General features: G+C 42.4%; 8 protein-coding genes and 5 long non-coding RNA genes across 21 annotated transcripts; 9 read left to right on the forward strand and 4 right to left on the reverse strand.

Moving 5' to 3' along the window:
• The first annotated feature begins 861 nt into the window (after positions 1-861).
• On the forward strand, positions 862-2,508 carry LOC148050106 (uncharacterized). The gene is made up of 2 exons (XR_015701278.1): positions 862-1,110; positions 2,254-2,508. It is a non-coding gene; the product is annotated as an uncharacterized LOC148050106 (long non-coding RNA).
• Positions 2,509-3,557: 1,049 nt separating this feature from the next.
• Positions 3,558-22,682, forward strand: ARL8B (ARF like GTPase 8B). Its single transcript, XM_087743206.1, has 7 exons — positions 3,558-3,843; positions 13,986-14,066; positions 14,661-14,734; positions 15,161-15,254; positions 15,913-15,980; positions 16,211-16,281; positions 17,723-22,682. The coding sequence occupies exons 1-7, from the start codon at positions 3,721-3,723 to the stop codon at positions 17,770-17,772; spliced, it is 561 nt and encodes a 186-aa protein (XP_087599332.1). The 5' UTR covers positions 3,558-3,720; the 3' UTR covers positions 17,773-22,682.
• Positions 22,683-24,942: 2,260 nt separating this feature from the next.
• Positions 24,943-40,053, forward strand: EDEM1 (ER degradation enhancing alpha-mannosidase like protein 1). Of its 2 annotated transcripts, XM_087743205.1 has the most exons (12): positions 24,950-25,476; positions 25,566-25,638; positions 28,628-28,731; positions 29,563-29,734; positions 30,908-31,091; positions 31,619-31,793; positions 32,369-32,489; positions 32,943-33,113; positions 33,726-33,799; positions 34,807-34,903; positions 35,647-35,832; positions 36,710-40,053. In XM_087743205.1, the coding sequence occupies exons 1-12, from the start codon at positions 25,067-25,069 to the stop codon at positions 36,797-36,799; spliced, it is 1,857 nt and encodes a 618-aa protein (XP_087599331.1). In that variant the 5' UTR covers positions 24,950-25,066; the 3' UTR covers positions 36,800-40,053. The 2 variants fall into 2 exon arrangements, with proteins under 2 accessions (XP_087599330.1, XP_087599331.1); XM_087743204.1 differs by lacking the exon at positions 35,647-35,832 and having other exon boundaries at positions 24,943-25,476.
• Positions 40,054-61,945: 21,892 nt separating this feature from the next.
• Positions 61,946-63,774, forward strand: LOC148050107 (uncharacterized). The gene is made up of 3 exons (XR_015701549.1): positions 61,946-62,557; positions 62,980-63,101; positions 63,332-63,774. It is a non-coding gene; the product is annotated as an uncharacterized LOC148050107 (long non-coding RNA).
• A 5,545-nt stretch (positions 63,775-69,319) lies between these two features.
• LOC148050108 (uncharacterized) lies at positions 69,320-89,977 on the forward strand. 2 transcript variants are annotated; one of them, XR_015701507.1, is made up of 4 exons: positions 69,320-69,443; positions 72,801-72,859; positions 82,976-83,103; positions 89,753-89,977. It is a non-coding gene; the product is annotated as an uncharacterized LOC148050108 (long non-coding RNA). The 2 variants fall into 2 exon arrangements; XR_015701508.1 differs by lacking the exon at positions 89,753-89,977 and adding an exon at positions 84,313-84,646.
• Positions 89,978-117,904: 27,927 nt separating this feature from the next.
• On the forward strand, positions 117,905-148,942 carry LOC148050109 (uncharacterized). 2 transcript variants are annotated; one of them, XR_015701546.1, is made up of 6 exons: positions 117,905-117,964; positions 143,118-143,247; positions 144,780-144,868; positions 145,495-145,549; positions 146,652-146,764; positions 148,217-148,942. It is a non-coding gene; the product is annotated as an uncharacterized LOC148050109 (long non-coding RNA). The 2 variants fall into 2 exon arrangements; XR_015701547.1 differs by lacking the exon at positions 148,217-148,942 and adding an exon at positions 147,414-147,809.
• A 262,021-nt stretch (positions 148,943-410,963) lies between these two features.
• On the forward strand, positions 410,964-724,691 carry GRM7 (glutamate metabotropic receptor 7). 3 transcript variants are annotated; one of them, XM_087744649.1, is made up of 11 exons: positions 410,964-411,563; positions 515,370-515,586; positions 574,506-574,647; positions 575,524-575,678; positions 602,468-602,608; positions 614,161-614,361; positions 622,870-623,009; positions 651,123-652,058; positions 690,531-690,777; positions 696,558-696,650; positions 723,510-724,691. In XM_087744649.1, exons 1-10 carry the CDS (start codon positions 410,973-410,975, stop codon positions 696,626-696,628), a joined length of 2,841 nt encoding a protein of 946 aa, XP_087600775.1. In that variant the 5' UTR covers positions 410,964-410,972; the 3' UTR covers positions 696,629-696,650; positions 723,510-724,691. The 3 variants fall into 3 exon arrangements, with proteins under 3 accessions (XP_087600775.1, XP_087600776.1, XP_087600777.1); XM_087744650.1 differs by lacking the exon at positions 723,510-724,691 and adding an exon at positions 721,760-721,951; XM_087744651.1 differs by lacking the exon at positions 696,558-696,650.
• A 12,685-nt stretch (positions 724,692-737,376) lies between these two features.
• LOC148050110 (uncharacterized) lies at positions 737,377-924,856 on the reverse strand. Of its 3 annotated transcripts, XR_015701374.1 has the most exons (5): positions 924,476-924,856; positions 923,867-924,052; positions 864,476-864,526; positions 758,847-759,005; positions 737,377-738,605 (listed from the first exon to the last, which is right to left on the reverse strand). XR_015701374.1 is itself a non-coding variant. In XM_087744177.1 (4 exons), exons 1-4 carry the CDS (start codon positions 795,264-795,266, stop codon positions 738,595-738,597), a joined length of 309 nt encoding a protein of 102 aa, XP_087600303.1. In that variant the 5' UTR covers positions 795,267-795,272; the 3' UTR covers positions 737,377-738,594. The 3 variants fall into 3 exon arrangements, 2 of the variants coding, with proteins under 2 accessions (XP_087600303.1, XP_087600302.1); XM_087744177.1 differs by lacking the exons at positions 864,476-864,526; positions 923,867-924,052; positions 924,476-924,856 and adding exons at positions 767,970-768,031; positions 795,190-795,272; XM_087744176.1 differs by lacking the exons at positions 737,377-738,605; positions 864,476-864,526; positions 923,867-924,052; positions 924,476-924,856 and adding exons at positions 754,362-754,438; positions 767,970-768,031; positions 795,190-795,272.
• Positions 924,857-999,961: 75,105 nt separating this feature from the next.
• Positions 999,962-1,035,568, forward strand: LMCD1 (LIM and cysteine rich domains 1). Its single transcript, XM_087744606.1, has 6 exons — positions 999,962-1,000,049; positions 1,018,771-1,018,859; positions 1,020,889-1,021,144; positions 1,026,575-1,026,910; positions 1,032,722-1,032,937; positions 1,033,414-1,035,568. Exons 1-6 carry the CDS (start codon positions 1,000,023-1,000,025, stop codon positions 1,033,570-1,033,572), a joined length of 1,083 nt encoding a protein of 360 aa, XP_087600732.1. The 5' UTR covers positions 999,962-1,000,022; the 3' UTR covers positions 1,033,573-1,035,568.
• A 24,918-nt stretch (positions 1,035,569-1,060,486) lies between these two features.
• SSUH2 (ssu-2 homolog) lies at positions 1,060,487-1,078,686 on the reverse strand. Its single transcript, XM_087744438.1, has 12 exons — positions 1,078,634-1,078,686; positions 1,074,552-1,074,647; positions 1,073,866-1,073,947; positions 1,071,430-1,071,559; positions 1,070,385-1,070,445; positions 1,069,570-1,069,694; positions 1,068,859-1,068,921; positions 1,067,865-1,067,950; positions 1,066,261-1,066,353; positions 1,065,041-1,065,146; positions 1,063,006-1,063,113; positions 1,060,487-1,060,945 (listed from the first exon to the last, which is right to left on the reverse strand). The coding sequence occupies exons 1-12, from the start codon at positions 1,078,656-1,078,658 to the stop codon at positions 1,060,799-1,060,801; spliced, it is 1,122 nt and encodes a 373-aa protein (XP_087600564.1). The 5' UTR covers positions 1,078,659-1,078,686; the 3' UTR covers positions 1,060,487-1,060,798.
• Positions 1,078,687-1,105,054: 26,368 nt separating this feature from the next.
• LOC148050111 (uncharacterized) lies at positions 1,105,055-1,119,146 on the reverse strand. Of its 2 annotated transcripts, XR_015701523.1 has the most exons (6): positions 1,119,047-1,119,146; positions 1,109,192-1,109,397; positions 1,106,378-1,106,618; positions 1,106,019-1,106,108; positions 1,105,352-1,105,431; positions 1,105,055-1,105,156 (listed from the first exon to the last, which is right to left on the reverse strand). It is a non-coding gene; the product is annotated as an uncharacterized LOC148050111 (long non-coding RNA). The 2 variants fall into 2 exon arrangements; XR_015701522.1 differs by having other exon boundaries at positions 1,105,101-1,105,431.
• On the forward strand, positions 1,117,063-1,122,381 carry CAV3 (caveolin 3). The gene is made up of 2 exons (XM_009469918.2): positions 1,117,063-1,117,281; positions 1,120,281-1,122,381. Exons 1-2 carry the CDS (start codon positions 1,117,168-1,117,170, stop codon positions 1,120,620-1,120,622), a joined length of 456 nt encoding a protein of 151 aa, XP_009468193.1. The 5' UTR covers positions 1,117,063-1,117,167; the 3' UTR covers positions 1,120,623-1,122,381.
• A 176-nt stretch (positions 1,122,382-1,122,557) lies between these two features.
• OXTR (oxytocin receptor) lies at positions 1,122,558-1,130,909 on the reverse strand. Its single transcript, XM_009469919.2, has 2 exons — positions 1,129,882-1,130,909; positions 1,122,558-1,124,901 (listed from the first exon to the last, which is right to left on the reverse strand). Exons 1-2 carry the CDS (start codon positions 1,130,810-1,130,812, stop codon positions 1,124,669-1,124,671), a joined length of 1,164 nt encoding a protein of 387 aa, XP_009468194.1. The 5' UTR covers positions 1,130,813-1,130,909; the 3' UTR covers positions 1,122,558-1,124,668.
• Positions 1,130,910-1,153,433: the final 22,524 nt, after the last annotated feature.

A 1,153,433-nucleotide genomic window follows, 5' to 3' on the forward strand; every position in this document is an offset into this window, starting at 1 on the left:
TGAGTTTTATCATTCCTTTGAGTTTAGACACACTTACACAGCTTTTGTTATGCTACATGTTATAGCAGGATTTAACTGGGAGAAATATTCCTGGTGTTGAAACATGGACATACGAGACCCTGAAATACTCTGCGACTTCACCAGGCTTGAGAGAACAGACACAGCATCCCCATTTGCTGGCTCTGGAAGTAGCTGATAGTAAATCACAAGTCTGTTGCCTGAAAACACGCCACAAATGAGAAGAGATTTCCTCTGTGCAGAATTTGCAGCCTGTGTAGAAAGCGTCTGTGATATCTTTGCAATACAGGGAGTGGGGGCATCATGCTGTTGTTTTCAGAGATGAAAGTGCTCAGTACCTCTCGCACTATTTTGTTCTAGTGGGTGAATTAGCAAATTGGCTTTGCTCCCAGGAGTAAAATACTCATTTATCATTTCATGGAAAACATGACTGCTGTATAAGATGTGCTGTCGCCTGTTCCACATCTGTTTGCAGTGAGCTACGATGTGTACTTCAGGGAGCTTTTATTTCTGAAATAATGATGGACATACAGAAGCAACTGACCACGCAGACCAGCTCTTAGCTGGCTCTTGTAATCTGAGTGCCTTGGCATAGCTTCTACCTTCCGTGAAATCCTGAATGTATACAAGTCCAAACCACAGTCAGAAAGGGACTTCTGGAGATATTATTCTCCTGTGCAATTGTGTAAGAAAAAAATCACTAAAGAATATTTCAGGCTGCCAGGTCCTCAGACGAGAAATGAAATATAAACAACAACCCGTTATTTTGCCTCCTGCAGCAAGCTGACGAGTGCCCTGCACTCCAGTGCGAGCTCAGGGTGCTCAGTGTCTTTTCAGAGGAGACCTGTGTTGATAACGATGATTAGTGATGACTGCACTGGGATATGCCAATATGTTTCTAGTTTTATCTGTCCTCTTACGTATGTCCTTGCTAAAATCCACATTTGTGATGTGCAAGTATCACGGCTGCATTTACCTCATTAATGCTGGCAATGCAGGAGTGCAAACCACAGGAATGCCGGCAAAGGCACGCGGAGGCAAGCCGCGCAGGAACCGCATCTCTGCGACGGACTGATTCTACCTTGAAATACGGTTGGTCTCAGCTATTAATGTGTTCTTCTCGCGTGTTTGGGGCGAACTGTCATCTTGAGGCGCTAGAGGGGAGAGCGAAGCCGCGCTGCTGCAGGCGAGCTCTAGGAAGGCAGTGCGTGCAGCGCTCGGCTGCCCGAAATTCATCAGCTGCATGCCGCTGCTCTGTCTTCATCCAGTAGAAAGACTGTCTGCCAGTTGCATTCATTATAGCATAGCCTGCCCGTCTTTAAAAGCAGTTCCTATATGTGATTTTTGTTAGCTGGGGACTAGGCTAGATAAGCTGTAGCATTCATCTGAAAAAAAGGAAAAGACCTCAGCTTCTGGTGGCACTGGGTGCTGTATTTGTGGCTCTTTGCAAATATGAGCAATACCAAAAAATGCCAAAATACCCAGGTACTGATTGTACTGCTTCCTTGTGTGCTTTTCTGCACTATCAAGCTGCTTGGCCGCTCTCTCTTCATTATTCAGCCTCCATAAAACTCCTTAACCTGCTTCCCCTGCTCCCCTCAGAGCTGGGATGTCCATAACCAGGTAGCTCGGCCGGGGGGAGGGGCGAATGGAGCCCAGCCTGTGCTGGTCCTTCCTCTCCCAGTGCAGTGGTGGGGTGGGGAGGACTGGCCTCTCGCCTGCGTTGGGTGAGCCCTTTGGGGTTACGGAGGCTGCGGGCTTGGGCCTGGGGTCCCCAACAGCCATAGAGTCAGTGAGTGTCTGGAAGCAGAAGGTTTCCAGCTTTGCCAGGGCTGCTGTGCTCTCGCTAGGGGGGAAAGCCGTCCTCAGCCTGATCATGGTGCCCTGAAAAATGCTGCAGAATTAATGAAGCACAGCAAGCTAATAAAGCACGGCAGGGAGCCTTGACTCTGTTCCTCTCTTCATACAACACTGGGCAGCGGCTTAGGTCCTTAGCAAATATTTTGAAAATCACTGCAGACAACTGCAAAACAGTAGCTGTTTTCCAACCTACTGACAACCAACAAATCCTGTTTAATATCCATTAATTTCTCTTAATGGAGATGATTCATTTGAATCATTAAAGTTTTTCTGCAACATCATAGGAAATCCTGAGGAAAAACACTGTACTTCAGGTGAAGAGAAATATTCTTATTCCTTGGGCATCTTGTAGACCCCTCACGATTTTTTTTTCAGCTACGTCTTCATTTGCTCAGCTCATGTCCCTCCTGCCTTGGCCTCACCCTGCAAAAGTCACCATTTAACTACCCAGAGAGCTGGCGGTACATGATTTTTGAACGATACAAACACCGAGATCCTCGGCGGTGTCTCTCTGGAGGACATGGGTTTAGAGAAGTTGTGGAATGTATTATGTAAACGAAGATGTCTAGAGCGTGTAAATCTGTATCACCCCAATCACCTTTCCTTTAAAAAAACATACGGACGTGTGCATTGGTTTGCTTTCTCATTCTGCTGTTCCTTGGAGCTGGGGGATTTCTGATCTCCACCTGCTATTGGCTTTACTGTACAGAACTGGGCTTAACTTGGCCGGGAATGAAAATAACCAGGTACAGTTACCTGACCAGCACAGCAGCAAGGCCCACAGTAAATCACCTGAAAAAGTCCATGCAAAACGCATGGATTCCTGGCAAAAACTTGTAGAGAATGGCCAGTTATGTGAGAATCACTGAGAATAACAGGGTCATGTGGGCTGACTCTTCGTTTTTGGAAGTGCTACGAGCACACACAAGGTTTTATGAGATATTTCACTTGCTGAAAAAATGCTCTGCATTTGTCACGTGAAAACATTATGGTTAATATTTCTTAATTCCTCGTCCTCTGCAAGCCCGGGATTTGCCTGCAGGCCGGCTCCCAGCTCGGCGGTTCTGGGGACAAAACAGAAGCTCGCAGGTGGCCGACGTGAGAACACGAACAAACTCGACGATGCACCAGGAAAAGCCCCCACAGTCGATGTCCTTTGTAACTGGAGCTCCAGCCCACCAGGCAGTCTTGGTGGGGTCCCGCTTTCCACCCTGCTGGGCGGCAGGGCAGCCAGGGGGGCCCTGGAGGCCTCAGGAGGCGGCTGGGCCACTTTGGTGGGGCTGGATGGAGGCGGTGGCCGGGGACGGGTCAGGGGGTGCGGGCTGGGAGCGCAGCACGGCTGTCAGGGGACCAGCGGCAGCGAGAGCGGCAGCGAGAGCGGCGAGCCGCGGAGCCGGGGCGCCCAACGCGGGCCGGGCACTGGGCGCGGGCAGTCCCGGGGGCCGGTCACGGCGGCCCGGCCCCGCCCAAGATGGCGGCGCAGAGGGGGCGTGCGCAGACACCCCCCCCGCCCCCGCCCAGGACGGCGGGGCTGGGGGCTCGCGGCAGAGGCCCCGCCCCGCGCGGCGCGGCCCCGCCTCCGCCCCGCCCCTCCGCCGCCGCCGGTCCTCCCCGGGCGCGGCGCGGGCGGCTGCCGGCAGGGGGCGGTGCGGGGCGGCGCCGGGGGCTGGCGGCGGCCAGGCCTCTCTTGGTGTGCCGCGCGCGCCGTGCCGAGGCGTCATATGACCGCGGCGCGGGGGCGAGCCGGGCCGTGTGGGAGCGCGCGGGTGTCCGACAGCCGCCGGAGCAGCCCCGGCCCGAGCCCGACCGTGTCCCGGCCCGCCCGCCGCCGCCGCCGCCGCCATGCTGGCGCTGCTCTCCCGGCTGCTGGACTGGTTCCGCTCGCTCTTCTGGAAGGAAGAGATGGAGCTCACCCTGGTGGGGCTGCAGTACTCGGGCAAGACCACCTTCGTCAACGTCATCGCGGTGAGCGGGCCGCGCCGGGCCGGGGGCAGGCCGCGCCGGGGGGCGGCCGGGCCTGGCGGGGCCCTGGCGGGGCCCTGGCGGCCGCAGTGGCCGCGCGGTGCCGGGGGAGCGCCGCGGCCTGCGCAGGCCCCGCGGGAGGGGGCTGGTGCCGAGGCAGCGGGCGGGCCGGGCCGGGAGCGGCCTGGTGTCCGGCCGCGCTCGCAGCAGCCCGCGGCTGGCGCCGGCCTAGGCTCCCCCTCTTCCACGGTCGTGTCTCGCAGGCTTGGTAGGTCGAGCTGAGCTGCTGGGCTGAAGCCGTTCCGCTGGGCTGCCTGGGAGGGGCAGCAGCCATGCCGGCCCTTGCTGGGTGGGCTGGTAGGGGAGGCGGCAGAGCCGGCCGTGCAGAGCCTGGAGGGCGTGCTGTGCCTCCATAAACCTTTGTCTGCTGACGGGACCCGCGAAGAGACCGGTGGCCGTATCAGAGCAGAGCTCCACGGCGTGCTCTGAAGGCTTGCTTCACTCAGCATATTAGTATGCCTGGGCTCACGCTAGCATAATGTGAGGAGTGTCTTCAGCTACCTTCTCCCATTTGACTCTTTTTCTGTGGTCCTCAGTAAACGATTTAAATGTTTCCCACTCACGGTTCTTCTCTCAGATTTTTGCTTATCCCAATTGCTGAAACATGTATGGAATAATCTACTTTCTCTTAAGGTATGCGCTAAGAAGTACAACTTCCAAGCCTAACAGCAGCAGACTGCTGAACTTGGGCCTGCTTATCTGATGATCTGCCTGGAGCAGATGAAGGAAGGGTGTGGGAATCCTCCTACATGAAGCTTTTCCATTGTTGAACAAGATAAAGAGTGGCTTGCTTAAACGGCTTATTTGATTTCATCAGTATCTTGTTCTGCAGATGCATATGACAGAAACCAGATGCATATGACAGAAACCATTCAAAGAGACAAGCTGGAATTTGGAAGTCCTTGTAGGGAGACTGAAATGGGAAACTGGGGTACCTTTTGGTTTTGCAAGGAGCATGACTGACATGATTCCAGTGCACCTAGAATGAGAAAGGTGATGTCTTCAACCTTAGACTGAGCAGACCTTCAGATTTTTTTTTTTTTGAGGCTGTCTCCTTAATATTACTGACTATTGTTATGAATGTGTTTATTTGTCAGTTGAATGAGTTACTGAATGGGAAGAGGACTCTCATTCTCTTGCAGTTATATGTAATCCTTGTTACGCTGACTAGTTGTCCAACTGTAACCAAGCTCTTATGTAATTGAGGATGTTAGCACTCAGTGGGCTTCATGATAATCATGTGAAATGGGTCCGCTCTCATAAAAGGTAACTCTCAGGTAACTCTCTTTCTACCTAGTTATGTTAGGTGGAAGTTGCTGGACTAAACCAAGAATGCCAGAAGCCTTTTCTTTCTCACACAGTAGTGGCTGCCACTACCTCTGGGCTTGGATTTCTAAAAATGGAACTCTGAAATTGTTGAACAACCTCAGCCTATGGCCGTTGAGCTGACATTGATTGATGTGTTCTTGCAACTTTGAGCACTGAGATTACTCTGCAGGATTTTTGTCTTCTGGAGTCCTGGGTGGTGATGGCACGTGACAATACTACTTTGCTGTTCTGTCTGCATAGTACCAGCAGTGCATCTCCTTTGGGGAGTTATCTGTGAAACCGTGCTGCAGACACGTGGAGTAGTACAGAATGATTGTAGTAGTTGCATGTCAGTTTAGTCCATCTATGTTGTCTCAAATGGTAAAAGTACTCCTAAGTAAAGCTGACATCTGTATCCAGCATGCTTTGCTAGGGGTTGAATCTTAAAAGGTTTCAACTGCACGTTAGGATTACACCCAGAAATTTAAGTGTTGTTCGAATAGCCTTGCAAAACTGAGTGAAATAAGGAAGTTGTTATGCGTAATGACACAGCCTGTTTTAGCTGTTTGAGGTTTGGAAGTAGCAAGTCACATTTCTGAAGTTTTTAATTAGGGAATGTAATGACTCTTTACAAAAAACAGAGTGAGGGGACTTGCTCAGGTTTTTATTATTGGTTTTAAAAAAATAATAGCATGAGCTTCATTTATCAGCACAATATTGCTTCTCACAGAAGGAGTAGTGTTGTCCATGGCATGAAGAGCTAACTTTTTGTTAGTTGCTTCATTGACTGACTTTAATTCAGAGTATGCATTTGGAAATGAGTGCCGGAAAAGAATAACTGCTCTCTGCAGGCCAGTTAATGGTTTGGGTGGATGTAGCTGTCAAGCATTGGGATTCCATAAAACTAAAATGAAAGGAATGACACAGCAAGATGCTAGTCCTATAGCATAGCTCTAAAAGCTGGATTACATACCAGGAACTTGGTATGGCTTATAAGGTTGCATTCTGGCTGACAAAGGGCTGTTACCAGTCTCTTGACAACAGTGAGTTTAACCTAATATAAATCTCTAATGTAATCTATGCCAATCAAATCAGGCATATGCAACTAGAGGAAAAACTCAAGCCAATTACACAGAAGGCTTGATACAATGCCTGACTGCCACTGAAGTGGAAAGGCCACGAAAGGCAGACAATCCAGTTCTAGAATAATCTTTTTCTAGGTTGCTAGCTCGTTTGGACCATATTTATTCCTCCAGTATAAACAAGCATTTAAGTTTGTAATCGGACCAGACTTAGTTTGACTAGAAGGTTTAAAAACCAACCTTAGCAGTGAAATCCAGTTATAGCTGGATACAACTAATGCAGCTTCTGCTTTGCTAAGGCTCCGTATTAGTCATTGTCTCTAATTAGATATTAAGCATGTTTTCCGTGTGCGTGAGTAAACTTGCTCACAAGGGAGGATATAATTTCTTCTTGGTCCTGATTTCCATAATGTCGATGGCCTATGGCTCTTGTTCAGAGAAACTGCATGTCATCCCGATATCGCATCTTTAATTGTTAGCTTCTTATCTGAGGGCTTGAAGTGCCCATTATTTAGTGGAGTCTGCAGTATCTTCTGTCGTTTGCATCTCTGCAGCTAGTGTCTGTGAACAGGCTTTCAGCAGGCTTGCTGTCAAAGCTGCGAGTCCCAGCCACGATGGTGTGGGGAGGTACGATGGTGTGGGGAGGTACGATGGTGTGGGGAGGTACGATGGTGTGGGGAGGTACGATGGTGTGGGGAGGTACGATGGTGTGGGGGGAGGTACGAGAGGCGACTGAGCTCCACAGCCATGTGATGCAACTGAAACATGACTCAAGTAAACTGACTGCTTCCAGGCTGCGGGCAGTGCATGCTGGTGAATAATGGGGCGCTTGTTCAGTTTCAGAAAAGTACTTCATAGAAGAGTGGTGTTTCCTACTGTGGAGTCTTGCTTGAAGCCTGGTAGATTGATCCTTGATCCAGGTGTTTGGCAGTGGAACACTGAAGCTCGATAGTCTGATTGTCAGTGGGCAGGAGAGGAGAACTGCAGGGGTGGGAGGGAGTCAGGCTTTCCTGATATGGCTGTCAGGTTTAAGAGCTAAACTCAACCTGTTCTGTTTGTGGTGATAGGATAAGATTACTTTTTAGCATTTGTGTCAAAGCCTGACTTAGCGTGGTTTGGTTTTTAACTTTGGAATATCTGACAAGCCTTTGAATGAGGCCTTGGTTTTGAGAGAGGCAATTTTTGAAGTGCCTCTCAAAAGATTCCTTTGGCCAGTTGGGAGCTGTGACTTCCTTCTGTCCTCATGACTATTGTAAGTAACGTTGACTTAAGGCACACCAGAGAAGTGCAGAAAAAGATTGCTCTAAAGAGCTTTGCTGCTGCTTTAGTGCCTTCTGAAACACCCAAGTAGGTCATAAATAGTGTATGTTGTCCCTTCATACACATAGTAGTTAAGCGAGAAGGTTGATACATTTTAAAGTGAAGTATTTCTTAATTGCAGATGTCTCTTGAAATGGGTTGCCTCACTTCATTAGGTAATAAAGCTAATACGAGGTGACTCATACTCCAGTTAATACTCTTTCTTTGAGGTTTGCTTGCTGTACCCCAGATGGTCTGAAACAGGTGACTGAAATTGGAATCTACTTTTTCCATTGTGGTCTTAAGTTCCTGTATAGCACTGTTTAGCAATGGAAGAGCTTTACGTGGTAACACCTGGAGAAAGATGCTTTCATGACTATCAGAGGCATGAAATGTCCTAAGCTATAACATGACTGACTTCTAGAAAGAAATGTGCCTCTTCGGGTCTTGTTTCACTGCTGTGTGGTAGTTACATGATAAGCAGTCCATGCCCTTTTAAATATTCCATTGAAGTCAGGGTTGGGGAAATAAAAATGCATTTTCTTGTGAGATTAAGCTATTTTGCTTTCTGCAGCAATCATTCATCGAAGTGCTGTTGTAAAGCCTTTCAAGGGACAGTTAGATCACAAGGATTGAAGCTTCTAAACTAGAGTTCAAGCTTCTGAATGTGATCACAACAAGTAGCCGAAACACTGAAGTATTTCAAGGAGGAAGCTAGACTACAGAAGCTAGAGTTGCTTTGTCCATATGGGATGCACTTGGTGATTGAGGCTATGAATGTTGCAGAGGAAGCTTAGTGTAGGGGTAACTTTATATAATGCTAAAATGACTCTGCTTTTTTTTTTTTTTTTCTAAAGAAGAGATTTCTGAGATGTGGCTTTTTTCTTAGTGTGAAAAGAAAGAAATTTAGTGATGAACAGCAGGGCTTAAGGTAGTATGCTAGTTCAGGTGGATTGGGAGTGTCCTGGCTGGAATCCATATTCCAATGATGGTGCCTCCTAGTTGGCTAAGCTTGTTTGTGATCTCTTCTAGAGGGATGAAAAGTATTATGAGTACAGATAAAAAACTTTGTTGTGTAGTAACAAAGCCTATATGAAGAAATTTGTACCTATAACAGTAATGAATCATGTTAACTTTATGAGATGCAAGCTAAAGGCTGCCCTGACCTTTTCTGTTGATATAATGAATCTCATTGTGCAGGCTGCAGAATCAAAATTTCATAGCTGTGAATTGGTGGTTGAGGACCATGCGGATGGGCCATTGTAAGCAGCGTGCTTTCCAGTGCCAGCAGGAGAGATCTACTGCTCTATCTGGAAAGACAGAAGAGGGAACACTTGTTCTGCTGCTGCAGTTTGAGTTCTGCCTTTAATGGTTCCTTTAATGTATTGAAATGAATTTTTAAGGAAGAGAGAGGAAGGAGGAATTCCAGTCTTACACTCAATTACTTGATCAAGCTGCTTAGGGCTTGGTGCTGACAGTCTGGTACGCATAACTTCCTGGAAGCCGTAGCTTATGGCTATGGAGAGGTAGATGAAGTAGCCGGAGAGTCGTTTGGCTTGGTTCTTTTTGATTTTTCAAAACAACTGGAAATGCTGTGTTTAGTAAGCAGCTTGTTTCGGTATTAACTAAGTATTAAAAAAGACTAAACTTGCATCCTTTGTACACTTCTGGAATGTTAGGTGATGGTAAGTTAAACGCTTGTCCGAAGTCTTCTCATCCTACCCTTCTGGGAAATGAACTGTACCTGTAACTGGCATGCTGCTGGCTCATTCCCGAGGCAGGAATTGGAATCATCAAGAATCATCAGGAATTCCCACCCACTTCTGTGGGCGCTGGCTGGCAAAGCTGCCCCTGGCCTGTTGGTGGGCTGAGGGAGAGGGCGAGACCCGGAGAGGCAGCCTGCCAGGGTCACAGGTAAAAAGCAGTGCTTGTGGATGTGATGTGGCTGTGCCTTGGCACGCATGGCGGTGTTTCAGAGCACGTACCAAAGCTAGCATTAGCTGGCGTGTAACAGGTGGGCCAGACTTCGATCTAGTAGTGAGATGGAGAGTGCACTTTCTAAGTGCTACAGCCTGTGCAAGAGTTAGTGCTAATACTAGGTACCAGGTGACCTGAACCCAAACTGGCTCATGCAGTAGGTGTTGGCCCTGTACTCCTGCATTACTGGAATACAGTGCAGGGACTTAGTCCAGTCTGGAAGCAGTTTTGCTCCTCTGAATAATCCTTATCACATTGGATACGCTAGTACTCAGGCAGGTAAATGGGTTCATGTTGCCCTATGATACAATCTTCTGTCTCTCACTTGCCAGCTTGTTACAGTAACTTGGAGTGGCAAGCATCATGTAGGGCTGATCCGTGGTGCCTGCTTAGCTAGCTAGTAATCCCCTTAACCTTAAAGTGCTTTAGGTCTAGTATTGGGGGTGATTTAGTGATTTTTGAATATAGGACCTGTTGGACTGAGAAGGCTTTAACTGGGCAGTTCCACACTAAGTCCCAACAACATATGGAAGCTCAAAGTTTTTGTTTTCCTGCACCAGGGCCCAGTTAATAGGGGGATGACTGGAGTCAGTTGTGGTCAGCCATTATCTGTAACATACCAAACATGAAGTCATGATACAGTATCCAGATGTGTGAAGAACCTATACTAGAGGGCATTTCTGTACAACTCATCTTGATCACTGAAACAGTGACTGGTACTGTCTTCCATTAAACAGAGGTTAAACTTGAATGCTAATCATCAACTACTCTAATATGAACTCTGTGGAACTTCAATGCCTGTGTTGTGCCTGACTTTAGGAATCGGATGGCATTAAACTTCTAGTATATCATGTGCTTAGGTTCTCCAGGAGCTTGGAGTATTAAAAAGGGAGCATCTCTTAAACCAGGAGGCTTAAAGACCAGTCCTGCAGGTTCTTTCTGCATGTGATCTCTGAAGTTTGGTCTGTTTAGTCTCCCTCTTTCTTATCTTTCACATAGAGGCACGAGTTAACTTTGTTTTGTGACCTTCAGCAAACAGTTTGTATTAATGCTGTATGGTCTGTATAAGCTCAGAGCTAATGGCTTAATTCATAATCACTTCTAGTACACAAAGCTGATCTTCCAGGAGGCCTGGATGAGGTACAGTGTCTGCCTCTTGGAATATTCACAGGTGCTGAAAACAGATGTTATTGCTATATTTGTAAGCAACTACTCTTGCTGTCCTTGAGTGTTTGAGCAATGCTACTGTGTATGACAACAGCCAAGCACTTTCAGATTGGGAATTGAAAATATTTCTGTGCTTATCAAACTTGTTTTAAAGTTGATGCCTATTTTGGAAGGAGAAAGCATTGTATTGTGAACACACAGTGATAGGGCTGAGTAATCTGCTTGGGGGGGGGGGGGCAGAGGGAAGTCTGATTGAAACAGAGCTGCCTACTAATAAAAGCATGTTCTTCTTGTTCTGCTGTGCAAGTAGCTTTTGCATATGAATACTCTAAGATGCAGCTGAATTCCTGGCTTTTTTCTTCTGTAGAGGTAGTAAACAAAAGCCTTCTAAATTTTGGGTTTAGAGAACTATTTCTGGGCCAAGACAGTTGGATACAATAGCAGAACCTATCAAAGATCACTGCCTGCTAGCAAAATCCATTACAATCATTTTAACCATTTTTTGATCTGTCTTAAAAGATAAGGTGACTGCCAGTAGCTTTCTTTAGGTACACTGACTGAACAGAGTGACACCCACACTTACATCAGCGTAAGGTCTTTCAAATGAAGATTTAAGTTGATCAATATGCTCAAAACCTGCAGACAGGTGTGCTTCTCAAAGCTATAAAGTGCCCACCTCACCTCAGAATCCACAGCCTCCAGACTTCCTAGAAAGGGTGTGCTTGTGTTTTGGGGGCAGCTCAGTGAAGGCACCTGCTACCCGTTCCTTCTGTTTCTGGCAGTTCAAAAAGTATGTCAGATAGTGCTGGCTTGTCTCACCTACAAAGCAGAGTACAGAAAGCTGAAACTCAAGTTGTAACTGAGCGACTCCGTAGTGTAGTTTTTAAGCAAGTCGGAACAAGTTTTTATGCCACCTGGATGTGTAGCGCGTGGGTAGAGTGCTTGGAAAGTAGTATAAGGTGCAGCAGCTTTTCTGAAGGTTCTGTAAAAGCTTCCTTGTGGTGGATCACAGTAATTTCTTCAACATTACATTAAAAATGTGGTAAATGAGGTGCTGCTCCAATCTGAAGGAGTCTGTATCCTAAAAGACCGGTGAGAGAGCATGAACTATGGATAGGAACAGCTCTCGAGTGAAGAATCTGGAAGTATGTGAGTGGGAGTAGCTGACGGCATAGGAGGTAATACGAAGTGGCACAAAGAGGTGGAGGTTCAGGGAGTGCTTGGAAGACGTTTGCTTAGTAGATGTGGGTGCAGGGTGTGACTGTAGAGGCAGGAATGCAGTGGCTATTGAGCAACCATGGCAAGCTGACCCTTCAAAGGCAAGATTGGGAGTGCATGCTTTATGAACTGAACTAAACTGCATCAGACATGGAAAGCATGGTTAACCATCTGCTGCTGAGCTACACATAATCAAACTGGCTGGAACGGACAGCTCGTACACTGGGCTTTCAGGGCAGGAATGGGAAGCTAATAAACGGGGACTCGGGTTGTGCGCCTACCTTGCTAAGTTAGCAGAAAGGTTAGTTTCTGAAACAGTGCTGTACGAGATTGATAGATGCTCTTCTGTGTAGCTTAAACAGTTGAAATTTCTTTCAAATGAGAACGCAGAACACCTGCCTAATGAGGTTTAAGCTGTCCATTTTTCAGGTCATCACTGTTTTTACTGTTGCATTCCTTGGATTCAAGGAGTTAGTTATTTTTTTATTCCTTTTAAGATTGTTAGTCTGTGTAGCCATGCATCTGGAAAGCAGATCTTAAATGTGAAAAATCAGCACCTGTTCAGGGGACTTCTGACTTCAAATCCAAGTTCTGGATGTATTTCTGTTTTGGAGGTCAACAGCAAGATCAGTGTGCCATTTAACCAAAGGACTTGGCAAACTAAGCCCAAATGAGACTGCTATCATCTCTATGCTTTCAGTTGACTTGATGTTTATCAGCATTATACTGGAGTCTGTATTGTGTGAAGCTCGCAGCTTTGGTTTGCTAGTGGAAGATCACAGGGTTTTTTTGTCAAGTGAGGTAGGGGGAACAAGCTGAAGAAAGTGTGGGCTTCTAGGCATAGAAGTGAGTGACAAAGCATTGGTATTACAAGCTGATCATCATCTGGTTGCAGACTCTGAACAGCATGTCCTCAAAGCATGCCCAGTCAGACTTAGTTACTACTTCCAGCTTGTGAGCAGTTGGGCCCTAACTCTATAGGGTGATGTGATGTCTGCTTCATAGATCCTAAAGGGCTTTTAACCTGGGCTGTCTTCTCTGTGCAACATCAGGGGAGAGAAGCAGACTTTCTGGTGCTACGATATTGAACCCTAATTAAACAACTGGATGCATCTGAGTCAACCTTTTTTCCCAAATCTGGTTGACTGTTTGGTTCTGTTACAGACAGTGGATGTAGTGAGATACATAATGACCACTGTGGCTGAGATTCATCTTCTGCCAAATAGTGAAGGGAGCATGGGAGAAATTTGTACTACAGTTGATAACATTTGTTATGGCTCCTGGGTTAGCTACAGGAGATAGCTGTGAACTTGGCTTTCAAGCTGTTACAGATAAAAGTGTAACAGATAGTAAAACATCTGCCACTAGAGAACCTCTCTAATACAACACTGTTTTGCAGCAGTTATGTCAGAGCTTAAAGTGATGCTGAATTTCTGGTGAAAATGGGCTCAAATACTTTCTAGTTGCATTTCGATTGCCTCTTCTGCTGCTGAACAAGTTGGACACTGTAGCCTAGCAGGAAGCAGACCTGTTAGGTCCTTCCACCTTCCAGCCTTTTAAAAGTCCTCAGGGAGTAAACCCATACCTGTGGGTTGGAGGCTTACTCCACAAGAGTGATTTATTACTGTAAATGTTGTCCATAGAGTAGCTTGCATCAGAGGAAAATCTTCTGGATATTTCTAGCTTCCAGGTAACTGGGAGATCCTGACGTAGAGACCTTGGCTCCAGCAGAAGTAGGTGAACGGCTCTTCTCCTATACTTGCCCTGGCTGTCCATCTGTTAAGCTATGCAAAGCACTTCTCCCCAAGTAACTTCGCTCCCCTGACTGCCTCAAGGCTTGAAAAATTAAAGTGCTTGTAAGAAATTACTTGACTGACTTCGCGTGAGCTTCTATACACATGAATATAATATCTACAACTTCTTGGCTATAAAGCCTTCAGTTGGAAGGCAAATGTTTAGAAAAAGCTTATGATATTTTACTGTGTAAACTAGCTGCATCAGATAAGCACTAAATTTAACTTTCTTTTTTTCCAGTCGGGTCAATTCAGTGAAGATATGATTCCTACTGTGGGCTTCAACATGAGAAAAGTTACGAAGGGTAATGTTACAATAAAGGTATGTTACCATTGTTGACTGTCTTTTTAAACCTTTAAAAAAGGTTGTCTTCAGCTTCTAGTTTAAAATTTGTTTGCTGTGTTTTGCTTCCACCATTGGGACAAATATAGGAAACTGAAGAGGCTCAGCTAAATCTTTCAAATAGCTTAAGAATACACTTCTGTTTGTTTATTTATGGGGTTTCTTAAATGAGAATCTGTGTGTGATTTCCAGGTTCATGGACTAGTTAAAGCAATGTTGTGATAATGCTGTCTGGCTTTAATCTGAGTTAATTTTCACATGTTGCTTAAGGGAAGGCTTACATCAAAAGCAAAGTTTTAGGTCAATATATCTTATTTTCTTTTATACCACAGCGTTTAAACTTCATACACAGGTGTGTTCTTGCATCTGATGTAAGATGCCCTAGTTTACATCTTCTGCTATTGGGCCTGCAAGCTTTGAGCAGCCATGCAAGGGATTATTTCTGTTCTAATATGTGAGAGGTCCTGCAGCTGGCCTAAAGAGAAAGGAAAAACTGTGTTTTGATTTCTTATCTTTGCGTGACATGTTTAAACGTAGTGCAAGGCTAAATTATCTTTTTCCCCTTGCCTTAAGATTTGGGATATAGGAGGGCAACCACGATTCCGAAGCATGTGGGAGCGATATTGCAGAGGAGTTAATGCTATCGTGTAAGTGTTGTCTTCCTTCATCTAGTACTTAACTTCAGATTTGCTCCTCTTCTGTGTGTAGCCTTTCTAACAGTGCATGCTTGACTCGGTAGTACTCGTTTTAATTTTGAAACTGTACTGCAACCATATTGACCTTTTTTTAACCTTAAGTTCAGGGCTCAAGATGGGTTATTTTGTTATCAGTGTCTGATCTGAAGTACTAACTACTTCCTGTCTGAACTGGGTGGCAGTGCTGTCTAACTGAAAGAATCTTTTATCTACTCTGATCTTAGAGAATTCTTTTTAAACGAACCAAATTCTTTGCTCAGAAGACCTAGCTTTGTTTAAAGCCTTGTTGAATGTGCTCAAAACTGACAGTGTAAAGGAAACAGTGCTGTTTCTGAAGTAGTTCAGGCTAACTAACGTAACCTTAAATTCTCTTTAAAGCTACATGGTAGATGCTGCAGATCGTGAAAAAATAGAAGCCTCTCGAAATGAGCTGCACAATCTTCTAGATAAGCCACAGTTACAAGGAATCCCTGTAAGTAATATTGCCTTACGCAGTATTAAACTTGCCTGAGGAACGTGCATAACTTCAGCAACTCTGAAGTCTGGCTTGAACTTGTAAGTCAAGTGTAATGCCTAACTTTACTGGTTAGTATAAGCATGAACAATACCTGCCCCTAGTGCCTTAAATCAAATTCTTGACCTCGGTCAATCTTTCAGTGATCTTATTCTTGTTCAGTGCCCACAAAAAAAAAAATATACAGTTGGAACAGTAGTTTAGAGTATTCCACAGTATGAGTTTGTGCTCTCTTCTAGAGTCTACTATAGTACAGGTTAACCAGAGTGCAGTACAGAAGTATAGAGCAAGTTTGGGGAATCTCAGCTGAAAGTCTGTTGGGGTTGTTCTCAGTTTTATCAGCTGATGTGTTCTCATGCTTGCTTTTTGCACATAACATTTTATTTGTACCTCCTCTTTCCCTGTGACTAGGTCAGTCTTCCTTGTTGATCTGGTTTAATAGTGAATGTCTCATTGCATTAAATTTAATAGCCTAGCGCAGCCTGCTTGTCAGACTCCCCTGAAGTTTGTTGTTTGTGGGTTGGTTTTTTTTTGTGGTGTTGGTTGGTGGGAGTTTTTTTGTTTTTATTTTTTTAAAAGCAAGGCTGCAACTGTTCCCTTCTGCTCTGGATTTCAGGTTCTAGTACTTGGAAATAAGAGAGACCTTCCTAATGCTTTGGATGAGAAACAGCTAATTGAAAAGATGTAAGTCTAACCCTTCCTAAGAAAGGCTGCTTTAACTCAGTAAATAAATTCATGTACATAGGTTTGTTAGATCAAGAAGTTTGCGTGTGTAAGTAGAAAACGCAGCAACAGGAGATAGCTGAAACATTGTACAGAAACAAGTTATGTGAAGAAGGGGAACAGTTTAGATTCTCAGTATAAGAGTCCTTGTTATAAGTGAAGTGTATGTTGAAATGTTCTCTCTTTCATAGGAACCTTGCTGCTATTCAGGACAGAGAAATCTGCTGCTACTCAATTTCTTGCAAAGAGAAAGATAATATAGGTAACTATTAACCTAAAATGCTAAGCATTATGAAGAGCTGTCAGAGGATGAATTGGGGGATTGTAACTTGTTAAACACAAGCTTCCTGGCTTCAGGAAACTGGTAACAAATCAAAGAACAATGTGTAAGTGCACTGGTTAAATTCCATATAACTCCTGATGGCAGTGAGGAAGCTTGACTGATATTAAAGTTGTAGGGGTTGTAGTTATGAAAACATGTCAGTCTCCTGTGAGATCTGCTGCCTTTCTTTAGTTAGTTTGCAGCAAATAGCTGACTAGTCTCACTATTAGCTTGGCCTAAATGATTTTATACTTCTGTCAGGTACTCTCAACTCTGCCTCACTTCATGAGGCTAGCAAGTACTTGCAGCAAGTTTTTCCTCAACAGTTGTTCCCTTGAAATAATTATCTTCCCTTGCTGTCTTACCAAAGCAGTTCATGTTGTGGCGTATGCTAGTCACTGCTCAGTGCAGCCAAACAGTAATTTTTTCTGGTGCTGACAATGGCTTTAGAATTTCTGGAGCTCAAAGGCAGAAACCATGGTACCTTGTCATACCAAGTACTTGACACTAGTATTGTAAGTAAACTGAGTAATCTCAACTGAATGAAAACACAGTACTTAACACTTGCCATCCTTCTCCTGATACTGCCTTGTGGCTGCCATGAGATTAATGCTGGTTCATTGGCGGGCTAACATGAGTTTACTGATGAGGGAAACTTCAGGCTGGTGGTCACAGGAACAAGCTATAGAGGATACCAGAACTGCTTTATACTAAGGACTCAACTTTCCAGGAAAAATGAATAGCCTGTGGAACTCTTCTGGCTTCTTATTCAAGAAGCTCCTGTCACCTTTCCTTCAGTTAGAGATTCAAACATGGTGGATAGCAGAGGCAGATACTCCCTTCTATCATATCTCCCACACAGGGCTCACAGCACAGCGTTACTGATGCTGTAGGGAAGGTGCTGCTGGAAGCATTGGGCTGGTATGATGCTAGTGCATTTTACTTCCTTAGGAGATCCTCTTTCAAGCATGGAGGACCTTGATGCCTTGTACTGTAGGGCTAAACTAACTTTGTTCTCATCAGGTGAGAAGAGGCAGACTGGCTAAATAGAGCAATGCTATCTAAAACTAATTATGTGAGCCATACCAAAGTATCAGACTAAGGGATGTCTTTTTCCTAGAGGTGTAGTTGACCGAGGAACCAGGATGTCTGGGGCAGTTCCTTTAAATGTTACTTAAAGGATGCTGGGCAGTTATAGGACTAAAGCACAGACAGCAAGCATTCCAAAAAATCATTCTGTTGATCTGTCTTGTTCCATCCTCTAGAGAAGGGCTGGATATTCCTGTCATGTATTTGAGGACACTGGCATACCAAAGCAGTGCCAGTTATAGAAATACAGGTAGACACTTGAATGTGGAACTTCTCTTCTCTCTCTCTTTAGATATCACGCTTCAGTGGCTTATTCAGCATTCAAAATCTAGAAGAAGCTGAAGTCTTCCTGGAATCTCCAGTACCAGTTGGCCATAATCTCAGTTGTCCACTTCCCTCCATAATGAGATATTACCCAAAAATCCTGTATCAAGAATCTGCCTTTTCACGGTTCATTTCTCATGTGCACTGCTGAAGACTTGTATTCCTATTCTGTCACAAAACAACTAGAGTTGTCATGATAAAGTCAGCACAAATATTTATTTTACAACCATCTATGGTGGGAGGGTTGTGGGGGGGGCTTTTTAAAAAGAAAAATCTCTCTACCATGTTAACTATGATGGTACACTCTGTTCTGGTTTTTCAGGGCCAGGTTTTTATATGATTTTCAGCAAGTGTTTTATTTCTAGTGTTTAGTGGCTTGAAGATGCTGATGCTTGACAGCATTAAGATTCTGTAAGATGCCACATACAGTAGTTAGAGAACATTTAAGCGTGAATTGTGGGATACTGATTTATCTCACACATGCATGTGATGTGTGTATGTAAGCAGAGAAACGGAAACTGTTTGCAGAGGGGAGCACAAGGCACAGATCAGCATCACTAATCTACAGCTGAGATCTTACCGTGTCACTTGAAAAAGAAAACTCTCATGATGAATTAGGAAGGAGTCAACTGTTTAAAATAATTTTGTTGCTTCTGTTTAACATTTGGGGGGGGGGGGGGATGGGAATGGACTGTTCTGTCAAGCTTTCAAAAATTGGAGTATTCCAGCATGAAAACAAATTGCTAGGAACATCAGACTTTGTTCAAATACATTTTTCTATCTGCAGATACTAGTGGTCTCTATCTGAAACCAGAACACACATTCTGAGCAGCTGCATGACACTTAAATTACTGACGTTTTTGTATAGAGTCAGTCGTTGACCTTTAGCACAATATCTATGTAATTGTCTAGTGTCTCTCCTGCTCATGAAATGGCTGGGCACAGTTTCACCTGGTGCTATGGAATATCTAGGCTATTGTGACAACTCTAGACCTGCCTGCTTTCTTGATGTAACCATGTGCAAAGTCTGTAAGTTGCAAGATGAAATGTTTTACTGTGTCAAAGCACAAGAGAGCCAATGAATTGATCCTGTTTCTTGACTAGCTCCTACAGTATAGGGAAGTATGTATAAACTAAAGATTGTAATGTTTTGTAGCTTTACTTTCTCAATGACTTCAGTATATTTAAAGGGACAGACTTGTTAAGACTGGTTTGTTCATACAGTAATGTCAGTGTAGCTTACTAGCGTATGCAAATACATGGTACACCTGCTTGTGTTGCCTCACACTGTGTGTGATTCCTCCCTTCAGTGTAGTTTGCATTACGTCGGAGTCTTTGGTTGGAAACACTGTTTAGTCCATATCAGTTATGACAAGCCAGTTTTAATTTAGACTGCCATGGCCTTACTGTTTTGTACCAACTGTCGCACTGTTGCACAGACACTACATGCTGCCTGCATTCAGTCTGAACTTGCATTTTAACTTTTTGTCCCCTTTCAGTTCTCTGAAGCATGATTTCAATTAATTCATACTCTGGTGCTGTAGAGGAGAGGGTGTATTAACTTGCTACTGTAGTCCCTAGTTCACCAGGAACTGTTACAGTTACTTTTATTTAGCAAACTTGCTTGTGCCTAAAATAAGGAAACTAAACTAGAATGTGTGAATCTTTGTGAGGGACCAGGTCACTGTTTAGTTAACTGGCCTATAGCTAAACTTGATGTGTTTGGTGTTTATATACTTCACTGCTTTCAGCATTTATGGCATCCAAACACTACCAATTGTTAACCTGTGCATTACTCTCTGCATGTGAAAAACTTATACAATTACTGAACTTTGTAAATACGTGAATTTTTTTATTTAGGTGGATGCATATGTTGGTTTACTGCTCTTCAGCTTTATTCAATAAACTTATGTTTTGAGGGTTGTATTGACACTTAACTGACTGACTTGAGTTGATGTGGCTTAACTCATGGAAATACATTATGGGATGTCTGTCTCCTTTCCCACAAGATTACAGTGAGCTGCTTTATGTTCTGTGGTTCAACTATTCAAGTGAAATGCTTATAAAACTACCTTTCAGGCCTGGGGCTCTCTCAGCTTACATGAGCAAGCTTAGCTAGTCAGTCTTGGCAGACTTCAGAGCTTTTTTTATGCTTATGAAAAAGCACTGGTCAGCTGAAAGGTCTTAAGTAGGGGCAGCATTATGGAGCTCTGTTTTCAGGAGAAAAACGCATGTGTCTACAAGCTTGTTTCTTGTTGTCAAGCCTAGAGTAAAACCTTTGCTTCTCTAGCACAAGTGTCAGATCTAGCAGTGCCTGATCATTCACTGCCAATTAAAGCATAAAGATTCTTATCTGCTTGGAAAGTGAGGCTTTTGTTGACTGAGGTCTTGAACAAAATCTTACACTGACTGTTCTTCCCAAATGCTTTGCTGCATTCATTTCTCTTGGGTCACTGATCAACTTATAGGACCGTATGTCAACATCTTCCAAGTAATGGTAACAAATTGGATGTCTTCTGTTCATGGCCTGCCTCCATGTAAGCTTTCAAACTTACTGAGCTGTAACAGGTTCGTTTTTAGGCCTGAGTACTGGTCAGTTAGCATCCTTCACATGTAACTCAGCTGGTGGGAAGGACTAATGAACTGTTGAGTAAAAGATCATGTGTGTATTTCTTCAGTTGATGGGGTTTCCTGCATGCAAAACAAGCTACCTGGAGTTAACGTTGAAAGCAAAATGCCTCTAGATGCAAAAATCTGAAAACAGTATTACTGCTGTAAGATTTGTCACCTTGCTTGGTCTGATACCAGTACTAATCACTGAAATCAGCTGTGGTGGGAACTTGACCAACAGCTGTTTGCTTGATGCGGTATTTAAGTAATAGTTTCTATTTCTAAATGTAAATAGCAAGGAGAGCTACACTGTCTACCTATGATGTGTGTACTCCAAAAAGTACATTTTTATTCACAAAATGACTCCACTTAGGTTTTCACAGCTATTCTTGTACAATTCTTCCAGATGCCTTTAGTTACTCACATGGCAGAAATGTAGACCGTGAAGAGACTATGTGAATCCAGTGCAGAGGATTACACTTTTTCTGTTTGAGGGCTTGATTAACTTTCCAACTACCTTCATTTTGAAACAGAAGAGAAGGGTAGTTAAGGCTTTCCAGAGAAGCAAGGCTGTTCTCAGCACCTTTCAGCCTTGGACTGAAAAAACCACTCACTCATCTGGCACGGTTAAGTCCAGGGTTAAACCTTTTCTGTTCTAATAAAGGTGTGGAGCCCAAGATAGGCATTAGCAGTGTTGTCTGCTGAACTTGGATGCTATAGCTGTGTTCTGCTTCTAGAAATCTGTTGGGCCAGTCTAATCGCTCATGGTGATTACTTGTCTCAGGCTCTGTAGTGAGCCTGGACAGTAAAAAGAGACTGATTAAATTTCCCTTTCTCTTAATGAAAGTTGCTTTGGGGGATGCGTTTTAGTAACATAAATTATTGTACTTAAACATCAATAGCTGTAGTCCTGAAACTCTCTTCTGATGTATCTGCAGTAGGCCTTGACTATTAGCATATTAAGAAAACTGGGTCTTGTGAAAAGGCAATTACTGAGCCAGAGAGAACTCTGAATCAATATGCGTGCAAGTTGGACACCAGTCATACCTTTATGATCTCATGATGTGTTGGTATTGTATGGCATCCTGATGATTTAAAATAGCTGTCAACTCTAAATACTTGCTGTTGGTTTTGTTCAGTACAAGTGATCGCTCTTACTGATCATAGAGCAGCACTGGGCTGTGTGACAGTTTTCCTTGGAGTGTTAATGTCCTGTCAATGTTAGTGTGGATGGTGGTTTCTTTAAGTGCAATTACAGAGCAGTGTGATTCTCATCATCACCCCGAGTACAGCTGAGTGTCTTAGCAGTTGCACAGAGCGATTTCTGTCATACCACTTGGCAACATGAAAAATGCACAAATGTGGAGCTGTTTCATGATCTGTGGAACTACTAATCTAGTTTCTTATCGATTTGTGTTTTCTCTTTGCATCTTTATGGAAACAGGTTGGAAAGATGGTCCTTTTTGGATGCTGACATATAAAACTGCATAATCTTCACTTTCTGGTAGAAGAAAGGAGGCCAAAGAAAATGCCTTAAACAGTCTCTCTGGTTAAATTAATATAGGAATGTTGTGCAGGGATCTATAATAACTTGAAGTATGACTTAGCTGGATTATCAAGCTTTTAACTTTTCTAAGGTTTCATTTTATAGTTACTGTGGCTGTGCAATGGCATGTCATGATTTGCTTTGTGCGTGTTTACTGAATGTGAAAGAAATGTGCTTCCTCCCGGTAGCATGCCCCAGCACTGCTCCCTGCTGGCTTGCTTTTGCACTGACCCTGACTGGAGAGAGCTGTGTGAATTCTAAATAGGGGGGTGTAAATCAGGTTACTTAAGCTACCTTGCCAAGAGTGGTGCGTTGCCAATGACACGAACAGCAAAGCAATGAATCGTGTTAAAGGAGAAGTAATGTGTGAATGCCTGAGACTAGTACGTGCTTCAGGACTTTTATTCCCAAAATATGAACGTAGAATGACTTGTCTCACTAAATCGTAAGCCTTCAATAAGTAGTCTATTGCTTTAGGACTACAGATGCTGAACGTCAAGTATGCCTTGGTGAAACATCAGGGAATTTCTTTTACATGTCACTTAAATGACAAACACGAAATGGCAGTGAAAGGGGGTATGCACATACTCTTTTAAAGGAGAAGTAAAATATTTGATGTTTTTATTTCCATCACAGTGGAAGGTGGGTAAGTAGACCTTTGTGCCAGGATTAGTGCCTTTTAATTATGACATTACAGGTTTTATTCTGTTAAAGGCAACATCTATCATTGTGATCATTTTGAAGTGCTTCAATAAAGTGTTGTTGAAAACCATTCTTTTGCATATTCATCTGTAGTAGTACAGCTGCTTTTATTATTGTTAGAAATATATAAGAAGCCCTCATTACCAAATTGTGGGAAGCTTTGTTACACTCAAGCTAACCTAAACACATCTATGCTAAAATTTAATTCTTTAGATCATCTGCGAGAAGAGCAAACAGGTTGACTCCTTGAAGCACTCTTCTAACAATGAAGAGAGGAGGTGGTACTGCTTCCATGTAGGCAGGTGCATTCAAGAAGTCTTTCCTGGCCTAATTAGGAAACTTCACGTTTTAAACACTGGCATAAAACAGTGATCTTGAGTATATGAATGAGGCTAATTCTAAATGAATTCTAAATGTCATATTTTTGTTTAAAAACAAATCGGTACTTGAATGTTGTTGCCTGGTTGATGCTTGGTCAGTGTGTGCTGTGTGTTAGGAGAGTGGTTTCTGTGGAAACTGGTAGGAGCGTTAACTACATACCTTCATTTTGAGAGCGTGACCGTAAGCCTTGTGCTCGGTGGGGGACAATGTTCCATGAAACTATTTCTGATTATGGTTTTGGTTTAGGTGCTGGAAGCATTTTGTTGGTCTCATTTGTGTTTCTCTCTGAAAAGACCTATCAGGGAGAAGTTCATAAACCATGTTATTCAACAAACAAAGCAAGTAAGTCAGTAGAGAAAGAAAAAGCTGTTGTGATGTGTGAAATTTAAAGCTAAACTTGGTTCTCATGAGTCTCAGAGTCAAGTAAACTGATAAGTTGCTTCTGTATAATTGTGTTAACTTGGGGTGTGGAAAGATATTTCAGTCTTTTTTTTTTTTTCAGTCAGAATTTTTGTCATTTTTTAGATCAATAAATGAATCTCCTTCTTGGTGCGAAGAATAATATTTCTGGTGCATAAGGGGAAAAACATTAAAAAGATGCATGAATTCCACAGACTGAGGAAAGGAACTGAAAGAGCAACCTCAGGCTGTTATGTTTAAACAGGCTGGAGGATTTTAACAGGAGTTGGCATACAGAAGTCTTGATGAACCATTGGATTGGGATTTTTTTTCTTTTTTTTAGATTTGTGCTACTGTTTCTGTTGCAATGAATGGAACACAAAGAGCAAGATCTGACTTCTGAAATAGAGAGTATAAAATACAGGCTGAAGACAAATCATTTAATGTCTGGTTGTCTGTCTATGCGTGATAGCAGTCTTCAAATATTTTTTTTTTCCCCTGTGTAGGGATTGTTCATATTATTTCTGTCAAACTGGTTTGTAACAAATCATGCACTTTCTTCCTAAAAGGATGCAATGCTAGAGTGAACACCAGTCCTCAGTTCAGCAATAAAGCAGTCACGCTTACAGCCACGGTTACTAGTGATGCTGTTAAGGTTTCTGGGGTAGCTGAGAGATGGGTGTCTCCTCTTTACCTCCCCCAGCTGTAGTTTCTTTACTGACTGTTCTTTTGACTGTGTTTGAGGGGTTTTGTTTTCACCAGTACTGTCTGACTCTATTCTCACTTTCATATCTACAATTTGCAAGTGGCTTTTGTCAGTTTTTCTGTTTATGCTGCTTTCTGGAAACTCCAGCTGCCTCGGAGCTTGTTCTTTGCTCTCTTCCAGCGCCACAGCGAGCGCTGGTTTCGCCGCTGCTGTCATCGCCCCCGTCGCTCCGTTTCCCATCTCGCTGCCCCAGCCCTTCGGCCCTCGGTTCCGCCGCTGTGCGAAGCGTCCCTCTCCCCACCGCGCTCTCACGGCACGGCTTGCTCCGAGCTGCTGCCCTCCCTCAGGCGCGGAGGAAAGCTCGTCCTCCCCTCGCGGGGAGGGTCGCTCCCCAGCCGTGTCGCGTTGCTGCGGGTCACAGCGAGGCTCTCCGGGCGCCGGCTGCGGGGTGAGCGGGCCTGGGCCGTGCCAGCAGCGGGAGGAACGGATGGCAAACTTCACCTGCCTGGGTGGGGGTGGCGTTGGGGAAAACTCTCGTTTCCCATTCTTCGCCCCATCCCTGAGGGCTGCGAGGCGCCCCGCCGGGCAGCGCTGCCCCGCCTACCCCCGAGGGGCGCTCGGTGAGCCGCGGGGGCCAGGCCCGGCCCAGGCCTGACCCCTTCGCCTGGCCTCTTCGCCTGGCCCCGCCCCCGGGCAGTGCCACGACAGCCGCGGGCCGCCGCCCCGCCCCGGCCCTTTAAGACTCGGCGGCGCTCGGCCCTTGAGTGACGTCGCTGCGCGCCCTATGACCGAAGGCTGGTCCCGCCTCCGCCTCGGCTCGGCCAATAGGAGCAGGGCGGGGCGGGCCCTGTGCCGGGCGCCGGCCGCGTTTCCCTTCCGCTGTTAAAGGGGACGCCTCGCGCCGGGGTGGCGGAGCGGGGGGGAGGCGGGCGGCCCCTTTAAACTATGCGCGCGGCGCACGGGCGACCATGCAATGGCGGTCGCTGGTGCTGGGGCTGCTGCTGCTGAGGCTGGGGCTGCAGGCGCTGCTGGCGCTGCTGCCCGCGCTGGCGCCCGGCCTCTGCCTGCGCCGCCGCTTCCCCTTCCCCTTCCCGCCGCCGCCCGCCGTCCTTGGCCCGCCCGGCGCCGCCGCCGGCCCCGGCTCCTCGCACTGGGGCTCGCTGCTGCGGGGGGGCGGCGGCGGCGGCGGGGCGGCGGGGGGTGACGAGTACGAGCGGCGGTACAGCGGAGCCTTCCCGCCGCAGCTGCGGGCCCGGCTGCGCGACGCCGCCCGCGGTATGTTCGTCTTCGGCTACGACAGCTACATGCAGCACGCCTTCCCGCGGGACGAGCTCGACCCCCTCCACTGCCGCGGCCGCGGCCCCGACCGCCAGGACCCGTGAGTCGCCGGGCCGGGGGGGCGGTGGGTCCGGGCCCGGGCCCGGGCCCGGGCGCGGCGGGGCCTGACGCTCGGCTCTTCTCTTCCAGCACCAACCTCAACATCAACGACGTCCTGGGAAACTACTCGCTGACGCTGATCGACGCGTTGGACACGCTGGCGGTGAGTCCGCGGCGGGGCCGCGGGGGGAGGCGGCTGGGGCACTCCCGGGACCTGCCCCGGCCCTCGGGTACTCGCCACACCTGGGCTGAGCGCCGCCATGAGTGGGCCTGCGGGGACGGCGTCCGTCGGTCCGGCTGCGGTCGCCGCGCTTGGCTGTGCGGGAGGGCGCGGGGCTGCTGCGTCAGCCCTTAGCTTCAGTCGGGGAAGTTCAGGAGATCCGTGTCGGCAGCTGGAATGAACAAACCGAACTTTGCAATTAGCTTAAAGGTTCATCGGTGTAGCTGGGGTGCATTGCCAAAGAGCAGTTATTCTGCTAATTAAACTCTGACGGTAGTGCCTTAGCAGGATATAGACATAACTGTCGGAAAGGCTGAAGTCTGTCGATGAGAGGCTTTGAGAGACGAGAATCCCCAGATGCTCTTGAACACGCACGAGTCTCGCTTGCTCCGTTCTGTTACTCCGGCTGTTAGCAGTGAAACGGGCGCCTGGTGCAGTTCACCGGGTGGTTTATTCCCCACCCTGGTGTGGGAAACTGGGAGTCGAAGCTCGCTTTCGGGCACAGAGCTTCATTTAGAAGGGCTGTGAAGCTGCAGGTCTCAGTTGTGGGATGGTTGGATTGAGGTGGGAGCATGGTCATGAGCTGTCACCTTGACAGCAGGCAGCATGCTGGAGCGGACTTTGAAGGAAAGAGTTAAAGGGGAAAATGAGGAGGTAGTACAGCGTTCATTCATTCAATGTTCTCTTGAAGATGTGTATTGCTAGGTTCATCTCCCCTGGTATTGAACAACACTGATATTGTCCCTTGCTCTGAGGTTGAAATGAAAACCACAGTAGATCTGATATCTTGAATCAGCTCCATATTTAAAAAAAAAAAAAAAGCTAGTGGAGCTGAAGAAGAGGGGTACTTGGTAGAGAAACTTGGTGAGAAATTGAAAGAAGACAGCAACAGAAAGTTTCAAACTGGAGGGAGTTACTCCACAGTGTTTTCCAAGGACTTGCCATGGGACCGGTGCTGTTTAGTCTGTTTGTGTTAATGTTGTTAATGCAAAAAGTCCTGATGTTTCATGCAGACTTGCTGATAGAAATCAATTCTTAACGTGAAGAGCAGGTGAGATGACATCGTGAGGAACCAATTAAAATTGCAATGAACTTCAGCAATATGAGGTAGAATGTTTAAGAGTTTGTAAGTGAGAAGTTATTAAATCTTCTGAGGAGAAGGTGGTGCTGGGTGTATGCTAGCTAACAGCTGGATCACGAGCTGGCAGTGTTACACGTGCAGGGAAGGATAAGAGTACTTGGAAATGTATCAGCAGAGATTTCCAGAAGAGAGAGAGGAAAGTTTGGAGGTCTTCCCCAAGGCTCAGGTGAGATCTCTTTCAGGATATCGCCATCACTCTGGTGTTCAGGAAGGGTGAATTTGAATGGGGACATGCATGGGTTGCGGAGAGATATGTCAGGAGGAGAGTTCATCTTACTCAAGATGACTGTAAGAGCTCTGATTGTTTTGCTTGGCACAGAGAGCCTGACTGACACATAAATCTGTATGAAGAGTGGTGAAAGGAAGGAGGGGAAAAAGCTGTAAAGCTGCTTCTCGCCTGCTAAAATAGACCATCATGTGCATTTCTGATAAAATTTGAAGATAATGTGAGAAGCAACTCAATTTTATGTTAGTAGTACCAGTAGTATGGTATCATGGAGAAGAGCCCCTTTGTTGAACTCCTTATGCATAATTAGAGACCCTCTTAGGTTTTATTAGTCTCATTTTGCAGCTGGAGCAGATTCTTGGCCTTGTGGAGTGTCAGGGCCCACCGATGCACTGGATCCGTGGTGCATTTCTCTCCTCTTGTGCAGAAGGTGGTGTGTGCAAGGACTGTACGTGCGTTTGGGGTTATAAAATACTTCCCGTTGCTACAGTGGAATTGCAGCTCTGTGGTGAGGAGGTCTCAGCTGTTTAACTGAACATGGCAGTCATAAACAGAACTGAAAGCAGGAAGTGAGGAGAACATTGGTCTTAACTGAAACAGCAGTTAGGGATCCGTGCTACGTGGCTGATGGTGTGGTAGCTAAACAGTTGCTTTCCCACCCTCATTCGCCAGTAGCTCAGTGTCCTATCCACACCTTTTGGGGCATTATATAACTTTTTTTTTTCTCAAACGTAAAACTTCTGGTTCCTAGAGTCTCGTGTGTTTCAGAGGCTTCTGCATGGCAAAGGCCTGTTTTGCTCTTCATCTGCTCAGATCGAGCTCGTGAATGCTTTCCCACTAGGTGTGGGTAATGGAAAGAGCAGGCTGGCTGGCACATGGTGCTTTGATGGTTAAAGAGCTGGGTAGGTTCCCTATACACCCAGCCTTACCATGAACCTATGCAAGCAGGAACCTGTGTTTTCCTTCCACGTTCCTGCTTCCTTGAAGCTGGGGCTGAATTTACGTCTGTCTCTGGATATAGTGGAAATCAGTTGCTAAAGTATACCTATAGAAAACTGGCATGAGGGAACTCCTGGTCATGGCATGCGGTGTTGAGTCAGCAGCCTGAAAGGTTGGACTCCCCTGGTCAAATAAATGTCAAATCAGACTTCGTTGTTCTGCAAGTTGTGTTATCTTTTAAGCTAAACTTAACTCTTGAACTGATAGTTTAAGCAGTTAAAACAGTCAGTGTGGTAGAGCTTAAGAGTTTTTAGACTCCTGCTCTAAGAAATCACCCACAAGGCTGATATTGCGAGTGGAAGAGTACGTGAATGCATAGGTTAGTAAAATGGTCAAAAATGTATCTTTGTGGATTTGTCTGTTTTAACAGACTTTTTAAAAAATGCACTTTTACATGTCAGTAGGATGGGTAACTTTCTGGAAAGTCTGTTTAGCAGGAGCTTGAAGTACTCTGTTCTGTATCTAGTTACCATGACTGTTAGTCTAAAATGTGAACTTTCCATTCTCTTCCCCAACCCTCTTCTGAAGCAACGGTTAGACAAAATAGCTTTGTTTTTATGTAAAAGGTAATGGGAAACTCCTCAGAATTCCAGAAAGCAGTGAAGTTGGTGATTGACACGGTTTCATTTGATAAAGACTCAACAGTCCAAGTTTTTGAGGCAACAATCAGGTACGTCGCTCTAAGTTTCTGTCTTTAAAACAGTAACCAGGTTAAAGACTTGGTGTGCACATATGGGAGAACCAAAGTAAAATCATTCATAAGTCTTTGGTAGGCTTTATTCCATAGTTGTTCCTTGAGTAAGTTGTTTTTTTAACCTTTTATGAAAATACTCCTTCCTTTCATAATTAAAATAATTGTAATGAGTCATGTATGACTTGAAGCAGTGATACAATGGTAGTCTCAACTGTATTTGGCTTGCAGACTACTACTTTTTTATTGTTGCTTTTGCGGCGGAGACTCAGATCTGTGCACAACAAACAACCCTGCTGGCAGGTTTTCCCTGTTTTGGTTTTCTTCCGTTGACCTTCTGCTTGCCTTCACTTTCATTTTAGATGAAAAACAGGCCTGTTTGTCTTGGAGATGAGTTTAAGATACTGTCTGATTTTAAACAGCTTCATTTTCTGAATGTCTTAAACAGTGTTTATTCAATTGCTGCTTAACTTGGCTAGGCTTTCTTTTTTCTGAATACTAAATTCATATAACAACCTTACTGCCATTTGCAGGGGCAAGGTCTTCGCTCATAAATAGACTTGGTATGTTGTAAGGAGCTACTGGGTTAGCTAAATTTTTCATAACCAGATTTTGGAATTACTGTGGGTGAGCAGCAACATGACTTCTAGATGTTTTCACTGCTGGTGGGGAAAAAAGCAGATCTCTTTCTGTAGCACCTGTAAGGTGTACACAGTAATAATTCTGTTAAACGTGATACTGGTAAGGATTTAGCTGAAGAACTAGGTTCAGATCAGATTTAAAAACTGAAATATTTTCTTTTTCCCATAGGGTTTTGGGAAGCCTGCTTTCTGCCCACATAATAATTACAGATACCAAACAGCCTTTTGGTGATATGACCATTAAGGATTATGACAATGAACTGTTGCATATGGCTCATGACCTAGCAGTGAGACTACTTCCAGCCTTTGAGAACACCAAAACCGGAATTCCATATCCTCGGGTAAGTGAGGGCATCAGCACAGTGGGGAAATAATCTAAAAGTAGTAATTCACCTGTCCTACAACTCAAATTCTGTGCCTTTATATGTGCACTTGGGGTATTGAACCTGCTCTGCGTCACATTAAAATGGTATGGGGGGAAACTGTGCTAAGTTATCGTGACATGGATGGTATATAAGTTGCTCCTTATGTCTAGTAAATGTTTTCTTTAGGTGTTTTTTTCACTCTGTATATATTGTTCTGTACGAGTCAGTAGTCATTTGTTTCCATGCTGTTTGGCTGGAACGTACTCTGCCCTGTGCTTTCTTCCTATGTATCATGCAGCAACAAACAATGCTGTCATTAAGAAGGTTAACAAGAAATACTGTAAAGGCAAATAGCCTAGGACAGAGACTTTATTGGTGACTTGGTACTAAGATAATTGTGATAAAATAAAGCTCATCTAAAATATTTGTCATACCAGGCTGGAACTTATAATTTTCTTGAATACTGCTCAGTCAGTACTCAAGAATACTGCGATATTCCTGAATACTGCGTCCTCTCATTTTAAGCAGATGTGGTTTGCAAGGAGAAGGATGTCAGTTCTAGTGGAACAACTCTAAACTGTAAAACTAATTAGCACTTGCTTGATTACTTTTAATTTCTGGGGACAGCAACACTGCTCTTCCTCCAGTCCTGTCAGGCCGTAGAAACGTGAACTTTCACTTCTGTTCGGAGTCTGGTAAAACAGTTGAGGGTGGTGTAACTTCTCTTCAGCATTTTGTTCTGTGGAGAAGTTGAGGAGCATTCACTGAGGAAACTCTTGGTTTCAAGAACACTAAATGAGGGGAAGCAGTACTTGCATCACCCTTGGAAGAACCTGAATGTTAGTAGAAATGATGAAAAAGTGGACTGAAATTTGGAAGGATTAGCAAGTATAAGAGTAGCAAAATAAGCATTGCCCACTTTAAGCATGATGTTATAAACTTGAAAGATGAATTTCAGGAATTCTTCAGGAAAGCTTTTTGACCAAGCAGCGATATGCTGGCTTTCTAACTATATACACATTGCATGCGACGTATTGCAAGAAATAATAAAAAGGCTTTTTAATAAATATAAGGCTGAAGATGAGAGCACAGCTGTATGAGGTGCAGCCTGCCTTCTTGCTGTTAGCACCCTCTCTACCTGCTTCACAGGTCAATCTGAAGAAGGGGGTACCTCCAGACAGCAATAATGAAACTTGTACTGCAGGAGCCGGTTCCTTGCTGGTGGAGTTTGGTATCCTTAGCAGGCTGCTTGGCGATTCCACGTTTGAATGGGTGGCCAGGAGAGCTGTCAAAGCACTCTGGAGTCTCAGGAACAATAACACTGGACTGCTAGGTAATCTCTGAGGTGATGCTATATTGACTGGCTGCATGTTTTAACCTACCTCAGTCTCCTGTAGCAGAATGCCATCATGCTACAGGTTTCTTTCATGTATTGTAAACTTTGTCAATCTGCTTCCTCTGTAGTTCTTAAATCATGCTCTCCTGGTGTACTCGTGGTTTGTCTTGACCAAATGGCACTAAGTAATTTCGTAAGAAAAATGGAGTATCTGAATGACTTCTTAGGGCACAGGTTTCCAAAGACAAGTTTTTCATGAAACTGGGAAATGAAACTGAAGTTCTTGCATTTGTATCCCCATTAATATAATTTAGATTGGCAGGTGACTAAAAGTGCTTAAAACAACAGCATGTGTGTGCTAGTGCCTTGGATGAATGCACTGTAACGCTTTATTTTGGTAGTAATTTTTGATCATTCCTCCTTAAGACTTTCTGAAGATGTAATATTTCTAAGTTCTGGTTCTTGATTATTTTTCTCTGATGTACTTGGCAACTCTAGACTAAACTTTTTGTCTGTTCTGAAAGGAAATGTTGTGAATATTCAAACTGGTCATTGGGTTGGAAAGCAAAGTGGATTGGGAGCAGGGTCGGATTCATTCTATGAATACCTTCTGAAGTCTTACATCCTCTTTGGAGAAAAGGAAGACTTGGATATGTTCAATGATGCTTATCGGAACATTCAGAACCACTTAAGAAGAGGGTATGTTATTGCATATGAGTATCAATTCCTAAAGCAATGAGTACTCCTGCAAGATATGAGAGATTGTACAGTGTTTTGTGTCATGCTCTAGAAAGTCTGTGTTCTCTTTTTTACTTTAAGAACCAAAATCTTATTTCTCTGGTAGTCACCGTGGAAATAAATTTTAGCGTTCCCTTCACTCTTTAGTCAACTGATCTGTATAGCATTATTGGGGCAAAGAAGCTAAATTGGTTACCGTCCAAGTTAGTAAATGTTAGGTTGAGAGAAGGCTGTAGAACTGCAAAGGAAATGTATTAAATTGGCTGGTTTAGTACTTCTTAAGGCCTGATCTTACCTAGCATGACTTTTTAGTAGAGATCCTGCCAACATAACTTTAGGATATGACGTACATACCTTTATCAGTTAATTTTTCTGAGAGCGTGACTGATGTTTTTGTTCTTTTCAAAATGGCTTTGAGCCTAGCACAACAAACGTGTGGCATGTTCTCTTTGCTGGTGGCAGTGCTGTGAAATGAAACGTGCATTGTGTTGTTCTAAAATAGTGAATATTTGCACATGCTTATTGTTACTTGGCAGTCGAGAAGCTTGCAATGAAGGTGAAGGTGACCCTCCTTTGTACGTTAATGTGAACATGTTCACAGGACAGCTGATGAACACGTGGATTGACTCTTTGCAAGCCTTTTTTCCTGGACTACAGGTAAACTTTCATTCTGTTAAAGAAGGAACAGCACAGTAGAGGGGTGTCAGAAAAGCTCATTCTAATCCTAGGCTGTCAGTGAGTCTAAACATCTCTTCTGAGATGAGCTTTAACCTGTGGGTTTACGCCTGGCCCCTCTGATAAGAGAGTCTTAGGATGGTTCAGCTTCTGCATCAGCATAACAATATTGGAAGGCCTGGCCTGCTCTCTACTAGATTTGAGATACTTCTAACTTTCCTCATTTAACCTCAGCATTTGTATATCATGCTGTGAGGCTGAGCTTTTAGTGCGAAGGAATTAATATGTTAGTGCTTTTTTTTGAGTAGGGTTTTTTTTTTTTCTCTCCTTATGAGGGGAGTGTTTTATTATATGGCGTGTCCTTATACAGAGTGGAAAGCAATTTGCTGGCTTGCGGTATTAAGTGTGCATGTTTACGGCTGTTGTTATGCTTAGGTATTGATAGGAGATGTGGAAGATGCTATTTGTCTCCATGCTTTTTATTATGCCATATGGAAAAGATACGGAGCTCTCCCAGAAAGATACAACTGGCAATTGCAAGCACCGGATGTTCCCTTTTATCCACTGAGGCCAGAGTTAGTGGAATCCACATATCTTCTTTATCAGGTACTTGACTTTTCTGAGCTTACAGCTCATGTTTTAGCAAAAATGGTTTTGTTCAGAAAGTCACTTTTTCTACCCCTAGCCTCTGGCCTGCTAAAATTTGATACCTCTGGATATGCTTGTTCTTATACAGAGGCCTCTATTTAGGCAGTAGATTGTTATACAATGTAGTTGCTATGTTGTTCTCTTGAAAAATAGCCTTTTTTATGAGACAGACAAAAATGAGACTAAAAAACCTTTTAAAAAAATAACTGGCAGATTTTTACAAGGTAGAGACTTGTGACTTCTTCACAGAAATTGTTGAAGTAAATGTAATAGCTTTCCTTGCTGAATTGTCTAGGCACAGTCCCCAGCTGGCAGAAGATACAGTAAACTAAAATAACTTTATGGCTGCAAGAAAGCTATCAAAGAGTTTGAATTTACTACAAGTTTTATTAGGATTTGCACTAAAGCAAATGTGAGAAGCTTGCACAGAGTAATCTAAGTCATGTTGCTATAAAGATAAGTTTACTGTAATACACAAGAATCTGGTACTACTAGGCCTTTGTTGTAAGTGTTATTTTTATAAGATTTCAAAATTGCTGACTCTAACTCTTGTCTGTCTTCCTTATTTAGGCCACAAAGAACCCATTTTACCTTCATGTGGGAATGGATATTCTCCAGAGTTTGGAAAAATATACAAAAGCAAAGTCAGTCTTCAATGTTCTTTGTCTTCTCTCACTGCTATATACGTGTATTTTATTATATAAATATTTAGAATCCAGTCTGCCAAATGTAGGTAAACAAGAAAACCTATCCCTCTGTGAAAGCCACAAGTGATGATTTATATATTGAACAATTATTTCTTTCTCATCTGAAAATGAAATTATAGTCCAGTGACAACTTTATGCCTTCAGAATTTTATAACTACCTTTCAAAATGCATTTTTCATGATCAGTTGCCAAAACCTGGTAAAATCAGTAGGTTTTTTTTTTCTGTGGATCCTGCAAGAATATATCTAACCTCATGGGCCCATGGTGTTTCACTAAACTGGAGGGATGGCCTCTAAGATGTTGCGTATCAGCTTTCATCTCAAGACAGTACGGTGAATCCTGACTGTAATACTGAATGTCTGAACTTCTTGCAAGACTCAGAGGAAAGATAGCAAATTTTTATTCAACTGTTGGTATTTACTGATTGTGTAGACAAGTCTGTACTAACCATAGGAGAGTATAAAACAGTGCCATTCTGCAGTTAAGTGGGATTCAGATGCTGTGTAGGGGGTTGACTGAAAGAATTACAAGTGCACTGTGTGACAGCTTGCAGCTTCGTCATTTGTTAAGTGTTGGTGGGAGGGAAGAGTAGGTAGCTTGGGAAGAAACCTTTGCATGAGACCAGGCTTCCAGACCTGGGTTTCTCATGTGCTCAGTATGGGGGAATCCCCTGTTTTGTGCAGGGTGCCTTGAGGGTATCTTGCTGCTTTGAGAGACTCTTAATAAATCTGGGCAGTGGAATAGATGAGCCACAGGGTCAGTGATTACAGTGTCATCAGAATACCAGAAACCAGTAATCAGTGCTTACTTGTAAAAGAGACTTGTTTCATTTTAACTTCACCCCTAGTGACAATTGGAATGGTCTGAAGTTAAGGAACATCTAGGGAGTACGTTGAGATCAGAATGCGTGGGAACTAAACCCAAACTAATCTTAAATCTTGCAGGTGTGGCTATGCCACATTACACCATGTTGTAGAGAAGACAAAGGAAGATCGAATGGAGAGCTTTTTTCTCAGTGAAACATGTAAATATTTGTACCTGGTATGTATATGTTCTTCATTTCAAAGATACTCTCTTGCACGCGCTGTGTGTAAACGTGGCACAGCGAGAAGGCAGGACATTCTTAATTAGAAACTGCTGTGTTCTGGCGAAGAAGGGGTTTAGCTATTGGAGTGTATCAGAGAATGCGCTGCTCTTCTTTCTTTGACCCTACCCTAATCTTGGAGGTTTGGGCAGCTGCTGGCTGGAGAGCTGGCAGCTCTTTTTGGGGTGAGCTGGAAAGGAGAGGAAGCAAGACTGAAGGAAGCTACTGCTCAGCTCTGAGCTAAATTACTGCTTGTAGCCATTTTGCCTGCCTCACAGCAGCCTCCGATTTCTCCCCATCAGGCTTTGGCAGTCACAGGAGAAAGCATTTCAGCCAACACTGCTTAAGCTACTGTTCTCAATCTCCTTTAGTGTAGAAAAACTAATAAATCTGTGACTGAATGGAAATAGTGGATGCCAGCCTAGAAATGCCTGCATAGTGCAGCTTAGAAAAATAAGGGCATTTTAAGTTGTGTGAGAAGTTTTTCTTTTGCTCTCCCCTGTTAACTGCTAAAATAAATCTCTTGCATTAAAACTATTTATTTCCGTTTGCTCTAACAGTAGTTACCCATTTAGCACTAAAAGGTATGCTTTTTGTGTGATACTTCAAATGCATGAGTGCGTGCGTTTTAACTTACCGTTGATGGGACATGAAGAATGTTGCACACATACTATAGCTGTCTCTTCCATCTCTTGTTTAGTTGTTTGATGAAGAGAATCCACTGCATAAATCTGGAAATAAGTACATGTTTACTACTGAGGGACATATTGTGTCTGTGGATGAACGTTTTCGTAACTCACTGTGGCAAGACATCCTCCCTGGAGAAGAGGACAGTGCAGAAAAAAATAAGCCTAATGAATTAAAGGCAGTCAACTTCAGTTCTAATGTAAGGAATACACAGAGTCTTCATGGTTGTGTTGCTGGAGAAGGGATGTATGTTGAACTGGATTAGGCAGTAGAAAAAAGAGCCATTTGGAAGTGTTACTTTAGGGCTCTGCAGTGTTTCCTTTATAAATGTCAAATATCTGAGAAGCTCCCTTGTGAAAAACACTTTCAGTAGTGGAATAAATGGACTGGGATAATGTGAGAGTGATTATGTTGAAGGTGAAGCCTGTCCCCTTTGAAGTATTTTGCAGCAATTAGTTTGTTCTTTGTTAATTTATTTGCAATTATTTTTCCCTTCCCCTTTTCTTTGCCCTTAAAATCTTCCAATGTTGCTGTGATGGGGGAAGAGAAAAGCAGAGCTGCTTTTGCCCTGAGAATGGTTTTGAGGCATGTAAAGGTGACCTTTCTTAGCTAGGCATCAACTGAATACAGAGCTATGGATCCAGTGCCCATCACCAACCAAAACAGATGTGTTTTTAATACAGAACAATTTTTTAAAATCTCTGCTTGTAGGTTCTAGCATGGTTCCTCTCCTGCTCCCCCCCAGTCCTGCAGAAAAAGAGCATTATTTTAAAAAACATTCACAGTTGTCATAGTGAAGGAAGTCTCAGTTGAATAACAAGCTACATTAGTTTGGCATGTATTTGGAAGCTTGCAGTCTGCACTAGGGAAACACTTGCTGCTCATTTATGTGCTTTGTGCTGTAAATTTACAAAGAGTGAGGGAGAGTCGGGACCAAAAGTGCTATTGGGTACAATTTTCTGCACTGAGAGGAAATCTGTGGTTACCGATGCTGAAACGCCTGCTAGATTACAGAGGGTATGGGACTGCCTGTTTTTGTATTTGAGTTCTTAAAAATATTCTCATTTTGTTAACAGTGTAACAGAGTTCCTGATGAGAGGAGATACTTACTGCCATTGAAGAGTAACTACATGAGACAGATTGATCGAATGGTGGGCTTGATCTGAATGGTTCTTCAGAGTAACTTTTATCGTATGTCAGGAGGAGCATGGGATTTGGCTGTAGACATTCCTCTCCTCTTCAGCTACACACCTGCATATGCTGAGGAGTCACTTGGGTATCCCCCATGCTTGTTAGTTTTCAATTATGGACATGAAGGGAGATCAAGTTCTCTTACAAGTTCTGTCTTCTGAACTGTGGTAACTCCATGTGCCACCTGAACAGAGATACCCTGTTTTAAGACTTCCTATGAAAAATGTTGTTGCAAATGAAGGCTGACTATACTTCAAAAAAAAAAAAAAAAAGAAAATTGGCATGTGCCACTTAGCTACCTCTTTGTAGCTGTATTACAAATGTCCCTTTAGAAAAGGGTCTAGTATTTAATTTGAAATCATCTTGGGATTGGGGAAGGAATGGGACAGTGCAATTTCTTACACCAAGTTTAATCATTGAATTATTCTGACTAGCAATACACAACCGTAAGTACTACTCAGGAAGGAACCCACTGGTAATGGGTTTTGCTCAAACAAAAACGCTCTATCTAGAATAGTATCTTACAAAGATAACTCCTGATCATATAAGAAGCTATCAGTATAGTCATGATGTCCCTCATATACACAGTTGTATAGAACTGCAGTCACAAGAGCCTGTGGCTACAGAAACCAGTAATAAAACAAATCAGGTGCCTTTTTTTGTAAGGGAATGGGGGGGAGGGAAGGGGAAATTGCAAAGCCACTCAGCTGTCCAAGCAGCTAACTTTATATAGCTTAGCTGAGCAGAATTTCCAAAAGTTTCGTTGTTTGCCACGTATCTAGTGCCTTTTCAGGAGAGATGCTGCTAAGAACTGGTATAACAGTACATGAAGAACAAACTATTTCACATTCCTGACAGCATTAATATGTTAGTGCCTTAAGTTTTCTTCACTAGCAGGAAAAACTGACCTTGCTTGGGAAGGTGGATAAAGTATTTCTGATTAGCTGGTTACAAAATACAGTGAATTCCAAAGTAACTTAAAAAGTAACTTACGTATGAGATGAATTCTCCCCTTTTTTCCTTTTTTCTTTTTCTTTTTTTTTTTTTTTTTTAAAAAAGATACTGGAAGAATATCAACTGCTGTGCCCAGCCCAAAGAATACTTGTGGGCTGGATTTATTCTCGGTCCCAGTTTAGTTAGGGGCTGGCTCTGCGTCACCCTGGGGATTGAGTTAGTGAGAGGTCTGAGCCTGCGGTATGCTGACTTCCCTCTGCCGCAAGACAGTTTGGTACGTGCCATCGTAACAGGGTCATGGCTGCAGCAGCTATTGATGCTGACTGTAGTGCTATACTGTACCTGTAAACTGTGCCTTTTGGTTCCAGTGAGGAATGGTGAAAAAATGGTCTTGTTTCACCCCACCATCTTGAAATACAGCTCAGGTATGTTTGAGGAATAACTGTCTATGAACTTTGAGGAAGAAAGCAGTTAAAGTCAGGCAGGGCTATTGAGGGATGAAAACAAACTGAGGCCAAAACAACTTACTCTAAATATAACAGTTGGGTTTTTTTCAGTGACTCCCCGTTGCTTACACGCTTTTTACTTTTGACTACAGTTAAAGTAGTTGAATGTTACTGTTGGGTTCATTATTTTTAAATTAAGGCTTAAATATAAGGTCAAACTTAATCTGCTGTATTTTCACCTTCTTATAACAACATCGGTTTTCATAAACCATATGTTGCAACTCAAAACATTTCTAATAAATATGAAGTTAGTGCTGAAGAGGTTATTGTTTGAATCTTTTAGTATACAGATGCATCTCAGGGACTTCGTTGTAGAATCTTCTATTCCATGATAGTTCGATCTTGTATTCAGGCAAAAAAAAAAAAAAAACCAAAAAACCAAAAGATCCTGTCTTCTTAGTCTTATTGTGTGTTTTAAGGGGGGAGAGGGCTGGAGGGGCGAGAGGGAAATATGTTAAGATTTCCCAAAGCATTGCAATAGAATTGGTTGCCTTGATATTTGAGGCAGCTGGCAATTCCAACCCCTGTAGAATTGGCTTTGCAAACCTATTACTGGAATGTCTTAGTTGCCTATTTCAAAGCAAAACATAAATTCAAGGTGTTACGATCCGAAGAGGTATTGGGAGAGGTTCAAGGTATAGCTTCTTAACCAGTAAGCGTTGCCTGGGCATGCAGGTATGCTTCAGTTTGTAAACATGTAAAGAAGTTCAGGAGGATGTGTAAAGGGAGTGCTTTCTGCCGACTGAGGGAGGCAGAAAGCAAAGATGTCTGGGCTTTCTGAAATGCTGCTACTCAGGCAGATCTGCTGATTGTAGCTCTGAAATGAGAAGTGCTTGGTAATGTGGAAGCCAGACACAGCACTCCACAACTGGCCATTTAAAATTGGGGCGTAGCAGATGCCAGGATGGACATTGCCCTAGGTGTGTTGGTGGCTGCTTCTGGTAATGATTTTTCCCGACTTGCAGCTTAGCTCTCTGAACGTGCATTATATACCTTGCACTTGCCTCTCAGTGTTTGTGCCTTCTGAAGCACCTGTACCCTGATAAGGCTTCCAGCCAAATGTTATGCACAGAAATCTGTTTCGGAGTTTTCCTCAGAGAATTACACAACTATAATGAAGTTGCACAACTGTTCTGCCACTGTGCTTTTCCCTCTCGTATATTGCCAGAAATAGAGTGAGAGGTAGCTGTACAATGGGAACAGTCTGGGCAGGTATTGCAGCCTTTCAGCCCTTAGTGACTTGGACCGTTAGTTACAGTGCCAAATAATATGTGGTTAGCTTCTCATTAGAAACTGCATTGAAATTTGTGTTGCCAAGGTGATCTGACAGTCATCTTTCCATAGGAACAGTTTTTGTCTGCAAGGAGACTGACGGCAACTACGTGGTAAAAGGCTTTGTACTCTTTAAGGAGCCAATTTTTCTTCCTCTTTGTTTTAAAAACACTTTGATACATTTTTACTTTGTAATGGCAGGGCATATGTTATGCACTAAAATGAAAACTTTTGTATAAACCAATGACATCAAAATTAAATTGATAACACTGCTGGAATAACTTGCTGAAACAGACGTTTGTATTTCTTGGTATAATGTGCAATATAAATTTTTCCTAATTAAAAATGCAATGTATGCTTAATTGTTGTTTTCCATGAAGTATTTAATTGGGGATGGGAAACTTTTAAGAGGACCAAATGCTCTGTCATGAAATGTCCTAAATTTTCAAAACTGAGCTTAAATTTTATGAATCTGAATTAAAAAATGGTGTATTTGACCACTTTTATGTGTGTTTTTCTTATAGTGTAGTTCTTATAAGGCCATCTGAAGCTTGCAGGTGATCTCCCAAATGCAGCAAAAAGGTGTGTTCGAGTGTGTATACCTGATCTTTGCCATTCACCAGACGGAAAACTTCAGTTGAGGGTGACCTGGGAGTAAGGGTGAATAAACGAAAGCATATTTGAAGTCTGTGTTCAAGCAGATTTGTGGCTCTCATTTAAGTTCTCCATGACTTGGCCCATCTGAATAGCTCAAGACCTCTTATTTAATTAACAAAAGGCCCCAATCAGTTCTCTAGTTCTGTTGTAGGTGTCTATGGCAGTCGTGTTGTGTGTGGAGAATGTAAGTCTGACTCTCTGCCCCAAAGAAAGTAGACTGGGAATTGACTTTTTATGAGCCAGCCTTAGTCATGAACTGTCTCTGCTAAGAGCGTTGCTGTCTGTTACAGCAAATACCATGTTACTCCACTTTCTTAGAGGCTTGGCATACTGCTGGGTATTTCGGGGAGGAAGGAAAAGACTGCCTCAATCCGAACTTAACAGTTCTTTGTCTCCAAGTATAACTTAGCTCTGTCTTTGCCTTAGACCTGGTTAGCTTGGGAACACATAATTGAGGTGTGCAAGAAATAGCTTTTATTTTCCCTGGGGGAAATGAGACTTCTCAACCATATCCTTGCAATAGCACACAAAGTAAGTTAATGTTTTGGAGAAGGGATTACTCTGGTGAGGGCTTTCTTGCCAGGTTCATCTGCCTTGGTTACTAGATATGAGATGCCTTCTTATGTATGCTGGATTTTCTTCTGATGAGAACAAGGGATGGTTGATTACTGCAGGAAAAAGAAAAAACCTCCCCACCTCCAAAACAAAAAGCTGCTTTCTTCTCCCCCCATCCCCCTTTCATTTTCCCTGCATAATGATTCGAGGGGCAGCCTGCGCTGAAATCGGTGATTTGACGTGGAATTAAGAAATGAAGTGTGGTAGCATCGAGCTGTTGGCCTTGTGAGCAGGTAGCTGAGTCTAAGTACAGACCTGCTTGCTGGTGTTTCCTAATACCACTTTCTCCAAGTTGGTCCATGAAGAACCTAGTGCAGGTGGGAATTCTGCACCGAGAACCTTGCTGGGCTCTTTTCAGTCTATGGATAGCTGTACCCTGGGAAATAGCTCATGCTGTTTATTTAAACACAGAGGAAGGTGGAAACAAGCTATCTGACCATCACTTTAATATTTTTTTTCTTTTTTTGTTTTCCTGGATTTGTTTTTCTCTTTGATTGACAGTATCTCTTCTTTTCTGTTTCATAGTGCTGACTCAAAGGCTGTTGAAGCTGACAGGGCACTTTCTGTTGTCTGTCTTGATCAAACTCCAGGTTACAAGGAAATGTCTATTGAACATGAGTGATTGGATTTTTGTAATGTTTTTAAAGTTCCTCTGAATTTTCAGATGATGAGATTTTTGCCCATCTAATGCTACTTTTGCTGGACTCAGACTTCTAAGTTTCAGTTCTGAAGTAAGCGTAAGTGGGCTGAAATCCTGATTTTGGGGAAAGAACCAGGGCTCTAATGTTCACTGTGGTTGCACATTTACTAGTGGTGTCACTGCCCTGAGCTACTATTTGCTCCCTTTCCTTATCTCGTCTTGCTTCCTTATCTGCTGTCAGGCGGTTGGTCAATGTGTTACAGCTCTGAAGTGGGACTGAGTGTTTTGGTTGCAGTTTCTCTTAAGTCCACGTTTAAGAAAATATTTCAGAAAAGCCACTCTTCCCGTTCTTGGTTTTCTGGCAGATTTGAGTACAGTAAGAATGTATGTGATAAAAGATCTAAAGTCTGAAAGTGTGTGTGTAAGAACTCGTTTTTTTAGGGTGTAATGCATCAGGCTAACCTAGCATTACGGCTAAAAATAAGTGACTTCTGGCAGCTGCGGACAAAGGTCTTTTGCTTGGGCTCCTGTGCGTTTGGTGGCAACGCTGTAGATCTGATCTGCTTCCACCAGAGACCACTCTTGTGCCACTGTTTGAAGATTTCTGTCTGTTGTACAGCAGCAAGACAACAGTAATATCTTGAAGGTGGAGTGTTGGAAAAATGTAGTTTTATAGCTTTGTGGAGCACGGCTTCTCCTTTAGGGGGAGCTGCAAAGTGTTAAGGAAAGATGAGCGTGAAAGGCAAAGACGTGTTGTGCTGCCAGCAGCCCGTCCCAGCCGCACCGCTCCCTCGCTGTGCTTCTCCCCGCGGGTGCAGAAAAATCGTCTCCTCTAGTTCCTAGAAACATGTACCTTTGTCCTTGCTTGAAACTTAGAGAGAAAGTTTGTTTCACTGACCACCACTCGTATCGTTTATTCATCTAAAAGAGATCAGCAAGTGTTCGCTGAAAGCTGCTTTGTACTGCTTCTGCTTATTTGTCCCCCACTTAACTTACACTGATCAGAAGGCCATTTGATTGGAAAGATTATATTGAAAAGCATCTTTTTTTTTTTTTCCCCCTAAAGATAACGCAGTTTCTGTTGCCATAAATTTTGCATGGCTGTAGAAGATGACAGCTTGGGAGAGCTGCTCTAGCCTCATTAGCACAACTTGCCATTCCAGTGGCGAGAGTTGGTTGCTCCCGTTTTCCAGGAGGAGACAGCAGGTTTGATTCTTAAAATAGTAACTCTATGAAGTTCTGTAAAGCCATTTTTTATTTAGGTAGTGCTAATAAGGGTGAAAAAGGTACTTGTACGTCCCAACCTGTAACTGGTGAAGATGCACCGACCTCCTACAAGCTGCGCAAGTCACAGGCAGGAACACTACCGATGGCACTGGGCGACGGACTGGGTTAGGAGCTGCTGCGGTGGCTGGGTGAACTGGGAGAACAGCCACATTCCATGCTTTTTGATCAGGTGCAGATTTACTGGGTTGGGGAAGGAGCTGGAGGAGGTTTAGACCTTTCCCGCTCCCTGTCCATCTCTCTCCCTGCCCGGAGAGGCAGCTCCACACGGCTCAGCCTGGCCTTGCAGCGTAAATCGGTCTGAAGTCTCTGCCCATGCTGCAACCTCAGTGTAAGCATTCATCGAGTGTATATTTAAATTCAAATGATTTCACCCACCGTTTCAAATGAAAAATATGTATAAAGAAGCTTCCTGAGTGTGCTGTGGCTCGGCACCGTATTCCAGTGTCCATGAGGAGCAATGAGTGTGGCTGGGAGCGCCCCAGCAACCTCCCCTGCCCTTGGGGAGAGCAGAGATCGTACTGACGGCTCCCTTGGCAAACCTCTCCTTGGAGGACATTATTGCACATTTTTAGAGGCAGATTACAAAATGCAGCAGCATTTGCACACTCAAGGCAGGTGCTCTAAAAATGTGAAAAACCAGGTTAAAAAAATGAAAAAAAAAAAAAGAGGAAAGAAAAAATATTTTACTTTATTAATATTTTTGAATAATTGAAATTACTTGCCCTGTAAGGCCCAGAGGCTTTTGCAATAATGGCAATCTGCATACTATTAATTTTTTATAATGTTCATTTGGTGGAATAAGTAATTCGTAACATTAATAGCTCCTGAAAAGTACCATGAATCAATTATCTTCATCATGTAACGGTAGTGCTAGCAATCTGGCATTGTATGGTTTTGTCAAGGAGCTGTGTTTTGTTAACTTCAGATGAAATACAAAACTCTGTTTTGAAAAAATATTGCTTTTTCCTCTTTTACAGAGGAGATTGATTTTTAAAGCAGCCTTCAGGAGGAAAAATTAACTCTAAAAGGAGTTTTTAAATAAGCATTTTTAACAGAACAAATATCCTCTTGCTCTTGGATGCTGCTTAATGAAAAAACAAATTATGCGGTAGCTACAGTTTTTTTCTTTTCTTTTTTTTGCAAATGATTACTCCTCCTTTCCTTTTGCTTCCATACCTGCAGCTGAGTGCAGCACTGATACACCACAGCAGAGCCTGGATCTGCATTTTATGCACATCAACGGGCTTTTTGCCATTTTAATGTACTGTCATTAAGCAGTATGGTACTTTGCGGAGTGTAGTAAGAATAATTAATCCATAATTCAGTGAAAGAAAAATCAGATCCAACAGAGCTGGGGTTGCTGTTTTTTTTTCTAGCCTTTCCCCCCCCCCCCCCCCTCTTTTTCCCCACTATATAAGCCCCAGCCAGTACATTTTGCACCCAATTGCACAATGATTGGAGACTGACAGCCTGAAGTCCTTTGCTGCCTGCCGGGGCAGAGCAGGTTGCATGATGTTCTGCGAAGCTGCAATAAGAGCTAGTGACACTTTGATGGCAGTTTTATGCTCGCTGGGTCACTGAGGTTGGGTGGCTGCTCTCCCGGATAGCGAGAGATGCAGGTGCTGGCTGGTGGGCTGAGGCACGCTGGAAATGAGAGTCTTTGGTATTGCCACCTGTGGAGCAGGGCATGTGGCAGTGCCCCCATCCCGTCCGCCATGGCTCAGCTGGGAAAGCTCCGGACATTTCTTGGGCTGTGTGGGAGTGATTCACTGATCGCTGCTTGCTGCCGCTGCAGCCACCAGCCAGAGCCGGTGGGCACTGACCTGCAAAAAACCCAGAGAGAAGCTCCTTAAGGATACTGGAATTGATGCTTTTCATTTAAAATGGGTGAAATTCCTGAAAATAGTTGAATTATGGCATGGATGCAATTGTGCCTTGGAGTAGGTGGAAGGTTCTCTCTGCTGCTTCTATTACAGCTTGGCTTTCAGCTTCATCGTCTTTGTCTGGGGGGGAGCTGGAAGGGCAGCCTTCCCAAAACCTCTCCTCAGATCTTGGTAGCTGCCAAACCCATGTGAAGCTCAAACAATAGCAGCGTCCCAGTCTTCAACTAGAAGAAACCTTGAATAATACCTGTTCGGTATGACCCTTCGTACCTGTGATCACCCGGTGGGAGCAGGACACGGGGCACCTTGATCAAACACCGGCAGACTGGGGGCTGGAAACGCTCTGTTTGTGCTCAACTTGTCGATGTGAAAAATTCCTGTTCATTAGAAAATTTGGGTGAGTGCATGTCCCTTTTCTTTGTCTTATGCTCCTGAGAGGATATTGCAAACGAAGATTTAAAATCCAGAGTGTGCAGCTGGGAGGTCCGGTGGGGCCGTGCTTCCCCATGCAAATCCGTGATATCAGTTAGGTCAGTTCTTTGCATGGGTGCTTTGCACCTTCCTCCTTCTCTTTGAGGTTGCGCAGGTTGCCCAGAAAGGCTGTGGAGTCTCTGTTCATGGGGATGCTCAGAAGCATCTGGGCATGGTCCTGGGCAACCAGCTCTGGGTGGCCCTGCTTGAGCAGGGGTTTGGACCAGGCGACCCCCAGAGGTGCCACCAGCCTCAGCCAGCCTGGGATCTTCACGGTGACCACGGAGGCTGTGGTGAGTGGTGCTGGCTGCACAGGAGGGGTCTGATCTGAACCTGAACTCTGACATCGGGGCAGCCCCAGGCACTGCAGCAGGACTGAATCCTTCAAAACCAGCTTTAATTGCAAACATCGGTGTAATGGGTGTTGTGGCTCTGCAGCTGCTGTAAAGCAGCTCCTAATGGGGGATGCTTTGATAAGGTTAATGACTCCTCAGCTCCTGAAATGGCTCTCATCTTAAAACATCCTGAAATCTCAGCATCTGGTGCTGGCTGAAAATGTGCGATAAGGAGAAAGAAAGGAGGTCTGATGTTAATTTTGAGATTCATTGAAGTTTGGGCAGTTCATGTACGAATGGAGATCACAGTGGGGTCCCCTGTGTTTCAGTACAGTCTTGGTTTATCCATGGCTGCCTTCATCCTGGGAATGCATTTGCACTAAGACAGAACACACAGGGGCAAAGCAAGGATGAGACCATGGAAAGGGGTTTAAGGTGATACATTTAAAACTTCAGAAGTGAAAACGCTATTAAAAATGTATTATTCATAATGTGAAAAATGTGGCCTTTCACTTCTGTTGACACACAGTTATTAGGGTTGGAGGATTACTGAACCTGAATTTGTTTTGCTACTGACACCACACAAATGAGCCCCAGAACTTTTTGAACCAAGGAAGAGATTTAGTAATCAGTACGAAGGTAAAGAAAAACACAGGCCTTGTCTTTTAGCGTGCACTGGGGCTAAAAATATACAGTAGCAATTTTGTGGGTGACCTGTGCTGTAATGTGATCCTGATGATCCTGAACTGAATGCACATTTATATTTTGATTGCCTGCCTGTTAGCAAAACAAGCAAATGGCTTCTGTAGGGCAGATCTGTTGGGATGCAAAGGGGAACCGGACAAGATGTGATGGTGCTCTGCAGGAGCCATCGCAGCTGTTTGTGTGCGTGCAGGTTTGCGCTTCTTTGCTGACAACAAAAGCCCTGGAGACTCTAAAACCAGGAAAACTCCGAAGTTTGGTTTTTTTCAGCTGAGCTGGCCATGGTCATCCGCTGTGGGTGATGCTAGAGCTTTGTGCAATGGCAGGGGTGTGATGTCACACGCATGTCACCACCCACGTCGTGTATCCTGCTCGCTGGCGGAGCTGCAGCTTTGCCTTCTCCTCCCAGGTCCCCCCAAAACATGTTTTGGGGAAGAAAAATGTGCTCAGCCCATCCTTTTTCTTTTTCAGTGGTCTCTAGCTTAGCACCGGAAAGATTTCTCTTCAGCGAGTGAGGAATGTTTCAGTGTGGCGATTAATTAGTATTGCTATTAATACAAGATGCGATTCCATTACATTAATCTATCTTATTGGTCAGGCTTTAATTAATTAGGTAATAAAAGCGACCCTAAAAAAAAAAATCTTGAATGCTGGTTAATGAAACCCATGGATCTACTTATTAAGAATTAAAACCTTTCTCCTTTTAATATTTTTCTGCATTATTAAACCCTGCTCAGTTTCTTTGTATGGTTTGTCCTATCAATAATGAGAGTCTTATTTCTGAATTGCTTTGTGTGAGCCAAGAAATCTAATATTATCTAATTAGGGACAACTCTTCCTGCATAATAAATGCAGGAGCAGCAAAATCAATTTGTTCCAGGCATTTTGTATTACTGTTAAAAAAATCCAGTCTGATACACTATATACCAGTTTTCATAGAAAAAAAAAAAAAATCCTTCTCTGTGGATGAAGAGCTGGTCCCGTCCCTAGGGCCGGGCAGCCCGGCTTGGAGCAGCTGGGGGCTCCGGTGGGAACAACACCTGCCTCCATCCCAAAGGTGCTGTACAAAAAAGACATAGTTTTGAAGAATTTGCACAGTCTGAATGCATCCATCCCCTCCCTGGCCCCATATTTTCTGGTGTGTAATTATTTTGGTCCCTGCAGGTTTTGAGCAGGTTAGTGCTGGATGGCGTGGTGCTGCCGTCTGTGTTACGGGGTTGGATGCAATAAAACAAGTCTCTGCTTTGTTTTCCAGTGTGTTGCCTTAGCCTTTTCTTCCTCCTGCCTAGGGCCAGGGATTTCACTGGGATTTGCTGCAATAAATGTTCAGTGAATTCATTGCAGGAGCAGTTTTGAGGCTTTAATACTGAAAGAATGCAGAGGATCTCTTTTTATGTATTTCACCCTCTTGTGTCAAAACATTTATGGTTGTAGCTCGAAAGCATGGAGGGCTTTTGGAGACGAGCTCAGCAGCTGCCAGCGCAGCTCGGCACATGGGGAGGGCAGCTGCTGCCACCAGAGTCGGCCCGGGGACCGACCGCTGCATGCTGGCTCCCGGCTGAAACCAGGAGCCTGTTTTCCCTGGGGACAGAGGGGGACACAGGGGACAGGGCAGGCAAGTGCTGCAGCAGACTCCTGAGGTTAAGCCTGTGGTTTGGCTGACTTCTGATGCAACAGCTTGTGACTGAATTAGTTTTGAGGAAAGGAGGAGACTAATCTCTGTTTAAAAGATAATTAAAAAGATGCAAGTGGATGCAACCTGGGGAAAAAAAAAGATAAATGCAAACAATAAATAGGAGAAAAAACTAGGAGATGTACGTAGTGTTCCAGCCCCAGGAGAAGTCAAAAACAGTTCTAACGGCAATCCATAGTGGAACAGTGACATTAATCATTGCGTGCAGACGCAGGATCCCTCCTCGTTCTGTGGCTTCTGCCGATGGTCACCAGCGAGTGACAGCAGGGCTGGTACAAACCAAAAGCGGTGCAGGCATAGGCAGATGTTTCAAACCTCGGAGCTCAGGTAGGGGTGCTTTGAGAGGGGGGTACTGCATAATTTATCACTGCTCTTTCAAGAGGGAGATCACTTTTCTAAGCAAGAACAAGAGAAGATTTATTTTCCTATAGTGGTACAGTTTGTCATACGGTAGGCTGAGGAAAATAATCTTGATCAGACTGTGCATAAAGTTTTACAGACTGCATCCCCCTTTGCTGTCAGTGGGTGTTTTTGCTATTGACTTTACTGGGTCCTGGACTTGGCTGTGTAAAGGGAAAATATTGTAGGAAATAAAAAAATAATAACGGAGTCATTAGGCAGCTTGACATTTCTGAGTAATTATATTTGGTGATAGCCTTCTTAGTTTTAAAGTAAAGGTAAATGACTGTAAAATAGCAATTAAACCCCTCAACATTGTATAAATTATTGTCATTGTGTCACTAGTTATCACAGAACCTCAAAATAAAAGATGGTATTGCTGGGTAAGCTGCTCTGTAGTATAAAAAAATGCCATAGTAATGCTGAAATGCTACGGCTCTTAGATTGTTATCATCACAGAACCAACGCTTTTTGCTAAGAAACCCAGATTCATTAAGAAAGGGATAAAAAAACCATATAAATAACATGCACATTTAAGGTTTCTGAAAACTGTAATTTGCCAGGTGGTTGCACTGACGGAAAGGTCCTTCCATCACTTCATCTCCTCCGATACTACTTATTCCAGACTGGGTAGTCGCTGCCCGTTGTCACTGCTTGGGAGAATGAAGTGTTGGTGCCTTCACCTCACAGACGTCTGTAAATGTAAAGAATTTCTGACACGATGAAGGAATTTTTCTTTGCTGTTTCTACTCTTGATGACACTGCTGCAGTGATGTCAACTGCTGAACATCACTTTTAGCTTGTGAATCTCGTGCAACGGGTGTCTGCAAACTTAGGGCACGTGGAAAAGCTCCCAAGTCACTTGGTCTGTTGTGTATCTGCAGTCGGACCCCAAAGGCAGAGCACAGAGAGGCTTTGGTCAGAAGGGCAGGAGCACAGTGCTCCCCATAACCCTTTATCATTAGCAACTTTCTCAGGTGCATCAGGAAGGCGATGAGAGTGCAAAGCAGCATCAATGCAGAATTGCACTGCAGGGACAGGAAAATGCAGGTTTTGTCACTTGGAAATGGGGGAATGGATTGAGCCAAAGCCCTGAAGAAAAACGTCATACCTGTGGAGATACTGCGTTAGCTTTTGTAATGTAGCAATAGCAGGCACCATAAATTAGCAGTACCCTCAAATTAAAATTTCCTATTTGGGAAGTGTGAGGCTTCTGCTGCTGAAAAACCTATCATGAAGCAATTACCTGGTGATAAAGCTGTGGGGTTTTAATCAATACTGGAGGTTGTGTATACTTGCCTTTTTAATTTAGAGGTTATGATTTTTAAACGCTATTCTAAACCTTACTATTAAATTAAGGACTACTTTGAGGTCTGTGCCATGAGGTTGTCTTACTGATACTTGTCTTGGTCAAAAAGAAAAGGTTGTTTTTTATTTCCAGTTACTGTTATTGAGCAGAAGGAAGAATTGAGAGCCCCTGCAGAAACCTGGGTCCTCTGGGAGACTGGGTGGCCTCTTGCTCCTCCGGCAGCTTTGGCAGCCCTTGGTCACTGGAAAGAGGTTTAATTCCCAGCTCTGCAGCCACTTTTCCTTCCTGAATTGTACCAGTTATTACACACTTACTTTTGATTCTTGGGCCTTTTATCATTTGCATTCTAAATATCAACTACAGCTTAAAAGCAGGAGTGCTTTATTTTCTTGGGAGGTAAGTGAAGAGGCTTTAGGGATAAACTTATGCCTCTACGCGTAAAAGCGCTTCTGTTGCTTTTACCATCCTGGTACTGAAGGGGAAATGCTGGTTTCAGAGGAGGTCTGCTAGCCTTGGTACTAGTGGGCATGCCACAACGAAGGGAATTTGGAGAAAATGTCAGTGTGACCCATTACATTTCACTCAAACCTTGAAAAAAGAACATAAAACCTGATGACTATGAATTTGTTTCAGTTGCAGCGAATATTATATACAAACAGATGACAATGGCCTTCGGAGTAAATACTTGACAGCAATTTAATTTTAAATCTGTTTATGTGAAATCCTTTTTGAACAGAGAGACAAACTGTAATCCTTCGCAGTGCGATGCTCTGACTCCTGTTGAACCACAGTCGCATTGTTATTTCTGTTTTCCTAGTAGCAAGGCTTTGGGGTCTGATCTTATTTTCTTTGGCTACGAGCAGCATTAACCTGTGCCTGTTTTATAGCTTCCCTGTTGCAACTTCCAGGCTATTGTAGCAGCAAGCTTGCCACTATAATTACAATGTGTAATTTATCTTTGGTTCTCAGATTCTCCAGCGTAATTTCCTGGAGGAATAACTCAAATGATAATGAATGCATGGTTATGAAAGTTGCATTGCCTTGTAATAACAGTAAAAATGAAAGGTAAATGAAACAAAAACATATTAGGGCACATTATACTGAAGCAGAGCCGTATTCATCTCCGGTTTGGCTGCAGTCTGGGGTGAGCTCCTGCTGTGGAAACATGTGTGCCCTGGTCTGGAGCAGCCAGGTCAGAGGAGGGATCCCCCCCAAAAACCTTGGCTCCTGCAGCTGCGGGGCTCAGTAACTGACCCAATCAGGAGTTGTTGGGACCTGAGGAGGGAGAGGTAATCCTGGGGTTGGAACTCAATATGGGTGGTATGTGGGGGGTATATTTATGTAAAACGATGTTTTATCAATAAGGCAGCAATTGATAAGGCTACTCTAACCCTGGATTCTTGCAGTTTGTGCAAATCCTGGTTTGTGAGAATCATACAGTTGAACTCAACGAACGCAATCCTAATTAGCTTCACTGCAAGCCCTGAGTGGTTTCTGTTCAGAGCTTCTGAACCCGGATTTATGAAAGCTTTGAAAAATGAAAATTGCATAAAAGAAAAGAGGGGGGAGAAAGGGAAAGATAGAAGGGGGAGAGAAGGGGTGAAAAGGAGCTTCAGTGGTTTTCCCTGGAGAGGCTGCCCCTGCGGCAGTGCTGCTGCTGGGTGACCCAGGGCAGTACTGTGCACTGCCCCGCTGTCACCCTGCTGTCACCCACCGCCCCGGCGTGTCCGCAGAGGCAGTGCCCCAGTGCACGGGCTGGAGTCGCCTTGGCCCCCAGCAGGGCACAGGCTGCAGCTCGGACCGATCATCTGGGAGGCTCCTGTTTCTCAAAGGAGTTAGATATGCTGCTTCTTGCATTAAATGGTGCATACAACCGTTTTTATAAACCTATGCATTGCCGTGCAAAGGTAGCTGTTCAGAAAACGTGGTGCCATATAAGCCCGTAAACGCACTTGTAGGGAGCAGCTTTCCCTGCTATAGCCAGAGCATCGCATTACCCTGTGCAGCCTGATCCCTGGGAGGGAAGGGACCTGAACTCCTAGGTATGATTTCAAAGCAAATAATAACTTTTGCTTTCAAAATAAAGATGAAAGGCATTAGCCTTGCTGGTGTGCTCTGTGTGCAGGACATGATGCAGTGCTGCGTTCCGCTCAAAGGTGTGAGCTTGATTCCTTGCCGCTGTCGCAGTAGGGCTGCAGCGCTTTGGCTGGTGCGGGCTGTGCATGGTGCTCGTGGGGAGGTCGCGGCAGCCCTGCAGCATGCTGCAGACCCCAGCAGAGCAGGTGCTGTGAGATGACAGAAATGGTCTGATATATTTAATTCAGAAGATATTGAAAGGATACCTTCCTTTTGCCTAAAGGAACAGTGAATGTTGCATAGTATTGACTTTAAAAGTTTTTTTTTTTAATTGAATGTAAATAAATATCTGATATTATTTTTTGTTTTGTTCTTCTGGTTTTGTCCTGGTCATGCATAAAACCCCAAAACAGGGTTGAGACCATAACGAGCAATATACCCTAATGTTCTCTTCCATTAAAGACCGTGAAGAAATGTGGCAATCACATGAAAGATGGGATTTCTGCCCTGCTATTCCCCTATCTCTGTGCATAGATTTAATTCCAGAACTACTGAAAGAAAAACTCCTGAACTGTCAGTTGTGTTTCCTGCAAGTCGAAGGTATTAAGAAACCCTGGGATTATAGGTCAGCACAAAGCTGGACTTGGGATGTGGGATGTCTCCATGTGAACGGCAGTAAAACAAAGTGGCTCCCACCAGGGCCTCGGCAATATTTCCTGATAGAAATCAGTGCAATTAACTTATACACCGCCATAGCTTCATGTCTGAAAGATAAGATCTACAGTGCTGTAAATCACAGTGGAAATTTCACACTGTGCTTCCCAAGCAGAGTGTGTGCAGTATATAACTGTCATTTCCTCATTTAACTATCATTAAAATTAAGTGCTGGCTGAAATCGGTGGTATGTGAAGGGAGACCTTGTCATTAAGATTGAACTGGAACCTCAGTGCTTTATACAAATTAATTGAGCTGGGAGCCCTCAAAGGAAACAAAGACATAATTAACAACTTCTGTATCTGTTCTAATAGCTTAAAAAGAAAAGTAAAATGTGATGCTTTTTAAACATAGCAGAGACCAGCAGCATTGCTCTGCAAAGTTTCCTTGCTGTCCTTGCCCTTCCTTTCCTCTCTGCCTTACTGGGAATAGTCAAGGCTCAGTGCTGGCAGGCCAATGAAGGGTTAAAATGAAAGCACTTTGTTTTCAGCTGCCACTTTGGGCTGTATTTAATGTGAAGGTCATCCTTCAGTTAGCAGGCTTGTACAGGGCACTGTAGGCTGGGCGGCACTGGAGGTCCAAGCCCTAGGGTAATGTTTTCAAGTGCTACCGCCAGGGTGTTGGTCTGTCTGCAGGGACTCATTAATGACAAGTGGAGTATTCCTCTTTAAGTGACATCTTCATATTTCAGATATTGAAGAATTGAGTCCAATCAGACCTTAAATGCTGTCCTCCGGCCCCAGCAGAGTCCCCTGTCACCACCAGGTAAAAATATCCTCTGTGAAGGAAAATTCAGAGACTTTGTGATGCAAAATTACAGCATAAGCTTTAGAAAAAGGGGAATAAAATCCTGAGATAGGATATATTTTTTAAGTTAGGGCTCTGCACAAAGGCCTTTGATATCGACAAAAACAGTCCCTGTGTGTTTTGTAGGCCTTGGGTCCACAAGGCCATCTCCCTGGCGTTGGTGTGCGGAGTGTTTGTTGGTGGAGAGGTGTCTGCTCTGCCCGGGGCACCAGAGCCTCAAGCTTCTTACAGGATCTTCATTAATTTTAGTAATCTCATGTGTATTTAATTTCCTTAACTTCTGAAAACAACTTTTCTCACTGCTTGGTCCCAAGTCAGGACCAGGGACACAGGAGGTCAGAAGTCATCTTCTGAGAGCCACCACGCTCTGCCCTGCTTCACCAGCATCACTGGAAAATCAGCAAGTGCTGTGTTGTAAGGCCATATCTATTGAAAGTTGTCTTCTGCTTGGCAAAATCTCTTTCTCTTGATGACTTTTATGGCAAAGAAAACAACCTTGACTTCGATGTTTTCAAATGTGCTGTTAAAGAATGGGGTATGTTTTTGACTGTATACTGAGTGATACTGGTGTAAATCACTTCATCTCTCTGGGCCTGGCTCTTCATTGCTTTTCTAGTTTATTTACTTTGTAAAACCAGAGTTAAAATGCTGTTTTGCCTATTAGGACAGATGGGAACAGAAGGTACAGGAAAGCTTTTTGAAGAAATAACAAATTTGGAGAAAGCCAAGGAGGTACAAAATCATTCTCAAGATCTAATTATTCGAGGGAATGAAAAAACAGGCTTCTTGAACTTGCCTTCTCAGGGTTATATTAATACGAAGCATTTAATCATTAGGGAGATGAAATTAGTTCACCTAGATTGATCTCTAAGCTGAACTGGAAAGTTGGACAAAATAATCATTTCATAAACTTCCTTAGAATAATAATTTTCCTGAACAATTATGCTGAAGGACATCAACTAGTAACCTTGTAGGGCTCTGATACCCGCTTATGCTGCATCTGAGAAGAAAGATGAAAAAGCATTGCTGTTGTTTTTTAGAAACAAGAGGGGGAAACGTTTTGTCTCCGATGCACATGTGCACAGCTGTGGATGCGGAGGTGGGTCTTAGACCTCATGGGAAGGTCTCCAAGATCATCAATGTTTCTGTTTGGTTTTTTTGTGTGGTTTGTTTGGTTGGTTGGTTGGTTTTTTTTAAATGGAAAGGTTTGGTTTGTGAATATTTAAGGAAAATGTCTTTCTCCTCCCCATTTTTAATTCCCAGGAAGGAATTGTGGTTTTAGCAGCTCCTGTTCAGTTTTCAGTTCTAGGTCTAGACAGGTAAAACTGTCAGAATTTGTCTGAAGGGTGGAAAAAAACAGAGTAATAATTGAAGAAAAATGTTGCACGTTGTTATAATGATATCCTAAAAACCAGAGGGAACACGATTACCAACCAATCATCAGAGGGTCTTTGCAGGCGGTCAGGACCTACACTTCTAGCTTCTCTTATCTTCAAGGGACTTTGCTGTTAGTAAAACACTGGGGAGATGTTCCTCATCATAAGGGTTTGAGGCTGCAGGTGAAATGTGCTCTGATTTACTCATGGGGTGTGAGGGTATTGCACAAGTTTAAATGAAAGGCCTTGACCTCTGCCATCGGGCTGGACTAGACGCAGTGAATTCTCATTTTTATAAACCCTTTTCAGGTCAGAGGATAAAAAGATGTGGTATAACTGCAAATCATCACCATTGCTTATTCTTATCCATGTGATATAGGAATACATGGCTGGGGGCTCTTTTCCCACACCTAAAGTTTACAGAATATTGGTCTGAGCATGGCAGGATTTCAGTGAACAATTTGCATTTCTCTGGCTTTAGTGTTTGAAATTAGAAGCAGTATTGTCTGCGAGCCAAATCTGGTGGCTGTGAACCAGGGTGCAGAGCCTCGCTGGCAAGGAAACAGCATAATTCAGGATTTACCTAACCTGCATGCACTGTGGATTGGTAGAGGTCTTCCAGTTTGAACTGGGAGCCAATCAGTTTGACAGTTGTCCATCAGGGGCACAACCATTTGGCTGCCTGTCTTATTTTAGTTAAGTGGTTTTCAAACTTTTCAAATGGGGAGAAGACCTTCTGTTTGTCATGAAAGTTTAGTATAAGAAAAAAGTTTATTTATAACCTAAAAAATGACCGTAGGAGAATCCAAACCAGTGCCTGAAAGTACCAGAGAATGTCATTACCTGTACGTCCTTTCAGTAGTGAAGATCAGCCATGTAATCTGCAGCAACAGCTTAAAAATGTATCCCAAGTGATATTCTGAAATAGTTGTACTGCCAGAATTAGCAAAGGACCAGGGCAAAATGGTACAGTTTTATTGCCTGCAGAAAGGGCCAGGCACTGGTGTCTGGAGGAGACAGCCCCAGCGAGTGTTTCGGGGGATGTACTTGTAGTAGACCTTTCTGGAGGAAACAAAAAAAGTCTGTAGCTGGCTATTGCCAGATGACTCAGAATAATGACAGTGTTAGCAGTAAACAGTTTTAATTTATACAGGTGACATTTAAAATGCAAATCAGACCTTAAGATAATTGCTGGAAATAAGGAAGCCTCTGTTGGTTTAGGGAATATTTCCAGTTTCTATGGAAATTATTTATAATGCAGTGAGATCAATGAGGAAGCTCATGTCTTAGAAGACTTGGCTGGAATCGCGCCTCTGTGGAGTCAAAAGACTTGTTTGAAGTGAATGCATGGGGACAGGAACTTGCGGTCAAGGTAATACGCTGGGAATAAAGTATTCAAATCTGTTGAAAAAGATAATTTTTCTCTTGACATAGCAAATGCAGATGGGCCAAAATTAAATGGTGTTACTGCAGATGTCTGTGCCTAACTCTGCTCCCTGAATGAAGTTGAAGTTGCACATCTGCTTTCAAATTTAGGGATTATTTTTAATATTTGTATGTCTTTTACACATGCTATTGTAGGAGAGAGGACTGAAGACTAAAACTGCATTTTTTTGACCATTACTAGAGGTTATGGTGTGGTGAACTACTCAGTGGGTCCGCTGCTTGTTTTTGCAGGGTCCATGAAATGTGGCTTGAGGAAAATACACTTTTTTGGGGGTTTGCATGCAGTCAATAAGAAACGATGCTGGGGGAGGACTGTGGGGCTCCACCGAGCAGACCCAGGTCCCGGCTGCAGTTCTCCAGCACTAACATAACAGAGATGGTCGTAAAACTGCTTGCTGGGGGGGACCTTTCCAGAGGTTGCACTGAGCCCTGTGTTTCTCCTTGCTCATGTCGGCAGGAGGGGGCCGGAGGGGAGCACCGCGATGGGTGCTGCTCGCTCTGGTGACCTTGTGTTTTGTTTCCCGGAGCGACCTGTATCTTCCCTCTTCTGAATCCTGGGTGTGTAAAAGAAATCAGGACTCACCTGGGCTGATGCTGGTTCACATTTTAATGCGGTTTGTATTGTTTAATGGGCTTTTGAGTGCTCTGCATTGACCTCCTCCAAAGCAGTTATTTCCTCTTTGTGGTAGGTGAATGCTACTGGAGAGTGCCCTCTTGGGGACCTCAGCATCTTTATCTGATTTATAACAGATTTCTCCACTCTTTACAACGACCAATCTTGTTTTCTGCTTTGATTTCATCTTCCTCTACTGAAGCTGGACTTCTAGTTAGAGGCTTTGGGGATTTTTTTATGGTAATTGTCTGAGTGGTTTCTTTTTTTTTTGGATCAGCCTCCCGCAAACCCTTTGATTTACTTGATATTCATCCTTCTTTGTACCTTGCTTCCAGGTTTATTATTCCAGGTTTCGGCACACCATGCCATTTACCCAGTTAGCTGTAAGATACAATCTCGTTTCCATCTGAATGGTTTCTCATTAGTTCATGTGGGTGGGAATGTGTAATACGCACGACTGTGTGTGCTTCTACCACTGTGTGTATAAAAATGTATCTTTTGGCTAGAGAAAATGAATAAAAATGCAATTCTGAGTAGAAAAAGGACAGCTTCCGCAATTTTTGCTTGCAGTTTGCATATGTGTTCAATGCATTTGTAAAGTGTAAGATGTGACTGGCAGGCAGTGAGTGTGCATGGCAGAGATGGAGCCATCTGTGCGCGCGCGCGCACACACACACACACACTCTTATATGGACATATTTGGGGGGATGAATAGTCAGCAGGTGACAGGGATTAGCTCTGTTGGCTTCCACGAAGTGGTGCTGATTGATGCCAGCCTTGGGTCTTGCTCCTCCTGCTAAACTCATGCTCCCAGCCAGTTGCTCCTGTGCTACTGGATTAACTCTGTCCCTGGTCCATCAGGTGGCAATGCCATGGACACAAAGATGATGTGAGGCCATGTCTGCCTCTCAAAGAGGGTGTTGTGCTGGGTGAGCCCAGCTGCAGGGGGAAGATGAAACAAGTTTCTCTTTCACGTTGCCCAAGCTGGCATTTCCACCGGTGTCTTGGTGCTGCAGCTGCATCGCCTGTGACAGCACACTGCCCCATGCTCTGCCAGTGGGGCTGTGGGATGCTGGTACCTTAAATGAAGCCTTTATGGCTGTATTTTCAGTTAAAAAAATATTCCTTTCCCTACCTAGGTGCTCTTGTATAAGGAAAGATGAACCGGTCCTTTTACCCCATTATTGTACTTGTATTCTTGTCTGTAGCCACTTAAACAACCAGTTCCCCCCCCCCCGGCTGTCACCCTCCTGTAGCTCTTCCCGCCTGGAAGATTCATCTTAGCTCCCACCTGAGGCTCTGCCTGACCTTATAACTTCCCACACAGCTCATTCATCTACCCCAGCGCTCCTCTTGCCATGAGAACGGGCGTATGAAGTTATTTGCATCTGTCTGGGGCCAGACTCCTTGCAAAGGTGTAAACTGATGCAATTCAGTAGATTTAATTTGGCTGCCTACCAGTGTGAGCTGGGAATCTGTCATATGCAAGAGGTTGCTAATATATTATTCATTTTAATGTTATCTCTTAATTCTTTATTCTTTGAATCACCTATACCGAAAATACAGTGACAAGCAGTTATGTCTTCTCTATCTTTAATTGGGCCTTCTTATGAGGTTTAAATACGTTTTCATATTCAGGTTAATAACTTGCAGTTGCTCTTCACATTAATGTTTTTATGAAATGATCAATTGTTTTTGCAGGTTAGAGAACTCAGCAAATCCATAAGCTATTTATAATAAAAGCTGTAACCACTTGACAGCTGTTACAAACTATTTAAAATGAATGCTATTCACATTTGCCTATGTTTGGAACAGCTCTAAATTCTTAACCACTTATACATAATGTATAAAAAGCAGTGTAATAAGCATATCAATATCTTCATCCGCCTTTCACGGCAACCTGTGCTGAGGGCTGTGGACAAAGGTGAAGCTGTCTGCAAGAAATGCTCTCCTGCCCCTCACTGCCAGTGACGGTGGTGACCGGTGTCCCCACCACTGACGTGGAATGACGCAGTGGCTACAGATACTCCTTGGCAGCCTCAGGATTGGCACGACACACGTCTTGTCTTTGCTTCAATGCCAAAGGCAAGATAGGACTTGGCGACAATGCTGAGTGTTTTCCTGCAGTTAGGACTCTTAAAGGAGTCTTGTGCTGATCCCCGAACCCCCATTGAAAGAGATTTTGAGCAGAAGCAGCCTCTTGTCAAAATGAGCATTAAAACCAGCCGGCGTGTTGCTTTCTTGCCATACAGGGAAACTGGGGGTGGGTTAAGGAAATAAGGGTTTCTCTCTTAGAAGAAAAAAGGCGGCTTCTACTCGCTCTGCAAAGAAATTGCTTCAGGACTGATATCACCTTTGGGTCTCGGAGAAGTCACCACCAGGTACCTAATAAGGGTGCTCTTCTGTACTCTGTAACTAAAGGAAACTTCTAATGGACTCAACTGGGATGAGGTCCAGAAGGCTTTAATGTCATTCAAAGCTCTGCAGTAACTCTTGGGTTGGTCCAGCTGTGGCTCTCTGCAACCAAAGTGGAGACCATAGGTCTTTAGGGTGGTTGTTTAACTCTTGGGACGTTTGGTAATGAAAGCCAAGTTTTTGGAAGAAGCCAAATAATTCATATCACCAGGGATTTATGACAAGTCTCTGGAGAATGCGTGATGTGAAGGACGTGCTGCTGGGGTGAGGGTGATCCTCTTCCCCTCAACTGGAAGAGGATATTTCTTCCAGGATAAATAGTTTATTGCTACGTATCTGCTCTTGTGCAAATGATCAATAGATATGAGATTGGAAATAATGACCTTCTTGCAGCTACTTCACTCTTTAAGGAGGATAGCAGTGGCCTATTTTTAAAAGGTTATTCAAACCCCAGCTCTATTACTGCAAAGCTGTTGCGAGCTGTCAGGTACATGATCTTCACCAGTTATTATTGTACTTATTAATTCAATATGAACTGCATGAACTAAAGCACATTGATTAGAGGGTTGAATTCCATATGAAGCCAATTCATCTAATTTTTACACTGCTGGCTCAATAAGTATTAGCTAATCATCTAGTATGAATGGTTTCAAAACACCACTTTGCTACCATCAGCCAGCAAACTGCCACTGATAGATTATTTATGGGTGAAAAAATGCCACGCTATTGCTTACACCGCAGTGGCACATACAGTCCCAAGCAGGACCGAGACCTCACTGTGCCGGGTGCTGTACAAGTGCATGAGACACCTGTCCTGCAAACGACTGGGGATGTGCAGAAGGACAAACAAGGAAGCAGCGTGATTAAATAAGGAAAGGACAAGAGACAGAGGATTTGAAGTCACCTGTGGGAGGGAAGGATTTCCATTTTAGAGCCTATACTCAAATGATGACCTGCAAATGCAAGCAGCTTTCAGTGAGATGCTTGCTGTCTTCATAAGAAATGGCTATAATGATAAAATCTGGTTTTGGGGGCAGCTTCAATCTAATTTACTTTTTCCCCCTGTAAATAATGACTTGCTGTTCTGGAGGTGCAGTAGAATTTATATGTCTAAATTAGTCAGCATGCCCCAAGATGCCTGGGATAATGACAGATAACATTTTAGTTGAGGCTGGGGGAGAATTATGCTGTCACGTTCATGGTAGGACTCTGCCTGCTGCCGTGGAAGTAGTTGATCTGCCTGCTGGAGTAATTTTGTGTGGATCTGAACCTGGTGGGGTTTTGGTAGGAATGTCTTGGTTAATTAATAATTTTTTAATTACAAGTATACTGATATTATGGAAGAAACAGGAGAAATTGTGTAGCATTTTCTTTGAAAACGTGCATTTTGGGAAAACAGAAGTTTTTTCTTCAAGCAAAGCAGCTGAGAAGCACGGTGCAGTTATGAATCAGGACTGAGCATGGAAAGCTTTGTGGTACACGTGGCTTTGTACAGCCATGTCTCGTTGCCTGGCTGTACCTCTGATCTGCTTGTTCTTCCCTGCGAGCCAGGAGCTGGCAGGTGAGTCTGCTGGGCAGCCCTCTCCACCACCAAGGCTCTCGCTGGCACTGGTGTCTTCAGGCATCACTTGGTGCAGTTGGGATGGTGGGGTGGACCCAGCAATGCTTTCAGGAGCATCGTACTGCTTCCAGCACTTGCTCTCGGGGTTGGAAAGGAAACCAGAGGCCTCTAGACAATACCATAAAATCTCTGTGATTCCAACTCGCTGCAGTTGTGGAGCAGTGTAGTGAGATCTGTCTGTTCTTGTATGCTCTTAACACTGTTCAGCATTTTCCAAACACGTCTAATGAATAGGAACATCTTGGCTTTGTGTCTGCTTCTGGCAATCAGGGACTCTTCAGGGATCTCAAGTCAAAATCTCCTGGTACATTTTGAAATTTTAACCTGTATTTCACAAATGAACGTGGTTAGCTGGAGGCTTATACTGGCAATTCTGTGTAATAATTCTAGTTTTTCACTATAGTTTGGGAAAAGGATATCTGCAAAGGATCAAGGGAAGTGGTTAAGTCCCCATCCCTGGAGGTATTTAAAAGACATGCAGATGTGGCACTTTTAGGGACATGGTTTAGTGGTAGAGTTGGCAGTGTTAGGTTAACAGTTGGACTTGATGATCTTAAAGGTCTTTTCCAACCTAAATGATTCTAAGATGCAGCTTTCCAATGATGGAGTGAAGCATAGTGGCTGTAATCCCTGGAGCTGGAGCCCCATATCCCAGGAAAGGGTGTTTCAGCCAGTATGACCTGTCTATACTTGATTAGTAAATAACTCCCCATTTGTGTATTAAACTCTCACTGGGCAAACAGTAGAATTACAAAACATAACTGCAGGTGCCTAATAAACAATCCACAGGTGTTATAAACACGTTACCAAGTGTGCTACATGCTACAGAGGGACATGAGGACACCAGCAGACCGTCTGCTTACCTATTAGCATCATTTATAAGCACCCAGCCAGCTTATAACTATCGATTTCCCACTCATTAAAACCTTAGACAATAATTTATCAAGTCTTTGTAAAGTAAACCTTTTTTGTAAAGCCTGATATCTTTGGTTTTACATCAAGTGAGCACCTGTCCCTGTGCCTGCAGGTGCTAGATAAGCCCTAATTCATAGGTTTCTCTGGGAGCTATCTGTATCGTTGAACAAAACTTTCCCTGCAAGCAACGTGGCTTATTTTTCCTGATACAGAGCAGCTGGCTGTTTTTAAGAAAAATGTTTGTTTTCTAAGCAAAAATGAATGGCTTCAGATGTCACCCTCAAATTACATTAAAAATTTTCTTTCATAAGCAAAGGTGGGTGATGGGTGAAGCCTCTGGTCCTTCTCTACACTTCTCTTACTGGATGTATGTTGTTTTTTTTTTTCCCCCCACCTGAGCAAAGTCTGGATTAAATCTAACTACTGGGAACAGAGTATGAAACGCAGCTGCCCCTGGCTGGGGTTTGGTGGCTCTGGCACAAGTGACTGCAGCGAAGAGTGGCTGTTGGGAGCAGAAAGTGAAGGCTACAGTATGTGTGCGCAAGCTGGCGAGGAGCGTAGACACACCGGCATGTAATCGCCTGAACTGCAGCCAAGAGGTTAACTCCCTTCCTCCTGCAAGAGCTGCCAGTGGAGTATTAATGACCACGGGCTGCCAAGACCTCCATTCTACGTATCATCTGAGTACACAGAGTGCAAAAGTAATTTAATTCAGGCATCACAATTAAGGAAACAATTATTTCTCATGTCTTGGGCTGATCTCCAGGTCGTCTTAGCATTATCCCTTTTGATCTCATTATGAATTTAAAATATGCAATAAATAAGCTCTTAATTCTATAGAAAAGGTCAAGCTTGCTTTCTGCTGGAGACAGGGGTGTATTTAATGGAAAGATCTCAAGGACAAGGGAAACATTTGTTAATGACTACGGGAATGAGTGCCAACCCACCTCCTCGGGACCGTTGTGCAGGACTTCTGCACATGCACATTTCCATGGGAAAATCCTGTCTGAAGACACTTTCCCAAGAGGTAAATTCTGGCCAAGGTAGCAATTAAATGTTGGTGTTTCATGACAAATTATTCTTGGGTGATCCAGCAATGGGGTGAGCCTAGTTTTGTCAAAGGAGCACAGGGGTGACTTGAGACTCAGGAAACTTCATTCATTCCCTCAAATATTTTTAACAAGCTGCTCGGGAAGGTGCGTTAGCAGGTCATTTTGTGGTTAACAATAGCCTTGGCAAGTGGAGTAACATTAATTACACTAAGCTGAGCTATGTTGACTTACCCCTGTTAGGTTCTGGTTTATGTAGTTTTTGCTCTTTTTTTAACAAGAATAATGACGTGTTTATACCATTATGTCAGCATAAAATCACCCATTCAAAGAAAGCTTAGTATAAGCAAGAAGCAACTCTCTAACTAACTGGCTTATTTTCTCACATATATAATTACAGCAAAACTGTACAATACTGCACAAAACTGTACAACCATGCTGGGCACGAGTGCTGAATGCTGTGTCACTGCCGGTGACATTTGCAACCCTGGTGCAGCGGCAGGACTGCTGGGCATAAACCAGGTGAGACAGACTTGCTTCCCCACACTGGCATACGTAGAGCACGAGCACAGTCTGCATGAATCTATCTTCACTGCTTCTCTAGTGTGCGTCCACAAGGACTTGCGGACCCGGAGTGGTTTGCCGTGTCATCCAACTGACAACTCTGTTCTGACACACACTCTTAACACTAGAGTTCATTCAAGTGCATTTTTTCTAAATGTCCCTTTTAAAATGCTACTTATTTTTCAAAGGATTGGGATGTTCCTGCTGATCTGCAAGAAAGCGAGACGAGCAGTTTCAAAAGCTGTTTCTGTGAAGCTGTGGACTGTTTTGGCATGGCAGCTATCGGTGCATCATGTGTAAGCTCTGGTTATTCTGTATGAATTTTAAAGCCCAAGCTGCTGCACAAGATGAATGCAATTCCCCACTGAGTTAGCCAGGTTGTGTGCTGAGAGCACAGTGGACATTGCATGCTCAGTAATTTTAGCAATTGTGTTTCTCAGGGTGGGATGCGGGGAAGACCGTGTTACAAGTCCACGCTCAGTCAAAGCTCTGTGAGTTTGATAAAATGAACTGTAGGGCTTAGTGACTGATGGTTTCCCTTCCTCTGCCTGCCAAACGGAAAACATATAAAAACTCACTAAAATGAAGACTGCTGTATCTCTGGTTTGTTCTTGCAAATGGAATTAGTCAAATAATAAATCCCACTGATCAAGGTTTTAATATAAACATAGAAGTCCTTTGACGTGTAAAAGGTGCTGCTAAAATGCTGCATTTGTGTAACTTAAGTAAACTTCAATTTAAAAGAAAGAAGATGAGAATTCTTATCTTTTATTGGTTATTCTATTCACTTCTATTTTTTATGCTTTCCAGAAGGCAAAAAATAAATCAAAACTGACTTATTGCAGTATTCTCTGTTCAAACATTTTAATATATATTGCCTGGCAGTGTAAAGGACAGATAATTATGTAGGCCTATCTTTTCTGTAGAGATGTATTATTTGGGTCCACATTTCAAAAAGCACTGAGCATACAAAGTCCTAGTTATGGTGTGAAGAGTTGGAAGCATCCGTCCCTCCCGGAGCGGCTCCTGGTCCAGCATCTGCTGGGGTCCAGCTGATTCTGGCTCTCCACAGTAGCGGTTCAGAGCAGAGCTCACTGATGACAGTGCCAAACTGCAGACTTTGGTAAAACTGATGATTTAGTAAAACCGGCCTAATCAGACTCTGGTGAGCGGTTCCTGGTGACATGGGTAATGCATTCATGGTCTGGCCCATAACATCCATCACCAGCCATAGCTGGGGTGTGCTGGTGGGACATAGGCTTCCGCTCTCACCCGGGTAGGGATCTGTCCTTGTCTATTATACAATTTTGCCAATAGATCTCAGTTAAGATGGGATAATTTTCAAAACCCTGGTGCCTAAGTAACTTCAAGAACACAGCTGATTTACTAACATCAATTGTAGGTGGTTTAACTCACCTAAATGAATGCATTTCTGAAAGAGGTTTGGACGTGTGCCTCATCATAGTACCATACCCTTTTCTCTCACAGCCTTTGAATTGTGAGTGTAATGTAGTGTTTACTGATTTTTTCCTTTTGTGCCATGTTTTGTCTAGCTTTGCATATAAAGTGGCAGCTGGTTGCAAAAGTGAATGAAATCAAGGTGGAAACGCAGGCTTTCACCATGGGAATCCTGTCCTTTGATTCCATAGGAAGATAACAACAGAGAGGAGAAAGCTCAGTGCAGATTTAAATCATTAGGCACACATGGGTCTACAGCACAAGTCTTACCAGGAGCAGCTGAGGGAGCTGGGGTTGTTTAGTCTGGAGAAGAGGAGGCTGAGGGGAGACCTTATTGCTCTCTACAACTACCTGAAAGGAGGTTGTAGCGAGGTGGGGGTCGGTTTCTTCTCCCAAGTAACAAGCAATAGGACAAGAGGAAACGGCCTCAAGCTGGGCCTGGGGAGGTTTAGGTTGGATATTAGGAAAAACTTTTTCACTGGAAGAGTAGTCAGGCACTGGAACAGGCTGCCCAGGGAAGTGGTTGAGTCTCTATCCCTGGAGGTATTTAAAAGAAGGGTAGACGTGGTGCTTAAGGAACATGGTTTAGTGGTGGACTTGGCAGTGTTAAGTTAATGGTTGGACTCGATGATCTTAAGGGTCTTTTCCAATCTTAACGGCTCTATGATTCTATGACATACCCTTCATCCACTACCAATGTGAAAAGTGAAATAATGTACCTGACAGTTATCACAGCTGTAGCATGGTAGCTCCAAACACCTGGTCTGGCAAGGCTTGTATGTCATGGGCTGACAGCGGTGATGGGTGACAGCTTTGGGGCAGCCGGGTCTAAGCACCTGGGCTGGGAACTTAGGGAGGGCAAGTATGGGAATCCTGCTTGGATGTATGACTTGTTCAGATTCCTTTGAAAATCATACCTTCGCTTCGCTCCTGTGCTCAGAACTCTGTGGTGAGGCTCTGCATGAACTAGAGAGTTCCCAGGACAAAGCATCTGCCTGATTTACAGCTGCCTGACCTTTGGAGGTACCCGGGGGAATCCCCTTGGGAGGCTGTGCGGCTTCCATGCCTGGCGATGCTTGAAGTGATGGATAGGTATGTAAAAAGCATGTAGAAATGAATCATGAATTGCATTGATGCATCATTTATGAATATCATACAAGCGAAACTTGAGTTTTCCCTGCTGTATTAGAAATGAACTAAATCAATCATTTATAAGGCTGAGAATAAAGACACCCCAGACAATCTGCTTGACCAGTTGGGTGCTGGGGATTGCAAAGACGGTTCAGTGTGGGACCAAGCACTTGTCTAGCATTCACACTGCAATTTTAGGAAGGCAAGTACAATTAAAGGGGTGAAGAAACATGTTTTCCGTGGGTCCTGGGAGTTTTCTATCCCCAATACAAGGCTAAAGTCCTAGGAATCATTTCCTGAAGACAAAATGGATATGAATATGATTACTTTTATGCCCTCTGTATTTAAACAATTCTTTTGGGGATAAACTGCTTTAAAGTAGTTGAAAAATAAACCACAACTTTTTTTTTTTTTTAAGGTTCCCTTCTCACTGTCTTTTACAATAAATACTTGATGCATTTGCCAAAAGATCGGGGATGAGCAATCAGCCCTTACCTTTCACTTGGTGAAAGCAGGTTGGATCGCTAACGCAGCCGTCTGCCTGACAGATCTGAAAGGCAAATCACTTTATTCATAAAAACCATTGTGGTTCAAACTGTTACTGAACCTTAATAAATAGAAAGGATATGTATTATCTCTGCTAGCATAAAAACAGCTGATCATCTTTTCCACTGAGGCTGCTTGAAAGGAGGTTTAAAGCTGAGGTGAGGCAGAGGCTTATATATGACAGTGTCTATGTGATATCGGACCTAGGATGTTTTCCCTTCACAACTTCTTTTCTATAAGAGTGTGTAGCTCACGCATTTTCTAGACACGACCGAGGGTTTTTGGTTTCACACTTTCCAGCTCTGCAGCACTGAGCCCATCTGCACTGTCCCTATGATCCCTCCCCTTCCCCAGCTCCCTCACAGGGCAGGAGGAGACATGGTCCCATGTCTGCAGCATCTAACCTCCACAAGCCGTAAAATACCTGCTGCTTTTGTTCCTGATGTAACAGCAAAGTGTTAGTGCCGATCTGGCACAAAGTGGGCTGTGAAATCAGATACCTGGTGCCATGCACGGCGCTGCTGGTGCTGCTGGTAGCCTTGACCTCAGGGACACCGTGGTCACCCTGGCAAGCCCAGCGGAGAGAGGGCAGATGGGAATTTGGGGATGAGTATGATAAACCCATAGTTCTATTAACAGCACTTCTTTGCCAGGATAGGACTGTGCCTGAGGATAGGTCTCAGTAAGAACTGGGAGATATCTTGTCTGTACTAGGGTGTATGGCTACAGCCCTCTTTTCATAAATTCTTTTGAATCCTAATAATAATGAACAAGCTTGGGAGATGTTTCACAAACTTGAAAGCAAAGGAAAGCTGTGTGTTCATTTTCCTACAGTGAGCGAGCGTTAGAAAAAAACCCTGCAGGGACCCTTGGATTTTTATTTTTTAGTTTGTTTTTTTTTTAAATCTAGATTCCTAACAAGGTGCGAAGATGAAAAGCTTTCAACCTCCATATATTTATCTGGAGAAATATTCTGTGAGAGAAATGAAATGGAACAGACTCATAAACTCATTTAGCATTTCTAAGCTGATAAATATATTTATTGGTCGTGCCTGTTAGGGGTGTGTAATACCTATTCTTTCTGCAGATGGCTCATTGGATTTCTTCCCTAGCACTTAGCTCTATAATGATGTTAGACTGCTAATACCAAACTGTCTTGACAATGTTTGTATTTTACCTCCTAGCCTCTGGCTGTTTCGAAGATGAGGTGGTTTGGGGGTCTTGGTTGTCACTGAAAATTTGCTGTAATGAAAGTCAGCCAAGTGAGGAGTTTGCTGCATGCTTCAGCGGCAGCTGTTCTGGTTATGGCAGTGGTGCTGTGCGTAGCACTGTTGAATGTCGAGTGATAGTCAAGCATCCTCCCGTGGAGGTGCAGCTGCTAAGCCTGCCTGTGCCGAGACCCCCTTGCCTGTAGCTCCCTGGGCGCTGGGGTGTGTGAAGCCTGCACAGCCAAGCCATGAAAAAAATATTTAAAATCTGCAATGTTTTCTTCATTTTTTCCCTGGGCAAAAAGCAAGTAGGCTCCTTACCTCCTGTTTGGGTATGGCAGAGGAACTGGGCATTCCTGTGGTGGTGGAAAGTGGGTTGAAAAAACCAGCCAAAGCCTGGTTTGCTTTTAAATTAGAAAGAAGGGTCTGCACCCCCCGCACACCCCAGCCCTGCGGGAGCGGGAACTTTGTGCTGAAGGTGCCAGGGCTCGGCCCCAGGGAGGCGGCTGGGAGCTCGAGCCGCTCTGGTGCTTCCTGGACAGCAGCAAGTTTCTCGGCCTTGGTCATATTTCTGCTGTGGAAATTAGAAAGCAGATGCTTGTTACTATTCTAAAATAGAGGATAATAAAAGTTAGCTTACTTAGACCTCCGAGGGGTCCTCTAGGGTAAGGTATTGTTTGTGTTAACACAATAAAATATATTTATAATTTTAATATTAAAAATGATTCAGATATATTTTAGCTTTATATATCAAAGCACCCTTTTAAAAGATGTTTTTGTTTTACACCTGAGGATGTGAACCTATTTAATTTTTAGAGAATGTCTTTCTTCTCATTTTGAGCAAAAGTAAATTTTTTTTTCTGTTTTTGTTGCCTTATTCTTACACTTGCAACTCCAGCCCATCATCCCGGCTGGTGTGCTTCTCAGGTGAATTTAGTGCTGTATTTGTGTTGTAAATGCTGCCACTTTCATTTCCTTCCCTCTCCAGTAAAAAAATAAAAAATTTAGCAGTAGAGAAGGTGAGAGCACTCTGAAGTTTGACTGTAAAACCCCTGTTATTGTTTATAGCTGTGGCCCTGTGCTGAAATGCCACAGGAAAATTAGAGTAATAGCGAGTAACAAGTATTTGATCACTCTGACAGGGGAGTTCGTGGTGGAGAACTTTCTATCAGAGACACGCGGACGCATATCTGCTGTATCAGCCAAAGTTACTTTTTAAGAAATTAGGCTTTACAAACCCACTGCACCCCTCCACAGCACAGGTGTGATTTAATGTCCTCCTTTTTGTTATTTCACAACACACCTTTTTCTTCCTTGGCGTGCTGTACTCACTGTGGATTGTAATTCTGCAGCACCAGGGTGCAGCGGGCACGGCTAAGGGGTTTTTTTTTTTAATAGCTTTGTAGCTCTCCTTAGTTATTCACCCATTAAACATGATTTAAGTCACACCTTGGTCCCACAAAATTGAGTAATGTAGAGAGGACATTGCCATTAATTAAACCAGTCTGTGGTGTCTCTTGTTGACGCCTGAGTTTTTGCAATCCATGGTTTCTGGCTGGGCTCCGCATGCAAAATGGACTGTTCAGTCTTCTGGTGCTGAACCCGCCAGCAGACCCAGGCGCCAAAAATGAGGAACTGAGCTGTGAAGCAACATTTCAGAGATGGTTTTTTTTATACCGACTGTTTTTCTTGCTATGCTGGCAAGTGTTGTGCTACGGGCTTGGCAGAGAAGGGCAGCGAGGAGCTTCAAGACCCAGCTTTGTGATGAAGTGGTGCTTTGCTGGCATAATTTCAGGTGTTTCAAACCATTTTTGGGTGGTCTCATGGCTCCCACAGGTGTAACGTGTTGCTGGGTTGCCTGCCCACTCCTTGTGGGTCTTAGTCTCCAGCCGGCATGGAGGGTCCCTACCGAAGCCAGAAGACCTTCCACAGAGGGCAGCAAATAGGAGAGGTCCAGGTAATTTCTGTGCTTTTCTTAAAATGCTCTGTGACACGCTTAAACAATGTCCCATCTGTTTTTAAAAAAAGCAAACATGAAGAATTCCTGCAAAGGCTTTTTCTGTTGAATCTGAGCAGCTCTGTTTGCCCTGGGCTGGTGCTGGCTGTGCTTGGTCACGCAATTACTTCCCGCTCCTCTGAGCTACGGCTCTCCGCTTGTCTCCTTCGGATTTGTCCTGGGGGTGTTTGTAGAGGGTTACCCCAGCCGTTTCCATCTGGATTTGGGTGACAAACCGGTGAAGCTCTTATCTTGTCTCCAATATTAATACAATTCTTAATGCCTAAAACGGAACTCTTCTTTGCAATATAGCCCACATGTAGAGTGACCTGCCCTGCTAGACACTAATTAAGACTACCTGTGTAGCAATTTCGCAATGTACTGTTGATGGACATCTATTTAGTAAAGAGCTCAACCGTTTTATTAACATTAATGAATGATGGTAAACTTTTTTTGCCCTTTTTACAAAGGTCATGTTCAAATCATCGCATTATCAGACTTAATTACAACAAGTTAATTTGTTGCTTGCCTGCCTCGCAGATGTTTAGGAAAACACATTTTGTACTTCATATATCATGCATCTATGGAATTGCTCTTTATGCCATAGTAATATAGTCATTATAGCTGGCCAAGGATGATGGTGATAGGGATTTTTGATGAATTGTTTTTCAGTGCCTTGCCAGCCAAATCCATTAATGGTGGTGGTGTACTTAGTACAATGCCATCCTTGTCCCCAGCTGTATGTCATGTCTACGTTTGCTTCTAGAAAAACACCAATACTACTGATAATAAATAATGGATTATTCCACTGCACAGGGTGTGCTGCTTACCGGTCCTGCGGCATTGTATGTGTCCTTTGGCGTTGCCTGCCATTGCAGAAAGATCTTTCTGCCATTTCTTGGTCCTGGCCAGCACAGTCGCTCCCCATTTCAGTTCTGCTGTAGGAGATGACTGCGCACCATCTTGCACCTTTTTCACATTTTCTTGTCCCTTCTGTGCCCCTGGCTAAAAGCAGGTGTCACACTGTGGAAAAGCTTAAGTCCAAATCATCTTAAGCAGTAGTAGAGCCCCCAATATGTTTCTTAATGTAAGTTGAGTGATTGTTTCATAAAAACAATTTCCTCCCAAAGCAGTGGTACCTGGGTGGGAGCAAAGCTCTCATGAAATTGCATCCCTACCGGGGATCACACTAGTGCCTCTGGAGCCCCATTCCTGCAGCATAACCACCCACCCAGGAGGATTTTTAAAGTTTGTTTTATCACTGCAGTGGGAGGAAGATGCACATTTCTTCTGGGCTGGGGAGATGCTGCAGCTGGTGCCTCGCAGCAGGCTGAGCCCTGCGGCTGGTGGTGAGCGGCCGGCCCTGATTCTCTCCGCCAAGGGGAAGGAGGCAATCCAATCTCCAGAGCCAGCAGATGGAGCAGCTATCTCGGGCAAACCAGAGCAAAAATCTAGCCCTGCTGCAAAGGATGGCGGGGGCAAGCACAGGAGCAAAATAAATGCAAACCCCCCCTGACCTGTGTACTGATCAGCCAGCAGCAGTGGCTGTCAGAGAAGTGACTTGCAGATACAGAGAGCTCAGGCTTATAAAAAGCTAATAATTCACATTTATAGTCACTTTACATTCAGTATTTGCAAGCCAAAAAGGATCTTTACAGTAAATTAATTGGTATGAATGGCAGATGTGTTGCTGCGGGGTGCACTGCTGTGACTTGGAGTGGGTTTTCCCTAGGCTGTAGGAGATGTCAGGTAGGCAAGCATATGGGAAGGCAAGTGAACAGCGATGACTGGCTTCTTTTTTTCTGTTTTCTCCCTGTTTTGGCAAGAGGTCCCCTGCTTCTTTTAAATATTCCCAGGAGACAGAATGAGTGCTGCAGTCAGATAAGTCAGCATGAGTAGAATCACATTTTGTGGAGGGGTTTGGTAGGCTGTAGCTCGTTAGAATTATCCAGAGGACCCAGCCAAACTGTTTAAACACCCTGTGAGCCATCCTAACTGCCTGGAACAGCTGAGAGGATTGCTGGAAAGGACACGTGTAAAGCGACACAATCTGCTTGGGTAATAGCTCTGCCTTGCTTCGGGATGCCCCTGCGCTCCTCCACGCTGCAACGTCTGCGCCTGCCCATGGCTGGGCTGCAGTCCTTGGAGTTTGATGTCCGGGGCTTCCCAACTCCTGGCCACCCCTGCACCCCGACACCGCTTCTTTAATCACCAGCATATATGTACAGTCACCGAGCAGAGCTAAGAAGTCCAACAGAGAGGAAAGGTATATTTGCTCAGATGTAACGATGCCCCGCTAAGCTGATGAGCATATTCAGGGCTGAATTTTTGGATCCTCTTGTTTCCTTCAGTCCTGCAGCATTTGGCCCCCCTTGCTGGGCTTGGTTCTCTTGGCTGGCATGGGAGAGAAGTCAAAAAATGAGCTGTGAAGTCAAAAAAATGAAGACATAAATAGTGATAGCAGGCTATTTCAGAAGTGTCTTGTTTTCATAAATGGATGCCCAGATTTTGGAAAGGAATTTTATGGGCTTTATAAATCTTATTTAAAAGTAAATTTTGAAAATGCTTTCAAATAGTTACTGAGAGCCATTTACTGGTAATCGTGTTAGAAAGTGAAAGAGTGATAATCATAAGAAATCTGCTGCAGAATTTTACTGTGCTCTGGGAAGGCTGTGGGGAGGAGGTGGAAAGGGAGCCTTCTTCTGTAGCCTGATTTGGAAACCACAAAGCAGTTAGCAAAGGTGATAACAAAAATAAAGGAAAAGAGTTTGGCATGCTGTGCAAGCTCTTATCTTCTCCCTTTCATGAAAAGCAGAGAAAGAGCAAGAGCAGAAAGGTTCTAGGCTTCACTAAGTCCTAATTATCCCTTGATTATGACCACAGCAGGGATGAAGTTTTCAAAAGTACAGTTGCTGTAGTAAATCCAGAAAACCGGCTCAGTAGTTTGATAGTCCCATTTATATGCCCAGCAAAGTAGCCGTGGGGCCAGACTCAACACTCCAGAGATGTGTGGTGCCTGAAAAAAACAGATTGTACCTAAAAGCTGCTCCGATTTATGCCATTGGATGTGCTGTAGGAAAGTTTTTTCACCTTCCTTTCCTTCCCTGCCCCAGGCAGGAAACCTGTTTGGTTCAGGCAGTGTCTATAATGCTGCGTGTTTATTTAGTTTGGGACATAAAAGTCCTCATGATACCTGGATTTCTTTTTTTTTTCCCCTCCTTCTTTCTTTGGCATTAAGGAATCGCAAGAGCTATTTAGAATAAAACCCAACATGACTGCCAGAGGCCTCATTACTGAACTCCTCATCTCTTTCTTCAGGTACTTGAATTCTCTGGGAATAAGATCCTGAGGAAAGCAGGTGGAGGGAGACATCCCAAGTAAGCACATATCCATAGTCTGTAAAATGAATGTTTTATGGTTTTGCTTGTCTTAGTAGACTAGTGCATTTTACTCTATTATGTGTGGTTCAGCTCCCCCAAAATGCTCAGTATCTGCAGCAATGTGGATTTTGGAAGAAACCAGGGAGATGAGCAATTTACTGCATATGGGCTGCATTTTCCAGCTGAGGGTGGTATTGATTTCCCCCGAGTGACAGAGCAAAGAAGCTCTTATGACTGGAGCTGTCGAATTTCTTGCTTCATGGTCCTTATTTCAAGTTCTCAGGAAAAGCCAGTTGAGACCCAGCCATCCTCTCCCATCTTTTTCAAAAATCAGCTGTTCAAACGCATAAAAAATGGTTCTTTGTATTAGAAAGGAGAATGTACAAAGCAACTGTTTTATATTAATATATGATTCCCTAGATTGCTCGCAGAATGCAGCTTACTATGAGATGCACTTGCATCCTCCATGCTCCCAGTAGCCACATCCTTCTGCCTGACACCAGTAAGAAATATCTCATAAAAATAAGTGGCATATTGCATATTTCTTATGGTAGGAATTGTATACAATGGTGTATTGGGCTCTGCACAGGCTGTACTGCTAACTCTGGGAGTGCTGGACACAGTTTTCCTACTACATCTATTTCTTGCTTTGTTAGGCAACATAATTTCATATGATTCTTGTGGCAGAAATAAGATAATATCAATTTTGTCAGCATCAATTTTCAGAATGAATGGAAACAGTGCTCTATGCAGAGTTCATAATGAGGTTGGTTTTATTTACATTTGGTGAAGATGGATACAAACTGAAAAGTCTCCTGGCACGTTTTTCATAGACTTAAATAAATACATTAAGTATACACATAAATGCAATAAACACATACAAATACAGTTAACACACTGAATAAATACATATGGTCTCTGTACACTGACTCCCTCTGATGTCCAAGGAGTGTAGTCAGCTACTCAAGGAGTATTAATGTAAATACTGGTATCAAGTGGTCCAGCCCTGCTCTGGCTGTGCACATAACCCTGAGTGCTCTTTGGGAGGGGGCTTACTACAAGGGGGATTTGGTTTATTTGGTTTCTGGATTATCCCAGAGTTATTACAGTCCTTGGCTATTAATGGGTGAAGTGTCAAGCACTCTCAAGTATTTAAGAATGTGCGTTATTCTTAAGTAGCAGTGGTGACTGTATGCAGGACAAAATTCAGTATTATTAACCGGCAGTTGAAGAAAATGAGTAACATTTACAAAACAATTTTTTTCCCTGTTCATAGAATATTTTAATACCTGTTTAGTGTTATTCACTGGCATGTTTGCAGAGCACTTCTCTCCAGACACGACCAGGAATGAGTTAGGGTTGCTTTGCCATGGACACACTTGGCAGTGGCGGCTCTGCTCACGCTGTCTGTGGGCAGAGACCTGGAGGGGTCTGAGCTTGCCCCGAGGCCATGCAGCTAGAAATGCTAGTCCCCGCTGGGCTTCCCCACAAAAATACAATTAGGAGTAAAGTCCTACAAGCAAAGTTCAGAGAAATAAGTGGGGAAAGCCCTGTGGGTGTCCCTGAGCAAGATCCCCGTCACACAGGAGGGGAAAGGGAGCACTGACATCCCTATCATCATAGTGGCACTTTGAATTCTTTGGGATGGCAAACACAGAAGGAATTCTGATATTCAGGTGAGGGGATGGGTGTGTGTTGGCAGGATTTGTGCCCTGGTCTCAGGAGGGCTGCTGGAGGGTGAGGGAGGGTGCTGTGCCTCTGCTCTGCGTCCTCCAGGGAGCACGGGCTGGGGTACACAATGTGGGAACGCAGTGGATTGAGACATCACAAGGTGAAATCCCGAAGACTTGAGCAAAGCTGTCGTGAACACAGGACAAAAATACCTAGTTACAAAAACACTGCTCCTGTATTTTGTATTCTGCAGCTTCGCAGCCTGAGCTGGAGCTCGGCGTGACATCTCATGCTCCATGAGACAATTTCCATCAGAGCTGTTTGGCAGGCTGTCCGCATCGTTACCCATGACAGAAACGAGCAGTGCTTGCAGCCGTCGTGCGGGCTGTCCAGCAGATATTGCCGGCTACCTTAAGCCCACGTCAATTAACTTTTGCTTGGAGCAAGGTTTGATGAAACGACAACCAGCAGCAATTACAGCTCCTGGGCTGCCTGGAGAGGGAGGCACAGCCTCAGGAACAGCTGAGCTGTGTGCGGAGGCAGAAACTGAGCCCTTTTCCAAATCTCTGGGGTGAGATTTGTTTTGCAAAAATGCCCTTTTTGGGTACTCACCTAAGGCAGCTTGTGTGCAGTGGTCATGCAGCAGCATCCCCTCCCTCTGCCCCTGTGCCGGGGCTGTCTGTCCGAGGAGCAGGGCTCGCACCGCCTTGGCAGGGCTGGCTGCTAAAGCAGCTTTGCCGTCGGTGCCTGCAGTGCCCACAGCTGCACTTCAGCAAGAGGGAAATTAGATGGGATTCATGGGCAGTGAGATGAGGTTCGTGAGGGCCCCTTCACGCAACGCCTAGGAAGAACTATGCTCTGTGTGTGGTTATGTCCTGCTGATCCTTCGGTAATAAAAGGATAATGCAGAGTTTTTACATGGACAAGGAAAAGGAATGGAATGCATTTTTGAGCAGTTAAGATGACTTTTTAGAATAAATAAATTGTTGAGATCAAAACATTTTTGCTTAGTAATTAGGAATTTCATTTTTCCTGTAGCTAATGACGTTTGCAATGCAATGCTTTGCTGGATAATTTTTAATTAGAAGCTAGGACACGGATTCAAGTTCCAAAACTGTCGTATGTTTATGCTCATTCACTTTCTTGAGTCTTTCTGGAGATAATGAGTCCTGCCTCCCTTCCTCAGTGTCAAATTCAAGTTTGACCTATTTGCTTGTAAATAGATTAGAAAAATTAATCCCAGGCTATAACAAGGTCTTTCATTATGCTATGGGAAAGGTTATTTACGCTTTTAAAGCTTGTTCCAACCTAATAGGTGTGAAAGGAAAGAACACTTAAGCTCTCTACTGCTGACAAGAATATTGTGTCTGAAAAATAAAAGTCATGGTGGGTCCATTTTGCTGATGTTATTTAAGATAAATATCAGCACCACAAGCATGAACTGGAAGATATATCTTTAAAGATAAGGGAAGTGGGTTTTACACTGGCACATCTCAAATGCAATTACAGCTACACACTATTGTGCATGGGGGAAAAAGCGGGGAACTGGGAGAGGGGTTTCCTTCCCAGCTGGTTTCTGGCGGCTCGTGTAAACCAGCTGGGTGATGCCCATTTGCAGTAGTTTTTCAGTTTCTTAGGCTATTTCCCCCTAAATGAATTAAAGGAGCTTTCTATTCTGAGCTGATCAAAGGTGATTAAAGCTGAAAGCGACAGATGTGATGCTGGTTCATCCCTCTGACAGAAATCAATGTTGTGATGGGAATCAGAGCAATGCGAACAGGAAAGCGGTCGCACAACCTGAATGGCAATGCGGGCTCATTGCTGCAATAAACCTGGTGAGATCTCTGTTTCTCGAGTTCTTCAAGAAAAGGCTGGGGAGCTTACGAAGGGAGAGGTAATAGTGAGGGGTATGGAGGGGCTGGCAGGGCTCTGCTGGACACCAAGGACGATGCTTCTGCCCCGTGGTGCTTGCCAGCTGTGTGTCTCGGCGGGCAAGTCCTTGTGCAGAGGCGTTTGTCTCTGCATTGCCATGTCCCTGGCTGTCCCAGCTATTGGGCCCTGCACAAGTGCTACGAGAGTATATATTAAAAAAAACCCTTTATAAAGCAATGATCTGACAGACAGCTTTGCCTTCAATTGCTATTAAAATTAAGAGGTGCTGATACTCAGGTGAAGAATACTGATATTTTTTTTCCCCTGCATGATCTGGGGATTTGCCCTAATAATGTCAAAATCCATGCAAGCGGAAGGAAAGATCTGGCTTCATTTTCTTGGCTTTGTTCATATTCAGTTGCCCTGTAGTCTGTGAGTAGCTCCTCAGCAAGCCTGTGCTCCCTGCGACTTTGGGTAGGGTGAAGGTTTTAGAAACCCAGATAAGAGACAAGAATAGGCCAACCAGAAAGTCATAGAGTGTGAAAAAGGTTTGGCTGGTGGTGTTTTTGGTGGGGTTTTTTTTTTGGAGGGGGGGTGCGGGAAGGGAGTGTAAGTCTTTTTGGGAGGATACTGTGCACTGAGTGTGGAGCACCAGCCTTTTGTCTCTGGATTCTGCAATTCAAATCTGGCTTCAGAGGCAAAACGAACTGGTGGTCTCACCTCTGCAAAAGCAGTTTAAAAAAAGTCGATAAGCCCAGTTCCAGCCCCAGGGTAGGGTCAAGCAAGACTGACATGAGTTGAAGAATTAATGACAGATGTGAAAAATGTACCCAAAGCCTGGCTAAGCCTTGCTTGGTTTGGAGATTGCAACTCCCACCAGCACTTTTTGTTTCCTTCATAATAGTTCTTTAAAAAAAGATCCCCAAAAGTCCCCAATTGCCCCCTAGAAAGGGAATGGAAAGGCTCTCTTAATATAAATGTGATCTAAATAATCAGGGGGTCAAACCCTGTTCTCAGAGCCATCAGTGGCCGATGGCTACCCAAATTACCCATTTAACACCTTTTGCTGTGATCCACCTGGTGGAGGCTGCAGAATGTCTTTACAGAAGGCGAAGTCTCTGTTGACTCTGATTGCTCAGTGTGTTTTAAATTAGTGGAAAGCTGTGCCTCTCAAAACTACTGCTTTTGTAATTAGCCTTGTGTACTTTGCTATGGCTTAATAAAGTGGCTGAATGCCTAGGGAGAGGCAAAAAACAAGCTCTGCTTTACTTGGGATAAGGAAGGCATTTTCTTCTTAAGTTAGTTGTTTAGGAGTTGCTTTAATTATAATGAGTAAACTGAGGGCGCTTATATTAATATAATTGATGTTACCAAATGGGATTTATAGTTACTGAAGCAGTAATAAAAAGTAATTTATAATAACCATTAAATGATTTGCTGACATCGTATAGGCATTCCACATTCTGAAAAACTGAAATGTAAATATGCAGTCCTCAGAAAGGAATAAAACTAGTGCAAGTTAATGCTTCCAGGGCAGGCTGACTGCTGCACAACTGCTGGCATCAACCTGTGTTTCGCACAACTTAGACAAACGTTTTGGTTCACAACTGTGCTCAGATTATTACTATCTTTACTACCCTTATAGCTATGGAAAATGAGAGAGAAGTAGACTTTCTAGCCCCAGGGCACAGCCTGAGGGAGTGGCTGAGCCCAGACTTGAGCTCACCTGGTCTTGACCCAAAGTCCCGCCTGTTCTCTGGGGACTGCTCTGCAGTGCAGCTTGGTAGTTGGGTTATATTTATACCCAGATAACTTGCTTTCCATTACGAAATTTCTTTCCTGGCAGGGTATGCATCTATCACTAAATCAAAATCTTTCTGGAAACAGAACAGAGGCTAGAACTTCAAAGCTTGCCACTGTTTTCTGTGGAGCTCTTCTTGCTGGTTGCCTGGGAGGCTTATTTGAAATTATGCATGGAGATGGGCAGAAAGGAATGATTTCCAAAGTCGTCATAATTATGCCCCTGAGTGGGCGAGACTTGGAAACCGCTCGGGGTGCAGGAGGCAACGGGCCGAGAGGCAGCGTGCTCCCTCCCTACCCTACCAGCTGCTCTGAGCTCCGGCACAGCCAGCACCATCTAACCAGAGAAAACCATCGGGGGACAAAACCTCCAGGGATGGTCCAAGTACTCTGTGGCCTCTTTCCACCCCCTCCACCTACAGACCATATAGCCAGCCCTTGTTTTATATCTGCTTTCCATATCATCTGCTCTCACTGATTTTAGAAGGCTGACAAGTACAAAGATGACAAAATACCGTCTGACATGATGCCCCTTACAGCTCTCTGCCAAAAAAGGATCCTTGCTTTCCTAAAACAGCCTGGAATCTCAGCCACGATGTGCTTAGAAACATTATTAAAAGGCTCCTTTTGCCTTAAAATATTGTCACTTTTTATAGCATTTCTGCTGATATAATCATGATGCATCAAAATGGAAGGTAATTAGGTCTCAGACAGACAAAGATTTTCCCAGTGCCTGGGAGAATTCAGTGCCTCAGTACACACAGCCCCTCTCCAGCTAGAAACCTCCGTCTGGTGGGTCTTGGGTCAGAAGTGTTAATTTTGAGCAACTTTTAAATAGTGAGGAAGCACCTGCTGTGTGCTACAAAGCAGCAAAGAGAAACCATTGCTCTCCAGCTTGATGTGGAGGATCATCTGTCAGGAGCTGGGTCCTGATGCACTAATCAGTGTGTTTCTGATGAGATAACAGTCTTAACTTGTGGGGTTTACTGGTGAAGCATGTTGGTTCATTGGATACGAATGAGAGACTTCATGTGGCTTGGTGGGAGCTCAGAGATTAACGTTTGGTTAAATGTACAAGTCGATTCTTCTCCCCTCTTAGAATAATCCTCTCCTTAGCCTGAGAAGCTCTGCAGAAAAACAGCTCCAGGTTTTGTTGTTGGGGCATTTGTTTTCAGGTCCCTTGCACAGGGATGGCGGTATCAGGGGAAGCTGGCAGCAGAAGTGCTTTGAATGCTTTCTTTTGTCCTTTTCAATTTACTGTAATAGCAGCCAATGTGATAGAAGATGTGCAGTTTTGGATACTTTCAAGGTTGCAAGGTTGCCCCATTTTTTAAAAGAATCATTATTGCTGCACAGAACAGCACCGTGTTTGGGGACCATGACATTGTACCCGCCTCTGAATAATTGCCTAATATCTCCCAGAGTAAAAAAGCATCACAGACCAGTCCTTTCCTGGGGTTTTGGTCCAGCCCCAGCCTGTGCGATCTCCCTGTGGAAGGGAAATGCTGTGAAAGATGTACTTAGGTCAGCAAAAGGATTGTAACTTGCTAACGCAATACAAGCCTTTTCTATACCTCTGTTTTACAGTTCAAAATGCACACTGTGCCAGCACAGAGCTTAATGGTGTGTATGTATCATAACGTAGGGCACTTGTGGCCCGTGGCTGCCTTCCCTGCCTCTCCTCTATGCTATGCCCTTCCCTTGGTGATCTGCTTTCTCTCCTTATGGTGCGTATAGCCAGGGAGCAGTTAATAGATACTGAGTATTCATTAATTAAATGAGTGATTGAAAATGTATTTTTTAACTTATACAAAGTTTTGTGCTTAGTGGATTATTAAATGCCCAGTATAATTGTGTCTTGTATGTCTTTAATTTGGTTTCCATAGAAGTTGATGGAAGCAATTCTATGATTTTGCTGGGAATTTGTCTACCTGATAAATATTGGGAAACAGGTTTCATGCAGTACTGTGAGGATAATGGAAGGCTGCTATCATATTTTCAGTCTAATACACAGTCAGACACTACTGTGATCTAATTAATGTCTACTTAATTAGACTCAAGTGAAAGATTTCAGAACATGAAGCCCAGTGGAGGTATAGTTGATAACATTGTTATTTAGAAAATTCGGAGTGTTTCTGAGTTTGCCTAAAAGGTTTTGCATGCGAACTGAAACATCACCTGCATTAACGCCCATCAAATCACTCCCATCTTCATCCAGCTCCCTGTGCATTTCACCAGTGCTGCTTACAGTTTCAGCAGCTTAGCATGAAGGAGGTGCAAACCAAAACTTGCTCAAAGGTCTCCTGCATCCCAGCTGCACCTTCTCAGCTTTGCTGCTTTGGCAGCACCCTGTCCTCGCTGCTAGCCCGGCACTGGCCCCGTGTCGCAGGCACCTGTGCCCTGCACAGCTCCTGCTCTGCGGTGGAGCTCTGGCACCTGGCTTGCTCTCACAGAGGGACTGCTTACTTCTCTCCTGGTATTTTGAGCTCGCATGTATTTGTTTACTTTTTGGATGTGCTGTAAATCCAGGTAGTACTCTTTAACACAGCTATTTTTGGCAGGGAGAGCAGAGATGCTGGAGAGGGCTGATGGCACCGACAGAGCCACAGCTCTCTGCACACCACTTGATTTGAACTCCTCTTAAAACAAGGCCGGCCTCTGACTTAATTTACTTGCAGCACAGGTTCATGCCAGCCACCGCTCTCCACAGTCAGGGATAAGAAATGACTGGCTCCTTCAAATGATCCCTGCTGATTTGTGAATCAATTCTTGGTTAATACCAAAGTTATATTTATTCACTCCTGGCTACTTGGGTTGTCCCAGAAGAAGTTCACCTTGGGGGATTATGCTCTCACTAAAGGTTTTGATAAAAAATTGAAATGCCCTTTTGTTGTCTTGCAAGTCATTATGTTCACATGATAAAAATGATTTCATACCTAACTCTACCTATTAATCAAAAAGGTCAGTACAATAAATAGTTTTTATCTTTTCTGCCAGAAACCTTACCTCCCCATGGTCTTAGGAGCCGATTATAAGAGAAGATGTAGACAAAAGAACAGGATCTCAAAAACTGATTTGATCAATGTGACACAGAGACATGAATTATTGTTGAGAACTGAGGGAGGAGAAATAGAGCGCTTTGATGCCAGGGAGAAATAACATTGCCTGAATTTTCAACCTCCAGACATCAAAGGTGAACGAGGTAGCTTCATTCATCTTAATAAATTTATGTCCAGCATCTGGTTCTGAATGAGATTGATCTTCCTTTTCTTGAGAGATGTATGTGTATGAATATATATATAAAATATGTATATATATCCCCCATACTATTGCTTTCATAAACCTGACTATGAAACTACTGACTTTTTCCAAAGCATCTGATTGAAAACTTAGGGCCAAGATGGAGCCTCTGCTTGGTAAAGCCCTGTGTTTTACATTTATTATTCTGCTCACTGATGACTGCCTGAAATCATCACTCTGTCTTAGAATCAGAGATGCTGGCAGAGTCACTGATTTTACAGCAAAGTTTTGCGGTGATGTGCTGCCAGGACGTCTGACACACATGGTACCGTGGAGTTGGCTTCCCCTGGGAATCTGCAGGTCCTGCTGGTTCTGTGGGCTTTGTCCTTTGCTTCGTTAGTGTTTTGCTCATCTGCAGTGACACCCCCCCCACCTCTATTCCCCCTGAATTTCTGGGAGTTTGGAGAGGCAGAATATCCAGCCGCTTCTTCAGCCCTAACAGGATGTTTGAGCTGGAGGAAGAACATGACCTACTGCAAATGTCATGAGTAGAAAAAAAAGCCACAAGTGGCATTTACCTTTCTGATTATTCCTTCTCATCCCCAGTACTGTGTGTACGTTTCCATTACAAGATTGTGTGTGACAAAGAGTAGTTAGATTTGCAATACAAATTCATCTTTAAATATGCTCACGTCCTCCCGGAGCCTCTCCAGGAGTGGTTACGCTCTCCCCTTGCACCGTGGCCTGTCATCCCTCCAGCACCTGGAAAGATGAGCACCACCTGTAGCCTCTCTTCTCTTTTCAAATGCCTCTCTAAATATCACTTCTCTGCACCCTACATCTTGAGGTGCATCAGTAAAAATGAGATCACCTATATTATCTGAAGCAGATCTCTAAGTAAGTTCATCGTCTGATTGTCTTTCCCATCGTAACTCTAATGGGGTAACAAATCCAGGGTCGTGTACAGGGCTGGCCTACAACGCATAGTAACTTATTCAGCATATAGAAATGAGGATATATACAGGTGTCTTAATAGATACAGCTCTGCTGTAGCTGTACTCTGGATATCTGAAAATAACATTTCTGCTATGAATGTTAAAATATCAGCTCACAATGTGGTGTTAAGAGAACAGATGGATATTTTGCCATGTGACGTAGCCTAGAAAACAGCTTTGATTTAGTGTACCATGCTTGTCTGACTTTTAAACTTGTATTAAACAGAATTTCATAAAGGCAAACTCCACATAAAAATCTCAAATAACAGGGCACTTGGCAGGAGGTTACTAAGCTATGAAAATTATTGATTCATTCTGCTTTCATTTCAAATGGGCAGGTGTGTATGAATATTTATTTACTTTGAGGGCTTTTTTTAGAGGGGAAAAAGGACTTCAGTAGGTGTTTTGATTTCACAGCACAATCAAGGGAATTAGTACTACGTATAAAACAGTAATTAAAGCCGCTAGATTTCTGAACCCATACTGACATAGGAGAACTTCCCCCCCTAAATAAAGCTGTTTCTTTTTGTGGCAGTGCTCCTGACATTCAGCCTTTGAGATTATTATGTAGTGTTTGTTCATCGTCTCTTCAAAATGAATTTTGAAGATTTAACCACTTATGAACAACTGTCTCAAGATACTCTGCCATTATCAGCACCTCAGGTAAAGGCTTCATGTTTTCACTAATTGGCTGACTTTTATGAGCTATGTCTAGGCATGCCAAAATAATGGCCAATTTACAGATGTTTGATGTGGGAAGGCCAGTAGGTTTTTGCATCAATGGCTGCTCCAGCTGTGTTGAGATAAATGGAAAGATTACCTCTGCCTTTTCCTGAAACGGCTCATTTATCGGGTCTTACGGGAGGGGATACCTGTGTTTCCCAGGCTTGTTTTGCAGACATGGTGTGAGAAATTAATGCACAGTTACACGGGTAGTGCTGAAAGGGCTTCAGACCCCGCTGCTGGCGGTCTGGGAGTGCCCAGCACCTCTGGGTATGCAGAGGTCCCCTCTAATAATGCTGTTCAATGTAAGAAGTGCTAAGGTGGGCTTGGAAAAATCCCTCACGTGCCTGTCGTTTGCCTCCTGGATGCTTTATGTCCTGAGGGCTGAGCAAAGCTGTCTTATGGTGTTATCAGCTCATGGAGGGCAGTTTTATTTGCTTTTTACACATGTGTGGTGGTTCTGCAGAGGGCACGGTGCTGCAGATGACCAGACCCACTGTGTCCAAGGGGTAATGTCTGATGAGAAGGTGCAGGTCTGCACCCAGTGGATCCAACAGTTTGACTTGCCTCTTGCTAGACCAACAGCAAAAATACAAAAGGGTAAAATGTTTCCTATGCAGAACTCACCAGCTTTTCTCCAGAAGTGCTGCAGACACTCTGAAGTCTATTTTGAAAATCATGATGTAATGTGGCATGTGCAAATGTCAGACACTGCACGTGAGACAGCGGGACAAAACCCTGCAGCAACCTTAGAGAAAAAGGGCTGGGTTCTGTGCAGCAGGATTGAGCCTCAGGTGCCTTGGCAGGCAGCAAACCCATGCAGAGCACTTTTGCTGAGAATCAGGAAAATTGTTTGTGTTAGTTAAAGGTAGTTCAGAAAATCATTCTGAATGGGCATAACAAATAAGGCCTTCAAGATATCAGATACTCCAAACAGATCAAAAAAGTGTTCTGGTAAAAATTACATGGATAGTTTAGACATCATTGCATCTTTTAAAGCAGCATATATTTTAATTATTTATTGTATTACATTTATTCATACAATATACAATTATATATCATATAATTACTATATTATTGAAGTGTATATATTAAGATACACCACATGTATTTATTATAGAGTATATTTGTTATATATTTATTATTTAGATGGCTTCCTAATAGGATGAATGTTCTTTCAAGAATGACGTTGGCACCTGGAATTATCACTGTAAGAAAGGAGAGAGTTAAGATCAGATCCTTTTTTTTTGGACAGTATCCCTTTGGGGATGCACCATATGTGCTTTTTAAAGTTGGGATGAAGTAGGAGAGAAGAGGAAGAGTAGATTGCCCTCGATTTGGAAAATCACAGTGTACCAGCATGACCTGTTTTTATGGATGAGAACCTTCAGTCTACAAAGTTCTTGTTAAAAGACTTTATCTTGCTGACCAGATGGTGCAATTTGTCTGGCACTGACATTTGGGAATATCTGCTGAATTTTGCATAAGGACAACTGTTTTAATTATCCAGTGTCTTGCTGTGTTAATCTTATTTGTCTGCAATGACCAACTCCTTTCTTATTCCTGGCAATCATGTAACTGTATTGCATATACTTTTATCCAACCTTCTTCTCATCCATACTTTTTTATTGCCTACCCCTTGGATATTTCTTTGGGTTGAACTCCTCTTGAGGGGGAATGACATACTACGGAAAATAAACCAGATGTGTATGAGCCTGGGATATTTAAAACTTCTCTCCCAAGTTAATCCTTTCATCAGAATAAATGAGAGATTCTCTTAGAGATGGAAATAGTATATAAGATTAGGGCAAAGAATGAGCTGTGAAGCTCAGTTTCATGGCTGCAAAGGAGACGGGAGCTGTAGCAGCAGCTGGCTGCATGACCAGGTTCCCCTGTTTAGAAAGGATGAAAAACAGAGAATTCAAATATTTGTAGAAATATAAAAAAGCTGCTGTGTAAGACAGAAAAGCCATTGACCTTCTTTCCATGACCTGAAGGAAAAAACATTTACTGAACTCTTTTGTGCTTTCCCATGCTTTGGACTGCTGTGTCTGCAGCAGTGCAGATGGGGGTGCAGGGAAGGAGGGGCTGGGGTTGTGAGCAGCGGTCCCCAGCCCGGCGGCCCACATGTGGTGGCAGCACCCTACCCTCAGTGGCACACTCTCCAGCACTGTGTGTGGGGACAGAGGTGTGGTTTGGACATACCAGTGACACTCACCCCTCAGCCCTCCTCCTCACCTTCCCCAGACCCCCTCTGCCCATCCCAGTGTCCCCCAGAAAGGAAAAAGCACAAGTGGATTTACGCCCAACAGACCCCACCGTGCTGTCCCCTGTTGACCCACCTCTGTTTGGATCATTCATTACAGTTTAGTTTAGGAAATTCGGGATCAGGTTTGTGTGTGCAGAGGAAGCAGCTCATTACAGCTTAATTGCTCATATTGCCTGGAGCAATACATCTGTATTGATACAGAGCACCACAGAAATGTGCTATCCATTAGAGCAAACCTATTAGTCCTCTATTATAATGGTAAGGTTTATTATTTAATATTTAGACTGTATTTGCAATTACGCAAGGCAGGGCATCCTTTAGCTCCCAGCAGCAGCCCCTGCTTGTGCAGCTGCTTCCGGAGGCAGCTCTGTGTGTGCCATCGGCAGTGCCCAACCGGGGATTTACATAGCATATGTGAAGGACATAAACATGGCCCGTCCTTACAGAGATAGCTGCTGGGAGTACTAAAGCACACCAGCACCCCATTGCCACTGGGGCTCCTCCAAACAAGCCCACGCCTGCTGCAGCCTCCTCGCCAGCCCCTCTCACTGCCCCGGTTCATCTGCTGTCCCTGGAAGGACATAGTCCCCCTGGATGTAATCCTGGCATGCCAGAGGGCATGGCTATGAAATGTAATGTGAATGTGGACTTCCTAGCACCAATCCCCGAGCTCAGCGTGCCCACCACAGCTCTGGCAGTGGGCCAGAAGAGCCACAGAAATGACTCCCTCTCCCCTGGAAGTCACCAGTCCTTGGCAGACACACAGCACACAGCTGTGAATGGCCCTGACTCCTCTCCTTGCAAATTTTTAAAAGTTCTTTGTAGTCACTTTTGCTGCTTTTAAACACTGGGGCACTCAGGCCACAGCCTTTGTCACCACCTCAGATTTTCCTGGAGAGATTACAGTTTGATCAGTTAGGTTGGCAACTCACTGCCAAGTTAAGGCTACTGAATTTTGTAGCTGAGGGTGTTTAATGTGCTGTTACCACTGGAAACCATGATGGATTATGTGCAACTGCAATGGTATACAACCGAACAACCAGGTAGTTAATTACTGCAATTATAACATTTTATGAAAAGGAATTGCTTTCATGGTCATTCATTATGATGATGAATTTCCCACATTTTATTACTGGTCATCTGCATCACTTGAACGACAAATGGCTGGAGTCCCATGCAGGAAGAAAACCTTCCCCTTTCCTTCCCTCCTGTACATGGAGGAGATGGTGCTGTTAATGTGACAGTGTCTAATTGCTCTGGTGCCCAAGTTCAATATTTATATTCATTTGTACATATTACTCACATCCGAGTATTCTGTTATGCATTACGTGGCTAGCTTTTATAGATAAATTTAGAACTGGCTTTCTATGACCAGTCTAATACATATAAATGCTGGTCTTAAATCTGCGGAGAGACTAGGGAGTGAGATGTTTTGGCAAATTGTGTAGAGCAAGGGAAATGACAGGAATTGGAAAGTGGGAGTATTGCTTGGTACAAGATCCTTGACTCTTGTTGAGTGATAAATTTTCCAGTACTAAATAGCTGGCACATTATGTTACACGAGGTTGATGGGTGCAAATTATTGGCGTGGTTGTTTCTAGACAGAATGTTATTAGCTGTAGGGAAATATGGCAAACAGCCAGGAGCAGAGCGTGAACTTCTGTGTACATTGTCTTGAATTGCAAAAGCAATTGTGTGTGCCTATTTGCATTGGCAATAGGAAAGTCACTACCAAAGCTATATTTAAAGTGAAGTGATTGAGCTTTTTCCAATATGGACCTGAGACCCTGATCACATGGAGAATATCAGAATGCCACGTTAATTAGAAACAGTCTGTAATCAAATAGCTGAATTTCCTACCACACTGAGATCCTAATATGCAGTACTCAAAAAAAGGATTGCAATTATGTGGTATGAAAACATAGAGTAATAAATATTTCAGAGAGGATATTGAGCTCCATAGTTCAACCAGTCTGCAAAAAATCAAGGTGAGACCTCTTAAATGGATGGATAACCCCCTGCCCTCCTCATCTGCTGTGAGATTCCTGCACCTCCTTTCCATGTGCTGGATGCCTCCCATAAGCAGAGGTTGATGTTGGGCCAATGCCTCATCTAGGCTGGCTGCTCGTGTTTTCCTTTTTTGCAATGACCTCCAAAACGTGCAGTGTTACGCTGGCTCATACATATACAGCATCCCATTTTCACAGTAATTTATTTTTGGCAGTCAGTGTGCAAAAATTCTGAAACCAAATGATTAGCGCAGAAACGCCTGTAATGTGAATATTCAGCAATAGAAAATTTTCCCTGGTCTCCTCCAAGCCGAGGAACATTGGAAGTCACGGTCTTTTTTTCAGTCCTGAATACCACTCAGGGTCTTCCATCCTCATTTCTGAAGGTCTGCACCTATAGCCCCAAGCAGATTATTATCCCAGTGATGTTTTATTCATTGTAATGCTGCCAAATGGAAATTAATTTTTTCATGTTAATGAGTAGTAATTTGAGCATTAGGAAAAATCCTAACCTATGGAGAAGCAAAAAAGTATTAAGAAAGAAAAGAAAGGAGTACCAAAAATGAATGACTCCCTGTGCCACGGATGACAGGTTATTCAGCGATGAGGGTCACATCTCCTCCAGGGCACAGGGATACAGGACAGGACACTCACAGCCCTCCCAGCGCGCGAGGATGCTCTGCGGGTGTGCCCACGGCCATGCTTGTGCCATGATGCCCGGTGAAGAGCGGCTCCCAGATGACTGACACCACTTTTACTGACTCTCCTGGATATGTTGTGCCAGAGGCACTGAAAATGCACTCTGGGACTAATGTCAATGGTACCTTCTAAATGTAAGAAGTTAATAATTTATTAGTCTGCAGTCAGTCCATGCTCGGAAAGCGACTCTGGAGAGTGATACATGCATCTGCACAGAAGTGCACAATGTGAGCTGCTCTCTTCCTCCCAGCCACGGGGGCTTTGCTCTGGTGTCTGCCCCCCTTTGCAAGGCGGCCTCTGATGCTCCTTTATGCACATTTTCTGCTTCCCAAATAATGCCGGCTAGGCCTCAGATAAATTATTAACTACAGAGCACAATGGCTACTGTTAAAATGGGTAGTTTTCTTCCCAGGAGGAATGAGGGCTACTGCGTCCTTAGTCTTCCCTGCAGAGGTCCCCTGGATCAGGAAATACCGGTGAGCCTGGTGTCTCTGCTGCTGGACCTACTGCTCTGCTGAGCCATACCTGCTATGGTCATTTATATTTTAAATACAAATTTGAAATGTATCATATGATTCACGACTAAAGCCGCAGTTTGTCAGAGTGCTTGTGGGAATCATGAATTTCCATCGGTTAAGAAATGGGTGTTGAAGCGTGTTTGCTGCCAGATGGAGCCAACAGATCTCTTGCTTAATGAGGTTACTGATAGCCAGCCGAAGCCCAGGGAGCATGTGTCTGGGTGTGTGGCTCACTCAGACCAAAAATGGGGCAAGGAAACACAGAAATACTGTTGAGATGAAAATGATGCCTCAAGGTGGCAATAGAAGATGCAGGTGAAATAGGGCACGTGCTCACAACGGAGGTGGTGGCATGGTGTTCTCTGTGGGGTGGATACAAGGTGGGCATCCACTGAAGAGCAAGATGGAGGAAACCTCCCGAGCATGCTTTCTGTCAGTGGAAATTGTGAGCAGAACAAAAAACATTATATAAAATACATGCAAGTGCTTCTCCATGAAGCCAGAGGGGCGAAGGCTGCAGTCAGCAGAAGAGCTGACTTGGAGGACTTTTGGCACTGCAAGTGCTCCACTTTATATCCCAGACAGCCTGGCTGTGGAAAGCTCTTTTGAAATCTCTTTGAAAAACATTGGTGTCATATCCCATTCAGACCAAATGAGGAAAATGTTCTCACCGAAGCATTCCGAAATTCATGTAAATGAGCTGAAATGAGGGCTGAGGTGTTGTCTGTGGTGTTAGGTGAGACAAGAGAAGCTGAAGACCCTCTGCTGAAGCACAGCAGGAGTGCCAGGTTAGTCTGGTGGTTTCTTGAGGACTGGGAAACAGGGGTTTGAATTTAATTTCTGTTCCCCGGTGGCCAGCATTTGTTTAGAAATGCTGAGCTTTGAAATAATGAGTGTGTGGAAATGGTTCAGAAATGGTGAGTTTCTTCGTGCGTGTCAGTGACCAAATACTGAATACATCAACAAAACCAAGAAAGCTTTGATGTGAGGTTTTGAATGTAGCACATACAACATGCTCAGTGCAGCTGCTCTGCTTCATTAGCAATCACAAACATCTCGTCCGTACACTGCCACTAAATAGCTTGTTTTTACAGAAAAGTGGGCCTCTGCCACCTGCCTGATCAGCAAGGAATGGCTTAAACAGTGTTTCCTGATAGACGTTCGGCTGTCACTCGTCACTGGTTGGAAGCTGCCTGCTCTCCTGGCAGCCACCTGCGCTTCTTCTAAGGGCATCAGCAGCAGAGTTGTACTGTAGCAGCTGATGATGAGAACTTCTCCTGTGGTTCCTCAGAAAAGCAGACATGTATTCATCAGTAGGAGTGTTTGCTCAAAGAATAATGTCACACAAACGAGTGGTGCTATCCTGCCAGCTGGGCTGGATTGTGCAGTCAAACAACTCAAAAACATGTTTGCTGAGAAAACCCCTTCTGAAGGAAGCAGAAAAACTTCTCCATGCAGAAACAGCGTGGTTTTGCCAAGCTGCAGCCAGCTTGTTTTCAGGACATGCCAAATATTTGTTCGCAGTTGAGGCAAACATACTGATCTGGTGTCAATAAATGTCTTGATTCAATTCAGTGTTTGAAAACAGTGTGTTGGCCCCAGCCAGATTCACTGGTGTCATCAGCACTGGTTCTTACACAAACTGCTTGAACTGTGGTTTTGTTTTGACATAACTTACAAGATCATTTTTCATCACTACCAGTAACCGCTTTGAGAAATCGCTGGAGCTGATAGTCACATAGTCTTACTGCATTAACACTGTATGCTGTAAGAAATTGTACTGGATTTTGTTTTCCTACAAAGACGTCTGGTGTGGCTTTGTGGGTAATGGCTCTATGTGAAACATGTTTTCGACTTGAGGAAAACTGGCTATAAAATCCTTTTTTACTGTTACAGAAATTCATAGTCATACTTCCCAGTTTCTGCTGTTTTTTTTTTTTTTTACTTTTTTAGTAATAACAATGTTTAACTTTTTGTTTTAAATTTCCTATGATGTCTGTTATCCTTCATGAACATGTATTGCTGTGTGCCTCTGCAGTGAAATTCAGTATAAATTCCCACGCCAGAACGGCCATCTCGTAACCAAGCTGTTACAGAGCATCACTACTCTGCTCCTGTTTCTTTGCTGAAATAACCCCGCCATGGGGTGAAATAAATCTACCAGCATTTTACCTGCCCCAGGTAGGTAAAATCCACCAGTGTTATTCCAGCTCACCCGCAGGTCGGGGAAGGCTGGTCCCCAGCCATGCTTTCTCACAGTGATGGTACAGACACCTTCCTGCTGCTGTCTCAGCCATGCTGCCAGCTCTGGTCACAAAATGCAACGTACCTGCTTCCCACCTGGAGGCAATTTGCATAGGGGGGGCCTGCATAAGCCCCAAAGGCTTTGGGAGCCACCAGCAAATGCCAGTGAGTGCTATTCCACACTGCTGTGAGCTGCCGGGTACATTAAATGCTTGGGTGCTCCATCAGGTTGCTCTGCTCCAGGGCAGCTCCCCTTAGGCGATGTTTTCACTACAAGTTCACATCCCTCTAATGGTAATTAAATAATTTCTCATTTTTCTGCATTTACTCACATGAGTGGAAGCAGCCCTGGAACCGCCTGGAGCAGAGGAGGACCCAGGCTCTGCCCTCGGTCCTCATCCTTTCCCTGGTGCGAGGACCCATGAGAGGCTGCTCAAGACCTTGAGTGAAGGGTAAATTACTGTTCAGACCAACTACTAGGTGACAGCATGCATTTTGTTAATATTAAATGTAACTACAGGCTTTGATACAGGAATGTTGCTGATAGCTCTCATGAAAGACAGTCTGTTCGCTGCATTAATTTCCCAATGACAGAATAATTTCCTTCCTTTATAACAATTATGGCCAAGTGTACTGGTATTGTATGACTCATTTGGTCTCTCACATACGACACCATGGCCTGATTTGCAAAACTGCTGAGTGACCTGCAGGCTCTGCTGACTTCAAGCATCTCACAAGCATTTTAGAAATGTAAACACAGAGCTGAATTTATTATTACTTTTTTTTCCCCAAATGAAATAGGAAAGCCGAGTGGCAAGTTAGGAGCTTCTTTTTGTCCAGCACCTTATTTTGGTACCTATACAGGAGTTTAAGATTATTAAGTTCCTTGGCCAGAAAAATAACTGTAGATGTCCAGCCACCATAACGAATATATGTATACAAGTGTCAACCTGACACTTTGAAAATGCCCAGGCTCTACTACAGCGTGCTGATTTGTTCATTCCTGCAATCAGATACATGTACTGGATTTATATTAAAAATGTGTCAAATATTTATACAGAATTTGTTAGAGAAGTCTGTCTCTGTGGATATTGCAGGTAATACAGTACTCCAGCTTTACTGGGGAAAAGTAAACCTTTAGTTTAGTAAATCATTAAATGGGATCACTTCCCACATCAGTACAGGTTGAATCCAGTCCTGACTTAGACAAGAGAACTGACATCTCCTGGTAGAGCTGTGCTCCATTTTGCAGTTTTCATATTTTGAAAAATTGGCTGGGTTAGTTCTTGTCCTGCAAATTGTTATGATGTGAATATTATTCATAGAAACAAATATGTCTGTTGGCATGGACGAGACGTTCGTATTATTATGAACTCCTTAGGAGGACAAGAGTCTGCAAGTTCAGCTCAAATATCAGAGAGTACATCTTGAACTTTTCGTTCTATGGAAAATAAATGATCGGTGTAAACAAATAATAGGTGTACTTTATGTAGTCGGTAAATGGCAATATGCAGGATCTGGTCCTCACCAGCAAATCGCAGTGCACTTGTGTATGTGGAGAAGTGAGTTTTTCTCCCGGTGATGTGACATGCTGGCAACAGTAGCACCCAGCAAGATTTCCTAATAATCGCGGAGACTTTCTCCTGCTCTTGTTATACATCCTCGTATTTTTGTTTGATGCATAAATTTACATCACGTGTTGTGAGACCAAGGCGGAGCAGGGAGGAGTGTGTGCATGTGCAGTTACATTTTGCTTTAATTAGCCCGCTTAAAAATGGGTGAAGCAGGCAATTTGAAATTCATAATAATTAAATGGCATTAGAGCTAGCTTTTAGGAGCTTTGGCATGACTCACTGTGCACAGACTTAAAAAAAGACAACAAATGCAGTATCATTCATTCCTTTTGCTATTTTAAAATTCATGGGGAAAAAGTGTCTCATCCAGAACCTATTGAAGTGAATGGGATGACTTCATTAATTTAAGGTGATTTTGGTTCATATTTTAGGACCTTACATAAGAGCTGCCTACGTCCTCCCCCTTCCCTGAACGGTTGGAGGAAAGCTGAACACATGCTCCCCTGTGTAGCGTCTCTTCTGTGGATGAGACAAGTGAAGTTAACAGTTGGTTAATTCATCATTTGCCTGCAAAAGGTTGGTGGAATAATTTACTTGAGAAAGACTAATGGGTAACACAACACTGGTTTGTGCCAGAAGCTTTGGTGAGTTACAGATTAATATAGAGGGCATGGTGTTTTCCAGATTTTTCAAAAAGCTGACCTTTTGGGATCAGCCTTTGATCTCTACTTGTCCATAGTAAGAGGTAATTTCTGCAGCTTTTAATGTGTTCTATTGCTTATGCTTAAAAAAAAAAAAAAAGGAAAGCCTTTTCTACTCCACGTTTGTTGACTGAGGTTCATTTTGAAAGTGGCTGGCATTAAAAGAGAAAAAAACATCCTGGGCATGATTTTGAGACTATTGCAGGCTTGCTGCAATGCCTGCTGCTGTCAAGGCATGGACTTGCTGCCTTAGACTGTGTCTCAAAGACTTCTTGTCCACACTGGGAGTAAAACTTAAAAAGGGGGTTAGGGTATTAGCAGATGATCTTTCAAAAGAAAGAGTGCTTGCTGCTCCCCGGACAGCCCCATGCCTGCTGCCGCAGCTCCTGTGCCATGCGGCTGGCTGGCATCAGGGACGGAATCAGCGTTCTGCATGTTCCCCTGAATTTGTGGTTTGGATCCAGCAAATGTATGGGGGATGTTGCATTTTATTGGTGTTGCCTTAAATGACTGCGTACCTATAAACCAGCTATACCGAAGCGCCCGAGCCCAAGCTATCCAGGCACTGTGGGGCAGTGTGGGTGCTGTGGGCAGATGGGATTGTGCTTCTCTCCTCTGCACTGATCTCTCAGATGCTGAAATTACCCGGGGAAATGTCCCATCCTCTGGGAATGCTCACAGCCAGGAGAACTGAGCCGGATTTGAAGCCACGGTTCCTCCTCTGTTTCCCCTAAGGAATTTTGCTTGTGCATTCAGAGCCACAAAAAGTCTGTAGCGCTGAATTTCCTTTGATGTAAGAGATATTTATTAGTATTACTCACATGTAAATAGGCTTCCCTGCTCTGGCCTCTAAGGCAGAGGAGATATTGCTGCCTGAGAGAAACAGAGAGAGGATTTGAATGATTTCCACATGCGAAATCCACTCGGATGGTTGTTGATCTGAAAACAAAGCTGGTTTCTAAATTCTGACTTTGTTTTCCACAAGTTTGCTATTCCTATGCTCTTATTTCTTCCATTTTCTTTGTAAATACAGATTGACATCCGTAAACTTTCTGCCTATTAAAATTGTGCCTTCATCAGCATCTCTTCCTGCAGGAACTTTGTGTGATAATTTCTAGAAGCTATTCTTTGTCTTCCAGAGGTCTAATCTTAGACAATAAACAAACCCAGACAAATGCTTTTTTCAGTCTGGAAAGGCATAAGTAAGTAACCTGTACTTGTTAAATTAGGCACTGTAAAAATGCTGAGCTTTAAATCATTGTCCTAGTAATTATTGTCATCATTGTCATTATTAGATGACATAAGATTTTATTGCTGATAATTTGGAGGCTTTGATACATTTATTTGAACTGACTGCTCCTTTGGCTAAGAATAATTGCTGAAATTCCTCTCATGGGCTTTTGCTTCTATAAAAAGATTGTTGACCTTGAAGCTTTTACTTGATTTTGAATTCTTATTCAAATGCAAATACTAATAACCTAGAGAAAAAGATGTAACTTCCTAAGTAGATGTTCCTTTTGCGTTCTGGGGACCTTGTACAGAAAAGTCAGTTTTGTTTGCATTGTCAGAGATCCCCAGCCTCTCTCTTAATGCTTTTTTTTTTTTTTTTTAAGAGTAGGAAGGTAAGTCTTTCTTTTTCAAAAACAGATGTTGATAGCTTTTAAGTGCTTTGACTGCTGCAGACGTGCACTGTGTTGTTTAATGGACCTCTTGGCATTTGTGTTGTTTTGGTTGGATTACCATGTTCGGGAAAGGGTATTATCAAGGGCAGTACTGTGTACATCCTGCATCGCTTTTTCTTTCTGCAGTTTTCCAGACCTTTTAATACTGGAGGTGTCTATGTAGTCTTCATAGTAAGCTTTTTTTCTTACCCTTATTTGGTGAAGAATAACCACAGTCTTTTGGTGCTTCTTCAAGAGTAATATTCTCAAAATTATCAAAAACAAATGTGAGCCTTGGTTTTACCTAACTAGCTCTCTCAAAAATGAGATTTCAGGACTTTTGAGACAATTTGGTGATAAGCTAGAGCATCAAAGCAGAGGCAGGGATTCTCCCATGGGTTTGGTGGGTAGTTTTTGGCAGGTTCTATCTACCTCTGAGCATTTGTTTCCCCATCTGCACAGAGGTTATAGTGCCAGCTTTCTTGGTGAACCAATTTCAGTTTTGCTGACAAAGCAGTGGGCACTTTATTTGTAGTAACTGCACATTTAAGTGCCTTGCTTGTTGGAGTTTCACTGAGATACTGAACATCTCCAAGTCCTGCTGCAGCTTCAGCTTCAGTTGCTCCTGACGCTACCCAGAACCTGCTCAGCACTTGGCACCGCTGACCTTCAGAGGCAGGAGCAGTAGTTTTGCAGGGAAGGTTTGCATGCAGATCTAACTATTATGGGAGCAGAAAGATTTATTTTACTGTGTTTTCTGTTTTACTTAGTTAAAATGTTGTGGATCCTGAACTTCCAATTCTGATTTCTGTAAGGACAACTCCAAGGAGCTTGGTACAAAGACTGTGCATCTGCCCCCCAAAGCAGCTCTGGAGTCTTCTGCACAGATGTACCACTCTCGTCCATGGAAAATGATAATGCCATGACCATGGGTGAGAGGCATCAGTGAATAAACCTATAAGGAGAAATGGCTGGATTACAAGAGAAAAGCTTTTTACATTACAAATGATAAGAGGTGACAGAAGCTTTAAAAAATATGGAAATAAGAATTTGAGAATTTGTATGCTTATTGAATCTCTGTCAGGTGCAGCAGCCTAACACACATGGTAAACGTGACTTTGACTAGAGGATCTCATGGAGATGTTCAAATAATTAAAACTCAGATATATTTCTTTTGTAGTGTATTCATCTTGTCCAGTGAGAAGAGTGTCTGAAGGCTCTGCAGCAAACAAGAGGGGTCTGGACAGACAGCTAATCAAAGATTTCTAAAAATAAGCTCCAAGTTTGAGAACTGATGTAAATTGTAATGCTCCAGGTCGTGGATACTTCTCTGAGAGGAAAAGGTGTGAATTGAGTGTGTCCATGTGTTTGTGCATCTGTGCTGGTTGGTTCCCAGCTGTGATTATTTCAAGGTGTTTTGTTAATTCTACACGAACACTTTTGTTTCCCCCTTCTGTAGCTGCTGTTGGAAAAAGGCAATGGCCAGGAGGCTGCTGTAACCAGGCTGTTTCGCTGTTCACTTCCTAACAGTGTGTTGCATGAAATAGTGTGCATTTAGGTGATGTACCTATTCAGCTGTGGTAATAACAAAGAATGATTTAGGAAATAAATTAAGAAGAAAAAAGAGTTGGATAACAACATATAATAGTGCCAGGCAGTGTAAAAGACTCTGGAGAGCTCCGAAATGTCATGGTTTCATGCAGTGTGCAAATAAGGATGAAATTGAAAATCAGCTATTTTAGGAAAGGTAACTCTTATTTGCATGAAATAAAAATCAAATAATTTTCAGGCCACCTTAAACAGCAATATTGAAGGTCACTTAACTTAACGGAATGACGCAATACAATAAGGTATACCTGGCATAAATTTTTAAGTAGAAGTATAATTACTGATGGGATTTGTTAATTTTTATTTTGAATAATCACATGTATGTTTCTATATAATAACTGACTTTAGTCTGCAAACATCTAAAAATGTTTGACTCTTAGATGGTTCTGTAGTATTGAACTCTAAGTCTTAGCCTGAAACTGTTAGAAACTGAGGCAATGCAGAAATAGGGAATGAAGATTTTCAATTGTTTTTAATCAAGCAAGTAAAGCTTAATGAGTCCAATGACAAAAAGACTTCTCCTTGTGATGGCTTGTAGGCTCTGATGGATAAAAGGCCAGATGAGTCAAAGTCCTCTCATGCAGAAATTTAAAATACTTCTTTGTTTATGAAAGAGAGGACACCTTTGTTCCAGCAAGCTACTAAAGTGTATTTTGTGAATTGCAGACCGTAGGAAATTGCTTCCAAAGGGTCATTATTACAATATGTCAGTGATGATCACTGACTGCTGTGACATTCTCCACCTAGCTTTTGCTTTCCTTTACATGAAAAGGTTGTAATCTTGGCAGCATACAAAAAAACTGTGTCTGGTCAAGTGTGGCACAAATGAGTTGAACTTAATGGTCAAAAATTGAAAGGCTGACAGTTTTAGATGATTTTTAACAGTGGGACTAGCATGCCAGACTTCTTGGCTCTAGAATCAAAGCTGAAATAAGCAATAAAACAATTTTATGTTAAGTGATTTAAACTATTAGGCTCAGACAGAAATTTGAGTATTATACCAGTAATGTGGTCTCTAAGTAGTACATTTTTTTCATTATTATTCTTCACATCCGTGCCTCATATGATCTCTTTTATTGGAGTTAATGGCAAATACTCTTAGGTAATAACAGGGGTGCAGGTTAATTATTCAGTAACTACTGCTAAAGAATGCAATGTTTCCACTCCCGGTACAAAAAGGCTTCATTTTCCATCATGTCATTAAACATCCTCACTTAGAGTCCTGGAAATGAATCATTGCCTCTGATTTAGGATCATCAAAAAGCACCTAGTTTCTGCCTTTATTTAATTGACTTGTGATTTAATGTTAATGAAATCCATGTATCCCTGCTCTTATATTTTAAAATGGAACTTGTCTGGGTTATATCTGAGGCAGTGAAACCTAGCTGTGGTGCACTGTGATAGTGTATCTCTGTTGACAGTGACGTCCCATGCAAATCCCAAAGTGTTGAAGTCTACCAAGAGCAGCACATTGTGGTCTGGATACCGCAGGCTGCGTGACAAGATCCGTCCCTGTGCTGATGTTCATCTGAGAAACCCTGCATCACTTCAGCTGTTAATGTTTAAAAACCTGTGTTGGGTTTAAATAGTCAACTAAAGGAAGAGTCACTGTGTTAGGTTACTAGAAATGTGGCTTTCCTGTGTTGAACAATCCTCCACTGCCTGTATGTGCCTGGGTATGTGTCTGCCAGGGCTTCGGTGGGACGGAGCTGCGGGGTCCTGCACCCTGGGCAGAGCCTGTGTAGGAGTGAGCCAGTCAGGAAAGCAGCACTGTGACAGCTCGGTGGTGAGATTTCACGTGACTGCTGCTGATGGGTGTTCCTCTTGTCCCCTCTCCCAGCTACAGCAGGGCTGGAGGATGCTGAGGGAGGAACCTGTACCCATAGGGATTCCTCCTGCTTATACAGTCATTTCTCGCTGGTTTTTGTGTACGTGTGTGTGCAGGCTATAAACCTGTCAAACGGTCACTTCTGTGCTATTCCTTAAATTTCTCCAAATGACCTTTAGACTGCAGTGAGTATGCTATTACTTCAGTCTTTTGAAATGCTGGCAAGACTTACTTTATATAGATTTGTTTCTTCCCTCAAGATAAGTTCTTCACTGCTGTGACACTGACAGCTTCACTCGACAGCCTCTGCTACATTTACCTGTCCCACAGGTGGATGTTAGATATTAGACACCTTGCTCTGCATGTCCATACGGGGGCTATGTGGGGCCCTCGTGACAGTGGGATGGCTGAACAGTGAGCCACGGGGAGTCTTCTGTTGCAGAGGGGCAATGGAGAATTTGGCAAGGACCTTTGGAGCAAAGAATTTGGGAATCTGGAAGGGAGAGAATTATTCCCAGCTCAGAAAAATGAATTAGTAAACAGATTGTAATACAATTTAATAGCAAGGTGTTTATTTGCCCCATCCTCCTATGCGTGAATCGTTCCTCCTCAGCCCCACCGCAGGGCTTGTCCTGCTGAACCCACCGCTGTCTTGGGGGGCAGGAGGGGCTGTCCCTGCCTTTCTCCCCCCTTTCCTCCCTCTTGTATTTGCATGAAATTCAGAGTGAGCACAGGCTGCAGGAATGCAATGGTGAGTCTTTTCCTCGAGGGCCAGGCATTTGTAGCAATGTTTAATTAATAATAATAATAATAATAATAATAATAATAATAATAATAGTAATAATAATAATAATAAATCCTCTCAACCTGTCTGTCTCCTGCAGCTTAGGTAAGCATTATCAGAGAGAAAACTGGGGGCACTGGGGTTAATTAAGTTGCTCCGGGCTGGTGTTTGAGCCAGGCGGGATCTTCAGTCAAGAAAACCCTGCAGTCAAATGTAAGAAAATTAAAAGTGTTGCAGTCTCCATGGAGGCTATGTAGGCAGCCACAACAAGGTCACAGAAGGAACAGAAACAGCAAAATGAGAAATGCATGTACAAAGTACGAACAAATGAAGAGGGAAAAGAGAAAGAAAAGCTCTTGGGAGGAGGACAGGGGTGTATTGTGGGATTTAACTGAAAACTAACATTTTTTTGCTCCTTGTCCCCCTCCCCTCCATAGGTGAGGCCAGATCTTCAGGATACATGGGGATGCTGGGTTCACACCACCTCCTCTTGCCTCTGGTCTGATTGCAGATAAGCAGCCTGTGTCTGTGATAGGTTTCTTCGTCCCAAAATATATGCAGCAAAGTATGTATTTAATATAATCAGCCTGTAGGCTATAGATCAACAGCATTTTCTGCTTTGTGCAGCTTCTCGAATGAGTCATGTTTTCCTCTTCGTTTGGATGTGCGTATCCTCTAAGCCAGTTGATAAATTGTTCTGCCCTAACTCAATTAAATGTGGTTGTGTTTTCCTGTAGTGCTACGGTTTAATTCACAGCATTGCAGCGAATGTACTGTAATGACACTTCTTGTAAGTTATTTGTACACATTGCAGTTTTGTCTAAAAGAGCTACTGCTGTAAAGTGAAATATGAATTTCTACAGCAGAACAAAGGCTTCTCACACTGCACCTTTAGTAGAACCTCCCAGATCAGTGCATGGAGGATCCTGAATGTCAGCAGAAGACCTCTGAGCGATGCCTGTTCACCCTGATGTACCTGGTGCTTCAGAGGTTTAGTGACAAGTTGCTCATGATTCAGGTGGGAACTTTTGCTGACACAAATTGTCACGATGCATTCCAGTCATGGGGAGTGGTGGCACTTGGCACCGTCTGTAGCTCAGCCCTGTTCAATATACAGCCCCAAACCTCTCATCACTGTGTCTTGAAAGAATTATGTTAACATCAAACGATGATCTCCATTTTCTCATGTGATAGTGCAGCCTCTTTTCTACAGCAAGCTATTATCAAAGTGTAAAATTTGTTCAAATTAACATCAGAAGCTCTCTCCCATTTTTGGGGGCTTCGAAAGCTTGGGTGATATATCAATGACCAAATGTAATTGCTTTCTCTAAAGTATGGCTTTCTAAAAGGAAATCTGACTTGGTGGATGTATGTAGTGAATGATTTAATTTATGTAGAAGCAATGGGTCTGAAAAAGGAAGAGGAGGAAAAGTTGTGATATGGAGGCTGAATTCATCTTAAGTTATGAATAATAGATGACTCATTTGGGAATATTTTTTGCTAGATTTAAATTAAATCTCATCAAATACATGATAATTGGATATATTTATAAACCTGCAAAGCCTACTCAAGGGGATTTTAGTAATATTGTCAATACTACAGGTTAACCATAAAACTAGTCAGAATTAATTATTCCAAGCAGTTGTACCTGGCTGCAATGGTAATTCATTATAGTAATCCCTGGAAACTGAGGTTTTAACAGTCTGTCTTCTCTTTCTGGATTTGGTTTTTAAATTGTCTCTCAGAAATTAGGAAGTGCTCCTTGGCTCAGCAAAGTAAGGGCTGCTTTTCACCAGCCTGATTCAAAGTACTTTTAGGAGGTTTAGTCAAAATAGTGTTGTGGTTTACCAAGCACTCCAGAACAGTCAAGTTGTTAATGACTCATAAAACTGGCTTCCTAGTCACTGCTGTCCCAGCTAGGTCTTCTGAGGTCTGAGCGATACTTTTCTCATAATCAGGACATTCATATACATAACAGGGACCCTGTCTGATCTTGCTTGTTCTTTACACGGGCTGTACAAGCGAGGGCTCTGTCCTTCAGCTGAGCTGGTATTTCTCATGGCACCTGCAGGAGCTCTGAGGATGCTAGTGAAGGGAAATTTGATGGAGTTGGCGAACAAATTCAAATCTTGGTCATATTTGCTCTCCTGGTCAGAGAAAACCATTGGTCTGAAAACTTTTCAGTCTTCTGCTCCTGCCACTCAAGAGCTGCTGTGGTGTTTGCAAGGCTCTTGCAAGATAAGAGAGAACAAAAGACTGATCTCAGCTTGCAACCTCAAGTACTCACCCTTTTCTCCTAACGTTTTGTGTCAGGTTGTCTAGAATTTCTTCTCCAGTAAGTGGTACAAGCTGTCGCACTCTCTGGCCCTCTGTTGCTTTTTTACAGGAGAATAAAATTATGGTTACTGCAAACCTCTAGTTCTGTTGAGTTAATCTGGCTGCTATAGGTCATGTTTGCCTCATCTGCATGCAGTAAGGCACTTCTCCGTTGCTTTAAGGGCTGTAGCATTCTCTGCTGATGAACATAGTTAGATACTTATTTTTTTTTCCTACAAATTATCAGGTCATTTAAAAAAATGAGCTCATTTTAATCTAATTCTGCATGTGCAACTGTCTGGAGAGTTATTTTCGGCTCCAGTAGTTGCAGTTTGCAATTATTATGCTTCTTTTAAGAAAAGAAAAGTAACAGCTCTATATTTTATGTGAATTACTGGTGATCTTTCAGAGAAACTTGTGTTTAGGATAAGTAATAGAAAAAATAAGAGGCCAAATGGATGGTAATGTGGACTTGAAAAAGCACAGAGGAAGTAGGAACATATGTAAAGATTACTAAAATATTAACATTTGACCACTTAGGCATGAATATTTCAATTAAAAAACATGTAATTCTTATTGAAGTGAAATCAACAGTTCCTAACTAACCAACTAACCATAGCTTCTGATCGTAAAAAGGCAACATTTTTATTTCATTTACTTAATGGCTGCGATTCATGTGTGTGTGCATTCAGACATGTCTGCAACTTATCTCCTGTATCTCTCATGTAGGTCACGGATTTGAAATGGGGTGTCAAGAAGTGCCTCAAGCACTTTAGTTCATTCCCATCAGGAGTGTGGACGTAGTGGTGTGATAGTTTCCTCTGTATTTGCACCCATGTTTTGAGTACTTTTTGAGTACAAGATGCCAGTTTATGTGTCTTGTCCAGGTGCTCCTAGTACAGGCACGGCTGAAGGTCATGTCCAATTTCAGTACGTTTTTGAATTTGACGCTATTTTGTGCATTTCCATAGAACTTGTGACCAATTTGAACGCTTCAAATTCAGCAGCATTTTGTCAGTTTATTTACTGGAAAAAAGCTGGTGACTAGAATATGTGCTTAAGGCTGCCTTAGATTTCACATTTATTTTTATTTAAAGGCATAAATCAATATTTCTGTTCCTTGTATAAAATAAGTTTCACCCATAATTTTTTGTATCAGAGTTTTAATCAGATACATTATTGACCTCAAAGTGTAGCTTGGGCCATGAAGCCAGGCATGCCGCAGGGAGCCTGGCTGGCGATGTGCGTGGCAGTGTGTGTAGGGGTGGGTGCTGGGTGCCGGGGGAGCGTGCAGATAATCTCACATGAGGAGGGATGGATTTCCCATTGATGGCTCAGTGACATTCTAAGCTCAAAAAGAGAATTTAATAATGAATCTGCTTCCCATAGTGCGCTGGCCTGAAGCGTTCACCATTTCTAGCTGTCCTCTGCTCCCCTGTCCTGGGGGTTGCTGATGCCGGAGCAGGGGTGTGTATGTGCTTCTCAACTATTATTTGTTATCTGGAAAGGAAGCAAGTGTCAGCTTCTATTAATACACCTGTCTGCAGCTATTTCCACTTACATATACCTATTACCAGGAACCTCAGACCCTATTTTGCAGATATCTTATGCAAACGGGCAGACAACTTCCCCTGCAAGCTGCACAATAGAGGCATCATCCACAGAGCAGCTGTGAATCTCCTGCCAGGGGCTCCCCAGCTGGGGCGAGTCATCACCTCCAAACGATGACTAATACTCCTCCAAACGAGCTACATTGCATTAAGGTTGTAGAGAAACCTCTGGAGCATTTGGCCTAAGCTGTTGGAACATTTTCTTGCAAAAACAGCTGCTGCATTTCTTTGCTTTCCTCTCCCCGGCATTGAAAACAGGGAGAGAGAGGGGAGTGAAGGCAAGGAATTACAACGCTTGGAAAGAAGGAGAATGAGACTGAAAAGGCAAGCTTGGGAGATTTGAGACCACCACCAGAGGAACTGAATGCTGAAACTGGGGGTAGTAAATATTTCTGGTCTTTTTGATGAGATTTAAGATTTACTGAAGAGGATTTTTTAAAAATGTTTTCTGTGTTAGTAAGCCAAAGATTTTTGATACAAAAGAGGTACTTTCAGAAATTTAATACAGATTGTCAACAATCTGTATAGTGTTTAACAAAGGGAGCAGGTTAATCCAGTGAGTGCGAGACAGGAATACATGATAAAAAGCATCAGTACCTGAGGGAGTAGTGCAACGAAGCAATGGGGAGCAAAAGAAGCAGTGAAAGGCTTTTTTAGTATTGCACGGGGATTTCTGGATTTGCCAAACCCTGTGTAAAGCACGTGCACGTAACCCTGTGCATCTTCCCTTGCCTGGTTTGAATTTGTGTTGCTGAAATGGATTCTTGTTTTCATATTCTGGTGCAAATCAGGAGGGACATTGGACATGCCAAAATCAGAGTTTTCTGTAAGGTGCAAGCAGGGTCCAGGATGGTGCTGGGTTTGGATCACCAGGTCACTGCCTGCAGACATCCAGACACTGTGGGTGTGTGTGCCCATATACAAAAGAATAATAATATTATAGAATGGTTTGGGTTGGAAGGGACCTTTAAATGTCATCCAACCCCCCTGCAATGAGCAGAAAGAAACCCTTTTCCTTCTCTCTGTGGCTTGGAGGTGCAGGGCCAGGCGGCGCAGGGGACAGGCAGCGGCACAGCCACTGAGCAGGGATGCGGTGACTGCACTCTGGGTGTGGTTTTGGGTACCGTTCAGATGTGATGCCCAGTTCCCCTGCCAAGAGCTTGACAGCACATGGGGTCTGTGCTCTCAAAAGTGTCTTATACTCATTTCAGCATCTGCAGCCTCAAAATTCAATATCCACCCAGCTTAGCAATAACTAAGTTTATTTTTCCTGCATCTAATCCCTGTTGTAAGAGATGAGCCTTGCTAGGGGCAGGTCAGAGTTTAGAGCAACAAGATCTGAGAGTAGGCTGGACCAGCATCCTAAAAATGTGTTACTAAATGAGAGGGCACACTATGGGTGTGATCCTGAATGGCACCACTCATTTGAGACCTCTTAATGTACTAGAAGTAAGTATTAGTACAAATGAGATTTGGAGCTGATGGTTTCTTAATTAGATTTTAGCATTCCGGTATTAATTAATTTACTGAAATATTTCAGCATGTTTTCCCACACTGCATCCCTCTCCCCCCTCACTGAGCAGCTGACAGCAGTGAGACGTAGCACAAATTAATCTTTATAACTGCCACGTGTCATTTCACCATTTGAGTAAAGGAAACAATGAAAGAATATTTGTTCTCTACAAAATATAAAGCAACTGAACATCTTTCCTAACAAGTGAATAACAAAGTTTAAATAACCGTGTCAAAATATCCTTTTAAAAAATTTCTGATTTGGTTGCCTAATCATTGTAATTTAGTGTAGTTTCCTTCTGAGAAACTGTATTATTTAGGAGGCCATACAAGATCCCAAAGGTATAACTTGATTTCTGCAGATGTTGAAGTTTTCTTACAAAGGAGGAGATCGAGGGCGTTTTTGTCACTAGCTGAGAGCTCATCCTGAAACCTCTTACCTCAATAAAATGCACTCCCCATCAGTGTTCATGCTGGTTAGTGTGTATTACAGAAAAACAGTTCTATCTTGATTATAAATATATCACTTTGCTGGTAAATGTGACTGAGTTATCTTCAGGGTGGGAGGACTCCATTTCAAGTGCTGCTGGCCAGGCTGGGTGGTCGGTGTGGACCTTCCCCAGCTCTGCGGGAGGGCTGCAGGGTTACGGACATGCCCGATTGTTCAACCACACCAGGGAAAAATTTTGGTTTTGCATCATGGTTGCAAAGTGCCAATATGTGACGTGTTAAGAATAGTCTCCGTGACTAAGAAAGTCCATGATCATGTGCAGGGAGGCGTGACAGAGCATCACAGTTGGGTTTTGTACTTAAGCCTGCAGGACTCCGTTAGCTTACTCTGCTTTCCCCCCCACTTCCATACTGTTTGTTCTGTGGTTTGGGTTAATTTTCTTTCCAGCATAAAAGCCATTTTAGAACATCCTCTCCAGCACCCCTCTCTCCCTCCAAAATACTGAGAAGATCATGCAAATGGCACACCAGAGTGGTATCATGAGCTGCACCTCCCCGGGCACTGGAAAGAGCCAGGATTGTGCTCCTGTAAATTAAACCGCCAACATTCACGCCACATCCCCCTGGCAGGCAGCAGAGGCTCAGAGCACCTTTCAGAGATGACCGATTAAACGAAATGGAATTTAAAAATCTCACGAACACCTCTTTATATGATAAAGTACAATGGCTAAAGTGTTTCCAGTGAGTCATTTCCCAGAGTTTCTGAGACGATTTCTGAAAAGACACCATTCATTGCCCTCATTATGCCAATTCCAGCTGAAAATCAAGGCTGAAAATCAAGGCCATGTACTCCGCTGTAGGAATGTGAAGTGAAATGTTTAAGGGCCCTTTATACTATGTAAGTTCCTGCTAAATTGCCTGATGTGGTACCTGGGATTGAAATCAGAGGACATTAAAAATATTTCCCTTGAAACACATGTCCTATTTGTTTGATACGTGCATGTTCTTTTAGGCATGTGACAAAAGGAAAGAGTTTTCAGGAAAACAGCTCAGGCACTCATAAAACTGGTAGAGTTTATTCTTCTGCGCTCTCCTTCCTTACCAGAAATTCTTGTGATAAGGGGAAAACCACCACATGACACAACCTTTATCTTTTGGGGAGCTAAAAGGACATCATTCTTGTATTAGAGGGTGGTGAAGATGAGGATGAGTATGACAAGAAGGACAGAGGACCTTTGAAGGTACCCAGTTATGTTTGGTTTGGAACTGGCCTGTAGTACAGCTAAAAGACAGACCTTGCTTTGAGGCTGAAGCAGAAAAGGCAAAAGTTGAAGACATTAAAACATCAGGATGCCATTCTCCGAAACTTCAATGGTGTAGGATTTAGGAGCTTTTGGTGGGAGGATTGGCCAGGAATCACAAAGGTAGGTGAAAGACAAAGCTTCCGGGAGTCCAGTACTATGATAGGTGAAAGATTTTAGATCTGAGTTTCTGAGTTCTGGTGACCGGCAAATTTATGAACTTTTATTTTAAATTAATTTTAAAGACCCCACCATTTTACAGCAGCAGGAACAATAAGAGAAAGGAAAACCCCAAGTCATGTAGCCAGCTGTGTTCCAGGATGAAAATGTATAAGGAATAAGCAATTTGTGGAATCCTAAATGGAGAACTCTTGTGGAGGGGCAAGAAAAATGGCAAAAAGTAAGAGCCCTTTAGGCAAAGTAGATAATTGAACTGCGTTGGATATGTGATTTTTTTTCTTATGTATCCAGGCAACTATTTGCTTTAGATGTAATGACTGTTATAAATCACAGAATGAAGTTTCTAACCCCAACACATGCCTGGAACAGAGCTGTTGATGCTATCCAGCTAATAAAGCATATTTCTTGAAGCAACAACAAGTTACCTATCACTGTGTCATTCACTGTGGTGACATGATTACAGGTTAGGCAGGGCATCATTTAGGACAAAGCTGAAGGAACCGTACAGCATCTTACAAACAAATTATGTCATCTAACATGTGACTTTCTGAATGGCACACCAAGATGTGCGGTATGATGATCAGAGCTGGTTCCTGTCTCTCCCATTGCTTTGGTTTGGGCTACCATTCCTCCTGAGTGGGCAAGACACCCAGGGCGAGGAGACTGAGAGAGCGATGCAGGCATGCGAGACCTGCAGATGAAAAAAAATTTCTACTTCTGAAGCTGTGCATTTTATGCTATTATCTAGCCCTAACTTTTAGATCTGGATTACTTTTTGGTTTGCTGGATTGCTGTTTGACTTTATGGGAACAATGACCTTTGATAGGCTATCTGAATTTAAGGATTTCAAAGTTTAGCATTTGGCAATATACTCTGCCTGAATTTAAAAGACAATGGCATGTACTATAACTATTTGAAAAAAAAAAAAAGCTGTTTTTTTCTTTTGTGTGTGAAAAATGAGCTACCCGTTGAAAGAAGAGCTTGTTGCACACTGTTATATGTGTTTCATGTATATTCACAAAGAAGCAGTTTTGAAAAATATACTGCTGTGCTTTTGCTGCTGGAAGTAAAGAAGAATATTAAAAATCCCATTTTTCCTACTGCTTCACTTATGCTGCTGTGTAAACAGAGTGTTTGCTGTCCTGTTGGGATTAACTGATGTTTGTTCAAGGTGGGAGAGGTGTTTTTAGAAAGTGGATGGTTTTGGAATGTTTTTTTCCCCCACGAACTGGTGAAATAGAATCTGATTTCAAATTGTTCTCTGTAATTTTTGCTATTGGCTTTAATGAAAAATACCCCAATGCTGAGAGTCTGTGCAACATGTACTCATTTACCTCAGTCCTGTGCACCACACAACAGCTTCAGTTAAAACACCTGCATGCTGCACTCTGCTTGTGGCGTACTATAAAATGATAAGTACTCTGAAAAATCATATGCTAAAACCTTAGACTCATCACCCAACTTTGGGGGTATTTTTGACCTTTTATTCTGGGCTTTGGTGGGGACAATAATATTACCTTATCACACAGAGTGGTTGTGCAAATAAATGTAGTATTGGCAAATGAAACCCTCAGATGACGTCATGATCAGTGCTGTAGAAAAAGGTCCACAGGGAAATTACTAATTCAGAGCATGGCTAGAACAACAAGTACAATAAGGAAAGCTCTGGAGCAGGTGCTGAGCTGTGAGGATGGAACAGGACTTTGCATATATGCTTATTCTGCTGCACTTGACTGTCTTTGCTTTTCAGTCTCCAGGTGAGCTGATCGTTGCAGACATGAACGGTAACAGGATTGTCCAGGCTGCAGTCAACGAGTAAAGAGCATGTTTTGAATTTTAGTGCCCAAAAGCTTGGTGTTTGACTCATTGTAGAGCTCGGAGGAAAAACTTCGGAGCTCTGTCACTGATGTGCATCCAGCTACCCACTGAAGTCATTAGGCACTTCTTGGGGTTATCAACAGGTAAGTAGACACGTGAGATGAGGAACAAGAAGGCCTTTTGCTAACACATTTTAGCAAAGTATCAAAAATATCCAGGATTTAAGGAAAAAGAGACTCCCTCAGCTGCCTAAGACTCTTTTGCACCTAACCTCCAATGGCCTAGTAGGGGGAAAGCCCCTATTTGCTATTTATTTTAATTATCAGGATGCATGGATGGTGATGTTTAGGTTACCATTGATATGAAAAACCCACAAATCTCAGCCCAGACTTTTCATCTCCAGTAAAAATAATGAAGAAAGCAAGGAAATAAAATTACAGGCTTCAGAAGAAAATGCGCCAAGTCTCCTCTGTTGTATGTTAGTTCAGTTCTGCCATCCGAAACGGCACCTACTGCTGCAGGGAGGATTTGAGAAATGCTAAACATATCATTACTGGGGGTAAAAAAAAAGAAAAAGAAATCGTTAACATAATGATAGCCATCACACCAGAGTGAGGAAAAGGGCGGAAAAGTGCAGAAAAGTGCATAACTGTTTTTCCAGCTTTCAGAAATGTCTTGCTGTTGCAGATGAAAAAAACTTCTTGGAGGCTGATGGGGTTTGGATTGTCCCTGGGGATTTATTTGATGTATGATCTGACTGGGAGTAGTCAGGTAGAGAGAAATGCTTTAGATTTGGAGTGCAGTGGACCATAGCCCAATAATTCAAGAGAAGTTTATCTGTAATGGGAGCTGGGAAGTTGCAGGAGTGGGATGTGGTGGGATCTCTGTGGGTCCTGCATGTTTTGCTTTCAAAATATGGAACGTACCTGTGCTGCCCATCAGGCCATCTTTCCTTCTGCTACTGGAAGAGGTCTGTGGTCTGCAGGACACCCTACTCACCTTTCCCCTCTGACTTCACTTGCTGGCACACAGCTCTTCCCCTGAGCGTGGTCATCACGCCTGGCCAGCATTTCATGGTCAACCTGTGGTGACACTGCATGAGTCCTGCCTGCGGCTGTGCCCATGCTGCAGGGAGTCAGTGAGCTCCTGCCAACGGCAACAGGAGGCAGAAACTCTGTGTTAATTGATGCATTGTAGCTTGGCAGCTTCAATATCAATTATCAGGACTGTAATGCAATATCCCTTTTATTTTCCCTACTTTTCCTGAAAGCTGTGCATGGGCCATGAAGATTTTCTGCCATATTATAAGCTGAAAAATTGATTATGAAAATACAACAAGCTGAATGGGTAGAATTTATCACCATATTTGGTTTGGTATTAGCATGGCCATGAAGGCTTGAGGGGTGTCATGCTTTTACATGAGGGTGGCACCCAGCTGGGGAGAAGGTCCCCAGCACATCCCCATTCCCACCAGGACCAGCAGGAGGGGATGCAAACCCCGCAGTGACCTGTAGCCATGCCCCTTTCTGCAGGGGAAAGGCATAGCCCATCTCTATAACCCTTTGTGCTAAGGTAACAAGTAAATTTAACTTGGCATTGCCCTTAGACTTATTCCTAAAATTTGTAACAAAATGTCTTGGATCAGGGTTAATATGCGACAATTTTTATGTGTATGCAGAAGTGTTATCACCCATAAACAACTAGAAAGCTAAGTGTTTACATGATTAGCTGATTTGTGGATGCTGTCTGTCAGTAAAGTGCTGTAATTAGCTCTTGCACAGTTCAACACAGTTCTGATTTCAGTTGCAGGGAAGTTAATGATAGATTGTTGTATCTGTTTAAACTATGAGGTCTTCAAGGCATGGATATATTTGTGCTACATATGTATCCTCGTAGTGCAGGAAACAAATCTTGACTGAGATTTCAGGAAAATATTTTCACAAGATGATAGAGCAAGAAATTAAAGGGTTTAGATTTGCTTGTACTTTTATTTTTGAAGTGAGATTGCTAGGACAATGGTACAAAAGAGTGCAAAATGCTCCCTTCATTATGAAGAAAAGTATAATGTATTTTAAAGTACAATACGTAGAGTGTATTCAGGTTATTCTGACTTTCTGATGTAATGCATGTTATACTGGAGTAAGATTATTTTAGTATTGTATGTGATTGTATTAGAGCTATTGAGAAGTTTAGAGCATTTACATTTCTGTGATCAAATAAGAATATATTTTTAGAAGCTTTCTTTTGAGTACTCTGTTTAGACAGTAAATACTTAATTTCTGTTTTAGTTCCCAGTCTTTTTAATTGCATTCCCTTGGCAGTAGGTAGGATGAATTCAACAGTGACAGTATGTAATGCAGCTGATGTCATTCTGCAAGAGAAGTGTGGATTGTGCATCCTGGGGAAGCCAAGCTGGAGCTTCTTGCCAGTTGATATGAACAAGCAAGACCATGACGGGCAGGATGGCCTCTTCAGACCCTTTTCAGACCTATTTTTCTATTTTCTTTTCCCAGCACAGGACTGAACGTTATTTTCTCTTTCATGATGTTATTCTTGATCCTTGGGGACCTTTTTTGGCTTTGACATCAAAATAAAGAACAGCTAGGACACTGTCAGTGTACAGGCAGCAAGGGTCCTCAATGGCTGGATGGCACGGTGCAGATGACGGGCTTGCTGCACGATTTCTGCCTCAGGGCAGTTATTGAATGGGTTAGCCCTGAGCAGATGTGCTCTGAAAACCCTCTTCTCCTGCACTTTACCATGTCCCAGAAAACCTCCTGAGGCGTGAGTTATATTGTAAAGATCTCTTACTCTGAAACATGTATATTAGCCCGTGGTTAGGTCTAATTTCAACATACTTCCCACAGTCCCTCAAAAAGACTCAGTCTTTTCCTGCATAATTCAAATATCTCCATTTTATGTTTTGCACTTGGAAAATGCAAGCCCTTCTCACAGGCTCAGTCCCTTCTCTGTGTTCACGTCACACAAAGCTGCTGCAGTTTTAGGCTCAGGAGCTCTAATCTGGCCACGGAGAGGGTGTCAGGGAAACAGCCCTAACCCAGGCAGGGAAAGAAAGGGTGCAAGTCTCATTAGGGACAGAAATAGCTGGTGAGTGAAAAGCTGTCGTAGAATAAATCCCCAAACCAACTCGAGTTTGGACTGGAATTGATCAACAGTGGGTAAGACAAATTTGTGGTGACAGGGCTGAGAAGATATTTGTTGAAGATTGCTTTGTTTAATGTGTTTTCACCCTGTCTTCTTGCTGTCCAGTTGCTGTAGAACACATGTTGCATGATGCCTATGTTAAGCAGCAGGTTGCCGCCCTTGTGATCCTCCTGTGCTCTCCTACAGTACATACTTAGGAGCGTGGACCTCTGCAGAAAGATGACTTCTGTTATTAAATCATCGTCCTTCTGTTTGGCTCAAGGACAGTATGTTAGCCAGGTGTAATTGTGTTCCTCTGATTTAGACATGAAATGGCAATGTGGCTGTCAGGCTACTAAAAGAATCTTTTTTATTTAAATGAAAGAAATAACACTTTTTTCCCAATAATTTTTTGCTTGGAGAAAACAATAATTATAAATCTATTCTGATATTCAGCCAGGTTTATCTTACTTCTCTCCCATTTCAGTAGAGCAAGGGACTACAAAGCTCACAGAGATGTGCTTGTTTGATCACAAATATGAAGATGGTGCATGACAGTAATTAAATTTTTACTCTCAACTAATTTAATTTGTTAGCAAAACAGGGAGAAAGGCTTTATTGCAAATGGAGAGAGGCAGCTTCTCACACCTGACTTTACCCGTACTTGACTAACTACTTCATTAGAACATAGGGAAGTCTGGTGACAGATCATTAATTTTCATGGATGTAATCTGGGGAGCCAAGTAATAGTAGAAGGCTGGCCTGCCAAAACCAGCATAAATGTATTAATGCTTATTAAAACTAAGCTGTAAGTCTGTTTTCATGCTGCCTCTGTCATGTTATGGATTAATGGCTTAAATGTATTAAGACAGCAAGTACAAAGAGACGAGATTACTTTTTGTTATATCAAAGAGCAGAAAAGGATGTGGTTTTCTACTTAAAGAGCGACTGCTCTGGAACAGGTAATATCTCTTAGAAAGTGGGACCTCTGATGAAGCTGGATGTTATGTCTAGGCAAAAGCAATTACATGTTGCATCATTTGGCCTCCATTATCAAGGTATGTTTATGTCCTTGCAATTCAAGTTCATTTCAGTAAAATGCTTTCTTTATGTTAAAACATGTATAGCACTGGGTAGTGAAGTGGCAAGGGCTTTTTATCATATGAAATCTGACAAGCCTGCTAAAGGTAAAATTCATTTGCACAATTCTAGTTGCACACACTGCAAGTGCTGCCGTAGCTCAGCAGCCGAGCTGCGCACACAAGCCTTGTGATGGCCAAGAGCCGCATCCCTCTTCCTGCACCCTCTGCCTCTGGGATGTTGCAGGCATCAGTGGGCCTTTGGGTTATTTTCTTTTATGACAGATGCTGTCTCTAACTTCTGCTGGACGTGTGATAACTTACTGATATATCAGAAACTGAAATTTATTTAAGAATGTACATAACATTTATTTTCCTCAGCTATCAGATCATTAGTGTCCTCGTTTGTTTCTTTTATTGCAAAACTATTATTGTAAGCTGTGGAAATCCATGCTTGCACAGTTGCTCAGTGCAACCGTTTTCTGCAGTAAATGGCATCCTTCCCCTTTTTACCTGTTGATAATAACATTTTTATTTCAGTTTGTAACTATTTTTTCTTTGCCTTTATTTCTTGCATCTACAAGAATCTACTTCAATTGCCAAGAAAACCCACAGCCAGTAGCATTGAAAACGTTATTTTCACAGAAGAAAACATTCTGCCCAAATACATTGTAAAATTAGATGCATTGTTTTTTGAAATATACAGACATGAAATTTGATGTAGCACTTCAAGCTTCATTCATTTCTTTCCAGGCTCTGATAAAAGTGGCATTAATGCAAAATATTTTCAGAGAAGTTTTGTTACTTGTTTCAGTGGGAGCAGTATTAGAGCATGGTAACAGGAGGCACAGGAAGAAGGAAATAACATTATTTCATGCTCTGTACGTGCCAACTGATTAGACTGAATGAGGCTGTTTGATGTGAGGCACGAGAAATATGGAGTATTTTCCAGTATTTTTTTGCATCTCTTTCAATAGCCTGTCAAATCACACAATTTGTATGTACCTTGCCACATATTCACACATATAAATCCTAAAAAGCTTCCAGTTTTTTGAAGTTCTTTGATTTAGACATAGGATATGAAGACGAGGTGAGGAAAATGCAAATCAGTGGAGAGTCAGTGGGGTAAGAGGTTGCATCATTTCGGAAGTCATGCAAACCATCAACTCATTTAGAAGCTAATAGACTTTGAGGGCTCTTGGCAATGTAAGCGTGGTTTAAGCACTTTACAAGATTGGCCTCAGAACTGTTATAAGATTATATATGATATAAGAAAATCTGCTCCCCCCTCCAAAGACTAAAAATGAAGACTGGCGGTAGTAAACATAATTATGTTTACTGTTCTGCAGCTTCACAAAAGAATTTGTTGATTTCCAGAGTGGTTAAATTGATTTTATACCTTTCTGAGCACACAAAATAGCAATTAGTCAATGCTCTATATTGGATTTTTGACAGGTATAAAATTATAGTGCCAATTATTTTACGGGAGTCAATGAACAACAGCCATTTCAAATAGCAGAGGTTTTTGAACAATCTTTAAGACAGTGCTGACAGTACAAATATGCTAGTTCACTAAATGTTTTAAAGGTATGACTGTAGTTTCCAATAAAACTGAATAAAAATATTTGTTATGTGTGTATGCTACGTGCCTGGTACAATTTTTATTATAAAGGTGGCCACTTCTTTACTGACACATACTAACATTTGATAAATCTTAACCATTTAAGACGTAATGTAGTAGCAACTGAGGTCTCTTTGGTCTTCACACTTCCTGAAGGCATAATAGAAAGCGTACTGAACTTCCTCCTTAAAAGAAATAAATTTATATCATGTGACCACAGAAAATCTCTATCCATTTCTAGCACTTATTTGGTCTTTCAGGTAGCTAAAACATAACATGCTACTCCAAGGCAAGTGAAATTTCACACCTCTGAAAAGGTTGGTGACTGCATAAAGGTTTGGTCTAATTTTTATTTAATTTGAATTATTTCATCTATCTACTTGTCAAATGAGAAAATGACAAGTTCAACAAGCTCTGCAACTTGGCCCTGCCACTTGCTTCACTTGGGTTGTTGGTGAAAGACAGCTTATTAGCTATGCTCCATTATTCAAGAGAAGATAACATTTTTAAAACAGAAATGTATTATATAGGAAGCTTCTGTACTTACGCACCTCTCAATATAACAGTTACATCAATTACAGTAATTTTGTAAATTACATATTTCAGAGATTGCCTTCAAAGTTTGCTGCTCTGAAAGCAGGATTTTAAAGGAACACTGTGCTCTTCACTGGCGATATTCTTGTTCTAATAAAAGCATGCAAATAATAGAAACTTGTTATAAACATGATTCCCATATAATTTGGAAGCCTGGCTGAAGTGAATTGCTTTATTACTCATGGGGAAGGGATATACAATTGGTCATGATGAGTACCGCAGGAGGCAACTTCAGAAAAAGCACTGGAGAAAGCTCCTGAGATTTTTCTGCTGTGAAGTTGTCCCAGTAAATGTCAATGAAAATTCCTCGCGCTGATGTAACTCCAAAGTGGGAAGGAAAATCCTACCATAGTCATGGGATGTCTTTGTCTTACCTAGAGGAGGATAAATGTAGGTGGTATTCCAGTATTCTTTAAAGACTTTATTGCTCAGGACCTTTATTTGTGTGACCTGAATTACTCAACATTTGTGCACTGGCAGCCAGCCTTCACCCACCTGTTTATGACTCTGGCATTATGGCTTGCACAGGTAGGTGTTTTCAGCAGAAGGTGGATCTGGCTCTCACGTGAAGCCTTAGGTTGGTGTAATTTTCTATTTAGTGATCCAGGGTGGGGATGGTGCATGTTCTTGCCCTTTTCCCTCCCTAGTCAAATGCCAAAAGCATGTGTATATGGGTTGCCTGGGAAAATGGGAACCAGTAGAGGGAAGAGGGACTTGAGAAGTCTCCACTGCTCCTTGTGCATCGGGCACCCTCAGCCACAGGGAGGGATGCTCGGTGTGGGTCCTGGCTCCTGAGTGAGACCAGCTCAGCTGAGAAATGGGTGAGAGAGAGAGAAGGGAGTCAGCCATCCCCGCTCATACTCCCCGAGATACTGCTCACCCCTGTGATTCGTTTTTGGCTTAATATCAAAGATTAAGCTGGTACCACCCCAAACTATATTGGCTTTCTTTTTTAAAGGATTTTTTTCTCCCCTCAGAATATTCTCTGTTGGCTATTATCAGTGTTAGAAATAATCAGACTGACACAGTATAAATGTCCCTAACGGAAATATTTTATAAAACTAATATTAGAAAATCATATATCATACAAACACATAATTAGTTATGTGGTCCTCAATAATCCATGTTTTTTCCACTCTTAATGTAAAATACATTTGCTATTATGCTTTCTAATTTAATTTTAGGTAAGGAGGTTATTATCTCTTCCCTGACTCTGAACACACCTCTATCACTGTTTTATTATTTATTCTCATATTTTTCCGGGTAAAATACTCAATTAGTACATGGCTTCCAACATCTCCTTTTCTAGCACTTAAGAAATCATTGTTTATCCTTTGCAAACCTTCCTTCTTTTCCACTCGTTCTCAGCAACACTTGGCAATGTTTCTCAGATTTCTGTTTTTACAGCTCTGCTATGGAGCAACATCTTTTGGCAGAGGCTCCAGGTGATATATGTACAGGTCCTGTGGCTACGGTTATCTGAGTGATATGTGAAGTGTGCACAAAGCTTATAGACAAAACATGCTGAGAGACAGCAGTCATTATGGGGTTAGCGTTCCCTGTGCTCTAGCAAGGCTTGATGCAATGATGGGTTTTCCTCATGCCTAGCTCTTTTTATTGTGATGCCATCTGAAATTGAAAAGCTTCATGTTGCCAATGTAAGACTATGAGCCTGTTCAAGCAAACCATGATCCATCTGTACATCTACTTCAGGACACGTATTTTAGTTACTGGTGCATATACCAGTTTTAATTTGAAAGCAGGTCTTCCCTTCCTAACACAGATTTAATTAAATAGCAGTTCTATTTCTTAGCTTTGTGACATAGGGATTAAAGGTTGGAGAAATTATTTGGCAAATATCTGTGGAAAAAATACAGAACATCGCTTTTTTATTTATCATTTCTCTCCTAAGGTTAAGCTCGGTTTTACCAGCATAACTGTTAAAAAGTAGAGAATTTCTTTGCCTTTAAAAGTTTCAGATTTTGTTACTGAAGCTTTGACTGATCAGGATTTAACTACCCAACTAATGGCATCATTTCTTTTTTGCAAACAAATGAGGACATTAGAGGCATGATTTATCGTTACTCCAGAGAGTTTTCCTAGCCAGTATTTCTACCCACATCGCTTGATTTTTATAAACTTCATTAGGTTATAATCAATGCATGTGTGAGGCTGAGGGAGTTGTGAGGTATGATTTCTTATTCTTAACTGTCATAGCAAGCGTTTATTAAGGCAAACTTTTCCTGGGATGGCATTACGAGACAGAAATATTGAGAAACAGCAGGCATCCCACAGGGCAGGGCTTGGTAATCAAGACTGCATTAATGCTAATGACAGTGGCTGCACATCTTATTTCCTGTGAGGTAAAAGTGATTTTAACTAACAGCTTTTGTAATGGAGGTGGAAACTGGGAAAATTCAGCTGTTTGAGGCTCATGCACGACTTCTGGTATATCATATGGGAAACAAGTCCATCCGGAAAGATGAGCACTGCCAGTGACAGCCTCAGGGTTATCGAAGTCAGCAGATGAGCGATCAGGTCTTTGGGGTTGCTCTGGCAAGCAGGAGGTACTGCCCCATATGAGCCCCAAAGTGTACAATTTGGTACTTGTTTTGATAGAATTGTATCCTTTTGGGTGCTGGGGTGTATCCTTTGGGTGCTTTTTCCCCTTCCAGGCTGTTTTTCAAGTTTGGTGAGGTCATTTCAAATTCTGCTCCTGTCTTCCCGTGTATTTGTTGTCACTCTGAGCTTGCTGTCACTGGAAGATTTAATCAGCATACTCTCTAGTCCATCACCCAAATCTTTAGTGAAAATTTTGAGTAGTACTGGACTCTGGGCAAACCCCTGTGGGCTTCCCTTGATTCGTGTGTGTGGTTTGACAGTGAGCCATGCGTAATTGCTCTTCGTGTTTCCCAGTGTGTTATACATCAGCATCCTGAAGACATGGGTTTCTACCACTGGCCCATGACAACATCGTATGGGACAGGGTCAAAATCCTTGTCCTACCTAAGGCTGCTCTATCCACTGATCCTATTACCTTTCTGCAGAGGAAAGTAGATGGGCTTGATGTGATTTACTCTTGATAAAACTATGTCAGCTGTTATGCATCTCCTTGCTTTTGCTCACTAGCTGATTGTTCCCAGCTGTTTCCAGGGATGGAGATAGAGCTGTCTAATATATAGCTTCCTACTTCCCACTGCTATTTTCCTTTCTGAATCAGGACCTTGTTTGCCCTTTCCCTGTAACCAAGGACCTTGACCAGTCTTCATGAGTTTCCAAAGGTAATTGCTAAGGGCTCTGAGATTGCATCACCAGTTACCCAAGTACCAGAGATGAATTTTATCTGTCTGAATGACAATATCTAACTTAGCTACCCTTTAAATCTTCCTTTATTATAGCCTAAGGTTTAACTGCTTTTGTCACCCTGCTGGCAACTGTATGATTGTAGTTCACTCTTCAGTGAAGAGAAGCAAAGAGGTCCTAAACTGTTCTTCTTTCTTAATATTGTTATATACATACCAGGGGTTTAATAATTTGATAAAAATTTGTTAGGTGGGAAATTGGGCTGAAAAAACAGATTTCTCCTGAATTAAAGGTTTATTAGTGAATATAAGGGAAAAACTAAAATCCTTCACCCAGCTATTGCCCTTCTGGTTATGGGGGAAGTTTGTGCTTGTGCCAAGAATAGTCAATGTCTTTTCATTCCTTTCAGCTTTATGCTGCTTAATTTAGGAATTGTATTTGGTATTTTACTAAGGCTGTTGAGTTTTCTTGAGATCTGTCATCATTATTTCTTTTCTTTCTTGAGAGTTTCGTGAAGTTTTGGGAAGATAAATAACTTAATGCTTTTGGGCTAGAATGAGTGAATTGGAACCAGTGGGTGAATGAGGAAACAAGGTTGTAATAACTTCTGGTTGCTTTTAAGGTGTGCTATATTTGAACTGAGTTGTAGGCTCACAGCTGAGGATCCTGGAGATAAGGCTGCTCTGCAGGGAGAGATGGGATGTCCCTTTTCTAGCCAGCTTTCCTGATGAGCATCCTCCCACATTTGGTGGGCTGTCTGCTGGAGGCTTGCTGTCATTGCACTGGGCTGCTGAGTGGGGCATTTTAGATCATATGTAAAACCAGGAAAAGATGTGTGTAAAATATCTGAAAAATAAATCAATATGAAGGAGATGATAATTTAGAAATAAATGACATTCTGACTTTTGCTGTCATTTGGCTGCTTCATTGAGAAGGTGATGCTTGATCCAATATAAGCTCTAGCAGCTATTGTTTTTCAGATCAACTTTTGGTTTTAATGAAGCGGAATAAATGACTTTGAATTAGTTATCATGCTAAAAAGAAGAAAGAGCATGAAAATATTCAGTTGATTTAATGGGTCAGGCAAAATATTTCACAAATTAGCAGCACATTTAACTCTAACGAGATATGATGAGTCACATTTCTCTGTGTAATGCTATCAGCTGGAATGGAGTTATACCAGCACACACTTGGCAGAGTAAGTTGGCTAAAACTATGCAGTCTTAAAATCTTTTAGAAGCATAATAGGATATAAAACCCAGGTGCAGAAATAGATTTTTCTGAATTAAAAATGAACCTGATCAGTCTGGGAGATCTTAACACATCTGGTTTTGAAATAGCTTGGAGCTGCAGCTGAGCTTGGTGAGTGCAACAGTCTTTGATTCCTTTTCGTTTGTGGTACTTGGGACAGTAATGAAGGAATTTGGGTTGTGATATAAAGTGCTTTGTTAACTTGAGCAATTTTCAAGTGTAGCCATCAGGGACTTTGTGTGGCTCCCAAGTGAAATTTTATTACTTAATTGTTTTTCTACATTAACTGCAAAGAAGTTAGTCATTTAACTTTGTTCTTACTATGTCTTTTGCCAGAACAAATAAAATATTGCTAGGGAATCACTGAACACTTTTCTGTAATGCTTAAAATATTCATTTGTTCAGTGTATGTATATAACGGCCCATGGCAATACCTATCCTTTGTCTTAGCAGCCATCAAAGGAAAGAACAAAATAGATACCTGTTCCCTTCTTCCTCTGGCAAAAATGCTTTGAAACCTGCTGGCTTGGACCATGCAGCAATTCTCCGAGGTAATGAGTGCTCTGGGTGCGTGTTTTGCCTGTCAGGACTTAGTCTTGGAAAGGCACACTGAGTAGCATCTCTGCTGCTCCTTCCTGAGCAGGTTGTGGTCAGGCTCCTCCCTGTCAGTGATGCACACTTTGCATGCTGCTCTTTCCAGCTGCCAGATTTATCCAGGTCATTGACATTCTTCAAACTCTGCAGTTATATAGTTTATTTAGAAGGTATTCCCTTTTGGGAAACACTATTTTACTGCTGAAGAAGCTTTTTTCATTTATATGGCCAGAAACTTCTTAGATGTTGTAGTTATCCTCTGTAAGGAGTCCAGAGTGTCTGGGTTTGTAAGTCAAGGAAATTATTAGGGTTGATGTTAAGAGAAATGTGACTGGCCAAAGGCAAGTGGGTCACTGCCTCCAGCACCACATTCCCGTGGAGGAAAGTCCCGAGTGCTCTCTTCCCTCTGGAGTGGGGAGAAGTCCAGGGGAGTGATACATGATGTGGGATGTGTATGTTTTTGCTGGGTTTCATCAGAACTGTCTCGTACTTACTGCATCTGTAGGAATTCCTTTCCGTTTATTTTCTGTGTCCCAGCAGCCAAATGTAAACAATCTGTTCTTATTTCCTTAACAAAAGCAATTTGTGGCACTTCCCAGTAGTTAGATATCATGAATAATTAAAGAAACTTTTGTAATTTTTGGAAAGAAATAAGTGTGAAATGGTTAGACAAAACACTTGAATTTAATTAAGAAACAATTCAGTGAAGAAGAAAACCTTGACACTTATTTTTTAGTATTGATTCCCCACAATATGAATTTAAATGTAAATTGTGCTTTGGAGAAGAATGCTTCCATCAAAGGCTGAAAGCATGTGTTGCATGCTTAGTATTTTACAAATGGATTATCTCAGACCTGGGTTTATAATTATTGCCTGTGGGCAAAATTCCACCTTAACACTTAGAGTACAGACAGTAATACAGTTGTACATATATTTTTTTGCTCTACATATTGTTGATAGAATTGTGTGATTAAATAAGAAATTTTACTATTTTTTTTCTGTGGTAGATTGCAATCAGTATATTTAGGTTTGATTTTGGATATAAAATTTGGAGTCTGAGAATAAGTAGGCTAAGAAATAAGTTACAGGTTGAGTCATTACTGGCAGAATTTAAGGCTGAGATCTCAAATATTTAAAAGCCAAAGGATTAATGCTGTCTTGAACTGTGTTTGATCTCAGGTGATGAGCTGTGTTCATGACCATGTTTTATCATTTCAGAACGGATAGACTTGGCTGTGTTCAGCTTAGCCCTTCAAAAAACTCAAAAGTGTCTGAGTTTTCTTGAGACACCTGCTGCTACAGTTATCTCTCAGGTGCTTTAGATAGTACTAACAGTCCTAAACCCTGTCCAGCTTCTAACTGTAGATCAGAGTAATACCCAAGTAATTTGTGTTTTGATGAAGGTTAGTATTACCGGTGGGAGATGCTTTGAATAATACTAGAAGCATGTGGTGATAGCTGGAGACTGAAAAGCTGTCAAGTAATGACATTAACAGCTATTTCCAGAATCTAACAGGATTTTTTTTAAGTTGTTCAAGCTTTTGAATGAGTTTTAGATAAGCTGTTTGTACAAGTCTCGTGTTTCTTCAAATGCAGGTCTCTTATAAGCCTGGTTGTGCATGGATGTTCTGGGTAGGTCTCTTGTAGTGTGTTTGTGGTAGCTCTAAGCAAATGTTAAAGATAATAATGCTCCTGTGTATCTACGTTAATCTTTTAAAGGAGTGAAGATTTGAAGTTTTAGTAGTTCATATTTCATGTTTCTCATGTGACTGTGAGTGGTATACAGGCAATGTCATACCAGGAGAATGATGGTTACCTCTGCCATGAACCAGAGGAGTGCCCGAGCCCTGCAGATCAGAGCCAGGCCTTGGCAGGGTTGAGAATGTCTTTAAAATAAGACCTAGTGGATATTTAACAAAGGCATACATGGAGCTAAATTGGTGGCTGGTTTACAATTGTTTTACAATTTAAGAATTGCCCTACGCTGTCCTGCAAACAGGCATTTGTCCAGTCTTATTTTTAACATGTATTTATTATGTCTTGTGTTGATGTATAAGATTTTTTTCTTTTACTTCAGAAACTTTATATCTTGGTGTTTGGCAATGTCTTTCTTGAGCCTTGTTGTTATACTCTGTTAATATTTTTAAAGGACGTGCTCTACATCCAGAAAATACATTCAGAGGTGGAGGGCACTCATGTGAAATGGCCCTGCATCTTAGGTGTCAAAGGTAGATAAAATTTATATCAGTTACTGCCAAGCATTAGATTTTGTCACTGTGTTAATGCTGGTTACATATCACTCAGATAGGGGAAACACTTGCTTCTTGATTTATGTTCACTGACAATGAAATGTCCAGGATGATTAATTACAGCCCTAAATGATAGTGCCCTTATTCATACCTCCCTGGCCTGAATGATTGAAATTAATAAATATATATGTATTGCTGTGGAATTTGCCATTAGCTGTTAAAATATTTGTGCACTTGACATGCTGCTAAGGGATTTAGTTGAGGCGTATTCTTGTAATCAGTAACTTGCTACTTTTTAACAGCAGTTTGTAGCGAGGGAAAGTAGAGGGTTCTGGAACTGATTAGAAGGTTATGCATAATAAAGTGAAAATATTTTCAGAGAAATTGTTATGACATTTCTTTGGCAATTGGAGTCCTTAAGCCATCACTTTCTGCAAGCATTTTAAGGATTTTGCCTTTAGATTTTGTCATTTATTTTTGAAAACATTTGCTTTTGAAGTCTATAAATTACCTTGAGAAACTGTATTTTTCAAAAGATCAGACCCAGGCATGTACCTGGACAAAGTCATGTAATGCCATCTTGTCAAGAGGAGGTCAGTTATCAGAGAATTCAGAAACACCTCTTTTTCTTGCATAAACGCAATCAGACACCCATATTTAGCCATCATTTGGGTGACTTTTATTAGATTCACTCATTTAAATTAATTTTTATATGAGTAGACACTCACTGCACCAAGAAGGAACAGAATTGTATTTGGTAACACACCCCGGTAATTTGTAAGCATACTCAGTGGCTGTCTATAGCTGAAAAAAATGCAAAAAAACCCTCTGTAGTCATATTAGGCTTCATTTTTTGAGATCCTACAGGTTATTCTGAGTAGTTCTTGCCCACGTCAGGTGAAGATGCCAGCTTCTGAAAACTTGCAATTTGCACATAAAATTGCCTTTACTTTGCCAATAATATTGGGGTCTGTCACAGACAGATGATACATCTGCCACTCTCTCAATTGCTCCAGGGCCACAAAGGTTAAATTGGACTCTTTATTCTGGTAATGAAAAAATATTGAAAAGCTAAACAATGGAGTGAACAGTGGAGATCCCATCAAAACACTGAAACAGAGTTGTTTGCACCGCTTCAGTGGCATGTACAGAAACATGTATGCTAAATCGATCCCTTAGTTATCTGAACTTAGAGAGTGAAGTTTGCTTCTTTATCAACACTGGGGTTTAGAAACCTTTATTCTAGATCCCTTAACGCTGCCTTTGGGCTGGTTTGCTTCAAATTCCTTTAAGACATTTGCATAGCTAAGCCCTACCTTGAACACCCAACATGAGTGGCTATTTTTAACTGCAATTGAACCAAAAAAACTTACAAGTTCATAACTCTAAGTTTTCAAGCTGGTACTGTAAATTCAAACTTTCAAAGATGTTTGCTAAATGGAAATGCCAGTTTCTGTTTTCAGACTGAAATTACTGGATTTTTACACTCTGTACTTCCTTCGCCCAGAACCTGTGGTTCTTGTTCAGGTCTTCATTAAATGCTTTCATTTAAAGGCAATGCTTTCTTTTGTAGTTTGTATTTCAACTACAATATTTTTTGTGAAGTTTATGGCTAGCTTTACTTTTGACTTTTTCCTCTGTGTCTCAGTACCCCATGTGTAAAATGGAGATAATACTGCTGCCTTACCTTTTCAGTTTAATTAATGTTGTGAAGCATTCAGATAGTGACAAACAGCAGAGAAAAGCCCAAAGGAAATGAAAAATTCTTTATTCAGAGCAATGTTTGGACAGTAGGCAGGAGATAAGGCCTCTGACACACACTGAAAAATGAGGCAAACCCAAAATATTAAATACATGCTCGTTAAGTAAACCAAATTCTTCCCATGTGCACATGGAGGCAGAAGCACATGGGAAAATGTTGATGTAATTAAAGACATGTAAATAAAGAAGATGCACAAGATGGTGGAGCTGAAATTGCAGAGCCAAGATTATGTCATGCATTTCTGGAATCTTAGGATACCTTAAACTAGATATTCCTGCTGTTTTTTCTGTAAACAGTATTAAGATGAGTTTAAAACATAAGCACTTTTATTAAAAACACTGACCACTTCAACTTCAATTATAAAAGTATTTTCCTGTGAAAATCAATATATTTTCTTATTACTTCTGAGTAACTTCTGATAGGAAAACATGTTATGGATTACAGGGCCAGATATCCTATGAGGAAAAAATATATAGTTTATTCTGGATTTAATCTTTAAAGAAAAAAGAAATGTAGACAGGCATTAAAGTTGGGGTTTTGGGTTGGGTTTTTTTTGATTAATACAAGAAAATTCCCCTGACATGCCTGAAAAGCTACATGCTTCACCATGAATTAGTTTTGCCATGCATATAATTTTGTGTCAGTGATATCAGGGAAATGATATTCAGTGCTCTAGGGCTTCCAGAAGCAGTTGGGAGGTGATGGGATGAGTGGCTACCACATATATTAATTCATTACTTTTATTGGCTGCTAAAGCATCTACAAGCAGATAACAACTTCATTTAGATTTTATTGTAAGAAATCTCATATATTGGTTTGCTGAGAGGAAGCTTGAAGTGAAGCTCATTTAAGAAAATGTAACTAGTGTATGTTTGAGTTCCTTTGTAGTTTAGAGGAAATACAAAATAATCTTAAATATTTACTACTGCCCTGCCCCACCACTCTATTTTGTGTCAGGTTTCAGTAATGTTCACTGCACAGAAAGTCTGCGGCTATCTGTTCACCCATTTGGCTGTGTTAACCCAAACCAATTGCATGCTTCATGAGAGCAGGGAGTTCATTAATGGGTGATTTCCTAAGCAATAAACTGGAATGAATTAGTTTAGAAAGCTCCTGACTTGTAATAATAGATAATAGTTATCTTGATATATCGTCCAAAGGCAGCTAAAATGTCAGTCTACTGAAATGTGCACCCTTTCAACAGACTACAAAATTCAGGTGCTTCTTAAGGAAGGCTTTTGGATAGTAATACACAGGGGTCAGAGACCATTAACTGTGTGTCCTTTGGAGAGCTGCTGTGGTGTTTGATGGATTTCCTGAAGTAGCTCTTAAGCTCAGAGGCTGAGGCATGAAGGTACCCTCATTTCTTGGACATGTCTGTTCTCAACAAAATAATTTCAAATATCTTTTTCTCACCCCCTCTTCTACTAGAAAGGTCTTCATACATGTTTGAGTTTCCTTACTGAGACCCAACGGTGGTGTTCATCATGTTATACCCTCCACTGAGGAAGATGCTGACAGTTTTCTTAGAATTCAAAAAGACCATATTCATGCTTTACTGACTTTCTGCTAGCTGGATGTCTGACCCCCTTTGAGGCCTGCCCTGCTGATCACAGCAGAATAATCTTCCCTTCACTATGGAGATCTTAAACATGTGGGGTCAATTAAAATATTACCCAGGTACTTTTTCCAGTTTTTACATAAAATAGTGACAGCTTCATCATATACAGCATGTAGGTTCCTGCTGTCTTGTCAGCATTGTCTGACACTGTATCATTTTATTTGTCCAAAATCATTCCTGTCACTTGTGATCTACTGATTTCTCTCAGGCTTCTGCAGGTAAGAGAAGCTTTGCCCAAGCGTTTATGTAATGCTGAGCTGGTCTAGCTGCCAGGGCTCAGAGCTGCTGCTCCTGCTGGGTGAGAATAGTTTCAAAAAAAAAAAAGAGGGGAGGAATTGCAGCAAGATTAGGTAAAGGTCACATGGGGCTCACGTGAGGGTAAAATTTAACTTCTAAAGTCATGATATACCAGTCCATGATATGCAAGATTCATGATATGCTGTGGGTTGCAGTGAAGCCAAACACCCCAGTGGCAGACCTCAGGTCCTCCTCCTCCCAAAGAGCAGGGTGAGTTCAATCTCTGCATGTTAGTTAACACTGTGGGACTAACGATACACAGAATGGTTGCTGTCCTTCATCTGTCTGGTGAAGGCCACTGACATACGTATACACAGGGATCCTCCTTGCAATGTTAATATTATTGAGATTAATTGCAATTCAATTCATATCTTTCCCAAAATGATTTTTAATTTTCTTGAAATGACAAGCAATTATGGATTTGTTTCAGGCTCTGCATCAGGAGATAAAATGTCTCTGAAACTCTTTCAGGTATGTAGTGAAACTATGTTTATAATTGAGGGCTACAGTAATAAGTATAAAGTCTAATTGTGAGTAAAGAATTAAACAAAAGATTCCGTTAAACGTCTAGAGCTATTGTTGAATTATGCATGTTTAAATAGTATGTGGTACTTTCTCTCAAGAACTTTGAAAAGAAATAATATGGGATAATCTGTAAATTATGAGAAATGGAATGATTTTTTTGGAGTAATTTACATTTCTGTCTTATGATTCTCAGAAAAGAAAAAATGCTTTTGCTTGTATATGCATAAAGAAACTTGAATAAAGTATCTTACTGCAAATTTCCTGTGTTCTGAGTCAATTAAATCTTTCAGTTGCTTAAAAACAAATGGAGCTTTTCTTCACATGTAAAGGAGTCTCTTTGTTATCACCTGTTAAGAATTGTGACTTTCCTGAAATGTCCATATGCTTTGTACATGCCCATGTATCTTGTCATATTTCTTCAGAGTGGTCCTTTCTGAGAGACCTCCCAGTACCCTTGCCTGGCATAATCTTTTATTCTGAGTGCAGGTTGGTTTGACATTGTATGTGGTACAATGTAAAGCAATCTGACGTCCCCCGTGACCTCTAGGATTTGGGGGTGGAGGGTCCTGTGACATTAAAATAAGCCTTTTTTAATAGCAGCAAATGCCTGTGAACCCTCCATCATTCTTGCCACTTCTTTCTCATTTGCATCAAGGGATGTGAAAAGTGATAAATGCTGAGAGCAAAAACCCATGTGTTAGCAATGTGGTATTGCTGTCACAGGAGAAGGAAAACTCTGTTTAGAGAATGGATCTGAAATGTTAAGCAGCAAGTCCATATAAATCTATACCTGTTCAAAATGCGCTATCGTAAAGTCATTGCCACAGATGGCAGGGAGAATAATTTAAATACTGTATATATGCATATGAGTATGCTCATTTACATAGTTTTCTGAAGTAATAAATTCTTACAGCACTTCTAGTTCACTGGCTTTCTGTATTTGCAAGCAGATCAAAATAAACTAATATACTAGCCTCTGGACTGATTTAGAAGATAAAATTATGGCTTTTATTGAAATGATGAGAAAATAATCTAGGACAGACTAAAGAAGTAGTTAATTGTGGTGTGAAATGTCCTTGGCAAATGGTGAGTGCTTTTCATGTGTATTGAATGAATTTTCTTCATCTCTTCAGATCTTGTGATCAGTAACATCTGCTATTTAAATGTGACTTGTGAATATGGACTAAGTTTAAGCCAGTGGACACATTTTCCTTTGGTAGAAATATGACCCCTAGGAAATGCTTAGTATGCAGTTGCGCATCCTTCTACGTATGATTGCAATGGAGAGAACTGGTTTCCTGGATTACTGTAGTGATTTCCTACAGCCCGTTCTTCTCTCGATTGCCTAATGTTGGCATCACTGTTCCTGCCAACCCATACACCAAGAAATGACCCTGACAAGCTGACATGCAAACCCCTCAAGACAGGGGTGGACCTGCGCACCCGGCTGCTCCAGCGTTCTTGATGTTCTGGTCAGAAATGCTCAGTTGCTGAAAGGAGTCATTTTACAGCAGTTACCTGTCTGTGACCAAACGCGATGGGTAGATATGAACTGAAGGCACAGTTTATCTGGTTTAAGTACTCATTAAATTCAGTCTTGCTGTCTGCTTTTACCCCACTCAGGTGAGGCCATGGTGTTTCTCAGCATCCAGTAGCCTGATGCTGAGACCTTGCTGTGGCTACATGAGGATGCTGGTGAAAATGTGTGAGGTTAAGCCACGTGAGGCAAACTCCTGACTCAAGAGCTGAGCACACCTCTGCCTCAGGAAGTGCCTGGGCAAATCACTTAATTGGTTCTCAATGAATTTCTCTGTGAAAAGAGAGTAATAGCAGTCTTACAGGGATGCTGAGAGCTATAGCTAACTGCTATCTGCGAGATGGCAGCACGTCAAGGTTCTTGGCTGAATAGCTCTCTCTAAATACAGAGTATCATTAAGCAAGATCTTGCAATGAGTCTGAAAGCAGCAAATATATCAACTATGCATTACATCTCAGCTGTGTGGCTCTGAATGCATTAACTGTCTTAGTCCTTCCCTGAACCAGCCTGTCAGCAAGCAGGTTTCCGATTTTGGTGGCCCTTTTGAGTGACTATCATGGGGAATTGGTCTTGAAGTAAGGGTTTATCTCAGGACTGGCACAAGTCAACCCCTGCTTCTTTGAACAGTCTGCTTTTATTTATTGGCTTGCTGTAGGTTTTAAAAGATTGTCTGAAAAAATAAAAATAGAGAAGGAAATAAAGCGGTTGTGTGCTATGGAGAAGGTGTAGTTTGTGTAGCTCCCTGCAGATCAGAATAAATTCCTTTTCATGGCTATAGTGGAAAATACATGGAAAGAGGGATAGGAGAAGGGTTTTTTGCTTAATTTCCACTCAATGGAATATTGCGGATTGCAAGTTAGATAAGGAACTTAAACTTCTCTTGTTCATAATTCTTTTGGGTTTTCCATATCCTCCAGCAAAGTGTCATATGTTGCTCTGCCTCTGTAGTACTAGATGGGGAAGAGTGATGTTTTGTTCCCAGCTGCGTGTCAGTCTTTCCCTGTGAACTGCTCAAAGCGTTTAAGGCAAAATCCAGCAAACTGCGCACTTAGATCTTAATCTTCCTGTGCTTTTTTCTTTCGACTCTTTGTGAAATGGATGCTGCTCTTTTCTTTATTTGTACATTTAGGTTGTAAACTCTTTGAAATACATTTTTTTTCATTGTAATATGGATACATAGATACCTATTAAGTCTCCAACAATGGATCTTTGATTTCAATTGGGGTCTTTTAGAGCTACTGCAATGCAGATGATAATAACACTACATGTCGATGTACCCCCTATTACTTCTTGGAAGTTGATTACAGAGGCTACACAGCCCCACATGCTGTCAGGCTCTGACTTGTGCAGGGTCTCTCACCCTGTAATTTTTGTGACATTGGGAAATTTGAGAAATTAATTCCTGCACAGGTTATGATAAGGCAATGGATAAATCTTCCCAAAGGTTCTTCTAACATATACAGTCAGCTTACTAGGTATGTTTTAGTCTCTCTGCCACAGCACAAAAAGACGTGTTTGTAACATGCAGCAGATCTTGCTTCACATGTGAACCCATGTTGCAAGTTTGAACTGGGAACTTGGAGGAAAAACATGGGTGCCAGCTGCTACCCATATTCTGTGCTTGGGAATTATTGCTGGAGTAACCCAAGAATTCTGACTTTCATCTGCTTTTAAAAGGGATAGGGAATGTATTTTCTGTAACTTCTGTTGCAAGATGAAGTGTGCTACAAGGGTGCTTTGAATTGCCGTGCATATATAGAATTTCTTGCTTGACCTGCCATTGCTTTCACATACTTGACAAAGAGCTCAGCACCCTAATTCTGATTTTTACAGTTCACTGCTGTTTCATATAGACTGCTTCCCCTTCTCTCCTCATGTTTAGACTGACCCTTTCATTGGGTTATTGTGATCATTGTGAAAGAACAAATTATCTCTTGTCATTTTACATAGAAAGCTTTTAATTATAAATAAGTTACTGAATGGAAAATCCTGCAGAAGTAAAAAAATTAACTAGTTGTAGCTTTTATAAGAGGTTTTATTTGAAAAGTAATTGAAAAGAAAAAGGGATGATTCTACAGGTGTCATAAAGGGGCTTACTGTGACTTTTTAGTTCTCTGTGTCTGATGTGATGTGTCAGTGAAACAGAACTTGCCATCTTTATGGATATCCTACATTAGGTTGTTTGAGACAGATGCCTATAAAATTCTTGGTGCGTTGTATAAGTTTAAAGAACATAACTCATGTTGTTCTGGAACTTTTTTATTCTCTAGTTCCTTTGTTATAAACCAGTGTCATCTGTGGTTTCTTTGTGTGCATGCACGTGCCTTTTGATGGAGATGTGAATGTAGAGTCAAGCTCTTCCAAGGATGGAATTGAACCAAAGATTTAGCTGAAATAGGTGAATACTTGATGCCTAGAACGATGAGCAGTTACATTGCATAAAAGTAATATCAACAATAATTTTGCATTATTTAGTCTTGAACTAATATGCAGGGAGTTGGGCATATTGCTGGCAACTAAATGCAATTATGAACTCCGTTTGTCCGTAATTACAAAATATGGTTCAATGCTACTCACGTTGCTTCAAATTAGCCGTGCTGCAGGATATATGAGGCTTTTGCCTACTGAGACAGCATTTGAGCCCTTTTAATTGTACTTTTTAGAAACAAATTTTCTCATTGTTATTCACCAATACTCACAGTTACCCTATGCAAACTCATGAATGGATATGAATTCTCATGGCTCAGTGTGATATCCGTTGTTAGATTAACACCTGCTCTTTCTTCAGGGAAATCACAGAAATTGTATCTCTTGTGATTTGATATGAAATACATTTTCCTGAAAAATCTGCACATTAAGAGAAAAAGAAAAGATCCCTGCTATAACTAGTTATCAGATGCCTCATAAAATTTTTTAGTACCTCTTTTTTTTCATCAGGAAATTATTCTCTAAGGAAGTTATCAGTAAGTTAAACTACTCTAACTACTCGCATAGCAAAAGGAGACTAAACTTCTCCCAGAAAGTCTGAGTGGAGGGTGGTGGAGAGGTGGGTGTGCTGGGCTGTTGGTATCTGCAGAAGTGTTTCTAGAGACTCTAAGCCTGTGCCAGAATGGGCATGGATCCTTCCAGGTAGACATGGGTTGTTATCTGCTGGCAGGAGATGCGATAGGAGAGGTGGTGCATGGATGAGTGGGATGTGCATGTAGAATTGATGAGGTATAGGAGGGAGGTCCATCCAGGAATTTCAGATGTGTCCCTTCACCAAGTCCTTTGTGCTGGTATTAAATCTTGCCCTCCTTGAGTGCTGCAAGCACTTTTATGATAAATATGAAACAGATTGCTGCTGAGATGCTGAATTTCTTATCCTGGACCCAGCTGACATTTAGAAAACCAATTTAAAAGCATGTAAGTCAGAACAACCAGTCTCCTCGAGCTATGGGATAAGATCTTGGCTTCAACATCCTTGCGGTGGGACACAGCAAGAGCTCTCTGTGAAGGCACTAGTGGTTTTTTGGAAGACAGAGGCTTCGGCCCCTCTGGTCTCCACTAGGAACAGGGCAGTGGCCAGGTTCAGGGCTAGTTTCCTTGTACAGGAGGAGGTTTGGGGCTGTATACATGCCTGGTGTTTCACCATCATACAAAGCGTGATTTCCTTCCTTCGTGCAAGCTTTTTTCCCATTAAAGCATAGACTAAACCAGCCTTTATCACCAGTGATCTTATTTGAAGGGAAATATAACTGAGAAAAGAAGTGGGAGGGTTGTGTTTGTATTGTGAGCTTCAGTATGTGCAGATTAGGTGGTGCTGAGTTAGTCTAGTCTCATGTTGCTCCTTTTTTTATTAAAAAAAACCCAACAAACCAAACAAAAAAAAAAACAAACCAACAAAAAAAACCCAGCCAGAATCACCAACTGTACTTTTTACCTCTTCCTCTGGTGAAAAGTTATTATCCACATAAACAACCCCACTGAAATATGTTTGAGTACCCCTAGTTGTTTGTTACTTTTATTGGAATTTTTGGCTGATCTTCAGACTTTGTTACAGCTCTGTGAAGGAACAGGACAGGCTTCACAAAGCTGTAATCATAAAACTGAGTGTGGGGAGAAAAGGGATGTGGGGAAGTAACTGCAGTTTTCTCCTAATGGACTGTAGGTGGCCAGCAGCTCGAGTGTCTGCGTCTCAACATTTTTTTTTTTTTTTTTTTCATTTCACTGTTTACATAAATTGGGGTCTACAAATAACAATATTTCTGCAGAAGTAAAATCGACATTTTATACAAAATTTTGTTCCGGCATTTCCCCTATCTTCTGTTTATGATTGCACATGGTCACTTTGTTAAATGTGATATTCTCCAAACAGTTGCTGGTCTGTAGCTTGGATGCAATTTGAGATTTTTAAACTTGTGCTGTTTTGTTGCCTTTTATGAGTTTCTCTCTCATAAACAGCAGGTTCTAATTCCAGGTCTGCAGAGACATGCACTATTTGGCTGTGTAAATAAGTTAGTAGTAAATCTTATGAAGTCCACAAACTACTGTCTGTATGGACAACTCAAGGCTTGGATCATAAAGCTCTTGGAACCTTCCTGTGCCTCAGTTTCCTCTAAAACAGGCTTATCTACCCATGTGGTTGAGAGGTTAAGGTAAGCACTGGTTTCAAACGGTTTGAGATTCATTTACTGAGATAAATGAGTTACTATAAAAATAACACTGGTAAAATGAATTATACTTAGGAGGTTCACAAAAATCTTTCTAGGCATACAAGGTAATTCATTAGAAATATTCCATTACTAGGTAATTGTTTTAGCATTTAATTTTCAAATTGGTATTAAATTGCTTAGAGACATTTTTTTTCAGTTCTCCTAAATCCTCAGTTCACCCTATAATATTTGATACTCTGTTGTCATATTGTCATTGGAGACAATGCAGTCTAAAGCCTTGGACTACCTATATGGGAACAAACAGAATTCTTTGTTCTGGAATTGCTCTGAGCTTTAATCCTTCTTGCACCAGGGCTCCTTAAATATTAAAATGTAATATGAAGGGGTGGGTGTAGATTCTCCAAAGTCTTTCCTAGAGCTTCCAAAAGACAAAGCTTCAATCTTAAACAAAAAGGGATGCTTTTTCTGAAACCTAGCTGCAGTATCTGAACAGGGGGTCCATAAGGTTTCAGTCTGTGTTAGTCTGAAGAGAATGCAACTTGGTGCATTTTTCTCAATTTTTTTCTAAGTTTAAGTCCCTTGCAGTTAAAACAACGTGTAATTAAAATGACCCCCTGTTTTCATTAATTATTTCTGCTTTGGATTGTTACGAGGGAAGAAATCAAAGGGGATCTTGCTGCTACTTTATTTTAAGTAACTTTTGGCATGAGAAAACATGGCAGAGAGCATGGAACAAATACTTTTCCGCTTAATTGTGCACCAAAGTGCACAGGGAGAGGAATTTCCCCTACGAATGATTCATGCTCCACTTCGGGTGACAGCCTCCCTCTCCTGCAGTTCAGAATCTGAAAAGAAAACACATGACTTATTGCCTGACAGTCAAGGTTTGTATATGAATGGTCAAGAACAGGATCCAGCAGGATGCCAGCACTCTTGAAATAGGCTTTTGGGAGAATATAAGCACTTTTGGTACTTTGGCACTTGCATCATCACTGTCTTCTCTGGCTGTGTCTGATGAACTTCTGCTTCTGATGAAAATGTGCTTGTCCCGCTTCAAAAATAATTTCTGTCTGTGGATGCCAAGCAGATGGGCATGTCTCCTTGGACCTACAGCGAGTCTGGAAGTTTTTAGTGTGGTGTCCAACTCTATGCTACTGGGTGCTCCAGTACTTTTTTTTTGTGTGTGAGAGTTAGGGTGTGTTCTTTGCCAAAAAAAGGCAATATTAAATCTGTTATATGCTTAGTAATAAAATATCTAGCTGGATAGTACAGTGCAAATACTGAAAACTTATTTACAGCTAAACATGCTTCATTTTGTTATTTGCATTCACATATTCATTCACATTAGAATCCATGTTTTAAATTTTTGAGGAGTTGCAAATTGCTGAAAACATTCTGCTTTCAGACACTCTTTCCTGTGAAAAGCATTTGAGTTGATCTTTTTTTTTAATTTACCTTTCACTGTAAGATCATCCTCTCCAGCTGGTCTCTGCTCCTGAAGTCGTCTCAACTGATGCTCACACCACTGCTGGCGTAATTTCTTAATCTTGCTCCTCCAAGAGCAAACCCTCCCTTATCAGACTGTGGCATCCCCTTAGCACCTTTCCTGTGGGTGCCTCCTCAGGTGTGCCCCACTTCTGTTTGCAGAAACTAGGTGTCACTATGTCTTACAGCCAACAATATCAATGTCTTACCCCAGCTGGTATCCCTTCCAGCTGACAAGGAGGGAGGATCACATTAAGTCAGGTATAGTAAATGTTTCTGCAATCAAGGCTGCTGTTCTTTAAGTTTAGAAAAGCTCTGTAACAGTATAAAAATTAAACAAAACAATTAAGAAAAGCAAAAGTCCATCTATATTAAGGGCTTTTCTGTTAAAAAATTTAAAGTTTGACTTTTTTTTTTTTTAAAAACTTGATTATTTTGCATGGCTTTTAACTGTACCATGGGTGTCTTTATTAAAAAAAATAGAGAGATAAACTTGGCTAAAATATCCCTTTTCACTTCACATCAGATGCTGACTGACTTCACTTGTCATCGCAGTCACTGTGGTGCTGTCACTCCAATGGTGCAGTTTAAGGTTGCTTTTGTGGGCAACCACTGATCATGCAATTGAAGCACTGGACTTTGCTACTATATTTGCTCCTTTTTATATTTACTCTTATTTACTCCTCTGTCACAGAGGGGAAAAATCTTTCATTCTCTTTGGGTCTTTTTCCTAGGTGAAAAGTAGCGATAGTAATAGCTTGTTGCTCAGAAGCAACATGTGAACACAAAAATGTCCATGTTTCTGAAACAGTTGAGTGTTAATGTGTTGTGGACATAATGACTGATAAACAGAAAAATACTTAAGTTTGATCTAGGCTTAAAAGTTCTCCCAGTATAAAGCACTGGGAGTTAAAAAGCAACTGTTTATTTATGGCAGTAAGTGGCAGCATATGGGTAACAAATGATGCTGGTACTGTTAATTTGAATTAATATACCTTATGCCAGTGAAATAATTGTGTATGCAAACTAAAGAGGATTTAACAGAATGCCCAATAATACATCTTTTAAGTGTAGACAAACTATCATACTGTAAAGCTTATGTTGCTTTTGTGTTCTCTGTGCACATGGCTTAGCGTGGTCCTGGTCCATGACTGACTTGCTATCATGGTGTAAACAAAAAAACCAACCATGAGAAGCTTCAAGATGAATAATACACGTATTTGTGGGTACAAAATAAGGTAATTATGTTTGAGCTAGAAACTTCATTATGCTAATTTATTTCTGGAAGATGTTTCAGGTAAAGATAGAGCAACATTAAATTTTTCTATATATTCCTTTTCTAATCTCAAGTAGCAACAAGTATGGTAATTATTTTACAAAAATTAGGTATTCAAAGGAAGATTAATTGCATAAAGTCAAGTGTATATATAAGCTGATAATTTGCTTACACAAGGTGTAAGGTAGGGCAAATATTTGAATAATTACATTTGTCCAGAAGGCTGTGATTTTGTGAAGGAAGCACAGTTAGTGGCTCAGCCATGTGCGGTTCTTCCACCTGAGTGATGGTGTTTGTGTAAAGCATTTGCAGAGAGGCTTAGACAGTGCTGTGGATAAACAATAAAGTAGAGTTATTCCCTGTCGGGGATTTGGAGTCATAGCTCATTAAATTCTTTGGCATAGTACAAGTTGTTCTTTTATTGTGTGAGGTACAGGTAGTGCTTTGTTTTGGGCTGATTCATGTGACGCACACAGTTTATCCCAAGGTGCCTGATTGAAAATGCCTAGTCAAAACTGCAAGGTGTGCTGATGGTGCTTTTGAAGTTATTATGTAACATCAGAGCTTGCTGAATTATTCTGCCTTTTTTTTTCCTTGTATTGTGAATTATTGTCATTAAATAGATTGATGCATATAGTTGGATGAGATTTAATTTTATGTTTTAAATGCAGTTATTGTGTTCTGGCTTTTATGACAAACTACCAGATACTGGACTCCTTCCTAAACTCTACTCATCTTCCCTGGAGAGGTCTAACATGTTGATATCTATATTTTTACTGTATGTATTACATTTCCTGATATAAAACGTGTAAAAAAACCCCACAAAACAAAAAAAAAACCACCAAAAAAAAAACAAACCAAGAGAAAACACCAAATTACAAACAACCAAAAAAACCTTATACAATTGCCATAATGACTCCACAGGATGTGATCTGGTTCTACTGGCTTTGCAGGTTATTTATGAGCATGGTGAGAGTGCCTATGATCTGCCTCCTGGACTGGGAACTCGTTAAGTTTAACATGAAACACGTCGACAACATGCCTGCATAGGCTGGCTGCAGGCCCTGTCTCTAAGATAGCAAGGCTATATAGTTCTCCTGTTACAAAAGTTGATTTTTAGCTCCTATAGTATCTGCAAAGGGCATCTCAGTGTCTGAAGTTCTATGTGTGATCCAGTACATGTATGATGATTTAATGTTTAAGTTGGAGCTGAACAATTAATTTATTACATATGAAACCCCTAACTCTCTCAAACACCTGTGATATTTCTCAGGAGCATGATGATTTTAAATGTCACATGATATCAACATTTTGGTGCCTTCTGCACCACTATTCGCACCTTGGCATGAGGGTGTATAGAGAGGAATGCAGTGGGCTGTGTTTGGGGATGAAACCGTAGCAACTAGAATTGAAGTTTTGATCTCCTTTGTCTTAAATCGGTGCTGTCCACTCCATCAGGTGATATACTGAACCAACGAATACTGCAGCTAAGAAATTAAAAGGTCTGTGGATGGATATTAATTTGCATGCACTTTGCAAGTCTGAAGATCTTTCTTCTTTTTAGGGCCACGCTCAAAGATCAGGACCTAACTCAGAGTTCTTAGTGGCACAGAAGATGGCTGAATAAATGTTACCACATTATTTGATCTCTCAAGGAATTTACTGGACAAGATTGATACAGGCAGAGAGCCTTAGGACAAGCCCATTGCCTCCAGTGAAATCCTTTTAAGAAGCAAGGCTGTCGTATACAGAAACTTCTGAAATAGGGGATGTCTGTTCCAGCTTTGTATGCATTTGGTAATGACACGTGACAGTCCCTGGAAAGCATTTTTAGTAAAGTATGCACTCTTCATTCCTTGTGCTAGTGAGATTGTAAGGTAACAATAAATATTTTATTTTTGCATACTCTATTCCATTATTGTTTTTCAGCATTAACTTGAAGGGAACAGTCACAAGATGTTCTTAATTTTATATCAATTTTGTTTGAACTGCAAGCATTTTGATACAGAGATCATAAACTGTTAGGTGTCTGTGAGTGACTTGCATGGCTGTGTGCCGCCACACAGCTCTTCTAGGTGATGCTGAAATACAGATAGTGAACAGTTATGGCGATAATCACGGCACATGTCTGATAGGAGGGACAAGCTGGGGGAATTTCGTGAGTCAGGACCTGAGAGAATGGAAGAGTTTGAGAACTGGGTCAGACCAAAGGTTCTTCACATCCAATGGCAATAGTGGATGGCTAAATGTAAGAGTGGTGCAATTGCACATTGATACTTCCTTGGTATATTCTCCCATTTTTCCATCAATTCATTGCTCTGAGACTTCCTGAGCTAAAAATGGCAACTTTGTGTTTAATAGCCTTCATTAAGTTCTCTTCTGCTAATGTCTCTTACTTTTCTGAATTATGTCCAACTTGTTATCCATAGCAATGAGTTGGGTAGACTGAAAAATTATATATTTTTGAAACTATCTCAATAATTTTAATTTTCTCCATTACAAACTCAAACAAAATACATTTCCTCATATATACATGCAAACAGTAACTCCAAATTAGTTTCATAATTTTAACAATCAACTGTGTGGAGTGCATAACTGAAAAGTTATTTGCTTCAGGGTAAAAAACCCTAATTAAACTACTGGGAAAAGTCTCTGTAGAGATTATGACTTTATAAAAAACCTGGTTCCCTTGACCTGATCTGTGGAAGTCGGTGGAAATTATTGTCTTCATATAACTTTACTGTCATCTTTACAATCTATAAAGCCTGTTGGCTTTTCATCTTGCTGCTTGTCTTTTGAATATTTTGCAGGCATTATTTTTAAAAAGAAGATAATCAAAAGGTGACAAAATTAAAAAAAATAAAAAAAAAACTGGAATTTTTTTTTTTTAGGCAACCAAAGTACCCATTCCTAGAAAGTCTGAAGTAGCAAATATTTAATGCTAGAGCTTGGCTTTTCCTGGGCAGTCACTGCTTGAATAGAATCTGATAGGAAGTTATTTGTTGAAAGAAGGAATTGTTCTAGCAGCTGTTCTCTTGTCTGAGATGAAATGGGAGAAGTTCTCATATATATATATCTATACACACTATTGAATGAGCACAAAAAGAGGAGGGTAGTACTAGTTTTGTGTAATTTCTTAAAGTGGTGATAGAAATGGGTTTATGCAGTAATTATTGGAGCAAATTATCACCTGAGATAGTAGCAGGCCACTTTAAAATCAAAGGACCAAGAAACTTTATTCAAAAGAAAGAAATTTGACATTGCTTCAGACATTTTATAACTTATTCAGATTCCACTGGACTTCATGTATTTATTTCAAGTGGCTATGCTGAGGATGTCTTTTGTGCCCTAGGGATGAGTGGTGGGCTGAATCACTATCTGGATGAGCTTTTCCCTCTCGACTAACTTTAGAGGTATGTAAGCTGGCTGTCACTAAAGAGGATTTTTATTTCTTGCTGTAAGAATTTGATATCCTTATCAGAAGTCCTAAAATCTTCTGTTTAACAGTTTAAGTTCAGATAGACTTAGTTCACATTCTGGTTCCAGGTCACAAGTAAACAATAGGTTATCACCTCGATTTTTGATATTTAGTAAATAACCAATTTCCAGGCTAGAGAAAGTTGTAGATCCAGACCAACAAAGTAATCTGAAAGCTATTCTGCTCAGGGAACACTTGAGTAAGACCAGAACTGGTTGGATATTAGGAAAACCTGAATAAAGGGTTTATGACATGGATATTAGTTTCCATTCTTAGCTCTCATGGCATGAATGAATGAATTTGGAATGAATTTGGGCCCCTCACTACAAGAAGGACATCAACGTGCTGGAGCGTGTCCAGAGAAGGGCAACGAAGCTGGTGAAGGGTCTAGAGCACAAGACTTATGAGGAGTGGCTGAGGCAGCTGGGGTTGTTTAGCCTGGAGAAGAGGAGGCTGAGGGGAGACCTTCTCGCTCTGTGCAACTACCTGAAAGGAGGTTGTAGTGAGGTGGGGGTCGGTCTCTTCTCCCAGGTAGCAAGCAATAGGGCGAGAGGAAAAGGCCTCACGCTGCGCCAGGGGAAGTTTAGGTTAGATATTAGGAAAAACTTCTTCACCGAAAGGGTGGTCAAGCATTGGAACAGGCTGCCCAGGGAAGTGGTTGAGTCTCCATCCCTGGAGTTATTTAAAGAATGGATAGATGTGGTGCTCGAGGACATGGTATAGTGAAGACTTGGCAGAGATAGGTTAACGGTTGGACTCGATGATCTTAAGGGTCTTTTCCAACCTTAACAATTCTATGATTTTATGATTCTATGAATGATGCTTGTGCCTTTGCTTTATTGTATGAAATAATCCAGCACTCTTGTTTCTCTCCACCATTTCTGCTACTTTGAAATAGCACTGTATCTCCATTGTTTGTATGATCACCAACAGGATGTTTCAGGTTCTCTCACTCTTGTGGTGATTCCGACTCTGAACTCTGCCACTGTCACCTGTTTCTGGTTAAATCTAAGGTGCTTTTTTTGTGAGTCTTTATTAGCAGGTTGATATGATGCTCCTCAATTCCCAAATACCAGAAAAACCCTAAAGCTTACTAGCTGAGTTTATAGAGAACAGTTTATACATAACTGCTATTGGCAGATCTAGTGTTGACAGATCACTCTTTAATTCAGATGTTTTATCTAACATAAAAAACCATCAAAAGTTATATCTAAAATAAGAGAAAACAGCAGTAAAGCCATAAGAAGAATAATGCAGCTTTCCTAAGGAATGCTACTTCAAACAAAAGATTTAAACATTTGGAGTGAAGTAGACATAGCTATATATATATATATATAATATATATATATATATATATATCTGTGGACAAATGCTTTTGTTCTGACATTGGAAACCAGTTTCTGATTATTTCAGGGTGTTACTATTTCTGTCATATTGTTAAGTGATTAATTAACTGACAGAAAATTGTCTACTCTCTCTTCATCTTTTCATAATTTTAAATGCTTGGATGAAGCTGATTCAAACCCTTTTATTAAGGCTTTTTCTTCAGAGTTATTGAGAAAGACTAAACCCCATACATTGCTTTCCACCAGCAGCTTTGTTCGAAATTGCAGTTCTAGTTCTAGATGTAGATAGCAATAACAGTAACAGTCTATTGAAGAGGCAAATATAAAATCCAGCATTATTTTTGTGTCCTGGATTGATGATATTTTGTACATAATATAATTTAGAGCGTGTATCGTCATTTAAACTGCAGATCACACATGCAAGCTACTTAACACTTGATTGGTTTCTTTGAGATCAATTGAAAGAGTAAAATGGAACAAATAATTGCATTTTGGGTCAAGAGAGTGGCAGAATGAAGTTGCCTGTACTGCTCAAGGATATAGCAACTTGAGCATCAATAATACATAACATGCAGCTATATGAATAAATCTTTTTGGTATTCAATTCAGTGGCTCCTCATCCTTAGAAGATTAGTTTTGTAAACGCGTTCTGCAGTGGTGTGGAAATTATTACCTTTGGAGAAGTATAATACATTTACTGGAGAACTACTTGGAAGGTTCAACAGGATGCTCCTCAGTAATATATGAGAAGCACTGATCTTGGATAAATGCACCAGGGCCAGTTATCATGACTGACAAACAGTAGGGTAAAATGAATACAAATTGCAAAGGAGTCCATTACTCTAATAGAGCCAGTTCATGGATCCAGTCGAATTGTGCAATAACAGGACAAAGTACCTTATTTCTTCTTCTGGTGCATGTTCATCTGAACAATAAAAAGATGGGAGTGAATTTACACTTTATTGCTATAATATTGATATAAGCTGCTAAAACATTTTCTTTATATGTTATTAAAGGATTCAAAGCATGTTTTCTGAGATTTTTTTGTATGAAAGGATCTCTTAATGAATCACTTCTGAGGATATAATCAATCATTTCTGAAAAATCAGTATATATAGTGGCCATATTACTGTGTGGGGATGGAACTGTAATCTCTCCCAGGCACAAATAAATCATGATCAGTACTCTTAATAAAACTGGATTGTACTTGGCAATGCCTCCTAAGATAGGGGTCTCAATTACTCTTGCTGCTTAATATTGATATTTTGCGGTAACCATGATGGTCTGATGGTAAATGAGGCAAGGCTGTAGTGAGAGGTAATAAATGAAGAATGGCTTGTGTCACTTGTTAAAATTGTGGAGATGCCTGTACTGAGTTGGAGTAAGGGTTGTTCTGCCCCATGGCTTGCTTGTGGCAGTAGCCAGCAGTGAAAGCTTAGGGAGCAGGTGAATAAGAAGAAATTTCCTCCTCATATGCTCTCTGCCTCTAACCATTTCCAACTCGAGGACTTCCTAAGCTGGATGTGGATTCAATAATTTGGTCATGCTGTTAGACAGCAAAGAAATTACCCTCCCCACAAACTTTACCTCTCTGTACTACTTGGCTGCAGTAGGTGCTGAACCTGCATGTTAACCATTGAAGTTCAAGTCACTTAAAATTAGGGATGATTGAAAATGTTTGGCAAACATTTGTTCTGTTAGGATTTGTCATCATCAAAATGAGGGCATTGCTGTATATTGCCTTTGATTAAATTCTTATCTGGGTGATTGGCAGCTCATGCAGGATGCTCGTGTTGAACGTAACTCCAGCCCTTTGGTGTCCCAACGTTTGGGGCTTCCACAACTGCCTGGATCTGATTCTGAGAAACCCTCCTGTTGTTCCAGGCTCCCTGGCCTTGGGACAGCCATCAGCTGGGATATCCAAGACTCCAGCTCTGTTTTCAGAAGTGGTTTGGAAATGTGGAAATATACTGTTTTCTAAACTAGTTTAGAAACCGGATTTTTTTTCTTTGAGATGCTGTAGCTCTCTCCTTGTCACGGTTCTTGCTTGCAAGCTACAGCGATAACAGATAAGAAATATTTTATTGGCTATGCTGTAGTGACGAACAGACTTCCGTGTGGGTGTAAAAGTAGTCGTAGGGACTTAGGCTTCAAGGTAACTGGTATATAACAATAATGTAGCTTTGTAGTATAGTGGCTGCTTGCGTTACTCCTTTCCTTAATCCTTCAGAGATTGTCTTTTGTCTGTTATGACCCCAATGCTTTGTCTCCTCTTATTCTGAGCACTTAATGCTGAAAGTCCCAGCCCTGCTCTTCCACCCCAAAATTCAGGACACACCTTTTCTCATGCTGCTTATCTAGGGGATTGTAATTCCTATGTATTATTTAATAACTTTTCTACTGATAAGATACATTTTTTGGAAGATCATAGAGCGTTCATAGTACACTGGTGGAAAATATAGACTGAAATGCCAAACATCCTTAAAAATATATACCTTTGAACACAATGTGATAAAGAATTCCCAACACACCGTTCTATGCAACCTGATGATGCCAGGAGCACTGAAAGAGTCTTCTGGAAGGGTTAGTCAGAGTAGATCCAAAGTATGTGAAAATATTTTGCAAGTAGTATTGCAAAACACAACAATCTGATTTATGACTAAGAGGAAATTAAAGTGATATACCATAACGAATTATTTTTGGTTTTGACTTAGAAATATCATAACTGTCATAAAGCAAAATTGTCTTTTGATTGTAGCAATATGCATTGAAATAACTTGTAGGAAAGTTAATCTTCTGAAGCTTATGAAACATTTTTTGTACCAAGGATACACTGCTAAAGGGTTTGGTGTTTTTTTGTTTTTTGGGTTTTTTTCCATCTAAAATATTTAATTTTAAGAGTGAAGTGAAACTACAAATTGCACAGATGTTCTGGTGAGGTGTTCCTCCATAGGATGAACAGGAGGGCAGGCAGTCTGGCTGATAGCCTGTCTACATGTTCACTGCAAATATTTGTATCTGGGGACTCCTTGATGTTTCTTTATCTTTGTGTCAGGGAGTGAGCAGTGGAAAAGACAAGACTACCTCATGTTGAAGAGACTGGTCCTTGCACTGGTTTTACCATAGGTTTCCTCCGTGACTGTGGCAAGTTACCTCAGCCTGTTGACTTTGGGATGCGCCTACTGGTAAGTCTCATAGCACCTTTCTATAAATATTTTTGTTCTTTTGAGGACAAGACAGAACATCCCAGAAAAAGCGGAACAGTAGATGTAACAGCTTATATTAGAAGTTGTAGAAACACGAAGCTCATCCCCTCAGCAGCCTTTGCTGCTGTCTGACACCTGGCCTGATGACAGAGGTAAAGTTTTAAATATTCCATTTTGTGCATCATTGGCCAAATCAGAATTGACTGATTTATATTCAACATGAAAATTGGATTTCAAAGTACCTTTAAGAGTGTTGCAAGAAGGCAGCTGGCCTAACGAGAAGATTATTTTTGTGATATCAATGCATAATGTAGCTAATGAATTAAATTTAACCACCTAAGGTTAAATCTGTTCACGATGTATAAAAATGCACATGAAAATGAGTTTTTTATTAAAAATATCATAACTCTAATTTTTTACTTCAGCCAGAACATATGTTGCATAAATACATCATATGTACAGTTGTAAGGTGAATGCTATTACACTGCACACATTTAATCTAAATAACAAAATAAACATTTAATTATTTTCACATTTCTGTCATAAACGGTGGCTTTTCATACTGCATCTATGTCAGGAATCATATGAACAATGATACCCAATACAGGTACATTATTCACCTGTTCAGGCAGGTGGGGAATTATGTCATATTAATTTGAATGGTTTTTAATTCTAGTATTTTCTCAGATCTGTTACTTGAATGGAAAAATAATTTTCTTAGGTTGACAGTAAGTTTAATTTTAGAATAATTTGTAATTTTGTTTTAGTGATTCATTAAAATGCTATTTTGTTTCTGGCTTGTCTTCACTTAACAAAAATTCTCTCATATTGCTTTATTTATAACAATGAAGTGTAACTTAAACCAAACTATTTCGATCTATGAATTCTCTATGCAGGAGGTAAGGTGATTGGTTAGTCACTGAGCTGTTAACATTTGAACGTGCACTGGCATTTTTCAACAAACTTTTCCTGAAGCGTTCTTCGTTGATTTATTTTTCTAAACAAAAAAGTTGAAGATTAAAGTGGGGCAGTGGGATTGAAATGATAGACAGTGGAATGAATCATTCTGGGCTATCACGTAAATGATCCTTGTATTAAAAATGGATTTACTCATTGAACTGTAACAGCTTCTTTCAAAAGCCTTTCCAATCTATCAAATTAATAAAATTGTGCCTTTTAAAAAGTGGTGATATATTAATGTTAAAAGAAATTGCATATATCAAAAAAACCCAGGAAGAATCAGCAGGCTTTTTGGATGTACATATATTTTTGTTGTAACAAATCACAGTCCCTTCTAGACTTTTAAGCTTGTGGGTTGTGTGTGATTACCCTCGTGCTATATCTGGTTCAGAGAATCCTATGGCGTCCATCACTGTCACATCTAAGTTGTTCCTCAGTAAACAGCATGCCCATATTGCTGCCTTTGTACCCTGACAGATACACACGATGATATAAATACAACTGTGATATGTGACTTGGGCTGGAGTAATTAATTTTTTTTTTTCAATTAGCAGAGTGGCAAGCATCATCCTTGCAAGAAGTACTTGTAGGAAGCTTTGAACCTGTGTTCCTCCCAGATGTGGGTTCCTTACCACAGGAGGTAATGAGACAGAGTGTGGGCTTGCTGCAGAGTCCCTTTTCACCAGAATATATAATCAAATATTTACATGTGAATGTTGATCATAAAGGGCACATCAGGTAAACTCAGCAACTGATTTCTGGTTGTCCTCATTTACCTGTGAGTATTTTGAGCATTGACTAAGTTATGGACTGGATTGACTTGGTGGCGAGGTCATCTGGGTTTTTCAAAGCTGTACTGGGGTCTGAGGACTTATTCTCATTTCATGACTTAAGTTAAAACCTTGGCTCGTATTCCTGAATATTAGAATATCTCTAATTTTACAGGAATCTGAGAACCTCCCTCTACAGTGCAGCATTTCTTTTGCCTTGTTATTAGAGTTGTAAACTTGAATAAGCTAAAGTATTAAAGTTGTAGGTTTAGGTGTCCTGAGTTCTCTTTGGCTTCAGTGCAGCACTCGCCAGTTTGGATGTTGACACATCTGCCTCAAGTCAGATATTTATATGTTTGTGCATGTGTATGTCTATGATTATGGTGCAACTGTGTATTACATTTCTATTGATTGTTCTTGCATAGAATTAGGGAAATATTGGTTTAGTCTATCAGCTTTTGTAACCTTTACCTGGTATGTCTCATGTGTCCAACAGTAAAGGCTTCTGGAAATGATGGGGAGCAGTGTATCAAACAGGAAAAAGTCTGCAGGTAAGCTGAATGGTGACAGCCAGCACCAGCTTTTGGCACTGGGTTCAGACAGCGTAACCCACATCTGCAGACTTGGCTTAGAGTCAATCTTCATTTTAGGTACCATCTCTCATCTCTGAACAGTGATGGACCATCGTGTACCTTCTCCTCTTGCATCCTTATTCTTTGAGTGTCAGAAATGCAATGGGATAATGGCAGCATGTCATTAAATCTCTCACTTTCTGCCTGTGTTTCAGGGGTGGTAAATTAAATGTATTAAAAGCAATTCAGGCCATTGTGTTTTCCTGGCAAGCCACGATAACTGTCAGAGAGGCAGGAATTAGGCTTGTCTGGATACAGAAGAACAGAAATGTTTCTGGTGAAACAGAATACATAGGAGTTGAAGCTAAAGCATGCTAACAGGGTTGGCTGTAATGAGATGACATGTCTTATAACCACCAACAATTATATTCCCATTACTAAAATACACGTAGGGAATGAAGACAATTATACTGCAATAGCTGTGGGGCTATGAACACGTTACAGGGTATACCCAAGAATCAGACACGTATTTTATATGGTGACATCTGTACTTGAGCTCTCACACTGGCACATATCAGGAATATTTTTTCTGGAATCAGCAGAGTTAGAGGAATTGGAAGTTGAGAGAGAAAAGCAGGGCAACTGAATTATTTTTTCTTTGTAAGAGAATGCAGGATGAAAGCATTCTTTTGCTAACAATCAGCATCTTTAGCAAATTAATTTTTACTAAAATGTATTTTGCTGCAATAAGCACTGTCACATGGATTCCTGTTTTTTAGCAGCTATATGATTTTCCTTCCCATGTGATGTATACAAATCAAAATACAAGCATGTATACCCACTCAGCCTGAGACCAGTTCCGGTAGGGGTATGCTGGACCCCGCCCAGAGGTGCGGTGCAATATGACCTAATATTTTCTGGTGCTTTCCCTTCTCTTGGCCGTCATCTGTGGTTTCTTATAGTATGCTTTTTAGCACAGGAAGTATATTTTCATTCTGTGGTTGTGAAGCTTATAGCATAATGAAGTCATGGTGTGTGACTTCAGATGCGAATAACTTAATAATTGATGACTGCTCGACAGCGAGATTCGTCCAGTTATGCAGTTGAATGAGAAAGCTTGTGCACACAGAGGAAATTGCTGTCTTGGAGGATGTCCTGGAATGCAGTGTCCTTGGCAGAACATTGGGCTACCAGGTCAGAGCATATGGCAATTTTTTTAATGTATAGAATATTTGCAGTGGAGAGTGTCATTCCCTCACTTTGAATATTTCTGCAGGAACACATTGCAGGAAATAGAAATGTTTCTTTGTTACATTTTCTACTCTTAAGTCAGTCAAGATGTTTTATAAATTGTTCCAGATTAATTTAAAAATAATAATAATTTCAAGTGAAATTCAAACAATTCTTGATATTCAAACAATTTTCCTCAGCCTCAGTGACAGAATAGTGACCTATAATATTTGGATATGAAGAATTGTTTTCCTAGAGGGTGCTCCTGCAAGCTTTTAAGATGTGATCAAACCTATTTGTGTTGTATCTTATATATAAACAGTTGTGTGGTACACTTTGTTTCTGTGTTTCATTCCACTGTGAGGAGAAAGATAATCATTGTTGCTGTCAAGGAGCTATTTCCTGGAAAGTTTTCATGCTAACACAACAATACAAGCAAACATCCATTGTTGGCTTCCCAGCTGGCTCTTTCTAGAACCTTTGGCAATCATTTTCAAGGGGAATATTGGAGAAGATTTGGGTACTTGTCTCATAATGTGCTGGGGAGCTTTTTTTTTTTTCATTAAAAATTGTTTATTTATATGCTTTATTTATTTATCATTATGTATTTTAGAAGACTGTTATCCTTGAGTTGCCTCTTAACCAGCTGAACTCTGCGAAATTCTTGTTCACCTGGACTCCAGCCCCATGGGTATCTATTGTAGGGACAAGTGCTCATTTCTCTACTCTTGCAGATAAAAACATTCATTGTATGCTTGTGATAATTCTCCTGTCTGAGTTGTCCTCCTGAAATATCTCCAGATAGTTCTTCCAGGTCTTCATCTTTGTGTAGTTGCACGGAGGTCATAAATGAGCTTCACCTGGAGGATGAACGCAAGAGTTGGGGCTGGACTCTTGTGCTTAAATATCAGTGTTGCCCACGTGGCCTTCAGCAGGACATCTCCCTCTGAGAAATTATGTACTCTCCTCAAAGAGGCATTTTGATCACTACCTAATATTAAGAAAATGTACAGGAAAAGAGCTTTCAAAAGGTACTTTATTCCACTTAAGCTGTACAATAAAGTGCACTTTTTCATGTGATGGTTGTTTACTGTTAGCATCAGCAAAGTTTAATTTCTAATTAACCTGTATATCAAGAGATTTCTCCTTATCTCTCAGAAGATATGTATTCAGACCACCAATTCATCTGTTCTAGTGAAGGGTATGCAAGTGTGTATGCAAAATAGTCAAGCCTCTGACTCTTATTAAATTTCCAGTACAGGCTTTGGTGTTACAAGCTTTTGATCAGATACAATATTTTCTCAAACTCAATCTAGTCTCCCTAGGTGGCAGCTTTTTCTTTACTTTTTTTTTTCCTCTTCTTATTTTATCAGGCAGTTTTCTCATCAATTTTCTCCTTTCTCTTTCTCCCTACAGGAGCTCAGACATGGAGCAGTTTTGATGCAGTTATGTTCTTAAAAACAGAGCTGGAAAAGTGGTGGTGCCAGACAAGGCAATTTGGTCTGTCCTGGAGCTCAGCCTGAAGCAGCTCTGTCCCTGCTGCCTCTCAGTAAGGCAGAAAACATGCATGCGCTGACTAGATGTTTTGGAGATGCAAAGCCTTTCCACCTCCCTCCTCCCCTCCCAGAGATGTCTTCAAAATGTTGTTTTGTACCTATACTGCCATATCATATTTAGCTTAAGTGCACAGTCTCACAAGGAGGATGGGATTTGGCACAATGTGTGGTTTTTTGTTGTTGTTGTTTGTTTGTTTTTATTCAACGTAATTCTGCAAGTAGCCTGCTGTGGTGTTTGATCAAACTGGTCCTTCTGAACCAGGTGTTCAAAGGTCCTCATGCAACTAGAGGGACAAGCAGATGGGTAGATGGACAAGCTGAGTGCCTAGCTGCCATGGAAACTGATTGAAATCAGGAAATAAATTAAAGCTGAAAAAAGTGTTATTGCTTTAGGAAACTAAATGCTTCTCTGCACCTTTTCATTCTCTATAGCTTCTTCCATCTTAAGACATGCAGATATTTTTTTTTTTTAATTTGTTACCATGTATCAGCTTAATGAAAAGTTCTAAGTTAACCTGAATTACCTTGCATTAGCTACAGACAAAGTGTATGGATAAATGTAGAAATTCAACTGCTTTCTGAGAAGTTGTTCTTGCACAATGACCTACCTTTATGTCTGAATTCTTGGAAAATTTATCCTTGAGGGCTGACTTTTCAAATGAACCTGGAAAAAGCTCATTGTCAGGGAGGGAAACTGGGCATCTGTGTCCTCTTAATGCCATAGCTAGTCAGTCTGGAGAACAATTTTGGATAAACAGGAATTTTCTATTTCTGCTGATTTAAAATAATAAAGAATATACTCAGTAGTGATAATAATGGGCTGTAAGTAGGCAATATTTGTTTTATTAACTGTCTGGATTCGGTGTTGGAACATATGGAACACAGGCTGGGCTTCATCCACCTTACAGCTCCTGTCTGATCTCCCTGGTCTGTGGCTGGGGGAGATGCCGCTGCTGTGGGATGCAGTTCTCCAGATGTGGGATCTGTTTTACATTCCAGCCATCGCTGCCCTGTCCCTTTGGTGTTCACTCTGTCTCTGGGCTCATGCTGCTCAGACCTGGAGAATGGGAATCTGGAACAGCAGCTGCATGGTCTAAAGCATCTGTTTAACCTCTTGCAGGTAGATTAATAAATCTACTGGCATATATTTCTATTTCAGGAGAGCATTTTTAGATCAGGCCAGGAGGTGGAATGTTTGAAAGGCCCTGAAGGTGCTAAAGGGCTGCATTCAGGTGTAATTCAGTGCCAATCAAATCCCAGTCAAAATTTCTAACTTTTTGTTTTCTTTAGTGACACTTAGAATGGGATTTTTCAGCTGTCCTGGGAGAGAAAGTTCCACTGAAAATCAATGGGACTCATACTTCTAATGACTGAAACACCTTTAGAAATCCCTTCTTAAAGACTCTAAATTACTATCTCATTTTCAGAAGTTCTCAGTAGCTTTGGCTGGGTTTTGTTGCTGCTAACTACCACTTGAGCCTTTCTAAATTTCCTCCCTTAACGATCATGAGAGTTGTGGGAGCTGTGCTTAGGGCATCTGGAACTAGGGCACACATTTGTGGATTTTTGTATTAAATTTTTAAAATACTTGCTGAAAAACTGTAGCATAGATTTGAGGCCTTGTATTATTCCTGCATCCGTCTTTAAGTTTTCAATTCCTTATTTGATCTACAGGATCTAAATAAATTGGGATATTTGCCTGTCTTATCCAAAGTCTAATTAAATATGAAGATTACACATGTACTTGAACTGAAAAATGATCGCTTGATATATTTTCATTGAGATCTGGATTTATAATGAAATGATTTATTACTTCCAAATTAGAAACATTAGAAAAAGTTAGTGTTTGTGCTTGTGATTGCTGTAAACTGCTTATATTTGCAACTCATGTCTTCTATACAAACACCTTCCCTCTTTTGTAGAAAACTGCTCTGAGATGATGATGTTGCCCTTCTGAGATTTATTTTTTTTTTTCTCTCCTTTGACTATACCTTTTTAACTGAGTGCAATGCCTGAGGGAGAAGCTGAGCTTTAATCTATCACATTTCTAGTTCCGGTAACTGAACTCAATCTGAGGCTTGAAATGCCACACTAAAAATAACATTTGGGGTTGCTACAGCTGTTTTCTTGCCTATAGTTTTAATTTTAGATTAATTACATAAACTTGATTTAACATTAGTATGTAGTTTGATATCTTTCCTTTCAGGAATATTTTTCAATTGCTCCTTAGGTTTAGAAAGTGTGTGGAAGCCATAAATGAGGTTCTTCCCTCCAAAAAGTTGCTGAGATGAATATGGTGAAATAACAAACTTGTGCATAAATCACTATTTATCTTCATGGAAATGAGATCACTTAGTGATCCTGTGAGCAGGTTCTCCTGTATTTTAAGAATGCTGATGAGAAGGGAAACAAGATACTATGGTAGTTGAGAAATATAAGCATATGTTATTGAAAAGGAGATATAGGTGATAATGACTTTTAGCTGTTAAACAGATGCATGTGCAGGAGGCTCATGTTATGCATCCAGCACAATCAAGTAGGGAGGCACTGCTCAGCCAGGTTTCATGATACTTAAAACAAGAAGATATTGAAGAAGAAGAAAATATACATACGAATACTGATGGAAAAAACCTCTCTTGCTACTCACCTGGAATGCAAACCCTAGAATAGCTTAGTGTGAGTAAAGAGTGTAGCTGGGACATGGAGCTTTATTTCTTGGAGATGCATCAGAATTTCAGAAGAGGAGGGCAAGGCTGTATTGTTAGCAGGCAGAGTCCCTGGTTTACAATGCTTGTTGTTAATCTGAGGGTTTTTCTTTTTCTTTCCCAGAATCACCTTAGGTGATCTACAAACCAGAATTACTAGCATTAGAAAAGACTTTGCAGTCAGTTTTGTCTTGACTTATATGTGTTATTTGCAATATTGAACAGATATTTGACAAACAAATTTAAGAAAAAGACCTTCCTCATTTAATTAAGAACCATATAAATAGTGGCATATATTAGTGAAAAAAAAAATCTGTGATCTTTGCTTTGGATTTCCCATAATCTGGCATAAAAATAATGTGTCACATAAATGTGTTTATACCTTCATGTATCTTGTTAAACCATTTAAAGTTAATGAATGTTTGGCTGTTTTGAAACTTTAAATAGCATTTAACAAGAAAGCAACAGTATACCCGATTAGAGATCTAAGCAATAACACACACTCACTTCCATTTTCTAGCAATTAATTGATAGCTAGTTTACTGTGGGCTAATAATTAAATGAGAAAACATTCTGAGCAAATTGAAAGCACTGATGCAAATGAGTTCTGCATTTATTCTTTTCAAATTCACTGACCACATTATCTAATCTGTCGGGAACAGAGAAATCCTGAATTATACTAAATATATACTCAGGCTGACTAACCAACCCTTAAAGCAACATTAGTCACTTTCTGGAAGCTTTAATTGCTTTCCTGAAGGAAAATCTTAAAGCAGTGGTGAAGCTGGCAAGTGAGATGCAGCAAGATCGCTGGTATGTGGGGCGCCTGATGCTCTGTGTCCCTGCTGATCTCTGTCTGGTTGGAAAATCGGTTTCCCTCTTTCTTGTGCTTGAGATAGCAACATCAAACAGATGTAGCGGGGGTGCATGGCCAGGCTGTGCAATCAGCTATTGCATCCATACCTTTCCCAAGAAGAAAAATCTCAGCCACGTCTGAAAACAAAGGGGTCACCATTTCAGCCACACTGGTGTTGGTAGCAGACAGGACTCTTGTGCCTTCTGCCAGCTGCAAGATAAATGAAATATTTGACAAAGAAGAATTTGAGTTGCCAAAATCACTTGGTACATTCTGTACGTGGAAATTGAAGACATTTTTCTACTGAGTGTACCAGTGATCATTGGGACTAGCTCCTCACAAACAGGAAATATGCCTATCACCCGCACTTGAAGTGTAGCAATCACCAGCGTATATAGGAGAAAGTCTCATTTTGTCTTGAAGTTCATCTGTTTATGATATCTTCTTCATCTGGACGGGCAGTAAGGTGAAATTGCCTGAGCTCTATTAAGCTTTAAACACAAGCTATCCATTCCAGCAAAACACTCCCCAAAAGATAGTGTTTCTCAATACTACTCTTATCCCTGACTATTGCAAAACTGCCATGTTGATATGCAGGAAATAAACCCTGACCATTTCAATTGCTTTTCCAACATAATGGAACTGTAAAACAATAAGATGATATCAGATGTTTTAAAAGACTCCCCTCCCCCCCCCCCCGCCCTGATTCTCATTTGTTTATCTTATCTAAATAAAGAAGTACTCCTTTACTAGTGTGAAATCAGTATATGGGACCTCATGGCAGTACTTGAACAAGTATTGCCTAAAATAAGAGTTTGTGTTCAAATTTTGATGTATTGTGTTTTCACTTGCTAGTGCTGATTGGGGGATTATGGAGAATTAAGAATGTAACCTATGTTTAGTTTCTTGTTTAAGACCTGTATCCTTCTACTTCCCATATAAACACAGCTTTAGGAAAGGAGCAGGTGAGGACAAGCCCTGGAAGTGCCCATCAGAATGATGCTGAGCTGTGACATCTCCTGTGAGTGAAGATCACCCAATTTCCCCCACCAGGTACCCTCACCTCTGGGTGAGCACCCTCTTCCTTGGCTGCTTTATTTCCAGAGACCCTATCCACTGTTTGTTTCGTGGGCTCTCTTGATTACTATAAATATAATTTCTCTTGAGTTTTGTTTGTCATATCTAGACAAGATGAGTGATGATATGTCACTTCCTTGTTTATTTAATAAGTAACATTTACTGATATCTCCAGTAAGAGTTTCTGGTTTGAAGCAGTCTCTGAAATTCTTTCTGAGCTGAAAAACGGATAATACTGGAACTAACTTAGACATTTTGGGATATTTCATGTCAAAGAAATATGGTAGAATTACAGAATAAGAATTGATTCACATTTATCACCGTTTCATAATATTTTTTTATTAAACTTTATTTAATCCTTGCTTTCCAACTCATTACTTTGTCTCTGGTTGTGACAGACTTTTATGATTTATTATGTGCTCTTAATAGATATACATTTTGAGTTACAGAGAGGTAGAGCCATATTAGTTCTTTCAAAACTTTCTAGGGCCAATAGAGGATTACTTCGGGAAATACTTGCTTAAAAAGGCTTCTGAAAGCTTATTTCTGGTTTGAAATAACTCCAGCGATGGGTTTTATAGCAACTCAACCCATTGTTTGAAGAAAAGGTTAATGTATGAGAGTCTGGATACTTGGAGATTTTATAGTATTTGGGTTTTCTCTTCCTCTGGAGTGTCATATGCCTTAGTATTGGGGGTTACAGAGTTGCTACACTTCAAAATAACGGCAAATTCTTACAAATTTTCACTCATTCCTACTAGCCGTTGTGAACACAAATATCATCATACTATATATGCACAGCTGTAATTTTAAATAATAAATAGTGCTTAATTTTACTAGTATTTACTACACAGACATAAATAGAGCTAAAACTAACTAGAAAATAAAAGACATATCTCATGTAGATGTCAGTGCTAACTTGAATTTATTTTGGTCTGATTAAGTATTGCATATAATTTTTTGTCAAACTATATATTTAACAAAAACAGGTTATGATGTAATAATCAGAAGGAAAATAGTGACAAATATAAATGTTATTTATTAAATAGCAAATAAGCATGTCTAGTCACTAAAAAAGTTGCTGTTTATAGTAAGTGAAAACAGTACAAATCTGATACAACTTTCATGGATATTTCAGGTAAAAAATATTTTTTTTTTTAATGGGCAGACTGGAAGTTCTGAAATTTGGTGTAATGATTATTTACCATAATGATCACTAAGCAACTTATTCAAGAAATATAGCTCTTTATTATATGTGGAGTTTCTAGACATTTCTTGCATTTATTCATATGTTACAACTCATTTACGATTTATTCAGATGTCCCTTCAAAACCGTCCATTCTGTGGAATGAATGGGTGTTATGACATTGAGCTGTGCAGTGGTGAATCCCTCAAGAAATGACCTGTACTGAATTAATTTATTGATGTGATAACATTTGAATGTTTTTTTCTGTTTTGTTTTAAACTTGCTAATTTCTCCTGGAGATATAAGTAAGATTTGTGATAGTCATATACAGTACAGTGTTTTCAAACTCAAAATATGTTCTCCAAATTATTCCAGGGAGCTGGGACAATTTGTTAATGAGATGGTGTCTAGAATGACTTCCAATATTGGGTAGCACCCTAGACCATGGAAATTTTCTTTATTCCTTGCTGTTAATAACTCATTATTCCCCTATTATCATCACCATTTATTTATTAATGGCTGTTCCATTGCTTCAGTCATGCTCATCATCCAGCTTTACATTAGCAATATCAGTATGTTCACCGTGTCCCACACTTCCACGTTGTCAGCATGACTATCTGGACCGCAGCCTTCCAAGGCAAAGACGTCTAGAGGTTACTTTTCTGCAAGTGAGCACAAAATACCTGCTTTGATACTAATAACTTCTGGCCAGTGTTATTTTATAGGAGGCCTGATTTGATCTACTACTGCAAAGTTGTAGTTGCTCTTAAAAATCTAGCAAGCTGTCGGATTCTCAGAATCCCACAGAACCACCTTTTGATCCTCTGGAGTTTTATCTGATCCTGTTTGAAACCAATGACAGTAAGGTTTTTTTAAAGGCTCCTGTTAAGAAGATACCGTGAGTGTCCTGGAGTGTCAGTACTTGGCAACCTGAAGTCACTGATAGAGAGCTCCTTGTGATTAACAGTCACTGGTCTATCCTGAGTCCCAGCTTACTCTTGAGTGCAAGCCGTACGTGGCTCCTGTCTTTCCTATGTTGTCTTTTGCAGGAGTCTCCACTTGAAGGAAGTGATGGTGTTTTGCTGGCAGACATGGAAATTCAGGGAAAAAAACCCCCAAACCTCTAGCTGGACAAGATGAACACTATGGTTTAAGTTCAGGAAACAGACTTTTACTTGGAGTTTTTGAACCTGCAGAAAACCCTAGTAACTTAAGGAAAAATAACATGGAGAACCACACATGTGACGTGTAGATTTGCAGGCTGCCAACTTAATCAGCCAGCTCAATCAGTGGGAGGATAATATGAATATAATCTGAATATTATCTGGATCCTGGACACATCATGGTAAACTCTTTTGTAAACTATCTGCTTTACATGCAGTGTTTGATGATCAGAACATTTGGCTTTGAGCCCTCAGTTCACAGTGAATTACAGCACTTCACTGTCAATGACAGACCTAGAAAATGTTCATATTTATTTTATGTTCTTATAGAGATGTCATGTCTTAATGCACTGATTAAAGCAGTTATCAGATGATCAGCATAGTTTAAGACCACTTTATGCCATGAGAATATCAACAGTGCAGTTCTAGTCAACAGAGAAATTCACTTTTTCTGATGGGGACAAGGAGTGTGTTCTGAACACCAAGTGTTTATAATTAACACACATTCTAATCAAATGGCCTTTTTACACTCTTTAGTTCAACCAAATTTAACCAAAAGTCCCTTTAGTGTGTGAAAGAGTTTCCTATACCCTTTCTCTTGTTCCATTGCCGAAGCTTCTAGGACACATGATGTTCTTTGAGAGAATTATCTAAGAAACCTTTCCCTTGCTACATCATGTGGCATTGGGCTCTCGCTGCGTGCGCTCCATCTCAAGCTCCTCCAGACTCTCCTGGCTCTACTCCTGCTCCTTCCCTGCCCTCTCCATCTCCTGAGAGCTGCTGTTTTAAAGCATTAATCCAAGGCTGCCTGTTAGATGCAACTTCAAGTGTCCCTCACTGTTGGGGATTGCTCTATGGGTTTGAAGGTTTGTTTTTTCCTTGTTGGTCACTCCCTTGTTCTATTTGACTGTTATAATTTTACTTCTCTTTTTTTGTTGCATTCAAACCCTGTGAAGACCAATATGTGGTTGTAAACTGAGAACAGTAACATGCTACCCGGTGTTTGCAATCAATGTGTGTGCATGGTTTTCTTTTCAATGGATCAGTGCTAACTCAGATTTTTTTCCTTTACACTAAGCTTAGATTTTTTTTTTTACATTCTCTGAAAATATTGATTAACCTTCTTGTTTGTGAGGCTATGACTATAAAATGATTTATTGTTTTTTAATTTCTCTGCATTTTCCTGGATCCTGGCGAGACTGGAAGCCAACACCAAGATAAACCTTGCTATATCAATGTTGACATTGAGATCTACATACTAGGTATGAAGCTACTTTGTACATTTGCATCTCTTTTCTATTTTTCATCACTAATCAAATGTTTGAGCAGATTCTGCATTTCACTCTGTATTGTTTAATGTATGTATGTGCTTATAGGACTTTTTATATAAACGCTTTATGAATTTGTCACTTCAAGTTGAAAGAATGAAATAGATTTGCTCCAGGCACAGGAGGGCTCATCAGATGTTGCATGTTGCTCAGACTGCAGGGTTGCTCCTGTTGTACACTGGGATTTTCTTCCGTGGTCACTCCAGCCTTTCTCACCACTTGCCGGGATTTCTTCTTCTTTTCTTCCAGCAGGGTGCATTGCAGTAGTGCTGTTGAGTTTCTCTTGAAGTAACCCTGCTTTTCTTTTTTTTGTTTCGTGCTTAATTGTTGATGGGTGTTTTTTAATGGATTGCTTTCAGGGAAATCATTACCAAACATATAAAGAACAGGTGGACTGTCCTTTCCATTAGATATGCAAAGCATAATCTCCAGCTGAGATGCGATTAGTGAAAGCTGCTGCTGTCTGAGACAAAAAGAGCCTCTTTCCTTTCACCTGTGGGGTACATTTCTTATCGTGCATTGCCTGGCTGTGCAAAGCTGGGTCTGGGGAGGTGGAGGAGTGGAGCAGGGATGGGCTGTCCTGTGCAGCCTGCTGCTGTGGGGGGGAAGGGGGACAGCAGGGAGTGTGGGGGGCTGCTTCTGGGCACTGTTCTGCTTCCACTGGCTACACTAGCAGCAGTGCTGACTGCCAGTTTGCAAACTGAAAGGTATTCCAAATGTGGCTAGCTTCTATTTAGATTTAGAAAAATTTCCTGCTATTCAGGCTTCCACAAGAAATTTGCTTGGTAACTAAAAGTATTTGGCCAAACTTTCCAGTTTCCATGTAAACAGATATCCAGGGGTGGATATCCCCCTCCTCACCTAACCTCAGATGCCATCACTCTTTTTCTTTCCAACCAGAAATATTTGTTTAAATAGTTTGATTCATCTATACTGACTCACAGCTTAATGGGATTTTTAATCTGTTTATCTCAGTGTCTCATTCTAGTCTGTGTATCTACTCCCTTGGACAAGCTGTATCTCCCATGGCATGCAACCTCAAAGGCAGGTCAAGGTCTATCGGCATTGCAGGAACCCAGCCTACAGAGGCAAACAAGAGCTTAAGCAATTCATGCTCTGTATGAAGCTTCTGCAAGGCAACAGCTCTTCACCCAGTTGTTTTAGTTTGACTGTATTAGTTTTTTATGGAGGAAAAAAAAAAAAGACCTTTTTGGAGCCTTCTATGTTATTTTTTCACTAGCTCTACTCATAACACTCTCTGTATCTTTATAGTGTTCAAGATCTCATGAATTAAAAAAAAAAAATAATCCCCAAAACCAAACAAAACATGTTTCTACCCAGAAGGATCTTTTATGACTGCACTGTGAGATCCTTGTGGTCATAGCTTCTACTGCAAAGGTGGAATACTTACCTTGGACACGCTTATAAATCTCTTGTACTTATACTTGAGCTTGGTTGTTTGCAGCTGTCACAGAAGTGTGAGACCTCTGACTTTGACCTTGCTGATATGAAGACTTAAATGTGAAGCACTCAATACTTGACAGTAAAGCTGGGATTTGCTGCGGGGGCCACTGAGTCGTCCCTCTGAGAGTCCCCAGACTGTCATCTATAAGCATCCATCTGAACCAGCCTGACAGCACACTGCCTACCAGCAGTGGCATGCAAAACAGGAGAAAGAAACATTTCTTACCATTAGCAAATCTTTGTTCAAATACCTATTTTGGTGGTTTCCTACAAGGAAACATGAGTTCCAAGGAGTTATGTATCTGTTCAAAAGGTCTTCATGTTGTGTTAGAACAAAAAACCAAGAAAACACAAACATCTGGAGATTCTCACAAGGTTCCTGGTAAAGCCAAGGCTTTTATCCTACCTTTTATTCTACCTGTACTGATGAGTGTGTCCAAGCAAAGAGGACAACCTCTGCCATCGAGTACATCTTCCTGGGGAGGGAGCAACCACTCTGCCGGTACTGTGCCGCTGGTGCGAGGGCTGCCCTGAGGAGCTGAGCCAGAGACCCTTTGTCTCTGCAAGCCCTCCTTGCTGGAAGATACAACAAAAGGGATTATACAAGATTGTACATCTGCCAAGCAACTCCAAAGGCATTGCCTTTTCATAATCTCACCTGTTTTTATTTCCTGCATCAGTTCTCAGTATCTCTGCCTTAGATTAACGTTATTCTGTGGAAAGCATTTTCTCTTTTCAGCAGTCTTTCTGATATTTTTTTCATTCCCTTCTGGTCCATTTTGTGGGAAAATTGAAATACCTTCTAGGACATGTTGTTTTGACAGAAGGGAGATAACCCTTTTTTCTTTCCTGGTGGGAGCAGCACTATCCAAATTGGTGAGATTCTTCCACTCCCAGACATTTCTGCCCTCCTGGAAGAGAAGCCGTGCAGTCATTCTCTTGCCACATGGAAAATGAGAGTTTTGGTATTGGATTTTAAAACTATAACAGGATGCATATGCCTATATGACATGAGAAAACAGTATTGCAAAATCAGCTACAAAAAGCACATTCAGAAAAAATGCCCATGACAATGGTCTAGCACTTTTAATCTTGTCTTTACAATTTATAGATCAGTTGTCTGCCTTAATTGGCTTCTTGGAATACATCATCTCATGCAACAGTCATGGAGGGTGAAGGAAGGAGGAGGGGACCAAGCCCATAGTGAGAGATATTTTGAAATGAAGCAGTTCAGCTTCTGTTTGGGTCTCTGTCACTGGGCTCTTAATAGTTTATTATCTTCTAAGACAGGTTTCCTGAGGTGGAAATCTTTTCCAGTTCTCCCTCCATCAGTAATTCTCTATAAGAAGGAGTAAATTATCACCCTGATTTTAGGTGGGGTGATTTTTTTCTACATATCTGTAAATATTGAACAAGACGCAGTACGAGCGTTGTACTTAGTAAAGCAGGAAGTCTTGCCTTTGTCTTGTGTGTGTGAATGTATTTCACTCTTGTACCTTTGCTTTGTCAATGAAGCCAAGGGTGTGAAACAATGCTTGTTCTGAATTGTTTGAACTAAGCGAACGCTGTACACCTTGTTTCTCTTATTCAGTCACTGTGCACAGAATCTGGAGTCAGTCAACAGTGTAAACAAATAAAAAATGCAATTAAAACTGGAGAGTTCTCAGTTCTTAAGCAATTTAATCCTACAGGCTAGCAAATCCCTGGTATAGCAAAATCCAGGATAAAATATAGCTTTTTATGGCCTCTAAATCAAAGATTCCTGACAATCTAATAATGGGCTACTGTGCTCTTGGTGAGAACCATTTTGCACTAGCAGCAGTTAAGTATTGCCGTTGTTGCTCCTGGCTGGATGTGGACTGGCTTTATATACAGATCCTTTGCAGGTGGTGTTGCAGAGCAGGAGGAGCAGGCATGCTGGTTAAAGAAATCGAACTTCCATACTTAGACTAAAGTTTGAAGATGTGGAGCCTTGAATGGGGTAATTGAAAGAAATAACATTGCAAAAGTGTTGAGCAACAGCTGATTACCGCAAGGACTTTTTTCTTTGTAATATGATGTGACTTAAGTTTTTGTTCTTGCTGTGACTAATTGTTGAATATTTCAATAAACATATTTACTCTTCAGAATGAAAAGGGTCATGGTCAGCTCTTCAGGGAGATGTTATATTAATAAACTGCTCTTATAGACTTTCTTGTACTTTTAAGGCTTCATAAGAAAAGGTGTAGGTATTTTAGCCTTGATCTTATAAGCTGCTTTAATACTGTTTACAGGGAAATTATTTGTGTGCTGAAAATTATACATGTGCTTAAGTGCTCTGCTAGACTGAGGCCAGCATGACCTTGACAAGGGGTAAGTCTCCATTTTTCTAGCACCTTTTATGTTGTTTTTATCAGCTTCCAAAGTGAATCTCCATGAAAATCTCTTGAATCTTCCCTGGCTAGCACAAACATATATTTATCCAGAGTTTCTGAGAATGTTTCCAGATTGATCATTTAAGAGCCTTATTTGAGGTGCTTTTCTTCATTCCAAAGGCGTAATGAATTCCCAAGGAGTGGATTTTTAATGTAACTTTCAGATTTGTTTTCCACATCCCCATTTCTGTGTATGTTGCTTACCTATGTATTTTTACATGTATAATTACATGCATGTGGTGCCTGTGCAGTTCCTAGAACATGCTTGCTCTAGTAGCACTTTGCTTTCCTCCTGCATTTGCTAGGTTTGTGCACAACAAATGGGTCTGCATAAAAGTAACTTTGGCAATGCAAACACATGTGAGGCTGTGAAAATCCAGCCTGAGTCCTCAATGGCACTATTAAAGAGGTTGAAAGACCGTGCTCTTCCAGAGCTGGATGCTGAATTCCCTAGCAGTCTTTGAAATGTAACCCATGCTTATACCCTGATCTTTCCTGGCCCATGTCCCATACGGTCCTACACCGTATGTGTTGTATGGTTGCCAGGTGCAACCACCAGTGTTGAACAACAGCTCACAAGTGGCAGGAGGTACAGTGCAGTTTCTAACCTGTGCTCACTGAGGTATTTGATTTATTGGTGCAGCACAGGTGTCTACATGGAAAGTAAAGGTGATGAATCTCGCCTAAAGACGCGATTTTGCATTTTCACAAAGCAAAGCCTCTGCCTATGTGAAAGGATAATTTTGGATGGTGAAACAGAGGATAACTGGGAATGGCAGTGTATACAGGTAGGGAGTAAGTTCTGCAACTGGTATATTTTACAGGCCAACTTTGGAAAGTCTTCTAAACAAAATCATTTATCTCATCTACATTGTATTTCTATTTCGAACAGTTCATTTGAAGTGACGTCAGATATACATCAAGTAAATAGCTTAGTAGAACAAAACTGTCAGGCAACTATAAATTAGAGAGAGTTATGTTAGAGTTTATGGTTTCTGCAACTCTTAATACACCTTGCAGCTTTAGCATAGCAGTTGGGCTCACAGCAAGACAATAGTTGACAGGATTATATTTTATTTTAAGAAGTATATCTTTTAAGAAGCCCATTTGCTGCTTTCTTCCTCTTCTACTTCAGTTTTTGTCTTGGAAACAAATGATTATAAAACTTGTGCCTCCTTTTATCTATCTGAACTCCCCTGTCTGTTCACTCTTTCTTTTTTTTCTCTTTTCCTGTCCATTTTATGTCCCACGGCAGAGCACCAGTCATCCTTTGCTACCACCACTTCATAACTGAATTCTTGAGGTCAAGGTGAGGGTCTAATGGTACTACTGGGAATACTGGGCTAATTCTCTTTCGATGTAGAAACAAATCAGTGCCAGTCATTTCATGGATAAAATGAAAATCTATGGTGAGCAATACCTCAGATTCATTGGTGGTTATTTGATACTTCTTGAAACCAAATGGGCAGTGGTGATAGTTTACGTCAAACCCGTGGAGCTGCTGTGACATCTCTTGGTGTCTTCATAATATAAAAAAAATCTCCTCGTGTAGTCCTGGAGTCCCATGAGAAAACACACTTCAAAATATTCTGAATTCTTCCATGCACTCATACGTCTGAATATAGATTTTTCTCCTGTTTTTATTTATTACTTTTTTCTTGTTCTTGAATCATGTTTGTGCTGGTCCTTCAATTACAAACTGTGGAGTCACTAGAACATGATTAAAAATGATAAATAAAAGATATTGTGGGGAAAAAAAAATCAATAAAACACTGACTGAAAATACAGCAAAAGAGAAATACTGTGCCCCTGTGCTTTGCAAGTTGTTATAGGCCAACACTCTGGTAAAATATCTTTCCTGCTGTAATTGTCTCCTTGGGTGGTGCCTATAATGGATTATCACTGGGTTCTCTGGGTAATGTTTTAAACGACTCTTACTGAATTTTCCAAGGTTTAGAAATAAAAGGGCCTGAATTTCCAAGATTTTTTTGTCTTTTATGATTAGGTTCTGATCTGAGATGAATAATGTACAGTTTGGTTGCTTACTCAATTTGCAATGCAGAAATCAGTCACCTCCCAAAAACTTATGTAAACTTCCTCTAATAGGGATTCCTACACAAAACTTTTGGAAGGTCAAAAATTTGTAAGACAACATTTTGGGCATGAAAATGTCATTTTGCTAAAATCAAAATTGTTCCAAGCACTTTTATGATCTTTTTTGTCAATTTTTTTTTAAGTTTTACTGGTGTTAAGTGAATTTGGGGAGTTTTGTTTTGGAACAACTTTAGTTTTGTAAATTTAGGTTAATAACAAAAAATCATAAAAATAGATAAAACAACATATTAGATGCAGATAAAACAATATATAGATAAACATATGTATAAAGCAATGTTTATCTAAACATATAAATAAAGCAATATAATATTCCAGAATACTAAAATGAAATGTTTTCAGCCCATCAGAAATGGGCTCAAAGAAGAGAAAAGTAGGTTCAGGACAGGGAGTTAAAGTGCTCCAGAGGTTGATGCATCCTCTTTCCTCCCTCCCCGGGGAGAAGAGCAGAGGCTGCTCCCTGGTGTGTCCTTCTCTGATGGTACCTCCAGGTGTGCTGGGGCTGCTGAAGCCTGAAGCAGGGGGTGGCTTCCAGCCTACTGCTGTCTCCCAACAGGGAGAGATTTGGCAGTCTGCTCTCCATGGCAGGCTCCAGCTTAATTTTCCTGTGCTTTCAGCCAGTTCTGAGTCACTGGAACATCCTAAACAGCAGCAAAAATGATTTAAAAAAAAAAAAAAAAAAAAAAGGGACTCTGTAATTATTTCCCCCCCCTGACAGCAGCAGTCTGTTCCTGGGGCACTAAAGAACTTAAACTTTTCTTGTGTTCCTTCAGCTCAAGCCAGGTCCCTTCCCCTGCCAGGTGTGCTAGGGAGGGGTGAGAGCAGGCAGAACAGGCAAACATGGAGTGAAACCTGCACTGTGGGATGTGCCTGCCCTGAGCACGGTGGAGGATTCATTTGGCTCATTAGCAGATGATGTTAGCCGTTCTGTGAATGATTGCTCATAGATCTGCCAGAGCAAGCCAAGTCCTCTTTGCCGCTGCCTTTCTATTATATGTAACTCTGTTCTTTACTGCTGAGAAATGCAGACACTTTTAAAATAAAAATTATTTAGACATAATAATGTCCCGTATGTACAACAGCAGACATTTGGAGGTAGAGAGAAAACAGCACTCAAAATAAAATAAAAAAAATGTATTCATGTAGAAGAGTTCATATTTTTCACATTCTTCTTTAACAGACAAGAAAAAGGACATTCCCATTTCTGGGTATTTCAGCAAATCAGAATGCATTGTGCCTTGTTTATTTGTAATGATTCCCACATTTTTGCAGGGTAAATCAGCTTGGATGAAACAAGAACTAGTCTTGTTCCCGCCAACACCTAGAGGACCTGACGGCAATTAAACTGAATGAGATCCTGCAGTATGTGAAGAATTTAGAGGCATAACTTTGTTATTTCCTTGGTCCTGCTGTATAGCCCAGGCCAAGGTAAGTCAAATCTTCACGCTTGTGCGATTCAGGTCCAGTTTTGGAACAGACCTTCCTGTTCTCATGCAAACATTTCTTGCCCTCTTTGCCGTGCTCCCTTCCCTGACGCGAGCGCTGCTGTGAGATGCTGATAACACGCTGCTGCAGCAGCTATTGCCTCTGCAGGAATTTGGGAGTGGAGGAGCTGTTGGCGTAGGCGAAGCTGCTGTTGCAGGGGTGGAGGTGGGTTGCTTTCCGTCGAGAGACCCCTAGTGGGGTGCCAAAACGCAGATCCAGCCTCTGGGGCTGCTGAAGTTGAGCCACCCCATCCTGTGTTAGATAAAAGGTCAGAGTAATTGTGCCTTCGAGCCCGTCCCCTTGCACAGCTCCCTGCCCAGCCTCTTTCAGCCCTGGCTGCCGGTTTCTGACCCAGGCAGAGTGCGGGTCTGGCCCTTGGCTGCTGGCAGAAGGCTGTCCCCAGCGATGGCATGCAGTCCCCTTATGCTTGTGCTATGCACTGTAAATTATATGCAACTGAGGTCTATTACCCAGAAAAACAGTTGCTTTCAAATTAAAAATGGAAGCATAAGTGGGTCCCTGATCTCAGTTCAAGTTTCTAAGCAGTGCTATAATAAAAATAAGTAGCAGTGCAAGAGCAGATAGTTTATCTTTATTATTAGATTGGCTGGTAATGTTTGCCTGTCAAGCCGGTGAGTGAGGAATGTTGACAGTTCCCAAATGCGGTGGTCCGTAAGTGAATTTGTAGCCAATAAGACAGGAATTAACAGCATTAACAGTATGTATGCTAGAGGCACGTCAGTGCAACTGTATTGTTTCTACAGTCATCACATTCAGCATGTTTTAGAGAAAGTCCCAGGAAACATGTTAATTATCATGTTTTTGTCTTTGTGTAGCTAATGTCATTCAGAAAAATAAAATCCTGTAAAGGGAAAAAAGTCCGAGGAACAGTGCGTTAAGCATAGAAATTTTGTGTATGATACAGCACATTAGAGGTGAACATTCTTATTTTGTAGCTCAACATAATGATGATGCTTACATGGGTTGAAAGAGTTGGACAGAACCTGCTCCTTTACCCCTGCATGTTACCTGCGTGCCATCCAGCTCTGTTATTTGGAAGGAGCTGCTGAGCTCTTCTGAAGCGTTACTTTGCTGTTTGGTACAAATAAAAATACTGCTGATGAATTAACAGTAGAGTATCTTCCCTGATGGTTCATATTTGTGAGGATATGTCTTTTGAAACTCAACAGTAAATCATTATTTGCGCGTTGGGAAATGGGAGAGACAAATTCATATACATTTCTTACATACGGAGGGATCTATCCAGGTGCTCGTATGCTCTCCCATTACTGTAATACATGGTTTATTTCACCAGCTTGTGTATCTCACAGAGAAATGGACCTATCAATTTATGTAGGCATTTGTAGCCCTCCTTCCATTTCTGTAATAGCTGCTGTATTTCAACCATTTATGTACTGCACTAAAACCTTTTTGTTCAGAAAATATTTTTTGTATAGCCTTAAAACGTAAATTGCAGTTGATATAGTTATAGAAGCATAACCCTCCCTGTAAACTTTCTCAGTCTGGAGTAAAAATGTCTTTTCTGTTTAGCTTAGATTTTTTTAAAAGCATCTTAAGATAATTAAAAATAGCAAACCCTACAGTTATATCAAGTTCTGAATACCCACAAGTGAGGGTTATATTCCTTTTTCGCTATACCTAGTGTACTTCTGAGCTATAGGTATAATTGGCTGAATTTTCTACCTAGACAGGGTCTGATACTGATGGGTCTGTAGTAGAGTGAAGCACCCAAGGCTGTCAGGGAGGTTCAGCTGTGGTGCCTGTTAAATTGGCCATGTTTCTTTCCTTGAAGTTTTGTGTTCCAAATTTTTCCAGTACCATCCCAGCGTAACTCTGAGACTTGTCTCGCTCCTGAGATGAGAACAGTTACAGAAAAGCTTCCAGAAGCAGAGCTAAAGATGTACAAAACTAAGGTCAAAGGGATTTTTGTGAAAAAATAGGAGTTGAAAATGTTTGGATCCTTAAATACAGCCACGAGAGAAGAATGGTCTGCCCAAACTTTGTTTGTTATCTGTCTAGACTTTGCAGTCCTTGGGATGTTGTCTTTTCTGCAGCTCTGAATTAAGAATGGCTTTCACTTTTTCTACCTTACAATTCAACATAAGAACAAGAATAATAAGGCGTAAGAAAGAGTAATCCCAATGGAAATGGGTAGAATTGTGGCATGAAAAAAAAAAATATATCAAGCACACTTCTATTGTGTTCATGAAGTTATTTCTAATGAGTCCACTCACTGGGGCAGTGGGTGTATATATAAGCTGGAAGGGTGTTGTACCCTGAAGCTTAAGGGACAGGCTCATTGAGTGCCTCCATACAGCAAACTGTCCCACGCTCACGTATGCACACGCAGGTGCACACAGAAGTCCACTGAAGAACCGTGGTTTATTATGCTCTTTGGAGAGCTGCGCTGTAGAGGATTCACCGCAGAAAAGTCAGCATAAGCTGCTTATCCTTAAAAAAGGAATCCTGCATGATAGAAATGAAATCGCTGTTAGCATTCTGTCTTTTTCTTTAAGCTCTCCTGCCTACTGCTGAATACCTTCAGGATAAAAGATGTGCTTAAGATGAAACAGAGCAGCAGTACATAAAAGCGTTAAAACTCGTACTCACAAAGCTCAGCAAGAGACATGGGATCTTTTATCTTATTTGGAGTGTTTCGCTAAGTGAAAAAGTGACAAACTTCTGGTTTGTTCCAGCGTCATCCCTAATGAGCTTGCCAAATAGCCTGGAGCCATCACGAGCCAATCGCTTGGATCAATTTGTGTTTGGCTGCTTCATAAAATGCGGTGACAATAAGCTTGCTGTTACAGGAACTTGAAACAATTCCCAGGGAAGCTATTTAAAGATGGTAGGCTCGATTCAGAGTGCACAGCTTCGTACTAAAGAAAGCCCTTTGACTTCCATGGATTGCTTGTTCTTTACCCTGCTGTACATCTTAATGGGTGTAGGATTTTCTCTGGCTGCAGAATTGTTGCTGCTTCTTCACATTTAGGCAAAACCACAGTTTCTTATATACTCCACTAACCACAGTGGAGGATTTTATTTTGTTCGTGGTTTTTTTGTTTGTGTGTTTTTTGGTTTGGTTTGGTTTTTTTCTACACAGAAAATTATAATAGTACCAGTCATTATCTTTGGTTCATTAGCTGCTGTGGAGCTCTGCTGTTTACCCCAACTGTTCAAAAAGGATCAAAATGCATATCTAGGCATGTACTGTCAAACCTGTTTACATTTTCACGTTGGCTGAAAGTGATCTTGCGAGGAAAGAGTACCTGCAGAAAATGAAATACTTTAACATGGCTTTATGAGAATATTTTAAATATGATGTCTATATTTAAACAAATAGCCAAGAAAAAAAAACGAGTGGAGAGCAGTGTGTCCTGCTTATAATTGTCAACTTAAAGAGCAGTTTGTCCACTAAAATCTACAGTATGATTTTCAGTGATACTCAGGATATTTTTAAACAAATTAACTTTGGGTACCTGAGCTGTATAGACATGAAGATAAATTAATTGACTCATGTGGATGTTTGTCCTTCCTGTAAGAAACCTCGGTCAGACTACTTCTGACTTGCTTGATTGTGCCAGAGATGAACAGTCATCATGTCTATAATGTGTTGTCACCTTTGAGTCTGTCACAACTTCTGTAATATTAATACAATTGTTGAGGTTAAAACTAGAAATCCAGACAAATGCAATCATTAGGTTTTCCTAGAATTTCTTTTCAAGTGAATCTTTTTTAGACCTTGTATGGGCTGATCTTAAAACTGCAGTGTATTATGAAGTGTGCTTATTGAAAAATTGTGAATGTGGTAGCAGCAGGTGGAATACATAGGTGTGCCTATGTAACAAGTTTTTTTAATGAGCGTATATAAACTTGAAGACATTTGTTTCTTAGTGATTCTCCAGGAAGGCAAACTAAAGGCTGCTTTATCTTCTTTGTATCCCCGATCAGATCTGCAAGAAAGAAATTATAACTGATATAATGAAGGGATGGTGAAGAGAAGACAGGGTTTTTTGGCAGTAAATAGGTAAAATTAGGGATAAAGAAATACCATATCCAATTATTCCATTTTTGTATGCAATGAAGTTTAAAGCATTTTGTGACTTTCTGGACTGGTGTTGTCAGCTACTGCCATCTGAAAAGACAAAATGAAAAGTAGATTTCTAATGCTTCTTCGGTTTGTGTGAAAGCAATAAGTTCTTAATGTTAGTACTGGGCCTGGAAATTAAGCCCAGTATGCTTGTCATCAGGCAGGAGCTGTATCCAAACATACAGGGTGTTATACAATAAAACCCTAGAACTGCAGGAAATGGAGAAAGGTTTGAAATGGTCACCATAGTAATAGAATGGGCTCAGGCTTTAATTGAAATAAAGGATGTATTAAACTCAGGGAAATTTATCAGGCTCTTATACTAATATTTAACTAGAGAAATGGATTCCTTCAGAAATGTGTGTAACTCAGATCCGTCTGACAACCTTCTGCTTCTCTTTCAAAGCTAAATGATCCAAAAGCTTCAAAAAATTGTATTTAAGATAGTGTTTTTTCCTGTAAATCTAACTCTGATTTTTGCTTTGAAATTAGAGGACATTCACAAGGCCATGCAATTTTAAGCAAAACAAGTATTAATTGTCTGCTTGTGAATATTTCATATAAAAATACCTGGAGTTAATTTTTAAAAGTGGTAGCATGGCAAGTGGTGCCCTAAAAGCTACTGGGAAGAGTTCCTGCTCACTGACTATTATGAGGATTTGTGGCTACCGTGCTTAAGAGTAAGTAGAGCTGCTGTACCAGTTCATTCAAAGTTTTAATATGACAATGAAAAAATGTTTTGAATTACACAATGTTCTGTTATGGTGTCTTAACTCCACTTGTATTGTTAACAAAAATTTAAATTCCACATTTTTATGCCAGTAAAGTTTTTACAGGTAAAAACTTAATATACATGTGGAATATTTTTTTTAATAATTTGGTACAGTTTTGATTGATTGAAAAGAAACCATCGGTGAAATTTCTGCTTCCTATAGAGGCGACGGTATTTCAGTCTTAACAAACGTCATGGTGTTTTTAACAAATCTCGATCATCTTCGCATCTAAGAAGAGCTGGTCCTAGGAAGAGGTGCTCTGCACCTTGCTGATTATAATCTTAACATAAAACATTAATGATGCAACATCAGAAGGTAGTTCTTACTTATTGCAACTTTGATATTGTTTTAATATTTACTGTATTATTCCAGAAGTGGATATATATGAGACCTTGGAACATCGAACAAATTTTATGGCCCTTCCTGAAATGTCAGTATGCCTTCTTCAGGTACCACTTCATCATCTCTTCATACATTTTTAAAATCAAAAGGCGCTGTTGTGATAATATAGTCAGATCTTGTGCCTAAAATAGGGTGCTACTAGATTTCATCAACTTTGTTTTGTTCCTGGGGCTGTAGTACCTGACTCAACTTGGTGTGTATGTCTCATTTTTCTGAATTTTTGCTCATGATATATTGTCAAGGCTACTTCTGTCCCATAGTCAGCTGGGAGGACTGCTCAGGTGTTTGATATCTACTGGTGTTTTGACACAAAAGGTGGTTGGAACACAAGAACAGTCCCATTGACATCTATGTATGAAGTTAACTTTATACTTAAGTGCATGCAGTCAAAGATAGACAATAAAATAGGTCATAAATGATGAACTCAAGAAATCATCATGGTTAAATAATAAAATCACAATAAAAAAAAATTCTGCATGTAACTGGTAATTTCAACCTTAGTCTAAGATAGAAAAAAGTTTTTCTTCTGTGGCCCATAAAACAAATGTCCATTTTATTTTTCCACTTTGTATAAAAATAAATGTTGTTCTTCACTGGCTTGACAAGAATTAAATTATAATTCAATTCCTCTTACACTTTAATATATGCTGTACTATAGGTGTAAAACTGGGAGCTATTTGGTTTACATTTATACCTCTCACACTGTCTGTTGGCTTCTGGGATTATTTTACTGGAGTGTGTTATTACTCAGAACTGTTTCAATCAGTTCCTGATTTTACTATCAGTCTTTGAATGGAGTATATTTGAACTTAAAAAATAAAGAGGCGGATGAGGGGAGAAAGGAGAAAATAGGTTCAAAACCACATTCCCACAGAGTGTATAATCAGAAGTAATTTTCTTTTTCAGAAATACAGCAAAACAGAAACTCCGCATGATCCAGTATTTCCCTTGTCTTAGAAGATCACTCTCTAGTAGTAGTTGTCAAATAAAATTTTAAAAGTATAGTGAGCCTGCAGTGATTCTACATCTAATTTTGGTTTTTCTTCATCACAATTTACTGTTTATTTTCCCCATATTTTTAGTTTCGCTTGCAAGACTTGGTGGAGCAATTTTCTCTGAAACAATAGCTGAATTGTCTATGATGTGGTGTATGTCAAAGGAAAATGAAAATTATAGGGAAAGTTTTGATGTCAAGGTTAGCTTCACTCACTGGGATTACCTCCTGGCATGTACCTCTTGTGTAGAGGAGACATGGCTCATAATATACCCTGAGAAGCTTTCAGGTAGGGAGTTTTCTGAAGATGAGCAGAATCAGGGATCATCAAGAAGAGATGCTCTGAGCCTTTGCTTTGAACCCATTGCTCTCAGATTCCATTATTAATTCATTATATTAATTATCAATGTTGATCTTCCATTGAAAGATGGATGGAAGATGCTTATGATGTGGTTGTGGATCATGAGTCTTCCCGCAGAACTAGCTCGTTGGGTAACCTGTTGCATTTGCTGCAAAATCTTGGGAGTCAGTACTTTGTCCTCTCAAAAGCAATGTTGATGCAAAAGTGCGATTTCAGTGAGGAGTATCCAGAATAACTTTATGCTTAGCTAAGGTGAATGTTTTTGCAAAGGCAGATTACAGTCTTTATCCTCATTGTCTGGTGTTGTTATGCCCTCTGAAATCTTGCCAAGCCACAACATTTCTTTTGTATAATTAGTGGAGAGTGGTCTGCAAGGTTTTAGTAGCTGGAGAGAGCAAGCTGTATGAGTGCCACCTCTCCAAGAGTGAGACTCTGATGTGCAGTAATTGGTGGGCTTAACTGCGTGGGCTCTCAGCATGGTGGTGGCTGTCAGAACCAAGCACAGCTGAACTGGTGCTCAAGAGTGTGAATAAGGGTTAAACTACCATGTTCTTTTCTCCTCTATCAGCCAAAGAAACACTGGAGCTAGTCTTTGAGTTCCTTTATTATTTACTTTAAGAGTAGTGAAAGGAAAAGGGAAGGAAGATGGACCTTTCTAGGAGTTCTGCAGTTACCTGAACAACTGTGAGACTGCTACCACTGTGCAGCTGGTATCTGCCAAAGTTTCTTGGCTACTCAGGGAATACCATATCATCACATTAACAAATATCTAGTTGTAAATATTCTGTTCCACTGCTCTGTATATACATGTATAAACAGATGCATCTACCCACAGTGATGAAGGTAGTTATAAAATATACTGTAAAGAAAAAATATATTAGAAAGGGTCTAGCCAAATTTTAAATTTAGAAACAAGAACAGTTTACTAGTTTCTCCTGGTAATAGTTTTTGTTCTATTTCAATTCATATCTATTTCTAGGAGACTTCAACCAGTGTCTATACGAAGATTGTCTTAATGTGTCTTTGGTTGTTTTACAGTTACTGCTTTACCATCTCTCAGACTTCTTAACGGGCTTCAATAAACAATTTTCAGAACTGGAATTGTCATCTCTGTATAAAATGACAGCTGCAATAAACTGCTGAGAAGCTGGGGACTTCTTTGCTTTCCTTTGAGGACAGAGAACATAAGAAAATGATGGGGTTGTGACCAGATGCACAGGCATACCATACCTGTGTGGCTATAACTTATAGACTTACTTTCCATAGTAGAAGACTGAGGAGCTGCTAGATTTACCGACAGTGAGGAATTCCTACAGCTGCCTCGTGGCAGTGTGACTTCTGTCCTGTACCTCCCCGGGAAAATGTGTAAAGAGGCAATTCACTGCTGAAGCCATTCTGTCCTTCCTCTGCTCCAATTCCAGTACTGCATGCAGTATTATATATCAATGTCTACTTATCTAATGTGGCTTTTCTGTTTATGTGAAGACACTGGTCTTTCCTCTGGTTTTTGACTTTTTTTTTTTTTCTTGTTTTCTCTCCACACTCAGTCTTGCCATTCTAGAGGGGGAAAAAAAAATGGTAAGTAAGTTGGCTGGAAAGTCTGCAAACTCACCATGTTCCATGGTTTGGTTTTGTCTTATTTTTCTTTCTTTTTTTTTTTTTTTTTTAATGTGAGAGATAAGTGAGTAGTGTAGTAGAGGAGAAATTTGGCTCTATGGTAATTAGCCTTAGACCATGGGTGTCCCTGGAGTCGACAGTGGTGAGGGGTCAGCAGTCCAAAGACCCACCTTATTTTTCCTTGCTTTTCCCTAATTCCTGCCCACATGCCATCACTTACTTAATGTAAAATAATGCTTGGCTTCTCCGTGTGTGTAGTTTGCTCTCTTGCCTGACAAAATTCATATCAGTTTCTGTGATTTTGTTCTTCTGTCTGCAGATGGATTTGCTTCCCAAAGACTACATCCTGTTGTTTTATTTATGGGTGGCCTAATAGGAGTTATTTGAGAAAAGAAAGCCAGATTTTGTCTAATTTTGTTCACTGCTCCATAACTTAGCAAATCACAAGCAAGTTTCACCACATTCTCCCTTGCTTGCTTATTAGTAGCCTTGTAATTCCCATTCATGCATGTAGGCAGCGAGACTCCTAAATAAGCCGTTTACTGAATTTAGGTTTGAATATGATGCACATTACTTTCTCCACACTGAGTATCGTAGGAAAATTTGGTTTGTCACAGTATAATACCAATGGAATATTGCTTTTTCTGCCATTAAGCTGTGATATACAGTGATAAATAAACCATGCTCTCTTTATATGCATTCTTGTGAAACATATTATCTTCACTATATGTTTAGTCTTTTATTTTCTATTTAGTTTCAAATGCATCATACTAAATTTCTCATAATAACCTTATTGTAAGAATAAGTCTTTGTCTTTACAGTGCTGAACATCAGTAATTGGTAAAGACCGTGTTCACAGGAAACCAAGTATAAAAGTTGTGTGGCTTTCCAGATTTTGCTGTGACTGTAAGCTAATTACTACATGCTTGGGTACTCCTTTTGGTTACACTCTCTAAATCTGGAGTAATGCTACTGATCTTCAGGGAGCTTTTTCAGAGACCTGATCTTGTAATGCTACTGATCCTCAGGGATCTTGTAATGCTACCGATCTTCAGGGAGTGCTGCAGACTTTCACCTCTGTAACGTAGAACTGGAATTGTTCTGAAGTTCCAATGAAAGTGAAAAGGTAATGAAGTTCTTTCCTACAGAGGGAAATAAAAAATACCCGCAATACAAAATATCTTGCAGAAACGATTCAAGGTAAAAAGTAGATATTTTTATATCTCTTTGTACCAATACTGATTTTAAACCAGCCAAAACTCCAATGATCTTCAGCCAGACAAGAGGGAAAGTAATTCTTAAACATATTTGCTGTCAGGCTGCCTCCTTTCTGAGGTTTGAATCGGTGTACTTGACCTATGAATTCTGCTTGGTAGGATAATGGAAACCAGTACTGGTCAACATGAGTGAGACTGAGAAAATATCTTTTCTTGACATTACTCAAAGATGCATAGGTAAAGTTGCTAATTGAAATTTAAAAGAAATCATCAAGAATTCCCAGCACAGCTAGAGACCTGGAGGAAACTCTGACCACAATTCAGCTAAGATGCTAACAGAGATGAAGCTAGAAGAGAGAACCTGTTTCCTATGCACAGAAGGTTTTTGTTTTTTTTTTTTTTTTTCTAGTATAAATTCTGGACTGAATTTAAACTGTAATATTTAAACCAGGATAGCCCTGGTGAGGAGAAATTTATTCTGGGAGGAGATTTAGATTGAACTAAAAGTTATTGCATTGATCAAGTTCTCCACATAGTCAGCTCCAGCAAACTTATTTTTGAAGGCATGTAGGCACCCAGTATAATTTCCAGAAGTGTTTATTTAATCATATCAACAGGAGGTAAGTGCCTAAGCACTTTTTGAAATACTATAGGGTGCTGTATGAAACATTTAAAGTTGCTGGAGCATGGATAGCTGTGTTTTTATGATAGTTAATGTTGGATCTTTGTATTACAGGAGCTTTTGGCACTACTAATTTGACTGTAACCACATACAAACAGAGTCCTATTCTTGTTGTTGTACCTAGAGTATTTAAGACAGATTTATGCCAGTGTCATTATGGGCGTTTCAGCCTGCAACCTTATTTCATATTCCCTTTGTCCACTGCTAGTCAGTGAAACATATGCTGCTCATATTAAATGATTTAGTCACTTAATCACCCTTGAGCATTGATCTGTCTATAACCTTTTTTTATTATAAAGATTTAATGTCATTCTTGGAGGTTGGAACAGATACTTGCATTTTAGGCCTCGCTTCAGCTTAGTAAAACTGCTAACACATTTTTATCTTTTGATAGTATTTTTTAAAAAAGAAAGGCAAGCAAAAAAAAAAATCTCTTATCTGAGTTGTCTTAACAAGTATTTTACTTCCTGTTGAATATTTCAATAAAGAATTTTTTGTACTGGGGTCAAAGACTATTTTGAAGACACTGATCTCCTTTTAAGACATAAAACTAAGTAATGCAAGATGTTATGATCAGACATATATGGAGCAGATTCTGATCCATTCTAACCAGTGAAAAGATGAAGTAACTTCATTCCCTTTTCTCCAGATTCACCCTGGAGTTGTGAGCTACTGCAGATTTGCAGATCTTTTACTGGGATCAGAATCTTGCCCAGCACCAGAATAGAAGGGTATTGTGTAAGTGAAAGGCTCCCAGGTAATGACTCAGATCTAGGGCATGCTTTTCATGGGTGTATAGCCTGTGAGAATCGCCCTAATTCATCTCTGTCTCTGAATAAGATTTGGATGGTAGAATTGCTCTGCTAACCTGAAATTGAGTTAACTTGACAGCCAGAGAGTAGCATTGTTATTGGCTGAATACCATTAATTTTGATGTGACATATTTCTTGCTAATGGGAACATTTATATTATCTGTATTTTCAAAAAGCAGGAGGAAGGAAAAAGGATCTACCACAACACCATCAATATTTCAAGGGCAGGCAATGCAGTAGAGAACACTCTGGCTTCTGTAGCATTGCTTTTATTGATTGCTAAAAAAACATTTTCACCTTTCTTCTCCACCCCTTTTCCCTTCAGAGATTGCAAATGCATGTGAAGAGGAAAATTAACATGAAGAGGAAAAAACATGAAAAAGCAACTGTAGTTCCATGAGGAATCCTGAAATATTAGATGTGTTTGAGCACAGTACAATATAAAGACCTCACCAGGAAAGCAGAGTTTAAAGTGGACTTAGAGACAGTAATAACTGATGAACATTCACACAGGAATTATTTGCATTAGTAATAGGTTGGATTTGAAGTCCTGGTTTGCTGTGGTTCTTGTGTGCTGGGAAAAACTGGACTGGTTTCTGTGGGGTGATGCTGGATGCTATAAGGATGAACATAACTGAGAATTTCAGCCCTACAGCTACAGAGAAAATATAGTTTCATTAAAGACCAAAGCAAGATCTTTCCTGATGGTGCCCGTGCAGGGGATGGAGTTGGTGATGCTGGAGAAGAGTGCTGACGTGTAGCTCCATTGCACCATCGAAGCAGGGAGTCTCTCCTTCATACGCGCCCCAGCAGCACAGTCTGTGATCCTGCTCGCCTGTGTCGCCTTTCCCCAGAACACCTGAGGGCATTCTGCACCGGAGGACTCTTCTATTAACTTGGGCAATAGATTTGTTCTCTGCTCTTTTCTCTTGTAAATGAGAGTGGGAGATGACCTGTGAAACACATGAAGATGCTTGTGAGTCATAGCAAGGAAAATGAGAACAGAATTAGTGTTTTGGGCTGGAAAGTTAAAAGGAGCAGCTGAGTGAGAAGTTATAAGTCTTGCTCTCCATCCTGTGAGACTGTCCTTAAATAGAAGGGAAGGGAAACTTTAATGCTGAAAGAAAGCAAATCTACCGAAAAGAAAAAAAAAGAAATGTTGTACTAGGAAATATTACTACAAGTCTGTGGTGTTCACTGCTAGAAGTGGTGAGTCAGTTCTGGAGGCAGGATAGAGGTTTTCTATAGGACTAGATAATGTGTTGACTGTTAGGTATCTGATTTTCAAAGAATTGGTGCACCTGCCCCCAGATCAACTGGATCTGATTTCACAGCTCTGGATTAGCTCTTCTTTAAATCAGGCAATAATAAAGTAGGAAACTTTAAGGAGAGTAATAAAGTAGTCAACAGGCAAAATGAAGGAGCAAGGTTCCACACTTCATAGTGAGAATGTACAACAGCTCTTTTCTCTGCCTCCTTCAAAGAAAAGTTGTTGCATTTTGTGGAATGAAAGTTATGGACAAAAAGATAGGTTTAAAAGACCCTATAAATCCTAAAAAGCAAGGAGATTTTTTTTTTTTTTTATTTTATCTATTTGTAAAATTTATGGTGACTGATTTCTGGATTGACAACAGATTTCATAATGGTATTAGAAAATAGATGAACAGAGTTTATCTACCCAGTAAGTTTTAATTTTGCAAGTAATGCTGAACTTCCAAATTTAGGCTGACTTTAGAGCCATAACTTCCTTGAAATAAGCTAAGGAAAAAAATTAACATGATACAGCCAGTCCCATATGAAATACATTTTTTGGTCTGATTTTGCAGAATTGAAGAAGGGAATAATTTGGTCCCACAGGCAAGTTTGGTCAGAGATTTCAGTGATATTTCAGCCTGTTATTTCCACCTCAAGTTTTGAGATTTGCAATTACTTTTTGACAGTATGAGAAAGACACAGTTATTGCAACTTAACACCAACTCACCCGCATACACCTTTTGCGTCACTTTGGCACAACAAGGAACGCTGCAATGTCCTAAGAACAGCATGGAAGCGTTCCGTGCAATAGAAATGAAAAACATTTTCTGGGCTATGTGAAGTCAAAACACTTCATGTCATGCTGGTTGAGAGGATTGTTATTTTATGAAGGGAAAACCCATTTCTCAGCAGAATTAAAACTAATTTCACCAGAAAAGGCACAGTGAAGTTCTTCATTGTACTTTGCTTCCAGGCAAACTGATCTTCTAGTAAAAATCAGTAGATGAAAAAGCTGTAGAACAAAAGCCCTTCAGATGAGTCGCTGCAGATGTCAGGAGAATCAACATCTTCAGACAGATCTAGAAAATCTTGGTGAAGCCCCCAACCTCTGCAATAGGTCAGCCCCCAAATGCTGTAGATCTTTGTCCTTGCTGCCTCTGTTCAGGTCTTGCCTTGAGCTAAGGATCTTTAAATGCTTTATCGGATTTCATTCTACGTATAAGACATCGTGTGTTTTTAAGCATGTTTATAAGAAAGCAAAAATGTTGAAGTGTACATTAATGACCTTAAGTAGTTCAGCCACAATTTTATTTAAAACGTCCAGACATCAGTGCAGAAGTGCCATCACTTTTCTGACATGAACGTCTGATTGTTTTCTGACCTTTGGCATAGCCTGCATTCCTGTGGTATGCAAACTTCTTTACTTACCAATATTTAGAAAGCTTTTCATAATGTACTGCATCAGTTTACCAAGAGAAGACATTGGGCAGGCTCTCATGGAAGACAAACTGCTGCATACGTGCAAAGCAACCCAGTCTACACTTGGTGCGAGTGCACTTTGGGGAGCTTTTACTGCACTTACAGTAACAGCTATCTGGTTCCTGGGAGTGTGGAACTGCACTTTTCCTCGCTGAGCCTTGTTGCTTCTAGAAGTTAACCTGTCTTTGTTTTGAAGCCTGACTTTAGGCACTCCAGTTTTGCTTTCAGATGCCCAGATCCAGTGTTTTAAGTTTGTGCTAAAAGCAGAGTCTTCCTGACTTGCCTCAAAGTTGTAGGCTTGGCAATAAGAGAGAGAATTTTGGCAAGACTGGAATGTTTCCTTTTGGAATCTCTTGTTTCCGTGATTTGCAAGTCTAATCCTCAATGTTAGCCACCTCTGTTATTACTGGATGCGTGTGTCTAAAGCTCTGCAGGGATGGAGGTGAAGGTTGGTAAGGCTGATCCCAGTAGCTGGTACTTGACTGACAGATTTGGGCTCTTCAGAACTCCTTCCCTCATGGTGGATCACGCACGTTAAATGGCAGAACTCATGATACCTGCCTTGTCAAAGATTATTTTGTGTTGTGAAAGCCTTCTAAGGATTATATTTGTGCTTTTTTTTTTCTGCGACAGTTTATCTAACTTTATTTTCATTAAACAATATGATTCTATAAATTGCCTGGGAATATTATTTTTAAGAGGCTGTAGGTTAATTATTGAAAACTTCAAAAAGGAAATATTAAGCCAATTATTAATTTAGAGCTGATGGTTAATCCTGGAGAGATAATTACCAAGGCTTTTTGGCAATTTATCTTCTGCTTGAAATAGATTTTCACTTGATTATGTTGTATTTGTCATTTAGATCCATGGTGGTTGCTGAAAACAACTTCATTATCCTGCAAAGTACAAAATGCTTCTCTGAAGTTGACCATAAATATATGGGCAACAGGTTAGCTGAATTCTGTGTAAAGGCATGCCGTCATATGTGAATAATCTGTCCTTGCTCCCATCAAAGGCAAAGTTCCTTTGAGTGAATTGTATTTCTGCCACAGCAACGATAAAGAACACTTTATATATGTAACAATTAAACTAAAATGTAGTTTTATTTCAGAAAACCATAGGTTATATTGAACATTATATGCACATATAGTAGTGTAATCAAATGTTTATAGTGATACTTAAAAACTACAATAGCAAAAGACAATATAAGTGATGTCTGCTCTTAGGTAGCATTAATAGTCTGTGTACAAGTAATGTAGTGGTTGCAGGCATTTTAACCCTTCAATCTATAAACTGAGGATCTCGGTAATGGGTACTTAAATGCATATTAATGTACTACTCTGGATTTTGTCTGTTATACTGTGGCATGCTAAATACAAAGGATCTGTGAATGCTATGAATGTTTGTGCTTAAACGTGGTTTCAAATCATCTGTGAAATGGCTTTTTTTGATATTTGAGTCATAAATTCCAATCTAATTACTCTGGAAATGAAAGTGATAGTGATGCACTTTAATGTTAAGTGGTTACAGGAGGGCTGGAGTCTATGGATACCTGGTGGTGTGCAGCACCTGTGAGATTTTTTTCTGTGTTAGCTCATGTTTTTTTGATGAGGACTATAGAGGGTATTGAGGGTATTTTCACCTTAATATTTTTCTAGCAAGGTGAAAATATATCCATGTTTTCCTTAAAGATGAGGTGTTCAGTGCATCTAGTGCAGACAGGATGAATGCTCCCTGCTTCCTTTCAAGAAGAAGAATCAGCTTGACAAAAGAATCCTGCTTCTTGTGCTCAGTCACTTTTCATCTTGGAATTCAAAGAGCATTATTTATAACCCCCCTTTTGGAAATTCACAAAAAATGCTTAATTTTCTTTTCAGTTTAATTTTTTCAGTGTACCTACAGAAACAGTTAGGATGCTCAATGTCCGTTGTGTCCTGTCCCTCACACCCCTTCCCAAAACATTTCCTCCAGGAGCTGTAACAAATGCTGTTCCTTAACTCATATCGAGCAAATCCACAACAGGCTTCTCTTCATTGATAGCCTTTACGAGAAGGTGCTGCAGATCTTCTCTGCGTTCAGGCAGTGGAGATACAGTCTACCTAGAAGACTTAGATTAGAGAAAAAATGGAAAAGAAAAATTTAACAAAAAGGTAGAATGCTATTTATAAGAATTCTGGTGCAACTATATCTCTGTGCGTTGGCAGAGAGTAGCATTTCTGCCAGCTGGATCAGGAGGGAATTGCTTGTGAGGCTGGGCATGGGCACACTGTGAAACGCGCTGGGTCCTCCTGAACCCAGAAAGTGCCGTGGCAGCCATACCCTGAATTGCACAGAGATGGGCTACAGGGAACCGTGTGGTGCTTAACTTCTTAATGTATTTCTAAATTAAAAAAAAAAACCAAACTCTCCTAAAAATAGAGCTTACCAAGGACATATGACACTCAGGGCAATGTATACTTCACTTCTTTATGTGTGTGTATTGCAGTCAACTCATCTGTGTTTTCTTTGAGTGATGGGGATACTGAATCCCTTTTGCATGATTAACATGCGTGGATTAAGCAACCTTTCAAAGGTCACTTCACGAGAACAGTTTAAATGACCTGAATATCAGACAGGGCTTTGCATTTACTGCTGTGCTGCTTCTAGAGTCAAGTGTAATATTGGTACTTAGCAGTCCCACAAACAGTGAGTGGGCATTAACTAATTAAGTCTTCCCTCATCTGTAGGAGGGAGGTAAATATTTATTGTCTCCTTGCATAGTTAAGGCAACATGAGATAAGACAACATAATGATAAATGATGAACAAAACCTGCTGTGGTGCCTGGCCAAAAGTAAGGCCAAACAAAGAAACAGGCAAAGCTCCCACTGAGCCTAAACCATGCAGGATCAGATCACTGTGAAGAGTTTATTCTCCTAATTAGATATTGTTTAGATGTTTTAAGTCCTTTTCACATGTGTCACAAACAAGATTTGTATAACAAAATAACCATTATTTTTGTAAATTGCAGTCTTTGGAAACTCAGTTTTATACTTTAGTACTTTTTCTTCTTTCTGTTTTAGAAAGAATTTTAAGTCTAGGATCTTCACCAGATGTGAGTACGCATGATATAGTTTGAAGGAATCCTTAGAGGAGTAATTTTTATCCCCTGTAAGAGCGGTGTGAGTCTGGGCACAACAGGAGGCTGTTTGTATTTTATGTGCGAACAAGCACGATGCACCCACCAGGGGAACAGCCATGAGATTGCTTGGAGGGAGCTCTCAGGTTGCAGGTTTTTCCTCTCCAAGATTGCAATTCTATTATTGTTAATAAACCCTCCTTGCAAATCTACTCTGAAAGACGACCAGAATTTCATTCATCAGTGCTTACTGTAAGGCAGCGCTGCTTTCTCTTAGTCTCCCCACAGACACTTTGTGCTTTCCTGGGGATAGCATATTGAGCAGAAATTGCTTCCAATCTTCTGTAGGACCGAGATGCAGGAATGGGTTTGTGCTTTGGCTGCTTTCATACTGCCAGCTTATGAAAAATAACAAAGCAAGCAGCCAAGTTGGGGAAACAAATAGGATATTATATAGTTTATTCATATGTGCTGCCTTCCATCCCATTTGTCACCATTTCATCCCACCTGCTGCTGAAAAAGATTCTGTTGCTGAGAGATGCCTTCAAGGCGTTGTTGGCACGCTCATACTACAAGTGAATATCAATATCTGCTTTGAATAGCCTAAATGTATTTTAAACAAGACATTTCCAAATTATTGCAGTGTAGCTGTGTACGGCGCTCTGCAGAACACCAATTAAGAGTCTGTTGGCATTTTCAATATGATCCATTGTGAAAATTTATTCTGAGTAGAAACTTGGCATGTAATGACCAAGATTAGGAATGCTCTTTTCCTTTCTTTCCCCTTTTTCACTTTTTCTCTTCCTTTTTTGTCATGGAAAACAATATCTGATGCTATAACTGCTAAATAATTCAGATAAAAAATTGCTCTACATGACAGGACAGAGCAAGGCAAAGGAATGGCTGTTTGAAGGCTGCACAAAGGCTCTTTAATGGCTTTTTGACACAGTCCAGTGAGAATGGAAAAGGAAGTATTTGGGTGTAAAAAGTTTCTTATGAAGTAGACGCATAACACTTTGAGGAATGGAAGTATCTGCAGCTAAAGTAGAGCACCAGAGGTGATGTATAGTTTCTTCTATAATTATCAGACTTTTATGCTTTTCATGGGATAGACTACGATGGAAGATGTAACTTGGTGAAATGCACTTTGAGTTTGATCATCCATCCCACTGAGTGCAGTGCTAACCCGTACAGCAGCCACCGAGTGTGATGCTAAGCTGCACAGCAGCCATTTCATGGTGTGCTTCACCTAATGGAACTTATTGCTGTGTTTTCATCTGAGGTCTGCACTAAGCTTACCTTTTGATCTATTGTAAAAGGTTAAAGAAAAACTTTTGCTGATCTCACTTTAAATTGAGAATTTTTGCTTAAAGGTGCCCATCAAATGCTTTCCTGAGGTTGTCTGCGTGGAGAGTAGATGCTGACACCAACTTTTTTTGGATGGTTAAAGGGACTGTGATTTGGCCCCCAGTCTGCTCTTTTCATTCCTTCTAATGTTGAGCATTTCATGATATGAAGACTTTGCTGCCTTCTAACCCATGCTTTGCCAACTTCATTAACCACCTCCATTGGCAATTTACAAATTGGAGTCCACCGGTTATCGCAAGATGTTGCTTCTGGATTTGTCCAGGTTCTCATCACTAGCGAGTACCTATAAAACAGCTGCAAACAACGAGAGGAGCTGGCATAGTATGCTGTAATGGCAGATGACATTTATAATGCTGGCAGATGAAGACTGGCACAGAAGAGCTGTGCTGAGCTACTGGACAGCATCCAGAGGAGGCTAATTTTGAGATATCATCTCTAAAATTCAGTCAATGTAGCACGAGAAAAAGGAAATCCTGAAGAGCGTTGGCCTGCAGCAAGGTATGATAAACATATTTAAAATAAGTGAAGTACTTTACTCCACAGCAGCAAAATGGAAAGGTGTTAGATTCAGATAGAGGGAGTGCAGGTGCAAATGAAGCTTATACAGTGGGATATTTTAATGGCCTACAACACATCTGCAGTAAATGTTTTATCTGTGTTGTTACAGTAATGCTGCTAAGCTTGTTATGCACCTCAGAACCAAGTTGGGCTCTGTAATCTGCAGTGCAGAGTCTCTGGTTTCATCCATATTCAAAATTAATTCAATTGTATACTGACATTTGTGCTTTTAGAAGTGGTACATCTTTATGGTTGTGAGAATAATTCTGTAAAAGAAAATGGAATTTGCATGAAATGGGAAACTTATTGAAAAATACAACCCCCCTTCCTTTACACACCAAATTCTTGTTTTATTTGCTTGCAATCATGTGTGCATTGTAGTCAATAAATACCATAATCAGTAGAGGACTAGGGCTTGTGATACCTGGTTTCAGCACTTCTCTCATGATTTAAATGATAGTTGGCATTCCTTATGAAAATTATAATGGCTGCGGAGGGGTGTCACATTTGGTTTTTTGCAGGTATTCTTTAACATACCTGAAATATCTCCTGCTTTTTATTATAGCTCCTTACATACAGTCTTTGTGTGTACTCCTTTGGAGAGCTGAGATATGCAAAGAATGTAGCAGCAGTTTCTGTGCCTGGATAATTTGGATTTCTGCTTCTGTGATTTATGCTTGTTGACTTCAAATGCTTGCCCCACCAAAAAGCTGCATCATAAAGCTATTAATGTCAGACAGCTCTTCTTTTATATGGCTCTCCGATCGCATAAAGGAATGCAGAGTGCTGCAAAAGCAAAATGCCGAAAAGAAATCACTCTGTGCTTACTGGTGTGACCAAGGACTGTGCGATCCCATGAAATGGACTTTGCAGAAGTGGTTGCTGGTGACCACACAAATACTGTCTGGATGGTCATTAGCCTGGTCTCAAATTAGCTTTGTAAAGTTGTAAAACAATTCCTTTGTGTTATTCTTTCTGACATTCCTTGTATTGTGTTTCATTATGTGAGGTTAATGCGTCAAAACTCTCCTGCCTGCGATGGCTGCAGATCCAGTTTGACTTTTACTCCCTTGAAGAAATTTCATAGGGTTTTAAAAATTCATTTTAATAAAAGGGAGCTATTAATCTTTTGGCCATTTTTCTCTGAGATTTGTCATGCTGAAAGCTGGGATGGCACCATATGCATATTGTTCACTTGGGGAAAATTTCCATCCCATGTTTCTGGGAGGAAGAATGTAGATGTCTCATTTGAACAGGGCAGGTACTATGAGGATACAACTTATAGCTGAGCTGCTTCAGGGATTGTAATGGTCTCAGGGACACAATTCTTTCTATAGCTCTTTAGGTCTGCATTTCTGCTATTACGAAGCCAAAAATCCTTATAACGTAACTTTTAGTCATTTCTCTGTGGGGAAAATGCACAACAGCAGGTAGTCACAGAGAAATAAGTTAAATACCATGGATTTTGCAGAGAGGACAATGAGGTTTTAATGCTGTTGACGGTTATGATTTTTATGATTTAGATTTCAGATTGAATAAACGAAAATTGTGGAGGAAGGTATTTCTTTCATTTAATGTAAGGTTACATAAGCTTTTTTCCTCTAAGGATGTGGTAAACATCTAGAAGAATTTATTGTATTTAATGATTTGAAAATTATTTCATGCATCCAAAAGGGCAAAGGAAAAAGAAATTGGAGACAAAGGCAATAAAGCATTTACTTACACAAATCTTTACGTAGTGTATCTAAATTGCACAAGTTTTAATGACCTCTAGGTAGAAAAAGAATTTATAGGTGTCCTTAATCCAATGTAACCTTCTGCCTCTGAGTCTGGCAATATTACAAAGTCCAAAATTTCACATCGTTGGAAAACTTGTCCAGTGCATTTGTCACAAATATATTTTTAGTCATGCTTGTTTTGCTTTCCTTTTCTTGTTTTTTTTTTTTTTTTTTCCCTCAGGTCATTGAAGGAAAGTTTTGGTCCTTATAAGTATTTGTTCAGGGCAATGTTAAACGTGCAATATATAAGTGCAGAAAGTGTAATTAGAAGTAATGGAATGGAAGAACAAATCAACTTCAGACTCTCCTCGCTATGAGGACTATTAGAAAAGGAATGAGCCTCAGCCATTGTGCTCCTCTTTCAACTGAACACAGGACTGGAGCCAGATGTGCTAAATCGTGTCCTTGTGCCTTGGAAGGCAGGGCTGAGGGAACAGCGTGGCAGAAAGATGGACTAAATAGTCTCATAGATCTCTAATTTCTGTCTCCTGGAGGAGTCGGCTGTTAGCCTCCCACTGTAAAAACCTTGTCATCATCACTTCTTTGCTGACAGCTCTGATGTCGGTGCGGAGGTCCTATGAGGTGGCGTTAGTCTTGCTGAATCCTGCAAGGGGTGAGCAACCCATAAATCTCTGTGGAGACATACTAAATTTAAAAGTCACTTACCTCCAGCTGGGAAAAAGCACAGCGTAATTATGTAGGATCAAATGCAAGACGTCACTGGGAACGACAGCAGGAAAGCAGAGTGTCTGACCTCTTGTGACTTGATATTCATCATGGACTGGCTGTGGGTCTACTTTAATTTTCATCATTAGTAGGTTTGGCCTTTGTAGGGAAATACTGCTTAGGATCAAATGATGTTTGCTGTGTCTAAAAGTGGTTCAGGCTTAACACAGCGCAGAGTTTGTACTGCAGTAACTCTTAGTTTGAAACTTATCACCCATTCAGCTCCTGTGCAAGCAAGGGAATCTCCTGCCTGCTCCAGGTGTGTTGCACCTGCTTACCAGTTGATTTAATGAATGAAAACTGAGGATGAAATACTCTAAGCTATTTACACATCACCCAGAATGCCCCTAATGACATTGCCTGGGGAAAAAACACATCTCATGTCTGCTTTTGAGTCTCTTCTGTCAATTAGCAGAAAACTGAAGTCAGTGGTTTTACCTGCCATAAATCTGAGAGCATCAGTTTCTGCCCCCAGCACTGTGTCCCTGACCAGACCTTGGCGTGTGTCTGTGGAGAGTAATCCTGATTTGCATGTTCGTCTGATCCTCTGCCTCTTCAGACCAATCAACAAAGGCGTGACCTGTGCTGGTCACTAAGCGATGTGTATACACCTCTGCCAGCAGCCAACCCAACTTGTCATCCATTTAAAATAAATTACAGGAAATCAGCTGAGTGGTTGCAACACGCAGCAGCCAACAGGGACAGGTTCTGACTGGTGATCATGAGAGTGACTTTTCCACTAGGTCAAGTGCCAGCATCTCCATCACTCTCTTTTCCATCAGCTTCTGTTAAATACTCTCTGGTGTAAATAGATTTTGGGGAGAAGCTATTTGTACAGCAGTAACCTGGACGCAGAAGTTTCCAGTTCTCGTGCCTGGAAGATGATGCCAGCAATGCCCCAAACCAAGTTCATTAAATTTTGGTGTTACTGATGGGCCCTGAGTGGCTTGCATTTTAGAAGCAGTTGATGGTTCCCAAAATCATTTGGAAGACTTGGCTAAGTTGGAAGACTTGGCTTCATGGACGTTTAGATCAGGCTGCTGTACTTCTGTTGCAATCTCGTGTTTTTGCTTTCTCTTGAATTCTTCATTCTTTCCTTTTATTAATTTAAGTTTTATTAATTTAAGCTAACATCCTTCTGTGCCTCTAGTTTAATACAAGCTGCATATATCACCCCTACACCATTTTCTAGGCACAGTTCACCACAAATAAAACACTTTTTTCCTGATACCATGTTTCAAAGTATGATCTAAAGCAGGAAAAGTGTTTCATTTGCATTTTGAATATTTGTGAAAGTACTTGTTTTCCCAAAATGCAATGTCACACCAGAAACAGCATGTGTGTCTTAGAGATGAAGAGAGAAAACCTCACTACTGTGTCCTATGAAGAGGAAGGATTTGCAAGAACAGCTGTTCAGTTTTGCAGTGCTGTGCACATGGTGTAAGTGCAGTTAGTCCAAGGACAAGAGGAAACTGTTGCTTCAACATAATTCCATTATTCATTGTGTTGAATGCTTCATTATGAAAGGATGCCCAGCATCCCTGGGAAAGTAATGATATTATCAGCTTAAAGGAATTATAAGAATAATAGCTTACCTTACATTTATGTAATACTTTTCATTTGGAAATGCCTTACAGACGTCGATTACTCTTCACACAACATCTGGAATGTAAATAATTGTTATTGGATCTATAATGCAGCGGAGGACAAAAAAGGGAAATGTTGAGCTTTACTTAATACTAAATATTATATGCACACTCTCAAATCTGCTGTCTGATGTGGATTTGGGTGAGGCACAGCCTGAGGTAGTGAACTTGTGGGGCAGTACATTGGGGCCAAATTTCTAATACCAGTAAGGTGGGAGGAAGAAGCTACAGAGCTGTTACCAGGGGTGAAGAAGCCACCAAGAGATGATGGAGGTAGAGAAGGGATCTGCCCCACTGACTGGGGAAAGGTGTGGGAAGTTTTGAAACAAAAAGCAACAGGAAGGAAAAGGAAAGGGGGGTAGGGCAAAGATTTCCTGAATGGTGACACCCAGACCATGGAAGGGGATGCCATCAAAGCCACCGGCATGGCAGAGGTGAATGCTGGTGGGAGGAGATGGGTAACTGTGTGTCCAGCACCCCCGAGCTGCTGCCTACTTCAGCTGCAGTTCAGACAGCCTGAAGCTGTGGAAAACTGTAATTCAAAACTAGGTTTTTAGTACTGGTCAGTGCCAGTAAAAAGAAAAAACAGTTGGATTTGTGCAGTCCTGATATAAGTTGTCTGTTTCAGAGGTGTTCCCATCAAAGACATGAAGTCTCTGACATTTTTATACTGTTTCCAGTCCTAGTGGCTCTCAGGACAGAGATAATTAGCTCCTGTAATTATATCAAACTGTCAAAAGTGGAGAAGATTAAGCCTATGCTTAGGTTAAACCAATCGCTTGGATGCCAAAATTAAGCATGTGCTACAAGTGACTTCCTAAATTGTTCTACTAAAGTCTAGTGTTGCAAGGTAGCTCCTACATTATGCACTAAAAGAAATGACCAAGTGCAGTGATTATGCTCTGATGCAGGCAGCATAGTGGATACTAAGCAACCCTGAATACAGATGTGCAAGAAATTTTCATCCTTATCATCCATAAGTTCTCGTAATGCCTAATGCTCTGGCAGAAAAGGCTAAAGTAAAAGGGAAGTAGATGTTCTGTATATAAATGTAGATGTACTGTATACTGCTATGAAGTATAGCCTATGGTCAAATGAAGAGGCATTTCTATATTTATAACTTGTTGTTTACTATTAATCAGTTGTAATTTCCTTGCAAGGAAATAACTTTAAAAAAAAAAAAAGTGCACGTTGTTGTTTGCATAGAGGAAGCCGTGCAGTAGGAGGTATACATCCATACTGTATGCTTTTGTGACATTAATTTTTTTGGAAACCAGAAGCTTATCCTTTACCTTTTTATCTTGCTATTGAAATCCTAGTGTGATTTTATTTCCATCTGCAGAGGGCTTTGATGTAGCCTGACTCTCTGTGCATGGAAAGGAAAGAACTTCTTGTGTGGTATGATGTCTTTACGTCATCGGCTAGAAAGATAGCTCATGTCCGTAAGCCATCATGTTTGCAATGAGCTGTGTTCAAAAACTATTAGGAGTTACTACTCATGCAACTTCCATTAGCCTCCCCTGAGCAGGGAGTGCAGCTCTATTGCTCCCACAGCTGGGTAGAAGTCGGTCCTGCAGTCTGGATCAGTCTATTGCTGTGAGAAGGGATTGACTCGGGCTATTTCTCCCTCTGCACCAATCTAAGTACGAATAGAAAAAAAGTAATACTCCTTTTCAAAGAATCAAAAAATATTTGGGTGTTGTTTCTTTGTTTTTGTTTTCTTGGGTTATGTGTTTTAGAAAATTATTTCTGGGAGCTATTGATGCCCAAGATCAGGTTTTGTGAAATAGTGGAAGACTGAAGAATAGTAATGATACAATAGCATCATTTCAAAAGTGCCCAAATGTCTGCAAAACCGGATGGAACTTTCTCTCACCAATAACCAAATAATTTTGAAAAGGGGGATGTAACTATTGGAGCAGTTCTTAAAATTTTATGTATAGTCTTCACATTAGGCACATTTCATTTAGAATTCAAAAGGTAAACTCCGTTTTCACTTACCAGTGTAGTAGTTGCATGTGTAGCTATAAATTCAGTTTGACCCAGTGTATGAGTTTCAAAACTGTTGGATCTCTCTGTTTAAAATATGCTGATTGATTTTCACAGATCACTGGGAAGCTTCTGCTCTGATGCTGTGTCACAGCATATTTTTGAGGAACAAATCGAAAAATCCTCAGCAGTGCATTGCATGAAATAGTAATTTGAAGGGCTAAAGCCTTATGCCATGATGTTCTATAATCCTGTCTCAATGCATTTCCCTGAGTAAATACTCCTCCAGAAGGCTTGTCACTGTTCTGGTTTATAGTGCTCTATAATTACGAAAGTGTAATCAATAAAATGTCTTAAGCAGTTCCTGAGTAGAGAAAAGGATTCATGTGTGAGGTGTCTAGGACACAGATACATTTTAAGTGATTTCCATAGTGAAGAGGAGGAACATTATAATGAAGTTGAATTCTAAGATGTTACTGATTAATAACTTTCCTATTTTACTAGCTGGCTTCCAGTTATTCACTTGGGAATTTCCATATTATGAGAGAGAAACTTTTGTGATATAGCTACATATGTGTATATATATGTAGATTTATATAAATATTATGTCACTGCATGACCGTCCCTCTGCCCTGCACAGTGGGTAAGGGAAGGGACTGTATGTACTTAACATATATGTGCCAAGTACTGAAGAATATTCCTACCCCTGCATGCGCTCTCACTGTGTGTTTTGGGACTAGAAAACAAGAATGACCTCATGAGGAGCTCGTTCTGGTGAAGCTCCAAATTGCTATTTGTTATTTCTGTCTCACTGAGACCCAGTTTGAGGATTCTTGTGGTTTCCGTTGTGCACGACTGCCGCTGACACTGGACAGGGTCCCTGGTAGGCACAGACAGCACAAAGAGTATGTATGTCAAATGGTAGGTGTTGTTTTTAATTGGTAAACACTCCACACATTTATTGGTAGGTATCAAATGAGAGGTATTGCTCTAGGAATCCTAATGTAATTTTTTGGTAAAGTTAAAATGATATACTTCTAAGATAAGGGTTTTCTTTCACTGGTAATAGGCTTTGCTTTATGCTACTTTCTTCGTAACTCTTGCAAAATGCTTATTGATTTTAGTCGGAGTTTTGCTGAAATATGGGCTAGGCAGGGAATGCTGCGTGAAGCCCTTTCTTGTCTTTGTGACAGAGTTTAGTCATAACATAAAGTACCTGAAGCTGCTGTGACTCATCCCATCCTGAGAAAAGAACGATTGGGATGGTATTTGTCCATTCGAGGGAAAACATTGCAAATATTTCAATAAATAGTCTATGACACCAGAAAAGATGTTAAAGAAGAGTTGATTTTTTTTTTTTTCCTTGTTTAAGCATTAAAGAGGAGTGGACTTAATTTTGTCTTTCTTTAGGTTTGTGATTTGCATGTGCTAAATTAAGTATTAGCTTCAGTAAAAAACAGGAATATTTCTGAGCTAGCAGCACGTGTTTTCTAGGGAAGTCATTATGTTTTGAAAGTCTCATTATCCCTGAAAATAATACTGAAATTAGCAACCATTAATAAATATTGCATATTATTTATATAATACAGTCCTTCTGTATTGGCAGAAATAAGTTTTCAAAAAAGCTATTCATTATTGATGTTCAGTATTATTAAGTAAAATTTGCTCAGTTATCCACAGGGTGGAATTAGGGACTCATTAGTAGGTAATAGGTTGCCAACCCATGTCTCTAACAGCCACTGTGTGTTATCTACCCTTCTACACTGGTAGAATTTAAAAGTCCATTTGGAGGATGGTTTGAGTGGTTTTTAAGGCTGCTATTTTGTCTTTAGCCAAGGTCAGGCGTTGAAGGTCATTCAGCTCATTCAGATCTTGGCTAGCTACAGGGAAAAAAAGGGTTCCTGGAGCTAGTGCAAACCTCAGGGTTTCTGCAGAACAACCCAGGACAGTCAGACTTCAGCTTTTTTTAAATGCTTGTGAATCTGTATCTCACACAATGTTTATACAGCTTTGCAAGTGCATACTGTACATTTCAACCCATTTTGAGTGTCTGACTCTGTGTTTCCTTCAATTGATAGCCAGAGTTTTCAGGAATACTGCCCTTTGCCAATGCTCTGATAATCTGAATGTGAATGAGCACTTGTTTTCAAAGCCAATATTTAGACACACAGCTTCTCATTTGTATGATACCCCGCCCCCCGAGGGCTATAACGGCTTTGTTTATAGCAGGACTCAGCCCAAACCCTTTGTCCTTGTCCTTCGCTATTGCTTGCTGCTGTTAATCCTTCCCTCTGAAACCCCTGCAGCATGCTGCAAGGTGTAGGTGTTTTGAATAAACAAACTCAGCAAGTGGAAGCAGTGTGTTTACAAGATGTTTCCTTGTTTATTTAACCTCTGCAGGATATTAAATAAATCTGTAGTTCTTCACTGTCAGAAATCTGTCATGTATTTGTATGATTTAAAAGTGCGAGTCTAGCCTTCCACTGCGAGTTACATGTGTTGAAATTGTAAAGTGAATCCTTCAAATGACGAGATGCTCTCATAGGTAACAGATCAGGAACTTTTATAAAAAAAATTAAAAAAATACAATCCAAGTTCTGAATTTTGTTCATTTTTCTGCATAGCATCCTTCCTTCTTGTAACAGTGTCTGCACTTCTGTAGCAAATTCTCAGGCAGTCAAGTAAACAACTGATTTTTCTTTGGCTGCCATTCATCAGATGACATGGAAACTCCGAATTTTGGAGGGCTGCATCTCCTTCACGTGCCTGAGTTACACCCCAGGTATTTTTTTAGGCCCTGCACAATGTGGCAAGGCAGAGCAGGGCTCACAGATGGCTGTGCCCGCTGACACCCGGTGTCTCTGGGCGCTCGCTGCTCCAAAGAAATAGTAAAGTGCAATTAATTATTAACATCAAGGCCTTGTTTGTGCCAACAGAGCTATATCCGAGCCTGCTGATTTTTGCATGAGATCCGTTGTTTCTTGTCAGGATGAGTATTTCCCTGGGAAAGGCTCAAGGAAAACACGTGTGGCTAGAGGAACGTGAGCAGTGCGGAGGAGCTGGAGGGCTGAGGCATAAGACCGTGAGTATAGCTCTGCCTTTAGGCTTTCTCATTTTCAAGATAAAGGACCTCTATGAAAAAGAAATTTGGGCATTGGCCTTTGAGGCTATGAGAGTAGTTTGATGTGACGCTATTTTAAAATGGCCTTTATGCTTGTCTATAAAAATAAATAAATAAAACCTACGAGCCGAGCCTCTAAGAGTGTGGCAAAGTAAATAATTTTCCGGCTCTGATTTATCTGTAACTGACTTCCGTGGTAATAGCGTTTCACCTCCTCTGCTTCTTCTCTCTTCAGCTGCACAGTTCAAGGCAACTGCGCACTAGAACTCCATTTGTGAGACTGCACATGCTAAAAAATGTGCACTTCCAGGACATGGTATTGTGTATTTCTGAATGGGATTTAGGAAAGGTAATGTCAGGCAGGTATCATCGTTTATCCAGAAAAGCACTTAGTTCCAAAATAGCTTCCTGTCAGTCTTTACTTCTTATTACTTAAGACTGAAATAATTTGTTGTCAAGATTAATTAGTTAACACAGTTCTTATGGACACTAATACAGATTCCATTTTCCTGACATTTTCTCTCCGTGAGTGATAGTTATATATTAATTTTAATGACTGTAATGAGAGTGAGATGCAGAAAAAGAGTGATTGTGCAGTGTGAACTGGAGATGTGATGAGCGTTCAAGGTGCTCTTAAACTTAGTTCATTTTAGGTGATGTTTTCCATGTTATGTCTGATATTAAGACTGAACTCATGTTTAACTTACATTTTATTAAGTTACAAGTGTTTAATGCATTTCACCTAAAGTTTTAAATTTTAATTTATTTTTTGAACCTCATTAAATAGATAAGCTTTTCATGGTGTATTAATTATGTAATGCTTTTCTAAGTGTCTAAATACCTAATTTCAGCACTTAAAAAAATACTATTCAAAAATACATTTAGTTACTCCTGTTCCATAAATAATGTCATGTATCCAAGACTTCGTTTTTCTCAGCACTGTGATTAGTCCCTTTGTAAAGTAAACTTTAAATATTTTCTTTAGTTTTCTATTTTTTGAGTTCTCTGGTAGGAGGATGCAAACATGGCACATATAAAAGATCTTTCATTTTAATTCAATTGCTATAGTTATTAGCTGTTTGGCTTTTATTACCATCTCTACCAAGCAACTTCTACCACTGAGTCAGAGAGTATGTAACAGTAGAAATTACATCAGTGCCTGTCTCCTGGATGTGCTTCCAGATCCATGCAAGACACTTTCATTGGGCTGATGGAGAGATTTTAAGGACCATAAAAGGAGATGTCAGAAAAAGCATTTTTGAGTATTTAAAAGGAAAAAAAGGAGATACAAAACTTCTTCCATGTCTTCTGAAAGCGAAAGCTGAAGGGTTTGCTGTATCTTTACGGAACAAAAATGCTGCCAGCTTCACTTGACACTCCCTGGCTGGTGTAAGCAGGTCTGAAATGCCTTCTGTACCCAGCTGGACAATACGGGGGCTATAAGTACTTGCTACTTAGGTCCATGGACATCTAAGATGAACAATTATGTCTCCATCAAATCTATGTTGGAAAATAAATAGATGATGTGCTCAAAAGTAATTAAAAGATATTTCCTTCTTTGAAATAATGTTTGGGCTTTGTCCTGATGCTTTTTTCCCCATTAAAGCCTGAGCTTCACTTCAGCCACTGTCTAACAGCAAGAGATGATTGTGCTTAAACAACATCGTAGTCAGCTGAGACTGTTTTTCACAACCCAGTACACAGGTCCCTGTATCCCTGTGGTCCTCCCTGTATTTATTATATTAATAAATGAAGACACATATTTATTCCTTTAAAGGTACAGAATAGTACAATTTGAATGGAGAAATCTGCTCTCTATTGGCTTTGAGCTGACTGTGTTAGTCTTCATTTTTCAAGGGGAAAAATCCCCATGGATTTCATGCTTTTCTAAAGCATTTCTTTATATGATGACTTCACAGCTGAGTATATACCTTAGTGGACCATCCTTCTCCAAAGATGTGGTAGCAGGAAGGAAGAATTGCTGATCTACAGTAAATTTGAGTAAGTACCCAGTGATAAATAGCCCTTAACTGGGCCATAGTGAGTCTTTTCACAGCCTCCTTGGCAAAACAGCGTTGCAGTTTGGGGGAGTAAGTGATGCTTGGGGGTTAGCTGGGGTTGCTTTTCTGGTAATATTGTATACCTTTCCTGTTTGCTGTTCCCACCTTGCCTTATTAAGGTAGATCAATATATAGTAAATGATTATTGGAATTAACTATGTGTTATTCATGAGGTGTCATTGGTAATAAATGAATGCACAGTGACTCCATGGTTATAGCAATGTTTGGTTTTTTTGGTCAGTTGTCCAAGATAAAATATGTATTGTTTGATCCCATGAGAAAGCCTACGAAGAATAAAATGTTCTTTTGGTTTTGTTCCACATGGTGTTGTAATTCATAAAGTTTGATTTCAAACAGTTTAGAAGGGGTTATTCCAGAGGTTGCTGAGTTCATCCAGAGTTTTTCATTGGTTTCAACAGGTTATGGCTCCTCTTAAATCAAACCACAATGACATACACAACCTTGAAAGGTTTCTGTAAATTATAGCATCACAGGGAGGAAACACTCTTACTGTGGGGTTTTATATCTGATTTATTTACCCTCTCAGGAGAGTAAGATAACTAGATTGACTTTCATATGCTGAGTCAAACAAGAAATATCCCAAACTTTGAATTGTTTTGCTCTTTGGCTACTTCTGATAATCACAGCACATATTTTTGAACCTGTTTAGGTCTCATAGCTCTTATCTGATAAATGTTATCTGTTGTGAAATAATGATCTTGGATGGATTTCATTGTATTGAAAATTTTGGGCTGAGTCCACTTGTGAGCCATTGCTCTATGTAGCACAGCTACAGTCATACTTTTGATTTGCTTTATAATGCTGAAGCTGATCACAGTTGTGATGTCCTCTCCTGGTTTCAGCAGTTGTGATGGAGCAAGTGTCTCTCTTCTTGTCCCTGACAGTTTCCTCTGACCTTCTGCACGGGCCCTGCACGCGGCCACCTCTGGACATTGCAGCCCAGCAGCTCTCAGTGTTTTGAAGTCAGGGCTGACTCTTTGTGGGTCACAGAACTGGCTTTTATCATGCTGCTCCAGTTCTTTTAAACAGCATTGGCTAATGTCTTTAATGGCCCATCAGAGGCCTTTTTGTGTAGACACATAGACTGGAATAATCAGTCTATCACTAGCAGGGAAACACTTCTGAAATGAGTTTCCAGGAAGCAGCTTTCAGAAGCTGTTAATGCTTTTAAAGATGCTGCCTCCAGCTCCTTTCCAAGTTGGCTTGACTTAGGCACTTCACCTCTGGCTTGGCTTTCCTGTTTGTAAAAGAAAAAGAGCAATAACTGGTTTACTTGACTTTCGTGTGATGATCTGTTCGTTATTATTTTGTTGTCCAGTAGAAAACACAGTCGGTCTGATGAATTTTGCAACAGATTGCAAGAAATAAGACTCCTTCTGCTGAAGTTTTTTATTCTTTTTATTGAAAGCTGATGAGAAATAATATCTGTGCCTCTTGTTATACTATTTTATATGTGGATAAAATTCTTAATTTTCATATGAAATCCATCAACTTGCAAATGATAATAAAGAATAGTCTAGGTCTCTGTTCCTGCTCTTGGTAAAATCTGAGGTGAGCTTTGACTGGGAAGGAGGAAACACTTTTCCCCACCTTGTTAACCCCCACACATGCTACAAAATCAGCAAAATGGTATTTATCCTCTCCAGAGAAGGCCATGTGGCCCTTACCCAGTCCTTGGCAACCTTTCCTATGCTGCATGCAACCACAGCTTTTTTGCCTTCTATATTTGAAGCTTCGTCTAAAATATCTTGTTTTTCATGTCAATGGTTCTGTGTCCCTTTTGCATTATGTGAGCCTTTACAAAAAAAGTATCAAAAATGTGGTGAATAGTTTAGTTCCAAATATTATATGGAGTATAAAATACGTTTCTATAATGTAGAGCTATTTTAGAAGGCATATTAACATTTTATATAGCGTACAATGTATGAAAGTAATGGTCCAATTATTTATGTGGCAAGACGTCCCTGAAAATTTTCATATCCATGCTGACTATTTTAATAAGGTACTAAAAAATACTATAATCCTCTGACACTAATGCTTTTCCTGGTAACAGTCCTCAGTTATATCCATACTACAGTTTACTTTAACATCTTCATGAAATCTGTTTTTTTTAAGGTTTTAAGCAAGTAATCTTAATGCAATTAAATGGCAACATTAAATCATATATCTTTTTCTTTTTAACACCCGCTCTCTCACAATGAGAACTGTAGTAACATAACAGCAAATGACAGGGACATGCTGTAGATATTACTCCATATGCTAACACCTCTGAGAAGCATATTTATCCAATGAAATGCGTAAATTCAGGATTGGGCCCATTTTGAGCATGTATTGTATTCAGGGCATTTTCACTAGAGGGAGTATCAGAAAATATAGAAGGTAGCCTTCTTTGTCAACCTGGCCTGCTGGTCATATTACATTATGAAAAGATCACATGATTTTTTTAAAAAGTCTTTTCAAGCATTTTCAACAATTTGGAAGTTGCGTTATGGTGAATGTCTTTCTCCATGCAGCAATGGGCATTTTTGTTTATTTTATTCATAGCTGGATAAGCACCTTCCATCTGTTCAGAGGAGATAAATGCAGATGTTTTGTTTGAAAGTCTGAATATATTAGCCATGAGAAAAGCCACATGTTAAACTGAGGAAATACTTTTAAGGCTGCCCTTATAAATGCAGAAAGCTAGTTTTTGTGGAGGTGCATTTGTTTGACAGCAAGCAAATGAATAAATAAATGAAATAAAACCAGTATAACCCTTCCTGAAATGTAGTAGGTACTGATAGATGACAACGAAATGGTTTTGAAATGTTCTGAAAATTAGTTCTTTAAGTTTAAGTTTAAGCTTTAAACAGTAAAATGGCGGAAACACTTTTTTGTTGTGAGACAAAAAAAAGAAATAGCTATTAAATAGTGCTGTCAAATTAAATAGATGCTAGGTTAGTTTTCAGTAATCAATCTGTAAATCTAAGACAAAAGATGAGCTATGATGTTATTCTCATTAATGAATATCAATGAAAACTGAAGCAGTTTTATATTACTGATAAAGGCAAAGTAAATTAAACACCTACAGCTAAATTAACTATGGAAGGGGTCTCCTTTTGCACTGTCAGAATGAGTTGTCTATGAATAAAGCAATTGCAAAGTTATCAATTGGCCTTTTCCCTTTTGTCTTTGGTGTTAACCTACTGGTAAGCAGGACTTGGCAAGATTTATATTAAGTTTAGAAAGGACATAGACTTAAAGTGAGGAAAAAAAGGAAAGAAGTAAGAGAGAACTGTTACTGACCACCAGGCTGCAGGGGAGCATCTGGAAGACGTGTCATTTCTCTAATCTGCAAGAACAGGAGTAAAGATCCTGCCATGAGGCTGGTGTCACGAGTGACTACCTGGGAGGGAATGGCAAGCACTAATTATCAACAGGGGTAAGGGGCAAGAGAATCCCAAACTGTATTGCAGATGTAGTGCTGGGTACTGACTCTCACTCAAGTTCTCCTTCCCTGGTCATCCTTACAGAGCAGCGAGCTAGTGTGGGGTACAAGGGAGCTGTAATTCCAGTGGAAAAAGACTTTCCCACATGAGCATAGTCAGTGCCATTGGTTTTATCTATCATGATAGTCATCAGATAGGAAATCTGATGACGGGACTGACAAACGAATATGGGAGGTGGAAACAGTTTTCTGTGCTTCTCTCAGGACCCCCATGTGGTTTTAAAAATGTCTCTCAAAAATAGAATGGCAGCACAAGTTATCTACATGTCTGAAAGGGGCACACCACCAATCTTAATGACATTTTAATCTCTGAGGCAGGAAGCCTTTCTTTGGTCTGAGCTAGCACACTGCACGGTACGAGGAGATGCTCGTCCCTGCCTGGAACCCTGGACAAGAAGCAGAAGTAAGAATTAACAACCAGACTCCTCTTTTGTAGCACTCAACTGTAGTTTTTTGCATGCTTTCTTTTGCCTAGATGTGTTACATTAAATGCTGATTGGTGCCATGCACCAATTAGAAAGTAAAGACCACAAGTCTAGTTCCTACAAAAACTAATTTTGCACATGGATAATTACCATCATACTGGATTTACTCTCCTTAGAGCAATTAGTCAGCCTGCATAGAAAAAATAAAAATCAAAGACCGTCTCACAAATTCTATGCCCATATATGAGCAAGTCGAATTAACTGCACACAGGAGTTTTAGTGTCTGATTCAAATAATTTTTAAAATGTAATGAGCTTACACCTGTGCCACCCGTGTGCTTAAGCACTTGTCTCTTATACAAATTATTTTTGTCTTCAAAGTCCAATCAGATAACGCATTGTCACGCAGGAGTGGTATTTCTGGACAAGCTGAATTTTAAGCAATCTTTGTTTAACTGATATCTTAGGGAGATTTACCCGCACTTCTGAAGACGACACTGTTTAATACTGAACTAGTTAATTTAGGGTTGCATAGTGAATGGGTTTTTTTTCTTTTTAGGCTATTATGTTGTATGTAGTTATATCATAGTTTATACTGGTTTTTTGGATGAAAGGCTGCTCCTGAAGTAATGTAAGAGTGTGCCTACTAAAACCAAATGCATAACTTCACTTTTATGATGGTAAGAGTGTGTAACTGAGGTAAGTTCATAATATTGTCCATTATGAAAAAGTAGTGCCATTTCAAGAAGTATTTAAATGAGAAAGGTAGAAGGAGGAATATTAAATTTAATCTGGTTCAAAAAAGTTAAAGGCAGGAAAGGGAGATAGTATGAAATATTGGTTGGTCTAAATACAATAGATCTTATTCTTAGGATATACAGCTGTTTCTCTGAATGTGGGGCATGAAACTACTCATAGCTATCTGAGTATGAACTATAGCAGCTGTACTTCCATGCTTATAAATTTAGTAAATTTTGCAAGGTTTTGCTTCATGTGGAAATATATGAACATCCCTGTGTGACTTACACATGCACGCGATAAATTAGCACTAGAGTCCATGGCAGCAAATAGAGGGTTTCTGTACAACACACAGTTTTCAGTGTTCTTTAATACGGATGTTTCTGTAGTGACTCAAAGTACTACTGGTGTTAGGATAATAAAACTACAGTCCTGTGTGTTGTGAATTACTTTAAATCTACCTATGGGGAAAAATTAGAAGTTATAACGTTATGGGAAATGATTTTCTCTTGCTTTTGCTGTGGAGTAACGTTCAAATGGAATCTGAAACTCCACAGATTACATAAAACATCTTAGCAAACACCAATGTAATTTTTGGCAGCTGTAAGTATAGAAACCTTGGGTAACTTGTAACAATCTATGTGCAAGTTTAATACAATTTTAGAAAAGTGTCATGTTGCCTATGATTTTGTGAACTTCCCCTAAGGGTTTTCCCTCCATTTCAAATAAAATGTTCTGATTTCCGTAGCTTTACAACAAGTTAGCACAAATTCAATGAGATTAACATCACAGCCATTTGGAGATCCCAATAACTTTTTAGTTTTACATAATACTTTTACATTGGAATCTGGCTGTGTAAATTTTTCTTGTCAATTAGCATCCAACTGGCTGCTTTAATTACTAGTAAATATAGTTATTACTAGATTATTGATGATAGTTTTTCCCTTTATTTCAACCATGATGTTGACCATAATAAAAAAAAAGCCCAAATCAAGGATTTGAGACTACCCTGAAATGCTGAGTGTGTGTTTGGTGCATTTGTTTCTTTGACCCCTTTTTGTGGGCTTTAATTAGATGTCCTAAATATGAATAAGTGTTTTGCCAGAAGAATTCGCATGAATACCAGCAGCAGAAAACTAGCTTGGTGTGGCAATATATGATTTCATCTGGTGAAACACTGGAAAGCTTTAAAAGTTTAAAAGTGTTCATAATTTTAAAAACAATATTTACAAGTTAATTAGATAACATTACCTTTGCCTCAATTAAGTTCCAGAATAAATACTAAATAGTAAAACTGTAGATTTCAAAGAAATGGGGGAACACATCTCCAACAGGTAACGTCCAACCCTGATATGCATTCTCTGGCTTCATAAAAATTTCATGGTTTTCACCTGTATTTTGTTTTTGTTGGCACTCTTACAGTTTCAGCTTGCTAGCTCCATAAGGGGGCTTGATTGATTTTTATGCTAATCCTAAATGAAAGACAGCTGTTGTACCCACTGGCTTCAATAAAGCTAATCCAACTCATAAAAATCTTGTAAACAGCCAGATAATTATGTTACGATTTAGAAGGGATTTCATCTTGTAAGGTGCTTATAACCCTGAAATGCTCATGGTTCTCATGTTTTTTTGTTTGTTTGTGTTGATTTTTTTTTTTTTTAAGGTTAATGAACACCTTCAAATGGGTATTAGTGGGGATTTGCACCACTGTCAACACTGCTGCAGTGAGGGGTGGGATGGGGGTCCTGCCGAACTTCATGTTGCTGATGAGGAAGGAGTTATGCAGCATGTGAGCAATGTGATGGGAGAGCTTTTCTACCTCAGTCTCTTCCAAAGGAGGAGTTTCCTGATGGGGTCAGAGGCAAGTATCCCATCACTTTGGGTTCACAGCTGTTGGCTGACATTGCCAATGAATTAATGCATTTGTGTACAAATTGCAGCATTACCCCTCTGCCCAGCTTTCCTGTTCTGCATTACGGCTGAGATGGGTGTCAGCAGGGGCATGGCCGGGGGGACTGCTGCTGCTCAGCCGAGCCAAAGCTGAGTGAGCAAGGCTGTAACGGAGGGAGATTTTTATAGCGGCACTCTAAATTTGATTTGTTCGCATGAACATTGTATAGAACAGTGGTTGTTCTTTTATTAAATACTCGTAGCCTTAGGAGACAGTTTATACAACATTATTACACCTTATAGTAATAAGTCAATCCTAATCACTTTCAAATGATGAATGGCAGTTTTTCTGGCATATCCAGAAAAAAGCATTATGCTGTTCATCCACCAACTAATTATCACTATTTGTATCTTTACAAGATTCACGCGCCTACCTCCGCACAAGGTCCTTTTCACTCCATCTAGATAGGTATGCATTCATGTGAGCACATATTAACTGCCAAACACAATACTGAACGCAGAATTAGTTTCTTCATTTAATACATGCAACAGAATTAAATTAAACCTCAACATAAGCAGGGCAGACTTTAGTTATTAATCCTCCCATGAGCAACTATAATCATTTTTGCCAGCATTAATTTCATTTGCATATGTATTGTTAAATTGCAAATCACAGTGAACCAAGAAGAGTTTTTGTATGTTTAGCTGAATTAAGCAGTGCTGCTTAAGCGCATTGACTATGGTAGCTAAAGTGCTAATTTAAAGGGGGGAAAAAAAGCAGCAATGTGCTTATATAAAAAGGCAAATTAACAACTTTGAGTGTTTTCTGATTTCTCCGTTGTTTGCAAGAAGTTTCCCAGGGGAGATTGTTGTCCTACACATGTCATGTACTACTAATTTTGATAGTCAAGATCAAAGGTGGCCTGGCTGAATGAACACAGCTCAGTATATGTGTTCAAATCCAGGAAAACTAATTACAAAGCATTTGTGATTTTTTTTCTCTTTTTTTCCCCCCACTACTGAAGTTCAGCAATACCAATGAAAACTTCATACAATTTTCTGGAGAGGACTGAGTAATTAAGTTAACATTAGTCTGCATGAACACAGATTTGGGGATTCTTATCACAGAAATAGCTCATTAATAACCCCACTTATTTTACAAATGCGAGTAGCTGGAATCAATACAGGAGGTACTGGATCTGAAAATCTGCAAAGTAAATGAAACAGTTCCGTTTTGTTCATATGCTGTGCTCTTGTTCGGTGAAAGCCTGTGGTTCAGCATGCTAATGGAGGTTCATTTGCTGCCATCAGGACTCAGGATTTAAATATTGCTCTAGAGCCACCCTGGCAAAAATACCTCCCAGAAGTAGCTCGTTAGCGTTGCTTGTCAGGGTGTTATTGTACATGCCTTTTACATGCTTCAAAAGGCTGTGATGAACTGATTTATCTCCGAATCTCTTTTATATTATTAGAACAAAAATAATAGTAAAAATTGTTAATGGCTTCCCTGAGGCATGATCTGTTCTTTTGCAAACTTCAGATACAATATCTGTAAGAGGTATAAATGAACAGCAAGTACGTTTGTTTAGCTGAGCCACATTTTACCCATTGTTCAATTTATTTGCTAGCTTCTGATCAAGTACCTTCTAGTGAAGAAAAGGTGGAAGAAGCTTCAGTGCAGTATGTCAGGAAAATATTCCTAGTTAGTCTTCAGCAATGCAATAATTACTTCTGTGGCATTTCAAAGGTGGTATTTATTTTATTAGGTGAAGGCCAGGCATTGACTGAGACTGAAACTGGGTTCGTTTCTGCACCAGATGAATAATGTTATCAGTTTACTTCAAAGCCAGGTAATGTATTTATTTCTAGATTTAACTTGTAGGCACCAGAGTTGGAAACTCATTGCAACTCATTCTGGATACTTAAGTGGCCCTTGTGATTTTACTGAGAAAAGACATGGAATAAAGTTACAAATATGCAGGGCAGTTTGTGGGCTAACTTAAAACCAGAACTCCAAACAGGCTAATCTAATTTTAATTTCACAGAGTTTTATTAAAAGAGGAAGTGGCTGAAGAAAGGGTTTTCCAATTTTAATGGAAATTAGCAGTGTATTTTTTTTCTGTGAAGGTATAATTAAGTTTTTGGTTTATCAAAGTACTGACCTGACTTTGCATTTTTTTCCCTGAGAGCTTTATTTTTAAAGCATTGAAGAATTTAACAGACTTTCAATTACTGTTCTTCAGAATACGCACTTTGGAAGGTTCAGAGCTGGAATTTACGATACCAATTCAACCCTGGTAGTTTTTGAACATAAAATAAAATTAATTCATCGTAAAACTTGTTAGACGTGCCTTGGGCTGTACATGACTTCAGGTGTGCTGGTTTTATTTTTCATTTGCTCTTCAGTTGCAGATAGAAAATAAGTTTTATGGGACTTGGCCTCACATTGTGTGTGCTTGGTTCTGTGCCGATATGGAACACATGACTGTCAGACAATAGGCACGAGCCAAATTTTCATTTGGGCCACTGGATGGGACACAGGCTTCCACTACAACTTTTTAGAAAACTTAGTTCTGTGTCTTTTTGCTTTGTATTGTAAATTATTGTTACGGACTTGGCTGACACAGTGTGGTTTTTTTTTTGTTGGCAATAATTATTGTTGTAAGCCAAAAAAGAAAGTACTGACGTAAATACACTCAGATGGTTCTTTCTTTCCCTCTTTTTTCACAACTTAGTTTTGTGTGTTAAAATTGTCACTACCAGTTGTGTGTTTACAGGCTTTGAAGTTTCCTTATGTTGCGGTAGGAGAAGGAATTTTCATAATTTTTGTTGGGATTTGCCTAGAGAATTACTATGTGACAGATGAGGAAGGAACAGTTCAAGAAGGAGGTGGGTTGACTAGTATCTGTTTACCTTTGTCTAGCAGCAGTGCAAGGTGGGCTGTCTAGCAAATAATTTGGTATTGTTTCATTTCCACTGCTCTGCATAGAAGAAATAATCAGAAATCATGAGAAACTTCTCACTTTCCGCCTCGCTCCCACTGCATCCTTTTCTGTTCATATACACATAAGTATGAGCACACTTTCTTGGCAGTGAGATATTTGTAACGGAGAGCTGGCTGAGATCATTAGAGGAATACTTGCCATACGCAAGCAAAAGTAACAGCCTCTCAAGAAGTGTGAGAAATAGAAGGGTTTTTTCCTCCCTTTTGATGGACCCATGAGACTCACATGGATGCCTCTTCAGTTTTTCCTGATGATCTTTATTTTTGACAATCAATTTCAGCACTTAGCTCAGTTTGTTTATCTTAATGACTACTTAGAGTAGTTCTGAGGATAAAAAATTGTCATGTGCTGAAAAGATGTGACTGGGGTTTACAGTTGCAACACTGCTCACAAAACTTCTGCAAAGTACCCGTATAGCACTGCATCCATTTAGCACTGTGACGCTGAGACACTTTGACCTTAAAAAATTATGAAAATATGCATGTTAATAAGGGAGAAGTTGTCAAGAAATAGGGAGGAGAACTAGGAAGCAGCAGTATCTCAAAGCCACAGCTGGCAGTTTCACGAGGTTTTTTTCTTGCTCAACAGGGAGAGTGAAATAAATTGATTTAATAATGGAAATCTGTTTTTTTCAATAAGAGAGCTCAGAAGGCAGAGGACAAGAAAAGGGAATGGTCAACATAATTTCTTAATGCATAGCATTTTAGGCTCATTCCTTTTTACAAATAACAAAATGAAGTAACATTTAGAGCTGCTGAAACTGAATCAGAAGTAAGTTTCATCCTCAAAGAGTTTGGTTCATGTAGTTATAAATGATCTACCTGTTTTGCATTTAAATCTGAGCTCTTTTTCAGCGCTGTACAACTTTCTACATTTAATATTGAACTCTTGATTTTCCAGGTTATTTCTGAGCGAAATCCACTGTATTTCTTCAGTTTCTTTAGTTAGCTTTCCTTAAGTTACTGAAAACATTTAACTTATACATGGTGTTTCTTTCTCTCTCCCTCAAAAAAAAAATGTTGCAAGTGAGAAAAGAACACAATTTCATTTTTAATGCAAAGGGTATATAAAGGAAAAAAATCCCAGCACTCCCTTGTCATATTTGCACTTTCTGTAAAGTACTGTATATCAGATTGACCTTGGGCTAGAATAGGAAATGCAGAGCAATTATTAACAAAGTGGGCATCAATGTAAGCTTTCATCAAGAAACAAAAAAAAAAGGAAAATAAAGAACTTGGCTTAGTAGGTTTTTATAAATAGATATTTCAGAACGATGCTCTGTAGCACTACAGACAAAAACAAGTTATAAAGGACATCTCATGAATGATTTTACTACATAGCACAGAAAATGCAGTGTAAAATTACATATGTCAAGTGTAACCTGAATGTATGTGTATATGTGCACATGTACCCTCTGTCTTAGGATGCGAGATCTGGAATTTGCCCTTTTGATAGCATTTTACTCTGAAAATACCTGAAAGGCCTCAATAGCTTTTTCACCCCTATATATAGGGACTACAAATATATGAAAAAGGAAGTCACAAACAAAACAGAGCCACATTTGAACTCGAATATGCAATTGACTTCTAGCTTGTTTTGTTGTGTGATGAGCAGTGAAATGTAAAAATGGGTGTAGAGATGATGCAAGAAAGTTTCCAAATTTCATATTCTTTTTAAGAAGTATCAAAGTGGAGATAATTTGCACAGGGTGGGAAAGGCCCCCTTATCCCAGAAAGAAACGTTTTGAGCGAGGAACAGAAAACAGTTGCTGGAGGTGCTGGTATTGGGAACACAGGAACAGATTTAATGGGTCAGACTGAAGCCATGCACCTTCTTGGCCCAGTGGCCAGCAGCAGTTGTACTAGGAAGTGGGGAAGCATCCCGCAGTGCTTTCAAGTGTACACTCCCAGCCTCCAGCCATTCGGTTCTGAATTTGTGTGGACTGAGGATTTCAGGCTTCTTTTTAGTTTCTAATAATGATTTCTTCTAGCTCTGTCAGCAGCTCAGCTGCAGCCTGCTCAGGAGAAGGGTTAAGTATTGCCATTAAAAACATATTGCATTTCAAGAAGACATGAGAGTTGTGTCCTGGTTTCGGCTGGGATAGAGTTAATTTTCTTCAAGGGGACATGGATGTTTATGAAAAACGGCAGCTATGAGCAGAATCTCCTTAGACTCCATTGCTCCCGAGGCACTGGGCTGATGATGGTATCTATCAGGCCTTTAAGGGATTAACAAGCAGGAATGGGCAATAGATGTCCTTGCTCTGCTTCCTCACATCTCAAATTAGCTGTGCTGTGCACATCGCAACTTTTCTGGTTTTTTTGTAAGTACAATAGTGTGCTCACCTGCTCTAGCATTAACTCTGTGAGAAAGGGAAACAAATGGGCCAGGAATTGGGTCAGGTGCAGCAGGGCAACTTTGATTTTTCTGAATTTTTTTTTCCTTTCTGTGCCAAGGAGAAAGAATATAAATTAAAACTAAGAGGGGCCTGGAAGATGGGTTTGACCTAGATATTTCAGAATAAGCATAACTGGGATATTTTACATGTAAGTTAACAAAAATATGGCAATAAATCTATCCTAATTGGCAACCTAGTTGGTGATGTAGGAAGCTCATAGAGAGATTCAAAGTGAAACCCCACTACAAATACAGTGGGGCAGAGAGATTTGTCAAATTCAGCACAGCTGAATTGAATTCATGTGTGTTTTCTGCCTAAAAAAAATTTCTATGTTTTGGTCAGACTGTCTCCATCCATCTCCACAGTGGGAGAACTACAAGAGGTGGAGTAACCCTTGGAGTAACCTTTCCAATACTAGAGATTACTCATGTCCCTGCCTTGAAATGAACAGAAAGAAACTGGTGGACCTCCTGGTCCAGAAATATGCAGAGATCCCTGGATATTGGGGCCGTTCTCCCTGAAAATTCCCCTCCCACAGGACCTCTAGCATTCCCAGCCCAACTCCTTTCTCTCCCAGTACAGCCTGGACATTCTCCAATGGCCTGTTTCCTCTAGTTGTTGTTCCCACTTTGATTTATCTTCAACTCTGTGGGCAGTAGTTCAGTACAAATATCCAATAATTCTTCCTTTTGCCTGCAGAATCAGCAGATGGGAATGGCTCAGCCCTGGCGTGAGAGCAGCAGCATCTGGAGTCTTCCTCTGGGTAGATCGGGAGTGTAAGTATGATCACAGCAAGGATGGCAAGCCATTGCTAAATGACCTAATATCTACTGCTTCACAGGAGGGTTTGCAGTAGTGTTTGAAATAATCATCATTGATATTTGTTTCAGTGTCAGGATGATGGTAGGTAACTTTTTGAGTGCTTTGGTTTAGCTTTGGCAAGGCAAATATGAATGTAATTTTTCACTGGACATTTTCTGCACAAATCGTGTTAAGTGAATTCCCTTCTATGCTCTGGGATGACAATACTACTGTCGTTATCTCCAGGATGTGTTTTTGAACAATATTCTTAGAATCTCCAACAAGAAGTGAAGTAATACAATAATGCTGATTTTAAACTTCTGTTTCTTCTCACTATCCACTGCTACTGTAATTAAGGTAATGGAGCAAGAATCCATTAGTAGAAATGTTTGTATTTGTCTGTCAATCAGTCCAGTTCTACCGTACTGGGTCAAAGTCCACCATGGGGTGACTTTGGATTTACTTTCAGCAGAAACTGATGTGCTAAAGCAATGGGAAGCGTGCAAAGACAAAGATTAGCATCTGGCTGCCTGCCTTTGTCAGGCACACCGTACTCTGAGTGCGGAGCAGACGTCCCAGACGATGCATGTGGCCCAGGGTTCGGCTAATCACCACCACATGTCCCCTCTGGAAAAGACAGGTGGTATCAAAGCCTACGCTTTGCCGGATACTTTCTTTGGGAACAGCCCTGGAGGCAAAATGTGCATCTGCTGGATAGGTCTGTCTTTAACAGCACCTGTTATCCTTCCCAATGCCAGCTCATTTCTCCAGGGACTTTTCTGATGCAACCTGCTCTGCATCGTTAGGTTTCACTGCTGACTCCACAGTCTGTTCTGACTTTCTGCCTTCTCCAGAACTTTCCCACCAGTTCCCAAAGTTTCAGCAAAGAAATCAGCAGAGCCTTAATTAAAAATTTTAACAGCTAAAGTGACAGTGAGTGCCTCCCCTACCCCAGAACGAGTTGCTTTTAAAGTTTAACTGAACTTTAGCTGCTCTTGTAAGAGGCCTTGTATATATATGTGAATCACAATATTTTGTAGGAATGAGTTGTTATTTTGTGTTGTTTGACACACCAGTACTCCACAACATTGAATGTACAGCTTTTCTGTCACCTTTATCATCCATTTTTAGAATTGAACTTTCTTATGCACATCGCCTGATGTGCAAATGGAAAGGGTACAGGACAAGAGTCTGCTTCTTTGAGCTGAATACCGCAACAGTTCATTTTTCATTCAGGAGTTGCAGCATCTAGACAACACTTTGTCTAGACAGCTCAGCTGTCTCTATCAAGGCTGGTTATACTATATGCCAGGTAGCTCTCCTGTGTTATTTCTAGGTGCAAAAATAATAATCACTTGTTAATTTTTTGCCATTATAAAATCAGATACCAAATAAGACTGTGTGCCCAATTTTGAACATGCTCCTTTATTTGTCTCCCCTGTTCAAGACAGTATGTGCTGCTTAAATTCAGCACACAGGCAGTTGGAAAGACTCTAGGCTTTCCAGTCAGTAAATCCACGTCCTATTGCCTCCACTGGACCCCATTAGCACATCTCCTCTGAGTGGCCTCTGCGGTGGCCTGGCTGCATGAAACAAGCCCGTCGGTGAGCCCACAGCGTCACCTTCTTTCTTTGGGAGTGTCAGAGATGGACGTTATTACCCTTTTCACTTTTGCATGGAGTAGTAATTTTTCATCTTTGCTTTATGCAGCAAGAAATTTTATAAGACTGAAGATGTCTTCAGCGTCATTGCAGAACATAGTGGTTGGTAACAAGGTGTCCCAGTCTGTAGTACACCAATTGAACAAATTGCATATTTCATGTCCTGCCATTTCTGTGACTATAATCCTTTTCTTCTGGATTTCTAATCAGGAAGATGTGTTTTAGGTGCATGTATTTTTTGTCAGATATAGTACTGAAATATGAGATAAATGTATTGAATATTTATGGTCAATGAGTTGGATGATCTGTGCATGAATCTGTTTTGAAATTTTGGTAGATAATGCAAATTTCATTGGAAACATTTTTAGTTAAGAGTATATTTAAGCACCTCTCTAAGTGTATCCTTTGAATCAGGGCCTTGAAGATTAGCACTTTTAAAGGGGAAAAAATACTGATACTTTTTCTAGGAGAGAAGCACTAAAAATAGGGGTATAGGTTGGATATCAGAGTTGTGCTGTTTGTTACATACTTGTAACTGCTCTGTGGACAGTGGAAAGCCCAAATGCTCTGTCTGTAGAGGTTTCAATCAATCATAACTTTATCCAGTTAATTTGCTCAAAGCAGAAGGTTTAAAGCCTAGAGAAGCCCTGTTATTTAATTAAATACTTCCCTTCTATATTTCTGCCCATAAATTGAATTTAAAATTAAAATAAGAACCACCTTATTCTTGTCCCAGAGCTCTAAATTGTTTCTAGAGCTTCTGTCTTTGAAGTATCGTGACACTGGGGAACCAATTAAAACACAGTTAACCGATCTGTTTGAATGGTTCAAACACAGACTTAGTGTGGGACTCAAGTAAGCTTGGATGAGAGCACCTGGTGATTTTAAGGAAAAAGGGGAAGGTTGGGCAAGTGAAAATAAATGAAAATAATATTGTGCATTAAGGTCTTATTTCAGGTGCTTAAATATTTATAATTATTGGTTGTTGGCACTTGGATATGTTTACCCTGTGTATTCAGCTGCCCCACATTGCAGGCTGCTTCCAAGCAAATATCCAGTAATCCTGCTAGTCTTGTCTGCATAAATGTTTGACTGTAAAACTGATGTGCAGTTGCACATTTAATACCCCAAAGCTGTTTGCCGAGTGGGGAATTGTTGTCAGGCTGCTTTGGGAAAGTCTCAGAGCTCTCTTATCTTTTTTTTCTTTTTTTTTTTTTAATGCAAAAATTGTTTCACTGGTATTGTGATTTAACTAAGCACTATACAACCACTTGCTCACCCTCCCCCCCTCGCAGTGGGATGGGGGAGAGAATTGGGGGGGGGGAAGTAAAACCCATGAGTTGAGATAAAGACAGTTTAATAGGACAGCAGAGGAAGAGGACATAATAATAACAGTAATAATAATAATAATAATAATAAGTCATAAAAGAATATACAAAACAAGTGATGCACACTGTAATTGCTCACCACCCGCCAACTGATGCCCAGCATGTCCCCGAGCAGCAATCGCTGCCCCCTGGCCAACTCCCCCAGTTTATATACTGAGCATGACGCCATACGGTATGGAATAGCCCTTTGGCCAGTCTGAGTCAGCTGTCCTGGCTGTGCCCCTTCCCAGCTCCTCAGTGGCAGGGCAGGGGAAGCTGAAAAGTCCTTGACTGGTGTAAGCACTACTTAGCAACAACTAAAACATCAGTGTGTTATATCAACATTATTCTCATCCTAGATACAAAACACAGCACTATACCAGCTCCTAAGAAGAAAATTAATTCTATCCCAGCCAAAACCAGGACAACCAGTAAGTCAATATATATATCCTGAACTGCCTGTGAGTAACTCTGTAATAAACACTGTTGGTAAGCAGCCACACTAAGAGGCACCCCATTGCCCACAATGAAATTAATAGCGAACTTTCACTGACAGAAGAGCCAGGCATTCATCCCAAAGCAATAGGTTCAGGAATCAGCAAATACAAATTAAAGCATTTTGCTTCTGCATTTGTTTATTGTGTTAAGATATTTATTTATAAAGTTTTCTGTTTATATTTAAAATCTCAGTCCTATATACAATTACACACATATTTACTCATGAAAATGAAATGCAACTGTGGACAAGAATAAAGATTATCACAAAGAAAAAGAATTGTTTTCAAAAATTTATCCAACCTTAACTTTTTATGGCAGATGAAGGAAAGCAAAAAAAAAACCCCAAAACTCCAAACCCCGCTTTGTTGTATATGAGCTGATTTTTATTCCTTGGGACCTTTGGCAGACCAAGTAAGAAGATGCACTGACATTAACTCTCTCGTATTGAGTTTTCTCATGTTCCTAAGGTGAAGTAAGAGCCTGCACCACTGACCCTCTTCACAAAGAACCCACACATGTTGCAGCAGACAGCGGCAGGAGTGTGAAACACAATACTCACTGTCTGAAGAGGGGACAAGAAGACTCTCACAGTTAATAAACTGTTCTCTTGAAACCTCTCTACCACCGCTACAGTGCAAAAATGACCTTAAAGTACTCGTAAACTCCAGAGCCATAACTCAGCTGAAATGTGTGGCAATCAAGAGCTCCAGTTTTTTTAACAGTAAGCTGTAGGTGCTTGATCACATCACTTTTAATTACCTCACAATGAAAGGAAAGTTATTTTTAAAAAAGGAAAACCTTTTCTCTAGCTGAAAACTTTCTCCCAAGGTCTAATTCATGGTTTGAATAAATAGAGCCTCTAGATCAGAGCTCATGTGTATGTATCTGCTGAGTGAGGGAAGAGGGGAATGGTTTTGAACTGGAAATCAACTGAGCTTTGATATCAACTCTATATACTCTCTTGCCTTCAGTTTAATTTCAGTACGTGCTATTATATAATGGTCAGATTTGGAAGATCACTGGAAGTAGAAAAATGCATGTGAAACTAACAAATATTAAAGGTAATATTGCATTAAAGATAACTGTGACCAAAGACGCTTTGCAGTACCTGGCCAGGAGAAGGAGAAGTGCTTGATCCAGGGACTGAGTCACTTTTAAAGAGGTTGAAAATGAACAACTAATGCGAGTCAAATGTTTTCAGTTTTTGTTCTTCAATGACAGATGTATTTGTGTATATTTAACTTTGGACTTCATGTAAAAATTACATAAGCTTTTCTAATTTTTGCAGGAGTCAGCTTTTGAAGCAAAAATAACTCCCGTACTTTTATGCCATTTTAATTAACATTGTTTATTTCTCTAAAAAGTGCAAAAGCCTGTGAAGTGTTTGTCATCAATGCTAAACTACCTTTCTTATATTCTTAAATAGAGGTGTAAATGACAGAGCCTGTCTTTTGTTGGCAGGAAAATGTAACCCAACAGGAATTTGAATTTAACCAACATATAGATTACACCTACACCCAGCTCTTAGCTTATACAGTATTTTTTCTCCATCTGCTTCTGAGGAAGGGAAAGGCAGAGCGGGTGCTGGTTTGTTTTTGTTGCTGTTTAGCTCACGTGAGAGCAGACTCTGGTTCCTCCAGGTTAAATATTCATCTATCAAAGCAGACAAAATTAATATTCTTTTTTAACATTTAGAATTTAATGTACGGTTAGAGAAGGAATATCATCTCTCTGGTGCTGTAGACATGGAAGCATGACCTGGACAGGAATTTCAGCATCCCCTGGTGGAAACCCTTTGCTGGATGCCCATATTCAGTCGCATATGTATGGTGTCTTGGCTATGTATGAACATGGGGGATTCCATCTGCTTGGGTGGCATGCTGCCTGTTCAGCATAAATTGTTCATGGTTTTAGCCCCGAATATAGGGATTTCTAAGGACCAAGATGGCACCGCAGTGTCCCTGTGCCCCTTGGCCTATGCAGAACTGTAGGGACAGGGCTGGGTTGTGGCACGACCTAAATATGAGGGCGGAGAGAACAAATCTGATGAGGGGTTTGTAAATATTTCACTGGAATACTTGTCCACTGATTGCTAAATTTCCACTCCTGGTTATGCTGCACAGGGAAAGTACACGGTCTTTTTTTACGGTAGCAGTAAAGCAAATAAGCAAAACTTTATAATTCTAAACTGAGGAAATAAGATCTGAAAATCCTGGAAAAGCTACGTACACTCAAAAAATCCAGGGTACCATTTTTATACTTTTCTGATTATTGCTGCACTTTAAGATGCTATCATTTCACAAGTCTAAACTGATGATGAGTAGATTAAGGGATTTCCTACCACCTGTTGAGCTATTAAAAACAGCAGATGTTAGGTAATTCTGGAGATATAATTCTAGATTGGAATTTAAAATTCTTCATTTATCTGCACATTTCTGAGAAACGAAATAAATGTGATTCCTAATGATCTAAGTCATTATAGAGAAAAAGAATGCTTTAAAAAAAATCTGGTGCCCCAAGACTATATCTTCTTAATTGTAAATATAAAATAATTTCTTTGATGACAATGGAATACCGTACAGTAATTACAGTGCCCCAAGAGAACATATTACTTTGAAGCCCCGAGCTATGAAACAGTCCCAACATTTTTTTTATACCACAGAAACTCTCAGACTTCATTCAAGAAAAGAAAAGTACAATACCCCAAGGTAGTCTAATTTTATATCCCAGAAAACAGAAATCTTTTTCTGTGTATGCAAATTGTATTTTTATTACAGCAAAGAGAAATGTGTATTTCTTTTTTTCCTTTTAGGTCATTGGAAAAACAGTTGATGTAATTGGACAATTGATGTAATTGCGTATGCAATTGGAGTAATTGCACGTGCAAAAAAGTGATTAGTCTCACAGTTCTAGAACTTCTGTGAGCAGTTACAATGTATTTCTATGTTGCTTAAGCACATAATTGTATGTGTATTTTGCACCTGGGTTTTTTATTCAGCATCCTACCTACTTATTTATTTTGTAACGCCACTGTTACCTAAATATGAAATATTCTTTACACAGCAAGCAATAAAAATAATGGGTTCACCATAATACTCAGGGATGTGAATACATTCTTTCTAAACTGTGGTGCATTTTACTTTATGAGAAAGAAATAAACACTTACTAAAGATAAAACCTCATTTAAGCTCCAGTCGCTTTGCAGCAATCAACAATGTACAGAATATTTTGCCGGTTCCTGAGGCCATGTAGGGGGAACATGACAAGCAATTGTTTACTATATTTTTTTTTTAAACCTGTTGTTGCTAATGGTAAAATTTTAGGTGTAATAACTTTTTCTTTCACTCTATCTTTCCAGTTTTCTTGGTATCAAGAGATATGGTCTATGGCCAGGTAAAATCTTCATTCATGTGTATGAGGCGACGTACGCCACAATAATTTGCAGCTAAAATATTTTGCAGTTCTGTTTTCAAGCTGCTGGACTTTCAGGATGGAGCTGGGCACACTTAGGTAATTTCTTGTGGTTAAGTAATACCTCTTTTACCTGTTTTCTCCTCCTTTTTTTACCCCACTGACTGTAGTGGATGGCATTAGCAGTATGTTTCAATGGCATCAGGATTTCAAGGGAACTGGTAGAGCCAGACCAAGTAAAAATGGGCCGAGTACATTTAATTTATTACTTTTTATTGGCTTGTGCTATTCTAGAGTAGAAGTCCTCACAAGCACCATATCAGCTAATAAAGGAGACTCTTGGAATTTATGAGGCAAATAAAATCTCAGATCGGAATATCGTTGTTAGTAAAATCTCGTGGTACTATTGAAGTAAAATAAAAATGCTAGCCTCTGAGCTCTGCAGTGACACCCCTGCCTAATATTTGAAAGGACCAAGCATGTTGCCTGCTTGTGTGCCGAGTGAGAGCTCTTCTGTTACGAACAGCAATGTACAGGTTTATGTGAAGGAGTTACAGGAAGGCAGAAAGCGCCCAAGTTGAAGTGGAGGGAGGGAAGTAAGTCCTATGAATACAGATTACCTGGCCAAATTTTTGTGATGTCTTGACTTATAATTTAATTACAACTCATCTGTAATAAGAAATTGACATGTCTGGTTTTAATTGTAATTATTTTGCTCTGAAATTTGTGAGTTTTTTTCCCCTCTTTGGCTGTATTAGTTCACTTGTTTTCTATGCAAGGATGTCACCGTGATTTATTCCATCCTTCAAATACTATCTTGTCATTCTAGCTGTAGATCCAGTAGTGGGGTCACTTTCCACCCTGGGGGCTAAATCTGGCTATTCATACAATGATTGCAATCCTAGGGGTTTCTGTTCAAGTTCTCCATTATTAATGCATGAAGTGTTTAAAAAAAGAAAAAAAAGAAAAGACCCCACCCCCAAGTGTGGAAATACCAATTTTCTTATATATATGAAGAAGGAGCTGGTGGGTACAGGAGTCAAACACTTCTAAAAGGCTTATTAGGATAAAAGAATTTAAAACATTCCCCGGGCCAGAGGAAGACTAACTTAAAATCTATAGGCCAGATTCTTGACAGTATGGATCAATATAGATCCATTGAAGTGTACAGGATATGCTTATTTCTATAGAAGATAAACAGCTGGTCCTATAGGTATTTAAAATATTTAAGCTAGAGGGATTACTAGTAAGATCAAAAATATCTTATTTCCAACAGCATTCTGGGAAAAAAAAAAGAGACAGGAAAAAATACTTTCCCATTCATATATTTATGGCACAAAAAATTCATCTTTCAGACTAAGCCATCATTCTTATTCTGGTGATGCTGTGCTCACTCTGTATCCTGAGTAGCTCTGTGATTGATCCAGGGAAGATGTAAGCCTACTTTTTTTTTTTTCTCACCTGTGAAGCCAATTCCTATCGCTGCACATGTTCCTGGTTCAAACTCCATCTTCCTAATCATTATCTGAAAATTGTAGTGACTCTTTGGGGAGAACAGTAAAGAAGAGGAAATTTGATTCTCAAAGGCTGTGCTTCCTCATAAATTCCTCTCTATATAGGGTGGTATCTGTATTGAAAAACTTTATGGATTCTTGCTTTGAAAATTTATTAGTGCTTAGACACTGCCAGAGACTAGATTATTTGGACTTTTGGCTTGATGCAATCTGGCAATTCTTGTTTCAAAGCAACATTCTGCAAACAGCAGAGATGCACAGGGCCCCAGACACTGATATTTGTTCTGCACAGACATAGAGATGTGTGCTCTGAAAGGCAAATAAACCTGGAAATAACCTGTTTCAGGTGGACATCTCTAGTTTAGGTCTTCAGCAATGGTCTGTAGATAACTGGACAAAGGAAGGGTTGTGGCACTTCCACATCCCATTTGGAAGTGGCAAGCTGGTTTTTGCTGGAGTGCTGAACCCAAGTGCTCAGCCTTGCTCTAAACACAGTGTAATTCCAGTATTACTTTGTTTACATGAGCTCTTTGGATTCATACTAGGCAATACCAGCCACAGCATCCAGTCCTGAAATCATTGCAGCCTCATTGACTCTTCTTGACTTCAGCCAGTGGGGGTGGACCACCAGGTGGTCAGGAGGCCACAGCTCCAGCTGCAGACCATCACTGCAGAGCATCGCTGCCCAGTGCAGAGCAAACCTGGTCACATGCTGCCCAACTCCCTCCTCCACAGCACATCCAGCTGAGGATCCAGCACAGTGTGCCCGTGGCAGAAATTTCCTCCTCTGTGCTCTGTTTTCACATCATGCCTGTATTGCCCTTCCTGCATTTCAAATTCATGCAAACGCAGTAGCTGGTATCTTTGAGCCATGCAAACAGTAAAATAAATGCTTGGGTAAATCAGAATTTTTTCATTGAAGTGGAATCTACAGAGTTGCACGTTCTTCAGTAAGTCAATGCTGAACTATTTACATCTCTGACAGGCAAAGGGAACATGTACATTAAAGGGTGAACTGGGAGAGGGGTCAGGACATTGCTTTGATATTCCATGCAAAACACACAATCTGTCTCTATTTGTCCTTTGAAAATATGTCTGCAAGAAGAATGAAGTTTAAGAATAGTACTATTTGAAAGTTCTTAGTCTGTTTAACCTTTTTCTGCAGGTATTACAGTTTTTTATTGAACAAACACTTGGATTAGATTGGAACTTGATCTTTAGATAACATTTGTGACTTGATAGGAAGAGCCTCTGGCTTGATCGGTTCCACTGAGAGATGAGGAATTACCTTTATTTATCGAATTCATGTACAATTTTAGGGTTAGTTCTTCAGCTGATGTAATCCGATGTGACTGCAGGATTATCAACAGAGCTGCTCCGGTGTATAATAGCATCGTGTCTTGTGAAGAAATTCTGATATGAGGAAATGCTTCACGCTTCTGTTATTTCACCTTTTCTCATTTTCTTTACTGTAATTCTTAATTCCAATAGAAATCCATAAAAAAATAGTGTCTGTCTTTGGTTTATTCCCAAAGGACTGCAGAGTAAGAGCTTTCACTGCTCACCCGTTGCTTGTGCGCTGACTGAAAATGCAGTGCCACTCATACAGATTCATGTCCTGCTTGCATACCCTGTTGGACAGGTGAACATATACTTCTATTTCATGGCCACAGCTACGTGAGTCAAGTAAGTGCAATATGACGTTTTCATAGTAAACTGTATTATTTTCTCCATTACTACTACTTTCATCTTCCTGGCTTCTGAAAAAATTTCCTACAACGCTTGGTAAGAGCTGCAGAGGTGAGTTAATCATGCACAGGATATTTATCACGCAGCAAGTGCATGGCCACTCATGCAATATAATCTTGCAGTTATGTCACCTTGTAGCATGTCCCACCTCATACTGAATTTGCAGCTGATTTTCTCTTTGCAACTTCATAGTAAAACACCATTAGAAATGGTCACAGCTCCTACAGATTGGGATGGAGTCGCACCCAGCAGTGCTGGCAGCGCTCCTCAGATGCGACCTTCTCAGTGCCTGTGTGGTGCTGGTAGCTGTACTGACAAACTGCTCCCTGCTCACCTCTGTAGTAACAGCAAAGAAATGTTTATGCAGCCATGAAATAGCTTTCTTTTTGTAGCCTATTGATGGCTTTACCACACAGTTTTATTTAGGCAATGCTGCCACTCTAGACATTTCTTAAAATTTTGTCAGTGTAAAGATGATGACTTGCTGTCCTTTCCTTGTACAGGTCTAACACTTTTTTTGGTAACTTTTTTTTTAATACCTACTATGGCATAGGGATAATAAATTATCAGTTTGCTGAAATCCAACATTTAACTTGTATGTCCTAATATATAGAAGCCAAACCTTTGTATGTACACCTTTTGAAGAAAAGAAGAAATCAGGAAAGATTTTTGTACTTCTTTTCTGAAAAACTGAATTAGTTACAAGTATCTGTAGTGTTCAGAACTTGGTCCAGGAGCTTATGCAAACCTCATTCAAAATGCTCTTCTGTTATTCAATGGAATGAAACTTCTGTAGAAGAGGTTTTATTATAAAATATTCTGTTCAAAATATGCCTTCAAATTTGAGGCAAGTAAAAAATACTGTGGCATGGTAACAGTTCAGTGCTTCTCTTGTCTGTAATTTCATTCTTCTGGTTACTGCTAAAGTCAGGAAGTGAATGAAAACACAAAACAATACATTTTTAATGATATCACATTTCTGAAAAATCCATTTTGCATTTCTGCTCTGGTCTGGGCTTGTCTTAATTAGACTCTTTCTGCCATTTGGAAGTAAGTGATCTATGTCGCTAGTCAGAAAAACACTTATTTCTATGTGCAACTTTAAGCTGAGTGTTTTAATTCCTCATGTTCAAGATGCTGGTGAACAGTATGGTGAGGTTTCATGCTTGCTGAAGGAGTGTGGCAGAATAGACCTTGTCAGAAACTCATCTATGTACCTGGCAGCATCCCAACAGAGATCCAATGGGGGAAAGCACCTCCATGGGCTGTTGAGCTGTGTATTCCCTTCTAGCAATGCGTTGAGCCTGCGGCTGGACTGCCCTTTCCAATGCCATGAACACTACTGGCTTCCGTAAGGATACCCATAAAATAATTTATGCTAATTGCAACATCACTGCTAAAAAGATGCATGAGAAAAAAAAGGATCTTCACCATGAAAAGATGTAGACAAGCATTGTGGATGTTTAAGTTTAAGGTGGCAAGATGAGAAAATGTAAGTCTGACAGCAAGCCTTTAAAGTATGTAGAGGGAAAGTTAGTAGTTTTAGTCACAGTGCAGCAGAATTGAAATTATACAGTTCAAAATACACAGAAATGTTTATAACACAAATGGATAAAATACATGTTTTGCAGTAAGTACAGATGTTTAAAGAGGAAGGTAATTACAGCCCTAAGACCTTTATGGTATGGAGCTATTTCTATGTCATTATTCCTTATGGGGTACCACAGCTCCTTGGCTGACCTGGAGCGCTGCCCCTTTTCAGAGACTGAGCTGATGTTACAGTGAGATCTATCTGCAAAAACCAAAAGCGAGCCTTGTATTAAACCAAATCCCCCATATGGTGGCAGCCTTTTGAAAGATATGGGAAAAAACACCTTCTATTTAATGTTTGCTTTAATACGGCCAGAAGAAACACACATAATGTGGAATGGCTCTTCTTACTTTGATGGGGAAAAATGGTCATCTGTAACATACTTTCACAGGAACCTGGAAGAGAGAAATATTTCCTAATGCTAAAAAGATTATTTCAGTACTAGACCTTATTTCAGTCGATGACTGTTTTTAGTCATTTCATCACTTCTCAAGTGCTTAAAGTAGTCACCCTCTTAGATTAATAAATATAGGTCCCACTTCAATTACCAGTGTTGTTGTTAATGACTCAATGTAGGCTACATGGTGACCGTTGGAAGAGTTTGTTCCTATTCTACGAAATATTTCTGCTTATGTTCAGCAGGGTTCAGCAAACTCTAAAATTAGGTGTTCAGCAGAGTCCTCCTTGTTTTCAGAAGCTTTTCAATGGGCACTGTGTTGGCAGCTCCCCTCCTTTCTGCTGGTACTGGAACGGGAGCTGTGGAAAGGGTAAGTGAATCGGTGCCATGAGAGGAACAGGGAAAAACTTTGCCAAAGATTTAAGTTCTGTAAATCAGGGCCATGAACTGTAAAACACACCAGGGAAATTGGGGCTAATTCCTTTAGCTGCCCATTAGACTTTGCTAGTTCCTACTTAAAGTACCTGATTGCTGAAGAAAAGCTGTTTTCTGGAGAAGCTCTGACATCACTGCTTTGGATGCTTCTAGATGGCCAGTTAGGCAACACCACTAGGATCGAGAAAAGGTTTCAATTTTCTTTGAAGTGACTCAGGAAGGTTTTTTTTCGTTTCTCTTTGTTCAAAGGATGGTGCCCACCAGACTCGGCTCAGACAAGCAGAGATGTTGGAAGGCAGGAGGAGACCCGATGCCCCAGCAGACTGACATCATTTGCCTTCAAGCTGTCGCAGGGAAGAGCAACCTTTCTGTATTGTGGCATCCAAGCAGAAAAGTAGGTTTTTTGAAAGCAGCTTTAGAAGTGCGGTTTTTAGGCAGTCTTTTATCTGTCTTATCGCTCAGAGTAGGACTACTGTACTGCCCTGAAATGACCTGTTTCTTTAATATTTTGTCCCCAAGTAATAATAAAAAACAAGAGGGAGAGAAATGTAGCCAGTGATAAACACATTGGAGGAGCACTGATGGTATCTGCGGTATCAGCTCCTGTTTTCAAGTCCTCTTAACCTGTGACTTAACTACCAGCCCTGCACCCTGCTTTCTGCAGCAGGTAGGAGCTGTTTTCCCAACAGGAGCTGTGAAGGCAGGGGGAGGACAGTGATGCTTCTCTTATGGACTCCCCACCCATTCAATGTTTCCTGTATTGGACCCCTCAGCCCCTCTTTCTGCGGAGGACAAGGTACCCTCCACAACCGTGGTAAGGGAGCGTATTTTTTTTGCAAGCTCTCCGCACTTTGCTCATGCAAATGAAATTGCTTTATTCTGACTAACGGCTCTGTGAGTTACAGCCTGCTTATTGTTTTAGAAATAAAGATATTAGTATGCAAATGATGGTGGAAGGTGTTTCTTCTCATTAGAGAATGAAGATCATTTGATAAAAGATGCAGTGTGCTTCACCTGTAAAAAGACTTAGCAAATTTGTCTTGTCTCAACAGCACTCTAACAACAAGACCGATTGGATAACGCAGCAAAGAAAGCACAGGAGACAAATGGTTTATGACACTCAGGTTACCTTTACTGTGCAAGGTGGGCGTGAAATTTTTTATGGTGAGACAAAAAAGATGATGGGCAATTAACTACAAACTCATGCAGCAGGTTTATCATATGCTCAGCTCATCCATCTGTGTCTCAGTCTCCAGTGGACTCATGAGTTTCATCAAGAAAACCATTTTCAAACCAGCAGACCAAAACAGATCGTTTTCGACTCCAAGCTCCATTGAGGCTTTGCAGTAGTTTTACCTTATGTTTACGATTTATGGATGCAACATATACACATAGCAGAAAAGAGTGGTCCAAATGTTTTTCCCCTTGCAGGGTATGTGTTTTAAAATATTTCTCCTTCAGGGACCAGTTCTGCAAATACTTGTATGCATGTGAATAACTTTATTCAGATTAATTCCATTAAATCCTTTGGGGTGAGACGGTAAACGTGGTATGTAACTGCATTTAAATTCCAACTTCTGTCCTGTGATGACTCTGATAGATTAGGTTCAGGGAATTAGGAGAGGAAGGATGAGCTGGTGGTTAAAGCACTGAATTGGTATGCAAAATACTGGTGCTCAGTTTGTGCTCCTGCTGCAGACTAAGTGTGACCTTGGATGAAACACTTGGTCTAGGTGCAACTTAGTTTTGACCTGTAAAATCAGGATAGCTGTCATTATGTTTGTGCCAAAACAATTAATATTTAACTATTGCCCTTCACGATATTATGCCAATGAATATCTTATTAAAGACATTTAAGAACTAATCTTACATAAGTAATATTTTTCCTTAACTAATCAGTTTGATGTCGTCTTGCCAGATTGGGTAAAAAAAGAAATAGATATTCAGAATTGAAGGTAATTATTTTTATCCTATGAATTTTCAAGTCTCTCTTCCCTTTTCAATCTCTAAATCTAACTGCTTCACAAAATGCATACACTTCTTCCCAAGAGATCACACTGGGGAGGGAATCAATAAAGTCAGAGCCATGGGACTAATCAGTTAAACTGTCACAAAGCCCTGAGATGATGTCTTTTTTTCACCCTGAAAATAGGGGAGGGGCTGAACCTAGGTCATATAGGAATAATACTAATAAGTTTTATAGAAAATGAAATGATACAGGTAGGGCAGTGCTGTCCTCAGGTCTGCCATGGGGCTCACTGGTGCTGGTGGACAAACACCTGATGACCTCACTATGAAAATTATGTACTTCCAACTGTTCTCTTCCACGCCATTCTCTCGTTTGCTTATAGGAAGATGAATATCACTTGAAGGAAACAGAGTCCTAATTTTCTATTAATTTGTCAAATACATATACATTTTTTTATTGCTTTAGAATAATACTATTGAGGTAACACTGTGCAACTCTATCAGGCTTAAGCAAGTGAAATGCTTCTTTTAAATTCACTCCCTTACCACTCAACACTGCTGAAGAAAGTGAACTACTGAAGAAAGATATAAGCCTCGTGGTCTTTCCTGACAGTCAATAAATCAGAGTTTTGTCAGACCAAAGAGATGCCATAAAGAAAGCAGATTAAAAGAGATTAGTTCTGCCAAGTGGCCTGAAGAAAGAATTTATGGCTTCCCTCCACCTGCCCGGCAGAGCCGGCGGGTGCACAGGCTCCAGAGGTCAGCGAAAATCCTTCTGCTCCTTCTGCAGGGCTTTACATTACAGCCAAAATGAAATCTACTGTATTGGAGGGGAGGGGGAAGAAGGGATCGAGAGATGTTTGTTTTTATTTTTCCACCTATGTGTTACATTTGCAAGAAACACATTTTTGATTTCTGTCACAAAATATTTCCTTCGCTGTGATTGGTGGTTGTTATTGCAATCAAAGTCGTACAATTGAGTCCAAATGCATAATAGTAACTTAAAAAAATTGTGTAATATCAACACAGGAATTGTGCTATTGTGTAGTGGTGCATGTGCTAGTATTCACATTGGTGGGTTTTAAAAAAAAACATGAAATGTGCACAAATAATGGTGACTGATTCCTCAAAACACACGTGGGATGCCCAGGAGGCCAAGGGGTGGGAGAGGAGGTGGAGAGCTGACCATAAGCAAGCACCAGAAGCTCAGGTATTAGTCATAAACTGAGTTTAGTTTAAAACATCCAAAATGCAGAGCTGCAATTGACTGTTGTGATATCTTTGAATATTTGGACACCTTAAAAAAAAGGACTTGGAAAATTCAAATTCCCTTTCAGACAGGTCTGAAAATGTGGCAAAGTACAGGTATCATCAGCCAACATAAATCTAGTGATAAAAAATTCATAAGCCTGGTCTTCATGGCTCAAAGCTTCTCTTGACTTCAAACAGGATTGCAGCCTGAGAACACCATGAGAATAGTTAGGCAGCCCCTGCTGAAGAAGTCCTGGCTGGGAAACAAGAATAAAGCAGGGTCACGTATTCTGAAGCAATGCGGGAAAGGGAGAGCTTTTACCGGGGAAGCTAAGAGGGAGTGAAGAGTATTACAAACATGCTGTAGTGAAAATGCACTTACACCTAAGAGAGCAGAGTTGCTTTAACCCCTTTGCTCAGACCAGGTAGTGAAGAGCTATTAATTTATAGAGCCCTTTCATAGCTCACATGAAGACAAAATGTGACTTTATTCCTTATGCTGCCCCACAGAAAGGCAGCAAAACATTGTAATTCGATGGCCAAGATTTAAGCATACCTTATGTTTTGCACAAAAAACCTGAGATGTATGTCTGCATTTATAAATAGAGGAGTAAAAGGATCTGTTTTGTACTTTAACCTTACTTTTGCATAGGTAAAATTACTTCCATCCCATTTTTTCTCCCTAGTTTTCAACAGCAATTTTCTAATTTTTAATATAAATGCAGATATTTTATAAGCCTTTATAACGTGATACTGCAAATATGTTGGAGTAATGAGTTCTCTTTGCAATCTAGAAGATGCCACTGTGGTTATTGCATTTTGATCATAGTAAGCTATGGAGAGAAAACTTGGTGTGAAAAGGCAGTATGTGCATGTGGTAGACCGTCTTTCCCGTTTTCCTTTTTCCATCACGTACTTCTTTTAAACCCTTTGGAAAATCCTTTTTTACATTATTTAACAAAGTGATACAAGGTGAGTGTGCAGAAGTTTAAATGCTTGGAGTTAATAAAATAGACATAAAAGTCAGAATCTAAATAGAAATGTCAGTATCTAACTCATAATTTAAAAAATCGACAGTTTATTTCTACAGCTACTTTGAAATAGTTTGAGATAGAACAGAAATAGATAGAAAATATGAAAGGAAGACTATCACATCCATTACAATGATTCGACAACATGCTTTAAACCCTGGGGTTTTATTTTCCTCTAGAGGAACTATTCTAGAGAGAACAAGTTCGTCTAAAAGCATATATTTTATTTGATAAAAAGGACATTTGCTTATTCCCAGAGACTGAGTATTCTGGCCCCATTTGATTCACTGAAGAAAATTAAATGCAAAATAAGTAGGGAGAGGAGAGCTGTGATAGTAAGATATATGACGTATTTGTTTTATGTACATCACGCACGCTTCTCAGAGCTTTCAAATGGTCCGCTAAAATTTATCTTAATGTTAAAGTCAATGCTTTTTCATTCATAAACAATTATAACGTGCAAAAGCACTAATATATAAGATATAAGATATAAGGTTAATACAAACATAAATCCTCTAATTTAGATTGCAAAATCAGTCATGCAGGGGTTATATTTTATTTGTACAGCACGCTGCACATGATGACTGCTATCCAAGACTGATGTTCCTGAGCATCACTGCAATAAAATTGGTAAGATTGATTTTTACCATGAGTAAAGGAAATGGCCACATGCCCATTAACACCAGTATAGAGGAACTGGGCCTGGTGTCATAGAAGGTATTTGAAAGAGTTTGCTGAAGCTGCCTTGCACTACTTTGAAGCATTGTTTAAAATTCAAACTAAGTAGTGATCCCATTCTCAAGTGATCAAGTGAATATATTTTAAAGTAATTAATTACTGGTTAATTGCCATGCAGGTTGCTATCCTGTATAATAAAATTCCTGGAAATTTTAATTGCTGTAATAAGCTAATGAATTTTTGTAAGTATTTGTTTTAAGGCTGAACAATCCTAAGGTAGCTGCACAGCTTATGCCTAGTGTACAAATCTCAAAGAGGTGCTCATAAATTTTTTAAAAGTATGAGCTGGCACTGTTTCAGTGAAAGAATTGAATCAAATGAAAATCCTGAAGTGAGTTTTTGGGAAGCTTAATTAAAATAACTGCTGATACAAAGTACTAAGGGATAAGACCTGTACATAATAAAAAAAAAATTAGAAGTCTGTAAAGCAAACTTTTCCTTTGAAGCAGTTGCCTCTGAAAAAAGAGGCTTGCCCATCAAATTTCTGATAGAACTTTAAACCATTTTGCTGTGAATGGCACTGTATATATTTTGGCTAGGGAAAGTATTTTATTGTGATCCTCAGTTCTTTGTTGGCTTCTGTGTGCCACACATGGAACACGAAACAAATTGTGGGATGGACTAGGTCTCCAGGGGCAAGATTGCTTTCAATAAATGAGTGATCAAACGACTCTAAGCCTGTTTGAGATGCCATCAGTTACACCAGTCAAAATGGTCACACCGCAGGTAGCTTTCCTGTATCTGATTGGACTATTTTCATCCTGCCTAAACTTCCATATAGCGTATGTACTAGCAGGTGCTCAGAGGACCCATTTAATGATGCTCAAGGTGTATATTCCTATTCTACCCCTAAGGCAAATTATCGTACAATAATCAATATTAAATCGTTTATGCCATGCTGTAGGAATTCTGGTATCGTTTGGGTCTGAAATCTAACCACAGCTATTATGACTTACTGTCACTGCAGCAGACAGCATTGCCAAACCAACACAACACAATTTGTTGAAGCTGGCAGACATATGTGCTGATCATACTGTCTGCATTGCTTCAGCTTGCTGGTCATTGGCTTTTCCACTTGGTAACTCCAACTCTGAAAATATGTCGCTGAATATTTTGGCTATGTTAGTCATCCTGTAAAAACTCAGAAAAGCCTGCTCCATGATGTGGCAAAAAAACAATTTGCCAAACTTCTCCTGAAGCCAGGTACTGCATCCTGGGGAGACTCTGCTAACATCTGAGCAGCTTCTGGATCAAGGACACCATGCTCCATGCCGCGAGCTGTGCAAGAGTGCACAGCTTAGTGTGAGTCCCAGCACCAGAACTGGTAAAATTGAGTTATTCCTCTAGTAATGGAGCATTGGCCATATGAAGGACCTGTGATCTGCCTGGTGGAGGTCTAGAAAAGAGAGTGCAGACATTCTGGTTGTTTTTCAAATATGAGCTGTGCTTTTATATATACTTGGATATTTTAAAAGTCTAAGTTAGTATTCAAAGAACTGTTGGCAGTTTTGGGGCCAGATTTTGCTCTTATTTGCCTTTGTGCAAAATAGGAATGTATAAGTAGAAATTGGCACTGTACACAGGACAGATTTTAGCTTGTTTAAACTGAGTTTCTAGAATTGCTTTGCTCTTCTTCAGGCTGTGTGAGTTTCCAAATTGGTGTTTCATTTGGGGGAGTAACGCATCCTCTGGGCACTGCACTTTGAAAAACATCACCAGCTCAGCTCTAGGCTATTTCCATGGTGAAATCATGACTCCACTCTGAAGTCCAGTCCTGCATTACTTTCATCAACCTAGTGTTTTATACCAGCTACCCTCATTTCTGCAAATTCGGATAGATTCAAGGTATTTGCGTGTGTCCTGCCAGCTTTTCAAGCAATTGCTGACCATACAGCAGCATCCCTTTGATGAACTGATGTAAGGCAGCTTGTAGTGCTGGCAGCCAGATGGGCATGCTGCAGTTTCTATGCCGATATTCTGATGTAGTTTTATTCATTCTGTATTTAGTCTTGGAAGCAACAGAGAGCCTTTACAAGCAAAACTAAATTGCTGAAATAGAAAGACAATGGTGGAAGTTTACAGCACATAAAGTCAAAAGTTGCAGGTTTTTGAGTTTTCTGCAGTCTCCATTGTGTCTTTACTTTTTGTATTTTACTGCAAGCATAAAGGGGATGGAGCAGAGATTTGTAAGCTTTCCTTCTTGAGGGGCTGGCTTTGGAAAAGATGGGTGCGTGCTTGATTGGCTTCAGGGAGGTTATAACTTGCAGGTAGTTGCACAGATTTTGAGTTGTTTCGTAAGATGTTTATGCTATGAAACCCAAAGCCAACAGACAAAAAGCCTGTGGGACACACAATGAATTTAGAGAGACCCAGAGCTGTATGCGTTCAACTGCCATTGGCAGTGTCACCACTCTCTGTACTGCTTGGTGGGAGCTACAAGAAATGGTTTGCTTCTCAGTTTCCTGCTCATAAAAGAGAAATATCTTTCCTTTAAAAGGTGATTTCCGTTGTTCACAAGAAAGGTGTTAAATTTTAAATTCATTATCATTATTATTAATCTAAATGTCTTTAAAAATAAACATATAGAACCAAATTGTGACTAAGAAAGGTGCTTGCATTCAGGTCTGACTGTTTTCTATTAATGCTCAATCAGACACTTAAATGTAAGATTTTAAGTTTTCATTAGTCAAAAAACAGCCTTTAGCTTTCTGTAAGTTAGTGTAGAACAACAGCAGTTTCACCCTTTTAGGCTGTTTGTGTGTAAAGGATGGTCTAGTAAAGAGTAAAGCCCTTTGATGAAATGGATGGGTTTTCCTTATTAAACGGCATGATAATTAATTTGGATGTTTGTCCCCTTTGTAACACAGTGCTCATGGGAAAGTGCTTTTTTGGTTCTTTTTAACAGCACACCTGACCCCTTCCATCCCGCACCTGGAGCAGGGGAAGGGCTATGGGAGGAATGGCTTGTGCCCAGCCACCTTATACTGTGGCTCTTGTGTCCACCTGAATAGGTTCATATTCATGCAAAACAAGAAATAAATAGAAAGGAAAGCTGGAGGGGGGGAAAAAAAAAAGCAAGCTTGCAGACCCACTAGGTGAAAATATTTCAAAATTAGTTTGTTTTGGCCATTTTCCTTTCATGAAATACCCCTTGGAAGAAAATATTGCTTGACTAGTTTTTTCTGATGAATTTAACAAGTATTTAACAAATTGAAGTAATTCTCCATACTGTAATATATTATGAATACTCTTATATTAACTCTTGCAACTATTAGTAAGAGTTGGCTATGTATAACATTATTTACAAATCCAGGACAGAAGTTTCTGGGGTAAATTTTTATTTTGATTTTTCCTTCTCACACTTCTGCTTTTAGAAGATGACAGAAATTTGGCCAGACTACAGTTAACAGGAGCAAAAGGGACAGCCATTCTGTTTGATGTCCATGACAAAAAGCCTGGGAAGAAGGACAAAAATATAAAAAATTGATACTTAAAAATCTCTATCTTTCACAAAAGATTTAAAACAACCTCCTCCCTGCCTCTTCCTTTGAGTTTTTACTGAAAGGTTTTGTTTTAAGGGAGGCCATTTTCAAAAGAGGGGGTAGGAGAAGGCTGGGAAAAAGAAAAGATATTTTCACAGTTCAGTCATTCTCCAGAGGAGTAATGCATGGGAACCCTGGCTTCAAAGGCCAAAGGGGAAAGCAGTAGAAATAAAAGCATTTTTTTCCCCTTGTAAAGGCTACTGACTCCTGTTGGCTGAAACATTGTTGTATTTTGTTTAAATTTATATACTTCTTTGGAACTTTGGGATTGCGGACAAAGGTTTAACTCCCTGACTTGGTCCATGAGGTGCAGTAACTACAGCTCTGCTTCTAATTTGTGTGACATTTAATTAAAGGGAATGAAGGGAGAATTTTTTTTGCCCTCTTAAGTCTATCTTACATTTGCAGATTTTTTTTCCTAGTAGCTGGTCTTCTTGCAAAAAAATAGGCATGCAGACATGTCATTACAATAGGAATAAATAGTAAATGATGACATTAAAAGGGAACCTACCATTAGCTACTTATGACATGAACCAGACCTGAGACTTTTTAAATTGAGTGGGTGAAAAATAATGACTTGGAACAGAGAATAAAACCAGAAAAATATATCAAAGGATAAAATGTAATTGCTGTGATTTAGCTGAGCAGAGAGACCTTCTATAAGAGAAAAATGTGGTTTTGAACATGGAGGAAAAGCCAGGAATTAGTCTCAGGGAAGTTTTAATCCTTTTGTGGATGTGTTTTCTCCCTAGCTTCCTGCAAAAACTAGGTTAATACACCCGCATATTGTCAGAATATAATTACTTCAAAGAGAATTGAAGATTAAAAGTGCACATTCAATATTGTATGCTATTAGCTTACTATTTGTTCACTTATTTAGCAGGGAACCTTTACTGTTTGTACCTTAACTACTGACCTTGCCATGCAACCCTTGGTAAATCACATCATCTGTCCTATCTTATTAAGTCCACCCTTCCCAAAGGAAGGAGGGGGCAGGGCTGGCCACCTTTCAAATGCAAGTGGAACTTCATGGTGGAAAGTTGTTTAGAAGAGCTAAACAATTTTAAAAGAAAGAAAACAGTGTAGACTGACCTGTGATGTTTTGAAGCTACCATTTCTCCCCCAAGTGCTTATCCATATGCCAATTTTCAGTATAAAGTAAACATTGCAAGTGACACAGGAGGTCTCCTTTCCATATTCCTTCCTTATAACTACCAGGCTGTGAACAATTTCTCTAGCAACACTTGATGGAAAGGTCTTCAAGATCTGGATGCTTACAGAGGGAACATAATTTTTTCAGCATTTCTTATGAGTCACTGAGCTGCTGCATGCCACCAAGGAAACCAACTCCTGACTTTGACACTGTTGCCAAAGCAATTGATTCTTCCATCAGATCCTAAATTACTGGAAGAGCAGACCCTTATCCTGATCTGCTGGCACCAGCTCTGCTTCTTTAGGGTGCTGAGGTATTAGCATTGGCATGGGTGAAAGTCCTGAGGTTCTCTAGGCACTCAGAGAAACCACTGCATGAACACCACAAAAAACTTGCTTCTTCCTTTTATCTGAATATGGATTCATTGAATCTATTCCTTGCACATGTTACTGTAATAGAATCCTCTGGCTTAAGGTCAACCTCCTTCAGTGCAGTTGGGATTATAGTGGAAAGTCAGTGGTTTGCTGTAGCATTCTTTCTGGGTCACACAGATGACACAGGTCACACTTTGCCTCCAGCTGCAGTCTTTGGCTTTTATCAAAGACGTTCATTTGGGAATGGATGACCAAATTGAGGGCAATTTAGTACTTGCACTGCAGAGGTCTTGCGTGCTGTGAAAACTCCTTGTGTAACGCTCTCTTACCTTGCTCTACAAAAGCCACCATGCTGCCTTATCCCATATTGCGAAGACCTCATCATAGCCCATCACAATCCTGGCTTCATTAAACTGTTCCTTGGCACTGCAACCCTTGTCCAAGACAGATGCTCAAAGACATGAGTCATGCCTACCATACTCAGCTGTCACATAGTCTCAGTGTTCTATGTTGTCAGTCATAACCTGAGTGCCTGGGTATTTACAGTGCTGCAGACAAAGTCAATATACTAGGAATGAGTCATATTTAAATGTAGTTTGTTCTTGCTATGTAGAACACACTGATTCTCTTTCACCAAATGAACTCCAGCTCAATGACAAACAGCTGTTACTGCCACGTTTTTATTAAAATGGAAGTCTGGCCTGAAAAGTTGTCCAGTTTTAATATGCAACAATAACAATACTGAAGTGAAAAAACATGGGTAAATTGGGAGGAGAAAGGAGAAATAAATGTTATCTGTACTATTGAACATTTGCCTCTACATTAATTCTTGGAGACAAATTCAATTTTACTAGCTTCAGAATGATGGCAGGTTACTTTGGAAAATGTCCAACCTTAAAAATCCTTTCAAGGTACAGATACATTGGGAGTGCGCTCATAATTATGGTTATGCTGTCAGCTCTGTACTGGAGCATGGAGCTGTGTTCACGTCATCATTCATCATGCTGTAAATTCAACACTGTCCTCATGTTAATTAAAGACTATTTTTAGTTATCCCAAGTTTTTTGCAGTTATGTCTATAATAAAATAGGTGTGAATCAAAATAAAGCCCTTCTTGTACTTTAAGCCTTATTTTTGTCTTTAGAAATTGAAATCTTCCCCGTTTTGACTCTAGTAGTGATGTTGTTGGAGATAGACTTTATAGGGCTCCATTAGTGCAATTCATTGTAAGCTGTAAATACCCTGAAGATATTTCACATGTTCTGTTCTCTGTGTTTTATTCCATTTTTCCTTGTTCAGTGTCAGTGCCACCACTTGGTTCTTATCCTGCCACACTTTCCAGCTAGGGACATACTCTTTAAGCTAATGTTCTTGTTGATGAGGGCTTAGTCCCCAGATTAAAGGCTGCATGAGTTCATAGTCCGTAAGAGCAGATGTAGCAGAGCTGAATAGTAAGAATTCAGCCCCACTGGATGTGAAGGGAGGTGGATGTACTTTGTATCTTTTTGGGAAAAATAGTCTCTTCTTGCAAACTCACTGTCACGTGAAGGCCATTTCTTTAGCAGGAATTTTAAGTATTTATTCGATGTGGCTACAGGAGCTATTTCCATAAACTATTGATGATCTTATGTAACTCAGAAAGTATCAGAGCAAACCAGCACCGCTAGAGACCTACAAAAAGGTCAGCAATAATGAATTAAGATAATGTATTGACGATTGATTCACTAGGTCCTGTACTCATTCAATGAGATTTTAGGGAGATTTATTTTAGTTATCACCTTTGATGGCCACTCTGTTTTCCCAGAAATCTTCCCGTCTCCTCTGCCAGCTGTGTTCACAGAATGAAGCCGACTCGGCAGGATGAAGTAAATTTCTCCCATGCAACTGGAAGTCTAGAAGTCTCATCCACAGCCTGTTTGGAGATGCAACCAGACATACAACAAAAGCAGCAGTGAGTACTTGTTCACTGTGCTCCCATCTCCTCTTCCAGCTTTATGACCTGAAAGGTCTACTGAGAAATGTACCTATTTTCCAGGGAATAACAAAGCACAGGAGCAGGGACATGTGTCCTCTAGAGACTGCACCTGTGTTGGGTTTGCTTCCTTTGGTGGCTTCGTTACTTCATAGAGCATAGACTTTTGGGGGCTATAACTCTGTATTTTTGTTTGTATTTCTCTGACAACTACTGTGTGGAGAGCTAGTCCTGGCTGAAACCTCCTTGATAATGGGTATTGTATGAATAATGAAAGGCTCTGTTGTAAATGCACTGGATAAATATAAATGTGCAGTATTTTGAAGGTTTTTTTGGTCAAAAGAGCTTATCCCTAACCTGTTGAAGAAGGATTTTCATTGATTTAGTAGGTAATGCATAACATTTATGTAAATGTTGATATGTATAGTTTGGTTTGAAGCCAAAGATCTCTACAAAATACATTGCAAAACAGAACAAGCCCTCAGCTGTAGGCACTGGAAATTTAACTTCCAGAAAATCTATGATTTTCTAAAGTGAGAAATTAGCAATAAACCCCCATAAGTAAAAGTCTTCTTTTCATACTAAAACAATAATAGAGGATTTCTAACAAAATGGCCACAGAAATCAGCATGATCTGTGTCAAACATTTGTAAATTTATTTTTTTTTTTTTAAGAAGGGCCTTACTAGTGGGTATTTTTACATGCAAATAGAAAAATAAAATGACATTTAAGAAATCTCATTTCCTCCAATTCCTCAGGAATTCCATGTTTTTTAAAGGAATCGGTAATACTCTATCATCAATCATGAATCACATTGCTTTACTTACATTAGTTGCGCACTGCATCTAGATTCACCAGCTGCCCACTGATAACTAGCCAAATAGCAAGGAGCAGTGTAAACCATGGTATGAGAAAGGCAGTGAAATACAAAATGCTTACCCAAATTACATCTATTTATTCTCTGTAATCTTTGTGCCATGATCCAGAAGACTGATGATAATCCAGGAATAAATGTGTACCTTTTACACAACATTAACTTACTTTCTTCTAGCTTGTCAAACAGCTTTGGGATTTATTATGTGTTTATTGTATGCCTCACCAGTTTCTTTCCAACTAGGGGACTGCATATTTATTTTTACCTTCCACCTTTGAGCATTGAATTTGGCTTAGTGAAGCATATTTGGTAATGGATTTTAGCACTACAAGACTGCAAATTTTGTGCATTCTTTGGAATGAAGGGACATGGGGGAACCACGGATGGAAATGCAAGGTAACGAAAAACTGCTACTCAAAGAAAGAGAAAGTTTCCCACTCTAACAAGGATTATTATATTTTCACAGCATACTATGCATCAGGGCTGTAAAATTGAAGATCCAGGTGTCTGGAAGGCTGCTTATTTACCAGAGTTCTCAATTTCAAATCTGTAGTCAATTTTTGGCTATATACCTATAGATAACTGTTTTCTCATGTTTCTCCTCAATAGTTTACTGAGTTATTAGAGTGGCTGAAATTATCACAAAAGTTAAACCAGATTATATTAATCAGTGGTTATAGAATAGTTGGTTTTTTGATGAACTGTTATTGTACCAGGTGCTTGGATTGTTCCTTAATACTTGCTGTTTTCCCAGTTGGTGCTTTCCATTGAACACGGTACACCTAGAAATGAAACTGAGCCAGTTTCCATCTCAGCTCTGTAGTCCTGTTAATGGCTTTTTAAGTAAAATTGGTACAATTTTTATTTAAAATGATTCCTGAATGGACACAGCTGGATTCTCCCTCACTGCATTGATACTCCTCTTCTGCAGCTGATTAAGTGCCCACTGTTAATCCTGTGATTAGAGATATACTACATAAATATGTACCTGTTGTGCTTTGCAAATGCAAACTCCACAGTGAGTTGTGGCTAAGAATTATTCTATGCATTTTTTGATAGCTAAAGCTATATGTAGAGAACTCGTGACTGCTCCAAAGGTCATACTGTGAGCTAATGATGGGCATTCTCATTGTCATTCAGAGTTGTGTTTTGATTAATGTTATGATGGGTTGGGCAAAAACAAACTGAAAAGGCACTTACGCTTTTATTCATTACAGTTTAATTGGGCACATCCAGTTGAATATCCAGTCAAACAAACTCCTGTCATTTGTGGCTACTTTTGTGATGGGAAGAAAATTTTGCCATGTCTGTTTACATTTTTTTTGAACCAGCCATTTCCAAAGAAATTGGAAATATGGTCATACCTGGAACAGGGATGGGACTGTTTAGGCCTATGGTATGCATGCCATAGGAAATGAATATTGCTAACTATCTTTTCATTAGTCAGGTAGTCCTCCCCAGCTGGCCGGACCCCGCTTTACCTGTCTTACTTTGAGCACTTTTAACAGATTTGAGCTGTTCTAATTGCAAATAGGCATTGGTGGGATCCTGTTGGATGCTGTGCTGTGCTCCTGTACCATTTACCTGCAGTGTCACTCAAACGCGTTTCTTCTAGAAAATTTGGGTGTCAGGTCACACAGATCCAGAAAGGAGTAGGGCATACCTGAAGACTAACAATTAAGAAGCAAATATAATTGCTGTCAAAATTATTTAGTTCTGACAGGGTTAGATACCATTTTAATTTCTCAGTTATCAACACATGCAGCAACAACAAATTCCTCTGGCAATGGAAAAAAAGTCTTGAAAAGTCTTATCCGCTACTGAGCACAACTGAGGGTGGGAGGAGAGTAATGATGTTATTTCTTTAAAGAGTTTTATAATCTTGTAATGAAAATCCTGCATAGAAAGTTGTCACACCTTTGTTCTCTATAATTTGAGCCCATTGCCTTCCATGTGTTTCTGAGAAGGAGTTGTACCACATTTCATAGCCTGGGAAAAGGGAGGCATAACATAGGTTGCCAAAAACAGCACATACATTAGCTGGCTACATAGAAAGAAGAAACTGGAGATTTTCAGGAGCTGTTATTTTTCTTCTTAACTTTTATCCTTTTATTATAACTTCCTCTGTCCTTGCAAACCAGGGTTAAATACTGTCCTGTAACAAAATTCACTAGCATAATCATTTATATCAGAGAATCAAATGAAGCATTTCCCTTGCATCAATTACTGTGAAGACAGACATATGGCCTGTATTTAAGAGCTGGGTAAGTCCCTAAAGTAAGTGTTAAACAGAAAATCAGTGCAATAAGTGTATCACTCTTCTTTTTAATGCTAATACAGACACAGCTACAGATTTTGGCTGCTTTATGGATTGTCATAAAGTGCACTGATTGAATTATACTGTTTCCTATTACCTTTTCTTTAAATAATTCTGGATCAAATTCTGGTATGTTTGTTAATTGTAGCAGCTTTCATTTAAGGAAAGCGGTTGGGGAAATATTGTTAAAGCAATTTTGGATTAAAATGGGATTAATAACTATTGTGACAGAAGAACATAATGCGCCTTTGTGAATCTCAATGTCAAAATGCCAGTCTCATTGTGGCTGTGTTTCTTTATTGGCCATATCTAAATAAAGCAGATTGAAGGCTTTAAATAAGTTGATTCTTCTTTTTGAATCTTTTAATGATTCTGAATCACAGCTTGTAACTCTGCTACATCCTCTGCCATGTTAAAGCATGCCAGAGAACTGAAAGTTATTTTTAAAATCTACCAGAGCATCTGAAAACAGTGCTCAGTCATTTTAAGAACTTGTAAAGCCAGGCTGCTGCAGTTGTCTGTCTGGGCAGTGAAGTTCCCTTACAGTACTAATTAGCAGTATTAGCAGGGCTAATACATGTCTTGAATACCCCTCAATGAGTGTCAGGGTTACTACTAGAGATTCAGCCCAGATCACTTAGTTGGGAACTAATCCTGAGTCATTCAGTCCTTTGGTCCATCTTCAGATCCAGCACACCAGTGTTGCACCACCAGGTGCAATAGGGCCCCTTACAGGGGTACATATCTAATTTACGGCAGGTTTTAGATTCAGTGATCCATTCCTGCTGAATTTCATGAAATAGTCTGCTGGACTTCACTGTGAGCACATCCAATCAACACTGAACACTGATTATGTAAAAGTTATTTATCAATATCTTCCTCAGTAGCTAGGAACAGAAAACTTTCCAATTTTAAGTATTATTGGTTTGATACCTGTAATAGTCTATACCTGTAACAGGGAACTGGACAGTCTTACAGTAAAATTGTAGACTTTGCCTCTTTACAAATTGATACCATCACCATTGCACAGTGGTCACAGAGTGGTGTCTAACAGGTCCCTCCACTACCACCTCCATCATGCTGCCAAAGAGGACTTGTGTTCAAGGCAGGTACGCCCGTCCCGTGGAGCTTAGCCCTCAGATTACTTTTGCAGGAATCTGACAGCTTTGTGCAGTTCTAAAACCAGCAGTTACCAGCAAATGTATAAATGGAAAACAGCGTTTCAAAGATGAGGTCTCAACATGTTTTGAAGAGAAGCAGTGTCCATGCTTGCCTCTCCCAGTGTGGTGGTGGGCAATTTCTAACATACAGCACAGAGGAGATGTAGATGCTCCTTGTTCGGTGAGAGCTGCCTGGCAGGGGTGCAGGAGAAGGCATCTGGTTTCACTAAGACAAACTCCCAGCTGAAAAAAAGTGCTTTTATGGCCACCTCACCCAGGCTGTTGAGTGGTGTCAGCCTCCTGTGGAGTCAATGGACTTCGAATGTTCTCAGCCCTTCCTGGGTATATTTAGCGTGCAAGATCTGACACCATGCAGAGCAACTTTAAACTCAATGGAAAATGAGTAAGTGATGCAAAGCCACTTTTATGGACTCTGTTCTGGTTTTTATAGCTCTCGTGTAAAACAAGTGGATTAACCCAGTTGCCCTGTGATTGTTCCCTTTCCCAAATAAAACCAAAGCAAAATCTTGTTATACTTTTAAGTAAAGGATTTTTAGGTGCGGGTTCAAACATATGTAGCTAATATTTATAGGCTTTGTTTAGTTTAGGTTTGTTAGTATGTTTATTTTTTAATTTGTTAGTCCTTAGGACTTTGTGAAGCCTGTTTTGGTTTCCTCACATGTTTTGTGGGATAGTGATACACAAAATGCCTCAATATCTGTTATGATTAATGCTCTGGAGGAACCTGTTAATGGTTATGGAATTACTGCATGTTTGAACGTTCTGATATAGCAGATAATTTTCCCCTACTTCCCATGCCTTGGCAGACACAAGATTTAGACTTGCTGACACTCTGCAAGAAAAGCTTTCCTTATGAGGAGTCCCAGCCCTGGCCCGCAGAGCTGAGACATTGTGATGGTGGGGATAAGCTTAAATAACCTCTTTGGCCATGGCTAGCTTATCTAAATGAAAACCCAAGTTACAAAACCACTTCGAGTCTTTCCCATCACTACCGCAAAAAGCCCATATTTAAAAAAGAAAATGAAATGTTTCAGTTTTCAATTTAAAGAGGGTACAGGTACTTCAGTTCCAAAAAATTAGATGGTAGATTATGAAAAAACGCTTCAGTGTCCAAAAATGACATATTGCAAAATTCCACATTTTATTCAAAGTAAACAAAAACAATCAACCCCTTTCTGGTAGAAAATGGTGGAAATATCAATAAAGATGTTAATTCTCAGATCACCATTTTCTCTGGAGATGCTCACCATTTTACTTTTTCACTGCAAACATATAGCAGCAGCATAGGGGAGTGCTCAATGGCTGAGTTAAGGCTGTTTTGTTTGGGAGATGACTGAACTTTGCCATTACGCACAGCACTGCTTGATTTAGCAATGTGTAACACTTGATCTGATGCCCACGGGAGCCGATGTGATCTCTGATAGACATCAGCATGCCCTGCAGCCTCGCCAGTGGCCGCTGGCCAGATAATTTGCCACAAACCTCCACATTCCCCTGCAAAGTGGGAGGCCGTGCCGCTGCAGCATCCGTGGAAGGTACCGGCACATGGTGCGGGAGCCACCCTAGGTACACACAGATCATACTAGGAAAATAATTACGAGAGTATATTTTTAATGGGAACCAAGGTTACATTCTTCTCAGAATTGTCTGGGGCATAAGTTGGAAATCAAACACCCAACAAGTTTGTTATACCCCTGCTGAAAATCTTCAGGCTTAATTTAGTCAACATTCTGAATTAATTTTCCTATTCAATGAATGCTTTCTTAAAATATAGGGGGGAGATTTTTTCACTGATAAGATTGTTCTGTGAACCGTTCCTAATGAGCTGCTGTGTCATTCCCTTATGCTTTCTATTTGTCTTGTTTAGATCACTTCAGTTTTAAGTATTCCAGTCTTTTACTGCCTATTAAGGATTTGTTTTACTTTAACTGGGAGCTTCAAATAAATTTTAAAAGCTGTTGCAAAGCAAAATATTTTATTTATTTATTTAAATTGGCTTTTATTCAGGTGAGTGGATATACAAATTACTTTAACCTCTTTTATCTGTTTCTGTAAGGTTTATAACCCAAATTTCATTTTTGATACATGTCCTTTGTTGGTTCCTCAAAGCATTTTTTTTCTTGCCGCTGAGAACGTACTTGAAGTCCATAGGAGTTTCGGAGGCCTGGCTGCTCTAGGACCACTCATGGGTCTGGCTTTAAGGCAAGACTTCAGACTTTAAATCTGCAGAGCAGTATTCTTCCCTGGACAAAATAACTTGCTTCATCAAAGAATCTCCTTGGTTTTGAGCAGAGAGTTCACTAGGGTTTCTGAAAGTGTAGTAATGACCTAAAAGAATAATTTTCCTAATCAGTTTTATTATAATGATGATATATCAGTTTTTATTTCCTATTTATATCTGGCCACAGTAAAAATAAAGTCCTGCTTATGTTAAAAACTTGTTTCTTTGATTATACCGACATAGCTAAAGCACTCTGATCTCCACACTCTGTATGCAACTGTGCTGGCATTAATGTGCCTTTCTGGATAACTATTGCCACTCAGAAAATGGAATAGCTATCGCATTGCCATTGAAGAACTGTTACGCATAAATAGTTGTCTGTAGTGGTATAAATGCATCAGATCTTTTTTGGTTTTGTTTTTGTTTTTAGTTTCATGTAGGTATATCGGTATAATTTTCAATTTTAGCTCAGGCCCTACAGAACTTGTCTTGTTGATTGCAGAAGCAAGTGATTTATATGCAGCAGAGGCAGATCTTTATGCCCTGTTCTGCAGGAGGTACCATGCAGTGAAGAGTCCCACAGCATCACTGAAGTTCTGCACAGCAGCCTAGCAGTGGGTTATGGCATTTCTGCCTTGGATGGCAGCTCTAGATTCCTTTCACCCCAGTAAAACACTCATGTAGATGTGAAAAATATTTATAACTTCTTGGTAATCATTTTTTGAGGTGCCTTTAAAAAAGGAGGTGTGAACGCTAAGGGGAAAAAAAAAAAATCTCTCAAGATAAAACAGAGTCACTTAAAAAATGCTTCAGGCCAAAACAAGGCTTTTGTTTTTTGACTGGCTAATTCAAGGTGACTCTCGGGGCCTTGAACATCTTAAAACATTGCTGTGATTATGATTTTTTTTTTGACAAGGATGTTTTGCAAATATTTTGTGGGATTCACATAGCCAATTTATGTCTTAGGTGGTATATTGCAATTCATACCCTTTTTATTCAGCCTGGTGCATCTTTTTCCCATTTTGTGAGAAAAGATCAGATTTTTGCTCAGTGGTGTTGTTGACTTTGAGCGCTGGATACCATAGCATCTCCTGTCTCTCTTTTAAACCAAGGTTCTAGAAAAAACAACTGCTCCCCAGTTCCCACACATGGCCATGGGTGCAGCCGGGGGCTCAGCACACTGCTCACCCCCCTGGTGCCGGTGGGGTGCCCTGGGTGGTGATGCCCAGGCTGGCTGGGGGACAACCAACAGGATATTTTATCTCACTGAGACTCTCCTCTGCCTCTATAAATTTCAGTTAGAGGTTTTCAGCTTCCCAGTATAGTCTAAGGAACTGAGTAAATTAGAAAAACTATTGAAGCAAGAGCCTTTCTCTCCCCTTGATCAGGTAATGCTATACTCCGTATTTATCTGAGGAAGGGAGAACTTTCACAACCCAGTGATTCCACTTTTTATTCTTTTTACACTATAAAGTATCATAATATTGTTTAATCGTGTCATACTTACATTTCACGGTCTAATCCACTTTTCTTTTCCATTCCCATTGTATTTTATATAGTTTGAAGTCTTAGAGTCTAGAGTATGTGCTCACGAGGCAGCCTCCTCCCTGCGCCTTGTGAATAAAGCAGCGTTCAGGCATTCATTATGATTTTTTCTTTTTTTTTTTTTTTTTTCTGAAACAGTGCAAACTTTGTGCTGTGAAGAATTATAGTGTCCTGTGCGTAATGTACATTTTCTTTACCTTTTCCATTATCTACCCCACAGCATAGCACATTTGTCACTGGTTTTCTTTCCTTCTGGCTTAATGAGAATCTCAGGTTTTGGAATGTGCTGTTTCTGTCCTTTGTGTCTAATCTGTGCCCTCTATTTCTCTCCCCCTCTTGGAGATAAAACTGCATTTTGCTGCTGTTGCAGTTCCAGATGAATTTGATCAAGATAGAGGAACTGACTCATCACCTTTTTTTGAATCTTTAGGAACGGTACTGGCACACATGTCCTGGAGGAGACGGGATCAGCATTGTGTGGTGTCTGGTTGGATTGCTAAGAGAAAGAACAAGGGGTTTTATTGTTGTTTTCACCCACACTCTGCTGAGGCTCTTTTGGATCCTGATTCTGTTGATTTTATCTTCTGTAAATGGAGAAAGATGGAAAAAGCTAAGCTGATGACTCTGGGAAATATTAGAAAGAGTACTTGAGAAGGATAATGTCATAAAGTGTAATGCTTATCCCAGTGTGTACCATGCATAACATACCAGTATTGCGCTCTCAAGGAAATTGTCTTGGGACCTGTGTTTAATTTTCTGTCCCATGTAATGCTAGACCCCTTTACATGAGTTGCTATATGTACCACTTTTGTTCTGGCATAATAATAGGGTTCATAACTCTGGCTTAATATTTGCTTTGTAATTCAAATGAGATCAATGATAAATTTCTAAAGGCCATTCAGTCACACTAGGGCAATATGAAGTGGACCTTAAATTGAGATGTTAACCTGTAGGAAGTGCTGCTTTAACAAGCAGGGCCACTTATTTAATCCAAATGCCATAGTTGTATGCAAGATGTGGTGGCAAAGGTCAGCATGGATTGCAAGGGAATTGAAAGCTGAATTTCTGCAGTGATTGTTTTTGCAACAAGCCTTATCAAATAGGCTCCTTTTTATATGGTTGTAAACAACACATTCTCTTCTTAATTTCAGCATCAGCTTACTAGTTATTATTTCCTTGGGGTCTCATTGGCTCTTTTCCTTGTGGTCATTACAGAAGTTTGGGAAGGGGAAGAGCTTTCTACAAAGGAGCACAGAGTATTTTGTGTGCTGCTTTGGTCCAGCACCTCTTATGAATAAGAAAAATTGAATCTTATCTAGGACTTGCAGTGATAGTTTACTGTAGTGAAGAGGTGTGTTTGCTCTGGGACACATTCAGGTGCATCTCCTTGTACAGCAGATGAGAGGACTTCTGAGTACTTTTTGCAGTATTTTCCAGCGATGCATTAGCCATCCATTTGCTTTCACCAAGCACTGTGTTTCTTGCCTGCTCCAGCCCTGAACGAGGTGAGCAGCTTGCTGCAGCCTGGGCTGCGAGGGCGCAGGTGGCCCAGGAAGGACAAGCCAGGAGGGACCGATGCCGCGTTTGTTTCATGTGCTAAACCAAACCTATGCAGGTGTACCCGGCTGATGTTTCTGCAAGCAAAAAGCAGCAAAGTAGGTGGGTGTTGCGTGTGGATTTCTTAACTGCTTGTTTTGGGGTTGGGAGGGTGGGTTAAGTGGCAGAGAAGACGAGAATGATCCAGGAGATTATCACAACCTGACCTACCTGTGTATGTTGCAGTTGCGCAGAAATATGGGAAAGTCTTTTGCAGGTGTATTCAGAATTGCACTTCGAACTCAGAACTGGGATCTGAATTTTAATTTTTGCCCTTTCCTGTGCTAGAGAGCACCAGAAAATTTTTAGCTTGTTTGGATTCTGATCTTCCCAGCCTAACTGGTATGTTTAAATCCCAATAACTAAAAATCCATCTTTAGTAGGTGGTTCATAATTTGTTTTTTTATCCTGTGTACAGTTTGCTTTACTGCTCCTCACAATAGTTATTGTGCTTATACTGCCATGACACTTGGTTTATGTGTTTTTCCTATATTCCCTTAAGCCTCATCTCCACTCTTCTATTTTTATAAATTACTGAAATGATAGTTTTTATATCCAGTGCTGCACTTTGGCAAGGTGGGCTGGAGGATTTTTTGAGCTTGAGGATATTCCTCTGTGGAGATTTAGTCTCCTATGTTTTAATTAATGCTCAGGCCAGGTAAGTTGGTTTTTTTCTGGAAAACAGCATTTGTTCTGGCAGTGCTGATCTGTGCACCACTGTTGCTATGCAGCAACCTCAACTTCAGTTTTTTTCAGATTTTGTTTTGAGCAAACTCCCCAAAATCCAATGATTTTTCTTTTGTTTGTTTTGCTTTACAGTGTCAATGTTTTAGTGCTGCAATCTATGCTATTGCAAGAAAATTTTAAAAATTATGCTTCCCACCCACTGCAAAGAACCTAGTGAAATAAAGTGTCTGTGTGGAGGGGAACTTTGAAAGGAAAAGAAAAAGCTGTTATGTTATGCAAAAGAATTTTCTTGTTTCTTTTAACTGTGTCTCTTGAGATTATAATTCTTTGACTTCATGTTTATCATTCAAGCTAGCAGAAGGTATGATTCCTTCACTTCGGTTTGTCAAATAGGTAAATACCATTTTGATTTTTTTACAGCAAAATGAGGATGCATAGTAAATGTAACAGTCCTCTGAGAGTAAAATGGATTACTTTAAAATGCATGCATAGTATTCTTGCATTCATAATACTGCTATTAACATTATTTTTGAATTTCTGAATGGCATTTTTTTATTTAATGGTAACTTTTTTGTTTGAACAGATGGAGTTGTATAATGTAGAGACAATCAATTCTCATACAAAAAATGATAAATGAAGAAAAGGCAGAAACTTTTAGCACTTCATATCTATGAGGAGCTTTAACACATGCATTTATGTTAGAATTCAGTTTCTTGTAGTGAATAATTGCAAACTTATAGCAGGCTTTGTCAAAACTGAGCTGTTTTCTTGCCTTCCTTCTCTGACAGGTAGAGAAACATTGCCTTTTAGTTTTTATCTGTCCTTTTATAACCCACCAGATCACACTTTTGATTTGTGCTTTTGATGGTATAGAAACAGATTAAGTGACATGGTAGAGCTATAGATGTTGTGCATCAAATCACATACTATCACAAATTGGTTTAAGAATTCACAAGAATGTGAATTTACATTTATATGTAGTTGGAAAGTTGAGTTTCAGGGTTTAAATATGATGATGAAAGGGGATGGAAAGAGACAGAAGGAAAGAAGAGAATCAGAAGAATACTGAGATTGCAATTTTAGTTATTTATTTAAATCGGCAGCCAGATTTTCCTGAAGGAAAGAGAGAAGAGGCAGCTCGGGCTGAGCCTGTACAGAAACCTCTCTCTTCCCCATGCCCTTTCTCTCCTCATGGGAACAAGTTCTCCAGCAATTTCACAATGTTTATTGCCAGTATTGAGGGAATTATTACAGGTCTTATTGGGACACGTTTTCCTAAGCAGCTCCTTGAAGGAGAAAGACAAGTACCCTAGCCTGAAGAGCGCACAATCTGATTTTAATTGTGATGGGATAAGATGGGAGGTGACAATTGGGTTTTGGGGACAGGGTGCAGTGAAGAGGGCTGGGTCTTGGTCTGAGCCACAATCTTTCTCTCTGAAATCAGAAAGCAAAACATTTGCTATTCTCAAGCAATCAACAGGGCAAAAGTAATTAACTTTACCTGGATATTAATGTTAGCGAAGCTTTATTCTACTTGTAGGAAGAAATAGTATTTGAAGAAAATTTCCTGCTGAGGTTAGAACAAATGTAAATGTGAGCTCTGAGTGTGTGTGTATGTCGTGGTTTAACCCCAGCTGGCAACTGAGCCCCGCCCAGCCGCTCACTCACTCCTGCCACAGCAGCACAGGGGAGGGAATCAGAAGAGTAAAAGTGAGAACATTCGTAGGCTGAGATAAAGACAGTTTAATAGGTAAAGCAAAAGCCACACACACAAGCAAAGCAAACCAAGGAATTCATTCACTCCTTCCCATCGGCAGGTAGGTGTTCAGCCATCGCCAGGAAAGCAGGGCTCCATCAGGGATAACAGTGACTTGGGAAGACAAACACCATCACTCTGAACGTCCTCCCCTTCCTTCTTTCCCCACCTTTATATGCTGACTATGACATCATACGGTATGCAATATCCCTTTGGTCATTGGGGTCAGCTGTCCCAGCTGTGTCCCTGCCAAACTTCTTGTGCACCCCCAGCCTCCTCGCTGGTGGGGTGGGGTGAGAAGCAGAAAAGGCCTTGACTCTGTGTAAGCGCTGCTCAGCAGTAACTAAACCATCCCTGTGTTATCAACACTGTTTCCAGCACAAATCCAAAACATAGCCCCATACTAGCGACTGTGAAGGAAATTAACTCTATCCCAGCCAAAACCAGCACAGTGTGTGTGCAACGTTTAACTGCCTCTGGCGTAATGAAAACCAAAATGCATGGCCTAGACACTTTAAATGCCAGTTATGCTAGTTGAGTAATCTGAAGCTAGTAAATAAATTCACAATAAAGGTCTGCACCTGGTAAGCCCAAGCTGAGCTGAAGTTTTCCTATTAACGTTTGACTCATCTTTGCAAAAATATTACCTGTGTACAGTTGACCTTGTTTTGCACCTGATATCTGAAATTCAAAGTTCATACCTGGCTTCAGTACAGAACAATATGAAAAGGTGATGAAGATTTCAGTGGCGTTATACAGACTGTCTTGCTCAAAATGTGTGGAGCCTACAACTTCTGGCAATCTGAATCAAAAGCAGTGTTCCAATGCCTTATTAATAAAATAATTTCGGCTCCCAAGTATTTCCATTGAGATTGTTCTGTTGAGGCTGAGAAGTCAGAATTGGAAATTACACCTAATTTTCCCCATTTTGTTAAATAACTAAGACGACCTTTTATATATGATTCTTAGTGTCACATTTTTGGTCTCGGCTCGACTTCCTCAGGGTTTGGAGCCTTTGATGTTGTTACATATTGTACATTTCACAGAGCCTTTGTCTTGGAGGAAAATTTCTGGCTGACAGACAGACAGACACACACACTCTCACGTATATGCGCTGTCAAAATATTTTGTGCCATCCTAAATTATTTGTTAGCAATGGGAAAAACACCTGCTTCCTGAGAACATTTCTCCCTTTCAATTATCTGCAAGAATTTTTTTGGAGATGTATTATTTAAAATGGTAATGACAACCTGATGTAAAAAATAGGTAATTTTTGATTCTTCTTGTTCCTGTACTTGACATTAGGGTACATTGTTCTGATTCCCATTTAGCCATGTGGAAATGGCTTGCACAAGGTGAAGTAAATATATCCTATTCTTCATCCATTACATCTGTGTACTATATGACATGCAAAACCTTTTTGGACTTACTGTGCAGCAAATGCTGCTTTTTAATTATAAATACATATAAAATATGCAAAAAGATAAAGTCGACATGAGCAAAGAGAGAGCAGGAACATGAGGTATGTCTTGAAACCACTGTGCTTTTAAGTGAAGTGGTAATTTTTGAAAATTAATTAGCATGGTAATATTCAGAGTTGTATTTTAAATAGCTTGAAAACTTTGGGACTTTAGATTGTCAGTCAGTGTTATTCTTGAAAGGTACTTTTTTGTATGGCTGTCTAAATAGTACATAGTATTTAAATTTGTCATATGTGTCTGTAATTTGGTACATAACTTCTTTAGGTACATAACTATCATATGCAAAGGACTTTAAGATTCTTACTTGTAGGTTTTAATGGTAATTGTTGCTTAACAGGTTTTTTGAGATACGACTACTGATCTCTTTTACAATATTATGATCTATGTAAACTGAAATACATAAATATGGGCACTCTATTCCACTTCTTACATATCTTTGCAAATATAATCCAAGAAGGGCAGGAGCGTGAATTAGCTATGAGGCTTTTTTCTATTGGCAGTGTTGGGGCATGTCAGAGAGAGTGCTTCTACCAAAATAATAATCATTAGTTGGTATGAAGGGTGGGAACAGGGTGGAGACGCTCAGGATGGAGCTTAGCTGCATCAGACAGAGGAGGAGCCATCCATCAAGCTGAAAGCAACCAGCGGCAGGACAGAGAGGAGGTGTCAGGGACAGCTAGTGGAGCTTCCCAATGTGTTTTTGGTGGCTGGGATCACACAAACAGACAGCCTTATCCCAAGGGCAGTCACGAACTGGGGACATCAATGGAAGAAAAACTGGCACTGAGCTCTACCAGGCAAAATAATGTCAGAGAGGGATCAGACTTCTGGCTTCTACTGTCACCCTTAGCTCAGTTGTGTCAGGCCAGGGTTTTGCAGGGACATCTGGACTGTGGAAAGCTTCAGATGTTTTAAGATATTTCCATTTACTTGTTTCTTTATCGGACACCTCGCCAGATTGAATGACATTCAATTAACTCTGGAGTTTTCCTTGTCCAGAAAAAAAGCAGTTGCAAAGCAGAGCTTGCATGAAGAGAGGGGATGGAAGCAGCTCCTGATTGCTAGTGGGAATGTAGATGTTTTTATGACATCTTGTGGTCATAAAATCACAACTACTTTAAGTGAAAATGGCAGTTCAAAACCTTCTGGAGAAAATTCTTCCTTGTAAGACATATATACATACATACATACATACATACATATATACATATATATACATATACACATACACATATATATTTATTTGTATTGGACTTTTATGTTCCTTACCATCTGTTGCTTTAGGTTTTTTGCATATTTATTATATGGACTTAAAGATGATGATATTGTTCAGAAAAAAACCTATAAAATATTAAAGATGGGGGGAAAAGGAATCTTTCTTTAGCCAGGAAATTTAATTGAAGTTAGTGTAAAATATGTTGGCATAACGATTACATAATTTCGCCCATGTTCAATAACACTTGAGATTACACCACGTATTTTCACTTACAGCATTCACTGCATTCAGCCCAACATCACCAGTCATGTTGCTTCTGTGCCTTTGTATGCATTATTCTAAAAGTTTTAAACCAAAAGGGAGCTTCACTGTATGCTGCAGGCACTGGGAGGGGGACATGGCAGGATTCATTTGTTTTATTACTGGCCCCAGGAAATACATACTTGCTACTGCACAATATGTCGTCTAACGGTAGCATTGGATGTGGGGCGAATTACTGAGTTGGCTGTTGTAATTAAAAAGATCCCTTTTAAGGCTTCATCCAGGCTAAAATAAATGGAAATACTACTATTGACTTTAGTTGCCTTGGATTGGGCCTGTTGTATATTGTGCTTTTTTACAAAATACCTACTACAAATCTAAAGACACTATAATACTCATCACAGGTTTTTTTTAGACAAATTATATTGTTGGCTCTTGCCTGACCTAAATTATTGTGATAGTAAGAAATGCAAAAAAACAAGTTAAATTACTCTTTAGCAGAAATTTCAGGCAATGGACACTTTTCCATGAATATTTCATATAAAGCTATAAATAATTCTGTTGGATTTTGAAGATCAGAAAGTGACTACTTGGATGATGTAGGGCATTTATGTAAGCCTTATTGCTTTATGCATGCTCTAAGAGACATATTCATTCATGGAATTCAAGTCACGTGTGGGTAAATTTGACATTTTTCCTTAAATTTCTTTTAAATAGCTATTTGTTTCTATTGCTTAAGACTGGAATAGATGAATATAGCACTGTCATTCACCTCTGCTGTTACCTGAGAGCTGTGCACACTGAAATGTTTTTCACAAAGCTTTTGCATTTTAAGAATGTTTTATTCATTATTCTAATACTAGTGCTGAATATATTGTGCTCATAAAATACGTTTGTTAGATTACTGAAGTGTAGGTCTTTACGAACCTTCATTCAAATATAAAAATCAACTTCACTTGACTGAATTTGCCTCCTTCTGAACTGATTTGGATGTCTTTTTCTGTAAATGGTGGTAATCTCTTCACATTAACCAGGGAAAAAAAAAAAAAAAAGAACTACAATTGTTTTTTCTTTGTGTCACAACTCCTGCAATTTAGGCAGAGAATTTTGTTACCCATGTAATAAAAAAGTCAATTTCTTTATTATGAAGAAAACACTTGAAAAGGTGCTTAGTTTCACCATAAAACACTAACCGAGAAGACAACCCAAATACCTGAAATTTGTTGACTGAAGAAGGAAAGAACTCCTGATTCTGGAGATGCTACTTACCATAAGCGTAACTGTTAGTCACAGCCCTTTCTGCATGCCCAGTTCCTCCTTGAATTCTTCTCCAAAAATCACATTAACACCAGCTTCCTCTGCATTCAGGTACGTGCTAGTATTTGGGGTCAGCTGTCCTGGAAGGAATTCCAGGATAGGGCTTTCCCTCTGCTTCTCATGTCTCTTCCTCCTCTCTGCAGTTTGAAGGATGGAGTTTCTGGCAAACAAACAAAAGAAATTATAAAAATATATAAAGAGCTTTTTCCTTAAATCCCACAGAAAACAACTGCAAGCTGAAAATCAAAGAGCACAAACAAAATATTGCCATATTCAGTCTTCTGCACAATGGGAGTTTTTTTTACTGTGTGCAATATGCTTGTCCTGCAAATACTGAAACTCCTCTCAGACAACAAGCAGAATAACTCTCTACCTGTCAGAATCCCCTCCTACTAAAATACCAGAGAGGAAAGTAGACCTCACAGCATCCTCTGAGGTGCACACCAATGCCCACAGCTCATGTGGGGGCTGGCGACCCCTTCCTGACTCCAAGCAGGTCCTACATGAGCATCACCGCTGCTTTCCTTGCAGAGGAACCACCAATTGCTTGGGGATCCAGGTCCTAGCTCATTCACAGCTTTGTGAGTCCTACTGAACCTGCCAAAACCAAGCCTGTGAGCAGGAATAGCAGTTTTGTAAGGTACCACATCGTCTCAGTCTCCAAGAGCCAGAATACAAACCCATCTGGGTTTACGCAGAAGTGAAGGTTGCAGTGTGTCCCATGGCAAGGGTTTGTTCCTGGGGCCACAGCCTCCACCCTGCGGAGCTGCTGGTGCCTGTAATTAACGCAGCAGAGACCTGAAGTACCTTAGGTCAATGGAGGTCTTACTCAACAGGTTCTGTTTTTAATCTTCATCAGCACTGTATGTTATTAAAGTAATCTCATTGAAAATACTAGCAATTGAATACTTATACACATAGTTTAATTCTTCTGTTCTCTTTCTGATATGTATTATTTGTTCCAATCACATCCTGGTTTTCTATGGATAATTTTTCAGAAATTTCAATGGTCATTCAGTTAACTTTTTTTTTTTTTTTTCCTTCTGCTTAGATTTTTGCCTCTATTTTACCATGGTAAAAACTAGAATTCTTTATAACATTTCCAAGCTGTATTTCATTACCATTTTTCACAATTTATATCTCTTTTGTAATGCCAAATTTGCTACTAGTACATGATAAATCTGTACAGCAACAAAGAACTTTTCTGTTTCTTTTCTGTTTACAGCTAATCTTTTAGTATGACAGAAAATGTTACTTGCATACTGATTTGATTGATAGATACCACCAAACAAGGACAAAGGAAAATGAGTTAGCAAACCAAGCAAATTTACCAGGCCAGAGTCAAGAGGATAATTTATATGAAGCAAAATTCAAATAGGTGGGAAAGTGCATAGGGCAGTAATAAAATCTGCCATGACATGTTTGGATGAAAGACTGAGATCGTGTGGAAAGAATCCATCCACCCAGGTTAGAGGACAGAGAAGTTACTGACAGATTCTCCCAAAGTAACAAGAAGAAAGTAGGAAAGCTGATATGCTAGAAACACTATTCCCTTTGATGAAATTTTTTTTAATTGATTGCTGTTGCCATGCATGCCTCTCCTTCAACCCTTTTGCAGCTGGTATGTAATTGCATTGCTTTGGAATGTGCCTAAATTGCATTCTTTCAGAGTTTCAGCTTTACGGTCAGTCAACATTTGGAGATTTGCAAAGTAGTTCTTTACAGATGTGGATTTCTTCAAAGATGAGAATCTGCTTCATTGAACATTAAATAGCATGCAGGTTAACAAACTGCTGGTAGATCTTTCTGCCACTGTCTAGCTGAAACACAAGACTGAAAGGTCTGAATGAGGTTGGGACTAAACCACAGTGGATAAATAGAAATAAAATAAAACAGAGCTAAAAGGACCTTCCCAAATTTATAATACGAAAGATTGGCATTATGTCTAGGGATGTCTGTGTTCAAATAGATTGGATTAGCAAGATGTGACATTGCTTCCACAATAAAAATATCCCATCTCAAATTATTTTAAGTTATATTCAAAATAGGGTGGAATTAAAATATTTGTTTTAAACTATCCAGGGAAAAGGTTCTGGGCTTCTTACACAATTGTCTTTATTGCTTTCTATAGTCCTTCCCCACTTTCAGTCATTTAGCAGTTCCATTTCCTGAAACACCAGCGATAACTCTCTCTCCAGCCTGTATGGATATTTGCTGTGATATCTTTTCATTCCTCAAAATAACTACAGTGAAACCCCTCATGACTTCCTCACTATTTTGGTACAAAAGTAGTCTAAACTGGAGTTCTTAGACAGATTATTAGCTGCTAGCCATAGTTGCAGACACTCGTCCATCTCCCAGCACCTACATCACTTGCTGTGAATCTTGCAGCCTGGCAGGTTTTTAATTTACCACAGTATTTCATATTCCATACTTTCTGTTTTGTACCTTGACATTTAACTATTATTGACGCCTGGCAACATAAGGCTTCGAATAGCAGGAGAAACTTAATGAAGCACTTTACATGTCAGTCATAAAATGTGGAAGCATGTTTGACTGCTGCTGTTCTGAATCTGGACTTATTTTCATTTATATCTTTCATAGCCAAAGGTAACATTGCAATGGGTTCTTTTCTTGCTTTTATAAATTGAATCTCCAGTTTTCTTCTAGGTTCCCTCAGCAACTTGTGAGTAAAATTGTTTTCCTGTCCTGCAAAATACTTCAGAAACTTTCCATTCCTGAACTGAGGTGAGTGTTTTTGTTTCTTTATTGTTGCTTTTTCTGAAAGTATTATGTTCCATTTTCTGGTCACTTGAAAGCACTTTGATTTTTATCAAGTTTGAATTTTAACTTTTTTCTTTACATTTCAAAATGAAAAGTATTTTTCAGCTTCACGTTCTGTCAGTTCAGGAAGTTTTTTATATCAGCCTTTCACTTAATACTAGTTTGGTCATATTGTATTTTTAAATGAAAATATTTGGTTGAAAAAGTTGCAGCTATTTCTTGTACTTAACCTTGCCCTGATAGTGTCTTCAGCTGTGGGGTCTTTCCCCTTGAATTTCAAATCTTTCCAGCTAATTTTGATATGTAAAAATAGTTTCAAATTCTCTTCAGAATCTTATTTTTCCCTTTTGTCTGTTCCAGGTTCTCCTGTCTTTCATTTCTGTGCATTTTCTGGATTTGCCTCTTGTCCTGTGAAATCTGTTGGGGCAGATGCAGTCTGGAAGTGTATCTAAGCACCTTTCCTACTTCTGGGTTCTTCAACATACAACTGCAACCAGCTGGTGAAACACGCATTGCTTAGCTCTTTTAATAACATCTTAATAAGTTCAACCTATTTGTAAGGGCAGTTGTGGTCTACTTGCTGCTGTGAGTAAATCTGATACTTTTGATAACAACCATGAAATCTTTGAGGCAAATAATGTAAGGCACAGTAGTCAATAGTTCTGGTTTTGTAGCTTTATAACTGGAAATTATTTCTTTGGAGGTTTTATTTGTGTTTAATTAAAAGCTGTGTATCTCTTACCTGTATATACTCAAGAATATCTTTTGATATAGGTAATTAAGGAGATTAATCTTTAACAGCTGCACAATAAATTCCCAGAGAGAATGTGACTATGAAAGAGTTAACTGCAATTATTTCAGCACCCTAAACTTCTTGCCCGGTGTCCTGCAGAGACCGTGTATGCCTCACATGCAGCAGCAGTTGAGATAGCCCCAGTCACACGGGATTGCTGGGGAAACTGGTACTACAAACCCTGGTTAGGGCTGTAAGTGAACAGTCCCCCTGTCGCTATGTGGTGGGAGTGTTGCATGTGATGATGCTGTGATTTGTATTTTCTGGAAATGCTTTGTATCCACAATATGAATTTGCCTCATTTTCTGTAGCCTGCCTCAGTGCTTAGCTCGGTGGTCCTTGTTTTGCCTTTCATTTCCTTTTCCCAGTATGCTATTTGGCATTTTATTGAATGTCATTTTTATCCCATTTCATTCTTTCGACTTTGGACAATTGAGTTTTGCTCGTGCTTTTTCAGTGTGAAACCACCCTGGGTTTTACAGGTGTACTGAATAATAGATTGGGTTTATTTGGTTTAATCTTCACCAAAAGTCTGTTTTGATGTTTTTTGCCTTTCTTTTATTGTTTTGTTTTCTGATTCATGTCATGGGATGTTTTAAATCATCATTCCTAGTATTTTTCTGTGTATGAGAGTATCAAAAACTTGTCTACAGCTTTCCTTGGTCTTCTCACCACTCCTCCTCGGCCTCCTGGGTTCTCACCCGTTCCACAAGATTTTAAAGACAATTACTAATGGCTCATAAGTTCACTAGGATGAATTTTACCATGCCCTGACTAGTTGAATGCCTTTCATTTCCCTAAGTGTTCTTTGACTTGTATTTTCTTCCCTAGACCTTTCTCTACAGATGCTAACACAGTGGATACCTGGTCACAGGTAGCCTGATGTACAAGGACAGAGGCAAGTTGGGCATCAACAGCTTCTTTGCTCTTTGTGTTTTCTTTGCATTATTTGCTTTTCTTTCTCATTAAGGATCTAACAATTCCTCCATCTTCCATGTGTAATGGGCTGGCAGAGCCTTTGCTTGCCCTACCTGCTTTGGCACTTTAGCCCCTTTGATTTTCCTCTCTATACACCAGAAGAAAACTGTCAAGTTTCAGAAGCCTTTTTAATGACTTTTTGAAGCAACCCCCTTAAAAAAGAAAAGTTAATCACTCCCAGCTGCCTATACACTGCACTTTAATAGCTGCCAGAGGAGCTCTTTTTCTGACCTGGAGGAACTGTTCTTTCTCTCTGTGTCAGTATTTTTTACCATAAAATTGGCCTGTTATGAAGGCAATCATACACGATACAGTTTGTGTGGGTCTTCAGTGACACAATATTTCAGTGCTGTTCTTTCTGGGAAACACACATTAAACTTCCAGAAAGAAAAAAGTAAAGAGCATTTTCTTCCTTCCTTCAAAAAAAAAAAAAAAAAAAAAAAGAAGAAATAGTTCAAACTTTGGAGCCAAGTAATTCTTGTAATTTAAAAACAAACAAAAATAAGTGTATTTTTCAGGCTTTGAGTTCTACATCAAAGAAAAAATATCTGGGGTTAAAAGTAATCTCAAACTATTAGAATCTGAGAAATCATCATTCTTTTTCCAGTGAGGGTGCACATTGAAACCTAATGCCTGGTTCTGTTTGTGCTTGTTTGGAAGTGTCCTGAGGGCTGTCAGCTTCTGCTGAGAAAGATGGAAAGCCAGGTGCTCATCATTTAACGCTGCCGAGCTGCATGTTCCATTTGCCCTATTATATTTCAGGTATATAGCATGTACTACATGTAGCTCCTAAACTCTGTACTGCTAAAACTATGTAGCTTTAAAGCTACAAATTGCCATAGACATTACCATAGAGATAACTCTTGCCTTTCTTACTGAGAGAGCTGGACATACGGAGATGATAAAGCAGCGAGGCCAGCTAAGCTGCCTGTGGATTTTGTCAGTTTATTATTATTATTTTAACACAAGAAGTCAGAACCATAAAGCACAAACATTCCCCAAACCCCAAACTGTGTAAATATTCAGAAATATGCTAATCTACATATTTACAGGCTGCTGCTTTGATTGTTTTCCGTTTCTTTCCAACACACGGAGTTCCATTAAGAGGCTGACAAACTATTTAAACAGCTCAAAGAAATTACCAGTTTTCTCAGCTCTCAATCATCTGTTAATTCTTTTCCTTTTGAAAAGTGCAAAATTTTCTCCTCTACCTGTCAGGCTCTGTGTAATTAATGCTGTCTTCCTGTTCTCCCAGCTCCGACATCCATTCCTTCCCATCTCTCCATGACACCATTTCCTTTGCAAGTTTGAAGAAACTGATTATTCTGCTAAAAAGGCAAAAAAGTTCAAACTATTTTTCATGTGACAGCAGCACAGAACATCAGCTGCAGTTTTGCTTGAAAACTGGTGCATAATTTTCTAAGAATGAATATAAACTTGCAGATTCCAAGTCTCTCTGGGAGCTAGACCCTGCTCCAGCCCCTTTGGGGTCTGTGAAGGGGAAGGTGGCACCAGCCCCCATCCCTGGAGGTGTGGATGCTGCACATCTCCCTGCTGCTCTCCTGGAGGATGCAGCTCACATTCCTCTTTACCCGTGAAACTGCACATCCTGGAAAAGGAGAGTGGAGGAGGAAAGTATTCCTAATCTTGCTGATATGGAATGGGAGGGTGCAGGGGAGTGGAAGGGACACTTCATGACTGGTTTTGAGTTTGACCATTGTGGAAGAGGAGAGGACTTCCACACTGCCTTGCAGTCAGCAAGGGACCCGTCACCTTTTTCCAGAAAATTTATGGAACACCATAACTGGTACCTGTATGCACACAGGCACACATCCAACATGGTTAAAAACCTGCCTTAAGTCAGTAATGAAACAAACTTGACATTCAAAATCTAAAATGAAAGGGCACATCTGCATTATAAGAGAAGTCTTTTTGCCATCACTCAAGCAAAATTTCTTGCAGGATTTGGTGAAAACATTTGCATTACAGAACCAGGTTTCAGCCAGCATCTGAGTTTCTTTACAAATTATTACAAGGCTTTTTTTTTCTTTTTTTTTTCCCCCCTCAGAGACAAAACAAAATGTTAAAAAGGCTAATCTGTCGGTAGGTAATACAACATTCCTTACACTTAAACACCATGTGTGTACTGAATAATTAACTGTGATTCTTCTTTTAATAACAGGATGAGAGGGCCCTTTGAGAAAAGGTAATGATGGTGTTGGTCGAAGCATATCAATCAGCTGAAAAATGTGTCTATTGGCTAAAAGCTACTGTCTGTCTGATTTGAGGTTACTGGTTTAATTGGTTTGGATATTTCAGAAGTTAATTCTCTTCTGGGGTTAAAATATGGTTGAGATGTACCCTAACTTTTAAGAACAGGTGAATATAACACAGTATGGAAAATGTAACACAGTACTGAAAATATACAACAGCCTATTGAGAGGGGAGGTAGTTTGCGGTATTCTTCAGTTTGTTGCATTTGCAGGTTTATAAATATAAACAAAATATCCGCTGTTTTAGGTTTTGCGGCCAGTTGCCATGGTTGTGCCTCTTTTGTATTTTTGCTGTAGAATTGTGCCAGGGAAAGCTGCCACTGCAGAAGCAAGGAGCTTAGTCGCAATTTCTGGGGCTGCACTGTCTCATGGTCCCAGCAACGTCTCCCTTCTACAAGCTTTCTCATTTTGACCTGCCTGGCACAGTTTTCTGTTATTATGTAGTAAGAGGATTTCTACATCAGTTTTTGCATTTTTTTATAATCATAGCCTGTTTCCATTGTGTAGGATTTCACTTGGCTATAAAATAATGTGAGTTGATGTCAAAATCTCTTATAGACTTGAGCTGCATAATAGAGTAAAATAAGGGTGCGGGGAGTAGTTTGAATGCTCATCTTAGAATTAGCAAATAGCGGTGCCTCGAGCCTTAGTACAGAAACTGGGGAAAAAGTAAATCCCTGCCTTAGATGTCCTTATTAAACATATTGCTTTTCTCCCACCAAGCCAGTGCATCAGCTAAGGAAACACTTTATAAGGGAGCAGAAGGCATCATTGTACCACAGCATTAATGTGGGAAGAACATTGCCAATGTATATTGCGATTTGGAATAAAACCTGCAGAAGCTGAGCGATGAGGGGTAAGAGCAATTCTTCTTTTACAATATTTAGATTAAATTATTATAGTCCAAGGAGGCAGGGAGTTGCAGCTTGGAGCTGTTTTCTGCTTTACGTGGATGAAAGAGAGTCTTTTTTTTATTATTTTTAAAAAATCCATAAAAAATGAATAATTGGGTTTTATTTTTAATATGGATGTTAAAGATTCAGAGCAGAGAGCCTGTTCCATTATGAATATCACAGTAAACAGCTACTTTGGCACTCTGTCTTATACAAAACCCAAAGGCCATTCATTCATCTATCACATCAATGTCAAAGGCAGGGGGGTATCCGCAGCCATTTATAGCCATCGCTCTCCAGTGGGATGGAACAGGAAAATCTGTTGGCAAGAGCCTTTTCCTTATGTTTTCTGGTTTTCCAATGTGTTCTCCAAGTACTTCCAAGTAAAACACTTCCAGACATGTCTGCCACCAAGCAACAGAAACAAAGTCTGATTTCTTTTTTACATGACGATCTTACATCATGGTGGGGGAGATGGCAAGCTCCAAACCCAAAGTTAGAATCGGTAACTCAAGCAATATATTTCCATTGACAGTAAAGAATTATTGCTATTAAAGGCTAGTTGCATAACTTGCATCACTCCCATGTATATTTTGACTGACTTGGCTGAAGACATCTGGCTGGATACCTGTGTTTGGGGATGCCAAACCCAACGTGCTGAGCCTGGAGTGAGTACCCAGTACCCACAGTGTTGAGGCCCTCTCTCCCTTCCTGTGGCTGGGAGAAGGGTGTGATCACGGTGTAGCAGGGTTACAGCCGTTTGGCCAGCCTGTGTGCTTTTTCATAGCCCTAGTGGAGGTCAAAGATTTGATGGACGTTTTACAGGCATAAGGAACAAGGAAGCAGTTTGTTCCATATTTGCAGATAACTAAAACTCATTTTAAAGTCCCTCCCTATTCTAAGCTGTATTAATTACTCCTCAGCTAATCCTATGCAATCTGTGGATCCTTAAAAAAAAAACAAAAACAAACAAGCTTTAAACAGAGAGAACCTGATTTCACAATGAATATTCCTCAAATTAGTCTCTCCTGCCTACAAACTGAAAATAAATAGGAAGCTCCTACAGCCAGAAAACTGCCAGCTTGCCATGTGGGTTTGTTGGGTGAATGGCGAGCAGTTTGGTTGTCCTAAGCATATTGGGAACATTTTCCTGCCTTGATTCCTGGATTTGTACTGTTAATAAATATAATTCTTACTGATGTGAGCAAAAATAATAATAAAAGCAAAAGAAAGTGATGTCTTATTCCTGCTATATTGGCTGGACTCCACATTGGATTAGCTGTGAGGGTGTGCGCAGCAAAATCCTCATCTGCATCAGCACTGGGGTGCTATTAGGGAAGGGATGGGAATTCTGGTGTCTGCACATTTACATGGCATTTTATGAGATTCACCATTCAAGGACTATCAAGATACCCTTGGTACAGCACAACGAACAGCTGGCAACACACTGTAAGGGGTTTGAGGGTATATCAAGTGCTGCAAATGCCTCTGTCATACTTATGGTCACACTTACTCCCTTAATTGCCCAGGACCCCCTTAGAAATGGGTACCTGCCTAGATTTCAAACCCGGCATTCACTGGAAGTGTAAATACTGCAGCAGAGATGATGCCGAGGAGGTCTGCGAGTTATTCATGTGCTAGCAGTCTCTGGTTAGTAAGTCCTGCTCTTAGACCTCTACCCCTGAATGAATTATTATGCAACCATATTTTGTAAAAAAAGTGTTACTGATTCCCTTGCTGAGGAAGAGGAGAAGAGGAGAGGAAGGAAATCTGCCAGATATTTTTTTTTTAATTATTTTCCATTGGTTCTGCTTTCCTGGAGAGCGTTATTAATAATCCTTTGTCAGGATGCCAGGGATCTGTCATTCTAAATGCCGCATAATTAAGTGGGCAGTATCTGCAGAGGTGTACAGACATTAAAAGTGCTTAAATGAAAGAAAGCTATAGAGCAAAATTTTGGAAGGGCACTGAAGAATTTCATTTTCTGAGTGGCTAAAAGGACAAAGGCCTTGAGCAGTAAATACTGGCTACAAGATCTCATAGGACAGGATGTACCCCTTAAGTACTTTTGCTTTCTATTACATCCACTGAATAATATTGGTAACTCATCACCTTAAGGTTTTGTCCAGTCCCAATTTAATGCCAACTAGAAATAATAAAAGGGGAAACAAACAAATTGGAGTTTGATGAGGAGAAAAAATGTAATTATATGGACAGCTTTGATTGATAAATGCAACATCAAGGTAGCAGAAGTTCTGCTTCTCATTAACACAACATTTAATATCATCTGTTAAGCTATAAACTAATTATTGAGCTGCCTTTGCCAGTGCATCTCATCATTTTCTTTTGTTTTGCACTAGTTGTGTTTGAATTTAACATACATATATAGGTACAGATTACCTGGGGTTTTTTTCAGATTCTTGTCCTATTGAAAAGCAAAAGAGAACAAAGACATATGCAAGCGAAATGAGTAAGACTTTAGTAAGAATACAGCAAGCCATTCTGTTCTCAAAAAGCCTGGTAGCTGATTAGGATTGAATAGGTCAAGGTGACCTATTTTAATACAATACAGTTCTTACAATCCCAAATTCAAAATAGCTATAGTAAATAAGATTAATAGAACCAATTTGCTACTCCCAAGTAACATTGTAATATAGCTTCATATAACTGGGTTCACATTGGAAAATAAATTAATGGCCAGTAAAGCACAATGGAAGTACAGTTAGGAATTTCCAGAGCAGTATACAGCCATTAAGTCCTTTATGAATGTGAAGCATATGAACCAGATTATCAGCTGATACAAAGTGACATGGTTCTACAATATTTAAAGAGCTGTCACAGACTTTTTTCCCCAGAGTTCAATGTGTTCCAAAGTGTTTTTTTACTTCTGTTTTCCGCATTTCTGGTTCAGTTTGCCTTTGGTCAACTACTGCACAATGGTTAGCTTGAGTGGGTCACCTAAACATACTTAAAGATACCAGATATAAAACTAAAATCTTTCTGTTAATTCTTTGGAGAGAAGACAAAATAGGAGGCTAATGGTATGTTGTGATACATTTCCAGCATCTAACAGATAAACATAACAGGATAGATTTTCATTCTGGTTAATCTGAATAAAATATATACCTTATGGTGCTCTTATGCTTTGTTGTTAATATTTGGCAAAAAAGGACACTCTCTGTCTTCTTAGAAGCAGTCTATCTTTTTATCTCAGGAAACTTGCTCCCCTTTTCCCCTCTGTTTTACACCTATTTCCTTCATTCTACCAGATTTCCACACCTCTCTGGATGTTTATTACATCTAGAATGATGTACACATCTCGCCAAGCAACAAATTATGCTCTCTAGAAAAAAAAATATGCTACTTATGTCTAATTAACTTCACTACAGCATGTTTGACATTATGGGAAAGTAACCTGCTGAGTCCAGGGCAGAGCTGTGCCAGATTGAAACTCTCCCAAATGACTACTATTGATGAATAAACAAAGAGGGTCAGCCGAGGTGATGGTAAACGGTGTATCTTAACGCATGCACTGCTTGTATAAACAATATATTAGCTGTTGAATGTTCATTCGGCTTATCTGCAGACCATTAAAATTACTCTGGTATTTAAAACTACAGAGGCTTAGAAAAACATGCATTCATTTTTTTCCCCCTGAGAAACCCAACTAATATTCAATCAATATTTAATTTTAGGGGACAGCCTCAAGACACTGAGAAATTGTGTTTGAGAAACTCTCTGTCTCCTGAAGGAAGAAGTCAAGGGGGCTGTTTATGGTAAACTCAGCCTTGTCAGACATGATGCAATTTGCTCTCAATCATTTCCCTCTGTCCTACGTGATGTAATTCTAAGTACAGGGGCCTTTTTTTCAGCTCTGTATTTATACATGCCTAATACAAGGGGGTTAACCTGTGTAAGGAAATATAAATAATAAATAACTAGGGAAGTTGCTGCATCAACTATCATGCTCATTCAAGCAGGACTTTTAGGCTCAGTTTTTAAGCTCCTGAAGTGGGGAAAGGATCCCCTTGTCATGCCAAAGTCTCTCAAGCCGTGATTTCCTCTGATTTACGTCTGCTACGGAAGCAGCCCTGGAAAGAGACAGCCAAATTACACTAGCTCTAATGCTTTTGACAATGTTTATTGCTTCACCTTAAAATTACAACTTTCCTTTTTCTTTTAGATCTTTTACTTTTGTCTTTGCATAGCAATTTTGAAGAGATGTAGACTCTCAGCATGATGTATACACACCCCGGCACAAACAAGAGTTACTTTCATGGGCAGTCGCACGTCAGATATTTTTCCTAACAGATCCTGCTGTTGGGTCTTTTGTTCCCCAGCATGTTAATGTTTTATCTATTCGTTTGAGAAATGTGCCAGACAATAAAATGAAACATCTCGGGAAACCGAGACACAGAAATTTAAGTAAATGCAGGTTATCTAGAAGATACTATTTCATATTCACTTCAGGCACATCAAAATGTTCTAGAGCTGAAAAGAGTAAAAAAATGACATGAATGTTAGGAGCATTGCTGAATTAATTATATACAGAATTGAACAAAGTTACTAAGCAGACTTTATTCTGTAATTCATGTCCTACAATCACAGGAAGAGATAACTTTCAGTCGTGAGAACTGTGGTTTGAGCCTGAAACAGCAATGAATTCTTCCGTAATAGCACGTTTGTTAAGGTATGGCATAGCCCTCTTGCAGACATAATCTGTTATGTTGGATTTTGCCCCAAAGTAGCTGTAAGCGAAGGATGATGCTGAACACCTCACAATGAAAAGGTTGCTGAGGACTAAATAACAACACTGTGATTTAGGGCACTGTGATGGTGCTCACAGTGTACAGAGTATAAATGAAGTTGAAGTGCTTTGGGCACAGTAATTACCTCTTTTGTCTTTGGTGTGCCAGTACTATAGAGAAGATTTTATATTGCTGGAGTTAATAAATCATTCACTACGACTACAGCGTAGTGGTCCTTGCACAATGTAATTAAAAAGCTAAACTGTGACTACAGCATGCCCAGTTGTAGAGAAAGGTGTTTAATTAAATGTGGGATGCTTCCAATGACTCAAAACTCTTTCAGGTTACAATTTCAAGCTTTTACATTCTGTAATGTTAATTTGGACTTTATAAACTGAAAACTGTCGTGAGGATCATAAAGTCCTATATGCTGAGGCAGTAATGAGATCTTTGCTTGAACTTTTCCTGAATGTTACATTTATTAGCGTAATGCCAAATCCAGATTCAGCCTGTCTGGGGAGAAAAGCACCTCTGCAAAAAATAGTGATGGAGCTCCATATTGAGGCCTCAATGTCACTTAGGTCAGTCTTTGCTTATGCGAAGTAAATCTGTTTGTGCATTAAGTCCCACAGTTGCTTTTCACTTCCTTAAAATTCCATGTGAAAAATCAATGCTTGTATTTATGACAGGACAAACAAGGCCCAATGGATTTAGGAGCTTTGGGTTTAGGAGACATCATCTTTCTTACTAACGCTCTGCACTGAACTTGGCTGGGTCACTTGCACCCAGACCTTTTAGAGCATTTTGATTCCTATTGATTGCAGATTTAAAAAATAAGTACCCAAGCAGCTTTCAAGGACTTGAGCCTTTGATCCTCCTCGCATGATGCAGAGCGCGCATCGGATCACGCGGGCCAAGTAAAAATGTCTTTGAAGCATTTTCTGTGCTCCCTCCGGAGCAGTGCTCTGCGCTGTATTGCAACACGTTGTGAACGTGCATGTGTTCGACTACCTCAGCTCATCTGGGGGGACTACAGCTTTTTTCAGCTTTTAACCTAATTTAGGTTTTTTTTTTTAAATTCTCATCAGTACACGGGTGTAAACAGAAAGGGAAATGAATATAAATACATTTTAAAGATTAATGAGTTCTATAGTCCTATTACAGTGGGATAGATACACGTGTGTTACTAAAACTTGGGCAGGTTTGCTCCCCTTGCTGCAGAAATGCCTCCCCTGTGTGATCCCCTGGGAATTGCTAAGGACGCCCAGAGTGCCTGGGGTGTCTGGCCTTGTGGGCCAGCCCTCCTGCACACTGCCAGGTACACTAGCTGGGCTCCTCACCAGAATATTTTCAGTACTAAAAATTCTTTTTCTTTTTCCATAGCTAATTATTGCAGAATCGTCAATGATTTATAGTAGCACCAAGGGGTAAATTTCTGTGTCTTTTTAATTTATAAAGCTTCAGTTTAAAATATTTAAAATCTGAAAGTGGAAAAGAGCATTGAACAGTTTGCTCTTCAGCATAAACCAGCGATGCTGCCGTGCAGCGTGCACCAGCCAAGCTGCTCAGCTCTGATTACTGATGAGGCCTTCACTCCTTCTTATTGAGAACAGCCCCAATTAAGGATTGCAGCCTAACCATTTTAGTTAAAACTAAATTAAAAAAATCAATTCCTTTGAAGGTTCTGAATAGCAAATTGGAAGGATAGGTTTTGCTTGTCTTTAATTGTTATTAAAGGGTTGTATTAAGACAAGTCAAACTGCTTGTCACCATAGGAAATTGTAGTCTTTAGTCAGTAGCTCTCACACTTTTAGATAAATATTTAAAATGCTAATTGTGACTTTTACACGGCTTTAATTTACAAAATGTAGGATTTTTCTTTGAAAGAGACTTTTAATTTATTCTAGGCACCTGGAAAACTCAGATTAATAGGAAAAATATACTATTGGTCTGCCTTTGTAGTAGGTGATGAAATGCAATTGTAAAGCCATGAGAAAGCAAGACAGTTTCTCCCTACCCTCAGAAGTCTTCAAAAGAAGGATTTCGGTGGTGTGACCCACTACATCCCATCATCTCCTTGAACCTGTACTCTTGTGGTGCTCTGTTTTAGCTGGAAGCGAAGGAGATGATAGGTTGTCTTTTCAGAATTCATGGAAAACTGATTGCAATATATGTCTGAACCCATAACCAGCTACCTAATTTTGCACAGATTAACCTTGCAAAATAAAAAATGCCAGTGTAAATTTCACTCTCTTCCAACATCACTGGAGATGAATTTACTACTGTAAATTCTAAAGCATATTATTGGGATTCTCATAGTTAACAGCTCTGGATTATGCTGAACGGGATTGAATTATCTATCTGTTGCATGCAAAATCTATCCCTTTATTTCTTAATCCTCAACTCCAAAACTGGCTCATGACAAACACTAATTGGGCACAAAGAAAGCCGCCACCATGAGCTTCAAATGCATTGAAGTCTCCCTCTGTGTTTCAATTATTTTGGCTGGGCGCTGAGGGTACACAGAAGGTAAAATTGACTTTATTGAGGGAGGCAGCATGCCCGGGCTGTGCTCACCAGGCAGAGCTCATTGCGGCGGCACTCGGCTGGTGCAAGTGGCAGTGCTCCTCCAGCGAAGGACGGGGCTCTGCACATCCTACTGTGCTGGCAACATTGGAAAAGACAAGAGGTTTATTATCTTTATTTGCTTATTTATCTAAAATAAGTTTTCTAGGAGACATAATATCTAAACTATTACACCATTTAAAATATAAAGCTATCTATGGATTTGTCTGTGAGAATTTATGAGGAGAAGTCCTGGGGATAATGACACTGTGTCTTCTAATTTGAAATCTTATTTATATCGAATTAAAGATTAAAAGATTAATCTCTGTAGTAATATTTAGACTCACTAGTTATAAAAATTATTTTGAAACATGTATCTTTCCTCTCACTTGATGATAAGTGTTTTCCATCGAAGGAGCACAGGCGTAGCTTGCTGCGAGAGACCTGCGGTCATGTCACAGCCTCAGGTGGCAAGGCTATTGATAGCACAGGTTACAACAAAGTCCTTGTTTATAAATAAACATGTCCCTAACAAAGTCTGAGTCCTGAACAAGGAGTAGGGGAAATGTCTTCAAAAAGATGGCAGAAATGTCCCTTCTCTATTTTACAGACAATTCATATTTAAATGCTTGTTTATTAGAAAGAGCAAAAACGTGTTTTGCATGTTAAATTTTATCTAGAGTTCTTACCTATAGATGACTAGTTTAATTTTAATAAAAATTGTTCTCTTGCATTTTCCTACATTCTCCCTTAGTGTCCCTGCTTTCACTGCTGTAATTATTCAGATTATTGATTCTGCACATCAGGTGTGTTAATACGAGGGAGGAGAGAGGATGAACAGTTCAATTAATTAAGCCAGGTTGTAGTAGATCATCATCATTTTTCAAGGTGTCAATTGAGAAGATCTCTGGGAGCAATGCAGATTAGCTGGGACCACCTGGGAATTCAGTCTCATTTACCATCACAGCGTTTCAGAGCACCTGGAAATAAGATTTGTCAAAGTTTAATGTTAAACCCACAATAGCTATAAAGCATATTTGCAGGAGTGTCCTAAAATGTTGCTAATTTCCATCCCTGTAATACAGAAATAACCCAGTGAACCCAAGAAATTTTCTGATGTTGTGCAGAGATGGTTTTTGCGGGTGGGTTTTGATAAAGTAAGTGAAAGCAAACTAGAAATTTTAACAGTAATTAAAACACGGAATACTGCCATTGAAGCAGTAAAGGAGGGGAAGCAAGTGAAGCAAATACGTGATATCAAGCACAGAAAGAGAAACATGAATTCTGTGTTTTTTCCTCATGTGTCCAGTTAAGAAAACTATCTGTCTATACCCAGTTTGATTCAATATGAAGCCATACAAATTTCTAGTTTGCATCTGTTTACTTTACCTAGCTTGAAACTAGGCAGCCTTGAGAGCAGTCAATACGTTTGCTTGCTCTTCAACAGTGGTGATACAGCTATTTCAATACACACGATTATAGAATTGAAAAGCTTTTAGCTTGTGACTTATGCTGAGCTGAGCTTGGAGTGGCACGCAGGGGTAAGAGCACACAGAGCCAAAGGACACACGTCTCGCCTCCTGCATGTTCACCGCACTGTGCCTTGGGAAACTTCTCTGGCTTTCTTGTCTTATGGACTGGAAAGATCCAGCAATATTTCATCCTGGAGTCATATTTGCATATCTATAGTCTGCAAGCTTCAGCATGGCTCCCTTTATGAATTTATTCTGCACAGATGTTTGTTTCTGAATATTTGTTTATATTTTTGAATGCCAGGAGTATATGCAACACACCTGGTCTGACCCCAGTTCTTTGTATGTTATGAGCCATGCCCTTGGCACATCTCTGTGACAAAATGCTTACTGGTTTTATTGCTTTATCACTATTTATTCTGCAGCTGTTTGTCTGTTTGCATAGCAAATCTGAGTGCTGTGGGCTGGGGAGGTGGGGTTGTGAAGTCTGCTCAGCTGGGAGGAGGGTGTGGGGTATCTCTGTGATGTTTGGCTGGAGCTTGGGGTTTCTGTGCAGCAAGGAGGGCTCTGACCAACACCCTGAGGTCATGAGAAGAGACTTTTCTGGGGCTCTGGAGGCTGTTGGAAGTATCTGGAAATGAGAGTGGAGTGAAGATCTGAAAAAGGTAGATATTTTTATATTTTTTAAAATATTTTCTGCCAGTAGATTTGCATTTTCTGTCTTTAGGGAGCTGTGTTCTGGTTTTCTGTCCTAATATAAGAGACTGGAAGTTCTTTGATGCCTTCGTAGAAAGTTTTGGCTGTATGTCCAGCTGACTCTGAATCCCTTCACAGTGTTGTTTTTTGTTTTTGTTTTTTTAATTAACCCAGTGTAGAAAGATTGGTTTCCACATCATGAGCAGCGCACTACCCACTTTTGAGGGGCTGGTATAGCAGGCAATAAAAGTGAATTGCTGAACAGCAGCTCAGTGTGTACAGGGTACGACTGTTAACTGCCTTCTGTTTGTGTCTTTATCTGCTCTGCCTTATGACCTTGGTTAGTCAGCTGCAAACTTCTCATCTTGATTTAATCTGGCTTGGTAAGGGTAGCCCCCTTGTTCAGTAGCTGAGCTCCTCGCACTTGCTTCCCAGTTGGGTTTTTCTAGCCAGAAAAGCTGCAGGTGCTTCTGAGTGAGTGTGTGGTGATTTGCAGTGGAACAGAAACTTATGGGTACTGGAGCATGACTTGTTTGCTTTTGGAAAACAGCCTTTTTAGGTGATTATTTGTCTGGTTTAGAATGCTATATTCAGTATGATTAAGGGAAATAGTTGGTGAGAACCTCTACCTATCAGACCTGAAATGGCTCCTGGGACAATAAATTTTCTCTAAAGGAACAATATAGGCAATACTTACTGGTATCAAGAAACTGTTGTTGCGCTTGGTGCATAACTCTAGAATTATTTTTTTTTCCCTTTGGTATACGGTTATGGTATGAATATTTTCTACTTTCTTGTAAATAAGAAAGTACTTTTTAAAAAATGTTCTTGTGAATTCATATTTCATGTATAATAATGTCTTGAATCTGAAAAATTTGGGGAAGAAATGCAAGACTCCAGAACTGGATGCTTTTATTACTATTCATCAATGAGCACAGTAATTGACTGTATGATCAGTGTGGGATTCTTACCTCTGTTCAGACACAGAAGACTCTGCTAAAGTTAGTGAAGACACAGTTAATTATATCAATGTATTGTTAGGTGCCTGGTCTCAAGTTTCTTTTTCCTGTAGTTTGGCTTTAGTAAAGGCCAAAAGGGACCATAAATTTTGCAGCACAAAGGTTTGGCTCCACACTGAGCTTGTTTTCATCACTACTTGGAGGTGCTTAACAACAAATCCTGGGGTACCGCCCTCAGAAAGTTGGTTTTCAGTCCCATTTATTCAATGTCCTTATGAGATCAGCTGCTACTCACAGGCAAGTGCTGGGGTGCGGGACCTGGGTCTCAGCCCCCCACATCCAGCAGTGTGGGACTGGTTGGGTGTATCAGATTGAATGCAGGAAATCATATTGCACAGTTCCTCAAAATTTGTTTTGAGATACAATTAAATCAGCTGAGTTAGAAGCAAAGCTGCTTTTCAGCAGGTATTTTGTAATGTCGTTTCTAACATTTGATGCTCCAAATACCTGAAAACTGGAAACCACTGGTAGCATGCAGAAGCTGGTGCCTCCAGCCTTGCCATTGTGTAATACTCAGTTACATACCTCTTTTGATCACCATTATCTGATACTTGGTAACAAGATTTTTTTGTCTTTTGAAGGGCTATGTTTTTTTCTCAAATGATATACATTTTATCAAAGCCTATTTAATTAGTAGGTCATTTTCTGATTTTGGCATTTCACCTGTCTGGGCTGTGATGTGTCTGCATGTACATGTCTGCATCAAACTCCATGAGCAAGCAAGTAATTTAAGGTGATGTGAAAAGTCTGCAATTCTGGTGATGCAGCATTCAGTTTGTAGATACTCTGCGTATGAAACCAGCAAAAACGCAAGAATAAAGCAACCATCACTGGTGGTCACCAAAGGGGCTGTGTGTGCTCTCTTGGGTAATCCAGTGGTTTCTGCAGGCATCAGCATTGCACATCCTTTCATAAAGTGACAGAGCCTAATCATATAACTAGTTCAGTTCGTTCTTCCTCTGGAGAGCTGGAAGGTTATTCCAGTGCTTAATTTTTCTGATTGTTAGAAACCTTGCTTTTTCAACCTTGGTTTTCAGCCAGCTTACTTTTTCTTTTTCCTAAATTTGTCTTATAGCATAACTGTTTCTTCTCTCTTACTTATTTATTTACTGGCACAAAATCTAGCTAATTTTCTAGGCTAAATAAGCAATTTTGTTTTAATCTCATCCTCTGTCCCCACTTCTTGATCATCCTCACAGTTCTTTGCAATACTCGTCTACACTGTAATTCATCTTTCTGGAGCAAAGGTGTACAAAATTATACATGATATTGAAAATTGAGTTCTTTGCATTTCTGTTTATGGGAAAAATGACGCATAACAGGATTTAACCTTTTTAATCGCAAATTTGCATTCTACATAAAGTATACTTGGTTTCCTCTTCTTTTACTTCTAACTGATGAGTTTGTGATATTTAACAGAAATTCTTGTTGCTTCCAAAGAGCATCATCTTTCACTTAACTATAGCCATGTTTCTGTGTCTCTACACATAGTGGTAAAATTGAGTCATTCTGTGACTTTTCATCACATCATTCCTTCCTGTGATATCTGATATTTCCCAGTGAATGAACCCTCCTGACTTCTGTTAGCTAATTTAATTAGCATATTCAGGTTGGTACCAAATAAAAATTAATCAGGACTTAAAATCAATCTGTTATAAGGCTGATACTTCAAGAACTCATTTAACCTTTGTGCAGCTTGAGGGCTAACTTATCCTTTTTCCTTACCTACCTACAGATCTTTTTGTAACACCTGTCTCTTCCTCTTGAATTCATTTTCTCTTGAATATTCCACTGAAATCCAGATATAATAGATTACTTAGCACTAATCATACGTATAACACTGGAGAGGTTAGGTGTGGAAAGCTTATGTTTATTGTACAATATTAAACAAAAATAGATCTGTTACTGTTCCTCAAGGAATTGCTTGTTTCAGTCTCTGTTACAAGAATGCTCTCAGGTAGCTAGGTATCTACCCAAATGTAACCAAGGCAAGTTAAAATTCTCAGATAAAGAAGTTCAAATTGGATTATTTTGGTTTGGAGAATAATATTCTAATTGGCTTTGAGGAAAATATAACTTCTGCTGATTCCTGCTACCAGGGCTTGTGCTGTGAGGGGAAAGACTTGTATTTAGTATGGTCCTCTTCAGTAATATATATATAAGGAAGTCTGCAACAGCACAGTTACTTATAGGATAAGGTCTGGTAAATATTCTAATGTGAGACTGATGATGAGTAGTTATGATTTAGACTGCAGAGAGTTACAAGAAAAAGTAGTGTAAATTTTTTTGGTTTTGATTTCCTAATTTTTCAGAAGACAGATGTGCTGGATTTGGACAGACTTTTGTGAACAAGTAAATAAGGGATATTTCACAAACTGGTAACAGTCTTTGAGTAGCTCTTAAATCTGAGCAGCACAGCTCTGCTGCTGGCTTTATTTGTAGTGCAGACTGATGCCATCGATGTGGCTCACTGACTTTACATTAGACTTGCTGACTGTGAGGATCTGTTTCAGAAAATATCTTCTGATATTTGTCAAACTGAAAAAAAAAATACCGCTCCAACAAACTTTTTGTCCTCTTGGCAAAATCAGGCTGACAAGCTGTGCAAAGTTCAGAAGTTTCTTGCCCTTTTCTGGGCAAGCTTGCTGGATGCTGCAGGGCTGGGTGCCCTGTCAGGGACCTCCAGGTGAGCGGGAGCCTCTGAGGAAGCACCGAGGGGTTGTTCAAGCTGTGTCTGGGGAAGGAGCTGGCTGGGCTGGGGAAATAAAACAGGCTGCATTGTGGATATGCTTTCCCAACTCTCTCAACTCCTGTGGCTCTGGGTAGTCAGCCAGGTTTTTGCGGACTGTTTTGGTAGTAACTGCTGTTTGAAAGAAGGAAACAAGCCCCTGCCAAATGACATGGTCAGCTCCGTGGTGGCAGAGCATTCTGCTGCCCACCCCACTCCTTCTCCAGGTGGAATTTTGGACCTCAGAGAATATCCCCATGAGGAGCTATTAAAAAAGGCAGAAAGAAGCCAGAAAAGTATCACCGCTTCCTGTGCTTGTGCCTGGGTGCAGGGTACCTCAGTTCCTCTGTCTCAAAGCCACCGATGAGTAGAAACTATATTGGCTGGGAAGGAGGAGAGAGAAAACATGTACTTCTTTGCTGTTAATGACAACACTGGAAAACAGTCCTGGAGCCTAAGCCAGATCCAGCTGATCCTTGGGTTGGAGAAGTGAAGGGAGGGAGATGAGAGAGCAGAGTATGGCACAGGAGCGAATAGAAGATCTCACAGGAAGAAATAAACTTTTAAAAATACTTTTAATGAACAATGTCAATTTGCTCATTTTCCAGAAGCAATGAAGTCAAAGCTGTTTGGAATACTGGAAAAGCTCTTATGTCTTTTAAACATCTTTTGTTTCTTTCTTTATTTGCAAACTTGCTACCCAGTCATTCCATGAGCTTTCATTCCTATAAACTCACTCCTTGGAGAAGTAGAAATCTGTGGATCTTGCATTTGCAAAGGTGTATGGTTGTGGCTGTGTTACATCAACCCTGAAAAATATTTTACTCAGATTATGCTCCTGCATGACATACACTTTTGTTGGTATGAAGAAGTATTCTGGCCTGTGACTCAGGCTGACCAGCTCTGCTCTACTTCATCTGCAAGAAGCTGCATTGTCTGAGTATTTATTTACTGACACACTGCATGGTAATTTTTCTCCTTTAATATTCTATTGTCTAATTGCAGTTAATTGTGGTTCTTAATCTTGCTAATTACTGTAAATCATGCTCTGCCAACCATCCTTTCTTTCAATGGCAATAAGGCTTTTTTTCTCCTTGGAAGATGCATGTAGTTTAATATAATAAAAGTGTCTCAATAATGAAGATTTATTGGTGAAGGCTATGGAGGACTGTATGGCTGTATAAGAAAGAAACACACTGGGTTAAAAAAAAGGAACAGAAAAGTCAGAGCCTGTAAAACACTTTATTGATGTGAATGGTAGTCAGTATAACTTTAATTTTATGTCTAAACTAAGGTGGCTAAATGTAAGACCTTTAATTAAAACCATTAGAAGCCTGTAATGTTGCTGGCATACTGTTTGACAGGTGGAATGTTACCTCCAAGCAATTAGCATTTCAAGCACAGTGTTCTGGCATCTCTGTGGTCCGCCCGTAGGTGTCTAATCTTTTAAGACTTTTCATACTGAATGCTTTTGATTTCATGGCTAATCAGTTGGTCAGATCGCCATATTCTATTAATGTGTATAAATCTGATAAAATTAAGTTCAAAATTTTATGTTAAATGTAGGTCTGTGTAAGGGTCTCTAGATTAATCAAAGTTTTAGTCCACTACAGATTTCTTACAGGGTTTAGAATTTGAACGCTACCTGCACAAATATTTTTGTGCTTACATATGTGCTTACAGTGTTGGTGGTAGAACTGGCTTTGAGGTTTCAGATAATTCCCATGAAGCAGAAAACATTTGTGTTTAGAGGAAATATTTAAGTGGCACACTCTGCAGAATGCAGATTTACTGTTTAGCCTTAGGAAGAAGAACAGAAAGAATTGAAAAGTCACCAAAAATAGACTCTGAAACTGTGATCATAAAAGTTAACAAGTAATGGGACTTGTAAGAAGATGACTAAAATTAATTTTTGATGATTAAGAATGGGTGCATAAAATGCTGGCGTTGCAATTCATATCACTGCTATTCCAGATTATCAGCTGAGAAATCTCAGGTCAGGCATTACCAGCTCCTGGTGATGTGGTTTCATTCCATTCTGTCCCTGTGCTCTCCTCCTGGAGTCTATAAATAGCTGCTAACCACAACCTGCTTTCACTCCCTTCTGCTCTTCTCCTGCTTGTTATTTAACAACTGCATGTTGAAGCCAACCAAGGAATCATGGAAAAACTATATTAGGCTCTCCATCTGATGTGTCATTTTAGAAGGAAACTTTTAATAATGAATTAACATCTAATATTCGGTCTTCTGCAATGCTATTTGCATATATGGTTGGGTTATTAATTACTCCACAGAGCTGTAAAGGATACATATTGGCACTGTTTACAGGTTGCTTTCTAAGTGTGAAGCATCGTTTAAAAGATCATAATGGTATTGCTCGTAAGACACAGTGTTATTCTTGGCAGCACAGTTACCATGCTTAGAGGCATTCCCCATGCAAGTCCTCCACTGCTGTTTGTGTCCTGTAGCATCCATGTTATCAGCTGGCATCTGGGGCTTTCCCCATGGGACACTGCAGAGTCGAACAGCAGTGGAAAGTCCCAGTTAATCTAAGATGAGTCAGTGGGCAGGGGTATTTTACTCTCCCTGTGGTGAAAAGGAGAATCACAACTGTGGTGTTGAACCTGCTGAATGCACGTGAGGCAAAATTTCTTGCCTGCACAGCCTTGTTCATGGATTGCTCTTGAAAACCCCATGAGAACACCCTTGTTTATCTATCTTGAGGAGACCAAAGAGGTGTCCCACCAGGTTTTTAAAGCCATTGCAGGATCCCTAAGGCTACATGCAGATTTTTCTGGAGAAGCCTCTCCCTGGTGCACTTTAGGTTCACTGTAAGGCTGGATGGCACGATAAACCTCATTGTGTTTAATATTTCATGTTGCTGATTTAACTCTGCAGAGCCTCAATGGCATGCTGGTACTCACTGAGGGGCTTAGCCCAAAGCGGTCTGCATGTTGACATGTGGGGACACAAGTTTGATGTGTCCTTAGTGGCATAGTTCTTGACAGTATCTGTAAAAGCAATGCAGAAGTACTACAGAAAGCATGTGGTTCCCATATCCTATCCCATCTCAAAGTCAGTCCATATGTCCTGCAGTTAGATTCTTTCCAAAGAGCAAGGAATGAAATGCAAGTTTCTAGAGTCCTCAACAAGCTCATTCACTCATGACTTGATTTAATCAAATGAAGGGGAGAACAGGATACTTTGATCTTCAATGTTAGTTATGATCAATCCAAAATCTAATAAAATCCAAAAGATATTTCTGAAACTTGCATGAAAATTGAATCAACTGGCAAAAATCACAGTTGTCTCCTGCATATTTGAGAAATAGAAACAGGCTAAATTTTATTTTAAGAGCTACTATTTTCCTTCCTATATTATAGTGATTTCAGTTCCTTCAGAAAAGAGCCACGTCCAACCTGAACCTTTGCTTTCCAGTGACTGAGTTTATTTTGCTCTTTTCGTTTTAGATTTGCTTGTTCCTGCATGCCCCTGTTTGTGCACCCAAATATGTTCTTCTTTATCCTGGTTTACTTTGGGCAAATACTTTTGTTCACTGCATCAATAACCAGAGATAGGGAAACTTAACTCTCAGTCCTGTGTTAAAGATGTGATTGCCCTGCCTAGGGGAGGTGATAAAGATTGACAGGAGCACTGACATTTTGATTAATTTGTCTTCAGGAGCTTTGGTGGTTATGAGCTCAACCTGTGTTAGATATGACTTTTTGACTCATGAAGAGGTTGGGAGAGGGAAACGTTGATACAGGGAAGTTGCTGGTTGGCAGCTGACAGTCTTTTCCCTTCAACATTGACTTATTAAAACCATTGAGGAAGATGATTTTTTTTCTCAATTTCTTTACTTTTTCCACACCTCCAAATATAAAGAAGATAAAATATATTTTGAGGTGAGTTGTCTCTGTGTTCATTACTTTTAGCATCTGTTGTGGTTTAACCCGAGCCGGCAACTAAGCACCATGCAGCCGCTCACTCACTCACTCCCCCGCCCCTGGTGGGATGGGGGAGAGAATCAGAAGAGTAAAAGTGAGAAAACTCGTGGGTTGAGATAAGAACAGTTTAATAAGCGAAATAAAATAAAGTAAAATAATAATTATAATAAAAGAATATACAAAGCAGGTGATGCACGATGGAATTGCTCACCACCCGCCAACTGATGCCCAGCCAGTCCCCAAGCAGTGGACACTGCCCCCTGGCCAGCTCCCCCCAGTTTATATACTGAGCATGATGCCATACAGTATGGAATAGCCCTTTGGCCAGTCTGGGTCAGCCCCCCTGACTGTGCTCCCTCCCAGCTTCTCATACACCTGGCAGAGCAGGGGAAGCTGAAAAGTCCTTGAGTAGTATAAACGCTACTTAGCAACAACTAAAACATCAGTGTGTTATCAACATTATGCTCATCCTAAATCCAAACCACAGCACTATACCAGCTACTAGGAAGAAAATTAACTCTATCCCAGCCGAAACCAGGACAGTATCCATCCCTTTATTCTATACCATCTATGTCATGCCCAGTTTCTACGCTTTCCAATACATTCCAATTAATCACCACCGCTTTTCCTGTCTTTTGATATTTACACACAGATATAATTCCCTTAGTCTATGGGCCATCCCTCTAAAATGTCCATTGACTTCATTTAGTCCATAACTTTGGGCTCCATCTGTCATAACAGTCTTTCAGGGCAGGAGAGATGGTGTGTGGTGTTGGATCATTGCATGCTGAAATCAGTTCTGGTTCCATTATCGCTGCGCGTGTCTGGTTCTGTCATTGCTGTACTTTGCCTGGTTTCATCAAAGTTCATTCTTCATTAATCCAGGTGATTTCTTACTGTAATACTGTTGATAGGGCATATAGCCACCATAGAAGTAATTGTATAGTAACTGACATCATACGATTTAATTCATTGGCTATTCTCACCCAAAATCAAAGCCCCTTGAGGTACACATTGGACTTCCCCATCCTGCCGCACCACCCACCAAGTGCACCCAGGTCCTTGAGCAAAATAAGTCCCACAAATGGGTTTGCCTTTGCCCAAAGCAGGAGTAACCCACACTGTCTTCCCCAGCATGTCACCTTCTCCTCTGGTGATGTTCCAAAATCTTTGCCTTCTGGCCAGTCCATGATCACTTCCAAGATTCCTGGGCAACTGGGGTTTCCTATTGGAGCCTGTTGTGTGATCAGTGTGACCCACTTACTCCACTCAACTTATCAGTTCCATGATGTGTACAGGGGACCCTCCCTTTGAACATCCAGCCCAGCACTGACAGTCAGGGTGCCAGGAGGAGCTATGCTTCAGTACCAACTACTTCTGAAGCAGCTTGAACCCCTTCATATGCTGCCAATATCTCTGTTTCAGTTGGAATATAGTGGGCCTTGGATCCTCTGTATCCTCGATTCCAAAACCCTAGGGGTCGACCTTCAGTCTCCCCTGGTGCTTTCTGCCAGAGGCTCCAGGTAGGGCCGTTCTCCCCAGCTGTGGTGTAGACCACATTTTTACATCTTGTGCTGCCCAGACTGGCCCAAGGGCTACTGCATGAACTATCTCCTGTTTAATTTTTTCAAAGGCTTGTTGTTGCTCAGGGTCTCATTTGAAATCATTCTTTTTCCAGGTCACTTGATAGAGAGGACTTGCAATCAGACTAATTTGGAATAGGCATTCTCCAAAAATCCACAACACCTAAGAAAGCTTGTGTTTCCTTTTTGCTAATTGGTGGAGACGTGGCTGTTATTTTTGTTGATCACATCTATTGGGATCTGATGACATCCATTTTGCCATTTTTTTCCTAAAAACTGGATCTCCTGCGCAGGTCCCTTGACCTTTGTTTTATGGCAAAACCAGACTTTAGAAGGATTTGGACTATTTTCTTCCCTTTCTCTAAAACTACTTCTGCTGTGTTGACCTATACTACTAGGAATAAAATTAACTCTATCCCAGCTGAAACGAGGACAGCATCTTTCTAGTTGGATGATAAATTTCTCAATCCTTAAAAACTTAAAAAGAAAAGTCCTGAGGGATTTTAAGAACAGTCATTTTTATCTGTTTTTGGCTACCTACAGAACCTCTGAAATAAATGTCTTGTTAAAGAAAATACCTACATATTTTAAATACTGTAACTGAATTATGCTTTATAAGATCAAATGTCAATTTTGAAAGCTTTTGAAGGAAAGGTACATCCAGTCCCATTGTATTTAAATCCTTAGACAGCTGTAACTGTCTCTTCCTGGAAATAAAGCACAAGTGATCAAATGTATTTGGAGATTGACTGCTTTACAAGACAAGCTGGAAGTTTCCTGTAGATTTGGAGAAACTCTGCTCCTCTGAGATGAACTCCTCTGTTAAGCTAATGATTTTCCTCAGTTCCAAAAGTCCTTTTAAGATTCACTGAATAAATTGTGTTCATCAGTAGTTTACTCCATGCTCTTGACTTAAGAAATTGCAAATCTTTCTGCTGATTTCCGAGAACCATGCAGAGGGCTCCGTCTCTGAGAACGCTTTTTACTTTAGAGCTGTTGACATTTTTATCCAGTTTTGAATACATTAGCTAGCTAGTCAGACAACATAAATGTGTTTTGTTAAATGTCCTTGTTTCGAGCGCTGCTTCCCATGACAACCAAGTCAGTAAGTCAGAGCAGATGACACGTTGTCACATACCATCACTCTAAGAGTGCTTGGAGTGTTCCCAAACCTGGAAGAGAGGGAGTGCAGACTCAAACCATAATCACAATGAGAAGAGATGCAACATGAATGTACACTACTTTGATAGGTGGTCTTAGACTTCAGTTAGTACAGTAAAGCACTTAAATGGAGAAAGAAATAAAAAAAATTTAAAAAATCAGTTACTTTTATTGTGTAGTTCAGGAATTCTGAAACCCAGGTTTTCATCAATACTTGAAAATCAAATAGCAAATATTATTGTGCCATACTTCTCTGTGCATGTTCCAAGCAACAAGAACAGGTATATCGCCAATGAGATAAAGACGTGACAAACTTCATTATTTGCATCTGTTTTTACAGGATTTATGCATGCCCAAGAGAAAGTGCAGCTTAAGATATTGATTTCCTAATTTTTGGAAAGGCTCTCTATTTACCTTCCTAATTTTAATCATCACTTTAATAAGTGCTATTTCATATTGGTTATTTCCCTTGTGGGAAGAATCTTAAGAATTTAATCTTAAATTTTACTTTGTGCCTCTGGGAGTGGCTTTTTTTTTTTTTTCCTCCTGGGAAGTGTTAAAAGCATTCCATTTATAAAAATGTAATGTTTTTCCCCAAATTATTTCATTTATAATTCATTATAATACTGATTCATTGAAATAATGTATAAAGGAAGACAAAATCAAAGGTATAATTGTTAACATTCAGGTCCGTGGCAAGGCCCCCATCGACTGGAAGGGGGTCAGATTGCCATGACTTTAACACCATTAGCAGAGTAGTTGTATAACAAATTGAGAATATTTAGATGCCAGTTCTCTAGAAAATAGTCACAAATACTTGAATATCCATTTGATACTCAGATTGAATAAATCCAGTTGGAAAAGGCTGAAAGTAGCCTAAAATCTTGTTTCCAGATCAGCAGAAGCATTTGAGATTCACAAAATTGAGTTCTGATTTGACCCAATTGTTATTACAGCCAGAAATAACAATGATGTACTTTAGATACATTATTGTACGGCAGTTATTTTTAATATTGCATCTTTAAAATTTCCCCCAAAAAAGAAATTATGGATCGAAGTTGCACTTTATTGGGGGGTGGGGGTGTGTGTCTAACCAGCTTTTATATGCTAAAACCAAACTAAATCTGTTGTGATTATTCAGATCATATTATTCGTATGATATGAATCATATCCTTCATTGTGATGACCTGAATCTCCAGATTTGTAGTCATTGTTAGCTTACTGTGAGGTGTTTGTACTTTCTAGATGAAGGAATGGATTAAAAATGAATAAACTAACTCTTGGACATAACCACCTTGTCTGTACCAGATATAGATTTCATGTCTGCAGCAGCCTATTTAATTTGCTGTCAGTGGTAGTTATTTCTTATCTCCTTGGAGAATTTCTCCATTAATGAGCAAATTAAGACTTCTGGCTTCATACTGTTAAGTGTCTTTTGATTTATTCTATGTGAAGTGCCTTTGAGCATGTTTAGCCATGTTGCCTGCTTAGCTAGATTTAGTTTCTACTTAGGTACCTGCTCTGAAAAAAAAACCAAACAAAACAAAAAACGCCACCCCAGCATACTTTAAGAATATAATTTTGATAGCTATTCAAGCAGGTTAGCAAGTTCAACGTCCACTTTTATACAGCATATAGGTACATATAATCTATATTTTGGTATGCTTAAACAGAGAGATCTTATGCTTGCTTGTCAAACATACAGTAACTCGGTCAGTTAAGGAAATATATTGAGATCTGTAGAAGAAATATGAGGAAATGTCTCCTTAGGCTGATGTGGTGAGGGCAAGGGAGGGAAGGGTTAGAAAAAATAGGGGTGAATCTACAAAGGCAAGTTGAATAGTTTCTGTTTCTATATTGAATCTGCCAGTAATGGCTGCCTCCTGTTGTTTTTGTTTTTTCTCCACTCCTTCCCTGCATGGTTCTTGCAATGCTTACTGTCACTCATCAAGTTAATCCTATCAAGTCCAACCCATGAAATCACTTCACACTGTGTTGCATGAACCAACCTTACTGTGTTATTTTATTTAGTTTGATCACTAATATAACATGATTCAACTTGCTGGAGTGCAACATATGTCAACTAGAAAACAAAAAGGGAAATCTATTTGTTAAGTGCAGCTAAGACAAGCCCCTGTTTGCTTCTAAAACTAAGAAAAACTAGTTAAGCCTATAGCAAATGTGGATGCATAAAAGAAGTTGTCAGGAGACTCCTGCAAAGAAAGGTGTACTATTATTTTTGGAAGTATCTTAACTTCTTATTGAAGATGGTGGTAAATCACTTGGGATTAAGTATAATTTGTATTAGTCTTAAATCAACTACAGATTTGAGCAAGGGCTTCAGGGTTATAGACGCTGAATATTCCTCTGTTGACTCCACCAGGAACAGAATGGGGTAGATGCTGAGCACTCTGGAAATCTGCCCTGTAGTCAGTCTTGGTATTTGGATCTTCAAGACTTTGTACGTTTATTCATCTTGTGATTCTGCTTTATTAACACTGTGTCAATAACTCTTCTGACTCTCTGCGAAATAAATCTTCTAAATTACAGAACTCTGGTAGTGTTTTCAATTACACATTACACAAAAGCTAACAGCTCACTGTCTGTTCCTCTGCATGCTTACACCTAATAAATCATGGGATCCGACATATCCTGGTTCAGATACTCCGCTATTTCTAAGGAGGAATGATGTAATGGTGTTACTAAAAAGGGAAATAGTATAGATTTTCTTTAGTCATTGTGTCATCAAAAGAGTGTAAATCTGACCAGTTTGAAAAATCCAAATCGATTTATTATGTTATGAAAATTCTTTAATATATTTTCTTTATTGCAGAACATCGTAGCTTCCAAGTACCATCCTTTGAAAAACAGAGCTGTTACTTGTAAAGAGATTTTCTTAAATTATCTAAAAGCATGAATATAGAAAACTGAGGGTGGCAAAGGATAATTTTTTTTTTTTTTTTCCCCTCCTAGCTTTGGATCAGACATCTTGTATTTTAAGAGAAGGAGGCCAAGGAGAAATGTTTTCCTAGTGGTGATATCCATATATTCTTGACAAGTTATGTGATACTTGAATAAAAATAATTGTTTTGTTTTACTAAAAAAAATATAATTGCTATCTCAGTACACCATGTGTTACATGGGCACAATTCTGTGGCAAATTCTGTAGCCTGTAGAAAATGTCATTTGCAACTCTTCAATATTGACTGTGATAAAATACAATATGGTGAAGAGTATCTGGTTCAGCAGTTATAAGAAGGGTGAATGTCCTGTAGGTCTCCTGAACACCTAATGCCCAACAGATGAGGTCCCCATGTAGACCCTCAATAATTCAAAGTGTGGCTATGTTAGATTCATTACTGAGATGTTCTGGCTGGTTAAGATAGAGCAGCTGGATCCTCCTGCTTCTTTTCCTCTCTCTCTATGTCACTTCACCCTTCAGTGCTGGCTGAATGAGCAGGGTGGTGTGTGGATTTTACCTAAAGGTAGAATATTTTGACAAGGCGGTCTGATAAAGGAACTTTATGTACAGCGGGGAGTGTTGTATTTATGGGGTATGGAAACTTGCTTTCTCCTGTCTTTCTGTCTTTCCTCTCTCATGTCTTTACAGCTGCTGTTTTTCTGTGTACTTTTCTGGGAAAGTCAGATATGCAGTGGTAGCTAACCTGAGGGACAAGGGCTACTTAATTGCTCAACCATCCTCAGAAGGCCAGACTGGAAAAGTCAGATCCATGGGCTGCTTGGAAGCATCTGTAACAACAGCTCTGCCAGGCTTTGTAAGGAAGTTCTGTAAGGGGAGATGAAAAGCACAGAAATGGCCATCACTTTTCAGATCTTAACCTCCAAATGAACAAAATTACACTGGAAATCACAAAGTGCTTGACCCAGTCCAGTGACAGAAGTATGTAGGTACTTAAGCACTTATTCTCCTGCTATAGGTTCCAGCACCTGTTGGGTTTCTCTTTCTACCAAGTTAAAGTTCCAGTACAGCAAACTCAGATGTGACAGGAGACTCGCAACACCAAAACATGTTGTTATGCTTTACCCAAGGTAAAGATGGTATGTCAGATTTAATACAGCAGCTGCAAAAGAAGCAGAGATATGTATGCTATTTGTATTTTTTTCAACAATAAAAATGTAGTTCTGATGAATGGAAGATTCTGGCAATAATTTATGGAATCACCATTACAACATCGATGTTATTGCAGTCATATTAAGCCAGTTGACTAACCTGTTCAGCAATAGTTAGGACTAATGAGCAAAAGCCTATATATTTATACATAACTTTCATGACAATCTTTCCAATATTACTTGTCTTGGAGATTCTCAAATTAATATTGATTTTTATTACCTAGTAATATGTTGGTTATTTAGTTTGAATCTTTTTTACGTGGCTTCTTTTTACAGACTGTTGAAACTAAGTTAGATGGAGTTTGAAATGACATAGTAAGTTATAAAAATGGGTATAGTCTGATGTTTGTGTTCTAGAGCACGTTCTCTGCCTCCAGGGTTGTTTGGACCAGGTGCAGAGTTTTACAGTTTCAGCCATTATGCAAGTTTTAAAAATTATCTTCTGGATGGTCTTGACCCTGCTGTAGGCAACACTGACAACTTCCCTACTGTATATTGGCCAGTGCATGAGGATAAGTGATCCCCACTGCTATAGGTGCTGCAACCTATTAGCAGAAGAGTAACAATGCTTGAAGTATGCTGCTTTTATAATGAAAGTGAAGTAGATTAAGATATTATTTCCAATCCATTTTTGAATGGAAAATATGGTGGGTTTGTGAGTTGTTCTTATACAAAGTACTAATTTCATAAAGTTCTGCTTCCTGGTGAAAATCCTTTACAAATGAGATTGTGAATCCCAGGTTGTGTGGGTTTTTTATTGCTCACTGGTAAACTGAAAATTTTGAAGAATAATTAAATTTCACTCATTGTTTCCTATCTCAGAAACAAAACAAAACCAAAAATACAGTGGTCATTTCTGGTCAGATGGGTACCTATCTTGCAGTTCCATCTTTTAACTTTAAATCTATCTGGCTTTTTCTTCTGCTGTATCCTGTACACTGGAAAAAATAGGATAGGGCAAGAAGTTTCAAAGCTATCTTCTTAAGTGAACTCCTGAGCAGTTTTTTTAGAAAGCTAACAAAATAAGTTAATTCTAAGAGTTGCTAATTGCTTAGCAGCTTTCATTGACAAAGTTTTAATTTCTCAACTGTTTTGAATACAAGATTGTGGCTTTTCCATTACTCTGTTATTAGAAATAATTTTATAAGGTAGCTAGATTACATCTTGAATATTTTGAACTATTCATAATTAAGTTAATTCAAATTTCATTTGCAAGTCTTGAAAACTAAAATGATGAACAAGGATAATTTCTACCATGTAAGGATAATTTCAAGGGAGGGGAAGAAAAAACCTAAACCCATCAAGTAAGTTGTTAATTGCAAATTATTCATTCAGATTTAATGGAAAATGATTTTTTTTAATATAGTAAGTAGAAAATATATTAATCTAGTTTTTAAAACTGTCTTATGGAAATTAATATAGAAATATATTCTGAATGGGAAATTGTTATGTTTCAAGAATACTATATTAAGAGAGTAATGAATACATTATGAAAATGTAATTGCATATTTTAAAGCAATTATCCAACTAATAACAAAATTCCTGTTGCAAGTAGTAATTAGGAAAATATTTAGATTTATTTAAGTATAGAAATTGTAAAATGACAGGAAAGGTCAAAATCCACTGTAATAAAGAATAATTGACTGACGGTTGACCCTTAGGATTCTAGAAATAATTTTTAAGAATTCTTAAATTCTGGGCAATATATTTTACTTATGTTTAACATAGCCTGTGAGCTAAACTTCAGAGGTGAGAGAGGGATGAACTGGTACTTGAGGAAATGTCAGAGAACTGCCTTGACTGCAGCCTGCCCAAAAGGAATACATTTTGCCCTATTTAGATTTTAAGATCTTGTTTTCATGTTCAATTACCTTCTGTAAGACGGAGATAATTTTAAGCTACTGATTGCGGTGAAGGGCCTGGCACAGAGTTAATGTTCTTCTGGCACCAAACCAGTGCTCACGTGGAGGTTTCAGTCTGCAGATGCTTGAAAACCTTCCATGAAACTGCATTTGAATTTGGGGAAATTATGTTCTTCTGGGACCAAACCAGTGCTCACGTGGAGGTTTCAGTCTGCAGATGCTTGAAAACCTTCCATGAAACTGCATTTGAATTTGGGGAAATTATGTTCTTCTGGCACCAAACCAGTGCTCACGTGGAGGTTTCAGTCTGCAGATGCTCAAAAACCTTCCATGAAACTGCATTTGAATTTGGGGAAATTATGTTCTTCTGGCACCAAACCAGTGCTCACATGGAGGTTTCAGTCTGCAGATGCTCAAAAACCTTCCATGAAACTGCATTTGAATTTGGGGAAATTATGTATGATTTTCTGCCCTAATAGTTCAGTTCCCTATTGGTAGATGGTGTGGTAGGCTGGTAAATAACCTTTAATTTTGGATTAAATAGATTTTTTTTTTTTTTTAACAGATTCTGCAGGAATCTGTTAATGTATTTCACTAGCTTATGTAGGCTTATATATACATATTTCCTAAAACAATTCCGTGCTTGTGGATGGCGTATTTGGACAGTTAAAAGAAAAAGCAAAACCAGCAAGAGCTCTGCAACGTAACTGAGGTACTGTAACACTGTCCCTACCTCACCCATGTTCTGCAGGAGTGGAAACCAGGTGTTTTACCCATTGGGGTTCAGACCATTTGAAAGGAGAAAAAAAAAAAAGACGCTTTTGAAAGCTACAGGGTAATTCAGAGCAGATCACCTTTGGTGCCTCTGCAGGTCACAGTAGCAGGGAGGGATTCGGAGAAGGAATTAACTAAACCCTTTGAAGTCGGAAATGCACAAGCATTCATCACAAATCTGCAAAACATCCTTAGAAGTTGTAGCTTTCCTAGCTGCGGATACTCTGCTTTGCTCTTTCAAAGAACAAATTTACTTCGGGTACTTGTTGCTTGAGATGACATCCCTCTGTCCTTGCAATAACTTATCCCTTGTATCGATGATAGCCGTTTTCATGACACTTGATTATATTACAGGAGATACTAGCTATGGTGTTATTGTTTTCTAGTATGATAAGAACTTTCACACTTTTAAATTCTCTTTGGTATCTAAAATTTTATTTTGGCTCATGAATTCAAAGGGTTTCTTTTTTAAGTTTTTCCTTATTAACTAATGTTTGCTGGCCAGGTGGGCTTGCAAGCTCCCACAGCAGTTGTCATCTAACAGAGGGCTTAAAGAATGTCTCATAACTGCCCTCTTTAAAAAGCCAGAGGTGTATTTTATGTCAGCTGGTGTTTCTGAATGACACTTGAGTGTAACTCTGCATGGATCTCCCTGCAGCAGCCTGCTCTGGTTGTGTCTGGGATGAATCACAAAAACTCTCAGTTAGAAGGATAAATGTATGTCTGCCAGCTGTAAAAGCCTGACTGTGTGTAACAGGTACCGTGCTCTGGCAAGGCTGAGTCTTCAGATTATGAATGCAATGAAACTCCAGTATTTGCATACCCTCGTGTACAGGGGGTTGGGGTGCTTTTGGCACCTGCTGTCTCAATGAAGTTGTTTCATGCAGATAGCTCGTCTGCCCAGTCTGCTCAGGGACAAGCACACTTCAGCAGCCTGTAGCCACCTGCTCCCCTGGTTTGTTCCTCTACCTTGAAGCTGATGTACCTGGGAGTCCCATCACAAACACACAGAGAAGCCAGGACTCAAGGAGACCCAGACCTCTCACTGGTCATTTCGGCTGCACTGGGAAGCTTTGAATACTGATTTTTTTTGTTTGTTTGTTTGTTTGTTTCTTTGACGAACTTTGGCTACATCTCCACAAGTGGTTCACTCAGCACAGGAGAAGATCAGTAGATTAAATTCAGGAGCATGTATCTACACTGCATAGAGAGTAGGGCTTTTATGCAGACTACATACAGTTTGGACCTGGGATCAAGCTACAGATGTAGTTCAAAGCTGTTAGAAGGACCAAGAATTGGTTGGGATCATATGCACTTGGAGCTTATCTGTATGCTTTAATATGGTCCAAACTAATCTCTTTTTTAGCACTTCTGGAATGAAGTTACTAATTTGATTTCTTCTTAAAGAAGTCTAGTTGGTTTTCACCAAAACTGCTCTGTGAATTCCATTAATATCTGGTAATTGGGATTGATTAGAGGATTTGTTCCTAATCCACACTGTCTCTCTAATCACAACCCTAATGTATATTCAGCCTCTACAGCTGACATTGAGATGCTACTGTTGAAAGACAAGGCAAAACACTGTAATGGTTGGTAACAGGTTGGCATTTCCTACAGATAAATTAAAACACTAGTTTTTGATATGACATCTCACAATATTAAAAAGATTTAATGGAGGAATTGCACCTATGCAGTCATATTAATAGTGATATTAAAAAGTATTTTTCCACACATGACTTATGAAATGATGCCAGTTTATACACCGCATTGGCTTTTGTGAACCTGCCCCTCAATGGGCATGTGAAGAATTTCTGTGGTCTGTTCTCAACTGGGATTTTTCAGGCATATGTAAATATGGGCTCATAAACAAGGTCATAGAAGGGAATCTAGTCTTCAGGTAGCGCTTTGCCAGCATGTGCACGTTGCTATCCCACATGGAGGGTCTTTCCTTTTCATCCTTTCTTCTTGCGACCTGTGAGTGTAAGTATCCTGGAGGCTTGCTGCCACATGTCCTCTGTCAGTCTTCATGTGCAATGTAAGGTTTGGTGGTGTGATGGCTATGAGGACATAGGCACAGTGATTCTCATGGTGATTATCACTAGCATGGTTATTGCATGTAACACCCAAGCCCATGCTCCTTTTAAGTCTTCATATTTGCCTATCTTGATGAGAACGATCACTTAACTTAGCACTTTTTCTCCCTTAGGGTCTGCTAATGTAACAACTGATGCTTTGAATCTTAGGACTGATTTGAGCTTATCTACATTGGGCCTTGCTAATTGCTAGAATTAAATGCTGCTGTAGGACTGAGTTTGCCTATGTAGCATCACTTTATATTTCTCTTAATTTTAGACTAGAATTAGATATATATCTTCCTAAAGTAAATTATTCAGCATTACATCTCATGAATCTCAGCAGTGTGCTCGCTGTTGTGCATGCTCTATGCTCTCATCTGAGAAATGTCTTAGCGTTGGGTAATAGGCAATTCAGGGAAAATATCCTTTGATCGGATATCTTTGTTGATGAGAAGAGTGAGCAGAGTGAATGCAGAGGAAAATACTTTTTTTTTTTTTTTCCTTCCCTAAGAATTGGGTATCTTTCAAGATAAATTTAAATAATTAATGTAAATTTACTACATATTTCTAATTAAAACTAATTAGAAACACTCTGTTTTATCACATGTGATTTACCTCTGAACAGTTTCAGATTCTTTTTAAGACATTTTTATACGCACATTTTTGGCCTATAATTAATGTAGGTTTAAAAAAATTCACTTTAGCTTTCTCTGGGTAAAGCTTAAAAAAAAATAAAAATTAATAGTCTCTCTTCTCCATACTGATTTAGGGCTCTGAATCAAAAGAAAGCATTCAACTTGGTTAAAGGTTAGTGTCTTTAAAGTTGTTCACATGAATCACTGGGATACCTCTGTAGTCCTCAAAGTATCTATTTTTGTGTTTGCCTCTTGAGACATTATTTTGTTAAAACTAGGTTGAGTTAATAACCTCCCTAAAGCGAGCTAATTTGCTGAGCAGTACATCTTGACACATTTTTATTAGCAAAAGCAACACTACAGGTTGGTTTGTTTGCATATTTTTGTCCTATTTCAAATACCACTTTGCATGCTTGGTTGTCACTTCAGCAACCAGGTTATTTTCTGCCTCTCTCTGAATACTTAATTCCAGCATTGAGATTGTGGTTGGAGCTGATGAAGATGCACAAGCGGCCACTCTGTCTGGCAGCAGCATGGTTGTACGACAGGTAATGCTGTCACTGTCTTGTATCTTACCCTCCTTGTTCAGAGCTCTGCAGAGGAAGGTGCTGTGACGTGGGATTGGGGACTCATGTCCCACAGTTGGGTCCCCTGCATGGGAAGACCATGTCAGGGTGGCATTGCCTCTCCAGGGGCAGTGGTTGGCCCCACGAACTGACCTCTCCCCAGGTCAGTGCTGCTGCAGAGGGGCATACGCAGCCCCCAGGAGCAGTCACCTTGGGCTGGCATCTCCATCACGTGCTCTGTATTTGCAGGGCGTTACTGCTCAGTACTGCGCAACCATGGGCTGCCAGGAGAACATCCAGCCACAGAAAGTCTCGCAAAGGCACGGATGCTCCCTTCTGCTGCAGCCTTCCTGAGCCCACGTGCCAGCCTGGAAAATGTTTGTAAATGAAACGAGAATCAGAACAATGAAGAAACAGGATGGAAATGAAAAAAATGTATTTGCTCTGCCTCAAAGGACACTAGAGATGCAGTTAGGTGAAACTAAACTCCTTGCAGAGTTTAACTCCTGCTCTGACCCAATTAGATCCTGCTTTCCCAAGCTTTTCCCTGCAGTTACCTTGGGAAACTGTATCAGTCCTTTTCTCCCCACGTTAGGGTGCCGTGTGGCTGGTCACACTGGCATAGTGGTGGCTCAGTCGGGACTTGATAGCATTTCAGGAGCCATGTGAGATGGGAACTGCTCTCTGTGTAAGGTCTGAAAATTTACAAAATAGGCTTTAATTCTGCAGCACAAAACGTGTGTGAGTATACCAGTTTTGTTCTCTATAACTGCAGTGTTAGCAGAGATTAGATTTTTTTTTTAAAGATCCAGCTTTTCTTCTCTATTCCTGGAACTTAACATTTGTGAATATTTTCTTCATAAATGCTTCACAAACATTATGAATGTCCCCAAGTAATTTGTTCATAATCGTACATATTTTCAATAACTATTTATAAGTTTGGTCCCAACATAGTGTTCTTCCATCCAGTCTTCTAAAAGTACTACAGAAATAATAATGAAAATCTATAAAAAGGGTAAAAGTTTCTTCTATATATACTGTATTTTGACTAGGAAATCTAAGTCTTGTGCTGTCTATTGAGCAAAAAAAAAATCATTTAGCTGTTCAGTTAAAAGATGTTTTAATTGCTTTTTTCCCTTTAATGAAGGTATCTGGCTATTACAACCCTTAAATTGTGCTCAATAAATGTGTATTTCTTCATAGTGTGCATGACCCTGTTTTAAATAAGTATTTAAACACATTTAAGTTACTAAACAATCTTAATAGTACAGTGAAATATTACAGAAATTATCTCTTGACCTTTTGCTTTGATGCCACATCAGGAGGGAGGTTGCCTGATTAAGGCAGTGTTGTATACAATGAAAAAGACACCCAGTGCGCAGTGATGTCCCCGCAGGTGGAGAAGTCCCCTGCCAGAGGAGCAGCCCTGTGCCAGCAGTAGCTCTGCGGAGCAGGGGCTGAAACTGGGCACAGGTAAGGGCAGCCAAGCCACTGGAGCAAGGAGCAAGTAATGAACTCCAAGGGCACTAATGTCTGCAGTTGAACTACTCCAAGGCACCAATCAATGCCTATGTTTTTGGAGAAGATTGTTTTGGTAGTGGTGTTTTGGTGCTTTTACTCCTAGATCCTCTCTAGGAGTCTAGTAGTAGCTTAAATTCTTAAGTTTGCTTAACATCTGCTAAGCTCTGATAAACCCATTTAATGCACGTATTTATAGCTTAGGCTCCTTGGTAGCACAGGATGAGCTCCAGTAAATTAGTTAGGTCTTTTTTATGCTTATAAAAATAATGTTCACTCAGTCAAAAAAAGAATCATGCTGGATGGGATTTGCATCTCAAATCAAAGAGCAAATTATAAATACTCCGCCTGAACCTGGTCAAGCAGGGAGAGGTGCTCCCACAGCTGCTAATGTCCATGGGCAAACCTCTGTGGTCACAGGCTCCAGCTGACTGTAGGACGGGCTTGAAGAGAAAACTTAAAATATAACAGTGCTTATTCTTGTTACTTTAATTGGAGAGTACTTTATCTGTGAGAGCCTAATGGTTGCAAATGAAGCTGCTTGGAAGACTTTTCTAGGATATTTTACATACACAAACACACTTTATGCTTGCCAATTTTTTTTCTGAGTTTGCATATTTTAACTGTTAAAATACACTATTAATAGCTGATGTGACAGGTAAATTTCACCACTTGCAAATGTTGGTTTCATTCTTTTACTTGGTGTTTTTTTGTTTTTTGTTTTAATTCCCAAAGTTTAAGGAAACAAAGCATAGAAGAGCTTAAAATAGAAGCTCCAAATATACAGCTTGGAGCCATAGGACTGAATTTTGCCGGGGTCCTGCCACCAGCACTGTAATTGTGAGGGGTTGGGTGATTTTTTTTTTTAATTATATTAATCAGTTGTTTAGATATCAGCATTTTCTTTCATTTCAACAAGCAGTCAAAAGTGCAAAAAGACAGACTTGCATTTTAGAATTTTTAAATTAATATCATAAAAAAATCATTATTCTATTGTTCTTGGTTTGGATTTTTATGAGTTTAGTTTCACCTATTGTAAAACCAAAAGGAGTGGAAGTTCCCAGGGAAATCACTGTAATTGTACAGGTTCAGGCTGAACTTTCCTCTTGTCCTGAACTGGTATCTTCAGTTAATTTTTGGAGACAACTGTTTTCAAAAGCTTTTGAAAGATGGGTTAAAGTTACTGTTGGTTTTTTTTGTACCCTATGTTTGTGTTGACTATACCACTTCAGGGAACAGGGATCTGAGGCAGAATTGGGAGAAATGACGAGCTAATGTTGAGTAAAAGACAACCCACCTTTCACAGGGGATTAGGGGTATAAGAATGCTACCTTTACTCAAAGTGGGTAAAAGGAGCAAAACGTAGCCATGTTACCCTTTTTCATTGCTGTCCCTGTGTAGTAGGAGATACTTATCCACTTTTCTCCTTCTTAACAGTAACGTCCTGTAGAGTATAAAATCCACTTATGTTAAATGCAGGATGTGCTGTATGTGATACAGGAACCTATGGTTTCTTGGAGAAAAGTAGAATTTCATCAACATGCATTTTCCCTAGCATAAGACTGATGCCGCTGAACAACAATGATCTAGTTTCATTGCTAACAATAGAACAATGAGATTGTTCTATTAAGATTATTCAAGTGTAATAACTCCTGCTAATAAATTAGAAAAGGAAAAATAAAAGACTCTTATATAGTATGTCTAATAGAACAAACACCCATGATGTCATGAGCTTCTTAGTCTGTAAACTAAGAAAAAAAACTGGGTTTTTCCAGGATAAACTTTTTAGTTATACTGTTGAACAGTGGAGCTAAAAATTAAAGATTCTAGATTCAGAACATCATCATGTAATTTTATTAAGAACAGATGGGTGGAAAACTCCCTTGAGCGCTATATTAGCTGCCTGCCATTCACAGGATGGCAGCCGATAATGTACTTGATGGACCTTTGTGTCCATCTGTTAGTCGATTTATCCAATATTCCCTGGTTAAGGAAAAACTTCAAAGAGCACAGTTAAATGCCAGAGATGTTTTGTAGTATTTATAGTTTTTTACTAATTCACACTTGAGAACACTTTCTGTGATTCATCAAGTGTTATCCTGATTTGTATCATTTATTAGGAGTATATCTTAATGACTGACTTAAGTGTTCTGATAAGACAATCTGAAATAACACCTACAGTGATTTATTTCCTTACTGACTGATTATCATATACTAATTCATGTACCTCTTAAAGTATAGATTTTGTTTCAGAAGACTACAGAATTTTAGGAGAAAATGATCTTGGTGTTTTCAGAAAAGAGAAAGGGCAGGGGAAGCTCCAGGAGTTACCCTGCCTTTCCCCCAGTTTGTATTGGTGTTGCATGACTAGGGATGCTGTACGCTCTGTGGAAAAGCTATTAATCTGGTTGTCAAATAAAACGGCCATCTCTAAAGAGAGAACACTTAATGGATTCGGGGGGTTGATCTTTATTTTTTCCTTATTTCCTGTTGCCTTATCTATATTTGATTGGGAAAAGTGCCTTGAAAAAATAGAGCTTCATAACTTAGATTGGATCACTCGTCCTCTAGCAGAATGTACTCTTCAGCTCCCCTGTGTATTAAACAAATAAATATAAAAGGTTTAACACCAGCTTGTGTGGTTACCAAGAAGTTAAAGCATTACTTAAAGCAGTAAAAAAGATGTGAAGATTTAGTGCTGCTGTGCAGTGCACTAAATAACACCAAATTAACTCATAAAACATGTCAAGACTTGGTACTTCAGCCACTCCATCTATGTACAGCTGTCCCTGTAACCAGGCTGCCTACTGTACCGGTGATGAGGCTTTGTAGGTGCCTTCGGAGAAAATGCTCAGTGGTGCGACCTATTTGTGAAGAGACTTAGGTAAGTCAGAGATGGACTAACTTTAAAGCACCTGTTTCTTCTTCTTTCTTTTCTTTTTTTTAATGACCTCACTATAAATGCAAGTGTCTGTTCTCCATGAAAAACGTTCTTAAATCAGGAATGGGGGAAGGAAAGAGCAGAAAACCACTGGGTTGCTAGCGTCCGCTTGAGATTTGCTATATAAATTTAACTTCTCTGGAGGTTATTAGGCAGCAAAGGGATGTTTACTATGGCTACTCCTAAGAAAACTCTTTAAGGTGATTAGAAATTTTCACTGTAGCGTAGTTCTTCTAAAATATTTTTTGAATTTGGACAACATCATAGCAAACTGACAACTCTTTCTCTGTCCTCCCTGACCTAGTAATGTCTGATGGCTGTAGTAACCACAGCAAACATTTTATTGCAAGATTTATGCAGGTATTTTCACAGTATTTTTTAGCTACTTTTAGTGGGAGGATAGCAGGAAGGATGCTGTATTTTTCTCTTACTCTTCTTTTATTATCTGCAATCATCCATCTCCTTTTCCTCCATTGCTCTCCTGCCTTTGCTTGTGCTGTGTGTGCTTCGTTGTGCCGTGGCTTCCAGCTCCTGGTTCATGAGCCTCTGCTGCACGGATTCCTCCTACCCCTTGTCTCCAGTATATTCTTTCTTTCATCCTAGGACATGGACTAGAATATTTTCTTAGTCTCACGTCTGGCCTGAGAAAAGTTTTTACTTCTGTTTTGGTGAGTAACTGTAGCCATTGGTAGAAGTGTTTGTGCAGGCTCCTCTGCTTTTCCAGCTGCACCTACAGGTATCTTGACTTGTCCTTGGCAACAAAAAGTTTGAAGAATGGCTCCTGTATTGGAAATGCCCATAGATGACAGCCTGAGCTCTGCAAGCAAATAGAAAGTGCTCAACATTCATGTTTCACAGTTATTTATGAAACTTGACTCTACGGGGAGGGGGGGGAAGTGTTTGAGTTATTTGGATGTAATTTCAAAATTGTAGATGAGTACACTTGATCTCCATTTGAATGTGCCATGCAAACAGTGTGGCCTGCTCTGCAGAATAAAATGATGGTGAAGGGTGTTTGTGCTTCAGATAAAAGAAGCTGATTCATCAGAGTAATAAGAGTATTAATTACATACCTAACTGGAGCTTATTTTGTTCAGTCAATTATGACCACTTTTATGAACTCATTGTCTTGTGTATTAATGTAAATGCTCTCCTGTTGTCAAATAATCCTAAAATATTATTTGTGATGATAAATTTTATTTAGTGCCAAAGGAAAACTTCACAAGTTTTAAGTTCATGGCTTTCAATGTGTTGAGCATATTTGTAGTTGAGTAGAGAAGCTGTGAAATATCTTTCGCTGTTGAATTTCAAGATAGTTTGTGTCTTGTTGGAGTACAGAGGAGATGGTCTGGATGACCTCCTGGTAGACCTTTCAGCTCCTGTATTGGGAGCATTATGCAAATATGTCCCAAGAGATCACAACTCAGAGTCTTAAAGAGTAGGGTAGTCAAGCTTTCAGGAGAGCATTGAGTTTGCTCAAGGCTTCAGGGCTTCCTTTTTAAAATTGCGGAGCATCACTGTTTTTCTCCATGGGATGTCAGATCTTACTAATGTTATATCTGAGCATCTTATTAAGACAGTAATTCACTAATGTATCTGTGGTATCACAGGTATCCTCACAGTACCTTTGCAAGGCACTGGAAAAGTTAACCTCATTTTGCAGCTGGGAAAACTGAGGGATGGAATATAAAGGATAGATGAGAAAAGGATTTTTGATGGCAGCTACGCATCCTTGCCCAAAGTTGTGATTATGAAAATCCCACTCAACTGCTGCCTGAATTCCTGAAGTAGCTTCTCAGAGGTCCTTGTGTGTCTCAAGCTCTACTTCTCCTTTCCCTCAGGAAGGCATTGGTCAGTCTCATCTGGACACTGGGACTTGGGCTGTGGGGCAGAGATATTCCAGTGCTTGGTGAAGGCCAAGATTTAGGCACAAAGCAATGGGGACTTATCTTTTCTTAAGCCAGTGCAGCCAGCTGTCACACAGGTCTGAGCATGCTCTTGGTGATGATGCTGAGACAAGTCCTTCCTCTTGCCTGCATTGCCCACCTCCCTGAAGTGGACCAGACTTGAGGGCTGCGGGGTTTATGGTGCCATTTGGAAACACAGGACAGTTTCTGTTCATTACATGAGTGTCTTGCTGTCCAGTGCAAGTCTGACTCCTGTTTTGGGTATCTAAAGATTAAATGCATGTAATAAGTCTGTTGTCCCTGCTTGTGGCTGGGTGATCCCTCCTTGTTTCAAGAAAAATGGGGTTCCATAGACAAGAATGATATTGCATTCATATAGCATGGCATTGCAGTGTAGAAAAACAGTAAAAATGTCAACTAATATATTATTTTACAATCACAGCATGAAAGAAAATAGGATTGTCAAGGTCCCTTAAGTTATCTAGTTTATTTAACTTCATGTTTTATGGACTTCTCGTAGTTCTCAAATGTCAAAGTCTTGAGAAAGATGAGGAAAAGACTCACATGTAGATTTGGTAATTCTGGATGTCAGCTTTGGGGGAGCTGCGTGTAGAAGATGGCACTAGGTAGTTACTGCAGCCTAATTAAAATATTTAGCAGCAAAAGCACAGTTAGATAAATAGTATCTTATTTCACAGATGTACCTCATTATGCCCACTCTATCATTATGATCTGTGGATTTTCTTTTTCTTCAAAAAAAAAAAAACAAGTTGGTTGGTCACTTTGTTAGAAGCTTGTTCTAATTCACTCTTTTGCTCTAATTACACTAAAACTGGTTCTAACTGATAATTGTGTGGCTGCTTCTTTAACCAACCAACCAACCAAAAAAACCCTCCAGTGATGGGTTGTAACCGTTGCTGGTCCAGAGCCTGACTGCCCTTACAGTTGGAGTACTCAGCATGGTGCGTAGTCTGTTTTTCATACTCCTTCCTCTGTGGACATGGAGAGCTGTTTGCTCCCTTTGTTGGGTTTTTTTTGGCAGTCTTTTACTACACACCATCTGTGATACTCTTCCGCTAACTACAAAAAGAGATGCCTGGGTGGAGGACCAGGGGAGGGTGGAGAAGGTGCATTTCCTTCCTTGCAGACGGGCTGCCCGCCAGGGAGGATAAAAAATCAGATGGGGGGCGTTCAGGCATCTTCTGACCATGTCATCAGTGATGGTCACAGAGTTTTAAATTAGAAGTTTGAACTTTTGGATCTGGGTATGAAGTGGTGGATTTGGCCTCTGGATATGCAAAGTTTAGAGTTTGAACTTCTTCCAGTATCACGGGCATTTTTGTGATGATATTGGGTGCGTAAAACTTCAGCTATCAGAGCCACCTGCAAGTTCGATGATTGCACGTAAGTTTCAAAATACTGAAAAGGAATAAATGGTAGGCTTAATATTGCCTCCAATGGAGCAGCTGAGAAGTCTGAATCCTTTTTTTATCAGAGAATGAAAACTTGGTGAAATTGCCCACAATGGATAAGGGTGATTTATATAGTAAAACTTTTTTCTCTATCAATTAAAAAAGTAATGCCTAAGTCTTTGAAATATATGTCTCAATTTCTTTTGCATACCTTTGTTCTTATGATTAAAGTAGTATAAAATTTGTCTGAATACATGGCAGATTAACATGTCATTTGGAAATCTCTTGAATTTAAATTATTGTAGGAAGCACAAAGATAACTTGAAAATGAAAAAAAAAAATCTTAGATTGTTACCTCTGCTATTTATACCCATTTATACAGCTTTTGGATACCAGCTTTGTGATTCCTCAATAGCTAAAGTCTGAGACTTCTTCCATACTTTGTTTAATACATTTGCTGTGCTATATTATATTAAGACATTCCTTACTCAAATTAACTCTGTTTTCTGGTCTAAACATCTGGTTTATTATTCAATGTAGAGGAATTAAGGCTGTAATTTCCATCAGTCCAGAATTTTGTGAGAGCCTTTGGATGTCATGCACAAGTGATCTACTAAAAGGCTTGGATTTTGCTTCTTCACATATATGTTCTTAAGCAAAGCAGAGCAAGGGGTAGTGCATTTTAGTAGATCGGAAAAAATCCAACAAAACCACAGAAGACTTGGGTGCTTGAAGACTTACCTCTCTATCCAGCTGCATCAACTGGTCTAACAAAACATACTGTCTCTTCCTGCCAACTTCCCCTCACTATATCTTTGACTGCCTAGGCTACAAAAGTGTGAATACTCCATACGTTTTTGTATTCTTGTACAGTATTAAGTTACTAATAAGGTTGTAAAGAAAGGTCGTAATGTTGTTATGAAATTGTATTTTTTTCCCTTTAAAAAATATACTTCTGCTTTCTCTTTACTTCCAAAGGAGATGTATCAAATGATGGGATCAGCATATGCAATCCAATGGCTGAGTCATCATCAGAAAAAGCACAGAGAGAAGAATTGTAGTTTTCTATTACTTGCAGAAGAAAAATGTTTATTTTTCCTTCATACTATATAGGCATAATTGCTCGATTCCTCTTATACTTGGCATTTTGAATTAGCTGCTTTGATTTTTTCCTGAATCTTCTGAGGCAAGGTGGGTCACCAAGCTGCCAGTTTGACTTTTAGATGATGATAGCTATGAATGTTTAAACTCTTTTCCTACCTGTGTTTTTAGTTCCTGTAGAGCATCCTAATTTTATGTGACAGCAGCCCATTCTGGCAGCGCAGGTGCCTGTTCACCCATGGCTGGTCCAGCGTCACTGCCTGGCCCTGATGCACTTGCTCACGTACTGTGTTTTTGAAAAGGTAGATGGGAACATAGCCCTTTCTAATTGGTTTCCTGACCAGTTGATGTTTAATGTAGACTTCAGTCTGAAGTTTAGAAGTATTATAATTGGTTATAAGTTAACTTACTTTGAAAAGCACCTAGAGGTAATATTTATTATAGTACACAAGAGTTGGAATCAGTAAAGTGTAATGGAAAAAATTGTGCAGAAGCTGATGAAGATCGAGTGTCAAGCATAATCTTGTATGGATTCATTGAAAAGATGACCAGAACTAGTATCCAAAATCTTTGCTGATTTGGACAGTTATTGAAAAGTTAAACCCTGTATTTAAGGAAATCCAAGATTTGAAATTAAATGCCTTAGTTGCTTACACCTGTGGTAGTGTTTAGATTATTTTTTTCCCTGCCTGTTTCTGTATAATGTCATAACAGGACAACTGGCTGTAATTGAAAGTGAAAAAAGAAAAAAACCAAAAGCAAACAAACAAACAAAACCAACAAAACAACCTAAGTCGCTTGTAAAATTATGAGGGACTCGGAGGTGTGCATTGACTGGGCAGCAAAAACCAAACAACAAAAAGTTGTGTGACCCTTGCATGACCACAAGGATTAGCTTAAATACTGTGCAAATTTTGAGCCTACCCTGCAGTTGGTTAGCTTATTGAACAAATTTCAAATTCATTCTATTTTCAGTAATTATTTGAGGTAAGTAATGACGGACTGTGAATTTACAGCTAGCGTAATGCAAAATCCTTATCACAGTATACAGTTTGCTGATGGCTCTTTCCAGTGCACAGCCCTGGGTTGTCTTTGGGTAGGAGCATGGACGTGGATACAGATGTGAGGTTTAAGAGGGTGCTGCTGCTCAGAAGTGATATCTAGGGGGTTCTCCTACTCCAATAAGCAATTATATACTAAATATTCATGTCCTCCTAGTCTCGATCAGTTCAGTTCCCCTGTTTCGAAATTGAATGGAAGGAAGGATAAATTATTTGGAAATTGAAGACATTTATCTGTGACATTTAATTAGTGTAAAGGGACTTGTCCTGATCCATGAAATTCCCAGTGCAGCGTAAATGTATCTAACCCTCATCAATAGTAAGGCCATCCATCAGCTCATATACTCTTTTCTATTACCAGAAGTTTATCCTCAGATCTAGCGAAGGCCATTCATAAATTCATTTTAAAGGTATGTTGTTTGGAGAGGATATTAAAGAGTGTAATTCCAAGCTCAAAATCAAGCTGTGATAACCGCTCTCTATCTGACATACCAAGCTTTCAATCACACTTCATCAGTTACAGATGTCAGTAAACGAACAGTTTTTTTTCGAGAAACAATATAGATAAGCAAAGGTGGCTGAGCACGTGTGAAGAGTAATTCTGAGAGGAAAGCAGGTCTGGTAGATGTTTTCATTTTCAGTATCCTTTATAAGAAAAAGCACATAAAAATCTTATATTCAAAAAGGACTTTGAGTAATTCAATAAGATGAACCTAACCCTTACTTGTCTGCTCCAAAGTAGAAATAAAGGAATTAATGCTTTGTCAGTCAGTCACATAGGACCTTGTATGAAAGAGCTACTGCAAGCATCTAGGAAAGCTGCTACGGGGAAAGCGAAAGCTCCCTTCACTTTCCATTAAGGTGAAGGGGATGCTTGCTCATCTGCACTGAAACATAGGTCTCAAAGGAAAAGGAGAGAAGGATTTTATTAAGCTGGAGTGACCCTCATAATCACATGCGCCGTACCTACCAATCACTAACCTGGACTGACCCTCCTAGTCACAGCTGCTGAATTGGGAAAGTTACTATTTCTTGCTTTCCATTTTCTCTGCATCTACAGAAAAAGTTTGTGGGTGCTGAAGTTTGGAAAGAGACAAGGAAATATATTCTCCCTTATATTTGTTTTGTTAGAAATACAGCTTTGAACCAAATGAAATCTTTTATCTGGATAGACTTAAAACAGTTTCTTTGGCTTTTTTTTTTTTTTTTAATCTTGAATTGGAGTTTGAAATAATTTAAAATAACAAAAAAAATTTAGTGTAAAACCACTAAAATAATGATTTGACTTCTCCAAAATTGTCCAGGTTCCTTCCCCCCCGCCACCATTTTTTTTTTTTCCCTTTGGATGTTTTCAAATTTTTCTGCTTGATTATTGGGAATTAGTAATGTTAAATGATACGCATTTCTGAAATGATGCTTTTTGTGAAGAATGTTAAAAATAAGTCTCAATGAATTCAGTGTGCTTTCTGTATTTTGCACAGCACAAGGAAAGATAGCTGATAATGTTTGCTTTACATTAAATAATTCAGGAGGTGACACTGCTTGGGCACATGTAGACAGGCTGCTGCCTCACCTGGGACGTAGCAGGGACTGTCAACATAGTTTCCACTCCTCTGCGGGAAAAAATGGTGCCTCCAAAATGTAGTATATCGTTTAAGCAAACTCACTGACATTTGTGAAGTGTTTTGTCAAGCCATGATCTGCTTTTTTACTGAAACACTTCTGTGCCTTCCAGATGTTGTTATTCAGTGATGTAGCCTGTGTTTCTTAATGGTAGGCAGTGTTACTTACATGCTTCAGCTTTTATTATGCAATTGATCATTTTGTGGGAAGAAGAAACTGTATTGGGCTTGTACCAGTTCATGCTACATTTAAATTTGGTCTTGTGAGACACTTCAGAAATTCTGTTGTACTTGGATTAAAAACAACCACTCTGAAAATAGTCTATATTACTGAAAAGTGAACCCAAACACTATTTTTTGGTTTTTTTTTTGTTTTGTTTTGTTTGTTTTTTTGTTTTGTTTTTGTTTGTTTTTGTTTGTTTTATTGGAGTCTGAGGACTAGTTAGCTCTAATTCCAGTATCTTAGAATTACAGCATGGTAAGGTTGTTGTCTTACAGACATAGGAAAAATACAACTTTTGGAAATGTGTGAATCCATTGGTAAAAGAAGCTCTGAAATTTTTCTAATATACCACAGAAATTCCCGTATACATGGTAGAAAATGAGGCAAAAGGACAACACCAGCCAGGGCTTAACGGTGGTAGCTGTCACAACTCAAGCCACAGGCTTCACCAGGAATCTGTATCCAGACCTGACTTTCAATGAAAAAATGCGGGGAGCAGGGGGGGACGACGACGCAAACCTCTACAACCAAATGTACATTGCTCAATACTCCAGTATTCCTGGTCCACTAAAACTTCTCTAATGAGAAATTAAGAATGAAGCAGACCATGGAAGTGAGAAAAATTTGATTTATGCCTCGGAAGGAGTGGGTCAATAGTCCTAGGCTGAATGCAAGGTTGAAATATGAAACCATCACATTAGCGTCCATCACTGCAGATCTGTGGCTGTTCTTGAGAAAGGGGCTTGCCAATACACTCCCTGTTCCTTGGAATTTATTAATAGGAAAAGGAAAAATTATAAATCACATCTTGGGGAAAAATAAAAGCAGAATTGGTTTCATAGCCTGAATCAATGAGCAGCATTACTAGGCTACCTGTTTCAAAACCGAGATTGTTTTATGGCTAACGTGTATTTGCACAGAATCACATCAAAGTGCGTTTCAGGAAAAACAGGACTTCTGTATAATTTAAACAGGCAGCTTTCCTTGGACTTAAATAGGAATTGAATAATGCCATAGGCACTCATATTCATACATGATTTAAGAATTATTAAGATAGATTACCACCCTTACAAATGCTTGTAATAGAGGGATAGAGGCACCCAAGTCACAAGAGTATTCTGTTGCACACAAAGCTCTGTAATTGATTTCTAATTGTTTATCATAGCAGAATTCCTTTTATACAGTAGCAACAAATGCTAGGGGATAATTTATATTCATGGATAATTATTACCAAAACCAGGTGCTATAATCTGTTTAAAAACCTTTATGCTTTACAGAATGTAGAATATTCTCAAAAGTGCTTGAATGTGGTCTTCTTTTGATCGTGCGGAGGTCAGAGCCAGCAGCTATTCCTTTAACATCGTTTCAGAAAGATATAGGAAAACTCCCAGCAAAAGACAACTGAACTTTAGTGGGACTTCAACATGTCCAGGCCAAAGGTCTAGACCAGTCATTCATTCTGCGCATTACTTTACAGGCAGTACCTCCTGGTGCCTTAGTATGGCTGAACCATAATTCTCAAATTACACTGCTTTTCATGCTAGATTAATTTTTAGGGGTAGATGTTGTGTATTCATCTGACCTGATGGCTGAAAATTTAATTGCTGATAAGGGTATTTTGGTGTTGGTTTTTTTAAGTTCACATAATACAGGACTTTAAGCCACAATAGTACAGGATTTCTCATCAGGTTGTACCCCAGGTTGCGTTATCTTTCTGGGCAACAACCTTAGGACAACCAGCAGTGTGGGAAGGAGCCAGTTCCATCTTCTCTTTCTTTCTTCCATTGTAAGTGGGAGTTCACAGAGCAGAATGATGATCTTGAAGGTTTTTTTGTTTCCAATTTTCTGCACGTTATATGGAAAAAAACTTTTGTCTCACTGTAGAAAAGCTTGTGATTCTGAGAACTTGCAGAAATGTTTAATCCTTTCCATGAAGGACAAAGCTGGATGGAAGGGGAAGAGGGAAAGGGGCACTGCCCACCACCTGCACTGAGGGCAGAGCAGGAACTGAAATGGGCTGATCAAGGTGGGGAGAGAAGGAAAAATAGAGTGGATCTTAGAGCTGCTTTGAGTTTAGAAGAGAGATCAGAAAGAAGGGGGTTGGTCCAGAGCCATTAAAGTCGAAGGAGGCTCATACGGAAATGGAGAGGTGGTGGCGGTGCCAGGGGCATCCCTGTGGGGGCTCTCGCCACCTCCTCACTTTGCTCTGTGGGTTTCTTTTTAAACTGGACATGGGGGAGGAATTTTCCTGTAACATATCTCCCAGCTGGGTGTGGGAGGTGTTTAGCTTCATTGCCATCTGCTAAGGAGGTGTTAGAGAACAGAGAGGGCTTTTTCCCTGTTCTATTTCAAGAAAGGAAAAAAAGGAATTTGTGTGTGTTTCGGTGTCAAAGTTTGCAGCTGACAGTTGTAATAGCAAAACCCCATATAACAGCTGAAGAAGTTTCCATGTACACTTGTATAGAAATGTGAAATAATTATTATAGTCAATTATTTTCAATGTTACTGTAAAGGCATTTTTTTTTTTTCTCCCAGAGCAATACTCTATTACAGCCAAAATGGATAAAGAGTTAATAGTCAATTCTGTGCTCCTATACTAATAATTTATTATTATTATTATTATTTTTATTATTTTGAATTAGCATTGTTGGGCCACTACATAAATGAAACTGGAAGCAATCAGTCAGTGACTCTAGTGTACTTGCTTTTCACATGCAGCCAAGATAAAGGCTCCAGCATCCTATGGACAACAGAATATAATTTAAGTCAGGGCAACCATGTTAATACAGTTCAATTTATTTGCATTGGTCTGATCCTTCTGCTTCTGATGACTGTTGAAATAAAGGAATGACAATCATTTTTAATAAGTTGAAGCATTGTCGAAACACTTTCACAAATGTAACAAAGTATTCTAATGAAGTAGCTCATAATTTCCTTACAGCACTCATGGCCACGCATACCAACCCTATTGTGCCTTTGGTCACTCTCCTCCACTGAAACCAGCAGGGTCCCATGCACAAATATCAATAGAAAAATGATGGTGGGCTGAGGAGCAAATTCCTCTTTTAAACCATGGGCATGATAAAGTTATACCTATATTTCTGAAGATACTTACAGAAGATTGATATTTCCTTCCATGGCTAATGGAGCCTGTTAGCTCACCAAACGGCTAAGAGTATATTCTATGAAAAAATAAACAATATACTCTGTGTTTATTTGTCCCTAACTGATCTCTGAAAATCAGATCAAGTCTAGTCAAAACTTCATTCTAAACCATTTTTGCCTTGTCTTTACGTATGCTTTTGTGTAAATCTGCATTTCTTTAGGTAGTGCAACATGGTGAAAATTAGTTCTATCTTAGTAAATCGGTAATATCTGAAATTATTTTTTGTGTTTTTACTAAGACTTGTTTCAGCAAAACCTTTCTGTAGTTGCTGGAGTACAGACTGAGATCAACAGATGTTTTGCTCAAGTACAGGCTGATGATAATAAGGTTAATGTATTTCACTATTATTTATCTTTGAGTACATCCATAATGGAAGAATATACTTTTTCTGAAAGAACACAGAAAATATTACATTACTATGTTCTCATTTCAAGGTAAATATTTCACTGAAATGCATCACTTTATGATGCTAATCTCCCCTGGCTCAATTCTGCTTGCAATGGGCTCCTGTTTCAAATGCAGCCTGGAGGCTGGGGATCAGCACGCTTGGAAGCAGCAGTGTGACACAATCTGAGTGACTTAAATGACATCATTATTTCAAGCTTCTGCACCTTTGAATGACTGCAGTAGCTGAATCACCATATTTCCTCAGGTTTCCCAGCCTGATATGGTACTGACTTGCAAATACTTACCGATGTGAGTAATTTTGTGTGACTTCAATGCATATACATGTATTTTCTTTGCAAACTTAATAAAAACTCTGCTGTTTAAGTTGTTAGAATACTGCAGCTGTTTTAACCCCTTTGGAAAGAGGCACGCTCCCATCCTTACCGCTAATGCTGCTGAGGTAAAAGCTGAATCATGTGCATGATGTGCATCTGTTTGGTTTCTGCAGTGTTCTTACAGTCTGAGGGTTTTGTGTGTCAGTAGGTGTCAGCATTCAGTTACTGTGTAATTGAGCAGCCTGACTGAATACTCATGGCAACATGCCTGCAGAATTAATGCCAAGTACTCTGCAAACTGTGCTTTAGGATAGGATTATTCAGCCAGAAGTTTCTCGATTACACAAAGGGGAAAAAAAAATACTTAAAGCTCTAGTTACTGTCCACAAACCTAATTTCATCACTGAAAATAATGCTCTGCTGCTTCATGGTTGTTTGATAACACACAGTGCAAATGTAAACACCTATGTGTGCTGAGTGGCTTGTGCTTGGACTTGGGCTTGGATCAGTATGGGTGCTGCCTCTGCTGTGCAGGGTGCTGGTTACAGTGCATGGGGCTCCAGATAGGAGCAATAGCTCCTACTTTCCCTTGAAAAGCTGAGATAACTCTCAGTTGAGCTTCTACAATAAATCTTTGCCAATAGCTTCAAAACGCCCGTAGTCACACCTCCCTTTCTAACCATGTTACAACCTTAGTTTGCTCTCCAGGCCTGGAAATCTAGTTTAGTGCTTGGTTGATGGGATAGGATTAACTATGATGTATGCCATAAGGGCTAGATTGCTTGGGGATGCTGCAATCCTATTAGGGTAATGAGGATACTTCTAGAAGGGTTTTTGGAGGCATTCCTGAGCAGACATTAGCTGGGAAAGTGGAGTGGCAGGACTATCGCGCTCGTTCCTGCTGCCTACTCATTTTTAGGAAAGATGCTTGGAGTAAGAGGAGCTTTATGGCTCTTTTGTAATGCAGAGCTTCAGTTTTGGCCCATTTGTGCAAGGAAACCATATGGTAATATAATGAATCTGGAAATGACACAGATTACAGTCTAAGTACTACTGAAAAGTAAAGGAATATGTAGAAGCTTTTCTGTATAAATGCATACAAGGTGAGTTGGGTTTTTAAAGGTGCTATGGTGGTTAGTACTCTTAAGTTACCACCCTGACTCTGTGCGTGTAACTCTGCACATGATCACCTTTGGTAAATGCTCAAGCTGTGAACCAGGACCTGCCTCTTCACACAAGTAGCAGTTCGTTGGAACTGATTAATTTGGTCTGTGTAATTGGCTTTGTGAGGAGCAGAGAACCCCTCCAAACTAAGATCCAGTACAGCTACTGTCTTATCAACCCTAATACTGTTTCCTCCAGAAGCAGAGAATTAAGTTAAATCAGAATGGCTCAGATATGCTTATACTTTCTATTTCTTCCATGTTCTCTCTCTTCCCATCCCCTGTAACTGCTGACATCAGTTGAAACAGCAAGACTAATACTTTTTTCACTGACCTAGTGTGCAAATGACATTGGATTTATAAACCTGAAGGGGGCTTGCTTGCCTTCCCAGACTTGCAATCTCAGAAAAATTTCACCTCAGCTGCAAAATGCAACAGTAAGAGAAATGTGTTATATTCTCCAGCGAGCGCAGAGGACAGTGAAGTGATCAGACAGCTCTCAATGGTGTCTGGGTCCTCTGCTCAGCATTAGGAGCAGATTAGATCTCATGTCAGGCAGCAGCAGTGCCCAAGGCAATGTCTTTCCAGCTTTATGGTCCAATTCAGTCAATTAAGGATCTTTTTGTATCTTGTCTTTAGCAAAGGGTCCTGGATTGGGAATCACTTCATGCACCATTTATTTCCAGCAATAAGGTGGCCTCTCAGGTTGAGAAATTCCAGCCTCTGAGGGATTATCCAAAGTATATCACATGCCCTTGCCATCACAGCACCTTCCCTATCGAGTCGAGGAGGCAGCTGTAGACTCATCTCTGCTTCCTCAGTGGCCATGGACCACTGCTCCTATGCTGCTTCGTGAAACATAACTGTCCAGTATATGACTGTGCCTTTGATGCTGGGGACACAACATGTCCTAGTCAGCAATGTGCCGCACTGGTGCGAGAAGGTAGGGTGTCATCTGCCAGTTCCGATGCATGACCCTGCCTGTGTCCCCCTTGCTTCATCAACCTGAGTCTCTCAAAGAATTCTGTTGTAATGTAGTTAAAATCTAAGGGCAAAAAGTATTGTTAATCATGCAGCAGTGGATATGGCAGTACAGAGGTTTTTATTATTGTTACTGATTTGCAATATTGGTGAAGGAAAAATAATTGCCAACTATTCATCAAGCATTCCTTTTAACCATCATCCTGCAAGAATATAGCTAGTGCTGGCAACTAATCTCCTTGTATGCTTTTGTGAAAAATGCAGGATTATCCCCTTCATTTCACCCATTCAGCTTGTTTCTAGCTCATTTTGCTTTGCTGTTTCTCTAAAGAATGCCAATTCTGCTTCATGACTCCATCCCTTCCTGGCTGACACATTGATCCTTCCTCAGGAGGCTCCGTACTGTGTTCCTCAGTAGTTCAGTATTATATTCTAACCTCAGTATAATGATTTAATTCAAAACACTAAGACTTTCTCATTCTACAAGTTTAAAATATGCTACATTTTGCTGTGGTACTGTCTGTGTTCAGCAACCCAGTGCAAGCAAAATGAATTGGGAACATTTGCAGTATGAAGTGGCATGTTTTAATGGCATTATTATTTTTAGGAGGGAACATAATAGTGGCGTATCTTGCAGCATCCGTTCCAGTGAATTCTCTTTCTTAAATACTCTCAGAGGAAGAGGAGATAAGCTTTCTGTGAGTGCAGAAATGGAAGTGGCACTGGGTAGGGGTGTTTGTCAGCTTCAAGAGGCTTTGTGCCCCAGGTTAGGTACATGGCACTATGAATTGTTCTATATGGAGCGTGATAGAAACAGTTGGTAATCCTTAACCTAGGACTAACTTTTTGTGCAATGATATGGCTCCAGATGACAACATACATCTCCTGAACTGCTCATCAGTGTACATGCTTAGGCAAAGCAGATGAAATTAGGACACGGTGATGGCCACTGGTGTGTAGTCAGGGTTCAAAGTACAACCCCATAACCCAGAAGCTTGGGAAGAGAAAAAGAGGTTAAAAAAGTGTTGGGAGTTTTTTGTTTTGGGATCCACTAGTAGTTGGAAGAAAGTCTGCTGTGTGGGTCTTGATATTTCTACAGTTCTTAAGGTGATGCGAAAGCTTTTCTTGGAAGGATTCTCAGCCATGTCTTCTGATAAAGATGGGAACACTTTTAGTTACCATTCATTTTAGGTAAAAATCTACCTATCTGCAGGTTTGGCAAACGTTTTGTGAGTAGATTGTCTACCATACATGATTTTGTTTTTATTTGTTGTGTAACTGAACATGAAAAAGTAGAATCTTTGAAAGAAAATGTGTTTTAGGACTGGATTATAAGATATTTTCAGTCCCAAATTAAGTTGTTTCATTTATGTATTTGGTTTGGAATTGCAACTGAACCAAACAAGTGGTTTTGTTTTGGGTTGTGTTTTGTTTGTTTGTTTGTTTTTTCTTTCTCCCTTATTTTCACACAGCGAGAACTAGGAAGTGTGGAAGTGTGCTGGGCTCACACCGGTTGTCTGCTCCTGCTGGGTGATACCTGCCTGGGCTGACCCTCCTTTGAGTGGTGGATTCCACCTTTGAGAATGACAACTACTGCCCTTCAAACTAGTAGCAAATGGAAATACATGTTAGTTACAACCATCTTCACAGAACTAGAGAGAGAAGTTGTTGGTGAGTTTTCTTCTCAATAACCCTAGAAGCACTATGGCCATCTCTCATCAGCAGCTCTGCAGTTCTTTTCCTACTGCTCCTTAAAACACATCATTTCTATGATATGCTGGCAAAGTTGAAAGAAAAATAAACAGGGAACCTGCCTTAGACCCAGACGTGACATGAACTCTTCTGCACCATAATACCTTGACTCTACTGATATTTACTCTTTTTTTTTTTTTTTTTCCCCCTTTTGTGCTTGGTTGTTGATGTTAATTTTTGCGCCTGTACTAACCTTGCATAAATTCTGATAATGCCTAGGGTCAATACTTCTGCATTGTTATTTAATCCTATTTTCCTCCTTTCCATAAGCAGTTTACTAGCACATGATGATTTGATTTTCCTGGCACCCCACTTTTCGCTTTTCTTTATCAGTTGATTTACTGCCTCTAGACAGAAGATGAATAGTTTGCACTTTGTACTCTTAAATCAAAATGGAATGGAAAAGACTGGTTTAATCATATTTTATTCCAACCTCACTTATCTGTATCACCTATTGCTTAGCCCTGTCAAGAGTGATATGTCTGCAATATCCTATCTTTGCTGTTTGCTCACCACAGTACCACAGGTTTTGCTTATTCATGATTCTAGCATTGTTTTATAACTAAGATGCATGAAAAGCTCTCTGAGCAGCTCATTGCCGATTCCGATGGTTTAAACAAGGAGACGGAGTTTAGTCGGGAATAGCAATTCAATAATGGTTTATATTTCCATTTAAACCTCACCCTATTTTGAATGTGAACTGTAAGCTAGGTCTTAGTTCAGCATGACATGTACACATATTCTTAACGTTAAACTTATATGTAGCTGGAAAGCTTAAAATATATTTTACCTGAAGGAGTAATGTCCAATGTACCTGAAAAAGTAAAGTCCCATACCCATTGGACTAATGGTTATTTTAGCATAGGCTTACAGACTTTGTCAAATCTGGGTCTGAATGCAAAAAGTGGTTTTGCATTTCTGATTTGAGTTTGAGTCGCATTGGATTCTAAAGCAGAAATTAAAGCAACTTAATTAAAATATTATATGCGTATATATACATATATATTTAAAGCATCTTTTTTAGGTGATGTAGTGTTTTTATCTTAGATAAAAACAAATGTTTAGACCAGTTTTTCAATGGACTTTGAATTTCATGGTTCAAGCTTCATGTATACACCTCCCTAATGTTTTGGAATAATGCACCTGGAAACAAGCAATGCATTCATTTCATGGTCAAAAATACACCATTAAAACCATTTTAGTGTAGCTTGACAATGCAAAATGTTTTAAATCTCAAAATACTACAGGGTGAAAAATTTAGATTTGAAAATTAAATAACCAAATGACTAAGTTTCTCACTATCCATATTGATATAAATATATATGGAGCATTCAAATTACTTTTCATCAAAAGAAAATCTCTGATGGAGCAGACAGCGACAGGATGGTTTTTTGTTGCTTGTTTCTTGAAGTGTATTTGAGCTGACATGATGTGTGTAGAGGAGCTGACCTTTAAACAAAGTTAGGTTTTCAACCTGAAGCACACCGAAGCTTTCTGCTCTGATGTACTGATCTCCGCTTTTAGTGATAAGGCAATTAAAGATATCCTTTATTTGACCAACTGGAGAGCACCATTGGTGTATTTTCCATTTTGCTTGTTGCCAGAACACAAAATGATTTATAATGACTGGAGCAATACTGCATGTGGCTGTGAAGCATTTATTCAGAATTTTCCACTTCTTTCACTGGAGTGTAGCCACATAAATGAGACCATGTGTTTTTAACTTGTTTGCTATTTTACTGGCTGTGAATCAAGCAATAGAATAGCTTTTGTGTTCAACTTCAAAGGCTTAGACTCAAGACGAGGTTCTATATCATCACTTGACGCTGTGGCCCCTTTGAGGGGACTAAGCCAAATGAAATTAAATCTTTTACAAGGCTAATGCTAAAACCACAGTCCTGGCTGAGCAAGGCTTTTCAAAGTTATGCAATTCACTGGGTTTTTTGGGGGTTTTGGGTTTTTTTAATAATTTAATAATATTTTTACAGCTTTCTCCACCATCCAGTTAAAAATCACTTTTCTACTTTGACCACTCATCATGTTGTTATGTACAAGTTCCTTTTCAGCAGCCAAAGGAAATTATTATAGTCCAAAATACTGCCTTATTGAGATAAAATACAACTTTCAGTTCAGTCAGGCTAATTGAATTATTGGCCACCTCAGCGTGTGAGCTATTGTGCAATTCATGCTGAACCACCATGGGATGGCTGGAGAGGCGGGCTGAAGGATGCATGTGCTCTGAGCAGCCAATACTAACTTTAACCAATAAGTGTAAAAGTGTGTTTGTTTTAAAGGTCTTGGCTTGCCCAATCAATAACACCCCCTCCCTTTTTTTTTTTTTTTTTTTTTTCATTCTTAAGCTTTATTCAGTCTGAACTTGTTTTTAAAGCCACGGGGATTGCTGAAGCTGTATTCTGCTACTCCAGTTACCCACGGCAGTGCTTTGCTATGTTTCACCACTCAAAGCCAGTTAGTGAAACCTCAGATTTTTTCCTTCTACACAAATAAGCTAAAAGGTTATAATAGGTACCTAGCAATCCTTTGCAACCTTTGGGAAAGGTGCCATGCGATATTTAGAGACAAGAGCTCACGAGCCCAGTTTGCACGTGGTTGTTTGAAGCGATGTGAGGTGCAGAGGCAAGACAGTCCAAAGCTCAGGCTTCTCTGCTCAGAGGAAAGAAGCAACCGAGACTGATGCTTTTGTTCAGGAGAAGCTGAGATTCCTTGGTGGAATGGGTAGCTTGTGCACTCCACGGTTAGTCAATATAATACGTAAGAGCAGCCTGACTCCCTTTGAAAGCACTAGGATGTTGGGAGCTGTAACTGCTGAATGCCTCCTGTGTTATGCTGAAGGAAGACCTGCTTTAAATCTCAGGAAATCAACAGGCTTTTCCTGGTGTCCTTACCTCTATGTTATTAAATTTCTATTCTTCTCTTCTGTTTTTCTTACTATAGTTGTTATTTTTAAGACTGGTGCAGCTGCAGTCATGTCTTACTTGGCTATCATTGAGATCTTATGGAGTCTTTCAAGATGGCATTCATCCTTTTGAGCCTAACTTTGCCTTGGTTTTCTTGGTTGATAAATGAAGGAAATGTCCTCTAGTGATGCCTGTCTTTCTCTATCAGTTATGGAATATCAGCCAGGCAATGCTTCAGCAGCTATCATTGAGGTGAAAAATACCCTCCCTGCCTAAAATGATATAGCTGTAAAAAAAATAATGGTGGAGACTGTAGGTGGCCGTACAAGTTATTCTGCACTGTGAAGAAATCTTTCTAACTTGCGTCTATTGTAGTCACTGTTGCTTTCTTTATCAAAAAAGCAACATTAGCTGGAGGAGATCCATTGCTGTATCCATTGCTGTTTTGTGCTTGCTGTCTTTGGAAATAATAGAGGAATTTCAGTTAGGAAAAATGATAGTTTTGAACAGAGTCCCTTTGGTTCAGTGTCTTCCAGAACACACTTAAAGAATGCATAGAAATAATTTTTAATGCTAAAGCTCGCATTGTCTTGTTAGATTGTCTCTTTTGAGTGAAGAAATGGATTGGCATCACTTTTTGGTTTTTGTTTTTTTCTTTTTACACTGATATCCAAGTTTTTTGTGTCAGTCTCTTTTCACAGAAACTGAGATCTGTCTCTTATTATTTTTACACTACTGACAGCTCAGTGTCTTTCATACACAGGGGAAAGTTTTACACACTTCTGATAGGGATTGCCCTGTTTAACATTTACTTTTCCCCGCATTTCTCTTGAATACAATACAAAGTTGACTTCAAAGTGAATGGATCCTGGTTAAGAAAGATGTACAGAGCTTTAATACTTGCATTAATTAAACTATCTATCTGTGATTTCTGGAGTTCATGCACTGCATCCCTGACTTTCCACCAGCTCATACCTTTCCCACAAGATGTCGTATCACTGTTAAAGGCTATTCTGAAAATCTCTGCTGAGACTACTGCTCCTGTGTGGTCTTAGGACCACTGGAAAGCACAACACCTAACACTGTTGACATGTAGTGCACTGGAGCTGTATCTTTTTTTTATATCAAAAAATGAAGAAAAATATTTTTTATTTATTTTATTTTTTTATTCTTTAGGAGGATTATTGAGATTCATTTGTTCTAGTCCATCAGATTGACTCAGGACGGTTTCTGTTATGTAGTTATACCTATGTTCTGTAATGCAGCAGAGGTTAAAAAAATGAGTTTTGCCGTTGGCTTTGTAGGGTTGGGATTTCACCTTTGACACATCTGAATGGAAAGCAGTGTGGCCCCATAGATTTCCAGTTCATAGAGCAATGATGTGGGAACAAATTTTTCCACTGCTTATAAAAGTGACTTCTAAGTAGTCTTGATGAATGTGACTAGGAAGTATTTTGCAGTCAGAAAACAGCATGATTATTCCCAGCACTTTCTACTCTCTGTGAATGAATGAATATTTATTGTTAAATGTAGCTAGGAATATAAAGATGTACACTTAATCTGTTATTGTCCAATAATATTCAGCACACTTCCCCTGAAATTTAAATATGTTCTGTCAGACTGGCCTTTGCTGCATCTCCAGTGAAGTTATTCTGTAAACCACATGTGATTTACTGAAATTAATTTTACTATTTGTATTACTCCTTTTATCACTGTTATTAAGGCTCTGGTACCTATAACGTTTGAGTTTGTCATTGCCTATCTTCCTCTCTTTAATATGCTATTACTATACACTGTTTCAAATTTCTTGGTGTGAATTTGGAAGTACAGGTAAAATTTAAGTGTAATTCAAAGTGCATTCCTATGCATAAAGAAAACCTCTAGTAACTACCCAACTGAAAAATACATATTGGAAAGCAAAGGGGCAAATGCTCGCACATTAAGCACGCAGGCCAGAACACGTGGGCAAGCAGGTGAGGTGCATTGTGAGCCAAGCTTTTCAGGTGTAACCCCTACCTCTGTCAGATGCTGCTGTTGGCAGCAGTCACTTGTATTGCACCACATCATTGCTGTACCCGGGCGAGTAATTCCATTGACTAGTGTAAGTAAATCAGGCTGGATTCCTATGGTGAGTACAAAAAACCAGAAATAAAGTCTGGTACTAATAACTTTACTGAGGATCCAACAGTGAATAATTTGGAGATTAATGGGTGAAGCCAGTCCATGCAAGTGGCAGTAAAGGAGCCTTGTCGAATGCCCCACTTTTCATTCCCTGGCTATTTTGCCTGGAGAAGTATCCTCTAGTCTCTCTGCCTCATTGATTCACTGTCTATTTGCAAATCACATTTGAAAACATATTTCTTCTTCAGTGGTTATAGGTTCTAATTTCTTTTTTACTCTGTCATTATTTAAACTCTATAACTGCATTATATAACTCTGTAAATCATTGTGGGAAATAATTTCTGTGAATTATATTATGTGGAACAAAGGTATATTGTACAGAACTGCATAAGTAATTTATCTGTAAATTCTTGGTACAACACTCTTCAAGTCGGTCAGATACTGGGCAAGAGAAAGTGCTGTATAAAGCTGTTCATCAGTGGAAAACTGGCCTGAAACGAGTCACTGTTCAGCATACCTAATACCTGATGGATTATTTTGGCTGTCTTGTGAATGCGAGTAAAGATTTTACTCTCAGAATGACAAACAAATGTATGTTGGTACCAGCTCTCTGAATTGAGGACTGACAGCGTTAAATAAAAGTGATAAACAAGGGTGGAAGCATCTCTTTAATAGCACATAGTGGCTACAGTATGTCGTAGAGGTAGATTTTAGATATTACTTATTGCCAGTTGTAAATGAATCCTCATTTGAGCTTGTTCATAGGTCTCTTCCAGTGTATGATCTGTAAATATTTCAGAAATTAGGCTCCACTGATATGCCGTGCTCACAGAAACCTGCACGTTGCAATAGGAAGCAGGCTGCAGTTAACTCCAAGTCATGTGGCATTTAAGTTGTTTCCCACTGAAGATTTATTAATCAATGGTATGTACATACGTGCAAGTACTGCAGATTAATATGCAAACACTGTTCTTTTGTGGGGGAAAGGAGGTTGGTGTAAAATAATTAATTTGGCAAGTTAAAGTTGACATGCATCTATTTAACTAAATAGTTCAATTATATGTTCAATCTGATTGTTGATGCCTGTGACTACAGTAAGGAAGGGTTATAGACTGAAAAAGTTCATAGCAACGCTTTTCTAGTCTTTTCCATGGGTATTTTGTGGGGGCGGGGTTATCCTTAGTTCTAGCTGTTATGCTACTTTCTGAAATTAATCATTAATATAATTCTCAATCATTCAACAAAGTAGTATTAATTTAATTGAGCATAGGATATGTATTTTAGAAATGGCCTGTCTTCATCTTTATGTGATGAAATACTCTCTAATCTGTGGCATTCAGTATATTTCTAACACTGGAGGGTGGAAAATGGTTAGGCCCTGATCCTGGAAGTACTGTAACAGATGATTGACTTTAAACATGAACACTCACTGTGTGTCTTGACTTTATCAAAACACTATTGTTCCTTTCTGTCTTTACTACTACGTCTTTTCCTTGGCATTACTATTAAGCTTACCAATTATGAATTGTTATAAACACTGAGAAATATTAACACCTTTGCACTTCACTTGTACTATAAAATATTTAAATGCTATCTCTGGTATATTTTTCCCTCATAATTTGTCTATTCTTCAAAAATATATATTGGCATTTAAATACTTTATATGGGCCCATTGCCTATTGTATAATTAGTTTGCATTTCTGAGTGATATGTTCTAAACATGACACTAGATAAAGCACTGAGGGGCTTTGAGCTCTTCCTTACCTGAATAATTTCTCCATTTCATTTTCTCAGTTATTCTTAGGCAGGCAGTTTGGCTGTGAATTGCTCTGTCTGGGTGGAGGTAGATGCTGCTTCTGATGAATGTCCTGGTTCACCCTGCAGAGCACAGAGATGCTCAGCAAGAACAGGGATCTGTGTGTGCTCAGTGCAACCACCTGGCAGAGAAAGCCATGGTTCTGCAAGGAAAACTGTTTTTCATGGAAAGTTGAATTCAAGGGATTACCTCTGTGGTGTTCATGGGAAACTGGAATGTAAATTTTTCACCCAGTCTGAAACAAGCAAGAAAAAGCTTTCAGCTGATCTGTGCTTGATCCTGAGACATTGATTTCAACTCTCATTTTGTTTGGTTTAGATCAGAAATTAAAGTTTTCCATTGAAAACACTAGACTTTCTGGCCACTTCATACACCCTGTGTGTATGGGTACATGCATTCATATATTTAGTTAGGTTTGTCTCTTTGAAAAAGACACAACATCTTTGAGTATATTTTGTATGGTGTTGGTAAAAATGTTAACCCCGTCTAATTATGAAGGGCAAGGGTAAAGAAACTAATGATGACCCTGGCAGCTGCTTTATGTAGGAACCATTTAATGCATTCAACACTTGTGACTATCCAGTCATCTTAATTCCTTACTGACAAGCTTTGCAACAGAAAATGTGCAATGTATGTTGGCCCTCCAACTACATTTTTTGTATAATTTTGCTTGGCTTTCATTGAAAGACTTAACACCTGTCTGTTTGAGCAGGCAAAAGGAGGTAAGTCTATTTGCAAGAAGATGCAGATGAGGGCTTTGGGGCATTAATAAAAAAAAAAAAGCCTGTCACTGCAGAGTCATGGGCTTTCCCAGCTTCCAGCAATTTGCAGCTCTGGGATTTCCCAGTCCTTTAGCCTTCTTTTTAATGCTCCACTTAGCTACAGAACAGCCAGATTTCCCCTACTCATGCACCTTGATCTTGACCCAGAAAGAAAATTATTTAAAATTCTAGGGACCGGTTAATCTTTGACATCCTCACGGCAGACAGAGCAAATCAGATGCCTGTATAATGCAGACATCTATCTTGTCAGAAATGTTCTGAGATCAAAAGGTTACAGGTGAATGAGGAGCCAATAAAGATTTATGGAGCTATTTCTGCAGTTGAGATCTCTCTTCAATGGGGGCTGATCCCTTGTGAAACACAGCTGGAGATTTCATCTGTGTTCTGGTTTTCATCCCAGTCTTGATCGTGGACTGTCTTAGATATAAATTCAAGCCAGCCTTGTGGGTGAAAGTGATTTTACAGCTGGAATTAATGTTAATCTATGTTACAAAACATTGCATATACAAGGATTTTTTTTTTCCTTGTCTGATGATCCGGCTCTGTGTTAGTCTGCTCACAGCACCAAATTGCAATGACAAATTTTCAGTATTAGTTCTTTTATGGATGAGTGCACTTTTTTCTTTTTTCTTTTTTTTTTTTCTTTACAGACCAGACTGAAGGATGTATTTGATCACCAGGAGTTAATTGTTAAAGAGGGAAAGGAAGATTCATTTCAAAAGCAGATGGTTCTTAACATTCACGGCAAACTGGCAGCAAGTCAGTTTTCCTCAAACTCTGTGGACCTTTATCGATATGCAGCTGAGTAACAAATGAAAATAAATAACAGAAAGAAAATTAAACTAACTTTCTTTTCTGAGGGAATAATATGGCCTTTTCTTACCAGCCAGCAAAGGAAAGAAGGTAAAGAGGATGAAGTTTTGGGATTTGTTTCTGAGTCTGCATGGTTCACTGATTTACATGCTGCGTTGCATCTGTTCATCAAATTAAAGCCATTTCTACAGGGAATAATGCAAGCTAGTATACTAAAGAGCAAAATTGGTTCGTGCAAGGCAACAACATAGTTAGGTTAACAAAACATATATGAAATATGCCTTTAAATCTAATAGTTCTTTAGTTATGGAAACCATATGCAGTGAGGGGGAGGGGGGTAAAAAAAAGCCAGGCATTTAGTAAGTATGCTACTCATTGTCTGCTGTAAGGGCTTGTGCTGATACACTTTGATAGACATTGGATAAAACCCCAAATTCACTGCACTCCATATGAATTTTGAGTCTTTCAGGGCTTTCACTTAAAAATTCATTCAGAAATAACCATTCTAGGCAGAGGTCCAACCAGCTGGCATGTTGGCTACCAACCCTTTCAGAAATAGGATTTAAGGGCTTTCACATGTTTGCAAACCAACCTGTCTTGGTATGTGTGAACTTTCCTTCCCTCCTCCTCCCATCCCACCTTATGCATAAAAATACCAGGCAGTTAATTCTAAAAAATACTGATGCATTTTGAACAGTTGCTTCAAAACCACTTTTGCTGCGAGAAAGTAGCCTAAGGAATTAATGCACCCAATTTCTAATGCAAGACATAGAAAGTATCTACAGAAAGCTCCTTGGAAGATCATAGGAAGTAGAAAACTAAACTTTGGGGTTTGTTATAGCTGTGTAAGATGACAGGCCATTCTTTTGAAAACATCCCAATAACATAAAGATGTGAGAATACTAATAAATTCATTTCAGAATAAAATAATCTGTCACATAACCTTTGAAAGCTTGATTTCTTCTCTAGGATAGTATTGCACTTAAGTGGATATTTAAGTTATTTTGAACCATAACAGCAGTACGGTCTGGTATTATTGCATGCTTTATCATGAACACTTACAGTATATACAACATGGAAAGTGGGATGATGTCATCTGGCATGTTAAACTGGATTTTCCTATGAAACTTGTTCTTAACAATGTTAAAACAAGTTCCAAATGAATGAATTTCATCAAAATCCCAGTACAGTGCCTTATCTGAAATTCTATATTACCACTTTAATAATATAAAAGGTTTGGTTTCACTTTGTTTTCATTTTAATCTACCCAAATGTGCTTATAGACAAGGTTGGCTGTGCAATTTCTTTGGCCTCCAGTTTACAGAGATTTTTTTAAAATATATTTGTCTCTCTACTTATGAAAACAAAAAGTCACAATTGGTATTAATGTCCTCAGAATCAGTTCTTTATGTTTTCTATACCTGCAGTGCCCCTTTGCTGTGGGAACTGAATCTCTGCATCTCCACTAGCCTCTGGTCAAACCCACGCCCGTCCTCTTCCACATCCATGTGCTAAATTTCTGGCTGTGATTCACATCTCCTGGTTTCTGTGCATGGTCACTTCATCTCAAAATACTTGCAATAGACTGGAGGGTAGGTTTGGGTTTTGGATGCAGTTCTTCCTAACTGGTAAAACATCTGCTTTTGTGGAAATCAGTCCAAATCTTTCTGCAGATACAATAGAGATAAAAGGCTGATCTGGGCTGGATGCCAGCTAGGCACTATGCTTAAGTAATAAGCACAATTATCTTGCTAATAAACACCAACTTTGAGTTAAACTCATGTTTGTAGATATATAGGATGCTTAAACGTTAAGTGGAATTAATTAAAATCTGAAAGAGGTTCTGTCACAGGCAAAGATATAATAATAAATAATTGTGTTTGCTTTCAGTATTGTAATTACCTCACTTTCTTTTAGAACTTGGTATTTATCTTAGCTCACCAAGGGAAAACAGTGTTAAAGCCATGACAGTTTTGCACAAATAAATATTTTTACCTTAAAATAATATACATTGAATAAAATAATAAGATAGAGAGATGTATTAGTATAGAAATTTTCTGTATATAAACTTCAAGTCTATGGAAAAGATGGTGATGTTAACCCACCACCACGTGTGCTGCCAAAAAGCTTTGTTAACACAGCCACTTGGTGCATGCTTAGATTCAGGTTATATCTGTAGGTTAAAATTAAGATTGTTCTAATGGCTGTTTTCTGAACCATCCTTACTCTCTCAATGGAGATACCAGAGATAATCTTGCTAATACACTGTACATAGAGGAGTATTATAACTCACTTTTAAGTAGTCTTAATCTTCTCTTTCTATTTGTCACTATAGGTTGTGTCAGTCCTCTGAGCACCACTGAACATTTTGAGGTGAGTTGTTTATGAAGTTTGATCCCAAAAGTTCCTTCACAAGTACAGAAAAGTATTATTCATATTTAACAACGTGGAGACAGAGCTAATGTTTAGTTCAGACAATTGAATAGGCTACAAACTTGCTGCCAGTCGCAGTCTTTAAAATGCTTTACTGTGTCAGCTCTGTCCTATGCTAGTGTCAGGCAGGTCTCAAAAGGAAGAGAAGGGGGTGAGTCTTATCTTTTTGGTTTTCCTTGTCTTTTAGACTGGAGAGGTCTTTTGTTCCATTTCTGTCAAACACTGACAGGTGTTCTTCCAGCAGTCCTTCGAAAATAGTTTTGAACATCTGTGCGCCATTCACCTGCCTGGTATTTTCCTTTTAAGTTTTAGTCTTAATTGGGATCCATGTAGATATGTACTTAGTTTATTGCATTGAGCAACAGCAGAAGAGAATATTCCCTGCCATGGAGGTAGGCTAGGGAGAGGACTTCAGGGCAGGTAGATCTGTGAAAACCCTTGCCAATCACAAGCAATTTCCCTTTAAATCCTTTATTTTTGAGGATGGGGAGAGATTAGTGGAATCATTGCCATCTGTATGCTTCCACACTGACATTAATCGAGCTCCTCTGCCAGGTAACTCTTTCCCTGTGGGGCCCTCTTAAAGAGAATTTTCTAGTTCAAAGGCTCTGCAGAAATCCAATGCATCTCAACTACCCTGTCCAGTGAGACCTCTGAGCCGGCAAGGAGTTTTTTGCTGAAATCCCTCGATCTGTAATTACAGCGAGGCTGTGTGTGATGTGGATGTCCATGCCAGTAGGATCCCTTGCACAGATGGGAAGGTGGTGAGTGTTCCTCTTCTTTGCTTCTTTGCTTCCTGCCATTTCTTTGAGGTTTTTTGAGCTTCACCTGTCCTTTAGACTAAACTCCACATGCACGAGTAAGGATGTATGCTTTCTTTATCATTTAGGTCAAGATATAATTTACTGGAATAGCCATGTGTCTAATATTATGCACTTGCAGAAGATCTTTCCAGAGTGCTGCTACCATGCACAGGCATGACTATCTAATTACCTAAGACCCTTGTGTTCACCATAGATTGTCAGAAAAGGTGACTTGCTTGGACTTTAAATGGACAGACGCACTCATTTGAACCTAGAAATGCAGTCATGACTTTCTGTTGGAGAAGAAAAATGATGATAATGTACAAAAATGCTAATTGAAATTGATTGGTTTTGCTGTACAGTCTAGAAAAGCACTAATAAGGACAACATAATTAGACAACGTAACATTAACAGAGGGTGAAGCAGTGAAATAGAAGACTGAAGATATAGCACAGAACAACAGTACAAAAAGGGAAAAAAATAAATACAAACCTGGCTTCATGACTGCCTTTAGTGCAGAGAAAATAGCCTGTGAGAAGCAAGAAGCGGGTGCAGTCTCCAGGTGGGCAGGAGCAGGTGGTGGGGCGTGAGGTGTGCGCGGTGCCAGGGACACCAGCGGTGGTCACTCTCCTCCCGGGAAAGAAGTCATTGCGCAGGGGCTTTGCCATCGTGTAGGCTGGGTGAGGAACAGCGCAAAGGCATCCAAACGCCATTGCCTCTGGGTACCTGATATAAACATGAACCAACCTTGCTCTCTTCAAAACATTGCCCAGACTGCAGTGTGGCTATGATATGCACAGAAAGAAGAAATAAAAGATTTTTTTTTTTTTTTTTCCCCTTCATGAAAGACATGATTCCACATGAACCCATCCCAAAGTCCCGTGATTCCTATGGGAATTAGAGGTATCCTGTGTTCCTTTCTTTGACCAGTACTTTTAGCAGTATAGTTTACACTAATTCACAGGAAATGGTTTAACTCTCTTCTATGAGTTCAATTTTTACGCCAAAAATTGGGAAAGTCTACCCACAGTTATCAATAAGATTGTTTCCTTCTAATCAATCATATACAGATATTCCAAACCAATGCCTCTGTAAGAGGGTGGTTTAATTTGGGGTGATTTATTCTACTCAGTAAAAGCTTTACAAGTAGCTTTAAGGATCAAGCAGCTTTAAAGATCATGTTATCTGATAACTATTGTGTTATTGTGTCAGAATTAGAATATAAAATCATTTAATTACCCTATTCTGTATGTTCAGCACCTCAGGATATTTTCCCTTCCCATATCATGAAATCGGCACATCCCCAGGCAGATTATAAATCATAAAATATGATACTGTCAGCAGTGAGTATCCTCAAGGGGAGGTGAGTATTTGGCGGGGAGGGGGGCAGAAAAGACAAAGTAGAATTTGCTTTATCACTTTCTTTGAATTTGTCTTCTTCAAAACCAACTAGTTTACCAGGCATAGCAGGCAATGGAGAATATTTATGGAAAGTGAATTTTAAACTCAAACATGAATATTAACACTGGAAAGCTGAATGTATGAGTGGTTTTTGTTTTGTGGCTTTTTTTAACCAATGAAGGTATCATGAATATTGCACTGCAACTTAAACATCTGTATGTGCAGCAAAACTGAACCCCACTGTGAAATGGGCTAATAAATATTAGCATTAGCTCATAAACCATGGATGTCATTTTATGTGGATAAGTAATTATATACAGATACTGTCTAGTAAATCATATATTTAATAACTTTTACATGACCAAGGGAACCTGAGGAGGGAAAAGGATTGCTCATATGGTACTGATGGTAATCAAATTTATTATTTGTTATTATTTCACTCAAATAATAACTAGTTCATTATTATTTCACTCACAGCTTCCCTGGCTGTCCATATTTATCCCAACTGTCTGTGCTAATTAAAATAATTATTTTGACCCAGTGCAATTAGATTTCCTGCTTATTTGGTAGCTTCTTTTAAGCTGTACAAAGAAACGAGCTGTTGAAATGTGATAGATACGATCAGACCAAAAAAGGAGCAAAATCTCTCGTTGGTCCTTCAAATGGTGGCTTAAGAGAGGAAAGTTGATGTGTGGAAAAATGAGTGTTTTAGATTTGAGTAAAGAAAGGGAAAATGGATTGGTAACAACTCAAGCAGCTGCTGCTTTCTTTGTGGGTTTTTTTTTTTGGTTTGTTTGTTTTGTTTCAACAGCTGCCAGAAAAGATGCCTTTGGGAGTTGGACTGTTTGACATTTCAGGGGTGATAAAATGAATGCACTTGGTCAGAAAAATTCTAATGCCTTTCTCCATCCACCCTGGCCCCCTGCCACTGCCAAACAATTTAGCTCACAGGAAGAGATTTTTTTTTTTTTTCTTGACAGCTTTGAGGATTTTGTCTGTCTGATTTTTGACAAAGTCAGGATCAATGTTCCACCAGACTTGCTTATGTCTTATAGCCTTCTCATGGGACTTCTATCGCATCTATCAAGGTGGATGAATTCTTTTTATAGATAAGCAACCAAAACTTTAGACAACATTTTTCCCTTAGCAAAAAATAACTGCATCAGTCTTCCACTCCACTGGGGATGGCTAGAATTCAAAAGCTTGTCATAGATTATCCAATATTTTTATTAGCTCTTGGTGGATAGAGGGTCCCTTGTAATTTTTTTTTGACCTCTACAGAAGTAAGGAGAATGTCCCTTTAATTTCATCTTTCCTTTTTGTTGTCTACTGTAAGGCATTGAGTCTTGATTATTAGTACTGCAACCTTTATTATAGTTCATCTTTTTTTTTTTTTTTTTTTTTTTCTGATGTATTACTCAGACCTCATCATTTCATCTAGTCCATCAGGATGGCTTTTATTTAGAATCATGGTTTCCTAGGGCCTTGTCCATTCAGGTATTGAATATCTCCAAGACCCCACAACCTCTGTGGGCAGCCTGCTCATACTTGATTATCTTCACTGTAAACATTTACCAGCTCACAAACCTCCCCCTCTCAGAATAATCTGGCTGTCTGCTAAATGTTATTGTAGGGACAGCATCTCCTGAAACTCAGTTTTCAGACCCCACAAACCCCCCCAAATTAAAAAGCACGTATTTTTAGTCTTCCCATTTCTTCTGGGCTTTATAAGTTTGAAAGACAACCTTTTGCAGAATTTATGAATGCTGTTTGTAATTCAGAAGTATTCATTCAATATGTGCCTGGCTTTGTAGGAGCTGCCAGGAGCTTAAAGGCATCTGCTTCTTAGGCATGATACCACTGCCTTCCTCCAAGATGCTTTACCTGGTAATAGGATTTTATTCTATTTCTCTCATGTGATCCCCTAGTTAAAGTACATAGGGGCTTCAGCCATGAGTAATACATGTCTTAACTTCCTAAACTGGTATAATTTCTAATTGCTTGTTCTACAGAAATGCCAAAAGGCCGAAAAATTATGTGCAAGTCCTCTTGCACTAACAACTATGCACATACAGTCCACATTGACTTGTGTGGGAATTTAAGAGAGGATGTAAAGAAAGGTAGTGGAAGGACTGGAGAAGCAAGGTAAACAACACTGGCTACATACTCTCATTGGCTTGCAGTGCACTTATATTAATATATATTGTTACTGCTGTATTATTTTTACACTTTAGATATGCAGATGAATGTTTGTCAATAGTGCTCATTTTTAGTTTTATTTAGGAATTGTTATGACTGAATAAGCACCTTTTCATATGTCATCTTCAGAAGGGCTTTAAATAGGAGAAAACTGCAGCAGATCTCTGAGCTCATCCAGGAACTCATTGTAATTCCCTGCTCACAGCACTTGAAGGATCAATACCATTGTTGTTAATGGGCATCGCATGCATGACTCAAGATGAAAACAGCTGCCAAATGTTGAATCACATTCAGTCTAACCATCTCAACGTTGTGCTTTTGCAGCACGTTCCCAGTTAAGCTTGAGTGTACACGATGCAGCCCTGCCTTGTGAATTATGGGGATAAAGCCACAATCAGGCTGTTTTCACAAACTGATTTTAGAATGCATCTTTATTTTTCACTACAGGAAACAGTGCAGCCAAAGGTCAGTGGAAGACGTATGATCCTTTCGTGCAGTTGTATGTGTTTCTTGCTTTGAATATCTTGGGGACACACAAAAATATTTAGGTGCCCAAGAGTACAGATGAATATGCATTGGGAGTTAGGTATGTGGCCCTGCGTTTGTACCTCTGCATATTTTAAATGTTTCAAAATGCATCCTACTATTTCACAATCTGGCTCTTGAACATTGTATTGCAATTTAAAACGTGGTCTGACTTTAATAGATGTACACAGTCCATGTAAAGATATATTTTATTTTATAAATACGTTTGCCTTTGTTCAATATAGTTGGCAATCTTCGTTCACTAGAGTGCCTAAAAGAAAACCATAATAATCAGCTGTGTAAAAGTGGTTTTATAGTACAAATTGGCTTGCTGGGGCTGCAAGAGCATTTTGATTGTTATTTTCTCAGTGGAATAGATTGATGTGACATCTGAAATGATAGCCAGGAATAGATTCTGAACTGCCACCTTCATCTCTTAATTAGTACAAGTAATTCTTTTGAACAAAATATGGTTATCATCGGGTTCATTCTGTCCCAGTGAGATTAAAGAGTGCTTGAATTTCACTTTTTTTTTGTCCCAGGAGTAGAGATAATCCCTGTAATTACATCATATTATCCACTGTTATTCATGTGTCATCTCTAGTGATACTGGGATCTTCTTCAGATCACTTTGAATATTTAAACAAGCCTTGCCAATACACTTCTCATTCAACAGTTGAAGATTGCTCTAGTGGAAGTTGCTACTTTGATATAAAACTCCCCTCATTGCTTGTTAAATATATGAAACCCCTGTTAAATACTGGTTTTTAACCTCACTATATTCAAAATACTGTAAATACTGGGATTTCAGTGTGTATAAGAAAATTGTACCTATTTGTTACTCCCATTCATGCATTTAGTGGCGTACGTTAAGAAGTCGCACAGTGAAAATATTGCACTTAGAAGTCTTCGGTTGGGGTATAGCTATACTGGGTAAGGCACACAGTAAGTGCTGGGTGGATTGCTGTGTATGTATGGGGAGATGGGTGGTATACTGAAAGAGAAACCCACCTCTCTCCGTTTAACTGACTTGCAGCATGTTTAGATCTTTCAAGCAATGACCATGCCTGTCTTGTCCCTGGCACCTTCAATTTTTAATGGCAATTTCTTACATAGTCAGTATATACCTACTTTGTTTCTTTTATGGTTGCTTCCAAAACTTTCATTCCTAACTTGTATTTGGGATCCCTAATGAGATGATAAAGAGCCAAAAAAGTATGAGTGGGTTCCCCTTTTCTCAGGTGGCAGGTGGCATGATTCTGGATACGCAGGTATGTTACCCAGGTCACACAAGGCTTTTGTTCTGGACTGCAGATGGAACTTCCATTCCCTAGCAAATATTGACTGCTCTCTGCCAAAATCAACAGGTCATCCCACTGATTTTGGTCAAGAATGGGTTCATGTCTGGGTTTTCTTGCAGTGATCAATCTTACAACTTCTTCTGTGGCCAGGTCAACCGCAGTTTCAGAGCCTGCCTTAGCTGTCCATGAGGACTGTAAGTTCTCTGCTGGTCATTCCAGACATGATGTCTCTAAAATCAGACCTTTTCCTTGGCTTGGATATAAGGAAGCTGGCAGGTGAGTAACTATTCTTTCAGGGTCAGATCCCTACTGCTTTAAGTTTGCTTTAAGGTCACTGCAGCTTTTTGCCGTTTTTTTTTTTTTTTTTTTTCTTTTCCTTTTGCAGGTGGCTTCTAGGTGAAAACGTGGGTTTCTAGCTTTGCCTTTTTACAGTATGCTTCAATTTCAGCCTGAAAGTTTAATTTGCATCTTGCTATCTGTTCTTTTTCCTGGCATTGTGGTACTAATACACTGTTATCAAAAGAAAGAATTGGATAGAAGGACTTAATCTTTCTAAAGCAATGCTTTCTAAATATTCATTCCAGGTCTGGTTTATCTACACCCCACTATTTCAGCATGGGCTTGGTCACACAGGAGGGTGTGAGGCACCAAGCTGGCAGCTGAGTCTCTTAACAGTAGGCTTGCTTAACACCATTTGTGTTTAATGCACCGGATTGCGGCTGAAAACTCTTAAGTAGTTTAGAGAAAAGTCTTGTCAGAGAAAGCAAGGTTGAGCAAAGCTCTTGAGGAGTGATGCTAACAAGCATGCCCCTTAAAAGCAATTAAAATACATTAACATTGTGTCATAGCTTCTTTGTCATGCTACAGTCTTGAGTTCTATATAACTGGGGATAAAATACAAATGGATTTATCTCTATTTTATTAAATTTGTAGGTGATCAGTACACACTTACAACTGTAGTTCTTGGCCCTTCTCCCCTTCATCTCAGAGATGACGGTGAAACACATGACTCAAAATTTTATAATTCATCAAGTGTTTGCACTTTGTTGGCAGGTTCAGCAGTGAATGTTGCTTTTCTGCACATATCAGAGGAAGAAGAGAAGGGAATAAATGGATTTTAATTATTTCAGGAAGACCAGGGGAAGGCTGACACAAACAGGATTTCAAGCTCTGTTTCATGTATGGCTAGTAGAGTTCCATGTCGTACAGAGAGAAAATGGAAAACGTCATTTATGTTATGGATTTCTACATAGTATTCCTTACTGAAACCAATGTGGTCTTTTCACAAGTGGTGTCATGTGTGAATTCCTCATGATTGACTAAAAGCATTAAACCCATCCTATGCTGGTGAAATGTCAACATGTTAAAAAAAAATCAACTATCTCCATTTCAGATATGAAAACTGTGGCAGATAAAGAGGTTGAATGGCTTTCAAAGGGTTTGAAGGTACATTTTGTTGAAAGTGACAAAAAAGGGAAGAGCTCCAATTTTTTTTCCTCCAAGTTCCATTTCCAATCCACCAGGTCACAGGTTTACTCAGGCCCATCATTCATCGAGCATTCAGTTTGTGTATACGTTAGTACCCAGATAACACTTTTCAACAGTTTGTCAGCCGGGGTTATCCTATGCACCCATCACCAAAGGGTGTAAGATCTTACCTTTGCTCTGTGATGTAAACTTGCTCCCCTTTCCACGACGTCAGTATATATCTTCTAAATTCAGGGAGAAGAATTGCACTTCCGTACAGTGTGATGGCAATCCATGAAAAGCACCTTCTGATAGGAAATTTTTTTCTTAGAAATGTTTTTGCACTGTGGAATTGGATTTCACTTGTGATGTATCCTGTATACATACGAAAAACAAATCTCACTAATGGCAGAATTGAATGGTATCAAAAACTGGGAAAATCGTGGGAGCGATGAGCATTGCAGAGAGTGATGCAAGCGAGGAATTTGGAGCAGAGCTGGAGACGTGGAAAGCAGGGTGGAGTGGCTTTGTCCGAGGTCCCAGCCTTTTGTGTAGTTGCATTGTGGAGGATGTACACGTAGCATCAGCACGCATAGCATATAGGATTATTTTTCAAGTAGTGGTGTTTTTTACAGGACATGTTAGGGGATTAAAGTCTATGAATCCTCTTTAGCTGCTCTGGGGATCATAGCTTTCAGAGGACTTCTGTAATTTCTCAAAACCTGTGATCAAATGCCAAATAAATAAGCTAGGATGTTGTCAAAAAAGACTGTGATGGCTGTTTAGGAAGGCAGGTTTTCAGGGCAATATCAAGAAGCTCTGATATATCATGTCACTGCTTGAAGGGAGATGCCACGGCACGCTGGTCTCCTCAAAATGGACTAAAAGTTTGCTCTGGAGACGGCAGCAATTAGAGTGAGTGATGGACTGGGACTCAGACATCCCCTGCTCGGTGCTAACGGGGCTTGGGAAAGCGCCTGCTGACTCTAGCAAATGCCTTCCTCTGTGGTAGCATCAAACAGGTAGAGAAAATTTGCTGTACCAGAAGTTGTTGGGAAAGCAGCAGTGGCTCCCTTTGCTCCCTGCCATCTTGCAGGGGAAGGGATTGATCGTTTTTAGCTGCTTGCAGGAATGTTGGACCAGCCTGCCCATGACAGAAGTGGATAAATTAGCACTTTATGCCCTGTTGTCTGCTGAGCTTATCTGTGTCCATGGATAATGCACATACTAGTTTGGAGGGAATTTATCACACGCGAGGGAAGGATGAGAGGATAATCTTAGAAAAAGGCTTGATCTGTGCTAGCAAATTAGTACGACTTCAGGCTAGAAATTTGACAGTAACTGTGCCACCTCTGAATGCAGTCTCTAAGTAAACTGAACCTATGAAAATAAACAGGCTATAAGTCTGTTAATATAACATGCATTTGAGGATCCCACACAGCCCTTACACAGACCTAGCTTTCATACTGTCTGTGCTTCTTCAGCAGTTTCTTCTCTTAATCACCCCTTCTCGAGCTGCTGTGGATTCAATCCAGTTGTCACACATCCCATTAGCATTAATTGGATCTTGGGCCAGAAATGAACTTCATCTGTAGATTGCAGGTCTACTGTGCCAGTTTAATTTACAAATGAAGCAGCGCTGCAGAGAAGCCTTTGTGATCATTCCCACCGCATGCTTGAGATGAAACTGCGGGATTAGTCATGGGTTTGAGGGCTTCGTGGTTATTCTGCAGCAGCAGCCTTGCACAGAAGTCTTGCATCCAAGATACAAATGACAGTATTTGCAGGGGTTTCTCTACTGTGGGTTCAAGGATAAATCGACCCATCTAGGATGGGGTGGACCGAAATCCTGGGCTGCAGGAAGGGTAGTGCTGGTGTAGGAATATGGTATGCTGTGCTTATCACCCTTATATGACAGGAAGATACAAATGTCACAGGTTACTATAATTAAGAAAATGTTAAAATACCCAGTTACTCCTCCTGGAATTAGACTCACTGCTTTTAAAATTTCATTAGATAAGAATCTAAGTCACAGAGAATATATATACGCAATCACAACTACACAGTTCAAAGAGCTCTGTCAAAAATGGGATGCCCAAAAATATGACCTACCTTTCCTTCCGTTTCAGATTTCCAGGGAGTTATTAAAAATTAAAGTTGCCTTTAAGGAGCTTCCCAGAAAACTGTTAAAATCTAGGACATAGTGTACCAGCAGGTTACAAAATGAAACAACTTTTATGCAATACATTGTGCTGGAAAGCAATTTTGTTCCAAGTATCTAAAGTATTTCAATTAAGAAAAATAATGATCAAGGACAAACAGCATCTTAGTAGGAAGGGATTAGATTATTTCTATGGTTACTGTGCTGGAGCTGCAACTAGAATTAAAGTTTTAAGATCCAGGTTATGTTTACTTTTATTAAAAATTTGATGCTAATGGCCAATTTTTCATACACCAAAAAACTCCTTTTTTTTTTTTTTTTTTTTTGGACAGGATATAGAAGAGAGCTCAAGCTATGACATAGCTTTATCGGTTTACAGTTATTTGCAGGTTTCACTACTTTGGTACTAATCATGGTGAAGGTTTTGGCTATGCCACATTTAGATCTTAACACATTTAAATTCAGATCACATGGGGTCCTGCAAGCAGTGATAATATTCCGTTGTTTCTTTTTTTTCATTGCAGGTAAGCCCCATACAACAAACAGGGATAGAAGAAATATATTAATTTATCATCCCACCAAACTTTTACATCAGGGGTTTGAGGGTGGTTTTTATGCATTTGGAGGGAGGATGTTTGTTTCCTTTTAAATCAATAGCTTTCAGAGAGCATCGTGGTATGAATAGCCCTGTTTTGCAGGCAGTTCAGGAACAAGGTAGTTTGCTTTACGTTATCCAGCAGCCAGGCAGCACAGCTAGAAACTAGGTCCAGGTAAGCCGAATATCCTGCTTTGGCCTTATTTGATCAGAGTTGTAATATTACTGAGTAAACGGGTCTTGCAAGACCTTGAGGAAGATACTGTCTGTCAGTGCCTCTCCTAAAAGCAGATTTGTGCGTCGTAATAAAATGAGGTGAAGCAAAGCGGGGTAAATGTAAAATACTCGTGGGTTCCTCCAGTCTCCCACACTGCTAGTCTGCCAGGAAATGTCTTTTCAAAGCTATGGTCTTTTCTTTCCATATGTTCTCCTGGAGTGGTACTGTAGTAACTGCAATTAATAGAGGGGCACTGGAATAACTGTTGAACAGTATTTACGTTAACACTAAATGGTTGTACTTGGTTTTAGGGTTTGGGGATGGAAGTGGCTGCAATTTCAAGCTGTGCTTGAAAATATTTTTAGAGGTCATATAAAGATGTGGAAAAAGAATAGAAAATAGGTAAAATACTGGTAGGCTGCTAAGAAAGGATTTCATTTTAACAACATTCCTATTCCTCGTCTCTCCGTGTCCGTAGAACTTACAACAAGAACTGCATCTGTGTAACGTTAAAAATAGTCAAAGCTCTTATTTTCTTTGTGAAGAAAGGAAATTACCTGATTTGGGGTGGTTGCTCTTGTCGCTAAAGAAGCACGGGCAAAAGATGCAATAAGAGCAACCAGGGAGCATTTCTCTGGTGCTCATGCTTGCAGTGTCTGGGCTCAGTCTCCCTGGAGGTGCCCATCTGCTGGACAATGCAGCTGTGCCCCTCTCCTGGCTCAGTCCCACTCTTTGGTTGGTCAGGGCACTGCTGAAGATTTCACCTCAATCAGCAGAAGTAGCTTTTGCCTTGCACAAAGGCAGAAAATATACAGTACAGAAATTTAAAAAAAAAAAAAAAATAAAAAGAAAGGATAGAAGATGAGGGAAGAACATAGAAGGAGCCCATATCTAGCCCTCAGGCCCTTGTCAGTACTTATTAAAGGTGATGATACAAGGACAATAAAGTCCACTTTCTTATTCTGCTCTATTAAAAGTTTATGAGGGACAATATTTGTTTTCATTTCTCTGTTGGGACAGGTGTTGAAACCTGATGTTGCTTGGACTAGCATTCCATTAAGATTTAGAAGACTTTTTGGTTTTGGGTAACTGTTTGCTGCGTCTTTCTGTCTTCTCAAACCTGCTCTTCATGTTGCTCTTCATCTACTGCAGCACTTCAGCCAGCCTCAGTAGGAGAGAAGCACAAATCAGTTTTGTCATTATGGCATTTCATGTTCAAATTCATTGAATTAGAATATGGGTTTGTTTTTACAGAGGTGCTGGAGATTGTCCTCCCTCCCCAGTTAGAAATTAAAAACGTTTTCTTGTAATTATCATGACTGATTTGTAGCTTAATTGCACCAGGCGCCTTTAGATTACCACAGTCTGTCCAGCTGCTTTGAGAGGCGTACTGAGGTACACTTGCTCTAGGATTAGATCATTTTGCTACATTAGAAATTAATACTAATTTCATATTTATTAAAACACAAGCCATGTGCAGCCATTGGCTTCTGAAGGGGAAAAAGGGAATGGAAGGTGGAGCTGGACACAGTGTGGACACAGAGTGTCCAGCTGCCCTTCCGGACCTGGTGTGGTTATGGGGAATTGCTGGAGGGTTGGGCAGTGGTGGAGTGGGGGGACAGGGGCCATCACCTCAAGGGTGTTGGAGATCCTTGTCGCTAATGGAAGCTGAGTACAGTGCCATTTGGTTTGTTCTCCACTGCCACCAGAAGGGCCTGGAGGTGACCAGCGGCCTGATGGAGAGCTGTTGGGGTTAGAGAGGATGTGGGACCTGTTCTACAGATTTTTTGTGGGAAATTTTACCATGTGGGATTGCAAAGAACCTGCTTTCCTCCAAATTGTTGAGCTTGCTTGTATTTTGACAGTTTGTTTATTGTGGGTCCTCAGACTTGTCAGAGAGATTCAGTTAGTGTTTCTTTTCTCTTGTCTGGCTAGGAAAATTATTTGGATAGGATACTTGGGGTTTTTTTACTATTATTGTCAAACTAAAACAAAATAAGAAATAATAAATAGAAATTATAAAAAAAAAAAAAAAACAGGATTATAAGAGGATCTTTGGAAGTTTTAGATAAGGTATATAAAAGTGGTAATTCTTACCTTGCTGCACTAGCTATACTTTCTAGACTATACTTTCCTCTCTACACTGGGTTTGAATAGAAAAGAAGAAATGGTGTCATCATATCCATGCAATTCTATTACTAAATTGTCAGAACATAGTCATATTTCTGGCAGCAATGATTCAACTCCATTTCCACCTCCACATGGATCAGCAGTGACCTTGACATTCTTGGTCAATGTTCATGTAGAGATTGCTTGGCAGGTGCAGATGCCAAGCTGTGGAATATAATTTCCTGACAATGTATGGTATCTGGGTGTGTAATTGGCTTCTGGGCTGTCCCTGCACAGCTATAGGGTCCTTTCCTGAGCCTCTCAGCTAGTAGTTTTTAATGACCAGGAAACCATGAACCATCTGTTCGTACAGAACTGTGGAACCACACAACTGTTGCTGGATTTATACACTTTGTATGCTCCTCTCAAAAATACTTTAAGCGAGATCCATTATCTAATTTTTAAAATGGACTATCAGGCAAAGAGTAGGTTTTTTTAATCAGTGGCAAAGGAGAAATCATTAACATGCAAGAGAACGTTAAAAGGCAAAATTACATAAGCAGAGTCTAAAAGTAAAATCTCTAGCCACAACAAGCGTTTCAAGCTAAATCCTGTCCCTGGGGATGAAACGATGCAGTAAAGTAATGGATGTTAAAGATCTCCTCCCGCTCCTTTGCACTTGGTGCTTTGTCCATTAATGCCTGGGCAGCTGCCCATTTGGCCATTAATGCCTTTCCCATGTAGGTGTGCAGGAAAGCATTAGGTGCAGGTAGAGCTCTGGCTCTATTTCCACATACGCTACCCAGCACAGCTGTGCCAGCACAGGGCGGGAAATAGGATGCACCAAAAAATGTCCCAGAGCACGTGGAGTGGCTCCTCAGCGTGCAAGAGCCGCCCAGGCAGCACAGCTATGTGCATCTGTCTCGGAGCCTGTTAAAACCCACAATTTTGTCATCGCAGATTGTGCCTCCATAAGAAGCAGATAAGTGGTTATTATTTCAAAGGAGTAGGAGATAAAGAGCAGCCTTACACCAAACCACGCTGCTGCTATAGGCAGTATCAGCCAGGATGGCTGGGGCGCAGAAGTTATTTGTCTAACGCCTATTTCCACTGAAAGCATGGCTTGCTCTGGAGCAAACCTGCTCTCCAGAGGGGAAAAAAACCTCATGATTAAAGGATAATTCAGGATGTACCTGCCAAAAAAAAAAAAAAGTAATACAACTGGAAAAGGTTTAGGGCAACATAGTCTGCAGAGTCAGGCTTCTGAAGTTGGTTTTGTCTGCTCAACTACTTGTGCATAAACTTGTCACTCCCCACATCCCTGGCATGACTGTTGGTCATGGATGGAAATCTGGGGTTCATGTGAGACAGACATGTTCATTTTTCACTCTTCCAATTTAGTGATATCGGAAATGCACAAGCTAGAGAAATGGATAAAACTTAATGCTAAATGAAATATATGTCTATCAATGCATGAACATCTCCTTTTCTTAATACCTTGTTAATTATGCAGGGTTTTCAAAAGCCATCATAAACTCATGTAATTTGTATTTGGGACAAGTTGAGAAAAGATAATGATATATTGACATCGCCTTTTCACAGAAATAGTTAGTAATAAGATAATAACAAATGTGCCAGATTTGCTTTCTTTCCTGTTCAAGCAGTGTACTACTCTTCAGTGTTTTTTATTTCACAGCATTAACAGTTCATCTCCCTCAAGTCAGCAAAGTGCTGATCATAAGGGCAGTTTTGGGCTCTACGTAATGAGAGGGGCTTAATAACCTGAAAGATCTTTTCTACATTAAAGTGATATTTCCACCTACTACTGTGGGTTTTTGATAGTAAATCCAGGCTCAGTATCATTTTCATCGGGATCTATAAAACAACAAATGGAAACAAATCCAGCCAGCTTATTGATCAGAGCTGGAGCCTCTTCTGTCTTGTTCTGGCAGTTATTTTCTCATGTTCTTGTCCTAAATATGAGCTGCTTTATCTGAATAACAGACATACATGGTTGCATTGGTTTTTTTTTTAAAAAAGTTATCATTACAAAGATATTACTGAAAAACATTCCTATCTGCTTCTCACTGCCAATGACAGTCTTAAAGGGTGAAATATTGATGAGGACTAGTGAATGTATATAATGATTCAGCAGCAAATTAAACGTAGAACACTTAAAACATATGTTTCTTCATCAATTCTATACATTTTGAATAGTTAGTGATTTGTTTCCTTCATCAAGGACCTGCAGTAACATAATTATATGTTCAAAGTCTGTGTTCTAGACTTTCTTCTTTGCTTTTTTTTGTTAGCAGCAACCACAGGGAGATGCAGACCAACCCTGAGGATTGAAAGTAGTACCTAATGCGGAAGCTTTTATTGTTTGACGGTTTTCTTGTTCTTGTGGAACTAGTTCCTAATCTTTCGTGATTATTTAATAGGTTAAAACCTCACGAGTGCCTGCTTCATTTCTAGGGCAATCTGTAAGAGAAAATAAACTCTGGCTCCAACCACAAAGGTTTGGTTATATGAGCTGTCAATGAACCTGTACCTAATTAGGGCACTAGTGCAACACACAATTTATTTTTTCCCCTCTGGTGCATTGTACAAGTTGCATGTGTGGAAATACCGATTTGTTTGTGAATTCCTTTAATTCTCAGGAGCAGCAGAGGCTTTCTGTGTCTCAGGGGATGCTCTGGAAGTGTCCCAGGCTCTGGCTTTTATGGGTTCTCTGGAGTAGACAGCTAACAATAGCATCAGTTTTCTACTGTACCCTCTGCACTGGAAATGTCTGCCTGTTTCCCATCAACAGATTGAAATGGAGTGAGACAAGGCAGGTACATGGGGTTTTAAGTATGGTTTTAATTTCAGGTTCCAGAAAATTCATTCTAAATAGATGCAGCTGTATCTACATGGCTGTGCTCAGTGGTCCACACCTGAACTGAAGTCATTGTAATGTTCTTTTTCCTCAGAGCTACCAGTTATGCAAACTGAAGCTTTACCTGAGTAGGGATTAGGATTTTGCATGTTTAGCTCAAACCATTTAATGGAAAGTGATCTATCTGGGGAGAGAGGGGAAAAAATACCCAAAATCAAAAAAACCTTAAACACAAGCATCTTATTTTAGTGCTGTGTCTTTCATAAATACTAAAAATTATTTTGTTTCTGCAAATACTATTTTGTTTAAAATTAACTTATGTTTAGAATACAATAGGGAAGAAGAACAACAACAGGATTCAACAATCTGCTTATATTTCTAGTAGTTTTTCCTTACTTCATTATTTGCCAAAGTGCCAGAACTGACAAATTATCCAATAACACAAAACTGAAGGCAACATTGCAGTCATTGTAAAGCTGGATTAGTTTATAAAGTATCCTTGTTGTGTTTCATAAAATGAATAACTACTATTCAGCAAACCTGTTGCAGATTCTTTCCCCCCTTCTTTCTCTTTCTTCTTTTTCCTTCTGGCACTAAAAGGAGCAGAAAGTTAGACATTTATTTGCTTGTCAAAATAGAGGAAATTCTTCAAAAAGAAAAATTGTGTGCTACCTAAACTATTTCAGGATGTGAAAGGAAATACATTGGGTTTCCAGTCTGCCTGGCACTCCCTTGGGTAGTTGCATTCCTGGTGTGTGTGGGGAAGGGGTTTTGAGGCTGGGGGTGTTGCAGTATAGTAATTTTTTTCCAAAAAGTAATACTGAAATTTACTCAGTGAATTACTAAGTACTATATATTGAATTATAACTAACAGCTGATTCAATATTAAGCTTAGAATTTGCTGAAGGCTATTGTAGGAAAACATAATGCATCAGAGCTGGCAGTTATGGCTTTCTGGCATTTTTTTGTTTGCTTTTTTTGTTTGTTTTTTCTTTTTTTACACTGTGAACTGCAGATACGGGCTGCTGTCTCATGCGTGTAGGTGTGCACATTTGATGTGCCTTGTTGTATTGCAAACAATGCCCAGAGATGACAGCGTTCCTGTGGAAATCAGTGCCCACGGGGGAAAACCAGTGTTGAGCAGCAGTAAAGGCAGCAGGTCAGGCTCTGCGTGGAGAAGTTTTAGGCTGAGATTTTTATGTTTTGCTAACTTTGTGTTTGGGGTAGGTTAAGCAGAGCTCTCCACAGGGAGCACTGCAAGAGCCTCACTGATGCGGGAAGGAAGCAATATCAAGTCCTGCTTTATATATATGTATATATATATACACACACACACACACACGCTCTTGAAAAGCTTAAGTATAGCAGTGTATGTGCATTAACACAGCTACGCAGCTTCCAAAATAAAGCTAGGCTGAGTTCGATGGTTTGTACTGGGGGCAGGGCAAGCCTGCGCTTCCTGAATGGCTCTGCAAAGCCATTCCTCCTCACCTCTTTCTTTGCTGCCAGGATGTAGAGAGGGTGTGAATAACTCTATGGTACTTTATTCTGCTCCACAGCAAGAATAGTCATGTTCTGCCCAACAATATGCAATTTAATAATTAAGAAATATTTTATGGCACAGATATCAGTAAGAAAGAGCAAGTGCAAGTCATGTGGAAAGCACACTGAAAGCTGTATTTAAGTTCATTTGAGTTTATACTGGTCCCTGCAGCCCGTTCCTCTCGTGTCATGATGCACAGCCAGAAGGATATTCTCATTTATGGCAGGTTTCAGTAGACATGAAGTCCTGAACTTGCATTTAGCACCTGACACAGAAGGAGGCAACCCAACCACATCTACTTCCATGTAATTACGGATTGTTTCAGCCTCTTGCTTCCCAGGAGAATGAGCTAATTGAAGTCACTTTACCATGTGCCGCTAAAGGATCATCCAGATCTTTGACTGATCATCTCTGGAATATTTTTAAACTTTAACTGGTATTTTACAGTGCCATTAATGTGCCAGGTCACCCCTGAATGCTTTTATGAGTACATCTACATAACAAGATACCCAAATTAATTCTGAATGTGCTTGTTTACAGAGGAGGAGCATCACAGTAACATTAATGAATCAGTCTGTAACAGTTTGTGTGTCCTGGTTTGCAACAAAACTAATTGACCAAGTCATGCCTTGTGCCAAAACCATACGGTGATGGGACAGTGAATGCTGCCGGGGCCACCTCTGCCGCATGCTAGCACCTATAGCATGTGTATCTCCACGATAGCTCCCTCTTCCAGTTATGATTAGTGCTGCAGGATGCAAACAGGGTCAAAATAGAAAGAAGCTATAAGCTCTTATAAGTTGTTATATTCAGTTGTTTATATTTAGCACCTACTAGTAGGACAGGTGGGGAAACTGGCACAAGATAATTAGGTACAGTTTATGCTAAAAGAAGAACTACTCTGTAGGACTGGAGTTATTAATAGAGTTCATTAAGAACAGTTTTGAGACTGGTGCTTAACTTAGCAATGTGCTAATGAAATTTGCCAGTGACACAAAACCTAGCGGGGTATTGTCAGTGCAGAGGAGGTTTGGTATATAGGAAGAAATAGATGACTGGGAGGGCTGCAGTAATGAAAATAATATGAATAATAATAAAAAGTACAAGATTATGTGCTTTGGGACTTAGAAATGAAAAATTTCTGCCATAACTGGAAAATTACAGTTGTAGATGATGGAGGAAGAAGAGGACTTTAATATTCGAGTAGATCTTTTCTTGTAAACCAGAAGTTGGTGCAGCTCTGCAAACCATTGCATGTAGGATGCTGTTTACAATTCTGGTCACAATTAAAACGAATGTTAATTGGAACAGATGTGGAAAAGGACTTTCCATCTTCCCCATCAGCATCACAGCCTGTCTTTCAACAGGATCCCAAAAGGACACAGTTAAAACAGCCCAGCAGAGCCGGAGAAGAGGTCAGCTAGCTTCCTGCAGATGCATCGGGATGAAATATCGGATGCTGACTACAAAACCAGAGGAAAGGTAACATGCAGTCAGATCAGCATAAATTTCTCCTGAATGAATTAAGACAAAAATCCACTAAAGGAGTGAGGACCTGGAACCCCCATTCTGAGGGAACAGACCATGCAACGAACCTCACCACTGTAGTGTGAAGACAGCAGATGACAAATGAGATGGTGTGTCATGGTCGCCTGTGCTAGCGAGGGACTCAGTGAGCCAGGCTGGAGGCTGCTTTGGGTCTTATGCATTGATTTTTAAGCTAGGCTATGCTTTTGAAAGGCCTGCCATGCAATTTTCGTGGTTAACAATACTGCAAACAGTCCATCTGTCTGTCTATTCCCTTTGTTAGCAGCATAGATGGTTTGCTAATTAGGAGAGGTGTGATTTATTCTATCCACATGGAATAAAAAGCAGATAGGACAAGATTTAATAGAAAAATCTTCAATGTCTTCGGGGACCACAGCTCTGGAAGTGGAGGGTAAAACATTGGTAATTTTATTTATTTATTGTGATACATTTACATTACCAGTGTGGCCAAGTTCCCAGGGAGAACTTCAGGCAGTTTTTGAGTGTATTTTGCGGTTGTGGTGAGAGCCATGATGTTCCCAGGGCTCTGGGAAGAAATCAAGAAGGTGCTGACTGATAATAGCTTGGCAACTGAGCAGAAATTTTTAAAAGTTCCCTTTTAAATCTGTGCAAGACTAGAGCTACCCCTCAAAGTGGCCCATACCCACAACTAAATCTTCCATTTTCTTTTCAGTGTGTAATTTCACAGCAGTCTGATTGCTCTTCCATGGCATTTTCATCACACTGTACAAGAAAGAAAATTTCTAACAATTAGCTGAACCCTGCAGTCTTCACTCAAGCAGAACCCTATTGCCTTCATTGGGAGCACTTCCCATGACTGAATTCAGATCCCCCCCCATCCCCATTTATTATTTGGGAAAGGGCAGTATGTATCACACCTGTGAATACATTTGATTAAAGCAAGACTGACCATCAGCAATGATCTGGAGAGGCAGATGTAAGAGGAACGCCCCATAAGTGATTGGGTAGATCACTTCATTGAAGGTTTTAACTTTTACAGTACCGTAGTTTTGTTTTCGTTTTGTTTGGGGTTTTTTTTGTTATTGGTGTTTTTTGTTTGTTTGTTTTTGTGGAGTACATTTCAATGCATAATGCAAAGAAAGCTCCTGATCAACCAACACTGCTTAATCCAACTGAGAAAATTATAAAGTGAAGGAGTAAACAAATACACCTGGATAAAATGATGGGCCTTATGTCTGTTACTGTGTAGTAAGACACAAATACTCTGAGAAAACCTAGTTGTAAAGCATTTAGGAAACGTTCATCCAGTAAGTCTTTGAGTGACAACTTCCCAGATCCTGATGTCTGATGCATTTGGGATTTCTTGCATGCAGGGGATTTCTGTAGGTTAGATAAGCCAAATACCTGAACTCCACAAGAAACAAATAGATTATCCTGTGCAGGTATCTAATAATAATAATAACAATTTTTAAAAAAAAGATCTGGAGTCCTACCTATTGGGGGTTGCTGGGAGGGCTTGGAGAGGGACCTTCCATGTCCAGAATAGGGTTCATTCAATCCCTGAACTGTCTGTAAGGTTGTACCCTACCCAGGGAACTGAAACAAACTCTGTTTTTAAGCATTGATCCCTATTTTATCCTTACCCTTGGGAAGCAGCAAGCTGCCTACCTGCTGCAGAGCTGCCAAGGCGAGCACAAGCATCAGATCTTGCTGCCCCTATGCCAAAGGGCTGGGGATCAGCCAAGGCAGCTCCTGCTGTGGGGCCACCACCGGGAACAGGGGCAGCTGCCCCAGCTCATGCTCAGCTCCTACAGCCCAGACCTCTGCCCATGAAGCAGGCAGGAGCAGCCGTGTCTTTTCTGCTGCCCTCAGGGATATGCAGCTTTGGCAGGCACTTTACTTGTTTTGCCTATGCCAGGTGCTAGCCCTGGCAAAGGCACAAGGAACAGTGAGGACCTTCGTGTCTGTTCCTACCCCATTTCTCAGAGCAGTCAGGTTAAACAAAGTCCTAGATGAGCTCCTGAAACAGGTAACTCATCCCTATTGTTATCTAACAGAGCATCTTTTAAAATCAGCAGGGTGGGCGTAATTTAGATGGCTGTGACCGTTTCTGCAAGCTGCTAGCACTGGTGGTACAGAACTGGAGGGAAGTTTTGGGGAGGTGAGTCACACATTGATTCATTCCTGGTGCTTTGATAACTTGTCAGCTGCCATGAAAGCCAGAGACAGAAACATCTGTGTTTGCAAGGCTGACGCTGCTGGCTGAGACAGATGTTTGGGTTTTTTGGAATGACACCCAGCAATCTCTGACAGCTGTGGCATCGCTGGGACTGTGTCCCCACATCAGTCGGTGCCATCTGTGGGTAGGTCTCTGCAGTTCCCATTGCCTGATTAATTCTGGTACTTTCTGCTCTTGGACTGTAGCACTTTTCTTTGTTACTGTACTTTATTACCATCCCTCACCCCTCCAGGCATTTCTCCACGATATATTTTTTGTGACTCTTACAGCTGAATGATATTTTTCTCTTCCACCTCCATCTCCTCACTCCACTTGACATGGGGCTTTGCCCTGGCTGGGGGATGTGGTGAGCTGCCAGGTCCTGGGGTGGGCAGGGTGAGCTGGACTTTTCACCCTGAGTAAATGCCCACTTAGCTGGGCTGAGGCCCCAGGGAACAAGCACATCCTTAAAACAGCTTTTTTTCTACAGCAAGAAGAGTCCAGCCATTACCAGGTTGGGTACCACTGTGCTCAGGTTCAGCTCTACTGCCAGAGGGGCAGCAACACTGTTTGTGGTAGATGTTAGCACAGGTGTAGTTTAAATTTAATGTTTACTTAGCAAGTGTAAAATGAATATTTTTTTTTTTAGTAAATCTGGGACTAAAAAAAAAGGCTGTTCTTTTGACTTGTCTTTTGACTGACAATAGAAAGAATGAACTATTTCCATAATGTTTGACACTCCTACGAGACCGTCAGCTTGCTCCTATCAGTTAAAACACATTTATCTTTTCATTAGTTTAAACTTACAGGAAGAAAAAACTTTTTGTTAAGTGAAGAGGCATTTGCAAACATCAGGATTTAGAAAATACTTATTCTTGCATGCTCCTAAGCCCCACAGTTTTTCCTCTCTTTGTTTTCAAGTCTAAAAATGACAGGAAGGTTGATGTGACCGTGGCTTAAAAATTGATATGACAAATATCAAATGAACTTGACAAATACCACAGCCTCATATGATTTTACTTCCATGAATAATTTTTTTTTTCCCAACAAGACCACTTCTTGAGGAGGAGGCTGACCCATGGAGCCCTTCTAAAAGACACTAACTCATGTTTTTTCACTTCAGCAGTGCTATTTTTTTGTCTGCTTGACATTTGTCCTACGTTTTTGTGCCACCTACTACAGCTCCCTCTGATCAAACCACTGCTTCTGTTATTATTTCTCTGTTCCTTGACTTTTTCCAGTGAACTGAAAATACTTTCATTCTTGTTTGCTATTGATCAGATAATCTACAGGTCTGAGCTGCTCTGACATACCCAGGACTGCAGGTTGATATATTGGAAAACAAATACATATAAGGAGTAGTTTACACATCTTTCCCTGTACTTATACAATGTTTTAATATTTGATGCATTTTGATGCATTACAAGTGACAGTAATTACATTACAATACATATAGTGTGCATTTCCAGGAGGGGTATCTGAGAAAGCAAAACAACCAGTAATTCTTTTGAAAATACTCAGCTCTGCTCTTTCCCCCCTCAAAAAACCCTCTGTTGTGGATAAAATAATTGGTTTGCAACTAGTGTCTGAATACTTTCAATAAATTTGAAAACATTTTCACTATTTAAATTCTTTTCAAGAGGGGAAGCAGTCATTTTTCAGATTTGGTGAAGATAAAAGCATGCTTTTCTGTGAAGGGTTTCCTTTAGCTCTTGCCTTCCTTAGCTGGTTTGGTACAGAAATTTCAGAGAACCGCAGGCAAAGGGATGCTGCAGCTCGAGAAGTCCTTCCCCAGGCGTCAGGTGCAGTAGTCCCATAAGGGTTGTTACATTGTAAAAGCTTTTTTTCTTGAGCATGATAGGAAAATCTAATTTAGTAGCCATTAAATCACCATTCTGGTATTTCCCAGTCAAAAATTTTCCTCACTGAGTGCTGCAGCTGTTAACCGGTGATGTGGGTGAAACTTTGGGTATTTAACAACCAGCTGACTGCAGCCCTTTGCAAGGGACCACACTGTCTTCTCTTTTACATCTGGATATTCTGGGAGAAAAAAAACAACGTGGAAGTATCAGTCCACAATAGCTAAATGATAGTTAACGACTGGCGCATGGTTTGCTGTCTTTGAACACAATTATTCCTGTATGGTTCAAATTTTGTGAGAAGGGCACAACATAATATCCTCACCAGGATACAATATGTCTTAAATAACCGTAAATATATTGAAAGTGATGAAGAATTTGGTCATTAGAGGTGGTGAGTTGAGTTACTTTCAGCTCTATCTTACTCCAAAAAAAGACAGAGGGCATTAAATTCTTTTGAAGATGGGATCGTACCACAAAGATGGAGTTGTTCTTTTGAAGCATGCGGAAGCCTCTTGCTGTTGTTCATCCCCAGAATCCAGTGGTGGGATGCAGCACTGCCACAAGAGACACACACGCCCCCCAGCACACTGCCTGGAGCTTGTAAAGAGAACTAAATAACAGTGTCTCTGATTTTATTTATTTTCATTTAAAACAAATACGTTTTTTCGTTCAGATGCAACAGCAAAGCTTTTGGAAGCTTTATATGGCTCTTGGTATTTCATAACAGGTTGGATTCGGATTATCTGGCGAGCTTAGGCTGCATCTCTCTTCCCCTGCGAGCTCTGAGTGTTGGTGTGCAGCTTCCAGCCTGCCTGCATGGCAAGAGGAAAGGGTCAACACAGCAGCTGTTCCAGGCTTTCATCAAAACTGAAGTTCATCAAGTTTTGGAGGTGAGATTGGGTGCATTTGCATGAAAATTCAACAAAACTGGGAAGTGTTTTCTGTTCTCCAGCTAGCCACCTGCCCTGCTCAGCAGAGACACCCCCAAGAGCTTCTCCAAAGACTCCTGAAGCATCTGAAAGCAGTGGGGATTTGGGATGAGAGGGAGCAGGTGGATTAGCTTCACCTTAGAGTTTGGACTATTGACTAATTCAGGTGTCCATGCAAACCAATTCCAAGTTATTTCTCTGTCTGAGATATTACAAATAACAGGGTCAATTCATAACCTCTTCCAACTTTCCATGCAACTTCAGCCAGGACAAAAATATTTATTTTTACTTCCACAATTATTACCACCCAGATGACTGCAAATATACAGAATTATAAAACTACTTGCTTCTACAATTGAGCTGAATTTTTACTACATGATTTATAGGCCTGTGACAAGGAGACCCTTCTCTAATAAAGGGTTTTTCCAAATGAATTTGCATCAGTTTCATAGGTCATACTCCTCACTTCAGTTCTTTTGTCTGCCATTTGCTATGGCTGTTAAACAGCTTTAAAATTAAAGTGTGATTATTCAGAAATCACTTCATAAAACATTATATGCCATTTGCCACCATTTTTTTCCTTTATGTCTCACACTAGGCAAGAGAAACTGCTGAGTTTGAACTAGCAATGGAAAGTTCATTATGGATAATTGTTGATTAGCTAGGAAAGTGAATTATAGAAAAGAGATCAGAAACATCTAATTGTCTTCACCATAGACGTGATGCTTTACAGGCGGAAGGAACGTGCAGCTTGCAGTATCATTGGTGGCACTGGGATTACTAATAGATCTCTTGCTAATGCAGGCTGACAAATACGGGACAAATTGTAGAATATTTCACTGCAGTTACAAAGCATATTTCCTTTTTTCAGCTTCTGGAAGATGAATGAATTAATGGTAAATTGTATTTTTGAAGAAAAAATGTATTGGTGGCAATGCAGGGTGGGTGCTTTGCTGAGGAGGAAGGTGGGCTTTTGACTATCTGGATAAACAGTTTTAAATCATTTATCAAATATTTCCTTCTTCAGGTTGATCTCCTCATACTATTGGCCTAATGACAGGTATCTTATCCCTATCCTGGGTAAAGCACAGAGGCAGTTGCTATTGCACACATCCCAAAATGGGGCTAGCTTGTGGTGAAATGCTTTTATGGACCAAGTGACCCTTGAGTGGAGTGAGAGAACGATAGGAAATTGTAGTTGCCAGTGTCTTTTCTTTTCTTAGAATAATGAAATGCTAAAATAATATCAACAGCCTCAGTTGCTTCAGTATTACTATTATTTGGCTTGCTTTGAGCACAAATACTTGTGTATAGGATGGTATTACACCATCTGAGGAAAGTGAAAGTATGACAAAGTAGGGGTCTGGGAAAGGATTTTATTATTTAGGGTAGGATGGTAACTGATGGAGGGAAAATAGAAGGAATTAAAAACAAAACATTCAGTTAGGGGAGAAAGAAAATAAACATATTTTCTGTGTCTTTATGTAACTGTGCTACCAAAATCAACCATTCAACAAGTAACTATTGGGGATATTGTGACCTGGAAAAGAGGCCATGTCCTCCTCCCATAACCGGTGCGTGAAAATGGGGAAAGAAAAAGGCCATTCGGTAAAAGGGTGAAAATGTCAAGAAAATAAAGATGTCTTTTAAAGCATGGGGACTTTAGAGTTAACCTAAAAGACAGAAAGTTCTGCTGAAGCCAGTGTTGCAAGGTTAAACCTGCACATATTTCTCTCCACCCAAAGTCTGCTTTTTCTAAGCCTCATTAACCATTTTGCTGAACATTACAATCATTACTCTTCTGCCAGGTTATATCACATTTTTAAACCTTTTAGGTACAGACCTTAGAATTATTGATCCAATGAATCATACTGACTTAGGTGCTGGCTGCTGCTGAAATGCTTCTGTAGAAACCAGGATGTTGGCTAAATATTGAACACTTTTTTTTCTGGATATTCTTTATGTAAGGGAGTATTTTTCCACGTGAAAGAAGCAGTGGCATGGGGGCATCACCTCTTTGCAGTTTCTGTGGCACTGCATGATGTTTAAGGCATCTAATGGTAATGATGCACAAACACCAAAAAAAGGCAGATAAATTTTCTTCTTCGCTACTGAAACTAATGAGATCTGTATACCATAGAGGCATTCTCTACTCAATACCTGAGGCTAGTGATATTTTTTGCATTTTATTTGCTAACTGAGTTCATTTGGCGATCAACGGGAGGAGCATGAACAGGTTTGACCGACCTCTTGTGGTGGTAACCTCCAGCAAAAGAGAGTTTATAGGAATCACCCATTTGCACCAATACAATGACTGTTGATTATATGTCTATAATAGCTACAGTGTTACCATACATGTGACAGAAACACATAGGTATTGGTCATCCCTTTTTTTCATATGTTTTGGGAATGCCAAAAGACTAAGCTATTTGTGTGAACAACTGATTTTGACTGAGCTACAGAAAAATCCTGCCTTAGCTGCCAGAGGGCACATGTGTGCATTGCATTAGGAGCTTTGGATTTTTATCTTGTAATCAGGATTATGATACTGAAAGCATGGGCCTAGAGTTTATCCACCACATAAATGATTAGTATAATTTGAAATCTAGAACAAACATGCAGCCAGATGTGATACTCTCTCAGACTGCATTGACAATTGTTGAACCTGGCCATAAAAAAATGAAATAAGGTCTTTTAGAAGAGACACAGTTAAGTCACTGATGAAATCAACAGTAGTTGGTGTGAAAAGTTACCCTGTTCCCGAGATATGTACTCTAATTACAGAGTTGTTCATAAACTTTTATCAGTTTCTGTAGGAGACATGACAAGACAATAACGACAAACTAATTAAAGCTAAGATATTGAAGATTCCCAAGCATCTGCTAAGTCTGAGATGAGACATAAGAATGAATAATTTAATCCTGAAAAACTCAGCTCTGGTGCACTCATTTCAGATTGGATCCAGATGTATTTAGGGGAAAAATGCAGGGCTTGATGATGCATAGGAATTTGTCCAGGGGCAGTCCTGAAAATAGACTCTATTTATTAAACAGAGTGTAAAGAGAAGGCTTGAAGGATCATATCTGTAGAGCAAAGTATTATTTTTATTTTCATTGTTTCAGTGCCTGCAGTAGGACAGGAATAACTACCTCCTGCTTGGAAGAGTCTGAAACCCAGAAAAGGCAGGGAAAGCACAGATGCTACCTGCCTTGCTCATATTTCAAGTTGCTACAGGGAATTTGTAGCAGAGTTAGGAACAAGATGTTCTGAGTCTCAGACTAGTACTTGAACATCAGGTTTCTTTCTTTGTCTTCTATCTCGAGTACTTCACATCTGGCTTTCTGTTGTACCCAGGCTTCTTAAAGCTGCCAGAGAAATCCTATCCCTTCCCCTGGCATCCCAAGTGCTACATGACATCAGCCCTAGACAGGAATACAAGAGTATCCCCCAAATAATATAAATGAGATATAGTCTCTTTATTAATTATTAGATGAAGTATCACGATCTTTAAAAATACCAAATAAGCTAATTATATTGTAAGCACTTTTTGTGTTTACAGAACGAAATGCGTAATTCACAAGTTTAACAACTCCCAGCACCAAACTGGGATTACAGAACTGCATATGGTTATCCAGTTTACCCCAAAATGTACATTGGCAATGAACTTAAGACAACATATTTTGGCAGATCGGAGTTGCTCTCTGTAAGGTTCAAGAGAAATGAGGTCTATGATTTATTTTGTAGAAAAATGTTTTGATAGAATATTCCACAGAATTTCTCAATTCACTTAGCTGTTCTGTTTTTAATAATAAAGAGATTGAAATAGTTAATAATTTTGAATAAAATTAACTTTTCTCTAGCAAAGCAAACAACAACAAAAAAAAGCTGTGGTAATTCTCTTGCAGCTTTCCAAAACAATTAGGCGGTAATGGCTGCTGAAGAGATTTTCATGTCGTTTCAAACACTGGTTGGAACAATTGGAAGCTACAAATTTTTCTCATTGTGACTTTATTATCTGAAAGGAAATGACTAATTTGGGGTTTGTTATTATTGCTTTATAGTCCATGAAATATAAGTATATAAGTAAACATTTCCATGAATTTAAATATATAAAATACATAATGTGAAATAGTTAAAAATTAAATAGGTCTTTAGCTGAGGCTGAGCCAGCCTAAATTATAACCAGGGCTGAAGTCTGTGGTTTTCAGTACTCTAGCACAGCCTGCCTGGATTGGAGCTTCTGGCAGGTTCCACACTGAAAATCATTCTGTTGATGCAACTGGGGCCTCGACCTTGGCTGGCCACACAGCTCAGTTCTCTCGGTCTGGGTGGCCCCAGTGGTCGGGGGCTGCCAGCCCGTGCCCCGGCTGCTGCACGGGGGGCTGGCAGGCAGACCTGCCTGGCACTGCTAGACCGGGGTGCTCTCGCTGCAGCCTTGACCTTGTCAGGCCAGTGAGAGAGATGCTGTAGCCAAAGAACACGCAGCCTGTGGCTTATAAGCCAGCTCCTACTGCATTATTATTATTTTATTTATGCAAGTAAAGAAATGCTCTCTCTTACTAGGCTTGTTTTTCACAGTAACTTGTTTCTTCAGGTCAAATGTATTGTAAGCACAGGAGTCTGTGAGCAACACAACTCTACATCCTCTGGTCATAAGCTGTACCTCGAGCAAATGTCTTCATAAGGCAGAAGGGGTGAGGACTGCCGAGGGCCCAAGAAAGATGTGAAGCTGGTGGGTACTGCTGGCTGGCAGCTGTGAGAGGTGAGGGTTGGCCCCAGGTGAAGATAATATAGTTTATACTACTTATTCACCACCGATAGCTACATCCCTTCTCCGTATATATATATAAAAAAAAAAAGACCCATAAAGATGACCTGTATTTAAGAATTATTGTATATTGCCTTTCAGTGAGACTGCTTATCCTGAAATTTTTCTTATTTTCTATCTCAATTTGAGTATATGAATAATAATAATGACATATGAATAACATTTGAAAGAATGGGCTCCTCACCTTTGAACAATTGTTGATTAAAGTAGTTCCATTAATAGGGCAGCAATGAGAAGCATTTTTTCCTGTGTGGATTCTCTAGCACATAATGAGGTCTGGATTTATATTGTAGCCTTTTTCTTCCTAGAAATGTCAATATAAATCTTGCTCCTTTGCATGTCAGTCCAGGGTCTGTCTCGCTCCAGCCTGTTCATTCCTTAGGAGCTCTAATCTGTTCTTTGACTTTCATCCAGCTGTACTGCCCCAGGTAACTCCATACAACTACACACCAGATGCTCTTTCTGGCATTTCACCTTGCTCCTCACCTCGCCTGCGCGGTTTAACTGTCCCTGAGCTCCACCCAAGAGAAATTTTTCCAGGCTGTTTTGATCCTCATCCAGACCATATGTATTTCCTTCCCTTTCAAGTGCAGTAAATGTGCTGCTGGAAGTGGACGTCCCTGCCGATCACATCCTGCCCTCCCTCTCCAGCAGCACTTCAAAAATGTTCTCTCCATGCCACATCTTGCTCTGCCAGCGCCAGCGCTTCCCATCACCTCTGCGCCTGCCTCCCTCAACTCCCTTTATGTGTTACACCACCCTCGTGCATAGGAAAAAAGTCCCAATCATTTTTGTAAGCTGTTACGTTAACCTTTAAATCCCTTTTGAAATCTTGCTGTGCTCTGATGCCTGCAGCTCGCCCCTCTGGCACTGCTTAGCTAAATGACAAGCTGTAACTTCTGCTCCCTGTTATTTCACTGTCCCCGTCTCCCAACCTTTGCCACTCTCTGTTTTTCCCTCCTATAGCATCCTGTCCGTCATGCAGGTTATTACCTCGCCAGCTGGCTCCTCTGCTCTATTTCTTACAATGCCAAGAAAAATGGGATCCTGAATCCTGATTTCTAGGCTGTGCCATAAAGAATAAGGATTATGATCATTTGGTGCCATTCTGATTTATTCCATTATAGTATCTGTTTATAGCACATGAGCTTCATTGTATAGTAATGATAGAGATAAATTTTGGCCCCTTATTTTTCATAACCACTTGCTAGCTGTATATCATCTATTTTCTTCTTATTTAGATACTTGCTTTGACTTCGGAAAAAATAAAAAGATCCCAGTTGTCTAGGTAATAAAGCTGGTGAAACAAATTCTGAAGTGCATTTTACAATGGAATTTGATTGTGATAATTTTTTATGTGTTAAAAAAAGAGCATGCTGGCTTTCTCTGGGAAATGTTTGGGTTTATGTTTTGTTGGGATTTGTTACATCCACAACTTGTATTCACGTGGAAGATCTCCTTTTTTCATGAGAACACAGAAACATCCCAGCATTTACCAGCCAAGTTCACTGAAAAACTATATCTTGTAATTTAATGAGGCTTGAAGTTGTACAGCTAACACTTGAAACAAAAACTTTAAGCAGTGTGAATCTGAATTGTGAAAGTACACCTTCCTGCAAGTCTGGTGTAAATACCTAGGAAAAAAAAGGGAAACACCATATATATTTCAAATTAAATGAGTGGGATCAGCTACTGCAATGGGTCTGGATGCTTTTCTGGAGAGCTTTAGTCAAGAAGACTTTCGCATCCAGAGGTCAAGTGTCTGGCCACCAGAGATCGCATCTCTTTCAGGCTGTGAGTGCCATTCCTGCCATGACGGCAGCTTGTATGTGTGGGTTTGTGTAGCAAAACTTGGGCTTGGTTTCATTGGGGTCTGAAAGCCAGCCAGCAGGTTTGCCTTTGGGGGACACAGTTCCCCTGAGGCTGTCAGGATTTCAAGGTCTTGGGGCAGCACAGCTGCCATGGGCTGCTGACACTTGCACTTACCTCACGGCATGTTGCTTCTCCACCCTTCGTGGTCCTCCATCTCCACAGCTCACAGGGCATTGCATCCCTGGATGGAAAAGGGGGATTGTAGCTTTCAGGTTTTCAAAGCAAGACCAGCATGCTCTCTCACCCATCCGCACGGGCTTGCACTGTGGAAATCAGAGCTGCATAAATGCTCTCACCAGGATCTGTGTGCAGTTTCTTTCTTTGTTCATTAAGGTTTGTTTTCATGGTTGGCCAAAGCATGTCCTGGAGCGTCTCCACCTCTCTTACTCCTCAAAGTAAGACTCACTCTCTTGACTGCCCAGTGAAATAACGTATTTTGCTGTGTTGTTTCAGTTACAAAAACTATAGATAGATGTCTTGGCTCTCACCAGTTATCATGTTGCAGAAATTCCCTTGTCCCTTTGGGAAGTCGGGGTGAGGGATCAGCAAAATGGTCCTGTCAGAAATTCCTGAAGGATATCCTGTTCCTCCAGGCAACACAGATGCTCCCCTCTCCCTACCTCCTCTTACGTCTCCTTTCCTAGTCAGTATACATGAATTTGCCAAACAAATGTTCTTAATTTTATTTATTTTATATTATTAATAGGGAAAGTGAAGAAAGAAATATTCAGATAAGTTGGAAATGGTCCTTTTGCACAAGAATGAGAAATTATCTACGTGGTGGTTCTGTGATATTGTTCCTCAGCTGCAGTCCTTGGGAGATCGCCACAATTGTTCACATTCAAACAAAAGGAGTCTAATGAAAGTATTTTAATCTGCTGATCAGCTATTCAGAGAGAAAGAGATGGCTGTGCTAGGTGTTTTTGGAGACTGGAAATGAGTGTAGCAATGGTAATCAGAATATTCATATTTATTTACACTTCTTAGCAAGCTATTGTGTGCATAATGTTGTTGGAGGTTGCTTTAGCTTCAGATTTCATTCCTTGCACCTTGGGCCATTTAAAGAGCTGCAGGTCTAGTTACGCTGCTGGTATTGAAACCAGGAGGCTCAGCTCCATAAGCTCCCCGTATAGTTGAGAGTGGAAAGATCTACTGGAAAGTCACTCAAAGAAGCTAGTTTAGATGCCTGTTCTGCTACTCTGAAAACCTTTTTGATAGTGTAATCTTTTGTTTTATGCGACTTAAAGAAAGGAGTTTCTGATGGGAATCCAGCTCTTGCAGCTTTCAGACTGTGGAAGATGTTTTTTGTAAGATCCCTAACCGCACAGCCTCAAGTAGTTTTCTGTGAGGGCAGACATTAACAGGGATAACAGAAGTCTTGATGCCACAGGAGTGACAGTAGAAGACTGTCAACAATAAACATTTTTATTGGAGTTGACAGGTTGAAGGAGATTTATCTCAGGTCTCACAGGTAGTGAGATCTTACCAACATCCCATCATGTGCTGCCATTCATCGTTTCACATAAAATCCTTTTGCAACAGAGCCTACAACCCTCGCTGTTGCATGAAAGCATTGCAGGATACTTGTCTGGAGTCAGACAGAGAGGGGAGATGTGTCTTCTCCTGCTGAGACAAACCCATCTGAGCATCAAAGAAAGAGCAGAGGTGAGGGCTCTGCACCTGCCTGCTTAATGGTTTTTGTTTGTGCCACACAAGCTGTTTGGGTGGGATATTCACATGACAAATAAGTGGTGAAGTTATTTCTGAAAGTATATTCTTTTCAATGTTGGAAATAACGTGTCCTCTTGTTTGCAGTAACCACAAGAAGGAAGAAAAGAAGTGGATGCAGTTGACTAAGGTCTTGAAAGAGAGGGTGTGATCCAGCTTTGAGGCAGTCTTCAGCTATAAAAAACCAGCAGTAAATGGAGTTATATTAGGTAAGAGAAATTAGTTTCACCCATATACTCATAACAACAGTAAAGAAAGAGATTTTAGGGAATGAGACAAAGTTTATGTTTCTTTAGTTGTATTTAGGTTCCACATTATCTTTAGAAAGATGAGATATATTTCACTCCATTTATCTTCCCACCAAAAGAATTTTCTTTTTTTTTTTTATTTTACCAAAAAATATACACACTCTCCCAAAACCCCACATGGCTGTGAATAACCTGGTGATGGAAAGAGTCTCTGGATAAATCTGTGGCTGACCCCAACACATGCAGAGGGTCAGAACTGGCTGCAGCTGTTGAAAATTACAGCATTAAGTAAAAAAATTCCTCTAAAAAGAACAGACCAGCTAACAGTCCTATTCCTGGTACACTGTGGCTATGAAATAGTGCTGTATCAATTTTAAGTAAATTCACATAATTGTATATGAGACTTTGTAGGTGATACCAGAGGAACCAACAATAATTAGTTTTTTGTTGCTATGATTTCATATACATGTCAAAGTATAGCACATTGTATAGAACTCTTAATTAAGACAAGCTAACTGTTGTTAAGCACTTCTTATTTCTGTCTGTCTCATTTCTTTACCATGTTATGTCTTTCTGCATTGCCAGAATCTGTTGAACTGTTGCATCAAATGGCCAGACAATATCACTTTACCTAGAGGAACATGCTGTACTTACATACAGGAAGATATTTATCTTTAAGGATGCATCCTTAAAAATATATTCTGAAATAAGTGAAAAGAAAGGACACACAATGCAAGAAAATGTCCATATTGAGAATGTAGATTTTGTTCGTGCTCTGTCTATATAATACCTGCAGTCCTTGTACCAGTATCAGTCCTTGTACCTTGTATCGGTCCAGTACCTTGTGCTGCTGCTGCTGCTTGTAGTAAATTATATTTCACCTCTTTTCTGACTCTTTTTACTATTATCTTCTCTGTTACCTATTCTTCTTTCCCCTACTCATCATCTTCCTTCCTCTTCATAAAATGTTATAAAAGAGAAAATTACTAAGTTTGAGGATCAGATGAGAAGAAAATTATGTGCTTCCTGGCTGTATCATCAGCCTTTGCTTGTGATTGTATCTATGGCAGGTGAGGCAAATAACTGTGGGGCATGTGTAATAACTTCAACTGAGTGAATTATTTCTGATGAATAGTAAATACTTTGCCAGTCATTCTGACATTATTTTCATATTTTGGGTCAATTAATAATTTTTTAATATTTTGGATATCAGAGAAAAAAATCCAGGAAAAGAACCCACAAATCTGCTGGGAGCTGTTTGTTTTATGTATTTATACATATGTTGTGTGGAATATGGAGAGCCAGGTTTTGTTCATTTCCTTTAAAAAGAAATGGAATTGTTTCTATTTCACCAGTCAGGAAAGTGTCTGAAGCTGTTGGTTATCCCCCTAAGGCCTGGCTGGGATCTCTCCTGGTGATACTCATCTGCCTTTCACAGCTGAATTCCACTTGTGCACGAACTGATGCCCTACCAAACATCATAGTGGTACAGCCGGTTGAGCATGCCAAGAGTAAAAACAGGATTTACTTTCTGCATTTGAGAAATTCCACACATCTCACCAAAAGGACAAACGATAGCAGCATTTACACATCCTGTCTTATGAACCAAGAAATTGAAAAGAAATGTCCATAAGTAAAATGCTTTTGTAGCCATTTGTGGTGATTATACTGATTGCCTCCATAAGATTGACAGTATCAGACTCACTGAGTTAGTTTTGGCGATCCTTTGCTAGTCCATAAGCTGATGTGGGTCTTGCTCTTCTTTGAGCAGGTACGCCCACATTTTATGTCTAAGATGTGAACAGAAGTGTATAACTTTTATTTCTTTTTAGAGAAACAATAAATGTTGTACAAGTGTTTCAATCTGAATTGAGATTTTAGTGAAGTAATTAAGGAGACAGCCTCATGGAGTCAGAGAACTCGTATTGGGAGCTTGGCGCCCGCGGTGAGCTGCTGCATAGCCATCAGTACGAGAGACTATCATGCTGTTCCCTGAGTAAAGAACTTGCATAGCATTTCAAATACATTTGCTAAAATGCATATAATGATGATAGAGGTAGGGTGAGTTTCAGTCTGTGGCTTTTTCCCCCTGGTAAAATAAATGAGGAGGGGTTTTTCCTGACCTGCTGTGTGTTAGTATAGCGTGAAAACCCTATTTATTGAAAAATAGGTTGCATAGTGAGTTCTAGGCCTTGGATTTAGATTTACTCTTCAATAGCAAGAAATAGATTATGGCTTTCCTATAGCATTTTAGACTGTAAGGGTTAAGAGTGAATTATGTGCTTTTAGTGGGATGTTAACTTGAGATAATGTAACTTCATTGATAAGCCTTAGAATATACTTTCAATAGATTTCGTATCTGGTAGCAGTCTCGACTGTATCTCATTACAAGTGGAACTGAAAAAAAACCTCCTATATCCTCAGTAGAAATACCCACCGTAGCGTGGCATAATAATATTGCTGTTTATGTAGGCATTTGCTGCCTGCAGTCTGTTTCCAAGGCAAAAGAGATCAGAATACCCTGACTGCCTGTGCAGAGGATATCTCTCTGTTTTCAGTGGTATGGACCCCAAAGCCACCCAGAAATTTTCTTTCAGTGGCTAACACGTTAAAACACCTCTTGTCTGGGAAGCAGTAATAATATTTATGTGTATTAGCTATGGGTACTTCCTTTTAAAATAATAGTTTTTTAAAAATAATTTTTAAAAAAGAAATCCAGCAATGAATCTAAATAAACTTCTGCTGCTAATGCTCTTCTGGTTTGACCAGTGTTTCCGTATTCTGACCAAGTGACTGCTAGTATCATTGAAAGCCTAGATGATAAGGCTTAAGGGGGAACATACTGAAAGTCACTTTGCAGAGAATTCACCTCCTCAGACTGGCAATTTTATTTTCACAAGCCTTTTGAAAGGAGCTGGTATTTCAGTCAGACTTGCAAAACTCAAGAGCGTGGTCAATAAGCCAAGCAAGCTAAAACAACCGAGCAGAAAACAACCGGCCTGCAGATGCCGGGAAAGTCGGGCTCGGGGGAGGAACCGTGTATGAAACAGCCTTCGTGGCCGCTGTCGGTGGGGAGGGCCGGGTGCCCGGGCTCCCCTCCCTGCCCCGGGGACCCCCCTCCCCCGGGGACCCCCCCCGGCCCCTGCCCGCCGGCCCCCCCGCCCCCCCGGCCACCTCCCGCCGTGCGCTGCTCAACGGCGCCGCCTGCCGGCTCCCGCGGGCGCGGCGCTGCCGGCGGAGCCCGGGCGGTCCCCGGGGCTCGGTGCTGGGGCTGGGCTGGCTCCGGGGGGCAGGGGTTAACCGTCCCGGAGGCTTGCTTTGCAGCTCCTGGTGAGAGGGAAACTACATGAAAGAATATTCTGGGGGATCGTGCGGAGAAACTCACCTCCTTGCATTAAATCCTTAGGCTTTTTGTCCTCTCTCTCTGCATTATACCCCTAACATTGCACAGAGGCAAGATTCCAGTAACACTGATATAAAAGATTTTTTTTTTCCCCCTTTATTGAAACTGCTTTTAATCAAGTTCCAAACAGATATTTTACAAGCAGCAGGTGCATACCCACATTATTTCCATTAATTGTAGGGGGTAGTACATTTTTGGGTTTAGATTATACACCTGTGATCTTAACCTCAGCCATGGACAGCAGGAGCAGTCACAGAGCTTTAGTCTTCTCTGCTGTTACCACCATTTGTTCTAGTTGCTGTGCATTTCTGCATCATATAATGTGATCATAGCCGCAAGACTGCACAATCCCCCTACTTAGGTCTGTGTCTTTACCTGCTTAACTTTAATATTTGGGGAACTGCAGACTTTGTTTCCTCCTTGGGAGTATTCAAAGGATGAAGGAAGGCCATCTGGCCATCTCACCAGCAAAAAGAGAGGCTATAAAAAGAAAAGAGTAAAAAAAAAGAAAAAATCTGGAAATCTGTTTTTACTATAGAAATGAAGCACATCTCATTGCCTAATGGAATTTATCTTTCTCAGGTAACATGTTTTGTGCTGTAAAGAAACAGACAGCCATTTTCTTATAAGATCCTCAAGGTACAAGTTTGTGAGAGCTGACAAAATATATTGTGTTGCTGAAGCTCACTGCCAGCATCACATGGCACACGGGAGAGACACCAGCTTTGTGCATCCAGGTACGTCCCTGCCTCTTGTGCGATTCCAGTGGTTGTTCCTAACTCAAAGTAGGAAAGGTATCTGCATGTTGACAAAAATAATGCAAGAAAATCTTCCCAAGAGTCACACCACTTACCACAGTGTTTGGAGAGGAGAAAGAAGATGCATCACTTGCTGGTGGTGGGAAGGATTAGGAGCTCAATTTATTTCTTAGACTATTTTAGTAGAGGTGCAATGCTTCCAGAAACCCTAGGAAACCTGTACGAGGGGAGCAATGCAGGTGTTTGCCAGCAGCACTTGGTATTCCCGTGCAAGAGGTGCTGCGTGTCGTTCCAGCTGTTCCTGGCGCATCTGCCCAGGCCCTCTGAGCAAAATTCCCACTTCAGTGGTACGGATAATGCATGCTCAAAGCAGGGAGTGATCACTTGCTGGGAGCTTTTCTAATACGCTGAGAAAAGAGAGAGGAGTTATGTATCCATTAAAAGAGGAGTAAATTATTCCTTGTTGCTATTAGCCACAGCACTGTTACATTATACATGACTCCTCGCGGATCAAAGCAGCAGCAAAAGGCAGCTTCTCTCTCTTGTTAAGGATTAGTCTTTTTGTCAGAGAGATGGCATGTGATAACCTCTGCTTTTCTCGGTAAATTGGTGGTCTTTCACACTTCCCTGTAAACATTTCATAACTGGCATTAGTGTTATAAATATACAACGGAAGGGAGTATTCATTATTGCATTGCGGTATGGAGAGTCTCAAACACATCTGGGATTTTGACTTCTTTTGTTGGGGTGTGCTGTGCCTTAGCAGGATGTATATAGCTGCCATACCGCATTTGGAAATGCTAGCTAACGTTATCTAATTAGACCTGTTAGATAAACCTATGGGGCTGCACAGATCTTGGATCATTAGTTTGTAGTTCATGTTAATTTTTCTCTGTATATCCTGTTCCCTGCCAAAGAGAAAACACATGTGATTTGTGGGTTTTTTTATGTTTCTTCTCCTTAAATTTCCTTGAGTATTTGAAAAAAATTTACTCTTCTACATAAGATTAAATACTCCAGATTTGTAAGAGCCAAATTAATGGATGACACAAAATACATGATTTTAAATAAGTTTAATTTCTAAGCCTCATAACATGGCTTTTTTTTGGTTTGAAATAAGCACAGTTTGAGCTCAGAGGCTAATGGAGGACAAGATGCGCTATAGGATAATTGTTAAGCTTTTGTTCTGTTCTGATGGGATTTTAAACAATGACTCACCTCACCCCAAAGTTTGCTGGGCTTTTACATATTTTCAGGCTCAAGCTCACCACCATTCAAGTTGAATGCAAAAAAAAATAGAGAGAACTTACTTCATTACTTGCACTCTGGAAATGATTTGACAGCCATTTAGAAAAATACTTAACATTCACCAATTTCTCTGGTTCGTCCTGTCCCCTAGGAGCAGACTGAGAACAGATTCATTCGTCTCCATCCCACCCAGCAGCTTGGTGCGTGGCGGCAGCTCAGAGGCAGCAGTGATGCCCAGGCACTTTGATTCATGCCATCAATAATCCCAAGGCTCTGCCTAAAAGGATGGAAAATGCAGTGTGACCCAGGAGATGAGTAATGATTTTTGTGCGTGGCAAAATGGCTGGGCTACAGTTTGTGTCAACAAATAAAGCCTCCTGAGCGCAACCAAATGATAAAGATCCTTTTATTTTGCATTTCTTAAATCTTTGCTTTAAAGTTGACCTTATTCTCAGTGGTAGATATGGTCTGGCACTACACAAACAAATTCGGGAGTATGCTTAAGCTAGGATTTATTTAGGTCTTATTGCCTTCTTCAGACAAAAGTTGATATTGTTTCATTAAATTACTCTAAAGCTTCTATCATCTTCATTTTGACTTGCATTGCATGAAATATCAGCCAATTGGGTAACTTCGTGGTTGTTGTAAGGGTAAGAAAAATGTTTTTGTGGGGAAGCTGTTGGTTGGCGGAGTCTCTTTTTACAGCCATGGGTTTCCTTAAACACGCTTCAACCCTGACCCTGCAGCCAGCAGCTCCCAGTGGCTCCAGGGAGCCCCACTCTTTGTGTCCCTAAAGGACCGAAAGGATACTCTCTTGATATCAAGGAAAATGTAATATTTATTGTACTACAATTTATTATACATTAGGAAAGAGTAAATGTTGGCTTTTACTGTGACAGATTTTTGTTTTATCCACGAAATTCATTGCTGGATCATGCTGGCACTTGCTTCTCTTGAGTCATACGGAGGGGGTTTTTTGGCATCTCGTACATTAACATGTGTGTATTCTTTGTGGCTACAATTTGAACAAATGTTTTGAAATTATGACAGAGAAAATGACTTTTCTTGCCTACATTAACAAGTAGGTGTCATGTATTTTAATTACTGTGACCAAGCTGCAATTACAGCTGATAAACATATGGAGATTAAGCTGCAAAAAGAGAGGCACATTTACACTTTCTTAAGGAATTGCCACAAAGATGAATAGAAAAGGGGGGAGAGGGGAAGGGTGGACAAAATGATGCCAAACTTACTTATTATTAATTACTGCGTTACTGTACATTTACTGTGCACAGCACACTCCGTGACCTCAAAGAACTTAAAGCTCTACTACATAAATAAGATATCTCTGTGATAAACACTCATGTCCTTAGATCAACGTAAGCACCAAGATATTAAGGAGTACAGGTATGACTCCATGTATAAAATAAGCCCACAAAGGCTTGTACCACGGCTTGGCTTAGGGTGCACGTGTGCCCCTGTAGTCGGCAACAGTATCATATCAATGTACTGCAGGATCAGAACATTGCTATAATCTTCTGATCAGATAACAAGCATAACAGTATAATTGAAATAAAATGTGGCTTAGAAAAGTGTCTGCTTTTTTTCTTTCTTTAAACGTTGAGCTCTATGGGAATTCCCAGAAGACCTTGGGAAGCTTGTATAGGCTCACAGATGCTGTTGCTTCTTTCAAGACTCAATATTTGCAGAACCATTGAAAAGGTTTTCCTGTCCTGTACAAGACTTGGTGGAACAACTGCTGTGCTATGAACACGCACCGTGGCTGTTGCCGCAAAGTGCAGTACGTTCATATACTCAGCCCAAAGGGACACTGAGACATGGTGACATATTTTCTTGTGGTGCAATTCCCAGGAACATCAATTGGCATTAAAACATTTCTAAACCAGCTTTTTCAGTAGAGTAGATGGACCAGAGAAAAGTATATTGCAGCCAAACATTAAGCAGTTTTCTAGTGGCTTTTGAAATAATCATGTATTAATGAATTCACACTAGCCTTTGAACTCTGCCAAGAACTGTGCTTCTGCACCTTTATTGCATTACTGTAAAGTTTGTTTTAGCATGGAGACACGGATGTCTAGCAGTGTGCTGCAACTGAGAGAAGTTCTGTGACCAACTGAGAAGACAGGTTGGATACATTTCACTCCCTTAAATGATAGGATAACATATTGATCTGGAGGGAGATAGCATTTGCCATATGCTTGGTGCTAAAGTTTTTTGCCTGAAAGAACAAGAGTTGGCCCTAGACCAAAGCTCTGTGGTTAAACTTGCCTTGATCTTTGAGGAAATTCTTGGCTTCCTTTGGCAGCTCCTCTCAGGTTAAAACAGAAGAGGACAAACGCAGCACTAGGCATTAGTAGCCATAATCTCCAGCAATCCAAGTGGCTCTGTGGTCTGTTATAAAAGCTGAGGACCTAACCACCTGAAATAAAACCTGGGATCCCTCAGAGGTATTTCTGGTGAGTATCTTCTGGTGGAGGTGTATCCTGGGTTTTTGTAATACCATAATGTTATTATAAGAATGTCAAAACAATAACTGTTGAGAAGATTCTCTTAGTTCTTACAGGATTTAAATTTATAACTTTTGTGATGGTGCACCCCATTTTACAGGTCTAACATAAAGATAGCAATATGATTTTGCACTGTAATATGGAGTTCTGGTAATTTTAAAGACCTTTGCAGCTATGTTGTCTATAGAAAAAAGAGATTTTTGCTACCTTATACACTTTACATATGTGAAAGCCTTTGAATTAGCTTCAGATCATTGTCTAGTACTTCTCCACAGACTGGATTTAGTGACTATTGACAGCTGGCTGCCCAGGGCTTCTGTGCCCTGCAAGCCTTCCTCCAGCCAGAGGGCTTCAATAACTTGAAATAACTATTGGCAGTTTTAATTTCTTCCCGGAAGCTGGCTTCCTTGTAACATTCTCCCAAGCAATACTTGGATACATTGGAAGCCCCTTGCATTTTTATTTACAGGTAATGTCCTAGTGAAATAAATCATTTGTGGCTGCTGGCGTTACCAGCAGTGAGGGACGTTCTGTAGCTGGACCTCTGTGTGTGTTGCTAGAGACACAGTCCTACACACTTGATCCTAACAGATAAACATGAGTGCAATGAATCCAGCACCTGCTAAATGAGCTTCAGCTGGCCATCTGAAGTTATCCTGCCTGAATTCTGCCCCCACCAAAATGGGGAAAAAGGCAATTTCCTCTATTGGGCACCTAAATAAATCTATGTGTGTCAAACACTGGTTCACATGAGACGCTTGTACTTTGAAACACGGAGATTGGCTTGTGCTTGGCTCCTATATGTATCCCCGGGGCTCCCATCGACCTGCAGACACGGCATTCGGTGGCTAACAGCTGCAGCTGAGAGCGGTACTGACACTTTGTCTCTTCTGTGTTCTGTGTCTGCATAGTTCAAACAGATAAAATTAAGGTATTATTAAGATGTTAAAGATTGGAATTTCTCTGTAGCCTCTAACTTGCTAGTTTTGTGAATGGCATTTTATCTGGTAATAAAATTAACAGCATACCAACCCCTTTCTTAGGCATAGTCAGCATCAAGGGAAAAGTTCACTGCAGATACCACAGATTTTCTTTCTCAGTAATACACACAGAAGCCTCCAGCCATGCCTTTTTGCTGTTAGCGTGAATAAAGGTTAATTGCCACATTTTTGTGTTTCCCTTTGTAATTAAGAGTTGAGCCTTCAGTGCTTTTCACTGCAGTTACTGACAACTGAAGTTAATCTTTTAAATCATTGCAGAAAAAGGCACGGACTCTAGAACAGATCCCACTCAAAATGCACTGGCTTTCTGTATGTCTATGTCTACAAAAAGCTGAAATAGTGTATCGGAGAATATACATTTTAGGAACAGCAGTCTGAATTTTGGTTTATCTGAGAGTTGCTTGAAAGTTATGTGACTGGAAGGCTCCCAGGCTGGGGCTGATACAGGACGAGCCATGGTTATGTTGCAAGCTGCGCAGAAATTGTATTGTCAGAGGCTTTGTTATTAAGGCCCATTCTGTTTCCCACTGTTTCTCTGTTTCACATTTTTGTTGTATTAAAAATTTTTCCTATTGTAATTTTTTTCTTCATTCACGCAACAAAAACTCAATCAGGGCTACGTTAGTGAAAAAAATTGGGCTTTTATTCAAACTATCACAGGTAGTCACTGCTCTAGGAGAGAAGGTGGTGGTAGGTCTGGGGAAAGCGATGCCACTTCTGACAGCAAGAAGCTCCAACGGGAGCATGGGGGGCAGCAGCAGCCAGCAAAGCGCACGGGATTGTAGGAGGTATCACACTTTTTACAGCTTTATATTGCGCAGACTGTTGAACAAATATGTGTCGTTACATAGTTTGGGTATAATACACTTGTTGCTTGTATGTTACCATTGTGAAAATGTGCTTTGTTGTGTTAATAAATAACTGTTATGTTTAAAAAATTAATTCATGTGGAAAGATTTATTGTAGTATAGAATTATAGGAAGAAAAATGAAAAATTTGGCCCTTAGACTGGTTTGAAAGAATTTCTATCTCATTTGATTAGGAGAAAAGGCTGCTTTGTCTTCTGAAGTTATTTTTTTCTTTATTTAAATAAATCTTCTGAAATGCTTGTATGCCTGCAAGAATTATAAAAGGCTGTTCAGACCTAAATCAAGTGTTCTAGTGTTGCTGCATGAATCTTCCAAGGCAATAAACTTTTGGTACCTTTGACAAGTTTTATGATTCAAGATAGGTGCACTGTGCTATGTACCATATTTCAAAGTAACGCATCTGAATAGATCATATCAATTTTTATATGCTAATAATTTGTTTTGGTATTTTAATGCTAGGAGCTATAATTCATATCTATCATGTTCCCTAGACTACAGATAATTTGAATAACGTTTAGAGAAAAATCACTTTAGGAATATCTCCAGTATTGCACTTTCCCATTTTGCAAAGAAGGCCAGAATAAACAAGTCTAGAAATTAAAATAGAAAATATTGAATCGAAGCTCATCAGCTTCAGGTCAGGATTGTTCCCTCTGATGTTTTCCTTTCCCTTAGCCACAGCACATTTTCAGTTTGAGTGTTTGGGCTCTTTTCCATTTCCTGTGGTAAATTCTTGGGTAGGCAAATCAATCTTGCTATTTGCACACTCTTTTTGCCTAGAAGCATAATCTAAGTGTTTCCTTTCTTAAATTTACCTCAAACTCCCACTGATATTCATGGTGTATTACAAAGTTTTACCTATTCTAATACATTACATGCTGTGGGAGCAGTTGAAACTCAGTTTTGCTATTGCAAACTGGATAATGATGGCAGCGATATTTGCAGAAGAAGCAGTGTGGTAATGGTAGGAATGCTATGTCAATATTGGATACTTATAAAGCCAATTGAAAACTATTTTGAGGGCAGACATTACTGAAAACCAGTATAATCTCAATAGTTTTGTAGCAACTCAAAATTCCTCTTTCTAAACACAAGATGTGCAAATGGCCATGAAAGCTCACCAGAACCTGCAGGGATTTCTGAGTGTTTCGTAGAAAAGAAAATAAAGCAAAGATAAAATGAAAAAAAACTTTGGAAAAAAAAAATTGAAAATGCCTAAACATAGAGGAGATAAATGAGGCTAAAAGCCCATTTTTATTGTTTCTCTGGTAAAAACACCTTCAGTGCTAAAATGGAAAAATCTCAGTGTATGGTAAACAGTTTATCAGCTACCTGATCTTGAGTACTTTTGAGACTTCATCCCAATATTTATATTCAACCAGGCAAGCTGAGAATTATTTCCTTCTCCCCACTGCAGCTGCCCTCTCTCTGCGTGCACAAACCTATCTTTATTAATGGTTATTTGTCCCTGTGTTTAATATAATTAATTCTGAGTTTCAAAGCTGTTCTGACACAATGTTCCAGATTACATCTGAAGGTAATGATTGCCGAACTGTTCAAGATATGAAATCTTCAGACTTATCTGTAAGACTTTCCCTACTCCTCTTCACCTTGCAGAAGCAAAGTGCTTTTGTAATCACAAAATTAGCACGCGGCTTAATTTTTCAGGAGTCAAATTTTAAAAACCCCACAAAGCACAGGGAGCACTTCACCATCACCTCCCTTCCACCTCTATTATCTTGGTGTTTTCCATGGAATCTGCACCTTTAATGATTTTTTTTTTTTTTTAATTTTTTTTTTCTCTCCTGAATTACAGCTTGGAGAGCACTGCTGCTCAGGTGATGGTTCAATTTCACAGGTTTCTTCATTCCTGCCAGGAAAGCAACGCAGCCCACAAGCGCACCAGAGATTAACAGTGAAAATGCTCAGAAGAGCCTGTGTAAATATTGGCATTGCATCCCTGCACTTGGGGGATTTCTAACCTTTGCCAGCTTAATATAAGCACCATGTCTTGGTGGCACTAACCATGGCTGTAATACAAATCAGCATCTCACGTCTTCTGCTGTCTCTGTTGACTGGATTTCTTATTTTTTTCCTCTCTTTCCTTTCAGGTTTTTCGACATACCTTGCTCTGGTCTCTCCCATGGAGGGAGCGGCAAGCGCAGGCTTTCCCCTATGCCAGGCTATTCCCAGGGAGCCAAGAGCAGAGCTTGGATGCAGCAAAACCATTGTTCCTCTGTACCGGGAGAAACAAATGCAACCCAGCCCTTCCTCCACGAAGAACCATGACCTTCCAAACCATGGATGAACTGGTTTGGTGCTGAGCTTCATCTAGAAGTGGGGCATCTCCTGGCATCCCATGGCTTGTCTTTCAAGTTTGTTTCATGAAGACCAGAGAGATGTTTCCCATTGTGAGATTTCATATAATTTAATCTCTTCAAAAAGATTGATTTTTTTAATCCATTTAAAAAAAAAAAAAAAAAAACAACACCAAAATGGAGAGGCATACATGACTTTTGCAGTGCTCCTCACGGTGTGCTCATTAACCTATCTTTCACATGGATGACTTGTTGAAGACGAGGCGATGCTTTCTCTCTGGCTGGGATTTTTGTGGCATTTTTTGTGCTGGGCTTTTTTGTTTTGTTTGGTTTGGGTTTTTTGGGGTTTTTGTTTGTTTTTTTACTTATCCATTAGTTAAAAACAAAATAGCCTTCACTAAAAGGCCAAAAGGGAAATTAGGAGGGAGGGAGGGAGGGAGAGAGTTTATTACCGGTGCCATTTTCCCTTGGAAAGAAATACGTCATCTTATAAGGAGGAAGAAAAGGATGCTGAAGGGAAGAAAGGCAGTATTGGAGGGACACAGCTGGCAGGTGAGGAGGCAGCAGAACAGGGTGCGTATGTGCTCCTTCTTCAAGTTCTGGCTCCGGGGGGAAGGAGGTGCAATGGGGGTTTCTCCCCTCCCTCGACCTTTCTTTTCAGGATCTTTTCTAGCCTTTGGGATCACAGGCAAGCAATGGGAACAGCAAGGTTAAACATTTTGAAAGATAAAGCCAAAAGGAAAATGAACTTCAAAACCATTTATGTTAAAATCTTGAGATGTTCAAGTGTTTCTTATGTTTTCTGAGTTCTGGACTGAGACCGAATACTCTGAGTTGGCTTTAAGGCACTGATTTAACGGGCAGTAGACTCAAACCACAAGAGACCTGGAGGACTCGGTGTTCCTCATTGATACATCTCTCGGTCTTTCACAGCTTAGCTGTCAGTAATGCTCATCTCCAGCCTCTCCAGGGCTCCCATGGAGGAGGTCCCAGCTGGAGACCATGTCCGCTCTCTGCGGGACAGGTCCTTCACTCTAACCCTGCCTTTTACGTGGCTGTGACACAGAGCTGTCTGTTTGGGCTGAGAAGTTATGGAGATTGTGGGGTAGTAAGTTTATCTAATCATCACTGCTTGCACTTTGAAATGATATATCCCTCATCTTTTAAACCAAAACCACACCGCCCACTACTATGTGGCTAGGTAGAGGGGACAGATGTTGTATTACAATGCGAGTCAGAAAGGATTTAAATAATGCAGTCGAAAGGGAAGTGGCAGCATGGGAATGCATCAGCAGCTAATAGGAGTGTGTAAATTGTACCTGCAAAACTGTGGAAAATTACTCATTTCACACCTTCTGAGGACTATAAAGGAGGCCAAAAGAGCAGTAATTCTATTAGTAATTAATCTGCTTGGCCTCTCAGTATGTGGAGTTGCCCCTTTTTACAGAAAGGACAGAAAAATGGAAGGGCTGGAGCCTCCCCCAAGCCTGTCTGTGGAGTGGGGTGCAAGGGGGAGGTCCCCCTGTCCTCCTCCCGGTGCCAGGGGGTTTCATGGAGACTTTGTCTTGTAGTTACTTGTGCTTTGGGGTAAGTGTTCCAGTCCCACACTTAAGGCAAGCCATGAAATACTGTAAATTGACTGCTATTTGGGTTCCTGTACCTCAATAATTGAAACTAATGGAAGCAAACAGCTAATATTTTCTGGTGGGATGACCTTGGGAGCAGGAGATCAGCTAGTTGTGCCTTCCTCCAGGGAAGAAAGTTAGAGGAATTACTGCCAAATAATAATAATAACAGCAGCAGCATGGGCTGTAATTCCCCACTCTCCTACTTCAGAACACCTGAACACCAGCATGAAGAAAACAAGTCATTTATCAAGTATAATTTCTTGGAATCGCTGGGTGTGTGGAGCAGAGTGGGGGAGAAATGGGCAGACCAATTTCTACTTCATCCCAACCATTAAGGAACTAGCATATAATTTTCCCATTTTGGCAATTTGTGCTTGCTTAAGCCAAATCTGGATGTGAACTAATACGACTTGCTCTATGTCCCTGTTTCCTTTTTAAGGCGCTCTGAGGTGAAAGCTTTGCTTCACCCACCTACACTTCCTAATGAGGGATCTGACCCCATCACTCTCTGCATTCCCAAGGTTCCTGTGCAACCACAAATCACCCACTCTGGCTCTCATTTTGACCTAGTTTTTTTTAAGAAAGTGAGGTTCATGTGATACCCACAGAAATACTGAGCCTTTTGCATCTATTTTGGTCTCTGTAAAATCAACTAGATTTTACAGTGGGAGAGAAAACTCAGAGGTAATTAAATACTAAAACACTTTTTAATAAAGATGATGGTTAAAGGAAAGGGTTGTCCTAAAGCAAAGCAGGCAGAATTTGGACATCAAAAACTGTTTGGCAGCAACATCTGGCCAGGAAAACAGCAGGTGGAGAAGTCTGGGCATCAGGCAGCATCATAAAACATAGTTCATGTGCAGTGGGGTTTTGTTAATCGTGGGGCTTACGGAAAAACTTACAGAAAAACTTGTTACAGACTCAATTCTATAGAAAGAGCAAGCGATGGAGGAAGAGGAACAGAATAAAGAGTTGGATAGAAACATCTCAGCACATGAAAAAGAAGCAAGTGAGAGACAGGTACCTCATGATTTCTGGGTGATAGAAGTTCATTTCTTGCTAAAAGAGGTAATTCTGGCCAAAAATGCAGTGAACTTGGTGTGTCTCTGTCTGAAAAAGGGGAATAATAGTCAAATGCCAAAAGGTTATACTGGTTTCTCTGGGGAGAAAAGCAATGAAATACTGGCCAAAGCAAGATGGCTGCAGAAGAGGGGATGAGGGCACAGCGATGCCCAGCATGTGACACCGTGGCATAGCTTGGGAGAGGGAGAAATGGGTAACCTTGAGCAGTTAATGCAAAAAAAAAATCTTAACAAACAGAACAAGAAGCTGTGATGCATGTAGAGCAAAGAAAAGGTTTGAGTAGTTCTGAAAGCTGCAGATATTCAAGCTACCCCTTCACCTGTAGGACAGGTAGTAAACCAGTAATTGGAAAAGCCACATCTGGGGGTGAGAGGTTTTGATTGAGGATAGAACAGTCTGCACTGAGCCATAAAAAAAAAATAAATCTGTGATTAAAACTACTCAAGCGATTTCAGCTGAGTCCTCCTGGGCTGAGCATGGCAAAGAGGAATAAGCTTGGTACAAGAGCTGTGGTCATGCCCTGCTCCTGCCAGCTGGGATTTTTCTTCAAGGCCCCACTTCATTCCCAAACCCCATTTCCCTGTAGCACTTTGCAAGCTGCAGGCAGCATGGCCAGTCCCCCTCAGTTCTGCCTTGCTGCCCAGTGCTCTTTTGACCATTTGCATACACTACCTTCTGCACAGAAAATGGGAAAATCTGGATGTGTTGCAGTACCTGACAGGATCATCTGAGCATCTAGAATGGTATGAAAAAAGGAGGGACGCTATGTGGTAGAAATATGAATAGGTAAAGAATAAACTAAGAATACAGAAGAATAACATAAGAGCAAAGAATAACAAAGGAAAGGAGCCTGGCTCCTTGTTATTAATCTACAAGTTGGAGAATATAAAGTAGTGAATGAAGGTGTTTTTGTGGATTTGGTCCTGATGCCAAACTTGTATGAGATGAGCTCTAGGGAGTTCCTCTTCATTAGGGGAAGGATTAATGTAAACGGTAGGAAAGTAAGAAAAAGCCTTGTGTGAACAAATGACTTATGCAGCAGAGTAATTAGATAAGACATTCACAACATATTTATTGCAGAGATTTAGTTACTTAATTTCTCAGTAGATAATGTGTGTATGTATATACATGCATGCAAGTTATGAATGTTTTTGCACGTAATTATCTATGAAAATGCTATATATCTATAAAAAGGCTGATAAGGGTCTAAGATGACTGTCATGAGTTTAAAATGCCTTTGAGCTTAAATATCTTTGCCATTTAACTCAGCATTTCACTAACAAATGGAAGTTATTAAAAACCTTAGAGAGCAGAACAATCCGGCTTTGCAGAATCTGAAGACAATTGAGGTGTTAGAGGGAAAAACAGGCCTAGTAAATGCATTTTTTCCTTTAAATCTTTTTCTTACTAAGGCCAGTACATCAAAGAAAGCTGTGGCCATGTGGCCCAAGGCCATTAAATTACTGAGGCTTTATGAACGAGTTTGCATCCCCAACACTGCAGTATGTGGCTGTGTTGTCTTCACAGCCAGTTCCAGTTGGGAAGTGAGTTAGTTTAAATCATCATGAAGACAAGGTTGGCTTTAAGTAAGTCATTTTATCTTTCTTTATAATGCTTTGAAGGAGGAAATTTTGCTTCTTATGTAACTCTTGAGAGCTGTTATTTCCAGCAGCCCAACCTGTGAGCATGGCACTGAAGGACACGGTTTACAAGGTGTAGCTGCTGCAGAGCCGTAAACACGCCGGCTGTCTTTATTGAGCAGACTGGGGTTTCCAAAGGAACCAAGGAAATTAGTCACCTGCCTTTCCATGTAAACAAATGAACAGTATGCCTTGCAAAGATAATTTTCCCGTAGCTGTATAAATCTCAGGTGAGGGGGAGGTATCACTATTACATGCCGTGACCCCGCACAAAAGGGGGGAAGTTCTGCAGAAAGTTTAGTACACTTTTGCTCTGGAGAAGCTATGTGTCACACTTTCCCTGTCTGCTTTGAACTGTAAATCTCCCAGGACCTTCTGAGGTCTCTTCATGTTCTACTTGAGGCATTTGGTCAGGAAGGCAGTGCCCCAGTTAGGGGCTTCTCTTTGACAGAGCAGAGACAGGTCTGCAGCAGAAGGGGTCTGACTCCCTCTGGGGCAGGGAGCTCATCTCACCTGGAGAGGGTTAAACTCAACTGGTGACAGAGATAAACTAACCTTTACTGGGCTAATGAGGAGTTTCCCTGGGGCGTGCTATTCTGCAGTTACTAATCCCAGGGTTTCTGGTTTGGTCCACTTCCCAAGCTAAGAAAATGGAATAAACTCATTTAGCAATATCTGGGTAAGTAAATCAGCGTTGGCACTGAACAGCATGCTGTTTGTCACCTTCTTTCTACTTCTCCCTGAAGAAACATAAGATTCTCACCTTCACCAAATCCTGTCTATTAAAATCTAAAGCTGGATAGTCACATGAATGAGTTCAGGTCCTACAATGATAAAATAAATGTCTGCTGCTATAGAGAAGCCAGTTGGTGACCTTTCCCACCCAGCTTCCCTGGTGATTCACAGGTTTTATTTTTTGCTAAGTACAAAAGCATTTTCCCTGGCAAACGCTCCTTTACTGAAGGTGAAAATGAATAAAATAAGCCCACAAAACACCGAAGGGAGGGTTAGGTCTTTTCACAGTTATCACTATTTATAACATACAGCAGCTGAAGTGTGGTAAGCTTTATGGAGAAATGCATGCATTTCCCCGCGCCAGCCTGAGCTCAATTCCTGAGTTATATTTCCCCATGTTAACAATTGTTGGGTGTCCTGTATTTTCAGCAGGAAACTTCTCCATAGCCTGGTGTACCAATGTGATCTCCTTTAAATGACAGGTCTACTACTGAGGGCATTTGGCATTTGACTCTCTTAAAAAATTCATCAGGAATTGATATACTGCATTTTTCATTTGAAACTCTGCAATCAGGTAGCAAAGTCTGAATATTCATATGAAAGTAATATCTTTTCAGCATTCATTAATCTGAGTCAGTAATGAACTACAGGTAAAATTGAGTGATAATTTGGAACAAGTAATGTATTTGATTATTTTTCTCATCTTCACTGTTATTAAATATCCATGATCAGTTTAATTGACCTTCCTTAATTTTTCATTTAGTACGCAAAGGTTTTTTGGTAAATGGTTTGCAGGGCCGTTGCATGTTTGGTGTCAGCCGTTGGCCGGGCTTCTCCGAGCTCGCAGAACAGAGCGGTGGAGCTGGAGCTGCCCCTGGGGAGCGGGTCCGGTCCTGCAGGGAGCTCTGCCTCGCGGGGTGTGCGCCTTGGCAGGCTTCCCTGGTATTTACCCTGAACCTTCCTCGCCCAGTTCATGGCTGATAGGCCAAAATCCTGAAGAGGAGATCGTTCCTTTCTTCTTTACTGTTATCTTGAATGTATTTTGAGTTTCTAAGTTTTCTCCTCAATCTCTTTTTGTTTTAAGGTTCAATTCCCCAACTTTGTTTAACCCTCCCCTTTGGTGATGTTTTCTTGAACTCTGATCTCCTTCCTTGTCCTTTTTTGATTCCCTCCATTTAGTCCACAACTTTACTAACACATAGTGTGTAAACTGTGCATTTCTCCAGTGAGGCCTTATTAGGACTGAACTTAGTGGAAGGATTATTTCCCATATCTTGATAGCCACACTTCCATTTACCATCCCAGAATGATTGCCTCTTTCAGAGCAGCCATCCCCAGCTCCCTTTCCCAACTTGCTCTGCAGTTGTTCCCTAGCCTGTAATTGATTATTTCTGCCCAAGTACAGTATCTCGTATTGTCTCTCCTGAATAACATGCTTTCTTTAAAGATTATTTTTGCAATTTGTCGAGACCTTTTTGAATTTTAATCCTGTCCTCTTGTGTGCTTGCAGTCTTTCCCTGCACAGTGTTATCAGCAAATTTAACAAGCGTATTCCTTCTTCTGTCATCAAAGTCATTAATGAAAAAATTAATAATACTGAGCTCAAGGCAGGTCTCTCTGAAACTGTACTTTTGATTCATCTTTTCATTTTGAATAGAACTGTTTTCTGGAAATGAATGGTCTTCTAGCAAGCTGTGTAGCCTGTATATGTTTCACCAAATGTCATGTTAATAGCTAAGGCTAATGTTAAGCTATGCCTACTTTATGTCCTGTGGAAGGAAATGCAATTGGTATGGCGCAATTCAACAAATGCTCTTTACTGCTGCTTGTGCCTTCGGTATCTTGTTGCTTTTATAGAAAGATTGAGTATTTTTCTGTGAATGGATGGTTTGGGAGCTGATATGTAAAGCAGTATCTCCTTTTCCTTCTTAAAGACATGGTTACTTTTTCCCCATCTTTCCCTCTTCCGTCTTCCATGATAATAGTTAAGATTCTGATATTGCTTCAGACAGTTCCTTAAGTATGTGAAGACAAAGCCCATCAGCATAACCAATTTGAAAACATCTAAATTAGCTAGGCACTCTCACCATTCCCTTTTTATGAGATTACAATCTTCCTTCTTTGTTACAGTATTATTGTGCCGACCATCTGCTCTCAGTTGGCCTTTTTCATGAAGATTGAAGTAAAGAAAGCTCATTAAACACTCAGCTTACTTGGTTAATGGCTCTCCCACTCCTTTTTTGGTCTTCCTTTATTACTAATGTACTTACAGAATGATATCTTGTTAATTGCCCCATGCTTTGTACCCTGACCTCTCCGACTTCATCAGTGTACTTCTCTGCCTGATGAAATGCTTGCTGAAATTTTTTTAAATGCTAAAGCTCAGGCTACGCAATGGCATTCCTACACATTAAATCTAGGGAGAATATATGATCAGTTTTCACCTTCCAGTGATACTTGTGGGTCAGGCCTCTCATAGGAAAGGCAAGGCCATGGCAGCACCTCAGCTAACACCGACCTAAGCCCACGGCCAGTCAGAATTGATAGGCAGGAGAAGGAAAAAGCTGTAAGTGAAATTCTTGAGATTATGATTTTTTTTTCAATCTAATAATATGCAATTTGTTAAATTGTATTAACATTTTTTTCCCAAGTTCTCCTCTCCTGACTCGCTCTATTCTTAGTGCATTGCCTAGATTATTTCTTAGGCCTTTAGAGTTCTCTGTGGATTTCCCTTTATTGGTCCCCAGTCTACAAGTAATTTTTCTCTGTCCTTGATCCTTTTAAAATAGCTACTGCAGCAAGTTTCACCTTTGTAAGTATGTGACCTCAAAGGCACAAGAAAAATCCTTCTCAATTACATTGGACAGCTTGTAAACAGATTTCTAAATTATTGCAGCCATATGTAAACACACTAGGGTTTGAAGAAAAAGTAGTTCTAGTCACAGAGATGTAGATCAATAGAGACTTCTGGTTTGAATTCACTCATGGTATAGCAGTTTAGATAATAAGATGGGGAACAGAATGTAAAATTTTACTGTTGCAACTTCATTTTTTACTCTCACACTAGAGACTCGGGAAATGAAGAGAACTGTGATTTGCAAAGCTAAATAAAACAAAAGCACAGAGGAACTTGACTGGGTAGGCTGACCTTCTTTTCAGTTTTCAAGCAACTCAAAACTGAATCTTACTTAGAACTGGCCATTATTGTTTTCTCATGCAGAACCATTAACCTATAACTTACTGAAGCAAGCAAACTGTTCTTTGCTGGTATGAAAAAAAGTCCCAGCCTTCCTCATTTTCTCCTGAAGCATCTGAAATTGGATAAGCTGTATCAGATCCTAATATTTCTAACCTGCAGAAGACACTGGAAGAAAAAAAAACCCACTGTTGCAAAATGGACTAAAAACCACTAATGCAAAATGACTGAACTTCAGTAGAAATTTTGAATCTATCTAAATTCTTGGAAACTAAAAAGCAGGAGCCTTTGCTGCAGGATACTGCCTTTTTTTCGGAGGGCTGGTAGGGTAGCCTAGGCCCAGCCCCTAGGTAACTGGTGCCTGGAAGCAGCTCTGGGTAGCACTGAGCAAGTGTGGTGCTTCAGGAAGCATCATAATTTGCTCTCTGAGTGAGACTGGAGGAAACTATTTCCTGCAGAAAACCAAGCTAGGGAACGCTTAGCAGGGTGATCTAACTGGCAATATTCCCTCCAGTTTTCCCACAGTCTGAACTGGTGCGTGAGTGTGTTACAAGGCAAATTCAGAGTGAGCAGAACAGAAAGTGACTAACATTGTTAGTACTTTTACTAAATTAAATGGAAATAACTGCTACTTGCTAGCATTTCTGTTCTACTAGGCAATTCCTTGTAATACATATGTTGCATGTTGATAAATGCATATGTCAGGCTGCAGGAAGACCGAGTCCAAGGTGAGCAGCACTCACCTGGATGCTCCTGGCTGGCAGACCTTGTGGCAGCTTCATCACATTATGCTTCCTCATTGTTCTCCAGGTAGCCCAGTTTCAAGGGAGAGCAATCCTGATGTTCCAGTCCAAACTGTGCAAATAAGGATGGCCGACAAGGAGGAACTGGAGACTGAAGGTACAATTTTAAACTGCAGCTTCCACAAGAAGTCTTTACTTATAGCTATGCAGATCTCCAGCCAGTTGTAGCTTTTGTTCTGGCTCTTTCTTTGTAGCTCTTTGGTTGAAAAGGAGAAATTAAAAGCTTGGTCTGGAATCTCTAATTCTGAGTCAGTTGCCCACAGGCAGATTGTTACTGGTTGATTGCTGTTTGAGATGACTGGATTTTCCAGACTTACTTGTTTCAAACGTGGAAGTTTTGGTAATAACTGCAGCCAGTGGACTGCAAACTTCTGCAGAAAGTGAGAATCCTTTAGGAGGCTCTAAGAAGGAGGGATCCACAGAGAAATCAGGTTGTGCTTTTTGAGCAAGTCTCTTTTTTGACAAGAGAATTGAAATATCAAGCCAATTAAAATGCCAAGGAATTTTCAAAACATAGTCTTAACAGAGAAAACATGCCTTTAAAAGTAAATGTTGTAAGCAAAATAACAAAATCTTGATAGCTGACACCAACTAAAAGTGGTTTATAAATAAGGGCTTTTTTCCTTCTTATCTATTGCTTCAAGCAGTCACTCAAAAAAAATCTAACTTCCAGTTCAGTGAGTAAAGAGTTTAAGGTCTGTCTTTGGTGGTGGGAAGGACCGGCTCTGCAATGCACCCATGCATGCTTCAATACGTTGTGATATTTTCTGATATATAAACTGATGAGTAAAAAGACAGAGGGTGCTCTAAAGGTCAGTATAATAAAATAGCATAATCTACTGATTCCCCTCAAAGTTTGTGATCCAAGGAAGATCTCTTGTTTCAGTTGATAAGATTTCCAAAGAACTGTATTAAACTTTTAGAGACGAGGAAGCCATTCCAGGGGGCACATGTGGTATGATTGACTCACTGCTTGCTTGAATCTCCTGAGAAATAATTAACCCATGACTGTATTTTTTTTTGAGGGAACTCATTTGGGGTCAGGAGGAAAAATTAGTTTTCCTCCTCCCCATAGTCTTTTACTGGAGACATTTAAAAGCAATGTGGAGCTTTCAGTCTCCATCCCAGAAGCCCCTGAAAATTCAGAGGTGGACGCCCAGTCGCAGAGTTTGGGATGAGACGCGTTTTGTGCTAGACAAGTGTTATGGCACCCTGACAGCAGGAATGCTTCTGTTTTGTCATTTGCCCTTCTCACCCTAGAAAAAATAAAGACCCCTGAGCTTTTTTAGCTACTGAATTGGAAACTGTTAAATTGTGCTGAGCCATTGCTTAAAGTAGTGGAAAAAATGGTTGAAAAAGTAGTTTGCTCAATAATCACATGAACTGGAACTGCTTGTTCTCTGCCACCCTCAATGGCCATCAGCTATCACAATTTTTTTTCTCCTGAAGGTCAATAAAAAGACCTCACCTTTTTTTGATTTTAGTTTTATATGATATTGGAAAAGCTAAATCATATTTTAGCTCCAAAAATCTTATTTAAAATCTTTTGACAGGCACTGAAAGCTTCCTTATATACTGTTGCTACAGGGCCTGTTTTTTTTATCATATTTATGCTGCTGGAGCACCTCTATTTAAAGGCATGTTCTTCACGTTCAGGTGCTACAAGTAAAATCAGAATGAGGTTTGTTTTCTTGTTTCCCTCTCTGTCAACGTTTTTACTGAGCTGTTGAACTACGCTTGCTGAGTTTTACCTTGACACTTTAATTTGGAGGCAATTTAATGTGTTCTGACTGAAAATTTTAAAGTGGAAGTCCCAGTGCATAGCAGAAACAAGGCATAGATTTCATCGTTCTTGACCCATTATCAGGTTGGTTTGTTTTTTTTTTTTTAATCTGCCACTTTAGAAACCGTGTGTTGTTTCACTCTAGGTATTTTAACAGCTCATTTTAATCTTGCTGACATTGCTGTGTCACGGTTCATGTCTTTTCTGACACGAAGCTATCAAGTTCTTCCATTTACTCTTACATTTTACCCCTGCTTACAAATGAGGTTTAGAGAAGCTAAAGCCTTTCTGCATCTAAGGTCTCTTTTATTTGACTAGTGTTGCCCTTTGCATTTTATAATTGCTGATGTAAGGTTTCAGTCGAAAGACTGTACATCCTTGTAAAATACTTTGAAGAATGACTATTTTAAATAAATACTAGAAAGTAAAAGTTGTTAAAAATGCATCAGTGTGGCTCTCACAGAATTTAAATTTCTGTAACATGAAAACGTTTCAAAATATCCCAGTGTTTGTTTTCCGCCAGTACCCTTTGCCAGCTTGTCTTAAAAGTTAGACCAGAATTTGGCCTGTCTGTGATTTTTTGGTGCTCATCATGTTTCTGATGTGTCAGCTGCCCTTCCCTCCCTCTGCTTAAACAAGCCAGGTCTGAGCAAGAAGGAAGCCGGCTACCCAAAGGGGAGCCTGCCAGCTCTGCTGGTGTGTTCTCCAGGCAGCACAAAGAAACTGGAGGTGTCACTGTCTGCATTAATATCTCTTCATCCTTGCATGCAATCATCTGGTACTTTTCATAAAATTCACATATATTTTATTTTAAAATGTGACAGGAGCATGTTTTTCTGTCTTTTCACCAATAAATATAGCTGGAAGGATGCGTAGAGGAGAGTTGTGCCCCCTCGCTGACTGATGCACCGTGACACGGAGTGTAGAGGAAATTCAACACTTTGTCACTTCAGCAGTTGACAATGTGAGTCACCACGCAGAGGTCCCAACTGCTCGCGTCGATGCAGATCCAGGCTTCTCTCCGCAAACGCAGGGTGTTAGTCAGGCATCCCAACCTACGGCGGCAACCAGGAATACTGGGTGGGGGAATAGTTGGCATAATTTAGCAGGATGCTGTGCATCAGTAAACATCATCTTTATTTTTTTAATGTCTGCACTAGTCAGTTCGATGAAATGACTCACACAGAATAAAGTTGTGGTTATGAATGGTTGCCCAAGATATACGTTTTCATTAACACTCAGCAGAGCTGAGCTGGGTCTCAGCCCCAGTTTGTATGGGCCACCAGCCTTCAGCAATGCAGAGGAGCTCAGCCATGAAGGTGGGTGCACAACCTTGGCTTGTTTTCCCTTCCTCACAGAGCCTCACACTATTATTGTCTTTGTGTGGTACTCATGGGAACAATTTGGGTTTTGTTTCTGAGCTCTAGAGAAGTGTTTTATGATATGAGTGGCAAATTTGCACCTTGTCCAGCTCTGAAAACTTCAATTTCCTTTGCCGTCATCGTGAACTGAGGACACAGAGGATCAAGCACGCAAAGCAGTTTCAGGTAATTTGTAGGGAAGATGTTGTAGAAATGTACAATATCTTGTTATTGGGCAGGTAGTGCTAAAGCACTGACTGCTTTGGATACAGCAGAGAGCAGTCGGGTCACAGCCTGGCTGTTCCCTCACTAATACCAGAGCGAGGTCATCCGGCTGGCTGCAAGCTGTACCGGGACAAAGGAGGTTTAATTTTTTGGCGATGTGCACTTACGCATTGCTAGTACTGATGCTTGAGCGTCATTTCTGAAGCTGGATACAGCCATACTGGCAGTCAGTTTGTACATGATGGGCCACTTACATAGAAGAGGAGCAAACCATATGAAATACTGCCAGGGGAAATAAAAGTCAATGCTCAACTGCTTAGGCATTGATACTATTTCTTTCTTTTTTATCTGTAAACCAGGCTTCTGGTAAGACAAACTCTGAAGGAAGCAGATCTAGTATTTGCAACTTAAAGAGACTGAGGTCCCCATTTCATATTTGGAAATGAAAGACAACATTTATTTGTTCTTTATCTTTGAGTTTTAAGCCTGTTTCCACACCAAAAAAGTGTGGGAAAAGAATAAGAGATAAAAACGTGTTTGAAATACAAGCTATTCTTTGAAGCTTTTACAATATTTTGAAGCTTTTCCCTACAGCTGTTCATTCCAGGCACTTAACGTCTGTTTTATGCTTTGATATAGTTTGCAATTATTTTTCATCCTTAATTTGATTTTCTTCTAATAACATTGTTCAGAGCAATAGTGGGTGACAAAGACAACTTAGCATGCATCAGATAATCCCTATCTGACCAAGATGAGTTGTTTTAATTACGTACATGTACATATTGTGCCATAGATCTACTTAAAGGTTTTATGATTTTAGGAGGCAACACTATGGGAAAATAACTTTTTAAAGGATTCAAAGTGTTAGTTCAAATAGTCTGGCTTTTACACAGCATGTGTTATGGTTTTCCACTTAACAAGACAACAGTTTGCCATTCAATTAACAGGTGCAATATCAAGCCACTGTGTAGGAAAGAGCTCAGAAACCTGGATCTTTAGCAAGGATGCTGTCATTGGGGTATTTCCCTTAAAATTCCAATGAGGAGTGAGGTTGCTTGGTCCTACTGAAATCACCTGACGTGCTGTGCAAGAGAGGTCTGACCTCCATTTTCATGCCATACTTCAAATTGTACAAGGAGGCATACTCTCTCGTTAAAGTGAAAATCATTTTGTTATGAATTATGAATATTATACGTATTGTCTCTTTTCCAATTTCTTATTTTTTTTTTCCCCAGTTACATGAATAGTCTGTTTTCTGACAGTATTTGATTATCTTGTTTGTGTATGGCTAGCTTTGATTTCACTGCTGGTAACTTTACTCTGAGAATTAGATATTACTTAGATATACAAGCACTATTCTAACAAAGCGGTTCTGCCTCTGACAAAGGAATGGGAATGTAATGGCAGTTTTCAGTGTTTTCTATTATAACTCTGTTATATATTACTTATATGGTACCTAGCTGTAGGTAATATATTTCTTTTATTCCCTGGCAATTCTAAATTGCCTGGGGAAAAAAAAATAAAGCTTTGTTTAAAGCAAAAATGATTAAAAAATTTCATTTCATCCCAGAATCAACAAAGTATATAATTTGACCCCACATCAGATATTTCATTTTAGTTGCTGAGTAATTTACTATTTTTTAACACAGAATAACATTAAAAATGAAATATTTGACACAAAGTATTTTGATGAAATATAAACGTTACTTAAGCACTTCTAAAAAATTAAGACAACTTGCTGAAATTGATGGATAGTTGTGAAGTATTTAGGTCAGCCTGAATTGGTGTTTTTTTCAAAGGGAAAAGTTTTTTAACAAACTTTTCTCCATCTCAAGGTCAGCCCCTGCCACGTGCGTATACCATGTTTTACATTCAGTCAGACTTGTACAGATTTATGTTCTTAAGAGAAGAAATTTATCCTTGGTGCCTGAACTCCCTAAAATGTAGTAAATAGTAACCCCTAAAAGCAGAGCCCCTAGTTGCAGCCCCTGGACGTGCTAGACGTGACTTCCACTGACGGCACAGTAGGTATGATCTGCTACTGCTGTATCCATGGAAAGCTTGGGGCTAATTAACAATCAGCTATATTATCTGTGCCATCTGCATGGTAACTGCCATGATAACCACCAGAAGTACATGTATTCTGTTTGCATGTGGTGAGAACAAACTATAGATTATGTCCATTTATGTCCCCCCCCCCCCCCCGCCACAGTTTTTCCTTTTTTCATTTGTCACCAAAACATTCCTATATTTCCTTTTTTTATTTTTTTTAATGATAGGCTCCCTGGCTTTCTCTCCACGTAGACTTGAACCTTATTTTCTCACTTTTTCCCTGAGCCTTCTCCCCATCACAATGCAAATGAACACATTTGTATGACTTCATCTATCATGAGAGCTCTGTTGTTGTCTCTCAGCTGCCCAAAATTAAAACAATCAATTTTTCTTGGCTGTGGATCTTCATACAACGTGCCAGCAAGGACTGCTGTGAGGACGGGATGTCCAGCTTCTTGAATGTGATATTTTGAAAGAGCCATCATTAAAATTGCATCAGCTTCTGCTCTTACTGTAGTAGTTGGGACCTGGGACACGGTGGGAGCTGGAAGGAAAGAAGGAGGAGGATGGAGACTTCAGCCATGCCAAGTTGTGCTAGCCTCCTAGCACGTTTTGCCTCGGGGACCTCCAGGCTGGAAGATGAGCTCTTCACATCTCTGCAGGCATGTATCCCCAGGGGACAACATGCCCCTGAGTAACTCTTTTACCCCTGCCCTGCTGTCTGCAAGCACACCTGACACAAGGAAAAATAGAGAATACATTGCTTATCTAGTTAGTTCAGTGAGATCATTAACTCCTATATACACATTGTTATGCTGTAATTTGTTGCTACATATTCTACATATTTTAGACTAGATGATGACCTTTAAAAGGAATTAATATTTTTATTTTTCAGTGCTTAGGTATTTTAATCCTTTCTTTATATTTCCTTTTAAAACCATTTTTATTATTTAAAGCCCACCTCTGTGTGACTTAATATGAGACTCTCACTCAATTTCATTTTATATCTGTGATATAAATCTTTGATCGTTATTTTAGCTTTGTCTGTAATGTAACCTGAAAGGAAAATGCTGAAGATGTCTCTGATTTTCTGATATTAAAACTGGGATCAGGATTTTCAGAATTCAGCGTGAGGTACTGCTTTTCCAGTCTAATTCTCATGTTTTAAGAATAAAAGTCAAGAAAATACCACTACAGATCTTGGGGTTTTTTTGTGCTGTAAATTCCATTTTGATGATTCTCAACTATTGAAAGAGCACTCCTTCAGCACTGCCAGGAAGCATCCCTTGTTGCTTCTAGCAAGAATTGTCATGGTGATGCATTCTGTTGACCACATTTTGAAACACAGATTGTTTCTAATTGTGTTCCTTTAATTTACTCTGGGTACCGTAATATCTCTGTTTCTTTCTCTCACTCTCTGTTTTTTGAGATTTTTATCATGACAAACTATATATACACACGCACACACACACATATATACTAGGATCTGCCCTCTCACCTTCACATATGCAAAACGTGCTGGCTGATATTTTCTTCCTGGCTTGTCCTGACGTAGGTTCGTGCTGTGGCTGTAGCCCCGCAATCGTGCTGTTTTTGGCATCACCAGTTCTGCAGCACCGGTGCTGCCCCTCCACGTGCTGGTACCCAGCCACCAAAAAGGCATCTTGCCCTCTGCTCCCAGACCGGAGAGGATCCTAGAGTGCTCTTCTTGCAGGAGGTTGCTATTTTGCAGCCACTATAAAAGATGTACTTCAGATATTGAATTGCTCTCTGTGAATGCAGAAGAAGAATGGGAAAACCCGATGAGGCATTGAATGCGGGACTTGTTACCGGCATACAGGCGCAGCCTTTCCATGGCTAATTGTGCCTCTTCGGGAGAGGCCAGGCAGTGGCCTGAAGAGCGTTCAGTCCTCAGAAAGGCTGGCAAGCTTTAACTGAGCTAACAGACTCCACAAAGAAATTAAATTTGGCAGTGAAAGTGCAGTACTTAGGTTAGTCTCAAGTAGTCTTGAGATATAAAAACGTTTCTGTGGGAGTTCTTGGCTGAGCGTAAAGGCTGAGAGAAGAGTCCAGCAGCTTGCAGTGTGGAGTGGTGCCGCTTTATTTGTTTTGTGGTTGTGTTGATGGTTTTAAGAGGAATGGTTGGCCTAAATTTATGTCTAAGCATTTATTGTGCTTTCGTGCAAGGACCAGAAGCAGGTTTTCCTCTGGTACTGGTCCATTTTGAGCTGGTAAGGCAGCCTGGGAGCTCCTGCCATTCCTGCGTATGAGGTGTGAACAATGTCTTAAATGCAAAGGGAAACTGGGTGCACTGGGTATTGAACAAGCACAACTTCTGTTGATACTTCTGCATTCCTTCAGAGACCCAGAGCTGCCACAAGCCTGGTTCAGCCCCAGACCTCCATGACGGAGCATTTCCCCTCCTGTCCTGATGGCTGGGACTGATGGAGCAGGGGCTTCCCCGGGGCACTCTGTCCCCAGGCACAGCACTCTTCTCCTCACCAGATGCCCCGCGGTCCCTGCCCAGGATGCACTCAAGAGGTTCAAACAGCTTCAACTTGGTCGCTGAACCTATTTCTGCTTAGAGGTCTTGTTCTTCAGACTGCTGCTGGGGGTCCATCTCTCCCAACTGCTTTTACTGAAAATGTTTTACTTTTTAGAAGTAATTAAGTAGTTTGGGGGTCAAAGAGTGAGGAGGACAGTTTATGTAGGGCCTGGCAGTTAAGGGCTTCTGGCTTGAAGACCACTGTCTGAGGCTGTGTATGAGGCTGTCTAACTGCTAATGCGCAGTGCAACAACCTCAGGGGAGAAACACAGTTGTCCCTGGACACCTTACAGTTGTCCCCTGGATGCTTTGCAGCTGTGGAAGTGGGAGATCTGGATGTAAAATGCTGCAGCAAAACAAGCAGAGGAGGAGGAATCCCGTTAATCCAAGCCTCTCCCATCTCCAGGCAGTCGTCTTAACTCCAGAATATGTTTTTTGTTTTTTGTTTTTTGTTGTTTTTTTTTTTTTTTTAAAAAAGGATAGGTAAATTAGATCATTCAGACTTCAGGAAACAGCTCACATGGAGGGCGGTGGGGTGGGCTGGGGTGAGACTTGGGTACCCAGCTGTATGGGCATAGCCCTGGGGGTGGTGAACAGGGAAACGAGCCCCTGGGAACAAGGGGCTATTTGGGCAGCTTCCCATGGGCTCTGATCTGCTTTCTAACATCTGTGACTTGACACAGTTGATGGAGGGATGTGCAGTTTCCAGCTGTGGACAGAAATAGTAAAACACCTTGGACAGCATTTGTGGATATCACTCAGAAAAATAACTTTATTTCTGGAGAGAGATGATTGTTTTTCTCTTCCTAATCTCCAAAGGTGAAGCTGTCTAGTGAGAGTTTTTCAAATAATAAACCCAAGTATATTTTGTGTATGTTTTCTTCTGTTGTTCAAAAAATAGAAATTGAATTTAAGGAATGCTGTTTGTTTTGGCACAGTTTCATGTAGGCTATTCCAAAGAAAAGAAAATTATTCAAGGTGAAGAGAAAGATGATGAAAACCGCTGGGTCCTTCTTCTCACGTGGCATGGACAGCAGTGTCCTTGCCCAAACAGCAGCAGAAGACAAATCCCAGAAGAGTCAGAAAGGCTAAGCTCCACCAACACGCCAGCTGCACTACAGGTAACTGCCATGCTTTTATTTAAATATAAATATTTTCTAGATTTAAAGAAAAATCAAAGATTATGTGGGGGCACTAAGGCTTGAAAGACATCTCAGTAGAAATTCAGCTCTGAACCATTGTCCCAAGGGTGAGGAACAAGTACAGGGCATGAGGAGCAAGGCCCCATGATGTGGAGGGAAATACGTTTGATTTCAACAAAAATGTTGATTTATAAGAGGTGGCAATTTCATATAGTTTATGCAAATTTCACAAGTTTTTTTAAAAGTTACAAAAAGGACATTTTGGCATCAGCTTGAAAGGAATGTAAATGAATATATCCTTAATGTGCAGCCTTGCTTGCCAGCAAAGATAAGTCTAGAAGAGCTGCATTTCTCACTGAACTCCTAGAGTGATAGCAACCCTGACACAAAGTTGTGTAATTTTATGCTATTGCAAGGAATAAAGTCATCTAGTTGGGGATCTAATGATTCTGTGGCTACATTTTCTATTTTTTACATCCCAGTGAATGCCATGCCTTTATGTAAGACTACATATAAGAGAAATACAAATTATGCAAAACACCACACAGATGTCAGCATACATGTTAAGAGCATGAGCACTTTGAAATAAGTCAATGTATAGTTAGTATGAAGCGATGCCAATATTCTCTATCGGATAATGAAGGAACTGTGTGTGTGCTTGTGCAGGAAAGATGAAATTCCAGCTTGCATGTATATAGAGAGAGGAGGTAGGACTGGGCGCCTCGATGTCATGGTAACAAGGCAAAGCACGCAGTATATAAATATCTGAACATCGCAGTCCTCACTTTCTTCTGGGATGTGCTGCTTATAACTTTGTAATGACCTCAGTCAAAAACTAGGCTGAATGCCAGCGTTTCTCATCACAAAAAGGACATTCCTCTGGCAGCTAACATTTGTAAAGTGAGTTAATGGTATAGCTTTGTTCATTAAAGAGGAGAGGTTAAAAATGCATGTAGAGGCTTGCTTCTAATTTATGATTATCCACAATCTTCTATTACCTTTCATCGCCACCATCAAATATTTAAAAACACCTTAAATCAGATATTGTTAATGGTGGGTAATTATATCATAGGATCCCTGCCCAGGATCCTCCCTGGGTCCTTCTGCAGCTGTGTCCAGCTGTGCCCCAGCCCTGGGGGCCCCTTGCCATCCCCAGCTGGCATCACGTTTAGAAACGGGGAATTTACAGAGCTGCTGAGTTGAGGCAGAGCGCTGGGGGGTGGTGGTGAGGGGGTGTCGCTGACACATCTTTTGGGACAAATCCTGGCTGTTGCAGAAGAAAATGTGAATCATCACAGCCCTGACAGCCATGGCTGGTGCGCTGTCAGCCAGCGCCCCTCTCTGATCTTACAGGTGTGGGGCTGGGTGGAAATCTCTGAAAATGAAAAATTAAGTGAAAATTAAATTCCTTCTAAGTGTTGGATTTTGTACCTAGCTTGTCTTTTTCCATACTTTGCTGCTGACAACTGCTAAATAATAGCATTAGGTACTCATTTAAAACCTGATTTATGAACGTTTTTTGTGATTAAAATAATTCTGAATTAAAATTCTTTATATACGGCATGTGTTTGGACAATTTATGGACATTAAAACTTTTTTAGAAATAATGACTTTTAAAATAAAAATAATATTGAAATATTTGAACAGTTGAATAATTGTCATTATTTTGTATACTTAGTTTTTCCTCTGATCTCATATTCTGTCCTTCTTGAAGAAAAGGTTTAAAGTATATTCTTTTTTCTTTCTTTTGAAGAAATCTAAGTATTTCGTTGAAGAAAGAGTCTTAAATATGTACCACTGGTGAACTGTGAGACCTTTGTGGCTAAATGTAAACAATCACATCAACAAAAACCCTACCATGGTTTTGGTTATATTCTTCATTCAGTGTAAGAGTATGTTTAGATTTTATGTTAGACCCTTGAAAAAATGGTTTTCTAGTGAGTCTTAGCAAATACATAAAGTCATCTGGAATTGATCCTCCAGAGATTTAATCCTCTGCTCTGGCACGCCATCAAGGCCAGTGAAATCTTGGCCTCGTTTTAGCCTATTTTCACACCTTCTTCAGATTACAGTTGAAGGAAGCAATTTTAGCAAAACCAGATTGCTTTGAAAGTAATGGCTTTTCTTGTCTCCAAATTCTCCAAAATCTATTTTTAAAGTTTTTAAAATTTAGTTAGAAGTTATTTGCTACAAAGAAGTTTTAGGAATCTCTTGTAGACACTGAAAAAGCAAGCTTTTTATGTATACAGATTTTACATCTGTATTGTATTTTAGTTAGATAACCACTCACTACTTTTTGCTGTGGTGTCCTAGAAAACGTGCTCTACCTTCTGCTTGGTCCTTGTTTCATGGTTTGGATTTTCATGTCTGTATTCACATTGTGAAGGAATTGATGGAAAAACCTGTATATTTTAATTGTTTAAAGAGAATCAATATGAGGCTTATTAGGAGATATTTAGCACTAGGTATCTCCTATGAGGTTCAGAGATCTTTTCTATTTGATAGATGTTTCTATTAGTCAGTAAAAAAATTTCATGTTTGAGACATAACTATGCAGAAGTGTGAAGAACTAATTCACACTGTGATAAAATAGTTCTATAAATGAGATGGGGAGGAAACATTTATCTGAAAGATTATTTGGGAATAGCATCAATCACCAGTATCAGATAGTGAAGCCCTATTCCTGCATTGGAAAAGGGGTGCCGTGGCCCCTAATATTTGAACACAGAGAAGGGGATTAACCAGCTTCCTGAGGGTATTTTACATCAGCTATATATAGTTGTCACAAATATTATTTTGCAGTTAGATTTGCCATTGCGCTGCATGGGCAAATTATTGGCTTTGCTAGCAAAGCTCACTGTTCTGTAAAGGTCAGAACAACAAAAAATCAGAAATTTTGCACTTAATTTAAAATAATCTATATGTATAAACAGTATTTTTAAAATGTAACGTAATATGTGTAATATGCAATAAGTAAATTAGTAACTCTGAAACTTAGATAAATTTATACAGGTGCATTGAAAAATGTAAGTATATTTTGTAAGAAAGTTATATTTGGAGTACATAAAAGTATGTTCCAGGTTCAAGGAAAAGACTTTGGAGGTGAAGTTGCTCCCTCGTGCACTCTGCTGTTTTCTGAGACGTCCACACTGTTTGTCCTTGATGCACTGTGCTGCTCCTGAAGCAGAAGCACCCTGAGCAGGAGGGTGCAGCTCATCCCCTTGCCTGGTGCCATCCTGGGACACTTCTCTCGCTTGCCCCTCACAGGAGATTTGCTGTTCTCTAATTATTACGTGGACTCACCAATTGCAAGGTAGAAGCAGATTCTTTCCCAGACTCTGCGGCATGGAAAGTGATGCCAACAGAAGCGATGCCAACCAACCAACAGAAGTTTTCCAGGTTCCCCTCCTTATCCCGACTGAAGGAGCACACGGGGCAGAGTATCCCCTATACAAATGCAGTAAGAACAGGATATGATAGGATATAAACAGTCATTAAACAGCATTTTAATGAGATGCCAGTAGAAACAATATGTAATTCCAACATAAAGTTGGTGATAAATCTGTATTGATGACAGTGTATTTATCCTCTCAATACACACAGTTCACACATGACTGTGACTGAAGACTATAGGGAAAAAGGAGGAGAAGAAAGCCCCAGGAGCTGTCAGAGCAGGTAATCACATAAATGCACTGCTGTGTTAATCCGACTCAATTTGCAATCTGGAGAGGACCTCAGTGAAGGTTTAGATGCAAAATTACAGGCAAGGAAGAGGGCGTTTGTGCACATCGTCAGGAGAAGCAGGTACAGCCTTTCTGGGGGTGGTTTCCTGATCCTTCAGACCTGGAGCTGCATCTTCACAGCCATGAGTCGGCAACAGGTGGGAAATGGGGGAATGCAATGTGCTGCACATGGTGGCCCTCCAGCAAGGCTGTGTCACCTCACTGCTGCTATGGCTGAGATTATTTCCCAGCCCCTGTCATGGGGTATCTCAGGAACTGCAGAGCAAACCTACAGGACAGTCCTTCATCCCCAAGCTCTGAGTCGTCGCAGCTGTGCCATGACACCCATAAAGGGGAAGCAGTCTGAAATCAGACGGAACCCACACCATGCATAGGCACAAAACTTGTGTGAGCTGATCGCTTGGATACGAGCAGCATGGAGCTGTCAGTAGCACCTGTAGGACGACCACGTGAGTACACGAGAAGCGATTCTATTGGAAAACAGGGGAAGCAGGATTAAAATTGCCAATGCAATCTGAAAATCTAATTTAAATGGTAAATTTCCTGCAAATGATGTCCCTTTTTCAGCATTCCCGGGACACAGGACCTGCCTTTCTGCATGTAAGCTCTGATTTTTAGCAAGCATGCTTTGAAGAGATTTTTCAATAATGATTGTCTAGGAAGAATTTGCAGATAGAGAAGCTCATCCAGATTTGTGTGTGATTTGAGACTGAGCCTTGATCACATGGAGAACTTTTCCATAGTTCAAGTGTGTTACTCTGGGCCATCCCATGACAGTAAAAGCAATAATCCTATTGTTATCCTGTCAGCTAGAATCATTAAGAAATCTGTAATTTTTCAACTTCCTTTTAACTTTAATTGCAGTACAGGCATCAACAACTGCTTAAGAGTACAAAACGCAGCATTTGTTTAAGCAAAGGGGACAGGTATATAGATACAATCTTGTGGTCATTATTTGTGCAAACCCTTAAAAACTATGATGAAAATCAGTAGAAGGAAGAGTATATGAACAAAACTCGAGCTCATCTAAAACATTGATGGAAACTGGTGTTTAACATGTCTGCACTGTGGTGCTGCCTATTTTTGAAGGATGCCTTATCCAGGCTGAGTGAGCATGTCCCTTTAGACTTCCACACCTCACTGAACAAAAATTGGATGGAAAAGGCCTGGAGTCTGACCCTCTTCACTTTAGCCCATCCATCTTTTCCCAAAAGGCAAAGCAAAACTTGCTTCATTTTTTCATGACAAGGGCAAAAGTTCTGAGATGCTGGTGAGGACCAGCATGCCTTTTCCCTTCAGATGGGGAGGGAAGCTGCCCTCCTCCGGCTGTAGAGTCTGTACTGCTTCCATTGCTCCAGCAGCACAGAAATTAATTCTCTGATAGGAAACTGCAGTCTGGGGAGGAGCAGCCAAAGGGTGGCAGCGATAGCTGTGGCTAAAGAGATCTGCAGCAGTGATCCTGCCACGTGGATGCTGATTCCAGAAAGCACAGAAATTGGTAAAACTCCCCTGCCTCCTCAGGCTGTGAGGAAATGCGCCCATATAGGTGAAGTATTTGACTACTGCAAACTTCAAAGGATGGGCAATAATTTACAACAAAATATGTAAAGAATAGATAGAACATACAATAAGGGCACAGCTGATGTATGCGGTATCTTATTCAGCAATTCATTAAATATCTGCCCTAGAGCAGCACTGCTATACATCCTTCATACAGACTTAAACACAAGATTAGATTAGACTGCAGTTTTCTATTATTTTTTTAAGCAAAGAGAACTTAATTTCATATTATTATAGGAAAATAATTGATTTAATTAGTTAAACCTTTCCAACTGTATAGAGAAGGAAATGGCATGATTTTTTGTTTCATGCCATGCCGTGTTGTTACGATAGTCTGAGTGCTGAGAAGATACTCCTCAGAGATTTTTCTTTTGCTTTTAATGCAAAAATATTTTTTCATGTCACAAACTCTGCATTGAAGTGTAAGTCTCCATAGCAAGTAGTTGTGCTGGATCTGATTTACACTGCAGACCGCTTCTTATGTAAAACAAGGAAGATGATATAAATTGGAAGTAATAGGATACAGTGTGGAATGAAAGAAGATTGTATTTTGTACTTGGATGCTATTTAGCACCTTGAACCTGTGAGACTAATGAGTTTGTTCGTGCATCTTCTGCAAAATTATCTTCTGACTTTTGACTGGGAAAGCTGTTACAATGATCATGCAATAAAAAGCACAGAGTTATTTGACCTTCAGGACCCCATAATACGTTGTAGTGTGGCTAACAAGAGGGCTAAAAAAAAGTTCCTTTCTTCATTTGTAGGCTGGGAGAATTTGTCCTGAGATCGGAGAGAGTTGCATGGGAGGCCCACAATAGCCTTTTTCTTTTTCCACTATATAAATAGAATCCAAGATGAAGTTGTTAAAATTATAGGCAGACATACGTTCTTCTTCAGACTTTTTTTTTAAAGGCAGATGAAGTTTAGTGTTTGAACTTTTAGGTATCTCACAAAATTTAGACTTCCTAAGTAAAATTGTGATAGCATCTCTGGAAAAACATAGCCTTCCGTTAGTTAAGCATTACAAATGCCCTGAATGCTCAGCCTCAGAACACACAACCTCTTCTTTTCTTCCACCCACTGCCTCCCCGTTCCAGCCCTGGTGCAGGTCTCCACCAGCAAACCTCCCCTGTGCACAGTTTTGTTCAACAGGAGCAGGAATCCCTGAGTGGTGATGAACATAACCAGCTGAATTAAACATGCTAGCTCCAGCAATAATGCTTGGAACAGGGTGGCTTTGGCATCTTATTTGGCACAGTCACCTAATGGCCATAAAACAAGAAAAGCCATTAGTAGTTCTCCCTTATTCTTTCTCTTCCCTTCACCCCAACACAGAGACACTATTCTTTTCTGTAACCGAGAGTCTCTGCTATGGTCACACCTTTTATTGCGGTGCTGCTTTGCAAGTTCTCTTTAAGGTGATAATAGCAGATAATTCACAGCAGCCTAAGACTTCTTATGAGCCAGTACCTTGGCACTTAGTCTCAGATCCTGACAAGTTGGTACAGTCCAGACTGAAGCCTGTGGTGCTGGCCACCGTCGTACTACACAAAGCAATCCAATATGATTTTTCCCTACACTTGTGGTTTTGGTTGTCTGATTTCCTGATTCTGTGCTCACACCCTGAAGTTCCTCCAGAAGTAATCTATCACAAATTTCCTTACAGAAAAACAGTCATTTAGAATCGCAACATAGGGCTAATTTAAACAAAATCCTCGGGAACTGGCAAGAAATCGAGAGACGTTGCCTCTTTGTTAAGCCTAACAAACAATAAGCTGGTGAAGCTCTCCTGTTTTATATGATGTCAAAGTGTGTAGAGTATTCCCCACTTAAGCCTCATAAAGGTAATTTCTAGGAAGATACGTTGTTCTGATGAACACTTGATAGCGTTGTCAGAGAGAAGGGAAAAAAGATGTTCTTTCAGTGTTGTTTCATCGGACTCTTGCAGTGAAATGTGTGATAATGACAGCTCTTCCCAAAATGATAAAAAAAACTAGCTGAAATGGAGGTACTGTTTTGAAAGAGCTTTCCTGTTAGACTCATGCAGGGAGCTGAGGGGCACGCAAGGAGATGGGGAGGGCATGTAGGGAGCTGGGGGTCATGCAGGAGCGACTGTGGGCTGTGGCTGGTTGGTGCTGTGATCCTTCCTTCAGCCTCATCAGAGCACACAGCGCTTACTGATAACTACTGGCATTTAATAAGCAAGTATATTATCCTACGTGGTTTCAAAGATACAGAGCATTTTAAAATGCCGTTGATTTGTGTGAGTATTTGGGAAAGTGCTTGGGAAGTGCCTCCAAAGCTGCCTTTGGGAGGAGGCACGTACCCTGCCTGCATGTGGGTACTCTGTAAGGAATTCTGCTGCTCTTCTTTGGGGGTGTTGTGTTTTTTTTAATGTATTGCTTTGAGGTGAAAATATATTTGCTTAACTATATTTGCCAGGGAATGAAGGAATTTCACATAGCAAAGACTTATTTAATGAAGAAATTGTCCAACCAAAAGGTGATATCACTTTACATAAGGCACAGTATTTATGTTAAGCTTTGGATGTTCCATTGGTTCAGCACCCTTCTTGGGCAAGCATGGATTTTATGTCTGTTTTATATGCAAGAAAAATTAGTAGGAGCGGGAAAGAGTTTTGCAGATGGTCATCAAGAAAATCAATGGCAATATCATGATGAAAACCCAAAGCCACTTGACTCCTCCTGCCCAACCACTGGGCTTTGCTGCCTGTCTTATCTGGATCAGAACATCTCACTCTGACTGCGTGAGCATTGGAAATATCTTATCACTTTTAGCCATATAGGGCTTATTGGCAACTTTCTGTTCTTCAGTTCTATTATTTATGGCAAACAGTGTACTCTGCTGTAAAACCAAACATAAAAACAAAGGCAGTACATGGCCCGGCTTAAGATGTTTTGCAAATACAGATGAGGTAAGAATAACCATAAAAGGTTTTGAGACTTCTTGATTTTTCCCCTTTGAATCCATCTGTCAGAAAATCTCACAGAAAACAGGATGAACTGCAAACTCAGAGGTAAAGCTAATGTGCTCTTTGATGATGCTGTTTGTGAAATCTCTGACATATTAGCAATAAATTCAGGTGGTGTGGTCATCCTGGAAGAAGTGAGTTTTTTACCAGCTTGTATATTGTATGTGGCATTTGATAAATGCTACCTTCGGTTTCAGGAAATGCAGAAAAGCACTACAAGTCGTCAAGTGCTGTGCTTGAGGAGACGAATAACCAAAATATCTTATGTTTTAGGAGATGGAGTCTATCCAAAGCAAAGCAGGGAAATCACTGCTGGTGTGCATCTCCTGCCAAGTATAAGCTGAAATCAAACTGGCAGAAACATCATGTAGAAAGTTTTTAAAAAACCCCACTCTCTGATGAGTGTAAAAACATAGAAAACCTATTTTCTTGTTGTGTTTAACTGTTAATGGAATCTGTCGTGCTGCTACTAAATGTGCATGCTATACCTTTTCCCAACGATGGGTGCAGTATGATCTTGATCACACGTTTAATTGTGTGATGCAAACAGGGAGACAGCATTGTTTTCCTGCAGAAATCTGGTTTTGCCTTTGCTGCTTGTGGGTTTTCCAGAAGAAGTTAACAACTGTGCAACATACTTGAAACTGCAGAGAGTGGCTGAGGAACTAAATACGGTTGAGGACTTTTAGGGAGGAATGGAAGGGCCATGCAACCCACCGGTCTGAGACAGCTCAGAACAAGTCAGAAATGTATTTTCTTCACTTGTCGCCAAACTGACGGGTTTTGACAGCTGTAAGCATCTTCTCAGCGTGGGGGTAAGCCAAGCAGGTGTCCAGCAGCAGCAGTGGCACAAGTCTGAGCCGCTGGAGTTTGTTCTAAATACACGATATTGTCTTCTTGTGCAAAATTTAAGAGAATTAGCTTTAGAGCACTGTACCTGACATTAAAGGGACTCTTAGTCTGCACTAACTGTATTCCTTCAATTCTCATATGGTAATAGAACATAAAAATTGGATGATAAATAGTGATTCATTCTCAAATTCATATGCCCTTTTATTTTTCTTAATTCAAATTTTGGTATTTTCATTTAATACATAAACTCCATGGTCTGATCTGTCTCCAATTAATACTTTCTTGTCTAGCGCGTTTTATTAATTACAACACCTTCAATTGTTTTGTTTAGACAATAGAGGACAATTCAGCATGAAGGAAATTAATTTTCCTGTTTCACATGTTTTCAGTTTTGCTTTTTTGTATCTTCTTGTAGTTTTTAAATGAATTCTAGAAAATAGCTGTAGCAATATGGAAAGAGAGAAAGACTGAAGTAAACATTGATCTTTACAGTGTAATAATTTATGGTACCAACTTAATAAGTGGCGTGACATGAGCAGTTCACCATTCATTTATCATGTGTTGATAGTTTGATTCCTGAATTTTTAACACCACTGCTCGCTTTGACATAATAAAGGACCTGCCAACATTCCCATTAAAACCACGAGATTTTAGGAGTTTCTGCTTTGGCTATAAATATCAGTATTTGTAATCTATGAATTATTATGCAGAGTAGAAATCAATGAATGACTTATTCTAGCAACTATAAAAAAATAAGGCTTTGACATTTTTGAACTTCAGGAGGACATTTTTCTCTTTCCTGAAGAAAAGGCTTACAAATACTTTTAATTACGTCCACCATAAAAAGTTTACAAACTAAGAGACAGTTCCTGAACTAAAATAAATCTCTTTAATTCCACAGATGGCAAGAAGGAGACAGCCATTTACATTAAAAAGTTGTGATGAGAGTTGTCTTCAGCTGTAGCTTGCTCGCATAATAGCTTCAGGCTAATCACATATACTTCCAGTAGCTATAGTGTGGTTATAGTCAGAGAAATGAATGTACAAAAATAGCATTTTGAGCTTCCATGTTTGCTCTCAACAGTCCCATCTCAAGGAATTTCCAGTCTGTTTTGGTCAGTGCAGTAGAGGTCACATTGGAGTCTGGGGACTGCAAGTCTTTCAACTGGGCTTCAGATAATAATGTCAAGTCAAATTATTTCTGCTTCTCACATCACCTTCTTCTGATTTAAAAAATGCTATGAAGCAGAATAAAAACCCTGACATTCCCTAGCTGTCTGACTTCACCGTGCTGTCCATAAGAAGCCTAGCTTGTCAGAGGAATAATACATAAACATGTTTCAAATAGTTGTGATTGATGTCCAGGTTCTCCATGCTTGCTTTCCCTAGTGAAATCCACTTCAAATAAGGTGCATGTTAATAATTTCAAACATATGGCTGGTTTAGGTGCCAGGTTTTTTGAATGCTTCAACTTTTGCAGAATATCATTGGGACATAGTCCTGCAAGTTCAGTGCTCGGTGTTAGGTACCAAGCTTGTTTAGCAGTCGTGGACACCCTTATTGCTGTGTTTCATGGCTTGGAGAAGCGTATGGAGATGGGGTGATGGTCTCGCTGAATGCTTTCAAAATAGTCTTAATCTATAGAGTTTGTTTTAATAAAAATACCTATGGGAGAAAATATACTCATTGTTTCCACAGACAGCCTAAGCATCATTATTAAGAAGGTGCAACGAAGGTCCCTCACTGTGATAAGTCTGTGCCAGCTAATGGGCTCATCACATGCTGGGTGCCTGCAGTCCAAGTTAGAAAGAGCAGACACGGGTACAGAGTAGGCACAGAGCTCTCATACAAAGATGACGTTACGAAACATCTAGACTAGTTTAGAGTGCAGTCTGTTCCTAAAATGGTTTTCAACTTCTTAACCTAAAACCTATGTCCTCACTGCCATTCTTTCTGGAAAATATATAAATATCTCTAATGACCGAAGACTCTGAAATGGCTTCACCTTTTGATTTTCCTGGTTCAAGAACCCATAAAAAGAGAGACCTGGAAAACAGAAATTGTGGATAATGGGATAATAGTGAAAAATAAGTTAACTGGTGTGCTAAATTCTATTTATATCTGCAGTTTCTAAGGAATTGCAATAAAAAGTGTTCGTGATTATGTTTGTCTTATCTTAGGTTGTAGGGATTTAATGTACCATCTATAAGGTGTTAAACATTTTTGTTGAGATATTTGATCTCTATGTTGATACTTTATTACTGTAGATCACTTAGAAATGGGAAAGGGAACAGTGAAATTTAAAAACAAATTATGGTTTGTTGGGTTTTCAGTAACTGAATCATTTAAAAGCTCCATTTTTAGTAAGAAATAACGACTTGCTTTATTTAGAGAATATTTAAAATGCTCTTGAGGTATCTATTGAATATCTCGACATAACAGATAAATCAGTAGCAGACTCAAAATTAGTTCTGCACTGTTATATATTACAATATGTTCTATATTATGGTGCGTGTTATGCATCCCTTGTACACTTGCACGTTAGGTATGGAGGAAGAGATAGAGTCTGTTTTCAAAGCTGTTTCTAACAGATGATTGTCCTTACCCCCTGAAAACCTGCCAGGATTTGTCTCTGAATTGGTGCGTTTGTGGATGGTTTCTGATAGGCTGAAGATGATAGTTTTTATGGTGTTTTTCTCTTTTGGTGTTGTAAATGAATTATTTATATATCCAAAAGTAATTAGGAGAGAGGTGGTTGTTCATCTGAATTTTAAACTAATTAAACTGACCCAATTTCTGTCAAAAATAATTAGGATAAAAACTGCACTCCCTAAGCAACTCTTTCAAGATGGAAAACTGGGCACCAGAGTCCAGGTGCTGGAGCTGCTCCGGGTGAACAGCCACACGCCGCTTGGGTAGCTGCAACCCACGCCAGCGGCCGGTATCGAAACGGTATTTGCTCTGTGATGCCAGAATCATTAAGCTGCTTTCTTTGTTAACTAAAAGATGCATTTTTAGTCTAGTCAGTTAACTTCATGCATTCCCAAATTAACCAGGTCCTTACTGGAATTAATGGGAACCTTTCCATCACAACAAGCATTTGCTTTAATGCATGGGTGCAAGCCAACGCTGCTGTTGGTCCCCTTGTCCTGCTGGCATTGCCTGCTGGCATTGCCTGTAATCACTTACTTACGCATCTCCTGTAACCTCTGGTGGGATTCATCTACTCAACGAAAGGACTTGCCAGCCTTTGGAATGGCAGTTAATTGTTCAGGTGGTGTTGTTTTTTTTCCCCAACAAACGTAACTATGAGCATTCACTAAAACTTTCCCCAAAACAGTGTTTGGCAAACAGCTGCATCTTTGCTTCAGAAAACAGTTTTGTTTTAAGCTGAAATTAATGAACTCATCTCCTTGTTTGAGCAGACCTATAGGGCTAATTCAAGACAGCTGACTTCGTGAGGAATACACAAAAGCTTCCTTGCTTTTACTGTTACAGAACATTAGTTACGTTATGTAAAAAAAAAAAGAGAGAGAGAGAGAGAGAGAAAAGCAACAGCAGTGAAGATAACGGACAGTCTATCACTGGTATGATGGCAAATACCAGCGTGCCAGGCTCTTCTGTCTGCATTAACCACCAGTATTATATAATATTTTATCTTCTTTGGCCTTGGACCTTGTTATTCAGAATATCATATAATAATAAAGAAGCATTTTGAGTGATTTTGTTAGAAATATGTCAGACTGTCTAACAGTCTGGTGGCATCAATAATTCCCTATTAAGCCCTCTACACCCATTATGGTTTGTGCTTTTACTTTTTTTTCTAAGTTAGTTTCCAGGCAACCAGTAAGAACTGAATTACATTAAGCTATTAATTCAGGACTGCACGCCAGCTCTGGGTTCTGCAGCCGATTTGTTCCTCTCGCATACAAGTTTCCTCATAAAAACCTTTTTATTGGTTTAATCTTCAGTGGTACCCAGCCCAGAGAATTGATTTTTAAATGGCAGTGCCTGTACTTGATTTTTGGTTCTTGTTTGTTTTTTAATGCTTGCTGGTGGGGTTTATTTTTGATGTGTAATGAAGCAGAGGTCTGCAAGGAAGGTTTGGTGTTAGCCACCATAAATATATACTGCTGTGTACCAGTGTATTCTTCAACACTGTGTAATGTATTGACTCATATTAAGATCTGAATTAAGAAGGTCCTTGTGATTGATTTCCTCATGGGGTGCATATTGGAAGATTGGTTATTATGAAAATTTACCTTGTAGGACCTCTCTTTATCCAGTGGAGAAGTGCGTTGTCCTTCCTCAGCTGCTATTGCAACCCCTCAAAAATTTAGAAATCTCACGTGCAGCCTGTGATGCGGGATGCAGGATGCGACGGCTCGCCAGGCAGCGTGGCACGAACAGCGCTGCTCCACTTGTGATCTCGCAGCCCTGAGCGCTTACTCTGGCCATTAACTGCAAATTCTCCTCTAGACTTCTGTTGAAGAAAACTAGGAAATATAGAGTTTTGTCTGTATACATAGTCTGGAAAAATAAAATGTGGGAAATCCTTTCAATGACAGAAAGTTTGATATCAGAACCAGAGTATTGTTTTTGTAGTTTGAACACAAATAGGCAGATATTATGTCAAAGATTCCTTCCTTTCAAGGGAAGACATGGATTAAGAATGCAGTTTATTAATACTTGTATGGAAAGCGCATATACATCAATAATGCGAAAATAAAGAAGAAGCAGTAATGAGATGTAACCACCCCTAGCGTGACATGAAAATTTTTGCAGATATTAAAAAGGAGTAATTTCGGTGTTATGCTTCATTGTTAAATGAATATAGCACCGGCGATGGGAACCAGACTGGCAGCTTGATAATGAACTTCTCTGCTTATTCCCTGAAGAGGGTCAGAGAGGCTGAGCTTGTCGGTTTTCCTCCCAGACTCAGCTGAAAGGAGATATCTGGAAGTGGGATAGAAATTTTGGGATGAAATTGCAGTTGTGTCTAATAATTATGATTTATGAGTTACAATAACCCAACCTGTATGCTGTATTGAGCTATCATATATTTTATCTAAAAGGTCAGAAAGGTCATTATCCATTCCACAACCTATATTCACTGGGGCCAAACTCAGAGACTTCTGCCATCCAGGTATTTGTACTGTCTTTGTCTCAGTCTTTGTATTGGTGTTAGTGAGTTGTGGAGGTCTAGGACACTTAAAAAGTGATGGTGATGTTTGGTGAGGCTACAATTAGAATAATCAATCTTAATTAAAAGAATTTGTCTTTATTCTCTGCCAAAACCCCCCAAAATAATTATAATAAATAAATATAATACTATATAAGACTGAAAACAAAACACCAAGACAGAGGCCATTTCAGATAAAGATACCATGGCTTTTGTAAAATAGTTGACTTAGGATGGAATTTTTTAAATGGTGATTTTTTTTTTTTTTAAATAAACTACAGTTTTGAGCTGTTTCCAATTTCTGCTTTTTAGAGATGTGTGATATGAGTCTGAATCATAGAGGTGACAAACTCAGACCACAAAAGATAACCACGTCTTCATAAAACTTCACCTGAAAAACAAAATAATTAAAAGTTTACTGTTTGTAAGCAGAGCATATAATATATGTTCTTCCCTGTTGTAAGAAGCCGTAAGGACTTGTATAGCTAAAAAAAATTTTTATGCCTCATCGGTTGCTCAGATCTGTTGGAACAATTATAATCACCAGACTAAGTGTTTTTCCCCCCCTTTACATTTATCACTCGAATGAAGAGTCTGTTGCCATCCTGAGGGTCTGTGGTTCTATCAGCAGATCCAAAAAAACCCCATGGTCAACATGTTGAATCTAATCATGTTCTCCGTTTCTGGGACATACTTTATTAAACATTTTCATCACTTTCAACTGTGCATTCATACCTCAACAGATTTATATCTGTAATTAGGGGAATTGTTATTTACCAGCAGAAAAAGACACCTTTCAGCAACGTAATTCAAATGTCATGAGTTATTACCAGTTCCAGATTAATAGTACAGTTATTTCTTTTGCTACAGGTTAGGAACATTCCTCCTGTCAGAAACCTTTGGAAATCGTGATTGTCCAGCTAAGGAAAATCAGATGTATATGAAAGAAAGTGATCCCTCTCCAAGATCTTATGTGCAGTAATGAGATATTTTTATTTAACAAAGTCTCTAACAGATGGTGTTTCTAAATCTTGAATATTAGGGCTGTTTTTGAAAGAGGCCTCCACACGGTCTGATGTATTGCAGATGAGATTTTGCATTTAAGCTATAGCTAAGAGCTAATTGTGCTACCACTCCTGATGGCACTAAGGCACCAGCTTCCAGCGTTGAGGGGTGGCTGCACGGTGACACCCCTTGTGTCTGCAGCCACTGCTGCCAAAAGTACCACCCATGTGTAGGGGGCTCCTATGAACGACACCTGGAAGATGTAGGTGGTTTAAATAAATTAGCTATTTACTGTGTGTGCTTTGCAAAAGGTATCTTCATGTATCATAGCAGTTTCGTAGTCATTGTTATATGAGACTCTTTTACAGTTGCTTACTGGAAGGTCTGTGCTCAACACCACCACCTTTATCAGCCAATTTTCTAATCTCATGAAAAAAACCTCATTAATTTGAGAAGCTATGTTTTCCATACGTCCACATTGCTCTGGCATTAAGAAGCAGACAATGGTGATGCCAACCAAGTCTAATCAACAGCCTTGTTGTTGCCTGGGCCTGAAAAACTGGAAACAACCAGTTTTTCACCAAATCCAGTGCCACAGGTGCCATCACAGCATGGCCAGTTTACCAGATGTCATCCCTTTGACTAGCCGCCTGTGCCTCTGTTGCTCCAGCAGGAAGGCTTGGTCTTCTGATGATGAGAAACTTCCCACTCTCTCCCCTACACTTGTTCAAACCCAATTTATTTGGGCTTGTGGTAATTTGTTCAGTGGTAACAGTGGTCACTTTTGCTAAGCTGTTCAAACCCTTTGGTCAGCTTTTATAAACACTCTTATCCTTCAAAAACAGTGGTAAGACATTGTCTTTGTTTCGTTCCTGCAAACTTTTTTCAGTATCAGAGATGTGTTCCTAGTTGTTCAGTCGTTTCATGAATATGAAACACATATGGACTGCATTTTCATAGTATCATCTATTTTTTCCATAAGCCATACAAGATGGTGGGGCTTTTTGACATGGAAATGCAAGTGATCTAGATTAAGGGCGACTATGCACATGTAATTCAAGAGAGTAGCTTTGGGGAAACATCAGCTAGCGGAAGAGAAAGAAGAGAAATTTGAATTCAATTGGTTTTAGTAACTTCAGATTGGTTTTGAGTCATATTTACATGCTTTTCTATTTCTCATATATTTGCAAGTTTTATTGCTATAGTTCTAAGTGTCTTGGAGCTATGTGAATTAGTGGATATGTTATTACTGAGCAGAAGATGAACTGTGTTAGCAAGAAATGAGATCGTTCCCCAGGGTCCTACACAGGAAAGCTGTGGAAAACCTGGAACTGAACCCAGGTCCCAGGAGACACAGAATGGCCCCAAAACGTATGGCATTATGGGCTGCAAACTGCCAACAGGAAGCTCAACTCAAGTTTTAGAACTCAATTAGCATGAAGTATGCTGATGGAAATAGATACATTTTAGGTGAAATGCTCCCTGCCTCTCACGGAGACCCAGGAGCTTTGCAGCTTTCTCTCTATTGCTTCCAGCGGTGGCTAAATGTGAGAATTTTGTGCAGTTTCAGATTGAGAATGAAAGTGAGAAATCATTTAACACCCAGAGCTCCAATGGGAGCATCAGTAGGAGCTGGATTGATGGAAATGCCCAAAATTGATGGTGATTTTGGTATAGTGGTTTTCATTGTTGGTTGTAACCTTCCTGTGAATGCTTTTCTAAGTATGTATTTCAGGATAAGGCAAAGACTTCTTGCAGGGTGAACCAAATAAGAAATTATGGTTCTTGAATAAGAACTGCATCCATAAAATGAAAAATATGATGTGACACAGTAAAAATAAGACCATTGTCCTAAAGTCTTTAGATCTGACATTAAAAGTATACTTTGGGGATTAATCATCAAATGATTTTGTCATAGTAATTTGATTCAAGTATTTTTTTGCTTATATCGAAGACTTAAATTATACAGCCACTCATTGTCAATTAAATAATTTTAAATAATGCAGGTGCTAAACTTGCCTGGTTTAGCTATTGGCTTTCTAGCATTTGGCCTTTTGCTGGGTAGTATCTACTTCTTCACGGTCCTGTTTCTCCACCACAGCCATGCTATCTGGAGGCCTCTCCTCTACAAGCATGAGGGGGTGCAGTTGCTTCCTCTGTGAATACACAGAATCTGGCCCACAAGGGAATTTGAATCTTCTCCAAACACCAGTCTCGCACTCCCATGTGTATTTGAGGTTTGGAGCATTCCCAACGCACTGCAAGGTTGGCTGCGTGCAACAAAATGACCAGGTAAAGGCATTGACTAAAGACTTGAGATCCTGCTAATAAACCCAACATGGAGTACCTGGACACCAAAGGCAAAGATGGAGGTAGAACAGGTCTGTTTCCCGCAAGGATTGTACTAGTGGCCATTTTTTCCTTCTCCTGATTTTCAGACTGTGTTCCTTAGATGTGAAAAATACCATAATTGTATTGGTATAGAAATAAAAAATGAACTCCAAAATACTGTGATTGAGAGAATTCCAGCTTAGTTCTAGTGGGAACTAAGCAGGAGAAGTTTCAAGTAATTTATATTTGAAATGCCTTGGTAACTTTTGCTTCATAAAAACAGAGAGTGATATAAAATGATAGTAAAAATTCATATTTTGGAAATGGACATTCTCCTTTGTGGCAATAAAAAGTAAAGGTAATTTGCTCTATTTCAAAAAGATTGTTAGTAGTTACTGCGATTTCAAAAGACGTAGCTTTAATGCTCAACACATCTTAATCTTGCTGACTATAAAACATTCCTTTGATGGCAAGTTGATGATCTATGGGTTTGAATCAGAACTCATGTTTGGAATTAATGTCTTAGTTAAAAGAAAAAAAAAAGAACTTCCTGCAAACCCACGTGGTTTCCTACAAGCTAGTGGCTGATCAGCAGCCTTGTCTGCTTTGTCATTGCCATGGTGAAAGCTTTGCCCTTTGGAAATCCAGGCAGCTCGGAGTTACCACTCTTGATGTGGGACTTCCTTATGTAATATATTTACTATTGAAATACCTAAGTGTAAATGTACAAGTTAAGAAGAAAATACAAGAAGAAACACAAGGCAGTTTTTTTCCTCCTTAAGTGCTTTCATGGTTTTGCCTGTCTTTTGCTTGTTCCTCTTTCCTCCAAAATCCCATTTTTAATTTTTGTTCCTCAAAGAGAATGAAAAGGAAAGTTGTTAATTAATTAAAAAACCAGAAAAGTTAATGATTTTTGCCCAGAACACTGATTTTTCTTCATGTTTGCAGCAGAGCTAGAAATGGAGTCCACTCTGTGAGTCTCCAGCCAGCGCTGCTTCGCACTCCTCGGCTGTCCCTCCAATTAAATTAACCTTCTGAATTAACATATGTTCCAGCATCGCTCTTTTAATTTCATTTTCCGTTTCTTCAAACTGAATTGCCTTTAATAAAAACCTTATAAAAAGGGGATTTATTCTTGTCTACTAATGCCAATCCTGAGCCACCATTTATATGTTTTAAAATTTTCAATTTGATTTAGCCAGAGTTATACCCTAAGTTAATGGAGAAAGCAGAGTGGGAATATAAGAAAACTTCTGAACTTACAGATAATGCAGAACACTGTCAAGGTAGGTAATTAAAGAGAAAGAAGAAAAACTCTTCTGTTTTAATTAAAAAATAAATGACGGGGAAACTAGCACTGCTGCATGAACATTTCATTTCCCAATAGTAAAAACTTGTTTATATCTGGGTCAAGAGAAAAAAAAAGTTGCTAAAACTAAGCAACACTTCAAAGTTTGGATTTATTACGAGTGAGGTTCAGTAAGAAATACTGAATTGTCATATGGTGCAAATGATGTTTTCTTAATGGGATGGTGAGTTTGTGTTTGATTTTTTTCTTAAATATTTACAAGAAAATTAACCTCTGTGTTTTGGTCCTGTAAATATCCACATCAATTTTTCACCTTTCATTAGAAGGATTAATGCACATAAATATTTGCTGAATTTAATCCATGACCCCCAGGTTAAATATACAGAGATATTTGACAAGGATCTTGTCGCTGAAAGGGAGTGCTTGTATTCAAACTGCAGAGAGCAGAAGCTCTACATTGTGTATTTCTAATAGAACTAAATAGGCAAAAAATAGTTTCATTACGGACCTTTTCTGTTGAAACACACCAAATATCTGAGAAAGAGATGTTCTTTTCAACACAGATGAAGTGTCCCAAAGTATCTCCTGATACTGTGTACCTGATAGTGCCTTTCGGGCTGACGTGGGCCTCGTTTCTCCTTGTATCTGCCTTTGCTTCGGTGATAACATGCTCCCAAGGGATCTTGTTACTTTTGTTATTCGGGTCTGATGCTATGTCCCTTGCTGGGATTGCTTAGCTTTATATCCACAGAAGTTTGTGAAAAACCTCTTAACTTTTGTAAGGTCTTATTTAAATAGCTGTTTAAACAGGTAATTAATTATACACTGCAGCAGAGCTCAGCATCCCTTCCTAAATGTGTTGCATGTACATCTGGTAAAAATGCCTTACTTAAAGAATTCAAAGTCCCTGGAAAAAATCTGCACCTAAATTTTGATTTTGAATTTGGTTGCTCTATGATCTGTATATTACTAAGTGTCATTTGTCCATAGATGGCACGTGTCAAAGGCCCAGCTTTTCAAAGAAATTCAGTGTTTCCCACCTGATGTTAAGCAGTGAGGGCAATGTAGAAGGATTGTCAAAAGCCCCTATATGCCCCAATTCCGTGGTTTTGGAATGGCTTTATATGCTTTATTAGTCAGAAATTCCATCATATTTTGTACCATCCGTGTTTGTGTGGAAGCTCTCAAAAATCTCAGCTCCAATTTTTTCCCTTCTCAAAGCTGTCTTGTGAATAACAAAACCCACATTGTTCTTGTGTGTTCTTCTGAAACTATTTCATGTCATCTTCTTACGGAAAAAAAAGCCCAACTTCTCTCACTTAGCACCCTTTGGGACAGCAACTGCAGATGAAGAGCAAGCAATCAACATGTCAGGATAAAATTAGATTGCCACAGAGTACAAGGCTTGATCCAATATCTATATCAGATTTGGTTTTCAGCTGTGCACATCACAATAAAATAATACTTACTGAAGTTGTTTGGCGTGAAGCAGTTCTAAAAGCCTGCAATGCTTTTCATCTGTGTACGCCTTGGGAAAAGGGTGAGGTATGAAATTAGGTATTTTACACTATTACCTCAATATTTAATTATAGTTACAAATAAGAAATTGATGCAAGAGTTGGTGCTTTTGCTGTGTTTCCGTGCCTCAGAGGGAGATCATGTATGCATTTAGTAGAGGACAGTGATGGAGTTACCAGGGAGCAGTGCCCACAGAGTTGGTCTCCTGGAGCTCGGGGCTGTATTTTATCAGCAAATCTCCCGAGTACCTCCATTTACCATGTTCTGCTTTTCACTGGGGCATGGTTTTGAAGTGAGGAAAATGGATTAACTTTGGTTAAATGATGTGGGAGATGGGCTCCAGCAGCATCCCTAGCACAATCCACTGGCATCCAGTCCAGAGCAGAGCCAGCCCAAAGCAAACCCGCTGAACTAGGTATAGCTGGACACTGGGTCCTCAGCCAGGACCTTCACTCTATAGACTCGGTCCTGCGTGCTAATGTGGCCATAGTCCTCACAGGCAGCTCTAATAAGGCCATGGGCTGCCCAGCATCTGGATTACAGCTTGAACACAAAGCATCTACATTTTGACATCTTTTTTTTCAAGAAAATGCTCTAATAACGTCAAGAAATAATATTTGCTTCAATTTCATTGTAAAACAATAGCGAAAATATTTAAAATGTTCATTCAAAAATGGTTAGTTTGGGTCAGACAAAGTGTTTTGGTTAACTTGAAGCTTCTAACAAAACTGAATTGCTAGCAAGATGAAAAATGATAGCTATGTGCAGACACAACCAACTCCATCCATGCCATATTAAATAAAAGCTACAGCCTTTTTCTAACTGTTTGTACATCTTCCACTAGGTTTCTGGTTAACAATAATTGTCTGTCAAGCTGAGTCACCAGGATACCTGAAGTTTGGCTGGAATTTCTGTGAAGGTATTGAGCTAGCGCCTGTATTTAACCCTGGGGCATTCCAATCTTCAGCCATCGTAATGTTGTTCAGCTGCTGCACCGATAATGGCAAAGTCATCGATTTGAACTAATTGAGGATAAAATCTGTTTTCTCTTAGGCATAAAAATACTGATACATGCACATGGTCTTTTCATAATACTGGTGGCCCAGTTAATCTCCTGTTTAAGGAATTTAACCTCGTTCTGCTTGTACCCAGCTATAGGATTTGTATTATGAGACTGCAAGGATGTCCTCTGTCCTTGCGTTATTTAATTCTTCAGACCTGCTCCGACTGCTCTGTCAATAGCTTTCAAATTAATGGTCCAATCTTTTAAATTAATGAGTTTTCATCGACCTCAGTGGAAGTGGATCAGCTCCGAGACTGTCAGCCCACCCAGGTGTCCTCATCAGTACTTCATCTAAAAGTAGTTCACCTACTTTCACACACAAGCCCGGCACCTTGGAGCGCATCATCTGAAGCCGTGTCATTCAGATCTCATTAAAGCAGCCATACGTGGTCCGCTGCTCCAGACAGAGTGGGTTTTTGTAAAGAAATTTCTGGTTTTGTTCTGCAGTAACTCCAAGTTATTTTGGGTTCCTTTCTATGCTCATTTAGCTCAAGCAACCAGTCTAGAAAGCTCTCATTAGCCCAGGATTTCCTGAGAGATGAAATTTAGCACCTGCATTTTCCAAATCCCTAAATGCGATTTGAAAAATCTTCTTTCAATAATTACAATAACAAAGCATCTCAAACAAAAATATATTATCGGAGCAGCTCATAGGTGATGGAGATGTTTCCAGTCACTGTAAAATATCTTTTTTCTGTGGAAAACGCAGCGAGTCTTGAAGAGGGAGCACTCTGAAACTGCTAGGTTGTCACCCTGGATGCAGAAATCTCAATATTTGATGATCTGTTATGAGCATAACCTGGAGTACATCTTGATTTTGTTTAAAAGTGCTTTCAAATGGCTGTCATGGACAATTGATAGGACACAGGAGAGGAAGAGGGGGACAGGAGTGGGAAGAAGGTTTCTCTGCAGTGGGTAGACCCAAAACTAAACCCTGTGGCCCCAGACCACGGTCCCACCCGTGGAAGTGCCTTGGAGAGGCTTCGTTCTGCACTGGCTTCCTTAGGGGCAGAGCAGCCACCCCACCAGCCTCAGGGCTCCTCCAGCCCCGTACGGTGACATTGCATTGAACTTGACCCATGTCAAGGACCCAGCTCCTTCTGTGCCACAGCAAACTTCAGTGGGAGGGGCTGGGGGCAGGCAGCGACGCAGCATGGCAAAGCATGACCCAGCTGCTGACTTCTCTGGAGATTAGCACCAGGATCTAGTGATCCACAGGGTGAATACTAAGAGAGGTGAAGGTAAGGAAAAGATTCACTTTAAAAGTGAGTATAATAGGGCATAAAAGAAAGTAACGATTAAGTACCAAAAAAGGGGGAAAGTCATGAATGTCTAATACTCATGCTACCAAAGCAAATGAATAAAGGTAAAAATTTATAACATAAAACCACATCAACAGAAAAGAATCTGATATCATTAGCTGGGGAGACCGGATCGTCAATGTATTTTGCCGGAGTTTGTTTGTTGTTGTATACAGGGATAAAATCTGGCATACACCAGACTTTCTATAAAATGAACGGGAAGAGACATCAAGGGGATAAATAAAATAGATGAGGAAAAGATCTGCACTCTTATAAAAAGTGTAAAGCCATGAAGAGACCTTAAAAAAAATTTAAAACTTAATTTACAAAGAGCACTCCTGATTTCTGTCATAAAAATGTTCCAAAACAATCTCATGACTCAATTTCTGCAGCCATTGAAGTAGGGAGAATTACATAAGATTCTTGCTGTTTGCTTTATTTTATGATTAACTCATATTCTCAATGATTCATTATCAAGATTTGTCAGGACTAATTAAGAAAAGTGCCAGCTGTGATAGCATTTGATATCATGGCACCTTGCTCAGTGGGGACTCAACCGAGATAGCTAGTTGTGTAGAATTAGCTAATAGCAACCAGTGATTTAGTGGCTTGCTGCTAACTGTGGTCTGAGCTGTATTTAGCAGCCCCTGCAGATAAGTTGCTTCTTTACATGAAATTGAGTTTTCTGTAACTCTCTATTCAAACAAACAAACAAAAAGAAAAAAAATTTATTAAATTACATGTATGATTTTCTTTTCTGTGGTAAGCCACCTCTGTTTAAATAAGAATAATTAAATTCAAAAAAGGACACAGTTTTAAATTCAGGAAGTTATGAGTGTGAAAACATTTTATTTGGTTATGACTTTGTGCCCAAGTTTTTAATTCTGATGTGAACCATCAGGTGGGCTCATAAACCTCTGGAAGCAGTTTACAAACAAAACCTTTCTGACCCGTATTTTATCCATGGAAAGTAATCCATCATGTAATCTATGCACAGTTCTGTGCACTCTACTACAAAAAAAAAAAAAAGGGAATTAATTTCTGGCAAAATTTCAGAGTTTGATTTACAGGGACGTGAATGGGGTGGGGTCCAGCAGCACCAAGGCAGCTCCAGCTCTGCCCATCCCAACGTGTTCAGCTTTGCCCTGGCAGTGCCCAGGCTGTCAGCTGCAGCATGGAACGTGTGGGAGCACCGCTCGGCACAGGCGGAGAGCCTCCAGCTCTTAAAAATGAGGTTATAGAAAGCAAGTCTTAAAAAAAACCAAACCAAACAAAACTCAAACTCGGCACCTAAAATCAATGGTATTTTTATCTTAATCGCTCTGAGCCTGTTGACCAGTAGCCCTTCAGTAAACAGGAATAATGATACCACTTATCTTGTGAAAATAAATTACTGTTTTTGAAACACTCAGACACTATAGTGATGATCAAGATATAAAAACCCAGGAAAAAGTTATTAATTCTGACTCAGTACACGGCGAGTGCTCTGCGGTAGGAGTCTTGGGGACACATGCTGAAGGCTGAGGATAAAGCAACATATTGAATAACTGCTGATTAAGTGAGCGCTGCCTATTCTGTGAGCTGAATGAGGTAGGGGCTCGGCAGAAAATAAAGTGATGTTTGGTCGTTTAATTAAAGTCTACGTCATAACATGTGCAGAACGGGCTGAGGAAGCAATCATGGTTCTGGCATTTTCAATGGTGGATTCTGCATACTTAATGTTGCTTTTTAAGTAGGCGTTGTGGCTTTTTCAGGGAAATACTCAAACAGAAGGCTGAAAGGAAGAGGATGCCTGCAACTCCAGCGCGAGAAAAATTCCCTCTTCTTATTATGTCTCAGCTGCCCTGGAGCATCTCAGCAGCCTGTCCCCAGGCCACTGGAGGCATGGAGGGCACAGTCCCGCTGTAGCCAAGTAACAATGTTTTTCCCGGCTCTGTCAGGATGTCTGGGGGATGGTGAGGCTGGTTCTGTTTATGGATGGGCGCTGCACACCTGGCTCTGCTCAGCACTAGGACCACGCTCACTGTGCATCGATGTGTTATGTGTTGGTCTCTGAAGGGGACCAAATACTGTGACCTAATCAGGGGGGGCTAGTACAAATGTTACAGTTAAAGGTACTTTTCAGAAATATTCTTCTCAGAAATAGATGAACCCTCTTCTGTCTGAATTCTTTTGACAAAAAAAAAAAAAAATCAGTCAAATAGTTTTAACGTATTTTTACTTAAAATTTAGCAAAGCTGTAAAGAACAGAAACAGGGCGCTCATGACTGGGAGAAAAAAGCCTCTCAAGAGATCCTGAGCGATTCCATCAGCCCAGCCCATAACTTTAATGCCACTTTGTCCCTTAGAAAACTCCAGGCACTGCAGACAGTTGGGGAGGAGGGGACCTGCCTGTGCTGGCTGGATCAGTTTATTGTCTGACATTATAAAAATGTTATTATTTCGAGAAAGCCATCTTATTTAATTATTGTGAATGTGCAATTCCTTCATTTTTAATTCAGCATTGGAGGAGATGTTCCAAGCATTAAGTGAATCAAAATATTTTTAGTAAATCAGAAACCAAGAGAATAATAAGTGTTTGAAAAGAAAAAGTTATTGTTCTCTGTGGATTGCAGTGATTTTAATGATTTGGCTGAAGTGCCCATCTAATAGAGCTGCCTGTTTGAAATATTTGTGATCTCAAAGGAACAGTTTTAAAGTATCTCCTGTGTAATTGATTGATCCATTCCTCTCAAATGCTTGGATGGCTTTCAAAGCTAGGGGACAGGTATTGATGGGGCTTTGAGGGGGATGTGTGTTTTACATGGTCTGGTGGGAAAAATGCCTCAAGTCTCCTCCTGTACTGAAGGCAGAGCCAGAGGTGACTAAACTAATGGGAGTTCCCATTTAGAAAGCGGGAATTGCTCAGAACTGACCCGAAACTCATTCTTGGGAGGAGCAAGGGCTTTCCTCCCCCATTGTCTTCGTCTTTCCCTGGAAGTGGGAAAGGTGGTACCCGACCCCTGCACTGGGACTCCTTTTTCTAAAGAGGCACTACATAGATGGGCTCATTTCATAACATTTTGTTTTCCAAAATATAGCAAGTTTGGCTTTAAAACTGAGTGTGTGCTGGTATTCAGAAAAATTTTTATTTCAGTTTTGGTTATTTCTGAAACTGTCTTCCTGACGGAGACAATTACAGTTTGAAAAACCAAACAAATTCAAATAAAGATCCCAAGAGTTGTTGAAAATATTCCCCCCTGGTTGTCCTGCAGGTTCTATATATTAGCCTTGTCGTATTTTACATAAATAACCCATATTGAGGAAAATTACAAAATTCACCATCTCTGCACTTGTAAAAACAGTGTGATTTTTTTTTTAATAGTATTATCAAATATTATCTTTCCAAGTATGTTGAGCTCCTAATATGCAGGATATGATATATCATAGTGTAAGCTACGATAAAAATAAGAGCAGTTGCTGTTACTGCACACTGGCACCTTCTGTTATAGCTGCTCTTTTAGCAATAAGCCTGCTTTCATAACGTAGGTAACTTCTGAAAGGTTTATACTTTGGTAATAAGAGCTTGGAGCTCTCTTGCAGGCTTGGTGAGCGCTCCTCTGTCCCCGTGCCAAGGCACATCCCTCCCCCACGGGAAAATTTAGTGGCTGGGATGTGACCCCGTCATATCCCATGTGCAGAGCAGCAGGTGACGGCTCCAGCCCTGCCCTGTGCCTGCTCTGGTGGGTCATGGAGCATCTGTCACCCTGCGTTGGGTGCCAGGGAGGTCTCCCCGTGACACAGCACCACGGGGACCCTCGCATCGCGTCAGCTGCGGGGTCCCTCCCGTTCGTGGCATCTGCTGGCACCGCGGTGACCTGCCTCTGACGCAGCCAGGCAGCGAGGAAGGAAACCTCTCTGTCAAGGACTTGGACTAGTCACCACATCTAACAGATTGGCTTCAACTTACGGCCAAGGGTTTTCTCATCCTCCCAGAGCCTTTTTCTTTTTTAAGAAGTAGCAGCCTGTGCACAGGAGGCAGGATCCAGGAGGCGATGGAAAATGGAGAATAACTGTGTATGTGTAGATTTGTGGTTCTTTTCAAGCATCAAAAAAAGAGAAATTTTTCTCTCGAGCTGCATTGCTTTGATTTTATATGGGATCACACTAGCGTGTTGCAACAGAGAATTAGGCCCAGCTACTTTGCATTTAGCAGAAAGTATTAATTGCATTTTTTTTTTTCATAGACTTGGGAACAATCCATAACACATATTTTATATTTACTAATTTAATATATATTAGAAATTATTATTTATTTAGCATTTAGAATATATTTTCATAAGGTATCATTTAATAATTTATAATAAAACATAAATGTAAAAATAACTTTTATCTTATATAAAGTAAGATCTAGCAAGAGTTCCAAGCTACTATATCCTTGAAGAGAACTTGCTGTCCCCTGTCCTCCCTGGAAACCAGAGCCACACTGACACCTTCTCTTTGTAAACAGCAACAGCAAAGCACCAAGTTAAGGATCAGAGTTTTTCACTGGCCTCTGTTCCAAAAATTCATTATTTTCTGAATGCCAGATAAGCAGGAGCTCTGGCTGCTATCCCAACACTGGCTTCACCCAACAAATTAATTGCTTGTACCATGTCCATTACAGTTGTTCAAAACGACCTCCAACTGTGCACAGCAGCATCATGCTACATTACCAAAATTTGAAATATTGTTTTATTTCTCTTTTCTGCTAGTCCATTGCTCTTTGTTTTGCTTCCACTGGTTGGTTGTAACACGATTTTGTGTTCACTCTGCCAGTTGCCCACATAAAAGCAATGTTTAATTATACAGCATCTTTGAAAGTAGATGCGGGTAAGATCCTCCTGTGATGGAAATTGCGTAGCTCCCCTGAAGGATGCCAGCTATGATGCTGATTTCTTTCTGGCAAAATCTTTGCTTATCCAGTAACAATTTGGCTCAATCCATGATCTTATTTGACAGACAAGTTAAGAAATGTTTTTGAATATGCTTTTGGATGTGTTTAACCACTGTTTACTTCTAAACAAATTCTCTTGCTAAAAAGATCAGGCTTGGGTTTTGGTTTTGGTTTTTTTTTTTTCTTTTTTTTCATTTTGTTTTGTTTTTTGGGTTTTTTTTTGTGAAGCAAACTGTCACTGGAGGAGATGGAGTGTGGGAAGCATGCAGGCAGGGGAAGTGTGCTCGTGGGCAGTAGGAGCGTGGGTGGGCTTCTGGCTTCTGGGTGCTTGGTCCTACAGGGAGGAGTAATAGTGCTCACGCGCATCAAAACCCCATGCCGACCTCCCCTGCATGTCGTTCTTTGGGTGAGAAAAATAGAATAGCTTCGTTCTTATCACACAAGGTCTATAGCCTGTGCGGGTGTGAGTGCAGTGCTCTCACGGTTGAACCAGGACATCTAAAGAAAGTGTTCACCAGGTTCTGGGAACTTAGTGAGTGACTTGTCCTGGGAATTTGATATAATAACAAGAATGACTAATTGTGAAGTGGAACACAAAACGTCACATTGAAATGACTTTCCCACCATTCCCATATGCTTCTGTCAATATTCCCATTAAATACATAAAATGCTGTTTTACTGTAATAACATTGCTTTCTGAGAGTCATTTCAGATTAGGGCTACAACTTGAACGTGATTTAGTATGTTGTAACTCAAAATTCTCACTGATGGCTTTAAGAGTGGGTGAGTTCAGTTTTGAGTGGACATAATCTAATTTTTGCTCAGGAACTGCTCATTGAATCCACTTAGTGTAGCTGTTCTGGTGGGCCGTGAGGAGAGGATTTTTTTAGGTTCAGTGGGATATGGGCTGTTACGCAGCGCAGGTGTGATACGCTCATGGTGGTATTTAGTCAGTGTTGTCTCACCTCCAGGTATTCAGTAATCCAAACTAAAATGAAATGCTTCTTCAAAGTAAAATATGGCAGTGACAGATGCACAGGCTATTATATTTAGTTTCTTGTCTGAGAGGACCAGATTGAATGTACGTAGCTGACTGCACATAGTGGATGGGGATCAGGTACGGTGATAGGGAGATTACTGGCTATTTTAAGAGTTAAACTTAAAAAGCAGGAAACTGAAAACTGATAAACAGCTTTTTTTCAGGTGATGTCCAGTTAAACTGTGGTACTCATTACCATGGGAGGCCACTGAAGCCAAGTACTTAGCAAGAGTGGAAGAGGGACTGGGCACTTTTATGGATATCAAGAATATCCAGAGTAATGATTAACTATATCAATTTTTGTAATGTAATTAGAATAATTTTTCATGCTTCAGGGCTTAAACCAATTTCTATATATGAGAGACCAGGATGAGACTTATGGTAGGAACAGATTAAAGACATCTGCATACTGCAGAGCTCCTGCCTTTTCTTCTGACACATCTGCTGCTATTCCAAGACAAGGTATTGGGCTAGGATGAACCTGGGTCCACCTTGATCAACTGTGTCATTTTCTATGTTCCCTTAGGGAATCTGGTGTGGAATATGTAGACTAATTTTTTAGGTAAAGCAGGGTGTGAAGAAAAGGAAGATGAAGTAGACAGCAGATCGGTTTTCTGTAATTTTGAGAGGACAAAAGTGTTGAACGTAACTGCAGATTTTCCCAAATGAAAAAAATAGAGGAAGCATTCAAAATCATGACATAGCTTCCTGCAAAAAAAAAAAGATATTTATTAGAAAAGATTACTTATATTTGCATCCTTTCTGAATCTTGAGCACTTAAGACAAACTTGAGTTATGCTTGCGAACTCTTCTCTACAACCACTAGAGTCAGATCTTTTTAATAATAATAAATACAGCTAAGATTCTCAAGGAGGAGCTTGAAGTGGGCAAGAGGTAAATAAATGCTGAAGAGCTTACACTTTAACTGCGCACATTCAGGTTTAAAAGGGGGGATGGAGCTGATGTTACCAAGGAATAGCTGAGAAGGAAATCACTTACACTGTGCAGCAGATGAACTGACATAAAGAGTTAAGATGTGCATGGGCATCAAGGGATGGTAAATGGGCACTGGTTAGGCTGCAGCTCGACTGGCAGAGGTTGGAAGAGGAGTGGGTGTCTCACCCTGGGGCTGGGGGGAGGCAGCAGCCAAGCCACCAGCATCTGTGAACCCCCCCCGCATGTGTGTGCCCCATCCTGCATGTGAACTTTCCAATCTCAGGATGATGGTTGTGGACAAGTGCAGGTCTCTCAGGAAAGTATGGCTGTGCTTTCATCCAGTGATGAACAGCAATGACAAACAACAAGGCCTGGGTGACAGCACAAGCTGGATCATGATGCCCAAATTACAATGAAATAATCTCTTACGATGTTTTCAGTCCATGGAAAAACTAAATTTTGGTCCCAAGCCCCAAAAATATAATTTCTAGTGGAGAACTCCAGCTGCTTTTATTGTTATTTATGCTTGTTACATCCCGGCCCTACTGCAATATCCTCTCACCTGCTACATCTGTCCAGTACTGCTGCTGTTCTCCAAATGTCCCCTTTCACCAAGGAACATGCATATGCCTTCTCTGGTCATGGTGGTACCAGTTGGGAAACCGGGTTGTAGTAACTTCTGCCAAATACAAGCAGACACAGACAACCAATGTACAAGGGAAAGAAAAAAAACCTGAAAAATATGGTAAGGACACAATTTTAAAAATACAGAGCTTTTAAGGTGTTAAAATGCCTTAATAACTATTGGAAGCTGTGTCACTAACCCCTAGCCAGCTCCATCTCAGTCAAGACCTGACCAGCAAAGCCACTCACTTGTGTCTGCCAGACTAGTCATGCTGCAACATTTCAGTACTGTGACATAAAAATTGGCTAGGCTGAAACAGATAAAAACCATCAGTTTTTACTGATGTTTTTTACTGTTACAACAGTAACAGTTGTGTTGCTCTGACTTCATGTGTTGGAAATTAAGCAGTCACTGTACCTGTCTATTAGAGAGTTACACTTCAGAGTTGTAGCTGGACTAGGCAGGCTGAACCACTACACATCGGGTGCTGCTGGTCCAGTGTGTGATACTGGCCAAATGATGAAGAGCAGCTTTACTTGATGTGGTGTTTATGAAGAAGGAATTAAAGGTTATCTCCAAAAAATATCCTTGGTCTGGGGGGAACCAGGTGTCAGAGATGTATTTTGCATTACTCTTGATTTGGGAATGTGACAGGGCAGGTATTTGCTGGTCAGCAGGGAATGGCAACAAGTGTCATCTTCTTGGATATTATAGTTTTGGGATGAAGGGAACAAAACTAGGATGTTCTGGCATCCTCGAGATCTCGGTATGCCAAACAAAAATGGGTCTGGAGATCGTAAAATAGAACAACATCAGCTGCATTACTTTGGTTTTGGGAGTATGGGGTTACATTCAAACTCCTCCTCCTCCCTACTGGCTCCATTGGTACCCACCTTAGTGGGGAGGAGGATCTCTTTTCTATGTCAAAATCCGGATTATTGGTTTTGATGCAGTAGGCTTGCTAGAATGCTCCTGCACTTGGGCGGCAGGCTTTGGCGCGCTGGCTGTACTCGCCCGCCGGGCCCCGCTGTGGTCCCAGCTCGCCCCGCTGCCCGCGCCGGCACTGCCGGTCCCCGCTAGCTGGGGGCGCCCGCTGCCCGAGGCTCCGCTCCGCTTCCCCGCCGGGAGGAAGAGGAGGAGGAGGATGCTCCAGTCGGGCTGAGCGGGCGTCCCCCCACGGAGGCACCTTTCGCGGCTGCTTCCGAGGCGCGGGCAGCCGCGCACCCCCGCGCCCGGCTCCGGCCCCCGGCGGCGACACCCAGCCGCTGCCGCTGCGCTCCGGATCCGGCCCCGGGGAGGGAGGCTGCCCCGGCTCTCCCCTTCCCCGGCGCCGTCGGGGTCCGGCCGGCCCCCGCACCACCTGTAGCGCCCCCCGCCCGGGGCAGGGCTGGTGGAGGGGCCGGGGCCGCCGTCCGGCTCCGTCTCCATCCCCATCCCCGGTCCGGGCTCGGGCGACGCGGCCGCATCCTGCGCAGCAGCGGCGGCGGCGGGCGGGGCGGTGGAGGGGGCGGGAGGCGGAGAGGACCGGCCACCATTTAAAGCGGTAGCGGCGCGGCGCGGCTCCCCAGTGCCGTGCTGCCGCGGAGCGCCGCGGAGGCAGCCGCGGCCAGGGCGGGCGGGAGCGGCCGACCCCCCCCCCGCCCATCCCGCCCCGCCGCCCCGGCCCCTCCGGGCTGCATGAAGGCGCAGGGGAGCCCGGGCGGGAGCGCGGGGCATCGCCCGGGGCATCGCCCGGGCGGCGGCGGCGGCGGCAGCACCATGGTCCGCCTGGGCAGGCTCCTGCGGCTCCTGACTCTGATGAAGTTGCCCTGCTGCCTGCTGGAGTTCCTGCTCTCGGAGGCGGCCCAGGGGCAGGAGATGTACGCGCCCCACTCCATCCGGCTGGAGGGGGACATCACCCTGGGCGGCCTCTTCCCCGTCCACGCCAAGGGCCCCCCGGGCGTGCCCTGCGGGGACATCAAGAAGGAGAACGGCATCCACAGGCTGGAGGCGATGCTCTACGCCCTGGACCAGATCAACAGCGACCCGGACCTGCTGCCCAATGTCACGCTGGGCGCACGCATCCTGGACACCTGCTCCCGAGACACCTACGCGCTGGAGCAGTCCCTCACCTTCGTCCAGGCTCTCATCCAGAAGGACACCTCCGACGTGAGGTGCACCAACGGGGAGCCGCCCGTCTTCGTCAAGCCGGAAAAAGTAGTTGGAGTGATCGGGGCGTCGGGAAGTTCAGTGTCCATTATGGTGGCCAACATCCTCCGGCTCTTCCAGGTAGGGCTGCGCGGCGCCGGGCCGGGCGGGTCGCGGAGCTCCTTCCCGGCCGGGCCGGGCCGTGCCGCGGGGCTCTGCCCGCCGGGGACGGGCGGTGGAGCCGCCAGCGGCTGTCCGCCGCTTTGAACTCCGTCCGTGCCCCTTCAGGTGCTTCATTTGCCTCCCCTCCGGAGCATCTTGTTTCCCTCCCAGCCACCCTCTCTGTTTCAGCATCCTCCGCCGTCTCCCTTTTCCACGGTGCATGGCACTTTCTGGATTAATCGCCCCATTTGCAAGAAGCAATCCGTGAAGGGAAAGGAGGAAGGAAAAAAAAAAAAAAAGAAAAGGCGATGTTTAAGATGAGGTTGCGCTAGAGAGAAATATGGCTCGGCAGAGATGCGGGCGCAAGGCAGCGGGGGCACGGCCGGGACGGGCTTCGCGCATGAAATTTCCGCGCCGTGCGAGGGCAGGGTGCGGGCAGCGCCGCAGCCGCCCGCGTCCCGGGGTCGGGGGGGTTTTCCCCGGCGGCACTTGGCGGAGACGGGGCTGCGCTGGACAACTCCATGCACCCAGCCGCTTGCCGGGGCCGGCTCGGGCCGGGCTCCCTCTGCCCTCCCGGAGGGTACGGAGCCAGCCCAGCCCCCGGTTGGGCGGAGGCGGCGGAGGGGATCGGGAGCGCGGCCGTCCCGGGGGCTGGGGGTGGCTGGCCGGGCTCCGGCTGCAGCCCGGGAGCGCCACTCCGCTCTCGCAAGCGCCGAGGGCTGAGAAGAGCCGGAGGATTAAAGAACCGTGCGTGTGTGTGCGTGTGCGGGGGAGATGCGCTGCAGCACCTGCCCGTTCCGTTGCCCCCCCCCGCCCCCGGGCTCGCTGCGATCGTGCCCCTCTCGGCGCCGGCGCTCAGCCCCCCTGACTGTCGGGGCACGGAGACCTGTCATCCCCCCCGGCTGCATCCTCCTGCCCTTCGCCGGCGCCCCGAGTCCGGGAGAGCGCATTTGTCCGGGGCTGAGCCGAGGTTTGGTTCCCCGGCAGCGGGGGGGGCCGGGGGCCGCCGGCGGGGACGGCCCGGGGGTGAGGGGGTCCCCGCGGGGCGCTGGGTGAAGCCGCCGGGGCCCGGCAGCGAGCACCGGGTGCTCCTCGGCAGCGATCGCGGGTGCAGCGACAGCGACAGAACCGCCACCAGATGCATCGTGAGCAGCGGAGTTTCTCGCTTCCTATCCTACGCCTTCGCATGCGGAAGGTGGTGGTGGGGTTTATTTTTATTTTTGTGCAGCGGGCGGAGAGATCCCCCGCTTTTCCCAGCTGGAAACTTGTGAGGTTTTCACGGCAAATCCACTCTGTGCTGTCAGCAGTCGTCGTTACTCCTTATTCCCATCTGGCTGTTGGGGCCAGATACGGCCATCACATGCAAGACAAACGGAGCGATGCGCCTTCTCCCATCACTGCCCTTTGCACTGCCCAGCCGGACTCGGTCCTGTCAATTTTCCTGAAAGAACATTAAGGATCTGGTTTTGTTTTTCTTGCTCGCCTGCCCCTCTTGGCAAATTACAATGCGACTTGCACTGCTTTTGGATTCAGTGGTGTACTGAATCTCTAACAATTTCTGTGGCTTTAACATGCGGGTCTTCGTACCTCCGAGAAGGCAGCCCCACTTGTGTGTGCGAGCAAGCTTGGCATCGCTAGGTACACTGTACTTATTTCTGTTCGAGACTTCTTGCATTACAAACACCCCTTCCTGGGCTGCAAAACAGATGATCTCATGTTCTGCTTGAGCTAGAGCTGAGAAGCTTGGAGGGATGTGAGCGGTGCTGAAGTTCTGCTGAAGTACTGGTTCAGCAGACGCTGCTGATCTGCTGTAGACTTCTACCAGCCAGTAGACTGAAATTACCCAGCTGTTTGATACTGAATCTCATTCAAGAGCAAATCCTGGGCACTCTGTACTGAGATATCACTCAGAAGGAAATCCTGGGCACTGGGAGCCTTTTGTATAATGCCACAATACCTGCAAAATCTTTGGTGATAGGTTACGTAATGGAGTTTGCAGAAAATAAGACATTTGGACAGTTTCTGCATGTAGAGATATTTATATAAATCTAAATATTTTAATGAATTGTGACTAAGCATCTGTTCAAAATTGCTTTTTAACCAAATCATTCAGAAAGCAGGAACTGGTACATACTGAGAGAGATTTTACTGAATATGTATTTTATGTCTCGGTTCTGCGTTCTTTAAGCAGATTTTTCATGCAATAAAACTGTTCCCTATTTTCCTCTCCTCCTTCAAAACACAGTTCAGACCATGTCCCAGCCAGAGAGAAGTAAGAAAGAATGAACTATTTTCAGAGAAAGGAGGAGAACTGGACCTGTTAAGCAACTAAGTACTGTCACGTGGCGGTGGGTGAGAAGCTATAAGTTATCGGGAAGAAAAAACCAACCAACTACCCAACCGCAAAAAACTTGTTAACCTAAATACTTTCTCAAATGCATGAGCTGTTGCAGCCAGCTTGCTTCTCATGGGTCACTGTAGGTTTTACTGACTGTGGCAGTGGTGAAGGGTGGGTGAATGGCTCTGGAACACTTATTTTCTTGCCCAAACTGGCTTTTCACTAACCTTGTAGATGAAAACTCTTTTCATCTGTGGAGGCCTCTATAAAGAAATCTTACTCACTAGTGTTTACATTTCTCTGACAGTAACTTGGAAGGGAAGTATTTGTACTCTACCTTAATGTAGGGAGGAAATATATATATAACCCATTCAAAGCACAGTGAGGTTTCCTCAGCCAGCTACTGAGCTACTCTCCAGGATGAGTAAGTTTAGGCTATTCATCTTCCTCTCTGCATGTGAAGTTAGGATCTCTCTCCATGCATCTCACCTGTCTGTTCCCAATCTAGCACAGAGGTTTGGGAGCATCTTCAGCTAATGCCAACAGGTGGATAAGCAGGGGAAAGCAGTACTGAGGTCCTCTGGTTTGAATTCATTCATGTAATTACTGTTTGAAGTTTTGTAGAAGCTTTCCTTTTGTAAAAGATGATGTGAAGGATCTGCATTAGACTTGGGCTTTTTCCTGTGTGATGAAAGCAAAAGTCCCTCCCCCTGCCTCTGTATCTCTCTCCCCACTTATCCTTGAATTGCACCTTCAATAAAAGATGATGGGAATAGTTGGGGCGAGGGGATTTTCCCTGGAGCTGTGGGGATGGCACCGAGTCCCAGCTGTGCACAGCTGCTGCTGGAGCGAGGAGAAGTCATAACCCCGACTCTGCCTGCCTTTGACTGACGTGCTCATGCTGATGGAGCGAAGCTGTCAGGGCTGTTGAGACGCAGGCGTAGTCAGAGTGGGTCATTGCTCTCTCTGAGTCACAGAGGACGTGTCGATGCATTGGAAGTGGGCACAGGAATTGCCAATGAGGGCAGTATGTCTCCTAAGGCCAAGTACGTGAGGATTTCTCTTCGAAAATTACAACTAATGAGCGATGCAACTGCCCTGCACAAGCACAGGGTTTAGAGGAAGGGGGAGACTTTACACCCAGGTTCAATATCTGTCATTGCCATGAACTTTGTGTGGGACCTTCCATGAGCTACTTCAGTTAAAATGTTGAAGAGCATCCCAGCTGCGCATCAAGGTCCCATCTTCAAGAGCAAGTTAGACCCGTGTGGGGTTCTAACTGAGACGTACTGAAGCACAGTTGGATGTTTGACTCACTTTTGAAGAAAACGCAGACGAGCTCTTTCCAGTTTGGCAATGGCTCACCTCGGAAGGGGTCAAGCTGCAGGTGCCTCCAGCTGGATGCTTTATTTTTGCATCTCTCTGTTACTTAACTTCATCCTCTTCAGAAGCAGGGATGCAAGTGCCCTGGCAGGAGTTAATGTGAGACAGCCGTTTCTGACTACGTCCCTCTGGAGAGAAGACCTTGTCTTCTCCTCGGGGTTGTGCCCCATCCCTGTCCTGGATGGGGAGGGACTGTTAAGCTGTGAACTTCAGGAGCAGGGCTGCATGGGGCAGGTGTGCTGCCCAGCACCAAGGGCCTGCGTCTTTGCTGCAGGGCCTTAGATTAATGCAACAGAAGGGATAATATAATGTGTGGTGGACCGTGGAGATATAAATGCATAAATATTCAAGTATGTCAAATACAGTGACTTTTTCAAAATACGATTCTATTAGAGCATGCCAATAAATAGTATGCCGATTGTAAATTAAATATCTGTTCTAAAAATAAAACAGAAACAATTTGGAAAGCTGTTTCCAAAAGCATCAGGGAGTTCAGGGCAATATGTTTTTAGGCTGCTAGTTTTGCATTGTAAAAAATTTCGTTATTTCATAGTGTCATAGCTTTCCTTGCAAATTTAACTCCATTAAATTCAATAACTATGCTGAAAAAAATTGCCAAATGTTTCATCTGTTTCATATTTTCTGGGAGTAGAACCATGCAATATGGGGAATATCAGCACACTGATTTCTTCTTTTATACTGGAAAACTAATTTTTGGACTCCCTTAGAACTACAGACTTCTCATTACAAGCTTTACTAATGAACTAATTACTGCTTCAGGTTTCTGTCCTCAGTGGATGTAATTTTAAATAGTCAATCAACAATCGTTCTTTCTTGTCTAAATACCTTTTTTCCTTTATCAGTGATGGTTTTTGTGGCCCACAGGGGTGCGTTACCAAGCCCCTTCAGGGAACTGTTTAGAAACCAGCATGGGATGAAGGAGTACAATGAGATCGGGAGTGTAAATTGAAATGCCCCTTATAGCCCTTGGGAGCTTGTGGCTATATTTCCTTCTGCGGGCACCTTCGTGCTAAATGAGAAAGATGAAAGTTGCAGTCCTGCCTTCTGCTCTAGACACAATGAAGCCAGTAGAAATGCAATTATTTGGAAAGGAATACAGCTTAAAAGGGCAGCTCTGAGTTGGATGCTTCTTTTTTCTTATAAAAGGGTTTGCATTTTCCAAGGCTCTCTGAGTGAGGATATCCTCTTTGCCAAAGTGGTGGTAACTGCCTGCATCAACAAGCTGGCTGAGCTGCAACGTTCGAGGTGCTGTGACTGGTATCGATGGAGATTGTGGTTCTGTCTCAGCTTCTGGCTTGAGGGTATTAAATTTGGCTCGCGGCAGTTATCAGTGCTTCTTCCTGCTGGATTTGCAGCATGGTCACGGGGAAGAAGGATGAGGGCTGTATGAGAATCGCTTTACAGAATGCGTGATCCCATGATTTCAAGAGAAACTTCTTAAGTGTTTGTTTTCTAATCAATTTTGTGCTGCTCATCTGATCAGTTCCTATAAACTCCTTCACTCTGCAGCAAAAGTATTTGCAAACTGATTGTTCCTCCCTCTCTCCCCCTTTGTTTGTTTCCTGCAGGAATATGGGATATAGGCCCAAAGGTTTCCATTTGTATAGGTTCTGGGTGCAAAGCCAAAGATTCATGCTGAGACCCCTCCTGCTGAATTTGACTTAATGAGATGGTAGTAAATGGCCAATTTAATTTACTGCAATGTACCTGCCATGGGAGGACTCTTGGGTTATCACTGGTGTTTGGGAAGAAAACTAACATACTTTAGCACTGTTTTTCTCTAGATGCTAATATATTTTGAACTCATTACCAATTTATTTCATTTTCCTATTCTAACATTTAATAAGTCAATACTGGTTTTAGGAAGTGGATTAATGATTCATTTTTTTAAAAGATATTTCAGGAACACTATGCGTTTTTCAGTTAGACTCCCATAGAAAATTTAACAAAAAGCTAAAAATAGGAAACAGTAAACTTCAGTTCTTTGCCTCTTTTCAAAAGATGGCTTTTGTGTTTCTCAGCAAGCTTTCATTTTCATCAGCCTCTAAATATTTGTCCTTGTTGTTACTGATGCACCTAATACATGTCGACAAGCTAAGCCATGCCGTTCTACTGTATTGTTGTTGAAATATTAGGCTATAGTTAATAAATGTGGAATCTTACTTCCTCTGCATGAATCAAAAGTAAAGGAAAATCCTTGCTTCAAGAATTCACGTGTTTCCATGTGGAGTTGCTAATGGGAGGTTGGCGGTGCTATGAATATATTTTTCTGGACCATGGTGTTTTGGAGGTAAAATTTATTTTCTTGACAAGGCAAAATTCAATATTAGCAATAATCTCAGCTCTTAATCTATTTTTGAGCATCTCCCTGTAGACATTAGGTAGAAGGGACTGCAAAGGGTCATGTGGAAGAAGACTGGCTCTGCCAGGAGAGCGATGCTTGCCCATGGAGAGAGACAGAAAGGGATGATGGTGCTTACGTGAGCAAAGGATTAGCAGATAACTGGGGATGGTGTGGGGGGCAGCACAGCGGGATGCTGGAACGTGTCAGCTTGTACGGTGAAAGCATATATTCAGCAAGTACATTTGTGCAATTCCCAATTTACTCTTTGAAATGAAATAAGGTCACCTATTTGGAATGACAAATGGAGGGATCATTTTAAGGCATTAATTTTTATGAAAGAAATATTGATCTGGTTTTGAATCTCATAACACTAATACTGTAAAACTACATGTACTATATTACGTATTTTATTCTATTAAATGAGTTTTGCTTGGAGGCATTAAAACCATCCAACACAATACTCCACATCGTAATATCAGATGTTGTTATTTCTATTTATAGTGATATTCAGATTAATCTCAATGAGTGACAATGCTGACTGTCCCAGACATAGGACTGTGATGAATTTTATCATAATATTGGAAGATACGAAGCATGTAATTAAGGCTGTTTGGAGAGCATGGAATCCAATATAGTCAGGTCATTAGTGTGGTGGAGTGGGTATCCAGGCAGAGAGAAATCTGAAGAAAACAAGTATTTCTAAAGCCTTCCTTGTTACTGATGATTCACAAGGTCCCATAAAGCTCTTCTGCTGAAGGCAGTAGAGGTACTCTGAATCATCACCAATTTAGCTGAGAATAAGCATGGTCCAATTATGGACCACTAAAATATGGTAGCCCTGCCCTGCCTCAGGCCATGGGTCACTTGTGCACAGTCATCACGCATTTTAGCTTGCTGGAGAAACTCTTATACCTGCAGAGCTAGCATAGATCTTCCATGCAATTGTACTACATCAAGAAGAGAGACTTCAAATGACAGCAATTAATATGTAGGAATGGTCTAAAAGCTCTCTAATTTCTGTGTCCCCATGTCACAGGGCCATCGTGCTACCCCTGCACAGCCAGCACAGCGGAGGTTGCCATGGCACTTTTTTTTTTTTTTTTTTTTTTTTTTGCAGCTTGGGGGCTGCTGAGCATGATGGAACTGGTACTGAGGGGCCGTGTCTGGGCTCCCGTGTGCTGTATTTTGTAACAAAGCCCTTGCCGGCACTGTGTACACACAGACCCGGTGTCAGGGTGCAGGATGGTGCACCCCAAGCACGCCTACAGTGGGGTGGCTGCCGAGACCTTCACATCGAGCTCTCACTCCTTCTCCAGGGGGCAAGTGCCTCCATTTGACAAAATTTAACAAGTGGTGGTGTTACATTTCCAGAGAAACCGTAACTCCAGCAGTTATTGCCCAACTTGCATCTAATTTAGTCTATATTGTGATAAGTGATGCTTTTGCTGTGTCATTTGCAATGTTTGGGAGCGGTGTTAGCATGCTGTATGTATGCGAGTGTGTTGCAAAGTATATATCCTCTTGTTCCTTGGCTGACGGTGTAATGCAAGCCAATGCCTCGCTTCCAAGTACTTTTAAATGAACTTGGCAAGCATGCCCAAACCCCTGTGAAGTGCTCCTAATTAGAGATTGCCCTTCTCCCTGCGTTGAGATCATGTGAAGCACTCAAACTACCTTGACTCTGATTTAAATGGGAAGAGAAGGCAGACTTGGGAGACCTTCCCTTCCTAATGCCATGATGCTGATATCTGTGCCTGGTGTGGCACAGATAAAATCTTTTCACATGTAGGGCACATCAAATGGCTCTATTTTTGTTAAAAGGATGGCCTGACCTGTGGGGAAACAGTTAGGAGAAGTCTTGGGTTGCAAGATTTCATTCTGATGATGGTTCTGCTTCATGTCTATGAATATGTTTCTGTATGTAGGTGTTTTATATATATATATATAAATATATATATACTTGCATACATATAAATTTTTTTTTTCATAGATATTTATGCTGTAATCATAAGTGACCTGTCTTTTAACGTCTTGCTCAGGGATAAGGCTGGGAAGGGGAGAGCACACACCAGTGCTGGGCCATGGTGGGCAAGGACGGGATGGAGCATGCCTCCGCTTTTGTTGACTGCTGCTGCTGTCAGTGTGCTGACAGTCATGTCACCTGCTTGTTTGGCTTTTCGATTCTGTCTGTCTCGCATTATTATGATGTTAGGACTCAAAAGAATCAATGATGTGTGATTAATAGAGAAAAGACGTGTTTAAGTAATACAGAACCACCTCAACGGCATTCAGCAATACAGTCAACGGGTTGTGTTCAGGCTTGGCTGTTCCTACCTGGGAAGTGAGTGAAGGGAGGATAGGCAGAAACCATGATGGAAAACAGCAGGAAGAGTGTGGAGAGGTCAGCGTGCAGCTGGTGCAGGGTGAGAGGGTGCTGGAAGGAGGATGCTCTGCGGGACCAGCTCTCCCTCTCCTCCCATCGGCAGGAGCCTCAGGTCTTCCCCTGACAGCAGCTGGGGTGGCTTTCTGGACCCTGGCATGGGTGAGGGGATGGACAACAGGGCCATGGTGGCTCTTGCCTTTGTGGCAGGCTACTGGCCATGTGCCTGCCACCTTGGTCTCTGCCTAGAGGCTGCTCTGATGGATCAAAGGAAGAATCAAGGTTGGGGTGGAGAAGCTGAGAGTGGTCACTGTGCAGCACATTGCCCTGGTAGGGGAAGCAGCCAAGGTCAAGTCTGGTATCTGCACAGCCCTGTTCAGTGCCAGGTGGTGACACAGGAGTCCCCGGGAGGACACAGCCTGGTCGGCATCTCACACGGCAGGTAACTGGCATGGGGCTGCTCGCCCTAGCCCAAGGGCAGTGCCTTGCTGGAGTTGCTTTACTGCTTCCAGTTCAAAAGCCAGATAATCTGGACCTGGCTTTGGTATGGTCCCTGTGCTCCCCCACCTGCTGTAGATATGCCCTTAAAATTTGCTCTTACAGTTTTACAGCTGTTTTTGGCTTTTCACTTGCAGGTATAACAACTGCTGACAAAGCCAAAACCTTAAGCTGTAGTTGTCTGAAAAATGACTCTGATCAGGTTCTCCTCAGGTGGGTTGATACAAACCCATATCTCCACCTACTTCCTTAGAGATTTCACATTTCTGTGGCCGATAGCAGGATGTAGCAAACAGCCCAGCACTGCTTGGGGTGCCTGCGGCTGGTGGGGTTCAGTGATACGAGCCCCATGGAACGAGTGAGCATTGCCACTGTCAGTGCTGCAGCCTTGATGGGAGCTGAAGCACGAGCCGAGCTCTGTGCTGTCTTTAAACACTCCTTATCACTGGAAATGTAAAAAAGTTGATCGTAGCGTGGTTATACAGGCTTTCCAGGGCTAGCTGGAAAAGTCATCTTCTTTGTTCATAAACCAAATATAGTTACAGAAATGGCGGTGTAAAAGTGAATATAGATCCCTGCATGTGATTTTTATAGCAGCCATCTATTACTAGTCTACATGAAGGCCCTAATCCTAACTTTTCTTAGAAGAGTGCCCATACATAAATAGGACTATAAATCAAAGATTGTGGAGGACAGAAACACACACTTAGCACAATTTTCCAGCGTTTTCTTTGGATGCTCCAGCACTGGCTGATGTTGGTGGGAAGGCAGCAAGCTGGACAAGGATCTGGCTGATTCGCTTGGACAGTTTCAGGCATCCCTTTGTCCGGGTACCGTCCCCTTGACCTGCTCTGGCCCCTTGTGTACTCTCCTCCTGTTTTCTCGGGGCAGAGGTTATTGGTGTGGCTCCTGCTGCCGACTCCTTCAGCAGTGGTTCTCTGTACTCGTGGTGAATCACTGATCTGAGATAGGACCCATATAGCCAGTCCTAGCAGATGCTTCCCTAAGTTCTTTTATAAACTTTTCTGAAGAATATTCTACAACCTCCGTGAAAGACTATTTTTTTCCCTCTTAATAGTCAGCTTTTATCCTCTTTGCTGGAAATTTTCTGGTTTTGTTTTGACTGTACTTTCACAGCAGGCTATGAGGCTTAAGTGCAACACAAGATGCAATAGATATCTTCCTAAAGCAAGACTTTTGCTCTCCCTTCTATGCTGGCAGTTAGGTACAAAAAGTAGAGGTTTTAAATGCTTTAGTGGGAGAGATTTATCCGCAAGATTAACATACACTCAGCTGGGACTTGTGAAACTCCATCTCTCTCTGATTCAGGCTCGAGATGTTAGCTGAAATTTGCAGTGGTCTGGATGGGTACTAGTGGTTATTTTAAATTCTGTATTGTCCCAATGGTGCGTTTTCAGTCTAGACTACCTGTGTTAAACAACCAAACAAAAGTCCCACAAGAAGGTTCCTTCCACAATAGTCCGTGTTTAAAGAACTGAAAATTTTCCAAATGAAGAAAATAATGAAATCCCAATTCTCTCTATTCAGTGTCTTTGATGGAGAGGACAGAGGGTTCAGGATCTCAGGAGACCTTTGTGCCTACATTCTCTTAGATGGAAATGCTACGGTTTGGTGGCTTGCAAGTTTGTTTTCTCTGCTGCCATTTTAGAATTTGTGTAGAGTAAAGCATTCTGCAAGTTTATATGCAGAAGATTTTCTAATAAATTTATTATTTCATAAATATTTTAATAACAGTAATTATGCATTCATCAGAATGGAGATTTGTTTCAATGTCATTAAATTCAGCCTCATAATTACATGCATGGTAGTTTTGAACACAGCACAAACTGAGTGCAGTTGCTTTGTAAACCTATTGCAGCACTTGGCGACACAGGAGGAATTTACATCTTTGCAGGATTGTCGTCGCCAGCTATTGGCATGTTCAATATACCAAAAAGAGTGGGGCAGCAGGAAATTTTCTTCCATGAGAATGGAGGATTTGGGCCTTAAGAAGTGCAGCAGGCTTCTATTTCCAGCAACAAGAACCGAAGAGCTCCTTAATACAAGATCACAGATAAAATGCAAATTGTGAGATGCAGAGGTGCCAGTTGCACCACAGCTGATGTGATCATGCCAAAACTGCACAGATGTCGGGGCGGGCACTCCAGGAGCCCTGTTTGCGCACACCACGACAGCCACCACTGCTTACTTACTGGGCTATCAAAATGCTGCTAAGATTGACACAAATTTACTTTTGAAATAAATTTATAAACTATTTTTGTGATAAATCTGTACTTTTTTTTAACCCAAATTTATTTTTAGACATCTTGAGATAAACACAGATAAGTTAGTATTAGAAGTTCTTTTGCCAAAGAAAGCTTGACTAGACCGACTGCAAGTCTGATAGCAAATTCCCTTTTCACTGTGAATATGGCCCTTTATCGTGGGAGAGCCATGCATTTGCTAGTTTCTAAGTACCTCTGCTTGATAAACGCAACTTAGTAAGCTTAATCAACATTTCTGTTTTCAGTCGTGATATCAGAGACTGCTAATGTTTAGTCCCAGTAATACAAGACCTCACGTAACATACTTACTTTAAACACTGAGGATAGGTGTAAGCGTATACTCTCTAATTTAAAAGTGAAACAAAGATCATCTTTTTTCTAGGATGAGCTCAACTGGCTGTAGATGTTTGATAGATCTCTAATGCTCATCTTGAGTTGTGACAGCGTATCCTGTGTATCCCATATATTTCAGTACTTAATTGCCATGTTAAAAAAAAAAATCAAAGGCAACTTGATCGAATCCCACATATCAGCCTGTATCCTGTGTATCTCAAGGACAACACAGAGTTTAGTATTCACTGTGTTACAGTCTCCATTGATTCCCAGCCTTCAGCATTTGAATTTTCTTTGACACTCATGTCCACAACCACCTCTTTTGTGCTGTAACACGTATTCTGGCTGTGTCCAACACTTGCTGCTGCTCTTTCCATAAAACTCGAAAGTTCAGAACTTGCATCTCGGCTGATGCAGCCAGAACAATGTGTGTTGCCTCCTCACCTTCCTGTCCTTCCTATTGTGTATAAAATGGAGTTGAAAGGCCTCTTGGGAGTATTATTAATGTTACCTTCCTTATCGTGTCTTTTCCACTTGCTGTTTCTCTTGCATTTTTTTTATCCCTACCCGCAGGGATAACCCTTCCCACCCTGCCTGCCCTCACATGAGGCTGTGTTGGGACCACGGCTTCCCAGAGGACCACCCACCTGTTCCTGGTTAATGAAGGCTGATGGCATAGCTGGGTTTATTCAATTTAAAAAAGTGATTCTGTATGGTTGGGGTCAAGTTCCCTGCTGATGGGTGTAGGTGGAGCTCTGACAGCTTACACCAGCTGAGACTGTGGCTTTCTTTTCTATATAGTTATTCACTTTGGAAACGGGTACATTCCCCAGTTCTGTGATCTTTGGGACATCAGGTATGCTGAGATGCCCTTAGTGTGTGGTCATTTCTCATGGAAATGCATAAAAAAGATATGAATATGAAACAATAAAGATACAGGTTAATATAATGGATGGCTGAAAGCTAATAAATTCTCCTGTTGTCTTGAATTTAATGACAGCTCATAACAGCCTAGACAGCATCATCACCAGTTTTAATTGTGCTAGTGCCTTGCTGCTATAGAGACAAGACTAAATGCCCAGAGTTGTTTCCCGTGCTGATCCCATCAAGATGGAGTCCTAATAGGTAGGATCAAGGCCAAATCCCATTTAATAAAAAAATGGCAGGAATAAATCAAAAGTTAAAGGGAAACTGTCAACTCAGATTTGGCTGGAAGTTGTTATTTTTATAGAAATAAAATCCAGCACTAATAGAGATGTTTTAGTGATTTTTAAAGAAGATAATTCTGCGGCAGTACTTGAATGCACAGAAATGATATTGACAATAAAAATTAATTAAATGACTTCTTGTGGTTTTGTAGTTTTTCTGACAGCAATACACAAAATCTCAGAGTATTAGTGATGTAAAGGAAATTATCTTTTTCAAGTGCGTACACCATTGCTACAGTGAAAGACTTTCAAAATTAGGAAAGGCTATTTTGATGTCTTGATTCCCCAGCAGGTCTGTGGCAACTGGGAGCTCCCTGCCTGTTCCAATGCTTGAAAACATTTCCTGTAGTAGAATGTTAGTGTCCTAGGTAAAATGATTTGTGTAGTGTATGGGATTCTGGAAGTTGATACAAAACAATTAATTTTCCATCCGCCTGCAGCAATCATGATGGCATCAGCCCTTAGGGAGTTCCAGTTTGTTTTCACTTTGTTAGCTAAACTGGATATATGGAAATGGAGAAATGACTCCTTGACTTCTTCAAGCTTTATGGAGGATGTCCAGGACAGCTGCAGAAGTAAGTCTATAACACATTGAGATCTATAACACATCTCAATGTGAGACTGGGTGGATGGTGTGCAGGGCTACAGAGCAGAGGTGCTCAAGTCCATTGAAAGGCAGCTTTCCATTTTTAGGAATTTTTTTTTGTGATATGGTAAACTGTGAAGGGCATTAAATCCATGAAGAAATGAAAGAAATCACAAATATAGCTTTTCCCAGCTGTGATAAATGTATTTTGGTAGAGAATCAAATTGTTATTAAAAAAGCCCCCAAACCCTGTGCTTATTTTCTCAGGAAGAATCTTCTTACATTTCATAAGAAAATACATAACCTCTAAGCACAAAAGCACTGAGGAGTGAGGCTGATAACTCTTCTATAAAATGTCCTGCTTGAGACAAGCAAAGCTTTTGCTGCTCTCTCTAGGCAATCCATCTGTTAGTGAAATAATAATTGTTTATTCAAATGTGCATTGTATGGCTACATTTATGATGAATGCATGTATGTGAAATAAAGCTCATGTTTGTTTCTGAGCATGTATCTATGCTGTGCTGTAACCCTGTACTTAATATTTAAATATGTAACAACTCTTTCCTGATTATCATAACCCAGCTCAAAACTCTCATCAGCCCCAGTGAAAATGCCACATGCAGAATTAGAGCAGGGCTGTCAGCCATCGCACTGCAGCCTGGCTTTGGAGCAGATTTGGGACTCCTCTTATGGGTAACAGGGCACATTTGCATGTTAGCTAGCAAGTAAATGCTGCAGCAGCAAGGTAGCTGAGGTGTATCATTCATGCTCTAAACTACGAAAAAAGTTATAACAGTTGATCAAAAACATGAATTGTTCCATGGGGCAAACTAGCTGATTTGTGGTACCTCTATGTGGCAAATTATTATATACATTTCTATGCAATGGTTTATTTATATATATTGCTTTGTTTTTCCGTTTGCTACTTTTTCAAATTGAATTTTTTAGCAATAAATGTGTGTGCTTCTCCCTCTTCCCTCCCTCTGCCATTTCTTACTCCACTCCTAAGCAGTCTGGAAAATTGGTCTGACAGTTGATCCTAATCTCCGGGGTGAATTTTAGGTAAGATGGTGTTGGGTTCATGAAATGAAGTTTTTTTTTCTTGTGCCATTATAAAGGCACCATGAGCTAGCAAACCTGGCAAACTGTTCTTTTTGGCTTTCCTGCTGTTTTTGTAGAGCATGTTAAATCTTATCACTTAAATTATAATTAATATGGTACACATTAAAAATAACAAAAATAATGAGATCTAGTTTAAACACCCAGATAGGAGAAAACACGATCTTTCTCAATTGAACGGTGTTTGTACTGTTCATGAATCTTTTTGTCATATTTGTTGACTGAGATTTTTTTGTTTAATGTGCTCCATGAAGACAAATTAAAAATGCCATTTATTTAATGAAATAAAATTGCACCGAGGCTTCTGCTGCTTTATCTCTCAGTTTTGTGCTTTGCATTATATCTGGTATCCTGAAAGTTTCTCAGTGGTACAGTGGTTTGCTAAGAGGCAAGATGGTGTCTGGTCTATAGCGCTGGTTTATTGCAGCATTACCTGGGGAGGCTGGAAATGCAACCTGGGGTTTGGAGAGGTTGGGGATTGTCAAATCCAGTAAGTGGAAATAAAGTAAATTTCCAGTTCCTCCCATTTTCATTTTATCCCAGCCTATGTGTAAAAACCAAGTCATTATATTGATTGTTACTATAAAACTTAATAAGACATTTGTTTTTTAACTGGTGATGGTCTTTTGGAGAGTGTTTTGATGGTGAAAATTAAAGTTACAATGAATTACTCAGACCCTTCTTACTGCACCTATGCTCTTTGAGTGATAATTCTCTCACAGTCTATATTTGCAGGGTCAATTCCTTAGTTTGCTTTGGGATGGCTAAAGCCACGTTGACTTTGGTTGACCAGTGGGCAATGTAGGGATGCTTTGACCCTCCTGTATTGGGAATGGTTTCTCATGGTCCATGGTGTTCCCCTGGTGACACTGGGACTGTAGATGATATGGGACCTAGTATAGGGAGCCTTTAAGGAAAGCATCTGTGCTTAGTGAGTTCCCTGGGATACTGATCTTAGGGAAGGGGCATATTCAGGCTACATGACAGCCTGTCACTGCACAGAACAAAATACTCTTACAAGCTACAGCAATTTTAAAAATAGAAACCAGGGAGAAAATGGACTTGAAGGTACATAGCACTTAGACAGATGGGAATTGGTCCTAATGGGCCTTGAGCTGTGCTAGGGATGGAGGGCTGTGAGCTCAGCCAGGGCAGCTAGCTGCAGGTGGGAGTAAAGTTACTGCTCTCATATGTCTCCCCTTATCAAATTTATTTTTATTCCTAATTTGAACAAAGAGCTCCCTCAGACTTGGAACTTTTCCTTGTTTGGCTGCTGTGAGGGTCTGCTAATGGCTGGGCCAGGTGTAATGAGGAAATCAACTGCCAAAACACAGCTGCTCTGTAGGACTTGCTTTACTTTGTAAAAACTTGCATCATATGAAATCTGTTGAGCCTAGATTAGGTAATATCTGATTTCAAAAAGTAATACGTGACCTGGCTCCCGAGTCTAGCAAATGAGTACTTGGTGTAAGCCTAGGAAAGATGCAGATGTGATTTTTATCTACTCCTGCACGCTCCTTGCTCTCAGTCCTGCGAGGTTTCCAACTGAGCCCCCCAGCAGCTCCAGGGACCCTGCTCGTACCCAGGGACTGGCCAGGCAACTCTCCCATCACCTGGGGATCCCCCATGGGTGCTCAGACCAGTCTCACCGCTGCTTTCTTTGCTAGAGAATCAAATTGTTGTTATAAATCCTTCACCATGAGGACTATCCTCATGTGAGGAAAGCTGTCCAGCAAGGTTTTGACCTCAACTGGGACTTCTAACTGCCAGTATGATACTAAAAATATACAAATTATTGTAATGACAGTACATAAAGAGCTGTTTTTTTTTGGCTGGAGTGAATTTGTCAGCACAATTGCAGATTGCCCTTACCTTAGGATTTTGCTCATTGTCTTTCAGAGATGAACACAAAATCTACTTGTAAATAACCAACTCAGCATTTTCTTTCACAGCTTTGAAGAGAGACCCTGCCAGTAGCCTAACAGACTAATAAAGTGAAGTGTCTTCTCATGCAAAAGAAAATCCTGTCCACTTTTAACATGGATTAATCTGTGACTGCCAAGATTGCTGACTTTTCAACATACTGTTTCTTGGCTTGAGAATCCCAGTTGATCAGAGGAATGATGCAAGTTATTTTGGCAATTAAGTATTATTACCTTTATTGGTTTTAGTCAGATGAATGTGCTGCTATTGTCAACAGCTTTGATGTAAAGGTAGATGGAAAGAGTTGTGGTGAAATCTGGTTTCTGCATTGGTTAATATTTGTGCCTAAAGTAGCTTTAGGCATGAACCAAAGGTGGTATGGATGAGCACAGAGTTGTGAGTCTTAACCCCAGCCTGCAAGAGGATTAGTGCCTTTTTCTTGGCAGTACAAAGGGAATCAATGGTATCTTTAACTTCTGTGTAAGAAACCTTATCCCTGAAGTGTCAGAAGTAAAACCTTGCTTTTGCAGCTTCAAAAACGCAGGTGGTTGTTACTGGAGCTCTGTTAGGACCAGCTCACTGATGTCAGTTTGAACTGCTGAGCGCTAAGCACTGTGAAAATCCAGCCCACTAGGATGAGTCCTCAGAGGAGGCAAATGTGTTCCAGGTTGTTTTTTTTTTCTTTGTGTTAAAATGAACTTCTCAGGTTAATTAGTTGATTTTTTTCCCCTGCACTTTGCAATTTATCATTATGTCGCTCCAAATGAGTTTGTAAATTCACACCTTGTTGACAAGAACATTATTCTGGGGAGTCGTCATCACAGCTTTCCTGGTAATGTGTCTAACCAACAGTATCTATGAGGTCCTGGTGAGACAGAAGCACTGCACTGGGAAAAGCAACAAATAGAGCTACCTAGATAAAAAGATAAATGTGATCATATGCTTTATTTAGTATGTGATCACAGTTTTCAGATTTTGGGGACTGGCATTTTTTGTAAAAAAGCCCCCTCCCCAGTCAGAAAAAACACTTAAAATTTAAGATTTTGTAAAAAACTTGCAGACAGAAGCCTGCTGAAAAGGCTCAAAATTCAAAAACATTGTGACATTTTAACACAATTACTTTAATGGAAGTCTAGATTCTCACAGGTACTCATGGCTGCAGGAGCTAGGATTATTAAAAAGATGTGCAAATACATTTGCAATGGCAGTAAAAATAAAAAGCTCTAAATATGCTATAAGATGCTCAGGACATTTCTCAAGACTTTCTCCAGTATAGGAAAGAACCTAAACTTGAAAAAAAATAGATGTTTATAGGCAATTTTTAGATTTTCATTCAGTAGATTTTGGCGCTTTGACAAGTGAAGGTAGACATGTTAAAAATAAAGAGGTCTCATGCTCTCCAATTTAAAAATACTCACTAGTACAAAAAGCTGTTGAAATTTGATTAAAATCTTACATGGTAAAAAATTGTACCCGTGTGGTGCATGAAATAGAGTGCATAAAGATAATTCGCGTGCGCTGGAGTCCCATCAGCGACCTCAACTGTGGAGCCACGTGGACCTATCGCATTGATGGTTTTGCACTTTTTGACTGTCTGCCTCGTATTTAGTTCAGTAATCCGGCGCTTCAGCTGGTTATTTTGGCATCCCAAGTGCTTGATCCTCTTCAAATAGTTGACATCCTCTCAGTGCATTAATTCCTTTCTGGCATTATGATGATAAGGTATTGATGAGAAAACTTGGAAGATTAAAACTTGAATTGAGTAAGAGTAGGACTAACCTTAATTAATGCGTGTTACTATTTCTTATATGACAGTTTATCTGCTCATAATTAATGTTGTTAAAAGTACATTATAGATACGTGATTATAGACTTATTTAAAAAAGCAATGAGATGGTGAATAGCTGTCATGATCCAACAAAAGGTATACTTAGACGGCAAGAGAAAAAAGGTAGTTACCAATATGGCTAAGTCATCTGCACCCCAGGAATCAAATGAGATGACTACTGGCTGTAGTTGACCTCTCTGTCTCTGAATTAAATGGAAATTGAACCGAGCAGCTTAGTGAATCTTTTTCAATTTTGCCAGTTTTTATTGACTCCTGTAATTGTCCTAATGAGACACTGTATTTAAGTTGTCTAGTCTCTCCCACCCACTATTTTTTCTCTAGCTTTTCTGAAAGTCTATTTTTTACATGGGCTGTTCTCGTACACAGTTCTTTACATTAACAGTTTTAAAACGACAGTTCTTCTATATCTCTTTTAAAATGTTCTCTGGGGAATTGTGCTTCAAACAGGGAAATTGTATGTTTCATTATCAAAAAGGTTTCAGGCTTTATCAGAGTCTTTTTGTTATAGTTGTCATGGACGTTTTTATTATTATTGTTAAATTGAATAATGGGGAGGAACCTGTTCTTAAGTCTTTGTACAAGAACTAAAATTTAAATCCAGATAAATCTGCTCTGTTTGCAAAAGTGACTTTTTAAGGTTAACTGCGTTTAGTTACAATCATTGGAAGTGCAGCTTTGTTACTTTAGCTGAATTAGATAGCAAGGGCTTTTGCAACTGTAATAAGGGAAGTCTGAACCAGACTTTTAAATGTAGATGGAATATCTGGTAGTTACTTTTCAGGGACTGTTATTTCTTGGTAACCAGAAGAAACCCTCCCTTAACCTCTCAGGGCTGCTACAGGACTCTAGCAGGGATGAATGAAGTCTTTTGGTAGTGGAATGGAAAGAGATGCTTCAAAAAGACCTGGAGGTGGATTTTCTTTGTAGTAAGTACAAAACACTTCCTTTTGGGTGGGGAGCGAGATGCTCCCCAGGCGGGGCAGGTCGGACATGTCACTGTGTTCATGGTCCTTAACAAGGTCAGGCTGAGCAGATGTTACTGGCACTGCTCATTCTCCTAAACTGCAGTAGCTCAGTGATTTGAGCCAAATAACTGTGGCCTGCTTTCCTCTGGCTTTACCTGGTTAATACAGGTAGCGCAGCCAGTGCTGTAGCATCCTCACCCGCAGCTCACTGATGCTGTTACCAGTTAGCATCACCTCTATGGAAGTGTGCTCTGCACCAGCAGCTCAGCTGGAGTATCATGAAGCCGGAAAAATCACTATACTGGAGACAGGATGCTAATTGTTATTCTGCATGAACTTAGTATTATTCATAGCCATCAAACATCCCTGGGACGGCAACAGCTCCCGATTTCTTGGGGCTGGGACGGAATCTGAATAAGCAATAAAGAGATTAAAAGCTTGGATCTGAGTGAGCTCTTGCAGCCGGGAGTCACCGCAGCAAGAAAAGCAGAGGCAGTGGAGTGCAACCTTTTTGAAATGTGGGTCAAATTCAGCAAATAGTTTTGAAATAGTTTCATCTAAAAAAAGAAAACAGAGGAATAGTTTGAAAATGTAAAAAAAAAAAATTCATTTCAGCATATTCAGGCTACCCCAGACTTTAAGGAGCTCCCAGTTCAGAGAAAGCATGAAATGTAAATACTTTATATAATGCTTACTGTGACCATCATACTCATTATGCCTATGAAATGCATATTTTTTTCCTTCGGATGCTGAAATTTGTTGACAATCAGGAATAAGAAGAGTCCCCCAGGATTGTTTTGGTGTTACACTATGGGAACTTCCCTTGTAATTACCACAGTAAGGCAAATTGCAGTAGGCATTTTAAAATAACAAGTTTAGATACTGACCTTTTTCAAAGGCTTTGATGAAAGATGTGAAAAATTGGAATTCATTATAACATTTCTAATTTCCTGACATTAAAATAGGAAAGACTTTCTCAATGTGCATCTTCTCAAATAGTTATCGTCAAATGTCCTAGTTTAACAAAGGTCCCTTGACTCTATGCATGCCAATGATCTTAACTATTGAATTTAAAAATTGGTGCTAATATATGCTCTACAAAAGGAAAGGATTTCTTTCTGTGTATACATTGCTGTCATACAATTCATTACTGTGGTATAAATGCCTGAATGAGTTTGGTCTAAAGGTGCATAAATACATTTAAATGGATTTAAAATTAGGACTATTAAAATAACTACACAAATCCCCTTAGAGCATTTTGGGGCAAAATTAAATTCAGGACGCACATAAAATATAAAAAAACCCATATGTATAGGAATGATTATCTATGATTTCAACATTATCATTATTTGTTTTTTATTTAAAGTCATAAGAAAGCACAAAAATAATTCTTAAAGCAATTTCTAAGACAAGGAAGGTAAACAAAAACATATGAATGCTGTTTACTCTTGAGAAGAACAGGCAGAATTCTGGTTTGGTGCCAGTTTGTTTATTTTTCTGTGGGTGGGGTGTTTGGGGGGGGGGGGGGTTATCATCAACTTGAAAGACCCTGACCAAAACCATTCTTCAAGGCTTTGTTTAAAGACACAATGAGACAGTCCCTGCTCTAAAGAATTTACCATCTAAGCAGAAAAAAACAAAGGGATTGGAGGAAAGATGTATTATCTCCCTCCTGCAGATGGAAAACTGAGAGGCATAACAGATTAAGTGAATTGCCTCTGATTGTTTAAGACAACCCGTGAGCACTGTGCAGTGAACTTCAATAATGTAAGTCCCCATGAGAGCTGCGGCCACAAAGTCATCCTTCCCCATCCGGACAATGGGGGAGAAAGAAGCGTTCTCCAATGGGACGCAATTTCTTTTCCTTCTTCCTTGATTCTAGGGCTTGATATTCACGCACTGTTTTCCCTGGCATCCTCCACACTGCTCCTAGCGTCTCTAAGGCAAAAGTCTTCCCTTTGGAGGGATAGTGGGTTGTGACAACCCTGGTTTGTTTTCCCAGCCTGTTGAGATATCTTATTGTCAGGTGAATGTGTTGACAGTAAGCCAGGTAATGAAGATTAACAGTGGGTGAAAAGGATGGTTCCTAAGCACATGTTGCTGTTCACTGATAAAATTGGGTATAAAACTGAAAGGATCAAAATATCAAGATAGGAGGAAGTTAATGCCATTCCCTTTAGAAAACAAAAAAGGGAAGGAGAAAAAGTAATGCCACAGAGTAGCAATACAGTGTGCCCAAGGAGGGAGCAAGGCTAAAGCAGATGGGAAATGGAAATGAATTAAGGAGACAGTGACACAGATGGGATCAATCAGGAGGTGAATGAGGAAGATGATAAGTGAGAGACGAGCTGTGGCAGGAGAAGATCAGCAGAAGGGAAATGAAGAGCAGCATGAGGGGAAGAGCATGTTCTTATCAGGTGAGCGATAATCCAGACTGACTTGGAGTAATTGCTGTTGTTGCAAGATGAATATTCAGATACTGTATTTATAGGATATGTTTTTCTAAAGGAATATCAGAAGATAATATCAGTGAAAAAGGCCCTTTAGCTTTCCTCTCCAGAGATATTTCCAGTGCTCTTAAAACTGAAAGAGTTTGTCTGCAGGTTCCCAAAGAAAGTTCCTCTCTTGCCATGAAGTATCTGAGACCCGAATTTCTCCCCAGTAATTCCCATCTGTCATCTTCTGGCTCTCAAGACCCCACAAATCTGTATGTTAAACAGCCCATAGGATGGGCAGAAACTTTAATTCAATGCAGTAGTCATCTTCTCGTACACTGGTGTGCAGCTTTGCTAGAACCTTGTTCTGGGCCTTGGGAGCTGAATGGAAGTTTTGGCATTGATGCATATAAGTTAGGAAGACCAACAGAAATTCAGGTACTGGTTGTGTTTTTAGTGGAGTATGAAGTCTATCACATACACCTCAGAGAAGGTTTTCACTTGAGAGGAGGAAAGGGAGCACTTTGGAGTTCATGCTGTGAATTTTCTACAAAGAATGACTTTAAATGCACTTTTTGTAATGCATGACTTTATTTTAAAAAAGGCTGCATTATTAAATTTGGTTTTGTCTGTGCAAACAAACATGAATTATTTTGCTAGCTCAAGTGTCTTCTCAGTCACCCATAAATAAGAAAATGACTTGAAAGTACAATTGATGAAAAATGATGCATTGAGTTTTTCCTTACAAGGAGGCCATTGAATTTGGAGTTCTGTCAGGTCATGAATTTCTCACTCATCCACAGAAAGCCTTTCTCCTTCAAAACTGCATTTCATAATAATATCTTTGTTTTCTGCAAATGATGCAATAATTCAGATAAATCTGCGCTCATTGAGGGAAAATAGAAATGAATTGTGTGTGACACATAATGAATTTCCAGCCTATTCAGAGGGAAGAGGTAAACAGGTCTGACAGCTGGCCCGTGGTTTCTCCCTGATGAATAAGGGTCTGTCTGGTGGGTGCTGGGCAGGGCAGATAAGAAATCTTTCCAAGTGCATTCGAAATGAACTGAGGTGATCCTGGAGAGGAACATCTGGGATGCCCTTGTCCTTTGTGCTGGCTTTTCTCTTTCAACTGCCCAGAGAGTTAGGATCATGCATGCTGCAGGTGAGGATCCCAGGCTGTGGCTGGGCTGGTGGTGGGAGCTCTCAGGAGGACGTGCTGGGGCTGAGCTGCTCCCCATGTCCCCAGGGAGAAGGTGCTGGGCTGCAGCAGCTCTGCTGCATGAGGATGGGGGTGCTGGCTCCAGCACGGCTTGCTCTCTTTTTCGAGCTTCTGGGGCTGCTTGTACGGGCTGGAAATAAAAGAAACGGTCTCTTGCACAAGCACATCCAAGCAGCAGCAGGGGAAGGAAGAGACTTGCATCCTTGCAGGTTTGGGGGATTTCTATCTTCAAAGTGAGTTTGATTCAAATTTTGTTGAAAACCACTTATGTTTGCCTAAGAAATAGTATCAGGTTATTGTTTCCCAGAATATTCTTTTTTACTTTTTTGGTTAATTTTAGCAAGATGTGTAGGGAATGGGCTTGGGATTGCCTGTGTCAGCCAGCATGGGTTGGGTTTGTGTTGAATTGGCAACTTCCAAAGACGGCAGATGACAGTGGAATGCCCTGGCTTCTGTGCATTTCTGCCAGCCAAATTTTTGGCTAGACTACTCTAAAAAATACCCTGGAGGTATTTAAAAGACGTGTAGATGTGTCACTTAAGGATGTGGTTTAGGGGCGGCCTTGGCAGTCTTAGGTTTATGGTGGGACTCGATGATCTTAAAGGTCTTCTCCAACCTAAGTGGTTCTATGACTCTAAGAAAGCACTTACAGATATATTGCCTTTAGCAGTAAATTATCTAAATATTGTTGCAAATCAGTTCCACACAGAAAGGATAGGTTTCCAGTCTGGACTGTAATAGCTGCAGCCACAGTGATGCCAAAGCAGTGTGTGTTGCCACCTCCTTGTCGATGTCGACTGTTTTTCGCACCCTGCTGTTGTAGTCTGTCTTCTGCATTGTCTAAGGGTGCTGGAGGCCTGGAATTAGGAGCATCAAGAGAATTTTGACGAGATCAGGTATGCAGTTATAAGTAGATTATGAAATGTTGGCTGTAAAACTGAAGTTTAATAAATGGGTCGAACTTACGCCAGTTCAAGGAGTTAATGCAGACATATTCCCATTCAGAGAGCTCAGCATCAGTGCCATTTAACCTACATGTTACTGGTGTTAGGACAGATGCACTGAAATTAATTTGATCTGTTTGACCTACATAGTTACACAGAGTGGAAATAATAAGAAATAAACAAGAAGATGAGACCGCATTACAGCAAATCCTATTTTTGTCCTTTTTTTTTTTTTTTTTTTTTTGTGCCTGGTGAATACTAATGTACAAATCAAAGGGATATACTTAAAAGTGTTTTAAATAACCATCCTTGTTAGAGGCTGGTGAGAAGGGAAAGGCTTGTCATTATGCAATACAAAAGATCGAGGTGATCTTTACATGCAGTAGGGGAAAATAAGGAGCAAAAGAATACAGTAGACTCCTTTCTCCTGAAGAAAGGAGCAAACCCTTCTGGCGGCTCTTCCAGACCCAGAGCAGTTACAGACCTGCACAGCAGAAAAATATGCCTCAAGCTGGCTTTTAGTCAGCACTGAAAGATGTGATTGCCTACTCTAAGCTACATTTTAAAAGACTGTGAAAGAGAAATAATTATCAAGGTAACAGGGGATTCTTAAAAACCCAAGATAATTTGAAGTGCAGTTGGGTATGTATTTGTAAGCATAGTATTCATTATTTCTTTCCATATGTGGTGGGGAGTTCATGCTCCTCGAGGGGAAGGCAGTGAGCTAGGAAACGTCACCTCCTGCCTGGGGGGGTTGGCAGGTTGTCCCTCAGGTCCCGCCGGGGCGGTCAGTGGGCAGCACTGCGGGCAGGTGGCTCCAGGGGAGGTGCTGGGGCAGGAGATGGGTGCTGACTTAATGCTAGACGTCGCTTTGCTGGATTTGGAAATGAATTTGGAAAAGTCGGGGAAACAAAGGCAAATTAAATCCACTGTGTACTATCTTGCATACATCGTGCATGCATGCACGCGTACTTAGGGAAGAATGTACTCTCATCAGTCCAAGTGGGAAAGAAGGAATGTGTTCAGGGGCAAAGCCAGCCTGGATGCTGCATGGTCATCTGGGATGTCCCTGGCAGGCGTACCAGGCTCCGCTTGCGTGCAGATGTGTGTGAGAGGAGGAGGAGAAATGCTTGGTCTTCCTTGTCTAGATGGGAGTGAAGAGAGGCAGAATGGGCCAAACAACTCAGATTCAGCTGTCCCTACTGAAACAACAAAACCTGAGGACTCAGCTGCTAGGTTGGCTTGTTTGTTTTGTGGTTTTTTTGTTTTGCTTTGTTTTTGTAAGGTTAAAACTGTAATTCTTGGAGAGAGCAAGGAAATGATTGCTAAAACGGCATAGTCACAGGGTGTCTGAGGGTATTGTTATGTAACAATTTTGGAGAACCAACGGGAGGAGGGATTAATGATGCTTTTTGAATGCTATCTGCATATTTGAGAAACAAGCAGCTGAATACAGGAGTAAAGAGTTTTAATGAAAGGGATATATTAAGTAAAAGAAATGGATCAGAAATGTCATGACTTACAGATAATGGTAGGACAAAATCTTACACACAATTAAGCTAATGAGTCCAGGGTGGACCTCTAACAAGAAAAGTAGTGCTGAGAGGGTCTCACCAAGTGCTGCACAGCACAGAGAAGCTCCTGCTCAGGAGATGTTATTCTGCTAAGTGGAATGGCCTCCCAGGCTTGTAATACCTGTAGCGCATTTGATTTACTGATTTATCTTGCTCTAAGGGAGAAAAAAGTTAAAAATTCAATTTCAGCATTCCCAGCTTCGTTTACTTCTCAGGTGTCTGTGATGGTGAGACTTACTCAGGGTTATGGTTCCCATGCTGGGATGTGCATATGAGCTCACCCCTAATCCTCACCCCCTTATACAACTTACACTTCTTATCCTCTCCCCATTTCTGTGCTCAGATGTGCTCATTCCTTTCTGCGGGTGTCTTCTCCAGCCCTGGTGCCCACACTTGCTTTCCAGATCCCACAGCCATACTTCTGCCACTTTTTTTTTCTTTTTTCCCCTACCCTTTCTCCCCATCAGTCTATTGCAATAAGGAGAGATTACTAAAATGGTGTCTCTTAAGGATATCTGTTTATCCACTTTGAAGAAGACTGTGGCTAAATGTTTTCTAGAGACTTCAGGCTTTTCTGGCTTCACAAGAAGGCAGTTTTCTTCGTATACAGAGAACCTCCATTGCAAGGTTTTTCAAATCTCTCAGGTTTCAAAGCTAACTGCACCAGTCTAAAATTATGCCATTAAATATCAATTATCATAAATCATCACAAGATGCTGCTCAGATTAAATATGTTCCTACTGGGTTTTTCTGTCTGGAAATATAACCAAGTGAAGAAATGTTAAAATGAAATTAGTTGTATATTCCATGGTTTTTCTTTTTTTTTTTTTTTTTTTTCTTTTAGTGTTAACTTGATGTCTTGGCTGAGTTTCTTGTGACTGTTTACATTTTAAAAAAATATTTTAGACTTTATTGGATGAAACGTTCTTATCTAAACTTACACTGCTGCATGTTCTGACACACGTCTCCCCATTGGCATGGAGGTGGCCTGTTCCAGCAGAGATGGGCTCAGACTAGAGGCACACACAGACTGAAGGGAATCAATTAATTCAGGCTCAGATTATTAAAGCTGCATTAGCTCGTTGTGTGGAAGTCTCCTGAAGAACTGACTGTAGTTTGGTTTAGTTTAGTTCACACTGGACATGGATTAAGCCTACTTCAGCCTTATTCTGCGTGTTTATACGAAAGGCTGAATTGAGATGATTTTGTTTCTGAATTGACAGAATTAGTATTTGAATTGTTGCCATGTGGGCAAGTCCTAGATTGTTTTACTGACTTCAGATCACAGCAGAAGAATTGCTGATATGTGTGTGTGTTTTTAAGCTTTGCAAAACAGTGCTAATGTCTTAGAATGTGAAAGAAATTCACGTTAAGAGGTGAAGGAGAGCAAAGGAGGGAGACATTAATATTTCTTTTTCCTTTACTGGTGACTGTTTCACCCATGTCTGGTAGTAGAAGCGATGATGAATACATGTAATGGTTTCCAACTAATTTCTGGGTCATTTCTCCAATTGCCTTTGAAAATGACTAAGCAGTATTTAATCTGTTTTTACAGATACACAAATCAGAAATTATGCTTTCCTTGAAGCAAGGCTGGGCACAGATCCTGGGTTGCTGGACTTTTTAACTTGTGCTAACCGCTGAAGCCCCAATGCCTGCAGTGGTAATGCGCTGTTGGATGCTTGGGTGCACTGTCCGGGGAGCGTTACCTTGCTGGAGCTCCAGGATGCACAGTGGCTGTGCTGTAATCTACAGGCACATCTTTACAGGAGTGTTATCTACTACTTGAGGTCTTGTTCGTAATCTTGACAAAACTTATTGCCACAGTCCATTCGTTTCCCATCAAATGTTGTCACTAGGAAACTGGGATACATTAGATGATTCCTCCTTTATTTATTCTTTAGCTTCTTTTACTGTGAAATGGGAAAAGTGGTGACTGGCTTCCCTACCCCATGTCAGGTGCTTGGAAATCTCATGATGAAAAGATGTACTTTGGATCAGGGAGACTATTTTTTTTAATACTATTTGCATACACCTGTAGTGTAGAAGATAATGCTTGTAAAGCAAGTTCAAAGTCAGCAGTTCAGTTCAAGTACAGCTATTTTTAAAGAGGAAGTGGTGTAAAATGTAATGCATCTTAATAACTAAGATGATGTTGGCACTTAGTGGCAAACTACAGAGTTTGCACCCAAGTTGTATTGGTATCTGCTCGGAGAACATGGAATTACCTGGTCTCTCATTCCCTTGACTGTGCGCTACCAAACGACTGTGCCATGGGGCTACCAGGCTGCTGGCATGGCTCTGGCTTAGCAGGCAAGACCTGCAGTGAGCAGTGGTTTCCCTGGTCACTTAAAGCACTCTGCTTTCTTGTTTTGCTTTCTGTTTAAATAACAAGCGCCTGATCCAGATGCTATGTTGTGGAAGCTTTAGCAACATCTGCCACTTTGGCATCCTTCTCAGACAGTTGTGTCAATGGTTTCTGAACAGATTGGGTTTCACAATGGCTGATTTAATCTATTGGGCACTATTTTTCTTTCTGACTCATTTTTGAATAACTTTGTGCCAGTCTGAATTGATTGTAAACCCTTGTACAGTCCATATAAACAAATCTGTGCTTGTAGTGAAACAGGGATCGACCTAAGAAATATGCATGCTGTTCACGCCCTGCAACAGAAATTTTTGCAGTTCCTTGATTACAGATGTACATCCAATTAAAAGTAATTTCTAAGACAAATGTTACTCAGTGATTAAAAAGCAACAACAAATATATATAAAGAAACCCACACATTCTTTCTTTTTATTAATGCATTAATAATGCAGTACCACATGTTATTTGGAAAGCATGGTGGTAATGTTCAGCAGACTTCAGTGACAGGCAGTAGCACTGTCTTGGCACTGAGCGGGATGCAGATTCGGACTTCAAACAGCTACAAAAAGAAGGGGATTGGACCTCCTCAGCTTGAATTTTACCCTGCCTGACTATTATGGTCTTTATTTTGCAGTAGTAGCTTACTGTTGTTCTGTACCACAGCTGCCTAGGGCAAACCTGTCTTATAGAATAAGAAAGAGGTCAGATGTTCCTCGGTTTGGATCTATATCAATGCCTCCAATTCAAGCAATCTTTGAAATGGGTAGGAAGGGGTAAATGGTTGGTGAATTAAGTCTAAGGTTGTATTTATACTTGACAGAAGCCAGTGAGTTTATATCAGGCTGAATGGTCTGATCCAGATGCTAGTGAAACCAGTAAATGCCAGACTCCTCCACTGGGCTTTGATTTGCACTCTGATTGTCTGTTACAATAATGAAATATGGACAGCAGGAGCTGATACTGTTCGAATAGCAGAGTTGCACTTTTTGTGATAAACACCCATTCTCTTGGGTGACCGTTCAGCTGTCTGATGTGTTCTGTGTGCAAATTATAACACCCTTTTCAAAACTAGAGATAACTGGAAAAGAAAATGCGGTGGGAAATACGGCAGACAAACCAGCTGAATGAAAGGAGGACACATTTGCATGTGTTTCACTTATCTAAGACCTTTAATGAGAGGCCTGTGTTCATATTGGTTTGAGCAAGTTTGAAGTGAGAAAGCTTTTTTCATGTCTACCAGTCATGCAGTGATAGTTTAATTCATTGATCAATCATTCCAGTATCTGTTATCTCTTAGAGGTGGCAATTCAGGAAAATAAAATTCATCCTTGATCCCAAGATGGCACCATTTCAGGCTCAGCTATATCCAAACTAGAGCTGGGAGGTTTGTGAACAGATCGGTGTTCTGCTTTAATGATCTTTGATGTGTTTTAGCACTTTTTCTGCTTTGCACATGAATTTAAATAACGTTATCAGCTCTCACTTTGGGGCTTTTGGAGATCAATGGAAGTTGCCCGTACTTGCTGTGGAAGGTGGCAGTGCAGGTGTTGGCAGGTCCAGGCGGGCAGGAGACTCCTGGTGCCATCACACCAACCCTCTGAGGAACATCCATCTGCTAACAGGTGGCAATACAGGCACAGCATTTCTCCTGCCGTTGTCCTGGAAAACAATTTTGCTTTAGTTTTTCCAAGGCACAACTTGCCACTCAGCTTGTGTTTGGATCATTTCACACTCAGGCATCCTTTCTTTTCAGAGAAGCTGTAACTTTTACGAACCTCTTCTGTGGGTGATGTAGAGTATCACAGCTAAGTTATCTTCTTTCCCAAGTTACATGGGAAACGAGAGTTCAGCTGTTTTTGTGATGCATCCCTGATTTTTTTCCACATCCCGTGAGATTTATGTCAAAAGATTTATTTGGTGAAGTCTGCTGCATTACAAGCTTTATGCTGCTCAACAGGTCAGACTAGATAAGTGTAATATCTCCTGAAACTCTGTTTCTTCTTCCCTTAATCTTTACAGTCCTGTTTTTCATGAAACCTGGCACTTCTATATGGGTGAATCCATTTCTGGAAGTGAATACGCTTGTTTAATACGTAGGGGCGTGGATTTCTGATGTCTGATACAATGTCACGGAAACACAACTGGATACTTTCTGAATCTCATTTAAACTAACATATATGAGTGTCTGGTTTCACAGCCACATAAGATTAAGAACTGTCTCGATAATATCCTTTAATTCTTTCTTATGATCAAGCTCATGCTACTGATATTATACAGATGCTGACTAATTTGCAATATTGTCTGAAGGAAAGATAAGTCGCAGAACATGATCTGCAAGCATTCATGAGTGTATACACACTGATTTTATTTTTTGTTCCCTCTTTCACATTTGTGTAGATGACTTTAAAAAAAAATTAGGACATGTATTTTGCTTGCTGTAAATGTAAATATAAATCCTCATCAGCAACTGTGTAATCCGACAATGATCTCTCTTAAATTGAAACAAATAATAAATTTTGTGAATAGAGCTGAGGATTGATGGTGTCATCCTTGCAGGCAGTTTATATGTAAAGAGTTTTATATTGACTATGCAAATTAACATTGAAATAACACCAGAAGGGAGCAAAAGATAAAAGAGCCATTAAACCTACATGTGAATCCTTGCAAATCAGCTACCCAAGCCTGCAAGCAGTCTCCTCCTGCTTTTCTCTGGGAGCAAGCAGCCAGCGTGGTCCCAGAGACAGTTGTGACTTACAGAGGGGCTAAGCGTTATGCTGTGGTTTTTCCTTTGCTCGGGCAGTTAGCAAAAACTCAGGAGCTTCCAGAGACGGCTCCATTAAGATGGTATATAGGTCAGTTATGTCCTTAATGTAATGCTTATTTATCCAAAACATCCTGAAAGGCCTTCTCAGCTAGTAGAAACAAACACAGACTAAAGGAAGCAATTTCTTTGTACAGCTGCTGCTCCAGTATATCAGTTGCTAAACAGTCCTTCTTCCTGCCACTTCATGCTTGCAAATACATGTGGGTTTCTCTTATCTCCAGCACACGCAGATTGCAGCCACCAGCCGTGCCCCTGTGCATTTGTTCTCGGGGAAGCACACGGGGCTTTGCAATTTAACTCTGATCTTCCCTATGACTTGGTGTTTCAGAGAGCAGACCCGAGTCCCAAGCTGTTTTTCTGATAAAAGAATTTAATCATGCCTCTGTGTCTGCAAGAGTAATTGTTGCAGGCTTTGGCTTGAAGAAGATCTGTAGTTGACTTGGGATCCAACCCTCGCCTGCTGCATCTATTAACATGTCTCAGCATAGTATAAATCACTTGTTTTTGTTTAAAATCTTGCTTATGGTTGAAAAACAAATGACATAGCATAAAATGTACATGTGGGTTGGTCCCCTGATGATCCTTCAAGTAAATTAATCTGAAAAATAATGAAAAATACTTGAAAAAAACCTTAAAACATGTACATCCCAAAGCACATTTTAATGAGTCTTTCTCAAGCACAAACAACAGAAACAAAACTCCACCCTCTCCTCTTTTTACAAGAAAAGCAACATCAAAGAAGAGGAGAAATTGTCAATGTAATTACAGAAAGCAGTGACATTACAGAAAGCAGTGACATTCTTCTCCTAGAGGAGTTTTATGAATTTTGCATTTTAGAGCATGGTCCCCCATTGAGGCTTGTGTGTGCGTGTGTCTGTGCATGTACCAGCAGCTCTTGCCGCTCCCTGGAGCGGTTCACGCATTTTTAACTTCCGAGTCCATGAGATGAGTTTAGGAGGACCAGTGGTGGTATTTGCAGCAAGGTTTAGTCCTGTTGTTACTTGAAGGGCCCCCCTGTACCTGACCTGAACCTCTTGCCAGGCGGGTGTCCTCCATGACCAACAAATGGAGAGGAGTGGTTATTTTGGGCAGGAGCGGAGCACGCTGTAAATGAAATCAAAGTGAACGGTGCAAATTACAGAGCTTCTGACTATTGGAATCTGAGTTACTGTATGCTTCAATGTTAAGTTTTTTTTTTTTTTTAATTGGATTGGAAATTTTTGCTACGGTGCTACATCAGGGGACCTTTTCTGGGTTATCAGCATGCTGTTTGAGGATGGAGTCTGTGGTATTTAGTAGCAGATCATAATATTATGAAACCAAAATAGGTGACTTTTCTGAATTACTTTTTGTGGGCTACGTCTTTGGTCCTGGTGTAACCAGGAGGGTGCCTCACATTCAGCTGAGGATGGGCTCAGCGCTGGTGGCTCTGGAGCGCAGGAGCAGTGTCTGCCTCTTCCACAAACCCTAATCCTTCTTTGATAAGGACTGACAGTAGGAAAGGCATTTGACACCCACTGTGCTAGAACAACCTTTGAGTTTAATGCTAGTTTCTTAATAGCTCAATAATGGCATAAGCACTTGGATACCTGCCAGTGGGGAGGCAATGTTACGAAACCCCCAGCCTGTGTGGCAGGCTAGCTGAAATGGTGGACTTTAGGTGAAAAAGGGGATGCTGGTGGGGGGCAGTGGGACCTGACCACTGCCCATTGGCACGCGTGTCAGCCCCAAGAACAGTCACTCACCCCGTGGTGGTTTTAAGCTGTTTTCAGAGGTGTATGGTAACACACACACACACACACACACACACCCTTTTCTCCAGCTCTCCTGTGCAGGGGTCACGGGTTGGTTTGGGCAAGCATCAAACCAGCGAGGCTCCGGCAAAGGGGGTGGTGGGGGACACGGGCGGGCTCCTCCGCTCAGTCCCGAAAGCCTTTGGCAGGTTAGTTCATCCCAAAGTGCCCACACTACAGGTATGAAATTCACTCAAGATGCTGTGAAAAACCTCTGGTGAACTGGATAAATTGTACAGTGGTACTGAACCTAAAACATCTCCCAGGCCTGACTGCCACCCGTCATATGCCTGTGTTTATTGTGGAAGTAATCCTTCTGCAGTCGGCAGGATTATTTGTGGAGTTAGCTGCTGTTCAGAGTAAATAAGTTATGAAATCTGGCCTGATGTTATCAAAGAGGATATTTCAAAGTCATATTTATAGATTCACAAGTATTATCTGAACGAATGTGTCGGTCTGCATCCCAGTCGCACCGCAAGCCTTTGCCACTGCAGTGATAAACACAAGGCAGACAAAGTACCAAGCAGAAAATTTGCAGGTAAATGAAGATTCATTAACAGAAGTGTGTTGGTTTTTTTTTTTTTTTCCCCAGTAGGCCTTTTTGTATGTTGGAAATGTGCTACTAATGGTGTGATTGAAATGTCCCCCACGAAAAAAAAAGCTGACTTTAATGGGACCAAAATTACACAGTGAAACCTTCATTTCTTGCCATGTTTCTGCAGTGCCCAGCAGCAGGATTTTGCTTATTTCGGTGTTGCTTCCACTGCCCTCCCCTTTCTCCTGTGGAGAGCTCTTAACCGAAGCACAAGTGCCAACAAGGGGGTAGGTCACTCTACCCAGAGCAAGTAAATCAAATGTTAGATCTTTGTTTCTCAGATGTTTTCACTAGAAGAAGCATAATTAATCAGTCCCAGCAGAATGACTGAAAGGCAGTTTTCCAGGCTGAATAACTGAAATGATTTCTGTGGGACAAGCCTCCTAAAGTAAAATATTTAAAAACCCAGTGACTTTAAGTGAGAATGTCACACTAAATGCAGTAATATTTCTACCCTTAGTCCTACTTCTGCCTGCAAAATATAGATGCTTGTATGTCCTCATCCATCAGCTGACAGCTTCTTGCTTATGGAAATGGTGATGATTTGACATCAGACCACTTAGATTTCCTTAGTGGCTGGGTTGGAAACCTCTAGCACTTTTCATCACTCTCCCTTCATGTTCCTCACTCTTTTTCTCAATTAGACTGTTATTGAATCTCACTGTAGTGTATAAAAAGTATACCAAACTGGACATCACATGATGTAGAATACGCACTAATGCTTTGTAAGTAAGATGTGTGTTTGGGGAAGCAAGAAGAGAGAGTGGAGTTACAAATAGGAGTAGCTGTAATCCCAGAGTAACTCAGGTGGGAAGGTCAGGAGGTCTCTGGTCCAGCCTCTGCTCCCAGCGGGGCTCTGGGACAGGCCATGTTGCTCAGGGCTTTATCCAGCCCTGTCCTGAGAACCTCTGAGGATGGAGCCTGTTCTGCAGCTTGGCTGTCCTCATGGAGAAAAAGTTTTCCTTAATGGCTACATATAGGCTTTATATAGCTTTCTACATGTGTATACATACATATAGCATTTCTATGGCATAGTCTGGTATATAGCTTTTTCCTTCAAGATTGTGAGAGCTGATGGAAGAGTTATTTTTAGACTTAGGTGGCTTTTGCATCAAGCCTATAGGCATTAGGCAGTTTCTTTACTATGCATGACTGTATGTCAACGTACAGAGGACAAACAGGATTGCAGGGCCACTAGACCACCCTGGGATAGCTGGAAGAAAAAGAGTTGGCAATTAAAATACTTACTGGCAAAGGGCTAAAGTATAGAGGAAAACTGAATGGCTGTGGGAAAAATAAAAGTTAATGGAAAGTAATTTGGCAACATAATCTGGAGGTTGGCAGGAATCCAAGTGGATAATAATTTGATTTCAGATGCTTTTGTGTACTTAGTCATTCAGATACCCTGCAGAAAGTCACACCGAGCTCCGCTGGCTTAAGATAAAGCTAGCAGTTTGTGTCTCAAGCTGGTCAGTCCAAGGTATATAGAGGGCCACCGCTTCAAGCAGTTCAGCAGGGGGACAAATGAAGGTTTGATGGAATTTACACTTATGTATTGATAAAAAATCTTGCTTTGCAGGGATATTTGATTTCCTATCATCATCTTGTTGTAGCAACTTCAGCTTAGGCAGTCTAAGTATGTATTTCCTCCCCCTCATCTCTGTATTTCTAGCACAATTCGTTAGAGCCGCTGTGACAGTTAGACAGGCATCATCTCTCTCTGTGTGAGTGGTATCCCCATTAAGATAATGAGAAAAGTCTGACCTAGAACTCAACATTTCTACACATAACACAAACTTAATGAAACTACCAGCTATTTCTGTGCCTTCTGAATATGCTAAATTCTCTCGCAGTGTAATGAAATTGCTAGGGTGCAATTGTTTTGCCCTTTCTTCAAGTTTGTGTCAGCATCCTTGTTCAAAAGCTTATTGCCATTGTGGTACCTTTAAAAGTTTACTAGTTATGGACATTGCCTGATCCAGGGTGTGCTGGTCTCCAGGTGCTGAGGATGAACTAACCTCATTTTTTTTGTTCATCTGTTGTGGCATGTTGAGGTGTTATTCTTACCTGTTGAGAAACACCTGAGTGGGACACTGGTAGTGAAGAAAAATACCATTATTTTATATAAATTGTGTCTTTAAAAATATTTTTCAAGTACTATTACAGTTAAGGCTCTTCCCATGTAATTTCAAGTATTTACCATGTGTGGGCAGTTTATGGCTGGATTTATTTTCCTTATGTAATTGTTTATTCTAACAAGTCCTGTATACATGGACCCTGAAGACTCCAGTTTAAAAAAAAAAAAAAAAAAAAAAAAATTGAGATCACTGTTCGGCTTCTAACATAGGTTTTCTAAGTCATCAGAAGTTCTCCAAAATGTATATGGGACCTATATTGGTAGGACATTTAGGTGCATCCCATTCTATTTGCATGGACAGGCACCTGCTAGACACTCAAAAATACCGTGGAAGGAAGTACCAGTTTCAGCTAACAGCAGCAGAGGTTGGTGAATCTTGGGTGCTTGGGAAAATGGGCAAACACCTAAATATATGCTTGAATGGCTGTGCTCCTCCTGAGGCAGCTGAGCTGTAACTTAAAAGAGCTTTCGGCAGTTCCCTGTATGCATTGCTGTAGCCACCTAGGACCAGACTCTGGACATATGGCTAAGAAAGTCTTTGGTGCTCTGAATTGTTTAGTAAATGTTTTATGCCCTGCTCTATCTGTCCAATCTAATGTCATTAGCAAGATAAGGAGGGAGTGAATTGCAAGAAATAGTCTCTCCCTTCTCCTGATGCACCTCTTTGTGCTTTATATGTCTCTCTCACATTTCTGATTTCCTTGGCATCAAATTGCCCTTCAAAATAGTGAGTGATATTCTGTAGTGAGGGAAATGTGGCTGTTGATAGCTGAAAATAAAGTGTCAGGAGTGAAATATTAACCCCATTGTAATGTATTATCTAATTAGTGTAACTCGCTGCAAACTTTAACGGTCTCAAATGCACTGCTCTCAAATAAGCCCCAAATCAGTGCTTATCTCAGCAGTAAACTTATTTGATATAAATATACCAGGGACTCTCTTGAAGTCTGTATGTGTGACTCACCCATCTATTTGGTATATGGAGCATAAGTCTCTGCATTTCTTAGTTTTAACTGTGCTTTGTCAGCCATGCTATCGGATTTGAAGATTGGAAAATGCTTTTATGCAAGTATTTAATTTTTGAGGGGAAAGAGTTTGCAGATTTGAGCAACTAATTACTCTAGTTGGTTTAAGTTAATAACAGGAAGATCTGCCGTTATGACAGTACCAGTGGAAATAAATTACTTGCACTGCTTCCAAAGCAGAATGCTTTTCCTGACGAGCCCAGGATAATGCTTGTGAAGCTCAGAGAAGTGCAGTCATTTTATTCTCTGGGATTCCAGCTTCTGAAGCAAGGAAGAGGGAAAGTGGCATTGCCTTTCTCATGGGTCTAAAGATTAAGCCTTTATTTAAGACCTGAGGCAGGTCTTCCAGAATGCAGGGCAGTGAAAAATCTCCCTGTAAGTAGCTTAGCCTTTAATACTAGATGGCAAGATGATAACAGTAACCAGTGATCAAAGCTGCTACCAGTCTTTCAGGGCTGTATTTACCAATCTCCCCTCATACACAGAGTTTCCCATGTATATTATAATTCTGTAGAATGACCAAAAGCAGAATACGCATTTTAAATATGATCTCTTAATTAATCCCCCCACACCCATCAATTGAACCTGAAATTTTGTGAAGATATTTTTCTTGTCCTGAAAAGCAAATACTCCAAGCAGAAGAGTTTTTTCCTGACATTTAATGCAGTTACAACAGCTGTCTGGTGGCGTCCATAATGTACACTAACAAGGAATGAAAAGGACTGCTCCCAGCACTCAGCTGACTCGGAGCCGATGCAAACAATCCAGAAATTACAGTACACTTCCTAAATCCATTTCTTGAGGCAATATAGGGAAGTTTAATCAGTGGTAAGCACCTGATTTCCCCAAATGGTAGGAAATGTAAACTAAAAAACCAGAAATGCACTGAGGGGCTGAAAACACACACCCAACCCAGATAACTTCTCTTGTGCTTGACATGAAGATCCATCCTGTATTTTGCATTTTTAGGGATGTTTCTTTAAACTTGTGTTGCAGGGCTCCATAATTGACAGCAATCCTTCAGAAGCCCATTAAGTTAATGAGAAGAGAATGTGGAAGGAACCCCATTTCCCTTTGGTAAATCTATGCTAGGTGTTCCCACTCTGCCTCTTGTCCTTCAGGCTTCAGGAAATGTTCTTCAGGAGCGTTTCCTCTATAATCTTACCAGGACTTAGGTGAGACCGGCCAGCCTGTAGATCCCTAGATCCTTCTCCTTGTCCTTTTTGAAGGTGGGTATGACATCTGTTCCAGTCATCAAGGCCCCCTCCAGTAACTGCAACCTTCCTGTGTTGGAGTACTAATGAAAATTGTCACTTATCCTTTCCTTTAAGCAATCAGGAATCCTGATACCTTAATAGTGCAAGAAAATAATTATTTTCAAGCACAATCATTCAGATTTAAACTGTCCTTCTCTTTTGCAGTCATCAGCCAGCTGGAGTAGTACATTTCCAAGGTTAACTGTAGAGGAAAAGAAATAAATTTAATTATTATGAAAACTCTTGCGGTATGAGCACACTCATTTACTTTTGCATCTTTTAGCTATAAAGCCTGTAATAGCTTTCATTAAGAAGACTTCACTGATATATATATAGATCATTGAATTTTAGTTAAAATACTTCCATTTTGGTCCAGTTTGAATCTTTCTGGACACCAAGATCCATCAATGTCCTCGTTCTCTTGCTGAATTACATCATGGCATCAGTGTGGCCCAATACTTGTGTATACTACAGGTTAAGCAGGACTTCATACTAATGGAGGCTTTCCACTGCCGTGGTCTTTATATTGAGCTCTTCCAGTGGTATGAAGCCAGGTGAGCCTGTGAGAGAAGGGAAGGATGTCCCGTTGCTGACATTTGTCAGTCTCAGTATTGTAAAACTTTTCACAATCACATGTGTTGCAGATCTGTAACTGCTAGCCTAAGACATAAAAGCCCAAAGAGATAGTGCTAAAATGGTCTGTCATGCATCGTATAATGATGTATATCCTAACTTCTTGCAAAAGATACCATTATTCTGTGGTGATTAGCAAAAAAGACACACTGTGGAAAACGTGTTTTACTGTTGTATCAAGAAAGCTAGGAAGTCTAATGCAAATTATCTATGTGAGATCAGAGGGGAAAAAAGGGGTAGTTAAATTATCTTTTTTTGACAGAAATTCATCAAAGTCCATTTTACTGGGCTTCTCTCTTTGAAGATTTCCCTTCCTAACCAAGCTAATTTCCATACGCTGTTTTCAGCGTTGTAGAAAAATCTCAGATTCTTGTTATGTCTGAGGGCAATCGAAAGCAAGAAACTTATAGGAGCACTTTAAAGAGATTAGAAAAATAAGGACTGATGCTCTCCACGTAATCCTTGAACCAGCGCACAGGACACCAAGTAACAGTGCAGGTGTCCTCCCCATATAAGACACTCATATTATTTCAGGGACAGTTCTTAGAAAATTTGGTTTCAATGCCCATCTCCTCTTTGGACTTGCTTCTAAGGTTGTGCTAATTCTGAACTTCCAGTCTTTTTTTTTTTTTTTTTAAATGAAAGTAGGAATGTACAATTTATAATTTTGAAAATGTATTTAATGTAGGTTTTTATAGCCTATTGACTAAGTTCGAGGACATTGAAAAGTTCTGGACTGAGACACATTTTTGTTCAAAAGTTACAAATGAACAAAGATAAATCATTTTTCCTCTCTTAACCCATGACTGTTAAGCAGTGCCACCTCCACAGGCAGGTAAATACAGCCATGTTGTGGGTGTTCTGTCACCATTGGTCTTTGAGCTGGCAGGCTCCAAGATTGACTCACTTTTTTTTTTTTTTTTTTTTTTTTACATCTACAATATCTTGTTTGTTCAAATCTTAGTACATCACGAGTAAGGACTTTAGCAGCCCATATGCTTCTGAGCATACAGTACATATATGTTACCAGTTCATCCCTTGTTACTGGTCCTTGTCAGCTGGGTTTCAGTTACATGCAACTGTTGATCAATCAAGTCATTACTAACTTAGTGACTTTTTTTATTTGGTATTTTGCTTGATCAGTTTCTTTTGTGTTCTATACCAAAGAGGAAGTCACTTAAGAAATTTTTAAGTGGGAACCATTAGCTAACATTGTAAGAGAGTTATTGTTATGAATCACATCATGCATTTAGGTTATCATTACTATGTTGGATGTATACCCCCTTAAAATTTTGCAGCCAGCCATAGAAATATGCTCTCTGATGTGCCAAAAATAAAGTTGTGACAATGTTTCACATTGGTGTTTGCAGTATTGGTCTTGCAGCCAAAGAGCTGGTGAGACTCTCCTCTGGCAGGAGACAGCAGTAACACAAGCCGGTTCAGTGCAAGTACCCTTATGTCAGGTAGATGCTTAAAGCAACTTTTGTGAGGAAAAGCAGACGAGCTCTCTGGTCAAATTATTTTTGCCAATATTTTTTAACAGATGGACAAAAAAAAAAAAATCTTTTACACTTCAAGATCAGGGGAAAGTAAGGTGAAGTAGAAGACAAAGCAAAAGGTGCAGCTCTTAAAGGAAAAGTTTGTGCATAAGGATGTTTCTGATCCAGAAATCAAAAAGAATAAGAATCCATTCTTCCTTCTAACTGAAAATCTGCATGAGAGTCAATGAACATCAAAAATCATTGTATTCTTCCTAGCTGCTCTGGTTCTTGAAATGCTCGCTGATGAATTGGAGATTATTTTTTTGGCCATCCTGAATTTCTTGCACTGTAGACATCCATACTGATGACAAACCGTCACATAATTTTTTTCCAGTTGTCAAGTGCTTGAGGCAGCAGTCATAGATTCATCCAATGCATTATTCTTTGTAATCTGGAAGTCCAGAAAGTTGCACAGACAGATAGCCAGCATGTAAAAGGCTGAATGGTCGCTTCTCACTCGTATTTTGTGGATCAGATTTTCATTCCATCAATTGTGAGATACCCTCCATGCATGTGTAGGGTTTCTGCATTTTGCAAGGCTGGCTCACGGCTCAACCAGCTGGCTGGATGCTCCTCAGTCTAAAACTCCTTATTTAAGAAAAGTAATTCTGTGTGCTTGAAATTAACAAAGCACAAACCAAATAATGATGTATTTTAATATGCTAGAGGTATATGCCTGTCTCTGTTAACAGCTAATGATGCATATTTTAGTTCAAATACAATAACATTTACACGCTCTGTGGAAGAAGAGGGTGGCTCTGAATTGATGCAGCTTTTGTTATTTTTGTCATTTCTGTTAAGCCAAGACACTTCAGCTTTGGATGGAGTATTTAAATGCTAAGAGTTGTAGTTTTAGTGACTTCACATTTCAAACAATAGCAAACCAATATAGCGAGAAAGTATTTTAGACTCCAAGTTTTTGCTGTTATCTTTCGTATGATCACAGTAGTCATTCAAGGCTCTTTGGCTGCTCGCTGATGAACATATGTATTTACTGGAGTGTCTCCTGCTAATTCTCAGTTCAAAGGAGTTAAAGTTATCTTCTGCAGAACTTTCCCTCTGAATCATATATTTTTCTATGTGCATGTGTAAGGTGAGTGTTGTAAATTGTTCTCTCTTGGACTTCAGTATGGAGGTAGCTACTTTTTTTTTTTAATTTGGGGGGAAATGATCTTTACATGTGAATTTCCTTGTATCTTGCATTGTAGTTATTTAGTGTTGGCAAAGCACTTTGAGATTCCTCTGCTGAGGAGACTATTAGATCTAAAATGCATTATTGCTCACTTTTGTAAATGACAGAAATTTAAAGTGCTACTTTGGCAGAAAGAACATTTTGAAATATTAGATTTATTGAAAATTGTTGTGTGTTCCACTAGTAAGTCAATTCTAGCAATGAAGTCCATAGGCCAAATATCTGTTTGCATTATCATTACTGCAGGCTGAGTGCTAAATAGATCTGCATTGCCTGTAAAAGCAATCTCCTGGTGGCTGAGATTAACTGTAGGTCCTTTGCTGTCTAGAGTTATGAACAGCTCTCTTAAGAAAGGTTTTGTTGTTGTTGAAGATACGAATCAAATTGATCCAAACATGGGCATTTGTAAGGCATCTATCTGCTCTTGGTAAGCTCTGTTCACTTTCCAAAGGATCAGAAATTTAACGTGTTGATGAAGCTACTGCAGGATGGGAGAGTTTCACCTGACGATCAATGCTCCAGCAAGAAGGACTCAGTCCAGCACTAGAGTCTCTTTTTTTTGTCCCTCCTCTTTTTTCTGTCTTTTGCCTACTTATTCTGTCTCAAATCAGCCTCATTAAATAATCTTTTCTTTGAAAGGAGAATTATTGTCTCTGTTCATAGTGGGCAGCCATTGACTAGTGGTTGGGTCTTACCAGCTGGTTTTGCATCCTGGGAACGTTTTTATCGTATGGAGCAATTTCAAAATCAGCTTTCAGCTGTATTGCTGTCAGGTAGTCTTTGTGAGAAGGATTTTAGGCAAGCAATTTTAATTTAGTCATGAACTTTCTAATTATTTCCATAGTGTGCTGGTGTTACATCTAAGAGTCATGATATCAAACACACAAAATAATCCATCTCTATTGTGTTCATAGGATTTCAGATCAGATGTAATTTAGACCATCCTGTTTAAAAAATAATTTTTGAAAAGAACTTCATTGATTTAGAATAATGTTACAAAAAAGTGACTACTCTCTTTCCAGAATGACTTATTTACACTGTCGGAGGCAGTGTACTCCAATTGTCTCCGACAGTGTATACTCTGGAATATCTCTTATTTCTACATGAAATCAAAGACTAGAAAGTAAAGAGCAGTGCAAGGTGTTGGCTGGCTTTTTGCCCTAGAAGTTGGTTAGAAGCTATTAAAATATTAGGGCACTTCACTAATTTAGTTATTGTTAATTATCAGAAAATTTAGGAAAAGGACTGGCTGATTTCCTAAGTAACAGAAAGGAGTAATGATTGGGTTGATTCTTCCCCTTGTTGTCAGGCAATTAAGTGTCCACTGCAGCCAGAGATTGTGTGGGAGAATGAAGATTGGAGGACATGAGCATTGATTCTCCAGGAAAGTTGACAGTAGCTGTTGTGTAATATGTCCTGATCTCATGCATGTCACAAGTCCATGTGTCACTTCCATTTATTTTTCAGTGCTTGTTGTTTCCACAGTGAATTAATATGCAGAGTGCTTTAGATTTCATGAAATATTTCTCCCCACTTCTTTGAACTCTTTAATGAAAGTGTTTGCTAAGCCAGCTATACGTTGTACTTGGGGTTTGAAATACCTCATTTGTTCTTTCAAAATGTCAGAGCGCACCTTGCAATACATGCGGGCTTGTGAGCAAGGCATCCAGGGGAAGAAAGATAATCTGGATCAGTGGCTGCGTTTTGTACAGGATTACTGACAAATGGACACACTCTCAGCAGCTTTTACCTATGTCAACGCGTTGGAGGGCTGCAAAGCTGTCCCAGGGCAGGTCAGGCTGTGTATCTGGTGCTCTGTCAGCCCCTCTGCACTCCTGCCAAGGGTGGGCTGTGCTGGAGTATTCTGCTGGAAAAAAGTTTGCTGCTATCTTGCTGATGTACAGCTAGTGTTTCTTCCTCTGATAGCTTTCTGGTGTCTTTCACCAAATAGCTTCAGCTAAATGTGTGGTGAGGCTGCTGCAATTTGTTTCAGAGGCAGACTGTGATGGAGGCCAGCCTGGTGACCCAGTGTGATGACTATGCACGCTGAAGAGCAGCAGAGAGGCAGGTCTGCTGGGACTCCAACTGTACTAGAAAACCTAATGTGAAACTGGAAGAATTGCTCTACAAACCACATGATTAAGGGGAGAAGGAGGAGGGAAGAATATATTCTGGGATATGCATTAAAACCTACTTCTGCTAAAGCTGTCAGTGGCTTTCATGTCAGGTACTCTAATGTTCCAGTTGGGTTGGTGTCCTATATTTTTCATATATGTGCTTTGTCTCACAATAGTGTTTTGTCTCACAATAAACTCCTCATCACCACAAACTATGTACTCTTTGAGACTATAACGAGTTTACTTCTCAAGGTGTCCAAAATCTGCTATTGCAGACTAATAAGGAGCCTGTGCTGGGTACCCGGAGTGCCAGGCTAAGAAAGGGTATGAATAACTGTAACAACGAAGTATTACACATTTGTTCAGGTGCATACTTGGTTTTGTAAGCTATTCATGTGCTACTTAATTTCTTTTTCCTTGTCATTCCTCCATTCCCAGTCTTTGCAGCCTTGGGTTAAGAAGCCCACGACCAGAAAGAAGGCTAGGCAAGGCAGGGTGTCTAACTGCATATCAGATTTGCCTCATGCAAGCCTTCTTTAGCAAGCTCATCCTTCAATGTGTCTGAGGCTGTGATGTGAAGAAAAAAAAAATTGTACTGTAGGGCTTGCTGTGTGAGCAGGGAAACAGGAACAGGCAGGGGTGGAGGAGGACTTGCCTAGCTAGTTCCCAGCCTCCAGGAATTTAATGCACACCCTTGAAGACTGTGGGGTTTCTACTTGTTTATTGACTTCAATGCGAATAGACCAAGCTTTCACATATATTTGATTTAGTAGCATTATTTCCTAAGACTGGTAGAGACCTGAAACACAGCTTGCTGTGGCTATCAAGACTTGTGGCAGCTCCCTTTACTAAAATTATGCTGAAAAAATAAAATGAAATTTATTACAAATTTAATTGGAATTTCACTCCTCTTGTCCATCTGATAATGAATTGGTCTTTAGCACAAGAAAAAAATAAAAATAGAAAAGATTGTCTTGCAGAACCCAGTTATTGCTGATGGTAATTATAGGCTGTATATTCAGCTAATAGGAGTTTGAACTGTGTTTCCAAGTGCATAGCTTGATAGAAGTGTTTTGTACACTCAGGGAAAGAGTGCTGAGTTAATTTCTGGACCTCAAGGGCTCCCAGGGTTTTGCAGGGTTTTGACTAGAAAATCATCATGGTCAGCACCTGGAAGAGCATGTCACTGTCCCCCACCGGCACTGCGGGGGGGTGGGGGGGACGTTCTGGGGTTTGGAAGGAACAGCTGCCCCATTCGTTGGTGGTGAAAGTCTTTGTTTGGGTCTTGGTCCTGTAAGTTTTGTAGCAGATGCAGCCACAGGAATTTGTGCTGAAGACAACTGACAATATGAACCTTAAGCACAGTCAGCTGCTGTTTACAAAGAACTTAATGCCAGTGCTTAGACTATTCAAGCATCATCTGGAATAAAAATTTTGGTAGTAGTAATGTGAATTATAAATCCCCTTGTATGCCAGTTTCAACTTGTCTTTTTTGTTTGAAATGACCTGATTTTTCCAGAAGGCCTCTTTCTTGCTTTCCACACATACAAAAATTTAACCTGATGTGTTTGGAGAGACTAGATTTTCCTGGCAGTATGTGGATGATGCCCTATCTGTTTCCCAACTCAGCAGTGGGCATGTTGATGAGAGAAAGGATAGAGCGCTAAAACTATAGGGACTGCCTGGGATCTAATAAATCATGTAATTAATCTGTTCTTTGGGAAGATGAAGGTGCAGCTTGTTCTTGCTGCCCTATGTGCAGATGTGGAAGGGAAAAGCAAGGAGCCTGAGGAAAGCAACTGGATTTTGGTTCAAATCCCTGTCCTCTCTTCTCCCTCAGGAATGACCACCATCTTTCACCTGAGTTTGGTGTTGGTCCAGATTCAGTCTCCCTCTGTTTGTTAAAATCACGTTGTTGAATGAGCCCTTGATGTCATGTTGTCCTCCTCAGATGGATGAGAAGCTTTTCTGTTACTGATACTCCAACACAATAGCCCATACTCTGCCGGGAGAAGAAAAAAATAGTCCCCTAGGAACTTTTTACTTATTAAAAAAAACAATTGCAGGGAAAGACAACCACTGAAAACAGTAATCATTCATTGCTTTGACAGAGCTCCCCTTGTTTGGGAACTGCAGTACATCCTTACACTAAAGGCATTGTCATCTGCAAGAATAATGTAGTTTTTCTAACCCCCAGAAAAGAAACAATTACTGCAGAACAGATACTATATGCACACTGAAGCAGCCCAGGCGGCTTTCCTTGGCAAAATAAGCACAGCTAAAACTCAGCAGTGATGTTTCTATAGAAGCAGAAAGTCAGACACCTTCCCCTTGTGGCAGCCTCTGGGGTAGGAAAGAACCAGGCTGGGCAGGCAGCCTGCTCGGGGATGTGGGGTTGCGAGGATGTAGCGGGGGGTGGGGGTGTGTGTGTGTCCATAGGCAGAGGGGATCTATGGTAATGGGGTAGATGGAGCTGCCCCAAAACTGGTGCCTCCTGCTTCTAAAGATCCACTCCAGCTTTCTCTCTGAGCTTAAAATCTTTTCCAACTTCTTTATTTCTGTTTAATTTCAAGGAGATGATGCTTGTTTTCCAGGCGAGGTCAGTGTGGTGGTGAGGTTCATAGATTATTCCTTAAAACACTAGTGTCAGATGAATTGCAAGGGCTGTGCAGGGCAGGCACTAGCTAAGTGTGCATTGCTACCAAAGACCTGCTGCCACTGCAGTCGCAGCCTAAACTCTTTCAAGAAAGAAATGCTCTGATATGGCCTTAGCCCGTATCCAGAAGTAACCTAGGGCTGAGGGAGCAATAATTGCTGTTACTGTGCAAGCAGTTGACCATTCTGTTCTTCCATCACAAAAGTCAAAACACTTGGACACCCCCCCAATCTGTTGCCTTGGGCTTTAGCACTGATTTGTGTTCAAACACAGAGATTACTTAAAAATCATAAACATAGACAAAGTCAGGGATTTTTCCCTCTCATATTGGAAGTCGTTTCTGTCAAGTGTTTTTGGTCAAGGTCCCAGGACCCGAAGAAGACTAAAGCATGCGGGAAGGTGGAGATGGTAACACATGCATTCTTCCTCTACAATTAATTTAATTACCTCCTCCCGCCCCTGCCCCCCCCCCCCCCATGTTCTGTGTATTATTAATGAATGCAAGGTGAACATACATTTGAAACAATAACAGGAATGATTTCCAGCCCTGAATTAAATTAAATGTATGAAAGCTGCCTTATTTTGGAATATAATTCGGTGGTAATTATATCATACAGGCAAAGCACCAGTTGCTTCCTCCTGATCTCCTTTCTCAGCTATAGCACTCCAGTGGAACGCTAATGCACTTAAGGGATTATGCAGGAAAAGTTTTCTGAATGTGACCACAATACTTCCAGTGGAGCAACACAATCTCTCCTGCACTGTTCTGACTAATTTACATTGTTACTCTGAAAGGATCCTCAAATTCCATTTCTAAATAATTGCTTACAACCAGTGGCTGCTGTTTACCCAGATACAGGCTCCTATTTTCTCTGTTCAAATTGCATTGCAAAATAATTACTTGGTGTCATGCTGTTGCCAGTGATGGAAGGAATCGTCTCTCTTGCAGGTGCCATGCACACCAAGAGCAATGGTGTCCTCTGGTCAGCTCAGAAAAGGGCAGAATTTCTGCTGATTTTATTTAGTTACCTTGATTGCAGGTCCAGGACTGGCCAGGCGTTCAACCCAAAGGCATTCAGGCACTTACATGGTGCAGGGTTACAATGTCAGGCGTCCTTGGAGCTGCAAGTTTCATTCGGAATCCTTCACGTGCAGTGGTCAAAAGTAACAATAAAACTTGCGGGAGATAAGTGTCCTGTATCCAACGGCATTGAAACCCACGCTTTATTTGGCTTGTATGCTTGCAGGGAGCTGTATCTTCTTTTGCTACTGGTCAGTCTGTCCTCAGGGGCGCAAAGGACATCCTTGCCACTACATGGCAATTGTGTGCTCTAGTGGTGCCACATATATGTAACTAAGCTATATTTTAAAACTTGGCCAAATGAGATTTGAGGCACTTTTAACACATTTTTATAGATACATGTAAATGTTTGTGTTTTTTCCTGTTGGCTTTCACTATTGCATGGACTGTAAGTCCATTCTCATCAGTGGAAGGTAGCAACTTCATGTTGTACTGACAATGAAATTATTTTTAGCATGCTTCTAGTTCTGTAAGAGAAAGATTTTCCAGGCTTAGTTGGTAGCTTTGCATTATCTTTTCTGAAATTTAGATCCTCTGTAGTAACAAAACAAGGAAAAGAGTAATTATGATCAAGTCAGGGGTTTAGTTCAGTTTATCCTTGTGCGAATTATATCAGGCAAATATCTCTTCTGAAGCAGCTGACCAGCAATAACCTAAAGTAGGTTAAACTATCTTGTGATTATTTTTACAGAGTAGACTACATAAAGAGCTGGAAAGTGCTTTATTCCTGTGGCTAATGCCAAATCCTTTCAGATGGTTAATTCTGGTGCAAGCCTAGATCTGAGCTCTGTGGATCTTTCTGCTGACATTATGTTGTGCGTGGTTATGCGATATCATGCTGGGTATGATTACCTGCTATCTCACCACATCCCCGATGGGAGAATTTTGTTGTAGGTGCTTGTGGCTGCATGTTGTCCCTGAGATATTTAATAGGCACAGAGTGTCTGCAGAGGCCAGCACAAGGGCAAACTCCATCCACCAAGCTCCAAGATGTGGCCCTGGATCACATTTTATCTCTATCCATAAACAAGGCATTGCTGGGAGCACAAGACATGAGGTGACGGCTCTGGTCTTGTTTGTGTCGTCCGAGAGCAGATCATTCAAGTTAGTCACTAACATCTGAAGAAGGTGAATTTATGACTCTGTCTTGCTCTTCTCTTCCATCTGAGAAGGAGGAGAAAAAGCATCAAAACAGGCTGGGCTTAATATAATTAAAACCCATTTGCTCTTACAGCCTCAGGAGCTGACTCGAGTTTTAAGTGTGTTAAACATTGAAAAGCGATGAGTTATGGTAGGTATAGGGGTGTATACTGTGATTGCTCTATCGAAGGCAATGTCTTCAGCTTGAAAAATTTACACCAATCTTGCCTTATGATTCATCGATTTAAATCAATTTTCAAAGGAACATCTGCAAGAATTAAAGGATTATAAAAATGAATAAGTAATTTTTCCTCAATCCATTGTTGATATGACTAGAAAAGGGTGGATGATTTACTCCCTGACAATCTATAATTCTACTTGTTAATAGGCTGGGTGAAATCCTTCATATTTATGACAAGGGATTACAGGACTCTCCAGTGAATTAGCACAAACCCCAAATGAATCTACTGCAAGTGGCAGCATAGATGAGGATTCATAAGCATCTGATCAAGGGAATTTTCTGGAAAGATTTGCAATGACACACTTAAGTTTGTGCATATTTCCCTAAGCTTCTGTTCAAAAATAAAGATTATATAAATTAATTGACGGTTATTGCATCATAATCATGTGAAGGATGTAGTAATACTAATATTATGGAATTCAAACTTCAGAATGGTGCAACACCTTTTAGTAAATTAATAAGGCCAACTGTATTAATTAAGGCCAATCGTAACTGTAGTTATTTGTTAGGCAAACTCAAAGGAGGATACAGAAATCTGTCCAATAAGCAGTTGCCACCAGCGAGTTAATTATCCATAATGGAAAAAGGAGCGCATCTTTCAAGAGTAACAGATCATCAAGGGAGACTTTGATATATGATTAAAAACATAAGAGTTTGAGAAAATTAGCAGATGCCTAAGAAGGGAAATAAACAATGATCAAAAAGTAGAGGCTAGCAAAAGCAGATAGCTCTAGGAGTGTCTACAGACTTGATGTATTGCCTGTCCCCAAAATGGGCAAAACCAACTAAGAGGCAGAAAAAAGATCCTGAGAGAACCAAATGAAGACTGGATGGAGACTGCACAGTAACAGCCTTACCAGGCCAAACAAGAGGGGCAGAGTGCGAAAAGCATGGGGCAGTCTTCTAAAAATTAACAATTTGTAGTGAGAGAGTGGGGAAAATAGTGATAAATTCTTAGTTTGAAAAAGCAAAAAGTCAAATTAATATATCTATATGCAAATGACCTGTATGTGCCAGTAAGGAAATATACTCCTAATAGTCCCAACTATTTTCCAGCAGTCTTGTTAATTTGATTTGTCTGGAGCAAGGCAAAAGCGGATCATCTGAAAACCTTTAAAATGGATTGAAATGGATTCTCTTCTTGAAGTGATCTGCTGTCAGAATTGGATTAGTGAAAGCATCCACAGACACTTGCCACTATCCAGAGAAGTATGAACTATGCATGAAGTATAGTTTGATGAGTTTATACTGTAGTTTTCTAGAAGCTTAAACTTATCTGAAACACTGTCAAATCAGCCTCTTTCCTGCACTGTGGTCAGAAATGAGGCTTCTGCTTACATCTCGAGACCTGCATTTTGAGTTTTGGCTTGGTCCAAGGAACAAGGATGAGTCCAAGGACTGGATAGCAGCCCCATACCCGCTCCTGACAGCGCTTTTCTCGTCCCTGCCCTGACAGACACAACCTGTGCTGTAAGCTGGTATCAGCAATCATGCAGATCCCACGTACCAGCCTCACAGCAGCTGGAGAGATTCATGCAAATGCAGGATCTCTCCATCCGCATGCACTGTGAGAACCCTTTATCCTGGTGCAATGGCCCAGAGGGGATTTGATATGGCTGGAGGTTGATCCTTGCGCCTCCCGATTCCTTTAGAATCTCTGTTCCTGTTTTAGCAGTCATGGCTGGCTGTACTGGAAGTGTGGCTGTGGTTCCTGCATACCTCGCTTGTATAAAGGAGTAATTTAATTAGCCAGCTGTAGAACATACAGGATGGAGAGTCTCTTCATAAAATAACAATGGTGCTGTAAAGCAATTAGAGAATTTGCTGATGTCCTAAGCTGCAGAAGCATGATTTAATAGTTTTTACAAGTCGTAGGAAAAAAAAAACCAGATTAAATTGTACACCACTAATATTTAATTTGGGACCCTTTTAGTTTTAGTTACATACAATGCACTCAACATTATTTTGTAGCTTCATTGCCATCTTTGTTGTCAGGGGACAAAGATGAGAAGAATATATACAGCTTTAAATGAAGGGAGGAATACAACAAATTGTATATATTTGACTCAGTTTTGCTTAGAAACTGTGTATAATAATTTTCCAGAATGTTGTGATTGTGAACAGAATTTACTCCAAGGAAACATTGTGTCTGTCTGTCTCACACGTGCATGCACGCGCACGCGTGCTTGCTTTCTCCTGTTCACTCTTTGTGAGGATAACTGGAGTAGGCGGTAGCATCTGCTCAGGGGTTTTAAATACAGAGGAAGGCATTTGTCTGCTCTGTTTTATTAGTGCCCTTTTTGTGAATGTCTGGTTCAATGAGGAGCAATTATTCTGGTCCTGTTCTGGATGTTCAGAAGTTGAAGACTTCCAGGGCATTTTGAAAATCTACACTGTAATCACCACTGCATATGAAATAAGTGTCTTTGTGCCATAAAGAACTTCGTCTTGTTGCAAGGGAAAGGTCGATGTGAGGCAAAGCAGATGATGTATGTTTTATTGTGTCATGTTGTTTTACAAGGCAGTGATGAATGGCTGTGCAAACCTAGGCTCTTTGACACCGCACATATGTGGTGAAAACCATTAGCTAAAAAGTCTCAGTGTCGACATGGACCATGCCTCTGAAATTACTGGGAATGCTCCTGTTGATTAAAAGGGTGGAGAGCTGAGGCCATGAAGTCACCTGGGAGGTGCAGCTCCTGCAGGGTCCGTGATAACTGCTGGAACTGGGCAGTTATGTTTTAGATTGGTTTGCACCATCACACTGGAAATGTTTGTTCCTTAAATTCCAGATAACAGTGAAAATAGAAGGTCATCTTTCATAGATTTCTCTGGTGAATATTATATTTGCTGACATCATCTACTATGTGTATTCACATTTAATTGAGGGAAGGGATGAGAGAAGATACCTGCTGAGTATGAAAAGCTGCAGCCACTTTGGTTAAAAAGAAAGTTTTTTCCAAACTGCAGCTGAGTTTGACAACACTGGAATGATAATAGCCTTGCACTCACAGAATAAAATGCTTTATAGGTGGGGGAAAGAAATTTGCTCAGCTGAAACAGAGCAGGGAGGCAACAGGGAGCACGGTGCATCGCTGCCTCCCTGCGATCTCCCGCCCCTGTGCTTGGTTCAGGACAGCTGCCTGCTCCCGGGGTTTGGACTGTGTTCGTCTGCTCTTGTGTAGTGTCGGAAATGGAGGAATCTCATGCTCAGTTTATTTCACTTGTTATCCAAATTGCCTTTCTTGGACCAGGACAATATTTAGATGTAAGATGGTCCAGTGTCGCAATCAGACTGGCAATGTAAACTGGGAGGCAGCATTAACTGTGCAGTTCCTGTCATTACTCCATGAATTACGGCTGCAGATTGCCATACCCATGGCAAGGCTTCTGCTGCAGTAATGGATATTGATGTAAAACTCTGTTGTATTAGACCAAGTGTGGAAAATCAGCTTTCTGGACGAAAAAAATCACATTTAAGTTTCATGTTATTGCTTTTTATGGAAAAAGAAGTCCATAAACCTAGATGTATTCCTGGAGCAAGCAGCTTCTTTAGGCTATTTTTTACTTGGTTTGATGCAGACACAGTGATGCCATTTGGCAGGAGAAGAGTCGAGCCTTGTGGAAACAAAGCCACTTTCCTGTGGTCACTGACTGAGGCTCTGCTCCCCTGGGGCCATGGGCAAAGGCAGCGCTGGCACAGCCCGTGCCCAGACCTGCGGTGAGGGGAGCACAACCCCGGGGGGACACTGCAACCAGCCCTGTATCTCCCCCCCCCCCGTGCTGGGGACAGCCTGTCGGAAAGTCCAAGGGGCCCTAGGGGAAATTCAGCAGGGTCACAGCCGGGGAGCACAGGGATGCCTGTGCTGGGAGAATCCTGGGGAGACCCCTGGGTTTCTTACAGGGGCGAAAAGGCTGAGCACGAGGCAGGGAGATTTTTTGCATAGGGACACTTTACAACAGAGCATGCATGTCGCTGAGGTTTCTTTCCTGGAAAGCACTGAAGTTTCTGCTTGTGTGACTCATTCTTTCACAAACCTGCTCTGCCCATTGTAAAATTGGAGATTGTCTATCTTTTGTTAGAGCAGTGCCATGATTTTTTTTTCTTTTTAGTGAAGGTTTCGATTTTCAGGATTTGCTGAGCAAAAACTAAGCTTATGTTTTTTGTAAGGAAGCTCAGATTTGTACAGAAGCACAGACTGCAGGCATGGAACTTCAGAGGGACACCAGAAACTGCACTCCCAGCGCCAAGTTCCCAACAGTAAAATACAGGTGATCATGCACTTATTACCTGCACTTAGTGAGAAAACGACTTCATTCCTAGTTTCCTATCAGCTGTGTTTTCTTCGTTGTGATCTGACTTGCTTGTGAACATCTTAGGACTGAACTGCTGCAGTCCTTCAAAAGAGTTTAATCTTAACTGTAGTGTAAGAAATTTCAAAACTTGTTAAAACTCCTAAAAATTGATAGAGCATCGTTTTGTACCCTAATGAATGTTCCTTTTGTATTTAGGATGTGATGCAGAATGCATTTAAATGCTTTCACTGGGTTTGGGAGAGATGTGGGCTCCTTGGGGTGGCGGGGGGGGGGGGGGGATGGGGATGGCCTAGGGGAATAAAGAGGGGGCATTCTAGCAGAATATATAGGTTTTAGTAAAGACAGAAACAAGGTTTTTGCATGTCTATTGTGTGAATTGCAATCTATTATAAGAATTGAAGGTAATAAAATACCAATGGGAATCACTATGTGTGAATTCCCTGCCTTAATTTTGTGCATAATGGGCAATACATGGCAGTACCAATTATCCTGTATTCTCCATTTGCAGAGGTAGCACTAAAGATAACGCTGATGTTCCTCATTGCAAATTCTATTATCTCGAAAAAGAAACAGTTAATTAACCCCATAAAACCATTAGTAGATCATTCTTAGTATTTAAGAGACATCTGCGTTCTGGGAGAGATACTTTTGCCAGTAGAAGCCAGCAAGAACAGCTTCAGGTTGCACAAAAATGGTGGCTTCATATGGGCAAATAGTAAATAACAAAGTAAGTAACGTGTTAATGATGAGCATTAGGTAGGAAGGATACTCTTGAAAGGTGTAGTCATGGCCAGAAACCTCAAAAAGTGAAATACGGCGTACTTACGTGATACTGTGGCATCCATTACGATATTGCTGTAATTTAGTAAATTTTCTTGCAAGTTAGTGCCCCTTGAGAATAACATAATCTTTCAGCAGAAGAACATCTTTGAGTCAACATAAATGATACAAGCTCTGCATACTTAATGTTTTTTGACAGTGTGGAGTGTGAAGGCTCCTTATTCACTCAAAGGAAAGAAGCATTTTATGCTCAACATAACTTTGATTTTACATAAACAAATGCCTTATCTCAAGGGTTAATTCATACCAGACAACCAAAGAAGTGGATTTCATAATTATTCCTTTTGGTAAGGAATAAAAATTCCCAAAAAAACAAATATGCCAAAGCGAAGAAAGGCAAACTGTAAAAATACACTGAGCAATGCTGATTTTATGAGTAAAATAGAGATAGTGGACACTAAATTTTTCTTTAAGATTGTACTTGAAGTTCTTCCAAATAGTAGTTATAAAATAATATAGTTGACTCAGGGTTTCTATGTTACAACACTGGTGCAATAGCTTGTGGGTTTCCCAGGAAGCTGCCCCTGTACGCCCCAGTGAGCCCAGTTCCCCCAAAACAGCCTGCGTGCCACCATCATGTCCCCCCTGGCCCCCCCTTACCCCCTGGCCCTGCACCTCCAGCCTGCCTCCCCTCATCCTCTTAGCCCTTGTTCTGATCCCATTATATTTTTCTTCTGCATGGGAAGTAAGGCATTTGAGATGTCAATTTGAACTGATTTTTTTTTTCTTTTCTTTTTTTTTTTTTTTTGTAAAGCTGCCATCAACTATTTATAAATGATTATATAGATGCTGGAGGAAATTAATCTGCTAACCAGGTAAAGAGAGTAATATGTGGCTCATTTACTCTTCTCTTTTCCTGGCTTTCTCCAAAATCAATTGGACTCTGCCTACTGATGCCTGCTTAATGCCCAGACGTTTCTGAGTGGATCAGATATGTCATTCAGAAGTTATTACAGTCCATCCAAAAAAAGATGCAATTTCTCAAGGTTAGGCGATCATTAAGGCCTGACTTGACTTAAACTTTTTGTAGCAGAAAATGATCTTTTTATAAGGGATTTTAAAACTTACTGTATTTAATGCATTGTAGGGAAATATGATGAATTTCTGTAAAATTGAATAGAGATCTTAAGTCTGTAAGTGAATCTTCCAACTTGTGCATAGTACCTGCTCTCTCTAAAGAATTCTAAATCTGTAGGTTTTTAGAATAATACATAGAACAGTATTTTTTTTATCAACTACATTCCTTTAAATTTTTCAGGTTTTGCACTTAATACTGATGATCTTCCTCTGGGACCAGGTCTCCTGGTATCTTCCTCCTTCCCTTCCAGTCTCTGCATCTGCCACTAAAGCTTTGTCCTTGGGCCACTCCTGGTTTATTACTTCTTGATATCTTTGGGCAATTTAATTAAGTTTTAGTGTTAGTAACTTCTGGGGGAAGAGTCTTGACTCTGCGTGTTCAGCCTTGACCTCTCTGTGCGTATTCAATCTTTTGTCTTTATCTGCCCGGTCAGCTTTTGTTCACGAATAATCTGCCAGATTTAACAGAACAAGAACTAAACATCCAAAACCAGTTGCTCCAACAAATCTGACCGTCTGTCCCCTGCTCAAAGCCATTCAGTGACCTTTTGTTATTTCCTATATTATCTTTACATTGGTTTTTGCCTTCAAGGTATTTCTCAGTTTAACTGTGGCCTATTCTTGGCTCCTTTCAGTTTTCCATTTCCCTCTCTTCCCTCCAGTGCCCCATTTAAGAGTGTCTGTCTGATCCCTCTGATTCTCTCCGCCTCCCACCCTTGCTATGATCATGCTAAGCAATGCCAAATCAAAGGATATGCAAGTCAAGATTTTCAAGTTCAGCAAATCGCAATTCAAAATTATTAGTAATTATTAAAAGTCACCAAAAGTATTTAAATCGCAGATTTACATGCATTTACCAGGACTGCTCTGTCCTGTGAGACAAGATGATGATAAGAAGAGGAAAAGAGGCAGTAATGAGAGCATGCGAATAACATTCAGGTCAGCATAAAGCTTTCTGTTTCTTATAATATCTGCCTGTTTTCTACCCGTCTGCACAGACAAATACCAGGGAGTGGAGCTTGGAATAGGACACGCAGATCCTATCCATCTGCTCCAAGTCATTATAAAACTCTTCCTCCTACACAGGGAGAAGAAAAAAAATGATAAAGGACTCATGAAGGAAAAAACCCTGAGCGTGAGCACTCTGCAGGCAGGTCAGTGACTTTGGTGCTTGTCTCACCTATGGACACAGCACCAGGAGAAGTTCTCACGTTGGTCATATGTCGAGCCTCTATGAAGAGAAGGACTAATCGAGTGCTTTAGAAATCAGCAGCAAAATTATGAAATCGTTCCCCCATAGCTTGCAGTGAGGCAAGGCGAGGCCTCTGTCACTTCCTTGCAGCAGATGAAAGCAGGGACACAAAACATATGATAACCCACAGGAACAGCACTGGTGCTAGGCACTCATCGCACCCTTTCATCACACAGGGTTTTCAAAATCACTGTCGAAAGGATGGTTAAAGATAACTGAACCGGTACTGCAGTCAGGCATGCGTGGTCCAGTAATTTAATGATGGCCAAGGCTGGCCGCTTAGTAGACTTTGTGCTTTGCATACCGATATTGTAGTCTTCCAGACACTGTACGTAACATGGCATGTAAGCAAATGTCTCTTGGATTTTTTTTTTTTTTCCTCTTATGCAAACATAATTAATTCTAGTGATCTTTCTAACTCATTGGTTTGGGAAATTTTTTTAGCTAGTAAATCCCCTGATGGGTGAATTGTGACTTTTATTGATGTTTTCAGGGTATCTAACGTAGTGGGGACTCACTGAGCTGTAGATAGCATCATATTTTTATCAGCAATAATACTGTTGTTTGTTTATTGAAAAGCTGCCTTCTGTAGCCAAACTAGAGATTACTTCCACTACGTTTTCAGGGGAGAATTTTTACTTTATTTGGGATTTAATCTATTGACTTTGTCTCTAGAATGCTGGCCTGTATATTCTATTAATTTTATGTTGAAAGAGCCCTTTAAAAATGAAAATAACGTTTAAAAAATGAGTATCATAAGCAGTAGAAAAAAGAATGAATGTTACAAAAAACAATAGCCATCTGGATGTTTCTGCTCTACCACCTGTGTATGGTTTATATGGCCTATTCATTAGAGAAAAACCCTGCTTCTTGTCTTTCCCCACTTCAAGATGATGGTAAAAACTGTTTAAATCCAATGCTTATTTTACTGCACAAAGCTTAGAAATAAATTACTATTTTAGTGTTCATGCGTGAAATGCTCTATATCTTATAATCTCAAAGAAGGAAACATCCATGTAGGGGAATGACTGAGTTGTATTGAGCATCTGTCAGTGTCTCTGATGTGAAAAGCATATGGAAATGCACTGGATAGGTCATGTTTTCCATTTTAAAAAAATTCTCAATGCATATTTTTGTGTTCTGATTGCATGGTGAAGAGCAAGAGAAAGCAATATGGGAGAAGGGCTGAAAAGGCAACGCTAGGCTGGGTTTGAGGTAGTGAAGGAGGAATATTGGAGCAGCGGAAAGTGGAAATTATGGGAAAACAAAGTTCCTGCTGCGAGAGAGGAGGTGAGCCCAGCAAACTGGGAAGAGGGAGAGATGAGGGCAGAGCAGCACAGCGTCCAGAGCAGTTTCAGAAGAGCAGTACGAGCTGGGGGATAGAGGGGGGGGGCGGATGCTGTGGGCTCGGTGAGCAATGTCATCCCATGGAGGGGACTGGCTGTAGGGTTTTTTCCCTCCTGTTCTTGCTGTGGTTTTGTACTATAAAGGTGACTTCCTAGTGTCTTGACCACTGTAGTAACTGGCAGCTTTAGGTCTTTAGGAAGTATTTCTTTGTTCTCCAGAGTGGATATGAAAGCACATACCAAGGATATGAAAGCACATCCCAAAGTGTGCACCCCTGTGGAGCACTTACCTGTTTGCCACCTGGCAGTGATGCGTTGACATAACTTATCTGTTCCTCTGTTGGTGTGCTTTTCTTCTTGTTGGTCTCTGCAGCTGTTGGTCTGTGTCTCAGGGCTCCTGTGAGCACCGAGAGCCATCAGCACCTCCAAATCTCTGTTACGCTCCCAGCTTTCCTCATTCCATAACTCGTCTCACCCCTGAACAGAAAGGTTATCTTGGCATGGTCCACTACATGATACAAGCTGACATAACCTGATGTGTTTGGGTGCGCGAGTCACAGTGCATCAGGAGTCCCCAGTGCCAGGACTGACACTGGGCAAGCCCTGCCTGTCGGGGGCGCAGCCCCGGGCTTGCTGTAGCGGGAGCCAGGAGCTCAGCAGACCTCTTGTGGTTTTTGAGACAAATGTGGCCAAATGACTTGTCTTCACTCTTGCAGCTTGAGGGTGATCAAGGTACAGAATAAAAATAAGATAAAAATAATGTTTTTCTTCATGACCTAGAAAGGAAGGGGGAGGCTGAGATTTAAAGCATCCCATGTCAGGTTTCAGTATTTGTGCTCTAATCTGGGGACAGGCCAGGAGTCAGGCCATATACACTACATTTAAAAGCATATAATTGAAGTGAAGTTACACAAAAAGAAAACCCCCACGTTTTCATGTTCTCAGACTTTGATATCCTTCCCTATCTGACCTATTCCAAAAGTATTTTCATTTAGACTGGCAAGAATGTATATCCAACGTGATGGGACTTGACACCAAAAAGGAGTCCAGCCTGTGATCTTTCTCTAGTATTAATGAAGCATGATTAAGATTTACCAGAAAACTTGTAATTGCAGGAATCCTTCACAAGGGAGATATCTTACATGTTTACTGGTGGGTGCTTATGAGAAATGCTTGGAAATTACAATGATACTTACGTTAGAACAGCATTACACTTGTACCCATGCTCTTGTAAGGATACAAGTGAGGGCAGGTTTGTAGAGAAATAACCTCATTTACAAAATTGTACGCATAGGAGATACTTCCTCCTCTTTAAAGGCAGACTGTTTTTAACTTTCCACATCATCTTATCTAGAAAGTAAAGAATCATTTGGCTGGCATTTGGTCAGCAAACTGCTTTCCTTGCTGTACCTCCCTTTCAGCAATATTACAAACATACATTGTTATGGAAATTTCAGGGAAAATCCTCTCCTTCCTTGAATTGTTTTGAGCAGTGGAATAGTGCTGGTATCAGTGGGTTTAGCTCAACCCCAGAAATGGTTGAAAGACAAATCAGCTTTGGAAAAAAAAGGGCATCCCCCCCCCCTTTTTTTAATCAGGAGAAAGAAATCCAACTTGTCAATTTTAATGTGTCAGGATTCAGAAGACAGATTTGATGCAGGGGCAGAAGTAGCAGTTGTCTTTGGACCACTGTCTGAAGGAGTTGGCTGCCTGCTGCAGTCAATCACAAAGTTCAATAGAGGTTTTCAACTCGTGAAATGTGCAGGAGCAGGTGACAGCAGCTAGGTTATGTCCCTGTCAAATTAGAGAGCCCAGAATACTGATAAGCCATCAAGTCATTAAAGCCCATTTCAAATGGAGTCACTTCAAATGAATGGAAATTAATGGAAATAGATAATGGAAATCATTGGCTTCAACAGAGATATAATGTATTTAGTTTACATGTGTCTTAATGGAAATTGATGATCCTCATTTTGAATTTAATGGAATTCCTGCAGTCTTATTGCAATGTAATAGAAAATAATATTCTGTAATTGAAAATCAATTCAGATAATTCCTATTAATAATTAACACTCCTATCTCGGAATTGTCTAACATCTATAATTTAGTGCAAGGGGAAGAAATACATCTGACAGTGAGGTGAGCCTCCGTTCTGGATTTCAGGTGTGCAGTCTGCTGAGAAAATACAGAGCTGAGCTCATCTTCCCTGGGCTGGGAGCAAGCAACTCCCTGGATGTGAACTGAAGTGACTGGGCTCCATGGTATAGTCACCGACTCTTTGAGAGGTTTTCCCAGTTATTCCTGGAGTCACATCTGACCTTTTGCCCTACAATGTTAAGTAAAATAGAGTGTGTCTGCATGTGATATGTATTTAGGTGCCAGATCAAGAAAAACGGACTTGGAGCTCCTCTACCTCAGTGCTTAATGCCAGCAGAATTTGAGCATAGATTGCGTGAACTGAATTAAATGTGAATTTTAAAATGAAGCGTAGGTTAAGGTACCTCTTCCCCCCACTTATTCTGGAAAAATCCCACCACTACTATCAGACAGATTCTTGCTACATCTTGTGTTCAGCATTATCCTTCTCCCTTTAATCTCTTGGGTAGATTGAGGACTAAGGCTTCTGCTGAGGATGGGTGGGCAAGCCAAGGTCATAGCCCATCACCTTCCCAATGCTCTAGAGCCAAGGATCAGGAAAGAATGAGGACTTCCTCTTCCTGTTGTTTCTTTTGTCTGAGATTAAAATGACCATGTTCATCATCTATAGTGGGTGGATTTCTCCAGGCCCTTGTAGGATGCAGGCATTTCATCCTCAACTAGACATCTAAGAGACCTGACCCACCTTGATTTTTTCCATTGACTGTTGAGGGAACCTTGCTCACCCACCGGTGTCTACACCAGATATATCTAACACTAGTCAAGATAAAGCCTGTCCCATTCCCTATCTGTATTTCTGCATCTCCTAGCAGCTGGTTTAAGTGTTTAGAGCAATTTGCTTTCTCTAGAGACATGGAAGTGGCAAGATGCACCACAAGCCTTTCTCTCTGCCTGTAAATAGACAAGACAGCGATGCAGTCTCCGCCACCTCTGCAGTCCATGGGAATGTGTTAGGAGGGTGACGTTTACTTGCGATACGGTTGCCTTGTAAACTTGCTGCGGGAAAAAGCCTTTCTGGCCACGTGCTGAGGTCCGCTGTTGCAGTTGATTCCTATTCGGAAAACTGTATATTATAAAAATAACATAATCCTTCAATTTCCCACCAACTATTTATTCTTTTCAGATAATATAGGTGGGGCAGAGGATGTATATCATGGCCTGGATTAAAAAAATAGCTCTGTTTGGAGTGTCACACAAAGCCCAGTGAAGCCCTGGGAGTTTGCTTTGTAGGAGGAGAGAGCACAGCGCTTCACTGGATTTGGCTGTTAATTTCCCAATTCAGTGAACAATTGCGTTCCTGAAGAGAATGGCAGTACAAAATGCATTTCAGCTGATAAGTCATGGCACTATATTGCAAGTATTTTAATTGAGAAGCTTTTTCGTTCAGGAGACTTGTACATTAGCAGCATTTAATAGTACAAGCACCCATTTTCCATTTCATTTTCAAACTACCAATTCTAAATAATTCAAAAATAATTCCCCTGAATGCAACTTTTGTCAGTTTTTACAATGAGATTATTAAGCAGTGTCACTTCAACAGTAGCTCCCTTCCTAATTATACATTCAGGTCCATAGAAATCCTCCTGTCTTTTTAATTACTCTTTGACATTTGATCTACAGAATTTTATGGCTACCAGTCATTGTTTTTTCTTTTTTTCCTGTGTTTCCTCCATTAAACTGATAGAGTGAATTGCTTCTCTCTTATAAACTTTTGGTGTTCTTGACTTTTAGAATGGCTATAGAGCAAAATCTTTCTGCTTTTACACTTGAGCTTGAGAGGGAGATTTACGTGTAGGTCTACTTTAGCATCCAAGTCTGGATAACTCTTCATTCTTCTAAAGATGAAGTTGGTTTAAGTCATTTAGGCTGCTCTACTCAAGGGAAGAAATATTGATCCTGGTTCTCAGGAGACAGGATTCCTAGATTACATGTGTTTACCAATGCTGGTAGCAGGTATTAAAGTTTATAAATGATGACAAAAGCTAATGATACTTATAGTTTTGCTTAGTGAATTCTAACTTCTTCACAAGAAAAAATAATCTGGTTCACAATTGACTGAAGTGTATAAAACTATCATCACTCTTTCAAGTGGGCTCTGGCTCAAAAGGGAAGTTGCTTTGGCTGCAATCCATCAGGGCACTCAACGTGAGAGCTGCTTTGCTCCGAGTGCCGGATCCAAGAAAGGACTCGGGTGTTTGAGAGATCAGCGTCCCACAACTAATGATTAGACTTGAGGGTGAAATCCGCAGTGGCTGGGGTCCCCGTGATGCTCCCGTGGGGAGTTTGGACTGTGAGGCAGGATGGGGCACACTTGTGTGCCAAGCAGGGGTCTCCTGCTGCCGGCATGCCCCCACCCAGGGCTGCTCTTTGTATCCAGTGACTGCTTAATATGAAAGTGGCTTGTGGGCAGAAAATAGGACCTCATATTTCTCCAGCCAGGTAAGCATACCATTTTGCAGTCTTGATGTCTCTCTTCCTTTTGCGTTCTCTGTTACCAGTGCATCTGCAGTTATTTTGTGCCAGTGGCATAAGTTTAATGCAGGCATGGAAGATGCTGGCAAGCTGAATGCCCCTGCAGCCTGGGAGTGGGTGCAGGGCTCTTGCCTCCAAACTGAGTGCTCCAGCCACTGCCCCATTGCTTGGGAGGGCTTTGTCTCTCCCTGGCTTGAGCAGCTCAGGGAGCTTCACAATTGAAACCCACACACACGTCTCCAGGATTAGGCGGTAGCTGAAAGAGGATTTTCAGGCATGAAGTCTTAGACGTTGGTACCTAAATACCACTGAAGTTTTGGGGTTTTTTTTGTTTGGTGGGTTTTGTTTGTTTGTTTGTTTGTTTTTCAGAGGACTTAGCCTGGAATTTAACAAGAACTTGTTATTGAGCTTACTGGTATGAGGGAATTATTTATGAATTCCAAGTTAAATGTTTCTTCTGGATCCCCAGACAGATATTTCACACACACCTTTCTCTCATTTCAAACAGTGAATGGCATTAATTTCATCATGAAACCTCAATTTCAGCAGGTACTACTTAGCATAGTTAGTTGTTCTTAAATAAGTAAGGTGCATTATCTGTTTGATCAGCATGAACAAGGATATGATTTTAATCAATGAGATAACTCGAGGTTTCTTGCCCCAGCTGATAATTTTGTCAGTCTGAAATGTGTGCTCTGTTTTGCATTGTTTTACCACTTGTTTATTTCAAAGGCACACAGACATTACAGAGAGAATTTATGCATGTGTGTGCTTAATATAGTCTCTGCGTAACACAGCATCATGTGGAGGATCCTTAAAGTAGGACAGCATCGAACACTGGAGGGAGTGTGACGAGCTTGCTACAGACTAGCATCTGTATAATATCTCTTTAAATGCTTATCTGAAAATATAAAATAAACCATTCTGAGTAGAAAACTGACATTCCCTGAAAAACATGGGGAAAAAAAAGAGAATAATTGAAATAAAAGCATAGCATCTGCTTTGAAATATTCACCACAGTAAAAGGAAGAATAGCTGTAGAAACTTCAGAGGAAAATGATTCAGTAGGAAGTTTCAAAGACTCTATTAGATGGTAAAGTTATAAACTTTTTCCCTCGAGGATGCTGTTGAGGGTAGCTGTGTATTATATCATCCCTTATTATTTCTCTGTTGTGCGCTATAACTGTATATAGTTGCATGCAACTCTTTGCACCCACACTAATATTTTCGTGTCTTTGCACCCACACTAGTATTTTCTGTAGTAAGTGTGGGCAATGCAATGTATCTTGGATGTATCTCCTAATCTTTACATATTACATATTCGTATTACATATTTACGAACATTGAAGGTGACTTCTAAAACCACACATTTCTGCACTGCTTTTCATCTTGGGTCGTCTCTTCTACTAGCAGAGCATGCAGGCAAGGAACTGGGATTTATTAGTCTCTTAAAACATGTTTCTCAGCAGTAGAAACAATAACCAGAGAGACAGAATCCAACCCACTACAATGAAATGAAGTCAGCTCCTCTTCTTCCCCCCACCCCCACCATGTAACTGCTTCTTTCAGTAGAATTAAATAATCTGCAGAAGCAAATGGAAAGAACTCAAACACAGTTCTTGTTAGAGCTTTGCAAGTATCAGCTGACATGGTCTCTATAGCGGTCGTTTAAAGTATTCCTAGTCCCTTGTGCAGAAGATGGCCCTTCTCCTGGGAGGCCGTGACCCACAGGAGGCTGAACGTGAGAACTGTGATGACAACTGAGAAGCTGCTGGTTCTGGGCCTGTATTTAGGTTGCACCCTCTCCTCCGTTCATCCTAATTGGAGTGGAGGAGCTGTCAGTGCTTTGTCTTCACTCGAGGAAACCTTGGAGCGCAGTTTATAGCTCAAAAGCTTGTTTCGAGGGGCTTCGCAAGACGGTATCTGGTATTTAGATGCACACACTGCATATCTGAAAAATGCCGTGGGTAATTATGGGGGGTTGATGGGGGCCTCTGCAATAGAAATTTTAAAAGGAACCAACTCAGAGTGTCATGAGAACACAAACCTTGCGAGCTGATGTGTCCTGTGGTACCCATGGCAGGGATATCATGTTCTCTGTTATTTTTTAAACAAATTAATGCCTCAGGCAAGGAGAACAGTAGAAAGCAAATTGATTTAATTTTAAGTGAGCTGTTTTTTATAGGGTTTTTAGGTATATGTTTTCTGGCAAAACACTGTTTAGATGAAAAGTGTAATTTCTGATTTTATTCTTTCTGAAGTAGATTCAGGTAAAGAAAGACCTTCATTATGTGAGTTAGTAAGAGCTTTTCCTCTTTTAAGTTAGGCTGAGCCAAAGTGTACAATAATACTGCTACATGGGAATGATTTTCCTTAGCTAGGGAAAATAAGGTATTTTCCTATTTATATCACTTTGTTATGTGCAAGCTACAAAGTGCAATAAGGTGTCAGTAATTCCAAATGAGCTCGTTACTGAGAATACTCTGACCTGTTTATGTGCTGGTGCAATGAGTAAGGAAAAAAGACCACTGCTCTGGGCTGCTTTATGCTGGAAACGGGTAACGAACACTGCTGAATCAGGGCCACTTCACATCAGCACTACCTGGAGGGGCTCACAGGCAGGTGAAAGGGAAGAACTGAAGTCTTGGCTTTATCTCTGGCTGCTGCATGCAGCAAAGCTCTGAGGTTAATAATAATAATAATAATAATAATAATAATAATAATAGTTATTATTATTATTATGATATCTGCTAGAGAGGTAGTAACCACAGCCTTCCCTCCATCCTTCACCCCATAGTGTACCTTTTCTCATAGGCTGGCACTGGTTGTGTTTCCCATCCTGACCACAGCAATGCTGAACACCCAATTGGAAAAATTAAAGTTGTTTTTTCTTACTAAAGAATCTTAATTCCCTTTACTTGCAATGATGGGACTTTTTACGCTCATGATCAGAAATCCAGATGTGATGCACAAGTTATTTGTTTACTTGAGGTGACGGCAGCTGCTGTAGAGAGACGGCTGCTTGGGAGGCAGCGTTTTAAGCACTGACACTGATGAGGCAAAGCAGGGCAGAAAACCATCCTGGAAGATAAATGTAAGAGGAAAAAAAGGTCTTTTGGAGATGCTTTCTCTGAAGTGCATCCGTTTGCCGAAACAGAATCAGCCAGAAGAAACTTATGATCAAAGTGTGTGTGCAAGAAGACAATGAAAGTAAAACGGGAGATTAAATGTATCGGGCACCGTGCGGAAAGGAGCGATGAAGGGCTCTGAAGTTGGATGAAACCAGCAAAGCAAAGACACTAAGGTAAATGAAAAGATGAAACAGACAGCTACCATGGAGGGAAAAAAAGGGCTTACCGGCATACATTTTGGGGAAAAGCAGGACGGACAATTTTAGACTTGTTTAAATAAAAGCAGGCACATAAAAGTAGTATGTAAATCCTGCAAATCTTCATGCAGAATATAGGAAAAAGTAATGATTAACTGCAAACAGTATGTGAGCAAGACCATGACATGGTAGGTGCAGCTGAGCTGCTGAGTGTTAGCGTCAATAGATAAGTGTAATACATGGAGGAGACAGACAAAAACCATGGAGATGAGTTCATCTCCTAAAGGACAAAAATTTGTGAATAAATGGGACCTTTCAGGCCAGCGAAGGACAGCTCCGAAATCGGTAGAGTTCCTCTGGTTTAGGAGAATATCTGTCAATGCAGTGTACACTGCTTTATAACAACACATTTATGCAGGTGCACTGAGCACCCAGTCTGGCAAAGGAAAGCGAAATCACAGTTTTACACATGACCAAGAGGTGTAAAACCTGGATAAGCCAGTAATAATGATCTTTTAATCCTGGTACTGTTGCATAAGGTGATGAAATGCCATATTGTGGTAAGTTACAAGGAGCAACATGCTGACGCCATAAATAAACTGGGAACTGGCAGTGTACAGCTAGCTCACCAGGGAGGGAGATTTTTTCAATTTAATCTTAAAATGTATATTTATATGTAGATTTTTTTCATGAATCAGGTCCTTCATCACTGATGCCTTCCTATGGTGTTAGGCAATTCCATCCAGTCTTACATCACTATAACAATGGTTGGAGACAGTTGTTATTAAAACAGTTGTTATTAAAAATAGCATACAACAGCTGAAGGAAAGTGATTTTTTAGGGGATGGGCGAGGGCACAGGACCCTGCTGGGAGGGAGGGAGGTGCCCATGAGGCTCCAACAAAGCTGTCCTCCTCTAGTGCGGATCTTCAGTTATGCCAATGGCTTGTCTTGATCTTTCAGATTTAAAATAACAACACAAATGTTCTTTCTTCACAGCTATAAAAATGTGATTAAGAAAGGGTAGATCAGAAATACTGAAGTTTTATACTGTATAACTTTTCTGCCATGAAAGTATTTAAATTGCATTTTGTTGCCTATGATAAATCTGTCACCCTAGGAGGAGCAGATCTCCTGAGCTCAGCTCTGGGAATATTAAAAAAGCTCTGCCACAGGTTCATATATTTCAATCTTCTCTGACTCGCTAGGCAGACATTGCCAGGCATGGGAGCTAAGTGGGTAAAAAATTAGCTATTTATTTATTCCTTCCACCCTGCATACTCCCAGTAGGGGTATCGCTGCCTGAACACAGTCAAAGTGACTGGAACTGAATCTAATAATGGATCCACTGATTTTATTAACTAACTTTTTCCTTGATGATGGAAAAAAAATGTGTGATTCTTAACTGACAGAGTTTTATGTGCTAACCCCATGATCATGTCTTTGCCTCCTCCTTGTGCCCCTGGATTTCCAGCATCACATACGGACTGTGGGATGCGCTTACCACTTGTTGAAAAGGGCTGGTCCTCTGCTAAGCTGCTGTTCAGATGCTGTTCATCTGCAAATGCTGGCAGTACTGCCTGTCTTCATGGATTAATCCATAAAAACACCAATGCAAAATGCTATAATTTTCTCAGCAATCTGCTTATCGATTGCTGTGTGTTGCAACAAGATTAAAGCGCGCATGGGTGAGCATGGAAGAGAGGGCCTGAGCGCAGGAGGGGCAGGGATGTACAGCCCAGGGACCTTCCCAGCAATGAGGAAAAATACTTTTCATCTAATCTGTAGCAGAAATGGTTTTCTTGCTTCACTCTCATCTAAGATCTTGTTAGAGATGAATGTGGCCTGCATCTCGAAGTATGTAACCCTCGTATTTTTACTTTTAAAATTTAAATTAGTCATTCTTGAACATCTTCAAGTAGAGTGATGACTCATCAGCTGTTGAACTGGTTAAAGCTTTTGGAAAAAAATGTACTTGTTGAGGAATGATTTTTAAAATGCATTCTTTACAACATAATTATCATGTTTGATATATTTTCCACTTTCTGTGGAAAATGTCATGCCTTTCTAAACTAATCCAATCTTATTTGAAAACCATATAAAAATGTCATCCAAATGGATACAAAAAACAGTGACCAAAAATCTTAGGTGTGTTCTGTTTTATACATGAAAAAGGCTTGTAGCTATTTATCATCCTTTTTTGTATTGGAAAAAGTTATTGTGGGAAATGAAATTAGGAGAGAGTGCAAATTAAAGAGATGTTTTGGTCAAACATTTTTGAAATCAAAATGTCCCATTTTCATGAATATAGCTGTGGGCATTCATTCTGCTGAGACACTGCTGATGTGTCGAAGCCCTCTGTTCCTCTACCTCCCATTCCCTCTCACGAGGGTCTCCGTCATGCTGACAGCCTGCAGGGGCTTAGGAAAGGCAGCACATCACTTCCTCACACTTGGATGGTATCAAAATGTTTTCTTAGTGCTTTGGGTAAGATTGACCCACAGGTCTAAAATTTGCATTTGGAAACCTTGTCATATCTTTTTTTTTTTTTTTTTTTTTTCCTTTTCAAGGGTAGCTATTGTAGCTATTGATTTGAGACTTCAGTAATATTTTTAAAAAGGATTCAAGGGGAATAATTAAACAGGAAGGAGCTTTGCTGTGATAGATCAACCTATAATCTGTAAATCAATGAAAAACTTTATTTAATGGTTTGAAAACTCAATGGATTCAATCTAGTTACCTCTGTAAGCTGTAAAAGATATTTATGAGAATTAAATTTTAATATGTATTCCCTGAAGGCAAGATAAAGTTGCTTCTGTCTTAAACAAAGATTACATCTTCTGTTTGTTTGCCCCCCAACTCAAAAATAATTTTTACAGGGAAGGAAGAACAGAGCAGAGACAGCTTTTGTTAGGAGACTTTGATTCCAGCATTCCTCTCCACCTTAGTGTTACGTAGTTCTCAGGAGGATAGTTTATGATATTGGTCTTCTGAATTAGAGATCCTGACTTTTCAGGAAAACATATTTAAATGTGTGCATCTTCTCTCTTACATGCATCTGTAGCCACCTCCTCCCAGTATTGCCCGTCTCCACAGTATCAGAGCAACCCCTTGTCTTTCAGTGAGCTCCTGCCTTCAGCAGCACGGCACAGGGTCTGCTCTTCCGCCTGGCTTTGTGGGCAGGGAGCTGAAGCACCAAAAGTCCAAAGGGCAGATTTTTAAAGTATTTCCTTCCATATCTCAGTGACCTGTTGCACAAGAGCTCTGATCTCTTGCTGCGGGGCTTGGCACATGGTGGTGTTTCAGGTGATCAGAGCAGATGTGCAGGATCAGGCTCAGCTGCAGAATGAGGGGTTTCCTTACCTGTTATCAGCTTTCTCCTCAGCCTTTCAAACCTGAACCAGCTGGTTAGTGTCAGATAGCACTTACCAACCAGGGGACCCCAGCTGCACCCTGGGCATCTTCTGTCCCATCTCCCCACACCTGGCCTTAGGCGCCCCCGGCATGGTCCCACCAGCCCCCTGTGTTAAGCCTCAGCCAGGGCTGTAGCTATTAGACAGTCATTGCACAGCAGCAGGGCAGGCTCTGCCACCTGTGTAATGCCTGGGTTGGTACTAGAGGGAGATGATCACCTCAAATCTGTTAATTTTTCCTCCTTTGTCGTATGCTCTCATGCATGAATTCCTGTTCTTGTTTGATCCTGCTTGGTTTGGGTTTGCAGGAGTTTATTCAAAACACTTTTTCGTTGTTGGAAAATACTCTAATGAATTCATTCAGTGCTTCGAGATCCATAAATGAGAAACATTGCTCAACAACACAATTATTTTATTGTCTAAGTTTCAGAGGAAAAGCTTCATTAGCCAAAAAAGAGACTACATGAATTGATGTAGTTAAATTTTTACTGCAAAATACAAGGTTTGTCAAGCAGAGATCCCAGAGTTTCAGAATGAGCTTTTCCTTTTGGGCATGTGCACTGCAGATCAGTAAGGACAGGAAGGCGCGTGGTGCAAGGATGGGAGTGTGGTGCAAGGGCAGTGTGTGGCTCACCTGGCAGCTCTGCGGTTTGTCATCACAAGCGTTGGAGCAGTGATACTAAGGAGAGCCATGATGGGAAGTGTTGGAAAGCATCGGCAGGTTTGGTCTTTCTGGGAAGAGCTGTGGGTTTTCCTTTCTTACAGAGCATTGAGTTGCTTAGTCCCTCCTTCCTAAGGCCTGAGAGTTTTCAGGGAATCGCAGCTGACCAGCTAATCCCTGATTACCGCAAGGTAAATTAAAGGAGGGAGTGTAAAATACTGTGAGAGATGCTGTTCTGACAGCTTCCAATCAGCTGTGTGCAGCCGAGGTGTTCAAAGGGACGGGGTAGATGCGATGCTGCAGTGCTTTCTGAGCTGGGCTCCTCTTCTTGGAGCCTTGGAGTCATTAGGTTCTTATTTTCTCTGTTTTGTGGCTTCAGGCTGAGCTGTGTCTTGCCGTACATAATGCTCACAAGTATGTATGTTTATATAATATGCAGACATAATGTATTTATAGTTTTTGTCACTGTACAGTCAAGCATCTGTTCTCAACCATGACATAATTTATCCTTCGATGGAGATTTGGGTGGGTTTGTTCTGAATCAGTGAGCAGATAACCAAGATCTCAGTCACATTATGTGCCAACGTATTTTCTACATTTTACCTTTGGGAGCACAGCCGCCTAAACCCCAGCACAGCAGCTCTGCTCTCACGGGCACTGAAGTCTGCTATTTCTTATGTTCACCTGACACCAGCTGCAGTCCTGGTCTTGGCTGCCTTTACAAATGAAATTACATTTCATGTCTTGAAAACACAGTGTGGGACCCTCTTTCTAAATGGTTTCTTTTCCTAAGTGCATGTTGTTCCACAGTTAGGGGAGCCACATGTGCATGTGCTGTAGAAACTCCCCATTTCCATTTGTCACCTCAGGGCAGCCCCTTAGCAGGCGATCGCTCAATGCGTTGCTTTTGTTTTGAAAACAGTTGGATCAGTTTTCTTAATTAAGAGAAGTCTTCAGCCGTGCCGAGTCCCAGCACTGGGCAGCTGCACTCAGCAGTTTGCACCTCTCAGGCTGTATTTCCACCGGTGGGTGCTTTTGGAGAGCCAGGGCTGGGAGGATTATCACGAACCTCCGCTTAACATTGGAGGACAAGCAAAAGGAAGCCTGGATTTTGACTCAATACAGAGACCTGCTGCTTCTGGAATCTGGAAGTGAAAAACGGAGTGGGGGCAAGTGATGCTGTTCAGCTGCAATTCCCTGTTCTCGTGGCAAGTGGCTTATCATGCCTTTGCTTTGGTTCTCCATTTCCTATCCAGTTGGTAGAAATACGGGATAAATGCAGGGAAAGGACCATGCATGCAGTGATGCCATGATGGTGGGAACTTTGCAAGTAACAATGCTCAAGGGGGAAGTTTGTGCATAGGTAATTACACAAGGTGTCTTTTGAGGGGATTTAAAAACAAACAAACAAACAAACAAAAAAGCCAGCTTGGTTATAATGTGCTAAAGGATGAGACACATCATTGTGCCCATCTTTTAATACCAATCTTCTATTTTGGCACCGACCTTACTCTGTTGAGGGGTATCTCATGTCAGGGAGCTGTGGTTTGGCTCTAATGCAGAAACAGTCAGTGATCCAGGATCCGCTGAGGTCCCAATCAGAAGCAGTTTGACTTCAGTATGAACATCAGCCAGTCAAAACAGCAGCAATGTACTTTATCAAAACTTTCAGACCAAAGGGAATGCATAGGTCCCAGAGAACAGCTTGGCTTTAAGAAGCAATCTGGCCAGAGCCAGCCACCTGCCCAGCTGCCTGCACAGCACCGGCTCCTTCCCCTGCACCAGCCAGGAGCTGCGCTGCGGGAACTGCTGCCGGCTGGCATGGCTGCCCTGTTTTAAGACAAACCAGACAAAACTTTTCCCAGTTTTCCATTTGCCTCACCAGCTATTCAACTTCAGCATCTTTCACATTTCCTCCTGTATACGGTAGCGGAATAAGCCATTATTTATTAAGAACTGCAGCAGGACTGGAGTGAGCTGCTCTGCGGGGTGATGTCTTGAGCATGAATGAGTAAGGCAGTGCCTGTCCCAGTAAGTGTCAGTGGAAAACACACCTCACGAGTGTAAAATGGCAGAAGCGCTTGTGTAACTAGTGCCTTCGTTTTTCCACTGCACAGCATCCTTGTTGATAAACTAGAGGTCATGATAGGGTTGCTGCTTCAAGGGAGAAAAATAATTACTTAATGTTTTACAGCTCTGCAGTGATCAGATGCGCCGTGGAGGTGGCCATTTCAGAGTGGCTCACCCAGGATGGTATTTTTCTAGTAGGTTTAATGCAGATAGAGATGACCTGTATCAAGTTTGCCTGTTGGAGGAAAAAAGTTACTCCTCCTTTCCTGGGTGCAGAAAACTGAGTTATAGATTTAAAAAAATAAGAAAATGCTCAAAGGAGAAAAAAATAACATTGCCACAATTTTCAGGGAAAAGTCAATGAGAAAGGCCTCCCAGATTTGTGAATCCATCCAGTCCATTCACCAGTGCCAGAAATCTGTAGCACATATTCTTTTTTTACCAGTTTTACTGCTTAATCTACCGCTGGCTGTGGCTACTAGAGACTACCTGTCTGTGGATGCTAAAAGTGAGGTAGCATAAATTTTCAGCATTCACAAAATTAGACCTGGGAAAAGCATTACCTTCTTAAGGCTTTGCTGCGTGTCTCTTTTTTTTTTTTTTCTTTCCCCTTTTTTCTTTTTTTTTTTTTTTTCCCTTCTTTTTTCATCTTTGGTCTGCTTGAAAACATACGTGATAATACATAATACCCTTCTCCCAGTGGTTAAGGCATTGAATTTTTCAGGCTGCACACCTTGCCCAGGACTGTCAGAGTGCTGAGCAGCCACTTCCACTTCTAGATTTCTGTTCCTTGTTTGAAGTGTTGTCTGAAAGATTCAGCTGGGGAAAAATGTGCAATTCTTTGCATTTCTCTGAGCTCTCCTAGCTGAATCTCTCATCTCGGTTATTCACCTCAGATTTCTTTTGGATTTTCTTTGAGTTTTGCAATTAAATATATATCAAAAGCCCCTTCTTATTCTGACATATCTTAAAGCTTGTGTGTTCAAGCATTCCTGCTTTCCCTGGTGTAGCTGGCAGAGTTAAGCCGCCGGTTTTGTAAACCGATCAGTTGTTGGCTTTGCATGTGTTACTCTCCCTGCTGCAGAACATTTATAATGTATCTGTCTTCTGCATTTTTCAGCATCAGCGCCCAGCTCTGCACACAAGGGTGAGGGATGAGGAGGGTGGATAGTGACTTAAACATAACAGCCGCAGCCCCGCGCCTGTGGGATGTGTAGGATCTGTCCCTATCCCTGGAATGAACAAGGTGAAAGCAATTGCTGGATGGACAGAGCAGAGAGACCACTGCTAGTCCTGGATACTGCCAGCCCAGGGAGCTCCATATCTACTCCCAGACCAACTGGCTGCTCATTGGTCTCCCATTTTCCCCCGGGAATATTGGGATAGTAGTGTCCCGGGCTGTGTGTGCTGTTAATTTTTCAAATTGCTTTTCTATTTTTAGCTTTCCCCTACCTACAACAGAATCTCAGTCAGGGACAGCTGCTGGTTTTCTTTAAATCACATAGGGTAGGGTAACCAAATACTTGATGTAATTGTAGCTATGGGTTAGGTTCAGTCAAGTAGCTGAGCACATGTTTAATTTTTGTGTGATTCGTTGCAGTGAACTTCAGTGTGATTCTTATGTGTTTAAACCCTGATTTCTCAAGGTGCTTCAAGTGTATCTAAGTACTTTGGGTATTAGTTGTGTTTCTGGTACTTCAGTGCTAACAGTAATTTTTGAAGGAATAATTCAGCCACCATATGAACAGAATCATTTTGAGAACTTAATAATTTCTATATATTGGAATTATTTTAAAATTTCTACTTAATCTAAATCTGGGCTGGAAATGACTGAATCTGAAGCTGGTATCTAGTAGTGCTTATGGGGGCAAGTAGAACCTCATACTCACTGAGTTTTGAGGGAGATTGTAGTGTCAGATTGTAATAAAAGAAATTTATTGGATTATTAAATTTATTGAGCAGAGACAATTGGTACCAAATGGAGGTTTTTGGCAACTCACCTTGCTAACTTTTTTCATTCCTTCGTTTGTACAACAGCAAAGTATATGTTTGCAAATGCATCTAATTTCTTATTCTGCAATGAGAATTTAGGGTCAGATTGTCATTGATCCACAGGTCTGATTAGGGAACGATGCATTCAGAGCCTGAGGAGAAAAATGCTGTTTAACTTACGCAGTTTGTTTATTTCCCATGAGACAGTACATTATATTAAAGTAGAACACGGTACAGATCACAGTCATGATATAAGTTTGCGGACAGCGAAAGCTGACTTGCACATTCCTTATACTGAAATCATAAAATTGTATGATGATCGTCAGCTCACTTCCATTGCCGCTTCCTGAAGCACATGAGATACCAGGTGAGATCTGAGGCCCTTCTGGGATGTTTCAGAACCTGTGACTGGGTGTAACCTGGGGCTGCAACAGCACAGCAGTGATCCCATGGCTCGGTAAGCTCCCACTGGGATCTTACACCTTTGACCAAGTGATTTGCTGTGAATAAAATCTCTGCCTGAAGTGGCCTCTGTGGCTGCCCTTTTGCTTGGTTCAGACGTGCAGACGCTGCCTTCCCTTTCCTGTGGTGGGAATGCCCCGTGCTCCCTGCGCCTGCCTCCCCATGCCAGCCAGGGCACCTGCCTTCACTTGGGACACCAGCAGTTTTGAACACAGCATGTAAACCAGGACACCTTGGCTAAAACTTTCTTTCAGTCTGGTTTGTTGTGAATAACCCAGCTTTTATGGTCTTTTTATCAACCATGTATTTTAGTTTAAGTGTTTTTTTGTTTAAAAAATGCAGTTTAGTGATAAGTAGATTGTTCTCATTTTCTCCTAATGATAGAGTACAATAATATTGTTAGATATGCTTTCTCATTTATGCAACATCATTTTGAAATCAGATCTGAAAACATCTTTTTTTTCCTTGCCTTCAAACCTTTATTTTCCCGTCCCTTTGATACTTGGTTTTTAACTGTATCATTTAATTATGTGTAAGGCATTTTCTGATAGAATTTTTGTGAAGGAGGGTTTTTACAGCAGCTTTGTCTTGTACTGTAAACAAAATATTATTTTGTCTTCTCGAAGCTTAATTCAGCATTTAAATGCACAATGCCTCATTCACACTTCTTGCACAATTAGCTGCTGCATACAGCATCTGATTTTATAAGATAGGCATCCATCTACCTTCGGGCATGTTGATGCTGCTCGGATAAGGAACATCGTTGTTTTCCATTCCTGGCTTTCTCCTCACAGCCCTGGGTGCAGGCATCTGCAAGACAGATCAGCCATGCCTCCCGCTTGACACTCTGAAATGACAGGGTTTTGTTGCAGATGCCATATTTCACTTTGTTTGCTGAACAAACCAGTGTTAGTGACTAGGAAAGATGGCAAATTGATGGCTCTGGTAAGACTGTGTGAGAGGGAATAAATTTCCAAAGTGTTCTTGGGACAGGAGGTTTGACTCTGAGTGTGCTGGCTCGGGGTCAGGATCAGGTGCAGGGCTGGGATCTGTCCGCTGTGACCCGTCAGTTGTCACCAAGCTCTTTTGAGGATGGGGGTCGGTGCCAGCGTCAGCCCCCCAGGCTCGCTGCGGCCAGGGTGGTACAGCTCCCACAGTTCACAAATGCTCAGTGGTCCTGCGACTACTCAAAAAAAGATGATAAATAATAATTTACTTAAGAATTACTCCAGTGGCTGCAGTGGGCTTGCAATCAGGCGTGAGAGTGATTTTTCAGGTCCGGGTGGATGCTGAAGGGAACAAGGGTTTGACCTCCTGGTGCTCCAGAGCATCCCACTGGGGAGATCCAGCTCCTGCATCCGTTCAGGCAGCAAGGAGCCCGGGCGCAGCGGCACAGGAATGCAGGGCCTGTGGAGGAAGGGAATCTTCCTGTATTTTCTGACTAGTGTTCTTTTTCCTGCTTATTTTATGCTCTAGCTTTCTTTGTGATCCTTTAAAAAAGGAGAAAATGCTTTTTAATAGTTTCAGCAATTACAATCACTCTGTTATCTGAAGGGAAAGCGGTCATAGACTTTCCATATTCTCAGGTGGCGTGCCTGCTGGAAGAGCTCCCTGTGAGGGCTGGTTGCTATAGAAGTCCTCACAGAGTGGCATATTTATGGAGAAACTTGCCAGGGTTCCTAATTGTGTGTGAAATTTCGTCCAGCCAGGCCCTTGCGCAGCCTGTATGGCCTAATTTGCACCAAACCACTCCAATTCGAAGCAGTCCCACTCCTGAAGATGCTCTGTGTGAAGGTGGATAATTTCATCCTCTTCAGCATCTGAGGTGCAGTCTGAAACCAGTTACAGATTAAGTTCAGCTTGTGTTTAAACTGTCGGGGGGGGGGGGGAGGGGAGATAAAGAATTAGTTTATATATGTACTTGAAAAATTAGGAACACTTGAAAAATCTTAAAATAAGGTTGGCTATTTGATGATAGGTTTGCATTTAAAAATGGGAAGGATTATGAGTTTGATTTATATTTATTACAGCATACAAGAAGCTAGATCAATGCTACACTACACCCTCATTATAAATAGGAGCCAGTTTTGAAGCTCTGTTTTGAATTATAGATGTAACTTCCTACTGAATGGTAGGCAATAATCACGAAGATGAAAAGAAAACAAAGAGGAAAATGGAGTCAGTTAAATAAGTATGTGGCGCATATACCGAGTAGGTAGTTGTGAACGTGGAGCTGGAAGTCTATGTGACCAATGCCTCTGATAATTAAATATTCATGGCTGTATGTATATACACGTCCTGCCAGCAGCTTTGGAGGTGGTTAAAGATCTGTAAATCCAAGAGCTCCTCAAGAGTAAAGCAGCCTCACTGGGAAGAGTCAGGACAGGACTGGAGGCAGATGGGTGCTGCTGAGGATGTAGAAACAAACTGCAAGTACCAGCACGCTGCAGGGCTTGCTCTGGGTTTGGGCTGAGTGTCTGTGGAGGCTGCCCTGAGCTGCTGCTCCTGCCCACGGCTCTGGGCCTGGGTACGGGGCTCTGGAGGGAAGCCACTGCCTCTCACCCTCTGCACTTCAGGCATGCTTGAAAATCAAGAAGGGTCCCTGTGACACCCTCCTTCCCTGCCTGCTGCTTGCTGCTGTCCCCAGCCCCGGCTGCAGTGCCCAAGGCAGTAGAGCACCTGGAGGTAGCTCAGGGATGGGGGACCCACCTGCCTGGTGGCACTTGGGCTGTTTGGCAATGGATGTGGTGAAGAAGACAATATAGCTACAGGCAACTGGCAGAGGGAGGCAGCAGCAGCAGATAATTGGAGAAGGGATGTGATGGCACGGCTTTGGAGCAACGACTCCTGAACATGTGGAGGAAATCAGGAACTGCCCAGGACCTGTGGGGCTCACTCGGTGCCTGTGCCCAGAGCCACCCAAATAGCCACGACAGCCTGAAAGTCAAGTGCTCTTTCCTCCAGCAATCCTGGTCAACGCTACGGACTCAGGAGTCTGAAGCGATGCTGTGCGGAGGAGAGGGCAGGACATTCTGACAGCTCCCTTCTCCATCAGTGCAAAAGGTGGAAGAGACATTGTTTAAAGCATCTGTTTCAGTATTTCTGAAGCTGTTGCTGGATTCATTCCAGATGAATCTAAATTGGAAGGTGTTGCAAGTGCCAGATGGAGCAGGGACATGTAATAAAGAAATAGGAAAGGCTTGGAAATACAGGCAATATCTTTAAAGATAAACCCACAAAACTAAAAGCTTAACATGTCTTGAGGGAAAGAAACCGAAAACCTGGTCCTCGGTGGGAAAGAGGGACATAAAAGGAGCCATGACAAAGGATAGAGTTAACTATAAAGGAGGTCAGAACATTTTCAGTACTGTTTTTTGGTCTAAATATGGCTGGTTTACTGTTGTTGAACACTTTTGTTCTATATTATCCTATTAGTACTGCTGCAGCTTTGATGAATAAGAAGAGTGAAAAACAAGTCACTTTTCTGCCTCAGCCATGGCCCTGGCCTCGGAAGCTCTGGTCCTCGCCCTCTTTCCTTCATGTACCATGAGCTGCTCCTTCCTGGTTGTTCTAAATCAGATGTCTTAGGGACTTGAGCATCTCTCTAGTATTTCACCTCGTGCTTCAACTGCTGGGCTGGCAATTTCTGTTTGAAAACTGGTATTTGGATGTAATTCCTTATGAGAAGATGCAAATGATTTTTGTCTTGTTGAATGACAAGAAAATTGCAATTTCTGTGAAAGACCATCTTTGTTCTTTGTTAGCTATTGTGAATTGACCCTGCGAATGCATGTCGTAGCTGGGGGTATGCATGTTCCCACCCTGAGATGAGCACAGTTGATGATACTGTATTTATAAGTAGCAGCTTCTTGGGGATCTCGGTCGGGTTCACCAAAACGAGAGAAACTCAAGCTCCATCTCATCCTTATCCTTGGCTACCACTGATGCCACCGCCTAGGATGCTTCTGCATAATACCACTTCTGCTGGAACTGATGTCCTTTGTATTTGGGGTGACATAAACAATATTTGTGAGAGGCACTTTATTTTAAAAAAGAAAAATAAAAAGCAGGAAGCAGATAAAAGCTGCTGCTTGAAGGGTACAACAAGGCTTGTTCTGAAGTGGTCTTTTCACATTACCACACATTTTTTTTGAAATAACCCTTTGCAGTATTCTTTCTTTGCTTCTTTTTGACTGTATATGTATGTGGCATGCCACAATTTCGTTAAATTATTAATGCAGAGGATAAGAAAGGCCCGTGTGAATAGCTGAAGTACATCACTTACTTGTTTTTGATGCTTTGCAATCTTGCACAGAAACATATTTGGCAAAGAACCTGTATAAATAGTTCATAACCCTCAATGAAGTCAGTCACTTGGTGTCAAGGCATTGTGACTGTTTTTCTCTGACTGTTGTCTTGAGGCAGAGCTGAACACCCATGGTGCTGGAGGGAGCCTTGCCAGGTCCAGCTGGGAGAGGTCTCCTTTCTCCGTGTGCAGGAGAGGGGTTTCTGACCTGGGCATTGCCTGGCCATGAGCAGCTCTCTCGTGGTGGGATGTTCAGGTGATGGTCCTGAACCTTGTCGGGTCTGAGTCCGTACTGGACACGAGAGCTCAAGGAGGCACCTACCCTCTGAGCAACCAGTGGAGCGGGAAGGGCTGAGGTCTATATGGAAATGTTAGATTTTCAGTCTCATAATGGACCTTACCATGGGTTGGTGACGACCTACAGCAGGTATTTCAGAAAGTGAAACGATGTTCAGATTTTCAGCAATTTTCAATTTTCTCTGCTGGGCAGAGGCGGATCAAAAAGTGAGTGACTGTGTGGCCACCAGGCAGATGCCCCAGCACAGAACTGCTGTGTGCACCTCGGTGTTTGTTTCTTGGGTTTCCGATGTTATAGAGGTTTCCTATGTTATAGAGGTTTCCTCGTCCTTTTTGAATATCAAACTTCAGATGTATTTTAGGATATACTTTATATTTATCCAAGTTCAATGCGATATAGAAAATGCCATTTGAAATACTGTATACTCTGAAAATAAGGTTTGCATTTATTTGAGATGAACAAGATGGTCTCATCTCATCAGCGTTGCTTCCATACGTACATATTGGGCAGCATCCACAGTGTTGTTATCCAAGAGTAGAAGAATACTGCATAGAAATGTTTACGATGATGGTTACTGTAATAGATAAATTGATTTTTAGCAAGTGCAGTAGATTTACACTAAAATCCCGAATTACGTAATTGAGTGCACATCACAACAGAATTTGGCTCTAATTCAATATTCATCCTGGATGAAAATCATTAATAGCAATTATCTCTAGGAACAATTTTCAGGGAGTGTCCCTTCTGGAAAAAAACTCCTTCTGAAATATATTGAGACTATTTTTCACCCAAATTATTATTTGCTAAATCCCTCTTTCTTGGTATTACCATAGAAATCATGGCACTCTCATAGAGGTGACATTTTCATTTTTACTTTCTTTTTATATTGTATGTAATACTGTGTCCAGTATTTGCACATGAATTTGTCAATACTGCCAAGGGAATAAATGTCTTGTGATTCAGACAATAATTGTAAAACTTCATATTGTTGCTGCATTTACAGAGAGTAAAGAGCAACTCAGTGCTCATCGTGCTGCTCTGGGAATGTCAGCAAAGCTTCAGTGCAGTGACTGGGCTTTGGCCACAGGCACGACCCATTCATAATCAGTTCACAAGTGTTTTTGACTCCATCTGCAGTGCTCATCTTGATCAAAAATTATTATGGTCTGACCAGCAGGTGGAAGCAGAGAAAAAAACTCCTCTCACAGGCTCTTGCATGTTTCCATGCTGTTCACAGAGAAGCTGTTTTCTTCTAAAATTGCAAACCATTAGGGGATATAGAATACCGTATAATTTTGGTGAGTCTTGCATCTGGTCCATAACAGCCTGATCTGTGTGATTTTTTTATAAGCGCTTCCTCTGTCGTTGATCGTTACCAGTGGGGTTTTTTCTTTATTTCATTTTTCCCTACTTTTATGCATCATAAGCAACAGGAAAGCAAATTTGTTCTTAGACCCCATGTTTTGCATTGCTATTTATTAAATTGAGTTGCTGTTTCCCTGAAATATAAAAGATCTTTGTTAAGCATCTGGCACAACGTTAGATGCATAGGTTCAATATTTAGTCAAGTCTACTGTGATAAAAAAGTTGGGGAGTATCAAGACCAGATTTAGTTGTTTAGGACCTTGTGGTATCTCTCTTAAAGCTATTGTAAATGGATACTTGTCTGCTAGAAAGTGCTGTTGCCTTGTCTTGTCCACTGTAAAAAAGATGAATACTTGCAGTGGTGCATGGCCCAGGGTATAGTATAGTGTGAGGGTTTGCAGAGGGAACTGCACGAGCCTCCAGGTTTATAGCTGGCACGGTCGGTGGGCTCGGGGGTCCCCGCCAGCAGGGATGCGGGCGCTGCGGACAGCTGCTTGGGCTTTCGGGGATGTGCACGGTGCTTTGCACAGCGGAGCCCTGCTCATGGCAAGGCTCCCTGGAGGGCTGGGATACCTGGTTGTGGTCACTGGGGCTGATGTGGACTTTGAGTCATGGTTGTGGTGCATGGTCAGTCAGAACTGGAAATTCATCTCAGTAGCCCATGTTGCCTTCACATGAGCTTGTTTTCTTTGTTGAAGGTTAAATTTTTGACACTGATTTGTATGTCAGATACTTGGTGATGTCTCATAGCGCTGTGAATCTCAAATTATACATAGGTATAGGTACTAGTTATTTAAATCATGGTGGACAGTTGTAAAGCAATGGTAGTCTTCTGTTCAGAAATAGAAGTGATAATTTACTGTTGTTCTGAATCGGTATAACTTGATAATGCAATCTAAGTGTATATCATGATTCTTTTCCCCATGAAATGTTTAATTCCTTTGTAATTTCAGTAGATTTTAGCTTTGTAATTTCCAAGTATTGGCAGTGTTTGCAGAGAGGGGAAAAAAAGGCATTACGAAAAGAAATAAATACAAAAATGTAATGCTATATGCATAATAAAAGTGCTTTTAAGCTTTAACATGTCATATAATCAATCAGCCATTTCATATACTGATGTCTGTCTGAGATGAAACACTTTAAAGGGGAGTATCAATGTGAAATCTAGAAAGAGAATAAAGATCCCAAATCAGGAATCGGTTCATTGGTTTAATGGGTCTTTCTGTCTTTCTCAGTGTTAAATGCTCCATGCTTGAGAATTTAGGAACAGGAGATGACAAACTTCCCTGTGTTCAATCTGTGGTGAAGGAAGTTCTGTGTATATTTTATAACAGAAAGGCAGTCTACATTAATGTTTTAGGTAAAGAGCCAGAGTAACTGATAGACACAAGCAGAAAGGCAATGACCCTTGCTGTTTAAGCTGGAATAAAATATCAGGTCATAGATCGTACCATTCTGATTAATGGCTGTAAAAGCATCTCTGAAAACTGGATGGGGTATTTTTTCCTAGTGAATGATGAAGACTTTTTTATTTTTAAAATATTTACAGATTTTTATTATTATTTTATATAGGAAAAAAAAATTTCTAACCTTAGTGTGATCTGAGGCATGACAGAGCTCCACTGACAGTTTTTCTTGCTCTCTTAATAAGAGTGATCTTCATATCAATCCTTAGTTTATGAATTGTAATAGAGCTGCTGTAACAGTAGTAATTGGTGAAATTAGTTTGGATGGTTGCATTAATATTCATGCATTCCTGCAACAGCACTGAGCTAATTACTCTCTCTTCCTTCTCTATTATGGTGGCAAAATGGGACAGAATTAATCTCAGGGTTAACTTCTGTGTTGAATGTGGTCACAAGTCTGAGATGCGACATGTTTCCAGCAGCGCGTGCTGAAGCCACATCGTTACTGGAAATGAGAATTGCTGATGCATTCGAGGCCAAGTAAGGTTGTCCATGGGAGCCCTACAAGTTTGTGGATATGAGAAGGATGTGGAAGTTTTTGCTTCTGGGGAAACATGAAGTCACGTTGTTCACTGTAATTATTCTGCAGTAAGCAGGAAAGAGCAGCCGGGAATCTGCGGGGAATACTCCTCCGCATTGGCCTAGATATGGAATAGGTGGTCTGAAAGATTTCCTTCCCCCCCCCCCCCCCCCCCCCATTTCCATAGTCCTAGAAGATACCAATGAAAGAACTGAAATTTTCCTGCCTGATTTAATGAGTTTTGCTGTAATATTTCTTCTTCTCATTGAGAACTGTAAAATGAACATAATGAAGTTGCTTCCTTCTTCAACAGACAACAGAAAGGGGACAGTCATCACTGTTTCACTTGCCGCATTGCTTAGTATTTTGTTGCTTTGTTCTGCTGTGTTTTGTAATGTATCTGTAAGTGAGGAGCTCCAAAGCAGAGGGTTTGGGACACATTGCTGGGGAAGAGTGGCATATTGTACACAAAACCTATAGGTCCCTAGGGGAGGTTCCAATGGTCCACCCTCTTGAGGAACCTATGGCAATAGTGTCTTATCTCCTAATATTGAGCCCCAAAGCACCCAGGCCGTATTCCCTCCAGGCAGGTGGGAGCGCTGCTCCTGCGAGGCCGGGACAGCCCTGCCGTGTCCTTGGCAGAGGTCGGAACATGCTCCCGTCTGTCATGTCCATGATCCTGACGGCTGGGGTTGTGGCTGGGGTTGTAGCTGGGGTACCTTCAGGAGGCTGTAGGGATGAAGAGAAACTCATCAAGAGCTCTGTAAGGCTCTTGCCATCTTATTAAGAAAAAAAAAAAATTGAGAAGGGTGGTAAAAGAGCAAATATAGATAATACCCCAGTCTGTTTCTCCAACCTGGGAAAAAATAGGAGGTAGCAGTGGAGTGGGAGAAGGAAGTGATCCGAAGAACATTTGTCTCTTCTGTGATACACCGTGCTGTGCCAGGCACCTTTCTTTAGAGTGTTAAATTGATTTGCCATTTCCCTGTGGTTTGCATACTTGGAGCAGCAGAAAGCCCTCTCATCTATACCTGGTGTGCGCTGTGTCAGACATGCTGTCCTGAGTTTGAAGGTGATTAAAAAAAATGCAGTACCAAGGTTGCAGTGACTGTTTCCTTGAGTCTGGATCTCTGTATAGGATTGCTCTCAATTATGCAGTGCTCCTTCCTCTGTCTCCCCACTTTCCCATCCCAGCTGGGGTAAGGCACAGCAGTCAGGGCTTCCACTGGAGCCAGGATTGGGCTGGGAGAAACAGGGTCCCCATGGACATATGAGCACCCATAGGCACTGGGACTCGTACAACTAGAGAGAAAATTTTTTTTTTTTTTTTTTTTTACATGAAGGGGAAGCTAGTGCTTCACTCAACCTCTTTCACAAACAAATGAATAAATAAAATAAAGCCATAAATGAATCAAGCATTTCTCTTGAAAACTTGAAAGGAAGAAGTAAGGAGAAAATGCTATTAGTTCTATTTTTAAAGACTTGCGAGCTGCTTGGATACCATGGTGACAGAATCAGTGTAAGCACCTAGATAGATACAAATCTCCTGCATGTCTGGAACAATGTAAATGGACCAGGACAGTATGCAAGTGGAAAGTATTTCTGTTTATCTAGTTTCCCTTCAGCTTTCTGTTATTAAACATGGTGATTTCCAAGCTGTCAGCATGGATGTTAAAATCTTCTGGCATTTCCGGCTATGAAAAAGTCCTGAGGAAAACAAAGCCCACAAATAAAGCGGCTCCACGTGCCTATTTCCAAGCACAGTGAGTGCTGAGTGCTCGCCCAGCAGCCCCACTGAGTGGGGGCACTGCGGAGCGGCATGGGGGGAACCCACCGGCTGCAGACTGTGCAGCCGAGAGTTTTGTGTGGCACCCATGCTGGCTATGGCAGGGTCCTGCCCTGTGCCCAAATGCGCAATAATGACAGCGTCCAAGTCATAGATATTGTATTAGTGGAGAGTGGCTGCCAACCATTTTGAGTAGCTCCTCAGCAGCTCCAGAAAATGATAGAAAAACCTAGTAAGCAGCCGGTTAAGGAATGCAGAGGGGAGTGTTGGGAGAATCACTGAAGTTTCCAAGCACGGGGAGGTGGCCAGCATCCTCAGCAAGGGGAGCGGGGCTGGCTGCTGTGGGGGGAGTCCCAGGTGCAGGGCAAACCTGCTTCTGCCTCCTGCCGCCCTCCCTCCCCAACTGACAGCTGTCATTCCTGAGCTATTAACAATAATGTTCCCACCATTTAATGCCTGCCAGTGAACTTTCAGCTAGCAGCAATGCATAACTAACTAAGGATACTCCCAGAGCACTGTTATTTAGGAGGGGGGGAAAAAAAGCAGAAAAGAAAGAGGCTTGAGTCACTCAGTTGTGACCATATAATGACTCTGTATACAAATTAGATGGATTCACATAGTGCTTATCTAAATTAGGTTGCCATTTTACAATGCTAATTTTCCTGTTGGTTGCTTGTGATACCAGAACACAGCATTTCAAAAATTCCCGTGCTTCTTTTTTCTGTGCTCCAAAAATGTGGCGTGATGCAGTGCCTCAGTAAACTGCAGGGTTAGCATAACCTGCTGAGCTTCAGCGACGAAACGCTGGCTTGATCCTTTTGAACTGCTTGTAAGGTTGATAACTGTGACTGCAGTAATTAGTAGCAAGTGTACAGATCTTGATGAAGTATGCACAAGGGGCTTGTTCCTTTGCGCTGCTTTTTTACCCTCCAGAGGAATAAATAACTGGAGGGAAGGGAATTGAAAAAAAAATTAATGAAGAAGAAGGAAATAAAACCCCTATGTTTATTTCAAAAGCTGACACCTAGGAATCTGATAGACACTTGCAAGATCTAAGCGTAAAGAGGTGGCATTTTAAAAAGCTACCAGCATCCTGATAAAAATGCTGTTGTGCCACGGAGTCGGAGCGGGAGGTGCAACAAAGGAACAGGAGTCATGTGCTGAGTGTTTGAAAAAATATCTGGATTTTTGTCACTCATGTTTTATTACAGCTTATCACACAGAAATAAGACAGTCCCAGTTTGCTTCTTGTCTGGGAAAGCTCACATCGTGAACACTGACATTTAGCATTCATGTAGATACTTTTTTCATTCCAAGTTCTCAAAATATTTTCAAGTGGAGAGTAAAGACTGCTTCCCCTCTCTCCTCCCCATCCTTTCCCCTCTCCCCTTCACCTCCTTTCCTGTCTCCTTTTCTCCTGTCTCCCCATTTTGTGGAACTGGGGCTGGAAGGGCCAATCCGTTCTTGCAGTGAGCTCAAACACTGTGATGGCTTTAGGCTTCTGTAAACATGGGTCATGGAGCTTGTCTAATTTCTGTCAGTGAGATGATGTGCTGAGCATTGCCCTGCTAGTCAGGGACTAATAGGGAAAATCACATCCCATCACCACCATCAAAATGAGCTCTTCTTCCCACAGACCTTACGGCACTGCTTAATTTGTTCTGGTGATAGTTGATGAAGACATGTTATATTCAGTTGTTCAAAATTATCTGAAACCTGACATTTTGTATAAACTTTCTTTTAGGAATATCTATTCAATGAGAACTAAAAAAATAGTGATTTAGAGTATAAACTGCACATGCATAAACATGAGGTGATCTCCAAAGTCATGATGCTCATTTTAATATGATAAATACAGATGCACAATTATTTGCGGAGCACCATTCATTGCAGTGTTAATTTCATGCATCAGATCTTCAAGCTGTGTAATGTGGTAGAGCTCCATTGAAGCCAATGGCAATTTTCACCAGCTGAGGATGTGGTAGTCTACGTACAATTTTTATTTCATAAAAGGGAAAATATATGGTGTCATATCATTCCTTCTTGCCTTCAGCTTCTCCTCTGCTCTGCCTCCATAGTTCACTTACTTCACGTGGTTCCTGAAAGTAAACAGGTTGCTCTGCTCTGTCGGCTTGGTGCATTAGCACCTTGCAGGATCAAACCCTAAATAATGATAAGCACAAGGATTTCCAGCATTAGCAGCCCGTTACACAGAGCAGGGATCTTGAAATATTTAGTGCTTTCCAGAAATGGGTTCTGTACCTTTTATCTTCGGAGCTTTTCAGGGTCAGAGCGATCTCTTTCATCTTGACAAAGCTCGCTTGCCCATTGCATGGATCAGCTAAAAAGTCTTATGCAAAACTTCAAGACAGAACTGCCAGCAAAATCCCCACAACTGAGAGAGAGTCAAACATGGAGAGAAAGGTTAGAAAAATACAAGCCTGCCCAGGGAGCCCATTAGTTTGATCTCTGAGAGCCTAAAGCCGACTTGTAGGCACAGCGACAAACCAGCCAAGAAGCCCATCCAGTACCAGAGAGCACAAGTTGTCAGTTGAAGAAAAAGGTGTTCCATATTTTGACATGTGGGGCCTCCAGGTACCAGTCACAGACCTTATTGTGGCCTTTCAATACTTAAAGGGGGCTTATAAGAAAGATGGGGACAGACTTTTTAGCAGGGCTAATAGCGACAGGACAAGGGGTAATCGTTTTAAACTAAAAGAGGGAGGATTCAGACTAGATATAAGGAAGAAACTTTTCACAATGAGGGTAGTGAAACCCTGGAACGGGTTGCCCAGAGAGGTGGTAGGTGTCCCATCCTTGGAAACATTCAAGGCCAGGCTGGATGGGGCTCTGAGCAACCTGATCTAGTTGTAGATGTCCCTGCCAATTGCAGGGGGGATGGACTAGATGGCCTTTAAAGGTCCCTTCCATCCCTAAGCATTCTATGATTCTAAGTTTGTTTTGAAACTATTTTAATATCTGGGTAAAAGTGGCTTTATTTGCACTTGTTTTTCTACTTTCATTTCCAAATATAAACAAGGCCAGCTATATGCAACTATGACAGCATGTAACAGGTCAAGTCTATTGTAACAATTCTGCTATCAGGAGAGAAAACAAACTAGACCTAATGTACTTTAGGTGTGCACTTTGCATAGACATTTTCTTTGATTAACAAGTGCATGAAATATCCCGTATATTGAATACTGACAGCAGTTTACGCCAAATTTGCACACATGGAACTTCAAAAGGACACTTGGTAGAGAATTGTGATCCTTTTTTAATGACCGAAAATTATGTTCATGATGAACTGACATTGGCCAGTTCAGCAAAGGTAAGAGAAAGGCAGATGAGGACTAGGAAAAGTTGGTTTATTCATTGAAAATGGCTACTGGTACATTTTACTTAGGATTAGTTTCATCATAGACATGGATAAGCATCTTCTTGAGGATGAGAAATTTTCTGTACCATTTCGTTGGTCCATGCACCTATAAATGTTTGTCATCTATGTGATTTTATAGGAATGCCTAAAATTGCTTGGGGGAGAAATGTTTCTGTTCAGGCAAATTGCTGCCCCAAATTTTATGTATTGCCTTCTTTTAAATGGAAGCTTTAAGTAATTGAAAGTTTGTATTTAGTTCAAGGAAAATCATACTTAATAAGGCTGTTAAAGAGGACGAATGACGATAAAAATCGCATGAAGAACATACGAGATTCCTGTAGTTTTCCGTAATCCTTTAAGCAACTCAGTTTACCATCACTCCTTTAGCTCAAGAGATTAGTTTCTGTCTGTGATGTATTGCCATATGAGAGATGAGGCAGAGAATTTTGTCTACTCCATCACCCATGACTTCACCAGCCACACTGGTTCTGGTTCACAGCTGTTGGAGCTACGGCATCCTTCAGAAAGGAGCATTACCTATGAGAATATTTCAAAATGATTTTCACTTGGAGGTGAAACAAGAGCTAGAAATTTCTAATTTCCCATGAGGACTGCAAAATAAATAGATAGATAAAAAGAGAAATAAAAGGTCATTGAAAAAGTATAGAATTCTGTTGGGTTCCAACAGTAAAATCGCAGCATGGCTGCTGCAAGGAACTGCCCTAATAGCAAGAGGCTTATCCTCCTGAAAGCAGGCTGGTCCTGGTGTCCTGGGGGAAGTTTTGGTGTCTCTGTGGATTGGGGGCTGCAGCATTGGTGAAATCAGCACCTTGCACCCAGGCTGCTGGGGCTCGCAGCCGCCTGGCACTGCCTCCAGCAGCTTGGCCACGTCAGGGAGCCAAGTTCAAGGAGTGGGATAAAACTGATCCTCCCCTCTTTGTTTTGGCAATATTGTTTATCTTTTTAAAAAAAGGCTCTATGATCCAAGCCATACAGCTTCTTCTGACTGTTTCTTGTTGCACAGAGTTCACTGTAGGCTCCTTTCCTTTCCTTTGCTCCGGGCTCACTGCAATGTGAGGGAAGGAGTTGGTGGCCCCTGTGGTGTGGTTTTCATCAGGATGCCAAAAGCTGTTAGAGACCTTTAAAAAAAAAAATATATATATATATATATACTTCTATATCTGGTTGCTTCTGCATGTGTCTAATAACATGGCCCTTAGAAAGCAATTTGGATTAATTAGAATGTCCAGGCACTTTTGCGATAAAGACATGCAGAGTAATTATCCAGTGTCCAGAATAATCTATCGAGCTTGTGAAGTTTAAGTCTGAAAATTATTCTCCCCTAAGTATTTGTCTTTCTAGCTGTATTTCTGTTATTAAATTTGTTTTCCCACAAGTTAGATAAGAAGAAATGTAATTATTTAGCTGGCAAGCTTAATGTTGAGGTGAAGACAACCAGTGAAGGTAAAAGTGTGATTGCCTTGTGTTTTTCCTATAATAATACATACATATTTATATATATGTAGAATTACATGGTGATGATGCACTTTGTAAAAGGCCAGAGATGAAATATAAGGAAATAAAAGGTATAGATATTCATTGAAACTTCACTATGCCCTATAATTCTTGTATATGTAGTTGAAGAAATGTCAAATGCAGATTTCTCCCATAATTATAATCCATTCTTACTTACATCTCTTCTTGCCGCATTTCCTCGCTCTTCTTTATGCCTAAAGTCTGTGTCCTGAAGGACCTTGTTCAGTTTCTTATGCTCAGAGGACACAACAGGCCTTTTTACTCATGATAATGTTTATTTTGGATTAAAGAAAACATAAAATCAAAGGCAGTCTAAATATAATCACAGTCTCACTGATGACACTCATCCCCACACCCAGGGTCAGCACAGTGTCCCTACAGAAGTGCCTCTTAAACTTTCCAAAGGAATATTAAATGCTGTCCATGACTGTCTTATTTCAAAGGAGTAAATTTTCAACCTTGTGGGCAATGAAGGGGAAGCGGAGCATTTCCTACTGTCTGAGCACTCATTTTGGCGGTCCATGCCTCTGCCTCTGACACGGTGCTTGTCCTTGGGGGATAAGCAGGCCATGTCTTGGGTGGAAAGCCAAGGAAAAACAGTTGCAGGCATCAGGCAGGCATTGCTGGCTGTACGGGAACACGAGGGTCTCGCACCAAGGAGCCCTCAGGAGAAGGCAGAGTGACTGCAAAGGTCAGTGTGTCGGTTGCACCTTGCTGAGGAGGATGCTGTGGGAGAAAAGGCTGCTGTGCTTAGGGACCACGGGGCAGGCAGCTTTTCTGGGGGTCTTTGGCAGGGGGATGGGACCCAAAGTGTTTGGGGATGAGTTTGAAGAGAAGTTTATGGAAAAGGAATCCAGAGAGCAGTCCTGTGAGCATTTCCAAGGAGGCTAAGAGTGAGGCTCTCAGGGCCAGGGAAGGGGAAAACCAGGTGGGGATATGACCACAGATGCTGAGAGATGACAGATTCCCAAGGAAAGGATTATGGTCCTCATGATCAGATCTGATTTCCTACCTGATACAGCCTGTGTCAGCTGGTGCTGGAAAGCTGCAGTTCACCAGGCAAATACCATTTAGGAAGACACCCAGCTGCTTGGACCAGGACCTTCTCTCTGCTTTCCATCCGCCTGCCTTTTCCAGCCCCACCAGTCAGATCCTGCTCCAGCTGTTTTGTTTGAAAAACCCTAAAACTGTGAAAGCTGAAAACTAAAAACGAGTGCAAGCTTGCTTGAAACCAGCATCTTTTACCTGATGACATTCCAGAGCTCTGAAATAAATGTTGCATTTCAGTAGAAGGTCTGGGGACCGGCATCATACTTGTATTATTCTCATGCAGTCTGTAGTTCATAGTTCAAGGTTAGTCCTGTCTGTAATTTATGTAGCTCATTTTTCTACAGTAAACCTTTTTATATTAAATTTCTCTTGTTATGGGTTAACGGCAAGATTTTTCCCCTGGAAGAGTTGTCATTGCTGCAGCAGGTGATAACTTTTAACAGAGAGCTCGATAACTTTTAATAGAGAGATACAAATAATTTATCAAGGATTTTCTTACACAAAGGCAAACTCTAGTATCCTAGATTACTGCTTTAGCACTAATGAACACATATGAAGAAAAGGCTTCTAAGTGCTATTCTTAAATGGAGACTTTGCTCCAGATATCTGAAATTGAGAACCCATTTGTATCGTATCTTTACTAAAACTGTATATATGAATTTCCTGTTCACCACACTACTTGTAAGGGATATGAGCTAAAAATATGTAGTTGTGTTCTTCTCCACACACCTCATTTTTCATTTACTGTAGGAAACAGTTCTTTGCTGTATGTACTGCCTGCCACTGAAACTCAGTGCATCTTAGATGCTCTGAAATGCTTTTCTGTATTTCATAATGTAAAAGAAGGCAATTTGTGTTGGTTAAAAAAAAAAAAAAAAAAAGAACCGACAAGTTAGATTTTTATCCTTGAGTTCATTTAGGCCATAATTTGTCTCTAGCAGTTGTAGGCATCAATATATGATGGGAAGGAAAACTAACACTGTACGTGCAGGCATGGGATAATCTGCTCTATATATTCAGTCTCATCCTGATTGCTACCACTGAGTATTAGACATTTGTATGATATTCAGAACGTTAATCGGTAGCTGTGACATGTTTCCTTGTGTCCTCTTATCCCCACGCACAATGCCATGTGCGGGTACTAGTGCTCCCATGCTCCCCTGGCAGCGTGTTGGAGCATCACAGGCTCATTAGGAGACCCTTTGGCTTACAGGGAATTTATGCTACTTGACGTCACTGGAGACGCTTGCAGAACCGACACTATTCCCATATTACAGGCTGATGTTTTGGTATGGGGAGGATTAGTTTTATAGTTCTCTATTCATCATTTCCAGTTGTAGTTACTTAACCATGGTTTCATCCTGGGCATCATCTGTAGTCAGTGCAGAGAGCCATTTTCAGGACAGAAGGAAAAAGTGAAAAAAAACTGTTGAAGCATGTAGGTATGAATGACCAGAACTGAAGCGAGAGATTCAAATAGGAGCTTACACATATTCTTTTTAACCCACAGTTTTGCTCTTGCTTCAACCTTTTAATAACATGCCAATCCAAAACAAAATAGTTTCAGTTTAAACCATTCAGGCAACTGCGGTATGTTAGCATGTTAAAAATGTAGTTTTCTGTATTATTTGACACATTTTAAAATGCAAAAATACTTCTAATATTATGTGGAAGGAAATAAGGAAAGAAGTGAGCTCTAGAAACCCCATTTAAAACACCATTTCACTGCTTGAAATGCAGCTGATACCCTTGTGCGTTTTTTGTAGAGGATCTAGGGGAGGGGAGCTGGAGGAAGTCTCACTCTGCAAGACTCTGCTAAAATGAAGACCACTTGGAGACGTTTTTATGATTCTTAATTTTGCAATATCTGATCAGTGAAAGTGACTCACAGGAACTCAGTTTTGCTCATCATGATATTCAGCTGCTTGCTGAAAGTTCAAATTTACAATGAAATTGCAAATAAACACTTAATATAGATACATTTGTATTGGCAGATTTTTAGATGTGTTATTCTGTAAAGACAAGAAGGCCATAGGCTTTATTCTCCTTGACTATAAGACACTTTGCTGTATTGAAAATTCAAGAATAAATATTCAAATCACAGCCTTAGTTTCCACAACATAAACATGGATGCTTGTCTAGAAATGCAATTATGAGATATGCTCAAATACTAACTCAACAGCTTTCATTTAGTCTAATAACTAACCTTTGAAGGATGATTGTTTCACATTGTACCACATTGCAATTTGTTTCCACTGTAGTGGGTTTGTGCGTGTCTGTGTTTGCGTATCACTTTCAGAAAACTATGTTATGCTATTGAGCTTTTCTGTATTTCAGCCTGTCTGCTGAATAAGTCTTTACTGTTGTTGTCTTTATCAGGCTACTTTCAAAATCAATGGGATTTATACTTGCAGTTTAAAAAACCTTTTAAAATATGCATAGACAATATAAGGTTCAATTATATGTTTGCGATGAACGGAGCAATGTGTACACATAAATAAAACATAAAAGCTGCTTTGCTGTGTTTATCTTCTGGTTCTGATTTATTTTCAAAATAATTAGAATTTGTGAGTCCCTATTTGGATGTGTGAGCTCCAATCACCACAAGCATATTTATGCTTTATATATATACTTGGTGTATGTATGTCACCTCTCTGTTGACAGTGATTGACTTCTCAGTTTTTTGGAAATGCAGACAGCTTATGGGAATGGTATACGTAAAAGGAGACGAAACAAATCTACCTACTGCTATCATGTCCCATAACTGAGCTTAGGGCACATATGGACTCTGGTTCTCTGCTCAGCACTTCTTTGAATGGTTGAAATGACTCTTCTGAGAATGCCTTGCTCAATGTAAACCTGCATGCTGTAGGAAGTAGGCTCCAGTCCTCAAGGGATTATTTTTCGGCCTCTAGGTCTTGAAGCGTGTGTTCAGACCATGTGAGAGACAGCCATGCCCTCTGCTTCATTGTGCAAGACTTGGACAGTCTTGATGTCAGCTTCTCCAAAGTGTGAGCCTACCTAAGACAGCATCCTTCCCATTCCCAAGCACCTGATGCGTTAGACAACCATTAATCTTATTCTTAGCAATGTGGTACAATACAGTGGCATTTTTGACACAAGTTATTTTATCGTAGCATTTAATGGAGAGACCTTGGTTTCTTCCCTTTGAAATACCACTGCCTGTTTTATCTGCTGGAGATATCGCTTATGCTTTCTTAGGCTGTGACAGAAATAAACAGCCCCAAAAGTAGATTCAGTCTTAGCACACACTCAAAGAATACAGAATATGCCTCTTTTAAATGTGTTTGTTTTCTCACTTTCATACAGTATCTTTGTAATTATGTTTTAGACATCGTGGTGTGTCATGGGATAAAAGTGTGACAGACTATCCATATATGTTATTTGTAGGCTGAATTTGAATCTCAGCATGAGGTTGAAAAGGCTATTGCTGCATAAGCAGCTGTTGTACCATACGATTACAAAAATGTGGCCATTAGAAAGGTTATAGGGTCCCCATACTCCCATCACCTTACATGAGTTCAGCTAAAAATTGGCTAGAAGTATTAGCTCATAATAGACAAGATCCTTTGATGCTTTGTTAAGATTTCAAATTACCTCTAGCAGAGTACCATCTATTATTTTAATGCTGCTCTCAAGCTTTCATTCTATCAGGGCCAGAGTTAAAATATGAAGAGCTGTGCATTCTTGCATTGCAATGGATGGGCAATCACCACTGATATTTTAACTGATGTATCCTAGGAGGAATATTCTAGTTAGTATTGTAAAATCAATGAATATGCACTAGTACATATAAATGTGCTGTGCTGGTCATATCTCATCCACAAGATCTGCAAACCAGTAAAGCTTTATCGCCTTGCTAGTTTATGAGCAAGCCAGCTAAAATTCTTAACAAGTTAAATACTTCATGTAAAAACATTAAGTGCTGAAGTTTCATAATAGTACATGTTCCTTTGTTTTTATTATCAATAATCTCTCTGGTGCAGTAGATGATAAATATTTCTGTTTGTAGATGGGAGCTGTAAGAGGTTCCCTACACCTGGATGCGTTTGATGTGTCAGCTGGCAGAATTGTTGGCTTCTGTCTGTCTGCACATGTCTGTATGTCAGGGAGGATGGACCCAGGCTGCATGGGGGAAGGAGCTTGTGCCTCTGCCTGGCTGCATCAGGGGATGTGCAAAGGCACCTCTGCAACAGGCAAAGGGATGGGGGAGTTTGAAGTCTGCCAGTCCTTGCCTATGCACATCGCTATCACAGGCAGCATCTCCACCGGTGTGTGATGATGGGAGGGACTGGCTGCATGACTGGGGCTGTACAGCTCATCAGCTGCTGGAGGGACTGTTGGCTTCTAGGCAGTGTTTCCTCAGAATAAAGAAGGATCTTTATATATCTAGGGCTAGATATAATAAAAAAGTATAAATTTAATTTTGAGTTTAATATTATTATACCAAAATATACATAAACCAAGAGAAATTAAAATGTAAGTAATATAAATAAAAACTAATTTTACTTCTGAGACGTGATCACTTAGAAGTGATCTTCTTCATGATCACATAAATGCAACTTTATGCCCAAGGAGGAATTTATACACGCAAATCAGGCAAGTGTGTATCTAAAAATCTTTCTTTTTCCATTTCAGTGTAAATTCAAACAGTGACTTCTGGTCACTTTTTGCAATTTTTTTCAAGGAATGTTTTGAAACAAAAGAAGTCCCAAGATATGACAATTTACTGGAAAAATTAACAATTCAGATTATAACGGTTGGTCTTGCAAACACAAATGATACCTGCAAACAAAAAGAACCTATTTTTTATGATGTTGTTGCTTGTGTGCTGTAACACAACAGCTAAGAAATATTAAAGAACATGACGTCTTTTGATACACAGAGGAACACATTTTTGTCTCTTAAAGGAGCACTCTTCAATATGTATGAAACTTTTGTGTCCAAGCTACAGCATAGACTGAGATTTTTATTTAAGTAATTCTCTGAAGGACACAAAGTGAAAGAACAGTTTAATTTCATGTGGGCCTCACCTATTTCTAAAACAATGTGTAATATTGACAGTGGTGTTGAAATCCTATTCTGCCTTCCTCAAAGGTGTTCTATTTTTGTAGTAGCAGTACAGTGGGAACTGTGCTTTTTGGCACAGCTTGGTCCAAAGGTTTGAATGAATTATTTTTAAGAATCAGAAACTTTTTGCATTGGTTCATAGACCCTGCTCAAAGGAGCTTGATTATAAAGAATGCTCTCTGCCCATGGAAAAGGTTATTAGACTGTTAACTGCAAAAAAAGGCACTTGCTAGAGCTATAAATCTCAAAACATTCAGCAAAGTAGGTTATATCTATATTGCTGCTTCATGACTTTGCTTCTCCATTTGCAGTAGGTCTTTGAGCAGGTCTTTGGTGGCTACGTATTTCATATGAAGGAAATACGAAGGCCCTCTGGCCTTGCCTTAGGGACAAACACCTGGAATTGCAACCCACGCTTTATACTACCCACTTCACTCTTGTACCTCCTCCTGCTGGACAATAGATAAGCATGACTGACATGACTTTTTGTTTCTCTAGTTTATTGATTCAAGTGTTTTTACTGTCTTGTGGCAGTGTGGAAGAGCCAGCTCTCTGGTCGGGTGGGAGCAGGTTAAAGTGCCTGCAGGCACAAGGAATGGGAGAATCTTGCTCTGAGAGGAAGGCAGTGTCATGGAAGAGATTTTTTTAAAATTTCATTTATGCCTGTGTAGGAAGAGAAGTGAGCCTGTAGGTTCATTATAAATTGACTCAGTACAAGAATTTGTAGATCTTAGCCACTTGGAATACGTTTAGTGAGACACAGGTCTTTGTGTGCCTGAGCACCCTAATTCACACATTAGGCAAAGGAAGGTATTAATGATGAAATTATAAATGGACAATTCTTAATCCACAGTATGTAAAGTTGTTGAGACAGGTGTTATGTCCTTATTTATTAGGACAGTATTATTTACAGCCTTATAAGGAGATAAGATTCTTATTTTTGTGCTAAGACTAATTTTCATTAAAATTGTGGATCCTGATTTCAAGTCATCTATCCAAGGATCTTTTAGCATTTCAAAGCTAAGAGATCACCTCCTATTTTGCAGCTATATAAAAGCCCAAGCTATGCCATAAGCTCATCATTGTCACAAGTAGACCTAGTACTAGGCACAGGTCATCAAGATGAAATATAGGGATATTTCATATTTATGGACACCTCTAATTTTACTATGTGTTTATAATTTTTTTTTTCTTCCTGCTTTTCGTCTGAGTTAATAAAGTGCTCCCATGAGCCATGTGGACAGTACTAATTGCTGTAATTATTATTCCCTTAATTGCTACAATTATTTTTTCTGGAGTAATTCATATGAGTACTTTCTTACTGTAGAAAAGGAAACAGGAGAGTCCTCATAGATATGGAAAATATTTCCACTTTGCCAATATTATTCACGATGTCTTTCCACTTTAGTGCTGTGACAGTTATGCTAGGGAAGAAGGTTGATTTATATGCCTGGAAATGGGCTCTTTCATATGCTTTTTTCAGGTTTGAAATGAATTTCAAAAAAAATGCATTTAATTAGAAGGCCAGTTATTTGAGAAAACCAAAGTAGCATTGGAGGTGTTTGTTTCAGTAATCGATTGCATCCTTTATAATATTGGTAATCAAGGAGTTGTGAATTTTAAAAGGTCTCATCATTAACCAGAACCATTGCTCTGGAAGCACGACGATGCACTGCATTGCTCCATATTGTTGGGACGTCAGACCAGTGGTGCATCACTCTTATAATAGCTCTGTTAAGGTCTATTACTGCACTGTTCAATTACAGTAAGTCCTTTAATAGGACTGGCCTTCCCCTTAATTTCCACCCAACGATCTGCATGGAGCTTCTAATGTTTATTCATTATGTATTGAAACTGAAGTCTATGCTGCACAGCATGACAATTCAGTGAAATGAAATTACGGATAACTTCTCCCTGTAGTTCCCCATGTTTTGTCAGTCCATTACCCTTCCTGACACTACTTTATTCTCCCTTCACTGTCAGTCTTGAATTATGTGATACTGAGAGGTCCACAAAGCAGTGACCTCATCCAGTTTTTCATTGCCGATTTGTCAAGAACACCTGTAGTTCTCCATAGGTATGAAATTTTGCCATCCCACTTGGTAACTCTCACAAAAAAAAAGAAGTTACATGAGGCTTGGGAGCTCTGACGTAGGTCCTCCACTGCAGATGCTTAGCACTTTGAAAATCTCTCGCTTAAAAAGATTTGGAAAGTGGGATTTACTCTGTTTGATTGACATGTTAATAGTCCTTGTGGTCTATAAGGTCAAGTTGAGAGAAGACCCATTCACCTATTAGCTGAAGTCATAATACTGGACAAGTAGTGTGAGATGGAGCTCACACAGCGTGGTGAGGTTTGGTGGAATGGGCCGGTTTGGGTATAGGCAAAATTTGTGTACATGAATCATTTATTTGCTTTATTTTCTTAGTGGTTCTTTCATTGCTCTTGAAAATATTTCTGTTTTATTAAATGCACTTCTCCTCCAGGCTCAGTTCTCATTTGTATTTGATGTTGTTTATATTTGTATTTCTGTACCTTCTGAAATATCTGTCCAATTCCATTGTAGGTGATTGTGTTGATCTCTAATACATCATTAGGAATTCACTGTGGAATAAAATAAGAGAGGTGCTGATGTGAGCAAACAGGACCTTGTTTAAACACTGGCAGCTTTAGTAATTGGTAAACAGAGTGAGAGAAGCTGAGGTGAACTGTAAATAGATTAATTGTCTTGAAAATTTTCTGTTATACAAATGCCCTTCTTTAGATGTGCTGCTTTTGTTCACTGCTCAGAATTTGCTCTTGTGGTGTAACTTTTGCATGTAGCAGGTTTGCCATATGTAAACACCTTATAGACCATGGCAGAGCTGTTGAGAAATACTTTCTATTGCTCTTAAAATTGATTTACATTAAAGCTTTTTTTGTTAATTGTTTTGCTTCATTTTCTCATTGTCAACTTTTGATTCTTGAGTATAAAAACCAGCTTGAAATGCACTACTTCTAAGATTTCATCATAAAACATAATAAGGAGGGATTATCAAAGCACTTTAGAAGGATTTGTTCTCATCATTACCTAAGACTGTTAGGAATATTATTCCCTAGTCTTTTAAGAGCCCTAGAGCAAGAATTGCAGTAATACCTGTTTTCATATGCACCTTTCAGGACTGAAATAGGGCACATGCTGCTAGATTGACGCCTTGAGAAAATCTACCCAAAGGTACTGATTTAGCAGTGTTCAGTTTCTGGAAGGGCTGGCGAGGAGGAGAACAAAAGGCAGTGATATTATTTGTTATATAAACCCCCATGTTGAATAGCTGGCCGGCATGCCATGAGGCCACCGACTGCTGCAGGGCAGGCGAGACCTGAAGCCATTGCACCACTGCACGAATGTCAGCTCCTGACGAGATGGAGTAAGCTCGAATTCCCCTTCCTGCCTAGTGGAAATCAGCAGGAAGCTTCATTCCTATTATCTTTGCAAGCTTTGAGTCATAATCTGATCATATTTTGTATCTCGGGTAAAATTTTCTTCCTATTTGGAACAAAGTGAAAATGAAGAAAGTGTAGAGGAGTTTTGCCCAGAGAAAGCAGCTAGTGAGAAACTTCAAATAATTTTAATTCAAGGCAATGAAAACAATTATATGAAGTTCACAGGATGCTGAAGCTGTTTGTTATGCAATTTGAGATGTAAATGGTGAACAAAGAGTAGTTGTGCTAACTGATGATTAAATCCTGACATGATAAATTTCTACATGAATAAAATTTGAGACCTGAACAGATTTGAGATTGTTAGTCATCCATCAGTTCACACCAAAGAGTTTTGCAGCCAAGTGAAAAGTCTTCAGGCATCTTATTTTTGTAAAGTTAAGTTATTGGCAGGATTTTGCAATTTGTGTAGACTGACACTGCACTGCCAAATAAGATGAGTTCAAGAGGCTTTATCAAAATAGGGTATTTTTTTTTTCTATCATCAGGAAATCATATCAATAAAACTTAATAGGAAGTTGAAAGTAAAAATGCAGCAAACTGTGAACTCAATATTACCCTGGTGGGAGCTCATTAATATCTCAACAGGTATGCTCATGCATTATCTTAATTGCACATGGTCCTTAGGGAAATTGCCTTTTCTGAAGTTTTCTGACTACTGTCATTTGGTGAGTTGGGTTCAGGTGCACCATTTTATTAATCTTTTAATAAGTTACTGAGGAGATGTAGCCTAACTCAATCACATTTGAAGTAGCATAGTAGCTATAATTATTTTTATGGTTCCACTGATTTGCAAGGTTCTTGGCCATGCAAGCGAATTTGCAGGTAGAGTTAGGCAGAGGTGATGAGCATGTGGGCAGTAAGCCCAATGCTTCTGGCAGTTATTGCAGCTTCAGAGAGAGCTGGTTTGTCTCCTGGCACTGGCTCTCTTGCGTGTATCCAGTTGAGACACTTGGCTATTAGCAAGGAGCTCACCACTTTGTCATTTTTCTTGAAAAGAAGGGTTTATTGAACAGTGACAGGAGGAGGAGGATATGGGTTGAGGCAATAATACAAAATCAGTTTGAAATGAAGAACTGGAACAACAAGTTTGTATTTCAGTTGCTTTTTACTCTAAAATATGCAGTTCCAAACCTGATGGTGAAGGTGTTTGGTGTTGCAAAGAGTGGCTTAGAGACATTTTGATCCTTGGTGCATTTTCTGCTGTGGCGTTTGGTGCAGCTGCTCACGAACAGGCCCTGCTTTTCAAGCAAGACAACCAACTGTGATCCAGAAAGAGCTTTTCATTAACAGAAGAAAATGAAATAAATGAAGAATAATGTTCAATGTTAAAAATAAATTAACATCAATTAATCACTGACTAATGCAATGTTCCCAGCATTAATCATTCACTCTTACTGTAATCACAACATCAGCCAGGCAAACGACATGTAAAACTCCTGAGTGTGATGTTTAGCATGGTCCTGTAAACATGAAGACTGCCTTCAGGAAAATCTGCCTCCCACATCAGTGATCTGCTTACTCATCTGCTGACACCTGAGTGTCCTTCAGAAAGCTCCAGCTACAACTGTGTCTTGTTGTGGTGGTGAAGGCTCAGGCAGGATGCCTCTCCTGCAAACGCTGGCTGCTGTGCAGTATATGAAGGAGGACCACAGGCTTTTCTTACAGCCCTGCTGTGTAAAGGCCAGGGGAATTTTTATCCCCTCTGCTTTATGGATCACAACTCTTCTGCCAAGATGTTAGAGCCATTTGGAAAGCAGACTATAATTCCCTAGAGCTTTTTGATGTTTCAAGCATGTTTTAGAACAGAAAATAGAAAAATGCGATGGAAGAGAAAGCTTGCTTCTTTAAACTGAACTTTTGAATATGAGATATCGATGACAAATAGCAGATTTTACCAAAATGAAAGAAAAATAAATCAGTTAAGAGACAAAAAATACTTATTTGGTCAATTAAAAATACCCAACCTCATTTAAAATACTCTGTGCTGTGATCCTGGCATGAAGTCATTGTAATGCTTGCTGGGTTTGTTGACAGCCCAGTTGTTCCCATGGCAGCAGGACGTGATGTCTCAAACTGGACCCTTGCAGGACCAAAAGGAGAATGAGTATGGCTTAAGAAGAGTGATGTGATTAAAAACTTGTAAAAATGTGGAAAGCTATGGGGAAGGGGGAGTGCAAACCTTTTTATTTAGGTGCTATCAATTTAGTGTGTAAGTTGGGTGAAGTGGGTAAACTTCCAGTTTTTCATGTGGTTAGAGCGTGGTGCAGGCTAGCCAGTATTGTCAGATGGCTTTTGTTTGCAAGCCTGAACTGTATCAACAGCTTTCAAAACCAAAACAGAAAGGAGATCGGCAATGATGGGTACATCTGAGAAGACATTTAGGGGACACACTAGGTAGCAGCAGGACTACATTTAACATCATCTTTACTGCTCGGGTATCCCTGGCATTGTACTGCAGCTTGTTCTGTGTTTCACTCCTTCATCTTGTGTCTGTCCATAAACATGAGACTTCCCATTATAGGGCTGATTGTTCCTCACCTTCCTGCAGTGCTAAAGGCAGGTTTTACAAACTGATCAGGGTGGAGAAGAGCTGGTTATTCAACATCCAGCTATTTAACTGCGGTTTTACGTGGATAGCTTTACATCAGCGTGTGCTCAAGAGAGGTGGACCACGGGGATGAATTTAATGATCAGAGAGAGTAATCAAATTATAGCCTTTCTTCTTGTTCTCCCTTGCCCCCACCCCCCCTTGATGGTGAGCCCATCTTCATCATCTTTGCGGACAGAGAACGGTGAAGTCTGGCCAGCTTGGTGTTGAGTCTTGATGAATTGGGTCAATCAATTTTTATTTTCAAGTGCACTTCAGCGTTCACAGGAGCTGAATGTGCATGTCTGTGAGCTTACCTGGTGAGCAGCCATCAGCACGTAGCAGCACTGTATGTTGTCTTTTGGATGTTGGTCTGATTAGCGTAAGCCCTGTGAAGAGATCTTGGAGAGGAGAGGGTGTCTGGCCTTTGAGATTTGACTGGAGTTAGCATGGTGTTGTGTTTTTCAAACTGAAGTCACTCTCAGTAAAAACCGAACAGTAATGCGGAGGAACGTATGGTGTGAAGCACGGGAGAAAGGTTTCCAGCTGAGTCTGTGGGAGGTTTGTCCACATCCAATTGGATGTGAATGTTAAAAAAGGAAGAGAAAAGAAATGCTGAACTGTTAGATTTTAGCTGATGCAAACAGATGTTCAGTTGGGACATTTGTGATGCCGCCTGTGTGCACGGGAAAACATGCGGGAAGGGAAAACGTCTTTCCTAGGTGTAACACACTCTGACATACTGGACAAAGTTGAACTCTAATGGCTGCAGTCTATATTGTATCCATTTAAGTACTTTTCTCCCTGTATTCAGACAAAATGTTATGAAAATTCCACTCTTCATGCATATAACTTTATGTTGCTTTTAGATATCCTGCAAGGAACATTGGTAAAAAAACCCTATATGTGCTTTTTATACTGCAAGTGATTGAAACAGCCAGAAGTGGTTAATATTTTATGGACAGAGGAAAAAGACTGAAAAACCAAAAAGTTTCCTAAGTAATATAAGCAATGGAACAAAATCTGTAGAAGCTTTGCTTTTTGTAAAAGTGCAGAATATGGTCCTTTGATTTTTAGTCAAAAAAGCAGTTGTTGGCAAGTTGGAGTGAAAACACTTGCCACAGATAAAAAATCATATTTCGTCCTTTCTTTTATTTATAATTAAGAAAACCAGCAGTCAACTATCTCAGTACAGCTCTGTGTGTGGGACTGTATGTTGTGTACTTGATGCTTGTCTAATTAATAACAGGTATACAGCACTCATAAAGTCAGCCTGGTTAACTGTTCCACTTAACATAATACCATCCAATGAATAGATGAATTAAGCTGATAAGCAGCTGAGCAAGCTCCGTTAACTGCTTTGTACAAATGAGAAGAGAGTGATCCTAAAATGTCACCAATCTTTTGTTACAACAGCAATTGTAGGCCCAGACAAATTAGGAATTTCAATTGTTTTTGATGGCCGGGGTGCCCAGCATTTTCTGTGCAACTGCAGTAGTTGGTGTTAGCTGAAAGTCACCCCTAAGGCAGATTAAAAATAAAGAACCCTGATAAATTGGTGTAATCGATCTATTTGTCTTTGAGAGTGGTCCCCGAGATTTGCTGGCCCCTAGGTGAAATACTGAGCAAGTAAATCATGTACCAGTGGTCAAAACCATGCTGTGTTCTTCCCAGCAGCCTCAATTTTAACTTTTTTAATTTTCTGTGACTGGAGCACTGGGGAGTCTTGCTGGCAATGTGCTGTCCACAAGCCACATATCTAAAATAAATCTGGCAAGGCTTTGTAGACGACTGCTGTCTTGCATTAAAAATGTAAAGCATCTCAACTTTCAGCTTGATTAGCCACCTCTCTGGTTGTAAAACCAGTGGATATGCAAAGGAGTGACACGACGCATCTGAAGGAAAGACCGTACCGAGTGATGGGGGATTCAGTTCTCCGACATCCACAGTGACAGCCCAAGCACCCGCTGAAAGTTTAAGTGTTTGTTTCAGTTTAGTAATTCATAGCAAGTAAGACTGGTCCTATGCCTGGGCCCTGATTCAGCAAGCTCCCTGCACAGGGGTCCTGCCAGTTCAGGCCTTTGAGCAAAGGCCACGAGCCATGTTTCGCTCTAGGCTGATGCTGAATAAAGCTAAACAGATCTTAAATAAGTCACGTGTTATGGTTTATTATGGTTTATAATAAATCAGTAGATATTACCATTCCAAACAGGAATGTGTCTCAACAAATGTTGGGGTATTTAATAATTATGGATGGTCTGGATAAATTCTCTTACCTGCTGGGTCTTCAGCAGCAATTTTGCTTTACAGGTCTGCTTTTACTCTGCTGTAGTAGTTGTTACAGTACATGCAGATCATAGAATCGTTAAGGTTGGAAAAGACCCGATATAGTGTGTATTCTGTGGAAATGCTGCGTTTGCTCTCATCTGCTACTGACCTCTGTGGGAACCCAAGGTGCTGAGCCCTTTGCAGTCTTGAGTCTGGGGAAATATAATGTTTATTCTTCTGAGAAGACAGGAGAACTAATAGATACTTGTAGGAATGCTGTGCAGAGACAGAATATGAGAATGCAGAAGATGCTTGTACTGAGGCATGAAATACTGACCTTTCTGCAGTCTAGAACTCTCAAATCATTATATATGATCATGTTTGTATATATTGCAAATCTTTTTTTTCCCCTCCTTGGCATCTCAAGTGAGAATTATGGCAGGTTCCTTAATTTAAGGAACAGTCCCAGACTGTTATTCAAACAATTGCATAATGTGTTTTGGGATTAACGTACTGTCAGCTTGATAACTGCTTAGGGACCTTTGTTATCAAGGAGAAAATAGCCCTGAACAATATTCTAGTCTCTCTGTTATAAAAAGTAAATATCAGCCTTCTTCACACTCTGCCGTGAGAAGGAAAAGCAATTGCTGGTTTGTCATGGGCAGGCAGAGTTTTAGGACAAAGCTGAATCGTGACCAGGTTGTCTTTTTGGGACAGAGATGTCCATGCTCAGCAATCTTCATGACTGTTCTTCATCAGAAAGAATCAAAAATAAACATCCTTTTGTTTAAATCTGGAGTCTCAGTTTAATGTTTAAGAGCTGCTTCATCCTCCAAAAACTGATGAAGGGTCCTTCTGGCTTTCAGCCAGCAATGACAGGTGTGGATTTAAACTTGGTTGCATTCAGGATCCTACGTAACGTAAATGCTAGTAAAACCAGAGCACCAATAAAAAGGACAGAGTAAGAAAAATGGTTTGTGTGCTGTATTTGATTAAGATTGCCTGAAAGGAAGAAATTATGAATGTGCACATATACAGTTGTTTTTGAATTGATTAATGATTTTTTTTGTGTAACTTGAAGTCAATGAAAAGATTGTTTCTTTGACTTGTACGTTGTAAAGGAACATGGAGAAATATAGATGGATATAACAAAGACAAACTGAGGCTCAGCTGAAGCTAACTGCTTTAGCTAACTGCTGCAAGAAGTGCAATGAGTATATGAATATGTGTATTTATCAGAAATTATTTTTTTCTACAGATCCCACAAATCAGTTATGCCTCAACTGCACCAGAGTTGAGTGATGACAGGCGCTATGATTTCTTCTCACGTGTGGTTCCTCCAGATTCCTTCCAAGCACAAGCAATGGTGGACATTGTGAAAGCTTTGGGATGGAATTATGTGTCCACTTTGGCATCTGAAGGGAATTATGGAGAAAAAGGAGTCGAGTCCTTCATGCAAATTTCCAGAGAGGCAGGTAGGCAATGCCCATCCTCCCCCCAGCAAACGCTGTAGAAGTAATGAATGTTATTTTGTACCAAATGTTACATTATTTTTCTAGAACATATATTTGATTCTAAAGTTACTCCAGTTCTTTGCAATGCCTCTTTAATGGCTCCTAGACTCTCCTTCCTAAATTGCTTATGGAGTTTTAGACAGTTTGAAACCTTAGTGGTTTTCAGTCATTTCTGGAGAAAATAGAAAACCCTGAGTCTTATCAAGCTCATACTGTTCCACTGGACGGCATTATATTATGTTGACATGGGTAGAAGACAGATTTTAAAATGCTGAGCTTTTATCTCTCTACAGCTAGAAATTCTGTGAAGACTGCTTGTTACCAGACATTGACTTGTGTCATACTATTGCTGTTCACCTTTCAGATCGCTGCCTGATTTGTATTGCTTTTCTTTAGCATTTCTTTTGACCAATTCAGTTGAGAAAATTCATAATCTTTTACTTGAAGGCTCAAAGATTACTGGCCTGGGATATTGAGGCAACAAACTCAGCAGTATGGTGCGAAGCATGTCAGACCTTTGGTGTGATGCATCACATTTTTCTTGTTACCAGTTTCATTTAGTGGTGTCCCAAGAAGGCCAAACTGTGTTGAACAATGTCATTGTCAGTGAGACATGTTCTAAGAGGACAGGAAAATGCTGTGTCTTGCACTGGGTCAGGCTTATGGTATTGAGTGGAACCAGCATAATTTTGTTGACAGAAATCTGTAATTTTACAGTTTACTTTCCTGTTCTGGTACAAAACATAGAGCAGACCTGTCTTGAACGTGTGACTGATGTGTCAGTGTGCTCATACGCCGCTTATCCTGGTAACTTATTCTTCAGGGTAAATAGTTCTAAATTTCCCCAGAGATGCCAGAACGTAGGAGGACTTTAGATTGCACTTCAGGGAATACAGGCATAAATCCATGGCAAGCTGATTTTCAATCAGGAATCATAAAGGTTTGAAAAATTGAAATATTTGAAGTTGATTCCTGTACTGGTAAGGAAAAATAAGCAGATGATGTCAGTTATTATTGGTGATGTACGCAAGGCCCATCTCCAGAAGCGTACAGTGATATATCCTGATTGGGAACTCATCATCATTGTGCAAGAATAAGCTCTATTGTATTCCCCAAATGAACTCACAGATCTCCCACCCTGTAACTGCCCTGGCATTGTGTTAAATAAAAACAGCATAATGCGATCCACAGTTCACGTACTTAATTATGTAAATCACCAGCCAGAGTAGTAAATGCATGAAACAAAAGGACTAGGACAGGACAGGCATTGGTCTGAAGGAGCCATCGGAGGTTTCCATCTCCTTGGTTGTTGCAAAGCTGGTTCCACAGCATATGCTCTGCTTTTGCAAATTGCCAGTGTTATCTGTGAGGTGGAGCATCAGCTCGCTCCCAAACTGCCATGGTGCAGCTGATGGATCGCTCTTGGCAGCATCATCCAAGGAGTGAGCGGAGAAGGCGGCTGCGCTCAAAAGAAAGGGGCTTTAGAGAGGGGAATCCGGAATTGTTTCATTATGTTGATATCACAGAAGGAACCTATATTTGCATAAATTTGTCTGTTCATTGGCATGCATATTTATGTGGTCTTAAAGAAAATGGTTTTGAATTTAATACTGCAGGAAGTGACAAATGCCAGTGTTCATTATAATTTAAAATTTACTTTATTTGCAAATGCCCACTGTTGCAAAATCACACCAGAAATGTGTTCTCTATGTCAAGGACAAACTCTAGCTGAATAATACTGTATCATTTTATAGACTGGTAGAATTAAATTAATGATAGGAGCTGTTCGTGTAGTCAACATGTAATTCAACGTCCTTCATAAAAAATAAAGCATAAACCCAAAAGAATACCCTGCTTAAAACAGCTTTGCATGCAGGGTGATACAGGTCATGCCTACAAGATTAAGACACTAACAGGGACAGTGCATAAACTTTCTTTCATATACACAGCCTGCCTTGTCTGGAATAATCCAATCCCCGGTGCTGCCTCTGATTCAGTACAGCTGCTTTTTCTTCTTAAGGCTGTGCTGGATTTTTTTGTGCTACAGAGATAAAGCTTAGGTGAAGTTCTGAGGGGATTTAATACCTGTCAACAAGTTCCCTGGGTTTTTAAAACCCTGGGAAGCGTAAGGAGATCCTGTTGTCTAGACATTTAATGGAGCGCAGTGATGCCTGGAGATACAGGTCCTGACCTTCATCCCCTATAGGGATCCTATAGGGATCCCCTATAGCACCTCGTCCCCCAGCTTCAGCGATCAATTGTGACCATATCCCAGGTGCTGGTTTGTGTGGGGGGGTCACATTGCAATGGGATTTGCATTGGCATTGAGGGTGCAGTGGTTTTGGGGTTGCTTTCCTGGTGCTTGATGTGGCTGTGTCTCCTTGGGGACATTTTATGCAAAATGAATGATTAATCAGGCTGTCAGGTGATTGCTGTAATACCAGTGTTTGGAAAGAGCCTCCTGAAGAAGCAATAAGCAGCAATAATTTTACTGACTCATGGCTGTGGTGTAGTTAGTAGCTCCTTTGAGTGGTCAAGAGCCATGTGTCTGAATGCATGAAGTGAACAGCCTTCTCTAATGAGAAACAGAAGGGACCGGGGGTTTCACAAGCTAGAGAAGTATTACCAAGATCGGTGTACTTCGACTATTAAAAATATTTAAATGGGTCCAAATATATGTGGCCTGACTGAGGTGCGTAATTATGCAGTACCTTTGCAAAAGCAGTCAAGCATGGTGATGTGTGCTGTACTGCTGTAACGCTGCAGGGAAGGGAGGACGGGATGGAAGAGCACGCTCGTGATGCTCCTGCTGCTGCCATGCAAGTAGATGCTTGGGGTGCCAGTCAAAACTCAAGCTCATGCCAGAAGCAACAGAAATGCAACAGCAGTGGAAGGAAGTTTTTTCCTTAGTCAAAAGATCCAGTTCTTCTGGAAATCAAGGAGGCTGTGGATTACCTGTTCTTCCCAACTCGGAGGGCATACTCAGCGTACCCTGCAGGGATGTGAGGAGGAGGACAGGATGGGGGTTTAAGTGGTAAGGCATGGTTTACCTCATTTTCCAGTTAGCTAAAACATGTGATGATCATCAGGAGGAGTTGTGCTATGCTTAAAGCATTGTCCATTTAATTTCTGTGTTTAGGCTTTGGTCTTGCTCAGGGTTTGGATGCTGTGTGGATTGTCACGGTTGCCTGCTCAAAGCAGACATCAGAACCCAGCAAGGCTGCAGCGAGACTTTGCAGAAACACCATGTCTGTGTGCAGGCAGACATGCTACTCCCCTGCTCTCAAACCCAGGAGCCCAGCATGCAAGTAAACGAAGTAGTGGCACTATAAGCTCTGTAGCCTGGTGCAAATGCGGGAATGCAACAGGTGCATATATAGCTCCAGGTTTTTTTAGTCCTGGCTTCTTCATGCTGCCTGGGCTGTGACAAGACGATGCAGTGCTGGCTGCAGTTTGCTGTTTGAGAGCCTTCCTGGCTGTAGGGATTTCAGAGCTGGTGTGAATCCTGCCCCCCATGACCCCCTTTTAATGAGCAGAACAACAGGGTTGGGAGAGGTGTCAGAGCAGGGGTCCCTGTGTCGGTTCTCCCCTGTGTGGCCCCTTAGGACCATGTCCATCTGCCAGGAGCAGGAACAGCCCAAGAGGGGTGGTAATTAGTCAGAGTGTGAGACAGACGGGCAATAAGCAGTCATTATTAGCTGTCAGACAATTACCTTGTATCTCATAATCAGTGTATTTTGGCAGAAAATAAGATTTAGTCCTTAGGTACCAGCATGTTTGTTATCTTTGGTCTCGAATCTGTAGCAGTTAGTTATCCTAAATTCAGTATTTTATCCAAACTTGTTTCTGATTCAGCCAAGATTTTAGGAATTGTGAGGATGAGTAGAAAGTGCTATCCTTGCTTAGTTTTCAAATATGCTTTAGTGTATATAAAGACTTTGCTTGATCCTTTGAGTTAATAATTCTTCACAAAGTGACTTTTATTATGAGTGCTTCAAGCGAGTTTGAATATGTCATTGTGGCAGGAGATGAAGATTTGAAACATGCTCTGCAGTCTGTGGGATTAATAAATTAGGGGAATGGTCTAATTATGGAAAATCTAAAGGACAATTTCAGATTATTAATGAAACTACTGAATACTTGAATTTCAAAGATTAATTAATCTTTGATTTATTTTTTTTAAAGATTAATCTGTACCAGAAGGTTAATTGCTATCTGTAAGAAATATATATATTGAAGTCATTAGCAAAAGACCACTTGAATGCCTCCTAACAGATAAATGAAAGACCTAGTATGCATTTATTCATCTTTTTCTCTCGAAAAATCACCCATTTTCACAGATGAGTGTACTGGCTGCTTTCCTTGTGGAGACTTTGGTGCTCGCTCCACAGGCTGCAGCCCAAATGGTGTAAGGAAGGGATGCCTGGCTCTGCAAACCCATGCGTCTGCTACCTTTACCTCTTTCTTCTGTCTTTCCATAGCTCCCTTGTCTAACTCCATCTCAGAAATAAGTATTTCCACTCAACAAGGCTGATTTTGAGCACAGTTTTGCTTGTTCACACAAACTAGACCTGTTGTATCATACAGAGCAGCGTGTCAGTAATAGAATATCTTAATCTACAAACTAAGAATTAATTCGTTTAGATGCTGATGTTCTCAACCATTTTGAAGGACTGGAGAAGAAAAATTCTGGAAAAGAATGTCTTCTTTCTCTGTGTACTGAAGACATGAAAAAAAAAGGATTAAAGCTCTTGTACCGGTGTGCTGATATGATTATGTATACTGAAGTTTCTTCTGAAGACTTTTAGTTGCGGTGTCATATTTGTTAAAAGGCTATCATCACCTTGACAGAACAAAAAAAGCAGAATAAACTTTAATCCACTTTAACATAGGAAGCACAACACTTGCAACACTGTCTTTATCTTCTTTTCTCCTTTTTTTGCTGAAGACTTTTTTGAAATATTCATTTCTTTAATTCTTCTGTCTCCATGATCCTCGAGTGCTGCGCAGACATCTGTTACGTAAGGTTGAGAACATCTGTATGCAGCAGGGACAGCCTAGATGCACAAGCTGCAGGAGTTCAATTTCCTCAGAAACAGAAGAAACATCAAAAAACATTCATTATCAGGGCAAAAAAAGAGACCCCTGAAATTATGAATCCTTCTCCTTGCCCTCATAAGTAGATTTTTTTTTTCCCCAGCAGTGATACTGAACAGTATTTCTTTTCTAATCCCTCATTTAAACTTGAATTTCTTTTTTATGTTGTTTTTCCCAGCTTTATATTTCCTAGTAAAAACCACAGATAACTATATGAGACACATTGCCTTTACATCTAACAAGTGTCACTCCCCCTAAATCAGATGAACCACTTTTTTGCATGCTGTTATAATCTGTACATTAACTAGTATAATCTCCTAATGCATTGGTTTCTTTACAAATTAGCTACATACAATTAAATACCTCCTACAGAAAATATTTTCTGTGGGTTTGTTGTTGGTAGCAAAGACTGTTTTAAACCTCTTTAGCCACCTAAATGTGAAAATATGACAGCTTTTCCTAAAGCCTTGATAGTTGTTTTCTACCCTGACTTGTGTTTCTAAAAAGATCTGAATCTTTTGATTCGGGTTTTTGGTGATCTGAATCATCTCATGATACTTTCTGTGAAATCCTCAACGTGGTACATCATAATATGGTGCTCTAATTCAGTACTTATCATCTATGGAAGCTGACACTGTTAAAAGCCAAGAGCTGCTACATCATCCCTCAGTGATTCACACAGCATTTTTGTAGGCTCCTGTAGGGCTGTTCAACTGCCTGCTATGATCCTGAATCTGCATTTTTGTAACAGAACTTAATTTGTATGCTGTCTGTTGGGAATTCCATTAGCACAAATTAGTGCTGGATAACATGAGAGAGTTAAATCATTGCTACGAGGGAGTTGTACAACTGTCTGTTTTAAGAAGGGAGAGGAGACTATTCTGTCTGTATGTCTCAAATAGAGTACTGATTCCTATTGCCAAGTAGAAAATCCTGATTTCTTTTTGTCTTACATTCTGATGTTAATGAAACATCTCTCTTTTTTTCTTGATCCATTAAAGCCCTACTGAATGGGTTTAGAATACTCATTACAAGGAGTAGTCACTTTACAGAATAACCCAAGGTTAAAAGAAGCCCAAAAATGAGAAAGGAAGGTGAAAAAAGTTAGTGACGTCACTGTGATGCACTGTGGTGGGCAAAGAATGCATTGGCTATGTTAATAAATAACAAATACTAACAATTTATTAGTAAAGCTTTGCACAACATACTGGCAATGGGTGATACCACACATCATCCAATGATGCCCAGAATTTATGATCTATGATTTCTATTCTTTGTGGCAGCTAACAGAACCCAACTTTTAACAGACTCACTCTTCAAATATTCATTTGAATGAGTCATTGTTTTGGAAGAAGATAGGCTAAGGTGTTGCAGTGTCCACTGATCCGTGGTGCTTATTTATTTATTTAGCTGAAGGAAAAGTTTTGCAAACTGTGTTCATTGGATCTCCTTCTGCCGTAACCCAAGGGGCAGAAACCCTCCATAGCATTTCAGTTAGAGCAAATGGCTGAGCTTACGTATTGACAAATTGGTCTATAAATATGTTTTTGAAGTGTAGTCCAAAAGCCATCCTAAGAAAACCAGACATTGTCAAAGTGCTGTTTAGCATGTATCTCAGGTGCTGTCACTTCAGGGAAGTGTCACAGACCCCAGTGCTTTTATGGAGTTTGAGGGTATAGAGCATCGTTCGAGATTTATGGAGTTTTCTCAGTGAATTACTGGTCCTGCAGACCACTCCCTTTGGTGCTTTTCTGCCTGGTGGGAGGCTCAGTGTCCGCAGGAAGGGATGGAGGACTCTGGGGGGATGGAGAGGCAGCAGTGCAGGGCTGTTCCTTTGTCTTTGGTTGTGTTAAATGATTATACTCTCTGACAGGAATGGCCTTTATTCATTTACTTGAGAGCCTGTTGTCTGGATCAAATATAGCAAAAATAAATATATAAACCACTAATGAAATAAAGTCATTTATATCCAAGCACTTCAAGTGGTTTCCATTTTTCTTTCTATTTTTCTCAAATATTCATGCATCTGTCCCTTCTGGTGTTCAATGATGTTATGTTAAATAACAATGTTATGAATTCTATTATTTTCCTTCCTATGTTTTGCTATTTCAGAAAAAAGTCAAGAAAAATTGCTTTCTAAAGTTGTATCAACTTCTGTTCTGTGCTGCAGTCTGTCAGGTTGAATAGGTTTAATAGGATGTTCTTTTAATTCTAACTGATCTAGTAAAAAAAGCACGGGACTTGATCCTCAAGGGTGTTTTGGATTGCATTTAGAGTTTAATAGTATACTTCTGATAGTGGAAAATAAAAAGCAAAGTGCACCTCTGCAAAATAAATCTGTTACTCTGTGTGCATGATGTATGCTGCTGTGGCTTTTTTTAATGGCTTGTGAGAAGTGATGTCATTTAGAGGAGTGAAAGGGTGTGATGTCCTTAAGGTGATGATTGGACTTCTGACTTCCCTGTGATAGTGGGTAAAACTCATTAGGTGCCTGGCTTAGATGTTGAGAAACCCTCTAGGCACCTGCCTATATTTTGAGGTATTCAAAACATTGTGAATGCAATCTTCATCTCTTTAGCAAGGCATCTTCCTACCTAAGACGTTAACAGATGTCCTAAGTTAGTTGGCTCTGTTCCCTCTGCAGTAACAAAGAGTGATGGGATCCGAGTTCCCCTTTTGAAACATGTATTTCTCTCTCTTGACTACACAGGAAGTGTAGGCACTACATATAAACATGTCATTAAAGAATCTGAATTAAAAAAAAAAAAAATCCAATCATTGGTATGTGTGTGATATATGTATTTTCCTATCTTTTGTCGTCATTTGAAGATAAATACCTGGTGTAGATTTATAGAGTTCTTATGATCTTACTCAGGAAAGCAGTGAAGCTGATGGGCATTAGAAACACATGGTTTGGATGCGTACCTGATAGCACTGCAGCATCAGAAGCCCGTCTGCCCAAATAGTGTTATAATTCTGTAATGGAGTTAGCAGGGGTCTGAGTAATTCCTCCTTCTCAGACAGACTCATGGAAAATCAAGAAAATAGAGTCTGGGGAGAAGGAAACAGGTAAAGATAGGACATTAAGATTACCTTCGCGTCTGCTTATGTGAAATCTGAGACCAGTTCCATGCTGATACACACAGAAACTTGCACTCTGTCCTCCTGAATGATCTCACGCAGCTCGTTTCTTGGCGAACTATTACTGGATAGCTGTAATGGGCTACTGTCACAGTTATTGCATAAGTCACTTTAATGATAAATATCTGCCTTTTTATGGCATTTATTGAACAGTTGGAGATTGCATTTCAAGGACAGAATAAAATTGAAATAGGCAATTCTTGTTACTGAACAAATAACTGCCAGCATCCTTTAAAAATGCTACCCCAAATTTAATAACACATTGCTTTTGTAGTTATATGAAAAGTATCATGTGAATCAGCTGAAAACAAGTGATTAGTTAAGTCCTCGTTATTTCAAAGCAGAGACATGTATTGTTGAGCCTTTATTTTTACCAGTAAAGTTGGACACCCCCAGGGAACGCTCCTGCATTTTGCAGTGTGCGTGCCCCATGATGCAGAAGTGAAGAAGGTTGGTTGGATGCAGATTCAGTAAGTTAGTCATCCCAATCCAGTTTTTTCTCATTTTTTCTTTGAAAGGTTTTCTGCATCTCAAGGGTAATATTCTTGGTAAAGATAGCAGTATGGAGTAGAATCGAAGCAAGAGCATTCGTGTTTGTTCTGCATCCATCTTCTGCTGGGAAGAATAGAAATTTGCTAAAAAATGGTGGTGGAAATGTTAGGGGAAGGGACAAAAAGTATGTTAACGTGCATTAGGAAGTTTGAGGAGAAAGTCCTAGCAAGTGCAAAAGCTGATGTTGTTTCTGGGAGGAGTAGGGGGAAAGGAGGGAGTTCAGATTTACTGAACAATAAAAGGAAGGAACAAGTCTGTGGAAACAGCAAGACAGGTATGAGGATTAGGAGAAGGAGAGATGAAAAGCCATAAAATGAAGGTTGATAGAAGTGACTGGGGTTGGAGATACTGAGCCACGGCAGGGAAAAAAAGTCTATGGGTAAGGAAGACTTGTCATAGAGAATGGGCTAGAAAATCACATTTGTTTCACCAAAAAAATTAATGATTTCAGAAACGGAATTGACTTTGATTGTGAAAACTTAGAACTTCTGGAAGATAAGATAGAAATTCTTTCCCAAGTCCATTTTTTCTACTGGGGGGGGGCAGTGAAACCAGACTTCCTAGATGATTGCATCTGAGTGCCTTTGCTCCTCGATACACTTTTTTCCTGCCTCCCAGCCTACCCGGGGGGAGAAGTGGAGCCTGTGAATCCTGGCTCCCATTTCGCCTCCGCCTACAGTGCCTATTCCCGTGTGTGGTGCGAAGCATCTTGTCAGTTTTCCTGAAGGAATAAAATGAATTTCACAAAAATCTTCTACAGAGGAAGCCCCTGCTGTCATTTTGACTTTCCCCATGGAAAACAGAAATATTGTGATTACACTGAGATTTTCCCATGGGATACTTCTGTTCTGCAAAGTAGGATGGATTTGTTGGAACGTCATTTGGGACCAGCTCTAAATGCATTTCTGCATCTGAAGGGTAATATATAATGAAATGCAGTGACTTATTCCAGTTTCTGTCACTGAAATCCTGCATCCCAGGAGGAAATACAAAATATTGCCTCATCTTGTACCTTCCATACTTCACAGTCCCTTTTCACTTTGTGCTAATGCAAAGAACAGCTTTCATAGCCATGGGGGAGTAGCAGCACATAAATAATTCTAAGATGCCTCTTCCATCACGCGCCCTCCCCTGCCTTCTTCATTCCTTATCCTTCCTCAGACAACAGAGGATGACAAACGTCCTGAACCCTTCACACTCTTGGAAGATGGTTTTCATGCATTGCTAGTGATCCTCTGGGCATGCCAAAAATATCCCCTGGTCTGTCTTGGAAGCTATGTAAGCCTTCCTCAGACCAGCTTCCTTGTGTAGAAAAAAAGATCAATGAGAGGAGAAAGTCACTCACGGGTATTTGTACCCTGCTTTGCAAAATCATAGCAGGTAGTAAATTATGATCAATGGAGTTTATACTCTTCTCTTACACGTTCTTAGGAAAGTTATTTATCAAGGCAGTGTTTGAAATACCTGGACTATTTGCTCTAGTGTATTCAACAAGATATCTGAGCTGAAAATATGAACTGCAATATGGCATATTAAGTCGTTTACACATATAGCCAGGGCGTTGGGAAGATATATATACGCAGTTTGTACTGCAGGCTGTTCTGTTCCCTTTCCATTTGGTGTTTCAAGATTCGTATATATTCAATCTATAAGGAATCAAAAGGCCATCTAGCTTGCTCTCATAATGGAGACTATTGGCATTATTTTAACACTTTACCAATGTTCATTATGTAGACAAAAACCTCATGCTGACAATACCCCTCCATCTTTCCAGGCAGGTGCCTCAGCTGGTCCTGTATCATGCAATGATGCAAGTGTTTATATCAGCACGTTAGATGTGTTTACATCAGCACATGCTTACATCATACAGCATGCTGACATGCCAGCAGCAAATCGCCCTGTACGAATCACAGTGCTTTCAGTATTTTGTGTTCACATCATTTTGGGCTTGTTAATAACAAAAATTCGGTAAAAAAGCAGATTATTCAATTATTTTATTATCAAAAAAAGATTTAACATGTATTTCATTGTGTAAATACAGAGATGAAACAAATTAAACTCTGGGTAATAGAAAGGCAACTCAAACATGCAGATGTTCATTTGAAATTTGAATTGGATTTTATGCTGACACTGGATGCTGCAATACGCACTGAAGCTGTCTCCTTACTCGTGATAAATGGCAACACTTCACTGGGTTGCTGTTTGTTTGAGAGAGACCAAGTATGACAAAGAGAGCAGGCGTCCATAGTCTAGATTTGTTTTTAAAATAGGATGTTCTGCTTAAGGTTATACACAGATTGTCTTTGCAGCCTGTGAAATGTGTATCACTTGCAGGAAATGTGGTTGCAACTTGGGTCCCTCGGGGGCTCTGGCTCCTCTCCCCAGCAAGCTTGCTGCCTTTCTTAAGGCAAATGCAGCCTGATGTAGGATTTAAAAGAGGTAATGAAGAGCGGCTCAGAGCTTGTCGTGCTGCTGTGCTCACCCACCTAAGGCAGTGAGCAATTGTGATCGAATGTTTCCCACATTTCTGTGCTTGAGCTCTGGTGTGTCCGTATGTCCTGGTGCTGCTTCACAAGAGTGAGTGCCACATTCTTACGGTGATGGTGCCAGGTGAGCCGGTTCTCTGGGTACCAGCACATTCCTGCCGATGGCCCAGCTCTGGGATAAGGGAAAGTGGCTTCCTATGAAAAATAAAAAGTAGAAGTGTTTCAGGTAGCTGCTTTACAATGGAAGATTTTATCCAGATGCGGAAAGTCTGGAAGTGGCTATCTCAGGCTACGTAGGATCAAGCAAATGCTCTCTTTAAGCACTGGTTAAAGATAAATTATAATTTAATTCCCTGAATGTATTTTGTTTCTTCCCTTAATTTCACTAATCCACATGTCTAATCAACCCTTTAATTAACTCTCAGTTTATCTTATATCTATATTTTGTTCTTTTTCCAGCCTCATTTTTTTTTTTTTCCTCAAATCACTGTTCTCTTTCTTCACAAGTATCCCCAGTGCTGTCGTTTGGTCCCATGCTTGTTCTGCTTGTTCAGGAGCCCTCCCAAGCCAGGACTGATGTTCAAGCTGAGCAGAGCAGAGAGGAGGCAGCTCTGCTCCTGCCCGTCTGCTCTGCCAGCTTCTGTAGAGCTCTGCTCTATCTGCTGCTGCATCAACCCAGAGGAGAAGCAGGTCTTCTCTTGCTGTCTCTGCCCATCTGGGGCGAGTTAAAAGCAGTTTCCTTCAGCTGGTGAAATTCTAGCTCTGCTGTAAAATGGTGTCTTCTCTACCTAAACCCTAGCGTCATGGCATTGGTGATATTACTGCATCACTGAAAAGACCATTTCAAAGCAAGCGGGACCAAGCCCAGTGTACTCTCAATATGTGACTATACTCAGTTCTGATTATTTCTACTAATTCCGCTTCCTCAAGATGAAGGCCCATGTTGAGCTGTGTAGATCACAGCTTTCTAACAGAGATCTCCTCCAGTTAAGCTCTACATCGGCAAGTCAGGAAGCTGACTGTGAGCATGCAATGCAGTAATCCCAAATATAGTGGCTTTTCTGCTTAAACAATGAAGGATTTCACTTAAATGATCATGTTTTAAGAAGAGTACATGGTGCAGATGTGAAACAGCAGGAAGCTTTTTTTGACAGCTTTTCACTGACTTTTCATTGCTGTTTATATATTTCTTTTAAAGCCAATTTTATATTCAAGCAAAAGAAAGTCTAGACAGATTGTCTAAAAACTTTTATTGGATAATTAAGATTATACTGCTGGTATATCACTGCTGGATAGCATGGTTAAGAAATGGCCTTCATTTTTGCAGCATGTGCCTTTTGCCAAGCTTTCTTTTATTATTCCTTGGGAGGGTTTTTTTAATATCTGACTATTTCAATGTCAAAACCAAATGCCACTTGAAGTCTTACATTTGGACATCTGAATCTATATAAAGGAACCTGAGTGCCTTGATGTTTTTTTTTCCAAGGTACTGAGCATTTGTGGTTTCCATTCAGATTGATTGGAGACGCAATTGCTCTGTACGTACAGAAATCAATCCAGCCTTAAATAGTTGTGTCTCAACGTTGTGGCCTCGGCATTCATGTAAGGTGGGAGACTGACAAGCCTGAAAAATGCAGTGCTGGCGCCGTCGTGCAGTAACCTAGTGACGTGTCTTATCAGAGACAAAATCCCAGGAGGAGTCGTGCTCCCAGAGTAATACTGTTCGCTTTGATACATAACTCATCTCTGGTCTGAGCTGGCTGGTTTATCAAAGAGCATTTATTTGGAGCTTGGGATGAGGCGTATTTTCTTTGGACAGTTGTGTATTAAAATTGGTCTTATTTTGCCAGCTCAAACTGAGTGATAAGAACAGTGTCCTGTTTACCCCGAGACAGGATGAATTTGAGCTTGGATATTCCCAGGTTCAAGTTTTTACCTCTCTATGATTCCATGAACCATTTCATTTCTTGTGTTCTTCATTCTTAGGAAAGCACAGAATATTCACTACAGCCAAAACTTATCTCTAACCTCCAATTGCTGTAATCAAATAACTTTTATTTATTAACATCAGGAGGGAAGACAGAGAAGCAGCATCCCAGTATTGCAGGCAAAGTCTATAGTACACAAGCTGTTCCTTGAAATAAACATCTTTTGAAAAATCTCTACAGAAGCTCTCATAAAGTATAGCCCCTCTCTAGGTTCTTCACACTTAGATGCCCTATAATGCCACCACTCTGTAAGATGCACTAAAAAAGCAATTATCACTTTTGAGTGCTTTGCAAAATTTTATTAGTCTTCTGCCTCTTGAGGCTCTGGCAAATAATGCTGTTTCACTCGAGGTTTCTTTGATGCAGGTTTTTTTTCCTCAGTCTTTTCCAAGAACAAATACGAGAGCTGGGGTTACCGTGCAGTCAATCCAGTAATTTACAATCCTACTTCTTGAGAACTTCAAAACTCATTAGAAGCACTGCCTCTTTTTAAAGCCACACCATGTTCTTTCTCTGCTTCACCTCCTTCTCTGCTTCCCTCTTCTTCCTTTCCTTGCATTTGTGTTACTGTCTCCGAGATTCTGGATTAAGGACAGCAGGAACTTTGGTGTCCAAGAAAGTAATTCATTTGACTTGAGAACAAATACAGCTTCTAGGCCATCTTAGCCATTCCCTCAGATTTCACTGGGAGACAGAGAAAAATCATTGGCACTCTAGGATTTAAAAAACAAACAAAAAACAGCTGCTTGCAGTGGGAGAGACTGTGCGATTGCTGTAGCTTGGGACTGTGCCAAAAGCCTCTTTTATAGAAATTCTGCTTTGGAGAAGTGTAAATTCTGTATTATTTTTTTTTTTTTTTTAACTCCAAGGGCTAATTATCCATTAAAGGGCCTTATTATTTGTGCAAGGCCCTTCGTGATGCTGAGCTGAAATGCCCAGAGCTGGGGGTCACACGAGCTGACCAGGAGCAAAATGAATGCTTTGGAGTGCATGTGCAGCACTCAGTCAGGTTATGAATTGCTTTATTAATATTTATGGCTTGCACAAGTAACCTGTTGGCCGCCAATTGCCTCCTGCCTGCCTGTCTGTGCATAGGCAGCAGCTGATGCAGCCTTGGCAGCCCCAGGCAGCTGCTGACACTTCCCACCAGAGCTTCAGACCTGGATTTTGCCACTTTATTAATGCTGAGCAGGGCGCTGTTTGATGCTAAAGGATGTCTACTCCGTGTCAGTGAGAGGGAGCAGAGTGTGGCCCTGAGTAAAGTAATGACTGAATCCAAAGATAATACTCTTCCCAATTTTTGGTGGAATATATTTTATTATATTTTATTAATCTCTGTCTCCTGAGCATTTCTGAGCTCTGTGAGTGCTCCTGCTCAGCAGCACACCCTGCAGCAAGCAGAGCGCTGCATCCACAGTCAGCATATGCAACTCTTCTCCCTGGTTTCATGCCTGTAAGCATGTAAGCAAAGCAAGATAACATCGTGTTTTGTAGTTGCTGTTTGATTTTACTGAGAAATTTCAACGACCTCCCTAGCATGAAAAATAAAACACATTCTTTTTATCGTTTTTCAAATTCAAGCAGGTTTCAAAGCAAAACCTATGCAGCTTTGTCAGCTTCAGAAAGCCTTTCTTAAAGCAGAATGCTATTGATTAAGCTCTAATGACATCTTTTTCTTAAAAAGGAGCCAAGAATCATAAACATTAAAGATAGGAAAGATGTAATTTGGATGTCATTAGTACTTAAGCTGCTTTTCTCTTTAGTACATGAATGTGCACAGGTGTATTAGCAGCTGGGTTTGAATATAGGATTTTTCCTGCCCCATCCTATATCAAAAATGGTTGAAAATGTCTGGCATTGAAAGCTTATTTGCAGATATGTCCTTTGCTCATCTAAGCAGTTGTGTCATGAATTGATCTCCATCGAAGAGGAGCGCTCTCTTTCTCTCTTTTTTAACCAGCCAATCTATATATATAATGTTCCTTGCGATGGCAAATCCATATAAGAAAATCCTTTCCTAGCTAAGGTCTTGATCCCGCTATCGACAGCATGCAGACAGAGGGCTGCATCTGCAGGCTGTCAGCTGCACGGTGGTGACCGAACTGGCCGAGGGCACGGGGGGCTGGCTGGGCCCTCCAACGTGGATGTGGGACTGCTCAGGCACCAGTGGGTATAAATCACTGGTCTCTACTTCTGCTGCTCCTTTAGGTCAGGGACTGGCTTAGTGATATTGGCCATGGTCTTCAGAGTCCCTTTAAGGGATTTGCCTCCAATTTAGTTTTCAATTTTAAGTAGAAAGCATACAATTATGTAGATTTAAAGCTTCCCTTCCTCTCCACTCCAGAAGTAAAGACGTCTTCTGAGATGAATTACGTTATCCTGTACTTCAAGAGCATCTCTGCAATGTAATATGTATTAGATATGGCTTGGTGTTTCTGCAGGAGACCCCCAAACGTTCTTGTTGTGTGGGACAGAGAGGATAGCTGTGATTCACAAATGATGCATGTCTCAGCCTTGTCTGTAAAATGAGTGGTGTGGAATAGATGGAAAAAGGAAAAAAAAATCACACTTTTGCCTCGGTATGTTTATTACTGAAACACAGATGGTTACCAATTTCTTTTTCAAGGTTAACAGGTATGCTTCATCTGTAGGTTTGTTTACAGTGGTACAGAATTTCATTGTGTGCTGAATTACAGGGAAGAGCATTACTAGGGAATTAATCTAGCAAAAGTCTGGTTAACCGCTCCAAACATGCAAAGAAAGTCATATAAAGGAAACCAAAGATTTGGAGACAGGATCAGAAAACTGCAAAATCTTAAATATTCAAAGGCAAGTATATAACAATGACATGATCAGACAAAGAGTCACATTATTTTAACTAAGAGCCATATTTAGAACAGCCTGGGAGAACATTTTCTGGGTAGCTAAGTCCGCCTAAGTGAGAAAAATGAATTACCCTCTCAACTTCTGCTTTTCATGATCCAATGTATGGACTTGGGGAAATGGTTTTAGAACAAAGATCAGCACTGTCATTACATCAATATGACTTACTGTAAAGTGTTGGGCACTGTGGCTGGAGACGGAAAGCTTGCCAGGCTAAATTAATTAGAGTAAAAGCATGAAGAGTAATTGGCAGTAAGTGCTCATAGATGTGGTCGCTGGCATTCTAGCACGTAAGGAAGTCTGCAATTGTCAAAGCATATATCATACTTGGGAAAAGCATCTTTCAGTTCTGTGAATAACCTTTGAACTTTATTAAAGATAGCTTTATGAATAAAGGATACCATGGGTCTTTGAAATAATATATTTCCGTTTGCAAATTGCAGCAGCTGACACCAAGTCAATAGAGGTAATATGTTACAGTGTCTCAAAGATTAACAGAAAACAGAAAAGTAGCTTGCACGTCTCTTCCAAGTGTGTAAGTTTTTAGTCTGTCTGTTCCTTTAAGAGGCAAATTAATGAGATTGTAAAATTTAGCATCATCCATGGAAAGAGGGTGGGCGTGACGCTGCCCAGCTACACCTGCAACCCCAGCACTTCACCAAGAAGCTTGCAAAATGTAAAAGGAAGAGCAAACTCTGCAAATTTTCTGTGCTGTGGTTACAGGTGTATTCATGATAAAACTTCATACAATGCGAACAGTGTTTACAGCAGGAATCCAGATGTGACCAGACCTACCCATTGCCCCTAGTTTTGTATGTGCAGTTGAAGGGAAGAAAAAATGTTGTTACCCTGTTTGTTGGGGTTGAGGGTATTTTGGGGGTGTAGGAGCAAGAGGGGAGACTGGTTGTGTTCCAGGCCAGCTCGTAGCTGTTCATGCTGCAAGTTGCATATTCCTGGGACAATCTTCCTGCTTGTGTGTAGGGAGGTACGCAGGAACGTTTGCATGAAGCCAAGCAAGGCCATCATCTGCTGTGGAGACAACTGGTAATAAATCCGTCCTGCCTTGTTAATAAGTCTGTGTCCCGTGGGCATGTAATTTGGCGTACCATCAGCACTCCAGAACATCAGCTGATTGTGGCAAACTAGACAAAAAGGAGATACGATAGTTAGGGGGGTGAAGGGGGAGATGATAGACGGTGACACATACAAAGCTCTGAGTCTGATTGGATTTTACACAGAGGAGTGCATGGTATTACCTCCCATTGCTCTTGCCAGACACGGTTTCTTAAAATAGTTGAAAGAGAGTTTTAGGAGGAGAGGAAGCATCATCAGAAAGGATCCTTCTTTCCAAAACCAGGGATAATACAGAGATGCTTGAGGAAGAAAGGCAGGTGTGATCTGGGGCTTCCCTTCTTCATCAGAGAAGTGATGGGGCCAGATCCTGAAAAGAGAAAGAGAGCTTGAAGCTAAAGCAAATTGGAAATGAAGCAACTGAAAAGATTGATTTAGTTAGTGAGGCAGGTTATTTAATAATGGTCTTTCAATTTAACTGGAGGGGGCTGAGCAAGGAGTAATGCTGACGCCAGTGGTAATGGCTCCTCTTCTGCATCATTTCCAGATCATCATTAACAGGCGTGTGCCACTCCATGCTCTTCTTTCTCTTCTTATTCCTGCTTCAACTACAACCTGCAGCACAGTCATTGATCTCATGATCATTTTAATTTGGATTGTTTGCTGTGAATATAATTCATTCCATTGTAGCGTTAGCTCTTCTTCAGTCAACAGAAACATATATTCTTGTATGCTGACTAGCCTTAAGGAAGACCAAATGTTTCTCAGAATAGATTCAAATAAATAAGGCTGCTGAGATTATTGATAACAATTCTTAAGGCCTCATTAGTGACATTCAGGAATAGTAATTTTATTTGCACAATTGTGAGGAATTATGGCAGACAAAACCCAACATCCGAACTCAGATCTCTATGTTAGAAAGCTCTTACTATTTTTGATATAAACATACCCATGTGAAAGAAAGAGCAATTTCTTCCCTTCCAGTCACAAATGTATTTTTTTAAATCCTTTCAAGTGTAAGGAGGAAAGAATTAATACCATTTAAGTGAAAGCAATTCTTCTTCCCCAACCATTTAAATCATCAGTGCACCATTTGCAATGTCTTCAGTTTGCAATGTCAGACTCAGGGTTTCTTGTCCTGCTTCTCAGGCTCAGCATCACATAGCCTAAAACTGTGTGGGTGTCTATGTGTGTATATATATATATGACCTCATTCATGACTTAACGCATCACTTCCTCTGTGATGTGAATGGGTACTAGTATACCTGTATTAGAGATGGAGAAATAAGTCATAGAGGAGCTAAATGATTTTCTCAGGATGTCACTAAGAGCATTTGGCTGATAAAGAATTTGAATATAGCAATCCGCAAATTTTTTCTAAACTGCAGCAGCATGAGCTGGAAAAGCTTACGGCTTGCAAGTTTAAGACAAGAAATCTCTGAGTGATGAAATTTATTGTAAAAATAAATGCAAAATTTTGTGACAGGTTAAACAGCACAGGAAGCTGGTTTTGGGTTGTAGGAGTGGGAGTTGGCCTTGTGCAGATGTTGGAGCAGAGGCAATGGCAGTGCTTGTTATCAGCCTGGGCTGAGCCAGTGGCATCGGGTGCCTTACTGCTGGAGAGTACCTAAAGATGCTTGGGTTGAATTTTTGGGTATTTCTGAGCAGCACCACATGGCACAGACAAACCCCAACTGTTTGTGTTGCAGTTCCAAGACTCGGGTGAGGCTGAGACAGCCTGGACGCGTGCTGTCCCGGTGCCAGCCGATGCCCTGCGGGCTGGCGTGTCCTGTGTCCCCAGGAGCAGTGAGAGCACAGGGAGCTGCATGCTGCAGCGCTGGGCTGCTGAGTCCTAGTGACTACAGTAAGTTATTTTTTAAATGGCTCTTGCACACCTAAGTAACTTAGCTGTGGAAATGCAACCGAGTTTATCTTCCACTTGGTCCAGGGGCATATCGTTTTTTGTTCAGGGCAAAATTCCAGCTCTTGGAGCTGTTCAAGAGATTTCTAATCCTATTATAGCGAAAGTTTTCTTTGCGAGTCTTTAAACATCCTTATCAAGTGTAAATGTCTCATTGCTTTGGCAGCTGATGTTTTTCTTGAAAAATTAACTCTTCTATAAAAATGAGTGAGATAAGCCATTTGATTCTGTCAGTTCATTTTCTGAGCTTCCAGCCCCAAATCAAATACATTTAAGGGGAAGCTGTTCAGTCATTAGTTAAGCTACTGTACATTATTCATTTCCATATTATTTAAATAAAATATTATTATACCATTCTCCGTTGCATTGATGCATTCTTTTCAATAACTTTTATGTAAACGTTCAAGGAGTCATGTTTTCTGCAAAGATAAAACAAGGAAATACATTGACAGCAAAATGGGACTTGGTCAAATGTGGAAATATGTTAACAGGAAAAGGGGCAAGATTAAAATCTGATGTTTGGATTTTTCATGTCCCCTTTGGTATTTCTCCAAAGTTCCTATAGGTAGTCTCTCTTTTGTTGTAACTAAACCTTCTGTCTCCGTTGATCCAAATCTTCTGTGTCCATCAAAAAGCCCCAGTCACTGGGAGAAGGATTCCAACACTGGGAATAACATGCTGCTGATGAAAAGATAGCTGTGCGATTGCTCTTGATATATAATGGTTTTTAACTTGTTCTACATGCGAACATTTTAGTGTTTAGCTATCGTAGGGACACTAGGTATAAACACAAACTGCCAAAACAGGACATTTGTGTTACAGTTTGGGCTAGTGTGTTGCCCTGAGAGCTGGGCTGTGTGTGGTGGGTGGATGCACGTCAGCACCGAGGAAGGAGAAGCAGGAGACAGCCAGTTTAACTGAAACACTGCTCAGAACAGAAGGGATGGAGGGAGTTCACATTCCCAGGGTTTGCCTGTCTCTGGAGGCGATGGCCCCATGACTTGTGTTCCTTCGGTGAGCAGGCACAGTGGCAGAGTGGGCACGTGCGTTTTGTGCCTGTCGGACATCAGGCAGTTTCTGCCCAGGGAGAGCTGCAAAGCAGCGGGGACGAGGACACAGGCTCCATCGACGTGCAGTGCAGCCCGGCTGTGGGTCGGACCCCACTGCACCCGACAGAGCTGTGCGGCACGGAGGCAGATGCAAGATGGCAGGGGGGATGAATCCTGCCAGGCTGCCTGACGATTGTTGGAGTAGCTGTGAATGTCATGTCACATCATTAATAAAAATGTTTCTTAAGAAGCTTAGGAATGGGAAAATCCATACAAATAGCGGTGGTGTTTCTCTCCTGACTTCTTGCATATGGATAGGAGTCCCTGTGCTGCGGTATGGAAACAAGCCTGGTCAGGGGAGGGAGGGGATGTAATTATTCAGCACCAGAGAAACCCCGAGGTTGCTTACAGAGATGTAATCCTCCCCAGAGAAGTACAAGTGTGTTGAGAGAGCACATTACCATTAAACTTGATAATAGAGAGCAGCTCGGTATTTCTGATAAAATCATTAATCTAATTTTTGTCTAATTTTTTTATTCTTTATTCGCTGTTACGACCATCCTATGTTACTTTCAAGCTGGCGGTGAGGCTGAGAAGGCTGATTAAATTGCAAAGCAGACTTTTAAATGAAAGGATCCATATCTAGCTACACTCATTATCAGTTCCAAGAAATTAAATCTACCATAAATTATTTACTCTAAAACAAATCAAATAGGTATTGGAGAGACAAAGGGCAGAGTGGCCATACAGATTGCATCTTGGTGGAAGGAAGCAGCAATCGAAAAAGAACCAGATAAAACCTGGACCTGCCGTAAGGTCTCCAGCTTTCTCTGCAACAGCTTGCAGCTTTGCACAGTGAGTCTATTGCAGTGAATCCTTGTGTTGCCTTGAATATTGTGCAAGGAAGTCGCACGGTAGTGAAGAACGCAATGTTTATCTCAAGGAACTGAAAATGCTATTTTTCTGTAAGCTCTTTTATTACTGAGCATTACATAAGACACTCTAACACTTATGTTAGGCTGTACAAATTGCTGTTCTCCTCTGCAGATTTATGTATTCATTATTCCTTCATGGATGCAATTAAAAAAACCCTGTAGAAATTCACCTTTGCTGTAGCTGAACCCAGACATAAACAGCATCATTGGGGTGGAGGTGTTCCTCAACAGGCTGAGGTAAAAACACTGCAGAGACAGTCTGCACGGTGATGCACAGTGACTTCCCATCCTCTGCTTTGCCTTAAAGTGCATGTGTGTACATAGGAGTGCAACTCTCTCTATATATATATATTTATATATTTTTTTACGTATATGTATAGTTATACGATGTATCTTGAAGACTGGCATCTTCAGCTTGATCACTGCCCTTCCATCTTTCTCAAACCTCAGAGATTAATGGCATTATTGCACCAGACTTCTGCCTGGCCCCAGAAGGGAGTGCAAGGATGAGGGTTATTATTCCTGCATGTTGGGCGGTGGGGCAGCAGGGTAGGAGGGCCAGCCAGGAATGCCCGGGGAGCCAAGTTAGCTGCACCATGCTGTGAAATTCACTGCAACTGTCTGGTGCTTGTTACGTTTCTCTTTTGGAAGGAGAATAGCAGAGGCAAGAGGTGGCTGCTGTCATGTTCCTGCAGTTGCACATGCAAACACCCCAAAACTGGTATTTTTCTGTGTGAATAATGCATGAAGCAAAAGTGGTGCCGAGCTCAGCTGGTTCACCCCCTCACTGAGCACAGGTCAGTGTGGCGGAGGGACTGCCGAGGAGAGGAAAGGTGTCACCCACTGAGCTTTGAAACAAACCCAGTGAGATAGGATGAGAGATGCCGAGCAGCCCAGTGCCTGTGGACGTGAAAGGGAGCAAGCTGAGGAGATGCTTGTTACTATGCTGCCGTAACCAATTTGTTTTTGGTATATAAAATCTTTGGAAACAAGCTGCTGAGTAAGGATGTACGTGAGCAGTAAGAATGTGCCGTTACTCTATCAAAATTATATACCCACTGGCCTAGCTGGTGTGCAGACCACCCAATTGGTTCAGTCTGCTGCCTGGCAGGCTGCCTGGAACAGATGTTGCCCTTATGTTTAAAATAATAATTAAAAACATTAAAAAAAAAGGCAACTCCCCCAACCTCTTCTTCATTATTTTTAAAATGATGTGCTACGCGTTGTTCAGAACATCCTTGGGCTTGCTCCAGTCCCCCAGGAACAGTGTGCAGTCAAACATCCAGCACTGGGGAAAACTGGAGAGTGAATCTGCAGCTCTGCCATGGGTTAGATCCAGGGCTTTGGCCAAGGCTTTTGTGGCATATTCCAAAACTGGTTGAGGTCAAAAGAAGTCAATGAAATTTTTCACCATACTGTTTCAGCTTCCCTGAGGGTAACATCAAAGTGATGTAAGTTTACTTCATGCTTAGGCTTCTAAATGTTTTCAGTTAATGGCTTTGAGATCCTCCTGGAAGAGGCTGCAGGGCAGTGAGGCTGCTGTTGTTAGATGAGACTGTTAGACACAAGATGTGGTCAAATATAGCTGGTCTGTGCAAAATCACCGCTCTGTAAGATGCACTGGTCCTCGCCTTGCCTTGTATTTCAGGATCTGTCCATATGGCTGTTTAACTAGTATCTTATTTTGAGTTTTAGATTTCAGTTAGCCCTAATTCACACTTTTATAAAAATTATATAATTTTTACTGTAAGTTCATTTTTCAGGCAAAAATGACGTGAATGTGGAACTTCATCTTATCTCAATGCATGTTGATGAAAAAGTTTAGCTGTGCTCTGGCTGATCTTGAATTTTAAATTAGCCTGGAGGAAAACTCAAGACAGGAAATTTTTATGCTTTTTACAGGAAAGAAAAGATGAAACTCGTTCTGAAAACTTTCCATATTCTTAGACCTATTCAGTTAGGTAAAGTCATGCTGTCTCCAGTACCCAGGTTGCAATGATTGTTTAGGTTCTGAAACAAAAAACAGCTGGATTTGATAATCCAAAAATTCACATTAATTTCATTTCAATTTGCATTTTCAACTTCTAATTCATGTCCAAATTGCCAACGGTTTTCTTTGGTTATTTGGTTGGTGGGGTTTTTTTAACCTCCATTTTTTGACCCAAAGAAAAAGTACAAGCAGGTGTTTTCTGGTACAAGAACTTTCAGACTCCGTAGTTGGCTTAATTGTGCTCTGGGTTTGTGAAGTCTTCAGAAAAGTCTTTCAAGGGCAATCCTAAATTCTCTCCTTGCATCAGTGATCCACAAGACAAGCTTCTTTCCACTTCCTTGATTTTCTAGTATTTTTCTTTTCATGTGCTTTATGAAGAGTTTGAAGTAGCACAGAGGAAAAAGAAGAGTAAAGGGTGTTACTGAGTTATTTTTAAAAATTAGACCTGAATTTTATTTTCATTTCACACTGTGTTTTTTTCATGTGTACAATTACTAATTAACAGACAAAGATAACTCTGCTGTAACAATTTGTAATAATCTCTTAAATAAAGAAAAAGTAATTAAAAGGACAGGATTCTAAAAATTTATTTTCACATGTGTCTTAATGCTTGTAAACATGTTCTGGAGTCAAACTGGCAATAAAAATGACAGTGCAGGGAAATCTAAGAAGTGGTCCTATGAGACACTGAACTCATTAACCCAAACTCATAAAGCATTTAAGCACCAAATAGTGCTATTAACTTTGGTGGGCCTGCTAGCCTATTTAGCGTAATGTGCAGGCTTTGGAGTTTTGCCCTCTTGGGCCTTATTATTGACACGTTTCTCTATAAAGTGCTGCCTATATTCCTGGGAGAAATCAATTGGAGTGCGCCACTCTCACATGCTTCATTTTCCATAGCCATGCTCCATGCAGTATGTGCTATATACTTCCTGGCTATGAAATTTTTGACCCAATCAGATCTGCAGATAAAATGCAAAAATTAAGAGGTAATTATCTCCATCATTATCTTGAGCTCTCATAATGTTTCACATCACAAGTGCTTATTTTCTCCTGAAACTGGAGCAGAAGTCTTTTCTTTCCTGCTGCACACTCCTTCCCCAAAGCTGCCTTCACTGCGGTGCCACACGCGGAACATCGCTGTGCCCAGCCCTGGTGCATCTGCAGTGGGTGATGTTGCTGAGGGAAACGGCTGTGTTCCAGTCGGCAACTGGAACTTTTTTTAGGTAAAGTTGTACCTGAGGAGTGTGCATGTCTTGGGGTTCATGAAACTTTGATGTATTTGGAAAAGATCTCTGGGCGTAGTCAGACTTTTATACCAGTAATTGAAATAATAGAAAAAACAAAACATACAACTCTTACCTGGAACAAAGAGTGTTCCTTAACATGTAATTTTTTTTTTATTGTATACATATATATATGTATAACTTTGTAGCTTTACATAGTCTTCTTCTGGCTGGTGTTAATTGAATTAGTCATGCTTACAGATTACTAAAAAGATTTGCCTATGGGAATTTCTCTTCAGTTTTGAGTCAACAGTCGATTCACAGGATTTTGTTTTAGTTAGTGACTTCTTTATTAAAATAAACAAGATCACTGACAGGGAGAAATGCTTTCTCTGTAAGTATTAAAAGGAAGGATGGGAAATGCCAAGGAAAGGAAACGGAGATGAACAGAGATGGATTAAAGTTTCTGCACTGTAATAGGTACACATGTTATTTTGGCAAGCGTATCCTTTTGCAATGTTTGTTTCTAAATTGTTTTATTCCCTTTGGCTTCTCTCCTCCCAAACAGCAGAGCGGTTGGGTGATGGCAGGTAATAGTTTTCTCCTGTTCTCTTAATTCTTTGACTCTGCTCAACCATAGTTTGGTATCTGGTGCCATTGCTTGCTCCCCCAGTGATGAAATACATTTATTGGCTACAGCCTCATGACTTGTAACAAATCAGAATATATGCAGAATACCAGTTTTTAAGCTCTTCAGTAATTTATTTTTCAAGACTTGCTTTGCTGTTGTAGCTTACCTCTCCGGTAGTTAGTTGCATGGCCAGTTTTTAGTTCTTGGTTTGTTTGAGAAAAGCCTTTTCCTTAATGCCTGTAAACACGTAAGCTTCTGAACTTACGAAATGTCCACTGAATCATGAGCTGAGTATGAAAAACTTGGATACAGATAAAGTGCTGGAAGCCAGGAATGAGCTCCAAGCTCGTCATTTGGATCTTGTGTTTGCAAGTCCGTAGCTTTATCTTCTGTGACATTTTAATCTCTTTTCTGCTCTTGGAGTGTAGACAGTGAAAGGGATAGATGACCGGAGCAGGCTTTGAGGGACATCCCTGTGGCTCATCCATGGGGAGATGACCTTCTTTATGATGTATCTTGTTATTTCAAACAGCTCCTGCTCTACCAGGAGAGTCTTCTAGCCCCAGGTTGCCTCTCTGCCATGGTCCTGCTGCACCTCTCCACTTTTTTCCACTTTTTATAACAAGAGACTATTTTGAGGCTGGTCCATGAGCACGGCTCGCCTTCGGATCTGTAGGTCGTTAGAGGATGGCTTGTTCAGACAAAGCCACACTGAGCTAATCTGAGGAGATGATGCCTGGTGCTTGAGAAATAATATAGTTGGGGTCACAGTGGCAAAGCTTAAAATGGGTACAAATAACGAGCGTGGGCAGTGAGCTGCACAGGAGAGGCTCATTGCCAGGCTCTCGCTAGTCTTATGCCTGCAATTTGGAGTAATTTCTTGGTAGTACATTGCTCTCCTACTGGGGCTGCAGAAACCCATTTGCCCTGGCTTTGCTCAGCCAGTGCCTCTGTGTGTGCATCCAGCACTTCAGGGACATGCCCCATTTATCTGGCCCTCTCTGGCCAAAGAGGAGCCTTCACCTTGTTCGTGACCTTCTCAACATGATGCAACACATGTTATGTATCACTATGGAAATGGGGGTCTGTGGGAAGGATGTTGCAAGATAAAGCTGTGAAAATGACTGTTTTGCAAATAGCATGTTCTAGGATTGCCAGCTGAGTTGTATGTACATCTTTTGTACCTTTTTTAAAAATCAGATACAATTCAACCAACTAACCAAAGTTTTTCTTCTACTTATTACACACTGATTTGAAGCATGGACCTGAAAGCAATGGCTGTGTGCTGTTTGGGAAAGAGGCAGTGAGACAGCCAGAAAGGAAAACAAAAGAGGTTTGTCATTTTGCAGGATTAATTTATGACAATTAGAGGATAACAGAATAATACAAAGAAGGCTTGAAATTATTTTGATGCATCTGTCTTCCTATCTTACTATGTTTGCTGCTTGTGCTAAATTTATAAACATTGACAGGGACTAAAGGAGAAGTTCTGTTGTTTCCTTCCCATAGGTCAGCAATGGCTGACCCTGTAGACTGAAGTTCTTCAGTGTCATATGAGTGTAAAACCAGTAAGATTTGTGCCTCAATATGAAAAAATAAGACTATTTTTCATTGTTGTGTCCTTCTGTTGAAAAAAAGAATAGATCTGTGAATTTGGCTTATGAATTGGACAAGTCTGGAACATTTGTTCAAATTTTATTTTTATACCTCAAGAGTGGCAGATAACCAAGCAAACTATATACATTTACGTTTATGTTCTACAGAAATAGTGAAAGGCAGTGTGTGCTTTCTGTACTGGAGGTATTATTGTGTAGGTCAACTGGGATCTACATCTGTTATCACAAGTGACATCATTGCCAAAGCAAAATCAACAGAAAATAAAAGAAGCTTTGAATAAGAATATCACAGGTACAGACTCTGTGTTTAATCCAGAAACGATTCTTTAGGCACTGTTCAGTACTATATTTTCCTCACGTCACCTCCAGACTCTCTACCAGATAATGGTGGTAAAAATACCAATATTCGTTCACCTGAAACAAATAGATCTGTTAAAGTAGTATAAAAATAGATAGCTGCTGTAATGCTGATAATTTATGGGAAATTCAGTGTGATTTTTTTTAGATTATCGCTCATTTTGCCTGAGTGGTTAGGCTTGGAAGTCCTTTGAAGCCTTTGGAAAATGATCTGCCTTTTCTGAAACGGATCAAGAAATTGGAGATGTGATTGAGCTCTGTAAGGACGTGGTATCTGCTCCCCTTTGAATCAGGGGACAAAGCTGATGATACGCAATCTTGGGAGACACTGTGAGGACAATAGGAGGGGTCTTAGGGGTTCACTTGGAAAAGATGGAGCAGCTAGTTTGCCATATAAGATATGCTAACATCTGATTAAATGACTTTTATTTGAAGAAAAAGTAACTAAGAAAGTGATTGAAACACTAAAGGAATTGTCAAAAATTCTTAGATCTTTCAGCCTATCATGTTTTAATCCAGTGAATGCTTGCATGCTTTACTGCCGCTGTGCTTTGTCTGCATAACCTGTTCCTGAGACAGGAAAAAAATGGTCTGTCTTGTCCTGTCCTTTGTATGTGGGGAGTTGGGCATTTGGGGAGTTGCTCAGCTGGTGGTGCATCAGGCCTCGGATAGGTTTAGAGACAGGAATAACATGTTTCTAGAATTGGATTTCAGATGCAAATACCAAGAGTATTTAACACAATCAGAATAAGTTTTGACCTTACTGGGAAAGAAACTGTTTCTGTTGGTCCCCATTCCCTGCTAATGCCAGGTCTTGGCTTTTTCAAAGACACAGGTAGAACCTCCATCATATTTGTCATTTCAGACCATTTTTGGATGATTTTCTAGGTTTTTTTTCAACATGGCAGATGCTCCAGGTGCAATCAGCCACCATTTCAAGAATGCAGGCAGATAGATCTTTAATGAAGCAACAGAAATGTCTGTTTTTTTGTTTCTGTTATGCATGATTCTATTCTTTTCCTTTTGAGGAGAATACTGTTGGGACAACTACAGTAAATTCTCAATAAACAGCTTTTGCGTTAATGAACAGATGCACTTGCATTTGGATTTAACCAAATTTGAAAGCTGCCTGTGGTCACGTAGTCCTTTATCCTGAATATTATTTCTTATGTTCTCTTCAGATTTGGAAAAAATAGTTCTTAGAGTAGATGAAAACTTTAATGAAATGTCAGTTTGTGTAGTATGACCCATTCTCTTTATTGTAAATGTAGGTTTGTATTAACTGTTCATGCATGATAGAGTCAGTCCTAGCTGAAGAGCTTTTAAACTCTCTTTCAAGGACTAGAACATCCCGTTAAAGGCTTCTAATTTTTAACTTTAAAAAGTTTTACTATGTGTCATCATTATGCGGTAAGGCTTAAGGGAGAGGTTTCTAATGAGCACCAAGTTCCTGTGGAGTAGTGTAAACCTTTTATTTGTCTTTTGTGGGGGCTGCTGGTGCCAGTGTTGTAAAGCTGAAGTGATTATGCTGCTCGTATATTAGCTACAGCTGGCCTCAGCACTGCCGCAGTACGCGGTCCTCCAGGTGCTGTTAGCTCCAGAGTATGGTGACTCATGAAGCTGCACTCGCCTGGCTGGAAAGCCCAGCTAACTAACTTTTTAGGATGTCTGGTAATTATAAAATTTATAACAAATGTAATGACAGCCTAAATGTTTGCAGTATCCTACTTAAAATGTCCCCTCTTGAGTTTTAACAGGATAACGTGTTAAAAAGCCTTCCTTGTCTGAAAGATGCTCTCGGCATCATTCCCTCAGTGAACAGCCCATAACCTTCACCCGTGTGCAGATTGGTTTGGCTCCACTGACCACATCTCTAAATACTTAATTGTGGAACAGATGTACTGACCAGAGCCAGATTACTGTAATCTCCTAAATCTTCATAAAATGATCTCTAAGTGAAGACAGTTTCTGTCAAGGCAGCTGAATAACTGTCTAAAAAAGCAGAATGAACTTGTGTGAAGGAATTAATCATGGCCTCAATTATGAAAGTTTTCTTCTCTTGCTCTCCATGTATGACAGACTTCTCCATGAGTCGTCTGAGATGAAGGGGGTATCTTCTACTTGAAAACTGAGCTTGGACCTGTATGATCAGCAAAACTATTACATACTATACCTCACTGTGGTCTCAGTTAATTATTTCAGTTCCTAGGTGAGTCTTCTTGCCAGAATGCTGTTTTTAAGGATGAGTTTGAGGGATCAGGAAGTTTAGGATTGCAACAATTCAGCAATTTATAAGAAGATAATGAGGAGCATTGTTCATACGCACATACCTGCTCACAGTGCTCCCCGGGGAGCACGTGCATCTCCTCAGAGTCAGCATCTCTTCCAGGTAACACCGAAGGGATGAGGCCAGCCAGCCCACCCTTCCTAGTGCCCCCCAGGCATTCAGTCACAGCTAGATAGATTTGATTATTTTTATACACATTCATAGCTTAATGAGCCTAATTCTATGCAGTTCCTGTTCCTTTCTCCGTAATTTTTTTTCCCATAGATTTAGCTCTCTTGACTTCAGTGTTGTTCACCCTGATTTACCACAGAGAGAGGAGATTCCTCAATTATATCTCCAGTATGTCTTCTGACCAGATTGGCTGACAGAGTTTGAACTGGCCGGATCAGTCACCACTTTTAAGATGACTGGAGAAACTTGATGCAAAATCATGGGTATTTTGCTATTTAATTTTTAATCCTATTTCTGCCAAATAAAGGAAGAAAAGGACAGACAGAAAATTCATCTGTAAAAAATACAGTGCAGCAAAGATGAAATCCTCCCATGAAATAAATAGGCATAAGTGGCCATCCACAGTGAAAACGAAGTGATGTTAACCCATCAAACCATTTCAGTAGCACTGGACTGACTCCTGGGAGTCATTTTTAGCTGTTAGCAGGAGGGCTATAAATTCACTTTAGCTCAGATTCCAGCTGGCAGGCAAAAATCCAAATACATTCACTAGAATTTGGAAGTTATGGTCAGTGCCACTGACTTCTTTAACCTTTTCACCTTTGACGAACTCATGATAAATTGAAGGTGATCCAACACTAATCATTCAGGCACTGAGCTAGCCTGGAGCCAGAGCGACAGTAGGTGGGGCTTTGTTTTTTACTTATTTTAATTAATTTATCATTTCCAAAAAAAGCTTTTACAACTGTATCGAAGGAAATTATTTTTGCTGGATGTAAGAATGGGGAAAACATTGTGTAGCAGTGAGTTTTGAAATTATGACAAGAAGAAACCACTGTCAGTATTAATTGTCTTTCCTTCCTTACATTTCCCCTTGCTATAGCAGCAGTAGAATGCAGGTGCTGAATTTCTGAAAGTAACGCTCTCGTTTGTGTTGCTAGCTTTACTTTTACCATAGCAGCTTACTGCAGTTGTTTCTTCTAAGTACTTATAGGTAGTACATCCAGTTGAGTTACAGCAAAGAGAACAAAGATTGATGACAGGCTGGTTTAATGTAGCTCTTACCAACAATTTGCGGAGATTAGGAGGTTGTTTTGTTGGACATCTATCACTGGAAGCTTGGGGACTGCTTTCTGAAGTCACTTTGAATTGGCAAGTAACAGATAGCTTTCTTTGATAGCTCTTTTATGTGAAGGTACAGCTAAATGAAAATCAACCACAAAGGGGAATGGCTGTGTTTATTATTATTTTCGAATTTCTTTAGCATTGTGTTTCATGCATTGCTGCTTTCCAGCCGCCACATGGCAGCGTTAGAGCAGTGCCATGGGTAGAAGTTGGCAATCCATGGGGGCCGTCTCAGGGCTCCTTAAACCATGAAGGTAATGGAGAAAGCAGTGTTTTGCTGCAGTCTGCAGCAGCATGTTGTTGCATCTGGCTCCTACCTGAGTACTAGGAAAATTCTCAGTGTGTTATTCTTATCAAAGGTAGCTTTCATTTGCAAAGGATTACGAGGTGTTGGGAAGAACGGGATAAAAGGCAGCAAATGAACCAGGAGATACTGATGAGATATAACCTGTCTCAAAAAGTATCGATTGGTACATGTTTTTGCCTGGCCAACTTCAGAGCAAAGCTATAGCCACAAACAAGTCGAAACAAGTCTTGTTTGTACTTTTTTTCACCTGAATGTTGCTATCTCTCTTAGTTTGTTTTCCTGTCTAGTTTTGATAGAAATTTCAAGCTATTCTGAGTGTCTGGTTGAAAAAAAAATGCATCAAACAATCTGTTGTTTAAAGCAGACATTGTATCATCTGCTTTTGGAATCTGATAATATCAGCAAATATCAAATCCACTCAGAAGGTAGAACTGTAAAGAAAAATTATTAAGGATGCATAAAAGCTGTGATCCATTTGCTCAGTGAAGTTGCAAACAGCACACACTTCAACAGTGACTACTGTTGTTTACTGGTTACCAGCAGCCGCCAGTATTTGCAGCTAATCTGCACTAACAGAAATGTTTTGTTGTTTTGTTCCTTCCACTTCTGCATTTGTCCTTGTTTGTTTTTGTTCCTGTGTCTTTTCTTTTGGCTTGTGCCAACATATTCACTGAAATGTATGAAGAATCTCCTGTAGACTTAACTGTGCGCTATGCATGATGTAGACTATGAAGCGCCTGGGTTGCTTGCCCCACTGGAGCCCTCTGCGCCCCCGCAGCCCCTCTGCAGCACGAACGATGAGTGACAGCAGTTTCTGTGGGCTGATGGCTTCTTCTGAAACAGGCAGCTTACCTGTTTCTCTGAGCATCACTCAGGAGCTGGGTATGGAGTAGGTGAGGTTGCGATGTAGCCCCCTTCTCCACCTGGGTCTGGAGAGGAGCTAACCTTTGAAGCTGCAGGCTCACCCAGTGATTTTATATATAGTCATATTTCAACTATTGTTGAACAGCTTTAATTTTATCTGGCCTTTGGGTAGAAATGCTGGGGAAATGTGAGTTTCTGGCACAGAAGAGAGTGCCCGCAGGATCTCAGCATCTTCTGTGGCACGGTCATTAGAGGCTCAGATGGACCACCTATTAAAGTGCTTAAACTGGAGCACTGGGATGGTGAGTCCCCAGGATGACGCTAGCTAAGCTCAGAGCACACTTTTAAAGCCACTTGGGAGCCCCTGGCTCCAGCAGCTTTGCTGTATGGGTGTGCTCTAACTGCTGAGGCTGAGCAGGCGAAGCCCCGGCTGTGCCCCCCCACACGCTCAGCAACAAGCACCCTGCTGCTCCAGCTGCCCATGAGGATTTTGTTTCACTTCTCCCCAATAAATGCATATTAGAAAACAGTCTTTGCCCCACACTTCTTTAGTGGGTATGGAAAAGGGATATTTTCCTTGTTTAAGTTTTATACTTGCTTTGAAATACATACTATGAGAGAGATATGATATAAACTGCACTTAATTCTGCATCTTGTCATTAGACATTTAATATGCAAGTGCAGCTCTTTGCTCTGTTTTAGGTGTTAGTGATGGCTTCAGCTGTGGCAGGGGAAACACAGAACAGTGAACTCCATATTTTGGTAGGTAAAAAGTGTTTCCATTCTCTTTCAACCATTGGTGAAATGCTATTATTAAGATTAAAAAAACTATCCTATCATATTCATATGATGAACATTCATATGATATAACTCAAATAAGATTGCAGCACACTGTGCATTTCTGTCTATAAATTTATATGTTGACTGGTTGCGTGAAGAGACCCGGAGTGTGTGCTAAGAGGGCAAGTGGGAAAGCTAATCTAGGGCGTGCAGATGTGCTCCTAAACCGTTTCAGTAATCTCAGCCTTTCCCCAGGGTTTAGTGGAGTTTAGCAGTGTTACCACAACTGGGCAGGACACAGGCAGCAAATGGCATATATTTGCACAGCTGCCTTGAACTTGGCTCTGGACTGGGCATAGGATTCGGTTTCTACCCTAAAGCTACTTAAGTTTTGGATAAGAGATGCTGGAGTCACATAACTGAAGTTTATCTATGTATAGGGTGTAGGTCAGGTCTATGTGGCCATTGTGAACTGAAAGAAAAAAGGGACAGAGGAAAGAAAAAAAAGATCTCTGACAGGTAAAATAACATTTTCCCTTCCCTCTGAATTAGAAACTATGATTTTTAAAAAAAAAACAACTTCTATTTTTGGGTGGATCAATTGACTACTTGATGAATTAATTCAGAGGTCTCTGGACTTTCTAATGTTTCCAGCGCCAGTCTGTGTGATGTGCACTGTTATGGAAATTTTCTTGTTGCTGTTTGCTATTGATTGATTTTATCTAATGTCAGCTGTGCATGCAGCTCATCTGCAGGAGAGGAGCTTTTGTGGCAGTGATTGTGAAGATGCACATGATATATACCTTGGCACTAGGGGTGCAGGTACCTCACCAGGACATTCAGCAATAAAAATAGGTCAGGAGTGTTGCATTAAGGGAAGTGGGTGCACTAGGTTAGAGCCAGTGAGAAAGACTGATACAGCAATCCAGCTTGTGACGCAAAGGGGTACCTCACATCTCTAGATGTAGAAAGAGAAATAAGGATGGAGCAGAAGAGCCTGGCTGGATCCTGAAAGTCCAGATGCCCACTGGCATGGACCAGAGCCTCTCTTGAAGCTGCTGAATTGCAGCCTGTGATTTTTCTGCATGGGCCGAGGAAATCATGCCACACGAGGTCTAATTGCAAAGTCTAATTCTACATTGTTAATGCAATGAACAGTTATAAATTCTAAATTACACATCTGGAAATGGGAATTAAATGTGTTGACTTATTCTAGAGTAACTGGGAACAAATTTGCCCCAGCGCTGGGTACTGAGTGTTTCAAGGGAAGGACAAATAGCTCTTATCCTGCAGTAGCATCTTGGCTATTCCGAACTGCCCCATGGTGAGACGTCTGCCCAGAGCCAAGGCTCCTCTTAGACCATGAAGCACAAAGATTTACAGCCCTTACGCATTTCAACCTAGTTAGCATAAAAATGTAATTCTGAAGGAGAAGAGCTGTCACATGTCAGAGGTAAAGTGGGGTATTAATAAAGATAACAAAAAAGGAAAATACAGCATTAGTCCAAAAACTGTCTTCTAGTTATCTCACAGAGGTTTTGATGAAAGTGTTTTATTTGCTCTCCTGGTCTGTTTTATGTGAAGGTTTCCTGTGAAAGAGGGCTGGTTTTATTCAGAGAGAGTAACTCTATTACCAGGAAGTTATTACCGCATATTTAAAATCATTATTTTTTAAAGAGTGTGCAGAAGGCATTATGTCTTTTTCATGAAAAAAAAACCAACCAAACAAAAAAAACCACAAAACAAAACCCCACTCAACATCAAAAAAGCGACTATGCCCACTTGAAGTGATGCTCGGGGGAAGGACCGATGTTCCCGATGCCACATATCAGAAAAGTTTTTAATTCCCAAAGCAATCGGATCACCGAGGTCTTTCCATCCGGCAGAGCTGTGGGTTCTGTGACACTCACAGTGTGATTGAATTGCACCTTTCCTGGCATGGCACTGAAGTGGTGTGGGTTTTTTAATTACATCGGTCTTTCATGGTTACATTCCCGTACCCATCTCACCCTCCCTTCAGTTTCCAATTATTCTTTTTAATTTATCTTTCTTCAAGCCATTTGAGCTCCCTTCCTAGTAAACAAGCAGAGGAGGAAAAAAATGCAGAAAAAGAACAGGTATGCAAAGAATGAAAAATATGTTCAAACAATTTTGCTCCATAATTGAAAATATTTTCCTGCAACTCTTCCTTTACTTCATCCCTCCCGCACTTTTGTATTCATCTTTTAGCACGTCCTCTGGACAAAAGCATTGCCTAGTGGTTTTAGCCTCATATTATCCTGATATTTTATTCTAATAGGTATTTTTTAAGGGAAAGCAGGCTTGAGGATACTAGGTTGAAGATGCCAAGCTAATAGCAGGGAGGCAGTGGTGGGGGAATTCAGGGGAGGAAGCCAGGAAGCCCAGTCGGAGCGGCTCCCTAATGAGGCAGGACTAGATAAAAATGTTCAGCTGACGGTGATAATTTCCCTGATAAAGATAATCCTAGTAAATAATATTCCTGGAAGACAAAGACGAAATTATCCCTTTAAATGTCTTACATTTGAAAAGGTTTCTTAGGAAAATTAAGTTTTAGAATCGTCTTTTCACCCTGATGAAATCATGTGCTAAGTAAAACTTGGATTATAGATTTTGAGGTGAGATCAGATGGTGTATCATGTTTATCCTCCTTTGTATATCATTTGTAGTCTATCAGATAGAAAAGGGAGTCGCAGTTCATGTGAAATCTTGAGCAATGAGGTTGTACTGTGAAATGTAATACCATCCGAGCTACATGTGCATTCCTGCTTTTCCCTGTTGTGTTCTTGTTCTCTGCTGTGGAGAGGGACAGAAGGAAAGTACTGTAAAAATGTGTTCTCAGCTAGTCACACAATGTCTGACATTAAATCCTTTCCATTCTTCTTAAATTCTGCGTATGCACTTTGTCATGAAGCTACACCACACTACATTTTTCATGTCTCTCTCATTGTTATCATGGGATTTTATAGGCAGTTTTGTGAAGTTTATAACAACATAGAGAATCCAATTTTTATTTTCATCTGAATTTAAAAAAAAAAAGGCTTACTAAATATGACCTCACTAAATTCAATATCCTTGTCTGATACATTGCTAGACACACATGCTCACGACTTTTGTGCAAAATCACTTATTTATTGGTCTAAAAGGCACACATATGCAAATGATTAATTTTGAATCCCTTCCATTCAGGCTACATGCCAGAGTTGCATGTTTCACGCACCAACATGCCTTCAATTAAAACAAGAAAGTCCTCCCACTGCTCTGCCTTTTTGTCCTTCAATTATAAGAAAAAACAAGAAGCCGCTGCCATCTGAAACATTTTGTCTGAAGCAGAATGTTAGCAGTTGAGATTTAAAGGTTTTTATGGTTTAAAGGCTGACACGCCATAGCCATAGTGGTGCCAATAGCAATAGTGTTATAAATAGTGTATGAATACACACTTGTTTATCTTCTCAAAGTGCATTTCCAATTCTGTCAGTGTACATGTAAGTGGGTTTAAGTAGCTTGTGTTTTGAATTCAAATACTATCATGAACTGCAATATTTTTTTAATGAACTTAAATGAAATTATTGAGGACATCTGATAAGTGAGATTTGATGAAACATTAAAACATGTTTTTATCAGGGGATAGTAAGAAATATGAGACTGAGTATTGCAACATAATATCCTTTTTCTGATGCTCCATTTTACTGACTTAAAGGGAGTCATTTGAACCATCAATTTAAGAATTCCATTTATTTATTTAAAAAGAAGTAAACATTTGAATCACATTCCTACTGCAGGGGGAAACTCGTACTTTAGTAGAAGTTATCTCTCTGATGACAAAGCAGAATGGGACATAAAGCAGCGTAGAGGATTAAACCTCTCGTGTTCTTTCCTTGTCCTGACACGACACTACATCAAATTCATTAGAGTGTCTTATACTTTAGAGTGTGATGGGGAGATAATGGTGTGCGGGTTCAGAAATGGGATTCTAAATGTTAGTTTTTCTTGTCTTGTTTTCAGCAGCACCCATGTGCTTTTTTAGCAATGAAAGCATATTTCAAAAGTGTTTCATACTGTGCCCCCACGTCACAAGAGTTATCTCAAAAGAAAGCCCTTATACTTATTTAAAAACCTGTGGGAACATTCATTATATAGTTGAAATGTAAAAAAAAAAAAAAAATTTTTCTACATTATCCTCTGCTACACGAGCTCAGTGCCTTGAAATAAAGATTGCATTAATATTCTCTAAACCCAGTCAGAGGACATGAAAATCTTTGAACTCTGCATTTGCTGGATAAAGCAAACAGTACATCATGTTTCTAAACTACTGCATAAAGTTAAAATAATGATAATAGGATGAAACAGCCTTTTCAGCTAAGCCTGTGGGGAGGGAAAGGCTAGAATGTCAATGATCTTGAGAGATCATAAGGAATTTTTTAAAATTGTGTATTTGGGAATTATTTCCTTGACTTTGTCAAGGAGATGGTCTTGCGTTGGGAGTGGGTGATGACCACCATCTGACAGTGCCACCAAGCTCTATGGCAGGGTGGAACAATCCTCCTTTCATTTGACCATCATCTTATCACTCAATTTTCCTGCTATGCTGCCATGTTTATGGAGAAGGTCTTCAGGGACACATACCTGAAGGGTGGCAGGCAGAAGGAATGGCTACCTGAACATCCTATGGCTTTGGGGTTTGTCTGGCCAATATATGGGGAAGATAGATACAGCAGTTAATGTATGTAATGTATACAGTAATTAATGAGTCACCTTAGACTCAAGGTCTGAATTTAGCTTTGGCTCCTGAACCTCGTTTGTGACCATGAACGTGGTTGTTAAAGGGAGATCAGAGTCGTTATTTTTTAAATGCCAAAGCAGCAGCAGTTGGAGGTCAACAGGGGACCCATCCAGGGAGTTTCAGTAACTTGAATTTTTATCCCTTACCTCTAAGAAAGGAGCGGTTACTTCCAGACCATCTTCCTGGCCTGACCAGTGATGCAGGCGCACGCTCGTACAACGGAGATGCCCAGCCCGGCTGGCCGGGGTAGGGGGGTGGCAGTAGCAGCAGAGGCTTACTCTGGATGAAAGTGTTTGTGTAATGGTGGTTCCAGCCATCCAGCTGCGAAGTGTGACAGTGCCAAACTGCCTTACAGATCTTCTGCAGGTCACTGCCTTGTTATTGTAAGTAGAGGGATATAAATGCCTCCCCATTTTCAGAGATGACTGAAGGATGAGTATGTGACATGGACAAATACAAATGTCCTAGCAGACATATAAATAACCAGCTGAAAAACTGAAATACTTTTTTTCATGTAGAAGATGAATATAGAATTTTTAATGAAGGAGGTCAGAATTAGATATTACTGTTTTGATATTTGAAACACAAAGGTGTCTAGTGACAGTGACCTTAACTCTAATAAAAGGCGTATGCAAATCAGCCAGCACTAGTAATTAAAAAGGATCGACAAAAGAAAAAAGGTCTCCTAGGCAATATAACTTTTTTAAGAAAAATAAAAAATATTGAATGAAAGGCTGAAGGAACTACTCTAGATTTGCTTCCAAGATCTGTGAATCAGGCAGAGGATTTACATGTTCTGCTGTTTCAGCTGGAATTCTCCTTATCCATCAGATTATTTTAGTATTTTGTGAATAGTACTGCTAATTAAAATTAAAATCAAAGTCATTTTAGTTTTAACAGAAATCTTTTTGCAGTGTAACAGAAATCAAGTTTGCATTTAAAAGCTTTACTGAGATACTCAGTGAGGACTGCACTCCTCTGTGCCTTTATCATTCTGAGCAAGCCCAGAGAAATCACTCATTACTACAGCCCATAGCACTCCTGAAAAATGCATGAGTGGAGCGCCTTCATACCTCTCAACCACGTGTTTTCAGGTGAATTCAGAGCTCTTAAAGAGTTCCTTTCTGACAACTTGCAGAAAGAGGGATTTAAGGTGGTCACACAAGCAAAAAGGGCAGCTTTCCAACAATGCCCCAGCAATCACTTCCCATCACGTTATGCAGAGATGAGACCTTTGGTGGAGTGTTTGTGCCCATCTCACCTCTGGCCTCTTTGAAAAGATGTAAAGTAAGAGTCTTCTTCCATGTAGTAACGATTGTATTATTCTCTGGAAATTTCAGAGGTGTTGAAAATGGTGATAAGGTGCTGTTGCAGGCACTGGACAGCCCCAGTGTTGCCAGATCCCAGTACATTGCCCACACCAGCATCCCCAGCCAGAAGCTGGGACCAGGAGCTGCCGGCACAGACCTGGAGAAGCTCTCATTCCAGGTGACAGCAGCTTTCAGGCTTGATTTGAGATGGTCGGGAAATTACCATACAAATGATATTTCACTGAAAATGAAGGCAGACAAATAGCTCCATGGTAAATATTTTTCAAGGTATTTTTAATAAGTGCCTGGTGAGGTAGCTTGCCGATGAAAGGTTTTGTCTTGTGTTGTAAATTGCTTGTGTGTCCAAGGACTCTCCAAGCAAGAGAAACGAACATCTTGGTGGTTATTTTTGCATTTTCTGTGTTCCCAAAAAGGAGGAATTTGGGGACCTCCCATCCCCACCTGTGAGAGCAGAGCTCCTTCCCCTGCTCCCTGGGTTTGAAGAGAAGTGGTATTTTTATAGATCCTTATCCGACCCATGCAAACTGCCAAATTGCCTTTAGTACTCTTTTTTCCTTAGCCTTGTTTCTCTCCAGGTTTGATTTTACATCACATCTCCATGCGATAATCACCTGGCCTCTAAGTTCCTAGTTTTCAGTAGCAGCTTCTTCATTAATATTTGAAGCATATGATTTTTGCTTGTTATCAGCAATATCCCGGGAGACAGCAAGAAAGACTGTGTAGGAGGGCATTTTAAAAGCTTATCTTTAAAACCATGGTGTTTTGTGATTTTAAAATTAAATATGGATTAACAAATGGAGAACTGACACTGTCTGGGGAATCAAGATTGGATGTAGAGGGAAAAAGAGCATGACTCAACAAATTGCTTTATCACAATAAACTAAAGCTATTGGTGCAGATATGCAGCTTGAGTAACATGGAACTGTTCAAAGTATTTGACAGTCAGATATTACCCAAGTAACTATGCAGTCAACTTAATTAAAAACATTTATTTCCCCAAAATAAGAAGTCTGTAGAACAAATGAAACCAAGTAGATTAAACAAGACTCGCTGAAATTGTGTATGTATTATTCTTTTTGTCCTTTTTTTATGCAGAGAACATTGCTTTGTTCTGAGAAAGGCATACAAAAGTAAGCTTATTGACTTTTAAAAGTAGCTACTTTTTCGGGAAGCTTCCCCTCCCGACGCAGCGTCCGTTCCTGACCCAGAGCAGCATCTGACAAGTGGCAGAAAGAGCAGAATTAAGACTCGGACTCTTTCTATTCCTTTGCCTTGGTCACAGGCAGGTAGCAAAGTTCCTTCAAGGACAGTGCCTTGCAGTCCTGATCACTGTTGCACTGCGTACAACAAAATCTGATGCTTTTGTAGGACTATGTTTAAAACCTGTCAGTAGTTGAACATTGCTCAATGAGACTTGCAAAAAGAAGAGTATTCTGGCATGATTGGATGTCTGTGGCTGTCTGTGTATGGTCTTGCACAGACAGAGAAGTCACTATGCCTCCGCTGCTGGTGCACACGTTGTGTCCTTGCTGGGGTCAGACTATCTAAATAAACTTCTTCTGGAAGTTTTGAAAAGAAACAGAAAATAAATGGGAATGGAAGACAGTGGAGTGCGGCTGATGAACGGTTGAGTGAGTTCCCAGCCCTGAGGCCTTTGGTGCCATGGCATCTCTAATAATTGCAAGTGCTAGTGCCTTACTTGTAATTACATCTTCTTGAAGAAATGGATAAAATTGTCTGTAAAGCAATATCTGATGTAATGTATTCAGCAGTGACCTGTGCTTTGCTGAGGTAGTACCTGTTATCTTGAATTTATCCCTTTCAGCAGTCCCAGGCTTGCCCTGGAAGACCCTGCATTGGGACCGACAGCAGCTCTCTGGTGTAGGTCGCCCATGCTCTGCAAGGCTGGACATGGCGGCTTGCTGGACCGCAGCTAGCCTCCTGGCTTCTGCTTATGGCTGTTCCTTAAATACGCAAGCTGTGCAGCCACAACATTCAAATACTGGGTATGCTGAGGAGCTGCTTTACTGTTAAAATAAGAGCCCTTTATCCAAGTCTATATAGGGTTATATTTTCCTGCATGAGCGACGGGGAGATTTGATGTGGTTAGCAAATGACTATAATGGCTTACCTTGATTTTGATGCACAAAGTTTGAAAAATGTCTATAAATGTTGTAACACAGAGATATGAGCTATGAAATGAATTGATGTGTGTCAGCTTTGAGAAATAGAATTTTAAATAGAAAATTCAATGCTCTCTATTCAAATAGATTTGATAGTAAAGCAGATTTTCTGTGCTGTTAGCGCAAGCTTTAAGTGAGTAGGTAGGCATGAAGTGCCAGAAAGAAATTTAATAAAATTGGTGAGCTGTCTCTTCAGTCATTGTTTTGGAATCAATCTAATCAAGTTCTTCAAATATGCCAAAATATTGGGAAGAATGATTAATTTAAAACCTTTGAAACTGAGAGGAATACTTGAAATTAATTTTCAGTGTTAATTTCTCCTACACATGTGGCAGTAGCTTATGCCAAATAAAGATAACTTTGGTTATCTTTCTGGTCACAAAATGAATGAAAAATAAAGAAAGTGAATGTTTTATGTGAAGTAAAAGTTGACATTTGTTTTCTTAGAAGTTACATTGATTTACTGATTTTTAATTTATGTAGTACTCAGAATATCATTTAAATTCCTTCGTACAAGTAGTAGGCCTAACAAATTTGACAGAAAATATATCATCACCCCTCATCGCTAGTTCTAGATTGAAAGTGTTGAAACTTTTAGCTGGTCCCAGCTTGTCCTCCGGCTGGATGAGACAATACAGAATGGTAGAGTTGGTATGGTTTTGCACAGGAGAATTCAGTGGTGTAGTCACATCCTGAAGCACAGTGGTTTATGATACAAGCAAAAATTCTTCTTCATACTAATTAGTTACACATGTACATTTTCAGCTATCAAGTTGAGCTTTTTATCTCTTAAATTCCCATAAGATATAATAAATGACAATTGAAATAATGGGCTGCTCAGCAGTGTAGCTGTAGGTGCGTGTCATGAGGTGTAGGCGGAAGAGTGTGAAATTTGATCTGCAAATAATATAAGAAAAATTAATTAAATTTAGATTAATACGGTGAGTGCCCCAACAGTAAGGGAAAGGGGCATATTCAGCATATTAATTTTTTTTCTTATCCTTTTTTTGGTGTGTCTCTTTGGTCCTCTGAATTCCAGATTTGCTAGCGTTTCCTTGCCATATCAAGTTTCCACAAAAGATCTAGTGATAAAACTTTTTTGCAGCATAAAGATTGTTTAAATATTTATTTCTATATTGATTTGAGGGTATGACCTCATTTCTTGCTACCTTAAGTACCAAAGATCAGAAGACAAAAATATTTTGACTCTACCAAAGGGTAGCACAGTAAACTGGTACATCATGTCCCACACTGTAACAGGCCTGGATGCACAGTTCATTGAATTGGGACTGCAGGAGGGAGATCTCAGACAAACTTGACACTCAATCTTTCTCCTGCTTGCACAGTGAAAAAATATCTGTTGGAGTCTGTAGGTTTGCATCAGTGCAAAGACTATCTCTGTAAGAGCATACAAGTTCTTAATGTTAATAACACTTAATGTTAAAGTGCCTATTGCACTGCTCCTGCCCTCCTTCTGTGTGATATTCACTATATTAGTGCAAGCTTTATGAGGTCTTTGAAACACACAGGATGAGGAGTGAATCTTGACAAACTGTTGGTGGTGGATATTCTTGCCTACACATTCGGTTTGGGAAAATATGAGCTTTTTTTCATTGCTTGCCACTGGTGCTTAAGAAATGTTCTCTGGAAATGAAGTGTTACCCCAAAACCCTGAAAACATTGGCTTATGTGTTTGCTGCTATTTTTGTGTACATTTCCACTTGGTTTCACTCGTTTTAATAAGTCACGTTTTTGAGTCAGCAAGTAACACATTAAGTTATAAGAACATGCACTGTGAAGTCCTCTCTGCCCTTCTCCCCTTTTGGCTAAGTAGTTTCAGCATCTCTCAGGATCCCTCCACCACAGCCTGAAAGATTTTGATTTGTGTGTTTGATTCCCATAAGTCCTAACACTTGGGTTTGGACTTTTTATTGTATGCAGCAAAAGGGAAAACAAAAGTCTATTTTTCCTTTGTTCTTCCTTCTGTGAAGGAAAAGGCTGTTTTCTTAAAAATTGGCTTCACAAAGATACAGGCATCCTATTGCCATAACTCCATTTGTTGAAAGGAAAATGAAGACTTTAAAGATTCATAATGCTTTTGGATGCTTTGTAGGGCAGTATGGGCTTTACTGGAGGAATGATTTCTGCAGCAATCACTTTTCTTTCAGTTAAACACATTAGGTAGTCCAAATATTGACAAATATTTCATACACCTCCTGAATTCAGCATCAAATTAAGAGAATCACATTGTCTTTAATGGGCTGTTCATTTAAAAGCCTCTTTAGAAAACAGTCAATGAAGAGCTTTGTGCTGAAAGAACTCGGGTATAACCGTATTCAACCCATCTTCCGAGGTTCCCATGTGAAGTGAATGCAAATGGCTGCAGAGCGGTGGTAGTTCCCAGTTGCCGGGTCAAGCACATTTTTTGCTTATTAAGTTTTTCATGCTCCTAAACCTGCACGCCCGTATTTGTGGCTTGCCCAGATGGGATTACAGGCGAATTGCAGAGATGAAATGCACTTGCTGGGCAGAGGCCAGGTCTCAGGTCTGCTACAAACTATATTAAGGTCACTATTTGAGATACGGCAAACCTTCATCTGAGAGTGAATGCATTCAGACATTTCAGGAACTAGAACATGACTGCGGTTCAAAGCCTGAGGAGCAAAACATTGCTTTCCAAGACAGAGGGTGATCTTTATGCCGTGTCCTGTATGTTTACTTCCCAGCAGCACTCACACCTCCTCAGTTCACAGTGTCCGTAGGAGCTGCTGCAGCAGGTCAGAGCCATGTGTGTGTAGCTCAGCACCCTACACCCCACCAGTCAGGGCCAGTAAAGAAAGCCCAAAGTGAGTGTAAAGGTGCAAGGATGTACTTGAGCAGCATCCTGGCCCCTACCCCACATTACTCAGTGTAACTGCTTTTGGAGTCCAAGTTATTCAATCTTGTGTTTTAGAAAGAAAGCGAGCAAGCATTCCCCATTCACCTCTGCATGCCACCCATGACTTAACAGCCAGCTGTCACCTCCTCATCTCTTCAGCCATCTCATTTCCAGGCAGGACTGCTTCTGGGGACCAGGACCACCCTCTGCCAGCAGTCTCCTTCCCCGGGTACCTCCTGCCCTTGATGTTTTACTGCTGGGTACGTATTCCAAGCTGGAGGCAGCGTATGTGGCCCCAGAGTATTCCTGACCATATGGCTGGCTTTCACCTCAGACGTACCTTGCCGTGAGGTCCCTCTCTCAATCGGAGTCCCCAGAGCACCTGGCTGAGTTTTGGTGTGTAACTATGATATAACAGCGGTTGTTTTACATGAGATAAGGCACCACTAGGATGGAACCTTGCAAGAGCTTGCTTCTAACTTTTGTGCCTTTTACAACATTTTGTTGCACAACTCCATTAAACTGAACTGATTATCCCCAGGCAGTGTATGGGGGGTGGTTTTTGCAATGCTGCGATAGTGATTTTATTGAACTATATTGCATTTTTAGTACTCATTTGAGAGAGGGTTATTAAAGCACAGTATTGTACATTAAGAACATTACTCCAATGTGAAGGAGATGAGGATTATCAGAAAGACAAGAAAAGACCAAGAAATTTAGAGAGTTTTGTTTCTATTTTTTATTTTCCATTCCAAGGGCTGGAAGCATAACCTATTTAAATAATTCTTAGCTGTGCTGAATTTACATGTTTTGAATCCCAGAAGGCAGTGGTCAGTGTACAAGCTTGCAGTAATGACCTTGTGTGTAAATCTTTTAAGAGAAAATATGCTGCAGCAACACCGAGGACTAATCAGAAGCCCAGGTAGGACCTAACAGAAAAACTATCTTTTGATATCTCAGTCATCCCAACTGTCATCTGCAAATCCAATCTAGAGATTATTTACTTTCGAGACTGCAAAATGCTGTGCTTATATATGCTTTTTACAAATGTGTATGTGAATCAGAGCTTTATTCAGCTTTTGCCAAAATGCTATGAAATATGAATGTACATAATATAATGCCAATTTGGTAGTGATACTTAATGAAATTTTCTCTTGGTAAAATTTGACCACATGTAGTTAGCTGCTGTTATGATCTCCATAGGAAAGGGACCTGCAATTCTGTAGAGCTGAGGGTTAGTACAGTATGAGAAGCATCACTTAGAGCTTCAATTAAACTTGGGAAGCAGCAAGCAGAATAGTGTGTACCAATTAGAGAGCAGAAGAGGGCTGGGGATGGTTGCTGAAGCATAGAGAGAGGAGACCTTCATCCTGCTAGAAGTGTATGGGAGTAATAGCAGATCTCTTTTACCTTCCTTTGGATGAGACACAAGGAACTGGAGGTGAACCAAAATGTTACGCAAGCCACCTTCTTTTCCTCTAACCCTCCATGTCCCCCAGCCTGATGTCCTGTTCTCTCTTGTTTTCCTACCAAAACATTAGTTGGTCTTTCTAGCTGGCCACATATCTCTCCTTTTGTCCTCACTAACTCAAAGCCCAGGAGTTCCTATCAGTCTGTTTTCATGTACCTTATCTATTGAGGAGCCTTTGCAAGCCTGACTCCGGGTTCATGAGAGAGTTTTTTCATGTTGTAAATGCTGGTCTCTTCTTGGGTGGAAAAATTAGAAAACAAGTTTCCTTCCAAAAGTATGCTTAAAAGATTTCTAATCCTTCCTCCCTTCCCATTGAGATTTGTCAGTGTCATCACTGTTCTCCGGATTTCTCATTCTTTGAAGAACTGACAAGTCTTTACTTGCCCTAACAGATATATAGCAACCAAGAAAATACCATTAACTGAGAGAAGGCTAAAATGCTATGTTACCTCTCCAAGAAAAAATGAATTAGAAACATGGGAACACTCCAAATTGTAGTTAGAAAAGGTTCATCATTAGAGATCATTTTGTGCTTGCAGTTTATAATGATTCACTATCCAGAGGTGGCATCATTATTACTAGGGGGGAAATATCCCTGCAAGAACAGCACAGCAGTAAGCAGTCTCCTAAATTACAGCGTGGAGCTCCAAGAGGCAGTTCAGACAAATAAAACCATGTCATAGCGCACAGGATTCTTTGGTGTGTGTGAAGGTTGCAGGAAATTGCTTTTTGCAAGGGAGCCAAACCAGCCTCGGAAGGTATTGTTTGTGAGCAGTCTTGCATTCAGGCATTTTGGGAAGCAAACAAATAACTGGAGATTAGAAGGGGGTGAGCCTCGCTGCCCACTGCCCACATTGACTGTGTGCTGGGAGGTGAGACGCAGCCAGCTGGAAAGTTTCCATGGCAGGTAACAGGTCTGTTTTTCAATTGCCATAATGGCTCAGAGCCTCAGCTGGAGAAACTCTGGTTTGACTGTATGTATCTTAATCATAGCACTTATTTACAGGAAAACAGGGAATGTTTTATCAGTTTGTTTATTTCTTTCTTGATTCCCTGGAATCCAGTCTCCTTTCAAATTCGTCACTTTTTGTTTTCAGAAGGTAGCCTTGCTAAGTTACCCTCTCTTGGGGTTCTGGCATCATGTGCCAACAGCTCTGCTCAGCAAAACCTTTGCACCACCATGGTGCTTGGTGGGGCCAGGGGCTTCCTCTGCAGCGTTAGAGAGGCTATCGTCAGGGACTGCTTCGGTTGGTTCTCCTTGCAAATTTCGGTTTAGGACTTCAAATTTGCCAGTTTTGAGGATTTATGAACCAGCTGCAAGACTAAGATACTTAGCTGATGTTTTGTGTTGAGCATAGTTCTAATTTGTATCATTGCGTGGCTGTACGTTATGCTTTTAAACATGGTATTTTTGGTGCTTTGTTTCTGTCTCTACCCGCAGCCAGAGATTTTACCGCCTACAGTTGTTCCTAAAGAAACTGTGTTTTATAAAGTGTTCTGACACTGTTTCTGAGAACTTTGCCTTTGCTATTTTTATGCACGACGCAGTAGAGACGGTCTTAGTCTGACTAGATCAGACTCTCAAAAGACAGAGGGAGGATTGCATTATTTTTGGATTTGCAGCATACGAGATCATACAAAGCGGTTTGCACCCCTGTGGTTGTTCATCCCGCAGATCGGCAGATGCGCCCGGGAGTTCCTTACAGACCTTTAATTATATCCCTTTCAATTTAATTCTGGTGTCTGAATTTGGAGTCTCTCTTTTCTATTTGATAGCAGGCACTTCTTGTTAGAAATAGGTATATGGCAAAATTCAAAACATAAATAATGTTATTTAGCTGAGAACCTGCTTGTTCAGACTCCAGCCCTGGGTCTTCATCTAGGAGTTCTTCAGAGAAGAGGTTATCACCTTTTAGAGACTTTACAGGGCAGTCCTGTTCCAGAGTGGGTCATTTAATCACTGCCGGCATGAAGTTGTAACAACAAAAGTGGTTTAAATGTTTGAAGCAGAGGTGGAAGTTTTATTTTATATTGCTTTTTTTCTACATGGTTACACTGTATGGCTCAAATGTACTTTTTGTAGTACAGATTTTAGGAAGCCAATAAATCTCAAGTCCCTTCTACTGCAAATACCTCGACCGAGCCTGTTCTCAAACGCTGGAGCATTGCAGTATGAGCAAACGTGGGTTTGTGAGCATGGGTGGCTGTTGATCTAACAGGATAGCCTCACTTTCTTTATTTTCTGTCTAGCAAACAGAGCTTTTCTAAATCTTTGAAAATGATGATCTTATACCATTCTTATAATTTAATTTAGTGTTCCAGGGAGTCTTAATTTTTTGTGTATTGCTGGAGTTTAACTGCCATAATAAAGGACACTTTTTGAGGTGATAAAATGCACAAGGAATGTCATTAAATATGCAGCAAAGCTACGACACAATAGAATTAAGCATTAATGAATAACGTACTAGAAATATTAGTCTTCTGTATCACCTTAGGTCCTCTATTCTTTGGTTATGATGAGGTCTAACATGAAAAAATGAGACAATAAACAAGCTTAGCAAAAATCAAATTTTAAAATCATTCAGTAGAACCTTAATGTATAGAAAGTTTCTAAGTTAAAGCTGTTGTGTATCCACAAGGATGCTCTCCCTTGGATAAATTGTTGCAGTTTCGTGTTTTAATGTAATTTTATTATTGGTGCACATTTTATTTTTACAATTGAATTATGATACTCTGGAGACGTAATTTAAATTCTAGTCCATCTCCACACCAGTGCAGTCGTAAACTTCTTTTACTGGCATACACAAGAACTTCATAATTCTTGATAAGTAGGATATTAACTATTTCTAGTAAAGAAACAAAAGTCTGATCCAGAGCCTCATTAGAAATTTGATTTTGGACATAAGAACCCAACTGTCATTTCTGGATCTCTCTATAAGTCAGGATTTTTTACTTGAAGTTCTTTTTTCTTGAGGATTCTGCATATTCTGTGCTGATTTAGCCTCTCCATTTATTTTTTTTTCTTGAAATGTAATAAATCCATACTCCTGAATTTTCCATTTTCTAGATCTGTATTTGTTCTGGGTGGACCTGTGACTACATTAGCCCAGCAAATGAAGGCAGAATGAAGTCCAGTTTTCTCTGAATATGCCTGGGTCTACTTCAATTTTGGGGGTCAGAATAAATTAATTTTTTTCCATTTCTGACTGGACAGAATGGCAGGAAGTTTTCTAACAGTGAGCTAATTTCCATAGATTAAAGTTTCTTTGTAAAGCATCTGCCAGAGCTGGCGCTGGAATGGATCACCCAGGGGCATCTCCTTTGGGCTGTGCTTTAAAAGAGAGAAGTCCAACCTTTGCTGTTGGATGAGTGCTTGAGAGCTTATATATGAAGTGTACTGATGGCCTCAAACCAGTTCCTGGCAAACTGGTTCTCGGGGTGCTGGTTGACAGCTGGCTGAATATGAGCCAGCAGTGTGCTCAGGTGGCGAAGAAGGCCAATAGCAGCCTGGCTTGTATCAGAAATAGTGTGGCCAGCAGGACCAGGGAGGTGATAGTGCCCCTGTACTCGGCACTGGTGAGGCCGCACCTCGAATCCTGTCTTCAGTTTTGGGCCCCTCACTACAAGAAGGATATCGAGGTGCTGGGGCGTGTCCAAAGAAGGGCAACAAAGCTGGTGAAGGGTCTAGAGCACAAGTCTTCTGAGGAGCGTCTGAGGGAGCTGGGGTTGTTTAGCCTGGAGAAAAGAAGGCTCAGGGGAGACCTCACTCTCTAAACTACCTGAAAGGAGGTTGTAGTGAGGTGGGGGTTGGTCTCTTCTCCCAAGTAACAAGTGATAGGACGAGAGGAAATTACCTCAAGGTGTGCCAGGGGAAGTTTAGATTGGGTATGAGAAAAAATTTCTTCACCGAAAGGGTTGTCAAGCACTGGAACAGGCTGCCCAGGGAAGTGGCTGAGTCCCCATCCCTGGAGGTATTGAAAAGATGAGTAGATGTGGTGCTTAGGGACATGGTTTAGTGGTGGACTTGGCAGTGCTAGGTTAACGGTTGGACTTGATGATCTTAAAGGTCTTTTCCAACCTAAACAATTCTATGATTCTATGAACTTTCACACTCGTGGCACCTTGTCCCTTGATGGGACAGGGGAATATTAGTGTTCAGTAATGTGGTCACGATTTATTTTGCTAGCTTGGTTTACTGTGAATTTACAGGTTCAGGAATGGGACTGGAAATTTTCCTACACTAGATTAACTTACTGAAAATCTTATTATTTCTTGCATGAGGCTGATGACAAGTCCTGTGAAGTGGACATTGGGGGATTTATTCTGTTTTTTATTTAAAACAATAAATGTGAATTCCCACATATAACAAAGAATCACCTTAAAACCCCTACCTGACACACAGGCTCCTGCTGCATAATGTTCACTCTTCTCTAAAGCAAACATGTGAGTCATGTATTGACTTTCCAGTGATTGTTCTTTGAAGATTTTGTGGGTTTTGTGTCAGTTGTTTGAATAACTCTTTTTTACTAGTGAGGAGTTTGACGGCAAGCAAGCTGGCAGGCCCAGCTGTATTTCAAGAATATGAAATAATCTTTGTCATTTCAGTTCCTTTAGGACGTAATTCTGCTTTATCAGGGAAATGTCCTCAGTTGTGGTATCAAAGTTTTCACATGGGGAGAATACTGACTTCTTTAAACTCAGTCTTCAGTGTTACTGCCACTGGTTTCTTTTTCTTCTACAGAATATATGAGGTTTAGAAGTAAAATTCATTGCAGCTAATAAATTGTATATGCAGGATATGTAAGTATATGCCAAAACCCAGCAGTGACATATCTAATAAAATGTACAACAAAATGAAAAAAATTCTGTATGCCTTTTATGTTTATTTTGTTTCTTCCCCAATTAATTCCTCTCCTTTGGGCTATCCCAAACTTATGTCAAACTATTTGATTTAATTCCCCTTGTGAAACGTTGGGTTTCCTGCTCGTTGGATTTGTTTCGCAGAGCTTTCAGTGCAGGGCTTGGCTGGGCATCCCATGTCCCTTGGCAGGGGCACTGTGGGACTGCATCGGCTCCCTGGAGGGTTTCTTTCAGGGGGGATCAGAACTCCTCAGTGCTTGAGAAGTTCATATTTTTGTTGTTTAGATTAAAAAATCCAGGAATAATCTGTACTTAAACTGACCTTTTCCTTCCCTTCCCAATTCACCTTCCTTAAAAATCCCAATTTTAGAGTGTGTTCTGTTCAGGTGCACAGCGAGAAAGCTCTTCAAATCCCTGCCAGTAGAGGAGTAGCTGTGCTGAGCCGAGCCATGCCGTGTTGAGCTGTGCTGAGGGGTGCGATGCCATGCCATTCCAGGCCGGGATGCCTTTCTGCAGCAGGGCATCAGGGACAGGCTGTCCTCCAATGGGCCAGGAAGAAGGGAAGAAGAGTGGAGGAGAATCCTGGAGCCTCCCCTGGCCAAACCAAGGAAAAGGGGGGGTCACAGTAGCTGCAGGCTCAGCTTTTCTTTGGTACAAAACCGAACAAATGTCAGACCTTGTAATTACCCTGAAAGCAGCCTTGTGAGCTGATAAATCCATGGTGGGGGAAAAAAGTCTTTAAAAGCAATCAGCTGCTTTCTTTCAGAAGGAAGCTGGGCGAGCCCATTGCTTTGTGTGTTGTTCCCATAATTGTAATAAACATCCAGGAGGCAGCTTTTGGCAGCTGCTAATTTTAAAGTAATGTATTAATCAAATTAATTGAGAGTTCCTTTTAATAATTAGCAACAGCAAACTTTCTGAAGCGATGTTTTCAGTATTGCTAAAAGTGATTCCCCCAAAAAGAGTATCTCTGTAGATAAATCATCTGAAAAAGTGTTAAATTGTCTCTTTTGCTACCTGATAATCCAATTAAGTGGTGATAAGAAAAATAGCTCTTGGAGAATTTCAGGGAAGCAGAATAATGTACTTGGTGTTGTACCAGAATCAAAATACCACATAATCATGGGTATCCATGGATACTGAAGCAACACTTTGATTACTAGATACATCCATTACCCTTAAATACCAGTTAGGTGTTTAATGCCCCGAACAATTTAATGCATGACTGCTTGAACTTGCACAGAGAATTCTCCTGAGGTTTTGCCTTTCAGAGGCACAGCACAGAATCTGTCAGCAGGCAAAAGGAAGACAGCTATTATATTTTTAAGACTCTCTGTCTTCTTCCAAGTTCCTGTGTGCTTTGCAACTGCTGCCACCCAGATGGCTCAATTCAGTGTCCTCAAGCTGCCTGTGAACTGGAGCATTATGTGATGTGGCCTGATCTCTATCCCATGTCTATGACATATGAGTGGGATTCCTGTGGAAAAAGTCATATGATAATCTTTTACAGTGCTTGTGCTGTGGGGACTCAGTTTGCACCAAATAGATGGGCTTGACATTGTGACTCTGCAGCATCAGACCTTTTATCACAACAAGATGAGCACGTTGGTTATTTCATGGCATAGGATCTATCATGAGGTTGAAGCCACAATTTCTCCACTGGAGTTTTGACTTCTCCATTTGTTTTGCCGAGCAGGAATGGGAACCCTGGAAAAAAGCCTGCTCTGCACAGAAGCTGGTGTGGGTCCCGAAGGCAATCGAGGAGAGGCTCTTCCTCATGTGATCTGAGCAGGGTCCCCTGCCACCAGCTTGGCTTTTTCCTTTCTGTTGCATGAAAAGATCCAGTTCTCTTTCCTAGTGTTGACAGTGGGAAAATAAATGCAAAAGGGAAGAAGTAAAATGGGCATTTAAAAAGCGCTTTGATAATGAGCCTTGGAAGTATGATTGTTTAACCGTGATTTCATAGCGGTGGCTCCAGCACCTTCTTGAGGTGGGCATCTGAGCAGGCAGCACAATGTGGGTATTTCGGTGTCTGCTTCTGCTCCTGGAGTGTGGCAGGGCCGGGCTTGGTGCCTGCACTTGACCATCCATGCAACACTGGGTGCTTTTGTAATGTGAAAATGCCATACGATTCAAGAGGTTGAAGACAGAAAAAGTGTGAGCAGAAACTTTTCATTTTTTCATATTTTGTAAAGATTACAATTTTTGTTATTTTATTTTCTTTTTTTTTCTGCTTTTTTGTAGTCACAAAATATAAAATGTCTTTTATATATCAGAGTTCAAAACCAACTTCCTTGAATGTCTCTATAAATAAAGTTTTCATAGCAAAACATTTTTTGAGGATACTTGTGAAGCAGAATCTTACGTATGTATTCTGTTGGAAAGGGGTGAAAGAAGAAAGCTGGCATCCTATGCAGGCAGGAAAAGAATGGGTTTAGTCCCTTATTCCTGACAGTAATGGAACAAACTGAATCCTTCCTGTAAGCCATTTTGCTAAAAGTAAAAGCAGGAAACCAAGAAACAGATGTCATCTCATCCCACTTGTTGCACTACTAGTCCTTTTCAGTCTACCTTTGCTAAGCTGCTCATCTTGTTTTTTTCTGATCACCCTTACTGCTCTTTCCTTCACTGAGCTTCAGTACTGTTATTTTTCTGTTCCTAATTGAATAGTAATTGTCTGCAAAAAAGGACAAAAAAATCCTGTTGAATACTAATTTGGGGGGAAATGTGATTTCATGCTTCCTAAATCTATTTGTAAGCTGACTAAATTCAGTCTGCAGCTTTAGTTGGGGAGAGTGGGGGAGGAACATGAGGAGGGCTGCACATCGCTGTCTCATCCCACTGCCCTCAACAGCTTGGGGACTGCCGTGCTCATGCAGGAGAGCTGGGGTCCCCTGTTGTTCCTGAGAGGAACTTGCCTTCTGCACGTGGTGGCTTTGATCTCGTTTTTGATGCTGTTTTATGACTGGAAAGCAGTATCATCTTCCATTCCAGTGGGGGATGGTGCAGCCCTGCCTTTTGGGTGCAGGGACTGTGCTCCGGGATATTGGTAGGCGATGGCTGGGTCAGGAGAGTGGGAAGTCTGAGGTACAAGTTCAACACGTCCCCGGGAAAAGAGGAAACTCATGTTTTTGGGTGACTTTTAGTCATTGGGTAGGAGGGAGACACTAGAATCTGCTGTGTAGCTCCTCATTTGTTTCCTCCTACAGGTCCCTAATAATGACTGTTTCCAATTCAGATTAAATGGAGATTATTGCTTTAGGTAAAATTAATTGTATGACTTTTTATTTTAATGAGAAAAACTGAAGATCTAGCAACAAAAAAAAAATATTTAATCTATAAATTTTCTTTTTCAGTCTGGCAGCCAAACCAAAAAATCAGGTATTTGTACATCCTTAATTGCCAGTATCTTTAGCAAGACCTTAAGATAAATATCCTCTCTCTCCAGCATCACTTTAATTAAAACTTCTCCAGAAGCACGTGAGAAAGCAGGGGCCATTATAAGGATCAAAGTGAAACTGAAGAAAGTTCTCTTTGTGCAAAGATTAACTAGAAATTATGTTTCTTGAGACAGAAACTCTGCTACAATGAGTCTTGTCAGTGACTTAATAAAGTTCAGAGGGCTCTTCTACTGGAAATAAAATTCAGGGAAAATGTTTTTCACCAGCCAGGGAGACAGGACCCAACTTGACTTTGCATTTTGGGTTTTTTTGCCAAAAAAGATCTGGAGGTGCTGTTAATTTTGGTTGAAATGTTAGCATTTCTGCGTTTTCTCAGAGTGCTGCCAGTGGCTTGTAGTGTAGGGAATTTTAATGCCAGGAACAATCCCAAACAATCGGGTCAATTTGCCAAAGTGGCACAAACTACTGGGAAAACTAGAAGCTGTAAAACCAAATAATTTTCAAGTTATTGTTTGAGGAAATGGTTTGCCTTGTTGTCTTATCCTTTTCATAGATTATTGTGCATTTTCACAGCTTACTTGTTGGACAAAGGCGCATCTGGAAAGTCTGAACCTACCAGGCCTGCTCCTGGTGTTCCCATCCCGGATTTGATGTTATTACAAAAACATTTGCTGGCAGCAGGGAAGGATGAAAAAGATGCCAATCTTAGACTTCTATACATAGCCTAGAAGAGAAAGGATATTGTTTCAAAAGTAGAGTGATATAGAACTGACTGCCTCATCTTTGTTGTTGTGACCACCTTTCATACACTGATTCTTGTGAATTTCTAAAACTCCATCATTAAAGGAGTTGAACATTTGATTGCAGAATTGCTTGAATGATGTATCTTACATATACTACAGTTCACATCTCTTTTATGCATCTCTAATATCCATTATCTTCATAAGAGTCTTTGCATTTGGTTGCAGAATCCCGGTTACATGCTCTCTTCACTCACTAGGCAGAAATAACCATAGCAAACAACAGGAACCCTCTTTGTCACCAGCTGGTTTAAAGCATGGTACTGCTAGTGGGACCAGTCCTGGGATGACTGGGAGGCTCCCAGTGCTGCACAGCCTGGAGACCGTGGCTGCTGGAGCTGTGCAGAGCAGCCCTGTCTCAGTCACAGGGTGCAGCATGCGTTCAACTCCCAGACTGCCATTAATTGCCCTAGCAGTTTGTAGCTAGTTAGAGCATTTGCCACTTCTCCAGTCCATCAAGGGTCCAGTCCATACATTACTGCAGAAATCCTATGACAAAATCCTTAATTTGCAACTTTCACATTTTTACTGCTTAATTCCCCTGGCATTTTTTACCTTGGGAGCATGGTGAATTAGCTTGACAGTTTAAATAACTGTGCACGTGTTTCCTATTGTAAGATGAGAATATGAGTTAAACTTACTCTATATGTGCCATTTGGACAATATACACCCAATTCCTTGGGCATCTATTATTGCTAGGGAATGAAAAATGGTATGTGCCTCTCTCCCTGCCATGAGGTCCTCCGCTGAGATGGAAACACTTTTATTCAAGCTCATAAGCTTGGATGTAAACAGAAGCTAATGTGACTAGTATAGTCGGGTGGGTGGGATGGATCACCCTGCTGCTACAATAAGAGCTTGTACTCTGCTGTCAAATGCTGCCCGGTGTGGACTTGAGCAAAGCAAAGCAAATAAGAAGATAATACACGTTGACCCATTTTGGTGACTGGGAGCACATATTAGTCAATTTGTAATAGTGTCACTTCCCTGGAAGAGACACTAGCAGTTTAAAATCAGAATATCCATCAATGTGTCTGAATTGTATTATCTGGGTCTTGGTCCTCTTGCATCTTACTTCTCTGCCTTTTTCATTTGCCCTTGATCTGCCTTGTGTGGCTCTAGACATTTCTGTTTCTAATGTTACTTCAGAGCATGCTTTCTCATGCTGGTCTCTCTTGCTGCTATTATATTGAAAGTGTTGTAGCTACTGTACTGTAAATAAAATATTTTGGGTTTAATCATTGATATTTGCCATTTATCCATAATTCCTGCTTACCTTTTATCTGTTGTTCCTTTGTGCCAGAGATGGCACAAAGGTTAACAGGGTATCACATCAGCCACTCCATTTAGGAAAGCTCCTCCGCTATCCTGGCTGTAAGAGCAGCTCTCCATCTAGCTTGGGCTAAATGCAGTGTCTGACCACTGCACGCTTACAATAATTGGCATGTTAAAAAAGAAGCTCCGTTACTTCCCTTCACCAGGGGACAGCAGAGAAACTAAGAGCTGACCTCCCACGGGTAGTAGAAAACTCTGTATCAAAAAAGGACCTGAAATCTGCCCTCTCAAATTCCAAACTGTTTCCTTTCTCCACCCTTGGTCCTCTTTTCTTTAAAAATACCATGGAAATTACATACTTTGAAGCTGTACATTGCATTAGAGGCTTTTTTCCTCACTATTGAGAGTCTGGCCACAGCTGTCTCTCTGGCCAAAGATGCTCAGTTCAGCTGTAATCATTATCGACTATAACAAGATTTTTGGCTTCCACATACAGGCAATAGGGATTGCATGACCCACACAATAGGTGTAATTATTGTCAGGGTGGGTTACTGAGCTAGCAGCCTTCCCAACGATTTTAGCCTTTTTTCCAAGCACTTAAATCATGCAGGTCACAATTACTTAATATTAAATACTGATTTTTTTTAAATAATAGTTTTACAACAACAATGTATCACCTGATCTAGGGTGGGTTTTTTTCTTTTTTCCCCTGGATACAGGGGTTCTTTAATGTAGATAAACTCTTAACTACAGAAATATTACTGTCATGGGTGCCAGGTCTGAGACCCCTTTGCTTCTGTTTCTCTCTGCACGCCTGGTGGTGTGGTCATTTCTCTGTGATGGAGCTGTGGTATCTGGGGATGAGCACCTGTAAGCATTCTTCTGTCCTGATTTAAAAGGCTCTTAAATTTACTTACTGTACAGTAATTCGAAATCAGAAGGTGCTGGAGAATATTGCTCTGCATGCCTGTCTGCTAGTGTCTGTTCTTCGGGGCTGTGTTTCTGATCTTCTCGTGAGAGAGCCCACTTTTTCTGAATGAAAGCAACAGAGAGCTGTGAGGGATTGCAAAGGATATTTGCAGCAGCTTCAGATGTGTCTAAATAATGGCTCCATCCAGCATGCAAAAGCCCTTTGGTCTTGACACCATAAAATATATCATCTTCTGTTCTGCAGTGTCAAAGTGGGAGCCTCTTGAAAGGACGCTGTGGAGGAAATGCATAAATTGTCAAGTGATAAATCTTGGAGCTTTGTAACAGTCTGTGGGTTGGTTTGTTTTTTTTTTTCTTCTGTCTCAATGAATTCTCCAAAGTTGCTATGTCCTTATTTGACAAGAGAAATCGGAGCCTCTCATGGGAGATTCGAAGTAGGTTGGCTTGGTGCGTTGGAGTGCCAGGGAGGGCACGGGTACTTGCCAGGAGCAGCTAATAACTTTGAGTTCTCCTTAGGCATGATGCCAGGATGGAGAGGTTTTCCTCAACGGAGACACATGGATGACTTCCCCTCGATTTCCAGCTGCCCCTCCGCTTGGGATGTGCCTTGGCCCTGCTTGTGGAGCAGGAGTCTCAGGCTCAAAACCAGAGCTGGCTGCGGGGGTTGTGCTTTTAACCAACATGTAATCCATGCCAAGCGGCGCGTTCAGGAAAGCTGGATAACTCTGCTCATGGATTTGAGTTGATTCTGTCTAATTTTGTCTGGGGAAAATAATAAAAGCATTTAAAAACTGTTTAAACTTTTTGAACTTAGTAGCGAGACTTCCTTTACTCATTTAAAAGTGAAGTTTACTTCTAAAAATCAATATTGGTTTCTTTCAAAGAAAAAAAATCAGGTTGCAATAATTTCAGGTTGTAATAATTGTAAAACAAAATGAAACGTTCTGTGTGAGTCAGAGAAAAACTTGGGGGTTATTATTCTGTTTTATTCTTTCTCAGCCTTTCCTTTTCACAATTTTATTTCTTCCCACTGAAACCAATCTTTTTTCCCCCGGAGTTTTTGGATCAGCTAGTACCAACAGACCTGGCTTGATTTCAGGCAACCTCTGTGTCTCAGCTTTTCTGCATCTAAAATAAGGAAAAATGATCCTGACCTACTTTGTAAAGTGGTCAGAGATCTGCAGAAGAGCCACATTTTGCAATTTTAAAACCATGCATTTGGTCTTTACGGATGTTCAGTGGTTTTCCTTCACGTGTTTATATGTCAGCTTTGCCATGGTTTAGGATGATTATGTTATCCTTTGGCAGACTGCAGGCAGAGAGCGTGTGCTGGTGGTGGATAAGCCTCCTCCTCTATGTTCTTTCCCTGACAACACCTTCTCTATTATTTCATTTAACAGTACTTTAAAATCTGTATTTTAAAGCATACCTGTGAATATCTCTGTTGTCCTGCTGTCTTTTAATTAACTCATCCCCGCTGCTGTTTCTTATTATGCGTCTCTGATACTTTATTAATTAACACACTGTGCAGTATACCGAGGAAGTTGGTATCTAAGATGCCATAGAAGATGAAAAAGTTTATCACTGAGAAACAAAATAATGAAGGCAAAAGTTGCATTTTCATCTGCCAACAATGACAAGCAGAATGTCACTGGAGATGTGATTTTTTTTTTTCGCCTGCTATAACTGTTATATACAAGCTATATAACTGTAATGTGTGAACTGTGCTAAAAGTAAGCGTTTCTTTGGTATGGATGTATTTATCACTATTATTGTGTTGATGCTATTTTGCAATGTTACCTGTGTATTTATGAGAAGTCCAGTTCACAGGCGTACTTTATCTTGAGGCTTCAATTGCCAGGTCAGCTTCATCTCATTTGATGATGGGCATTTGAATGAGTAATGATTTTCTTGAACAATCTTTGCTTTGCCAATATTTCAACTCCTTTGCTGTTCCTGTTCTAGATAAGTTGTTTCAGTGGAAGCGTTTTTCCTCAATATCCTTCAACTTGCAAAATTAAAAAGAATCTCAGCTCTTCACTGAGATATAGTTTGTGTAATGCTTTGTCAACATGACTTGCCTTTCAGCTTTTTGTTTTTTTTTAAAATCAGTTTAAGCTTGTTCAGGTTGTTTGGTTTTGTTTTTTTTTTTTTAATCCCTTTACTTACTGACTGGTTTATTTGTTTATTTTGCTTTTCTATGATATTGGTTTTGCCCATCTGTTTAATCCGTGACCCTACCCAGGCATGCAGACTGTGTGTATCCCAATGAGTGGTCTGTGCAAAAAAATAATTGTACAAATCCCTCAGGAAGCTTGCCATGAAGATTAAGTGCGTGCTCTGTAAGGGCAGCAATCCGATCGGAGAGTTTCTCTTCCTCCCAGGCTCCCCTTCCAGCCATGTGTATTTTCCACAGCCTTTCCTGTGCTCTCCAGTGACAGAGTCCTTTTCTTCTTTCTTCTTTCTTAAACAGGTGGGCTCTGCATTGCTCAGTCCCTGAAAATCCCCCAGGATCGCAAGGACAAGACCATCGACTTTGATAAAATTATCAAGCAGCTCCTAGAAACTCCCAATGCCAGGGCCATCGTTATTTTTGCCAATGATGAGGACATAAAGTAAGGATGACTGAGGGAACTAACTCATTTGTGCTTGATAGCTATGCAGAAAAGAGGAAGCAAGTAAGAATATGAATAGTGAAGTGGAAATATCTGTTGGTAAGAGCAATGTGGAGTTTACATTGTGGAGGGTAACACCAGGCATGGAGGTGCTGCTGTTGCTGCCCTGGCTCATGCGGTGCCCCAGACCATGCATCGCTGTAGTGGGAATGTTTATCAAGGTCTGGAAGCTTTTCCTGTCATAGGATTACTCATGCCTTGGAAGGCAGACCTGACCTTGCCTCTCAAAGAGGCATTAAGAAGATGCCCCTCTCTCCAAGCTCATGCTACTATGTATTATTCCTTAATTCAGAGTCTATTTTATGGCAAGTGGTGGTTACTAGTAATAAAATGTCTTGGATACTCAAGTTTAAACCACATAAAGTTCTCAAGGTTTAACCATGTACGACTTGCTCATAAAATAATATGAAGAGTATTTTAAAAGCGTGAGTCTCATTTCTCAGTTGCCCATGTTCCATATTCTCTCTCCAGAATTTTAAATTAGCTTGAAATTGTGATGGCATTGTCAGTTGCTGAGAGGCTCAGTTAAACACAATGAGACACAAAGAAGTTAGGATAAAGTTTCAGTAAAGTCAATGGCAAAACTATAAGTTTTAGTAGAATCAGGATTTCAGTCTTAGGATATAGGGTGAATTAAAAGAGAGGTCCAGTCTGTGCTGCATGGATCGTGATATGGTGTGTTGCGAAATTCCTGAGCTCTGTTGGTTACAGGAATATGCTATTTCTTTTCATTCTGCAGTTGCAACACACCACTTTTCCCAGGAAGTTGTGTGTTTAAATGAAATTAATTTGTGAACAAAATGTTCTTTTCCACAGGCAAATACTCGCGGCTGCTAAGAGGGCAGATCAAGTTGGTCATTTCCTATGGGTTGGCTCGGACACGTGGGGCTCCAAGGTGAGCCCGTTACTTCAGCAGGAGGATGTCGCTGAGGGAGCCATCACCATCCTGCCCAAGCGAGCAACCATAGAGGGTAAGAGCTCTCTTCTGCTTGACTCTCCTGCTTCCTGAAATGCTGGTGGTAGAAAATTAGTTGCCCGTATTTTTTTCTTCTATGTGTTTTGTGAATAAATGTGTACAGACATGGTATGATACAAAGAGTACAAAGTACATTTAGTAAGTCTTCATATCCTGAAATTTTCCTAAATGACTGTGTTCCTCATCTGAAAACTATACGTTATTTCCACAGTTGAGAAGCTACCAGCAGTTATTTATTAAAGGCATGATTTCAGAGCTTATATTAAGCTGTGGTGATATGACAGGGCCTTTATCACTTAAAAGAAAGTAAACCAAAACGATCTTAACGTATCATGTATATACAAAGGAGGAGAAAATCTTTTGCAATTTATGTATCATCTCTGAAGCAGTGGATAAGTTTTCTACTGAAGAAGTAAAAATTCATTTTTAAATCAGCAGTTTCCATTTAAACTTTGCTTAACTTTTATTTCATTCAGCTCAAGCACTGTATTTATTCATACATGTTGCTTGTGTGCTTCACAAATATATGTACTTGTACTTATGCATGTGTGTATAAAAATTATGGGAAACTTTTTTTACATAATCCCTTTGTTTCTCAACATTTCTTTGTGCTCTGAAGTGTTTGTTGGCTGATCTTTCCTCAATTTATCATCTCTTTTGTCTGTATAGATGCTTAACCATCCAAAAGGTTTCCTCTGGGCAAACCAAACTCGCCTATTAGAGTTCATGTTCTCTATAATATGAAAAGTTCTTTACAAGGGAGACACTGAGTAAAGAAAACAAACTCCTTAGCTGTCACATGGCTTTGTGTTGGGCAGGGTCTCCAAAGAGTCCTTGAACATGTTGCCCACATTAAAATAGGTTCTGTTGTCTTCACTCACTGGAAAACCAAATATTTGCATTCGTTTTTACTGTGTCTACACTACCACCTCATTAGTTATTCTTCTCAGGTATATGCTTCATCCTTTTAGATTTTTTAAACCTGGAGGCAGTTTTGCATGTTATTTCTCCATAAATACGTGAAGTTGATAGACAATGAAGTGTTTTGTTTCTGAAAACCAGGATATTTTAATAATCTGTTCATACTGTCTGTATTCATCCCTGAGGGTTTCTGACACAGAAATGAAAAGTCTGCCAACAGTACACAGAAATAAAAAAATTCCCAGTTTGTTTGTTTTAAATTATTTTCCTTCTATATTACACATTAAACACATTGGACATAATGGGAAACATGAGGTTTGCTTTTGGACACAATAAGTGACAATAACAGAGTGGAAGGGTTCAGGTATAGAAAGTCGGTTAACCAACAGTTACAAATACCAGCATATTTAGTGTATCTGCAAAAAAATATGTCCATTGAGCCCACAAATATCTTCTTATTCAGTGACTATATTAGACTATTGCCTAAAAGTTGTCTATTTGCATTTTGCACTTGTAGTCACATAGATTGCATGATTACTGTTTGTGATGCTTAAATTACGTTTTGCCTATATATACAACTGCATTAATTCTTCAGGAGTGGGTGCCATACAGCAGATACATATTTTGAGGTCCGTGAGTTGCATGTTACTTTCCGGAAAGTGCAAAACACTCAGCCAAAACTAGGTACTGTACTTGGTATGAAAGGAGAGGCAGAGCAAAATGTCCCAGAATAGCAGTTGCACTGTCAATATCAAATGTTTCCTGGCTGCTCTGTGACCGCTCAGAAAGGTTCAGGCTGGTTCTTACCTTTTTCAATCCCATTCATCCATCCCTAATTGCCATCTGTATCTGCCATCTGCTTAGTCCTGTCAGGAGGAAGAGTAAAGGGATGGTTAAGAGCGCAGAGCCAATTTCCATTCTCCTGAAGCAGTTTTCCAGAACTCAACGTTTCCCCTTTCAGACTGATTCCGTTTCTGTTTCATCCACTAAGAGAAACATCCAGTGAAATCTGTTACTCACAGAAATAAGTAATCCTTAGGTACTAGCATTTCTTTGCTTAGTGAGGTTGTTATCCGTATGGATTGTCTGCCTTTCTTGCATTTAGGCTGCTGTATGTTGTTTTGTTTTTCTTTCTGTTGTTGTAGTAATTTCATTTGGCTATGAATCCAAGAGAACTGGAAAGAGACATTTTAATGTTATTCTTTTATCATCCAGCAGCGAACATCTGCTTCCTAAAATTTAGTAATGCATTTCTTTTGATGAATACATAAAATAAATTAAATAAGCAGCTTTGATTTTCCCTATAAATTGAAACAAACTAAATTAGCAGAATGGAACTCAATTTGCCCTGAAGGACCGCGTCCTAAGCAGTATCCCAGCCTAGCAGTCTCCTTTTTGTGCGTGGCGTGCAGCAGGGCTCCCGCCTGCCCCTGAGGCTCATGGGCTCCAGGTCAAGGCAACAGTTAAGCACCAGCTAAATTCCCACTGGATTTGGTGAGAACTTCTTTAGTAGGGATGAATAAGTATTTTACTCCTCAAAGGCATCTTCATTTTTTCCTTTCCTTTTATCACTGTGTTAAATAGTATTTGTAATATGTTAGAAAAAGATTCCTAACAAACTTCACTGGAAACAGAGAGCACTGCAGCTCCCATACCTTAACCTGAAATATGTGATACTGCTAGCCTCTGCTCACGCTTCAGGGAAAAATGTTAGGCTAATAAACCAAGAAACGTTAATTTGCATTAAAAATTAATGTGCCTGCATGTTCAAGTGTATAAGGTACACTTTGGATTATCAGATTTTTTTTTAATGTCTGTAAAGCTACTGGTCATATAAGTCATAAATTGAAACAGTCATTACATAGAAAAAGGCATTTTTCAAATAACTCTTCTCCCCCAGCCATGACTCTTTACTTCAAAATACAGATGTGAAATGCAGGTGTGTTGGTGTGTTTACACCTATCTACATATATACCATTTGAAGTTCCTGGTTTTGGTAACAGTGGGAATATCCCAGCAGTCTCCGACTCCAGAGAGAGTCTGAAGTGCTCAGTTTCCTGTAGAATCAGGCCCCAGGTATGCAGTTATTTGTCTTGATACCTGTTGTCACCCTTGGGACAAAATTTTCTTTGCCATAGTCTCATGGGGTGATTTAGGAAATCATTACATGAACTGAATTCGTTCATCTTAAGTCAGTCTTAATATAGCCCGATTGTGTTTGATGTAATTATGCTGAAAGGATAAAGTTGCATCTTATTTGCATAATTGCAGTAGACAGTGAGCCAGAGGAAGTGCACACTTAAATAGTAATCACTTCATGAAAAGTTGTGTTTGGAACAAGCTCCATAGTCAACTTAACCAAGTATCAACTAAGTTGAAAGGCTTTGCGAGGTGTTCAGGGAAAAAAAATCAGAATGTATTTATTTTTAGAACAACTATGGCAGCAGAATATTGTATTCTGGCCATTGTTGCTTTGAACTCTTCCAAAAAACGGTTGTGATGGCATGTCCTTACGCTTAGAGAAGATCTAAAATATCAGCCCGGTCCTGAAACTCAGTGTATACTCAGAGGAACGAGCACAGTGTGTTGCATTGCAGAACTGAAAGCACCTGTGCTTATGTCTGTAAGAGTTCGCAGTCACATGCCTTATTTTGAATAGTCTTTTACTCAGAGTATATCCTTGTAACATTTTTGTGAAGAGGTGTAATGTAGCCACAGAGTGATTGCTAGTGCTGGAAGATGAGAAAAATTAAACAGTTCAAACAACAGACAAAAGCTGTATTTTCTAATTAAAGTTTGAATGGGATGTATTATTATTATTACTATTCTATTCATTTTACAATAATATAGAAATTATGAACATCTGTGGCTCTGCATGCATTTGACATTCATTAAAACAACAACACAACAGAAAAAAATTTGCAAAAAGTCTTTCTTTTCCAAAATGCATTTGGTGGGATTTTACCTACTGCTGCCTTGTTCCCCAGACACCCTTGTTCTTCATTCACCTGAACAGAAGGATGAACATTGCGCATGGGGGAGATTCCCATGTCAGTTTGTTGTTGAAGAACAGAAAGAGTGCCCTGCTAATAATCATGGGAAGGGTGAAATGCTGTGAAAAGGAGCAAGTGTGAGGTACAGGAGGATTTTGGGCAAGCAAAAGCAGGCTATTATGGAGTCATGGTGCTATCAGGATGATGGTAAAAATGGGAGATGTTGAGGCAAATATAACAAGTCCCCAAAATTTCAAGTGCCAGAGGGAGAATGGAAGCACAGTGGAAAATGAAAAGCAAGGTCGAGAATTAAAAAAAAAAAAAAAACAAAAAACAAAAAACAAGTGTTTTGTTTTTGCAGTTCAGCTGAGCTACTTGCCTTCAGATAAGCAAATTACTGTACGTGGTTGTCTTTTCCTTAGGCAGTGGTAGTCTAAGAGAAAGTTGTTCATTTGTTGCATTTTTCATTTGAAGTCCCAGAAGCTTTTTAGACCATCCAAACCAGCAAGAAACAAAATATGGGAACACTCCCTGGATTTTTGTGGGTTAGACCATCATACCAGCTGCGGACTTCCCCAGATGATGGCTGGGATGAACTGCAACCCTGTTTCTTTGTAGATGGAAATGAACTTCTTCCACACTAGTCTTTTTAATCACGAACTGACCTTTAAGTATTCCACTGCCACTTTACCTCTTCATGTTTCAGTAGAGTTAATAAACTTCAGAGCATTTCCTCCTCTTGTCATCACTACTATACCCAAATCTAATTACACGTTTTGATGGCCTGAGGTAGCTCTCTTTATTACACCATATAGATGTATATAAGAGTTAGCTGGATGACCCTCTGATTAAAGAAGATAATACTACTGGTTCAGACATCAATTAAAGTTCTCCCTAGCAGGCAGATTCAAAGTTGGGAGTTCCTAAATTCTTTCCCTGGAGGAAGAGTAGATCTTTCTACCAGTGATAAGAAAATATCTGCAGCATGAGGGACGGAAAAGCCTGATCCTTTTGGAGCAGGTTTGTGCAGTACTTGCTGAATTCAATATAGAAAGCTGTTAGACAATGCATGTCGAGAAGACACTCAAGTCCGAGGAATGGAGTCAGGCAGATGGTCTTGGGTTTCAGAATGATGGTCTTTCCCATTTTTGTTCTTTTCTTTCCCATTTTTTCTTCTAGTCTAAGCAATATCCACACTTCAGATTTTAAATTTGCTTGTATCAGTCTGTAGTATTCAGATACTCCTTCAGGAGTGTGGCAGTAGAGAGCATGCATAGTATGCAGCAACATTCAGGATGTTGGTTGGACCTTTGAAAGGTGGCCACAACTCGCTGCATGGCAGGCCAGCAATATATTTTCATCAAATGCAGTGTCACAGCTGAAATGAGGAAATAAGCAGCTTTACTTCTGCAAAAATATTCCTGTTGTGCAACTCCAAGACTTATCCTTTCGCCATTGGTCCCATGCAGACCTGGGTGAGGTGCTCAGAGCTTGCCTGGGTGTCACAGTCAGGGTGGCATCCCTGGGTATCCTCTCCAACCTCAAACCTTTCAAGGCTTAGCACAGGAAGAACTAATACCTGGTAAGCCTTTGTCAGTATCTGTTAGTATCTTGTTAAGCCCCACATATGAAGTAGTGAAAACTAGTGTTTTTGAGAGACAGTAGTAATTTTGGATGCTCTTTTGTAATCTACCCACTCTGAAACATTGAGGCTTGCAGGATCTGTAGAAAATATTGAACACCTTTTTAGGAAATATGGATCATAAAGTCCTAGAGATAGAACTAGAACAGAGATAAGTAATTGCTGAAAATCACAGCCATATTTTTAAGGAATCCAAATGCCTCCAGTAGCTCCAACAAAGTTTCAAAAATAAACATATATGATTTCCATGAATTGAAAATGTCTCTCTGTTCAGGGATATCTTAGAAATTGTTTTCCTCTTAACCTCAACTGTAAAGAAGATGAACAACTATCTACTTACCTATTGCTTTCTGTTGTTCCTATGCCTCTTTTCTGTGCAAAAATTTTCAAATTGGGCTGTTTTACTGTGGTTCATGTTGTTAGCATCCATGCTACTGACTTAGCATTTTCAGATATCTGGTTCTTCCTCTAACTTTTTTTCTTTTAAAACAGTCTTCCTTATCTTTCTTACTTACATGTGATCTGTTTTCATGGATGCCAGCTCACAGTGAAATGAAACGAAGGAGAGGAACACCTGTAAGAGAAATACAGAGGCTAATATATACATATATATGATGATAATTATTTTGAAAGTCTGGAAAAATGCTTTGCCAATGATGAAAAAAAAAATATTCTTTATGGCCTGAGTTCAGTATTTGATGCGACTAAACAATGGGATTCAACTAGATTTAAGATTAATGATTCAATTCCAGCAAGCTATGGATGTGGCCGAGGTTTGCAATCTCACGAAGCTCAGCTATGAGGTTAAGGATGGCTCAAATTCAGTGCAAGGAAGTGCATAGCTATTTAAAAAAAATAGAAGCGTTGCAAGTGCTGTAAACCAACATAACTGTCCTTGAATTTTTCAGTTGTTTGTCTTCCAAAGAGGTGGTGAATCATGTTTTTAATGTTTTGTTTTTATTTCCAACAAGAGATGATTTGCTTCTTTTTTGTTTCAGCGGTATTAAACCTGGAAAAAAACAATGAAAAAGTAGTGATTTAAGAAAATATTAGAATGAAGTTATATCTCACTATTTAGTGGCTCTCAAATATTTTACCTTCACATCCCCAGTCTAGCAAAGTAAAGGAGCTCAGGGTTCATTTTCCTCTGTGTTAAAGACAGTATTGAATTTTATCCAACATAAGTAAATATGGGCATGCTGTTCTGCATCTAGCTATGGCTGCATTTACCCCAGGTTGTTTCTCTGGGAACAATGTGCTTTGTGCAGCACTTACCGACCTCCTCCCTGGCCAGAACAGAAGGCTGTCTTATATCTCATAATAATATTTGTAAAATAGTCCATTTTGGATTTTTTCTGTTTACAGCCTGGTCCAGAGTCTTTTACAATGCTCTGTTGTTCTCAAGCTTTTTCTCTGTGTTCCTGGGGTGCGAGTGTGTGCTTTTAAGAGAGTGAGATGGAAATATCTGGCTTGGGGGTGTTGGTTCATCCCAGGCTGTGGGGCTGCCGGGGCCAGGGGATCGCTGGAGCCTCGCTATAGCAGAGCCCGTGGACACCAAAAGCCAGAGGGGACACCAGTCATAAGGGAGAAGACATAAGAGAAGTAGCGTGGGCCATCACTCCTGAATTTACTCATTCTTCCCATTATCTCCCCTGAATTTTCCTCTCATCTCCTTGCCACCGTCCATCTGACCTATTTTACTTTCTGCACTGCTGGAAGGGCTCCAGCATCGGTGGATTTGTTCTTCCTTGGCACCTCCAGGTTGGCTGTTTGAAAGCAGTGAGACCAGGTCAGCAATCTTCCCTTCCCTGTGCTGCCAGCAGTGGGCTCCAGCACCTTGCGGGGGGCACACCCATGGTTTCTGGGATTTTAAATAGCATCATTACAAGCAACAACAATCAGGAAATACACTTCAGGGCTGTTTTGTGTCAGTAGTTTGACAGAGTAACTCTGGTTTGGACACTATCTCTTACGAGTAAAGTCTGCATGAAGGACAATATATATAAAGGTTTATTTGCATTTTTCCCCCATGAGTAAATTGTCTTTACCAGCTTTGGAATTAAAATGCTAAGGGTGTCGTGTGCTTTTACTATTAAGTAAGTAAATACAGAAATGTATCATCAGTTAAGATAGATTTGTTATTTCATCCCATACATTTTGTCAAAAAGATGCTTTCAAATGGCACTTCATATTCCTTATGAACCTGCTGGCTGGCCAAGAGCACGTGAAGGAAGAATTTACCTTTTTGTTCTTCTGTATCAATCACACAGCGTTTAAAGTCATTCTGCCTGCAAACTTGTTGGGAATGTATCTTTCCCAATGCTGATAAAGCCATTAATTGAATTTAAAGTAATACCATGGTTACCTGGGAATCCAAGACATACTCACAGCAGTGAAAAGTTTATTGCATATTGATTCTAGCCTGTTGAAAAGTCGCTCTGGGAGTTAAGATTAGCTTTGATTCCTCCTGGCTTAGTGCTGAATCTCATTGCCTCTTGCCTGTGTATGTATGGACTCACGCTACAGGAGAGCAGCGTGCAAGGAGAGCCGGACGGACAGACACGTGCAATGGGCTGGGCAGTGGGCTGGGCTGAGCGCTGCCAAAGTGAGCGTGCTTTAGCTGGGATGCTTAGTGTGCCAGGCATCACACCTCGCTTGTCATATGCTCTTTCGTGGGCTGCCAGTTTGAAGCTTCATGATGAAAAGTGTGGTGCAATTAAATGTTGACTTAAATATCGCTGCACGGTGATGCCCAGTCTCCTGAGATCAATGGTGCGGTAATGCTGGAGATTCAGGCAAACAGGGTCTATTCCCTGACTGTAGGCAGAAATTGTACATTCACTGTGGTGTTGCAGTAGCAACGCGGTGCTTGACTTTAAAGGGTTGAAGCGAAGGCTCTGGGGAGACGTTTAGTAAGTTCAAAGAGACGGTAGCTTAAGGGTAGCATTATTTTTTAATATGCAGATACAGAGAAGATAAGAAACACAATTTTTCTAAAGTTTCAAATTAATGTTATTTTTGTAGTTTTATTTTAAATGAAGGCATTGAAGCTTTCAGGGTTTTTTTTCTTTTGTTTAAGGTTCCCTGTAAGTGTTAGTCACTGAGAAATACAGTCTCAACTGTAATCTCTGTGCTGCCGCAGACTCAAAGGAAAAGCCCCATAGCGCTCCAAACCTGAGCTCCCATGAGGGAATGCATTAAAAAAACCACATACTATTGCAACTCAAAATGTAAATTTCTACATCATTTCAGTGTAGTATTTTGCAAAAGTTACACATCTGGCTGTTTTGTGGTGTTCAGTTATTGAAGTTCTTTTGGGATTTCTTAGACAGTTGGAAGGTGTGATCTCTTTAGAGTATTAAAGAGAATTATCTGCCACTGCTCAGTGCAAGACACAGTTCATAACCACAGCAGCATTAGCAAGAAATTTTATCTCAAATGGGGTTTGAACCAGTACCTTTTCAAATGGTGTTGCTGCTTCATAGGAAAGAAATTAGGTAGAAAGCTGTAATTGGACCATAAAGGATGTTGTAAAATAAAGATTTAGGGAGCTTTCTCTTTGTCCCCTTGAAAGGAAATAAACTGCTCACCCAATCCACAACAGACCTGGCTTGCTCAAAATCAAGGTACTTCTCTGATCGGAGCCAGCTGTTATTCATTCTGTGGGTATATATGTGTGTCTTTATATTTTTGTATTTTGCGTATTGCTCCCGGGGCTTATGTTGGCATTTTCTCTTTGATGTTCATATTTAACTGTTATTTCAGGACACTGGAGATTTTGTGGGTGGTTGTTTTGAGAGAGAGAGATGTGTACACACACACACACATACATACATAGAGACTACAATGGTTGATGCTGTGAGAAGAGATAATTCACAGAATAATATTTAGCTGTTGATCATTGTTCAGATATATATCATCAGTGGTCTTTGTTTTGGAATACCCTGAATTGCATCTTCTGAAGAACAATTTTCCTCTCAATGATCTACCACTGAAGTTGTCTGAGCTATCTGTTGGACACATTCGGGCAGAGTATTTCCATCCAGAAAGGAAGAATTTTATTTTTAGAAAGCCTGCTATCTTTGTGTGCCAGCTCCTGATCTGCATGTGATCTGGTAGGAACCTCCAAGCCTTCCTCTGCAGGTTTGCTCTGCACAGAAGGCGTTAATGAGTATCCGTGACTGGAGAGGCTTCACGGGGGAACATTTCTTCCTCCACCCAGCAGACAGCCATATGCCGCTTTCCAGCATTTTTGCAAGGCAGCAGAGCCAAGGGCAGCTTAGGCTGGCAACCAAACTTTCCATCCTTGCGAGGCGTGTTCAGCAACACGTGGATAGCACACAGCAAGCACATGAAGAAGGCAAATGATGGTTTCCTATGCAACCCCCGCAGATTAGGAAATCCTAGTGTTTGCTAGTGCTGTTAGTCTTTGCTTCTGTGCAGTTTCAAGCTTCCTTTGTTGAAAGGAATTAATTTTCTGTTTGTTAGTAAAATTGACAGGATTTCCAGGATCTGGGGAGTGATGAAGCTTGGGGGACCTCACCGGACCCTGCATGAGTGAGCCCCTCCTGGGCCACTGAAGCAGAGCGGGCTCATGGAGAATTATAACAAAATAATGTTTTAGTTTGGCATCCTGTTTAGGCATAGAAGTAGAAGTCAAGAAAAGATTTTACCACCTTCTCCCACTCCCTTAGAGCAGTACTGGCACCAGTACCACACCAAGCACAGCACTTGTGTTGTGTTTCCCTCCTTGACTCAACCCAGCCGATGCGGGGAGGATGTTACAGTACCGAGCTGAGAGCATGAGCAGTTTCATTGCTGAAAGAAAGGAGCAGGAGAAGGGAATTAGGGAGGGTGGGTGGTGAGGTGTTCCCGTAGTCCATCTGAAGCATCATGCCATACGTCTGCCAGCACGGCAGGGTCCAGATCTGGGGCTGCTTCTGTGGGGATTGGGAGGAAGAGGCAAGAGCTCCCCTCTCTTCTTTGTGTGTGAGTTACATCTCTCTTGGTATTTCTTAGACTATAATTTAAGAGGTTAACGCATTTTTTCTAATTCACAGGAAGTATATTGGCAGAGTATTTGTTTTGCCATTTGTATTTCATGTATTTTTCACATAAAAAAGAAATTGCGGAAGCTTTCTGAAGTAAACTGTTCCTGTTTTAGGTAAAAATAGCCATGAATGGTCCCAAATATCTAGTTTTAGAAATGCCATTCTGCAGGAGGGCTGAGAACCACAGATTGTTCCTAATGGAACAGGTAATTTTTCATCTCTGATATACTGCTTTGGCATAGCAGAAAGAGTTTAATATAGTATGTAGCATTTCCAGTCCAGTGCCTGGTGGACTGCCCATGGATGTTGCAAAACAGGCAATCAAGAATGACACTTATTTGAGCAGAAGGACCGATGGTCTCTCTTAATGTTTGTTCACGCTTGTGACAAATTTGGGCAAGGAAGAGCTCTGAGTAAGGGCTTTGGGATTAGGTCCATGGATACTAGGTGACCATTTATTTTCCTTCACAATTATTACAGTGTTTTAATTTGGGAAGCTTCAGACGCTGAAATTGGGGGCAGTGAAACACAGAATACAAATACAATCTGCTTGTGCCATAAGGTGATGGGAGAAATAAAAGGTTCAGTCATCAGTCTTTTCTACAAGGGTTACTTTTTGTGACAAAAAATAACATTAATATATTAGAAATTAAAATGAAAGAAACAAGATCCCTCTGCCATCTGCTAAGTAAATACCAGTGTAGCCCATTGGAGGAGCATCTGTACAGGGAGAGGTAGCAGCCAAGATGGAAAGCACCTGCAGCTCGTCCTGGCGCTGGGGAGCACCTCCTGTAGCATCACGCTGTCAGCAGCCACCCTGCCTGCACCTTCGTATGGGGTTTGTGTCGGTCATGAAGCAAGGCAGGTTCCTCTGTGGTAGCAAAGAGGAGCTGAGCTGCATTGAACATGTACTGCCAGCTGAACCTTGCAGCATCCAGGAGGCTTCCTTTGTTATTTGTTGGGTCTCATTTCGTCAAATCAGCCTGTGCAGTTCATGCCCTTCCCCACCCAGTTGCCTGGAGGATGAGAGGGCAGGTATGTATGTTCAGCACTCCTCTCTTCTGCTCCTCTAAGAAACTGCACGTGTTTTATCAGAAATGTCTGTTAAATCTCTTGTGTAATTCATTCATGTATAGTAAATCCTCTACCAAGATAACTTTGAGTCTAATATATTTACAGGAACACATTATTTCTACTCTGCTTTGTTTAAATTCATACATCTCAACATTTCTTTATATTGTCAGCTTTTCCATTACTCTTTACAAATGGTAATAAGTACTAACTTTTTAAATATTTCTCTTCCTCTTTGGGTCAGTTTTTCTCTGTCTTTGAAAGATATTGAAAGCAAAAGTTCCTGAATTCTCACAAGAAATTTTTCTCTTCTGGTATTTCTGACTCTGTTGCTACAACCTAAAAAGATTCTTTCTCTAGGCCAGTTAAAATTAGTCTCGAAATCCTACATGACTTACTTATTCTTTCCCTTTATTAGCAAGCCATAAAAGAAATACTACTTCACAATCTCTCAAGCAAAGCAAAAATAAAAATGTTTGAGGCTTTCATTAGAGTAAAATGCAAGTATGGCATCCCTGTTTGCAAGTAGCAAGTTAATATGCTTCCATTGTACATTACAAATGTATTCACTGTAAGTATTACATGTTTATTAGTGTCAGTGTTTTCCTGCATGTGTAGTTATTGATCCTGGTTCTTGCCGTGGGGACCTGGAGCATCCCGGGAAAGATCTCTGCGGGCTCCAGCTTCTCCACTGCTGGGGCTCCATGCACACAAACACATGTGAATTGTGTGTTTCTGAAACAGGTTGAGCTCCACTGGGTAAGACAGGTTCAGGCACAAAAATAAATGTGCTCATTTTAGGAAGTGGGCAGAGAATTGAAAGGGTTTTCTTGTTTGTGTGGTTGGGTTTTTTTCCTTTTAGGTTGTGTTGTTAATGCTTGAATGATTATAGGCTTTTGAAAGTAATAGTTTAGGAAATAATACACATGATTTCCTTAAAGATGATACGATGAATGCTAAAGTGCCAACTTCACTCATACTGGGTTTGCAGATCTGCTTCGGGAATGTGTTTTCATTTTGTTGACTGCCTGCGTGACAACACTCTAATGACGAAAGGAAATGGAAAATAATTTGGGAAAAAATCCTCAATGTAATCACATATGCTAGGTCTTTAGTAAAGTGAAGCAGGAGTCAATAGATCAATGATCTTGATTTCCTGGTAAGGGCAGATAAACACAAACCTTTTGTCTCATAGTTATAATTGTAGGATGGTGAAGAACTATGTGTTTGCAAGTAAAGATATCCCTCTGTGCAGTTTAAGGTAATATGTCTTGAAAGTGTAGTTCAGTTTTTGTTTCAGTTACATGACATAGTCCATCTGGAAATTAATTCGCTTATTCATGTGTGTTCATGTGGTTGCTGTAATGCAACCAGTGTAGTCCAGTTTGCCTCAGACTGCTACTCCACTTTCGAGTTGGGCTGAAAGGGGATGAAGCATGTGCTTATCGGAAACGCCTGCTTACTATGAGATGGTATAAGATGGAGAGCTTCTGGTTTAGGCTGTCACCATCCCTCTGACCATTCTCAAACCACTATTAAAATTAGAGGAAGGAAAGAAAAAGATCTAGAAAGAGAAAGCACAAGCTCAGTGTCTGAGACCAGAGCGGTCACTAATCCCCTTCAAGGAGCCTTCAGCTGATTTCTATTTGCCCTCTGTTTCTGCTGCTCCCTACCACTCTTCTGTCTGATGCTGCCTCCAGAAAGGAGCAGCTCTATCAACTCCTTTGGTAGTGCTGATGAATTACCATCTGCTTTACTGAAAGGCATACAGTGCATTTTGGAGCATCTCTCCTCAGCAGCACAGCGTTGCACTGCTGCCGTCAGGGAGGAAGGCTTGCCAGGAACGCTGAGCACTGTGTGTGCTGGGAGATAGGACAAATTAATTGACATTTTCTCTGCTAGAAAACTTCTATTTTCTGTTGGGTGATGAGGGTTTGGGGGAGCAGGGGTGCTGTGTCCACTCCCGCTGCTGGCTGAGCCACCCCTGTGCTGCTGTTTTCCTGCAGCAGCAACTGCTTTTTGAAGAGTCAAAAGCCATTATTCCCTATTTACAATTCATGCATATGAATACTCTACGCTGAGTAGAGTAGATGAAGTTCTTGGCTTTCTTTCTGTACGGTATGTACGTGACTGCCTGTGAAGCAGGAAGCTCTCACAGATATTTATGAAGTGAAACTAAACTTTTATTTCTCTTTCCCTCTCTAATTTCTTTCCTGGGGTACTTGTAGTGGTTAACCTATTCAAAGTAGCCTTCAATTACCTTTGTAACGAGGAAATACTTTTAATCTTTGTTTTCAAGTTTAGCCTATGTTTCTCAGTTTAATTACCACTTCACATAGCATAAATTTCCAAAGAAAAATATTTTAGGATCTAATGGAGGGTGTTGCTAATGACATCTGGAAGTTGTTGAGATCCCTTCTGTTCTTTCACGTAGGTGTGCTGAGGCTGCCCCGTAGGCTTTGTTGCTAAAGATAGTTGCATGGAAAGAGCCTGTTTCTTCTCTGGGTTCATCATTTAGTTTGTAATGTTCATGGTTCTGTGATGATTACAGCCTGCTGCTGTGTAAAGGAGTCAAGGACAACAGGAAAATGATTGTGGTATTGTGGAAAGAAAGATGTTGAAGATATTTTTTTTGTGTTAGTATCAGTAGTATTGCACAGCTGAGGCATTGGGTTAAAGGGAAACAAAATCTGTGGGGTGGCTTCTTCTGAGCAGGAGGTTTGAGTGACTGCTGGCCCCTTCCCACACAGGGGTGGTGATGGGCACTCGTCAATGTATGTTGTTTGTGGCTGGAAATGGGTTCTGAGGCTTTCCACGTGCCAAAAGCAATTACTTAAGTCAGAAACTAAGTAGTAAAATAGTCTCTTTGCAAAGTTTGTTGTTTGGGTTTTTGTTTGTTTGTTTGTTTGTTTGTTTTTCTGGAGATCTAGTGGATTTATTAGAAAAAAGCTAGGAAGAAATGAAGCCAGGTTAGCTGGGGTATGCTGCACTGTGGGGTATGTGAACCGGAGTGCTTCAGAGACCCAACTCTGTCTTATAGTAATTTTCAGTAACATAATGCTATTTCAGATATTTATGTTTCTCATATTCTGTTAAAGTTTGCATTAAGCAGTTCACTTACACAGGGCCAAATACAAAGTTTAATACCATACTGCAGCAACTTTAATTTGTGGAGTTAAATTGGTGTGCTTTATTTAAAAAAAAAAAAATTAAATCACACCTGAACTCCTTCCTTAATGTCTCCTTAGCATTTAAATTATGTTTTTAGCTTTGGCAACTATTTAAAATGCTGATGTGTCAATCCCCAAAGAGAGAATACTTGTCTCGAGTATTGCCACTTGAAATTTTGGGAAGCCACACAGATGTTCATCTCCTCATTATGGAAATAATGTATTTGGTTAATGTGTTGGTATGAAGAGAGGGGAATACAAATTATCTTGCAACTTGAGAGCCATTTAAAAGTTTCCTTATGTTTAGACTGTCTTATTCATCTCTACTAAGGCATCTCTGACAAAAGAGGTCCGCTGAATCTGCCAGGTTTGGAAGTGCCTCTGCCAGTTGCGGGCTCTGGCCGAGGCCCTGCTGCCCCGTTTCCAGCAGCCCTGCCCTGGCTGGTGCTCGGCATTGAGGCAGTGAGACGCATGGGATTCGGTCTCACCGCAGCAGCCAGGGGAGATACTGTGTTGGATATTTGTCTTCTCAGAGGATCTGTGTGCTGTTCGCTGGCGACAAGGCTCAGATCTCTCCAGGTGCTGTCCTTGCAGCCTCCTGGGTTCTTGGGTGCACCAGAAACACAGAAAAATGAGGAGAGGATCTGAGTCAGGAACTGGCAAAGGGCACTTGCCTGGTGGTCCTTAAGGCTGGCTAGGACCCCAAAGGGGGTGCTGAACTGGGGGTGGGGTACCCCTGGGAAATGGAGAGAAAAAAAACAGAGGTGCCTAGAGGATATTCTGCTCCTGAGATATTTACTTCAAATTGGAAAGCTTTTTTGCTTTCCCTGAAAGATGCAGGGTATTCCAATGACAAGTACTTGGGGTGATGCAGGCATTCCTGTGCAGGACTCCATGGCCTCGAGGCCAGCCCAAGTGATTGTACCGCATCCCCCAGCCTCAGAAATCATCCCCATTATCTTTATCTTTGTCTTTTTGCATACATGTCTGAGCACTCATTCTGGGTAGTACCTTGTGGTTTGATGTGATTAATGCGCACAGTTGGAGTGGAAGCTGAAACTTTGTGTTATCAGACTGTAGAGAGGGAGGGAGAGAACAGTAATTATATCACTCTGTCTTGCATACTAGCACACTCTGGCTGGATGGCATTATTAAAGCTGCCTTATAATCAAGAAGTCAGGTGTCAAAAATCAAGGAAGTAATTTTTTTTTTTAAAGATTTTAAGAAAAAAAAAAGGAAGGGAAGAATGCAATGGAGTTTTCAGGTAATACTTTCTTAGGGATGTTCTCTCAAGGGGAATTTGAAAATAAGATTGGTAGCATATATGAGAGTTTAAACTGAGGCATGACTTTGCTGTGCACAGCCAATTGTATCATATCCCCCAGTGCCGTGCATGGATGGCCTCTCTTGTGCCAGTTTATGTATTGGCTCCACCTGACTGCAGCTCACAGCTCAGGCTTGCAAGTGTCTGCTGCGTGTACTGTTTAAATGATGGCCCTGCAGAAAAAGGGCATCATGTTAAATAGCATTTTGAAATCGCGTTGTTACTTTCATCTAGCCAGTGTTACCATGTCAACAGTAAAAAAATGTGGCAACTCTCGATGTCTGGTTTGGGGGGGCTGTGTGGTTGTAAGTATGGGTCTGTGAGCATGCATATAAATTTTAGGATACACAAATATATTTACACATGCTGTAATTATTCCTGTTGACATGGTAACGCTTCAGTGAGGCACATGCAAATATATACAGAGAAAGAAAGAAAATTAACTCAGTATATTGAAGGAATTGAATGCAGCATAAGGAAATAATATTTGAAACCTGGTGAATTCTGCAGCCTGGGACTCGGGCTGCGGCTGCCCCTGTGCATGGTGGGGGAAGGAGCAGCCCCTCGTGCTCCCCTCCCGCACGGCAGAAGCCAGGTACGTCTCAGCCTCCGTCGGTACGTGTCTCGCCTTATTCTCCCACTCCCACCACAGGCAGGAGGAGGACGGGCTTTGATTTCCTTTCATGTTTTGTTTGCTGGGAATGTATAACAATGCGGCTGAGCATTGATTTGGTTTTTGCAAGTTGATTTTAAGTACGTGTGCCAGAACAGCACAGCCAGGGAGCGTTCATTGACCACCGCCAGGGTTATTTATGACTTTATGGCTCAGAATTTAGGTCGTGTATCATAGGATGATGGAAAATTACCTTTTATGTAGCATCACTGTCAGTCCTGTTCTGGGCTCGTCTGCTGAATTAGAGCATGTGTACAGCGGTGGTGTGGGGTGCGATCATCTGAGCGGCCCAGGTGCTCTGGGGAGGCCAGGGTGCTTAACCTTAGCCGTCCGCTGCAGCAGTGCTGGGCAGTGGCTGCAGCCTTTCGTCCATGGACAGCTCTGACCTTCTGTTTTGTTTATTTTGGCATGTTCATTATGTGTGCTGATTGATTTCTATTTTTTGTTATTGTTAATTATAACCTGTTGAACATATTGAAGGGTTACTCCGGTTGCTGCATTACAATGTACAGGGATTTCTTTACTTTTATCCTCATTTTAAATTATGCAAGCAGATGACTTGAGTTTAAATGCTTTTAAGGATACGCAATGTGCATTTTGTCTGCTGCTGCTATCAAAGGGAAGGAAACCGCTCTCATGTTCTGCATTTAGACCTTCTGTATCTCTCTGATTTTACTGCTCTGCATTATTAAAATGAAACAGGCCATCTGTGGAACAGCTTCTCCCATTTAGTCAAAAAGGGTGGGAAGGAAGAACTCAGAAAACCAGTGGGAAGAAGGCATCAATGCATACAAAGGGATTTAGTTAAATAGTTAATTGCAAATGAAAAACTGAAATATGGGAAAGAGTGATCTGCATCCTGACCCATGGGCCTGACTTGCCACTGCTTTTCTCTGTGTTCCTGGGTGACACTGTTTAACTCCACTTGAGTTTTACTGCTGCCAGGTGAGATTAATGCAGAAGCTGATCTATTTTTCAGTAAAGCAGAAAGCAACAGATAATTTCAAGAAGACTGGGTATGCAAGTGAGAGGGAAAGCAAGCTATTAACTAAGTTGCCTTGTGATATGTATTTTAAAAAAAAAAAAAAAAAAAAGCTTTTTGCTCATCTTTGGGTATGAGGAGGAAAAAAAAAAAAAAAGAGTATTTCATGGGTAAGGTCCTGGCAAGACAAATGGCCCATTTCCAATAACTGGGCAGCAGGAAAAGATAAATTACTGGGAGAGACATTCTGCTTCTGGATGTATTTTTAATTCTGTTCTGTTTGGCCTGATTCGGGTGACAATCTTCACAGCAGATACAGATCCTCACTTGCAAGAGTAGGCTTATGTGAGCAGCGTTTCTCCCTTGGCTGGGACTCTGCGTATGGCAATTCATAAAAAATTATTCATTCCAGCAGCAGGAGTCATTTGAATAAGAAGTGGAGTATTCAGCTGAAAGGAGAGCACCATATGCATTAAGCAACCTGGGTGACTTAGATGCGTGGCAACCTAGAAAGTCCCTCTGTGGCTGAAAATGCAAAAATCTTATGCATTATGAAGTCTGCCGTTGTTCAGGGGAAGAGGAGCACAAGCCTTCATCTTCTGCCCTGTAACAACCCTCTCGATGCTCTGAGGCGTGGATTTGGTCTTTTTGTTGTCCATAAAGAAAACGGTGGGTCCCTCTGGGTTAGAACATCAGCCTCCTACTTGTGCAAGAGGATGATCCCAATGCCATCCAGAAAACCATGGCAGCAAGAGAAACCGGGGATGGGAACGAACTCCTTGTTGTGTGTGTCCAGTGCCTGCTGCAACAGGAAAATCTCATTCTTAGCTGAGGCCTCTAGCTGATATAGCAATCAAAAGAACAAATAGGAGAAATAAATTTAGGATTTTCTACTGTTTATATTGATATAAATGGGAGCTCTGTGAAAGTAAGAAGTGCCTGAGGGCAATAAAATGTAGAATAATGAATAATAATACACTTCTATATTAACCTTTCTGTTACAGCACTGGCTAGACACCACCTAGGTCATGATCTCATTGCCATGGCAGCTGTGTAATTTTATAAAAGTGATAACGATGATACTTAGCCAATATATATCTATTTCTATAATAGAAGCTTTATAGCTTAAAATCCCAGATTTGCCCTAAGTATGGCAAGCTGAATTTCCTTCGTACATGCTTTATGTCTATATATATATATAAGAAGTGAAATGTGACATAAACTAAAATACCCTTTTTCACTGTTATAATTGGCAACTATTAAAAAAGAAAACAACTGCAAAGCATTTTTATGGCATGAAGGAAGTTAATAAAATCACTTAATATTATGGCCCTTTTATTGAGTAAAAAGGTCAAGAAAATATCTGTAGACTATCTTAATGGCTCCATAATACTATGTAGTGTGTGGCTTGGGCAACCTAATAAGATCTGAAAAAAGACTAGCTGTCTTAAAATTGATCTTATCATTCCACACCTAATGTTTTTCTCACAGATTTAATGTCAGTAAATTAAACTATTTTGTCTTGAATGCTAGGAAAATCAGAAAATTGTTTGAGTAGCTGCTTTCAAGTCACTCGGCATCAGTAACCATAGTAAGTGATGGTTTACTAGCTGGGTAAATAAAACTTGTATAACTAGCGATCATTAGTGTGGACATACTTTGGACAAAATAGAGAAGAATAAAAACATCATAAACTGATAAAATCACTATGCGTATGAAATTGGGTCAATATGTTGTATTTGCTCACAAGCCACATGGGCTGAGAATGAAAACACTTTAGGCACATGAGAAATGCAGTAGGTCAACAACTTTGTGTTTTAATTAGGCTTAATTATTTTCCTTAGTAAATAACCTCAGAGCCCTTGAAGTCACTGCTGACACATGCAATAGATGCTTCACAGCATGTGCTAGTGATTTGGTAAACAAGAAGTGACAGAAGTCTCTCTTAAAAAATACCTGGTTCATTCACGCCAATAGCACGTTATCATCATGGATCTTCACGAACCACCCACTTGCAGTTCACCTCCTGAGATACTGGGAACTTAACTTGGCTGCTGATGGTTTCACTGGTGCCAGTTCAGCATTGGATCCCCTATTTTAATCTCTTTCTTTTCCTAGGGGATTGCTCTTTTTTGGGTACCTCTCTGCCTTCCTGCACAGCCGTCTTTCTTGTCTGCAGCCCATCCTTTCCCTGTCGATGTGTGCCTGATGCCTTCCCCATGATAAATGCCTCCTCTGCAAACCTGCCTTTTTTTCCCCTCCATAATGCAGCTGACCATGGCAAACTGCATCGTTAGTCTTGGAGCCTGGTTTATCCTCCAAAGCACGTATAATTCCCGCGGCCATCTCTGCCAGGGAAGCTGAGTGTTATGCTTTCAGGCAGAAAATGGGCAACATGTAACATCAAATGGAAGGAGAGATGCAAGATTAATGTTAGAAATAAATAATTTGTTGTGGTTTTTTTTAGTGTAAAAAGCAACTACAAGTCAGCGAGCCTCATTTTTTCGTTGAGAATCGAGCCACTTTTCTAAGCATTCCCGGCTCCGTGGCGCTGTGGCATCCTTCTTCTTTAGTGATGCCTTTGTCCAGGGGGACCCAAGAGGGGTTTCTGAGAGTGGAGCGGGAGGCTGGAAGGTTGTGAGTGTTTCCTGGGGCAGGGCTCAATGCTGTCCTGGCCCTCTCCATCCAGATGACTGACCATAAAAATAAATGAATAAAATGCCTGATAAAATTTGACATGCAGAGCCTGACTCCAGCCAGCTGGGGATGAGATACTCCCATCTTCTCCCAGTAATGTCGAATTTCAATCACTTAAGTGCTGCTGGTAACTCCTATCCTGATCATAGGGGTGCTTAGCTTGGCACCATGAGTATCCCACTGAGCGAAGCAGGGAAAAAACAAAAGTGCTTGGGTTTTGGTGGCATCACAGCCAAGTGACGTTCATCCCTCCCCTTGCCTAGACTTCACCAGCCCTCTTGTAGTGCTTGGGATTGGGTTCCTTTCCCCTACCCCCCTTCTTTTTTTTTTTTTTTTTTTTTTTTTAAAGTCTATTTCATCGCTATGTAGTTAAATTATATATTAATCCTGGGGTGGAAAATAAATGAAGCCATTAGGTAGTATCATCTCTCTATGTGTAAGAATAATGATTTAATCAAATCACAGTCATTTAAAGTGATAAGAGATTTATTTTAATTTGTAAAATCTCATAAAATAACTATCTATGTCTCTCAGAAGTATTTGCTGAAAAAAGTAATTTTCTTAAGTATGATATATGGGAAACATTGGGAAATCACTAAATCTTGTCACACAAGTGTAGTACTTGGCCAGGTACAAAGGTAAGAAGTGATTATTCCTACTTTCACATTTAAGCATCCAGCTTTTTTGGTTGGGTCATCTAATTCCCTGAGCCCCTGAACCCCAAACTCTTACTCTTATGTTTAGCACTATGCATGTAAGTTGTCTTAATGTCTTCAGTTCAAAAAGATTAAGCTTAAGCACAGGCTTAAGTCTGTCATTATTACAGAGAACGTTTGCCTGTATTTCAACTTTAATGTTTTTGAATCATATTAATTCAAAAAAAGTATCTAAAATTAGATATGCAGTTTAGATGTCCAACTCTGTGCTTTGTAGCGTTTAATACCACCATGCTCCTAAGCAGGTGCTTGTGCTTGTCTCTGCTGTGCTTGTGCCTTGGGAGAAACGAAGAACTGCTATAGTCATGGCTATTAATAAACTCACGTGACATAAATCCTTACACGTTATCTCTCAACATTTGCATGGCACTAATCTTTGCACAGATCCATCATAGCCTCATGATTAGTGTTCAAAATACAATAATATTGAAAATACGTAACTACTTTACTGTACAAACTGTTCTTTAGTGGGAATTTAAATCATGGAATTCATTGTGGGATTTCCTAAAGTTTGCTGGCAAAGTTGGTTGCATGGTAGCAGTATTGCCACACTAGCAAATGACAAGCTTTTTCTGAGAACTGAATATTTGGGGTTTGCTTTACTTATTAGCCATGCATCTAATGTGAAGTTTAGAAATAGTAAGATATTTAAATTGATTGTATTTTCTCTTAATTGAAAAATACATTTTTCCTCTAGGTGTCTTTTTTGTAAAGTTGCTTTACAGTACATCTAGCACAATTACCCTTCTGAAAATAACGGTGGAAAAAATGAAATGGTGGTGATTTGTTGACTCAAATCACAGAGCAACAAGTGTGGTATGTATTCAGTTCAGCCAGTGTGTTTCAGACAATCGCAATAACTTCTCTGACAGTGTTCTTGGGAATGATATAGGGGAAAAAACAGGAAAACCCTTATTCAAGGAGCAGTGAGATTCCGCTGAACGTTCTTTACTAATCTTTAAATTGGATGAAAATCTCACCTACTGTGAACTGGCACAGTTCCATTAGTTCAGTGGAGGTGCACAGGTTTACACCAGATGATACGAAACACCCTAGGTTTTCTCTTCTGGTGTATCATACCCCAGCTGTGCACGTGTGCCAGCGCTTTGTATAAAGGTTGTAAATATTGATCAAATAAAAAATGGTGCCTGTGAGCACACTCCTGGCCTTGCTCCTATGGAGCAATGTAGGGCTCTTTCCACTTACTCGGTCCTGGCTATGGGGGACTTTTCTTGGTCCTAAGTATGTAGGGAAGGAGGGTAATTCACAAAGGTGATGCCTTCTGGAGGTCTTCTCCAGGACTTTGGCTATGTGGGAGCAGTAGTGCTGTGATCTGCAATGCAGCCAGAAACAGCCAGTGGGTGCACAGTACTTCTACCCAGTAAGGAATTAATAGAAATTTGGCCAGCTACTTAACTCCATCCCTCTGTCAGTCAGTCATTTGCCTGCTTGTCTTGATCAATAGAAAATAATAATAAAAAATGTACACTCTTTAATAGGGATCTATATTCCTTCTTGAGAATGCAGAGGGATCATTAAAAAAATCAATGAGAATGTTATTATTTGTTATTAAATCTGTAAAGGTTTAGAGTAATTCTTATGGAATTCTATTACAGTTTTATCAAGACTTATTGATTTTATCTTATTAAGTTATAGAGCACTTTTCCCAGAGGTCAGTTAGTTTGGCACATTGGTAAGGTGTACTGTTTCTCTTTCTGAGCCATATGTATATTGCAGATCTTATGACTGAATATCCTCTTTGAAATGCTCTTTTAATTATGAGTAAAATTAATACACATGGGTTTACAGGAAAACAGGTTTAGCTTGTATGTACCTAAAAATCTAAGAGTATTTTCTAAATTTTCTTCTGACTCATCCACGTGAATATTTTCCTTAGGAAATTTCAGCTCAGAAGTTCAGAAACTGTGCTGTCCTTTTCTAGAGACTGTGCACAGAAACATTCATAAGTCACTAATTTGTCGTTAATTGAGCAGAACAACTGTGGCAGGAGGGTTTTACTAAATGATTTCCCTAAAACATGGGAAACCCAGGTTAGGTCCCTGCTTTAGCATAAATACAACAGGAGGGGACTGGGCATCTCTTCCATCACAGGTCAGCTCTTCTCCTGAAGTTTTGTGCAGTTTTATTCTGGAAAGTTTTCATTTCAAACTGCAAAAACCATGTTAAAGCATGGACAAGCCATACTGAGTATATGGAGTTGATTCAAATATTCAGTAGTACTTAAATACACCACTGAGGTTTTCTCCTATCCCGTCTTGGTGGTTTGCTTGCAGGTTTCCATGACTTGATTACAGTCCTTCAGGTGCTGGCTTCCAACTAGACAGCGTAGCATTAAGTTGGTGTGGCTTCTTGCTTAAGGTTTGTCATCATTCTGAAGCATCCTGATGTATTCATTGCAGGAGAGACCCTCACATATTTTCTAGTGAGATTGCAGGTAAAATTTTAATTTGCTTTCAGGCTGTTTCTGGAAGACCCCAATACTGATTTTTCTAGTTTGATTTTTGGAGAAGATGTACATTGTGTCTTACGAGCAGTGGGCTTTGGATGCGAGTCATGAACAGTAGACTCAGAATTAGGAAAATATATATTATAGTTGGGTTAATAGTACACAAAGCTAATACAAGGAGACAGATTGACCCTACTCCTAATCTTCTTTCTTATTTGAAAACATCTGTTTACATGCTGTCTATTTTTATCCTGTAGTGGATGGATTGCTATGCTAATTTAACAATGCCATATGTTTTTCCTCTGACTCAATTTCATTGTGTGGAGTGCCAGATTGAGTCAATTTACCCACCTATTTCAGTGAAAGAAATTGTTGTCTATGGTGCAAGGAACTTTTTTTCTCTCTTGCAATGGAATATGTATTTACTGTCATTTCTAACTGCAAAATCAAAAGTAACCATGTGATCATGCAATATAGAGAGATGGTTTAGTATCTCTAAGAGCTTGCTGCTTCTGTGCTTCCACCCTCTTCTGCAATGCTAGTATGAGCTGTAAAGCCAAGTAAAGGGACAAAATAGATATGCTGAGATTTGCATCTTCAATAGTTTTTTACTTTTCAGATGCCAGATAATTTACTTCTGAGCCTCTCGGAGCGCAACCAGCATTTTTAAAGTCCTCTTTACGATTGATCCACTTTATCCAGGTTTCAGATTTGCATAGTTTGAATGCCTCAACAGCCTTCTTAGTAAAAGGAAAAACTATTTTATAACCTGAACTTGAACTGGGATTGCCGTTCTGAAAGTTTACATGAAAAATACTGGATCTAGACTGTCTTTGTAAGCAAAAGCTCTGATGTTGCTCATTACAGGCTAAAGACAGATAACTAGAAAGACTTAGGATAACTACTCGGCACTAGTAACAGTGGTAAACGTCCTGCTATTCAAATATGCTTGTTATAAGACTGATATAACTCTCTGAAGAAAGTGGGCACAGCCCCCATACTTCACAGGAACTGTCAGATTTGGGAAAGTCTGTAAAACTAAGCAGGAATTTCAGCTGCCAGGAGTCTGTAAGCTGGCTAAAAGGGTGGAACAATGATTGCCTGGTTTTCTGGCACCTCTGGTGCAGAGGTGATAAACCTTTTCCATGTTCTATGCCAAGACTACTTGGCTGTGTCACTCCCATGTACTCTTCCTTCTGAACAGATGAGAAAATACAGCTTCTGTCAGCTACAAAAAGAAAAAAAGACAAGAAAAAAAGACAAAAGACTTCATGTATGAGCACATAGACGTGCGCTAATATATTTGCCCTCATGCAAATCTTTTGTTTGCCAAACAAAACCAAAAGTATACTGGGATAGTAATAAAATAAAAATGCTGTTGTGGGAGGGTGGTGATCTCCGCTAGTCCCTGCTCTCGTGTTCCTGAGGACCCACTGGTGTCTGTTGGGAGCGGCTTTACCCCAGCTGGGGTGGCTGCTGACTCGAGTCTGTTGCCACACCGTGCTCTTGTGGGAGCTTTCGTCATTGCAGTGACAAAGGTCAGATTCCTGCCATTGCACTAGTACTTAGGATATCTGTCTATTGATTTGCAATTATTTGTATGCACAAAGGTTTCCTTAGGCTTTAAGGAGTTACATCAACTTTGAAAGAGAATAATGGAGAGAAGAGTGCTTAAATACAGCAAAGTGAAGCAGTAGTGCGCAGGGCAGTTAGTAATGTGATGTTCCTTTTGGTCTAAAGTTACCATTGCTTATTGGGAAAGTAAGTATTTGTTTCAGAGTTCTGTATTGTATTGTGAGAACAATCCATTAAAATGAGCATGATCTCTGAAGGAATATTGTCTGAGCTCTTAAAGGATATTTGGCTCAGCTTTAAACTACAGAATTTGAAAACTTGATAGAGAAAATCCCTACACTGTGGCAGGTCTAACTTGTTATCAGGATTTAATAAACTGTATAATTTTGTAGTACAGTTTTAATTCTTTTTATTTACCCTGCTGGTTTGTAAGCCTTTAGGTATACCTTTTCCTTAATGGCTATATGTACCAACACATATATGTATATACACACACATATATATACATACATACGTTTAGTGGTATACATTTCTGAAAAAAAATAAAGAAAGCCAAAGCAAGATATATTTCTTTTCTGGCAAGTTGGTGAGGTGCTACAGAGAGATATAATACAGTTAAGAGCCATGTGAAAATTATGAACTAGTCACTGCTACACAACTGTTCCCTGGTTGTTACGTGGTTTCTTTCAGTGAATACAGAGGACTGTGTTTTGAAAAAAAGACGACTCAGGGGCTTTGTAGATCTTTACTGAACTTCAACTCAGCTGTTAAAAAATTACCATTTTTTTTCCCCCATTATTTTAATACTGGAGTTGTATGTCATTTTTACCTTTGCAGCGCTGCAAGCTGTTCGTGGCTACATGGCTTCAGTAACAAACTGCGTCTCACAGGTCTAAGGGAGGAAACCTCACACCTCCCCCTGCCCCCCACTGCAGGATGTCTAATCCCAGAGTCTGGTAAATCACAGTGACTCGCAGTTACCTCTTAGAAGTTTTGCTCTCTGAGTTTATCTGTGGCTTTGTGAAAGGAAATTAAGGGAAAAATATATACTACAAAAACAATAAGGTGCACTGATAATGGCCAGTTTAGTCAGATGAAACTGCCTTCTCTGGAGGTCTGGAGAGGTTAATTACAAAATTAGTTGTATTAAGCTCAGCCTAATATCAGCTGCACCATATCATTTATTTTCATTCCTTATCAGTATATATCTAATCCATGCTTTTTGTTTACAACTCTTTTTTATATTAATCTCTGTTTTACATAGATTTTACCTAGCTTTATACCTCGCAGGTAGTAGCAGAGTAATTTACTTGCAAGATGCAGCTGATTAGATAAAACATGCCATGGACTTCCTTTCTTTCCACGGTCACCTCGTGTGGATAGAGATGTGAACGTGTGCTGGATATTGAAGAAGATATAAACAGAGTATTTGTTATTCAGGCTGCAGTACTTCCCGTGCAGTACGAGCTAGACTTCACCTTTCTACCTGTCTCCTTTTCCAGGGTTTGATGCCTATTTTACCTCCCGCACCCTAGAGAACAACAGAAGGAACGTGTGGTTTGCAGAGTACTGGGAGGAGAACTTCAACTGCAAGTTAACCATCAGTGGGTCAAAGAAGGAAGACACAGACCGTAAATGCACAGGTAGCTTCATTCACTTCACCCTCCTTGTGCTGCTGGATGTGGGCTGCAGTGGAATTACTGCACAGCTGATGTAAGGAAGCTTGGCTGGAGACAGATTGAAAAAATAAATTGAATTTTTGTAGGTTGTAGAGAAAATGGAACAGCAGCATCAGCCTTGCAGGACAAGAGAAGTAGATGGAACGAGTCAAAAAATACTTTCTTCTATTTCTTCCTTTTTCTGGTTGTCCATCCAGCAGGAAAATCAATATTTTTCATGGGACCCAGAAGTACTTTTACTTGAGTGCAGGGTGGCTTGGGGGTCTTTTGTTAGTTTGTTCTAGATGGAAAATATTTCCACAGCTTATGCCTCATCACCCATCCGCAAATCACAAACTGGCCACAATCAAAGCACAATCTGCCCACAGCCATATACTAACTGTGTGCCTTTGAATTTAACTTTTGAGGGGAATGCACCTGTGGGAAAGTATTAGCACAGAGTGGTATGTTTTCATTTCAGGTAGCACAAAATTGTTGATCAGATTTTTGTTCTCACTAATGTTATTTAAGAAATTGGGGTTAAATAAATTTTTGCAGCCTCAATTCAGTAACATAGAAAACCCGCTGTCTGCATTTGTGACTGAGGTTCCTGACCTTTAGTAGCATCTTGTTTGACCTCTGCTATTTTCTGGTGGCTGACAGATTGACTCCTCTTTTCCTTTTATGAGGTACTTCCCATCATTTGAAATATCATATTTTCCAGGAATTCCTGTTTCTGATCACATGGAGATTCAAGGAATTATTTTTAGTTACAGAGATGCCCAGGTAATGGTGGGGGTGATTTTGTTTTTAACTGAGTTATGCACTTCTTGGCACAGCCACCGTCATGATGCAGGTGATACAGTTCATTAAACTTGAAAAGTTTATTTTGAAAGGAAATGATGGGCAAGATGCATGTTCTTGGAGTCATTCAGATGTGGGCCTGACCAAATGCTGCCAGGTGACCCATAGGGACAGCAGCAGCATTGCCAGTTTAATGATCTTCTGCTGAATTAAGGTATTAGATTGAGGGCACCTGTCTAGAAAAAAAATATTTCTAAAACTCAAAAATGTAGGGAGTTTGCCCTCAAACTGCCAGGTCCCCAGTGAGCCTGTGTTTGTGGCATGAACGTCTGTAGTGTGGGGTTGGGGCATTTGCTCAGGACTTAAAACGCCATGGATAAGCTTCAGCCAGAATGTATCTCCTGTGATAGAGATGGTAAAGCCAACAATGCTGTCTGACGTCTGCCTTGCCCTTGCTTCCCTTTGCCTTTCCTTCTCTCTCCTTTTAATTTTTCACAGCAGCAGTTTAAATGTGTTATGTTGAGTAATTGCCTTGAATTTTGATCAAAGGAGATTAGTTCATAGGAGGATATGTTTTACTTTGATTGAAAATTGATGAAAACTTTCCATATTTTGTATCGTCTGCTTTTGGTTTCAATTCATGGATGGGAGTAGGAGTACTGTGCATAGAAACACTGCAGTTACCACTGGGAATACACTGCTGTTAAATTTGGCATTTGGAGTCTCCCCCAAAGGCTGGAATTTGACTAAAAATTGCTAAAATATCTTTAGGATAATTTCTAAAAGTGTCTTATCAGCCTTATTGTTTATGACATTATTTTATTACAATTGCCTGTGCTTTCCGATGTTAACGTAAAAATGGTGTTCTGCCTTCCCTTGGCATAGATTCAGCAGAAACATTTATTTTCAATGGCTAACTTACCCTATCGAACTGAAATACCACATTATAGCTTGATATTGTACCAAATGACGTGCCCTGACATCTTCCTTCCCTCTTCTACAAACTGAAGTAAATTGTGCATCAGAAAAAGCATTAGCTTTGAATTATATTGCTAGTATGAGAGTCTTAATGTCCCACTGATGTAATAATATTATGAATGATCATCATCATTATTTTAAAATTTGATTGGTAATTTGTAATGCAGTGAGGTACTAGGCTACAGGCCATCGGTTTCTGAGCGCAATAGTGCTCCTGAGCACAGGCATCAGGTGTGGGAGGCTCGTGCTCCAAATCGAGATGCTTGCACGTAGCAGGGAGCAGCTCGGTGCTTGTGGCCACAGACTGTGATCAAGAAGAAAAGCTTCTTCAAGAAGGCACCCTGTGGGCAACTTACCTTTTCATATCACAACTTTCTGAAATATTTCTATATGCAGAACTTATACATTAATGTCATTTATATTTATTTAAGCATGAAAAATTTTCCCTGATTGGGATGGATGAGATGTAGAATGAGAAAATGAAAATACATTTAGCCCGTCCCAGCTTATTTCTAGATAAGATTACTGTACACATTACTGTAATAATGCTGTTTCTAGCAATTGACTTATTTTGGCATGGTTCAAGGCATGATCCAGTGCTGCCAAGGACACCTGTATTGATGTGCAGATAATTTCTGCTGGGATGCAGGCCATTTCAGAGCGGTACGTACGCATGCGGCAGAAACAGCTGAGTCCCTTGCTTTTCCCCAGAGAAGAGAGGGATTGGTTCCTTATGCAAAAGTGGTGCAACTTCATTCAGGTGCTGCCTTCTGTGCTTGCCCAGGCCCTGGAGTTGCTGCCTCTATCCTTGAGCGATGCTGCGGTTTGCTTTGGAGGACACTTCATCAAACTATATGGGGAATCTAATGTAAACACTGAAACAGTATGATAGTAACAAGTATTGGTTTTAGGCAGTTCATTGTTTTACTTCTTGATGCTTACATTTAAGAATATTAGAGATATTCACTTCAGTTATAACAGGCCACGTCAGGTTAATGGAGGAATATTTTGGAAAAAAGTAGTTTGCAGTACCATGCATTATGGTAAAAATGTGCTTTTATCGAAAGGATTAACAGAAGAAAACAACTGTCTTTGCAGAAGAGAATAGTACTGTTTCAAAGTTTCAAAGTGTATAGTATTGCACTGTACCACCTTTGTGCAGACAGCTGCAGTGTGCCTGCAGGTTCCTCTGCTAACAGCAACCATCAGCATGGTCGCCCTGTGGGTGCTCCCAGTTCCAACAGTAACATCCCCACCTGTGGGTATGGAATATTTCCTGCTCCAGCAGAAGCACCTACACTCACCTGTGGCAGAAAGAGGTGTACGCCAAAGAGAAATACAAGTGCTTTGAATACACAGAGGCATCCGCTATACCTGAAAAGGAAATTGCAACACTTGACTGTTTTCACTTATTAAACATAGCTTCTAATTCAGATGGCCTTACATTCAAGGAGACTTAATGAAGTGATATAAGGGTGATGTCACCTTGGATGCCATTTATCAGAATGTAGATTACTCAGAGAGCTTTTCTAATTATCTACAAGTGTAATCAGTCTGAAGGTACAGCCCAGATGATGGCTCAGACAATGACTTGCTCAAAGAAAATGCTGGGAGAAAGCTCCCTGCAAGGTGAAGTGACAGAAATTCAGCAAAAGGGTTTGTAAAAGAGGGACAGTTGTGTTTAGAATTTAAATTGGAACAAGAGGAAAATGCCTCAAAGGGACCCAGATTCACCTTCCTGGGCAGTGTGTAGGCTGGATCAGGCAGGAGCAGTCTCAGGACTCTGAATCATCTCGGTGCATACTGCACTGAGGAGCATCTCATGCAGCCTTGTTGTGAGCAAATTTATGTGCCGTGCTATGCAGGGAGTGAACTCCTAAACCCACCTGTCCTGGGGCATCTCTGAGCCCTGGCCTTTGTCTGGTCCCTATGGAAGGCTGGAGGGGGCATGGTGGAGGGATGATGCTGTGATGGGGCTTGCCCCATCAGCAGGATTTTACTGAGCAAAGATTTGGTGGATCAGAGAGGCCAAATCCCTTTTAAAATGTAAGGAGTATCATTAGGAAAGGCTATTCTGAGGACTGAGCTTATCTCATCTGAAAATGTTACAAGGTAGGATTAAAAGTCAGCAAATGACAGAGGTGTCTTGGGTAAAAATAATAAAAATGAAAAAGGCAGTAGTTTGAGTGTGTGTGTATATACTTGCTGCTAAAGCTGGGGAGAGAATACCTCATGCTCTGATGTGTATCAGAGACTTGATACAAGATCAGCGAATGTCCTGCCCTGCATCTCAACCTACTTTGGATACAACTGTTGTTTAGGGAGAGAAGAAAAGGTCAGATTTCCATTTAGTAAAGGAAAAGGTTAAAGTAGCAAAGCAATACTTATCCTAGATGTTTATAATTTACAATGAAGTTCTGACATCTGTCAGAATTTCCTGTAACTGCTTTCTGTATGAGGGGATTTACCCTTTGAAGGGGAAGAAGCAACACAGAGTGCTGAGAGCTACGCTTGGGCTGGGTTTCTCAAAACAAATGGTGTCTGAGAAACGTATCCAAAATGCTGGAAGCCCAAGTCTGGATACCCAGGATTTGGCATGTCACCCTAAATGCGGTACTGTACTGTTTCATGACCATGGAAAAGGAGGGGTGGGGGAAGACAGCCCAGATAATTTTGGCTTACCACTTAATTATCTGTAGTTTGGTTTAAAATTATACCAATAGCTGGGATTTTTTTTTTCTTTTTTAGGATAAGGAAGCTTATAGCAATATCCTGTCTTTTTTTTTTCGCCAGCAGTCAAGATGACTTGTACTATGAAACCATATGTTAGGGAAAGAAAAATAATGAGAAACAAAAGATGTAGCAAACAGCAGAGCCTGAGGGTATCAGAATATTATTTATAATTTGACTACAAATAGTGATCTAGTGCATCAATAGATTAGCAGAGCGCAATTTAGTATGGCAAGAAAAATAATTTTCAAAATGCTATCAAAATTCCTCATCTCAGGAAAAAATAAATTGTCTGAGATGTTTCAAGCAACTTAATGGCAGATGGCCAATATCTAAAGCATTTTTTTAAACAAATGCCAGGAGCCTTGGTGTGTGTGATTCACTCTTTATGAGAACAGCTTTATGGTATTCATTAGGATGAATATCTATTGGACTTGAGGGTGTCAGAAGACCTTAACTGTTCACAGTGCCATATAAATCATGTCAGGAAGAGGGGCTAAATTTAGACTGATTCTCCCTGACAGTGTTGAGGGCTGTGAGTGCAGAAGGTGCTCCATCTCCAGTGCTGCTCAAGGTTTGGGATGGCAGGTTTATACAAACGATGCAAGGGTGAAACCAGAGCTCCATCAGAAAGCTGCCCGGCGTTCGCAGGCAGCAGCGCAGGGCTGCACTGCTGGCTGCTCCCAGCTCTTCTCAGCACCCTCTTCCTATTCGTGGTAAGGCTTGTGGGTATCACTGCATCCTGTTCCTACAGCAAATATGAAGAATTCTTCAGGAAAAAGCAGGTTTAGGAGGGTCCAAACCATCCACAATACATTTTTCTTTGTCCAAGAATCTGCAGCTTGAGAAACCTCTTTTATTGCAGGTTTGCTCAGCATGAGCATACCTTGAAATGCCTTTCTAAAGCTACACAGGGGCTGAGTGGTGCAGTCAGTTATAAGTCAATTTTCTGTGCATCAAGATGAATTTTTTTCTGCAGCTGTACTTCGTGAAGGTGGAGGAACCTTATTATCTCTGTGCATAACACAAAGACAAGTTGACTGACTTCTAGGCTCTGTGGTTGAGCAGCTGAGACTGTGGAGGTCCAGGCTTTGTTGCTATCCCTCTTACTATTTTTTTTTTTTATTTACAGAACAAATTTAAAAAAAAAAACTATTGCAGATGTCTGACTGTGGGTCAACTGTATACCAACTTAAGAAAAAAAGCATTTCTAGTTAAAAAAGGCTTCCGTGCTTGTTATTGGCATAGAACAATTGGTCTGATTTTCAAATTTGTTATCCAATATGAAGTTATCTCTCTTCATCAGAGTTGCAGGAGGCTGTAGAGCTATGCTAACACTGAAGGCTGCAGAGAAGATTAGGGAGAGGTTTCTTTAGCTATTAGAAATAAGGCAGAAATGGCATGCATCAGCATTAGGGAGGTGGGTGCTGTGCCCTTCCTGGGTTGTGCTGCTGCCCTGACTCTGCCAGCTCGCCTTAGCCTGAAGGAGATGATGTTTAGGCTGAAATTTTATCCTGGCATAGAAGGATGTTCTTATGTGGTTAGCAGTAGAAACTTGAAAGTCATCTGCTTTCCCCAAGAAAATGCTTGGGGATTGGATTGATGGTCTTGAGATAAAGGCTTTTGTCTATAATGAGATCTTCTGAATTAGGATGGGCTGGATAGATGACTGTAACTACATAGCTGTATTATTGGATCTTTTATTTCTTTGTAAAATGACAATACATGGATTATATTGCAAAGAGGCCTGATTGTCATACTATGCTTGTTTAAATTACAATGTTTACTCTAGCACATTGTTAGTTTTTCTCAAGCTCTAGTACTCAGCTACTTTCAAATAAAGAGCTTATTTGGAGAAGCCTGCAGACTTTACACCTCCTGTGTGTACAGTAGTATCTATACCATGAGTGAATATCCGAGAAGCAATAGCTCTAATCTTATTTTGGAGAGCCCTGAACGTATGTACTTGTCTATTAAAGATGGATCCATTTGTTTGTGCTATTGTGCATGTTTCTGGAGTGCCATGAGTACACCCGTTGCAGCTGCACAGGCTGAGCTCTCTGCACTGTGTGTAGCTAGAGGAAGCTTCAGTGTCGTTATGAAATAGCATATATGGGCACTTACACAGTTATAGACTAGTAATTGTAGCTGTTGCATCATGGATGTCTCTTTGCTCACAGGCATCAGGTTTCTAATGATGCTAAATATGCTGGAGACGGATGAAGAGTATATATTTTTCTGTCAGCACTTAAGCAGCTGCTGAATTCTATCTTGTACAAATAATAGCTGCTTGTTTGATACTGTGAGCATTCTGCAATCTTTAAATTAAATCTCTTGTTAATGATGACTATCACCGGGTTCTCAGCAGTCCTATTATGTAAGTTCCTTTGAAAATGTGTTTAATCCTTCAGAAACTGAACCAATGTCTGAATTCATCTAATGTAAGCACCGATGAAGTGGGATTTTGATGTCTGTCTGTCTGAATTATATGCCATAAAAATTGTCCTTGCAACACTATTTATACATCATAACATATCCCCTACATTATGTGATGATCAATGACGAGTCCAGAAAAATCAACTGAGGGAGAGAAGTTGAGAAAATGTAATGTGAAAAACGATGTTGTCAGTTCCTTTTCTATACAAGGAGGTGTTAAGCATTGCCTTTATGGAGATGCAAAAAGTGTGACCAGGAGTTCTTAAACTTGCATTTAATTTCTGTGTCATCTGAAGGAGATTGTACAAGAGGACTTCTTTCTCTCTGTATTCTCACTACTCTGGGTTTGGGGCTTTTTTCCCTCTCTTTGTTGCAGTATTTTTCTCTTGTGGAGATTGCCTGAAGCAAGAGACCTAGCTGCTCAGTCTCTTAGGAATCACGATGATGAGCACTTGAGACTCTAGTAGGAAGTGAGGTTAAATTATTTGTCATCACCTTCAAATAGATCTTTTGGAAGCAAAAAATGCTCATGTCAATAAATTGCTTTTGTGTTTCATCCTTCTCCTGACATCCCAAGGTACTCCATTTCAAATCCATGGAACAAAAGTGCATTCTCTTGAAATCACTTTGTGTGCATGTGTCTCAGGTGTCAGCTACTTCATTGCTAAGGAAAATAATATTATTGCATGGCTTCTGAAGATCAGAGAGTTCTTTTTTTTAAAAAAAAAAGCAACCCTTAAAGAACAGGGGCATGTGAGAAGAACAGAAGATTCGCACATCACAGTGCAAATGGGATTTATGTTTACCTTTTGTGCTTTTCGGTGTCTTCTGACAGCACGAAGCGTTGCATGGTTTCTTGGTGCACCCAACACCTGAGTTCACCTGTTGGTTCTTTCTCTTGCACCAAACTTCACTCCCCTGAGACCCCCACGATGTCCTAACATGGCTGGGCTGGGGATTCAAGACTGCCCCTTTGCCAGGAGGTGCACACAGCACTGGTACTGCTGCTTTTATCTGTAAGAAGCTAATGACTTCCATGGATTTCCTTCTCTTCCAGGAATAATTAATAATTGAATTTGTAGACGCCCATATATACAGGAGCTATTCCTGAAGCACGTGGTAAAACTTTCTGCTTGGCTTCTTCAGCTAAACCTAAGAGGGCAAAATATTTGCCACACTAATATTGGAGTTGGAATTAAAATTGCGCCCATCACTTAGGTTTACCCCTGTCTGAAAATGGACTTTGGGCCTGATTTGCTGCTCACTGGGTTACTACGATAGTAGTTTGATGTAAACTAGAGGGAACGCTATTCAGTCAGGCCCAGGAATTTGGATATTTTTTGTTTTATTTTTAGTGTCTGAAGACTATTTGATATATGTAAAATATGGCAATTGCTTTACAGGTTCTTTAGTAGTTTAAAATTGGGCTAAACTTCTAATTGCAATAGATAGCACACTCTTGTTCTAATTGTATAAATTCATACATGTTTTATGGATAGGTAGTTACATTTGACTCCATACCTGGACTTTACTCTATACAAATTCTCGATGTTTAATACTCAATTAAATGGCTGTTTTCAGTAGAGGAAAGCATTCTTGTCACTGGAAATTCTGTTAAGTTTTTCAAATCTTTTTTGGACACTCTTAACATTGCTCTTGGTTTTTTAAGTGGATTTTGCTCAGGTTCCTTTCACAGATATCTTCACTGCTAAAGGTTTTCTTTCTGTTGTGCGTTTGGCCAACGATGCTTCTGGAACTTAATATGCTTAATCAGTATTGTTTGTGTGCAGCATTTCAATCCCAGATTCACTTCCCTTGGCATGCATTTCTGTTGCATTGCTAATTCGGTTATGTAGCTGAGCTGAAACCACTTAAAAGCATTTTCCTTGTCAGGGCTTGGAAATGTAATAAGGTCTGTAATCAATGAGAGGGGAGTGAAATAATGAAAAGGACAGTATGTGGATCTTCACAGTCTGGAAGCTCTCTTAACCCTGCTGAATTATTTGCAGAATTTCAATGTTTCCAGTGTAGCTGAGACTTAAAATTGAGGCGCTTTCTTAGAGGGTAACTCAAACATAATCCATAGGTTGAGTGGATCAGACGTCAGTGGTGCAGCTTGGTAATTAGAGAGAGAAACAAAACAGGGGGAAAAGTGTAGATAATTAAATATGCTCATATAGGAGGATTATATCTTTGCTTATCTTCAAGCAAATCACTTGTGGACATATTTAGACATTCTTTGTGCTTGTAGAATTTCTCTAAGAAGGTGGTGATCTCTCTGTGCTTATTTGTAATTCTGGTCCACCACCTCTGCACTCAAAGAAGAAAATGTACACAAAAGTGTATATGTATTTTAGAAATATAAATAAATCCTGTATTTATATAACTATATATTCAATAGTTATACTTCAAATATACATTTAATATTTAAATATTTGTATGTAATAGATACATTTATTGAGCGAGAGAGCAGAGTATATATGTATTTATAGAAAGAGCTGCCAGCACCAACCACAACTGTGTAAACTTTCTAGATGAAGCCACATTGAGGGTGGGAGAAGGGGTTAGACGTATGAGCAGAATTTATTGCAAACTGTCTGGATCTCTTTGCCGAGTGTGACTTGCGGGAGGGGACTGCAGATCCGGTGTGCCTTTCTTTTATGAGCTGAAAAAAAACTCGAAAAACTTTGCTCATAGGCTGGCTAGAAAATGATTCAGTCTGATAGACAGTGCCCCAAGGGAAGTCAGGTTGGAGAGGACCCGGGCTGCTCCCTGATGATGGCTTTCTGCAAGCCCAGTGCTGCTGTGGAGGGAGGAGGCTTGAGCTGGCTCTGGACAACAGGGTCTGGTGCCAGTAGAGCTGCTGTTCATCAGCACAGGAGGGAGAGATATAAACATGTTACCTGAGCAGTAACAGGAAAATGGGCTTCTTGCCTCTGTTAAAAATCATTAGTTCTCACAGTCATTAACAACTCGATTTCCTTTCCTTATTGGTATCAACCAGCTAATTTAAATTCACTCATCCCTATTTCTAATTAAGAATGTTAACAAAGGAATTTTCCCCACTTGTATCCTCCAACTGAGCATTTACTTTGATTGAACGTCTCTCAAATATTTGCAAGAGATGACTCTGAGGGCTGGTTTCTTGGAGCTCCCGGCAGTACCCAGACCTGCAGATACTGCAGGAAGGTGATCAAGACCGATGTGAGGTTAGAAAGAAGTGTGATGCTGCAGGTGGAACAAGTGGGATGTGGTGTTGCCACCCTTGGAAAATAATTGCACTTCTGCTGCTTCCATCGATGCAGCTCAGAACACTTCACAAGCAGTAATTATGTTTCATGAAACCCTGGTGAGGTAGGTAAGTATAATCACACATTTTGCAGCTGGACAGATTGAATCATGCAGGTGTTACCTGGCCAAAGTAAAACAAGAAGTTACTGGACAATTTCAGGAAAAAAAAAAAAATAAGATTCTTGATTCTTACCCTGTTGTGCCTTGCTTTAAGCTCTGTAAATACTGTTTGGTTTGCTGCTTAATTGCAGAGGCACCCAGTTATCATTTCATGCAACCATAAAAGCAAGAAGGCCACCTTATTGTCTGGTTTTACTGTCATGTTACCAGGTTACATCTTCATCTCAAGTCTGAGAGGGAGAGAATGGTTAAGGCACGAGCCTACCACGTAAAATACCTAGATTCAGCTTCTTTGTCAGTGCTGTTGAGTTCTTTTGGCTCTTTGTGGTTTAATTTCTGTGTTCCAATTTCCCATCTGTGAAGTGCCTCCCTTCTCTCAGACTTTTTATGCCTTGGCCTGTCAGATGAGAGGATCTCTGAGGCAGAGGGTTTGTAGTTTCTAACACGCTGGGCGCTGCGGCGATCAAGGAATGACTGTCAAAGCACTGCTTTCACCTGATGCAGTTGGGATGACATTAAGCGTTTGGATTCCTTAAGTTCTTGTCTGCTAAAATATTTTAAAGGCAATCAGTGGATTCTGAAGGACATTTCGGTCTCTGCAGGTTGGGGACAAGGGGAGTGCATAGTTAATGCAAACACGGAACTTCCCGAGGTCGCGTTAATAGCAGGCACGTTCGCTCAATTCTCTGGAGCACCCCTTCGGTTGCATCTGAAGTGATTCTTTCTTTCCTCAGCCTGTCTCTGTCTTTCAATTAGAGACTGGGATTTGCAACAGAACAAAACATCAGACTTTAAAATACCAGCTGTGCTTTATTTTAAATGCTTCCTTCTTTCAAAGACATCCTTTGGGAGCATACGGAGTCTGGTGTTTTCTCCAAGATGGTCCCTGTAGGTTAGAATTTCAAGTTTGTGATTATGATAGTGTTTGTTTCTCCAGATTATGGTAGAGTATCTTGCAAGCAGAAGTGTTGATGATTCTACTAACAAGAAAGAAGGTTTGGTTTTGGCTTAATTAGTAAAACCATAACTCAAAATGTTTTATTGTATTGACTAAAACATGCAGTTCTTTAAATGTGCTCTGAGAGGATTCATTTGTATTTGATATGAGGAAAATGCTGTTCCTTACTGTCCTTCTGTGTGTGTGTGTGTATGTGTGTGTGTTTGTTTTTGATGTGCAGGACAGGAGAGAATTGGCAAAGACTCCCACTATGAGCAGGAGGGGAAGGTCCAGTTCGTGATTGATGCTGTGTACGCCATGGCGCACGCGCTCCACCACATGAACAAGGACCTCTGTGCCGACTACCCAGGGGTCTGCCCCGAGATGGAGCACGCAGGAGGCAAAAAGCTGCTCAAGTACATACGCAGCGTTAACTTCAACGGTGAGCTGAGACTGCTTCTTCAGTAGTATAATTTCACTTTATATATTTTTTTCATTCAGTGCAGATCAAGACTTTTTTTATTGTTTCACTGGAGTTTGTGGCAGAAGGCCCTGTTTATTTAGTATCTATTTGAAAATATTGTGCTTTAGCCAAGGCAAATAGGCTACTACTGTCCAAAGACGGAAATCGCTGCTGCTATTTTACGATACCTTCCAGAAGACTGATTTCCTATGGGAGAAATAGCTAGGTAAAACCCTGAGCTTGTCTCTGACTAAATATGCCTGTTGAAACCCCAGAAGTTTGTTGGCATAACACGTCATTTTTCCTCTTTATTTATATTGCTTCCTGTACTTGGCAAAAGCTAACTGGATGAAATTCTGGTACCCTGAACCCAGCTTAGCTGCATGCTCAAGAGAAGGGAGAGGACAGCTAACGGGGCCAGGTCCACAAGCAGAACTAGAACTAAGTGGTTTAGACAGAGTAGTTACTCCAACCTTCATTCCTGTAGTGAGACTTCAGAGGAGACGGAACATCCTGAGAATGTGAATGGGAGAATTTTCTCTCTTTGTCTGCTTATCATTTATCCACCTCTGCCTCCCAAGTGTGGCAGTGATGGTTGTAATTCCAGCCCTCTGTTTCATACAGTACAACGGACTTTCATGTATTTTTCTCTTCATTGCATTGTATGAATATCACCAAAATTTCATTGCCTCTATATGTTTTACTCTAATTTTATTAGTTTCATTAACAAACATTCACCTGCAACCAGCCCAGAGGCACCAGAGCAGATCGCTTACAGCAGGTAATATTACAGCAACCTAATGTTATCTCCCCTTCATAAACCTTGCTAATGTACTTAGCAGGAGGTCTTACTGCTCTTGGCCTAGCTGTGTACAAGATAGAGATCTGAGATTTAACCAGGAGCCAAAAGTTAGACCTCCAAATCCATATTTAGAACAGATTTAGGGAAGTACTGAAAAAATATCCTTTTGAAATGTGCGAGGCAGCCAGGGCTGTCGCTGCCTGGGAAGAGGGGTTTGCATAAGCTTCATGTTCTTGTTGGGCAGCCCAGGGAGGCATTCCCTGCTGCAATCTACTAATAAACATTTTTATTAATAAACTTAACAAAACCCACACATAGCCAATAGGACCTGAGAGATTTAAAGGTAGGAACACAGATGGTATTTCATGGTCAAGCTTGGTCATTTGTGCCAAGGATATTTTTCTTTCCTGTATAAATCATCTTATAAACAGCAAGGTGAATATGAGATTTTAATTTCTTTCCTTGAAGTAAGTGGTGTTAACTACAGCCAGGAGCAAATTTTGAGATGAATGATCTGAGGAGGTCTGGAGAGTTCTACTTTCCTCATTTTGGAAGGTTAATTATAAAGGACAAAGCTCCTGTAGAAGTATAGCATTCATGTACAGTATTGCACTTGGGCTATTTTAGTACTGGAAAGCAGCTCATACGTGGTCATTTCCTGACAGTTCTTGCATATAAAGATGGTGAACAGTCATCTAATATTTTTAGCAGAGATGAGAAATAATTTATGATAAATTGGGCATCCAGCTAATGTTGCCTACTGTCCAGCTCCAAGAATTGGTTTGCACCAACTTCGGGTTCCTTATTTGTGTTTCCTTGGTCAGGCTTTTAAAAGATTACTTTTTTTCCCCTCATTTGTGATTGATTTACATGGCCGTATGGTGTTTTTCTTTGCTTGTATACATGGAACTCATGTCCTGCACAGGGACTGAAGTAGTCATTTGCTTTTTAGCATGGGAGGGAGAATGGTGGCAAAACTGAGATAGCTTTAAACCTTTTTAATTTCTTTTGGCTATCTGGGTGTAGGCATTTTTCATGGGAAAAGAACAAATTCCTTCTAAGGTTCATTATCCAGGGGCAGAGTTTAGCTTTTTCTTCTAATATTCATAGTGCATAACTGCACATGTGCTTCTGTGCCAAGGCTCCATGTTCAGCTGTGACCCTCCTGGGGCTTGTTCCTCAAGCTATGGAAAGATGCTTTTCTCAGTTCTCAGTATTATATAAAAGTGAATTCCCAGAATTGCTGTGGATTGGTGCAGTCTTCCCAGTGGTGCAGGATAAACAACCATCATATAACGCACCAAATGGATGAGGCCAGCCTGAAAAATGCAGAAGGATGAGGGAATGGAAGAAGCAATGAGAGAGGCTTTGGCTGGTTTGGGTGGTGTATTCCTGCTGATAAAGCCAGGGAGCCCGTGGGACATGGGTGCTGGTGCATATGTGTTCCTCAGCCATCATGTCATGGCTGGGAGGGCACTGCTGGGCTTGTGTCAGCTGTTTTGGTTTTAGCCTTGATCTTAATCTCCCCTTCCCTGAGTCACGGGTGCAGCTGTGCGACTCCATCTCATGAAGGTTAGGACTTGGAAAGCAATATTTAGTCTATGCTTAAAATCCTGTTCTCCCAGTCTTCTACCTAAATTTATAGTAAAAACAGAGTGTAGAGCAGTGGGAGTGCTTTGTCCAAACTGTGCCAGAGAGAAAAAATGTAGCCCATTTGCAAGCATCCTGAGCCCACAAGCTCAAGATCCTCTTTGCATGTAATAGATCTCCTTGTCACTGTGCAGTTGAAATCATCCTGTCTACCTGCTTTTGGAGTCTTTTATTCCTTGCAAAGGTAATGACATTCATGCAGAAAGAGCTCAAGCAACGCTTTAATGAAGAGAGACTGGATTTGTACTAGGAGCTCAGTATGAATTTTGATATCGTCACACTACTGTGAGAACACAAAGGCCCAAAATATGAAAAAGTTAAAACCCCAAGTCTTCATGCAGTGAGACTCTGAAAATCTCAAAGTGCAAAATGGTTGTATTTTTGCCAGTGAAAAAGCTAAAGATTCTGTTCTTCCAAGCCCTTCAGGTCCTCAAACGTGAACTGAATAATAAACACCTTGGCTAGTTACACCTGTCTAGCACTCTGTCCTTCTCCTATTAATTCATTTCTCATCTTGTGCTGATTAAGAGATTGAAATCCTACAAATTCAGTCAGATCATGTCTTTTTTTGAATACATCCTGCAGGTGAGAGGGTGTCATGCACTCTGTGTCTGTGTAGTGAGAAGGCAGCTTATTTGTTGGGAACTGAAGATGAATCAAATTGTCATAGCCTCTGAACGAGCAAGAAGCTGCAGTCTAGAGGCTAATACTCAGTTTCTGAAGTGCTTGCTGGGGCTGAGCAAAATTCTTGTAAATCTTAATAGAAGGAAAATAAATCCTAAATTATCAAAAAACAACTACCCAACCATATGTTTTAATAGTTAGAAGATCAAGAAGTCAAATAACAAATAGGATCATTTTTGAAAATATTGTTTCTTCTCTGTAATAAGGTTTTCATACATTACTTTTTATTATTTTCATAAGTGCACAAAGGAGCTTGAATTGCAAGTGGGGACTGAAATGCTGTAGCAATTTAAAACAGGACTGACAGGTCCCTATAGACAGATGGTACAAAAAGAGCACCAAAGTATGCACCAGAGCCCACACAAAGATTAAAGAAGGCTTACACTTCCTAAGCAGATCCTTGGCTGGGAGTCCAATTACTCCAACTTCAAAGTCGGGAAACGGGATGCTTCTGCTTGACTTATGACCCGAGATCATCAGTTCTTTGCATTTCTATAGATATTCGTCTTCCCTACAGATCCCAGACTTTTCACAGCTTTTTTTCAGTATCATTTTAACACATAAATGGTGAGGTACCTGAAAATAGCAACAGGTGTGTACTACTGACTATCAAGTGTCCATATCCATGTACAAGGTCGATGTCCCAAGGGACTGTGCCTTTAGGGGCCTCTGGAGGTGACCCAGCAGACAATGCTGTATTGTGCAGTGTTGCTGTGGAGTCTGCAGCCCTGTAGCATCCAAGTGCATCCACTGATCTTAAGGATTTTTTTAAATGTCAGTGTTTAAAAGCTGTCTGCGTGCAGCTACGCAAAGCAACAATTAGCAGTAACCTACAAAATGTTTTCTTGCTCCTGTAAAACACAGAAACAGTGCATTTTTGAGTGATACTTCCTGATACATTCTTGCTTTAGGACCTCTTAGGCCCATAACAGCACCTATCCTTCACCTTGGCCATCTGCTTATTGACCGTGTTGTCCGCTGCCCACCACTTGGGCAAGGAACGGGGGTCCTGCCAGCACTGTCTGTGGGTAACTTGCTTTGGGTGCCCAGCCAGGGGATGGAGAGGCTTGGCTTTATCCCATGCACCACAGTGAGGCGCCCATGGCTTAGCCAGGAGGGTTCTGGGGAACGTTCCCAATGCCCCATGATGATGACCATAGACATGTTCTCAGCCACTTCCCCTCAGTCTACAGAAGACTTAGAGGCAGCAGTTTGCCTCAGCACTATTGACTTTGGCATGGCCATGATGATGGCATTCACTCTCAGTCTACCTCCTGACACGCAGACAGGGACACTTCTTCATGTCCGTGCTTGTCAGGATGTGGGGAATCCACAAGTGTCTATGTGACATTTTAGGAGCCTGACTTGAGCTCCTGCCCTTTGAATTGCACTTTTTTGTCAGCTCGGACAAAACTGAGCTTAACTAATAATATACAGCCTTTTAAGAGTTGTAGCTAAATCTCATTTACCATTTGTGCTGACTTTCCGAAGGAGTCTAGGAATTACAGCCATTTCTCCTTAGTCACTTTATTTTCACTGTAAATGCATTCTGGCTACATTAATGTGTAATGATAATTAAATACTACTTTATTTTCTTTATGCTTCCATAAAGAAAAAAAGAAGGGTCTTTGTCATAGAAGACTCCCTTCTGAAAGGAACAGAAAGCCCAATATGCAGACTGGACCCACTTTCTAGGGAAGTCTGCTGCGTCCCTGGGGCCCAGGTTAAAGATGTGAAGAGAAAACTTCCTACCCTGGTATGGCCCTCAGATTATTGTCCATATTGATTTTTCAGATTGGAGAAGTCAGGAAGGGGGATCAGAACTGCTCCCTTGCACTTCCAGAGGTCAGACTTCAGCCTGTTTAGGAGCGTGGTTGACAGAGTCCCTTGGGAGGCAGTCCTGAAGGGCAAAGGAGTCCAGGAAGGCTGGACATTCTTCAAGAAGCAGGAGCAGGCCGTCCCTATGTGCCGAAAGACGAGCCAATGGGGAAGAAGACCAGCCTGGCTGAACAGAGAGCTTTGGCTGGAACTCAGGAGAAAATGGAGACTTTACAGCCTTTGGAAGAAGGGGCAGGCAACTCAGGAGGACTACAAGGATGTCGTGAGGTTATGCAGGGAGAAAATTAGAAGGGCCACAGCCCAACTAGAATTTAAACTGGCTATTACAGTAAAACACAATAAAAGATATTTCTATAAATACATGAGCAACAAAAGGAGGTCTAAGGAGAATCTCCGTCCGTTATTGAGTGTGGGGGGAAACATAGTGACAAAGGATGAGAAACAGGTTGAGGTACTTAATGCCTTCTTTGCCTCAGTTTTTAATACTCAGACCAGTTGTTCTCGGGGTACCCAGCCCCCTGAGGTAGAAGACAGGGATGGGGAGCGGAATGAAGCCCCCATAATCCAAGGGGAAATGGTCAGCGACCTGCTACACCATGTAGACACACACATGTCTATGAGGCCAGATGAGATCCACCCAAGGATACTGAGGGAGATGGCAGAGGGGCTCACCAAGCTACTTTCCATCGTTTATCAGCAGTCCTGGCTCACTGGGGAGGTCCCATTTGACTGGAGGTTGGCAAATGTGATGCCCTTCTACAATAAGAGCCGGAAGGAGGATCTGGGGAACCACAGGCCTGTCAGTCTGACCTCAGTGCCGGGGAAGGTCATGGAGCAGGTCATCCTGAGTGCCATCACATGGCACGTACAGGACAACCAAGTGATCGGGCCCAGTCAGCGTGGGTTTATGAAAGGCAGGTCCTGCTTGACCAACCCGATCTCCTATGACAAGGTGACCTGCTTGGTGGACAAGGGAAAGGCTGTGGATGTTGTCCACCTGGACTTTAGTAAGGCCTTTGACACTGTCTCCCATGGCATTCTCCTGGAGAAACTGGCTGCTCATGGCTTGGACAGGTGCACTCTACGCTGGGTAAAAAACTGGCTGGATTGCCAGGCCCAAAGAATTGTGGTGAATGGAGTTAAATCCAGCTGGCAGCTGGTCACGAGTGGTGTTCCCCAGGGCTCAGTGTTGGGGCTGGTCCTGTTCAATATCTTCATTGATGATCTGGATGAGGGGATTGAGTGCACCCTCAGTAAGTTTGCAGACGATACCAAGCTGGTTGGAAGTGTTGATCTGCTGGAGGGTAGGAAGGCCCTACAGAGGGACCTGGACAGGCTGGATTGATGGGCTGGGGCCAACTGTATGAGATTCAACAAGGCTCAGTGCCGGGTCCTGCACTTGGGTCACAACAACCCCATGCAACGCTACAGGCTTGGGGAAGAGTGGCTGGAAAGCTGCCCGGCAGAAAAGGCCCTGGGAGTGTTGGTCAACAGCCATCTGAATATGAGCCGGCAGTGTGCTCAGGTGGCCAAGAAGGCCAATAGCATCCTGGCTTGTATCAGGAATAGTGTAGCCAGCAGGATCAGGGAGGTGATAGTGCCCCTGTACTCGTCACTGATGAGGCCGCACCTTGAGTTCTGTGTTCAGTTTTGGGCCCCTCACTACAAGAAGGATATCGAGGTGCTGGAGCATGTCCAAAGAAGGGCAACAAAGCTGGTGAAGGGTCTAGAGCACAAGTCTTCTGAGGAGCGTCTGAGGGAGCTGGGGTTGTTTAGCCTGGAGAAAAGAAGGCTGAGGGGAGACCTTATTTCTCTGTACAACTGCCTGAAAGGAGGTTGTAGTGAGGTGGGGGTCGGTCTCTTCTCCCAAATAACAAGCGATAGGACGAGAGGAAATGACCTCAAGTGGTGCCAGGGGAGGTTTAGGTTGGCTATTAGGAAGAACTTCTTCACCGAAAGGGTTGTCAAGCATTGGAACAGGCTGCCCAGGGAAGTGGTTGAGTCCCCATCCCTGGAGGTACTTAAAAGCCGTGTAGATGTGTTGCTTAGGGACATGGTTTAGTGATGGACTTGGCAGTGCTAGGTTAACGGTTGGACTTGATGATCTTAAAGGTCTTTTCCAACCTAAACGATTCTATGATTCTGTAAATATCTGCTTAGTGCTCACATGGAACCAGTGAGGGGAGATTTCACTGGAAGATTTTCTGTACCAGCCTTTGAACTGAATCTATATCTGATCTCGGAGGATTGTAGGATAGACAGGAAACAATTTACCAGGGCTAGAATGGAAACTATGCTAATTCACTCCTTCAAATCTTTTTTTTACTCACTGGAATTCAATGAAGAATGGGAATCATGAAGAAAACCATAATCTTAAAGTTCAATGCTACAACAGGAGAGATTTTTCATTGCTTGAGGGAAAAAAAGTTACGCAGGAGGAGGAAGCTTTGAAAATAGATATGCTGGAGAATTGTCATAATCTTCAATCTTGACACAATATTACTCTACCCTACTGAAACCTATTTTAATATGTCTTGAAATAAATGTCACGCTTGAAGTTTTCACCTAGAGATCTGAGGAAATGCAATGCTGCTTTGAATTCTCATCTAAGAAAGGGTTCACATCTAGTGCCACGGTAATTAAAATGCAGATGTTCTGGTGAGAACTTGCCTGTAGGATCAGGAATCCTCTGTCCCATCGCTCAGCTATCGGTGCACACCCAGGCTGCCAGCTGGCTTTGCTCAGCACCAGGCGCAAAGGAAGGGTTGTGGGAGTATCCTTGCCTTGTTGCTTGCCCTCCACTTTTTTGCCCATGTTAGTCACCTTAGTATATGGCAAATAAAATTAATTCAGGATCCTGATCCTGAACTATTCCTGGCTGAGATACTTTTCAGCCTGTGTCAGTGTCATAGAGGCTGAATAAGGGAGTACACAAGGAACAGTCTTCCTATAGCTTAGTCTGTTCTTTTCCAACCCAACTGCATGCTGATTACAGGAATAAGAACATATTGTGGAGGAGGAAGCTATTTCTGGATGCTAGTCAAGATTCACTAGACCTGGGCTGACTTCTGACAGCGATATCTCTCAGAAGCAGATGGAACATTTTCTGGGGGAAAAAAAATCATTTAGAGGCTCCATTCATGGGAGTGATTTTCACTAAAGAACTCCCTGAGGGAAGAGAGATGGGAGGGAGGCTGGAGGGCAGGAAGAAAAACCTTCTGATATTTCTTGCTTTGTGCAAAGCTAGAGTGAAGTAAGGCTGATTTAGTTTTGCTTCATTTTATTTTTAGTCGGTAGGTTTGGGCACTGGTAATCAGTCTCTGGAAGAGGTCTAGAATGATTCCACTGTGTCCTAAAGCATCCATTTTAGATGGTTGGGGTGATAGATGACCTTTGCCTGAAATTCATTGCCTGTCCAAAAGCTCTCAAACATGACTAAATTAAATAGATACTGTGAAGATTTGGCTTTTGTTGGTTGGTTGGTTGGATTTTCTCTTGTTTTCTTCCCCCAGGCAGTGCTGGCACTCCAGTGATGTTCAACAAAAATGGTGATGCACCAGGGCGCTACGACATCTTCCAGTACCACACAACCAACACCAGCACCCCTGGCTACCGCCTAATCGGCCAGTGGACAGATGACCTCCAGCTTAACGTGAGTCTATTTTATTCTTTGCTTGCGCTTTTTTGTCAGGTACAGTCACTAAATGTTTTTTTCATCCTGCAAAAATTAATAGGGATCGTTACTATTTTTTCACAACTACATAATGCATTTTTTTTCACATTATCTTTTTTTACTCTGTCCTGCAACCTTTTCTCTGTATCCTGAGTACCAAAGCTCCTTAGACTAATAGAGACATTAGGTGGTCATGCAAATTTTATTACTTTTGTGTGTCTGAAGTCCCTAGTTGCCAACTTGGAAAATGAAACAGTAATGCCTTTTAGTTTGAAACCAATGGGCTTTCATTTGCAGATGTTCTTCAATTTTTCTAGTTTTAGGAAAGCTGAAACGAAATGTTTTTTGAGTGACTCACTTTTCTGGTGTTTCTTTTAAGCACATAGCAAAGATATCCATATGAATCAAATGGCCTTTTTGTAATGATGCCTAAAGAAAAACAAGCATGTAAGAGCAGGTGATCAAAGACCCCCAAGATGCTTTGATGTTTCCCAGATGAAAAAAACATGACTGGTGGCTGAGAAAACTGGAGACTTGTGTCAGCTTCGTCTGTACAAGGATGGTCTGTGACAGGTCTCTGGAGATCTGGGTTCAGGCTTCCTGCTTGACTTTGTGCAAGTTGCTTGAGCCTCAAATACATGGAGAAATAGTTCCACTTTAACCTTACAGTTATTTGACTCCTTGTACATTGTTATTAAAGCACAAAGACAGTGTTTTCAGTTCAGTTTGACTGCTCTTCAGCAACAGAGCTTGAATAAAATCAAGGTATTCTTGAAGTGAAATGCCAGTTGCTGCAAAAGGGTTTTCCTCTCTCAAAGTTCCCACATGAGGTTATACCAGCTCCCTCTCCTGGCATCGTCCATCCTTGCTGTGTTATGGCTCCTTCCCTGCCTCTGCTGCCAGATTTCCTTTGAAAATAGTGTGCAGGGTGAAAGGGAAGGCTGTGTGAGCATGGTCCAGTCCTGACATACACTCAAGAGGTGGTCAGGACATACCTGGCATGCAGCGTGCGGTCACAGCAACTGTGGCTTGTGCCACAGGTCTCTGTGTGTGGACCCAGCATAATGCTTGCTGCACTTGGGGGATGAGACCCGTTAATTGTGGGGAGATCTGAGCTACCATTGCACCTATGGAATACCATTCTTCAGCTGGGATGCAAGCCATGGGCTACCTAGGTAGATCAAAACACCATCATCTGGAGTGTAACCAAATGCAGGACCCTTTTTATTTTTAATGTTTTCACATCTTTTGTTAAATGAGGTAATTAATGTGGATTACCAAGAGTCCAGTCTTTGAGACTGACCACAATATTTTGCTCTTCTTGAATTTTGGCTCATTTTGATTTGCCTTATGCTATTTCAGTGTTTTTCAACTTCTGATGTTCTATTTAAGGAAAACTATATTAACTTGTAATTTGCAGTTCTTTTAGCAAAAATATTAATATTTTATTAAGTAAATCCTCCTTTATATAAACTACACATCCTGATTCATTAAAATTTAAAGCTAAATTAATGGAGCTTGATTTGTATTCCTGTTTTTGTGTTAAATGTTTCCATAAAAAGCACATTTTTCTCACCCTCATATCCTCACAGCTACAAGGTTGTATCAGTAGTTGAGATTCTCTCAGTAACTTGCCTTCTACTCACTTATGGGTCCTAGCTTCTCACACGGGATTAGCATTGCTGTGATAGTTCCTGTTTGTATTTTCTTACAATAATAAAGAAAATTGTGGAGTTTAGAGAAGTCAAGGATACCCTAAAATAACCAACCAAAATAACAGCTACTATTAAATACATCCCAGGAAAAACTGCCAAAGGCTACAATTTGTCTGCAGTAATTATTGTGGAGTTAACACTTTAGGATATATTTTCCCAATTCTTATTTCTTTAATACCAACACAAAAGGGGAAACAAAAGAATGGATGTTTGGTGAGAGTGCTAATTTCAATTTAGAAAATGCTGAAGTGATGCTTTGTTTTCCAAGAGACATGTCATCTTGGGCAGTCTCTCTTAGTTCTGTGTGTCTGAATTTCCTCAGTTACAAAAGAGAAAAGTTGTTCTGCCCTATTATGCAGGCCGTAACGGTAAGGACACTCCAGATCTCAAAGGCGGTAGGTAAATAAGTGCCGAAGACCATCATAGGTGAGTAAGTATTTTCTTCTTTATCATTGTCCTCATTCAAAGAAGGAGCAAGAACATTTTGCCATTTTATTTCCGTGGAAGTAGTGCTACTGTTCAGTCTATTGTCAGTCTAATCTACAATGGTATATGTCACCTTACCATTCACAGTATTTTGGAGTAAGAGGCAGAAGTAGGGGAGAACAGGACTCATTAATCTTGATAGCTGTGCCATATTTTTTCATGTAAAATTACAGAATAACTTCTTTTTACATTTCTCTTTCTATTGCATCAGACAGTAGATAGTCTAAAGAGATCTTTAACAATGTATTTGCAAGTCTTAAAATACGCTATATCAGGTTTTTTTCTTTTTGTTTTCATGAGTTTATAAACCTGGTTTTACAAAACGTCTGAGACCATTTGTATAATTCTTTCAATCCTGATTGCTTCTCCACATCTTTGTATCACCTTTGCTTTTTTATGTCTGGCAGAAATGTTCAGTAAAGGCAGATATCTGCTCCCTACATGCACAGGAGCCAGACTCTGCTCTCCCTTTAGCAAGTTTGTATGTGAAGTGTCTCCTCTGACTGCAGTTGACTCACCCTGGATTTACATTTCTGTATCTAAGGTCAGAATTTGGTCAATAACCAAGAGAATATTTTATGACTTTTCACTGCAGCAAACTTGGGACATAATGTAGTTTTTACGTGGGGACAGTATAATCACCAAACTTTCTGTTGCTTGCTTGAAGTCAAGCAACCTAGCACAGCTTTGCATAGTGCCTATTGTATGATTTAGTAACAATTTTGGCTGTATTTCACAGATATCTACGCAAGGATAAAATGAGCAGATGTCTAATTTTAAATGACTTGGCCAGTATTCCATGAAAAACTGTTGCAGTGCTTTGTTCTCCCTGCAGTGAAGTTGTGATTACAAGATGCCCACCCACCTCCCATAAGAGGTCATGGAAGAGCACCTCCTGACTCCCTCTCTTTTATGAAGATTATGTCAAGCTCTGTCAGCCCTTTTTTGGCCCCCTGCATGCAGATTTAGTATGAAATATTTATAGTTCGCATCCTCCTGCAGTTGAAATGCTTTGCCCAGAATTTTAGGATCAGAAATTTGGCCAGCTGCATCCCTATTGAAATCCAGTATCATGACCCCCACAGCCTGTTGAATAGCAAAGACACAGCTAATGCAATTAGACAATAAAACTGTTGACTACAGTAATATTAGCATCTGAAACCAGGATTGTATTTTACTATGCTCCTGTTGAGGGTACACTCGTATATGACAAGGCAGTTGCATCATTATGCAACAAGTTTGCGCACAAGTCCATGGGCCCAGATGGGATCCACCCAAGGATACTGAGGGAGATGGCAGAAGTGCTCACCAAGCCACTCTCCATCATTTATCAGCAGTCCTGGTCAACCGGGGAGGTCCCGGATGACTGGAAGCTAGCAAACGTGACACCCCTCTACAAGAAGGGTTGGACGGAGGATCCGGGGAACTACAGGCCTGTCAGTCTGACCTCGGTGCCGGGGAAGGTCATGGAGCAGGTCATCCTGAGTGCCATTATGCAGCAAGTGCGGGACAACCGAGGGATCAGGCTGAGCCAGCATGAGTTTATGAACGGCAGGTCCTGCTTGACCAACCCGATCTCCTTCTATGACAAGGTGACCTGCTTGGTGAACGAGGGGAAGGCTGTGGATGTTGTCTACTTGGACTTTAGTAAGGCCTTTGACACTGTCTCCCATGGCATTCTCCTGGAGAAGCTGGCTGCACACGGCTTGGATGGGTGCACTCTACGCTGGGTTAAAAACTGGCTGGACGGCCGAGCCCAGAGAGTGGTGGTGAATGGAGCCAAATCCAGTTGGCGGCCGGTCACGAGTGGTGTTCCCCAGGGCTCAGTGTTGGGGCTGGTCCTGTTCAATATCTTCATTGATGATCTGGATGAGGGGATCGAGGGCACCCTCAGTAAGTTTGCAGATGACACCAAGCTGGGTGGAAGTGTTGATCTGCTGGAGGGTAGGAAGGCCCTACAGAGGGACCTGGACAGGCTGTATCAATGGGCTGAGGCCAACTGCATAAGGTTCAATAAAGCTAAGTGCCGGATCCTGCACTTGAGTCACAACAACCCCATGCAACGCTACAGGCTTGGGGAGGAGTGGCTGGAGAGCTGTCTGGTGGAAAAGGACCTGAGGGTGTTGGTTGACAGCCACCTGAACATGAGCCAGCAGTGTGCTCAGGTGGCCAAGAGGGCCAATGGCATCCTGGCCTGTATCAAGAATAGCGTGGCCAGCAGGACCAGGGAGGTGATAGTGCCCCTGTACTCGTCACTGATGAGGCCGCACCTTGAGTTCTGTGTTCAGTTTTGGGCCCCTCCCTACAAGAAGGACATGGAGGTGCTGGAGCGTGTCCAGAGGAGGGCAACGAAGTTGGTGAAGGGTCTAGAGCACAAGTCTAATGAGGAGCGTCTGAGGGAGTTGGGGTTGTTTAGCCTGGAGAAAAGAAGGCTGAGGGGAGACCTTATTGCTCTCTACAACTGCCTGAAAGGAGGTTGTAGTGAGGTGAGGGTCGGCCTCTTCTCCCTAGTAACAAGCGACAGAACGAGAGGAAATGGCCTCAAGCTGCGCCAGGGGAGGTTTAGGTTAGACATTAGGAAAAATTTCTTCACTGAGAGGGTGGTCAAGCATTGGAACAGGCTGCCCAGGGAAGTGGTTGAGTCTCCATCCCTGGAGGTGTTTAAAGAACGGATAGATACGGTGCTTGAAGACATGGTATAGATGGACTTGGCAGTGATAGGTTGACGGCTGGACTCGATGATCTTAAGGGTCTTTTCCAACCTTGCCGATTCTATGATTCTATGATTATGAGGTGAACTATTTTGACTGTATTTAGCTCTAATGATGTGTTTCAAAAGCAGAAAGTACTAGTGGTGAAAAGGAGGAAATCTACCATGGGGAAAAGGAGGTGTGTAATGTACCAGCTGGGTTTTGGTTGTTTTGCTTTTCAAATGGATAACTTTTTTTTTTACTTCAGCAATAACTAGATCTCTAATGTTTGTGCTGTTCAAGCAATAGGAAATAGTCAGGCTGACTGTGGGTTAAGCATGAAGGCAGAGTGGCCAGGAGACACAAGTTCTGCTTTCATGCCTTATGTTTCACTTTGAATTTTAGAAAGATAATTAACTCTCCATGCTCTGTTTCACCCCATGTATACCATAGATCCAATAACAATAGATGTCGTCTTGACATGTGTGTCTCTGTAAAGCACTTGCAGGTTGCTCAATAGGAAGCACTATAGGAATTCAAGGAGCTGCCTGACCAGCTGGCTGGCTTCTATAAATACAACTTCCAATGCTTTGAAGTGCCTGAAAAAACCAGAAATGCATCTCTCCTGGAGGAACTGATATGCCTGAAGGAGAAAGAAATGGATCACTCCTAGAGGACTGCAGGTTCTCATGGGAAATTTGGTGATATTGCTTCTCTTTCTCTATATAGAGTTAACTCAGCAGGTCCCAGGCTTATTATGTTTCACATCCAAACCTCTGCAAGCATCCCTGAACTGTCAAAATCCAAAAATAAAGAAAACAATCCCTGTGAAATTGTTGAATCTTATTTTTCCAGGGATTTGTCTTCTGCATACCCTATCATGGCAGCATTCTCCATCACGTTCCCTGTGACTCCTTCCCATAGTTGTCTCCACAATTTCCCTGCAGTGCCTGAACTCCCTCCCACACCCCTATATCATTTGCTGCACAAGCAACAGCCTGTATCGTGGCTGTCTTTGAATTACACATATGCCAACTGGTTGGCTGGCTGGCCAGCCAAACCAAAAGGTTGAGAGAGATGCTCAGTGTTGGTGGATCTTTCTTCTAACTACCCGCTGGTTTTACCAATCCTGCAGACACATCCTTCCGAAATCTCTGCTTGTAGCAAATGTGCTTCAAATTGGCCAGCAAGTTCAAAAGTTATTAGGAAGGAAGTTGGTACAAACAGATGGATGGGCAGACAGGACGTGCATATGTTCCACTTCCTTCAAATTTTCTTCTAAAATTATAGCAAAATTTAGAAATTTCCAACAGTCATGCAGAATGAAAATTAAAGTAAAGCTAGTCTTGCTGTTAATAATTTTTGTTAAAAATGTGATTTATACAAAAGTGTTTCCCAGTTAGTAGACTGCTATTGGATTTGGACAAGTAGGCATACCAGTTCAATCTCTTGTATCGCTGAAGTGAGCGGCAGACTTGCATTTGACCGAAAAGCCAGAGTTTAGGCCTTTTCTTCCATCTCTAGCCTGTTTTCCTATTTCATACTGACAACCTTTTGGGGGTCATTAAAAGGCTGAGCTCATTTAAAGTTTTCAGTTAGTCCTGGTTTGGATTTGTCAGCACTGCTGAGGCTGAGTCGTGAGCAGGCTGGAGAGACCTGTTCGGGCTCTTGCGTACAGACACTAGCTGCTTTCTGTGATCTAGCAACAAATGAGTTGTTGGGGTATTGAGATCCCCCATGATGGACTAGAGGTCTTGACTGAATACTAAGAAGGAAGCTTTCCATGGGGGAAGTGCTCTCACCTCTGTTGTGTGGTGGAGCACCCGGCTGAGATGTGGTGTTCATCTCGTACCATCCCTCCACAACTTGCAGCATGGTGGTGGACGTGATGCCCTGTTTCACCTTCACATTCGTCTTGGTTAGTAGCGAGATGGTTACAGGAGACTTATTTATTTGCCATTAGAGAGGGCTATCTTCCTAGAGCAAGCTAATGGGGTTTTTTTCAGTTCGATTGTCTAATTAATGCTGTACTTCTAGCCTATTAGTGTCCGCATAGGGTGCATCATGTTGTTTTAATTGCATTGGCATCTCCAGCTTGTCAAGGGCTCTCTTCCAGATCAGTGTTATGGCTCATAAAGGTGCCACTGGGCACTTGGGTGCTGATCAGATGCTGCAGCACATTTTCAGGACGGCTGAAGAAGGTGTATCCTCGACTGTGGATGGAAAACAAGATGTCCTGTCCATTATTACACTGTAGAGATTTCAAGTAGCTCTTACTTGAAACGTATTTCACTTCCAAAGTATCAGACAGGGTTAACTGTAAGCTCCAGATAAAATTAAAACATTAATTAATTTGTTTGCAAACAGAAACAAATACATATTAAAGATGCCTAAACATACTATGTGCAGAGATAAACAAAAAAATCTGTATTGTTTTATAGATGTGCCCTTGAATTGTAAATTGTTTAGTCGCATGAAGCAGTGTACAGCTTGAAACATGACTGCTGGTTAAATGGAACCTTTTGCATGCAGAGTCGGGAAGGCTGGCTGCTTAGCAATTCCTTACACTTTTATTAATTTCCCCCAGCAATAAGTGATATATTGCTGCAATCTTTCTAAACAAGTGCTTAGAAGACTAATAGTATTGATAATTATCAATATGGTTCCATAAACACGTACGTTACATAGATCTAACTCCCCTTATAAATCCTGGCTCATGTTATATGGTGCGAAGGAAATTGCTGTGTACTTATTAATAACTCCCTCCTCCTTGGGGAAATAGCTATATTATGTTGTTTTCTTCACTGTAGGTTCGGGCCAGTATTTTAGAGGAACATGAAAAATGGAAAAAAAGTCTTGTTTTAAAAAAAGTAACATTCCTGTACTGCAGAGTCTCTGGTCTTGGAGCAAACCGAGTGTGTATAGCTTGAGGGTCAGCTTTCACCCTACAGAGGATGAGGAGCCGTTGCTGACCCTGACAGCAGGGAGGGACGGTTTCAAAGCAAGTCATTGACAAAGTGAATGATACAACTTCCATGCTGCAATTCTTTTTTGCCCACGAATAGAAGTATATTAAATAAATCTGTAATCGTCTGTGCAATTTATGCAGAACTTGCACACTTCAACACCTATTGAATATGTTTGGACTCAGAGTAATCTATTTACATGCCATAAACATCTCTTACAAAATTTGGAAATAAATTTTATGAATAGCAACCTGATGAAAAGAGTAATTAAATGTCTAACCTTCTGGCAAGAGACCTATATGTACCTGACTTTTTTTGGTAAAATATTCAGAATGGCAATTAGATCCAAGCAACTATTCAGTGAAGTTTGATGCTCACTAATATTCTGCCGAAAGATAATATTTTTCTAAAATAATGTGTTCAAATTTATTTCTGTTCATTGGTTTTTGGTTTTTGGTTTTGTGGTTGGGTTTTGTTGTTTTGTTTTTTTTTTTCTTGGGAGTAGAGCATGTTCAGAGAAGATGGATTTTTTTCAGAATATTTTGCAGCAAAAGGTAAATCTTTCTGGAGCATATGCAAATTCCAGTTTATTGAAAGCCTGGGATTTCCCCAGTTTCTCGTGGAAGGAGAGCAAAAGGACACATATCTGGCCAATTAGAAGTTTTTGCTTCAAATAGCAAGGGATGAAAGAATTTCACCACAATGACCATAGGGTTGTTTTGGGGATTTTTAGAAACTTCTTTTGAAAGAACATGTTTGACCTAGTATTTGGAAGTATTTTGTCTGAAATTTAAAAATAGAAATTTTACATTTCCCAGCCTAGAAAACTTCTGTTCAAACAATTTCACTTTAGTGAAGTTGAGTGTAACTGAAAGCACAATTATTGGTAGCATTATCAGTTCTAGCTCCTATATGCATGTAATGTATATTCTCAAAACGCCTATTTGCAAATATATATTAAAAATGTGTGTGTTTACATGCCTTTATATGTGTATATATGGATGGATGGATGGATATACATACACAGATCTTTGCAATATATAATCTTTAAGACTTCTGTTGGTTTGCAACATCTGAGTAAGCTCAAAATCATGGTTCAAAGATGATGTCAAGATAGATAAAAATTAGTATCAATTTCCTTTCTCATTTCAGTTATTGTCACATAAATTGGCCCTTGTAGTGTCATTTCCTATTCCTGTTACAGACTGTAATGAGTAGCTGGTACAAAGATAATACATCTATATTACAACCTGGAGCCTGAAATCTTCTGAGCTGATGGGCTGACAGGAGGTATGCATTATTCAGGTGTTAGACAGTCTCATTAAACAAATTCAGCAAATGAGGTCAGGGTGTTATTTAAAATTAAGATTTTAAGTATTAAGCATGATTAGTATGTTTTGTTTTCATATGTTGCTGCAGAACCTTGAGCTTTCAGCTGATGCAGCCACTTGTTGAAAATTACCACCGTTCACATTTTTTAATGAAATTGGCTAAACCCTTAGATGTAATTAGCTGTACATTACAGCATATTGGCATACATGGAGATGTAGTTGTATCCAGAAGTATCTGGGTTTCTGATAGCTGAAGAAATATGAATTATTTTAGCCACTGTTGCCTCATTGACATTTTTGGAAAGTAGCTTAATCCAGGCTATTTCTTTCCCATGGAAATACTGCTTAGCCCATGCTGCTCCTGCTGAACTGCAACTGCTGCTACCTCTGGTCCTCAACTGGGGCTATGTCCAAGTGCAGTAGCGTTCCTTATCTTCTCAAGGCACTCTTTGGAAATATTGTTCTGCCTCAAAATAACTAGTTTTATGGTACATAAAAAAGTTCGGGGGGGCTTCTTCAGATATTTACACTCCACTGAGATGAATTATACCTGCCTGAAGCCCCTCTCCCCCATGGCACTGTTACTGACACCCTGCATCTTCTGCTTCCCTGACCCTGATCCGTTCCCTGCACCCACTTTTCAGTGTCACATCAAACAAGTCACTGGGTGACACACGGTGACAGTCTCACTCGTGTGGCCATGGGTGCCTGGCTCTTTGGGAATTATCTCGCTGCACAAATGCTGCTAAATGCAAAGTCCTTCCAGAAAGGTCTACAGCCTGTTTGCAAAGCTCTTTGCGATAACTGGGCATCTCTGAGCTCAGTCTCCATTACGCCATCAGCCAAATTGTATGCAGCTCAGTTAGAAATTTAAAGGTGAATAATTACATCAGTGTGTTACTAAAATACATCCCAATTACATGTTTTGGCTAGTGAGTTACCATGCCCAACATGTCAATAGCTATAATGTATACTATAATAACAGACGTTTATTTTGTTCTGTCATTAGATTCTGTAATCTTTCATTGCTCATGTCAACCATGACCGGCATGAACACCTTTAATTACCTTAACTTGCAGAATTAACTTTCAGCCAACTGGAAGGGAATTTTTCAAACCACTGGCCCGCTGAATGACCATATGCTAATTCCTTAGTCCGCCATCGGGTCTCCAAAATGCATGATAACAGGCAGCAGGACTGAAATCACGTAGGTCCTGCTTACAAGCTGTGATTGCAGCCTGACTCAATAAGTTCTCCTGGAAAAAAAATGATGTGCTTTGTAGTACCACAGATGGTTTTGATGCATTAGGTTTAGAAACAGCTGCTGTAAGTAATTTTTAGTAACCTCAAAATACATGATAGTAACCATGTGAATCAAGCAGCACTTTTTCTGTACGACAGAATAGAGCTAAACAAGTCATTGCAAATCATCAGTAAATGGAGATAATCCCATTTGTACCTATGCTTTCTTTGAAAAAAGTCTCAGGTAGTACATACTGTAATCCAGAGAATCTCAGAGTGTGTCTCAAAGTGTCCTTCAATACATTTGTGCCAAACATTTAGCATGTAGTGCCAAATTAAACCAGAAAATCTTGGGAGCAGAATGATGTTGACTGCATTAACATCTGCATATATGCAATAGAAAGCTGAGGGATATGTAACATTGGCAAATAAGTTTGTATGTGTGCTGCGGCAGCTGGTACCCGGGTGTTAGTCCTGTGCAATCATCCCACAGCAAGGTCTTGTATGAGGTGAATCAGAAATCCTGCCAGGGTGGCATTGTTTGGTATGGGGAAAGTAACTTGGAGAATTCGAACGTTAGAAGGCTTTGATAAGGTTGGGCGTGAATAGCGTAACAGAACCATCCAGGAGAACAAGTACCCACAGCCGTCAGTCGCCGCCATCTGCAGAATTAGAAAATAATCCACAAAGAGAAGAGCCAGACCAGTGCGGACCCCTTTCCTGTCCGTTACTTGCCACACTTGAAAATTACGAAAACTGTTTTTTAAAAAAGAAATGTTATTCAGTGAGTTGAGCTTTCTATATAGATTTTCACAATATAAAAAGAGGAAGGCAATAGTTAAATCTTACATCTCACTCTGAAAACTAGCTCGGACTTGGAATTAAAGACGTGAAATGTCATTTCCTCCTTGTTATTGACCCATTTTGCCTAGGCGGTAATGTATACCGCGTGAGCTGTGCTACCTTAGGCAAAGCAAAGTGAATTAAGCTATATCAGCTTTTGGCTACTCTAAGCATCGGTATAATTTTCCTCCAGGTCTGAGAATGTCACAAGGTAAAATGTTTGTAGGGATATAAATGCTAAGAGAAACCAGGCTGAGAGAATATCTAAGATGTATTACATATCTTTTCAAAGATAGGAAAAAACCAGAAATATAAGGAGATCATAAAAGCTATAATGGAAAAAAATTATGTAGCAGAAGACTTGATGACTTCAGAATTTGCTTCATCTTGTGTTGTTCTCTTAAATGTCTATGAGCCTGTATGCAGGCAAACTTATGCTCTGAGAATGAGTAACATAAGAAATAGAAGGTCAAAAAATAAATCACTATGTTTTTAAAATAGGTGATGTTTTTGCTCCTACACATCACTTCTTAAATCCTTTTTTGCAAGGCTAATGTATTTTTTGTCAGCAAGTGTATTCAAGAGCAAATACTTTGCTGGGATATTTTATGGATAATTAACAGGTTTGGTTGCTTTGGGCAGGAGTAATAATGTCAGTTTGTGTGTTATTGAGGGCGTAATATTGTTTTTTTAATACCTGAAAACGGAAAGATGCTTTTCAATGAGAGATGTGCTTTGTTGTGTTTGGAGAAGTTCGCCCAGATATGTAGAGAAGAACATTACATGTGTGCAACAAAGCTGTTCTGCTCACCAAGCAGCTACTCTTCCACCACTCCGAGAGTAGAAAGCAGGATACAACAACTTGTCCAGCAGCATGTGAACACTTGGCATTTTGCTAATACCTGTCAGGTAATCCAGTAGAAAACACAGGTTTCTACTTAGCTCCACTGTGGGCTTTAGCTGTGGTTTTGCCAAACTTTTCCATCCTTCTCCCCCTTGTTTCAGTCCAGCAGGACCCCCCATAACTCCTGCTGTAGAGCTGCAGCATCAGTTAGCTCTGACCGTGCGTTGCAGCTGCTTTTGTCACCCTCAGTCACAGGTGAAGAAGGGCTGTTTTCTCTTGTGGATAATCTCCGGTGGCATAGAGATGCTGTACCAGCTTTTATGTTTGCATCTCATCCTTGCCCTAAGAAAGGAAGTTTGACGGAAAATATTATCTCTGTTTAAGTCCATGAATTGCAGGCTGAAGGTACACAGAGATGTATGATTAGCATGGCAGGCAACAGCAAGCCAAGGCTGTGCATGGAAAAGAGGGAGAATCTAAGAAGTATCAGCAAAACAGTGATTGAATTTCTGCTTCTAGGTCAAACGCATTTACGTTTTGTCTTTTCCTTTTCGAAATAAGTGTAATCTTTTGTCCTGGAGGTGTGGATGGCAGCATGGAGGTTCATGTCTAGGGAGCCCAGCGGGGCAGCCACTGAGACACTTCTCATGTTTCTTTCTTTGACTTCTCCTTTCTTATCCACTTTGTATTTCTTCTTGCAGTTTGTCTGATGTGGTAGAAGGTGTTTGTGTAATATCCCTGTCTCTGTGAGTCGTGAGTACCTGGCGTTCCCCTTCTGGAGGTTGGGATGCAGCAGGGGGCTGGTGGGGACCCGTCGGGACAGACTGCAGGCAGAGAACATGCTTTGCACCGCGAGACACACGGAGGGCTGGTTGTTAAGCTCTTCTAGCAAAATCTTGCAGGGAGGTGCAAATCAACGACGCATCCTGACACGAAGAGCAAAAAAAGTTTTATTATTATGCTTGTATGCAGAGGACGAATGAAATAAACAGTGGTTTCTGTTGAGATGTTCATGTTTAGAGAATTGAGGCACGCTTTCCATGTGCAAAACCTGGAAGTCAGAGTAGTGAGCAGGATTACAGGCTTTTGGACTTTACCTGCTGAGACTTTAGTTCAGCAGATCCTCAGCAGGTGTGGGCTAGCATCCTTCAGTCATGCCAGTAGTCCTGTGACTATTAACAGGAGCCAAAGGCTTGCTCGTTTTTCTCCATTTTTATTGATTGGATTTGCATATAAAATTTTTTAATGTATTGTATTAACAGATATGGGAGCTATTGGCTTAAAGCTATTTTTGTAGGTCCAAAACATAATCCAGCTGTGTTTTGCAAAATCTAATTTTGCTACCATACAGATGCAAGTGCCAAGGACAGTAGAGTAGAAATTATGATGATTGCATAATATTGCGCCTGTTTGCTTTAGAGGGGAGAAAGAAATCCTATAAAGGGTATTTAAAAAGCTCTGCACACATCAGGACCATGTGAACAGTCCTTAGAGTTTCCAATATTTAAGCAAAGCATAAAGGTTCCTGACAGAGAACATGTATTGAGTGGGTCAAAAATAATCACTTTTTAATTGTCCCTGAATATTGGTTTCTGTAGAAAATTGACGTGGTTTGCGGCAAGACTATAATATCAGATATATAGCATGCATTTTAATGTGTCTCAAGCTAATCGTTCACATGATAGGCAATAATGGCCCCAAATAAACAGCTGCAAAGGGTCTTTAGCCTGCTCTTAAAACTTGAGGGGAAGCCTTTATTTGCTTTGTTTCCCTTTTTTATTTGTTTCTTTTTCCACTAATCTGAAAATGTACTTTTTATATGAAAATGCTGCATTAAATGATTCCCATGAAACAACCTTGTTTACTTGTTAATTGCTCCTTTTAGTGGCATGGAGGATATGTATTTGACCATTAAAAGTAGCATCTGAGCATCTGGCTCCCAGTGGTAACTATAATTAGATATTTTATTCTGTTCTTGTAATGCCTGTCCTTTAGACTGGCTGGTGAAGGGTAGTACAGAGTTAAACCTCCCTTCATAAAAGCAGATCTTGGGTCCCTTTTCCTCTCAACAATACAACTGGAAAAGGTGGTACAGGCTTTTCTCCTCGATTGCCGTTACATGAGGTTTGAGTTCATTCAGGACATGGGAGCTTTTCACATGTTCCCCCCTCACCTAGAGGTGAATCCCATCTCCCCGCTGCCAGACGTTCCCTGCGAGAGGGGAGCGTGCCAGGAGGCTCTCCATGATTTTACTGAATGCATTACCCTGTTTGTGGGAAGGAGTGGGGAGGAAAATTCACTGCACTGGAAGGAAGGTGCACAACTGGGAGTACGTCTTACAGTTAAATATTTAGGGCACTCTACTGGAAGGAATAAGATACCAGTTCCAGTCCTTCTTTTACTTTTCAAATATGGGGCGGGAGGGAGAAAGGCAAAGTGTTGTGTTGTTATTGCTTTAGTATGCAGAAATGAGATGATGCACAAAATTCCTTCGCTTTGCAAGGTTAATTTAAAAAAAAAAAAAAGCTCTGATTTTTTTTTTTTTTTTGCAGAATTTTAGTGGAATTTCAACTAGACCAATACCATTATCATTTTAGGCAGGGTGTGATTGGAGGGTCAGTATTAATTTAGATATTCAGTCCATGGAACGATCTTCAATTTCAAACTATGCTGCTGGGTTTTTCCATTTTGTCTGTCTACCTGCTGCGACGTGCCAGTTCTGTGCAGACCAAACCAGTGTCCCCCGCAGCTTTCAGAGCAGAAGCAGCTGCCAGCATAAGCCCTTCCCCTGCAGCAACTGCCCATCACAACCACAACGCTTTCCTCTTCCTCTCCCTGTTTGGTTTCAGCAAGACGTGACTGCGGTGTTGATAGAAGACTGGCCCCAAGTGCAGTATAATTAAAGTCCCATCAGGCAACCCTAATTTTCTGTGTACCATCTACAGTTCTTTTAGGGACCGATTGACTGAGTATAACCTGAGCAAGATAATTTAATAGTATTAATAAAGCTGCAGCAATCCAATTAAGGCCTAAATGAGTTAGGTACTGAGTTTCACTCAGAATTTTGTGTTTCTTTCATCTTGCTTCCCCGGCCTGTGTGTCATTATGCCATGCACGCCAGACATGATGAGAAAATTATTGTACCATTGATGCTGATTCTTTAAAAAGGGAAAACCAGGACCAAATAATTTGACTAGCAAATACTGGTCTTTGAATCAGCTTGGGAATTAGTAGGATAAATAAACTAAAGTATTTTGAGTTGGCAGGCACTTCAAGATAAATGCTATCCAGATTACACACATGCCATTTGGTACATCTCTAGTTATTACCCTTTCCCTTTTGAAAGTAGTATATCAGATTTGGCAGATGTATTCCTTTTTCGCAATCGTAAATAACCGAAAAAAATAAGTTAGTAGCTCATAAGCAGAGATAAACAAACATAAAAGGCTAATCCTTTTCTCAAAAGTTGGGTAAGGTCAACTCACGGCTATAGCATGAAAAATAACTCAGAAATTGAGTTTTCAGGAGAAAAATCAGGATTTCTGGATTGGCTTCTAGATGTGCCATTGTCATCCAGGCTTGTTATTCAGGACTTCAACTTGCCAATTGTTGAACATTATGAACGTGTTGGAAACAAGCATTTGAACATTTTATTTTGACTGCCTAAATGGTAAGCAATTGCTTTGCCCTAATGTTGAGCTATATTTTAGGTGGTTTGGTACTTTGGATTGTGGGTTTCTTGTCATTCTGCACAAAAAAACCTTTCAGTCTCGATGCTGTAGCACAGGCACTGAGCAAGTACAGAACTACAGATATGTGGGAAGTTGTGGTAGAGTCAGTGGGCACATGCTAAAAACCGCATGCTGATGGCTTTGGCCTCTCATCTCACTGTACCATGGCTTTATTATACCTGATAGTTTCCTTCGTCCTATTTGTCATGTACTTCTGCATTCGTGTACCACTCTGAGATCTTCAGACGGAAAACAGAGTGGGAGTCAGCTAGACCATTTTAGCCTTCTGTGTTAGGAGTCATACAAAAGGTAGCCTTATGTAATTATTTACTGTATACCTCATGACATTTAAGTTTCTTATTTATATTCTAGCTGCAACATGGGTATATTTGAAATAAGATGCATGCAAACATGTCCAACCATCCTAAAAAGCAGAAGAAACTAAAGATCTGAAATACCTTTGATTGAAGGGAACTTTGTTAAGGCTCTTTCCACCTGAATAGTAAAATATTGAACAGTTTTTCTTATGTAAGTATGTAACTGGGCCACCTAACTTTGAAAAGAAATCTTTCATCTTTTCCCTTTTTGTTTTGCATCACAGTGTGTATGAATCCTGTTGCGATCAGACCACTCCTATTGAGATCCTGGTGTTTGATGTGCGCAGGGTGGTTGGGGACACGACATAGTCTGGTGCTTCATCTCTCTAATAACAGATGCTGAGTGCTGGGCCGACCCAGAGGCGGGTTAAATGGCAGTGCCATTTGGGCACAGTGACCTATTGCTGATAGAAGGGAGCATGTTCCTCACTGCAAGCCTGTTCTTGTTTATCAGTGGTGCCAGGCTTCACTTTCAGCTGTGTTTCATTGAAGACTGCGACACCAGAGGACAAGCAAGCTCATGCCAAAAAGCATTAAATGCTTAAGAGAGGGGTGTCCAGGCTACTATTTCCATAGGTCTACTTTTAGTATCCCAGTTAGTAGCCAGACAAGCTGTAAATTGCTCCTTTAATTAAGCAGAACTTTGTCTCCTTATATATGACAAGAGAAAAATCAGGAGTTGGCAAAAGTGCAGGTTATGAGTGGGATGAGTGGACATTTTTTCAGACTGAAATTGTGGCTTATGAGTTCTGCCAGTGACACCTCCTGAGCTTTGCCAAGTGGCACAACCATCCTGCTCCTGGTCCCATCTGCCAAAAACATAGAGCTTTTTAAAAGGGCTTGATATTGTTTAATGGACTGCTTTACATAAATTTATGTAGGCACGTCTGCTCTAAATGCCTCTGAGTCGAAATCCTAATTCCTAGTCGGAGTTTGTGCAGTCATTAATCAGGAAGAAATGTACCCACTTTTCAGGAATGTAATCTGTGTCAAGACGTCACTATTTTTGACCCACATCCTACTATTAGTTCTTCTAAGAAATCTATAGCTGGCAGATCGATCATTTTAAAGAAGTAAAATGAACTCTTGCCATTAGTGTGCAGTGGGTATTGCTCACATCTCCTTCGTCCTCTAAATGCCGTATGACGTGAGCTCTCTAACGAGGCTAATGTGTGTGAAGTTTGATGCAGCTCTGTAACAAGGCTAATGGTAATGAAGTTCAAACCAGTTTGGTGAGCTCAGTTCAGCCACTGGGACTGGATTCATAACCAGAAATGTGACAATCCCTGAGTGTCCCTTCACAGAAGTTTGACTAAGACTCAGCATTTTGTGGTGTGTCACTTTTCTAGCATCATGGATTGAGGTTTCTAAGCGCATGGCTTGCAATGACGACAGCGTGCTGAGGTGTAAGCTGGGAAATGTGCACCTACGGCACAGTTCTGATGTCTTTTCTGAAGATGCAGGTGCTAAGGGTTGGAGTGACACTGCATCTAGCACTAAGGGGTATTCTTTGGATAAAATGTCCCGTAAGAGGGGAATTGCAGAATTTTTCTCAGCCTTGAGATTCAAATTTTTTATGTTCTCCTGAGTAAAGCACATACATATCTTGCTCTCTGCACAACATGGTTAGCATAATTTTGGTTTTTTTCAGGGTTTCCTGTTTGGCCTATTAGTTAAATGATATATTTAAACTAATATAAATATCAAATGATAAAGGAGGGTGAGCTTCTAGAATATTTAGCTCTGTAGACTGAATCAAAGAAAGAGTCCTGACTTGGCAAGTTTGTTTGTAAAGGTGAACCGAAACAGTATGTGTAGAAGGTGTTTCTGCATAGCTCTTACTTTGAGTGCTGCATGAGCTTTATGCCTTACGGCTGCCGAGGCACAGTGCTTATCATCTTGCTTGTATAATCAGCTTTCAGACACTGCTGTGAGTGAAGGCTATTGTATCTCTTATTAGTAAAAAATGTCTGATGCTTTCAGTTCTGTCTGTCACTGCCAATCTTAAATCATTGAACTTTGCTTTCTACAGATATCTCTGAGAAGAATATTTTTTGAAACATTTGCAAAAAATGTTGTCAAAAATACCTACCTGCTTCTGAGATTCAATCTAGAAAAAAGTTACAGTTTTTTGGAGTAATGCGAAAGTCCTGGTCTGAATCAAGGATGGGCACAGACCTTCATAGCAAGGAGCTGGCTTTGGTTATGGCCAATAAAATCCATCTTCATCAGGCCAAGCTAGAGGACTTTGAAAAATCACACTTTCCATGTACTCGGCAGACAGTTCCTTTTGGCAAGTCTCACGGATCATCCTAGTGAGCGTGGTCCTGGCTCAGGGGGATGCCAGAAATGCGGGAATTGAGCCAGGAAAGAGCTGAAGCTTCCTGGGAGTGGGGTAAGGCACCTGATAAACAGTATTTGCAGGATTTCTGACACTGGAAAACTTAAGCATTGGCAGATTACTTGTCTGTGGTCCATACAGTATGAACCAGTAGCTAAACTAGGGAGAGGTTATTGTTTTTCATAATCCCTGCACCGCATTAGTTAAATCTTCCCCCCAAGAAAACTTAAGAGTATTAGCACTTTTTCAGGTAAATTCTCCCTCATAGCTGTGTCTCTTGAGTAACCTGCTGGTGACTTCAAGGTGATCTATAGTATAATTAAACACTGATCTGTTATTCCTCACTGAAGAGAAGCTCCAATTGAAATCAGTGGGAGCGTCACTTGATTGAGGCATTCTGGGCTGGTCCCACAGTGAGCTGTCATTTTCCCTGTATGAAGCTGAAATCTGATGTGTAAATATCCCCTTAATGCTGTGCAATAGGTTTTCCTCCCCCCATCCCGCTGATGCCTTTACAGCACCCTTCAAAAAAAGCAAAACATCAGATAATTTACGCTACACAGGTTTGCACTGTGCTAGGCTGTAGCAGGAATTGAAGGAAAGCACTTGGAGACCAAACTTCCCCCTAAAAATTTCTGTTGCTAGTTGAAGGGAAAAAATGACTGCAACAGAATGAACAGCAATAGACAAAGGCTGGCTTTATTAATTTTCAAATGAATACATGATATTCTGAGATTAAGCCCAGCATGTAAGAACGGCAGTGTTGCTCCCCATGTGGGAGATGTTATTTTCTGCATGTGAAATATTAAGGGCACCATGAGCTTAGCCTATTTTGTGAAATATGGAAGATGACTATTAGACTGGATTCTCTTTTGACCAATTTGACAATGCGATGTGCTGGGAACTAAATGTTGGGCATACCACAAAGGACAGCAGCATAAACCCCCAAATGCCCTGTCATTCAGTCCTTGGCTTGGGGCTGATTACAGAAACTCTCCTTCTAAGCCACTTACTTAAGGATGAAAAATTGTCTTAGATTACCTCTGCTTTCAGAAGATAGATTTGCTCTAATCTGTCAACTTAAATAGATAAGAATTGTGCGTTATAAATGCACATTTGGAAGCAGATGCTCTTCTTTAATTAAAAAAAAAATTGTGCAGGGGATGCAGGATAAATACTGAAGACGCATGGTCCATCCCCTTCCATTAGTGAGAAGACAACACAAAGCTGTAGTCAGATACAAAAGCATTAAAATAATTAATTTTCAGTTTTATTCTTTGTTAACAGAAACGTGTGATAATAAGCATTTTTGCAAAAATTGTGGATTAAGCGTTTTTCTCTACATCAGTGTTGTACTAAAATTGTCCTTGGTTTAATGTAGAACAAATAGCCTTTGGATCTCATTAAAGATGTTATTACAAGTGCTCAGTGTAACTTGCTTCTGGTGTCCTTAAAGCAGGTAAGATTGGTAGAAAATTATGACAAATATTAAATGAAATAAAAAGTAAGATCAAGAAAGAGAAAAATAAATGAGGTTTATATGTAGGTTAAGAACTGCTTATTATGAGATCACCAAAAAGGAGTTACAGCGTAGGAGCAAACGTGATGTTTTTAGTTGAAGTTTAAATCATAATTAATTTAATGTGTTAAATAAAAAGTGATGCAGATGCAATGCAGATTTTTATACCTGTACCCAAATACCAACTGTCCTTTACTCTAGGTGGCAAGAACCAGTGCCAGGGGAATTTTTACCCGTGATAGGTAATACACAGCTGAACATTCAGTGCGAGAAGAGCGGAGCGGGAGGGAGCCTCTCCCAGATGCACCTGCAGGTATTAAAGGTGTTAAAATGAAATTAGAGTTTTCTTACTAGAGAAGAATATAGATAGATGTCTGACCTCGAGTATTTCAGTTTAAGCATCCACAAGCTACCCAGTGAAACACTGGTGCACCAGCCCCGAAGATGCTGGGGATGCAAACCCAGGCAGCAACCCCAGGGCCGGTCCAACAGCATCCCCACATCTCCAAGCGCCGCACAGGGTGCCGGGCTTCTTGCCCGCGGAGCAGCCCCATCCTTCTTGCACGGGAGTAACAGAGCAAGCCAGTCCTGCGTCTTCCAGAAGCTTTAAGGGAAGTTATTTTCTGCACACATTCATACAGCACGTTGCACTGTGGGATCCCTGCCCACACCGGGGCTTCCCAAGAGCTGTCACAACATTAATGAGAAGAAGAAACTGGAGTTGTGCAGTTCCTGGGTGAGACTGATCCTGGGGGCATTTTGGTCATTAATAGGTATCTGAATCAGCAGGTGTGAAGATGAGGGTCTGGCATTACGGGAATGTTGTCACGATTTCTTGACAACGTTTCTGATTTGTGCTGACAATGAAAATTTGCAAGTTTTTTGGCTGGAAGACTTTGAGAAGTGGTGAGTTTCCATCACCTTCAATTAGAAAGTTGTGATTTGCTTGTCCTGTGTGTGTAGGACAAGGACAAGGTTTGTTCCCACAGCAGTCAGTGTTACATTAGGGCAGAAACAAGAAGGGTAGCAGTAGGAGAAACCAGAACAAAAAATATATAAGGACGTTTAGCTTCTGTTTGTAAAGAAGATAGATTGGAGAGATTTAAGATAATTAATACAGCAGAGCAGGAAAACTTAGGAGATTTTGCTTTTCCTCTAAAGTAGCTTTCTTTTGAAGTGTCCCAAGACACCCAAAAACACTCGCTAGCACGAACGGCCTTCTCCCTGGCGTCAGGAGGAAGGCAGTGCCGGGCTGATGCTCTGTCTTGCTGATGAAGTGTTCCTGCGGAACAGCACTGAAAGTAGGGAGAAGAAATAGCTGTCGCGAGGCAGGGGTGAGCTTCAGAGCTCAGGACCAGATTTCAGATGCTCTGTGGGGAGCAGGGGTGCCCGGCCTCTGCTGGGGCCACAGCATGCCTGTCCCAAAAGAAATGCTCTTACAGCAGCTGGGGATCAGGTTTAGACACTGCAAATTGGGTTTTGGGGGCTGCTGGTTAACGTGTCCTACTTCTGCCCTGCACAGATTTTAAGAGCTGCTTTGAAGTAGCTGGATTTTGACTTTGATTTAAAACAAGAAAACTGAAAGAAAATGCAGAGGCAGGAGTCAACTCAGTCTTTACCTCATTTCGGGGTGCCGGGGTGTAACTGGGCCCAAACCTGTGCTGAGGGCACCCAGGGTAAGAGGATGACTCCCAAGCCATGGGGTGCGAGGGCAAGTGGAGCCCGGTCCTGTGGAGAGCCTGGGCTGGGACCACGGCTTTGATCCCCGCCAGGAGGGGAAGGGACTGGCAACTTCCTAGAGCTGGTAGGCTGTCACTGCAAAAACAATTATTCTGTTTAAATAGAGGTTTTGTAGTTTCTGGGGATTTTTTTGTGCTATCCTGAAAATGCATTAAGCCTGCACTGCTCAGAATGCAGTGATTTGTTCATTACAAGCAAAAACCATTGGAATTTTTTGCCTCCATCACCTTGCAGGCCTTAAGCCTCGTCTTAAGGCTTTTCTGTCAATCCCCTGCAGGCAGTGAAATTAAAATAAGTTACAGTATGAGGTGAAACACCTTACTTGCAGTGTTTGGGCAAGTTATTGGGGTAGCTTTGCATCTTTCTCTGGTAGTTTGGCTTATCATTGCTATTATCTGTTGAAGGGATTTTAGCTGATATTTTGCAGAAGACTCTGTTGACTATGTGTTATTGACATATTCTTAGCTTAAAACCATTACCATGTTAAAGCCCTGGATTTAGAAACTAATTACAAGACATTAATAGCTAAGCCCTAAGAGCTAAGTCATGCAAATATTGCTGTCTGTAAAGTTGAATATACAAAAACTGTTTGAACTGCTGACTTAGTAGCTGGAGTCTAAAAGCAATCTGTAAAGGTGGCAATAAATCTGATCACAATCCTCCTCAATTGTTTTCTAATGTGTCTGTGAAATTAATGGCACAGTTGTTAACGAAAGTTGTATCAGGGAACGTGGCTATTTTTTCCCCGAGTAGGTTAATTATCACTAATGTAATTATTTTTGTACTGATTTTTATTTTAATCAAACATTTCATGAAACAATTTAGTTCAGAACAAATAGCTTATTACAGAAATGTTTGTGGTAGTGAGAAAAAAAGCAGTGATGTTTAAATTATACACATATATTGAGTTACTTTATTCATTAAAATGAACAACTATGTTAGGCCTTATGAGACAGACTAAGCATTTCTTGTTAATGTTTGTTCGGTAGTGAACATAATGAGAATTTATATTGGAAATGGATCCCATCCCTCTAGCTCGAGGCATTTATGAACCGGGCAATATGTAGGAGTTGGGAGAGCTTGGGGAAAAAGAGTTAGAGTTAACCTCTAACCAAGACGGATGCTGCATTGGTCTGTGGTTGTGGGGAAGGAACTGGATCTGGGAGGGAGTTTTTTCGTTTCTTTTTTGTAGTTTTTGTTTGTTTGCTTTTGGGTTTTGGTTTGGTTTGGTTTTTTTTTTTCCTCTGTACTGTGGTGGTAGGGCAAAACATAGTGTCCCACTGTAACATAGTGGCTCTACTGGATCCAAGTACCATGGAGCATGGCCAACTTTTCATCAGTTGTTTTGAATGTCCTACAATGAACCAGTTGTGGGGTTTTTTTCCCTTTATCAGATCAAATCATCAGTGGATGAACTATAATAGCATCAGTCTGCACATTATACTGTTGAAGATGTGCCAGTTAACATGATGATAAGTGGGTGATGGGTGGATATGTGATTTTTCAAGACATGAGACACGTGTCTACAGCGTCTAGTGCAGTCTAGATTTTGCATCCTTCCCAAATTTGGCGGAATTGCAATGGAGGAGTTCATCGTGCCCCTCAGTACTGACTTGGTCAAGTGCTAAGTTCAAGATGCAAAATTTTTGGATAGCTGTGAGTACGGTGTGTCTGGCTACATCTGTAAGTGGTGTTGGTTTCGGAAAAATAAATTCCCTAATCCTCTGGGCAAGATCTGTGTTAATTGTAAGAGTATTTTCTCATGATTTATGAAATTGTTTACTTACTGCTTTCTAGATTATGATTAGTATTTTCAGATAATCACTTTTTGATTACGGAATAAGAGTTTATTATATTTGCTTATAGAAATGTAGGATGGGTATGTATATAGCACTCTTCCTCCATGGATTTCAAAGATTTTGTAGGTCTTTGTTATAAATACAATTGACAGCACCTCCAGCTTATAGGTGGGGAAATGGAAGAAAAAAAATACATGAAGTGCTTTGTCCAAGTTGATCAAACTGACCTGGAGGCAGAGTCAGCAAAAGAGCATGAACCTCCTGAGTCCTGGATCTGCCATTTCTCTAGTTAATCTTGTCATCTGTGTTTTTAATAAGTGTGGTTTAGTTTTGAACCTTGGCAGGTAAGGTTGATTGCATTTTGAAACAACAGTCTTGGAAATCATCATCCTCAAAACCATTTTTACTTCTGTCACATCTCTCCTTTAAAAATAGGATGTTATATGCAAGAAGTTTAGACTTGTCATAGCCTTCTGCTGCCCTGTTTTCTGTGGTTTGTATCTCCAAACGCTGCTCGGATGTTCCTACTGCTGGTTTGCAATCAGCGAGAGCTTGGGCAGTGGGCTGCGCCATGGCCGCGTCCCATGGACACGTTAAGAAAGAAGCGACGAAACCAGCGCTGTGGTTCCTGCCCCTGAATGAAATGCCCTGCTATTTTGGTTTTGTTGAAGGTCCTCTTACAGTAGTTGTGGACAAAAGTTATCCTTGCTGTTTTATTAGGATTTTATGATCCCGATCCTGAAACTCTGAACTCAAAATCTTTAAGCAAGAAGTTTTGAGTTCATAGTGACTAAAAGTATTGGGAAAAAGTCATTAAATATAAACAGGTTTAGATTTAAGTAAATGCAAGAAATGGCTGAATATAACAATTACTTGCCACAATAGAAGTCTTTTTTAGATTCAGGTTTTCAAAAGCTAAATTATTTCAAGGAAACTGCAGTAAAAGTTGGAAGAAGGAGGGAGGGGAAAAGGGGGACAGGAAAAAAGGACATCAGACACAATTATTAGATCCTAAAGCAGCTAAATACACAGATGAACATTTTATTGCTTTTGTTTGCATTTCTGAAAGGAGTTCTGACACAATAAGTTATTTCAAAGACAAAAAATGTTTCAAAAATATCTTTTCTGAGTGGGTGTTGAAGAAAGAGTGATGCACTTCACTCATAAGAGAGAAGCAACAATACGTTTATCGATATAAAACAGCAATTTAATGAAGTTTGATAGTAAATGTGGCAGTGGTTTAACAAGATTCAATGGCAAGGTACACTTGATTATTTACTGCATAGAGGACAAGGTCAGACAAAACTGTTAGGGAGACCCTCCCATTGAGTCATGAGGTTCAGAGAGGACCCCCTTGCATTCTAAACTTGTTCCCTTAGAGGAGTCTAGGTACAGCTGGATCCAGACTTAGTCCCAGACTTGGTCAACAGTTTATGTCTAAAGGATTACATATGCGCAATCAGTTCTTTATATCACTTAGTTAAGATTACAAAGTTTCAGCGCATTTATTCACAATTCACTTACCGAGTATCTGACGCGATAAGGAATCTCTTAACCTCGAGCAGTAACCTTGAGAGGCATCCCTACTCAAGGGGAGATCCTGGCATGCAGCCCATTGCTGTGCAGGAGAGCTCAAAGGGCTCTTGGGCTGCTCACTGTTGATGGGAGCGAGATGATGGACTTATAGTCATATTTACATACTTACTGCAGATGTTAGTTTCTTCCATATTTGCCTTGAGTCGGACATTGACCAGCACTGTGGTTAGGTGGACGCATTGCCATAAATTAGTCCTTGGCTATTGTGTTGTTACCTGCCTCCCCTGAATCCACTTTGAGCTGGATGCATCCATCATGACTAGATGCATCCATCACAGCCACCACTGGTGGTTATCGCTTGAGCACGGTTACGGGTAAAGGTCAGTCAGGGAGCAGGGCACACTGTCACGTGGGAAAAGTGTCTCTAGCTTGACTCAGATTCTCATCTCCTGACACCAGGCTGTGGTACCAGGTGATTTATCTGACAGGCAGTTTTCATCATTAATTTTCTCGCCAGAAGCAGCAGAATGCTGCACATCTTTCTGAGGCCAGTGATACAGAGTTATCATGGTGTAGTCCCAGGAGACCAGAAAAAGGACTTTCCATAATTTTTCCTCATCTTCTATTTATCTCTTTACACACAGTATCTGCACAGAATAAAGTACCTTTAGGCTGTCCCAGCTACCCAGCAATGCCATGGAATACATTTGAGAATATGGAAATTCATCCTTTTATAATCATAAAGGGGGGGATATATGATAACATAATAATAATTCTGTGATTCTGTGAGATATAAGCATGCAGAAAATTGGTGAGAAGCCTTTCATCACTGGGTCAAAATCCATGCAGTTAGGATGCCTTTCTCATTTCATATCAGTGCATGCTGTAAAAAGGGCATCAAGTAACTTCTGTGTTTAATAGTTATGATAGAAAATGGAGGCTTCAGACTTAATTAATGTGTCTCACTTTCTAGCTGTGCAGGTAAGTTATAGTTACCCTGTCTCAGTCTACTTTTTAAAAGGGCAAGATACAAATCAGCGATTAAGAAGAGTAAAAAAAGATGCAAACTGTCAGTCAGTTGGTCTCTTAAGGAATTGTCATGAAATTTTTCACACCTGCTTTATGGGTCAGAAATCTTGGCCCTGGTTCTCTTTACTCACCATCTCTTTGGTTCTCTTTCCTGATAACATCTTTTGTCATGCCTCTGCAGCAAGTTATACTCATATGTGCCAGCTTACTCCAGCTCTCTCGCAAGGCATACACACAATCTAGGAATTCAACTCCAGGTTTGTAAAGGGCTTGCTAGCCTTTACTAGTTGGAGCAGTGACAGAGTCGGGCATAGAAATGGATTTCCTGGCTCCTTGTAAGAGCTTCCAGTAAGACCAAACCACCATTTACCAGTGCAATTAGATGAGTCTTTGTATTCTCCTTTATCATCAGTATTCCTTTGGCTTCTGTAAGCTACATACCTTCAGCTCAGCGCAGCATGAAAGAAGCGTTCATGGATTTTTTTTTTTCCCCAGAATAAGTTGTGAATATTGAAGGTTAATGAAGTCTCTCAAGCAGTGGCAGACCTCTAGAATATCTGTTATTGAGGGATTATTTTTATAACATTCACAGCAGAGGCTCTTGGTAGTATAGTATTTGAGTGTGTGACTTTAGGGTTTTTTTTTTCAAATATATGAAATGAAGATGATACAGGATCTATTTTGAATTAAATTAGGAAAGTGGAACTTAATCCTTCAATTTAAGACTTGCAAACCCCAGTCTCCCTGTATACATTAATAATCAAGGCGGCTGATTCAAGAAACTCATCCTAGAATTTTTTACTGGTAGGGAAAATAGTGGAGCTTGTAAGCATTTAAGTAACCTAAAAAAAAAGTAGCTGAAATTTTGTTTTTAATAACACTTATTCACATCTATCCCAGGAGATCAGGCTTTATATTTGGAGAAGTCATACATACACACACACACACAGAGCAGCTATTGGAGCCACTGAAATTTTGCTGGGCAGCTGAGGTGGTAATAGGTGCAATGAATTGGCACTGGGAATGTCGCGACCTTCCGGGTGGTTCTAGTCTGGACTGTTTCAGGGAGGCTCCAATGCTAAACCTCTCTTGTTCTTGAAAACTTAGTTTAGTGGCTTTAGTCTGGAATATTTTGAAACTATTTGTAAGTCTAATTTTCTGCAGTGCTTGGGAGCCTTTGTGCATGTACTTTGGAGTTTAGGTTTCTTAAGACTGCAGAACAAGTGAGACTTTCCATTTATTTAATATAATAATTTATAATTTGCATTCCCAGAAGCATGTATGGTATTTCAAAAGCAGAATGTGACTCTGAAATGAAATATTATCCAATTATTGCATTTTTCATTGATGACTATTTTCTTTGTCCTTCGTATTTCTTACATGGCTCATATTGCAGATCTTGCCACATTCTCACTGATTCCATGCCCTGTATAAGACGCATTTTTGCCTCATTTAAAATATTAACTTGGTCAGTACTAGTTCCAAGAAGGGAGGTCTCTTGTTCTGGTCTCGGTAAGAAGCCCCAAGCTCTAGATACATAGAAAGCAGTTTTGTGAATGTAATTCCTGCCTTCCCGCAAGCCATCACAATGTTCTTACTAATTTTCATGAAACAAGGAAGAAGTTTACACTCTACTGTTTTATCTGATGTTGTGTGACATTCTACCAGAATTAACTACTAATAAAAATGAAAAATGAAGGCAGTAAATACAGTCATGCATTAGAGTCCCATGCGAAGACACTAGCGTGTGTGGTTCCTGGTGCTTTTCCAGGTGGCTACCATATATAAAGTTTATCCATTTGTTTTTTCCCTGTTGTAGGTTCCCCCTTGGTCCTCCCCGCTTCCATTCCCACCCTGGTTGTCTGACAGTAACCAGCCGGTTTCTATTTCACATGTCTTGTAGATTGATGAAATGCAGTGGGGCAAAGGAGTGCGTGAAGTCCCGTCCTCAGTCTGCAGCCTGCCTTGCAAGCCGGGAGAGAGGAAGAAGATGGTGAAAGGGATGCCGTGCTGCTGGCACTGTGAGCTCTGCGACGGCTATCAGTACCAGGCTGATGAGGTGACTTGTCTGCTCTGCTCATACAATGAGCGGCCCAACGAGAACCGAACGGGATGCCGTTCGATACCCATCGTCAAGCTGGAGTGGCACTCACCCTGGGCTGTGATACCCGTCTTCTTGGCTATGCTGGGAATTATTGCCACCATTTTTGTGATGGCAACGTTCATCAGATATAACGACACTCCCATTGTCCGGGCTTCTGGGAGGGAACTCAGCTACGTCCTGTTAACGGGGATATTTCTGTGCTACATAATCACATTTCTGATGATCGCCAAACCAAACGTTGCAGTGTGCTCCTTCCGGCGTATCTTCTTGGGCTTGGGGATGTGCATCAGCTATGCAGCCCTGTTAACTAAAACAAACCGCATCTACCGCATATTTGAACAGGGCAAAAAGTCAGTGACAGCACCTAGGCTTATAAGCCCCACATCACAGCTGGCGATCACATCGAGTTTGATATCTGTTCAGCTCCTAGGTGTCTTTATTTGGTTTGCAGTTGACCCACCCAACATCATCATAGATTATGATGAGCAGAAAACTATGAACCCTGATCAAGCCAGAGGAGTTCTCAAATGTGACATTACGGATCTACAAATCATTTGTTCCTTGGGTTATAGCATTCTTCTAATGGTTACATGTACTGTGTATGCCATCAAGACTCGGGGTGTCCCAGAGAATTTTAATGAAGCTAAACCCATTGGATTCACTATGTACACTACCTGTATAGTATGGCTTGCCTTCATTCCAATATTTTTTGGCACTGCCCAGTCAGCCGAAAAGGTAGGTGAAAATGAACAAATGTGCATCCGATGTATCAGGATTCATTGCAGTTATAAATTACATACTGATATTCAGCTTTACATAGATTTTAAAATGAGCTATCCAGTTAGCGCATTACTGAGACATGTGCAATATATAGCACTATTTTCCTTCATTTAGCTGGCGGGCTATTCATTTGATAAACTGGCAAATGATCAATAGCAGTCATATTAGCCATTAGTTTTATTGTTGCGTCCATTTCAATTGTATCTTTTCAGTAGGATAAGTGGGAATTTGCTGTCATATTGTCCAGAAAGAGGCATCTCTTAACTAAATCATTTTGAATACAAGATGTAAGCAAAAAACTGTCAAAAAAATAGTGAAGTGGACTCCTGCACTTCTGGAGTTCAGAACTGAGGGCGGTGCTTAGTCTGATGAGTGCTGTGGTTCACAAATAGCAGCCTCAGGGCACATTTACACCACAGGGTAAATAGTCTGTCCTGAACTCCAGCTGCTGAGACTAGACTGACAGTGCTATCTGTATTGGTTATTTTTAAACTAGCCCAGGCAGACTTAGCCGATAGCTCATGGCAAGGGTATAGCCAGAGTCCTGGAGTGAATGCCAGGTTGCTTCTCTTCATAAGTGAGGTCCACTTAAGCCCATGGAGTTCATTCACCACAAGCGAGTCCAAAATATTACACTTACACAACTTAAGAAAAAGCATCCAAATGTTAGGATCTAATCCATTAGTTGGATTGTTACAAAAATTAATTATTGCAAAGTGCCATCAGACTCGATTAAAAGATTCCCATTGGCTTTAGTAGGCTTCAGATGCTGCAGAGGAGTCTGCAGTGTGTCTGTCACGGGGCTTAGGTGCACATCACTTCCATCCCATGCTCACAGCTGCTCAGGCAATGGCAACTGAAAAAGGGAGCTGGGCAGCTTGGAATTACGCCCTGGCAATCAGAGCAGATGTGCATGTGAAGAGATGCAAAACTTGGTCAACTATGGGCTTTGTTGCCAACAGAAATCAGGTTTCAAGTGCTCTTTGTACATATATCAAATCAGCTCTGCTGAGGCCAGCAGGTAGCTGGGACCCCAACCCAGCGCGTTGCAGCTGATGCTGTGATGGTTTAGGTACAAACGTTAACAGCCTCTCTTTTGTCTCACACAAAGTAAGAAGCAGGAAGTCACTCCCTTCTTCCCATTACATTTATTGGTGAGGATGGTGACCTTGGAGAAAGAAGGCAATAAACAGCCAGAGGACAATATGATTCATTTTCCAAAACATTGTCGGAATGTCTATTGGCAAGAAGACACCTTTTCAGATTTGCATTTAAAGTATTTAAAAAGGGAGAACCTTAGTTGCTCTGTGCGTTTTGAGTAAACAGTATTCAAGGGGTGAAAAATTGATCTACTATTACAATATGCAGGGCTAAATCAAACTGTGAGTGACTGAGCATTGCAACTTCAGTTACCTCCTGGGTCTTGGGCCCCTTCTGCATGTTGCTGTTACTGCCCAAGTGGCTCCAGCTAATGCTTGGTGACAAAGATCTGGTTTTATTTCTCTCTGAATCTTGTTTGGACATAGCTGAATTTCAGAGTGATTTGGCAAATACTTGCAAGCCTAGCCTTTAGGGAGAAATGAAAATACTAGGCTGTCCTGAGCTGCTGTCAGACTGTTTTACCCTCCCCAGCCCTGACCTCATCTACTTCCCCAGCCCAGAGGAAACCACTGTCATGTCTCCTTACCTGCGGCATTCTCCAGCTGAATCTAGGCATCACTGACCTCACCTCAAATGCTCTCCCACAGATCTTGCATGGATTTAGTAGCATACTGTCAGTTATCCCGACTTACTGAACCCAAACTTTCCTGTGCAGGAAAGAGCTTTGGCTTCTTGCTACTTTTTTCCCCCCTCTATTTTCATTTAACATTTGTTCTTTAATACAAGACTTGGGCAAGCTCACTGCTGTGGATAAAATTACTTTGTGCCAGGGATAACACGTCCAAATTTGCAGCTGTTAAACTTCTGGGTTATTGAAATAAAATTGCAGGAAGACAGCAGTGTTGTTGTTCAGGCAGGTCCATGTGTTGGCTACAAGTCTCTTCCGTAGGAAGGTGCCTGTACCAGAGCTTTGTCCTTTGCAATTCAGGAGGTTGGTTGTACAGAAGTTTGCAATTGTTTTGCCATCAGTTTGGCCATGGAAGAGGGGATCGCCCACGAGGATGCAGAGGTTATGGAGGTTTTCATGCATCATCTCACCTCCGCAATGGGCTTTACAGGCAGCCATTGCATCCCTAAGGGGAATTAATTTCAACTGGAAAGGAGGTCTGCCAAGTCTTACAGATGCTTCAAACATCTCTGCTCTCCCTGTCGAGGGAGAGATAAGAAACAGCATAAGCGGCTTTAAACACAGTTGGTCCCGTTTGTAACTTTGCTCTGATGCAGGGAGTACAGTGCAGCTTTTGTGCCCCTGCCTGGGAATGCTTTAGACCTGCAGGTGACCAAGATGAAGTGCTTTAAATTGTTGTCTGCAAAGATTTAACTGGGTGATAGAAAGACCCAAAGAATTTCAAAGGCTGCTGCCAGCATTGAAAATCATTTAGTAGCAAAAGCTTTATGTTTCCATGTAGTCATAAAGCTGAATTACCCTGTACTTCTTTGAAAGCATAAGATTTGTGTACAAATTCATGTAGGACAGCAAAAGAGATTATGATTAACTCGATTTCATGCAGAGCACAGAAGAGGGTACTGGGCAAAGTAAACAGCCCTTCTCTTTGCTGTGCTCCAGCCAAGGGGAACATCCCATGGCGCTGCACAGAGCCAGTGGCACCAGCTGCTTCTCCTTGCGGCAGCCCCAGGGCAGCCATGTCAGGGGAGTGTTCGGGACAGGGGACCTCAGTATCTGCTGGCTGTCACAGCCCAAACTCCTCACATGCTGCTGGGGCTTATTGCAGTTCCTTGGACTGAAAGCTGCTATGTTTTGTCCAACAAACCGTCCAGTGTGATCATACCTGCACAATGGGCATGCAACATGCATGAAAGCACTTACATATAGTCCCTATAGATGGTCCATCTGGCTCCCCCAGCCTATAAGCGTTGGCAGACATTGGCTGGAGCACGTTTGACCAGTACGCTGTGCCATGTCTGAGTGCTATACCTATGGCTCTGCTGCTGGGGCATTTTTCCCCCATCTGCTCTACACAGAGATCAAGCTGCAGTAGCTTTGTTGCTTTACTTTCTTTTCTGTCTCTCTTTTTTTGAGTGGGGGTGAGGGGGTTGTACTTTTTTGTGATTGCTAGTGATTTTCTGTCAGATATTTTCTCTGGAAAATATTGTGTTTAAGCTTAGCCACACAGGTCTTTGCCGAAATGGAAATTGCACCCACTAAAAATATCATGCAACACAATCTTTTAAACTGAGAAATGGTGTTATATATAATGTTGTGATTTTCATTGTATGGATTTATTTTATTTTATCAATAAATACAAGCATAATGTTGTTTGGTAGAAAGCATATTGAAAATACCTACCTTGTTCAGTGTAGAAAATAACAACAAAAAAAAGAACTAGTAGTATGCTGCAAGTAATTCATAAAAGGCAAATAATTCAAGCAGTAGCATTTGCAGCAGACTGGGGGGAGGCGGTGTGGTTTGAGGAAGGCCGGATATCAGAGTTTGTGCTATAGGATGGACATAAAACATTCAGTATATGGGCGGTGGCACATGGAAAAAGCAAATTCCTGACCTTTTTACAGCTTGCATTTACTCAGCCAATTTCTTCATCCACTATCTAAAAATCCAGAAGACACATGGTCAGTTGTAATTTATAGGCTTAGTTTGGCAATGCAGCATGTAGTTTCCTAGTGGGCATTGAATATCGTTGTCCTTACCATGTTTCACCTTCTTTGAGTTTCTTCGGCTTTGATGGTCACATAGCCATTGCTCCATACCTGGGAATCACTGCTGTTTTCTAGGTTTTGGGGGTTATGTTTTGTGTGTGTGTGTGTTTTCCTATAACTATTAGTTTATATTCTAAAATGCGTATGTAACCTTTGAGGACCAGGACACAGTACTGGGGACTGGAATCGTGCCATATCTTTGCTCAGAAAGATCCTTCCTTTTTTATGTATTTGGTAGAAAGCCACTAGATGTAGAGAGGAGTTCCTGCAGAGCAGAGGGGGTCACTTACTGTTCAACTCTGAGCAGCTCCTAACGATTAAAACCATCATCAGTTGAAGGGTCAGTGGGTTTTTGGGGTTGAGGACAGGGGATGGTGTCCATTCCCGCCTGCTGCCCAGCTCCTGCCTTGGTGTTGCTCAGCTCGTTAACCCACACGTTTGGAGAGGGACTGTAGGGATGAAATGCTGCTTTTACACTCCTGGTGTAATTGTTTTTGACAACAAAACTGTTTTAAATTCTCCGTGGATATGTTGGTATCTTATCAGAAACAAAGTGGCCTCAAAGAGCTGTTAAACCAATTATAAGAGTCATAGCTCCACAGCACAGTCAATACAAAGTGGCACTTGAAAAGAGCACAGATTGCTCTGTAAGGTCAGGCGAAGGACAGCTAAATCAATAAGCCAAATTGAGTCAAAATTTTAGAGAACGAAAGTGAAAGGATGGGAAGGGATGCAGGTGGTGTGGGAATGCATCCTGTGGGAAGCTGCACCTCGCACCCTGCCCTGCACAGCCCTGCACTGGAGATTAATTAGTCCCTGCAGCCTCTTTGTTGGTTGTGCATCCACTTCTGCTTTGATTATCTGTTTCTGATTTTAACTTATTTCCAGAGGCAGGGCACTGCAGTAGGGGATTGCCAGGGCTGATCGGGGCCAGCGGTTTGGGGCCAAGTCCCCCTGCCCCGTCCCTGTGTGTGGCACAGGGAGCTCTGCCGTGCTCTACCTTTGGCAGTGCCTCAGGACCCCAGGCTTGCACCGCTGCCGAGGGATGCTGCAGCTCGCTGCTGTATTTGCTTCTTCCATGGCAAGGCTGTTCCCTGGCAGTGTGCTCCTGCTTGAGTGATGTTTCAGGAGACGCATTTGAGATTAACCTGGTTTCATGAAGTCACATGTTTTCATTTCTTGGTTTTTTTTTTGTTTTTATTGTTCTCCTTTTACAGATACTCTAAAGAACAACAGCATGGCAGAGCATGTCATATGCTGTAACACATCTTGGAAACATCACTTCATAGGTGGCAGTAATAGTTTGCTTTTTTATTATTAGTCTCTCTTGTAATGTAAATATTTTTAAAACTTACACTTGCAGATTTCCAGAGGCAATACTTTCATGGTAAAAGCAAAGTGAAGGGGAAAAAGCATCCGTGGTCAAATCAGTGTGATATGTAGAGTTCTTAAAATACTGGTTTGCTTTTCCTGTTAATAAAAGTCAATTTATTGCTAGGAAAAACAATACTTTTCAACACTTCTTATTACCATTTTTTTAACCTTTGTCGTGTAACATAGTTGTATTTATGATTAAATGAATATTAAAGGGTGGCTGAGACAGGGACACCTCCCAGACCTGTGCATGGCATCCTCAGTCAGTGCCTTCAGCAGTAATATGGACAGAAACTCACCTTCATTGTCCTTTGACAGAGCCAACACAAAGCAGCTTTGTCCATAAGGCTGTCTGTCTGGCAGTGTGTCCCCGACCCCGGCATCCCTGCTCACTGGCACTTGGTGGCACGTGGTAAAGACAGTCAGCAGAGCCTCTTCACAGTCTGGAAGCAAAGCCTAAAGAAGCAGTAGCCTTCCTGGAGGTCCTTCATCCCTCCTCTTCTCCTTGTCTGCAGGAGACTCTTCTAGAAAGGTAGCTGAGGTAAAAAGCACATCCCAAATTTAAAGTAAGCCTTTGGAAATAATCTCTTCTTTTAAAAAATTTTGCACAGGAAGGATGCGATAGGAGACTACAGAAATGTTACATTTGGGTATATTGGTGGTGATGGTGTACAGAGATTAATAGGGCAGGAGAAATTGCCTATGGGTCTGTGTTAAATAGCCTTGGTTAGGGTGGTTTTTTTCTTGCCAGTGTGTTCTTCCTTTCTTCTAACAATGTTCAGCTCTAATTATGAAGGCCTATGAGATCACAAGCTATTTTCTTCTCCTACAGTTATTTAGTATTATCATATATATTTATATACTGTTGCTTAAATTAAATTTTCTGAATCTCTAGCATGTAATACTGAAAAATTAGATCCCTTTAATGGCAAACCTGAACATCAATCTGCTTTATGTATCAGGCATGCCAGAATCCACTTGGGTACTTCGCTTGCCCAAAACCTAATGCTGCTTTGCATTACTGTACAAGTGTGTTTGGCATTTTACTCAGACTGATGGCATCCCTTATTAGTATGTACAGATGTGTGGCCTCCTGTGAGCGTGCTCTTCAGATTTTGAAGGAGGAATGCAATTTGGAAACTTGCCAGAGCTATAACCATTACATTAAAAGAAATCATTGTCTCCGCAGGTTTGAAGTCCATATCTGTACTCTTTAACTATGTACAGATGTAGTTGTGTATGTTGAATATTCCCCTAAGATCTTATTTTCTCAAATTATGTCATTGCACTAATATAGAGGGATATGTCATCATTATATTTTTATGTTTCACAGAGATTTTATTGCCTCGTAGCTGTGATTACTTTTATTTAGTAATTGCTAAGATTAAAATAATACATTTCTGGGTATGTCTACAAGCTAGTAATAACTGTCAACAAGCTCCTAAATATATTCTCCAAATGGGATTTTTTCTTGACGTATTTTCAGGACTTTTTTCAAGTTAAAAAAGTTATAATCATGACTCTGAATGAGTGATGATGGTTTCTCAGCCAGTGTGGTCTTCCTGCTTGGGAGCTTTATTCGTCCTGGAATGAAGAGAAATGGGGAAAAGTTGACCATGCAGTCATCGGTTTCCATCAGCTTATTTTTGCATCCAGATTGCACAAACCCTTGGTTGTAGGGTTGGGTTTTTTTAATTGTAGTACAACCACTATGAAATTTGAAGTCCTTAATCCCATCTACTTTTCCACCTTCCTTCTTGTTTCTCTGTTTTTATAATGCCCATTTTATTCAAATCAATAAACAGGATAAGTCAGGTATATTTGGCAGCAACATTTTTACTTATTGTGTTGAATGTTACATAAATACTATAATTTGAAGGCACATGCAAAGTGGGTTCTTATTCAGATTAAATAATGTCACATTAACATGGTAGCACTTCAGTATATGGTCTGTTTTTTGGTGAAACTAAGTTACTCTGCAATTCTCTGTAACACAAATTCCGATCAACCAGGTAGGACACACATTTATTTTCTCCCCTGGGAAGGCTTGAAATGACAGTTGCTATAGCAACTGTACATATGTGGATTTTGGAGTTATAAGGATTTTAATGCAACATTTGTTGGTGTTGTATACTGTTGGATGGTTGAGAAAATCAGGCTTTGAGGCTCACAGGGAATGTAACTTTGAATCTACCATAATCCGGGGCTCATGCAAGGACAGTCATGAACTGCAGCTTTCGTTTAAAGAAACATTCTAGTAATAGTACCTGCGTAAAACTCATTAACCACAAATATTAATTTCTCTCATTGATATGCTTTCAGTTCACCTTCATTATCTTAGGGATCTGCATGTTCAGATGCTGAAGTTCTTAATTTTATCCAGCCTCAAGACTGTATCCCTGAGAAAACCACGGAATATTATGATCTGACATTAGAATTGTCCTGAGACAAGCCTGAACTGAAAAGCAGCTTCACTTCATTTCAGTTAAGGCTCTCCAGGCTAGAGCTGTAAGGTCTGGAGATCCTCCAAGAAAAGAGTATACAATAAAGTGCACTTTTGTGGAGTACTGGGGTATTGACAGTGAGTACCTAGTGTTTCATTTTAATTGAGAAAAAATTAAATGTTCTTTGAAATCTAAAAATGAAATAATCAGTAGAATTTTTTTGTGATATCCTTTATTACAAAAATGATCCTGGTGGCCTATATTTTTATCAACATATATAAGAACACTACTGTAAAAGTATATTCATCTTATGAATACCTTTAAGTGTTTATAGAGTTTCAAAGTTAATTTTTGTAGAACTAATCAAAAATCTTAAACATATAACTTCTCGGTAAAGTTCTCTGTAAGATTTATTTTATTACCTTCTGCATTCATTTTGTCTTCCAATGGAAAAGGATGCTGTTACTAGTCAAAAAATAGCACAAAAGGCTTGTAATGCATCACTACTACTAATGATTTAACCCTTAAAAAAATAAAAATTAGTATTTACATACACATCATTGAAGCAGTAAGTGCTACAGGAATTTTGAGTTCTGGAGTCATTGATCTTTTGCCACACACTTGTTTCTCTCTCCCCAGTGTTTTGGTGGGAGGTTTCTTCCCTTAAAAAACAAACATTCATAGACCCACCACTTACTGAATATAGCTGGCTTATGGCCTTTAGCAGATGCTTTTAAGAACTCCTATGGGAGAGTACAGCTCAGGAAAAATATAATATTACTGACTGGATTGCTTCACAGTGTTTACTAATCATTTCAGGGATTAGATGGCCTCGTCAGGAATACCTGCCCCCATCTCCCTCTGCTGGGGGAAAAAAAAAGGGGAAAAAAAAATACAGAAGTGAAGCAAAATTATAGTGGCCTAAACTTGGGCACCTGGGATTTCTGGATATACCGTACCCTAACACTTCAGTATAGCAGAGAGAAGTGTGGTTATTTGTCAGTTCTATTTGACGTGATGGGAAATGGCTTAGGGCTCAAGAAGAGAAAGCCAAATTAAAGCTTAGATAGAAAAAGTTGTTGGACTGGTTGATGCCAAAAAGGATGGGAGATTGATACTGCCGGTGCCCTGCTCTCCCCTCTGCGGGTCAAGGCCGGGGGATGATTGAGTGTTCGCTGCTCAGGTTGGTGATCCAGAGGCTGCTGTGACATGATGTTGTACCTGCTCCCGTGGAGGACGAGCGTGACTCTCATTAGCAGGAGATGGATCGGGTGAAGGCTGTTTGGCTCCGAGATTCATGATTCTATCATGGAAGATAGATTTACTTCTGTGTGGTGGTTGTATTTTTAAGAAAACTTGAAGCTATTTTACTTCATGGCTATGCAGGATATGCCTGAGGCAACATCTCTAGAAAAGACAGGCTGGTTTATAATTTCATTGCCTCGTCTCAAGCTTTAAATGTACCTTCCTGCTTGCCACGGGAGAGTTGTGCATGGAAAGCAAAGAGCGTGGATTTGTCTTTCTGCACAGCTGCCCATGCCCTGATGTGTCAGCCTGTGTCCCATACCACAGGAGAACGTGCTGGTCCCTGCAGGGCCAGCCACAGGCTGGCTGTCCTGTGGGTGCCCTGGGGTGTAGAGCATAGCCTGGTGACGTCTGCCCTGCCTATCTCTGTCTGGGTCGGGACTCAGGGGACACTAATTCCTTAGCTGTGTAAACTCCTGAGTGCTTTTCTGCAAAATAGTCAGCAGCTTTGCATTGCACCGAGCGCAATCCTTCTGCTGCAACTGCGAGCTGCGCTTCCATTCTTTACCCAACATTCAGAGGTGGATGTAAAAACATCTCATGTATACCAAAAAATCACTGCCTGCAGTGCAGATATCTCCTAGGCAGTGGGCTAGAGGTGCCGTATGCAGGACTTGCCGCAAGCAGTTGTCTTGCTGCCCTCCCGGGGCACTCGCATCCGTCAGAGGTGGGAGCATGGAGAGCTGCTCCACTGGAGAGCTCCGACCAGGAAATTCCCAAGAGCAGGTGAAACTGTCGCTCCTTCTGCTTAGACACAACCTCTGAGTTGCCCGTGAGGCGTTGCACAAGTGAAGCTGGGTAGCTGGGGTCTTTGCAGACAGCAATAGAAAAAAAAGGAGCAATTGTGTAAGAAACAGAACCTGACTCTGGGACATCCAAATGCAATCTCATTTACACTGATGGAACTACACCAGATTTGACACTCAGTATTTCAAAAGAGCTTTGAATCACTTTTGTAAAGTATTAAATATTTCCTTAAGTTTTGCTGCTCTCTGAAGTGAGACTAAAATGGTATATTAATACGTGTTGCCATGAAACTTCTTGTAATTGCATTTCTGTGCTGGGTAGAAAACAATGAGTGGTGGGAAAATATGTCTGTATATTTAAATGTGTTTTAAAAGCTTTAATTTTCACTTATTTCTGGAACTATATAATGATTCTGGATTTGTATAATGTTCAGCAAGGCAAAGATTGGAGTGTTTCAGAAATGAATACAATAATAACATTAATAACAGTTCCTTGCATGCAGAAGAAACCTAAAGCATTTTACAGATGGATTTAAAAACTGCAAGTTAGAAGCATCGTATCAGCTGGTATGTAGCAATTTTAGCAGCACTCAGAAATACAGTTTAAGGTGGGCAGGTGTGTGTTATTCTGTGTAAGTTCTTAGGCTCTGTTCTTCACCGGGGTATGCTGAGTGCCCTCCGGGATTGCATTAACCACATTAATAGCAGAATCATCAAGTGGGGAAGATTGGGCAGTTCAAACTGGGCAGAAAATAATCACCCAGGATTTGGCCAGGATGTGGGAGTTGACATTTGTGCTCTTGAAAGAGGCATCTTTAGTGACTGGAAGAATGAAGACATTTTGGTGATAAATATATTACCCAAAATGCCACATCATATTCCCAAGTCAGGACTCTTCTGGAAGAGGGATTTCTACCTGCACTTCATCCTGTCTGGGAGATCTCCCATCCAAGCACCTGACTGTGTTCAGCACCTTCTAAGTTCAGCCAAGCCAGTAACAGGCTGTAGGACTGCTAAAATTGCAGGTCTATGTTGTCTCTATTGTCAAGGCAGGTATTTAAAGCTAGGTAACAGGAAAAAGTGCATACTCTGGGTGAAATAAGAGATGATTAGAGTAATTAGATCCTCCTCAGAAGACCATAAATTAATGGTGATTATGATTCTTGAAACAACAGAAGCATAAGGTACATCTAGCATTGATCTGTTGTATCACATTTGCTGCATTGTAATGCTCCTTTAATGTTAATATGTACTTTTGTAGTAAAATCTAATTGAAAACACTGAGCAGGCAGAGCCCAAGGCCACAATCATGTTCCACGTAATTACCTAAGGAGGAGGGTGTACATTTCCAATGAAGGGATGCCACCAACCGTTAGCCAGGTATAAGCAGTGCAGTCATTGTGTTCATGCTTATACAGTAATAGCCTTACAGGAATATATAGGTGAAAGCTAAAAGATAATTAACAATCAATTCATTTTGTGAAATTTTCAATTATTGAAGCAGGTATCTTCATAATGGAGTAATAATACTACATTTAAATTTGTATGTGGCTGTCTCATAACAGAGAGGTATTCATTTAAGCAGAAATTACTTTAAGTTAGCAACCCTGCGGTAGTTCTGCAGTCTCAGAGGGACTCTTTGAAGCCTGTGAGCATGCTGCTTTGATGTCTGATGTAGAAAGTGAGGAATCTCTTCGCTGTGATAATTCTAGCCTTTTCCATTCCCTTCTGTGTTGAGGAGAGAAAAAAATGTGATTGAGAAGATGGAAAAGTAAATGGAACCCAGAAAGGAGCGTGCATTATAGAAGGGGAAATACACCCACCTGTGACCAGGGGCACAATGCAACAGGGCTGCCAAATTCCCTGCTGTGTTCTGTGGTCTCCCTCTCTGGATCACTTAAGCAGACCAAAAATGTATATACAACTGAAAACACCCTCCCCTTGAACAGAAACTGCAGGTCTCTGAGAACGTGTCACCGCAGGGGATGCTGCTGCAGATACCATCCTGGGGGGAAAAAGGGGATGTTCTGGGGCAAACCCATAAATTAATAATTTTTCTTTGGCATTTGGGGAGAACCGTTCTTCCACGCTGCTGGTGCAGCCTAGAGCAGCCAGACTGCTGCACCCGGTCATCAAAACGGGGAGTCAAAAACTACTCCTCCTCCTCAGCCTTCTGTATTTCGATTTTGCCCAGTTAACCAAGAGCCACAAGGTATGAACGGTCTCAGATTACCTGGGACAGCAGATTTAGGAATATTTTTCGTGCCTTTTCACATTGCTTGTTCTGAGTCCCAGAAGTGGCAAAGGCATTTGCCCGTAACTCCACAAGCACACCGCCTCTGCTCGGCTTTGTTTGGTGCACAACTGTCACTGTCCTGTGAATACACACGAGCACTGAACTTATTTTAAAAAGATGCCAAGGGAAAGCAGGGAAGAAAGCTATCTTTTTGCTCTGTGATTTCTAGTGCATAGTTAACTGCCTCTGGCTAAAAAGCGACATAATTTTTAAAGGGAAAAATGTGTGGGTGTTTAATGCATAGTGTTGACGTGTACTTTTTTGGTTCCTTATTTTTTTTAGAAAATGTAGAACTGCCAGGAGAGTTTTACATATGAAAAGCAATCTCTGCATAGGCCCCTGTCAGTGTTACCTAACAGTTTTTATCTGCAGCATAAACTGACAACACCTCACCGTGAAATAATTGCGGTTCCATTGAGTCCAGAAGAGTAATTACTTTGTTGATGAAACTTTTCTCTTTGCTTGCGTTTTGATATCTCTGCAATGTCAAACTCACTTGAGCTGACAACATAATTTCTCCAGCAGAGCTGTTGCATCGACCATGCAACTGCTGTTGGGCGTTAGGGGGGGATTTTTTTCAAGCTTGCTCTATTTCAGTGCTAGCAACAGTAAAAACTCAGTCTTCCAAAACCCTGTTTCGTGAATAGCGCTTCTGAATAGTGTGAATAGTCACACGTACCTTCAAGGTAGCTACATAGATGAATAAGGGGTAACTGTATAATTATAAAATAGCTCTTCAAAGTTAGTTTACAAGGAAGTAATCATAAAATTATCTCATTTGCTCAGAACAGGGGAGGGTAAGTTTATTTGAATGTCTTTGCAGTTAGTTTCAATTTGTAATTATCTATTTTAATGGTTATTTTGAATTTCCTGTGTATGTGAGGCTTGAGATAAGTCCATTACAAAGATGATGTGGTTTCCCAGAGGTATTGATATATTCCTGCAACCCTGATTCTGTTCCAGCGTTCATTCATGGGGAGAGTCCTGTTTCAGGTGGGATGATTTTGGGCTATATTGAAAGGTCATTCCCTGTGCTAAACACCATAGGATTTTTCCACAACAGGTAGCCAGAGGATGGTGTGCTCTGCTAGGTCTGTGCAGTGTATAGTGCAGTTTGATTTTTGCTGCTCAGTTCCCATTAATGCTTCTTTGTTTGAACAAAAGTTAATCATCTTTTCAGAAAAATCCTGTAGATCATGGCTAACATTGTAAGCCAAATGCTAGGAACTGAAGTAGCATTTTCTGAGAGCAGCTCACAACAAGTTTCTGAACCTCACGGGTATTGTAGAAACATAATAATGTTATTTTGAGTCAGAAATAATGGCTGCTGATTCTAAGCTCATCCAGGAACAAAAAGAGAACCATGAAGGGCTCATTCAATACAATGTAAGTTATGCAGATGTTTCTCAATTTTTTTGCTGAACTTGTATGCTGGAGTCAGGGTTTCATTTGATCAAACCATTTTAGCAGAAAGAATGGGTCCTTAAGCACTTTTGTCATTGTGTATGAATGGCTTAGGAAAGCAGCCTGAGGAAGGGCATGAAATCAAGTACCCTTGTCAGTCCCACACAGAAGGCACATCCTTTATTGCCCATACTTGGGTTCCACATTCAGAGCTAAATTTTAATTCTGTTCATTTGAGAATAAACAGAAACAAAATGGAAAACAAACCTGCTAGGAGAGAGTCAGTCAATTGAAGTTTTGCCATTGATTCGGTCAGGGTGAGCTTGTGGGACAGGCGTCACAGAGCGGTGACTTCCTACATGTAGTCCAATTGTACTACCCTGCACCAAACCAGTGTGGAAAGAAGAGAGAATGTGCAACTTTGGAGCTAGCAATTCAGCTGTTGTTTTACCCAAGAGAGTAGGGCCAAAATTACTTTTCTACAAAATCAGTAAAAAATCCAAAGTTGCAGGGACTGGTAAGGAAATCTCCCCCATCACAAAGCAAAACCTCCATTGATCATGGAGATGGTTGCAGTTCGCTCTGAATAAGATCCTCTAACACAAAAATGTCAGGTCCTATGTGCATACCAGTGAGCTAAATATAGCTGGATTTGCAGAGGAAGAAAACAGCTATTCTTGAAAGTGCATTTTCAGCCTAGCAAGGCCAATTTAATGCAAAGCAAAAAATAGGTTTCACTATACGTAAGAGATGAATGCAAAAATATTGACCTGAAGGATTTATTTGTTGTTTTAAATGGTTTAAGGAGGCATGTAATAATAATAAAAGTAGAAACCATCATGCTCAAAGAAATTGCCTCGTATTTTGTCTTTGAGGCATAAGCTTAGCAGAAGGTTAAAAAAAAAAAAAAACAATAAATTCTCGTAGACTGAAGCAAAAATTTTGTGTCCCAAGTGTACCCCGTCAAAAGTGATTAGGGGCATGTTTATACTTCTGCATTTTGAAATAATGGCTTTTTTAAAATCTGTGTTCATATTCATCAAAAACGATTCAGCAAAAGAAGCCGGCGAGGATCCTTCCTTACCAGGCAGCAGAGCTGGGGGCCTCCTGCAGACCCGGTTGTGCTGTGCCAGTGCAGACTACATCTGTCGCTCCGTGAGGTGTCAGGGTGTCAGGCACTGGGGAAGGACCACAGCCGCCAGCAGGACACGTCCCACGGTCCCCGGTCAGCTCACCCCACAGTGCCTGAGCTGCCCCGACACCGTGTAACCTGGTTGTGGAGGGACCGAGGAGTCCCCCCCGTTCAACAGCGAGCACAAACGGAGCCCCTCCGGTGCCCGGTGCAGAGATGTCACTAGTCCCCGCTCTGCCCTTACTTCCCAGGCAGCTTTAGAAATCCGTAATGTTGTTTATATAGCAGAAAGCATCTGAGAACTATTGTCAGAGGATCGATACCTTATGACAAATGAAAAGCCTCTCAAAGAGAAAGACATTAGTCTGCGACTGCCGAAACAAAGATGCCTACAAGCATGTACAAGAGGAGCTGCTCTGATGCATAGGCGAGGAGACAAATTGGAAGAGAAAAGGGAACCTAGGGGAAGAGATCAGAGAGAGATTATTTGTTTACTGTTTTTCCCTCCTGTTAAAGAAGGGGGTCTCGCTGGGGAAGTGCTCTGCTCAACATGTCTGAGCGAAGCTTCGGGAGGTGGGAGGCAGAGTAACAAAGCAGAGCTGGAGCTGTGCTGAAGCCTACCCCAGTAACACCACAGCGGAGGGTTTGTGAGTGCAGGAGCCAGGTCTCGCCTTTGCCTGTCACTGTGGCATAGCCACCCACTACAGTCCTTACCAGGTAAGCGTGATGCTCTGTCCAGATAGGGGAAAAGAAAAACAAGGAAGATCTTGTCCTTCTGCAATTTGGTGGTTTCACATCGTTTCCATCTTAAACTCTGTCTTTGCTACTGCCCACCTCTGTATTCTCTCTGCAGCAAAGATCCATATGTTTTCTTTCCCAAACTGAGCAGTGGGGGTGAGAAAGGGGTAGGCAGCAACTGGAAACGTACCCAACGAGCTCTAGTGGTACGAAGGAGTATTTTACAAGACAACCTCCCTTACCTGGCAGACATTTCCCAGCCCAATCTTTGTTGATGGGGTCAGCTGCAGTAGGCAGGAGGGCCTTGTTGACCTGTTAATTGTCAAAGCTTTATGAAGGGTTTTTCAGGTTTAACACTTTTCAGCTAATGATGTCAGGCGCTTCACCAAGAGATTATTCAGTCTGTGTTGGCATTTGGCCTTTAAATGGCTGAAGTATCTGTGGTGACAAAACCCAGAGTGGGGAAATGAGGTGAAAGTCCTATTTACAAAGAACACGTTACTCACTCAGTAATAACCGCTTTTCTTACACTGCTAATTGCCCATTAAAGGACATCCATTCAGCCATTAACTGCCTCTGCCAGTGTAGGGAAACCTGAGGTTTAACCCTGCCCATGCCCCTGAGTCATATGGTTTCACCGATTAAGTAATGTTCATGTTGTGTTTATAACAACCAAAAAATAATGTATGTCTTGTAAATGGAATATCTTGAGCGTTCACAAGATCTTCATTGCACTCACAGTTAGAGGAGAGACATTTATTTAAAAGAATGCAGAGGGAGTAGGAGGACAAAATATGTGATGAACAATATGCTATCATCTTCCTCTTGTTCCCTGTGATTTACATTTTCAACATCAGAGCAACCTATAATGTTTAATGGAGATAATTAAATATATTTTGAAGACAAGATAGCTCTTGGTAGTAGTGGAACAGATCCTGCTAACAAACTTAACTAGCAACAATAATTCACCAGTAAGTTGAAGAGTAAAATGCATTTAAAAGCTTAGCACTACATTGTGTTAGGTGATGCTAACAGGAAGGAATGAAAATCAATTAGTTTAGCCAAGGTGCTTAAAACATGATTACAGCTGGAGAGAAAGTCTTGTGAAAACTGATATTAGGTAGTAGTTAAGATTTATTCTGGTACCTTAATTGGAGGACCAGGAAAAGAAAGCAGAAAGATCAAGTGATTTGATTCTCCAGAACTTCAAAATCAATGTAGTTTTAGCGTGTTTTATTGACTGGAAGATGAAATCTATTAATGGCTGAAGATAAGAAAGAAAGGTCAGGGCCTCTAAACATCACTGTTGGTAATTGCTCCACGCGCGGAGTGCTGCCGGCCGCCTCGCCAGCATTGGGCAGAGCCCTGCGCCCAGCCCAGGGCCAGCACCAGATTTACCCTAACTTGAACCTGAGCAAGGACTTGCTTGGGGAAAAAATAAACACATCTTCTGGATGTGTGCCCAGGCAGTGTCTGCAGAGCACAGCGTGGTTGTTCAGTGCCCAGTGCTGTGTCACTGGGCTCGGGAAGGTAATGCGTAAGACAACCTTTATTAAAGTAAACTTCCCTGTGGGAGCAGGACTGGCTTGATTTGATTGCAATCATACACACAGAAAAATTCCTCCTTTGGATGCTTTTTTTCCCCTGAGGCCCAGGGCTTGCATTTACTGACAGAAGGTATAGTTTTTCATAAATTCAGCCTTGTATTTACAAGCTTCCTTGTGGCTTCCTCATGCAGGGATAAGGGAACTACTAGGTACTCAACATTTATTTCTTGATACATAATAAGGGACAGAAGACAGTAAATATAAATCTCATTTAAGTATAAAAGCAGGTATGCTATGCAACTTAAAGACAGCAATAAACAGTGTTTGCTTTTTTATCCTGTCAAAAGTATATTTACCAAGGTATAGATGCAGAATAGAGTCTGTGGGCCATTAACTTTTGTCAGGTCGTGGATTAGTTAAACGTGTGAGCCGATTTGGCTTAAAACTCAGGTTTGTCTTATCCTGTAATATTCCAGATTGCTTTCTGTATAAGCACCCCAAATTAAACTGCTGATAAGAAGCTCTGAATAATTCATAATGATTTGTAATGTTATCTCTGAGGTATGATGTGTAGGAGTTAATTTCAGAGTTAACTTGGAGATGGTAACGAGGAATTGTCCTATGGTGATACAGGATGCGGTATCACCTCATTATACCATATTGGAAAATGATTTGGATATTGCTGTAAATTGTCATTGCAGCATCAAACTTGAGACAGAGATTCAGTTTATTCTTACAATAAAATAAATGCAATGTTTGATAATTAAGAGAGGAAGCTCTTGCCTGATGCTCTGGATTAAGGTTGATATGCATTGATACCTCCTAACGGTATAGGAGATCATGGAATAACTGGAATTTGGCAGGTCCTAAAATGATAGACTTTTTGTAATTAAATCTCATTTAAATGAGCACCTAAATCATGTTGTATTCTGGGATTACCCATTCCCAGTTTAGCATAACAATAAACGCCCATCTGCGTGTCACAGAAACCCAAGGATTGCGTAAGCCACAAAGCAAGCTCGCTCCAGTTTATGAATTATGATAGACTGAGCAGTTGCTGTGGCAACAGTTGGTTCTAATTGTGATACATTAGTAGCAACAAGAATTGGATGGCTCAAGTCATTTAGTTAATTAAATGCAAACTTGGACAGCTCTGAAGGAATAATAGAGAAAATTACACCTACTAGTGCACACCTGTAAAACGTGAACAATTTGTCTGAAAAAAAATCACAAAGCATTTCTGTATTCTTGATGTGTCTTTCCTGGCCCTGTGTGTTTTCCTGTGGGATGCGGTATGATTTATTTTGAAGTGCTTGCCGAGGCGGGGTGTGGAGGGTCAGAGAAGCCTGTTGTCTGCATCAGGGCAGCGTTGGACATTGGCTGGGGAGTGCGACTTGGAGCAACTGCGCTGGGTGAGGGGACAGGTTTGTAATGGAAAGGGCTGGCACAAACCTTTCTCTATTTGCATGAGAATGTTCAAGTATCAGAGAAAGCCCACTCTCGTTTTCAGCAAGGAAGACGCTGGGGTTTGCTGGCCGAATTTAGGGGTTACACCTGAGGGTAAGCTTTTTGGGTTCATGGTTCTTGCAGGCACAGTTGGCTTGAGCTGTTGTCAGAAACCATGATGGACGAAACCTGCATGGGGCTTTGTCTGCTGCCCACATCCTATATCTGAAATCCTTTTTTTTTTTTGGGTTGTTTCGGTGGGGAATGTTGAGGTTTTGTTTTTTGCTGTTGTTTGGGGTTTTTTTTTGTTGGGTGTTTTGTTTTGGGTTTTTTTTTGAGGATGAGGAGGTTTCTGTACATGGCTGCCACTGTTAAAACAATACACTTTAACCATTCTGCAATTATGGAGGAATATAGTGCTTTGAGAACCAACATGTAAAAACAGAATGAAGGCAAAAATATTTCAGTCTCCCTGTGCAATTTTCTGCCCCTGAGTAACTCTGGTGGGGTTATACTGCAGGATGGGGGCTTGCGTCCTTGGGAACAGCAGGAACTTTTCTCCTTGTGGACCATGGAAACAGAGATTATGTGAAGAAGCCTGTTAGTTTTGGGCTGCTTCGTGAGTCTTGCAAAGAAAACAGCCCAGGCACAGCTTTTAGGTTATCTTCTGGAGCAGTCTTGTCCTGCAGTGTTTTTCTTTGCCTGTAGATGCTTTTGAGAAATTAGGCTCCATGAAAATAGTGATGTATCCTCAGGTAACTCACAGAAAATGAAAATTTTTAACTTTTTGTCTTTAATATAAGGAATTACTTTTCTTTCTTTTGACAGGGTTTAAATTCCTAATGATGGCTGGTCAGGAAGGAAGGTTTTGCTCCCATGGCTTATCCTCGCGTGAATCCAATCATTCTTTTATGCAGCTCTAACTCACTCTCTGTTCACTTTTACACTTCAGAACATAAAATAATTTTCATGCTAACAAATAAATCAGAACCCAGCTAAAGTAACTGATTGGCTAGAATTACAGACTGATCTTTGTACTTGAATGCAGCCTTTAGATCCCAAAACACATTCAAATTGCGTGGTCATATAGACTCTCTATGCAGCACTGTGATAGTGTTGTTAAATAGAAAGGACACTTCCAGCCATAACAAGTTTGTTTCTAAGTAGCAAAAGCAATATGTAAGTGCTCTGTTTTAAGTAATAATTACATTATGATTTAAAAAGTCAGTGAAAAGCTGGCTTGCTTTATATATATATTTGTCAGTGCTTTTTAATAACCAGTGTTCTACTCTAAAAGTCTTTAAAGAGAAGTAATATGAGTAGGATTAGCCTTTTTCTTCCCCAGTCTTCTCCTGACACCAGCTTGCACTTTGAATTCCCCTGAAGGTCTCCAAGCAGAATTAGATCTTACTTTGTATGCAAATATATGGAATATATTCTCAATATAGGCCTGGGTCAAACTTCTCTGACATTGAAAGATTCCCTTTGACTTTTCTGGGGTTTATAGCAGGGCCACAGTGATGAAGGAAATGAGGTGACCATAATTAGCATGGGAATGCGCAGGGCTGTTGGCATAGTTCAGTTCTTTGATGTGTTAGATGGGCAAGATATTTTTTCTGGAATTGGTTTGAGGTTTTGCACACCAGTTACTCTCATGTAGAGGAATACTTGATTGCTTCAACAACCTGCATGAAAGCATTAGGTGGAGACCTCCTTCCCTGTCAGCCAGATAAAAGGTGAAGTAGGGACAGAATGAGTGTGGACATGGAATAGATGCTCCTAGAAATGAATACCCTGGCAGAGGAGTTCAACAAGCAAAAAGCCAGTAGAATTATGAGGAAATCAAATGAATTTTCCAGAAAATGTTACCAAACCTGGTGATGCAGGTGAAATAACTATCCAGTGGTTGTATAGCATGGCAGCACATTACTTCAATCTTATTTGGGTGCAACCTCATAGAAATCTCTTTAAGAAATCAAAAGAGAGTATCACCAATGGGTATGTTCGCAACTATGTAATTATTAAAGATATTACATCCAGCTGTGGAGGAGAGTAAGTCTTGCTCTTCTGGGAGGGCCAGAGGATTTCTTTTTTTTGAGGGGAGATGGTTTTGGGTGGGGGTTTTTTTGTAAGCCTGATGTGTCAGCGGATCAAGGAGGTTCAGTTGCTGAAGAGAGTAGATGCGAAGGGAATCTATTAACTGGACTGTCTCAGAAAGAGAGCAGTTTTATTTCAGAGAATGCCTTCCAACTGGGTGAAAGTGACTGGATATAAATAAAACATTCATATGGCTGGATTGAGGGAGACAAAATTGAAGGTGAAGGGACAAAAAAATTTTGAAGCTTGCTCTGTAAAATGAATCTTCTGCGTGGAGCCCTGCTTTTCATTAGGAGCATAGCATGGGCTGAAATATCTTCTTTTTTTTTCCTTGTTAAGAGTCCAAATTGACAGCTCAGGAAAACGTAGCCTCTTCAGAGCAAGTCTGGCATGGGCATTGTGCATGCACATTGTCCTTTCCAGCTCCGTGTGAACTCCCAGTCAAACCTGGAGAAACCCCCTCATGGAGAGCTGGTCTGCACTGCTGGCAGGGATTGGCCCCTCTTGTAAGGGTGATTGGGGGCTTGACTTTTTTCTTTTGCCTTTTTTTTTTTTTCCGGTATTAGCTTACTAGGCTACTGTGTGTGATTATAAAACTATAAAAATGCTTATATTTATTTTGGATTATAAATTTAATTTTGCAAGACCTGAATACATTAAATGAAAGGGCTGCTTGCCGTCGTAATGTAAGGTTGACTGATTTACTGTGCAATAAAAATAAAGAAAATTGCAAAACCCAAAATGGTTAACAGCATATAGTGGGGAGAAAACCTTTAGGGCATTTGCGCCTCTCTTATTTCCAGGCTATGAATAATTTTGGCAATATTTTTCAGCGCTGTCAAGGCAAAGCAGCAGTTCGTATCAGCTGCATTCGCAGACGTTTCATTGCCATGACAACCTCGTGCAGATACATGAACTGCTGTTGATTGTCAGGCCTGTCGTCAGTTGTGACCTGCAGCTTGACAAAAGAGCCTACCTGCATAATACATACCGTGTTATCTCATTTGCCCACACAGATAAAAGTATACTAAGTGTAAAGAGCCAACCTGTGAACTAAAGGGAGTTTCAGAAGCTCCTGCTGTCTCTGGATTTTCATTCTGCTTTTCCTTAGAGGACGATTCTTAACATTTTGAGATGCTTCATACCTTGCCTTTCTCATGCAGCTTCCAGAAGGCTCTGTGTAGCTCCACGCAAAGGATGCAAGAGAAATGTTTAATCCTTCTGGCACGTGTATCCCAATAAGTTACTGCAATGAGGCTGGAATATGTTTTCCTTGGCAGGTCTGGTTTCCTCCTAAGCATGCAGGATCCATGGAAAGGTGCACATTGTGGTGTGCCTGGAGCTTTTTAGTCCTCCTGTTCTTCTGAGTGCCCGACATGCAGCACTGTTGAAGGGCTGTGACTTTCCAAAAGCCCTAAGGCTGTGTCTGGAAGTCAGATGGCCTGTGGTGAGGGGAGGTAAACTGTATGCCCAAAAATACAAGAACACTAATCACTTTTTTGATGCTGAAGAGGTCAGTAGAAGTTTTGCTGAATAAATGCATACTTCAGTGCTGATAGAAAGTTTACTCCCAATTGAGAAGATCTGCTTCTAGATAAATAGAAAGGTCATTCAGTCACTTTTTCACATTTATTTGTGCTTTCTGCATAGAGAAAGAAACAGTGCAGGACAGTGTTCTAAGGAGACAAATCAAGTTCGCTAACTTATCCACTATAGGGGAGGAATTGGGCATGTTGATGCTCTGATTGCTGTCTTCTCTGACTGTAGGTAGAAGAGACCTGCAGCACGTTGCATCTCTATTCTGATCACATGTAACCAACACTGCGTGTGTTGCTGTACTATTACAGCAACGCTAAAATAGGCATATTTTGTTTATGTATAAGTATTGCTCTACTGATATGGCAGCTATATAACCTTAGCCCAAGCCAATGTTGTATGGATGTAAACGTTTTTGCTTTACCAGAGAAAAGTAACATTAAAGAAGAAATTACGATGAGATTTACTTGCTAATTATTATTCTGTAGCTTAAATTTTTAGAATTTGAGCAATTAGCATGTGTTATTAGAATGCTTCAGTAGTTATTTCAGGTAATTTCTCATTTCAGTCATTTTGTGTTCCCCTGTGAATCCAACCATACATGAAAGCTGTAGCTCATGGGCCATGCCATCATTACAAAATGATGCTCTGGGTTTCAGCTCTCAGTCTGATGCACTGTTTCAGCAGGATGTTGCATAGCCTCAGGCAACTGATGCTTTGCACATCTGTATTTCTGTTTGTCAGAAGTCTTTGCACTTAGTACATCATGTGAATTGCAAGCGCCAATTTGTGGTACAATTTTCTGAAAAGATTTTCTCTGCATGTTTAAGTGTTGAAGCTACAGTGTTGAATGTTGGACAGATCTTCACTGGCAGTGTAGGACAATCTCCACCATGGCCATGCTTAGATGCCTTCTCTTAATTTTCTCTGAACTTTTGGTTTTTACTCCAGGGAAAGGCATCTCTAGTGTGGGAAGACAGATAAACCTAAACATTACTTCAGGTTTTCCTGTCATGAGTAATAAATGCTATCACCTCTTTTGGTCTGACGGAGACCTCTTCTGAGAACATTTAATTTCTTAGACTGGTGATCAGAGAGGTTTACCTTAATGTGCTACCAGCATAAGATTAAGGATGTAAAGTTGTTTTTTAAAAAGAACACCTTTTTTCTTTTTCTTAAACTATTAATTAGCACCAGGTATCCTGAATGACTGCAAAGTAAAATTCTAGAAAGCTAGGCAACTTCTCTAGTGAAAGTTTCTTTAAAATTGTTTTATTATGCATGACTATTTATGAGGGCCATAATATTTTTAATTCTCCATCTACTTGCCCATCTATATGTTTACTTATACACAAATTAGCTTGCAGTTTGTTTGTCTTTTTATAATCAATACCTTTCATTGGATATTCACTCTTGCTTATTCCTCCATCTGACATAAAAGGAATTGTCTTGAGATTTTTTGACCTAAGTTTATGTTCTATTCTAGAATATGTTAATAATTTAAGGAAATTTGTGAGAGAGCTTTACCTCATGTTCACTCAGCAATTATTTGGTGAGGAAAAATTGTAAATGTGGTGGCTGTCTGGTCTCTACGGTTATGAACAATATTTCATTCCCAAGATGTTTCTGGGAAGTTCAGGGCTTTGCAGTGGCCATTTCTGCTGCACTGGCTTCCCACTGGATTGCCAGCATTTCTCTAATGGAGTGCTTTTTAACACTTCCACAAATTTTCTCTTGAAAACTGAGGATAGAAGATAGTAATTTTGGTAATTGCAGGTATTATATTGCCTGAAAAGAGTCAGTGCATAATCACACCTTCTTAAATCCCAGAATTCAGGGTGAGGCTTTGTGCATGCCTGGCTCTTGGCATCAGCCCATGTTTCTTCTTCCTGGGAGCCCTCCGGAGGTGGCCACTCTTTGTGCAGCTCCCGTGCTGTACCTGCCAGGAGATATCCCTGTTGCTGAGACGGTACCCAGCACTCTGTGGTGCATGCACATCAGGATACAGAGACGCAGCCGCAGCAGTTTGAGGATCCGTGCTTTGTTTTGCTCAAAAGAGCTTACCACCTTTGGAAGAAGGTGCAGGTGACTCAGGAGGACTACAAGGATGTTGTGAGGTTATGCAGGGAGAAGATTAGAAAGGCAAAGGCCCAGCTAGAACTTAAACTGGCCACTGCCGTTAAAGATAACAAAAAATGTTTTTACAAATATATCAGTGACAAAAGGAGGGACAAGGAGAATCTCCATCCTTTGTTGGATGCGGAGGGAAACTTTGCCACGAAGGATGAGGAGAAGGCTGAGGTACTTAATGCCTTCTTTGCCTCAGTTTTTAATAGTCAGACTGGTCATCTTCAGGGTTTTCAGGCCCCTGAGCTGGGAGATGGACATAGGAAGCAGAATGAAGCCCCAGTTGTCAAAGAGGTGGCAGTCACCGATCTGCTCCTGCACCTGGATGCTCACAAGTCCATTGGGCCAGGTGGGATCCACCCAAGGATACTGAGGGAGATGGCAGAAGTGCTCACCAAGCCACTCTCCATCATTTATCAGCAGTCCTGGTCAACCGGGGAGGTCCCAGATGACTGGAAGTTAGCAAATGTGACACCCCTCTACAAGAAGGGTCGGAAGGAGGATCCGGGGAACTACAGGCCTGTCACCCTGACCTCGGTGCTGGGAAAGTTCGTGGAGCAAATCATCTTTAGTGCCATTATGCAGCACGTGTGGGACTGGGGAATCAGGCTCAGCCAGCATGGGTTTATGAAAGGCAGGTCCTGCTTCACTAACCTGGTCTCCTTCTGTGATAAGGGCACCCTCTTAGTGGATGAGGGAAAGGCTGTGGATGTTGTCTACTTGGACTTTAGTAAGGCCTTTGACACTGTCTCCCATGGCATTCTCCTGGAGAAGCTGGCTGCACACGGCTTGGATGGGTGCACTCTGCTCTGGGTTAAAAACTGGCTGGACGGCCGAGCCCAGAGAGTGGTGGTGAATGGAGCCAAATCCAGTTGGCGGCCGGTCACGAGTGGTGTTCCCCAGGGCTCAGTGTTGGGGCTGGTCCTGTTCAATATCTTCATTGATGATCTGGATGAGGGGATCGAGTGCACCCTCAGTAAGTTTGCAGATGACACCAAGCTGGGTGGAAGTGTCGATCTGCTGGAGGGTAGGAAGGCCCTACAGAGGGACCTGGACAGGCTGGATCAATGGGCTGAGGCCAACTGTATGAGATTCAACAAGGCTAAGTGCCGGATCCTGCACTTGAGTCACAACAACCCCATGCAACGCTACAGGCTTGGGGAGGAGTGGCTGGAGAGCTGCCTGGCAGAAAAAGCCCTGGGGGTGTTGGTTGACAGCCGCCTGAACATGAGCCAGCAGTGTGCTCAGGTGGCCAAGAAGGCCAATGGCACCCTGGCTTGTATCAGGAATAGTGTTGCCAGCAGGACCAGGGAGGTGATAGTGCCCCTGTACTCGGCACTGGTGAGGCTGCGCCTCGAGTACTGTGTTCAGTTTTGGGCCCCTCCCTACAAGAAGGACATGGAGGTGCTGGAGCGTGTCCAGAGGAGGGCAACGAAGTTGGTGAAGGGTCTAGAGCACAAGTCTTCTGAGGAGCGTCTGAGGGAGCTGGGGTTGTTTAGCCTGGAGAAGAGGAGACTGAGGGGAGACTTTATTGCTCTCTACAGCTACCTGAAAGGAGGTTGTAGCGAGGTGCAGGTCAGTCTCTTCTCCCTAGTAACAAGTGATAGGATGAGAGGAAACGGTCTCAAGCTGCGCCAGGGGAGGTTTAGTTTGGATATTAGAAAAAACTTCTTCACCGAAAGCATTGGAACAGGCTGCCCAGGGAAGTGGTTGAGTCTCCATCCCTGGAGGTATTGAAAAGAAGGGTAGACGTGGTGCTCGAGGACATGGTTTAGTGGTGGACTTGGCAGTGCTAGGTTAACGGTTGGACTCGATGATCTTAAGGGTCTTTTCCAACCTTTATGATTCTATGATTCTATGAAATATCAAACTGAGTATTGCAGGGTGGTTTTTTTTTCTCCTTTTACATTGAATTATTCAGTAGTTGAAGTGAGTAAAATTAAAGATTTCTAGACTAGTGATGTTTGGAATAGAAGAAGGATAGCAAAATCTATTTCATTTGAACTCTAATCTCTGGTCATGTATAAAATGAATAAAATGCAATAAGTGTGGAGAAATATGATTTATAACAGCAGCTGAAGTCTGGCACTGAATACCCTAAAATGCCAAGATTGTATGTCAGTCAATTTAGCAGGGCAGCGGTGAAGGTGAAGAATGAAATGAAGGCTTTCTCTGATGATGTAATCTTTGGAAAAAATGACAAATGAAGAATTATTTCTAGCTCAAAAAAGTTATGTGCTCAGCCAGTGAGAGAGGGAAAAGCCATTATTTTAATAATAGAAGTTGGGGATGTACATTATTTCTGTTGCACTTTGTGTTTGTCTCTTTTAGTGGTGTGTAACTTATTTTATAGCTATTATAACAAACGCGAATGTCAAGCAAGAGATGTTAGACAGTTCTGAGGATTGATAATGGGATTTCTTGAGCTATTCTCTTCTGTCTGTGCTTGAAATATAGCCAAACTCAGCTGTGACTTAAGTTTTTTATTACGTGAAGGCCTTTTAGCGACCCACGTGAAATGATTTGGTGAGTCTCTGGACATTCCTCTTGTGGACAGACATCTGCACTGGATAACAGTGCATTAGCTGAGATCCCCGTGGAAAAACTTCATCCGTTTCATCAATTCCTCCATCAGTTTATAGGCATGTAATTAGCATAGAAGAAAAACACAAGGAGAGGTACATTTAGCTGTTCCCCGGCTCTCCATCACTGTTACCTGTGTTAACAAGTACAGGACTGGGAGGACTCATCCTCGCTGTAACCTAGACGCGGGTCACAGCCTTACCACTATCTCTGGCTGCCCACCCATCCACCACCCTTGGATCTGCAGTAGGACACACATTTCTCATCACCACACTGGGGACAACGCCATGTGCTGTGTGTCCAGAAGCAAAAACCAAGACAAGATGAATCCAAAAGGAGAACTTCATCTTGCTGCAGTAGTGGAGATGCATGGAGAACTCGCTTCAAATGTTGCTGTCCTTGCAAGAAGGTGGTTTTGTTGGCACACCCTTCTGTGCCAAATTTCTACTTCAACGAGAAATCCTCGTAAAGCCAGAGGATGCAGTCAGTTCCAGGGAGTCACAATTCAAAATAACTTTAATCTTTTGTTGACTTAAGCCAGGGCCATCACTGTTCATTTCTTGGTTGAGCAACTCCCAAATGATTCTGAGTAGTTAATGGGCATCTTTATTGTCTCCGTAACTGATACAGAAAGTAAAGATGGCTCTTTTTTCCAGTAGAAGTGGAATCTCTGCCGCATATAGTCTATATAAACCATTTGACTTGTGGGATTGTCTGTGATACTGCTTCAATTTCTCTTTTAGCCATTTGATGCCCTTTGAAAGCAGCAACACGCTTTTCCATCGCTGCTCTGTCCAATTATCTGAATAATTTAATTTCCTTCTAGATAAGCTGCTAGAGTTTCTGTCACAGGCTGGAGAGACAAAATCCCTCCTTCTTCTGCATCTGCATCATAACCCTTAGAGCAAGTGCTTTAACATTTGGTATTTTGAATTATCATGCAAGTTATGGATATAATCCATAAATATTTATTTTTTCTGATGTATGCAAATTTCTTGCATAAGGAAGTTGCTGTTATAAGGGAATAAGCTGTATAAAATATTTAGCTCAAATACCTGAAATATATTTAAAATAGATACATTTACTTCATCTTTACTCTGCACATTTGCCTGTGAAATGCAAGCTGAAAACTATGTGTTGCTGCTCTTAGGACATGAAAATTTAAGTTGGGTTTGGCAGTGTGACATTAGAAGGAACAGTTTTATAGGGCAGGTAGAGAGAATTGGAAATTAGTCCTTTTAGACCTGTTTACTGCTGTACTGTCTGCCTTTGCATTTGGCCTCTGCAGGTGGTAATCTTTCAGAATATGACCCCAATTTTCCCTTTGGTATGCTAAACCTCCTGCTGCTAGAAACATATTGAAACGTAATTCATCACACCCGTTACCTGCATAACTCTGGTGTATAATGTTGTCATTGCCAAGCTAGTAACCACCAGGAGCAGCGACCGTGACAGCGTTTGTAAGCACGTCTAAGGGTTTATCAGCATTATCACACTCTCGCTCTTTCCTACAACGTGATACCTGTGCATCAGTGTCTGTCGTCTTTTGCCGTATCGTAAGGAGGGAATGAGATCCCATCTGGCATGTTTGAATTTCACGGCTCTGGGCATGTTCTGCTCCCAAACCTCTGTACTTCGTGATGTGACTTAGAGCAACTTTTCAGAACATCACAGGCTGTCGTCAGGTGGCCAGAAATATCAGATCTGACATCAAAGTTTTCTTTAGCTTTTGATAACCATCAGCAGTTTCTTTGGGTGGGGGAGAACCCCCTGTTTCTAAAGCAGCCATGGTTACTCTGCAGTTTGCCTTCACTGTTCACAGCATGTGTGGTATCTTGCAAGCGATGGTGGTGGTCCTTGTGTGCACCCAAAAAGTAGCCATCCTCACCACTGTGAGCTGGCACAAGAGCAATCCCGCCTCTGCAACAACACATGCTGGAGAGGGGACGGAGGTGGAGGCGGGCTGAGGGGACGCAGTGGGGTGCACAGGGCCAAGGTCCCTGGGGGCACAGGCATGCAGAATGCTGGACGTGAACACTGACGTTTCACAACTGAATTATTAAGCTGACTGTGAGGAGCTTACACTTCTGTTTAGAAATGCTGTTCATAGCAACTTGATATGGGTCCTGAGGCGAGGTGGGCTTGGAGCTACGATGGTGACATCTCTAGGAGCATCCAGCTACGTGATTTGACTTTGATTTTGCCCTCAGCAAGGTGGTCTTTTAGATGCTTCTATTTGAGGCATTCTCATTTTGTTGGTGTAAGTACTGACCATGCAACTTCAACCAGTTGCCACCATGGAGCATCATGGCTATGCAGAGATGCTTCAGGAAAGCACCTGTGAAAGTCTCTGTGTGAGCTGTTGAAGCAGTGTGCCATGCAGGGACTGCTGCCTTTCAGGGGGGTCCTGCTCCATTGGGATAGTTTCTAAGGGCTCTCTGGGTAAAGCAGAAAGATCTTCTTTGCCTCTCTGCAGGTATTTTTTTGAAGCTGGTCCATGTCAGAGAGCAGAGCATATCAGTAAAGTAGGTGGTGTTGCATCGTTGAGGTTAATGGAGGTGTGTGTTTTGCCACAGGTTGAAAGGGCGTCTGAGGCTGTAAGTTGTGCAAAGCATACAGCAGCAAGGCTGTGTGCACGCTCACACCCATGTCAGCCATTGTACCTCCAGGCAGAGCTGGCCAGTGACATCTTCAACCTGCTACTATTGCCCAGCCCAAACTCCACACCGTGTGTTGAATTTACTGCTCCCGTGGCAGCAGACAAACACTGAATTTTAATCCCTCCCAGAACTAGAGCAGAACTGGGCAATAGCGAATGGTTATATATAGTCCTCGAAGCCCACATTGACAGAAGTAATTCTTAGACTGAGTCCCCTGTGTGTTTACTTGTCCAGGACAACTGAATATTGTCATTAAATATAATACTTCCTGCTAATGGCCACTTTGCTTTTCGTCACCTTTGGAGATGAAATTGTGGAAATTTAGTTGATGAGTCAATGTTGCAGTGTATATAACATGCAAGGCTTGGCTAGTTTCCTGAAGAGACTAATGACATTTTGTTTTCTGCTTCAACAGTGGCGATTCTTCAAATCTGAATCTTTTCTCAGCTTCCCCCTTGTTCTCTTAGTAGGAATAATAATTGTCTCCAGTTAAATGCATGAAAGAAACTCAGCCGTGCACACAATGTGTTTGTGATGATCTATCACTTATTACTTCTGTAGTCTATTTGGAAATCTAAATTTCTGTTTAGTAAGGATAAAGACAGAGATCACATCTAAAAAAAAGCACAAAACAATCTGTGATATTTAGTCATTTTATTATTAGCAAAGAAAAAAATGTCTTCAAAGTCATATGAACCTGTTGGAAGAAAGAGTTGTCTTACACTGCCCTGACAAAAAAAATTAATTTAAAGGCAGAATGTTTCTCCCCGCCTGTGTGAGAAGGTTTTCTTTTGGGCCTACTGAATTCTCCATCATCCCACTTCTGGTGTACTGGGGTGGTGGTAGGGTGCCTGGCGGGGAGTTTGGCTTCAGTTGCATCCCCTCTTGTTACTGCAGAGCTGCCACCACAGGATAAATATTTATTGCTCCTGTCACTGGATTTCAACACTATGCTGGTATCAACCCTTGCTTAGTGAGGGCCAGCAGATAGCTAATGACCTCTTGAAAGAGTAAGACGTGATTGTTATTACTGGCTGTAAAAGAAAACTAATTTGGGGAGCCACTTTCCAAACTTTAATCTTCTTTACTTTCATATCTCTGAGGGTACTGTGGTGTTGCTCTGTGGGTACTTGCTGTTCCTGTGGAACTATTTTTGTTTTTCCATTACACTGAAATATATCCACAAAGTTAACCTGCAGTTTTTTTCCGATCTACCAGATGTAATATTGTGAGAATTTCCAAAGGACACTAACTTAATAGACCAACTATTTTCACTGATGAAAGCCATCTAACCTCAGGTCCGCTGCAACCAGCCAGTAAAATGATTCCTGTCAGGCACACAGAGCTCCTTGTTGAGCTGTAGAACAAACATGGTTTTTAGCTTGAAAATCAGTTTTAAAAAAAAAAAAAAAAAAAAAAAAAGAAGACAACACCACGGGGCTGCACACATGCCCCAAAGCCTACGTGTTCCACATGCCATGAGTACCCCCGTGTGCCAGGGATGCGCAGCCCCTCTGCTGGGCCTGGCCTCTGCACCAGGAGCAGATCAGATTGGGATGTTCATGAGCAGCGAGTGTGGCTGTGTGTGTTTGACAAGCTGCCCTAGTGCTGTCAGCCTGCAAAACAACCAACCATCAATGGGAAATTTTCTGAAACTAAAATCCCGTCATTTCCTTCAGTGCCACCTTTCGTATAATTACTAAGAACAGAATTTATAATTAAATGGTATGACTGATTCTGTGACATTCCCATAGACATTTCACAAAGGCTATTTGCGTGCCTTGCTATTTTGTACAGTAATAACTGCAATCAGCATAACTACTATGATTTGTTTATCAAACATCCCTTGGGTAGCATCCGTTGTCATTTGTAAAACTTTGTGAGCATCACGATTTGCATACCGTTGCCTGTCTCGCGTTGCTGTTGAGTTGTGTTTCTGAAGCACTGCTGATGCTCACCTCCGCAGAGGAATGCGGTTGTCTTCCACACACTGTGAAAAGTACACACCAAACAGTACAACAGCACAAATAGGCAAAATTTGGTAAAAACCTTACAAAGAAAGCAGGCATTATATCTTCACAACAGGGATCAAAGGGTATAATTATTGAGCAATGGAATTAACATGTTGAAAAGTGAGGAGAAAAGAGCGTATTAAATAATCATCTGTTTGTACCCTTGAATAGAGTCCTGAGGAACAAGCATGTGTAGTCATGTAGTTGATGGTTGTGTCGTAGGGCCCATGTACCAGGAGACCAAATTAAAGCAGCGCAGGCAACCCTGGTTTGACATTACGGCACTTGACTGATTGCCATTGCAGCCTTTAGTGTTTGTTGTAAGTATAGAGTGTGTGTGTTGGCATATGCATATATTTTTTGCCTATAAAATATTCAAATGCTATAAAAGTATGAGGAACTACTGATATAGTGTGGATTATATTAATACCATTAGGAGCAGTAGGTTAGAACAGCGGATAAGTGGTGTAGTCACTGTCTCTCATCTATTAAGTGACCTCCTGCAACTGGAAATCCCTGTCTTCTGGATTGTTTGCCAGATGTTTGCCCCTTTTGTCCAAAATGCTGAAGCCTGGTGTCCACAGGGGTTTTTTGTGATTTCCCACCCCCCCACCCCCCAAAATAATATTAGCTTAAAAGAAAGGGAGGCCACTTCCCCTAAGCTCTGCTAAAACCTTCTAATCTAGGAAAAGAGTTTTGTTTTTCTTTTTTTCCAACTGCTCTATTCTCCAAAGGGCACTGCTAAATGACAGCTTGAGCAGATTATGATGCTTAAAAGGACGGGGATGGAGGCAGGGGTCCTGGAAGTCGTCAGTAGATAAGCTTCAGGGCAGTGTGGTATTATCTGCAGTTGAACTGGTACCATCCAAGTGAAGAAAGCGAGTGTTATGTCTGTATCCGCGGGAGCCGGCAGCGGGAACCTGGGATGTGCATGGGCTGCTGGAAAGCCTCAGCGGGGCATGAAAAGAGGATTACTGAGCCAGGTCAGTAAAGAGAGCTGACAGAACTGCCTCACATATAATATTTTATATTTCTCAGACAACAGAAGTATACAATCCTTGTGGAAAGACATGGTTGCCTAGGTAAAGTTGCTGTTGCCTGAAACTTCCATAAATCAAGCTGTCTAAGGAAATGAGAATGGCATTTGCTTTTGCAGATGGTTTGTTTGGTTGGTTGTTGGTTTTTTTTTGGTTGAGGGTATGGTGCTGCCAAAAAGAGGGGGGTCGCACTGGGGGACCTGCACCCCTTGCGTAGCCCATGCAGGGCTGTGGCTGCAGCCTCTCCTCCCTGCCATGCAGAGCCTTGGTTGGAGGGGCAGGAAGGGTCCCAAAAAGGATGCAGGCAGCTGCTGACTCTTCAGTCTGTCTTGAATTAGCATAGGTTTAGGGGTGCTTTGTGACTGGAGATTTTTGTACAGTGACATCTGCCCTGGGTCCTGGTTGTAGGTCACCGTAATAACAGATGATGTTGCTCTGTGAGAAATGCGATGTAGCCCCTTGCAGTGGTTTGGGTAACAAATGGCCAACACCTTTGCTGGAGGGAGAAGAGCAGTGGTTCTTCCTAAGTGAAGCCAATTTAAAGTTAAAGAAGCACAGGTTTCACTGGAAGACAGATATTTTCCTTTTTTTATTTGCCTTTAAAATAACGTGGTAACTTCAGTGGGTAGGGGCATTAGACAGTAAAATGTCTGAGAACACATTTATATTCCAGTCTTTTTACTTTCCATATTTTTTGCAAACATATAATGCAGTGGGAGCTAATTTTAATTTTTATTAAAAAATGTTTCTCATTCTTATATTTGCACAACATAATGTAGAGAATGAAATGAAATCTTCAGATGACCTGGAAGTCTTCTGGGAGATTTATAAACTGTCTACTTCATATGTAAGAACATTTGTTTTAATTCTCATATAAAAGTGAGATAAATTGGTTTGTGATAACACAAGTCCAAAAATATCTCAGGTTACCACTTTATTTCCATATTACAAAATAACACAATTCACTGCATAATTAGAAAGCTGAATTAGATAAAAGGAGCAGTTGCTCCTGATTAGACTGTGAATGCAAAGCATTAGCCTACAGAAAGTATTTCTGACTCCTAAAGAGACTTTTCTAAGATCTGCAGCTATAACTTCAGTTATGGCCCAGCAGTTGGAAATCTATTCACTGGGTTAGCAAAGACTGAAAGGCCTGATCCTGTAGTGCTTTATTTCTGACAGTAATCCTAGCTCATGCAAAATTGTCCATTGATATAATTTGTTCTGTAAAAAATTGCTGGTTATTAGATGTGTGTATTTAAGACCAGTCTAATTTTCTCTCAAGGTTTTGAAGGTAATTTTCGTCATTTGCATGAATAAAGCAAGAATCTGGAAAACATAGAAATCTAAAATTCAAATGGAAATCCTTTATGTAAAATAAATGATAAAATCTAGGTGCCTTTGCATGTGAATGATATCCTTAGGGTTGAGTTTTCTCCAATGCACTGCTTCAAAGTCTGATGCATTTGTAACGGCAGTGTGATAACATTAAGTTAAAATTTGTCAAAATTCAGAGTCCGCTTGAGGGAGGGAAAGTGAGATATGTGAGTGAGGATGACCCTCCAGAATGACTTTGTCCTTATGTTGTAGCAAACGTGGCTTCAAACCCTCCATGGGAGCGGGCTTGCAGAGACCAACATGACATTGTTTTTAGAAAGCTTTGATTTCCACTGGCAATACTTAGCTCAATGCCAGTTGTCATTCATGTCAAGTTCAAGCATCTCTCACTAAATCTGCATCTTAATTTCTTAATTTGATCTTAGGTTTGGAAACTACCAGGTTTCACCAGCCAGCTGTAAAAGGCATGCATGAATTATTAGACTCCCATTGTCGGTTAAATCTTATCCTCTGTATTTTAAGTCACCCATTTGCATTCATCTAAAATGCTTTCAGAGAGTTTATCAGAAGAAGTGAAATAAGAAATGAAATAATTTCATGTAAACTGCATTTTTATGTTTGACTGGTGAAACCACAAAGCAGAGATAAAATACATAAAACTAAGACTCTGCATAATAAGCATATCTATTAGTTTCCCTTATCTTTATAAAGCTCCCATTTGTCATGAGAAGCATTGTGTGTCACTCATCCTGCCTTGTTCTACAAAAGCTCTTTTCTCCCTTTCCTTTTATCTCCCATCAGCATTTGCAAGGTGGGAAACTTCCCTGGCCTGGTGCTGCAAAAGACCCCGTTGACTAAATAATTGTTTAACCTTCAACCCCTTAACAGCAAGAGGAAATAAAAATTAATACCTGTGTGCACCTAGATAAAAATGTTACTCGTGCTCTGCTGGTTGCGGCTTTTGCAATCACAGCAGCCCTTGATTAAGGGGAAGGCATTGGGTCAAACCATCCCCAGGGTAAGTCACCTCTAAGTCAGGCCAGATCCCCACTGGCGTAGCCCATGGAAAAATATGTAGGGAAGCCGCTGGCCATAGCATGTGGCTGTGGAGGTGCTCGAGCACTGGTGCAGAAATCTGTCCTCTGCCCTTGGGAGCAATCTCCCACAATGTCTCAAGAAACCTGTGCCCACCCACCCAAAACACCCGTGTCAGGAGCAGTGGCTCAGAGGGCAGCGAATGACACTGGTGGTAGATTTTTGCCAGTAGCTGGTTGTACCTGCAAAACCAGAAGCTCATCAAATGTAGTTATCTGGCTCCTGCGCAGGAGGAGGTGGCCTCAGTGCAGACTGTGTGCCCTGTTCCAAAGGAGCCGTGCAAAGAGGATCCCTTTCTTCTCTTGGTGTGTACAATCTTCACTTGTTCTTATCTTCTCTTTCTGAAAAGAAATGCTAGTAGTGCATATCAAACTAGTAGGCTGTTCCAAAATTCAGAAAATGCCACGCGTAGGTAACAAATACTTTTCCCCCTGAGGATCCATTTGAAAACTTTTTGCTACATAGTGCTTTTAAAAAGAGCTCTTACTCAAAATGCATCTTTCCTTCTGCTTTTCTAGGATTTTTAGTTGCTGTCACACAGTGTGTCTATGACATATGTGTCTATGAGTGTGGTGATATAAAGATATTTTTCTTAACTGACAAGTTCATCAAAATTCCTATGGGGAGCTGTTGTTTTCCATGCTGAAGAAGAAGTGAGATTCGGGTGGAGAAAATCTGTAATCAAACATAAATATGCTATTTCTGTCTGTGGAACATAAACAACTGATTATGTGTGTCATGCTGGCAATGCTGTGCCATTAGCTCTTTTTTTTTTTTATTATTTTTTTTCTCTGTGGTCCAAATTCCTCTTTTCTGTATAGAAGTTTTTATGTTCTCTAGGAAAGTGAATCAAAAGTTAGTTGCAAAACATTACCATGCATTTTTCACCATATGGCTGCTTGAACAGACCTTCTGCGAGTTCAAGTCATTTCAGATAACTGCTGAACAAAACACCACTTCGAAGTACCGATACGTCTTTTGTATTTGTGACAGAGCTCTTCACTGACACAGATCTTTTCTAACCTTGTAGAAATGTAGATCTCATTCAGTAATACTGCTTAGTAGATATTCAGTGCCTGTCAGGTTCAGTTATATATCTTGTATATAGAAACAGAGGTATTCTTATTAAACACGTGTTACAGAGCTGCATCCTTTTCAGACTAAACCAGAAGGACTGCAGACATTATTTAAGCAAGCTTTTTTCCCAAGTATTAGCAGAGAGAGGTGTGGTCTGAATACAGAGCTGAGAACCAGACAGTCCCTAGGTATAATGTAATTTGTCAAGTATGCTGTCCACAGCATCTTCCTGGCCTTTAGAGGTGTTGGTACCGGCAGCTTCTATAGCAATTGCAGGATCTCTTTATAAAATAGAAATAATAATTACTTTACATAGCAAGGATAAAAGCTGTTAGTAAGTTACAAACACTTTGAAGATAAGAAGGGTATCTTCCTGTTTATGCTTCAGCCCTTAGATGTTATATTTTATATATTTCATTTCCAATTTTCAAAGACCTATTGAATTTAATTAATAAATATTGAAGTCTGTGTTACTTATATCAATGCAATGCACTTGACCCCGACTGAGTTACAGCTGATTTATGTGAACATAACTGAAAGGAGGATCAGCTCCAAGGAACTAAATGCATTGTAAACCGTCTTCTTTTTAAATGTTCTTATAACATAGACATAGTGCTTACGTATGTAGAAGTAAAGGTATAGAATGTATATATCTGTAGTGTAACAACATTCTGCTGCAAGGTATAAGGTGAGGAATAACAAGCCAGGTAGTAACTCTGCAGTGAAGAGCAGCAGGCAACAACGCTACCTGACTGAGAAAAATAAACATCGTGTTTCACAGCAGTGCTATAAGATAAATTCAGAAAATAATCTTCCAGCAAAGAGGCTTCAGTAGAGCACCACTTTGGTTTGGAGCATCGCAGCTCGGTGAAGCAGCGGGTTGACGGCAGTGTCCAGTTTAGGGGGAGACAGAAGGGCCTGAGGTCTTCCCAGTGGCTGAAGTTGGGAGAAATTGCCCTGTTATCTGTCCAAGACCAAGAGGCAACATGGTACCATACTGGTCTTTAAAAGTTCTCCAACAGACAGTAACTATTTAAATATATAAAAGAAGGTAGCAGAGGGCGTGGTGGCCACTTGCTCTGCGTTCCACCAGGAGAGAACAATTAGCAGCTTCTTTCAGGTACACGCCAAATGTTTTGGAGCCCTGAGCACTCTGCAAGAGTTTGGTTAGGAGGCTGTGAAACCTCCATCAGAAGATGGTTTTAGGACATGGGTAGACAGGATGATCTGTCAGAAGTAGTTCTGGTGTAAATGGCTTTTTCTTGGAGCAGCGTTTTAGGGGAGGTGGCCCAGCGTATCTTTCACAGGATGAGATGGGTTACGTCCCAATGTCCTGACTTTGGCAACATTTCTAATAACATCAGTGTCATTTCCTTCTGATAATGAGTAAACAGAAACTGAGAAAGCACTTTTGGTTTTGCTTGTGTGCATCTGTATGGAGACACATCCGCGCACAGCACGTTTTTTGTGTTTTCTGTAAGGCATTTTATTGCTTCCAGTGGTGGTTTTAATCACTATAATAGCAACTGTTATGTAGATATAACTAGCAAGTCTGGAAACATTCATATTTTTCTAAATATGGGAATTTGGAAATACCTGGGCAGAGTCAGCATTTTACTCTGCCATTATATTTATTCATGGAGTTTTTCCATCAGAAATTCAGACTGATTAGCACTGAATAGGAGGAAAAGAGGAAATAGTGTTCTGAAGAAATCACCCTCAATGTGTAATCATTTTCCTATTTATATGGATTTACCATATATTTAATTTTTGAAGAGGCTTCACAGAGACTTTGCTCCCTTTTCAGCTCCCTCACACCTGTACTGTGCTGTCTCTGTGCTTTTTAACTTTTAACTGTGCCTAATCCTCTTAAGTCACAAGAATTGTTCTAGTTTATTTATTAAGTGTATCCTTACACTTATTAAAAGATCATTAAAAAAAAAAGAAAAAAAAAGGCTTTTCCACCCTTGTATATTTGCAGGGTATGTTTTTAAATCCTTGTGGTTTCTTTGAACACTCATCTCATGGCAATACCTGTTCTCTGACTCGCATATATACTATTTTTTCATAATAAGCATAGCTGAATGTCATGAGCACACAAATCATTTTGTATTCCCTGCAAAGTTATTTCAATTAATTGTAGATAATTAAAGTATAGTAAAAACAAAAGAATCCCACCTTCCTCAAATTTTTTTAAAAAGTAAGATTTTTTTTACTAACCTGTATTATTATAGTTCCTCTTCTATAACTTACAGTAGGCCTAAATTTAAATTTATACCAGCATTATTTCAATCCAAATCTATCTTCACTCTTTAAATAAACAAACGGAAGCTATACCGTAAGGATACAGTAGAAATTGTGTTGTTAAGGACACTGAAAGTTTCTAGCATTGAGCCTCCAAAGAGGCTGTTGATACCTGATAGCTGATGTGTGTTGGACCTCACAGTGGTTTGCAGTGCACAGGTCTCAGCTCATGCATCTTTGGTTGCAAACTCATTAAAACATGCTTTGAAATGGTTACTTAATGTTCAAAGTACTACAGCTTGCTTCCCAGTCATCTTATTTGTAATAGTGTCTCATGTGTTGTGTCTCCTAGCTCTACATACAAACTACCACACTTACAATATCCATGAACTTAAGTGCTTCAGTGGCCCTGGGGATGCTTTACATGCCGAAGGTGTACATCATCATCTTCCACCCTGAGCTAAACGTCCAGAAACGGAAACGCAGCTTCAAGGCTGTGGTCACAGCAGCGACCATGTCATCACGGCTCTCACACAAACCTAGCGACAGGCCCAACGGGGAAGCCAAAACGGAGCTGTGTGAGAACGTAGACCCAAACAGTAAGTACTGCTGATCTTCTGTTCATTGGCTGGCTGGGGGTTTTGGAAACGTTGACCGATATCTGAGTTTTAGGGTCTTCGTATTATTTGGTCTTCTCAGATTTTTGATGTCTCTCATATATATATATTTTTAAATTCTCTTATTTCCTCCTCACTTTTTTGAGTTGTGCCAGTTGGCAGCAACTCCTCACAAAATGTTTGGTAGCTGTGAGCAACTCCTCCTTTCCCTCCCCTGTGAGTGAGAAATCAGCAGCATCCTTGATTACCGGACCCTTCAGCCCTCAGACCTTCCTAACCCTGGCAGGTACAGTTTCCAGAATGAATGGAGGGACAAGGACCAAACTCATTGATAACTCTGCTAACCTGAGTTATAATTTTGTTTCTTGCAAAGTTTCTTTACAATAATCTCACAATCCTTGAAGATTCCCATTTAAGGATTTTATCCGGTCCTATAAAAGTGAATGCAAATCTTGCCACTGATTTAAAAGGAAAATAGATCGAAAAAATGCTTCCAGTTTCCTTAATGTGCATAGCATGGTATATTGTAGAACAAAATTACATACTGAGGCCATCAAATTTGATTTGCATTTGAATCTGGAAGGAGTTGAGGAAGGAGACAGCTGCACAACTTTGTAGCATATTGGAAAGGTTTAGACATGTCTGCAGTTTTTATGAAAAACAGATCTGAATGTGGAGAAATGCCCTTTCCTTGCCCATGATCCGTTCATCCATTTGCTGCTGAAATCCCTGCCACTTCTTGTCTATTAACTGCCATGTGAATATCTGCCTCAAAGCAGAAACTCTGCTGTCAAAGCAAAGTGGAAACAGCCAGCAAATTATTGACACAGCACTTTTCCTCCCTTTATTCCCCCCTTGAGTATTTTTCTCTGATGTCTTATCATGCAGGTATACAAAATATATTCCAACTTCAAAAACAAAATTTGTCTTTGGAAACTGAACTAGCTGAACTATCAGAACTATGATTCTGACATAAGACAGCAAGGAAATGCTTCTCATAAATTAAGGACCATACTATGCCTCCTCCAGTCATAATGAACAGAGCCCTCACTGCAAGAGGAAATAACTATATATTTCCCATGTCAGGGTATGACACAGCAAGAGTGAGAGTTGCAGAGTCCTCCGCCAAGTCAAATTTCTGTTAGGTAACATTGGCCATGGTGAAGGAACCCCTTCCACTGTCTCTGGTCTCTAAACCTACTCCACTGTGATGCTGCTGCTACTGGGGTCAAGCCCTCCAGTGTGCAAACTCCAGCTGCCCCTCGAGGTGTTCAGGCAGCACTGCTGCCTGGGATGGCCAGGTTGGAGAAGGCCTTTGAGGATGGAGGGAGAGGAAGGGGAGGAGGGAAGGGGAGGATTTTGAAAGACAGCTGGGAAAGAGCAGGTGAGTGTGTGTTGCTGAACTGCATTTCACTAATTCCTGTTCTGGTCAAATGGGTTGGAATTAGTTTCTCCTCCAGAAAAATAAAAATCTAAAAATTTCCACTCAAAGACTTGAACAACAAGAAAAATATAAAAGTTCTGATGATGAAACATTCAATGTAGAAACAGAGGTAGACCCCTGTGGGACCTACAGCTTGGGAGTTTCCTACTCTGGGTGTCCCCTCCTGGTCTCATTCTCCTGTGCTGCATCTTATTGCTGTTTTCAGACTTCTGAGAATATTCCCCCCGTGACAAAAACCAAATTTTTTCCCTGGGAAGCAGATATGTTTATTAAAAAGAAATATTGCTCACTTAACCCGCCATAGTCCTGGTAAAATACAACATGTTTTCATCCAGGACTACATACTAGAATATGTTTTTAGGAGGCAGGAGAAGTAAGGGACAGAATCCCCCTGCTTGCCAAGAGGTACCACTTTCTGCCTTAAGCATCTAGTCTTCAGTCCTGGTTTTGTTAACACTGATTTAAAGCTGGGGTAAAGTCCACTGGGAATAAAACCCTCACGAATTTGAAATTAGTGTGCGTGAAGGGAGAATGCTTTCTGTGAACTCATTTGCTTACATGTAGGATTCTAACGCGTATAAATTTGTTTGTTCAACCTAGCCAGTCAGGGAATGTGCAATAGTATTAATTTATATGTCTTCCTCCAAGTACTGGGCTTTTAAATTTTTTATGGTTTGGAAAATAAATTTTCTTTTAAATCTTTTAATTATTTATATATATATAGTACCATCTGTTCATATTATCAGCTGCACCTACTACTACTATTTCATTCCCTGGGTATGTGTGTTAATAAAAACTATTAGAAAATCAAATGAAATAAACTACTGCTGTACTTAAAGTACTTGGGTACATTTAGTCCAGTGTGGGCTACTACTGCAGTTAATGGGAGCCTTCCTATAGTGTTCAATAGGTTGTCAATCAACCCCCTAATAAGGCAACATTCAGCATGTATGTCTATACAAGTAATTCATTGAATACCTGAATTGAGTTTCTTTTTTTTTAATTCAAATATGTTGTTTAAAAAAATGTTTACAGTTCCATTTTTAGGGGGGAAAACTGAAAACCATATTAATGAGCTTAAAAAAAGCAATGCCATTCAAGCAAAACTCCCCACATTTTCAGTGAAATTTTGAATATGGTCTCAATAAATAAATAAGGGTTTGATGTTTTCATAGCAATTTAACTTCAAAAAATATTTCATACAGCGGATGGGGAAATTTTCAGAATTTTACCAATTGGAAAATAGGAAATGTGAATAAAAAATTGCCCCAGATGTTTGCATCAATGCTATGAGCATTTTTTTTTTCCAATCTCAAATATCTTTCTTCAAAAGGAAACGAAAATAATGTATTTTCAGTATCTCTCTTTTTAAATTGGTTTTGGTCCACTAACAATGGCTAACAACTACCTACAGAGGTGGAGGGGAGGTGGTGAACTGCAGCAGGGAGCTTCCTGGTTATGACCTGCTGCTCTGAGGAGCACAGGGATGGGAAGTCCTGGTTGTGAGCTCTCTGCCAGGCTCCTCTGGAACTCACTGTGTCAGGCTGAGCATAAATTAATTGAAGGGCATTAAAGGATGAGTCTGAGACTCATCAGCACTGTGCAAAGCTAGCTTAGATGCAGATCTGGCTTAGCTACCAAGTGTTTTCTTGTAAGTGCAAAAGTACAGTTGGGTTTTCCAGTTTGATTTTCTATTGTATTTCCTGGCAATTCTGCTGTTCATGGCTTGCTCAGATACTGGAGACTGGAGTTGCCATTTCTATTGAAAATACACAAATATTCAGATCTCCTAAGAACCAATTAACACTGAGCCACCAGCATGGGATTCATGTACCTCCAAACATTGGGGAATTTGGTGACTAAGCCCAAATTTATGGCCTGTCCTACTTATATGCCAGAGTCAAAACCAAAAGCAAAATGTGGATGATTTTACAGAAAAATAGCCTTGAAAAAACCCTCCATGATTTAGTAAACTTTAAAATAATGCCTGATGAACTGAAGATGTGCATGTAAAACTGGAAGGCCTATAAATGACCTGAGTGGTTTCCTAAGAGCAGGTGGTCCTCAGCAGCAGTGCTGAGCATCATGTGGAATCGCTGCACACAACTCTCCAGTGATCTGCAGGAATTTGAGCTTAGAAAAAATGTGCAGGTCACTTAGGAGAGCTGGGCTCAAGCACTGGGGTTTTAGTATGAGTATAAAAGAAGAAAATGCATTAACGTGAGAGGAAAATCACTTGAAATGCAGTGACCTTGTATCCCACCCATCAGGAGGAATAGAGACTCACCGTATTGCAGCTTTTTATTTAGTATATTTTGGAAGCAAGAAATTTCACAAGTTGAGCTCCCCAGCTATGTCCTAGGAGGGCTTTCATGCTGACTGGGACATATTAAGGCCAAGCTTTTCAATCTGAAACTGCATTACTTATGAAAACTCTCTTAATCATTCCAGTTCACCATCTGGTATATGCATGTTTTACTCATTCAACAGCTTTTTCCTGCTAATACATGTTTGCGTCAGATTCAGATGAGCAGAATTTGGTGCACAGCAGCTTTCATCCATGTAACGAGTTCACTCTACTCTCATGTGTCTTTGGCTGAATTTCACACTATTTGAGAAGATGCTTCTCATCAAGTCTGAAGTTGAACAGATAGTGAGTGCTTCTGCTCGGCTGTCTGCTTGTGTTTCTGCTGCAAGAGCAGAGTGTCAGCCTATGCAAAAAACATTTGAACCTCCAACCCATACTTAACTTATATTGAGATTTACATGTAATTGCTCCTCTTTCTTAGCAACTTGTTTTAATTCATGGCTTTACCAAACACAGTGACAGGGAAATCAGCATCTCAGTTCTTTGGTAATGAGCAGGTTGTGCTTCTTGCAGGCTGGACGAGCAGACCTTACTGGAAGGTCATTTGCCTTCATGCATTTCCCTCTTGAAGCAGCCATGAGAAGGAAACCAAACTGCCCAGTGCTTCCTGGGAGCAGCTCTTCTGGAAAGATGCTTTCTTGCAGGAATTCGGGTTGAGTCTTTTGGAACTTGGCAGCACAGGGAGTGTTGGTCTTCCAGCAGCCCCATTTCCAGTCTCGTGGGAAAAATCTCACAGTGTGAGAACGGCTGTGGTCAAGTTTACCCCCTTTTTGGGGGGAGGCTTTTCTCTGTTCTACTGATAAAGCTTTGAGATCAAGATGAGTATTGCAGAGTAGCCCAGTACTATACAGTATTGAACAGGAGGCACGCAGCATCTCTGTGGCAAAGACCCAGTGCATCAAAGTGACAAACAACTGTTAGAAAGAAAGAGCAGCTCATGGGAGGAGACCGCTTTCCCCGAGGAGTTTAGCTGGGATATGTTGAGAAGTAGCAAAGGAAAGGTGTGTCACCCTGGACTGGCCAGAAACCTTTAAGGTCTAAAAGCTTATAAGGGTCTAATTTTCAGTAGGGTTATAAGTTTGTGGACTTTTAAGTTGGCAGGTGCTTTGAGGGCTCAGTACTTGTGCAGACATATTTAAGATTATTTCTTCTCTTTCTCCTTTATTTAGCACTAAGTAGAACTTACTTGGCAGTCGATTCAGTTTTCAGTAGTGAAGTACAATCGCTGCTCATTGTCCCCGAACAGACTTGGCATCATTTGCATGTTTCTATTTCAAAACAATGCTTCCCTGTGCACTCTCAGCTTCTCTCTATCACAATGGCAGCAAGAGCAGTGTGTGTCCATCCTCGTTTTTCTCCATGCATTGAGAATGGACGCTGACTTTGTGGATTCCCATCAGTAAACTGTGGATAGTGTATGTGGAACACAAACATGTCCTGTCTCAGACAGACATGCAGACACTGCTGTGCAAATGCTCCCGCGCTGTGCCCTGGCCTGTTTGTGTATTCATTCCTGTTCATCCTTAACATGACTGACATGACATTGCCTATTACATCTTTCTGAGGAAAAAACCTAAAATCGTTGTCGATGATGCCGAGGAACCTGAGAGTGACTGCATGGGTGAGGAAGGACTGGGGAGTCTTAAACTAAAGCCAAAATGTTCCAGAGTTTGTTCAGGGGAGAGGGGAAAAAAAAAAATCAACCAGACCTGCCCTTTTCTGAGCAGCTGCTCCCATGTTCAGAGGTACCTGAACTTCTGTGGACTGGTTCATTTATTTCTAACCCAGAGTTAATTTCATATAGTGGCGCCTCTCAGCTTTCCACTGTCGCTGCTCTAATCTGAGCTCTTCAGTTGGATCAATGTCATGGCCTCCATGACAGGGCAAAATTTGAAGAGTTTATTGTGAACAGACGTATTATACATACCAATGTATTTACTTTTCCTGTAGACTGCATACCACCAGTAAGAAAGAGTGTTCAAAAATCTGTTACTTGGTACACTCTTCCACCTACTGTATAACTTTTGCCTGCTTTCCAAAAAGGTAAGGAAAAATCTAGCTTCTTATTACTTTATTCTCAAATTATTATTATGATTATTATTATATACATAAATAAATGAGGAATGTGCATTAGTGCAGCTATGTTAAAACAAGCATCTAACTTAAAAATTGTTCACGTATCCATTACCAGAAGCTTTCATGTGAAGGGCTTGGTTTGAAAAGGCGAGACCCAGGACTTGGGTGATTTATATCCCTGTGCTGTGCCCCAGCGAAACAAGGGACTGGTGGTCTTCTACTTCCCACCAGTGGAGGTGGATCCCAATAAAGCCTTTGAAGATGTAGATATTTGATAACAATTTAAAAAAGGAACAAACAAATCATCAAAAGTTAATTATGGCAATCAATCAGATCTAACAACTAACAAAATGTTTTCTGAGTCATTTCTAGCAGCTTTACCAGCAGGGTTGCCTGGCAGCGTAAAAATAACGTTTGCTTAACATGTGAGCAATCTTTTTTACTCTAAAATTATAAATGGCTCAAAAAAAGTTTGCAAAATATTTTTTTCACTGGGGTGATCCCTGTGACCACTCCTGAGTAACCACAAGTGAACAATTTTTGAGGGCTGGCTTTTTCTAAGTGTTGTGACTGCCTACGTGGTGATCTTGTGAGCTCATTTCATATTTGTGACTTTGTCAGCCAGGAATTACTGCTTTTCTAGTGAAATTAGGGGAACGAGAAAGCATTTGATCTTGGACACAAAGAACTAACAATCATTAATAAATATTTCTCCTATCTGCAATTCTGTGTGTGTGCTCAGACGGCTTTACCCACTCCTTTGGGGCTTTGCCCAGGTATGAAAGGTACTGGCCTGGTTACTGCGGTAGTGTGCAGTTGGTGCTGGAAGAAATTGCTGTATACAGCCTTCAAAATGCTTAGCTGATCTCTAATAGGTGAGAGCTTATATCAGCAAAGGCAGGAATGCTGCTTGAATTGAGTCTCTGAGTCACAGGAAAAAAAAAATACTAATATCTTTAGCTGGTGTAAATTGCCACAGCTCCAGTTTCAATTCAACTCAAGTTCTTGTGAAGCGTTCAAATTGCTTCTTATTGTATTTGAATCATGCCCATTATTCTAACTTACACAGCTCAGGCAGAAAGCCTTATTTAAGGTGTGAAGCTCTTTACGAACATCAGGACAGCCTGCCTCACCGGAGGGCCAGAGTCAGAAAGGTTGATGGTGGCTGGTGTCAAGGGAAATATAACAAAGTAGTCGGAGAGGAGAAGGGGCTACTCAAAGTATTATTGCAAATCAAATGTGAAAGAGTAAAGGGTGACTATGTGAAGATGAAATTGCTAAAGGAAGGAGATGAGAAGAATAGGAGGGAGATAGAAGAGACCCTAAATCTCAGGAGAAATCACTTTTTTTATAAAACATAAAAAAGGTTTAAAATTGAAAGAATTAGGAGCTAACACAGATTTCTAAAAAATATTTTTTCCATGTAACATTATTGTATAATGTAAGGAATTGCTCTCTGCAAAGGCACACAAATAATTTTGTCATCCAAGTCCTATAAAAAACGATTGGCCATTCAGATTCTTTAAACAGATTTTAAAATTTGGGCCACACCAAGCTAGGAAAAATGCTACAGTCGAGGATGGTTTGGGCTTGCGATGGTCTTGCCCATGCCAGTGCTCTTCTGCATCAGGTATTGTTTTCTATTTCTCACCCATGAGTGTTTCTGTTCTACCTGAGCTGGTTGCTGTAGCTCTGGTTGCTACGTTTTGATTTGTTCTTCCAGGAATACAAAACAAAAAACAGCAAGAAACAATATACTGTATTAAAAGCAAAGCAATGATATCAGGAAAACATCAACTTAGTTGTAAATTGACACTTGTTTTGCTAGTAACATATTTGTATGTAGGTATGAACACAGTGCTTAAGCTGTTACTTGACTGTATCAATTTCTGCTATGTGATGCACGGAGAGATGCATTTATAATGCTTTTAAATTGTTTCCTGTGAGTGACAAATAGGATTTCTTTACTGTTGAGACTGATGAAAATACAAGGCTTGAAAAACTCTACATGGTATCTGGGTCAGGGAAAAAAATTGTCCATCACCCGAACAAGGCAAAGAAACACCAAATGCTTTTGTAGTCACATTTGGTACTATAGAAATACCTGCAGCTCTTTTCTCCTGACCCATCACCACGCAATATGCTTACAGATCAGGAGGAAAAGACAGTTCAGTGACTAAAGTGCTTGTGATATCTGAAAGACCTAGATCCATCCCTTGGGCTTTCAGAACCCCCCAGTGCAAGGCTAGCAAGTGGTGCCATGCTCCCTTACCCTTGTGCTCCCGTGGATGATGATGGTGAGATGCTCATGCATTACAGATGGGATGATGTAAGTCCCAGAAAGACAGGTCCTCTCTTCTGCTGCCTTCTGGACTTGATGAGCAAGGACCATAATGTTTTGAGGGTAGCAGTCTGACACTTCACGCCAAGGTCAGTGAATTCTTTTTCTAAGCTGGTGCAAAGACTATGTGGCTTTCTTCGGCGTGTCCCTTCAGCACACTGGAGTTACTGAGCACTTTGCCATGTATATAATACATACTGTTTAACAGGGATTCGCTTCCGTCTAAGAAGGACAAAGAAAACCATGGCATGGGTTACCTTTTTTGCTTCAGGAAGGACCAGGGTGATGCCCAGCTTGCTGTGCTCTGAAGTCTGTCATAATATTTATAAAAGCAGTCAAGGAGAGGCTAAACAGAGAGTGTCTCCCTGCTTTTTTGGTTGGATTATTATTACTGGGCATAATTATTTCAGTTGCTTTTTGCAACAAGATAGTACTGGTAGTCCTTCAGCACTTAAAGCCATTTTAGCAGGGATGATGGTGAAACACTGCAACTCATCAGCAACCTTTCATCATTTGTCTGTCTTTTCTGCTGAACTTTGACTTGATCTGGGCCAGATGCTGAGCATGTCTAAACCACAGTGGTCCTATTGCTTTGAAGAAGAAATGTCAATTGATATGAGCTGAGGCTCTGACCTCAGATTTTCAAACAGCAGCTAACCTTTCTACCTTAGCTATGTGCTGCAGTGCTCGGCTGTGAGGGGTTAAGGACACAAAGAGGAGCAGCTACCTGCTCAGCAGAAATGTTTTCTGAACTTTGTACTGCAGCTGGCAGATCCTTGAACTTTGCATTCCTCTTGAATTTACATTGGATTTCCCCAAAGCTGGTCCTGTGCACTGCTTTGGGCAATGACTAGATCTCCAGTACTACCTGAATTAATTTGAAAATGCCAATCATTGTACCTCTCTGCAGGGGTAGAGCTGGGAGGATTGGCTTTTATACCGAGCAGGCTGTTAACACCACTGAGGCTGTGAAACAATTATAGTTATATTAGAAGTCAGGGTAGCTCAGCCACGGTGCGACACAGAGGCTGGCCTCCCAGGGCTTGGGCACAGTGTGCTGCTTCCAAAAGGTTTTCAGTTGCTTTACAGTCATTTTTTGCTTGAGCTGTATGCAGAGAAATTTCCATGGTGATTACAAAGTGTTGAGATCATTTGTAAGGTATGTGCAGCACCATGTTGTGTGAAGTCATTACATTTCTTTTTCATATCTCTCCTAGAATATATACACAATCTATTACTTAGATTATGCTGTGATGAAGCCGTTGTGATGTGAGTCATGACATGGTTTCAAACTGATCTTGAGCTTATGTTGAAAGAAGTAAATAGTTCGAGTTATCCTATAGTGCCAAGGATTTCCCGTGCCTCTTCTCCTCCTGCACACAGACCCCGGGGCACCCCTAGGGCCACCTAAACCATCCAGCAGTGGCATCTCTGGGGACTGGGCAACTCTTTGAACACTTTGGGTCCAAATTGTGTGGTGTTCTGTAGCTTGTCACGCCTTAGAGTATGTGGTATAGAATAATTTTTTTCTGGATTGAAGCATTATTTTCATTTTAAATCTGGCTAGTTTCATCCTGAGAAAGTGCTCTGTGTTTAACCTCACTTGAAGGATTTTCTGTTCAATGGAGACTGCTAAGAAATGAGAATTTGCAGTCAAAATGGATAAGCAAAAGACTTTGACAGGTCTTCACTGCATCTATTTTTAGTCTAGAATGACTTACTGAAAAACTAAACATTTATCATAAATTTCTTCTATCCATGATATGCTTATTTTAATAGTATTGCACAGAGATACATCCAAATAAGCCTGTGCAACATCCCAAATTAGTCCCTAATAAATATTTTCCTGTTTCTCAAGTTGTAAATTATTTTATTGACATGGTAGATTCCACTTTATTTGGCTGATCATGGGACGAGTCGCGCTGGGAGTGACCCCTGCACTGCCTGGACACTGTTGGGGGTGTGGAGCCCCAGATCTCACCCTCAGTCTGCGCAAGAAGCAGTGCAGAAGCAGTGACATCCCAGCACGGCATCACCGGCCATAGAGTGCAGCTGCTGCAATGGCATCCTCTGTGCCATGGTCTGTAAAACTTCATCTGCAGAACGGATTTCAAGCAATAGTGGAGACACTCAAGCATAGAATGTACGAACAAATTCACTTCCTTTTTTAGCAAGTTTTTCAGTTAAAATTGATTTTCTCTCCCCCTCCTGGAGGAAGGCTCAGTTGGACTGGACTTCCCTCCGTTTCCTCTAGGTTAGAAAACGTGAGTGCTCTGAACTACAGGAATTTGATTTCGGGGTTAGGAGTTGGCTGGTCCCATTCCTCTGCAGGAGCTCAGCTTTGCATTTTGTTTTCAGCTACTTTTTACCACAAAACCTGAGCATTTTCCCTCTTCTCAGCTGATACTTGAGCTGCTTTTTACAGTTGTTTTGGACATGGTGCAAAGGACCGTGAACAGATTGCCCAGAGAGGTGGTAGATGCCCCATCCCTGGAAACATTCAAGGTCAGGTTGGACAGGGCTCTGAGCAACCTGATCTAATTGAAGATGCCCCTGCTCATTGCAGGGAGGCTGGACTAGATGCCCTTGAAAGGTCCCTTCCAAGCCAAACCTTTCTATGATTCTATGACCATGCCCTGCCCATGGCAGGGAGTTGGACTGGATGACCTTTAAAGGTCTCTTCCAACCCAAACCACTCTATGACTCTATGCCCGGGTAATAAATGGGAAGTCAAGGGAACATCTATTTTATTTGAGTGAGGTCACTGCAGCATCGAGGCTGGTGCCTTTCCCTGCATCCTACACTGTGTCTTGTCTCCTGCCTATGGCGCAGTCCTGGATGCCACAGTCCGTGAGTTCCTTACCCTGTTGTCTAAAGGGGAGGACCAGGGCAAGACTTGATGGGTTTCTTTTAGGAGACTTGCAGAAATACTGCTCAACATTGATCAGGTGGCACTTATTAAAGCTTTAGCAAAAATGTGTTTGAAACAGACTTATATTCTGATCATCACCATGTACTTTTTCTCCTGAGCTGCTTTCCCAGTGGTCACTCCATGTTAGGGACACGTCTCTTAATGTGCACACACTGGTCAAGAGATGCGCACAGGTCCCTTCTACGTGCCATTAGGCTCCTTGCACTCCAGTATTTTTGCAAATTTAAGCCGGAAACTGGCACGTTTATTCCAGAAATTACTTATGCAGTAGCACATATTTTCCAAGCTGTAGCCCAGCTACATTTAATGAGGTTGAACAGTTGAACAACCTTTAATTTTGTACACACTGAGGGGTATCCATAATGAGGCCTGTTTTCCACGGGTACAATTTTGCTGGTTTGATATTGTCTTATTTACTTTTTAAGTGAAAGGATTTATACAGATACAACCTCTAAAGAGATGAAGACGTGGAGACCTAAAGTGCGTTAAGACCAATATACTGGAAAGAAAATACAGTTTGATATGGTCTGAAGAGTGATGAGTGAAACTTAAATGTGCTGTTTGATGGTTTTGACACATTCATTGGTTTTGGTGAGTTCCCTTCCCCATGCTGTCCTCAGACCCTTCACCACAGGCATGGCCGGGGGCTCTGGGGCAGAGCAGAGCCCTCCCTGTGGGGCAGCGGAGCAGCACCCTATCACCTCAGCAGCCAGCATGGGGCCATAGCAGCTGCTCTCTCCAGATTTCTCCTTTAAAGAAAGGAAAAAGCAGGACTTCTGTTCTGAGAACGTAATTCCTCCCCTGTCCATTTGCATTTGCACATTCAATTTGCATTTTAATTTTTACTAGTTTCTCAAGGTCTCAATATCCATTTGAATCAATGTTTTTCTTCGGGTTTTATATATCCATGACAGCATCCTGTTGCCTGGCCAAACTAGTGCCAGAAATTATTCTCTCTCTAACTATCTTGTGAGTGATACAAGGGGGTTTGCAATTATCCTTCTTGGCAATGCAAGGTTAAACTCTTCTCATGACGTTTCAAACTGTGAAGGGTATCCCTCACAACGGATAGATGTTTTTTGAACCATGACAGCACTTTGTATGGCTGAGAGCAGTATGTGTTGTTTAAAGGTTTCATTTAAAACCTCTCAGAAACAAGTCCTTTGCAACTGTTGCTTGAATGAGACCTAAAGGTAGGTCGGGGAAGCCAAGTCTTAGTCTTTTTGACTTTGTTAAGCATAGCTGGACTCCAGCTACTTATGAGATGATTATTTTTTTAAAATATTATCATACAGCCAGGAAATTTTGCTGGAAAAACTCTTAAGTGTGCCAGTAACAAGCCAGTAGATGCCATGAGACCCTGGGGAGTTTGCAGCCTTCAGGTTTCTCCTGGAGTCTGTTCCAGGTCCCCTCCTGTCTGAACATTTGGGGATTGGGTTACTTTCTTTTTACATCTCAAAATGCCTACTTTTGATGATGCACTTTAATATGTTCACATAATTACATGTTCCCATAGTAATTATTTTGCAGACTGTCTCACACCTTTCATGACTTACATGATACAAGACTTGTAAATATGCTGGAAAGTGTCCGACTGTTTCCTTTTTTAAAAACTGAAACTCTTTATGCACTTAAATGATCACCTTATAGTTTGATGTTCGAACAATGCTAGGTAAAACACATTATTTGTGGCTGTAAGTGCTTTGGATATTAAAAGCTAGGTAGCTAGATATATGTCTTTGAGACACAAATGAGTATTAATTAGTGTATTAGTATTCCTCTTTTGTTCCATTGTTTCTCTTTGTCTTTTTATGTGATCTTTTTTCCTAGGAAATTTGGAAGAAGAGTGAGCTGTAAATTTTGTATATATTGTTATACCTCATGGTCCAGTCCCTCTCTCGCTTTTTTGCCTAATAAACTCTTAGTAGCACCGAGTTCTCTCTTTGACTAATTTATCAGTCCTTACACCCTCTCAGGGAGAATTTGTCAAATTAATAAATTGTAATATCAGGGAAAAGACAAAGACTTTTGGCTCTCTTGTCTTCCATATATTTATAATGACTCTCTTTCTCCTGAGCAGCATAAATGTCACCTTGACAGGACTCACTTGATGCTGTTCTCACATGGTAGCTTGCTGTAGTCTCTTATGCGCACTCACATCCTCATCTGTGTTAATGAGGTGACTCAGATAAAGAGTTGTAGGATTATGAAATCAGACTTGACATTCTCAGCTTAATTTCACTGAAATCACTGGAATTGCCCCAGGCTAGGACATTGCAATATTTAGAGTCATATTTCTTTTCTCCCCTACCCAAGCAATAGGAAGCATTACAAGTGCATTTTGCAGCTTTCCAGATGTGTACTCTTTAATTGTTATTGCTACTATAATTATAACAAAAAATGTCCCCAAGAGCAGCCATGATCTGTAACCTCAGGTGCAAAACCTGACTCAATATAAACAGGAATCTTCCAAGCCCAAGAAAGATTTACAAACTCAGATGCATCATGTTGTCTGGCCACTGAGGATGAAAGTGTGGATAGTTTGACTGGAAGTAGCTAGAAAAGGCATTTCAGGAGAGAACAACTAATGGCCTTTAAGTCAAAGACTGAAGGAAGCGTATGGTAAACTTTGCACTGTGTTTTGGCCTCTGAGGTAGTACAGAAGCTAAATTTGAGGTTTTACAATTTAGTGTCTTTGCAGATTTTCTTGATCTTGTTTACAGTTGGTGATTTTTGACTGCTAGAAAATTGCTTTGCAGCCATTTTAGTTTGCCTGTGGTTATTACAATCAGTTAATTGAATTTATTAAATTATTATTATTAACAGATAGCCAAGCAGTCATCGCCAGTTGATGCTGCAGATTGATTTCCGAGGCAGTGCACGTGGTATAAGTGCACGAGTACTCCCCATCTCGCTATATTGCCTCCATGGAAAAGCCCCAGTGCAGTTAAGTATTCAGCTTGGTACACAGACAGGACAGAAGAGAAAGGCCTTCAGTGCATGCCTGAGATGCAATATTCTGGGAAAGAAAATATTTCTAATGGACTGTGAAGTGCAATGGTTGTGCTTAAATTTGATGCTCAGTGGCCATTCCCTGCTGTAATCCGGTTACCTTCAGCTCAGTGATAGCGGGGAGGGATTTCTTTGCTTACACACATCGTCCTGCTCAGCTCTGCCCAGCAGCAGCCAGTAACGCATGCCTTCAGATAACACATTTTACTTCCCTGTTCGTCAAAGCAAGTTATATTTTTTTCCTTTTTTTCATTAAAAAAAAAAATTAAAATTTCTGTGCTGAGTTAAAATATCTATGAAGAAGCTCCGCTTCAGTTCCTGTGCAAAGGTTTTACAACCATCAGCACCATAACAGCTGTCACATACTACAGGGAGCAAAGGACAGCGAAATGAATTATTTTAAGGACATCTAACATCTGGTTTAGAAGTGAGTAGATACATTTGTGATGAAGCCTATACGGACGATAAGGTTAGGTGCAAAACCTGTATTAAATGAGTGACTTAAATTTTTTTCCCCTCAGGTATAAAGGAGGTCTATTCATAGCTGCCACTGAAGTAACAGGATTGAACATATGTGGCAGTGAAGTTCAGTCAACAAAAAACCCACCAGCAAATCTGATGTGGGAGCGCTCCCTTTCTCTTTTTCCCTACAGAAAAAGGGAACCGTGGCCCATTGGGAACAAGCTGAGCCTGTTCCTCTTGAATTTGTCTGTTGGGATTTCAGTTCTGTACTAGACCTGGTGACTTTGCTGCTGCGTCAGAACAAAAGAGCTTTTATTTTCTTTTTTTCTGTTGTGTATTTTGCTGAGATTAATTATCTTTGCAATCATTGGAGTCCAGTCTTTAGTGCAACAGCTCACAGGCAAGCAGGTACAAAGTGTTTCCACCAGTAGGCAGAACCAGTGGCAATGGGTTAGCTGAAAGAGTATTTGTTCACAAACCTATTGAAAATTTGGTAAGCAAGTTCAAAAAGCTAATCACAGTAATAATGGAGTAAAAAGGCCAGGAAAACAGAAAATAAGCAATATTACAGGTAAATGAAGTTCTCAAAATATAAGGCGTGAATCCATGCAGTTTTCTGCGTGCATGATTACAACCATGAAAAAAACTGTTCAAAGATTGTATAGATAAGAATAGGAAAAAACCCTCAGTGGTACAAAATCACAGTAAGCTGAGGTGTGCTGCAGTCAACGGGATTAGAAAAGAATGATGGCTGTCACAAAATCAAACACATCCTAGCAACTGCCCATCAGTTACAGCCACATTTACCTGATAGGTGTCATGCCTCTGGTCAAGGTATTTCATTTGCATCTGCAATACACAAGCATGGGTGTCATAACGTTATACAAACCAGTCCCTCCATGCAGTTGTGTATCATCTTTGGTGATTTTACCCAAGCCTGGATATATTTTGTCACCTTGTGGAAAACAAACCCATAGGAAATTTCAGTGTAGCGCTCGGAAATGACAGTGCTGATGAACTGAAGGAGCATGTGAGTAAAACGAGCATGAGACACAGCTGAGCATTCGTCACTGACATAAAATAATACTGTAAAATGAGATAGATATTATTTTATGTTGACACAGATAGCAAACAGAGAATATATTTGTGCAGCAGGGGCCTGGGCTTGTTTGGTTTTTGGGGGCCTGGAAGCAGCAGCTAATAAAAAAAATGGCACATAAGAAATTAGTCTTTCTCAGTGTTTCTTTCTTATTGCAAATAGGCACCACTTTCACACCCAGCATCTCTGGAAAACATCACAGGGTTTTTTTTTCCTCTGTATTGACTTCAGGAAAGGAAACGTGTGCATCTTCTTTTAGTGACATATGGTGATACATTAAAGAGGAAAGCATCCTTTTGTTCGTGAAAACAGGTATTTTGACTTTGGGGTGAGATTGTTGGTTTTGAACTCTGACAGCAAGGAACAAAGACATGTTTTTATTTTCTAGCCATAGTGCAATAAAAAGGAAGGGAATTAGATTAATGGCTAGATACATGTAAATGCCCATGAAACACAACAGACACACATAATAGGACAGAAAGGCCCTCCAGTCCTGGGATATGATGTTTGGCTTAGTTACCTCTCTGTAACTCAGAGCACTGAGTTTTACCTGGATGAAGAGTCTGGCACTGCATCTAGTGAGATGACTGTTCTTGCTGTTCAGTAGAAAAAGAAAGAAAAAAAATATAGTTGCCATAGTTACACCACTTGTCATGATGCTCATCATGTCCGTGGAATAAAGAGCCTTATATTAAATCTGTACTCTTATTAATATCAGCTGTTAAACATTTCCAGGACATTTGAAATCAAGACTTTCTGCAAAAAAAATAAATGTTTATTGCAGCAAAATCACACTGTTTAGCCATGGAGCTCGGAGTGTAATTTTGTTAGACACTGTATTACAGAATTATATACCATGAATTGAATTTTCCAGTGAATTTAGCCTCTTTGGACTTCATGAACATTCTTGATTTTTCTGTTAAGATGTTTGTTACTTGCAACTCTTTGCCAACTAGTTCAAGCAGGCCAACTTGAAGAAAAGGAAGGGAGTTCCTTTCAGGTGAGGAACTGCACCCTGTCAGTGCTATGGCATTGCGTTTGCTCCATACTGAAGTAATTCAGACCTCCCACGTGAGAGTGATGAAGACTGTGATTGCTGTGCACATGCATGTGTCCTCATTTGGGGCAAGCATACCCCAAATATCCATGTAGACTAACTAACTAACACACACGCACGCACGCATGCACGCACGCATGCACGCGCACACACACGCACGCACACATTCTCTGTGGAAGAATCAGGAGCCTGCACATCTTTCTAATGCCAAGAGACCTGCAGTTTAATGTGGTAGCATTCTTCTGTTCTAAGCTGGTGTGCCAAATTATAAAGTGTTAGGGGAATACAGTTTAAAAAGTTTTTTTACATGTGCAGCAGAGTCTGATGTTGAAAGAGTCTCTTTACTGCTCTCTGATGACCCTTGGGCGGTTGCCCCTCCCGTTTGGACTTTCTCATACAAGGTTCATCTCCTTTGGGGCAATAAGACAGCCTCATCCTCCCAGTGGTGGATCTTGCCAGAAATGGCCTGAAGCGAAATGTCCCTGTATTGCATACATTCCCATTTATGTGGTGTTAATCTTGCCAGTAGCATCCCAGGCTGGAGCTCTGTGGACCCCCTCTCTGGAGGCAGAGGTAACAAGAGTCCAGGTCTTGCAAGCAAAGCCACCCCTTCAGCACTGGCTGAACCAGGTCCCGTGCAGCCAACGGGGCATCCCCTGGGGATGACAGGACACCTGAAGCGTACAGGAGCCAACCAAGGTCTCTACCGGGCCCTGCACATGTCACAGCAGAATGAAATATGGCTTCCTAAGGAAATGACCTGACAAAAGGTTTGGCACCAGTTTTTTGTTCTGGGATTACGCTGACTGAAAGACACGGAGACAACCCAGGAAGGAGGTTTTGGTGCAGTGTAAGTACAAGCCAGAAGGAGTCCTATCATGGCTTGGGCCCCAGTGCGCAACGTGCTTCACAGAGGACATAGTCACAGCCCCGAGCAATCAGGATGTGCTTGGGTATGTAAAAAGTCTCCATAAAAAACTATACAAAATATAGCTTTCTATACAGTGTTTATCAAGGGAAATTAATCTCTTTAGAGGAGAGGATGTACTGAGTAAGAACCAGTTACCCACGGGATGCTGAAGTTTTTGTTCAGTCTTTTCTATCATTATGTTTTCCTGGAAAGAACAAATGGAACAATAAATATTACACTTATTTAAAATAAAACTATGACCTGTTTCTTGAACACAGGGAGGTTGTATTTGGTGTAACCTTGTCATTCACATCCGACAATAGCTTCAGATTAACAGTCCTTTGGTGAGATGTTGTTTTTCTCCCCGTTGCCTGGTTCCCTTGTCACGCACGTCAGAAGCAGAGCTATGGTTTGCTCAGAAATGTGACTGATGGCATGAAGGGGAAGTTTATTGACTGGGAGATTGACTCAGACAAAAATCCAAATTCTGCAAAAGTTTTCTCTCCAGGTGTCATCTTGGTCTCAGTTTTCTATTGAAAAATAGTATGTGTTTCCAAATTGTAAGAAATACGAATCTGGTTCTGACTCTGGGAGTGCCTGAGTTGTTTAGTTTAAATGGGCTGATTTGTTTGAGCCCAGGCCCTAGCAAGGCTTTTGGTTTAGCACTGCACAGAGATACAGCCACTGCATTTGGGGGCTGTTTGGAGGGTAATGCACTAGTTTGTAGGAAAAAACCTGGAAATAAACAGAGTAAATAATGAAATTGCTTGTAATTCATTGAAAGAGTAAACAGAAAATACCTCTGTACTCTAACTCAGTGTGAAACCCATAACTGAATACAGTTGGAGGAAAAAAAAAGGTTGTTCAATCCTATGTTGTTTAGCAGCTGCACAGAATTTTCATTTTCTTGATTTTTTTTTATTACGTACAATGATTAATTACAAAAACATTTTCAATTCTTTGATCATTGAATGGATAAAGTAGCTAGACATGTAGAGCTATATTTACTGAATGTGGGTATAAGGCAGAAAATGATTACGTGCGTGATTACTTTATAACCATGTATTTACTCGTATATCTGTTTGAGTCAAAACCCAGGGATTTGCACAGAGAAGTGCCAGGGTGTTGCTAGGATAGGGACTGACTGAAGAAATGTGCTGTTCAGGCAGAGCGTCAGAAATGGGTTTGGGTGGGGTTTTTTTGCATTGGTCCTCAGCAGCTGGAGAGAAGAGAACAATATGTTGCAGGATTCCAGGACAAACGATGGAGAGATGTGCACCCAGCTGGAAAGCGTCACTCCTGTGCTGGGCAGAGGCAGGCAGGCGCAGAGCCCCCCGCTGTGCCGAGGGGCAGGGAAGGGGCGGCAGCAGCAGACATGGAAGGGGCACGAGGTGCTGAAGGACGTTTAGGAGCCAGTTCAGGAACAACGTCAAGAGGTAGAGAGGAATCATTTTCCTATAGCTCTGACTTCAGGACTCCTTTGGGATGTTTTAGATCACTCAGGCCATAATTTTAATTATGTTTCATGCAAACTGTTTTCACACTTGGCTTTAACAGCTCTCAACACAGCCTAGCTTTCCAGGTAAGATAACCAAAGTACTATTAATTACTTTGTTTTCAGCACGTAAAAATAATTTGCTACTATTTGTTATCTTTCCAGTCCTTAGCATTCAAAGGGAAACATTTTAAATGTAGTTTAAATTAGTATGTTTTCTGTACTGTCATCTCCAATTAAGGAGTAATATGAATTGGTTTTGTTTCTTCCCTGCCGTAATATCATAAAGATTTGGAAACACATTTCCAGCTATGCGATGGGGCTGTTGTATGCTCCTGCCTGCAATGAAGCAGAGTGAATTTAGTTGATGTGAAAGTTCATACAGCCACTCTGCTGTCTGCTGGGAATCAGCTCCCTCTGCGTGCTCCCCATTGCCTCCTCCGCTCAGAGCGGGGATTTCTGCTCCCTGGCCTGATCCCCTAACTACGTCTCACCACTAAGTGCACAAACGTGCCAGCCAGCTATATGGCTGGTCCTGTGCCAGGTCTTCTTTAAGCCTCTCTGCAATCTTTCATTTGCTGGAAGCATTGATAAGACTTTCTGCTGTTTATTCTTTGATCCCAGTGTTGCAGATACTTTCAAACTTCACCTGACCCAGAAGATTTTATCTGCAAAGCAGACAAGTAGGAGATAGGAGAAAGATGCAGCCAAACATACTCAGGATTGATGTTCTTCAGCGGTACAAGACTTTGTTGATTTTAGCTTTTATTTAGGAGGGTAAAACTAATCCTTTTCTATTGCAATCTTATTACCTGACTCAAAATCTCAATCTTACGGTTATCTTTCTAGCAAAAACATTATGATTTTTCAGGCCGTCAATGGTATGTGTCTGGCTCTGTTCTTTGACTCAAAGTCACATTTTCTTTTAATGGTTCAGATGGGAAAATTATTATTAACAACAACCTCTGGATTTGTCTCTGAAGGCACCTACCTTAATAATATTTTGCAAAGTAGTCAAAGGTGTGGCTGATAAAAATTATCTTTTAGCCTAGCCCTGAGGAGGCTGAAAGCAGTGTCTGTGTACCGCAGGTAGTTTAGATCATCTTTCCAGCTTAACAAAAGGAGTTTATTGGTGCTGACAGAGTTATCAGCATAAGCAGTTCAGAGGCGGAGAAATAAATGACATCGTTTTTGTTTGTTTACAGAGAACTATCACTTGAATTGGTAAATATTCATAAATGATGAATGCCATATCTCGCCATTGCAAAGGGGGAACATGTATCACATATCCAATTTGTGGCCTATTTTTAGAGCTCATAAGAATTAATACACGTACACATCTTTATGATATTCTTCAGAGGACTGAATTTCCTCTGACACTCAGTTTTACCCTTACCATACACATCTCCCATCAGAGGCCATTTTATTTTGGTAATGTTCGTCAGTGATGTGTTTTGCCCAGGAATGCACCTGGCCCCTGAGGTCCCAGCAACGGTGGGCTGTTGGCAGGGGAGAAGGGCCGTGGGGCACATGGTTGCTTGCAGCAGAGTGTTTGAAAATCACAAGAAACACAAAAGCACTCCCTGTGTCCAAGTGTAAAAATACTACAGAAGCATTGTAAGGAACCAATAACTTTGCACATTATTTTATACTACACTGTAAATTTTTATGGCAAGCAATACTGGCTCTGCTGAAATCAGCAGGTACTTTGCCCTTGACTGGAGTGGGAGTGGGTTTTCAGCCACAGAGTCCAATACCACTCTTGTCTGTAGAGCTGGAGCTTAACTGTGGAATTCACCATTACACTGTCTTAAAAATGGAAAGTGTATGTTTTGTGCTACATTCTATAGGATTTTTCCTTACTTGTCTTTACAAGGACAGATTAAATTTGCAGTCCACAGGGCAATGTTAGAGAAGTGTAATGGTTATCCCGTGCCATTAGGCAAAACTTCCAACCACATACAGCTGTATTTCTTTCCTCTTGTGCTAGAGAAGCCTGGCTTTGAAGTCAGTGCTTGAGGTAGAGTTCATTATTTATCTAGTACACTATATGAAAATGGGCCCAACTTTCCAATAAGCAATTCATTCTTCTCTTTTCCTAAAGAGGTAAGTGCCATATGCAATGGTGCATACTGACTCTGCAGAATAATCTTTACATCATTTTGTGGGTTTTACAGTGATCGGTATGATAAGCATCCCATTCTTTCTGGGATTCATTGTGGGAAAGCCTGCTTCACTGAAATTAATGAGTATTATTCTACTCAAAATGAAGTCAGAATTTTCTAGCTTTGTACTGTAGTGCAAGCATTTGTCTAATACAATCACTTTCTCTACTTTGTCTGAGCTTAGACTTTCTTCATCCCTATTGAGAAAAAAGTTCAACAGGAGATTGGTCTCAATCTAATACATCTGCAGAGTGACAAAGCACACAGATATTTTCTGTACTGAAACCCTAACAAACTATCTTAGGCTATAAGAATGTCATGTCGTTGCCACTTTGACCTGACCTGATTTCTATCATTATGCCATTATCTCACCCAATAACTGCTTTTATTATTCTTCCTATTGGATACATTCTCTGTTCTCACAAAAAATGCATCATAAAAAACCTGATGAATTAAAAACATACACCTCTGATAGCAGCTACTTCTTGAAAGCCTTATAAGCTAAAATGGACTTTTGTTTAAAGAAAAACCTACTTCAAATCTCAGTGTGCCCTGAGGAACTGGCAAGGTCGTACTCTTGCTTCCTATTAAATCCTTCTGGGAACTTCAAAGCAATCCTTGTTAAAAGAACCCATTATATTGGATATTTGTAATTGTTACTTATGGCCCTGGCACTGTTCTCTACGATATTTTGCCAGTCCCCTGGGTTCAAGGCTCACTTCAAGTGTAGTTATATCATTCACTTTACTAGCTATGCAGTCTGAGTTTGCTTAGGGGCTGCATGATAGACAGGATAAATATCCATTTCTAAAAGGGATAATAATAAGAAAGCCCTAAAGGTAAAATGTAGCCCTGGTTAGAACATGAGGAATTTAGAAGTGGAAGCTGTGTAAAGTGATAGACGTGTGAACACTCCTTAGAAATACACCTGCCACATTTGCCCAACCCTGCTCTGAACAATGCATTTGCATGCATATGCATAATTATTCTAATAATTTGAAGTAATCATTTTGTTATTAATTGCGTTCTGAAAGCAACAGAGGTGAACCAGGTGAATCCAGGTTATCAAGCGTATATAAAGCAGCACTGAAGGGCAAGATTGCTTAAGCTATTTTTCTGATTGTTCTGTCTTGGCATTAATCACTTATTCAAGATTTCTAGGCATTGGTGTTCACCTTATGATCTCCCTCTGAGGTAGGAGCTTATAAACATTATCACCGCTTTGCAGATTGGAAGCAAAGACATCTGAGTGGCATTTGGTGATGGAACTAGATAGGTTGGTTGGACGTCTGGCTTCCAGCCACCTTGTTCACATTAGTAGAGTTGAGCCAATAGAGAATCTGGCCTTGTCTTCCTAAATTAGTGTGTGTGTGCATGTGGGGGAGGATGTTTTGGGTTTTTTCTGTTGCAGCATTTGACATTTTTGTGACAGCTCATTAGACTTCTAACCTTAAACACTGTATTATGTGTCTACGCTAGGTAAAAATTTGCCCATATGGCCCAACCCGACTTGTGATGATTTCAGCCAGCTTTGGGATTTTCTTCACCACTTCTCATTCCACCAGATAAACTCTGCAGTATTAAATCCCATGCATGTGGGTCTTCCTAGCAGCAATGGGTGAATTACAACTGTGGGATACTTTAAAAAGCCACTGCCACCAAGTTGCTTTTGCTTTCCAAGTAAAGGTGGAATCATTCTGCATGTTCTCCATCCATCTCAGTGTATAGTCAAATGCAGTCAGACAAGTTCTCCTGGGGCTGCAGTGGAAGCTGTGCTCAGCGTGGACTCGCCAGCAGATTCTGTCCTGTTCCTGTAGGCTCAGCATAGCTCACAGGGCAGGCACAGCCTACGTTTTGGAGGTGGCATACAGAAACGAGCCTCTGGAAAGACATACAGCGCAATACAGGAATGTGTCTTTGGCAAATAGTTTGAGTGGTTTTAGGTTCAGCAGTTTCTCTGGATTAAGGTGTTGACCAGAATGTCACATTATTGACCCAATCTGAGCCCAAGAGAGTCAGCCCAAGAGTTGCCCTCCCAGCTGCTAGGCTGAGACAGCGCTGCCGAAGCCAACGCTGGCAATGCTGTTCCTGCCTGTTTACACAGTGACAACAGGTCGCAGTGGAACAATGAGCTTGTTTTTTCGCTCTTTACATTGCATAGATAAGTGCAGCCTCTGCAGCAAATCGGGTTCTGCAAATGTAATTTGCATTTCGTTGCAAAATTTCTAAATGCATAGAAGAGGAAAATGAGACAGTCATATTGTGAAAATTGTGAAGAAAAATATCTGAATATGTATTTATAATTTTTAAAGCCAGGCAAATTATTTGTTCTACATTTGTCCAGTGAAGCTAGTCATTTGGGGTTTTTTCCAGTTAAAATCTGCAGGACTTCTTTATTATTCATATTCGCCTATCAGCTGTCCTTAATTAGTTTGAAGAGTTTGGCTTCAGAAACCTTACTCCATGATTTTTTTGTGAGCTGTTTGCTTTATATATATATATATATATTTGCAAGACTTTCATCTTCCTGACTACACAGATGTTTTTCTTCCTTCCTGCTAGCAGGAATTTCCCAGATAATGCATTCTGTATTAAATAGCAGGAACACCTCATCAGCACGCAGTGCCTGCTGCAGACAGGCCTGACTCATCCATGGAGAGGTGCACAGACATGGCTGCTGGGGGCAATTTTTCAGGCTGCAGTCTGCAAGCATCTTTCAGCGCTATCCTTTGAATACTTCAGCCAATCTAATGAATCTCAGCAAAGCCATATCATAATGGCACTGGAAATTCCTTGATACCAAACTCATGTGTCAAGGAACATTTGAAGGAAATATTCAAATTACCTTTGGAAGATTTTTACAGCTAATCCTAATACCTGGTGCATTTTATTATTTCAGTGGTAATCTCCTGGCAACCTATAGCACTTCAGTTTAAATGAATAAAACTCAAGAAGAGATTAACACTAAAAAAATCTCTAAGTTCTTAAAAAAGGCAAAATCCCCAACCGGAGCAGCTCCTCCAGGGACTGCCCATCAGAGCTGAGCGAGAGGAGAACATCGTCCTCTCCCCAGCGCTGGAGTCCATTGCTGTTGACTCAAGCTGCGAAGGCAAACATCAGTTCAGCATGTAAGTAGATTTTAATGTTATCTCTGCAGAAGGATCATAGATAAATGGAAGGAAGCAGGTCATAAGCAGTAGGAAAAGAGAGGCTGTGGTGGGGGAATGCTGCTGGAAGTGAGGTCTGGCTTAGTTGTACTCCAGGCAAACTGCAGCTTTTAAAATCATTTTTCCTTCTTGCAAAGGTCTTTTTTTTTTCCACAGTGAAGCAACACAGTTGTGAATGCCTCCCTCCTCCCCAAGATAAGGTTTTTGCTGTAAGAGCTCCAACATACAGAGTAAGATGTGCCATCTCTGTGCCATCATGTGCACAGGGAGAGAGCAAGAATGGGACAGATACACAGCAGACGTGGGCTGCTCTATCGAAGGCCATTGGAACAAAGCTACAATTTAGACAAGCATGGCAATAATTAAACTCCAGCAATCACTTTAACTGAACTGAAGGCCAAAATGCAGTTGTGGATTGTGTAATTTCCCTTATGCACTAGTGCCTCTGCAAAACTGATCAAGCTGGCTGTGATCACAGGTGGTGATATCTCAGACTTGCAGAGGGCTCTGGCAGGTATCTGTGATGGGAAAGTGGTTGCAGCATAGCGGTGGGGCAGCTTGGAGAATTGGTGGTACTCCGACAGGCTGGAAGATGGCTTTGGCAGCCCTGCAGCAGCAGTGGCACTTCCATGTAGGAAAGTGTCTATTCATTAGCAAAGTAAATTAAGGAAATACAGTCTCTGTGAAGAGCTGATGACTTCTTAAATTGAACTCCTCCACCCATAGATGAGAACAGAGATACACAAACCTTATTTGGTTCCTTCAGGAATGACCCTGCAAGCTCAGACTGAGGTTTTGGAAGAACCAATACTATGTTCATGGAGGTTTTGATTTGATATTACCTAAACCTGTTGGAGAAAGATTCAGTGATGGATGATTAGGAGGATGACTAAGCCTTCCACAGCATTCAGCTTTTCTTGTGACTTTTCTCCAGAGGGGAATAACCTAATCCCGTGAGCCACACTAGTTCTAGGAGAATGAATCAGAAACCCCAACGAAGCAGCCTCAGACCTCTTGCAAACCCAGCTCTGGAGAAGATCTGCGCAGGAGCAGGTCGTCCCTGCCATAACCAGGATGCTGGTCACGCTCGGGCAGGTGCTCGCCTGACACGGTCTCCTGGTCCTCACTACTGCAGTACCTAACTGAACTTGTCACACAGAGATACGGAAAAGCTCCTTTACATTACAAACGATGACTGTCAACGGTGCAAATGTGTCCGGACTCGCATAATCCACCCGAAAAGGTGGTGGTTGCTAAGCGACGCGGCCCCGTTCTCTTTTTATGCCATTTTAGTTCCTTCTCAGCTTTCTGTTCCATGTCTGGGGCTGCTTAATTTGATCCTATTTGCAGTGACAATTTAGGGTCTTGTGCCTTGGATACCAGTTCACACAAAATGTACCCATCGTCACACTTGAAAATCACATTTGGTTTTGGAGCTGGTGAAACTGAAATGGAAACGCGGGGTTTTTTTCTGCTGGAGAGGCATTCCCAAGCTCTTGCTGTACCATCCTAATGCTGTTATCTTCCCCCACGCGCCCTCCATCCTGCTGTAGCAGTCTTTGATGGTGTTTAATGAATTAATTACTCTGTTCACAGATTCTGGCTTTTCTAGAGAATTAACCAGCCTCAGGCCTGCCTCTCTCTCACTCCATGTGTTTTTGCTGCTGTTGTAACATGCAGAACATCCTTCTCCAAAATCTGAACCCACATTTCCCAAGTATTGGTTAGGCAAACTACTGATGGGGCAGAGTGGGGTGGGAGAGATAAGGCAATTGCAAAAGGGGGGATATGAAATCAGTAGCATTAACAATGTACAATACCCAACTGAATTGGAAAAAAGTTATTCTTTATAAAGAAAAACATTTGCATCTCTCTCAAAGAGATTGTGACACAGTGGGTTTCCAGGTGTCTTCAGTTTCTTCTGGATGACCCCCCCCATCCTTGCCATGGTCTAGCATTCATCTGGAAATACAGTTCTTGCCCTTATGCCTATCAGGATTGTATGGTGACATCACTCTCAATACTGGACAAAAATAAGGAAGAAAAGCACTTTACAGGAGCAAAGCAGAGGCATGAAATCTTAATAAGGAATTTGAAACATATATAAAAAAAAGGTAAGGAAAAGACAAACTTAAAATATAACTGACACCACCCACTTTCATTCTGGTTTTGATTTTCTAGCATTTCATGGAGATTACAAGCAGCATATTAGTAATACATGCCATAATACACAGTGTGTCACAAGAGTAGCAAAAGGAGTATGAGCAATGACTGTATAAATCTATACAATCCTATTACATAATTGTTTTTCTATTAATTTCTGAAGTGTGTTTTTGTAGGCAGCCCTTGCCTCTTGTTATGGCATTCTGTATAATGTGCTCTTTTCCTCCAGGTTCTTCAGTAATTGCTAAGGACGATCAATCTCACACGAAGAATCTAGAGGGCCATGCCCATCAGAAGTGACGTAGGGATGATCAGAGAAGTTTATTTGGGTAGTTCATTCTTCAGTCAGTGCTTCAACATGAATATTGTTCATCTTGGAATTATGATGATTATACTCACTGCTGTATTTTTGTTGACTCAGTTTTGATAAAACTACACAAAGAGAAAGAAGCCATTCCTGCAGCATTTATCACCTGAGCAGGGCGGTGTCCTCTGGCTGGCATGTCAAACATGATGGAGTCTGAGCGTGTGGATGGGTGATGTGTGCCCTGTCAGGGGCTGGAGAGCCAGGGAGATGCAATGCTGTGACACTGAGTTATTGGCCCTGCCAAGGCAGTGCTCAGCGCGGGGCGGCAGCGTGTGCTGCAGCAGAAAACAATAGACCATCCCTTCTGAACTTGTCACCAGGTTGCCATCAAGCCACTTATGTACTAGATAAATTAGTAATCAGGAAACAGAAACAATCTCTTTAGCAACTTCTCCCTCTGTGTTGTCATTTGTGATCTGCTGACAAACCTCTCGGGCGACTGGAACACCACTGCTATTTATGGTTGTCCTCGGCGCTGAGGCACTAATTGTTGCTGCTTTACTGAGAGTGACAAGGAAATATGACAGCTAAAGATGATATAATTTATGAGAAGAGAAGGCTGTAAAGCAATTATGGAGGAACACACTTTTTACTCATGTTATATTTGTAATTTAATATATTCGTATTCTGTTATTAAAACATGAGGTTCTGTGTGCTAATCTTCATGAAAGTCATGCAGTTCAGGCTGAAGCTCAGAGCCAAGCAACTACCCACTGACATATGCAATAAAATGAAATATTTTTTATACAACCGTAGGCTTTTATACACTAGCTAAGTTGCCAATACACTATGGTAGGGAGCACAACAGGAGAGATGTGAAAATGTGATATAGCAATCTATTCATATTTAGATATGAAATTTTAAATTATATTATTTTCTCCAAGCTTCATTCTATTTGTTGGGTTTTGGGCGAGCACGTAGAATCATTTAGGACTGTTGCTTTCATCTCTTTCTCATATATATTCCCCAATTTAAGGGCAACAGAGCGTGTGGATAGCTCTGTCTTTCGGGTACAGAGCCAGAGGGGGAGCCACGTGCATCCATTTCCCTATTAGATGGACTAGAAGCAGGATTTAATAATCAGCCTCCGCTTTGCCTGGCATGAATGATACAGGTTTCTAAGCAAGAATTAAGAAAATGAAAAAGAGGAGGTAAGCATAATCTGCTGCAGTGACTGCAAAGGAAATCAGAGCAGAAGTTCCAGACTCGTACCCATCATGATGTCAGTTCTTGCTCAGTGCTGGAAATACTAAGATCATGTTTCATACATTTGATAGCTTGAGATGCCTGTGGGCTGTAATAAAATTCATCTTTTGCACTGTAAATCTTTTCTCTTTAAGCATGGAAGAGGTTACAAATGTGCATAAAATTGAAGTGAAAGTGATTAAATCTCACTCTGAGCAAGTATTGACAGATCTGCCTTGCCTTTGGATGCTGTGGGAGCTTCTTGCTTTGTGGCCTGTGCTCAAGATAATGAAAACCAGTCAAAGAGGATTTTTGCTTCTGCGTATTTGTTTTTAATATGTTGCTGGCACAGAGATGCAGTTATTTCAAATCCTGTTACTCACTTCTGGCAGGGGACAGGTGTAGATTGTCACTGTCCCCCACCGCCTGTTGGGCAGGTTGGATAATAGCTGAAAAGGAAAGGGTTTTAATTAATTGTTGTGCTTTAAAGAAATGTTGTTTATTTTCCACGTGCAGATATACAGGTTGTCTTCATTTCCCTAACTTACAATGGGCATGAGCGCATCCTTACTCCTGGGCTGTGCTGCTGTAGGCTGTGTACCAGCGTCTTGAAATGGATGCTTGCAAGGGAGGAGGGTGGGATCTGTTCATGGAGAATGGGAAAAAGTACAGTACATAGTTGAGGAGAACTCATAGCTCACGTGGAAGTATTGGTTGTCAGTATCTTGTACACAGTCACATCCTTAAAATTAACGCTGTGCTATGAAGTGTCTGGGGTTTATGATGACCAAGGTGCCTCCTTTATGCTTCTGTCAGTCCAGCTGCCAGGAAATTGAACGCCCGTCCTGTCTCAGCTCATCTTGGAAGGCATTGCTCTTGCCTTCTTGGTTTTTTAAAGTTCCTCATTACTTTCAGATCGAGAGTAAGTGCAATGCTCATAAAGCCAGAAGACTAACAGCAATGTCAGCACCACAACGGAGATATGATAGTTGCACCTTCCTTCTATCCAGTACCGTGTGTTAGCAGTAATGTGATATGACAGTTCCATCACTCTGTGCATCCCTGCAGCGGATCTACCTAACCTTTTTGAAGCATGACAGCCTAGGCCGGGTTCCACCATAAGATAGACAAAACAATTTGCATTTCAAGCAATGTTAAGGAAAAACTGTAATGGGAGCTGAAGAATCCTGTGCTGTGCTCTGCTTGACAAGTGCATGGGATATGGTTACCTATGGCTGGACTTGAGCCTGGAGGTTGTTTCCAGTACAGTGCTCCTGTCTGTATATATGAAATTGTATTATTCAGGTATTCCTCATACTTTCTTCTCCTATTAACATTGTTGCTATTCACCCCTAATTACCAGAAAAGAGCGTTTGTCACTAATAGCAATATGTAGCCTCTTTTTAAATAGAAAGGTCCCCTTTTTTTCAAACAAGTCATACAGTGCAAATGCTTCAAGAGCACATTTATTTGCCAATATGCAGGCAGTCAATATCCAGGATGTTTCCTTTCTACATGGTATTCTGTATTTAAAAATAGCTAGCAGCCCACATTTATCCCACGGTTTGTTTGCTTGTTCCTTTGCACTGACCTCAGGAAAGGGGGATGCAGTTGGTCTGTGTATCTCTGTACAGAAGGTACAGTCCAGCATTTCAGATTCTGCATACCACAGCTATTGGCTTGCCTCCAGTATGTCTAAATCAATGGCCAGCTGAGGTTGACATAATTATATGTATATTAATTAACACGTATATGTTATTTGCAAGAGGACAATCTGTTTTCACTGTTGGAAAGCCGTCATCCATTAACACTAACAGCAACAGAGTGCATGAGATCTGTATCTATTTTCCATTTAAAGAATAAAGAATGCTCATGTATCCTGGATTAAAGCATGGTGAATTCTGGTAATGCTGATGTTTCATTAGCATTCCCCATTTTCATGTAAATTAATTTATTTGAGGAAAATCACATCCATACCTGGTGCTAATTGCCAATGATAATGAGCTGAGACTCAGTAGAGATTCAGTATCGAGGTAGACTGTCTCTCTCCTGTAGCCTTCAGATGAAGACTGGAGCACTTCTGGGAGTTTACATCAGCTGAGCTCCAGGTTCCTGGAGTTAGTGCGGGAACAGAGCTGTGAAATGCACCAGCTACATGAGAAGAGACATGATCTCCTCTGGCCTAACAGCCTTTAGAACGCAGGAAGATTGTCTTTCCTCTCCTAAAATAACCATGAAGCTTTTATTGATCATTTTATCTAAATTATGGATGATGCTTTTGTCAACTACATTATTCTTGTGAAGCAGAGCACTGCCAAAGATAATTTTACTGTCTCAGGCTCAGATGCGTGGAGCCCATCTTTTCACAAAGAGGTTACAGAAGTACATGCTATCAACAACATTTCTTGGCTGAATTCGTTTGGCACTGGTGGTTCATTGTCATATTGAAAATGAAAAATGAGATACTGTGGTTGAATTTGTGAGAAACTCATCAAGCAAAATATCAGGTTTGCTGTGAAAGGTAGAGTAAAACCCCTGTAAGCATTAGAGGGGTTGACATGATATGAACCAGCCCTGAAGAGTATCAAAATCTTTTTCTCTGTCATAGGCGCTCTGCTGCTATTTGAAATTGGAGCATGTAATGGATAAAGCTGAAGTATATTACAAAATAATTCATGTAATTACTTTGCAACCTGTTTCATGATGGTATTTTTTTTCCAGCTGCATTTTGCCTCTCTTCATACCACAGTTTATTGAATATTTGCAGTCTAGCCTTGAAGGATAATGAGTTTTATCCTGCCATGTGTTGAACACCTTCGTGTCCAAGAGAAGTTAATGGGAACTGAAGATGATCAGCATTTTGTGGGATCAGTGCTTGATTGAACAGACAGCTCTGACTCTTGTATGGAACACGGTGAAACAGCTGACTTAGGGTTTCAGAATAATACTGCAAAGCGCTGGAGTTACCCAGGAGGTTCTTAAATTACAGTCTTGAAAATACCTAGGAGTAAAATTGTTTCTTTGTCAGTGAAAAAGATAGTGAACACCATGAAAAATATTTACATTTGACTGCACTCTCATGCATTATACTCTCAAAATATTCTGAATTGTTGGTGGAGAGCCTGTCCTTATTTAAGCAAATATTTCTGAAAAGCAGGCGACCTGAAAAATTAATAGCGATCTCTGATTAATAATGGTTTCTGGCTGTTGGACACGCCAAGGGAAAATATGCACTGGCTGCAGGTAGCAGAGGGAGGTGCGTTAGGTCTCTGAGGTGGGGGGATGCTCCGGAGGGCTGGCAGCCCTCCTCTCAGGGCAGCAGCGGAGGCAAAAAGAGCAGAAGGTTTTCAGCAATCCCAGCAAATCAGCCTTATCCCTTTCTCTTACTTATCTTCCAAACGTGTATTTTATTGGGGGATGCATTGAGGCTCAGGTTTGTTTATATATCCAGTTTTTCTGTGCATGGTTGATTATGATTCACATTAATGTATTTTGTTGAATCCAGGTTACTCAAAAAACACAAATGCCGAATAAGAATAGTTGATAATAACAGCAATGCCTGGTAATTTTAACCTTTTGAGAATATCTGTTAGCTTAAACTGGTCTCGTGATAACTCAGAATATTGGATTTTAATCTTTACTGCAAGAGCATACATACTTCATACACTCGTTTTTTTCTTTTTTTTTTTAAGTGAATAAGGGGGGAAAGGCCTTTGGAAGACAGTTCATTATAAAATCTCATAAGCCCAGTACAAGTAGTTACATCCTAGTTACAGGATTTGCATATAAATAGTGATGTTTTTGTTAACACGCCTGATGGAAAACATGTTATCAGTTGATATGTCTCTAATCTGTCAGTGTTGCCAAAGTACCGCAGAATATTTTGCTTTGTACTCAGCTGCAAATATTTGCAATTTTTACTGACAGAAGCTTGTAGCATCGCTCACAAAGTAGTTACTGACTGGTTTTATTTATTTCTGCTTGCAAACATTTAATTTGAAGGTCATAATTAGGAAAGCTGGTACCTTGATCCCCACATTGAAAAATTCTCAGAAGTCATAAAACTTGAATACGAATCACTATCCATGAGAAAAAACAAGTTTAGCCCAGGAGATTTAAGAAGTTGGAGAGAATGTCACTGTTTTTTTAAAAAAAAGAAATCTTAATAGGGTCTAGTTACGGTGCCTCAGCAGTGAAGTCATACAGACTGCAAGAGTATAACAAAATCAATCAGCGGTAATTTTGTTTATAGTAATAGCTAGAGCTGGAGACACCGCTTCAGCTGATCTAATAGCCGTCTGCCTGGAGTCGTGTCCATAAGCACATGCTGCCCAGAAGGAAGGCACTCACAGGGATGCAGGAGCCACTGGCGCGTCCCTGCCTGCACCCACAGCCCTTGGACCAGCAGCCAGCCCTTTCCGAGGGGGTCTCAGCTGGCAGGGTTTCTGACCGTTCTCCGGTTTTCTTTCAGGCCCTGCTGCAAAAAAGAAGTACGTCAGTTATAACAACCTGGTTATCTAGTCCGTTTTGCCACGTTGGGGCGGAGGACGGGTGAGGATTTTCATCCACCGCTGGTGCAGACCTCCTCCCGAGTCGCGGGGTGTCCGCCTCGGGTGGGGGGGGGGGGGCGAGGGCATGGCGATGCTGCGGGAAAGCGCGAGAGGAGCCCCACGCTCCCAACGGCTGCTCCCTGAAATATCCTTCATCGCTCTCGGCTTAGTACGTCACTGGCACTGCCGTCAGCTGTGGCCTTGGACCTGCTCCGGCCACGGGAGCCACCGTGCCCATGCGCCCGGGTGCAGCACGGGAGGACTGGCTCCCCAGCGTGGGCTGCGTTCAGCTACAAGGACTTTAAGGGGCTAATTCTGTCTTTCTATGTACTTCCAGACTGCAAGTTTTTGAACTTTCTGTACAGTTTGTGAGGATTTTTGCATATTGCCATCCATGTTGTTTCGAGTTCACTGTTTGTTTTTTGAATGCACAGTTTCATTGAGGCCCTATTCTCTCAGACTTAGCACATCAAAAAAAAACCCCACCAACAACTAAGGATTTAAAAGACCTATGTACATGACTTGTATGATTACTATTGTATCACTGCAATCCATATACATTATTTTTTTTAACTAAACAAACAAAAAAAAAGAATTTAAAGACCAAAAACTGTGCTGGCGAAGTTAGTCCCCCCCCTTCACAACTCTGATGGGCTGCAGAGGAAGCAGAAAGGATTTTTGCTGAGTTTTAGTAGAGGTCTTGATATTTGGAATGCATGCCAGTAATGTATTTTATGGTACATGTTAATAATTTATGTTTGATATTTGTATTTGTGTTCTATTTTGTTATTTTATTTAAGGTATATGACTATTTTGCAATAATTTCAATAATTCTTATGATATTTGGAGGAAAGACTATGGCTTTTACATGTCTTGAGGTTTTTTTCTTTGTTGATGCCCCACCATGATTGACCAGTGTGATAAGGACTTAAAAAAGCATGTATGTTTTATACTGTTTGTAATAAGTAATTTCGTTAATCTTGCTGCTTATGTGCCAATTTAGTGAAACCGATCTTTGCCGCAAACTCCTCCCTTCCCTTCCATTCTCTCGATCCTGTGATATTATCCAAGAATGTATCAATAAAGGATTTTGGTTAACTTCTTTTTATTTACTCCAATAAATATATTTTTTCAGTTGTTCCCTCCCCCTCCCCCCTTGTGACTAAAGTTTATTTCATGATGTTGTCAGACATGGACATCCAAAAACATGACGCAGAGGTACTTCAGGCTTTGTCCAGAAAGAGCGGGTCTAGAAAAGGTCTTGGGGGAGCTGGCAGCTAATTGCAAAAAAAAAAAAAAAAAAAAAAAAAAGTGCCTTTCTAAGCATTGGGATCTATAACAATCCCCCAAAAGCCAAGTTACAGTCACACAGAGAAAGCCCTTCTGTCTGTGTTTGATGGCCTCCAAAGCTGTCTTCAACTGTAGAGTCTTTTTTATGACTTTGAAGGATATTACGTTCAACAGCACAGCAGAACGCAATTAAATGAACAACTAATCAACGTCAATCTGCCAGGCAACTGTTGAGTGAGCTGGGGGGAAAAAAGGGAAAAGTTTAGGCAAGAGGTGAGAGGAAACTCATTCCAATTGCAGCACAGCACCTGTGTGCTGCCTTCAGCATAGTAACAGCATTTTGGGTGCAACGGGACGATTACTTTGGAAAGTATTTAGCCTCCCATTTTCTCTAGACAACTTGATCAATTATACTGATGAAGTTAATCAGCATCAAAAGAAAATTTGACAGCTGCAACATGGGCCACAGTGCATAGTGATGAAGACCTTCGTGTCAGACCTTGATTGACTCTTTATGCGTGCAAGCATGGGGGCTGGATAGATGTTTGCAAGGCCTTCTCGTTGTTGTTTTAATATTCATAGATATAATAATGAATTACAGCAGCCAGAAGATGAAATTCCAACCAAGTGAAGGCTTTGTTAGCAAGAAAGGAATTATCAGCCCAACAAATAATAAAGGCAGAGGCTCTGCAACATTATCCTGTTTCTTTATGCTGTCCATAAACATGACAGAGCCAGCATTGGGCTAAATAAGTATATTACCTTGAAGCAGTGATTCTTGCTCAAAGACCCTAGATTTTTTTCTGAGTGGGCAAAAAAATAGTTTGTTGGTTGTTTTGGTTTTCACTTCTTTTGGAGAAGGGGGGAATGAGATGGAAGGAGGAAAGGGTGCTGCTGGGAGGGAGTGATGTGGGGTGTGTTTTTTTTAAATTTTTCTCGCAGCTCATGTTGCATTAGACCCAACAGAGAATAAAACCTGAGCCTTTCATTTTCCTGCTTATTTTATTTTTATAGGGGTGTGCAGGCAGGCACACACACACACACTTGCACACATGCACACAAAGTGTGTATAACGACCACAAGCCTCTGGTTCATGATGTGCATTGTTCGTTAAAGGTTAGCTGGCTGATGTTTTATACATCTGACTGCAGTCGGGACCGAGTTTCCTCTGAACGTGCACAGACTCAACATCAAAGTTCTCTACTCATTTACTTCAGGTTATCACAGAGTCAGTCTTAAATGATTTATCCATCCTGAATGGCTTTCTAGTTTGATCACTGCCTGAAAAGGTAAGTAAATCGAGGAGGCATGAAACCCCTGAAAATATTTTCATATATCAAAGTACTACATGGAATGTGCTCGCTTTGATTTGTGCCATTCACTGGTGTCTTCTACAGCCAGATCACTGGTGAAGTCAGTGCAGGCAAGGTCATGTGGTTACAGTTCCCCTACTGGGACAACTGACAGTTCAACCAGCGTATGACTGGCTTCTCCATGCACACGGTGTAGAATTAAAGGTGTCAGACCTGTACTCGTACATCTGTATTATACCTAACTATATGATAAAGTACATTAACAGGTCTCTCTATAGATGTATGTATCTCCATGTATAGATAACTACTTTATGTTACATACATATATAAACATACTTTATAATCAATATACAATCATGCTTGTAGTAAAACATTTATGGATTAATTTTGATATTTAATAATATAAATGCAATAGTAAAGTTTTGACTCATCTTTACCTCTCTATATCTATGTATTAAAACTATGAAGTCAGTCACTGAGCAAGGCGCTGTTTTAACAGCTTATACAGGGTGAAGATGTTGCATTGTAGACTGTTGATCATTTTTTTATTCCAGAAGCTACACCTTGCTATTACACCTACACAGCACATTTTCAAACAAAAAAAAAAAAAAAAAAAAAAGAGCCCTTAGCTCCATTTAGAGTCCTTTATTTTACCATCGGGTGTACTTAGCATCAGTACAGCGTTACCATTGTTTTCATAACATGTTCATCTTATTACCCATTGACTACACGCTGATATGACGATACTGGTTTTGGTCTCTGTCAGTGTGTTATTATACCTGTGAACTGAACAGATGCAAATGTAGCTGTCCCTTTCCATTAAACACTACAAGTTTTATGTCATGTAAATGATAGCTGTCCATGATGGATTGTTTCATGAGTAAGAGGGACTTGGCTTGGACAAGGACACCTGGTGGGATTTTCCCCTCAAAAAAACCCTGAGCTTGTGTTGGTAGGTGCTGCAAAAAACATGTAAAACTAAAGCTGGCTCTAGCACAGAGACCTCAGGCTGTATAAAGAGATGATTACTTGAGGTAAGTATATGTAGAGTAAGAGGTGACGGTGGCCTCTGCGCTTCCATGGAAAGCTGGAAGAGATTCAGCCACCCAAGTCACCTCCTAACCTCCCCGAGTTGCTGCCAACACGGGAAGGAGGAGCAGCTACTCACACACATACTCGTGCTCGGTCTCTGGCATGCAATCTATAGCACACGCTCAAGAGAATAAATTTTTTCACTTCTCATCATGATGAACATACTGTGAAAAATGCCTATGTGATTACGCTAGGAAAAAATCATGAAGAATGGGAGTGATTTTTTTTTTTGTTGCCATTTATTATTTAGTCTGAATTATACCCAAATTGTTTTGGTATGTTAATGCCAAGTTTATTGTTCATAAATATCATTGCAGAGTTAAGCTTTCTGGGCGTGCTATATGATAGATAATGACAATTATTTAGGCTGAGTCAGAGCTTAGTCTTCATTTGTGACATTAATTGCCTTTATATATAATTAAATGCACTATAATGCTTCCATATACAGAATCTGTGCATCCATGAAAGTGCTAATTAAACATATTTATTAATTTCTAAGAGACCATTTTGTAAAGGCTTTGATACAGTTGAGTGTTCTTTGGTAAACAGTCTTTTTCATAACATGTTTAGCAAAATATTTTGATAATTGCTTTTTGTGCTACAGGCATAATTAATATTATTTATAACAAATTAATAAAAGCTGAAGGGTGAGACACCGTTTCCATCCAGCCCGGCGGATGCTTTGCCTTTGAATCCCATGGAGTCAGAATTACACCATCAGCCCTCAGCGCCCCAGCCCTTTCCCAAAACTACTTCAAAAAAGACAAATTTTGAATATGTTGAGGGTGGCTGTATGCATGAAGTTACAAAAGCTGGAGTCCCGTAAGACTTGGGCTATGCCCTATGGGCTTGTTTCTATTAGTTTTTCACCTTCAGCCCACGCTTTGGAGGAAATAGATTTGAACTTACACCTCCCACATCTGGGGCTGCCAACTTCAATTCCCTATTTTATTGTAAGCTTGCCAGTCATCACAGATTTATTTAATATTTACTGAGGGAAAGAAAAAAGAAGGGTTATGAGGGCAAGTGAGAGAATAGCTGCATTATTTTAGTCTCTTGAGAACTCATCGTGGGAGCCTGCTGGTGCACTCAGCTTCCTAGGAGGGACACGTGTTGGTTCTCCCGTATCCCAGTGGCAATGTCTGCTAAAAGGAGGGTGTTTGCTCCTGCCAGCAGTTTGGGAAAGCCCAGCTGTGTGAATGCTTCCTAGTCACTGAGCAAGTCACCAAATTGTTAAGAATTACATGGCAAAAATGTTGGGATCCAGGGCAGGCTACCAGTCCACTGCACTTACTGCTCCGCACACCCTTCGATGCCGTGAACCCTTCGCCTTGCAGTCCGCAGCTCTCCTTGCTGGAGCACGCAGAGAGAGCTTGCTTTGGGCGTGTTAACATTGCTGCCTCTCTTCTCCTCCCCACCTGCACTAGTAAGGTCTCCTTCAGCCACACGCTGCATTTTGGGTTGGTTTCCTTTAAGTCCAGGTCAGTAATTTTCTGAAAAAGCCCCATTTTGCTAGGAGCCTGGCGAGTATTTACAATCTAGCCTTCATAAGGGTGTCTGCAGTAGCAACACTTATATGAGTTATTTTACCCTATATCATGGTCAGTAAATCCAAGAGCTCGAGACAGGGCAGGGGTCGTACTGCCTTAAGCACTGTTGTTAACAACTTGTGCATAAGAGTGCATTTATTTTTCAAGATGCCTATTTGCTGTTTGCTGTCTCAATATAGCCACCAAGCTTTGTATTTGTATCACACATTTATTTTCAGTAACTGTTCTATTTTCAGTAACTGCTTTTATTTTTTACTGCCCAGGAAGAGTACTCTCTCTTTTTTTCCCTTAAGAATGATCTCAACTTTATTATTGTCTCCAGTTTTTTTGATGCCTGTAGTATACTTGGCTGCATATAATGTACAAAACCAAAAATAGTCGCTGTATAGAAAATGGACCTACAGGGAACAGTATCAACTTTCCCTTCCGATTCCTGCTGGAACTCAGAAGAGCTAAGCTGCATTTTGCACTGCTTAGCAGAACAGCCAATGAGCAGCACACACCAATGCCTTTAATCCTCTCTTGGTCATCAGGACCAAGGAAAAAGTCCCAATTTAAGATGTTAGGTGATCTAAGGAAACAGGCTTCAAAAGCCGCAGGTGTGGTGCGAGTGGGGCAGCGGCCGCAGCAGTGGGCCTGATGGCTGCCAGGCCAAGCGATGCCACGGTGGGGAGGGAGCAGTGGGGCTGCCGAGCTGCGGGGGAGAGGGGCCACAGAGCTGGCATTATTCCTCTCCCTGGAAAGCAGAGGAACAGGTGGTAATTTATTAATACTTTGTTGTTGATGAACACCAGTCTATTACATCTCTCTTTGCCTCCTCTGTCTCCCTCCCCATCATTTTATTAGCCCCGTGCTCACACAGTCCCTGAAATCCATGAAACAAAAGGCCCAGTTCTGCTTCTTGGGATCAGGAGAAAGAATACGTACATGTTCCCACAATCATTTTCACACTATGCAATGTGGGTGTAAAAGAATTTGACCAATGGTAGCAGGTAAGAGAAAAGATGTTATTTTTCAGTCTGGACATACACAAGTGATGTAGTGAGGCGAGTGGTAGAAAAGACTAGAGGTCTGGATGTCCGTGGACAGATAGCTAAAAGGATAATAATCTGCATATGATACTGCTTGCATATATCAATTTGACAGACCTTAAATATTATGAAGCAATATAATGGAATTAAAAATGAGCCATTTTCAGCAAGAACACAAAAAAAGTGCTTGAAATCCCTCAGGAAGTAACTGTTCAGATGCATGCTCATTCAAAAACACCCATTCTCACGGCAGGAGGCTGAGCTCATCAAGGCGCTCCCAGGGTGGCAAGGGGATGCTGCAGCAGGGCTGGCTGCCCTGTGGCCGCCTGGCTGGAGCGTGCAAAACAGCAAGATACAGGCACAGAGAGGTGGTGGTCAAAGGGTTTGTTTTTCTGACTGAAATGTCAACCGTTCCCTCACATACACAGGGAAAAGGCACTTGTACTAATGGCACTGATAAAGAATAGCTTTTACATGGGCACTGGGCAGCGTCAGTGGATAAATCAGCTGCACAAGTTGGACATTAGGAGAACCAGCTTCCACCCTCCCTCCCCAGCAAATTTCTAGCCCCCAGATCTATCAGTGCCAAGTCAATTCAGGCTCTGCAATACGGTGGCATAAAACTGTTAAAACACTGTGGCATAAACCCCAGGGTTTTCTGTGGCCTCTTGTAAAATCTTGCTGGATTCCAGAAACCTGCCAACAGTGTGCAGGCGGGGCACGGCGGGACTGTTCTGCTCACATCATTGTGTGAAATCATGGTAGTATCAGCTCTTCCAGAGTCCCAAGTCCCTTGCTCAGCATGGGTCTTACTGCTACTCCACTGTCGCTACATCATCAAACAGCAGCTTTACAAAGCTCGTTTTGACCCTGGGGCTCCTTAGTGAGGTAGCCAAGGGCACTGCCCCAGGCATGCTCCATAAAAATAGGGGGGGGGGGGGGGGAAAGTGCATGCATTACAAGATGCATCTGAGCCCTGGTTATGTTGTTAAGCATTGTTACAACTGCAAAAGAAAGACGAGAAAGGCAAGTATCTCATCCCCTTTGGCAACTGCAGGTCAGATGTTACCCTTCTGGAAGGAGTTCACAGGGGGATCCAAAATCCTAGTGGTAGTTGCAGGGGAACAGCAAAACCCTGTGGCCAAGGAAGACAGCGGGTTCTGCACTCTTCCTCCCATGGAGACAAAAATCTGGTCTGCAAACCTGATAAATTCCTGTCTTTGACACCATCCTTTCTCAGGGTCTCTGTCGTAGGAACCACAGGTAAAAACAGCACATGAAGTCAGTGCGGCAAACCAGTGTCAGCCAGTGCTGCAGCCATGAGGGCTCCTCTGGCCTCAGTGGGCTTCTTCATGGCATAGGTGGGACGGCATGGAAGACTTGGCCTATTAAAGGGTGCAACATCTGTCTGAGAGTAATTCCCTATTGTGGGAGCCATGGTCTTCAGGCTGAAGACTTAAACAGCTTTGTCTATTCTTTTCTGTATGCCAGGATGTGGCTTAAATTCTGTCAACCTCTTTCCTCTACCCTCACCATTAAGTGTATAACATAAAGGATGATATGTTTCCCTACACAACCCCCTCTTTGTTTTAACAGGATGCTGACATAAAAGCCTGCCTTTTGAAAATAATTCATAAAAATGATCCATACCCCTTTTTTGCCTGGATTATTATGCTCATTTTATTCATTTTGTAGACAGCAAAATCATATAGTGAATATTAATGATTGTGATTTTACTCTGGCTTTATTTAAAGCTAAAATGGTAAATGTTTACTTACAGCCAGCAGGAATTCTTCTAAGTACGGCTCATTTATTTCAGGCCACTAATAAATTCCGTCACGTATGAATTTGGGGTCGGGGAATGAGGCGAGCAAGGCGGTGTACGCCAACTCCCTGCACACCAAAGTATTGCTTCTCTCTGACGTGACGATGGAGAGACAAACGATGCTTCTCCACCATGCATTGATCTACTGATGCAACAGCAATGTCGAGCTAAGCGTTGACACCAGGTCCCAGTTTCATCACGCTAAAGTAATTTGGAGAAAACTGGAAGAGAGACCACTTGCTGTCGGTTAGGAAAGTTGAGCTTAGCAGCACTTCTACCATCAGCCCAGAGTCTGCAAGGACACCCCCCCCCTCCTGCTCCCGCCAGGTGACCTTGGCCCCTCCACTGCAGGCTGCAGCGATAGATCACTTTGCTGTGACCGTCCTGTCAGGTTTTATTTTTTAACTTGGGCAGGTGTTGACAGTTTCAGCTCTGAAGTGCCAGGGTCAGTCCCTGTTGACAAAGATGCATCAAGGGTGTTGTTAAGCAAAGAGTTTTCTTTTCTTTCATCTTTCCTGATGCTGCTGCTGGCCTCCAAAGTTGGTAAAAATCTTCCTTAATCTCAGGGACAAAGCAGAAAAAAAAGGGTGTATTTATATGGGTTTTGTGCCATGGAAACAATGGGATTATGGCTGTGTTTTGCTTAAGGCTCTCAGATGTGTAAGGATCAAGATCAAAACCATGAACTACTTATTGAATGTAACCCCTCATGGAATGTCAGGTGCAGCCAGGACCTTGCTGCAGCCCAAGCCCAGGGAGCACACAGGGGAGCAGCCCCAGGAGCGGCTGCGGTACATCCCAGAGAGACGGGCATGTTCCCAAAATGTGCCTCAGAGGCACATCTCCTCTGGGAGGCAGAGATAAAACATGTTACATTCTCCCCAAATTAATCAACAATAAATTAAAGGTCTATCATTAAAAACTGGAGGTTTTTAGACCACAGCTTCTTTTATACATTTTTGACATGTTGACTCAAGCTGTTGAACATGTGTTAGTGAAAGAGGGAAAAAATGAACCCTTTGGGGTACATGTGGGTAGTGCTTAGTGAAGTACGAATTTATGCACTGCAATAACATATGGAAAAGCATAAACACTCACTTTGCTCATAGATGAGTGACTCAGTGTTAACTTTTATTCTGTTTATGAAATTCTAAGATGGGAGAAGCCTGAGGAAGCTTACCAACTAATTCCTATTAATAGAATAAAATAGAACAGTAGGAAGCACAGAAGGCAAATGAAATAATCTTCCTTGTTCATCATGCCTAAGCTTTAGCAGGACTTTGCCCCTATAACACTTGGATGCAAACTATAAAACTTCCCCAAAATACCACTTTTTTGGTGTTTTGTCTAATTGCTTTCCAATCAAGCTAGAACTTTTCATCTAGCCAAGCTGCTTTTATTAAAGAGGTGAGCTTCTTTTAAGGACTATTTCATTTACAGTAGAAAATGTATTTGTCTTTCATTTACAAATATATGAAAAAGAAGTAACTTATTGAAACAACTTACCAAAATGTGACTTCTTGTCCCAGTTCCTTCTTCATCAGTGAAATTCATTTTATATGTAATTCATCTCATAGTACTTATACAATGTGAATAACATGTGGACTGTTGATGCTATTCAGTGAGCAAATGGGTTTTCTTGGCAGCCTAATGGTCTGTGCAAAATGTATTTGAGTAGCTTTAGCTATTTTTCTGAACCCATTAGCTGCTATGAAAATCTTTAGTTAACCTAATCTTATGACTCCATCCATCATAAAATGTCACCTACTCTGTCCTGTGGACTTCAGCAGGTCCTAGTTCTTACTTCCAGCCCTCACCTAAAGAAAAGTTTACACCATTTTTAATTCCCTTTGCACTTGATGCATGGGCAATGATTAAGGCTGTCCCTCAGTGGCCTCTTTACAACTGACATGCAGGTATGTATATTCTGTCAAACATGAATTTTCTTCCCTAATTCTTAACTATTGGAAGAGGTAAATCTTGACAACTTATCTGACCGATAGGAAGTCCTATAAAATTGATAACAGATGATTTGTGAAGTATTAATCATCATGGGAAAGGTCTTAAAATCAGGCCCAACAATGTGTCCCAAACTCCTAGCACAGCTACCGATACTCAAAGTAGTACAATAAGGATACCTTGATACCCGTGGCTGGTTAGGTGCAATTCACAATTAGTGCTCCAGCATGATATGATATTAGGCTATGGAGCATGAATCAGCCTTTTGTTTAAGGTTTGTTAGGCAATAACTGTGTATGCTGTCACATGATTGACTCAGGATAGTTTTCTGTGGAGTTTCAGTCATTGGCAATGGGATGCAGCACTGCAGGATAACAGCTCCTCGGTGCACAGTACTGGGCAAGATGTTTTCACTGCAGGAGACATTGCCCCTGCCACAGTGCCTTCACACTGACCTGCAGCTTCTCACGGCGCAATGGAGTCTGCAAGGTTAAAACAATATTGAAGCCACGTCTACAAACGTTTTAACACAGGTATGGAGTTCATGAATACAGATGGCTGATAGAGAGGCTGTAAGCACCTCTGCAGAGGAAAGGACGTGAGGAGAGATGCTGCCCTAAAGATGTCTCAACTACAGGAAAAGCTTCCAAAGTCCTCCTTAGGCACCAGGGGATCAAGCCACATAGCCAGAGGAAACTGCTTTCCAGTGTCCCAAGGCAACAGAGCTATTTTATCCTGCCTGATTTTACTCTCAGTCTTAATATAGATATGAACATGAACATAAACATATATATATGTTTTAGCAGGGCCAGTAGTGATAAGACAAGGGGTGGTGGTTTTAAACTAAAAGCGAGTAGATTCAGACTGGATATAAGGAAGAAATTTTTTATGATGAGGGTAGTGAAACACTAGAACAGGTTGCCCAGAGAGGTGGTAGACGCCCCATCCTTGGAAACTTTCAAGGCCAGGCTGGATGGGGCTCTGAGCAACCTGATCTAGTTGTAGATGTCCCTGCTCATTGCAGAGGGAATGGACTAGATGGCCTTTAAAGGTCTCTTCCATCCCAAACCATTCTATGATGATTCTATGATGATATAAATTTTATATTTACACACACAGTATATATATGATTTTTCTATTTTGACAACTGCAGATATCTCTTTTAAGCACTGGCTAATTCATTTCTGGTGGATGTGACACAAGCAGCAACATAACAGGTACAAATTGAGCCACCCTCTTGCACAGGTCCATTGCAGAGCTCCATTGGGACTGAAGACAAATCTGAAATGTTCTTGAAGAATTCATGATCTCAATTTAACATCAGCTCTTAAGTCTTAATTCTGTGTTCTAAGAGCCTCAATGCAAACTGGAGATTTTTGATGGAACTTAAGAGTTTTATTAAGAATACTACATACTCATGAAATGCTCTATCTAAATGCTTAGATTCCAAAAACTTTATGTTCTGTTACCTTTAAATTACATCATCCATGAACTTCTAGTTTATTAGGTGGATAAATATCATTACAACTATTTGGTGTATGTGGCTAGATTGTCAGCATTAGAGGATAAACTGGTAAGAGGGTGTTTAAAGAAACCCAGTCTATTTATAAGAAATACACAATTTCGCTTTCAAAAAGAATGAACAATTTTGCTGAGCATGGGAAGAATAAAAAACCCAGGTGACTACTTCCTTGCTTACAGCTCCAAGCCTTTTTTGATCCATGTTTTTGGCTTTCTGATGGGCTCCATGACTGCCGGACACGTGCACTTCTTGGGGATCTGTGCCAACACATGAGGGAGCTCCGGGAGGAAGGAGATCAGCTGTGCTGACTGGAGTCTCCATCCTTGGAGATACTCAAAGCCCAACTGGACAAGGTCCTGAGCATCTGGCTCTAGCCAACCCTGCTTTGAGCACGAGACCAGGCAGACTCCAGCTGTCCTTTCCAGCCCCAGCCATTCTGTGAGTCCATGATTACCATCAGGGAAAGACAATGCTTCTACCTATGGATCCCAGGAAGGTTTTAGCATGCTCAGTGATATGCATTGCCCTGACAACGATAGAATGTCTTTGCTTTCCACCTGCCAAAATAACTTTTAAGCAAGAGGCTTTGTCTGGTTTTATCACAGGTTTATTGTCCCAGCCAAAGATTTATTAAATCCAGCAATGACAGCAGTTCTTTCTCCTAGTCATGAGCTTTTATCTTGTTGTTAAAAGTTTTAAACAGCATCTCACACAACAATGAACATCACATACATTTCAAGGAGCTCCTTCAAAGAAGAAATTCAGTTAATCTGTGATGAATGTATCTCAATCTATTGCTTTTTTAACTTATAAAAATGACTGTCTCCTACTATATTAAATCATAAGATAAGAAAGGCTTGCTCTAACTTTTCAGTTGGTATATCTGCTCTTTCACATGTGGCTTTGGAGCAGATAAATTATACTGCATGTGCCTTTCCCAGCGGCTAGAAAAGAAGGTTAGTGAATCAGTAGAGATTATTGGACGCTAAAAGCCAGGTAGCAAAGCATCACAAAGGAACAGAGGGAGTATTTCTGGCCTCTTCATGTCTTCTGGTTGATGCTTCCATACTCTTTTTTTGGATCCCCATCACTAAAAGGATGACTGGCCAGAATTACCAGAGCCGGCTAATTCTTCTTAGCCATGCATAAGCCTAAGACATTATTTACCTGGGAAAACCAAATGATATACATATAAGAAAAAGACAACTGAAATGGCTATAAACGATACAGTGAATGACTTGGATTTCATAGAGGCCAAAGCTTCAGCTTGGTACAAGAGGACTACCTGAGCCATTGGTATTCCTGATACATCCTTTTCATGCATTACTTTTTATGATGGAGATTTGTCTCAAGTGTTCAGTCTCATTGTAGACAGTGAATGACTCTGAGATAGAGAAGCATGTAAAGCACAAAATACATTTCCTCACAAGTATATTTGCCTTCATGTACATCTGCTTACCCGTTTATTTTGTGAAGTTGATCCCAACACTCTAATTGCTACTTGAGAAACATTCCTTGTCCTAAAAATACTTCTCAGTTTCATCTTTTGTGTGAAGGCTGTAAGACGGTGTCTGCTGATTAAGTAAGCAATTGATGATGTGCCGTCAAGCAAATATGATTCAAAACTGCAGTAAAAAAAATTAAGATGTACAATATCCATATGGCAAAGGAGGAAAAACTGACTGACAGGGAAATGTGTGTGTATGGCGTGTACGGCTCACACCGATCTACACCCCCAAATTTAATACACCGGATGTACTTTGGTCAGGGGATGAATGATGTCCACGACATTTGCAAAGCCTGGGGGGTTTTACAGAGGGAATCCAAAAGAAATATGACCAGTCAGCACCTGGGGGCTCTTAAACTCACAGAGGGAGGATGCAAATGCTGAGAACCCACATGAACTTTCCAGTGAATCCCTGCCTTCACCCCTCGGTTGAGCACGGTCTGGCAGACGTTAGTGGAGTACAGCTCAGCAAACAGAGAAAGGACAAGATGTCCAAGGAAGGGCTTGCTTGGGCTGGTACCCTCTCATGCTAGAAGTCACTGGAAAACACTTCTGATTTTCTCAGAAGCTTCCATAGGTGAAGAAGTAAAGCCAATGGGAAGCCCTATAATTATAAACAAATTTACTTGGTTTATGTCACGGGAGGGAAACAGACTGATCCATCTGTTTACAGAATAAATCACACTGGGCAGCTGCAAGGACTTTTTTTACCTTTACTCTTGTTCTTATTCATGAACACTCTAGATTTCTTAACAATGAAAGCACTTGCTTAGGGAAAGCCAGATCTAAGTCGGAACAAAACCCACTTTCTATGCACACAGCTTTTCGGATTCTCCACCTAGACTGATTCATCTCGCTTGTCATTTTTTACACACTTCTCTTTTACAAACATATCTAACTTTTCAGATCAGAAGATGAAATTACGTAGATATAGCTGACAAGCCAACAAGGAGGGAAATTTTGACTCTTCCAAAGGCAATATTACAACTCTCTAAGACCTAAATTTATTTTCCTCCACTGTTTCCCTTTCCTCTTTTATTCAGACACGGGATTTTACAAGGCACACTGTTCTGCCTTTTCTATACTTAGCAACCGTAGGTGTATGATGACTTTACATGTGCATGTATTATCTGCATCTTTGTATAGCTGTAGTTTACTCAGAAACAAAGCAGCAAATCACAGAAGTATTACAGCTCCCTGGCTGCCATGGCTTTCATGGCTGCCATCATTCTCAACAGGTACAGTGAGAACTGGGTGATGTACAAAGGGCCTTCAGCTTCAGGCTTTGGGACCTTCCAGAAGGGAACTGGAGCAAAAGAAGAACTTCAGAAAAACCTTGAAACATGTAGGAACAGGGAGGAAAACATCATAATCAACACTACTTCGGTAATGAAAACCTCAGATTCATCAAGTTTTTTAACAAATCTGTAGTACGTTGATACACTGCAGCCCACCCCTGTGTTCAGTCTAACAGGGACAGCAGTCTGGCTCCTTTTCTATGGAGGTCTGGTTTTGGAAAGACTTACTTTTCTTCTCTGCAGCAAAGCTCGGATGTTAGAAGTATTCTGCAGCCTTTTCAAGGGGTTAATTACAAACTGAAATACATCTTTCTTCTTCTCAAATACGCACCAGTGTCAACGTGACAGTACTGAGCACTGTTAGCCATCCCCAGGACAAGGATCTGTACCACATCTGGAGTTAAACTTACAGGGACCATTCAAATGACAAGGTCTTCCACATCCAGGTATGACTGATGACATTTATAGCACAACTGGTAAGGAAAAGGACTGCAGTCTTCAAGCTTTAAGTCTTGAAATTTTGCAGGATTCAGAGGTCATCACCAGTGTCGTCTGCCTCTAAAGAGGACCACATCAAGCATACTTTCTGGGAGAAGCTGTGCATGGAGTCACCTATCCTCTAATATCTGCCTGTAGTGACACACAGAAACCAAAAGGTAAGACTATGAGAGATTAAGAAAGCAAAATAAAACATAATTCAAGAATAAATTTAGAAAGGAGAATTTTTCAGAAATTTCTCCATTATTTTTGATCACTGTACCATTGTGCGGTCCTTATCTTCTTATCTGGAAATAAGAAGCACATCAAGTGATGAAATAATCCAGAACTGTTGTTTCCTTACACACGCATACACACAAAGACGGGAGTGTTTACTTAGGCTAAGCAAGGGTGACGTACAAAATGCAGACACTAGAGGGCAAAGATGTATACAAATTTATTGAGGAGGGTGCAAGATATTGGGCATAGCACCTAGGATAAGAAGAGACACCAACCTTACGCACTGATCCATCAGTCCTTGCCCCCGTGAGTTACACATACACACTCAAAGATGCTCATCACTTACGCAAGTCCCACTTCACCACTGCCAAGGCAGTTTGATATTTCACTCTCTTGATAGTTTCTTGAACTTTGGCCTGCACCTATACATAGATCTGTGTTTGTGAGTGTGTACAACCAGTGGCCGAAGAGGTGCTATATGTTTACTATCACACTAAACGGTACATATTACACAGAAAGCTGCACTGAAGGATGCTAATACTGTGGAGAAATCACTCTGAGCTTTGGAAGTGGCCGAAGGTTGGTTGTGCAACCTTAATTTGGCCCCTTAATACAGTATTAGACATCCTTTAATCTCAATTAGATGTTAGCGTACTCTTTTTTTCCCCAGAGAGTCTAGCAGGGCAGTATTACTTAATTAGCAACTTTCCCACATTTCATTTTAGTCACATCATTCAGCATGAGCCCCAGGCCTTATTTGCTGTGACCTACACAAAACCTTCTCTGAATATAACTATACATATAATATAATACACTAACTAATACTACTAAACAGCTAATATAAAATTACTAAGTTCCTCTTCATGCATTTCAATGTTCTTTGTTCTAGTTTGAGTGTTTTACACACATCAGTAGGCTTTTTTCCAGGGGTTTCCTCTGATGCAAGGTGGTATTACTGACCCAGTTTCCCAGCCTGAAAACTGAGGGCTGAAGAGGTAAAAAAAGTCATAAACGCTGGGAACTTCCTCTGAACTGCCTAGTGCCAGACTTCTTAGACATGCATAGCATGTCATAAGTTCGAATCTCAGCTCTGGATTGATTCTATTCGTGCCATACTACAGGGGTGGATGGTCAATGTGCTGTTCCCAGCGCACAGCTGGGAGCTGCTCTCTGCTCTAAGGCGGGCTCGAACCAAGTCTCCTTCCACAGTAACACAACCGCTTTACCTCTTCTCTTAAAAGCTTACATCAGGGGGTTACATCAGGCTGGCGGCCAGTCACCAGTGGGGTTCCCCAGGGCTCAGTTTTAGGGCCAGTGCTCTCTAGTGTTTTTATAAATGATCCAGACACAGGAATCAAATGTACATGAAGTAAGTTTGCCAATGACACTAAACTAGGAGGAGCTGTGGACTCCCTCAAGGGTAAAGAGGCCTTACAGAGAGATCTGGATAGACTAGAGAGCTGAGCAATTGCCAAACATATGAAATTTAACAGGAGCAAGTGCTGGATTCTGCACCTGGGACGGGGTAATCCTGGTTATACGTACAAATTAGGGAATGAGAGGCTGAAGAGAGCAGCCACGCTGCTCTGCCTGCTCAACTAGGTATCCTCTAACATGCAGAGGAGCTTCCACCTTCTCTGGCGGTACCAGCAACTACACCTGGAGGTTGTGAAAAACTTTCCATCTACATTATTGTGAACAGAGGAGGAAGAATAAACAGGTCGTATTTCTAAAAGCTAAAAACCTAGGGATCAGTGCTAGCCAAAGCTTCCAGCTAGACTCTGGAAATGAGGGTTAGGAGGGAAGAAGAGAGGTCCATATCCATTTGAACGCTTCTGTCCTGTGGCTTTCTGCAAGGGCTGGGTCTCGGATGCCACACAGGGCAACTGGAAGGCTTCTTCATCTTGAAAAAGTGGCCCATCACCCTGATAGGACAAATAAGCCTCTTGTAATTCAGCAGTAGACAGTCAGGACTCCTTTTCCCCGTGTGCACATGTGTTACAGCGGGTGGAGGAGAACTCAGCGGTGCTGTGCTCCACACTGCTCCTTCTAAGGAGACACTTCTCCAGTCTCCAGGGAGCTCCTTCCCAGCAAGCCCATACACCCGCGCTGGTGGGGGGCTGTGCTGAGCCCTGGGTCTTTCACCCTGTGACAGCTTTATCTTACGCCTCTTCTGATATCTTCTCAGACAGTATCACAGCACCCTGATAACAAACGTTGCTTTTCTTTTTCCTACCATCTCCTGGGGAGCTTTAGTCAGATTGGCAAGAATTTCAGAGACGTGAACCAAGCTGCTGGTGTGGATGAGGGCTGGCTGCTGGGGAGTCCTCCTCTCCTTCGCTGCCCCAGAGAAAATCCCTGGCTGAAATGCAGACACATGCAATCGGTATGCCCGACACACAGGAACAACACACGGAAATCTGTTGTCTGCAAATCTGAAGGTAACAATTTTCACAGCTGATGCCTTTTCATACCTGCCCAGGAGAAGGAATCAGGAAAGATCAAAAAGCTGCAGTACTCACAAGACAACCAGAACAGAGCTATGAAGTAAATCCATTAAAAAAAACCAAAAAAGCTTCCCCTCACAAAGATAAAGTAACTGAGGCTGATGAATTGCTTCTATCTAGCCAAAAAAAGATAAATACTACATACATGAGGAAAAAAACTAAGAAGAATTTCTAAAAAAGTCAGCTCGGAACTAAAACGCAGAATCTAAGGTCAGAGATACAAGTTTGCTCCACCACGATAAGGGAAACTGCTGACATTGTGTAGTTGTATTCTGGGTTTGTAGGTGGAAAGGAAGATAGGAGGAAGAGCGGCTAAATTCCTATTTGCCTAAAGAAGATTCAACACAGTGGCCACATAATGCTTATTTTATATCTCATTTTATGATGTATTAGGGATGCTAAAAATGTTACCCCCTTGCATGTGGGATTTACGCTGCAATTCATAACTGTATGGGTACACTTTATTTTATATCAGATTACCACCCACATCTACACATAGGTCTGTCCAACAGGTGATTCAAGAAAGCAAAAACATAAAAGATCTTTTATTTAGCTATAACCAAGTCTTCTTTCTAAAAACTAAACTTAAATGTGACAGGGCATATCAGGTCAAACTTTACAGAGATTTTTTTCAAGTTATTTCAATTAAACAAATAAATAACCAAGCAGTAACTGTACCAGGAGTTTCAGAGGTAGATAGACCGCTGAACTGGGAGAAATTCCCAATTATACACCTACAAGCAGCTTGTGAAATTATGAATCAGCTGTAGTCTCTTCTGCAGGTGCAAGGATAATATTTTCTTAATTTCCATTTGTTCAGTTGGCTTCTCCTCCAGAGCTCCTTCATTCAAAGTGCAGAAACCAAGCGGGAGTTGGAACAACAGAAGAACTGGTTTCCCACTTCCAAACAGAATAAAACTATGCAAAAGAGCTGCACAGTAATTAGCTGCAATGTCTTCAAACGATTCAACAGCCAGCAATTCTATTCATGGACTTTAACTTGTATTTCTATTATTTAGTAGAGAAAAGATTTTAAAATTAAAAACATATTTTGTCAGAAACTTTTCTGATGCATTCAACATATCTGAACTAGTTTTGCTTAAGTAGTAAAGGAGTTTTAAGATGCTGCTGATCTGCTATTTAAATGAATTTTCATTGCCATCCAAAAGCTGTCTGAAACAAATCATGAGTAAAAAAAGTTAATTAATCCAATAAATAAGAAATCTCCTTCTTCATTTTCTAGTACAATAAAAAGTGAGTAATAAAAACATGTGTTGTACAGGATCATAACTGAGGATATAGTGTACTTTTCTGAATAGCTGAAATCAGCATCAGTATTAGAGCAAGTAAATATCACCTTTGTTTAATAAATAAAAAGACTTCCAGTGTGGAAATGGACTAATTATAATTATCACTTATAAGCATTATAAATAAATATTAAAATCACCAACTTTGAAAAACAAGGATTTGTTTTGTTAACAAAAATGCTAAATAATAAGCATGTAAAGCTATAACACACATAACTACACAGAACATCTAAACATCCATGCTTAGAGCACTCCTTTCAGTGGAAGCCAATGAAATGCTGTCTGGCCCACTCACATCAACGTGAACGGGGGGACGAGATGACAAATAGGTTGTGGAAAGCATCAAGGCCAGGAGATGTGTGGAGCAGTGGACAGCTGCAGCTCTGCATCCAGCCAAGGTCTGCAGAGGGCGGTGGACGGGGCACACCAGGAGCACCTTGGGCAGCCCAGGACTTTGTGCAAACCCTGCTCCTCCGAGCCGAGCGGTAACCGAGCGGTAGTGAGGAAAGCCGCAGGGACGCAGCATCACCTGGCACACGACTGCTGCTGGGAAGACAAGGCTGCCGTGGGATTTCAGGCGATACCCATCCTCTCCAGCAGTTTTTTCTCTGATTAGAGTGGCATTAGAAAGAAGACATTGTCCTTTCCATTTCCCAAACTGATTATCATTATGTTTCTCTAAGAATCACTTCAACTGCAGAAATAGGTGCTCGGGCATTTGTTCTCACCACCATAAAGGTAATTTGACAGAGTGTTTCCACCACATTACCCTGCTTAACACAATTATAACTTCAAAGCCAATGCACTTCAAATTCTACAGAGGTTGTTTTTATTTACAACAAAAAAACCCTCAGGTTTCATTCACATGAGGAAAATGTGCCGGGAGAAAGATGTGCCATGAGGAAATCACCTGAAGTCCAGGACTTTAAAGCCTGTCAAGGCTCAGGGAGAAACGAAGCAAGATGAAAAGCAGATAATTTTTCCCCAAGTATGGTCCTTCAAAGTGTTTGAGCTTGCCTTCATGATTCTGCCCAGCAGAAGAAAATGTAAATGGAATACGAACAAAGAATTGATACGGGAAGGTATGTGTATTCATGGCCAAGAAATGAAGCCCTGCACCAGGAGGAAAAGAGTACTGAAATCTGTAAATCACTGTATGTCTCTTGGAATGACATACTGTCCCATGGGAGTACCAACTACAGTAAAATTATTTTGTATTTCAACTGCTAAATACACAGCATCTGGGCTGCTTCAACCCATTTAATCTACACCTTTGTTATACCATGTATATAAACTGACATTTCTGACCTGGAGAATCTAGTCATAGAAACATAGTTTTGCACCTGATAGAGGAGGACAATATAACTACTATTATAATAAATACCACATACCTGCTTATAGATCATATATTAAATGGATCCTGTATCATAAATATTAGACCTACATAATACTTTGCAAAGATGCATGAATATGTTACACTCCCTAGGGAAAATCACGAGTTTCAGAATCTGCTCTACACGCAAAGGAAGAAAATACAGACCGAGGCGACAGCAGAAAGCGAGGACAAAGAACCTCAACATCTGAAGGAAAAAAATTTAATATGCAAAATCATTCAACTTGGTTATTAAATGATTAACTTATTTTTTTTTTTTTGTTATGATGTTTCTTTCCTCAGATTTTTAAGGCAGATTCCTTCAGCTGTGTGGGTTTCTGGTTCTGTTTGCTTAGTTTTCCTTAAATATTTATGCTATTATGTTTTGTTTGCTTAGCTTTCCTTAAATATTTAAGCTATAGTGCTTTACTGGCATAAATATTTGTTTTATTTAAAATCTACTTAGCTGAAGATAAACAACAGAATAAGAAATCAGAAATTGCACTGGAATTTTAGAAGAAGAACAGCAATTAACTCTGCCAAGGTGTTAACCTTTCTAAAATGACACAATTTGCTTATGTGCTGCATTTGATGAGCTATGTACTGACATGTATTAATTGTTTTAAAGAAAGACGGTTTTCTTGATTTCGAGTTATTTTTTCCCTTTCCTTTCCTGATTGTGCTTCAGATGCCACATTAACCCTTTCCATTCCTCACTGCCGTGATGAAGGCAGTAATTTACCCTGGAGCAGCCACCGCAGGCTGAGAGAGCAAGTGCACGAAGAGCCGCTGGATGAAATGCAGAGCAAGTTTATTGGCTTTACAGCGAGGAAGAGGAGCAATCGCTGCCAGGGCGCAGGCACTGCCTCCGGCAGGCAGGGCAGGCAGTGCTTGCCTACTGCACGATCGTCCTGAGCCGTCCTGCCCCACCGCCGCCCAGCCTGGCTCACACCAGCATCTCCAGCCACCGGCCCAGGAGAGCGCTCGTCACCTACCACGCAGGGATGCGATGTATTACCTAAGCAGCTCTTTCCAGGAGACTACATAACACCTTCTGAAAAACTCATGGTTAAAAAACTAATGCCCTTCTACAGAGGGAAAGGAAGAAGAGTGCCGGGGCACTGGCCATTCCCCGCCAGCCATGGAGAGATGCCCAAAGAGCAGTGCTGCAGCCAGGGCAGGGGAGGTAAGAGCAGTGAAATCCCACCAGCCCAACAAAAGAGGCCCCTAATGGATATAGGTTTAATGTCTTAAGTCTGCAAAGGTACCTTCCTTGCCCTCAAGCAAATAAAAATTATAATACAGATAACTTATTCTATGTTTTCTTTATAATTCTGTTAAATGATGACATGCTTATTGGTGGACACCCTAGCAGTGTACAGTCAGAAATCTGGTTTTGAGGCTGTTTTCTGTCAAATAAAGGCAGCAGAGAGTTCAGGCTGACACGCTGGTATTTATTCTGTTCTGTGCAGACTATCCCCTGTATATTTAAATGAGGAAGAAGTAACATTTTTATTCCTGACACCTGCCATAGAGTTCAAGCACTACAATTATTTCTCTTCTAATACCAGGTGTTACACATATTATATGCAATTTTGGAGGCTCAGTTACCACTGCAGTCTGCAGTATATGTGTGCGTGCAATGTCAAAATGGAATAAAAATACACCACATATTTTTTCCATAGATCTTAAGATGAATTAGAATGGAAATGACATGTATCTGAAATACCTCATGTTTTTCTCAACAGAAGTGGTTAAAATGAACAATAAAGCTTTCTCCCCTCACTAAGTAGATACACAATGTTTTCATAAGGATACCGATTTCACAAAACTAAAACCAGTGACATGTCAGGATAAAGTACTGGTTAGTCTTAACAGTGCTAAGAAAACATAAGAACAAGGGTTTTAATAATGCATATACATCTCCTACATCACCTTCTGGTGCAGAACCTCCAAGAATAAATAGGCGGGACATCAGCCCCATGTGCAGCCTACTCCTGTTTCGTTTGGCACTACTGTGGCTTCGAAGCACCTTTCCAATCAGAAATTTTATTATAATTTCAACACTGGTTTAATATATTAAGAGACTCTCAAGTGTACATTTTGTTTTTTCACTTCAGTGGGGCTGCATGAGTCCATGGGACCTCCAAAATCACAGCCGAGACACCTCACCATTTATAGCATGTCATCTCTGGAGTAAAGGCAAGTATAGTCTAAACTAGAATTAGCCTAGAAAGTAACAAATGGGATTTCGAATCCTACTGAAGGCAAGGTAATTTGTAATCTTCATGTAAATCAGCAGGTAAAATTACAGAGGAATTTGGGATTAACTGCTAACTCAGCTGGAGAGCTACAGCTTGCCTCTCCCCACCGCGCGGTCTCTAACTTCTGTTGACTCCTCACTTTCCGATTTTCCCAAGGGAAGGTCCCAGGAGATGGTGTCGGCCATGGGGAGCTTCAGTCTCTCACAACATTTTGTCGTCTGCAAAGACACGCAGCAAATGTTGCTTCTCTTGCCTGCACTCCTTCTGCTAAACCTCACAGTGAAAAGATGTGGGAATTCACTGGAACAGTTCTAATATGCAATTAATACAAAACCTGCTGGTTTTAGACAGAAGTTCTCTAAAACACTTTTGGGCCTCAAGCCTCAGATATAAATTAGCAGGTGGGCTGTTAATGTATTTTTTCCCCTTTGCCACAATGATGGATTTTTCACTTTAAAGATAAGACATTGCTGATAGAGCCACATATTGACACAGTAGATAAAAAGGGCTGTTATGGTAACAGGCATAATGAAATGTTGTTTATAAAACTATAGCTGGGAATAGATATCTTTCCCTACCGTGGAATATTGATCCCCTGAAAAAAAAGAAAACTAGCTTTCTTCTGTCTGCTATATCTGTATCTGTATTTTATACCTTCAGTAGAAATAGCTAACTTTTAAAAACAAAGATCTCAAATTTTGTCACTTGCTAATTCTTTACAAAACCAATGCAGTCAGTCCTGTGCTGCATGGCTGTGGTAAAATGGCTCAAAACTCAAAAATTACCTCATACACATTTTATGGGCAAATTCTGCTCCCAGGTACGCTAGCACGATCCTGGAGTAACTCCATGGACCCCAGTACTAAGTAAAAACAAGATCTGACAGATCAGAAAAAATAGTCTATCAAGGTTCCTACCTCCCTCATTGAAAACTACAAGTAGGAAGGAAAGAAAAAAAAAAAAAAAAAAGACATGTTAGATGAGAATATATCCACTATTTGAACACCTTTAACTCTCCCTTGGTCTGCCTGTCACTCTCTCTCCCTCTAAATTAATATATTATAGATATAAATTAATATAATATAGATATAAATTACCTTAAACTCCATGATGCCTGGGCCACAAACCATTAGAAAGCAAAGTGGGAGACTGCCGACTTCTGCCTCAGGGAGGGTCTGCAGCATCGTTTCCATCAGAGGAGGGCTTCAGCTGCCTTCAGCTGCAGCCTCAGCAGCAGATCTACACCAGCTAACCGGGATTTCTGTCAAGCCTCGAGCTCCGTTATTCAGACTTCGTTGGGACAGATCTAACACCCATGAATAAGCTGTTTTGCAATTTAAAATCTTTAGTTAGGTGTTTACCCAATGCCAGCTTGCAGACAAGCAAGCAGTGCTGCTCCCGGTCATTATACCTGGGGGTACCGCAAGGGCTAACCCCCCTGGAGCAGTCTGGTGCCGGGGCGGCCACAGACATCCCTGAGCATCCCCCGGTACCATGGCAGGCTCGTTCTGCCCTTCCCTCACTGCGGCGGGCAGCAAAACATGGGTTGCATGAACCTGTTTTCACTACAGCTCACACCACGGCTGTTAAGACAGGAACACTGAATAATTAAGCAGCAACACACACCCTGGGAACTTCGGGGGGTGCGAGGAAGGAAGGTACGTGGGCATTTGGGCTGGATCGACTGAATTCAGTTGCTGACTACTACGAAACCATCACTCTAGTGGTGAACAAACTTCAGTGTCTCTCCTTGCCAGAGCAGAGTAGCTCTATTAGTTTTCTTTTCCAAGACGCTGTGCACAGCCATCCCAAGCAATGTCCAGAAAATATAAAACATAACCAGAACTGCCTAATAACTCCAGAGAAACAGTCTGCCGGGCTCTGTCAGATGAAACTCCATCATCTCAAACCTTCCTGGCGTTTTTCTCTGTAATCCATCACTAAAATGAAATTATACCAGTTACCATAGAAACATCATGACCAATACCCTGAAAATATTTTTTTTTTTTACAGAAAGTAAAATATTGTTCCATTCAAGCAAAAATCTGCAAGTCCGTCAGTGCTTTTTTGGATAGGCTGATGTTCTGCTCACTCACCCACTTGGCAAAATTTTCACTTTTCCTTTAGTGTACTGTTAGTACCAGTTATTTCTCCTATTGCACTTTTTTTTTTCTTTATGAATAAACTGCTGAGTAACACTGAGGTGTACAGAGAAAAAGTAATGGATGTCCCTTGGCTGAAACCACACACTAATATATTTGTGTAGGGCTCTCTATTTTTATTAAAAAATTGTTTGATATCGGTATTCTACTCAGATTTTTTAATGAAGAAATCACAACAGCAAAATTAATTCTGGGAGTAGAAGTGAAATATTTACTCTCAGGCTGCAGTCTTCACAGAAGCCCATGGGAATGAATCCCCTGGGCCCCAGAGGGACAGAGCGGCTGAGCCCCGGGTTCATCCAGGCAATCTGTACAGCACAACCACCTCCACGGAAGGGAAAAACAGAACCTGAATGTTTTGAGAAAGTCAAACTGCATCTCTATTGAGATACGTTCTTCACCACTTTAAATAAGATCGTCGTGTGGTTCCTCAGTTTGTGGCAATAACGTTTCATCGCAAACACACATCTATTGGGTCTTTCCATCCTTTGTCTCAGCAGACACTCAGACAGATTCTGCCTATCCTGGGTCTGATGGGACCAGACCTTCCCGTTGGAAAACCCAGAGCCAATACTATCAAACACTGTTGACTGGGGCACTTCTCATATACATACAGTAGGTTTTTCATCTCTGTACAATTATTAAGATTTATAGTGTGATTTCAGGCATAAATTTTCCTTGTTCAACAAATCCAGAAAGCAACCATATGTTATTACATAAGGCTGAATTTTTATATAGCTGTATTTTTTTTTATTTCCAAGACAGTACAAAACTTCTGTTTTCAATCCAAACAAAGCCTGTTATAAACCTTTTTTTTTGCATACAGTCTGTATTTCAACAGCTTGTTTAAAATTAAAACCTAAAGTAGGAATCATAAGAGGCCTGATTTATTATTAATCATGGGGGAAGACAAATGTTTTCAATCATGTTATGCCGACAAAGTAATGCAGTTCTCACTAGTATCTTCAATGGTTCAGGCTGCTTCCTGGGCATTTTAATCTTGTATACCCAGGAGACAAAATTATGGCAATACTGGTAAGTAATGAATAGGGATTAGTATTCAAACAACCACTTAATTAATCAGAAGAAAAGGCTAACTAAGTATTAAAATTGTTCAGGATGCTCCCGCTCTGCGCACGGTGCTGGCCTCATGTTTATGTGTACAGTTGTTGGGCTATGAATACAGGGTTGTCATTTGGAGAGCACACATCACAACTCCCACCGGTTTTTTCAATGTTTTCAACGTAGTAAAAACCCCGAGGCCATTAAAAGTCTGCAAAAGAACTCTTTGTGGCTTCTCAGGTTTTGGTGTAGGGTGGAAGAGATAACATACAGCTGCTGATAAAGGCCCTGATCCTGCATGCATCTAATGCAATTTCACACTAAAATATTTTGCCAGTGGTGAAATCACTCTCCGAGACCAGATTATTTTGGTCACTCAAGATTTCTAACAGGGTAGCTAAGTTTTAGGCTGATTCACATTAAGCAGTAATTTCACTGGACACGGACTGAATAAGGAGCTTGTGGCTATGCCAAAGGACTGATCCTGCGCATAAACTACAGCTTTCAGCGTAGGGGAAGAAACATCGTATACAGCTTTTAAAAGAACACACACTGGAAATAGACCCTTATCCGACAGCCTTTGATGTACAGCAATGGGCTGGATAACTGTAATTATTCATAGAGTTACCTACAGCATATGGTAGCAATATAATTATTTCCTGTCTAGCTATAATTTTATATAATTCCCTGAACTGCAATCCGCAGGATTCAACAATGGTGATTCAGCACCTGCCCTGTTAGCAAACCATCTCAAGGAGCTGGTGCTCACTCGGTGTCAGCAGGGCCTGAGTGATGGCGAGGACTGCCACTCTGACCACAAAGCATACCGCCATCCCATCCATAAAGGGTACCAAATAACGCGTGTGGGCATACGTGCCTGGGCGCTTCTGCATAGAAGACTCTTCTCTGCTCGTACTTCCAGGCACAAATAACCATCATGTTTTGAATTTTCACCAGCCTTTATGACTATGCAATCTCTTTTCCACCCTCTATGAAGTGAAGAATTTTCCAACATAGGTACACACGTTCCAGTACATCAATAAATATGTGCATATAAGGAGACAAAAATTACAGTACGATGAAGTTAAGACATAGAGAAAACACTGTCTGGGGTGAAACACAATGTAGAGACGTGTAATACTCATCCATCCTCAGACCGAACGCGGTAAATTGCATCAAGGTTAAACTCAGAAGGAAAACAAATACATTAAAAAGTGAAATTCAATTCAGTTTTAACTACAGAGTCACAACTCTCACGTCTATAATGTAAAACAGTAAGTATTTTATTACAGGCAATGCAACCTCTGAAACTGAGTTTTCATGTATTCATTCCTGCTGCTCACAGCGACACCAGTCACAAAAATCACCATTGCTGAGGTTTGCGAAAAGCAACCTCAGTACCACCCTGGTGAGCTACTGCCTGCCCACGTCTGCTGTCCCCAGCTGCCCATGCTGGGACTTTGCATTTCCTACAATGTTCCCAGTTTCCTGCCTCATCAGTCCTACCCTGCTCATACCACATATACCATGAAAAAGCTAAACATTATTTTGTTATAATTTTGAAACTTCGAATATGCTGGCCGCACACTCCCTCTGTATTGAACTAGAACAAGGACTTTGAGCCAGAGAACGCGCATCAGAAAGGAACTCTATCACTGTTCCTTCTGACAGCACGCCCCAGAAATCTGCCTGGTAGCATCCTCTACGCAGAGCTGGGCAGCATCCCGCCACCGCTCCGCCAGTGCGCGCCGATGGCTGTTGCAAAGCCCTCTCCTTTGTAAAAGAAACCTTCAGCCCTCCATCATCATCCTGATCCTGGCAGCATGAACCATTTCAAACCTGCAGGAACTGGACATAAAAATAGTGTGACGTTAACAGCAATACCAGTAAAAATGAAATTCTGCATCTCAAAAAATCCCAAGACATCCCAAAAAGAAAATTATATTCTTGGCCATGCAGAGACTGCAGTCAACTGTCTTGATCATGCTCCTGCATTGCACCTTGCCATTTCTAAAAGGTTTGCTGCTGCATCTGCCATATAATGAGGCAGAGCAGCTGCATCGGGGAGCACACAGTGTGTGCCTCGCCAGGGCTCACCGTCACGGCTGTTTTCTGACCTCCTCTCATCAGACCAGAGCACTGGAGATGGAAAGGACAATATCTGATCTGCCTCCTGTCTGAGAAATCACACAGAATGGGCCTGGGACCCAGATTTCTTCGCTGCTGTTTGTGCTGTCCCATGGAAATAAAAGCATGCTGGTGCAATCCTTTTTTCTTTAAAGTCAGTGATAACACTGCCCCTGACCTCATCAGAGCTGGTTTGCATGCAAGGCCTGAAACATGAGGGTAAGCAAGCCTATAGATGCTTCATCCAAAAAGCCTCATATACTATATGTATATGAAGACATAGATGTACTCATGTTTGCATTTTTGTGATTTATAAACAAACCCAGGATCTTCTATCGATCTCCCATCTCTCACACATGAAGAGGCATTTGCAAGGCAAATGTTTACACAGGTTTGACTCAAATACCAGTAGATTTTCCAGATACTATCCTTTCTTCAGAGGCACTGAAATGCTGCAGATGGTGGCAGTCTCATCACCAGTGCCGGCTGACCCTTCCAGCACACTGCCCTCCCCACGGTCGTACCTGCCATCCGCACAGCTGCCTGTGTGTGCGCTGGCACGCTCAGCACCACTGCATCCAAGTACACACACTCAGATGCAGTCAAGACACAAAATTAAGGTGAAATCATACAAACAACAGATTGTACCACAAACTAGGCACATGCACACATTCACCCAGCTTCACATGTGGTACCAGACATCCTTGTCGGCCACATTACTTCCAGTTATAGTATAGTAATAATAGAAGTATAGTATAGTATAGTAATAATAGAAGTAACAGATTTGGTGAAATTACCTCTGCTTTAGGCACGCACTTTCCATCAGAATGTGAAGCAAATAATAATGAACACCACAACAGTTTTACCTCCAGCAGAAGGTGCCTGATACTTTTCAGTCAGTAGTGCTTTTTATAATAAAAGATGTCAGTACAATTGACACCAATACTACGAGTTCAGTTTTCAAGTGTGGACACACGAGTGTCGCTTCTCACTGAAAAGCCCATCAGGCAGTTTGGGCATGCCGGCAGCCAGGGCGTCTCGGTGTGATGCCCTCTTACACTGCCTGCACATGCTGCAGCTTCCTCTGTCCTCCAGCTTTGCTTTAAAACTGTCATTATTTCAAATTTAAAAGATTTGGCACACTCCCTTTTTAAAAAGAAAGAGAAAGCGCTATGATTTGGCCAGCATCTCCTTGAAAATATCGCTAAGGGCTCTGCTGAAACCCACAGGAGCAGCCAGCAGGACGGGGAGCCGGCACGCTGTGGTCTGGCACACCGCGGTCCGGCACACCGCGGTGGAGGCTGCTCTCCTCCGGCAGCGCTGGCCCCGCCACCGTGTCCAGCCCTCCTCTTCCTCCTGCCCTTCTCCCCCTGCCCAGTACTCGCTGCTGCTTACCAGCGTTAGCCTGGCTAGCTTGTTAAGGGGAAAACTAATACTACATAATTGAAAAACTTTTGATGGAACAACACTGCCGCATGGAAAGCTTAGCCAGTGTATCAGGGAAGAGATGAAAGAAACGGCAGTATTTAATGCCTGTTGGTAGATTAAAATGTCCACATTAAAAACTGGTGGAAAGTCTGAATGACTGGGAATTGGTTTAAAACTAGCAAGGTAGGCTAAGCAATCCCCTTGGAACTGAGAGCTACAGCTCTCTAGTATCAATGGGAAGCAATTTGGGTTTATCATTTTTCTGTAAATGCATTCTCCCACTGAAAAAAGAAAAAGAAGAAGAAGAAGAAAAGAAAAGGGATCAGCAGTTAGAGACATAGATGTCTCATTATAGCCGCTCTCTTTAAGCATTCACCAGGTGTAAATATCATAGTTCTCCAAACTGTCAGATTTATACACATTTTGCCTCTCCTGCCATCTGTGCATCTGCCATTTCCAACATACACAGCATTTAGCTATCCAATTTATTGTTCTCATCTGGTTGGGGCTTTTAAGTATGTGTTTAAGTTTGGGTCAGAAGTTCCCATTTCTGTACGGATGTGATTCATGCAGAGATAACAGATTTAGAAAAGTCAATACGAAACCCCATGCATATGCCCCATAAATTGAGAGCTAGGTCTCCCCAGGGTGCATTTCAGTTACTCAATAGTAACTGGGACATGTATCAGCCTATTCTCCAGCGATGGTTAACACTGATTTGCAGTGAAGGCGATGAATACTGCCATGGCGTGTAACTGACTCCAGGAAAAAAAAATAAGCAGCTCCTGCTTCTGCTGGGAACAGAAAGCAGATGGAAATTGTGCCTGCTCTGCCATGCCGGCACGGAGGATCCCTTCCACCAGACTGGCGCTGCTAGCTGCAAAAGATAAATAGCTGTGCACCTTCTTGAAAGGACAGAGCTAATATCCTTTGGATTTAAATTGGTCTCTTTTTCATGAATATGTGTCCTGTTTACTGCTCAACCTGCAGTATTAACACAGTGAATTATTTTAATTTCTCCAGAGTTGTTTACTTGTCCATTAAATGAGACATTATGGCTATTATTGGATTGTTGCTGCATCAAAAATTCACTTCTAGAGAGTTGCATTAAACCTTCCCTACCACGAACCACATGTTCCCAATATTGGGAGTTTCTTCTACAATACTTAAAAAATAGGATTAAGTGGATCCTGCAGGTGCATTTATTTCCAAATAAACACTAAATGCGGACCTATAAGGAAACCCCGAGACCCCAAAGCAAGCCAAGCACTGATATGCACAGGAAGCACAGTAAGGACTGGTTTTGTTTTCATCAAATATTCAGCAGTTTATGAAAATTTAAAATGGAAAAATGACTGAGGGAATACTTTTCCTAACTGCAATATTAAAAGGCAAGCCTTGAATCTTGCACCGTGCACAGCACCTGTGTGCAGACCTTACCAGACTGCCGGGATGAGCAGCTCCCCATCAGTCAGACACGGAAGACCAGCACTGAGGAGAACACAGCATGGTGACTCCTGTAGACACAGAAAGTTGTTTTTCCCCACCTCTTGCCGGCCACTAACTCTCATTAAAAAGAAGTTAAAGCTGTATTTACCACTTTCCTGCTACTATTTCACAACATAAAAATACAGTTTCAGTTGCATCAAAGATATTATCTACAATATATCTACAAAGGCTTATCTTCTGTTACCAGTGGGAGACAACATTTGCAGAAGAAAATTGTTTTACTGATAAAAGGTCTATTATGCAGTAAAACCTGTCTATTCGTAACTTGGAGAGATGTAAAGTTAGCATGCAACTGACATTCAGCTTTGCTCTTTGTATCTTATTCTGGGCTCTTCTGATCCCAAGCCCATGAGCATTACCAGCGCGCTTCCTGCTAAGTCTGTTCCAAGGGTTTGCTCTGAATACGGAAAGCCTGAACAGCATTAGGTCAGGCTAACTCAGAAACCCTCTAGCCACGTAATTAACTTCTTATCTCTGGTCATTTCTCATTACAACGTTCTAGGGACACAGTATCTCCTACGCTGCACTTACCAATCAGTCACCCCACCTTCCCTAGAGTGCAGAAACTGGGGTTAACCACAGACTGCTAGTTTACCACTGTTGCAAAGGCCAATGCCTTCTGACGTTTGTTACCGGCATTCGTGTCCGTGGCAGGTGCGTGGCAGCGTGCCCTCCTCACCCCCCCAGCCCATAATGGGTGGGTGTCCAGCTCTGCTGCAGCAGCCAAGGGAAGGACACGGGCTCTTGCTGGGGAGCAGCCATCCTCCCAGCAGATGCCACAGCAGACATGCCAGGAAATTCCAGTGATTTGCTTTGGTGAAACAATTTTGAACATTTATCAGAGAATTGCTTTTAAGTGTCAGCCACCAAGCTGACTAACTGTTAACTATGTGTGGAATTGTGGAAGTTTAAAATACAGCGTACATTTTTATCACTTCGATTGTCCTTGTCACAAAAAATCTGGCTACGTGGCCACAATTATTTGTGTGAGGACAGGGAACAAATGTCAGTACAGCCTTTGAGCACAGAACTACCAAACTTAGCAAAATGGTCCGTTCCCGTTCCCAATTTGCCGCATTCCCAAGTGCTCCGTGAGGTGGGATTGCTGCCTGCGGTGCAAAGCACCAACTGTGCTTCAGGCCAGGATGGTTCCTACAACTATTCACTTCTACAATATGAACATTATAAAGTTCATGTTTTCCTTCCTTGCTACAAGCTGTCAGTTAAAAACATGAAAATAACCAAGAAAAAATTTCTAATGTTAAAGTTTCTAATTATATTTGCTGGTGGACCAAACAGATACTTTAAGCTGCTGGGAATTAGTCCTTATCTCAGTGTTTAACATGCAGTCATGCTCCACACACCAAGGAACACCAGCGTATGGCGTAACATCCCATTGGGCTCAGTACATCACCGAGCTCAGTATGTACAGTCGTGGCATGTGTGTTCTTCAGCATTTTTCTCATCATTACAAATAAACACAGCACCCAGACCTCCAGTACTGGCGGGTTTTGTGACAGATCTCATGTCAGCAGGCTGGCTGCATCAGCTTGCTCAGCACCACCAAGCAGCAAATCACACTGCATCAACGTTGCGGGGGTGCTGGACAGACTGCAGTGACCGTGTACTGCATACCTGTGCAGAGGGGTCAAAGTAAGCATTCCTGCCCTTTCTATGCAAGTCTGCTTGGTCCACCTTTAAATAACTTCACATGTAAGTCCACACCATGCCGGTACAGCACAGAGCCATGGGGAATGGGTATTAATCAGCTACACTCAGAGAAATGCAAGTACTCTGCAGTGCCAAGGGTTTTGGCAAAGGGCACACATGTGGTACCTGGGTGTCGAGCAGCACCCTTCAGTCTGCATGAACTGAAAAACTGCTTTTCATTCATTACACATTTTATCTCCCTTTTTAGCATGTGTGATGTGGAAAAAAAATCATGTTTAGTGAACTCTTAATAAATTATTATTTTAAATAAAATATTCAGAAGTTATTGTTTGAATAAACAGACTGACTGAGTGTGCATATAAGGAAAAGGTGGCAAGGAGCAGAGTTTCTGGACACAGAACCTACCAGGTTAAATGTTTCCCTTCTGTAATTTTGTGTTGACTTGGTCCAGCATCTGCCCACCTTCAACAAGCCCTGTCTGCACATGCCAAGGTATTCACTGGTCTTGACACCCAACAAATCACTGCAACTCCAGTTACTGCCAGCTCAGCCCAAGCACTTGGAATATTCCTAGCCTCCTGCATTAAAAATTTCTTTAAAGACAGTGAGCAATAGCAAACGATACACCTCCTTTCTGAAAGACAATTCATTCTCATGGAGGTAGAGGGTAAAACCTGGCTTTCTGCCTGGTTTAGCCCAAGGTTCTGGGTGCTGGTTCCCAGGCAGGACGTGGGGCTGTACCAGCATGCAGCAATTCACCCCTCCAGACACACACACTGAACTGACAGCTGCCTTATTGAAGGGTATGTGGAAGTAATACCATTAAATACATGCATTTTTAGAATACATTTGTTGTTGATATCTGCCTTTCACATAGCACACGAATATTAAAAAACCCAACAATGTTAAACACCAAGTTCATGACAAGAAACAGTGGCCTGGGACGGGACCAAACTGGGAGGTGAAGCTACTGTTACTCACCTAAAAAATTTGAAGCTTCACAAACCCCAGCCTTGCTCCGGGCACACATGTACAGCCCTTTTTTAATGCGTATATGTGTGTACACACACAGAGAACTGGAAGCTACTGGGAGGGAGATGGTAGCGCTGAACCAGAGTGGTGATAAGCAATAGTTTTAAGATACTCCTAATGATATTTACGTTAAGACTTGCTTTTAGCAGCACCATAGAACAGGATTTAACTACCGACAACGAATGGTCCCTGAAGTGTGCTGGTACACAGGACTTCAGCTGAGAAACCAGCGTACATACAAGACAAATAATTTTAAATGCTGTGTCGATCTCTGAAGCAGTAAACAGATGACACCAGTTCTCTGGGGGGTTGCTGAATCTTTCTTTACAGATACAAAATACAAACTACATCTCTAAGATTATGCTCTATCGGAGAACAGGCAATTAAAACTAGGCCACAGTATTTGATTTTCAATATCTCATTTAAATCTTGTAACAAAGTCCAATTAATGGTCTTGGAAAAGTTTTCTAAAATTTAATGCTGCTTCACTGCAATACTTTTTATGACTTTTTCTACTGCACAGCCTTTCTTCTTCCCTTAGAAATCAGGCGATATTATGGAAATATTATCTCTGTAAATGCGGCTAAAGTTGATTATATTATTGATTTCAGATAGCCTTCAAGTTTGAGACAAATTTCCACATCAGTCTGGAGGTACAGAACAAAGATTTCCAATGTACTAAATTATTCAGAACAGTCATTCCTAAATAGAGGGGTGAGAAATGTCTCCAGGGAGAAGCGGGGTCGTGGTGCCTCAGGGCTGACAGACGAGAGGGAAAAGAGGGATGCTGCAGAGGAGGCAGGCGGGAGCGGAGAGTGACAGACTGAGCAGCACCAAGAAATTTCAGAATAAATGAATTTTAGTTCTTCTCCAGCCCCAATCCTGCTCCAGTCATTCACAGCAAACATCCCAAAATGCCCTCCAGAATAAATACCGTTGGCCTTGAGACCTGATTTTGTTTATCTGTTCCTAAAACATGGTAACCTACACACACACAAAAATGATACTTTACTTCCTAGCAATCACAGCCACCTCCAAATTAAAGACCTTTCCTAGAAAAAAGGATTTTTTTTTCCAAATAAATCCAAATGTCACCCATTACTGTAAGACCTTTGAACTGCATATCTCAGCTAAGGCCAGTTAACAACTAACTTTTAATAGTTGTTAAGAGAACATTTCATTTGCTACTGGGGAGATACATAAACATCAGTCACTTACGTACATTTAAAAAACATCTCAAATTCCTTAGACTGTGGTTACAGCGGTCTTGGCTGGTGCCAGGTCATACCCTAGCCCGGGCAGGGGCGCAGCACCCTCCTCTTCCAGGAGGGGGATCCCACTGCCCCCCGGGCAGGCCCTGCCTGTGTTCAGCCACCATCACACGAAAAGGCTTTTTTCTCACATTTAAAGGGAATTTCCTGTATTGCAACCAGGAAAATCAGAGTGATTTGTGTTTGCAATTCAGGGAGTTTCTCTGATGGCGCCTGTGATAGGGCTTCCTCGAGTATAACCAAGCGTACAGGGCATCGCTTCTCTTGACAATGCACCTCCAAAGCAGTCTTTATTTGTGCTCAAATGCCACACATAGATTCTACACAAAGGACCTTGTACCATTAATATCTCTCTTTGTATATAACAAAAGTTCTATTACTGTGTCTTAAAGAGTCTGCACGTACAGAGAGAGTTGCCCCAAACCTGAGGCCAGTAACATACCCATAAATGATGGACACTGATCCATGTAGCAGAGGGGTTGGAGAAGGAAGCATTTCCCAGCACCAGCCAGGCTGTGTGGCTGGGACGTGGCTGAATCCTGCACCAGCTGGAGAGTTCCCTGGTAGTGGCTCCGGTCTAAGATTAGCTCTTTCACTGCCACTGAAAGAAAAAGAAATAAACCCTTTAATAAATCTGTAATTTCCATGTAAAATGATACTAAACTTGCACATCAGTGAGGACAAAACAAATGAAAAAAAGTGGTTTTATGGATTTTACCATTTAATGCTGTTACAGTTGATTGTACAGGCTAACCGCCTGCACCAAGGCAGGATCCAGAAACTTCAGCTGGTGCAACCAAGCAGTATGACTACCTATGCAAATCTAAGCTGTAATCCTTTTACATTGATGGAAATTAAACTTTTATTCTTGCTGTGGATATGGGAGACTGAAATTCACTTAGGGAAAAAATCCGGGGTTTTATTTTTGGCTCTAGTTTCAGAATTCCTCAGCACAGGGCATTTTTATGCTGCAGCTCTATTATGTGAAAATCAAGAATAACATTTTTCTCTCCAGGACTCTACACTTACTCTCTGAATGTTTCCCTGAGAATATGACATGATTTAGACTGCAGTGCTTCTAAAAAACACCCAATTTTCAGGACCAAATTCCACCTGTGAAAGTGGCTGCAAGGCGTCAGCACTGTGGTGGTGGGAGTGAGCCAACAAATGACGGAAACTCGTTAGAGCTCCCTGCAAATTATCTCATTAAGTGCTTTCAGATTGGAAACCGTCTCTCAGCAATGAGACACAACGCGGTGGTGAAGAACAGATCTCTTCAAAATGGGGTTTCATAATTATCAGGGTAACACAATTCCCAGCGTAATCCCTTGCACCACAGGCATGAGAGGTGCATCAAATTTAAGAAGATCTTAGATCACTTCAGGCCTATCTCAGGAATGGACTCCCGGGACCTGTGGCACTGCTGATGGCAGGCACGGTCTTGCTGCCTGCATCTAAGCAAACCCTGCAGAGCTGCTGGTGGCATCCCTGGGGCTGCAGGAGCCCACTGCTGCCTGGGCCGGGTACCCAGCTGTGTGCAAGCGCCTCTGGGCTGCCTGTAAAATAGCTCTGGGTAGAGAAGGCAGGTAAGCGGGGGGCAGGCTGCTGAGGACAGTGACCTTATTGTTGTGGGGTTGATTTATACTGCTGTATAGAATTTACAGCAGCATCTCCACTGGGACAAGCTATCAATTTTCTTTCACTTTGAATAATGTAAAGCCATTTCATAGTGAACTGACTCCAGAGGCAGTGTGGTGATCTTGTTGAAGTCAGATAATTATTATATATTCACAAGAGCTATCAGAGAAGAGACCTAGCTGTCTGCTGGGAATCCTAGTCTGGGAAGAGCACTTGGCCAAATTAAGCAGGACCTGGACTTCTCTGGGGCAGGGCAGGCTGGGGACAGGCGGCTGCACAGCCCGTGTTGCTCTGCTGCGTAGTGCTGCATGGGTGCTGCTGCTCTGCTGCGTGGTGCTGCACGGGCGCTGCACCCAGCACTGATTGCTGGAGGCGGCCGGGGGATCCTTTGGGCAGGCAAGGACATCCACTGCCTCTCCCTGGGGGTGCCCAGGGAGACGCGTTCTTGTAAAGTTATCACGGAGCCTAAGGAAAACATAAACCAGAGCAAGCATTTACAAATTCCAACACAAATTATTAAATAGAGGATTAGTGTTGCAATCTGAGAGGGCATTCAACACCTGATCTGTCCACCACACCTACTCAATCTGCAGTTCAAGCCCTTGGAGAGCTTCACTAAATGCTCTCATCAGCTTGTGCATTTTAAATTTAAATAGCTACCTGGTTTGGCAGAAGCATCTAGGCTAAGTATGCTTTGTTTTGGTTTTTTTTCTCCCCTCTCTTTTTTTTCTTTTCTTTTCTTTGGTTATTAAGCAAAAAGGCAAGTCTCGTACACCAGGAAGAGCTTTTGCCATGTTTAAAGCAAATACAGGGACTCAAGCTCAAATTGCTCTAATAATTTATTCTGGTCTTGAAATCCCTAGGGTTATTTCACAGAAAATATATTTTAAGATGTTTGGCTCAAAAATGACAAGATAACAGATGATACATATTCATTTTCTCCCCCAAGATGGTGATGAGATGTAACAAAATAAAGCAGTAGTCTCAGTAGATCTTCCCTTCCCCAAATGGAGAAGACTCGTGGTTTTATCTCACTGATACCACCAGAATTGTGCTGCCATTTATCTTGAGGGTGTATTTATGAAAGGGATTGTTTGCAGCTGGAGCTACAAGGCATGAAACAAACTGATAATGGAACTTGCTTTTGAAGCTTATTCTTTTTCGGTGGCATTTTTCTTTTTTTCTTTTATGATCTTCATGACAGCCAAGCAGTAATTTCCTTTCTGTATTTTAGCACAAACAACAGATTAGTGTCACATTGTTTGCTGTGAGGTTTTGCTTGCTGCTTGCATGAGTACTTGTTGGCATTTGGTGTATTCCAAATAAATAATGTGGTCATTCATAAAGATAAAAAACAGAAACATCTTCTTGGCGTACAAGAATGCAGTGCTAGCACCTATCTTGAATATGGTATAAAACCACAGACGTGGAGGTGAATAGCATAATTTGAAACTTGAATCACAAAACACATTGGCCAGGACTTTGTCTTCTATAAAAGACATAACACAGCCTTTGGCACTGCAAACATGATAATCTACTGCAGTCTCATACTCAAGAAAAATGTAATTTAAATTAACAACATAAATCACAAATAGTAAATTATTTATTTTTAGAGTAAATAGAATACAGAATATAGCCTCATAGAAAAAAATGTCTTTAATTTTTGCCCTTCTTCACACCATAATTATTAATTATTTTTTCATATTTTTAGTAATAATATCACTGCTAGGAACCTCAAGGAAACACGTTGCATGGCGGTTCCTCTCCTGTTTCTCTTACATATCTCTTCAGGGTAAAGCTTTTTATTCTTCCTCTCCTCCTCCGTCATTTAAAAATCAACCTTTACAAGTATCTCAATGCCTCCAAAGCAAATGCATCTTACGCGATTTTTTGTTTCCGTAGCTTGCTCAGCATGCTTTGTTAGGCTTTGCATCCTCATCGTGAACCAATATTGCTCTTCTAAAACATCTTGAATATCTGTTGCCGGAGGTTTTCCTGGACCACAGCCAACACCCTAACACTGTTCCCAGCTCATTGCCAGCATGGCCAGCCCAGCCCTGCTCACGATGGCAGAATCTGTAAACGTCGTCTAAAGTGAGCTCAGATGTAATTAAACTAACCGCCAAATAGAATGAGTGTTGGCTTAAAACCCCACATTTTAAACAAAATCCTGAAAATATCACATTTTACAAGTCAGAAGGACGACACATCATTTCATAGGGCTTTATGAGAACACTGCCAATACAACAGCTCTGCGAAGGCAATGAAATAAGCCTGTGACCATTAGAGTGGTTAAATGCTATTTATCACTCATTAGAAGGCTCTGGCTTTGGTAGCACAGAAGACAGCAGGCGGAGGGGAAACCAGAGAGTACAAACAAGCAGAGCAAAAGAAGATTAATGTCAGCATAAGGGGAGGGGCAGGGATAGGCAGCCCAAAGGTGGAAAAGCCAGGAGGCAACGTGGAAAGGACTCCTTTCATCAACGGCATGAACTAAAGTTGCAGTTTCCATACTTGGAGCTCCTTTAAGTAAAAATTATGGCAGGAGAGTACTAACCTATAAGCACAATCACAGATGCGACACCATTAAGAGTGCATAGATCTTAGAAAAACTCTTCCTGCCAGTCATATACTTTGTTTCGGCAAGAAAACTCAGCTTTTAGACGCTCAGAGCCCTTCCTCTGTGCATTAGTGCTCAGCGGTTGTTAGCACTCAAAAGCAATACTTCCAACTATATCAAGTCATTCAAGTGACAGGAAATTTGAGCAGTTGATTTGGGAAATGGATATTTCATTAGAGGCACAAGTCATGATAAATGAAAGTTCTCCTACTGCTGTCGCTGGGAATACCAATGAGCTCTAAATCAAACTGCTTGAGAAGGGGTGTAAGGCAGTGCCCCTGCACCACTGCAGAACGTTAATGTGGAAAAGGCTGGAGGCTGCAAACAGACAATTCTGTTATATGCAACTTGTATAGGTGTTCCCTTACGGAGACCTTCAGGCTGACTGCTTCTGCACTCCAGGTCACCATGTGGACAAGGCAGAACTCAAAAGCTGCCACAGCACAACGTTATCTTGCTCTGGTTGGCAGCTTCCATTGCTGTGAGCAAAGCAGCAAGAGGCAAGGACAAGGAGAAAACTGCCAAGCACAAACTCAGAGCAGGAGTTACTGGGTGGGACTGCAACAGTCTTACAGACAGCAAAACCAATAGGATTTTGGAGAAGTTTATGTCTGTCTGCTATGGCTGCCCAAAAAACTATTCAGTGATCAAAGAGGCCCTTTCCAAAATCCTTCCGATCCTAAAGGACCAATGACATACGCTTTCCCTGAACACTGCAAATTTCAATTCTACAAAGACACGTCTCTGTCATACAATTTTAATGGCTTTATCCACCGCAATGCGTGCAGCAGGACCAAGTGAGCCTTGCGAAGACATGTCACGGATGGAGCCAACAACCCCATCCCACAGCACCTATCTTTCAAATTCACATCTTTGAATATGCAGTACCCTCTGAGGACAATTCTAGAGGAAACAATGATTCAAGTGCCTTTGTAGATGCTTCATGGTTAAAACAAAAAACACAAGTTGTGGCTCACATTTACAAGTTACTGGCCTGAGTAATGACTAAGCTACAACTGTTGACGTGCATTAGCACAAGTCTTGCGATCCACTTTGTGCAGCTCCTGAATTACACTTGCTTTTGTAAAAACCTTCAGAGAGATACACTCCTTGCCAAAATGTCAGTGAAAAATGCAGTCGCCAACAAAAATGAACCCATCAGTAGACCGATAAGGACAGGGCGCACCTCAAGGGACAGCTTGGCTACCTGCGCTAAGCCTCGCACAGCTTACATTTTGTAAGATGTCCAACCAACAAAACTGGAAGAAACAGTACCTTTTTGGCACACGCGCTCTCCTCAGCTTGTCTGCCCTCCATGCCCCGGTCTGCGGTACGTCTGCTGGGTTTAGTCCAACGTTTGCAGTTTGCTCAAAGTGAACCACTTTGCTACAGTGAGCAATTAAGATTAAGAAAATTGATTGATCTTCAGATTGAACTCTTAATATCTTCTGAGATACAGATTACTGAGTTTTGATCAATAGCCATAATATAATTGAAAATGCGTTTCTGCAGTTGAACATGCTGTGTTCCTAATACCCAAGATACTTTGGTGGGTTTGATTGATATGGAATAAAAGTAAAGCAAATGAACCACCATCTGTATGTAGTTGTTTGACGTATGTGGTTTTATTAAGTTCCAAAACAACTCAAAAATAGGGGTTTGGGTTTTTTTGCACACCAATACAAGATATGTATGTGGTGATTTGAAAAAATAAAGCAAAAACCTACCACGAAAAATTGTTTACAACTTCCACAAATTGCACAATTTAAAAATAAAGTACTAAAAAATTAGTTTTGAAGTAGAGAAAAAAAAATAAAAATGAACATTTATCAATTTTCTCTGCATTAAAATAAATAGCTGAAGTGGACTTTTCTGAAAATTGAAATAAAAATCAAGAGTGGGAATCAAAAAGCTCCATTCAAGACCTTTGAAGCCAAGAGGAACATTTCTCGTCATTCCAGTGGGCTGCAGAACTGGACACTGCAGTAGACACAGCACGTCTCACCCTCATAGTCTAACATCTAAACAACAGTGGGTTGGGGAATTCGTGGAGTTGTTTCCACAGCTACTACTAAATGAGAATTTGGACATCTTGGACATCCCCCTCCTGGTGTATTTGGCTATTTTACAGAGGAAGGGAAGGAAAACTGTGATGATTTAGTAATTCAGAGCCTTACCCAAACTCTAATGGGATCAGCCGGAGTCCTTCCAGCAGGCTCAGTGGTTCTGCAAAGGATACAATGGTTTGTGGAAGAGATGAAGTTACCCCAGGGCCGTGCATCAGTCACCAGCTCACCCTGGCCGTTCCTTCTGAGTAGGGGGGCTGAGACCCACCCTGCCACATTTCTCCTCAGGACCCCGACCAGCATAGGGGAGCTCCAGACCTGATGGCCAGATTGTGCAGAGGAACAGGCCTGAGCTGACTGTCTTCAGGCTCGGTGCCAGCTGCGGGCACCCTGCCCCCTGCTCCTCTCAGGGACACCCCTGAAAATGCAGTTTCTCAAGATGTCGGAGTTTTCAGTCTCACATTTTGTGTCCATACCACCTTTTGCTCAGGCCCAGGAACATCCCTGCTTGGCACAGCAAAGCAGCTGAGAAGTGGATGTGGAGCACAAGCACCCGGCTGGCCACATCTGCTCCTCTATGGAGCACATGGAATACTACACAGCATCTCTGTGCCCCCCACTTTAAAGAAGAAAAAAAAAAAAAAGTCTGTATAATCCTTTGATTCCCCCCAAATGCCTGTCATTAGGGTTTATAAAAGGAATGCTATTTCAGCTTTCACACTGAAAATTTCCTTTAACAGGTCACTATTATTCTTGTCCCTTTGCCAGGCTCAGGTCTCGGGGGTACGGAGCGAGTCCTGCTCCCTCTCCGGGAGCTGTACTGTCCTGTGCAGAAGGGGACTGCTGCAGAGTCTATAAACCACATGGAAATCACACTAGGCTAAGAGGTAGAACTAACAAATATTTTCAACCCTTAAAGCTACAAAATAGAAGAAAAAAAATCCGAGTGTATTTCTGTTTCTCTGGGAAGGCGGCTGCACCGTCCGGGCCACGGATGCAGCGTTTGCAATACAGATGTTGCCATGGCAACTCGGCAAGAACCTCTTAAAAATTCTCCAGCAAACAGTCACAAAAATCTAAACTTATATGAGAGAAGTCCCTAAGCATGTCTAAATTAAGTAGTGGCCAAATAAGTTCCTCTTTTCTTCTCTGTTCTCCCGGGAAATGCTGCCTTACCAGCCTTTTCTTTGCTGCTGCTGCTTATTTTTAATTCATGCACTGTGTCTCTCTCTCTCTCTTCTCCACTGATTTCCTATGTGACAAAGAAAGTATAAGCTATACCTATCAGCCCTCCTTACCTGTTCCTGGCAGCTGGGTATACAACTACCTGGAAGTGGACTTAGGCACTTTTTTTTTTAAGGTCTCCTAATTACCTCGAGAGCCAGCATCTTATTTTCAAGTATAGCAGATGCTTATGCCTATATTATTTTTAAAATATACTGGCTTCCCTAATGGGAGTCAACCTGGGAGACCTTTATTCAAATGCTGCTGCTGCTATGTACAGACCAAGTGACCCCTTGTGCTGTCGTATTAAATCTCCCTTACACTTACAAAAAGCGCCCACTCCTTGGCACTTACAAAAAGCCAAGATTAGGTTGCATATGCATCTCTCAGCCAAAGTTAAATTCCGAAACGCGTAGCACATGTAAAGTTCAAGGATAATGAAAAGTTTATCTTGCCTGTAGGACTGTTCATCAGAAGAAAAGGTAGCTTGTGTGATTATACTGTGATGAGATATGGATTTTTTTTTTATTATGATTTCCAATGTTATTTCAGTACAGAACAAACCAACAACACCCCTGAAAAGCAAAGGCTATTTACTGGCTACAGGCCAAGCGTTCTAATAACTGTAAATTAAGTCCCTTACCCCTGTGCTCACAGCCTATCATATACGAGAATTATGATAAGATATGGAATCAAAAGTAGGTTTATGGTAAGAGACACGGCGGGTCACATCCAGCAGTACACATTACTATATTAACATTGACCACCGTATCGTCTGCTGAGCACCCTCACATCACTGACTTGTCAGTGTATTTTAAACACGTCACATCCACCCAAATGGTGTAGAGATTAGCTCAGCCCAGAGCCTGACCTACCCCGCACACAGGGTGGCAGCGATGCCAGTTGCAGGGTTTTGGGGAGCGGCAGAGGGCCCCCAGCGCCACAGGACAGGCAGACGGTGCCCGGCTCTATGCAGCCGACCGGCAAGTCTGGATACAAGCGACTGTAGCTTCTGACACCCTCACCGGCTGTAACCCGCTTCATTATGAATCTGGCGCTGCCTGGACAAACAATTACCATAGCTATTAATAAATAATACCTATGTGTCTGCAAGTCCTTCCCTCCCACCAGACCCTCGGCAGGGCTGAAGCACCCCGGAGCCAGGGATGCTCCTGCAGATGCTGACGCCCCCGGGAGCCAGATCCAGGCAGCATCCCTCCTCCTCCCCTGCTCTGCCAGCTCTTCACTTCTACCAGTTTCTTCAGCCCAGCAAACCTGTTGCCTTCCCAAAGCATGAATTTTCTATGAAATACAGATAGAAATCATCGTGTTGATGACAGTATTTTTCATACAAGGGTCACCCTGGGTTGTATTTCCTCGCATGATTCATAAGTCTGTCTCTTCGATCAAAACAGATCCTCTACACAGAGCTTATCTTTTTTGATATAAAAATATTTTATAGCTACAAATTACAGACAAAAAAATGACCACAAAGCAGAAAATTATTATTGGGGGAAAAAAAAAAATAATCTGATTAATTGCTTTCTGATCACTGTATACAAATGTTGGGATATGAGAATTACGTTTTATTGAGCTTATTCCTTCTATATTCCTACATAAAAGTTGAGTTTATCTTTTAATTGATCTACAGTGCATTTACATATAAATCTAGAAATTTGAGTTTGGGAAGATTGCGTTAAATAAGCAACAGAGGAGATACACTCTACAGCAAGTTAGGAAAAGGGCAAGTCTTAAGAATAGTTTTAAGGTACACTTAAGGAAAAAAGAAGAGGCTACAGTGCCTGTGTTAACCGAACCGCCCTGCGTCGTGCAGCTTGTCAGCAGCCCTCTCCTCCTGCCCGTGCTGCCTGCGGCAGAGGGGCAGGCTCTGCCAGCTCACGGCTCTGCACTGGGGCATGCTGCCATTTATCCTCTAATTAATCAGACATTTGTTTTAATTTTTGTTATTGCTTTACAATTCTAGGAGGAATCAAATTATTAGTTAAGAAATATTTACCGGTGAACGATAATACAGCTTTGTGCTGCCTCCTCGGTGTGCCCGTTCTGTACAGATTGCTGCTGAAATGAAATAAAATCAAGCAAAAAGGGGATATGAAACAGCTGCTGAGGCTTATAAAGATATTTCATGGCAAGATACAATACACTTTTATGGCCCAAAGTACAATGAAGTTGTGATTCATTACTGGTTAGTTAAGTCTGGGGAGGACATAGAGGTAATTTTAAAACAGTACAAGTTACATATTGAATGTAATTGGATTAGGGGAAGACAGCTGAGGTGAAGCAAGCTTGAACTGATACGAGCTCCACAATCAGAGGCAAAACCCACCAGTGACAGCACAACCCAGGCCGTTAAAGCAGGTCCTCGTGTCCCCCCCTACGCTCCCCCTCCATTGGGGTGGCGGGTGAGGGGGTGCCGGCGGTGGGTGAAGAGGGGAGCCCAGGGCCTGTGGCCGCCAGGACAAAGCCCAGGCTACGGTGGCACAAATTCAGATCACACTGTGCGTTACAGAAGCAGGTGGTACCAGTGATTTTTCCCACAAAGCGACTAAAAGCTATGAAAACCTCAGGATTTGCCCCACCGCTTTGGGTTGGGAGGGGCCGCAGGACAGCAGGGCATCCCTCCATCCCTCCCAGCATCCCTCCATCCCTCCGCAGCACTGGGCACCCAGAGCACCCTCCCTGTGTCTCCCCCCAGGGCCACAGCAGAGTTGCTGGGGGCAGCAACTCTGGCAGTGAGTCTAAAAAAAGCATTTAAAGACAGGGGAGGGGGTGGAGGAGGGCTCTTTTTTTTATTTCAAGAGCTGCTTTTGAAGCAATCAATTGCACTTTCAAACTCCGAGGGCTCTGTGTTCCTGCGGATTAGCCCTGACCCGGGCGCTTGCTCCTTCATTTAGTGTTAACTATCAAAAGGCTCCTCAGCTGAACCATGCGCTGCAAAGCTTTTGGGGCCGCTATTTTATTTAGCGGAGGTCATTTGTTTCGTTATTTTCATTTCAAAGATGCTCAATGAACCAACACCCACACACACTTTCATTTAACGCATTTAAATATTTATAATAATATTAAAATACTTGAACTGCTTTGCAAGAGCTTGTCTGCTCCATCTGCAATTCCCCCCAGGTTTTTATCTCCCCGCATCCCTGTCTCCATCCCTGGGCCCAGGGCTGGTACCCATCTCATGGGTGCCCATTGCTGAGCATTGCGTCGCATGGGGTTGGCTACATCTCATGTGCTCTCAAGAAGCTGTTTGGGTTCAGGAATGGGAGGCTCCCCAGGAACAGGCAGCCCCATCCAGGCAGCCCTGCCTGTCCCCTCCAGCTCCAAGCATCACAGCCATGGCCAACGCAGTGTTTTCCTCGTGGAAGCCCACTGGCTCCATCAGCCATGGCCTGGTGCGCCCAGGGACAGGCAACAGTAGCCCCCCAGACCAGCTCAGGGCTGCCCATCCCCTGCTTTACACTTTGGGAAGACATTAAAGGCTTGTTCAGTTGAAACCACTTCCCACCTATGCACCGAGTGAAGTTATCTAAATTACCGGGTAACATTGCAAAAATGTTTTATTCATAACTCATTTAATGCCTGGCACTTGCTTTTCTTTTGGTACTTATTTAATACACATTTAATTTAACTTATTTGAAAGCGCTAACATATTTTCTAATTACCTGAAGTACTTAAATGGTTTCCACGCTGTTAATAATTACTTTTTTATTTTTTAAGCTATTGAGAGCTGAGCTGCCGATAAAGTAACCTGTTAACAGGGGCTGGGCCTCCCTCCTGCCTCCGTGGTGAGTGAGGACCTTCACCGCTAGACAGCCCTGGAGTGCTCACCAGCAGGGCCCAGGGGCACACGGGGCCCCCATCCCTCTGCCCCTGCACACACAGGCAGCAGCAGGCAGGGAAGTGCGGGGCAGCAAAGACAGGCAAGCCACCGGTGCCACCAGCCACACGGGCATGGGGAGGAAGGGGCAGGACGAGGCACCCTGCACCACCAGCGTCTTCACTAGCTCCTGTATTTATTATTCATTACTTTGCCTTTTATGGAAGGATGGCTAAATCTATTTACTACCGCTGTTTTTTTTTTAATAACTCCACAAGTCCTGTTGCAGTTTCATTACTTCCAACATTTGCTGGCACCATTTTTGCTGGGGTTTAAGAATTTATTGTGATATTAAAATGATAAAGGCTTTCCTCAGAGCTGATGACAGAAGAATGGGATAGGGTGTGCGTTGGGGCCCTGTATGAAGGCAATGCATTGTATGGGCTGTGAAGGTGACAGTGGCTGACCACAGGAAAAAGTCATGCATGAAGCATCGGTAACCTACGCTGTTATGCAGGGGGCACAGAGAGGCAGGGGAAGCAAAGCAGCTGCAAAACTGAACTTGCTGCACTGAAAGCACTCACCCCCTGTGAGATTAGGGCTGCTGCTTTTCCTTATCCTGCCCCGTTCCAGATAAAGCACACGCGGTGATGCAACGCGGTCCGGTGACACACATGGGTGACTACAGAACTGAGATGGGGAAGACCTAATATCAACCAACAAGAAGGCACATTTGTTGGTTTATTCTTAACTGGGGGGGGGGCTGAAGGAAAAGGCTAGGGAGCTCAGAGAAAGCTTAATGAAAATGTTGATGAGGGCAGTGCAAGGGATGGAGAAGGCCCAGCACAGAGCAAAAGCAGCGAGAAATTGATTCACGAACTTCTACTGCTTGGGAAGAGACAGAGAAGTTGCTCTATGGCACGGTGAAAAAGAGGGATGGAACAGAAGCAAAACTTGCTGGGAAAGGTAAGGAAGCACTCACTGATCAGGATCCCTCATGCGCACTAAGCCTTGCTGGAGCCACCCAGGCAGCAAGGCCTGCACTAGCATCTCACAGGGAGCACAACTGGTCACCTCTTTAGCAAATGCTTGGCTCCTTGTTAGGATCCCCTGCACATCCAAGCACAGCGTTACACACTGGTGTAGATGCCCTTCCTATTAGCTGCTGTGTACAGGGCCAGCAGTATCTTACTCCGATTTTATTTTGGTGTAACTTTATTAAGGAGAACTACATGAGAGAAAAATGGAGTCATCCAATAATAAATCTGGGCTACCTCTTCTATTCCTCATACATCTCCTAAGTATATGCCCAGATCTGCTCACGCATTTATTTTCTGTCCTTGCTTCAAAGCACTCTTATTGTACTTTGGGAAAAAGATATTTTCAGTAGATACATTTTACCAAAAAAAAAAAAAAAATTAACTTATTCCTGGAGCAAAGATACCTGCTAAGAAAATAATCACCTGTTATCTAACCAAATAGAATTTCATAGAAAAATATATTCAGGGTGTTGGGAAATCTGACTCAATCTCAAATATCATCCTCTCCTTGCAAATCACTGTCAAAATAGCTGTAACACTATTGTTATGGCAATCTTCACCAGATACAGTGGTTTTAGGTTTTTTTCCCTTAGTGAGTGAGTAAACGTTCAGTCTCTGGGAGACAAGCTCTGTACTCGGTGGGTGAGGACACGGGAGGCTGCTGTCGGGAGGTGGTGATCTCCTCCCGCGGGTGACAGCAGTCCATCCCAGCGGCACAGCCGGGCCCTGGGAACCCGGCCCTCGGCTCAGACTCCCCAGCGATGCAATCATACAGCATTGCTCTTTGATCGCTCCCCTGATGAATTAAACTCAGACTATGCTCTACCTCCCTCCCATTGATGGGTTTTTCTTCTCCAGGAGGCTGACAACTGGGGCTGGGAACAGTTGCCACCAGTCACCAAAAGGACAAGACTTGTTTCAGGTGATGGGGTATCAATACAAAACAGACGAGGAACAAAAAGCCGCTTTGAGTCCTGGTAAGAAGAAGGACATGTTTATGCAAAATTACTGCTTCCTGAAACACAAGAAATTAGTATGTCGAGGTGTTAATAGAAGTTGCCTAAATAAAAAGAGGAACGAACCCACGTCTCTTGCTTTCTCTTCACCATCACCACCCAGCTGGGTACACATAGCCTGGCCGGTTTTTCTTAAAGGCAGGGACAATCCAAGGCACTATTTTCTTCACATCAATTTGCCACATTTCAAAGCAATGATTATATTACACAAGCCACTCTAAAGGAGCAATTCTTTCCATTCAGGCTGGAGCCAAAGCATGGAGACAGATCAATCTATTCACCCTAAAAAAACAGTGGTACATGAAAAATTTTCAAGGGCAGATCATCTAATTTTCTAATTAATCTGCTTGCTGACCATTTGTGTAACATGAGCTACAGAGTTTGACCCTGTTATCTCTGTTTAACCCACTAACTTGAAACTGGGCAAAGCAGATGTTTCAGAAGAGCACATGACCTTGATTAGAAAACACAGAAATTCATACTTTTTGCTTGGTATTTTATTCCAACGATTAGTCTCCTGCCCTGCTAGGCCCGCAAACTCCTCTGGTTCAGCCTCTCACTTTCAGTTCTCATGGTGCCTGCATATATTACATGAAAGTGCTCTTACCGCAGTATCTGTTCTTCCCCTGCAGACCTTCCAAGACAGACGCGTGTTTCCCTTGCTCCTACCTTGACTGCTCTGTAATTAAACAGAGGACGGATCTTTACCGCTTTTGGATAAACCCATCTAACACCTTTGGTGCACGCTCAGCCTTCCTCACAGGCTCAGGCTTGCCTGTGCAGGCTCTGCACACTCCTCTCAAGATAAATTTTGCCAATGCCGTCTGTAAACTTTTGCACCCGCCTATGCCTTCCCCGCCACACACTGAGCAGAGCTGAAGACACGTACACCCTCCCAGGAGGGCTGGGGCAGGTGCTGGTGGTTTGCGCTATGCACAGGGAGAGTCTTGCATGTCAATGTCATGGGAAGGAAAGCAAGCCGTGAGACACTCATGGGCCTCGATCACAAACAGTTCACAACAGACTGCCGTAGCATGAAATTAGATGTGAATGCTGATTACAGACGCAGGGATATTGCTCATTTAAGAACTGAGCAGAACTGGGTGACACAGACAAGTTCTTTCTTTGGCTTCACAAGAGATGGACAACGCTTGATCATTTTTTTTTTTTTGCTGTCATGAAGTTCTTTGCCATTATTTACTGGTTTGAAATACTGAGATTTCACCTCCGTGTACACACCTTTTTTCATAGAAAAAATTCCTGTGCTGTTCTGTTTGAATCCAGCCAACTCCACTGTAACAATCCTAACAAATCATACCGATAACCATAGTAATTTTGATTAGTTGAGTGAATTCTGTGTCTTCTTGCAAAGGTTAAAATAAGAGTAAGTTAGGTTGGCAACCACTTGGCTGAAACATATGCATGCATGCTAAAAGATAAAAACAGCCTGTTTCAGCTTCTGCTTCCCAGATAATAGTGTTCCCCTGCTCCCATTTTAGTGTGCTGCTGTGGTTCTGTTTGTTTTCCCATAAAAGTTATTGCCTGAGCAAACAAAGATGACAATATTGAAACAGAAAGAAAAGTCTCACAAGAAAAATGGGAGGTTTCATCACTGCCAGAGACCCAGCTGAGTTGCTCAGACTGCTTATATGGTAATGAAAGCAGGAAATTTGTTATTTTCCAATAAAATCTGGAAAGCATTTTTTGGCAAATGAAATAAAAATTGAAGCTACTTACTGTTAGTTGTTTTTTGTTAAAGGAAGAGACAATAGGAAAGCACATTCAGGGTGAGGTGGGCAGAGAGTTACCCTTGTCCCCAGCTCACCCTGAATGTGCCTTGCCATCTTCTTGTCCCTTACCTTGGTGACCTATGGACACAGTGTTTGGTACTCAAATGAATCACAGTATCATTTAGGCTGGAAAAGACCCTTAAGATCATCAAGTCCAACCATAAATGAAAGTGAGTGCTGGGCTAAACAGGCAGCTGCTGATGGAGCAGAGGTGTCCTATTTGAAAGACACCTGCCACGTGCTTCAAATCCCCGTGTGAAAGGCACATACGGGCGCTCCCAACAGTGTGCTGCAAGGCTGCAGCCGCCGCAAGAAATGCTCATTTCATAGAGCCAGGGGAGCAGCCGTCAGGCATTCCCAGGCCTGATTCACCTGCCATCCCTGCACAGGGGGAAGAGCCGCTCCTCCCTGCGGGCAGCTTTGCAAGGATGAGTCACCTAGGAATTGAACTGGATCAGTATGCCCTGGACTTTTCCCAAAACTCACATTTCTGAAGACATAAGAAACAACCAAAGGAAAAAAAACAAACAAAGAAACACGAAAAACCAAACCTGGACCAAAACACAAACCCCAGACCCAAGGCCATTTTGACTGTAAATTCCAAGGATGCACTCTCCTGTTGGTTTTACCCAGGGTCCCCGAGCCGTGCCTGCCTGCGCACCGGTCCCCAGCACACAGGGAAAGGCTCTGCTGCACTCGCCGACTTCAATGGCAATGCGTTCAGTTCCTCTTCTGTTTCTAACCTCCTTTTCACATCCCCAACTATGTTTTAGAAGCATGCATCTGTCCCTGTTATTAACTCATGCATTACAATGCAGTTCAGTATAATTTCATGTTTTGCGGAAAAACTATAATCAGGTATTTACTTGCTGAAATTTTCTATTATTATTATTATTGTTACACAAATTACAAAAGAATCATCATTTTAATAAGGCCCATTTTTGAGGCTGTTTATGGGTTAATTTGTAACTGGGATTTTTGTGGCATACTGAATGATGTCATACATGATGTAGTAGATTATTAGATCAAGCACATCCAGGCAAACAGCCATCCTCTCTTGTGTGCCTTGTGGCAGGGAGTAATACTGACACAGTAACAAAATTGCATGACCTCAAAAGTAAATAATAATGTGAAAATGAACTCTCTCATGTTGTCTCCACCTTTCACTTTCAATTGAATATGAGGAAACCCAAAGAATAACATTCATTCCAGCAGAAGTTATCAGGTAAGACAACAGGTACGGACCCACAATAATTAAAAAGTATAAGAAAAAAAAAAAAAAAAAAGCAAGTTAACCTGGTCTAAACATTTGAGACTCTGCTTTGGAACTCCTTGCTTCTCATTAAGATTAAATATGTGACGGTGCACCCTGTGGTAGGTACAAACACGACAGGGAACCAGAGGGACAAGCTGCCTTCTTTTTGTGGGTTCACGCATCATCATTCGGATAAAAGATTTTATACTGAGAAGTTAATTCCTTTATTAACACAGCCAGGCACAAACACAGCCTATTAAAGACAGTGTGCATCTCAAGGAATAAGGGAGATGCAAATGCCATGACTCATACGACTGATATACCACATACAATCACCCAGTAGTTGGGTCACCAATCAATGGGTCAAGCCTGACCCATATTTGGTCTTTTGCCTGAAACACCAAGAGATCTTAAAATAATGATGCCCTTTACTTACGAATTGACAGAAGTGGAAAGGGGAAAAAAAAAAAAAAAGCAATTCAGGCACGCATTCCCTGGCAGAAGGGGGATTCATAAATGCAGTCCAGTTACATACAGTCGATTCTCAAACCCAAAGAAATTCCTCACACGTAACTGTGGGGCAGCAATCAATACTGCAACACTGGACAAATGGCCCACTTTAAAACAAAGACCTCCTTGATCTTGAGAGTTTGATTGAAAGCCAAAGGGATTGAGTATTGCAAAGGTGCAATGTTAGTGTGTGCATTCCCTAAAATAAAAGAATGGGTGTTTGAATACTATTTCCCTTGCAAAATGTCCAGAGCTGACCTAGATCATGCTTGGAACTTGCACACAGGTTAGTTCTGGGACAGCAGGGAAGCTGCTCGGTGTCCTTTAATGCCTCAATATTTGTAGACCTCCCTGGTGAGAGCAAAGGTGGTACCGCTGACAGGCATGGCAACGGAGAGAGGAAAGGGTCGCGATCCTGGGATGCCGAGAAGGATGCGAATGATCCTCCAAGGAAAAGAGAGCTAAAGGCTAAATATCTCCACTCATTAGAGTCTATAATTAATGACTCTGTGCCGTAAGGCACGTGCTGTTTTGCACACCTCCTTCCAGAAATCACAGCGACAGCTCGTGCAGCCACCCCATGTGCCGGGAAACTGCCTCAGGCTGCAGCGTGGGAAGGCAGTGAGTGCACAGAGAGCTCGGGCAGCTGTGCGAATGGTGCTCATCTTCCACCCAGCACCACCACCAGCAGGATTAGCTCCCTTAAAAGCAGTGAGATTGTAACAGTGAAAATCAGGTCTGTAAAACTAGTAAGGATAGTTAAGTTTTTCAGTTTTAAACTGGAAGAAAAGTTCCTTGAATACGCCAGAGCAACAGATAAAGGACTGTTTTATGTTCACGTCTTCTGCCTGGAATCTGAACGTCCACTTGCTGCCTCTGCATCTTCAGAAACGCACAGGACTGATTTCATACACAGGATTTTCCCGATGGGTTTCAGAAGTGGCACTGGATGTTCACACTGGGGAGAGCAGAAGTACACAACTGAAACTCTCAGCTCCTTGTATGGACTCCGCTTACACAAATAAAACATACACAAAAAGCTTTGACAAGGAGTGAGCAGCCCCTGACTACTGAAAGGGTTGTTTCAATTAGGTGATTGCAAATTGTGTTTTTGCTAACGAGAGAAACCTCCAGTAAGAACTGAGCCACTGGCAGATTTTTCATTCTGTAGGACGAATAAATAAGTAATTATACAAGTAATGCATTTAATGTTTCCTTCTACTAGCATGCTGAGAAGGAAAGAGATGCTGCATTTTGAGCAATGCCCTGAAAATTAGTCTCCTTTTTCTCCAAGACTCTTGAAAATTTGTCATAAAAATTAAAATAACAGAAACTTTTCTTTAATCCACTAAAAAAAAAAATATTATCTCTGATGATTGATTTTTCAGTTCTATCATTTGGCATCTCTGACACATCTGGTGTGACCCCTATGAATGGGAGCAAAAGGTGCAGGGGACAGAGAGGACAGACAGACAGAGGGACACCTCTGCTGGAAGTGCCTGTCATCCCTGTGAGCTCAGTGTCCCTGCACTCATACCTCCTTCCCCTGGGAAACGCCATTTACGAGGAAGAAGGCACCTGGGCCAGACGCTGCTGTCCTTTATTACTGTTCAATTTTCCTCCCTCCTGCATCAATCGGGTGAGACGCTGCCACCCGGCTCTGCTTGCCCCCACTCCCATGCTGCAGCCATGAGGGCAACCTGCTCATTAATTAGCGGGCTTCACAGGCGAGGTCACACCCTGGCACGCTGGGTCCCTCGTGCCCCCGCTCAGCTGCAGCCCCCTGGGATGCTCAGGGCAGCGCTCCTCCATCGGCCACCGCAACAGGCATCACTCAAACGGCTTCAGCTGCTGTGCAAGATGAGGTCACTTATTTCATGTGCTTTTCTACCGCTTACAGACTGATCCAAAACGTTAAATTAAATGCTGAGGCGTCCTCTGCGATATGGATAGAAGCATTGTTTTCTGTTAATATTCCTCCCTTTATATCTCCATGACTCTTAGGTATATTAGATGTCGTTAATGTTCAATGCCAACTGCAAATGAACTATCAGATTTTTATCAGATTATGACTGTCTTTATGGACCAGTATAACTCCTGTACAAATTAAACTTTTGAAATGTTTTTTGCAACCACCCCCTTTGATATTGCCAATACTCTGAGGCACCTGCTTGCCACAGGATTTAAGTTCGATTTTTTTTTTCTTCCCCCCTTGACTCTACAACTGGTTAAGACTTTAATCCAAATGGAAGGACCCCTATTAGCAAGCCCGATAGACGAGGGAAGCACTATGCAAGTTAAAAGGCACGCACACACAGTAAGCTGTAATATTGATAAATCAGACTGATTCCTACTATAAAACTTTTTCCAGCACAAGAAGTGCCCTGCCCTGTCAGATCGACGTCACAGCTGCACGTGTGCCTTAAACATACCCATGCACAGAAAATTAGGAAGGCTTTTGCTGTTGTTTTACTTTTTGTGGGGCAAGGGAAATATTTACACTTTTACCAAGGATGATAAAAGTATATTATTATCCCTGGGGGGTGGGAATGTATTTCTAAAAGTGCAGAAAGCTGCCGTTCAAAGAGCAGCACCCGTGTCTGGCAGCAAGTACCCCGTTCTGCTGCAAACGGGATCCAGGAGAGAGAGCACACCTGCCAGTGTGAAAGATGTACTGTGGTTAAAGCAAACCAGCCCCACCAATATATCCATCCAACTGCAGGGATTGTATCAGGCCAAGACGTCGCATGGAGGCTGACAGTTGCTGTGCAGTTGTTTACCACACGAAAACCGCGGAAGGGAGGTGGGTGTGATGGTGTTGTGGCCCACTGCCATGGACCACAACGCCCCTGCCCGCCCTGCTGCCCCTCGAGGCCCTGCTGGGAGCTTTCCCCACTGGTTAGGCACTGCATCCCCAAAAAACTAAGTCTGCAAGGTTTGGTTTGCTTGCATGCTTGTTCTTCCATACAGAAATACTACCAGTATAAATCCGTGGAAAAACCAGCCATTTCATTCTCAGCATAGCAAGATCTTTTAGTAAGCATGATACAACCTTTGGTTGCTACGCATTCTGCATATTATTGTAAACGCCTCATTTTAGCATGCATTAAGCATAGAAAGATTAGCTCCTGAGGATAGACCTAAAAGAGAAGGTAGAACTAATTAAATTTTATTAAAACAAAACTGGCTAAAAGACCTTCAAAGCAACGCAATAACTTTAAATCACAGAAGAATAGAATTGCTTTGGGAATAAAAACCTAAAGTGAAAAAAAAAGGTATAGATGGTACAATAAGTATTACCTTTTCTGTATTTGCAAATGTTAAGTGTGAGACGCACCGGGTCCTACTCATGGAGCCCTGAGCAAGAAGTGGCTGCCCAGAGCGCTGGAGCGGATGGAGCATCCCCAGGTCTGCACCACTGCGGCTCCCGCCCAGGTCCCACTGCCCCCCCGGGCTCCGGGTGCCTCCGTGCAGAGGGGTCACTGCCATTCCCCCCTGCCAGGCCCAGGGCCATGCTGGGCAGTACGAGCTCCCTGCACACTAGGCTGTGAGAAGGCTATGGAAAAGGATCTGGCAGTCATTTTATATCTGTGTAAACACTGGGAGGAAAAGTAGGAGACATTCACATGGACAGAAACTCTACAATACCAAAACATGTATTTAAAAACAAAATAATCAGCCCGAAAAAAGTCATACAGGGTTTCAGAGATTTTTGTTATCTAGAAGTTAGGGGTAATTAACCTTCAGCTGAACGTAACAAATGCACCTATAAAGTGGTATGTACAGCAAAATAATGTTAAAAAAAAAAAAAAAAAAGACGACCTTGCAATTGTACTGCACTTTCCACCCCATGGCTTTTTTCTTAGCTTCCTTAGAATCAGATCAGGAAGCGAATGAAATCTAATTTGACTTTCATTTAGGCTTTTCGTTAAATACTTGATGAGCATTTGAAGCACACACCAGCAAAACAGAAATAAGGTGTAAAAACAGAAGAGTGCAAAAGTAAAATAAATCCACTTTGCCTAACCTGCCGCAATTCATCTCTCCACAGTTCAATGCAACACTAGTTAATGTGCAGGTGGCCGGGCCAAAATTAGCATAAAAAAATAATTTCTTCTGTTTGTGTAATTTGTATGCATTTGTAATCAGCGGAGTGACAGAGCACAGAACAAGCCCACTGATGAGATGCAATCTTTGCTCTTTATCAGAGATTCATCGCTGCCCTGTAAAATAATGGGGAAGCTCCTACGGGGGGAAGCCTGTCTGTGAAGGGAAGCACCGGAGTCCCTGCGGGTGTGTAACATGCATGTGGAACAGGGCAGGAGCGGTCCCGCAGCACCGCCGCTCGCTGGAGATTCAGCATCTTTGTTATCAGCTTTAAGACAGGAGCAGGGAGCGACAAAGAAGCTGCTGCGATGCCTGCATGCCTTTGCTGGATAACAGGTTGTCCAAAGAAAAAAGCATGTTATAGAAGTTGCAGCTGGCTTTGGGCACACGCAAATGGAAAGGCAACGCCATGCAGGGTGCTTTGGTGCTAGAGCACAGGAAAAGTAACGCCGGAAAAAAGGGACAGATTTACACAAAGACAAAGATGCAGCAGAGAAAAGACAAACACATTAGTAAGAAAGATAAAACAATTATGAGCTGAATATATTGAATATTAATATTACTATCAAAGCCAATCATAGATTTCAGTGTTGGGCACCACATCAGTTTTGTTTGTAACTCATTATAAGAAGCCTATTTAAATATTTACTTTTATCGAATTTGAGTCTTGCTACATTACTTACATTTTCTGCTGGTTTATGTTCATCAGTTTAATTTCATTGCATTGTAAATGAATTACAACTGCCTTAACGAAGGAAAATGCACTTAATAGTAGCTGTGCTAAATACAAGCAGATTTACCCACTGGACCCTGAGGAGTCTGACCACATTCGGTATGTATTTTAGGCTGCTCTCGGAGCAAGTGGCTACCCGAGTCGCTCACCAAGGGAAGAGCTGTAGTGCAGGGGACCCGCCATGGCAAGGAGGAGAGCAGCCAGATGGCAAACAGCGATACCCGGTATTTTCATTAATCTCCACCTTGTAGAGGTGTGGGGTATAAGAATGTCAACATTCCAGATGAAAACAAATGTTTCTATTCCTCCAGGTTTTAGAGAAAAGCTTAGAGAGTTCACTTGGGTGCAGTCTAAGGGTTCAGAAAGCAAAAGGTGGCAATCAAAAAGCCTCCCCCAGGTTCTCAGTACAGCAAGGGGAAGAACTGTGTCATTCACTGATTTTAAGACACAGATCAACAGAGGTATCTATCTGGTGCATGACCCTGTATTCAATGATGCCTCCTTAGACTGAGCCCTGTAAGAATGAGGCTTTGCATATCACCCGTTCTTTCTATCTATCTCAGGATCTCATGCAATTAATATTAACTAAGCTTTTAACACCAGACAGAGGAAAAATTAACAATGTTTTCCCGTGAAAAGCACTAGTGTAGGAAGTGATGTTTGCTTAACCCACACTGGAGCTCAGCTGCCGCGGACGGGACACAAGCAGCCGCTTTACGTGATGAAGCCACTCTCAAAACTCCATGGCACTTCAGGAAAAAAGGCAGAGCAACCCTTTCCAGGGAACGATGAAGCAGACAGGGCTTCCACCGGCCAGCTGGACTTCAGCCAGAACACCCCAATTAACACCTGTAACATGGTGTGAAAAGTGCTGTGTGGTTTTTAATTATCAGATGCAGGTGAGACCTTGTTTTCACACTGCTGCCCCAGAGGAGGGCATCTCCAGCAGCGGCAGAGATTCCTGCTTAGTGTTAGGTAAAAGGGAACACAATGAATCTCATTGAATTACAGTATTATCCATGACTTATTCAATGCTGTCTCTAGCAGTCCGAATGTGGCTCTTTCTCTGACACCAAGCAGTGTGGCAGTCAGTCTGAAGCACACTAATTAAAATGAATAGAGAAGGACATTTTATAATTCATAACACAAAGGAAATGCTTTCATCTTGACCCACCCTGTGCCATGTGCCTGTTCATATCCCTGAGTCTCGAGGGTCATCCTCTTACAATTATGGGAAGGCAGCAGAAGGCAAGCACCTTGAGAAATGAAATTGCAAAGGTGCTGATGTTTTCCTGACATTACTACTGCGATACACAGACAGCTTCCCCTCTTGCTTCCCATATGTATTTTTTATAATCATCAATATTCACAAAGTCATGAAATGCTAGAGAAGTGTGAGATTTTGATTGCAAGCTCTTACAACTCAGCAGCCTTGTTCAGCGACTCGGCTGCGGAGCGCCCACCACACCGCTGGAGCTATGTGAGCAGTAATACAATTGCTGCTGACACAGATGTCTGCTTCGGGTCTATCACTTCCACGGGAGATGGTTATCGGGGTTATTAGAACTACTACCACCAAGCAGACAGAGAACCACACACACCCAAGCTGCGTCAAGCATTACTGTAATATGCAAGCGGTTGGAGCAGGCAGCGCTGCAGGAGGATGCAGTATTCCTCCTGAGCAGAATAACAGAGAGCAATGGTATAGGAAAACACTAACCCCGGGAAACAACCCATCGGATTACCAAAACAACTACTTACTGACATTGTATGTCATAAACTGTGAACACCACTGATGGAAAAATTGTTTACTCTTTGCAGAGAGTTTGCCTCCCTCATAAAAAGGCAATAACAGTTGCTTTTGTTCATACTGCACCAGAGGGAGAGAGGGAGAGGGAAAGAGAGAAAATACAGAAGGGCTGGGACTAATAACACAGAAACAGCTGCTGAACCACAAAGTTCAGGATATTTACTGTGCTTCTGTCTCTTCCACTCATGATGTTTTCCTGCCTGTTACTTTGCTTTGCTAGGTTTCTTAGGAGGATACAAATAATCCTGTCGTATTTTTCTGTTGTACTCCATTTACTACTTTTATTCTGAGTACTTCTTGTATGAACGTGGGAGAAAAAAAAAGTTTATTTTCTAGCAACTTTCTAGAAGAAGGGGAAGTAAGAAATCTGTGGTGCACAGAAAGCAGGTAATTATCTCTTTCTCCATCTGTGAATTCTGATTCAGAGCCATTTCTGCAAACTTGTCTTCAGTCATTTATATTTACCTGCATAAATAGTCCTGCCTGACCCTACACACCCACGAGAAGCCCAGACCTCTGCAGTTTCACCAGTGCCTCCCCAGGAGCCTGGCGGGCACTGCTGTCCCTCACCACAGGCTCCGCACACCATAGCCAATGTCCCATCCCCAAGCCTTTCCAACCAGAACCCAGCCAGCAAAGAAAGAACGTGTGTTTTATCCAAGATAGCAACAACACAACCATCTACAGATACTTTCATCTATATTCAATCTAAGCAAATACCTAAACATTTTAGAAAGACAGTTATTGTATCCAGTTATCTAATATCATGACAGCAAATTAAGAAGTGGCTTTAAATTCTATCCTGATAATTGTTTTAGCCATTTCAGTGTATTTCTTTACTCAAACAGCAGGTTTTGATATTCAATATGAGCATGAATATTTATAAAGTGCATTGAAAGTGAGATGGTCTCACTTTTTTTTAATATATTCATTTGAAGTTAAAGCACTATTTGAATGCTAAATTAAACGTGTTTTAAAAGAAATAAAGGTAACAGAATACTTTTGATGTTTTCAAGCCAAGCTGAATGAATAAAAAAGTCGCCCCTCCTATACACATCTCAGGACACGGACCTGTGAGTGGATGTGAATGAAACCCGGACAATTTGAAGCTAAAAGGAGAACTTCACCAGCTTCACTGTGTGGGACTGCAGCGGCTGAGAACTTTCCTAACAGCAGTGACACGTGAAAGCCCAGCTGAACCACATCCTTATGGCAGAGGTTCCAGTCTTGCCATAATCACTAAACCTATCTATCCTCAAGCAGAGCTCTAGGAGTTGGGGAATTGCACCGCTCACAGCTCATGGAGAAGAAGGGTGAGGAACGGGCTCGGCCAGCACCTGTGCTCAACCAGCCTCCCTTCTTCCCACTGAGCCCCGTGGCGGTTCATCATCCACTCCCTCCCCCCCGTTCTTCCTTCAAATCCTCACTGCAGCCCTAGCCCACGTACATAAATCTAAACATACTTTAAAAGTTTACAAAAAGCCTTAAAATCCTCATATACCAGCTCTCTGCCTGCAAAGCAGCACACTCATGTTGAATCTCTGCCTGTTGGATTTTCACACCCTAACTACAACCCAGCCTCAAACCCTACAGAGGCTCCGCAAACAGCCCTGGAGTACCACCGCACAAGAGAAGCAACGAGCTTCCCTCACCCCAGCAGCAACTCCAGGAGCAGGCAAGGACAGGCTTTTCCCAGGAATGCCATAGAATCGCACAGGGAAATCCAGGGAGCAGGCACAACACAATCAAAGCATGGGCGCAGCAGTCCTCCGAAAATGAACAAGTGTTTCTTAGTAAATCTCTGCTGCCATTCCCATTAATCTTGGCTCTACCGAGTAATTATGCTGATTGAGGTGTTATGCAATCAGAAGCTGATCCTAATTCTAGGTACGACTTACCCTGGGTAAATTAGGGGTATGACGGTTGCAGTTATGTTTATTTGTGTAAGACAGTGAAATGTAGGGAGCTTAAATCCAAACACTGTGTATGTTAACTGTTTCAGATCTTGCGTTTGAGGATTAGTTCACCTTCCCACATCGATACGTGCAGCATTCAGATTTGTCTCTCACAATAAAGGCAGCGTTTCCCACTGCTGATACAATTAACCTATTAAAAGTAACACCGGTAAATAAGTCTAACAGTGCCTGAATGCGTCAGCTAAAGACAGAAGGACCTAACTTGAATCTGGCTCACCAACACCAGCCATGGATCGGAGGGCAGGGACAGAGCACTGACCGCAGCTGCCTGCCTGAGCAGATGGGGTTGGGGTTTGCGCTGGGTGGGCTGGAGGAGGGGACACGGTTTTGCAGCATTTTTTGCCGAAACATTCACTCTCCCTTTCAGTTGTCTTCCCTCTCTCTCTGCCATTTGCGGTCCCTGAAGTTAGTTGAATGCTGGTTCTTTGCATTGGTCCTGTGGTGTTGATGCAAGCTCTGTGACTTACAGAAGTTCAAACGATGACCCCAAAGCAAAGATCCAGCATCTTCCTCCGTATCCACTGTGTACAGTGGGAAACATACCACAGAAATCTCTTGGTTATAGGCTCCTGCAAGGAAGCCCCTTTGTTGCTTTAGACATGAATAAGGGAAAGGTGCCATTAATTATATATGGAATTGAAAAACTTTAAGTTTTAAATCATCCAGCCCCTTGTCCAAAAGGGGGGGGGTACGAGGGGGGGGGGGGGAGGTGATGGACACACAGAATCTTTATTTGGAAATTTGTTAATTGCTTACCCAGAGCCACCGGAGAGAGTGAACATGAAAAACAAAGACAAATGCAATGACCACTTGTGCTACTGACTTGAAACAGGACTAATAAAGAGAAGGGCCAAGGCAGAGGCCTCCTGAGTATGCCCGGGCTGGATGGATTGGGGCTGTAAGTCACCTCGGCTTCCCTGGGGTCGGGGCAGCTGCACAGGTTTGTAACGCTGAAGGTTTTCATGCCTCGGTCTGCTGCAACTTAAAGCTCTCTTTCAAATTCTAAACCACCACCAGGAGAAGGGTATATATAAAGATTAAACCTGTTCAAATAGATTTTAACTGTCAATATTCTGGTTTTAAAGGGTACAGCAGAGAAGTACAAATTACCTTAAACTCAGATTTTTGCCACAAGAATTTTTTTGGAAGAAGAAGGGAGAATATTGGGAATTATTTTCTAGTCCATCTGGTTGTGGCCTTACCTGTAGAGATAAATAAGAGCAGATATAACCATATGTAATGATAGTGGCCTCACCTCTTCCCAAGCCCTGCTTAGAAAAGGAGAGTGGAACAACCCATGTCTAATTACATGACATATTTTCCTGAATAATTAGCCCTATTTTTAATGGCCGATCTTCCTAATTTTCCAATTTTCCCATTCAAGCAGTTGAATGCTCCCCTTCAGCAAGCATCAAGAATAACTGTGCCTCACATTGACTGGTCCAACGCCAGCGAACATGGGGGAGAGCCCAGGGACATGCCGTGAGCCGAGGAAAGGGCTAGAGCTGCTGCCCATCTGCGTGTGGTCTCACATAAAAATGTGAGCAGGAACACCACGGACACCGATGTCAGGTTCTGGGGTTCGCTCTGCAGTCATACATCTGTATTTTAGCTGATTTATTGTCCTTCAGATGAGCACATCAGAGCTGGAATGATCAAAGACTGCAGCCACCAAACCCACATTGCTGTGCTAAGCACAGAGGTATCAGGGGACATGGAAGTGCACTTGCCTCTCATTAGCACGATGGCTAGCATCGCGTATAAACCTACCTCACTTGCTATGGCTGCTAAATCCTGTTTTCCCATACAGATCAGGTCTGTACCTACCCATCTCTGCTAACCAACCTACATGATCACTTAATCAGAAATCAAGACTAACTAAAATGTTACTCATTTCATTCTCTCCTTTCTTTCTTTTCTTGTCTGCACCACCCATCTCAAAGTATTACTGTCAAAACACAACATACATTTTCAAAATTTAAATACATGGCAAACCATGCTGAAAAGGGGAAAAAAAAGAAAGAATGAGAAAAAGGACTGCCAACTACAGTGCTCATCTGGACACGTTAGGGGATGTCTTGGGTACACTGGACCTGGACTGTTTTACCTCTTGAAGAGGGACAAAGAGACACCTAAATACCTTCAAAAGTCTGGTGATAAGCTTTGAACTCAATTCATTAAACATTCTAAGAGAAGGCGAGCGCGCAGAAAGGAGGGAGACCCCCGTGCCGTCCCCACTGCCGAGGAGGCACTGCAGACCGTTAACCAGGAGAACACTGTCTGGTGCCGATCGCCAGCTGGCACCCGGTCAAACCTCCCCTGCGTGAGTTTCCACCTGCCGGCTCTGTAACTCAGCCTTGCTAGTGGGCTGCTATTTTTGTCACCAGCCATCTTCAGTTTCTTCCTGCAATGTTTATTCTCATTTAAGCTTGACAAGCATTGTGCTTGGGCAGAAATGGTTTGGTAATTGGGCTTATAAATGGGAAGAACTAAATGCACTCTTACTCTCATCTCTCTTAGCAACTTAATAACTGGAGATGACTGATGATCAGATCCACCTAGAGATTGCAAGTATAGTTTCTGTCATTATAATCAGCCACAGAGCATTATTCAATAACAGCCTAGTTTCCCCACTGCACTTCAGACGGGCTCCGCAGAGAGAGGGGCTGCTGATTGCCGCTCCCCGATGTTTATGGCAGATCATCATCTCTCTGGATCCCCATGCTGGCTGAGGCAGCCTGAAGCAATGCAAGCTTCCAGGAGTAGGGTGGGAAATGCACGGCACTAACCAGAATGCCTCTTCCCACCGGGGAAGATTTATTCGCCGTGGCTGAACAGGACAGAGGCGTGGGAACGGAGGAGAGAGGCACAAGCACACTCATCATAGGCATTACACAGCTTGTAATCATGCAAGTAATAGTGCCCACGGTGTTGTGCACCCAGGCTAAACATTTGTCTTTTTTTGTGCAACATGAAACACGCATTAAACCAGCAGAGACTCCTATTTATTTCAGTGGGAACAGCGATTCACCAGGAACTAGTTCAAACCTGCTGCTTGCTTTCTTTTAACCTTTTAATATTTAATGAAGGCTGGGAACGATGAAGGTCACTCAAAAGCTTCAGCAATGGATAACGGTAATGCCCAAAGACAGCTCCAAAGTGTTTGGAGCCCTCCTCCCCGACAGGTATCGACATTCCTCAGATTGTATTGATGTTTCAGCTCGGGCTTTCCTTTTTCAGACTAATGCAGAGGTTGTATCTGAAAGTTAACGACACACACTCACTCTGCTAGGCAGCTGAGCCCGTAAATCTAGGTGCAACGCAGCACAGCGAAAACAGAGTGACCCCTGAAGTGCACACAGGTGTAAAGTCTACGGGTAAGAGGTCTTTCTGTCATGTTTCTGCCATGTTCATGCCCAGCAAAACAAAGGTGGGGTGAAACACAGTCATATTTCTTTAATAGAAAGTAAAGAGGTAAGAAGTTATAAAAAAATCCATTTCATTTTAAGAAGTGCTAGGTAGTTACACAGAAATGTTGGAGTTAAAGTGGCAGTACTGCCCAGCAATGGATTTTACATGCACATTTAGATTTCGCTGTGCACGATACAGATGGTACAACAGTGAAAATGTTCATGTGCTGAAAAAATGCAGCCTGACAACTGTAAAACATTGCTGTGATGAAGCAGCATTGGTAGGGTACTGCACAGGGGAAAAAATACTGGGGTTAGAGCTCAAGGCAGTATAACTCAATCTGCTTGATGTTCAAGCCTTTTGTAGTAAGGGGTTAAAATAAAAACCAGAATATTCCTTCAATATTAGTGGAAATGGAAATGCAATTTTCATACCAGACAGAAGCTATCATGTAATGCTATAAATACTAGTGTTCACCCTTTCCTTATTTTTATCTGATTTGGTATTTATTGTATCTAAAATAAGAAATACAAGAATACCTGGCAGTAACTCTGAATAGTGCATTTTCAACACAATGTTTTAATGCACTATTAAAAGAAAAGTAGATGTAGTCATAAATGGAAAGCTAAGTGAAACAGAGAATGCTCGATCCTTATCAATTCCTGGAAGTCAGGATGCTCTGACTGTTCTCACTTTGAATTCACACTTCTTTCTTGACTCCTGATTTACCAAAATTCAGGATGACCACACATCGCCATGTTAAAGCTTTTGAGCCAGATTCCCAGCGTTGGCTCAGTATCGCTTAATGCAGAGCCACAAATAAAATGCAAAGCCAAAACATCTGTAGGTTTCTGATTTTGTGGCTGGTCAGGAGAACAGCAGCTTGATGCTGCCCTGCGCCCATGGCCAGAGCAGGCACACGCTCAGCTGGCGCTGGCTGCAGCACACCACGGCTGCTGCCTCTTCACTTGCTCCGACAATGGAGCTTACCCAAGCTGCTGCACCAGCAGCAGCCAGAGCAGACCTCCGTGCATCATCCATCAGTCAGACCTGCCTCTGTCCTCCTTCTGGGTCTCTTTGGGCACCCTTTACCAGGATGAAAGCTTTCTCGTCCCTCTGAGAGCACTATCAGGTGCAATCATGCTCTGTCTCTATCCTTCTCTTTGCTGTCTCTGCACAAATCTTAATACTAAAGTAAGAGTTTTGGAAGTTTCTTGCTTCAGTATTGATTGTCTCTCAGTGCCATTTTTCTGCATATTTCCAGGTAGATTTGTATCTCGGCCAGATAGCTGCTACTCCTCCAGCAGAGAGCCTCACAAAGCCTCCATGAAGCTGCACTCTCCCATTAATTGATTAGCATCAGCACAAGATACTGATTTCCACCAGAAGTGTCCTGTGCTTGCATCTCTCATTAACAAACATTGAGAGATATAAAATAAGTATGGGAAATATTACAGATTTTTTTTTTTCTATGCTGTTTGTACAAAAGTTTCATTTTTCACAACTACCACCAACATCAGATCAGGTCAGCCATGGGTTCATGTACCTGGTCTTTCATCCTGAAGCAAATCTCAGCCAAGACTTGGAGTAAAGCACTGGCTTTAGGAAGGCTTTTGACACTCTCTCATGCTGCTCTCCCAGGCAAACTGTCATCATGCAAAATGACCATGGGTGACATACTAAACAAAGCTGAAATACTGGCTGCAAAACACCTGAGCATGACTTATTGCACAGTGAGTTATGTCCTAAATCCTATTATGGCAGTTATAGCTTCATTTGTATGTTGGGTGGGTTTCTACTGCAATTTCAGGGAAATTGCTTGAGGAGAGAAAGTAAGATTAGTTCTTCTGTAGACTGAAAAACAACAGCAGTTTTGTTTCTACCTTGTTTTCTCAATTGTAGATGGCGTTAGAGTCTCTCACAAGATTTCTGGGAACTTTAAAAACACTGAAAATTGGCTATAATTAAGTTTGACTTTCACATACACAGCTATATCCTACTGGTTACTAAAATAATGTATCCGAAGGTGAGCACATTTTGAGTAAAACTTTTCAGATGTGTCTCCAGAACAGAGGGTCAAATCCTTATTTCCTTCCCACTGGAATTAAAGGCTGGAAAATGTTTTAAAGGTGACCTTCAGTTCCTTTGGGTTCCTGTTGCATTTGATCAGTTTTGGTCACTCGTAAATGCTGCTCAGTACTTCACCAGTGTTTAAACGTATCACCCTGTAATTATCCCACACAGTCCTCAGCTTTGGGCTAGATCTACGGAAAGACTGAATTATTTTTTGAAGAGTCGCAGTGAGAGGAGAGCAGGGGAGAACAAGGACCCCCCTCAACACACTCAATAGCTCAAGTACAGTCAGCAACGGGAAAGAGGACCTGGCCACCACCTGAGACACCCCACTACCAATGGAAATACAACTGAGCCTCATCAGGTATGGGCATAAATATAACAAAATACCAATGGCATCCTGGCTTGTGTCAGGAATAGTGTGGCCAGCAGGACTGGGAGGTGATAGTGCCCCTGTACTTGGCACTGGTGAGGCCACACCTTGAGTACTGTGTTCAGTTTTGGGCCCCTCCCTACAAGAAGGACATCGAGGTGCTGGAGCGTGTCCAAAGAAGGGCAACGAAGCTGGTGAAGGGTCTAGAGCACAAGTCTTCTGAGGAGCGTCTGAGGGAGCTGGGGTTGTTTAGCCTGGAGAAGAGGAGGCTGAGGGGAGACCTTATTGCTCTCTGCAACTACCTGAAAGGAGGTTGTAGTGAGGTGGGGGTCGGTCTCTTCTCCCTAGTAACAAGTGATAGGACAAGAGGAAATGGGCTCAAGTTGTGCCAGGGGAGATTTAGATCAGATATTAGGAAAAATTTCTTCACGGAGAGAGTGGTTAGGCATTGGAAGAGGCTGCCTAGGGAAGTGGTGCTATCACAGTCCCTGGAAATATTCAAAAAAACGTGTTGATGTGGTGCTTAGGGACATGGTTTAGAGGCGGACCGGGCAGTTAGGTTAACGGTTGGACTCAATGATCTCAGAGGTCTTTTCCAACCTTAATGATTCTAAGGGATGCCTACCTATGCATGGGAAGGTAGGAATTCAGAAATTCTCCCTTCTTAAACAGCTACATATCTTAAAATGGAATAAATTTTAAGTGTACCATAAAAATATATTCTTCATCCCATTTGCCACTTAACTGGTTCTCTTTTTCTGCCTGCATAAAGACAAGCCTTAGGCCCTTTTTTATTAATATCTGTGAGCATAATTTAATAGCTGATCCTGTACTGGAGATGCACATTTCATATTTAACAGTAAGTGTTATTTGGAAGTGGCCCGGAAGAAATGTAATGAACATATTTGTTGCTTAGACTGCTCCGAATGCTTAGATCAATACAACATCATTTACTTATTGCAACTTATTAGCCAAGTCATTTTTTGTCATCTCAGTACTTCTGTGTAGCAACTAGAGAAGTGGGAGAAAAACAGGACTCAAAGTGAGTTATGTTCATCTGAGTTTAATTAATGTAAATGCCTTAAGTCCACTCTGCAATAGAGACCAAATGGTACTCAATACATACACACACACACATATATATAGTATGTAAAAATAGTATATATACAGTTTTCCTGTAGGAGAAAGTCCTAATGACCAGGCCAGATGCTCAGGCTGAGCTGTCCGACACGGACTTTCCCTTCCCTAGGGCGTGCTCAGGAGGAGAGGTGCTAACGCCTCCCTGTAAACATCCCCCAGCCTCTCCTCTAATGCAAAGCTTGTTTGAGCACAGGTCCCTGCGAATAGGCAATACAATAAGATATCTTTATCAACTCTAGCACTGAAATAGATCTTTAAAAAGAGTAAACATCAGAAAGACAACATAGCATTCACCAGAAGCTACCAGAAATTTTTGGAGACGATTGAAGGTTAGTCTAACACTGCAGAAGAAACTTTGGATAGCCTTTATAGATACCACCTTTGCCTTGCTCTTTGCCCAGAGACTGTCTCTATTTCCAGTACATATGAACTGTGCAATGCATTGTTATGCTTTATTCATACACTTCAGGATTAAAAAAATGAACACGTTGCCTGAACTGCCAGAGTACATTATGGTAACGTTACATTTGAAGACTCTTATTTTCTCCATATATCCAATTATTTTTCCTCCTAGGTTCTAGAATCAAAAATACAGGTGAGGGAGAACACCTACTCAAAGTTCAAGAAGTTGAGGGGGGTTTTGTGTCTGTCATAAGTGCTGTCAAAACTCACCAGCCCCCAGTGAACACAAGATTACACTGAATATGGATTATCGCCAGGCACAAGATCAGCTGCCCTTATATATGATCTTAGCTCCCCATCTGATTTTTTTTCCTTCTGCTGAACACAGAAGGAATTTTAACATGTGTAGGCTGTAGTATCCCTAATCACTAATGATTTTCTGTGCTGTGGTACATTGAAAAAAATTAGTTATACTCATTTCTTTTTGGCCAATGCATCCTAAGCTCTAATGTTAGCAACAGAAAATGCCTGCCATGTCTTTGCCTTCCTCTGCCCCCTTCTCCTAGTTTCTTGAGGCTCCTTTCATCATCTCCTTTCTGAGGTTTATATTTGTCTCCTGTCAGGAGCATGGAAGATCCAGGATAACATACCACTAAATGGAGTGCACCAGTGGGACATGAACTATTGCATGAGAGCACCAGCTTTAGCAGACCTGACTACTGCCTAATAAGCACTCATTATCCGATAAATTTGCAGAGAGGTTTCCTAATGTTTCAGTTGTAAAATAGCTCTATTCCTCAGAGAGCTGAAAATATTCTGTTAGCAACCAATTTTATCCCAGAGATGACGTGTAGCCCACTGAACATAATTTAATTAAAACAGCAAAGCAATATAAAGTTTTTTGTCATCTAAATGTTTTGGTGTTAATTATAACACCTCATAAATACTTTCCAGCATTAAATTATCTCAGGAAACAATTTCTCATTGTTTTGTTTAGCTTGTTTGAGACACTCAACGTTAATAACAGCGTTATACATATGGCAAAATCCATGCTGACATGCACACTCACCCATAAATTACATGAAGAAATGGAGCCTGGTAATGAGAAGCTGACTCACACCCAGGTGACAAATTAGTCTCTTATGGTGTTCTTGTCACTTACAGAACCATGAGTTACAGTGAACTGGTTGGCAATGAAAAGTGCAGAAGGGAAAGCCCTGGATATGAGTAATTCCTCATAAAAAGAGTTACTTCCAGCAAGAAACACCAGTTGCACAATCCCAATGCAGCAGAAGGCTCGTGTAATGCTTCTCATGTGCCAGAAAAATCTTCAGCTGTTCGCTGTCCTTCACACATGAAAAAACTACAAAAGCCTTTACAATTAAGATGGAAATTTGGATTTGAAGGAGCAGTGAGGGTAGGCAGGCAAGGACAACCCTTTAGGACTCAGCAAAAAATATTTGCTGGGACCAGAGTAGGTCTGTCTTCCCTGCTGAAAGTCACTCTTAAACTTTCCATAAGATCAGAGTACTATACACCATAAAGCAGCACTTCTGGTGTCACATAGTCCTAACATACCCCTCAAAACCTCACTAGGGAACGGCAGCCACCATTTGGCTCTGCTTCACCTAAGGGTGGGCACGGGGAAGGTGCAGAGGCTGAAGGCCTCCATCATGCAACGACAAGAGTCCTTCCTCCATGCATCATCCATCAAGCGGCAAACTCTGCTGAGCCACCAAGACAACAGCATCCATGAAAACCTAACTGCTCGGTAGTCCGAAGTGATCAAATTAATCCCCTTGGTGCTACTTCCCAAAAACAAGCCACAGCTAGATGTTTTGTGGCACTCCATCTCCTGTCTCATACGCAGACACGAGCACGGAGGTTAAAACGTGCCCTGGTACCCTCTTACCTCTGGAGATGGAAATGTTTGCTTAGAGAAAGCCTCAGCTTTCCTACCAGCAGCAATAAATATGATCTTGCATTCCATTTCCTGAGGGAATAACACATCAGCTCATGCTGCCTGAGCCATTTTTAAATGTTTGTTCTTGGAAGTAAAATCTGAAAGCCCACTGGACTCAAGTAAGATTTCACTCCCCACCTATTATAATCCTATTCCTCATTATTTGCAGAGTCATGCATACAGCATGTGAATGTTTTCCCCACTGCTGTTTAGTGATATTTTTTCCTTCCTTTTTTAAAATGAATAAGTAAAGCAGGGTCTCAAGACTGCCTCTGCCACAGAGGCTTCTCAAAGCACGAATACAGCTCCCCACCTATTTTCTCTGACCTTAGTCAGCGCTGCAAATAAATCAGGTCCCCCTCTACTGAAAAAACATGTAAAATTCTTCTCCCTTCTGTTGTTTTTCTCTGCCTGATGTTCATTGCAGTAATGTCCACCTTTAAATGGATTTTTTTTTCCTCCCTCCACCCAGCTTTGTCCTCTAGCTGATCTCTACTGCTCCAAACAGAAGAAAACTCTGGTTCTTGCCATCTCAGCTGTTGACCAGATACACATATCCTCAGTCACCAAACAATCTTTTAAGTTAAATATTCTCCTCTGCCCCTTATGGCACGCAAGGTGAAGAATGCATGCTGACAGCTATTTAAAACACAGCAACTTTCAGTGTATCTACATAGTAACGTCAGAAAACGAAGCAGAGCTCACGCTGTAGTTTCGCACAGCATCCTGTTCCCTATCCAGCATTGTGCAAGAGTATGATGTGCAAGTCCCACTTCTCTTCTCCTGATGGAGACTGGAAGGCTAGAGGCTAAAATAAAACAGAAAAATAGCTTTTCTATAAGCTCATAGGAGCTAGAGACAGTCTAAATGCTACTCAACATATTAAGAAAATAAATCTTCAGGAATCAAAGTCCCCAAACAAACAGATTTATTCACATCTCTAGATCCACTTCTTCCCCCTGCTCTGAGTTGAAAAAACCCCAAACCTTTCATGAAAAGCTTTTTAAAATCCAATCTGGGATTTGCTGTTCTGCATTTTATGCAATATATATGGACTTTAGAAGTTTTACAAAACAAAATGATTACCCTAAATTATTGATCAAAGGAAGCAAATACATAGAGTGGCCTTAAGATTACATTGGCTGCTATGAGAAAAGAGAGAAAAGAGTTCTCCTTGGAGTTTGTACTGACAATGTTCACATATCATGACAAAAGCTCATTTCTAATTACATGATCTTGTTATGCCTTAAATATGAAAGCAATTTTTTTCATTTTTATGCAAAGTTTGAAATAGTGCCTCAGAAGTGAACAAAGGGACATGGATTTAGTAACAGAAAAAGAAGATGTAAATATGCCCATCCAAACAAGCAACTGTAGAACATCACACACATATAATGCCTTTCATCCAAGGACTTTAAAGCACTTTAGAACCACTCATCAATTAAACTTCTTCACATCTCTCAAAGGGCAGGCGAAGCATGAAAGAAAAATGGTAGAATAAAAAAAGCAACGATGCTGACCAGCTGGCCACATACCATCTTAGGAAAGGAGGCATTCAAAACCAAACCTGGCTAGCAGTTTTCCAGTGGATCACCTTCAAACACAGAGTCTTCAATAAGACAGAAATCTGCCCCCTCAACTGAGACACAGATTCATCAACACCTTTGTGTAAGAGGTACCCAAAAAGAGCCAACTCTTCCACTAGCCCTGGGAAAACACAGGTTACTGCTCAGCCAACAGCAGGCTTTGACTGATAAAACATACCAGCTACACCAGATCACTCCAAAAGCCCCCACTCACCTGCAACGGAGCAGGACTGCAGCCCAGCCCAGCCCAGCTCTCCCCTCCATCACTGCACTGACACACAGGCTAGGCATCGTGTATCTCTCTAGAAACTTCCACAGCACCGATGGGAATTTTCCATCTTAACTTTGACGCTTTTCAAAAGCTCAACTGAGGCTGCCTCTCAAAATTAAAAGGAAGAAGATCCATATCTTGGCATGATCAGCAACAGCTGTTCACTATTCATCAAAATGAGTTTAGCTGTGAATGAGTAGCATGTGTAATACGGCCTTAATTAGAGATGTGCATTCTCTGTAAAATCCTTGTAATTAGTGACACGAGAGCTGCTCATTTCTCTGGTAGAAACGAATTCACCACAGCAAGTTTGGCAGCATCTTATTTTAGAGGCAGGTATTTGCAAAAGGCAGGAGTTTTGATCATTTTCATGGCATTTTATTTTTGCTACTTATTGAAATATGATATTACCTACAAATCATGCAAAACAGGTGTAATGTGCAGTGCATCTGCAATTCCCAGTCCTGAAGTGAAAGCACAATGCTTCATTTATATTGACTAGTTTTTTCTTTATCATAATAACCATACTAGAGCTACGTATGCCAGTGTCAGCAGGTGTCAGAATACACCATATACATCAGACTTGGAAGAAAACAGCAGTCCTGATGAAAAAAAATGCCCCATCTTCCACCTCTCCCATAGATAAAGATAATAGCCTTCATCCAACCAGAAAACTAAAACAGTAATATGTGATTTATATTGGTCACACAGTAGAAATAGTAGTCGGTACTAATGGCAACCAGCTAGTGAACTACCCCAGCTAATGTTCATACCGGAGTTTTAGAGGACGAGAAGATGAACACGTCAATTACAGAATGCCCTGCTCCTCATCTTCCCCAAGTAATTGAAGATTCAGTATCATTTTTACTGAGTTATTTTTAATTGGTCTCATTTGCTGAAGTAAATTAGGTGTAGCATTGTCCTCAGCATGATATATGCATCTGTGCAAATCGGAAAGAAAACGTGAAAAAAATCTAAAGCACTGCCATGGCAAAACAGCCAAAATCAGATAAATGCAATTAATTTCTAAGCCTACCCTTGAAAAATTATGATACTAATCTATTTATTTGACTGTTAGTGATGGTTTCCATCAAGGTCAGGAGAAATTGCTCAATTAATGAGTATCTGCTTGCACCTGACAACAATAAAACTCTCCTGAGAGTGCAAGGAGCTAAAGCCTGTGACCTCAGACACACACAGTGAGGTGTGCGTGGGGTTTTTTGGGTTGGTTTTTTTTTTTTTTTTTGAGATTGAACAACAAACACATTACTAGCAGGGCTGGATTTTTCAGAGTTTGAAAGCTGCCAGCTGTCCTGATAACCTCAATTGCAGATGCAGACTGCTTTTTGGAAATTAGGACCCCAGCATCAGGTATACCAACACTCTTCACCATTCAGCTGTTAGTTAATACCGACCTCTCCCTGCTGCTACTGACTTCAGCAGGAAGGGTGCTGATAAGGATGGGGATTCAGGAGAGGCAGAAGGGGGTAAATGTTAGTCTAGACCAATTCAGTAATTTGTTTCCACTGCCTTCTGCTGTCAGAGCAGTCTGCAGGCTCCTTCTAGCAATAGATCTGCCAGCAAGAAGACCTCACAATAATTCTTATTGGCTCTTTCTTTCTCACCATCTAGCCTGTTTCCACAGAACACGTATTTCATGAGTCTGTTGAGAAAACAGCACAGGCCCGGTCAGGTATGTCATGATACAGCACACGGGAATGAAAACAATTGAAAAGGAGAAATGATCGGTGAAGATAAGGACATGTCTTCATTGCACCCTTAGCCTTGGTTTTACCTGGTTGCTGTCCTAGCTGCCAGAATAGCTTACAACCTGGCCACGGCACTGCTTTAAGCCAAGGCTAGCATGCACAGGTGCAGATCTAGCCTTAGATTTGCCTTTTGCTTCAGGGGTGAGTGCTGCCCAGCTCCTGCGCTGCTGCAGCCAGCACCCTGCCGGGCTGCCTCCCTCCTCCTCCTGCTCCAAGGCACTAACACCTCTGTTGCCTCCGTCTCTTTAACTCCACATTTTCCTACTTGAAAAGCTTCTGTAGCACTTGCAAAGAGAGTCGGTAAAGGACATCATAATTCCTAGCTGCCACTTGGGCTGCCTGGAGCAAAGCTGGGGAATATGGTTGCAGAGGCCTACCCTGGGCAGGGTAACATGCACCAAACTGCAACTTCTATTTAACAGACAGGTGTTAAATGAAATGCTGTGAGTTTCCTTCCCTAATAATGCTTGCATCTGAAATTTTGCCACCAAATGCTGTTTGATTTCTCCTGCAGAACCAACTGTCTTGACAGTAAGTAAGTGAGTCGGTGGGTAGAGGGTTTGCTGCACCGACTCTTTTTTTCTTGTCACTGTCCCAGGCAACAGCTCACCCAGGACAGACACTTGCTCAGAGAGGGCATCAGCAGAATGCACTCCTCCAACAGCCCAGCTCAGGGCAGCCCCGGGGAGGCAGATGATACGGCACCTGAACCCCACGCCAGCACACCGGCTGCTCCGGCCAGTGCCTTGCATGGCGCTGGCACAGGTTGAGCTTTGCGGGGGGGAAACAACTGGTGACACACAAGCCATGGCACTATGCCATGTAACTTACTCTGCAGTGAGCAGAGATGAGGCATAAAACCAATCTAGCATGAGCTGATTGTCAGTAAGTGATACCCACTTGATAACTGAAAGTAAAGCAATGGCTTGTAACAACCAGTGTAGGGGAAAGGATAGTAGTCACAGTGCAAATAAATATTTGTTCCATCTTTTATAAGAGGAGGGGAAAGCTTGTTGGTTTTTTTGCCTCTAAGTTGCCTCCAGCTGTTGCTTTCTGTCCCCTTCCAATGTTCAGTTGCTTTTGGGTTTCTTGATGGGTGAGTCTTCAATGCTACTTTGAAGCAGGAGTGTGAAAGACACGGTGAGAGGTAACTGGATAGATATCCATTTCTACTGTCTCTTACCAAAACATTGTGCAGAAGAGTGAATCAACCAGCCAAGTCATTAACAAGAGTTTAGAAGAGCCACGGCAGCAGCATTGCAAAGACTCTAATTGCACATGACCATACTTCACTTGCTAAAGCCATATGTAATTATCTGGTTTTAACTCCATTTATTGAGGTTGTTAAAGAGTAGAGAAAAAGGAAATGTATTTCCTTTGACTTTAAACATGAGAAGAGCTGTGCAAATCCTGCAAATATTTGATTCACAAGAGTTGGAAGTAAAGCAAACAGGCTGCTGAGCCAGATGCCATGACAGGTGAGAACCCAGTGCCCTCTGAAGACAAGGCGTGAACCTGGATAAAGCTGCAACTATCATCTCATATTGAGGTCGTCTTCTGAACTTGGCTTGGGCTACAGTGAGCAGGAAGAATGGATGCAAGTTTAAAGGAAAATATTTGGTACCATTTTTATTCAGTCTGAAGACTGTCTGTGCTCAGATACCACAGAACACATATTCTTCTTCAGCTGAAATTTCATCTACCCAGTAAAGGAAAATCAATACCTCTGCCTCTTCCTACCAGCCTCAGTCTACTGCCTGCGCTACACTTCCATGGCAATTCAGCCGTTGGGAGGAGGTGGCCGTGCAGCCGGGATGCTCCTGGGAGCAGAGCCACTGCCCATGGGCTCCTGGCAGGCACAGCTCACCCAGGAGGTGGGACCTGGCCTGAAATGTGTCCCGTGTGGAAATAAACCCTTTTCAGTACTCAACGGGGAAAGAACCACAATTTTCCCCAACCTGTAAGTGACAAGAAGGCCTTCTGAAGCTCGGGCCCCATAAGCTGCTGTTTACCTGCCAAGACTGCCCTTGCCCTGTGCCAGGCAAACACTCGCTTTAATTAGAGATTTTGTCACCACCAAAGTGACGTAGCTCAAATAAAATTAACAGTTCTCACTTAGGCTTCGTACTACAGATCTGGAGGGGGGGTGGGCTTTTGTTGGGGTGGCCCACAGGGAACACAAAAGGGCTCTGTCTGCTGATGCCTAAACCCGAAGCAAACAAATGAAAAAGACAAAAAGAAAAACAGCTCGCAAAATGTAAATTTCCCCTCAAATTGCTTTTGCAGTCGTGCCTGGACCCAGTGGCAGCAGGGTGGCAGGAGAAGGTGCAGCTCAGCCCAGGCCAGAGCAGGCATTGTGAGCCGGTCCTCAATAAAGCCTGCAGAAATCCACGGAAAGTCGTATATGCTCCTTCTCATCCCCAACTCCACTAATTTTGCCACTTACTTTGTTTCTTTTACAGTTTTGGCTCAGGCTAAACAGCGCTTTCATGCCAATGTGACACATGGATGGGTTTTCTTGCTCATGCGAGTTGTTGTACAGCGAGTAAAGGCTGGGAAAAAGTAGGTCATTAAAGTATAGTTACCATATCTGCTTTTATCCCTAGAATTGCTTTCCCTCTGGGACTGGCCCAATTTACGGTCCTTTCTATTGAGAGGTTCACCTGCCCTGTGGAGATGTGCAGCCTTCATTTCAGCAGCTCAGTGGTGTCTGCAGAACAAGATAATCTGTAGAGAGAAGGTGATTTTCAAAACAGCCTTGCTATATTAATATAATTCAAGAAAATAAATCCAAATCAAAGAGGGACTTCAGCATCAGTCCAAAGCAAAACGAGGGCCAAGTGGGGCAACGTTTTCTTATGCAGAATTTTGCTTTTCTCCTGAAATAAACCCATCAGCTGCTACCTGTAAAGCAGAGCACACTCAGGGTAGAAGGGTGTTGAGTGCCTCCCAAAGAGCTCCGGAGGGATCTCAGCAAATGGCCCTTTTTTCTGCCTTGGAGAAATGTGCCTGTTTGGAGGGAATTATAGGGAAGGGAAATCCTAGCAAGCAGATCATTTTGATAATAACGCTCCTCCAGACCACAAAAAAATGAGCACTTTCAGAGGTCTGGTCAAAATGCAAACCACCCTTCCACATTCTTCCCGCTGGGAACTGCACCTCCCCGTACTGCTGTTTTCTTATCAAAGCTCTGTCTCGTTAATTTATTACACTCTGACAGCGCTAATTTAATTCCTTAGAGAACAGCAATGAATATATTGGGTAAGCAAGTTTCAATTCCTATTTTTCCTTTGGGAAGAGAAAAGGCAACTTCATGGAGATCACGAATCTGTTTACAAGTAAGCACTTTCCTAGATGAAAGTTAATGAAGTAACAGTTGGCGTTAGAGCATCCCCCTGCCTGCGGCAGCAGCAAAAGCACATTCACAGCGCGCATCCCACCAAGGGGAAGGACTTATCTCTGAATCGTGAAATGTTAATGAGCCCAAAAAGCACCTGATTTATATGGCAACAGCGAAGGCTCCCACTTCAGGGACCATCATGAAATGTGTCAGGTACAGTGGGTTTTAATTATCCCCACAACACACTTTCACTAAATCTGAATTATTTACAGCTGGGTGTGCCTATTTCTACACAGCTGACAAGCAAGCATGGCCCTTGGGGCTCTCCCCTATCCAACGTCTCTTGGGGCTTCTGCTCTGTTTTCCCTAGGTTAATTAAGATCTGCATTCAAGTTTTTTGTCAATGTCTTGACTATGGTTTATGGAGGTCCTTAGGGTTAATTTATAATCCCCTAAAGAATAAGTAAATATTTAAACTTCCCCCATTGGTGTAACTGAGTGTTTTAACTCATGCTGGTAGACTGAGTCACGCAGATTCTTCCATTGCTGTGATTATTTATTAAATAAATGAAAATAGAAAATCATTCTTGTCACTTTGCCAGAGTTTATGTCTGTACTAAAATGCTGCTCCTTACATTCATGAACCCCAGATTACAACTGCTTAGCGAAGGACCAGGTGAGCGTAGACTTTTTTTTTTTTTTTTAGCTAAATACCCAGCCGAAAGCCAGCAGGAAGGCAGTGAAGGTGCTGCCCAGGGACTGCCCAAGAGCCACGGCCACATTTGGAGAGCCGCTGGACAGGCGGGAGGGATGTCCTACTCATGTGTGCCAGGTGCCAAGCGGGGGCACGCGCCCCCGGCCACATGCACTCCAAAACCTTCCAAGCGCTTGCGAATCCTTCGGACAACAGCAGCTGTTCCAGCAATGGCTTGTTTGCTTCACAACGGAGCACAGTCTAACTGGGGGCCGGGGGCTGCACAGGGACACGGGAGGCAGAAGCGATGCCCCAAAGGAAGGGCACAGACCCCGCTGGCTGGCGATGCTCGGAGGCGGGCAGGAGGCCAAGCCCCCGGGCGCTGCCCTGGGCAGGCTGGGTGCCACAAGCCAGACCCACAGCACTGCCCGCTCCTGCCAGCCCATGTCTGCCAGCCAGCACATCCCTCCTGCCGGCACCCATGGGCGACCCAGCCCTGGCCTGCGAGCCAGGCACCCCCAGCCTCCCTGGAGAGCATATTAATACTTAGCCCAGCACCTCTGGGCTCAATAATGACACGCACAAGACAATCACCCCATTAACTGGTGTCACTGCGGGATTAACGAGCAGCATACCTCCACCACCCGTTTCACGGCCAGCATTCATGACCTGCCGTCTTGGTAATGATCCCCATTTATCAGCTATCTCCTATCCACTGCAGCTGCTGGCGCCCCTCAGCCCCCTGCCCCTGCCACCATCACAGCCTGGGTTAGCCCTGGCACAGACCAGCCCGAGCGGAATTCCACCCTGCATGTGCTGCTGCTGCGCAGCGATGACAGCACAGAGCAAAATTAAATGCATCAACTGGGATGTGTATTAGCATTTAACTAACAGGGATGAAAGCAACTGGTGAGAATCTGGGGTCTTGTACATCCAGGAGAACTTATCGGTGTTGTTTAAATATTCATTTTTGCATTCTAGGCATCGAAAATCATTGTAAATCACACCTCCTTCACGTGGCAGTGATTGCACTTAAATAAATACTGATCATGGTTTCTTGTGTTTCTGTCTCTTGAACTAGAGTTTTAGATTTCTAGTACTGCAGGCAGAAGACAGAGATGTATTGAAAATTAAGGTACCTAAATAATTAACCCCACTCCTGAGTCTTAGAGGCAATTTAATAAAGTGCTCTCAGGGATGTGGCTGACAGTGAATAATATCCATTGTCACTGCGTCTACACAGGCTGCAGAAACAATTTTATGTTGCCATTACACCGCCATGCTTAACTGTTTGTGTTCTCGGGAGAGGAGACGTTGTCCTGAAACCCAGTCATAAGCCATCCTTGTGCATGTGGGACATGAGAGGAATAAACCTGAAAGATGAGCGTGGGCTTTCTCCTCCTCCCGAGGTGGAGCCACACATTCAGCTGAAGCACGTTATTAAACCCATATAACTTGTTGCTCTAAAAATACACTTTGGTTGTCTTATTTGGAATGATGCGGTTTTGCCCCATCTTTCCCGGCTCTGTTTCTCAATGGCCCCATGAAAGACTGCTGAGGAAGGCTGGCACGCCCCGGGACAGAGGCAGGGTGTGCGGGCAGGAGGTCCCTGTGCACCACCCCAGTTGTGCCGGCACGGCTCCCGCCGGCACGCCGGCCAGATGAGCCCAGGCATTTGGTGATGCCTTCTTACAGCCGATTTAGAAACCTGGCTCTGGAGTAACCACTCTGTCAGCACCGGGGGAGGCGTTTTGCAGAAGTCTTCATTGTCCTGCGGATTTTCATGTGTGTTTGATTAATTATGTATGGACTTTTGATTGCAAATACGTTGCGGAAAGGAGCATACAAGCTGGGTGAATCAATTTGGCCTAAATAACACCCATCAACAATTCCTGGATTTTTTTTTTGCCTGCAAATTACAGCAATGGAGAGACAAAATTTTCCCTTTTGTGTTTATTTTGGGAATTATTTTTCACACCGATAGCCTCTGCAGCATGGGCTAGGTTAGAAACAGAGTTAATACAGGCAGCTGAGAGCTGAAAGCTGGGAAAACTGAGGGTGCCACTGCAGGGCTGGAGCCTGGGAATTCACACCCACTTGCTGCAGCAACCATTTCCCCTACATCATCTAACACACACCTTGAATCTACCCAGTGAGAGCAACCGGGCATTGACCACAGCCTTGGTTCTCCCTGCAGCAATCCCAAAATGCCCCTCGTCCTCCCCAGGTGGCGTGGCTCTGCCTGTCCCGACAGGGGCACAAAGGTCTCTGCAGAGGTTCCCAAGAGAGCCCTGCAGAATTCTCCTATCCCTTGACATTACAGGGAGATATTAGCATTAATGACATGAAGTTGATAATGGTGAGAAATGGCAGAAAATCTTTCCATGGAAGAGTAATAAATGCTGTGGGTGCGTAAGGTGACAGCCGCGACTGTGAAAGAATCAATAAATGTTGTAGTGGCATTTGTACCGGGATGATGGTGAGGAGCAGTTCCCTCACCAACCCCTTCCTAATGCAATCACTGCAAACCTGAGCTCTTTTGGCTTCAGTAGTAACAAATAGGGCCAGTTCTGATCTGGGAAATACATCAACTTCTCCCCAGGGTGTGTGCACCAACCCATCTCCTTGCCATTTCTCCTCAACCCAGGCCTGCCCATGCTGCTGTGGGATGGGTGAAGCTGCCTGACATTACTCTAGGTATTTCAAATGTAGAGACAGCAAATATTAAAGCAGATATTGCCCTCTTTTCCCTTCTTCACCCACCACTCATGATGGTCCCTGCCAAGTGCCACATACTAATGACATGACACTCTGAGATTATCTATAGTAACCTACAGGTAACCCGTGAGAGTTCCCACATCTGCCACAACTGAGCAGCTGAATTGAGGTTTTTGCTTCTGTTTATTAAAGAAGACCAGCACAACACCCTGTAAGACTGAAGATACTTAGCAAGACTTGAAGAAATTATGGATTTATACATATTTGGGTTGTAGCTAATGATCTCCATGACCTGCCTTGCACAATGGGTTTATTCACTCAAGTGCGCACTTGCCACCTGGGAATCCACATAGCCCTGCGTGTTCCTGTAGGTGCTAGGGAGCCAGGTCAGCGGGTGCCGATGCTGGAGAGAAAGGGACACAAGATCCTTCGGGTGCTGCAGGCAGACTCAGCGTCTCTGGGCTTCTCCTGATGGTTGTTTACAGATTGGTAAAGATGTAGCTCCCAAAGTTTATTTTGGAGGGATGGTAAGAGAATTTCAGGTAACCTGTGATTATTTAGGACAACATTTCTAGGGGAAGTAGGTAGTAAATCCTAAAAACACCCAGTCAGCCTAAACACCTGAACATCATCTCTCTGCAACGAGAAGGCACAAGGGTCAGGGTAGGAGCCAAGGCTCCAGCTCAGCAACTGTTGTACAGACACGTATCTGAGCAGGAAGGATTGGGTGAAAGCCTCCAGCCCACGCTCTTACACGTGTTGCGAGCTTTGACCTACGATGGAGAGCGGAGAGGACCCCGTGGGCAGTCCCTCCCTCGCAGGGAGCACCATGGGCGGATGCTGCCCTGCCCTGCCCTTCTTGCCTGCCCTGCCCTCCCTGCCTGCGCTGCCTGCCCTGCCAGCCAGAGCCATCGCCCGCCTGTGGTGCCACCAGCGGGACGTTGCGAGTGAAGTGTACCAGCCCTTTTGCAGTGCGGCTGCTTGTTTGCTTGGCAGAAACACAAAGTAGACCTGACATTTCCAAATATTTAACACTGGTGTCCATAGCAAGTGTGGCTGCCTGGGCACACTGTGGTCGGTCTGTGAGTTACACTGTTGCTCAGGCTGACACTGCTCCCATGGCTCTTCATCTGGAGGTGTGAGCGGTGGTGTTCCTGCAGCTCATACAGTCATCGCTAAGCTCTTTTGTTATAAGTTGTAAAAAATACTTAAAATGTAAGTACTTTAAACCCTTTAAAATACTTACTTCTCCCAAAGAAGTATTTGAAATTAAACACTTTCTGCAATCTATTTGTGCTATGCTCAAAGCAGGCATTTGCAAACACCCAAAGGACGCCACACTTGGCCTATATGGGAAGGCAAAGTGACAGTACTGAGGTGAGGTTTGGAGACTGAGATGCTTTTCCAAATCAGAGCATGGGAAAAAGCAGAGAAGCATTCAGACACATGGTATGGCTTCAGGTCCTGAAAACACTTTTTCCAAGTCAGCTAGTTAGTCTAAAAAAGACATTGCCTCTCTCTCTAGACTTCACTTGCAGTGTTGTTCGATAAGCAGAACCAGAGCAAAGCCATCAATACCTTCAGAAATTTCCCTATTTTTTTTCCAGGCAAATTTCTAGCTCTGAAAGTAATCAACAGCATGTGTGGAGAGCACTGCCTCTATGAAAGCATCGTGACCAGCTGCAGCCAGGGTGGAGGGTGGCTGGTGGGGAAGCACAGCAGCGAGGCTGTGCACCACTGCCAGCCTGAATCTGCAAGAAGTAGTGTGACTTTGGGGGGTCTCCCCTGCCCCTAAGGAGCAGCCTGACAAACCATAATGCAAGAGATCAGGACTCTGCTGCTAGGTCCTTGGTAAGATTCCGCAAATGTGTGTATCAAGCAATGTGTCAGTCCCACCTAATACTCTTCATGTCCCGACTCGTACAAGATCTCAAGCACTACGCGTGGGAAGTCCTCCTGCACAGGGCCGCCCATGGACCTGTTCCCTGGGTGCAAAGAGCTCTACCTTCCTTGCTTTCAGGAAAGCTGCAGTGAAGATCCACCTGTTGTAGCTCCAGCAGATACCTCACACAAAGAGATTTTTGATGCATAACCATTCTTTCTGCTTTTCCCCAACACTCTGTAAAGCAAGGACCTGGAGGCAAAGGGCACTCCCTTTTCTCCTGTGGTGCAATCAACGTTCAACTCAGCAACTTGGTGAAATGTCAGACCTAGGCCATACCTGGAAGAGCAAACCCTTGTGAATCTCACCATTGCAGAATTACTCTCCGCCTGCCCCAGGCATCCCTCCATTTCCCCAGGAGCCTGGAGATCTTGAATTGGCAGATGCCAGTAAACAGCTAGATGGACCATGTGCTCAATGGATCCAGAAGCTGCTTAATATATAGTTCATGAGGACCTGAAGGAATATACTCTATCCTACATTAAGTGTCATGGAAACTAGCTGGTTTTGTACTGAAGCAGTACTTCATGCCACAGTCCTCATCCACGAGTAACAGAAAGCCAAAGCATCGGTTGGAAATTTCCAAAATCTCAGGCATTTCAGCCTCATCCCATAGTCAGTCTTCCAGCTCCTGATGGAGACTGGTTTGTCTGGACATACTGCAGAGCCCATACAGTGGTTGTCTGTCTACACTGCTCGCCAGCCACCTCCATGACATTCATGCACAGTCTTTCTCAACTCCTTAAGGTAGAGCTCAGCTCTGAGCAGAGCCTGATACCTCTCCCTTTCCTCCTGCTAATTACTCCATTTTGCTTTGTCCTTATCTCCCAGCTCTCCTGTACATCATCCTTCCATACGCACACTCTAATCTAAAGAGCTTCCAGCTGCAGCACACCTGCCTCCCTTCGGTCACTGGCCACTGTGGAAGCCCAGAGAAAGCAGGAAGAACTGCAGTGCCTTCTGCCAGCGGTTAGCTTACGTCTGAGGGACTAATCCTGACCCAGCACCGACAGCACATCATGGGTGGCACTCAGGAAGATGGGTCCTGATAAAACTTAAGACAAGATGGGGGTGCTGTGTTCGTGCTGGGGACTGTGGTGGCAGGGAAGGGCCAGAGCTCTGCACATGTGTATCATCTTTGCTTGTGGAGACACAAGTGATTTATTTAAATGCCAGAGCAGGAAATTACTTGGTCACAGAATTACAGCACTAAATGAGAGCAGGGCAGACAGGCTTGATCTGGCACAGAGCTGGCTGGTTCAAAGTTAATCAGCATACTGAAACTCTCGGGGAGAGCTTACTCCCAAATCAGTGCTTTGTATGCTGTGGCTGCAGGAGTTTTCATCCCTTCCCAGGAATCCTGATGCCCAGCTGGGGCCTCAGACAGCTGAGAATTTCTTTATGTCTAAATCAGGACAATTATTTAATTTAGACATTCAGTAGATGCTGGGAGTACAGGGAAGAGGTGTAGGGGAGAGGAAAGAGGAATAAATCACTGAGCGCAAGTTAACCATATAAGCCCTTTATAAACAGCTCATTTAGGAGAGACGAATCCTACTGTTTCATTTAACTTAAAGAAAATCTGTTCTTTTTCCTTCGTGCACTGTTCCTCCAGGAGTGTGCAGGATGCAGCTAGACATCTGCTGGCTGTGGCCACTGGCCAAGGCTGCACTAATTCCATAAGTATTTTGGCTTGCAAATACAGCAAGTTTGGCACTCCTGTTTAGTGCATGCCACATGGCATTCCTTTAAGTTATCGCTGTTAAGCATTTGAATCCCAGCCAGATGCATGTGAATAGTTACTTACTGGGTAAGAAACGCTGCTTTGTTTAACTAGGCTGGTGAAACAAACCCAGCTGATGTCCAGAAAGCTAATCCGCTCCAGGTCAGGGCTCCGAAATACCTCTCAGTCCCTGGCAGGCCCTTCCTGCAAGCACCGAAAAAAAAGGAGCGGCAGACATGGGAAGGAAAACAAGGTGGTGAGCAAATGTTGACACCGTGTTTTGATGACAGAAGTGGATGTCTCCTAGGACTGTAACATGCCATTTGCAAAGTTTCCAATCCCTGCGAGCTAGTCCCTATAGGGGCCCTGGAGGGAAAACGTGATTTGGCCCTTAGCCTCACACCTGGATCAGCTTGTTTTGCTGCTTCAACCACCCTTAAGATCCAGCTGCCTGCTTTCTCTGCCTGCATCCCGAGTCTCCTCCAGGGCTGTGGCATGCTGGAGAGGTTCAGGGAAAACAACACCGTACCTTAATGTAAGCAACTACCTGCGGGGATGCACTAACACTAGTCTTCTGTTTCGGAGTCCCTAATTCCAGAGAAAGCCTGGAGCAAAAACAACCGCATGGCACCATCCGCAGAGGGAAGGAACTCTAGGCTGTGCTATGACTGTTCCCATGGGAAGCAGAAGTTTCTGGAGCGCAGAACCCACGGGGCTTCTTGATGTCGCCTGCAAACCCCCAGCCACCAGCACCTGGGGAACAGACCAACGGCACATCTCCAGCTCCACTGCCGTTGGGATTATCATCAGTGTCAACATGACCTGGAGTTTCACAGTTTAGACAGCATTGTCAAGATTGCTGCTGGACGCATCTGCTGTTGGGTCCCTTTCCCTCCCTCCTTCCGACAGCAAATTTTCCAGGAAACATGGACAGCTGTAGACATCTATTGAAAAAAAGGTCCGAGACACTTTAAACAGGCCCAAAAGAGGAAGCACTTCAAATTGTCCCTATCACCATGCAAAACTGCTCAGGAGCCACATGTCTGTGTTTACGTGCCTGTGCAGCGCCCCGGCCCACAGCGAGAGCCCTGCAAGAGGGGCTGGTCCTGGGGTGGAGGTCCTGGGGACGGGGAACGGCTGTCCAGAGGGGGACAGAGCTGAACAGATCTGAACACCTAGAAAGCATGAAATTCCTGACCTGTATTCCTCCAGTTTAATTACCCACCTGCTTTGACCTGTTTTGAGCAGTGATGGAATTCATGAGCGAGGTGACTTGCTTTCTCATTTTACCAGCAACAACTAAAGCTTTCTCTGCCATATAATGCATTTCCATTACAGCATTAAGGATCTTTCTGACCCAAATATATGTCCTGAGAACAGAAATAACTGTAAGGACTACAGTACTTAGTCTGCCTAGATTCCACTCTCAGAAAGATATAATCTATTACAAATGTTATCCCTCGCCTTGTCTAAAGGACCAGTGATTAAATACATTTTCTAACCCTCAAGTCCCTGGTGCGCCTGTGATTCAGAGAGTTATAATCACTCTGTTTTGTACAATAAGTACAAAATATTGGTGACAGTAACGGGCAATGCGCTATTATTACAACAAGCTTTCACTGCTGCTTACTGGGCTGCAAAGGCAAGATTGTGTTCAGCACATTTCTTGGCTCTCTACCTGAATTAATGATATAAACAATATTTCATGACTTGGAGAAGGGTTACAAGGAAAGCACAATCCTAAACGTACTTGTAAAGGCAAAAGAAGGATATGAATTGCAGAACTGAGAGAGAATATGGAGGCACAAGTGATTCAAGATGCAGCTCTGGTGCAAGAAAACTGCTGTAACTGAGCTATGAACAAAATGAGCGCATTTCTGAGAGTTCTCTGCCTGTGTTTGGAGCAGATTCACAAGGGTTGGATTCACAGTGGCAACTCTGCTCCCTGCAGGCATGCCTGCACCAGGGGACTGAGCCCACTGCCCACCTCCTGGCTGGCCCAGCTCCATCCCAAGAGCGCTCCCACCGCTCGCGCAGAAGCAGTGCGGGGACGTCTCTCCCACCATCCTCTGGCACGCAGGTGTGTGCTGGCTTCAACGCAAGAGCAAAGCCGAGTCCCAGACAAGTGACAGACAGGTCAAAAGCTACACTTTTCTTCCAACTTAAAAGATTCAGTGGATAGACAGTTACAGAGGTGGGGGTTAAGACTATCAAATTAATTTTAATTACAATTCAAAGAAAGAAAAGCCACTTTAACATTTCTAATCAACAGGCATCTAATGAGGCATGTTAGTTCCTGTAGTCTGAACACAGTAGGAAATTTTCTAAGATAATTTACTTCATTAATATTCAGCTAGAAGTGGATCATCCAATACTTTCCATGGTGGCATTGAGATAAAATATGTCAAAAGGAAAATTTTATATTTGACATGGACATTAAGCTTCATAAGTTTCATTCTATCTTACAAAAAACCACTTCTGACTGAAATAAAACATTACAATCCAGATCTACCAGAACGATTAGAGGGTCTGTCTTAATAAGAACAGTACTCATGCATTACTACCAGTGATGCAAAGCAAGTTTGATTCCTTTATTTTTACCACCACAGTGCTGCCTGTGTCACAGCACAGCAGAGCATCACCAGTGATGTCGCAGTCCCTGCAGCACCTGCCACGTGTTGCCTTCACCCAGCCCTGGACCCCCCCAGTCCCCAGGCAGGAGCAGTACGTAGGAATATACTTAGTCTTGTAAGTATGTAAGAATACACTGGTAACAGAAGAGCTGATCAGGAAAACAAGATGAATCACCTTAGCGGGATTTCTGAATATTGTTGCTTTATATTATTCCTGACACAGGAAATGTCAACAACCCTTAAAAAGTTGTCAGCCTTTTTAAAGAATAACAGCTTTAGTGTAACAGTTCAGTTTTCATATCTTCAAGCTGAGACTGGTTTGGATTGCTCGATTACAATGAAAATTGAAAAAAAAAAAAAATGAAAAGGTTGAATGGAAGAGCCCTGAAGGGAACAAAGTTTGTCTGGTTTCCTGAATAATAAACAGATGTGTAAGAGAGCAGGGAACGAGTATCAGTATCTGGAGAGCTGCCCAGCAGAAAAGGACCTGGGGGTGCTGGTTGACAGCCAGCTGAACACGAGCCAGCAGTGTGCTCAGGTGGCCAAGAGGGCCAATGGTATCCTGGCTTGTATCAGGAATAGTGTGGCCAGCAGGACCAGGGAGGTGATAGCGCCCCTGTACTTGGCACTGGTGAGGCCGCACCTCGAGTACTGTGTTCAGTTTTGGGCCCCTCCCTACAAGAAGGACATGGAGGTGCTGGAGCGTGTCCAAAGAAGGGCAACGAAGCTGGTGAAGGGTCTAGAGCACAAGACTTCTGAGGAGCGTCTGAGGGAGCTGGGGTTGTTTAGCCTGGAGAAGAGGAGGCTGAGGGGAGACCTTATTGCTCTCTGCAACTACCTGAAAGGAGGTTGTAGTGAGGTGGGGGTCGGTCTCTTCCCCCTAGTAACAAGCAATAGGACAAGAGGAAATGGGCTCAAGTTGTGCCAGGGGAGATTTAGATTAGATATTAGGAAAAATTTCTTCACAGAGAGAGTGGTTAGGCATTGGAAGAGACTGCGTAGGGAAGTGGTGCAATCACAGTCCCTAGAAGTATTCAAAAAACACGTGGATGTGGTGCTTAGGGACATGGTTTAGAGGTGGACCAGGCAGTTAGTTGGGCTAACAGGTTGGACTTGATGATCTCGGAGGTCCTTTCCAACCTTAACGATTCTATGATTCTATGATAAGCCCCACCTATCAGCCCATTGAAACTTTAGGAGTTTTATGCTGCTTGAACCTAATTAACTGTAGGGTTCAAATAACAAAAATGAGAAGCCTCTCTTTGTGCCATGAATTGGTAGAAGCACAGAGGTGGTGAGGTCTATGGCACCGATGTCTTGGGTCTCTCTCCAGGAGACACCCCTTTTAGCAATCTTCTCCACCTGTCCCTACCGTGGTTTGCTGTACCCACGCATCCATCTAGTAACGAGGACCCGGCAGAGCGGGGCCGGGCTGGCCTGCGTGCTGGCCCTGGGGGTTTGGTGCAGCCGCCAGTGCTGCGTGACAGCCACCAGCTCTGCCATCCTGGCAGGGGCCTCTGCTGCCCACAGCCTGGCCACCAGCCCTGGCAGGACAGTGGCCAGCCGCAGGCAGAAAATATGCCCTTTCCTCTTCTAGGCAGAGACCTTGCCTCTTCTCCCACCAGTGCCTGCCCAGCCCTGCGATTCTCAGCCAATTCTCTGTCTCCTCCTCTGTGCATGAGCAATTCCAGTCACTGAAATGTGAACATGTGTCCTATTAATAACCAAAAAACCGCCAGCTCAGTGAGTCACTCTTGAGCACGCTGAGCTGCACAGCCCCACGTACCCCCAGAAGACCTGCTTTGGATGTCTGTTGGTGGGAGGTTGATTTGCTGCCCTTTCCAAAACAAAGGACTACAGATGCAAGGATTTAAATGCCAGAGTTACATGTCAGTCTGCATCCTGGGTAAACAAGCAGGTTTTTCATCATTGGGACATTTAGGCGTGCATTTTTAGAAAATGTGTAGATTACATAAAAGTCCAACCTGATACAAATAAATAAGAGCTTGTGCTAGTTTTTCTTTCAGGACTTCTGTAAGTATCATTTTTCTTTCTTCTTCTTTCTCTGCTGAATTTTAAAGGTTAGCCTCATAAAAGATGTTATTCCAAATAGCATCACACCATCAGAAATGAAAGGGAAAAGATGAAATAATGAATATTTGAAGAACTATTTTCTGAAGATGTCTATGTGGTTGGGAAGAGGAGGCTGCAAAAGGTATCAACAGCCACTTGGACTCTTTTCCGTCAGATCGATGAGTCAAGGCAAATGCACGCCACAGCTCTGGCTTCAGTGGGAAAACCAACAGGACCTTCTCCTTGTAACATACCAACTTCAAAAGAAGCTTCACATAAATATTAGGCAATCATTAACCGGACAATTAACGTTCCACACTGCTCTTCTGAATTACAGTAGGTCAAGTGGAAACTGTAGCATTTTTTAAAATAAAATAACTAAGAAAAATAAATTTTACGCACCAAAGGGAGTGAGGGATGACAGCAAAATACGAGAAAACTGCAGAAAAATAACTGTTTGCCATGACATTCTCAAACAGCCCACCCCCTTCCCCCCAAAAAGGAAAGAACAGAGAAAGTGGTGTGAACACAAACCCCTTGACTCCGAGTTGGTGAAGCCCAGAGGTGGGTGTCAGTCCCGTGACGTGCCAGCCCAGCCGCCCTGACACTGCCCCCAAGCCCAGGGCTCCCTGCTTTCCTCGCCTCGGCATGTGCCCTCTCTGTGACGGATCGCTGCCAGCCCCTGCGCGAGGCCATGCCAAGACCTCCCCCCTGCTCTTCTCATTAATTTGGGCTGCAATCAAAGTTTATTGATCTGCAGTGTGAAAAGGGTTTTTTGGTCACCATGGCTAATACATAAAGCATATATACATAAGTTTTAATGTTGATTTCTCCTATTTCCAGCCCTAATCTTAATTTTGCAAGACTGCTTGGTTGAAGTGCTGTAAGATTCAATTTTCAGCTCATAAGATGCTTGTTAGTGCCTGTCTCATGTCACTCGAGGGGATCAAAGTTTGATTTTTAACAGTACTTTTTTTTTTCCCCAATCAGGAAACTGTATATTCTCATAAACATAAACCTCCTTAAGCAGACTCAAAATGAAAATCAAATCCTATTGCTTTCTGCCCCATGCTGAAGACTGTAGTCTTGATCCCAAAAGGGAAGTTTGCCCAAAAGGGAGATCATTGCAGAACTGGGTGTTAAAATACTCACCCAAAAAAGGAGGGTTTGCTGTTTGCAGCGTTAATAAACCGTGCTATTTGCTTCCTGTTCCCTGATGAGGAAAGACATCGGTGAGCAGCAGGGAAAGGCAAAGGGATGAGGTTGATTCAGAGGCACAGGACTGAGTGTTGCAAAATTTGCTGCTTCATAAAATAACAGCAAAAATGCGATTGCTATTCCTGGCGATACGCAGAGCTGGGCAAGAGTAACAGAACTGTCAGAGGGGATCGGGTCATTCCTGCCACCCATCCTGGATATTAATATTCTTACTGCTCTTAGATCCCTTTCTGTAAAAGGATCAGATATTGGCTAAAATGTAATTGCTTTTTTTTAAAGTTGATATGTGTATAAATGTTCTCGTGGTACAACCACACAGAACAGGAACAAGCAGCTCTATACATTTATTTCTGCCGGACAGTTTCTGCTCCCATTCCTATCCCAATAAACCTCACTGCAGCTCATGCGTCAGACCGTGACCTATTTCATTAGACTTCACTAGAAACTGCCCAGCACTTCTTTCCCATCCTTTTTCAGCTGTGACATTAAAAAAGACTATACCCCTGAAAATGAAATATTTGGGTGGATATTATTCCACCTTTGAGCAATTAAGTCTCTAATAATAACACTGTCTACTCGCCACTAAACATTTCATTACTTCCACTCTTGAAAATATGATGGGGAAGAGGATTCAAATTTCATATTGTTAATGGATTAAATTAAATTACATTCTCATGATTCAAAGACACTTAGGTTATTTAAGAATATACATTTTACCAAAAACTCACTTAACTGCCATGTAATTTCTTGCTATTTCCTTTCCCTTTATTGCTGATTAACAAGATACTTGGGAATAAATAGAAGCGCTTGTTCTGCTGTAATTAGCATGTCTGTCCCTCTGATTAGCTCACTCCTACTTTGTGGCAGGGAATTTGGAAATCCTAAATACTCTGGTTTGACATCATCATTCCAATCAGAGAAAAGAAGACAGAGCAAAATGGAGGTTTTCTGGAAAAGAAAGGCATTGGCTGTATTTTAATGGATATTTGGAAAATCACCGAGGTCCAACCTAAGCATCAATGAAACAAATGGATTTTGCTTCACTGAGCTATGAAAAGAAAGCCCAGAACAAGGACTCCAGCCAGGGTACATTCCTCAGCCAAATAACCAACAGAGCAGTGATATATTCATGCCAAAGACCTGCCCCAATTGCTTCGCCTGTTCTTTCATGCACCAGGAGCGTAGTGGACATATCACAGGAGTCATAGGCAAATGGCGAGTAACACCATCAGACATATCACTGTAGTACAGCAAGAAGAGGGTAGATGATAGTAAACCTTACAGCTACCAGATAAACAACTCAAAGAGAAACAAGGCAAACGGCAGCAGAACTCTTAAAACTTCATCTCCTAAACCATTATCTAAAAGGTGCCGTAAAGGTGTATTTTTACTTTTCCTATGTGAAACTCCCATGCAATTTTCTTAAGAAAGCACAGTTCTCGTTTTCTGCCCCAGAATGTAGCGTAGAGGTGGTGAGGGACTCTGGAAGCTTTCCAAGGTGGAGGAGTTTATGTAACAGTTTAATATTCTGGAAGATGAAAGGCACTTTAACAATTAAGTGTTATTACTATTATTGTCAGTAGTAGTAGTAGTAGTAGTAGTAGTAGTAATATTTCAGTGCTATGAAATGAGCTGTTAAAATAAATTCCCTGCTTTAGGAAGTCCAAACAAATGTTGCCTTTCAACACAAAATATTGTGCACACATAAGACTCCATTTATCAAACATTTAACAGGAAAATAGAGTTAAAATCTGTTTTCATAATGTAAAAACCTGAGATATTACCACAGCTCTTCATATGAACAATCACTCCACAACCTGAGCTAATATCTACTAATAACATGCAGCTAGCTAGTGCTGGGATGCTTCTGGTGAACCCAAGCAGGGAAGAGATGTCCTGGGCAGAGGTCACTCGGGGACTCTTCTACACTACTCAGGTATCAGGACAAAGGCTTTTCTGAGCTTCAGTTCATTGTATTTGTAGAGCTGGTGGGAGACAGCGTTTTAAAAAAATATTGTAGTTTTTGAAAGGATTAATTTTACCAACTGTCATTAGGGTGAGAGTGTTATTTATTAATTTTTAGAGAGTTCTAAATAATATCATCCTAAATTTTAAAAAGTTAGAGTTATTCAAATTTATTAGTACAAAGGGAGAAAGCTCTTTATGGTGGTAAGATTATTTATTCAGCCCTGATAGATTAAATAACAAATTGAAGTCAAAAAAGTGGAATGTCCTTAGGAAGAGATAGATTAAAAAAAACAAGAAATTTTTGGAAACACATACGTTGCTTTAATTGAATATGGCCCTTAGTGAATTCACTGCTTCAGAAATCATCTTATCTTATTGATCAAGTTAATAATTTGTCAAAGTTCTTTCCATCTAGATAACAACCGGTGTTGATAAGCATAGATGCAGTTGCCAAGGGGTACTTGTGTGCTGGTGGTGGGGAATGGTTTCACTCCCTAGTCAAAGTCAACAGAGTGAAGAGTGGTTAAAGCAACCACTTACCAGCCCATGTGCTTCCTTAAGAGAGTGAAACATTCATTAAAGCAGAAGACAGCTGGAGCCCATTCGTTGCAGGGGGTCTGAAGATCCAACCAACCCAGGGGCACAGGTTAGAAAGAATGTCTCCCACATTTATTCCCTCGGCTTTTCTTATAGGGTACACATAAAAGTGAGGCCTTTCGCAGTGAGAAAGCTCTGATCCAGAGCTGTCCCTGCACACACACTACGCAGCTTTGCACAGGTCAAAGCAACCTTACACTGGAATACCTTCAAGTTGTGCTTCTAATCAAAAATATTTTCCTTTACCTTTCTGAGTGTGTACACAGTGAGAGTCCTTCTCGGGACTCACATTTATGTTATGTTTAGACTTTGACAGTCAATGAGACATTTTTTAAATTTGAGATTTAATTTGGCAAATGCTTTCAATATATACTTATCCAGCTGTGAAAGGTGATGATACATTGATAATTTTTAGTAAAATAGTAAAAAGTGATCCCAAACCTTAGCTGTGGAAAAACAAACCTTCTAAACCATTAAAATCTATACCCACACTTCATACATTTCCTGCCACCAGTCACAGGGCGAATGCAACAGAAGAACAAAGAATAAACTATTGCAAGAGGAAGCATTTCTGTGTAACGTCTCGTAAGTATGTGAGATAGCTGTGCCTCTAATGTGATGAAAATGTAAAGCCCTATTTCTCTGAAAAGGAAAACAAAGATGTTTTCTCAGTGGAGTAAATAACTGTCACATTAAATATACCCTCTATCTTTTCATCATCACCAATTGCTAGGAGCCATTCATTTTGACAAATTGGAGAGAATTCAGAGACAAGCAACAAAGTGATTAAGTGACTGGGGATATTGTCTTGTGAAGGAAGATTAAAAGGAGTAAATTTGGTATGGCGTAGGTGAGTGACGATTTTGAAGAGGTCACCAAAAGGATATGTATGGGAAAGAATCAGGAAAAGAATAAAATATCACTGTGACACAAGAATTATTCAGAGGTCAGGAGAAAAAATTTAAGATCACAATGTTTTAATGCCAAATTAGATTCTTCCAGAGACAGAATGACCACATCCAGTCCCTTATGCCATCTTGGCACATGCGAAATAAGTACGATAAATTGATTCTTGAAGGTAAACTTGCTGTGGCAATAGGTGGGAGACTGAGTGACCTCTCTGCTCTTCTCCATCTCCCATTCCCATGCCAGAAAAGTTCTAGCAGCAGCTGGACTAAACAGTTTGGGGGATTTTCAGTACAAGGGTCTGTGTGGTGCAGTGTTGGACCTCGTGAGATGCAAGAATCGACAGTGGCGACAGAAGGATGGGCCCAGGTAGATGGAAGGAGAAGAGCAGAAGAAAAAGGTCAATTAACTTTGACAGTGAGAGGGAGGTTCTCCTGAGCAGGGAACGCATCTCCCCGACTGTGTCTGGGCAAAATATTAAGGGGCTGGAATAGTTTTCCTGGCCCCGGGTTGCACTGGGCAGCACAGGGTGCAAGCAGGGTCATGACAAGCCAAAGCCAGGAGCCCGATCACTGGACCCAGCTGCCTTGGCTCCAGTTAAACTTTCACAGACACACAGATTTCTATGGAAGAATCACACAGAAAGTCATCCCCAGTTCACAGCGCAGAGCACCCCGTTATTCAAACTAACAGCACAGGCACGTCCACGCGATCATCATCTCTCCACATCTCACTGCCACCCACGGTCACCTTCCCCAAATGCTCCTGAAAGCAAGCAGCCCTCACAACATGCCCTTAAAGTCAATAGATTCAAGCATCAAAAGAGTCAGAAATATAGTTTAAAATATCCCAACCGCACTTTGCTGTAAGAGAACTGGGAAGGACACAGAGCAATTTTCCCTGATGCAGAAGTGACTGGATTATAGACCTGATCAGATGGCAAACAAATGCAGACGTATAGAACTAAATAAAACATTGCCTGTGATCTCTGTGTCAACAAATTAGATAACTATGTTGGCAACTTGGCAGGCTTCTCTTGTTTGCATTGGTAAATTAAGTCCACAGTCTTTGCAATCGCAGGGGGATTTTTATTTTTATTTTAAAATTTTTGTTTTAGAGGCATCATTCTTGAAAGCTGATCGTATGGTATTTTGGGGACCTCATCACTAAAGAACTCAGTAGAAAAAGTTTGGTGTCTGTGGAAATGGTTCTAACAAGGGAAATCTGGAAATAATGGGACAATTCTAAACGATGTCTTTTTCTGTGGGATGCGTGATGCTGCTCTTAACCTCTGTTATCTGCCCTCTGACCCCGAAAGTGGAATTTAACAATCAGGGTATTAGAAAGTTCTCTTTCCTTTCTGATCCTTTAAACTCTGTGATTTATCTCAAATTTAAGCAGAACCGGTTTGTTTTCATGACTTTCCAGTGTGGAGCCCTGATCTTTTGCCAATGACACCAGTAAAGATGCACCAACTTCAGTGCAGCTCCTGTGGGATAAGGATTGGGCCCAACGACCTACTTTAGAGGAAGTCGAACCATCCCCTTGGTTAGTTGGGAACTGCTGAAGATGCCTCATGCGTGTAACAAATGGGCACTGCTGAATTAATGAGTGGAGAAGGGGAACCCCTGTGAAGAGCACTGCTGGCGAGGCTTCCCGCACAGCCTCCTTCCCGCCCTCTTCAAATCCTCCCCCATCATGCAGGCTACAAAATTTTAACACTATTTGGGTGGGATAAGCCCAGTCCATACAATGCCAATCCATCAATTCTTTTTATCTATAATCTTTTGTGAGGATTAACCGTAATCTCACGGAATCAAGGACTGGTGGTTTGCCCTGTGTGCGCACAGTGCCCAGCACTGCGAGTCGAGTGCGTGGTTTAACTGCTGGCCGTGTGTTAATGGAAATAACTTTTGAACATTAACACTCATTGTGTGATTGTCCCAGCCCAATGGAGAACACGGAAGGAAGAAAAATAACTAAAGACATGAGATTTTTAATTGCTATTTATGAAATGCAGAAAATCTCCTAAATGCAGAAAATTTCCTAAGGAAAGGAAAATATATGCTACCATGAAACATAAAGGCATGACCAGGTTATGTCACTTTTTCTTCTCATAGATGTGCTTAGTTTGCAAGTATGAAACGCAGTATGTGACAGACAGTTGTATTGTTCAAAGTTCACTTCACTTAGCATTTATTTTCCAAATCATCACAGAAAACTACCACTAAACATGTTGATTTATATAATTGGTCCTGATTGCATCTTTGGAAGATAGATGCTGCCTATAAAAATACTCCCAAATTGGTTCAACCTTTTAGCACTTACTATTGCCTTCAGATTGTATTTATTATTGAAGAAGCCACTCCTTCCTCCCTTCTCAAAAGCAGCTGTTCCTACCTTGGGGATCTACCTTTGTGTCAAAAGTGTGGTTAGTTCTCACTAATTCTCAGAGAATAAAGAGTGACTACAAAACCTGGGATGGTTAATGCATCTCCCAGTCAACATCTCCTGCTGCACCCTCACCCTTCAAAGGAACAGAGATTGTCCCATTCAACACTCTCAATCTCACGTGCTAACTGCTGGGATTGTGGTGAGGATCTTGGGAGGAAAACAGCCGCTGGTGTTAATGTGCAGCTTGCCACTGGAAGGGGCTTCTCCACCCATGAAGCATCCTTGCTGGAGTGCTGCCCTCTGCCAGACTGTCCCTGTGCAGAACTACTGCCTTAACCTCCCCATTCGCTCCTGGGCAGAACAGTGATATGTGTTTGAGTTCAAGAGAAAAACCCTTATGGATTCTAAAGTCTTTAACTTTCAGCTCTTCCAAGTGGCACAGAGACCCAGCCCCTAAAATCAGCATTTCACATCCCCATCAGGCTGCACCGCTGGAAGTATGCTCAAAGGTGCATCTCTACCCTCTGTGGCAACACTGGAAGGAGAAGAGCCATTAGGACAAAGACAGCCAAATCAAACTTCAATTGTTGATAATCTCAAGGGTATTAGGAAGCTGAATGTCATGTATTTTATCATATGATTGATTGTGATGATGCATGGTTTAAAGAGCAATATCCACCTTCGAAGCACAGCAGCGGGTAGGTCTTTGTTGAGCAGTAATTCTCAATTACCCCACTGCGACCTTGCAAGGATCTTTGATCATTCACAAGGAAGCCTGAGCTGGCCCGTAAATAGAGTCCTGTGATAAGAAACTTGTTATTGGCCATGGATGACTGATGGAGAACTGCCAGTTCTTTTTTATAACAGCTTTTACAATAGCTTGCAGAAGCGTTTTGGGACCTCACTGAGATAGTACCTACATCTCCTGGGCAAGTGATCAGTAAAGCTCACAGGTAGATCAATCTTCCTAATAATTTATAGCTACATCACTTTGATGAGGTCAAGTCATAAGGTGCACACGAATTATGTTCTCATGCAGAATGAGAGGTTGTCACTCCTGGCAGTATCACCTTGCCCGTCCTCCCTGAAATAACTTCCCTGACATCCCCCTACAAGCAGCAATTCTATCAGCAGGTCCTCTTAGACAACCACCACGAAATGAATTGCTCAGACAGTCAACAGCAGCCTCCTGCAAATACTTACCCTCTCAAAGACTCTCATCATAAAACTTTATGATACCTTTTTCCTTACGATAATCCAGTATAAACATAATTTAATGGTACTAGGAGGAAAACAACCACGGCAACAAAAACAACAGGCAATGATTGTAAAGTCTCTTATCTCATAATTTTCTCTTTCTTTTCGCTCATTCTCTCTTCTTTGTTTTAGATGTGTATTATTTTGGTCATGCTGTCACTGGATTATTACATGCTCTCAATTATACTGCTATAAAGCCAGAAGGTCTTTTGTGGTTATATTTTAAGCCTCTGAGGTGGGTTTTGGTTTTTTTTATTTTTGCTTGTGAATGTGATTCAACTTTGCTTTGGTTTACTTTTATGCCTGCTAAACCACTCTATCCAATTTTGAAAAAGAAACTGTGTCCAAAGGAAATGGTGGAGACAACCACACAAGCGATTCACCTGAGATGTGCCCATTTTTCCCCTAATCTGAATTTGACTTTGGTTACACAGCAGAATTTCCTGTATGCACCCCCACAGGTTATCAAGCATATAATGTCCCCAATTGTGGCATCAATACCCTTGATATTTCTTCATACCCAATGACATCATACTTCACTACAGATTCAAGCCTCCTTTGGGTACCCCTAGGTGAGGAGGTGTGCACTGCAAGTGTTTCCTCAGCCCGTATGAAAGCCAGCAAACCAGCCTCATTTAGAAAGTAATGATATTTATCAGCCCAAAGAAGTGACCTTGCTAAGAAAGTGTCCGACTCCTCAAGTTGTGTTACTGGGGAAGATGCAACTATACATTCTGCACCCAGAGAAGATATAGAAGAAATAAAAAGTGCTGAATTTTCAGGCTGTGAACAGAGAGTTCCAGATTCTGCTCCCTGGACCAATTCAACACTCTTCCAAGGCAATCAAAATCCTTGTTTCTAGGCTTTAGCCTCTACTTTTTAGCCCCATTTGACCACTAGTCTGGTACATGTCATTAAAACGCCAAATGAGAGACAGTCCAGTCCTGAGTGAGTGAGTTTGCAATCCAAACAAACAAAGCCAACAAGAACAGGCTGGATTTCCTACCTTCTCCTTTTTTTTCTCTGAATACTCCAAATACAGGTTTACCTACATAAATCCAACAAATTATTTACTGCTATTACAACCCTCATAAATGAAATACATCTGATATACTAAAGGTGGCTGCAGTTTATAAACAGCCCACAAACTGGGATTAGAGATCACACTGCTTTGTAATTTGTCTTTCTACCACAGCCTATTTCTCACACCTTGTCAGCAAACTGCTCAAAGAAATCATTATGTAAATGCACACTGGGGTAGTATTTACCCACTTTTCATATGCCAAGGCAATAGAAGCGTCCTGCCATTTGTCAGCGCTGGGTGTACCACACATTCATGTTTCCCTCTGGATGGAGGCAGTGGACGTGCCCAGCCACCAGCAGTCGGCCGAGGTCTCACTATGCTCTTCCTCCGCTGCCTTCAGTCTCACGGTCCCTCAGCTCCCCTATAAGCCTGGTACCAGCTTCCTCCTTGCCGTGTAGGTGGAATAACCATGTCAGATCACAATAAAAACAATATTAACTTCTTTAATTAAGTTTACCAGCATTACTTATTTGAATGACACAAGCTGGTCTGAGCTGCAACTATGAATATGTAATATTGGCAGCTGCACAAATATGGAACAAAGTAAGCAAATAATTCATAACCTAACTAAACAAAGATTTCACAGTACTTATTTGTTTTAATAAATGCAAACACATATAAATATTTTTAAGCAAAGAGATTCTGCCAAGACTTTGTGTGAAAAACTTGGCATGGCTAGTGCACGGGCTGCTCCGACTTAAAAAAGAGATTTTGGGGATGAAAGACTCCAGTAGAAACCTGAAGATAATCAAATGGACAGTTTTGTCCCATTATGAGCTAAAATGTATTTGGAAAGGTAAACTGATATATCTGAGAGAAGAAGGAGACTCTATTTCAAATGATCTTGTATTTTACAGAGGGCCTTCCCCTGCGAGCATGGCAGTGAATTCCTGCACAAAATGCAGGTCATGTACGCAAAAGGTTGAGAGGGATGTTCTCCTTTTTGCATAATTCATGCTAAATATACAAACACATGTAAATTGCTCCATTCCTCCCCTTACTTAAAATGAAGTGGAGTAATCTACATTCTAAATAAGATTAAGGCGCTACCACAAATCGCACTAATTCTCTTGCCAGAGCCACACCGGAGCGGCTGGTGGGTTCCTGGGGCCAAGCTCTCCTCCCGCGGCACCAGTCGGACACCAGCCTGGCACTGCAGACGGCAGCCATGGCAGCCCCGTGCTGACAGCCTGGGGCACGGCTCTCCAGTCAGGGCATTCATTTAGGTATTGGCGTCTGGAAAGGTGAAGCAAGTGGGTTTATCAGCAACACTGAGACCGTGGTTGCTGAATGCTGCAGAATGGCAAAGCCCACCTTTTCTTTTCCAAACAGTAAAAATATTGATCCCAGCTGGATGTAAAGATGTTCACCATCTCTGAGTGTGCCTTTGTGCCTCCTGAGCTCATGGAGCAACTGCTGCCCATTGGGAGAAATGACAGGAAAGAGGAGGACACAGAGCTGGACCCAGGTACCCACGGGCAGGGTCTGCCCCCAGGGGGCTGAGGGCATCCTGATGGCCCTCCCCAGAGACACGCTGGGGGCTGCAAGCCCTGCGTCACTGCTGCCTTTATTCTGCAGCCAGAGAAAAGAGAGACGTGCCCGTGTCTTCCGAAACCGATCGCAGGCGAGGAACAGCTGCAGTGGGATGCTGGTGGTGCACAACACATCAGCAGACTGACGGATGGGGCACAGACAGAGCGAGGATGTGCAGGACCTTGTACCCAGCATCTGCTCCCCACCAGCCCTCGCTGACAACATGTACACATTAACCCTGGCTATATGACTGTGCAGAAAAAAATAGTGCGGTATACAGAAATATACAGGAATACAGAAAGCATTTGAGATTTTTATGTGAAAAAGATTTACCCAGATAAACCCTTCATTGCCTAAAATGGAAAGAAGAGAAGGACAGGACTGGACAGAGGTATCCTTCACCCCTACCCTTCTCCCAGGCAAGATACCACTGGGAAATGCTGGATTAAATCTGCTGCAGAGATTGTGGACACATTGCTGCTTTTCCCCAGGCTGAGTGAGAGCAGGGCAGACCTACAGCTGCAACAAGGCACTTCCCACGTAAAACAGAGGGGATGATGTCCTTTGCCTGCTTTGCAGAGGCACTGTGATACTATGTCTAAACATGTACAACAAACAGATTTCCAGCCAGAATTAGCTGCATAAATTAAGATTATCAGATCACGCTGCCAACAACAGATCCTGGCTGGAAACCAGGCTATGAGATCTGCCTGCCCTTGCCCCTTTGGGAACTGAGCTGACATAACACAGTGCAAAATCGCATCAATTAATAGCTGGGTAGGTGTGCAATACTGTCTCAAGGATCATAATGGCTCTGTATAGTCATATCCCATCCAGTTTTAACGGATCCAATGTCATTTGGATTTAAATTATTATTCTTGCTAAGCTGGCCTTAAAAGGCAGAGAAGTTTAATCTTTAATAGACTGGCAATCCACAATGAGCCATTTCCACTTGGCTTAGCTACCTGAAATCACACAGAGAATATCAGATCACTTACAGACCAGCTACTACTCTAGGATTCCCTGTGGTGTTCAGGTACAAGAGCTGTGATAAACAACAAAGCAACGGGCTTCATTTTGAGCTCCCTTGCCTCTTTTGTCTTCGCTTATCTCCACGACTCTGTTTCCAAACTGATTCTTTCCATGGGATTGCACGATGGTGGCTATACCACAGTAACACATCTTTTTTTCAGACTCATCCAAGTGAGAAGAGCAGAAGAGTTACTAGAGAATAGAGGATGACATTTGTTCTTCTGGGGTTGAGTCAGGCACAGTAAGAACTAAATAATAAAGTTTTCTTCCAAGGAAAATAGCAAGGCCATGTTCTTACAGTATACATCCAAACTGCAGACACTATTTTAAATCTAAATGTCTATGGAGCAAATATGTCAAATGGCTTTTTTTTTGGGAGACAGGCTATCTGAAATAAAAAATTCAGCTTTTTCCATGTCTCCTGTTTAAGCTAATCTAAAATGAGAATGCTAATTTGATTTAGTTACTCTTTTGCTACAAGCCAGCCTGTGTTCCAGTTCCCCATGATGAGCATGATCAGTACTGATATGTCTTGCTATGTGGTTTCTCCAGTAACCACTGCTTTGATTGAAGTTAATGGGGATATTACATGTTGCACCAGTGGAAGATCTAGTCCTGCCTTGCTCTGTATTGTCCTATAACGTCTGCTGGGACAAAGCTGTCCCCCTGAGGCTTATTCTTAGTGAAACGTTGTGGGACATGGTGGCAAGATGCTAGCATGCAGTGCAGCTTCTATGTGCGAAGTGGCAAGAGCTAAATACCTAAAACACACAACCCTACCGTACTGCAAAACCCAGAGCTGACCTGAAGAGGAGGCAGCAAGGCTGCTGGATCCAGTCATGCAGCTCATGGTCTGACGAGACCACCCTGTCCAAGGTGGGCCACCAAACCGAGCTGTGCTAGGCTCGCCGCAGCGGGCTGGTCCTCCAGGGATGGCCAGCTTGGGTGGGTGCTCCCCTGCCAGGACAGATCCCTCTCCTCGCCTCCAGGAACATTTGGGTTTGACTTCAAACAGGGTGAGGCAGAGAATCCATCACTCTGCTGTCACGTTGTTCCCGTAGTTAATTACCTCCTTTGTTAATAATCTTTAACTACAAGCTAAACTTGTCACCATACAATTATATAACCAGATTCTTTTTCTTATACTGAATCTATACGTTACAATAAAAGCCCCTTTCTTCAAGGAAGTTTAGGAAAGAATTAGTGAGAGGCAGGTTGTGCACCAAATATGTGATAATCTGGATAGATGTGTGTCGTGGTTTAACCCCAGCCAGCAACTAAGCACCACACAGCCGCTCGCTCACTCCCCCGCGGTGGGATGGGGGAGAGAATCGGAAGAGTAAAAGTGAGTAAACTCATGGGTTGAGATAAAGACAGTTTAATGGGTAAAGCAAAAGCCGCGCGCGCAAGCAAAGCAAAGCAAGGAATTCATTCACTACTTCCCATCGGCAGGCAGGTGTTCAGCCATCCTCAGGAAAGCAGGGCTCCATCACGCGTAACGGTTACTTGGGAAGACAAACGCCATCACGTCGAACGTCCCCCCCTTCCTTCTTCTTCCCCCAGCTTATATACTGAGCATGACGTCATATGGTATGGAATAGCCCTTTGGCCAGTCTGGGTCAGCTGTCCTAGCTATGCTCCCTCCCAGCTTCTTGTGCACCTGGCAGAGCACAAGAAGCTGAAAAGTCCTTGACTAGTGTAAACTCTGCTCAGCAAGAACCAAAACATCAGTGAGTTATCAACATTATTCTCATCCTAAATCCAAAACACAGCGCTCTACCAGCTACTAAGAAGAAAACTAACTCTATCCCAGCTGAAACCAGGACAACGTGACAGGCAACCAGCAGCCGAACAGAAATACACCATTTTACAGGTGAGCTGGGAGAGAGAAGAAAAGTCGCCTGAGCCAGCCTAGTGTATTGGGCCTCCAGGACACATCCCTCCCCCCTCACCTTCCCTCCAATTTCTATAGCTACAGAGCTTGACTTTAACTGCACACAGCTGTAATTGCCTGGCACCCATGCACCAACTGCAGCACAACAGCCGCAGTCCTTTGCACAACTCGTGCTTGCAGTGTTGGCCAGGGAGGCATGCCGGGCACGTCCTGGGGCCACCGCCATGTCCCCAGCCTCCCCTGGGGGGGAACATCCTGCTTTAACCCTGTGTGTTTGCATTCAAACTTTCCACAAAGCTCACGTGGACAAGATGCATTGACCGAATACCTTGATCAGGGTGCTGCAAGCCGAGGTCTTGAGGCAATACTGTGGTTGCCCTGGCCCTGCATAATGCAAGAGAACAGAGCAGCCCTTGCCCAAGGATGATGGTCAGGGTTAACCGGGTGGGTTAAAGATACATGATCTTTGGCAAGGGGCATAAGCCAGAGGGAAAATAACACATTTCCATTGCATATGAGAGAAGGCTCACGGTATTACTGAGAGAAGTCACAACCCTCAGCTTCAAGGAAGACTTTCCAGCCTCTCATCTTCTTTTCTTTGAAATGCAACTAACAGAAGAAATCACTTTGTTTCATTTATACTAATAACCTGTGTTACGCACTGTCAAAATTACTGAGTATGCCCGTGAAAGGGAGTATTTGGACCGCAATTCATGTTTACAAAAGCTGGAGCACTGCACTGGACAAAAGGTGGTGTGATGGGGATGCTGCTTTAGCCACACAAAGGACACTTGTATCTCTGCCTTAGGTTTATTTTAATGGGATGCTCTATCCTGCCAGTCTTGGAGATCAGCAGAGCCCTGGGAACATACAGAGCAATACAAAACATAGCAAGCACAACAGCACCTTGGCTCAAGCGATGCTCATGATCAGGTCTGTGTTTTAAAAAAGAACACAACAAACTGTAATTCTGAAGTGTCGCTTTGAATTTATGACCTTGTGTGCATTTAATCACTTAGGAAGCATCATATTGTGTTATGTCTTATCACATTAGGCTATTGCTGAACACAGTGAGATGCAATGTTACACAGAACAAGCTGGGATCAGAAGTAATGCAAAAGATTTTGCAGGTAAAAATATCCATAGACGAGTTTCAAAAAGGCTTTCAGCAGGGATGACATGCGAATTCCCCCCACAGCTTCACTTCCCACCAACTTGACAGGCTCTAATGGTTTCATTTAGGCTAGAAAGAGCAAAAAAGTATCTTGAGAAGGGTGTGGAGTACAGCCATTGCTTTTTATGGACTGCTCCCTGAAATTTGGATGCGCAGACTGCAGGGGAGAACCCCGTGCAGAACCGCCTGCAGTCCCTCCCTCTCCTATGGAAACCAGGGGCACACAAGTCATGCTAGTAACTGCTGCTGAGTGTATTGAATAGGAACTACAAATTCAGTAAAATGGAGCTAATTTAAGAATTACTAAGGCCAAAGGGATCTTTGCTAACAGACAATCTAATCTTGTACATAAAATAGGCTAGATAATTTCCCCTGTAATTCCTGCATGTAGCCCTGAAACTTGAGGCTGTATTTCTTCATGTTAGTACTCCCTTCTTCTCCCAGGGAGCCAGCTGGGTCGTGCCGCACACCGCGGGCCCTGGGGACAGGGACAACAGCAGCACTCGCCCACCACCCCCTTGCAGGGTGGGCAGTCCCTGGGCTGAGCCTGGTGCTCCCCAGACCAGGGTGCCCATCCCACTGCCGCTCTGCGGGAGAGGAGTTAACTTTCTCTGTGCTGCTGGTATAAATATATGGACTAGGTAATGGTTGTAGGTCCCTCCCAATGGGAACTCTTCTGTTCTTCTATACTTCATTCTATATCACACCACAGAATGCTGCAAATTCATGGTCACAACTCCAGACATGCACATTGGACTTTCTCTCGGTGCAGATTAATTCTCACCCTGCAGGGACATTACAAATCAAGAGCACTGCTGGTCAGAAATAGAAATCCCCAGCAAGGCTCTACCCATTTATCAGGAGAGTACTCAACACCATGGCTTTAGGACTGCAGCTGCACAGAGGACATCTCGGGTTGCTGCTGGAGGCTGCAGCGCAGTACAGAGCTCATCCCAACGGCTAGAAGCCACCAGCCCGGAGCACCGCTGACACAGCATGCAGCCTGGGTTTGCCCCGCCAGCGTGGGCTGGAGCTGCACGGAGCTGCGGACACCCCAGCAGTGGGACTGCCGTGTCCCCAGCCCCTGCATGCCTCCAGCCAGCCTGCAGCCTCGGGCACTCACAGGGGCCGTCCTCCTCGGGACCAGCGCCTTCAGCTCGAACCCTCGCGGGGCTACTCTTGTAGTTGTTGCTAGGAAATGAAGTGTATATATATACAGATACATATCATATATATATATATTTGTATATATACACACATACACACGTATCTCCGTGTGTGTGTGCATACCTGTGTGCATATATATAAAAAAACATATATATGCATGTACATATGCACACATATATGTATAAAAACAACTGCTGGCAACAAAAAAGCTACCTAACGCTGCCTTTATTGAGGGCCCAGAGCAGCCTGCTGCTGCAGGACTGTGTGCTGAAGGCAGAGGTGCCTTCCCGAAAAGGGTACTGCCCACGTAGCAGCCCAAGCAACACAGCTCACCTTAACACACTTCCAAAAACTGAAATGCCAGGGGCGGCGATGGTAAAAGAAACACAAAGCTCAGCAATTTTCTTTCCTAGTAAGATTACTCACTAGATATACCTGAAGTCAACACGGAGTGTTAATACAGCTGAGTGGTGGCTGTGTGGATGAAGACACTACACAGGCTGATTCAGAAAACAGATGCCCTTGAGCGAGAAGCACAGAGAAGAGGCCAACTCTGGGCTGTCCCCGCAGCAGCACTGGCAGATGTTTCTGCCACCCCCTGCGCCAGGCAGCCAAGCAAGCCCAGGCAGTGGGGCTGTCTCTCGGGAGGATGGAGGTGCAGCTGCAATGGTATCACAGTTCAGCCAGCACTAAAACTCAAATTCAGACTAATTGAATATAGCTTTTTTTTTTTTCTACATGGACTTCAATTTTCCAATGCCTTTGAGATGTCTATATAAATGTCAGGAGATTAATGTGCTGTCTCTGAGAAGTTCATATTGGTTTTGCCTAGACGAGGCTTACTCCTTTATGGCCAGAAGCACAGTGCAACAGGGGACAGAGAAACAAGGGAAACCTCTTTGTGCTTCTTGTGACTTGTAAAATATATTTCCAAAGGTTACATAGCAGCTAGGAGTGATATTTAGCCAGGCAAGGCTGCCTTTTCTGCCTAGAAAATGACCTCAGTTTGCAGTTCCCTTCCTGAGATGTTATTCATCACCTGAGATGAAATAAATCCTACGGAGCCTGTTTTACACACTCTAGTTTCACAAGCCCACAATATCCTCATAAACAGCAGCAAGGGAATTTTCCGTTCAGACATGCAGACCGAAGGGAGCGATGTTTGGTACTGCAGAAGCAGGGGGTGAAGTCCCAGGGATGACACCCCGGCCACAGCAGCTTTTGAAGCAATTGCCTTTCCAGTGAACAGACCGAATGGCCTTTTCTCACCAACAAACGCAAAGCAAACCAGCCTCCTCCAAGTGACAGATCTGCCAGGCGCTGGGCAGGCAGGGAGGGAGGCTCGCCGCCCACCCCAGGCTTTCGGAGGCAGGTACCTGCAGTGCCCAACCTGCCACCCCCATGGGACAACCAGCACCTCTCCTGGATTGTCTTTACCTGAGGGGGATTCACACCTGACATTTTATTCAGAGGCTGCAATGCAAGAGTATGAAACAACACATTTTACTCACGTTTACAGGTCTCCCATGGTTAACCAAACCATAACGAGTACAAGGGGCTGTGTGGGGCACAAGCAAAGCATCCCTCCTGGCACTGCTGCCCGCAGGCTGCGGGAGGCTGCCGGCTACCAGGCAAGGGGAGCACACCGGTGCGATGCTCTGCCAACGCTCAGCTCCCCCAGCCTCCCAGTCACTGCTTGCATCTTCGGGGCCAAATGTGGTTTCTCTTTATTTAGTAATTCTCAGCAGATTTCTCTTCCAGCCACATCAGGAGCCACAAAACACATACGTATCTCCAGGCTCCTGTGACACAGAGTTCAACCAGCCTGCTGCCAACGGCAGGAAAACCCCGCCGCTTCTTCTTCTTGCAAATGTTTTTTGGTGACAGGCTCCAGAAACCAACATTATATTGAGTCAATGGTACATGACAGGTGCCAGATTATTCTATGTGCAATTCTGCCAACTGTACTTAATCTCTCTTCCAAAGGTCCACAATAGGTATATTCACACAAAAAGCTTCCCACAGAAAATAATTATAAAAGTGTTGGTTGTCGGTGTTAAGGAAAGGTATTGGCACTTCAAGCTCTTCGCTCCTTATACTGTTTCACTGCAGCCGGGCTGTTAATCTCAGGGTCCCAACCAAATTAGTTTTAAATTACCTATTTAAGGATGAAGTTACTTTTTTACACTAACTATTAATATACTCCTTGAGAAGTATAACCAAGCAAGTAAGATTACTCATGGAACTAAGTGGGAACAAAAATATTAATACGGACATTAATAGCTTGTCTACTTCTGTTGCATCCATTCCTCTTCATTGTCCTACTCTAAGAGTATAATTTCGTGTTGCCCTCTGGCCTTACACAATGCAGTCTTGCAACAGTAATTGCTAAGGCATTATAACAGTATTTAGACATCTCACTTAATCTTCAATGTATCATATAATTTCAGTGAAAAGTGTGTGTCTAAAGTGCTCTGTTAGATCCTAAGGTCATGTTGGAAAAAACAGAGATGTCCATGCACTGAGAAGCAAGTGCTCATCTACTGTCAAGTATAAAGCTGGATGAAGAAAACAAGGGACAGCAATGAAAGCAAGGCAATGGCTAATACTTTTGAACTGAAGATGATAATAATGATAATAATAATAATAAAAATAATAATGATAATAATAATAATAGTGTCCCAGCAGTAAATATGTTCTTTGATGTTCATAAAATTCATGTGGATTCTACAATGAACTCATGTAAATAGGTACATAGTTGTATTATAGTTCTTGTTATTGCTACAATATATGCTTTTAGAGGCTGTAGATACTGAACTGGGTTGAAATTACAACTTTAAGTATTCTCCTAGGTCTTCTGAGGTTTCTCTAGAAGTTCCCAAGTAGACTTGTTTTTTGTTAATCTTTTGTGGTCATATGGAAAGAGCACAGCTAAGACCATTTATCGTTTTCACAATATCAGATAATCTGGATTCAGATTTTTTGTTTTCCGTTTTCTTAGTATTTTACTGAATTTCAAATGTATATAGTAATTTGCTTCTTCTGAACAGTAAAGATTATTAATGTCATGTCTCCTAGTAACCTTGTTTTATAATGTACACTTATCTTTTCATTTGGTGTATCAGATGTACACACACATCTAAACCATGTTCCATGTGAAATACCAACTCGAAAAAAAATACAGGTTAGTATAAGGAAAAGGTCTATATATTTGACATCATGACTCTGGTTGAAGTGGTAGCCTAATGACAGACCTCAGAGTATCTTTCTCCATTAATGATAGATCTCCTTCTGCTACATATGCCTGATTACTTGGTGTTTTGTTTTTGGTTTTGTTTTTTTTTTTTAATTCTAAAATGCAAAATTTCAAGCTAATAGAAAATGAGGGAATTGAGAATTTGGAAACCCAGGCTTAACAGGTCAGCCACTCTTAAAATTTTAGTCCTACAGAAAGTCCTACAAAAGAGTGTCCACTCTGTGCCAGATAATTAATCCTAGTCACCCCATATTGCCAAGCAGGCGACAGTAGCTGTCAGGCAGTCTGTTAGTGCATCTTCTTTGCACAATTGCCCAGGCTCCAGGAGTTGGGTGAGTTCCTGAATTACAGATGTTATTTTTGCATTTTCTGTCAGGGAGAACGAGTTAAAGGGCAAAACCAGATTCTCTATTTACCTGTTTAGCACTTATTTAAAAACAAACAACAAGTAGGAGAAATATTTTTTTTTTTTCTTATGGATCAGCCAGTCAGGAGTTTCTAGTAAAGTTAAACCAAACTTTTGTGATCATGTAATTTTCAGTCTTTATTACTATAACCATGAAATCAGCCATGAGCCTGTTATGAATCTAACCTGTCAGTGTGTAAGAGGCGTTTGGACAATGCCCTTAACAACATGCTTTAACTTTTGGTCAGCCCTGAACTGCTCAGGCAGTTGGACTAGATGATCATTGTAGGTCCTTTCCAACTGAAATATTCTATTCTATTCTATTCTATTCTATTCTATTCTATTCTATTCTATTCTATTCTATTCTATTCTATAGTGAGGAAAAAAAAAAAGACACTTTTTCTGTACCCAGGAGAGGGATGAAAAAATACATCTTTCTCATTGAAACAATGCAAAATCAGATATTTTTTTTTCATCCTAAAACTGGTCCAATGTCTACACAGTAAACCAAAACAAGCTGATCACATTATGGACCAGTTGTTGCTATGGAGTACTGCTGACATGATTAATTTGATAGTCACTGGGCCAGAAAAAGGAGTGAAAATTAATATGATTTTCTGGCCATTCCAGTATTTTATAGTAAAGAGCCATGGATGAAATACTGAACAACCTTTGGGGAAAAAAGTGGGACCCATGCCTGCTCCCTGCTCAGGTAAATGATCTGAGCACCAGGCTGGAGAGCCAGAGGCTTTTCGAGAGCCAGAGGCTTTTCTGCCTTGCTGAATAACTGTGTAATTGCAGAATGGAGCAAGGTCAAAGCGAGGGGTTTTGAGATCCAAGGGCTGCATTTCCACAGCAAATACTACTGTTCTGTCAATACCTGCTGCTTGGGTTTTCTTGGGTCTGCATGGTGATATATGGGCAAAGCACCAGAGTTTTAGGCACCTGGACATCAATTTCCTACGCCACGGACCATGCCAGCAACCCAGCTACATTGCCACGATCCAGTACTGGCCAGCACTCAGGAGCATTTGGGGCAGACCCTGATTATGCATTTGCCTTTGCTCAGTTTCAGCTGTGGCTCATTGGCATCAGGTCCCCATTTGCAACCTTCACTGGCAGGAGATTGCTCCATGTCCAGCAACAATTTCTGCTCCTGTTCCTGAATGCAACAGTCCATTGTTCAGTACTGCAAAATGATAAGCAATAAATAAAAGCCAGGGAAAGATTTGTACTTTCACTTAACTGTAGATTCATGACGTTTCTCTTTGATAATCTACATGAATATATGGGTACCTGCTTACATAGAGAATATCAAAGTGGGCTCCCAGTACAGACGTGTGTACACATATAAATACATGTACACATACAGATACATACTGGGATTTAATGACACCCATATTCATTATAGCAAGATTTGTTTTAACAGCAATGTGGAGATTATCTCCCTCCGTATCTGGGAGAGCAAGGAAAAAGGTTTAGTAAAAGCTGAAAACTACTGTATATATTCGGTCATCTGCATTTAACTGATGATAACTTAATTAACTTGAAAAAACCCTCACCCTTGTTATGCTAATTTTGCACAATATGAGACTTCTATGGCTGGCATACCAGCATACAAAATCCCAGCTCATTTAATTCCTTCAGCAACTGCATTACAGTTTTAGAATACGGTATCTGTAAATGTAAATTTAAAAGAAAACAACTGACAGGTAATTGATTTCAGTAAACTACTAGCAGATTTTTGCCTTTATGGACTTCACTGAATCATTAAGCATTTGCTCCAAGAGCTGTTTGCTCAGATTTAACAGCTGCGAGAAGTTTTGTTAATATTCAGAGACTTTTACTACAAGAACGAGAGTTACAACACCGAGTCAAAGATTTGACACAACATGTCCAGAAGGGTAGACACACATTTAGTGTGGGCAGCTGTAAAACACACATCCCCGTGCCAGCTCCAGGCGCCTGTACAGCGCTTCAAGAGGTGAGGGCACGCTCAGGTTGGAAACACAGAAGTTTTGTGAAATCAGTAGGGCAAATTTTGGGTGGTGTGACCTAGACCCCAAAGAATGCATCGCCTCTGAGCAGGCACGAGCTAACATTTACACGTTTCCACAGGTAAGTTATTCACTAGCGTAAGTTTTTAAAATGTTACTGTGTTCATTATTATTTGTACACGCAAATCACCGGTGAGGTTTATGCAAGGAGAGGACAAGTCTTAACAATCCTTTTTTACTAGACCATATTTCCTGATATTTCTAGCTCTTCCAGTTTCACTCCTGGCCTGTATCTGAGAATTCGGAGGTAAACAAAAATGAAAAATGATGAGAAGGAAGTGAGCCACCTGCTTTCAACCTCGGAGGGCTGGTGTTTATTCTGAACAGAAGTCTGCAGGGTATCGGGGCTTCTAATTGCTCCAGTTGGTTCAGTTCGAATCTGCGACCATCTGGATGTTTGCGGGTTAGCAATTAAAAACGGTAAGCGAAACAGTTGAAAATATTATTGTTCAGCTTACTGAAGTTTTTTTTATTAAAGGCTAAGAATAGGCATATGACAGAACTTCAGTGCAAACCAAACAGCGCTGTAAATATGTGTCTGTGCAGAGGCCAGGCATTCTTGCTGATCATGTGAATACCAATGTAGGCTTTTTCTAAAGGCATCTCCACAGCTTGAGATGAGTTTCCTACACCTGCCGATAAGAAACTATGGATGGACAAGCAATATACGAAGACACATACAAACAGATATTGTGCTGGTAACAAGCAATTTTGAAGTATCTGTGAGGTGGCTATTGTTTGCATGCTTGCTTTAAAGTTTAATTTTGGCAATTGTTGTGTTTTCCTTAATGAATGCAGTGGGAGCAATCTAACTGATGGAGAGTACTAATACTGCATTTCAGTCCGAAGGCAGATGATTTGGATGCTCAGGAACGAGGGGGGAGTGCTGGGAAGGGCCCTGCCTTTACCAAAAGGGAGAGTGGAGGTGGGAGGCTCCTATCCCAGCAGGATTAATAGAAGGTACGTGTATTATTTGTTCTGAATGGCATTTTTCTCATTAAAGCTTCCCCCCAGGCCCCAACCCTTCTCTCCTCACAGGCTGCACGACTCACATCATTGCTCTTCAGCAAGGAATGGGATTTGCCTTTCAGATAAATACACAGAAGCAATCCTTGAAGAAGGAACAGTTTGTTTTCTTATTTCAGGGGTTTCTTGCAGCCCCGTGACTCATGCTGATACTCACTTCTCACTTAGTCACTCCGGGAGGGCTGAAGTCTGTTACTCGAAGAAGCTCGGGAGGATGCTCCACACACCTCCGCAGTCCCGCCAGAGCTCAGGTTCATGTAGCCTGGCAGTAGCCTGCTCCAGCAAGCCAGAAAGAGCCCATTACAAATGCATGGCACCTTTTTCAATGGATCCTATTGACGAATATACCTGTCTTCCCATCTTCTGGAGTGAAACCTCTTTCCAACTTTGTATGCTGCCTGCGCAAAATGGATTCACTTTGTGCCTCCTTCCCTATGACAGTGGCCAGGCTGCCCTGGAATGACGCAAGCAACAGGCTCGTTAGAGGACGGTGTATGTAACGTGATGGCGTTCGTACAAATGGGGTTTTTAATGTCATGAAGAAAGGCCCGAATAGAAGCAATTGCTGGAAGATGAAAGCTAATAAATACAGATTAGAAGTACAGCAAAGGCAACCCAGCACTGGAAGGACTCCCTGGGGAAGCAGCTTCCCAGCTGCTGGCTCTCTGCAGACCAAGCTGGGTGCCTTTCTGAAAGGTGACTTGCCATCAAAGACATGTTGGGCTAGGTACAGGATGAGCGATGAGGCTTTCTTCTCTGTGATACAGAGAGAGCACAATAAATGATTTATGGATCTCTTCTGCCCTTATAAAACACAAATAAAAGCACTGCTTTCTAAATACATGTCCTAGGACTGGTCTTCAGAGAGGAAAACGTTTCACGCTGTCCTTCCCAGAATGTCCCCGAGGCCTGTTTAGCAAAGCGTGTGTGTACCCCCATCACCGCCTCCTGCCATTTCACCTAACTTGGGGCCGAGTTCTCAGGGTCAGTCTAAGCCTTTATGGAAGATTTCCTTCCAGTTTCAAGCAGCACACACTTACAATCAAGCCTTCGACTCAGCAGCTTTCAAAATCTTTCCATATTTATGACAGATACCAGGGATTAACTTCATTTATGAATTTAACAATGATTACACTTTATTATCCTCCACACAAACAAATATTATTAGGAACAAGTGAATTACACATAAAGGCATTCTTTGTGCATTTATTTACATATCCCAAGAAAGACTGTATTCATGTTGTATAATTCTGATTGCATGCTTCGCCGAGCATTAAAAAGGTTTACCGCTGCACGGCTGCCCCAGTTTGACAACTTTGACAGCTTCACTCTGAATGTGTGCGCGAACAAACAAGTAACGCTGTAGAGACACGAGGTGTGCTGAGCAGTGTGGAATGCTTTCGAACAACTCTCCTGTCACAATAATCATTTCTAGTAGGCGTTATTCCACATTGACATCTTTATTTCTGAGAGTTTCACATATTAACAAGCTACTCATTTGTACTGTATCTATCTGCAGGTACAAACTCTCATTTCTCAATGTGTCATCCCGAGATGGCCTGCGATACCATTGCTTAAATAGCATTCTTTTTCCAAGCTGGCTGAAGCTTGTTTTAAAAAAAGTGATCCGTGTTGAAGCACAGAGAGATCACACACACCTGGTGGGTAACAAGAGGGTTCGTTCACACGATGTAGGGGTTGAGAATTAGGGGAGGCGCCTCTGGCAGCCTCTTCCCTCCCAGGTCAGCTCTCCTGCAGTTTGCCCTGCTGAAGGTGAGGTGCAAAGCTGATCATTGAACACAGAGAGAAAAAAACCCACAAAACCAGCCCGACCCAACTTCAGTCCACCAGGAACTTCAACAGCAGTTTTGCAGGCTGTCGCTGAACGGCATATTGGAGAAACCCGAGTCTGCATCTGAGCAGAGACCCAGCACGATGGAGCACCGTGGGGAGCGTGTCACCCGGGGGCAACACCCAGAGCTATGCCTGTACTCAGGTCTGACCTGATACGTCAGTCTTTTTGAGGAAAGAGCTCTGCATTTCCATGTCCTTCCAAGAAAGAGTGTGGACAAGACCATTAGCAATACAGAGTGATGGAGAAAAAATAATGAATCTACTTAGAAAATCATAGTATTTAATCCTGTCTGATTAAGGGGAAAAATAGAAAAAGTAAGAAAGTAACCCACATGTCTGGCCCAATGTTATCTCCTCTTAAGATTGTTAATGTCATGTTATTTATTCAGCTAGTATTTCTAAAGCTAATATTATTAGCATAGCTGAAACCTCTCTGAAAGAGAGGATTTTTTCCTCCATGATTTTAAGGTTAAATTCTTAGATTGTACCATGTGTTTCTATTTTGAGATGAGCAGAAATATACTGCCAGTAACTGTATCAACAAATGGGTAGGAAATTATGGAGCCACAAAGTACAGGCAGCTAACTTAGGAAATATTGATAACCACTAATTTAGCAAAAGGTCAAAGCTGTATTAGGGCAGAGGCTATGATGATCATCCCCACCATATTAGAGTATGGCTTTTCATCAACACAAATTCACTTTTACAGGACAAAGGATCTTCTGTCCCCAAGGAATGATTTCTGTCATCTGGGAGAGTGCATATTTTTCTAAACGTTTTCCTAGATGCTGCTAAAGACTTTTCAAAGCTTGGCCAAGACTTCAAACATCTGACCCTGGGCAAGGTCCAGCCATTACAGGTGGAACAGTGGCCAATGTTTCAAGTCAGCTAGAAAGGAGCTGGAGATGAGACAATTCTGCCCACACTCACAGGCAGCCAGGAGCACCTGGCATGGACAGAGACACAACTGACAATATTTACTGCAGAGCTAGCCCCCTTTTACATTCACATTGCATGTACAAATGTCTTCTGAATCCTACTCACACTGTCACTTCTCACCAGTGTCTGCTGAAATCCATGCCCATGCCCACATCCATGCCCATGTCCATGCCCACGTCCATGCCCACGTCCATGCCCACGCAGGGCAGCACCCGGCAGGGCCATTAGCCCTTCTCCTTCTCTGCTTGCTGTTCAGTACTCACTGTGCACTATTGGCTGCATGAGTCATACGATACAGACTGGAGAACAAAAAATTTTAAATAGTAAAACAGTGAATGCCAAAGTATCAGCATTTGGCTGTGCAATCCTTCAAATCTGGAAGATGTCTGTGATTTGTCAATATTTTTACAAATACCTAGTGATGGGTGCGAATCCAATCCAGAGAAATCTGAGCCAGCGATAAACAAAGTTCTGGAACAAACAATGGAGATGACGATGAATTAACTCTATGACATTCTGAAGAACCTCACAATTATTCCTATGTTGAGAATTCATGTAAATACTGGTAGCATGGTGCCCTGCGTGACTAATTAGATGAGGAACTGCAATTTGTTTTTTTGGGTTTTTCTTTTGAAAATGTTCCTACTGTTTTTACTGGCAGGTAAAAACTGAATTTGACAAAACAGCAAGCTCAAGGAAAGTTTCGCCGGAGCCCAATTTGTAACTCGAATTAGGCTCACTATTGTTAGTAATTTTCTCTCTCTTTCCTGAAAATCAAAGGATTCTTTCATTTTCAGATCTTTAAATTATGTGCAAAACGCAACAGGATTTGGTATTTGCAAATGTGGCTTTTTTCTTTGTACTATTACCCAAACAAAAGAATCCAACAACATTCATTCCATGTTTTTTCATACAAAGATGATAGAGCACTGCTGATGACTTAATGTCTGATTTATTCTCTAATTTATTATTCATTTACTTCTAGCTCATAATGTCTGATTTATTTCCTAACTTATTAATTTATCCCGTGATTTAGTCCTACATCATCCAATCTGGAATTTAAAAAAATTATATATATATATATATATATATATATATATATATAAATATATATATATTCTGTGCAGCAGGTAACCAATAAGCCATTACAATTTTGAACAGCAAGCAGAAAGATAAAATATAATGGAGGAGGTATGAATTTATGTGCAAAGCTCATTGCTAGATCAGGCATATATGCCATACTGAAGAGTATGTCAGAGGCAAACTAGGCTGGTAGTTATAGCAACCATATGCTTAGCTAGAATAACACATTACTGGGGATACAGGAGGCTCAAACGCTGTTAGGAAAATAATAGTTCAAATCTTTAGCAGGAGAAAGCAAACACTTTTTACCAGATTCTGTGTTCTCTGCTAGGAGTGGGGGAGATTTCAGAGCCTTCGGTGAGAGAAGAACAGAGTTGGTTGAACAGCCAGTGACCAGGACATTAGAATAAATCTGGCTTGTTTTGTTTCCTAAACGTACCTCTTGCTACTTCTCCATTTAAATGAATAAATGGTTTGCTCATTCTGATTCAGACTTTTGGCTACGATAATACTGAGTGGTGCTAATTTTTAGTAGTATCATACTTTGTATGGTTCTTTTTTTAATAAAGCAATGCTTTTTCCAGGTCACAGAGCTGGGATGCTGCCTTTGGGCTCGTGTGGCAGCAGGTGATCAGTGCTTGCCACGGCTTTTGAAACATTCAGAAAAAGCTTTAACCAAGGACCCTGCAAATTGTCCCAGTATTGCTGCAGCATCCACCAGCCTCCACCTCACTGAGCACTGATACACTCTCATCCCCTAACAACCTCACTGGGGAACTTACTCCAGGTTAAGAAAAAGCCCCACTAAGACACAATATATAACACAAGGCTGGTAGCTCTGGTTGTCTTAAGAACCTGTGCTCAAACTGTAACACCAACTAGATAAACGCACATCTACTCATCCTCACAAGGCACATCAACAGAGGTACCAAAATGGAGGTTCCCCACAGTTGAACAACTCTCGGCTCAACACCTGCTTACCCCGATCCCCTGACACCAAAGCTGCCTGCAAGCCCACTGCCACCCCTGCCAGCCCGGCCACTGCAGCTCCAGAGCGGGGACCGGCTCCACTCTGACCCTTAGCATCAGCCCAGCTTTGAGTAGTGAGCTAGAGCTTGAAGTCCACAATGTATTTTAACCTCTCGCCATTTGGTTACTGTCGGAACAATGAAATCTAGCAGATATACTTAATGACCACTTCTTGGTTTAATGAGACTTGAAGGTCTCAAAGTATTTACAGAAAAATAAATTTTAAGAGAACTGTATTCACTCCCAGGAATAGCTCACAGAGCAAGTACAGTCTTTTTATGCAAGAGCTTCACAATGTAAGCATTCAACACCCTCTTTCATTAAAAAAACAACACAACAAAACCAAATGCTTGTAGGTTTTGCAAAAAAAAAAAGTTTCAAGCAGATACAATTGAAATAGTAACAGCACACATTAAGTATCGTTATTATTACTGAACTTTAAATTATTGTTATTATTGCTAGCCCTTAAATTATTCAGACCATGAGCAAGAAAATTGTTGAATGTAGTCAGCAGGACTACTCGTGAGCAGTCCCCACCATGCCTCAAGGCCAGGAAAGCTGTCCTGCTGCTCCTGAGGCTGGGGACCCGCCAGCAGCCGCCGTGGTTTCTGCAGGCGAAGTCCTCAGGCTGCAGCCATGCAGGAAAGCTTTTCCAAATAAACCAACACTGAGCTCTTAAGAGCTTTGCCCATCTCAAGGCCAGGAGACATACATGTTTTCAAAACAAAGCCTGTTCTGGTTGATAACCGCACAGAAAATGATCCCAAACCCACATGCTTTTTGTGTACTTGCCTCTTCCCTAAATTAAACTGGTTCAGCTGGTTGCTTTTTTGCTGCCTCCCAAGTATGTAAAGAAATACGCACACACGCTAGCTTTGCATTTCAATAGAGGGCAAGCTCCATAACCCACAGAGAGCAGTTTGCAGTGAATTTCTTGGCTATAATTAACAACAGCAGCAAGACCTCAGAAGCTGTTAGAAGCATTTTTATTGTCTTATCAATCATGATGTCCTAGCATGTTGTTTATATTCCTTATTAATAATGTCATGCATATAGTGATGGATTTCGGTAGTCCGTGTCAGTATATTCTCCAAGAGCCATTTTTATGTCTCTCCTCCACTTTCTTGCAGAATTGTCCCCATAACTGTACCTTTCCTCTGCTAATTAGTTTAAGCCCTCCAGGGTACAGATACCATGACCCTCATTCACAGGAGCTGGGCACAGCCCTGGCAAAGGTAGATGCCCAGCAGCAAGCCACCTCGTCACCCGCCTTCACCCCGCCCCGGGACGCTTTCACCCCTTTTTCTAGGTAAAGGACTTCAGCAGTACTAGGGACGTGTAACCACATCACTGAGTATTGCGGGATATTCAGTTGGGCTGGATTTTCATCTCACCTCCAGTAAAAGATTCATAAGACTGTAGTAAAGCAATCAATGGTTTTAATTACCTGCTTAATGCTGGGTGCAGGAGCACTATACAGACTAATACTAAGTAGCAGCATAAGTGCTTAATTTTACTGCACTTGAAGCTCCATACTTGATTTCCTGCATCCCACCTACAACATGAAAACAATAATATTTCTCTTTCTCCCATCCTTCCTTCGACTGGCCAGGACTCGGTGCAGGCAGAGCACAGAGCGCTCTGGGAGGTCCTTATCTTCTCCGTAGCTTCTGGCTGCTGCTGCAGCAATGAGCAGCAGCGAGCAGGCAGCGCAGTCCTGCTCCGGTGCAGAGCGGCTGTGCGGTGGGTCCCCGCACCCCCCGGGACAAATCCACCGAGCAGCCTGCCTGGATCCCTTCATGATCCCCTTTTCCTTTCCTGCTACGTGAAGTTCAGGGGAAACTTCCCCAAAGTTGTTTTTCCGTATAAAACATGCATGCAGTCTGATTACATTTAATTCCAAATAACCAAGCACTTCAAAGGGATTGTCAGTCACCTTTCCGTAGCATTAAATGACAAGATAAACAAGATATGTGCTATATTAGATGACGCAACAAGACTGCCGTTTAATCAAGAGGAGACGAGAGGAAGGATGCAGTAGCCAAAAAGGGATGTTACTTGTCCATTTGTTACTCCATTGTCTAGAAATCATCTGTTTCTCTTAGACAGAAGCTGCAGCTGAATTCCATACATCAGTTGGGAAAAAATGGAAAAAAACATTGGGTCTTCATTAGTTACCAACTGTCTCTTTAGGAAGGAATATCAGATTTCCTCCTTGGAAATGGAAGTTCTGCCCCAAGGAGGTCAGTCCAGACACGGCTGCTGGTGTGTGCCAACCCACGGCCCTTTCTGCCAAGCCTGCCATTTGGGCAATATTTTCCAAAGTCAACATTTGCAGAATATATGGGAATTTTTGCCTTCTGACAAATTTTTGACTGACAGATTGATATTTTTCAAACGTGGAAATACAAACCAACCGCGCATCATTTGCAAAGGCACACTCTCGCCCGCTGTAGTTTTCTCTAGACTGTTCAGCTCAGCCAGACCTCCACTCCAACTCATTTGCTGTCTGCCCATAAACTGGGCTAAGATTTTGGAAATATTTATTTATTTTAAGGGGATATATTACCTCTGCAGAAAAATGAAGCTGGGAGTTATCATCTGCAGCAATATTTTGAATTAGCTTTTACTGTGTTGCTTCCACTACCTCCCACCTTCAATCAAAACTGATGGGAATAAAAGGGTTTCTTCTGTTTCACTGGGTAATTTCTTCACACTCCTTTTTTTCTTTGCAGTACCATACACTGCATAACAATGAAGCCTACAAAAGTCCCATCTCAACATGAAAACACTGCAGCAGAGGTTTCCTAGTTTATTTTAAATGAATACACAGTTTCTAGGCTGATAAACAACAAAACAGTGTGAATATTCCTGATTACCTGGAAAGGCATAAGGGGATAGGCACGTAAAACAGTTTCTTCCTACTACAGGGTTATTTCTAGAGGAGATACACAGCTTTCTTCACCAGACTTACCCCGGCCTAAGGTAACATTCAGCCGGTGAAAGCGATGGCTGAATGTGCCCTTGAGTTAGCAGGGATTTTTATTTTTACTTATATTCCTTTCAGTGAAGAAATGTTTCAATGGAAAAAAACCCTACAGTCAAACGAATTCCCTGCCATGCTGAGGTGTGCTGTCACTTCCACTCGTGTCCTCTGCCTGTCTCCCGTGGAGCTCCAGGGTTTCACGATCCCTTTTGATGGAGTCACCACCATCGCTGTCACAGGCGGTGCTGGGAGAAGCATGAAGAGCTCGTGCAGCCTGGCCATCTCGATGCAGGTGGAACCTCTGGTGATGTGAGCACCCCTTGTCCTCTCTGTGCTGAGCCCTCACACCCCGACTGTCCTGCTGTCCTGTCCTGCTGCACCCACGCCTCCTTCCTCCCCTTCCCATCACCTGCACCGAGAGCATCGGCTCGCTCCTCCCTGCCAGGCGGACACCGCAACACTGGCTGCGTATGACCCAGGGCTGCCAATCCTTCCTCAGCTTGCCAATTTTCACACATTTTCCAAGGCAGGAGGGTGCTATTAGGGATTCCCAGAGGTCGCTGCTATAGTGAACATAGAAATTCACTTTTCTTTGTCAGCTTTCAGATCTTCAGGTCTCCAGCAAAACTCAGCAGAGACTTCAAATCCCAACACCCTTTCAGGATTGAGCTTTCAATTTATCAATAAATTCATCCTGCAATTGCTAACTGAAAATTAGAACAGGCAATGCATTGTTTGACAGGAGTTATAATGCATAACAGATTTGTTTATTTAGACATGCAAATCATACTCCTGTTTATGTTGGCAGGAAAGCAGAATGACCTCTTTTATTTAAAGTACAGACTTCAGGGATTATTCATAGTGACTGCAAAAGAAAACCTTGCAGAGAGACGGGCAAAAATAGCAATAGTTTCACAGTATGCAAAACTTCATCACCGCTATTATTGTACGGCTGTCTACTTGGAAAGATCTGGAGGGAATTAAATGCAACATGTTTGCAGTCACAAAAGTTGAAAATGATGCTTAGCAAAAATCATTGGGATGGTTTTACAAGGCAGATGCGTTTATATCTGAAGTGAGATTTTAATCTGTAAATAGAAATGTCACTAACTAGTGATACTTCAGGTTGTGAAGACCAGCTTATGGCTGTATTTGGATGATGAAAATATAACTGTTTGATTTAAGAGAAAAGATTAGCAATTAGAAAATTCATCAGATGCAAATACAATGTCTTATTACATGTAAGTAAATTTTTAAAAGGAAACATATCAGTAAAGTAGAAAGGAATAACTAATTTAAGTATTCATTTCACCTAAACTCACTTAAAACCAAGACTGAAGAGGAAGAAAATTCTTAAAAGTGCATCTCACCAGTGCATCAGCAAAATAGGACATTTAAATTTAACACAAGAAACAGAAGTAGGTTTTATTGGCCTCATAGATGTGTTTTCCATCCTGATTCCAGTTGTCAATAATGAAGCTTCCCAGCTTTTAGAAGTCCCTCTGTTACTGTCCTGACTCCACAGGGAGCTTCATGCCCACCCTGACTGTCACTGCTACTGATGCTCTCAGAGACCCCCTGCGCCTGCTCCAGCTTGTAACCGGATTCGCAGCCGCTCCCCTGTGCACTTCAGTCTCTGGAACCAATGTATGGCATCAATCCCTTCATGGAGAGCTATCTCCAAATGGATTTTCTGGGTTTACCCTTATTCTCTCTGGGAAACAGAAATAATTTTGCGGGCTGAGAAAGCAGTAGTGGCGTTTGGGCCCCGGTGTCCAGCTGTGGGGCTCTCACGAGCTGCAGGAACATGCTGTGGCTCACCACCAAGCATCCATCTCTCACAAGGCGTGCACGTCTGCTGGTACATGTTGATGTGTGCTGGGGTCTGCACGCAGGAATGAGCCCCTGTAGTGAGAGAATCAATAAAAACATATCCCCAGGTGTGCTCTCACCAATCCAGCGCTGGGCAGTGCCCTAAAGTTCATCTGGGCAGCCTGACACTCCCATGACTCGTACAACCTCTCCCTCGCTGTTCCAAGGTGGAGACATCTGCACAGGGAAAGCAGCTGGTGGAGGCATCTGTTTGCAAATTAAAGAGTGTCCAAACACTGATGCCAGAATTTTGGTGGCATCAATAGGCCAGATAAAACACTAATTGCAATTACATTGGTCCCTGCGCCAAGCCTGGGACCCTTGGCCTGACTTATTTGGACTTTACAAAGCATGGTAGCTGAATTAGTGATTTTGCTGTCCAGTAGTCCTTGCACATCCTCTGTGACACTCCATCACGAAATGATATGAGATTATTAGTAACAATCATAGAGTGCTCTGAGAGATGGCTCGAAAAGTAACATTTAACATGCCTGCATATTTGTTGATGTGGTAACTTTACACAGCCTGCCAGGGAAGCTGGAAATGAAGCCCCAGCCTCGGGTAATGTCAAGAGTAGAAATGCTGAGAACATATGGTTCTCGAAAACTGCTTAGAAAAAGCTCTGCCAGTACAAATGCTTGTAGGTCATCCCAATGAAAAATGCTTTTTTTACCCTTTTTTAAAAAAAAGTATTACTTATCAGTATCAGCCTCAAGGTAGCAGCAAGCTGTATAGTCTGGACCCTCTGGCATCACCATTTCTGGATGTTTTGAAAGACCTGCTATTCTTTTGAACATCAGTTAGGTAAAGAAACGGGATGTCTGTCAGTTCAGACAACACAAACATTTTAACTTTGCTCACACCAGCCTGAATTTTTTATTGACAATTTTGACAAGCCAAATTGACCGGCAGGCACAAAGCCTTGAGGAATACAGCTTGGGCATCCTGCAAAATGTAACTGATGTGTCATATGCAGTCCGTGATGAGGGCCTGCTGAGCTTGCTGTATGATTCTGAATGGCTGGAAATGTCAGCTTGAACCTTGGGAAACTGATGCAACCTTTTTTTTAATACCCTGCTTTCCACCGCTAAATTCAGGTATCTTGGTGGCTTTTTCTTTCTCCACATATGAGCATCAAACTGCTCTCCCTGTTGCTCCTACTGTGCAAATAAAACTCAACAATTTCATGCAAAGCCTTTCCTGAATGCAAACCACTGAAAAACAGGCAAAGAAGCCAACGTCAACTATTTGTACTTGTAAAGTACATAGAAAAACACCTCAATCATGAGATTATTGCTTGACACTAGGGTTTCTGATGCTGGCCTGCACTGTCCCCAGCCTGTGGATTTCTCCCCCCCGTCCTGCCTACACCCATTTGTTGCTCGCTGTTCGACAGCAGGGCGCGGGGGTAGTTGATGTGTTTTGGTTCTCTGCTTCTGCAGCATCTGCAGAAGTGGGTTAATGATCTGTCACTAAAGCATTGTAATGCTGAATCAGACAAAGAGAAAGGGACAGAGATTATTCTTCTCTTCCACACAAATCATGCACCATTCATTAAGTTTGTATCAATAAAATCAAAGCATATTAGAGGCACATTAAAGACAGAAAGAACATAGGGCAACTCACAATGGAGAATAAGAGAAATATCGTTGCTGTATTCCTAAAAGCCCAGCCTAGCACACCGCTTGCTAAATCGCTGCAGTCACTCATGCTTCTGGAAGCAAACATTCATACGTGTGCATTCCACACATGCCATTTCACCAGCAGGGAAGATCTCTAGTGACAAACTCTGCCAGTCATTTCAAAGCATTCAGCTTCACCTCTAATAGTTAACTCAAGAAATGCCTAATTATAAATCCCATTTGATTAGTGACTGGGGATAGCAATGACAATTGATCACAATAAAGCTGGACTTGCGTTGTTTTCTGGCCCAGGAGAATAACTTAAAATCTCATAAAAAGCTTCACTGTGCAAAATTATCTCCTTTTTTTCGGGGGGGCAGGCTAGGAATTCAAGTCTTTCAGGCAAACTTCAAGCTGTACCTGCACCAGAACTTCCATGCCTTTCCCAGCTCACTCATCCTTTGCTCTTTTTGCCCATCCCCACCTCATCTTTGGAGTTCTGCTTTTATGCCACATCAGCGCAGGTTAACTGAGAAGGAAGCTGTTCCCTTAGGACAAAGGATTCCTTTGACCTCTGCTCACCTGGAGGTGGACGAGACCATTCATCAAAGTTATCTGGGATCTAGACTTGGCTGGACATTGTCTGCTTTATAGCTTTGACCATCTGCTATGTGTCTGCTGGAAGAGAACACGCTCTTCTGTGAAACAGAATTACAGGTAGAACTGTACATGTTTCATTTTCAGAGGGGATATAATTTCCTAATCGGTTTTGTCATTCTGTATGTCAAATCTATACGTGCAGAGACACTGTTACAACACTTCAAATTAGTCCAGCTTGAGTAAAAAGTAGTGGAACAAAAAATAAATGTGGGCAATTAAATCTATTAAGGAAAGCAATTTTTGCTGTGCTGGGAAGAACTGACCTTACAAACGGGATCCAGAATGAGAAGCCAAAGTAAAACAAAGGTTCAGCCAAATTTCAAGGTTGCCAGAATTCAGCCCGAGAAAGTTTCAGCGATCTACAACTGAAAGGAAAACAAAGCCAAGTCTGAAAGGAAGAAGCAAAGAAACCAGGGAACACTGGGAAAAAAATTAATAGGAAGAGTATGGTGAACACAACAGAGAACGGAAAAACCTTGCTGTTGCAAACACACATGCTATTTTGAGCCCTGGAGCGCGTCTAGCTGCATCTACCACTAAGCAAAGCCCAAAGCATCGCTATTTTTCCCCATCAGCTCACAGAAGAATAGCTAAAGGTTTTGTGTTTCATGGTCAGAGATGAGAGCTGCAGAGATTACACTGGAAACGTCCTTGCCAGAAAGCACATGGAAACACTTTGAACTAATTGTTAGCGTAATTATTCACATCTCTGCAGACCTCTCCTTGGGCATCTCCTGTACTTTAAATGAAGATTTCACTCAGCCACTCAGACATGTTCCTTTGAACCTGATGAGAGTATTCACAGCTGCTGGCCGGGAAGCGTGAAAGTCTTTTGAAAAAATTGTCTTTTTTTTTTTAATTACAAGCACTGAAAATATTTTGACCAACTGTAAAGCTGTTGAGCTCTTGTCTTAAAAGATGTCACTACAGACACATTTCTCTACTACTTCTAAGCAGATATTTAGGCACCACGCATTAATACAGACACCGAACTTAGAGTGGGTTGCCCCACATAAAACACAGACCCCTGCGGACACTGGTATATGTACAAAACCTATTACTGCTGTGAGTCTGGCAGATCCAGTCCTGCCACAGGTTTGAGCTAATTATGAGAAAGAAGCTTATGAATTATTTAAATGACAGAAAAATATGTTTATAATTAATAATCATTGTTAGTTTTTTCCTGGCGCTGCCATAAACTCTGCAGAAAGGAAACGGGCGCTCTGTACGCTGAGTGTTTTCTACCACTGCATTGAGCAGTGCTGAGAAAACCACGCTGACAGAGGGGCTTCAGTGGCCCCTGCCGGCTGGCGTACAAAGTGGGACGGTTCAGTGAACCATCTACTGAAAGGTTTGGATCAGAGCTGACCGAGTCACAAAGCGAGGATAAACAATATAGCGGAGACCCTCTCAGGGAGAAAGGGAAGCAGCAGACCACCTCCTGAGTCCATGCTGCAAAACTGATAGCATTCATTCAGAGGGTATTGTAAGTCTCGGCACATAGGCAGGAGGAGCTGCACAATTACACGGAGACAGCAAGTTTCCCCTTAAAAAAAAAAAAAAAACAGATGGGAGGAAGAAAATAATGCTGTCCTAGCCTCATGAGTCGCTCTCTGCATTCTTGCTCCTTTTTCCCCAAACTGTAAAATGTAAAGATAATGCTGGCCATCCTTTATCTCATTGGACTTCTGCCATTTCAAAGATTTTCTAAAAAGGCAAAAATGCTTTTGCCTGCCTCTGTGTTTTGCTGTCTGCTACGTTACATCATCTGTTACACTTGGACCAACCTCTCTGGACACCTGATTAGCTAAAAGCATAGATACGCTCAGAACAACTTCTGTTGCCTTCCCAGCTTGCCATTTGTACTTGCCATACGGATTGCGCATTACGGAGCATGGCACCGCGTGGCACTGTGTGGCGACGTGGGCCGATGCTGCACCACCAGGACCCCACGTGCGTAATGCAAGCCGAGAGCCCAGCAGTGCGTGGGAGGCATCCCGTGCTGGAGGTGCTGGCCACCGGCGGGCCGTCCCCCCAGCCTGCCTGGCTCTGCTCAGGACAGCACACTGCAGCCAAGGGCAGCACCCCGGCTCGCATCGCGCCCACGGCGAACCCGTCCGGCATCTCCCCATCACACCAGCCACTGAGCCTGGGCGGGAGAGGAGGATGCAGGGGACTATTCCCCAATGCAATCTGAAGGAATAACACAGAAAAAGACATAGGAAATGAGTTACAAAAAATTATTCAAGACTTATGACTTGAGAATCCAGTCTACTCACTTTATCCAAGAGACGGCTGAGCCCAAAATCTACTCAGAAGAGGCATTTCTGAGGATAGGTAGCTTTTAAAATTGAAGTAAAAAGCATAACAAGGCACACGGGACCAGAAACTAAACAAAACCAGAACAGAAATAGGCACTCGCTTTTACCAGGGAGGGGTATATACCACGGGAACCACTTAAAAGGAACACTGTGGGTTTGGATTGCTTTGTATCTTTTTATTGATTCCCTTTAAATTTCTAGCCAAAGAGAATTATAGTCTTGATTCAGAAATTCAGGAGAATTTTGTAACTTAATTTGAAAGAGGTCAGTCTCAAGGCTTGTAAGAAAGCTCTCCAGCCTCACCACCACCATACTGAACTTTATAACTACAGAATATGTCATTGCAGGAGCTGAAGTCCAAACCAAGTGCCTCGACAGCTCGGTGAAATTGTGAGAATTGCCATCAGTGAGGCAGACAGACCTCCTGGTCTCCGGTGCAGACAGACCTGGGCACTGAGACGAACCAGCGCAGAAGAGGACAAGGTCCTCTGCCTCCCACCACATGCGAGCCTGTTGTGCCTGCAGAAGTCCTGCACTTCTGGCAGCTACCAGGTTTTCAAAGCCTTGTTAAATAAGTATAACCCCACACCAATAATGACTTGCTTCACCTGGATCTTCAGTTGCTAAGCTTTGATGGGATTTTTACATAGAAACCTCCTCTTTGGGATAAGACCCAGCCTTTCGAGGGGTACCCTGTATGTACGCTCAAGCATTCACATCATTTAAATTATCATGAGATGTGTTCTTCATATGAGAAGCCGCGATGATAAGGAGCAATATAATCTATTACAATGACATTTTCATCAGCATTACATGTCTTCAACATAAATTACAACATGAACTGGTAGAAAATATTTTGGGGGCTGTGCTTATGACAGTTACAATTTGTTGCTGGAGAAAACTCTGCGTGGGATTAATTTCTCAATGTCCAATTCATCATCTCAGATACATTGTTTTGTGGATATTAATGCATTCAGAGTTATAATGATGAAAACAATTTAGCGGAAACCTCTTCCTCTTCTTGACATATACAGCAGCCAACTTAAACTAAGAAGGGAGCACGTTGCTAAAACCTCCCACTACAGAAGACAGTGCCCTGCAAGGAGGAGCACAGCTCTCAGTGGCAGAGCAGCTGTGCTGGGCTGTGCTGGTTTTGGCTGGGAGAGAGTTAATTTTCTTCACAGTATGGGGCTGTGTTTTGGATTTGTGCTGGAAACAGTGTTGATAACACAGGGATGGTTTAGTTACTGCTGAGCAGTGCTTACACAGAGTCAAGGCCTTTTCTGCGCCTCACCCCACCCCACCAGCGAGGAGGCTGGGGGTGCACAAGGAGCTGGGAGGGGACACAGCTGGGACAGCTGACCCCAGCTGACCAAAGGGATATTCCATACCATATGACGTCATGCTCAGCATATAAAGCTGGGGGAAGAAGAAGGAAGGGGGGAGATGTTCAGAGTGATGGCGTTTGTCTTCCCAAGTCACCGTTACGCATGATGGAGCCCTGCTTTCCTGGAGATGGCTGAACACCTGCCTGCCGATGGGAAGGACTGAATGAATTCCTTTCTTTGGTTTGCTTGCGTGTGCGGCTTTTGCTTTACCTATTAAACCGTCTCTATCTCAACCCATGAGTGTTCCCACTTTTAGTCTTCCAATTCTCTCCCCCATCCCACCGGGGGGGAGTGAGCGAGCGGCTGGGTAGGGCTTAGTTTCTGGCTGGGGTTAAACCATGACACGGGCCCTGCAGCAGCCAAGGGGGCAGTGGGGATGTCCCAGCGGAGGTCCCCCATGCTGTGCTTGGCACTGTACTGATGCCACGGCTGTGCCCGGCACCATGGCCCTGCTGGGCAGTCACCACTGGGCTGCCACCACCTTCAGATGCCATAGGCTTCTTGATCCAAACTGCGAAGTATGTGGAAAACGGAGCTGGAGAAATGGCCATGGGGGTACTCTACCATCCCCATCTCTTCAGCACCGATGCCTTTGAAATTACCCCCTTTCGAATAACTTTCCTGTCCCTCATCACTTTTTCTCAGATGAACGAAGCTGGCCTTTACCAGTCATGTCAAACCTGCCCACATAAAGAAGGAGTAATCACTGGAGAAACTACTAAACATGGGGACGCAATGAATAACGAAAGAAAAAAAATATTCTGTAATAACATCAAATCAAATCTTTTGTAATAACATCAATATTTAATATTAAAGTGCTGTTGACTACCATCCCATTGTAACTGGGTGAAATACTCAGGTAAATCCGACAGGTAGGTAAAACTGCAGATTAGCTGTTTTCTGTTTTAAAAATCAACCCATTGCCTTTTTTTTTAATATGTGCCGATTTCTATAAGCCTGCAGTGGTATATCTTATAAAGTGCTGCAGGATAACATTCAGAAAATCAGAATTTTGAAAACAATTTTCACATGAGTTGTCACTTTCAATCAAAGGCAAGGAAACGTCTATGCTAATCCTAAATTGGATTTTGAAACTGAGTAAACTGAAATTTGACAGAAACATTAGTGTCACAATAATAGCAATAATCAAGTTGGTGGGCTGATGGGGATTGTGCATAAGTAATGAATTTAAATGTATTCATTGCAGATTCCAGAACCTGCATAATGTAATATTCTCCCTGTGAAAAATTAGCACGGTTGAGGACTTCACAATGTATCTATTGCTAAAGAGGGTAAATATTATGGTGCCCCTGTTAGCAACTGCATGAACTCATTACTTTCTTACTGTAAGATAATTAAGGGCTAAAGGCATACAGACAGTTACAAGACCCAAGGAAATGAGCAGCCTGGGAGGCTGAGGGTCTGACATCCCCGAGGACAGCACCAGCCGGAAGAACTGGCAGCGTCAGGAATGTTTGGGGGAGTTTGGGATGCAGGATTAGTCCCCGTGCCCTGGATCCAGAGAGCGGGAACAACTCCTGTGTGACAAGGCAGGGTTTAGTACCACAGTGTCTGAAGTCCCATGGAAGCATCCACATTTTGCTGCTCTGCATAAGAACTGAAAACCATTGAAAACACGAACACTCCTTCTGCTTCTTTCACTAACCATTTGTATTGCACTCAGCTTTTATTCGCTTTCAGTGGCAGTAGCTTTGTTTTGTATGCTTGGTGCCCTGATTACTGGGAAAGGGGTGTACATCAGAAATGTCTGATGTGTACAAAAAGTGACATTTCTTAACAAAGTAGAATTCCAGATTTACATCAGAATACTTGCAGAATTAACACAATACAGGTATGCACAAAACAAGCCATGAGAATATGAGTAGGGAAAACAGAGAGAGAGAGAGAGCCGCAAAACATAGGCTATAATTTCCAGTTAGCCGGTGTCAGGACCTCCTTCCGTATGATATGACATGCTGTCACTGAGGTGCATGGAAAACAAATAGCCCTCCCTCCATGCACCTCCCAACTTCTCTAACTTACAAAAAGTGATTTAAAGCCTACTAGCGGGTTTATTCCTCTGGAATAAACAGTCACTGAAGTCAATGTACCTGACTGCTTACATCAGCTGCAGCTGTAAGTTTTCAAATTTAAAGTCTTTGCTGTATTTTACTTTTCACTGGCGAGTCTACGCTAAAATTTAAAACGAAGGCATCATGACGCCGACAAACCCGCACCAGGAGGGGAGCGGGATGCCCGGCCGGCACTGGCAGCGCTGGGGTGCAGAGCTCAGCCCCTGCTCAGCCCCTTACCACAGCAATGCCCAAAGCAGGCAGAGCAGAGCTGACTCTCATGGGGGAAATCGCAACTCACTGGCATTTGTTTCAAGCAGCTTTTTTTTGTTTTTTATGAGGTCACTTATATCACATCGTTTTATAGTTCATCAACATTGCCTTGCCACCTGCCTGAGAAATTAAATTCCCCTTACAACAGGAAAAACGAAGCCATACCAATGTTCATTACATTTGTACGTTTTCATCCTATGTGTGGCCATCTTCATCCCTTGACAAGTACTGATGGCTGAGGTTGGGACTGGAGTGGAGACCAAGCTGCAAGGCATCTCTCTTCAGCTTCCCCCCTTAGAGACAGGGTTTTTTTCCACCCTGCCCAGTCCTCCCCCATCGCCAGAGACCCCTGCATGCAGAACCACAATTCAGCTTTCACTGGGAGCCCAGGAGTTGCCACTGGAAGAGGAAGCCTGGACGGAGGCTACGTGCCATCCAGCCTCTAACGCTGGCATTGCCACTCTGGTCTGGGATGCCCCAAAGGCCTGAGCACGGGCGGGTGGCTGCACAGAGGAGTGGAAGGGAGAGGGACTGGGACAGAGACAGGGACAGACCCGCGGGGTTTCTCCTACTGGTTTCATAGAATTATTGCTGGGTTTCTCACTCATTTTTAGAAAAGGGATAGATTAATTCCTATAAAAATATTTTAGTTATTATTCGCAGGGTATTGTTTTCTCTCCTCTTTATTTCTTTTTGTACTTTCAATAGCAGTGGAAAAGGAATGACGAAAAATAAATGACATCAGCCATTTTGAGAATAAAATTTTAAGTTTTCAAACGTCTCTTTATGTAGGTGTTTTATAGTGTTCATTATTTCCATGACATCAAAGTGTTTTTTTCTTGCGTAAGCGGTGAGCTTTTAAAACAGGGGAAATATGAATAAAGTGAATTTCACAGAAAATAATCATAAATTAAAAGTAACGTTTTCCAAGTGAAAGCATTTAAAAATGAAATCCATAAAAATAAATCTAAGCACGTCTTAGCTTAACCTAAGATGATTTAAAAGACACAAATGAGTGATGTTCCTACTGCCAGTTATGGATGGAGGTCATATGGCATCTTCCTTTCTCTCTTCCACTTCTCTGTATTTTACAAGTTTGTCAAAATGCATGCCAAATTTTACAACAAGTATAGGTCTAAAAGTCTAGAATTGGGGAAAAAATGTATATTTAAGCAAGACTTAAAAGAAAAGGTAAAAAACTTACTTGTAAATCAATATTTTAATTATCTGTGAACATAACTAATTTTAAAATGACAGAAGGATAGATCATGGTTCTGACTTTTCTCAAATCCCTAAGTAACTGGAATCGGTGCAGGAGGAATAGCTTAAATCCAGGCAGCAGGGCAGTATTTTTAACAGAGCTTTCCTGGGGTGTGAGCTACCAGCAGATGCCAAAACTGTTCACAGACCTCCTCGGTGCTACAGGTCCAGCACAGCCTGATCTCCCGGGCCAGAGCGAGAGCTCAGCTGGAGTGCAGGGGCTCGGCTCGGCTCTTCCCACCCCTGCCTCTCCCACGGCAATACATCACGAGAGAAAATAACAGCGGGGGCTTGTAAAAACAGTCCCAGTTGCTCAAGCACAGCAGCTCATGTCCTCTGCCAGGGAGCCACAGAGTGACCCTTTCATGTCCCTTCTGTTAAGCACAAGAGAAGATATCTCTGTGAACAGGGCAGGCCCAAGGATGGGAGCACGTCTCTTAGCTCTGTGCCTTACTCTGGGATGAACACCTGGTCATTCACCTGTCTCCTACCATGATTACAGGCAGAGCAAAGTCCCTACCGAAGACACAGTGCTGAACTTCTGGATGCGAAAGCCGAGGGAGATGAATCCCAGCTTTCTAATCTACCAAACCTTTTTAATCCCACATACTGTCCTAAAGTGCTTTCAGGAAAACTCGCATAGGAAGGAGGCAGCTAACTCCAGCACATCTCCTGCCCCATTTCCAACTTCAGGATTGAATAAAGCCAGCCCTCATGGTGTACATCTCCTCACACTACGGGTTTCCTCAGGAAGAAGCTATGAACAATAATATCAATATCAACAGCACTGAATATAAATAAATATTCTACTGGATATCAAGTTTCAATCTGAAGCAGTCCCAGCTTTCACCATTAATCATCCAACGCCACAGCCTGGGTCTTTCACTGTATATAACAATTTATGATAATGTAGAAGTCAATACCTATTTTAAATGGTTCAGTGAACCGGTAAAAAAATTACACCAACTTCCAGTTACCATTTGTCTTGCTACCTTTCAATCAGAGATGATCTTGTCTGCGTTAAGAGGTAATTATTTGAAAATGAAATACAAGAGTGTTTGTGCAACTCAGATTTTATTCCAGAGGTGCAAAGTCCACCCGTTCCTCCCCGCCTACAATCCCCCATCCATCAGGGAGCAGCACATGACACTGCAGGGATTCGGGGATGCTCGGCCAGCGGGAGCACAGCACGCCGCACCGCACAAGGGCAGCTTCAAAGGACCAGGTAGTACTCACCGAGGTCGACATGTGCGTTCCTCGAATAAATCCAAATATTGCTATTAATTTATTGTGGTACAGTCCAAGATGTGGCAAGAACATTACTGGAGAGGAGGAAGACAAGGTCCCCGTGCGCATGTGGGGCTGGATGTCAGTATTTGGATGGGCACACAGACGAGCGCTGGCTGAGAAGGGCTCGTCCTGCTGCGTTCAACATCTGAAGCTCCACGTGGTTTGTGTCAAACACAAAAAGAAATCTCGTGGCTTCAGTGTTTCAATCAAATAAAACTTTTCATTCCAGATAAGATCACTTTTTTTCTCCTTCACTTTCAGGTCAGTTAACTGTCACCATGCTCTCACTATAAAAATATAAGGCAGTATTTAGGAAGAAAAGCGCCACTTCAAAGCATCAAGGCAAGAAGTTCCCTGCTGCAAACATCAGCACCAAGGGTTTAACATTTTTTAAAAGTTGTTTCCATCAGTCTTCTGACTGAAATTCCATTTTTCATGGATTTCATGATTTTCCAAGTTTCATATACCCCTTCTCCCATGGTTGGCAGAGGAAAGACAGCTTTTCAGATGGTCAAACCGGCTAAGAAGGAAAAATTTGCTCTGACGCCAGCACGTGTTGAAGGCGGCCTCCTGCAGTGAGCAGGACGGGGTGACGTGCTGCAAGGCGTGCTGTAAAAGGTGAGGCAGGCAAGGGCTGCCCCTGACAGCACTCTGGCTGCTGCAGATGCTAACCCTGGTGAAGCAGTGCTCGCACGGGGGTTTTGTCGCTTTCAAAGCCTCCCCTCTGCAGCTGGGTTTTCTGTCTCAGAGCTGGAGAAATATCTCCCCAGTTTCCAACTCACTTTCTGTCACTCCTCGCACTCGCAGACGAAGAGAAGAGGTCGCCAGCCCACTGTGTCTCACCATGGCTCACATCGCCAAAAGTTCAAGCGAGAAGTGGGTGTCAGCTACACCTAAAAACTATTTTTTTTTTGAGAGAAGGGCTGCTTCTGGGGCCATGGGGATCTGTAGCTGGGTATTCACCCCTTTTGGCATGATTATGAAGGCATGTTTCTTTCCAGATCCTGCCCAAAACTCAGCTAGCCAGTTACTATTAGAAAATGGCATTACATTTTAAAATGCCAAAGCTTCATCTGTTTTTCTCCAAGCTCAATTTCACCCACATGAATTCAGTGTCTGTGAGAACTGCATTTATAAACTCTCAAATCCAGCTCCTCCCATCACCACCCCGGCTGGGTTCAGTCCAGAATGCAATGATGCAAACCAAAAAATTCCTATTGACTTTGGGGGCTTTGGAGCAGACCTATTGATTAGTTACTTCTCCCTGGGAATGTCCCATTGACATTAAAAGAGCCAACTGTGCAGTAAAGTTTTATTTTGTGTAAGTAAGATTGAGAGAATCTAGCCTGGTACCTTAAAGACAACACAGAAGTGTAATACGTCTTGGCTTGTTTAGCCAGAGAAAAGACGGCTCTGAGGGAAATGTTTGTTCTTTGCAAACACGCTAGGGATGAGCCCTGGGACAGGAGCAGAATCGTGCGGCAATATTGGCTAAGAACGGGTAAATATAACTTGGCCTTCAGCAGGTTTGGGCTGGAAGCACAGAGGTTTCTAACCAACTTGGCTAGGGAAAGCTTTTGGGAGCTAAGATGGCAATGTGTGCTTGATCAGTTTATTAAGGTGATTAGGCAGCCTGGCTGCAGGTGGCAGGCGGGGTGGCATGTCACGCCACGCCACGCCACGCCACGCCACGCCACACCACTCACACTGTGCCTCCCTCCCAGCCCAGGAACACACGGTACCGCGCACAGCCCATGAATGCCTCTCAGCCCACATCGGCCATCACCTTTTTTGCACTCATTAAGAAAATACAGCTCAGTAACACCATGGCTGAGGCTCCCTGTACAGCAAGCACATGCTCTCCGGGTTGTACCTACAGAAACATTCATGCTTTGCACACACCAGTGGGGCTGTCCCGAAGTATGCATGTACCTGCCTCATTTCAGTTGCGTACAGACTTGTATTTTGTATTTCCTTTATGTGCAAACACACATACATGCAATACAGAAAACCAAATCCAAGTAGCCACATTGGTCTGGTACTTTTTCCTCTGCAACAGTTTCATCCTGCCCCAGAAGGCAGAAATTAAACCCCTTATACTGTCTTTATGCACAGCTCTGGAGGGCACAAACCAGCCACACCACAGCATTTCTCCCTTGGAGCCCTGAAGAGTTCGCACTGAAGGAATTATCACACTTACACCTCCACCTTCTACAACACGCCTGTAAGTTAATGGTTCTAAAATATGGAAAGGAAGAAAGGCGAGTGAGAAGGAAAATGTTTGGAAAACGTTTCTGGCCATGCCTGATCACGTCTCCTCGCCGTCCCAACCCGCTGGCCAGGCAGCCCCTCTGTTTACTTGGCCACCGTTTCGCCTCCCAGTAGCATTTCAATATTGACATCTCCAGGTTTCAGCTGTTCTCCTCTCTCCTGATTCATGTGCAGCAGATGGTGCAAATGACACCCCTTTTATTTTCTGGATGAATTCATATCACCCTGCCAAGATGCTAATTTTTGTTGCTAGTCATTGTACATGGTGTTACCAGTGATGAAGATTGGCTTTGCTTTGAAATGGAGCAAAACTGCAGTCACAGAGAGGTTAAACTTCTAAGGAATTATTAGTTATAGCAGTTTAAAGTTAATTAAGAGATTTTGCTAACTAGCTTTATTTTGATCCCTTGTTTTTGCTTGCGGTTTGCTGTTTTTCTTTGTGGGTGCTTACCCATGTTTTGATGCTGCACATTATACACAGCAGCAGATCTTCCCGAAGCTCATTTAGTTATCATTTTGTAAAATGAATTTTTGTCACAAACTTTCCAATGATGCTAAATAAATCTCTCCTTGTCCAGACTTCTAATAAGTTAAACCGATCAAATAACAAAAGAGCAGAAGACATCTCCCTATTTCAGCTGTATTCCCCACACCGGAGAGTGCAGCCAGGCTGGAGTCACCTGCGGGCAGAGCAGAGCAGGACAGCTTCCCGGGTCTCTTCTCCCATGACCCTTCTGTTAATACCCTCCAGATGGAGTTTCCCTCCTTGACAAACAAGAGCTTTGCACTTTTTACTCATGCTTAATTTGTCGGCCACTCCAAACCCCCAAGTCCTTTTCTGTCTGTCTCACTTACTCCCCACCCCGTCTCTATGCTATGAAGCTATGCGCTTCATAGTTTACTTCATTGCATTTCAGCCTGGGGTTTTCAGAAACAACTCCTTAGTTTTTCAAATCATTTTTTACTTCAATTCTGTCCTCCAGAGTTCCTGTGATCCCTCCCTGCTCCATGTCATCTGCAATTTTACAAGTTCTCCATCATACAAATCACTAATTAAAACAGAGAACAGACCTGAGAGCAAGACAGGTCCCTTTGGGACTCTCACTTGAAAGGCTCTCCAAGATTTGCAGGCAAATAATGATAGCTACTACTTAAAACAAATTTCTCAAACAGCTATACGTGCATCTTACAGCTAGACACATCTCTCTAGCTTACCTGGAAATACAAAAGCCAAAGTATGTCATAACTATTTGTTCCCCTTTTACCTGCCAGGTCAGTTAATTAGACTAATCTGATATAGTTTTGACGAATCCATGATGGTTGGTTTTTCTTTTATTTTAGTCACCTCTTCCAAGTATTATGGATTGATTTTTTTCATTAATTAATTTCAGAGCCTTTTCAAGAACTTGTTAGGCTTTTTAGTCAATAATACACTAGACTGTATTTTTTCCTTTTATATGTAGGATCTGTATTTGCATTTTGATAGTTTTGAGACTTCCTCTGAGCTCCACAAGCTGTTAAAAATAATTGCTCCTTGTTCAAAAACAGTTTTGATTAATTCTTTCTAATTCTAAGGAGAATTTCCTCAGATCCTGTGTCCTGACCTATCTAGCAGATCCAAATAAACTCTTGCCTATTTGTTCTCTGTTCTGGCCCCTTATTCTACACTCCGGTCAAAATTAACCAGGTTATCAGGGCATTTTGGACACTTCCGTAAGCAGCCACTTCTCTGTCAAGTACTAGATCTATATTTCTACTCCTATCTTCCTATTTCTAGTGTATTTATAGTACTACTTCCTCCTGCTTTTTATCTCACTTGCTAAATGAAACACATTTTTTGCCTTAGGCTTTTCATTTTACCATTATATGCCTGTGCTACGCCTTCACCTTCATTTCTTGTCAAGTGCCTCTGCTCTTGTACCACTTCTTCAGATTTTCAAGTCCTAAAGAAGCTCCTGATTCTGCCCTAACGGTTTTTACTGTATTCTTACCACCCCTGTGCAGGAGGACGCTCGGCTGCTGTGTGTTTATTGGTTCTCTCTCAGAATCTGTCCCTTCTCATCCCTTAGACCATCATCCCAAGGGATCCTGCCTCCCAGCTCCCTGTGTCTGCTGAGGTCACCTTCTCCAGAGCTTATCATACTTAAATTGCTGCCCATGCTTCTTCCTTTCCTACAGGAGTAGCCTCTGTCATTTCATAGTCAGTCTCTCCCAAATTTCCCATCTACCTTCAATTCTCCACCAATTCTTCCCCAGCAATCAGGACTACACCAAGGACAGACCCTTTCCTCTTCTCTCTATGGTGAGAAACCCTTCAGCCAGCCCCAGGTAAGGAGCATTACGGTGTTATTCCCCACACACGCAAGCCCTCAGTAGCCTTAGGCGGCAGGGACAGAAGGTGGTATTCAGATTCACAGGTATTCATATCCCATGAATGATGACAGGATTTTTTTTTGCTCCTAGGACCTTCTCTTTGTAGCAGAACACATGAGGTCTTTCTGCACGGATCTGCTGGCATCAGCACTGGCCATAAGCGATGCACCAGCTGGCTGATGCATGGCCGTGGCACGCATCTCCTGCACGAGCTCCACGGCACGACTGTGTCCCTGACTCTCCAGAGCTGCGCAAGTCCCCCTTTGCCGCCAGCCTCAGGCCCTTTGGCTCATAAAGCCCTATGATTAAACTCTCCAGGCAAGGACATCCCACAGCTTTTAGAATCAATCCAATAAGTGTGGAAAGGGGAAAGCTAGGATAAATGTATGAGGGGAAATTCTGAAAGCCCCAAAGAGTGGCCACAGTATTTATGTCCATTAAAAGTCAATGACAGGCAGGTACCCAAACACCCTTCGTAGTTTGGGGAATCTCCTTCAGGTTAGATGCCAGTAAAAATTTCTGCTCCTTCCCCCTCTGCTGGTGTGTTGAGAACAACAACTACAATCGATAAAGATAACTTTCAGGTACTAATTCTGAATTACAAGCAGTCAGTTTCTTTTCCGAGTCCTACAAATCCTCTAATAAACAAAAGTTAACCTCCCCAAGTCAGGGCTCTGGAATGATTTGCTGCTGTTAGCCTCTTGCACTCTCTGATCATCTCCCTTCCCTGCATGGGCTGTCAAAGGCAGAAGTGCTTCATTTTCTGAGATAAAGAACAATATACCTGAGAATGATGAAGCAAGAAAAGGAGAAAAAGCACCTTGCAATTAAATGTTTTAATAGACATTTGGAAGATGGTTTTGAAAGGATTTAAAATTAATGTTAACAATAGTATGCATCAAAGGGCTCAGGCTGAACAATACCTATCACTTTTTCTGCTTAAGAATAAAGCATAAAAATAATACCCTATAATATTTTATACCAGCATCCCTTTTTACTCTTCTAGGCTAGGCAGACATCTCTGAATAGCTATGCACAGCAGCTTTAAATCCTCCTCCCCCCATTCATATCAAGCAATCCGTTTTTGATGGCTTTGGCGAACCCTTCTGATGCTGTGCATCTGCAGGTAGTTATCTCCTGGGAACATGCCTGACACCAGCTCTGCACCACCCGCCTTCAGGTAAGAAGAAACATCGGTCTTTTGCTTCCTCCCAGCATGGCACTCCCCACTCATTTTTGATTTAATAAGCTGGCAATTAGACAGGGAACCAAAGACAAACAGAGGTAGAGCACAAGGATCGAAGGCAATCCTAGCACTATACATCATTCTCAGCACCTTATGTGCTGCCTCTGGCATGTGACCACAGGGAAGTTTGGATTTATATTGTTGATTTTCATTGGATTTCAATGGAGAAGAGTTTCAGCAAGGAGCCTGAGGCCCTGCGTTATTACTGTAAACCCAAAGTTACGACTCCTTACTTGCACTGAATTGAGTATTACTCCAGAAGCAGTCCCAGTGAGGCAGTGAATGTTTTTCCTGGGTGCAGATCTACTCGGGGAGCACAGCCAAGGTCTGTGGATGTAGTCAGCACAACCGCCTCAGTCTCTTCAACTGCTATTTGGGCCCCCTTTGCAATGTTAATAAACAGAGACAGCCCTTCACACAGAGGTGAATTTCAACAGGCATGAGTGGCTAAGAAGTTACACTCACAGTCTCATAATTGATCAAAAATAAGTATTAAATGCAGATACTATTGGTATTTGTTAGAGATACGAGTAACAAAGTTTTCATAAGTACAAATGAACAGTTCAGTATACCGCCTTGTTTATCATTTCCCTCTAATTTTGATCTATATTTTCCCTCAAATTTAGGCAGATGTTCATTATAACTTCTGTGGCAGAGCCGTAGCTTCTGAAAACATCATGGCTGGCACAGGCTCTGCCTGTCATGACTTTCAAACGGTGTTGCACCAAACTGCAGAGCTTCTGCAACACAACCTAAAGCAAAACTCTCACAAGTTCAGCACCTCAGGATATTCTGCTTCAGTGTGGCAAATGGAAGTGGAACACACACCATGCCACTAGATCATTACCATATCTGAGACTAAGCAGACTTTGGGTAAGAAAATATTGTTTCCATTACATTTGGCTTAAACCCACTTATTTATAATTAAATTACTGATCCATGCGTTGGTGTAAAATGACTCTACAACGTAAGTGCAGCAACAACCTAGAACAAAATCTTTAAATAACAATTGTCAAGTGAGAACATATATATAGAATGTATCAAAATTAATAGTGTTCATCATCTTTCAAAACAAGTTAAATGTGCCTGTTTCTTCTAGGAAATCTATGTTATGCTCATTGAACATTTTATTTTCATTACATTTGAACCTTTTGGCAGAAATAAAATATACAAGCAAAGTAGGACGGTTGTTTTGATGAGTTTTCAGACATTTATACATTAGAAGAAAAAGGAAATGCATTAAGATTCACACAGACATTCATACTGTTGACCACTGGGAAGGAAGCAATATAAACTAAGGGTAACGTGTAATCAGAAATGACAGCTCAAGCACAAATCTTATTAAACGGATATTGTAGAACAGGCTTATAAAGAAAGAAATAAGTCCTAGCATTTGGGATATTTATATGAAGTTTGGACAGAGAATTATAAAATAGCATGCAGGGAGCAAGCTGTTCAAGCCACATGCCATATGAGAGTAAACACAGTGAAATCCTAACTGTTGTGACTCATTGCTGACGTGTCACACACGGTCTGCACCGAGAGCAGTTGACCTTGAAATCTGAAATATTTCCTCTTTGAATAAGCCTTATATGAGTACAAACTAAAAGCAATCATGAAACGCCCAACGAAAAATTCTGACCTTGCATACACAGCTTAGAAGAGCTTGATATTTAGGGAAGTTAGGGTGAAACAGATTCTCAATATCTCACCCATCTCAAGCTGGAAGTCTGACCCTTCACACTGAAAACTACGGTTCTTGCATCACTTCAGCAGAACCGAACATAAAAGAAGTGATTGTGTACTCTGCAATGTTGCACACAGATATTTTAAAAAATTCTGTGCAAATTCACGTGTGCCCATTGCCCTGCCATAATTGGAAAACAGCCCCTTCCTCCAGAATTGCTCAGATGCGAATACAGATGTTCTGTACTTAAGAGAGGATGGATTGGATCATTTACGTTGATCGTATCAGGTATGCTCTGATTCTGACAGCATGGCTTCGGGGAACTGACCACACAGGTTACCTCCCCCTTAACATCACCTGAACTCCTCTGACATTTTACAGACCAGCCACATTTAAGATTCTTTTAAACTATTGCTTCGTTTTTCTAATGAAGCAACAGCTCTCTAAAAATCCCAGCTCTGATACCTAAGCAAATGATAGGAAATACTGTCATTTTCTGTATGTGCTGCTCTGAGGGCAATAAAGCTGCTAAACGAGCAGAGTGCCATTAACCCAGCAGAGTGGCACTAGCACCGGACAAGCACAGGGGCTGGCTGCTGTAACACAGAGCCCCACGAGCACAGTCCCTCACAGGAGCTCCCAGTCAGGCGCCAGCAGTTCCCACTACACAGCTGGGGCTCAGATCACTCCTGGCCGGGTGACGGGAACATTACTACACTTCTACTGGGGGAAAAAAATCGCAACAAATGGGAATATGAATGATCTTGGTATATAAACTTGTTTGCTTTAACTTATAGGTATACCACCACTCGACTACAAATATTCATTCAAATGTCTGGTGTATAAAAATGTTTGTCCGTATTGTTTTTTGTAGCTGTGATTCATTAAACATTTGTTTACAGAGCTTCAGTTATCCAGTAAGGAAGAAAAAACAGCTCTTTGGTTCTTCACCTGTATACACCCTTATTGTAACGGACCCTAAGCAGTCAAACTGAAGCCAGCACTGACAACCCAAATTCTAGGAGGAATTAATTCCTTTAAAATACAGGGAATATGTCTGAAGATGCCTATTCCTGGGTAATGTTCAAGTGCTGATCTGACCATTGGCAACCTATTTTGAATAAATAGTTCAAGCGACTTACCCATCTCTCAGGAGCAGTAGAAACTTCTGGTCATCCCTTGCAGCAGGAGACCTAAAAGAGGTAAATAGATTCAGTTGTTGAGAAAGCATATCAAACGTGTTTTCCATGAAGAATTCTACAGGAAGCTGAATTGTTCTTTGTCGATGCTTACTGCATGCTGCTTGGCATAATTTTCAAACTACTATTTTATGCATCCAGTCTAGAATACTTCCATGGCTAGACAGGAATATGTAGAGAATCACAGCCATGATAGTTTGAAAAAGTATTGCTCCTAAAGCAATTCATTATCTTAAATGCTTCCAAGCCTTTGTGAACAGATCTAACCTCATAAAGAAACCATTATCCTCAAGTTCCTCAACCCATTGTATTTTGAAATTCATTGCTGACTCTACTGTATTTTCTTTTGGATCCTTTAAAGATACCTCATTTATCTTTATTGGATTTTCTTTCATTTGGTTTCAAAGTTAAGCCATGCCAGAGAAGTTAAGCCACAGCAGAGAAGAAGTAATCAGTGCATAAAGTCTGAATCTTAAGAAAGTGTGTCCTATCTTGCTGAAAAAGCAGAATACCATGAAGAAAGATGTGCTAAAGAAGTTGCCTCTAACAAGGCTATCTGTATATGCTGTCACAGGTGAAAGAGCTGCCTAAGACTTGCTTGCACTTGAGAAATCTGGCTCTTAAAAAAACTCACCTGTAAGTTATCAAATTTTGCCAGGCTCCCAGGACACATACGAATACATAAAGTATAAAATTAGGAAAACGGAAGAGTGTTTGGTTTTGAAGCATCAGAACTGATAGGTGGTGCAGACAGGAACCACGACCGTGGTGGTCACTGTTTGGCATCAAAAGACTAGAGGTGAGGTCAAGGCTGGGAGAGCAAAGACATGGAATCACAACTGGAATTAGGGCTCCAGATGTTGCCGACTCCAGACCCTATTGTATTTAGGTAATACAGAGATTAAAAGAGAAATTAAAGAGAATTAAAATTTTACTTTTTTGTCTCCCAGATTATTTCAGTACTTTTCAGCACAGAGAAGATAAAGACCCTGTTCACAGTAACCAATAAATATTAGGCACTACAGCAGCTACACTTAAACATTGTTTCCTCCAGCTACACAAAGGTATTGTACTTGACTTCACAGATCTTTCATACTACTTGTCTTAATGCAATTATTTTAGCCTCAAACATCATTAAGCTTCATTGCAGTTACTAAGTTGATAGTTACTTTACATTCTGCACCTCAGTTTACATGGATGCACCTCAGATAATTAACATTTGTCAGATTACAGTATTTACTGTGCTATTTTCTACACTAGAGACACAGAGAAGTATGTTGAGTGCTTAACTCTTCGTATCATCATTATAATTTTTAATTGTTGACAGAAAAAGAACCTTCCTCCCCACCACATTCCTGCTGCTCAGATGTCACAGGCAAAGACAAAAAGTGAATCATTTTGTTCTGCTGCTCCCAGATGAGAACACACGTTCCCATTGCAGGAACATGTTATTCTACCCACACAAGGATGGAGAAGGCGATCTAAACCACTGCAAGGCAATGGAGATGGCCAACACACCCCTCTCTGCCGCGCTGAGACACATTGATGGCATCATAGCACCTTGTGGCCAGGACTGAAGAGGCACAAAGAAATAACTACCATCCAAAACCCTTAAACCTGAAACATGACGTGACGGGTAACACATACAGACAATGCACAGGTAAGGGATTGCAAAGGAATACTGAGGTAATATTAGACGGTTGTGGTTACCATTGCACTGCGAGTTGAATCTAGCCAATGCTTAGGTCCTTGGCTCTGAAAACTGGATAGCTCAGCATTTAAACCGCTCACAGGCTAGGACTGCACTCAAAAAACCTTTAAAAATTGTAATCGGCAGTAACAGAGCTTATAACATTGGAATAATACATTGCTGTGTTGCTTTGTACATTGTAATTTATGCTGCAACTGGCAATGTGTGAACCTGTGATAAGAGAACAACCCTTCAGCATTTGAACAGGAAAGAAAACGCACTTAGCAGCAGCAAACAGTGCTCTTCACCTACCAGCAATGATCGCCCAGGGCCTCCTGTGCCTCCAAATGACCTGAGCACGGACAAAGCTGCCACCTCTACCAGCTCATCCTACAGCTCCTGGGTTTAGTGCCAGGACAAGCAAACACACTTGTCGTTTAAAAACACCGTTGTTAACAAACTCCTGTTTTTCTAAGGAAAATTTTTAATTCCCAAGTTGGTTGGTTGGTTGTTGACTTGATGTCCTCTTCAACTACCTCCCTCCCCCAAGCAGTGACTAGTCAAAGATGAGCACAGACACCAGACTTCGGTCTTGCAATTAGAGATACTTACCAGCTGCAAATTCCCCGGGCAGCAGCTAATATTAACTCCTTCCCTGCCAGGGACAGGGGATCATGTAGTGACTCCAGCACAACAATCAACCATGACCTCATGAAACTTATATTAAGTTATTCCTCATTTTACCACCATACGAGAGATCAAAGTCAACCAAAAACGTACTTGTGTCAGATTTTACACTGTGCTTACTTTACACAGAATTGAACTGTATCTGAAGAAATAACAACATATTCTTTGTTCTTATAAAACTGTGTTATTTATTATTAGCAAATGAATTTGAGCACATTTGGAGACCAAATGAAAAGGTACATCACTAAACTGTGCACTTTATAAACCAAATGTTGTATTTACATATTTTAAATATGGAAAAATACACGAGCACATATATAAGGAATCATTATCCAGCTTTCAGAATCACAGCATGCACATACACTAATTTGAAGTAAACCATGAGTAAAAAAGACAAAGGCAGCTCCCCCCCCCCCTGATAATAAGACTGCTAGACTTTTAATCAACATTGATAAGCACAAATACATTATTTTGATTAATGCTTGGAGGCATTTGCTGTTAAATCATTAGAAAGTTTCCTACTGGGGGAAAAATAATCTAGCCTAGTCATAAATCAGAAAATGAGGAAGATGTAAAAAAAAATCAAATGGCTTACGACAATAAAAATAAACTACCCAGAAATGTCCAACATAAGAACATCATCTAAACAAAAAGGTGATGTTCAAGTGTTCTTTGATATTATAACGTCTTTCGCAAGATGTCATATGTCCCCTGATGGTTAGCCAGCTGGTTAATTTGATATCACAGTAAAAGTTACTGATTCACTGAAAATAAAGGCAAAATGCAATTGCAGTATGCTCAGTTTTAATTTTTTTCCGAATGTCCTCAGTAGTGGATCCGCAGGAACCTTGCCAGATTCCCCTCCAGACATCTGACCACATTTTATGCACTGGAATCAATACCTGTATGTTTTCAGGGGAAAACAGTTCAAAATGCTTTGGTTTGACTGAACCAATTTTACATGGGTCAAACTCTCAGGACAAACCTTTGGTCAACAGGCGAGGTCTAATTAAATCCTAGTATATCATCTCAACCTCAATTCCTACATACCTAACATCACTCTCCAAACTTCCATCGCTTACTTGCCCTTTGTTAATACTCTGTCATTACATCTTCCTTCAGATTTACTTATGCACACAAACACAGGACTTTGATTCAGTCTGAGGTCTACAGAGCTTTGTGGGGGACTCCAAGTGAAGCCAAACAGAATCAAATGCATTAAAAAAGCACAAGCCATTTTTTACCATCAATCTTTTCTTCTCTTGCTTTTCTTCTACTCAGTACTGTCTGCCATGTCCTGTATCATTTTGGATGCAGTCCTACAATAAGATTCATCACCACCTTTGACTCATCTTGTAACTCACCATAAGTGCTCTCTGTAGATGCTGGCACAAACACCTCACTTCACCAACTGCAGTAAGTGCAAAAAATAGATTCATCAAACTCTTTGAACCCTATGAGAAGTCCTTGTATGAATAGCACAAACTGACTCAGTCCAAAGAATTTACCACGCATAAAATAAATAGATTTGGTTGTGTTAAATCAAGTATTAGTATTGCTTGTGCATCTCTGCTGGTAGTGCAGATACAGATTTGCAGAGCAGTGAATCAACTGAAGCCAGGGAAATCGCCCATGTTTTGCATTTTGATATGCAAACAAGCTGTAGCTCACGACTCCGCTCTGCCGTTTTCACTGCTGAATCAGATCCATCAAAGGAACAACTGGTAAGTGCTGCTTGCTCCCTTCTCTCCCTCAGTTGTAAATCTCTTTTGCGAATTATGGGAGACTTCACATTTGAAAGAGCCAATTAGAAAATATGGATGTTCAAGGTATACTAGTGCTGTTTACCTAAAATTGATTAAAGGCTGGAGCAAATAACTCCTTCATCGTTTGTCCCAAGGGTGCAAATATAAACACTGCCAAATGTTTGTTTTTACTTCCACCAGTAGATTGAAATAACACTGTTCATAAACAGCACTTTAGGGAATATGGGTTCGGTTGCAGGGGTTTGAATCTTCCATGATATACAGACATTATTTGAAGTTCACCTTTATTGAGTTTCAAATATGATATGGTAAAAGGAAAAAAAGTGGTAAAACTTCCATTAAATGACTTGCAGATGCAGCTGCTTTAACATGAGATTGCAAAATTATGCAGTTATTCCACATGCTACTTTTTAGAGTGCACTTTAACCTGTACTATGGCACTCCAAGTAAAAAAAGAAAATGGACCAAAATTCAAGATAAAAAAAATCACCAGAAGAGACATGTCATCAGCCTGTATTATAATGCCTTTTAGGGTATTCTAGTCTCCTTGATGACTTACATATTTTAGTAGCTCTTTTGATTCCGTCATATTAATTTTCAAAGTCTTCTAATCTCAGTTGTACTGGTAAATCAGAATAGCTAGAATATCTTCACTGAAATTACAGTATAACTGTATGTAGCTGACTGCAGCTGGAGGATCTGGCTGTAGATTTCTTTTCCAATTATTTGTCTAATCTTCTACCTGTGATCTGTTTGTGAGCTATGAACCCATCCCACACTACATATAACTGCAGTTTGTTATAACTGATACTGGACTTTGTTGTCACAGTTTCAATTTACACTTCGATATCAGCAAGAAAGAGATCAAGGATGTCTTCTTCCCTGAGCGGCATCTCAATTTTCTGGATTATGAAACTGTGTACGTAGAACTGAAGAACTCACTTATGTTGCCCTGGTTTCATGTAGAACTGGGCAAGGAAGAGGTATTTTGGAATCACTGGTCATTCTGAGAAACGTTTAAAAAAAGGGAAAAAAAAAAGGAAAAAAAGCCTAACTAAAATAAATGTTAACATAGTGATAAATCAGAAAGTTCAAATATCTGGTTTGGGCTAAATATATATATTTTTTTTTTTTTATCTTGGCAATGTTCAGTCTTACACCTACCAATGTAACACTGAATGTTTTCAGAAGAAAATGGGAATTAAAAGAAATTTCTAAACAAGACATCAATAAACCTAAGCAAAATAATATATTTTTAAAGCCTCCATCTGCTGTATAACTCAAAATGAATGTGTATTTTTCAAATCGTGCTGGGATTTAATTTATATTTGTTGAAAAAGTTTTCTGCAAAAATGTTATCCAGTCCCAACTGAAATATTAGAACAAATACTAACAAGAAGTTCTCCTCCTATCTTAGTTTCTAACATCCTCCTTTAAGTTCCTTTTTTCCTTCCTGATAACCTCAGGAATTTCACATCCACGCGTTTAAATGGCTGAATTGTACCTCCTTGAATACAGTCTTGATCCAAACTCAAAGTCATGCAGAGAAAACTGGGAGAAGAGATACAGCTCCCACCAGGAACTCTGTATTTCTGTTTCAAAACCGTATTTTACTTTTCAGCCAACATAATTTAGGATTGCAATTTTTATCACGAACCTGATTTTCTAGCCAGCATATCTCCTGTGGGATATGAATAGCTTGGTAGGATCTTACTAAGACAAAGGCCAGGTAACCTATGATAGCGGTGTGCTGTAGGTCTACACCACTGAAAGCCTATGGAAAGAGCATAGGAAATTTTTGAAAATGAGAGAGACAAGTCAAGAGTCAAGAATGCAGTTATTAGCCGGGCTGTGTGGGGACATCGCACAGAGACAAGCTGCAATAAAATAATACTCATTGTGTTTCTCTCGGTTTGGTTTAACACCAGGGAAATCCATGAGAATGCAGTAGCAGGGAACAAGAGCATGGGCACTGTGCTTGCCGGTGTTTACTCCTTTTTTGTTCCTGGTGATCTGTCTCCAAAGAAATCAGTATCTGCTCAGTTTAAAAAAAAAAATTAAGTGGTTACTTAGGGAAAAAGGAAACCCAAATGTGCCCAACAACTGCATGAAATACAAACCTGAGAGAAGCTCAAATAAAATGTATTTGATTTGGTTCTTGCTTAAGTGAAATGGAGAGAAGGCAACTTTAGCACGCCAAAAAGCAAACGTTCGTCCTCATTCCTGCAGCAAATGCAAATTGTTATTAAACAGCTTATGAAATTCATTGGGAACCAGCTGATCTCCCTGGAAAACGAAGCTATTAATTTGCACCAGCCAAGATTCTGGTCTAGTAGTTCTGCACCAACTTCTGCAAGTAGAGAGCCAGGTTCCGATATAGAATCATTGTCGTGGTTTAACCCCAGCCAGCAACTAAGCACCACACAGCCGCTCGCTCACTCACCCCGGTGAGATGGGGGAGAGAATCGGAAGGGTAAAAGTGAGAAAACTCACGGGTTGAGATAAAGACAGTTTAATGGGTAAAGCAAAATCCACGCACGCAAGCAAAGCAAAGCAAGGAATTCATTCACTACTTCCCATCGGCAGGCAGGTGTTCAGCCATCCTCAGGAAAGCGTAGTGGTTACTTGGGAAGACAAATGCCATCACGCCCAATGTCCCCCCCTTCCTCCTTCTTCCCCCAGCTTATATACTGAGTATGACGTCATATGGTATGGAATAGCCCTTTGGCCAGTCTGGGTCAGCTGTCCTAGCTATGCTCCCTCCCAGCTTCTTATGCACCTGGCAGAGCACAAGAAGCTGAAAAGTCCTTGACTAGTGTAAACTCTGCTCAGCAAAAACCAAAACATCAGTGCGTTATCAACATTATTCTCATCCTAAATCCAAAACACAGCGCTCTACCAGCTACTAAGAAGAAAACTAACTCTATCCCAGATGAAACCAGGACAATCATAGAATCATAGAATCATTTAGGTTGGAAAAGACCTTTAAGATCATCAAGTCCAACTGTTAACCTAGCACTGCCAAGTCCACCACTAAACCATGTTCCTAAGCACCACATCCCCATGGCTTTTAAATACCTCCGGGGATGGGGACTCAACCACTGCCCTGGGCAGCCTGTTCCAGTGCTTGACCACCCTTTCGGTGATGAAATTTTTCCTAATATCCAACCTAAACCTCCCTTGGCACAACTTGAGCCCATTTCCTCTTGTCCTACTGCTTGTTACTTGGGAGAAGAGACCGACCCCCACCTCGCTACAACCTCCTTTCAGGTAGTTGCAGAGAGCAATAAGGTCTCCCCTCAGCCTCCTCTTCTCCAGGCTAAACAACCCCAGCTCCCTCAGCCGCTCCTCAGAAGACTTGTGCTCTAGACCCTTCACCAGCTTCATTGCCCTTCTTTGGACACGCTCCAGCACCTCCATGTCCTTCTTGTAGGGAGGGGCCCAAAACTGAACACAGTACTCAAGGTGCATCCTCACCAGTGCTGAGTACAGGGGCACTATCACCTCCCTGGTCTTGCTGGCCACACTATTCCTGATACAAGCCAGGATGCTATTGGCCTTCTTGGCCACCTGAGCACACTGCTGGCTCATATTCAGCTGGCTGTCGACCAATCAAGAGTTACTTTTGATTGACCTAAGTTCACCTGGTTCAGTTATCATGCACAGACTCCAGTCTGAATTTCAAATACCAGCCCACTGTTTCATGGACATTAAAGAACTAGCATCAAAATTGCTTTAAAAACAAAATTTAGCAAGGCCAGAAGGAAAATGCCAATATGTATCTCTCAGCCACTACTGAATTAATCTTGGGTTTCAAAGCACCATTTAAGCTGTCTGGGGGAAATAATTGAGTGGAAATCTGTTTTAAGTACTGCGCTTTGATTTTATCTAGGAATACAGATAATCAATCTCTGGTCTGAAAGCTGTGGATTACAAAATGTACCAGAGCAAATGGGAATTTTATTGGCTCAGAAATAAACATGAAGGGGCAAGTGTACAGATGACCTTGTGGTGGATGGATGGCAGTGAGGGAGGAAAGGCAGCCAGTGCCGTTCTTTAATTATCCAATGCATCTTCTCAAGGAGGAATCTCAGCTTCTGAAATGCAAACCAGCCGCCTCCGGTGCTGAACCCAAGGGGATGGGCTGAGGCTGCTGAGAAAAGAGCAGCTGGCAGCTACTGCCAGGAAACAACTACGTACTGCCTGGGAAGGGCATAGAAGAACATACAGGAGCAGTGGTTCTCCACCTGCATAGGAAGGCTTGCTGACACTGTGTTTTCCTGTAAGTGATACAGGAATAATGCTGTGTCACAGCGCTCAGACCAGATTCAGATTCACACTGCTCAACTCATCTTCGTCTACTAGAAGCTACCTACAAACCCAGGCAAATAAGGATTAGGGTGGTTTCTTAGGATGAAATGATGGAGTTTTCAATTCTATTCAAGTTTTTCTATTTCAATTTTTTCAAGTAAGGAGGGGGGTCAGCAAAACCGCTACCCTGAAATTTAGAAGGGCAGACGTTGGATTGTTTAGGAGTCTGGTTAACAGAGTCCCTTGGGAGGCAGTCCTGAAGGGCAAAGGAGCCCAGGAAGGCTGGATGTTATTCAAGAAGGAAATCTCAAAGGCGCAGGAGCAGGCCGTCCCCATGTGCCGTAAGTCGAGCAGGCGGGGAAGAAGACCGGCCTGGCTGAACAGGAGAAAATGAAGAGTTTACAGCCTTTGGAAGAAGGGGCAGGCAACTCAGGAGGACTACAAGGATGTTGTGAGGTTATGCAGGGAGAAGATTAGAAAGGCAAAGGCCCAGCTAGAACTTAAACTGGCCACCGCCGTTAAAGATAACAAAAAATGTTTTTACAAATATATCAGCGACAAAAGGAGGGCCAAGGAGAATCTCCATCCTTTGTTGGATGCAGAGGGAAACATTGCCACAAAGGATGAGGAGAAGGCTGAGGTACTTAATGCCTTCTTTGCCTCAGTCTTTAGTAGTCAGACTGGTCATCCTCGGGGTATTCAGGCCCCTGAGCTGGGAGATGGACATAGGAAGCAGAATGAAGCCCCAGTTGTCAAAGAGGTGGCAGTCACCGATCTGCTCCTGCACCTGGATGCTCACAAGTCCATTGGGCCAGATGGGATCCACCCGAGGATACTGAGGGAGATGGCAGAAGCGCTCACCAAGCCACTCTCCATCATTTATCAGCAGTCCTGGTCAACCGGGGAGGTCCCAGATGACTGGAAGCTAGCAAATGTGACACCCCTCTACAAGAAGGGTCGGAAGGAGGATCCGGGGAACTACAGGTCTATCAGCCTGACCTCAGTGCTGGGAAAGGTCATGGAGCAGATCATCTTAAGTGCTATTATGCAGCATGTGTGGGACAACCGGGGAATCAGGCTCAGCCAGCATGGGTTTATGAAAGGCAGGTCCTGCTTCACTAACCTGGTCTCCTTCTATGACAAAGTGACCTGCTTAGTGGATGAGGGGAAGGCTGTGGATGTTGTCTACCTGGACTTCAGTAAGGCCTTTGACACAGTCTCCCACAGCATTCTCCTGGCTCATGGCTTGGACAAGTGCACTCTGCTCTGGGTTAAAAACTGGCTGGACGGCCGAGCCCAGAGAGTGGTGGTGAATGGAGTCAAATCCAGTTGGCAGCCGGTCACGAGTGGTGTTCCCCAGGGCTCAGTGTTGGGGCTGGTCCTGTTCAATATCTTCATTGATGATCTGGATGAGGGGACTGAGTGCACCCTCAGTAAGTTCGCAGACGACACCAAGCTGGGTGGAAGTGTTGATCTGCTGGAGGGTAGGAAGGCCCTACAGAGGGACCTGGACAGGCTGGATTGATGGGCTGGGGCCAACTGTATGAGGTTAAACAAGGCTCAGTGCCAGGTCCTGCACTTGGGTCACAACAACCCCATGCAATGCTATAGGCTTGGGGAGGAGTGGCTGGAAAGCTGCCTGGCAGAAAAGGACCTGGGGGTCAGCTGAATATAAGCCAGCAGTGTGCTCAGGTGGCCAAGAAGGCCAATGGCATCCTGGCTTATATCAGGAATAGTGTGGCCAGCAGGACCAGGGAGGTGATAGTGCCCCTGTACTCGGCACTGGTGACGATACACCTCAAGTACTGTGTTCAGTTTTGGGCCCCTCCCTACAAGAAGGACATGGAGGTGCTGGAGCATGTCCAAAGAAGGGCAATGAAGCTGGTGAAGGGTCTAGAGCACAAGTCTTCTGAGGAGCGGCTGAGGGAGCTGGGGTTGTTTAGCCTGGAGAAGAGGAGGCTGAGGGGAGACCTTCTCGCTCTCTGCAACTACCTGAAAGGAGGTTGTAGTGAGGTGGGGGTCGGTCTCTTCTCCCAAGTAACAAGCAGTAGGACAAGAGGAAATGGGCTCAAGTTGTGCCAAGGGAGGTTTAGGTTGGATATTAGGAAAAATTTCATCACCGAAAGGGTAGTCAGGCACTGGAACAGGCTGCCCAGGGTAGTGGCTGAGTCCCCATCCCTGGAGGTATTGAAAAGATGAGTAGATGTGGTGCTTAGGGACATGGTTTAGTGGTGGACTTGGCAGTGCTAGGTTAACAGTTGGACTTGATGATCTTAAAGGTCTTTTCCAGCCTAAATGATTCTATGATTCTATAGAATTGATTCTTACTGCACTGCAAATGTTCACACAAGAATGACCAAGTGAAAAGATCCTACCATGAAGAACACCATGCAACTGTATGACAGAAGTAGGACTGATGTCCCCTGACTAATGTGCTACCAACGCACAACACCCAGGGCACCTTTCTCTCGGTTGTTTGCGAGATGCCCTTCTCAAAGCAGCTCGGAGGCTGACCGCCACTCCAGGCAGGCAGGCTATCATCATCTTTTCTGTTTTTCTCCACCCACATCCACAGGGTCTGGAGGAAGGATATCAGTGCTCTAAGACTGTACCAGGGCAGATGGTTCTGAGTGCTTTTTTGAACAGACTTGTACAAAGACAGACTTCATCTCATTACAATGCTTTTGTGTCCAAGCAGAATATGTCTGAACACTCATAAATATGTATATGTAATTACATATAAACCCCTTTCCCCTCTTCCCTGCTCTCACATCCCCTGAAGCCAATTTCAAGGGTCCAAAGTTGTAGTCAAAATTCCTTGCCAACATATAAGTCTGTTTTCCACTGACAAGCTGATGCTCCGTATCTGCTTTCATGCCTCCTGCCCTTCTTCAGGTGCTGGTTGCCACCATCTATTGCAGTCTGCACAGGAAACACTCCCACGCTCAGCAAAGGGCACACAGCAAAATCACAACTGGCTCTAGGAGATTTTATTCTATCATGTACACATGTATTCCACTTTACACACACTGTGGCATGTGATAAACTATTTGTGAAGTTTAATATTCAAATCTGTCTAATATTAAAAAGGCTTTTGAAAATCTTTCCCCTCCTCAAAAAATTTCTAAGCCACGGGTTTTGGTTTTGGTTTTTTTTTTGTGTGAAATAGCTTTTTCCTTCCTTTTCAATGTAATACAATGTTATTCAAGAGCCAAAGAGTTGTCAGTTTTTATGTTATGATAATCTTCTCAAGCATCCAATTTTATTCTCCTTTTTCCCTTCATGCTGTCACTCACATTCCAGCCTGTCACAAAAGAAAATGTCTGAATACATTAATTACAACTTGTTAGACCTCCATATAGTTAATGCTATTGAGGAAATCAAATCACTTGGAAAACAACTAAAGAGAAACAGTTGCTGGTATTGCAGAATTTTTATGCATTGCACTTCAAAGCTGGAGCTTTGCAAGACAACAAAAATGATTATTATAGAGAATGAGAAAATCAAATACAACTTGATCCTCTACCCTTGGAATGTTTTCTGAATGCATTACAGTATATATTTTCTATCCTGGAAAGAGCAGTTGAACTCTTTTCACATATTACCTTCTTTTATGGTGTAATTACAAATGCCAGTTCTGAAATTTATAGTACAACAACTTTCTGAAGCTAGGAAGAAATCGAATTCTAAGTCCACACTCACACCAACATCACAGTCGACAGTGATGGTTCCATTAACATGAATAAAAGATAATTCTGTTGGGTCTAAGAAGACGAACAGGTTACCTGGGGATTAGTAAAGGGAGGTATTCACATGGTTACCCTCAGTAAGGTTTGTCAGCCTGACTCCTATGGCTCTGTAGAGTGGGAGAGCTAGATTTTTACCTGTAAAAATCACACTTGGAGTTAAGCATACACATAACTATTACGTTTATAAATGAAGAATTCATTTTTGTAATCTGAGACCCTAAAATAACAGCAATAGTTTGGATCATTGTTCACCACAAGATACTTAAAAAAAGTACTGACCGCCCATCACAATTCCATGGGAGTAAAAACTAGCTAACACCAAGTTTATATGTGGTTCACCTAGAGAGCCAGCTCTGCAGAAAATCCTATAAGAACATCTTTGAAGACTATGCTGCTAATGAAATGTGATTTCACTGAACAATGAAAACATTATTAAGATTATGCAATATCCTTACACACAGAAGCAGGCAAATGCTTCCCAAATCTAAGCTCTGTTATCTTTCTACCTTAAAGACATTTCATTATTCTTGCATTTGAATGAATAGCCACTCTTACATGCATTAAATCATATTAGTAGTGGAAAAAGACAATGAAATCTTTCTAGCTTTGATGAAGTTATCTGAACAAGCAAGACAAAAATAAAAACACCTTTGGATGATGCTGTTCTTGTCCACTTTCTCACAGAGGTAAGATTTTGTTAGTCAGCCCTGTTGAAAGATCCACCCTAAGAAAGTGGAAAAATAGATACTTGTGCATTGATATTTTATCAGTATTTCTAATGCCATATCACTACTAGAGCCAACAAATTGCAAGCATATTCTACTGAACATTCTGCTACTGCGTGTTAAACATTTAACTTTTCATTGAAATGCCGTTTGATGTAAGAAAATTTTAAGTCATGTATAGTCTTCATTAACTCTACAGTTCCGGCACAATCTAAGAATAAGGTTAAAATACATGTGTCTCCATCCATCCTGTGAAAGGTAACGACACTGGGTGTGAGCACCCACAGAACTCCAGCACAGCTCATCCTCCCCAGGGAGCAGTAGGCTGATGCTCAAGCCTCACCGCCTGGCACAGGGGGACTGGCGACTTTCACATCAGGGCTCTACCTCCACCAGTCACATTCAGATTTTCATCTTAGAATTGATACGCTAGAAAACAAACACAGCCGTTCTGTGGTTTCCTTAAATCACCACCTGAAATTCAGCTCTCAACATTCAAATCTCTCTTAATACTTTCCTTCTCATTTTGAAAAAAATGGGCAAAATTTGAGTTCATGGGTTTCTTTACACATAAGGTTTACACACTGCTTGATTCAGAAATAACTGGCCTACACACACAAAAAACACTTTTCTTGAGGACCATGTTTGAGTTTCTTTTCAGTAGTGTCCCAAGGGGAAGAAAGGAGACAGTCTAGGGAAGTGCTCAAGCTCAATTTGCTCTTTGCAGCAAAATATTTGAGAAGACTTAAGAAGAAATTCAATAAACGTTCCTTGCCCTTAGAAGAGAACAACTCAAGACACTGTGGAGTCTTTTTATTTCAATAGTAAGTAAGTGCCTTTAAAATCCACAGAAACAAGTGCTCAGAAAAGATAAAACCTGCAGATCATTTCTTTTCACAAGTGAGATATAACTCAGATTTTAGATATGAACTGGGGCAGGCATGATCACTCACAATCCAAAGGCTCTGACTCATGAGCTCCAGTGAGTCGTGCCATGGTGATCCAAGAGGGCGCAGTCCCCAGACGCCCATCCCAGTTCAAATTCATCTGTGGGGTGGCAAAATAGGAGGAGTGGGCACAATTCAAGTTGTGCTATTTGTACAATACCTGGCTGACAGCTGAAACTGCCCCAGCATGAATTGTCAGAGCTTATCTGAGCTTTAAGAAGCCCACATCTTTTTAAGTGCCTAGAGACTCTGAAAGCGTCTCCTTCAAAGTGCTCGACCTGGCTGATAAAGATTTCTGATACATACAGAGTCTTCCGCCTATTTGAGGTTTATACCTCCCTCCTTTTTGCTAGGAGGCAGTAGTGAATAACAGTGAGACCGAGGTACGGCACTGACACGGGCTGTACGGTCGATTAAGTGGGTGTGCTACGTTGGTGGGATTGGTGGAGTTGGTGCTAGATGGGCTTGTGGGCTGACGCTCTGCCCCAAGTGCTCCGTGCAGCGGGGGTGAGCCTTGGCCTCGCTCAAGCAGCTTTTTGGGTGTTTCCTGCGGACGTACATTCTCAGAGTGGGCCCTTGAGACCGAATTAACAACCGTGCAGAGACAATCATAATGTCCTTCCACCAAAGTGCCCTTTAGGTGACAGCTTGTTCTCTCTTCAGCTCTCCCAGCCGTAGCACTGCTATACTTAGACTTCCCACCTTCTTCCTCACTCCTGTTTCTATTAAAGCACAACTACCTCAGGATGATGAGAAACAAAAGCAGAATAACAATGAAGTGGAGAGCAAACAGTTTCTCAGACTCCCGCTAGATCTGGGAGGTCCTTCACACAGTTAATATTATGTAAAGAACAAAGACACAACTGGCTTCAAAGCTGAAAGTCTTTACTGAATAATTTACAAGCCAAAAACTTGCCAAAAACCACCTAACAGGTCAGTGACACAACTGGGAGAAGCACTCAGGTCACTGGTAAGAAAAATCGCTTAATGTAAAGGTATGAAAAGGTTAACTGCATCCCAGACCAGATTTATCCAAAACATTAGCAGCAGCAAGAATTAAACAAGGAACCGTACTCTCCATTACTAGTGTCCAACTCTTCACTGTGATCAAGAGCACTGTTCTTAGTGAACGGGGGGGGGGGGGGGGGGAAATACTGAGTAAATTGGCAGCAAAATGTATTGCCCAATTTAACTGAACAGATGTCAAATAGCCATTAACATTACAATGATTAGTAAACTGAAATTACGTGTTATGGGTTTAGTGCCTTAGATTAAGCGTTAACCTGTCTTAATTAAATTGCATCTCAGTAATTGATTTCACAGTGCTGAACTGTAAATAACAAATTGCAGATGATCTGGGTTTTTTTATCTAGCAAGATAATGTAAATCAGCCTTTACACGTTGCATTACCTCCTCGTCTCTATCCCTTCTGATGAGGCTTGCTCACCCTGCTTCTTTTACCTACTAGACACATAACCTTCTCCGACTTTACAAGTGCATTTAATCACTGCTGCTGTTTTTCTGCTTGAACCGATGAAAGCCATAGCTGGTTATTTGTAGGGTAGGCAGTACCCAACGTCTGATCTTTGTATCTGATGTCTTCTCCCCACTGTAAAGTTTCTTTCTGTGTGCAGAACCATAACCATTTGTTCCACTCACATAAACATGGCTTGCACAGCCGTGTAGCTACTGAGCGTGTACAATACAATGGGACCAAGGCAGTGAACCAGCCTATGGCTAAGTAATGATTATATAACATGGACTTCTCCTAGCTATTCCTGCACTGCATAACAACTTCTATTTACATAGAGTAACAACATAATTATAACAGTTTCATTTTCTTTTGACTGCATATAAACAAAAACATTCAATGAGAGCAATCAGTGTAACCAAATACTAATTAATTCAGTATCTCAATGCAAATTCAGGTTCTTCCCTAAGTCAGGGACTGACAGATGATCTTTGTGTCAATTATACCCTTTCAAAATAAGGATCAAGAGCAAAATCAGAAGCTTGGGGCTAAGAAGGCAAGGAGGCAGGAGTGGCAGGGTGAACTGCTCTCAGTCTGGACATCAAAGCCAAATAGTTGGAGACTATCAAAGAACCACCTGCCTTCCATCAGCATGAAAACACAACATGAGGGTGGAAAGGAGGGCAAATCAACAAAAAGAGTTTAGGAGCTAGGGGTCTTGGGAAGGGGTCTTGGGAAGCTAAAGAACAAACAGGAATTAAAGCAACAGTACAGCTACTGAATGTTGAGGTGGTAAAGTAGCATTACACCAAAGACCCTTTGGAGTTACCTTCATCACTTGATACTGATTCAAAGGAAAGGAAGGCCTGTCTACCTTCTAAAACAACCAGAGGAACTGGTGGCCAAGGACACCTTCTCGATAGAGAATCAGACTTGCTTGTTTATTCGATGCTCACCTCATTCTGCTTTCCCCTTTCCTGAATTGTGCAGCCATGAGTGTCTGACATGAAAATAGGACATGAGGCTGAGTTGCAGAAGATGAGGATGACCATAAGGACAAATGGCCCAGAGAAGCCCGGAAATTAAAAACTATGGTATGATGTATACAGCACATCAGAGGTCTAAGTGGATGCTGCACAGACACCCCAATCTAGTTCTGCTTGCAACCTTGCCATTCTTTTAAGAAGTATGGTGCACGTGGGTTGCAGGCGCTACACTGATCGTGTATTTGGTCGTAACTTAGAGCTTGAAATTCAGTGATTCTAGAACCAATTTTAAGCAATATGTCACATCTCAGGTTAGAATTAAAAAAAAGGTGAAAAACGATCCAGTAACCTTTAAGTCCCTTGTACAGCTATTTCCTTATATCTGCTACTGCTTTTCTGAGGTATCTACTTTGTCAAACTTGAACTGATTTGTTCACTACAAGCTGTGTCTCATAACCATGAGGGCCAGGCATCTGCATTCATAATTGCTTGATCAAGCATGATTAAGACAGATTGGACTGATTTGCTCTAATGCAACCATTAACTTCATACCACATGTGTTGTAAAGTGTCACAAACACAATCATTTGACCATGACTCAGAGGGCTTCGCAGACATAACCCAAAACTGGCAGGCTGTATCACTGAAAAGATGATGACCCTGACAAGTAACTTCTGCCTTTAAAAGATGATAGCTGCTGCACAATTAATTTTCAGTAGGGTTACAGAATCCAAACAGCAGAGTCAGCTTGACCGTTATGGTCCAGCACATAAGCTTCTTCCAGTATAGTTGCTTCCATATGTCACCCTGCATTCATTGCAAAAACGCCAAATAGCATCAGCCAGTCTTTTCGCCCATACTAAGAAACACTGTGCAGCTTCAGAGGAGGTGGTGCAAAGCTGCTCGAAGCCATCTTTTGCACCAATCTGACCTTGAGATGATCTTCATTACACTGGGAGGGAGGATGAATTAAGAAAGGTGAAAGAGTAATTTCACACCAGCTGCTGACAGTACCTGAAGATGACTGGAGGATATGAGCAGCCTGGCCACACATGCTCTGCACTAGAACAAGGAAATGCAGCCAAAAGCCTGACCAAAGAAGCAGGAGCCTGCCCAGAGAGGGGTTGTAGCTGTGTCAGGAAAGGGAACAAATAGAGATGCACCAAAGTACAGATTCAGGACACAATCTGGCCCGTGGCAATCAAGGAAATAAAATCAAATAAAACAAGGAAACTTTCTATCACTTCCCTTTTGGACCTTCATTGTTCTTTGAGTTGTGCGACTAATTAAACTACCCATTTATTAGGGAAAGGCCGAGAAGAGAAACTCTGCCTCTGTGGAAGTCCAGTACCATACACCCATGGCTGAGCTGGCTGGAACGTTTCAATACAAGATGTGTACAAAGTCCCTTCCCTATGAACATCCCTGGTCATTCTGTAGACCCTTGTCTCCAGGCTGCCGTCAGGACCACGCTCCTGCCATTCGCTCAGGCCGTGTGGCCATTCTTGGATCCTTTCTCACTTTCTTTCTGCTGTTTTCTCCTGAAGCTTTTCTGTTCCACTCACTTTCACAGACTCATTAACCAGTAAAGCCCCTTAGCCCCACAGAACACTCTATTCTTTCTTGAGAGTGGGCTGTATTTTGGTGAAGGTTTACCTGATCTTCACATTTTTCCTCCAGAGAAGCTGTCAGTCCTAGTACAGTTTAATGCAATCCGTAACAACAGGTTGAAAAATTTGTTAAAACACATTTTTATACTGTCTGCCTTGGTGTTGCCACCTGACACGAGTATTTGTGATATCTACTTATGCAAATGAATCCTTCTACATCTGACCAAACCACTCTTCAAAAGCAGCTTACAGCTGAAGTGCAAGCTGAAGGATGTACTGTGAGGAAAAAACTCGACAGCAGAAATGCATTCTTGTTGGGAGGATTGCGGCGTTTTGAAAATATCACACGTGTCTACATTTGGCGTGCAACTCATATCACTAGTTTTTACTTCTGAAAAGGTATTCTACTAATGAGCAGTGTCAGGCAACCTCAGCAAGAGGTAATGCTATCAGAGCTGCCATATAATCCCTATGATAACACAGACATGCACTGACTGCATTAATCTAGCATATGAACTTAGCACAACACACTAATTATTCATATGCTATTAGTGTTCCTTTCCCCTGCAGCGTAAGACTCAAAGTAAGCCTCAGAATGTCATTTTCCTCTACTTGCAAATAACAGAAGCAGAATCTAGCAAATTATTCTGAAAAGCACCTCTGTGGAAACGACAGCACAAACAAAACTCCATTAGCAGACTTGAACCACATTCTCCTCATAATACAAGAATAGCAAGAAGTGCTTCCTGTCACAGACTGTTATGGAAAGCAAGGCGTCATTTTCTTTTCTTTTTGTCCCTTATATGATTTACAGCTGCATTATTCCAAATCTTTCCATTGTTTTTATTTTTGAGCTTGTACTGAATTCCTCACAAGTGTCCTGTTTTCAGCAGTTGGCTATCACACACCACCATAACGATTCACACTCGGGAGCAGATAAAACATGGTAGCTGAAAGGAGTTGGTCAGAATATTACTTGAAGATACTGCAGGGATCACATCACTACAAACTAGAATCTAGCACCAAGTCATCCTGTCTGGATGCTCCCGCTGTGCTGCTACCTGGACTCCACATCATTTTTTAGTTCTAGTCTCGAGCCACATCATACTAGTAGGGTTTGGCAGCAATTGTATTAACCATGAACATGGGGGAGAAAAAAAACCCTAAAAGATCACCAACTTCCCTCTGCTCCCAGTTATGCAATGCAACCCAGCAACTGATAGTTTCCTCTTTTTTATTTCAGGTTGCTTTTATACTCAGACTTCCAAGGAAGCTGTAGCTTTTCAGAGACTGATCGCCCTTCTGATGTTAAACAGTAATAAGCAGACTAAATTAATTTTTATTAACAATGATTTTTTCTAAGACATCCATTAAAATACACACTCATCACTACCTGTTATTACACGCTGTCACCAGTGCCGTGCAGCAGCCCATGTCACCTGTGCAGTTCGTGGCCAGCAGATCAGGAGGGAGAGCGGCTCCGCGAGGCACGGCAGCCTAGGGAAGGAAGGCTGACGTGCACAAGGAAGGACATGCACCGCGGAGGAGCTAACGTATCGTTACCTGCGCCTGCTGACACTGCTCAATGCAGCAGGCTCGAGCAAAACTTACAGATACCTGACAGGAGACACCTCTACTAGATTTCTTGAAAGTCAGCAGCTGTAGAAAAATGTAGCTGGTCCCAAGCACGCAGAAAATTTGCAAGATAAAAGCTAAGCACGGATATACGAGATAAACACTTCCAGATAGTCAGAGGATCTGCAATACAACTGACAGCAAGAGGAAAAAAGAGCTGTGCTGCATAACTACTTAAAACCAACAGACGCCGGGCCCAGATAACCCGCTGCCACGTGACTGCAGGAGTTTGACTGCAGCTGCCCAGTTTACGTGAGTTGTGCCCCTGCACTCTGACCCCTGAAAAACCCAGCATGCTCTACTAGCTTTAGCACAATTGCTCTGGGTTTTTCAAACATAAACCCAATTATTTTTTATATTGGGTCATCTGAAAGCACAAGGCCTATCCAACCCAAGACAAACCAGCCCTTATCAAATTGTTCTAAGAGTAATTGCCATAGCAGAAGCATATACTTCCTCTAGCTTTGGAAGTATGATGAGTGCTCTCATCTTGCAAGAAATGAAGATGAGTTGAGTATAAAAAAAACTTTAGGTTATGCCAAGCAGGCCACGTCCTCCATCCAGCACTGCAGCTTGGGGAAGGAGGTCCTGAGGAAATGAGGGAAAGGAAACAGCGACGATAAGAGGCAGATTCAAAGGCTGGTCATTGCCGCTGAGACTTGTCCTGGACGATAGCTTAAGCACAATCTGGTGGGACGCTGGCATGCTTGTCCATGTGGCTGCCCCCGAGCAGTGACTGAAGCAGTGCTTGGTCTATCATTGCCACGCTTCCAGGAAACATCAGGTTTTTCCAGGCTCCCTCCTGTGCTCCTCTTTTGTTTCCAGGCTAGTGGCCAAATGGTGAAGAGGGTCCTTGGAAGATCATTTCCATGCTATAGTTGAACCTCAAACAGAATTTCCCTACAGAACACTAAGCAGGCTTTCCAAGCTACTTAATAACTGATTTCTTCCCCACTGTTGTACAACATTTCTTCACACACCAGCTTCTTTATACCCCATAGAGATCTTCCACATACAAAGACAGGACTGAGATCACTCCCAAAACCAAGCATGCATGGTCAGACACAGGCTTTCTACAGGGTGATCATGTCAGCAGGAGGTACACATTGTGATCACACATTGTGATCTTTGCTCTTCCAGTGAAGTACGGAGATAGCCTAAATGTGCCTAAGTATATCGCTAGCCTAAATGTGCCTAAGTATATCGCTGCTCTCCCAGTAGGAGCTTCACACGGCACATCAGTGAAAAACCAAAGAGGTAGCCACTGAGAAATGACTTCCTGGTGCTTTGAGATTATACCCTGCAATGAGCTACTCAGCCTCGGGAGTCGTGGGGCTTATCTATTTGCTTACAGTTGCAGAGTGCTGGTTTTGCCTTGTCATATTATTGTAAACATGATTAATAATTGTAAAGAATAAGTAAACGGTAATCTACTTAGGAAGAAAACACAGATCTTTGATTCTTACCACTGTTAGGTTGCTGGATTGTGACAGCTTCTGTCCTGCAGGTTATTTCTAGGACACTTCCCCTGGATCCTACCATAAATCCATTTTATATACTTCTAGTAGAATCAGTCCTCTTACCCTTGGGCCCCAATATGCAAAATGAGTATGCCCACTTTGCTCAGCGATGGCATATTACTACCTAGAATGACTCCTGTTACACAATTAAGTGGCATACAAAGTGATGGGCATTTCTGTTTTAAGAGACTTTCATTGTCTCATGTCCATGTCCATAAAATATGTAAACGTCACTTTCACTGCGCTGGTGCTGCAGGAAAAAAAAAGACATGCATACAAAGGAGATCTCCATGCCCACATCCCATTACTGCTGATTAAAAACACCAAGTTTACCTTCCCTCGTGCACCTTGGATCATTAAGCGACCATAACTTTCTTGCTTACTTCAAAGAACACACTTCTTGGCCCTTGTTCTCAATGGTGAAAATTTAGAAGCTGCTGAGCAGCAGTGAGCACACGGTGCACAGGCTTCCCTGAGTGCGGATGAAGATTTTGTTAGCTCTGAGGTGGCAAGGCCTGATTACTTATACTCTCTGCTCAGCTCCCCTTAGCAATTAGGATTCTTCCCTAGCATAAATGTCTTTATCATTTTGCATTTCCCAACTGAGTACATGCTCATCGCACAGCTCTGCACTGTTTATTCCGCTCTGAACTTTTGTACCATTATATTTTGTCCCACAATACACATTTCTTGTTGTTTCTAATGAGTAAACATGGAATACAGCTTCTTGTAGAACAAACAAGGGCTGATCCTCAGGTGATGTGAGGCTAAATTCACTGGCTATACCCATTTATATCCACTGACAATCTAGCAGATAACGCTGCAATGCCTTATTTATCTTGGGTCTGATTCGGAGACCATCGGAGTTGACGGTAAAAGTCTCTTGAGTATTTAAAGGATGCATATCTACTAGTGACAGTTCCAGTAGAAGGCTCAGGAGAGTGGAAAAGTAATTGGGGAGCTGCCTGGGACAGCATAAAGCTTGAGAACATGTCTTGGATTAGACAACACAAGATCCAGAGGAAAGTTTAATTGAAAATAAAATTGGTAGGTAACCCACAGCACGGCTGGGCTGGCGGACTACAAGTATGCAAACATGCAGTCACATCTCCAGCACCCCTCCATCCCCAACCCCATTCCCAACAAAGTGCTGGGGTCTACTAAGCAAAGACAGATGAGCTAGAATACGCTGGTAATCCTGTACGGTGAGGCTCAGTTCAGACTGAATCTGGGAGTTGAAAATAAAATGTTAATTTTCAAACTTGCACAGTGACAACGTGATGGACTTGTGAGGCCAGGCGCATTGATCAGGAAAGCCAGCGAGCAGCACTGGTGGCCAGCTCCTCATTGCCCGCGGGGGCAAGGCCATAAGCAGCAGAGAAGGCGGCCGCTGGGAGGAAAGGGCTGGAGGGGAACATGAGGGAGTTTCTACTGGCACGTTGTGGGTACTGGACCCACAGAGGCACCTGCCAACTGCCCCAGCTTCCGAAACACAGTGCTGGAGAAACACGCTCAAAGGAGCAAGATCCGCCCAGCTGCTAGTAAGAACGCGGTCCCCCACCGAGCAGCCTCGCGAGACCAACACCAGGGACAGTAAGCACACGCAAGTGACAGCAAGAGGTTGGCCAGTGCCTGGAAACCTCCACTGATTAATAGAAACATGCAAATAAATCCACTGCCATACCCAAACACCACTGTGGTAAAAACCATCTTCTTTTTCAGACAAAGCCTAATGAAGCATTTGATTCTTTTGTTTTGATGGAATAAAATTGAAAAGCAAGGATTCCTCCCCCAATTTTCTCTCAGAAAAGAAAGCTCAGATGGATAAAGCAGGCTGGCATTGGATGGCAGGGGTGCAGCAGGCAAGGCAGCCCAGGACAGAGTCCCTCACCCTTGTCAAGCACCACTGAAACAAAACAAGAGGCCGAGAAAAGTCTCAGTCCTGAAGCCACCGCACCCTGCTTTTCTGTTTCTTCAGTAATGTCCATCCTCTGCCAGCACCCCCCCCCCCAACCTGTTTCTATTAAATACTGTTTCTATTTTAAAAATAATACCAAAAAAAGATTTGACAAGCTTTATTTAACTTGACATACCATAAATATTATGATGGAAAGATACCAGCACCTGTATACAAGCAATTTAGTTCAAAACCACCAGCTTCTCACCCCTGCAGCTGTGCTCTCCAACCAAAGCATTAAACTCCTGCGACTCACTGATCTCATTCCTGCTGCTCCTCATCCCTGCCACTTTATAGGGCAGAACCACCAGGTAACTGTGCTTTCGTCTGATGTCCACCTTTTATTCTCTTCTCTGTTTTGCCTGCTCAGGGACACACAAACACAACTCAGACACCCAGTGCCTTTCCCAAGGAGCATATAATAAAATTTGACATTTCTCCAGATTCTTCCCATTGGAAAAGTGTGCATTTCAGGTAGCTACTGATTACCTCTGCATCTTCTCAGAGGACTAAAAGAAGGTGGGCACAACTGCCCATCCCCTCACAACCTGACCTGCAAGAGCCTCTGTTTCTGTGGAGAACACTAAAATTAAATTAATGCAAGAAGAGAAAACTGTGTCAAATTATTTATTTTTGTAAACAGCAATGAGAAACTACAGTGAAATCTTGCACTCTGTACTGGTGCCTTTGCAATGACAGAAGGCAACTGGAGAGTCTATTTTTAAAAATCACTCAAAAGTCATATATCAAAGTTGCTTTTGTTTATATTTTCACATCAGTCACAATGGGATATTTACCTGCCATTATATATGCAGATGTAGAGGATTAAGAGCATGAGAAAAATTAAACCTCCACAGATTAAATGCTTTTGATTGTGAGACTTCGCATCTCTTGTTTGTTTTTAATTAGGAAGCTAGATTGTTAATGCACAATATCCTGTTGCTACCCCTCCACAGAATAATAAATACAGTCTTCTTGCTATGACTAAGCATGTGAAGCACCACATAGACTACAACTCATTACCCGAGCTAAAATCAAATCTGGATTTTCTTACTCTCACTCATATTACAATCATCTATTATTCAGTCAAACTCCCACTGCAATCAATAACTGGTTTCACTTAAGGAGTGAAAGAAAACTAATAGTGCTACTATCACCCATTCATGTATTTTTTTTGATCTCAGCAGATCCCACTAAATTTTATGATTTTCCCACTACTGTGCTGATGCTCCTGTAGCAATTTACACCAGTCAGAAAGGACTGCAAAGTTGACTACAAAGCATGATTAAACCCAAAGGCCTAGCTTTGAATCAGTGCAAACGACTATGAAGTTATAAAGTAATTATTTGCATGGTTTACTGATTTTAGTAAAACTCTGCAGAGCTGATGTCAAATAACTCAAGTGTTCCATGCCCAGCTATTGCTCCATCCACCACCAGCTCAGGGAGCAGTGTCTCATCAGGGCTTGGTGCAGGAAACGAGTCAAACCCGCACCAGCCCTGCCCCACAACGAGCTCTGGGCTCACGCTCAGCTGAGGTCCCACTGCTCTTGGAATAGTTGGTGAGGAAGATGTGACTCAGTCCATACCAAAGAAAACATCTAGCTCAAACAGAGACAATACAATGTCCACAAAGTGAGAAGGTGGGAGAGGTGCTGCCCTCATCCCATGCTGCATGAGCTGTCCAGTACTTGTTTCCAAGGGATGCCCATCTAAGACATTTCTGCTAGTTCACCTTCAGCCCTCCCCAGAGAAGAGATTGCCAGTTTGTGCCAAATCTGCCAATTCATGCAAACAAACTGACCAGGACTTCAACTGAAAAAAAAATATTCAACAAAATTACTAGCATTCACGTACTAGGAAAAATGAGATTTGCCTGTAAGAACATGAAGGAAAACACTAATATTAAAAAAAAAAAAATCCAGTTTATAAATTAAACTGTGTCAGCATGAGGGATTTTATTTATTTATTCAAGCAGTGAACAATTATTGGAAACAAAGTACTTTAGATCTCCTTCAGAATGCTGCCTTTGAGCGTGTAAATCAGAATTTCAGTGCATTGGAGCTGGATATATCTGGAAAGAAAAAACAATTGTGTTTTAACCAGAAATGCCCTTCTTCCAGAACAGTCCATTCAGGTCTGCAACAACCTGATAATGGCCCACGAGGAGCAGCACAGCAGGTGGGATACCGACGCTGGCAGCGTGCATACGCATTTTGATAAGTGCAACTCATTTCTGAACACAGCTGGTTAAACACAATTTGAGAAATATCATCTGACTAATTTTAACTGAATCCTCTCATAGGCAGCCTTTGTTTTCTTCAAAACAAGTGTCAACCTCAGAACCGCAAGGCCAGGAGGTGCTATTCTTGATCTTCCTGGACCTCTCACGTGCCACCCAGCTTTCTGCCATGCTTGGCCTTTCTGCCCATGGCACACCAACCACAGTCCCACCAGAGCAGCTGTGCCACTGAGGCTGGACGCTGAACAGCAGAGCTGTCCCTGCTCCCCATCACCTACTCCCTGTGTGCGTGGACTGGGACAGAGGCAGAAGCCACCAAGTCCAGCTCTCCCCAGGGAGGAAGGCGCTCACCCCCACCAGCAAGGGCTCAGCACTGACTGCCACTCTCCTGTCCCTCCACGTGCACCCAACAGGCAGATGATGCCCAGGCCTACAGCAGTTCTTTTCATAGTAATTATTTCTTTGCTCTGTTTCTTCTTTGGCTAATTTCTCCTCAGCTTACCACCACCTTTTAACAATCTATTCCTGCTTCCAAAGACAACATTTTATGGCAGAAGTTAAAATCCACCACTTTCAGGGTTTCCAGACTGGCTAAGACAAGCAGGTCCATCTGGACAAGTCCCTTGTACCCAACAAGGGGCCAATATAAGAAGCTGTAAAATCAGTAAGGAGGTAAATTAGGGGGCTGCTGTCAGCTGGAGGCACGGACGACAAACCTGCCAGTGCCGGACTGGTGCCGTGCTGGAGCGATACACAGAAGTGAATCCAGTGCAGCCAGCGTGTCGTCCTGAGAGGTCGGCTGGTTTGTGTGAAGCTTAGTATCTTTCCAGCATCCAGTATGACAAGCAAATGGTAGCTCCAACCTATGTTGACATTACCACCTGCAAACTTCTCTGCACTCCAACATAATTCATAATTCAGGATATTGGACATTTTTAATTAGCTCTTCTCTGTTTCTAAAGAGAAATTCCTACCACAAGTAAAAATCTTTGTAATTATTGGTGAGTTAAAGAAAGGTAAAAATTCTTTTTCTTCTTTTTCTAAGTCATTAAATGATTGAGACGATAAAAGAATGAAGAATCAGACAGATTAAACAGTTCTTGAGGAGACATGTCAGCTTCAATAATTTTAAAGCACTAGAACTGTCAAGCTTTCAAAATAGGAAAGATTGTATCTTTAGAAAACAAGGTTCTACTAATTGGCATGCACGAAAATCTAAACTGAGGCTAAAACTCAGTGATTAAAGGCTTTTTCTGATTACGGATATTTGAAAGCAACTCCATCTGTAAAGCTGGGTCTCCTATTCTGGAAGACAGTCAATTCTGACTATTCCTCTGATTGCACGGGCACTTACAGCAGCCACACCTGAAGATTAGCATTTAGGCCAAGGAAGGCTGGGGTTTTGTGTCTTTTTTACCCAACTGAATGATTCTAGTATTTTATAATTACCAGTCTGTTAGGGAATACTTGAGCCCACTAGAGATGCTCTGCATATTTTCAAGACAACAAAGACCACACTTCAAATCAAAACCAAAAAGATGGCTTCAGTGGCTGGTCAGGTTCTCATTACCTCCTTGGTGGTGTCCCTTGCTTTGTACACATTTTTGCATATATAAGACACAGAAATATCCTATCAAACCAATCTGGAGATTTTAGCAGTTTTAAAAGAAGCTACCCATACTAAAAAAAGGATGCGCAGGTCAGCTGCCTCTCCAACTCTGACAACGATGGCAGGTAGGCACGTGTTATAGAGCTGCAGGGAACCCATCTGATCTTCACATACTCACCCAGATAAACCACCATCCCTGCCCAGTCATGACTGGGCTCCAAAAGATGCCAAGTGCTAACTGAACACCTGTAACATTTTCATATCATTGCTTCTGAGAAGTAATTTATAAATCAGCTTGGAATATGCTAAATATGGGAGTTAATCTCTGAATTTATTTCCTTTAATAAGGGGTGTCTTTGGAAGCAATACAAGCCTATCATGCAATCTCACTACTCATTTGAAGAAAGAGCACTAACTTGGGTCTATTTCTAAATCAATGTCCAAATTCTTAAAAAATAGCTGAGAAGGAAGACAAACTGGATATACTGTGCTTAAAAAACAGCCCACAGGGGAAAACTAACGTACCAAATCTTCAGCCAAGCATAAAGCAACACAGAACCATTGAGGTTAGAGATGATGTTACCTACCTACCAGCTGAGCACGTCTTAAGATTTCCTACTCTGTAACATAAGGAAAAGCTTACAAAAATGCCAATTTAATAGCAAGTGGATATCTTTATTTTCATCTGCTGGATTCATCTGCATGCCAAAAAATAATTTAACAGAACACTGATCTATCAAATGGGAATATCTGCATCAGTAACTTTATCCAGATGCAGTGGATGTTAGTGAGAATAGGTCTTAATTTTAGGAGAGGGAGGACTTGCTAAGCATCTGATAACCATCCAATTTTTTTAAGGAGTATTTGAGCTAAGCTAGATTTCAAAGCATTTTGACATACTGTAAATTAATTCTTCTGTATATATAGTACTGATGAAGGCTCAATAGAACTGAATGTGAGAAACTTTGTTCCTTGCTGTAGCACATCAACAGTTCACAAAATTCAGTGGGAGATAAACTGAGCCTGCATGGTATATTCCTGGCCATTTCTCTAAAAAACTGTTATTAGATAATAGGGAGCTTATAAGGAAAATGGGTAATGGCTAGCTGTTAGCTAAAAGGTACTAGTGAAACTACCGGCGAAATTAATTGTTTCTAAAAGCACAGTAAGGGAAATACCAGTTTGGACTAACAATGCCCATGTTCTTCTGCCTGAGATAAAAATATAACATCTGATATCAGAACAATGTGCCAAAGATCAAATTCTGTTTGTTTACACCAATATAAATAGGCAATCATTTCAGTAATTCCACCCATTGAATTCCTGACTGGCACTGGCACACTTCAAGAATGTACTATCTTGCCTTTTCCTTAAACAAGCTTTGAACCATAATCTCTACTGTAGAGTTTTATTCATAAGATTTTCATGACAATTCCATCACACTAGTTTCATACAACTAACTCCACTGCAGTCAGGTTCATAATCCAGAGAGTATATTAAATCTCAAAGCTGTACATACATAGTTAAACACAAAGTGACTCAGTTGGCTCCAAAATATAAAGACAGACCTGAGTACTAAAAATCCAAAGTGGCTTTCTCTGAGATGCCGTTTCTCCCAGGATAACACTACTAGGTCAACAGAGTGCTAAAAGAGTAATTTCATTTGTCATTTCTGTACTTACCAAACCTGACTTTCATGGAGAAGTGCATTTTACAATGCATGTCAGGCTTTATTAATCTGATATTCCTGTTCCTCTCCAAAGATATTTAATGCTTTAGTAATGATCAATATACTTGCTCTGATGATAAACAAAGACAAATGAGTCTGTGCAGCCTGGATGGTATTTGTAATTACCACCTCTGTAGGCATTCAATTACATCTGATGAAAGGGTGACAGAGTTGCCTTGTCTCTCTGACAGAGATGCATTTGCAGCGGGTACTTGGCATGCAGCTGTCACTGTGCTAATTTCCTCCACTACATTCAGTTCCCTATTGCCAGCATAGTCCAGCGTGTCTATATTAAATATAAATGCCATGACATCCCTCCTAATGGAATTTCAGAGGAAACAGTTCAGAGGCCCATCATGCTGCCATCTCGCCTAGCCACCAACCAGAGCTCCATGTAGCCAGCACAGGTTTGTCTGGGACCACGTCAGATCGATTCATTGACGTTCAAAACAGAGGTGGGATGAGACAAGGCAAAGCAGTGCTGGTGGTTTGCTTCATTCCCAACACCTTCCCTTGGGGCTGGACAGCCTTCAGGTAGCAAAATGCATGAGCTTTGGACTGTGGTGTCCTTCTTGTTCTTCAAAGGCACCTGGCTAGGAAAGCGAAGAATACTGCAGTCCGAGAAATTAGCCTGTTCCCTTGCTGCAGATCCGCTGGAAACAGAACAAGACAGGAATGGGGGAGAGGGCAGCACTCAGAAGACTTCAGTTTCTCCAGGGAAAATAAGACAGAGCCATGCCTCCACTGTATTACTGCTATTTGAATGGTAGCACAATTACTCCCGTTGCTCACCTTACCCTTGAGAAATCTCTTGGTCTTCTTTTGTTTACACGGAAGTGCCCTGTTGCTTCTATTCACTGAAGCCAATGGGATTTCAGTTTCATTTGATTTCAACTAGACCTGAATCACACACTTGATTATTTAGATTATGTTTACTCATTTTGAGATGTTAGCTGAGTAACAATGAGTCCCCAAATACCAGCAGACCTAAATAATGCATAATCTTCTTTCATTCAAATTCTCATACAAGTTCATTTTACTCTATTTGTTACTCGCTATTTGCTATCAGTTAAGGGAACAAACACAAAGAGTAAGTTGTCAGAAAAATCCAAGCACAAAGCAACACTGCTAGAATTACACTTCCTATCTCTCAAAGATTCACACTCACATCTCATGGCTGAACTCAAAAGTCAGATTAAAAAAAAAAACCAAAACACCAAAAACACCACTGAGGAAAACTGATCTGAAAAGAGTTTCAGATTGGTAAATCCCTCAAACTGTGCCCTCATGATTATTTGATTTTGCACTTAAACATTAAACATATACTAACGTGTAATATTGACACCATTCCTGCACTTTTTAACACTGAAGTGTTGCCATAGTGTTCTTGATGCAAGTCTGAGAAGTGAGAGACTTGGGAGAAGACCAGAATAAATAGAGACTATGGCTTCACTGTGGAAAAAAATGCCTCTCTCAGTAAAACACTCATACTTATCACAGTAAAAAGCCCAGAGAGCTACCCTCGTTTATATACTGTCCTAGTCACGTTTTCAGGCATAAAATGTCATTAGTGCAGCTACTGCATGTCTTTCCAGCATTAGCAAAACAAAAAGTCACACTTTAAAAAGCCCACCAAAGTCAACTGCACTCTGTGTTTGCTGAGATAAATGCTTTGTGATTTGTATTCACAGTTCCTTTTTCCTCTCTGTCCAATTTTCAGGCGAAGTCTGCTCTGTAAGAGGTGTCAGCTGGGTAACTGAAATGCCTTTTTTGCTGTCGACGGGGAGAGCAGGCAGCAGCCAGGGTAACAGCTCCTCCGCAAGGACCAGCGACGCCCCGGCAGCCTCCCGCCTCCCCTTGCCTCACTGCGCACAGATCTAAACACACAGGTGTAACCACAACAGGAAAGGTCAAGTCAAGAGATCTCAGCAGACACGTTATTCTTTTAAGCTCACCGCTTACCATGTACGCAGTCACAGCCTCACACCGTCCTGAACGGATTCAGCCAAACCGAAATGTGTTTGGCGAGACCCCTCGAGGTACGTGTGTAATGACACTTTGCTATGCTCCTTTCTCCACAAAGGAAACTGTTTTCCATAAAAAGTATATAGCCATATGACGTTAGTTAAAACACAATTTACAGTCTGCTTTCCAGTTCAATATTCTAGTTGATTGGGGACCTTTGGGAACAATTTTCATTTCATATTGTCCAAGCTCATTAAATAAACCCTTTAAATTGTATAAAATTGTTACAATCTTTGTTTATGAGTTTAAGCATGGCTTACCTTTCACTGCTCTCAGCTGTTAAAAAAAAGTAACACAAAATGTAAACATGCATATTGTTTTCCACAGCTCTTCCTGACTGCAGAATAATTATTCAAAAACAACTGAAAAAGGAAATCTGATGTTCAAGAGTGAAAGCGCAGAGTTTTGCTCCAAACTTTTACAGGAAGAATCCACCTTATCCTTTCAAAATTTGTCCTGAATATCAGAGTAAAATTCACAGCATACTACTGGGCTACCTCTATAAATACCTACTTTCCTCTGGAGTGGTAAGATTAGCGTTAAAAGGCCTGCATGTATGTTCTTCTCATAGTTTACCAGCAATCACTCTTCTACTCCATGATTTCCAGGTAGGCAACAAACAACGCAGGATGTTTCAGAGCCTGATCCAAACCTCACCATCCAGAACCCCCTCCCATCACCAAATGCACCACAGGCATCTAATGGGAAAGACATGGTAATAAAGCTTAGCTGCCCCTCCTTGGCTCAAAATATTTATAGCGGGCTGTGTGTTAAGTCAGCCGAGCCGGACTCTACTGCGGCTTACGCTGAGCAGCACTTGCTGCTGGGGAAGGAGCCGTGCTCAGAAGCGAACCTGCTCCAACCGTGCTCCCCCCCGGCTCCTCCCCACCCACCATCGCTGCCTGGGGCTGCGAGCACGAGCAGCATCCATGCCATTGCCATGCCGGCCCAATGCTCTAAGCCCATCATTACCAGTAGTGCCTATTTTTGCTACCCTGATTAAAAGTGAAAAATCCCTCTTGTTTGCCATTGCTGGGTGATTTCAAGAAACAGACCTTTGCTCACTGTATACACCAATGCACATCGATTATTTCAAGCGCTGCAGAAAACATTACTGAATTTACTGTACCCATCCGTTAGTACTTTCCCTTTCAGCAAAATACATACACCACAGATAATCTGGGTTATTATAGTCTGATACTAATGTATAATTCAGACAGTTGAGGTTTCTGTCAGCTACTGTGTGCTCAACCATTTGAAGTGTTTTAGGTATATTTGTGTTTTCATTATACTGATAGAACAACAAGGAGAGTCTGACATCTTTTGATCTTGTTTAGGACTGATCAAAATTCATCGTTATTATTATAGAGAAGAAAACATCAGTATTAGCAGATTTTGACTAAAATTATCATGATTCTTTATATATGCATACTACAGAGCACACTTCAAAGGAATTCCACAAACTTACGGCAGCTAAAGATGCAGACTCAGATTTTTCTTTTATATTATAAAATGAATAGGACAGAAAAAAGCTGTATTAACCTTGGGGTGCTCTTCCACACAGTGCCAAAGGCTCACTGACAGACATAAGGGAGCCATATCCAGCACACCGAGAACAAACAGAAGGTGATGCTTTTCTCCCAGATCACATAAAAGAATTTGAAATACATGGTAAGTCCTTGTTTTAAACCCGAGCTTAAAGGAACTCAGAATTTTTGAACAGTGACAGAAAAAAAAAGATACATGTTTGAATAGCAGGAGCTGAGATACTTCCCTAATCAAACCTTGCCTGGGTTGGCTAAGGAAAGGCTAATACCGGCAGACATGTCAATATATTGAAATAAGAGTTATTATTCTCTGTTGCTATGCAAGATTCTTAAGTGTAAGTACCGAACCACAAATCCAGCCCAAAAGGAGAAGGTGCTGGCTATGTGAAGAGGCAACCAGGAATACAACAGTCAGATCGATTGTTGCAGTTTCATGCTACAAAGATCCCGCATTGCCCCTGAGAAAAGGACCATCCTAGGAGCACAATTATGCTCCACGAGACAGCTATTTCCATCATACGTTAAAAGCGTTCTGATATTTGTCCTTCAGAGAGCTGCTTTTAGGTTAGCTCATGAGATTTCTGCTGCGCACACACAAAAGGTGTGCCATTTTAGGTTTATGATTTCATCTGCACGCTGAGCATACAGAACTGAAAACTGGAACTTCTGCCCACCTGAATGCAAAAGACTTACACAGTTGTAGCAAAGGAGGGCTGAAAATCCTCTCCCCCACCCCCAGGCCGGTCAGAGCACACCTTTGTCAGTCCTGGCAGATGCTTGCCTAATCTGTGCTTAAGGAGCTCTAGTGCTGGAGACTAAGAAAAGTCTTCATTCAGCCTAGTCCTCTCTTTACCATTGTCTCCTGTGAAGGGTACTACTCCTCGCCCTACTCACCAGGAGCGTGGATAGGTTGTTGCTTTCCTTCTTGAAGTATTTAGGCATCTGATCACCTTCCTCACTTTGCTCAGACTTGTCTTCACTTTTTATAAAGAACTTGAGTTTGTTTCATCTTCTTCACAGGTCATTTTTCCTAAGCTTATACTCCTCCCTGTTGCTTTTATTTTGGTGCCCAAAACAATGGAAAAGCAGAAGTGTTATTTCACTTGCAGATTCAAGTGTCTCTCCTTCTCAGCTAGTTTCCCAGGGCCATGCTACCCTGTGTGCCTGATGCTTTGAGTAGTGCTTCCCTATCGATTTCCCTCACAGCACCTCAGATCTTTGTCTCTCATTTACTCGCATACCGCCACAGCCGTAAGGCGTGCTTTCAGCAGCAACACGGGCTGTATTCAGGCTGCAGCTCCTCATGCATGAGTTTCACAACTACACAGTGAGGACCTCTCACAAACACAGTGTGCCGGGCTACACGCTCCTAACTTCAAAGTTCCCCTCAACGCTTTGTAGATGGTTTAGCCTGAAATGTCCCCGTGGGGCTGGCAGGGAAGGAAACCAGCGGTGCTCCTCCGGTCTGTCCCCTAAGGCAGGAGGGGCAGATGGCATCCTGTGAGCCAGTGGGACTTGGAGAAACCACTGGCAGAGCGATATACTAAATCTTGTCCCCAAGGCTGTGGCTTTCATATCCAAACTACATCCCTGCAAAGGACTGACACACAGCGCATACAGGCACAAGCAAAGAAAATAATATCTCCCCAGAGAGGGAGAGATTTCATAGCAACTTTGTATTTATAAAGCCACAGGATAGAGACAGAGTCTTGGAGAAGGCAAGGAGCTTTTGCAAATACATGTATTCTCTGCTCTTGAACAGAAAGAGAGCAGCAGGTTTGTTGCCCTGTCTAGGGGAAAACAGCAAACGTGAACAGCTCAATAAAGATCAGGTTTTATATTTTTGTTCACACTGAGAATTGCCTGCTACTGATTGTAAAACAGCAGGCCTGACACCCATGTTGGGCTGCCATGGTCCGCAGCATGATGGATTGCTTTGAATCACTGCCCAAATATCACTGGGTGTGGGATTCATCTGACCAGATGGACATTTCTCCAGCAGTCACGCTAATGATGAGCCAGACTCCTTTTACGGGAGTTTGTCTCTGTATTGGTTTTGGCTGGGATAGAGCTGAACAGTGCTGCAGAAGTGCCCGCTGCTTTCTACATATACATCTGAACATGTATACAGGGATGTGAGATGATTTCCATGTTGGAAACAGCAGCCCATGAGTAGCAGCTTGCTTAAAACAGCTCTGCAGGAAGATAAGATCTTACTTATCCCAGGAAGAGTTCATGAAAGGATATCGATAGAGCAAGGCAAATATTTTCAGCTCCCTTTTATTTTTAGTGCAGAAAATATAAAGCAAATGTTTCCCATACTAGCACTGGTTTGTGAATGTTACCTAACTCCACTCTTCAAATGGAATTGTTAAGCAGTTCCTATTTTTAGGAAAAGATATCTTTGAGCATTTCTGCAGCCAAGGTAGGTTTGACTACAGAAAACGCCCGTAAGTCTGCCATAAGGCAGGGACACTGCAGCACAAGAGAAACCTACTCTGAACTGCAAACTAGCGCACGTTTCCTCATTCCACGTGGAAAGCTGCACTGAGCCCTTTTCCCACTACCAGACAGACAATACCATTTCTAATGTGTTTCTTCATGATGTACCTCAGTTCAAGTGACAGCAGACTCCACTTGGCTCTGAGTTTCATCAGGTCCCATACCGCACAGACCTTTCCAAATGACCTATTCTGTCTAATAGAGAAGGCATCCCACAGGTGTATCACTGGTGTCCTCCCAGGATCGCCAAGGGACCAAAGCACAGTGTGGGCTGCCCTGTGGAGGCCATCACAGGACAACAGGCCGGACACAACCACTACTGAAATCAGTGGGAGACTTCAGAGATTTCAATGGGTCCTATTTTTGACTTGCGAAGCCAAAGCTAGCCTCTGGTCAACACAACCCACAACCTCAACACTGCTTTAACCACTGTCACATGAAATGGCTCTCAAGAGGTACTCCTTTATGCATATATCACCCTCCTGTCGACTTCTCCTTCTAAGCCTCAACCACAGGCTCCTGAAAGTTTCTGCATACCTGCTAGCATGTATATTGCACCTTCAGCTTTGTTAAATCAAAACACGCTAAAAAACCCAATACTTCCAAGTAACTGTAATTCATTTCCTGAGGAAAAAATTAAGAGATGAAATTTAGGTAATTATTCAATTAACAATTGTTATGTATACAAGAGAATCTGCTTTATGGGCAGCTGTTTACACAGGCAACTGCTTTAATTTGACAGTGTGCTCCTGGCTTCTCCCCAGACTTTGCTGTTTAATTAAAGTTAAACAGTTCAATACTCATTTAGCCTACCAGCATATGGAGAATTTAACTAATACTGAAGAGGGAGGAGAACTCTATTCATTTTTAATTGTACTGTAATAACATAAAGAAGGTCACTGAAGTGCAAAACTGCAAGGTGAACTGGATTCAACACCAATAACATGCTTGGGATATCAAAAATATAGTAGCATCAACCTTGCTCTCACAAGTTGTGTCCAACCATGTCCCTTCCTTCTACCCTCAGTCATGAGCTTGCCCTCCATCTCCTGATGACCTATTCCTTCTTTTAGGTGACAAATGTTCTCTTCACTTGCCCTCTAGCTTCAAGGTCTGTAGGGAATACTCAGAATCTGCCTTAAAGCTTTTCTCTGTTAACATAAGAATTAGAAACTTACTTTTCCCATCCCTCAAATGAAAGCTGAGATTCACACGTAATGATTTCAGCACACAGGTTCTGAGAAAGTCACTGATGTTGAGAAATTGGTGACAAGCCACACAGCTGGCAGTGAGACAGAATATCAGAATGCCTCTGCGAGAGTATTGGGTTGGATCCTTTAAAGGTATTATAAGGATTGCTGCTTCGTGCAGAAGACCCTGGAGGCTATTTACAGTCACCGTACAACACAGCAGGAAACCCTTCCCAGGGCAGGGCAAAAGATACAGGAAGGAAATACACTAAAACAGCATTAAAAGTGGAAATGTTTGTGCACACCTTGTGGCATCAGGGTTTTCAGGGCTTGCCCGACGTCATCCAAAGAGTCAGCAGCAGACCCACTCAACCACCTACTAAAAAGAGAAAGAAATCGGCGCTTCAAGGCCAGACCTGGTCTGCAATTTAATTTCTGAAGTCTGTGTGTTGTGGGGTCTGGTTTGTTACCACAAGGGACAGTAAGGTGCAAGTTAAAATATAAAAAACTTACCTGTGTTTCACCAGGAAATTATTCCCCATTCCTGGTCTAAAGTTGTACTGCACACTGACATATTGCAAATAAATGAATACAAAATTAACAGACAAGCCCTCTAGCTATATACTAAGCCCATTCTCCTGTATTAGAGTGTCAAAGGCAGACGCTCATCACTGATGGAAGAAGGCAGAAATTCTGTGACTGAGAAACCGCGTCTGCATTTTGCTTTTTGAGAGACACGGCTAATGCCCTGCAGAAGGAAACACGCGGGCAGGGTGAGCCGGGGGGACGGCTCGTGCCCCTCGCGGCAGCTGGTCCTCCACGCTGTGCCCCGCTCCCAGCAGAGCTGTACCGCTTTGGGTGCTGCGGGCTGTCATGATCCCTGACCACAGTGCCGGTAAGTCATTACCGTTTCCCTCCCTGCAGAGCCATGGCTGGTGGAGAAAGCCTTTTCTGCACACAGAATATAATCTGAAGAGCTTGGCCAGGTCTCCACAGAGGGACAGTCTCCCACATCTATAGTTCGTATTATAGATGAACTATATATTCTATATATTCTATAGCACATATATAGTAATGCCTAAACAGGGAACTACCATTTCTGCCTAGCTGATAATAAACAATTAAACTGTGACTAGCTTTCTCAACAAAATGATCCCAATGTCGCAAAATGGTGTTTGGAAGATACCTGCATGCTGCATCTGAGTGCCTGAAAGGTCTGACAAGGTGTAATGAAAATATTTACCAGATGGAGGCAATTTTGGCCAGAAGTGAAAGCTATTACATTTCGTAGAAATAGTCATTTGGAATTAATTCTTTGTACTAAGCCAACTTTAAAAAAAAGAAATAAGAATAAAAATACAGGGGAAAAAAGTGTCTGCCCCTGTGAAAAGAGGCTGAAGACCTGAGCGCCTGGCATGGCCTACCGCCATCACACTTATGGCCCCCTCTCACAGCGTCTGGCATTTCTACCAAAGGCCTCTGCAAGCTATCCCCTTTTCCAACAACAATGGGGGAAACAAAACCTTTTCTCACGATCAAAGAGCACCTCTCCTGCACGGAGCCGACAGCAGCCTGACAGCTGCAACTCTGCTGCTGAGGCTCACAGCCTTTCTCAGCCAAAGTGCTAACTATAAGATCTACAGCCTGCACTTGCAGAGGAGCTTTGGGAAGTGGCACTCAGGGCAGCACAAGGAACCACAGCCACGCTGGGGTTAGCAACGCTGGCACGACAGGGGTTTTGTGTACAGAGGACTCCGGCTCCCTTGGATCCCAGGATTAACCCAGCTCACCATTCCTGTAAGCTGAAGAAACTGGAGAGCAAGTGAAGGACGGTGCACTCTGTGACCTGAATCCTGCTGGACCACCTTTCCAGCTGCAGTGTAGGCTACAGGGATTCCACACTGTGCTTACAAACAGCCATCAACGTGACTGTAGTGCATGCAGACTTGCACAAACCCAGTCCTAAGCAATTGCACGAATGAGCCCGCGGGCCCCTGGCACTGTTGCCAGGCATCCTTTCCTCCCCTCACCAGTAATGGGCTGCACAAAGAACAACAACATCAGGTGGCACCCTGAGGGCTTACGCTATAGATGGAGGACAGCTTTGGTCCTGAAAGCAGGCTCAGACTTGCATGGTTTTGCAATGCAGACATAACCAATAGCTCAGAGACTGCATTAAGAGATAGTCTTCCAGATTCCTCCCAGAGGTTTGCTTGTTCTGAGCTTCCTTCAGTGTTGGGATTTTTCCCTGTAATAAAGGTGGACCCAGTTTCTGTGCAGCAGCTGACAATGAACAACCAAACAGAAAAATATTTTAAAACTCTTTATAATCATCCACCTATCCCAAATATTTTAACCCCCTTTACATTCATTCACCTATCCCAAATACCTTTCCAAGCTTGACGTAGCACTAATCCAGAATGACCACTTGAGCTGCTCTCCTCAGTACTGCATCAAGCCCACCTTTCCTGTACTGAGAACAAAATACTTCCCCCAGCTTTCACAGAGATTACAAAAAAATGTGAGGGCATACTCTCTTCCTGCTATTTGCTCCGCCACATCCAGTTGCACTATACACTGCCACAGAGTTGAGCACTTGAATCACCCTGTTCCCACAGGAAACCTGCAGAAACATGGAAGTGTTTGAAACAGCTACTAATCTAAAACCTAATCCAAGGTACCCCAGAACTATGGCTGTCACTCGCCATGTCCAAGGTGATATATTCACTAAAATTAATGAAAACAAAAAGGACACACGCAAGAGCTTAACTACATGCAGGTGAATTTTCAGTACACAAACCATTGATTTTTAATATCAGTAAATCTACGTATAAAATTGCATCTGTGGTTTTAAAGACCAAGGGGAATAAGTCACCCATTCTCAGTTTTGCTTTACCTAAAGTAATTTCTTTTGCATTTGACATATTCAGGAAAACAAGTGAGCCTTGTTTTATGTCACTCTCTTCTAGTTTTAAAAAGGCCTTATTATTCTCAAAACAACAAGAGGGGATGGATCTGTTTGGCAAACAAAGAGATCACAGTGGACAGCCTTTCTCTTTTGGTGGTGGACGTCCATTCATCCATGATATAAACCAAATTATCTTCTTCCTCTCTTAATTCTGAACCTGATTGCGTCACTGGTATTCATACCCACAGAGAGACATTGTGAACTTACAATTTCCAGAAACAAGAAAGGGGAAGATTAAGAGAAAAGAAAAACCAATGGGCATCAAGATATGACAAGATCAGGCATCTTCCAAAGTCAGGCAGGAAAATTGTGGTAGAACCAAGGATCAAATCCCAACTCCCCAGTTTTCAACATGCAACACTAACTGCAAAAGTGGTTTCATATACCACATCCGATAAGAACAAAAGTATTCTAAAGTTATGCTGCAGAGAATAAAAATTAATTCTGGTTCCATTTTTACAAAGTAGGATAAGTGTAATTATCTCCACCACACAGATCAAGGTACAAGTTGAAGCGTTAAGCACTGAAGCGACTTGTTCAAGGTCAGACAGCAGGTCTGTAGTCGCTCTCTTCCATCTACTCCTCAATCCATTGGGATGCTTTTGAACCCAACTCTTATTTGAAATTCAAAGCTCACAGAGTAGCATTTAATAATCCCACAAAGCATTTTGTTTCAACTGAGAAGAAAGGTTTCAAAAGTACTTGCATTTGCTATGAATAAATTCTTAATGTCAAATTTCTTAAATAAATATCATGTTAACTAATATTCTTAGTAAGTGAAAATTAAACCTGACACTCAGCTCAAATACTCTGGTTTTAAATTTCTCCATTGCTAAATCTTCAAAAAAGGGAACATTCTGTTTGAATTTCTAAATGATTTGTGTCCAATATATGATTAACTATCATGAGGTTTATTTACTTTGAATTATGTGTGACAGACACTAGACCAGCAGACTCATTGGGTCATGCAGCTAAGATATAAATAAAAGCAAATTTCATCTCATGACAATAGAGCCAGTATGTGAGGCTGCGGTGCTTCTGCAGAAAATGAAGATAATATATCAGTGAAAATGGGTAGGTCTATATGTAAGGGTTCTTTCTGGCCATACTCCAAACTGTGTGGACGAGCTAGTGCAGATCCTGAAACTATATAGCCACATTACCATAGCTCTGTGCTTGACCTAATAGGTCCTGCTGAGAAATGGAGATTATTACCTGCAAAGAAGGAAGGCAGCATTGCTTTTTCATGGCAGCATGGATCACATTGGCCTACCTGGAGTTTAGAAAAGGAGTTTGCATCTGACTGCGCTATGTGGATGTATCTTATATTCTAAGTACAGTACAACAGGAGCCCTGTGGCATCTCAAGATAAGTAATAACAATATTTCTCAAAAAAAAAAAATAAAAATCAGAGTTTCAACTGAGGTAGCATCATTGCAGCTGCACTAATTTACACCAGTTTAGGATCCTATCTGGAGAATTAGAGTCAGAATGACAAGAGTGCATATCAGTACAGGATCAAGTATTGAGCCCTGGAACCTACAAACAATCTGCATCCAGGGGCTTCTCAGCCAGGATGCAGAAGGCTCAACACAAGGTGCGTCAGTCTTAGTGCACAAGCACTGCAGAACTAGCAGTATGTGTCCAGAGCCTTGCAACGCCTTAAAAAAGTCTGGGTTCCTACTTAGACATGTATATAAAAAGTAATAACCAGGCTACTGCATCTGAAACAACCTAAAAGAGAAATAAGGCTTGGGAAGGAGAGATGAGAGATAATATCAAAACTACTGAGTCAGTTGGAGAACAAGGACAAGATTTAAGGCATATAATCCCATCAGTGGATCTGTTTTTCCAACTATGTTGGTTCCACCTAATTGAAGATAGTACCTTTTCCTGCAGTTCTGCCTAGCATTAAAATAAGCAAAACTAAACAGGTATTTGCTAAGAGGAAGCTGACTTCTTAGCTAGTGTCCAGTGTAATAGCACAAACAAAGTAAATCTACTGGCAAACCTTTGCAGTTATTTATTCGTTCAAGTACTGAAAGAACAATCATTTCCAGCAGGGTAGCTCAAATGGGCAAACATGACAGAGCTGAGTGGTAACACAATGCAAAGGAATCATCAAAGGTTTACTCTTCTGATATATGATAAACTCAACCATTAGAAATCTTCCATCTCAGCGCTTTCACGTGCAACCGCACATTAAGCACAAAAAAAAACAGATTACAAAGGAAATACAGGGTGTAAGACTTATTTTCCTCTATCAAGCACCACCTTATTTTAAAAGACGTTTTTGCAGATGCACAGAATCATGCTTTTGTTTGAACTAGAAGGGACCCCAGCTCAGGGGGTGCCTTCAGCTGCTATTTCTACATTTGGAAATATATCATTTGCTATATGGATGATTCAGAATTGACTAATTCTACTTTATTGTCTTCAATCTCGCTGGGGTTATACACATCTGAAGACATTTTTCTAGTCTGTTCCTCTAGCATTATAGTCAGAGTTTCACTGTTACCTTCAACAGACACAGGATGAGGGTGGTACCAACATTAAAAGCATCTACACGCTTTTAATTAACAGCAGCAGAAGACCAAGATACGAGACTGCAATGTTTTGTTCTGGCATCTTATGATGTCTAATTCATAACTGGGTTTTTTTAGGGGTTTTTTTTGTTCTTTTATGCCATTTTGGAATCAATTTTACAAATCCTGAACATGCTCAGTGCCTGGAGGTTATAGTACTGATCACAAAAGACACTCAATATTTTAAATGATTTGATGTTGGCTTCTGAAACACTTGGGGTCAAGGGATTTTTTTAAGCTCTTTCAATACTGTCTTATTTACATAAACTAGATCCATTTATACTTAACCCATAGCAACTAAATTTCACTCTTCTGTTTTACTTTGCTCCCTCTAAGTCTAAAACACTCAATCTCGCCACTTCCATTCAAAAAGTAAAAAATGCTTTTTTCTCTGCAATTAAGCATCTGTTCATATCTTAAGCTTTTTTTGAAACAATATTTTAATGGCAAAGTTGATATTTAATTCTGCTAATCTTCATATTTCACATATCACATCAAAGTCCTAACCAACTGGCTACAGAGTTATCGTCTTGATTCTCAGATGTCCCAATTGCTGTTTATAATGTTTTCAATGACCACAACCCACAAGTTATCTGGGAAAAAAAAATCAGCAGTGATGTAAGTTATAGACATATGGGAACTATAGAGGGAATTTACCCTATAGATCTCAACTTGACCGTCTTCTCCCCTTCTCTTAATTCTACATAGCCAGAGCTGTCTATCCAAAGGTAGCCCTCCTGCCTCTGAGTTTGCCTCATGTTAATCAGCATAACATCAGGAGAAATGTGAGACTTTAGGTTATGTATCAGTATTTCAAGAAGTAAAGAATATCTCAAGTTGGAAGGGACCCATAAGGATCATTGACCCCAACTTCCAGTAAATGGTTAAACTAAAGGATCCCTAGGGTGATCCATCCTCAAAAAAAAATCCTGAGAAGATTTAACTATTTTCAGAATTGCTCCTCCAGGTTCTCCTGTCCGGTGCCCTACCCACTAAGCTAATGGATAAAAAGTGCAATGACAGAAAATTGAACTTTCACGCCTATTGCTTTCTCACACACCGGTGTTTATGAAACATTTTATTCAACACGACATAAAATTGTTTGTTTTCTCTTTCAGGGTGAAAGAATATAAAAAGGTTTAAATTCAGCTCCATTTGAACACCTTCTGCTGAACTGTCCTCTTCAGCAGCTGAAGCAAAAGACCATTTATATCACCTTAGCAACAGATCCCGCAGGCACCAACCGATCTGGGCTTATTTATGGCACTCTGGAAACAGCAGCCTCCCCTAGATCCCAAACACACTCCTGGTCTGGGGGAAGAATCTCTTGTAATTGAAAAAACAAGTTAACCTCAGTGACCTGTTCAAACCTTGCCTGTCGTCTTCACCAATCCTCTGATGCTCCAGACACCAGAGAACTATTTTGCCTGTTTCCTATGGAAATGCAGGTGATGCCGTCTCTCTGCACATGTGTATGTCCACAGACATCCTCAGCTTTTCTGCCTATTTGCAGGCCAATTTCTGTCAGACACAGCAGAGGTTACACTATTACAGTCTGTTATTAGGTTTGGACAGGTTTGATATCAATATCAGCCAGCTGGGAGAAGGAGCCTGAATTAGTGCTCCTACTGAATTAAATGCCACACTGGAAGGGCTTCCTGTTAGGTATCTGAGCGTCCACCTAGGCAATGCCCCAAACACAGAGTAAGTCCCATTTGCACCTCTCAACTTACAAAATACCCCAAATCCAACCACGAAGGAAAGCAGGCTGGATTTGTCTGTTCCACTCGCATTTTGATATAGTGAAAATGGAAGAATTACATGAGGAAAATGAAAAAGAAGTGATTTTTCCTATGTATATAAAGTTTGTGTCACACTTGATGGCTTCTGTGAACAACAAATGTTCATAATATTGTGAGTCTGAGAAGAAATGTCTTTTTAGCTACCTGCAAATGAGGTCAATTTCTTTCTTATGTGGTTTTTGACAGGCTAATATTCATGCTCAGCTTATGTGAAAGCTATGGATGTATAGCTTGTCAAGAGCCCTGATTTTTCAGGTTTCTCACAAGCTAGACTGAACCACCTGGGAAGGCACCTTCCTTTCCTTCCCAGCCTATCCCTGGCCCCTACATCAGTACACTAAATTACACAGGTAAGTGAACACAGAGTCTGTCTCCTGGCTGGCCAGTTACAACTGTCGTGCTGATGTGGGAAATACCCTAATTTGTGTCAAAGGCAACTTTCTGCCTCTGCACCAGAGAGGGATCCGAGTCAGATAAACATGTGAGTGGTGAACACGTTTCTCGAGTCTTAGTCGTGCCCATTCCTATCAGCAAAACAGCTCTGCAGCTCTGACACACTAGTGAAGAGAACTGATTTCTCCCTGCTCTGTGCATACATCAGATATTTTATTTTACTTCTAGATGTATCCCTCTGTAGTCAACGCCGTGGTCATGTCAGCATTTCTAGTTTGCTTTCTCAGCTTGAGATACAAGTTTGTGTACAACAGTTCATCTTTTGCCTTTTCCAGCTCTTCCAACATCATGAAAATTTCATTTACATTTTCTTTTCTCTATTTCCATGAAGTAAAAGACAGACAAGTACACAAACCTGCTGGTATCAACAATCATGACTAGTGTAAACTCTTACAGTTTGTTTGGTACAATATCCCCTACAAACATTTTACAGTTTATAAATTCCCATTAGTTGATTCTCCGAAGTTTTGTCAATACAAACTGAGCAGTCAGCTTGTGGGTTTTGGTGGTTTGTTTTGTTTTGTTTTGTTTTTTTTTAAACCTTCCATTTTCCCCTTTATCCAGATTATCCTTCATTTCTTCTATCCTAGTAGAAACATAATAGAACTTTATAAAATACTTGCTGAATGCTATTTAATATTACAGATAATAGGTACAAAGCCAGTTATCCCCTGCTATGCTTTTTAATGTAATACTTAATTCTGTACGCAGCAATGATACTATTTGTTTTGTGCACTATCACTGCAATTAAATTGGAAATTAATAATCAAACTCTTACCAGCATTCTCTCAGATTTGTATAGCTACCTACATCAAACCTCCTTGAAAATTATCACCTAAATAAGTTCTAACAGTTTTTTTTCTTCCTTTAGGAGGGTAGCTGCTATCCGAAGGGTCGCAAAAGGTTTTCCAGCAAAGACAACACCGATGCTAGACACAATCTAAGTTTTACCAATAGGTACACAACACAACTACAGAATGCTGTGGAGCACACAGAAATCCTTTCTGACAGCTCAGCCTCCAGGGAGTATTTCTGTTGTAAAAACCTTATTTTAATCAGGCAGTAAAAGAGACAATAGATTCCTCTGCTGCTCAGCTAAGCTTCCTCTCCCACCACCTTCCACAACCTGCACAATAGCTCCATCTCCTCTGTTGCTAAATTCTTACTTGTCAGAAAAAACACTGCATACGGCAGTGGCACGTACTGACGGCAACCACGACGACAGGGAGAAGTGCAAGGTATTGTCCTGTACCAACATGCTTCTGCTTCCAAACCCGCGGTGCTGCGGCTATCCCACCGTGCTGCAGCTATCCCACCAGGCAGCCCTCCCACCGACGGCAAAACGAGCATCATCCAGTAAAGACTCTGAGATCAGGCACTGCAGTAAGAACACTTCAAAAATAGTCAGGTTCAGGGCTTTTAAGTACAACAGTATTACTTTCAATTAACCCACTCACCGCAAGTTAGTTTTGAAGTAGCAATTTCCAGCAGTAATACAGACAGAGGAAACTGCTTGGAGAGAAAGGAAAGAAGGGTTCTGTAAGATAAATGGACACCCCTTTGGTGTAACACTTGACCTATCATGCCTGTATTGGTCAAAAAAAAATGTACATTAGTTTCAGAACAAAGCCCCAAAGCTACTACACATGTAAAAAGTATTACTAGCGCTTCCAGCTCTGATATCTTAGATCATATTGTTGTTTTCACTCCTTGGTATTGTCACACATGAACCATACTATAAGTTTCTTTTGTAGAGTTAATAAATTATCATTTTTCTATGCCACCCTCTTCCAAACAGTATATGTGTGTTCTATATGCCAGAGACATAAAAAGGTCCCTTAGGCAGCAAGAGACTATTTTGATGTCTTTGAATATTATGGATGAGGACCTGTGGGAGGCTTATTGCAGACAAGAGAAATAAGATGCCAGCCAAACAACGACACCCCTGAGATGGCCAGGTCTCAGCTGCTGCAGAAGGTAATGATGACGATGATGACAATATTGATGCTTGTCAGCTACAGTCTGCAAGCTTGTACAACATAAAAACATGCCAACAGGGAAATGATGTATTGAGCTAAAAAAGCCTGTTACTCTTCAAGTGGAGTATGCAAAACAAGTAGAGACTTTTACTGGCATCTGTACAAGAACTTTACCAATCACTTTGTTAGGTGTCTTTTGCTTCTGCTTCATCTAAGGAGACATCCCATTAATTTTTCTTTTTACTAGTTTAGTACATCTCTTCAATATGAGCTTCAAAGACCTGTAGTTTTAAGGAGTTACAGTCATCTCTTAGTCTATGGAAGAGGAAGATATAACCAGCTGGATTTCATAAAGTGCTTAGAGTATTTTGAAATTAATTGCATGCTGCCTTTTTTTTTCTTATTCAAGGGGATCTTTCAAAAGCTTCAGATAGTGTGTTTCTTTTATCAAGATGCCAAAAAATTGCAGCGCTTTTCTGTGAACTTCTACCTTTCTGATCAAAAGGCATCTCACCATTTGGGAAAAAAATCAGGTTCCCACTCTTATTTAAAATAATAAAATAAAATGCAGGGTGCTGAATTTCAGCTAAGCTCTGCCTCACTGATGGAAATGAAGTTACACCACCCGATCACACGGACCACTAATCATAACTTCACTTATTTACATGTATTTTCTATGCATTCTGTTAGATTTCTATGGCAGAAATCCCAGTTTTCTGGCAACCATTGAGCATTCCAGATGTATCAGCCTCAGCACACCAGTGAAGGAGCAGGACTTGGATGAACTTGGAAAGAACTGGCTTCTCCTGTGCACAGCAGCCTCATCGAGGTATAGACCCTATGCATATCCCCACGGCAGGCCTTAGGGAGGAGGACCTTAATAAATCTTGAACCCACACTGAACTGACAAGCCATCTTGCCCTTCACCTCCGGAAACAGGATTTAACGCTCAGTCTCCCAGCTCGCAGCATTTTGAAGGAGCCCAACACACCAAATGAAGAACCCAGAGAGCTGAAAACTGATTCTTATGGTTCGGTTGAAAGAAAATCTTCTACAGCATCCCCTCACGACCCACCCAATCCCCACCCCCAGTAAAGATCCTACATCACTGAGAGCTGCCCTTGGCTTTCCAGCAAGGGACGACCTCCCCTACCACACTCATGTTGTTAAAGTAAACAGATCCTCCTTTTGCTTCCCAGCCGTGAGGTTGTGATTTAAGCAGACTTTGATGCTGGCTTTGCAGGAGGAGGGGCAGCAGCCCAGGTGTGCAGCTAGAGCACGCTGGCAGGTCATTTCAAACACAGCTGTTTGCACAATGCGCAAAGCTGGAAGCAGCAGCATCTCAATTGCTTTCCCCTCTCTCTGCTTAGCAAGTGCGCTTTCCTTTGCATTTCAGCTGTGCCAAGTGGGCACACTCGGCTAGTTACCCCAAATGAGCTGACAAACAGTAACACACTAAACTGTTTATTGCGCTGCATTTGATCACGAGCATATACCAATAATCGTTTGTTGGCTGCAAAGGGAGCGGCACTGCAAAACAAACCAGGCTCTCTTAAATAAAAAAGCAGTTGCTGGAAAAAAGGGGGGAAAGGGGAGTTTGTTATGAGGCTTTTTGCAGTGCCCTGATCCCTAGGAAAGTTGCCTTAGTCTGAACCACAGGAGGACTCCAGAATCCATCTTGTTCCCACCTGCTCTGCCCAACATCAGGTGTTCACACAAGTTGCATCCAAAAAAAAAAAAAAAAGATACTTTCAACTATTATAACTGGCAGAATGTATGTTTCTCTGGTAAATACATAAGTCCAAGTTATCATAATAATAAAATAATGGTTTTAATCTCATAGAATCATAGAATGGTTTGGGTTGGAAGGCACCTTTCAAGGTCATCTAGTCCAACCCCTGTGCAATGAGCAGGGACATCTTCAACTCGATCAGGTTGCTCAGAGCCCCATCCAACCTGACCTTGAATGTTTCCAGGGATGGGGAATCTACCACCTCTCTGGGCAACCTGTGCCAGTGTTCCATTATCCTCATCGTAAAAAAATTTCTTCCTTATATCTTGTCTGAATCTACCCTGTTTTAGTTTAAAACCATTACTCCTTGTCCTATCGCTACAGGCCCTACTAAAAAGCCTGCCGCCAATCTCACAAGTTCATAGTTCTTAAATATTTTCTAGTTGGAGACAAGGTCCCATAGGTGTATTCCTCTTAGCTATTTTCTGCAAATATCCTCAAAGCTGTCTACGGACTGCTGCTGAAAAGCATGGATCTGAAGTGGCTGTGCAATACACACAGGCCGTGCTCCCAAGGCACAACTCCTGTCTTTCATTTCTACCCTCAGAAACCACGCTCATTCCAGCATCCAGCAGCTCATGTCCTTACCCAGTGAGCGGAACTCTGCTACCTTAACTTTACTTTGCACTGTTATGAACTGCAGCAGTAACAGGCATCAGAAGTTAACATTAAATAAATCACATCTTCAGAAAGGAAAAAACAAATGAAGCAGCTGTTGCATTTTTAAACTTCCCATAATCACAAATAAATATTTCAGTTAATGAATGTGTCTGTGATATCAAAAAGATGCCAGGTTTGTTAGGTAATACGTATCTATTTTTAAATGTTATAATTTATTATTTTTTCAGCTTTGTACTTCTCTCTGATCTCCCAAGCAACTAGTTTTGAAAGCTTTGTATTTTCAAATCGTTCCCTTTCTACTAAAAGAAAAAAAAGAAACCACAACTTTTTCACAATATAATTCCACAATGTTTTGTTGTTGCTTTTGAGATTCTTTTTTCTCACTTCACAATTTTCATTTGCCATGAAAACAAGAAACTAAGACACTTCCAAATTTAACATGCACATATATATGTGTTTAACTTTATATAATCTCATCCTCCCATCATCTTCATTTTGCACTGACTAAAACAAACTACTTATCCACTTGCCATTCCAAGAAAATGTAAGCTCATTAATGAGGATACAGCGCTCACGACGGAATACAGCCTCAGGCACCGGTGGGCAAGAAAAGGCCCATCCTTTAGAAGAAGGAAATGAGCAGACTTCAGGAACGTTCCCACAGCGTTTTACTAACGCGTAAATCTTCCTGTTGCAACTGCTGTTAATTCACAGTCTGCTGTAAGGAATCTGTCTAAAATCAGAGGATTCAGTGTTACAATTTCTTCTCACTACAAGAAAATGCTTTGAAGAAAATGATGACTATTGTCATAACACTATGAAACCCAATAAAAATGCATGTATCTAATATTATTGGAAACTTTTATATTCTTATAAAATATTCTCCCCATATTTATTTGACATTATTTTATATTAATGCATAAAGGGAAAGATTCTTCAGTTCTGAGGGATATTAAAGCTGGGCAGGCTATGCGGGCACTGCACTGTTTTGTTCATCTCATCGGTTACATATGGGCATACAAGGAAAAGGAAGACATGACCTGCCTGAAAGAAAACAAACATGTAAGGTGAAACTGAGAACGTTTTTTTTTTTTGTTCCTAGCGGTGAATCCACCAGATAGCACTCTACCTATTGGTCATATGTTCTGCCTCTGATTTCTGTAATTAAACACAGGCCAGACAACACAAGTGTAAATATTATGAGCTACCTATTAACATCTAACTATGCAGTACCTCTGACACCTCCCTTAAGAAAGGAGAAGCAAGTCTTTCCTGTTGCAAGAGTATCTGTTTACACCAGTTTAGCCAAGGAAAAGTGTTTTACTGCCAGTTATCAAAGCAAACTGCTAGGGAATGGAGGCTGCAAACACAGCCAAGTGCACACAGACTTTCGTGTCAGAAGCGTTGATTCTTCTCCCTCTTTCTCATCCCAGTCAGGATTTCCACCCTCTGCTTAGGAAGAGTGTATTTCTTGTTCCCAGAGCAATAATGGCAATTTCTATGCAGCAAGGCAGAGTCTAGAAAGAACTCAAAATAAGGCCAGACAGGGGAAAACCAAATTCTGATATGAGAAGTCAGAGAAAGGTTGAGCATCTCTGTGATGGACATCTCTGCAGCACTGCTCTGCTCAGCTCCGATGAAGGATCTCCACGCCTCCCCTGCTGTCAGCTGGAAAAGGCTTTCTTGCGGTTTAAGGAGGCTGAAAGTAACAGCCTCAGTAAAAAATGCCAGTGGGCATGAGCATGATAACGGGAAGAAAAAGAAAGGAATAAAACCTCTCTCTATTTCAAGCTAATGCCACCGGTCTGAAATCCCACATGCAGAAGTTGAAAAGAAAAAAGAAAAAAAGCTCAGGCTGAGAGTCATCTTTAACAAAACCTAGGAAATTTGAATCATCTGTTTGCATCACATTTCATCACACTAATAAAGCCAACCGGGTTATAGTATCTTCTAGAGGCTGAAGATTTTCCTACCATTTCCCAAGAGAACTGAAGGCACACAAATCCTTCCAGAGAGTAAATCTGTCGAGAGACAGAAAGCATGCCATGAACGAAGCAAATTCTTTATTACTCAAACATCATCGGTTTTGTTCTAATGAAATAAATAGTTCAATAATTAGCTATTCAAAACCTGCAACAGATCCCAGTTCTCACAGTTTGCCTCTAGCCTCAGCTTCCATTTGTACTACCATCTGATTACTCCTACTATCAAGTTATATTTAAATCTTTCAATAGTTCCATAAACATGCAAAGCTCTTTAGAAGAAAAATTCCATGTTTTCAAAGACATGCTGAAGTAAGTTACATGTAAAAAGAAATTCAGGGGTAGAAAATTGTCCTATAAAACTAAGCACAGGCTTGTTTTATAGCAACTCATTCCAGAATCCATTGCAATGGACAAGACCAAGATCAATATCCCATCAGTGAAAACTGCCTGGGCACTTGGTGAATGTTATAACCCTATGCTGCTGCTGACACACGAGCACCGTCTTGGAGACTGCCTCACTCCTTTCCCAGAATCTGTCGTAGAAAGCCACACCCCTGTAAAAACCATCTCCAATCAGTTAATTATCACACTTTATAGAGAATCTTACAATTATTCAGCACTTCACATGCCCAGCATAATTCAACAGAAACTCCAGGATCTTTACTGCTACAACATGACCCTTTTACTTCCTTTTCTGTATTTATTTAATTTTGTAGCTTCACTATCAAGAAACTGCCTATCTTACTATGTTACAGCATGTATCTTGGAAGGTTTAAATTTTCTGTCCCAACCTATTCCCTCATAGCTCTACTCAGCGGCATCTGAAGGTTTTAATGCAGCAATAACGACCCTCTGCACAGAGCCGCCCCTCTCCCACACCCCTTACACTTTAAACTGACATAGGGAAAGGAAGAATTATCACTGCTTTGCAGATGTCAAACTGAAAATGAAGTGAGAAGTCTTACATTTTAAGAAACAAGGGGGAATGGTTAGGGAAGTAATAGGAAACTTGCTTTCATTTACTGAGGTATCTGTATGCTCCATGGCTAAGCCAGAGACCTGAAAACAAAACTGAAGCCAAGAACAGCAACGCCACTGAGCTCCAACCCCTCACCGACAATCGTGCTCAGAGGCTCTGGGGCAGGGGGTTCACAGCATGTTCACTGAGCTGGAAAACATAGGCAAGCATACTATGGAATAACCAGTCTGAAATACAATATTAATATAAAATCAGGAGGAAATGCAAGAGGTCTGTTAGAGGATGAGAAGCCTGACATTAATTTAGAAATGGCATGGAAGTGAAAAGGTTAAGAAAACTTAGAGGTATAACAGGGAAATCTGGTCTTTGAACAGAAGAGTTATCAAGTCTCTACAATGTATTTCCAGGTCCACATCTAAAATACCGGAAAAACTCTTTGCTACATATGACAAAAAAGATCGCAGTAATTTCAGACACCAGCAACACAAATTATAGACCTGAAAGAGAAAGAACTACAGTGACACCCGAGAACTCAATAGAGGAAAAATCTGTAGAAGGATATAAAGAAATTAACAGATAATATGGAGGAAAAGAAGGAACTAGTGAGATTAAGAGCTAGAAAATGTTTGCTGACATCATGACAAGACCTGTAATTTAAAACATAACTAGGCAAAACACTAGCAAATGTACAGTAATTAAATAACTGGCTAAGAAACAGAGACACACTGATTGATCAAATACATCTTTCCATGCTTTGTGATTTCTGAGGGCCAATTTCATCCCAAACATTTCCTTTCAATCAAGTTGTACCAAGGATTAATTTGTCTCTGTAATTCCATATGACTCTGGTGATTACCTTCTTTCTGGGAAAAGAAGAAACACTTTACGGAAGATTTGAAAATCATTGGAAAAACAGCGTTACCCTTCTGGCACAGTCTGTAAGCAGAGGGGAGAGCTTGCTCAGTAGGTATCCTCGGACATGAAGGAGCAAATATATTAAAACTGACCTTTTCTGAAAGCACCTAGAACTCTGGGCCACTTGATTTGACTTTAAAACTTGAGGCTCCAACGCCCAGGAGTTATTGCTTGGGAATAGCATGAAACAGCATTAAAAACCTTCACACTATACATATAATACATTTTTTGCAGGCAGCACATTTATGGGAAAAGGCACCCCGTGCCTCACATCGCCATGCCATCATCAACAAGAGCTACACGGGGGAGCTGCCCTTAGGCAGCCGCACAGCGACACCGGAGGGAGCGAATTCTCCGTCTTTGTCCTGACTCCTGGGAAGGAGCTGGTGGGAACTGCAGCTCTGACGCTCAAGACGAGCAGTGGCTCAGACAGTTCCTCCCAAAGGGCTGGAGAGACCTGGGGTGAAGACCCAGGATGGCCAGGACTCCTTCCAGGGGCAGGTGGATTACAGCTGCCCTTCCACGGGAGACAGATCCACCAGCTGTAGGCTCACCCAGCACCTCCCTGGTGTGGAACAGCACAGCACCGGCATAGAGGAAGCCCCGTATCTGCCGCAGGAGCAGCGGCTGTAGCACAAGAGCCTTTTTCTTCCCGGCCACAGGCTCTGCCGAAGCTATGCAGCTCCCTCTGTTGAAATCAAAGTTTATTCATCAGGATTTTTTTTTTTTTTTTTTGAAGTTTCACGTCAAAGTTCGGAACTGGCTATTCTTGATTGCAGCATACAAAACAGCGCATAATTAATGCAGTGATTCTCAAATTGCAGTCTGTAGATTGCTCTAACAACATTGGCTCTTTTCCAGATGACCAACAGAGCTGCTACTACCATAAAGGTGGAATTTATCCAAATTGAATGCAGGGTTTAAGTAACAGCACTGGTGCCCAACCCAGCACTTGCTATGGAGATGCTCAACAGGTTCTTTTAAAGAGATTAAAAAAGCAGGTCACAGAAAGCCGTCCTTAAAATCACACAATCCATTTCTATTTTTTTTTTCTTTTCGAAGAAAATTTCCGCTTTCCTTGAATCATTTTTCTTATTTCAAAGGTCCATTTCTGTGTGTTTTGGCAACAAAATTAAATACCCCAATATTTCTCAGAAAATAACTATTTTTTAAAAAGATAGTTTTCAGCAATTTTCAACATTTTTGATCCACAACAGTTGGAACCCAGGTTAGTGGGGGTGGGAATTAAGGCATTAAGAAAAAGTATTTTGTCTGAAATGCCCATAGGAACAATTTATCCTAGTTCTAAGCAGTAAGAACTTGGTTGGGTCTTATGCATAATGCAGGGCCCACAAATTCAATTCCTGCTGTAAATGCTGTAATTCTGATTGAATTAGGTCAAGCATTTTACAGAGGGGCAACAAGGAAGGAAGAGAGGGAAGACAAAAATTCCAACTAAATGTGATTTTAAAGTTGTCAATAATAAAGCTAGAAAAAAATCCTCATAAACTGCCCATGTGGTTATTGACCATTACTAACATTTCAATTGCAAGAGATTCTGAATCAGAAGTCAACTGAGTTCAACTTCTGTTGACCAGAGTTTCACAGGGGACTGACGAATCGTTTCTGACTCACTGGAGAAATCCTGTTCTCACCTAGAGATAAGCACACACCGTTATCAAGTTGTCCCATACATTCTCTGACAAACTGTACTTCTTGAGTCTCTTAGTATACCACATTTTTCATTTTTTAAATAATTTGTGTAATTATTCTCTAAATACAGTTTTTCATCATTGTTTCTTAAGGAAAGAGAAACAGATATATCATTCCTGTTTCCATGTGTATCATACCTCTACTCAATAAACACTTGTTCCAAATTTAAAAGCAGTTTTGGCCACAACATCACACTGAGAGCTCACGCTGAGCTCTCACAACCACTTTGGTAAATCCTTCTCTACAAGCATGGCCTCTGTTTTCCATTCCCAGCTATGCAGCTTTGCAGTGAGACATGTGTTCAGCTGTACTCTTCTTCACAATTTAGATAATTTGTTGCATATCAGTCATCTCTTCTTCATTGTTACTACTCTTCTATTGCTATGTTAAAAACTAAAAAGTAATTTTGTGTTTTATTTTTCCCCAAATTTCAATTATGTCAACACTTTTACTTAAATCAACTAATAGTAACTCTTGAAAATGATGTTTGATGAAATCTATTTTTTCAGAAATTATTCTAAATTACTATTGTTACTACTGTACCCATAAGTTCTCATGATGGAGGTAAGCAAGCTCCATACAAACAGAAAACAAAAGTTAGTGGCTTCCCCAGCAGGTTTACAGAGTTCTGTACCTTTGGGGTTGACAGGTGAAATGGTATATGGGTAAACGGACAGAGACAGATCTATACAGCGGAAAGAGTGGTTATCATGAGAGGCACTGATCTCAAAACACCAGCTGTTGATGAAGGAAAGGTTAATGGAAGGTCTCGAGAAAGAATAAATAAGACATTTACCAGTAAAAGGAACAGCTTGAAAGAAGACTCCACACACCTTGGAAATCCAACAGAGTCAGAAAGCCAAAGGAAAATGACATTTCCAAGGAGAAGACATCTGCCATTGCACGCACGCAGCGGTGGGGAGGGAGATGGTGCCTCGCTGCAGAGAAAACATTGAACTCTTTGGATCAGAGGAAGCATCTCTGTTGGCTTTCCTTCTGCATTTCTGATACAAAATCCTGCTGGGCCAAGGCCACAGCCACTTTGCTTAGTAGAGAGAGACTTACTTCTAGTCTCTTCAAACTTAAAGCTGTTATCCTTGCCTTATCCTACTCTCCTTAGCAAAACTGTGTACTAAGCATAATGTGAAAGGATATTTAATCTCTGGTACTCGGATGTAATTATCCCTACTCTGTTGTGACAATGGACAAAGCTTTTCAGAGCTTTGTCTTTGGTTATCACAGAAGAATAGAAGACTAGGGGCAAAAAAAAAAAAAAAAATCAACAGATGGTTACTAATACTGACAGCCCTGAACCCTGAAAAATCATCAGTCATTCTCTGTAAGGATCATGGTGTTTGAATTGCATTTTAATTGCTTTGTGAGCTTCTGAAGGGCCTTTAGGACACATTTAAAGCTTTTCATATTATGTGGTTACACAGAGAAACAGTAAATATTATAAGATCAATGATAAAACTGGAAACATTGAAAAGGTATAGGGTTTGCATGTCTAATACATTATTTTCATAGTAGAGAAAGAATCTTCCCTCTTCCATCAGAATTTAACAGTTTACATAACCTTAGGCTCACATTTGTATTTTTAAACCTCCAACAATTGGATTAGAAATTAGACAAAACCTATTTTCCCCTCAATTATTAACTGGACATAAGGAGCGTTGGCTGCAGAACTCAGGAGAGCAGGCTTTCTCAAGCTCCGATGCTCTGTCAACCATTTTAAGCTCACAAAAAGCTTTTCTGGAGCTTGATGCTACTTTCCATTTTAGTAATCTTTACGCTTAATTAGTATAATTAATATTTACTCATACAATTAATAAATTCTTGCACAGTGATAGCGATAAAGGTGTCAGAATTGGGATCAGAGGCTAAAAAGATATAAGATACAGTCCCTGCCCCCAAAAGACAGCAATGTATCACAAAAGCCTGAAAAAACACTCGATGAAAGGCAAGAAAACCAGGATAAACAGAATGAACCCAGGGACAGAAACAAATAGAAAAACCAAATAACTTGATCCTGAAACTCATAAATGGTTTTGTTCTCATCTGAGCCCATCCTGGTTTTTGTCACTCCACTTAAAAGTCTCTGCTCCTAAGAAGAGCAAGACGCAGTGCAACTCCTGACCCACGCCATCCCTCATCAAAGAAGGTTTCTGTCTCTCAGAGAAGTCAGCCTGTACCTCGCATAGCATCTGTCTCCCTAGGCTAGCTTTCTCTCTGGTCTGCCTTAGTGTGATTATGCAAAACATGCAAACCAAGTTGCATTTTCCTCATTAAATAAAGTATGAATAAAAATACATTAACTCCCACCTATCAGGCTTCCAGAGATTGTTTTATTTCTTTTAAGTAGCCTTCGTGAGCTGTACTTCGCAAGATAGAAATTGGAACTCAGAATTGCCTGACTTCGTTTCGAAACCTTCAGCTATGCAGATCTATTTGCGTAAGAAAGACTTCTGACATTGATAAGAAGGCAACAGGCTCTTAAATTATTAGTATTACATTGCTCTGGAAAAGATACTGGAAATTCAATTATATGAGATATACAAGATAAATTTAAAAAAAAATCCATAACACAAGGTCATAAAGAGGAAGGAATTACTATCTCCCCTTAAAATAAAACCAAATCCAACAACTTGGTGACACATTCTGAAGAGAAAAGGTAAACAATTTCCATTTGCTCAAATCATTTTTTCCATCTGCAAAGATCCAAAGCTTTTTGCGTCCAAGCTAATAAAGTATTCAAACACCTCCTGACTCCTTCTCAAGGTCTAAATAATCTCACTTTTGTGATTCAGAGGTAAATTCAATGTTTACAGTATTCAATTAATCTCCAGACAGCTGACAGAGTTAATAACATCTCGGCTGGGCAAATGGAAAAAAAAAAAAAAAAAGATTAATACCAGCCACAGTTGCTTGTGTCATCAGCCTTTGCTGCAAAAATTGGGAGGTGGTTCCAGAGCAGTTTCTTACTTTGATGGCCATTTAGTCACATTGAGTAAGCAGAAATAGGCCCAGACAGCTGAAACAGCAGCACTGTTCACCCGCAGCCATCCTCTCCCTGCATTTCAGAGTGTGTCATCATCGCAGCAATGTCATGAGTAATTTTTTTTTTTTTTTTTTTTAAAGTGACATCTTCAACCAATTGAAAGTAAAAATCAGCCATGGCACTTGCCTTCCCTATTACAGCAGCAGTCACAGTGAGTGATCATTTAAAAATGAAAATCGTATGTTTAAATTAATGCTCAAAAAAATCAGCAAAGTATTTTTTTAAATAAAGCTTTTAACTGCTGACCTTTGAAACCAAGCCTATATAGAGGTTGTCTAGACAGGACAAAGAAAGAGAAACTGTGCATCAAGAGTGTGTGTTTGGCTGGCTGGGTTATAGCAAAAAAACAGTTTATTTCAGTAAATATCCATTAAGCCATTTATAGAGCCCTCTGAGTCTTGCACAAACAATACCCAGCGGATGTGCTCTGGTAATCTCATATAGGTTATGAAACAAGCAGTACCTCGATTCATACATTTGAAGAAACTTTGCAGAACAGCAGGCTTTAACACATTTCCTAGTCTTCTCTTCCAAAACATAACGGGAGTAGATTTTCTGCCGATTCCCCAATATTATGAGTGTAGTTATCGAAACAAATTTACAACACTGTTGCGACACATGTCTAAATACTGATAAAGGTTTATTTAATGCAATATTTGTTCTCTTATAACAGATATCCATTTGAAATACACCTAGAACACCAAACAAAGTACAGACAATAGAAAACAAAGACAAATCACCATATGAAGTACTAAAATCACCTCAATCTACTTCCTGCACCAAAGTTTTGACAGTAGTGATAGAAAAGTACATCAAATTAAACCCCAACAGATTTTGTTGCTACAGGTGAGAAAATCGAAAAAAGATGATACTCGAGTTAGACTTCACAATTTTTCACCTCAAGCATGCTAAAAGATAAATCTAATTTTTTTTTTTTTAAACATGATCAATTATAGATGATGCGTACAACGACAGAAGGTTCATTCAACCAAAGACCACTGACAGTGTGGTATATGTTATTGGTCTGCCTCAGCCCCTATGCTAGATATACCATTGTCAAACTTCATTGTGGTTACTTGAAGTGAAACAAATGCATTAAAACATGCTGCCATATTATGTTAAGAGATCTGAAGTTGTATAGTGTCATTCCATTACATCGCATCTTAAACTGATTTAAACTCTGTAATATAACATGACAAATTAGTAAACAAAGGATAACAAGCCTGTCTACCTGATGTCAAGTTAGGCTGCAAATTAAGATCATTGTATATAGAAGGAAACACCTTCCCTCTTTACTGACTGTTTAAGAGTGCTTTTCTGTGTACCTGGCCAAGGTATTGCCCTACCACTTGTATTTCTCATGACCTTCTAAGTGTATATTCCTATAGCAGCCCTGTAAGGCAAGTAGAATCATTTCCCATTTCATAGACAAGTGGTTAAGCAACAAAGAAAGCCTAAAGGATATATCCAAAGTCAAACAAAAACCATTTGTGAAAACTGTTTTCCCAGCCTCTGGCCAAGTCTTTAACCACAGGACAATCCTGTATTAAGTCTTAAGATGGCAAAAATCAGAAGTTACAGTAGGAAAGAATTTACTCAAAAGAATGAAAGCATCAAGGACGCAATAGTTGCTTTATTGCACATGCCACCCAGTTATGCACACATGTCCTTGGCCTCATGAGCAGCCAACTCCACCCTTCCCATCTGAGCCAGGCAGCTGTACTCTCACACAGGCGACAAGGTTTCAAGCCTTTTTTTTCAAGCGACCTGGGCAAAGACCACCAGATGCTGGAGACTATTTAGGGAAGGTATTGGTATATACTTCTTCCATAGCTATACGCTTCCTTAGGTATATGGTACTAGACACTGTCCATAAAAGAATAAAATAGAAAAAGTACTGCAGACAGACAGACCTATGGCTTGATCCAACACAGCTATTCCTATGATCCAGAGAAAGAGCTTCAGAAGACAAACATTAAGTTTAACAACAGAGAATAACTTATGCGTAGAAATGGAGACAGTGGCATACTGGTAAAATATGAGTGTAACAGTGACAGTAAATTCATGCCGGTAAAACAGATGCTAAAAGCTCGGTAATAAACCACTGGTGCTCACTGCCCTGGGCCTGGGCCTCGGGCAGATCTGTGTCAGGGACCTCCTCTCAGCCAGCACAGGCACTGCAACTCCAGCAGAAGGCTGCGGTTCAAGATCCACAAGAGCCCAAACTCAATGCCAACTGACAGTGACCCTCCCGAGGTGTTCCAGCACACAGGTTTTCCCAGAGGGGTAATGAAGGAAACATAACTGGCAAATACTCTTCCCTGGTATTCCAAGAACACAGCAGAGATGCTCTGAAAACTCACTGGAAAACCCAGAGTGGGATATGCTCCCTCCTGGGAACAAGCTTTTGCACTGTACTTGAACATCGTCATATCCCTGACTCTGTATTACACAGACCTGGCAGGTCTCCAAGGTGAAGCAGAGGACCGAGCTGGCAGCCACTGCTACGATCAGGCTGAAGGCTGCTGTACCTTAATCTGATTATGGGCAGAAAATAACATGCAGGCCTCTGTGTGGCATAGACTCACCTTTGACTCCTACAATGCAGGGCTGAGCGGTAGTGCAGCAGTATTTTGACAGACTGATCCACTGCTTGCAGACAAGAACATTATAAGTAGTACAAGCACAGTCCCACCGAGCGTGGGAATCGATCCCTTTCTCCGTTTCTTTTACCCCTTCGCTTGTAGCTGCCAGTTTTCTTCCATCTCCATTTTCTGTGGAGAAAGTCAGAGGAGTTAAATCAGTATGCAGGATAAGAAGACAAAGGCCAATCACCATAATTCCCACTAGAAGCCAGATAGGGAGACTTAGAGCCTAACAACGAGGGAAAAAACAGATTAAAAAGAAAAGCAATCTCCTCAAAGTGGAAGAATACTGTGCTGCAGAAGGCCAAAACAAGTGCTTGAAGCTGCATTTCAAATCCGTGGGTGGCTGTTATCTCACAACAGTGTTTTGAGAACAGAAAAGATTCTCCTCAAATTATTAAACTGATTTCAGGTGAAATCCTTCTGGCAGACCCGTGAGAAGCTGTTACACCCCACAGCAAATCTGTCCTCTCAGATGCGAGAGGAGAAACACAAGCACTCTCCACCCCAGCTGTGAGCAGGACTCGCGCACCAGCAACTTTTGGCACTTACCTCACTCCATGCCAAATTCAGACTGAAATTCAAAATCCAACTCCTCAGCGGCTTGGAAGCAAAAGCAGGAAGAGAGAGGGAAGAGACAGTCGGGCAAGAACTCGCACTACTGGAAAATCATCAGTCTGCCTTGAACTCTCTGAGCAAAATAGTTCCTCCAACTCAAGGACGTGCTTGGTGACTGCAGTCGGATGGCTCTGATGGTTGAGCCTCTGATGCACCAAACCTCGGCGTATGTGAAGATTGGCAAATTGAAGCCATTGACTTGATAAGCTTCAGTAAGGAGAACGCTGCATGTTTCAAAACCAAAAGGCAGCTCTAAGGCAAGTTCAGTCCCATTGTTCCATTTTCATCTGGACTGGAGCTTTAGTCTGGCCTCATCCAGTGACTCATGATCAGCATCTTTAAAATTCAATTAGAAAAAAAGATAAAGCTATAAGATAAGTACAGACATACTCAAAGCTGCAGTCTTTTCTATTTGATTTTTTTCAGCTAACAGTTTGGTCACTACAGAGTCAGACTACTTAAATAGGTTTTAAATCTTGCAGGCCTTTGAAGACTTTAGGTCACACAGACAACTGTAGCAGACTGAAAGTTTTGGCAGTTTATAGTTGTCTGTTGGGGCTTCTCCTACAGATAATATTACGCGATTGTCTTTTTACAGTTCAACTAATTAACACAAATCCCTTCAACCATTAATGTCACTGATACTCTGGCCTCAGCCCTGCAAGGGTGGCCTCACGGACATGGAGAAGTAGAGGAAATCAGAAGGGTCCTGTTATCTTTTAAATGCCTTGCAAAATCTCTAAGACTTCTGTTACTTTCATCACTGTCTTCCTAACCGCTTTGGTTCCAGGCCAAGACAGCAATTAAGCATACGCTGCTATTTAAAAGCATAGGAATAACCTGACTGAAATTAAACAAAACAAGTAATCTAGTAAGTATAAAAGCGGAGTTGTATCTTACACACAGCTACATTTCATCTCAGTGCAGAGAAGCTGATTTTCATTTCCTGCAGATCAAACAGCTTCAAACTCTGGAAAAGTCTGAAGTCCAAATCTAGGAATGAACAGCAAGTGGAGATTTCTTTTTGGTTTCTATGGCAGCAATTCTCTCAGTTTTATTTGTAAAACTGGCTAAACCCACAACTCAGACTTCGCTACTGGAAGACTTCTTAACATACACAGATACTGTAGTCTAAGGACAAGCACTATTCTGTGTTGGGTGGCCATGACAATCCGTTAAATGAAGCAACTATATTAGGAAAATATGTTTGCAATTTTATTAGCTGTTCTGAGGCAGACATGATGGTCTGAGGCTAGAAGATTTATACAGACAGTATATTTTATTAGATCAACTGCTGGAACTGGGCGAAAAAAAATAAAAAACAACAGACAAGCTCTCAGACACACAAGCCATGAAGACAGTTGTCCCCATTACAGCAGTCAGTCTAATAAAATATATTACCTCTTACTATAAACCTTCCTTCTCTGTAATTTTAGTCATTATTGATGCAAAAACTTTTTCTTTAAGTTACTCATGCTTTTTTTTTTTTTTTAAATTTTCTTCTTTTCTTGTTGACCACAGGAGAAGTTACACCTCAGCTACAGAAGAGCCCCAGTACACAGGAGGCTTCTGGAGCACATCAGTCACTTAAACCTGGCGCTGGTGCTAGCACTCACTGTTCACATTATCACTGCTGCCTCCAGCTGCATCAGCGGGAGGATGCCATTGCCTCTGGGGTGCAGTGATTAGCACAAGGCTGCTGTTATTCCTGTGACTCCCCACAGCTCAAGTCTCTGTCACCAGAAAAACATGTAAATATCCTACTGATCTCAAGAGAGCTACACCCAAGTTTCTCTCTCATTGCAATTCCTGAATCTCTTGTTTGTTCCTTCCCATGTGTACTGCCATGATACTTCGCCTTAGCAAGCAGTGTAATAACCTCCCCATTGACGGGGGATGTGTATCTTGCTCAGCTGTGTCGAAGGTTCACTTAAAAATACCCTCTGTGACCTTGATGCAGATTTAATCTGTCATTGTACACTCAGCTTAGCTCCAGTCTTGCCTTTTTGCAGTCCTGTCCTAAAAAAGTCAACTAGATATCTTTTCATTTACCTGCAACGTATTGAGTGACCTTGGCAATAGTCTAATCTATCTTGGCAGATTCAAGATAGAGAAAACAAGCAATAGACACAGACCTGCTGGTTTCTGCTATTGATCAGCGACTTGAGTGAAAGCTCATTATGAGCAGAAGGAACGTGCCAGGCACAAGTTCTTCTACAGAGCAGCAGCAAGTGAGATGAAGAAACTCCTAACCAAAAAAAGGGGGGCTGTGCTTTTGCTTTTGGGGTGGGGGGAGATATGGCCATGGGAGGAAGAAAAGGGCAAGGCGAGAAAGAAGGAGCAGACAATTCTTCATGTCTAGTGAGGCTGTGCATCAGGAACTCCCGAGTATGTAAACTGTAAGTTTACTTAGCTAAAAAATTACAAAACATTTATTTTCAAATTAGCAAGGTTACATTGTCAAACTTTACAACAAATAAGGCCAAACTCTTAAGAAAATACTGTTTCTCAGTGTATACATATACACTAAGATAATAGTAAGATATACACACACACACACTAAGTAATAGACTATTTAGAGTATTCCTTCTACTACTCACGGAAACTCAAACAGAATATCTAACAACACAAGAACAGCCAAATGAACTATTATTTTACTGGCAATCAGTGCGTAACGCAGAAACTTATTGATGTGATTGTTTGAATAGTGCTGCCTCGCCTCGAGACAGGTCTTTTTTTAACTCAAGACAATTACTCTGTTCTTATCTGCCGAAGCACATCTACCATGACCTAGTGCATCTCCTCCAGCCTTCCCAGAGCACAAGCTGGCAATCATGCCACACTGTTTGACACTTTTATTATCCTCTTTCCTCGGATTGCCTTTGTGCCCCAGGATGAACAAAGATAGAGGAGACTGCTTGCCTGTCTCTGTATTTTATGGGGGGAAACATAATTTCCTTTCACAAGATACCCCAAACAAACACTGCTTGGTCACTGGGAAAGATGGCACCAAAGTCCCACCCATCGCTAGGACTTTAATTGGGCACCAAGAGGAGCATTTGCTCCTGTGAGGGATCTGCACCCAGGGTAAGAGCCAGAAGCGGTTTCTGGATTCTGGGGTCTCTCAAATCTCCCCCTCATGGCAGGAGGCAGTTCAGATGACCAGCACTGCAGTCCGAGCTCCTAACTTGCTTCAGCCTTGGAGTTAACAGCCACGCTCACGTTTCTCACTGGCGCTGCACTCCTCTGTTTTGTCTTAAGATTTGTAAGAAAATACAACCATTCTTCCTTCTACTGCACGGTGGCTTATCCTCCAACCTCCACAGGTCAAACCCATGTCAAAATTTCATATACGTATCAGATGGTAAGCTGAGCTTGATGAAAAGGAAAATTTCCAGCATCCAGCTGAGAACAGGAATACACGGCGCGGAAGGATGTTTAACGGCTTACAGACTTCACACCAGGCGAAAACATAATGGGGGTGGGGGAACAGACAATGGAGTAATTGAAAACAACCAGGAGCAGGCACACACAGGGAGGGGGAAATGACAGCACAGGACAAACCCTACGCAGGAAATCGGATTTCTTTCACGTTCCTCAGTTTCAGAAGTCTAACCCTAGCTCATTTTATTCTGCCTGCACGATCTCCTTTAAAGGGTCTGTTAGGTCAAAGACAGACTCAGTTGTCCTCCCTTCAATCATACATCCAAAAAAAAAAAAAAAGGCAAAAAACCTCTAGATAAAAATTAGGCAGAGGAAGACATCAAAAGGAGAAAAATCACATAGCAGAACTCTGGGGAGAGATATCAAGCAAGCGAGTGAGCAGTCATGTACTGTGTGTGCAGCTGATCCACCCCACTAAATGTCAGCTTCACTAAAGGTCACCGGCTGTATTGATTCCTCAACACTTTAATGTAGGTGATTCTGTACAGCAACTCTTTCCATGATGGATCAGATAGTCAAACAATTTAGCATACTGACAGAGGGAGAGGAGAGGGACAGAGAGCAAAACGTGCTATTTAACTTGCTGCTAATATGTATGGATAGAAATGACATCGAATCATAAACACGTTCATGTATGGTGGAACAAAATGCATTACAGACTCACGGTGCAATCAAGCAAATACCTTCTCTAACATATACATTTATATAGATTATAAAAATGGGATTATCTCCAACCTTTCAGATTTTCAAAACCAGACTGGATAATGCCCTGAGCAACCTAGCCTGATCTCATAGCTGACCCTGATTTGAGCAGGGCATTACTTTAGAGACATCCCAAGGTCCTTTTCAACCTGAATTATCCCATGACCCGTGAAACTAAGGCACATACCGTAAACATATGTGTATGGAAGCTATATGCATGGGAGGAGAACATGATGGGTCATTCCTAATTTCTGTACCAGTAGCTGATAATCCCACTAAAAATATAATCTCAAATGCAATGCAAAATTTTAGAGGTTTCTTGTCTTTGAGGTTAAAGAAATTACCAGGGAAAGATTCTCAGCCATTTTAATATTTAAACTAAAACAGTGTGATTTTTAAAAGATTTGGTCATCCACAATTTGCTGGGCCAGGTATGGAATTCACCAGGTGAATTCACATAACTTACACTGCATAGGAGAAACCTGTAATACCATCATGGCTTCCTCTGGTCTAGCTCTATGAAATCAATCCAGTCTACATCACTGCCATTGTACCTTTAAATCTGCCAAAATGCAACTTTGCAATAAATACAAATTCAGAGTTGGAGAAGCCAATTGGAATTACAGGGAAGGCCAGGATCCAAAGCATCAATGATCTTCTACTACCCCATGATAGTCATCATCATCATCATAAAAAAAATACTTTGCTATGGAAAGGTGTCATCATCATTCAATACAACAGGGGGTTTCAGAGCAATGTAAAATTTTTCAGCCTTCATTGCTCTTCACTGCCTGCCAGTTTAGTACCTGAAATCAACCAATACAACCACTTTTGAAAACCATATACCTTTTACCTCCCCATCAACAGTAGGTAATAAAACGGGTCCCAGTAAGTGTGTTAGAAATACAGCAATAAATACAGATCATGAAGAACCTGCTAGACCTGCTAGTCTCTTCAGAGGTCAACACTATAACAGCAATTAATCTATGGACATTAGTATTTTCACAGATTAGTAGTGGTTTCATGCTTTACAGATCAATAAAACAAATCACTGAGTTACTCTTTGTAGTTGCAATTTTTTATTTCCATTTGTTTAGAAAAAGACCTACTGACAAATCTAATTACTGAGCTACATCAGCTGGAAAGAAATACACATGTAAGCACCTATTTTGTATTTTAGGTGCCAACTTCACAGCTCTAAATTCATCAGAGACACGCTTATTTGGAATGGGTACTATATTCCATATGAAATTAATTACCTTACTGTTGGTTATTACGCCCCTTTGAGATTTAAAGTCTCGTTGCACAACAACTTCCAAAAGGAGCAGCAGTTTGAATGTGCATGTACGTTTCCCCATACAATATACACGAAAGGGGAAGTATTTACCATTAAGATAAGCTTGACGCTTAAGCTTAAAGCATAAACCTTTAAGTTTTCAGCAGACAAATTCTGAATAATGGCTTATTTTCAAACAAATATTTGTTAATACATATTTGAGAGGTACATAAAGGCACAAAAGTATAGGATGATGCGGTATTCTATGGGACAGATCTCCATCTGGTATAAACTACAACATCTAATTGACTTCCTTCAACTGAATATGTGAAAGAAAATTGCATTATGACTTCTATCAGATGCTGGAATTGGCATCAGACAGGGATTTGAGTTCAGTTCTTTACCCTGCACCAACTGTGTGATCTTCAGCAAATGGGAAGAAACAGCTCCAAACCTTCACCTCTGTGAAAGATTTTGATTAGCACAGAGCCAGCAGAGAAAGAAATCTCCCCTCCAGGCAGGATGCTCCATATCACCACCATCCATATATACCTGCAGGTATCACTCTTCATATTTACCGTATTTATCTATTGTATGTATTCATGGGCCAAGCAGAAGTACTCACCAGCACCGATATCACCAGAAGACGGATCAGGCCTTTTTGTCTTAATCTTACACATAACTTAAAAAAAAAAAAAAAACAAAAAAAACAAAAAAAACCCCACTAACCTAACTAGTTTATTGCCACTTGGTACTTGGCAAGAGTCAGTAAGTGATTGAGAGAGGCAGTCATGGTAAAATAGCCTATGGTATTTCACGCAAGCTATTTGCAGTTAATTGCTAACTAGTTAATGATAATGGTGCCTAATGCTAATGGTGTGAGTAATATAAAAGATTAGAAAATAAACATTTGATTGGTGTATTTGTGTTTATATTGAATTAACAAGTTTCTACTGATTAATACTTTCACAGGCTATCCTTACCCAAAAGAGAAAGAAGAAACAGCCACAGAGACCAGGCAACTAAGGGTTTGTTTTCTATTGATTTTTGTGTTTAAACTACCCATTTCACAGCTACAGCATAAGCAAGTGAAACTGGATGAATGGCTTATTTATGAAATGATCAGGTTCACCAGAGGAATATTTTGATGATCTGCTGGCAATGGCATATTTTCTGGCCTTGGCCAATTTACAGCATTTCATTTCTGTGGGGTTTTTGGGTTAGGGATTTAAAACAATTCAGTTACAAAAGAGAAAGTGCTCTTATTTAAAAAAAAAAAAAGTCTGGAAATGAATACTTCATTTAATAACTTTTAGTAGCCTTAGCGACAAAAAAGCCCGACAGATTTGTTCATGTCTTTCTATACATTCAAGTCTTACTTTACATCCATCTTCTAAAGCATCACCACTGCATAACCAATGAATAATTTAAAAACCCTAAACCAAATAGGATCCTGTCTCCAGACCTGTGAGTAGGTACGCAGCAATACAGTGTATCTGGAGGAATATGAACATAAAGCAGCGTTCTCAAGACACCGATAGACTCAAGTTACATTGACAGCTGTGCTTGAGAGATCAGAGGTAATTGAATTTTCAGTAAAGGGTATGTACTAGTGTTTGGCCTGTCTTGATTTAAGTTGAAGTTCATCAAATGTTTCCAGAATCAGTGTCAGAGACATAATTTAGTGTCCTTAAAGCCACCTGATCAGAAATAGAATAGGGTATCTATAACCAAACAGCTAAGGAAAAGCCTCCTCAGGAGATATGTTCCTTCCTGAAAATAAGTAAGACGACATTCAATAAAATTGGCTTTCTTTTTTCCTCTTCTTTTAAGACGCTTTAAAACAAGAGTCGAAAAGTCTGGTTTTCTTGTCTTTCCCTGCATCTCAAGGCAGGGAGCAACAGCACAGACCGGGGCTGGGCAGAGACCAGGAGACCTGCACGCAGTATAGGGTACCACTAATACAGCCCTCTGCCCTAAGGCTGGCCTTCACCTCTAAGGCTGGAAGTCTTTAAAAAAGGTTTTTATTTATTTGTTTTTGCTGTTGGGGGCAGGCAGGTGGAGGCGGAGGATTGATCTTAAACTGAAATTGATCAGTTGAAGAGGAAAGTACTTACTGTTCTACTTGGAGAAACTATGGCCAGCCCTCACCAAGACCTCCTGGTTTTTTAGGAACATAGGTTGCTGTCTGACCATACTATTCCCAAATAATATCTTCCATCATTCCAGAATAGTCCTTCAGGCCTTGATACAGCAATACAGTAAAGCACATCCTCAGCTTTAGCGTGATTTCATTGAGAAACTTTAAGGTACCTCTGTTTCAGCAGGAACTCTGAATACACTTGACATAACGACAAAACTAGTAGGGAAAATTTATACAGTGTAGGAGGACTGAAAAAAGCAATTCTTATGTGCCTGTTAAGAAAAGCTTCAAAAGCTTTGCTTTGAAGCAAAGTGTTAATATTTTCATAAAATATTTATAAAGTGGTACATGATATTTATAAAAGAATATAAGCATATTTTTATAGACAGCTTGGAAATTCTCAATACTGGATTTAACAGAAAAAGTGAACCTCTGCTTTGGAGTAATTTGCATCGTTTTGCATAATTTCATTGACATGTTAGGTTTTTTATTAAATTTTATAGGATGATTTCAAAAAGATTCCCAATAGTTATAAAATTATACTAAATTTGACAGAGCTTTTTCACAACAGAGAATAGGGGCACATCTCTTCTTATAAATCTATTAGAAAAGGATTCATTTTATTTTCTCATAAATAAACTTTCATCAGAAACATTTATAATTTTATACAAGAGTTTAAAACTTCATCAGATCCCAGATATCCCGTTCAAAAAGGAAGTATTGGCAGGAAAAATCTGTGGTCTCAATACCTAGCTTTAATGTCTAAAGGCTGCTGAACGAAGTGCAATGCAGCGGAGATCATGCACAGCGCATGCGGCAGCCTCCAGAGCTCCCTTCTTCACCACTCGCCTGGGTAGGACCTACACTGCTCTTTGTCCCCGACTACGTCCACTGCAGCAATGCTGATGCCAATAATTTTTATATAGCCTAAGCCCACTATGTTTTGAATACCACAATTACTTCACAAGTTGGCCTTCATTGCACCCTTGGTTCGGAGTAGCTCCATTCTGCAGGGATCACAGCAAGGTGGGTCTGCTCTTCACAGTATGTCCTCAGTGTCCACAAGAGGTAGAGAGCCATGCATGCCATCATCCAAAATAAGGACAACAGCAGCTGTGGAAGTCCCAAGTTGCTTCAGATCTGCCACAGAAATGTGAACATAAGGTTTAGCCCCAAAGGCTCCAGCTTCTAATTTGTATAATAGGAAAGATCGCATTGTTTGGAGGTCCTGTTCAGGTGATGTGTCAAATGCAATCGACATTTCTGATAAAAGTTGCTGGGAGAAAACTATACCAGGTATTGACCACAGAGGCAACTTTTACCTATGCATTGGTACTAACATAATCATAAGTCATTTAATCAAAAATGTCCTTATTATTATTGGATTAGCACAGTGAAAGTATTAAGGTCCCTCAATCTTTTATTCCTGCAGGCTATATATCCTTTCCACCAAAAAAGGTCTATTTCCTTTTGGAATCATGGATTTTTCTACTAAATAACAGAAAAGGTCAGCTTTAAAATTAAAGCAATACTTTTACTGGGTTATTCCTGTTCAGTGAATATAGCCGTATTTCTTCAGCGCATTAGTATTATTGGATTTCTAAATCACATTTCAGTAGCTGACAAAACACACATGCAAAAAAAAATCCAATATCAGTAACAATACAAATATTGAATGGAACCATTTAAAATGGGTCAACACCACAAGAACATTTTATTTAAACATAGCACATGTGAAAGAAGCAATCTGGATACTTATTAATCATGTGATAGGTATTAAAAAAATTGAAACATTTTACGCCACTTCCCATAAAGACTTCCTATTGGGCTTATATACATAAAATTGTCATACCATCATAAAAAATAGGTCTAAAACATTTCACCAGTCCATCACACTGACAGAAAGCAGAATCAGCTATACTTAAGGCATGCCAGCACAACCTGTTCTTAGAACGAAAGAAAAATCTACACCATCATCACCCCCCAAAAAAAACTAGGGATAGGGAGGAACAGAGATTCTACGAAATTCAGTGACTATCGATTCCAGTATTTAACCCTCCTCCTACTTACAAAGTTTTTGTTATTAGCTGATATAAACCTCCTCCTTGCAGCATATGCTTATGTTCTGTTGTACTCCCAGGGTACATAACAAATACTTAATTACCATCCTTATTGCCACACAAGTATGCACATAAACGGGAGAAACAATGAATAGCTGATTTAAATTCTGCATGTGCAATATTTAATATAAGTTGTAAACTATAAAGGACCAGGCTGTGTAATGTTTACTTGCAATATAAACTACTTGAATCTTTCAAGTCAATAGGAACCCTGGGGATTAATATGTACGTAACATAGCATGTATCCTCCACACTGGTCTGTCAAACCACAGCCTCTATCTCGTTTAAATTCACTTATTTCTGTAGTTCTGCGGATTGCCGTAACAAAGTAAATTACAGAAAACAACAGATATTAGTATAATATAGCCATCACCTTTGAAGTGATGACATCTTCTTGAATGGGACCTCCCTCTAAACATCAGGTTTAATTTAGACTGCGAACTCTCCATGAAGAATTTGGTTTCAATTGTTTCTAGAAGACACTTAGCAATGAACTATCATTACCATCACAGTAATACCTAAGATGATCACTGTCAGAGTTCCATACCGCAAAAATTACATTCCTTTACTCAGAAACTGTTGTCTAGTTTAGTTACTAAACACATATGGCTTGTGGAAGGTAGAGAAAGATGTTCCAGCAAAGGAAATATAATTAGCACAATGAGGACCATCAAGCTGCCAGTATGTTACATTTAGTGTTACAAAGCTGTTTTATAAGAAGGCGAGAACAAAGCGATTAGGGAAGGGGGAAAAAAAAAAAGAAGAAAAGAAAAACAACCAAAAAAACAAAGAAACAAAAACCCACAAAAAACAAAACAAAACAAAACCAAAACAAAACACCTCACTGAAAAGTCACCCAGCAATACCACTATTTAAATACTTACCTGCACTTAAGAGGGAACTAAAACAAAAGAGGAAAACTGACGTCAGTTTCTACTCTGCAGTTGGAACAGCCTAAATATTCAGAGGCATCACAAAATCATTTATCATGGGCAGTATTTGCACACTCACCCCCACAAAAGAGGGAAGAAAGCTGGCTAAATCTTTGAAAGACTGTCAGTAGAACAGCAGACTGCAAGCAGCGCTGAGGAGTACATGTATGAGAAAGGGTCATTCAGGTCACCACCATACGGCTGCGTTAAAGTGCACAAAACTCTGCATATAACAGTACACAGACGCTACTTACCTTTTCGAAAGTACAGCTCTAAGAAAAGCTTTGTTCTCTATTTAAGACCATGAGGTGGTGAAAGAAGAAGATCTTTACTGTCTACCTTCTTTATAGGAAAAAAGCACTTCTGTGTTTAAAGGACTGTTGTCATACATTGGGTATTCCTGAGTACCTAAGAATCGCTACATTGTTTTGACAAGCATACTGAGAGCTGTTGAAATATCATTAAAGTGTAACAAAACAGATTGCTCTCGAGCAATAACAAACACATGTTGCCCTGGTACCCTCCCAAGCAAAGGCTGATTATGAATGGAAAGCCTACAATAACGAAAAGCCGTATTTTAAAGCTAATGCAGGCTTCAGAAAGGCAATATGGGAAAAGTGACAAAGGGGTTTTGGTTTTGGTTTGGTTTTTAACAAAGAATTCAAGTTAACTCGATCAAATGAATCTACCACGTTAATACAACAAAAGTACTATCTGAATCCTGTGTGCAACTCTGGAATAACAGTTAGTGATTACAGACGAGTCAAAAAGGACTCATCAGTTCTGGGACATGGACCTCTCTAAGTCACAACCGTTTTCTGAAACAGGCTATTCAAAACTATTCACAGTTTTTTAGACTCAGCAAAAACAGCAGGGGGGATGCTGTCTAAATGTAAACTAATAAATGAGACTGCAGCATATTTTTAACCTGCCTTAGGGGTTTCTTCCATTCACCGGACAACACTTCCAACAAGAAATGCTACTTTCACATCAGGTTGTCCTGAGCTGTGTGATCTCCAGCGCTGGAGAACCTCAAAGCTCAACTGGATGTGACCCCGAGCAACCTGGTGTAACCTCTGAGTGGGGGGATGGATCCAGGCGGCCTCCAGAGCTGCATTCCAGCCTGACTGATACCACAACTCTAAAAAGCTTCATGTAGACAAAAATCCATTTTTGTTTCAGAAAACAGTCCTCTGTATGGAAAACATACAATTGGTCATAAACAATCGTGTTTCATCAAAGGTGTAGGTGAAAGACAAGATGTACCAAGAGAAGAGGAGGAATAAATGAAGTGAGAGAATAAAAGGGATTTCTAGCAGGTATTTCAAAGCTGTACTCTTTAAATAGCATCTCTGCACATGCACACACAGGTGGCCAAACATAGGACCTATAAATTCTTTAAGTCCCACTGCCTGCTAGCTCATGGTGGCAGAGAAATGATTAAATAGAGCTGTAGTGATTATATCTCCATCTTGCAGCAATACTAGAGGAACTTAATTTGATACAGTCCTGGTTAATAAACAGAAAACAGATGAGAGAATTTATCTCTATTTACTACAAATTCCATGGGGAAAAGAAAACTTTGTCAAATCTGTTCATGTCTTTAATACTGCACCAAAGTCTCTAGTAACTAGTTTGTGCACTGATCCTAAGGCAGAAGAAAATTCATTCTTATTTTGGCTTCTAAGAGCAACGCAAAATACTTCCTTTTCCTTCTGCTTTGTTATTCTCTTTAGAGATCACACAAACAGTACCAAATGCCTGTGGTAGTCTGCATGCATAAGGAACCAGTTAGATGGGTGATGTCTGTAGACTCAGCCTTTGGATGAATAATTTCAAACCTTTTCCACCCTGAAAATCCAGAGATCAGGCCAGTTTAGAGCACACAACACCCTTTTGAGGTCTGGAACAGCAGTTTACCATAGGTGACAGGATTAGTTACATCATCTTAGTCATACAACGCATTTGATAACCCTCTTAACACTTCGGAGACATTAATTCAAAGTAGCTTTTCAAGGGAAGAAAGCCCACCCAGCATGTACACAGTTAACTTTCTCAAATACATACTGTCAAACTAAAGCCAAAAAAATAAGAAACCTCAAAATATACCCAGTGAGTCCATGCCTGGAGGTGTCAATCCAAGAAAGCAAGTAGGTGCATTATTTAGCCCAGTTTAGAACAGCACTTACCCACACGTGTAGCTTTTAAGCACATGTTTAATTCTGTGATTCTTTAAGTACTTGAAGACAGTGAGATAATTTTGACTCCACATTATTCATCTTGCTTATGTGCTATATTCCTCCCACTACCCCACATCCATCTCTGCCATTAAATTGTAGGCTTGCTCTGGAGCAAAGGACTACTCCTACTCTGTCTGCATGCAGCCAGGCACACCAAGGTCTCACTATTAGAGGCTGCTAGGCACTAAAATAACACCACCAATTTTATGTAACAAAAGGAATAAATGAAAAAGAAGCCTTTGACTCAGCTTTAGAAAAGTGAGTTAGAAAATAACATTCAAATGAGAATGAGTTTGACCAATATTTTCCATCCCATATAGGCCAGAGCTGTTCTCGATTGCTGAGAAAAAGCAATCCATACCCCACTAAGCTCAATACAAAATCCCTTTACTGGAGCACCAGCGTAGCACGTTGCTCACATCAAAGGCTTTAGAAAGATGTATGGCAGAATTTCACCCTAGATGAGTTTGCACATTGGATTCAACAGCAGAGTGCACTGCTGTAACCAGGAGCCACCACTCAAGAGGTGGGAGCCAACAGCCACTTCCCAGACAGAAGGAATACAAGGGGCTATTTCCCCCTCGCAGCCTGAAGAGGACCAAGCCAGCCCACCAGCTTCGAAACAGGCACTAGATCCTGCAGAGCTGGATGAGGATACGGTGGGAGGGAGGCCATGCCACCCTCCTGGAATGACGTGCAAGTACCCCATCCCACATGGTGGAGAAGGGGTTACTACCCCAAAGGGACTGAGGCCCAACATTCCCCAAAATAGCCCACCTTCCCTCGATTAGCATCAGCTCTGAAGAAACAGCAAACTAGATTACAAGGATCAGAAACAAAACAAACTACAGGCAATAGTAACTTCTGCGGCTTGCCTTGCTCAGAGGCACTCTCCTTGTTGTGATTGATGCGTCCCCGCCAGCTTCCAAGCAGGTGTCATACTGGGCTACTTTATGTGCATCCGTAAACTGCTATAACTCAGCACAAATTCATTCTGGGGAGGATTTTGGAAAACAATGAAATGTTAGCATCCCTCCAAAAAAAGAAATTATCTCACTGGGCATGACAGAGTTATAAAGTATTTCAGCATTAGCAAGTGTTACAAAATGCATCATCTGTATAAAAACACCAAACCAAGAATTCTTCATCAGAGCAGTTCACTTTTCAAGCCTACCACAAACACCCTTAGTCTTTGTTCCTATGGATTCAACTTAACCTTTTGGAAATGTTACAGCTAATAATCTTCAGGGACTAATGAGAAAACATTCCTTTTCTTGACGCTTCTGCACCTGACTCCTCCAGTCTCTCTCACCTTCTTATTGCTTTCAACACTACTGATCACTCCCCCCCTCATCAATAACTCCTCTTCCCTTGGCTTCTGGATGGTGTCTTAGCTTACAGTTCTTTTCAGTCGTTACTCCCGTGTTTCTTCTCCTTGCTCACACTTGCCGGGAGTCTTTAAACTCACTAAACATGCTCCACTATTAGCCTAGGAAAAAGACCCACTATCCCCTCATCCAAAGCCAGCCTCATGTTTTGCCCCAGTTCCAGGCAACAGCACACACCAACATCCGCAAAATCAATAGTCAGACACCAGGTTGAACTTTCTGGCAGCCACGTCTTCAATCAACTGAATCTTGCACTCATCTGGTTCAGAAGGGGAAAGTTACCATTACTCTGGGTCGCCAACCAAAAAAGCCAATTACCCTCTGCAACAGCAGTGCCCGGCATCGCAGCATCACCCTGTACGAGGAACAGGAACTCAGACTGGTGGAAGAAGCTTCACTGCACGAATTGTCGTCGTCTTGTTTATATAATTAATCTATTCCATCTCCTCCTAGAGTTAAAGGTTTAAACTAGATGGTAAAATGCAAAATTTTGAAATGGAAGACTTCTTTGCTTTTCTCTTTCAAAACTCAGTTTACATTTTTGATCAAAGCCAGTTTGGAAGCACCTTGCAATACAGTTCAAATTCATTTCTGTCATTTTTCTTAATGGTGTGAAAGCTATTATCTGAGAAATTGGTCCTTCAAAATTGCCTGTGCACATGTGTGTCCCATTTTATTCATTATGCTTAATAAGGAAATTGATATAACCTCATTAAACAGTGCAATTAACTGTCCTAATGACACAATTACAGATGTACCCTAACCACAAGAAGAGCATGATAATTGTCTAAAAATTAATTTAAGTTATTCAAGAATATTATATATGAAAATACAGAAGCTTACTATGGGAAAATAATGATAGGAATCCCCAAAAAAGATAAAAGAAACAATATTTATTGACTAAGTACTACTCCAAGCTCACTGAACACAACTTCAGTGAGTTCTAGAGGAGCAGCTGCAAGCAGCCAGTTACCCAAGGCATGGCATACAGGTGACCAGGAGTAATTTTGTCGCACATCTCTAGCATTAGCCCTATTGAACATACAGCAGAAGATCATCCCTGAGCAGAGGCAAAGAAATAGAATCCATTCAACAGTATGGGGATATTATATTTATTTTATTTACAATATTTATTTTTTCATAAAACAGACTGCACAAATTAAATTTGAAAGCCATTATGCAAGAAATCTTTTAGCATTTCTAAAGGCACATACCTATACTATCCCATCCTTCTGGGACAGAAAATAAACACTAGCTATTATTTATATAAATCCTGATCACATTTTCTCCCTGTCATGGTTTAACCCCAGCTGGCCACTAAGCCCTACCCAGCCGCTTGCTCACTCCCCCCTGGTGGGATGGGGGAGAGAATCAGAAGAGTAAAAGTGAGAACACTCATGGGTTGAGATAAAGAAAGTTTAATAGGTTAAGCAAAAGTCATGCACACCAGCAAAGCAAACAAGGAATTCATTCAGTCCTTCCCATCGGCAGGCAGGTGTTCAGCCATCTCCAGGAAAGCAGGGCTCCATCATGCATAACAGTGACCTGGGAAGACAAATGCCATCACTTCCAATGTCCCCCCCTTCCTTCTTCTTCCCCCAGCTTTATACGCTGAGCATGATGTCATATGGTGTGGGATACCCCTTTGGTCAGTTGGGGTCAGCTGTCCCAGCTGTGTCCCCTCCCAGCTCCTTGTGCACCCCCAGCCTCCTCGCTGGTGGGGTGGGGTGAGGAGCAGAAAAGGCCTTGACTCTGTGTAAGCGCTGCTCAGCAGTAACTAAACCATCCCTGTGTTATCAACACTGTTTCCAGCACAAATCCAAATGACAGCCCCATACTAGCTACTCTGAAGAAAATTAACTGTATCCCAGCCAAAATGAGCACATTCTTTTTATTTGAATGCCAAGATCTCCCAAGGAGTGGTTGCTATTTAAAGTGAAATTATGCTCAAAAAACCAGCCCCTATCAGAGGATCATACCAATTTGGAAATAAAACAAGCCTTTGCCATTGTAACTGAACCACTGAGAGAATCTAGAACAACTTTTCCAGTTGTTCACCAGTTCAAAATTCTATGAAATAACACTGTCCCAAAGTAGGCTAACCTGTCTCAGAGAAGAATTCAGCTGAATCTTCAGCAAAATAAATAACTTGTTCTGAAAGCGGATGTGACTGTAGCAAGTGAACATTACTTTGCTGGAGAAGCAGCAGTTCAATGATTGTTTTTACAAGCCAGCTGTACATTACTGTGTTCACTCTGGCATTTCCTATCACTCAACCAAAGCATACTTTTATCTCTGAATTAGCAAATTAATTTCATCTCCTGTGATTACTGTTTTTTCTTGGTCATTTCATTCAAACAAACAAGGAATCCCCTTAAGTTTCATAACAACGTAACTGTAAAACAAGTTAACAATTCAATATTATAAACAATGGTGTGTCTGTTTCCATAATCTTCCTAAATCCTCCTCTAGCATTTCTTGCTCTTATAGTGTATGTTCTTGAAGATCAGAAGAAATGTGGTATCTTTATCTTTGTTTAAACACTCAAGCCGTGCAGTCCCACAGCTGACTGAGCCCAGTAAAAGATGTCCTGCTGCAAAAGCACTAGTCATTTTTCTGCATGCTTTTACAAACAACTTAATACATGATTAAATGTTTCAAAAAAAGCACAAAGGTCACGTGGAAGGAAGGAGTAAGAAAGGAGCAATGCTCTTCTAGCAGCATGGTGGCCAAAATACAGGCAAATATAAAACCCAAAAAACTTAATGGTGCTTCAGGAAGAAGTGATGTATTCATTATAAAATTTTTACTGTTTTTCTTATAGCTTTTGGGGTTATCCTTCATGTTTTGAAAATGTTCACAAACTTATTGCTTAAGTGCTGAAGATGCTTTGACATGAACCAATTTTAACTCATACCACATTAAATGCTACACAAAGCATACAGTGGGTCATAAAAAGCTGTCCAACTGTGTAGTTTAGCTCTGAGATCATTTAATTGATAGATGCACAGGACTTTTTGCATCAAACTAATAAAAATTTGATTTGGCTTTCACAGAGGTACCTGACACAGAGCTCTAAGTAAATGTAACAGGAGTCAATCACTGTACCTCATCCTCCACCTTCTGCATAACAGTGAAACTCCTACTCGTTACGGTTTAAAGTGCAATTCCTGCGGCCTCTTTTCAGCTATGCTCATTGCCTAGAGCAACAGAGCTCCATCTTGTCTAGGACTCCCCAGATCACTACTGCAGAATACCCTTAATTAATTTTCCTGTAATAATGTAGCGATTAATAATCCTATAATGTTTAATACATGATGGAAAAGTTGCTTAAGGAGCTTCTGTGAAGAAGAAATTCAAGGGTGTTGCTCTAATAATAGGTGGTATGAAAATATGGAATCCCAAATTACTTTTAGTGGAATGAATCTTAAATTAATTAACAATTCTTTAAAAGGAATCCACATTTTCAAGAAACGGATTGTGTTACACAAATAGAAATCAGGTTGCCAGTAAGATAAATAATTTGCTTCTGAAGTGACATTTGTCAACTAAATGAATAAGTACTTTGACATTTGTAGAAACTGTGAAGCTGATAAAGCTATACACTACTGCTTAACATTATTTTTCCTTTATATAAAGAGAGTCACAATTTGAGCATAAAAATTGCTCTTATTAGGCAGAGAATGTCAAGTCTCATTGCTAAATTTACTGTAGTGATTCAGCATGAAAACAAGTATTGCCCTTTTGGCTTTCAGCACTTCACCATCTTCCATTAAAGTGCCCATTCAATACCCACATTAACTTTACTATGATAGTATTACTTAGGCCAACAAAGGGGCAGTTTATGCGATTTACTAGACAATGCTAAACTCCTTCTAGCACTGACACAAAGCCAACAAAATATAACGTCTGTCTTGTAACCAGCCCCTAAAGCCTCAGTGAAGTGGTAATTCAGTAAGCCCAGGCTTGGGCATACTTCTTGGCAGGCCACCCATCCATCCAAAAGTGACGACAGTCACCTCTGCCCATCTGGTCAGGATGTCTGAACTAGGGGCTAGGGGAGGTGGGGTGACCACAGACTCTACAAGAAAACCCATGCTTCTGGCAGCCCTACTCAAGAGCTGCAAGACTGGGATCAAGATCACTGAAGAGCAATTTGCTTATGACATTTTCAAACATCTTGGACCAGCAATTGCAAATGTCATCCTTTTAAAAGATACACTGATCAGAGAAACCCAGATATATACAAGCACCAATAAAATATCCCTTGCCAATACATTTCCTTAAGCATGGGCAGCCTGATGTGCTGGACACCTGAACACACAGCATACAGCACAGATGCCTCTAAGAGTCTCCTGAACAGAACTATAACCCCCCTAATTGCAAGGCATAAAATAATTCAGAAGCAATAGCCAAGGACCAGTCCTCCAACAGTGTAATTCACATAGCCTGGCCAACTGCCACATGCAGTTTCCAAAGCACCAGTACCTCCAGCCAAGGCAGGCTGATGTCCTGAAGCTGAGGAGCTGATTGATCCTGGGAGGGAGGCAGACCCAGTCGGGGCTGGGGGCCAGGGAGGAAAGAAATCAACGGAGGTTTGCCTGGGAGAGACCAAAACCTGAGGCAGATTTAATATTGATGAAGAGCAGATGACAAATAACAACATTAGGCACAAAAGAGAAACTGAAAGACGGAAACAATTTGAGATCACTAAATATTCTGAAACAATGTTAAACCATCACTGAATTCCTCACATAACTGCACAAATTTCATTTCTGGAGGACAATGTGAATGACTCTTCAACACCATCCACAAAACCTCAAATGTTTGCCTAAATGTTTAAACAATTTAGAAGCTCGCACACAAACTAATGCCCATTTAGAGACAAAAATCAAAGCAATATATTTTTCCAGATGCTCTACTGGATTGCTCAAGCTGTAATGGCACACTTATAAGAAACTACAATAAAAAAGACAAAATGCTCATGCAATACAGCATGAACATGGCAAAACAGCCATTAATATTGTTCTCCCAAAGAAAAATGGCTTACTAAATAGCCTGAAAGGACATCTGACATGCATCTTTCCCTGTTTTCAAGAAATATAACCATACATAAAACTGATATGATTACTTGCTAAATCTAATAAGTTTCTTTTTCTTTGATGGTTGTTTGCTCCTTAATGTGCTTTAAATGCGTAATAAAAATATAATGAAAAACATACATTTATTCTATGTGGCAGCTACTGCATATTCCATAAAAAAGTAATCTTATAAAGTTTAATTTTACAGTGTTTCTTAAACCTATTTCTACTTATTCACTATATGCAGAGGGTATCTGCAAAGGAATTTAATACTTAACATAACACTTTTCTTCACCAACATTAACGCCAAATTTTCTCTTTACAGTCATTGTCTTCTCCCTTCTGTAAGCCTAGAAGAGGAAAAGCAAATGGATTTAAGGTTTCCAAAGAGTCTCATTAAAATGTAAAGTCCAAATATCTGCATCATTTTTTTTCGTGATTGCTTTAGGACTGTTGTGGGATTTTTTCTGTCTGAGCATTTGTCTTCCATAACATTTTAATATCCCTGAGAAAACTCTGAACTGAGCTTAACTCATTGTCACTGGTGATATCGGTGCATCTGTTTTGCATTAAGGGAATGTAAATATGAGCAAAGATGAATTAAAGATCACTTAGTTTTCAAAAGGCATTTGTCAGGAGAAACACCAGCAAATAAAAGCTATTGATGGGAAACCCTGTGTAAATCTTCAGGATAAGATAGTCCAGAAAAACCTTTTGGGACAGTGTCCCTTGTTTCCCCTTGCAGCGGAATTTACTACCAAAATTCATACTTGCAGTCAATGGTCAAACAATCTACTATTTTTAAAATAATCCTACATCACACACATTTGTTTTACAAGCCACGCCATTCATTTAAAGCAAGAAAAACCTGCTACAAAATTCTTCATGATGCCAATTCAAATAAGAGCTTTCATTCACTTCCAGAGATGACAAGTAGTAAGGACCTGCAGATGCCACGACCTGTTCCTATTACCAGGTTCAGCATGTACTCCAGGTCTTTGGCTGGGCAGTATAAATTGCCCTCCCCTTATGGTTACTTCAACTGGCCTCGATCTTAATTGATTTTATCAAGCTACTCATCCTTTTAACTACAGCTGTGTAGAAAACCACTTATCTGTGGTGCCAGAAATTCTGTGTCCCTAATTAATCAGGATGTGCTCCCCCTCCCCGCCACCCCCCAAAAGTCAGGATGACATTTTCCATGAAAGTTCTAGTTCTTTCACAGACAAAAGCCTCTGCAGTCCCACGATCATCCTAACAGTCCTCCACCACATCTATCCCGATTTCCATTCATCTTTCCTGGGCACATCGGCCCAGACCATGTGTGCAAATCCTGATGACTTGGTAGAAATTTGACAGGGCTCCTGGGAACAGAGGTGCTTTACTGGTCCTGAAGTAGAGGCATCCAATTCACCTGTAATGCCAAGCGGTCACTTCGGTGCTGGCAAGGACTGAACCCTACAAGCCAGAATTCACTTCTGTTCCCCACTGATGGGACTAAGTGCTCTGAAACCCAGCACGCTGGGGCTACAAATAACACTGACTCCATCTACTCTTCGTATGAGAACACCATGGGTAAGACAGTGCAGTGGATTCGGGCACTCCCGATACATCCATTGCTTTCCAGGAACACTGGATGAGCTATACAGCACCCACGCGCAGCAGTTTTGATGAGGTGGGAGGGGAAGAGGCATCTCTTCTTTCACAAGAACGATCCTTCTTGTAAAACGCACCCTGCGCAGCTTCAGCTGTGCAACTGCAGCGAAAACGGTAGGAAATGGGATCGCTATTGCCTGCAAAGGAAGCTGTTTTTGCTAAGATGACTGTACTTATAAAGGAAGGGAAGAAAGAGGGGGAAAATATTCACTGCTGATTTCAAACAAAAGCCCAAACCTTCATAATAATTTTATATAAGTTTTCACCCACAGGCTCACAGTATTTTGTAATACTTCAGCTCTTTGCACCGGTAGAACTAATAGGGGTTTCAGTGGAGGATCGAGTAATAAAACATTTCTTTTTCAAGGATGTCCCTTGCCAGAGCTGGTGATTTCAGACTTCACAAATGCAATGCAGTGGCAGGACTGAACCTGCCAGGCTTCAGTAATGTTTATTTGGTGTCAAAAATTCAAAAGGAGGAAGCATTTGTGCAGCAGATGAAGTAGGAAAGCACATCTGAAACAACAAAAGATCTTACTTGAAAGCAGTTGAACTCAAACAGTCTACCGGCGTTTGCAGCTGTACAGCATCTACCTATACAGCATTTTCAGTGTCAGGAGCTAGACACAACAGACACAATTAAATTTCTGTTTTCATACAAATGGTGTAAACATCCTCAATAATGTAAGCAGCAACTTCCAGATTCTGAGATTTAAACCAAAACTTAAAGTTAATCCTTTTAGTCCTCATATGTGTATGTCAGAAAGGGTGATAGGAAAAAAACTAAAAACTCAGGCATTGCGAAGAGCAGTGCGTACAGAAAAAGCAGAAAGCAGATGCACTCGGGCATTTTGTGACACAGAAGGAAGTCTTTCCCTCCACAGCTGCCCATTTTTAGGGCTGCTAGACTAACTTCTGACCCTGCTAGAGCCAAAGGGTCAGCAAACATTTTCTAACAGGGGCCAGAAAGTCTCCTTCTGAAATCATCCTTTGAATCCCTCCCTCGAATATCTGCACAGAGTTGTTCTGCAAAGCATCTCACCTGTTCAGCTACTGAACCTGTGGTTTCCAAGCCCTTCCACTGCATCGCATTTAGAACTACGCTATTTTACCACTAGAGCTGTATACAGTAACCTTCAACTACGTTAGAGCCCATTATACTCTCTGTCACCATAAAAATGCCACTTTATAATACACTCAGGCAGGATGCTTTACTGTTTACGACAGATGGCAGAACCAAATATGCTTTAAAATGGTTTAAATTGGGAAAAATGTTCCTCTCTCTGGCCATTACACAATTCATTTTCTTGGGTTAGTGTGCAGATAAAGCAGTAGCAGCAGCTCTAAAATGAGGCATCTGTTGAAAGGCAAGCTTTTCTTGAAGTGCTGCACATCAGTTCACAGAACTTCACATGCTGCCGCTGCTCAGCACAGCTGTCCTCGTGGGGCAGCAGACCTAACACCACTGCAGACGAAGCACCCAAACAGGGAGGTTTGCAGCATGAGGACCAGCCAGTCTTTCCAAAGCAGGGCTCAAGCAACAAGCTGCTGCACTGGTGCCCAACAGCCTGCACCTGCGAGCTTTCCTTCTGCCCTCCCTGGCTAATAAACCATAAGCGGGACTAGTCATCAGCACACAAGGATCGCTGTAACAAGGATTAATTTTATTTTCTTGTTCTAAGACATTGCCAATCCTGAGATCAGTAGGCTTATATATATAAGACAGACTTCCTTAGATGCTGAGGATGCATTTACTGTAGCTTAAATAGTAACTATATAGGGTAGTTAAGGTTTTTTTCTCATTTCAAGTATGAAGAATAAGAATAAGAATAACTTCTGAGGCTCAGATGGGTCTTGGGTGTGGATTCAGCAGTCTACTGACAGCCTTGAGCAGTCACAGTAGCCCATGGCTATATCCATAACACTCAGAGCGGTTTTGAAAGCATCTATGATCCTTGACTTGCTCCTCGCCCCAGCTGGCTCTCAGACAGCCGGAGGCAGGCTCTTGGACCTGCCTGCTCATGCAGTGAGCAGCTGAGCCATGCTTAGCCCTGCGGAGCCTGGCATGCACCAAGAGGTGACCTGGGGCTGCACCTGTAGGCTTCTGTCTTTGCAAACAGCATATCTGGTCCGAAGGACAGCCTCAGGGATCCCCTCAGGAATCACACTTAGTGGGATTAACCCGAGGGCTTAAAGTTAGGCATGTGCTTAAGCATTTTGATGAGTCATGACTTGAATTCACTGTCTTGCATGTATTTGGTATCAGTTACTTCATAATCTTACAGTGCTCCTTCTACCATGTATTCTTCCCCCATCTTTACCCTTAAATACAAAATGAAAGAGCCATTTGCTCATCTGAGCAATATTGACATGTCAAATTTGCTCAAACAACAAGGATCAATAGCATGCAAAACTCAAGAGACCTGCCAGGACATGGAAGAATATAATAAAGATCAAGGTGACAGCAGGTTTTAATTATGTGAGAGGAGAAGGTATGTTCTGTAAGGTCTTTGCAATTTGAGACTATAATCAAAATGTCATCAGCCTGCCTCTTGTATTTTCAATCTCTTAGGAAAATGACTAAAACTGGTGTAACATTTTCAGATTAGTTTTGATGCTTCCATCAGAAAGCCTGACATTTGGCTAATGTCAGACATCACCTACATTGTCATTTGATTTCCCGCTTCCCCCTTGGGTGTCACTTCACTAATGACCTAGAGGTGGTAATGAAATGCAATGAACAGATTAAGGACAGAACTTTCAAAAATGAAGCAACATATGCTTTGACATTAACATGCCACTCATGGAAATATGCAGAAAAGTATGTTATTTGCCAAGACATAGATATAGGTATTTAAAAACTAAGTGTAAACATTCTCATCATTTATCCAATTAGATGATGCTAATTTGCTTCAAGTACTGTAAGAATTTGCAGCACAAGATATCTGTAAGGAACACCACAGTCTCTGAATTTTTACAGTTACATCACTGTCTCCAGTGTAGGGAGATGCAGATTTTGCCCTCCCTTTCACATGAAACAGCGTGCAAATCACGAAGTTTCTGTTCTCTCAGCCTACATACTCCTGGTATATAATTAGCCCCGTTCCTTCCTTTGAATCTCTTGGAAGTTTGAGATCAAATAACATGACAAAAACTATATGAAAAATTTTCTCTGTCTCCTTCCATGAAAAATCTTGTCACACCAACTATGGATCATGATACATGAGGAAAGAATAACTCTCACCTTCTTAGCAAAAACGCCACAGAAAGGTAAGTGTAAGGAATTATTTAAGACCCTTGTTAGGAAACATGGTAAAATATGCAAGTGGCATTGTAGAATCACAGAAGGCAAAGCTGAAAAGGACCTCAGGAGATCACATGGGCAACACTGCTTCAGATGCTCCCAAGGAGCACCACAGGGGATTTCAGCTCAGACCTGCTCCACGCAGTGCTGCAGCATCCCTCTGCAGCTGCGGGGTTCGGCTCTAGCAGGTGCCAGCGGCTCTGCGGGCACGGTACAGGAAGCCTATCCCAGATACCATTAGAAAAGCACCTGGCTACTGAAGTCATTGCAGAGAGCATGCTGAAATAAGGCAGGAGGGGCCCACGGGAGCATATCAAACCAAGTGCTCCTCCCCTATATAACGACGCTGCTGGGAACTGCAAGCCCATTCAGAGTACTACATCCAAAGTAACTCCTTCTGGGGATCAATTTAGAAGACCCAAATAAGAAAGAAACAAGTTAAATACCATTTACCACCTGCAATATATCATTGTTCCTCAGTCATGGCATAGAGTCAGAATAGTGCTTGCTTTCTTTTGTTCTTCAAGTAAATCCAGCCTTACAGAGTTTGTTTGTTCACAACAGCTCGACGCAGGACTGTAACCCCTTCCTCCCACACCCAGCCACACTAACGCACCTTTTTTCCCTCCAGTGAGTATCTAGGATTTGTTACAATTCCTTCAGACTCAACGCTGATAACAGCACCTTGACTATTAACATGGAAGCTCTGTACTCTTGATGGAGACTGTTCCACACTGTTTTTCCAAGAAGCAAGAATACTGCAGCAGCATGCTGTAATATTAGATACTACATTACATTACAATGTGATTATTTCCACTGAAAACAGAACCCTTCCTCACTACTCTTTATTACTATTTTTTAAATTCACCAAGCTACTTCACATCAGTAAAGAAGATTATTACACTGTAATTTTAAAACAAAATGTGGCTATCTTATAACAATAAGATCTTAAGCATTTTCCAATTACTTCTGCCTGGGGCCTTTCAAGCACTAGGAATGAGAACTCTGATATCTATGAGTTTTTCCAACTTCTTGATCTTTTTTTGAGGCTCATCTATAAGCCAGGATAGTGGCAAGAAAAAAGTTGCTGCTTGCCAAGGTCTTTATTCAAATCACCCTGTAGCCTGCCTTTGTCCTCTAACTTTCTAGGTGGAAGCACAGATTATCCTTCCAAGTCATTGATTCCTTCTTACAGAATTTAAAGTGTTGAGAAATTCACCTTCCCTCTTCCTCTGAAATGTGCATTACAAGAAATCCCAAGTTGCCCCTAGTTTCAAATGCAGCCCAAATAAAAGGGAATCCCTACAGTGAAGCACTGCAGAAGAAGACAGACATACAGTTTAAGTGGGAACAAAAAATATGAAGCACGCTGATTGTTTTGGCTCTTGCTTTTGCTGATACGAGTTTATTACTCTGCATGATGTAGTTGTTTGGAAAAGGTGTGCATCTAGGATGAAATTCATGCCTATGAAAAATACTCTTCAATGTCTGCCAGTGCTAAAGCTTGGCAGTGATAGGAATTTTGCAGAAATGGTTGGCATTGACCAAGTACCACCTAGAAAACCATAGATGCAACCTTCATTGGGTGCACATTTCTTAGGCCAAAGTCACCAGATGAACATAAGCAAATTTTGGCTCCATTTCTTTCCTTACTGGGTAACAAAGACTCATTTCAAACTTAATCTTATAACCTTGAGTTGGAATGACAAAAGTGAAAATGCACATACTGCTGTTACAAAGTCAGAATCTGTTGTGGCTTCAAAGTGTCACCCACAAACCTGACAAAAGAAGTGATGAATGATATCATGGCATTCCCTATCATGCCATGCACTTGCAGAGTTACACACCTAGCCCTGTCAGTTACACTAACAAGACAGAAACTATCTTTGAAATTAACTCAGTCAAGCCAAATCCAAAACCTCTGGAGCTGACAAAAAAAACCTGAGATGCTTCCTACGGAACTCTACTGGGTATTGCTGTGAAAAGCAATAGTGGTTACCATGAGATGTGCAAAAGACTATGGTGAAATTACTTATCTTCTAACCCACATCTTTTAGATCTCTCAGGTTCTCATTTCACTGTATCTTAGGTAATAAATATTGACTGAATGAAACTTGTCAAGATATACAGGACCAAATACGCTATAGAGACATGAACCAGATTTTGCCACCACTTGCTTAACCGTCAGCCCTGGAAATCTACATTTTGCTTCTAATTTAGGCCTTCTACAGTAGGAATATCTTTTGAATGCTAGAGAACTACAGTGACCCAAAGCTATCAACCTCCATGCACGCGTCACTCCCTTACCACATACTTTCCTGGTGAGAAAAAAAGAAAAATGTTTCAAAGACCATCCCAGAAATACTTGAACAGATACCTGAAGGCCAGGAGAGAGCAGTAAGGCTATGGAAGTACCAGGAAGCATCACTCACCGACCTCTTTGAAACACATTTTTTCTATGAACTGTATCTGTTCAACACATTTTTTCTGAGATCAATTTCACCCCATGAAAGTATGTCAGTCATGTAGATCTGACAGCAAAAGCAACTGCCCTGCAAAGCAGTGGGACTCAGAGCTAACAGATCAGCAAAACGGGCCGCATGATTTCATAGAATCATAGAATCATTTAGGTTGGAAAAGACCTTTAAGATCATCAAGTCCAACTGTTAACCTAGCACTGCCAAGCCCACCACTTAACCATGTCCCTAAGCACCACATCCCCATGGCTTTTAAATACCTCCGGGGGATGGCGACTCAGCCACTACCCTGGGCAGCCTGTTCCAGTGCCTGACTACCCTTTCGGTGAAGAAATTTTTCCTAATATCCAACCTAAACCTCCCCTGGTGCAGCTTGAGCCCATTTCCTCTCGTCCTATCACTCATTACTAGGGAGAAGAGACTGACCCCCACCTCGCTACAACCTCCTTTCAGGTAGTTGTACAGAGCGATAAGGTCTCCCCTCAGCCTCCTCTTCTCCAGGCTAAACAACCCCAGCTCCCTCAGACACTCCTCAGAAGACTTGTGCTCTAGACCCTTCACCAACTTCGTTGCCCTCCTCTGGACACGCTCCAGCACCTCCATGTCCTTCTTGTAGGGAGGGGCCCAAAACTGAACACAGTACTCAAGGTGCATCCTCACCAGTGCCGAGTACAGGGGCACTATCACCTCCCTGGTCCTGCTGGCCACACTATTCGTGATAGAAGCCAGGATGCCATTGGCCTTCTTGGCCACCTGAGCACACTGCTGGCTCATATTCAGATGGCTGTCGACCAACACTCAGGTCCTTTTCCACTGGGCAGCTCTCCAGCCACTCCTCCCCAAGCCTGTAGCATTGCATGGGGTTGTTGTGACCCAAGTGCAGGACCCGGCACTGAGCCTTGTTGAACCTCATACAGTTGGCCCCAGCCCATCAATCCAGCCTGTCCAGGTCCCTCTGTAGGGCCTTCCTACCCTCCAGCAGATCAACACTTCCACCCAGCTTGGTGTCATCTGCAAACTTACTGAGGGTGCAGTCGATCCCCTTGTCCAGATCATTGATAAAGGTATTAAATAGAACTGGCCCCAATACTGAGCCCTGGGGAACACCACTTGTGACCGGCCGCCAGCTGGATTTGACTCCATTCACCACAACTCTTTGGGCCCGGACGTCCAACCAATTTTTTACCCAGCAAAGCGTACATCTGTCCAAGCTATGAGCAGCCAGTTTCTCCAGGAGAATGCTGTGGGAAACAGTGTCAAAGGCTTTACTAAAGTCCAGGTGGACAACATCCACAGCCTTTCCCTCATCCAGCAAGCAGGTCATCTTGTCATAGGAGATCGGGTTGGTCAAGCAGGACCTGCCTTTCATAAACCCACGCTGACTGGGCCCGATCACTTGGTTGTCCTGTACGTGCCATGTGATGGCACTCAGGATGGTCTGCTCCATGACCTTCCCAGGCACCGAGGTCAGACTGACAGGCCTGTGGTTCCCCAGATCCTCCTTCCAGACCTTCTTGTAGAGGGGCATCACATTTGCCAACCTCCAGTCAAATGGGACCTCCCCAGTGAGCCAGGACCGCTGATAAATGATGGGAAGTGGCTTGGTGAGCCCCTCTGCCAGCTCTCTCAGTACCCTTGGATGGATCTCATCTGGCCTCATAGACATGTGTGTGTCTACATAGTGTAGCAGGTCACTGACCATTTCCCCTTGGATTACGGGGGCTTCATTCTGCTCCCCATCCCTGTCTTCCAGCTCAGGGGGCTGGGTACCCTGAGAACAACTGGTCTGAGTATTAAACACTGAGGCAAAGGCGGCATTAAGTACCTCAGCCTTCTCCTTGTCCTTTGTCACTATGTTTCCCACCGCATCCAATAAAGGACAGAGATTCTCCTTAGCCCTCCTTTTGTTGCTAATGTATTTATAGAAACATTCTTTATTGTCTTCTACGACAGTAGCCAGTTTAAATTCTAGTTGGGCTGTGGCCCTTCTAATTTTCTCCCTGCATAACCTCACGACATCCTTGTAGTCCTCCTGGGTGGCCTGCCCCTTCTTCGGAAGGTCGTAAACTCTCAGTTCACAGTCAGTCTGTCTCTCGGAAACACCTTCTACCTTTTAAAACTCTGATCAGATGGTTCCACCTCCAAAAGAAAGAAGGAAAAAAACTGCCAACAACCCCACGCAGGATTTTGCCACTGCCAGTGAGCTTTCACAGAAGGATGTCGGGAACCAGAACGGTGGAAGAGGGGATCAGAGGGGGATCGATGGGACCCAGGCAGCACAGGAGCTTTCCCAACCCGTCAGCCACCAGCTGAGCCCCGCAGCGAGGACGCCGCAGGCTGGGGCCATGCTGGCAGCATACAGGCATGGCGGCTGCAGGGCTGCCCAGCCACCAGCACCACAGGAGAGACGGTTCTGCCCTTCCACTGAGGATCTCTGAAAAACGCACGCAAGGTCACGCAGATGAGACTTTCACCATTTGCTCTTCCCAGGCAAAGCCTCTTCGTATTTTTATAGCAGATAAACAATTTGAGGGATTTGCATACGGAGCTTTACAAATAAAAATATGCCTTATATTTATTTTGTTCTTCTCCTATTAGCATAAAATAATAACCTGCATTTCAACAGACGGGGAAATGGACACAATATGAATGAGGTGATTCCCTTACTATCACCCCGTAAGGGGACAAGGGACGACCTGACCTCTCCACAGCGCGGTAGCTGCTCCATCGCACCCCGGGTTTGCACCCCCTGCACCAGCATGCCCCAAGAGGGGCTGCGTGCCCGGCGCAGAGAGCGAGCAAAACCCACCTGCACTACACCATCACCACAACTAGTTACTCTGGAACACAGAAATCCCCACACGAAAAATGGTTTTTAATGCTTTTGCTCAAAAGCTGCTGCTGTTGCCCGGCACTAGCCCGATGAGTTAGTGAATGAGCCCCTCCGCACCCTTTCGGGACGGAGGAGGATCCCTGCTGAGGAAAGGCGGCGGGGCCACGGCAGCACGACCGCAGCCGCGACGCGGGCTCCCCGAGACCACAGCACGACGTACCGGCTGCCCGCCCGCCGGCGGCGGGCCGCTCCGCTCCGCTCCTCCGCGCTCCGCCCGGGCCGGGCTGCGTCCTCCCCGGGAGGGCAGGGCCACCGCGACAGCCGGCCGGGCGCCTCAGGCCGTGGGGAGGGCGACGCGCGCGGTGCCGCTGAGGCGGGCCCGGCGCTGCGCTCCCTCACCGCCCCGCGCAGGGCCGGAGCGCCCCGCCTGAGGCGGCCGCTGTCGAGCCGCTCCCTCAGAGGAGCAGCGGCAGGACCGGGGCGGGGGAAGCCGCCACCCCGCCTCGGTCTGCCCGGCACAGCTGGAAACAATCTCCCCGCGGTACCGATACACCTGGGCCGCGGCCGTGCCCGTGGCGTTGAAGGCGGTTCCACTGGGAGGGGATGGGCGTATGTCTGTCACCGGAGTAAGCGGGGAGGGTGAACACAAGGCACAAAGTTAATTTATTTTTCCAGGTTGAGGCCTTGCCCAGACTGTGGCTGGTTTGTCGGGTAGCAGACATCACCTGAAAATGCACCACTTAAAATACCAAATCTAACACCCCACCTTGGCACAGTTCTGAATGTTAAAGCAGTTCGGACAGGCGCAGGTGGCCCTGGCAAGTGTCTGAAACGTATTTCGTATTTTCAGAAAAATGACCCATACCATAACAGGCACATTTTGCTACCTCATACAATAGCTCACGTTTCAGCTACTTTTCTGAGACACAGCTAGCTTTTCTCTTTCTTAAAGTAGGACTTTATACTGTTACACAATCTCATTTTACCTTCAAACGTTTCATAAAAGTACTTTCGATTCTTTAGAAACACGAGGCACTGGCAGACGAGAGTAAAACCCCTTGTTTTTTACAGGGTAGATTCTGTAAAATCGCTGCTCGTGGTTATACCTGAGAACCCGGTGCTGTCTGGAGAAAAGGCGGGCACCGACCTTCCCTGCGCCTTGCACCTGAGGAGCGTTTGGAGAGCAGGCGGATAAAATGGTTCAGAGAGTTAACTGAAGTCAGTGTTGTGAGCCACTGGTTAAAAAAAAAAAAAATTGAAATAAACCATTCTTGTTGCAAATACTGAACATTTTTTAAAAATACTGCAAGAAATCTGATTTGCTAATGGGTAACACTTAATTCCTTTTTTCTTGCTCTGCACAGAACAATTTGAAGCTAGATTATCCAGGAATAGAATAATTGATGGTTTGTTGTTTGTTTGTTTGTTTGTTTGTTTTTCTCTTCTGATGTAATAGTAGCCATAGCATGAAGCATTTTTCTTATGGTGTGAGGTGTAGTAATTTATGACCACACAGGACAATTTAAGGCTCTGGGTTTTAGATCAACGGTTCTTCCTATGTGGCTATTTCAAGCAGAAAGCCTGTACCTCAAACATTACCATTGTAAGTGAAATACCAAAAATGAGCAAGAGAAAATAAAGGAATGAAATAGTAATCTGGGGAGTTGGACCTGAAATCTCCAGTCTGCCAGCGCTTCCCTAGCAGGATGGAAGTTTCTTTCTACTGCATGCCTCTCTGCATGGGATGATTTGTCATCGTGAATTCAAAGAGGCTCATTAAGCCTCAGGTAAACACAGATCTTAATATGTATGTATTATAAAATGGTCTTGTAGGCTGTATGACTAAGCCAGCAAAAAATTAAACTCCAGCGTGCAAGTGAGCTACTGTGCTGATACAAGTAAGTCTCCAGAACGAGATAATCATGGCTGGTGACAGAATGTTGAGCAAGAAGCTGGTATGTTGTGATACGGTATTTGAGAAGAATCTGTGGGTATATGAAAAGAACAGAGTTAACATTTAAAAGTTCATATACCCTTTAGTGTCAACACATGTTGCAGAGGCAAATTAACCCCGGTTTTCTTTGATTTGTGTATCTACATTATATTTCATACGTATATGTTTGAATGTTAGAGAAGTAAGAAGAAATGGATGGATTTAGTAAACCAGAGCAAATGTTCTCAAATTGTTCTTTGGGATCTGAGCCTGAGTTTTCCACAGGTGAAAGAAAGAGTACAGGGAATTTAGAGTTCAAGAAGTTTCCTTTTAAAGACAACATTCTTTTCCCCATTCTCTGTAGGACTCACGTGTGTCACACTTTATGCTCATTAAAATAAAATTTGAATTGATAAATACAGGGACTGAATTTTGGCTGAATGTGAAGACCGACTCTTGAATTAATCAAGTTTCATATTCAATATGTAAGTAAAGGAGGGAAGTGTGTCTGAAATATGTTGCTCTCAATACATAGGGGATTCAGAGGAGAAGAATGTTAAAAAGAAGAGTCTGACAGATTTGAAATTTTCCACTGAGTGACAACATTTTTTTAATACAAACAATAGCCCGAGACAATCAGCTCTGGGTTCAAAAGTAATACAGCGAGGCATTTCAGTATCATCACTTCTGTTATTACTGAAATCATTAGACACCTGCCTGGCACAAAAATCTGCAAAGGGACAAAAATGTGAACCAGGCATGGGAAGACCTACAGAACAGCGCATAGCAAGAGATCAAGTGGCATTTTTCAGGCCCTGAACAACTCGTAGGAAGTTCTCCAGAAAGATTATCTTTTCTGCAGGATTTCTTCTGTTTCATGTTGGATGTGACAGTATGTGCTACATTACATACATGTGGAATGGTAATCAAACTGCAGCGTATCTTGAGCATAGTACAAACACCTCAACACACTAGTGATCATCGGTCTAAGAAAACCAAAAATGATTCCATGATTTAGCAGCTCGTCTAGATAACGGGTCTTCTCTTTACTTTTGTGAAGCCAAAAGTTGTCATGGCACTGAGAAATGTAAAGACTGGGAACTCTTAATTAGCAGGAAAGTCATGAAAATATTTGTAGAAGAGTAGAAAGATCATATTTTGCTGGGGAAGAAGCATTTGCTTTTTAATTCATGCATAATATAATCCTTGAAAGCAGTACTATAAGCATGACTCAGGTCTTACAGAAAGGACCTGAACCACGATGGTGAAGAGGCACTTCATTTTCTCTGCCAGTCCATTTTTCGCTTCCGTTCTGAGACTGCCAGTAAGAGTTCATTAGTGGCAACTGTGATAGTAACTGCTCTAGTGTAACAAATGTCTTCCAGGACTCCACAAACACCATCTATTCATTATTTTGCATAGGCTGCCTCGGAGAAGATGGATGATAGTGCTTGGTCATTACTGACATAGATCAGATTGAAAACAATGACCTGCAGGTGAAGTGTTATATCTTTTATCACCTATTGACTCAAATAAAGAATATGTTCTGGAGAAACTCTTACTGTTTCCAATGTTTATTTCAAATATCTATCTACCTCCCTTTGGAAAATAATGGGCAATTATCACCAGCAGTACAGTTGCAAAGCAGTAAATAAATAAGTAAATAAATCCCGAGTCGTCTGTGGCAAATAAAGTAATTCCATCATATTTTACAGCCTGATACCTGTGAACTTGTCAGAACGCACTGCCAACACGCTCTGTTTATGCTGAGGACCTGCCTGGTTGCTAGACTCCAGAGTTGTGTGGAAGTAACATATTTGCATGCAAAAAGCTTGTTTTCATCAAAAACTGATTTTACCCTTGCAAAGTATCTGCCACCAGCTGTAATAAGCATTGAATTGAACGTAAACTGGTTATTTCCCATCTGGTTCTGAATTACAAAGAGTAGAAATTGTGAATGAAATAACTGGATAATTTATTGAGATAATTAAAATCCATTTAATAATTAAAGTTCATTTTTCTTTCACACTCAGGCCTCATCAGAAAAACACACCATTTGCGCCATTAAGAGGAGAACATTCCTATTGTTTTCTAAACACACAACCTGCCGATCATGAGAATTAAAATGCCCTTAGTACAAGGGTTTTCTGGATGGTTCTGATGAAGTGTGAGATGTATTTATTCATGTCTTTGCCACGCAAGAATGAAACAGATAAACCGTTGTTACTGAGAGAGCTATAGACCATCCAGGCATTCCATCAAGAGACATTAATAGTGCTGAATAATACAAATGACAGGACAGTTTGGATATGACAGTTCACTGTTCCGACTAGGTTATAATGTAAAGTGCTAAGGTATTAAAAATCAGTGATTTGTTTAGAATTTCTAGCACTACTTCCTAAACTCAGATGTATGGGGTTTGCATCTATGGTAGAGGGATGAGGGTTTTTGTGCTAGGACTTCCTAAATTTTTTGGTTTTTATAATTCAAAGCATTGAAAAAGGTAGGATGCCTTTTCTTGTGTATACCTTTTGAAATCCTGTCTGTCATTAGAGAACTTCATACTGCTAACAGTGCGTAGCCATATGGGGTAACAGAAGGCATTTTGCAAATCTAGAAACCAGAAGTATTTGGAGTTTTTATCAGGAGAGAATTCTTTGTGCAGGGATGGAGAGAGAACCAGAGCTGTTTTATCCAGATTGATTTTGTCTTGCTGTTACGGAACACGTAATGGCCCTCAGTATTTGACAGGATATAGCGGTCGGTACTGCAGAAACTGTTCTGCGGTATTATCTTTTGGACAAAATTCCAGATCTGCTGCCATCAACAAGAAGGCAGGTTCTCCATTGGTTTCAGATAAGCTAGAAACTCTCTTGATGCGTAACGAATTGTGACATCTTATGTTAGTTTGGTTCTTGCAATCTCGTTATTTATATGTGGAATATGTCTATGAAAGGCACTGGCCATTAATAAAACAGAAAATGACACAAGCAGTACAGACAGCATCATCTGATGATTCGTTGGACTGAGAATCAGGACATGGAGGCTCCACGACTGCAGGTAACAGCAACAGTGTGAAGGGACGTTGCGTGATTTTCAGGTGCTGCCACACAACTTGCATGCAGGGAGGCATAGCGCAGGGCTGCCAGAGCAGCTCCCTGCTGCTGGTTAGATTAACCCAGCACTGCCGTAGTGCAATTGGTATAGTAGAATAATGAAGGCTACCCTGTGCTAAGTTCCTCCCTCTAGTTATGAATGCATCTTCCATCAAACAGTTATGCCTTTTCACAGTTAAAAACAGTAAAACATCAAGATTTTTTTTTGCCCGAGGCAGGGAAACATCCAGGAGATAAAGGAACCAGTCACGTTCTTCACCTTTCAGAAGGGAGAAAGAAAATTCCCTTAATGAAATCACCAGGTTTGCTGCACGGACATCATTAGCAAAAACAGATTCCTGGCTATCAGTTAGACAAATTTGCTCTCTCTAGCAGGATCCTCTACAGTATTGCTTCTGGAATTGCAATGGAGTGGGGTTTTTTGGTTTTTGTTTTTAATATCAAGGTAAAAGAACCTTAGATTTTTAAAATTAAATTTACAATTCAATGTTGTAGTTGAAGCAAACAGGAAATCTTATGGGAAAGGGATAATGGCTTCGTGCTTCTGTGTGAAATGTCTGCATGCATGATGCATAAAGGCTGTTACTCTACTCAAGTCTCTTGGAGACTCATTTCTCCAGAACAAGCTTTCAGAATTTTTTCCCCTGGACATATGTGTATTTCCCAGCCATCAGGGTCACAGTCCCTACTTTTAAAGTCCTTAACAGAAAAAAAGTAAGTCCTTCAAGAGAGGGAAGTTATATAACCGAATATCTATAATTAAACTGAGCTGTGACACCAATAATCATGCTGCACGGAACAAGAGCTGAAACTATAAACTTGGCAAGAGAAGCATGGCTCAGGGGAGAGGGTGGAATTTAGAACTTCTCCCCTCCCTGCATCTCTGGCTGAAATGTGGCTCAAGACAGAAACAGCTAAAGGTTATTTTTATCTCAGGATTATTCAATGGATCTTTGGAAATAAATACTTTGTCCAAATCTCATTGCGGTCAGTAAGAGGTTTTCCATTTACTTGATGTGTCCTTGAATGAAACGACTGGTAGTCAGATTCACATGCAGCTTGATATATCTCATACCAATTATCCCATTTACTGACAGTTTAAGCAGAAAGGTTACAAAGGCTGCCCCTCTTGCATGCAGAATTACTTGTACAACACAGTTCATGTATTAAAATGTATTAAAAGTTAATATGTGGACCATTTTCATGCTTGTTCCGTGAATAAATGCTTCAGACTATGGACAGTCTCCAAACAAAGCTACAGCCCATCCCTGTGTTCACCAAACACCTGTTTAATATTCACGTGTTCTGCACTTTGCAGAGTTGCAGTCTAAGCAGATGGGTCCTGTAATGCTAAAGGAAACACGTTCGTATCTGGGAATCCTGACGGTTGGATCTCTTTGATTTTGAGATCTCTTTATGACCCTAATCTTTAATTAAACTTGTAAGAGGCAAAGGAGAAGCAGTATGCTAGAAGAAGGCGGAACAATAGGATTTGGAAAGAGGTTAGTGAGGCAGGATAGAAGTATATAGGTTTTTCCACTTTAGGTGTACCTGCTGTAATGGCATTTGCAAGGAGAGAGGTGTTAGGATTCAAATAACATCTAACGTAATCTCACCAGACAAGCCTGTTCGTTATATTTTACTCATTAGCTTTTCTTCTTCTAAAAGCTGAAGAAATGCAGTGTATACGGATAAAGAATGACTTCATTTAGTCAATTTTTACATTAAAAGTATCTATGCAAAGTTGCGGGAACATGTACAAAATGCACTACATCAATGTCAAAAAATCCCCAAATAATCAGGATCCTGATCTTGTATTTCTTCACTTCCCGCGGTCTCCCTGCCACAGAAAAAGACTGGGAGGGCAGCTGAGCCTGTCAGCATGACTTGCAGGTGATCAGATCTGTGCTTTGTTAGGCCACTTCGGGAAGTGAATTCCAGAGTAGGCTTGATGTAGACTGCTGTAGTAACTCCACATCACAACTTCTCTGCTAGGGCAGCTGGAGCGAGGTGGTCTCTAAAGCAAGGACCCTAAATCACGTAGTAACTAACTTTTCCCACCAATGACGTGGCACCCAACATAGTTTGCAAGGGACAGGAATAATGCAGGGCCTCCCTGAAACATTGCTCAAAATGCAGACACCTGAATATTGCCATTTCAAAAGGTCCTAAGGTATTACTGACTACCAAACATATTTTAATAATCCAGCTCATCTCCAGTGTATGTGTAGACTTTAATGACTCACACAGAGTGGACCCATATTGTATAAAATATTAATGTGCAAATGTCTTAATGAACCAAAATTCATAATCCCAGCGCTATTAACCTCAGGGAAAAGGTGTGAGGCTGTATCTTAGCTCTGAACCTAACTGAAAATTTAAAGTCGGTAAATAGTTCTTGTCTTCACAGTACAACTATTAAGGTTTAAAAAAAACCTAATAACTTAATCCCCACATCCCAAAGTCTGTGTTTGAAATCTTATACCTTAAGCACAGATAAAACAATAGAATGACTCAACAGAATAATTGTAGAGGCAAACTCTTTTCCCCTAGAAATACTATTTTAAAGGGAAGTGAAATAACCCCATATAGCCAAATGCAAAATTATTTTTCCAAACCGGTGGTTTGAAAGTCTTACTCCCCCAATAGCATGCAGCTGTTGTTCTCCAAAACAACTCGTATAGAGTTTTTTCTTTATTTAATCCCCTCTGCTAGAGGAGGAGATAAGTTCTTCATGAAGGAAGAAACAGTAGTCTCGCAATATTATTAGAATTATCTACACCCTCCTTTAGTATATGCATTTATACTTCACAATGAAGTAGAAGTACTTTTACCATATTTTATTCAACTAAGTGACTGAAGATTTCACTCAGAAGGTTTCTGATATTTTTGTTGGCTGCATAAAAGAAAGACAAAACAGTTTGGAAAAAGCAATCGCAAATCATGCCTCTATACACCTATTCCCCATCCTTGAGAACATGTTAACGCTTCCATAAAGTGAACCAGTTATTAACTGTGAAAAAAATTCTGAGTCTTACAGAGAAAAAACTCACAAATTGGCTATTATCAACAAGCAGCACTACAGAAATTAAGCTAATTACATTTTTTTTTTTACAAGGTCATTTTTAATTGATGTTGTTTAAGCTCAGATCCCCAGAATTAAAGCACTTTCTCAAAGGCGCTAAGTAAATTATTTAATAACCATTTATAATATGGTTACTTACTCCTTTCCAGTTCACTTATATTCATTTTTTTGCTACGCTACTTTCCTCTTCATCCTGTTGCTGATCTTCGTGGTAGATCAGTTAGAGCCAGCTGACCGGCACCTTTGCAGCAGCAGCATTGTGAAGAGAGCATCAGCCATCCGGCAGAAGTTCTAAACAGCAGCGTTTTCACAGCTGGATTAGGGGGAGAAGCCTGCAAAACCTAACATTATATCTAACTGCTCTGCAGTCTAGGCACTGACAAGGAAGCAATGTTGGTTTTTGTCCAGCGATATTGTCCTTTGTCCAGAAGACTTGCAAGGAAAGAACAAAGAGTTCAGGGGACAGTTCTAGCCACAGCTCCCTGCCACTTCCACTCACGCTTAAGACAATGCACCGGTGCTCCTCAGGTTACACTGACTTGTCCCCGTCTCTCTGCTCGAGAGTAAATTTTATCTCAGAAGTAAATAAAACAGTTGAGGAAAACCTGCATGAGTACTTGCCTTCTGAATTGGTAAGACAGAAAGACCTACTTGTAAAAAAATCTTTTTTATATATTTCGTCCTGATAGTTCATGACTGCAACCTGTTAATCCTGTCTGTTGGTTTGGGGTAATTCCCTCACCCTTTGGCTATTTTGGGTGAACAAATCAGCTGTGCAAATTTCTTTGTCTTAGATAAAAAACAGGCAGGAAAGGACCCAAAGTTCCAGTGTCCTCCATGCAGCTTCAGGTGTCCCCTCCTGTGTATGCCTGCTGTGACTTTAAAAAGCTATCATATGCTTTTATGGACTGCACGCTGGTGGTATTTCGTTGGATTGCTCCATTGTAGATGTTAAGTCAGTCAGGTATAAATCAAATTGCATCCACTTCAATTTCTGGCTTGTTTCTGTAGGTGCCTTTTCCAAAGCCAAAGGAAATAAATGGAAATCTTCTTATTGATGGTGAAGGGCTCTGGGCCAGGCCTTGAAATGTGCTCATCAATGCAGCCACTTTATTTTGGCAAAGATACATCAAGAACTTAAAGTATTCCTATATATCTTACTATTAAAATTAACTTGTTATTTCAGTCGCACTAGGCCACCTCATCCCAGAATGAAGCTCTGCTCTTTAGTGGAATAAAGATAAAAAAGACATTTTCAGTCCTGCTTCTGATGCAGAAACTAAGAGGTTTATACTCCTGTAAGCAAGCAGGAGATGGCTGGCTGAGCCCACATATATCTGAATTGAGTTGTTTTTCCACAGCAGCCAGTTCCTCATGATGTCAGTCAGGACATTCAACCAGTAGTGAATTATAAGGGTGCAGGATCAGTGTGACTTCTGTCCCTCCTCTGCAGCAACAGCTGCTTCTAGATGAAAGCACTGGATAAGCTAAATTTCATCTGGATGACAGAATAAACCTGAATCATTTCTGGGTCCAAACATCAAAGGGTCAAGTTGCTAAAATCCTCCCCCAGCACTGAGAGCTGTGGCAGCTAATTGTTTCCGTGGAGCCAAAGAAAATTCCCTCCGTTTTTGCCATACTCAGCTACAGAAAATTGCTTCTCATCCAGCTGCAAATATCTGACAGGCAGTCAGACAGCACCTCGGGGACAGAAGGTTTTAAAGCAAAGTATAGCTATGTATCAGTGGCATGTTAATGAGAAAATTCACAATGTGCTGACACTCTGAATCTCCTAGTAGCATCACGTAGTCCAGATAACGTAAAAGCCCCAAATAAAAGGTACCTCAGGGGTATGAAAAAGTTGCTTTGGATGAAGAGATTAAAATATTCCTGGATACAAACCTACCGGAGTCCAGCAAACAACACCAAATTCAGAGGACAGTAATGGGTGTGCCACAAATTCACATCAACCCAAGAGGGTTTATGATCCACAAAGTCAAATGCAGCAGATACATTTTAAATAGTAAAGGAGATAAAACGTAAGGGCAAGTTCAAACTGTATTTGAATTCAAATACAGAAGGACCCAAGAGCTACTGAATTTCAACAGGATTTATGTGACCGCAGCCTTTAGACTACTTTGAAAGCCTTATGAGTAACTATCCCCCCAAAGTGTGCCCAGATACAAGTAACTTGCATAAGTAAATATCTGTAAATCAGGTCTGTTCAGCTCTGTTCAGCAGGCACACATCCAGTGGCAGAAGATTTCAGAACACAACTGAAGTATGCGGCTACTTTTGATTAGTGTTTTGATTAGAAGCAGTACAATGTTGTCACATGGATGTCTTCTTTAAATCTTTCCAAGATGTTTCTCTTCCATATTCCTTGCAGGAATACCAGCTCAGGGTGCGGCATGCTTGTTTTAAGAGCCTGTTGATATAAGGTTGATAGAGAATTGACAAGCATAACATAAAAAGAAGATGAAAAATTACAGGACAAAATCAAACATATGTCATGATTCTCTGTCCCTTGAATCTGAAAGCACAGTTAATATTTTTGATCTAACAGGATCTTTGGGAAGAAGTTTTCTGGTCCTGTACTCTAACTGAGCTGTGCCCTATCTATGTTAAACAGCAGACCTCTGCCACCCGCACGGAAACCACCGGGAACCCATCCACAGGCTGCCGCTGCAGGCACAGCTCCTCCCTACAGCCAGGATTTCCAGTGCTGATTGTGATGAAGGATACACAAGTATTTTTAACATACAAACCACAACTTCAAGGTGAAATGCTGCTACCAATGAAATAAGTGGAGAAATTAGTTCTGCCATTCACTGCAATGGCAGCAGGATTTCTCCCAAGCCTTTAGTATCTCTTTGTAGCTATATATGTTCCTGTATATTATTGCTGCAATACAAGCATCTATTGTAATCCCTGATCTTCATGTAAAAGCTTCCTGGAAGGTTTTTCTTCAATGTATGTTTCATCTAAATCTGGAGACATATTTGATAGAAATTCACAGGAAGACATTTTAAACCATTTGAAGATACTGGGGCTGACTAATTTATTCCCAGAAAGAACATCATGCTAAGATTTTCTCCCCTTCATGAATACTACAGAAATTCACACAGAATTAAACTGAACCTCTGATACTGGGCATGATTTGAAGAGCTCTGCCAAGAAAAGTGTTGTATATGCTTTGTATAAAATTAGAAGTAATTTTAAGGGTAATTTCATGATAGTCATTTAGTAACTACTAAGACTTTAGCAGAATTAAGGGAAGTTTGATCCTTTATGTGATACCACTAGGAATTTGGATGTTAATATTTTGCTACTGCAGTGGTCCTCCCTCTGACTTACACCTTACATTCTCAGGCTGTTGCTGGAGCGATTCGCAGGAACAAGAGTGGAAATACATCCCTTGAGAGTCACCTAGCAAAATCCCCTGAAGCAGAATGAGATGTCTCATAATTGACAACACAAAGGCAAAGAATATGCTGCTCTCCAAAGCAGTGCTCTGTGGAGATTCACAATCTACAAGATGTAAAAGGACACAAGAAAGATGACTTTTATATTGCCTTAAAATCATTGGCAGCAAAGGCAATGCAATTGAAGCAGCACTTGCCCTCAGCAAATTCTGTGAATGGCCTCTAACATTTTAAAAACAAGACGGTGAAGGAAAATGTCCAGAAAAGCAAAATTCATTCAGTTCACTGTCTGTGGGGATATAGCATCACTGCTTGAGGTATTAACAGCAATCTGAAAAAGTCTAGAGGATGATACAGATGGTACCACTGAAAGTCATACACTGTCTGCCCCAGTTAGCTGTCCTGTCCATTTGCATGCCTGAAAACAGCTTTGGAAGGCAGAAGGGGTCACACTCGTTTCCATGGGACAGATTCTCAGTTAGAGCAGCCAGGTGCCACTGGATTGGTACATTCTATTGCATAGTCGTGAACCGTACAGGAAAGATGGAGGGATCTAGTGTGCATTTGAATTTTCGCTTTCATGAATCACCAGAAATAAAAGTAGATTTGAACAGAAACGCTTTGCAGCTCTAACAAAGTTTGCCAGCCTATTCTTTTGCTCATTATTTTCATTTTCTGCCTGTTTTGCTTACATAATTCATATTCTGTTTTGCTCTTCACAATCAAGCTTCCTCTCTTCCCACTCCCATTCCTTCCTAGACAACTCTCTCCCCCTTATCCTCCATCTTCTTTCATATACATAGTGACTTACAGCACAGAGTAATGGGGAAGTTTTACTCGAAGACTTCAGAGATTTTTTGCTTCTGACACAATTTTGTGTTCTTCTGCTCTTGTATTATCCAAAGAAGCTGTTTGCCTCCTTTGACTGTAGAAGTAGGAAGGCTTACCTTGCACCTTTCAAGAAAACGCCCCTGAGTGTTGTCAAATAAAGTGCCTAAGCTTTGAGCATCTCATAGTGATGGGGAGAAAACATTTTATATCAACATTCCTGTTTCTGCGTCCCGAGTGACTACCAAGGGTTGCAGTTCCACACTCTGCATTTCAGGGAACTGGCAGCCTGAAAGCAGAGCTCCTGTTGACTGAATTCACCCCACCACATTGAACAGGAGGACAAAGGCAGGAATAGCATAAGTGATCTATCCACTCATCTTCTTGCTGAGAAGTCATAGAATCATAGAATCGTTTAGGTTGGAAAAGACCTTTAAGATCATCAAGTCCAACCGTTAACCTAGCACTGCCAAGTCCACCACTAAACCATGTCCCTAAGCAACACATCTACACGGCTTTTAAATACCTCCGGGGGATGGCGACTCAGCCACTGCCCTGGGCAGCCTGTTCCAATGCCTGACTACCCTTTCGGTGAAGAAATTTTTCCTAATATCCAACCTAAACCTCCCCTGGTGCAGCTTGAGCCCATTTCCTCTTGTCCTATTGCTTATTACTTGGGAGAAGAGAACGACCCGCACCTCACTACAACCTCCTGTCAGGTAGCTGCAGAGAGTGAGAAGGTCTCCCCTCAGCCTCCTCTTCTCCAGGCTAAACAACCCCAGCTCCCTCAGCCGCTCCTCAGAAGACTTGTGCTCTAGACCCTTCACCAGCCTCGTTGCCCTTCTTTGGACACGCAAAAATGCTCCTGGCTGGATGTCTGAGAGGATGACACAGACAACATAAGAAAGAAAACCTTTATCAGCAGTTCTGCAGCCAGCTGGTGTTTCTGGTTTTGAACAACTGCACTGAAGCTGCCAGAGCAACCTTTCTATTTCAATTTTTCACACTCTCATGTACGCATTTTTTATCTTGATGAAGTCCACCTCCCCAGCCCAGCCATATGCAGGCTGCAAGTCGGGACCGAAGTGTTCTGGAAGTCTTCTCAAGCTCGAACAGAGTGCAAAGTGGTGGAAACATGAAACAGCCCAGCTGGCTCTGCCAGCCTTTCCTCAGCCAGACTCGGAAGGTTATACACCCCTGCTGCTGCCGCTGAAACCAGCTGCACAGCAGTGCTGCTCGCTGGCAGCCCAGCTGCTGAAGAGCTCTGGGGAGCCTGGGGAGGCAGGTCCCGGCACCCCCCGGTGCTCCCAACCCACAGTGAAGGCACCAGCTCCCACAGAAACCAGCACAGAACGCAAGCTGGAAATGTACAAGATCCAGTGTTCAAAGTACATCCCCTACGAGTTAAAAGCAGCCCGAGAAATCATGTTCCTTCTACGCACATGTAGTTTATTCCCAGCACTTGTTCTTCGCTGGTGGTGTCCTTTGTGGTCAAGAGGCAGTACTTAAGAATTTTGCTTTTTGCGTTCATTAACCTAATCAACTCTGGGGGACTTGCATGATTTTGTGAATATACAGTGAACAGTTTTGGGGTTGTTTTCTGCTGCCACTCATAAGGTTACGAAATACATTCAGGTTTACTCAGAAGCTGAGGTCTTTGTCAAGGCTGCGAAGCCTTGTAACACTTATCTGGAATTTCCAGATGTCCCACAGTACCCTGAAACAGTATTTCTAATCAGGTTGTAAGTCATCTGGAAACCCCAGCCACATTCACTTCATGTGCCAGTCAGCTATCTGGGCAGGGCATATGCCATTAAAACTGGGTCTCTGCAAGAGGTGCTGAACAAAACTATCGTAATTCATTTCTCTTTTATTTTCAAGGACCAAGAGAAAACAAAGGGCTTCATTCAACTCTGGAAGGCAAAACAGTCCATTGACTTTAGGGGGGAGCAGAGCTGGAATTAAAATGGAATTTTTAAACTGCCATGGCCCAGATGTTTTGTGTTACAGCCACAATAGCTTCTGCAGGATATTATCTGCAAAGTTCTTTGGGGATCTTGTGCAATGAGAGATACTATATAAACACTGATATTAATTACCAGCTATTGTGAATGCATATCAATGTTTTAAAATTTCAGATGTCTCATGTTAACATTATGGCTTTTAAAATATGATTTACATTTAAAAACAACTTGGTTTGCTTTCAGTCTTGAGAAGTACAGAAGAATAACTTGACTAAAAAGAAGACCTACCAAAATGTCAGTCTTGGGAAACAAAGCAGCTTGGGGTAATCTTTGAACTAATCCTTACACATTTACCCCTTCCCTTGTGTCTGTGAACAGGAAAAGTTAACATAACTCTGCCTGTAAATAATTGCTTGCACTACTGTGGGTTTCTAAATAAAGTGGTGTCCCAATCTTTTTCATGGGGTAATAAGGTTTTATTCATAAGTTCTGTAGTCACCTTGGGTTCTCTTCATTAGCTCTAAAGCTTCAGATAGTTTAAAAATGTACATTAGTTAGCACTAAATGCACTTTTCAGAGTTGTAGTAACAGACAAATCCTCTAACATATCATTTACAGCAGACTCAGTTCCATTAGAGATCAATACTCTTCCCATAAATCCAACCTATTTTCCTAACTCTAAAGATCCCTTAAAATTTGGCATTTATGCTTATGCAGCCACTTGGTCAATGTTCTAACAGCCTGCTTCCATTCCGTGTTTTACCACAGTGCCACCTGGTGGGTCTCCGGCAATGGCAGCTCCTTCACCGGGGGCTGGCTGGGCATCCACAGGCCTTTTGGGGAAAAGAGGAATACTGGCTGGGCATCGACAGGCCTTTTGGAGAAAAGAGGAATACAAGCCCTACCTTCCAGGCAAGGAGGAAATGGAGAGATTGAAGAGCTTTTGGTTCTTCAATACTGCCTACAGTCTTAGCATATGGAAAAAGTAAACGTATTATTTCAAAGAAAGCATTACAGTGGTAGCACAGGGAATACTGGGAAAATATTGTACAATTACAGGAAAGTAAAGAGAAAGAATGGATACACAAGGTATAGACAAACATTTGCAAGTGTTACAGCTTAACATGGTATCTCTATTCAATTAAGATGTGCTTAAAACATAACATTTATACTGTGCTAACAGACATACAAGTCAAGCATGCAAGTTTAAATTATTACTTGTGATGCTCTGTACCCACCTTCAGGTTTTGGTGTGAGGAGGCTGTCCGTATGCCTATGGGGCTGCAAACTGCCTGGAGAATAGTTTGGATTATTCCTGGTTCAGAGCTGGAACCCAAAAGGACAACTGAAATGAATAGTAATAGGTGAATAAAATCTCACTTTCATTCATCCTGAGGTTTGGATGCAAAGTCTGCAGTGGTGCTGACAATCTCAGTTTTCAACCCTTGGGTGCTTCTGCTTTCTGACCACTGAATAAGTGCACCTGTGTATGCATTTTCATTCAAATCAGACCACCTCTGAACTGAGTTGCCCAGGCATTCTCACTTTCAGTTTGCATCACAGACCAGTTTCTGAAGGGCAATGTTGATTACTTTCCAATAAAACTAAAGGAGAAAGTGTGTTCCAGCAGCATCCCTTACATGCTCCAGCTGCCAATGTGTTAGTCCATAGAGCATCTACTAGATATAGTCCATAGTGAAGAACCCCAAATCTGTGTAATATGGACGTTGCATCCTCAGCACCATTTGAATCCGCAGTTGGACCCCTATTGCACTGCATTACTTTATAATGTAGAAATAATCTAGATAACAATGCTTCTTTTTGTATTTCCAAACTCCAGTATTGCATCATGATAAACAAATAGCATTGCTTGTTCTGGTAAATCACAAAAGACACTTGGTTCATTACACATACATTTGCAACATGATGGTGCCCACTGCCTAGGTTTTCTCAGCTGTGCTTTCGAGGAAAAAGGAATGATTTTGTCACATATTCAGTAATGGGAACTCCATATATCTGTCCCACCTCACACGACATTATCCTTCCACTCATCTTTGCTATGAAAAATCATCCGTCAAACAGATATATTAAATTCTTTTTTGTGCAATACTGGGTCACACAACAACAACAAAAAGTCAGTTCATAGAAGGTTTTCTCCCATTTACTGTTACTTCTTTCTGTAGAAATCATGCTGAGAGGGATTACCTAAGAATGAAAACATTAGTCTAATACTGAGGATATTGTGCTTCACTTTACAATCCTGTTACAGATGTTTTGTGTAACTTTGCCCAAATATGTCAGCATCTGCCTCAAATGTGTAGAGTAGAAGTACTACCTCCACACCTCTCCAGAATTAAGCTGTTCACGACTGAGGTGCTAGAAGTACGTCTGCAGCTGCCTTGGGAGATCACTTCAGTCCTTCCAAAGACCTTTCAGATAAAAGGAAAAAGCCAAGTTCATGCATTCAGCTGGAGTGCCTTCTTGATTTTGTGGATGAGTATACTTTCTTTTCAGTGGAACTCAGATGTATCAGGAGGTGCATCTGAGTACTTGATTGGTTTCCTTAGTTTCCTCTACTATGCAAAATAAAAGGGAAATTCTCGTCTTGAAAATAGACTCAGAGACCTAGCTGAATTCTTGCATACCCATCCTAGGAGCTGCCTGCAAAATTGTGCTTCAGTGCTGAAAGATCTGTGGGCAGCCTAAGTAATGTGGGAACCGCTCTCTTTGAACACACCCGCCAGCTTATTTTTCAGTACTGCTACTTACCGTCATAGGCAGAGAAACCGGGATCAACTGCCCTCTTTCCTGCGACAATGTTAATAGTTGGTCTAGACAGCAAAGTCATTCTGGACTTAAACTGATGCAATCTAACAAATATCATCCCACTGTTGATTACTCATCTGAATATGGCTATTCTTGTCATAAAGGTCATTAAATTCACACTAAATTGAATTTGGCTTGGTCAAATCCACATGTTCCAGTGGAGTAATAAAAACATTCGCACTCATGCAATTTAGTTAAAAAATCTGAGTATCTCTGTGTTGAAAGTATTTGTGAAATGTAAGAGGAGGTAAGTGGTAAGTATGAAAGAAAATAACCTACTTGTACAAACACTGATTTTTTAAAAATCATATGTTGTATCTCTGTCGGGCACTCCTGTCTAAGTAGAAAGGAGATATTCTAAGTAGCCACTCTAATAGGTGAAACATCTTAGCCTTCAGGCTGCAAATCAGCCTCTAATTGTTGAAGACTAAGGAGGGAGTTTACGTAGAGATTACTTTATGCTCAATTCTCTGGGAGTTTTCCTATTGATTTAAAAAGGACTAAGGTCAAGCTCTAGCTGCCTGTTCCAGGGTTTCCTCTATGAAACATCTGTGTTTGATCATTGCTGGGTAAAGAATAAAGAATTAATTTAGATAATGCCTAAGAGAAGGTATTGAAGTGGGAGCAAGGAATAGGAACCAACAGAGTTTGTCCTTAAGCTACCTGTTATTATCATTTAACATGTAGTTAGAATAAATAAATATAAAATATAACATTATAAATAAGTCCTGCCTGTAAGGGGCTACAGTCTAATTAAGAGAGCAGCAATGAATAAAAGCTGTATGGCAGGGCCGAGTTGGAATCCCAGAGACGACAGCTTATTGCCTACTGACTGCAGAAGCAGAACTGCAGTTCCTCCCCTGGAGAGGATACAAATCTGCCCTATAAAGTGCTGCAGGGCTCCCTGTCTGCCCCCGACCCCTCCTTTTAAAATTATGACTGATGTAAAAGTGGAAGAAATGTAAACTAAACTTCACTAAAGTGGAAGCTCATCTCAGAGCTGCCCTGGAGGCAATACCTTAATTTAATGGTGCCCTGAAGGTAAGACAAGACTAATCAGCAACCAAGAGCTAGGTCCGAATGCTCATTCTGGGCATTGGCAGTCTCTTTTCGAAATATGCAGTGTTTGATTCCTGGCTTAGCATAGGATCAGTGCAGCATTTCCCGAAAAGCTGGTATAGAGGTGTGTGACCACTCTTGCTAATCAAGCCTATACCCCAAGGTCTTACTGCACGGCAGCAAGCTTTTAGTGCCATCGAAAAACTCCTCTGCCTCTCCTGGTACTTGTCAGCCTTTCATCTGGCCCATGCTACTCAGATGGGGACGCCCTTTGCTAGCCTTTGGTTATCATGGGGTATGGGATAAAGAGCTGAAATCCTTGGTTAGATGTCCTGGGGCCTCGTTTTATAGATTCACCTTACCCTTGAGCATGCAGCAGAATATCAGTACGGACATGCTTTCACTGTGACAGCTAATTCCCCAAATTTAGGGCTGGCTATCGTGTGTAAGAACAGACCCGAGCACTGAGCAGTCACCACTTGCTGCCTTGCAGGAATGGGCTCTGATCTTCTTATTCACCCCCTTAACGTGTCTCACATTAGTCAGAACCTATTCATGGAGAAAGATGTCTCTTGTCAAGAGTTAATTATTAATAGATAAATTCAATAGAGAGTTTTAATAAAAGATAAGATTAACTCAGTTCAGCTATTCCAAACATAGATATCATCTCTACATTAGTCTGTCTGGCTCTTTAAGCATCTCTTTCATGCCTGTTGCTATATATCTGAATAATCCATCATATCTTTGCTCCTGCATCCTTCCTCCTATTATCTGGGCATTAACTTTTTTAGAAAGTCATAGCTTGGGACACTAATGCTTTGCTATATCCCTGCTTTTACACATGTACACTTCTCTGAGGAACAAGGATATTCCAAGTTGCAGCATCAGGGTGGGATTCACATACCCTGTAAGGAAAGGAATTTACACCAGGAAAACTTCCACCACTGATTTAGGGGAGTAACGTCAGACCCCCTGTGAAGGGGAGCAGGGCAGACCAGGGACTGCGGCCAGCTTCAACCAAGAGCCGGTGTTATCACAGGCCCTGGCACAGGGGATGCTGAAGACAGGAAAATCCCGCTCTCTAACTGTGTGGATTCAAACACAGGGAAACTTTTTTTTCATAAGAGCGAGATTTTGGTCCAGTTTATCTACGTGTGATAACAGCCAGCTTTCAGTTTGAATCCTTTAACCATTGCTTGTACCTATTAACAACTTTTCAAAACCAAATCAGTAGAGCCTACTAGTCAAAGCAAAATATTGTAAACAGATCAGAAAGATTTTATAGTCACTGCTTTTTCCCCCTTTTTGTCTGTAGTTACTCTTTTTATGCTGGAGAGTAATGTCAGCTTTTCCATTGCTGTACAGGGAAGCTAATTTTGTTCGCTGAGAGTATTATTGGCCACTTCTTTTCTTGACCTGCAAAATCACATGTCAAGAATACATAAATTAATACTACTAATAAAAATAAAGTGACACAAAGATGTTAACAACCATATAATTAATTTGCAGCGAAAGGCCAAATAAGCCACAAATCCTAGAATGGCTGATGCCACTTTACTTTTACAGGTGGAATATAAAGAGTTTAAAGTAAATGCGTTTTTGCTTTTCAAAGACATACAGAAAAAAAGTTTCCAGTGTCAGTATCATCCTCCTTTCTTCCCTTCCTTCCTTCCTTTAAATGTTTCAATCTCTAAATTTGTTCAGCAACTAGGAAAATATTTGTAAAGCCCATTTAATATTTACAGATGTTTAGTGGCAGGAATAGCAACTTCCTTTTACATTTCCCAGCGGATGCCTCATGCTTCATACTTCCCTGAGCCTGTCACAGTGAGTTACATCACTCTGGGAAGCTGAAATAAAGATGAATCATTTGTGAGGCTCCTGTATCTCCTCTTGCTCAGCTTTTCCAATCGCGTCAGAGTAAACTGATAAAGAAGCAGAAGGTTTCCCTCGTGATGAACAGGTAAGGTTTCAGATGTACTTCTGATGGGCCATTGTCCTGAGAAAAAGGACTGGCAAGGGACTTGCATCCAGAAATTACATCCTCATCCCCTCTGCTTTCCCTGCCACTGTTACTGCAGCAGTGGTCACGCGTCCTGCTCAGGTGAGCACCTCCTACTGACTGCCCAGCACAGGGGGAAGAGCAACTGGTACATGGCACGTGGTATGCGGCACGTGGCACATGGCAGGGCCAGCACCAGCCCCAGCTGGGAGCCCCAGCACCCACACAGAGGCCCAGTGCTGCCGGCCACTGACCTCAGGGACAACCGAGAGCCACCTTCTCGCCTGGAGGATGCTGACAGTAGCATCATGCTTCACTGAGCAGCTCCTGCTGAGCTCCTACTCAATGTTTAACATCTCGTGTGGCAAAGAAAATGAGTTTTTCCCCCCATTTGACAGTCTGCTCAGGGCTGCATGTCTGCCCAGAACCTCCTGCCCCAGAGAGGTGCGAATCCATGTGAACCAGGTCAGCGTTAGCTGGAGGGAAAGCAGTGTTGCAATGGACACTGTGGAGTTGGGGTGTAAGAAGTAAATAACCTGCCCACTACCACCCACGGCAGAAGTAGAAGTTTCCATTCATAACTCTTCAGCACTAGGTCATAGCCTTCACCAGCGCAATCCCTCTGTCTCTCCAGATACATCGCACAAACTTTTTCAGGACTACCTTATATCAATAAAGCTTCAATCATATTCAAACCCATATGCTTTATTTCCTTCCTGGTCTCTTCAGAAATACTTGGCTCCTGTCTAAAATGCATTTTAGCAAGAGAACATTTCATATCCCTCTGGGTCTGCAGCCCCTAAGCCCATCGTTGCCCTTCCAGCTGCCTACAGTCCCACCATCGCTTCTCATCCAGTAGCCTAGTCTTTGATGCGCTGTGCTCTATAGCATAAGGAAATACTAAGCTTCTCACCCGTGGTGCTGTGGATTTAGATATTGGCTTTTTGGATCAAAAGATACTTTTAGGCGATAATATCAGAGGACCTGCTGAATAGAAATAAGGACGAGGTTTGATCCCGAAGGTATGGTGCAGCAGCAGCAGCAGCTGGGAATACCTGTTCACAGTGAGTGTCAGCAGTATAATGCCTCAGAAATTAATGTCAGTTTTGTAATTTATTGTGCTTAATGTAGTTTTTTGCTATTTGTGTAAAGAGCTGTCTGACATCCAGCACACACAAGAGGTGGGTAATAAGTAAAAATCCCAGATGTGAACCCACCAGAATTTTGTTGTATTGCGGCTAACCCTTCCTTTAACCCTTTACCTTGGAGATGTCTGAACTAAGAAACTCCTGGTTGTTTCTGCAGCACTATAATCCTAGGTTGCTGGCGGGTTTTTGTTCCTATGGCTGGCACTACCTCATTTTTTACGGTTGCTCTGACAGGTCACAAAGTCCAAGTGTTTTATTTATATTGCCCTCTCATGTCTTCACATCAGGACATGGACACTGCATCACTGCTAAGCTGAGCTTGCAGTTGGCGTAAGCCGCCCTGACGGCCCCCGGCGTCGTTTCTCAGAGGAGGAGAGAACAAAACCTTTCAGCTGTACTTATTTCACCAGCCAGCTCTCTGCCTAATCACTCCTTCATGTATCAGTCCCCTAACCCCCAGCCCCAAACGCCGTGACGGCTCTTTGCTAACGGGTGCTGCCTGACAGCCTCTGCTTTCTAGCAGTAATTAGAAGATGCCCCGGGTTGAAGAGCTTCAACTTCCAGGGACTGCCGTAATTACAGGAGGTAACACCGTTATCTCTCCTGGAGAAAACCAATCGGTGTTACAGCGTAGGTGCAGTGGAAGATCCGTATCTGTTTGTGAAGCAGCCACAGATGCCCATGATCTGGGGCCCATATGTATTTGTGTCCCTTTTTCCCAATTTCTAAACTCTGGGTGCCAGTGGGCATTTCTTGTGGAAAGAAGGGTATATGAGCACTAGTCACTGGGAATAGCAAAATGATCTTTGAATGGAGGAGAACATAGATGTGAAAAATATTATTACAGAAACTATATCAGCAACAATTTTATATTAGGGCGGAAGTTTCTTGTATGGTTATAATTTTCCTTTCCAAATAATTTATTTTTCATGAAAAATCCAAATTTCATTTAATTCCAGAGATTAGTCTTTTTTAAAAACTATAGAAAGTAAGTTCTCTGAACCAATATTAAAAATGCACTCTGTTAAAAAAAAAGTAGTTACATTTGTTTTTCTCCGTAACACGAACAGCTTCTTTTGGTTTTGTTTTGTTGTTTGTTTTTTTTTTTACTTTAAAAATAGCATGTAATTAATCATGGATAAGCATGAGTTGCTGACTTTTATCAAGACACATGTTTTATTTTGTTGCTTCCTTAAAGCCAAACACTCTTTATACCTAAGTATAGCAAAGTCTTACACTATAAGATGCACAAAATAACTATGTAAACTGTAAAATTAATAATATATATGCCCATGTTTTGACATTGCCAGCTTACAGCTTGAGCTAATTTCTGCTGAAGTTAGTGGACACTTCACCCACTGAAATCAATAGAATTACTGCAACCTTCGCTGGACCAAGTGAAAACCCAGTTCCGGAATATGTGATAACTCCTGTGTATCAGGAATATCACAAACTGGTGTAAAATTGAAGCAATTACACTGGAACCACTCTCAATCCTGATGTGCAAGGCATAGGTCAGGAAGGGGTGGAGATCTGCTTCCAGCTGGAGCTCTGCTCTGAGAACATTTCTCCCATTTCTCCTCTGTCTTCTGTTTTTAAGGGACAGAGATTGTTCTCTAAGGAGTGAACAAGAAATATGTAAAGAATCATCCAGGCTCACTTATGGGATATTTTTTCATTACTATCTAAGGAGAGGTCTCTGTATTATGTCGTTAGATAGTCAGATTTTCCGTTTTCAGAGCCAAACCTTTCAGTACTTTCTCAATCAACATTCCAATTGATCTGTCATTACTCATTTTAACTAAGTAGATATAATAGAATTAAGGCCAAGTTTAAAATATGAATAAAAGCTCTTTGGAGGATGAGCTATTACGTGAAATACTGCTGCCCAGGTTTTACTGAAGAAATGGTCTTGCTGCTTGACAAATCTGCTCTCCGAATATCACTGGCGTAATCACATGATGAACGCAGCATTTCTCTGGGACGCCCAATTTGCCAAACATGCCCACCCTGAGCACTTTAGTAAGGGGGAAGAGGAGATTTCAGGCCCCCCAGCCTCAGGCTTAGGGGCTGCCCATTCCCACATGGGATGCAACAGCACAGGCGCTCAGTACATCAGGGCTGCATCCGCTGTCTTCCAGTAACATCACCGCTTCCTTGAATTCCCAGTTTGCTCTGGTACGAGCCTTGGCAGTTTTCTAGCCTTCTCCATATTCTTTGATTCTTTCAAACATTAGGGCAATACAAGCTCACACAGGTTCTCCTCCAGAAAACATAATTTGTTTTGACACCTACAGCATGACAGGGCAGCGTAAAGCCTTAACCTCCGCACAGAGCTATCAGTTCTCTTCGACCTGTGATTATTTCTGTGCAGTTTATTTTAATATACGTACCCCAAATATGAACAGATCTCCTGTAAGCTGTTCTGCTGCAAGCAGAACTTGATGGAAGTATTTCCAGGCTGCAGGACCCAGGTCCTCCAGGTATGTTACCTGTTCACCTGTGATCCTGGCACTTCCCCTTCATCTGGCCGCTGTTTTGTGTAACTGAAATTAAAGATGTATGAGGAGTAGCCCTGGCATGAATGTTAATCACCAGTATTTCATCCTCAGAAACATGCTGCAAATCCCTTTGAGCCCTGGCTGTTTCAAAGAATAAGAGAGGATTAGGGAGAGACTTGCTCAGCTGAGTTTATTTTTACTGGAGCAAAGTTCCCCACTGGCTGCCGGCAGCCAGGGAAGCGCACATCGCATTTACATATACAGTCTTCCAGGGGGACAAATCTATAATATTGCAGCACAAAATCTTAATGAGCCAGATGGTATTTATTCCTGGCTGCACAGGCTATGTTGCTGGTTAAGGATTACATCAGTGTGTCAGTCCTGAGGAGAGAAACTCTGGAAAGAGCAGTGCTGGTACCTGCACAGCCCCAACCACACAGCCCCACTCAGCTTGGCGGTTTCTCTGGGGTTTGCTGCTTGCAAACCCGGCTATCCAGCTCTGCCCACGATGTGGGGTGAGCCCGCAGCCCCGGGAGCTCCTGCAGGCAGCCTGCACCCGGGCTGAGCTCCCGCTGCCAGTCCCACCAGCTTTTACAAGAGGGGATGTCAGGTGCCACAGCCATCGCAGAAGCATTCCTACTAAAACAGAGAAAAGGGCACTGGTGTTTCGACCTGAAGGCCAGCTTCTGGGTTGCTTTCAAAGAGGTGTAGATGCCATCAGTAACCCTCATCGCCCAGAGCTGGTATATTGACTCAGATCTCAATGAGAGCTCTGCCTTTCTCTTCAGGGGACAGGGACTTCACCTGCGGGACACAGTGGTAAAGGTTATATCTTTCTTTTAAATAAGGCCTTTTATTTTCTGATAGACACAGAGCTCAGAGAAATCTGGCAAAGGCTCTGACAAAAATAACCCCGCTTTTGTTTCTGGCATTCCTACAGAAGCATCAAACACATTTTTTCTCAATAGAGCCATGAAAAATATTATTGTCTAACATCTCCATGTTCTTGATCAAGGGATTATTGATTCTGATTTTGAACTAAAAGAAAAGTCAAGAAGATTCAACACACAAGCAGAGCCACTCATTAACTCACTCTTCATTTAACACAGAGAAGTCAACATCTCCGACAGAATGGCTTAAGAAGTCAATGTAGGAAGATTTTTATGAAAAATTGTAGATAAAGACTAAAAGCATTTAAAAATGAGTCTGCTAAGAGACAATAAGTAACCTAGAATGTTATTGGAAAAGCAGAGGTAGGGAAGAGCACTCACCAGATGCATTAGAGAAATCAGTTTGTCAGACGGGAGCTCTGCAGGCTCATCAGGAGCTGCCGATCGCCAGAGCTTCAGCTGCTGCAGGCGGGAGCAGATACCTTGAGCTGAACACAGCGACGGCATGACATGAGTCGCAGAGGAAGGAATGGAAACCCACAAAAAGAAACAATATTCTGGAAACCACAAAATCTTAGGTTTATGCAAAGCCCTGGAATTCTTCCCTGGGAAGCCAGGGACGGGGGAGCCTGCTGGCAGCAGGACCAGCGAGCAGCCGCTGCAGATGCACAGAGACCTCTCAGCTGCCATCTTTGCCTCCAAACTCCCATTCCTAGGGCTAGCGAGAAAGCAGTGAGAAGAAAGACCCAGCCCCAGGTGGCATCTCCCGTAGCCTACACACATCTCTCTCATCCAGAGAACAATAGAATTTCTCTTCCCCCTCATTCACAAGGTTTCTAGGCAGCTTTCTCCTTGTTCTGCCACTGGACTTAAACCAATAATAGAGCAAGACTACAAGAGGTAAACCAGTATCGCAGTCCTGAGCTCCTACATTTTTGATCCAGTGAACTGCGACTGTGTTGTAATTAGGATGGACAAATTATAACAACAATTGAGGAAAGACCTAAAAACTGACAGTTACCAGGCTGGAGTTAGCTGTGATGCTGACACAGCAGTCCACCCACCATGGGGTCCGCCTGGACAGGATAACTAACGGGGCGACCCCAGAGTCCCACCAGCTTCCCTTTTCTTCCAGCCAGAAATGGCTACCCAAAATATTTGGCTAGCTGATTTCGTATTTGCTCAGGGGTATTTTATATCCACTTCTCATGAATATTTAGCAATTTACTTGGACATTTTTGTAAATCAATTTTAACCAAGTGGGGAATATTTTCATAAAACCTATTTTGAACTTGCAAATGCAAGTGTTCATGCTGGAAACCTCATTAGAAGAATTACAAGTAATATGCCATTAATGTGTCCAACAAAAAGAAATTAATTCTGAAGATGAACTACAAATGAATTTCAGATCAAGAATTGTCTGCAGAAATTACTTTGTGATGAACTGAATAGTGAATACTGGCAATTTGTGACAAGAAAACGAGGCAGAATTTATTGAATAAATTACTTGTGTTTTTGCTGCAGTGGTGGTTGAGAGATTGTTGGACTGAGTCTATCGTCAGGACTTGTGCTCTTACTGTAGGAATAAACTCTTTGTTTTCATTTCTTGACCTGGCATTTTCAGTGATGATTGGTTTATTTTTCCAGATGGTAAGAAATGGACGGAGATAGATGGGAAAAAAAGAGCAACACCAGGTTAAAAACAGCTAGCAAAAGAGAAGATTATTAACCAAAAAATGAGATCCAGCAGTGTGTTTTTTATAACCTCAGAGGTGTACCTTGCTCAGGTGCAGTGGGACAGTCCCTGCCCTGCCAGCCGTGCGGTTCTCCCGGCGGCCCCAGCCCATGCAGTGCCCATGGGTTTGGGCTGATACCCATTCCTCATTCAGAGACTTCAGGTGGTAGAGAGTCTACGTCTTCATTGCTTTGCTGTATGAGTAGGTAAGAAATTTTTCGTTGAAATGATTAAAAACTAAGACGTGTGCATTGCTCCATTAGAGAATGGAGCCGGTACCAAAGCAGTGATCTCTGGTGGCTTCCAATATACTGCTCTCCATGCACCTTGTACTGCTGCTTGGACATCATCGGCAAGATGTAAACACACATCCTGTTCAGTAGTACTCACTAGTGCACTTTTGTTCTCTTTCAATGTTAAAACAACAATATTTGCCCTGAAGACAAAACTGTGCTCATGAGCCCAGTCTGCTGTGCCATTTTGGTGAGTTTTCTATGGGAGGAAGGGTGGCATCCCTTCCGTGGTGATGGGCCTCATGGCAGGTGCAGGTGAAAAATGAATATGAACTGTCTACACTTAAGAGGAAAATTTGATTTACAATTTTAATCATCTAGGTGTTTCCCTGCACTTCTTGCATGACTCCCTAGGTGGCAGATGCTACCTTACTTAATGGAGTTATTATTCAATCAATATTTTCTTAATATTTGGGTGTGTGCTTCTTGATTCTAATTTACACTTAAAGGTTGAGTATGAGCATATGGCTAGATTTTGTCATTTAATCCACAAAGAGGAGTACATCACCACCCAATATTTCTTCTCCCTTTGACAGGACTCCTTGAGGGAAGAGGCACTCCCCAAGCCGGAGTACAGATAGCACAGCCAGGCCCATGGATGGTGTCCGAGCCCACAGGCTCCCTGGGACACTGCTGAGCCTGGGTGAGTCTGCCTGTTCATCTTCAGCCACTGAAGGAGTTCCTGACCATAGGATTATTTCACACCAATGCCAAGTGTACTCTTCTGTATCTGGGGAATATTTGCACTAGGAATAAGTAACCAGGTGTTGTCCTTTTAATCATACAGAAAAGAAGCTCTTGTTCAATAAGGAAAATGGTGAATAATAGACCTAGTGCAAGTTAGTGGGGACCCTGCTTTGCTCAGAAGTTCTCCAGCCTATGAATAGTTTCATGGATTTCAGTAAGATGCAATTTGCATATTATGAGCATTGGTCTGATTTCTGTTCTCTCAAGTTTTATAGAAAACCAGTACTTCTGAAATACTGAAACAAACCTGATAAATGGCTCTTAACAGACTTGTGGCCAAATCGCAGAAGGCATTACCACAGTTTGTACTAAAAGCCCACTTTTTTGACAATCTCAGCAGAACTATTCAGGGGTGAATGAACTGTATATCCATGGCTGGACTCATGGATTTACAGTCCATGCCTTCAAGTGATGGAGGAGTACAGGGACGTGCATAGCAGTACTGGGACTTTTTCTGAATCAACTGGAATAAACTGTCTGGTTTTTTTTACTGCAGACTATCTCGTTGTGCTGTCCCCTTTCATACGGCATCACACAGACGTATCTGTGACCTTTGCAGATGTCACATCAACAAAGAAGGTTTGGTTAAAAAAATGAATACAGTAGTTTCAGATCAGGAGTAAATCAGTGTAGCTTCAGTAGAGTCAGCAGAGAGATGCTGATTTACAGACACTGAGGAACTTGTCCTATGATTACAAATAGTTTAAGTGAATTGTTACTACCATGCCAGTTCAGGGATCCGGTGATTAGACAAGAAAAAGCGTGTGAATCATTGGAATATATGAGCTTTCCCATCACATAAAAGTGCAGTGCCTGGAAATGGGCAATAGAACTAAAACACATTTTTTATTTTTTTAAAAGTGATACATGATAATATGCATTTGAGACTACCCGATTAAATGCACTCAAAGATCACAACATTAACAAACTAATACCTACCTTGTTCCATGCCCTCTGAAATTTCCTAATATATTGGGCCTGTAATTCATTATATGAAACAATTTACCTTTCCGTACCTTAATCAAGGGCAGCCAGCCTTCCTGCAGGGCCCAGCTCGAAACCTGCAGTCAGCCCCTGCGACCAGCTCTGGGAACACACCAAGCCTTGCAGCCCAGCTGCAGGGACCAGGTACTCTGGCGGCACAAGCGCGGGCAGGGCTGCGGGCCCGGCCAAACCCGTGCTGCCGGAGGGGTGGCGGCGGCTGCCCGCCGCGTCCCCTGCCCAGGGCCGGCCACCCAGCCCCGTCCAGCCGGCTACTGGCTGGAAGGTTGTGAGCTAAGAGGGCTGTGTGCTTGGGTACGTTAAAGAGCAGGGGAAATCGTTACCAGCAATTAGACAACAGGGAAATGTGGAATGGTCAAGAACATTTTTATCAACCTTTCCACTTTTCCCAAAAAAGAATCTCAGCCTGTGTTTTTGTGACTGCAAATATAAACCGAGATTTATGAATGAGCAAATCTCAAACAAACCTTAGTTCACATGTGACCTTTTTGTGTTGTTCTGAGTACAGCCTGTGCTTTGGCTTTCTTTGAGGGATCCAAATTTAGGAGTGGCTGCTGTTCTCCTCTTAGCCTATAAAATACTGGAAAAATAATTTTTTAATATGTAGTTTAAGATTATGGACTGTCTCCGTGTTTCTTATCTCCGAGTTTACTTAGCACTAAGACTACCAAAATAAAATTATCCATTATGCTTGAGATTTTTATTAGCTCCTAATCTAAGAGCTGACAAACAAAATGAGAGATTACTTCAAGCAGTGGGATCTGCTGAGCAGCACTGGGGTGAGGCTCAGTACATTTTACATCAGTGAGAACTCACGGGTGCATTTCCTGAATACAGCAAGTACTCTTTTAGATTTTGGAATAAAACAGGTAGGTGATAGCTTGAAAATAACGGGAAGCATTCATGACCCAAGAGTCTCTTTCCATAGAGCTGTGCAGAGGTTCTTCAGTGTCCAGCGCTGACACTCTGAAGACTTTCACTAACACTCATGGCTGCTGCGTATTTACTTCCACAGGGAGCAAAATGCCTCCGCACCCTGTGAGACAATACAGCAATCCCCGTGCCCCACATGATGGGGAGATGCACAGGTAAGAAAATGCCCACAACAAAATCACCCTCCAAACACCTGTCCCTGAAAGGCATCTGGGCCATGTTTCATGCCATGCATGATTTCAGTTTTAACCTATTAAATCCCCACCAGAAGTGATAAAATACCAGATGTATTAATGCAATTGCTCTGAAACAGAGCTGGGAAGCTTTATAAAATATATTTACTGCTGCTATTATGTGTGTTATTCTCAGGGGACTTAAAAGTAGCAGCCAGTAAAATACACGTCAGCTTGCGGATTATCATTAGAGATCACAACTAGCATAGCACTTATTTTTATCTTTTTATAGTCCAGTGTTCAGTTCAAAGTGGAACTGGACATCAAGGATGCCGTTGGTGTATGAAAGGAATTATCAGCAGGTCGTCGGGGCAGGTGACTTGGGCCCTGTTCTCCTGTATGCTACCAGCCTTTTGGGTTTCTTTCTTTTTCTTTTTTTTTTTTAACCAACTTGTTTTCCTTACCTTGATCAAGAGTTTTAAACCTTATGCAACCCTACGTGCAATCATTTTAATTAAGATCAGGAGTGCACTTTGAAATCCTCAGATAAAAGGCAGTCTATAAATGCAATAAATTAAATTTCCAAGAGGAGTTAGGCAAGATAAGAAAAGTTCCAATCCCCATATGCATTTTAAGGAAATGGGAAGAATCTGGGGCCTAAGTATATTCTAGAATATTTTTAGATCTAGGCATTTCACTTTTATTATTCAGGTCAAAACAACACTCTATGTACCCTTCACCTTCGACGTACTTTGTCTCTACTGTTTGACCTCAGCTTTATAAGTCTGTTTTATAATTTTGGTAATTAGTTGTGTAGTGTGTAGGTATATATCCACAGGTATACATGGTTTTATGTCTAGTTTGACTCTAGAAATAAAGAGAGAGCTTCCAGTGCTGCAAACCCTTCCACATGCACTTAAGCACACATAATTAATGCCATGGAGATTACTGAAGGAAAACAAAATGCATTCCTGAAGACGATGGGGACCATTCACTTACATCACCAAAGCAAGATTAAATAGAGATGTTTGTCATATAAACGGTCAGCTGAGAAATTCCCAAGTAAGTAAACTCAGAGTAAAAATTGCTGTTTTATCCAGTGTCCATTTTGCTTTCAGTACAGGCTTGTTTATGGGATTTTTTAGAGTCATTCTGGAATACTCAGAGGCAGGGGGTAAATTAAATTAAATAAACACAGGTTCCTGCGATTCTTGTGTCAAAACCATTTCTGGGTGGAACCCTGATCTGCAAAGTCCTAACAGACACATGCGCCAAGGTCCTTTGAGCGGCTGCCTTAGCCTTGTAGTGCTTGTTGTCTGCAAACAAGTACATTAATATTGCAGTGATTTATCTACTGGAGAAGTGAGGTTCTCGCTGGATTGCAGAATGCATCTGGACCAGCCTAATGAGCACATTCTTCACCATCAGAGAGGCTGTGGAGGGCTTGCAAATATTTTAGACATGATTCACAGAGCCAAAAGGTCTTGTTTACTGATATGCTATTTATACCTAGCTCAATTAAACCTCTTTGGAAAAAAAAAAAAATCAAGGATGCCAACACTGGCAGTGCAGTTGGAAGTGAGCATCTCCTCATTAAAAAGGTTAGAAAAACACCATTAATAATTTTGATAGATTCTTTCAGCCATATTTATGCCCTAGTCTTTGTCCAACTGCATCAAGTATTCTATATGGTGCAATTCTGGCAGCAGACAAGATCAGTCAGAGTTTAACCGTGTCCCAGCGGCAGTCAGTCTCAGGTGCCGTGTCCTTGGGGATGAGCTTTGCCCCCTGTCAGCCCAACCTTCTCCCTGCCGGGAGGTGAGCTGCCAGCAGCGCCTGCTCTGCGGCAGGACTGCAGGGGCTCTGGGGCAACCACCCCCCAGGTAAGGACAGATCCTGGAACCAAAGACCTGCAGCCAAACCCTCCTGGAAGCAATACTCTCACATCAAGGTGTCTCCTGAGCAGAAATGTTTCTGCTTGGCCCGGCCCCTTATTAGCACCTGGTAGAAAAATAATTGCTAATTCTCGGTAGTTGCAAAGCCTTCGGGGATGGAGACAGAGCACAGGGTGGTGTGAGCTGCAAGGTGCATGGCAAAGGCATGAGGAAGAAGCACAGAGGGACTGGCAGGGAACAGGCGGCTCTGCTGAGGTCAGGTCTGTTCCCGCAGGTCCTGACTTCATAAGCTAGAGAAGAGGTAAATCACCAGAAGGTCCCATTCTTCGTGTTAGTTGCAGGCTTAGAGAGAGATGCCTATTTAAAGGAAAAAGCTAAAGAATAATTCATACCATTTGAATCTCAGTTTCTTAGAAATCCAGGTCTTTCACACCTGATAGTTAAAAAAATCAAAGCTATGTGCATGAAATTCAGTGTACTGCAAAGTGCTGTTTCCTGGAGCCTTCACAGTAGAATTAAATACCTTGCCTTGAAATTCACATTAATGTATATAGACTCTTTCTGGTACATGAACCAGCTAGAGCTTTCGAAGGTGTCTACCTTGCACGGTGTAGCCATACCTTATTCAACCCCTTGATCAAGAGCAAGAAGCCTGTGAGATAAGCATGAACGTTCATGTGGCAGTGAGCACTAGGAGCACTGACATAAAATATTGAGGTGTAAATTAGGGGTGGAAAGTAAGCACAACAGCCTTTATATAACACTTTAAAACCAATTAAATAATAAAGGCTTTGTTCCCTTAATACACTATTAATAAATTTCAAGCCATCATATCTTTAAAAAAATGTACTTCAGTCAAGTGGAAAGCAGACTAATGTGGATTTAGAAAGAGGTTGGGAGTGCAACAAATTATAAATGCTTTCTACTTTATCAGCATTACAGAGTACTATTAATTTTAAAAATAGCTTTTAAAAACATACATGGCATACCATAATGGAGATGGCTGTGTTTCAATACATCATCCTGATGACTCTTTCCACAGCAATGAGTTACGCAGACGCGCCAAGCTCTGTGTTGCAAATATGGTATGTACCGTGCGGCAGCTGAAAGTTAAAAAAAGCAGTTTTGTCTTTTGATTCAGGATTGTGCTCTGCTGGGACTTCCGAGTGCGAGTGCTTATGGACGTGCTCTGTGCGTGCATCAAAGGGCGGGACGCTCCCTCCCAGTGCCTGTCTCTCAAGGAAGCACCATCCCTGCAAAATTTCCATTGTTCATTATCCCCATAGAGAGTTGGAATCAGACCACTAATACACATTTTGAATGATTCAAAATGAAGATGTTAATGGAAAATGCTAATGTAACTGAGTAGCTCCTTTAAAATACTTTGTCTATAAAAGTATTCAGTGCTAATTGGCATGACCGTCCTCAGAATGGTGCGTTATGTCTGTCTAAATGATGAAGGAGGTAGTTGCCGTAGCAAGGACTGTTTTTATTGACTGCTTAAAGGAAAGAGACACATAAAACCGTAACTGAGGCCAGAAAATGAATTAGAAAAATCCCTGGGTAGCTCTAACTTACACTCGAATATTGCTTGCTTGCCCTTTTTTTTTTTCCTTAGACTGCACAGTTCTCTACTCCTCATAAAATAGCAATTACAAATATGACAGAAGTCAGTGACCCGTTACGGCAGCCCTCAAAGGCTTGGGTAAAGCTCTGTCTTCTCACGGGCTGGAAAGGCCCCATGGTCCCCACACCCAATGTCCCCAGGCTTTCTGCTCAGCCTTTAACATGCCCCCAGGTGAGTGGCAGCCACCATTCCCTTCCAGTGTCTTAGGATTTGGTCCAACAGGAACAACAAACCTGTCTCTGTGTGTGTGTGTGCGTGTGACCATGCCATCCATCTTCGTCTGCCAGTTCCTCATTCCTTCTTCCAGCAGTAATTTTTTAACCTATTTGCCACTTTCACCCAAATTGCGCAAAGCCTCCAGGTCTCCTCGGCACGGAGACCCTGCAGGGCTGACAGCAGCACGGGGCTGGGGGGGATTTGTGCTGCCGCTGGCAGAAAGGCTCCAATGTGGAGTCATACTGGACACATGAAGATCCTCAGAGAAGACCTCTGTTATGAATACGGCTCTGGCCATGAGAACAGAGCCAGAGTTTGTATCATTTAAGGCATTGGGAATGTACATCTGGGTTTCTCTCTCATGTGGCCTCTTTTGTATGCACTAAGGCATGAATTCCAGTTCAAGCTTTCTCTTCAGCTGGGTCATTCCTAACTTTTCTTCCCCAATATTTATGTGCAGAACTATATGGTCACTTTCCTTGCAAATAAGAATATTACTTACAGGGTGTGTATGCGCTGTCTTAATGTGTTCCCTAGTCACATTTTATTTTATTTAGTAACATCCCTAAATATCCCTAAATTTAATCACCATTTCCTGGGTACCTAATTCAACCCAAAAGACCAGAATTCACTAAAATGCAGAAGAGTTGTTCTTCAAGAGCACTAGAATAATGATCAGACACTAGCTCAAGCTGTCATGATAAGGTTAGCAAAGTAATTTATTTTATTACTTTATCACAAAAAATAAATTTGTCCACCGAGACATGGCAAACTCCATTTACCTGTGTACTGGTCTGTTCAACATCCTTCCTTCTGGCTTTCACTCTTGCCTTCCTACCAGCTTATTTCTACTGAGCTAATCAGTTTTTGTCACCTGTTCGGGACTACGATAATTGAATCTGTCTTTGTGCTCTTTTATGCCAACGTCCAGTTCCATAGATTTGGAGCTGCATTATCATATTCTTAGTCAAATGAATATCAGATGTGAAATGATCTCTCTTCATAATGCTTACGTAGCACTCTGTTTCCTCTGTTGTTGATGTGATTATACAGATAAATACTTCTGCTGGAACCGTGCTGTATAAAATCTGTATAATGACAGGTACAAGGAAATTCCTTTGCCCAGATTTACTTCCACATGCCGCTATGTAACTAGGAGCCATAAATCTGGCTTCGCCTGCGGCCGATAGCCACATTCCAAAATCATGTTGTGAATGTGTGTGCGTGTCAGGCCGTGATGGATGGCTACACACACAACGGTCACAATCAACCATCGCCAGCAATTCACTTTCTTTCTTTCTTTCCTAAATTTTCCCAGTACTTCATACGTAAGTTTAATATCCAACAGCATCTTCTCCAGATTATAACTCAGACCATCATGTGATGCTTCCATAAAAACAGCTTTAGGATTCCTAGTCCCTAATTCAAGCACCATGGACACATGATACACTCATCGATTACAAACACATTCGGCAGATTCAAATTTGTTGCGCAGGCTGTCCCCCCTCACTTTATGCCAGGTCATGTATTGTGTCCAAGCTATGCCAGCTCTGTAACAGATCAGATATTATCTGCTATCTCACATCCAGCAGAAAAGTGTGAGTCAGCATCAGTATCAACTTAGCATGATGGCTAGAATACCAGGAGTTTAACTGGGTATTCATCCTTGCTGTACATCAAATCTGTATGTTGGGTCCTACAAAAGAACACAGACTTTGTCTTAATGGTCGTGGAGCCCGTGCTTGAAAAGCAGATTAAGTCTGTTTGCATAGGATCCAAATATGCTGCAAGCTGTAACATCATTCTCTCATTTTTTCCTATTATATTATGATCAAATGCTATTATTTGAGAGTATTTCAGTTCCATTCATGATGCATACACAGAAAAATGTTCTGCACCATCATTCTGAGAGTAAGCTATCTAGCTTAAATGAAACATGATCATTTCTGTTTCAAGCAAATGAGAAGAGACTTTCTATTTTGCACATCACTGAGTTCTACATTTTGGCATTGTTTATTTTACGCAGCCTACATTAGAGAATTAAAATATTAATATATTGGTGTTATTTAGACAGTAACTTGAGTATGTCTCACATTCATATGAATTTCCCAGGAGGGAGATGTTTCAAAGACCCGATCAGAGAACAGAAATAACTTTATCTTTTAAAATCATGAAACATCTTCTCCCTTATTCCCAATTACAGGTTTCAGTGACACCAACAGCATGCTCAGCACATCAGCCATCCCACGTCATCTGTTCAGCACCCCTGGCCCTATCCCTCGGCTCCATTTCTAGTTTTCCCAGTTCAGCACTCCTGCCTTACTGTGTTTCTGGGCTGTTTTTCCATCACTTTCCCAGTGCTCTGGGGGTAAAGGAGGGAGGGTGCTTGGGGGGTTAGGGTGCAGACTTGTTCAAGCGGGTTTGCTAGGAAAAGCTCTGCTAGGAGAGCCCCAAAGGTGATTAACAGAGATCTCAAAAAGTAGTTTACATTTCCCAGAACACGTGAAACTTCTGCTGTCTCAGTGAGCAGCATTCGCTGACTTCCAGGCAGCACTTCAGCGTGTGTGTACGCTCTGGCCACAGAGAAATAGTCACCCAAGAAGTCTCTGAGACAATCTAGATGGAGGGAAATGAGTGTGTCGATGGGAGGCGATGGTTTTACAGGGTCCCCACATCTTGACTGGGGACTGGAAAATCTCAGGTCTACTTTCCCCCTCCTGCAGCCTTCTGAGTTTTTGTGACCACTGCTATGAGAGCAGGGGAGGAGTGCCTGACCCTGGTGTTTGTACCTCCCTACGGCAGTTGACCAAACTTGACTGAAAACATGAGGGCCCTTGTTGGGAAGTGTCATTTTCAGATGTGCTTCTCTCCCATCCTGACTCTTTGGACAGAGATGTGTTTTAATAGCACCTCCATCTCGATGCTGATTCTGACCATAAGCTCCTTAAAGCAGCCCTGAGCCAAAGGAGGGCATATTTTCCAGTGACATGTTGAAAGAGTTACAGCCCCTTAAATCAAATTAGTAGACAGCATCTGAGTGGGAGCCTCTGCGAGATGAATGAGCTGGCAGTTTTTAAAGAGTAACAACGAGGTAATAAACAAGATTAACACAAAACTAATGGAGATAAATACAGGGAATATCCATGTAATGTCAGAGGGGGTTGCATGCCAGACTTCTGGCAATGTGTACGAGACAGGAATAGGTAACTCGTACCTACTAAATCACAGACATAAATTCTATGCTGTGTTAAGGGAACATGAATGATCTGCTCTGAAATGAATGGGAAAATGAAAGGGAATTCGCTGTTCGTGATAAAAAGAGCTCCTTCCTAACCTAAGCTGCTCCTTTTTGTTTGAGACAGGTTTGGAAAGGCACTTCAGCTGCCTGATGATGCATATAGGTGTGCACTTGGCATTCACGCCCCCAGCTTCATAAAGACGCCCCCTAAAGAAGTCCGTATGCTCAGGGTGCCACAAAAATGGCTCCCATAGCTGTTGTTTTGGAAAAAAGAAGAAATTTATACTGGCAAGTTGATTCTGAATTACATACCAAGACCAAAAGGAGGTGAAAATGGCCTGTTCCAGTCAGAGTAGATCCCTTTCAAAAGCTAAGGCAGCCTACAGCCTGCATCGTGGGTTTATGAAGAGATTTCAGTGTGTCAGATCTCCAGGTACAGTCTGAAGTCTTAGTCATTTTTGGTTAAACATTAATTAAACAGAGTTTATTGATTAATAGGTAGACTTATTACTAACAGAAGTACAAAAGCTTCTCCAAAGGAAAAGATGATGTTGTTACAACAGCACAAGACTGAAGCTTTGCAGCTCTGATGCAGAATTTCCCTGTTACTGTAAGCAGGTCTTGTCAAGTTCCATGTCCTTCATATTTATTTGGACAAAATCTAGGTAAGGTAAGAAATAATATCTTTTATTATGTGACCTGATACACTCGGAAAAAGGCGCCAGATTTTTGAACTGACAGCCTTCCTCAGACCCTACTTCTATCCACACCACGGGTTCCAGTTGTATCAGTGGGTCTGGAGAGGTTTACCTTCTCTCTGCACACCCTGCTGCCTTCTGTCCTCAGACCAGCAAAGTGTAACAAGAGGATTATTTTGCCTCTGGAGCTACTGAGTGTGACTGTGCAAACACCTGGTTACACTCCAGCATTTGTCAAGTGTGTTTTTATTAGTGTCCACACCCGGAGAACAATAAAAGAGGAGACATTAACAGGGGCTCAAAGGGCTGTGAAGTGGAGAAAAGCCTGCAGTGCAGTGCCCTGAGCTCTGCCTGAGACCTGGAGAGCTACCAGAGCTTTTCTGAGCTTACAGCACTGGCACAAACGCAGTAATTGGTGACATGAGAGCAAAGATGGATACAGAGCTGATTGCGCAGGAGCCATCCTAGCAATCGGGCTTACGAAAGTCTCTTTGCAAGGCAGAGTTTGTCATGTGGAGCTGGGCTCACGTTTTAGGCATGTAAGCTCATGCTTGGATTGAAATCCTTCAGTGCTGTTTGGTGCCCTTACAACCATTTCAGCAAATAATGGAAACTATTACATTTGTGATTTTGTCTGCCACTGCTCGGACGCAGCCCGTATGGTACAGAGATGCCTTTCATTCTTAAGTGGTGCGTGGTTTCAACTTGCAAGAACATTTGATAAACTGTAGCTAAACTATGGGGAAATAAATACTTTCTTTTAAGACCACAGTTGTTTTTTGAACTTGTGAGCAACGAGTTAAGCTAGATGGATTTAGAAAGGCCCTACAGTGTTTTTCTGTTGAAATACCACATGATAAACACCATTTTTCTTGTGTCCCTGCAGAAACAAGACAGCCTAGGGTAACATAAAATTTTCTTTTACTTCCTTCCAACAATGGCACATTTCTTCTTTTAGAGGCTGATTAATATTTATTACTATAGTAAATGGCAACTTAAATATATGCTAGCAGTTCTGCAGTATATCATTAATTTAAGAAAACAGGACACCTACTATCAAACTACAATGGGTCCTTCTACAATGAATAATGGCGGTGATATGTCAACCTTTTAAAAGGAATTACTGGATCATCGTGATACCGATTTAAATGGCAACACGTTACCATGCAGCAGCAGATCATTCCAATCAGTACGTATGATTACACAGGCAATCAATAAGAAAGGCGCCTTAGGTTATGCACTGTGAGTGGCAACAAAAAAATAAGAAAGTGGGAAAACAGTCACAACTTGAACATGAAAATTAGTATTCTCCTCATAAAGTATATTGAGAGAAGTCCTTCATCCTTTGTCCATCCTAGGTGCAGGGACGCATTTGGCAGGGCTGGCAGATTCTACTGCACATTTTGTAAAAGGCTACTTGTAAATTCTTCCAAAAGAGGGTTTGAAGTTAGAGCTGGGAGAGAGACTTTGGGGGCTGTTTTTCAATTAAGAAGATGCTTTGCAGAGGAGGCATCTTTGTTTACAAGTATTTTTCTTTTTGAGATTCCTGAGTTGTTTTCAGAAACAGTGCCTTTTGGAAAGTTAAAAGAGGACTTTAAGTGTCAAAATGAACAACAATTTAATCCATAAAACTACATACCAGACTCTAAAGACTAGCATCAGATAAGGTTAGTTCTACTTTGTTAACGTTTCTATTTTTTAACTACAATGATCTGCAAAATTACTTTTGATACTTTTGTATTCTTGCATGTCTAAGATTTCTCACTCTGGTAGTAAAGGTCTAAATGCCGTAACAGTTCAGTCCTCAAATAAACACAGTTCAAACAGCCTGATACAGACACATACAGAGAGCGTGACACAGATACTTGATGCAGGACCAAAACAGAAGGCCACTACTTTATTTACACGTACTTACTATGCAGAATAAGGAACTAGGGTTGCTGGATTGGTAGGTCTCTGTCATTTGTAGGCTAAAAGATTTACAGCCCAGAACCAAACCGCTCCTGCTCCAGGATGGTTTTGCTGTGGCTCAGACACCACAACTGGCTCCCATGGTCATCACCTCTAATGGCGGGTCTTTGTCTGCCCTACCACCCTCATCATCTCCACCGCCTTTCCAACCGCATGACTGGCCAGTGCCCTCTGGATCCGTCTGCTGACCTTTTACAGCCACATACGTCAGCTAAATACAGCCCTCGCCCTGGAACATCCTTTCTGGGACATTTCTTAGTTTCTTTGTGTACGCCCACGGCTTTCTCAAGAGCTTTTGCCTCATTCAGATTCTATTTCCTCCCTTCCTAGATTTGTCTTCCTACCAGGTAGGATAAAACCACTCTTTCCTTGGCAGCGTGGCTGGCCAGGCAAAGGATGCAGTTGGCCGTGGCTGCACCAGCAATGTGGTACCCAGGGTGTTTTCACTTTAGGCTTGCTCGGATAAGCCACCTCGCTCCTGCCCAACCAGGCGATGGAGATGCGACATGGCAGCCCCGTAACGCCGTCAGCTCTCAGCCCTGGGCGAAGCTAATGCCAACCACGGAGCTTTGCCCATCACGGCGCTGGTCCCTCGGGAGCCCGGTGGCAGGTCCTGCCGCCCCTGGGCAGCGGAGAGCTGGCAACCTGCAGTGACCCCCGCCTCTGGCCGGACCCTGGGCAGCGTAGGGCCAGCCAGACCCGGCTGCGCTCACATGGTGCAATTCTGGCGGCTGCTTTGGCTCAGCACAGAAGCTGGTTGTGCCGGGCAGCCGCTTCCCAATGGGTCCGTCTGCGCTGGAACAACTTCCTCTGAGCAGCATGGCTAAGGCAAAAGTAAAAAAAGTCCTTTATTCAAAATAAAAAGGCAAAAAAGGATAATTAATTTTCTTCCTAAACGCTATATGTCATTTCTTACTTTATAGATAGGCTTACAGAATTCAGAGACTCAGACTGATACATGATTTTAAGAGCTTTACTCACTACAAATAATCTTTTGATGATGAAACTAACTGCGTAAAGCTTTGGAAGAAAGACCTTGCATGAATATAGCCAAATTAGGAAACTCATATCGTAACAGCTGTGTTCATAACCACATGTATTGCTGTTTTATTTTTTAATCTACATTACTGGATCTATTTTTGACTACAACCTAGATGACTCATTTGATCACGACCAGTGAAAAAAACTTAGTATGTTGCCACAAAATACTTCTTAGAGTTGATGCAGTATTTTTTTTTTCATTCCACTGCAATCATATATCTCTTTACAAACAACCATGGGCAAAATCAGCACACACAGGAATTTGGCTTGTTTTATTCAATAACCAAGGAGCTGCCTGGATTTAACTGACATTTTTCTGACTTTTTGATTAGCTTCTTCCATTTATTTTCCTGTCATTTTTTTGATTGCTCTGATCTTATTGAGAGTCCAGGAGATGAAAATTTCTTCAAAAATATTTCAACCAAATCTGTATTTTTACTACTACATTCATGGAAGAGGGGCAAAAACTTAACCAAAAGCAGCTGCGGAGCAGTATTTTATACTTCATTTATCCCCTTATGTTCGTACAAAAGAGAAAAATTGAAAATTAGCCAAGAATGTAATACCACAAATTCTCTCACTAGAAAACACAGCATAGTTTGCAGTAATCCCTTTAACCATAGCATTAGCTTCTTGATTTGCAGCGCACAAACTCTGCTCTCAAAGAGGCAAAAGACTTCGCCAACTCACGTGGACCCCCTGACCACTAAGGCTGCGGTGGTCCACACCGGCACCTTGGGGTGTGCTGTCTGTGACTTCAACTAGTTCATGGCATCATAAATATTTATAGTTGTTGGCCATTTCTGTTGTCTCTGGGCCAAGTTTTCACTTGCATCAGTCAAGGAGCAAGTCAAGCAGCTCTTTTAAATTAACAGTATCAGCGTGGATCTACCCTGGGGACAGAGCAGCATTGACTGCTCGGCGAGGCTCAGGTTAGCTCTGTCAGGCCAATGGCATCAGCCTTCTGCTTAACAGGAAAATTTATTTTCAGCTCCAAGGTTTCATTCCCCTTTCTGCAGCGATGCCTTTTATTTCTTTACAACAAAGCAGGTCAGCTTCAATTCCAGGCAGAAATTTGGCCCTTTCTTCCATGTGGGATTCCTGAAGAAAGCAAGAAATTTTTCAGAAGATCCTTCTGCTCTCCCAGCACTGCCTCTCTCAAATGAACAACAACAAATGAAGCTGTGGCTCAGGGACCAGTCTCCCTTCAGTCCTTAGGGCTGACGTATATCGTGTGTCCATAAAGCTCCCTATAAGCACGGACAGCATCCGCAGCGGGACCTGCCAGGCTGCTGGTGTCCAGGCAGGGCTCCTGCTCCCCACGGGTGAGACCTGCAGCACAGGCAAGAGCACGTGGGTTTGTGCCTGCCACTATGGCAATCCAGATCCAAGGTCTGGCGCTAAGGACTGCAGTGAGCATGCTGTAACCCACCCCCTCATGCCAGGGCTGGATCCTGCCAAGGTCTGTGCTGCACCAGCAGGACTGCGTGCCACAGCCGGGGATGGCACCCGGGCAGTGGTGAAGGAGGGGACAGGGAAGCTCTGGCCCAGCAAGCTGATCTGGTAAATCATCGGCCAGCTGCAACAACCCTGGGTGTTGGTCTTAATTCAGACAGTCTGCACTTCAGTACCTGATGCGCTCCTCTCCTTTTTCATCATCTTCTTCCCACCTTTTGGTGGGTCTCCGCTGCAAGAAGTAAAGCTTTTGAGCTGGGCTTGCCAGCTCCAGACACAGCCCTGGTGCAAATGGCAGAGAGCCGGGTTTGGTGAGCTGCTCCCTCTCTGCTGAGCGGAGCGTCTGGTGAGAGCGTGCAGGGTTCGGGAAGGGGCAGGGAGGATGTGGCCTCCATTCCCCAGGTTCAAAAGTCAGAAGGGCTGGAAAGCGGCTTGCTCCATTTTTCAAAGCCATGGCTGAAACAATAGGAGCAGCAGGAATATCAATGAGGAATAAAGCTGCAAACTCAACTGAGTCAGACCTTGCAAAATCCGTCTTAGAAAGTACAGATTCTAACTTAAGAAATGAGTATTGCTTAAGACGCTTTAAATCATAGAGAATGATGCACCAGGAGATACAGCCCTCCACAGATGACCTAATATGTCTTTTCCTCCCCTGTCCTCAGTGACTCCAATAAACTCCTGACCTTGCAGACCAATAAAGATGAACTCAAAGGAGACGAGAAGTCTGGCCTTCACCTTCAGCATCTTGTCGGAAGAACGGAGCTCTGCTTGGTTCAGAAACGATTACTAATGCCAACCTCTTACTGCCATTATATCAGCAAGCAACTATATTTCTGTCTGTGGTACAGGCTCCTTGGCTTCAGAGCTCAGCTGACCGCCGAGTGCACTTCAGGAAGCAATAGTCTGGTGACACCTCTGCTGGGATAGTTTTGTCCTGATAAAAGCTGCCGGTGAATCAACAGGAAGCTGAAATCTCTGTTTCTCATAATTGAGCATCTTTCCCCTTTGTCCATTTGTCGGCAATTTATGGGGAATGACTACTGCTGAGATTTAGCTGTGTTTAGTCATAAGATGATTTTGTTTCTTCCTAGCAAAGAGCTAAGTATAGCGCAGACTCATCATTCAGAGGCCGTCAGTGATAACTGCTGTTGGCATCCTTCCCGAGACACAGTTTGAGCAGTCGGGTCCTCCTCGGAGCCGACTTCAACTTGCCTTCACCTCGTCCTGACTGCACTTCACTCTGCTTCGCAACCTGCCGTGACGCTGGAGCAGATCTCATCCTCAAAGACAACATTTACGGTTGTTTATTCCTGATGACAGGCTGAATCGTTCAGAAACCTAGCAACTAAAACAGTCACCATCCAGCTTGGCTGAGTTTCCCATCTCTGAGAGTCGCCACTATCAGGTGCTTCTCAAGGGGGTTCTGAACATCAGACATAATCCACCCTTGATATGGCATCTCACTCTGGCTATGCTTAGCTATCGCTTGTCATGATTTATTTGTGTTGTCATTAATTACAATTCCAGATGTATTTTATTATAAACATAAGCATCTAGGATGTTTTTAAACCTTATTCTAATCTTGGTTTTATTATCTTCCAATAGTAAGAAATCATAGAGCCTGATTACGCACTGTGTCAAGCATTGTTTCCATGCTGATGAGAAGCCTTTGCCACAGGGGGAGAGCCTGGTCACTGCCCTGGCATCCAGCGCGTGCTGGCACATACCTTTACAACTGCTATTTAAAACTAAAAACAAGAAACAAAAAAAACCTAAACCCAGAACTTTTACGTATAACATCTCCCTGCAACAGGGATTCGTCACACACAAACAGATCGCTTTCTCTCTGTGCTTGTCCGAAGCGTGTCTTTTGGCTCTGGGTGAGCGTGGGAGCTGTGGGGGGACCTGCGCAGCTGCCCCTGGGGCTGGGCAGCAGCTCCCCGCTGGGTGCTGGCCCGTCACCCCACACCTCGTGGCTCCCAGAAATCCCTTTGTAAGTTCTTTCCTATTTCCCAGGTTGCCATGTGCATGCGCGCATTGGGAATGTGAGATAATGTCACCCCATTGCCATTTCAAATGTCTCCTGGAGCTGCCAAGCCCTTCATGGCACGGGTTTGAAAAACAATCCCTGTGCTGTTCCCTCTGCTTGCTCCCAAAATGCCTCTGGAAGGTCAGGTTCAAACGCCCTCCCCAGGGGGACTTTATCTCTCCAGAATGTCTCTTCTGCCTTTGCTTTTTAAGACAGATTTTTTTGAGGCTGTTTAAACACCTCTTCTACAAAATCAGACATTCGCTCTGTGTGTCAGTGCACATTCCCGCTCTCCGGGAGGGTCACCAGCCCCTGATGCCTTTGGCCCATTTGCTGTATCAGGCCAGTATTACCTACACAGTTCCATCCCGATTATTTCTCTTGAGCAAAGTGAATCCCTTCTCCCTGGGCTGGATCCTGGGAGGCATCAACTGCTCAGTCCTGCGCTGGAGAGGGAGAGCACCCAGAATTACACAGGGCTGCAGAGGAAACCCCGGCATTCACCAGCTGTAGAACGATGTCGTCACTGTCCCTGGGCGAGTCTGAGGCACAACTGGAGAATTCAGTGACCCATCTCCCCCTGAGGCACTGTGCAGATTTACCCCTCTCTGCATGGACCCAGGCAATCTGTCCCATAGCTGGAAGCAGCAGAAAGTCCTTCTCTTCTTCTGTAGACTGAGGAACCACATAGGAAGCAAAGCAGAGCGTGGCTGGAGCACGAGACGGGAAATACAGGCGCCTGCGTTGCGTTCCCAGTCTCCTTCCTTTGAGGTACCAGCCTTTGCCGCTGTTCACTCGTTTTCCTTTCCACATGGCCACTGTAAATTGTATTCCTTCATTTCGGAAAAGCATATCCAGGTGCTGGGGACAAAATGCAAAGTGAGCTCTAATAAACCCTGCCGGAGTCACACGCAGAAGCAGATCAGCAAAAGGGACATAATTAATTGTGAAGCACCCTCAGAAACTGAATACAGGTCAAAATGAGCCTGGGGTATCTGCCTCCTTTCTCAGCAGGAATGTATGCAAGAAATCTCAGAAAAATGTACTAATGTGTGAGATATTGAAACAAAACAAGAGTTTAGGATTTTTTGTTTCAAACTACAGTTGTAAAGAGGCAGTTCAGTCCTGAGCTGTGGTTGTGTTCCCTGCTCCTGGTAGCTCTGCTTTTACGCAGAACATAAGGAGGCAGCTGGATCCTGGTTTCTGTTATTTCAGCCTGGGTTTTTCCTGGACTCGGGCACAATGAGGAAGGGAGAACAGCAGGGGATAGTGGAAAGGGGGGAACGGGGTGAGAGAGCTGGGAGTGGGAGTACGAGGAGCCCTCTTACCCTCACCTGCACAAAGGGGCTTTGTGCTGGACCTCCCTGCCAAGGCAGGAATGTTTGTCGAAAGCTGTAAAGAAGACCTTGCCATTTCACGTAAAAAAACCCGAAAGGCAATAGATAGTCACACCACACTTAACATACATTGAAATAGCAAGAGAAACATGGTTTGGGACAGTTTCTTCTGCTAAAAACATTCCATGCCTGTCCCCTGCGATAAATTGCCCCAGCACAGTCCTCTTGGATTCGGGAAATCCTTTTCCCCAGTCTTGGTGTCAGAGCCTGGGATGGTGGGACAGCGGGACAGCCCCCAGCCCAGCCAAGAAAGGCAACTTGGCTTGAGAGCTGCCAGCTCCCTCCACCCCGGCCAGGCCCGCAAACCACTGGGGCATCCCCGGGCCCCACTCCCTCCCCTCCGCACCCCTCTCAGGCACCGCCGCTTTAGGGCGGGAGCTCCTAAAAACACCTTTTTTTTTTTTTCTTTGCTTTCTCTTTGTTTTAAGCCCCGGGCGCCGCGGCGGGGGCCGCGCTGCTCTGCGCGGAGCGGAGCGGAGCGCCCGCGCGCACGTGCGCGCGTTAGCCAGCGCGCCCCGCCCCGCCGCACGCCATTGGGCAGAAAAGTTTGTTGCCGGAGGCGGATTGGCTGAGGGCGGCCCGGGGCAGCCGCGGTCGCCAATGAAAGGCGCCGGTCGGGCGGCGCGCCCTGGGCGAGCGGCGGGCGCAGCGCGGGATGGAGCTGAGCCCCGGCGTGCAGAAGGTGGGTCCGCGGGGACTGACTGACTGACTGACTGACTGACTGACTGACTGACTGACTGACTGACTGACTGACTGACTGACTGACTGACTGACTGACTGACTGACTGACTGACTGACTGACTGACTGATCTGGGCGCCCCGTGGGGTGGGTTTTTTTTTTGCCCCTTCCCTCCTCTCTGGGTGCCCCGTGCCCGGCCGGGGCTCGGGGGAGCCCGGCGGCGGCGGGGCTGCGCGGTGCTGGGAGCGGCTGCGTATTTGGAAAACGCGTTAGGCGGCGTGCGGCGGAGGGAGGGACGGACGGACAGACAGGCGCGCACCTGGGAACGGCGGTCACCGGCAGGGCTGTAAAACTTTGTTTTTCCTCCTTTCCCCCCTCCCCCCCCCGTTATCCCCTCACCTCTTGTCTTCTCCTGCCCCGCGGCAGCCTGCGCCGTCCCAGCCCTCTGCTTGCTCAGAGACTTCACTAAATCGGGGGAGGTGCTGAGCCCCCCCGGGTCTGAGTGATAAACGCTCATCTTAACACCGAGTGCTGCGGTGGCAGTTTGATCCCTTTTATTTCTTTCCTTGTATTTATGTGGCCCGATTCAAAACTTGCTAGAGTCCTCTGGAGCAAAACTCACGCAGTGACTGTTCTTATACTGGTTTTGAGTAAGGAACTGAAGCAGCAGATGCAAAGGGAAGGAATGCCACAGCGCATGAATGTTACCCGAGTTATTAAATACTCGGGGTTAAGAGTGGACGAAAGTAATCTCTGAAGTACTTAAATTTTTCCTATATCTCGATAGGGCAAATCTAGCTGTGCATTGTGGCCATGCAGGCACGTGCTGGGTCTGCCCGGCCACAGGGTCCAACGATGCATCTGGGTTTGTTCTTATTTCTATACAAGAAATCTACTTCAACAAAGCTTTTGCTGGAAAAGCAACTGTTTGTTGTCTAAACTAACTTGCGTAAGACTGACCACCACTGCTCTGAGCTTGTGTCCTTGGGGGGAGCTCTGGAAAGTGTTCACTCCTCATGCTCAGGTGGTTAAAGGCTTGCTTTCCCCAGTAAATCCCAGATCTCTGCCACAGCGTCTTTTGATGAGCAAAAGAACCAGAATAACTAAAATGGCCTCTTGGCATGGCATTAAGCTGAATGGAAGGGATTTTAATTACTAAATAAAAAAACATGTGGAATGGGTTGTCAGGGAGCAGCTGCTCTTATGACCTTACTTGCTGTACCTTTGTCACTGCATAATTAGGAGATGAGTTAAACACCTAATGTCAGCACTTCTCGGTTTCCACATTGTTGTAATCCCATCTCTTGATGTCAGATGGCCCTGAGCGGGCAGTGCCGAGTGCTGTGCCCTGAGACTGGCCTCTGTGGGACTGCCAGGGCACAGGGGCACCTCCAGACCTTCCCCGGGGGGATGGCACCCTTTGCCATGAACTTCTGTGAGAAGTTTCTTGCCAACGCTGTCCTTGGAAATCCCTCCCTGACTGTCAGGATGGGAGGGTCAGCCTGTCTCGTTGAGATGTTGCTCCCTCTATCCCAGTAGACTTGAACTGTGCTACTGCTGGATCCCAAGGAAAACTATTTGCTGGGTTTTGTGGAAAACTGGATGCTCCTTGCAGGTCTCCCTGGGCAAATGTTGGTGTTTGGCAGTGGGGCTTGCTGTCTGTGTTGCAGTCTGGGTGGCCGGGGCTGTGCCCTGCACTGCGCTCCCCTCTGCAGCACAGTGCTCCTGCTCTCTGCGTGTCCTGCCTGAAATACCTGATTTTTGGGTGGGAGTGAGGGGTTCTTCCTTCCCTCCCTCCCCTCCTCCTTCCAGCCCTGCCTGCCTTCCCTGTCCCTGCTGACCCAGTTGGCTGCCCACCGCAGCAGCCCTCTCTGTGCTTGCTGTCAAGGGCAGGGTCCCCCAGTGTGGCACCATGGGGTGTCCCTGTCCCTGCAGGCACACGGAGGGTGGCCAGGGCTCAGCAAGGGCCTGTCAGGAAGGCTGCCTCTGGTATGTCATCCCCAGAGACTCTGCCAGCAGGTCCCTCGGGCATGTCCATAGGGTCCTGGTTGCCACAGCTTCTGTGGTGAGGGCACTTTTTGGTACCAACTGGAGACCCTCAGGCAGCTCTTACCAGGCACTGAGTGGAGATGGATGCCGTAAGAGTGAAAACGGACTCTTGTTCATGGGCAACTGCATTTGTGGGTTGTATGCTGTTTGCTGGGCTGTGGTCAATCTGGTTTTGTCAGACAGCAGCTCAATTCCTGGCTTGTCTGAAGTGCTGCTCCCAGGGCTTGGGTGGCCTGAGCTGGGTAAAGCCCCTGCCAGCAGCCCCAGGCTGGGGGTCCCATGTGGGAGGGAGCGGAGAAGCAGGGCTAGACATGGGCAGCAAGGAGGGCTGAGCAAGTCTCTGCCATGGAGCAGAAATACACCCCAGCAAAGCTGCGTCTGCATCAGACCCATCTCCCGGGAGCTTCTCGAGCATCGTTCCCAGGGGATGGAGCAGTGAGGCTGCGCAGCATACGTCAGGGGGCTTACAAGGCACCCAAAAGGCTTGCGAATGCAGAAGTCTTCAGCCTTTCCAAACCGTGTTGCTGGATACTTAGCTCCCCTTGGTGGAAGGGTGAAGGACAAGGTGTCATACTGTAATTTCACTAAAACCTGTAAAGGGAATAGTACAAAGTCTGCAGCGGAAGGGTGTAGTTGCTGTGAGATCTTCTCATGGCTGCTCATGGGCAGGCAGTGCTGAGTGAACCCCCTGCGTGGGACGAGGGAGGTGGGGTGCCCTGTGTCTGTGTAATTCTTCTGACAAGCTGCCTGTTGCCTGAACCAGACCTGGGCATGGTAGTATGAAAAAGGAAAAGTCCCAGCTAGTTTGCACTTCAAAAGGGATATGAAATGACATAATAAAGACAAGAAAAAAAGTACAGACCTTGGATCACTGTCAGAATTATGTATGTCTAAAGACAAATGGACGTCTTCGCAGTAGACGGCTGTTTAATTTCCTGAATCAGGAGAAGGGCACTTTTTCTGGGCATGGGGTGGAATACTGTCAAATTTTAATTTGGCTTGGCAATGTCGCACAACCAGTTTGAGCAAGTTGGGGAAGGCAAGTCTGGAACTCATTAGGGCTTCTTGCAAGGCCCTGAAAATTTGATTTTCAATCACTGTTGGGTTTAATTATTGTTGATGTCTTGCCTAGCGTATTATGGGATTCTTTCTGAGGAAATTAAAACAGCATGAGTGGGACAGCATTCTGTTTGGCAAATGGGTTGTTTAGATTAAATTCTAAATGGAGAGTTAAAACTCGAAACAAAGATAAAGCATGATGGCTGGCATTTCATGCATTACTGGAGCTGGTTCAGCTGGACTGTGCAGGCAGCAGGATTTGTGTACTGTTCTTGCTAAATTCAGTCCATTTTTGTCAGGAGAAGAAAATAACCCACTAAGCTAAAAGCACTGTTCAAAGCCAAGGTAAAGTTTACTCAGTTAATACAAGTTTTGGTTCTTTTTCTTTCTTCAGTTCTTTGGCGTGTGTTTTTGCAAACATCCGAAGCAGACACACTGTAGGAAAGGAAAAAAGCATTGCTGCTGCTGTGATAAATCAGCCCCAGCGTACGGAGGGGTCTGGGTGACTTGGGGTCTCGGGGACAGGCAGAAGCCTCCCTTCTCCATCAGCAGCGTAGCTGGACACTTGAAGACTCCTCTGCTTGTATCTGTAGATGCGCATGGGAACGCTGTTAAGGATTGGGAACATGCCCTTTGTAAAGTCCAACAATTTAGAGCTTTTTAGGAAACCTGAGGAATACATTGGAGCCTCAGCTTTTTCATTCATTTTTTCATAAGCTGTATCACCTGATCAAGGTGTACAGGAGACTTGGGCTGAACCCCTAGCTGTGTTTTCCCCTCAGCATGGCGAGTGCTCGGTGATCCTTTGCAGCACTCGGGCAGATGGCTGGCTTCGTGGGGGAAGAGCTGAGCTCCCAAATAACGGGGGTTATACCCAGAAGGAGTCTTCTGCGGGACCCATCTGTGAAATCTGTTCTGTCCAAAGCCACTTTCAAGCAATTTGGGCATGTGGTGATAAAGATGGCAAGCGCTATAACTGAAGTGAGCCTGCAAAGCCATCACATTAGTCATTTAAATGTGCTAGTGCTCATTTGTGTACACGCTGTCAGTAACTGTACATGCAATTTCATCTCTGCTGTTGAAAGTTGGACCTCAATTTTTAACAATTAGACCACAGAAAGTTATTTATCCCTTGCGGACTTCTTTTGTGTTCACGATTTCTGGTTATAGTCTCCATTAGCAGAAGTTCAGAGTTTCATTCTGAAAAGTTGGTACCTTCTCTGCAAAGCCTCCTCTTGATGGATGAGGGGTTTGGTCCCTGTGTTGGTGACAGGTTATACATGGATGATGGCCCGGGGAGATGACTGTGTCACCCCGCGTGCCTCTGTCTGGAAGGTGGTGTGTACTTGTGGGACTGAAAGCCCCGCTCCAAGAACAGCGTCGTTGTGTCGGAGCCCAAGGGAGGAAGCGCCGCTGCAGCTGTCACGGTGAAACAGATGTTGATCTTAATGCAGAAACCTGCTGAGCTCTGAGCAAGTATTTATAGATATGAAATCATAAAGCAGCACATGGGTTAAAGAGCTTATTTTGGGACTTGGGCTCAGAGGTAAATTGAGTCCTGTAAAATACAATTTACAAGTTACAAAATCCCTCTTGTCCTGCAGGGAGGCAGTGTCTGGAGTATTTGTTTAGGCTGAGTTGTTTCTCTTTTTAAAAAGAAAATATGGTATTTCAGCCATTCAGGAAAAGAGGTATTTAGATGACCTAGCTTGAAGCTATTGCTCCTTTTAAAGATGGGGCTCAGAGAAAGGGAAAGATTTCAGGGCAGCTATTTGCAATTTTTGGAAGAGCAGGAGTTTCCTAATGCTGGTTACCAGCCTGATTCTTCATAGTTTCCCCATATTACCTATTACGGAGCCTTTGACTTCATCACTTCAGTTACTGAAAGCCTCCGAACTGCTCCAGAGCAGTTACTTCCCTCTGCAATGGGGGAATCTTTCCTCTTGCTGGGTGCGCTGGTTTTGCACTCCCCTGCACGTCCATGTGCTTTCATGAGTCAAATGCAAAGTGCGTTAAAAGCAGTTGTATCAACTGAGATGAATAGCAGCTTTGACTGGATTACTGACAGATAGGGCATAAGTTGTTAATGTTTACCTTACTAGGTGTAATAGCTCAAACCTGTTCAGGAATGGTTCTTCTGAATCCATCAGAGGCAAGGGAAAGGAAAGCCTGTTCTTCCTCATCCTAAGGGGGTGGATGATCCCAGTGAATTAAATAGGCACTAGTGAACAGGAGTGCCTGCTGGCTGGCTCACTTGAAAGTCAAATGGTGCAAATAAAAATGCTAGGGAAATGGAGGAGGATGGCCGAGTGGTAGGAAATAAGGAAAATAGGAAGTGTTTTTTTCTGCTGGTACTTCATTGTGGATGCTGTTAGCTGTTATCTTTCAGACATGCAAAAGACCACACTTCTAGGAAAGGAACTTTTGCTTTTGCCTGCAATGATAAAGCCTGGGTTAAGAGAAACACTGAAGCAGCTGGGTGACTGTTGTATACAAACTGCTGTGCAAATATCATTGTTAATTTCTAGCACAGTTGTAAGTGTCTCTTGGAAGGTTTAAATGCTGGGGGTTTATTGCTTTACCTACTCATCTGAGTAGGTAATTGTCTAATGGGCTAAATTCTGTCAGGGTTAGGTTTTACATAGTCTTTGGCAAATGATTCCAGATGGTGCTTCATTGGGAAGGAACCTGTCATAGGAAGAAAAATCTACTGTGCTCTTATCAGAGGAACATAGGAAGGCAAATTAACCCAAAAGCATTGTGGATGGTTGCTCATGCCCTACTAGTATTTGAGGTGGCACAGCCCTTCAGCCTCTGCGTTAGGGTTCAGTGCATCACCAGCTACACAATGAACTCGGACTCATTCATTTGCTCTTTCTGAAGACCTGGAAATGTGTCACTCAAAAGCACCTCATCTGACTTTCCCTCTGTATAAAAGGGTAACTTGTGTCAAGATTATGAAGCTCGGGGGCGGGGGGGGGGGGGGAATCCCCTGTGTTCCTATCACATGTGCTGCCAAGTCTGCTTGGACTACCAAAGAGCATCCAACAAGTGCCAGCTAAAACAGGGAGTCTGCAGGAGGACAGCCAGCCAGCTCCTGTCAGCCATGTGTCTTAATCCAGAGCATCAGGATATAGTAACTGAGCAGTATTGCTGCTAGCTTAAAGTACCTGTTCCAGATCTGGACATCTAGAATGGGGACACAGACCTACAGCCCCAGAGGCTGGTGCAACAACTTCTCAGTATCTGTCAGAGGGCTGCTAATTTACTACACCTTTGCTCTTATATACTTCATGCCTAAGCCATGGCTTTTCTCAATCTTGCACAGCTGCATGGGCCTTTTGAGATTTTTGGAGGGGTTTGTGATAGTGGCCAGATCCTATGGAAAACTTGGAGCTGACACAGTGAAGTCGCAGCACAGGAAGGATGGTGTGAAGGAGAGGGATGGGTGGCCCAGGCATGCCCCTGCCCTTTTGTCTGCTCTGCTGTGAAATGCCTTTGTGCCCTTGGTTGCATCTCCAGCTTTCTTGTGTCCTGATCTCATCAGCTGTAAAATGCAAGTAGTAGAGCTGAGAAGATATTTAGGACTAAATCGGTGGTGCTGTACAGAAATTTGGTGGAAGCAGCTCCTGGAGTGCAGCATGTCAGTGTGCTGAGGGACCCCCGTTCCTGATGGTAGTTCAGCACCTTCTCCTTGTGCTGGAGGGGGGAAGGAGAGAGGTGGCTCAGTGAAGGTATTTGATGATTACAATGAGACACTTACCTGAGCACTCTGGAACTCAGCACAGCTGCTGTTTAATTAAATTTGGGTGAGTTCTTCCCATTCCATACACCTACTCACAGCTTGGTTTGGTTTTAGTGCTTCAGACACTTGGTCTTAATTATGTCTTGCTTGTGGAAAAATCTATTCATCTCATTTTTTTCAAAGTTTGCCCTTCTCTTATCATTAATTCACACATTGTTATTGGAGAAAGGAATGCTGCCAACTATGTGCTCTTGGAAGAGCGAGATATTTGCAGAGGCTCTGGTTCTGTTGTATCTCTGTCATCCTGTAGGTTGAGATCTGGCAGCTCCATTGAAATAGTTTTCTCAGATATCGGTGCCTTTGCCTGGTCTTTATGTTGCTAAATTAAAAGGCAACAAACTTCTTACTCTGCGAAGTGTAATATCAGTAAGTGCTTCCAGTATTTCAGATGATATCAACTCATTCACTGATGACTTAAATAAATGCTATAGAGAGAATCTGAGATGAAAGGCAGTCTGTTGCAAGTGATTTTTTTTTTTTTCCTGTGAGTGTGGTAATTTGGATAACTGTGCTTGCTCAGAATCTGGCAGGGAAACAAGTTGCATTCAGGTCATGATTACAATAGATGTTTTCTGTCTATGAAAATGAGGAGAAAACAAATCAAAACAATCCGTTGCTGTTCTCAGTCAAAATTACATCACCAAGTGTGTATATTGAGTAATGCACATCTAGAAGTAGTTATTTGCCCTTGCACAAATTTATTCCACTTGCAGACACTGTCAAGGAGCCCCTTCTAAAATCCAGAAGAGTTTGTCCAGCACTGCCCTGAGTTTCCCACTCTGGAGGTAAGCCCTCTCACCTGGCCTTCAGCTGGTCCAAGCTGTTTTGGACAGCTTTCTTCTGTGCCAGTACTGGAAGCTGACTGCCAAGCACACCTGAAACTGGACCTCACTGGACATTGGGTATAGTCAAGGAGGATGTTTGGTCACTAGCAGAAGAGAAAATTAGCATAATACCCAATATGTAAAACTGTTGGACAAGGTCAGTATGTTTCAGGAGTGGCAGTTCTACTGCCATGGCTCTTCTGCTCTGTTGTGTCAGTGTCCTTAGTGCTGACACTGACGAAGTGGAAAGAAAAATCCACATCTGCAGGAGCACCTCTAGAGCTAGTGGTTTTTTGTGCTTTAATTGGTCCAAATGCTTTAGCTTTGACTTCCCCCTCATTGCATGCAAACTCCCGTGTTGTGCATGTCTGGGCTGAGAGCAGAGCTGACACATGTCAGACCAATGTCATACCTTGGCTCTGCTTGATAAGCAGAAGCAGCAAATATTTTCCCTAACAAATGGCATAGTATTGAAACCAGACGGGGTCTTGGATGTGAGACTTGAGGACTACCTGTTCCAGAAGAAAGGATGAGCCAAAACAAACCCTGAGATGACTCAAGCTGTCTTCCAGCTGGGACATGGCTATCTCGTATCACCCAGCACTTGTTTGTTGGGTTCCTTCAGCATCGCAGTTGTCTTCATAATGTGTGTTTAAGACGAGTTAAGTGGGGTGGCATCACTGGCTGTTGTGCCCTCCCAAGCAGAAGTCTGGGGCAGTGTTGGCTCTGACACTGGTACCCACAGCAAGCTGAGGTCAAGTCATCTGCATCTCTAGTCTCTGCCAGCACTGGGTGTCAGATGAGTGGCTTCTCCTTGCACCAGAGCAACACTTGCCCCAGGCCATGCTCACCACTGGATCCTGAGGAACAACAACACAGAGCTTTTTGGAACTTTTCAGCTCTTCAGTGATGTCTTTTGGGGATAATTTCCCCAAAAAGTTTGAGGTGGGTTTAATGAGAAGCAGGTGATCCTCCTTCCTCAAGGAATTTATTAAGAGCTTTTCCAAGATGGGAAAGCTATCTAGGAAAGTGCTGAGTGAGATGGATTGCCCATCCAAACCATGAATTAAGGTGTTTGAGGACAAACTCCTGAAAGGAGGTTTCTGCCACCCATGAGAAGGTTGATTGGGGCTCTTCTGCAGGGTAATGGACCTTAACTCACTATTTTAGGATTAAACACAATTGCTTGTTTAAATATCTAAGCAAAGCTGTGGGGTTTTTTTAGACATATACAGCCTTTCCTACTGGGACATTTAGGCCAAATTTTCAGTGCCTTTGGTGTTTACCTGAAATTCTGGACCATCATTTAGGTTACACCAAAAATGAGGTTTGACTTTTTTTTTGACATGCACTTCAATTGCACCTTGCAAATGCAGAGTTTTAGTGGATACCTCAGCCTTCAGCATTGCTGTGCTGAAATGCAGGCAGCAATACATTGATACTTTAAGGAATGTTAACAATAACTGCCCTTGCACTTAAACATATATACAAAAACTAGTTGAATGATTAAAATCGAAGGGCTTCATTCAAGCAATCACCTGTGAGTTCAGATTTGTTAGACTGATGTGAACCTTTTGCCAGTGTAGGAACCACTGAAGGGGGAAAAAAAAAATCTTGGTAATTTGACCAGATAACTGAGAATCTTACTTCTTCTAGTGCATTTGCTTTTCAACTTGAATTAGGAAATTAAAATAGGAATGAGACTATGACATGGGTTTCATCTTGGTTCAGAGTGAATATTACCTAGGCGCTACCTTTACTGTATACAGCTATTTGAAACATTGATACCTTAAAGACTCCCAATAGTGTACACAACAGTATGGGCTCAGAAATGGAGTAATTCTAGTTACTACACAAATTGAGGGGAGCAGCAGAGGATCTGTTTCATTGCTAGCACAACGGTGTCCTGCCTTGCCTTAAATTTAAAGCAATCTCATAACATTAACACCTCGGGCTTGGTGTCTGTGATGGCTCTGTTCCTGCAGCTGGTGCCCTATGGATTTGCAGAAGTCACTGACCCGAGTACTTGGCCTTGCTGCCCAAGTGAAGAGCTCTGAAGGAAGCTTTGGATGCAGCCAGGGCAGTGCCCCAGTTCAGCCCAGGGTCTCCATGGGGCTGGGGGGCTGCTTTGGACAACCAGCCCCAGGTCATTTGGCAGCAGGTGGGCCTGCCAGCTCTCTGTGCTGGGGAGGCTTGTGCCACCGTGTCCCTGGGCATGCCAGAAGAAGCTTTTTCTGGCCACTAGCTGATGTTTTACATGCTGCTGGTACTTTTAAGAGGAAAGAGTTCAAAAGTCCCTAGCTTTGGTCAAACAGGCTGCTAGGTAGGCCACCCTTCCTGGAGGAGAGGCAACTGCTTGTGTGCTGAGAAGGGGCAGTTGGGTGCCACACATGTTGTGCATGATAAAACAATAATGGTAAATCTGCCCTGCTGGACCCACAATAGGAAGGAGAATGCAAGCAAAGAGGCTCTTTGTACATACTGAGTCTGGCTTTATTCCTGCTTTTAACTAAAACACAGCCCCTTGGATGTGTTAATATTCTGCTGTTGGGCTTGGCTGATTTTTCTCCCGCAGCCCATGTAAATACTTCTTACTTTAACTTATGGTGGAGTACTTTTCCAGAGCTTGCAGCATTCCCCTCACTGTGATAAAGATAACCTCTTCTGTTAGATGTAAACACTTAAACCCTCCAGTTACTTGAAATTCTTAAGGAAGTTTCAGTTAGCTCCCTATTATTATGCAAGCTTAGCCCTATTATAGTCAAATAATGACAACAAATTAATTGCTATCCATCCATATCCCTAAACTCCTCAAAATTCTGCTGAACAAACTGGTCCCACCCATGTGAATATCGTATGACTTTCCTCTTTTTCTTTGTTCAAGGAACTTTCTCAAAGTTAGAGTTGTTAATCTCCAAAATTTGTTGCAGCTGGAGGAACTCCACCCAAAGTGTTCACATGGTCCCTTAGCTTCTCTTAAGCTCTCTTCTGCCCTGGCTATGATTTATTGGGGTAGGGTATCAAATGCCAAGACTGCATGAGGGTCTTCCAGAGGCTGCACAGAAGGGTTTATATTGAACTTGCCGTGGGCGCTGGGGAGCGGTTTGACCACACAGAGAGGTGAAATGAGGACCTCGGCTCTGAAGGGCTGTTGTGAACTTGTAGTAACTTTTTGGAAACCAGCTTTTCCTCTTCCCTTCCTAAAAAGGAGGAGAAAACATACTTGAGGTAGTTACGTGTCTCCATCGCTGTTTTTAGTCTCCAAATAAGGTGTTGTGCAATAAGTGTTTTCGGGATCCAGAAACCTCTCTGCAGAAGCAGGAGGGCCCTGCTTCGCCAGACCCTTCTGGAGCTGTGGCTGTGGCAGCTGGTCCCAAAAGCCTTTCAGAAGCTGGAGAGCAGTGGGTGACTCATGCAGCAGCGCCAGTGAGGAAGAACGCTCTCATGGGGTTACCCTTCAGCCCCCTTGTGAACCTGCTCCGATAGTACTGGTGGTCTCTGCTGGCATCTAGCACAGTGAGGCAAAGCGAACGAGTCCTGCCTTGCATCCCATTGCTCTGCGTGAAACTTAACTCTTGCAGGAGGGTGTATATTCTTGGAAACTTTATGGTTCTTCAGCAGTCTCTGATTAATAACCACATTGGCCAAACTTGCCAAAACTCTGAACCTTCTTTCAGGCCCAAGTTCCTCTGAGGGTGCAGCTCCGGATTAATCTGCCAGCTGGGCTTGTGACCCTACTACAGGTCCACCCTTTGCCCCCAGCAGCAGTGTGGTGGCCAGTGCTGCTGCTGACCAAAGGGATGTCCTCTTCTGGCTGAAGCTGCCCTGTGTTTTCTTGTGGTACATGGTGTATGTGCTGCTAATGGTGAAACCGTCCTGCTAGGAAGTACCTTGGCCTTTCAGGGTTTGTTTTCCATCTGCAGAACTATTACAAACTCATTTTGTGATTAGACCACGGTCCCTGTGGATATGCAGGAGAAAAGAGGACTAAAGGTCTTCCAAGGGATTATGGTCTAAGCATCCCTGATCAGATAAGGATCTCCTTACTGCAGTTACCATCCTTTTGTTACAGTGACTGATTTAGCAGCTGGAGCTGGCTCCACTTTCCTGTTTCCACCTTGTTTGTCACTTAACCAAGTCCCTTGTCTGTGCTGTGGTCTCATGACATGCTTCTGCTGGAGGTCAAAACTAATTTATCAAGTCTGTCTTGACCCTCTGCCTTGTGCATAGCTGAAGAGAGATGGTGTAGGAAGCAGCCTGGTCTGAGCAGTCTAATAGCAAAAGAAAGAAAATTAAGCATCACTGGAAAGCAAGTGCCAGACTCATGACTGCATTTCCCTTAGGCAGTAGCAAATTCTTCAGCAAAGGTGGGTGCCTCTGGCTGGGGGGACCAGGCTGCAGGCAGTGAAGCAGCCCCTCGGGCACATGCTTGGCTGCATTAGATATTGCTCTGCTGGTACTGTGCTTGATTCCCCTCGTGTCTTGAACTCATAAAGGTCCTTAAAGGAAAGCAGACTATTGCTATGCATTCTTGTGGCACTCAGTGGATTAATCTGTGTGTTACAGATGTTCAGTGGGATGTCCTGATTCTGCAAGTACCTGAGATAAACCAGACTCTCTGCTAAAAGCAGCTGTTAGTAGAGGATGTTAGGATGCTAGCTTTCCTTAACTGGCCTTCTTGTAAGCTCTGTGAAAATTTTATATTAACATTAAATTTCTTCTACTCAGTATTCCATAAAACCATTGGGTCCCAAGGAATGAGTGTCCCAGGAGCAGGGTGCTGGAGCAACCCCATTCTGCGGCTGTGCAAAGCAGAGATGTTAAATACATCCCAAGGCACTTTTTTCCCTTACTGTACAGTACATAAGCCTGCTCATCACTGTCTGCAGGAGGATCTCAGCACCCATCCTGCTACTGATGCTTTTGGCAGTGAGCTGTTTATTGCTTTAGACTGGATGTGTGGAGACCACAAAACCAGGACAGCTAATGGGGTTCTGTGTCCATATGTATCCAATTCTACATAAGAGGGAAAGTACTTGTGTAGCCACAACTCTAAAGGGAGGAGACATTTCTGAGGGCCTGTGCTTATGATAGCTGGTGTGTCTGAGGATTGGCAGGTCCGAGTTCAGCCCATTTGTGGTCTCAAAATTTGGCTTATTTGCCTGTAGCATTAGTCTGGGCATGGCATGGTTGTTCCTAGAGGAGCATTCACTGGGAAACACCTAAGTTTAGCCTGAAGTCTCTTCTTTGTGGATGTACTAAATCTCTGGCACTGAACTGGTTGTGAAGAGAGTGGAAAGGAGCTTCCACTTGGAAGGTTTTTTAAGTCATGTGGCTGTGAAAAGTGTTTTTTTCCATGTGCCATTGAGGACAGTCCTCTCGCAACAAACTCAATTGCCAAACTAGCTTCAGTAGACCCTTTGGCAAAGGGTCATTGGCCAAGGTGTGCTGGGCTGGTCAGAGGGTGATGATACCAGAAAAACCTTCTGAAGTCTCAGCTGAGCTGTGAATGGAGCAGGCTGGTGGAGCTGGACTCTGACCTATTCATAACTTTTAACCACGGGTCCATCTCACCAGACCTGCCTTTGGAAGCTCAGTATTCCTTTCCAAAGGAGTCCTCAAGCTCTAAACCAAGATGGAGCCATGTTTGGGTTTCTCCTTGTCACTTGTCATTATGGGCTTCCTATTTTCTAACCATTGAGCAAACTTAGCAGCATCTAGGATGGCCCTGCCTTTGGCCAGTAAAATAGTGAACCATGGTATTACTGGCATATTCCTGAGATTGTTCAGAAATGTTTTTGTGGGTAGAATGGCCTCAATTTCCTATCATTTCACTACCTAAGAATTTCCTCTGCAGTGACTTGCTTTCTCTCTTTTAATAGCAAGAATGCTATAAGACAAAAAAGCCAAAACAGAAATCTTAAAATGCATTGTATATCTAGTCATGGTGAGCAGAATTTACTTTTCTTCAAAGCAGTTTGTTGACATAGGCTTTTTTAAAAGCATTACAAATGTCTTCAAACTCTTTATCTTAAACTTTAGTATCTCCTTGTTTAACACTGCTGTTCCCAAATGGGCTTGGGCATAGGTGGAATCTAAGATAGTTGGGGAGCATTTGTTTTGCATTATCTGACTGGGCTTGGGTTTTTTGCAGTCTTATGTGTCTTTTTTTTTTTTAAAGAAATCTCCTTTTATGCATATTTGAGGAGCCGGAGCGGAGCTGTGAGGAGAAGCTCCATATCTGGGCAGGAAGTCCTGCTGACCAGGCAGCCTGAAAAAACAGGCGGCGGTGCCTGTTATGTTTGGCCCCCGCACAGAGATGGAAATGAGTGGCTCAAACCTCCCTCCACTTCTGAGGGAGTGAGGAATAATGCTGTCCTCCAAATACAGAGACGTGGCTGTGCTTACAGGGATCACGAGCCGTTGACCGGAGGGGTCTGAGCTCACGGGGGAAGGTGATGCAGCAGTTGGTGGGTAAGTGTCCTGTCCCCATGTGGAGGGAGCTCAGGTCTGTTTGGCCAGGCTGCTCCTGCTGCTCTGGTGAGGTCTGCCTGTGCCGCAGGGATGTCCCCGAGACTTCACGGGGCCACCTGAGCTGCCCTGCAGGCAGTGGTGGGGATGAGCTGCCATCCCAGCACCTTCCCCTCCTGCTGGAGACCTACAGCTTTGAGGGCAGGGAAACCCGAGCCATGTCAGGAGCCATGTGTTGCCTTGAAGAGCCTCTCAATTTTTGCATTGCTTGCCCCATATGTTTTCCTAGAGCTTCAGGCTCGCAGCTAGCTTGCATGCTGGGGAGCGGCGAGTCACACCACTGACGCCTGCAAATGAGTTTCCAAGGAGATCTGGAGGTCCTGGTGGCGAAGGCATGTGGTCTGGTCCTGGCTATAGCAGTACACAAACGGGAGGACCGGTGACTGGGTCTTCTGCACATGTCTGAAGCTGTATGTGGCCCAAGATCAGGGCTAGGACTTGTTTAGTTTTGTCTTAAGGAAATGGATGATCAGCTTTTGTTGTATAATCCAAAGGCAAGGATTGCCTGTTGATGCCAATGGGGTTGTTATTAAAGTGAAACAATAATGGCAGTTTTAAGATAAGAGCTGAGACTTTGCTGTATTAAATGTGATCCATTTTACTGTATTTGGGCTGAGTAAATGTGTAACTGCCGTGAGAATCCAGCAGCCTCGACACAGATCCTCCAGCTAACTGGGGTGACAGGTAGCGCCAACCCGCTCTGGAGAGTGGGTATGAGGGTGTTCTGGAGAGTACTGATTCAGTAGGTAACTTCCATGGGGTTCAGAATGAGTAAAGAGCAGTTAACCTCAATTAAACTTGGACCTGGGACATGAAGCAGAAGTCATATTTGGATGAGTAGAACAAATTACCAGATTGAATAAATTACCAGGAAAGGGTCTTGTTAATACTGAAGTAATAAAGTGAAATGCTGGGTTTATGTATCGGTATGGAGGTCACAGGTGGGTGGTCACCCCCAAGTGACTGAGTTCCTGCGCTGACACTTAGACTCTGAAGCATCAGGTTGTCTTGTTGGGGGGTTCACATGCTGGTTCTTGCTACTGACAATGCTTTTCCCTTTGCTTTCCCCCTTGTATGTAATGAAATGTCTCCAAATGAGTTTATTTAATCCAGATGTTTGTATTTTAAATAAGCAACCATTCATAGTCCCTTGCCTATACTGAGCTTCTGTCTGACTCATTAAGATCAGAGTCAGTAAAAAACCCCATCAATTAGTAGATATCTAGCACGTGGTTCCAGGACTGGCCAGATTGTAAGTGGTCTGTGCTGGAAACTTAAGTGTCTTTATCTGTTCTGGAGAGCTGGTACATAGCTGAAGAGTCAAAAATGTCCAATTCTTCTGGATATTAGAGGCAAGGGAGAGTGTGTGTGTGTGCATGTTAAGACCATTTTTAAGATGTATTTTTATGAATTCTCAGGGTGAGAGGTCTTTTCACTGGCTTCAAAATATCTGGAAAGACTGCAGGTGAAAAATGAGGTGAAAACTACAGGTGAAAGCTGAGGCACAAATGACATAGCAGTCCCTTGGGCAAAGTGAGCTGAAATGGGCCATTTCATACCCTTTGGGCTGTGTTGAGCAAGAGTGAGCAGCCTTGTATGGGGTCTTTAGTTCCGCACAAAAAAGCGTGTAAAGGCTTGTAGTCTACCTTAAAATTGGCAAACCAGTGTCCAGCCGTTTCTAGAACCATCTGTTCATAAAAGCTTCATCCTTATTAGCAACGCTAGGTTTTCCAAGTAAATTAAATGTCTTTCCTAACTGAGTGCCATCAAATAACCGTTTTCTCTTGAAAGCTGCAGAATGAGTTTGACTGTTGGAGGGGACCTTGGGGTGCCCCAGGTCCATGTGGGAGTTTTGAGGAGCCTGGGAGCTGGTACTGGAAGTGGGATGGGTGGATCTGGGAGGGAGCAGGAGGAAGGAGCAGCTGCCAGCATAATCACTAGCTTTGCATCTGAGCGGAGCTGCAGACCAGCACTGCTGGGCAGAGCTGAAGGCTGGTCACCAGCTAAGCCTCTGCCTGCACTGCCCGGGCACCTGTGCAGGGTCCCTGCAGAGCCTCCTCCAAGGGGAATTTGTTTTTTTAACCACCCACAGCACCGCAGAGTGAAGGAGCTGAGCACATTCTCTGTTGTGGCTTACCCCAGCCACCCACTAAGCCCTACCCAGCTGCTCGCTCACTCCCCCTCCGGTGGGATCAAGGGAGAGAATTGGAAGACTAAAAGTGAGAACACTCATAGATTGAGATAAAGACAGTTTAATAGGTAAAGCAAAAGTCATGCACACTAGCAAAGCAAACAAGGAATTCATTCACTCCTTCCCATCGGCAGGCAGGTGTTCAGCCATCTCCAGGAAAGCAGGGCTCCATCATGCATAATGGTGACTTGGGAAGGCAAATGCCATTGCTCTGAATGTCCCCCTCTTCCTTCTTCCCCCAGCTTTATACGCTGAGCATGATGTCATATGGTGTGGGATACCCCTTTGGTCATTGGGGTCAGCTGTCCCAGCTGTGTCCCCTCCCAGCTCCTTGTGCACCCCCAGCCTCCTCGCTGGTGGGGTGGGGTGAGGAGCAGAAAAGGCCTTGACTCTGTGTAAGCACTGCTCAGCAGTAACTAAACCATCCCTGTGTTATCAACACTGTTTCCAGCACAAATCCAAATGACAGCCCCATACTAGCTACTGTGAAGAAAATTAGCTCTATCCCAGTCAAAACCAGGACATTTTCCCAAACCCACACTTTAAAAACAACCTCTGTTCTTTTATTGCTATTGATCCCTCCATTTGAAAATAGGTGTTGGTAAGGGTGGCCTTCCTCCAAGGGTGGAGTGCAGTGCCTGTGCTGGGGGGGAGCAGGATGGGGCTGGTGGGGGAATGGCTGTGGGCTGCTGAGTGGGGAGAGGGGCTGGGGCTGGGCGAGGAAAGTGAGGAGCTGGGGCAGGAGGAGGCATAACAATATTGGTTTAAATAGTGTATGATCTTGCCATTAAAGACTATCATAACACAGAACAACACATGGACTAGATTAAGATTGCATAGGCAACACCCTTCTTCAGCATTAGAAACCTGTGTGGCCTTAACTGTTCTTCTGATGGGCTCTGAATGTGTATGCACGAATGAATAGTCAGTGCCTAGAACTAGTTTGTATTTTAAGAGGGATTAAAGATCTATGAAAACTTGATGAATGGGACCAAGCACCAAAAAGGGCCTGGTGGTATGAGACCTGTACATGCTAAGCCTTAACAGAAAATGCAGGCTATGAGGTCCAAAGTGGTCAGAAAATTGCAAGAGACTGACACTTTATAATGAAAGTATTAGGTTTTTGCGGAGGTGGATGACCACCCTGTAGTTTAATCTCTGACTGCACAGGGTCAGCTCTGCTGAGATGGGGCGAAGCTCCTGTGGTGCTGCCGTTGCTTCTGCTGGGTGTGCGTGTCCTGGGGGTAGGACTGTCCTTGTTTTCATTACGTTCATTTTTACAGGGAACAAATGTGTCTTTCAGACAGGAGTCTGAGTTTCTGTAAAAACAACCAGCCTGAGCTAAATTCAGTGTCCCATGGTGTCACGTCTCCCTGATGCTTCCTGCAGTACTTTGTTTTTGTCTCCCATCGTACCCTCCTGCATTGTTCACATTCAAAAAGCCATGTTTGATAAATCCATGGCGCAGACACTAAAGTAGGCTTATTTTCAATGTTATTGGCTCCTGTTGTGGTTTTTTGCACTTGTCTCTCCTGTCGGGAGGTTATTAGGACCATCACTGTGCAGCAGTGACCACCCATGTATACAAGTGACTTTCTGCTGTTTTCAGTGAGCAGCAGAAAGCGCAGCACAATCACAGCCCTTTCACCCCCCTCTGCCTTTCCTCCCTGGAGCCTTTCCCTGCTGTGTTTCCTGTTCACCATGGAAACCACCCATAAAACCCAGCACCAGAGGCATGGAAACATGCCATATTCCCAAAATGTGAGGGCTCCCTTGAGCCCCTGTAGAAAGACCAAGGAGGTCCAAGCTGCGGTAAAGTAAGTTTAGCATCAGGTCATGGCAATGCACCTCCATGTCTCACTGCATGAAATTTCTGACTTGCACAGATTCATATGCAATACATAAGCTGAATCAAAATAACCCTTTAATGAAACCTAAGGCCTCTCTGCATGAGATCAAGGTGGCTGCCCAGTGTGTGTGCATGTTCACTGTGTTTGATGTGCCATCTCCCCCATGCCATCGCAGACATGCCATCTTTGTTCACTTTAAGGTGAAAACCTTCATCCCAAGCATCCCTACATAAACTTGTAGCAGGTCTGCATGGACAATGGTCAAATAGCATTTGGAAGGTTTGAGGCTTCACAGGACATAAGGCATGACTGAAGAAATCAACATCTGAAGGACAAAACTCAATATTAGTACTCTAGTCTCAGATGATCTTTGAGGAAAAAGCCTTTCCAACTCTGGTGTCCTGTTCTTTTCCAGATGTCGGTGAGCCAGACGCAGTCGGGAAGAGGTGTGCCTTGTTTACGCTGCAGAGGGACATGCACGGGCTTCGAGCCACATTCTTGGAGGTAATGTCTTGGTCTTGATGGGCCCTGCCCCAACACTGTCCCTTTGGTCCTGTTGATATTCGGACTCTGGTGACTTTGAGACGAACTGCAGAGCACTTGAGTAGTGTTGGGGGTGCAGAGGACACACTGTCTGGATAGGACAACTGCTGAGTTGAGAAGATGCTCATGCTCCCTGCTCTCCACTCCACCTTCCTTTGCTGGTCCTGCTTTTTTATTTTTTGAGTTAAAAATCTCATCCACAAGGGCTTAAACCAAGCTGAGGCTCTCATGCAGTGGGTTTTTTCCCACTTTTGCTAACATTGCCTGCTCCCTGGGAGTTGAGACTATCTCTGCTAGGTTGGCCGCAGGTCTTGGCAGTGAGCTGTGGCTTGGGAAGAGGAGAAAGCCAGGATGAGAGATGGCCCAGCCTGCAGAAAGGTCTTGCCTGCCAGAGGACTGTCTCTAGCACAGCCCTGCGTTGTTGGTGCTGTTCAGTGGGATGTTAGGATGGGGGGCACGGTGCCAAAGCTGCTGCACACTGTGCTCGGCACAAGCCACCCGATGCCCTGCACAGCGTGTGTGCTGGAGCACAGATCTTCTGCCTGCATGGATCCTCTGCCTCCTGGCTTCCCAGCCTGTCAGACTGTCTGGAAATGAGTTAGTGAAAACAAATGTGTTCTTGCTTGCTTTGGAGGCAGGGAAATGCTGACCAAAAGGATAATCCCGCACTGTTGGTAGGAGTTATGCCGCGTGCCTGGCTGTCACCCTTGTCCTTGAGGCCAAGCATGGTGCAGAGCTGGCAGGGTGAAACAAAGCCCTGTGGGCAAGGGCTCGGTGCTGTGTCCTGCTTGGCAGCACCATGGTGGCTGTTGCTGCTGGCCGTCCTGAGCACCCCGATGGCTATGCTTAGTGCCAGAAACATCTTGGTGTTTGATACTTTATTCTTGGTTTTTCCTCTTAAACACTAATTTAGGTAAATAGCCACCAATATCAGTAGCTGGTGGGAGCTGACTAGTGCTGTGTGTTCAGCTCCGGGCAGGAGCAGTGGGCTGCTGCCCTGCCCTATCTGCTTGCCCACCCAAGTGGGAGAAACAAAGGGGGCTTTGAAATTGAAGGGAGCTATCCAGATGTCATTAATTAAAAAAATTAATGTCCTCTGAGGTTGTCTTGAAAAACACTAGATGCTTTTCTGTGAGCCTGGAGATCTCCTCTTTGCTGTGGGCTGTGCAGCTGGGTGCTGCTGCAGTGGTGCACAGGAGCCTGCAGTCTGCAGCTGTGCTGTCTGTGCTGCTGCAGAGCTTCAGCAGGCTTCATGATGGTGGCATGTAATCGTGTCCTGCAGCCTTCAGTTCCCAATTGCAATACCTCAGCTGTGTGGAACTCCAAACTTTAAAATACTCATTTTGTTGAATCACTACTCTTTTTTTTTTTTTAATTGACTGAAAGGCTGGTTTGAGTCATACTTGTTCCAGGATCCTGCTGGAGTACTTGGGGTTGCATCAGGGTTAGTTTGTCCTTTTGCTATTAGCATTTGATGGAAAAGCTGGCTAGCAGAGAGTGGCCTTATAGGCTTATCTTTATGACTTATAGCTATTATAGTTAAAATGATAGATACTTAAGAATCTAATTCCTCTTTCAGCAGTCACTTTTTTAATGGCATGTAAAGCTTTGTAAGAGGCAAGGCTATGCTCAGCTGTTGGACACTGGTGAGGGTGGGAGATTTAGTGGTGCTTGAAGGGGTTTTCAAGCAGCTCCCCATGGCAGGTGGCAGGCAGCAGTCTATCAGTGGTGCTGCAGCTGCTTTTGCTTGGGGACAGCACTTAGGGGTTTACAGTTTTCTGCTCCATGCTGCTGCTGATGCCTCTGGGATGAATCGTGCTGAATTCCTGCATGCAGCTCAGGCCACAGGAGCCTTTTGTCTTATGCCATAACCCTGTTCTGCATTCAGCCTTTGAAAGAAGCTGATGCTTGGTGGCTCAGCCATCACACCATCACATGCTTCCTGCAGCCCAGCTCATATCAAAAGGATGATCTCACTTGTCACCCACAGAAAAATCTGCAAGTCATGCAAATGCAGCCAGGAAGACCACAGCCTGAGCTCAGATGCGGAGGACGATCGGAAAATTGGGCGCCTGCTGTCAGACTCCAAGTATGCCACACTCACTGCCCGGGTGAAAGGAGGTGATGGCGTTCGCATTTACAAAAGGAATCGCATGATCATCACCAACCCCATCGTATCTCGGAAAGACCCCACCTTTGACACCATCACGTACGAGTGGGCTCCCCCAGGGCTCACCCAGAAGCTGGTAAGACAATCCACAGCACGTTTGGCTGGTAGTTGTGTCACTTAATGGAGAACCTAACTCTGGAATAAAGTTATTGGGGAAAAATAGTAAAACATGATTTGCTTTGCAGAGCAAAAAATGTACATAACACTTTGTGTTTTGGAAAACCATGTGAATAACCAGAGTAGGTAGGAGAGGGGAATGGATTGCCTTTGGGTTTTTATAGGTTTGCTTACATTTCTAGGAGAAGTCTTAATGGATTTTACAACTAGAAAGTTCACTACTTCGGTAAAGCTCATGTCCAATAAAAACATTGCTGAGGAGAGATCCCATCTCCACTGTCCTGCCAGTTGTACAACGTCTGTGCAGCCCACGCAGGTGTTTACATGCTCCAAAACCCCAGGCTGGATGTGGGAGTGATTCCTCCAGGCCTTCTTGGGGTGTCTGGGCTGGGATTTGATCCTTTCCCTAAACACCCCCGGGAGGGCACCAAGGAGGCAGAAAGCTGTGCAAGCTGTGGGACATGCACAAGGACAATGAGTTATCACCAGAGACCTCTCTCCATGCTTCTAAAACAACGTGGGTCTGGACTGGGCTGCTGGGAGCAGAGGTGGAGACGAGCTATTTGGGTGGTTTATTTGGGCAGGAGGAGTTGTCCTGGGCTTTGGCATCTCTGTTGGAGAGGGAGGTCCTGCCTTGCCTGTTGAGTCTGATCTCTTCTAAGTCTGGGTGTGAGCCTGTCCCAAAACCAGCCAGAGCAGGTGGAGGTAGCTAGCTGGGATGTTTCCACTAACCTGGAGGGTTTTTTTTCAGAAACACTTCAGGAAATTATGCTTCAGTCTGTCTCAAAAGCAGAGAAATTAAATCAATGTGGAAAGAAGTAATGCTGCATCTAAATCCAGTGCTGTGTTCGTAAATCATTCTGTTACGGAAATGGGCTTTAATGCTAATGGCAAAATAACTGTCACCTTTAATATAGTAATTTTCTTTGCCTGCTGAGGTAGTCATTAAAATCTTGGACTTAAAATAGGCCTGGCATCTCAGGTTTATTAACCAGGAGTGCAACTAGTGCTCACTTGTGCCTCTGTAAATCACAGAATGGCCCTAAACCTCCCCAGAATGCAGCCTTGTTTCCTGTTGAATGCTGTGTCACCTCAGCCCCAGACAAGTGTCCGTAGAAATACCAAAACGGGGCCAAAACAGTGTGCTGACAGTGCTTACTTTGTGGCTTAACTTCTTTGTAATGCTGTTTTCTTTAATTTTGCCCCAGGTTTGCTGGCAAGCAGAGGAGGGGGAAAAGGGGGTTTAAATTCTACTTGTGGCAGGCAGCGTGATGCTGGGTGGGCAGTTGGGTGGTCATGCCTCTGGGCTCCCCATCTCCTGCTAGAAAACATCCTCCAGCAGGGGCCCGAGGCAACCGAGTGGAGCAGTGTGCTCAGAGGCCCTTTGCCAGGGACCCTCCCATCACCTCTGCTGGAAGGCAGCAGCAGCCCGTCCCTGTCCCCAGCAGGCTTGCAGAGCTCGCTCCCCCAGGGAACAGGAGCAGGAAAGCTCATCGTGCCAAGGCATGCTAGCCTGGAGGAAAGCTAAGCTGAGCTCTGCAGCTGGGAGCACCCTGCCCGCAGCTCCTGCCTGCGTGGGCACGAACTCTGCCCATCACTGCTGCCAGAGGAACCCCTCCCAGATTCAGCACTGGAGCTGGGGATTTTTTTTCCTTACAGCTGAACATAGTCTGGTCCGAGTAAAAATACTTGTTTAGGTTTTGTAAAGAGAACTCCGAGTAAAAAGGGGAGATGGAAAGCGTGGTCCCATGCTGAGGGCTGGGTCTGAAAACAAGCCCCCAGCCCCTCCTTCGTTCCTGCGCCTGGTTTCTGTCTGGGCAAGCAATATTGCTGTGTGGGAACGAATGGAAGTGGTTTTCAGTGTGTGGAAGTGTTAGCCAGCAGAGCACTTCTTGAGGGAAAGCATTTAACTGGCTTTTAACTGTGTTGTGGTACTAAAAACATTACATATTACACTGTCATTAGTGGACAGCTTTTGCTCTTCAAATTAAACAAATAGTTTAAAGCTGCTGAAAATTGCAAACAGATTTTTTTAAAGAATTGGGGAAACAAATGTGAAATTCTAGCTGCAGACCCAAGAGGCAGACTGATTATTTCTTAAAACTCAGTTGCCATCACTCCCTTGGAAAGGCTGACTGGGAGTGGCATGCAGTCTGTACCGGGAATGCAGTTGAGGCCTGTGGTGCTAATTGGAGCAGACCGCTGGGCTTTAATGAGGGACCGAGACCCCCCCACGCATCTGACTGCCTGGCTATTTAATCGTAGTGCCGCTGCTCCCAGCCTCCTCTTTCTTTTCTTTGGTAGGAGCTGGCCCAGCAGGAATGTTTGTTTAACCACTGTTTGCCTTCCGCAGGTCCCGGGGGAATCTGGGAGCTGGTGAGGGATGGGGAGAACAATGCTGGCACTCTGCCCACCCAGCCTGATTCATTAAGCACGCTGCCCAGCCTGGGATTTATCAGAAACCCGGGTTTCCCTGCTCCGTAGGCTGGCTGCAGCACGGTGCTGCTGGCACCTTGGGGCAGGGTCGGCTCCTTGCTGTGAAGGATGCTCAAACTGCAGCTCCTGGGCTGCTTTCTTCTTCTATAGGGCTGAACCCCGACCGTAGCCCCTTGTGAGTCCGTCTTTGGGGTGATCCCGAGCGCAGCCCCATGCAGTGGGGGCACTGGGGAGCCCAGCGGCTCCCCCACCCGCAGCAGCAAACTCCGTCCCTGCAGCACTGGCGAGGGGGCAGCTCAAAGCATGTGCTTCATGAAAACTTTTGAGCTCTTTATAGTGCATGAGCAAACTGGAAGATATCTTGGTTCAAGTAAACATGTGCAGGAGCTTTGAAGACAACCTTGATAAGTTTGGGCTTGACAATCAACTTGACAAACTTTTAGGAGAAATGCTGGATGTCAGCCATTCTCGGGATAGTTTAAAAGGGATTTGGGCCAAAAAGCTTTTAGTGTGTAACTGACTCGCTCCAGTGATTTCCTTCTGAAGGCAGGCTGGAAACTTGGGATTGTTTTTAATATTGTTGTCCTGAAGTGGATGGTCTGATAATAGGAGGAAGTTCAGAGCGTGTTTTCATTAAGCCGTGCCTGGAGAAGTTATGAAGTAGATATTCAGGGTCCTTGGGGAAAGAGAAAAGAACAGATCATAAAATATCTCCAAAATCCAGTAGTTAACAGTGAAAATCTAAAATGTTCTTCCTCAAAATTATCTTCAGTAAGGCAACATAGTAAAGTATTTGATGGTAATAATACAAGGTAGCAGCAGAAGAAACAACTTTTTATTGTCCTTCATGTCAGTTTTTTGGTGTCAGGTTGAATTTTTTCCCTGATCTGTTCTCTGGACACATTTTATGACATCTGCGATTATAACTTTAAGCATTCCCTTGATCAGGGAGTGAAATCCCACCACACGTCTGGGCAGATATTGGAACTTGCCACTAAGCAGTCCAGCTGTACTTTTAAGAAAGGCTTGGAACTTTGCTCTTCTCCCACTTTCAGCACAGACATTTTGTATTGGCAAAGGAGAATCTGGTGCTGGAATGGAACAAGACGCTTTGGATGCACGTGCTGGCATGGTGCTATTCTTGTAGCTCTGGTATAAGTGTTCATTAGTCTTGGCACGTTTGTAGTGGAATTTCTTCCATTAAGATCCTACCCTGTAACTACTCTGCTAGTGCTCTTGCTGCACTAGCCAGCGCAGGCTGCATAGCATATGCTGTCTTAATGTTCATGGTCGTACAGCATCGAGGCTCTGGTTGCTGCTCTTTCCAGTTGTTAGATACCACTGGCAGTAGCCTTATTTTGTGGGGCAGTGCCTGTGTGAGGCCTGGGAGGAGCTGTCAGGGAGTTCTTGTCTCTTGCTTCTGTAGTTCCTATTAGGATTTCTCACTCCTGTGAAAGCCATCTGTGCACCAGATCACTTCTACAGCATCCTGCAATTCTCTAACCAGCTATTTGCAAGCAGCACCTTCTCCCACGGGGCGACAACCTACCCCCAGTAAACTTCTGGATCTCAATCCTACCTTTTGCACAGAGGCACAATATACTGAGTGTTGATGTCTAATATAATGTGCAGCAATGTTGACATGCACTCCAAGAAACGGGGAAGAAGCCCTGCCTCCAATAAATCATTTATCTATTGTTGTTGCAAATCTTAAGGCAGGAATCTTGCCCTGCAACGCTGCTATCTGGCTGAAAGTAGCTGAGGTGGAAGCTGACTTTGAAGTTTTTACAGATGTGATGAGTTGTTCAGTGTTGTGCAAAGGTTTCTGTATTTAAAAGGCCATACTGAACCAGACTATGTACAGTAAACAGTTAATCACTTCTCTACTTTTTTAAAATTCAGTTTTCAAATGCTGACCAAGTAAGAAACAAATCTAATACAGCTGGATGCTGGTCTTTAAAACGGAATGGCGGAGAGCCAACTGGCTGCCCCTTAGCTCTTCACACTACAATAGGAAAAATGCCTTGAGTGGGAAACTCCCTTCCCCTTAGCACCAGGCCAGAAGAAGTTAACTGTACAGACCCCACTGTCCCGCAGATGCTAATTCAGCATGGGACAGACCTCGCAAGATCGCTGTTTAATTTGCTTTTAAAGTAGTGGATAGTGGCCAGTTGAGTAGGAGACTTTATTTTGGATAGTTTCTTGGCATTTACTTTCCATGTTGCAGGGCATCAGTGACCAAAACCTTCCTGTTACTGCAGAATCAATAGTTGGGTAGAGTTGGCAGCTGTCAGTGATACATACAGACTCAACTGCTATCTGGCTGCTTTCTCTTGTATTAAGATTATTTTTTAATTGATAAAAGGAGATCTTTCATTGTAAATTATGCTGCATGCAGCCTGTGAGGGCTGTGGAGTGCTCTTGGTGCAGCTCCCCGGAGCTTTCCCCGTCCTGGCATGAGGCAATGGGAAGCTGGCTGGTCTCAGGTTTTGATGTTTATGGATTTCTGGTCTTTTCAGCAGCCTTGTTGTCAAATTACCTGGAATAGTGGCGTTCTACTGCCAGCAAGGGAGGATGTATTGGGATCTGTGTGCAAACTAGTGAAGCAAGTCTTTGAAGCTGCTTTGCTTCCTGGGGAGTCCGGTTTATTTAAAAAAACGAAACCAAAAATCCTCAAAAAAAAAAACCAAAACAAAAAAACCCAACCTGTTATCTGAGGATGAAGTGATTAACAATAGCCTGGCTGCTACTTGCATCTGAGTGAGTTCAGCCTTTTATTTCTGAAGTGTAGGTTAGAACAACTCAAAGGGGAAGGGAGGGGAAGGGGCAGGTTTTCTGCCACTGCTCTGTAAAGTGAATGGAGCATCTGTTTGCAAAGCACCTGCACAAAGAAAGCTCGTGCTTCTCTGCCAGAGGCAGCTCAGAGTAACTGTCGGTGCTCTCTCCATCCCAGGCCATGCAGTACATGGAGCTGATCCCAAAGGAGATGCAGCCGGTGGCGGGGACAGACGGGGCGTACTATCGCCGGCGGCAGCTGATGAGACAACTCCCGCTGTATGACCAGGACCCGTCCCAGTGCCACGGCCTCGCGGAGGGCGAGCTGAAGCTGATGGAAGACTTTGTGAAGAAGTACAAAGCCGAGGCGCTGGGTGTTGGGGAGGTGGCACTGCCGGGCCAGGGTGGCAGTGGGAAGGAGGAGGGGAAGCCGCAGGACAAGAGCATCGCTGCTGGCAAACCCCCCGAGTCCACCAACGGAGCCCTGGAGAGTGCACCCGCGGGAGGGCACTATGTAAGTGCTGTGATCCATGGCAGTTGGACAGGCTGGCAGGGGTGTCCTGGCTCTGCTCTGAGTTTGGGGAGCTTTCAGGGAGCAGGTTCAGTCTCAACTAGAGGGGGGGAAAAAAGACTGCACCAGCCAGGGTTACCTGTTCCTTGTTCACAATACTGTTCCTCTGGGCTTCTCCAAGTCTGCTGCAGTGCTTTTTCAAACTATGGGAGCAGTGCTGCGATGCTCAGTTGCATCGTGGCGTGCTTTGGTATAGCACTGTGAAAGACCCTGGTGGGACCCCTCGCGTGCTCCTGCCTGCTCTGCTGAGCAGAAGTATCCATCTAACAGGGATGAGGAGGGGTGGGTTATCTCCTCTTTACTGTCTTTCTCCCTCCACAGCAAAAGCTGTGCTTAACCACCAAGGTAAGCAAATCTTCCGTTAGCTGTAGGAGCCGGTGATTTTAACATTGGATTCTTGGCAGCTCTGAAAGATTAGGCATGACATGTCCCTGGGTGATTGAGAGTCAATCAGGTACTCAGGATCAGAAACTGTTTACCTGCGAGTTAGTATTTCCAGCTAGGCTTCCAGACCAATGCAAGTGGAAAGACTGCAAGTGATGGTAGGTGGTGGCTCAGCCTAATTAATGCAAAGCTGTGAACATGGTGATAGTGCTCCCAGGGCTGTAGTTGCTCGGGGGAACTTTGAACAGACCATGCATGTCTCTGGGCATAAAAATACATTTCCACAGGGAAAGGATTGAGATTCCCTAACACCCTTCTAGATTTATGTTCTCCCAGCACTCTGGAGTGGTCATTGTGGCTGCTGAACAAATGCTTACCATAAAATATGGTGAGTAAAAATTTTGTACAGCCCTTGGGAGGGTAACTTGCAGCAGAGGATTTAAAGCTGGGGAAAAAATGGTGTCTGAGTGTTTTTAGGGCAAGATTTTTTTCTAGCCATTACTGCACTGAGATTGTAACATGTTAAAAGCAGTTTTCATTTTAATTCCATATTGGGTAATGTCTCCCCTCTGCTATGGCCTTTTCTATTAATGCTCATCTGACTTTCAGAGTCCAGTGATACTGTAGAAGTTTTTCACTATTGCAGAAAAATACTGAATTGGACAAAGAATTTTAAGCTTAAAAAAATAACCAAAAAAGGAAGGTTTCCATTAAACATATTAATAAAAGTCATCTTAGCAATGAGGGTTTATTTAGACTGCAAGTTTGTCCTTCCAAATAGATACATAACTGTGATGTTATTTGCTGTAGTTTAAAGCATCATTTTTCTAGAGGCACTAGCTGAAAAATGGAACAGCTTCAAAAGCAGTTGCAGGAGATCCACTTTGACCAACACGCTGTGCAGCTCAGCTCACAGCAGGCTTATGAAATACTGTGGTTTCTTGCTGTACTGAAGACAGACCTCCTGCTTCCCACTCTAGCAAAACACCGCTTTAAAACATCGTTTTAATTTGATCTCTCATGCAGGAATTAATGCAGCTGACCTGAGTGGGCTATTTCCCAAGATTGGAAATGTGCTAAACTTCCAGAGGTCTGCTGGCTTTCACAAAACTGCACTGGAAGAAAAATTCTGCCATAGAAAAATGAGATCTAGCACTTTACTTTGCAATGTGTGTGAGGCTGAAAGTAGGTGGGAGCAAAATGGGCTATATGAAGACTGAGAATAGATGTAAAGGGACTGAGAAATGAAGTGCACAAAGCTGATGACACTGGAGGTTTTAATGTTGTTGATGTATTCAGGGTTGAACAGCACACTACAGGTGTGGAGGTTTAGGTACCTCTCTACTTGTGTGATCATCTCCTGTGTGCCTCCTAAACCCTGGGTGTTAAATGCAATGCCTGCTCCCACTCCTGAGGAAGCTCCCTCGAGCCTCCCTCCACCGCTGCTCTCTGGGATGCCGCAGGTGATGCCCACAAGTGCCGCCAGCCTGCCCAGGGCCACTCCGGGGTGTGCTGTCCTCAGCTGGGAGCGTGTTTGTCCCCAGCCCTCAGACCTGCAGGACTGCAGCAATGAAGAAGGCTTTTTGAGAAAGTTTGTGTGCCTTTGGTTCAGGGGCATAGGGGGCAAATATGGTGCCGAATAGCTTATTTTGGACATCCTGATTCTCAAGTAGTTTGTGTGATGTTTCTTCATTGAGTCCATTAGAATTAAAACACAGATTTGAATCTATTAAATACCAAACCTCTTAATCAGTACCAGCAGCTTGACTTCACCCTATTTCAGATCAAGGTGTGAGTCTCAACTACAGATTTATGAAGATGAGGTGTGAAAAAACAAAACCACTGCCCTTACTGTAGAAGAGAATAAACCCAGAAAGCACCAATGCTGCACCAGGAAAAAGCTGGAATGACTTCCTCGGGTGTTTGTGTGGTCCCTGTGCTAAGGCTGTTAAACCCCTTATTGCACACTTGGGCTAGCTGTGTTGAAATTGGTGTGTAAAGGAAAACATACAGGGCCAATGTAAATCACCATGAGAGAGGCGTCTGAGCTCAAACAGCTTTTTGAACTTCTCTGCTGCGGAGAGGGGCCCCATCACTGTAATAAGTCTGTCCATGAGCTGAATGTTCTCCACCGAGCATAAAATCATCTTTAACCCTCCCAGAACTGGAAGGTCTCCTGGTGTTACAAGTCACTGTGTTGGAATCAAATCAAATCCTGAAGCAGTTGATCAAAATTAGCCATCGTCTCAAAAAGCTTGAGGCCAGCAATGTAGTGAGTGCTCAGGGGAAGCCTCATGGTGCCTGGGGAGCTCCTTCTGTGGGAGCTGTCATTGCAAAATAGCAGCCAGTGGAGAGAGCAAGTTTGAAAAAGCTTAGGAGAGCAGGACACTTTCTTGGCCAACACCTCTGGTAACTCTGCTAATAAAGTCTTCACTCTTCTCCCTACCCAGTGGAGATGTAAAATGAGTACCAAGCTGTAATCCCATCTTAAATTTGAAGAGCCAGTTTTTATTTAGTGTGTAAATGGCAGGGGGATGGAAGTTATATGATGCTTAGGAAAAGCCCTGTGAATAATTGCCATGGAAAGAAACAGCAAAATAAGTTGTTTTTTTAACAGTTCTTATTGGCAAGAAACTTGAGCTCAGAGTTGGAAAGCTGCTTGTGTTTGTTCTCGCTGTTAGATCTTGCAAGATAAGCAGGGCTGGGATGGATGGGTCTGGCAGTTTCTCCGGTGGTGACACTGTGGAGGCAGCTGCAGGGTTGGGCTCTCTGGTACCCTGAGTTGCCCAAATCTGGTGCCTTGGGGAGGTATCAGGGGCATGGAGGAAAAATACGGCCTTGATCCCATATGATGGGTGCAGAATTCATCGGTGCCTGTCTGCCCTTGCTGACAGTGAGGCCGGTGTGCCGGGAGTAGTGCTCTGCCAGCTGCTCCGCACCAAGTGCGGCAGCTTCGTGTACTTGTTTTCTTGTTCGTAGAGACCAGAAATAGCAAGGCTTCTGCACTTCTCCACTTCTGCTGGAGTTTACTGCCTCATTGGCGTGGGTCTTGGGAGTACTTAGAAATATGTCTGAAGCTCTTTGCAGTGGAAGGAGCAGTGTAAGCAGACATATCCCCTTTCAGACTCGCAGGAAAGCCAAGCCAGGAAACCTTGTGTCTCCTCTTGCGCTGCCTTTGCTCGTCATATGGGATTTGCTGGTAAAACAGGAGATGCCCATCAGCTTGGTGGAACCGCTCCAAGGACTGTGGGGCTGTTACTGAAAATCCAGACTGAACAAAGGAGGAGGCAATAGCAAAATGCATGGTGTGCTAGAAATAATAGTAACAAAACAAAGAAAAGCCACTTGGTTGGTGTAGATAGACCTGTAGCCTTCTGCTGTAAAGGGAGAAATGAGTTTAAGAAAATTCCTTAGGTATAAAGAACAGTCCTTTTAGCACTCATGCTGTGAGCTATCAAAAGGGGCTGGACGTGGTGAGGAAACTTGTCTGTAGTTTGATACTTGCAGAGCTCATAAAGAAACCTGCTCCCTCTGGTCCCCCAGAGAGGCCGTTCTGCTGCTGTGTTACTGGGCTTGTAGCAGTGAGGATTGCCGGGGGTCCTGTACTCCCAGCACAGGATTTCCTAGGCCGTGGTGACATCGGGGTGTTGTTCCTCAGGACACGGGCTGCAGCTGCCCTGCGGGAGGTCCCCCTCCTCTGTCCCTGCCCCATCCCTGGAGCCCTCCTGCAGCTCAGGAACTATTAGTTTACCTTCTGCTGAGAAACGTATTTTTGTGTCTTTTCTACCCACCTATTAGAAACTCATTGACTTAAATAGGAGCATTTGTAAATGGAGTTGTTGTCTGAGCGTGGGGTGGGAAATTCCTGACCACCCCCCCACCCCCCCCCCCCCGACCCTGTGCCGCTCGGAGCGTGCTGGAGGGGACACACTGCTGTGCAAATGCTCTGGCCCGGCACAGCAGCTTCAGCTGCATGCAAGCTGCTTCACACTGTGTCTTGGTTTTGTAAAAGCCCCAGCCAGCCTGCTGCGGAGATTGCTAGTAGAAGTCTGGCCTTCCAGCCAAGGGCTCTGCTGGAAGAGACTGGGGCTGCTACTTAAGAGCATTTCTTTTAGGGAGTGACAAAGCACAGGCTCAGCAGCTATTAGCCTGACCTGGACTATCCAGGCTTAAATGGGAACTTAAATAACAACGCCTCAGCTGTCAGCTTCAGAGAGGAGAGTTTTAAAGCTTGCTTTTAACTAATTGCAGGATCACTCTGCAGGCACAGATAAAGAGTAAACCCAGTTGGTCTTGCATAGACACTAATTCATCTTCAGATTAGCCAAATCTAATTCTGTCTCTTTGGACTGTCATAAATTGAAAGCACTGTGCTGAAATCTGTAGAGTGACATCTGTCTTAAGCATAGACATATATATTAAAAAACAGTGAGAAAAGGCAGAGTTCTTAATCTCTGTGCAAAATAACATCTTTGACATGCTGCACTTCTGTACTATAGGATGTCTTAACTCTTTCTCGGAGAACCTTTGGATTTTAGTGAAGGTTGGTTTTAGCTTGGGAGGGTCCCAAAGGCCAGACACTTAGCTGATGGTGGGTAGTGCCATTCTTACCTGCCCAAGGATCTGGCTGGAAGAAAGTAAACAGTACTCCAGGTGAAGACTGGCAAATATATATTTATAATGACATTTAATTATGTTACGGCTTGACACTCTGTCCGTACGTAGCACTGGTCTGAGTGTTTGCACAGGATGTGGGGTGATAGACTTGGAGGTGTTGCTCCTGTTTGCCATGGGTGCCCTGCGATGCCCTCTGTGATGTCTGAGTCCTACCGCACAATTGAGACACTTTTTTCCAGCACTTTTCTCAAGCTGCAACCATTGCTTTCCCTTCAGTTTAGTGTTTCCTTGCTCTTCCACCTCGCTGCACTGTTTCTATAGCCTCATTTCACACTGGTGTGTTTGCTGGGCCTTCCAAGCTGATAGAGCTGTAAAATCTGGCTTTGGTATTCTCAAGTTTCTCTTCACAGAACAAGAGCTCAAACTAAAAAACAACTGAAGCTATGCAGCTTAGCAGTCCTGGAAGTAAACATTTTATTTCTACTGCCTTCCTTGGCACTATGGGATGTTGAGCAGGAACACGGTCCTTCAGGCTATGTAAAAGTGGGAAGTGTTGAGGATGTGCTAGGAGATTGTGGTGTTCTGTTTTGCTAACCGTGCTTCTTACCAGCTGTGCGGTTAAGAATGATGCATTGAAAAAATGCCGTGAATGTCTGAGAAGTAAATATCCATCCCGTGCACTGAATATCGCTGCTTTGTTGCCACCTGACGTGCACCCAGCCCCACGCTCACTCCACTGCCTCTCTGTTGCAGCGCTGCGAGACCTGCAAGCAGGCGGTGCCAGGGGACTGCCCGGTGGTGTACGCCGACAGGGCAGGCTACTCCCGGCAGTGGCACCCGGCGTGCTTCGTGTGCTGCCGGTGCTCCGAGCCCCTCGTCGACCTCATCTACTTCTGGAAGAGCGGGGCTGCCTGGTGCGGGCGTCACTACTGCGAGAGCCTCCGGCCGCGCTGCGCTGGCTGCGACGAGGTAGGGACTGGCCAGCTTCCCCTGCCTGCTGCTCCCTGTCTGTGCTGGGGGCCTGGCATGGGCTAATTCGGGGCTTCTCTGGCGTGTGTCTTAACCTGCTCGCCTACCCACACCTCCCGGGATGCCTTCTGGGAGCGGCTTCCTTCTGGTGCTGGTCACCAGGGCTGCGGCTGCTCTGGGGCCATGGAGGTGCCTAAAGAAAATGGGGTGAAGAAGCATGGTGTTAACGACAGCCCCAGCTAGCTATGTCATATCTATCTCAGAGCAACAATCCACCTCTAGCTGTATTTAAAACCTGATCTTTTTATAGTGCTTAATTGCTCAGGAGCAGTCCTGTGCCTTTTATTCACCTGTTCCCAAAGGCTGGCCTCTCGATGGCTAGTGGGCTTGGTGGGAGGCGCAGGGCTGGTTGTCCCTGCTCCTGCTGTGCTCCGGCTTGGTGAGATGGTGGAAATAAGCAATTGTCTGTCCTATAGATCATCTTCTCAGAGGACTACCAGCAGGCAGAAGGGATGGCCTGGCACAAGAAGCACTTTGCCTGCCTGGAGTGTGAGACGCTGCTGACCGGCAAACCCTTTGCTCTGGACAACGCCAGCCTCCTGTGCACGACCTGCAGCAAAAGCAAACGCCTCTGAGCAGGGAGCAGCCCGGGGAAGAAGCAGGCTCCCCAAGGTCCCACCAGGATTGGGGTCATTTGACAAGTACACAAGAAGGGGAAGGTTAAAAAAAAAAAAAAAAAATTAGAGCCTTGCTATTCACTTGCAAGCAACTAAGTGCCCCCTTGCATCCAATACAGCTTGCAGGAGAATATTTCCTTGGGGAGGAAGCAAAGGAAATTCATACGCCTGCGGGTGGGAGGTGCATGGTGTATCTGACTAGGAGGGATTGAAAAGGAGGTTCTGTGTTGTGCTGTTTTTTACAAAGTCTCTCCAAGCTGCTTCTGACTAAGATCTTGCAATAGTCTTTGGGAAATAACACATCTCAAAAGTAACTTTTGGCATACTAAACCTATGGTCATGGTCAAAAACAAGGGTTGTTCTTATTTTTTGAAATCCATACTGGAAGTTTACACTAACAGGCTGCTGACAACTGTACTAAAGCAATGGATTTGAAGAATTTGATTAACCTGGGTGATTACTTTCTGAAAGCAAATGATATGAAATTGCAGCAATGTGTAGCTGTAGCTTTCTCCTCCTAAGTGTACAATGATGTAAAAATAACGAGTGGGCGTGCAGGGCGATTGGTTTAACCCTGGCAAGATGGGAAGGGTGCAGCTCTGCCCCAGGGCAGCCGACTGGCTCAACCCATGTGAGCTTTAGCCCTGAAACTGGAATGCAAAAGCATTCCTGGCAGGTCCCACCCGACCAGGCTCCCCGGCCTCTCGCCTGCCTCCGACTGCCTGTTATCCAGGCGAGTGTGTTTCCACAGAGCGGCATTGTGTTCCCACCACAATGCTGGAGGTCGTTAAACATTTAAAGTATGGGCCTTTATTTCAGCTGGGTTTGACCAGGGATTTTATGGAAAACAGCTTTCCAGCCTAAGCTGTCTTGGGGTGCTTTTGTGTGTGAAATGCTGCAATGCCGTTTTTTCCCTGCAATGCGTCAGTGACCCTCTCCAAGAACCAGGGAAGCATACCTTCCCGTCGGAGCCAGCAGCACCTGCTCTGCCCTGCTCCTCATCCCGCAGCTCCCTGTCCCTAGGGGAGGTCCCCATCGCCTCTTGGATCTGATAGGGGTGACACCATCCCAGGATCCGGCACTGAGTCTCTGCGGATAGTATTTGTTCCCTAAGTCATGCAATGCTTCTGGTGGTGACTGAAGATATCAGATAGTCCAGGCTGGCAGATGTCTCTGTGCTCAGTCTTTTTTCTTATATTAAATGTCTACATTATTTGCCAGAGAACTGGAATATTTTTTGCAGAGGTGAGTATGCAAGGAGCTCACAATTGCTAGGTTTTCTTTCTGCTACAGAAGACGCTGTTTTCTCTTTAAAGCGTGCTCCGTGCTGTGGATGTTTGCTTGCTTATGATAAAATAACTTGTAAATCAGAGTTGGGGCAAACTGTGCCTGCTGCAGGATTACAGCATGTGAGTCTGGGCTGGACTCTGCCTCTCCGCCATGTGTGTTGGGGGATGCCCCACTCCGCTGCTGGAGAGGAGCAAGCCAAGTCCATCACCATCTTTGAGTAGGTGAGACCGATGTGATGTAAAGACATACCTGTACGTGTGGGGTGAGTGCCTCTTACGCTTTGCCCATGCTGTTGCATGGTTGATATTCCTGGAAATGCTGGGGTATTTAAAGAGAGTAAATGAAATGCTTGCTCCGGAGCTGGAGCAGAGCAGGAAAATCCCAAGGTGGCAGCGACAACCGTAGCTGTGGGGGTGACGGATGTGTGTTGCAGAGTATCACAGTGCACGTGCTCCTGGGGTTGTTTGTCCATCTCGGGTTAGTCAACAGATGCATTGAGTGCCTGGGGGTGTCACCTCTGTAAACTCAGTCGGATGCTGCAAGTCAAGAGAGGATGTGGAGACATGAAGTTGTATGAGGAATAATAAAGCTCCCTTGGATCAGCCTTGGATACAGGCACTTTGGTAAAGTGGGAATGAAAAATAAAGCCCAGTGCTTAGCTTTATTGCCTCTTCTTCATTTTGTTAAAAGGGAAATGTCTTTACATTTTTGTAAATATTTTTAAAGACGCATTGTTGTTCTAAACCCTGTGATGTTAAGGCAGCCAAAAGTGCACACACTCGGTGTAAGCAGTGGTAGCGTTTCACAGGTGATTCACACTATTCCTATGTCAGCACAGACATTAACATCCAAACACCATTCTCTGAGGGAAAGTCTGTCTGTTTGCACACACAGCTGGTTACCTCTTAGAGTGATCTGCCTACAAGGTGCGTGCACAGCTGTTACATGGGTGTCTGGAAGAAAATTAAATGCAAAAAAAAAAAAAAAATCAACAAAACACTGAGTTTTTAAAAGTGAAAGACTATTAACTAAACTACTGCTGTCACAGAAAACTCAACAGCATGCTGCAGTCTTCTCCCTGGGTGTTTTTGGTTTGTTTTGCCTTGGCTGGCTGCGTAGTCCTTGCAGGGGTTGTGATAAACTGAGCGCAGGGGAGGGGTGAGCCAGACCCCTGCCTGCGGTGGGGTGTTCCTTAAACTTCAGTGTCTGAATGGGGATGCTGGCCGTCCCTGCTCCAGAGCTGCTTCCCCCTGCAGCCACCTGCCCTCCCCAGCACGAATCCAGGGGCTGTGCCAGGCAGCGTGGTCCCGCTCCTTGGCTGGCTGGGTGGGGGGCTTGAGGGACGTCATGAGCTGGGGACTGTGCTCTCAGCACTGACGCTATTGAGCCCCACGAAGTGTGCAGTGACGATTATTCATTTTTTTGAGTATTTGACACCAAGTAAGCTAGCTTAAGAGGTGTATGGTGTGCATCAAGTCCAGAAGAGATGATGGTGGGTGGTTAGGGCATGTCCCCAGGGTGAGGATGCTCGTCTGGACCTTGAACATATGTTGCTAAACCCACGTGGATGGGAATCCTTGTCCCGTGCCTCTGTGCAGAGAGGGGTGAGGTAGCTCTCAGCTCCCTATGGTCGGCACGTTTGCTGCATCTGTGGGGCAGCACCTATACGTAAGGCCTTTAGAGGTGGGATTTCCAGTAGACCCCTCTTCTCGTGCAGTCCCCCTCCTGGGGAGGTGTGCAGGTAAAAGGGATCCCCCTTCCACCACTGCCGGGGTTAAACACCAATAGAGCCTCAAAGGGAGGCAGTGGAGAAGAGGCGGTTCTTGTTTTCTCTGCTGCAGAAGAATGTGCGTGGTGGGAGCTTGGGTAAATGTCAGAGCAGAGGCGCTGGGAGAGGACGGCGTTCTGGGGGGAGCGCTGGCACCCCAGCACGGCAGACGGGAGGGAGGCATAACGCCAAGACCGGTGCCTGCCTCCATGTCCAGCAGTGTGTTACTGTCCACTGTGATGGTGGGTGACCCTCCCCTCATCCCCAGTCGTTGCCCCTGGGGCCTGTGGGGGCAGGGCTGGGTCACCCCCACCACCCTCCCTGCGGTGGGATGGTCTCTGAGTGAGAGAAAGGTCACGTCCACTTCACGTACAAGGATTGTCCTCAATGATAGTACCTGTGTCGGGCTTATCTTCCCAGACTGTGACCACAGTCTATGCACAGTAGCATCAACTTCTTACACAGTCTATCTCCATTGACACAATCCTCCATCACTAATGCCTTTATTTGGCTACTTGGAAAAAAGGTACCACTGTAGCATGTTCTGGTTTGGGCTTTTGATTTTGTGATCTATAAATGGTAATTCTTCTCCTCTGAAGTCCTGGTTTCAGCATACACATGCTTGCTTCAGGCTTTTTGGACTGCTGGCATCCACTCGAGCCTTTCAGGTATTTTTGCAGCTTGTAAAATACTGTCTGCTTAAAAATTTACTGCAATTAAACAGCTTAACAAAATCCTGTGCTTCTCAAGTGTCAGGGGCAAAAGCGTGAAATGAATGCATCTAACAGCTCAAAACATATGTGAGTCTTTAGTTTTGATATTGAAATTCAGTGTAAGCATGAGAAGATATTCACCCCAAGTGAAGACATTACGCTATGTTCTGCTATAGTTTATCATCTAGAACGAAGGAGGCTGCTGCAGCTGCCTTCTGTGGGTCACGAGGTCTGGGTTTCAAGAAAGTTAAATTTACAAGGGTATGCTGGCCTGTCTAATAGAGAGCCATCAGCGAGCAATTCACGGAGGGTCTGTCCAGAAAATTAATAAAAATCAAGGTGTTTCACAAGGTTACTCTGTACAAGAGGAACAGGCCAAGGGGAAAGGCTGTGTTGTGTGACTGAAAAGCATCTTGTGCCGCAGCTGCGTTCAGTCCATCATTTCAAGTAAAAGCTCCTGTACAAAGACCACGCTACACTGTCTGGCTGTGCGCCTGACCTTTAGCTGGTACAGGCTGCTTTGGGACCCCAGGTGAGGGGTCAGTGCACAGTGCAGCACTCGAGCCCCCAGACTCCCACTTGCTGATTCAGCTCATCCACATTGTGCTGTGGCCAGACAGATCGGGAGATGAAATAAAAACTAATGAAGAAGCCGGCAGCAGGACAGGGAACGGGGACTGGGGTGCGATGGGATGCTCGGACCCTGTCTGAGTGGGCATCTCCCAGGACTTGCTGTGCTCCTGCAGCTGGAGGAAGAGCCGTGTTTGTATGCAGCCCCAAGCGAGCAGCTCATGTTTGTGTGAACGACTCAGGTGAAAAGCCTCTCACCTGGCTGTGGTCGGACGGCTACAGTGATAAGGACCTTAAGACACAGGTCTCTCTCTGTGCTCAGCATGCTGCACGGAGGTTAAGCTTTCGCAGTGGCTTTGGTCAGAAAGATGTGGGCAGTCTCCACATCTGTTCCTGTGCACCAGGCGTGCTGGCTACCTGAGTTTGTTTGTTTGTTTTCTCCCCAAGCTTTGCACTGGGTTCCTTTAACTGGAAAATCCAGGCATTTGGGTGCTTGAAGCTGCTCGTCCCAGCTGTGCCAGGTTTGCTCTCTGCCAAGTGAGAACGGATGGGACAGGGCGAGGGATTTTGTAACAGCCACGTATGGGAATGGGTCTCACTGTGCCAATCAAGCACCGTGGTGTGCCGAGGACCTTGGCTGCCCTTCCTAGGGGCAAGGCAGGGCAGTGGCAATTAACATTTTCTGTGCTGCCGGTAACATTTTCTGTGCTGCCAATACGAGAATTTCAGTGCTGCTGCTGTGAAACCTCTCCATCGACATGGATGCTGCTCATTTCAAATGCTGTGGTGTGGCATGGGGATCCCGCATGGACGGTGCAAAGCGCTGGCGTCTGCCGGTCGGAGCAGTCTGTAAGAGCTGAACCGGTGAGCTGAACTTCTCACCTCATGGGTTTTAATATTAATCTGGCTCTTTCACGAAGCACAGGGATACGTTACATTGTCTAATGATTGATTGAGCACCACATATTGCAGTAACGGACGCCAGTGTTTTAGCTTATGAATCTGCAAAGGACAAACCTCGTAATTTCCCCTTGTTTATGGCCAAAGATGGCGAGATCAAGGGCTTTGTGCCTCCTACATGAACATTCAGCTCCAATTTAAACTCAAATGTTTTGTATAATTGTTCTCCTAAATATGACTGACAATACATGAAAATGTTCCTAACACTTTAAATAAACTATTTCTGGATATGAAAGTCTCCCAGGTCTTGCTCCGGTTTCCTTCCTGGCCTCGGGGCGGGCGTGCTGCCCGAGGGAAGGGCAGGAGTGCAGGAGCTGCAGGCGGGCAGGGGCTCCTGCGAGGAAGAGGGAAGGAGGAAGGTCGGAGATGCTGCTGCTTTTCACAGGCCAGAGCACGCCGCCATCCCCGCGTCCGAGATACTGGCTGGCGCTGGTAAAATGGGCTGCGACAGCCAAAGGAGAGAGACTGAAACAGCAGAGCAGGGGTGTGCGGAGAGATGCAATTCATGCAAAATTGCCCTCCTGCGCAAGGAGGCAAGGAGCTGGCTGTGGGCAGCAACAGGGTTCCTGGGGAAGCCTTCCTGATTGACTCTGCAAAATCCGTGGATGCTTAAATATTGGGATAAAATTAACTCATTGCCTAGTGCCATTACTTATTTGAGGTTAATTATTTAGCAGGCTTACTTAGTGCAATTACCCCCAGTATTCCCTCGAGATGGCCTAGGAGAGGAAGCACTTTGAAAATAAACTCTTTAATGGAGGAGAAATGAATACTGGTGTGTGGCAGCTCTGGCAGGGAAGGGTGGCCATGCCTGAGCCCCAGCCCTGGGCTGGAGCCCGCGGTCTAGCACAGGCCAGCAGCCAAGGGGCGAGCCTCCAGACCCAGCCAGGGTGCGAAGGGCTGCCCCGGGTGCAGGGGGGTCCTTCACCTGCTTCTCCCAACTGCAGGCCCAGCTGGGAGCACGGGGTGAGTGGGAGGCAGGGCAGAGCCCAGCAGCAGAGAGAAAATAACCATTGACTGGGGAGAAACCACATTTCAGCTGAAGTTTTGCAAGCTGAAGTTTTTCAAAGCTTAACTGATCTGAATCTACAAATATTTGCAGTGCTGTCTTATTTGTGGTCCCTTTTTTATTTTTTTTAAGAAATATTTCAGGAAGAAAAAGGGACTGTCTGTTAGTGATTTGGGAGGATTTCGCCAGTGGAAAGGCAGAGGCTGTTTAAGGACAGCGGCTCCATTCGGGTCACCTTCCTCCTCCCGGTTTTCGCACGGCATCCCCCCTTGCCACTGGGGTTGTACCCACCCCAGGGCCATGTGTTCCCTGGGGCCGGAGGAGGAACTGGCCCCAGCTGCAGGGGGCTGTGCATTGCCCTGCACATGAGTATGGGGACCCTCCACTGCTAAGGTGGAGAGAAAAACAATTAAGAAATGAGCAGTGGCTGGAGCTATGCCTCTATACATCTCAGCAAGGGGAGGTGGGCTTGAAGGAAGGGAGCCCTTTGCTTAAGTGAATGCGGATTCTTTGTGTATATTTGCAGTATCTTGTCTAAGACAAACAATAAAACTTGAAATAAAATTTCTCAGCTCAGATAGGTAGGAAAAAACTAGCTACCCCTGTGTCAGGAAGACAGTCTCTTACTGTTAATGTGTTAACACCTTCAATGACAGATGTCAATTAACCCATCAATGTTGAGGAGGGACTAGGAAGCTGGTTGGAGTCTCACAGCAAGGCTTGCTCCCACCAGTGCTTTGCACAGGTTTCTCTAGGCAGAGCCGGAGGGAAGGCAGATCTGGAGACATTTAACAGGTTTCCCTCAGAGGTCTATGGAAAACACCTGGGCACTGTGATTTATTTATGGGCCCTGAACCCATGAAGAAGGAGCTCTGTCATCAGGAGTAAATGAGTGGTGACAGGGTGAGAGCTGGTTGCTGTAGGGCATGGATGATGTGTGGGCCAGGGGCTAACTCTGCACCCCCTGCACTGCTGGGACCATGCAGAAAAGGTAGGGAAATCCTTAAGGAGGGGGGAAGAAATATGCTCTTCTGACCTCTTCCTGCAGTGCACAGCTTTTGAGCACAAGAGCAGTTCTGCTCTGCAGGATCTTTCCTCTTGACCTGGAAGAGGCTGTTCTGCTCCAGCCGGAGAGGTGGAGGTTTGGCTTGATGGTGATCAAGCTGTGTTTCACTTTATTCTCTGCAAGAAAAGCTAAGCAGCATTCCCCTTTACAACGTATTTCAAGAAAAAAGTTCTGTTTGCTTGGATGTTTCTCCAATGAATTGACTCGATCCTGACTTGTTGGGATTGATGGGATCCTCGTTATTTACCTTGGTGGTAACAAACAGCCATAGAAAATGTGTTCATCTCTAGTATAATTCAGTAAGAATCAGATACCTAGGCAGAAGATAATGGCCTCAAACAGAAACTTTTCAGGAGTTTTATTAGTACAGTCAGTTCTTAAAAGAATGTGATTTCAGATACCTATAACTAATAAAACTCAAAATTCAGTGGCTTCAGGTGAGAAAAACATAAACCAAAGGCAGACTGAGGTAGCTATATAAACACTACCATAAAACTTGCTTAAAAGACCCAGAGAGAAAAATTTAGAGGTGCAAAAACAAGTATTCATGAAGTGCTGGTGTGTTTCAGGGGAAACACTCTTCCAGAGACTTACAACAGCTGCTGCTTTAGGACGGAGCTAAATAAAGTTCATATGGGTATATGTTATTCTAGAAAAAGTGAGGTTAATTATGCCTATATAAATCTAATTTGAGCTTTTATTTACGTTTTAACTCAACTTCTTTAGTCAAATCACCCAAAAAGTAAATCTCTCCACAATGAGGTTTTTATGCATTGTTGCCTTATTTCAAGAGGTGATGCGTGCAAGCACCTCCAGCAGCCCCGTGGTACAGTGCTCATCTGATGGTGCTTCTCCTGTCCTGCCTTGCACATCTGCAGGAATACCTCATTTGTGACTTTATGTGTCCATCCACTGCATTGTACTGCTAATAAAAGAAAACTAAAGGGAACCAGATTTTGTCTACCTGGAAAGCAAAGTGCCTTCTGAACAAATTGTGATGGGTAGTGTTCAAATAACCACTTCTACTTCAAGCAACTTCCAGGTGTCACCTCAAACCATTTTGCAGATGGGGAACCCACCAAGAAATGCATGCCCAGGCCCAGCTGCTGACATGAGGGTGAGCTGCGGCTGTGCCTCATCGTCCGGCTGGCTGCAGGAACAGCGCTGCAGTGCCTGAATACACTTTTTTGAATCAGATTTTTTTTTTTAAATTGTGCAAAGTGCTGACATATTTCACTACTCTGTTGCAAGGATAATTCTCCCATTGTTTTTCTACAGCCTTTGCTAGAAATCTGTCCCACTGAGTTTCCTGGGTACCCCATGCCCCGCAGCTAGGCTTGAAGCAGGTAGCCAGCATCGGTGAGAGCTGTGGGAAGGTGGCCGCATGCTGAAATGGGGCAAAACCTGTGCAGTTGGAGTCCAGGTCTGCCCGTCCCAAATGCTGCAGGCACGCTCGGTCCTCTGGAGTTCCAACTGCCCATGCTGTAGCTCCATCCACAACACAGAGTGGGAACAGGGCTTTTCCATGAAGCAGTTTCTGTCCCAGTGCACCTTTAGCAGGCAAGCTGCAATGGATCTGGGGTAAGAAACCCTGCGTACACAGCAGGGTTGGTTATTTTTTCCTGTGTGACTTGTCTGCCTTCGTACCGGCATATCATCCAGCATGCTGCTTGCGCTGCCCACTTCCAGCGTGCCCTCCATAGCGGGCTGCACCTAGCCGCATGCGTTAGTTGTGACGGGCCCATAAGGCCGAGGGCTACAGCACCTCCCCACCCGGGGTGAGAAGGCGCCGCATGCAGCTGTGTTATTGTTGAGCCAGATGTTTCATTACGGGCTTAGCAAATTCCTCTGGAGCCCCACAACAGCACTGAAGCATGGAGACTGTCAAAGACAGGCATTTTCTCTGCACATGAATTCAAAAAGTTGAACGAGACACAGGCCAACTTAAAGACCAGTGAATAAAGGTCTCTTTTATAAAAAGAAACCTATTAATACTTTGCCAAGATCTTCCCTTGAGACTGCCTAAATAAATTTCCTTAGATTGACAAGGCTTGAAAAGCAACCCTTTTAGTGAAACAGGACTTGAAAGCTGTTCAACTGGAAGGTATCAGCCTTCTGGTTTTGCAGCTCTGAATTTACTCAGAAAAGAAAGGTAATTTTTCAAATCCAAGGAAAACTTATTGCAGCAATTTTTCTTTTCTGGTGCTGTTACAGGGACTGAACAATTGCATACTCGGGGAATCTCCAAATTAATAACAACAAGTTGCCTTTAATGAACTACTTTTGACTGTGCCTCATGTTGAGGGGTTGTCATAAATTCCTTGGGGTTTGGGATGGACCTTCCTGTGGTTGGAAGAGAGCAGAGTTGTGACAAGCAGCTCCGGTAGTGCCGCTGCAGCTGGGGAAGAGGAGGGATGCTGGCTCACCTGGGATGCAGGACAACAGACAATGAAAAGGAGTGGCGATTCGAGGGAATCCCCCTGCAAGCACCGTCAGCCAGTTTATAAACAGTGTGAGTACAGTGCTTTCCTGGTGTCTGTGCTAGAGCTGTGCTTTAATGAAGTCCCCTCATTCTCCTGAGCTTCTCCACAACTAATGAGTAGTTATTCCCGAGTTGCTGCATTACAGAACTGCTGAGTCCATTGTGTTCATCCCTCTCCACACACAACACCACAGTTACTGTGCTAGCAAAAGGTGTTTTAAGCCCCATGATGAGAAGCTAAAGGAAAGACAAGAAGTGACAGGTTAGGATGGAAAATCTTACTTGCTGCAATTAGCGTTGCGTTCCTATCAGTCAGCACTGCAAACCCAGCAATGACAAACAGGTTTGCTCGGTTGTGCCTGGTGCAGGCAGGGCGGCTGCCGCCCCGTACCCCCCTCTCGTCCCAGGGGACATTGCCTGTCCCACATCCCACGGGCACGGAGCCTTCACTCCCCTGCGCAGGGGGATGAGGTGGTTTCCCATGATGGAGACCCAGCCATCAGGTCCAGGCTGGTCTCCAGCGTATTAGTGCATGAGAAGGGCCATGCATGGACCCCCACCCTGGCTGTGCAACCCCCCAGCAGCGCAGGGAGGCTCTTCCCACCTCTCCCAGCCCACCTATGGGCAGCATCCCAGCAGTTGGTAGTGCAGGCACTGCATTTTTGGGTTGTGTTTGTCTCATGGAGCTGGACCGTTGTCAGGAACTTCCCAAGAGCCAGCTTGTCTCGTAGATCCTGTAAGGTATCTGCGTGGCCTTAAATGGGCACAACGCTGGAGTTACATCTTCCTTTTTGGGGGGGAAAAAGCCAAACAGAACCCTCACCGTGCTTCCTGCTGCCCTTGCACACATGCATATGCCACAGACCAAAATGAAACGTTTTGTTCCTCAGCCTTTGATTCACCAGCGCTTCCTCCAGACGCAGAGGCCAGCAAACAGATGGCTGTTGTACAAGCCAGGCCGCAGGAGAGACAGAGCTGTGCTGTTCTCGGGTTGCTTTTTCCATGGGTGTTTCCACGTCCCATGGTGCCAAACCGCACCTCCCCGGGCGAGTGCCGACAGCAAGCACCAGCAAGGGTGGAGGCAGCCCAGCAAGGGTGGGGACAGGACCTGAAATGGAAGGGCAGCGTGGCCCGTGCCCTGCCGCAGCCCTGCAGCTCCCGCATTGCTGCCTCACCAGCAAACCTGCTCCACAGTGCGGGGATGACCCGGCGGGATGCCTGGCACCTACCAGGGAGCCCAGGCATGCCAGGGGAGGGAGGGGTGTGGATCTGCTCTTTGGGTCTGCAAACCAGTGAGAGTGTTCAGTTGTCTCCATTTCATGGAGGTTCATAGTGAGCTATTCTGTTTCTACATACCAGCTTATATTTTAGATGCCCCAGAAAATGCATATTTTCTGAAAACCTTCCCATAGTCCCACTTTACGCAATGTGAGTGAATCTGGAAGATCTGCATTGTTTGGTGATTCAGTTTTTTGTCCTTGAAGCAACAACCACATCGCAGTTTGATGTTTTGCTCTGGGGAGGAATGGCTTGCTTTCAGCAGCACCATCCTCTGTAGTGCCAGCATCTGTCATGTAGCAACCCACACTGGTCACCAGACACGAAGACGACCCTGTAAATGATGGAGAAAGGGAGAACTGCCCAGTAAGAGAGGAGAGAGTCAGACAGGAGAGCCTGGCGAGAAAAATAACCATTCCAAGTAGTCTATCTGAACCAAAATGGCTCCAAGTTTTGTACCACAGTTTATTTGCCTGCCTGTGACATAGTGTAAAGGCAAAAGTGTGCACATCCCCCTGAGTGCCTGCGGAGTCAGCAGCTCCTTGCATCTAATTTTTAAATGACTGAGTTTAATCTTGACTAGATGACAGAGTCAAAGCAAACATGACAGAAACAGGACCTGATGCCCTTAAGGCTGGGCAGCAAGCAGGTCCATCATGTTCACGTCCAGCTCTCTCAGGAGGAAAGGTCACAGTGCTTGTCCCACGGGAACACTGTCTGTCCGTTTTTGACAGTCCCCAAGCCCAAGTCCGTGCTTCCCCCTGCCCCAGCAGGGCCGCCAGTGCTCTCAGACTATGAGAAAATCCTCCTCTTCTCCCCCCAGACTCATCCCAGGCTTCCTCTCTTCAGGCAAACAAGGAGTTCAGCCTGATTTCACGCAGCCATTATCAGGACTAATACACCGTGACCGCCACTTTCAGATTTTTCCATAGTGTACTAATGCGGGAAATGAAAGACTAAATTGCAAAGGTTAACATTTGGTGGCCTTCCTTATCCTCAGTGCAAACGAGCGCTGCCTGAGGACCAGTAATACGCCATGAATATTCAGAGCACAACTCCCAGCAACCTCAGGCCCCTTCTTTATTTTTGAGAGAGAAAAAAATGGTATTTGCAGAGTTGCTTTCCTAATATTTTGGCTGATCAGCTTAATTGTTTTTCTCCACAGCCCTTAATCGTGTCTGTTCCTGCAGCTATTACTCAGGCATTACTTCTGCAGATATTAATGTGTATTTTGTTTAAACACTGAGTGCCAATGTCAAGCCCTAAGCCCTGTGCTGCTTTAGGAGTGGGAGGAAATCCAGGCAGTGTCTCACAGGTTGGCAGGGACTGGTGCACAGCCAGGGCATTAATCTAAACTAAGAAACGCTGGTTATATTTTAACACTGTCCAAATATTAACACTGCCCAAAGGATGTGGAGGTGTTACCCTGACATATCAGCATCAAAAACACCATCTTCCATGGCCAGATGTTAGATCTCTAAGACACCTCTTTAAATGCAGGGCTTGGCCATAAACTATCCAAAAGAAAAGATTGGGAGCAAGGAGGAAGAAAAGCCCTTATGACAATGGATGCCTTTATGAGAGCATGTCTCTTTCTGAGGGCTTCCATTGTGACTCGTCTAAAACCACTGCCACACCGGTGTCCTCTGGCTCTAAGAGTGGATGAGCTTGTCCCCGGGGCTGCAGCAGAGCTGCGGCGACCCGCAGCGCTCAGGGTCTGTCTTTGCATCAGCCTCCCACAATAATTCTTCTTCAGAGCCACGCTAAAAATATTTCCCATTGTTCCTGGTTTGCTCTAGGTGACAGTAGCATCCTTTGTAACAGAGACCCTTACTGTTTTCAGGTCAAAAAATGTGTTTGTGACACTTAGAGACACTTACCCACTTTCCAGGGACTTTTCAAGGGACATCAAATACTCGAGCGGGGCTTATTGTTCTGCCAGCACCTGATGGCGGGGCGCCCGGTGCCTTCGGAGGAGCACGAGCCAAGGCTGCAGCGGGGCGGCTGCTGAGCGGGCTCCAGCGTGCGCTCGGCAGTGCGACACTCGGCTCTCCCCGGCTGGGAGGGCTTGCTCGCAGCCCCCCAAGCCTGGCAGCACCGTGAACCCATCTGTCCCAGCAGGCAGCCCGGGGGTTAAAGCCCTTGCTGCCAGAGGCTGGGTCTTCGCAGGATGCTAACCACAGAGCTGAACCGCTTGCAGACAGTTGGGCTCACTCGCTCCTGACACATGCCTGTATAATTAAATACAGCTGGGACAAAAGCTGGTAGGGGGAATCCTAAGCTTGGATCCAATTTTTGGAAGTGCTGCTGTCCCCCACCTGCTGCCCCGCCAGGTTTCCAGCCACTGCTGCTCCTGATCCCTCCCAAGCCTCACAGGTCATCCACTGCCTCCCCAAAAGCACACAAGCGGGGGCTTCCTCCAGCCGCATCGCTGTGACCCCCCCACAGGAATTCCCCTACTCACAGACCCGCTTTTGCTCTGCTGGGCAGTGTGCTTGCTTCTCAGTTGTCAGCAGGCAGCCAAAGCGCCCGTGCACTGGTGAGCCTGGCATGCCAGCTGGCTGCTCTGGGGCCAGACCCCGGCAGCAGCTCCCCAGGGTGCTGCCCGACCCAGCCACAGCCCCCCGGGTCACTGCCATGTGCACAGCCCTGGGGTGAGGTTTTGTTTCAATATCTGTCATGTCGAGTTAAAGTAAAGGGACACCAAGACATCTCCCTGTCGCTTGCTCTTTGCCATCCTGCTGCTGCAGCACAGTGAGCGGCTGCCTGGGGAAATGACAGCTCTCTTGATAAAACTCTGTTATATCAGCAACTTCGCAAATCCCCAAGGCACCACTAAATACAAATAAAGAGGGAATAATCCAAGCCCCAGGAAATCAGTCCCTGAGGAGAGGCCACTGGTAGACCCTAAGGAGTTCCCGATGATTTTGGAAGCCGCCCTAGCTCCAGCCTGGGTGACCGCGCTGCCCGTCACCCACGTTTGCCCTCCTCGGCATGCCAGGGATGTGCTCACTGAGCCACAGCAGCCAAAAGGAGAGCTCTTCCATTTTTTTAGTACAAACAAACTGAAAAAAGTTACAAATATCTTACACTTTAAGACTTTTTTTCCCCCCAAAAGGACAGAAGTTTAGACAAATCAAATCCTAGTGTTTATAGTAGAAAACAACCAGCATGTTCTGCTTTGTTTAGAATATACAAGAATTTACTTGACCGTCGGGCACAATATTTACACCATAAAAGTTCAACAAATGGTACATGCTTTCCACTAACCACGGGAAATGCCACATGCACCCGCATGCCAGCCGGCGGCATGCAAACCGCACTGGCTCTCACTGGCTTCCTCCTGTTCTCCGGCATGTTGGGTCTGGGATGGGGTCAGTGCTCAGCTGCCTGCAGCCCACCAGCACTGACACTGCCCTTCCCGGCTGGCTGGTGTTTGAAATTCCCAGCCCATAATATTGTGACATAGACATGTTTAGGGTAGGGAGTAAAACTGATCTTAAAGAAGACCCTCTTTTTGGTACCTATGGAAATCAAGGCAGTGTCACAGGCAACACTTTTTCCCATCGGAAGGAGTAGGGTGCATTTGAACACCTGAGACAGCCTCAGTGGCCCAGTTTTGTTTTGTTCTGTTTTACTTTTTCCAGAAATCGTGTCCTTTTATCTTTCATACCCTATGGGCAGTTTGAATGTAACTGATCTATCTGAGGCTCCAGCCTACTCTTAAATCTTCAAGAGGAAACCTTTCTTTCCTTTTATATTTTTTTTTTCTTGGTCTGGCTTTAAACGCTTCAGCAAGGCATGGCATTTAGATTTTGCATCAGATTTCTGGTCATCATATCCCAGTCAATAGTCCCTCGTGTGACCTACGTCTATGTTTTGAAAGAGCATGAAAGTACCCTTTGATTAAACTCCTTGGGAAACTTGCTGCAGCCAGCTGAGTAGCGGCAGAGAAAACCTGGCCCACTCTGCCTGGAGTGAAGAATTCTGGCATCGGGTTTGGAGTCTGAATAACAGCCTGGAGAAAGAGTCAGGGCTGTTGCAAGCACAAGGCTTGGAGAAATGGAGACTGTAGTCAACACTCTTCATGGCAAAGCACAGAGGATTCAGGGAAGCGTATCTATTTACAGCACCAGAAAATATGCCCCAGGATCTTCCACCAAAAGAAAGCCAGGATTATTCAAGGGTTTTCCTACAAATGCTGTTGCCTGGGGGAAAAAAAAGTCTTTTTTTTTCCCCCCCTATCAGGACAAATTTTGAAATACCAGTAGCTCCTGCAAAACTCTACAGGTAAGTTTCGATCAATTTTGATGAAAAAGTTGTAGCAGGATAAATGTGTCTTCCCTGAAGTAGGTGTTCTTTATGGTTTCTTAATCACTGAAAATGTGACTTAGAAAGGCTGGTCTGAAAGTGATTATTAATCTATTATCCTCTTCCAAGAAGGAGTAAGCTTTCCATCAGAAATAAGTTCTCGGATCACCTTTGATTCTTGATTTCACTTAGTTTGAAGAAAAAATCCAGGCAGAGGTAAATCAGGGTCTGGAAAATTAAACAGTTCTAGCATGGAAATGGATGGGTTTATGGACTTCAAACGCGGGTTCTGTCTGCCCTGGGAACGCGAGGTCAGACCAGGGGTGGGGATGGGTCCTGCTGGTGTGAGCCTGCACAGGTATCTGTCGTGCACCTTGTCCCCAGGTCCACGGTGTGGCCACCACCCAGGGGACAGGGCCCTCAGGTGGTGGAGGGGCAGATCTCTAAAAACGCATCTGGCCAGCAGGTTGACATTAAATACTTTGGATCGGTTTTGAACACAATCAAATTTTTAGCCCATACCATCTGTTTCCAACTGAGAAACAATGGGTTGGCAAAGCACCAGCCCCTTATGGCAGGGATCAAGGGATAAATCTGAAAACCCAAACCAGATGCATTTGGTTGTAACAGGAAGCCATTGCATCGCTTTGGGCCTCCGATAAAATATATTTTCAAAGGGCTGACTATGGCCTCAGATAATGAGCCTCTCGGTATTAAATGCTAATTGCAGACCCTACAGAGAGCCCTCAGCTTGGTCACACAGCCCGCTCCTGGCCAGCAGAAAGCGAAGGAGGAATACTAGCCCCTCACCCGGAGAATGATATTTTGTCGTCTTGTTGTTTTGGCTGCTTTTAGCAAAAATGCTAAATGCATGAGACAGCTGCAAATAGCTTTTCCTGGGGCTTCTACCTGAATCCCAGAAACCTCCAGCTCTGCCGGCTCCTTTGGTGTCCCCAGCCACCCCACTCCAAGGGCCGCCCCAAGCTCTGCAGATGTGTTTTCTAACCACAGTGGTCCCAGGTCACCTGTGGGTGCCTGCGGGGGTATGGGAAGCCATCAGGGACTGGTCGGCCTTTCACCCTGCTCTCCACGTTAGAGGGGTGATGCTGGAAGGTCTCACCAGTGTCCTCTCACCTCCTCCTGCCCTCCACCAGAGGTTTAGGGTTGTGCTGGGTGTTTGCTCATCGATGCCTTTTCCTGTAAGCCAACACGGCAATGCTTCTGCTTTCCTTTGTACGGCTGAAACACTGACTAATTTAAGCCTTTCCCCTGCCTCATAGCTCACATCCGTATATGCATGTAAAGATAATTCTGAGTATGCATGCAGAAGCCAACCATCCCTGAACAGGTGAAAGGTGACCGGTATCTGCATGAAAACGAGGAAGAAGAGAGGTGCTGTGTATGGTTATCACAAAAAGCCCAGAAAGAGTGGTGGGACAGCACTGGAAAAGGAGATCATGGCTGGCCCCAGCCCCTCCGTCCTGAGCCAGGGGCTGCGTTTGGCCACAGCAGAGTTTTTGGAGGCTGCCAAGGGAAGGTGCCCGCCGGGCTTCGGTGCCCAGGTCTGGCAGGGATCTGCTGCAGCGCTCAGCCATCGGCTCTGCCTGCGCTCACTTTGAAGAGCCTTACAGGGATGGGTGTCATCATACAAACTTGATGCAGGTAATCGCACCAAACCAGCCCCATTGCACAGCGCTGAAGATTGCTGGTGAGTTTATGGATACCATCAACTGTGTCCAGCTGGCACCGTATTTCGTCAGATGTTATTATTTCATGCAACTTATCCTCCAAGTCTGGTTCAAGTACAATGGGGTGCAGTTGCTGCTCTTACACTTTTCATAAGAAATAACCCTGCGACCGCACAACCATTAATAGTGGTTCCAGGGCTCCAGGTAACTTTCAGCTGGATTTCAGCTTTCTCATTTTTAACTGCAATTTTTAATGTCAGCTGAGCAAATGTCAGGGATAGTGATGAAAGGATTTTTTGAATGATTTACTGCAGAAAACAGAATTTGCAACCTGCCAAGTCCTGCTCCAGAGGCAAGTTCCTCATTTTGCACTAACTTTATAGGAGTGCTGTTACACCGTGTGCCTCGGAGGAGGAACACGATCCCAGTGTTTCCTTTGTTCTGTTTGTTTTAATGCAGAAAGGAGTTCTTTTCCTTCAAGTGGCTTAGAATAAAATAGAAATTTTTTTTATTATTTCATACAGCTCATAAATCTTTCCCTGGTAATGTCTGCGAGTTCACAAGCCACATCTGAAAGCAGCGGTGACATGTCACTGAAATCATCCCACTCTCTGGTAGGAGCTGAGGTGGGAGCAGCTGGGAGCAGAGGAACAACGAAACAACCCATGCAGCAGCTGCCACCACCACGGCATGTGTCCGACAGTTTGCGGCCACACAGGGCTTCGGATCCGACCTCCCAATGCTGCACAAGGCTACAGAAACACCTCTGGCACCCGCTGTGGGGTGGGTGCTGCTGGATGCCGCTGGCCCCGCTCAGGACATCGGGGCGCTACTATTTTCCTATGAATTCAAAACAAATGGAAGCAAAGAAACGGGAGCTGTGATTGCCGGATCAAAGGCATGATGGTCCAAGGAGTTCAAACACTCATGCGTGCCTCCAGCAGCCTCCCCCGGCCAGGCAGAAGCAGCACCCTGGGTGCTCCCGGTGCCCTGGGTGCTGCCGGCCCCCATCCAGCCCCTGCCCCAGAGCCGGGTCGGTCGCTGAAGTGCGGTCTGCGTCCATGCCTGCACTGCCGCCAGGTTGTTCAGCTGGGAAAAAGCCAGTGGAGAACTAGAAAGGAAGAGAATGAGCAGAAAACCCCTGTAAAAATAAAAAGCTGACAGTAATCTACGTATCCTGGCACTGCATTTAACTGCAGCAGAATGCAAAATTCCAGTTGGTTTTGGAGTATCGAATATAAAGTTATGTGTGTGAGCCCAAATCACAGCTCTCTGTGAGAGATCCCAATTCTGGGAAAACAAATTTCAAACGGTTCAGAAAAAAATGTGGTTGAAACACTTCAATTAACTGCAGCTATCATGTTTTCTCAAATTTGTCTTGGAGCCTCCCTAGATTTTCCTCTTTAATCCCAAAATGAAATTCAATTTATTTCATATGTTCTTAGTGCCTGAACCAATTAATGTATTTTCTCATCCTTAAAAACTTACTCCTTTATGATAGCAAGCCCTGTAACTAATTCATAGTAATTTTGAACCCAAGAACTACACAAAATAAAGAGTTAGAAACATTTGCTTGTCTGGGAAAGCAAGGAGCTCCACAGACAATCACACAACCTCTTTTGAGCTGCTGCCCAATTACTAATTACTCTTCTATTGCAAGGGCAGCCCTGAAGGAGCAAAAATAGCAGAGAGCAAAAGATAAAATCACTGCTCTGCTAGTCTGTGCTTTGACAATGATAAGACTGTACAAGCTCCCAGCTACAGCTCAGGCAAATAAACATGTCATGTGTCTGGGGAAATGGAGTAACATGGCCAGGAGTGAAAAAAAAAAAGAAAAAAAAAGGCCTGATAATGCTGCATTTCAGAATGTGTCTAATTAGTGTTTTCCTTGCACAATATTAATGATTTGGTCTTTCTGTTGCTTTCCTCTGATTTAGCAGGCGTGGTGGAGAAAGCCTTGTGATCTCGGTGGCTCTGTAGAGGATGCCTCTGCCCTCCCCACCAAATGAAGCCAGCTGAACAAGCCAGCCTCAGGTAACGGTTGCTCCCCAGGAACTGCAAGCCTACAACTAATACTTTGCTACAAGGGCTTGAAGTGCACAGCAGCGGGGCTCTGCATATTTGTTTCCTCCACAGAGACCCATGTTCAGCACCCTGCTCTAATCCCTGGCAGGGAAACCATTGCAGGAGCAGGCTGCTGTGGCGGATAAACCGCTCATGCTTCTCTCCTCTGCGTGCACCCACTTACTGCGCAAGTGGACGCTGAGTATCTTTAGCATCACCTTAGAAATAACACAGCCCAGGCGAGCTGCGGTACCCTCCGTGGAGCCTGGCTTATTCTGGAGGAGGCTCCCTTGCTGAGGAACTGCCCTGACCGGTGCGCTGCTGGCCTGCTCTGGGCTTTGCCCTGCTTTGAGCAGCAACTCAGCCAGCCCCAGCCCCAGCCCCAGCCCCAGCCCCAGCCCCAGCCCCAGCGCACGTTTGCCCACAGAGGTGCCTCCTGGGGAGGGAGACAGCAGCAGGGTTTCCTGCGTTGACCGCTGCATTCACTTGTAAGGGCTTCTTTCCTTCCCTTCCCATGTGCATGTGGGAGAGGTATTTCCTTGTTTTTCATCAAGCAGGGCGAGTGTTGCTAGATGGTGTCTTCACCATATCTAAGCTGCTCCATGTCAAAAATAGATGCAAGAAGTCAAGGTGATTCCAACACCCATGGGATTACCACAATTCTTGCTGCTGCTTCATGAATATTGCCTCAAATATGGATTTTTTTAATGTTTTTCTGCTCTCTAGGTTCTCATTATAAATAGTCAGAGCAGCTTACACTGGAAAATGTGCTTTATCTTCTTTGTTGCTCTCCCTGGCGAGGTCCTGTTTGCGCTCTGGTGGCAGGGACAGCAAGGGGCACCCAGAGGAGCAGCCCCCCACCGGCACCTGCAGCAGCTCCTGCATCCCCACCTGAAAGCTGACCCTGCTCCCAAGGTTGCCCAGCTCCCTTTCCCCCAGGACGCCTCCCCCAGCCGTTTCTTCACCCACAAGGTACATCACGACAGTGCAACATGGGGTTTCCTGAGGCGGGAGTGAAGGAGCATCCATGAGGGATGGGCACTGTGTGACCGCGGCCCCGGCTGCCTGGTCCCAGCCAGTGGCGACTGGCAAAACCACTTCTTGTAATAAAATGACTCAGATTAGTTCTTACATGTAGCAAAATAAATTGGTTTATCTCTTAGGAGTCATTAATATGCGAGTTTTGTTTTGTTTAGGTTTATGCAACTGGGAAAATACCCCTAACCCAGAAATATCCCACTTCATCTGATTTTTCAAAATTAATCTTCTTTTTATTTCCAATTAGCTCTTGGCACAGGATTTTTTTATAGTGGGGTTTCAGCCAAAAGGAGATTTATAGAGTTGGGCTGTAAATTTCTGACATGGCAAGAAGAAAGTTCCAGACTAGGGAAATAAAGCCAGTTGTCCCGAGGCATCCCAGGGAAATAAAGCCAATTGTGCCAAAGCATCCTGGGGAAATAAAGCCAGTTATCCCACACCATCCTAGCCATGCCGTGCCCAGCGCTGGGCAGGCAGCCGGCGCAGAGTCAGGTCTGCTGGGCGGTAGAGCTGGGAGCATCAGCACGGAGGAACAGCCCCACTGCCTGGTAGCAGTTTCTTAGCCTGTCCCAGTGGGAGAACGCCTCTTTCCCCGGGGTAAATAATTGACAATTAGGACACTGGTCTCATCGCCACACTTTTGTCAGGACTGGTGTTCCCCTTCCAGCCAGAGCTGCCAGGCAACAACAACCAACTGCTGAGTGGTCACGGGCTACGATGCTTTGTGAGTGGGACAGCAAAAGAAAACCCCATTGGCTGACCTTCTGGTGAGGCTGGAAACAGTCTGACGTTGTACGTGTGGATTATTCATTAAATAACGGAGTTTGGGGGAGCAGGATTTAGAACAGAAACCTTCATGTAAGCTGTGAGGCTGGTTTATTGTTATTCCTAGGGCAAAAGACGTCTGGCTTGTACCAGAGGAAATAGCACCTCTAATTTACTGCAGAGCTGCCACCAATTTACTTGGTCTCATCACCAGTAAATATTACTGCCAGATTGGCCAGAGCCTCAGGGCAGGCAGGGGGAGGAAAACTACCGACATGGAAAAAAACCAGCTTGCTGCATCCTGCAGGGCTGGAGCCACCTCCCCATCACCGGGCGCTGCTGCGGGCCAGCCGAGCTGCCGGCTCTGCCATGAGAAGCAGCACTTACGTGGTACCCACGTCTTTGTGCATGCTCTGTAACACACTGTGTATGATGGAGATATGTGTAAGAGAGGGCTCAGCGGGTGGCTTAGGGGTAGATTTTCACTTAAATATACCCAGGTGCCCAGGCAGGATTCGGCACACTCGCCACATGCCAGCAGCAGAGCCCCAACGCATCCCAGTCTCTGTGATGTGGAGGAAGGTTTAAAGCTCCTTTCAAATGCAGACCCCACTGCAGGTTGGGATGCAATTCAGGCTGGCAGCCCTGCCGTCCCCAGGTCCCTGCTGGGAGGGGACACTGGCCCCGTGCCCCCCGCCTCCCCCCCAGCACCGTGGCTCCTTGCTCTGCTGCACAGGGACGCGCTGGGGCGATAGCTGTTTGAATCGACTGCTTGGTGGGTGATGTCACCGGAATCTCAGAGAGGAAAAGGCCGAATAAGGCAGCATTTTAGTGAAAATATATCCTAAAATGGGAGTTTGACTGATGATTAGCAAGCGCAAAGCACAGATATGATATTACCATGTTGAGAGCACGGATCCCTGCGCAGCCTCAGATGCTGGAAAAAACCCTCCAGGACCCAGAAAGATGAGAGAAAAACCCAGCCTACTTCAGAGCAGTTTTCTCCACACAAGCAGGCTGTGTCAGGAGGTCAGTATGTGAAGAATTTCGATGCTAAAAGATAGATGTACAAATCAATGCAGTGAGAATTCTTTTTCCTGGGAAGATATTGTTTTTTGAAGAGTTCCTTCAGTATGCTTTTGGCTTTTCAATGTAAAGCAATGAACCTGCTCTAGCGGATAGAAGAAATGTTATTTTAAAGGTGCCAGAAGCAAAAACACACAGGGAAGCTAAACTGGCTTGAAGAAGTGGGGAAGGGGAGCACACAGCTCCTTCCCCCCGGATCCCCTGCTGCTGCCTGCAGCTCCTGGCGCTGGAGCAGGCACCGGTGGACCGGGGGGCTGCAGGGGGCCTGGGCAGGCAGGGGAGCTGGCGGGAAGCTGGTAGGCTTCCGTGCAAGACTTCATCCCTCCTGGCACGGAAGAGGTGTTTGGGTGTGCTTGGGACCTTGGGGGAGGACGGAGCTGTGGAGGGGGGCTGGAGGGAGGGGGTCTGTGGGGGGAGCCCAGCCAAACCCACCGGGAATCCGTCTGCCTCCAGTCTTCTGCGATGCTGCAGTCCTCCATCACCAAGAACAGAAGAATATGAGCTGAAAGCATGGCCTCTGTGACCAATTTATTATATTTATTGGATGAAATTGCATTTAGGGGCTGTTATGTCAAAAGATCGAACTTGTTTTATAAACCCTCAAAGGCTCAGGGGGCAGGGGGTGGTGGGAAACTTTGGACTCGCCCAGCAGAGTTTGCTCCCTTCATCGCAGATGGGGCCCCCACCGAGAGGTTACTCAGACACATGCTGCAGTGACTGAAATAAGTCCATTTAAGCAAACCTACAGTGGTGCTCAAGCTGCAGCCTGCATCCGTGGCATTTGTTACCCTGGGTGGCTGCACAGGCACACAGGCTGGGTGTGCTCAGGAGCAGGCTGGATGAATTCCTATGCAGCAAGTCCATAAAGAGATATTAAGGGACTAGGCAAGGCCCCCAAACGTCCTTAGTTATGGTGCTGGGGAACATGAGGGGGAGAGATGGCAGAAAATGGCTACGCTCGGGTACTGTGCCCAAACAGCATCTCTGACGGTCCAGCCAGGCCAGGGTGCCTCTGCTGTCATCCAGTAGGGCCTTACAAAGCTTCGCTTTCTTTAAAACACAGGATAAGGATTTCAGCATCATCAAGTTTCTTTCCTCGTTCCCATGCAGCATTAATAATAAACATAGTAGTGCAGTTATTAATAATAGCAATGACCAGTCCTCTCTGCTAGTGAAGACACTGAGCACAAGCTGGCAGATGGAGCGGGAGCACAGAGCGCTGCCTCCCTTCGTTCCAGCAGAGGCAAGACATCACCCCAGGAATTTTATAGTTTCCTGTGAAAGAGGTCCTGCTCATTCATCAGGCATTGAAAAGTGTGCTCAAGCCAAGAATGTATTTATTTTTGATCTAAATATAGTTGAAGTTCTATTAAAAAAACATGAGGAATGTCAGGGCTCCCACCCCAAGGCCGTCACAGGGGAGGCGGCACAGAGCATTGAGTGTCGGTCCCTCGTTCCCACATGTGCCTTCATCCAGGGATGCCCATCTCACCTTTCCTGGATAATGGTTTAGTGCAGGGACAGAAGCCTAGCGTGTGGGGACGGGAAGGGCTGATGGCCCCACTGCCTCCCACAGCCTCTGGCTGCTCCCACTGTCCCCCACCCTGTGCCCAGGTAAGACATCGGTGGCTGCAGCATTTCCCTGAGCATGGGAACACAGGCAGGTTTGGAGCATTTAGCAGAAAGCAGTGAGCTAAAGGCCCCGACATCGCTCCAGCGGTGAGTGCCCCCCGCCCCTGGCCCCGGTGGGACTGGGAGGGACAGTGCGGGGCAGGGCAGGAGCAGGGATACTGCAGACCGAGGATTGCCACCAGCCGCCTCACTGCCCATCGGCTGCCGTGGTGGGGTCAGGGTGCTGTTTGTTAAGAGACCACTGTTTGGCCCTTTCCACACTGGCAGCAGCAGCAGAGAGGATGAAGTTTATCTCGTGCTTCAAGAATGACTCGATGAGAGTGAAGTGCGGTTTGTATTTGTTTCTGAACAACCACTAGCAACTGCTCAGTCCAGAAGGAATCTGGCCTGATGATTATTTAGGCTATTTGGATTGCTTCTAAAGCTTATCCAAACTGTCTGGTCCCTCTCTGTTGGTGGCTCAGAAGAAAAACACCCTCCTTTCCTTCCTCTTTGCCGTGATGGTGTTGTGTGGTCTTCTCAAACGGCAAGGTACCCTCCAACAGCCTCAGGTCCAGCCCTCTGCAGAGGACAGGATCCTGTCTGGGGATGGCTGCTGGTTGCATTTCACGCTAGCCCAGTCACCATGGACCAGACGGCTTCCTCGGGCAGCCAGCCTGGCTGCTGCCCGCTCCCCAGTCCCAGCCCCAGCCCCAGCCCCAGCCCCTGTGCCCTGCAGCCTACCAGGGGCTGAGCACCCCTGCACCTCCCCTATCTCCCTTCTCCCCTGCCAGCCCTAACTGCCTGACATATGGGAGCCATTTCCAGCTCTTTATGTGCTCTCTTTCCTTGTTGTTCTTCTCAACAATTTACCTTCTGTGTGCGCAGCAAGTCATACCCATTTCTATGCTGATGTGCAGCAGTTTAGGTCTCCCCACGGCTTTTGCTGCCTTGCCCAGATTTAACCCTTCAAACAAGACAAAACCAAGCCCTGGCTGTGGCTGCAGAAACTGCAATGAAGCTCCTGCATGTGAGCGGCATGGGCGCTGCATGGCCGCAGCCGATGGTTCCTCAGGTCCAGGGGACCCCAGCACCAACGTCAGCGCCCGCTGCCCTCTGCTGCACAGGCCACCCAGGACGATGAGCCACAGGATCAGCTTCTCAGGTCATTTTTCAGCCTTACACAGGTCATGGACTTGTTTAACCCAAGTAAGGCCAGACTAAAACTGCATTAGATGCACCTGCCAAAAACAATCTGTCACTGCCATGCAGGCAGCCTGCTTGATTTATGTGCCCCGCTAGCCTGCTCCACTGCCCCTGGCTATAGAAAATGCATTTATATCTATATGTAAGTACACACACACACTTATATCTATATGCATATATATATATATATATATATATGTATATATGGGAAGGAACAACTTGTAGTGCTGTCTAGGGAAACCTGCTCTTACCACCTTTGTGCTCTGGAGTCTCGAAGCTCTGAAGTGCAGGGTTTGCCAAAAAAAGAAGTGACACCCTTGTCGATTTTTAAAGACTAAGAAACTTTTGTTAGGAACAGTTTGGGTGTGGTTCTGGGGCACACTTATATGGGCATGCATAGGGTAAAGAGTCAGTCCAGAATTAGCCATTAAAAAAACCTTTTAAAATATGTGTTTTAATAAGAAGGCCGTTAGTGCCTGTGTTCCCTTTTGCTGCAGAGCGCTCGGTGGCAGCAGCATGGCCCCTCAGAGCCACACCAACCCAGAGTGAGCAGGCTGCAGAGCTGGTGCGTCTGCCACGCTTCGCTGCAGCTCCTTTCCTGCAAGCGCAAAGGCCCATCTGCCTGTGGCTCTCAGCATCCTGCCCAAACGGAGGCCTCGGAGCACGCCTGCATGGTGCTCCTGCTTGCAAAACCCCCCCAGTAACACTGGGTCAGTGACGGGCTGAAACCAGCTCTGATCTGACATCCCCAACACACCCACCCTGGGGGCAGCCTCAGTGCCAGGGACGATGCAGCAGAGCATCGCTCTGTGCCGGGGCCGACACCAGGGAGCATCGCTCTGCACCAAGGCGGCAGCTGCTGCCTGTGTCTCTTCCCCCTGCCACAGCAAAAGCAGGAAAGTTCCTCTCTCCCTCTCATCCCCTCTGCTTACACATTAGAAGAAACTGAATGTTTTTTTCATTTTAGAAATAGCATTAGAAAACACTTCCTTTACAAAGTAATTTTCAACTCGCTTGTTTAAAATTTGTCGGCTGCTAAATGTTTTTGCCTGGTCATTTTTTCCTTGCTCTCGGTCAAGCTGATTTATGGGTCTTTATCTTTTAAAAATTTCCCAGCCCCTCAAGCTGTGCTTCTTCCACGAGGATTCTGCTGTGATAACCTACTAACTGACAGGCAAGAGCGCCAGGCTCATCCCAATGGATGCAGCAGTCTGTTGGGGGCTGCCAGTACCACCCAAGCAAAACCCCTCCGTTAGGCCCCAAACAGCACAAGAACTATGTCAAAAATCATGGGGGAAGAGAGGAGGGTTGTTTGGTTTGCCTTTAAATATGAGTGCTGGTGTCTTTCTGTTTGCTTGCACATTTCTGAACTTTTTAGAGTCTGTTTGCTTCGTCTCCTCAAGCTCTACACTGCAAACACAAGTGTTTGCACTTAAATTAAATTAGCCTTAAACCCAAAGCAACCTGAGGTGCTTCTGCGAGCTTTTCTGAGATAAACATTGCAAGATTGGTGATAAAAAAGAAAAAGCAAAGGAGGAGCCATGGAGAACTGCCTCCTGCAGGCACTTGAGCCAATACCCCTTGTCTGGACGAGGCCCAGGAGCGGGTGCTGTCCCCAGGGGCAGAGCTCATCCCCCGCAGCCCACAGGCACAGGGGTAACCCCATGTCCTCCCCCCAGCCTCCTGCTCTCCCCATCCCTGCAGCCGCCAAGGGCATCGCACGCAGCACATACCACAAAAGCCTTTTATTCTTAGACAATAATTTTCATATTGGTAAAACCACTCCTCAGATGATGTTACCCGGTATTTTAAAATGAAATCCTTTAAAGTTAGATTTGCTAATTGGATAGATTTTGAAATATATCATTATAGATTATGTAGCAACTCAGGAAAACTGACAAATAAAACAGGGAAAGAAAGGCACCAGTCATAAACTGCATAGCTGGACTAAAAATGTCTCTGTCAATATGCATCACTTCAATGATCCAGCCTTGCAACAAGAAAGGAAAACATCCACAGGGGGAAATCTTTACCCAAAGGCCTAACCCTGCCCCCAGCAGGAGGCCTGGGGCTGGCCCCGACTCTGAGATACAAGTGGTTTGGATGAAGGGGTGTCATGGTTTTCTTCCCCTTCTCCATTTTGTTTGCAGTCCTCTGTTGCAGACGCAAGCACACCTGGTGCGGTGGGAAAGGTCCTGGAGCATCCCCGGGTCCCTGTGGCACAGGGGGCTCGCTGGGTGATCGCTGCCATAACTGTGCTTCTCTCCCAGCACCGAGTCTCAGATGATGGTGCAGCCACAGCAGCACCTCTCGGGGTAGTCCAGCACATACACCTTGTTTTCGAGCCCATAGATGTAGTAGAGGTAAGTCTTCCCTGAATACTGGTAGTGAACTTCTGTGATGGGGATTAGCTCAATTGTTTGACGCTGGGAAAGGAAAAGCTCAAATTAAATATGCAGTTTGGAGCAGAGGCTCTATCTTGCTTTAGACCAACATGTGTAGAGAGGAAAAAAGCCCCAACTTTTAGCCACAAGCCTCACAGGTCTGAGAGAGCTGCTGCTTTGTGAAGGGGGAAAGAAAATCTGATGGAGACCTACCAGCCCATCACTACAGCCATCAAAAATTCCCCTAGCTGCAGGGAGATAGCATGTTATGGCCCTTGCATACTAGACCACTTTTACTGCATTTATAGCTATTTAAGCTAATTCCTTAAATCCTTGAAGCCCTTGCTTCCAGTCCTCGGTGTGTTAGCATATGCCCCTGTCTCATGCATGGTTGAGGTCTGTGTGTGAACGCAGTTCCCTGTCCTTGCCCTGAGAACACAGGGGAGCCACGGGCATCTGGATGTGCACCAGCAAACACTGGCGTTGGTGGTGAATCAGCTCCTTTGTGGACACATGTCACCTCTGTCCCTTGGAAGCAGGAAGAGATGTTAGTGATGGGCCGCACTGTGCAGCAGAAATTGCTGCAGATTTAACCCCTGCTGCTCTGCTCCCTTCCCTGTCGGAGGGGGAAGAAAGCTGCTTTCATCTCTACTTATCTGGTAATTGTTACTCATCGCTGAATTACAGGAGATAGGCTGGTATCAGTGCTGCAGTGGCACCTCATCTCCTCATGGAGGGCCCTGCTTTGCTCCTTCCTTTTCTTTGCAGAACAAGTTTAGCAATTCCTGCCTTTCCCTAACACCAACCAAACCCATGGTTTGGAGAATTTTTCATTTGTGATCAGCCAGGACTGCCACCAGCTCAAACCCAGCAACATACACCAGCCCCTTAGGGCTGCTCGATGGGATGAGAGAGGGAGGGGAGTCGAGCAGTGCCCGGCAGCCGGTCCGGTCTCCTGAGCAGCCGGTGCAGCCCCAGGAGCCACTGAGCAGCAGCAACCCTGTTCAAAGCCAAGGGGCAGGTACCCACCCCGTCTTTCACCTCCTGTTGCAGTTACATGTGCAAAGTCTCAGTTTTATATAAAGCTCAACAGCCCAGCAAAGTCTGCCAGGCTCCAGCCCCTCTAAACCCAGAGGGTATCTGTGGTCCTGATATTTACCTCCAACACATGGCCAACATCGTAAGAAGCCAGAATAGCATCAGCCAAGCAAAGAAGAGATTTCCCCCCCAGCTTTCTCGAAAAGATGCTGATTATTAAGTGGATGAACTTCAGCCAACAACAAGCGGAGTGGATGAAAAATTCAATGGTGGGGAAAGCGCCGGCAGAAGGCAGCCTGGATCAGCATAAATACCATGTGGTGCCAGGGATTTGGCAGGGCAGGAGGTTTTCAGCACCTGCTTTCCCATACAGCTAGAGGATGCTTTGGATAGTGTGCAGCAATCTAGTGAACAAACTGCCTTAGATGCTGAGAAGTGGAAATTATAGGCTGGAATTAAGTTGGAAGACAGAAATTTGCCAAAGAGCTGGTTTTGACAGACCACATGGAAAATCAAACCGTCTCCCTTTAAGTTTATTTTGGTCTTTCAGTTTACTTGCATTTTTAATGTGAAACCTTCTCTTTCCTGTGAGTGAAAAGACAGTATGTTCTGGCTAAACTTTTGCATTTGCAATCACATTTATAATAGCAGCAACAGCGATTACAACAATCTAGCGAGAATCAGATGGAGTGGAATCCTAATGTTTATTCAAAATTAGCTTCTAAGATAAAAATAATGGTAATAAATAATGTTTGCCAGGGCTTTGAAAAGGTAAAAGGAACAATAATAACCACAGTCACCTACGTCTTTCAATACATGTCTGAAAAATTATTTCCCTGGTATTTTGCTTGATAATTAAGAGTTCTTTGATGATTAGAATTTCTTTTTCATTTGCTAAAAATCACCTCTAAATAAAAAATGAAAACGGTTACTATTCTCAGCATCTTATTGTTTCTACCCAAGCTCACTAATCAGCCATCATTAGCTGATCCCTCGGGCGCAGGGATGCGCAGCAGACGGGGGAGGGGACACGCAGGCAGCTCCGCTCCAGGCTCCCCCCTTACCTGCCGGAGGATGCGGGAGGACGTGGCAAACGCCGCGCTGTGCTCTGCGATGGCTCGCTGCGAGGCCAGGGAGATCTCAGGTTCAGGAAAGTCGATGATGGGGTACACCTGCAAGAAACGGACCCAGATGCGAAAAAGAGAGACCCTGTTTTTCTGGCAGAAACATATTCATTTCACCTGTTACTGGCCCATGCAAGGAAAGACCTGGGCATATAATGGAAATAAACAAAATAAATGCTAAGCTCAAAGTCCCAAAGGCATGTCCATCCCGCCCCAGCAAAATGTAGAAGTGTCCAAAATAGGGACCATGCCTCTCTAGACAGAGGTTAGGGCTGCCCGTGGAGCAGGACAGCACGGGGAGAGGCTGCTGTTCCCAAGCTGGCAGGTTTGGTTAAAAACTGGCACCAAGTGTCTCTGTGACTCTGTGCCCCAACAGGATTCACTGTCACCTTCTTCCAGCAGTGCAGCACTGTTAAATTTGAAAGGTTTTTTAAAGCCTCTCTCCCCCAGCATGTGGACAATTTACAGAAGAAATACTGGGCTTGTGGGCAAAGCAGAACTAGTCATGAATGCAGCTACTTCTTGCAGAGCCAGGAGTGATAGTCATTTATGTGAGAGGCCCACTGATTTTAATGCTTATAGGACTTCAGATCTAAAGCATTCGTTGGAGAGTGACTCAGATGCTAAAACATCATTCAAACCCCAAAGGGATTCTGCAACACCAGACGCAAAGTCTTCACTACAGATGCATGACACTGAGTAATAGCTCTCTGGGGGAGAGCTGGTCCGTGCTTGGATGTTGCCTATCTCCCTGTCTTGGGACATGACTGAAGTTTCTACAGGTTATTGCAAAACAACTAATAAATAATAAAAAGGCACAGTTAAATCCTTTCTCATTTGCATTTGCATTTAAAAAAAAATCAAGCTGAGGACTGAGCAGTACAGAAATGGCACTGGCTGTAGGAGAGCACTGTGCTTCAGCCATTTTCGGATTGTTCTGCCCCAGACTTTTGCAGGTATACAGAGGCAGATTGCCTCTGGGAGCCCTGTACCACAGGAGCTGGAGGAGAAGAGATGTCCAGTGTTGATGAACATCTTGTTTAAGGGCCCTGCACCTGCAGGTCCCCATGGCAGCCCAGAGAGCAGCCCCGGCCAGCAGCAGCACCTCTGCGCTGGATCCTGGCTCCAAAGCTGGCAGGATCAGCTCCTGCCTGTGGGATGAGCTCCCGGCGGCTCTGCAGGCAGGTGGGTTTGCTGGCTGATGGCAATGCCATTCAGGCACTCCGGCAAGGGGCCAGAGCCACTGTCCCATGCCCTCACCCTGCAAAGCCTGCAGCCGACAGTGCTGACACTGTGCAGGCAGTGGAAAATGTGCAATATAAAAAACCCCAGGGATGGATGTGCTGCTGGATGCCTCCTGCTATTGCTGGAGAGCCACAGAGAACAACTCTGGAGTGGGATTTCTGCTAGTCTGGCAATGGCCACCAAAAGTAATCTGGATGCTGGCTGATGCAGTACGGGTTGATCACATTTTGTCAGGCAGAAAACCCAACAACTCTCAGTTCCTCAGGGGAAGCTAAGGGTGCTCTGCACTACCTAGGGGCAATGGCCCTAAGCCACCTCGTCGCTTTGGTCCCGGTGCCGCACCGTCAGACCGCACATGTCACCTGCAGGTAACCCTGCTTCTGCCAAAGCATTTCTGTTCCAGCCTGAGAGCTCCCTGGCCCCAAGGCCCCCACACGGAGGAGCAAAGTCGCCATCTCCCAGTGGCTGCTGATGGAAGAAGACCCACTTTTGCTGGATTTCATAATCCCATTGCTCCCTACATTTCTCCCGACTGTAGAAATGGGAAAAGCTGTGTCCCACGAACAGGAACTCAGCAGCTCTGCTGCAGGAGAGGGCACTAGTTATCGCCGTGTCCAGAGCAGCTGCTGGCCACCGCAGCAGAGATGCACAACTGGAAGCCATTTCACATCCCCCCTTGTTCACAGCCACTCCGGGAGGGATCCCCTCCAGCCCCACGGGTAGCACTCACCACCACGTTTTCATCTTTAAATATATTCTCTCCACTGACTTTGCTGAGCAGCTCTCCTGGGATGTTCAGATGATGCTCAGAAACAAATTCAAAGACATTGTTCTTCCTGCAAGAGAGAGAGGAAACAACCGAGTGATCCAAGGCTGGTTGTAGGGCACTGAGCTATCTCCAGGCTCTTTCTAAATGCCTGAGCAATGCTTGAATGCTCCCTGATTTCTGAGGACAGTAGTCATGCCTGCCTAACCTTTGTGCACTCCCGCATTAGTTTCTTAATAACCTTGTATATGCAACAACCATGGGTGACTCTTGCATCAATAATCCAGAAATCAGCCGCTCATGGTGATCACCTTGCCTTACGGCTTTCAGAGCATCCCACACCTATTAATTCCTTGCAGCAGGAGAGGTCTTATATTCCCTTTCCAAAGCCACGGCTTTGATTAAAGTGAACCATTTTTTGCTCTATTACTTGTAGGACACGGGCATGGTTAGTGGCTGATGGTGGCCTCCAAAGGAGCTGAAGGTCTCATCTGGCAGAGCTGTGCTGGTCTGGGGTAATGCAGCCCTGGGGTCCCCGCGCCCCGCAGGAGTCCCACCAGCGACATGCATGGCTGGGGCAATTTCCAGCCTCTCAAGATGGACGGAGATGGTGTTTTGAAAAATGAAGGTCTTCACACAGGGTAATTGAAGGCATTTTGTACAAAAACAGGAAAGTGCTCAGGAAGCACCCAGCAGGGTAGGTAATGGCTTTTAGCTAAACCTCACAAGCTAAGATCTTTTTCAGCCCCATCTGTTATCTCTGGCACTAGAGCTCCTAAATGGGAAATGCCAGAGCAACACCACAGCCAGCAGCCTTGGGCCATCACTAAAACCCCAGAAAAAGGAGCTCGGCCACTGCCCCACATTGCTCCTGGCTGGCAGGGACTCTGGGTCTGGGCTGTGCAAGCTCATACCAGGCAGTGGCTCAGCCGCTCCATCTCCATTTCTGACTTTTCGTGTGACCTTGGACAATCCTTTACCTCTGTGCAGCTCCCACCACGCCCCATGGACAAGACTGCCATCATTAAGGACTAAAGCTGCCCCTCTAAGCCCCTGTTTCTGCCTGACCAAAGGCAATAAATACTCTCTCAGTTCCCCCTTAGGGAGCACAGCTGAGCTCCCAAGCCTTGCAGTAAAATAAGGAATAAAAGTAACAGCTCTGGACTTCTACCCATGGTGCTTACCAGGTTATCACCAGCTGCTTGAAATGTTGGAGCTTCTTCTCTCCCTGGCAGGTTGCACAGGTCTTGCTGCCCCGGCCAGAACAGGTATTGCACCTTTGGGTGCAACAGTAAGGATTTTAAACAGGATTTTAAACACTGCCCACTTTCAGAGGCCTGTGGATTTATTTCAGACTGTTTGTGTAGCTCAGCTGGGTCAGCAGTACAGGAGTCAATGATAGCACATGTACCGCACATACATCTTCCCCCGGTCTGTGACTCAAGGGATATAGCATATTTGCTGGGAAAAACAAATGACTAATGCCAGCCTCAAATCTATTTGTAAATGTGGAATTAGTCAAAGAATGTATTTGTACATCTAATTAAGGATAATCACAATTTCCCCATACAACGGTAGGAAGGCGAGTGTCACTTTGAAGACGCTGCCTGTGCTTCTAACAGATGCAGGAGGCATATGCTTATGCATGGAGCATTTTGATTGCATCAATGCAACACAGATTAGCAGCAGTTAACAACTGATTCATTAAGGCTCTTCAAGCCATCATTAGCCCCAGTGGATTCATGCTTTAAAGTGACTGCCATGATTATGCACGATACCATCTCTGTTATTTTAAACTTAATGGAGCCACATAAACAAAACAGTTTTAGAACAGTGCCTTCTTTTTTTGTCACTTAAAGATCATTTTTAGGCCTGTTAAGTTTCATGTTTGGAAAAACCAGAGGGTGGTAATAATTCTCCAGGCTGCGCTGGCTGTGAAACCTGCCAAACCCCAACCGGGCGCTGTGGAAACTGGACCTAAGAGCAGCTCTGAAGTTTGCTGCTGCCATCCCGGGCCGGCTCCTTCCAGCCCCATCCCACCACCCACTCCCCGTGCTCTGATCCGAGCTGAGCCCACCAAGACCTGGGACGGGAGGTACAGCATGGACCTGGGGAGACTCAAAGCCTCTTTTCTGTCGCAACTCCTGAAGGTCTGAGAAACTCTGCTTTCACTGGAAAACCCAAAGTGTTCTCCAGCTTCCCAGAGATGCTGGGAAATGCAACAGTCTTATAACAGAAAGGTAAAAAATATGGAAGAAAGGAGAGCCAAAAAATTATTATTTGCCAAATGCTTAAGAGCTTATCTCATGAATTTGGGATAACAGCCTGGTTTCGGAATGCTGAGTGGGCCACACAGAGTGAATAACAGACGTTAAAATGAAAGGTCATTTAAAAATCAGAGGCGGAAAAGGCTATTTCTAACCATTTTTCCTGGAGAATAAAGCTACTGCTGTACTGCTTTCTCTGTTAGGTGATCTTCATGGTAGAAAATAAAAAAAGCACACAGGCATGTAGAGCATGCCCCAGCTCTGCACTGTAACCTCTGCCAGCAGCAGGTAAGTGGAGCCATTTTGGCTCAAACATACTGGGTTAAGGGCTTTTTTTCCCCTACCAACTTTCCAGTATTTTCCTCCTACTGGCAGGTCTTCAGCAGATAACCTCCACCAAGCCAGTGGGACTGGGACTGGTTTCCACTAACCATACCGTTGCGTGAGCAAACATGGCCTAAGGGAAGCAATACGGTCCGAGCAGAGCCACGCTAACTGACGCACAGAGGAGCCCATCCTACCTTTTGCGACCTGTACCTGAACAAAGCTGGCATCTCTTTTGCTGCTTTAGCCTCTGTCGGGATCCCTTGCACGTTACACACCTCGTCTACAGATATATCAAAGAATTAAAATAGGTGGTGGCTGCCAGAATAAAAAATGTCAGGTTTATAAATCAAAAGCTTTTATGTATGTTATCAGAATAATTGCTAACTCAGGCTTGCAGGGAAAGGTATATGCCAAGTACATACATGGCAAATGAAAAGAATGTACAAAATAGCTCATAAATTGTGACTCTGGATTAATTAGATGTTCCAGTCAAACTCACCAGTGATGCAAGCCAGACACACAATTTAGTTTGAAATGTCTTTTTTCTTCACACATGTTTTTCCACTGTTATTTATTAACGTAGTTAGTAGTAGAATTTTATTTAAGTATTCCTATTTAATCAGATTAACGTTAATTAAGTGGCAATTTTAGTGCAGTAACAATATATCTTTTGGCTGTCTTTGGGAATATTTGTGCAAAAGAACAAATAAAGATAGGAGGCCAGATTTGTAGCTGCACTCACACCCCTGGGTTAAGCCTCCTCTTCCCTTTGGAAACCCCAAATACAGAACTGAGCATATCTGAAAGACAGCGACCAATTTGCTGTATTCCATGCCTAAGATCTGACCTCATCATCTCAACAGTGCAGAAGCAAATTCTCCTTTCCTTCTCACCATCATAACACGTAGGCTATCGATTGTGGACAGGGTAAGACATCCTTGCTACCTGGGCAGGATTTTGACAACCTCATTCAGGATCTCTGCAGAGGCCCTGGGAACATCAGCTGGGAACTGCACTGAACACGACTGGGTTTGGGATACAGGGTGGCAAAGGGGGAATAAAACAGAACTTCCCCTCGGACTTCCAGCCCTCATATGAAGTGCAGCAGTAAGATGGCACACGACGTAATTCGCAAATGAAGCAATAGGAACTGCAGGCTGCCTGGCAGAAGGTTTCCCAGCTCCTTACCCGACCTGCCCCGTGGCACACCCCACACTTGGACCGGCCGTGACCATGGCATCTGTGACAGTCCTGAAATCAGAAGATTATTCATGCACAGAGCTGCCCAGGGATTTCAGATATCCCATATTATGCACATCCACTCTCCCTGCATCAAAATTCAGTGATAAAATTCTGGTCCTAACAGGACAGAATCCAACAGCATAAAATTGTGCTGTACAACCATTAAAGGAGTCATAAATAATAATTATTTAACAAAGGCAAATATCTATGTAGTGCTGGCAAAAGAAAGTAATTTTTTTTCTTTATTCATCATATCACTTAAAAAGTAAAATAAATTGACCAGCTATAGAGCTTGTCAAAAGCTAAATGGGAACTGTCATGCAAACAAATGTTCTGCTAATGTCGAAAAAAAAATTTAACAAAAGAGGAAAGATTATCCAGTGCTGTTCATTGAAAAGGCTGCAGCAAGGTTTGTCCTCAAACTTCTAGAGGAAGAAAACACCAGGAAGAAGGGATCTCTGACTATTTTCCCCGGCATTTAATGAGGAAAAACCCAAGAAAAGGAGAACCATAGTGAGGTGCCCATCACCATCCCGAGAAGCTGAGGGTCCCAGGGAAGGGACACTGCCCCAGTTGGGGGCTGCTCCCTGAGCCCCAACGAGCCCATCGGCCAGGGAAGGGGCTCCCGCGAGCAGCCATCAGTGAGTGAGGACTCACCTTGACCAGTGCTGAGTGGGGCACCCGGCAGCGCCGCGTCTGGCCCTGGAAGAGCGGGGGTGCCCCAACCTCCACATCCCAGGGGTCCAGGGGGGTGTCCCCGGGGGGTCTGGCTGCTCCAGGCTCTGCAGGAGGGGATGGCATCTTACCCATCTTGCTGGTGGTAGTGCTCAGATGCTGGCCGGCTCCTGGTGCTGCTAGGGACTGGCCAACATCGCTCCCCATCCCCATGTGGGGGTCGCACCAGAGACTGACCCTACGTGGTCCGTGCCATGGGCACCCGGAGGTGCTGAGCATCCTCCTGCCACCATGGCACAGCCCCTGTCTCCCCCCAGCCCTCCCAGCAGACTCCCTAGGCCAGTGCGGGCACCTGGGATCAGCCGTCACCCAAAAACCAGGGGCAGAGGTTCCCCACAGTCCTCAGCAGGTTGGCAAAGAAAGAGCTCCACTGCCTGCATGTGCCCATCCCAAATCAAGCTTTTAGAATACATGGCACTTGGTAGGAAATTACTGCTGCAGAGGCAGGGAAATAAAGACCTCTGCTCCCAGGGCATGCTGCAAAACCTCCCCAACACAAGCAAAGCAAACTAAGCCTGCAGAGGAAAGCATTTTGCCCCAGCTTCATGGGCTCTGCAGATCCCTGTGACAAATGTCCACAAGGGATCAGATAAACCTAATGCACGTTAAACCAGGCTCAAGTCATCTCCAGGAGCCACGTGAGCCCTGGACGGTGAGCACTGCCACAGACCCCAGCTCCAACGTGTGGGGCATGTCCCACAAGAGCCATTCCAGTGGGAGACAGGGCAATCACTTACTGGTGAAAGGCTCGAACGCCCACTCGCTTAACCTCGACTCACTGAACGTCTCCAGTCGATACTAAAAGAGAAAAATCACACACTCACCAGAAAGACAACTTGCACAAAGCAGGCATTTAAATTTGAACCGTGACTTGCTAATAACGGGTCTCAGGAGCATTCCCAGACTCTTCCATCTCTGAGTACAACTTGCATAAGAAAAAAGGGTTGGCATTTTCACAGCAGAAGTGAGTTTTGCTATTATTTGGAGAATCCTGTGGCTTATTTTTTAGGAAAGGGCCAGATAATGTTTGTGAGTAATCTCAGAAGTAGAACAAACACTAGTGTAAAGGAGTATCTGCCCCACAGTGCCCATCAAAGGGCATTCCCAGCACCCTGCTCCTCAATGCTCCTTCATTATCCCCTCCAAGAAGCCCCAGAAAAGGGAGCGGGGTGGGCAGAGCAGCACTCCCCTGGACGGCTGCCCAGGCAGCACCAGCACCAAAGCCTGGCACAGAACCCACCATTTTGGTTTGCTGGGCATCTATTCCCCAAACCTTGACTGACTCAAGATCCAGAGACTAACTGCAGCAAGCACCAAATCTGCAATAACTATTTTCAGTGAGAGGGAACCAAGTCCACATGTTTTCTGTGGAATTAAACATTACCAGAATAAATTCACAGCTGGGAGGAGGCGTGGCATTATAGGACACTCTGTGCTTGCCTGAGCCCAAAACACCAAGCTGCAGAGCAGGTTCCTGCAGTTTAGCTAAGGAAAGGGCTCTTTCGCCACAGCTAGGCTGTAAGAGAAGGCTTCCAGGGGCTTTGCCAAAGTGGTGCTTTACTGTAGAGGAGGATGGACCTTTCAGCTATAAAAAAAAGCCTGTAGTCAGCTCTTAGGTAGACTTCCCTTGGAAAGCACTTGTATGTCTGTGTTTAAAGTAGGATGAAAGCCTTTTAATTTAATGAATGAATGGTTCTTGGTGGCCCAGTGTCACTATGTAACTGGAAATTATCCCAGCCGCTCAGAAGAGGTGCCCAAGATGCCAGGTCTGGAGGTACTCACTCGGTACGTCCCCAGCTGCCGCAGCCGCTGGATGGCCAGCTCTCCTGCGGCTCTGCTCCCATAGCAGCATCGGGAGGCCACGAAGCGCAGGAGGGCTTGCCTGGCCACCGCCTCTGACATCGGGGGCACGCTGGGAGGCAACGGGAACAAAACAGGTTTATACTCTTAACTTTTAAAGAATTAGCTGGAAACATTCAGTATATTTAACCTACTGCAAAAAAGTGAAGTAGAGCCCATTTGGGAGCACCCACCTATTTTACACAATCACTGCTGGCATCCTGTTTAGTACAAAATAAAAAGAGATTTACACTCTAAAAAATATCTACATGCAATATCCATAAGGTCAATATTAAAGAGTGGTCTAAAATAAATATGTGTGTGTGCAAACCCTCGCCTTCAGCAGGCTGGGTAAAGGAGAGCTGATTCGAAACATTGTTGTGTCTTTGCAAGCTACAAATCAACAGCTTCCATCAGCTCACAGGATTAGAAATGGCACTTTTTATTTTTCCAGACCTAGGACCCCTGTTACTCTGAGCTGTTTTCTATTTTCAGTTAATAGAAACAACAGCAGAAAGACTAACTTGTGCATCAAGCAGATCCCGTGCGCCCCTTGGCTCCCTGCAGCAGCTCTGCCCACGCGTGGCTGGGGTGGCAGGTCCCTGGAGGTGCCACAGGCAGCGCGGGGCACTCCTACCTCCCCTGCCAACGGGGATAGAGCGGAATGATGAGAATAGGAAAAAATGAGCCTAAAAGCCGTTTCTCAGGGGTGGTTCCTCAAAAATCCTCATCAGTCATCTTCTTAAGTAAAAGAGAAAAACCTACAGTAACTGCCCGAGCCTGAGACAGGTCCATCTGTCCTCACACTGTCCATTACATATTTTTTCATCTCTCTGATTGGGAAAGCATATTAAAACACCACGAAGTAAATGGTAACAGAGGAGATAATGTCAGCATTTGCTCTGTGGGAATATTCAGCAATGAATCCTTTCCTCAGAGCCCATGACGTCTCCAGCCTCGGTGGCCGAGCGAGCTGGCAAGTGTTTTGTTAGGACCCCAGACAATATTCATTAAGAACCCTCCCTGTCAATACGGTGACAGCTGAGATATTAAGAAAACCCTCTTCAATAAAGAGCAGGAGCCGATCTCACAGCTCGTACAGCTGTTTCGGTCTGGCAGGGATGCTAGCGCAGGGCAGGAGGGGCAGCTTGGCCGGGCAGGAGCCAGCGCTCCCCCAGCTCCATCACCGGGCAGGCGCTGCCTGCAGCAGCCCCGACACCGCCGCTGCCGGCTGGGGACCCAACTGTTATCCCCGAGCTCACTGCTATCCAAAGGAAATTTAACACACGTCTCTTAACAAGTATCCCTGAACCTTCACATTCCCTTTTTCTTTTTTTTTTTAACCAGATGTTTGTTTCTCTAACAAGTGTTCACCAGACATTGATCAAACTCAAAGCTCCCATGTTTATTTATTCACTTTCCTGTCCTTTCAAGACTGTGTTTATGAGATGATTAGGCAGATCACTGTCCTGCAGTCATCTTTTCCCCTCTCATTAAGGCTGAGAAATGTAATGCCACTAGATATCCAGTCTGAACCCACATGTAGATGAAGAAAATGAGCAGGAGCAGACTCCCACCATCTTATACTACCTTGGATCAAATGTTGCCTTTTGAGCTGTGCTTGTTTTTTCTTTTTCTCTATGTGCAAAGGAAAAAGGTGGGTGGGTGTTTTGGTTTGTTTTGTTTTATAAATTCAGGATGAAAATCAGGAGAGAAAAAAGACAATAAGCAATAAAAGCATAAAAGACAGAATAACTGACCCTGGGAGAAGGACTAGCATAAAATCCATGTGGTACTTACAGTCCAAAGAAAACGTCAAAGTTTGAGCCCCACCTCCGAGGAGTTGCTCTGGTCACACCCAGACAGAGGATATTTTAGCAGCCTTGCCGCTGGGGACGCTGGGCTGTGGGGAAGGCAGCCCTGCACCTGGAAATTCAGTTTTTGCCCCTGCCCCAAGGCTTTCACCCATGCAAGTCAGCACTGCTGCTTCTCGGCACTGCCGGATCCATAAGACACCCGTCCACCTTCTCCCCACCTTGGCTGCCCAGCACAGGGGGACAGGACTGCAGGATGCCTGGTGCAGGGTCAGCGGCAGCAGTTGGGCCCGACCTGAGGGCTGGCCATGGTGGCAGGAGGCGGCACAAGGATGATGCCAGAGCTGTCGGTGCCACAGGGGTCTGCGTCTGCCCCCGGGATCAGCCCTGGGCACACCTCAGGTTGCCGATGCCTGCGGTGAGGGCAGCCTTTCTGCCATCTCTGGGGTCGTGGGACCCCAGCCAGCTCTGGGGGCTGGTGCAAGGGCTCACCTCCCATCCCAGGGCTGCGCTGAGCTGCTTTCAAGAGAAGTGCATAAAACACACTCCCTACAAAGCTGCTTACCTGTGCTGCATGAAGGGAGGCCTGCTCCTCTGCTCCCCAGGCTTGCCTGGTGGGTCCAAAGGTGGTGGAAGGGGCTTTGTTCCTACGGGAAAGGGCAATGGAGGAATTCAAGCCCAATTTAAACCCAAGACAGATTTTGCTCACAACTGCAGGAAGGTTCAGCTGTAGCAGCTAAAGCCACTCCTGGGTCAGCAGTTTGCTTCGCACCAAACACCCCCCGCAACCCAGCCAGAAGTTGCTGCCAGTCCGCCTCATCCCAGTGGCATTCCAGCAAAGCACTGGGATGGCTCCCAGGTGAGTTGGGCAGCCGTGCCCATGCCTGTGCCCTCAGCACTGACCCTGCTGCTTTGCTCAGGGCAGTGCAGTGGTCCCAGCCCCCCGCTCAGCAGAGTTCTTGATGACTTTCCAAGTAGGGAGAAGCACAGCCAGATGTCAAAGCCAATTGCTTTCCAAAACATATCTGTCTGCAAAAGAAGCAGGCCGGAACAGCGGCTCGGGAGGTAAAAAGGACTCTGCGAGCTGGACAGGCACACGCCCATTGCAGTAGCTGTAGCGTACAGGAGGGAGGGTTTCATGGGACTGTCCACCCTGCACGGCACCTCCTTGGGTTAGGCAGCTGCTGTTGTTTCCTTACTGTCAGAAGAATAAAGTTACAGGGGTACAGACTGTCAGTGCCATGCACGTACCTCTGCCCTGGACGATCCACTCACAGTCACCCAGCCGCCCTGGGGGTGCAGAAGGCGTCAGGGGATGTCCTGGCTCTGGGTCCAGGTCCAGGTCACCTATAGCCCAGGGAAACACCAGTGAGTGAGGAAGCCTCGAGGCTGGTTGGCGCACACACCAAACGGGTGTCACAGGCCAATATGCAGTCAGAAGATCTGCTGTCCTTTCCCACCGTCTTGCTTTCCAGGAGCTCAGTCCCCGTGCTGAAGTGGAACAACACTGACACCCTGTGTAGGTGACAAAGCCCTGCAGGTCCTCAGCTCCCTCCGTGGCCCGGGAGAGCCCTGGAGGTGAGGAGCCCGGCGGGGGCAGCCGCAGCCCTGGGCTGGCGGCGCAGGGGAGCGCGGCCCCGGCTGGGACGGGCGCCCAGCCCAGGCTGGGTTAAGCACACAGGCAGGAGAAAGGCGCCGGGAACTTTCCACACACCCAGAGACATTGCCTGGTAAAGAGGTGAGACGTTGTAGCTGAAGAGCTCAAAATTGCACACATTTACATCTTTACGGGGCCATGAACAGAGGTGAAGGTCAGCACCTCTTGGCTGCCTTTGAAATGTCAGTCCTTAGCTTGACCAGCAAAGACTCTCCTCTTTAAGCGACTGCCTTTTCTAAAACTTTCCAGCTTATTTCAATTCTGCTTGTGGGACATCAGTTGTTTTTTTCCTTAGGTACTGCTCTAAAAATAACCACTGGTAGCAACTGGTCCTCCTGATGCCTAACACAGAAACAATTCTTTTTATTAAGCCATTTATCCAGTGACCTTTCATATCGCAGCAGCTGATTACAAAAATTCAGCCTGTGCAAGAAAAGAGCGCGCAGAGGAGCCAGCAGATGCCAGCCTGGCAACAACAGGCAGTCTGACCGGCACAGAGAGGCTGAGGGTAGTCATCCATCAACTTGATTTGCTCGACTTTCCTTCTGAGAGCATCTTCCTTTCTTCCAGGAAGCTAAATTAATCTCTCCATTATTTCTTCCTATGAAAATAAGAAACTACATGCTTCATTTGAAATGTCACATCACTCGTGCAGGAGAAGACATGGCTGTCCTTGAGCTGAAGGAGCACGTGTTTCCAAGTAATGGTAAGTGATAAGCACTACAGAGAACTTCCTTGTGAAAAATCAATCAGTAAGATGCCTTCAGTGGGATTATCTTGGTCATGTCTAGATCAAGCAGAAACACCTTCCTCAAGCAGTAAGTAAAACATCCCAAACAATTTTGGATTCACCGGTCAATTAGTTCACAGACAGTGCCAGTCTGCTGGGGCTTCATAGTAATGACAAAACTCCAGCTTTCTCTTCCGTGCAGTGCTGGAGAGGTGCTGTTCCTTCCCCTCTGTTTTAGCATTGCATTCTTGGTTGTTGGTTTTGGTGTTTTGGTATGTCTGTGTGCAATTGTATACTCATAAGGAAAAGGAACCACAACTATGATTGAAAATGTTGTGAATTTCCTCATTCAGAAAGTGCAGCTTTTACAAACCTTTAACAACTGAAAGGACTTGCACACCTTTAGCAAGGGCTCCCTTTCTGCAGCTCACCAAGGCTCGCGCAGCCCTGCTCAGGTGGGCGAGTGCCGTGCTCGGCACGCATGGGAGGAGAAGGGCGGAGGGAGGATGAGTGCCTTCCCTTCGTGTGCTGCAGAGAAATATTCCAGAAACATGAACTCCCAGGTTCTTATTTTAACTCTTACATCACAACAAATCCTTTATTTTCATTCCAATATAATGGATTTCTGTACACATTACCAAGAGAACCTGAATGCCTATTTTTAATGTGCAAATGTTAAACAAAAACCTGTTTACAACAAAAGATGGAGATAAGAGTATAAGTATCAAATTCCAGTCCAATGGAAATGGTTTAAGTGACCAGGTTAAAAATATCCCAAATTTGGAGTAAATAAATCAACTGCACGGTTGTTGCTACGGTGATGTTGGAAATCACAATAGTCTATAAACATGAACACATAGCTCCATTTTAAAACAACAATAAGTCTGAGATAGACTTTGACCAAAGCCAGGAAATTCAGAGCTTGGGCTGTTACTCATCCGATATTTCAGGTTCTGTTCTGTATCATCAGGATCCAGCTCTAGACACACCAAAATAGCTAGCAAAATTCCCACGGCATGCAGCAGCAGGAGAGCGAGCTCCAGCCTCAGACTCGAAGCTCTGTTTGTCAGACCTGTGCGCGACCCATATCACACCATCCCCTAAAACCCAGCGTGCTGCAAGGTCCTGGGCACTGAGCACACCGCCTGCGTGGCTCCTGCAGTGCAGCCCAGCTTCTCACTGGGTTCATCCGAGCTGGCATCAAAATGTGATTTCACCTTTGGTTGAAAATCAGGTTATAAAATCAGTTTATAAAAGGTTTGGCCCTTTTGTGAGCAAATAGGGCAACACTGGATGGTTGTTAAAATATGACCAAACCTCTTGTGCACTGCTGTGTTCCTACCCTTCCTGCACAGGGACACCAACAGCTTTGAGCATCTTCCTCAGAAGGACCCCCTGTCCCCTAACGACTGCCGGGACACTGCCACCTCTCCCGCTCAGCAGGGCGGGAGAGCGGGGCTGCCGCCGCCTCTGTGTCTGACCAGCTGCAATGTGGGTGTGCAGCCACGAGCCGAGTAAAGACCTACATGGGTGGAAACCTCTGTTCGCCTTCCTGAGGTGCCCAAGATCCACATGGCACATCGGCACTTAACATTTACGTTCCTCGGATGTCTAAAATGAGGCTTTTATGCATGTACTTAAAACAGCCAGACATGACAGTCGTGTGCACTCAGACCCCATTTCTCAACTGGAAAATCCCTCATCTCTCACCCGAGGGTGCTGGGCTAAGTGCTCGCAGGCAGTGTCGAGGCTCAGTACCATGTGGAGCATGACTGCTGGTTAGCTTTAAAGAACAGCTAAAGGAGGGGAAGTTGGTATGAAGGCACCTCTGTATGGGAAGCAGGGTTGGGTTCCTCCTGCTGGAGCAGTAACCGTATTTTATCTTTTGAGGACATTCCTCTGCAGAGAGGGACAAGTTCGAGGCAGGTATAAACCAAGGCCAAACGCTGCTTTCCCCACACACCCCTCCAGACAGCCCATGGGGACAGCAAATACTGCAGCTGGCAAGAAGTGACTGAGCAAGAGCCCATTGACGTCAGCAGGAAGACCCCCATTTTCAGTGCATTTAGGATTGGAATCCATAGGCAAAAGTTTGGGAGAGTCTCAATCTTTGGCAAACCCTAGCAGTTAACCTGTGGTTCTCACCCTCATCAGTTACTTCCCCCACTGCTTCACTGTCTGGCTGGTTGAGCTGGATGTCAGCATTCCATGCAGCATCTCCAGGACCACAAACTTTTTTTTTTTCCCGGCTGATTAAACAGAAACTTCCTGTAGCATCATTATTTCTTCTTTAGCTAATCAAAGCTTTTCTCATTCATAAATTAAGGAAAGTCAGAACTCAATTACTTTTCAGTAGCATCAGTGACAGCGATATTTCACTGGGGCCCCACACAATTAGAGTTTCTTCAGGCACCATATTAACATCTAATGAAGAAGATATAGTCAAGGGCATAAGATCAAAGCTCCATCATGACAGATATTTTGATTAAGCAGCATTTTGTTAAAAGATAACAAACCCCAGTTTAATCTCTAACCCATGTCAGGCAGTTTATAGTGGGCTCCAAGAATCCCACCTTAAAGACAAAACTAGGAAGCATCCCAGGAGCAGAGATTCAGGGACTAAGTTCACACCTCTAAGGATTAAGTCCCTGTTCCACTGGAATCAGTGGACTTTGCATTGTGCCTAAAGGTACAGCAACACCTTTAGGTCACAGACATGGCACAACCAATGTGCTGACCCTTTCCGCTCCTTCCACAAACACCAACTGGACAAGTGCATACACTGACATTTGGTGGAAGAGAGGTTCGGTTCTGGAAACAGTTATTTTTAATATATTACTTGAAAACACAGTTTATTAATATCTTAATCAAGAAGTACAGCTGCATAAAAATAGTAGATGAACCAGTCAGCATGGCATGCAATGTATTCCTTTTAGTTTTACTTACTGTCTGCTTTCATTTCTTGTTCCATTTTCAAAGGCTAGGAGCAGAGATGTTCCCATCCCAGCAAGCTCCTCTGGAATACCTTGTTTTCTGCAAATTCTGTGCTCACAGCAACAAAACCCAGCCCCCATGAGCCACTCCCCTTTGCCAAACAATGCAGATGTTGGGAATTAATGAATCAAAGATGACAAAGCTGGACAAAGCAGAAGCTTGCCAGGAAGGAAAGTGCCAGACAGCCAATGCACACCATGCTGGCTTCCCAAAGGAAGCCCCACTGGAGAGGAAGATGGTCAGAAATCATGGAGGATGCACATGGGACCAAATTACAGCTAGAGGGATGTAAAGAGACTATAAGATCCTTCAGACCCCTTCACAGTATGGTTGAAATCCTGGAATGTGAGGCACACTGTCTATTCATCACGTGCTCAGCTGGTGAGCAGGGGCTCAAGGCACCGTTCACTCTGTAGAGAGGCAGGTGCCTGTGTGCATGCACGCAGCCAGGTGCCTCTGGGGCATCACATGAATATTCCACGAATTCAAAGTTCTCGATGTCAGCTTTTTTCCAGTATCTAGTATAATTATTAAATACCTGCTAACTTAAGTGCAGATGCAATGCTTCATTCAGTGCCTTTCTTTTGCCATGCTGGGTGTGCATACCCATGCAAGCCCTGTACATCACCGAAGCCGAGTCCCCAGGGAACACAATAGCTGTGCAATGAGCTAGTGACTGCGTGGCAGCCAAGTTACCCTCAGCTTTCCTACCTTCCTCTTGGGTATCTCACATTTGTGCTTTTTCCACTTGCTCTCCCCAAGCCATTGGCAGCCCATGAACATGGAGAGGGAGCAGCATGATGCTGTGAAGCTGATGAGCTGGTGACTGTGGCCTCAGAAACCAGCTAACAAGAGGCTCTAGCCAGTTAGTCGATGATCATAAATTATGACAAGAGCCTGTTTTTAAAAGCTGTCCCTACTCACCAGACCCTAGGAGCCTCCCATAGCTGTTCTTGTAGTCAAAAGGCTGCTGTCCACTTGAGGAATCAAGAGGTGGTTTTCTGCACCAATATACTGAGGTGCCACACAAGTATCTGTGAGGATATAGGTGATTTCCTTAGAGTTTGCTACATTTTTCATCAAAAGAACCAACTTCTGACCCAACATCATGGTCTGCAAGAGCCTGAGCTTTCAGTCCAAAGTATTGCTGTGCATGGGCTCTAACAGGCAGAGAAGGATATTCTCTGCAGAGATTTGTCCACCCCAATCGCTGTCCTAATAACTCAGTTAATGCTGCAGGGGTGTGACTGTGTCACTAGCAGCACACTGGGGTCCTGTGAGCTGGGGAGGGGTGCCTTTTTAGTCCAGTATTTAGCTCAAAACATAAACACAACTGAAAGCACTAAGCACTGCAGGGCACTAGTGGAAAGCACTGAGTAAATGGTGGAGAGTTCTGTTTTGGCAAGGGCTGAGCTAACAAGGCCAAGCCAAGCACTGCCACGGCCACCAATTTCTAGAGGCAGCTGTGGCTGCCACGGCCTCACCAGATGCAGCTGTTGATCCAGCATGGCAGCAGCTGGAGGACCTGCCATGCATTTGGGTCCTTCCAAATCAAATTGTGCAGCTATTGACAATAGCATTTCTTCTTTTTTTTTTTTTTTTTTTTGAGCTTAAATAATGGCTTAAGCATCCTAAATACATTCAAGGCTCCAACTACACCATGCTACTTGCAAGCTTAGATCCTTGTTGCAAGCACGGGGGCTTCAGAGCCTGCCAGGGGAGCGAGCAGAGTCCAGAAGTGAAGTTTCGCAGCGTGCCCACTCTCTGCAGCTCCCCCAGCCCCTGTGCTGGCAGGGGCAGCAGAAGGGGCAGGGCCTGGCCGTGGTTATTAACACCAGATTATCCTTTCCCCATACAAGTCCAAACCTGTCTCAGTAAATGCCTAATTGGATTTCATGTTAATAAAGCCTATTAGCTGCGTGTGTCTGGAGGGACTCTGCTCTTTCCTGCCATGTCCGTGCGCTATCACAGGCAGTGTTAATCACGTTAGCAGGGTGCTGCCGAGGGCTGCTGCAGCCCCGCGCTGGACCCAGGGGCTGGCAGGCAAGCCAGTTTCTTAAAAATAAGAAGAAGTGTGATAGGGGCAGGCAGGGAAGAGCTGCCCTCCAGAGCAGCTCCAGAGACCCACACAAAACCACCTCCCCCACGGCACCAGGGCTTCCCAGGGCGTTAACCAGGGGAGTTAACCACCTCAGTCCTCCAAAGGGCAGCTGGACTCTGACATGAACCTCAATCCCTGAGTGTTGAAGCCTTTTCTAACTACAGCCGGGCAAGATTTGTTGTTCATTCTCTGTGGCATGATGCAAACTTGGCCAGAGGAAACTGGCAGCTTCGTTTGGGGATATAATTAATGTAGCTAAGACTACCAACACTGCAAACACAAGCTGGTTTTAATTATGTTCGGACAGTCTATGCAATGACAGCCTCCAACACAGCTAGTGCTTAGTAGTGTGAACCACACCGGAGAACAGAAATTTCTCATTCAGCTTAACAGGGCTCCAGCTAGGTGAGTCAAGACATGGGTGTTCCCATTCCCCAGATCAGCACCCATCCCATCCATCACCCATAGCACAGCCCCTCCACACAGCTGTCACAGGCGACACAGGGCGAACAGCGGGACAGACAGAAAACCAAATTCCCTTTAGCAAGGAAACATGCACAGCTAACGCTGGTACAGACATTACTGTCGTCTTCCCTGAGCTGACCGGCATCACTGGGCTCTGCTTCCTTCCACGAGCTCAACATCCCAGCACAAACTTACAACCACACAGCCCCATCGTACAGTGTATACCACTGCATGTTGGCTATATCACAGCTATGTAGATACACAGTGCAGTCCCTATCCAGTCGAATGCCTGGAGAATGTTTGACAAGCATCCTTATAATGGCTGCACTGGCTGTGTAGCTATAAAGCATTATTTAGGGATGTGCTAGGTGCTTACTGTTGGCCTTCATGCTTTGCTGGAGAGACACTTTTGGAAAGTGCTTCTTTTCTATTTTTGCATATTGTATCAGAGACTCTGAAATGTGTCAACAGTTAAAAACTACACAGAATAATTCTAAAGAGCTCAAAAACGTAACTGCTTAGGAGTGTTCACACCCTTAAATGCATGTGAATAGTACGACACAAATGAAAACAAAGCTGTACTAAACGTCTGTTGGATCATGATAACATTGTTCCTGAACTGCCCCTTTAACTGGAAAAACCAAACTAAAAAAAAAAAAAAGGCAAAGGAAAATCTTGATTCTGTGAAATAGGATAACAGGTTATGCTTAACAGCATTAAACAATGGGATTTGGGGATTACCATACGCAATTAGAAATGTGACGTGGCTGTAGCTCTCTATGAACGAGCTGCCGTCTCTCCCAGCAGTTACAACCGAGGATCAGAGCACAGGGTATGTACCAGTGCTCTTTCTGAAAGGCAGGTGAGCATCGCTTACAGGTTACAGTAAATTTTAAGTGAGTTGTTAAAGCTCAGCAGGAACAAATACAGAGAGCCTCCTCAGCCCACCACGCACCAGAAAACCCTTTTATCCAGTTTCCAAAAGGGCTGACTTTGACCTGAGCAGCCCTGCTCCCTGCGCTCCAGCAGGTAACCCCGGCTATCTTGCTCTCCGATGCCATTAAGGACCTGATAATGGCACAGTGAGTGACAGGCAGGAGTGACAGGGGTGCAGGCAGCCATGCCCAGCCTCCCCGTTTGCAGCAGACCCCCCGCCACGCAGCCGATATACCTCCCACCCGGGGGGCTGAGGTCTGCCCGCAGCCCTGCTGTGAAATGCATTTCCAATGCCCATGGTTGCAAAGGGGGCACGGGGAATCACAGGGGGAATTTTGCCAGTTTTTTAACACCAGGCTGGGGGAGCTGGGGCTGGTGCTGGGCGGGTGGGATCCCAGTCAGAGAAGCAGCAGGATGGGATGGGCTGTGCTGGGTGGAACTGTGCAGAACTGATGCTTCCTGAGCCACAGACTGAATTAATTCAGAGTCCCTACCCGTTTCAAGCAGACAGCTGACAAAAAGCTCATGGGTAGATGGGAAGGTGCCTTCGGCCCCGAGGGCAGCCCAGAGAGGGTCTTCTCAAGCAGCCTCAGCACCTGGCAACAGTGGCTGGGTCTGTCTGGCAGTTTGCATCCAGGTCCTACAAAGAGAAAACACACACAACACTATGGTGTCAGAAATCCTTCTTTTTCATCTCAAAGCAAGAGCAGATTTGGGGGTATTACTGCATCAGCCCCAAAGGGATGAAGACCCTGCTCTTCCTGTGCAAGATGCACATCATCATGTGCTGTCCCCAGGATGCCCAGCTCCCCCAAATCTGCCTCATCCCCCACTTGCTTTTGGGGTGATTTCTCACAAGATGGAAGAGGCAGGTCCTGGGAAACATCTGCAAGTGAGCGAGTTTGGAAATTATAGGGTACAATCCTCTGCTTCCTCATATCCTGTGAAATTACAGGATGAAGCCAACAGTCCCACCAGTTTAGCATATGCATCTCACCTGGGATTTTCAGAAACATTTAGTGAACTAAATACAGTATTTCAATGCAAAACCTTAAGGGAGAAATAGAGGGTTTAACATTTTTATCCATCCTCCAGTGTCAACTCCAAGTAGCTTTGCACTAAGCCATTTCTTCCTTCTCCACAGAATTAATACAAGTAGAGAAGAATGGCCTAAAGAAATGCTCCTCAATTTGCTGTTGCACTGATAAAAGCAGAGCATTTATGCTGTACTGGTAGGTGACAGTTACTGTATGCACTACAGAAAAATTGGGAAAAGAATATGTGATTAATCTAAAGAGTATGAATAATTATTGATCTGTTACACTGCTCAACAATAAAGTTGAAGATCTGCATAGAAATGAATTTCCCATAATTCCTTTGCTGCTTCTATTAAACAACTAAGAAAGAAAAATCAGTTTAAGTTTCACCAAAAGCAAATTTTTCCAACCAAAAACTTGCTCAAGGTCACCCCCCAAAAAATTTTGCTCAATCTCAAGGCAAACATTGCATTTTCTAAACAGTTTTATCCCTTTGGAAATCATTCCCCTTTCTGTTTTAAATCTAGGTGCTTTTTTAACAGAAAAAAAAAAAAAGATTTCAATAAAAAATCTGACTCCTGCTCTCATCTTTTAGTTTGAAATTGCTCTTCAGGGGTGACTAAAGTTCTCTTCCTCCAGGTCCTTCCTTCCCTCACCACTCCGGGAGTTTATCATTCAACAGGAAAGTTTACCTGGCTCCAGCTCTCGACAGGACCGACCCACAGTCACAGGATGGTACAGCAGCATTTTCCCAGGTAATCCTCTGCATAGACTTGCTTTTCGTTACCAAAGACATAGAAGGAATACGCCTTCCCTTTCCATTCATATTCAGTCCTGTTGAGGAGTCCTATATGCTCAACAGCATGTTTCTGCAAAAAGAAGGGAAAAAAAAAGAAAAAGGGTATTTCTTTAATTACCTCTGATTGCAATCCAAGGGACATTGGTGTATGAGATGCATTTTGAGGTCTGTTTTATTTAACAGTGATACTGGACAGGTTGGGGTCACATGTGTTGGGGAAGGACAGGAAAAGCAGCTGCAACAGGGCAAGCAAAACCAAACATCAGCTGATTTTCCGAGAGCAGAGGTTTTGGTGCAGGCTCACGTTTTGGGCTGGGAGGGTTTTAACCCCAAAGCAAAGTCCTCCTGGATTAGAGGGAACTGACTCATGGCCCGTGTTCCTTTGCTGCATTGTGTGACCACTGGACACGTCTGGTTTACAAATGGATTTGGGGAGAAGAGGTCCCCACCTGCCACCTGGTATTTGAAGCCCCTTGCAGCCCCTCCGCATGAAGCTCAATCCCCGGGAGCGTCCCTACCTGTCCCAGTATCCGCATGTCTTCCGACGCTTGCGTTTGATGTAGGGCAAGGCAGGACTCTGCGCCCTGCACGATGGGCTGGGGGAAGTTCTGCAGAGTCACCTGGCAGGTGAGAGGCAGAGGATGCACTTACAGCACCCAAGAGAAGCTGCAATAAGCATGCCTTAATTTCTGCCCATCACAAAAGACAAATGTTGACAGTCTATGTCCTCCTTGGCATATACTTTTACAGACTTTTTGATTTGGTTTGGTTTGGTTTAAAAACCAACTTTGCTCTAGAGACAACTATTTCACTCCTTTTAATTGTGGTGGTTCATCTGCAGGACTGTGCACAGCAATATCTCAGAGCACTAGCACCCCTTGGCCCAGGAGGAAAAGCAGGAAAGCAGCACCCAAGGATGGTCCCAGCTGGGGGTTCAACCCTCACCTGCTCCCACCATCACCAATGGCTCATCAACACCATCTCCTCTGGCCCAAGCCGCAGAGCCACATCTTCCTAAATCCCTATGTGTTGAGATTCATAATTCTGGTTTGCAGCTCAGGTTTGTCCCTCTTAATGACCATCCTGTGTACTTGTAGGTATTTCTAACATCTAGGCAGGCTCTAAGTGCCCACAAGGATCCAGTGAGTCCTAGGAACAGCTCCATGTTATACAGCCACTGGAAAACTGCTGTTATGTTTTTCCACTACCAAATAGTGAAACCCTCCTGTATAAATTATATCATTTGTATCTACTTGATTTCTGCATCTGAAAATTACTTCATGGTTAGATGGAAGTTCATAACTACGTCAGTGTGTTCTGTAGTTTCCAGACAAGTCACAGAGCTGCTGTGTTAATGCACATATTACCAAGTGGTCTTCATCACCCAAGAGCTGCTTCCCCGTGACCTCCTGGAAGTGGAACGGAGGAAAGCCCTGGTTCTTGTTGACAACGTATTCAGTGACACTGTTCTTCCTGGGGGGAAGCTCTCAGCTGCCCTCGGCTGCTCTGCACCCTCTTGCTCACAAGCTGCAGCTGGGCTGCAGCGGAGGCACGCAGAGGATGGCTGCTTCACGCTCCCCTTCACCCTCTGTTACCCAGAATCTGGCTGCACTTTGATATTTCTCTTTGGTGTTTAGCCCCTCCTTCCCCATGCAGCCTGCTGCCAGGCACAAGGACGAGGACATCTTCCCACGTACAGGGGAGACGGGGACCGCTGGCCGCCACCCGGCCGGGGCAGGACAGCCCTCCCTCTGCGTGCGGGCACCCACGCGACTTGCACCAAGGAAGAAAAAGCAGCCACAGGACTTGGGCGGTGAAGCACAGCCCAGCAGCACCTGAATGCCCATCAGGACATACAGACATGCCTTCTGAGGACAGCACTGAAGTGACCTAGTTTAGCATCCTGGGTTATTTTTATTAAACACGAGTGCTCAAGACCTGAGCACTTTTTCTCTGTCTAATTCTACCAGCTTTGCACCTTCCCCCTCTCTGAATGTTTTGAAGGCATGTACTACAAACACTGTCATTTCACATTGCATAGTTAAGCGTAGCTATGTTCAGCTCCTAGCCAGGCAGCCTGGCTTACAATGCACTTTGTTTTCCTCTAAATTATAAAAGCTCCGGCTTTTCCTTGAACATCAACACTACCAGCAGCAGCACGAGTAGCCTGCTTGATCCCCGGAGTGTGGCACCACCTGGTGCAAGGCAGCACCACACCCCAGGAGCCACCACCGCACCCCAGGAGCCAGCACAGCCCCCGCCTGCTCTAGCTGAAGGTGTGACACTGAGCCTGTGCCGGTAATGGCACCATGTTGACAAGCTCCAGTCCCCACATGACAGCATGACCAGCCACCAGGCTCAGCTCCGTTTGGCTCCTGCTTACCAGGTTATGGTCAGCTCCCAGTGGCAGAGCAAGAGGCCCTTCGTGCCGCACCAGGCACAAGGCACCCAGCCCTTCCCACGGCAGGAGAAACGTCTGTGCAAGGAAAACCACATGAATTCAGGTGCTTGGTGTGAGTGGCCTTAAAGCACAGCAGAAAAGCCGGGAAAGCGTGCCCAGTCTGCAGCTCTGCATCCCACTGCAGCTCACTGGTGCCAAGGGGCGATGGGTGATAGGAGCAAACCAGGTTTGCTGAGCAAACCAGAGAGCTGGCAGCTAAGCACTCAGTTAACTCTAAAGGGGGAAAAAAATCCCTACATCTTGCCTACTGAATGTCTCTGCAGAGGAAAGAATAGATTTACAGATTACTTTTGACTGGGGAAACCAGGCATTAAAATGGCATAATCCATTAATAACAATCTCCACAGCATGGGTGTAAAGCTAGCTGTCATGAAGGACCCTGCGTGTTACCAAGCCACCATGTCCTGGGGCTTCATCCGTAGCTGTAAAGCAGATTGCAAGCTCTGCACGTGTGCTATAATTTTCTGTTAGAAACAGGCCTTTTGACCCACCGCGCGCTGCTGTGTACTCTTCATTTAGCTGGGTTTGCAGATAGCATCTATTTGTTCGTTTCCACTGTCACAGAAATAATGAGATCCTAGTAACCAAGCTGCCACTTGGACTGGTATTTGAGTTTTTCTTACCTCATCCATCCTGTACCTTTACAATGTGGGCAATCACTATAAATGCTATTATTGCAAGTGTATCTGTCGCTTCCTCTGCAGAAAATACAGGTACTCTATATACAGAAAGAAAACAAAGCATACAAAATATTAGTAAAAATTTCTCTCATTTTTAATTGCTGAAATCGATTTTCTGAAGACTGCCTGTTTAGAGAGGCCCAGAGAGCGGTAGCTGCGTGCGCAGTCACACACGGACAAGCCGAAGCCGGCAGGGGCTGTTATTTAGCCCTGTGCAGGAAGCACACGCACATCTGCTTCAGGACTTACTTACATTGAGTAGTTCAGGAGCTTCCCCTGCCAGCCCTCTGCCCCACATGAATTTCATGCCTCAATTTCACCTTCACAATAAGCCTCCTATATTCAGTCAAGCACTTAATTGCTGAAAGTGGAGAGCTGCATGCAGCTTGCCCTCGGCAACGTAGCTCCAAATGCCATTGACATTGCTCTGCAGGAGGTTCATAAACTCCGTTAGCAGAAAGAGACCATTTATAAACCGGTATCCTCTACAGCCAGTTTCCCCGTGCTGGGTGCTCCCTGCCGTCCCCTATTTGCTCATGCCGCAGCCAGCCGCACAGCTTGGCCCATCTTTGCCTGCTCAGCTGCCTGGTTTGCTGCTTGGACACTGGAGTCCAGCAGTGCAAGAGCTTCTCTTCTGTGAGCTGGTGCTCTGCAGGGCTCCTGGGACCTGCTGAGCACCCTGCTAGCCCTTGTCACCAGCAAGGGCAATTTCTCATGTATCATTTGACCCAGAGAACCAGATCTCACCTGCACATGCTGCCCCGAGGCTGTATTTGGGCAAGCTCAGATAGCTCTCCAGGAGGAGCAAGACCAAGCCCATCCTGTCACAAGGGTGACTGATCATCCATCATATCACAGTGCCTGTTCAGGCACACTTTGCTTAAAACCAGCTAGCCCGGTGAGCATTTCGGCGTTACTGATCCCATGGATCGATTATTCAGGCAGCTCTCCCAGGAAGAACCCTGGCAGGGAACCATGCCCCCAGCCAGAACGAGGTGCTGTGACCATCTCCCCTGCCCATTTGCCCAGAGACAAACCATCCCTTAACATCAGACGTCACCTCCTCACTCACACTGACATCTACCCCTCCAAACAGCTGAAAAACAGCTTCTCATCCAAACCCAACATCAAAAACCAGAGATGACCTTTCTGGATGCTTATTTGTGCTAGAAAACGAAAACCTGAGCTGGCTACAGATGGACAGTTAACTAAAATAATATTTACAGATTATTTTCAGTGGGAAACTGGTTCATATTAGTCCTTATCAACACCTCAGCATCACGCTCACGTGACGGACCTTCAGGCACGTCCTGACGTGCTCTATTTCAGCCATCAGCACTAAAACCTTGCTGTTGACGTTACTGCTTTATCTTTCCATCTCAGTGAAACCCATACGAAGGGACACTGGCACAGCAATCTGTCTCTGTCCAAAACCCCCAAGAAAGCCTAACTGCATTTCTAACTTTATTTAGGTGCCTTTATTTGATGTTTCCAAATGCTCTTTGTTTCCTTGAGTAGCCATGTGAAACAGTTTTACTACATGACCAGGTTTTCAATTTCAGGTGTTAGCAGTTTTGACCCAATTCAGTATAAATTGGATCTTGTTTTTCTCAAAGAAGATGGGGCCTGATTTAACTCCAGCTGACTAGATTTTCCAGAGATTTATAGGTTTTGAATCAGCCCCATAATCTTCCGTTCTTAAACCACTGTACAGTGATTTATGTCTCTTCCCTCACACTTTCCTCTTCGTTCTGAGAAACCTATCAGAGATGTACAGTAGCTTTCTCCACTCAGAAAGCAGAGGAAACTTGTTTCATCATCCCATATTAAACTCCCAGTTTTGTATATCCGCCTCTGCCTGGGAGAACGATTGCAAAGACAGTGCCCAAGAGACCTGGAGTAGAGATCCTGCCTTCTTGTCTTCACACAAGAAAGTTCTTTGCTCATCTCACAGCTCAAAAAAAGAAAGGGGATGACAACGGAGGTTAGCTGGTGTCTTATATTTTTCAAAGCATTTTTAAAATACATGTGCTTTGTTCTTTCTCACAGTGGAGACAACATCTGGAGCAATTCTGCGACGATCCCAGGCCAGTGTATCATTCCAGGTCCTCTGCACCTGCCGCATGGGGCATGACCGGCTCCGGAGCAGCTGGGACAGTGCTGGAAGCCCAGCAGATGGAGCAGGGCAGAGCACTCTGCGCTCACCGGGAGAAGTGCAGGACTCCCCTTGCCACTGCTCATTGGCAAACACCTTTAAACCTGGCTCATTGTAACCTCGAAGAGCAGGAGGCTCAAACCATCCAGTAGAGAGGGCTAAGGGCTGCCGTGTAACACACAGGCCCCACACGTGCTCAGATCTAGCACAGGCACTGGAAGGAGCAGGACTATATCCAGCTAGAAAAGTCTCTTCCGTACAGGCATCTGCTGGAATACCTGCCCAAGGATGCTCTGGCCCGTAGTAAACCAGCATTGAATAGGAAGATGAGTTACGGGCCAGGCGTTCTCTCCAGACTAGCTGTGCTCAACCAAACCCCAGTTAGGATACGTTTTTCTGCCCTATTTTGTTTGTTTTATCCCAGGAGTAAAAATAGTTGGGCTTTGTTCTTTTGGGTGGGTACAAGTAATTTTTAATGGCAATTTGCCCATTCAAAATGCACACTTCAGACTATTTCAAGCAGTAAAAGCAGCTCTTTGCCAAAACCAAGTGCTAATCCTTTATCTGAAGCTATTAAAATACTACCATTAGTTGAAGCAGAAAAACAACGCTTCCTGCCAGAACCAGAGTTATCTTTTCTTATCATAGAGTCATGAAGGGAAGAAGCAATAAATATAACGGTATGCCAAAAAATGGTTGTTCTAATGAGTAAAAATAACTCTGTCAAAATAGGTACATGTAGCAGATACTTGTCCAAAAATACAGAACTGAATATAATAGTCCAGTGGGTTTAAAATGAATGCATGCTCTGGCATTTGCAGCTGGAATACCAGGATGCTGCTGGACTCTGGTCCCACAGAGGGTTCAGCGGGGCCATGGGCTGCAGCGGGTGCAGGCTGAGGCCACGAAGGCTTGGAGCTCCTTGCTGATGCACTGAGCATAGCCCAGACACCAGGTGCAGCCCCTTGCAGGGCAATTTTCCAGGCAGATCAGGGACACCACACCAGTGTCTTCACCCACCACAGCCCTGCGGCACTGCCGGCCCGTGTGGCAAAGCACCCTGTGCCATGATGAACACGGCAGAAAAGCCACCATGGGGACCTCACCTGGACCCTGTAGGTGTGAGGCACTGGCAGATGCATCTCGCAGTCAGCAGAGGAGGGGCGTCCACAGCCATGTCCCAGAACCCTGGGGGCACCGCCATCTCCAGAGAGTCCACAAACTCTCTTGGGGTGGGGGAACAAGGCAAGAAGAGATACAGGGTGGTAGGGACATGGGGAACTGGCCTGGATGCCCCCTGGCACCCAGGGCCCCCTCTGTTGTCAATGGGGACAGCCACTGCCACTTCCATCACCCACAAAAGGAGAGCCCAAACCATGCCAGCTGCCTGGTGCTCCCCTCACCTGTATTTTGGCTGGAGCTCTTTCCTAAGAAGCTAAGCCCGGTCCCCCAGGTACCACCAGCTGCAGAGACTGGACACATGCAGGGGACCGGACACCAGCAAATTCAGCAGACCCAGCAGGAGGAAGCACCCGTCACCCCTTGCTGCCCAGGCACAGGCTGGGTGCAGGGACAGAAGAGCTTGCTGGCTCGTGCAATCCCCATGCACAACATCTTTGACTTTTTCTTTGGCGAAAGCCTTGCTGAGTCACCCAAAGTGCGGGGAGAGGGGCAGTTTTGCCCTGTCTTGCATGGCCCCAGGAAAGTCAGCTGCCTGCTGCCTGAGGATGTCGATCCGCTTACCCCCGTAGGGCTCACTGGCTGTAAGAGTGCTCCTGCTCTCGGTGAATGTTTGCAGCTGGTACTGGCAAAACCAAATGAGAATTAACAGTGACGGAGAGCCTGCTGGAAGGGGACAGAGCTGCAGGCTGACCCCCGCTCCCCACCAACACCAGCATGCACCAAGCTTCACAGGACTGGAACCAGTTCCTGTGTTGCAACCACCGACCGCCTGCTGCAAGAGCAGCAGCTGGGAAAGAACAAAAATCAAAACTGGCTTTTGTTTTGCTGAAAGGCTGCCTCCGTGCAGGCCAGCGCACGGCTGTCCCTGTCCCACAGCGGGGTGGCAGCAAGCGTCCTCTGTGCCCTGCCCCATGGGCTCCTGGCACGTGTGTTCAGTCCCGTGATAAATGCCAGAGTCCTGTGCCACGAACCACAGCCTGTGCTCCGGTGCTGACCTCTGCAGAGTCTACTTACACTTACTGAAGAAAGCAATGTGCAATTATTTTTTTTTTTTATATTGGAAGCATAACACAAGCTGAAAGTTCAAGAACTTTTCATTTTATATTACACATCTTAAAAACATATCTGAAGTAATTTCTTAGTGCAGTGGGCTGAGGCATAAATCTATCACACAGTTGTGCGTACTAACATCACCTCCTTACTCAATGTGTTCAACGCAGTCAGGCTCCATGTGTTTTGGTGGGGCAGTCCTGTAGCAGCATTTGCTGGCTGCAAATTGTATGAAGGCATCTTTGGCTTCATCCTCAGAAATATGTAAGATGCGGGATGGGGAGGGGGGGGGGGGGGGGGGGGGATAAAAACAGGTAGTTTGCAAATGCATAATCGATGTGATCTCCTGGAAGTTTTTTAATCACAAGAGAAAAAAATATTAAAAGATCAGTCAAAATTCATTAGCAATTTCCATGCTTCATTTAAGGTTGTCCATGCAGAAATTTTTTTTTATAGGCTAAATAGTTGTGATTTTCCCTAAGAGCAAAGCCCCCAGCCTCAGCAAAGAGCTGGTTTAAAGGTCTGTCACTAAGCAACCAAAATTCAGTGCACTTGAGCGCCCATTTGCTTGTCATCACCCATTACGGCCCTTTGCATAAGCGGCGCTAATCTCACCCTTTGGTTTTAACGAGAAAGCAGGCAATGTCAGAGGAAGTCGCTCAGCATCTCCCGCGCAGGGGCACTGCCACGGCGCTGGCACCGCCACGGGTCTACGGCCACCATTTCACTTTCCATAGGAGGCAAAAAACGCCGTCTCATATCTTTGGAAATATTTCCACAAGAGATGAAAAAGATGTTTTACCTCTCTTCTGCTTGAAACGCCACTGTTTTTGGAAGGGACAGAGTGGGAAAGTGTTCACGTCCTGGAAGGAAACAGGAAGGCAAGATCACTGTTGGCATTTACTGACTTGCGGTGCTACTGTTTAATGTCATGACAATGAGCCAAGATCCCTCTTCTAGAGAGGATGATTTGCATCCCTTACTCTTCCCTTGCCTTCCCCCCGCCCTTTCACTCTCGCTCCCCATTGCCCTTGGCCCTCACAAGCTATGTTGTCCCCGTGCGATGCTGCACTCACAGCAGGTACCTGCACGGCTGCCACCTGCGCCGGGCCCTGCGTCCACCAGCTTCTAGGGGGATGTGGAGGGCTCCAGGCCAGGATGGGGACAAGGAGCCGCCATGACACCTGTGTGAAAGAGGGGCTCAACAGAGGTGACATCTAGAAACACTCCCAAAGTGCAGTTACAAATTGCCACTGGTTTGCAAGTAAGAAGGGTCCCCAGGAACACCGTGAGTAGCGTGTGTGGTATCCAACACAGCATTTAATACTCCAGATGATGAGATCTTCTGCAGTGCTTCTTCACGGAGGGCCTGCAGTGTTTCAGGCTTGTGGGCAGGATCAAACAAAGGGGAAGGCAGGCGGCTGGAAAGCAGCACGCAGCCACAGCAGAGAACAAAGGCAAGTCCCAGGCTGCCTGCCTTCCCAGCTTTGTCATCTCATCTGCTGCTTTGAAATACTGGATAGATGAGAAAAAGAAATGGATCTGAAAATGATCTTCCAGGGGAATTTGTTCAGGCAGATTTGTCCAGCTCACTGCTCTTTTATCAAAATCAGTTGCCATACTAAGTTATTTTGGTGGTGAGCAATCTCCTCCCTCATTTCAAACTCACTCAGAAAAGAGCCTGCTGTGAATCAGCCCACTCCTTCTAATCATCTGGAATAACGTCACTGCTATATCTCAGACCTGCTTTGCCTCCCAGCTCACTCTGAGCTGCAGCATCCAGTGCCCACAGCACATGCCCGTGCTGGTGGGAAACACCAGCTCTAAAAACTCTTGCTTTTAGAAGAAACTCGCTGCTTACACAATGTCTGCAGCACCCATCCAGCAAACTCTCAGTGTTTCACTCCGCTGCGGATCACATTGTCAGACTTTTCCCAGTTCCCGGTGTTGCACCCTCTGTCCCCTCCTGCCTGGACACCGGCCCAGCCCTTGACCTCCCTGAGCCGTTCTGAGCTGCTGCCGGGACCGTGGGGGCACAGGCAGCTGGGCGCAGCCCCCCCTCCCCGGCAAGCCCTGACACCCAGCCCTTGGGCAACCAGACCAAAGAAAAGCAGATGCTCTGATGTTTGCTCCTGTTGTAAAACCAGAATTTCACAATGTCGCCTTCCAGTACACGGTGACAGCGGCACCGGCCAACCAGCACTCTATAGCCCTTACTGGCAGATCAGCGCTCTGTACCCCATCCATAGCTCAAGCTGAGAACAGGCGCAGCAGGACTGACCGGGGCAGCTGCTCTGAAAAACGAGGCTCAGCATCAGCCCCATCACCCACAGAGCTGCCGGTGCTGCCCGTACCTGGCTTGTCGGGGCGAGGAGGAGGGGAGTCTGGGCTCCCACAGCTCACCAGATCCGCATTCCTGCTCAGAAAAATGCATACATAAACCATCACAAATTAGATCTGTTCTGGAAGCAGGCAGGCTGGGCGGGGAAGCTTTAGATCCATCTCTTCTCTCCTTCAGAGCGGCAGCACCAGTGAGGGGATAATGGATCTCAGCAAAGGAAATTGGGAGAAAGTGATCTGTTCTGCGATGGAAGGGAAACGAAGGAAAGCAAATGCATCGCCATGAGCAGTGGAACTAATGAGGTTTGGTTCCCTTCAGATTCACCTCTTAGTGATGAAGCCTTACAAAATCATTCTCAAATTTTCTGTTCTCTGCATAGATGTGCAATCCACCTCTTTTTCCTGCTTACAAACTTAACCACACAGTATTTTCAGGCACCCAGTATGCCGACTGCCATCCTGAACTGCAGAAAGGTTCAGCCGTTATTGGCAGCAAACCCACAAAAGCTCAGCTCTGTCCCCAGCTGCCCATTCTTTTTCATTTGGGAAAACATCCTTATTATTCTGTTTTCTACTAATCCATTAAGCCTACCTGAGCTACAGTGACATGATCAAGTATTACCAGAGGGGACATACAAAACCAGTGACTACATAAAACCCCCTCCTCCTCGGCATGTGCTGGGTGCCGGATCCCCAGCAGAGCAGGGAGCAAGGCTGGGGAGCAGGCGGGACCCCCACGCTGGGAGGGACAAGAACCAAATTCTCCTCTCCCACACCAAAGTCAGGGCGGCTGCCCAGGAATCAGCAAGAAGAGATGATCTGCTGCTGCTGAATTGACAATGTGAGTGGTAAAATGTTTACCCAGATTGCTAAAAATGCCGTGCGGGGATTCTCCAGCATTTTGGGTGCTTCGTGCTCCCAGCCAGGCTAACAGCATTGCGGAAGGATTTCTGGCCAAGCAAGGAAAACACAAGTGTGCAAAGACCAAGAGATAACTGGGGATGAAGTTTTGATTTACATTTCATTCTGATTAACTAGGAGAAAACTTTTGCAAAACAGGTCAAAAAGACTGTTTAAGAGACAAGAATCATTAATCTGGATTAAGATCAAGTCAACACAGGCTTCAGTTGAGATCCACTGATTTACATCATTTCACAGACTAACCACCTGAGTCGCAGAAAGTCTGAAATGCTTTTAGAAGTAGTACAATGGGGCATTAAATAAACAATAAATCGACTCGACATGTGCGAATGTACTAATTCTGCCTACAGAAGAAATTCAAAACTATTTTATTAAGCAAAAGTATTTGAAGTGTTTAAAGGTTAAGTTGAATTATTTTATCCAATATGCAGACACATGTGCTCATATTGTGTTTAAGCATCCCTCAAGGAGAAATGCAATGCTATTCCATAAGAAGGGTGGACAGCACTGTAGGAACATTGTTCTTAGATGCAGCTTTTATATGAACTATGTTTTATAATTTTTTTTTTATGAAATTGGATGCCATATAACAGACACAATCACAATTTATTCTTCAAAAACACATTCTTTCGTGGGTTCATAATGGAAAATTGAGGCAACGCTTTCATTCAAGTGAAAATATAACCTCCCCCAAAAGTGGGTGTTTTACAGGCAACACCTTCAACAACCATATTTGAAATTATGGTCATCACTTTACAGAGCTACTTTTTTCTCATGCATCAAAAAAAATAAATCTGTCATATTTAATCCAAAATGGATTTTATTTTCCCAAGCAATAAAATCCATGAAAATAGGAGGTCTTGGTGAAAACACCTTGTAAGTAACTCATAAGCACACAACATGGAATGAAAGCATCTTTAAATGCCACATGAAGAGCAGCAATATTAATAATGTTCCCAGTTAACATCCACTCCACCTGGCTTTTCAAAAAGGAAGGGAACAGTATTTTCTCCATTTTTAGCCCCAATATGAAATATTAACAAATGTTCCCCGAGTTCTTTGTTGAAATAAACCTCCTGGTTGTCCTCTAACACAGCCTCCCTCCCTGCCTGCACTCTGAGTTGAAGCCGCATCGTTCTCTCCCTGGTATTTTCAGCTGTGCACTTTTCCCAAAAAATAGTATCTTACATCTTGAAGTCTCACCTGATCAACCCTTCTTTCTCCATCGCTGTTCAAGGACACAGCTGTCATTGGCTTGAGAAATGAACGCCTCGTGTTGGTGCTTGGGGCTGGAAACTCCACGCCAGCGGAGGAAGCTGCATTAGCAAGTGCCTCCAGGCTCCGACGGGGCCCTGCTGTGCTGCTGGGGTTTTGGGTCCAGAAAACGTACGTACTTACACCCTGCTTGTGGAGGGTGAGGGAACCAAAAGGCGCATTTGCCGCTCTGCAAACAGGGTGCCGCCAGGATGTTGGGGCCTCTAAAAGGACCGTCCTCACCAAAGTCAGAGGTAAACTCTCCTCTGCTTCAACAGAGCAGCTCAGGCTCTAGCGCTCGTGTCCACTGTGCCAGCATGCAAACACACCTGCAGAAGGTCCAGTTTAAAGACTGAAATTATTGCAGTTCAGAGGATCGCTTGCTTCTCTGTTACTGCCTGCACACCTACACATCCAGCCCTGTTTCTGCCAAAGACACACGCAGCACATTCCCCCGGTGCCGCTGTCGGCCTCTCCGCCTCTCTCCGTCCCCTCCCAGTGAGCCCAAAGCATCTGGCCAGCTGCTCCCGCTGCCCAAGCAGGCAGAAGCCGGGATGCTCCGCTGCCTGCTCTCAGGAAAACCTGTCCGTGCCAGGCGTGCGGAAACCCTGGCAAAGTTTGGCTGCTTCCTCCAGGCGGCAAATCCACCAGATCCGACTTTCCCCAGGGAAAACCGGAGCGGGGCCGGGGTGCTCGGGGGCGGCCCCTCACTAGATGGTGCTGTCGCTCCGGGAACGGCCGCCGCCGCCCCGCGCTCGCTGCTGGAAGACGGGATCACCCTCGTTTTCCGTCGCCGATGTGTTTGCTATGATAAACTAAAGATACTCTTCCCCCCCCCGCCTCGTAGCTCTGCGGAGCGATTTGTTTCCCTACAGTGTAATCACGATGCCCTGAAATAATCACGGAAAAAGTAACTAAGAGCATAAATCAAAGAATGATATTGAAACACTCCTTGTTTTAAAAGCTTTGCAGCGCTTGCCCATAAATGCATCTGAGCCGTCTCCCCCGGAGCTATTCGCTGCAGCGGTTTGGGTAACACCGACAGCGTTGCCCAGGGACAGTGAAGTGACAGGCGGAGGATGCGAAGCCCTCCTGGCCTCTGGAGTCAGTTGGGACCTTGAGTCCTCATCTCCATTTTGAAAAACGTGATGAAAAATTTAAAAGTTTGGCTTCTTTCTGAACCAAAACAACCTCTAGATTCCAGAAAAAACATCAGTCAAATATTTAGGCTTTTCATTTTGTGTTACTTGTTATGTAAAGTACAAAATTCTGTGCTTTGAAGTGGAAAAATAATTTCCAAATCAAAGTTTGAGATATTTGGTAGCATCCAGATCCCCCATGCCCAGCTCCTACAGTCTCCCATACTTTATTGATTCAAAACAAAATTCTAGTTAAATAATTCCAGTTTGATAAAATATTTAAGGCTGGCATATCTATTACCAACATTTATTTTTTTGTTCAAAGCTCCTAGAAGTACATCTATTCTTCAGTCACCTTTACGAAATATTCCTTTCACCTACTTTAAAAAGTCCATACAAACACTTTTTAAAAATAAAGAGTATTTCATAAGAGTTCTGCACAGGAGAAAATTTAAACTCTCAGTCCTTACTTTGCACACAAAGAGATTTTCTAGAGCTCTTGCACCAACCACCATTGCATTTAAACAGTCCAAAATAAAGTCAGGAGTGCTTACAGATGTTCCCCCCCCTCATCCCCCCCGTTATTTTCTAAACCAAATAGAAAATGCCCAGTCATTAGTTTTAGGAGGTATACAACGCTGCGGTTGGCATCAGTTCATTTGTAATGTCATAGTTCATTAATGGCATTTTTAAAGAAAGAAGAGCTGTAGCCATGTCCATGTAGCAGTCACAAGGAAGGTGAAATATGCTGCAAACACTGGATGCCCTGCAACAGCGGCACAACAAGTACAGTCACATTGGAAAGCTGGGCTTAAGGATCACTGAAATCAATGGATGTGTCCCACCAAGCCGGGTGGGTTTCACAACCGGGACTTTAGGCTTACTTCATCCTCTCTCACCTATTTCTTTACCTTTATAATGAAGCTTTTTCTTTTTTAAAAAAAGGTTTGAACACTACCTTCATCTAAGCCAGAGCCGAGGTTACCGATGACTGTCAGCAAGTCAGACAGGGCAGCCACGCTGCTCTCCGTATACCGTTTGCAGAGCAGTAGCGAGAAACCTGCCTATAATCTATTTTGAAAGATCAAGGCAAGAACTAATGCATGATGCCATTTTACTATCGAGACTGGCAGGGTACAAAGCTACAAAAGGAAATTTGTAGTCATCTTTACTGGAGTGCAGCCACAGCCTCAGTGGAGCTGCTTTTGATCCACTGTGACTATCTTAAACCCAGAGCTTTCATTTCCAGTGATCCAACCCTACTGGATTCAACCCTACTGGGACAAGGCCAGGACCATTTTAGCTCATGAAGTCACTTATTTTTTGCTATGGGAAGACAGTTTTAGGACCTGTCTCCTCATCTTCCTTCACTCATAAATGCTGAAGAAATGAAGATAAGGCTCACTCCCACACAGAAGAGTTTTCTGTTGCAGCAGCAGTTGTGGAAAAAAGTTAAACACCTTACTTCGGGGTCAAATTTGCTTTTTCACTAGTGATGAAGCTGCGACAAAGAGCCAGCGAATCCCCCAGAGGCAGGCAGTGGTTTGTGACCTGTGCTCAAGCCCCAGCTCTGAGATCTAACCTCGGGGTGAGGCACCTGCCGAGTTCCCTCTTCTCTCCTGGCTGCACCGCACCTCGACTCGCCCAGGGCAGTGAACCTGACCCATGGCTCAGCCCAGAGCACCGTGCTGTGGGGTGGTGGTGGAGAGCAGCCCATGGTGCTCTGAGGAAGGATCCTCTGTCATGGGATGGAGCAACCACACCTCAGGGGAACTTTCTGTCATATGCCATATTTTCATCTCCATGCACATGACAGTTTCCCTTTCTGCAGGTACTTCTCCTTTGTAGGAGGAATTTGCTTCGTGATTTGTCTCTGAGACTGCAAGAATAACAAACCCAGCGTAGGCAGCAGACCTACAGGCACCTGCAGCAGACCTCTAAAACAATGTGTACAGGGCTTTGCGCGTCCTCCCCACACCTCTGAGGAATGTATTTTTCCTCATTTGTGCACAAACCATGACTGCGAGATATGCCATTTTCCTGGGAAATGAGGGAGGTGGGTGCAGGGCAGCACCCTCCCCGCAGGCAGCGATACCCAGCCTGAAGCTCCTGGTGTCTGGCCGGGGTTGACGTGCCGCTGCCCAGCGAGGTGCACCAGCTCAGGCGCGTGCCGCATGTCCCCTCCGTCTGCCCGCACAGGCGTGGAGTGGCTGGGCTGCACCAGCACAGGAGCTGCCACTGCCAACCAGGAGCTGCCTGGCCAGAGCCATCTCACCCTGCTCACTCATGCTCTCTTTTGGCTCATTACTGGTTATCTTTGCTTTGCAGATTAAAGTTTTCAGTCTGTTTGCTTTTGACAAGTAGCAAATCTCCCCTTACGCATCAATAGTCACAAAGCAGCTGTTGCTCAAAACCCTTTTCTCTGCTGCCTGGGAGGCTGTTTGAAGCACTCCAGCAGGGAAGGACAAGGAGGGCAATGCAGGCACCAGGCAGGCACGGTGTCTTTCCCTGTGCTACAGTCTGTGCACCCCCCGAGCTGAGCCATGCTCGCCTGCCCCAGCACACCAGACCTGGGTGCAGGCTGAGAGCTGGTGCTGCGCAACAGCATTTGGGGAAGCTTGACTCATCACAGGGTTTGGGAAATTGATCAGTGGGTAAATCTGCAGAAAACAAAGACGTTTTGGATGCTCAAGGGTATCATCTGCTTGTGGCAGGAGAAGATTTGAGCACACCTGCCAGGGAAGGAGGGCTGAGGATCAATGATGCTGAGGATGCCTGAGGTCTTCCCTGGAAGGCAGAGGTGATGCAGCCCAGCTCTGAAAGGTGCAAACCATTGTCACTTCTCCCGCCTCTGGTCAAGATTTGATAGCTCAGCAGCTCTGGAAACCATACCAACAACATAGATTGACAAAAAAAAAAAAAAGCAGCATTTGGCCCCGAGTCCCTCCAATATTTGTTTTTACTATAAAAGGAGAATCGGACTGTAGATGACACATGGGTTAGCTGATTTAGTTACACAAGTAACTGGGAAAGCAGAGTGTTATGTTTTCAAATGCCCTTTTCTGCTTTTGACAGTTCAAATTCTTTCGAAACTTCACCTCAGGCTACACAAGTTGTTCTGTCTCCAGACCTGTAGCTATGCTATTTTAAGCACTAATAAGCACAGTCTCAGTACCAGGCGCTGCTCATCTCAAAGCATCTCCATCCAACAACCACCTTGAAGAGCTTGTCAGTAAACACAGCTCTTTGGTCTTCTGCATATTCAAAAATATTATTCTTCTTAAAGGAACAAAGCCATACTTGTGGCCACCTAGGTTTGGAAAGGAAACCCAGTAGGGTCTGACTGAGGATTTCCTTCATTGTTCTCCTGCTGCGAGCACACCACCAACCCAGCAGCCCAGGTTAGCACCTTTCTCCTCCTCCTCTCTGCATTTCCCAGGGTAGACACTTTGCCATCATAAGTTTCTGCTTCCTAATGACAACCTGGAGGCAAGCAGTGCTGGAGAGTAAATCAGGACCTAGTGCAGCAGATTCCAGCTCTGCTTCCAGCTGGTATTAGGCTCAAAGCTTCAGAGGGTTACTGTTATTATTTTCATTTTACAGCTATTTTACAAAGACTACCAAATGATAAAATACAGCCTCAAAAGCAACAACAGTAAAAGAAGGGTGGCTGAGAGTTCAATCCAGAGCAGTGCAATCTAGGAACTTTGCCTCAGCTCCAGCTACTTTATGAACTGGAAATTGGAGCCAAACTGCAAAACGTGCGATGTGGATTCCCAAACCAGAAACCTGAAGCTGCCCAGAGCTGCAGGGGTTGTTTGAGACCAACTCTAATGGCAGCGTAACAAATACCTATTTCTAAAATAAACCATGGGGAGTTTTCAGGATATTCCCCCTCAGCAGCCACACAGCCCTGTCCCCAGCACAGAGCTCTCCTCAAGCTGCCCACAAGCTACAGCAAGCCTTGGAAATGTGAATCTGCCATCGCGTGCCTGAGCAGCCCAGCTCTATGATAGCACTTTTAAAAACCTCACCCAGTCCCTTAAGGGACACCAATATCTCCTGCTCCTCCTCTACTCGCTGGGGTATTTGACAGCATATTTACCATAAAAAGGAAGGATTTTCTGCCCATGTAAGACCCACCTGAGATTTAACGTTTGTTGTCAGCCTTGCCTTTGTACTTGCAGGTTAATGCAGCTCAGCAGCCCCCCTCATCCTTTGCAGGTGTAGCAGACATTGCTCCTTTATCTGAAACAGGAGCTGCATCTGTTGTCAAAGAAAAATAACTTCAGCGTACAATGGGAAAGCCTCAGGAGTGCAATTTCAGATGCATGTTGTGTACCTGCATTTCACCTCACTCAGCATTACAAGAAGGCTCCGATTCAGCTGTACGGAGTGTGCCATCCACCTCCATCGCCATTCAGCCACACAAGCTAAACCCATAACAGGGAGGACTGTCACCACCAGACGCGGTCCGTCTAACACCCAACTCTTCCTCAGCGCATTTAAGCCCATTATGTTCTGTCCTGCTCACAGACATGCAAAGTGATCCCTTTCTCCATGTACCAGTCCTCCAAGCATTTGCACAATAGCATTGGAAAAAAATTGAGCTGAAAATGTCAAAATGGGATTTTTGATTGCTTTGCCTAGGTAGGGGAAGGACATTTGCAACCAAGAACATGGCAAAACAGACACAAGCACACAAAATATTCACATGTGTATTTATATTTGTCTGGGAAAAAACTGTTGGAAAATGTTGCCCTTCTGCTTGTAACCACTGTGTCCTGAGGATGAATAATTTTGGCTTTTTCCAAGCAAGGGCTCCAAATCAGCAATAACAGCAGGGCTTCAGGCTACTTCTTATCACCAAGGGACAGGGTTGGTTGATCTTGCCCTTTACTCCTGCTGACTCTTCTTCAAGAAGGGTAGGTCAGCCATGGATGCAACTGTACACACGCCTGGACTTCTCAGGTCTGCACCTCCACTGTCAAGATCCAGCAGTTGAATCCCAACTCACTGAGCTGACCTTTACTAGAACAGAGACCCACCTGCCCCCTCTCCACAAGAAGACATAGCATCATCTCCCCGTAGCACAGATGGACTGAGGCACAGGAGCCCTGGCTCAGAAGTTTGAGCTGCCTTTGCAGGCTCTCCATCAGCTTCATCGTGGCACTTCAGAGGCTCTGGCATGCTTTACCTGTTTTCTTCAGGGATGTGTACCTTTCCCCTTTCCCTTCTCCATATCTAAGTAGTAGGGCTTAAATGATGGAAGATGTCAATCTTTAAAGTGATAAAACTTTCTCACCAAATACTTTTTCTTACTATAAAAACAAGGGAAAGAATAACATTTATTCAATCACATGGCTATTAAGCTATCTATTTTTCTGGACTCTGGCACTGCTTTCTCCAAAGACAGCATTTTCTTCATGAAATACCAGCGAGTCTTGGGCATGACTTTAGAGAGCACCAGAAATAGTGTGTGGAAGGAGACAAGCAGTATCGCTTTCTTCCACATATGGATACCAGTTCCAATGCGGGATTTACACACACAAATATAATCCCTTTTGATTCTGGCATAGCTGGGAACTTGTTAGACCCTCTTCTACTTTTTCTTCCATCTATACCATTGTCTATTCATTTGCTTGTGCTCTCTATTTTTGGCCATCTTTTGCCTCAATTTCAGTGTGGCTCAATCACAGCTTCTCCTTCAGCCCCCACAAGCACCCCCATTTGCTCCTTCCTCACCTGGTGAGAGGCACTGCCTCCACCCCAGATCTGCAGCCCAAGAACAAGGTGGATGTGTCTCCATATCCTTGCCACCCGGACATATCCAGGTGTTGCAGCTCCTCTTGGACATCCCCATGAAGCAATGGCTCTTCCACTTTGGGCTTGGACCTGCTGAATGTGTGCTCCTGTCCTGCTCACACCCACCCTGAGCACTACAATAAAGGCAATTATACCCTCCTTTGCTTTCACTGCTGCCAGCCTTCTCATTGAACCCTTTGTCACCTCAAAGGTGGTCAGTCCTGTCACAGCTCAGACAGGGTCTTGGTGGTGATTTCCACCCACCCCACTGTGCTCAGTAGGGCCATGCCACCGTGGTGGGCTGGCTGCAGTGCCAGCATATGCTTGTACAGTTTTCTAATATGTATATTCATGTCACTTCCCATAATGTCCTTCAGATTTGAAATCAATCTGCAAAAACACCTTGTGATGCTTGGAAAGCTGCTCAGATTCAGGTCTGGATCCAATAGCCCAGAAGTCTCTTGCCCGTTGATACAACCCCATAGCCCAGTTGCCACCATAGCTCTGGGAATGAAGGGTCATCTTAATCTCCAAGGTGTGCACTGAGGGCCGCATCACTCTGCGACCAGCACAGACTTGCTCTTGCACTGCTGAAGGGAACAGCAAAGCTCCCACTTGTCCCAGAGGGGCAGAGGTCTTTCAAGAAAACTTAAATTTGTACACAAAGACTGTCCAGCTACATCTAAGCAACTGCCATGCTGTGGTTTGAACAAGGGCACACTGTCACAACCATTCATGATTTATATTGTATAGTCAGGGGAAGTCTATGGATATTAATTAATTTAATTCTGCTGTCATAAATAGCCCTATTCAGCCAACACCCATAAAAATACAAATAGTCCAATGTTAACTCTTGGAAAACTCCAGCATAAAACTGGAACAGGCTCACAGATCACCATCGTGGGCCATAACCCAGCTGGGGTTACTGACTGCAAGCAGCTTTAACCATGGTAGATATACCAGCATCTCACAGGATTTGGCTCTTGCATACTTAAAGGCAAAGAAAAAAAACTATTAATTTTTCCAGCCTTCACCATCTTGTCTTGCAGCTAAAATGTTTATTTTAATAGAGCACAGCTTGCTGTATAGAGCAGCTATCCATCTTGGCGACCTAGGAAAGTGTCCCAGGCTCTGAAGCAAAATTAAAACTTAGACACAGGAAAATAAGCCATAGAAGCTTCAGTAGCTACAAACCCATCAGGTACCTAACCATGTTCAGTAGCCACACTTTAGACCACGAGGTTCCCCATATCAGGCCTGGGTACACCAAACACTCTGTGCCCCAATCCCACCGAGGTGGGAGGCTGCGCAGGAGAGGGCTCCCTGGAGAGCCGTGCCCAGCCAAGTGTCTTACATGAAACCAGTGGGACAAGGGGAAGATGCCCTGCCCTGCACTGTCAACATACCAGGAGGGATGACGCTCCAGCTGCAGCCTCCCCTCCAAACTGCCTGTAGGCAACTTGGAGGCACACACCTCTGCAGGTTTTGTTCTAGGGATATGGACAGTCCAAGCTGAAATCCCAAACAGCTCTCTAAGATAAAGACAAAGGAACAAAATAAAGAGTATTTCTTCTATTTTTCCCTTTTATCCTGAGCATAGTAATAAATAATTTTATGGACTGAAATGTTTATCTTAAATGGAATTTCCTTTCTCCATTTAAAGATCTCTGATATGCACTTTCCACTTTTCAGTTCTTCGACACTGGTGAAATCACCTGGTTCCTATAACATGTTACAAATGGTCTTGGATGCCCTGTTTACATTAAAACACCACAAATTAGGTACTAGGTACTGGCTATACTCCAGTGGACATGAGAGTATCCGCATTCCTACAGAGTTACAATGCTTCCTCCAAAGATTGAATTTATATCCACATCCAAGCTAAATAAATCATGTACCATGGTCCCTAAAACAACTCACTTATCATGCCTAGTGTGAATAATGAAATGTCATAATATTTGTCCAAGACACGTGGTTTATTTTCCTTTCAATAACTAAGGTCTTGCAGCAAAAAAAAAAAAAAAAAATGGAGGCGATGTTTCCTCTCAGCGTTATTCAGTACCTCCTAGTGGAAGCAGACCTTGTATTGACGGGGAGCTGAAGGGGAGGAAGGTACGTGGGGCTTCCCCAGAGCAGAATCCAGCTTGGCCCTGTAAGACACCATCTTCTGCTCAGCAGACCTGGCCTTGGTACAGCTGTCAGGCAATGCTGCAGAATTAAAGCCAAGCAAAGCCCTGGAACGGGCAGCCCAGGAGCAGCACCCTGTGCTCAGACCAGCTGAGGAGTCCACAACTCGCATCACCCAGAACTGGTGGTCACAGTTCAGAGGCAGCCGCAGGAATTACCTGCAGGTTCTGGAGCCCAAGTCCTTCTTTCCATGCTGTGTGAACACATCCTTGGCTGTACCTTCTGGAGCAGCATCCCACTGCCAGCAACAGCCCAGGGGAAAGACAAAAGTGCCGGCAGGTTTTAGACAGTCTTCAAAGCTGGAGGGGGGTAGCACCAGAGACATCCGTGCTTTCCCCAAAACAACTCACCATGAGGTGGTCACCCACAGAGGCTTTGTCCACTTGCCTTACAACCCCAGCAACGCTCCACAAAGCCCAGCTCCCACAGAGCACCTCTAGCCCTGGGGACAGAGTGAAAGCCCTGCCCAGCCCAACAGGGTCCTGACCCGTCCCCTGCTCCACCTGCACCACACAGCAATCTTCTCAGCCTCCAAACACGCTGCCACAGGAATACTGGAATGGGTTAATTCCTCAATTATCATTATTTTTGGCACAAAAGCCTCTCTGAGCACCCGCCCTGCACAGCTCCCACGCTAGACCATTGCCATGGCGCAGGGAAGAGCAGAGCCATCAGCACAGCCAAGGGCAGCTGCAAACATGGACTTGCTGCTCCCACAGGGAGAGCCAGAGCGCCAAACACACCTGGAGCAGTAACCACCTCTGCCAAAACCACCCCTGCCCTCCTCCTGTGCACAGGAGCTCCCCGCCTGCTCCCCCCACGTACCTGCCTCTGCTCTGCCACACCGACCATGCTCAGCGGAGAGAGGATTCAGAGCAAATCAGCCGTTGTTTCAATTGCAAGACCACGGGCAGGCTGCAAGGACATACGCCACATTTAGACTGATGGATGAAATGGCAAATTCAGAAGAAAATACCTATAATGCTATCATTTATCAGGGGCAAAAATTAGAACAAAACTGACATGAAGTTGTAGCAATAACCACCAAGCTTTCATTTCCTCTGAAACCCATCTTCCCAAGCCATAAATCAGACTGAAAATCATTAACTACATTGAAGCTCTGAAAACTCTGGCTCTCAGTGGCATAAGGTCTATGTTTGGATCTTTTGCCACAGAGTTCTTACCTTGGCAGCACAGCAGGAGATGCTCAGGTTTAAAATGTAGGTGGCAACAGCAGCTTAAACTACATAGGAACGACTCTGCTAGATTTGGACCCAGAGCCTGCAGCAGTCAGTAACAGGCAAGGAGCAGCCGGAGGGGCTCAGCGCTGGGCAAGCCACCTGCTGCTATCTGTGGCAATATTTGTCCCAGTGGTCAGGGCCCCTGGAGAGCAGCACACCAGCTCAAGATGTCCACGTGAGGTATCTATACGGAAGAAAACCCAACATCTGTATTACCCTGCTAAAGGCCAGGAGGGAACAGCAAAGTGACTTGGACCGGAGAACAATCAAACAGCGATCTGTTCCTGATAGTCTAATCTTTAATGGAATAGAAAGTCTTTTTCATGTTTAACAAAGACTTTAAAGGTTGAGGGATGGCTCTGGCTTTACAGAACTGGGCCATGGTTTTTATATATACACTTTATCAGAGCAGACAGTATTTCTCCAGTTCCACACTGCCATGTGCAATACTATTGATAAAACATTCACCCAGAGGAGAGGGAGATGGGAAACTCTTTTCATGGTACTATATTTGCCAGTCTCTTTAGCACTGTTTTTAGCAGCTGTCAGTGTACTAAGCTGGGATATTAGGTGCTCAGAAGCTTGTCATCTTTTCTTCTGGCTTAAAGTAACCCCACAGCCACTTTAGGACTTACCCTACCTGCAGAGACCCCCCAAGCCCTGCCAGCTAGCCCACCAGTGCCACAGGAACACCACCTGGCTGTCAGCCTTAGTTCCAAAATTGCTGTTTTGGGGGGAATTGTCACCAGTTCCATTGGAGCCTCAGTCCACCCAGTATTTAGCTTTTAGACAGCCACTGCCAGGCAGAGGAGTACCACAATAGGTCAGAATAGAACAGGGAAGAGCAGCTGAAACCTTTCACGTGCAAATCTCCCAGTGCTAGAAATAGGCATCTACATTCTGCACTGTGTTATTAAGAGACTAAGTCCCCTTCCAGGGCTTGAAAGGATTTTATATGAAGGTATTAGGAGCCTTCTGGACGTGCCACAGCCAAGCAATATTGATCAACACTGCAAAAATCCCTCTGCACATCTTTGCCATGACATCATCCAAAGAGCAGCATCTTTTTTTATTTATGAGTGGTAACAGGCATTGCTTTCTGCACTTCAGCTTTGTCTGCCTCGCACAAACTTCATGTAGTTTTATTCAGACAAAGCCCAACTCAGCCTAGTTCCTTTCAGAGAAGGACTGGGCTTCTGAACCCTGGTCTTTAAACCATGTTACCTCTCTGCTGCACTAGAGTATATAATGAGAGCACTGTAAAACCTTCCTTGTGGGGAAGCAAAGGGCTTTCCAGATGCTAGAGCAACCCTGCTAGATGCCCAGGTCAGACATCTAGCAATCCCACCCACATGCCCTGCTCGCATCACTGTGCCAGGGTGAATTTTCCCCGATCTCCCTTGGACCTCAAAGAGTAAAATGCTTGCTCTCCTTCATCTCAAATCTGTTCTGTTGTCAAAACACACCAGTCTGGAGGAGTAAAGTGGTGTCCTGAAATCATCGGTAAGAACTTCCTTTTAACAGCAACAAGTTTGCTGCACCCAGGGGCAGGCTACGAGGAGACATGCTCTAGTTCTGTTCTCCCAGCCTCCTCCATCAAGCCAACGGCAGTCAGTGTGGTCCTTCTCCTACAGCATGGCACATGCTCATGAAGGAGCGCAACCAAAACTGTATTTATAGTCTGTCCTTACAGCGCAACAGGGGCTCCTCTGCACTGCAGCAGCTCAGGGCTGCAGGATGAGAAAGGGCCTCAGGGCCACCCAGGACAGGAGCCAGCCACCACAGCCAGCCTCCACTGTCACACCAAGGCTGACAAGCCGAGTGGTATCAACCCCAACTCTCCTACATATGCACCAGCTGACCACTCTTCCCACTTCAACTGATGGAGCTGGACACCCAAATTTGACTTGGCCTTGCCATCCCTGAGCACTGCTCTATGACAGCAGTCAGCCAGCTCCTGCCAAAACAGAAGGATTTGTTTATTTTTACAACTGCAGCTCTTGTTGAGCTCTGCATAATTTTGGCAATAGGTGCTGCACAGCAAAGCTAAACAATACAGGGAATCCAGACAGCAAAATTAGCCGTTGCTAAAAATATAGCAATAAAGTAGTAGGGCATCACATGCTGTCATCTGCTCCCAGCCTCACCTCTGCTACCGCAGCCACCTGGGAGCAGCAACCCCATCCCACCAACCTGGGTCCCCATGGGATTGCTGGGTGGCAGAAAGACAAAGGTGCCAACAGAGAGGGGTGCTGGTCCCTGTGCCCCCCAGGACAGGCTTCCTGGGAGAGGCTGTGGTCAGGTTAGCAGAACAATGTAATTGGGGTAAAACCCACCCTGCCATCCCTGTGCCTCCCAGGGCTCCCTGTGCTCCTGCTCCCGCAGGAGAGCCATGTCCAGCTTGCCAGGCTGGCTCCCGAAACCACCCGCATCCCAGCAGATTTGCAAACTGCAAATCCCCGTGCTTAGCATTGCCGCAGGGATGTTTGTTCCCAAGAAGGGAGTTTGGTGCTCAGGATGAGCCCATCTGAGCTCCGAGCACAGGCCAGGATTCCAGCTAACCCCACTCTTAATGCACTCGGCAAGGAGCCCTCCCCAGAGCCCAGGCGCTGCAGGACATGGCTGCAGCGTTGTTACACCAGCTCAATGTGAGTGAGGGCCTGAGGGGCAGCACAGCAGCGCCTGGGGGTCTGCCCTCCACACAGGCATGCCTCGCTCCTCTTAGGGCATACACAAACACATCCACTTTCTTCTTACCTTAAACCTGTGTTGCAAAGCCCCTCTTTGGGGTCATTTTCTTGCCAGCAAGACAGTTTTAACTGTCTTGTTTCCCATTGCATTCACTGTAGCTTGATGCAAAATGCTCCTTTGAGCTATGACTGCAATCTTCTGGATGCTGGCAGTGCCTTCCCTCCTCATTACCTGGCTCCTGATCCTGCAGCATGGAGCAGTGTTTCTCTTTGCTGAAAGGAAAAGCATTATTCTACTGCTGCATGTTTTTTGATTAAAAAAAACCTAATAACACCAGGATAAATAATAACCAAAGGCAAGTTTGGACCCTGGTTCGAATCAGCAGCACACCAACTAGTTAAATCTGATTATCAGACTACCCAACTGGTTATGTCACAAGCGATAAATCAAGAAAAGACTCTCACTTGATAATGAAAAGCCAGGCGAGGCTATTTTAAAATGAAAATCCAAAGGAATTCAGAGTGCTGGTGTGAGAGAAAAGAGCTGAGATTAAGAGGAGATATAAACACAAGCTGAAAGAGGGCAGCTCCAAAACTGTCCTCCGGTGCCTTCAGTGGAGGAGGAACAACATCCCATCAGTTACTTGACACGGGTGTTTCTCCGAGCAGGCTTGACACCATCCAGCGGCAGCAGGGCCTGGCAAGACCCTTTGGCTGCAGCCCCCGCCAGGGCCGCAGGAGCCCCTGGCCAGCGCTGCTCAGCCTCAGTGGCACCACCAATCCACCAGCCAGGGCTCGCAGCGCTGCAGCCCCACCGCAGCTGGGGAAGGGCAGCAGCACCATGTCAGGGCACCACGTCCCCGAGACAGGCAGGCTGGGCAGCCTGCGAGAGCACGCAAAGTCATTGCAGAGGGGTGACTGCTCCACTGAAGCATCCCAGCTACTCCAGCACCTAACACATTTCCCCCCCACCCCCCCTCTAGTCTGATACAGGACAGAGTCATTTGCTCAACATTTAAAATGCAGTTTTGCCCACAGCCATAAGAATGTGATTAAGAGGCGATTAGGAAATAGCTAGCAGTTACTTACAAGCTCAATTAGTGTCTGACGAGCTGCGTAACAAGAAATGCAGTTGTAGATGTTTCATGTGATAGCCAGTGCGCTGGTATTGTTAAACACAGCATTAAAAGCAGAAACTCCTCAGTACCTGGGGTATACTAATGCGATACCATCTCCTCAGTTGTCCCACTGATCTGCTACACCCGTGGTGGAGGGCAGCCCCATCTCCCTCAGCCATCGGGGACTGCTGCATCACGCCACCAACAGCCCAGACCCCACAGCTCTGACCACAGCTGGTGCACCCTCAGCATCTGGGCATCCCAGAGATTCTGGACAAATATGTCCAAAGCAAAAAGAAGCTCATAAATTAAAGAGAAACAAAAGAGAATTGTTGATTGTAGACCATGGGATGAAATGCAGCTTTACATGTGTTGTGTCACAGCTGAGCTCTCCCTCCCTACTCTACATTGAGGGGCTCCACTACAAATAAAGGAAAGTATTTCCACCAGGACAGTCCAGCTTCTGCGCTGGGTGACCCCAAACCTGTCCCCTCCTGCTCACATCTGCAGAAGTGGCAGCACCTGCCTGCCCTAAGCACTCGCTCTCCAGCCTGGCAGAGAACCCACAGCCCACTGCATCTTCCTGGGAAGAAGGTCTCAAGCTCCTATCCCAGCATTTACAATGCAAAGAGATTAGGTGGTTGTGTATCCACAGGGGCATGAATTTGATATTCATAGACTTTCTCTCTTTTAAAGGGCAAAACACTTTGAATTGAAACAAACTAAGATGACAACTTGAATGATAAATGAATGTTTTTCTGTACTTCCTCAGTGAAATTTAATTTTAATTGATATTAAACATGACAGAGCTTCTACTCAAACTTTTATTTGCCAGCCACCTATTTCAGAGGACATCCAGGCAGGAAAGGGTGTTTGTGATCAAGGAGAGTTCTGGCTTGCAGTCCCTGTGAGAGAGGGAGAGACCAGGAACAGAGAGGGAATTTGAGGCAGATGGAGAAGACCCATCGTATTCACTTGGAAGCACACATAATTCCCTCAGGTGTTCTCAAGTTGACCAGCAAAAGTGTCCATTAAACAGTTTTCTTACCTGGGACTCTTGCTCCCCCTGTGCATTTCAATCCAACTTGTTTGCTTTAATAAGTGATTTCTGTACATGAAACTCAAGGTGCTGCATAGTGCAAACCTCAGATGCCACAAAATCATTGCCTACGGTTCATCTTGGTGCTCTTTCAAGCCAGCAAAGGAAGACAAGGAGAGGGTCAGGTGTTTGCAGAACCATCGGCCAGGTTTGCAGATTTGTACCCAAAACAACAGAAACTCATCCCCAGCGCTACCAAGCCTGCACACGCATTCCTCTGCCACCAGAGGAGACCCAGCCTCTAGCTTCTGACTTACAGCATCACAGTGGTAATATGCAAGAGAAACCAAAGACAGGATCACACAACACTACCACTTGCAGGCTCCTATTTTCAGGGATAAGTAACACTAGGGAATGAATCATTAAAACTGAGCTTTAACCTGCAACAGATAGTCAGAAGAGCTAAAAGATGCTCATGGGAAGGGGACATGAAAGGTAGTTTTGTTTTGCTTTTTAAAAAAAAAAAAAAGATGAAAGGAGAGCTCTGCTCCGAGCACTGAAGGCAGAGCTGATCCCTTACCCTCACTCCCATCTGGCAGCACCTTCCACTCGCTTGAATACTCATTCATTTGCTTTTCTTGTTGTACACACTAAACTGAGCTGAAGGATTAAAAGCCCCTGAGGTCAGGATTTATGCACCAAGTCATTCCTCCTGCTTTCACCTAAGACTTAATTTACCAGCATCACTTTGTACCTGGCTCTCCTCTCTCCCACAGCATACGGCATGCTCTCAGAGGACTCAACAGCAAAAGCTCCCAATTTCTTCTCCTTTACTACTCCTTCACTGCAATTCTGGTCTATTTATTTACATAGGAGCTTTGATTTCTGCAAGTTTTATTTCTGCTTTATTCTTCTCTGCTCAAGAGAAATATATTTTACTTGCTAGGACCAAGCCGCAGGTTATTTATCTGACCTCTAGAAGGCTTCTAAGTTCATAGCACCAGTCCTTCTAGCCCACAGCCAGACCAGGTTTTGATAATCTATTTACCAAAAACAATACTCACCTTGAGATCACATATAAGGCTGGTCAAGGATGGGGGGAAACTTGTCACAAGGTTTCCTAACAGATGTTCTCAAAATGAAAGATTTGCATTTCGGTGCAGCTGGGCTTTGACTCCCGCAGGTGCCCACAAACACCTGGCTCTAACACCTGGGATACACAGAGGAGCAGTGAAGGGAGCAGCACCCTGCTCCAAGCATCAGGGGCAAAGCAAGCATTTCATGGCATCCATTTTGGAGAAGGTCTGTCCAGCAGAGAACAAGTGACCTGAGCAGCACGGAGCAGGCACGTCTGCGCTTCCACTGTTGAGCCCTGCCCTGCTCCTGATGGATCACCTCTCCTGGGAGAAAAGAAGCCTTCAAAGACTTGACATACAGGGAGTGTAGGAAAAACACTCCAAGCTAAACAGAAGCAGTGGAGTCTCCATGTCCTAAGCAATGCCTCACAGTTTGGGAAGGTTTCAGGATGAGGACCAAGCCGCGTGCCCAAGCCCTGCTTCTTCAGTAAGCTCCAGACCAAAATGGTGACGCCAGCAGCAGCCAAGTTGCACCTCCTCCTCTGTCAGTGCTGCAGCACAAATCTTTGAGAGGAGCTGCTCATAGAACAGGAAAGAAAGCATGACAGCAGCAAAGAGCTGAACAAAAGAGGCTTCTCAGTGCAGTAGCCACCAGCAATACCACATTTACAGGGTAGGAGCTATCCTCTAGTAATGGGCAGACCCCAGATTCTTGCACCCAGGTGGGGAGCTGGGTTTTAAAACACCCAAGTGCGCTCCATGCGTGCAGGAACACTTGATCTGCTCAGTCTTTTGCATAAGCCTGAATTCCCTTCCTCCATGCTCAGAGCTGGACAGACATATGGGCAGGGGCTGGCTGAGGGCACCTGCACTCAGACGACAAGAGGACTAGCTGAAGCTTAGGACTTGCCTGGAACCTGGGCAGGCTGGTGCAAGAAAACCTCCACAAGGAGAAGCTCCTGATTTGGAAGGAGGCATTCATTTGATATACAAAAGCTGGACTTTATACTGAAAGGCACAATGACTTTATTGCCATGCAGTTGAAGCGTGAGCTGGTACTAGCGAAGGGCACTGCCAAGAAATTAAAGGCTCAGTCTCTTGTATGGCCAGGTTGGGAGATCCGCAAGACAAGCCATGGCCAGGAAATTCTATCAATGCATACCTCATCTATATCCATCCTCAGAGAAGCATTAATATTTGCTAAAACTGCTATTGTTTTACTACCTATACTTAGCAATTAAACTTCTTGCTGTCATTAGTTACTAAAACTAATATTACTATTAGTCCACTGTAGCCTCTGCACACCAGAAGCTTCTACGTGGTGTCCCATTCAGTCTTAAAGTACTCAGAAATAGATTTATTTATAGCATCTAGAGTGCAAAAGAATATTCCTCCTCTTTCTCATTGCTACTTGAGACACTAACTGCACGTTAACCACTATGCGGGTTCACATTTTCCTACTCCCACGCCTGGGACACCAAAGCCGCGTGCCTGGGTGCAGACAGCAAGGACCAGACCAGCCCAGCCCAAGCCTAAAGACAGCAAGTGACTCACGCTGTTAGAAATCCCATACGAGAGGTGGGGCAGGGCCCAGCAAAGCAGGGGTGAGCACATGCTGTGCCCCACAGCCATGCTGCCATCCCCTGCACAACCCTGGGGCTCAGGGCAGCCAGCCGAGATCCCCCAGACCACAGGGAGGGCAGGTCACCAAACCCCTGCCTTCCCGATGTAAAGCCTTCTACATGGGATGGATCGAGGAAAATGCAGCAGAGCAAATACCTCGTGTCGCACTCCTCCGTCTGTCAGAGGACAGCACTGCCAGGAGCAGCTGTGCCTCCTAAATTCGGCACTGGTTCCCAGCCAAGCGAGCATTGCTCTTCCATCAGACAGTGGTTACGCACGCCACCTCCACTCACAGCCCCGCTCACACCAGCAATGTGTTCCTTCAGCTCAGAGTAAGGGAAAAACAGCTTATTTTGCAAAAACACCCTTCACAATCTATCTTGAAGTGCTCAGCCATCACAGCAGTGGTGCTACAAAACTTTGCTAGAGAGGAATTCAGCCATGACAGAGCAGATCTGACCTTATAGCTGGTGCCCAAAGCTTTGGAGCATGGAGGATTTTTTACTTGCAAAGCCAGCCCATGCTGGGTTTGGGCTCTTCCAGCTGCTGCTGCTGAGGAGGAGCCGGTACTGGCACCGCAGGCAGACGGCCAGGTCACCGACCGAGCACAGGTCCAAAAGCCCCGCCGAAGGGCAGAGACCAGCAGGCAGCTTGTCTCAAGCCAGGCTCTGGTACTCCCATACCTGACCAGCTCTGGGCTCATTTTACCACAGGCAGTAGCTCACTGCCTCCCACATGCATTTTAATGCTGCAGCTGTGCCTGATGCTGTGCTGCTCCACTAACCCTGCAGCAAAGCCACCCCACCAGTGAGAGATCCAGGGACATGGAACTAGTGCTACTGAAGGGTTTTCCAGTGTCCTTTCACCTGGAGGAACGCAGCCAGGACAGGGCTGCTGATGGGTGCTCCTCTCCAATAGCAACCTGCCAAGATTTAAACCCACAACCCCACACTCGAACCTTTACAGAATTTGTCCCTTCTCCATAAGTGCCTCCTTTACTTTTGCAAAACCCCATGGTTTTCCATGGTTACTTTCCACCCCCAGTTTGGCCCTTTCTGTCCCTACAGGAGGAGTCAGGGAGGTCTCTGACAAACTGCAGTCATCACAGTTTTAGCCAGGGATGTGTCACACCCCAGGGCATCACATCTGCTTTCCCTAGAGTAGAAATCCCAAGAAAAACAGTTTCCATACTAAGGTACCACCCTGACTCCAGAAAAAATACTGAAAAAACACCATGGGCAGCAGAAGGCATTAGAGGAGTCTGGCAGCCTTCGACCTGCAGTAACACTCAGCCAGGCCCCCACCATCACAACTTCTCTGGAGAAATTAATACACCTGAGAGACCTGCTATGCCTCAGCCAAATAAAAGAACACAATCCAATTTTGCACTGTATTATATCAACTCAAAGGGCTGGAACAAAAGCATTGCAGCACTGAAAGCTCCAGGCACCAAGCCACGTGGGTTTGATAAAGACAGCACTGCACAGGCACTGATGTTTTTGGAAGGCAGCAGCCTTTTGCAGTTAAAATACCTTCTCCTCCCATGCCAGCCGAGTGCAATAGCTCTGAAGTGGCCACTTCCATGCCCAGCAGCTGTGCAGACACCGCCGGGGCACTGATCCCTCCTCCTTAATGAGCCACGCATCCTCCCCTCTCTACCCCTTCTCATGTTTGCTGCATTGTATCAGCACAAAAGGGGTGCAGATGGGCTGCCTGCATGAAGGAAGGGAAAAGCACGCACCCACAGCACCACCAGATTGGATGCTGCCCATGGGCCATCAGCAAGGCTCATTCTGGTGGTCCTGCCTGCTCCGCTCCAGGCAGAGGGGAGCATCCCCACCTGCGCCTCTCCTGCAAAGTGATGCAGGCGTCACTACCAGCCTTTGCCAGAGGCAATGTCTCATCTCAACAACAAAACCCAAAGCCCTTCCTGGCTAGAGGTACCACACATCTTTGCCATTTCACACATGAAAGAAGATAGAGAAACAGCACTCAAGAACAGCTCAGAGACATGCATCTCATGAAGACTTAACATTAATGGGGGTTCATATGCAGTCGCTCCCTAGAGAGGCTTTGCCTCCAAATGCTGCAGTGTGCAGTACTGGCACATGGGGCTCACTGCGGGTAAATCACAGCCACGGTCACCCTCACAGCACAGCCAGTTGTCAAGGGCATCCCCAGCACTGCATGGAGAGACTTTAGGGCAGCTGTAAGGTAGCCTTTACCAAAGGACAAGGAGGCCTTTACCAAAGGAGAACAGAGGTCGATTATCCCAATACTGCTTCAAATGAAAGTGTCTATAAACAATTGATTTGACAGAAGCTTTGGGTGGGTGGTTTGGTTGTTGGGGTTTTTTTTCCTCCACAAAACCATTAGTTTTAAACAAATCTTCAGTTCACGAAAATCAAGAGAGCACTGAAGAGATTGATGAGGATTATCAAAATAGAGCACAAGTTAAATAAATCTTCATTAATATGCTAAATGTCACTGTGCCCAGTGTTCATGGAGGAGATATCCCAATCATTACAGATCTGTGGGTTGGTCTGTTGGATTTCCTTGAGTTTCTCTGTATGAAAAAGCTGGAATCAAAGGAATCGAAGCTGATACTGTGAGCCGCCTTCTGGGCTCCCGGAGGGACCCTGAGGCTCACTGGCTGTCCCAGGACAATGTGGCTTCTCTGGGTGATATTTATAGACACGATTCCTGTCTCCCCTGAGCCACTTCATTTACAGATTCATCAACAACAATTTTCATCGTAAACAACTATTTCTCTCACACTTTTGAGGACTTTTGCCCCAGTTTGGGCATTGTTTCTCCCACACTGTCTCCCCACATAAGGAGAAAATCCCACCTGCACAGCTGGGCTGAGGGGCTGCTCTCCCACCCCTGTGCTACCCTTGCCCTGGCTCAAGGGCCACCAGCCACCCACACGTGCCCCCCCCAGAGGTGACACCACAGTGGCTGTCCCCAGCAAAGCCCCTTTAAGGGACACTTCAGGGCGGCCACGGGAGGCACAACATTAATTTTAGCCTGGAGCACTGCCAGGGTCGCAGGGCTGCAGGGCAGCTGCTGCGGGCGGCGGGGGGGCCAGTGCCTCCACACCCTGCCCTCCCCCAGGTCCTCCCCCAGCAGAACCCCGATTCCCTGCTCTGTGACCATCCGGAGCCAAGCCGGCGGCCGAGCAGCCATGGCAGAGGAACAGACCGAGCTGGAGGAGAGGATCATCATCAAGGACCAGCACACCAAGGAGATCGACCTCGTGAACAGAGACCCAAAGCACATAAATGAGGACGTTGTAAAGGTAGGACTTTCTCAGCGCTGTGTTTTAAAAGCATCACTGCCTCCTTAATGCAATCAGTATATCGGTATTGTCATTCTGTATTTGGCTTGACCTCAGCCAGGGCTGTAAGTCCCTGATATATGTGCCTCAAGAGGTGGCATTACCTCAGGCTGCAGGGAGCTAACCCACTACAAACCCCAACCCTGCTGCCAGGGGCATCCAGACGCCGGCTGGGTGGCTGTGTGGTGTACATGGCTCCAATTAATGCAATATTTCCCATTCCTTGAATGCACTCTCCAACTTCATGGGCTGCAGCTTGAAAATTTATGCCCTCCTTTGTACTAGTAAGTGGGGAGCCAAAAATAAAACGGGGTCAAGCCCATATCACTGATTTAAAGGGAACCTTGGAAAAAGATTACTAATCTTCAAGACCTGACAATCTGAGCACCAGAGCATTTAGATAAGTGTTGTCCTGTTTGGAAGAAGATTGTTTCTCCCACACAGCAGCAGGAGGGTGAAGCAAGCCTCCTCCGTCTATTTTTGATCAAGAGGAGTTCTCAGTCTAGCTGAACAGGGAAACGTTTTCCTGAATGCTGACCACTGAAACGTGGTTGCTCTAAGCTTTGTTAGCATTATGCTAAAGACAATTTTGGCCCAAAGGAGAACAGGAGGAGATGGGAGGGTTTTGTTAAAACTGTGTTTGAGACATCAAAGTGGATGACGTGCCAGAAGGGACAGCATGCACCAAGCTTGCTCACAAAGGCTTTGTAATGGGCCATGACCTTGATCACACTGGTGAAATGCAAGCCTGCATTTTTTCATTAAAACACTATTACAGCTAAAACCATGGCATGGTCAAATTAAAAGCCCCCCAGATGGGCTGTGACAGTAACAGCCGTAGATGGGCACCCTTCCGGCACAGCGAGACATGCCCGTGACAGCTGCCACGGTATCTCGAGCGTGTTCCCAGCAGCACGTCCCACATCTGTGCTGCACTGTGCCAGCACGTCTCAACAGCCTTGGCCCAGGGCTTGGAAAGGCGCTGTGCTCTGGGCAGCACCACCCTGCCATCGGCCACGCTGCCGGGGCGGCGAGGACCAGGGCAGCCTTCAGCCCGCTCACCCCAGTGCCAGGCAGCACTCCAGCACACACCTACCTGCTCCCCAGCTTGGAGATGTTGCCAGCTACTACTGGGAGGTAATGCCAGCGCCTTCCAGGCCATCCATAACCTCTCACACCAGGTCCATTCCCCCACCCCTCCCCTGCCTTTTCCCACTCAGGGATCCCCAAAAGCCTGTAAGAGGCTTTTCAAGCTCACCCACTTACATGGCCACACTGCTGCTTCATCAGCTTTGGAAGTTTTCAGAGCATTTGCTAAAGCATTCCTCCCACCTTAAAAATAGCATGGCCGATAAGGCTGGGGAGGGAGGGCAGAGCCAACCCCAGGACAGGGAGCACAACTCACCCTGCTGCTGCTCGACAGCGTCCCAAAGCCTCCCCACTCTCCAGTGGGCAGCAACACACTCAAAAACACCCTGGGCATTAAAGCACGTAATGCTCTTAAAGCACAGCAAGTAGAGAGGCATCCAGTGGAGGGAAGCAGGGAAGCAGAGTGTTTTGCAGGCTGAAGGTTCACGTGGCCATAGATAAACCCATGCTGAGCATGACAGTGCAACAGCCAGAATTTGAGACCACATTACAGTTACAGCAGTGGCACTAGCCACGGGAGCTTTGCAGAGCTTCAAAAGCCTCCTCCCAGGCATGCAACAGAGCAATTGAGCAGTACCTGCATTTGCTGATCCCTGAACGCTTCGGGGCCGTGCCCAGGCTTAGCTCAGGATTCAGCTTCTGCCTCCAACACTCCTCCAGACCCACTTCTGGTGAACAGTTAGCAAAGAAACAACAAGGCAGAGACTCTTCTCTTATAGCCTGCTGCTCCCTTCATTAATTGCTCCCCTGATGAGCTCATCAGGCACTCAGGCAGCTGTGCAGGGACCCGCTGCTGGGCTCCCAGCCCACCTGGGCAGCAGGGCTTTCCCGGGAGCTGCTGACAGGCGCTCCAGGACCAGCTAACCTGGCTGCTGATTCCTAATCCGCAACAGTATTTCTCCCAATACCTCCTGCCCGCTCCAGGAAATTAAAGATGATGCAGAATGATTTTATGATCAAAGTGCTTGCAAAATGGATATTGCAATTTAACATAAATGTACAAACAGAGACATTAGCTTCCCAAGGAAAGGCCATGCTATTTTTCAAGACAAACAACTTGGCTCACGTATTCCCTAGAAATGAGTTACACCACAATGTGATCTCTATGTGTAGTTCAGAGGCTTTTAAGAGTATTTGTCATTCAGAGACAATGCCTGCACATAACAGCACTACCCCTGTAAGGGCATGGCCGAGCCAATCTCTCTCGCTCTTCAGACAGAAGGCAGACAGACAGAATTGAGCACCTCGTCTCTACATATATAAATAAATAAATCACAAATCAAGAGGGCTGTTGGATTTTTATTAGCACAAACCACATTCTTGCCGAGCAGGCAGCCCATGTCCCTGAATGCTAAAAAAGGGTAGGAATGGGCTCTGGCCTCCTCCGGAGTAAACACTCCCACACACAGCTCCTGTTCCAAGGGCTCATGCCTGGCCCTGGCACCTGGAAGCACCATCCACAGTTTGGGGTTTGAGACCGGGGAATGTGTCCCGGAGCAGCCAAGCCTGGCGTCCCGTGCCGTGGGTTAAGCCTGCGCGCCGTGCTGCCCATGGGCTGAGGCCAGGCAGTGCTGGGAGCCCTACGCCATCTCCCACTTGGACCTCTGCAAGGGCAGGGACTCTCCTGCTGCACCAGGGCTTGTCCTTGCTTGGGGGGATGCAGGGGATCCGTCCCCCCCAGCACGGCCCTTGCTCTCCCCAGCCCTCTGCATTCAGGCTTTCCTCTCACGTTGCAGCAGATCCCTGTTCTTGCACTGGAGCCCTTGTTAACCCCCCCAAGCCCCCCTTATGTCTGTCTTCTCTCCTCCCAGGTGGATTTTGAGGATGTGATAGCTGAGCCTGTGGGAACATACAGCTTTGACGGCGTCTGGAAAGCCAGCTACACCACCTTCACTGTCAGCAAGTACTGGTGCTACCGGCTGCTCTCTGCCATCCTGGGCATCCCCCTGGCAGTCATCTGGGGCTTCATCTTTGCCCTCATCTCCTTCTGCCACATCTGGGCAGTGGTGCCCTGCATCAAGAGCTACCTGATAGAGATCCAGTGCGTCAGCCGAATCTACTCCCTCTGCATCCACACCTTCTGTGACCCGCTCTTTGAGGCACTCTCTAAGATCTGCAGCAACATCAGAGTTGCTCTCCGGAAGGAGATCTAAGTCCCTACAGCTGCCCCAACCAGCCCTTACACAACCATCCCTCTGCGCAGGTTTCCCTGGCTCCTGCAGCGTGCCCTGCCCTTGGGCACACGGACACCCCGGGACCTGCGCAGTGCAGCGGGGCCCCATGGCAGAGCTGGCTGTTGGGGATGCTCGCTGCAGACAGAGGCGTGCCAGGCTGCTCCTTACTCCATCACAAATCCATCAGCTTTAGGAGAAGAGAAGCCCATCGAGGCTCAGCGAGCAGCTCAGGGACAGCCCCCTGCCCTCCAGGACCCCCAGCATCACGCCCTGCTCCTGTGGGAGGGACCGCAGCATCTCCTGGACCACAGCCCTGGGCCACGACCTGCAGCTGCAGAGCGCGAAGCGAGGGTGCGGAGATGCTGCTGGACAAGAGACCAAACCCTGTCTGCTTCTCCATCCCTTCAGTCTAGCATGACACTAAGAGAAATACTTGCATATGAATTATTATTTGCTGCAAATAATTGTTGTTGTGGAAGCTTCTGTATTAAAACACGCTGCACAGAAGTTTTATGGATAGAATAGTGAAAACAAACTTTTTTTCATGTGTGTTTGCATTTCAGCAAAGCTTTGAAATCCAGATCAATTAGTGCATGAAATGTTCTGTCTGCCTTCTGGGAGTATGTGCTGAGCCTGGGCCACCGGCAATTGCAAAACCATTTGTGGCAGTTTGACACTCACTACTTAATTACGGGGCATCGTTACGCTTTGTGGTCAGGATTCAAGGGGCAGTACAGCGTAGGTGGGCAGCTGTCCTGCGCATCGCCCGTGAGCAGAGAGGGCGGCCAGGCAGCACCACGGGGAGCAACAAGAACAAATGGCTTTTGATAACTTCACTTGAGAAATTACAAGCTTGGCTTTAAGTAAAGCTTTGGCTTGTTTCTCAGGGAGAATATTTACTACATGCTTGCTTGTTTGATGCTGGGTAAGCTCTAGCCTACAGCAATGTGTTTGTCTTACACAGCGAGGGCTGTGCCTCTGCTCCGTGCCCTGCCCTGCTTTAGCTGCCGTCCTGGCGCTGGGATGGAGCAACCAACGGGGCGGGGGGGGGGGGCAGGACCATGCCAACTCCTCGGGCTCTGCCCTAAGGGAGGAGACCCGCATCCAGCGCGCTGCCTCACGCCCTTCCCTCCGGCCGGTCCCCCTCCCATAGCATCCCGCAGGGCTCACCCAGATGTCCCTGCCGGAGCGGATGATGGAGCATCCGCCAGGACACTGGCTGCTCCTAGCCGCTTCAGCTCTGGTGAAAACACAGAGATAAGGGGAAAAAAGTCTAATTTGGAGCTATTTCCTCCGCTGTATTGCCATTTAATTTGTTTAGTCCATCTTCCATGAAGCCGTACTTTAACTCTGAGGCACTTAAATGCTTTTTTGGCTCTGGCCTTAAGTGCTTTGCTGAATCAGGGCCCAGGAGGTCTCGTTGTTCAGAAGTTATTCTCAATTGTATTCATGTGCTTTTTTTCCTTGGCTTCCAACAAAGATTTGGAGCCAAAGTCTCTTCTAGTGCCATGCCAAGGACAAGAAAGAGCCAGATTTTCTATTGGTGCTCTTCCAATGGCTTGGGATTGTGGACTTCCGTTATTCCATAGCACTATAGCACCCATGCTCTAGCAACACTGGGCTTAGAGATGGATGGAGTGATTAAAAAAAAATTATTTAGATATTTGTAGGGGAAAAAAGTCTCCAAAAACACTTTATCAGGAGCATTTTTTAAAGCTTTTTGTGGGAATAAAAATAATTAAAAACAATACTGGGATTATATTCTTTTTAATTTTCTTTTCTTCTAGTAGTTCACAGCCTGAACCCAAAAAACCTTCAAAACTCAGATCTCCCCACCACAGTGATCTATGGGCTCCCAGCACATGGAGCACACACCGCTCACGTGTCAGCACCTCTATTTTCCTTTTGACCCTTATGAAAAATTTTTCGGCAGTGCGTTCGATATCCTTCCAGTGCAACAAACCTGGAGCTCCTCTCCCTGTCCTCATTTCGCCGCAGCCCAGGGACAGCGCGGGAGCTCGGCCGTGGGCTGCAGCATCACTCAGCTGGAGATGGCAGTGTCCCGCACGTGGGGGCACGGCCTCGCCTGCCTGACCCCGTAACCACAGCCAGCAATTGCAGCCAGGGCTCGCAAGGCAATGCCCTGCCTCTCCCAAAGCTCCCTCCTGGCCCTGTGCATCAGTCCCAGTAAAATCTATATCGCCACGTTGACTTTCCTTCCTGGCAGACGGCAGATGCACCAGGTCCCCAGGGTTCACAATAAAATGGGACACCCCCCTTGTTTTGTGCAGGAGCTAATTACTCTCAAGGAGAAAGAAGGTGAACATGGAAGGAAAATGCTATATGCTTTCCTAAGGATTTAAACCAGCCTGGTAAAATATGCTGAGACTAAGTGTGCTGGGTCATATTCAGCAACTGTGCTGAGAGCTCACTTGAAGCTACTAGAAAAAAAAATCAAAGGAATGCCAGGATATGTAAGGTGAAAATGTACCTGTGATGACAGTGAAAAAAATAAAGTACACATTTAAATGCATTTTTCATATTCATTTCTAACATGTAAGGCCAAATCATATTACCCTTTGACTGCCTGCAGGCCTTGCTGCTGCACATCTCCCCGGCTGCAGATCCGGGAGGTGGCATGAGCAAAGGCAGGACCATCCCTCTGCAGTCGCTGGATCCCACTGCCACCCAATTCATGGGAAAGCTCCCACTGCCTTCAGCCAGAGCGGCACTTCACCCCAGCTGTCCCACCCGCCAAAGGCTGCGTCACAGCGAGCTTCATGCTACGGAATAAAGTGGTGTGTAGATCTTAAGTGCTTGGTGCCGTACTCTATAAACAAAAGCATTGTTACACTGAGTATACTTGGGTCTTGTGTTTAAAGTGTTGTTTCCCATCAGTTTCCTTCACTTTCTTAGTCTAGTGCTCCTTCTGCACTTCCCCCCCCCTTCCATCAAGACACAGTCAGAAAACTTTATTTACAGGTATTTCTTAACAATAAAAAATCCATGCCATAAGCATGACCTTGTGCGTTACAGAGCAAGAAAATTGCATTGGTGTAAAAGACTAAATGCAATCTGCGGTAAACCCAAAGCAAAAGCTTGGCCTCAGGGGACTCGACGGGAGTTTTTCCATTAAACCCCATGGAGTCCAGCTGTAATCCCACACACCTGCCTTTGGAGAAGCTTTTGAGCACACTCAGCAAATGTGTTATTGCACAGATCCCCTGACCCTGCAGTCGTGTCCGCTCCCCTGGCTCCTGCTGACCCACGCGCACAGCCTCACACAGCACACGGAGCAGAGCTGGGGGTGAGTAGGGACACCCAGGCGTTAGCATTGTCCCCTGGGAGGCTCGTCCCCAGCCCTGTCCCCGCTGCTCCCCCCAGCCCGTGGTGGCAGGACTGCCCTGCTCTGTGCTGGCAGTGCCACTGGTGGGCCTGGGCTGGGGGAAGCAGGGCTGGCACCGTGCAGGGATGCAGGGATGGAGCTGCCTCTGCCCCACAGTGCTTCAAGCGAAGCAAGCACACCCGTGTTGAGAGAGCAGTGCCCACAGCTCTGTCCCAGCCAGGCACCGCCATCCCGCAGAATTCCTGCTGCAGGCGGAGGTGGGGCCAGGTTCCTGATGCTCGCGTGCCCAGGGTGGCACATATCACCCTGTGCTGCAGCCCCTTGCATCCGATGGGGACATAGCACACCTGCCTCAGCAGCGTGGGATTTTTCGGGGCAAAACCTGTCCCTCCCGGTGGTATCTAAAAGCCACCAATGTCAGTGGTTTGGGGGCTCAGAAGCGGGTTTATGGCATCCAGTCCCAGGCAGCACTGAAGCTTGGACCACAGAAGTCCTCCCCCCCTCCCACCTCAGTTAAATAATGACCGCTGTACATGCTTACTCGTGCACAGACATATATACACCTATTTATATAGAAACGCCTTGCTTGTCCGAATCCCAGCTTTTCACAGGGAAGTGCTGGAGGCAGCACGGCAACGGCGCAAGGTCCCAGCCAACGATGCCTTCACGTCGTAGATGGCTACGTGAAGCTCCTCTGGCTCGTGCTCTTGCAGCTGAGAACGAAGGAGGAGGAGTTGCTCTTCTTGCTGACGCTCAGGTCGCACGCCGGCCGCGACTTCAGGTAGCGCGTGGAGCAGCAGAGGAAGCGCCGCATCAGGTCGTGGAAGAGGTGCCCCGTGTACAGCATGTAGATCCAGGGGTTGCAGCAGCTGTTGAGGCTGGCCAGGAGCATGGCGATGATGAAGGGGGAGGCTGCAAGGCAGAAAGCATGGCAGTGTCAAGGCACGGCGCAGGCAGTGAGAACCACCACCCAGGGGAGGCAGGCGTCGGGCATGCACCACGGAGGGCTCTGCCAAGAGCCCTGAGCTCTGCCGGCATCGCAACACCTCCTCCCGCACCAGGGACAGGCTGCCCTGCCTGCGGGAACACCACGGTCAGCACATCAGTGAGGAAGCAGTGCTGAATAAAAAGGGGGGAAGTGAGTCTGGGTTTAAGCAACTTGGTTTTAGTTTTTTTCCCCCAGAAGAGCTTTGTTTCCCCCGCTCAGCTCCTGTGCTGCTGCCTGCTCGGTGTTACCCTAGAAATGCCTTGGGAAGAGGCAGAGCTGCCCCCAGCATCATCTGCACAATTTGCCTTTATCATGCCCAAAGCGGGGAGGAGGGAGCGGGGCCTCTTGGAGTTGCCATGGCAAAGAGCAGGACCGGGAACAAAAAGAGCTGGGTCACTCGTTTTTCCCCACCAGTGGCCAATTTGGGGCTGACTAGCAACTTTCATCCACTCAGGCTGTGGGGAAGCCACGCTCCCCCCTGGCCCTGGGGTGTCCGCTGCTCCTGGGCTGTCCCCACCACCAACGCATGGCCAACAGGACAGTGCCCACCAGCCTGGCCCTATCTGTGCCTCTTTGCCCAGTACTCTCCCAGCCCCGGGGAACGGTGGCATTTTTCTCCCTCTGGATTGATTTTCTCCTATGACGCTCTGCCGGGGGAAATGATGGCCATTCCCATCTCAGTAATGAAGCCTGGGAGGCTGGCAATGGCTCCTAGCTGCAAGTGTGGCACTGAGGATGGGAGGCGACGGTGGCGGCACGGTGCCAGGACATCAAGTCTCCGGCTGCTACTCTCCATTCCCAGAGCACAAAGTACCCGACTGTCCCACCTGAGAGGTCAGACCAGTGTCTTCTGGTGAGAAAGGGGACCGTGGGACTCGCACCCACCACGGCAGCTGGCCCTGGCCGAGCCAGGACAAGGAGGGGCAGCCCCTGCCCCTGCAGGGCAGCACCTCCATAAAGTGGCTGCGGGCAGGGACAGAGCCTTTATTCTGCTCCCCGTGTTTTCAGCTCATTTTCTCGTCTCCTTGTGCTCTCAGGGGACGCGCCAGCAGTAAGGATGGATTTGGCTGTTTCTGGTCCCTTTCTGCCTCTGCAAAAATCCACTCAGGGTTTTTAAACTAGAAAAGAAGTGTGGATAATGAATACTAGTTTCCAAATTCACCTTTAACCAACTCATGCATAATTCCTGCTCTAGTGATGTCTGGTCCAACTGCTTTTAATTTCAAGCATACGCTAAAAGAAATCCTTGGGGAATGGCTTACAAGTCCTAGGCACAAGACCTGAAATATATCATAGCATTTCAATCCACTTCAAAAAATCCAGCCATGGCTGACTCAGCTCTTCTCTCTCTGGAGGAGATAAATTGAATTTCATGGGGCTTACTGCAGGGCAGATCTTAAGGATGGATCTCTCCCCTCCCCAGCAGGACTGCCGGAGATCCCCGAGAAGGGCTGCAAAGAGCAAGCTCTGCCCCTCACGGACATTCCCTCTCCCCGGGCTCCGAACATCCCCCCCGCACCAGGGTTGGGGATGTTGTGCTGTCAGGAGGGATCAGCAGAGGCAGGAGGCTGTTCCCCGGGGAAGGGCTGCGGGACCTCTGCTGCAAACGCTGCTACAGGAGTGAAATGAAACGAGAACTGTTCCCTAATTCCCACATACAGATAGATGCTGTCACTCACAGCCCACGCTTCAGGGCACCAGCTCCCAAGATTAAGGGACCAATATAACAGAGTTACGCTGCTTCACAGCCTCACTGTTATCTTCACAGATGCTTTAAGCCAACTTTGACTCAAAGTTCAAAATGCCACATGTAAATTATCTGTAAAAGGTGTGTGGAGCAGAAGCCTCATTTAAACTAATGTTTTGTGAAGGATCCCTGGTACTTAAGCCAACACCTGAATCATAACCTGTAGCTCCAACCTGCACTTACAGAGGTTTGCATGGCCAGCAAAGGTGGGGATCAGCGCTGCCTGGCCCGGGTATGCCATACCTCACTGACCAGCCCCTCCCCAGGCATGCAGAGGACCGACAAGCCTGGCATTACAGTGTTCAGCCCTCACATTCAGGCACTTTCATCTGCCCCACGGCAGCCACGGGGAAGGGACACTGAAGGGGCTGCCTGGCCCTGAAGTTCTGTGGAGCCGGGGTGCGGGGCAGGGCGATGGCATGGCTGGGAAAGGGGGGAGCGGGGCCATGCGGGCGGGCAGCAGCGTGGGACCCCAGCCCCATCCTGCCGCTCCACCGGGCACTGCTCAGGGCGAGGGTGCAGCTTCTGCACTTCACTTGCCTTATTTAATTTAAGTTGTTTTATGAAGTGAGGAAGACCCGTACAGAAAGCTACTGACGTGGCTCAGCAATAGTAGGGTGAGATCTCTCTGATTATCACTTTACCAACTAGGAGAGGAGGGCTGCTTCAGTTTTGTTTTCTTTACAGTCTTATCTTTTACCCCTGACACACGCCAAACCGCAGCAGACTTTGCACCCTGCAAAGGTGAAAGCATGGTCCGTGGCACACTGTGAGTTTTACCCATGTCAGACCAAGAGCTCTGCATCCCTCTGCTAACGCCCGAGACCTGCATCTCACCACGTTCCGGGATGCAATGCATGGGCAGAAAGCTGCAGTGTGCCTGCTCAGGATTCATTAGGATTCAGGTAGGTATAAACAGATCTTCCCTTGCCAGGGACACTCTTTATGACATCCTACACGGAGAAAACTAAACATTTTCTTCAGTAAGCGGCCCTCCATCACACAGCCTTTGTGCGGTGCTTGTCAGCTCCTGGGGTGCAGCCCGTCGGTGTTGCAGCCGTGACGGGGCCCCGCTGCTGCCAGGCCGCACAGCCAGCACCCTGCCCGCAAGCTTCTCTTCCTTCTCTGACACTATGTCCCTGCAGACTGCAAAGCCTGCAAGATGAGAAACAGCCAAATTCCCTTTCTGCTGCAGGGTACACCTCTGCCAGGCGCCCCACGATGCTGCCCAGCCAAGGCAACCTAAGCCTCAGTGCAAAGGAAAAGAGATCCGGGACGCAGGGCAATGCTGTCAGGAACGCAGCAGGCAAAGCCCGTTTTTTCTGCAGGGAGGTCTGACCCTGAGATCCCTCTCGTGCCTCTGGGCAGTCAGCGAGGAGGAGGGTGGCCCTGGGAGGAAGGGCTGGGGTATCCCGGCATTTGCTATCCACAATAACCCACCCGAGGCTTTTCCTCCCCGTGCCATGAAAGCCTCCAGCAAGTGCTCTGGCAAAAATCCCACCCTTTATTGCAGACACGAGCCCCCAAGCAACAGAAATGTGAAGGAAAGGGGAGTTGGTTACAACTCAGCACGGCTGGAGCTTCCCTCGCTACATAAAAGCAAAGCAAAGCAGAAAAGCGAAGGTGTCACAGGGCCACCTGCACAGGGTGAGCAAGGGAAAGTTTCCCGAGTCAGCAGGCAGGGCGTCACCTGTGAACACCTTGGCCACCCCCCGGCTCCTCGCCGCAGCAATCAGCAGAGCGGCAGAGGTTAGTTTGCCGATGAGTCAGGTGGAAGCCCTTGAGATTGCAGGTTTCAAACACAGCAAAAGGGAGAGATGTGGCATCATCCCAGGGCGTATCTAAAAGCTAGAAGTTTCAACCAGCCTGAATCAGGTAGAAAACCAAGAGACAGCTGCCTGGAGCACCTAGGGAGGTTTAAAAAGCTGTGCTTCACTTCTTCACCTGAAATAAAAGGAGCAGAGAGAAGCAATAAAGGCAAAGTAAGGAGAGCTGGAGCCAGGCAGGCTACCAGCTTTGGTTTATAGGAGAACAGATAGGCACGGATTGCAGGAAACATCAGGTTTTCCACAGAGCAATGTATAGCTGGAATAGGGTTAAAGAAGGGAAAAGAGCACACAGTGTAAGCAAGCCGTGCCCTCTGCTGTGAAGCCCTTGCTGCAGCAGGGCTGCCGAGGGAGCCGGGAGGGATCCCCAGACTCAGCATTTCTGTTGAGTTGGGTCAGTCTGTCCAAGGAGGGTTTGTCCCTGGATGCACGTTTTTGCCCTTTCTCCCACCTCACAAACTTGTGCAGAGTTTTTCTTTTCCGCTTTCCTAAGCCGGTTCTCCCTGTGGGTGCAGAGGGACCATCAGCCACCTTCTCCTGGGGACAGCACAGACTTGCACAGCTACAAGCATGCGAGACCAAGGGTAATATATTTTACTCTGTCTGCAACCTTAGTGATGACAGGAGCAGCCAGCGCCAAGTATAAAAAACGGCAAATCAGCGACACCATATCCTTTAGGAAAAGCCTTTGCTCATAAATCAGTGGCTTTCCGCAAGAACCGTGCTCCAGTCGGAGATAAAATAACAGCAGCACAGTCCCGGGGTGGATGGAAACAGGAGAAGAGGAGAGGGACAAGAGGGCAAAAGAGTAGAAAGCACGGAAGTCAGTGAGGACAAAACGATACGGCAAAAGAAAAGAAGTCAGGCACTAATGCTGTGCATTTTTCTCCTGCCATCACCCCAGCCCTGCGCAGCGGTGGGGGCTGAGCTCCCACGCAGCCCTCTGCACACCCCAGCACCCAGGGTGGGCAATCAAACCACCGGGGACCTCGGAGCGGCCCTGGGAGGGCTGAGCTTGTGCGCCCAGGGACAGTGAAAACCTCCCAAGCCACCATCCACACAGCCCGAACCCTGTAATGGCCCTGAATTTGTCAGGGGCTGAGCAAGCCCTCGCCTGCACCAGGGAAGCTCAGGCACAGCCACTGCTGCCTGTCGGGTGGTTTTTCCATGTTCAGGGCTTTTTCCTGCCTCCCTCCCAGCCCCGGGAGACCAGGCTTGGAACAATTTCTGGCTGTCACTCGCAGCCCCCCGAGTCCGCTGTCGGTGTCCCTGCGGCCGCTGGGCTAAGCAGTCCATGCAAACATAGGGCTTTGGGAAGGGAGAGGACGTACCTTCCTGCGGAGCATTTGTGTCCCACACAGACCACATCTGCACAAAGAAAAAGGGAGTCCAGCACACTATGAAAGCTAACACTATGATGAAGGTCATTTTGACTGTCCGGATCTTGGCTTTGGAGATGAGCCTGGTGCTGCTGACCCTGGCAAACGCCATCCTGTTGTGGGAGCTGGAGCTCAGACCCACGTTGGGCCCGTGAGCCGTCTTAAGCTTCACATTCTGCCAGATTTTGAAGCTGATTAAGCCATAGCAGATGCTCAGCATCAACACAGGGATGATGTAGACCATGAGGGTTATCCAGGTGACATAGGCTTTGGGTCCCCAGGGCTGGATGAAATCTGCCCAACAGTCGTAAACCCCATTCCCTACATCCCTCAGAGAAAATATGTGGATCTGAGGGATGCTGACCAGCAGGCACAGCAGCCAGGTGAGGAGGACAGAGACCCGGTCCGCTCTCCTGTGCAGAGACCTCAGCGGCTGACAGATGGCCAAGCACCGGTCCAGGGACATCAGCAAGAGCATGTAGGTGGAAGCAAACATCCCCACTACCTGCAAGTACTTGATCAACCGGCAAAGGAAATCTGGCCCATAAAACCTGAAGGTGATGTCCCAGATGAGCTGGGGCAGCACCTGGAAGATGGCCACGACCAGGTCAGCGATGCTCAAGTGGGTCATGAAGAAGTACATGCGGGAGTGCTTCTGCCGGGTGGTGTGGATGGCCAGCAGCACGCACAGGTTGCCGGTCAGGGCGAGGAACAGGATGAGGCAGAGGACCGTCACCTCCACCTTGGCCATGTCCTCGTTCCTCTTCAGGGGGTCCGTGGTGCTGTTCCTCCCGGAGCTCTGGTTCTCCAGGCGGAGGCTGCCGTTCCCCAGAGAGCTGTTGATCGTCCATACGCTGCTCCCCGCAAAGTACAACTTCTCCATGGCCAGCTCCGTCCCACATAGAGCCTGGTAGCAGAGAGGGTGGGTGGCAGATCCTCTACGAACGCGTCCCCGATTGAGGCAGCCGTGTCCCCGCCACGGGTCCCCTCCCGCCGCTCCCCTCCCCGGGCTGTGCCGCTCCGTCCCCGCCTTCCGCCGAGGAGCAGCCTGGCCGCCCCCGTGCCCGTCCCCGGGGCTGGAGGGCTCTCCGGCGGCTCCACCCTCTCCCCTCCCAGGGCACCCGACGTTTCCCCAGGCTCCTGCCCCCAGACAAAACCCCAGCGCAGGAGGAGGTTTAGGGGAAAGGGCCGGCACAGAGACGCGGTGTCCCCGTCCCAGCCCGCCCAGCGCCGGCGGGGCGGGGCGGGGGCCGGATCCTGCCCGCCCGGGCGGGGAGGGGGCCGGGGGCCCGGGGCCGGACCCTGCCCGCCGGCGGCTGCCTGCGCTGGGAGCGGCGGCCGCGAGAGGGAGCGGCAGACCGGAGGCTGCCGGCGGGCCCCACGGTGATGGGCGGGGGCTGCAGCGCCCGATGGCCACCAGCCTTCCCGCTAGCCCAAAGCCCGCCGGTCCCCGCGTCCCCCGCCGGCCCGTCCCCTCCCGCGCCGGGCAGAGCCCTGCGTGGGCGTGTGAAAGGCGGAGGGGCGGGAGGGCACCCACGCCCGGCTCACCTCTGCTCCAGCACAGCCCTGACCCTCCGGTGTCTGCAGCTGCCGGCCGGGCCTCTGAGGGCTGGGAAGAGCAGGCGACACCCGGGCAGGTGCGGCGTGACCAGGCGAGATGCGATTCTCCTGGTGTCCCGGCGTGGGACGGCGGCGAGCCCCTGGAAAGGAGCCCCGGCCGCTCGGCCGTCTGCAGCGGCAGGCTAAAGGCTCTCTTTGCCTGACAGAGGCTGTGAGAGAATGCCAGGCGACAGTGAGAAACGCCGTTCTGAGCTCAGGGCTCTGCTCACGGAGGGGTAGGTGCCCGGTCCGCCCTGGGCGTTTCAAGTGCCTTGGAGGAGCTGGATTTCAGCTGCCGGAGCTGCCGAGCGCTGGCAGCAAAGCGCCCACCGTATCTACCAGCACAGCCTCATTCAGCTAGGAGGCTCATGCTGTTGTTACTTGGCAGGTAAAACAACCACCAAGAACCTTTTTTTTTTTTTTTTTTTTCTCTCAGGAGGATTATTTTAGAGTATTAGTAAACCATTTCTATAAAGGAAGAAAAGGTGGCTATGTCTGACATCATTTGCCATCAGCGCCACTACCTCAGCAGGACATTTCACTGCTTTTCCCCAGACTCAGGCCCCCTACGAGGGAAGCAGGGACCTAGGGGTGCGGGGGGGAGTGTTCAGAAGGGCATCCAACCGCCTGGGCTCCCCTCCTCAGCCCAGCGGCAGCAGCCACCGAGTCACCCCCAGGCCTTCTAACCCACAAGGTGGCTTTGGCAGGAACCCGCCTGGCCTGGCCGCTGCGGCCCCCTAACTCCAAGCAAAAGCCAGCAGGCTGGTGCTCATTCCTCTCTGCCGCCTTCCCCTGAAAGCCACATCTCAAACTCTACTTAGCCTAGCCTTAGACCTTGAATAAACATCTCTGCAGTTATTTTTAAAGATTTTTCGGAACCTTTAGCTCCATGCAAGATGTAGAAATGTTAAATACTTTGGCAAGTTCTTCCCTCCAGGGTTCACGTTCTTCCTCCAGGCAATAAAACGGCTGTGGGAATCGCTGAGGATAACAACTCACCATGTGCAATGCTTTTTTTTTCATTGTTCTGCCTTTTTCGGGAGGGTTCTGTAGGAGGAGGTGATCGGGGGTGAAATCCTGGCTCCAGTAGAGTCAAGGAGAGGTTTGCTCGTGGCTTCTGCACAGCTCCTGTAGCATCTTGCAGGACACCAAAAGATGGTAAATCTGGTTCGGGACCTGGCTGGGACAGCAGCGCTGCTGAGATACTCGCCTCAGGTGAGACAGAGCAGCCACTGTTCTTCTTTGCCCTCAGATGAGGCGTCATTCATAGCTACTCAGACAGTAATTTCTTCACAGACTAGAACTGAGCCACTTCTAATGCAGAAAAGAGCCTTATGCCATTGTGTTGCTTAGACATACAGCAGCTGAACGCCTCAAAGACTGGTGTGTAATTGTGGAATACATTTTATTTCAACAGTGAATCATAAATGCTAAGCTGTGAAAGAGCTCTCCTAGGATTCATTCTGTTTGTCCCCTTGTCAGTGCCAAACTATTCCCAGGGCTGCGTTTTCTAACGCTCTGGCTGCTGTGATTCAGAAGTGCAGGAGCGGCTTAGTGAGCTGCTCACTGTCGAGGTGAAGGATCATACGCCTTGAGGACTGAACTTTGGATTTAAAAGGCTAAGTCATGGAAGGTTTTCATTAGTTTTACTTTAAGTGTCTTGGCTACAGTCTAGGCTCTGTGCTCACAACCCACTTGCAGAAGCAGCGTCCTCCCCTGCCTCGCTGGCGGTGGAGCCTGGACGGGAGCGCTGCAGCTGCAGCAGGGAGCCAGGGGCGGGTTACACCAGACACAGCCAAGCCCCACGTTGCGAGCAGCGAGGGGGAGCGTCTCTGCTTTCTCATGAAAGGGGTCTGCATTGTTACCCCCCCATCCAAAAACGGGACCGAATTTCAAGACGTGCAGATGCTGCTGCATGCCTCGGGTGCACGTGCACCCACTGGCCGTGGTAGGCTGGCCCCTGGCCCCACACTGCTCTCAGCATACAGGCAGCTCCCCATGGCCATCGCTTTCCTCTCCTGTCTCCTACCCAGCCTGCGACCTCCCCAGCAGCCATTTCCCTTGGATTTGTTGCTGGACAAACTTCAGTCAGAGCTTTGTGTGCAGCTTCAACTGATTTTCCACTTGCCAAGACAGCCAAAGTGCTCCCGCTGCCCAGCCATGAAGACATGCCCAGGGAAACCAGGACCGACAGCATCCTCATCCACACAAAGTTTTGCTTCCCTCCTGGGCAGCTTGGAGACAGAAATCGTTCACTGGGGTTTTGGCATCGACCTCGACAGTTACGCAACATCTGACTCTTCCATGTATTTTCTCATCTATGACCCTGTTTTTTGGCTGTCACAATTTGGCAGCTAACATGTTTGTTTTAGTAAGCCCAAAAGATTCTCCCAAAAGGGGAGAAAGAAAAAGAAACCTCTTTGGTTGAAAACAAATTCAGTAGCAGGTTCCTGCCCCGCCATGGGCTGCCAGCCCTGGGCTGCTTCCTTCCTGCGTGCCACCGCTGGGCTGCTCCCAAGACAGTGCTGGGGCAGTTGCACAGGGACGCTGCAGGGATGAAAGTCACCTACTGGCTTCGGTCAGGTCTGCACCTGACGGACAGGCTCTGGGCACAGGCCTGTGCTTTACCATGGTGCCTCCACCCCGGGGATCGGCAGCGCAGCCAGGCAGGCTGCGAGGATCAAGCAGTCCCAGAAATCCCCCTCCCATGGTGTTCCCAGCCCAGCTCCCAGCAGGCTCTGCCTGGCTTATGTCATCTCAGACCCCAAAACTGCTAAATGGCTTGAACCAGCTCTGGGACATGTGCATCCCTGTCACCTGGGCTCGCAGGAGACATTGCGGCTTACACAGCACTAACACTTCGATAAAAAGTAAAAAAACCCAAACCAACACCCAAGTGGGTACCCACTATCCCCGCCAGAGGCTGCCGGTGCAGGCACTGTCACGTTCACTGCTGCGTGGCTCTTGTTTTGGCCATTAGCCTTTGACAGCGTCCTGGTGCTAACTGACAAGTGGCAGGGTGAGGGCAAGGGTTTACTAGACCAACCAACAAGCTTTTCGGCAGCTCCAGGAGCACAGGTTCAAGCTCCCAGAGCAGCCCAGCCATCGCTGCCCAGAGGCAGTGCTCCAGCCTGCAGCAGAGCTCTCCAGGGCTGCTGTTGCACTCATGGTCACACCCTGCATGGAAACTGCCCGATTCTGAGCCCTCCCTTGGAGCCCAAGCCTGCACGGGAGGCACAGGAGCTTGTCCAGGCTCCCTGGGGTGCCTCCAGGAGCTGCCGAGGAAACCGTCCCCCTTCCTGACCTTCCCAGAGCTCCCCAGTGCCACTGGCCCTGTGCAGCACCCAGCCCTGCGTGGTGCACGGGTGGTGAGCACAGCTGCTGAGGGTGATCTTCAAATCGTGCTTGGGGCACAGGGAGCAAAAGATGCAATAAGAAGAAAGCTCAGGCTTTTTTTTCTTTTCAACCTTCCCTTGCTTATTTTATTTTTCTCAGTTTCTGTTAAAGGAAAATTTCCAAGCGGTTCTCAAAACCACTAAGTCCAGTCAAAATAAACTCACCCTGCAACTACTTCATTGTGCCTATAATCATTAATTTGAGCCAATAACGACGGCACCAAACAGCAGCTCTGTGTCGCGCAGCCAGTACCTGCAGACGCAGCCCATGATAATGGCGCCCGTGCAGAGGGAGAAGGGCCCTCTTGCAGCCGGTGCCTGGATCAGGCCCGCCGCGGGTGGCTGTGGCTCGCAGAGCTGGCCAGCAAGTTCAACCTCCTGACCCGTAAAGACAATAATGCTGTCACTGTGTGAAATTAAAATGCTTTACTGTTAATTGTCTGGGATTGTTGCCTGCTGTGTATCTGTGCAGTGGAGGAACAGTTTTGGGTTTGCAGCTGGAAACTGTATTGCTGGCAGACACCACTGTTGGGGGATTTCCCTTCATAGAGGCGTGAGAGTCAAATACAAGATTTCATCATTCTGTCCATACATCAGTTTTCTCACATAAATTACCAAGTATAAAATCCCATGAGGGGCTCAGTAAAGAGGCACTTGCTGAAAACAAGGTCATTGCTGCGCTGGCACAGCCCTGGGCACGGTGGCAGTGGGGAAGCAGCCCTGCGCCCCATGGCTGGAGCTGAGCCCCACAGACCTTCTCCACGGGCTTTGAAAGGTCATGGCTGGGGTCTAGTCATGGTCAGATTGAAGGATCCAGCCATAAGGTTCCGGTTGCCACTCCCTTTGCCTGTAGTGGGAAGAGAGTGAAGGGAACTGCCATAGCAAAATGTCCTACCTATGCCGAACGGGACGCTGGGGGCTGGGGACAACATCCAGCTCCCGGTGCTGTTCCCCGGGCGGTCCCACCGGGCTGGCACTGGCCCCACAGCAGCAGGAGATGCTCGTGGCCCCACAGCAGCAGGAGATGCTCACAGCTCCTCGCAACCCCTCACGGCCCCTCGGTCCTTATTCAGGCAAAGCTGTGTCTGCCCCACAATTAGAAACCAAACACACGTGATTTAAAAGCAAATAATCTTGTGAGAATGAAAGGGCTTTCTGAGTCACTCCCAGCTCCTTCCAGCTTTCAAAATTCAATGATGCCATAGAGTTGGAAACATTTTTATTTTAAAAATATATTCTTTGGAATAATCAAAAGCACAAATGCTACATAAAGCTAAATTTAATTGCATTTCAGTTTACTGCTGCATCTGAAATAGCTGTTTTTCCAATAGCTATCTTGAATCCCAACTTTACGGTCCCCATGATACAAGAGGTCTGGCAAAACTTCAAGTCCAGGCCACTGTTTTACAGATGGAGTTGCAGCCGCTCATGAACTCTCGTGTATGGATGTGGCCCATAGCAGGCATTACAAGCTAGAAAGCCAGGATATTTTATCTGGCTGCTTTTGCATGGGAAATTCTCTTTATCCTAGAATTTTTTTCCTAGTCCTCACCCCCTGCACTTAGTCTGCAAGAGGCCCAACTTTGGTAAATTCACTAAAAATACAGAGATGTGCAGTCCTATGCACACACCTCCTTGGAAAAAGCATATTAGTGTTTCAATAAAAAGCTGCTGAATGTCGTGGGCTTTAGATAAGGCTTGGAAATATACTAAGGGTAGAGAAAATTATGAGTGTTCCCCTGTGTTTCTTAAATGTGCACATGAGTAAATCCTGAAATATGATACAAAATTCCTACGTAGCTATCCATCTGGTACGCTGATTTTCAGAGGAATACACACTGAGAGTAAATATTGTAAAATGTACCATACTTAACAAGTCTTTGGAGACAAACCATGGAAATACAAGCGATGCACAAAATTATTTGGTCCTGAACACTTATGCAAAATTCATTGTGTTAGTGAGTTCGCTGATTAGTGGTAACATAACACAGTGCTACACATCGTTTTAAGATGCAAGTAAAATACTGTTACACTCTTAGGTAATGTCATACCACCAGTTACATCACCTGACTGCCTAAACCATGCTCTTGGCCATGGTATTTCTTTTTGTTAGTTAAAAAAACGAAAAACAAACCCAAAAACTAGTCCTCAGAATGACTGTAGTAAATAAACTCATGGAAAAATACAGCTGAAGCCCATTGTCATTTCAAGCATTCCTGCCCTAGCGCACAAACCAACTTGTTGTTGGGGCTCTGCACAGGCCTGGTCTGATCGCTGTTGTTTTGGTTTGGAAACTATATCATCAAAGCATTACTGGGAGGGAAAAAAGAGCCAGAAAAACTGGCTTGCACACAGGCAAACAAAGAAGGGAAGGACAACTTGGAAGCTGCAGTCTCAAGCTTTAGAAAGCGCTTGCAGTAGAAAAAGACAATTTGCATGAGTTCATGCCACGTATCAAGACCATTTCTTCTTTTCCCTTCTTTTTGTTTATCTAGGAACACTGAACTTACTCAGAGAACTCAGTGTTAAGATCCCATTACATCATGTCGCTGTAAGGTTCACGGGATTCAAACCATTTCCTTCAAAGAAATCCTCTACTTATTGAGAACCGTCAGCCTCTTCTCCGAAGGCCTTCTGCCTAGACCAGCACAGAAGCCCAAGTCATGCTCATCCAACTTTTGGAGATAAAGTCTTGAAAAAGAGACTGAATTTCTCGGCATTAAACCAGCACCCATTTCCATAATCATTACCATTAATACTGCAGCACGGCAAGTAAAAATCCCCACCAGAGCCTCTGAAGAGGCACTGTTTTTTTGCTTGGTGCCAAGAAACACAGAAGGATGCCATCTCCTGCTCCGAGACCCGATTCCCCCCGGGGATACAGCAGCAATGCTCCATTCAAATCAATGAGCTTAAACCTATTTAAACTAGAGCAGGCTGTGGATCATGCTGATCCTATAATCCAGGCTGATCCTATAATCCAGAAAGTCCTATTTAGGCTGTGGCAGACCTTCACAGGGTAGACATCCATGGTTTCTATAGGGAAGCCCACACGCTCCCATCTTCTGCCCACCGCACGCAGGCTCGGGGGTACCTGTCGCAGGCAGGGAGGGGACGGGAGCCACGGGCACGGAGGAGCACCGGCTGCACTGGGTCGCTCTGGTGCTGCGGTGCTGCAGAGCCCCAAGGAGCTCAGTACAGGCAGGGTGCTGACGGTGCCGTGCATCACAGCCCGGCTCAAAACCGCCCCGGGGTCCCTCGCCAGCCAGGCTGGCCCTGCCAGGCTGGAGGCACCGCAGGGCATTTCACCTGGGGAGAGCGGAAGGGTGGTGGGGATGACACGGGTTATGCCCAGCGTACAGAACCTCTGCAAAGGGTAATAAACACTCGCTCCATGCACCTCCTTCCAGGAATGGAACCCGCCTGGCTGAGGGTTTTCTACATGGCTCCAGAATGACATTGTTCATGCTAAAATGTTTCTCGCTTCATCCCATTATGGCCTCAAAGCTCATAAAAATCAATGGAGCCTGCACAGACCCTGGGAGTAACAAGCTGGCTTAATACAGGATGGTGGAAATACATACACATATGATTTTTAACAGACTTCAGTTTCAAGCTTTTGGGAGATTATATAATAATTTTACTACTTTTTTGTTTGTTTTTTACTGTACTTCGGCATAACTTCATGCTATTTACTTCAGTTGCCCTGAGTGCTTGCTTGTCAACAGGGAGAAATAAAAAGCAAAACAAATACAGTGAAATCCAGCACCCTGCCTCCATCCCCCCGAGGCCGCTCCAGCTCGGGCCAGCACGGCCGTACCCATGGGGACAGGGCTGCTGCCCACGGCCACGCTGGGCGGGCGATGCGGTTTCTGACCCAGCCAAGGCACTGATGAACAGCAATCGGAAGAATGCATGTGCAGCAATAACGAGTTTTATGGCACCTGCAAAACCAAGGTACAAAGTGACGTATTACTGAGCATCACCTCCTGGCACGTCAGATATTGACTAAATATTTCCATACCATAATCATTCATTTAACGCCAAGTACCTGATGTGCAAGTGCTGGCCCTGTACTTCAGGCTTCAATTCGTGCACACAAAGAGCTACAGAAGAATGCTTTTGTCCATTAAAATGAGGCGCATTTCTATTTGAGCATAACACCTTGTTACGGTAAAGACAGAGGAGCCAGAAGAAAAATGAAATATATGTATCTGCTTATTTTAATATATATTCATATGTAAAATATACAATTAATATATATATAAATAAAGCGAATCAACTTTGGTGCTCATCATTACTGCAACAAAATCTGTGCTGAGTGATACGACAGGGACTGCAGTCCTTCTCAAGATAATTAAGTATATACGTGTGTGTATATATAAATGTGTGTGAGTATATAAGTAGGCATATGTCCAGAAGTGTCCATACAGGTCTGTGTGTTTATACACACTCCCCGCTCCCCGTGACTCATGCCGTTTCTCTCACACCGAATGCCTGCCATGCAGCCACCAGCCCAGGCTCCAGGAATGCATCTGTGGGGCCAAATAATTAACCAGGGCAGCAAGCTTTCGCTCTGAAAATGAAGCCCAGCTACATTTATACAAACTTTTCTGCCTCACTAATTATTCCCCATTTGCAGTAATGTGTTTACCTTCTCCTTCCCCAAGTTAGTAATTTGTCCTTCTCTTTATTTAATTTCAGGTGGCTGATTTTGAGCCAACTCACCAATTTGTTAGAAACATTTTGAATTCAGGTCAACTCCTTCAGAGTGCTCGCAGCAACTCCTCCACCACCGGGGTATGAAAAAACCACGATTATTTACTTTCTTCTGAAGAGAAAATGACTGGTGTTAGGCCTGCCCAACAGGCAGCGGTGATGATTTGGCTTAAATTCCTGCACCTGGGTAAGGCACTCAAATTCCAAAATGTCTGTTCTTCTATCAAAACAAACTCTCCTTAAACCAAAGGATCATTTATTAATTACTCCTGCCAGCAAACACGCCACCCTTGGACAGCTGGCCTCGAGGCACCACGGACCCGGCATGTCCCCTGCGCACCTCCAGCCTCCACAGGTCCATCGCAGGGGCACACAGCCCCACCAGCCGCATCCTCGGCTCCAACCTCCATCTCCAGTCCTGGCTGCGATGCAGACCTCTCAAATTCAGAGCAGAACCTGGCCAAAACCACAGCCAGCATCCAGCCCAGACTGCCCTACTCATCACTGCTAGGGTCAGCATCCCACAAGGCTCGGGTACACTCAATTATTGTAGATGGCTTTTAAGGAATAAAGTAACATCTGTTTTACATAAGCAGAAAAGCTCCCTGACTGCTGTTCTTGGCTGTCCGTTTTACAACAGCGTTACAAAACCACCTTCCAGAAGAACACACAGCGGTTGTGTGTGCTCCTGGCCACCACCGCCCCGGCAGAGATGGGAAGCGTGCCGCTTATGTGCCAACACCGTGCACGTATGCACACGCCCACACATGGCCCTGCTCAGCGCAGGTGCTCCAGGTGCCCCAAATACAGCTGCTGGATGCTGGATGCTGGACGCAGGCTGCTTTTTGGCCAGCTGGTGGAAGCGGCTCTGCAGCTGCTTCGCACGTCTGCACCCAGTGCTGGCTCTGCAAGATGGGGCTTGGCAGCTCCGGGGAAACCCCGCAAAGCCAGGGGCAGTGCCTGCAAGACTTGAACAGATCCAGCTCAAACCTCCTGGGAATAATCACAGAATTGTGGGCTACCTTTGCTCAGTCTTTATTACTCCAGGAGGTACTGTTCAATACTTCTGCTGTGTCTAAACTAATCAGGACAGAATAATTTATTATGAAACTTTTTCTCAGCTGAAACCTTGCATGAAGAAGTGTGTAAACCACTTATGCAAAACCACAAAAAAAACCCTAAAACCACAGCATGCACTGAACAGACAGATTTAAAGGCATTTTTCAGGATTATTGCATTAAATTTTCAAAATGACACGCGTTTCCCCCCAGTCATTGCATGCTTCATGCTCTATGTGTTCATGCAGTTTTACACTCCATTTTCTCATCTCGCACATTGGTTACCTCGCTAGTTCTCTGTCTCTGCCCTCATCAGCAGGGTTGATTCCTGCTTCGCAAGGCTATATGCACAGTGTTATTCCTATTAAAATATCAGCACCGACATGCACTTTGGCATTCCATCAATTGCATTGAATATGGCAAAATGGAAAGATCACACTGAAATGCCTACCGCCATGGACTACTTTTACCCAGACTTTTTTTTAAACATCAGAATTTAAATAGCTGCTTTATAAAGAATGGCATCGACTGGAAAAATTCCTAATATCAAAATTAATACTTCTGCTGATTAAACATTTCAATTTAAAACGTGTGTTGACACTGTACAAGAGTTACACACTGGAGCACAGTGCCCCAAATCTGCGGCGGGTGGGACTCTCCTCATATGGATTCCCACAAGCGACGACAGCTTGTACGAACAAAAGGGTCCAGCCACAATGGTCCTTCCAACAGATCAAGCTATGTAAAAATATTTTTTTCACTCTGTTTTATGTGTTGGTTTTTTTTTTTAAACCTCAAATTAAATTTTCTCATGTATGACCATCACTTTAGAAATCAACACAATGGAGTACAAGACAGTAGCAATTTTTCTAAGAGCCCCTAAGCAGAGGAGCTGTTACATATACAACAATTTTCACTTACGCAAACTAAGTCCAAATGAAGTTGGTTTTGTTTTTTTTTATACACTGATTATTCCTTATGTATCTAGACATACTCAGCTGGCTTTTAAATCACACCCTTTCCATGAGGGTCAGTGATGGGGTAGTCCTCGGGTGAATCCAGACCATTACTGGTAAAAGGAGCTAGCAGCCAAACGTGTCTTAATAGGCATGAATGAAAACTAAACAAACAAATGTAGGAATTAATGAGCAAATTAGAAACCCAAGCTGTGATCTGTTGTCCATTATCAAGGTAAAGGGAAATCAGCCAGCTCGTTAATTAATTGCCACTAAGTGCAAACAGGAGCCCAGCATGTTGCGGTCCCCTGCCAAAGGCTTTCCAGAGTGCAGGGGATGAGGAATGGCCGATCCACCATGAAACACAGAAACTGTGAGCTTGACCAGCAGTGACAGACCCTGGGGAGAGCCACGCGTGGATTTCACACGCAGACCCAAGCCACAGAGCCCCACACTCATGGGGGCGGCAGGCCTTCAAGCCCCAATCACAGCCCCAGTCTGATTCTCCTAAACTTCAAAAGCTGTTGCAAGCGGTGGGGATGTAGCATCCTAGAAGACGCAACTGTACAATACGTCGTCGTTGCTGCCTTTTCTCAGGCAGCAGCAACTGAAGCTGCAGCCCCCGGCGCGGGCGCAGCGCGGTGCGGCTGTGGCACAGCACGGGCACTGGCTCAAGCCCGGCACAGCCCTGGCCAGTGCAGCCTTGCGAGTAGGAGCCCTTCTCCAGCTGCCAGCAAGGGCTGCTCACAGGATCCCGTTGGGACAGCAGAGCCAGCGCACAGAGAGCATCCCCAGAGAGAGGCTCGCTTTTCTGGGAAACGAGCAAAATATGTTCTCTTGTGCCCTGCATGACGATGGTCGTTAACCCAAGCAGGCGCTGGGCTTGGACTGGGAGCTGCAATCACAGCAACACAACTGCCTGGCTATAAAAAGAGACATGATTCAGATGTCGACCTAAAAAAAAGGTTCTTTCTAACCACAGTCAAACACAACTCGCTCACTGAGCTCACAATATTACCAGAGTATTTCCAGATCCCCCGGTGATGAGATGAGAGGGGACTGGCGTGCCAGCCTGACCTGCCAGACAACATATCCCTGGCTCATAAGCAGCCAAAACCCAGCCCAGCTCTGTGCTCCCTAGGGACAGCAGCAGCCTCTGGTATGGGGCAGTCGAATTCCATGCCTGGAGATCCTGGCGTGCCCACGTCTGCCCCTACCTGGGTGTGTTGATCGGGATCACAATCTGGTTTAGGGACACCAGGCCCAGTGTACTTACTGCCACTGACCGCCTCGAAGCACCTCTGCCTCCGCTGCCCAAGAGAGACGTACCTGTGACCCACCTGCCCCACAGCTGACAAAGAATCAAAAAATATTTTTATTCCTATCATTTTCAATGGAAAATTACTTACTAACAAAGATGCTTCACTGAAATTTCATCAAGCCACTTCATATGCATAAAAGTAACTGCCTGACACGTACAGCCAAAGGGGAGTCACCCAGAATAACGAGAGGAACCAGGAACAAAAAGACCACATATGTTTAAATCTCAAGTGCAGATCCTCAATGCTGCCCAGCTACTGCCTTTTTCCCCAGTTACAGTTCTGAGGGAACCAAAGGTTTTGCCCAAAAGTCTTCCTACGTGCATAGCTTCACCCACTGCATTGCTTCATCTTCTAACTGTGAATCAAATATTCCAAAGCAAGTGAGGGCAAAGCGAGAAATCAGGTGCCGGTTTTAAAAGGTTAGACTAAACGTGATTAGAAACCTTTCAAATTTCAGGGCAGAGTGCATAATTAATGTTACATCTCGAACATGAAATAACCTCAGGTGCAGCACTGGGGTGGCTCCGCATCCAGCCCTGCTCTGCCGGGGAGGGAGGAGGACAGGCTGCGGGCAGCTTCGCCCCGCAGGGAGCAGGTGAGGATGAGCTTCCTCCGCCGGGGACATGCTGAATTGTACAGTGCTCTGCGGGAATGCTCCCTTCTGCTGCCAGCATCAAAAACTTCCCTTTCGGTTTAATCTGCTTCCCACACAAGATATTGCTCTAAGCATAAAGCTTCTTCTGTGGGACTGATGTTCTGCCTACCTGGCAAACCGGCACAGCCACGCAATTGAGCTGTGCGGTCAGACCTGGTCTCCTCCACCCAAACTGGTGCTTTTCCCATTGCATCTTCCATCCTCTGAGCTTCCCCCAAAGCAGTATTACTGGTGCCCATACCCCACGCTTGCTGCTCTGGGGATTATACTGAGCATTTCTTTGCTGCCTTTGCTCTGTGTCAGCCCCCCTGTTCCCACACCTGCAGCTTTCCTGCAGTTTTGACCAATGCAGAATGGCACACGTTGATTCAAAATACCTTTTTTTTTTCGTAAGAGTTTGTTTTGTTTGTTGAATTTTGATTTAATGCAAGCTATGTTGTATTTAATGTTGTAATTTACCCAACTGGTTTCTTCATTAGCATTTTAATGTAATCTTATCACTTTCAGCTATTTCAGCTGAGTGAGAAGCGAGAAAGGAGCCATATCCACACACAGACACACATCTGCCTTTTTGCAGTTCCTCTTCTCTTTGGTACGTGCTGCTAGATCCCCTTCCCCGCAGGTAAACTGTTTTTTCTTCATTTGCAGATCGGTTTTTTTTTTCCCAGGAAACAAATGAATGTTTTGGATTTTTAGCCCTCTGCCTGACGATTCAGTGAAAGAGGAACCTGCATTTAACGCAGGCTTTCACCATGAGCCAGTCACAAGAAACAGGACAAATATCCACTGCTTTAACACTTAACTAAAGCGTTTCAGACCTTCGTTGAAAGGCCCGCTATAGTACCGGTGAATAAAGATGCTTTTGCCACAGAAAATATTGCTTTTTTGTCTTAAAAAATGTGAACTGCCAAAATGTAAAAAAATTCAACCAGACGTTAGAGCTGGAAAGTCAATGGGAAAAAAAAAGTGAGCATTAGTTAAAGAAAGCAAATACTTTCTGTAAAAGCTTTCATTAACTGGGAAAATGAATTGTCCTCTGTGATAAAAGTTGAGATGAAAATTTTCAAATCACCCGATCCTATACCAGTTTTCAGAAAATTAAACCATTTTTCATCTTATTTAGGCTCTAAAGTATCTACAAAACACAGCTGCTATTCTATTATTTCTGACACAGAAGATCAAAACAAAGACAGGAACAATTTGACCGTCAGTGTAGTTCTCTTTCAAAATCAGACCTTTTAGGAAAACAATTGTAACTGCAGCACATCCATCCAACTGCAGGCACATGGTCCGCTCTGGAAGACAGTGAGCCGCAGTGAAAAGAAGCGAATTCCTTATTGTTTCCTCCAAAACACTAGCGTTCCTGGGGGCCAAGAGCAATATTAGAATAGCCCCATCGCCCTTTTCAGCATGTAAAGTAGATCAGCTGCTGCATTTGCATTTTCCCCAGTCAGCCCGTGCTGGAGCGTTTCAACCCGCTTTCCCGGGTGCCTGGCCCCTGGTTTCCCACCGGCCACTCACAGGGGCATGGAAATGGCTTTAGGTAACAGCTATGGGTGTCACAGTCTGTGGCGATTCCTTTTTTTTCCCCAAGACATTCTTGCCTGAGAAAAACAATCTGATAGAAACTCCCTGTCATCTGCAAAGCAAAGCAAAACCAGATAACCCCTCCATCCAAATCCCTGCCTAAACCCGCTGGCTATGGCGTTCAGAGAGGGACGTGCAGTAGGAGCAAGCGGGGAGCCGGGGAGCCTGTGCCCCATCAAAGGTGACCTCCATTATTGCTGCTCCATCATTCCCAGGAATCGCTGCCTTTTCACATGGCTCCCAGTGATGGTTTGGAGGGGGGGTACATTTTTTTGATTATTTTGTTTCAAGACTTCCCCTCTTGCCCTGGCCTGAGGAACTGCTCCGTGACTAAATTAATTTCCTCCTGAATGGATTTTCTGCCTAAAGCAGCCATTCCCAAAGCTTTCTGGTCGTGATTCCCTGCATAGCCCAGCATCGCCCCTGGCCCCAGCTGCCACCAGCAATATAGGCTTGCTGAGAGTTTCTGCCCTGCTTGCAATTCCCTGATCACCCCAGCAAGCCACAGCAGCTGGGGCTCTGGCTCTGGCTCCCCTGACCCAGGGATGTCTGAAGAGGGTCTGGATCTGCAGCGGAGCAGGGCAGGGAGCGGAGAGTCCCCAGGACCCTGCATCCCCCTGTGCTAACAAGCCCAGCACAAGGCATTCGTTGTGGGCGACTATAAAATGTGAATAACGCCGTTAAATATCAACCCAATGAAAATACGAAAAGAGAATGAAGTAACACACTTTATGATTACTCACTTCAAAAACATAATTGTGTTTTTTTCTGCCTTTACCACCCTCATTCGGGCTGAGAGCTGAGACAGAGCTCGGCTCTGCTGAGGCAAAGGCGATGCTCGGCAGGCGCTGCTCAGGCAGGAGGAAGCGTATCAACATCTTGCTGAGCGTCACCACTTTTAAGCGCTGCCTTTGCTCCTCTTTGCTGTGACTTTTGTCCCCAGCCCGTTTGTTTGCAAGTCCCTGACTGCTCCCCAATTGCCCCTTGACTCGGTGACGGAGGAATGGAGCTGCCCAAGGGAGCGAGGGGACAGGACAGCGTGGTGAGGACACTGCGTTTCCTTTGGCGTTGTTGTTTTTTCCCTTACGTTATCCAATTTATGGAATTTAGGGCTGGTGAGAGATGTGCAGCAAACAGCCCTGGAGGAGTCGTTTATGGCACCCCAGGGACCAGCAGACACCCACGGCAAGGACCGTACCCGGCAGCGCTCACCCGTGGCCGCAGCTGGCCCCGGCCCTGTGTCTGGCAACATGCAGGCAGGGCTGCCACAGCCGCTGCCAGTGGCCACGGGTCCTGCCCGGGCACCCTGCTCCATCGGGACAGGAACGAGAGGCACCGGGCCCTCAAATCCACATGTCTTCCCTAAGCCTCCGTATTTCCAGGGATGTCTGCTCCGTGCAGCTTCCACCCACTCCTCCACAGCCGCTTCACACGTCCGAACACCCCGCTCACGTTTGTCATGTGCACAAACAAAATCGCCCGCCTTTGGCGCTGACTCACAACTCGTTACAGAAGGGAGAAAAAAACCCTGTCTCAGGCCCCACACCGATGTTCCACTTATCTCCGCTCATCGTGCTCATCGTCCCGCAGGAGCGTGGGACCATGGCTCTTCGTAATGTGCCGCACGCCTCCAGCGGGACTGACCCTGCAGGGTCTCACAAAGCTTCTCACCCCCTGCAAAGCTATAGGAGGAGGTGACACAGCCATGGGAAGAGGTGATGCACCAGTTGCCTGTGAAAGATCCCAAAACAGTTTCTTAAACTCAGAGGTCTGTAAGTACGTCAGTGAAGATGCTTACAACAGGTACATTAAGTGAATACAAAATCTCTATCTTCAGCAAAGACAACTATTTTAGAATTTAAACGGTGGCTTCAACAATGAGATATAAAAAAATGAATCTCAACAGGTTGTCAGCAAACCAGTTTGATTTATGTCTGTATTTAACATGTCATAGCTGTTCTGTCTCTCTTCTATTACACCAAGTAATTGCTTCATTATCTTAACACTCCAATTATTGTGGTAGCATGGCTCTTTAGCTTATTTTCAATGGAAATGTAATTATCTGCAGCCACACCAGTTGACTGATCAAAGATGTTGCAGAACTGATGACCTGCTTCATCCCTGCATACAAATGTCTTTCCAAGTCGCCACCCAGCAGCGACCTGGCTTGTTTACCATTGCTCGGAGAAAGCTCTTTACAATATTATTGCTCCTCTAACACAAAAGGTTTAACAGTTTACTCAATGGTGCATGGCAAGGAGTCAGTAACAGCCAAATTTGCGTGAACGGATCACTAATATCATGCCAGCATCTGAAGCCTGCAGGTCCAGGTTTTGCTAGATGCTCCTGCAGTGTGGAAAAACTCCCCGAGGAGGAAACTTGTCTTTCCAGGACAGCAGTTACTGGCAGAGCAAGGTAGAGACTCTTGCTCCCCATGGGGCTTCCTCAGAGCATTGCATGCGGGGACCCACACTACCCGGTAGCACTGGTGGTTCGCAGCAGGTGAGTGCCTCTCCCAGGGATGTCCCAGCTGGTGGGATGTCATCTTAATGCTCAGGCTCACCGACACACCACCAAACTTCAAACAAGTTGCAGTAACTATCCAGGCCCATGGTCTCACCCTGAAACAAATGCATCTGATTTGCATCTTTGTTTGCAGGCTTGTTTAATTGCCTGACACTGGCACTGAATGAGGCACATGAGAGGTACTCATGTTTGCTGGGATCTCTGCTTGGAGTTAAAACGACATCAGGAAGCACAAAGATTTATGTTAATCTCTACTGAATTATTTTAAAGCCCAAAGAAGTTCAGGGTTGGTTGGCTGCAAGGCAGGAATGAAAGCTCATGTCAGAGCTGATTTCTAACTCACTTCTTAACCCCACAGTGCTCAGACACCTGGATGTTAGAGCTGAAACCTCAGAGGTGGGGATTTCTGCTTCTGCAGAAAGCAGGCTGACCAGCTCTTCTGTGCAAAGTCCTCCTTAGAAAAGGCTGCAGGTGTTGGCATAAAAATTAAACATGGGGCACAGAGACTCTCTAACATAATGGGGCACATTTAAACTTAGATATAACACCTGCCTGCGGGAACTGCACCGGGGAGGGGGAGGCGGCGACAGGAGGACCCATGCAAACCTCTGCCCCAGCCCCTGCACAAGACACACAACATCTGCAGAAGTTCGAGGGGCCAGATCTGGCCAACCAAGCTTTCTATCCGCATTTGCGAGTCAACGTGAATGGAGGCTGCAAGCAGCTAAATGTTATACAGAATCCTGCTCACCCTTTGAGCCTCCCAGTCAGGCCAAGCGCCCACACCATGCACGTCCTGCCCGGGCAGCGGTTTTGAGGCACCAAAGACAGCCCTGGCCACTTCAATCATGCCACCACCTCCTTCAGCTTGCAGAAGAAAGGAATTGCCATGCTGTGTTCCTCACCTAAGGAAAAAAGAGGAAAGATGAGGACTCAGCCTTTTGGAAGGCCCTGCAGGGCTGACTGGTGCCGGCTGTGGGGACGGGGCAGGCAGAACCAGGGTTTCCCACCTCCCCAGGGAGCCTTCTGCCACCTCGGGAGCAGCCAGTGGCCAGAAGCCACACTACAGCAGATGAAGCCAGGTGGGAACATCCCCCGCACCAAGGATGCACCTTGTCCTGGGACACCCACCGCACCTTCCCCGAAGGCAAAGCCTGGTGACCTGAGCTGGAACCACAGAGCCCAAAGCCGCAGCCACCCCAGCCAGAGCCACGAGCTCTCCCATGTGCAAGCAGAGTGACTGGGCCAGCACACGCGTGCTGCAGGGGCACCCCAGCCTGGTCTGAGCCCTGGAAAGCACAGAGCCAACCCCCAAGGGAAGCAGCAGTACCTGCAGAGAAAAATTTTAAATGGCTCCTGCCTTAGTCTGCAAAACCTGACCCGATGGGAACTGTGCAATTCTGGCACACATGTACTTTGATGCAGCAGCTTCCAGACTAGAGATTGTGGAATGTATAAGTTGGGATAGAAACCCAAAAGTTTGTTCAAAGCAGAGCCAATATCTATATGTCACCTATGCAACACACCTATACTACAGAGAAATAATTCGCTCTTCTGGGGGACACTCCTAGAATGCAGATGGGTTTACTTTTGGTAGCTGTGTGCTCAGATCAAACACGCTGCAGTGACACTTCTGCATTTATTTAGACTAACACCATCCAGAAGCTGTGCTTTAGCTAAATCATCTGCATTTGTGAGTCAAATCCAACGTGAATTGCAAATGAACAGTTGTCTGCAGGGCTACTCCAGCAAGGGATTTAAAAAGAAGGGCTTTTCCCAGAGAATACAAAGTGGTAGTCAATTGAATTTGATTGAACCTGAAGAGGCAGGGATGATCTCCTTACTGGAAATCAACAGCACACTGAAAATTGGTACCGGCTGAGGGGCCTTAGTAGAAGAGAAGAAATGAAATAGTGTCAGTCCTTTGCAATTCAGAACCGCCACAACCTTTCCATCCCACAGACCCCCACCCCCTGTTTCATCCTCTGCCCCTCAGGACCCCCAGCACTCCACAAGCCACATCCCGCAGCATCACCTCCTGCTGGGGCATCCCCCCAAGCTGGGGCATCCCCCCACGCCGCTGGCTGTCGGCCTGGCCAGGCTGCCCACGCTGGCTCCCATCACCCTCCCTGGGTCTGTGCCGAGGCTCGGCCTGCTCCACTCCCGGGAGAGATGGGCACTGCAACTCCAGAAAAATGTGAAGGGGCTGGAGACACCTGAGAAGGACCACCTCTCAGCCTCTCCCGTACACGCAGGTCTGCCCTCCTACTAGTCCTCAGCTCATTGCAAAATGCCTAAAAATGTGCCTTCATGTTTCATTTTGATAACAGTCACCTTGGTGAAGGGGTACGGTGGTGCCTGCACCCCTCCTGCACCCGCTGCATGGGGCAGTGGCATCCCGGGGAACGCGGCAGAAGCCGCGTGCGTCCCCAGCTGGGGCCATGTGCCGGCAGCTGCCCAGCTGCCCCGACGGCATCTCTGGTCACTGCAGGAGGGCATAGGGCAGGAGAAAACGCACCAGCCTCAGGCTCACCGCTGCAGAGCCTCCGGAGAGCCACGGCCATGCAGTGTGCTCCCCTGCAGCCCAGCGACAGCAGGTCCTCAAGGTGCGATGTTATGGCCTGAGATGGAAAACGCTTCGTCAGTTTTATGAGTCGCTTCCCACGGTAATCCTCTCTGTTGTCTCTTTGGAGCCAAAATACCAAGCCCTGCCCAGAATAGCAAACCACAGGCCTAGTGAGCCTCTGCTCTGCATGCTCAAATTAAACGCTGTTTGTTATTCTAACTGAGACATAACACAGGACGAGGAGTGTGGCTGAAAACCAAATTTTCTGGAGCTTCCATTACGCGCAGTCGCAGCAGAGGGCATCGAGAAGGAAAGGTGGGTCTGGGTGCTTCTCCCTCCTCCAGTGGCCAAGAGAAGGAAAAAGATGTTCTGCCATACACAGGGAAACCACCTCCATCTTTGCCTTGTAATTGCCATCAAATATGTTTTCTGGACATTTATTTCCATGCTGGATTTGCATGACTAACTAACGGTAGCCACTTAGGAGCCATTCTCCTAAACGCTTCTACAAAACAAGTAAGTGCCCCTGCATTCGGCAATACATCTGTAGAGAAACGCACCCTTACAGCAGAGGAGTTCAAGTGCTGCCTAACCCGTGCCTTCAGCACTGCCCTGACACCACATCAGACAGACACATGCAAAAATTACTGAAGCCATTTTAAGTATTTAGGTGGTCAGCCCCTGGAAACTGTCGCAGCCCTACCTGCCTCCGCAGGCAGCCACAGCCCCGTCCCACGGTCGGCTCATGTCTCCTGGACAGATCTTCACTGCTCCTGGCCCTCACCTTGTACTTCTTTCAGCCATCTCACCCCTATTTTCATTCTTTTAAATTTTTTTTAAACCCATTTATTTGGGTTTTTGTCCATTTCTTTTGCTTCCTTTCATTCATTTCACTTGTACATTTACCCTCATCTCTTTTGTCTCATAAGACACTTGCTCTTGTTCTTGAAAGCAGGCAGTTGTGTGCATCACACGTGTGCATCACTGCTGCTGCCTTTAATTTTCTCCATTCTCTGTACTTTTGGAGATGACACAAAGACGAGGTCCTGACCTGCTGTGCCTATCTCTGCGGTTCCCACGGCCCTGCTCATGGACAAGACCCTGCCTGTCCTTGCCAAACTCCAGCCTGGGCAGCTGCCTTCTGCCAGACTGGACCCCATCTGCCACATCCCACTTTCCTCACCATCAAATCGCCACAGCACACCACCAGCCACCACCAGCACCGCTCGGCTCCACGTGAGATGGGGCTGAAAGCAGCGCAGCACAAGTGCCCACCGCATGCCACCACCTCCCGCCACGTGAACCAGCGGCGCCCGGATCCCCGGCACTCACGCTGGGACAGGGCCCAGCCGGAGTGCGGCAGTGGAGTGATTCAGATCATCTCAGGATAATGATGATGACCATCATTACTGACAGCCACACTTCCTGTGCTCATCACAACGTTTCCAGCCACCATCGCTGTTTCCAGTCTGGGAATGCATGGGAAGATGCTCCAGATTTCTCAGGAGGAGCCAGGCGCCGTCTTTCTCATCACCCGACCACAGCGGGTGGCTGCTCGGCATTTCTGTCCCTCCCGGGGGTCTTATCTTAAAAGTACGATATCAACTTCACACTTAGAAACCAACTAGCAAGCTGTTTTGGCAATGCTGAGGGGAAGAAGTTGTATGGTGAAAGGCAAAGCACTAAATCAAATGTGAGATGTGGATGTAAAAAAGATTATCCAGATTTTGAAGATGATGGGATTTGAGGTATTCAGATCACTTAGCAAGGTCTAGTCTTCAGAATAATGTTGGTCTCCCTCTTTTGGAAATCAGGTTTGTGGGTACTTTCAGCTTGGTTTGTGGGTGTGTTTGCCCAGTCACCAAATCATATTCTTGATTTCATAAAATGGGTTTTAGTAACTTCTGAAACAAAAGAACGTTCCACAACACCACACATATTTAGCAATGGCAGAGAAACAGCAGCATAGAAAAAACAGCTCCCTGCCAAACAGCAGGCCACCAAAGCGACTTTATCATAGGTAAGACAGATCATTGGATGCAAAATAGTTTGAATAATCAAACTTACTTTCTACCTTCACACACTGAATGCTCAGATCGCACACATGGGTTGAGGAAAAGAAAATTCCCACATTCAAAGGTTTTCAACCAGAAATCCTGTTGCTTAAGTATTTATTTTGCAAGCATATGGATTAAAAGCAAGGCATCTTGATGTTTAAGAATTATAGTTAATTTAAATATTAAGCTAAACATAATGTGGCAGTCTCCCTTTTGAATAAGATAATATTTCTCACTATCAATTATTATTTCATAGACTGAAAGATCACCCCAAAGATATGCTGGATCTATAAATACGTTCAGACATATTTTTCTAATTTCACTGGTATGCTAAAACTTCATTTAAGCCTGTGAAAGCCATTCAAACCAGCCTTGTTTAAGTTTCTATAAATTAGATTTTGTAAAAAATATTTCTGAAAAACCTTTTCTCAGGCAGATCCTCTGTTTCTGATGACAAAAACCAAACTGGAGGCTCTGGAGGAGACAAATCAGAGTGCTGGGGAAGGGCTGCCCATGCAGAGTCCTTGGGTTGTCCCAGCCCACTGAGGGAAACCATCACTTCTAAGAAAGAATGTGAATTCCTCACTGCTCCACTCACCTCTCACTCAGGAACGAATGCCCTGTTCTCCCTGCCCCGGGAGCAGCGATGCTGGCGTGGTCGCTGGGGCGGGATGGGCTGGACCGCTGTGCCGGCGCCTTACGATCCATCAGCACCAAACCGGTGAGGGTGGGACTGGCTGTGCAGAGCCTCGGGCACGCCTGTGCTTGGCCACCGAGGGTCTCTGCTGGAAACAAAACAAAGTATGAAACAAAATAAAAACTTCTCAATGTCGGTCAGTCTGCAAGGCTGGAGTCGTGCCTTGAAAGCTCCAGTTTCCTACAGAAAAACAGCTGCGGACACTGCAAGAAGGAAAAAAAAAGGCTCCTCCTTGCTGCAGTGTCTGCCCGATGCGTAGGACCTGGCCCTGGGGAGCAGGAGAGGCTGTTGCCTGCACCCTGGCTCCGCCGGCAGCTCCAGCCACGGCGTGGGGACGGCCGCCCCGGCAGCCCCAGGAGGTGAAGAT

This window comes from Nipponia nippon, unplaced genomic scaffold (genome assembly GCF_047370975.1).
Source record: "Nipponia nippon isolate SJK-2023a ecotype South Korea unplaced genomic scaffold, ASM4737097v1 scaffold_9, whole genome shotgun sequence".
Taxonomy (NCBI): Eukaryota; Metazoa; Chordata; class Aves; order Pelecaniformes; family Threskiornithidae; genus Nipponia; species Nipponia nippon.

Coding starts and splice junctions, on each gene's coding strand:
- ARL8B (XM_087743206.1), top strand. CDS start 3,721: ATGCTGGCGCTGCTCTCCCGGCTGCTGGACTGGTTCCGCTCGCTCTTC. Junction 3,844..13,985: donor CCTTCGTCAACGTCATCGCG/GTGAGCGGGCCG, acceptor CTTTTTTTCCAG/TCGGGTCAATTCAGTGAAGA. Junction 14,735..15,160: donor AGAGGAGTTAATGCTATCGT/GTAAGTGTTGTC, acceptor TTCTCTTTAAAG/CTACATGGTAGATGCTGCAG.
- EDEM1 (XM_087743205.1), top strand. CDS start 25,067: ATGCAATGGCGGTCGCTGGTGCTGGGGCTGCTGCTGCTGAGGCTGGGG. Junction 28,732..29,562: donor GTTTTTGAGGCAACAATCAG/GTACGTCGCTCT, acceptor TTTTTCCCATAG/GGTTTTGGGAAGCCTGCTTT. Junction 33,800..34,806: donor GAAAAATATACAAAAGCAAA/GTCAGTCTTCAA, acceptor TAAATCTTGCAG/GTGTGGCTATGCCACATTAC.
- GRM7 (XM_087744649.1), top strand. CDS start 410,973: ATGAAGGCGCAGGGGAGCCCGGGCGGGAGCGCGGGGCATCGCCCGGGG. Junction 411,564..515,369: donor ACATCCTCCGGCTCTTCCAG/GTAGGGCTGCGC, acceptor TTTTTTCTACAG/ATCCCACAAATCAGTTATGC. Junction 515,587..574,505: donor GCAAATTTCCAGAGAGGCAG/GTAGGCAATGCC, acceptor TTTCTTAAACAG/GTGGGCTCTGCATTGCTCAG.
- LOC148050110 (XM_087744176.1), bottom strand. CDS start 795,266: ATGCCTAGCCTGTGTGTCAGTGCAGTGATGGAGGGGAGAGCTGGGCTG. Junction 768,032..795,189: donor GCAGTCCTGCTCCGTTGCAG/GTGAGTGGGGGC, acceptor ATTTCATTTCAG/CAGCAATCTGTACAGAACGG. Junction 759,006..767,969: donor AGCTGTATTATCGTTCACCG/GTAAATATTTCT, acceptor TTTTTCTTTCAG/TGGCAGTGAAAGAGCTAATC.
- LMCD1 (XM_087744606.1), top strand. CDS start 1,000,023: ATGGAGCTGAGCCCCGGCGTGCAGAAG. Junction 1,000,050..1,018,770: donor TGAGCCCCGGCGTGCAGAAG/GTGGGTCCGCGG, acceptor GTTCTTTTCCAG/ATGTCGGTGAGCCAGACGCA. Junction 1,032,938..1,033,413: donor GCTGCGCTGGCTGCGACGAG/GTAGGGACTGGC, acceptor TCTGTCCTATAG/ATCATCTTCTCAGAGGACTA.
- SSUH2 (XM_087744438.1), bottom strand. CDS start 1,078,658: ATGGAACAAGAAATGAAAGCAGACA. Junction 1,073,948..1,074,551: donor GTGGATCGTCCAGGGCAGAG/GTACGTGCATGG, acceptor CCTTTCCCGTAG/GAACAAAGCCCCTTCCACCA. Junction 1,065,147..1,066,260: donor AAGCAGCTGGTGATAACCTG/GTAAGCACCATG, acceptor TCTCTCTTGCAG/GAAGAACAATGTCTTTGAAT.
- CAV3 (XM_009469918.2), top strand. CDS start 1,117,168: ATGGCAGAGGAACAGACCGAGCTGGAGGAGAGGATCATCATCAAGGAC. Junction 1,117,282..1,120,280: donor TAAATGAGGACGTTGTAAAG/GTAGGACTTTCT, acceptor CTCTCCTCCCAG/GTGGATTTTGAGGATGTGAT.
- OXTR (XM_009469919.2), bottom strand. CDS start 1,130,812: ATGGAGAAGTTGTACTTTGCGGGGAGCAGCGTATGGACGATCAACAGC. Junction 1,124,902..1,129,881: donor CACAAATGCTCCGCAGGAAG/GTACGTCCTCTC, acceptor TCTGCCTTGCAG/CCTCCCCCTTCATCATCGCC.